This window comes from Cricetulus griseus, chromosome 5 (assembly GCF_003668045.3).
Source record: "Cricetulus griseus strain 17A/GY chromosome 5, alternate assembly CriGri-PICRH-1.0, whole genome shotgun sequence".
In the NCBI taxonomy this organism is placed as follows: domain Eukaryota; kingdom Metazoa; phylum Chordata; class Mammalia; order Rodentia; family Cricetidae; genus Cricetulus; species Cricetulus griseus.
The window spans coordinates 58,571,512-59,499,011 of record NC_048598.1 but is presented as its reverse complement, the minus strand read 5'-3'; the positions used below and the strand labels follow the sequence as shown (position 1 = coordinate 59,499,011).

General features: G+C 39.2%; 2 protein-coding genes, 1 long non-coding RNA gene and 1 pseudogene across 3 annotated transcripts; 1 reads left to right on the top strand and 3 right to left on the bottom strand.

The window, feature by feature from the left end:
• The first annotated feature begins 24,833 nt into the window (after nt 1–24,833).
• Thsd7b (thrombospondin type 1 domain containing 7B) lies at nt 24,834–731,373 on the top strand. The gene is made up of 27 exons (XM_027417733.2): nt 24,834–24,972; nt 188,147–188,957; nt 206,795–207,043; nt 225,341–225,510; nt 269,362–269,517; nt 278,572–278,769; nt 343,459–343,650; nt 345,289–345,523; nt 352,981–353,096; nt 383,485–383,614; nt 388,579–388,682; nt 482,389–482,583; nt 487,101–487,367; nt 529,600–529,778; nt 640,756–640,889; nt 653,716–653,866; nt 686,105–686,246; nt 687,827–687,942; nt 690,048–690,165; nt 707,360–707,505; nt 713,559–713,718; nt 714,856–715,029; nt 715,132–715,227; nt 717,469–717,551; nt 720,278–720,470; nt 724,387–724,474; nt 731,292–731,373. Exons 1-27 carry the CDS (start codon nt 24,834–24,836, stop codon nt 731,371–731,373), a joined length of 4,824 nt encoding a protein of 1,607 aa, XP_027273534.2.
• Nucleotides 673,191–677,857, bottom strand: LOC103160310. The gene is made up of 3 exons (XR_004770249.1): nt 677,664–677,857; nt 675,348–675,505; nt 673,191–673,408 (listed from the first exon to the last, which is right to left on the bottom strand). It is a non-coding gene; the product is annotated as an uncharacterized LOC103160310 (long non-coding RNA).
• A 71,393-nt stretch (nt 731,374–802,766) lies between the features above and the next one.
• On the bottom strand, nt 802,767–803,969 carry LOC100768023 (annotated as a pseudogene).
• A 96,897-nt stretch (nt 803,970–900,866) lies between these two features.
• On the bottom strand, nt 900,867–920,697 carry Cd55 (CD55 molecule (Cromer blood group)). The gene is made up of 9 exons (XM_035445833.1): nt 920,601–920,697; nt 919,823–920,008; nt 916,838–917,029; nt 914,475–914,574; nt 913,806–913,891; nt 908,918–909,106; nt 906,128–906,280; nt 904,997–905,077; nt 900,867–900,889 (listed from the first exon to the last, which is right to left on the bottom strand). The coding sequence occupies exons 1-9, from the start codon at nt 920,695–920,697 to the stop codon at nt 900,867–900,869; spliced, it is 1,107 nt and encodes a 368-aa protein (XP_035301724.1).
• Nucleotides 920,698–927,500: the final 6,803 nt, after the last annotated feature.

Sequence of the window (927,500 nt, the reverse complement as noted above, 5' to 3'; positions counted from 1 at the left end):
AATTGTTAGGTTAGGTAGAGATTGAATCAATGACTGGAAGAGTTATTAATTTGTTTGAGGGAGAGTTTCATACAGCCCATATAGTTTCATGAGCTCATATGACCTCAAGTTACCTATGTAGCCGGAGATAACTTTGAACTCCTGATCATTCTGATTCTACATCCCAAGTGTGGGGGTTACAGGTCTGTGGTACCACACTTGGTTTGTACGGTCCTGGGGATGTAACTCAGGGCATAATGTAGACAAAGCAAACTTTGTATAAAATGAGCCACACCCACAGCACTCAAGAAATGACTTTAAGACCCACCAGATCTGGATCGCCAAATTCACAGAAAATGACTTCAGCAAATCTCATTCAATGATCACAATTTCAAAATAATTTGAGGATGAAAGGGAGTGCATGCTTCTCATAATGATATTTATTTATTGTTGAACATGGGCTATGTCCATTTTTTGTCTGTCTGAACTAAACCCTGTCTTTTGTGCCTCCAGTTTAAACTAATTACTTGCTGTTCTGGCATGTGTGGAGAATAGCTGCTTTCCTCTCTTGTCTGTCTACTTCTCCTGTTGATTTCCTAGAGGTGATTATATTTATGAACTGGCTGCCTGCCTGCCTTTCTAATTCTGAAATATTTGTATTTCCTGCAGGAAATACATTTTCTCCTCCACCATTGCATCTGAACACTTCATTTTGAATGGGAGTAGTGTTTTGAGCAAATGACCCATAAACCAGTTGAACACAGCATTTGAAGAAAATAATTAACAATGCAAGTGATCAGAGATTTACTATTTAGATAGACTAATTAAAAAACAATTTAAAAGCAATGGTTATTAAATAACACTGCAAATGTGGACAGAACATTTTCAGGATGCTTTTGAACAATTCCTTTTGGAAATTTTGAATGTCTGGTTTGAAGAAAAAAAATACAACAATAATGGTCATTTCTAGAAGAATCCATAGGTCTATCCAGTTAGGTTATGTGGGAATTGTAGATGTACTGGTTTGAGGCTTAGGCCCAGTTTATCATAAGCTTTTGTGATGATTGTCTACTCATTCCACACAATGTAAGGCTAATGATCTTTCACTTTTGTCCATTTTAAGGTCATTTTTGACAGCCTTTGAAATGCTCAGGTAATAACATCCTTTGAGACAATTCACACTGTTTAGATAGTGACACTGGGCTTGAGAGCAACCTCTGCCAATACCATATTTTATTTATTACAGCCTGAAACAGTGAGGCCCTAGTGATCCTGAAGCTTCATAAGTACAATTCATTTGCACCATAGTTTTACTGTTTCTTTCAAAGATGTGTTGGCATGTACAATCCTGTCAAATTGATCTAGTATTTCTAGATCAGGCACTCTTTTCCTTCTCAGCTACTGAATAGATCTTACCACCCAGTATGAAACTGGGGAGGGGACAAACAGCTTAATCTGATACCCATGGTGTGCTCTGATTGAGTTATTTCCAGGTGGATGTGACAGATGTTCCTCCAGTCGCTCCAGGCTTCCACTGCTAATTGAACCATAATGGGACTGACTGCAGGGAAGGACAAATTATGAGTCAGGACGCAGTCTGAACCCTGGGTTCTTATGACTTTCTAACAGACATTGGTCAGGCAGACAATTCCTGATCATTTTCCTGTGTGACGAAAGGGATGTAAGATGGTGTTAGCCACAGTACATCAAGAAGCTAATGTCCTCAGAAATTAGCAATGTCTTACTGTTGACACTTGTTATCAATCAACTTGTTTCTTCAACTGTGATGTGTTAACAGGTTTTGAATAGAGAGTAGTAAGTCCCAGCCATGAATCATGTCTTCAGAGAAGTCACTAAATCTTGATGGACCACAATTTCATCATTGTCAAAAGAAACAGACATTGCCTTTCTTAACGTATTAGAAATGAGACTTGTGTGCCTGTAAATACTATGCATAGAATATGTGTTACATAATGCCTTTTTGAAGCATCACTTAAGATTCTATATTTGGAATTGTAGTTCAGCAGGAGAGTGCTTTGCCTGGTACTTGTGAGGACTTAGGTTTGATTCCTGGCACCACCAAAAACACAAAAACAGCAATAGAATATACATATAAGTGAGCAAATCTTATGCAAAGAATATCCAAACACAACCCCCTCCAACTGAAGCATGAATAGATGGCATGACCAGCAGGTCGAGGGGATGTAGCTGAATGATGGAGCCTTTGTCTATCATCAAGCACCATAACAAAGAAAAGCAGAATAAAGAAAGAGGAAGAAAGAAGGAAATAAAGAATCAAAGGAAGGATGGGATGAAGGAAGGAAAGAGAAAAATTACAAAGTTTCTAGCAGTAAGTTTAAGTAAGTGGCAATCACCAAATAAAATGAGAGATAATAACATTCTTGATAGCAAGTGTAGATATCAAGGAATGGCTGCCACTTCATTTTGGTGGAATTCATACTCTATACACATATTTGCAGCCACAGGTGTTTCTATGTTCATTTGAAACATTAGTGCAATCTCTGGGTGAAAAGAGCAACAAGATAGATGAATCATCCAAGAATTTGGTGTTAGAAGAGTTGGACACTAGGGTGGCCAGTCCAGTTGGACACTAGGGTGCAGTGGAGAAAAGCATGAATGATATATCTGGTGATTGTGGGATGATAGCTTGTGAAACCAACACAGTTGAATGAGGGAGAATGCAAAAGAAGAGACTGTGAGTAGATGGAACATAATCCATTTCTGCTTGTGTTATCTACGTAACCCAATCCAACCTAACAACTTTATCTACTGGCTCCCTTCAGCTCACGGAATTCTCCTGAACACTAACTCATGGATACAATTATCCATCTTCCTTCTGTAGTTGGATGTATAATGTTTTAGTTTGATTTCCATTTGTGTGATATAACACTCTTGCCCAAAGCAACTTGAGGGAGGAAAGGATTTATTTATTTCATCTTACATTTCCATGTCACAGACCACCCTTGAGGATACTCAAAGTGGAAAAAACTGCTTGCTCTTGCTTACTCTCTGGCTCTCCCCTGTCTTCCCTACCTGTCAGCTGTAGAGTCCAGGCCTGCCTGCCTAGGGAGTAGTTTCACCCACAGTGGAGTAGACTCTCCTACATCAATCATCAATCAAGACAATCCCTCACAGATGTAATGACAGACTAATACCTCAGTTGAATCCATCAGAAGATTCTATGCTATGTCACACTGACAGATGAAGCAAAATATAACATACAATATGCATTTCAGTCTTAATATACCAAACTGAAATCCATCTATCTCTGCTATTCTAAATCACTGCTTCATCTTGCAGGTGTGTTCAACCTTTGGGCTGCATGTAATTCAAATATCTATGAATGCCATCCAACTAAAAATCCTAATATTGCTTAGAAATTTGGTAATTTTCTTTTGATACCGCAATCCTGGACTTTTCAAGTCATGAAGAATGTAGGTGACATATTGCTGCAATGTCACAAAATCAGTCTGTCAGAGATTCCTGTCTGTTAGTAGTAATTCCATTCTTTAAATTACTCATCTCCAAAATGGAGTCACCCTTGAGTCTTATGTTTTACTCATATTTAATCCATCAACAAATCATCTGCCAATGCCTTCAGTATGTTTCTTTAATTTGGAAGATTATTTCTTCATTGTAGTTTCCACATTTCCTACCTATGCCATATTCTACAGAATGGCCAGAATAATCTTGCATGATGTCCTTTTACTGTTAAAAATATTCAGTGGCTCCTCCTCATAGTAGATTCTAAAACTACATGGTGTTTACCTTCCCTGTCACTCTCCTGGAATGTTTCCCCCTATATTTCCTTAGGACCTTGGGTCTTAGTCCTTTCACCTAGAATGCTTTTCATCTGATGGCCGCAGAGCTCACACTCTATCTTCTGACAGCCTGGATTAAGTTATGGTATGGGCATTATCCTAGTTTCCTTTTTGCTGATGTGATAAAACAATGTGGTCAATCACAACTTTGTGGGGAAAAAGGTTTAATTCAGCTTGTTTGCATGTTGTTCAGTATATCACTGAGGGAAATCAGGAAGGCACTCAAGCAGAAACTTGAAGCACAAACAATGGAGAAATGCTGCATGCCAGCCCAGCCTCTATTCAGCTTGCTTCCTTATACAGTTCAGGGGATATATATATATATATTCTACTACATGTGTGCCTTGTGCCTATGGAAGTTGGAAGAGGGCAGTGGATTTCTTGGAACTGGAGGTACTGATGGTTGAGCAGACATGTAGGTCCTGGGAACTGAACCCTGGTCCTCTGTAAGAACAGCAAGTATTTTTGACTTCTGAGTCATCTCTCTAGCCCCTGCTTTGATAATTTTAGATTCAGTGTGAGAAGGAGTTATGCATATACTGGATGGATTTTAGGGGGTAAGAATTATCAGAGCCTGTCTTCAAGGCTAGCTACCACCATCTGCTCTCTTGTCACCAATAACTCCCAGTTTCCCACAATACACACACACACACACACACACGTGTGTGTGTGTGTGTGTGTGTGTGTGTGTGTGTGTATGTCTTGGTATACACCTCTAATTTGGTTTATAATTTTGGCAGAATATTATTCCATAAATCAACTCAAGATATTATTGATATTCTAGTAAGTGTATAGTCTTCTACTTCCTATCAGGTCATTTTTCTTAACTTTGGACATTGAATATTTACCAACAAATAAATCTTTCTGTGCCAAGTATTGGCTGAAATATTAAAAAACAATACAATAATACAAAATCTTCATTCACTAACTTACAGCATAACATATGGAAGAGAGATGTGTAAGTAAAAATTATATCATGATCTTTAGGATCATAAATGTTTTGGGGAGTGAATAACTATTAAAATTAGATGGAAAAGACCCTGTAGGTGAGGCAAGCTTATACTGGTATTTGAATGTTGCAGAGATAGATGTTCATAAGGCAATCAAATAGACAGGAGCGTGTACCTAGAAAGGTAGTTTTAGCATCAAAAACCTGCATCTTCTTCCTTATTAATATGGGCTTTCTCTGTACCACATTTTCTTACTTGGAGAACCTGGCCCGGATTGGAGAACCTGGCCCGGATTCTACATTGTGGACTTATCCATCAATACAGTGGAGCAGATTTACCGAATCCATTGCTTATTTAGTAAAATCATAATCATATAATTATTGTTTTTTCCACATGACTTCCATAAACTTCTAAGACTCCAGTCTCAGGACATTAATTCATTCTGTCCATTTGATTGATATCATATATATTTTTTCTTTTGGTTGTGTCTTAGCTGAAACCTCCGCATCTCTCAGATAGTCTTGGTTAGCTTTAGCTCTTTACTTGACATGGCCTAGAGTAATTTGAGCAGAGAACATCAATTGAGGGATTGCCTAGATCATGCTTCTTGGCTTGTCTGTGGAGTATTGCCTTGATTGTTAATTGATGTGGAAGGGCCCAGCCCTTTGTGGATGGCACAAGCATGTGATCCTGAACTGGATAAAAACCTAGCTGGGAATATGAGCCAGCAAACAAAGTCCTACTGCCCAACTCCTTTGACCACAAAGTCAGCTCCTTGATCAGTGGTAATGCTGTGTGGAATAGCAAGTAAGACACCTTTCAAGTTCTTTCATTGAGTCTGTGCCTTTCCTTTCCTCATTGGTGGACTATGGCCTGCAGTTGTAAATCAAATAAAGCCTGTCTTCCCTAAATTGCTTTTTTTTGGTGTTTAACACAATAACAGAATGAAACTGGCACATAGAAATTTCCTTCTGGTTGTTATAGGAAAAAGACATTAGCACATGCACAGGATATTGTCTTGATGACATCGTTTACTTATTATATGTCCAATAATTGTCAGTGACTTAATGAGCATCATCAAAGTAGATGCCAAGCATGTTCCCTCCTGTTTGCATCCAAGCACAGCTCTCTGCTTGGCTTCTGTATTCTGGAAATTGTTAAATATTTTGTGATGCTAATGTTTGCTGTGGAACATGATGTTATATGGGAGAACAGGACCATGGGGTTTATATCTTGTGTTGCTCATGAATAATAAGACATGATTAATTCTGTATTAGCTTTTGGCAGTATCAGAAGGCCCAGACAATTGCAGCAGTGATTATCACTATGATAGGCTTTGTTATCTGCTCTTTGAATACAGTCAATTTCGGCAAAGGTCATTAGGAGGAAAGCTAGTACAATTGGCTTTGGTTGGTCTAGGGAACTAGAAAAAAGGGTCTCATGTTTAGTGGAACCATTGGAGTGAAAAAGCAAAGTGGAGAGGACTAGGTTTCTAACTCTGTTTGGCTTTAAGTCTTTCTTTATGGACCACAGTAGTAATTTCAAGGAAAGTAAATCAAACTGAAAGTACTTTCTAGAAAGAGACACAGCATTTACATTCATTTCAATTTTTATTATAAAAGATAGGAAAGTGTCCCATGATAAGCCTTGATTATTTACCAGAGACCATGAAACCCCAGGGTCTGCTTACTGGCTTTCTCCCGGCATTTCTATTAAAAGTTGACAATCCCTCCCTGTTTAGATGAGCTTTGTGGGACACGAGAGGGGAAGAAAAGCATGTTCCCCTCTTTGCTACTTGGGGACAAATGGCTACACAGGGAAACACACTATTTTTAAAGTCATCGTTAAGGTTTTTGTGCAGCAAGATTATTTTCCTTCCTGGGAAAAACATCGTTTCACTGACAGATCACCAGAATCTACAGTCAGGGAAATGGCCTCACTGTGATGGCTTCTTCGGGCAGGCAGATGCTTTCCTAAGAGCCCAGTAAGTACTCAAATTGTGCTGCATTTGATGTTAGGCACACGGTGTAGTCTCTACTTTTGTAATTAATTTATTCACTCATTCATTTTAATTTTTATGAATCAAATCTGCTTTTAGAGAGTTTTGCACATGTACACAATATAGGGGTCGCTATAACCCCCTGCCTCTTTACCACCTCTATAAACTCCCTCCCATGCAAATTTCTCTTCCATGTCCATGTTTGTTTTGTTTTGTGACCCACTGAGATGGACTCAGGGCTATTTGTGTGACTGTGGAAGCCTGATGGGCTCAGCAGAGGTATACAACTAAAGACAGTGATTTCCACTCTCCTAGAATCAAGTCGTAGCCACCCGTTCAGAGATAAAGGACTCTGTGAGCCTCCCGTGCCCTTCCTTAACTGATTGTTAATAAGGCTGGTTTTGTGAGGGTCCAGTGAGATAACTACGATTGTTTGTTAATAATTGCAAAGGTTGTATAGAGTCTAAAAATGGCAGTCAATAGCCCTTTGTTCTATCTTCAGACTCCTACATACTTCCTGAGCACTCTTCCATAATGTTTCCTGGGATCTACAGGGAGTGATATAAATGGCTTGCTTAAGGCTTAACCCATATCCATTGCTTATTCTCTGCTTCTTGGGATAGCATTTGCCACCACTGACTCTAAGAAGTGGAGTGGAGAATGAAGGCCTGGAGCTGCTCTTGTTGATGAGTATGAGCATAAGTATTTAGAAGGCAGCTTGTGGCTATGCTAGTTTAATTAGCCATCAGTAATAAGCTCCGCACATGGACCTACTGTTTCCTCAGACCTGGATTATTTGCCAGGCTCACAGTTCCCGGTGTGGGTCCTCCTCCTGCCTTCCTGTGGCATGGGCTTCAAATCCAGAGGGCATTTTGGATGCCCTCACAAGAGTGGAGCCCCTGTTGCACAGGTGGGCATATCTTGCCTTTCATTTTGATTTCTTTATACTCTTTTTATCCTGATTAATTTGAATAAGTAATCTCTGTGTGTCTATGTGCACAATTGTGTGTGCCAGTGCACATCTGTCTGTATGTTTGCATACAGAGATCAGGAAGCAACCTCAGGTGCTTCCACTTTTGCCTGTGGCAGGGAGTCTCACTGGCCTGGAAGTTATTAAACTTGGCTAGGCTGTCTGGCTAAGAAGCTTCCAGGATTTCACAATCCATCTGTCTCTGTCTTCCATTTCATCATCACTGGGGTGAGAAACAGGCACTACTGTGCCTGGCTTCTTTTCACTGGTTCTGGGGGTTTGAACTCAGGTCCCGATGCTTGTGCGGCATGAGTTTTTACCAATGGAGCTATTACCCTAGCTCCCTTATAAATTAGTTTAAAAATAGCAGCATTCCCAAATATGCATCCTATTCATTTCTATATGATCCCTCTGATAATTTTATGTGTAGATTTTCATAATGTCAAATCAAATACAGTGCAATATTGAGGGTTAATTTCAATGCATCCTATAGCAAATTGAAAATATCTTTTATTCTCTTTGTAACTGAACAGTATGGTTACCAGTACTTTATTGGCAAGATAATAATGAAGTTAATCATTTCCCTATAATAGACTTCTAGGTTACTGCCTCTATAATTAACATTACTATGTTTCTAATTAACATTTATAATTAACCCTGGTATGAACACTGGTGTGGACAGTTTTTTAATACTTAGAGTTATTTCTGGCATAATTGTTACCCCAGTGGCAAACACCCTTTCACTGAGGGCTGCCCAGATCACAGAGCTTCATACTTCAGCAGACACTTCACCCCCTGGGGGCATGCCTGGAGGAAGGTTACTGAGGTGGAGGCTAGAAACATTGATTACTGGGAAATGATTGGAAGAGAGTGGACATGTATAGTTTAGAAAAGGCAAATTTTGGAGTTTTGTCATGATAACTATGCTACCATTTAGCATTAACTTTAGAGGAAGAGCCAAAACCAAATGATTTAGACTACAAGAACAAGAATAGATATAGAGATGAGCATGATTAAGGCATTTAGGCTACCTAAAACAGGAAGTGGCTGCTGGGTGAGACCATGGGAGTGTTCTTTGTCACTGGAAACATCTAATGCCTGCAAAGGACATCAGAGAAACTTGGGATACAAAGCTCCCTTTCAATGTCCTTTCAATTTCTTGGTCCTTCCTTTGTCCATTTCTGAGCTTTCAGTGTCCTCTCCTATTTCTACCCTAAACACCCACACATTCATCTCTAGTTGTGCTGGGAGTTAGAAGATGCCAGAAGACTTGCTCTGAGGAAGAAACAGAGAAGGGTTGCAACACCACTGGCATGTATGGGAATTGCTGAGGAAATATTTGATCAGGAATGTGACATTACCACAAGCTGACCTCTCTTCAAAATGGTTCTCTTCTCACAAGACAACTCCTCCCCCCCCGTGAAGCTGTTCCACAGTGATTTAAAAAAATCACACGTATTTATGTGTGTCTGTTGTTGTGTGGACAGGCATCCATGATATACACATGGAGGCAGAGAACAACTTGTGGGGGTTGGCTATCTCTTACCACCATATGAGTTCCAGGGATGGATCCAGGTTGTCAATTTTGGTGAGAAACAACTTCACCCACTGAACTATCTTGTTGGACCCTACTGTATTTTTTTAATATAGTGTTAAAGGCTTGTTGGAACTTGTTACTCTGTTTCTCAGCACTGAAGTCTTTAGCTTTTCTGTACTCCAAAAGAAATTAGGCAACAAATAGATGTAGGATAGCGAATATATTTACAGTCTGGTCAAACATGAGGCCAGGTGAAATCTAATCTTTCCCTACCCTTTCTATAGCCTTCTTATGAGTTCTAGAAAACTCTGAGATGAAGGCCAGAAGATACATAAATTTAGTTGTGAGTCACTTTCATGGTTCCTTTACTAAAGCAGAGTCCTTTCCATTGTCTCGGTGTTTTCTTTATCCAGTGTGTGTGTGTGTGTGTGTGTGTGTGTGTGTGTGTCTGTGTGTGTTCATGCATGTAGTTGGGTAGGGGTGTAGTGTATGGGTTTGTGAACATGGGGGAAGCAGAAGAGGGTATCAGATCTCCTGGAATTAGATTTACAGATTGTTGTGAGCCATGTGATATAGGTGCTAGGAATGGAACTTGGGTCCCCTGGAAGAGCATCAAGTGCTCTTAAACACCCAGCCAGTTCCCTAGCACTAAGATATTGAATCTTTGAGAGTGAAGAGTCTCTGGGGTTTTATGGGATGGTGACTGTACAACCCCTCCCCAATCTGGGCCTGGCAGAGTTCTCTGTCATGTTTAGGACTGCAGCCTTTTGTGTCTTTTCTCTACTTTAGAGGTCAACTTCAAGTTGAACTCCTGCATGCTTGTTAAGCACACTAATTATGCAAATGAAAAAGGTGATAGCCTAATAGCAGTAGGGAGGGACCCAAGTGTTTGCCTTTTAAAAAAATCTCTCTTCTCCAGTGTGAACTTCAGCATGGATCTCACTCAGTTCCCCTCCCACCTGAGCGGAGCCAACTCAGAACCCCCACACTGTGACCAATGACAAGCAGCTGCAGGATCAAAGCGCAGCTGTGGCCACACAAAAAAGTGACATTTGGCCCACAGGGTGACATATTGTGTTGGTTTTTGTCTCATAAATATATAATTCCATGCAAGTGTAATTTGATCAGCTTGGATGATGAGCTCTATATCTGGTTTCCCTAAAGGATTCTCGACACCTGTGGACTTGGTGTGAATGCCACTTGTCTGGTGGTATAGCCAACATGGGAAAAGTGAGGTTTCTTTTCCAGTCATCTGTAGGAGGGCCTGGTCTGTTCTATTTTGTTGCCCAGAATTCATGACCTCACCTTGTATCTGTGCTAATGCATTTAGAGGGTGTCGTTTTTATTTTAATGCATTTGAGACATCACGAATATGTCTTTCCTCTCACTTGATGACTTTTTTGTTCTAACAGACATCTCTCTCCGACCTTCAGATTTCTGAGTGTTAGTTCTCACCCCACAACTGACAGAGGTCATGGCTGTGTTGATGTTAATGTCTAGTCCTCTGCTACAGTAAAAAAATTCAGGTCTGTGGGAAGTTATATTTTGAACTTTTATAGAGAGATGATTCTGTTAAAATGGTATTTGAAAGGGTCTGTAGGTCCCTTGAAGCTGTGGAATGCCACTCCTAACTGAAAAAGAAAAAGGGGGACTATCTGTAGAAATTACAAGGTATATGACATTCCAGATGACAAGCTCAGAGAACAAAACTCCTAGTTTTCTCCAAGAGCTTTCCTTAATCACGAATTATAGTTTATTTATCAAAGCATCAGTTTGTCACTTCCCTTTCCATATCAAAGCGGTGTGCTACCCCTCTGTGTATAAGGTCAGGTTTAGAAAACTGTCCTTGTTGTTTCCTACAGTTATGGGGCTCAAACCCAGTGCCTTCTGCTTGCCAGGTAAGCACTCGACCACTGAGTTATATACCAGCCAGTTAGTATTCTGAGACAAGGTCTTAGTGTGTGGCAGAGGCTGACCTTAAATCTGTAGTGGTCTTATTTCTGTAGCCTCCCTGGGACGGAGATTTCAGTGATGGGCCATGTTGCATGGCTAAAGGGTCCTTTTTGACTCCTTAGGTATCCTCCAAAAATGTGTCTATCGATGGTCACTTGGGATTTTAATTAGTGACAGCCTGGAAAATGTTTATTATACAAATTGTAGTGCTGTTGATGTAAATAGAGAATTTAGACATCTGGGAAAATAGCATTACACAATATTAGAGGGCTACAATTTAGAATTCATTTTCCATAAGTGTTTGAAACATTGTTTTTCTTAGACCAATTCTTTTTATATTTTTATTGTCAGTTTATATTTAAGAGATTTATTTATTTATTTATTTATTTATTTATTTATTATTTTTGCGATGTTGTTTCTCAAGACAGGGTTTCACTGTGTAGCTCTGGCTGTCCTAGAATTCACTCTATAGACCAGGTTGGCTTTGAACTCACAGAGACACACCTACCTCTGTCTTTTAGGTATTGGGATTAAAAGCATGCACAACCCCTCCCAGCTTGCAGTAAAAGATTTATTTTTATTATTTTTATTTGTGTTTATGTTTGTGTGTGGAAATGGCTGCAGAGTCCATGGAAGCCAGAAGAGGACAACAGATCCTTTGGAACTCCAGGGTTAGGTTGTTGTGAATTGTGTTGGGAACCAAACTAGGCCCTCTTGAAGAGCAGCATATTCTCTTAACTGCTATGCTATCATCTCTCCAGCCACTCTTCTATTATGCATATGTTATATATGTGTATATGCATATAGACATATTATATATATTTATATATGTATATTATAATACACATACATGTGTGTTTATATGTTATTGCATCATAATATCTTATTTTATAATATCACAACCCATTCTGTAGAATAGAATGTGATTGGTTCTACTGATTTCATTCTCTTCTTCACTTATTTAATATTTACCATGTAATCACTGAGTCTAGATGTTGGGTTCTAATCCAGGAATACAAAATGGAAAGCAAACATGTTGACTTTTACATTGAGTCATAAATTCTTCTTTGGACATTTCAGAGGTCACAGGAATATTGGTAGGGCTTTCAGAAATGTATGCTTACAAAAGGCTTATACCTCAAATAAGCCATCTATTCCATGTCAGTAGCAAGGTAACAGAAACACCCTCCTCTATCTGTGTCTAAGGGACCTTGTACTTTCAGTTGTAACATTGGTGGTAAGTGTTGGCTGCTTTGACTTCTCTGAAGGACTTGGGTCTATGTGCAGTTCAGAACTCTGTCTTGTGTGTTTTCCACGATCAGCATGTTAAGAAATGCATTTCCACCCTACAATTGTCCAATGAATCATCTTTTCTCCTACCCAGTTTCTGCCCTTATAATGGAGACTGACAGGTTTAGACATCCTTTTCAAAATGGAATAGTTTTAAGGACTATCATAAATAGTTTTAATGAACTGTGAGTAACAGTGAAATCATTTCACAGAAGAGATCCATCCTATTGCTGTTTAATTAAAATCTCTCTGCTGGTGGAAAGTTCTCTCTCTGGTGTTTTCTTTAATGCATTCACGATGCATCTGTCTAGGCTCCCTCACTAGAGATATCTTTCATTATAATCCACTTATCTAAGTTTGTAATTAAACTTCCCAATGTAAAATTTCTGATGGCAAATTGCCAGGTTATCCAGTGAACTTTTGTCTTTCTCTGAGAGAAAACACTCTTTAAAAATTTGGGTTTGGTAGCTTGGCCATTTTATCATTTTTAAAGCGTTTGTTTGCACTATTTGTGGAGATATAAATCAAGACAGACATTATGCAAACAGACACCTCAGAAAACCAAGAAAGGAAATAGCATAAATGCAGCTATTCTACTCCCTGGGTGTGTATCCATGGGAAGTAGAATGAGCATGCCAAAGATGCCTGCACTCCATTTTTATTGCCTTGCCTCCATAGCATCCACAATAGCCCAGATATGGAATCACCTGAGGTGAGTATCAATGGACATGTAGAAAAGGAAATGTGGTATATTTATACCATGCTAGGGCAATGATAGATGAAGTGTATTGCATGATAATTGCTTCCAGGCTGTTTGGCTTTGTTCAGAATAACATTAAGTCACAAAAAGGAATTAAATATTGTCATTTGCAAAAACATGGATGGCACTGAAAAGCATTATGTTATATTGAAATTATGAGAGAGAAATGTAACATGCTCTCACTCACACATATAGCCTAGTGCACTTGATTTCATAAAAGCAGACCAAGGAATGTGGTCTTTGGAAGGATAGAAAAACATGGGGAGGGTACACAGAGATGTGGGATAATGGTATCAAGGTATGGTTTTACAAAAGGAATAATTTATGGAGATAAACACACCAGTAGGGTGAATACAGTTCACAGTGATTTATTATTTCTGCTAGAACAACTAGACAGCAAGAGTTGGAAGCTTAGTAACATTAAGAAGTGATAAATGGTTAAGGAGATAAAAATGCAGATTACCCTGGTTTGATCACCGTGTTTTATATGCCCATATCAAACTGTTGTACTATACACACAGATATTTAATATTCAAAAATATCTGCTTATATGCATAGGCACATTTTAGTAATGAGGCGTGGTAAGAAAGAGTGGTTTCTATTTAGTATCAATGATTTCTGTCCATGCCTTTGAAATGGGAAGAGTGTAGTACTGATCAGATAAACATATGGGTGATCTTAAGGCAGGGAAATGACAAATAAAATGTATTCCACAGCAATTGCATTCAGGCTGGATATATTTGTTTAAGATATCTAAATGCCATGTTGGTAAGACTTCACAAGTGTAGCTTCTATAACCTTTCTAGGAGATACAATCTCACAAATACTCCCTATTCCAAGCCTTAGGTGCAGGGTTGTGTTGTATATGTATCAGTTTGGACAGGGTTTTATAGCTCTTTATTCTGACTGGTAAGTGTGGTATTCTGTAATAGCTGCTATTTGTTGCAAAGAGAAGTGTCCTTGATGAGGTGTGAGAACTACACTTGTCCATGGGTAAAAGGATAAATAATTAGAATTTAGGAATTATGCTGTTTTAGTAAAGTGGCACTCAAAGACCCATGGCATCACTAATCTCAATTAGTTAACTAGATTCCCAATATTAGGAAATGGTTTCCTAAATGAGAAAATAATGGGAAATGGTTTAGTCATGGTTTCCCTGTTTGAATGGGCTTTAAGTTCAACTAGACAGCTTTTGGTTACCACCAAGGCATGTGAGCCACTTTTGCACCCTTAGGGTTGTAATGCTATGTTGACTGTTGTTATAGTTTATATGAGTCATAACTTACTAGGACTATTGGTTGCTGTTCTCCCTTAGAAGCTTACATGGTACCTTCTGGTACAATGAAAGCTAGTCCTCATAGAGGCATCTTTCAGGTCAGCTCCATCTTTGGTTTTCTATATCCTACATCCTTACTGTATGGGACATGCCTTCTACCTTTGGGGTAAACCAAGGGCAATAGCAATACCTTATAATATTTTGAAAGTTGTTTGGACATGCCTGACCAACAACTTGAATAGAGATTTTTCATGCTTGGTATGGGGTTTTGTTAATATATGCTCTTGGGAGGATGGCATTGCCAGATAAGATGGGAAAATTTCTTTTAAACATAGGAGGGGTTCAAGGAAAGGAAACAAAGGGGGAAATGATATAGTTTTCTCAAAAACTATAATAAAAAATCTACATATCACATATATGTATGTATGCACGTATAAATGTGTACAAAGTCCAAGAACTAGAAAGGAGACCAATAGAGACTCAAAAAATGGTGTTGAGGGGGTGTGGCAAAAGGACATGTGTGACAGGAGAATGGAAAGGAGAATGGAAAGGCAAAGGATACAAGGGAAGGCAAGAACACTGTGGAGGAGAATTTGCTAAAGTGAACTTTGAAAATGCAGTATTGATACTTAACCCTTCACATGCTGATTTTAAAATAATAGAAAAATAAACTGTAATCTCCACACATGGTCATACTCTTAAACATGGTCAACTTTGAAGGTGCGTTTAAAAGAATACAATTTGTCTTCTTTGATGAGTATTTTTGCTACAATAAAAAAAATGAAAAAAGTTTACGACTTTTTCCCAGAGCGAGTGCCAGGATAGGCTCCAAAGCTACACAGAGAAACCCTGTCTCAAAAAAAAAAAGTTTATGTCTTTCTTTCAAATTTTCTTTTATTTGGGAGGCTTTCCTTCAGATTTCACTCTGTTGTTTTGGGAGGTGAAAAGGACACAATATGGGAAATGAGTCTACCAAATCTCTCGAGTCTAATGTGTATCTTGTTAATGGTTGACGTGGAGCCATAGTAAGTGAAAGCTTATAAAAGATAATGGGAGTGACTGCTGTAGAATTTCATAGGCTTATAAACATGTTATTATTTTGATGTCAACTGTGGACATGTTTTTCAATTGCTTCCTTTGCAACATTAGATGTATAATTAATCAGAAGAACACAAAGCTTTACTTACAGTTTAACCAGATAATTGTCTTGGCATTAAATATTTAGAATCTTATACTGTAGAAAATATTAATGAGTGATTAAATATTTTTTAATTTTAAAGGTCAACATCATTTAAAAAGAGGATGTTATCTCATTCACACAATCTAGTAATCCTGGATTTTTAATAAGGGTTTTCAGTGCAACTGAATGTAAGCTTGCATAAATCATGCTGCAACCTTTACACATGTGTGCATATTAAACTACATATATTCAAAGTGATTATTACATTCATCCATGCCTCTTTAAGCAAGATACATCACAAAATAGACATAATCATATATCTCTTTTATTTATTTCTTAACCTATATACAGAAATATTTATATTCATTTTCTTAATCTTTCTAAAATCTAAGGTTTTCAAATTAAATTTATTTTCATTTTTTAATTAACCTAAATTCCTGAAACAGAATATAATTTTCTATACATATACATACAGGTATACATGTACACACACACACACACACACACACACACACACACACACACACACACACACATATATATATATATATATATATATAATAACTCCTATTAAATTATTAAACTTCCTTGCAATATTCTCCCCTTGAGAAAAAAAAAAAAAGTAGGCAATGTACTACTTTTTCCATTGCTCTGATTTGGGGGCAGGTAGAATAAGATTATTTTTTAAAGAGAAAGCAATTTGTCAGCTCATGGGTACAGAGTTGTATAACTATGAAATTGGTTTTTCTAAGCATGGAAGGGAAAATTGAGACTTAAAGCCAAAGGCATTCCAAAAGTTTCCATACTTTATATTTGCGCATGAGAAACTAGATATGCTGATTCATTGACCGTAAATTTGAGACACAGGTAGCATGTCAGGGTGACTACTGGGCCTGGTCTTGTGGCATGTGACACAGGTACTGACATTCAAACACTGAGTCAGAACTGGTCTGTGGTTGCACAAGAGTGAAGGACTCTGCTTCTGTTAGTATGTAAGAGTTGGCTATCAGATGTCCATGTGGACATAGATAGTGTAGGTGTAAGGACCAGATCAGGGAAAAAGTTACGGGAATGGATATGGAGAAAGAAGAATCAAGGCATGGGCTATTTAAATCTGGGGGACAGCAAACACAGCTGGGAAAGGGAAAGAATCTGAGGACAGAGCCAGAACCATACAAATATGAATGTCAAAATGAGGAGGATGTGTGAATGGTGTGGGCCAGAGAGAGGATGCCAGAGAGAAGGAGCCAGAATGGAAGCTTGGCAACTTGTCTCATGGGAAGAAAGTGGGGGAGACTCTATGAAGTCCTGTGGAGAGGAATTTATGATTTTGCATGAGGCTGTTTCCATGAGGTTATAAATCTACAAGAATGCTTTTAAGGTAGTCTCAGAATAATGCAGGGTGTACACATAACTAAAAGGTTGCATCTTTAGTATATTCTTAACTAACTAACTTTTTGGCTATTTGAACCAGTTTATTCTCATAGGGGAAACTGAGTTAGCTTACAAGAATAATTCCTCCTTTCTTTGGTCATCAGCCTCAGACTGATCAATGAAAACAAACTTTTCCTATATTTTCCTTTTATGTATTTATCACCTTGAAGGAAGTACCCCTTTTATGACATGGAGAAGCACTTAAGAAAATCACCCAAAAAAGATGTAGGCAGACAAGGAAACCAGTGTGGAGGATAAATCAGCTTGATCTTCATAGAACCAGGGCCATTTGTGTTCATATTCAGCAGACCATTCAATATTGTCACTTGAACCACTTGCGAGGTATGTTTCAACCTGTAAAGTGGTAGAGATACAGTCACACCAATTGTTGTTTATAAATACGTCCTCCATCCCAAGGGATTCAGACACTGTAGGACTTAGGATTTACCATCAGCTTATGTTAGAAGAAGCACACAGAAAGAGGCATGCCAGAGCAGAAGCAGGTTTTTCTTACAAAACAGAAAATTTAGAAGTTGGTAGTCTCAAACAGTAGTTGTGACTGTATGAAAAAAGCAGAGTCCTGGGATTCTTCTGTGTTCACCTTCATGCTCAGAGTATGAGATCCGTCTTCCCAGTCTGAAGATAGCATCCACATTTTGTAAGAAAGAATGTAACAAAAATAATAAAAACCCAGAGACTGATAATTGGATTTGAAGCTTCAAGCTGAAGATCAGAAAAGCAAAGCAGCTGGCCACTAGCTCTTACCCCAGACTGAAAGGGCTGCCCTTTCCTCAGCATGGCTGGAGAATATATCTCCCTACCAAACCTCAGACTGCAATCCCGTCTCCACCAAGCCTCAGACTCCAATCCCAGATTGCTGCCTCTTCCTATTATACCTCCCAAAACCTGGAATTAAAGGTGTGTGATCCCAAGTGCTGAGATCACCTTTGTGTGAGCTGCTTCTCCTTAGGACCAGAACAATTTTGTGTAGCTCAGTGTGGTCTTGAACTAAGAGAGATCTATCTTGTTTGTCTCTTGAGTCCTGGAATTAAAGGTGTGTGCCACCACCACCTTGTTCTATGGCTAGCTAGTATGGCTGCAGGGATTAAAGGTGGGAATCACCATTGCCTGACCTCTTTGGCTTGTGGCTAGCTTTGCTTTCTAAACCCTCAGGCAAGCTTTGATAAATCATAAATAACATATCACCACAAATACAGCCAATTGTAAGGGCCTTTCCTTTCTTTCAAGGACCTGTATTTTTTTTTTTCTTGAACAATGGTGGTTTCCATACCTTTGACCCTGAAGTGTATAAATCATTTGCCAGAACTGTGTCATATGGCAGGGTTAGCACCAGTATATCTGGCAATATGATTTTCTTTTCTTTTTTAAAATAAGACATATTTTAAAATACATAGTTCTGGAAGAAATAGCAAATACAGGAATATCTTGATTTACTACTAAGTTGTAGTTTTGGTTAGAAATCCATTCCAATCCTTTTTTTTTGCTCTGCTATGTCCTTTGGCAAGAGTTTGTACAGAAAGAAGTAAGATATTAGTATAAATATTTTTCAGATTTTCTGTGCTTTATTCTATGATGCAAAACCATTTTAGTTACTAATGTGTTTATATTAATAAATGATATAATTATATGTATATATTTATATTTGAAATATATTCTTAATTGCAAATATCCACATACTACATGCTTACATTGATGTTAATAGAATTCTTTAGTGAGCTGCAGAAAGTTCCTTTCTGCAAAACTATTTATATGTATATTTATAATTTATTTGTTTACAAATATACACGTATTACATGCTTATATTTGATATCATTAGGATTTTCAGTAAGCTGCAGAAAATGGCCATCTGCAGTCTACACAGACAGTGTGCAGTGGAAGAGGCTAGTGGTTAAAAGCCGTGGGAATGTTAGCAAGTATTGTGTCATTCTAGAGCAGAGGCCACACTCTCATAAAACAGAGATGATAGCTGTTTTCTCCTTCAAAGGGTCGGCGTGAATCTTTCATTGGGCTCTAGGTACAGAGTGCTCTTAACTCTTCAAAGATATATATTTCCAAGATTGAGAGGCTAAAAACTCATCTTGATGCATTTGCTGCAGAGCAAGGCTGTGATTGATGTTCCTTCACATTCAGGAATTCAGGAAGCTGAGGCAGGTTGATTGCTGGGTGTGTGAGGCCAACATGAACTACCGGGTTAGTCAACCCGGGTCATAGTATGAAACCCTGTCTCAAAATGAACAAACCCACCAACCAATTAAACAAGCCAGTTGTTTCTTACCCAAAGCAGAAGGGAGGGCTCTTCTGAATGCTGACAAAGACAAGCAAGGAATATCACTGGCTACTCCACAGTGAACACTCACTGTCTACTAGAACCACATTGACACACTTTCTGTTTGCTATTTTATTTTAAAATGGAAGTAATTGCTTATCATGTTTTTTATGAGCATTAAGTAACACAATAGAGCTTTCCTTGTATGAGCCACTGAGAGGACCCATAAAGTTGAGAAGGGTTTTTGCTTAGAAGGGCATGAAGAATGGCTCGTGTTGCTGTTACCCCTCCATCATAACATAATTTTATCATAGCTAAGGCACTTTCCTCTATTTTTCTTATTCTTTCACTTTTATTTTTGGTGAATTCTTGTATGACTTCCTAGGGACAATACTCGTCTCTGTCCTTTCAATGAAGACCAGTGAGGTCTCTCACAAACAGCTCACTATCTCTGTGAACTTCACTTCTCCAGTAATTCCCCACACCTTGGTTTCCTCAGCTCTAAAATAAAGTGTTGATATACACACTGGAAATGTTCTCATGCACGTGTAAATTACACAAGACTGGACAGGCTGTTCTTCACTGGTGTTCTTAGGACACTGCCATGTGTGGAGAAATGCATTGTGGAACATGAAGTAGAGCACACAACATTGTGATAAGACCTCATCAGCCCACTTGTCAGCTATCTTTGCTGAGCCATCTTCTCCATCGTGAGTGTGAGTGTGAGCTGGTGCTCTTTGGAAATGCATAACCACAGGAAGCCTGGCTCCCACTCAGCCCTATTCCTTCAGGCTGAAGGTAAACTGGAACAATTTCTATGTTTTTTAAGTTTTGTGCCTTTTAAATATTCAGGGACTCTGATGATAAGAATGCAGTTAGGGGGAAATAAAATGCATAAGAGTGACACACTTTTTGTAGGATGAATGGCCTTTGTGTGATTAGAAAGTTGAGGGGAAAAGGAGAAACTGTTTCTTATTTAGTATTCAACATCTTTCACGCTCTCCTTGCAAATATATCCTGGGTGCTAAGAGATATAGTAAATAAGTTGATTTGGAAATGCAGCAACTATAATGTAAATTATTCATATCATCATGGGTGGTGTCTCCAGCACGGCATATTTTATCAGTTAAAGCACTTTTTCATTCGTATTATAAAAACAGAAGACTGGATTCTCTTGTTTTTCTCTATACACTCATTGTGTTCATAGTGAACTCACAAGTTGCAGGTGTAAGAATCACCCCCACTGTGACCCAAAGCATGATTTGATGAGTTTCAAGCATTTTAGAGAGAAAAAAGGAAACAAGTACATGTTCAGAGTCCATCCTGCATGGCCCACCTTAGTCACATATGAAATGATGCACCTTGACTCATGGTGGATCTCCAAAAAATCCAGGTTACTTTAAGCTTCTTTGGGAAAAATGAATTATTAGATATAGAGGAAAGGACTGAAAACACCCAAAACTTGTTGGTCTTTTGGGGAATGTGATTGTCGGATCTCCTTACAGAACTCTGCTGTACATTCTTAAATGTCTTCTTTGGATTTTATTGTTGTTATTTTACATCTATTCTATGTTCTCTACTGCTATGATGCCTTGTTTATTGGTGATAGCTAGGACATACATTGTTCATGGAGTATTGGGGTCTCAAAGCTATTCATCCTGGAGATGTTAGACTCGAGTTCAACACTAGGTAATTACAGAAGGAGGCATCAAGGTAGTGGTTCCCTTTAAAGAGTCAGAATTGGACTTCAGGCATGTGAGCAGTTCTCAGAGGAGATGAAGGCTCAGAGTAAGCTGTGTTGAGATAATATGTTTTTCAAGTAAGATTCAAAGATTGATGCTGAATTGGAAATAATGGAATATGGATCCATGGCTTATCATTGTGGCTCCTCACTGGAGCTCATAATCAGTTATGATCTCTGTCTGACCTATTTATAGCCATTTTAAAGAGAGAAAATATACTCTGCTTTAGTTCACATTTGAATGACTTGCATCCAGTTTTATATATGATGGATGCAGGAGAATGTATCATACTAACGAGAACAGGCAGAGCCACCAGTATTGTGACAGTTTTGTATCAAGAAAAGGCACGGCTTCAGTAAAAAAGTTGTCTTTCTAGCTAATTCTTTCGTTTAACTTTTCAATAATATCTTGCCCCAAATACAACCATCATTTTTATTAAATTCCATCTGACATGACACTGACTTAGACACTCTCATTGTATAATACTCAGCTCTTGCTTTTGCCTACGTATATTTTTCACCCTTGTAGGAGTCTTGGGAAGGTTTATTATTTTACAGGACAACATAGTTTATTCTACTTTTGCAGAAGAATAATTAGCACTGATGTCTTACTACAAATGTCCAGACAAGTCTTTTATCAAATCTACATTATACAATTAATCATCTATTTGTGTGCATGTGTTTGTAGAAAATACTATATTATTTTCTGATTGAAATAACAGCCTAGATTCTTTGGAAGTATCTATTGAGACAAAAGACCTAGGCAGATTTTAACATATCTTGATACATCTAGGCTTAGTGGTACATGTTTCTCAATCCCAGCTCTTGGGAAGTTGAGGCAGAAGACAGAGCTTGTGGCTGAATTCTGTTTCCTCTTATGCTCTAAGAGCCTTCCTAGCTCTCCAAGTTCCACCAACAGATTGGGAGGGATAACATGCCCTCAATGAGTGTGTGTGTGTGTGTGTGTGTGTGTGTGTGTGTGTGTGTGTGTGTGTGTGTGTGTTATTCACCAGAGAAGGTAGTTAAAATATGCTCATATATACATGTTCCCCAGGGCACTGACCACTGGAATTCTGGAAAAGAACATAACAGCCAGAACAATCTACCAATTTCAAAATGCTTCTACTTGAGAAGGGAATCTCTTTTTCTGATTCACAAAACATATCATATGAACTCTTAGTGTCCTTAGAACAAACTGCAATTTGGTGTCCATGATGCCCAATCTTTAGTAAAGGCACAGCCATGATGAATCATAGTTTTGACTCTTTGCATCAAGGATGTGTGCTCAACTCAGTTGCCAAGGACAGAAGTTTCAGAGCTGACTCTAGTAGTGCCTCCAAGAAGCCATGGAATCTATTAATAGGCTACTCTTGACAATAGAGAACAAGTGGAATGGTTTATTTCAGCAAAAGCCCTCTACTTTTGCTCCCCTCAATACTAGTACGTGATGTAGAAGTTGTCTTTTAAAATACTTTCTTCATCCCAGGATTGGGTCAGGCCACCAGAGAGCTGAGTACTCAAAGTTCACTGCTTGCCTATTTCTAGAACATGTTTTACTCAGTGCTTTGGCACACTGTACCCTTGGTATATTCTGTGAATGCCATGAGACTGCCTCAGATGCCACCTGGTGTTGTTGGTTCTAGTTGATGATGTGGTGTTCAGCATCACCTGTATTTATGAGGAGCACTTGGTAAATTCTACAAGTGGGTAAAAATAGAGCAATGGCTCCTTATAAGGAAAAAAGAGAGGTGTCCTGGTTTCATTAGCTGTGCTAAAACATACCCTAGAATGAACAACTTAGGGCAGAAAGGTTCATTTTAGCTCAAAGTCCAGGCTAGAGTCCATCACTGTGTAGAAGTCACATTAGGAACTTGAAGTGAATCATGTCCACAACCCGGAGCAGAAAGAAATGAATCCACGCATGCTTAATACTCACCTAACCATTTCTACTCTAGTCAAATAGAACTCAGGTACCCAAACTAAGGTTTTGTACCACCCATATTCAGAATGGGTCTTTTCACATCCACTAATCCAACAAGACAGTCCTCCATAGATATGTCAACAGACAAACCCAATGTGGAGAGTGCTGTATTGAGATGCTCTAGATACTTAGAACTGAATATCACAAGAGATGTCACATATTAATTTATATATGGGGACTTCAAGGTTATAGCAGCTATTTCTTTCTCATTGATTGGTAGGATGATTATAGTAAGAGTCACCACCATTCTTTAGTAACTTTACTGGGTATTAGGGGTAACAATGTTTACCTGTAAGACTTTTATGGTATTCAGGCCACTTCTGACCCTATCTGTCTGTCTGTCTGTCTATCTATCTACTCTTATCTGATACCCATCTCTATCATCTATTGATCTCTCTTTCACCTATGTATCTTCTATCTTCCTATCATATATCTGCCATCTATCATCTATATATCTTATCATATGCATATGTGTTTGTGTGTATATATATTTTCATAATCAAATATCAAAGTTATTCCCATTCTCTTCCACTCTTAGGTGTAATTTTTTCTGTATAGAAAAATTCTATCTGGAACTGGGGTTGTAGTGAATAGGTACATTAACATTTGTCTAGCATGCCTAAGACCCCGAGTTCTGTGTTTCTATCATTACAAAAAAATACCCAACAAACAGATAGAATTATACATTTATGTATGGTAGGCACATCAGATTTCATATATTCAAAAACATACTATTTGAATGTTTCCTTTCAAAGCTGTGCCTAAAGAGGTTTTGCTTTCTTAGTGACTGGTGCCAACTGTTCATTTGTCTGCATTTCATATTTTAGTGTCCTGCTTGAGGTTTCCCTCTTACCTGACATGTCTACCCCCCCCACCACCACTGCATGCTTTCTGCCTAGTCTATCTTCTAGTTGTCAATTCTCTCCTAATAGTTTTACTTATCTGTAGTTGCTGGAACCATTTCACACCAACTTCATAACACTGACCCCAAGCTTATCTAGCACAATTCACTAGTAATTGGTGATGCACACTAGTCTAAGTTATTTTAAAGTTCTTTACTGTTTTAAATTTCCCTCCTGACATTCAAGGCCCTTTACAGTTTGGTCCCTAACCTGTATTCCAAATCTCATCTCCACCAGTTCCTCCCCTCCCCTCCATGTCCTTCAAAGTAACTACCCACTTAATCACCAGTCCCTGAACACAAACATAACTAGCATTCAGTGCCATATTCTCTCCGATGTGTCCTTCTTGACTCCTTCAAGCTCTTATGTTTCCCGATGGCTCTTCTCAGATATTGTCTTGTGTATTTCCCTCTATTTCCTCTCAGAAATGGCCTCATCCTGAGTCATTCCACTCACCACTCTAAGAGATGTTTGTTCTTCATCCTCTTTGGGTCTTAGTAGTGCGTGCCAATTTCTCTCCTCGGTTGTGAGTCCCTCAAGGAATTATCTGAACAGAAGGAAGCAAATATATGAGAGAGGCTCCAAACTTGATTACTTTTAAGACCAAAACACAATGGAATGGGGCATCTGTTATGTGGTTGCATGAAAGTCACTTGCAGTCGGAGCATGTCATGATAGCCAAACAGTAGCACTCACCTGTCTTTATCTTGCTTTCAGGATTAGGCAAGTGAAGACGCTGAGAAATCTGAAGAATGTTCCCAAGGAGTGATCTGGCTGTCACTCACTGGGTTCTGAGGAGCATGAGGAAGCTCTTTCTAGTGTTTTCTCTCCTGCTGTCCCAAGCAGCTCATCTGGAAGGCAGAAAGGACAGTCAGTTCATCTGGAAAACAGGTGAGTCTGTCCTGGATCTTCATTTGTCCCACAGTCATGTGGGAGAATATTCCTTTCATATTTGTGGGGTAGTGGGCAATACCCAGAGAGCAAAAATAGTTTATATTAAGTTTATTAAAGATTTGTTTTTATATTTGTTATTTATTTGTGTGTATGTATCTGTCTGTCTCTCTGTCTGTCTCTCTCTCTGTCTCTGTCTCTCTGTCTCTCTGTCTCTCTGTCTCTCTGTCTCTCTCTCTGTCTCTCTCTCTCTCTCTCTCTCTCTCTCTCTCTCTCTCTCTCTGTGTGTGTGTGTGTGTGTGTGTGTGTGTGTGTGTGTGTGTGTGTGTATGACTGCAGAGGCTATAAGAAGGTACCATATTACCTGGAGCTTGAGTTAGAGGAGCTTGATTGTGAACTGGTCACATGGGTGCTAGGGACCAAACTTAGGTTCTCAGCAAAAGCAGCAAGCACTATTACCAGGTGAGCCATTTCCCCATTCCCTTAAATTAGATTTTCATTCCCGCTTAATTGCCACCCATGCCAGTGATACTTGTTATCCTTTAGAATTTTTGTGTTATTTTCAACTACAGTTATCTTTTCCTCAGTTATATCTACTTCTGTTTTGCCAACTTTTTCTCAACTGAGAAAGGAAATATGATATCTGAGTGGTGCTATCGCTTCAGCTGAAAGACTTTGAACCAGTTTTGTATATATCTTTCTTTCAAGGTTCAAACCCATTAGCTCTTTATTGTCAAATATCCTCCAGTACAGATTATTTATATGTTGGCTTGGGAGCAGGAAGAATTATCTAACACAGGCTGGAGAGATGACGCATCGGTTAAGAGTTCTTGAAGTTCTTGCAGAGGACCCAAGTTCAGTCCCCTTTCCCACTTCATGTTGCTTACAACCAACTGCATCTCAAGCTCCAGGGGATCCAACACTTCTTTTGACCTTCAGAGGCTCCCACATGCACACACACACACACACACACACACACACACACACACACACACACACACACACACAATTTTTAAAAATCTTAAAAATAATTATCTGAACAACTTTGCTTATGGGTGGTGACTACAGAGTCTCCTTACTGCATTTAGAGACCCTTAGCTATCTTGTGTACAGTTGCTTATTCATTTATGTGAAAGAATTGATTTCAACATTTCAAGCTTATATGTAACTTAAACTCTCTAACTATATCCTTAATTTGCCTGTGTAAAAGATTTGTTCATTTCCACTTCCAACTATAATAACTTAATAACTTAAATTATGAACCCCAAACATAGGGTTGTTACTCTCACATGGCTCTTTGTATCTCTAATGCTTTCTTCGTTATGGATTTTAATTTTCTTCAAGTTTCACAATAAGATCATTTACAACATTTATTACTGTTTCAAGAGTCCATTCTTGCAAGTGTACATAACTTATATACTTAATATCCTGGAAGGGGAATGTGGTGGTGGAGAAGATCTATGATCCTCACAGAGTTTTCATTTTGGTCTCATCATCTGTAAATTAAATAGACTGTGAACATATTGTCACCATGGAAATATATATAAAATGGATATTCATAATATTTAAATGACTTTGCAAAAATGAAAGTGAATTATGTTTCAAAGTATATTAAGTAAAAAATCCCAGTTCCATTAGAGATACAGTCTGGAGAAAACTTAATTGCATTAAAATATCTATAAATTAATTTAATTGTGGCCTCCAATACTACATTAGTGATCTGTGTTTTCCCCCCACATAGTAGTACTGCCAAGCTTTGGAGATAGTTTTTAATTCAATATTGCATTTCTGTAAAGGGGACTATATTGTTTAATCTTAGAAGTCAAGTGTTTTGTTGGGGAGGGGGAGTTAGTGTGTGGAGACCAAGATCAGCTTAATTTCTTATTGTCCTACAATTTACTAGTTGGGGTAGTATGACTACAATTACACTCCAGGAATCATCCTATCTCTGCCTCCCCAGTGTTGAGATTGCAAATGTGTGTCACTGTGCCTGGTCTTTGTGGCTTCTGGGGAATCTAACCTTGACCTTGACCTTGGCAAGCTCTTCCCAAAATGAGCCATCTCATCAATTCAAACTTTATCTGGCTACCTTACTGTCTGATGTTCTCTGAGAAATGCAATTAAAATGGAAAGTAGCAAATCTGCAGCATTAATGAGATGTGTTAGGAAAATGAGCTTATTTAGAAGAAAATTTATGTGTGTGTTTTCTAAAAGTAAGCAAATGAGTTTCTGGAGGGAAATCTTTCCAGAAGACACAAGGCATTGTTCAAAATAAACATCCAAGTGTATGTTTTCATTTTCTGTAGTGACTACTGCTCCTCTCTTTCTAAGCCCGTGGTTCTCAACCTTCATGATACTGTAACCCTTTAATACAGTTCCTTGTGTTGTGCTGATCCCCAACCATAAAATTATTTTCATTGCCACTTTGTAACTGTAAGCTTGCCACTGTTATGAACTGTAATGTAAATATCTGTATTTTCTGAAGGTCTTGGGTGACCCCTGTGAAAGGGTTGTTCAATCCCAAAAGATGTTGCTACCTATGATTTAGAACCACTATTCAAAACTAAAGTATTAGTACATGACCATCAACTTCAAAAGGAGAAAAATGTCAACAGTGAAAAACTAAAAGCAAAACTCTAGACCATGTGACCCACACACATCTCTTTTGTACCTTTAAAAAATTGTCCTTGCTTGTGTAAATATATATGGTTTCATACAACTGAATTTTTACATGTTTTTGAAGCTAGCATTCATCATTTCATGATTTCTTGATGAATAATATATATTAGGTTGCACATGTTAGTCTCATCTTTTAAAGGTTGTGTAATATTCTTTTGTGTTTTTGTTTAATTGCTTGGCATCTCAGTGGTTTCTATTTTTGCTATTATACACAATGCTGATGTGGATAAAGTATAATTTTAAAGGTAAGAATTAAGTTATTATGAGAAGTTATCACATACTGTGCAACAATTTGGAGTCATAATATTTAAAGTTGCCTTCAACACTTTTGTTTCTGATATGCCCATTTGCTTGGAGGCAGGTGCCAGTGAGTGCAGGCACACACATGTCGCAGGCAGGTACCTGCGTGTGTGTGCACACGTGTGTGCCTGCACACACACACACACACACACACACACACACACACACACACACACACACGTTTATTATACTTCATATGAAAAACTTTTGTTGTTGAAATTATTTACATTTTTTACATATGTTATCAGATCTATAAACACAGATGAATACAGGTCTGATGTAATCTGGAATTTGAACAAATTTTCTGGAGACACATGTAAATATATTTTACACTAGAAACCTGGCAATCTTCTTTCTGGTTTATATTGGATGCCATCCATTTAAAGTCCTCCTAATCTTCACTGTTTTCTCCCTAATCAAAAGGTTAAATATCAGTTTACTTCATCTAAAATAAAGGATTTTCTGGGTAAGTCTTGGCTTTGGAAACACATTGGACTGATGATAGAGAAGATCATTCTATGTTGCTAAGGATTGCTGTACTAAGGGAGCCTGGTAAGTTCAGTTTGTAGAGTCACCGATCTGCCAATACTTCCCAGCACCTGGCCTCACCATGAGGACATCCCATCTATATTGTCAGGCAGCCCATCACCCATGCCTGAGAAAGAAGGATCTGTCCATCAAGCAGGTCAGATAAGAATTGAACTTGCTTAATGTGTTAACTTTAAATGTGTAGCTATTTGTAAGTACCTGCTTTGTTAATGGGGATGGGACCGAAGTCTCTGAAGCCATAAGAAGTTCTTGCTTCATATGTTTTTGATAGTGGTTTTGAGAAGTGTGTTCATTTCATTAATATTTGCTGAGTCCTTTATTATGGGCAATGTTGCAAAGGTGCAAAATGCTTTTTAAAAATGAGAATAAGCCGAGCGTTGGTGGCACACGCCTTTAATCCCAGCACTCAGGAGGCAGAGGCAGGTGGATCTCTGTGAGTTCGAGGCCAGCCTGGTCTCCAGAGCCAGTGTCAGGACAGGCTCCAAAGCTACACAGAGAAACCGTGTCTCGAAAAAAAGAACAACAAAAAAAATGAGAATAAATCAGATCCTCTCTTCTCAGAAGGAACAGTTAGAAAATATGTGCTATAGTCAGAAATGGTAAGGAGTAAAGCATGACAGCAAGGTGGGGTCAATAGAGACTGGGAGCTTGAGTAGGTTGTTTCTGGACCACTTCATTGAGGAAGTGGCTCTATATAAAAGACTCAAGGCAAGTGAAGCAAACAGCTATGGGTATGAGAGAAAGTAGGTATAGATGGCAAGCATGGGGTACTGGGGCAGAAGCCCAAGGTGGTGCTCTTTAAGCACTAGGGAGGAGCTGGATAATATGATAGTCTTCACTTTTAAACTTAGTACTCAGGAGACAAGGACAGGTGGATCTCTATGAGTTCAAAGTCAGATTGATCTACAGAGTGAGCCTCTGGCCATCACAGGTGACACAGTAACATCCTGTCTTAAAGAAACAAAACAAAAACAGGTCCATGAGGAGACCAGCATGCTGGAGCAGAAAACACAGGGGTGGGGGAGTGACAGGAACCCAGAACAAGAAGGTAACAGGACCATGTTAGCCATGTCCTCATCTGTCACAGCTGTAACTCTGGATCAAACAGAAAGATGTTGGAGTTTATAGAAGCATGACATGAGCTGAAATTCTTTCCAGTAAGATTTGAATGAAATCATTGTGGGAAGACTTGAAAAAGGGCAAGTCAGAGAGACTGGTTAGGTGATGCTAATGACAAAGAGAGTACAGAAGCTTGGACCAAGGTCATAGAAGTGAAGCTGGTATGAAGAGATTGAATTAAAGATATATGTAAGAGCAGACTTAAGTATATAAGATGTATTGAGGGCAGAGGTATCCAGGGAAAGATATATTTAAGAACAGCTTGTTTTTTTTTTTTTAGGGACAGATTTGTCTAATAACCAAGTATGATCTCATCTATGCCTCGAGGCACTTCTGCTTCTTGCAGATGGAGAGTGTTACCTGCATCCATGGATACAGCAAAACATTCTAAAGTGATCAAGGTAGCACCCACCCCTGAACATAATATCAGCCCTTAAAACAATCTTTAGGACCTAGGCTGAAAAGCCTGACTTAAGGTAAAACCACTGGTGTGGTGTCTTAGTTTTCTGTTGCCATGGCAAAACAACCTGACTAAGGCAACTTATGAAAGAAAGCATTTAATTTGGGCTCATGGTTCCAGAGGGTTAGCGTCCATGACCATTATGGTGGGAGAGAAAGGCAGTAGGCAGGCAGGCTGGCAGACAGACAGGTAGGCAGGGTGCTGAAGTTGTAGCTGAGAGCTTGGGTTAATCCAGAAATGTAAAGCACGAGAAAGAGAGACAAATGGTAATGACTTTTGAAACCCCAAAACCCACCCTTAGTGACATATCTTCTCCAATGAACCCTCAACCCTATCTTTACCAAATAGTTCCACCAACTGGGGTCCAAGTATTCAAATTTATGAGCCTATGGGAGCTGTTTTTACAAAAACCACTACAGGTGGGAAGGAGAAGCACAATAGAGGTACTGACTTTGCCTTGATGAGTGAAGTGAATCAGTTGTGTGGGGGAGTTAATTCAATGAAACTTAACTACCTTAGTGCTTGCCACTGAGCATGAAGACTTGAGTCTGCAGGACCCACATGATGGAAAGAAGGAAATATCTAAATAACTTGCCTGTGTTAGTTGTCCTCTCTTCTCCATGTGAGTTGTGGCACCTCTCTCTCTTTCTCCACACACACACACACACACACACACACACACACACACACACACACACACACACACTAAGTAAAACTTTAAAAGGAAAATTAAGTCATTTCTTCTGTGCTGTAGAGGAAACAGAGTGTGCTGTGAGGTGCTTAGCATCCACCACATTTATGTTTTGACCTTGTATGAAACTCATACCCCGGTATCAACAACAATGTTGGATATACACAATTTGAACACAGGAGAGAGATGGTGGATATGCACCAGCAAAGAGGTTAAAATTAAATGTAGCTTTAGAAATGCAGATCTGCACCCAGAATTTGTGATCCCGAATATGTAGAGAATAACATTTTGATTACATCCTTCGGGAGCCAAATGACATTAAAAAATCATGGTGTTAAAATGCACGTAACATAAACTTTACCATTTTAACAGCTTTAAAGGTGTAAAATTCAGTGAGATTTAGCACACTTGCAGAAAGCCAGAGCCTTCACTGGATACCTTGTTCCAGAACATTTTCACTAGCCAATATCACATTTTACAAGTGAGCTTATAAAAAGACAGGAAAACAAATTTGGTTCTTGATAATAAAATTTGAATGAAAAAAAAAGTTCTGTAGCTATTTCCTCATGGTTATATTTAAAAATTGTTAGTTTTTGTCAACATGTAATAAGCTCTTTTAGTAATATAAAATAAATTACACTAGCATAGTAGGAAGAACCAATGTGTTCTTTCTACAGGGAGGCACCCCCAAACATGAGTATCTACAGGGGAGAGTTAACTCACTACTCTGATCCCCCATTATCAATCTTAAAATGAGACCATTAACATTTTGTGGGATGATTTTCAATAGTAAAGTGAAATACTGAAATATACATTAAAAACTGGGTACTCAGTATTAGCTACTGTTATATCTGTCTCTGTCTCTTTTACAATTTCTTCTAAACAAACAATGTATTTGTGTTTGTGAGGTGATGTTGCCTAGGAGGCTGTAAGTCACTTGACCTGAGTCTTAGGAACCCATCTGGGGTGTTCTGCATCCTTAACCACTGAGCCATCTATCCAGCCCCCATTTCTATCATTATTGTGTAATAGTCTCATCTACGTTTCTGTGTTTTGAAGTTTTATGTAATTTACATCTTTAATGATTGACAATTCCACGTATTTTATTAAGAAATAATTTTAGACTTTCAGAAAGTTCAATTCCAACAGCTCTTACATGATAAATGAGAGAATAATGACCTCCATTCCATGAGCAAGGTAAATAAAATAGGATTATTCATTTGGAATAAAAATACATTATGTCAATGACATTGCAAAAGAATAAAGGATCTTATCTATGTTCACTGTTACCATAGCTTAAATAGTATTTTCAGCACTACAATATTATAAGGAAAATTACATTATATATATATTGCACACATACATCCTAAACTTCAAGAGTCTTAGAGAAAACAAAATGTTCTTAGAAGAAAGATTTTGTTTTAATATCTGTTAGAAATCCATAAAATATTTCCTCTGGGAATTAGATTAAATTCAAATCATTTTAATTACTTCTGAGGACATTAGATCATTCAAGGGGCATTTATTTAATAGACCCTTGGTGGTGGTATTCTTATAATATCAGAAAGACTTAGCATATATAGTATGGGTTTTACTGCTAGAAGTTATAGCTATTTGTCCTTAAAGACCTCAAGCACTAATTTTATAATGTTCCTAAGAGGTAAGAGAAAAATCAATATTGTGTAACAAAACACATTATGCCACTATTTCTTTGTAAATAGAACTAAAGTGTAGACTTTATGGCAACAGGAGATTTTGCTGTTTCGGGGTAGCTCAGGTAACTGGAACACACATAACTAATTATTGCATAAGCCCTCTTGTACCTTAAGTGAAATGTGGAACACTCTCTCTCTCTCTCTCTCTCTCTCTCTCTCTCTCTCTCTGTGTGTGTGTGTGTGTGTGTGTGTGTGTGTGTGTGTGTGTGTGTGTGTGTGTGTGTGCCTGTATATTTTGCTGTCACTTCATTTCAGTATGTGTTTGATCATGTTCTGTGAAGGGGTTTAACTCTTATTTAAAAGGAGACAGAATGCACACCTTTAATCAGAGCACTGAGGAGGCAGAGGCAGGTGGATTTCTGTGAGTAGGCCAGCCTTGTCTACTGAGTGAGTTCCAGGACAGGTTCCAAAGATACACAGAGAAACCCTGTCTCAAAAAAGAAATGAAATAAAAGGAGACAGAATAGATATGCATGGCTTCCAGGCACTCACCACTTCACCTGAGCACCTCCCTATTTCCAAGTAACACACTCCTTATTAGCTTTTGGTTTGTGTGCACCTGATACCTGCCATGGATCTGTTCCGAGGCCAGTGGAGGAGGTCTCTCTCATCTCCTTCCTCATTTTTCCTTATTGTAACCCTTCTAAATATTTTTATTAAGCTAGTTCAGCCAATGACTATTTTCTATGCAGATTCCCTCTGTTGAGCCATACTGTACTGCTCTTCATTCTTTACTGTTTAGCTCTTTATGGATACATGAAAAGCTGCCTCCCATGTGTTTCCCTTTTGCCTCATTTTCTTGGAGCCTGCTGCTGCTTTCCTCCTAATGTTACACTCAGTACTAGAAGTTACTGGGTATTGAGGGGCAGATCTAAAGATTCCACAGCATTCTCTCTGCTTGAATGCCTTCCCAGAGCCTCCATCCTGATTCAGCTGAAGTCCAGCAAGGGTGTCAGGTGTGAGTGAATCCTCATCCGTGCTTCTCCAATCCCTGTCTAGAGCTTCTGTTTCTCCCTTGTTTTACTTTCCATGTCTGCTGACGTTATCCTCTAGTGTCACTCGCAGGGTGTGTTGACAGTCATTTTTCAAATCCTTTCATATTGGAAAGGGTTGCTTGCCATATACTGGAATGATAGCTTGTGTGTGGGTTGGGTTTTTTTTGTCAAGTTGACACAAGCCAGGATCATCTGGGTAGGCTCAGTTGAGAAAATGCCTCCATCAGATTGGCCTGCAGGTGAGTCTGGGGCATTTTGTGATTAATGGTTGATGTGAGAGGGCTCAGACAACTGTAGGCAATGCCATCTTTTGGCAGGAGATATCTATATCTATATCTATATCTATATCTATATCTATATATCTACTATCTATATATCTATATCTATCTATATATCTATCTCTATATCTATATATCTATATATATCTATATCTACTATCTATATATCTATATCTATCTATATATCTATCTCTATCTCTATCTATATCTATAAATATAGATATAGATATAGATATCTTGATTGAACCTAAGGCCTTGTCAATACCAGGCAAGGGTACTAAGTGAAGCTGCAATTCCAGCCCTCTTTTTCTTTTGACTTTGGAGACACAGTCTCACCAAGTTGCCTAGGGTGACTTGAAGCTCAGGCTGTAGCCCAGCCCAGGCCTAAAGTGCGGTCTTTCTTCCTCATCCTCCTGAGTATCTGAGATTACAAGCTTGTGCCTCTTGGCCTGATTCTTTTCAATATTGTAACATTCCAGATCTTGTAATTTAAGTTTATAACATATTGTACATATTCTGAAAGTGTTAAACTGCCTGTGTTTCATAAACATAACACCTTTCTGTTAACAGGGCTTTTATTCTCATTTGATTGTATGTGTTTTGTGTGTTCCCTACACCATTATCTCTTACCCGTGTCCGCATTCCCAATTTATTCATTTATTAATTTATTCACTGATGGCTTCTGGGGTGTGGAACCCTTAATTCTCCTTGTTGATTGTCTGCTTATTCAGTTTTTTCACAGTATCAATAATGAAGTCTTTAGACAATTAGCTGTTCTCTGTTTTGATCAGTTCTTGAAGTTTGTGGCCAGGACTTCTAAACTGATGAGCTGGCATTGTTACTGGAGATGGGTTCCTTACAAATCCAAATCCAGTTATTAATTAAAGCTCTTTACCCCGGGACTGTGTCATTGAAGGTGACATCTAAGGTATAACAATAGAGATGTTTCCAAATAAACTGTCTTGGAAACCACAGGTTCTCATTTATCCCTTGTATGAAGATCACATAGCTTGTGGTCCCTACTGACTGCAACTCTGCAGGTATGTTTACTCAGCCAAGTATGTTTTTATTTTGTCTTAAGAACTTCATCTTTCTCTGTTTATTCGAGACACATCAGGGGTTTCATATAAGTGACACAGAGATTATAATCATGTCCCAATTCTCTGTTGCTACATAAATTCACCCAAATATAGCAGCTTAAAGCAATAGTGTTAATTTTGTTCACACATTGAGGTTCTGTTTGGCTAGTGTTCCGATAAGTGTCCAGGACCTGGGTTATCTGGGAGGATTGCCTACCACCTAGCCTGTGAAAACTTGGGTAGCTGTGTTTAGGACAGCAGGGGATCTTTAGTATCTCTGTTTCCTGTGTGATTTCTTCATACAGAATCTTCTAGGAAGGGAGGATTATAACAACAACGCTGCAGGCCTCCAGGCAAATCTCCACAGGGAAATATAAGGAGGTGTATAGTTTGTTTCAGTTCAGCTTGGAAGTCAAGCTTTCTCACCTTTACTATGCCCCATCACTGACAAATGTTTCTAAGAAGACTGCACTCCATTTCTGGATAAAGATATCGAAATATTTTGAGGTGTGTGTGGGGGGGTGCACATGTTGGTTTTCACACACTTGAAGGCCAGAGGATAGCTCAGCTGACTTCCTTAGCCATTGTCCACCTTTTTTTTTTTTATTAATAGAAGGTCTCTTGCCCAGTAGGCTGAGGCTAGCTGGTCAGTGGGCTCTGGGGATCCTTCTGTCTCATGTCCTCAGCACTGAGATTGTAAGAACATGTTACCACAAATGATTGTTTTTGTTTGTCTGTCTGTTGTTTCCTACCATGGGTTTTGGGGATCAAACTCAGATCCTTGAGCACTGTAGTGCCTGAGATACCTTTCCAGCTCCTCAGACAAGCGTTTAATCCATCTTTATCCACCACTTGTGTTCACATTAGTTAGTGAAATGTGACATCGGCTGGTACTCCTCACCACAATGAGTGGCCCTTTATGGAGGCTACCACAGTTGATCACAGTGAGCAGGCTTTGTCAAAGGGCCACTTGATGCCTCCTGAAACAAACCATCCTTACACAGACCTCTTAGTAAAGGGCAGGAAGAGAGCCTCTCTGAAGGACCTCAGCTTTAGTGCCCTCTTCTCTTTCCAGTGGGTGTCTGATCCTTACCTTCTATTTTGTTTGCTTAGCTCAGAAATGTTCTCTTGAGGAGCTGAATTTTGCTATTTTCCTGCAATGATCGGACAAAGGACAGAAGGAAGGGTCAAGAGGTCAATTCATTCCATTTACAGACTTTTAATTAGTGTTCATTTTGAGACACAAGGGTAATTCTTCTATAGCACCTCTAATCCCCAAGCCTTCTTGGGTTCTGTAAATATAAATTCACATTTCATGGTCAGCATTCTTCTCTGTAGATACTTAGTCTCCAGCTTTTTTCTCCATGTCAAGAGGTGTAGAGCCCTGTCTCTGTTCTCCAACTCCCGGGTCCATTTTTCCTACGGTGTTGTCCCTCACTATACTTTACTGGCATTTAGTGGAGTAAGGGAAGGGCTTGGTACTATACATACCTCAAGCTCCTACCTTTGCCTCTGGTAATGAGAAGTTTTCTCATTAGATTGATAGTCTGGAATGCAAAACAGTTAAAATGGGTTAATCTTATGGTAACTGATTCAGTTACTCACTTTGAGCTTTTATTACAAAAATATGCCAGTAGTTAAATAAACTGGCCAATACTCCTTGCTCAAGTAAAACCAATCAGACAATAATACCTACAACAGAACTGGGGTTGGGGAGATAGTTTAGTCCTAGAACCTACTTGAGAACACAAGTGTGGTTACATATGTCTTCTTAGCACTGAGGAGGTAGAGACATGAGTGTCCCTGGGTCTTGCTGTCCTGCCAGACAAGCTTAATTGGTGAATTTCAGGCCAGTGAGAGGGCTTGTCTAAAAATACAAGGATATGTGGTGACTGAGGAACAACACCATAAGTTGATATCTGTTCTTCTATGTGCATGTGTGTGCATGCATGCACACACGTGTGCGCACGCGCCCACACACACACACACACACACACACACACACACACACACACACACCAGCATGCATTCATACACTTGTCCACATTCAAACACTGATAATCCATTAGTTTTTAAAAATTCAGTTACAGTGTTTATTGGCTTAAATGCTTAAATGTCTGTGTGTATGCCATATTGAGTTATTGGACTTATGACTAATATAAAAATGCTCCTTCCTGGTGGTCATATTATCGATGGAGTAATTCCTGCATGGAACCTGGAAATATCTCCCTTCTCTGTAGAAGACTTTTAGTATTTTAGTTTGAATTGTAATTTACAAATAGAGGCTCTTCTGTGAAATACAAGAGGCAAACTTTGAAACAAGTCAGACGTCAAAAATGTTGAGCCTGTGACATGATTAAAGACTATATGTACATCAGTATTGTGCATGCTTGAAGCAAGATGAATGCTTACCTTTCAATAGGACTTAGCAAGTGAAGCACTTGATTGGAGTTCAGATCCCCCAACCCCTTAAATGCTGAGTGGGCACGGTAGCTAACTTATGATTCCAGGACATCCTAGAACAAGCTAGCTAGGTATACTAGCCCTAGGGGCATGACCTGGGCTCAACTGAGACACCTTGCTCCAAATAATAAGATGGAGGGCAATTGAGGTATGTGAAACTCCCATACCCATACACGTGAATGTGTACCTCTCATACATATGCTCAACTGTACACATGTGCTCCCAGCCCACATACATGTGAACATACACACACACACACACACACACACACATACACACACACACACACACACACACACTCACACACACACACACACACACACACACACACACACACACACACATTCTCACATACACATAAAAGATAGATTGCCTTTTGCACTCATCCTGGTTATGAACGTCAGTATTATAAAGCATCACCTATATAGACAGGGGTCAAAAGTCTATCTGTGAATGGCTTCATCTGAATTCACATCATCCATGATGTTATTTGAACTTTTCAACAGGGTTCCTAAGACATTGTAGCCATAGATGACATCTAAACAGTGCACATTAGTGCTGTTGATTATACCTCAGTCCAAGAAAAATAAATGTAGAAATTTAATGCTACTTACAGTCACTACTGTATTTCAAAATATGTACTGTAAAAAACATATTTTTCTAGCAAAATATGACCATGAATTAACGAGCTCATTTTATTGTTTCTTTTTCCCCATCAGATTTGCTGTGGAAACTAAAATTTGAATTATGTAGGTAACCGGTGATATTCTTATCTCCATACACTAATCAGCTCCCCTAAAAACAATACAATGAAAATTGGTTTTGAAAATTAGAGCTATATAAAGGTGGACTTCATTTATGAATATATGTTGATATAAAAGTAATACCACACATATCGAGCAAAACATGGATTATTTTTGTTTGTGGATTTTTCCTCAGGGTTAATAACTTTTTAATTGAATGCAGCTGCTCAGAGCTTTCTTTTGCTAAGTGTTCACTATGTTAGGAGGGATTTTGAATGGAAAAAATTTAAAGATGCAGTTTTGAGGTTTAATTACTTAGCTGCATATGTACAGAATTCTATTTCGTTTCCAAAGGCTGACTTCTGTAAAATATAAAGGAGGTGATACTACACAGTAAAGTAGAAGAGGGCTCAGAATATGGGTATGGAAACCACACTGAGTGTTCTCTGCTCTTGCTATGTGAGGTCTTAGCTTCTGGCCTCTACTCATTAGCAAGCAGACATGAATGAAAACTCTGGTAAAGTAACTCACACTCCATAACGAACTGGATTTTCTGTGCTTGTAGTTAATATTGCATACTAATGTCATACTGAGTGCTTGAATAATGCTACTTTATCCCTTGCTAATGAGGGTTACCTCAAGAGAACATCTGTGTCCTCTAACTCTTGAGTGCAGAATATAATGTAGTTTTGATAAATAGGCTGCACCTGATAATGAGTATGGTTTCTTTACAAAGACAGATGTTATTTCCCTGTGCTTTATAGCTTGTGTTCTATAATAAGATTTTCAAAATGACCATCTTTTTGCATGTTTCTAGTGGCATTATTCATGTACTTGAACTATTTCAAATACTGGACTTCTCATACTTCCTCCTGGCATTTCTATTAATAGAGCTCTATTTGAATGGTTTCAAAATAAGAGGTGTAGGATGGTGGGATTCTACAGAATGCAATAACCAGGATGAATAATATGGTCACAGACTTTCGTAGGACTAACCTTATGTGACCCTTTGTGGGGTGACTGGGCTTGGGCTTGGGTGTCCCCCCAGGACTGATTTCCTCCATCTACGGTCTTGAAGTACCATACCTGGCACCAGTTTATCCTACACACAGTACAAAAATCATGATATTTATAAGGACCTTCTCTTTTAGCTGTCCTACATTGGACTCAGAGGAGCTTAAGCATGTTCCAGGCAGGACAAGGGCCCTGAGATGGCTAGTTTTTATAAGACACCTAACAGCACCATGGGGTCACCTGAGAAGAGAACCTCAGTGGAGGCACTATAGAGATTAAGATAGCCTGTGGATATGTCTATGAGGGGTTGTCTAGTTTGTTAATCCATAGGAAGACCTAGGCCCCTGGCAATGACAGCATCATCCTCTGTGCTGGAGGTCCTAAGCCATGTATGACAGGAGACAGACAGATGAAGCACAAGGACAGGCAGTCACTGTTGGTGCTTGCTTCTCTATGATCTTGACTTTGGATGTCAGGATGTGACTAGTATCTTGAGTTCCAGTCTCAACTTCTCCACAAAATAAAAATAATAAATAGATAGATAGATAGATAGATAGATAGATAGATAGATAGACAGATAGATAGATAAATCCATCCTTTTCCTACTTTTTGGGGGGGTCTGGTGTGTTTTTATCATCATCACAAAGCACAGAGCTGAAAAGACCCCAACTGGTTTTATAGTTAAAGAAACTGCACATGAAGACAGTTAGCAATAGAGTGAAAATGAGCCCAGTTAGTGATTGACAGAACTGAAATGAGTGAAATAAGGCCAGTTAGTGAATGAGCTGAAATCAATCCAAGAGTGATGGATTCAAGATAAACCCAGTTAGTGATGGAGCCGAAATAAGCCAAATTAGTTATGGAGCCAAAATGAGCCCAACTAGTAATAGGGCTGAAGTGAGCCCAGCTAGTGATGGAGCTGAAATAAGCTGAGATTTTCCCGCTTGGATTTTCATTATGAAAAGGCCTTGGGTTTGTGTCTTTTAAAATTTTGAACTTACAACTGCTCATGATATTGTTGCTCCTCATTTAAAAATCCTAATGAAAAAAATACTCTTTGCACTTCCTGAATTTCATTTTAATTGGTTGTTATTTTGGGTGACTGATGAACTGGATGAACAAATGTTTTAGGCCAAATGGAAGCTACTCTTTTATAGAAATTTATACTCATAATACTAATAACTATTATCTAAAAGACTGGCTTCTCTGAACATCTTTATGAAATATAATTTATATAATATATAATTGGCTCATTTAAATGTACCCTTTATAGTATGTTTACCAAGTTTCCAACTATTGCCATTGTTTTGATTTTGATCATTTTCATCAACCAAGTGCCAGTCTGCCTGGCCATTTACAACTTATCTCTTTTCCCACCCCTAACCCTGGACAACCACTAATGTGTATCCTCCTCTTAGAATTTCCCTTTCCAGATATTTCTTATAAATAGACTCTTACAATATGGTATTTTGTGACTAGGTACCTCTCTTCCCACAGTATATTTTGAGATTAGTCATATTAATATATGCTAGTATTTTATTTCTTATTTTGAGACAGGATCTAATGTAGTCCAGTGTTACCTTAAACTGTGTGTGTAATAGAGAGTAGGCTGGAACATGCTTGGGCTCGGTGCATCAGCATTGTATGTTTTATGTGGTGCTTGGGATTTAATCCAGGATTTTGCACATGCTAGAAAAGCAGTTTAGCAACTGAGACACACCCCTAATCCATCATTTCTCTTTATTGCTAAATACTCTTTGGTCTATGAATAAAGCACTTCTTTTAAATCTGTTGGTCAGTTAATGAACAACTAGACTGTTTCAACTTTTTGGGTACAATAGATATTTTATTATTAATGCCAGGTACAATACTTGGTGAACTCATCTTTTCATCTCCCTCTGGAGTAAGATTGTTGGGTTGAATGACAAATCTAGGCTTATGTTTTGTTGTTGTTTGTTTTTCTTTTTATTATTTTTTTTTTTTTTGGTTTTTCAAGACAGGGTTTCTTGTTTCTCTGTGCAGCTTTGGAGCCTATCCTGGCTCTTGCTCTGGAGACCAGGCTGGCCTCAAACTCACAGAAATCTGCCTGCCTCAGCCTCCCGAGTGCTGGGATTAAAGGCATGCGCCATCAACGCCCAGCCTAGGCTTATGTTTTTAAAAGCTACAAACTGATTTCAGCTGTGTCATTTGTGTTCCTTCCAGGATTGCATGAGATCCCCTGCTTTTGCAGTTTCTTCTCGGTGTTTGTTAGTGCCTTTTTCATTGCTGTCACTTCAGTGGGAGTGAAATATTATCTCATGACTTTGAGATTTGAATTTCACTAATGGATGATAGCACCACATTTGCAAGCATTTGTTAGAATTAATATGTTTTCTATGGTGATATGTCTCTGGAGATCATTGTGCAGTTATAAGTCAGGAAGCTTGTCTTATTAACTTTCAGTAGTTAGTATCTTCTGAATTTTAGTCCTTTGTTAGATATGATTATATTTACAGATACTTTGTACTATCATATGGATTGCTGGTTAAGCTTTTGATGTTATTTTTTGAAGTGTGAAGTTTTTGTTTATGGATAAAAGCCCAATTTACGTGTGTTCTTATGGAATGTACTTAAGCCACCATGTCCACTGCACCTAAGAAATCTTAGCCTTACTTATAATATCAATGAATTTTATCCTATATCTAAATTTCTTTTATACCCTTACTGCTTAGAGATCTTTGAGCTACTTTATATAAAGTTTAAATATAATATAAAGGGGCTCTGAAGTTTACTTTTTGTATATGAATACTCATTGACCCTGCATAATTTGTTATAATAAAACTATGCTGATCTCACTGAGTAGCTCTGACATCAGTTATGAAGAAAAGTGTGTGTGTATATGTGTGTGTGTGTAGAAAAATATCTATAAAACAGGAAAAAGAAATATTTTTTATTAGAAACAAGCTTCTTTTACATGTCAATCCCAGTTCCCTCTCCCTCATCTCCTCCCCTGCCCCCTACCCCCATCCCAACCCCTTTCTGCTCCCCAGGGAGAGTGAGGCCTTCCATGGGGATCTTCAAAAATCTGTCATATCATTTGGAGCAGGGCCTAGGCCCTGTGTGTCTTGGCTGAGAGAGTATTCTTCCATGTGGAAAGAGCTTCCAAAGTCCATTTTTTATTAGGGATCCACTACCAGAGTCCCCCAAAATTGCCCAGACCTCCAAACTGGCATCCTCACTCAGGGGGTCTGGACAGTCTTGTGCTGGTTTCCCAGCTATCAGTCTGGGATCCATGAGCTCCCCCTTGCTCAGGTCAGCTGTTTCTGTAAGTTTCTCCAGTCTGGTTCTGACCCCTTTGCTCATCACTGCTCACTCTCTGCAACTGGATTGTAGAGTTCAGTTTATTGTTTAGCTGTGGGTGTCTGCCTCTGCTTCCATCAGCTACTGAATGAAGGCTCTTCTAGTATGACATATAAGGTAGTCATCAATCTCATTATCAGAGAAGGGCATTTAAGGTAGCCTCTCAACCACTGCTTAGATTGTTAGTTGGGGTCAAACTCATAATCTCTGGACATTTCCCTAGTGCCAGAATTCTCTTTAAACCTATCCTGGTTCCCTCTATTGTGGTATCTCTTTTCTTGCTGTCCTCAATTCTTCCCCTGACTAAATCTTCCTGCTCTCTCATGTCCTCCTCTCTCCTTCTCTTCTCCCCCTGTCTTTCTCCTAGCTCCCTCTCCCTTCCCCCATGCTCCCAATTAACTCAGGAGATCTTGTTCCTTTCCCTTTCTCCAGGGGACCATGCATGTCTCTCTTAGGGCCCTCCTTGTTTTCTAGCTTCTCTGGCGGTGTGGATTGTAACCTGGTACTCCTTTGCTCTGTCTAAAATCTATATATGAGTGAGTACATGTCGTTTTTGTCTTAGGAAAAAGAAATCTTAACAGTGGTTTTAGGGGAATGAAAGAGAAGTTAAAGGAACACATATGATCTGACAGCAGAAGGTAGTTGTGTTTGGAGGAAGAAGTCAACCAACAAGAGGAGTATGGCAAGGTCGGGGAAAGGGTAATAAAAAATGTGGAAGAACTAGAACAAAGTGTGGTGTTGTCTATATGTAAGAATGCCATAATGAAAACCATTCCTTGGTCTGCTTTCCAAGTAATTAATAACATTAACCACAAAAAATTCAATTGATCTTAAGTAAGAAATCTTATCTTGACTGTCAGATCTGTCTGTCCTATGGATATCTATCTATCTGCCTGTCTATCTATCTAATCTATGTATCTATATATTCATGTATATATCTATCCTTCTATCCATCAGTCTGTCTATCCATTCATCTATCTATCTATCTATCTATCTATCTATCTATCTATCTATCTATCTCTATCATCCATCTACTATCATCATCTATCTCTTGCTATATTACATTGTCTTGATAATTGTCATTTTAAGTTAGAAAGTGATATTTTTACCAACCTTTTTTTCTTCAAAGATATTTTGCTCTTTTCAATTCCATTGATTTTGAAAATTTCTATAGACAAATCTATTGGAATTTTGATGCATATGTTGAAACTTTAGATCAATTTAGAAAGGATAAAATCCTTAATATTTGTGAACATAGAGGAGCTGCTTATGACCTTAATTTCTTCACCAATGCTCTATAACTTTAGGTGTTCAAGTTTTGTGCACTTCCAAAACTAATTTCTTTGTAAATGTTTTTCTTCAGATAGAATTGGCTCGCATGATTCCTTTCTCAGATTATTCACTATTACTATAAACAGAAACATTGAATTATGAAGTACATAGCCTGTGTTTTGTAGTGACTCACCATTCAGTTGTTATTCAATGATTAAGATTCTCTCCTATTCATAATTGATGATCTCTGGTGACATACACATGAGTTCCCAGCTGCTCAGGAGACAGACAAACATAGCTCTTGAACCTGATGTTTTGAGTTTAGCCTAGATAATGTAGGAAGATCTTGTCTTAAACAAAAATTTAATTACATTAAAATTTACATTTGAAATCTGAATGGACTTTTCCCAACTTTCTGAATGTTAAACAGAAGTGAGCTTATTTTCTGGGCTTGCTGCTTTGCAGAAGCTCACACTGTATTAAAGTCACCTGTAATATTGTAATAGAACGTGAACTTTTTCATGATCACAGATAAGGCATTATTCCAGCCAACAAATCAATATATCAAAAACCTCATGTTAAGCAAAGATTCACAGTTAAATGTAAAACAAACTACTTAAAATACCAGGACCTGCCCCTGTCTTTTTCTTTAGTCTATTATTACAAGTGTCTGAGTCAAATTAGGAAGACCTATACAACTTTCATTTCAATAAAACTTTATTTAAAGATCAACCTTATAGGCTATTTTTAGTGTTCTAACATTCTAACTCCTGGAGAGTTAAATTTCTTGTTTTTGTTTTGGAGCTCACTTGTATTCAGTAGTAGCAGATGCAACTATTAAACAATTCCTGCTTCTCATTCAGATGTACCATGCATGATAAATACTTGCTGCTCTCTTAAATGCTATTGGAAAACTAGTTTTACTATGCAACTTTTCTTCTGGTAAAACATGATCAATCTTATTAGGTAAGCCAACTGGACAGTGTATTTCAGGTACTACAAATAGATTCTGCGTCCTAGTTTAAAGTGAAGTCTAGTTTAAAGTGAATACTATCAAACTTTAAATGACCCAGGTAGTATTCAAAGATTACAAGTATGTACATGTAGGTTAGTTTACCCTGTTATAAGTGAGACTTAAACCAAGACTACTGGTAGGAATATTGGATGGTTGTAAATTACTAGGCATTTGTGTGTTTGAGTTTTTTCAGCATTTGTGTTGAATTCAGAGAATGAAATGACTCTTAAATGTCGATATTACAAGCTGATCTTTAGATGTAGTCAGTGGACAATTTAAATGCTGTAGAAAGTCTTCAGTCACTGGCATGTTGGTAATAACCCAAAGGACTTAGCAGGCAGCAATAGGAATATTGCTTCCTGATCATAGCATGTCCTGTATGGCCAGTCATGAAAAATCACTTTTCAAATTAGAACTTAATAAAAAACTTTCCCGCTTTGAACACTGAGCTCCACTCCCTGTGCGACTAGTGGTTTCATTTCTTTCTCAGCAGTTGGGTAATGATTATGGCTCCAGATGCAGCAAGGGTGATAAAGAGATTGATTAATTTCACTTGAAAGGGTGTATGTTCAAAGGGAATCCAATCGGAACTCGGTGAATGAGGATCCCATATTACTGAGGCTGAGCATCAGACCTGCTTGGTGTCTGATGGAGGCTAGGCATGCTGCTAATCTGCTTGGTCTGTACAGCATGGGACTTGCTCTTACTTCCTGTTTGCACGTGTGGATGGTCTTCTGAGTTCTTACTGCCTTCCTCTCTACAGCAAGTGACTAGAAAAAGCTGAAAAGAGGTCCTTTGGCTCCTTTCACCTCCCAGGGAAGCTTTCATTTTTGTATTGTTAATGATCAAAAGGATTAAGGTGTTTTTAAGCCATCATTTAAAACACAATACAGTGCAACAAAAGGAGAGAGAGAGAGAGAGAGAGAGAGAGAGAGAGAGAGAGAGAGAAGTGCAATGGGGAAGGTACACCTCAGTATGCATCAAAACCTCTCTGTGCAATGAAAAGCATTCTTCGATTTTATAACACTGTCATCTAAAACTACTAAGGATGTTTACACTCCATCTTCTCCAGCTTACATTTATTTTGCACTTTACATTCTTAAGTAACACTTGTTACTATAAACCTAGCATATATATATATATATATATATATATATATATTATATATTATATCATATCCTTTCATTTTAATGGCTACAGAATATATAGATATGTGGGGTTTTTTATTTGAATTAGAAACAAGATTGTTTTACATGTCAATCCCAGTTCCTTCTCCCTCCCCTCCACTCTACCACTCACCCCCAACTAAAACCCTACCTATCACATATCCTTTCTGCTGGTGGGTTTTTTTTTTTTTTTGACAAAATAAAATTGCCCCAGTGCTTCTTTCAATTTTCTTCTTGAGAATCTTGCCATGTACCCCTGACTTGCCTAAAATCTTCAATTCTTTTGTTCCCTTTCCCAAGTGTGGGGGATTATAAGTGTACACCATCTCATCTGGCTAAGACTCAGCTTTTAAGAGAAAACTTCCACCAAAATAATAGACTCAAAGTTTTATTAAAGAAAGACAAGAAGGAAAGACTGAGATCAGGGCACAAGGCTTGAATTTCTTGTTTTGCTTGTTAGTCCATGAATGAGTGGCTATGTGTTCCTGAATAAGCAAAATGTATGTACCTTTCATTGAGAAAGTGCATCCTCCACACAGATCTCTGCTATAAGGAAAAAAAAAAAAAACTGAGACCATCCTTTCAATGTGTTATATGAATGAAACCATCAGTACACCCTTTTACCTGGTCCCTATGTAAATCAGAAAAGCATTCACCTTCCTGAAGTTTTCCTAATTGCTTTAATAGAAGACAGAGTTTTTACCCTGCTTTTATTCTGGCTCTTAAGACCATATTAAGGCAGTACACACTACACTTTTCAGGTACTTGTTATCAACTCAGAGAGCTGTCCTCTGAGTTACAATGTAAGTAAGACTTAACTCAGTTCCCAAGTAGGAGGGCTGCATGTAATAATCCATGAATTGGATGAGAGCATAACCCATGAACGCTCACTTCAAAGGAGCATAAAGCAGAATAGTCCTCTAAGTTTTAGCGGCCTGAAACATTTGACATTAAGAATATTTTCTTCCCTGGGTGCTTCTAATTTTGCTAGAAGCTATAGAATATTATCCGAGGATGTCTTTGAGCTTCTTAATCATCAGGTTCTGAAGTACAGAATAAGGTCACTGAAGGCTGGTAATGAGATGATATCAAGGAAGGAAGTCAGGGGAATTTCATGGAGATCTTAACACTTCTCACTGTTGAGATTTCAGTTTTAAACAATATTGGGAGGTGACTTTGTTTTGATATTTTGAAGACATTTCCATTAGAGTAAACTTTCACAAGGAGAGATTCCTCTGGAGAGTCTTTTTTATAGCAGTTGAGAAAAGAAATCTATGTTCTCAACTGAATTTTTACAATCCTGTATACTTTTCAAACAGTATTTTTGAAAAGCATTTTGTATTCAGTACCAAAACCAGTGATGCATTGAAAGAAGCTATGACTGCCTCTTACTCATCTTTGTTAGACTCTGATTTCTTTGCCCTTGATTGATTTGAAACAGGTAAGCCAGCTTTCAGAGAATGATTTAATTACTACAGAACCCAAGGCTTAAAATCAGATTTGAGGATGCGTTGAAACTGCGTTCAGAATGAATTAGGGAGCAGATGTAGAGTGTCTGTCATTTAGACCCAATACTCTTGTGCTGGCCTAAGAGAAGGGCATCTCCTTGTAGGATCTCAACACTAAATGTCCAGGGACTGAACATAATGATGCCACTTAATCTGCAGCAACTTCACTCAAGTCACATAATGGAAATTCTGGGGCCATTAAAGAGCCCAGAGCTTAGAAAATGTAGCAGTGATGAAGGGAAGCTCCACAGAGACTATTGGGTGACAAGGGGCTATGGTTTCAGGCTAATTTAGCAGCCTGAACATTGATGTCAATACTAAGGTTGGAGATGAGCTGAAGCACAATTGATGTTTTATTAGTTTCAAAGGTTATTTTAATTATTGAGATCATTAGGAAAATTCTAGCCAATATTTTCATAGACTTTTTGAGCAAGAAGAGACCTTGAAGTTAGCAGACATAGCTTTTTACTTAATGAGGAAGGCTATGAAGACACTTGTTATGGGACAACCGTAGCAAAGATCAAGTTGGTCCAGGCAGCATAACTGACTGGTTGCATGTATATTGACATCCTGTAGTGTCAGCCTGGGAATATCTAAGGGAATGAGCCAGGGAGATCTTTGGTACAGAGTGAGATGCAGAGAAGTAGAGGCAGTGACCAAGGTCATTGGCTCAGCAGTGATTGGAAGTCCACTAAGAATCTCTTTCAGGCTTGGCTTAAAAGAGGTGAGGTGATACTCTGGGGCATCTGGGAAGGGTGCCCTCTTCTCTATGGTAACAGCAGATCTATTAAACGGTTTGCTGTCTGCAGCTGCATTAAGGACAAATCCACTGACAATTCATGGCTTATGAGGAAAGGGCTGTATCCAACAGAACTGGAGTGTGTTGGGCCTGGCTGAGGCTTGTTGCCCTGTGTCAGGAGCCACCTTGACCTGGTTGTGATGATTCAAGGGAGGAACAGATGGTACTAAGATAATGATGTCGCTCAGTAGTTAATGAGACACAGTGTAGTTGAGACACTTCAGAAACCTCCATGTCCAGATTTCCTTTAACTCACTCTGTAGCTGAAGATTATTTTGAATATCTATTCCTTCGTGTCCTGAGTGATAGATTACAGGGGATCTGTCCTGAGTGATGGATTGCAATTACAATAAATATAATTACCATTATATCTGGTTTGTGTATTGTTAAGGATCAAACCAGGGACTTAGGCCTGTCAGGCAAATGTCCTACTACTAAGCTATGTCCCCAGTTCTACATGTTCCCTCTGATGTGACTTCTTCCTCTGAGAACTTTCCTGTCACTTGGTCTAGGAATCTCACAGTAAACCAAATCTGGAAGAGGAAGTTACTCTTTCACTATACAGTGTGCTCTGACCTTCATATTTGCTTCCAACACTATCTTCTTTGGACCTTGTAAATGATGTGGCTGGCTAGGTATGGGTTGCCTCAGACAAAGCAGGAACTCATTCAGTGCAGGTAAAACCAGAATCCATAGAGTTTCCTAAGCTGCCCCACACTCATCTGACTTTGTGCAGGTATATCACACAATCCTTCCTTGCACCTTCCTTGCTACACTGGGAAATAGATATTCCTCAGGCTTTTTTTCCATAATGCCTTGTCAATTTCAAATCTGGACTTGTTGCTGAGGGACCCAGGAATGAACCACTACAGAAATAAAAGCTAATAACAATACATCCAACACATTATGAGAAACAGGCACTTGAGAAATAGTGTTTGAACAATGGAGTTACAGTGAGTGCTGTGCTAAGCTTTTCACATGAATTGTGATGTTTATCTTCTAAAAAGACAACATCAGTATCCTAAATTAATAATCAACTTTATCATAATTTTTCTCAATAACCATAGTATTATTTCTCTTCACTAAGGTTTAGTGGGATGCATCTAATACAATAGTGTCAAACAGGCTTAGCATGTCATTTGAGGCTGTAGACAAAACATAAGTAGCAAATGATTACAGATAGGTAGATCATTGCAGGATGAGAAGGATAAGCATTGTGGCTAATATGAAGTAGAGGAACCATGTGGTCTCATACAAAGTCAAAACCCCAGGGACAACAGATGACAAAAGACATTGGAACTACCATTAAAGCTTTTCATACTGGGAGCTAACACATGTGTTTGAGAACATTAAACACCCAGAGAAGATATGCAAAGGTAACAACACAGTTAAGCCATGTTATCCTGCTTGCCTGGTCAGCCCTCCAGTGTAGGCTGTTCTTCCATGGTGGACAGCCACAGTCTTAATAGCCCAGCCAGATGACCAGCTCATCCTGCTGTAGACCTTCTACCCTGCCTTTCTGTGATCCTTCCTGTGGTTCTCCCTGATGCTGTATAGGAACTTTAAAAATACCCTGGATTCTGTCTTTTATCTCATTTTTTAATTGGGGAGAATTTTCAAAGAGACATTCATTTGGGAAGCACAATGTACTCAGTTGTAGACTGACATCTTTTATGAGAGCTTCCTGACTTTAAAATACCTTGTCTTTCAAGACACATTTGTGAATACTTGTTAGAAAGAAAAACTGTATGTGGACTGCATATTATATGTAGGTGGCACATGGGTGAGCATCTATGTCTATGTCTATGTCTATATGTCTATGTCTATGTCTATGTCTATGTCTATGTCTATGTCTATGTCTATGTCTATGTCTATGTCTATGTCTATGTCTGTGTCTATGTAGGCACCTCACTTGATGGATGGCTGCCGAGACAGACTGAAATAGGGCAATAAGAATCATATACACTGCAACCATTGTTGCTAATTTGTTCTTTTGAGAGCTTTCTAGTTAAAAAAAATGAAGAAAAGAAAGGAGGATTGATTGAGAAGTATAGATAAGTCACATTAAAAAGCCAGAATGTTTGGTTTGGTTATTCTTAGTGTGTTTATTATGCCTACAGAAAAGCAAGAATATGACTACATCAAAATTATAATTCAGGGGCCAGTAAGAAGGCTCAACAGGTAAGGGATCTTGCTGCTAAGTCTGGCGATCCAAGTTTGATCCCTGAGGTCCACATGGTAGAAGCATGAGACCTGACTTTTATAAACTGACCTCTGACCTCATACATATGCTGTAGCATATGCATGGCCCTTTATATAAAAATATACATAAATAAATGCAATTGATTTTAAAAAGTAGTAACTGGAAATAATTATCTGTTTGACTCAAACATTCTAAGAGTTCATGCACACACACACACACACACACACACACACACACACACACACACACACACACTCCCCTGTTTTCTGTTTAGAAGATAAATGAAAGATGATGCTGCAGGTCCTAGGAAAAGGTGAGCCTTTGTTATTGGAAGCTGTTCTCTTGTGTAGGGAAACAGGATGGACTGAAGAGAAGCAATCTCCCTGTTTAGGGGGTTTTTCCTTTTCTACAAAATCTCCATGATAGTAATTTGAGGCATTATTTTTTTTTTCAAAATGAAGTTAAAATCTCATGAAAATTATTGTTAGACTTGAAAGAATAAATCCAGTCAAGCAACCAGTTGTTCACATACTTGCTAAGTAAACACAGTTTCTGCACATTTCAAAGTGACATTTTTGAAAGAAAATATCCCCACTTATAATTGTGAAATTCTCAGAATTTTAGTCTATATTCTTAAAAATGGAAGCAAAGATCTTTTCCCATTCTGTGGGCTGTCTTACTGACTGTGTCCTTTGCCTTAAAGAAGCTTCTCATTTTTAGGAGGTCCCATTTATTAATTGTAGATCTCAATGACTATGCTACTGGTGTTATATTCAGGAAGCAGTCTCTTGTACCAATACATTCAAGGGTATCTCTCACTTTCTCTTCTAGAAGATTCAGTTTGGTGGGATTTATGTTGAGATCTTTGATCCATTTGCAGTTAAGTTTTGTGGATGGTGACAGATATGGATCTTATCTGCAATCCTCTGCATGCCCGAATCCAGTTGTGCCAGCACCATTTGTTGAAGATGCTATCTTTTTTCCATTGTCTAGATTTAGCATCTTTGTCAAAAATCCGGTGTTCATAGGTGTGTGGGTTAATGTCAGGATAGAATAGAGGAGAGCAGGATACCATAACAGAGGGAGCCATTATAGGTCCGAGGAGAGAAGTGGCACTAGGGAGATTTCCAGAGATCTACAAGGATGACACCAACTGACAATCTAGGCAATGATGGAGAGGCTCCCTTAAACGCCCTTCCCTATAATGAGACTGATGACTACTTTATATGCCATCCTAGAGCCCTCATCAAGTGCTGATGGAAGCAGAGGCAGACACCCACAGCCATACACTGAACTGAACTCTGGAACCCAGTTACAGAGAGGGAGGAATGAAGATCAATGGGTTGGGACTAAGCTGGTGAATCCCACAGAAACAGCTGGCCTGAACAAGAGGGAGGACATGGACCCCAGACTTATGTCTGGGAGGCCATCACAGGACTGATCCAGAGCCCTGAAAGTGAATGTCAATGAGGAGGCCTGAGCACTCTATGGGGCCTCTGGTATTTTTCCCTGGTGTAAGAAGAGAGTTTGAGAGCCTATCCCATGTGAAGAGATGCTCTCTCTGCCTGGACACATGGGGGAGGGCCTAGCCCAGGCCCAGGATATATTATGGAATTTGGGGAGCCCCTGTGGAGAGCCCTACCCTCCATGGGCACAGAGGGAGGAGAAGGGAGGGGCCTCCTAGGTGATTGGGGGGAGGGGAGGGATAGGGAGAAGGAATTGACATGTGAAGCAAGCTTGTTCCTAATTTGAACTAAAAAAAAAAAAAAAAATTGGAAGCAAAGGACATGGTTCAGAGTGAAGAAGTCACCAATGTTTGCCTCCTGGATCAGGAAGAAAGGTAGAAAGCACATCTTTTTAAATTATAAGTGACAACTTCAGGTTTTTACTTCTAAAATTATGCACTTATACATAAGATATAACAAACCTGGGAATCAAGATACAAAGTATAGAAAAAAAAAAAAAACAACAACAACAAGCCAGAGATAGATATTGGGTTTAAAGCTGAAGATCAGAATGCAAAATAGCCAGCCATTAGAGAGTTCTCAACTCTACCAATGCTCAGACCTAGGGCAGGATCTACTGGTCCTTAGACTGCACTGCTCTCCACCAAATCTCAGACTACAGCCTGAGACTGCACTGAGCTCCTTATATTCTCTTTAGTGCTGGGATTAAAGGTGTAAACTCTGTTTCTCTTTTAGATTGATTCGCTCTCATGTATCCCAGGGTGGCCTTGAATTCACAGAGATCCATCTGCCTCTGTCTCCTGAGTCCTGGGATTAAGGGTTTGTGCCACCACAGCTCAGCTTCTATGGCTGTGGCTAGCTTTGTGTTTTGATCTCCAGGCAAGCTTTATTAGATCATAAACAATATATCACCACAACAAAGTATAAGACAAAAGGATAAATTGACAAAACTCAGAAAACAATTTAACCTGATTATTATCTCAGTAACTTTTTTACCTAGGTAATATTTACCCAGGTAAATATTAATTGAGTGAAATTAGCCATTTCAGCGGAGTACTCAAGCTTTACAGGTTTGACTTTAAGAGAAACTAAATTGCTAATCATGGCTAGTATTTACATGTTTAGTTGTTTACACTTCATGTGAAAAACTGGCCACTGCTTATCAGTGGCTTACAAAGATTTTAGGTTCTCACAATTTTACCTTTATTGTGTTGTGAGAGTTCAATTTATAGCCTTGTGTTTTTCCATCTCAAGGTGAGGAGTGAATGTCACTCAAACAAAGCAGTTGGACATCTCATTTGATGTGGTATTTTAGGAGACATTGATAATAGCACCAGTAGAGAAAATTTGACACTGGAGGCTGTAATAGATGGGGGGGGGAAAGACACATTTGTCTCTGGTTATTATGATTTCCTGAAATTTTAGTGCCTTAAAGGGGCTCAAAATTGAATGATTCACTTGAGTTTTTAAAATTTCAGAGACTTTACAGCTTTGGTTTGAAAAACACATCACATTTTTTAGTAGGTAAGTGTGTGTGTGTGTGTGTGTGTGTGTGTGTGTGTGTGTGTGTTGAGTATGACAGCTAAGATTTGCTCCCCAGAGCTTGCCTTCAATATTTGATCTGCCTAAGATATTGTGATATGGCAGCAATTTATAAATGATGATAAGACATATTTTATAATAATCCCTTCAAGATGTGCTAGAAAGAGATGGCATATTGGTAATAGTTAAGCTCATTGACTAGGTTTCTGATTGCATTTGATGCCTTACTTTATTGAATCTTACATACTACCTCAGGGGAAGTTGAGTCACATAATGAAATGAGTGACAGAGAAGGGATTTGAACCAGAGTATCCTTTGCATTATAGAAGCCAGAATAGCACAATGATAGTCATGTGCTCCTAAAGACTTAAAACAGTGGGTCCCTGATCTCCAGGTGTGAATGGATGTGAGCAGGATCTACCAAATACTCCACAGTCATAGGAGATGACCTTCCCTGGAGTGGTTCTGTCTTTACATCCTTCCATAATAAACATGGCTTAACAGACAAATTAGAGGAACATACTTTGTAAAGAATGGCATCATAACTTTGCCAATTAATTGTGTTGATGGGGCATCAATTAACTGTAAAGACCACATTGAAATTGAATTTTTCTAAAAGGAGAAGTAGGGCACGTTGAGGAATTTGTGCTGAGCTCTTATCTTCTGAATAAATACAAATAGCACATCATGTAACACACAGATCCAGGAAAGTAGCAGAGCAAATTAACTAAAAGGGAATGAAATGATGTGGAGTTCTAGGTTCCTGAAAGATGGGAAAATGCAAGGAACGGGCTTAGAGAAATGATGGATGTATCATGAGATCTGTAACAGAGAAAAGGCTAGAGATAGCAAGAGCAATACCCCGCTCTGTGCATCATTGAGTATGGCTGATACTGTACTGTGGTTTGTCCTTAGAAACACTTTTGTCTTTATACTCCTCTCTCCTCATAGTCTTCATTACTGATTTTGAGCTCAATAAATGTGTAAACAGATGAATGAATGCATGATGGAATACAAAATGAAATGACTGTGTGAAAATCCTATTTGAGCTTTGTTTTGTGTGAGAAACTCAGACCTTTCAAGGAAAGAAAGTTCATGGTATTGTGAATATGTCCTGGGCAATGTTCAGAATAATTAAATCCACATATCTAAGCAATGCTTCGGTACTTATGATACAGCTAATCTATTTGTGCCCTTGTCTGTGGTAGCTGTTAGTTGTTTCATTCTTCTCTTTGGAGTTGTGGCTTTGTACCATTTTTTTCTTCACTGTTTCCTTGAGGGCAAACATTCATTCTGAAATGCTGAGATGCTTTGCTAAGAGCTCCACAAATAGAAGGGTAAATGAAAAAGAATGAGTCATGTCATTCTATATGTCCTGATTACAGAGTCGCTCTTGGGGCCTACGAAGAGACATTCCCAATCTGGCTTCAGATGCTTTCCATAGATTGACCTGGGTTTCAGGACTCCTGGAGTTCTTCATGGAGACTGGAGGCAGGGTGTTCATCCTATTGAGTAAGAAAATAACACACATTGCAATTAGAACAAAGCTGAGCTCAAGCATAACTTAGTAAGAGGGGAGAGAATTCTAAAGAAAATCAAAATCAAGAAGATCCTTGTTTTTGTGTTTATCATTAGGAACAAGTTCTGACCAACGGGTGGCATTCTGGAGTATGGTACACTTTCAGGAATGGGAAGCCGTGTTATTCTGTGAGGTTTTATAATATCAATAGCAAAGAATCTAAAGTACATAACTTGTCCTTCAAGAATGACTTTTGGGCCAGCAGGATTTCTCACTGGTTAAAGGCAATTGCTACCAATCCTAAACAACTAAACTCAATTCCAGAATTCTACAAAAGATGGAAGGAAAGAATAATCCCATAAGACTGTCTTCTGATTCCCACATGTGCATTGCAGCATGCACACAACACACAAACATAAATAGATAAAAGTAATTTAAAAAGAATCTTATTTCCCAAATGTCCGATTTTCTACTGTGCACATGAGTTTTGTAGTTATTACTTTGTATCAACAATTATTCTAACTATTCAAAGTCTTCCTGTATAAAGAAGAGAATCAAAGTGCTTTGCATATTATTCTAGTTAGTTTTTTTCTCTTATTGTTATGAACTCAGGACCAAAAGCACCTTAGGGAAGAAAGGACATATATCAGCTTATAGGTGACAGTCTATCATTTATGGAAGCTTGGACAAGAGCTCAAGGTAGAAAATTAGAGAACTGAAGCAGAGACCCTGGAGGAACACTGCCTATTGGCTTGTTCCTCTGTCTTGCTCAAATAGCTTTCTTATACACCCCTGTCCCATCTTCTCAAGGATAACACACATACAGTGTACTGTGCCCTTCTACAGCAATTGGAAATCAATAAAATGCCACACACATACATGTGGGTCAATCTGATGGAGGCAATTCCTCAATTGGTATTCTATCTTCCCAGGTGTATGTTAAATTTTGGTGAAGTTAGGAAAAAACCTGAGAAGCATAAATATATCAACAGTTCATATCTACATATGATAATTTTATGTCTGAGGAAATTTTTCTTAAATTCTTCAAGCCAGTAGTTCTCAACCTTTCTAATGCTGAGACCCACTAATACTGTTCTCATGTTGTGGTGACCCTCAACTGTAGGAGAAACTGTGGCCAGCCTACCTAAGCTTCAGTCACCTTGCTGCCCCTCCCCCCACACCCTCTCTGCCAAGTCTAGTCTGCATGAGCATGATCAGCTTGGGCTTCCTCCCTGAGCCAAGCCACCAAGCCTGCCTCACAATCCAGAGACTGCTGACAGAAAGGCACCTTACTCAGAAACACGAACGAGGAAAGGATAAGAAAGCAGAGTCAGCTGCTTGAGTCAATAGGACCTTTGGAGGGGGTATAAAGATAGGTCTAACTTCCTTAATAAAGAGTCTGCAGCATGCTCTGCAACTCACTGACTTCCAGTGCCTGAGTAGTTGGTGCTGCGTCTTCTCACCCCCTCCCCCAAGGGGTGTCCCAGCAGGGTAATCCGCAACACCTCACCAATAAAATTATTTCATTATGACTTCATAACTGTAATTCTGTCATTGTCATGCATCCTAATGTAAATATCTATTATTCAGGGTATCTGATGTGTGACCCTCAGGTTGACTGACGCTTTTTTCAAATCATGTTTAAAGTACATGACTTACAGTTCTGATGAACAAATGCTACAGCGAGTGAATTGCCAAGCTTTATTTAGTAAATAGTACAGAATATAAGATCATTTCAAAAGGCTTTTTGGTCAGCAAAATCAACTGTGAAGTTGGCGTTGAGCCAACACACATATTGCTCGTTTCTCTATGGGAGGGAAAATTCATGTTTTGCTCTTGGAAATCTGTAATGTTTATCCCCACTGAGCACATTTGGAGTGATGATTATGTTGATATGACCCATATTCACATTGAAATTGCTCTCTAAATGCCATTCATTAATAACTCTTTGATCATCTTTGTGCTTCACAAAATTGATAAAATTGCTTTCACTGTTTCTTTCTAGTTTAAACCCTTTGGTGTTCCTCTGGAGATTTTATTGATAAACTCTCCCTTAAGCATACATCCAAATTAAATGTGAGAACCTGAAGCTAAAAGAAATTGCTTCAAGGCAATGATTCACTCAGATGAAAAATCGATAGCAGTTTCATTAAGGAAGGAAAGACAGCTCAGACATACTACAACCCAGCCTGCTTCCTACCAAAAGCAAAGAAACAATTGTTGATTCTGGCTTTTCTTTCAGACATGATGTCCATATCCTAGTAAACTGGCTGCTGTATGGCACGGGTGTGTGTGTACCTTTGAATCTGCTGGGCTCTTTGTATTTTGAAAGATTGATGCTTATTTAAAGCTGCATTTCCTTATAATAATGTACGCCATGCTGAGCTCATTACAAGTAAAATCATTATCACCACCAAATCTTGCTTGTAGATTTGAATTAGCTAAATTACAAATTTCCTTCTAAAATATTCTTCAATTCTTTATTCCATACATTGCTTAGTTGGTAGATGGTGTGATGGACAGGTGGATAAATGACAGCTGGAATGGCAGGTGGATTGATGGACAAGGATGGGAGGAAGGAAGGAAGAAGGTGCAAAACTAGAGGTGGGCATAGTGACAAGTATACTTCCCAAGTTGACTATGTGTGACTCAACTTTATCCATTCTTTTATTACCTTGAAAAAGATTATAATGATGGTTCCTAAATCATAACACTATGAGAGTTCAAATGAGTTGTGAAAAGTTATAAAACTCTTATCTATCATTTTAGATATTATATAGCCATAGAATTTTGAGCCATAGCATTTTAACATTACTGGAAAAAAGATGAAGATACAGGTAAGGTAAATCCAAAGAAAATTTCAAGATGTAGGGGCTGGAGATATGGATCAGCATTTAAGAGAGCTTGTTGTTGTGCGGAATCTGCCTCCATGGGTACCAACATACACCTGAGAATACATACGAAGGTATAGACACATGCATACTTATAAATAAAAGTAAAGTAATTTTTGATAAAAGGAAAAATTTCAAAATGTCATTTTGGGAAAGAACAATTCAAGGTAAAATATAATTGCATTATTTGCAAGAAGAAACTTAAATGAGGTTACTGTGTTATCTAAGATGAGATTTAGACTGTGTGGGTAATGAGATGCCTCAAACATAGCTTAGATTCATTTTAAGATAGTATTGCCAATGGACAGAATATGCATTAATCTTTTCCAAGACCTTTTGATATAGAAAAGACATTCATAGGAGAACCACACTATGCTCAAAAATAAGCGAAGGGAGTTAAAATAATCTTTTCCAAAGGAAGGTGAAATGGTTACTTTTTTCAGTGTGAAAATGACCAGAAGGCTTAGTCAAATAATGGTGTCAAGATTTTATCTACTGTTACACTCCAATAGATAAAATATGGTCAAGTACAAATATGGTCCAATAATGCCATCTCGCACGGTAGCAGTAGGTGATATAAGTATCAAAGAGTTTTTAGAAACTTTATTACAAAATCCTGTTTCAAGCTCTTAGGAGATTAGCTAGCCCATCCAGTTTCTTTTTTTAATTGTTCCTCTCCAGACCCATGAGATTTCACTTGGGTAATAGCCAGGCATGGCTGCTAACATTTGCTATTTTTTCTTAGCAAGCAAGAGCTCTTACAGATACATTGCAGAGTTGTCTTTGTAAGTCCTTTCTTCACACACACCACAGAGGGGTTACCACTGCCAGTGTTTTAATTTTACTGAATCACAGGGAGGTTAGCTATCGGCCAAGGGTTACTCAGGAAAGCAGTGGCACAGCTCACTCTCCAACCTATCCCTGCTCTTGAATCTGACTCAAAACAATGCTTTATGAGAAGTGCTTTATAATTTTGGATGGTTACAAAAATATTAAATATAGCTACAATTTTTCTTAACATTATCATTCATTTCCAGATATCTAGTATTATATTAAGTACATATAATTAGATTATGTTTTTAAGTGACTTCAAGACTACATAACCAACCACTTTTTTGAGACTGGGTCTCGTATATCTCAGTCTATTTAGCAGAGGATGGCACTGGCCTTCTGATTTTCCTACCTGGATATGTTAAGTGCTGGGATTTCAGACATGTGGTACCACCCCAGGTTTAAGAAGCACCAGAGATCAAACCTAGGGGTTTGTGATCATCCCCACTTTCCCCAATAGTTTCTTAATTGTTTTGGTATAAATTTTGCTACAGATTGACTTGATTTCCTGAAAATGGTTATTTCCAATTATATACAATTTTCCTATAAACACATAATTTCAGTGTTTCATAGTGGGAATAAATTCCACTGTGCATATGTAATACATGCTTTCAATATACTCCTTTGTTGATAGACACTCGGGTTGGTTCTCCAACTTAGTTTTACAGGGCACTATGAAAAACACAGATGTCTAAGTATTTCTGTGCTGTGTTGACTTAAAATCCCTCTGTAAGATACTAGGGTACCGTAGCTAGGTCATATGGATGTCTAGTGCTAGTTCTGTGAGGAGCAACCATACTGATTTCCATCATGGCTGAACTAGTTTACACACCTACCAATAGTCTAGAAGTTCTTTTGTCCATATACTTAATCTTTAGTCATGACATTTCATTCTTGTGAGTGTACCCTAAGTCTTCCATCTATAAACTGGACAATTAAAGTTACCCAACCTGTGGTAGAGTCAGCGTTGTTATGAGCTTTAAATATTGTTCGCACAAATACCCAGGGAGCTGACATGCAGTTAGACACTAGTTTTTCTTATTTTCATATGGGAGTTTATTTGTTTTGATAATCAGATTTTTTCACAGGGGCATATTTTTTTTAGCATGCTGTGATTTTTATAAACAGTATCATTTCCCAACATTTGTCAAACTTTATAGCGGAGATAACCCCTTTCTCAAATTTGCTTAAAGTCTTCCCTTTAGAGCAATAGCACTATCATTTCTTGCTTTGTCCTATCTCCCTAGCTCCTGTATCTAAGTGGAAGTATATTCACACTGCCTCAGTATTTGCTGCTATTATTTAGTGGACTGAAATAGCCTCTTTTGCTAAGTCTGTTGAGCAGGCACAGGCGGGGCTGATGGTAGCCTGGGTTCATCTGTAGACTCACACAACACTCTTGTCTAATTGAATCAGTGAGTCAGCTTACATGCATTCAGCTCAGCTGAGGGTTGAGGTTGGTGGGGGTTGGCTAGGCACTTTAACTGGGATAGAGCATCTGCTCAGCACGTAAGTAGCATGTGCCTCTAGCCTCTGGCCGGACTAATGGACTCTCTTCTCCATCTCAGCTATTGAACAGTGATTAGCCCACAGATTGGGACATATTTGGTTTCACTTCTGCCTGCTTCCACAGATGAGACCTACGTATGATCACATCCCATAAATATTTAAGGGGCAGTGCTTATGTAACCTGAGCCATAGGTAAAAGTTGGCTCACCATCTGTTCTGTCACCCTAGAGGACTCTATTTTCCAAAGGAAATAGTCTATCTTGTGAGCTGACATCATTCAAGGTATAAAAATTCAAATGCACTGTTAGCAATTTCACAAGTACAATATCTAAAAGCTTAACATTCTTTAACTGGAATATAATGGTTTAGGATTAAATGGAAGAAACATCTAGAAGACTACCTACAGTTCTGGAATACCATGAATAGTTATGATCTTAAGAAATTTGAATCTTTAAATAGAACTTTTTTTCATGGATTCAGAAACATTCAGGCTTTATATTTTTGATTTATCACTCATGAATTTATTTTGCTTGCATATCCATTTGTTTGTGGTTTAGGGAGGAAGCACATAAGACAGGCTGCAGAGATTGAATTATTACTAATTTATGAAGGGCATATGTTTGTGTGGGTAGAGGCCAAAGGTCGAACATGTGGGGTCTGTGTGTGTGTGTGTGTGTGTGTGTGTGTGTGTGTGTGTGTGTGTGTGTTTCTTCAGGTGCTGTTCACTTTTTTTTTATTCTTTGGCCTGGGACAGATAAAATAGGCTAGGCCACCTGGCCACTTTGAGGATCAGCCTGCTTCTGTCTCTCCAACAATTGGATTAAAAGTGTGTGGCAACATGGGTGGCTTTCAGAAAGGAAAGCAGATGTGTCAGGTACTGCTGCCTACCGTGCAAGGACCCTACCAAGTGAGCCACTCCCCTAGTTCTGCAGAGATGATTCTTATATACTCTCTTTGGCTTACATGTGAAGAACTTTGGGTACAGGGACAAACCTGACATCCTGCAAGCCAGAGAACAAGTCACAAGAACTCCTGGAAGGTGACGCTTTGGATTGTGTCACTTCCCTCCACACCACCCTATTTTAGGAAAGGAATCACACCTGATTGTCTCTCATTCTCACCTTCCCCACTCTGGTTTCAAGGAGTTGAAATGGAAAAGTACAGAGGGACTCAATCCATCTTCCCTTTCCTCTCACTGAATCACCTTGCCAAATATAGTTGCCTCCTTCTGTCTGTTCCTATCCTTGTCCAGATGAGATCTGTCCCCTGAGTCTGCCCTCTTCTTTTTGTCGGAACACGTGTAAATGGAGACATTAGGGCACACTGTGGCTGGTGACCTGGAGACTGACAGTTATAGGCCCAGTGCCCGAAGGGCTTCTAACTTGCTCTCCCTGCAGGAAAATCTGGCATTGGGACAAGCAGAGTATTGTTGCTTCTCTAAAAGCAGTTTTCAGTTAGAGCTGTAGAGACAAGAATGCTTCCTGAAGTGGGGAGAAACCTGGCAGCTTCCATGGTTTTCCAGAAGGGCAATGTTAAATGGATTTGCTTATCATAGTCTGTCTATCTACTTATCTATCTTTCTAACATCTAGCTATCATTTATTATCCAGCTGTGTAGCTTCATCATCTTTCTCAATTATCATCTATCTCTCTATGCAAATGTATCATCCATCTGTTCTCATGCATGTATCTGTGTATGGATACATGTATGGATGGATATTTCTGCTGTCTACCTATTTACTATCTTTTATATCCTCTTGATAGACCTCAAAGGACAGTAATATTTCAGTGTGCTAACTTTCTTTACTATACTGATTATATGACTCATGTGAATAAAACATATTCTGCTTCTCCTGAGTGACCTTGGGGCATGAAATCAGTGTGGCAGAGTTGGGAAAATTTGGCATTCTCTAATAGAGGCAGTTATGCCCAAAATATTCCTCAGTATGCACTCATAATGGTTTAGGAGTAGACCCAGTTATAGTTCCTTCAATTGGTGCCTCTGAAGCCCTAGAGCAAAAACACTTTCCAGTGATGAATCACTTAAAAATGCATGCAGTTTAAGACACTGATAGTAAATAATGGACAATTCAGTAGCTTTAGTCCTTTTTACTCTCTCCAAGCTCCAGACTATAGATGGCACACACATAAAACAACCACAAAGCAGCCAATGCCTGGAAAGTAATGCCAAGGAGTAGTTTTTTTCTTCTGCCAAAATGTATTCCTGATTATTTCTTGGTAATTGTAAGTAGCCTTGGACATGATACAACTTGGAAATTTTCCTTGTAATGGTATTTGCCTTGCCTTTGTGACCACACTTCTTACCTTAACAGTTTGTTATACAAGATAACAGATTTATGTAGATAAAAGTGTGATAGTGATTTTATAATGTTAGTTGATTTTCATAGGAATATTTTTATCTTCCATCATTTTATTCTAAATGTGTAACATCTTAACTAAAAGATTAGAGTCTATGATCCTGTCTGTTAGGTCCATCCTGGTGGATGTTCAGTGCAGCTATCCTTCTGGGGACCCACAAATAGCGCCACAGGCAGCATCCTTATTATACTTCAATTCCAGGTTACTTTTATATGTAGTTAAATATATCAAGTTTTAATTCTATTATCAACAGGATCATAGAAAATGTAATATGAGCTAAGCTGAGGAAGGTGAAAAGTAGTTTGTGTATAAGGTGGAAGGTTTAGGATTTGTTCCATTTGTTACTATCTGTTCAGTTGTCTTAAGGATTGGGTAGTAATTTTACCTCAGCATTTCCTTGATTTTTAAGACTTTTAAAAATTCCTACAATTTTCTTTAACTGTAGAATTAATTAGAAGGTCTGTGGAAGAAACTTTAGATGGTGGAATACAGAGGATTTTTTTTGACAGTCTTTTGCAAAACAGAGTCCTGTAGTTTGAAATTCGGTGAGGGGAACCATCAGCAAATCCTGCCTTGATTCTAGGTGGTGAGACTCCAGCATTTTCTCCTACTACTTTGCTGATAGGTTGTCACTCCATATGAGGCATCTGATTTCCTTAGAACCTCCCTGAGCTGTGATGATCTTGGAGAGAACAGAGAGGTGGCTTTGGTGCATTTAGCATTCATTTCTCTTTGACTTTTACTCTTTAATTTCAGATATGCTGTTTTTGTACATTAGCAAAGGAATAAAAACTTTTCACCATTCTCTGCAAAGCTTTCTTATTTCCGTTCACTTTCTGGCCTGTTGGTTCTTAGATACTCATTTGCCTTCCCTCCTGGTTAGCAGGAGCAACCATGTTCAAGGTGACTGTGTTCAGCACTAATTTTCACTTAATTCTCACTTGACCACTAGACCCACCTTGAAGACTCAGTGTAGATGGCTGGTACAACTACTACATTGAATTTGTTTCAATTGTATCTTGCCCTGTATGTTATGACCTCTTTTGTACAACTCGTATATTGTGATATCTTTCTACATCTCCCAAAAACATTCTATTGAGACCATGAACTGCATAGCCATTCCTTAGTTTATGATGAGGGGAAGAAGAGCTAGGGAGGGGCTTAACAAAGTCATGATATTTTAGAGGGATCATTCAGGTAGTTGATCATAGTATAGCACCATGAGTCAGTTGTCTCTTAGATCATCTAGAAACTGTCTCTGCAAACTTCAGTGTGTTTACTTATCTTCTTCAACTCCCAGAGAACCTGAGATATCAATATGAGACATATATTCTCCTTGTAGAATTTGATTCATGAACTCTTGTTTTAGATAACTTTGACAAAATTTTATAGTATTCTAAAAGAAAACATTACACATTGTAAGAAAATAAAACCATTTGTGGCAAATGTCTAACTGTAGCTAGCATTTTAAATTTAAAGATTGCAGCCACTTTAACATTCTCATTGTTACTCCAGAGATCAGAGATGCTCATCTGGAGGGGAATATTTTATTTATTTATATCATTGTTATAATAGGAACACACTGACGAAAGCACCTTGAGACAGGAATGGTTTATTCTGCCTCACAGGTGGAGGATCCAGCCCTCCATGGTAAGGAAAAGACTTGGTTGCAGGCTCTTGAAGCAGCTGGTCACATTGCATCTGCAGCCAGAGAACAGAGAGAGTTGAATTCTATGTTAACCTCCATTTCATTAAGTCATGGACCACAGTGTATGCAATAGTGCTGCACAATAAGTGGTCTTCCTACCTCAATTAATCTAATTCAGATTCTGTCTCACAGGTTTGCCCAGAGATTTTTTCTCCTAGGTAATACTAAACACCACAAGTTGACTGTCAGGAATTAATCATAAAGTGTTCAGGTTGGTAATGCTGCATATACTCACATTATTGTCCAATTCCATCTCCAGATCCTCTTAATTACACAAGAACAGCAGCCTATACCCACTAAACACCTTTCCTATCTCCCTCTTACCTTCGCCAGAATATTCCTGGTATTACAGCTTTAGATACAATATGTGAATATACCACAGAGCATTGTCTTGCAATCGACTTATTTCCTTAGCATAACGTTCTAGAGATCCATCTCAGTGTAGGATGTGACAAGATTTCCTCGTGTGTATGTGTTACATAATACTGTAAACATATATATATATATATATATATATATATATGTTATATACACATATAATCATATTTTCTGTATCCACTAATAAGTTGCAAACTTTCTTTCCTTCTATCTCTGATATATTTTTAATGATATTGTACTGAATACGGTTGTGGGATGCTTTAGAATTCTTTCAGTTACATAATCAGAAATAGGAACCATATGTTAATTTTGTGTATTCATGTATTTGTGTGTGTGTGTGTGTGTGTGTGTGTGTGTGTGTGTGTGTGTGTGTTCATGGTGTTGGGGTTAGAACCAGATAGTTGTGAACAAGAATACTAGTCAAGGACTTCACTAATGTACTATATCCCCAGGTCCTAATAATACTTCCAATGTTATTTCCTTCAGGAAACCCCACACTATTTTGCATAATGCTTACTGTATTCTACTTGACTCCATATATTACACATAGCATCTGATACAGAAGACTGTTGATCATATTTTCACTCTTCTGTAGTTAGTTTTCACAACTTTGAAAAAAATTGTTTTGCCAGGCACATGAGAGCTCATTTCCCAGTTCTCTGTTCTGTTACACGTGACTACAGAGCTTTCTGTACTGTATAGCCACACTGTGACTTCTCTTTTCTTTCTTTGCCCTTGTTTCATGAATTCCTTCTTCCATTCCTTGGTCTTTTGTCACCACCCACCTCTGCTAACTTTCTCTTTTTTTCTTCATAATTAACTTTAGTTACAGATAAAACCACCTGATAGGTGTACCCTTTCTGGATTGTCCCCTCCATGCACAAACACTTGTTTACAAAGAGGCATGTCTCAGTTGGACATCTAGACCTGCTGACATATTGGAGTATTAGCTGTTTTTGCTACATAGACAAGAAAACTTGAGCATCTCAGACAAGTTGGATTCTAGAAGCTAACAATACTTTTATCCTCTGCCTCTGCCCTACTGTACCATGTCTCTTTTGACATTTAAACAATGTTGTGGAATCCTTATTAAATAATTGGCTTCCAGGATGGAGTTCATGTTCAGTGCTCAACAGATAAGGTCATTGGTGTATTTGGAAAAGGGCTTGACTTTGTCAAGCTGTAGGACATTTAGTTGGTATTCCTAAGCAATGGGTATTTCCTTTTGAGAAAAGTTGCTGGGACCCAAGCCATCTCTTTTCCTCTGGAGAGCAAACCCCACTTTAGTTGAAACAAGCAGACTGTACATAGTAAGGATGGATGGACAGAAGACAGCTAGTGCTTAGAAGGGCTGAGTGATGTCAGGAATGAAGGCGGCCCATCTTCGTTTTTGATGTACTATTCCCCAGTTATTTCTATATCACCAAAATAAAGCCCTTGATTTTGTAGCAAGACATGCTGGGGATATCAACACTTAACCATGATTGTCCCTTTATCTCTGGAAGTTAGGGGGGAGCAAAGGAGAAAGAAGGACAATTAGCTTGTCCATAGGCAGCCTTGAGCTGATATTCTTACAAATTTTCTTATAGGCATACAATTTCCAATATTCTAAAAGCATCTTTGGTGGAACACAGCATGTCTGTGTTTCAATTAGCATCAGCCGTTTCTAATAGGCGGCCACATCCCTGGTCTGCCTCAAAAGAGAAGAATTTAACAGAGTACTTTCAAAGAGAAATTCTTGGTATGTAAAAAAGTGATCACTTCTTTGGGGTTCAATATTGATATAGGAAATAAGCATCTTTTCACATAAATTTAAATATCTAGGGTTAAGAATTGATCAATATACTTCTTATTTTGACTTAAAGAAGTATAACATTAAGAGTTATACACAGGAAGAGAAACAGATGTTTTCATAGAAAAAGTCATAAAAAAGTTTATTACAAATTTTGAAGAACCTAACTCAAATATATTTACACAATGGTTTGACAGAAGTGTCATAAAATATAATACATGCAAAATGAAAAATACATTGAAAATTCCAGATACTGTTTTCTCCTTTATTTCAATCACAAAATCATGAAATTGTTTTATGAATGTGAGTGAGCTAAAATAAAAAACTATCAGCAGAATATTAGTTACTAGAGAAACAGAAATGAAATCTTGGGGTGAGATTTATCATCTTCTTGCTTTAACTTGAACCCCTGCTGTACTGTAAACGTAATAACCATCAACATGAAAAATGTAACAGATTGATAATGCCATTGAGTTTTAATTAAACCACTGAAATGAAAAGGGCCCAGATGGATAACTGGGAAATGTAGTTATCCTTTATGAAATGAGCAGGAGTGCCCGTTTGTTCAGTTCCTTAGAAATTAATGTTCTGCCAAAATTAGTGCCCTGTCAGTAGACTTCCTGGAAATTAATCATTTCAGTTTACAAAACAGATGGCCACTTTACTTTATTCAGTTTAGTTTTAAAACACTTATCACTCAAAATCAGCTGTTGTTCCCATCCTGTCGTGGCCTGTTATGACTTCCCATGTCTGAGTCTTTCTACTTAAATGCATCAATAATAGTAAAGAAATGTCTTGTTTTCCTGAGAAGTCATTGTCCTGATGTATTTTCTTCAAAACATAAGGATCACTGTGCAATTCTTACTAAGTTTTAGGTTCTGCAAATTCACAAATGGAAATGAATGAAATTGCAACCAGACAGTCATTGCACTGGGAAGCTTTCAGCACTTGTCACATTGGCAACTATTGACACCGGGTCAGTTAGGATCTGAAGACATGACATGCACACTTATTAGTTTGATGGAAGTCTGTATTGGCTACTTAAGATTTGACAGTTAATGTTTTCAGACATCTGTAGGACATGTTGCTGATGTCTACACTGGCAGACTGCTGACCTGTTTTCCAACCACAGCTCCAGATCTGCCCATGGCACGGTGCATGATTTGGAGCTCTTGCAAACTAGTGCATAATTCCAGTTCTGAACCCTGTCATATGACTATACAAAGATGACCTTTACCCAGTAGCAAAACTGGACTTAAATTTTGAATTAGAAACATAACATTTTCATGACAGCTACAGAGAAATGAGACATGTGAGTTTAATCACAGAACATTTTTTCCTACTACTTAACTATTTAGGATGCTGAAGCAAGTGATCCTTGGTCTGCAAAGGGCATGAACACAGACTCTTTGCTGTTGAGTCTGAACTATGCCTGACACCGTGAGAAAGATATCTCTAAGATATGTCTGTGCATTGAAGCATTTGTAATCTAAATTGAGAGATGGCAGAACCAAGAAAGAATCATAAATTAGCATGCAACAGAGTCCACATGGATGCTGTAAGAATTCTAGTAAGGGAGAGATCAGTCAAAGTTGCATGTAAAAATAGAACAGAGTTGGGACATTTGACTCTGTGGAATTACTGGATTTTACGGAGAGGGCAGACTATTTGAGTTAATGAGATTAGCATAATCAGAGGCATGACAGAGAATGTGCCATGGTCAGGCAATTTCAAGTATCCTAGAAGAAACATTTATCTTAAGGAATAGTAGTAGATAAGGGTAGCCAGATAAGGGGGGGACCAGACACTGAAGGAAACACAAGGCTAAGTGGCAGTGGTTTGATGTCTTAATGGCAGGTTAGAAAAAAAAAACCCTGTTGATTCTTGAGACTATAAGTGATAGAAAAACATAGTGGTAAGAATATGAACCTGAAAGTGCTTCTCAGCTATTGTGACTGCAGTTATCTAAGCTGATAGATGTGCTAGAGGAATGAATGGTTATTTACATCTTTAAATGGATATAATGATATATTAATCCCTGATAATATGGAATCCAAGATGTTGGCAAGATTTTGGAAGACAGCCTAGCACCCAGTGGACAGTGTTTGAGGAAACCATTCAGTCACAGTGATTATTTGTCTCAGTGTTTGCCATTAAGATTGCCTCCTCAATTTTTTGCCTGATGGGTTAGAAAGGGTTCTCTCTTTATAAGATCATAACAAAGTGAGACCAGGGCTAAGGAGATGATGTTTTTGGCAAAGTGCCTGTTGAGTAATTATAAAAACTTGAGTTTGATCACCAAAACCTATATAGCATGGTGGGCTGTGTATGTAGTCCCAGTCCTAAGAGTAAGGGAGAGATAGGATCATATATGGAGTTCTTCGGCATGCTAGTCTAGCTAAATAGGGTAGGTTAGGATCAATGAAAGACAGTGTCTCAGAAAATAAGGTGGAGGGTTGACAAGATGGCTCACTGCTACCAAGAGAGACACCCTGAGCTAAATCCATGGGACCCACATGAAGAAAAGAGGTATTGTCCTCTGATCATGACACATGTGTCATAGCACATGTATATGTGCATAATAAAAATGTAAGATAATAATTAAGTGAGGAAGACATCAGCCTCCAACCTCTGGCTTCCAAATGTCTAAACAAACATTTGGGTGTGCCCCACACACCCATACCCACACTCACATGTACACATGCTATAAGCCTTCCCCACCACGCACAAGATCCGCTTGCCAACTATTAATAGAACTTCCCAGAACACAAGTCTAAGGGACAAAGCCAGAATTCAGAAAGAAGTTGTGATTATATCAAGGACTAGAGAATTGGAAGGGAAACATATGCATATGTGTGAATATGTATATTTATGCATGTAAACATTCTGCAAATATTGGTACTGCACTAGAATACAAGCCTAACTAGCCACATTTTGCAGACGAGGACATCAATGCTCAGAAAATTGAGCAGCATGGCTAAGGATAAATATATACTTATAAAGTGGATTAAGAGTTGAAACCTAAATTCAATTCCAAATCAGCACTATTTTCTGTCATAAGATTGCTTGTCCTCTCTGTGGCTGAGGGTCCTGTTTCAGCCTGGAGATTATGCTAATCATGGAGCTGCACTTTCTGTGTTCTCCCTCCTGCTGCAAAGGCACATTCTTGGAAACAGAACTAGTGTGGCATGTCTCTGTGCTCTAGGAAGATAGAGGACATTTGTTCCCCATATCCCTGTGATTTTTAGTAGTGTATGATATAGGAAAGTCCTCCTTCTAGGAACAATATTGTAAATGGCGTTTAGTTGAACACTGGCCAGGAAAAAAAATCTATATATTCCAGGAAGTGCCCCAGGCTAACAATGAAAATAGTAAACTATTATTGTCCAAGTGCTCCACACATCACACACACACACAAAGAGAGACAGACAGAGAGAGAGAGAGAGAGAGAGAGAGAGAGAGAGAGAGAGAGAAACAAGGAGGAGGAGGAGGAGGAAGAGAGGGAGGAGGAGGAGGTGGAGGAGGAAGAGGAGGAGGAAATAATTAATAATTGTAGATATTGGGATTGGGCCTCCTTTCCTCCTATTTGGGTTGCCTTGTCAGCCTCCATATGAGGACATTTTGCCTTGTTTTATTGTGTCTTATTTTGTTGTGTCTGGTTGCTATCTCTTGGAGGCCTGCTCTTTCCTGAAAGGGAAATGGAGGGGGAATGGATCTGGGCAGAGAGTAGGGGCCTGGGAGGAGTGGAGGAGTGGAAACTGCTCAGGATGATCTATATTATAGAAGAATCTATTTTCAATTAGAAAACAATAAAAATGTACTATATCCAATTTTTAAGTTTTCATTTAATTTTTAAGTATGTGTGTGTATGTATGTATGTATGTATGAATGTATGTATGTATGTATGTATGTACTTGTGTGTGTATGTCTGTTGCTTTTGGCCAGTTGTGAACATGCCCTTAGAAGCAACAAGAAGGCATTGGATACCTCTAGAGCCAGTGTTATAGATGGCTATGTGCTTCCTGATAGAGTTCTGGGAATTGAACCCTGGTCCTCTGTAAGAACTCTGCACACCACTAATCCTGAGCTACTCTCCAGCCCTGTGATCAATGTTCTATAAAAGCCCACTCTAGCTCATTCTTGTTCTGATTCTGTTCAGGTACACTTGTGGGTTACTTTTTTCTTCATATGTTCCCCGTCCTTTGCATGTGACTGCTCAACTTACACTTTTCAGACTTTAGGATGGTTTAAAAACATGTAATGAAAACCTAACTTGAGGCATTGAACTTTAATCTTTTCTAAGGTAAACCTGTCTGAAGTTAGATAATCCCTGTCAGACAGGAGAGAGTAAACCAACACTCTTCAGTACACTGTCATTAGGCAAAAAATCTTGGTAGATGGGGTATATTAAATGCATTTTCAAGTCATGACCTTTCTGACTTAAAACTGTTTTTATCAGGACATAAGCCTCTAAAATCAAAAGATACATACGAACATGTGTATCACTTTAGGCTTCTGGTGTAATTTAATTACCTGGATTTAAACCATATGGTCAGTTTATGTGGTTCACACACACACACACACACACACACACACACACACACACTTTTTTCATGTGACTCACTGTAGGTAAGCATTCGACAAAATTGTTGTTTATTTTCTTAAGCACATTTACTAAAAGTTATAAGAATTATAGGGACTAAAATGTGATAGTAGGGGCTGGGGAGATTGCTCAGTGGTTAAGAGGACTTGTAACTCTTCTAGAGGACCTGTGTATAGTTCCCAGCACTTACATCAACATCAGGTGGATGATAACTGCCCCAACTGTAGCTCTGGGGAGTCCTACCCCCTCTTCTGGCCTCCATAGGCACTATATGCATATGAACACACCCATACCTAGACATACATGCATACACATAATTTTAAAAAATAAATCTTTAAAAAGAGAGAAGGAGGTAACTGAGTATGTGAATAAATGCTAAAGCTAATTCTTGAGGTAGAATTATTTGAGTCAGGGAAAGAAGATACAGGAACAATGAAAATAAGCTGAAGATTTGCTGCAGGAGAAGAGAGATGAGATGGGAGGAAACAAGAAGCTTAACTGTTCTTGATCCCTCCACTATTGGTGGAGGGGGTCAGGAGAGACTTGGATGAGGAGACATTGCAGCCAGCAGCAATGTGCATGAAAGGATTTGTAATTGCTTGGGCAATGTCTTCATATTAGTCCTTACTTGTGGAGTAATTTCTCCATTCATGGACTCTGCCTCTAACTCCCTGTGTCTTTGCCAACCTATTCAGTTTTGTTCTTTAATGAGTTCTTAAGAGGAAATAGAGAAGTTCAGATCTCTTTTGATGGCTGCCTAGTGGCTATCACAGAAAATTCATGGTTGGTAGAAAGATTGCTGATACATTTCTTAAATATATTGCTGAAGGATTTCTGTTATTATAATAGCCTTTTGTGTAGTCAATTCCTTGTCCCCCTTTATTACCTCACATCACTTGTCTTTCATCATTATCATAGAAATCAAGGGTTTACTTAAGCTTCTGTATCCCGGTTGTGATTGTGTGGACCTAAATGGTAAGTCTAATAGAAAATCTGAAGCTGTTCCTCATTGCTTTCACTAACCTGGAACAACAGATGAGTAAGAGCTCAATGTGAAACCTGTTGTTTCCACCAGACTTGCCATAGTTCACTTGTGCTGTTAACTGAGCATTGTAAGTTAGAAGTGTATTAGTTTTTCCATTTAAAACATACATCAGTTCAGAATTCAGATGGTTTGTCAGGCAGCTTTTCTTTGCAAGCCCAGTTCACACAAAAGACATTAGTCTAATTAAATTAGGGGCTATTAAAGCTGCAAATTAGCATACTAACTTAGAAAAATCAATATCTTATTAGTTTCAAAATCTTCTATCTAACTCCTCTTGAATCCTGTTTCTGAACTTTATTTTTTTTGTGTGTGGTAAATGACATGAGAATTGATTTAAAGCTTTCCAAAATTTGGTAATCAATAATTGTTTTCTAGTCACAGAGAAATTCATTAACTTTTACACTTACTGCACCGACACGTATTCTTATTGAAGCCTCTTCTAATCACCACATTATTCTTGGCTGGAAACACATTAGCTATAAAAATTCATGAAATGAGAAACATAACATTATAAAGACTGTGTTTAGGTATAGTCGTTAATGGATTGTGCAGAGCAGTGGAACGCTCTCTTATTTCCAGTAAAAATAAATTTATGTCTTCCATTGTTTTACACTTAAACATGGATAGCTCTGTGCCTTTATCATTGCATAAACAAATTATTGCCAAATGAATTTGTAGACCCTCAGAATTTTTATATTTCTAGCAAAATGTAGGAAGCACATACCTCTGTGCATGAAGGTGCATAGTAATTGTACATGTTCCAGGGACGGTAGAGATTTGAAAAGAATAGATTATTTAGCAGCTTGTACTTGAGAAAATAACTGTAGTATAGGAAATGTAAACGAGGAAATAGTCATACATATGTCATTTTTTTTAAAAAAAAAATTTGGTTTTGCAGGTTTATTTTGACGAGTATTTCTGTGTGCCTGTGTGAGTGTTTGTCACATATGTGCAGGTGCCTGTGGAGACCAGAAGAGAGTATCGGGTTCCCTGGATCTGGAGTTACAAGTTATTGCAAGCTGCTCCATGTTGATGCTGACAATTGTATTTGGGTTTTATGCTAGAGTAACAAGTACTCTTAACTCGTGTGTAATCTTTCCAGCCCCCAAATTATTGTACAATTTTAATATATGCTTTCTTTGGGGGATGTATTTAAAGTCCTGAAAAATGTGAAGTTGTTTGTATTTTTTTTCCTAAAGTTACATCAGAAGATTAACTAATTGGTACATAAATTAGTACTGATTTGTGATTCATTATTTCTGGAACTTTCAAGAAACTTTTAAAGATAAGGTCACTATTAAGGATGTTTATATTCCTCTGAGATGCTATTATTCACCAGGACAATGATCCTGGGAAGGGACTTATGGATTAAAAGAAAATTAAAGGCTCTGTTCAAAAGAGCATGTAAAGACTATTAAGAAATGATGTAGATGCAACACTACCTTCTTTTAAATAATTTGACTGCAGTTAATATTTGTATTTATATATTGGTAGAACAGCATTATCTACCTTTTGAAATAATATTTACTTAATTAGTTGAGAAAAGATCTCTCTGTATGGCCAAGGCTGATCTGGAGATCACCAGGTGTGCAGGGTTGGCCCTGAGCTTCCCTTTATTGGCTCTGAAGTCTGTTAGACATGTTGTTGATCTTACATTGTTCCATGAAAGGAATAGGTCAAGGCAAATATTACTATTGGGGGGTAAATGCTCTCCGTGGAAGAGAATGGACACCAGAATATTCTATTTTTTTCTAATGATACATCTTGCTTGCTGCAGTACTTGCTGTGGAAGTGTGAGGACCTGAATTCTGATTTCCAGAACCCATATAATAATAGGCAGAACAGACATTCACTTGTAATCTCAGAGGTGTAGATCCCTGGGACTTCCATACCAGTTCTCCTAGCCCACAGGTGAGCTACAGGCTCAGTGAGAAACGATCTAAAAAATATAAGGTGGAGATTAATCAAGGAAGATAACTGAATGTCCACACCTGAGTTACACACACACACACACTACACACACACACTACACACACACACACACACACACACACACTCACACACACACTCACACACACTCACACACATACACACACACAGTGATAGTACATATGCATACATTATCACATGTACACTGTCATACAACACAAATGCATTGTGACATTACATACACACATTGTCACTTGTATACTGTTACACTACAAACAAATACACACATATTGTAACACTACATACACACACCTTGCCACACTATACACACAAATTCACACACATGCTACACACACACACACACACACACACACACACACACACAGAGAGAGAGAGAGAGAGAGAGAGAGAGAGATTTCCTTTCCTTAAAAAATCTAACATTTTAACTTCTCATTTCTTTCCAAATATAGTAATTTTATTTATTTTCTCTATGTTTGTTTTTCCATGTGTTTGGAATTTATTTAGGGAGTTGAAGCACACATTTTTTCAGTCAAACATAATGTTCTCTTTATTTCTTACAGGAAAGTTTTGACTGTGTCCTGCTTCACATTTTCTTTTTGCTTATCCCCGTGAAGGTTGCATTTGATGTCTCATTGTGTAGACAAGGATTTCAGAGAGAAAAATACAAGGAGGGTCTGATTGATGCTGCCCCCATTGTGTCTTTTCTGTAGTACAGAAATTCAAGAAATAAATCTGTTAGATGTTATGCAGCACCACAGAGGTTACTGCCAAAATAGAGTATTTGTTCACATGGAGACTCAGATCACTAGAGACTTCATGGAAAAAAAAAGAAAACAATATAACATATGCTATTAAAAATATCAAGATGAATGTGGGTGACTTGAAATTGTGGAAAGTCTCTGGCTTACTCCCTGTCCATTCCTGTGGTCCTTGGTGGTTACCAACATACCTCCTCACTCAAAACAAGACTGTATGGTCATCCCCCAAGTAGTGTCCTTCCTTTTAGCAGGTTTCTGTATAAATGAAATCTCCATTCCCTTCATGGCTACACAATTTGACTGATTTCCTGGACAGGGCTTTCTCAAATTGCTTTGATTCAGTTTCTTCATTCATACTCCAAGTCCCATTGAATACTTCATGTATTAGGATGCTAGTTGCTGCTACCACCACAGCTGTCTCCAAGTTGTTCTGTGATGTATTGATATATCCTTCCCAGGCAATTTTAAAATAGAAGATGTTAGAAGCACCTCCCTACCCCTCCAATAGATGGCAGCATATAATCACACCATGGTAATCACATTGCCTCTAACATGTAGATTAATTCATGTGTATCTGAAAAGTTCACCACTGTCTGTACCATCATTTTACATCCTTATTCTTTCCATGTTTTATGTGTCCTTGGGCCAGGAATGTGGGGTATGTCTTCTAACCAGAAGGAATTCCATGCATTTGTCCTGCCTATAAAGACTTCTTTTTCCATTGACCAATGATGGTAATTTTTCTCTTTTCTGGGCACTCATGCATATGCTTTCCTTTTCTCTGAATCCATATGGAGCACTCTCTCTCTCACACACACTTTGGGAGACTTTTATCTTCTCTTTGTTTATCAGTCATAGATGATGCCATTTAACTCTTCTACCACATATGCATATGGGTGTCTTCCATTGCATGGTGTCTCCAGGCATCAGAGTGCTGGTGTTTAGTAGCTTCCACTACTGTCTCCTCTTGAAGTGCTCAGTGGCAGCATACTGCTTTCATTCCTGTAGACGAAGGATAGAATATCTACCCTTCCTAGTCACTAACCTAGCCAGGAAGTTGAGTATAATACATTGTACCACTAAAGCTCATGTCTGACTATGTTCTCTTTGATGCTGTCTTAATGTCAGTGATAGTGTACAGCTGAGACTACTGCCCTTGTAAAAGGGAAGGTACTGAAGCTTTTCCACTTTCTGATCATTGTTAAGCTTTTATCTATTACCATATTTAAAAGTAAAAAGGGAGAAATAAAACACAACAAAATGTAATGGGCAGATGGAAATAATTAGCTAATTGAGGTTCTTGAAGAATCATGGAGATTATTTTTCTTCTCATGGCGCCCAATCTCTGAACTGGTAAATGGTCTTTACCCCTTTCTTTAAGTCCCATAAATATAGAGGCAAGGAAATCATGTTTCAGATGATTTTCAGATTTGTCAGAATCTTCCATAAACAGCTCTGTCTTTTTTTATACCAATGGAAGCCTGCCACATGCCAGTCAGGGGCTGAGTTGTCCTTTAAGTGACTCTGTTACGGGTATGATTCCCTGGAGAATGGAGAGCTTAAAACTAAGCATTTGTGACAATAGGGTGTTTTGTCCGGAGATTATCCAATTTGCAGATTATTTTGGTTTATCTGTCTCTTCCTTCTGTCTGCTTAGCCACTGGTCACTTCCCCTAGTAGAAGCTCTTTCATCTTTTGTAGGAGGGGACTTGCAACAGGGGAAAGCTTGAATCGATGTTTGATTCTAATATTCACATGTGAAGCAAGGATCCAAGTAAACTCTGAAAATCTCTCTGTCCCAAGAGAGACAGACAGAGACAGACAGACAGACAGACAGACAGACAGACAGACAGGAAAAGGGTGAGGGAGAGGGAGAGGGAGAGAGAGAGAGAGAGAGAGAGAGAGAGAGAGAGAGAGAGAGAGAGAGAGAGAGACTTGTGGTGTGTTGTGGGAGTTGAGATTATGGAGGGATGTACTGCACATATGGATGTCTGTATATGCTGTGGAGACCATGTTCATCATGTTCTAGCCATCTTGTTTTTGGTTTTGTTGTGTTATTTGGTTTTGGTTTTTTGATTTTTGAGACAGGATCTCATTTCTCAGAGCTGGCCAAGAAGACTAAATTGACTGGGAAACGAGGCCCCAGGTCAACCTGTTTCTAACTGCCTAACACTGGGATTGCCCGTGCCATCACACTCCTCTTTATTGTGGGTCCGACTATTGAGCTCAAGTCCTCATGTTTACTCCATGAAGTACTTCTCTAGCCTTAAATTCTTAGTTCCTATATCATCCCTGAGTCTGTAGATCACTTCTTTATATGATGTTGCATTTGTGTTTAAAACTTGGAGACCTGAAAACATAGTAGCACAATTTATATCTCTTGCAGGCCTTGCTCTACCTGCTGTGTTCCAGCTCCCAGAGCAGGTGTCTGGAAGTCACTGAAGGGGCTATCTGACAGGCACTTTACACTAATGTGTCCCCTTGGATTCTCACCTTACCCTTCTTGGAAATCCTGTCTTTATATTTGTGGTGAAATCCTCAGCTAAGTTTGCATGAATATCTCAGTTTTGTTTGTAGGCTAAGACTTTCCCTTAGTAGCTCTTGCTCCTTCTCCTGTCAGTAGTTTAAAAATGATATAATAGTAATAATAATAATAATAATAATAATAATAATAATAATAATAATAATACAGCATAGCTTGAAACAGACCATAACATATGAACACATGAGATCTGTCCTTTCCTGCCAAATTATTACAAGTTGACTTTATGTGTGTATTAACATATACAAAAGTGCAATTATGTGTGAGTGCTTATGCACGTTTATAGGAATGTCAGAGGATAACCCCAGCTGTCATTCTCTGGAATCATCTTCATTTTCTATTTCTCACACAGGGTCTCTCACTAATCTGCCAGGTAGGCTATGTTAATTAATTTGCAATGATCCCAAGGGATCTGCTTGTCTCCACTGCCCCAGTACATATGTGGTGTTTATGCTTGTGAGTTAAGAACTCTAGTAGCTGTAGAGCCTCCAGCCATTAGCTGACTTAAAAATATAAAGTGCACAAAACATGGCCCAGCTCACATACCTCCAGTGAATGCCCTATCCCCACTATCTGCAGAAAAGCTGGTAACTATGGAGATTATCCTTGCTGAAGATCACCAGTGGTCTACCATTGCTTCCTTTATCACAGTCAGGGCACAGTCATGCATTCTTGCCCATTTGGATGGTATCTGAATTATTTATGAGTAAAATTACTCACGGGACGTTTCTCCTTTTTCCATATCACCATTAGGAAAACATGGTTATGTTCCTAAAATGAAGTTGATGGAGAGGCTGAGATCCTCAGAAACAAATGACAGTGCTCTATTTTTCTTGGCCCCATCAATTATTTTCACATTTCCTCCAGGGGCAATGAAGAAGCCTGCTGGCCTGTGTTCATTGCTTCCAGTTGCCGATGAGCAGAACAAATCAATCATCCACTCTGTGGTAGATTATGTTGTATTTGGAGCTAGTGGTCAGAGAGGTAAAAGTCAAGCTGTTCTTGGTTAGGAGGATGACTCAGTCAGTAAAACATAAGGACCTGACTTAGATTCCCAATATCCATGTTTCAAAACAATGGACATGTTATGCACCTGGAGAGGCAGAGATAGGGGGATCCCCGAGGCTCACTGGCCAGCCAGCCTAACTGAATCATGAGTTCCAGATTCAACAAAGGATTTTGTATCAAAGAGTAAAGTGGAGATCAATGAAGACACCCAACATTGACCTCCAGTCTTCATGTGCACACATGCACATGTATTTGAACACATACATCAATAGGCTATGATTCTGGTAGAGATGCACGTATCCAGAGACTGGAGACTAAAACAATGTCAAAAGCTGAGTGAGGGGCTCCATCACTGAGTCACCACTTACTCAGTCAGGACCAAGAAGGGCTTGCAGTGTCATACTGAAGCATCACTTACCTGGAAAGAAGCTTACATTAGAGAGATGACCTTCAAAACAGGATCATATTTTGCAGCCAAGGCTGCTGTGGTTTGGCAAAACATCTTCTGAGGTTTAGACCCCAGCGTGTAACACTATTGGCAGGCTTTAAGAGACAAAGCACAGTGAGATGTCTAGAGTTAATGGGTGACCTCAGTGAGTATTGTATGTCCCCAGACTCTTCAACTTTCTTTTTCACTGTCTGACAGGCCCTGAGTGGTTTTGTTCTGTTACATGCTACAGCCACAGAATGTTTCACTTGATAAGACTAAAAGCACTGGTGCCAAGCAGTTCTGAGTTGGGATCCAAACCTGGGAGACAAACAAGCCTTTGCTCTTTGCTAGTTGATTTGTTTTAGTGACACACAAAAGCTACCCTGTATTATTATTATTATTATTATTATTATTATTATTATTATTATTTTGGCCACATAAACACCCCGAGACAGACAGACAGATACAGGGACAGACCGACAGACAGACACACATGCACACACATATTTTACTACTTATTTAGTTTTATTTTTTCAAGCTTTTATTTTTAATGGTGTGGGTGATTGGGGGTTTATGTACATGTGAGTGCAGTTGCCAAGAAAGACAGTCAGTCAGACCAGATGTCCCAGGTTCCCTGAATTACAGAAAGTTGTGAACTATCCAAATAGGTATTAGGACTTCAATGTAGGTCCTCTACAAGAGCAACAAGCACTCTTAACCACTGAGCCATTTCCCCAGTCCTGCATTTAACTATATTTGGTGATGATGTCCTGAATATTACTTAGCTAAAATTATTGGCATGATTCTAATTATAATGTAGTCAAATATAGTGAGTCATGTTTTTTAAATCAGGATATGCTCTTCCTGCTCAGTAGGGATGGGGGAAAAGCCAGATAATATCATCTTGTTCTGTAGTCAATAAATGAAAAATAAAATGTAGCATCTCTCTGAAAGGAGAGCAGAAAAAGTTCTTACTCAGCTATCTCTGAATTCTGTGCTGCATTTTTAGCCCATTTTGCTAGAGATGCAGAGTGGCTTTGTCCTAGGGAGGAGAGGTTGTTATGAGAGTTCTGATGGGGGTCTAAATTTTGATGACAAGGCAGTCAAGAACATTGTATTTGTTAGTTATTAATCAGCAAAAATAACCACCAAGAAAACCTAAAAAGCACAAAATGTGCCACCTCAAATACAATTAAATTAAGGGGCTTTTATAGATTTTTATATCCAGTATTTTTTAAATGATGGAGAACCCTAAAAAGAAAAGATAAGGTTTATGCTGAAGTCATTGAAGTTGTATCAACAGGACATATTTCACAGGATGGCAAGGTGGTGATAACATTGGGATTTGGGCCGCTTTTAGCCAGTGTATCTGTTTTAATGAGATTTTTCTGAACATGATTATGAGTTATGCTTTGTAGATCCTGTGCCCAAGTTCCCATCCAACGCAGGAGAGACAGGCTGGGCAGAGGACTGTCTTATAGCTGGAAGTGGCATTTCTTTGGTACAGGCATTTTTTTTTGTTTTGTTTTTTTGAGACAGGTTTCTCTGTGTAGCTTTGGAGCCTATCCTGGCACTCGCTCTGGAGACCAGGCTGGCCTCGAACTCACAGATATCCACCTGCCTCTGCCTTCCGAGTGCTGGGATTAAAGGTGTGCACCACCAATGCCCATCGGTACAGGTTATTGAAGCTTCTGTTGTAGAAATATCTGAGATGACCTTAGCACAAGTTTGTTCACTGACGGGTTGGTCACTGGAGTGTGTTTTTGTGTGTGTATATGTGTATTGTGTGTGTCTATCCAAGAAATTACAATAAATTACCTAACTGATACAAGTCAGTTGAATATGATTTCTTCTTGTTGAATTTTCACACAGTTCACATGATTTGCTAGCATCTTAGAACCTTTAAAAGTCAGTCTCAGGGAATCCAAAATTTCTCTTGTCTTGTTCAATTTGGTAACAGGACAAGTTGTTACTTTAATGGCTTGAACATACTCTCTAGCATCAATATGAAAATATTGAACCCATTTCACCTTTTACCTTGTATACTCTTTGAGGTGAAGATTCTCTAGAGATTGTCTTTAATAACATTGAGGATGTGGGTTAGGTTCCTCCTTCTGTGCAGAGAATTATTTATCTTCACTAATGGCAGCTTTCAGGTGCACAGAAGGGGGACAGAGAATCTGTAAGAGAGAATTTTATAAACCCCTTATAAACATGTCTTGTCCAAAAGATGACATTTATGTATAGATGCATGGATGTCAGTAATAGAGCTGACAGGGATCAGGACTGAATGGAGACACAATGAAGTTGCAAGGACTTAAGAACCATTTTGCTGACCTAAGCACCTCATTTGTTATAAATTCATCTCATCAGCCCTAAAACTCAAGTGAGCACAGAGCCTGAAAGATAACAAAATAAACATTTATTCACCTAATAATAACAATAATTCTGGATCCTTTTTTTCTGTGACACTGTCATGGACATTGTCATAGATACTTTCTTGCCTTTTTCTTAGACCCTGGCTCTCATTAATGTCATGCACATCCTTAGTTTGTAAATTGAAGAAATCTGAGGGACTTGTTTAATGAAAAAGAAAAAACTACCAGAAATATATACAGCCTTACCTACATTTCTGATTGGTGACAGGATTTTATTTCAGAGTCACATTCCAGAGAATGAGGGAATTAGGTGGCTTATTCAGTTAATCACCCAAATAATTTATATTGGATTATTTATTGATGGCAGGAGGTCCTGGAATATGGACAAGATCCCTGCAGTCATTGAGTTCACAATGGTGTAATCAGGTATTTTTAAAAAATCATTACACTGTTCATTATGTAATCTCCATTGTGAAATGTGCTCCAAAATTGGAAAACTGGATTTTGTAGAAGTTTAATGGAAGGGACAGCCATCCCTTTTGGCACTTAGAAAGACTCCCACCCTACACAGGTGGGGTTTAAGCAGAAATTTGAATGAAAGTAGCAAATTCTAGGCTGAAAAGGTCAAGTGTTTGCAGGCTTAACTTAAAGCATTTTCCTCAGCCCAGGACTTTTTAGTGGCTTTCCCCTGTGTTTAAAATATCACATATAAGCCTTTCATTTCTTTTTCCTTGTATTTTTTCTGGACTCCTGCATTCTACTGTAATTGAATGTATTTCTGAGTTCTCAAGCATTAGTCTACCAAATTAGAAATTCAGGGATTGAACAGTGGCCTCTGGTTGGCTATTGTAATGGTTTGTGTCCCACAACAACTTACCTGGTTTTACTTTGTGTAGACATATTGTAATCTGTTTTCTTGATTCCTGTTATCTCTCAAGTCCAGATATTTGGCTTAACATTTAAACATTTTTATACATGCATACAATCTACCTTCCCACAACATAAATCCTGTCCTCCTTCCAACTTCATGTCATTTTATAAAATAGCCAAGAAGATCTAAATATTACTACCCAAATCCACAAATTTATATGTGGACATCCACTAGGGCATAGACTGCTATCAGTGCTTATTCTCCCTCCCAAAGAAAAGTGAATCCCCTCAGTCCCTAGCAGACATCAGTTACCCTTAGCTCCTCAGACCCAACCCTCTCCATGCTGAAACATGTGGCCCTTTTGATCATGTGGAGACTTGGTTCAGATAATCACAACTTCTATAAGCTCATGAGTGGATTAACTGTTTTTGGTGAGTTGTTTAAATTCCTGACATTGACTTTTGAGAATTCTTTATATTAAAAATGTTTTTTTGCCCTTTTTAATTTAAATTAGAAACAGGCTTATTTTACATGTCAATCTCAGTTCCCTCGACCTCCCCTCCTCCCCTGCCCCCCACGAATCCCCTATCTAATCCCCTTTCTGCTTCCCAGGGAGGGTGAGGCCTTCCATGCAGGATCTTCCAAGTCTGTCACATCATTTGGGGCAGGGCCTAGGCCCTCCCCCATGTGTCTAAACTGTGAGAGTATCCCTCCATGGGAAATGGGCTCCCGAAGAGCATTCATATACTAGGAATAAATACTGATCCACTACCAGAGGCCTCATAGACTGCCCAGGCCTCCTAACTGACACCTATGTTCAGGGGGTCTGGGTCATTCCTATGCTAGATTCCCAGCTATCAGTCTGGGGTCCATGAGCTCCCTCTTATTCAGGTCAACTGTTTCTGTGGGTTTCACCAGCCTGGTCTTGACCCCCTTGCTATCACTCCTTCCTCTCTGCATCTGGATTCCAGGAGTTCAGCTCAGTGTTTAGCTGTGGGTGTCTGCATCTGCTTGCACCAGCTACTGTATGAAAGTCCTAGGATAGCATAAAAGGTAGTCATCAATCTCATTTTCTGAGAAGGGCATTTAAGGCAGCCTCTCCACTATTGCTTAGATTGTTAGTTGGGGTCATTCTTGTAGATCTCTGGACATTTACCTAGTGCCAGATTTCTCTTTAAACCTATAATGGCTCCCTCTGTTATGGTATCTCTTTTCTTACTCTCCTCTATTTTTCCCCCAACTCAATCTTCCTGCTCCCTCATGTGCTCCTCTCCCCTCCTCTTCTCCCCTTCTCTTTTTCCTAAATCTCTCTTCCCTCCTCCCATGATCCCAATTTGCTCGGGAGCTCTTGTCTCTTTCCCCTTATTTGGGGGACCATATATGTCCCACTTAAAGTCCTGCTTGTTTCCTAGCTTCTCTGACATGTGCATTGTAGGCTGGTAATCCTTTTCTCTATGTCTAAAATACATATATAAGTGAGTACATACCATGTTGGTCTTTTTGTGAATGGGTTACCTCACTCAGGATGGTTTCTTCTAGTTCCATCCATTTGCCTTCGAAATTTCAAGATTCCATTGTTTTTTTTTTCCCTACTGAGTAGTACTCCATTGTGTAAATGTATCACATTGTCTTTATCCATTCTTCAGTTGAGAGGCATCTAGGTTGCTTCCAGGTTCTGGCTATTAAAATTATGCTGCTATAAACATAGTTGAACAGATGTCCTTGTTGTATGAATGTGCTTCTTTTGGGTATATGCCTGAGAGTGGAATTGCTAGATCTTGTGGTAGACTGGTTCCTGTTTTCCTGAGGAACCACCACACTGATTTCCAAAGTAGCTGTATGAGTTTGCACTACCACCAGCAGTGGAGGGGTGTTCTCTTTTCTCTACATCCTCTCCAGCATAAACTATCATTGATGGTTTTTATTTTAGCCATTCTGGCAGGAGTAAAATGGTATCTCAGAGTTGTTTTAATTTGCATTTCCCTGATGGCTAAGGATGTTGGACACTTTCTTAAGTGTCTTTCAGCCATTTTAGATTCCTCTATTGAGAATTCTCTATTTAGTTCTGTACCCTACTTTTTAATTGGCTTATTTGGCGTTTTGGTGACTAGCTTCTTGAGTTCTTTGTATGTTTTGGAAATCAGCCTTTTGTCAGATGTGGGGTTAGTGAATATCCTTTTCCATCTTGGGGTAACGCTAACTAAACAAGTGAAAGACCTATATAGCAAGAACTTTGAGTGATTAAAGAAAGAAATTAAGGAAGATACCAGAAAATGGAAAGATCTCCCTTGTTCTTGGATAGGTAGGATCAACATAGTAAAAACGGCAATCTTTCCAAAAGCAATCTACAGACTCAATGCAATCCCAATCAAAATACCAGCACCATTCTTCACAGACCTTGAAAGAATAATCCTCAGCCTTATGTGGAAAAACAAAAGACCCAGGATAGCCAAAGCAACCCTGTACAATAAAGGATCTTCCAGAGTCATCACCATCCCTGACTTCAAGCTCTATTATAGAACTATAGTCCTGAAAACAGCTTGGTATTGGCATAAAAATAGACAGGTAGACCAAGGGAATTGAATTGAAGACCCTGATATTAAACCACACACCCACGAACACCTGATTTTTGACAAAGAAGCTAAAATTATACAATGGGAAAAAAGCATTTTCAACAAATGGTGCTGGTATAACTTGATGCTGGCATGTAGAAGACTGAAGATAGATACATGTCTATCACCATGCACAAAACTTAAGTCCAAATTGATCAGAGACCTAAACATAAATCCAGCTACACTGAACCTCTTAGCAGAGGAAACGGGAAGTATCCTTGAACGAATTGGTACAGGAGACTGCTTCCTGAACATAACACCAGTAGCACAGACACTGAGATCAACAATTAATAAATGGGAACTCCTGAAACTGAGGAGCTTCTGTAAGGCAAAGTACACAGTCAACAAGACAAAAAAGTTTTTTAATTGCAAATTGCTTACAGGATATCAAGTTTATTTCCTGCAATTTCATATATACTTAGTTTTTCTCAGAGGACACTAGAAATACTGTATGAGAGAAATGGAGAGAGAAGAGCAGAGAGAGTAGAAGAGACAGAGACAGACACAGACAGACACACCATGAGACATACAGAAAGAGCAAGAACTAGAGTGAGAGTAAGAACTAGAGTGAGAGGCAGAGGGAGAGAGGGATAGGGAAAGAGAGAAGGATAGGGAAAGAGAGAGGGAAAGGGAGAGAGGGAGAGACAGAGGGAGAGAGAAAGGGAGAGGGTGAGGGAGAGGGAGAGGGAGAGGGAGAGGGAGAGGGAGGCCTTCTGAGAACCACTGATTACCTCTGGAGTCACAACTTAGGGAATTCTGCCTTTGTTAGGAACCAAAGACCTAGCAATAAAATTGAGAAGTATTTAGGGTGAGTTTCATAAGGCTGGAATCCTTTGTACAGCATACTTATAAACAAAAATATAGGGAACTATTGTTTGCCCAGATCTTCAACTTGGCAAGTTTTGGTCCATAGCAACAAATTGCTGTAACTTAATTTAGAAAATCACCTAGTGAAATGAGCTTTGCTGCAGCATGGAGCTGAATTTGATATGATTGACATACCCCACTCTGTATAGATCTTTCCTACTTGTTAATGAGAGCATCCCATGCTGCTTATAAAAGAAATATGCAGAGAAAAAACATGCCAGCTCAGGAAGTTCAGTCACAGAATCAGCCCCAGGTTTCCTTTGGAGTGGCAAATTCCCCTTAAAAATATCCATTGGGTAATGTATATGAGGTTTTTAAAAAAATTATTATTTTGAAATTTTCAGAATTTAAATAGAACTTAGATTGATATGGAAACATCTTATAATGTATGTGAGGCATGTGTTAAGGAAAAATTATGGGAATTTCATCTAGATGAGGTAACAAAAATACACTACACACAAAATTATTAAGGATCTTAGTCTCCTGCAGCATAAATTCAATAAACCAGGCATGGAATAAGATTAAATTTACCTCAAATTCCTTAAATATGTAAGAAAACCATTTGCTTGAAATCCCGAACTAAACCTTTGATCTCAAAGGTACTTTGTAGAGCAGGCACGGCTGCTTTTCAACTTGGTGTCAGAAAAATAATTCTTTTATCTCTGAGTCAGAATAGGTCTTAACCCTTGTCGAAATGGCATATTTTACATACCTGAGAGAGACCATTTGTCTGTGAGCATTACAAGTTTCCCTATAGGTTTGGCTTCTGTTTATCTGGCAAGTCATTCCCCTGTGTTCAGGATACCTTTGTCATTGCTCAATCAAATTGCTGATAGAAACAATGCAAAGGAAGAAAGGTTGCGTTCAGTTATATCTATGTGAGCAGGATTCCATGGTGGCAAGAATGTGTGTTATGTAGCAGGAGTGCAGTGTGCAGTGTGCAGCAGAGAATCTTTACCTTCATGGAAGAAAAGGGGAAAAAAGGAGAGAGGAATGGAGAGAAACAGAGACACAGAGACACAGAGAAAGAGTGCAGTCCAGGGATAAGGTCTTAAATAGTTACATCTGTCCAATATGTCACTTATTTTACCCTTTATTTTTGAGATCATAACAAAATTACATCATTTCCCCCTTCTCTTTCTTCTTTACAAATTTCCCATATACCCCCTCCTTGCTCTCTTTGAAATTCACGAATATTTTGACTACCTTCCAATAATGTTGTGGTATTCTGCTTCCATTAAAGGATTGATCTGATTAAGTCATTGGTGGGTCAGAGCCTTACTGATGCAATTGTCTCTTGAAATGCCTTTGCATTCACATCCAGAGGTGTGCTTCACTAATTTCCTAGCTTTTCTTAATCCAGTCAAGCTGACAGTGATCAATGAAGATTAATCATCACAGGCCCCCTACCTGCACCAAAAGGACAGAATTAACTAGGTCTGACCAGTCCATGTCATTTTACTTATTCTATAACCTTAGGCTGGTGTTAGCAGAAATAAATCCATCAGTTCCAGGAGAACATCAGGCAGAAGCTCCTGGCTGTCATCCAGCAACCACAAGATGCTTGAGAGTGAGCCAGCAGCTGGAGAGCAGGGCTGAGCGACCAAGCAAGGTCCAGATCCTGATAGACCCACAGGAGCCCAGAATTCTGTTGTAGCTATGTCAGCCTTTGTAATTGGATGAGCAGACAGCCACTATTTTATTTGCCTTTGGCTAGTTCAGTAGTCATTATTTTTATTATTACTATTATTATCATTGTTACTATTGTTGGTATTATATTATTTTCTTTATATATCCATAAGTAATGACCTGACAATACAACTTTTTTCTAACTGAAGTTTTCCTTATGTTTGTTGTTATATTGACTAGAATCTTCTGTATGTTTTGATTTGCATGTGAATGAAGCACCTTTCTTGGGACTACAGTTTTACCCCCTTTAGTGAGTGCTTGCCTAGCATTCATGAAGCTCTGGGTTTCACCCCAAAACATATAAACTGACCATGGTTGTGTGTACTCAGGTGTAAAAGGCAAAGGATCAGAAGTTCAAGGCTAACCTTGTCTACACATCAAGTTCAAGTCCAGCCTGGGCTATATGACACCCTGTCTCAAAATGAAAGAAAGAAACAAGGAAGGGAGGGAGGGAGGAAGGAAGGAAGTACTCTCTTTAATGAGAGAAAAATGACATCATATACATGTTAACACTTCATGTGATATAATAGCACACCACTTCTTGGATAAAAGTGGACAAGATTTCAGCCAGTCATTTTCCACAGCTAGATGGGTTCTTAGCTAATGGAGGGATGTATTCAAATTCTGAGGTTTAAACTTGCAGCCTTAACATGACGTTTGCTACTAACAGTGTGGTAGAGTACATGGATCAGCATTTCCACAGCATCTTCAGATTAGCCACTAATGAATGTTTTCATTATTTGCTCACAAAACTGAAAGTGGTGTTTACTATTTTATATATCTCAATCAGGATGGGAAAAGTTCTCTAAATAACTAGAATAATTACTTGTATGTAGCAAAGTGATGTTTAACAGAGTTCCCTTTCATATAATGGCACTGGATTATGTGCTAAGATTCACCAAACCTATTTCCCATTTTAACAACCACTTTAATATACTCATCAAAACAAATTAATATTTCCATATTAATTAATTTATATTGTGTAAATCTATTCAAATATATAAGTAATGAATAAAAATGAGAAGAGATAAGAAAGATTTTGAAGTTCATTAAAATGCAAATATTGGAGTATCAACTTAAAAAAAAATCAAAAACTGCTCTGAAGACTTCTGTGAAATAAAGATTTATAGCTCTGTCCTTTGAGTAAACATCATTCTAAATGGCTAGAAGATGAGTAACTGTGGTTTATCGGCAGACAAGTAAAATAAGTTACTAGTGTTATTTGACTCTAAATAAATTATTAGAAAGACCGTTATTTTATTTATGTGTATGTATGCATCTTTAAACATGAGTGTGGATGCCTGCAGAGGTCAGAGGTGTCCATTCCCTGGAGTGGGAGCTACAAGCAGTTGTGAGCTGCCTGACATGAGTTCTGGGAACCCAACTGCTGCTCTTGACTGTTGAGTCATCTCTCAGAGACACAAATATGTTTTGAGATAGGGTCTTACTATGTAGCCTTGGATGGCCTGGAATTCTATACATAGATCAGGCTGGACTTGAACTTACAGATATCCACTGACCTCTGTCTCCCAAGTGCTGGGATTCAAGGCATGAGCCGTCATCATTTTTTAATGATATGACTGGTATATCAGGTAAATGTTGAAATCAGATTCATTGGTTCACATATAGGATAGTTTAATACAAACACAAAATCCCCTGCAATGGGAGATACCATTGTATAGGCAAACATTAATTCAGAGCTGACAGAGACACATAAGAATTGACATTGACATGGCCTGGGAAATCTTGACAAGAAGTACTGTTTTGGAGGTAAGAGGGAACAGGGTGGTAAGAACTATCACTGTTCAGAGGAAACTGATGGGGATTTTCTTTAGAGAAAAAAGGAATTCTTTAATGGCTTGAATGACATCTACATGGTAGAGTGACTGTCTTTGTCTGCTTCATGTTACTGTAACAAAATATCTGTACTTGGGTGGTTTATAAATAATAGAAGTTTATTTTGCTCATATTACTGGAGGCTCCTTTTGGAAGCATGTACCAATCTGGCGAGGACTTTCTGCTGCACGATAGCATAGTAGAAGACACCTGATAGCAAGGAAGAGTGAGGTTGGTATCCTGGGTCTTCTGTTTTCTTGACATAAAGCCATCAAAGCCCTCATGGGTACCATGCACTCATGAGGTCATCTAACCCTAATTACCTCCCAAAGGCTCCCTCCTCCAAATACCTTGAACATATAACTGTGGGGGGGTAACAATCCAATGCTGGAAACTTGGAGAGCTATTTAAAGCATGTGCAGTGTGGGCCTGGGGCCTGGGGTGCAGGGCTTACCATAACAAGCATGCTAATGACCAGAACACCCCAGAAGGAAAGATTTTCATTGTCGTTGTGGTTTTCCAGGCTTCCTAGGCCCCTCTTCACACTTAGGTGGGGAATAAATTCTTGGAGATACAGCATAGAGTATTCAGGCAGATAGGTTTGTTATGTATTGTAATAGTGCTAGAGCCCATGGGGAAGAAGGGGGAAGCATGTTTGACTTTTGGATGCTTCCCAGTCTTGGGTTCTGCTATGTTTTTCATCTGTATAATTGGTTTCAAGTGGTATTAGAGTTAGAAGCTCCAAGACGCTCCCGAGATCAGTGTCTTGAGCATATCTTAAAGCCATGAGCAGTGCTGGCATCACAAGGCTCCACTAGAGACTTCTCTATGATTTCTTGTGTTGGTGTCTGATAGTGTGGAGGCTGCCAAGTCTTCTCTGAGTTGTGGTGGCTTGAACATGTGGAGATGGAGAGAGGTGGAGTGCTGCTCTCTTCTAAGGCACTGGTGTCTAGCACCTGTTCTCTCCAATTACAGAATTTGTCGAAGTGAATTACTGAGACTATGCCTGGCAAACACGGCTCTGGCAGGCCTTGCTCTTCTCTCCCATTCCCTCTGCCTTGCTAAAAACATTAGACAATATTCCTAAAGCTAGCTACCAAGGTCTATTCACTTCCTCCTCCCGAGGCCAGCTGCCAAGGTCCATCTATCAAAGTACTGATGGTCAGCAATCAAAAGTCCCCTTTGGCTCACCCAATTAATGTACTCAATTGAAACTGAACACCTCATTCTGACACAGGGTTTCCCCTTAAACCTTAAAAACAAAAACAAAAACAAAAAACCCAATCTTTTCTCATTTTACATACCAATCCCAGTTTCCATTCCCTCCCCTCCCCCTGTTACACCCCAACTTTCCCCCACCCCACCACTTATACATTTATAAACCTCCATTTCCTATGTGCCATGGTGGTCTTCTCTCTCTATCCAGAGGCAATTCTTTGTCTCCCTGGGACAAAACCCCCTGACCCCTCTCCCTTGTTCCCTTCCTCTTCTCTCTCATATTCGATCTTCTGTCTCCATCTCTTATTCCCTGCCTTCTGTCCCTCTGGGGCAAATAAATCACATTTGTGCTGAGAACTTGGCATTGGGGATCTTGAGCCAATACTTTTCCCTTTAGAGACCCCTTTCCTACTCCTTCTTGCAGAACACTTTAGTTTCTAAATTGACCATATCACCTTTGTCCCTAAAGACAGGTTTTGTAGAAACTTACTACTTTTTACATTTCTTCAAAATTATCGGGTTGTCAAAACATTCATTTCATAAACTTTTCCAAATAATACATTTGGTTTGGTCGGGGAAATCATCTTGAATGTTCTTGTTGATTTTTCAGTGAGGCAGGCTGAACTTCCAGTTAATTAAAGCCATTATTCTTCTCTAGCCAAATGCTTTTTGTTCAAAAATCTAGGCAACTCGAGGTAGAGTTTGTAGCTAAGGAAATTGGGGAGAGTGTCCATGTTCCTGCCACTTAACCTCTACAATATGTTGTAGTCATAAGATTGTATCTAAGCTTATTTGGTTCAAATAACACTGTTGTGTGTCCCCAAACAGTTGAAAACTGGAAAGAATGTGAAAGTCTACAGAGACTTTCAAACATGGAAATCAGAGGTTAGGTTCAGGGGAAAAGCCAGGATCTGGAGGCAGACATGTGGACTTGGAGTAAGACTCCACACACCTGGATTAGAGCAGAGAGGTAGTAACTGAAGGGATTTTGCTGTTGATAGATGATCCAGATCTCAAGTACTCATCTCAGATGGACAGCAGCCTGGACAGCAATCTTGCCAAATGTCTCTTCTTCATACAGGCCTGTGCTGCTTCAGGGAATGGATATGTTCTGATAAGCATACTGGATGACTTTGCCTTGGTGTGAATATCATGAGGATGTGTGGAGAAGAGTATGTCACCTGGCAATATAAATTTATAGGACTAGTGTGGTATATCAGGTCCAACCTGGACTGAAACATCTTTATGTTAACAAACAGTGGAACCGTGAAATAACCTTTGGGGAGGACTCTGAAGATTCACCATTGGCTAGAGGCTAAGGAGGCCCTAAGGTAAATCATTAGTGAGTCTAATAGAGCATGAGAAGATGCTGTAGCTTGTATCATTTGTTTAAAGGACTAATGTTTTTTTTTTTGTGGTAGTATTGCTTGGAAACACTGTGTTACCTTTCTTCCTTACTCTACAGTCACTTGTCCTAATTAAGCCTGATTTCTCATCCTTGGGCACTTTCATGGGGCCACTGTGCCTCCTGTGCCTCTTCTTTCCCTGTTGGGCTCTTTAGGGGCTAGCTCAGGCTGCTTGGTTTGATCCGGTCCAGCAGGAGCAGCAGGGCCTTGCTTGTGTTTGCTTCTTAGGTGAATTCCTTAAAGCTGCCAGGCACTGGTCTTCAGCCATGACATAACATCTTTTTTTTTAGCCATACAGTGCTTTGAGCGCCCCGGTCTAGCTAAATGATATACATCCCAGAATACTTTCTTACTGGAGAGAAACACAACTTACCGGGGCAGGGGATGAATGCCCACTCCTGGGACAAGTTTAGTCTTTTTTTTTGCACTATTTTATCATTAATGTCTTCTATGGACTGTGATTCAGGCTGTGGGATTGAGAGGACCCAACTCTAAAGGCTGCACCCCAAAATGATTCAGTGCAAAGCATCTCCCAGGAGCAGCAAGGACACTGCCAGGGTCCCTGTCAAAGAGGGATGTGGCTGAAGAAATGCATGGGAAAGCTGATGGATCCTAACGTTTCCTGTCACTACTACTAAGGCTGAACAAAGGCCATGGAAATTTATGGTAATGTTGTCAGTTTTCCCTGGCTTGAAACATTCTTTGCTGTATAGAGGGGAAAGTTTATGAGCCTAAGAAGTTAACAAAAGTTCTCAAATCTAGGAAGAACTTGGAAGATACTTGAGAGACCATCCCTGGCAGCATAAAAGTGAGTAAACAAATGCTTTGGGTGGAATTGGAGCAGAAAAACCTGCAGAGAGATTGTCAAGCTGCCTGAAAAGCTGTGTAGAGAGCTCCAGGTTTGCAGCTTTTGCAAGTCTTCATCATATTTCAATGAGCTGTTGAGAGATGCAGCTGCTTTTGAGTCATCCCTGGTTTGGGGGAATAGCCCCTCTTCCATGCTCTTGTTGGAGAGCCCAATTAAAGCTCATTGGCTCACCAGACTAGTCACTGTGCAATCGTTATTTTCTTTTGTTGTGTGTTTTCTTTCTGAGGTGAATTGCATTGCTTTGCCCCAAGAAAAAGCTGTCATACAACACTTGCCACACAAACAGGGATGCTGCAGAACCAAGATGAGCTGTGGGAGTGTGACTGTGGGCAGAAAAGTATGCAACTGAGGGTGAACAGTCTAAGGCTGGTGCATCAGAGGAGGGGATTCTGTCTTTTTTATGGTGTAGGATAGTGTGCAGTTTTGCTATGCAGTGGCAGCATGGTTCTGGCCATGGGTAGTGAGACATGTAACTAAGGCTGGACATCTAAAGTTGAAGTATTCCCTAGGAGAAATTCCAAGATGGCAGTCTTGGCCTCTGCAGTATGGGGTGGTAATCCTGCTTGATGTGGGGATCCATTATGTGAATGTGATGATGTTCTGAGAGCCGGTAAAGGTTAAAAAACAATCTACAGTCTTTGAGAGTAATATACAGGGGTCAAGACTGTTGGTAACTAGAGGTGGATGTTACTCAGCCCCACTGTTGTGTGTAGTAAGAAATGCATGTGAGGCTTAGATGACAGTCCAGCAGGAATGTGTCTATGCAACAGAGGGATTGAAACAAGAAGGAGGGATATGGCTAGGATCCTTCATGTTAGCTTCTGACTTGGCAGGTAAGTTAGATAAAAGAAAGGATGATATAGAATTATTGAAATATATATATATATGGGCCTAAAACAAGAGTACAGGTTAGAACTGTGCTCCTCCACACAATCCTTCCTGGAATCTAAAAACTTGTAACCCATGGGAAAAATGAGAGTGGGGAGAAAGAATTCATGGTAAAATATAAGATAACACAAAAAACAAAAACTATCACATAAAAGTTGGACAAGAAAAATTAACAAAAGGAAAGGGGCCCAGGAGAAGGTGTAAGAATTAGAGACCTACTTGTTCACTCAAGAGTACCATGAAAATATGAAACTGAAAGTTATAATATAATCGCTGGTCTCTTATGTCTTAGAAGTCTCTTCTTTTCTAATACTCGTATTAGAAAGGGACTGGATCCAGGTAGGCAGGGAAGTGGGGAAGAACTGGGAGGAGTAGAGAGAAGGAATAAGGAGACATTTGTGATTCAACATGCAGATGGGGCCTCAGCCAGGGTCAGGTAGAGGAAACCATGATAGTTTGGGTATACACAACACACAACTGCTTGAATCAGGAAGACTTTTAAGCAAGCAATTAAAGAGCCTGTTAAGTGGTTCTGAAGACTGTGGAACGTGGGAGTTGATGGGATCAGTCAAACTACTGCTTAGGTAGAAAAACTGAGGACTATAACTTCCCATGTCTCCTTAAGGCAAAGACTGTATACACTGAGACAGTATGAGGGAAATATGGCTCTAATAGACTGGCTTATCATAGTTATTGCTGTCTGAGGACCTCATAAACTAAAACAATGGAGGAAATGGGTATTACTATGGGAACTGGGAATATGAGAAGCTGTGTTTATCCTGAGTTCATTGGTCCAGATAGAATTACATTCATGGGGCAGTTTTTTTAAGGAGTTGATGGGGATGGAGAGATGGATGGTTTGGTGGTCAAGATCTCTTTCAGAGGACCTGGGTTCAATTCCCAGCACCCACATGGTTATTCATAGCCATCTGTAACAATCTTCTTATCCCTCTTGTCACCAGACACATATGTCTTGCACAGACATGCACATAAAATAAATGAATCTTTTGCCCTGGTGGGTGGGAGGGACTTCGAGAGCCCATCCCACTTGAAGGGATTTGCTCTGTCTCTGAACACATGGGGAGGGGCCTAGGCCCAGCACAGGAAGATTTGGTGGACTTGGTGGAGCCCTGGTTGGGGGCCCTACCCTGCCTGGGGAGTGGCGGGTGGATGGGGTGGGGGTAGGTTGGAGGTGGGGGAGAAGGAATGGGGGTGGGGGGAGGGAGAGGGAGAGGGAGAGGGAAAGTACATGTGAAAATATTAATAATTTAATAAAAAAATGCAAAAAAAAATTAAAAGAAGTTGATCTAACAGGAACCTCAAGACTGGTATGGAACATTGTTTGAATCCTATGATGGGACCTTATTTTCTATGACATATATGTATATCCCACATCTGTTTATAAAATAGTCACCCACAGACTTAATATTAATTATAACTATTTAGTCTTCAACTCCATCAAAGACCCAGAAGGATATACTATTACCTGAGTAAACAGGAAATCCATTGTAAGGAACTTCCAAAACTCTAGAAATGACAGAGACCTCTGACTTCTTGGACAGTTAGCCAAAGTTCTTCTCTGGAGCCTATAGCCCTAGAGTCTAGTAGACTTCTCAGTGAAGCAGAAAATTTGATACTGTCCCACCTATATTGGCAGTTTGCCAGTCATTTTCCTTTGTGTCCTGTAGAATGTCTGGCAAACTCTTCCATGAAACAGGAACAGTGAAGGACTGTCTCATCTTGTTTTGGCAAATTTAGCAGTCATATTCCTGTGAGTCATAAATGTCCAGTTTATATAGCATACTGTTAAGGAGTCCAGGCAAGAGCAGTTTCTTGCCCAAACAGCTAACCTTGTCACATTGAAAGCAAGCTCCATAAGGGGCTCCTTTAATGCTCCTCATCCTCTTTAAGTAATTGGTGCTTCCAGGAGCAGACAAGTCTCACTGTGGAAAAAAGTTCAAGATTTTACAACATTTTAAATGCCATATTCTGTAGGTCTTTGAAGTGTTTGACAATTACCTATTCATCTGAAATATAACTCTGTATATCTAGAAAACCTAACTAACATGACTGTATGTTTGACTATTATAGATGACTATTAATATGTATTTTACATATATATTTCATTTTAAATGAGCTACATAAACATAATAACTTAAAAAAGAGTAAAAATACAATATAGTGTAAAAATTGATCTTAAATGTATATCAATATACAAAAATTATTTAAACAATTATATAAACATATATAGTGTAACAAAATTTATTTTAAATTTGTATCACTATAACAAAATCCAAGCCAATTCAAAGTATCTGAGATTAATAGTCATCTATTTATCCTATAATTCTATATTCCCCTAAATAAGACAAACATCCATAACATACCAAATAGCCAAAGACCGTACATACCTGCAACTCTTGAGAACATGGATGTTGTTTTCTCCAAACTGTTTCCTGCTGTCTGTGGATGAAGTATCATTAGGGTCTCTGATAAAATTTTGCGATAATGACCAAGTCCTAGGAGGACCAGTGGAAACCTTTGTTGATAGACATCACTTGTTAAGTTTCAGGAGGTCTCCCTTGATCAAAGCTGGTCCATCCTAGCCTGGAATGAACCCATATCTTCTTGTTTCCTGTGGAAACAAAAAAGCAAATGTGTCTTGTAAGTTCCATTTTATAAGTATATATTTTCGACTTCTGTTTTAAAGTTGAGGCATCTTTAAAATATTTAGGTTGGTATATTTTATCAGTCTCTCTTTCAATCTCACATCTCCCAGAAGTTGTCCTTTGCTTTTCGGCAGCCAAAAAATTCAAAATCAACACAATACTATACAGGATCCAGACTCCATGTGTATTTTCCATCTTTACAAGGCCTTTTCTTTTATAACACTTTTACTATCTCTTTAAAGACTTTGGTTTATTTTCTAAAACTATTTATTTCTTTTTATGACTGTCTGTACTTTTATCCTTCTCTCTCCTAAGCCTACATACATTTGTAAACATACTTTGACCTATTTGGAGGTTTCTTTTTGTCTGAATCTGCCTTTATTGTGTATGTGTAATATATTTTTTATCACCATTTTAAACTGTTGAGCAGGCATGGCTAGGAACAGAGTGGCCACTTTGACAATTGTCTTTGCCCCACTCAACTTTTCAACATGGTGGAGGTAACAACCAGCATCATGCTTTCCCTCCCACCATGCTTGATCAAGTAGCATGTAGCTGGCACACAAACTTTTTTGTCTGTATGAGTAAAAGCTAAATCCACCACACTGTGTGCTGAGCAGCTTGGAGATGCCTCTGTGTACCGTGGCAGGAATCTGCCATGCTGTCATCAAGCCAAAGACATGACTTGAAAGCTGTCTTTGTCTCTGTTTTGTGTATCTAGAACCCCCTTTTTTTAAGCTTTCTCAGACTCTATGGAAATTTGAGAGCCTCATGTTGATATGTCAAATGTAGCCAGAGGCTTTTATGTGTCCTACCTGGTCCCACAGCCACTTATAAGATAATCACTTGTTAACTAATATTAATTATAATTGTTTGGCCAATCACTAGACTAAGTACTAGCTAGTTCTCAAATTTAAATTAATCCATCTCTATTAATCATTGTATTACCACATGGCCGTTGTGTTATCTCATTTTCTACATGTCATGCTTCCTCGGTGGCTGCTGGCATCTTCACCTAACTGCCTTCTTTCTCTCTTTATATATTCTTGGATTTCCAACCTAGCTATATTCTGCCCTACCACAGGCCAAAACAGCTTTATCCATCAACCAGTAAAAGCAACATAGTCCCTGTATACAGAAAGACATTGCACATCACATATGAGAATCTGTGGTCAACTTAAATGATCTAGACTAGCATATGGATTGAGTTCACAAAGATACAGAAATATAGAAGAGAGAAAGAAAGAAAAAAACAGAGAACGGGTCTGTCCAGATAATCCTGGGGTGAATGTGGCAAGTCCTGTGTGGAGCTGAAGTCCATCAAGAGAAAGATGACAGAAAGCCAAATGTGGTGCTCCTGAGCTAAAATTCTGTATTCGGATTTGTTACTCTTACCACATTGTGACAAAGTACCTGAGAGGAGCAAGTTAGGGAAGAAAGTCTTTGAATTTTGGTTTGGAAGTCATGTTGGCGATGTGTGAGGCACTCGTCACACTGTATCCACAGTCAGGAAATACCACACATCAAGGATGAATGCTGGGACTAAACTTGGTTCTACATCTTGGCTTGCAGGCAACAGGCAGTAGTCCATCACTGGCTGTGGTTAGAGCATATATAAGACCTCAAAGCTCACTTCCACAGTGACACATTTCCTCCAGCAATACCTACCCAACAAAGCCACACCTCTAAGTAGTGCCACTCTCTTTGGGGGCCATTTTCTTTCAAACCACCACACAATGCAAGCCATAAAGATGGCTAGAAAAAAAAAAAACATGGGTAAAGATTCTAAAATTCTCCTTCTGAAAGTTAACTGAGCCCAACAACAATTGATTACAAACATCTAGCCTCTGGGATTGTAAAGCAGCAGATTTTTTTTTTGTTTTAAGTCATAAATTTTGTGGTAATTGGTAAATAGAAAAATACATACAACATGAATATGTATGTGTGTATATACAAACATTTATATCTGTTTCTTCACAGTCTTATATTGTCAAAATTGAAAATGCTACCCTCAGAAGCAACAGAGTTATGGTGAACTGAGTGCCTGTAATCTAGACCATTGTTCCTAAGTGGAAAAGAGGAAGGAAATGCCATTAGAATAGTGGTATATCTTGTCAGTGTCTATAACCAATGCAATGGAGAGGAAAAGACAATGTAAGAGTTGAACTGGACTTGCATAACTCTAGCAATTCACAAGGACATTTGAGAAAAAGTTGTCAGTAAAAGCGAGAGAAAGTACTACAGAAAATAATGTGTGTATTTTGCTGAGAAATACTTCATAAAGATAAGTGACCTATTAGTCTTTTTTTCATGGGAACAAAGCATTTGTAAGGTTTTTTATTTTTTTCTGCCCCATGCCAGGCATATATAAGATTGGAAAGAAGGCAGGCAAGGGCAATGATTCAAGTTTGATCATGAAATATGTATGTTTGAATATAGTTTTTGTTATGTTGCTTTTTGACAAAAGGATGAAAAGAGCAGTGTAAATGGAATAGAAATTGGAGATTGATTTCTGCACATTATATCACAGAAATGAATGTGGTAGGGTAAAGGGATTACAAAGTTAAAACTGCATAAGAGGGATAGAGGCAGGTCTGTCCACCATCTCTTCCCAGTTCCCACTGTGAATGGGTGGAAACTTTGTCAGACATGTTTTCCATTGCACAGCTGTCCCAGTGCTTCCTGCCTGGTTGGTCCTGTATGCCTCCTGACTTTCTCTGACCCCAGGCTTTCCCTCTTATCTTATAAATGGAAGTAATTAATAGGGAAGAGTTGTATAAGAACAAATGGGCTGTTTGGGTTGTGCATGTGGTTCAGACAGTAAGCTTTTGTTGCACAATCACAGGGACCTGAGTTCAAATCCCCACCACTATGTAAAAATTAAAAAAGCTAGACATGGTACTATATGCCTGTAACACCATCCCCTGGGAGATGGACACCTGAGGATCCCTGGAATCTGCCATCCAGGAGCTCCAGGTCCAGTGGAAAGCCATGTGCCAAAATATAATGTGGAGCTGAGTGGTGTGGCACACACCTTTAATTTCAGTTTAAGGCCAGCCTGGTCTACAGAGTGAGTTCCAGGACAGCCAAGGCTATACAGAGATAATGTATCTTGAAAAAGAATATATATATATATATAGTGTGTGTGTGTGTGTGTGTGTGTGTGTGTGTGTGTGTGTGTAAAATGTAGAGAAGTGACAGTGGGAGACACACCTGATGTTAACCCACTGGGCTTCACACACACACACACACACACACACACACACACACACACACACACACCTGGGGGGTCAGTTTGTGATGGGAAGGCTAATTACCTACTCTAAGAAAGTGAAACAGAATAAAGGCAACAGAAAAGAGTATGGCTCAAACCAATGCAGGGCTAGAAAGCAGCTGGGGCTGGAGGAGCTGAGAGGAAGCTGTGATGAAAGAGCCAACCAGTCTCCGGATGAAAGGGTTAGTGGCAAGAATTGCATCTTCTTGAAGGTCGTTGGAGAGGCAAATGATTCATTTGGTAATTAGATGACAAGCACAGGTGTGCTATTGCACTAAAAATCTGAGTGCTTTCCTTGTGCATCTCAGCTATTCATTTGTTTTGTTGTTGTGGGTTTGTTTGTTTTAAATTTGGGGGGAATTTAATATATGAGTACTTTACTTACATCATCTCCTTACTCCCTCTTATCCTTCCAACTCCTGCAGCGTCTCCTCCACTACTTTTCATATTCATGGCCTCTTAGTCTTGAAATATTATTGTTATATACATAAACACGAATACAACCCAAGTCCCTTTGGTGTTGCTTATACGCATATGAGTTTGGAGATTATCACTTGATTGGATAACCTTATCACTGGCCTCATGCCTGGAGAAGATTGATTCTTGCTCTCCCAGCAGCCCTTTATTGCTTATAGCTGTTCATCTGTAGGCAGAATCTTGAGCAATTTGCCCCATCTATGTTGGCATGCTAACTTGCTATTCATTTATATTGCAATTATGCATGTCATTGAAACATGGTTCTACCCACTAATTTTTACTTGGTTAATTAAGTCTTACTGTATTCTAGTACCTGGCTGTGTCCTTTTCGTTCACAAATTATCCAAGTAATGTTTTAGATATGTTAGTCTCTTTGTAAAGTGATGGATGGATGAGAGGAAAAAGAAACTACAAGGAAAGCCTGGAGAGTTAAAAAGCCATTGCCATCTACCTGGCAGCATAAACAGAAATCAAAGATATGCTGCAGGCTTTTATATTAAAAGCTTTTAGGAAATAATGTAAGACAATATCAGCAGCACCCCAGGGAACAAGGTGCTCTCAAAGAATTCTGAAATGCTAACCATAAATTGTTTCTGTTTGTCACTGAAATTAAGAACCACTGTTTGTTTTGTTTTTTTTAAGGCATCAGAAAGAAAATAAAAGTACAGAGGGAAGACTGCCTGTATTGTGTGTATTAAACAGAACACTATGGACATAGACTCAACACAAATAAGTAATACAAGGAAGAGAGAAAAGTAGACAGGGAGCTTGAAAGCAAGAATCTAAATAGTACGCTACACGTGTAAAGAGCCTCAGCATCTTCATTTATTAGAAAAATAGCTAAAATTACAAATGGCTCTTTAAGTGCATACACACACAACATTATTAAGGAAAATGCCCATAGTCTGGAGCAATGGCTCATCAGCTAAGAGTGTTTACTGTTCCTGAAAAAAAAAAGAAACAACAATAAAAACCTGACTATAACTCCAGCTCCAGAGAATCTGATGCCTTCTTCTAATCTTGGAAGCCACCTGTGCACACATGCCAACACACACACACACACACACAGAGAGAGAGAGAGAGAGAGAGAGAGAGAGAGAGAGAGAGAGAGAGAGAGAGAGAGAGAGAGAGAGAGAATTTTAAAAAGTACCTGACTGCACCCATAACATTGTACTCCAAATGAAGCAGATTGTCTTTAGCCTTTTCATTTAGAGTGTACACTGGATTTATCATTGTGAAGAAAACCTTGTCACTTACCATGGATTGAATATGTACATACCCAAGCAGTTCACTCCAAGATACCAATCTCATAGAATGTCACCCACATCAATATCATGGTATTTTCAAAATAAGCTAGGACAGCACTGTTTGTAATAGTAAAAAGTGTAAAGAGTGTAAAAAGTGTCATGTAAAAAGAGTCCACATGTCTAGTAATAATAGCATGGCTTAAACCAACTGGAATATTCATTTCATAGAAGGCTATGCAGAATAAAAACAGACAATATCACACTATACTGATTAATCTTAGCAACCCCACACAGATAGAAAGAAGCAATCTCAGAAGATCCATACATACTGCAATTTCATTTGCATATATCTACATAAAGTTTAAAACCAAGATATTTTCTTTAGGGAAGCATCCATCAGGGGCAACTGGAGAGAAAGGAAATGAAAACATTATTACAAACACCAGAGAAAATGCTTTCCTTTGGGTTGGGAGGAAAAGTATGATAAGGAAGGCACATGGGAAATTGAGGCAATATCCTGCCTCTAAGGGTGAAGGTCTCCTCTGCCATTCACTCCATAATTACTCTTCAAGGTTGTATTTGTATGCATTTTTCCTGAGTATATTTCAATATAAATAAAAAATACATAAATATTTTCTTCTTATTATTTATGTCCTGATTGCCATTTCTCCTCCTTCATCTCCTCCCATCCCTTCTGCACCCCACCAATCTACCAGTCTCTCTTCAGAAAAGGAGTAACCTTCCATAGATAATCAGTCAGCCATGGTATATTAAGTTGCAGTAAACACTAGGCCCCCTCCCCTCCTATTTAAGGCTGGACAGGGCAGCCCAGCATGAGGAAAGGGGTACCAAAAGCCAGCAAGAGTCAGAGACAGCCCCTGCTCCCATTTTAGGAGTCCCACAAGAAAACCTAGCTACACAACTATAACATACAGATGGCACATATTCAGTCCCATGCAGACTCCATGGGTTATGTGTTCAGTCTCTGTGAGCCCCTATGAGCCCAGGTTAGTTTATTCTGTGGGTTGTCTTGTGTTTTTCTTGACACCTCTGGCTCCTACAATCTTTTCTCCCCCTCTTCTGCAAAGTTCCTTAGGCACAAATCTATAAGTATAGCAGCACATTATTAGAAATAATTTCATTAGCTTTTCCCCCAACCATGTTTAATTCTATCCTATCTATCCTAGGCCTCTAAGCTATCCAGCCTGAGTCCTGGCCCTCTAGGCAGTGTCAGCGATGGGCTCTCTCTTCTGATATGGGTTTTCAGCTGAACCTGTCATTGGTTAGCCACTTCCACAATCTCTGCACCACCATTTCCCTAGTACATCTTGCAGGTAGGATAATTGGAAGTCGAAGAATATGTGGCTGGGTGGTGTTCCAGTCACTCTCCTGGAAGTCTTGCCTGGTTACAGGAGATGGCTGGTTCAGGTTCCATATTCCCCCATTCCTAGGAGTCTTAGCTAGGGTCACCCTCAAGATTCCTAGGAAATTCCATTTTACTGAGTTTCTAGATGTGCTTCCAATTCCAGTTGTCTCTCCAAGTATTCTCACTTTCCATTCTCCCTCCACCCAATTCCTCCTGTTCCTACCTCCCCAATCTCCCTCCACTTTCGATGTCTATTCTATTTCCCCTTCCCAGGGAGACTCGTGGTCTTGCACCTTGAGTTCTCCTCATTACTTAGCTTCTTTGTGTCTGTGGATTTTAGCAAGGTTATTCTTTCCTTATGGCTAATATCCACCCGTGAGTGAGTACATTACCATGTTTCTCCTTCTGGGTCTGGGTTACCTCTCTCAGGATTATTTTTTACTAGTTCCATCCATTTGCCTGCAGATTTCATGTCATTGTTTTTACAGATGAGCAATACTCTATTTTGTAAATGTACCACCTCTTCTTAACCATTCTTTGGTTGAGGCATATCTGGGCTGTTTCCAGTTTCTGGTTATTATGAATAAAGCTGCTATAAACTTAGTTGGGCAAGTGTCCTTATGGTAGGATTGAGTATCCTTTGGGTTTATGCCCAAGTATTGTTGGATCTTGATGTATATTGATTCCCAATTTTATGAGAAACTGCAATAATGATTTCCAAAGTGGATTTGCAAGTGTGAACTCACACCAGCAATGGAGAAGTGTTCCCCTTACTCCATATCCTCTCCAGCATGAGCTGTTACTTGTGTTTTTGGTATCAGTCATTCTGATAGGTGTCAGATGGAAGCTCAAAGTCATTGTGGTTTGCATTTCCCTGATGGTTAAGGATGTTGAAAATTTCTTCAAGAGCTTCTCAGTCATTTGAGATTCTCCTGTTGAGAATTCTCTGTGTAGATCTGTACCTCTTTTTAATTGGATTATTTGGGTTTTTGATGTCTTGTTTCTTGAGGTTTTTTTATAGTTTTGATATTAGTCCTCTGTCAGATGTGGGATTATTGAAAATCTTTTCCCATTCTGTAGGCTGCCAATTAATTCTGTTGGGAGTGTCCTTTGCTTATGGAAACTTTTCAATTTCATGAGGTCTCATTTATTAATTGCCATTCTTTGGGCCTGCACTACTAGTGTTTTGTTCAGGAAGTTGTCTCCTATATCAATGCATTCAAGGCTGTTCCACACTTTCCTTTCTATCAAGTTCAGTGTATCTGATTTTATGTTGGGGCCTTTGATCCATTTGTGCTTAAGTTTTGTGCAAGATGATATATATGGATCAATTTGTGCTCTTTTACATTCCAACATCCAGTAATACCATTTCCATTTGTTGAAATTGCTTTCTTTTTCTCAATTGTATGTTTCTGACTTCTTTGTTGAAAATAAGGGGTTCATAGGTGTGTGGATTTATGTCTGACTTCTTTATTTGATTCCATTCATCAACCAGTCTGTTTTTATGCCAATATCATGTAGTTTTTATTACTATAGCTCTGTAGTACAGCTTGAAATCAGGGATGGTGATACCTCCAGAAGTTCTCTCATTGTACAGGATTGTTTTAGCTACCCTGTTGTTTGTTTGTCCATATGAAGTTGACAATTGTTCTTTCTAGTCTGTAAAGAATTGTATTGTAATCTGGTTGGGGATTTTATTGAATGTGTAGATTGCTTTTGGTAAGATGGCCATGTTTACTATGTTAATCCTTCTAATCTATGAACATGGGAGATACTTCCGCTTTCAGATATTTTCTCCAAAGAAGTAGCTTCTTTCTTCAAGAACTTGAAGTTATGGTCATACAGGTATTTCACTTGCTTGGTTAGAGTTACCCTAAGGTATTTTATATTATTTATGGCTATTGTGAAGAGTGCTATTTCCCTGATTTCTTTCTCAGACCATTTGTTTGTATATATTTTTTTCATTAACCTTGTATCTAGCCACTTTGCTGAAGGTATTTACCAGCTATAGGAGATCCCTGGTAGATTTTTTTGAGGTAACTTTTATATGCTATTATATAAACTGCAAATAGAGATAGTTTGACTTCTTCCTTTCCAATTTGTATCTCCTTGATCTCTCTTAGTTGTCTTATTGCTGTAGCTAGAACTCCAAGTACTGTATTAAATAGCTATGAAGAGAGTGGATGGCCTTGTCTTGTTTGGGATTTTAGTGGCATCACTAAAATTTCTCTCCATTTAAGTTGATGTTGGCTATGGGCTTTGTATAAATTGCCTTTATTATATTTAGTTATGTCTTTTGTATCCCTGATGTCTTAGAGACTTTAATCATAAAGGGGTGTTGGCTTTTGTCAAAGGCTTTATTATCATCTAATGAAATGATTATGTGTTTTTTCTTTTCAATTTATTTATGTGGTGGATTACATTGACAGAATTTCATATGTTGAACTATCCCTGCATCTCTGTGATGAATCCTACTTTATCATAGTAGTTTGGTTTATAATTCCCTTTCTTTGTTGATTCTTTGTGTGGTTTTGGTGCAAGGGTGACTGAGCCTTATAAATAAATTTGGCAATGTTCTTTCTGTTTATATTTTGTGGAATAATTTGAGGAATATTGCTCTAGTCTATTCTTTGATAGTCTGGTAGAATTCTGCATTAAAACATTTTGGCTTTGGACTGTTTTTGACTAGGAGACTTTTAAGAACTTCTTCTATTTCCTTAGTAGTTGTAGGTCTATTTAAATTGTTTATATGATCTTGATTTAACTTTGATAAGTGGTATATATCAAGAAAATTGTCCATTTCTTTTAGATTGTCCAATTTTGTGGAGTACAGGCTTTTGATGTATGAACCACTTATTCTTAAGATTTCTTCAGTGCCTGTTGTTATGTCCTCTTTAAATTCCTGATTTTGTTAGTTTGAATATTCCCTCTGTGTCTTTTAGTAGTTTGGATAATGTTTTGTCTATCTTGTTGATTTTTCTCAAAGAACCAACTGTGCTTCATTGATTCTTTGTATTGTTCTCTTTATTTCTATTTTATTGATTTCAGCCTTCAGTTTGATTATTTCTGCTATCTACTCCTCTTTCTTTTCTGTTCTAGGGCTTTCATGTGTGCTGTTAAGTTGCTAGTATGAGATCTCTCAAATTTCTTTACGTAGGCACTTAATACTATGAACTTTCTTCTTAGAATAAATTACATTGTGTCCCACAAGTTTGGGTATGTTGTGTGTTCATTTTCATTGAATTCTAGGAAGTCTTTAATTTCTTTATTTCTGCCTTTACACAGTAGTCATCCAGTAGAATATTGTTCAGTTTCCATGATTTTGAAGACATTGTGCTGTTGTTGAAATGTAGCTTTTAATCCATGGTGATCTGATAGGATGCAGAGGGTCATTTCAATTTCTTGTATTTTTTTTGGGACTTGATTTGTGACAGAGTTTATGGTCAGTTTTGGAGACTGTGCCATGAGGTGCTGAGAAGAAAATATATTTTTGTGTGTTTTGGTGAAATGTTCTATAATTATCTGTTAGGTCTATTTGGTTCATAACATCTATTAGCTCCAGTATATCTCTGTTAATTTTTGTCTGAATAATCTGCCCTTTGGTGAGAGTATGCTATTGAAGTTCTCCACTATCAGTGTGTGAGGTTTGATGTGTGATTTAAGCTCAAATAGGTTTTCCATTAAAAATGTGGGTGAACTTGTATTTGTGGCATAGATGTTATGAACTGAAAATCATCTTGATTAATTTTTCCTTTAATGAGTATGAAGTGTCCTTCTCTCTCTTTTAATTAACTTTTGTTTGAAGTCTATTTTCCTGACATTAGAATGGCTATACAAGATTGTGTCTTCGGTCCATTTGCTTAAAAATTATTTGTCCAACATTTCACTCTGAGGACATGTCTATCTTTGATGTTGAGATGTATTTTTTGCATGCAGCAGAAGAATAGATCCTGCCTTTTCACAACCATTCTGATAGCCTGTGCCTTTTTTATTGGAGAAGTGTGTGTATGTGTTTTCTTTCTTAGTATTTTGCTGGTGTGAGATTCTTTCCTTTATTTTCCTGGATGTAGTTAAACTCCTTCAGTTGGAATTTTTCTTCTAGTACCTTCTGTAGGCTGAGTTTGTGGATAGATACGATTTAAATTTGATTTTATCATGGAATATCTTGTCTGGTTTTTAGGGTCTATATTGAGAGGTTAGGTATAATTCTGATAGGTTTTCATTTATGTGTTACTTGGTCTTTTTCCTTTGCAACTATTAATATTCTTTCTTTGATATCCGTGTTTAGTGTTTTGATTATTATGTGGTAGGGGACTTTCTTTTCTGGTCCAATCTATTTGGTGTCCGGTTAGCTTCTTGTATCTTTCTAGGCATTTCTTTCCTTAGGTTAGGAAAAATTTCTTCTATGATTTTGTTAAAAATATTTCCTGAATATCTGAACTAGAATTCTTGTCTTTCTTCTGTCCCTATCATTCTTAGGTTTGCTCTTTTCATGATGTCCCAGATTTCCTATCAGGGATTTTTTGTATTTAATATTTTCTTTGACCTATGTATCTATTTATTCCATCATATCTTCAATACTTGTGATTCTCTCTTCCATCTCTTATTATTATTTTGGTGATGCTTGCCTCTATAGTTCCTATTTATTTACCTAGATTTTCCATTTCCAAAATGCCATCAATTAGTTTGTTTTTTCTTTATTTCTTACATTTACATTTTCAGGTCTAAATGGTTTCATCCATTTCCTTCACCTGTGTATTTGTTTTGTTTTTTTTCTTGACTGTCTTTAAGGGATTTGTTTATTCTCTTTATGGACCTTTATTGTCCTTTTAAAGTCCGTTTTAATGTTTTTTCTTTGTTGTTGTTTATTTCTGATATTTTGTTGTTGTTGTTGTTATGGTGGTGTGTGTGTGTGTGTGTGTGTGTGTGTGTGTGTGAGTGTGAGTGTTTCATCTATGTTGGAATATTCAGGGCTTGTAGTAGGTTGGCTGAGCTCTGGTGGTGACATATTGCCCTGGCTATTTTTTGATTGAGTTCTTATTCTGGGGTTTAGGAGTCTAGGTTTGGGGTGAACATAAGTACAAATTTCTGAGTTTGTCTATTTTGGATGGTTATTGTTCCTTGATTTCTGTTTTTTCTCTGTTGTTCTTGCTGGGGTGGCTTTTGGTTGAGCAGTGAGTTTCCACCCAGGTTGGGGGCTAGGCTTGGTCTAGTCAAATGTCATCTGGTGTTCTGGATACCAGTGTGGCCTCTGGGAATCTGATTGCTGGTGTGGTGTGTGGTGCAGCAGGGGGCTTCCACTGGACTTGGAATTTGGGTGCTAGCATGGCCTCTGAGGATCTGGGTGCTGGTGCGGCCTCTGGGAGAGCAGGCAGGCTTCCAAAGTAGCTGTGGGCAGGATAGGGTGATGAAGGGAGGAGGAGACTGGGGATCTAGGTGCTGGCATTGTCTCTCACATAATTTTTTTCTAATTCACAAATAAGGCAGATGATTATGAGAGAAGCTTCAGAAACAGGGGCAGCTGAAATTGTCAGAAGTCAAATAAGATCCAGGGTCTTGACCATAGCAGAGAATGAGAGGCTGGAGTTGAGTGTCATTACAGAACAGATAAATTCACTAGATTTTAGTGAAGGCTTCGGTACAGTAGCAAGACTAAGTAGAAGAAATGGAGATGAGTTCAATATTTTCCTCAGGCATTTGGCACAACAAATAATCCATTACTATAGATGAACAGCAGAGGATGATAAACAGTGTAGCAGAGGATAAGCAGAAGGATGACTATGAAGATCCTGGTCCTAGTGAGCTGAACACCTGTGTATGAAATCCCTGGAGAGATACCCAAGGGAGTTGAACTACTCCTTCATCATGTAATTTCATGACAGTCACTTATTTCAAATTGTCAACAAAGAAATGCTCTCTCTATCTCTTTCACTAGCAAGGTAGCTTGACAAGCACAGTAGACAGCGAGACAGAAGCAGCAGTTTCTTCCCCAGAAGCTCACACTACAGGTGAAGATATGAGACAAATGGAAGGGAACATAGCTAAAATAAGCAAGAGTAGACAGGGACAGAGATGATAATTGATACAGAGTTTAGTAGGGAAGGAAGAGGGAAAGAGATGGTGGACAAAAAGATGATGCATAGAAAGACAATAGAGGACTGGTTAGATATGGAGGTGATAGATTGATAATTTGATGATTGATAGATGATAGATGGATGATAACAGATTAATGGATGGATAGATAGATGACAAATAGATATTGATAGATGATAGAAGGATAGATAATTAATGGGTGGGTAGGAATATGATAGGTAGATAGATAAGTTGATGATAAATAGATGATGAATAGTATACAGATAAGAGATGATACAGAGATGATAGATAAAAGATGGATGAATAGACATATGGGTGAATGATTGATATAGGCAGACAGATGGATAGGTAGATGGATGTCAAGTGAATGTATGGCTAGACAGATAAATAATCACAGAGATAAGATAACTTCCAAGTAATTTTTCTTCTGATCTGTTTGTGAGAACACATTTAAGACATAAACAAAGAAGAAACACGTGTCAGGGATACAGAAAGTCCTTCCTATGTAAAGATCAGTAGGTAGCACAGTCTACTCAGTGCAGGAGAAACAACAGAGATGAACAGTGCAGGGTGGAGCTGTTTTATTTTTCATCCTCTTAATGACAGAGAAGAATCCAAATATCAAAGAATGCAGTTCAGGGAGCAGGACAAGAAGTGATGAAGATCCAATCTATACTGGGGCATTACAAATGAGCACAAGTGAGCTAATTCAAGAAGTACTGCTCAGGAATAAATAATGTTAAATGAATTGGAAGAAAAGAAAAAGGTAAGCCTGCTATGATGTTACCCAGAGAGTGAGTGAGAAAGAAGGAAGCCAGGAGAGGACTTTTGGAGAGGAACATTAATTCAATTTTAAGTATCAAGAAGAAAAAGGCAGAAGCTGACTAGTCAAGCAAAAAGGTCCAACATGGCCATGGGAAATATTTACTGTGGAAGTGTGGCCAGTCAGCACAAGGGCTAGAAAACATACACAGAGACATGACAGCTGAATCTCAGGTAGTGGATATGTGTTCCAGAAAGTGTTGATCAATTGGGAAAGTGCTTCCTTAGCAAGCATGAGGACGTGAGTTCCAGCTCCAGAGACTATGTGAAGAGACAGGCAGGGTGGTGCATGTGTCTTCCCAGTTGTGAGGAGAGAGAGACAGGTAAATCCCTGGAAATCACTGCACAGCTGACATATTTTACTTGGTGAACTTCAGGCCAGTGAGAGACCCTGTCTCAAAAAAGCAAGGTGGATAATACCCAAGGAATGACACCAGATTATGTCTATAATCTGGTCACCCACATAAGCACACACACACACACACACACACACACACACACACACACACACACACACACACACTAGTATTCTAATCAATGCGCTGACAATATATGTTTGGCTCACAAACCCTACATTATGTAACGTAACAGGTACTTGGGCTTCAGACAAAAAGAATTGTAAAAGAAATCTTATAATTGGGAATAAAATTAAGTGTTAAAATGATAATGACGAAAAAATGAAATTTTGTGGAAGCAACACTCATTTCACTAGAAACTATACTTTGAATTTGGGTGCTTTACTGTTCTAACCAGATTGTCAATTAAATTCATATGTAAAATACAGGTATTTTCACATTTCTATATTTCAGAAATTCAATTTTCTTGGAGGCTTCCTGAGGCTAATACATTCCATCAAAACAACAAACTAAACCACCATAGCAGAAAATACTATAAACTATGGTTTGCCAGGATGAAGGGAAACCCTGGAGATCTAGGCAGGAGCTGTGTAAAACAGGAAGAAATAGGATAATTTCCAGGGTGTCTGTGACAGTAAGTTACACAGTTATAGTGCAGTGTGTTAAAGCACAGCTATTCTACCTCTGGCTGGAGAAAGAAGAGCCCAAGGTGGCAGCTGTTAACTAAATGCTTTGATAGAACTTTGCATGGGTCTGTGGATGCATGGTGCCTTGGGTTTCTCTGTGTGGTCACGACTTATGCCTGCAGTTCTGACACCAACTTTTACTTCCTGTTCAATTACTGAGCTACTCTAGAGACACTCACTGTACTCAGTGAAAATTGCCTTGAAAGGCTGCTGTTCACAATCCCCGTGGAGGAGGAAGTAATGACCAAAGGTTGAGAACAAACCACACAACGTTCAGGTTTATGACAAGAACAATAGCTATCATAGGAAAGGTAAACATAACAAGTATTTAGCAGTAAAAACAAACAAAAAAAAACTACAGAGATGGAAACTACTAATATTGAGTATCCACCTTAACAACCATACATACATCATACACATACATCACGCAAACACATCATTATGAACACATACCTTACATACACATTTCATACACACACAAATTATTCAGCCGTCACATGCACATCATATACATCACTCAGACATACAACACACACACACACACACAAACCAGGCATGCCACATACAAATTGCATGCATATTACATACACATCACACACACAACACCTACACCATATGTACATCATACATATCACCACATATACACTACACAAACACATACATCACATATATAAAATCTGGAAGTGGATGTAGAAATAAACTATGGGCTCTATCTTCTGGGTAAGGTACATCCAATTACAGCAGGAAGAACAACTTTGCATCTAAGTTAGACAGACATCTAAGGTTAAAATCCTACTTCCCCTCACCTAGCAGGTAGGTATATGGAAGTTCAGCCACAGTGCCAGCAGTGCTGGGCTCCTCATCTCTAACAATGTGGTCTTCTTCCTTCTTTTCTTTCCGCTCCATTCTTCAGCAGTTAGCATGATGGCTGCAGGAGTTCCAGCCATTACATGTAGTTATGGGAAAGTCCAGAAAACTAATTATTCTAATATCTTTCTCGTAATCTGAGAAAGCTTTCTTAGTTAAGACTCCTGACTGACTCTGGGAAGTTTAGATTTCACAACTAAACATAATACCCCATCATCATGAGGAGGAGACCAATGGGCTTAAGGATAGTGTTGGGTAGGCAATCAGCATTCTCTGTGGGATCTGCTGGAGAGAATGTTCAAGGGTAGTGAGAACTAAGATCTCATTTATATTGGATGCTAACACATGATGTTTAATGCTGTCAATTAAGACATGCAAGTATAAATACATTCTTTTGAAGTGAAGTAATTTTACCAGCAGAGTCAAAAATAAGGCAAAGCCATTGTTCTCAAATAGGCAAGAAGCAGGGCTTTTCATCATTCAAACCTCTGATTTATCAGTGACAGTAGGTGTTCTAAATAATGCCTGTGCATACATTTAATAAAAGATTATTGGAATAAAATAACAAACATTTAGCTTGGTGTCATCATTTTAAATAATAGCTGTCTATGTGTTATATACTTTGACATTTAATCAATCCTTTGCTGAAAGGTGTTTAGATGGCTGAGAATTTTTTCCCATTGCCTATCTTGATGGCTGCTACATATCTCAGTGAAGATATACAGGTACCTCACACACATTAAATTCGCTTGGGTTTAAGGCAAATTTACACCAGGGAGCCATAAGGATGAAAGTAGTGGTTCAATTGCTGCATCCCCTGTGGACTACCCGAGAGAGTGGGTACAATCTCTCTTCATTCTGTACCTCATTCCAAAAGGTGAGGTTTGGAGGGAAGTGCAGTTAGGCAGGTAAGGGTTTATCTGGCAAATTCTATCATTGACCCATGAGATAACCAAAATTTGAGACTCAATGACTCAGCAATTTTGTTTTACTAGATTCATCTTTCTTCTACTGTTTAAAATTAAATAGTAATTTAAATGTAATGTCTGTGACATAAATTGCACCCAGGGTAGGGATGGCACCATCTTTACATCTCCTCTCCAGTCTTGCCCATCCTGTCTTCTGTCTTTACCCCCATCCCTTGCTAATGGCAAGGAATCTTTGGAATCAGAGGGGGTTCTGGTCTTGCTTCTTCCTTCATTCCTTACATTAAGTCATAATAAATGTCTTCCATTCTTCTCTGGAAGATAAAGATGAATGGACCATTCAGGTCTTCTTGCTTCCTTATTTGACCTTGCTTACCTTTCAAACATATAATTTACAACTTGCTCATTTATACACCATCAAAACTTGTTTTCTTTTCCTATTGTCTAATGTCTCTGGGTTTCAATGTGGAAAACATTTCTGTTTTGACATTCTGCTTTGCCAAATAGGTTACATTGAAAGAGTAAATGCCTTTGTTTATCTTTTTTATGTACCTTTCCCCCTTTATAATGGTCTTTTATTTGGAAACAGATTTGTCATTACAGAAACAAGGAAATTCATCATTTTCAAAAATTATTTGTGGAAATGGATTGCTAAGTTTTTAACATATTCCCTCTATTATTGTGTGGGTAGGAAAGTGTTTTCAATTTACTTTTTTTGATCAAAACCACACTTGAAAAATACGTTGTATTCTGTGCCATCTGTAGCAAGCTGCTGTAATCACCCATCTGTTTCAAATTGCTGTTTTGTGAGTACATTCTTGCATTTGCTGTTTTGCATAATTAAGTTCATTAAAGTAACACCCTTGAGTTTTAATATTTAGGGTAATAAATTTGAACTCTGGCATTCTGGAGAGCACAGGTTAGGGGGTGGAATTCTGATGAATTTGGCTATTATATTCCTCAGTGGCCTGAATTAGTACAGGGTAGTCTGTAACCTAAATCAGACTGAGGAAATGCAGAGTTTAACCTCATATTTCCCAAGGATTTTATATTTTAATAACAGTTAGACTAACTAGAAATGATTAAGCAATGATGGTTTAGATTATGCGCTTTCTCTCCTCATGATTTAATGTGAGGATTTAATGAACGTTCATGTGACTTCTTGACATTTCTTTTCATCCTGCTGTTCACAGCATCTCACTCCTTGGGTAGTGTATTGGTCCATATAATATTTTAATATGGTTATTATTTTTAGATGCCTTATGTAATTTGTACAAAAATGTGGTGTTTTTGCTTGCGTGAGAAGTTGCATGTCTTGTGTTACGCATTGGGATGTGAGCAAAATTGGGACTAGAATTTTCTGTCATGGTATTGGAGTTCCTTTGATGTGCAGGTTTTATACTTGGCACAAAACTGTTTTTTGGCAGCCATGCCTGTGAATCTGGCAAGTGGAGCTGCATCTGAGGCTTCTAGTTTCCCTCACGGGAGCTGATGTAAGAGAACAGAAGTGGTAAGTGCTAGTCCACGTCCTTTGGTGTACCCTTAGTAGTTGTAATTTAATATTTGGTAATTTAAATAATCTAGATCAACTCTTTTTTCTGTTTTGCATCACTATTTTTCTGGTTTGTCTCTTCCTTTTTTTTTTCCTTCCCCTATAGTCATCTCTCCCTTCAAGTTTACATTGTGCCCTTTCTCAAGGGTGTTCTTAGGTGTGAGTCATCCTCATTTAACCTGTGTTGGTTAGTTCCTACAGTCAACTTGACACAACCTGGAATTACCTGGGAAGAAGTGGCCTCAATTTAAAAATTGCCTAGAACAGATTGCCCTGAAGCCATGTTTGTGAGAGATTATCTTGCTTGATGACTGCTTTTGGGGTTCATTGTGGGAAGCATCATCCCCTGGCTAAGAGTGTACCAGTAAGCAGCATCCCTGCATGGTTCATGCTTCCAGATTCCTCCCTGACTGCCCTTTATGATGGCCTGTTAGTAGAAGTCTAAGATGAAATAAACCCTTTCCTTCCCTTAGTGCCTTTGGTCAGAGAGATTAATCACAGCAACAGAATGAACCTAGAACAATCTGGGGATGAGTTATGAGGAAGGAGACTATAAAAGGAGAAATCTGCAAAACCAGGTAGTAAAGTAGATACTGGATAAGCAATTAATGTGTTACTGTTTGTGGCTTAGACTTCTCTCCCCAAGAATGCTTTGAGTTCTCTGTCAGTTTACTGGCCTTTTATCCATCTTGGTCTACCTTTGGCCTCCTGCAGCCAGAGGTTAATTTATGGTTATCATGGACAAGTATCATGGCTAAATTTCTGTAGTGGATATTAATGTGGCACACTCTTTTGACCTAAAGTATGGTGAGATGATGCACCATATAAACTCATAGTTCCAAGGGCTTGTTTTTCGAGACAGGGCTTCTCTGTGTAGCTTTGGAGCCTATGCTGGCACTTGCTCTGGAGACCAGGCTGGCCTCAAACTCACAGAGATCCGCCTGCCTCTGCCTCCTGAGTGCTGGGATTAAAGGCGTGTGCCACCAACGCCCAGCTGGGCTTTATATTTTATGAAAGTTACACTAACCAGAATAGGTGTGTGTGTTTCCACATGCCTATTATCCTAAGTACTCAGAAAAACTGAAGCAGGAAGATTGCAAGTTCAAGGCCAGCCTGGGCTATGTAGCGAAATTCTATCTCAAATACAAAACAACAAAACAAAAAGCAGTTTGGTGAACCACAGTTGAGTGCCTTCTGTTTGTTTACTGAACATGTTTCTTCTTTATGTCATCCTCTCTGGAAAACCATGTGTAACTCCCCATGGCTGACCGGAGTCCTGTTTACATGCTCAAATGTATCTTACTACTTACCATGCTATTTCTCAATTATCATTTACCTAGTGATTTCTTACTAACCTTTGAATGCTATAACTGAATGGCTTTTCTTTACTCATTTGTGGTCTAGTGTTTGCCACATTTTTGACTCTACTAGAAATTCAGAACTGCCACATAGGAGGCAGATGAATACTAATTTGGACATGATAATAGAATTTAACCTTTAAGAAAATCAGAACCTACTTAGGGAGAGTGGGTTTAGTGTATACTATGGAATGGGAAATTTCTGGGAGCCAAACCCTTGAATTAATAAAAGACTGTTGAGCACTATCAGTACATGCAAAATGCAAAGTATAAGCAAGTCTGTACCCTTAGGGAAGGCACTCTTAGATGGAAAAGTATAATTGGATATCCTAAAATAAGACCCAGATGAAAGAGAAACAACTGTACATACATCCACAAGGAAATATATGATGGAATTGTGAGGGAACCCACAAGTCCAGTGAGCTCTTCTCTTCCCACAGAAGAAACCTGCCTGTCTCCTCAGGATGTGATATGAGCAGGTATCTGGAAGCAAATAACAAGGCTTCTAAAAATAAAGGTAGCTGTAAAGTCCCTCCTCCCTGTCTTCAGGTTTTTGATTTTCAGAGTCAGGTTACTGAATGTTACTTAACATGAACCACAGGGAAGACAACCATGTATGCCATCAGAAGAGAGGGGTCTTTTATAAACCAATCATTTTATGTCTGTTTGTTTGTCCATTCATATTAGCAAAGATACAGGACTCCCAGAACAATGGGACAATTTTGGAATCAGAGTCAATGTTATTTCAATACACTAACAACATCCCTAGTGGGTGTCAGCAGGAACCGGTATGACCCAAGGCTTGCAAGGTTCTGGGAGTACTGGTGCCAGTCAGTGTTGACCATGAGTTATTGATCCACTCTAGATTCTGCATCTACTTTATGATATAACTGTCATGTTACCTTGCCTTGAGACGTGGCTATGGACACCTTGATTTTACAAATGGGAACACTTAGGCCAGTGTTTCCATGACCAGTTTAATGGACTCTATCTAAGCATGCCCCATGTGGCATTCAGATGGGTTGATCCCACTTGTCAGGTTTTTGCTACAGGGCAAAGAAAAGAGAACCCTCATTTTTTTTCATTCTTCAGAATGATTTAGCCAGGGAAGATAACTGTAATTCCTACAGAATGGAATATTAGGGTGCTTGGTGTTGGAAAGAGTGTCACAGTCATAATGGCTCCTTGTGATGAAGAGTCACCAAAGCTACTCATTTACCTAGTGCCTAGATGAATAGAATGATTTTAAGAAAAATAAACTGAAAATAAGGGGCAGTCTACTGAATCCATAGTTACTCAGAGAGGGGCAGGACTAACACTGACAAGAGGACAGGCATGGTGGCAAAGTCGGGTGAGGCTCTGTTAATGGTGCATGAGAAATTACATCCACAGGAGAGCAGAATGAGGCAGCCAAGGTCATTGGAAACATCAGGATAGAGGGCTAGAGATGTTGAGAAGCAAGCTGGGGATGCTGAGCAGCAGGCTGGGGATGCTGAGCAGCAGGCTGGGGATGCTAGCAGAAGACTAGGGATGCTGAGAAATAGGCTAGGTATGCTGAGAAGGCTAGAGATGCTGAGAAGCAGGCTAGGGATGCTGAGCAGTTCTGGGGTCCTGTGAAGTCCTTCCTTCTCACAGGCCTTTCCACTCTGCAACTTGTGTTTCTGACATCAGGCTTCAGACAGGTGCCTACATAGTCCGGTTTGGAATAGTCCCTCGGTGCTTTATACAAACTACTGCTTGTATCCATTTGCATTTTAGTAAATTATAGGATATGCACCAAAGATTTCACACCTCGTCACCTCTTTGAGAAAATAATGAAGAAGAAATACCTTGTCATGGTATGGAAACTACCTCTCCTGGGACTCTCTAACAATATTTAGGATAAGACTTTCTCACATCCTTAAACCAAAATGAGGAAAGAGAAAGCTACACTTTTAGATGGAATTCTGCCTTGCAACTGGAAGTCAGGAAAAGTCAGGCAATTAATCCTAAAGATCTCATACAAAAAGTAAAAATAAGATTCAGCGGCTGGAGATGTAGATCAGTTACCCAGCATGTGCGAAGCCCTGTGTTTCATTTCAGCACTACCTAAACCAGGAGTGGTGGTGCACTATCATAATCCCAGAACTTAGGAGGTAGAGGCAGGATCAGAAGTTCAAGGACATCTTCAGCTACAGAGCAAGCCACGCCTAACTTGAGATGGATAAGACCCTGTCTCTTCTCCAGAAAGCAAGATTTATAGACATACAATTTTCATTACATGAAATTTATGTATTTGGATGTAGAGTTGAATACTAGTGAATGTACCTAGCTGTATAATCACTTTTATAATCAAACCTTAGAAACTCTTCATTGTAATAAGGTCTCTTGAACCTTTTCAAATTAATTTCCTACCTCCAGCCTGGACATAAAAGTAGGATAGTTATGCTAATTACCAGCTTGGGATACTTCAGTGTAGGTTCTGTAGTTTTATTTTCACCAGCTGTGGATGAGAATGGCCTTAGGTTCATGGATAAACAAAACAAAATATGTATTATCTTCCAAAGCTTCATCTGAATGTTGTGAAACTTCGTGAAAAGTTATCTGGAAGCTAGGGTGATAGTTCAGTCAGTGAAGGGCTTGTTCTATTTCACTGAGACCTGAGTTCACTCTTCATAATTCACATATGAAAGCTGGTTGCAGTGGCATGTTTGAAATCCCATCACTGGGCAGGTAAAGATGCACATATCACTGTGGCTCACTGACTACTCAACCAACGGAATCAGCAAGCCCCAGGCCAGTCAGGCACACCTGTCTCAAAACTCGAGGTGTGAGGACAAACTGAGGAACAACACCTGAGGTTGATTTTTGGCCTCTACACACATGTGTACACAGCTTCAGGTGTATATAACACACACACACACACACACACACACACACACACACACACACACACACAAAGTAATGTCTCCAGAATGTGACATTGGAGATCTAACTTGGGAATGTTGGCCTCTGTTGAACTATGAGTAAACTGTGAGGAATTGCCAGGGACAAACATCCTTGGGATGAGCATAGCTGTACATCTGTGCTCAACCTCTGGAAATAATTCTATTCTCTGAAGAAACATGTGTCTCCCTTTGAGAAGGCTATTATGGGTCTCTACTTCAGTCCTGTTGGTATCCCTTTCCAACCAGCAACACCCCATTTTTTTTTTTTTTGTTTCTTGTTCAAAATCAACATCTGTGCTACTCTTGTTGAATCTGTGATCAAGTCCATCATTTATGATGTCTAGGAGGACAACACTACCTGGAGTGCCGTTCTTCTCTCTGCCATCCACCAAACAAGAACTGGTAATTTGAATACCATCTTATAGGTGAAAGGGGTAAGGGATGGCTAAGAAGGCTGATATGGAATGCTCCCCAAATGTTTAGAGCTAGAGATAAATGATAACCCTATATGGAGAGTAAGTTCAGATGTAGGTCTGTTAACACAGTGGGTCGAGAGCATAATGACTGGTGACAATAAACATAGATGAGTAAGCAGAGAAAGCCTCCATGAGATGGACATGTCCACAGAGACAAGCACTGCATAAGGAAGTCAGCAATGTGAGGATGTGTGACTTACAAGCCAATCATGTGATAGAAGTCATCATGGAAGCCATATAGCCAGGTTCACTGTCTTAGTTATTACTGTGAAAAAACACCATGACCAAAAGGCTAGTTGGGAAGGAAAGGGTTTATTTGGCTTAAACTTCAGCAGTGCTATTCACGACTGAAGGAAGTCAGGGCAGGCACTCAAGCAGGGCAGGATCCCAGAGGCAGGAGCTGATGCAGAGGCCATGGAGGGGTACTGCTTACTGCCTTTCTCCCCATGGTTTGCTCAGCCTACTTTCTTATTGAACCCAGGACCTGCAGCCCAGGCATGGCATCACTCACCATGGGCTGGGTCTTCCCCCATTGATCACTAATGAAAACAAATGCCCTACTTCTTGATTACACAGAGGCATTTCCTCAATTGAGACTCCTTCCTCTGATGACTCTTCCTTGTGTCAAGTTGACACACAAAACTGCCAGTATACTCACTATGCTTGAAAGACCAAGGTGAGGCCAGCATTTGCAGTTCTATAGCAAGAGAGCCATGTGAGCCCAGAAGAGGTTGAGCCCTGGGAAAGGATGCTTATGATTTATGGTATGGACTGTCTGCAACCCTGGAGGAGAAGAGTAGTGAGAAGGTAGTTAACTTCAGCTAACTCCAAGAGCTGGATATAAAGTATGGTTGTTCTGAGGGATCCTGGGTCTTCTAATTGAAGCTGATACTAGTCAGGGCCACTGTTGCACTGGGTGGTTTCTCAAGTATAAGTTCTTTTTTCTTTGGCTGGTTGAGTCAGGTTCTCATGTATTCTAGGCTCACCTCAACTCATCAGTTATCTGTGGAGGACTTTAAACTTCTGATCCTCCTGCCTGCATCTCCCAAGTGCTGGAGTTACAGGCGTACACCACCATGTCAGGTTCATGTGCTACTGGGAAACAAACCCAGTGCCTTGTGTATGCTAAGCAAGCTCTTTACCAACTGAGTTACATCACTGTCCCTGAGTGTGTGGGATCTTTACACGATGCTGCCTCTCTTCATTCTTTGTGCTTCTGCCCTATTAGCCACATGTCTGCTGCTGCTTTCCCTGTTCATTTAATAGTCCCCACTGTGTTGCATAACTTAAAACGATAGTGACTTTAAATCACTGAGGGGGAAATGTTCCCTTTGCTAATGTAGTGCAACTTCCTCGCTTTAGAACTGAGATGCTCAAGCCAGAATGAAACCAGTGACATTTCAGATATTTCTAATTTCTATGTCTAGTTAACATTGAAGCCAATGGCAGACCTCAGACCTCAGGTTTCCCATCAGATGTTCTTTCTCCCAATGTCCTGCCCAGGCTATAATCTCATAAGGTGTCTTTTCCCATCTTCTGTAGTGTGACAGACAGATATGCGGTCAGGTAGATGAGTCATTGGACCCAGAGGCTTCCGCTAATACAATGGGCTGGTGGAGTAGAGCATTGTCAGCCCAAAGTGATCAAAGATGCCTGAGCTAGGATGGCAGTTGGGAAATCGACAGGACTTTAAAAGGTCAAAGCGATGAAGACAGCAGATGGACAGAACTGCAGGAGGGACAAGCTAGGCAGGGAGCAGATGAACCTGGGACCATCTGAGGGTATTACAGGACAGCCGGCAGATGGGCTGTGCCGGAATGTGGGGTGAGAAACACTGTCATTGACACTAATTACCCGTGATGGAGGTGCTTTGCAAAACATGGGGGGAAATGGCCCGATTTCATACGACATTTACTGCAACACAGGACAAGTTCATAATGGCTTTCTACATTAAATATGCTAAACTGAGGAACCGGGGAAATGTCTGCAGGAATTTTCCCCTTTCTCTCATATTTTTTTTTTTCTGAGCTGGAGAACTTGGTGAAGACATAGCCAAGCACCTGGCCAGTGGCATTTATTTTAAACACTGAGCACTTTCAAAATTCAAAATTACCTTTTCATATATGGTATTCAAAAGTGAAAGACTGTCTTACCTAATGAGGAGGATTTGTAACACAAATAAGGAGGGGAAACTGAAGAATGAGATGGCTAAAGACATGGGTAGTGTCTATTGTCTATGCTTGTTCAGCTGAACGCCTAAACACAGGAAGATGAAGACGCACTCCAGGTTTAATGCAAAGGTCCTGAAAAAATTTAAAATCCAGTGAAAAACTGTGTTTTACATCTTCAGAAAGCACTTGGTGCATAATTTCACATTTTAACTAAATTTATTTTTTTTCTAGGTGCAATCTAGTGCTGGGCTTTGCTGATGCAAAATTGGGAAAGACCAGATCCTAAGTCATAACTAGTTCAGTTTTTAGGGAGCAAAGAGCGATTCTGATAGAAGTACTTTTGTGGAAGGAGGAAGATGTGATTTCCTTCTGAGGATGATAAGCATCTATGATAATCTTGAGAGTGAAAAGTAAAAGGCAGCCATGATCTAGATAGTGTCTGGGATAAATGGGAAGAGGAATTCATCCTTTGCTTCCTTTTGTGTTGTCAGAAGTGACTGATGGCATAGTTGAGAGTGCAGTGGGGAGAGGAGACACCCTTTTAGCTTTTGAACTTGTAGCATTTTTTTGCTGCAGAGGGGCAAAGTTCTAAGTGAAAGCAGAATGGTTCCTGGCACATTTGAATAGCTGAGGAGATGGGTTTGGTGGAGGTTTGGAAATGATAGCAGCTAGCAGGTGAATTCTTTTCCTCAATCAGTTAGAGAATTAAAAGATGGGAGCATAGCCCAGTACTGAGAGTAAGTTTATTGACAAGTGTTAAAGACATCTTAGGTACAGAAGCCCCCTCCAGAACTGGGGAAGACCACTGACTCTAAGGAGGTTTGTGCTTTTCCTGGGACTTAGGGAATCCAATCTGGTGATTCCCTGCCTTTTTACTCCATTGACCAAAAGGTGTCAATAGCAGAGGATGGGTCTCTTGTCTTTGTAATTGTTGATTGGCTATGAGTGGTCACCCCAACCTCTCTGCTCCCATGGCTTAACTGTTACAGAATAAGCCACCACATGAAAAGAGAAATTAACTACATTTTAGAGAATTATAAATTTACTTTTGGGGATGATGAAAAAGCCACAAAGAAATGGACACTTACTGCCTATTGCTGGGGACAAAAGCCACCCCAAATTCTGCTTCTCCTATCTTTGGGCCCCACAGCCTCAAATATAGAATATGTTAAGTAAGACATTTTTAAAGATTTATTTTATTTTTAATCAAGTGTCTGTAGGAAGAATAGTATTTATAAGTGAGTGCAGGTGCCTGCAGAGACCAGAGGGGTCCAGTCTCTAGGAAACTGTAGTGAGCTGCACAAGGTAGGTGCTGGCAACCAAACTCAAGTCTTCTACAAGAGCAGCAAGTGCTCTTAACTGTCCCTCTCTGGTCCCTGGTGGGAAGCTTTTTTATTTGCTCTTCATTTATAAGGCAATGAGACTGAGGGCTTCACTTAGCCTAACTGCCTGCATTCTGTCCTCATCTCCAGCCTTTTTTATCCCATTAATCTCTCTTCTGTTGCTGTTTTCCCTCAAGTTCTTTTATTTCCTCACTGTAGCCCCAAGGCCAAATTGAATTTGTCAAGTGTACTTTCTAACTCAGGGCCATCAGCTTCAAATGCCAAACAACAGTTTAGTTTTCAGTTTTCAGAAGCCTGTCTGGCTCTAAAACAGGATTTCTCATTTAGGTTCCTGTTTCTCCATTAGTCACTTTGCCACAATGAAGATTGCAGAGACCCCTTCAGCAGCCACATAAGCTACAAAGTCACAGTTGTAAAAACAAATTAAAATTTTATCCTCATTGTCTCTCTTACCCAACACACCAACACATTACTTTATTTCTAGACTAGGAAGAAATAATTTAGTTGATTGATATAGCAATAAAGATGCATTTCAGACCAACCATGATAAAAAAAAAAAGCTTGACTGAACCATCTTTGCTTCAAAACAATCTCTTCTCGAGTTACCAAGATTCACTTAAATGAGTAAAATATGGTATATAAAATTTACTCTCTTGGCAAACTTGAACTGATTAAAGGGCATGGCAGAGGTGAAGGATTTCTGTATATCTCCGACATCGTTCTTGCTTTGTGAAAAATCATAGAAACCAATTAAGTGGCTTCCTTACTGGTATTACTGTTGTGTGACTTGTAGGACAATGTGAAAAAATCTCACTCCAGTTAGGGTGCCAGCACTAGGTCCTTCCAAATTATTCAACCAAAGACCAATGGGGAGAACCAATGGGGTTTTTGTTGTAACTTAGAAGCCTATGTGTTAGGGTGTATCTATAGGAGCACGGGCAACTCAATGACCACTGCATCCCTGGAAAACCCACCCCAGCATGGGTGATGACTTATGGAGTGTGCTTTCTATGCTTGGCTGAGTCTCCTGTCTCCTGTCAAACCTTCCGTGATGTATAACTTTGGGGACAAATGGACCTTGAGAATGTTATGTGTTTCAAAGTCTTCCTGAGATTTATTTTTTCCTTTTTTAATTTAAATTAGAAACAAGCTTGTTTTACATGTTAATCCCAGTTCCCCCTCCCTCCTCTCTTCCCCTGCCCCCCCCAAATGCACTATCCCACCCCCTGTCTTCTCCCTATGGAGGGTGAAGCCTTTCATGGGGAGGGTCTTTTAAAGACTGTCATATCATTTGGCACAGGGCCTAGGCCCTCCTCCTCCATGTGTCTAGGCTGAGAGAGTATACCTCTATGTGGAATGGGCTCCCAAAGTCCATTCATATACTAGGTTATGTGTTTCAGAGTCTTCCTGAAATTTGTAAGTCATTACCTTCTGGAGTCTTAAATGCCTTTCTTTAGGATGACTCCATCCAAGGCTTCCTGAGCCCTGTTTCAGTATGGAAATGCTTAGTTTGGATATTGCTACACAGCACATAGTATTTTCATATCTATCTATCTATCTATCTATCTATCTATCTATCTGTCTGTCTGTCTGTCTATCTATCTATCTATCTATCTATCTATCTATCTATCTATCTATCTATCTATCATGAGTTATTCTTGAGGCAGAAATGAAGACCAGATTGAGTGCAGGGGTTATTTCTGAGTATAGAAATAACCTTTAGTGGGGTGGAAAAGTCATACAGGAAAGTGAACACACCAGATGAGGGTGAGCTGTTAAATTAGCTTCGGCAACAAAGCAAGTGTTTGGGTTTCCCGCAGAGCACAGGTTCTAAGAAACATGGCAGAATGGAGGTCAGACAATTGATAGCTATCTCTCAAGGGACTGGCTAAGAACTTCCCTGTCTCTGGTCATGTGGACTACTTAGTATTTATGGCCATCCCTGTGTAGGAGCAAATTCTGGAATCATCTCTTCATCCATTAGGAAGCTGATTTATGCAGTATGGGTGAGGGCTGCTGGCAATATGTATATCCAACTTCATCCGCAAGAAACAGAAACAGTAAGAACGAGTCAAATCCTAAACTATTCCTTATCTGTTTTTGTATTAAATATTTAGTTTTAGTGTCGGGGGGCTGTGAAGGGCATTGGATCCTCTGGTGCTGGAATGACAGAAGCTTGTGAGATGCTCAGTGTGGGTGCTGGGAATCAGACTCTGGTCTCTGCCAGAGCAGCAAGCCCTCTTACCCATAGAGTCATCCCACAGTCCCATTTTTCTCTCTTTTTTATCACTTATTAGATCCATCGTCCTTCCCCAAAACAGTCTAGTTAACAGACTTTATTTCATTTCTGCTCATCATCTTGTACTGTATGAAATACTTGGACAACCAGATGGTAGGCAAGGAAAGAACATAAGAGCTACCTGAAGATCTATTATCTAGAGAAGATCCTGGGTAATCAAGGGGTGTCAGTGAGAATATTTGAAAGTGGGAGATGTTTGGATATTTCAATTGGATGGGGGAACAGTCTCCATAAGATGCATCATGCATTTAACGGTGTCATTCACAAATATGTTTCCCTTGAATTTGATTCATTTCTGCAATATAAAATTTCATCCAAATCAGTGTGTCCCTTTCACACTGAGCCTGAATCTCCAATGAAACAATGAAGTGGACTTAAAAGAATAGCCCATAGTACTCAAAATGAAATGACCACAAAGGTGATGAATGGGAAGTGAGGTAGAAAGTGAGCTAGGTGTAATGTCAGACTAGTAAGTGGCACTTATTTTCATATTCCTGGCCATAAGGCCAGCAATGTAACAGCCAGTGCTTGAGGACTCAGTAAAAATGGATAGCTACAGTTCCATCTAAAAGAGACAAGTTGTCAAATGGGGATGTTAAGCCAGTGGTTATGGGCCAGTCTGACTTTAATACTAGATAAGGATTTTTATGTGACATTGAAAATGTTTTAAAAATGTAAATTAGTATACATTTAAAACACCATGCCTCAAATCTGTTTCAGACCACATAAAGCATGTTTGCTGAGTAGAGATAGCAAAGAAGTCAGATTTAGTTTGGGATATCTGGCAAGAAAAGTGGGCTTTGGTTTGATGATTGCATACAGTACTTGTCTAATTATTGTCACAGTACACCTGGCAAAAACAACTTAAGGGAGGCAGGGTTTTTTTTTTTGTCTCACAGCTGGAGGGCACAATCCATCTTGGTAGGGAAGGATGGCAACAGGAGAAAGAGGCAGCTGGTCATGTTCCATCTGAAGTCAAGATGTGGAGGATTATGGTGGCTAGTGTTCAGCTTGCTCTCTCCTCCTTATTCAGGTTAAGATCCCAGCCCATAGCACAGGGCCACCTATAGTTAGTGTGCAGCCCATAGGACTGTGCCATCCATAGTTAAAGTGCAGCCCATAGGACACCTAATGTTAGGGCACAGCCTACAGGACAGGGCTACCTATAGTTAGGGTGCAGCCCATAGGACTGTGCCATCCATAGTTAAAGTGCAGCCCATAGGACACCTAATGTTAGGGCACAGCCTACAGGACAGGGCTACCTATAGTAAGGGCGCAGCTTCCCACATCAGTTAGCCTAAGCTAGAAACTCCTGCAGACATGCCTAAAGATTTGTCTCTCAGGTGTTTCCAGATTGACAGTGTTTCACCATTATATCATTCCTCAAATGGGCATGTGTTCATGGCTTGGTCACAGCCTATGGCAGAAAATACAAGAGTGGAGAGTTCTTCTGATTGGTGCAGAATCCTCGTGAGGGGATATTGAAGCCACAGACTTCATCTTTCACTTGAAAAGAGAGAAAGTTGCTGCTACCAAAAGGAGAGCAGCTTTGGTTTTCTACAATCTCTCTAGTTTTATAAGGTACTAGAATGCACCAGCAGCCAGAGCATAAAACAATGGAACCAACTGGCCAGGAGTTAAAACCTCCATAACTCTAAGCCAAAAAAAAAAAAAATGTCTTTTAGGGTTTATTGCCTTTGGGATTTTGTTATAGGCACAAGAAGCTAATTCGTTCAGATATGTAGGAATACCAGATGAATATCATTGTCAGAGTTACAGTTATTATTTGTAAACATGTGTGTATGTCTGTGTCAGGGAGAAAAAGACAGAATTGCATCGTTTGATCATGACAAATATACACATAGAAACATTTACAGTTTTGAGTTTATACATTATAATATATAATGTATCAAGGCAAACAGTGAAGTAAATATATCTTTGAAACTGTGAGTGTAGAGAATGACACAGAAGAATATTTTCCACATGGTTCTGCCAATTTCACCATGTTCCTACTTCAAGGTCAGGTCAGCCATCACCACATCATCTACTCCTTGTTTTTATGAGAAAAAGCCATGGAAAGAGAGACTTTCTGGCTTGGTTGAGGGGGAAATACATTGTGGAACTGAGTTCTCATAAGACAAGAGGTTTATGCTGGTTATTTTAAGAGAGGGACAATCTTGGAGAAGTGTATAAGGACTTCGATTATAGCTACAGAATTTAAGGAAGATATGCTGAGAATTCCTGGGTGCCTGTGCTGTCTCATTTAATTCTGCTAAATCTATTTGCTTATTTGGTGTGTGTGTGTGTGTGTGTGTGTGTGTGTGTGTGTGTGTGTGTGTGTGTGTTGCATGCATGTGTGTGCACATGAATATGAGGGTGAGTGCACCTCTCTCTGTGTGTGGAGGTCAGAAGTTGATACTGTGTGTCTTTCTTTATCACTGTCCACTTTCTTTTAAAGAAAGATTTGTTTTAATTATGTGGAAGGATTGATAAAAGTGCAAATGCCTGTAGAGACCAGAGGCTCCTGATCCCCTGGAGATGCCTGGGGTGGGTACTCAGAAATGAACCCAGGCTCTCTATAAGAACAGTAGGTACTCTTAACCACAGATGCATTCCTCTAGTCTCTCATCTTATTTTGTAGAATTGGTATCTTTGTAAACAAACCTGACCAATTGGCCAGATTGACCAACTAGCAAGCCCCAGGGATTCTCCTGTCTCCGCCTGCCATCACAGAGATTCAACATGCATGCCACTAATATTTTTTATCTGTGTGATGGTTATCTGAACTCAGATCCTCATGCTTGCGTAGCAAGACTGAGCCATTTTCCAAGCCCCCATATTAGTTGTATTTATTATTTATTATTGCTGTGATATAATGTTTGACAGAAGCAACTCAAGGGAAGAGTTTCTTATTTTCAATTATAGTCTCAGTGGCTTTAATTCCACCATGATGGGTAAGTAAGTCATGGTCTCAGAAATGTCACAGTGCAGCTTGCTCTCACTGTGGTGGACAGAACACAGAGAACTGAACTGGAATCTGTGGCATAGCCTTTGAGACCAGTCCCTCACAGCCTCTGTCTGCCAGGTAGGTCTTATGTCTCAAAGGATCTACAGCCTCCTCAAACAAGCTAATAGCTGAGGACAAGCGTTCAAGTGCATTTCATATTGAAACCACAGCAAGTAGTGTTATGAAAACAATTTAGTAAACGTGAAAATATACTCATCTGCTTATGAAAGAGTAAGGAGGCTCATCTCAAAGGTGCAAAGCCATAGTATATAATTCTTGAGGTAGGTATGCAGCTCTGGGTGTAAGGCTTCAAGCAGATGACCAACTGTTCTACCAAAGCATGAAGAGCATCCTTAACTCACATCCATTTGTTCTTTTAGAGCGAAGTTTAGTAAGCATTGCTTGGTATGTGGGTCTTCACCTGGGGCATGTTCCTTTCCCAATGACTGAGCAAACCTGACTCTGTATTTTACCCCAAGCCAATCAGCCTCTGGAGTCACTCAGCAGTTTAGCTTAAGTGTTAAGCCTGACTGTTCATTAGACAACAACAGATGCTGGCATCTGGAGTATTGGTAGAGAGGATCAAAATGAATAAGCCCATAATTCCATAGCTAACAATGACTGTCTCAGGCTGTGGAGATGGATCAACAGGGCAGGAAGACCTCACTGCACAAGCATAAGGAGTAGTGTTTTAATTCTCAGAATCCACTTAGAACAAGATACGGTAGAGTGAGTCTGTAATCCAGAGATGGGAGGTGGAGGCAGTAAAGTCCCAAGAAATTTGTGGGACAGCTACCTTGAAGTACACAGTGGCAAACAACAAGTGACCCTGTCTCAAATAAAGTAGAACGTAAGTTAAGGTTGCCCTCTGACTTCCCCAGTCTACTAGTGTATCTCTCTCTCTCTCTCTCTCTCTCTCTCTCTCTCTCTCTCTCTCTCTCTCTCTCTCACACACACACACACACACACACACACACACACACACACACACACACACACAAATCTATTTAGTATTGCTCAGATAGATATATACCTGTATAGAGCTGAGCACTTGAAATTGGATAATCTGGGAACTTGTCTCTTGAGAAAACAATTCCCCTCTCTCAGCAAAATCTTGTACATTTTACATCCCCGAACATCAGCATATTAACACACAATGGGGTTGCTTTTAGTTGCACTATTTTTGGTATTAGTAGTCTGTGTGTAGACATGTTTACAGCAGTGCTTCTGAGGTTTTAATTTCTGTTTTCCTGGATCTGTCTGTGTGTGTGAGGCTCGCCAACTGAAGACTGCACTTCACAGTTCAATAGCTAATTGGGAAAGACATAAAAACCTATTTTAATTCACTAACAAGTGAGTCTGATTGCATTTCTACCATGCTATTTGGAAGCATACTGAGAACATAAATTGATGATTAAAATAAAATAATTTAATCATTAATCAGTCAGTATTCAGTGGATGCTTGTGGAGCATGTTACATGCCAAATCACATGTATATAAGGAATGCATGAAAGTGTAAATAAATCTTTAAGAACTGTATTTTCCTTTCATTAATTAAATACTGTATTCCTTCTGGCACTGGAATGAGTAAACACCATAGACTCAGGTGAATGGGGAAATTTTAACCTTTATTATATATATTTTATATGTAGTAAAAAATTATGCTTTCTTAAATATCTGTAATTGAACTATATATATTATTGACACTTTCCCCTTGGGAAACAGGTATAAAACTACAATCTTATTGGAGCCAGGATCTTCTGTCTCTGCCAATGGAGTTCCACCCATCATGGTTATTATAAAGTTAAGGAGTGAAGTAGGCCATGCTGACTCGTGTCAAGCTGAGACAATTTCCTAATGTATGAAACCCTTCCCCTCTTGTTTATTCTCTTTAGTCTTCTCCCTCTTTTTATTGTCTTCCTTCATTAGTCAAAATCCTATTTACCTTGTGTTTTATTGACACTTACTCCTCATCTGAAATCAGAATGTAAAGAAAGACAAGGTCCACATGGGTGTGTTTGACTGGGGAGAAAATGATAAATTGTCGTAGGGGAGATTTTGCTTTATTTTATATGCCTCATAGGTTAAGACTAATCAAATCAAATTTTTAAAATATTAATTAAATATGATAAGTTATTAAAATTACTACCCACTGTGTTCAGTTCCTGTCACTTTGGATAATGGAGAGGAAATGTGGGCTTATTTCCTGAGAAAGAGACTGGGTCCTGTGATTTCTGAGAGTGGACAGCAGAGGTTGGAGAAGGAAGGCACCTGCAAACCATGCACTGTTTTCCCTCTTTGGTCACCAAAGGGTCAGCATGCACTGTCACAGAGAATGCACTAGATAAGGACTCCTTGCCTGGTTTAGTTGGCACATTACAGGAGTGATTCAGAGGTTTTCGGACTTCAATCTAGGGTACAGAAGGAGGCTGAGCATGAAGTCTGGAATCCTCTGCACAGGCTGCAGTCAGTCCCCTTAAACCAGAGTCTAGCGGGAGGACATAGTTTGCATCCAGCTAATTCTTTGCTCTATAGAGACTAAAATAGGACTGAAAACAAAACCAAAAACATTCCTCGGCTACTTAGAAAATATATCCAATAAACATAAGCATTTTCCCCCCATTTACTTTAACCCATTAATCTGGCTCACATAGGCAAAAATAACAAGCTTAACCAGTGACAGGTTAACAAATAGAAGTAAAAGTTTCTTGGGATAAAAGTGAACCAACTGAAGATCCTGAACAAGGACTCCCACAAAGTCCAAGGACCTCATCTGATAGTCATATTACTACCTAAGCTTTTTGCTACTCTCAAGATGGAGTTTTGGGAAGAACCATTAAAGCTACTGAAAGCCTAAAATTTCCCCTTTCAGAGACTAAAATTAGATCCTAAAATACTCTTGTGCATAGAAAGGGACTGAATGTCAAAAATGAAAAGGGACAGAGACACTTTTATTAGCAAATTTAGTGGGTCCTCCTCCATGGATTTTCTTTGGTGTATAGATGCTTTTCTGCACATTTGAGTGCACACAGTTTAGGATTCAGTTTCAATCTGTCACTTATCAAAATGGACCAAGACAAGTTCTGCCCTTCTCTTTGCCTCAACTGTGTGAGAATGGACAGTGAGTGCTGGTTTCTTGCCTGAGAATTAGATTTTAACCACAACACTTCATGGCGGGTGATATGCATTGTTAGATTCACAAACACTGTTTGGAAGGCAAACACGTTTGCTAGCCTTTGAGAACATGGAAATGTGGCCTGGGTTTCATGTGGGCCTGAGCCCACTCAACAGGACTGCAGTGGAGGCTCCTTCCAGGTCTCAGGTTCATAACTTCTCCATCAGGAGCAGTAAGTTTGAGAAATTTAAAGGTATTTTTGGTGGGGCTTAGGAGAATCAATGGCAGTCATTTTAGCGTCACTTCCTAGTTAATGTTTATCAGATGATCTCTCTCCCTTTCCTCCTTTTCCTCCTCTCTCTCTCTCTCTCTCTCTCTCTCTCTCTCTCTCTGTCTCTCTCTCTGTCTCTCTCTCTCTCACACACACACATACACACACACAATTACATAGACAGACACACTATACACTCCTTATCTTTTATTAAAATCTTAAAATTGAGTAAAGGGACTGCTCATGATTTACCCCTTCCCTGCTTGTGGAAATGTCAGCTAAGAACTCTCCATACTTGTCTTCCCATTCACTCCTAGTTTCCATCTGTAGAGGCTCCAGAGTTGTGGACAGTTTAATGGCAATGTAGTGCTTTCCTGGAGAGATCAGAAGCCCCAGGAGACAGCAGCCACAGGAACTGGAGAGGGGCTGAGGAGATGGCTCATTTGGGAAAGGCACTAAAACCTAAGTCTGATGCTCCAAACCCATGCAAATAATGAGCATGGTGACCTATGCTTGTAATTCCAGCAATGCAGATGCAGACACAGTTGAATCCCAGTAGCTAGCCAGTGCAGTAGCCTTATTAGTGAGTTTCAAGCCACTGAGAGAACCCCATCTAAACCACCAGATAAACATGCCTGTAGAACAATAGTCAGAATTGTCCTCTATCCTACATATATACATGATTGCATATGTACATGTACACACATATACACACAGGAGAGAGAGAGACAAAGAGACAGAGACAGAGAAGGGAGGGAGGGCACAACTTTGACTTGCAGTCTTATGCTTCTCTTGACTCACAGTAACTGAAATGGGCTCTTTGTATACCATAGCTGATCCTAATAAACCTCAGTCTGAGGAATACCCGGTGAATCTTTAGAGATACTTTCACAAAATCATGCATTTCTCATTACAGTAAAAGATAGAATTGATGGATTTGTATGTGTTTTGTAAAGGCAAGCTAGGAGGTTTGGGCTAAAATGTATTTAGTGGGCTGGAGAGATGGCTCAGTGGTTAAGAACGTGTATTCAAACAGAAGACTAGAGTTCAGTTCCCAATAACCCATGTTAGGCAGCTTGCACCAGCCCATACTTCCAGCTCCAGTAACCACCTCTGAATACCCACACATGTGTGTCATACACACACACACACACACACACACACACACACCCAATAATACAAATAAATGTTATTTTTTAAAAATGGTTCAGGATAAAGATCTGGTGGGGATGCTTCTTCCCCGAAGTGCAGTGCTGATTTTATTTTGTCAATTTTTATTAACATCAAGATAAACCAGTCTGAACTCACTCTAGAAATACTGAAAAATTGTATCAGCAGGTGAGAGATAAGTTAATTCCCCAAGTCTGAAAGTCTGCTCCCAGGTCCTCTTAGCATATGACTTTGGCATCTGTTATGATGCCATGAATCTGCAACATTGTGAGAGAAGCACACAGCATTCAGGAAATATGAGCACACTGTTTAGATTAAAATATTTCATGTGCTACACCTCTCCCTTAACATCTGATGAAAGCCCAGCTGGAAAGTAATTCTAGTACAGTGGAAGTTGTATGCTGATTTGTATTTTTCAAGTTTTCCTGCAGGGCTCAGGCAAGGGAATCCATCCTGAGCTCATACACTCAATTTGGCACTTTTTGGAAATGGATGGAGAACATTTGGAGTACCAAACCTAATTGCCTGCAGTATTCCTAACTGCTCAGGTGAGTTCCCATTCCAGCAAAGGGATTTCTTTAGGCCAGTCTAGTGGAGGCAAATCCCACTTATTATCTTTTCCTGAATTGCAATTATGAATGTCAAACTGGAGACACCAGCCACCTGTTTTTCTGCAGAAGGGTTAACTTCTTGAATACGAAGGAACAACCTGGGAGCTCAGAAAGTACTGAACGATGAAAGAGAGACACGGAATTGCTTCTTTCCCAAGTGCAAAGCAGCAATGTCTGCTAAACCCTCTCTCCTTTTTTAAAGTCCAGAGCCTTTTTAACTTTTCAGCATTTAAGGAGACTTTTACTTAATTTTGTGACAAGATCTGGGGACTGTAGATTTTTCTCTCTCTTAGACTACCACTGAGTAGCTGTGTTGACATTATTGAACCTGCAGAGCCTTAGAAGAATCGCTTAAAACTTCATCTCATTAAGGGATCACAGGCAGTAATATGCATCGTAATTGTGGCTGCATGGCTATCTTTAGCATTTAAGAAGGAAGACAGATCCTGTGGGGCTTGGTTATTAACACTGCCATTACAGTCCTAGTGTACTCATGAAACTGTTTGGTAATGCACTCATAATTTATTTTTATTTTATATTTTGGAAGCATTGTTATGGGTTAATTGGTACTATATTTTGCAAGTTTGCATCACTAATACCAATAAAAATCTGTTTATATTGTTCTTTGGGGATTCTGATTGCATTAAGGAATGATTAGTCCTAATTAAGTTCTGCAGTCTGTACTAATTACAATCAAATAAGTCTTTACATAAAAATGTGGAATTACGCTGAAGTAAATGCATTTTTGATCATTAATTAGAGAACTACCAGGGATATTTTTGCAGATGTTATTTTATTTTCTTTTATATTTAGTTACTAGAAAGATACCTCACCAACAAGCCATAGCATTCTGTAACGGTACCTCCCACAGTCCCCTCTGAAGCCTTCTGGTTAATTATACAGTTGACTGATGGTTCTTTATTTTATTCCTCACGAGAGCTAAAGTGTCCTCAGCTGTTGCTCATCCGCCCTGCAGGTAGTAATATTATGTTTGCATTATAGAGTGGAAATGGGAGGTTGATGGCTTTAAGAGCATGTGTTCTATTCTATTGTCTCGTTTAGCGTTTATGCACTGCAGCCCTATTCATGATTTTACGTTTCCCTGATTTCTTTTTAATGCTGTGGATTCATTTGGATTTGTCTGTGCGACATGATATTCCTTCTATCATACACTACCTGGTGTCGTGGTGACTTGGGTAAAGTATCCTTCTGACCTCCACACCTGACTGTCTAGTACTTATGCTTCCTGAGAGTGCAGGAAGGCAAACCAGCAAGATAGGACCACAGGGTTCTAACCTCCTACATCTTGTTCCATTGTCTTAGGTACTTTGCTGGTTGTGGTGATGAAATATCTGATGAGAAACAACTTAAGAGAGGGGGAATTTCTTCGAGATTGCAGTGGAGGCAATAGTATCTATCATGGCACAGAAGTCATGGCAACAGGAGCAGGAGGCCACTAAGCATCCACAGTCAGGAAGCAGGGAGTGAACAGAACATGAAGCCAGGCCATAAAACCTCAGCTCCACCTCTAGGGGCCTGCTTCCTCAAAAAAGACTCCATCTCCTTAAGTTTCAACAACTTTCCCAAACTGCTCTGCAAGCCTGAGAACAAATACTTACAGGGTGCCTATAGGGTGCATTTTGCATTATCTTCTCATAGGAAGCCTTAAATGAGATAGTGCCTTTAAAACACAGTAGGGTGCCTGACTTATGGATGCTGTGAATACGTATTGGCTAAGACAATAATTCTTGTTGAGATTGCATTCCATTCTGTACTATTGGGGATCCAATTTTAGACCAATTGGTTGGATGTGAGTTCAGGAGGAAGAATGCATCTCATCAGGATTCTCCAACAAGTTCATTGCCTGCTCCACACTCAGGCTTCCTGGAGATATGAGAGTCCAAACACTTGCAGAGCAAATTTCTTGGCTAGTGCAAATGACCTGATGTAGTACTAATGGCTCTGCTTCAGAAAAAAAAAATGAAGGCTCAGATCTGAACACTGGTCTGTGCTTAACCTCAATGTACCCTTTCTCCACCACCTACTCATTCATTTCCTCACAGCTGGTTTTTCTATTCATCAATATAAGAATAGTTTTCTTTCATCATTTCTGCCCTTTGTTCTTCATTTTTTGTTCTTTCTTGCTAAGCCTTTGAGATGTGCTTAATGAATTAATCTTTTAATTAATTAATTAATTAATTACTCTTCAAACTTTGTCTTGGTTGTTTGATCCCTGCACATTTTCTTCTATTTTGCTGCCTTTAGAGAAGTTTCATCTCCAGGTTTCCATAGTGTCTCTGTTCTTGTTACTGTTATTTCTCTCTGATTAAGCAAAGATTCCAGCCACATGTGTCCATTGAGGACACTTGCTTTTGTTTTGGTACACAGCACACTTTGCACAAGATTTTTCTCTTTGACCTTTTGCTAATGTCACATTCCCCTCCCTTCTTTAGCATTCTCTTTCAGATTCTTTGATGTGCCTTTTACTTCCCCAGCAAGATACTGTAAGCATCTTTGGGATCCAGGGGGTAAATCCCAAGTTATGAGAACTGAGGTCCTGAATGTTTGCCTGAGCTGCCTAGAAACCCTAGTGATCCTGAGAGTAGAACCTTGGCAACTCCATGTCTCACATTTTCCCCTTTGTCCGGTTATAACTTAACATACAAGAGAATTTTTTCCCTTTTGCTACTTTCTGGGTTATATAAAAGCACCTTTATGTATCTGTTTTCCCTGCCCTCTTGGTTATTTTCAGGCTCTTAGAGACAGGGACTACACTACTGCTTTGTGGTAGTTCTGGTTTCTCGTCTATAACACCTAACATAGGTTGGATTTTCAACAAAAGTTCATTACCTTTATTAAATACCATTGTCCATATCACTATAGAATTTTTTAAAAATTATTTAATTGTCTTACATCCATACAATGTATTTGGAGCCAGTCCATCACCATGCACTTCTCTCTGATGCTCCCACAGCACCCCCCCATCTATTCCCAACCTCATGGTCTCTCTTTCTCTTTTAAAAATACGTGATACCAACTGATTCCATTTAGCGCTGCTTTGTATGTACACTTGTGTGGGAGCATCGGCTGGCACACAGGTAGCTTCTTGCTGTTGGAATCCCCAAAGAAAAATGACTATCCCTTTCCTAGTAGCCATCAGCTTTGAAAAGCTCCTCAGATGGGTGGAACTTCATTAACTCCTCCCTCATTTTGTTGGGATTGTCTCTGGCATGATTGAAGTGATATCTTGCTTTTACAAATAAAACCTGTCTGAAGATCAGAGAATGGAGCTTGTCACTAGCTAAGCCACGTACAGACAGATGGGAAGTGAGATGGCTGAGAGGAGAGAGGTTATAATCAGGATGAAACAGGTACTTACTCGCTTGACCACTGAAACTTAAAGGAGGTAATGGTGGCTTTGACTTGCTTCTTCTTCTCTCAAATTTCCCAGCATTTCCCTCTATATCTGATTCTGAGTTTTCATCATTTAGACCAATTAAGAACTCCTTTTCCACCAGATTTTCTGGAAGGTTCAGTTGTAGTGAGCTCAAGACACACATCTTGTTTTTGCTTTTTAAAATTTAAATTAGAAACAAGCTAGTTTTACATGTCAATCCCAGTTCCCTCTCCCTCCCCTCCTCCCCTGCCCCACACTGGACCTATCCCTCTCCCTTTCTGTTCCCCAGAGAGGGTGAGGCCTTCCATGAGGGATCTTTGAAGTCTGTCATCATTTGGGGCAGGGCCTAGGCCCTCCCCCATGTATCTAGCCTGAGAGAGTATCCTTCCATGGGGAATGGGCTCCCAAAGTCCATTTGTATACTAGAGATAAAAACTGATCCCTACTAGAGGCCCCATAGATTGCCCAGGCCTCCTAACTGACAACCACATTCAGGGGGTCTGGGTCAGTCCTATGCTGGTTTCCCAGCTATCAGCCTGAGGCCCATGAGCTTCCCCTTGTTCAGGTCAGATGTTTCTGTAGGTTTCTCCTGCATGGTCTTGACCCCTTGCTCATCACTCTTCCCTTTCTGAAACTGGATTCCAGAGTTCAGCTCAGTGTTTAGCTGTGGCTGTCTGCTTTTGCTTCCATCAGCTACTGGATGAAGGCTCTAGGATAGCATATAAGGTAGTCATCAATCTCATTATCAGGGAAAATCATTTAAGGTAGCCTCTCCACTATTGCTTAGATTGTTAGTTGGTGTCATCCTTATAGATCCCTATGGATTTCTGAGGTGCCAGATTTCTCTTTGAACCTACCATGGCTCACTCCATTATGGTATCTCTTTTCTTTCTCTCCTCTATTCCTGCCCCAACTCAATTTTCTTGCTTCCTTATGTCCTCCTTTCCCCTCCTCTTCTCCTCTTCTCTTTCTTCTAACTCGCTCTCCCCTACCCTCATGCTCCTAATTTGCTTAGGAGATCTTGTGCCTTTCCCCTTCTTTGGGAGACCATGCATGTCTCTCTTAGGGTCCTCCTTGTTTACTAGTATCTTGGGCAGTGTGGGTTGTAGGCTGTAATCCATATATGAGTGAATACATACCATTTTTGTCTTTTTGTGACTGGGTTATCTCACTCAGGATGGTTTCCTCTAGTCCCATCCATTTGCCTGCAAATTTCAATATTCCATTGTTTTTTTTTCCACTGAGTAGTACTCCATTGTGTAAATGTACCACATTTTCTCCATCCAGTCTTCAGTTGAGGGGAATCGAGGTTGCTTCCAGGTTCTGACTACTACAAATAATGCTGCTATGAACATAGTCAACAGATTTGTTGTATGAATGTGCATCTTTTGGGTATATGCCTAAGAATGGAATTGTTAGATCTTGTGGTAAACCGATTCCCATTTTCCTGAGAATCAGCCATACTGATTTCCAAAGTGGCTGTATGAGTTTGTACTCCCACCAGCAGTGGAGGAAGTGTTCTGTTTCCTGAATATGTATATGTGTGATTTTGTGTCATTGTTCCCATTTAATTTCCACAAGCTAATCTTTCTTTGTTAAGATACATGGGTGGGAGTCAATCTGCTCACATCATTAGTTTTTTTTTTTGGGGGGGGGTGGGGGACGGCTTCTGTTCTTCTGTCCAGATAAGCAGACTTCGAGGGAGCCATTCCTATTTTTGAGAGGAAAACACAGGGATACTCAGAGACCTAGACACTGAGAATATTTGTAAGATCTCCCAGTTTCCTTTCATTCCAAGTTCTTAGATTGCCAAAGTGCCATATTATCAATTTCCAACTCTGGAGAGTATCATGACAAGATGTGAGTCAGGAAAATACAAGTTTGATAGTGGCATTTTTATTTGTAGACAGGCAGGTAAAACCAGCAATACAAAGTCTGCTTGTTGTTGAAGTCATTGAGAGTAATTTATATGGTATTTGTAGAAATTAACCCCATTTGTACTAAGTCAAGCCTTTTATCCATTTGAACTTTTCAAATGTATGCTTGTCTGCCACACAGGAAGACCTCATTTCCTTTCATTGTTTCTGTGTTGATGAGGGAGCGTACACATTGCTTTTCAAGCATGCATAGCATATAAACTCAGAAGCATAGCATGCTGGCCATGGAGTAGTGCTCATGTAGAACACTCTTGAATGGAATTTGAAAGTGTCACAATCAAAAATAAAAAAGGCAACCCATAACAGCAAAAAGGCACAGTTTCTTGTTCTGAGGGAGCCATGATTACTCAAGTCCTGCTTTATGGAGAAGTTACAGAGAACTGTTGAGATGAGAGAGTGATATCAATGAAAATTTTGCTTAAATTACTGATGGCCAAAGCTCTTCGGTTTGGATAAGAAAGGAGAAGGCATAACTGCTGTGCAGATGTAAAATCACTAATGGAGATGGTCTCGGTGGATCTACAATCTCTGACTTCTGAAAAAGTCCCCTAAAGCACTTTCTCCTGGGTGGTAATTTCACACAAAAAGGCGATCAGCACCTGTTCCCTGGGTTCTGAACTACATTAAGCCTGCCTTCATATTAGTCAGCTCAGCAGTCATCACAGATGACTCTGAGGAGAGCAACATCTGTTACCATCTTACAGATAAAGGAACATTGGCCATTTAGCAGTGAAATAATATGTTTCTTGTCAACAATGGGTTCTCAAACCTGCCATTTTTCTGATTTCATTGTATTTAAAGCAATACAGGGTTGGGCAGGTAGCTCTGTGGGTTAGCATGAGTTTTTAAGGGGAGATCCCCAGCACTCATTGACATAGAAGCCAGATGTAGTGGCTGTATCTACAAGTCTGTAACCATAGCACTGCTGGTTGAGAGACAGGTGGACCCCAGGGGTGACTGGCCTGGCAACCTATGAAAAAAAGTGAACTCAGGTACAGACAGAGCCCTGTCTTAAAAAATAAGGTGGAAAAGTGGTTGAGGAAGACATCTTGAACTCATCCTCAGGCCTCCACAAATACTCATGTAGATAACCAGACATGTAACAAACCATTTAAACTTTCAAAATGAATCCATTTTAAGATATCAAAAGAGTTAATGTTTGGAAAGAACACTATAAAACACTGATATTCTTTCAAATTCTCTTGCAATTATTAGCTATGTGAACATTTTATTGGATCTAAGTATTTGACTAAATTAGTTTTTGTTTCCTTGTGACTATTGAATGCCATCACTATGCACTTTTCATTTTGCTAGGCTTCTGTAATGATTGGATTTATGAATTTGCCATTTTTTAAATTTTAACATATTTTTACCTTCCTTGGAGTATGTCTATATGAAACATCTGCAAGGGGTTAACACTGCTATATTCTTGTGTTTCTTCTGAGGTTGGATGATATTACACTAATGTATCATTGTGTTTGACGGTTTTAATTGTCAACTGGACACAGTCTAGAATCCTGTGGGAAAAGAGTATTGGTAAAGACAGTCTAGATCAGGTTGCCTATGAGGAACTATCTTCACTGTATTAAATGGAGTAGGAAAACCTAGGCACCATCGGTGGAAACATTCCCCAGACATGGAATCCTGAATTGTATAAGACTGAGAAAATATACTTGCATGGTTTAATTCATTGTTCTCTGCTCCTGACCATGGATATAATGTCTCCAGTTCTCTAAAGTTTCTGTATTTATAGACTGTGAGTTGAAACTCTGAGTTAAATAAATCCCTTTTTCACTTATGTTGACTTTATTGGAATATTTTATTACAGCAATAGGAAAGAAAACTAAGAAAAGTATAGTCTCATTGATGGGTACACATATAATTTTTAACAAACCTCTATAAAATAAATTTAAAAAAACAAATACAATCTTATTACATAAATGTTAAAAATCAGAAGTCCCCAGTGAAATGTATATACATATTATGTAGCAGAAAAGACCCACTTATGGCAGCCTTTACTGTAAGATATTATTTATATGAACCAAGAGAGCTAGAATATTGTCTGGGTTTTTATATGAAAATGTGCTTTCAGTGCTTAGGAAGCTTATTTTACCTGTAATTTTCCTCTTGAGCCAACAAATGTTTATGAACAAGTCAGATGAAAGAGTTGAAAGGTTCTGAAACTTGCCAAAGCATGTCAGTTGTCTACATTTGAATTCCCGAGAGAAAAGAAATTCAGGAAATGATACAGAAAATATCATCTGCCATCTTCTGTCCCCAGGGCAACTGCTCTGCTCTGCCATTGGTGAAACTGCCCATTCTCTCCTTTATTTGACTGGCACCTTGTGACTTTTCACATCAGTGGAGATATGAGATATTATAGTGCTGGTAGTTCAGATTGAGTGTGTTGGGATCACTGTATAAAGAAATCAAGATAGCTCTGTAGAAGTCATTGCACACCTCCATTGCTGGCTATTCTATGTCATAATTACTTTCAACACTTGCCAAGCTTCACGAATATAAAGTTAGCCAATTAATCTGGCATCTATTGTAGAGAAAAAATGAGCTAAAATCTAAGCTTTTCAATTATACAAGGAGGAAGAAAAGCTTCCCCACCCCTTGATTCCTTTGTATGTATTTCAATTAACAGTTTTGTTGTATTGTTAGCTGGTTTCACCTTCTTCTGGAGATTGCATTCCTCTCTGTGCCTTGGAATTATGTTAAAATAATAAGTCATTAACTAAATTACAGACTTCTGGGTGCTACAAGAGTGGGATGGGAACTAGTTTAACATTTTATATGCATTTATGTATATATGTAGGTGTGGGTGTGTATGTGTGAATGCACACACAGACACACATATACACATATAGTCTGTATAATTTAGTCATATACACAAAGTCTGTATGATTTAGTCTTTATGGTTAGTAATACATAAAATCATTTCTCATAGTCTAGAATAAATTGATTCTAGAGCCACCAAATATACTAAACTGCACAAATACTTAAGTCTTCACAATAAAATGGCCTAGAATTAGATGTGAGTGTCTTGCACTGTTACAAAATGCCATGGTAACATCCCGGACTAGAGCTAAGAGACATGTCTTTGTTGTGGCCCTTCCACAGCCAGTCTATGTTGATCTTTGTGGCTCCTGTAACCACTCTGAAGTCTGTGTAGATGCTTTGGGTCTGGTCAGCCACCTGTGGCCATGTTGGTATCCAAGAGCCATGCTGGTATCCAAGAGCCATGCTGCTTCTGGAGCCATACTGATCTGGGTGACCTGTACTGCCAGCTGGGGCCCTTGGCTGAACCACAGCCTAATGTCATGTCTGGGTCCATGGTCCTGCTGCAGCTAGGGTCTATGTTGATATCTATGGCCCATGTTACCACAGAAAGCCATAGCAACCATGCATGTTGAAATCTGAGGACTGTGCTGAGTTGGCCCAGTCCTTCACTGACCCTGGGATAGCTGGCTCTACCCCTTGGTCGACATTGCAGAGGAGAGCTGGTTCCTCCCTTTATGGGAGAGCACACCCCTACCCCATCTCCCACCAGCACTCAGAAAAGATGACCCCACCCCTCACCACATGTGTGAAAGAGCAGGTCCAGAGGGCATGAGCCTAGGAGAGCTGACTCTGCCCCTTGTCTAAGGGTCCACAGACTGATCAGCTCAGCTACTACCCAAGCCTCCATTCTGGGCCTTGGGTGACCCACCAATGTAGGATGTCCTTCTGTAGGCTGCAAATATATGTTGCTTTTATTGGTTGGTGAATAAATCTGCTTTGGTCTATGCCAGGGCAGAAAATAGCTATGTGGGAAATTCAAGCAGAGATATAGGAGAAGGACAGAGTCTGAGAGACACCAGCAACCACCCAAGGAGCAAGACGCCAGAGCACCACTGGGTCATGTGGTGATACATTAGTTAGTAGAAATTGATTAATTTAATGTAAGAGCTAGCCAATAAGAAGCCTGAGTCATTGGCCAAACAATTATAATTAACATTAAGCCTCTGAATGATTATTTTATAAGAAGCTACTGGACACAGAGAAACATCCAGCTACAACCACCCTAACATTTACACCATCTGTGACCCGCTGGAGTGGGTGAAGGGACTGGTACTGTCCAGCCATAGCTGCAGGATCTCTATGACTAAGGCAACAGCGTGATATCCAAGAGGAGTTTTGGTGAGGGTCCAGTGATGATGGTGTGCCAGAGGCAAGAGGCCTTGATGATGGTGTGCCAGAGGCAAGAGGACTTGAACTAGACTCATTTCAGTGAACATTTGCAAGTGGGGCTGATTGGACAAAAGGGTATACTCTGTGACACCCTACAGCTCCCAGTGCCACTAGGATGAATGAAGAGATGTTGGAGAGGCTAGAAAGACAGAGGAGCAAGGTGGTTTTTTTATTTTGTTTTTAAATATTTGGGGGGATACTGTAGGTGTTGGGGGCAAATATGGAGGAACTTGAAGGTGAGCAGAATTGAGGTGCATGATGTGAAGTTTCCAAAGGATTAATAATGAATTATGTTACTAACAAAAGAAAAAGAAACGGTATAGTATTTACCTGTGGCTTACACATTCTCTTTGTTGATCTTTAAAATATCTGCAGAGTACTTAAAATATCTAACACAGTGTAAATACTGTTTAATAGCTGTTATACTATGTTGTTTGAGAAATACTGACAAAAGTGTCTTTGTCTTCCTGACATGATAAAATGGACATTATACTCATGAACTCACAGGTATAGTTATAGGAAGTGTACATTGAATAGTTGGTTGCAGAAGAGACATTATCTTCAGTGGCATATCCACTGGCAAATTGCCCATGTTCTAGTAAATCAGCCCCCACCCATGCTCATGAATGCAACCCCAATCAAACTTGATGGCTTACCAGAAACCAAACAGGCAACAGGAAATGCCACAAAATGAAAAAGCAGGAGGATGATCTGTGGGAAAGGAGGGTTCCCTGCAAGTAGGAGGGGAAGTATGTGTGTAGGACTAGAATACCTTACATTGAGAAATTATCAAAAAGTAAATCAAGAAAAGTAGAAGCATCTGTACAAGTCCAGTACAGACACAGCAATCCCTTACTGCCTTCATATCTGTGCTGAATCTCCCAACAAGGAGTCCATGGATATAGGGCTCTGATTATTGAGAGGAAAAACCTGGGCTGTTGGCAAAGCAGAGTGAGAATTTGTTTTCATGCCTTTAAGTATGAGAAACATAATGGCTGCCTCCAAAACCATGCAACTGGAAGTCCTGGCTGCACTGCTCATTCGAGTAACACACCATCTTCAGGACCCCTGTGGGCACTGAAAGGCACTGGTATGTGTAGGAAGGAGATAAATGAACTCTCCTATGCTTTATTCTTCTGGTGTACTTACTAAGTCCTTCTTGTATTGCCCAGCCCTCGTCCACAATCAAAGCTGCAAGAGGAAACCAAGGTGACTGTCCTGGCCCCTTTGAAAGATAAACACATATACCTAGGTCATTAGATATATCAACCCAATTAATGCTAGCACATTTGGATTAATTACCTATTGTATGCCTTGTTTCACATTTGTTGAACATTTTATATTTGGCAAAGTGATTTCATATGAAAAATACCCTTGCACGAAAAGAGGCAAATTTATATTTTCTATTCTTCAATATTTTCTACAGCCATAGGGTTTAAAAATAGAGTACTCTAAGGACAGCCAAAGCTGAAAGCCTGTCTCAAGAATGGACAAACAATTTAACCATAACTACGTATAAATGTATGTGACTCATCTTGTCAATAATGTTGGGCTTTATGAACAAATTCAAATATTTAGGTTATATATGTGAATATATAAACTATTTGTGCATATGTACATAATGAAAATATAAATTTTTCCTAAATTAGTATTATTTAAAGTATTTCCTTCCTGGCTGATTACATGACAATCAGCTTGGACTTTGTGTTCTCTTAGTTTTCAACATTTAAATATCACATTTAAATCTATGAAGGTAATGACAGGTTTTCTATTTCATATAATCACAATGACTAATTGCATGGAGGCAGATGTTCTGGAGTCAGGATAGAGGGCTGTCTTAGTTCCAGGTAGTAAATGTTTATGTTGTGAGAGAGGACAGCAGTGAATGAGGCTACAGTTAAATCCAACATTTGTCATATTAAGGGAGACAAACTGTGGGCAGCTTAAACTATGCCAGAAGATATTTAGATGACTAAATTTTGCACTGATTACCATAGACATGTGTAAATCAGACCTAAAACATACTAGCAATTAAAGGTTTGCCCTGTGGATTTGAATAATATCAGCCAGGAATCAAGATGTATGGCTGTTTAATGGACAGGTGAAGGCAGGAGATCTGTGGAAAATAATAGAGGTGCCTGGTGTCATATATTTCTGTATCAGAGAAGAAACAAGTCATGAAAAAAGTGCAAGGTAATAGAAGACAGCTTATAAAATTTACATCAGTGAGAGATAAATGGAGTTTGTGATCTGTTCAGAACTCAGAGATTACATGAGGGTCATTAAGTGTTAACAAAGGTGCAATACATACCCAGGAACTGTGCAGGGATTGTTGTATCATTTTGGTTCTTAAGGGAGAGATTATGGCATGTATCAACAGTGACAGGTCTCTAGAGAGTATATTTATAACCAACAAAACCTCAACAAACTCTGCATGATGAATTAAGCTGTACATTTTTTATTCAACTATGGATCACCTAGATAGCACATTAATCCTGGGTTAATTGATGCAATACTATTTTTTAATATCCATGAAACAAATAGGCATCATAAACTGTGGAATACTGTGTGGGCCACTTTTCAGAGCATGAATAGTACTGACACAAGTTGGAATGGCTTTAGTGGCAACTAATTGAATAATTGAGCTGTCCATGTAATGTGTGTGTGTGTGTGTGTGTGTGTGTGTGTGTGTGTGTGTGTGTGTGTGTGTGTGCAGATGTGCATTTGTGGAAGCCAGTGTCTTCCTTAAGCACTCTGAACCTTATTTTTTAAGCCAAGGTCTCTCACTGATCCTGAACCCTACTGATTAAGCTAGACTGACTGGTCAGTGATGCCCAGCATTCACCTTTCTTGAATCTCCCAGAGCTGGTATTAAAAGCATGCATCACATAGCCCAGAGTTTTACATGGGTGCTATATCAATTCAGACACTTATTCTTGCAAGGGAAATGCTTTAACTTGCTGATCCATCTCCCAGGTGCTTCAGAGAAACATAAAGCCTTAATGGTTTCATATTTGTTCTATCCTATATTAGGAAAAAAATAAGGAAAAGAGTCTGTATGCAAGTTGGGCAGGATAAGGAAATCAAACTGTGACCAAAATTTTCCATTTGCAGGAGAGGCTTTGTCTGGAGTCCATAGGTTTTGAGGTACATCATTAAATGTTATGAAGATAGAGGAAGGATGGAAACTTTTGAAAAAAATATTTAATAAAAACAGAAGTAAACCAGCTTCTATAGAAAGTAAACTATAGGACATATCAGTCTTGGGCCACAAGACTATGTGGTGTCTTTAGATGCCATTCTTCAGAATGTCTTCTTTTGCTATTAGAAATCATGATCTAGTTGACAGCATGTACCTTAATGTAGATTTTTACTTACATTAGAAGTAAGTACTTCCTGTCTGGCTGCCAACCAATCAGTGTTTTATTCATCAACCAGTAAGAGAAACATATATACAGAAGGTTATTCCCCATCAATTTGTTCAAATAAAATTAAATTCCATTGTGCTATCAGTATTGATATATGACTAGCATGTGTATGTGTGTATGTGCATGTGTTTCAATTCAATTTGACAAAAAAGGAACATCCTTCCTTCCTTCCTTCCTTCCTTCCTTCCTTCCTTCCTTTTTATTTATTTGCTTCTTATATTCTCTCCTCTCACTGTCTGTCTCTGTGTCTCTCCCCATCTATATGTCTCTGACTCCATCTCCCTCCCTCCCTCCCTCCCTCCTGCCCTCCCTCCCTCCCTCCTCCTCCCCCCTTTCTCTCTCTCTCTCTCCCTCTCTCTCTCTCTCTCTGGGTATATATCTCCATCTCTGCCTCCACCTCCCTCTCCATTTCCCTATACCTTTCTCACTAATCACCACCCTCCACCCACACTCATCAGGACTTTGGCCTTGAACTTGTTATGTAACCTTGGAGGACCTTAACTTTGGATCCTTCTGCCTTCAACATCAGAATGTACTGGCATTAATGTACCACACCCATTCATGCTGGAGACCAAACCCACTTCCTTGTGATGCTAGCCAAGTACTCTCCCAAGTGAGCTATTTTCCCCAGCTCAGGGGACTTTCCTTGAGAACCTTTCTTAGAGAAATCCATATGTTTGCATGAATATCAAATTTATTCCACATTTTTGTTTGCTACAGATGTAATGGTGGGGATCACAAAATGGTGGTCAAAGGAGAGAACTAAGCTCTGCAAATTGTTCCTCTGTTCTCCTCGTGTGTGCCAAGGCATATTGGCCTGCACACATGCAAAATAAAAAGCATGAAAATAAACACAATAATATTTAAGAAATGTGGGGAGCATAATAAAATATACAGTTCATAAAAGGACAGTGCCTGTTCATACATTGTGCCTGTTATTAGCTACTGGAGACATAAGTGATTTTAAATGCTTTCTTTTCAGTCTTTCATTTTTGAACAAAATGCTTTGTTCTACACACATGTACGAACTACCTTGTAATTTCTTGAAATTACAGCTTGGTCTGTTTTGTAAAGGTTGATGTAAAAATACTCTTGACAGTTTCTAACCTAATATGCTACATGAACTCTTTTGTTCTTTCACAGACAGTAAGGCAAAGGATAATTTAAAAACTACAGGGAGAAAACTCACTAACTTTAGAGAGGATATGTGATGCTAATTTTCATATGTAGGATAAGCTAGTGTACTGGAGTTAGGGTCAGACACGGACCCTTATCTTGCCCTTACAAGCCATGCTTGGCCACTCATCCTCAAAAGTCTAATTAAAGTCACAGTTAGTAGTGTGTAATGAGAGAGACTTATTAAATGTGACTATATTGGCAAGAAGAAAGAGTTCTAAAAAACCGCCAAATATGATTTCAGGGTCCACCCATCAGGCATAAGATTTATGGACCAATAGAGAGGGTCCTGGCCAAGGTATGGTGCTGCCCATCACTAATGTCTCAGTTCCTTTCTCCTGCATGATGGTCTGACAAGTTTTTAGAACAATGTGCAATTTCTTTCAGGAAGACGAGATCCCCCTGTGTCTAGCTCCAGGCTTTAGTCCATCCCTTCTTCCGAGATTCCTTGGAAAATTCCAGTTTTTTAGAGTGCATTGTTGTTGAGAGCCAAAGATTCTACATGCCTGTGTAGAATCCCTTTGTTCCTGACCAAGATGCTTTCATCATGGTATAGGACCCATCATGAGACTTCATGTCTAATTGTCCATGGTCTCTCCTTGTGACCCTGGGTAAAGGTACGTTTTTCTTCTGATCTTTATTTATATGATGAACATTATTGTTTCTCAAACTTGATTCTAGTGATAATGTAGACTAGGAAATTCCCTTTAATCATTGTTGGATGCTTAGCATCCAAAAAGTCTGCTAGATGCCAGAAAGTCCTCCTTCCATACCAATAAGATACACTGCCATACAACAAACAAACAAACAAACAAATCATAAAAACCGGGCGTTGGTGGCGCACGCCTTTAATCCCAGCACTCGGGAGGCAGAGGCAGGTGGATCTCTGTGAGTTCAAGGCCAGCCTGGTCTACAAGAGCTAGTTCCAGGACAGCCTCCAAAGCCACAGAGAAACCCTGTCTCAAAAAACGCCCCCCCCCCAAAAAAAAAGATACCCCGCCATACATTCCAGCCCCATGCATGTCACAGAATTAACATCTGGTTTGTTTCTAAGAGATAAGTGCACCTGCTACTGAAAACTGGAACAGAGAACCTGGAGTTCATGCTGGATTTGCATAGGTTTGAGAAGAGCTGTTGAGTCGTTTTGGAGAGCAAGGGAGCCCTGTATTTCTGCAGCCTTCTTTACTGATTTTGACAAACATAGATGTCTTCTCTACTCATCTTTTTCTTCCATCTATCCCACTTGCCTGCTATTACAGGGCGTTACTATGCTGTGTGGGTAATCACTGGCCACCATCACTTCCATGCATAGACACATTCAGCTCATTTTTATTTGAGGAGTATGATAAGCCATTAAAATCAAATATGAGCTCATGCACAGAACCCACAAAACGACTATGAATGAAAATAAAACTGTACACACACAGTAGATATAGATGTGGTTCTGCTTCACTTTGTCTTTCAAAATAGGAAGGCTGTATATTAAGCTCAGACCTATATATGGCCAATGTATATGCATAAGAATTATGGGTCAATGTGATGGCTCAGCAGGTAAAAATTCATGCTAAGCAAAGCTAATGACTTGCATTCCACTGTGGAAGGAGAGAATCAATTCCTACAAGTTCTACAAGTTCTCCTTAAATTTTCGTGCGTGTACAGTGGCATGTGCATATTCTCTTTGTCTCTGTCTGCATCTCTTTCTCTTACACACACAGAGAGAGAGAGAGAGAGAGAGAGAGAGAGAGAGAGAGAGAGAGAGAGAGAGAGAGAGAGAGAGAGGAGGGAGGAGAAGAGGAGAGAGAGAGAGAGAGAGAGAGAGAGAGAGAGAGAGAGAGAGAGAGAGAGAGAAATGATCAACTTTAGTTGTCAGTCACCTGGGGAATCACCCAGGAAGAGAGTGACAGAGAAGAATTTGCTACACCGGATTTGCCTATGGACATTCTTGTAGGAGATTGTTTCAGTTACTTAACTGATGTGGGAAGACCCTTCTTACTGCAGGTGCCACTATTACCTTCCCAGGAGGCCCTGAACTATGTTGAGAGTGGTAAAGCTGAGTAGATTATACTCTTTCCTTTTTTTATATGATGTGATCAACTGTCCCTGCCTTGACTGGCCCACAAAGATGGCCTGTTACCTGGAATTAGTAATACAAACTAAAATAAGGCTCTTTCTCCCATAAGTTACTTTTACCAGCATATTTTATCAAAGCAAGAGAGACAAAACTAGAACGTACATAAATACACAAACATAATCTTTAAAGTCTCTTCTGCTCTCAGGCAGGTGACATAGAGCCACCCTGCTATCTTCTTGCCCCTTCACTGAAAAGCAGCAATGATATCTCCCTCCCCAGCCCTGTTCCGGGTCTCAACTTTCCTCTGTTCTGCTCTCAGCACTCCAGTTGGAGTCCTTTTCACCTTTACTGTCATTGTGTCCCCACTGCTTGCCTCTGTTTCTAGCCTGTGACTTGAATAAAGTATAGGCTTACCATATTTTCTACCACAGTGCCAGCCTGTTTGTTTCCATCAATAATCACACTGTTTTATTTTTTATTAGCATATACAACACATATGCTGTTGTTTGTTAATTTTATAAACATCTAAGGAATTCCTGCTTTTCAAAAGTCAGATGGGTAATTTTCTAGTCCAAGATGGTAGCAGGTCAGAGTATGGGCAAAATCCCTGCGTTCTCCTGGGATGGTCAGTCAATACAAATTAAAATCTTGATCTATCCCATTTCAAACAATTTTAGGTGGGTGGGTGTTATAAAAAATCATAGCAGGGTGTGGTATGAGAAAAAATAGGTAAGAAACAGCCTTTTGTGAAATAGCTTATGTAATTGTATCATTCTCATGAATAGCACTATCCTAAAGGTGTCAGATTTTACTAGTAGTTTGACTCGCCCTCCTAACATTGATGATGAACAACTAGTGTTCAAAGGACCTGCTCTGTCTGGGACCAGTGGTAAGAAGTGGTAGACCTTCCATAAGGAGATTATCTTACTACTGGAAAAACGTGCTTTTACTGCATTTCTCTAGGAGCTCTTCTTATTCATGGGTTTATGCTGAAGCTTGGCAAGCAGTCTCTGTAAATTTTTTATGATGTTATACAGCACCCACATAATAAACTTTAACTCTGGAATTTTCCATTGACCATTTTTGGCTATGGCTGATCATGAATTATGGGAGGTAAAACCATGGTGACAGGGAATATCCCTCCAATGGATCAGACCTTTAGTATAGCAAAGTTGAAACTGAGATGTGAAAGAGTGACCTTAAACTTTATGTACTACTTGCTTTTTAAACAGTAGTCATCCTCTCTCTTTTTAACCTCTTTGAGTTGAATTATTTATACATTTCCCTTTACCATTGCATGTGTGATAATAATTTAGTCTGTGTTCAGACAACATCTGCTCTCATTCCCTTTCCTGATGAAATCTGACTTCCCAATACATTTGTCTCCTACTTGCTTGTCTTGTGTGTGTGTGTGTGTGTGTGTGTGTGTTAGGGGGTGTACTTCCTGGATCATGGGCAACTTATTATAGACTACATCACTGGAAAAAGTGATATATCTTCCCCTAGGACCAAATACTGTCACTATCCATCAGAGACAGGGGAGTCCTCATGAACCCTTCTTCCTTCCATTATGAAATTTTGATTAGCTCAATTTTATGGGGGTCTTTTGAGAGTAACAAGTGCTCTAGTGAGTTCATTTGTTGCTCTAGTGAGAGCAACAGCTTTGTTGTGTCCAGAAGACATCATTTTGCAACATGCCTTTCTGTCTCTTATCTCTCTATTCTTTGCTTTCCCTCTTATGATGTTCCCTGAGCTTTAGAGGTAGTAGTATAGATGTCTCATTTAGAGCTGAGTACTTCCCTGGCCTTTATTCTTGGTACTTTGACTGGTAGCCTCTATATTACCTGCAGCTCAGTGTAATAGAATCTTCTCTGAGAGAGACCAAGACACTGAAGTTCTTTCTTCTGAACATACTGTTGTAGACATGATTGAGGTGATATGACATTTCAATACACGTAGAGATTGTATTCACATGCAAATGATGTTAAATGTATCTGTCTTCTTAAAGTTTATTATTTCTTTATGGTATAACATTCAAAACCCTTCTTTAATCTGTAGAAATGTATAGTTTATCATCATCTCTTGAGTGGTCCTGGTGCATATCAGTACATTAGAACATCTTGTGTATGTGTGTGTTTGTGTGTTGTGCATTGTGATGCATGTGTGCACATGTGTCTGAAGAACAGAGGTCAACCTTAGGTTTCTTCCCAGTAGCTCTCCACCTTGATTTTTAAGATAGGTCTCTTTACATTTTTTAAACCCATATCTTGCTGATTCACCTAGGATGACAAGCCGGTGAGCCTCCAGGGTCTTTCTGTGTCTGTCTCTACAGTGCTGGGATCACAGGCACATATCAACAATCCTGGCCTTATTACATAGGTCCTGGGGACTGAACTAAAGTCACTATTCTTGTGCAGTAAGAACTTGATAAACTGAGCCATCTCCCTAGCCCAGAACATCTTCCTCCTGTCTAACAGCAGAAGAACGCATCAGTTAGCATTTCTCCATCCCTTTCTTCTCTACTTTCCACAGCCTTTTGTACTCACTGAGCCTTTCCTTTACTATCAGGTGAAGCTGTGTGAAAACCTGTGAAGTTTTGTGGGAGGCAGGTCTTTGTCATGAGGATTAATCTGCATACTGAAGGATATTTATTATCTCTGACATGTATCCATTAAATTCCAATACCTCATCTCTAATAATAATAATAATAATAATAATAATAATAATAATAATAATGTCTCCAGACATTGGGACATTGTCAACTGTCTCAAGGAGGCAATATCAGCCCTAGTTGCAAACCAACACCTGGTAGCAACCTTCTGTCCTTGCAGCTGTCAAGCAATCTCTATTTCAAGTGCTCTGGTGTCCTTCTTGGATTTTCCCACTGACACCATAAGCTCTCTTCTTTCCTCTAGCTTTGAATCCCACCCATTCTTCATACTCAGCTGGAAGGATCACCTACTGTGCCTAGACTTCACTAACCACCAGAGTCCTCCTCCTATCTTCTAATCCTGGACTCTCCTGGGATTCTTTCCCACTGGGTAATTGCCATGCTTATTCACTAACTGAGGCCACTGGTAATTATTATGAAGTTTATACTGTTTGATCTGTACTAAGTCATAAATTATTTGCAAAGAGAGAGCATGCCTTAGTTACATTTCTATCTTAGTGCAGCACCTAAAAAATCATTAAGTAGTGGCATTTCATTGTGTTGCTGTGGCAAATACCATGACCAAAAGCAATTTAAGGGAGTAAAGGTTTTGTTTCTGCTTGCAAGTTACCGTCCATCATCAAGGGAACTCTGGGCAGAAATTCAAGCAGAAACTTGAAGCAGAAATCATGGAGGAATGCTGTTTTCTCTGCCTACTTGCTATCTGCCTCCATTTCTGGTTTGCTTTGGCTCATGTTCAAGTTCCTTGTACAGTGCAAGACTGCTCACCTAGGGAATGGTACTATCTACACTAGGTTTGGCCTTTCTATGTCAATTAAGAATCAAGACAATCACTCACAGAAATGCCCACAGACCATGTTAAAGACAATATTCAATTGAAACTCCTTTCTTTGAGGTGATTCTAAGCTGTGTCAAGTCTACAATATGAGTTAGGGCAATATAGCATAAACAATCTTATTGACAAGATTTTCAACAATGCTATCTACAGTCAAAAGTGTTAGATAAAACACTTTTCATCACAGTCAGTGGTTTTGGAAAAGTATATATTTTACCCTCTCATTCTGTAATTCAAGTGTACTGAAGACCATGACAATTCTACCACTGAAATCAAGTTTATACAGTTACCATTTCTGAAGGAAGATTTCAGTTCAACATGATCTAGAGTTTGGAGGAGAGATACTTTATTAGATGTCTGGTCTTCCACTTCAGCAAGGATTTTTGCGACTTAATCACCAGGAGTTTGTACAAGAGACAGCTGTATTACCACTGAAGACCTTGGGCTTGATTGTCTTTGGGTAACAGTCTTTTGAAGGAAATTTGTGGGGAAAAAAGACCCATGTAAGTTATGAAACATGCCTCTTTTTCCAGAGGCTGACAGCCGAGTTTTAGTTTTGAAGGGAAGGTTAGCAGATTAATAGGAAAGCCTGAAGAGTCGATTCTTTCTCTGTCCAAATGCAACTTGTTATTCTGAGTGTATCAGATCATTCAGCAAGTTCAGTACCTGTGTGGCATTCAGGTAATTATTAAATATTGGACAACCAAACCCAAGGTCCTTTTAATGACATTGGAGAGGTGTGTGTGAGCCACAGCTCCCTGCCATCACTGGGTGCAGGCAGCTCAGGTTCCCCACTGTGTCCACAGGGTTCATAATGGATGGCTGTCATGCTCTCATTAGCACATTTAGCAGGCTGCTTTGGGATTTCTCAAACAATGTGGTTCACATTCTCTCCAAAATCAACTGATTTAAATAACAAAGCTAATTATATGCTTTCCCAATGTAGCAGTGCTGTGTATGCTACCTAGGGTATGTACTTACCTGAGCTCACACAGGCCTCAAGGAATTTAGCATTCAATTCCAAAGCACTCAGACAGATTTACCTTAGCATCTCATAATTCTGCCTGAACACATCTTTATGACAGTCCTTGTAATTTCATGGGTTTTTATGTAGCCAATTTCCTTTGGTGGCTGCCTGTCAACCCATTCCCTTTTTAAAGACATATTCTCTATGCTCTGCCCTCTGCCCTGACTCAAGGAGAACTCTAGGAGCCAGGCAGGCACATGTGACCTGCCTCTTCAGGCCAGGAACTGGGACAACCACATGATCTAAAATGTGGGGTCAGAGACAGATAGAGAAAAGTCAACCTCTGCTAATCACAAATACAGCATAAGCTTTGGAGTGATAGAGAGCACTGTTTCATTGGATTCTTGCTGGGAAGACAGAGGACATGGAAGCAAACATCAAGTAGAAACAGAGAGTGATTGCTTTCCAGAACTGGTTTTCTGCTCTAATTCTTTCGGGAGACCTGGCTATGTGTCCTGCCATGAAGCATGAAGTTCCATGCTGGCATACACACACAAACACACAGCATTAACATGCTCTTTTTTTTTTTTTTTGTCTTATACTGGTTAGCTGTGCTTCTGTCATCAAAAACTTTGTGGAGGGGGAAGGCAAATTCCTTGTTTACTTAATGAGAAAACTGAAGTTCAAAGGCGCCTGCATTTCCTACAGAGGGCCTTGGATGGCACTCCACCTGGTCAGGGTTCCAGCTCCTGTTTGCATTCAGTGTCTGAAATTAGCCATGTGGTTTTGGTTTCCAAAGCACAGCTCAGTTCAGATGTTTGACATTGTTCTGGGACCTCGTGCTGATGCTGCCACTGCTGCTGCTGCTGCTGTGTGACTTCAGGGCTGGCTCATTGCTGAGGTCACAACTCCTCACGTGCTGCTGAGGACTGGACCTTCTCTGCAGTTTCCAAAACAGCTCAGAGCCATGACTGCTTATAGCCATCCCCACAGCTTAACGTTTTCAATTATTTTCAGCCCTGGAGTACTTTTATTCAGTCCATTAAAGTTTAAACACCTGTCTTCCTTAGATGTTTCACAGCTCAGAACTGGCCCTTCCCTTACACATTCCTGTGGTGTAAAGGTGGGTGGTGCCTGTTCTTTATTGTCATGGCAACCATTTATGAACTGTCCCATAAATCCATCCCAGGATCAGTCCTCCACCTCCCACAAACTCATCTCATAGCATTTCCATCTTTGCTGTCTGTATACCCATCCACATGGCCATTTTATAAGTCTCTGACACTATCTCATCCCTGGAGCTCTAGGAATGCAGTTTGCCCAGTCTGGAATGAAAACATACCATTCCTCCAGACTCTGCTTTGTTTACCCACTACCACTTCCTGCATAATGCAATTTCTGTTTATCCTGTTGAACTACAGACTCTCAGTATGCAGTGGTCCTGGTCTTGTCATTCCTCTATACACTAGCACAAATGGTGAGACAGAGCAAGTAAAATGAGTTAGAGGCTTGGGAAGAATGCTTAGTCTGTAAAGTACTTGCCACACAAACATGAGGGTGGAGTTCTGATTCCCAAAACCCACCTACAAAAGGAGGGAGTACGTCTGTAGTCTTAAAACCTGGGAAAAGGAGAGGAGATAAGAGGACCCCTGGAGCCCACTGAACAGCTAGTCTAGCCAATCAGTGACTTCTGATTCTACTGCAGAGAGCAATAGAGGAGACCCGATGTTACTTCCACACACACATACACATTGACATAAACACACACACACACACACACACACACACACACACACACACACACTGACATAATCACACACACACACACACACACACACACACACACACACATACCTTAGATAACTAAAGTACACATAATTTTTTATACTTAACACCAGATGTCCAAGATAAAATCTTGCTACAACTTAACATTGTTTTTGGGTATGAGTTACTTGTTGAGCTATTAGAATATTCAATTGGAGCCTCCATTTGCTGAAGTTGTACCTTAACACTGTGATCTTCTGGTTATCAAGCATGTGTCCACCGAGATTACTTATGAGGTAGCCATTGTCTCTGAAGCTTTCTGCTTCATCAGTCTTGAATGAAACTGAAGTATCAGTGAAGAAGGGAACTTTGAGGCCTCTAAGCTTGTCACTCTGCTCTTGACAGATACAAGACAGTCACATTTCCTCTTAAGTTTCCCTGGGACTCCATTCTGCCTTGATATCTGCCTGATGTCTGATTCTACCTGGCTGCAGGCAGTCTTTGGAGATCTCTTTTTTTGCAGAATGAAACCTCACTCCTGCTAAATAATTATCCCTATGTTGAAGAGTCCCTTCCAAACTGTGGGAACCCCTCATGCTCATGCTTTCTGATTCCCTATCATGTTCCCAAAATATCTGCTACTGTCAGGGAAGTCTGGGGATGGTGTTACATTTTGTTAATATCAAAACCCGTGTACAATGATTATAATATCAAAACCCATGTACAAGATTATATGAAGAATCCAGGGCCACATCACCAGTTATCAGGCTGCATCACCAGCTATTCCGCAGCTCCAGCAGGGGAATCAGCTCTCCACCTCTGCTCTGCAACCTCCTTCCAAAAAGGTGATGGGGAAACTCCAAGCTGTGGCTTGCTGTCAGCTGAACCACCATCCAAGAGAGCATGCAACCTCTTGCTTCTGGTTCTTATCGGGTCCACTAATTCCCAGAGAAGACCATGCGCATTGGGCCAAGCTGCCCCAATACAATTGGTTATCCAATGGTATTCCCATGAATATACCTTGATTTCTTTAAATACTGGAATGAGAACACACAGGTGTCAGGTAAAAGAGGACTGGAAAAGTGCAGCAGTGGGTGATAAAATTAGTCCACCCGACCTTACATATGAGTTTGTGTCTGCCCAGTTCACTCCCAGTCAGGGAGAGCTGTGTGTTAGACATGGTGCTGCGAGCTTCAGGGGGAAATTATATTCCACCTTCACAAGAACTCTCGAAAGTAGGTAGTCATTTCAGAGATGAGAAAATGAAGGGGTTGTCATATGGTAAGGTCGCATGTGAGGATACCCGCCCAGCTGGTGTGACCTCACACTCTGCATGACTGGCTTCTACTACTGTGCCCTTCTGATACTAATGAAGGCTTGATGTGTGAATAAGTTGGCAGATGAATCTCTTAAAAGCTTGCCTAATCCTCTAATATGCATTTCCTCTCCCCGGGACTTTTCAGAATGGTAGCCCAATTTTTATTGTTTAAACTAAGATGGTAACAATACATGCACATTTGAGGATAGGGGGAAATCAAAGGGGACTTTTGGCAAGTTGCTGCAACTTTGACCTCAGTTAGGAATAATGTAGCATATCTGCTTACCTGCTGAGAAAACGGACACACTCACCTCTGATTAAAACACTCATTCAACAGCACCAGCAGCTGTAAAGCTGCCCGAGGAAGCTCGGAGCTGGGGGAGAAGAGGCAGGCTGCAGGTACTTCCTCATTCTGTCTGTTGGTTGGGTCTCACAGGCATTTCTGAGGTTTATTTCATTAAGAAAATAATATGCTTGGGCAGGAGGCATTCTCTGGGAATATTAGATGGTATATGAAGTGTGTCTAGACATGGTAATGCACCTTAATGTATTATTGCAGCTTGAATTTGACCACAGTTCTGTAGGTGAACTTATTAAATAGGAAACCACTGGTGTTTCAATTTAGCCTCTGGATTAATCAAGTACACAATGTAAATACTTTGCCAAATCCTCCTAAATAATGAGATTAATGTGAAAGACAGTGAAAGCTTATGATTCTTCACCCCAGGTACTGGAGGTCAGACACTTTTCAAGCTGCAACTACTTTACATTTTTACAAATGTAATACAGTTAGTGTATTTATGTTAGAGAGTACCTAGGCTTGCTGTAATCAGCCACACTGACACTTCCACTCTATAATACAAGAATATTTATTCCAAGCCTGAATTTCCATGGCATATTGTTGCTGTACTAGGGTCAACTAATGGGAGAGAAATAGTGTGTGTGCGTGTGTGTAGTATGATCTCTCTCTGTGTCTTTTTCTCTTTCTCTGAGTGTATAGGCATATCCATGTATATATTCTGGTACCATGGGTGAAAGATCATGGATCCATAATTCAGAGTTACTATTCCTAACTAGAAAACAGGCAACAACAGCAAAAATGGGATTGGAATTTAAGATAGAATTGCAGTGGCAAGAAGGGCTCCTAGAAGAGTGAAAAGATTGGAAGCAAGACAAATACCCCATGACAAACTAACAAAGGGGCTGCTCACAGCAGCCAGGAGGAAAACAGCGGATTATGGTGCATGGAGTCAGACCTGCCACCATTGTGCCACGAGGCCTCTATAGGAGTATGGTCCATGGGAAGCAGGTGAGAGCTTGCACTTAGGAGTGATGACTTGGTTTTCATGTCATAGTGGGGCCATTTCATTTTCTCAGTGGCATAAGAACAATATTCGGGGCAAATATGGACGTATGAAACAGCTTGTCAAGGTGCCAATTCTCAGGCCTTTATGTGGGCTGTCATGCGAACAGGCTTTGTTAGTCTCTCAGGCCTCACCCTCCCTTCTCTATGCAGTAATAAGTGATGCCTCACCCCATAAAATACCTACATGGCTTTTAAAATTCGATGGTAAGCAGTCACACAAAGCCACTCTCTAACTTTTAAAGATCTTATCAGGAATCTCCAAATTCTGTCTTCTTCCGATTTGGGGTAGTTGTGTTCAGAGATAATGCTCTGTCTTAGCTAAAAGTATTACATTTGCAAATGTCCAGATAAGGCAAGAGCTGTTATTATCTGTGTGGCCTAAGGAACCATGCTTTGTGTCTTATTTCCAGTTTTAGTTCCATCAGTGGCAACACTTTCCTTTCATGGGTCAGAACTCTGAACTTTCTTGTCATCTTTAGATATAGAGGGCTGCTGCTGAAAGTGAGTCTTCAATTCTCATATATATATATATATATATATGTGTGTGTGTGTGTGTGTGTGTGTGTGTGTGTGTGTGTGTGTCTGTGTGTGCGCGCGCGTGTGTGTGTGTGTGTGTGTGTGTGTGTGTGTGTGTGTGTCTATGTCTTATTTTATAGTATTATTAAATTCTGAAAAAAACAAAGATTAAAATTTTAAGCTTGTTAAGTTTTCATGATATTGAAATCAATACCCATGTAACACTGTCCAAGAGTTATTATATTTTTCTGCAATTATTCAATCATAAGATCAGAAAGTATACCTACTTCTTATTGTCTTTCAACATAAGAATAAAATAAATGATGGCTGCAAAGCGATGTTTCACCTACTGGTAATGAGATTACAAAGACCACAGCTAATCAAAGGTAAAGAAGCCTCTAAGAGCGTAGATGCCCCAAGGACAAACTGAGAACATCTGTGAAAACATACGTATCTACCTAGGATCATCACAACCCTGCAAGAGCATAAAGATTCACAACACATGTCTCACCACTCTCTGAGGATGCCATCATCACACAAAATACAGCTTCAGGATAAAGCCAATAGACACTTGTCAGCTCAGGTTACAGATTTGTAGAGAATTTGACCTGCGACATTTAGGGCACCTGTGGAATGAGAAGGCCAACACAAAAGCATTACGTTAGGAATCTATACTTTAAGTAAAATATATGCTATTTTTGGAATCAGTCTCTTGAACATTGACCATTAGGCAAATAACCATTAGCAGTGGAAAAATAATAATAAAAAGCACATCATCCCTATGCACTGGAATCTGTTCCCAGTATTTTCCATCTATACAACTTTCCTTGGTTAATTTTTGGCAGTTTCCTCTCAGTGTTTATAAATTTGAATTCAGATTATCTCCTCCACAAATTTACTACACTTTTCCCTTCTTTACAATTTCTAGACATTATTGGAAACTTGGCTATCTAAAGATTCACAGAGTCCCAGTTATGACTCTCCTTGTACCTGACATCATTCAAGTAAGGTGCAGAATACTTTAATCACTCTCTTTAGGAGAATCCTCAAATACTGTCTATTCACAGTTGGAATGTACCAATTACTCTCTGTGTACCTTCCAGGGACACCAGATCCCTCTCTCTTAATATCCACCACATCATCTTCCTCCCATTTCAAATAATGCTCCCAGCTCCCTGACCCATTCTTTGTCACACTCTGCTAAGAGGTATGGTAGTTTTCTGTAATAACAGTTGATTTCTTTGGTTTTTCCCATCATTCATCTGAAAGCTCTTATTTGTGTCTCCAGCTTCAACACAATGCTTGGTACTCAATATGTACTTGACTAAATGAAAGAGAGACCCACATGGCCTGATCGCCTTCCACTTCAAAGTCCTTTTGAGGCTTCACGTTACCTGTAGAATAACTTCTAGTTCCTACTTGACAAAGGAAACCTCCTGCCCTGTTCTTGGCAGTGTGTCTAGAATGCTGCAGAAGAATTGCAAACACTCCATGGACTTTTATAATGTTGTGCCTTCGATCATGACATTTTCTCTGTCTAAACTACATCATCTCATCTCCCCATGTCCCCACATCCTGCCTTTAACTTGACCTACAAAATTTCCATATATCCTGCAAACCTTCAGTGATGTTATCTCTTTGAGAAGCCTTAAACACTTAGTATATTTCTTTACGTGACATTCCTATGTCATCATATTTTAAGAATCTTTTTACTTAATTTACTGGGTCCTCAAGAATATAGCTCATTTACTGACATCCATATAGACTCTCTTTAAATGTTGTTTGACTAATGATTATGTCCCAGATTAAGACTATTGTAGGGTCTAGAAATGATGTCATAAAAAATGTTTGGATGTTGACCCTGATAGCTCCAGATGGGTGACCTTCCTCTCACTGTGTAACAGTTGTGATTTAAAGTTTACTTGTCTTTAAACAGATGTGATAATTCCTGCCTGAGGTTTGTGAGGGTTAAAGTAGGGATCAGGGAGATATCAGGTGTAGCACTGGGAACAGATAGTTGAACAAGGAATGGCAACTGTTTTTTGTCATGACTGTGGAAATACAGGACATGAATGAAACAGTCAGCTGGGTTCAAATATCAAGACTGATTAAAAAGAGATGGTGCATGGGCACCAGGCAGGATGGGACAGCAGATGCAAGGGTTCATTCATGGGTAATACAAATGGTGTTCCAGCTTGAGTGGAGCAATCTCACAAAGCCCAGAGACAAAAGAAGACTGATGGTAGAAGGCCTTTGACACACTGAGGGACAGAGATTTCTTTCCAGACCAAAGTCATCCCTCCTTATTTTCCCTAAATCTGATCCCATTTCTGTCCATTTGAAGGACAGAATCTCACTCTGTCCTCTAGTGGCAGCTCATGTGTAGCAGCCTTGCACAAGTTACACTGTGCAAGGATGGGGTTGTCCTGTCCCTTGCTCAGATGCTAATCACAGCAGTTCCCCCAAACAGCAAGAACCTCTGGACCCTTCAGTTCTTTCTCCAGTGCTTCAGACCCCAGGAATCCCCATGTGCCTCCAGTGACCCCTCCACATGGCAGGCAGCCAGGCATGCTGAGGAGCCCTGAGCACTCCGTTCCTTTGTTTCTGGGATGTCTGCCTCATCTTGATTTCATTTGTCAAGTTGTCAAAGAGAGAACCTTTAGCACCAGTCGTCCTGTGCATGATTGCTGTCACCACTTATTATCATGCTACACGCTGCCACTTGTGCAGAAGGAGAAAACATGGTAACCCAAAATAATTCACCTTCGTTTTAGACATTTTTCTCTTTTTAAGAAGATAATTTTATGGAGAAATGTGTATCTTTACCAGAAGACAGTCGCATGTTAGCTGGCTGAGGAACAGTGGAAAGAGAACAATGCATTTCTATAAACAGTTTGTCACAACTGGTTAGTTCTTAATGCCCCAGAGGCATCATTACCTTTTTTGGAATTATAGCCTTATTAGAATAGAAATGTGTGTTTTTGCAGAAGTGTGCTTTTTGGAAGTAGTTTTGTGGAGCCATCTTCCTAATGACTCAAATTTAGCTATATTTTTAGCCATTTGGGTGAGGACTTATAGCTGTCTGTCCAATGATTTGCTCACTGGCCTCGGGTAAGCACTGATGCTTGGAATTTTGGTGGTATCACCAAGGAGTAAAGGTTTTTAATTTTTTATTGAAATTTAATTAGCGTAGGTTTAAAAAAATACTCGCAGTTTAGTCACATATTAGATAATCTCTTTTATCAGAGAAAGTTAGCTGTATGAATCTTTTTCTTAAAAATTTATATAAAAACTTCATCGTGTAGATTCAGATGCAGTTGTAGGAAATGACCCAACATGGACCAGTCAGATGACAAGGTAGATAAAGGCACACCCTCCCAGATGACAACCTAAGTTTGATCCATGGGATCTGCATGGTAGAAGGAAAGACCTGACGTCTGTGATTGTCCTTTGACTGTCATATATGTTTTCTGTGGCACATACATAACCGAAGACACTCACACATCTCTGTCACTGACCCTGGAGATTCCTGATTGGCTACAGTTACAGGGATCCACCTGTCTCTGCCCCTGCACCCCACCACTCCTAGCCCTGGTTTCTCAGATTTTTGTGTGGGTCAGATCAGAACCCGGGTGTTCTTTACCCACTGAATCATCTTTCCACTAGATGGATTGGGATGTGTCTGTCCATGTCTGCATGTGGTAATATTCTATTCAGTTCCTTTTTATTACTGAGTGAAATCCTATGCTGTGTTTGTACCACAATCTGTTAACTATTCATTTGCTGAAAACCTTCTGCTTTTTTTTTTCCAGGTTGTGGTTAATCTTACATGAGTGTTTGTGAGCTCTCTCTCTCTCTCTCTCTCTCTCTCTCTCTCTCTCTCTCTCTCTCTCTCTCTCTCTCTCTCTCTCTCTCCCTCTTCCTCTCCCCTCCCTCCTCTCCCTCCCCTCCCTATCCCCCCTCTCTCTGTGAACCAAGGTTCTATTTAATTGGCATAAACACCCAAGAGAAAAATTGCTGAATCCTGCAGTAGCTAGAAGTTAAGTTCTAACAGACACCATTTTCAGAGTGGCTACACACCATGTTTTCCTCAATGGTAATGCATGAATAAACTAGTTTTTCTGCTTCTCCAAAATTTAGTTTTATCTGTTTACTTTTATTCATTCTGATAGGTGAATAGTGTGTATCTACCTTTATGAGAGTAAATTCACAAAACCCACATAGAAATATAGCATTTGCACTAAATATTTTGTGTTTTAGATAAGATTTTTCTGTAAGGGTGGAGTTCACACTAGGATTTGAAAACAATACAAAAATAACTCAATTGTTTTTAACATGGATAAACCAGTGACGTTCTATTTCAGCTAGGTTATTACAATTGATTTTGCTGGTTTCCTTTTACTCTAATGGCTAGAAAATGACAAGCTTCACAGTCCCTATTTCCCTTGGGCAATGCTGCTCTACACTACAGTGGTCAAAGGGACAGGGTGGCCTGGATTGAGGGCTTTATTTGATTTAGTGTGGAAGTCAGCAAACATATCTTGCAAAAAGCCAGCTGGAAGCATCATTGACTTTGTGAACCACGAAGTTTCTGTTGCCATTACTCAATCCTATCTCTACAGCACAAACCAGCTGTGGGGAATGTGGTACTTAAGTGATTGCGAATGTCTGAAGTCTGAGAAAATCACTTACCAAAGCAGCCTTTGGGCCCAATGCCCACAGTTTGCCAGTTCCTGGTAGAAGAAATGTAAAGAAACATAGAAGGCTCTATCAGATTGGCATCATCAGATGTGCTCTTAATTAATAGAAATTGTGGACGAAGATAGACAAGCCATGTTAGTTATTTTTCTTGCTGCTGTGACAGACGATCAAACAAAAGCAAATAAAAGAGGAAGGATTTAGGGTGCAGTCCCTCATGGTGGGAAGTCATAGCAGCAGGAGTCTGGAGAGGCTGGTCACATGGCATCCACAGTCAGGAAGCCGATGGAGATGGATGCTGGTGCTCACCTTGCTTTCTTTTTCTTTTCTTTTTTTTTTTTTTTAAATTCAGTCTGGCACCATGTGATAGTGCTACAAGCTATTTACAATGGGTCTTCCCATATCAAATACCTAATCCACACACTCCTATAGTGAGAGATCCACCCAGCCTTACCTATGGCGCTGACCACACCCATTTGGGCGTGGTCACAGGTGCATAAGTGAGCGTGTGGTATTTGGTCTGGGGCCCCTACTCCAGCTTGCTCTCTCTTGGTGCTGGTTGGGTCTCCCAGAGCAGCCTGGGTGAGGATCCTTGGAGCTGGAACTTGAGGGATATCCATTTCTTATGTAAGTGACTTCTCTCTGAAATAAAATTAACCTATATTTAACCAAGTCTCGTGTATCTTCATCTGTACATCTATACACTCCCTCAAAGATCTGCCTGTGATTTGTCTCCACGGTGATACTGGATCCTGTCAAGTTGGCAATCAATATATAACTACACACGCTGAGAAGCTAAACAAGGGTGGGGCATTTCCAGAAATTAGCTACTACTGGAAGCAGCTACCATTTCTAGACATGAACAACAGAATAGTGAAGGATCCTTTAGCAGTCATTGGTGGGAACCATTGCAGTGCTGGGGCAGCTAATGAGGATCTGTGTTACAGAAAGCATGTAGGCCTTATAGGACCTGACATAGGATATAGACTATAGTTGCCAATGCCCTTAACAGGATGGGGACCTGTTGAGGAGGGAATATGGGGAGCATCATCCCTTGTGGTTCAGAGCAGGACTGAGAAACAAAAGACAGGATCTGAGAGCAATGTTTCTCTAGCCAACAGATTAAATCAGAACATACAGGGCTCTGAGGAGCTCTGAGGAGCTCGGTAGCCAAGGACAAAAGTATTTTTGTGTAGCCCATCTTGCTTTGTGTGCAGTCTTTTTCAATAGCTCTACTATTCCATCCTTCAGGGAAAATGGTGAATCATGAATGAGTCTGATCAAAGCCCCACAGAGCAGCGGCTTCAGATGTATTTATCAGTCCTGTCAGTAACTCATCAGGACGATGAAAGAGGCTGTGGCAGTGATAGAATCTTAGCTGGCAGCCTGCAGCTAGGGGAAGTGTGACATGTCGTCATCTGGGTACAAGCCCCCAATATAATATGAAGTTGGGAACTAAGACGACAGGGTTTCACTTCAAATCGAACTAATGTATAAGACATTTCTGTTCACTGTTAGTTCTCCCAGCATTGTTTTGTAAGAATCAAGGCAAAAAATCAACAACAAATATTCTCAGTATTTTTTTTAATTCATTTGTTTTTGAGGCAGGGTTTCATGAATCCCAGGATGGCTTTGAACTCATTTTTTAGCCAAAGGTGATCTTGAACTTCTGACACTTTTGCCTCTACCTTTCAGCTGGCACCACACTGGTGTTCAGTACTGGTTACTAAACTCAGGGCTTTGGGTTGGCTAGAGAAGCCCTCTCCTAACAGCTATGTCTTCAGTACTCAAGTTTATTTTAATTCATCCATAAATTCCCATAACAGAGAGGGATGTATCAGGAAAGGGGATATTTATTTCATAGTCTTGTCCTTTGAAGTGACAGCCATACATGGAAAATTTATTGGTTTATACTCATTGACTCCTGCCCAGAATCTTGTAGACTTCAACATCTCTGTTTGTATTAAGAAAAAGTCTCTTGCTTTTTCTTTATTATAAAGTCTTGCAGTTTCAGCCTGCCCTGTTGCTTCAGTCCAATGGTGATAAAGGACAGCATGGCCAGAAGCCAAAGAGAAAGAATAGAAGACATGAAGGTTCTACCCTTTCTCAGAACTCTATGTAGTATATGTGTCCAGTTCTGGATCAGAGACACAGCTGGTGCTTTGGCAGGGATTTTGAGTCTAGAAGAAGGCTAGGCAAAATGCAAGAGAAAAGAGTATTAAGGCTCAGGAAACCATAGTGAGCATAACATCATGAAGGAGTCTGCATGTCAAACAGGGGGCTTTGGATCCAGCTCATCTGGGATGATCTTGTACCTCAGCCCAGTCAGCTGTAACATGTTGTAGAAGCTGACAGAACAAAGATAACTGCTATCTTTTAGACCACCTTTGTTGAATGTGGTTTCTTGGCCTTCAGCAAGTGGAACTAGGCTTGTTTCTGTGGCACAGATCACAGGGTTCCCACATGATAACTTAATATGTGTGCCTTCCTCAGATCTTGTCTTTGAGGGAAAGGGCAGTTTTCAGGATACCCAAGAGGTGACTTCTCTCAAGGCTCTCTAATTACTTTCTACTGTGTTTGCAGAGTGTAAAATTGACATTCCATGTGACTTGATTCAAAAGTCCCCTCAGTGGGGTTCTGGATTGCCTCAGGAAACAATGGTGTTATTTTCAAGGTGTTCATCCCACCACATAAATGATACATTCCTGAAAAAAAACTTTTAAAATATAGATTTCAATAATTGGGTTATACCTTTAAGGCATATTAATACTAATAGACAAACTACAATATACTATCTATATGTTGTATATATATTATCTATGCCTATATAAACTAAAATATATTATCTGTTATACAATATGTTGAGTACTCCCTGGTTTATCATTTTAAAATTCTAATTTCTTTCTTATTCATTAGCGTTGTACACCAACTTCAAGAGTGAACCACACTAGACAACTCTTTCCAAAGGTTATTTTTTTTGTTATGTATTTTTAGTGATTACACCAGGCATAATTTAAAAATATCCTGTTTTCTTAAGCAGAAAATATAAGGCAGAATTTAACTTTTCCCATTGATTCAAGTTTCTTGTTTTGTGGACTAGCTAGTATTTGCTAAAGTTAAATTATGCAAATTAGATATTTCTTGATACTAAACACTCCAAATGTTAGTAGCTTAAAACAAACAATAAATTTTTATCATTGGGTCTATATGTCAACTATATGATTCTTTTGATACCTTATCTAGAAGACCTGGAAAGAACTCTGTGTCTCTATCTAACCAGATCAGTATCTTCTGGAAGCTGCTTGATCCCTAGTGGATGGAAGTATTCACTCATCTCTGATCTATGTGGCCATCCATACTCTAGCAGGCTCATCTATGTTACTTTCCAGATCACTAGAAGGCCTAGTATAGTGACAAGAAGATCCCAGGTTTCTTGAAACATTTTCCAGAACTAATAGTCACTCCACTGCATTATTAGCTAAAATAAGTTAACTCTCTAGCCTAAGTTCAAGGCTAGAGATGTGGACTTGACATGGTGATGGAATTACTGTGAAGCTCCATTTCAAAGGATGCAGACAGACAAAAGATGTTTAGGCATTGGAGCTCTTTTCTGCAAATGACCTATGACAGATGACAGAAAACAAATGACCCATGATCAAGGAAAAGAAGGTCAAGTGCTTTCTGATCCTGATGTTAATTGGTTTCAAAATGTTGTGAACTTTGGGCTTTTATTATATTTACCTTTTAAATGACACCTTTCTATTATCCAATTATTAAACTATCTGTATTTTTTTATAAAATGTCTACTTCTAGCAGTGATTTACTGACTTCCTTTTCTTTTCTAATTTTACATTGGCAAATTTTCTAAGGAACCAATTTACTAACACCTATTGTAGATGTTTCTAAAGTAATGATGACAAATTCGAGACATTAAGAATTCTTGTATTTTTAGATGCATTTTTTTTTGTTGCTTGGACTCTTGTTTCTGCTACTAGGAGATACCATAGGGTGGTGAGTTTCCAAACTAAGGTGAGATTCAACATGTTGACATGTCAAAATATTATTTTCTCCCCCATAGATGAAAGAGTCTTACATGCATTGCAGCCCAAGACAGTATGGACTGTGTTTTCACTACCCACCTCCTTCCCTCAATCTCCCCACCCCTCTCTCTGTCTGTCTTGCTGTCTCTCTGTGTCTCTGTCTCTGTCTCTGTCTCTGTCTCTGTCTCTCTCTCTCTCTCTCTCTCTCTCTCTCTCTCTCTCTCTCTCTCTCACACACACACACACACACACACACACACACAAACACACACACGCTGTTTTCCCCAAGCTCCAGAACCTAGTGTTTCTGTTATAGGAGGTTAGTTTGTTACTTTGGACTTTGTTACTCACAGATGAAGAGCAACTCATAGCTATAATGTTTTATTGTTATAATGCCATAAAAAGCTTTGGGAGACCTATAGCGTACATATTTTCCTTAAAATTAATTCATAAATCATGTCTAAAATGTATCAAATCCAAAAGCAATAGCTTTGACCTTAGAATTGCTGCAGCAGGAGGTTGGTGATGTATTGCCAGCTACCTCAGCAGTACTCTCAAGTACGTTAGAAGTGCAAACACTTAAAACAAATGACTAGGTGTTTAAAATGAGTAGATTAACTGATTCTGAGCTTTTCCAGTGCAATGCAAGTATTTTAAAAACATTATCATGAGTAGTCCAATTTTTAGTTACTTTTCATCAGTTCACATGAAATATTCACTCTTTCTATCCAAATGCTCCATAGAAACTATTTTAAAATTTCTTTTAGATATAGCCATTCTTTCTTGTGCTTTCTACTTAATTGCCACATACAAATGCCCCCAGAGCTGATGATAGCATATCACCACATATTATTATTCTCTTGCATCTTTATTGTATGTCACTAACATGACAGGTATACTATTTGCACCTTTTCCTTCCAAATACTCACTCCCCCCCCCCTTGGTTACACTATCACACTTATGAGAATCTGTCTGGAAAAATAGTCAATACATTTTCGCTGTGGCTGTTGCCAAAGAGCAGTGATTCATTTGTGTATACTTGAGGAAATATTATGACTTCTAAATGTGACTTCCAGAAACATAAAAAGACATACCTGTCACAAGTAGGCTTTTGCTTAAGATAGGTTTCAAATAACTCCCTTGCTGTGTGTGCCAGGAGAAGTACATTATTCTGACAGTATTAAACTGGCATGCTTTGTGGATTCTTTTCTCAGAGGGATTTAGATTGTTGGAGATCATTACTCTAGAAACAAAGATGGGGCATCTGCTTCTTGGATGCAGGGCACTTGAATATTTGCATGGCATAACGCTAGGGATCAAGTGGAGAGGAACTGTAATTCTTGGCTCCGGGTTTTTCTGTCAATCCTCATGGAGGCCAAGTTGAACCACCTTTATCTTCTTGTATCACTTCTTGTTGGGGAGATCAAGATGGTTTGGTATGAATGTGTTTAACTTCTCTCTTTTCAAAGTATGATCAATTCCTTCCATTGTCCCCTTGCTCCCTGGAAAGACCGTGTGCTTATAAGAAGCTGTTCTCCTTGATAAACCCACTCAGCAACTCTAAAATATTTGTGCATTGGTTGACAGGGCTACTTCATAATTCTTTATGTTAACATAATTTTTTTCTTAGCCAATTCTTTTCATACAGTATTCTAAACAATTTAAGGCAAAGTTGGCACCTTAAGATCTGTTTGTATTTGTGATATAAATCTGATATCTTTATTTTCAACATAGCAGTTGCTTAATGTTGAAATGAGCATATATATGTGGATGCTATAAATCATGCCATATATACTATTTAATGCCGAGATGAATATTTTCTATAGGTGAGTAGATTTTAATTCTAATGTCACTCATACACATATATATGCATATATAATGAAATAATAAATAGACATTATATTTTTATACATAAGCTAATGAAGTCTCATGTGGAAATAAAAAAACATGTTTATAGTGTGTGCATGCAATGCATTTGTGCACAAATACAAAATAGACACGTATCTGGCGTTTTGTGAAAGACATATTTTTATTTTAAAGAACAGATCATTATGAATCCAATTACATTTTCCATGTAAATGTATTCTACTTTTTTTTTCTTTCCACTTTTCAAACTCTACGTCTAAGAGGAAGTCTTAACCTGCTTCCTAGTGAGTCTTAACATGAGGCCATAATCATGCTTCAGACTCCTCTTCCTCCTCCTCTTCCTCCTCTTCCTCCTTCTCTTTGTCTTAAAGATGGTGTGTGTAGACTTGTCCCACTAAGGTACTTCTTCATTAATAAGTTGTATCTTGAGAATTTTTTCTCATGTGTTTGACAAGAGAGTATACCATACTCCAGATATTATTAGCTGACTATTTTGTAGAAAGCAGAGAAGAAAGTCATCCAGAGGACATTAAAAGAAATTAGGGAGGATGCTGGATAAATGGAAATAGTGGGGATGATATCAACTTATGAGAAGAGTAGTCTCAACATACTTATTCATGGGTTATGATTTTCATCTTATTAACTATGTAAGTCAGTTGGGTTACTATTATTATTTTAACATTTTCATAAAGGATAGACTTGATCTAACTCCTATGCGTTCACTTTACTTTGTATTATGGAGCCAAGATGGGTATGGAGTAACATTTAACAATTTAGAGGGCTGACTCTCCTTGAATATTCCCTTTCACGTGAACATTAGATGTGTTTTGAATTTCTAAGAGTAGACAGACTGAAATATTTGATATTTGGGCCATGAAAATTTTAAGTTTCTTATTCAAACCCTCTTATTTAGAATCACTGGAGAAGGGGTTGAAAGCCAAAGGGTCATGCCCAGACCTCTCAAATGGAAGAGAACCATTGTGTCTGTGTTGGACTAAAGGTCCTTAGCTCCCCTCAGGATAACTTTGATGCTGATGACCTTAGCTCATTCAGAAAAGAGCTGCTATTGTCCCAGTCACGAGCAAGTATGCTCAACGGGCCTATTTCCAAAGTCCTATGGTCTTTTAGACAAGATGGAACTATTGAGCTATATTTAATTTCTATTGAATTTGTTGAGGAGTGGACTAGGTTTAGCATGTGTTTCTGTGGGGAAGGTGAGCTTAATCCTTTTAAGTACATGAGTAGTCAGGGCACATTTAATGGAGGAGAAAGAATCCCACTGCCTGTAGCAAAGGCCCTGCTGGGAAAGGCAATGGAGACAGGACTACACTCCATAACTTCAGTGCGTGCTGTCACCCCTGCTCTTCTGAGAAGCTGCAACAAGGAACAAGCTGTTAACACTACTGCGAAGTTCACAAAAGCTAGTTTGCTTTCCTGTAGGATGTAAAGCTTGACATTCAGCTTTGTGCACAGGGTCACCCAGCTGGGAAGTGGAGGGGCTGCAGTTCAAATCTGGACTGTCTAATTCTGAAGGCTAGCAGCTATTTCTGGAGAAAGGAGGAAGGAAAGTAATTGGACCTTATTTAAAAATAACTAGTGTTAAAATATATGTAGCCAAATGCTTCTGAAAACTTGTTTATTTGAAAGCTAATAAAAAGGGGAGATGACCATGGAAATAGCTTGACAAACCTGTTAGCTAGAGTATGATTTCCAGCAATAGCATGGTGGAAGGAGAGAGCTGACACATGAAAGTTGTTCTTTGACTTCCACGTGTGAGCCCTGACACATGTGCCCACCTATACATGTGACCACATGAACATGCACATGTGCATGGACAGGATAGCAACATTAAAAATATTTTAAAGCATGAAAAAGATTGATGGTGATCATAATTGCAGCATTCTCACTTTGGCCAGGTAGAAGTTAATTTTAAGGTCAGTGGTTTTCTCTTCTATGAAGTACACATTTTCAGGGTGAGGAACACCAGCGGGGGCTCAACCTCTTGGCTCAATGCCCTGAGTCTCCAGAGATCCCATAGGTGATATGGATTTTAGGGATTGGGTAAGTCTCCCAACTCCCAGGCATTTTGGTCAGGAATAAATGACACAGTGTTCACCAGCAGTACAGAACAGGAGTGATTTTGCTCCTCCATGGATATTTGAAAATGTATGGAAACAATATCTCATTTTATTTTATAAGGTTGGTGAATAAAAATATTCATTATGCAAAGTGATGAAAAAGTGACTCTATGCTGTAGAATTACTACATCTAAATGCCCAGAGATTGTTGTAACTGTCAACAAAGGCTGGAGCTACCGCCAGTCAATACCTGGAGTCCAGCATACTGAAAAGCATGCTCTTGTGAATAGTTTATCACAACACAAAAGGATCTGGTCTCAAGAATCTGGTAATGGGACTGAGGAAATGGCTCTGTGTTGATGAGCATGTACTGCTTTGCTGGGGCTAAGATTTGGTTCCCAGTGCCCATTCAGGCAGCTCAAAACCTTCTGTCAATCTGGCTGCACAGGTTTCAATGCCCTCTTCTGGCCTCCATAGGAAACTGCATGCATGTGATGAACATAAGGCCATGCAGGCACACATACCTGTTCATACACTAAAAATATCTATCCTAAAAGAACAAGAATCTGGTAACAGAAAATGCCTGTCACACAGATTTGGCACTCATTCAGTGCTAATGTGTGCCAGGCACTGTGGAGAACTTCATTATGTCCAGTATAGTCCTAGGCCTAAAGAATGAGAAGGTAAAATGTTTCTTTTCAAAGTCAGGGATACTGAGTGGCAAAAATAAAGATGAGAAAAAGCCCAGCCTATAGAACTCTAAAAACAGCCTGTGATCCCCTTTTCCAGCTTATAGTCTTTGTTCTCCTCCACCACCACCACCCCTGCAACCCTTTGATTTAAATGTTTAGAAGGAAAAGGTCCTAAACATTGAAGTCCAATTTATGAGCCACAGTCACTAGAGCCTGCCCTCGGCATTATGCTCCTATCTTCTTGATGCCCAGCTGAGCAAGGCAGGCATTGACTTTCTGGTGCTACATAAAACTGTTTCTAGGCCTCAGTACTTCCCTGTTGCCTACTTGGACCAGGCTTTCTGTCCTCAGACAGAATGCTCACATATGTTTCCATCTATCTTATAGTGGGGCACAGGGTTTGGCTGCCCTAGAGCAAAGGTCCTTTCCCATTCCTTATCTTAACTTCCTGGACAAAGAAGCAGTTCGAAGAGGAAATGTGGGCCATGGCACCTCAGAGTTTCTCCTCTGTGAGAACTGTGAGGGCTGGGCAGTGTTTACAAATGTGTTCTAGTAGGAAAGCAGTCGTGAGCTGGGCATTAGTCACTCACCCAGACCAGTATAGCTCTTAGTTCATGCTTCTCTTTCCATCAGTCAACAGTCCGGGAGGCATGGTGGTTTATTTCAGGGATCCAGTAGACTGAGCACCTGCCATCAATGTGGTCAGCCAGAAAAAAAGTAGAAAAACCATTGCAGACTCCATCTATCTTGAGCAGAGCAAACGAAAACCTCAAGTAATCCTTACAGTAGATTAGGAAGTGTGAGCTTCAATTATGCCAAAGTGTATGGCCCTGATAATGTATTTCATCAGGATACGAATTATGAGGTGCTCAGGCTAATTCTCTGAAATCACAAGGGGAATTAGAAGTTCTCATTGCATATTACAGTAAGTTGGCACCCAGGGAGTAGTATGTTATAGTCAACATTAAATTTCCATATTGAAACCGTGAAGTAAGTATTGATTTTTGGAGTACTATCACAGAGTGCTGTTCACTCTTAAAATGACAATGGATATAAATTAATCTTTGACAGATGGTTTGGAAATATCTTTCTGTGGTTCATTATTTTTCACAGAGTGTATGTATAAAGAAATCTAATTTCTTTAATGTTGGGTATCAGAAGTCTCTTGTTTGTATTCAGAAGCCCACCATTTTAAATAAGGCAGTTAATCATCCAACTTATAGCAAGACATAGAGACAGAACAGTATTCCTTGATATATTTGGTGATGGGATGAGGGCAGGGAGGTGAATAAGGAAATTTGGGCTCACTGAGGTTGTGTATAAAATGGATGGCAACTGAGATGTCCTAAAGAAATATGCTGAGAGGTTAATAGTTTTAATTAGTAAGATATGAATATGTGCATAAAACCACGAATGTATACATTGATGTATTATATAATATGATTATTAATATTATACAGATCATAATATATGTATTTATATGTAATAGGATACAATTACAATAGAAAATGGGTGTGTATAAGTCATCCTTGAACATGAAACAACTGGTTTATATTCATGCAAGTTTTGATATAATATTATATAATGCTAATATGAGGGCTATATATGCCACAGTTGGTAGAATACCTGTCTAACATCCACAAAGCCTTAGCCTTCATCACCAGCCCTACATAAGCCAGGTGTGGTAATGTTCACTGTAATCCCAACATTTGAGAGATGGATCACAAGGGACAGGAGGAAAAGAGGTTCAAAGTCATCTTCTAGCTACATAACTAGTTAAATATACCTGGGATACATGACACACCCCCAGTGTGTTTATGTATATGTATGCATGTATGTGTGTATTCTTATAGTGATAGACCATATATGAAAGCCAATTACATTTGTCATATGTTCCTTCAGAAGGTTATATTCCTGTAGTGTTCCTGGCAAGATACACATAGTGGCTGGTATTGTGTTCTAATATTGCAATCAGTTATTATCTAGCTATAATTCACTGAAGTGGAGTCAATAAAGTACATCTTGTCATATCCTGAGGTAAAACCCTAATACAGTGTGTGCTGTGTCTGCAGTGGCACAGAGAATCTAAAACAGAAGATGAATGCCACATGCAGAACCATTTTATTGGTCACCAAGCCACCAATGGATCCGGTGATTACTCAGAATCAGTTTGTGCTGTTACACATTGGGCCCAGTCCCCTGGGCTCACACCTGTGTAAGATGCCCTTGTGTACCTTGTGTTCTGTAGCATCCTTCCTCAGTAGACATCGGAGGGCCTTGCGTTGTTTTTTATAATGGCTCCCATTGTCTGTGAGTTTGAATCCTTGGAAAGATCTGAAGCTGGAATTTTACTTCTATTTATGGGACATGGCCCCTAATAGTAAAATGATCAAAAAATGGTTTTATGTTACAAAATAGGGTTAGACATTTTTAGCATGACAAAGTGTCTCCTTGAATGACCGGAGAAAAATATGTAAACTAGGTTTTATTTGTTTATTCATGAACTTTTGCAAATAAAACTCAAATTTGGTAAGAATCCAAATGTGTATTAAAAGTCTTAAAGAGGGGCTGAGAAGGTAGCTGAAGGAAAAGGGATTTCAGCCAGCATGAAGAGCTGAGTTCCAATTCATAGAACCCACAAAAATGCTGGGCACTGTAACATATGCCTGAAAACCCACCACTGGGGTTTCCAGACAGGTTGGTCTCTGAAGGTTATTGGCCAACCAGCAAAGCTGAACTGATGAGCTCCAAGGTCAATGGTGGACTCTGCCTCAAAGTTAAGAGTACAGAGGAATCTGGAAGACACAGCAGACACTGACTTCTGCTTCTGTATGAACGTAAAAAAAAGTGCAGCCTCAAATGGACATGTATACATCCACACTAACCAGTTCATACACCACACAGCATGCAACACACACATGCACATGTGCACACACATAAACACACACACACACACACACACACACACACACACACACACACACACATGCTGCACACACAGAGGCAGACCATAAATAAAAAATAAAATTAAATCTTTAACAATAATACAATTTCAATCATGTTTCACCAGGATTTAGTCTGAAGTTTATCTAATAGCAGGCCTCCTCTCATACGATCCTTGGGGATATATTTTTTACACTGAACACGTTTGTGTGGCCTGAACTGGCTTTGGTAATTAACCTCAGGAAAGGCAAGGGACACAGATTCCTCCCCATCTCTGGAGATGATGCATTTCTGCATGTTCTTTGCAACCTTAAGTCTATCAGGTGATGGGTGCTACCCTCCAGCAAGTATTATTTTCATTATGTAAATGTAAAGCACCCTATCACACACATGACATTTATTCAATTCACTTTCTTTAGCCCTTGAATTCCCACAAAGCACACTAGGAAACTCCAATCATGCGGAGCCTAAAACGAATTGATACAGGCTGCAAGCCACTGCCATGTGCCCACCCATCTAGGAAAGGGTAATTAGGATGGATTTCCCCAGTGCTCTATTGAGCAGAACTCACATGTCCTCTGGGGCTGTCAACCCTTGGGCAGGAAGAGGATACATTTATTATTTTTTCTCAAATTCCCCTTCATTATTATATGTCATTGTGACTACTACATAGATATCCACTACAGTTTAAAAGCCAGATATACACAGCAATGGATTCCCTTTTGTTTTCCTTAACTTAGCTTAATTATGTATCTTGAACATATTCTACAGATATGAATCCTAATGTTTTATGGCATGTTTATCTTTCAGTTTGTAGGTCAGCCCCAAATCCTGAAAACTTGAGGGTAACACCACAATTAGATACTTCATGCCAGATTGTTAAACCTTCTCACCTAGGAAATGCCCAGAGACCTTTGATTGTTCTGCTTGGTGTCTCTGGTATGTCTCAGGTGATCATGGAAGAATGGCAGGGACAAGGCTTTCATTTAAAAATGTTTTTTGCATCACCTTCTCTCTATGAATCTTTGCATCCATAAGCAAAATGTACTTTGTCACAATGTTCCTTTGGTCCCCTAACCCACTGAAATGTAGGTATCTGACTCGAATTCTCCTTTTAGGAATAAATAACAAAACTGGAAATTCCCTGATAGGTGTGACTATAACATGCCTGATGAAACTTGCAGGGCTCTAGTAAGGACCCCATAGCCTGATGTGTTAGTTGCTCCTGAAGCTGGGATTTCCTTAGGCTTCTAGGGTTTCACCGTGATAGCTTCAATAATCTATAATTTTGATGCCCCACCCAATGATGGATTAGTATTGGGGATGTTCTGTGAATGGAACCACTGCATTTCTGCTAAGTACTTAAGTCCAATGAGTTCAGTGATAAACAATGAATTACATAATTATTAATAGACTCTCAATTCTAAAAGTGCTGTATGTTTTTATTGGAGAATGAAGTATGATCAGATGATAAGGAAAGTTTTCCCAGGAGGTGACTTAAAATGGTGAGTGCAAATGACCCCTGCTGAGTCTCCAGTGATGTATGCAAGGCAAAGGTAGTTGACCAGGTAGGGGAGAGAGGTTGACAAGATTATGAATTGATAGTAAGTGGACCCAAGTCATTAATAATAAGAGAACAGATGGGTCCTGATGAGATAGTTATCTGGATATCAGTTTAAGAATTTTGTTGCTTACATATACATAACTCATTGAACACAGAGAAGTTGAGCTGGTGCCTACCTAGGGCCTGCATTCCTATTGAGTAGTACTCATAGCACCCTTCTATCTACAGTGGTAGACACACTGGTGTAATGGTGTCACCAAAGGTGTGGGATTAACCAACCATTATCTGATTGGATTTAATCCCTACTCCATGAAATGGAACCCATGCCCAACACTACTTCGGTGGCCAAGGACCTGAAACTAGAAAAGTCATGGACCCATGTAAAAGTAAAACACTACCATTCTGCTAAAGGAACATAACAATAAAATGACACCTAGTGACATTATGTTATGCTCATAGATCATTGTCTTGGCCAGCCATTATCAGAGAAGCTTCCTTCTGCTGTGGACGAGAACAAATACAGAAACTCACAACTGAACAACATGCAGAGAGTAAGAGACCTTGGAACACTCAGTCCTAAATGGGATGTCTCCACATAATCCTTGCTCTCAGGGATCAGTGAACTCTGCAAAAGAGGATGAAGAAAGATTGTAAGAGCCAGTGAGTATGAAAGACACAAAAGAAACAAGGTCTTATAAAAACAACAAGACTGATGCACACGTGAACTCAGAGCATGTACAAAGCCCGCACAGGTCTAAGTCAGATATGGCTACAACACAGAGAGGAGAACTGGAAACAAGACCCCATTTCTAACCCAGAAGTTATCTCAAATTGGTAACACCTTGAAGAGGAAAATTTAATGTAGTCCAACGATGTTTCACACTTTAAGGGCAGGCTTCATGCTCAGCAGTAGAATACCAACATAAAACCAACTCAATGGTATTTTAGGAGAGTTTTTTTTGTTTTTGTTTTTTTTTTTTTTTTTTTTTTTTGTGTGTGTGTGTGTTACAACAGTTTCTCAGGGCTTCTTTTCCCCCCACAGGTTTTTGCTTATGTATTCTTTTTATATTTTGTATTTCTGATTTTGCATTTTTATAGGATTTCTGTGTATATAATGTATATGTTTCTATGTCTATATGTTTCTTGTGATTTTTCTGTGGCTCTTTTTTTCTGTTTGTTTTGTGCTCTTCTGCTTTTATTTTAGATGCCTATTAGTTTTCTAATGACAGAGAAAGGAAGGGTATGGATTTGGAGGGCTAGAGAGGTAGGGAGTGTTCAGGAGGAGCTAAGAAAGGGAAAGCTGTGATGAGAGTATACTATAGGAAAAATAAATATTTCAATTAAAAAAGAAATGTATTTTCTTTATTCTGAAAGATCAGGAAATTATTAATAGCTTTTAATATGCAAACGACATCTGAACAATAGTCCGTATCCAGAGTGTTAGATATTTGCATTATTCATGGATGTGTGGCTGCAGAGGGGAAGCGAATCAGTGTAGCAGTGAGGTGGACTGCAACAGTGGAGCCTGTGAGCCAAATAAGACACCAGTCCTTTTGTCTGTGAAAAAAAAAAAAAGTGACGACAATAACTATGCTAGTGATTGGTTGAAGAAGTGTCACCAGGTTCCAGGGACACGGAGGTAAAGCTTTGAAATGACAGATTGGATTCCAACTTTGTGAATATGTATGATTCTTTAGCATGTTCGTTAGACTTTATAGGGCAAATGTGTGTTTTTAGTCATTTCCATAGAAAAATGTAACACGGTTTTGTTTTCATAATCTTGATGTCTCTCAGATACTGTTTTCAAATACAGTAACTTGGAAATAATTTTTCTAAACAAAATGAGGAAGATCCCACATAGTCATAAATTGCTGTTCAAAATGGAAATAATTATCATTTTTTAAAATAAGATAGAACGAAAGTTCTGCTCAACAAACGTGTCTGGTTTTTTTGTTCTCTTGCAGCAGTACACAGCAGAAACATTCGCTGCTAAAGTCATGCATTCAGAAGCAGACAGACTCCATGTAAGCATGACAATGGCAGTTTCCATGAAACCACTAAGAAACTTATTAGCTTCAATATGCTCTTGGACACAAAGCAGAATCATTTCCTCAGGTGCTTCCTGGGAAATGAGATATTCATATGCAACCTCACTCTTTTTTGCCTTTGTAGAGCAGAGCTGCTTTTCCTTGAACCTCTAGCAGACAACCTGGAACAACACCTCCTCTACCCAGTCTAACCTTCCTTGCTTCTCCACTGCATAAATAGACTTCATTCTGTTTGCTTTAAGCAAGGGAGCATCTTAAGACTTCAACTCCCTATGTATGTATTCCAGCCTGCATTGCCCTTCCTGAGGTCTAGCCAATGCCTAGCCAGCCAGGAAACTAGGGGAGAAAATCCTGCAGGAGCCTTGTGCAAAGTCTAGATCCCTCTCTTTTGTGGCTCACATGCTGTTGTTTTTCTCCCTTAACTGATACAAACAGCTGAGTGAATAATTATCTCCTGCCTCACCAGGAAACCCCCAGGGCTTAGCTGAAGCATTTCCTGTAAGTAAAGTCAGAGTTGAGTGGAGCCATATTTATGGCATGAGAACACCCCATAAATATCTCTTGACAGGTATCAGAGCCCTGTGAGTTCTAAAGCCATCCCCTGTGCCAAGCCACTGCCCTGGAACAGAGGGGACAAAGAGCCCTAGGATGGAGAGGAGGGGCAGGGCTCTTGCATTCACAGCCCACCCACCTTTTTGAAATATATTTTGCCTAATGGGCTTTGCAAGGGTTCAATGGCTCAGAACATATCACTGCTAAAAATAGATGAACTGTAATTTTTTGCGTGAAAGTTTTAGAACAAGATAGAGTTGTTTACCCAGAGCATTCTTTCTTTTCAAATATGTTCTTGGCCTGGAAAAGCCAAAGCCCATCAAACATGTGTGATGCTGGGAAGATATTAAGTGTGCATAATACAGGAGTCTGTTACTACTATCGCTGTTCTTCTTCTAGGGACACATACTTTCTACCTGTTGCCTGAGGATTCCTTCTTGAGATAAACCCCTGAACTCTAACACATGTGCCCACGCAATACTTCAGCCTCTGTTTCATTGCATACTAAGGCAGGAGGATTGCCATTCCAGTAATGATGCATGAAGGGCCTTGGGAGCCTCTTTCTTTTCCATATGGGAGTCTAAACCAGTGAAAAACCTCAGCAGCTCATCACCTGGCCTGGATGAGCTCAGTGTGCTGCTCTCTAGTAGTTTACTCCTTTCCTCCTATGACTCCTCCCTGATATAGTGACTCATAGGACAATTATTCTTCTTCTGCAGCTGTAGAATTGTAGTAGTAGAACCCAGAGTGGTATGTTGTAAAGATCGTGACCACGTGTATGAACATGGAATCTTCAACTGTCTTTCTGCATGGTTATAGGACCTTGGATATGTCATTGGGTTGGTTTTGTGTTTTTTTTCCCTCCTGATAAGCCTGTGGGATGCATGATTGCTGTTCCATCCTTGGGTTCTGGGGAGTCAGAGGAGCAGGTTATAGTGATCTTAAAAGATGTGCCAGGATGCCACAAAGTATAGGCAATGCAAGTGTCTCTCTTTTAGAATTTAGAATTTTTAGAAACTACGACTCAAACTGGAAATACCAGTAAACAATTTTTGAAAGTTTTTTTCTGTCTGTGTGGCATTTGACTCTGTGCATAGCAATGGACAGATATATTTCTATCTGCTTTTGTTCTGCTGCTATTTCTAATGGATGCTGTATCCACTGGCGACTGATAACTTGTAATGAAAACGTGATAAATAACAGAGGTGCTTTGCTTTTAAGTCAGTGGCATCTGTTCACAGAGAAGAGGTGGGTTTACCATGTGCTATTAGTGTCAAACAAAACATTGTCATGGAGAAAGGGAGAAAGAGCTGAGGATGGCAGTGATGTCTGTGTGTATGTCCAGTGAAGTATAAACTGCCTATCCAGACTTTCATGGATTTATGAACTTCAGAAGACCTTATCACACCCATGAAAATGAAATTGGGTTTGCTAACTCCGAATTTTTGCTGCTAAGTTATTTCAGGGGGTGGTTATTGAAATATTTGACCATGCATATCATCCCTGACATGATTATGCTTTGAAAGATGATTTTAATGTGGATACAGGATTTTATTGGTTGTAAAATGAGCAAATGTGGTGTGTGTGTGTGTGTGTGTGCGCGTGTGCGTGTGCGTGTGCGTGTGCGTGTGCGTGTGCGTGTGTGTGTGTGTGTGTGTGTGTGTGTGTGTGTGTGTGTGTGTTGGGGATGCCTATGCCATGATAGGAATATGAAGGTCAGAGGCCAACTTTCAGGAATCCTTTATCTCCTTGAACTATGTATGTCCTGGAGGTAGAGGACAGAACTCAGCTTGTCATTTAGGGATAGTGGCAGGCTGATGTACCCATTTAGCCATCTTACCACCTTTGAGAGCATTGGGAGTATTGGGTGGTTTTGTGCATTCTCTGATTGACTGTCAGGATAGAGTTGGACACTTGGCACTTTGTGTCTCCACATGTAGTTGCCTTCATTACACTTTCTTAGCTATGCTTCCATTCCAGTGTGATTGAGTAATGATATCAGGTTAATACCACATATAAATAAATACATATAGGCACAAGAGCCTGTTCGTGAACAAATCACCATTGCATTTAGTGCCAGATTTTGTAAGATATTTTATGCCCTGTTAATTTTATATTTCCAGAATCTAATATACACCTGCCAAGTAATATGTACGGAATACTTGCTATAAGAGAGTCAATAGACTTTCCTCATTCTTAGGTCTTATAGACCATGAGAGGTTTCTTGGGTAAGTATCCCAAGCCACTGAAGACGGCTTTCTTTAGTTCTTCTATTATTGCCATCAAGGCTTTGTGAGGAGCAAGTTCTTATACACATCTTCAGCTACTTCTTGGCAATGAAGCACCTTACAAGTAAGTCAGTGTTGTTTTCTGTCAGATTTTATGATGTTGAGGTTTATGTCGGAGTGCTCGGTCAAGTAATTATCCACAAATAATCTGCTTAAGATGCTGAACTCTATATCATCATTCATGTCACTCCTCCAACCTGCTGCCCAAGTTAAAAATAAAACAATGTCAGGATAATAAAAGCTGTGGCTAGGAAAAAATGAATAATAAAACAAACATCTCTTCCGATCTCATGAATGGTATTAAATCAAGGCTGCTGCTTCACTCAGTGCCAAGTGTCATACAAAGCTGTCGAGACTGTGTTTATTTTTCTCTGACCTCGAGAGTCCTATTTTTTTTCTTGAGTATAGCATGGATTTCAGCAGATGCCACGCCTAAAATTAGACTTTCAACAATCTGTCTCAAACAGGGTCGTTTGGATTGGGTTATTCATTCATCTAAACTAATCCAGTTAAGAGTAACTTAATTAAGGGAATAAAAATCTGCCAGCCCTTTTCTGTCTGCAGGGGAATATTGTGTTACAGCCCTGACATATCTGCACAGGGAGCCAAAACATGGACAGAACATCCTGGGAATCACAGAATTCAAAAGTTAAAAATGATCTGAAAGTTCCTCCTCCTCTTCCATGTCCAAAGAACTTTCCTGAAACCAGGATTTCAATGTGTTTATTAAAAATGATTCTATTTAAAATATCTACCACTGCTGGGCAGTGGTGGCACATGCCTTTAATCCCAGCACTCGGGAAGCAGAGGCCAGCCTGCTCTACAGATTAAGTTCCAGTACAGCTTCCAAAAGTTACAGAGAAACCCTGTCTCGAAAAAAAAAATCAATAAATAAGTCAATCAATCAATCAATTCATCAGTAAAATACCCAACAGTTGACCCAAGTGCAGAGAATAAGCATAGTAGAGAGCTCAGCTAAAAATGGGCCATCTCTGTTACACACCATCAAGGCTCCAGTGAAGTTGCAAAAGTGGACAAAGACTGTAAGAGCCAGAGGTCAGGAAGGAGCAGAGTGAAGGAATGTGTGCTGCACATGACAGGCTTGCTGGACTCATGAACCCAGAGCAGCCATGGTTGCCTTTCCAAGGCAAGCCAGTCAACATTCTAGCATGGGGTCGGTGCCCAGGAGCCCCACCCATAGAGGAGGGGCTAATGACACCCTGGCATCTGATAGCTGCAGGGAGTGCAAGAGGTATTTATTTTTCTCTTTAGGGGATGGCCACATACTATGAGCATCGAGGGAGAACTAATTGGACTCAATGGGTGGGGAAGAGAATGCCATGAGCATGACTTAAAGAGTTGGCAGGATAAGAAGATCAAAATAAGTTCTTCGAAATTCTCAAAGAATAAAGATAGATAGATAGATAGATAGATAGATAGATAGATAGATAGAGAGAGATAGAGAGATAGATAGCTATTGATAGATTTTTACTGCCTAGCAATTAATTCAGGAGTACCTGTTCCTACCTCATAGAAAAGACAGTACATGACAGTCACACCTCCACCTTATTTAAGCTGGCCCAGGTACACACACACAAACCAACACCTCTAATCTTGTATCAGTAAAATAGTTTTCTCTAGAGTGATGTATGGCAAAGCAATTGTTTAGAGACATACTGTCTTAGTAACTAAACTCTGTGTGGCTTTTTGTCTGTTTTCCATTTAAAACATATGCAGTTACTGAACTGACATTAAAAACACAAACTGTTTCTTCGTATTATTTATTTAGACATATATATATAATCTGAATATAATTATGATTTTTGCATATGTTAATTTTCCTCTGCTCATTTCTTAGGCTTGTCTTTTGTGCATGAACTTGGAAAAAGCTTCTAACATATGTCAAACTTCAGGCACACGTCACATAAATGCATGTGCTTTGAGGGTTTTTCTCCCAAATGGCAAAAGCCCTCAGGTCTATGATTTTCATTCATGTTAGTAAAAGTTCATTGCCAACTAAAACTGAATAAATCTGGAGCACTTTTTTTCCTTCATGCTTGAGAAATGCAAATCGCCACAGGCCACTTGCCCAGAGTCCTCATCTCTCTTGTCTATAATTAGCTTTTCATTTATCCTAAGCATACAGGATTCACTTTGCATTGGCTCCTTGTTTGCTTGGTTTTTTTTGTCAGCTTGAGCATTTGCTTTAGTCTTTCTTCACAAACTGTCCAGTGTTTACAAACACATACCCTCCACAGCCTAGAGGGAAGATTCTGCATACACCCACTACTATTCTTACTGCCACTAGTCCTATCAACAGGAATATTGATGAGCAGACCCAAAGCTTTCACTGTGACATGAATTAGATCTGTGACTGTAGCAATTTCCATTTTTTAGTAGTTACATTTTGTCTTCCATTAATCTGGGAAAATGGTGCGATTGGTAACATTTTATGTAGATGAAGGATGTAAAAACTTGAATTAAAATGGCCTTGTATCAGGTGGATCTCTGTGAGTTCGAGGCCAGCCTGGTCTCCAGAGGGAGTGCCAGGATAGGCTCCAAAGCTACACAGAGAAACCCTTTCTCGAAAACCAAAAATAAAAAAGGGCCTTGTATAAGGTTTAAGATATTGATAGTTTAAACTAAAAATTATGAACTGCCTTACATTTGAGAGAAACTAAAGTATTTTTAATGAAAAAACAATATTGTAATGATAAGAAATATCTTAGACAAATGCTTTTTAAAAAGTACAATATCTGTTTGATAATAGATATTTGATGTTTTAACTGAATGAAATTTAATATTAACTTCTTCAAGATTGAGTTGCAACAAATTGAATTTTCTTCTCTCTCTTTAATTCATACCAAAATTCTTGAGTGGAGAATTATGTGTATATAATACCTAAGCAAATAGAGATACCTTGACAGTCATTATTTTAAAGCCACAGGTACTTTACAAAATGTTTCCTTTTATCATATCCAATTATTTTAATATCAGCTCTGATTGATTTTATACTTAAAGTTCACCACCATCATATGATTTTAAGCTGTCCTTTTACTGAGTGGATCTTTTTTAGAGACCAACAGATTATCCAACACAGTGGACAATGGATAGGATACTTAAAATGAAAAATAAAAAATCCCACAGCATCATTTACACTGTATAGCTTTGCATTTTCCATTCACATTGTACAGCTTTGCATTTTCCATTTGCATAGTATAGCTTTGTATGTTGCTTATGAACACAGACCTAAAGACATTTAATAAAGTCAGCTAGAACTGAGATTTTGCAAGTGTAATCACTTTATCATGGTCAGTCAATGTTGGGATAAAATGCTGGAAGTGATCAGGCAAACACAAAGGTATATTGCTGAGTAAAAGCTGATTTACTGTAGTACACTTCACCCTTTCATTTCATCAAAATGAACCCCTGCCATTGTGTTGATCTCTTTTATAAATGAAGGAAGTATTGTCACTATAGCTTAACAATACAGTGTTATCACGGACACTTGACCTATGTGGCCAGAGTAAGGATATGAGAAGGAACTGAACTGCCAAGAGTATTAGGATGCCAAACCCTGTTATAGTAGGCATCCTCAATGCAGACACATGTCCTCCTTCTCTGGGGCTACTGTTAATGTCACTCCCCCAGTTCCTAAACACGTAATTGATTGGCATGTAAAGTACACTTCATGATGTGATTAAGCTGCATTTGGGATGGCCCATGTGACTGTCTTCTTTCCCAGCTGGTGCTGATCATTCTGCTTCCTGGGATGCAGAGTCTCAGTGACCTCCAGAGTCTTGATAGTGGACATAATTTTTATAGCTAACTTTACTAAGTATTCTCAGGTTCAGGTTATATATGTAAGGAAAGTGAAAGGGGGTATTACTTTTTTCCCTTGATATAACATGATTATTTTCTGTCCTTGTGAAACATGTATGATCAAAGATAGAAGATGGCTCAGGGGGTGAAGTGTTTGTTTTGCGTGCATAAAGGCCTGAATTCAATCCCCACAACCATACCAAAAGGCTGGGCAAGGTGGCACATACTTATTGTCACATTCTGGAGAGGCAGAGACCCCTGTAAGCCACACAGGATAGGCTACTTGGTGAGCTCTAGGCTAGGGAGGAGAAACCTTATCTGAAAGAAAGGAAGAAAGAAAGAAAGAAAGAAAGAAAGGAAGGAAGGAAGGAAGGAAGGAAGGAAGGAAAGAAGAGAGAATATGGCTGATGCTCTGAGGGTGTCTCCTGGCTTTCATATAATGTCCCACCTTTCTGAGAGAGGCTTGCTGACTAACACTAGAGTAGAGCTCAGCAGACAAGATTAAAAAATAAATGATCCCAATGGACACCCCCCCTTTTTACACAGAAATTCATTAATTAATGGATCTGCTGTCACAAACTAATGTTGGAAGGTTGGCCTGGAGTTTGTCCCTATCAGAAATCAAAGCTAGCTAGATATTGTGGTTTGTGCAGCATTTCCAACTACTTGGGAAGCAGAGGCAGAAGATGGAGAATTGCTTAATCCACGCAGGTTAACTAGGCCACACAGAAAAAACAAGTGTCTTTAAAACTGAATAGTATTTCCTCTTTCTCCACATCCTCTCCAGCATAGATTCACTCATATATATATATATATATATATATATATATATATATATATATATATATATATGAGTTTTAGACATAGAACAAAGGATTACCAGTCTACTATCCACACTGCCAGAGGAGCTAGGAAACAAGGAGGACCCCAATAGAAGTTTACGTAGTCCCTCGAAGAAGGGGATAGGAACAAGAACCCCTGACCAAAGTGGGAGGGGGGAGAGGAAGGTGGTGGGAAGGGAAGAAAGGGAGAACAAGAAGACTGAGACAGGGGTGGGGGCGATAGAGAAGGGCAAAAAAGGAGATGCCTTGATAGAGGGAGACAGTACAGGTTTGGAGAGAGGTCTGGCACAGGGAAATGTTAGGGAATTCACAGGGATGACCCCAAATAAGAAGCCAGGCAATGGTGGAGAGGATGCCATTGATGCCCTTCCCCTATAATGAGATTGATGTGTACCTTGATTGCCATCCTTAGAGTCTTCATTCAGTAGATATTCGAAGCAGAATACCCACAGCTAAGCACTGAACCATATTACTGGAATCCAATTGTGGAGAGGGAGAAGGGATGAGCAAAGGAGCCAAGACGGTGCTGGAGAAACCTGCAGAAACTGTTGACCTGACCTACTGATAGAATGGAGACCCTAGTCATAAAGCAGGGGAAACAGCATTGGACCAAACCAAACCCCTAAATGTGGGTACAAGCTAGGAGGCCAAGACAATCTATGGAACCTCTAACAGTGGAGCCAGTGTTTATCCCTAGAGCACAAATGGACTTTGGGAACCCATTTCCTATGGAGGGATACTATTGCAGCCCAGATACAGCAAGGAGGGCCTAGGCTCTCCCCCAAATGATATGACAGACATTGAAGTTCCCCTGTGGAGTGCCTCACTATCCCTGGGGAGGAGTTGGGGGGTGGGTTTGGGGGGGTTGGTGTGGAACATGGAAGGCTAGTGGTGGCAAGGGAATGGGGGAATAGATATGTAAATATGAATAGTAATTAAAGAATTAAAAAACTGAATAGTATTTCATTTTAAATACTAAAAGTAAGGAAGGACTAAATGCAGTAAAGGCACAAATGAGTCATAAGATTACAAAGTTAATTCTATTTCAAATGCTGTCTTAGATATGTGTGTGTGTGGTAGATAAATGATATGGGATGTCCTTCCATATGCTGTGAATATGTGTTGCTTTTATTGGTTGATGAATAAAGCTGTTTCAACCAATGGCCAGACAGAATATAGCTAGCTGGGAAATCCAAAGATACAGAGAAAAGGATGGCAGAGTTGGGGAGATTCCATGTAGCCACCAAAGGAGTAACACATTGGAGCATTACTGGTAAGTCATAGCCTCATGGCAATACATAGATTAATATAAATAGGTTAATTTATAAGAGAGAATTAGCCAGTAATATATCTGAACCATTGGTCAAACAATTGTAATTGATATTAAACCTCAGAGTGTTATTTTATAAGCAGCTATGGGAACTGACTAGAGAGACAGAAATCTTCCAACTACAAATACGTATATTAAAAAGTAAATGCGTAAGCTCTTATACAAAGCTTCATAGCTTCCTAATGGGCTATTCTAACTGTATATAAGGTCATTGAGATATATAGACTTTTTGTCTGGTTAATTTCACTGTGTGTATTTGTGGGTTTTTTTATAGATATAAACTTTAATTTAAAAAACACACAGTGTCAAACAAACATACAAACAAAAAAACCCATCTCATTTCCAGGAACCGATTTTTCCATAGCCTTTTACTGCCTCTCTGCTGTTCTTGTGGCAGATATGTTTTTTTCGTGCAGTTTGCCACAGGAAAAACCAACCTAAACTGAGGACAATTATTTAGAAAATAAAAATATATTAGGATGGTTCAAGTTTTTTTTAATGTTTTTCTCTTTTGAGCTATGTAACTTGTATACTGAGGAAGTAGAAACATGAAAATTCCTGCGATATTAAAATCTTGGCCTTAGGGCTTTTCTTTTAAACATTATTTTTGTTCTTATTATTTTTATGAATAGGGGTGTTTTGTCTGTTTGTAAGTCTATGATCATGTGTTTGCCATGTCCCTGAGGCCAGAAGAAGAAGAAGGCTTTGAATTTCCTGGAACAAGAGTTACAGATGCTTGGGATCTGTTTTATGAGTGCTGGGAATTGAACCTGGGTCCTCTGGAAAAAGCACCCAGTACTTTTAACAGCTGAGTTATCTCTCCAGCCCCTATGATTTTTCAATGACATATTATCTACCTAGAATATATTAATACTAAGTTAGTAGAAGAAATTAGCATTGAGTTATATATACAGGTTTTGGACCATAACAGTCATAAAGGTTGGATAGTTGATAAGTGTTGTTTCCTTGGTATGGCACTGTACCATCGGTCCCCAGAACACGCCACAGGTCAGCACTTCCAGTATCTCCCACCCTACATGGCTCCGGAAATAAACATCACAATAGTCAAGTAATGTTTACTAGTTTGTATTTCTGATCAGAGACGGAAGTTGATATCCACATCTTAAACTGAGACACAGCCCACCAACTTCGACAATAAATATTACCTCCGTTTCACATCAAATTTGTGATTTTTGTAATGGATATGTTGTGAAATGTGTAAACATACTTCTTCCCCCTGAGTTGAAGAATGATGGAGAGCCTTGTTTTCCTATCTCAGGTCCCTGGGGAAGGTGTGCAGGCGACTGCGGACCAGGCGGAGCCCAGAGTCGAGCTGTGTGGTGTTTTCACATAGAAGGGTGGACCAGTCCCATGTCGAACTGTGATGAGAGCACCCGACCTCCAAGGGAAAGGAGCTGTTTCCGCGTGTGTGACTGGCACAGTGACCTGTTCCAGTGGGAGGTTTCCGATTGGCACCGCTGCCTGCTGGCTCCTGGAGCCCAAGGCGAGCCCAGGCCTCGGGCTTCAGAGTGTGTGACCGCTCAGCACGGTCTGCAGCACCGGACAGTGCGCTGTCTGCAGAAGATCAACCGAACTATGGTGGCCAATGAGATCTGCGAACACTTTGCCCCTCTGCCCCCCACAGAGCAAGCCTGCCTCATCCCTTGCCCCAGGGACTGTGTGGTATCCGAGTTCTCTCCATGGTCAACCTGCCGCGAAGGGTGTGGGAAGAGGCTGCAGCATAGAACTCGCGTGGCCATCGCTCCCCCTCTGTATGGAGGTCTGCAGTGCCCGAATCTGACTGAATCCAGAGCCTGTGAGGCTCCGGTTTCCTGTCCTCTTGGGAAAGAGGAATATTCCTTCAGCCTTAAGGTGGGACCATGGAGCAAATGTAGACTCCCTCACCTTAAGGAAGTCAACCTCAGTGGAAGAAATGTCCAGGATTTTAGCTCCGATTCAAATGAGCAAGTCACCCTAACACATCAGAGTTACAAAGCACACCACCACTCCCAGCCTGGAGGTGTAGAGATAGGTTTTCAAACCAGGCAGGTGTGGTGCACCAGAAGTGATGGAAGAAACGCCCTGTTAAGGTAGGATGCCCTCCCTGCTTGTCTTTTGTAGACCTGGTATATCTTAATGAGCATAGGTATAAGGTTTCTTTGTGATCTCTATCAAGACAAAATAGTAATCGAGTTTGTAATTTGGAATTTTAGACACTTTGGGGTCCACTTAAGAAATTTACTATTTCTACTAGGAATGCCAGATACTTCATAGTGTAAACAGCCAATGTTTTAAACACTTTTATTGTATTTCTCTGTGTCTGTCTGTCTCTCCCTCTATATGTCTCTGTCTCTTTGATTCTGTTTCTCTGTATCTCTCAGTCTGCCCTCCTCCTCTGTGTGCATGTGTATGCACACGTGCATATTTGTATGTGTGTGTGTGTGTGTGTGTGTGTGTGTGTGTGTGAGAGAGAGAGAGAGAGAGAGAGAGAGAGAGAGAGAGAGAGAGAGACGTTCATGCACATATGAAGAGGGCAGAGCACAATCCCCAGCAGGAATACTCGGTCTCTCCTTCCACCATGAGGCTCCTGGGGATCTAACTGAAGTTGTCAGGCCTGGCAGAAAGCACTTTTGTCCACTGAGCCATCTCTCCCATCCCACAATGCTTTAAATCCTTGTGTGATTGCTAACTCCATCACACAAAGGTTAATTATTTTATTTCTATATTTCATGCCAATATCAACTAATATAAACACAGGACTTAAGTGACTGTCATAATAGGACTAAATAATATTTATGCTAGGAATTCAGCTTTGCTCTCATATCCAGGATATGATCATGTCGTTGTCCTCTGCCTTTTACAGTGCTGCATCTGTGGGCTTCTGAGTTAGTTCCGTATCCATTTCTTTCTCACTTTTTTTTGTTGTTGTTTTTGTTTTTGTTTTTCAAGACCGGTTTCTCTGTGGCTTTGGAGGCTGTCCTGGAACTTGCTAGACCAGGCTGGCCTCAAACTCACAGAGATATGCCTCCCTCTGCCTCCCCAGTGCTGGGATTAAAGGGGTTTGCCACCAAGGCCTGGCTGTTTCTCTTTCTTTACTAGGTCTCAGAACACTAGAGAAAATCTTGAATATCTGAGTTGAATGTGTTTTTATATTAGTAACAGCATCAAAACTAAACCCAAGGTTTCTTTACTCTTTAGTATTGCTTAATCAGAAATGAAAATTTGCATGAGCAATAATTAAAATTACTTTCTGTATAGGGAATAAACTCTTAAAAGCAACAATTTAAGTATCAGAATTGTTTAGATGTGCTCTTTTCAATCAGTTCACAGAACCAGGCTGAAATGTGTTTAGTTTTTCTCCTTGCTACTTAAATGGAAATGTTAGTAAATTTTGACACCTCTCAAACACACACAATTAAGGTACCTTTCAGTAATATTTAAATCCCCAAATAGCACAGTGCAATTGTCAGACTGTAGTTATTATCATCAGTGGCTCTTTCTTGAGATCACAAAAGAAGGCCTGCCTGTTTCGTAATGTGATGATGGTGTTTTCTCCATGGTACTTGAGGATGAGTGCATGCCATCTTTGATTCTTCATTCTGATTCATGCCATAAACAAGTGGCAAGGACATTGGAGAGTAATTTTGGTCACTTTATTCCTGTCTCTGAAAAACCCAAATGATCAGGATGATTTAGTTGAACACATCCTATATGGAATTTTATATAAACATTATCTTTACTATTTCATATGTATTTCTTTAATAAACAATGTTGACAGAATTACAGTTTATTAATAATCTGTTTTTTATAAGATTCCTTTTTATTGAAAATATATGTTTTAATATAATATATTCTGAATATGGTTCCTCTCCCCCAAACCCTCCCAATTCTTCCTCGTCTCCTCTCCTAATGGGATTCATATCCTTTCTCTTTAGAAAACAAACAAGCATCTAAGAATAATAACAAAATAAGATAAAACAAAACAAACAAGTGAGTATAGGACAAAACAAACAGAAGGAAAAGAAAAAAGCACTAGAAATCCACATAGACACAGAGATAGACTTGTTTGCACACACAGGAATCCCATAAAAATACAAAATCAGAAACCATAAAATACATATGCAAAGAATTCTGTAGGTTGGGAGAGAGAGAGAGAGAGAGAGAGAGAGAGAGAGAGAGAGAGAGAGAGAGGGAGAGAGAGAGGGAGAGAGAGAGAGAGATGCTCTGACACACATTATGAAACAAGGAACCTCCAAAGATGCTGTTGAGTTCAGTTTGGGTTGGCCATCTACTCAGTGAGACTTCCTTTGAGAAAACTCATTTTTTAGAAGTGGTTATTAATTGGAGCTAGCTTCTAGGTTAAAGAAGGGAGGCATGTGTCCACATCTCCTCTTTCTAGGACCCCATCAGCTACCACCCATGCAGGACCTGTGCATGCTGCCACAGTCTTTGTGAGTTCATGTGTGTGTTGGTTGTGCTATGTTTAGTGGCCTTTGCTTCCTTGGTGTCCTCCATCCTATCTGGTGCTAGGATGCCTTTAGTTTACAAGAGGTGGCTTTAGCTTAGGGTAGAGTAACAATGCAGAGTTACTAGATGTCTCTTCTCATTTACAAACAGTTCTCTCCTGTTTAACAGTTTGCATGGGGGGGGAGGGTTACTCTTGCTCCAGCTGAGTAATACACTGAATATGTTTGTCTCCACAATCAATTCATATGTTGAAATCTAACCTGGAATGTAGTGAGGCTGGGGGACAGGGTCATTAAGGCAGCAAGGTAGAGCCCACAAATGGATCTATGGTTTTATTATACATTTTCCCTTGCTTCAAGCTTAGAGGTTTGTTCCTTTGTTCTCAGTATTTACCCTGTATGCTCCTCCATGAGTTTCCTGGAGCTATGATTTGCTATCTGTTCCTAATTTTGAGGTAACATTCATGAAAGTGTCCCCAGGAGTTGAGTCTTCCAGGAACTTTTGAACTGTCCACACTAAGCCTAGATCTACCTTTGTCAGGTTTTCCTGCCCTGTCATGTCTGCAGGGTTGGTTTCTGCTCCTGCTTTTCTCTCAATGAGCTGAGTTTGTTTTCCTCTGCTGCTGGCCTCTGCAATTTTGGGGTCAGTTAATTTTTTTTGGACATCAGTTCTCTGATGGATCTAAGGGTTGCGGTTTGTCAGTCTATGTAGCTTCTACGTCCAGGACCCTTGCGAGCCTGGACAGGCACCAGATGTCCCTGTGATCTATTTAACACTTCAGGCAGTATATTGAGCCAGAACAGCTCTCTCCACATTACGCTGTGAAATTATATCTCATGAACATTCATTGCATTTAGTCATCAAGGGTTATGAAATACCTCATACCCTGCCACAGAATGATCAAGCTGTTAGGAAATAGTGTTAGTGAGGGCATTTCTGTGTCTCTACCTTCTACTGCCAAGAAAGAAGTGTTGCTCTTGCCAGCCATTTTAGCTTAGAGTTGACAGAGCTGTCTCATTTCTAGATGACTGGGAACTATGCTGGCACTGTCTCACAGGAATGATGAAAAGGTTGAATTGTATCTCCCCCCAAAAAATTCTTTCTTTCCTTTTTCTCCCTCCCTCCCACCCTCCCTTCCTCCCTCTCTCCCTCCCTCCCTCCCTCTCACCCTTCCTCCCTCCCTCCCACCCTTTCTTCTTTCCCTCCCTTTCTTCTTTCCCTCCTTCCCTTTTAGTTTCATATAAGCATGCATTGATTATATCTAATGGGTTTCATAAAGTTATTTTCACACATGTGTATAATATATTTTGATCATATGCTCACTTCAATATTGTCATTGTTCCCCTCACATTTCTGCTGATTCCTGTTCTCTTTCTCTCTAAAATCCCCATTCGACTTTCATGTCCAGTTTTTGTTTGTTTGTTTTGGTGACTCAATGAGTTTAATTAGAGTTGCTTATAGGAACATGGCTGATGGGTTATTTACAGGCACATTGACCACTAACCCTTGACTACACCACTGAGGAAAATGTCTTCCTTTCACAGCAACCATTGACTGCCTATAGATTCTGAGGGAGGGTTGGGCCAGTGAGGACACCCCCTTTCCACAATGGAATATCAACAGGCCAATCTAGTGTAAGTCTTGTCCAGGTAATCACAGCTGGGAAGGAGGTTCAAGAATGACATGGCTATGTCACGCTATTGTACTTCCAGTGTTTTAGGGAAAACATCATTATCCTTGTGTATCTAGATGAAACTTTAAGTCTGACCTAATCTCTGTGTTTTGTCTGAAGGTAAAAACTCCTTTCTTTCTGTCATGGACCTACCTTCAGACCTGCTGCCCTTTGCTGATCTCTATCTGGGAGGCTACTGGGACAGTGGTGTTATATTTCATCTGTTTTAACTATGGCACCTGCTAGCTCTCGTTCCTATAGCATAGGGGAAACACTGTCTCCACTTCCGTAAAGCAGCTCCTGTAGGGCTTTTCTGAAAGTCACTTGCTTGAACTAGGAAACAGGTTTAATGATTGCTCTTTGCTGGCCATCTCATCGACCACCATGTCCTTCAATAAACACCCCCAGCGATTTTCCTTTCACATTTAATATTTGCAGTGGTGAGCAGGGCATGATTCTCTGTGCTGTCCTCTTCACCATCATTGATTTGCCTCTTGTATTAAATCTTTTTTAATGATCTATGTATTTTTGTTGCATGCGCATGTGTGTTTTACCTGCATGTGTGTAAGTACATCATGTGTATGCAGTCCTCACAGAGGCCAGAAGAGAATATTAGGTTTGTAGGACTGGAGTACAACAGATGATTGGAGCTGGGAGCTAAACTTGGGTCCTCTGCTCAGGCAGCAAAGGCTCCTAACCACTAGGCCATCACCACTCATGATCTTTTATTTTTAATAGTCTCATTGCACCTTCTAATTTTCTTCTTTCACTTTGATTAGGCTCTCTTCCGAGTTTCATTATTACCTTTAAAACTACCTGTTGGTCACGCATCTTATCAGTTCTCTCTCTTTATCGGTGGTTACTGGATTTTTATAGTACCTTTACTCATGAAATGTCTGTTCAGTTTTTGTCTTTGTTTTACCATTTAGTGCCAGAATAGAAGTACATCTATGTTAAGAAATAGTATTCTATTAGAGTGATGATCCATAGTTTTTGTTTTAGTGGAAAAAACTCAGATGAAATAATTTGACATCTATTCCGATCCAGAAGAACACTTGGTATGGGCATCCTTTTAAAACCCATGATCATTTGGATTGTGTTAAATATATTCTAATTCTCAGGTCACTTTAGTTGAATATATACAGCATGCCATCCCCAGAGAGGGACACCTGAAAGATGATACACTTAAAGACTATAGAAAAAACCATCACCTGAAAATCTCAGATATGATTATTTACTTCATTTTATTCTCCTATGTATGTCATTAAACTGGAATTAGAAATATATTTCCCCTTCCTGTTCCCACCAAGCATAAACAAATGTCAACTGCATTCACAAATTATTTTAACAATTTGTTCTTAGAAACTAACAGCTGTCATATGATTTCCCCTTGTCTTAGTGAGAATGGGAGTGGAGGATAGCTTTTATTCCCCACTACATATTTACTTTCATATTTTCACTACTCATCCACATTGCTGTTGTTTTATTTTTAATGTATTGAACATTAACATGGTTTTAGAGAATGCTTTACAGCTGCTATGTATGTTAAAGAACATTAAAGAACAGTTTCTGGGCTGGATTTTAGTTTGGAAGACAAGTGAGGTGTTGAAATCCTCCACTGTTATTGTTCAGGAATGGCGAGTTCTCATGCCCTTTAGTATTTGTTTTATGCAATTAGGAAGATACCAGTGAACTCACATCTACAGCTATTTTCTCTTCCTGACCAGTTGTTTCCTTTACTCTCTTTTTTGCCAGTGATTTATGTATGGTATTTTTTTCACTTTTTTTTTAAACAACACAGCTGGACATTGATATTTAAGGGTTTTTATCCCATACAATGATGATTCTTTACCCTCATCTCTCTCCTCCTAAACCCTCCCCATCTCCCTATATATCCAATTTCATAGTATTCATGGACCTTGATTTTTAATTTAGTAAGCTGCTCTGTACCTTTTAAATGATAAGTAGAAGCAATATGCATTTAAAGTTATCAGGGAGAACTTACTATTTCCTGTGGTTGGTTCTGATTTGTTTATTATTACATTTTTCCTTTGACCCTGTTTGAATGAGGGATTTGCTGGTTTACCACATTGGGCAATATGGATTATTCCTAACTCATCTTTAGTTTATTCATCTCATGAACTTTATTCTTTACTATATCTAATAGTTGGTATTGTCTTTCTTTTTCCTCTGTCTATAGCATTCCTTCATGTGTATTTTGAAGTGCTAGCTTGGATGTCCTGAAATGCTTTCATCTCACAATAGTCATTTCTTCATTAAATTTAAAAGATAACTTTAGTAGACATATAAATATTGGTTGACAGTTATTTACTTTTAGGACTTGAGATATATCATTCTTTGATTACTGAAGAGAGATCCATTATTATTCCAATATTTCTTTTTTTATGTACATTGACATTTTTCACTTATACCTTCTCATATTGTCATTTTTGCTTTGTAAATTTTGACAACCTGACTGTGATATTACATGGAGAGATTATTTTCTGTTCATATCTATTTGAGGTTCCATATGCTTCTTTTATTTGGATATCCATTTCTTTCTCAAAGGTTGGACAATTTTTTGCTGCCATTTCTTTGAAACTTTTTGTGCCTTTAGTCAATGCCTTGGCTCCTTCTCTTTCCCTGAGGAAGCTTTATAGTATCCTCTTGAAACATATTCCAGAGAGGTTAGAAGTTGTGGTAAGTCTCATTAATTTTTTGCATATAACTATTTTTTTATGTCACCTTGTCATCCATCATGAAATCTTGTTCTCAGACTTTGTGTTTTCTAGTCACAGTGTTTTTATTTTCATTTTACTGATTAATATTTAGTTCCATTATTTCTGTTAATGTATATTTTTCTAGCAAATAACCTCCTGGGTTTGTATTTTTGTTATTATTGTAAGTATTTCTTCTGAAGGATAACTTCCTAGAAATTCAGTGAAAAGAAAAATCTATACAAATCTTGTTAGATATTGTCAATTTTTTTCTTCACAGCAACATCACTGTCTCATGAATCTCAATTTAATTACTTGTGCCCAGTACTTTTGGCAACTTAGAATAACAACCACAGGTAGTAATTGATTAGAAGCTCTTCTAAGAGAGTGGCATTGTGATGTCACTGGGGGAGGGAGGGAGGGAGAGACAGACAGACAGACAGACAGACAGACAGACAGACAGACAGACCGAGATCATATTCTGTCTCCAGAACTGGAATGCAAGGATAATACAAAAATGAATTTCTTTGCTTGTCTGGTGTTTCTTCTTTCTTTCTTTCTTTTTTTCTTTCTTTTTTTTTTTTGAGGAGCTAGTGAGAAGGGGAGGATTTCAGTTAAGACACAATGATGGTCACCCCAAACTTAGATTAAATAAAGGCTTTTTCCTTCTGGTGTAACTTTAGAACTTTATAAAATTGAGTCCATAAAAACAAGAAAAGTTCTTATATGTTTTCACTAGGCAAAAACAGAAAGGTGATCTCAAAAGAAGATCTTTAATTTTGGATTTGACTGCTCTGTAATTTTTCTATTTTCTTATTTAAGAAAAAAAAATCACTTCCCTCTGGGAACTCAGTTTCCTTCTCCATAAAAGGAAAGTCGTGGCTAAGCTCTCAAATGATGGCTTTAGTTTCTCCTCAGTTACACACATCCTCAAATCTGTGCCTACATATCATTCTTAGTATTCTGTCTACGAAATTTGGAGAAGATAAAATCGCTTATATCCAGAGACTTGCACTCCATTTTAAATCTCTGCTGAATCATGTTTTCTAGTGACAGGAAATGATCATAATACTAAATACATCCCAGTTTACTGTAACATCACACCAAGGATATTCCTTCTGGAAGAATTTAATGCCTCAGTATATCCATGCACTTACACCTGTATCTACAGAGAAATCTCCATTCTGTAGGAACAAACAAACAGCATATAAAAGAGAATTTCATATCTCTATTTTGGCTTTACACTGTGATTTTATGTTTATTATCTATTGAAAAAGTTTAGAATTGTATGTATCAAAATAAGACATTAAGAGGAATTTAAATATTAGGGTTTAGTTTTAGAGCATTAGAGAGTAAATACTGCAGGTCCCATTATTTCTAAACCCTGACTTTACTGAGGTGGATCAGTTTTTAAAGTGAGAAACACATCAGGTTAATTTGGTGAGAAAGAAGGTTGTAGAGATTATTTGCAAAGTCTTTTAAAAAAGTCCTAAGTGTTTTCTTGGTAGATTAAAGTCACTTTGAATTTTGGAAATCATCTTCCAGACACTATTTAGCATGTTCTGCTCACTCGAATGTCTTTGTTTCCAAAATCCTACAGTGAGGATCCTACAATATGGTGGGTAGCAATGGCCATTTAGAGTGATGTTCTTAACTATCAGGAATTCACACATACCATGGTACATGAGGCTTTCTTTTAAGTTCTCAACCTCGCCATCTTTCCTGTTGTGTGTCCCTGTGTGCCTGACAGTTGGCAGGAACCAAAATCCCCAAAATCTAATAGAACATATCACATACATTTGCCCAGGTCTGTCTTCCTCTAATCCCACCTCGATTCTGGTTCAGTTCTCCACTCTCATTTTATTTCTTGGTATTATTTTCATGATGTATCTTTCAAATGTTCCTGCTGTTATAATCTGGTGGCTATAGAAGTGCCCATTACCCTGTCTTTATGTCACCATTTGAGAAATCTACTGCTCTGTGGGTAACAGTGTTTCTTGAATGAATGGTACAGCCATGCTTTGGAATGGCCCATTGCTTTATCTGGAGTATCCAAAAATGCTCTCTTAGTTGCAATTTCATTTCTGAAAAACAAAAAAGGCTTTTTAACTATAATGTTACTTTGGTGGTATTAAATTCTCTAAACTGATATTATGTAATTTAGAACAAAATGAAAATAGAAATAGAAATAAGTTCTCGGTTAGAGACTTTCCTCATACATTTTTAATTACTCTAATCCATACTTTTTACCACGTGTGAGGTAGATTTAACTCTCTAGGAATATATTGATTTATAGAGTAGATCATTTTGTGGCTGTTAAAAGTCCTTGAGTCATATAACTTTTCAGATATCCCATTAAATACAGTGAAATGGATAGAACATGTTCTTCTATATTGTGGACCTCCACTTAAATAATAGTAAATGGATAAAGATGTAAACTCTCAAGGTAAAAACAAAAATTTTCCTTCACTTGGAGGATACACAGAATGATTCAATTTATACACACACTACATTAAACCTATCTGTGTGGTGGTTACATTTTCACGTCTTCCATCCCCATGGGAAAGTCTTTTACTAAGATGTGACCAATGACCTGGGACCGAATCAGAGAAGCATATTTAGGCTAATGTCCTGAGACATAATGTCCTGAGACATAATATCACCCTGATACATCCCTGCTCACTCCTCTTCTGGTTTGAAGATGAACTTGGAAGCCTCTGATGCATTTAGGATGGTGAATATTTAAGACAGGGACAGTCTGAATGCTGAGGCTAGAAGGGCCTCCTCCTCATAACAGAACAACCTGCAGCAAACTTAAAGGAAAACAACAAAATAAATAAGGGAAACTGGGGTGAAGGGAGATATGTATGAATGCACTTTTTAACATTAATTAGATTGGAAGCCATATGCACAAGAGACTAAGGATAGTTTAAAATCTTAACATAAGGCCAGGAATTCTGTGTCCTTTTGGGGGGGTTCTCTCGGAAATCACATACTTTACCTTATCAAAGTTTCTGCATTTCTTGCATTCCTTGGCTTGTGGCACTGTATCATCATAAGCTTTGCTCCTCAAATCCCATTTGACCATGCCCTGCTGTCTCTTTTTATAGAGTGGGATTACCCCCTGCCCATTTGGAAGTCATCATGCTAATAGGACACTTTCATGAACTATATTGCAGAGCCCTTTGGCCATGTAAGCTTGCATGTTCATAGACTCCAAGAAGTAGGGTGTGGGGACCAAGAGAGCTTTTTTTTTTTATCCTGCCACAGTACACTGGCTATATGGGTCAGACCACAGATTGGGAAGTCTGTGTTTCAGTAACTTCTTGGTAATATGGAAAACACTAACACTGGGGCAGATGAGAAAGGGGAAATGTGAGCACTTCTAACCCGAATGTGTAAGTATTTGTTGAAACAAAAACACAGCTCTCATCTCAGAGAGAGGTCGTGGTTTATTATAGAGCCAAGTGTGAGAGAACACAGACATATGCATTCAGGTTATCCTAAGCACCATGTTCTCATTAGGAAGTGGTCACATGAGATTTTAGTTGCAGAACAAAGAACAGACATCTCTGTTACAGGTTTCAGATGCTATTTTGTGGCATTATTAACTTTAGGGTTGGTGGGAAATAGTAGTTTCCTAATAACACTTTGCACAGTTTTTGTTTGTTTGTTTGGTTGGTTGGTTGGTTGGTTTTTATTAGTTTTTGGTTTTATGTCCCAATCAAAGTTTCCAATCCTTCTTCCCACTCCCACCCCCATCCATTCCTCCTCTACTGTTTGTCTTCAGATAAAGGCAGGCCCCCCATGGATATGAACCAGCCAAGTTTCAGTGGTACTAGGCACCTCCTCTTCTAGTAAGGCTGGATGGGGCAATCCAGAAGGAGGAATGATTTTCAAAGGCAGACAACACAGTCAAAGACAGCCCCTGCTCTCACTGTTAAGAGTCGCACAGGAAGACCAAGTTACATAACTGTAATAAATATGTAGAGCTCATATAGACAATTTCAATAGATACATTGTACAGTTGATATCTATATCTATATCTATATCTATATCTATCTATCTATATATCTATATCTATATATATATGTATAGATATGTATAGAATATATGTATAGAATATATATATATTCACCAGGATGGGTTAGACATAGAGGTAGGACTCAGCTCTAGTCTGCAACATCCTAACTCCCATAATCCCTAAATTCAGTCACTTGGCCTCATAGAATCTTTAACACAGGTACAGTGTAACTTCTTTTCTCCTTTGCCTCTTCCCCCAAGCCCCTGGAGAGTTCAGCTCACATCTCTCCATCCCAATTCTACAAAGTCTGTTAAGTACAAACATACACAAATGTTTGATTCATCGTCTTGTGGAAACAGGCAGCAGATGGAAGGTGACCAAATGGCCCCAACAAGGAATGATTGCTAAACAAAGCCTACATATTAGAATGATATTCAGAAATAAAATTTAACTGGACTATTTCTGTGTTATCATCATGGATAGACTTAGAAATCACAACATTAAAGAGGAAATATTTCTAGAATAGCATATATGTATATATACATATAAGCAATATTTGAGCAAAACATAAAAATCGATGACACTGCTATATATTATTTATGAACACATAAATATTTAACTAAAGTATAAGACATTACCTGAAATAGTACAATTCAGTCTGAAAATGATTAGTTACAATTAAAGAACAAAAATGCAAGTAGACTTGCTGTGGATATAGGAATTTTACAGGTATTTGTGGGTTTGTGTTTATTTAAGGGAATCAGGATGAACTATTAGTCTTTACTGAGGAGGGAGAGGATCTTCTTATCTCCCATGTTTTAAATATTTAGTGCTGTTTTCAAGCAGTCCTACATGTGGGGCTAATGACCTGGGGCACCTCAGTAATGACTTTTATTTTAAAGTAGTCTCTGTTCATTTGTAAGCACAGACATGTCCTTACATTTCCAGGAGAGGTAAAAACTAGAGTAGTTTTTAGGTTTCAAAGACTCCCTTTACAGCTGAGTACTTGTGAGGTAATTTACAGATGACAGCATGATCCATAAATGTCAAGCAGGCATAATTATCACAGCATCTCCAGTTTGAAAGACAAATCCACAGCTTATGCCTGTTTCATTAAAAAGGCACACCGCCTTCCATGAACAGATCGATTCCCATTTTGGTGTGGGCAGTAGTGCTCATTGTGTGCTGTTGTTTATAGGTGATTCCACTCACATGAAAGGTCAACACAAATCTGGGGGAGGGGAGTGAGTAGATCACACTGTATTGTTCTTCTTCAGAGGGTGAAACTCGTAGAAAAGGTATTCCTCGAAACTGTGATGCAAAATTCAAGGTCTAGACATTTATGTTGCACCAGAAAAGGCATTCGGAGTTCCATAGTTACAAGGGGTTCACAAGACAAATTAGAAAGAGGGCAGATATGGTACTTTTACCTATTATTAGCTATTATTATTAATTTGAGCTTGGGATATAGGCTTGAAAAGACAATATCTAAACAAATCAACACATTCAAGGAAACATATGCCCTTTATTAAGATATAAAGAAAGCAAAAGATAAAGAGTCCTTTACAAAATGCTCCAGGCTATTCATGCAGGCTCACCATGCAATTCCATGTTCCTTGACTCAGTGAGGGCAGCTGGCCAGTGAGCTGCTGGGGTCCACCTGCCTCCGCTCCCCTGCAATGGGATTATAAGCATTTCTTGTTCCACTCATGCTTTATTGACTAAGACGCTTCCCCGGACCCAGAACTGTCTTTAGGAAGGGAGAGCAAAGTCCAGTTTGGAAAAGGAAAAACACTTTTGTTTTGATTTTGAGACAGGATTTCTCTGTAGCTTTGAGTCTGTCCTGAAACTTTCTCTGTAGACCAGGCTGGCCTCAAACTCACAGATATCTGCCTGGCTCTGCCTGCTAAGTGCTGGGATTAAAGCTGTGCACCACCAACACCTAGCTAAGGAAAACCATTTTCTAAACATACACACACACAAGTTGATAGAGTTGTAATGTGGGAAAACACCAATATGGAGCCAGGTAAAAATATGAAGGTATTTATTAGGGGAAAAACCTTACAGAGCGACCTAAACAGCCGATGTGGCAGTTGTCTGTACAGCAAGCCGAAAAGGAAACCAAAACAGAAACCGCCACCTGAAGGTCCCTCACTCTATGTCACCCTGACCACGCCCTCGCAGATGTGGTCAGGCACACCTGATCAGGCACACCTGGTTAGCCAGCCCCTAATCAGGCATGGCTACAGCATCCCCTACAATTCCCCTTTTAGTCTAAAAGAAGATTAAAACTTAACTGTGTAACGTTTCCAAAATTAACTATCATAAAGGTGAAATGTAAGAAGATACAACAATCTGATTGTGTCACATCCTAACTATCTATTTTAACTAAACCCTAAAGTCATCTGAAAGAGGTGTCCAAGCCTGAACACCTCCTTCCAATCCCAACCATAAACAATAGGAAGCTATCCCTAACTAGGTATATACACTATCCTAAGTGACAACAAAGAGGAAGGGGGCCTTGTGTCCTCCAAGTTACTTCCTGCTGAAATGGGACGAAAATAGTCTTGTGGGGTCCTGTAGGAAGAAAATGTTAGTGTAGTGAAAGTCTTGAATGGATTGTATCCAGTCCATGTTAGACGGGATTTGCTTAATTGAAGATCTCGCTTGAAATCCTCAACTTGATTGAAGTCAGTACCCGAAGCTTTGGCTAGAGTGTCAGTTGAAATGGAGCAAGTTGGATCCAGTGCAGTGGAGAAGGTGTGGCCCATTGTCTTTCTGGGGTGTCCAGGGATTGCTCTCAGGCAGGTCTTCATTGACTGTGTGGGACTTAAACATAAATGTTAGCAAAGAAATGTTTGCTTGTGTAAGTATGCATACTAGAAAAGGCAACCATGGGAGAATAACAGTTATGAGAGGGTGCACACCTTGAAAGAAAGAGCCAAGAAAAGACAAAGACAGTCCCCAAATTCTTCTCTTATTCTGTATTACATCAATTGGTTTCTTGATACAATACAGAAACTCTAAAGTTTGGTTAAAGAGCACGCTTAGATTTTAGAGGAGGAAAGCCAAATCCACCTCTAAATCCAGCATTAGTTTAATTGAATAGGGACTAGGAAATAAAGAGAAATAGAGTTCTCTGAGAGACAGCTGTAAAGTTTACCATATGGCACATTCCTTTTGTTTGATGGTTATAGCTACCTTCTCTTCTTCAGTGTCTACCCATGCAGTGTCCTTTGCCTTCTGGAGATGAGTTTCCCTGTGAAGATAAAAGCAAAACACTTCCCTTTCCTTTGGGAGGTTTCTATTTAGTTTATAAGATATACCTTAGTAGAATACCTGTCACTTGTCCATATCAAGAGTTTTGTCTTTTTCTACTCGAATTTTGATCAACTTTGGTGGTATCCAAAGTTTTTCTTCTCCTGTGGAAACAAATGCAAAACCCCTACCCCAACATAACACATGTCCTGCTTTCCATACAGAGGATAGTACATCTTTGAAGTATACCGGCTGATTCAATTCAGCAGTTTTTTCTGTCGTCCAGTGTCTTTCCATAGCCATTTGTCCTTTTTCATTGGCATTAAGAAAGTTTAGTGTTAATAAAGCATTATGCAACCTATGTTTGGGGCGTTTAGTCTTCCAAGCCTGTCTATTGAGCTTCTCCTTTAGTGTTCTAATAGATCTCTCAACTACTGCTTGTCCCGTAGGATTGTGTGGTATACCAGTAACATGCTTTATGTTATAATATTTGAAAAATTGTTCCAATTTTGTGGAGACATATGCTGGAGCATTGTCAGTTTTTATTTGTGCAGGCTACAGCATCCCCTTCGTAGTTGAATAGATTTCTGAATTGCTTTGCTTGCATTGTCATAGAAAATGCCACACACTGCGTTGATACACAAAACAAATTGATTTTCTCAAATTCTGGAAGTTGAGCATCCAAGACCATGGCAATGACAGAGTTTCTTTCTCTTCAAAGCCTCCCTCTTTAACTCACATGTACCCAGCCTTTGCCTGTGTCTTCCCAGGTGCTCTCTCTCTCTCTCTGTCTCTCTCTCTCTCTCTCTCTCTCTCTCTCTCTCTCTCTCTCTCTCTCTCTCTCTCGGTGTGTGTGTGTGTGTGTGTGTGTGTGTGTGTGTGTGTGTGTGTGTGTGATCTATTTAGAAAGATGCTGGCCATATTGGATTTGAACCCACTCTAAATGTCTTGTTTTAAATTGGTCACCTCTTTCAAAGACTCATATAAAGCTTCCTTCTGACATCCTGGTGCTTATCTTTCAGTATATAACAATTTCTGGTCTCAAATCCTAGGATGTTTTGTCAATCGATCAGCAGCGTCCCATTGTATCATATTGAAGAATGACAGCCCTTCCCAATCACTGCCTTTAACACAGCCTACTGAGAGTGACAGTGTGTTCTGTGTTAGGCGGATTGGAAGTTCTTCCTCATGCATTTCATCCCAGATCCAGAGCCCATGACATCAAATTAATGAATTATGATATGTGCTGTCCTTTTCATTTTATAAGAACTAACACATTCTAAATGGAGTTTAAGAAATGAAACAGTGGATCACAGCTTTATCTGATATTATCTAGGAATGTGACATTAACCCTCAGCGGCTTAACACAAACATATGAACATGTAAATCTCACTTTAAGCTGATCCCTAGTGTGAGCAGTCATGAACTTGTTTTCTTCTGCTTTGTTCAAGGTAGATCTCCTATTTACATATTACCCCAAGTTAAAAAAAAAAAACAAACTAGAAACATTATGCCTAGAGATGGGGGAATCACCACAAAAATCTCTGTACAGCTCAGTACTCAGCCAGGCTGTGTTGTTAACTTTGGGAGCTGGTATGCAAACACTGACATGCTTACATTTCTATGAAGATTATCCTTTGCCTCTCAAACTTTTTGGTGCTTTGGACTAACCAAGGTGAGTACTAATAACAAGGAATTGGCAAAAATAAAGGAATGCCAGTGAATATGTTGTATATTATGCTCCTGAGTCTGATTTTCCTCCACTAAGAATTATTTCGTCTCAATTAAATTAATGTTCCATTACCCATAACATGAAATCTTTCCAGACCTCTTTTGAAAAGATTTGTTTCAAACTATGTGTCTGAGTAGGAGTGTATCCATGTGAGTGCGGGTGGCTCTGGAGGCCAGAAGAGTGTGTCAGATCTCCTATAGCTGGAGATACAGACAGTTGTTAGTTAGATGCCTGTCTTAGTTAGAGATTTTATTGCTGTGAAGTAGCACCATGACCATGCAACTCTTACAAAGAAAACATTTAATTGGGGTGGTTCACTTACCGTTTCAGAAGTTCAGTCCATTATCATCATGATGGGGAGCATGGCAAAGTGCAGGCGGCCATGGTGCTAGCTATACCCTGACCAGAAGGCAGCAGGAAGTCGACCGACTCACTGGGCAGTAACCCGAGCATAGGGAGCCTCAAAACCCTCCCCTACAGTGACAAATTTCCTCCAAGGCCATACCCACTCAAAAAATGCCACACCTCTTAAGAGTGCCACTCCCTGTGAGATTATGGAGGCCAATTACATTCAAACTACCACAGTGCCTGGCACAGAGGCTGGGAACAAGCTTAGGTTCAGGCTCTAAAAGGGGCTGATGAGCTATCTCACTTTTCATGTCCACTTTTCAAGAATGCTCCACTTCCTGTCTCTCTACTTTCCTACTTGCCCTTTAACTTCAGCAAATCCGAATGGGGTTTAACTCTTGCCCAATGGTACCTAGAAAGATTTAGCAACCAGGCTTGTATGATAAGAGAGAGAGAGAGATTGATTTACAGCATTTGTCAATTTTTATAGTGTAAATGCACCCATTGCGGTCATTTCTAAAAAGTTATTTACACAAAGTCAAGTGTTTTGAAAATTTAGCATTTGGCTCCAACTTAATACCCGTTCACACCCCAGTGGAGTAGTATTATCTTAAGGTTTCAAGTGTACATTTTCCCTGAACGAGCAGTGTTCCTCCTGGGTCTGCAGAGCTCCCATCTGCCCTTCAAAAATCTAACCACTGGTGGCCTTCCCATCTGGCTTCTGTCTCCCTCTCTTCGGCTTCTCCTTAGTCACACAAGGCCTGTGGTGTTCACTTCATCATCGCAGCCTTTAGTGTATCTACCTCTCAAAGAAGACTCTCAGAATTATTTAATTTTACACAAATTTTACATGTGAAAAAATCTTGCTGCTAAGTGCCAAATAGTGTGTAGAAGCATAATCAATCCTCCATTTTAAAAAGTATGGCAGTAGTTCTAAGAATAGATAGCTTACTCAAAAGCTTTCATTTATCCTCAGTTGACAGTGGACAAATCATGTAGGTTCCATGAGCCCAAGTTCTCCTCTCTGCTAAGTGGATATAAAAAAATGCAACCCCATAACACTGCTTCCAGACAGCACAGTGCACATCCAGTCAGTGACTGATAATAGTTTACATTCATGATGGAGACATTTTTGGGCAAGGGATAAGGTAGGGTCTATCTTCTGTAAGCATCCCTCTAGAGTGTGGCAGCTTTGTTGCTATGTGTGAAGTAGAGTAAAATCTTTTTTAAGATGGGTCCTTACTTAGAATTCCTAGTCTCAAAATACCCTCATGCCTCGGCCTCCTGAATAGATAGATGGAGTCACAGGCATGTACCCACTATTTGCAATAAGTTTATATTCTTAGTATGTAATATATTTTATTGTTCTGTCTGGATACCTATTCCTTTAAAAAGGAATTTCTATTAAATTATCAAATTAGGGGGAGAAAGATGTCTCAGCAGGTTTAAATACTGCTGCCAATCCTGACCCACATGTTGGAAAGAGTGAATCAACTCCACAAAGTTGTCTTCTGACCTTCACATGTGTGCATTGGCATGGTACACACACACACACACACACACACACACACACACAAACATACACACACACACACACACACAGAGCTCAAACTAGATTTTAAAAATTTTTTATCATAGTAACAATTTCATAATGCTGGCGGAATCCATTTAATCTATGTTTTAATTATCTTTCCTATTATTTCTTTCAGCCTTTGCATGCAAGATTCCTTTCCACTGACTGTCCAGCCCTGTGTGATGCCAAAGGATTGTGAGACTTCAGAGTGGTCCCCCTGGAGCCCCTGCTCCAAGACCTGTCGTTCTGGGAGTCTATCACCTGGAGTCAGGAGCAGGAGCCGGAACGTCAAGCACATTGCTATTGGTGGTGGGCAGGAATGCCCAGAACTTCTTGAGAAAGAGACCTGCATTGCTGAAGCGGAACTTCTGCAGCCATGTCCCAGGTATTTCAGTTTTGAGTATTTTTAATAGCTATACTCTCCTTTGAAGTGTGTTAGGAAAGTTAACATCAATAAGCATGGCTACGAATTGATTCTACTGAATCTTTCTCAGTATAGGACTCCTTTAATTGGCAATGCAGTACAGTGGCTTAAGATCAGGGTCTTCTGTGAAGGAACTCACTGTTCAAGTTCTGTTTCTGAAGTATTGGCATTACATGATTTCCTAGAGTGCGGTAGTTTTCTCAATCTATGTTGATATTTACTTATTTTAGTGCTTCATACAAAGTAAATGACAAAAGTGTTAGCTACTTTTACCTGGTGTGACACTTGTAACTATTTGTCACCAGCCCATAGTCCTTCACAGCATGCTCATTGTGCAAATGAGGCCATCAGTAGTCAAAGAGATGAAATAGTTCCGTGATGATGCATTGCTAATGAGTTTGCAGCACCCAAGTTCTGATTCTCTTTTGCCCCCTGTACTTTGCCAGTCTGTTCCACAAGTTCTTTTTCCATATTCCTTGGGGAGCCAGAGGATATTGGAAAGTGGCTCACACTATCCTTTATAAGTTGGATTTTAACATCTTGATATTAATTTCTTTTTGGCCTGGCTATATTGCACTTGGTAAAGGCCTCTAGGATATCTTTCTTTAGAAGTGGGTTTGTGATGGACTCCAAGCTCATATGACAGAAGTCCTCTGAGGCTGGATATCTATTAGGAAGACTATAGGAATGGAAAGATGTTTTGAACTCCCTGTTAGATGATATTTTCTAGAGATTCTTGTAGCCTGGAAGACATGAGGATGAGATTCCTCTTCCCAGAAAAAATATTAAAGAAGCCAAAAATGGTTTCTTGTATGAATCCATTATTGGGTGACAAACCCAACTGTTGCTCTTGTTTTCTGAATCTGGCTGGCTATAAAACCTAGAGGAAAGCACCAGGTCCCCAGAGGTTAGTGTTACAGTGGCTGTGTGCTCTCTGGAGCTTCCTTAACTCTGAATCATTGTACATTATGAAATTCAAAGATATGTATCTGTTGTAATATTTCTAGTGTACTCCTTGCTTACCTTCTTCATCAGTCAACATACACGGCTATTTATTTATTAATTATTTTACTGAAATGACTCTTTTTTTTCTAAATGTATATATTTTTTCCAACTTTTTTTATTTGAATTAGAAACAGGATTGTTTTACATGACAACCCCATTTCCCTTCTCCTACCTGTCCTCCCCTACCCGCCCCCCCAACTAAAACCTTATCTGTCACATATCTTTTCTGCTCCCCCTGGATGGTGAGGCCTTCCATAGGGTGTCATCAGTGTCTTTGGTTTCCTTTGGGGTAGGGCCTAGGCCCACCCCCATGTGTCTTGGCTCAGGGAGTATTCCTCTATATGGACTGGGCTCCCAAAGTCCACACCTATGCTAGGGATAAATACTGGGCTTCTACAGGAGGTCCCACTGATTTCTGAGGTTTCCTCACAGAAACCCATATTCCTTGGGTCTGAATCAGTCCCATGCTGGTATTCTAGCTATCAGACTGGGGAGCAAGATTTCCCGGATGTTCAGGTCAGCTGTTTCTATGTGTTTCACCAGCATGGTCTGGACCTCTGTGCTCTTCACTGGTCCTTCTCTGCATCTGGGTTTCAGTTCAGACCAGTGATTAGTTATGGGTGTCTGCTTCTACTTCCACCAGCTGCTGGATGAAGGCATATAAGTCAGTCATCAATCTTATAATCAGGGAAGGGCATTTAAGGCAGCCTCTCCTCCATTGCTGAGATAGTTAGCTGGTGTCATCTTTGTAGATCTGCAGACATTTCCCTAGTGCCTGATTTCTCTGTAAACCAAAAATATCTCCCTCTATTATGATATCCCCATTCTTGTTATCGTGTATTCTTCCCCTGACTCATATTTTCTGTTTCCTCATGTCCTTGGCATCCCTCTTCCTCTCCCCTTCTCATTCTCCTAGCTCCCTCCCCCTTCTTCCTGTGCTCCCAATTTGCTCAGCAGATCTTGAACCTCTCCAGGGGACCATGTATGTCTCTCTTAGGGACCTCCATGTTTATTAGCTTCTTTGGCAGTGTGGATTGTAGGCTGCTAATCCTTACTCTATGTCTAAAATCTGTATATGAGTGAGTACATACCATGTTTGTCTTTTTGCGATTGGGTTACTTCACTCAGAATGGTTTCTTCTAGATCCATCCATTTTCCTGCAAATTTCAAGATTCCATTTTTTTTTCCACTGAGTAGTACTCCATTGTGTAAATGTACCACATTTTCTCTATCCATTCTTCGGTTGAGGGGCATCTAGGCTGCTTCCAGTTTCTGGCTATTACAAATAGTGCTGCTATGAACATTGTTGAACATATGTCCTTGTTGTATGAATGTGCTTCTTTTGGGAATATGCCTAAGAGTGGAATTGCTGGATCTTGTGGTAGATTGATTCCCATTTTTTTGAGGAGTCGCCATACTGATTTCCAAAGTGGCTGTACAAGTTGGCACTCCCACCAGCAGTGGAGAAGTGTTCCCCTTTCTCCACATCCTCTCCAACATGAACTGTCATTGGTGTTTTTTTATTTTGGCCATTCTGACAGGAGTAAGATGGTATCTCAGAGTTGTTTTGATTTGCATTTCCCTGATGGCTAAGGATGTTGGACACTTTCTTAAGTGTCTTTCAGCCATTTTAGATTCCTCTATTGAGAATTCTCTATTTAGTTCTGTACCCTACTTTTTAATTGGATTATTTGGCATTTTGGTGACTATCTTCTTGAGTTCTTTGTATATTTTGGAATTCAGCCTTTTGTCAGATGTGGGGTTAGCAGTCATAGAAAGAATAAAATTATTTTTCTGTGTATATGGAAATCATCCTCATGGATGTATTGTTCATATTGTTTTAATGGCATGCATGTAGGAATAGAATCTTGATTTATCATCATGTACTATTGTGGGCCAGTAATATAGTAGATGTGTAAATGAACTGAATATGAAGGCTACTTAGAAAAGGTTTATCATCTAGTGGGATGTCGAGACCGCCTCGACCAGCAAGGAATACCTAACGCTGAGACTCTTCCTTAAGCAGTTTACTCAGGAAACTTAAACAATCTTCTGACCCCTGGGAAAGCCCGCCCACAGCTTAAAAGCACTCTTGCCAGCCAACCCCAGAATGCCACGTGGCTAAGGCGGATAGGCTCGCATTTGCTGATGCAAGTTTGAATCTTAGACCAAGCCAAATAAGGAGTTGTTTATTCCAGAGAGCGCTCACCCTCGGGATGGTGGAAGGTGGAAACCAGCGCCATCTTTAAGGCGCGGCACATGGCACCTCTCCACAGTTCCCCCTTCTTTGTTAAAAAACAGAGTGGGTGAAGATAGAGGCCCGATCCCTGGTGTGCATACATGGGATAGTGTATTGGTGACACCCACAAACTCTATGCCTGCGGTGACCCAAACCCATCCCGTACCTATTTTCCCAGGGGAAGGATCTTGGGTACAACCTTCATGCAATCAGGCTTGTCTTCCAAGGGCAGCCTAGCCACATACAAGCAAACCCTCGTGCAGTGCTTAGCCTTGCACCCCACTTAAGAGAGCATTTTAGTTCTTAATAGTGGCCAACCAGGCCTGGGGGGACTGCCCTGCTTCTATGGCAGTAAAGACTTGAATAATCATAGCTGCATCTCGCTTTTGTGTAGCCCTAATCCTGCATATACACCACAGGCAGACCAGGGAGACCATAATCAAGAGGCCTGCTAACGCTCCCATGCCCGCCTACTCTTTCAAATGATCCACAGCAGAGTTCAACTAGGAAGTCAGGCCGCTCACAAGGGATAGGTCTATTTGGGTGGAATTCACATGCACGATAGCCATCCTGAGTTCTCACATGGTGTCTTCAAACTCGGATGACCAATTCTGTATTAGAAACTGAGATAATCTTTTAAACTTTGATTGGTGGTACCAGGCAAGCAAGGCGCAACTCTGAGCAAACTTCCCACCAGACCTGAGGGCAGTGTGAGGCTCCTTCGCCACGCCTCCACCATCTCCTTCCGTCATATTGTAAGGAGGTGACGAGGACTGGGTTTCAGCTGGGGTTTCCCTTTCATTTTCAAGCTCCAGGAACCTTTTGAACTCGGGCTTCTCCTGTTTTCCTTTTATCCTTTTTACTTTGGTTCTCTCTAGCTGCTCTATTAGTGCTTGGAGTTCCTCTTCATCCTCTGTGTCCCCCTCGGAACTGGAGGACTCTATCTCCTCCAGTTCCTTAAGACTCTGGCAGATTTTCTCACTGTTAGCTTTCTCGGATCGCTCCTCCTGAAGGGAGTCAAGAGCAGCCTGTCCCTGTTCAACTGCCTCACTGCATCTCTTGTCCTCCAGGAGCCCCTCAATAATCTCCAGATAGAATGGACACCTGGCTTCAGTGTCCCCTGTTCCCAAGCAAAATCTAGGTCCCTTCCCAATTTTTCCCATGAAGGGACTGTAAGCTGTCCAGTGTTTGCAAACCAGGGTGCTATTATGTCCACCTGCTCTAAAAATTTATCTAGGGTGCTTCGTTTTAGTTTTAAGCCCTTCGAGTGAAGCAACTCATTTTGGGCCACAAAAATTGGGTGTGAGATCGACGCGCCCATATTTAGCACAGCACAAAAGTTTTCCCCCCTTTTTCTCTTTATCTACGGAGAAAGGAAAACTTTATCACCGCTCTAGTAGTGGTCTGTGTTTTTTTTTTTTTTCCCTTTCTCTTTACCTACAGAGAAAGGAAAACTTTATCACCACTCTAGTCACAGTCTGTAGATTTTCTGCCCTCTTCATGGGCCCTTAATTTTATCCCTCTTACCTGGGACTTACCAGTGCACTGCCCTGGCTGCAGAAGGTTCTGATTCTCTTCAGAGGAGAAATTCCCCGTACGGGCCACCACTTGTCGCGACCACCTCGACCAGCAAGGAAGACGCAACACTGAGACTCTTCCTTAAGCAGTTTACTCAGGAAACTTAAACAATCTTCTGACCCCTGGGAAAGCCCGCTCACAGCTTAAAAGCACTCTTGCCAGCCAACCCCAGGATGCCACGTGGCTAAGGCGGATAGGCTCGCATTTGCTGATGCAAGTTTGAATCTTAGACCAAGCCAAATAAGGAGTTGTTTATTCCAGAGGGTGCTCACCCTCGAGATGGTGGAAGATGGAAACCGGCGCCATCTTTAAGGCGCGGCACATCGAACCTCTCCACAGTGGGACTCTCATATGCACTCAGGCTCTTCCTATGTCACTCTGAGAGTCATGACGTTTTTCCTGGTGACAGACACCCAGTTGAGATATGTATACCAGGACACGTTTAACACTGGGTGCTATTCTTTAGCAGCAAAATAAGTTGGGACTATGATATTTATGCACCCAAAGTGAACTCCTATAATGGTCTTCATCCTATTGGTATTTAATGTCTGGAAATAGCAGATTATTCTGATGACAAGCTGCACCTCTCATTCTGCTGTTTGAATACATGGATGAGTTTGGCATTTATTTAAAATCAAAATCGAACCCTTTCAAATGAGGAACCTGCTGGAGAAAGCTTCTTGGAGAAATCAAGAAGTACCAACCAGTGTTGCCTGCAGAGAATGATGTGTTAACTAGTGTTTCTGGTTATGGGGCAGGAAAAATGAATGAATTACAGACGAAAACTCAGCATCAGCCACCCTTCTTATTTATCTGGGTTCTGAGCTGTGGCTTCTACCACAGGAAAGATATACCACACAGAATAAAGGCTGTGGATCTGCTTTTGTTTCTCGTTTGACATTGGTGATTAAAATTCATTGTGAGCAATGGAAATGGAAACAAAAATCTATTAAGAAATACAAATGCCCATATCTCCATCCCTGAATTCATGAGTGTCCACATACATCACAATTTATTCACCCCATTTCTCCATAGCAGGAAAATGCATGGTTCTGTGAGTCTTCACATTGTTTTGCCTAAACCCCCACATTGTGATTTGGCTTTACTCTCTCTCTGTCTTTTCTATTGAAAACATGTTTGATCATTAAATAAACAAACAAACACAGAGTTCTTGTTCTGTGCCAAGCATGGAGGTTAAATGCTATGGGGAATTCAGAGAACACAATAGGCACATGACCCTCCTTTCATGAAGACAGACTTCAGTAAAAAAGGAAAAACAAACAATAAAATACATAAAATTTATTTTTGGTGCTTGAGTTGTTAAAAAATAAAATACTAATATCAGGTAAAGACAGAAACTTCTGGAATGCTGTGGTGGGCTTGGTCAGCACTGCTCACAGAATTAAATAGTGTTAGCAAAGAAATTTTATTTGAACAAGGGCTATTTGGGTTGGGCATATTATTTAAAGAATTAACCACTTGAGAAATTAGGGAACAAACACCCCAAGAAAACATGCGATGGAGAAGAGATTTACCTGCAAACTGGTATTTCCCCCCATGGTAGAGTTGAGGGTGCTGCACCACCAGCTGGGCTCTCCTGACTCACTGCAGCTGTGACCACACAGTCAGTCCTTAGCACCAGTGTGTGAAAGAAATGTAAAAGGGGCCAGTTTTAAGGCACGCCTGAGAATGAGGACATGTTGGAAATTACATGTCTAGTCAAGTTGTGTTTATAAGGACATTTTAGAATGGAGTAAGTGTTAGCGTTGTATACACTTAAACTCATCTCAGGGGTGTGGTTTTGACACAGACTCAAGATCAGCCCAAGAAACTCCCTTCTGCAACTTCACACAACCCCTAAGTAATTGTGTGCTCTTCTCCGCAGCTCCAGAGCAACACTCAACATTCTTACTGTGGGTGATAAGCATAGAAGAGAAATGGGTCTCCTTTTCATCTGGGACCCTGAGTTCTCTGGGATGTTCCTCTACCAGTGGGTATTGGTTTATGTTCTCAGACACTAAAAGATATGCAATAATGCAAAGCACCTAGGACCATGGCAGGTGTTAACAAGAGACCACTGGAACTATGCTGTGCTGAGCCAGCCCAGCCCTTGCTGGCCCTGGGATGGCTGGTCCTGCCCCTGGCTGAATATTGCAGCAGGAGAGCTGGACCTACCCCTCAGGGGAGAGCTCACCCCCCCCCACACACACACTAGAGAAAGATGGTCCCACCCCTCACCATAAGCTTGCACCTCACCTAGGAAGCACAAAAGAGCTGACCTTGTGGTTAGGGACACAAGTGAGCCAATCATGATGACATGAGAGCAGGAGAGCCAACCCTGTTTCTCCACATCTGCCATGTGGTGGCATGGGTGAGGCAAAAATGCCACCCCCACCACACATACCTGTTACCAACTGCAGCAGGTAAGAGAGCTGGCCCTGGGTTACAAGAGTGAGAGAGCTAGCACTGCTCTACATCAGCTACAGCACAAAGGAGGCAGGCCCTGCACCCTGCCTGAGCAGCATACTAAAGCTGACCCTGTTGTGGGGATCCCAGGTAAGCCAGCCCTGCGAGTTCACCCCACTGTCTCTAGTATGTTCCCTACAGCTATTGGGAGAGAGGGCCCTATACCTTGCCTGGGCAAGACAGTAGAACTGGCCCTGGCAATATGAGTGAGGGGGTCCTGGGTCTGAGGGCCTGAGAACTAGAGAACTGGCCCAGCTCCTAGCTGTAGAGCTCATCTTGGTAGTGGCAATGAGGGAAAGCTAGGGAGCTGACCAAACCCACTCCAGCATCTATGAAACATATAAACTGCTAGAGCATGTCAAGGGAACAAACCTACTAATCCAAAACAGCAGGATCTCCATGACATAGACCAACAACAGGGTATCCAAGAAGAGTTCCAGTAAGAGCCCATTATTGGTGGCATAGCAGAAACCAAAGACCTTGAACCAGAACAAAAACTCGTGATAATGAACACTTGCAAGTCAAGATGAACAGACTAAAGGGTAAACTCCGTGTTTCAATGAGCCGTACTGCAGCTTTCATGACAAGATTTTGTGTTTGGTTTTATTTTTGTTTTGTTTGGCTTTTGGTTTTTAATTTTGTTTTGGGTTGGGGAAGGGTGACAAGGACAGAGGGTAGATTCCAGGGGACAGGGAGATAAGTGGGATTGGAATGCATTATGTGAAAATCCACAAAGAATCAATAAAAGTAAGTACAACAAACAAACAAAAACGCCTAGGAGCTTGGCTGCTTCCTGTGTCCCAGTTAACATCCAAAGTATTAAATCCTCACGCCCTAGCTTCCAAGGGCTGTGCAGGATGAGGCAGCCTTGTTTCCTTCAGTCTTAAAGCAAAGGACAGGGGCCTGTCATACGCTAAGCTCCTCAGCTCAAAGAACTACAACACAACACACCCATATTCTGAAGCAGCTATGAAGAGAACCTCATTTTGGTGGAAGAACTTGTAATCTTTATCACACAAGAATGTTGATAAAGAGTCACTTGCAGACATATGTCATTAGAAATGACACTTCCTGCCAGCAACTTCTATCACCTGTGAGTGGGAGACAAGTTTTCATATGAAAATGGCTGTTCAACCTCTTACATAATCATTTAAAGTTTGAAATCGAAGAGCAGGCAGCAATATTAGATGGTGACAGTGACCAATGCAGAGTAAATCTCTTCAGAAAACTTCAAGGCAGAAGCTGCATGGCTAATGGTATCACATAGACTATGCAACATTACCACAGAGAAAGGCCAATTTATTAAATGTGGTTTCAATACTCAGGACTGGCACAGAATAGATGGGTTCTGTTAACCCTCCATTCCTTCCTCATTGCCAGCATGTATGAATTTATCCTTATTATGGGTAGGCTAGAAACCCTTGGCATAAAGTCTGTCTCTGCAAACTCGTGCTGAGAGACATTTCCAGGCTCCTCCATTCCTTTTTAATTTGCTTGTTACACAACCCCAGAGATCAACCCAAGTCTCCCTAACATTTCACTGTAGCACTGAGCTCAAGCTTAGATTTTCCAAATAAAACTCTTTTTTCTTTGAGTAAACTCTGTAGACTAGAATTTTGTTAGTGACTGTTGGAGCCTGCTAGAATGCTAGGAAAAATGTAGGCAAAAATCTGGTCTGGTTGGTTTTTATTTCCCCCTTTGCCTATTAAAAAATAAGGAAGTGTTTTGGGGACAATTTCCCTTCAAAATCTGTTTCAGTCTGTCATGAGGTTAATCGGTGGATAATTCTGAAATGAAGAAACAGAAAATACTGATTTATTCATCCTGTGAATCTTGCATACTGTTCTTCCAAACAGAATAGTATACACACATTGTCTATGAGTGTTTAGCCTGCCTTCCACCCTCTCTTCCTTCCTCCTTCCCTCCCTCCCCACTTCCAGGCAAGAGCAAGGCATCTAGAAAAGTGTTTGACTCATATTCAATACTTAGTAAACACTGGGTGAATGAATGTCTGCTCAAGTGCCAGAAAGATCGAGGACAATAATTTGCACATATACTTTATTGCACACATACAGTTATTGAATAATGTGTGCGAAGCAATGAAAGGCATTTTTGTCAAAAGCATCTGAAATTGGCTCAATCAAGATGATCAGGTAGAAACTTCCCCAGATGGGGATGGCTATAGAGAGCTTGCACAGTCTCAGGCGTTCTCTGCTGATAGCATATCTGATTTTCCAGATTCTGATGGCTGGCTGTAAGTGTTACCCCCAGAGAGGGCTGGGAGTGAGATCACAGTCTGGATTTGGTCACAGCCTGGCTTCACACACATCACCAATCACATCTTTTAAATATCTCCCCATTGAGTTCTCTCATTGCACCCAACACCCCACACATAATACAAGCTCAATAAAGAGTTGTCAGATTGATTAATGGATTCTTTAAGGAGGCATTGTTTCAGTTGTTTAAATTAAACAGATTTCTGTAGCAATTGAGAAGTAAAGGAGCCATATCCTGGAACCTGGAACACTATGGAGAATCTGTTTCAGAAACGAAACAAGTTTTCTAAGAATTTGAAATTATTTCCTCGGGACATTGGCACCTTTTATATTGGATCTATCTATTACTGGTAAATGTGGTTTCATGAGTCCTTCTGGATGGAAGATTTGTTCCCCAGTTAGTGTAAGGAAGTTAACGTACTGTTAAGTGCTGTGCATAGCAATAGAAGTCTATTAATAATACATATGTGCAGTTTGGCTAGCAAAGCCATCTGCTGTGGAGCAAAGAGTCTTGCACTTCAGAGTAGCTTTCCATAATCAATAGCCCACTCTATCCAATAAAAAATTACTGGAGCATAAAATGTATAAAGGCTTGACCAGTTCCCTTATGCTGATGGTCTGTTTGACCAAAAAAAAAAAAAAATACAAGTTAATTCTTTTCCAAGTGCATTTACAACTTTCAAAGGACAACAGACATTATCATAAATTAGTCACACTGCAGAGCACTGATTTTTAATACACACTCACATTTAATTTGAATACCTTTTGCTGGGGTTTCAGTTCAAGGAGTGTTTGCAAATCTATATGTGTTCAATCAAAACATGACTGTTAACTAATGCAATTATTCTATCAATCTGTCATCATTAAATCACTTAATATTCTCTCCCATGTTCTTGGCTTCACATCTCAGCTGTTAGAAGACAGAGAGGGGAAGCTCATATTTTAAGCAGCCCTGAGCCTTATGAAAGTGTCAAAGCTTAGATTCAGAAGGCAGGGGCTGCCATGGAACTGGTGTCTTATGGCTGTTAGAATCACTTTATGACACATTGGTAAGATAGAGATCTTCAAAGAATTGTCACTGAACACTTCTTTGTTTCTAATTTTGGCTTTGCTCATTTAGGAGTGCTGTATTCATTGCCTGAAGAATAAGAATTTTAAACTCCCCCTCCCTTTGTTTCTCAATGTAGGGGATGGTTTTAGTTATAGAATTCCTTATTGCCAAGCTGCTGAAATTATTTAATTCCAGGACTCCAAGTCACCCAGTCCTAACCTAGATTTTTGTCTCTTGAATTTTCTATGAGAAATGTATTCCTACATTTGAAAGACTGCTCTTTGAGTTACCATTAGTATCTTTTACAATGCTTAATACTTTGGTTATTCGAAATTGATACAATTCATCCTGCCTCTCTCCTACTCCACCTAGTACTCTTGCCCTTCCTCAGCTTCCCAGCTTCATGTTCTCCTTTTAATGTTAATTTTAGGATATATTTTATTTAATTATGTGTATGCATGTGGATGTGTGGGCACATGTGTGTGTGCACATTGTGCAGTTGCTCACAGAGGTCAGAAGAGGATGTTGAATCTCTTGCAGCTATAGTTACAGGTGATTCTAAGCTGCCTGACATGGGTGCTGGAGACTCAACTTGGATCTTCTGCAAAAGTAGCAAGTACTCTTAACCACTGAACTGGATCTCCAGCCCCATAATATTGGTGATTGTACTTTCATTGTCATTGTTATTACTATTAAACTGTTATTTAGACTGCATATAGCACCTGAAAATGATAGCATCTCAAATATTAATATTTATATCTAGTGCAGATATACTGATTTGACCACCAATGGGTAATAGGTTTCAGGAATGAGTTCATGGGTTCAGAAAAATAGATTCTAGAAGTAAACAAACAGGAAAGACCTGAATTGCTCTCTTAAAATGTATGATTGTGTCTCCCTGGTATCTGGAATTTTAACACCAATCTGGAGTTCTATCCTCTGAGTATTTAGTGCCAAGGAATTATCCTATTTATATATTGGGCAAGGAAGAAATGCAGCATCATTCTTTACTCTTCCTTTTCTTTTCCATCTTGCATTTAATCTTTTAGAAAGTTGTTTCCACCTTCAAAGTGCATCTAGAATGCAACTACACCTCTCCACACTTATCAGTACTTCTGCAGTTTAGCTACCCTGGACTTATAAAGATTTCTCTCTCATCTCTCCTTTCTCCACTTAACTACATTCTTCCTTCCCTTGTGGGTTAGTATTTTAACACTTAAATTACTTCCTCTTGTTGCTATTATCCTCTCCAAACTTCCCATAATTTCCCATTGCCTTTGGGAAATCATTGCCCCTACACTAGCCTGCAAGGCTCTCTGTGTAGCCTGCTTTGGGGTCTCTGTCCTTAGACACTAAGGCTTAGAGCATCTCTCCACTCACAGTGGCTTCTGTGTTTCTTAAAGGCTAAGCCTTCTCCCAGCTTGACTTTTGAACATGTTCACTGACCTGCTATAACACTGACACATACTTGGTCCTCTGCTCTCGGCCTCTTTTTCTTTAGGACTCAGGTATTCCTTGATGAGGCTCTCTTTCTGTCCATCTCTCTCTTCTGCTCGTCTGATGCCATGTTAGATACTGAAACTCTGAAGTCTGCCTATCCCACAGGAAGACAGATATCTTCCCTGAGTCTTGAAGTCTGTCACACTCCCTGTTGTCTGAAGTCACTCACAGCAAACACATAGTTGCATGTCAGAATGCCATTGCTCAGAAAAGGGTGGGTAAACATGCCATGAGCTAGAGACGAACTTCCTTTCTGAGCAGCCCTATCTCTGTTCCAGGTGGAGTCTGCTTGGCAGATATTTTCTGGCTTTAGTCTCTGGTACATGACGTTACATTGAGCGAGCTCTGCTTTAAGAGGCATTGGCCTCTAGTGTAAACTATATTTGGAGTCCTTACACTCCCCTCCTTGGAAGCGGGTGGAAGTTTTAGAGAGACTGGAGGTGTAGCCTCTCACTAACATCAGGGACCCCAGAGTTGTGACCACATGAGTAAATGGTGGATTTACCCAAAAAGAACTGACAAGGGAGCAATGTGGGGGATTTGATTTCAGGGCATTTTTGAAAAAAATCACTCACTCCCCTTTTAGAAACTCCTCTTTGGCAACTGATAGTGACGATTTGAATTTTCACAGAGAGTCTGTTGCTTGACTTTTACTTACTCCCCCTTGTGAATGGCTTTCATCTCTCTGAAATATTGAAATTTAACCTTGAGACTCTATAGTAGTCTAATTATAAAACGAATGGTTGGTCAATGTCTTGATGTTGAGAAGTGTTATTGGACAGACATCATTGACAGGCATCACAACAACCAATGGAAGATACATGTTTTTATTTTAGTCCAGGATCCAATTCCTCTATCCAGTACCAGTGCTTGCTGGTTCTTGCAATACCCAGGTGGGCAGAGCATCTGTTTTTCCTGAGCTTGGATTCAGTTTCACTAGCATGGGCTTTGTGGCTTTTCCATTCACTGTAACAACAGAGTCAAACAATATTCTCTTTGAATCCTACCTTACCACTTACCTGACATCATAATGGCCAAATAAATAAATGACATGTTTATTCTCATATTCTCTTGAGCCAGAGTATCAAGAAAAAGCAAATTGGTCCTATAGACATACCAGGGTAGAAGGCATGGAAATTCATTCATTTCTTTCCTTTGTTGTTCATCTGCTCCATTGGAGGCATTATGACAGCTACTTTCAGAGTATTTCTTCAGCAGAGGACATAGGACTCCAGTTTCTAAGACTCTGTATTCCCTTCCTAAGCAGGAGAGCAGAACGAGGGTGTGTAGAAAGTCGCTAGAGTTGGAGACAGGGTTTTGCAAAGCTTGGTGGTTGACACAGACTCACCCATTAAAGAAAATGTCGCAGGCAGGCTAGGGAGGCAGCATTTGCCAAGGTCTACCACCATAAGCACTTCTAAAGAAGAGAGAGAGCAACGTTTAGCTGAGTGTACTCCTTTGATTTCTTATTCTGTCAGATCCTAGAGACACTCTCTCTCAGGTTGGTGGAGTTCAGGGCGCTTGGTTTTTGTGGCTGCTGGGTGATTTGTGACTAAACATAGCTAGGCTTTTGGAAAACATAAAGTGAAAAGAGATGAGCAAAGACTATGAAATGACCCGTGTTAAAAAGGGAGCAGAAACCCTTTACTGGTCTGCTGTTTTCTTTGCCTCTTGCTGAGTTGATATTTTCTCAGGGATGGGGAACAATAGGGATAGTAATAAAAGTCCCATTTTTCTTTAGAGATTTTTGTCACTTGCCAGTGAACGGAAGTTGGGCCCCTCTGGTTAACGATCTACCAACGGAGATTTTGTTTCTTTATGTAAAACCGTAATCATTAAACTTTCCTTTTCATTATCCTTCACAATGATTTCCAAAATCTATCCATTACTAATTATTACAGGTTGTGAAAAATTAATTGAATAAGTGGTTTATACAAAGTAACCTATTCCCCTTTTGGCTTGCAATGATGCTAAACTGTTTTGCATGCTCTTTTCAACATTTTGTTTGCTGGTATAGGAATGTGGCATTAAAAATACCTAATCTAGGACTTTTTAGAATTTTAAAACTTATTCTTTGATAGCTTTAAATATATATACAACTTTTCTTGATCGTGTCCACCTCACACTTCCCTTCCAACCCTTTTAGGCTTCCCCAACAAAACTCCCTGCATCCCTGTGCTCTGTCTTTCTTTTTCTTAAATAAAACCAGCAAAGTACAAATAGTGCTGTCTGTATGCCCATGAATGGGCAATAGCACCCTACCAGTAGCTACAGCCCTGATGAAAGGGAACTCTCTCTTTCTCAGCAGCCATCAACTCCTCGTGACTCCTCAGCTTGGAGTGGAGCATTGAGAGTCACTTCCTGATCTACACTGGAATTTTAACTAGACTGATCTTTCACAACTTTAGTGTCAGTAACCACAGTAACTTGGCAACAGCCATGTCATGTCCAATGGAAGCAATCTTCCCCATCCTCTGGCTCTAGCATCCTTTCTGTGTTCTCTTCTTTAATTTTTCTTGAATATCAGGTTTAAAATAGTTAATACAGATATTCATCCATAGACTGGACATATCTATGGCTGAATATCTACATTAACTCACAACCTCTTATTCTTATTACTTTGAGTAGTCTCTGCATTAACCACTGGTCATTGTAAAATAAGCTTCTTTTTGCCAGAAGCACAAATCTACAGGTACAAACACAAATATTTATAAGGCAGTTGGATAACATAAACATTTAGTAAAACAACAATAGTAGGTTTCTCCTAGTGCTCATAACCACCTGAGCTGTGAATTGACTATATTTATAGTGTCAGACAAGAATTCCCTCCTGTGATAGGCTTCAAATCCAACCAGAGAGTGGTTGGATACTCCTACAGTAGTCACGCCACTATTGCCCTGGAGGGACCATCTTATCTGGCTGGACAATGTTGGAGCATACAGGGTGCAGTACTAGGTAAGACCAAATATATAACTATCAATGAAACCCCCATCTCTGTCTCTGTCTCTGTCTCTGTCTCTGTCTCTGTCTCTCTCTCACTCTCTCTCTCTCTCTCTCTCTCTCTCTCTCTCTCTCTCTCTCTGTGTGTGTGTGTGTGTGTGTGTGTGTGTGTGTGTGTGTGTGTGTGTGTGTTTGTGTGTGGGGGTGGGGTGGGGCAGCAATGAACAAATACACAGAGAATGATAAAAGGATATGGGGGAATGGGAATATAGCTCAGTGGGTAAAGTGTTTGCCTATCATGTGTGAAGCCCTAGGTTGAAAAACCAGCATTACATAAATAAGGGATAATAGTATATAGCTATAATTGGAATACTCTGGAAGTAGAGTTAGGAGGATCAGAAGCTCAAGGTTACTCTCAGCTATATAGCAAGTGGGATACATTTGCCTCTGTCTCAAGCAAAAAGAGGTTGTGTGTGTGTGTGTGTGTGTGTGTGTGTGTGTGTGTGTGTGTGTGTCAGAGAGAGACAGAGACAGAGACAGAGAGAGAGAGAGAGAGAGTATGTGTGGTATAGTGAAGAATATAAAGAGGATTAGCTTCCATTATATGACAAGTTCAGTGTTTGCTGTGAATGAGAAAATAGAATTAGAGATCAAGTTGATCAAGTTGAAGGACTAATAAGTAGCAAAGCTCCTATTCAGATCAGGTTGGTGGGATTCTTAAGAACCATGGTCTACCAGTCATAAAGCTGGGGAACCAGCATTGGACTGAACCAAGCCCTCTGAATGTGGGTGCCAGTTAGGAGGCCTGGGCAGCCTATGGGAACTCTCGCAGTGGAACCAGTATTTATCCATAGTTCACAAATTGACTTTGGGAGTCCATTTCCTCTGGAGAGATACTGTTTCAACCCAGATACACAGAGGAGAGCCTAGGCCCTCCCTGAAATGATGTTACAGACTTTTATGATCCCCCAGGGAAGGCCTCCCTACCCTTAGGGAGTGCATACGGGATGAGTTGGGGGGGTCAGTGGAGAGGCATGCGAGGATGGGAGGGAGAGGGAACAGGGTGATTGATATGTAAAACAAGATTGTTTGTAAATAAAAAATAAAAGAACTGTGGTCTACACCAAATGTATTGCCAATGGTCTACACCACAATATATACTGCACACAGTGTGTTTGCTGCAGTTACTGGCCTTGGGGTCAGCTGTTTATTAGAGAAAGAGACTTCTTCAACAGAGTCAAAGAAGAAGAGCCCTTGAAGGTAAAAAGTTGAGTAACCATCCAGTCCTACAGTCAGTCACCAAGCTCACTGTGCTTTGCCATGCAACAGAGCTACCTGTGTCCATCCCACAGCTCAGAGCCAAGTCCTCACTTATGCAACCCTAGGGAATGGGATGAGAAGTTGGGAATGAGTTATTCCTTTGGAGAAGTGCTGCCTCATGCTCTGAGGAGACCTGACCTGCTCTGAATCTTACTGTTGAAATTAGAAGAACGTTATTTATGTTTACCTGTAAGGAAGATTTGACCTTGGAACCCCAAATTCCTTGCTACCCCTGTGTGTAGTAATATATTTGCATATAATGTTTTGTGTGGTATGCATGTGGTCATGTAAGTTTGTTTGCATGTGAGTGTGCATGTGTGTGTGTGTGTGTGTGTGTGTGTGTGTGTGTGTGTGTGTGTGTGTGTGTGTGTGTGTGTATGATGTGGAAACCAGAGGTTAATAGCATGTATTTTCCTTAATTTCTTTCCACCTTGTTTTTTGAGACAAGGTCCTTCACTAATTCTGAAGCTCATGCATCCATCTAGACTGGCTGACCAGAAAACTCCAGGGGTCCTTATTCCTCCATATCCAGCCAGGGGGCATACCTGAGAGCTGGGCATCTGAACTCTGGACCTCACACCTGTACAGCTGAACTATCTCCCCTGGAGGCCCTTGTCCACAGATCTTTAAGGCTGGGGAAATCGTGTGGAAATGAAGTAATAAGGGTGAGGGAGAAAACTCGAGTTGCAACAAGGCTGGATGAATTGTCTGCCTCTTCATCTGTACAATGAGCTTCATACAGACTAATGATTCCAGGCCTCTAAGCTCTTTAGAATAATAACATTCCCTGTGCAGGGTTTGGTCATTATCAAGAGTTTTAGATATCCTCATACATATTGCTTGATTTTCAATTTCCCTCTTGTTTCAGAAAAAAAAAACATGGTCTTCATGACATGTAATAATTATTATATTTTACTTTTATCATAAGCAATCACATTCCTGTGCAATCTTTCCTCACATCTGAGAATGTTCTTAGGTTTTCTTTGTTATTCCAGAAGGTAATGAGTCTGTGTGTATGTATGAGGATGCTGTGGGTTATATTAATGATTTGGGCTTGAGGGATGCTGTAGTAACCCACAAAAGGAAACTATGTCTGAAGATGTTAACCCAGGAATGATTGTGATAGTTTTGTTTTCTGTGAATTGTATATAAGCTCTATTGTATTTTGCTATTTTAGTTTTATGTGTTTTAAAATGTTTCTTCACCAATTAATTATAAAACAGGAAGACAGATTTGTAAGTCAGCTTAAATAGCTGCATGCTGCTTGTGTTGAAAAGTATTCATTGACTAAACAAAGTGACATACACAGTGTTAACACATTTTAATAAACATGTAACACACATTTTAATGAATTCAGCTTAATTGCTTTATCCAGTGTCAAGGTGTTAAATGGGGAGAAAATTATTTCTACATCATGATTGAGATGTTAGAGACCAATTTGGCCTATTTGAAAAGAAAATGCCTGCAAGAGTATACATTCCTCTGCTAATTGAAAATACTCATATACTCATCCGGAAGTCTGTCTGGTAACTCCCTAGCACAATTTCAGCTGCCATATTGTGTTTCCAGATCCTTCCTCTAATTCTTCTCTTTCTCCCACTTCATGGTAAAACATGCCCACAGCTTGCCTTACACACATGTCATTTGCCTTACTTTCCTTCCTTTAGTCTAGTCACTCTGTGCTGTTTGCCGTCACAATGGACAGGTGTGCTTTTCTCTGGGAAATAACAGAGATTTAATAATCCAAAGCCAGGAGACTTTTTCATCCACAGTGAGAAAGAGATTTTTGTGCATGTTTGATGCTGTTGCTTGTTTTCTTCAGAGGTGAATACTTTCCTCATTGCTTCTTTTTCTTCTTCTTTTAAACAAATCAAATTGAACAGGTATTCCTGGAGAACCTCTGAATGGAAGGAATGCCAAGTCTCTCTTCTTCTGGAGCAGCAGGACCCACTTTGGCATGACACAGGACCAGTCTGTGGTGGTGGGATCCAGACCCGGGAGGTATACTGTGCCCAAAGTCTACCCGCAGCTGCCTCATCAAGGGCCAAGGAAGGTAGGCAGCTAGCTACTGGCAGAGGGGTTGCTGGCTGGAAGGAGAACCCACCCCAGTAACACTCATAGATTTTTTTTCCTAACTTGCAAATAGATATTTATTTATTCTTTGAAATTTTTATACATCTTATTTCTATCCCATCTATTCACTATTACCTACTATCAAATACCCCAAGTACCCTGCATTCCATCACTCTTCTAACTTCATGTCTTGCTTTTTGGATAATAACCCACTAAGTTCAACTAGTGCTTCTCATATGCACATGGGCAGGGGACCAACCACTGGGGCATGGGCAGCCTACCAGTGGCCAGTCAAAGAAGAGAGGTTTTTGCCTCACTCAGCTAATATCAACTGCTCAGATTTATTCAAATGTACTGATTGAATATACAAGAGTGGAGAACAATGCTAACATCCTAGAAGACTACACAGTTTCTATCAGATGCTTAGAAAATTGAGGCTGAATGAACCCTCTGCAGGTGTGATGGACTTGCTGTGTGGAACTTTGGGGGGCCTTTGGTTGGGAAGACAGGAGTCAAGCTTTCTTATTATGGAAACATGTAGCTTTTATTATGTAAAGCTTTTCCTGCTAGATACACCATTTTGACAAGTCCCAGAGTTCTAGAAGCATCTATAGATCTGGGCTTAAATGATCACCTTTTGGGATTTAGTGCTACTTAAAAAAAATAGTAATAGCTATTTTCTTCTGTAATTACAGTTATGAAAATTGACAACTTACATACTTGGTGTTTCAGGAGAAAACAAGACTGTAATAAGTCTTCTGAACTTGGAAAAGAAGGCATTTAGATTTGAAGCTCCAGATTATCCTCTCAACTGTTGAGGATTCTTCCTTTCCATCTCCCCCTTCTTTCCTTTCATTCATGACTGCAGCTCAGGGAGCTTCAGAGACAAAGACTTGACCATCTATGACCTATCTATTTTCTGCTTTGGCTTTGTATCTTCTATTGAAATTTTATCTTCCTGAAGTTTCTTCTATAAAGCACAATGATCTTCTTTTTAATAAATCTATTTCCAATGTTTCTTGTACCATATTTCCAGCTTTGTTAATGAAAAACTGCATAGTGAGAAGTATCCTAGACATTTTTTTTTTTTATTATTGTCAACTGGACACAACCTAGAGTCACTTGGCATGAACTTCAGTTGATCAATGGCCTTGATCAGGTTAGCCTCTGAGCACATCTGTGAGAGAGTGTTTTGATTGGTGATCAACACAGAAGTATTAGCACATTGTGGGGAGCACCATCCCTAGGCAGGTGGTCCTTGGCTAGTGAGCGGCATCCTCCATGGTTTTTCTTTCAGTTCCTGCTTGAGTTCGAATCCTGATTTCCTTCCCTTAGCAATATATATTGTGGCTAAGAATTGTGAGCCCGCTAAGCACTTTGCAAGTTGCTTTTAGTAGGAGTGCTTATATCACAGCCACAGAAAGCAAACTAGATTAGGCAGGGGGACTCAAATTAGGAAAAGCTTGTGGAGATGACTACACAATGAAAGAACAAGCAAAGAAGAGATGCTCATTACAGATTGAGTACCATTTGAATAAAGTATGGAAGAATGAAGATACTATTCTAGGACAGGGCACACTTCAGTGTAGCTGGACTTTCTTTTCAGCTTGGTCCACAGCTGATTAGCCCTAAGTAAGCATACAGAGATACATTAATTAAAAGTTGTTTGGTCAATAGCTCAGGATTCTTATTGGATAGCTCTCTCTTAATTAGTAACTAATTTCTATTAATCTAAGTATTTTCATGTGGTCTTATCTTACTGATAAAGGGTCCAGACCTGTCACTCCTTCTTCGGCTACATGGCGTCTCGGGCCGCCCCTCTCTGCTGCCTCTCCCCAGCATTCTCCTCCTCTAGTAGCCTGCCTCTACTGTCTGCCTGGATACTGGCCAATCAGCGTTTTATTCATCAACCAATAAGAGAAACATATATGCAGAAATACACCCCCATCACTTCAGAATTAATATTTGGGTTCCTGTGCAAACACTGAGCAATTCAGAAGCCCTCTGTTCTGAGGCAAGGGATGTCTGGGCTTACAAACACACTGATGTGTGACTCAACCATGTCTTCTTATGCAGAGCTGAATACAGCAAATGAAGCTCTTTTCTAATATAGCACAGCCATACAGACTATACCAGATAGACTCACTTACTCTCTAGCAATCATCAAAGGTTTTATTTTGCTCAGTAGTGCATGTGAACCAGCAGGAGCATTTGTCTGTTACTTTCCTTCCTTGTAATTCTTTCATATGTAACCTTTGACAAGTCCAGTGGTATTCAAATTTCTTCTAGACCCAAATTAAAAGCAAGAGAACATTTGAGTTTCTATTGTAAAGTACAGTGATAGCTTGTCAAATTAGGTCAATAGGATTTAACTATTTCCAACTTTGGTAATAGTAGTAATTAAACTGTAATTTGCTCTGGTAGTAATTAAACACACAAACTAATGACATTTCTTTTTAAATAAATTGATTAACTTATTTATTTATGTGCATGCACACGCATGCATGTCACATGCTTATGTGTAAATCAGAGGACAAGGCCTGGGAGTCAGTTCTGTCTATACTACTTTGGATTTGGGGATCAAATAAAAGTTGTGAGGCTTGGATAGGCAATATCTCTCCTACCCCATTAAATTTGTCTTTAATCTGGTAACATTTGTTTCAAAAACATTCTGTCATGTGCCAAGCTTTACTTTAGTCCTAGGTCCTGTCATTATAATGGTATCCCTCCAATAATTCCCTATCTTTTCATTAGGAAAGCAATGTGATAATTATGCTTTGGTATCTTCAGGTCTTGTGATCATTGCAAACACTGCACTTTCAAAACAATTCAAGGACCCCTGAAGGTAATCATCATGGAAGAGCCAGTGCTTGTCAGAGGTCCACTGTTATTGTAGGTGGAGAGAACATAGGACCTGAATATAGGGACTGATGCTTGTGTATTGAGGTGGCCTGAAAACTGTTGTGAGGAGAACTAAGGTAGTAATGGAATCTACAGGTGTTAGAAAAAGAGGATTTCTGCACGACTCTGGAGTTAATACTTTATTTTTGATAGTATGATTAGGCTTGAAAGCAGAGAATGAATCTCTATATTCTCATCTCTTTGTAAGAATATTAAAAAAATAAGAAAATTAAAATATGCTAAGGAAACTCTCATAAGTGGTCAAGTCCTACTTGCAAACTTATTTGGCTATCCAGAAATGTTTTGAAGTATAAATAATGTTAGTTACCAACAGATGGGTCTATTTATTAAGGTAGCATTGAAGAAGATAACTCCTCAGTCTTGTCAAGGACTGGTCTTGAAGTCAATAAGCTCAGCTCATTTGAGAGTGAGAATGAAATGTCAGAAGTATAGTACTAGGAACCATCCTTTAATGTCACCCTGAGAAGAAAAACCAAACCGGCAGTTTAAACAAAGTGGTAGCATTTTATCTTGTTTGTGCTAAGGAAGAAACAGACAACTGAATGAAACAGCCTTTGCTACCTCACAGCAGAACACTTAATAAAAATCCCGTTGGAGCCTAAAGAAACAAGTGCATGGCCTATGGTACTTCCACCTTGGAAATTTCCTCTTACTGGGATAATGATCACAAGGAAAGTCAACAGTAAGAATGAAAGTGTGATGTTGACAAGCTCACCTTCATACCCCTCAGTGAAGCAGCAGTGAAAGGAAGAAGTGAATTAAGGCAGGGGACATGCCTTATTAATAAGCAAAGGGATGAGACAGAGGAGGGAGACTAAGAGAAAGAGGATGTGGAGCATGAATAGGGAAGGATGGCATTATACATCAAGTTTCAGGAACCTGTTAGACCTCTTCTATTGGACTGTGTTCTCTCTCTGCTTGCATCTCAAATGCATAAACTGCAGAATTGTGTTTGGGAACTGAAAGTCAGTTTTCCATACATTATTGCTATGGAATCCAAAGTCCACATGTAGTCCAGGGTTAAGTTTGAGACCATCTCTTTAGTTACCTAACCATAATCTTGATATAAGCAACTGTAACAGTATAGGCAAATTTTCTAGAAATGACAGGAAATAAGAAAGCCAGTAAAATACATGCATACACACACACACACACACACACACACACACACACACACACACTCACACACACACACACACACACACACACATATATATGTATATATATGACTTAAATAATTACACACACATACACAATTATTTAAGTCCTACTTTATTATAGAGGCAATAATATACCATATGATTGATTGTTTTTACTGAATGGTTGGTAGATGGTAGTTACACAAACAGAACTAAATAAAGATATAAATAAGAATATAGCTTAAACATTCTCTCTAAAACTGTGAAGCATTTTCCATAGGCAAAATGATTATTAAATATTTATAGACAACTTGGTCACTAGAAGTCTAAATTAAGGTTTATTTTTATTGGCTGTTTTTGATCGCTTTTTAAAAATCTAAGTTCAGTGATTTTCTAAATCAAGTATAACAAACTTATGTTAGCGTGACATGGGCGTGCTTATTACATTAGTATGATTAGCAAAACTACCGGAGAGCTCCTATTTTATCATTAATTAAGTTATCAGGCACTTCTTGACATTATATATTTCTCAGTTTATTTAAGCTCAAGAAATACTTTACATGATTTAAGTGAGAGCAGGACAGGCTGGAAAAAAAGATGCAGGGTAGCTGAAGGAGATGCTTTACATTTGCTTATGAGAAAAGGAAATCACTTGTACTTAAGTACACATGTTTCCTGACACATGGATCCTTCTTAATATAAATTTGTAAAGGAAAAAATGCAGGTGTTCTTCCTGCGGATTCATGTATACATGTGTATATATGCATACATAGTTTTTTAAGTTAGCTCAGGGAAGTTGATAGTTCCATGCTATGTGTTACTGAAACAAAAGCTTGTAGCATCACAGAACAGGGAGATTGTCAAGGACCTAGAATGGATATGAGTATAGATTTTTCAATGACACCAAACTGCCCAAATAAAGTACTAACACCAATTCTCACATAGGCTCTATTCTCTAAAGGGTGCCAGCTATTAGACTTGATGGCTATGCTTAGAAAGAAAGAATGAGACAGATCAACAATCAGTCACTATGGGTGAGTGTAAATGTGCGTGTAAAAGGAAGAGGGGGTGAAGGGGCATCTTTTCCTTTCCCTCCACATTTATTATTGTTCTTTCCTTTTATAATCTTGATTTTTCTTAAGATGTCTTGTTTCTCCTTCTTACACCTTGCAGAATTCTTAAGAGCAAGTAAACTTTCTGTGATCATAGTACACATTCAGTTCATGTATTTACCAGGAAAATGTAGATAACAACACAGTAGATTTTTTTAAGCAAATGAATGCCAGTGCCTGCCTATGTTCTTAGGTTTAGTGGGAGACACTTCTTTTGACTTTGACACACCTTCCTATTCATTATGCTCATCCACACAACCTGCACTTCATTAATGAACAGTCAAATGTTCCTTTTCAGAGTCAGGAAAATAACATACCAAGCCTAATGCACTGACATTCTTTAGTTGAATATCTCACTTGACTTCATTTTGTCAGCTAGACTGGTTTTGTTGTGAGTGCCAAGCCGTGAGGTAATGAGGTTCCTTTTGGCAGCAGAATTTCTGTCACTAAGTCATTGCTTCCAAATTTATTTCTTGAGTCTTTTAAAACATGTGAATGCCCAGCAAGTGGGATGGTGTGAAAACATTTCTTTATTTTACCCACCTTCCTACAGGAAAGTCTTACTATTCTTTCCAAACTCTTCTTGGGCATTTTCCCATGCTCCAGTTTTAATTCCCCATCCTTCTCTCGGGAGGGAAGACTCACTTATTAGGTCGCCATGTGCTCAGGCAGAGTTAAGTGGTTCCTTGTGTCTTAGGAGATTTTCTTGGGTTCTCTTGAGAAAGAATTGATTCCAACATCAATCGAAAAGCTGGGAAAAGCAAATGTATTTGGATTTTTTTTCTAATTCCAAGACTTTCTATATCACCATGTAGAATATATGGCTATATCCCTCAATGGTATTTTTTTAGATTCTGCTTTTTCTTCTTTATTAACAAGAAAATTCGTTTGCCTGATATACAGTGCAGTGTTTTGATATGTGGAGAAACTGAGGAATGAGTGACTTAAAATATTAATGATCAGCATCGTCTACTTTGACGATAAGATTCCCATTGGCAGGCATGGTGACTATTAACTGTAGTCACCATATAGTTCAATAGAACTCTTGAGCTTATCTCTCTGAAGATGTGCTGTTCTTTACAATTTAATCATATTTATGACTCTGGACAAACTTTGCCCATGTTGCCCAAATGCTTTGTAGATTTGGAATGCAGACCTAGATAACATGTATTACAGTTTGAATAACCTATTTTAAATGTGGTATTTCCCACATTGTATTTTTTTAGTGTCTTCCTAGATCCTTATGGATTATCTCACTGTGCCCAGAGACCTACAATTATCTCTTTCTCCCAAGAACTCAAGATAGAAATGTAGTGTATGCCTTGATAGCTCACTGTCAATGGCCCCTTAGCTCATGTTCGATCTATTGGTAAATGTATTTATACCTGGAAATACAATTTGTCTCTTCTATTTATCATCCTCTTTCAACATTTCTCACACCAGTTCTTATATTGATGGCAATGAGAGTTTTTTAATGACATTCCTTATTTCTCTTATCCATTTCCAGGCAATGCACATGTCCCATGCATATCTCTGCAGATGGGATTCATCTGTCTAGATCCTCTGTCTTTCATAGGCTGATTAACCCATCAGACTCTGGAACATAGTCACAGACTCTAAAGAATCAGATATAGACACCTTGAAGTAGTTAAAACCCCACATGTCCAAACTTCCTGTATTGATACTGACAAATAAAAGGATACTTGGTATTTCTTTTAAATGTAAGTAGCAGAAGACTTCTCTTGGCTCAGCTGGTTATTTGGCACACTCTGCATGCCCAGAGGTCTAAGTGCTTAGTAATTAAGAGCCTAAGCTTGGGGTAGGGATTGCAAGGTTTGGGATGAGCTGTCCCATTTCTTAGGTGTATGATGATGGGGATGTCACGCAGCCTCTGTAAGACTCTAGCTCTTTCATCTGTAAAATTGAAATAACATTAGAGTTGTCAGGAAGATCCATTTTGAAAGAAGAGAAAAATCACATCACAGAACCCAATCCATGAAAGACTCCAAAACCACAAATTATTCATTTTTAAGTTAATCATTCATACATTTATTAAGACAGTTCTACAGGCTAAGTACCATGCCATGTATCTGGAATGGGGATAAATATATCAACCCACAATTTGAGAAAACCAAAGCCAACTGGAGGGAGAAACACAAAATCAGATTGCATGGGCATATTACCATGCATCTTATAGTTCAGGTATATAAAAAGCATATTCCAAATGCAAGCTTAAATTAGCATCCTAGAAGAGCAAAGGGCTTTGCCTTTAAATTTCCTTTTAAAATGAAAATGCTTCAGACTCCTCATCTGTAAAATTAGAGTTAGAATCGGGTCTAACAGGAAAGTTTCTTTCAATAATAAAGTTATATAACTTGCTCTGTCTGCAAAGAGATGCAATTGTAAGTATTTAGAAGCTAGTAGAGGCTGGCCCATTCATTGGACACATTATTGGCAGCCTTCCTGTTAGGATGAGTTGCATGTGAGTAGTCATTTCTTATCTCTAGCACAAGGCCTACTACCCTGAATTCTCACATGGTGGAGTGCATTCTGAAATTAATGCTAACAAAGTGGGTACTGTACTGTGAATTAGATAACAGTTCTCACATTCAAAGCTGACTGGACTTCAAGAAGCCTACAGACTGCAATATGAGAAGACTCACACAACAGTTTACATAAAAGAGGAAATGATGAGGAGTTTGGAGTTGGCATATAATTAATCAAAATGCGCAGTCATAAAATATCTCCAGGATTTCTTAGAACATAAATGAAAAACCTAGCAAAGAACAAAATTCTAAAGGAATTGGTCATTATAGGAAGTGCTGATTTTGAGTTTGGATTTGACTAAGTAGCACACCCATGTATCAAGCTCTGTATGAGCTTAAGTATCACCTGCCCTATGAACACTATGTTGACCTGTGACGTTTCCATAGATAATGCTATCAGACTCTTTGGCCTGAGACAGAGTGGTTAATTTACCTGTATCAGGGTACCTAATAAATTTCACCATTATGTCAGTTTATTGCACCCCAGTTATAGTAGTGAAGCATATTTAGGGCATGTAACACCTGTATACATAGTGACAGAAGAGGACAATTCCTGTAAAAACCGTGGTCTCTTATATGGTGGCTTACAGAAATAATGACCAAATTGGCCCAGAAGTTGACATTAGTTCTCTGTTCAATGCTACTTTGCTATACTTGGTATACTAACAGTTTCGAAAATAAAGTCTGGGACCACAAGCTATCAGTACCTCTGATCAAAACAAATGCTGAATTGTATATGATGTATCTATTTTGCTTTGTTTTGCTGCCGCATAATACATAAAACACACACACACATAGATGTTAATATTATTCTGTATGAAAATAAACTATTAATTGCTTATCATAAATAAAATGGTTGTTTTCAAATTATAACCAGGAAGGGCTGTCTCTATGATATAAAACAATACAGTTCCCATACCTCCCAAAATCTTAAAGTGCCTAAAAGAAACCTTGTGTATAGAGTATTTTAGCAGATATATTACTTTGTAGTGTTCACAGATGTGCAATTATTATAGTTGAACTATATAATTAAAATCATTTATTTGGAAAATTATAGTATTCTGCTTTAGGTATTACTACATTTCTCTGAATCAAATGAATATTATAAGGTGTTGACTACAGTTCGAAACTGTAGTCAACTGAGAACATTTTACGTCAGATAAATGTTTAACAGAGTTCTGATGCAGAACTCTTGAGATATTATGTAAAACAATTCCAAAATCGTTGGAAAGGCTCCAAAGCTACACAGAGAAACCCTGTCTCGAAAAACCAAAACCAAAAAAACCAAAAACCAAAAACAAACAAACAAACAAACAAAAAAACCCATATTGACCTATATGGCTAATGTACTGGAATCTACCTCAGACAAACTCAGGTTTGCAACGATGGGTGAATGGCTTCATACTGAGACCACAGCATCAAAACATAAGTGGGAAACGATGATTTAGTGAATTAGAAATTCTTATTTCATAATACTTAGGATAAATATGTTGAGTATTTTTTAATTTTATGGTATATTTTTAGAGTATGTGTACTAAACTATTAAGATACAAATATTTTAAAAGAAAAAAACTCTGGGATTTGACTCACTTCCAATTTTAAGAAAGTCAGATAATTGGATATTTAATCCCTAAAAAGTTTCTTATTATGAAATTGATTTATTATAATATTTATGCTGGGCGTTGGTGGCTCACACCTTTAATCCCAGCACTCGGGAGGCAGAGGCAGGTGGATCTCTGTGAGTTCGAGGCTTGGTCTCCAGAGTGAGTGTCGGGACAGGCTCCAAAGCTACACAGAGAAACCCTGTCTCAAAAAACATATATATATATATATATATATATGAATTTTTGACACATCAGAGACTGACCCAGGCTCCCATACATGTTTGGCATGTGCTCTACCACTGACCTGTGTTTTTAGCTTAGCTTTTTGTTCTTTTTATTTAATAGTGATGAACTTTCTGGTTTTTACCCTGAAAAACAGTTATCTAAAATATTGCTTCCTACATTATGTCTTCTGTCATGTCTCCTCTCTTCTGGCTTTTATTTTCTGTGTCACTTATGGATATTTAGTGTCAGCCGTGTTGAGGGGATCACTTTCTGATGCGTCAGCTGCACACCCCAAGTCAGCCCTGGTCATCTAAGGCGAGGTGTGCATCTTGGTAGCTTTGAGTGACACTTGCTCCCTGTTGTTCAAAGCACATCTGGACACTACAGATGCAGGTATAGAAAAATAGAGATAATAGTATTTGTTCCTTGATTCCAAGGACGTGAGTAGGAAGAAACACTGCATTGGGGTCAGGAAAGTGGAATTCTAACTTTGTTCTGTATTGTCCACAATGACTCTCACCTTGAACAGGTGAATTATTACCTGACTCCACCCTGCACTTTCAAAAGCCAAGGACAGAGAAATGTACTTTCAGTGCAACGAAGAAAATTTCTTGTATGCATCATACTCACCCTATTTTCTACCACAGTTTCTCTCATTGAAGGGGATAGATCAGGGAAGCTGTAGGGTTTTCCCAGATGTTACACATGACAGTCTCCTTCCTGCTAGGTAGGATGCACTGAAGGACTGATATGATTCTGTGAGTCTACTCTTAACTGCGTGTAGCTACAACTATCTCTACCATCTTTCAGATTGAGAGCATCAATCATTTATTGATTTAATAATAATTTCCATATATCCCCTCACATTAAGGCAAAGTACTAAATAAAATAAGATTTAATGGAATAGGATCTGGGGACAGAGGCAATTTAATCATCCGTTTATCAAGAATTACAAAGAAGCATTTTTTTTTAAGTAAATTAGTCCTCTGATTCTTCCTAAGTCTATTGCTTTCTGGGCTTCTTTTAATGGGTCTTCTAATTCTGTAAGCCTAGTCTGGGGCCTAGAAATGAGAAAGTTTCAGGTTATTCTCACTAGTAGAGCAAAGTGGAAAATACTGATGTAATTTAATCCTTGTGGGCTATGCAAACTGAGGATTGCAGAAGTTGAAGCCTGCCTGACTTGTTGGAGTTGAAGACCCACGCCTCAAGCCTTCACCTTTTAATGCCATATGTAGCTTCCCACTCTTCACCCTGGTGGGAAAACTGAATGCTCCTATAGCTTGTACCTTTTCTCCTAACTTAAAGCTATTTTCCCTCACACTAATTTACTAAGCAGTCTAATTTCTTCCCAGCTAAATCCGGCAACTATTCAAGTTCTTTGGGTTGGAAGGAAGCCCCAGGAATCACAGCGCTCCCAAGAGAACTTACTCCAGTGAAAATCCCTTCAGGTGGTGGGGGGTGGGCACAGTGCACAGATAGTGGCTTCAGCATCAAAGCTTTTAATGACTTCAATGACTTCGCTAACTCTAATTGCTTTTTAGCTAGGATTTCGGATTCCTATTTGCTAGTTGATTCTTATGTCTTATGTAAGCCACATGGCTTTTCCTCATGACCCTTAGGAAACTCCTGTGGTGATAATTCTGTCAAAGATCCTCGAAGATCTGTAACCTTTTATAGAGAGAAAGATAATTATGTTTTACTCAGTTTCCAACAAGTCTGAGACAGAATAAAAGCTTAAAAGATATGTTGACTAAATTCCACACATCAGTCTGCTCACTACCAGAGTTCTGAAGCTCAGCATGTTAACTCTGCCTGCTTTCTCTTTTATCCTTTGTGGAAGGGAGTTAGTTGTACAAGATGTTTCAGGCCCATTTGCAGGTCAATGCATTTGTTCTTCTTTTCATGTCAGATATAAGACTTCTCAAAGAAGCTTGACATTCATTTGTAATCCTATTTTGAACATCATATCCTACTTCTTAAACTCAGATTTCCACAACTTCATCAGACCCTGTGTGTCCTGATAAGCCTTCATTTCTTACATATTTTGAGTTGAAGGGTCCATACTTATAAGCTAGGTAGAGGTTCTCAGTTTTGATTTTCCACAAGAGTAGAGTTGAGAATTGGCAAGAGAAATGTAGGAGATTAGAAGTGATGTTTATTTTCTCTTTTGTTAATTTAGTGTTAGAAGACAAATACCAAAATATGTATGTTAATTTTGATGGTGAGATAAGGTACTGTCAAAGCTAGGAGAGCAGGAGATCCTTTAGAATTTAGACAAGAAGTTGCATTGGAATGGACTGCGCTGAAGAGTGAAGCAAAAGAAACTGACAAGGGTGGGGAATAGAATTGACACATGGGGTGTGTGTCCACAATTAATTGTACTCGTTGGGCAGTGAGGCTGTCTGAAGGAAACAATGTTCTGAAAGGAACGTTTGCCATAAGACAGTGTGTGTTTTATTTATCATTGTGCTTTACCGATGTGGGTGGTCCCCTCCCCCTGTTCAAAGGGGATTATCATTTTAAAGTCCATGATTACTATAATTATCACACCTTTCTGCTTCCACAGTCTCTTCCCTCACTCATTCCTTGCCTTCCTCTGGCTCTGGTTCTGCCCCCCACTCAAGCCATATATGTGTTTGTTTGGGGGGATGTTTCTTTTTTTTCCCTGATTTTTTTTCTAAATTTTGAATTTGTTTTGATTTTTTATTCTTTTTACATACCAACTACCACTGCCCCTCTCTCCTCTCCTCCTCCCCACCCCCCCATCACCCCTCAGAAAGGGTAAGGCCCCCTATGGGGAATCAACAAAGCCTGGCACATTCAATTGAGGCAGGACCAAGCCCCACCACCCCACCCCGGCCTCCGCTACCCCCACACTCTGCACCAAGGTTAAGCAAGGCATCCCACCGTGTGAAACCCATAGAATCAGTTGACCAGAACTTGTGGGAGCTCATGGACTCTAGACCAAGAACTGCCTGGGACCAAACCAGGCCCTCTGTGGTTTTGTAGCCTGGTCTGTATAGTAGGTAATTACCAATACAGAGTCAGGTAGAAATATAAGGGTATTTAATAGGGAAAAGCCTTACTTACAGAGCGAACCAGCCAGCCGGTGGTAGTCTGTACAGCAAGAAGCAAAGAGAAACCGAAACCGAAAACGCAGTCCCCCTACTCACTCTGACCACGCCCTCACAAGCCCTCAGGTACTCCTGTAGCCAGCCCCTAAGAAGGCGTGGCTACAGCTTCCCCTACAGGTCTGTTTGTGTGACCCCTGGTAGTGGAAACAGGATCTATCCCTAGTGCATGAGATGGCTTTTGTAAGCCCATTCCATATGGTGGGGATGTTTCTTTTTGAGCAGGTGGAGTAGACCATTCTCTTGGCAGTGTAGGGAAACCCCTGTGTTCATGTTACAGAATGCTGAGTGTCAACGTTTTCAATGTGTATACCCAGCATTAAGCCACTGTCAGCTCCAAACCAATTCCTTTACAGTTTGTGTGGGTGAAAGCCTGAAACTCAGATACAACTTGGCAGATTTGATCTAACTGATCTTGTTACCTCTACCAACCAGCTAAACAAGAAAGCGGAATCACGTGTCACCCATTTGAAAAGGGACGGGGGTGCAGATGTCTTGAAGACAAAGCAAATTCCTCTTGAAATCACTCCTGAATGTAGTTTTAGCTTCATGCTAGAAATAAGTACTTTACATAATAGCAATTAATAAGTAGCTTTTTTCTTATATTATGTGATGACAATGTATAACAACAATCTAATTTTCATGTAAAACCTTCAAACATTTAAAGACATTTGCACCATACTATATGTGTGACCTTGCCCTATCAAAGAAATCTATCCTATAACTTTTTCCTTCTGGCTAATATATTTATACTACTTAATAATAAAGGATACATGACAAATTCTGAGTATTTCTTAATGAAATATGATTTAATTTCTATGTAGTTACTATTTAAAAATCTATCATTGAATTTTGACCTGGATTGTTATCACCCTCAATTGATTTGTCTTCTATTTCTACTTCCTCAAATACCCCATTGTAGCTCAGCCTGGAAGAATAGAGTCCCTTTGTTTTAGGATATGCATTGGATGTTTTAATGAACTTTCTAGATTTAGAAGATTTAAAAGGAAGATATTGGAGTATGGGGCCTAAAGGTCACTATCTAATACTATATAACTCCCACCTGGCCATACAGGTAATGTGGCCTTACTGATATTTCCTCTGCATAAGTGAACTGGAGAGCCTTCAAAGTTCAAACTCTGCATCATTCCTCCCGTCCCCCCACCCCTGTGGTATATTCTGTTAAACTCAGGAGGCCCCAAGGCAAGGATGCTGCTCCAGGGATCAATTTTGAGCAGCATCATCCCATAGAAAGTTCGTGTCTGGGTCACACATAGGAACCACATATGTAATTTAAAGCTTGCTAGTAGCTACATTTAAAAAAAATAGGAAAAAATCAGGCAAGTGTACTGGCATGTGTCTTCAAACCAATTATTTAGGAGTTTGGAGCTAGAGGATTATGAGTTTGAGGCCAGTGTGGACTACATAGCAGATCCCAATAGTCTGTTACACAATAAGATCCTTCCAAAAAGAAAAATAAATACCTCATAAATTATTCAGGAAATGTAAACTCAGAAATTCCTATTGTCATTCTAATCCTCTGGTCCTTGGAAAACTTATTTGGTTATTTTAGTTATTGTTTTTATTACAGAGTTTTATTTTTTGAAACAAGATCTCATATATTCCAGGCTAGCCTCAAACTTATTGTGCAGCCAAGGATGACCTTGAACTTCGGATTCTCCTTCCTCTCCTTCACATATGTAGGGATTCCAGGTGTGTATCACCATGCCCAGTTTTATGTAATGCTTGGGGGTTTGCATTCCAGGGCCTCATGCCTGCTAAGTAAGCATTCCATCAACTGAGCTACATCTCCAGGCCAAAAATATTCTTCTTTTATAGGCGATTGAATTAATTTCATGTTTGTGGGGCTACATTTTACAGACCAAAAGTCTACCGTTAGGAAAGCAGTGATTGTATATTAACTCCAGTGTGTGTGTGTGTGTGTATGTGTGTGTGTGTGTTTCTAAGTGAATGAAGTTGTATTAGGGTCTCTGTACAGTTGGGGTGTCATTTCTGCCTCATCACACCTCTGTGGATGGTATTGCACACAGCAGTGTTCACGTAGTAAGTGTTTGATGGGTGCTTAAACACATCTATCATGCCCATAAAGTCCCTCTGACCCTTCTCATCCATCCATTCTGCCTCTGTTCCCAGCACACATATGAAGCAGACAACCATCTGTTTTCTGTCCCTTCAGCGTGGTTTATCATATTCTGATTTTATACAAATGGCATCACATTCTATGTGCTATTTTGTATTGTCTTTTACTCATTTGTCCAAGGTTGAGCAGTTGAATACCAGCAGTTGTTTATCCTTCAGCCACTTGATGGATGCCAGGGTTATACAGGGTTCTTTTCTTTCTCCAATTTTCAAACCATTATTTATAAAATATAAAACCACTATGGACATTCTATGATGTGGATTTTTGTGTATAAAAATGTTTTTCATTTCTCTTGGATGAATAGAAGAGAATTAAATTACTGAGTACTTGTGTGGATGTAGTTTATGAAATCTCCAAGGAGACTGGACCACTTTACACTCTAGCCAGCTCTATAGAAATATGTCATACTGGTTGTTGTATAAATCTACCAACAATTGGGTCTTTTTGGCCTTTCTGTTTTGTGCTCTTTTGGTGGATGTGTAGCGACACCTTCTAGAGGATTTTTCACATTTTCCTATGACGGATGATGTTAAAGACTTTTGAATATTCTTTGAATATATCCTTTTTAGTAACATTGAACCTCAACTCCATTGAGAAGAGGTTATGACTTTCTGCCCAGAATAATAATGCCCTTATCATGTCTCTTTAAACTTGATTTGGTTTATGAACTTCTTCAAAGATCACTTCTCTTCCCCCATCTCTATTTTCATGCTTCCATAGAGGTCACACAAATTTAGAAGTGTTGAATTCCATGAACTTGAATACAACTATGACACTCATGAGAAAATGCATGTATATGAAACCACTGTATTCTGAAGGGTATACAGTTGTGGTGTGGTTCTGCTGATCTTTGTAATATCAAATTCATTGGTGTTAAGCACAGAGCAACATAGTTGAGTATAAGGCTGTAGCTGAGCTTCCAAGCCCAGTGAGATTTGATGATGTTTGCTCTGTCCCATTTTCCTTCCTAGTAAGTTCATAGTTCCATTCAGTACAACATTGTGATTGTGCCATTTCCAATGCTATTCCTAAACATTTATTCCTGTGCTGTAATGAGCACAACTTTCATACTTTTTTCATTTTCCCATTCTGTCATTCAATATTATGCCCTCCATCTGTTCCATCTTGCAAATGCATATTGGTATTTTCCTCGAATTTCTTTTCACTTTCAGCTGGAACTCTGCTCTGCAGCAATCCGTTGAGTGCTAACTGCTGTGCTAATATACAGCCTCTATCTACCAAGTGGATAAGTTGATTGATGGCCAGCCGGGTATATACATGGAGTTATTTCCAAGGCAGGTTAACTAGAACACACTTAATCATTCTCATTCTCCCAGAAGAACATCTGAGAAACTCTTTTGATGATAAATTTCATGGCTGAAAAAACGAAGTAATGAGAGGATCTGCTGTTTTGGATCAAAAAGGGTACACTTATGAGGCAGTTTTGATTTTAGTATGGAGCCTGTGTGATGGAGATGTGATTCACTAAGCAGTGCTCATTGAGGACTGTGAGCTCAGATGCTGCGTTTGCAGCCAATGTGCATTCCCAATTAACACAGCTACATGGTGCCCAGATTAAACAAGTAGAAGACTCTCTTCTTGTCTATTGAATTCTTGTATGGAATCCTCAACTTTCCACACCAGCCCCTTCCAGCCATCAGACTGGGATCTTGGGAGGATGAAGAATTAGATAATCTTGCATACTGCCCTTTGATGGTGGTGGCGGTGACACCACTTCATAATCACTGTGAGATGCTCTGAGAAGCTGTGTAGAACAGAGGGTTTTCTCTGAGATCCCGCCACTAGCAATTTATTCCTTTTTGTTAAGAAAAATTGTCTTCAAAGGCAACTGTCTTTAGTAGAAAAGGAAATATATTATGGCAAATATCTCATGACATTGTCTGTCAAGGATAATTTCTGGAAACTTGATGAGACTACATTCTGTTTAATATTTTTCTAAATGTTTCTTAGAATTACAAAAGCAGTATATTATCCAATTTGATATAAAGAATTCATACTGCAAAATGTTAAAAGTTTAAAAATAATTTCTTTCGATTCTACCAAGTAATCTTAGGGATATTTATTGTAAAAGAATTGGCTTAAATACAAACTGATCTAATTTTAAGTGTAACACATACACACACAAAGAGAGAAAGAGGAACGTACTGCAGTTGATTCTTCATAACTGTGACTCCATACATGTGCATTCAGTTAACCATAGAACAAGGAGCAACAATGGCATCTTACTGACAATGTTTGTTTGTCATTCCCAGACAACCAGTAAAGTGTCATAAGTCATCTCAAGATGATTTAGGATGTAATGGAGCACTGCCTAGGATTTATATAAAACATACCACATTCTATACACAACTTGATCCTTCCTGGATTTTGATATATGATGGAGATTTCTGGAACCAATCTCCTGAGGATACTAAGGGATACCTGTATATTTCTCTACCACTTCCTTTGCCTTTTGATTTTTTTCTATGTTGATTTATAAGTCTATTCCTTATACCAGAGCAATAGCTTAATGCCAATGGTATAGATTGTGTCTGTTAATTTTATCATTGCCATTTAGAAGAGTATTTAAAATTAATTTTCTTGTTACAAATAATTTATCGAATATTTAACCTGCTCCAATCGGTTCAAATGTCAATATTTTACTGTTATTCCTTGGAGTGGAATTGTGTTGAAAGAAGTAACCAAACATACTTGTTTCTTAACTTTTTGCCTATGTTACAGTCTCAAAAAACATTGCTAGCTTGCTGAATCTTATTTATAATTTATATCAAGGACCATTAATGATAATTTTGGTATGCAACAGACATAGATTGAGACATAGGAATTTTTCAGACATTTGCAATTCAACATTAAAGCCATTGAACTCCTTTCCCTGTTGCTTACATTCTGAACACAGAAGAGAGAAAATAGAGAAAAAATAAACACTAAAGATGGTGGGGTTATGAAGAAAAATAATGCAGGCTCTGAGAAGAGATGGCAATAAAGAGATAGGAGTGGTGTGTGGCACTCTTAGTTAGAAGGTCAGAAATGCTTTTCTTCAAAGGTGACATTTGTGCAGAGAGCTCTGTTAAAAATATAGACAGTGCCCCTCTCTGGTAAGAGTATTCCAGGCAGAGGAGAAGCCAAGTGCAAAAGCTCTTGGCACCAGTGTGCTTGGGAGGCCACCAGAGCAACAGAGAGATTTTCACATAGAGAAGTGGGAAGCAGATAGAGGCAAGAGAGAGACTGAATGTTATCCTGTGGCCAGGGCAAGATAAGGGCTTGGGAGTTAGCAGATAAAATGAGATGTCAGATTTCTCTGAGTTTTACCCAGAGGTGAAACAAGGGCCTGGTAATGTGAGAATTAAACCTGATGGCAGGCAAGAAAGGGCCTTTAGAAAACATATTAATAATAAAGCCAATCAGACAAAATAGAGATCAATAGTTTAGAAGTAGCCAGGGGCTAGTGATGAGAGGATTTGGATATAGTTATGATTAGGCAACACAGAAGACCATTTGGTTGACAGTTCTGGGCTTGAATGTTGTGCTAATTATGTAAATCTATAGAGGAACAAAGCTTCCTAAAAATGCACACACACACACACACACACACACACACACACACACACACACACACCAATTCACAGCTAAACATGTGCACATGCATACACATATACACAGGCACATGTAAACAAAAGCATATGTACATACCACTCCAAATGTACACGCACATGCACTCAAGTGCATTTTCACATTCATGCAAACATAGGCACAAAAACACATACATGAACATGTCCATACATACACATGCATATGCATACATGCACATGAAATCATAGGCACACTCACCTGTGTATGCACACATACATACACATATGCAAACACAAAGGAACACATACACAGTCCCTACACACAGGAGAACACAAAGTGTGACAGTTCTTGGCATGATTATGGTTTTAATAAATTTTCACAGGAGCTAAAATTCCTGGAAACATATGCTTTGTTAAGAATGTCATTTGAGAAAAAAGAAAACCTGTATGATCATCTCATACATACTAAAAAAAGCCTTTGACAAAATCCAACAATCCTTTGTGATAAAAGTCTTGGAGAGATTAGAAGATAAGGGAATTACCTAAACATCATAAAGACAATTTACCATAAGCTTACAGCCAAAATCAAATTATATGGAGAGAAATTCAAAGTAATTCCACCAAAATCAAGGTCAAGATAAGGCTATCTACTCTCTCCTGATCTATTCAATACAGTACTTGAAGTTCTAGGTAGTGTAATGAGTCAACTTAAGGATATCAAGGGGATACAAATTGGAAAGGAAGAAGTCAAAATATTATTCACAAATGATATGAAACTATATATAAGTAATCCCAAAACCTCTATCAGGGAGCTCCTACAGCTGATTAACACCTTCAATGATATGGTTGGATACAAGATTAACTCAAACAAACAAACAAACAAAAAGAACAGTAACTCTCCTATATGCAAAAGACAAAGGGACTGAGAAAGAAATCAGGGAAACAACAACTTTCACAATAGCCACAAAAGTATAAGGTGTTTTGTGATAACCCTAACCAAGAAAATGAAAGATTTGTGTGACAAAGAAATTATTTAAATAAACAAAATAAATTGAAGGTATCAGAAGATGGAAATATCTGCCATGTTTATGGAATCAGTAAAATTAACATAGTAAAAATGGCAAGCTACCAAAAGCAATCTACAGATTCATTTCATCCCCATCAAAATTCCAATACAATTCTTTACAAACCTTGAAAAGACAATACACAAGTTTATGTGAAACAACAACAAATTAGGATAGCTAAAACAATACTGAACAATAAAAGAACTTCCAGAGGTATCATTATCCCTGATTTCAAACTGTACTACAGAGTAATAATAATAATAATAATAATAATAATAATAATAATAATAGCAAACATGGTATTGCCATAAAAACAAACATGTTGATCAATGGAATGGAATAAAAAACCCAGATATATATACAAACACTTACGGACTCCTGATTTTTGATAATGAAGCCAGAAATATACAAATTTAAAAACAAAACATCTTCAACAAAAGGTGATGGTCTAACTCTATGTCTGCATGTAGAAGAATGCAAATAGATCCATATCACCTTGCACAAAACTCATGTCAAAGTGGACCAAAACCTCAAAATAAAACCATATACATTGACCCTGATAGAAGAGGAAAGTAAGGAATATCCTTGAACCCATTGTCACAGGAGACAATTTCCCACAGATAACACAGACACTAAGATTGACAATTAATAATTGGGACCTACCAAAGAATCAATTTAAAACTATTTGAATTTTAAAAATAAATAACTGGGCCCTCATGACACTGAAAAACTTCTGTAAGGCAAATAACACCATCAATAGGACAAAATGTCAGCCTACACAATGGGAAAAGATTTTCAGTAACTCCATAGACCATAGATAAAGAACTCAAGAAACTAGACATCTACAAATCAAACAATCCAATTAAAAATTGGGGGTACAAATCTAAACAGAATTCAGAAACTCAATAGAGGAATCTCAAATGACTGAGAAACTCTTTATGAAATGTTCAACATCCTTAGCTATCAGGAAAATGCGAATTGAAACTACTTTGAGATTCCACCTTATGCCTACCTAATATCAATAACACAAATGACAGCTTATGCTGTCTATGTTGTGGATCAAGGGGAACACTCCTCAATTGCTGGTGGAAGTACAAACTTATACAACCACTATGGAAATCAATATGGCAGTTCCTCAGAAAATTAGGAATCTGTCTACCTCAAGACCCAGCTATACACTCTTGGGTGTATACCCAAAGGGCACTCCATCCTACCACAAGTACAACTGAACAACTATGTTCATAGTGGCTTTATTTGTAATAATTAGAAACTGGAAAAAACCTAGATGACCAATGACCAATGAATGGATAAAGCCACTGAGAAACCCTGTCTCGAAAAAACAAAACAAAAAAAAAAAGAAAAAGAAAAAGAAAAAGGAAAAAAAAGAAAATGTGCTGTATTTACACAATGGAGAATTACTCTGCTTTAAAAAAAATGACATCTTGATATTTGCAGTCAAACAAATGGAACTAGAAAAAAATCATCCTGAGCAAGGTAACCAAGACCCAGAAAAGACAAACATGATAATGCTCTTATAAGTGGATATTAGCTATTAAGTTAGATAAAGAGGAGAGGTCTGGGGGGGGGGGCACCAGGATCTCCCTGGGAAGGGTAAATAGAATAGATTTTTACGGTGGACTGGGGCCAGGTGAGGATGACACAGGAGAGATTATATAGGAAAGGGAATGATGGAGTTAGAGTATGAGGAGAGATCACTGGAATAGATGGGCACTTAGGGGATCATGGAAATTTCAAGGAACTAATGAGGGTGATCCTATTGGTGGTGACACACGCCTTTAGTCCTAGAACTAGGGAGGAAGAGGCAGGTGGATCTCTGTGAATTATAGACCAGCCTGGTCTACAAGAGCTAGTTCCAGGACAGGCTCCAAAGCTACAAGGGAAATCCTGTCTCAAAAAACAACAACAACAACAAAAAAAAGCAAAACAAATGAACTTCTAGTAATGGAGGATTTGGTGCTTGAACTGGTCATTTTCTGTAACCAGGCTAGGCTTCCAGTGGTGGGATTTGGACATTAACCCAGCCACAAAATCTGTGAGACCAAAACCCTTTTATGCCTGCAAGATGTGCTGGGCAATTGTGGCTCAGAGTTTGTGGGAGTGGCCAACTATTGACTGGTCTAATGAGGCCCAAGACAAGAGAGGGAACCCATGCCTGACACTGCCTGGATGGCCAGGATCTGGAAGTTTGATGGCTCAGAGACCTAGAGTAGACCCAAACACAACTGACAAAAAGAAAGAAATGAAGTAAAGGAATAGAAATAGAAATAAATAAAAAAGAATAAAAATAAATAAAAGTCAACGAAATGATTCCTGGTGATATTTTGTTATACTCCTAGATCAGATCCTAGCCCAGAGAGGCATCCTTCAGCAGCTTATGGGAGCAGATACAGAGACTCACAGCCTGGGGAACCTAGCAAAATATGGGAAGGAAGAATTGTGGGAGCCAGAGGGTGTCTAGGACACCATAATAACTAACACGATCCACAGAATCAACTAAGCAAGGTTCATAGGGGCTCACAGAAACTGAAGTGGCAATCACAGAGCCTGTTTAGATCTGCCCTAGTCCCTCTGCATATATGCTGTGGTTGTTTAGCTTGGGGATTTTGTTGTATTCATAACAGTGTGACTAGGGCTATCTCTGACTCTTTTGCCTACTTGTGGGTCCCTTTTCCTCCTTCTGGGTTGCCTTATCCAATCTTGATCTGAGGGGTCTATGCTTAGTCTTATTGCATCTTGTTATGCCATGTTCAATTATTATCGTTGGCAGGCCTGCAGTTTTCTGAAGGAAAGTAGAGAAGCACTGGACCGGTGGGATAGAGGAGGCAATGGGGGGCCTAGATGGGAGATGGGAAAGGAGGCGGCTGTTGCGGTGTATTGCATGAGAGAAGAATAAAAAGTGAGGAAAAAAGAATGCCATTGTAATTTTGGTGAGAATCATATTGAATCTGTAGATTGCTTTTGGTTATTTTTACAATATTTATTCTGCCACCCCATGAGCATGAGAGGCTTTTTCCATTTTCTAGTGTCTTTTCCAATTTCTTTCTTCGGTGCTTTATAGTTTTCATTAGAGAGGCCTTTTTCTTCCCTGCTTTGCTTTATTTCTAGATATTTTTGAGGCTATTGTGAATCAGATTGCTTCCTTGATTTCTTTCTCAGAATGTTCATTATTGGTATGTAGAAAGCTACTAATTTTTGCAAGTTGATTTTGTATTTTCATACTTTTCTGAAGGTGATTATTAGGCCTAAGAGTTTTCTGTTGGAATTTTTAGAGTCTGTAGGGTTCTTCATATCATCTGAAAGTCAATATGATTTGGCTTCTGTCATTCATATTTGTGTATGTTTTGTTTCATACTTTTGTTTATGTTTCCGGCTGAAAATTAAAGGATTGTATTTAATAAATGCAGAGAGAGTTGGACACTATTGTCTAATCCCCCACATTAGAGGAAATAAATGCCTTTAGCTTTTCCTGATTTCACTCTCTGAAGAATTGCAAACTGTATGTACTAGAGAGATACCTCATTAGTAAATCCTATACTGCTCTTGCAGAGGACCTGAGTTCTATTTCTGGCACCTGTGTCAGGCAGCTCACAACCACCTGTACCTCTAGCTCCAGGGGCTCCAACTCCTTCTTGATTCTGTGATCACCTGCATGCCCATATATACAAACACACATGTGCATGCTTGTGCACACACTGACACACACACACACACACACACACACACACACACACACACACCACACAAAGTGTTATAAAATAATTGCAAAATATGGCAACTTAAAAATAAATGTAAGGGGTGTGCCTTGGTTCATGTTGCAATGCTATAACGCAATACTTCAGAACTGTACTTCTCATAGTGGGTAATTCATGTAGAATTCTATAGCCTCATAGCTCTGGATGCTGAGGAGTCCAGTATCAGGCTAGAGGGGCTTATCACTACAACAAAATAGCAGAAAAACAAAGAAGAACCACATTGGCCTTCCCTAATATAAAGTGTGAGCTGCTGTGTCAGGCAGCTCACAACCTCCTGTATCTCTAGCTCCAGGGGCTCCAACTCCTTCTTGATTCTGTGATCACCTGCATGCCCATATATACAAACCCACATGTGCATGCCCATATATACAAACATCAATGACTGTGACATTCTCAGAACTCAAGTGTCTCTCAGGCCTACCACAATGAATTTCAGGTTGAGCATTGTAGTACAAACATTTGTATTATAGTGAGAAGACTGAATTTTATAAGAATACTGCAAATGTGTCTTACGTAAAGTCTTGAAAATTCCTACAGTTTCCAATTGATGCAGTTCAATTTTCTCAATCCTAGTCATGGGAAAACAGATATTTAACTTTATTCTTTAATATTTGTAATTCTGTATCATGTGCTTTGCTAATTGGAGTGGCTTAAGTAATAATAGTAGAATTAACAAATGTACATGGACACAACAGAGAGAGGCTCCTATATGAACAAACAAGCATGTATTGCAATTTTATCTCCTCCTCAATCTATTTGTGTAGCACATTACAGTAACAGATACCTGAGTCCTTTTTTTTAGAAATAAAAAACAGTGTATGCTGCCAAAAGATGTATAAGTAACTAAACAGCAGTGAAAGGACCTTGTATACATGGAAACTGAGAAACACAAAGAGCCCCCTGGACAGGGGTGATTGCTTAATGTGTGAAAATACTTACCATTCATGTGTAAGTATGAATCTCCAGAAAACATAGATTAACAAAACAAAGCAAACAAACAAACAAATAACTGGTCAAGTTTCAAGATAAAAAGACTAGAGAATGTAAGACTAGAGTAAATATACCTAAACAAAACCCCACAGCTAACATCAGCCTACATGTAGAAAATCTTGGAACAATGTATCTCATTGATGCCACAAATGAGATGGGAACAGCCACTATCCACTCTCCTTTTCAACATTGCGCTTAAAGTATTATCTGGAGTGATAAGGCAAGAGAAGCTAATGAAAAGGATACAAATAGGAAAAGAAGAATTCAAACTATCACTATTTGTAGATGACATGATAGTACACATTAGAGATCTCCAAAGTTCTACCAGAAAACTATAAACAATAAACAAATTCAGCAATGTGGCAGGATACAGAATGAAATTATACAAATCATTAGCTTTTCTATACACCCAAAAGAAATAGAGAGAAGGAGATCATAGGCACACCCCCATTCACAATAGCCTCAAAGAACCCTAAGAATCAACTTAACCAAGGATGTGAAGGATCTCTTCAATGAAACTTTTAAACCTCTGAAGAAATAGATGTAGAATGACACTAGAAATAGACAGACATGACATGTGCATGGATTGGCATAATCAATATTGTGAAAATGATCATTCTGTCAAAACATATTTACAGATTCAGTGGAATCCCAATCAAGATCTCCATCTCATTCTTCACAGAAATTAATGAAAAATATTGTCAGAAAATTCATAGAGAACCAAAAAAGACCCTGGGTAGCCATACCAGAAAAAATGTTGAAGAGAATTATTATTCCAGCACTCCAGACCCCAAGATATGTCAAAGGACCGAGGTAATAAAAAACAATATGATACAGGCACCAAAACCAACATGTAGACCAATGGAATTAAATCAAAGACCCAACCGTGAGTGCACATAACTTCAGTGAAATATTTGAAAAAGATATCAGAACCATACACTAGAGAAAAGAAAGCATCTCTAACAAATGGTGCTGGGAACTCTAGCTAACCACATACAGAAGAATGAAGCTAGAGCTGTATCCCATTGTGCTCAGAATCTTAATCAAATTGGACCAGATCCAGAAGGTGGAAACCTGAAACCCTGAACCAGCTCTAGGAAACCATGGGCAGTACCATACATGACAGAGATGTAAGAAAGGGCCTTCAAATAGGAATCCATTCACCCAAGAATTAAAGCCAACACTTGGCAAGTGGGACCTCATAAAACTAAAAACGCCTGCACAGCCAAAGAAATAATCAGCTGAGTAAAGAGGCAGCTCTTTGCAAGCTCTGCACATGGAGAGAATTGACATCTAGAATATTTATAGAACTCAAAAAATAAAATTTAATAAAACCCTACCCATTTTTAAAATGGGCTTGGAAACTTAACAGAGATTTCTCATGGAAAAAAAAAACATGGCTAAGAAACATCTCAAAAAATATTCATTGTCCCTAGCAATTAGGGAAGAGCAAATCAAAATAACTTTGAGATTTCATCTTGTCCCAGTCCAAATGGAAAACATCAAGAAAATCACCGACAGCAAATGCTGTTGAGGATGTGGGGAAAAAGGAATCCTCATTCACTCTTGATGGGATTGCGAACTAGTACTGTTATTCTGCAAATCAGAGTGGAGAATTCTCAAAAAGCAGGAAATAAATAGATCTTAAACCCAGCTATACAACTAACTACTTGACATAAGATCAAAACACTCCACATCCTACTTTAGACATACTTGGTCTGCCATGTTCCTGTTGCTCTCTATTCGAAATAGCTAGTAAATGGAAACAACCTAAATGGCCTTGAGCCAAGAAATGGATAATAAAATTGTGGTACATGCACTATGTAAAGAAGAATGAAATTGTGAACTTCCTAAGTAACTGGATGGAACTGGTAAAGATTGCGTTGAGGGAGACAACCTAGACCCAGAAAGACAAACATTGTATGTTCTCTCTCATGGAGCTCCTAACTCCAAATCTGCAGGTGTGAGCACAAATCCTGGAGTAACTTCATAAAGCAGGAAAGATGAACAAATAAAACAACCTTTGCCAGGGTTGTTGGAGAGCATTAGACAGGGAAATACCAGAGTACACTCGATCTGATCTAATTTGATAGAAGGAAGGGAGGTAAATACAGAAGGAGGAAGGAGGGTAAAAAGCAGGAAGGGCGTCTAAAAAGTCATGAGGAATCATAATATTCTGTTGCACAGAAAATAAAAGACCAAGAGACAGTTAATTGGGATTCAAACTTCAAGCTGAAGATCAGAAAAAGTAGAGGTAAGAGCTAATGCTGCTTACCTCTACCTCAGGCCAAAAGGCATTCTGGCTCCACCAAACCTCAGACTGTAACCTCTCTTCAGTGTGACTGAAGAATCCTGAGACTGTATGTATTCCCATCCTCAATGTGGCTGGAGAATGAGTTCATGATACTGACTACTGAGCACCCTGCTCCTATCTTTTATGCCCCTCTAGTGCTTGGATTAAAGGCGTGCGATCCCAGATGCCGAGATCACCTTTGTGTGAGATGTTTCTCTTTAGGACTAGATCAACCAATCTTGTGTAGATCTGGGTAGTCTTGGACTCACTGAGACCCCTCTACCTCTTAATTGTGAGTCCTATTAATGGTGTGTACCACCACCTCCTATCTTCTGCCTGCTGGGATTAAAGGTGTGTGCCTGGCTTCTATGGCTTGTGACTGATTTTGCTTTCTGAATCCTCAGCCAAGTTTTAATAAATCATAAATAATATATCACCACACTATTAACTACCAAAAATACCTATGATACACATAAATTGTTTATAAATATATGTATATATTTTAAGTGGAGTTTTCCTGTCTGAGTTCACAATGTTCCTCCCTATAAGAGCCAAGGTTATTAGCAAAACCCCCAAAACTAGTCATGACAAGCCTTCTTTCAAGTTGTTGGTCAGTGTTTTATAAATACTCCCAAAACATTATAGACTATTGCTATTGCCTTTGCTTGCTTCCAAGAGCTGGAAGGTAAAGTCCCATTGTTAAAGATACCATGCACAGCAAACACAGAACCCAAAGGACCCAGAGCTGGAACTGACCAGAAAATCCCCTCCCTGAGGATTAGTTTTCATGGTACCAGAAGGCACCATGCAAGCTTCCAAAGGAGAGAGGCAGCCAACAGTCAAACCCAGCTATGATGTCTATGAACTATAACTAATTAATACCGAGAATAATCTTCCCCAGGGAAGAGTTCACCAATCAGTTATCCAATACCAAATGGCCAGCCCTGAAAACATACATATAAACAATACTATACAGACTACTGATCAAGTTTTGTTTGTGTGTTAGGTAGGTGTGTGTGTGTGTGTGTGTGTGTGTGTACATGCACTTATCAACAAATAATAAAAAGAAGAAAGGCTATGAATTTTAAAGAAAGCAAGATGTGATAAGCCATATTTGGGAGGGTTTGGGAAGAGAAAAGGGAAAGAAAAATTATGTGATTACATCATAATCTCACAAATTAAGAGAAATAGCTTAAATTCAAAAATCTGGGCATGTAATGTGTCTTTAATCCTAGCATTCCTACATAGTGAAAGGAGCCGGAGTTTGTGAGCTGACTAGGCATAAACAGAGAAATCCAACAAAAAAAAACATGTGTCAAACAAGGTGAAAGTAAAGCCCGAGATGGGAGATTGTCACCCCGCCACACACATACACATTCATACATACAGGTACGCATGCACACATGCAAGTACAAATAATCTTCCAGGAATGAAAAGAGAGGTGGGATTGGAAACTAGCTTCATAACCCAAGTGTTTCCAGATGTTTCTGTCTCTCTCCCTGCTGCTGATGTCCCCATCTGTGACCGAGATCTATTTTATCTACAATTGCTGCTGTTCCTAGGAGTTTTTCACTGCCTCCTTGTTCTGTAATGTAATGGACCCTAGTTAGCATATACCAATCTTAATTCCTCCTGTCAGATTATAAACTCATCAAGATACAGTGTCATGCAGTCTCCTCTCTGGGACTTTGCAACAGTGCTTAGAAAAGAGCTGTTCAGGAAGAGGCCTGCTGTACCTTCCCCAGCAGCACCAAGGTGAGGGGATGGTATGCAGCTCAACACTAGCATAGACAGGGGGTGGTGTGGCTCAGCACCCAAATAGTCAAGGGGCAGGGGAGGTTCAGCACCCAGATAATAATGGACGGTGGTGGATCAATACTTTTTATTTCAGTTTCAATGCTTCTTGCATGTCATATGTGACAATGGTCTGTGGAAAAGAGATATTTTATCCCTCCAAAATATTTTATCTAATGAAGAATTGTTTCCTTTGAAAGGCCACTGTTTATTTCCATGAGATTGTCCTAATGGGGGCATTGCACACTATTTATAGTTTTCCACTTCAGCATTATTAGCAAATATTTTCAATTTTTCTAAGTTATTTTTACCACCTTAAAAATAACTCACAGGAACTTAAGACAATGGGCATGCCTTCAAACTTCAAATAAATGTTTCAATCTGACCTGACCCCATAGATTCGTTTTGATCCGTATGTCAGCAGGAATCACTGGAAGTATGAATGAGTCTTAGTTGATTTAGGAAAAAACCCTCCTTGGGTGCAAGTTTTCAAAAGGAATACGTTACTGTGTCTAACCTGTGTCCTGGCTTGGCAAGAAGAGGATGAGCAGGGTCTCATCTCCTGTTTGTTCCTTGGTGAGTTGAAACATTGCAGGCTGAAGCTGTATTAGCATACAGGGGACACTGTAGGTTGAAATTTTCAGTCATCTGCATAATCCTTCCTCTCTCCCTGTCTCTCTGTCCTTTTTTTTCCTCCTTAGTTCACTACCCTTTTTCACCCTCATTCCCCTCTCCCTCCTTCCTTTCCTTCATTTTCTGACAGATTTTCTTGTGTCTCACTCTGGCCTTGAACCCCTTTGTAGCTGAAGATGACCTACAAGCTCTGATCTCCTCTCCCAGCTCCCTGGTGCTGGGATTACAATGTGCATCATTGTGCCCACTTTACAGCATGCTGGTGATGGATCACTGGACCAACTGATAAATGAGCATCCTACCAGCTTCATACTCTCTCAAATGTGTATCATATCTTCTCTGCTAAGTGCTACTCTTTCTAACTCACTTTCTGGGTGAGAATTGAAAACATTTAATCAAAATGAATTATTAATTGTAAATGCTGACTGTGTGTTGGTCAGAATTAGGTTGGCCTGGGGTTTAGATGTTGGGCAGGATACAAAGAATATCTGTTCTTATGTTTGAGGTGGACAGTGACTCTAGCTCAATTTGTGTACTGTTTTTTGTTTGCTTGTTTGTTTGTTTGTTTGGTTGCAGTTTTGTTTTTGTTTTTTGAGACAGGGTTTTTCTGTGTAGCCTTGGCTGTCCTGGAACCCCCTATGTATACCAGGATGGTCTCGATTTTACAGAGATCTACATGCCTCTGACTCCAGAGTGCTGGGATTAAAGGCATGTGCACCATTACCTGGCATTGTGTGCTATTTTCTATCTTCAGGGTGCATATAAGTTTACATCCTGATAAACTGTTTATTTGAAGCTATCCATTTCTAAGTCTTATGTTTTTCTTGGTCATAGGCACATGGCTAGTTGAGAATCTTGTAATAATGAGCCTCTAGAAAAAAGGATACTAACAATACAGATTTGAGACTTAATACGGAAAATGAAATGCCTCTTGGAGGAAAATGTTACTATCTGGAAGATAAAATATGTTCAAAATGGACATGGATTGTATGTGGCACTGGGAAATGCCAGGGTTATACTTTGGTGTTAAATGTGTGTTTCATGAAAGGCAGAATGAACTCTGGATTTAATTTTAGGGTGATTCCACCATTCTTGATCCTGGATGAGTCAGAAGGCATCCCCAGGCATTGGTTTTTGTTTTGTTTGCAGAGATGAGATACTGTATAAGATATCATAGAGATCTCTTCCACTCTAGACCTCTGGAGGGAAAAGGAATAGACCTGTGCAGGGACAAGGTGTTCTAAGGAGGAAACAGCTTTATTTGATACTCTATTTATTTGTTTGTTTGCTTATTTATTTACTTTGGTGTGTGTATATTTGCATGCTTGTGCACATGTGAGTGCACACATGTAGAGACTGAGTATTGCCTCTGAAGTGTCTTCCATTTTTTTTCTTTTGAGCCAGAGTCTCTTAGTGGACTAGAACTTCATCATGAGGGCTAGGATAGCTGAACAGTGAACTCCAGGGATCCACTTGTGTCTGCCTCTTACCTCACTATCCCTGGTATTGTAAGCACATATTGCTACATCAGGATTATATGTAGGTTCAGAGGATTTAGGACCAATCTCAGTTCCTCCCTTGTCCAAGGCAGGCACTTTACAGACTGTGTTCTCTTGAAAGTCCTACCTGTTACTCTTTGGACATTAAGAGCCCTTAGGCCATGAAAAGGTCAGTCTACAAAAGCATTAAGAAGGAAGTATCAGTGTCTCAAAAAATACAGCAATTAATAACAAGTCTTTCAGTATGGTTTATTTCAGATATAAAATAAGATAGTAACTCTAGAAGGTGCCTCGTAAAATTGGTTGATGACAACATATGACAAGTGAAGGGAGATTCTTGTCTATTGGCTGGCAGGGCATGGTTCTAGCTGTGTTTTCAGGGGAAGGGAGACACATCAGAAAATAGGGTTGGCTGTGCTTTACATTCTCTTGGACTGATTGGGGATGAGTTGGCTCTGGCTCTCAGATGAGACACTTCATCTTTGACTGTGTTTAAGGAGTTTCTGGGAGCACCCTCACTTCTGCGACCTTCTCTGCTGTGTTATCTTGAGATGTCAGAGTCTGTCATCTGAAAGGCCATGACTACTCTGGTAATCGGGTTCTGCCCCTCACAAGATTAACCATGATAAACATGTATTTTTGTTCATTTGATCTATTGCTCAATCTTTATTGCAACTCCAGCTTAAAAGTACAAATGATAAAAAATGATTACAGCTGCATTTATTTTCATTTTGTAGGAAGTTGTATTTTGGAAAGTTCACTCCATCCACTCTTACAAAGATAAATAGTAATACTTTCAAATTTGATGTTAATTAGCCTTTCTGAACTTTTAACTATATTCATGCTGCTTTTAACATTAAATTTTCTAAGTGTATTTTAAATGAAATATTCCTCTATTTTTGATGTTTTCTCTATAAAATTGATATTTTAAGGATAACAGGCATATTTTAAGAAATGTAAGCAGTCATTTTTATGACCCATTTTTCTCTGAATATTTAGGTATATGTGAAAAATTAAAGTCTATACAACTTCCCAAGGAGGCTTTTATAACATTACTGATACATTAGCAAATATTTTTCAAATTCATGAAATTCTACTGTGTATCATTTACTATCCTTATTCCCAGATTTTGAGAAATCTCCAGATTTTGAGAAAAATGTCTTGACTATTGCTCTCTCTTCACTCTGGTGGAAGCATGAGCATTAAGGTTCTCACCCAAACCAAGCTCACACAGAAAACAGTGCAGATAATCGTTTCAGGCTGGGATAGGGAGACATGCAAGGAACCCAAGCACTACTGACCTTTCACAAGAAGACTACTTACAAGGTGGCCAAGAGGTAAAATTGAAGTCATACAGTTTGGGTTCTTGCCATTTCTCTGTCATATGCAAATTTTTGAACCATGGATGGACCTTTTACAGTTTCATTTTCTATTGGAAATTAGAGTTATTATTAACCAGAGCAGTTAACTCACAAACCGTGATTATTAATTCATGGTCTTCATATGGATTGCAATGGCATAGGAACTGTTCACATGTTTCATTCTGCGTGGTCTGTGAGGTGTTGAAATAAGTGACACAATAGTGAAATAAGATCTTTTGATTTTCTTCTTAAAACACAAATCTACATTACATAATCCAGCTATTCTAAGAATAGTTGTATTGTTAAAAGCCAAAAGGAAGGAGAAGATGATGAAGGATATGAAGCTTACAAAAGTTCCTTGGGGAGGAGATAATCAGAGGGAGAGGCACTGTGTAGGCAAAGTTGGTTATTCTATTGAGGTTTGTTGGTAAGAGGTCTACCTGGTTCACACAGGTAGCGGCAGCCACCCCATTTAATGGGTCTTTAATTGAAGTATTGCCAATTGGATTTTTTAAAATTATAGTCTATACATTATTCAGAGGGTTCACTTTTCAGCCTGCTAATCATACAAATTTTCAAGGTGTACAAATCTTTATTGTTCTCCCCGAAACCATGGTCCCAGTTCTGTCCCAGTGCTGGGTCTATTGGATTGCACTAGAAGAATTCTGGCCTTACCGTAGCTGACTATATACAGAGAAAAATGTGTAATAAAAGAGTTGGAAGAAGTTTTGTAATGCAGGGGTTTGTGTTTATAATGCTTAGACAAATCACAGATGGTTTTGGTTAAAAAAATGTATTTCTTTATTCAAAAGAACGAACTATTCTGCATTTTTAAATTGTTATGCACAGCCTCATTCCTGTCCCTTTCCGTGACTCTCAGAGCCCTCCTTTGAAGTTGAATTAACTTGTTCAGTCTAAAACGATTTGCAAATTTTAAGTAGCATGCGCTAACAAGGACATGGAGTAGAGCAAGGCCTTCCTTTTCCCTTCTGTTAAAAGCAGGAGAGTATGTGATTTATTTTAGAGATACATAGTTCTTTCTAGAGAGTCCAAAATAATCATTGCACATGTGAACTGGTCTCCCTTTGAAGGAGCTGTCAGCACCGCACTTTGCTGCTGGGTTCTCACAGGACTGTGGTATTTTAGAGCTACTTCTTGTTATTCTTAGGAAGCCACATTTTGAATCAGCACAAATGAAGGGCTGTCTTGCCTGAGCCTCCCACACTGGCTCCCAGACATCCTGTGAGGAGTCCTAAATTCCAGGGACCACTCTGCTTCCTGTTCTCAACAGAAACACCTGTTTCTCAGCACCACCTACTCCGGCTTCCTCATCTCAACAATGCTTTCGTATTCTCCTGAACACTCTTTCTTCTTTCCAATTCTTGCTTATTGGCTTTAGAGACATCCTATCACCATCTTTGCTCTTTCTCAGCTGATGAGGAGAAATATTTTGTAATATTTTGTACCTGCTGAAAGGTGAGCTTACCTACGTTCCCCCAGCTTTCAAGTATTTCACTGTTATTAAAGGGTGGTGTATGTACATCCTTAGGAAGGGTCTAACATTAACATGGAAAATTAAAACAATCACATAAACCATTTTCATTTACTGCCTATTGAGGCTTTTAAAACCCATCATAGGGACCTACCGGAGTCACCACAGCAATGACTACACAGCTCCTCCTTCTCCCTATGACAACACCTCCTGTATTTCACCTTTACCTGTGACCGTTTTTATTAATTAATGTGTTCTTTGATGACTTCATTCATGCATAGGCTACATTCTTATACTTTCAGCCTCTCTTATCTCAGTCCCACCCCTGTCAAGTCCCTCTTTACCTAAACATTCCTTTCTGGTGTTCTTGTCCTTTTGATTTTGAGCACACTGAGTTTAACTGGGGACATCTGTGTCACCATAGGCTTGGATGTCCTTTGGAGCTCTGTGAGCCCACTGGTGTGTATACAGCTGAGGACAATGATTCCTTCTTGCAAAAATCTTCAGCACAGAGGAGTAAGCTCCCTTGAGCCCACCCTCCATCCACAGCAGTTGTTGACTGGGCCAGCCTTATGGAGGCCCAGCGCAGCTGACCACAGCAGCTATGAGTTCAAGGTGGCAAAGGCTGCTGGTACTGTTTTTTCTTTTCTTTTCTTTTCTTTTCTTTTAGTTTAAATTAGAAACAAGTTTGTTTCACATGTCAATCCCAGTTCCCTCTCCCTCCCCACCTCCCCTACTCCCCACTGACCCCCTATTCCATTCCCTTTCTGCTCCCCAGGGAGGGTGTGGCCTTCCATGGGAGATCTTCGAAGTCTGTCATATTATTTGGAGCAGGGCCTAGGCCCTCCCCTGTGTGTCTAGGCTGACAGAGTATCCCTTATGTGGAGTGGGCTCCCAAATTCCATTAGTGTACTAGAGATAAATACTGATCCACTACTAGAGGCCCCATAGATTATCCAGACCTCCAAACTCACACCCATGCTGTTACTGTTTTTAAAGTTACTTTTTCTGTAGGTTTTATCTTAGTGAAATTGTCTTCTGAAATGACAGCAATGTTCATTTTTCCTCCTAATTATTAATATAATGGCAGATCTTTTTCCAACACAAAGTCACAGCAAATATAATGTTACAATACAGATTTGAAGAGCATGGGACCTGAGTTTCTCACATCACACCTGTGATGTTAGGGCAATTGTCACTCTCAGCCATGGCATCTCAGGTGGTCATGGTTATTGACCTTCCTCTCAAGAGCATTTGAGGATTAAATGAAGACTTGAGGACTGAAGAGATGGCTCGGTGGTTAAGAGCATTTATTGTTTTTGAAGAACATCCGAATTCAATTTCAGCACCCACATGGTAGCTATTGACCATCTGTATCTTCTGAATTCTGGGGTATGCATGTGATACACAGGCATGGGTGCAGGCAAAACACCCATACATATGAAATAAATATTTTTTACAAATTTGTTTGAATTTATTATAATTCTCAAGTCAAAATGGAAGGTAATATAAAAAATAGAATTAAAACATTTTGAAGGTTGACTTGGATTCAAGCATGTTGCTCTATGGTTGACACCAAGGACATCACTAGTGTGTGATTAGCAAGTAATAGTAGCATCAGTAACTTAAAAGGCCAATTAGGGAAGACTTACATTCAGCTCCTGTCATGGTTTCCATAGAAAATGAATTATATCTTCCACAGTGCTAAAGACCAGGAGGACTCTGAGACCAAAACCCCATTAGAAGCCATGCTTTCTGGACAGACGGTGTTTCTGCCTTCGAGCTCCCTGTAAATTCTGTTCTTTCCCATATCTTCCTACCCCTCCTACTTTCTGTCTTTGTCTGGTCATTTTCTCATCCCTCTAAATCTCCCCGGGGCTTTTTCTGTCTGCAGTAATGGTTTTAATTTTGTAAAGAGTAAAAAAGGTTAGGTTGTTTCTTTTCTAATTCTCCCTTCATTCTTCCTTTAGCTTTTAGCCAAATGTCCACAAAACAAACAGAAAGTCTCAAAATGAGCTCAGATGTGAGACCATAAAACAATAAACACAGAATCACAGAATGCCTCGCCCCATACTTCTTTAAGCACATAATTATGGCTGTTGATTGTTCTGTAAATCTGTTTAGACTCCATTTTTTATTCTGAGCATTGCTGTTCCATTTTCTGATCTACAGTGTGGCTATTCCTCAGCCATAGAAAATGTATCCATGGATGGGCATTTTTCTAATTTATTAAATTAAATGAATTAAATTTGGAAACTTTTTGACATGTGTCCAAATTTCACATAATTACTTCTAATTGCAGGAATTATTTTTTAGCTATCAAATCTGCTGTATATACACACATCTTCCTGCCAAATTGTATTGCATAGTACTTTGCCAAGAGAGTCACAATATGGCTAAAATTAAGCTTCATTAGGTGTAACCGGATGAGATGCAATTTAATTCTTAAAGCTGACTGTAAGTGCTGGAAGATAGATTTGCTTTTCTTCTGTCTAGCAAGTTAAAAGAATAATACATTATTTTGAAAATCCCAGTGGCAAAAGGTAACTGAAATAATTCATGCAGCTTCTCGAAGGAAAAGAACTTCATGCTTAAAACTATGCTATTATTTATCTTTACCCTTCATCCATTTGACTCCCTCAGTCTGTAGAAGAGGCCCTTTTATTTTAGCAGGAAGTGGATTGAGTTTCTGCCAAGTCAGTGTACTCCCTAAATGGATATGTCAGAGGCAATATTGTTTCTCAAAAATCATTTAGAAAGCAGCATTTTTACATAAGTAGGCTCTTTCATTAGTTTTGAATTAAATTTGAGCAATTGCTGTTTCTGTTATGGCTGCTTTTTTGGAGAGCCCAGGCAATGAGGGCTTCCCACGTCCTTGAGTCAAAATTTCCTTTGGGGTTTACTGTTGCATGTCTCAGGCTTGGAAGATTGGAATGGATGTAACGTGTCTGTCTAAGCTCTTTGTGGAGGTTGGCGATATTCACAAAATCAAATACTTTGCATAAAATCAACTAAAGATTGAGGGTTTAATTTGTATGAGGATCATGTGGAAAGAGGCAAAATAATGTAAGCTTCATGGTGTCCCAAGAAATGCCTTTGGTTTCCATTTCTAGTCTTGAAAATGCTGGAGAAAAAAAGATTGTAGTGACTAATTCCCCAGATGCTTCTCTTTGTCCTGAAGATAATGTGCACTTCATTATGCCCTGACAGAATTACATTGACTGCTTTGTGAATTTTGAAAGGATGTCTTGATTTTTTTCATCTAATAATAGGTATATTGAAAAAGAAATATCCATTAGCTGTGATGATAACATCTTCCCCTTAGGCAAATGACTCATTGTTTACAAACTGAAGGGGGCTACAGAGATATTAATTACAATTAGAAAAATAATATTGTCCAATTTCATTTTAATTTCTGTTAGAAGGGTTAAAAACATAAACAGAATAAATCTTGCAGAATGTCGAGATGGAAGGAGGATTTTCTCATAAATGTTTGCATCATACTGTTTTGTTAATTTAAATTAGTTTGGATTCTAGCTGAATTTAATTTTAAAGAATAAGCTGTAAATGTGTTCATCATTCTAGATATTATAATTACTAGTATAATTTTCAATGTGGTAGTTACAGGGCCAACCACAACAGGAAGAGATATATATATATATATATATATATATATATATATATATATCACTTTTTAAAAATTTGTGTCCTCATCTGAAATCAAAAAGGAAAACAATGAACTTTATTCCTTTCTAGAATTGAGGACAGTGCACATTTTATAGCATTTTATGACAGAGTGTATCACCCACCAGCATATATTTTGCCCCTTGTTAATTAGCATTCTGTTCATTCAGTTATTCATCATTTAAGGAAACTTTGCAATCATTAGTTGCAGACTTCAACATTTCTTGTAGGGCAGGTCAATTTAATCATATCTTACTGCAAATGAAAAATTCCAGGTTAGGTACCAGAATATTCAAAATATTAATTACCACCAAATATGAGCAATCACTTAAAATACAGTAATGTATTCCTCAGCATTGGGAATGACTCTCCTACATAGAGATTAGGCTATATCCTGGTTAAAAGTTATGGGTATCTTAATATTTGGGGATCCTTAGAGCTCTCTGAGAGAACTGAAGCTGTTGTCTACAGAGCCCAAGCAGCCTATGAGACCCACCTGAGGGCATCTTCAGTCCAGCAGGTGTCAGCCTATGAGACCTGCCTGATGGCATCTTCACCCTAGCAGGTGTCAGAGTCTGAGTGGTAGAAAGCTTCCAGGTGAACGTATTGAAGGCCAGTTGGAGGAAAAGGCAGAAATAAAGGTTTTTGCTGACTTGGGATTCACTGTGTTTGAGATGACAAAGTTAGTTAATAGTCATTTTAGAATAAAGAGTGCATTGACCAGGAAAACAGCAGTTCTTACTTCAAGCACTCTAGCTGGATTTTGACCCAAAATAAATGAAGGCTCAATAACGTGTGGTCTACACATCACCTAGCTCCAGAAAGGAATGTCTGCACCCTACTCACTTCCTAAAATACTATAATCAGAATATCCATACTCATGAGGAAGGACTAAAAGGAAATAGTCTTCTGGGACAGAGGAAAATTGGGATTCACTATCTTCTTCCCAGTGGGCATAGGTTAGAATTCTGAGGTCGTGATATAAAGAAAGGTTTGGGTCTGGTTTATAGGGTGAAATTGGACCTGGAGCATGCATGGGTTCCTTATATCTCTGGCTACTGTGATTCATACAGAGGCTATCCTGGTACAAAGGGCCACATCTGTCTTGACTGCTACCTTCATTTTTACAGAAAGAAAATAAAAGATAGATGGAAGTGAGTTTGCTTCCTAGCCTAAGGCTCAGGTCTTGCTGTCCTCTGGATTTGAGAATAAAATTGTACAAACTCCTGAGCCTTTGGAGTTTAGTTTTTCAGTCAAATTGATTAATTAAACTCAGTTAGCCCTAAAGCTGACATCCAGGAATAACAGTCAATAGGTGCAGAAGCATCCTGTGTTCACCCTTCTCCACTGTTCTGGAGCTGCTAAGGGCTTTGTCGTGTATTCATAATTTATCTCTGGAGCAAATGTGTCCTGGGTCATGACTTAGGGTCATGAAAGAACTAAGCTGACCCAGACACATCGATTCAGTGCCTAAGTGAAGCATCTTAGACATGTCACCATGGCTGGGAGAATTTATTGATATGGATTAAGATCCGCTGTCCATCAAAGCAGCAGGTGCTGAAGAAAAATGAGTGCTTTGACAAATGGCTTCACCCTATCCCCGAGTTTCTAATATGTCACTCTCGAGTCCCCAAGGAAATTATTCCCTGCTCTTTGCCAGGTAATAGTGGCTATCTCTACTTTCATATCTTACATTACTTGCATAGTCTAACAGTCTACTAATTGACAGCTAGTATTTATAGAAGAGGACTTCAGGGGATTTAACCTTTAACCACTTGCTTATCTTCAACTTCTCTTTAAAACGAAACAAACAAGTTTAAGTGTGGATGTGGTGTCTTGGCAGAGTCAGCTCCAGGGCGTATTTCCCAGCCTCTTTCTAACTGCACTTCAGCCTAAGAGCTTTTCACCCTAGACATTCTGGGAGCTTCACGTGGGATTTAGCAGGATTTCACCACGTGCCTAGTGGATACTTTGCTGGTGGACTGAGTAGTGTTGCCTATTGTGTCAAATGTCAGATGCAGAGATATGACAGCATACCACTGATTGCCTTCCTCCTGAGCTGCTTGGGGCCTTCTTGCCACTGGCACCTGATGCTTCATCTGGATGGTGTGGAAATGAGAAAGACATGGCAATAGAAAGAGTGCAAAACCACAGTCTTGACTTCTTGCTGGGGGTCCTGGATGCCTTACAGTTTGAATCCAACCCTAGTGGAATGTGGTTCTATGAGGTAAAGGTTTGGGGCCTATTTGGCTACTCATTGTCAGTCCTCCATAGAGAACATTGTGTTAACACAAGGTGTGATGTGTTCACTGTGTACTGACTATCAACCTTTCTGAGTCAATATACAGATGTACAGATAGAGATACAGATATACCAAACTCATTCATATACAGCCTGTTTCAAGAAGCAGATTTGTTCCTTACTGGCAGGTGACAAAGAACAAATAAATTCTGACTTGTCCTAGGTACAGAAAGCACACACCTGTGTACTCAGCTCTGCGTGCCTCACCAGAAAGTGTCCACTCAGGGTTTTATACACTGGGGCACATGGCATGGTTTTCAAGGATACCTTGTTGAGGCCACTGGTATACAGTCCAGCTTTTTGGGCCAGTTCTTCTCTTCTATCATGATGCTGAAATTCTAATCCATTCATGAACTCTTCTTCAGGACAATAGGCAAGCTGTGGGGGAGAGCATGGTCAGCCCAGGGCTACTCAAAAATCACCTTACCTAAAAAAATTCAAGTAAAAACATCACTCAATGAAGTGGTTCGCAGAATAAATTCAGAAGCTGGACTGCCTGGTTGCAGATCTTGTCTCCACCATTCCATGCTAGGCCTGTGGACAAGTGAGCTAAGATTGTTTTAGAGTGATTTTTATTATTTTTAATTATGTCTCTGTGTGCCTGTGTGGCATATGTACATGTGAGTACAATGCCCACAGTGGCCAGAAGAAGGTGCCAGATTGCTTGGAGCTACAGATATAGGGGATTATGCACCAGCCAACTGGGTTCTGGAATCAGAATTCTGCACTTTGGGCTCTTTCTCTGCAGCCTGTGAGCTAACATTTCTACAGTGTATTTTTTTTAATTTAAAACTAGAGGTATTAAGAACGCAAACCTCAAAGAGAAGCTATCCAGACTAAATTTGTCAGTAACTGTTTGATGTTATAACCCATGCTTGGCATGCATTATCAATGCTTAGTAAATGATTAGACTAATCAGCCGCCACACCCACTCACTTCTAATCTATTGCAGGAGTACCTTTCTCTGCTTGTGGGAATAAATGCCAACACACATAGGATAGGAGCCAGGCACACTTCCACATTAAGATATCCGGCTTTATTGTTTATTTATGGGATACTCAGATGCCTCTGCTACTATTGTCTGTTAATTTGTTGCCTGACTTAATCTTTTTTTTTTTTACTTTTCTATTTTAATTAGAAAGAAGATTATTTTACATGTTAATCCCAGATCCTTCTCCCTCCCCTCCTCCTCTGTTCCCCCTCCAACTAATACCCTACCTATCCCATATGCTTTCTGCTCCCAGGGAGGATGAGACCTTCCGTAGGGGGTCTTCAAAGTCTGTCATAGCCATTGGGGATAGGGCCTAGGCCAACCCTCTTGTGTCTAGGCTCAGGGAGTATCCCTCCATGTGGGATGGGCTCCCAGAGTCCATTCCTATGCTAGGGATAAATACTGATCCACTACAAGGGGCCCCATAGATTTCCAAGGTCTCCTCACTGACACTCACATTCACGGGGTCTGGATCAGTCCCATGCTGGTTTCACAGCTATCAGTCTGGGGACCAAGAGCTCTCACTTGTTCAGGTCAGCTGTTTCTGTGGGTTTCATCAGCCTGGTATGGACCCCTATGCTCATCCGTCCTCCTTCTCTGCAACTGGATTTCAGTTCAGTTTACGGTTTAGCTGTGGGTGTCTGCTTCTACTTCCACCAGCTGCTGGATGAAGGCTATACCATGGCATATGAATTAGTCATCAATCTCATTATCAGAAGAGGGCATTTAAGGTAGCCTTTCCTCTGTTGCTTAGATTGTTAGTTGGTGTCATCTTTGTAGATCTCCAGACATTTCCCTAGTGCCTGATTTCTCTTTAAGCCTATAATATCTCCCTCTATTTTGGTATCTCTTATCTTGTTCTCTTCTATTCTTTCCCCCAGCTCAACCTTCCTGCTCCCTCTTGTCCTCCTCACCCCTCTGTTTCTCCCCTTCTCATTCTCCTAGTTCCCCCTCCCCTCCCCCCATGCTCCCAATTTGCTCAGTAGATCTTGTCCCTTTCCCCTTTTCCAGGGGACCATGCATATCTCTCTTAGGCTCTTCCTTGTTTCCTAGCTTCTCTGGCAGTGTGGATTGCAGGCTGGTAATCCTTTACTCTATGTCTAAAATCCACATATGAGTGAGTACATACCATGTTTGTCTTTTTGTGACTGGGTTACCTTGGACTTAATCTTGTTGGTAGAGAATTCCTTGAACATAGACAGTACCTAAGAGTGGCTGGTTTAAATGGTTACTTGGTAGCTTAGAATGGTTGAGTCATTTACTCAGTGGATATGTATCTGTGTAGCTTGTCTTCTCTGAGTCCAGCTATCACAGAGATCCATCTCTAATTTGGTTCATATCCCGCTGACAACTGTAGTCTGATCTTCATTTATCACTTCCCCTCATCAGTATCCCTGGACAGATTCACTAACTCCCCCAGTATCTGCTCTTTCCTCCTTTCCCTGTTCCCACTCCATGACATACATATTTTCATGTTCACATTGGCAATCTAACTTTGCTCTTGACTTTCATTTTAAGTCAAATAAAACCAATTTGATAAACTTTAAAATCGTTCATTGCAAATAAAGCTTTGGTGTTGTTTTCACAATTCTTCCACTCACTCTCACAAGCAATTCAGCCCGTGGTTTTGCTCATCAAAACCCCCACCCCAACTCACAAGCCTGTGTCTTTTTCAGCAACAGTATTTATTTTCTCTTCTGTTGTTGTTGGGTTCTGATTCAAGGCTCCTCTGCTCAGAGTTGTGATGGATTTACAACCTTCACTACATCTGATTCTTCCATACCCAGAGAGCAAGGAAGTAAATGAGGTGCTGTGACTTACCACCCAATCCCCTCACGGCACCTCCCACCTTTGAGGCATTTTCAGTCTGTTCAACTGGATGGAAATGACATATAGGAAATATTTACAAAATAGTGCAAGCCAGTCAGTAGCTTCCTGAACTGAATCTACTGCCCACAAAATTGGGACTCTCTCAGAACCTTCTCAGTTCGAGGCAACTCTTCATAGGAAAAGTAAACAGTTTTATAGTTGGATGTTCTTTTTTATGTGTATTTTAAAAAATTAGTACATATTCATGGTACTGAAAAACACATTTTATTATGAGGCATGCATGCATGCTTCTCATATGCTAGGATTACATTTGCCTGCCCCCCATCTGTTAGACGATTTTTTCTCTTTCTAAATACCACCTCCTTGCTTTTATATCTTAATATTTTTAATGCGGCTCACATGGTTCACACTGGGTAGACTGATGACAACTTTGCTCCCCTGGTGGTATGCCCGGTACCTTCTACCACAATGAAAACTAGCCAGTAAGGATGAAGCTTGCAGGTTGATATCGACTTGATTTATCCATATCCCATGACAAAGTATGTGGTGTCTTCATGGATAGGTTTTCCTACCAAATTCTGGAGGGAAAATAAGCAATGGCAACAGTCTTTAATATTTGGATGGTTTACTGGGCCCTTTCTACTTGTGAATATGTATATATTTTCAGTTGTTTCTGCAGTAGTAGGTCCCCATATGGCATTTTCAAAGGACTTTAATATAAGTTTTCCTTTCCTATACTCCCTTCTCTACCCTACCCTGCCCAGCCCTCCCACCTCACCAACCCCTTCATGTTCCACTATTCCCTATTCACCTTTCTTAGGATCTGCATTCTAATCCCCTTTCCTTGAAACCCCATTTTCACCACTCTTCTGTTGATGGACACATGGGTCAGCTCTACAATTCATCCATAGTAAATACTGCTTCAGTAGACCTGGACACGTGTCTTTAGTATATGATTTTCAGGGACTCCTGTCTCCATTGTTAAATCTACACAAAGACCAGGAACATGTGGTTTCCTCTGTCTCTTGTGTTGTGGTGCTGAGAATCTGCAGGCAGAAGGCAGTGACCACCATTGAAGGACAGATAGTGACTGTACCCAGAGGGGACCCAGCTCAGACCCTGATCTACACACCTGGAAGCTCTTCCCCCTTGGAGCTCTGAACCTCTGGGTAACCCAGTTAGGAAACTGCTTTCTCAAGCCAGAACTGCAGTCAGGGTCCAATTTTTCTTCTTATTCGAAGAACCATTTTTCTTCTGTCTTTGCCAGCTCCAGCCCTCCGGGGAGTCCCAGCACTAGATTGGTTATGCTAAACACTGCGCCTTAGGGGGTTCCATTCTGATGTTTTTCACAGTGACCCAGTCATTTATATTGTTAAGATAGACTCTTCTTGAAACTTCACCAAGCCATTTAATTCTGTTTTAAATCATACCTCTGGATAATTTGTGTCCGTGATATTTCCACTGCTCTCTTGAATTCCCTGGGAGTGCTTTGCAATGCAAGAATCTCAAGTGCATGCCCTCTGTCTCTGTCTTTTTCTTTACTCACCCCAAAGGCTAATGATGTAGAACTAAACATTCATATTATAAAATGTTGGTCTTGATTGCCTATACTCCTTAGAATCATAAGCCTGATAAGAATGTGATTTTAGAAAAGTCCAAAGAATGTGACATAGGCATTTATGTTTTTGTCCTTCAGTTTCTAGACCTGTGGAAAGTACATTATGTTTGGGACCTGCCCCCTCAGCCTCCCAGCTCTGCAATGTGCCTTGCTCGATGGCCTGTATAGTATCTTCCTGGTCATCCTGGGGTCCGTGTGTTCATGACAACTGCCATGATCCTCAGGGGAAGAAAGGTGAGTGCGTACTTCATTCACTTCCAGTGTACACATCTACTCTGCAGCAGACTAAGCCAGCTTAAGACAGCATTTGTTTGTATTTAGATAACTGGCTCAGGCTTGGCAGCATTTGCTTATTAGGGAGGCAGCTAAGGACATTTCTGCAGAGCACAGAATCTGACCTTGATTGACTTTCTTATTAAACTCATAGCTAAATAAGTGACCGTTACTCAATTGGAAGTAATGTTGGTCCTACTGACACAGCCTAGTTGGTAGATGCTAGTCTGGCATGCACAAAGCCCTGGATCCAATTTGCTGTACCACATCAAGCCAGGCTATCTGGTATATTCTTTTAATTGGGGTAGTAAAGACAGGAGGATTAGAATGTCAAGGTCATTCTTGGCTACAAGTGAATTTGAGGTTAGCTTGGGCTACATGAGATGCTGTCTCAAATAAAAATAAAAAAATCTAGCTTGCTTTTTCATATAAGTGATGGTTACACTGGAGTACTTAGATACAATTCATGTAATCACACCAGAAACCAACTATTTTGTTATTGCTTTATTTTCAGATTTCTAGCATTTGGTTTATATTTTAATAAAGGACACTTATTATATAAATGTGTGTGTGTGTATACTGGTTAGTGTTTATTGTCCTCAGGCTTATAGTAACATCTTCATTTTTTTTTATTTAGCTAGGCTTTACAATCCTGCTTCCCCCATTTTTGTATTTAAAATGTCCATCCCTGCCCCCAAAAATCCAGAGGCATCTTGCCATCTTTCACTGACCTTTTAGTTTCCATGAGGGTCTTTCTCCTTGCCTGTTGTGCTAAAAAGAAATATTCTCTCTATTAATATGAAGAAAAATAAGCTCTGATGGCTTCCCAGGTAGTAGGTTGTGTTTGCTCAGCTATAATCTTACTTTCCATGCAGAGAAACAACACATGCCTAACTGTGGTGTGCAGTGATCCTTGTACCTCCTGTCTATGCAAGACAATGCCACATATCCACTAGACTCTCCCATGATTGTCATCTGTGGCTTGCTCCAGGCACACATATACCCATGTTCATGACACAGGCTTATGGGAATTAATTTTGCTCTGACTCTTACTATAAGGGAAGAAGAAAGACGGTATTGAATCTGGGACAGAAGGATGCTAACTTTGATTTTTTTCCCCATCAACTTATAGAAATAAGTGTCTCAACAGGTCCTGGCAGGCTGAGCTATTCCCCTGTATGAAACAATATTCTCACAAGTTCAAGTGTTCAGACACTGTTGTCACAGCTGGGTGTGCTGTTTCAGGATTCTGTAGAACCTTGAAGGTGAGAGGAATAGCTAGGACAGATGAGTAACTGGGGACACATATTTGAGGACTTAGATGTGCCACACTTTCCATTCTACTTCCTATGTCCTGGTCTTCCAAGATATGAACTAGGCAGATCTCCAGGTTCAGCTACCATGGATACAGAGCCTTTTCAGCCAGCACAATTTCCCTGATGCGCAACTGTTTTCCTCTGAAACTGCGAGCAGAGTAAACTCTTCCTCCCTTTGGCAAGTTGCTTCTGTCAGATATTGGCTCATAACAACTTAAAACAAAATAGTGCATCATGTAACCTCAATATCCTCTATGTGGCTTCAGTTTATGGACACAGAAAAGTTACATCTTGTACTCCATATCTAATTAGAACTCGTCATTTTCTTACAACTGTTCATGAGACTCCTTAGGGTGACTTGCATGCACTTGAAACCTAGAATCAGTCCTCCTGTATTTCATCTGTTTCTTGCCAGATTTTAAGGCTACTCCCCAGAAAAACAACCACATCAAGCTTTGCCAAAACTGCAGCTGCTCTGGTCAGGGACTCGCATGCAGATAAAATTTGGCTGCATGAAGCGCCATTCTCCTTTGCTTTCAAAGATGTAGAGTTCTCAACACACATTAATAGATGTAGGTGACATGACCCCAGTTCATGTTTGTTTCTGACCAAAACAGAGACTTATTAACTCATATGGAATGGCCTCCAGGATGACATTCAACAGTACAAACAATGTCAGGGGTTCCCAACTTCTCCTTTCAATCCTTCTACTTTTCAACTCTCCAAGTTGCTGTCTTCTCGTTCCATTATTCTCCACAGTGTGTTAAGTTTGAGAAGCCATCTCCATAGATCAAAGCTCAGGGAGGGATTTTATTTAAGATGATAAATGATGTAGTAGAGAAGGTCTTGTTCAGTAAGTAGTTCCAGGAAGAGCTCTAGGGAGGACCATCATGTCTGCTCATGTTGTATGCTCATTTCTGAACACTCTGATGGGGCTTAAGTGGTTAGGGTCTAAGCTTATGTTCCCAGAATGCAGAGTGGTTTGGCTGCTCTCAACTTTCACAGGCTGGAGAGGAAGATCAATAAGGGGAATGATGGACTCCTTCAGGATACTTTGATATGGCAAAAGTGATTCTGGGGCCACACTTTGCTGATGACTACTCAATAGATATTACATTTCTTGTTCTTGTCCATTGGCTTCTTTATGGCAATTTGGTGCATTTTCCCCAATTTCTGTGTTGAGTCAAAATTTTCATAAGACATTGTGAAGAGCTAGCATTTTAAATTTTATCCCAGTCTTCCTTCTCCACATAACTCAGACACAAGTCACTGGAGAAATCTACAACTCTTTCTCCTTTGTGGACTCTTTCAACATACCTTTGTGTAGAACTTTCTTCTCACTGGCCCTTATTCTGTTCTCCATGCAAATGTTCACACACAAGCACCAACACATTTACAGAAACATCCACAAAGACAACCACAATAGCTCAGCCAACACTGACCCCGTGTTCCTTTCTGCCCAGTACAATGTCTTTCCAAACACACTGATCCATTAGTCAATTTTTTTCATAAGCCCAAAGACACTTGGACCAAGGTACAAATCCAGCCCTGAGAAGAGAAGTCATCTTCCAGCTGTGCCCTGAAGTAGTCAGGTGAACCATGACCCCTGAGAATGAACCTTTGGGCTGCTATAGATCACCAGGCCTAGTGAAACTGTAGTATCAGCTGATGAAAAAGGGCCCTACAGTCATAGGCATGGGTAGACATGGAGGTAAACAGGTAACTGCTGAGTGTGCACTTTGCCCCATTCAACGGTTTCCTTCAGAGGCTTAATCTTGGGTTATAAAAGACTGGGTAGGGGCAGTGGGAGTTACAACCTGAGGGTGAAGTCCTGGAGCCTTTGGAGACAGGTTGGAGTTGCTGTTAGTACCTTTGTTTTTTATAGAGCTCAGACCAAACCAGGTGACTTGAGAGCTCTATTGGAAGATGGCTTCTCTTCCCAAGTGCTAAGTAACCACAGGCAGAGAAAATGAACCACTTTTGTAATTGTGATTCAGGGCTGGCAGTTTGCTATTTTAAAATAATTCCCTTAAGCAGAGAGAAATCAGTCCTCTAGGTCTTGCTGGAACCTGGCAGGACCACCTGCTTCTAATTTCTCTTGGGAAAAATATGGAATAGAGCTCCCCCTCTGGGGAAATGATTCTGTGCCTACAGGCAGACCAAGTGTGTGATGGTGATGGGAGCAATCATCTTGTTATTTCTACCAACTGGGGAGGATGAAGTCTGTGTTCTTCTCATTCTCTATTTCTGTCCCATGATCCGGTAAGGACTGGGCCAGAGTCCTGATTGGCACAAAGTAAATATGATTTAGAATTCCTCAGAGACTGGACACACAGCACGTATACTAAGTTTTGAAAAATCCCTGGGACAGAAGTAAGGTCTGCACATTCCTATCTGAATTCCCTACACAAGAAATTCAATCAACTCACTGGCAGAAATCCAAAATATAGAAAAATTGCTGGGTACTTTATAGCCTCATACAACATTAAATACACAGGTACATATTTATAGAGATAGTCTCTAACACAGTTACACACATGTGTATATATATTAGAGAAACAAAAGTAGAAGAAATAGGGAAAATGGAGCAAACAAGGAGGAAACAGATGTGGGAAGACGGAGACCTTTTCCCAACACACACACACACACACACACACACACACACACACACACACACACACACACACACACCCTTCTTATCACCAGGGTTCTTCTTATTTTATTCTGTTCTCTTTATTGACATCAAAAAATAGAAAGGAATGGGGGAAGTAGATGGTAGAAGATGTTTTATTAGCTAATAGAATAAATTGTTAGAGAAATTATCTTTCTATGGCTGTTGTTCTCCATCAGGCACCCCTCAATCAGGCGTCATCTAAGGCTCATGGCTGTCAGCTACTCAGAATGCATTAGAAAATCAGTCAACATTCACAGGCTCTGCACCTTCCATCACAGCAGTGACAGGCAGACAAGGGGAGCAGAGCTTGGCAGGTTGGTGCTTGTCAAGTGAGGTTGGGACACCTTCCAGAGGAATTTAAATAGGATCAGGTTGTATCGTTTATTGCTTTATCTGGGAGATACTGCCACAGTGTTATAATTAGAGAAATACAAAAGAGAACCGGCCTGAAGAAAATGCTCCTGGATAAGCCCCACACATAGATATGATGCGGTTTTAAAAATTCCTCTCCATACATAGATTTACCTGACAGCCTGGTTCCTTGCAGGCAAGTTCTAGGAAGGCAACCTGCTGAAGAGGAGTTTCATGGAGACCTCTATAGGTGGCATCCTAATAGCTACCAGCCTCCATAAATGACTTCAAGGATTCCTCCCCTCCTCCAATACAGTTCCCCAAACACAGTACAGAAGATTCTCTAAAGTCCCTACAGGAAAAGATATTTTAAAATTGAGACTCTAGGTCTATTCCTAAAGACATCTTTTCCGTTCCGAAAAATTAACATAGACAGCGAACTGAGGTCAGAAATCACTGACATACCTGAAATCTAATTTTACAGTGGAAATATTTCCCTTTTCCATTGTTGCTTGCTGGGTTGGCTCTAATGTTACATTCACACGAATTCTATAAAAATCATTTGGCTTTATTACAAATAATATTCATGTTGGCAGATATTTTTTCTTTTTCTATTTTTGTGTGTCTCTGGCAGTAAGCTGTACCTACTTTTCCTCCAACTTTAATTTTTTATTTCATTTTACATTCCAGCCACGGCTTTCCCACCCACCCCTCCTCCTGCCCCCCCTTGCCTCCTTCCAGTGCCCCCTCACCTCTCCCCAGGCCACCCCCAGTCCACTCCTCCTCATGGGTAAGAGCTCCCATGAGGAGTCAACATAATCTGGCACTATAGGTTGGGGCAGGGCCAGGCCCCTCTCTCATGCATTAAGACTGAGCACAGCTTCCCACCATGGGGAGTCGGCTCCAACAAGCTTTATCTACTTCTTATGCAAAGTCTTGAAAATTTTCGTGATTGCTTCACCCTATCAATGCTGCTTATTTCTGTGTAATAACAGGCTGGGAAATAATCATGGTTGATATCTAAAGAACCGGAATCAAAGACTCAGTCTAGGGGGTGCATGATTCAGTAAAGTGCTTATCAGATAAGCACAGTGACCTGAATTCAATTCCCAGATACCATGTAAAGTAAGTCAAGTACAGTATTGTGCCTTTGTAATCCCACTGCTGTGCTGCCAGAGACACACTGATTCCTTGACAGCCAGCTTTACCTTTGAGAGTCCTAGGCCAATGAGATATCCTGTTTCAAAAAAAAAAAAAAAAAAAAAAAAAGGTATTTCTGAAATCACAATCAAAGTTGTACTCCAATGTATGCACAAACATGTATATGCATGTACACACATGCATGCATGTGTGTGCACCTGCACAAACACACACCCCATTCAGTTCTCTTAGGTTCTTTGGCTCAGTATCCTTACCCACCATACAGGATTGCCAGAGACAAACAGCAAATGCAATGCTTAGCATGCAGTGAACTTCTGCTATCTGTGTGTAATCTGCTGGATATGTCTTCTAGCCTAGCTCCATGAGTTAGCACAGAAGCAGTGGTATCATCCACAGCTCTATGGAAGCTCACAAGGATGCTGTTATTTCATGACACATTAGAAATAAAGTCTTCAGACTTCAATATACCCATGAGCCTCCTTAAATTCCTCTCTGCCTTCACCTAAAAAATGTTGACTACTCTTTTGCCATCTACTCTTCTGACCTTTCTCTCCCTAACCCACTATTTAGTCTGTTCTGTTTGCCTGTAGTAGAATGATACACTAAACCATACACTTGGGGCTCAGAGCCCATGACAATAATACAACAATAACAAACCCTTGGAACAGTGGTTCTATCAAAGGGGCATGGTGAACCTCTGGCCATAAAATGAGGACTGTAACTGTCTCCTACACAGAGCCCCAAATCCTGCTCTATAGTCTAACTTCAGTTTAAGGACTGATCCATGATGACTTTGAGCTTTACCTTGGGACCAAAACACATTGCAGACAGGAGCTAAGTCTGTGAGGTCAGACCTATGATGAACTTCCTGCCCACCTACCCTACAGGTGACACGCAGAGAAATAATATATTGCAGTCTGGCCTTTGTTTACACATATCTAAAATGGGCAAGAACCTTACAGAAGTCTAGGGGATTTAAGTCCCCAGTAATATAAGTTAACTGTCTCTTGCTGTCACAGTTAATTGCTGTGCACACCCTTTCCCCTTTTTGAGTTATATGGCAGTGAGAGTTAGACATTTGCTTGTTGTTCTTCCTCTAATACAGGTCATTAATATTTGTATGATTTTTAATATTTACTGAATAATAATATTTGACTAACAGAATTCAATAATTGTGAAACATTGGCTGACCCAGCCATGGTGAACTTGGTTGTTGTATTTCTTTTGGAATTGAACACCTGGGAAAACCCTGTTGTTTACTGCAGGCATGGTTGCCAGTGTGTGAGTAAGCTAAGTAGAACAGGAAGCCAAGGTGCGTGTTTCATGCTGAGCTTGTGGTGTGATTTGATCCTACTTAGCGTCTGGACAAGGGCAGCACACACACAACAAAGAGCCTGAAAGAATTTATTGACTGAGGAGGTGCACTCTATAGATTTATGGCAAAATGGATACAACATGATTTATAGAGGGAAGCAAATTTGAGCCCTTCACTGGCTTTAAGCTCTAGGAACAGGACGCCCAAATCCTTCCATAGAGAGTGCTGAGTTTCTGTGCTGTTCTCCAGGCTGGTTGTCAAAGTGTAAATCATGCTATTTCTTGTTCAAAGATAAGAGCTGAGCAAGTACAAACAAATGTCAGGAAATAAGCAGGACACAGGTGTTATGTGTAAAAGTAGAGGTCATGCAAGTCATGTGGTGACAACATCTCAGAAGTCCTTAATTTATGCCTGGTGTAGTCAAGTGCCCTGTATGCCCCTGTGGCTCTCCTTGGGTTCCCAAAGCTGAGCTTTCCGTGGGTTGTATTTTGAGTATTTCATGATGTGGAGTTAGAACTGTAACAGAGCAGTAATCTCCATTGTTGTTATTATTTTAATTGACTGTGAACTTAGCAATTTATTATCATTGTAATAGTCACTATTGGCTAAATGATATCTAAATAATGTATTAGTTGTTTTCTGTCCTTCCATGATTAAATACCTCACAAAAATCAGGGAGAAGAAAGGTTTGATGTTACAGCTCACAAGATAAAATCTATAATGATGGGGAAGGAATGATGACAGAAGCCCAAGGTGACCAGTCACTCTGTGTCTGCAGTCATGAAGCAACAAGCAGGGAGAGAGCCCAAGCTATCAAATGTCAAGGCCCTCCTGCAGCTGACCCACTTCCCCCTGCAAAGTTTCACTTCCTAGAGGTTTTACTACCTCCCACACAACACTACCATTTCAGAACTAAGAGTTCAAACATATGAGTCTTGGGCAGTAGAGGAGATTAAATCAAAGAACTTTTGACTAGAGAGATGTAGCTCAGTTTTTAGAGCACTCACCTAGCACTGAGGAAGCCCTGGGATCGATCTCCATTAATATATAAACCATGCATGGAGGCCCAGCATTTGGAAAATAGAGATAGGAGGGTGAGAAGTTCAACATCGTCCTCACCTCCCAAATGAGTCTGAGCCTAGGCTGAAGATAGATGAGAACCAGTTTTGAAAAAGAAACTGAAAGATCATGATGGGTTGACAGAATTTGAATATAACAGTGGGAGAGATCTATGCCCATCAAAGTGATAATATCAAGAGGACCAAGGATTGTAAGTCATGCCATTAATAGATCTCAGCTGGTTCTCATCCACTCACTCATTCTTTTCTTAAAGCCTTGTTGTTGTTGTTACCTTAAATTAATTAAAACAAGCATGTTGTGTAGAAACAAAGTATAGCTTCTATTTCTGGCATGTAGACACAAGAGAAAGATATGAGAATGCCCATGTTTTCTCATGACAGCAGCCCAAGAAAGCTGAATAATAAAAAGTCTTTTAGAGCAAGTCCATCCCCTCCATTTTCTTATGGTCTTCATCACATTTTGTGGTGTTACAATTGATCTTTCCTCTGTATGTACCTACCTTTCTCCTGTTGAAGCAGAGTTTGTGATTTGGCAGCATTTTAAGTCCTGCCTACATACTTACCATGGGGTCTGACTGTGGGAATTTGAAAATCCATGGCCAGTTAGGGCAGAGAATGAGGTCCTAGAGACACTGTCTATGTAGAAATGCTGATATGGAAATCTCAGAGAAACTGTACAGGGAACTCTCAAAACAGAAGCTGTGAATAGTCAGGCACTAGGCACAGGCAAAGGTGTAAACGTGCCATTTAAGGTAAAGCAACAAGGATGTTCAAAGCAATAGCAAAATTGAAATCTGGATGTATCTGTGAGCAGGTACTGCTGTGGGTCATCACTGAAGTTCTTGGATAATGGACACCATTGGATGAACCATGTTCATTATTTCATCTGATTCCATCTGGCCTTGGAAGATACTTTTACACTCTTATTCTTTCCCACATTTTCTCTTACTCTTTCCATTTCATATCTCTCCATCCTATAAGTAAAACATAACAAGATAACACGTGCATCAGAGCTGCAAGTGTTCTCATGGAAGTTTCACCTGCTGCCCAGGAGCTGCTCTTTTGCCTTTGCTGGATCAGGGTGAAATACTGAAAATACTGTTTTCTTTCTCCTTCCAGGCTTTAGAATGAGACAGCGCCATGTTCTCATGGAATCAACAGGGCCCACGGGACACTGCCCTCATCTGGTAGAATCTGTGCCTTGCGAGGACCCAATGTGTTATAGATGGCTTGCTTCAGAAGGCATCTGTATCCCTGATCATGGGAAATGTGGCCTTGGACATCGAATCTTGAAGGCTGTCTGTCAAAATGAAAGAGGTGAGAGCTGGTGACACACTGTGGGGTTAACTTGTACCCAACAAGGGACAGTACTACTCTTCAAAGGTCATTTTCTGGAGGGCAAGAAGTTCTACCATTTCTATACTGGGCCAATTATGGTGAATTGGGTGACAAATTGCTGTAGAGTGAGCTGTGATCACTTCATGTGAGAACCACAGACTATCACTAAATGCACTGTTGGATTATGCTTTAACACACCACTCTGAACCCATAGAATTCTTTGGAGGTTTTGTTGTTGTTGTTTTGTTTTGTTTTAATTTATCAAGACAAATATCAAACAAAAGTGTCCCCCCATTTATGAATGCAGGACAAGTTTTATTTTCTTTTGTTAAGATCAGATTATGACATGCCTTTATTAAATGTTAACAAAATGCTACCTGTTAAAGATGCCGGGGTTAAAAAGAAAAGGAAAAAAAAGATTAAGTAAACTCTTTTCATTTATATAACATTAGACCAGAATCAGCTCTGGATATAATGCTAACATTTTCAACAAGCCATTTTAAAATATAAGCTGTCAGGATTTACACAATTATTAACAATGATGTCTGTCCTTGATCACCAAGCTTTTGGTACAGTGCTTGTTGGAAATGAAGTGTGGTTTAAAAATATGTAAGTCATATGGCAGTGAGAAAAGTGACATTTAAAAATCTTTATCCTGGAGATTAAAAAGAACTCCATCTCTCTGAGGGACGTGGAGCGTGTCTCCTAATCAGCTCTGTAATGCGAGGCCCTGTTCACAATGCTCTTCGTGTGTGGGATGAAATGTTTTGACTTATGGAGCAAAGTAATCCACAGAATGGGAGGAAATTACAAAGCAGATTCAGAATGGATATTAACATCTTCACAGGGCTGACATCTGGCAGATTGTTGCTTCCTTTATTTCTTCCTCCTTCTTCTCTCTGCTGCCCTTCTCCTTCACTTTCTCATGTTCTTTTTCTTTCTCTAAAATAACAAACATGAGTAGGCAAATGTACATTTTTGTATTAAATGATTTATTGTTTCCCTGCAGAAAGCAGATGGTTGTTTAATTAAATAGAGGCAACAGCAGATTGCAATAGCTGCAATAAATAGTTGGAACTAACAGTCACTGCTCCTAATACAACCACATAACGTTTATGTGGGGGCAAGGTGTGCTTTATTAGAGCAGGCAAATAATATTGCTTCCATGGTGTTTTTCTAGTATTACAATTTATAATAAGCAAAGTATAATTTGTTCTTCTTCCCTGATTCTTGGAACACTCATTCTGGACTCCGTGTAATTTCTGACTTATAACATGAAGCTCATACGTTTCCATGGGTGATAGAAATGACTTTTATTCTAACAAGATGACTCTGGGGTGGTCTCTCTGTGTAACTGGTCCCCAGAAAGACCAAACTAGAAGTTAGGCACTTTTATTCCTAATCATCAGCCACAAGGAAGTAGAGATGGGATGGGGGTAGGCTCCTTATTAATTATCCCCATGGGTAAAAGCTCTACAAAGATCCATGGACTATGGAGTTCATAGATCAGAACTTCCTTCCACATGGCTGTGTGGAGATGTGGGCAGAGTCAGGTGTGACCAGAGAGGGCCTGGATGCTCTGTACTCAACTGAATGGCTTCTTACCCTATGCATCTCCTCTATCTACATACATACCACTCTGAAAGTGCCTGGTCTTTCCTAATTTCATCTCTTTCATGTAGCTGTTTATCTCTATATTTTATAATATTCCTATAGTAAAGCTGTAAATATAAGTAAAAGGTTTCCTTAGGTTCTTTAAGCTACCTGGGAAAATTCTCTAAGAAAGGTTTGTGGTGAGGCTGACTTGCAGCATATGTGACAATCTCAGGATATTACTATCCAAGTGTGAGAGATTTGACTTGATGCCATGTCCATGAAAATACTTAATCAAAGTGGACTTGAATAGTAGGACACCCAGTTGGTGTGGAGGAATTGGTTGGTATAGAGAAAAATCCTACAGGTTCATCCAGGAAGCATTCTGTATTGAGTGTGGTGTCTGAAGTACAGTAGGGAAGGTTCATTTATGTGTCTTCCCTCCACCCTGCTTGGAATTCCAACCCCACTCACTACCTGCTGGATGGTCAAATTATTTAATGTATGGAGGAATATTTTCCTTTAGGTGTCCATATGAATCAGTAAAAACTACCTTCGATTGTTAAGGTTCTGAGAGTTAAAAAAAGGTATATGAATATGAATGTGATTAGTGATATTCCTGTCACCTCTCTTTTAAAAGCAAGCATATAATGCATATTTGCTAGTATGTTTGGTCTGCAGAAATGGGGCGCACAACAGTATTATATATAGTGCAGACAGTACTGGAGATTAGCACAAGTATTATCTATATCTTCTATCCTTCATCTGAGAAAATGGAAAACCCATTGGGTTGGGTCCTTTAGCAACTGGTCACAGTACTATGGTCCTCTTACTGCAGGTACTAGAGAGTTGCCATGACAACCTTTGTCCACAGCATTAGAGGTTTCTTCCATAGTGTTTTCCCTTTACCATGACACAGCAGTTTCAAAGCTTTGTGACTTATTCCTGTGAACAGATTTAAATTTAGCTTTTGACTGACAAGATCTGCTTCTATTGGGAGAGTTGGAATTCATTAATGCTCACATTAGCTCTGTGAAGTTTGTGGGTTTTTAAATACCTGGATGAACTTCACTTTTTATGAGGCAGCAACCACCATCATGGTGATGTGAACATGCAGACCTCCTGGTTATCGAAACAATCTCATGCCTGGTGAGAAATTGCAAATGCCGTCTGGTTGGACCTTCTGTGACTCAGAGGCTGTATTCTCCTGTGACTTGATGTGAAGGTTTGGCAGAGAAACTTCCTATCATACTTCCCACATGCTATCAAGGTCCTCACATAACCACAGCATAGACAAAGCTGCTGCCACTCAGTAAAATTGTTGAGAAAGGAACGCTTGAGATATACAGTTTCCTTGCTTGTGATAGTGGATAGTTGGCTTTTCATCACACTGAGTTTCTTAATTACTTTGAAGCCTTTTTGTTTCAGAATTTATTTCAAGCTACATGGAAGCAGCCAGAAGAAATTGTCTTAGCCTTGATCTGAGAAATTCCAAAACTCATATTAGATCCAATCAAACTTGAAACCTACTAGAATTTCCAAGGGCAGCTTGCTTTGTCTTCCTTCTGTTTGTCTATAAGTTCATGTCAGGATTCTAGATAGAAATATCCAGAAATGAATTCCACAATCTCATGAAATATCCATGTTCCATTCAGACTTAGAAGCTGACTGATTTTCCCCCTCATGTATATTTGTATGGTATACATGTGTGTTTGCATATATGTTCACATGTTTGTGTGTGTATGCATGTGCCAACCAAGGATTGATGTAGCAAGTTTCCCTCAATTGGTTTCCAACTTATTCACTAAGACTGAGTCTCCCAGGCGAAGAAGTCAGAACTTACTAATTCAGCCAGTGTGTCAGCCAGCTAGACAGGTATGCCCTCTCTCCACCTTCTAAACCCTGGTAGTATAGGCTGGCTATTATGATTTTCAGGCATTTTCTTGGGTTCTGGGGATCTAAACTACAGTCTTCACACTACAAAGCAAGGACTTTAATCCTGTAGCTACCTTCCCTGTACCCAAGAAAACTATATACTACACCACATACATGCACGTGCACACATGCACACAGATAGATAGATAGATGGATAGATAGAGAATTCTTTAGGATTACCTTTGTTTCTATTTTTATTGTACTTAATTTTAATTTTTTGAACCAAGGTCTTCTTTAATAGCCTAGACTGCCCTCAAATTTGTGATCTCCTGCCACAACTTCCAGTGTTAATATTACAGATCAGTGGGAGCCACTAGCCCAGCTCTCTCTCAGACTATTGTTGGTGTCCCAGGTGTTCCTCTTACCACAAAAAAGAAAAAAAAAATGAATGCATGAATGCACTTCCATTCTCAAAAGCTATGTTCATATCCTGACCTGGGAATCTGCACACTTACACAGTCTGTCGTACTGAAGCTGGGAAGTAACTATATGAAACAAAATTTGATATCCTTAAACCTGGTTGGTCAACTTAAGAATTGTAATCTGCTGGGACATGTTTGGGTGAAGTGCAGGCCACAGAAGCATGAGGGTCTGAACTTGATCCACCAGTACCTACATTAAATAAGCCTTGTGTGGCAATTTGTGCCTGAAATCCCAGCACTGGGGAGGTGGAAATTTAAAGGTCCCCTGGGGTTTGCTGGCAGCTATTCCAGCCAAATTGGTATAGTCTAGAGATCTTGATCCAGTTCATTTTCTCTGACAGTTAAATGATCAAAAGACAGGAAAAAAATATCAAACACAACAGACAGCAACGGGTTAAAAAAAACTTTGTTGTAAGTGAAAAAGCAGGAGAGTACATACAGACAGAACACCCCCAACACACACACACACACACACACACACACACACACACACACACACACACACACACACACACGCACATGCATGTGTTGGGATGGGGTAAAGATGACAGACACAATGCCTAGATGCCTAGAAAGAAACACTCTCCAAAGAGCCAAAAGGGAAAGGAAACTAAAATCCCCCTTTCTCTTGGAGGGACTAGTGAGTTAAGTGTTTTTAGTGGTATAAGACCTCTTCCCTAACTTTGAGTTAGTCAGTTGAAACAAACAACAAAAAAGTGTGTGTATTGTGTGTATTGCGGGTGGTGAGTTGATAGGCAAACAGCTTGAGGTAACTGTGAATATATTTTAACAACAGAATAGAGTCATGCAGAAGTGGGCCCTCAGTGACAGGAAAAAAATTAAAAGAAGCCCAACAGGCCTTTCAGTTCAGGATGCTGAAGAAGCCAGGAATTTCCCATCTTCATAATCTCTCCTTGTCCCCTTTTCTATCTGCCTGTCAGGGATTCATCCAGCTAGTTCCTCAAGAACAGCAAACTCCAAGTTCTTGGGAAAATGGTCAGAAAACAATAGAAGTAGAAACCCAGTGTAGAGTTTGGCTTCCACACACAAGAAACTGATCTGTGGACCACCTAGGATGGCAGTCAGTTAGTTATCTGTGGATTTCCCCAACAGTGGAATCTGATTTCCAGGGCTTCGAGTGGTGGAATGCTTTTGACTTTTTTTCTACGTAGCATCTTATCGTTACTGTGGGTCCACGAAGTGACAGTAGAGTGCAGGCATCTTGTTCTCCATTCATTGGTAAGAACATTTCTACATTTTGAATATTGTGAAAATGTCACCCTAGCCCTTAAGCCTCGGGGAGCATTACTTTTACTCATTGTGGCTTAAGCTCTGGTTTTCAAACTTAACAGTAAGTTCACTGTCACATTTCACTGGTGACTACTGAAGATTTATCAGTATGTCACATCTTCAGAACAGGCTGCAAAAACCTCCACACTGGCAGGGAAACATTTCTAGTGGATCCAACTGACCACTTGGATCTTCTTCCATGTCTCAAAGATGCAAAGTGGTCCATTGTTCTGCAGGTGAGCTAAATGTGGATCTGCCCATCAGATTCAGGGAAGCCAACACCTTCCCTGTCCATGCTTTATCAAACATGCCTTTTTGGCATCTTGCTCCTCCAGTGGACTTCCACAACCCCAAGTCCACTGGTGGAACAAGATGCCACTACATTCTTTCTTAAAAGAAGAAATACCTTTTTCCATATATCAACAAGCATGTTTAATAACAGATAATGGGACACACATTCTCTATCTTTAGGAAGTGAACCATTAGTCTGCTAAGGTGCACTATACCAGGAGGGGCAAAAGCTCACATACCGATAGGTGCATGGAGTTAGAGTTCTTCTGGGTTGCCACACAAGAACCCTTAGGTACAATGCCTCTTATTTTTATCTCTGCCCTAAACCTTCCCAACATTAAGCACGAGGAACAATTTCCTACCCCAAGGTGGCTCTGCATTCCATCCCAAAGATTTTTTTCTTTTTTCTTTATTTTATAACATTTCCTTTTACTCTGTGACCTAGACCAGCAGTTTGTTCTCCATTGACAGGTTCCTGAGTAAGAGATGACCAGGATGTGAGAAGATAAGAAAGTTTGGGATCAGGAGGTCTCACATACACTTATGGCTCATACAAGCAAGTTTATTTAAAAAATACAGAATCATATTATATATATATATATATATATATATATATATGAATCAGAAGAAATAGGACAGAAATCCGAAGACAGCTAATCAAGCAGTGTCTCACTGAGGAAATAGACTGTCTCAAAAGTGTCAAAGACAGCGGCCTTGGGACTCATAACTCCAGTCTCTTCAGGGCAAAAAGCCAAGTTCCCAGGAACCAAAACAACTCCTTCCAGGCCTTGGCCTCAGCCCCTCAGGTGGAACTTGTCAAGAGTGCTCCCACCTCCGGCAAGGACACATAACTAGGTTTCTTTGTTTTTTCTTCTGGCACTCTGAGAAAGCCTTGAATCGGCCTATCAACAAATTTTAAGTGATGAGTGAGGGAGGAGGGGTTGTTCATGAGTGCAGTGCTCTCAGTGCCCAGAAGATGGCGGTGGAACCTCTGAGCGCTAGTTAGGAGTAGTTATGAGCTGCCTAAGCACACACTCTTAATCACTGGGCCATCTCTCTAGCCACTCTTCCCCTCCCCAAGGGCATTCTTGTAGTCTTTCTTGCCTTTCACCAATAATCCAAGAAGCTATTCTTAATCTCACCTCAAGTCCATACACTTTAAGTACTGACACCAAGGATGCCGGGATCTTCACAGGGGTGCCTTTGTTTAGTGAAACCTGCCAGTATATTATTTATTTGAGTTGGATTAAGATGATTTAATATCCTTAAATCTATGCTTAGACTTGGAGTCTTTGTTTGTTTTATTGCTAGCTCAAGGAATGTTCCTTGGCTTGCCTGTGAGACTGATGTCAAACTCCAGAGACAGTGTTACTATTTGTGCTTCAGAGTTTAAGTAGGACCCTTGTTTGCAAAGTCTTTCACTTGCAAGCCCTTTGATTATGCTGTGTCTTGCGATTCTTGGGTGCAGCTTTAGCTCCCCCTCTGTTTACCTTTCATGTCTCTTAGAAGACTTCCTAAATTTCATTTCAGCACATGATATATTTTATTGGACATTAGGAAGAGAGGGTACTAATTCGTCAGACATTTCTTTGCTGCATAAGTAGATCCCTGTGGTGAAGACACATATTAAAGAGAAGTATTCAAATTAGAACCACTGCTGAGTTGTAAAAGATCTGAAACAAATTTCAAATATGAATTTTCTAAAACATTGGAGCGATGGTAGCTTGGTTTGAAATAACTCTGCCGTTTATTAGGATGTGTGTTTTAGAAAAGATGATGATAATTGGATTTTTTTTTAAAGGAAGACTCTTGTTCCTCTTCTAAACAGGAAAGCAAAGCACCTACCTTCACATGAGGAGGTAATTCTTAAATTATATTGCACCATTTCAGGAGATCAAAGAGAGGGTAGATGCAAACAGCTGTGTGTGTATTTTACATGAACAACGAGAGTCCAGACAAATGAGATTTTTGGATTAATAAGAATTAATGGATCCTAGCATAAACTGTAGTTTCCACCCCAAGTAGAACCTCTACCCTCACTAACCACTGACCATTCTTTTTTCTTTTTCTTTTTCTTTTTCTTTCTTTCTTTTTTTTTTTTTCTGTGTAGCTTTGGAGCCTAACCTGGTACTTGCTCTGGAGACCAGGCTGGCCTCGAACTCACAGAGATCTGCCTGCCTCTACCTCCCAAGTGCTGGGATTAAAGGCGTGAGCCACCAATGCCCAGCTGACCATTCTTGAACATGCAAAAATGAAACACTCACATGCATCTCGTTACCTAAGGATTTTTCTCTGGCCCCGGGAGCCTTTCCAGGACATTCACATTCCTAGAAAGGAACCTTTAGGAAATAATTGGAATGAGCTTGAGGTCTGGATATTACTGCCAACAAGATGAGATCTTGTGAAAACCATTTACTTACATGTACTTTAGCTTTCTTCCCTTTCCAGTTTCAGTTCCTCACTCTTACTCATTGCCCAAGAATCTTTGCTTGAGTTCTACACAGTGTATCTTAAAGATAACCATCTTGGAAAGATTTAGTGGATCCATGCTGAAGAAAGAGGATTTCTCTTAGTAACAGGCCTAGCTGTCCTGGAACTCGATCTGTAAACCAGGTTGTCCTAGAATTTACAGAAATCCCTGCCTCTGCCTCCAGGGTGCTGGGATCAAAGGTGTGCACCACCACACCTGTCTTGGTCCCTTTTTAAAAATAAAACTTAATTTACAAATACAGATTGTTAGAAGAAGAAGAGAGGGGAACATATATCCTTAGTGAATAGTTTGTCCACCAAAGGGTTGTGATTGACTAGTCTTTTGGTGGTAAGTAGAATAAGAGTGGTAAGGCCCCACAGGATGAGGAAGTTAGAAACATCCAGGAGACCAAGGTCATATAGAGTGAGCCCTGGTGGCCTCAATGATGAATAGAGTAATGCCATTGTCCTCAAAGAGCTTGATGTTTAATTGAAGACACATGGTGTTTCTATATATCTAGTCATGCATGTGTATGTGGAGGGGGGATGTATAGATACACCTACTCATACTGCAAATAGAGCATATGGCAATATAATGGTGAATAGTCATAGGAAGTACAGATGGTACTCCTGAGGTGTTTAGATGTGGTATCTATCCCCACTGGTCAGAGTGGGTGGGAAGTCTTCAGGGTTTAGTTGGTGGAGGTAAAGGGTTGCCTCTTCTTAACCTCCAGAAGACAGCCTGAAGCAAAATAAGGGAGAGAGTCCAGAAACTCTAAATTTACAAAAAAAGAGAGTTATCTGTGTTTTCTGTGTAAAGGGTCTATAGTCACAGATGGATAATGGAATGGATGGTTGACCTCACTAAACATGGTGGGTATAGTCTTCACTCTATCATCCCACTCATCAACTTGAAACAAATCTGACCAGGCTTTCATAAATGGCTATATTCAACAGCCACTCACTGTATGGGGTAATCAGTTCCGAGATGTTAAAGCATCATGTCACTCTATCTCTTTTCTTCTAGATCAATAGTTAATAAGTTAGTGTAAATCAAATCACCTTGAAGGCTTGTGCAGACACAAATTTTGGCTGCTACTATAGAATATATGACTCCATGAAGCCAAGGAATTTCAGTTTCTAATAAATTCTTCAGTAACGAAGACAGTGCTGATCCAGGGACCACCAACTGAGAAACACAGGTCTGAGCCAGATGGGGCTGGTGAGCTGCCTGGTCATGTCAGAGTTTAATAGCAGTGGGTCAGAACTGTGCAAGGCATGGCTTATGCAGAGAATCAACGGCAGTATTGATTGATTGTAATCTGTTGTCTCTTGCTACCTGCTGGGGAAGTTATTTGTGAAATCCATGAAATATGTTACTCTCTTTCTGAACCTGGCAGTGGGTAAATACTCCTGTACTTCTTTATTGTTACCTGGATGGATTACTAAAAGATCAAATGGGAGAGAGCCATGGTGTCCCCTGAAAAAACAGAAGACACATAATATGTGAGATGAGTTATTTCGGTATAGAGGACAGTTCTCATTTTCAGCAAGATATCTTTCTCTGACCACCAACCGGTAGCCATTTGGTAGCAGAGTCCTTACTGAGAGAAGTGTGGTGATGATAAATACTTTGTATTAAATTTTGAAATGAACCTGGCATTGCAGTTGAAAGTACCAATAAGATCAGACTGTGTATTCAGACTGCAGGAATCAGACTGCAAAGGAGATTAAATTTGAGAGTTCCTATAGCCAAGTTCCTCATTCCTTTCCATTTAGATGTTTTGCGGCAAAATTAAAGATGAAACACTAATACTGTTTGTCAATGAAGGAATCCGAAAGAGAAAATAGCGGCTCATTCTAATCACAGTTTCCCCGTCTGAGTTGGACAGGAAGGTGGGGAATAGTTATAAACTGGTGAATCAATTTAAATGCTAAAGAGAGAAGAGCTGCAATGCAGGTTTAAATACAGTCACTGTGTGCTGTCTCCCGATAAACAGGCATTGTGTTCTGAATTACTTCCTCCTTCCACCCTGTTACATCCTAGACATTGTGGGAAAGCATCCATCCTGTTCCTCTATTATTGATGCCCCTAAATAAATTATTGTGTGCCATCACCATGCTCCCCACATTCCGTAATCAGACTAAGTATACACTGTATTTTCCAGCTTTCACTGTTTAGAAATAGTGTAGACAGAATAAATTGCTTTATGTGTGTGGCTGCATCTCACAGGACTGTCTTCTTTTTCTGTCTCTACCAAAATTCTTAGTGGGTGGTTGACTGCCTATATCCATTCTATATGCTCCAAGAAGCAAAGTGAACCATAGATTGTACTAATACCTCAAAATGTAGTCCTATGGTAAAATCTTGAGAGATGCCTCCCCTTTCCGTTACTTTCAACTTCCCTCTGGATATGCCCTCAGTTTCTTATTCCATTAGAGTATTAGCAACAGAGCTTCCTTGTTGTGTTATCCACAGGGTTACTTTTTTTTCTCACTTAGAAATCTACTTAACGTGATATTTCACACCAGTCATCATTGTAGCTCTTGAAAGAGTCTCCAGTATCCCTTCTATATAGAAAGAATAGTAAAGAATATTAATTAAGATGCATATCCAATATGATGGATTCAGCCTCAGTAATGGGCATACAAAGAAATTAATCTCTTGGGAAAGTCCATCAACCCCACTGAAAATCAATTAGATAATTTTTAATTGTTCTTCTAAATAAGATCTTTTGGTTAATAAGATAAAAGAGAATATATACTAATCTCCCTTATGAGGACACATTGAGACACCCAATGGGTACTGCCAGGCTCTTAATATGCAGGTGCTGTGATATCTTCCTAAAGCATACGCCTGTGCTAAAGTTCGACTACTAACTTAAACACAGTAAGAGATTAGCAACCTCTGTAGGAATGGTGAGGGAGCCACAGGATACTAAATGAAAGTTGCATAAACACAGCACTTCCACTCTCTGACAACTGATCATTGAGAGGGTTATAGATGACTAAGAAGATGGTAGCATGTGTACCATGGATATGTTAGACAAAAAGAAGGCTCAGAACCCAGGCATGTTGGAGTGGAGTGGGAAGAAATTTCCTTACACTACTCACAGTGACATGCAATGGAAAACTTACTGTTTACTTCTGGAATTTTCAATTCAATAGTTTTTAAACCAGAGTTGATATAAAATAACTGGGAAATATGCAGGTACTTTAATTGATTGGTGGATCAAAATTAAGAATCCATAGTGTACAATCCTTTGCGTTCTGCCATTTAGTCCATACTCACTAGGGTATCTAATAGAACTGGAGAAAATAATCATCTATGGAAAGATGTCAGAGATATTTATCTCAAAGTAAAAACGAGAATTAAAGCTATACGTGGTTGAACATGAACTTAGGGATTTTATTTACCATAACATTAATTTTCTTACTCCATATATTTAGCTCAGAGCAAGCATCTAGGAACTCAGGCCTTTCTGACTGTACCCTCTGCTGTATTATATCTGCAGCAGACTGCCTGCATGCCATGGTCATGATTTTTCCTTGCCTGACACACTTTTCCTCCTTCATTTCCACCTTGATGCGTTCTCACTGGCTTAGAATCTCAGGTAAATAACACACTCATCACTCACTGCAGACTGTGTCACAGCCGATTATGGTAATCTAGCTGCATCTACAGGCAACTGGCTTAGCAGTCTGCAGGCTTTAATCTGGAGTTTGCAAGACATGAGGAGGAGGCTTTGACCAAGGAGGCCAGTTGCTTCAGCTGTGGCTGTAATCCAACTTATAACCATGGAGATGTAGCTTCATAATGAAGGTGTGATCAGCGGGGCAGAGACTGAAAGCAACTCTGGGTCCTAGAAGACATTGTTGACATCTCTAAACAACCATATAAGCACCAGCTGTTATACAGGACAATCTATTTCTCCTTGTTAAAACCAATGTCAATCAGAGTTTGCATCATCTGATCAGACAAGGTCTTAATTGATAGGCCTGTCTTCAATGTTCTCATAACACCTTATGATTTAGTTATTGACACTGCTACTACATTATATTGAAATCGCCTCTCACTTCCCTGATTCTCCTATTTGACTCTTAGAATCATCTCAAGGGTAGAAACCTTGACTCTTTCACTGCTTTCTTCTTGGGGTGGTGCCAAAGTGTCTGGTATATTAAGAAACTCAACAAATGTTTACTGAACTTAGGACAGTTATTTAAATTCAGTCACAAGATAGTCCAGTGTGGAATTACTATTCATATTCCAGTTTTGCAGCTCAGAAATATCAATACCCTAAAATCACATGACTACTACGATCTAACAGCACAACTCTTTGAGTTCCAGTCCAGAAAGTCTAATCATGTACTGATTTTACTTTATCAGTGACACAGAGTGCACTGATGTCCTGCAGACAGATGCAATGGCTCTCATTAATTAAAGTGGTTTGGGGTTTTGTTTTGTTAAGTCAGATGTGGCCTGAGAGTCACTCTCAATGCAGTACTAAGGACACTTATGCCAAGTCAGTGCAGTGAGGTCATGCAACTTATTTCTAACCATCCTCTAAGCTTTAACACCTCTCTTTTCCTCAGTGTGGGCTAAAAGCAAGGGCTAGATCAGTGGGCCCATTGCAAACAAGCAGCCCACACACATTTCCTTCCAGCACAGAGGGAATTCAAGTTTCAGATACACTACTTAGTTATCTGGTTTTCCCTGGCAACTGTAACTCTAATCTTGATCACATCCAGACAGCTAAGCAATTTCGAATTTCTTCAGCATGCTGGGTTGGGAGTAGAGAGAACAGCAGATTTGCTGAAAAAGGAGATATGAGCAAACGCAAAGCACAGATAGGAAACAGCTGTTAAAAATAGACAGTTTTTCAGTCCATCACAGTGGAAGTGTTCTTAGAGGGAGGTCATGATCAAATTGCTCATACCATCATATTATGAAATCCGAGGAAGTCTGTTGAAAGGAAAGCCAAGTTGTGTGTGTGCACCAAAGAACCCTTCCCCTTCGTATTGCATTAGCTTACCAAATTATGTTGTAGTAATGATTTCTTTAAAAGAAAGGGTGGCTTCCCTGAATTATTCCTCAAAGAAACTGGTAAAGGTTGAAGCATGTGGGGTCTTAACCTGAGAACACACATTCTGTGTGGGCAGTGCTGATGGGAGTGTGGAGCTCAGTGTGAGCTTGGTAGCATCTCCACAGAAGCTGGGTCTCAGCCTCAGTCTTACTCCAATGGGACTCTGTATTGTTTTGGAGGATAGCTCTGTGGGCTCTCTGATGCCATGTTATATAGTGCAGTTCCGTATTTTCTCAACTACCTTGCAATTGAGGGTGTTGGTATATCCCTTGACCTCCCAGATACATTTCCAGAGTGCCTCTGTCACTTGGAAAAATGAGGATACATGATTCTTCAGTCTTGTCCAAACTCCCAAGTTACAAGTTAAGTGCTAATGTTATTTAATACTTAATAATAGTGTTTAGTGATTTATAAAACTAAGATCAGAAAATTTGTAGTATATTACTAATGCATTGTAATTAAAAACTAAAATAAGACTATGCTGTAAGTGTTGCTGGAGTTTCTTTTACGTCTGATCCCACAGCCGATTAGCCCCAAATAAGCACACAGAGACATGTTAATTATTAAGCTGTTGGCCAATGGCTCAGGCTTCTTACTGGCTAGCTCTTTCTTAACTATTAACCCATTTCTATTAAACTATGTATTCCCATGAGGCTGTGGCTTACCTGTAATCCAGCATGTTACTCCTCTGGCAGCTACATGGCTTCTCTCCAGCATTCTCATCTCATCTCACCTATACTTCCTGCCTGGCTACTAACAATCAGTGTTTTATTCATCAACCAATAAGACAAACATATATACAGAAGGACATCCACCATCATGTAAACTAGAATCTTATATATCAGCCAAAGAGAAAATTCCCTTATCTAGGAGGGCTTGTCAGCATTTTGACTAATAAATAAGATTTGTTCTTCATAAGATATCTGAGGACATATGAAAGAACAGTCTAGGAGGAGAATAATAATTTTCTCTTTCAATGACTAGGAAGACATTTGGTTATTGTTTCTTTTCTCTTTTTTTCCTGCGCGCGCGCGCGCGCGCGCGCGTGTGTGTGTGTGTGTGTGTGTGTGTGTGTGTGTGTGTGTGTGTGTTTGTGGCAAGTTAGACCCTACGCTGTAAGAACTTGTCAAGAAGCCCAGACACAGAATTATGTCCAATGAATATTTATCATAAGCTTAGAGAAGAAAAACAATATTAGTCCAGCTATTCTAAAACCTTTCTTTGGAATAAGTCAGACTAGAGGACGTAATGTGATGTGCTCACAGTGTAAAATGGCAAGAACCTGATTAACTTTTTAAACAGAAATGTTTTCCTTTTTTTGAAAAAGATTTATTTATTTTTATTTAATGTGTATGAGTGTTTTGCCTGCATTATGCATGTGAACCACATGTGTATCTCTTTGGATCCCTGGGACTGAGTTATGGGTAGTTATAAGGCAACACACGGGTGCTGGGAATCAAACAAGGGTTCTCTGCAAGAGTAACAAGTGCTCTTAACCACTGAGCTATCTCTCCTGCTCCTTAACAGAATTGCTTGTTTTTTATTGAATGACTTTTCCTGGGGACATGTGAACAAATGTCTATTCACCAGATAGGAACCAACACAAAGACCAGCGAAGTGATTCCATCCATGTGAAACTGGTGTGTTACTGAGATGAGCTCTGATGCCTCAAAGCAGCTGTGTCACTGAAAAGCCCAGCCCAGCATAAATAGAAGCTGCATCTTCAGAGCCTCCTTCATGATCTGCAGGCAGCTCTGTCGGTCTTCTCTCTTCGGGAGCTGTTAACCTTCAGGGGAGCCTAGTGACTCTAGTTTGGAGAGCTTGCAGAAACTTATTCCCAACTCTCTGATAAGTCTTCTCCCAGAAGGCTATGCTTTCATTCAGAGAATACAGTACATAGCACTGTTCATATGAGTTACCTATACTGTGTGAGGTAACGGGACTTTTCCCTACTAAATTCAATGCATTTTTCTCAAAAGGTAAGAGGGGTACCGCTTGAAATTACATTTATCAGCCTTCTGTGTGAGATCCTTAGGAAAAACACTAGTTAATCCTAAACCAACCATACTTGTCTACCTCATGACCATCTGGCCAACATGGATGGATTGCATCCTCTTGATCAGGCTTTCTTATTGTACCCCTCCTTGATTCGTTTTATATTCCCCTTTAGTGCCTGACATTTATCTTGCCATTCAATGTCAGGTTGTATACTGTGTAACATGCTCTAGTATCACAATTTGGTTAAGTGTGGACTTCTCAGCCAGTTACAGATCTCCTTGAAACCTCATCTTTCTAGTGAGAGCTGGGGTGGGATAGGGTCCCCTATTATGATTTTGATATAGATATTGATTTAATATGTGCCAAGTTCCACAGCCAATTTATGGTACATAATACTTGCAACATATTTTTGCAAGTGTTGTTATGTACTTGATTACACAAAATATTTATTTTGTATAAATCATCTTGCTCAGACATAGTATAGAATGAAGTTGGTAAGAATAAGAGGCTCCAGAAAAATTGTTAGTTTCTCAAAGACCTCATTTCTAGACTTGTGGAAATAAAGATTCTGACTTTTATTTCTTTTTTTCTTTTCTTTGCTTTTTTATTTTAAAATTTTAAGCTTTTCAGATTTAAAGTTTTCAAAGAACAGTGTTTTATTATCTACATCACCTACTTCCTCGGTGTATGGTCATCTCACATGATAGAAGCTTAATATCAGCCAAAAATTCAGATTGGTATAGGACACTGTGTGCAGAGGGGTAAATAGAAATGATATAGAGGTTTTAAAAGAAGATCTAAAGTATTGTAACCACTCTGGAAACCTCCCTCATCAGTCTAAGTACAGTATCCAGTGACCTCCCACTTTGTCATTCAAAAGCATTGCTCCCCTGGTGACAGTAAAAGGGATAGAGGTTTCAACTAGAAGATGTAGACATAGTCTACACTTAGGCTTAGATAAAGTACCTGGAAATGGCATTTATGTTTTTTTAATTAATTAAAGACAAACTTATAGTAATAACGCTGTTTTCTATAAATCCTGTCAGATCCCTGTGGGGTTGGGGAGGGAACTCAGTGGCCCAAGCTTCTGATAATGATGTGACATAAGAAGATATGTGACTGGCCATAATTATGCCCATGGCTGAGCAGAGGATGTGGGTGTTGATGGATACAGGCCTTCACATGGAGCAGAAAAGACCATCTGTGGAAAATCAATGTCTTCCTTGTAAAAAAATGACTCATAGTATTTCTGATATTTCTACTTTGGGCTGATTTCATTCTCAGAGTTCAAATACATTTGTGCTATGCAGGAAGGGGTAAAATGACCATATTCTCTAAGAGTTTTGATGAAAAGTAATGGAGCCTTCCATTTACATACTAACATACGCTTTCCAAACACTTATCTTCATTTTCCTGATTTCATTACCTCACCATAGCCTTGCTGGTTGTTGGAAAGGATGGCTGTCACTTTGGAGGCTGCAGGTCTCAGGTCAGGCAGCAGACAGGGACAGGGTTTGGTAAAGGACCAGCCTCCATTTCCAAGGTGACTCCGTGTTATTGCATCTCATGGAGGTGGGGATCTATGTTCTCACGCTGAAGTAGCTCAGAGGTGGGTAGAAAAGACTGAGTGCTGTGTGGACACTTTCACAGGAACCACATCTCTTTCAGGAGGGAGAAGCTCTCTCAAGCTAATACCTTCCATAAGAAACAACCTCTTCTATGTTACTGTTTTTTTCTTGTCCTACCAAGTCCCACTGCTGTCTAGCCCCAAATGAACACACAGAGGCTATATTAGTTATGAAACTGTTGGCCAGTGGCTAGGACTTCTTATTGGCTAGCTCCATTTTAATTCTTAACTCATTTCTGTCAATCTATGTATTTCCACGAGGCTGTGGCTTACCTGGTAATGCCCTGGCATGCTGTTACTCCTCCAGCAACATCCTGATTCTGTGTGGCAGGCTCACTCTGCCTACCTTTCCCATAATTCTTCTTGCCTCCTAGACCTACCTATCTTCCTGACTCATTGGCAGAATAGTGTTTTATTCATTAACCAATGAAAGAAACATATATACAGGAGGACAACCCCATCACTTCTATGCTTACACATGCAAACTTTGGTAGGGGCCATTGATGCAGCTGCAGTCAATGAAACACAAACCACAAAACTCAACAGAAGCCATGTGGAGTTTATTGGGGAAAGGAAGCAAAGGGAGGGGTAGGTGCTGGAACAACCAGGAACAGAGATGGAAGTAGGGAACAGGTGGAAGGTGGCGCTCCCTTAAAAGGGAATGCTTGCACAAGTGTACAGAGTCTTTTAAGCAGCCATGTAACAAATGACATAGTCATGACATAGCTATTCTACACATGGCCCTTTGAGCTGTGTAAGTACCTGGCTGACTGCTGGAGTGCGTACCCTGCCAGTTGTCAGGGGTGGGATCAGCATAATGCCAGGATATCAACAGGGACAATGTCTTAATCACATTAGTGACTTACACCCAGTTTACAGCTAAAGAGACAGAAGACCAGTGTACCCAATTGGCTTGCCTGGGGCTGTCTGTATTTAGCTACTTTGGGAAGTGCTTATTCCTTAAGCTGATGACCCTGGGAAGAGAAGGAGATCCACAGTGTAGCAATGTGTTATGTGCTAGAAAGGAATAGATGGGACGGGGCTGATTGTGTTGTGTCTTATGTACACATGAAGCAGAGCTGATTTGTGTTTTGTGTTTGATGAGATGGGCCTGACTTGAGATTTTCTTGAAGTTCTGACTGGCTTTGGGGAGGATGTTTATTCTACTTTCTCCAAATATGGCTATCAGAACAAGTTTTTAATTCTCAGTTGCTTTATACATAGAGTCCCAAGGAGCAGCTTTTTGTTTTTTGCTTTATTTTGGCCTCTCATTCTCATTGACTCAAGTATGGCAAAAAGTAGAATCAGGGCCACATATTGTATGATAAAGAACAAAAGTAATGTTTCATCAGGTGGTTTGGCTATCTTTCCAACATGTGCACTGGAAATGGCAAGGCAAATGCCTATCAAAAATGAACATATATTGTATAGTAATATTGAGGGGTGTGTGTGTGTGTGTGTGTGTGTGTGTGTGTGTGTGTGTGTGTGTGTGTGTTGTAAATTGGTAGGAACTTTCTAGCCTCTGGGATGACTATGAAGGATTTTCTCCATTGCTTTTTCAAGCATCTCTATTCAAACAACCAGGTGGCTCACATGACTGAATTAAAGGTTATACACACAAGCAATCTTTAGGTTCTTTCATTCTTCAATGATATTTGAAGACATTCTATTGTCTGTGACCGTGCAGACCATTTCCAGACCTTTAATGTTAGGTAGCTATGGACTTCACAAGCTTTCTGGGAGAGCAGTTGCAGCCTGGGGGAAGGAAGCTGGGCTTTTCCAGGTCTAAGATGAACAGGTACACATGTAGAAACTAGACAGCAGTCAAGTGTTAGCAAGGAAAGATGGGCCCATTCACAAGGAACTTTCTGTGCTCTACACAATGACCCACCCAGACACATAGACATATAGACCACATAGATTATAGTTTATACAAATCTCAAGAGCAATCCTCCTTCTTAGAGTTTAGAGGCTGGAGGTATTTTGAATTCTAAATTAATTCCTTTGGCTGAATTTGCACCTTGAATTGGTGGTATGTGTCTTGAGAAACTATAGTAGAGCTCTACATGATGTGTTGTATACTTTAGGCAGATGTATTCTTGAGTATTTTGCTTATGAGAGGAAAGACATCAAAGATTTCTAGACATAATTTGGGGTGCTAGAAGAGAAGTTGAGTAATTTCCGGTCCTATTTCCACCCCTAACAAAGCATGAGAAGCCTGATCAGGGGAATCACAGCTTTTGTGAAAGGGTCATGTCATTGTTTAGGTAATTCTTCACATATTCCCTTGGTAGTTCTGTATATAGTTCAATGTTTTTAAATTTGATTATCAAATTTTAATTACATTTAATTTTCTTTGAATGTTTCTACTGTTTGCATACTCTCCTAGCAATGTATTCATTCCTGATTGGAGATTTGAATACTTAAAAAACATATTTTAATACTTTAAAAACATAATTTGCTTGTTATAGAAAATTCCTCAGAAAAATAATGCCAGGTAAACATACTAGAAGGATAGATCTTGTTCATTCTGTATTTGCATTTAGTGCAGGGCATCTGACACCTGGTAAGTATTCAGTATTTGTTTTAGGAGTGTCCTGGTTAGATTTTTGTCAATTTGACAAAATCCTGAGTTACCTGGGGAGAAGCAACCTTGAATGAAGAACTGCCTTTAACAGATTGGTTTGTGGCCATGTCTGTGACAGATTGTTGGTTACTGTACAAAGTCCCACCGCCCCCCATGGGCAGCAACATCTCTAGACAGGTAGGTCTGGGCAATGTACAAAAGCTAGGAGAACAACCCAGTGAACTGTCCACTCTGCCGGGTTCCTTCATGATCGCTGCTGGAGGTCCTGTACTGACTTCCCTTAGTGATAGACTATACTCTATGGGTGTAAACTGAAATAAATCCTTTCTGCTCTTAGGTCACTAGTGGTTATGGTATTTGTCACAAAAGAAGAAAGCAAACTAGATCAAATAATGAGAGGAATACTGGATATACCTCAAGGCAGGAAAGGAATCATACTATTTCTGAGCTGAATGACTCAGCATTGACTTAGACCCCATCATACTGAGATTCAAGAGCTTTGCTTTCCTAGAGAGAAGCAGCATCAAAGCCGAACTGAGTCAGTTCATTCATTGTCAAGTGCCTTCCTAGAAGCTTCTCAGCCAATCACTCTGCCCATCACAGTTTTGATGAACTGGATAGAGCACTGTGTGTAGATTTTCCACTAAGAAAACTGCTGCCCTCTGCACATAACTGAGTGTTTTCCAGATCAGATTCAATGGGATATTAGTTCTACTCCTTGGTAATGAATATTCTAGGAAGTAGATTCTCTGGTATAATGAATGGGAAAGGCTGAATACCTCTCCCTTACAGAGAAATCTATGGTATATATTAGCAGATAGAGGCATTCTAGAAGAAGCTTGTTTTAATTGTACATGTTTAGAAGTGTCCTCAAATAGAGCATTGCACACTGCGTATGTATGATGTACATGCTAACATTTCGTAGATGAGTGTTCCTCCAAATGACATTTTGAGGCTTATTGCTAACTACTGTACAGGTTTGGACAACTGCGAACAGCCTGTTTGCTATGCCATATAGGCCCTGAGGGAGACTAAAACATATACTGTGTCAGGTGCCATTCAGAGTCTGGATCATACCTGGTGCTTAGTTTGTTATGGTTGATAATATCAACTGACTTGTTGCTGGTTTAAAGTCTTTTGTGTCAAATGGCTTGTAGAACTGAAGCTAGTTACTTGACTTTGGACAGCACCAGATAAAGAATCAGCAAGGTAATGTCTGCTCCCAGCTGTCTCTGAGGAGGACTGAGAGTGTGAGATTCCCATAGTGACAAGCAGGTCTGCCAGACCTTCCTCCAGCCAGGGAGTTTGCTCTTTCCAACCCCATTGACTTGATAACACCAGGCAAATGTATTCTCAGGTGTCTGTGGCCTGAGTTGTCTCATTGCACAGCCCTTCTGGGCATTTAATGTGTTAGAATGACAGCAGATCAGTCTGAATGCTGTGCAAAAATCCTCAGGAGCTGATTAAAGCACATATGCATACTTTAATTCAAAGAGGAAATACTTTGCCATTCACAGAGGCAACTTAACACATTTCTGACAACTGCCATGTTCTTGGAGCTTTTAGGGGAATGTGCTTTTTCCCTCATGTGGAGAGTCGATGGGGCACGCCCTTGTCAGCTGTCGCCTCTGCTCAGAGAGAAGGCTGCTCACTGACAGCCTGGCGGCTGTTCACTGGCAGCAGACTGTTGTGTGTCTCCACAGGCCAGACCATTTATTGGGGAACTAAGCCAGTGCAATTTCACAGCTACCCTGCTACAAGTTGCTACAATTTCATAGCCACTCTGCTCCTGACCAGTATCCCTCAAGCCCAGCTGCCTTCTATAGCATGCTTTGACTCTTCTCAAAGATCCTGGAACTCAGGTGGGGCTTTTCTCATAAAGACCTCCTGTGGTGTCCTTTAGGTCTGCTGAGGTGCTAATGGTAACCCCTGCAGGTGGCATTGTCTTCCTGGGAAGGCAAGCTGTGTAAAGTCACAAATATTTTCTGCATGCCAGGACAGCTACACCTTTCAGCTACCCCACTTAACCTAAAGTACTTTACATGACTCCAACTATATAGGTATGCCAAATAAGTATACAAATTGCATTTACTGATAATAAATCATAAAGAAATACATATCTGAATAATTCTGTGGTATACATGTAGATTAAAAAAATGTACAAACTAATGAGATGGATAGGAATAGTTCCATAAATAATTAAATCTTGGTTGAAGTCTTTAGACTGTAGGATGTAGAGCATCTTCAACATTTTTCAAACTTTATTGATATTTTAATTCTATAATTATTAATACTAAGACTGCCATGTTTCATAAATGCATAGAACACATGGTAAAATTATGTTTAGGGCCATTTTAACTATTGCAGAAATATTGGAAATTCTTTATTAATACCAGGACAAAGTTCGTTTAACATTTTTATAAAATTCAACAACTCATACCAATTTAAAAAAAAAAGCAAAAACCTAGTACATTGCAATCCAAAGATATACTGACTTGATACTTACATGCTAGGGGATGATGGTAGAAGATTTGAAGTCAGTTTTTTCCTTATTTAGACCATTACAAAATAAGAAAGTTGTCTATGTGTGTCTGTGTGCATATAAACAAACCCCACTGTGACTCATAGTGTGTTGTTGTTTTGCAAAGGCTTTGGTAAGGAATGAACCACAGAGCTCAACAAACCCATTTGAAAATTTATTAGGAAACAGGCAGGGGGTAGAGAAGGCCTGTGTCAGTCTACTGGGAGAGGAAGTGAAGGGGAGAATGGGCAGGTAGAGCTTGCTTAAGGGTGAAAGCTTGTGTATGCCTACAGAGCCTTATACAGCCATGCAAGGCATAACATAGCCACACAGTGTATGATGTAGATAAGCAACACACACCGGGCGTAGGTGGCACATGCCTTTAATCCCAGCACTCGGGAGGCAGAGGCAGGCGGATCTCTGTGAGTTCCAGGATAGGCTCCAAAACTTCACAGAGAAACCCTGTCTCGAAAAACCAGAAAAAAAAAAAATATCAACACACAACATAGACATGCAACACATGACATAGTGATGTATTGGGCTGTCTACAAATTTGCCTGAATGCTGGTGGGCACATCCTGCCAGTTGACAGGGAGCAGGGTCAACCTAATGCCAGGATGTTAACATAGCATCTATTAGTTTCAAACCTGAGGCAGGTGTTCAGGTAGCTTTCTTTGGCCCCATGTGCCATGTCAGCACACACAGTGTGAAGAGATGTGTTATGTGTTCAGAATCATGGCTGCAGTGAAGCCTCACCACACAACCTGGCCAGGCATGTCTATAAACTTAAGCATCCCAATCACACATAGTTCATTTCAAATTAATTTTTGGCTGTTGATTGTTCATTAGCTTTTTACAATTGCCGAGTTTTGCATGATACCTGCATTCAGCTAGGTGTCATATATAGAGTGTTGGCTGCAGTGTGAGACTCCACACACTATCCTATTGCCCCACTGCTGACCCTTCCCTTGGCTCTCTCACTCAGCCCATCTTATGAGTTTTCTCTTTTGGGAAGCTATCTATGACCTTTCCATTTAGCTGGCACCCTAGAAGCTTCTCTGTCACAGCCTACATGTAGTCAGGCTGCTCCCCAAATCTGCTGATAAACAGTGTATTGTATAATTGTGAATGCCTTTTTTTCTGAACTTTTTGCTTATTTTTATATATTTCCCACATTGTTATTTGATAACTTCACTATACATCATAGGATAACTACATTCATGGTCTATTTAAGAAATCACCTGTTCCTAGATATGCGAGATTGTTTCAGTTATTTTGTCTATTACAAATAATGCAAAGATGAATATTCTAGTGACTGAATCCTAAGACTTTGGATGAATTTCAAGAGAGATTGCTGTTGTTCCCTTGTGTGCTTTGTGGGCTTGTAAACTGCACAGTGACACCGAGTTTGGGCATAGGGCCATATAGAGAAAGCAAATGGTGACAACAGAGAAATCTCTAAAGAGTGGCATCATCTCAGTTTAATCATAGGTATAGGACAGATATAAAATTCCATATATATGTATATAATTTATTGAATAATACATATGTTGTGAGCTACAGTGAGGTGTGTTAATTAGACTCTGAGAATATTATATACAGGACTGAGCATGCTACACAGACAAGTGCTATAAACAATGAGGGATTCACAGGTAAATTGTAAAATAATGTGGAGACTGATCAGTTGTGAATATTTTTAGCAGAGTGGTTGGGATCAGGACACTCTCTGGATGAAATGCAACTCAAAATGCAGGTGTATTTTGTTTATTGGAGAAGAGATAAAATATCTGGAGAAAATTCTAATCATAAAGAATTGTGAATGCCAAGCTTGGAAGCCAGAAAACAGCCAGCATCTTCCAGAATGCTTCCAGAGAAGTCAGTTGTTCAAATTTTCATGAGTTACAAATCTTATTTACACACTACGTTTATATTTATATTCTTGCTTTAGCAAAATGCTCTGAGTATATGCTTAAAAGTTAATAAATCTTCTCAAATTCAATAAGTACATAAAAAGAAGCCTATTTTACCTTATAGGGAACAACAGGACTTATCTGCTATCTTCATTGTTGGGAAGTCTAGAAAAAGACTAAATGGCAGAAAATAGCAACTGAATGTTTATAAACTAAGATGCGTGATTTCACATGGAATTTCTATTTCTGGTCTTGATGTGTTTTTCAACAGCCTAGATGTGTGTGTGTGTGTGTGTGTGTGTGTGTGTGTGTGTGTGTGTGTGTGTTTACATGTGTGTTTATGTGTGCATGTATGCATATGCATATACAAGCCTATCTTCAAAGTATATTCTGGGCCTAGGAATATTGAAATACTTCAGTATAGGTTGGTAAGTACTGTGATTTAGTTAGTATTTTGAAATCACATTCCTATATATTTGAATATGAGACAGAAGAAGGAGGGAGAGAAGAAAGTAGGGGGAAGAGAGATTAAGAATTCAGAACCCTTTATATATTATCACAAGCTTGTGTGCGTATGTTAACTCATGTTAAATTTATCATTATTTTAATTACCTATTTTGTGTGTGTGCATGTCTGAATGTGTCCATGTGGAAGCAAGAAGTCAATATTGGCTACCAATCCTCAGAAGCCATTTGCCTTATTTTTGAGACAAAGTCTCTCATTGGGACCCAAGGCTCACCTATTCATCTAGGCTGCTTGGCCAAGGAGCCCATGGATTCAGCTGTCTTGGCCTCCCCAGCACTAGGATAACAAGGTGTGTGTGTGTGTGTGTGTGTGTGTGTGTGTGTGTGTGTGTGTGTGTGTGTGTACGCGCGCGTGTGGGCATGCACACAAGCGCGCCATGACACTGAAAACAGAAGCAGGGCAACAACAACAAAAACAAACAAGCTGACTGCAAAGAGGCAACATCAGATTTTTGAGGATCAGAATGGTGACAAGTGCTATTGTAGGTGCTGTCATACCTTGCTGACACTCAGTGACAAGCATTTCACCTGGCTTTCTGTAAATAGAATACATTTCTAGGAAATGGAGGCTGAGTCATTCAAAGACTGACGATTACATATTTTAAAGCCAGAAGCCACTAAGATAAAAGATGCATTTGGTACTAATGACCTATATACATCTTGGAGCACTGGTCTGTTCTTAGATCTACATGGGAGTGCTGAAATGAATGTATCATCCAGAATTTCCCCTCTTAGTGGTTTCCACTTCTGAACCCTGTAGCTATTTGTCATTGGACAAGAATCTTCAGTGAGCCTTAAATTTTCTCACCTGGAAGTTGGGCTAAGAATTACACCTCACAGGGTACTTGTGAAGAGTAAATGATATAAGAGCCAAAGTAACACAGTTGAACTTAGTAGTTCAACCAAAACAGAAGCAACGGCAAAATAGGAGAGTAAACAACAAATCTCCATAAAACCCATAGCCTCTCAGCATAACTGGATGATAGCAAAGACCCAGCTACTAACTGTATTAAGTAGAAAAATGTAGAGAAAGCCCGATATGCTCTCTCTGGCATGCTCTGTTTTGGAATGGCTGGAGTATTGAAAAGGGTTGTAGTATAGGAAAGAGAACTGAGGCCTAGAAGCATCCCTAACATTGGACAAAAGCCACCACAAGGAAGCAAAGCATCACTGTGTGTATGAATTGGAAAACATGTTACAAGAATTATCTCCATTTTCAAATGCTCCTTCCAGGAAAGAGAATGGTGCCTTCATATCAGATTGGTGTAGGTGGAAGACAATGCTGCTTGGAGCAAAGCAATCATGTTAATATTTTTATTTGCATTATAATACATTTATTATAAATATTTTATTTGCTTTGACTTCTGTGATGTTGATTCTTCCTCTCAGAAAAGAAGATCACTTCATAAGAGCACAAGGCAACCCTTGCATCACTCAAGATTATTTCAATGTTATCCTGATATGAGTTTTTGTACATTTATCAAACGTAATTCTAAATATTTTATTCTTTTGTTGGTGTCATGAATGGTGTTTTTTCTCTTTGTACCCCTAATTAATTTTATACATGTAAATAAACTTTATTAGTTTCTTATGCTAATATTAAAGCCTGCCACTCCATTGAGTTCTGTTACAGTGAGTTCATTCTTCCTCTGACTTCATTGTACAATGATGTCATCTGCATAAAAGTATTACATTTTTATTCAATCAAGAAATGATTGACTAAAGACAGTAGGAATATCAGGAAAGCTGAGTTTTCCCACATTTAGGAGAACATTCCTCCAGTGTTTCCCATTAAGAACATTCCTGGCTTTGGAATCGATGTCAGTGAACTTTAGTAGCTCTGTTGCTGAGCCATCTCTTCAGCCCCCAATTTATTAGATGTTCTTATTGGCATTTTGTTCTGTAAAGGTTATGGAATACAGTGATGTCTGGTCTTTGAAGATTTGAAAACAATGTATCTTCTAGCATGTGGTATGGGTCCAGATCAGTCTTTCAGTGTCTTCTGGGAAATTTGATATGCTTAAGTTTTCTACTTCCAGTGCAAAAGTGGCGAACAGTGTTTTCCTAGGAAAGTATCTATTTAAACTTCAGTTTTAAATTTTTTATTTAGAACTTTGCCAAATAATTCCTGGTAGTTGTGTTAGAATTCTCTCTGATTAGAGAACCACCTCTTCCTGAGTTTTGTTTGTTTGCATACTGTAGACAGAGTTCATTAAAGGTTGACAGCTAGGGTATCTCAGTGATACAGTCTTTGATATAGAAATGTGAAAGGCTCTAGATTTAGTGCCCAGCATCACAAGAGAAAATAAAGCTGACAGAAAGGACTTTGAATGTTTGGGGCCTATGAGAAGGATGGCTCAGGGGTAAAGGCACTTGTTATGCAAGCCTGAGCTCCATCCATCTCCTGATTGTGGAAGAAAAGGACTACCTCCCCAAACTGTCCTCTGATCTCAACATGCACGTAATGGCAAGCCTGCACCACAAACACACACACCCGCACCCACACACAAAATCACATACAAAGAATAAATTAAAAAATTAAAAATGTTGAAGTCAGTGGTGAAGTTAAAATTCACAATAAAATTTAGAAAAAGCAAGAGCTCATAACTCATACAAACTATGTATAGCTCACATTTAAAGGTTTAAGGTTTCATCTTTACTTACACTGAGATGCATGCAAACTGCACAGATACAATTCCAAAGAAATGCAGTTGCACTTTCAGTGATGAACCAGGTGCAAAGGAAGCATTGTACATGTTGCCAGTGGAGTCTGGCATCATCCCCAAACTTTTGCGTTTTGATGTCGCATCCCCACTTACAGCTATTTACTCAGAAAATATACCTTCAACAGCATAAAAAAAAGCTGTGTGCTAAGTCACTGTGTCATTGTTATGTGATTGCAAAATATTGAAGCCAAATGCTTGTACGTAGGAAAACGCATGATATGAGATGGGTTCAATAACAGTATACAAGGACACAGTGGAATGCCTTTGAGGGAGAAAGAGAACGCAGAAAACACCATGGAGCCAAGAGAGACTTTTTCAGGGAAAGACAGAAGGTTCTGCATGTTAACACAGTATGCCCAATTTAGGCAAAAAAAAAAAAAAAAAAAAAAAAAGAGGAACCAAGAAAGGGAAGCAAAGATTATAAGACTTGGCATTTTCAGTATCCAGACAGCAACTGAGGGAAAAGATAAATGGAATTGGGATGGGGTTCATAAAGACATCTTTTCATACATCTTGTAAATGTATGCAGTTATAGAATAAATGTAAAGAAAATCTAAAATCAGTATGGACTGTGTGGCTATAAAATTGTATTTAAAATGAATGACTATGAACAGAGAATTCTCTGTGGGTAACTAACACAAGTAACTTCCCAATTGTATTCAAATTATATGCCATTAAGCCTTGTCACAGGCCATGTAAACCAAAGCCTAGGGGGTGAAAGTACTTGCCTTCCTGTCCCTATGAATGAGTTACACCAAGTACCTTTCCAGACATTGCTGCTCATAGACGATGTTGAGCACATCTTAGTGATGTGTTTGAGAGCAATGCTCTGACTTTTATTTTCACTTTTTCCTCCCATGTAAATTGCATTGAAAGGGAATATGCTCTGCCTATCCCTTTACAACTTCAATATGCACTATAAAGTGTATATATGTTGTGAATGCTTAAGATATTTATGTACATTTAGAATGAGTTCCTTCTCAAATCCTCTTCTGGTCCACCTATTCTCACCAGTTCAAAGAATTAACAATACTGAGGGTATCATCTCAGTGTTTTAAACTTTTTTATGTGCACATGTCAATATAGGCTGACACTTGTCATATACTATATTGAAATGCAGACATTTCTGTCAACTGCTTTAGTTATCTCCCAAAATCTGTTGTACTCAGCTGAGGTGATAATCTCTCTTAAACATGGAGACATCTCAGTCAGTGATAAATATCTCTCAAATAACTGCTGATCCTTCATGTGCACACTGATTTGACATAAGCAGAGATGTTTTCTTTTCCTGTATCACATCTTAAAAATCATTCTGTGTTATATTTTACTAAGGACAGTAAGCAAAAATGAGAATCAAAGTTACAGGTTTGAACTTTGCTTAGAAATAGGTTTTTTTTTAAATATATATTCATGTATTAATTAAAGATGGTGTAAAAATAGGCCATTTGTTTTGAAAAAAATGTGAAAATGGTGTACAATAGCCACTCATTGGCCAATTGTCTAGAATTAAAGTGAAAACAATGCTGGTAGCCAGACACTTCTAGAGAAGTAGCTTTGACTGGGTAAGAGGTAGCCTAGAGGCTGATGCTGGAAATCTTCATGTAACCAACTTCCTTTTTAACTCATCAAGGATCCTTGAGGGTTTTTTTTTTTTTTTTCAATTTCAATGTTTTTTTTTTTTTCTATTGCTTAGATCCTTGACTCTATCCCAGTGTACTATCACTTCAACATTCAGTCATATGTAAGATACGTAGCACATGTATACACACACATGTGCATATGTTGACACAAAAGTTTAGGTAGCTCAGATGCATAATGTATAAAAAATATAGTACTCTACATAATTTCACAAACAAGATATTATGTATGTATGTGCGTCATGTGTGTATATGTGTGTATACATATTTATTTATATGTAAGTATGTATGTGTATACACATATATGTATATGTGTGCTTATACTATATATATGTCTGTGCATATATGTGCTTGTGCATATATATGTATGTGTGTGTGTGTGTGTGTGTGTGTGCGCGTGCGCGTGCTGTGTATATGTGTGTGTTGTAAGTGTGTGCCTGTATTTCTATGTGTGGTGTCTGTATGTAGTTTTTCTTTAGAAGCCAAAAAATTATTTGAGAAGACACATGTTCCTTTTTTTCCCTCTATATTACTGCTCCCAATTTGTCTACGATACAGTTACTTGGAAAGTTCTACTCCATCTCATTTAGCCCATTCACCATTTCATTATATACTTTCAAGACTATGTAACCCACTCATCATTACATTATATACATCCAAGACTGTTTAACCCACTCATTATTGTACTATATGCATCAAAGCATGTTTAATCCAATCAACATTATGCTATATATTTAAGACAGTTTAACCCATTCATCATTACACTATATATACCCAAGACTGTCTAACCCATTCATCATTACACTATATATACCCAAGACTGTCTAACCTAGTCAAGATTGCATTATATACATTCAATACTGTTTAACTCACTTGTCATTGATATATATGTATCAATATATATTTAACCTGGACATCTAAGACTAACCTGAATGTTTAAGCAGTTTGATACCAATATTCACATTTAAGAAATTATTTCTTAGTTTGTCAGAAACTCAACTTTAAAAATGGCATTGGCAAGTTCATTTTTTACGAGCTCCCTACAATCTTCCTCATGCTCCAGTTCACTTACACACACCATCCAAGGGAATACTTTTATTTCTAACCCCATTATGTGATTTTACCTGGTTATGACCTTTATGCAGATATTGAGTATCTTATATTATTCTGCATGTTATGTGTCTGTCACTCATTTCTATTGAATATTAGTATTATATTGAATGATTTATAGAGAGAGGAGAGGAAGGGAGGTAATTATATTTATTCTAAATAACATTTCATTCATCTCAGTTTTTCACAATTATGAATTCACTTATTCTATTTGATGATCATTTAAAACTTTGTTGCATTTGATCCTCAGTAAAACATGACAGAATTATTTTCTTTTCAAGGTAATTACTCATAGTTTCTCACAGAGAGAGAGAGAGAGAGAGAGAAGAGAGAGAGAGAGAGAGAGAGAGAGAGAGAGAGAGAGAGAGAGAGAGAGAGATTGGGGAGGAAGGGAAGGTATAATTGTGCACTGCAGTTCAGTGTTGTATGGGCTGATCACATAGCTTTGCTGCTGATTCCAGTGAAAATGGTGTGGGCCTTCTCTTATGAATAGTGCTTTCTGTTCTTTTGGACACCTGCTTAGAAAGGAGATTGCTAATTATATGGGAATTCTGTTTAGTTGTTTGTTTGTTTTTCAAGACTAGGCTTCTCTGTGTACTTTTGGAACTCACTCTTTAGACCAGTAGACCAGGTTGGTCTCAGACTCCCAGAAATCCTCCTCCCTCTGCCTCTCAAGGGCTAGGATTAAAGGTATGTGCCACCACCACCCAAAGTTGTTTAGCTTTTTAAAGGAAATTCCATATATTTTCCCACCAGATCTGTACTGATACTATTCCTACTAATAATACAGGTGAGCATGATAACATCAAACTTCCAGCTACATACAAGGGAAGGCAGTATCCATCAATTAAAAATACTAATAACACAGACAGGACAGAAATAAATGAAACCAGATCTCAGTGCAGACATGATAATCCACACAGTGAGTGGTGAGGGTGTACATGAGCAGCTGTACCAGTCACAACCATGGTGTGCCTGAGGCAGCTTCTCCTGTCAGCCTTAGTGCTCTCCCACCATCATTTGATGCTTGGGTGAGTGTAGAGACATTTGTCATTTGTAGTGTAATTGTCAGCTCCCTGATGGCTGATCTTACCCAGCACATGTACATTTCCGGTGTGTGGTTCCTGTTCAAGCCTTTACCCCTTTCTGGTGGCTTTTCCCCCCATTTCCCAATAGTTTCTGAGAGTTCTTGCTTCTCTCTGCATTCTGCGTGGAGGTCCTTTGTCTCAAAATCTTTCTCCCTCATCAGTGCATTGAGCCCTTTTAATTTCACAGCATAGTCCTTTGAAGAAGATCAGGTCTTCACTTCCAAGTGAGAAACACATGGCCATTTTCCTTCAAAGATTCCACTTTTAGATGAGTTCACATGTGATGTTATTTTTATTATCTTCTTAGTAGTTTTATGATTGGATAAACAACATGATTCTCCAAAGTCTATACTCCAAAGTCCCCAACTTGAGTGTTATTTGCTTGAAAAATATTTATTGAGCCATGGTTAAGGAAGTAAGATGAGGAGACTCGAGTGTAATCATTATTTTTTTAAACTAGCTCTACATGTCATCACAAGTAATAAGAGACAAGGAGGGAAGGCAGACACACACACAGAGGAGAAGGGAAGGGCAAAGGGAGTGGGAAGAGCAACAGAGAGGATAGGAGGAGAAGAAGAAACAGAAAAGGATGTGAGCAGAAGCCACACAGAAAAGAGTGGTACCTTCCTGTGCATGGGTAGGAATGGCTGTACTGTTAACACATTCACCTCACACTCTCTACTCCAGAGCCATGAGAGAACTCATGTCCATTGTCTTAAACATCAGGTGGATGAGGACTGTTACAGCAGGCCTAGGGAACACTTGCTGGCTTGATACTGTTGCCTAAGAATCTGGCACCATGAGTTTGGTCATCTTCACATTGAGAATCAGCATGAGGACAGAGGCTGCACATCATAGTCAAGACCCTATGGCTATCCTCTTTGCTCTCTAGAGATAGCCCTGGCAGTCACCTGGTTCTTTTTCTTTCTGCCTCTTCTCTCTGCTCCTCTCTACCCATGAGAAGTAACCATGGAAGACTCTCCCAGATGCCTCTGGTTATTCTGTCTCTTACCTACAGCAATTACCTTCCCAAATACGAAAAAAAATGGGAAACTATCCTATGATTCCAGCTCTTTGGGACTTGGGCCTCTAGCTTCCTGTTTGGCCATGCAGTTCTCTTGTGCCTTCAGATAGGTGGGTAGGTAGAGATAGATGATAGAAGTCTTATAGCAGAAATGACAGAGGGACCGGCAGACAAATGCATGGATATATTGATGACACAGAGAAATATAGACACATTATGTATGGATGGACAGATAAACATTGTTTTCTTATTTTGTGTGTGGTTTTCAGTGGCATTTGAATATTTTAAGCTATTCCATCATAATCAAAACTCTAATGTCAACTATTTAAGAATCTTCCATGTTTCCTCATTATTTCACCCTCTTCTCTTAATATATAATTAATGACTTATCCTAATACCTAGGTAAAATGTCGTCTGGCCTATGGCACAAAGCAGTGAATACCAGAACCCATCTTCCTTCTCCTATTTCAAATAAAACTGCATTTTGATATATTCTTTCCTGAAGAGGAGAAAAATCATTGTGTTTGATTTTCTGTTACTAACATTGGAATGTGAGAATAAGATGGATAATTCATGACTTAATTAATTGGATTTCTATGATACTTAACAGTGGAAAGCATAGTAAATAAATCTAAACTGGCCATGGTGAAATGTATCCACCCCAGCTATTTGGAAAGTTAACTCCACTCCTCCTCCAAGAGTATTGCTGAGCTCAGGAGTTCAAGAACAGCCACAGTAACATGGAAATCCCCATCTCAAAACAAAATTGCAAACAAAGGCCTTAATTTTACTTATTTATTTTTGGCACATGAGACTATACCTCATTTATGTTTACATTTAGGATCACATCTTCATTTTGTATGGTGGAGAGGTAGGAACAACCACTTCATTTATTTTTAAGAATGTGTGTGTGTGTGTGCATTTCAGTCACAGGACAACTCCTGGGAGCTAGAAGGTTTTGTTCTCTCTTGCCACCTTGTGTGACACAGGGGTCAAACTCAGGTCATCAGCCCATGCCCAAGAGCCATAAGAACAACTGTTTAAAAATGCACAATGTTGTTAATAATTAAAATAAAACTTAAGTGTTCATTATTTTGTTAATAGTTTAAAATGTAAGTGGTTAGTATCTCTGAGGATTGCTTTTTACACTTGAGAGCAAACAGATAAGAATGGCATTGGTCTCTCTCTCACTCTCTCTCTCTCTCTCTCTCTCTCTCTCTCTCTCTCTGTGTGTGTGTGTGTGTGTGTGTGTGTGTGTGTGTGTGTATGTGTGTAAAGTGTGACTTGTTGCCGGGTGTTGGTAGTGCACGCCTTTAATCCCAGCACTCGGGAGGCAGAAGCAGGTGGATCTCTGTGAGTTCCAGGCCATCCTGCAGCCTGGTCTCCAGAGCGAGTGCCAGGATATGCTCCAAAGCTACACAGAGAAACCCTGTCTCGGAAAAAAAAAAAAAAAGTGTGACTTGTTAAATTTAGAAAACGAGACGTTGTGCATTGGATTTCTCACTTTGAAAGTCTGTTGATTAAACTAAGAATCCTGAGCCGGAGTTTAGAAAAGTGGCTCATCACATACTCACCTTTGTATAAACTCTGCTGCCCAGGGAAGCGGCAAACATCCTGCTGTTACATAACCAGCTCCCCAGAGGCCACTTTCTCCCTGGTCAGACAAGAGTACAGACAACTGGGCAAGAATGATGAGCATATGAAAGAAAGGTAAACACTGGCGATCCCAAGGGAAAAGGAAATGTTTGGAGCCACAAGGGAATTTCCATCGAGTGTTTCTCAGATTGCTGCTGCCAGGGTAATTGGTTGAGATATACTGCTCATCTCAGGGGCTTCTGGCTGCATGACAGGCTATTGCATTGTACATAAGGTGGGCAACATGAAAAGAAATTTCCAGTCTGTTAGTTGACAGTGACACGTATTGAAAAAAATAAACAAGACATAAATGGTCTAGGTCTAAGAAGATATGAGCATATCAGATTCTTGTTTTTTATTTTGACTGGTGGATGCTCATTGTCCATATCTTTGTACTACAGTTCTGGTCACACATATCATGGAATTTGACCGAATTTGCCCTCTTGTTTTTTAACCTTTATATGTCCACCTTTATTTTTGTACTAATTTTCCCAATTCTTCCTTCTGCTTTTGTGTTGACTATGCTCATAAAACTGTGTGTATTGTAGCACCCTCCAAGTGATGGTACAGCATGAGGCTCATAGCAGACAAGGCAGGTCAGTGTTGAACTTCCTGTGTCCAGAACCACAAGCTGAATAAATCCCTTTCCTTTCTAGACCAGTCTCAGATATTTCATTATAGCAACTGAAAATATCCTAAGACAATTTGTAATTTGTTTGCTCTAAAAGCTCTGCAGTTTAAATTCAGGGATGATAGCACATTTTCTGAAAAATGGGAAGGATTCTGCTATTTTGATCATGGAACAAATATAACTTCGTTTCTGATTTGATTGGCTTCTAAGAATCTCAAGACTCACAGCCAAGAGTTTGCCTCAATTGATGACTTTCTCTACCTCTTGAATCAAGGATACAAATGGCTTTAGCAACTGAGATAGTGGCATGTGGGACACAGACTTGAAAAAATGCTTGTAAGGGCTGAAGCTATAGGTCACAGGCAGTGCAAAATGCCTACACTAGATCCCAAATTTAAAATAAAAGGAAAATTAAAGAAGCGGGTAGAAGGAGAGATGGAGAGATGGCAAAGAAAAGATGGAAGGGATGGAGGGAGAAAAGGAGGGAGGGAACTGGAAATAAAGGAAAAGAAATAAAAAACTGTGTGTATTCATATGTATCTACATAAAACCATGTATGTATCTATAAATAATTCTAAGACCCACTAGTGAGAAGAACCTGCAACATCCCTTCTTCTTCATGTGATTTATTCCCCTTAACGTGATAGTATCTGTTTACATCCACTTATCAGCAAAGGCATAATTTCTTTCTTCATTATAGCTGAATGAAACTTCACTCTGTACATAGAGCATACCTTTTCTATCCAATCATCTTGTGATGGGCACTTAGCTGATTCTGCAAGTTCACAGTTGTGAATAGTGTTGCAGTAACATGGATATGCAGGTATCTTTGTTGTATCTGAAAGCCCATTAAGTATATGCCTAGATGTGACTCAGCGAGGTCACTTAATGAAAGGACAAAAGTGGTAAACTTGGAAGAACTTCCTTCTTCCTTACTTGTCATCATTTGTGAACACAGGGTCAAGAGGAGAATGGTGGGATTTTACTTTCCTTTTCTTGCAGTCTTCATATTTCCATATTTTTCTGAGCTTCACTGTAAGCCATTAACTTTTGTTAGGGATATTTTGAATGCTAATTTGTCTGCTGTTCAGTTATCTAAGTGTGACTACATCTGATTAGAGATGAAGACGTTTTTAAGAAATTCTGGTTAGCACTCTACAGTTTATTTTTAATGAAATTGTTTAGGAAATGAGATGTTTTCACTTGGAAATACATACATTGATGCAGTTACATAAACAGGAACCAACACATAGCCTTATGCTGGCCTGCGGGAAGTATACCAGGAGATTAGGAGTCAAATATGTATCTTCAGAAACTTTACTTATCAGTGTGGGTTTTGATATGAATAATTTTCACAGGTCATGATTAGTTTAGTAAATTTTCCAGTTGCTGTGATAAAATACCATGACCAATAGAAGGAAGAATTTATTTAATTAATTTAATTAACAAAATTGCAGTTCCAGAGGGAGAGTTCATAATGGCAGAGAGGTCATGGCAGCAGGAAGCCAGAACAGGAAGTAGAAAGTTCACATCTTTGACCATAAACATAAAGCAAAAAGCAATTTCCAAGTGGAAGCAACAAGGACACAGACTCCCAAAACCAATGCTCCAGTGACACACTACTTTCAGCAAAGCTGCACTTTCCCATAACTTGTCTAAACAGCACTATCAACTGGGGCCAATTGTTCAAATGCATGAGCCTAAGGAGGGCATTTCATAAACCACCACAATGACATAGTTAATATATAATTTAGTGTATTTACTCAATGTAAAGCAAAACACTAAACTATTTTGGCATTTTTGTAACAATGAAATAATTTGCCAAGAAAATGGGATAACAGAGCATGTAGAGGACACGAGAAAAGCCTTCCTCATCGAGGGGCTGTGTCTGAATAGCATACCCAAGGACTGTGTGAGCAGCTAGATGGAGGAGCCAACAGTGACCTTGATCTACCATATGTATTCATGTTTAGAAAAGTTCAGGTCAGATTCTCCCCCATTCCCCAAATCCCAAATGGAAGAACTACAGCCAGATCCTTGGACACCACTTTCTAATGTCAGATTTCTTGCTGGTGTAATGTCAATGGAGTTGAAATAGAGCTGGACTCTTTGGAGAAGGCTGCTGTAGGCAACAAAGCTAGTGTTAGGCATTTAAAAGTCCATCATGTAGACAGAATCTATGTGGGACTCTGCAAATCCCAAGGTTCTGCCAGAAATGGGTAGGATTCAAAAGAAAGCCTTTCAACGGAATTAATTATGATCTAAGTCTATAAACAAAGATGACTTTTTGTGGTTGTAGCCAGAAAACTAATGAAATGAATGCTTACATCTTTTTATATAATTATATCTTTTTTTCTTTAGCTTTGATACAGCAGAGGTCTTTGTATCACTCAGTAAGTAGACACAAGACTTTATTGTAGATGACTTTTAAAGTCACTCCACCTTGCGTGTTATCTTCCTGCAGAATTTTCCCTTTCTGAAAGTCTACAGGCAATTAGGAATAGTTCCTTATTAAAAGGTCCCAGGGAGCTCTGCTTTTGAATTTAAATATTTTCACTTTCAGTATCATGTGCATTTTCAATCCCAGGGAAGTGATTCTACCCTCACCGTACATTCATTTCACAGCACTTTGCATTAACACAGGCCCTCCCTGCTCTCCTAATACATTATTTATTTGTGTGTGCAGAATAAGAACAATGCCAGCGGATAACTGTTGTCAGCACATTTCTCCATATTAATACCTTCTCCTAACATTGCTTAACATTACTAGAGTCAATAGACAATCCGATTTTGTCTTTTCCATGCTGAGAAAGTAGTTTACATTTCTAGCTAAGATTCTAACTTCATGTTTTCTTTTATAAATCTCCATTTCTTTCACAATCGTTTCCCGGTGAAGTCTGTGGAGGGAGGATGATGAAGGCAGGCACTTTATTTTTAGCAGGTGACTTTTAAGTAGCTACTGATTCACCCTGTAACTGAGACACGGAGTTCTTCTTGGCATCAGCCTGAACTCATGCGGTGCTGATGGTCAGTGCTCTGTGGTGATAAGACATTAAATGACTCGCCTAAGGGCATGTGCCCAGCATCTAGTACAAACTAAATAGGGAAATGGTCTTGACTTTCAACAATATAATAATAAGGCCAAAACAATAAGCAAACCTGTTCAAATTAAGTTCAAAATAAGACTCATGTCTAACAGGTAACCTTATTCTTTGGTTCATATTAGAATGAACTGTGTACCTTTGGAACACATGTTCACATTCAGGCAAAACACTCATATACATTAAATAAAATAAGTCAAAAATATTTAAAGACATATGAGGCTATGAATCTAAAGGAACATAGGGAGAGTTATATGGTGTGCTTGAAGGACAGAAATGGAAGGGGAAAATGTTGTAATTACATCATAAACCCAAAAATAAAAACAATTCAGGAAATGTAATAGATCTTATTAATCAAATCCATCTCAAAATGCAGTGATTTGGTTGGACTCAGTCCCAGCATCTGAATAACTGTTAAGATCCCAGTTGTTTCTAATATTCTAAGAACTTACACACAGAATGTTAGAAGCAGCAGGGTCATGGGTGAGCAAAGTATGAGCGTGAAAATTTTGAGTTACAGAAGAGAAGAGATGTGTTTTCTGGGCAAGGGCAAGGGTCTATTTTGTTTCACTTTATTAGATAGTCGCTGTTCATAGAGATATTGTTTGCTCAGACCGAGTCCTTGAAGTTAAATGAATGCAAACAGCATAACAGATGCATTTGCATGGTTGAGGTAGTGAATACAAATTATTGCATAGAAAGAAATGAAAGCAATTAGGCAGGGAAGGATTTCATCTCATTAAAGCAGGAATGCATGCTCCTTCTGGGTTTCCCAATCAGACATGTGAATTGATCGGGAGAGAGTTGGCAGGGGTTATCTGATTTTCATGGGAAGTTTGGAGGGGAAAGGCTGCTGATATTAAAAGGGCGAAATAGTTAAATAAATAATATAGGAGTGTGTCTGAAGGAATAAAAAAAAAAAAACCCTTACTAGATGTGAAAAGGAAGGAAGAGAAAGTGAATCGCTACAGTTCAGTGGCACGTGTCCATTTTGGATGGTTTTAGCCTCTAAGCCAGGTGGAGCTTATTGTAAGACTCTTGTTATAAATGAGTCTCAGTAAATTTACATTATTTGCTCAAGGCCAGAAGATTAGAAACAAGTGACATTATTGCTCAAGACTACATCCTTCTGGTCCAAAGTTTGCTCGTTTTATAGCATCCCTTCTCTACCAAGCCCCACTGCCTGTGTGGGACACACTTTACAAAGGAGTGTCAGTTAATCAAGACCATTGAGTGAATGCATCTGAGGCAAACAGGTGGAGACAAATGATCGTTCCTTGCTTTGCTGTTAATCTTTTACCCACCACAACATAAGGTAAATAGTTTTCAAGAATAAAAGGCTATCAATAACTCTAGCAGCATTAACACAGGGGAAGTGAGAATGAACTGAGCTTCAGCACTGACATCGCCCTAACCTTAGTAAAGTTGCTAAGTAGAGTGGGTTAAATTATTTGTGGTCGAGTTGTGAGGGGTCACTTAAGAATCTGAAGGACAGACAGCTGGTGGGTACTTCTTTCCTGGAGTTCAGTGAGTTCCTACATCCTCCACTCTGTTCCTTTTCCTCCTCTGGGAAGTACCTCCTGGCCTTGATACACAGTCCAGGCCACTTGCTTACTTGTGCTATTATTATTTCTGTAAAATCCCTGGGTTAACATTCAGACATAACACACTTTGCTTACACAGAACACTCTCCTTATTCTGATCCTTTTTAAGGCAGAAACCTGCTTTAGTTCTTCTTGAATCTGTATGAGTTGCTGGCATATGACACCTTTCTTCATTATTTTAAGTGTACTAACATTGAATGAATGGCTGAATGAATAGATGTTTTCTCCTTCCCTGCTGAATATCATTCAGTGATCTGTGGTGAAAAAGCAAGTTGCAGTTACCCTGTTTACCTAAAGGTTATGTGATTTCTATTGTGTATGCAGGTTGCATTGAGGAATCTGGCAATATTTGCAAACTCACTTCTTTGATTCAAACTTAAAAACCTGAACTAAGCATTGCTGGCTTCTGCAAATGATACAGATTCCATATATGACAAAACAGCTCTTTAATGGATCTACCATTCCAATTCCCTGGAAGGTAAAAGCTAGCAAGTCATCAAGTATTACGAAAATTAAAAAAAAAATAATAATACAGTTATACTAACTTGGCTTACATTATGGACTGAGTTGTATCACCTTAAAATTCCTATGTTAAAGCCCTAGCCTGTAAACATCTTACAACTCATAACCATGTTTAGAAATAGGAACTTAAAGAATGATCTGATTTCAAATTAGGCTGTTCAGGTGAACCCTCATGAAGGCTGATTGGTATCCTTATAAAGAAGAAGATGGGCATGGAGGCACAGTGGATGCTTGTGTCCCAAAACCCAGTGAAGTCTGGTGAGGGAATAGTGAGGAGGTGACCATCTCTAAGACAAAGAAGGAGTCCTTGAAGCCAACCCTGCCAACACTGACCCTTTGACCTTGAACTTCCAGCACGCAGAACTGTCATGACCCAAATTTCTGTTCTATCCATACAGTCTTCAGCATTTAGTTAAGGCAAACCACGTGGACTAGCACACCCCAATATGCCCTTTATCACTTCTCAATGATGTTGTATCATCAGGGTCCTTTATAATCTTTCAAGATTGAGAGTTTTGGTATTTAGAAGACTGTTAACATTACATGATCAATAAATATAAATATACAATGGTGGAGCTTATAGACACACAATATTAAAGTTTCTGCCACTTGGGCTAGTGAGCATGTTAGCCTGAAGATCTTAGTTCCATCCCGGAGCCTACATATGAGTAGAAGGAGCAAATCAAATCTACAAAGTTTTCTTCTAACCACTATACACATCCTGTAGCCTTGCATCCCCCCACACACAATCATACACACAGAAAAATTAATTTTACCAAATAAAGTTGGAAAATGCATAATTAAATCTGTGACAGCTGTTGTTATATATATGTATTAACGCATATCAGATATGCATATAATGCATATCATGCACACATATAATACATATCATATATGAATGTTTTATTTTACTTTTTTAATCAAAAGATTGGATATTAATGATTTTCTTTTAAAGCAGCAACAGAGGAGGCCATCTTGGGAATAGAAGCTCCCAAGACTGCCAGGCCCCAGTCCCAGTACAGGGTCCTCCTCCATCAGCACCCATCCCCAGAAACTCAGTCCCTTTCTGGAGACTTAACTATCTACACCTCATTGGGGTCTCCTTGGTGTATGTTTTATATATGTATATAATGCATATTATGTATGCATGTGATTATATATATATATATATATAATATATATATATATATATATATTATATCTATTGGGTCTGATGTAGAGCATTTACTTGGTCATGTAGGAGTCTTAATTTTTTTCTTATCAAATTGAAACACTCAAAGCATTCAAGGATAATTCTCTTTATAAAACATCTATAAGTTATTGTCAAATCTTTATAAACTTCGAGTGGGAGCATTTTATAAGAAATTACTAGGCTGCCTTGGTTTGATGTACAGTAATACATTTAAACTGCATTTAAGCAGAGATGAGAGAAGTAGAAAAGGCTCCAGCTATAAACATTAATTTCCTCAGAAAGTGTTTAACATTCCTCTTGTGCAATGTCTACATTCACTTTTGCATTATGTCCTTTAATGAGACGATGTTCTAGTTAAAGATTTTGCTGAGTTATTCGGAAGATGGTGTTTAGCATCCTAGGTGTATTAGGCTTTGGGATGTTGTGAATCTTATCTTTTTTAAAAAGAAATTCTGAAAAGTTACTAGGAGAATTCTGTGTTGGTTAGATTTTTGTTTATTTGTTTATTTGTTTTCTTTTGTCAACTCTGTATAAGCTAGAGTGATTTGAGAGGAGGGAACCTCAGTAGAGAAAATACCCCCATAAGATTATCTTGTATGCAAGCCTGTGAGACATTTTTCTTGATAGATAACTGATGTGGAAGGGCCCAGCCCACTATGAACAATACCAACCTTGGGAATGTGATCCAGGAATGTATAAGAAAGCAGACTAAGAAAGTCAGTAATCAGCTTTCCTCTGTGGTTATGCTCAGTTCTTGATCCTGAGTTCTTGATTGAGTTCATGACGTAGCTTCCTATCCTAGTGGTCTATGAATTATTAGACAGAAAAACACTTTGCATCACAAATTGCAAAATTTTGGTCATGGTGCTTATCACAGCAATAGAAAGGAAACAAATACAAATTTGCTTGGATAACAATGAGCACTTAATTGTAATCTAGTGTGTCTTCCAAAATTCAATCCTGCTGATCGCAGGAATATTAACTATTCCTCTGTGAGTAGGTAACATATTCCTGTAGAGAAAATACCTTTATTGACTACTTCATCATGTTAATTAATTTAGAGCTTGTTTAGAGAGCTTGCCTAGTATGCATGAGATCTTAAGTTCAATCTATAGTACTATAAAATAAATAAGTAAATAAACATAAATAGCACATGTAAATAGGTATACATATGCATGTACGTATATCCCCTGCTCTGGGAACATGGAAAGCTTCTTAAAGTGTACACTCATTGATCCTCTATTATTTTAAAATACTTCTTTGACAATCAACATTTCAGAGGTATCAGAGTGACAAGAAACCACTGCTTTACTTAAGGAACTGATGTCTGCCTGAGAAACAAAGTTATCTGCTGGCTATAAGATATAATTTGCAGTTCAGTTGTTTGTCACAGAGTATGGCATTGTGTAATAGACTGTTTAAAACTGTGAGCCCAGTTTTGGCTGTGACTTTACCTTAAATGTACTCATATGCACATACACACAGATACACATATACAGACACATGCACATGTGGACACACATAATCAAGAATATGTCATGTTGTGTTCTTTTCATCTCAAAATAAAACTATCAATCCTTCTACTGTGGTGACCACAGTTGTGTCCATTCTATATGAGGTCTACACCCATTCTGAGGCTAGTTCTTAATAGCCAGTGAGGTCCATATCTATGGAAAGGATAGTTGGTGCCATTGGGTCAATATTGTGTTAAATTGTTTGGGAAGCAAGTAAGTGATCCACAAATTTATCTTTTGTTATTTTTCATTGTAATTATTATTTAATTCAAAATGTATTTCATGGTACTTACTTGAGCCTATTATTAGATTATATAAATATCAAATAATGAAAATCAGCCTTGTATTTATTGACTTCATACTCTGTGCCATGTGAGTGAAAGAGAACCATTATCCACCAACTTAGCACTATATAAGTCAATCATGCCCACAAATGTCATTGAAATTTGTAATACTGTACCATATTAGAAGAAACTTACTCTTGTAGAGACTATGGGAACATTTGCCCTATTTGTTTTATGAGGCCAAAGTTACCCTGATACTCAAACCATGGAAATACCCAACAAAGAAAGAGAATTACAGACCAATTTCCATTAAGAACATGGATGCAAAAATGCTCAATAAAATAATTGGAAACTGAATCTAAGAACACATCAAAAAGATCATCCACCATGTCAAGTAAGCTTCATCCCAGAGATTCAGGGATGGTTCAATATGAAAATCGGTAAATGTAATCCACTATATGAACAAACTGAAAAAAAAGACACATTTTCATCTCATCAGATGCAGGTGCAGAACAGGCCTTTAACAAAATCCAGTAGCATTTCATGACAAAAGTACTGGAGAGTTTAGGGATACAAGGGATATACCTAAACACAATAAAGGCAGTTTACAGCAAGCCTATAGCCAACATGAACTTAAATGGAAAGAGTTAAAGAAGAAATCAGAAGATGAAAGATCTCCCCTGTTCATGGATTGGTATGATCAATATATTAAAAATTCTAGTTCTGCTTCTTCCTTGGGACCATTGGTGTATTGGTCTATGAGGGTGGAGGTAGCAGAATCAGGGGACAGAGTCTGGACAGCTGTGGCTACCATGGATATAATCCTCCAGAAGATGACTGGTGAATCAACTCAGCCTTTTTCCAGAGTATAGGAAATATATAGAATTGGGAAGCCTGGGGACAAACCCTAATTTGCATTAAGTGTCATGCTCCTATCACAACACTTCACATGGGGCAGCAGGGTCCTATGGCAAAGTTCCTAGTGCAAGTCTTAGTTACCATATGTAACTAAGCAGGAAACTCTGCCAAAGGTCAAGTTAGAGTCATCTAGGCTGAGAGACAGCTTTCAGATAAGGTCAGTCCTCTGGCCCAGAGACGTTCTCCAGATAAGGACAGGTAGAGAGCAGGAAGTCTCACTGGGGAGGGAGTGTCCCATGTTGCTGAGCTTAGATGAAGTTTCCAGGCTCTGGTAGACTGCAATTTCTAAGCAGCAAGGCCTCTCAACAAAAAATGGCCAATCTACCAAAAGCAATCTACAGATTCCATTTAAATACCCATTAAAATTCCAACACAGTTCTTCACATATCTTGAAAGGACAATCTTCAGCTTCATATGATACTGTGATTTTAATGAAAATGGCCCTCACAGGCTCATAGATTTGCATGATTGGTCACAAAGGAGTGGAACTTTTGAAAGGATTAGGAGGTGTGGCCTTGGTGGAGGAAGTGTGTTCCTGGTGTCTCTCTCTCTTTCCACTGTTTGTGGATCTGGATGTAGAACTCTCAGCTTCTCCTCCAGCGTGCTGCCTGCATGCCACCATGTTCCCTTGTAATGAGTATTATCCAAATCTCTAAAACTGTAAGCAAGTCCCAATTAAATGCTTTCTTTTATAAGTGTTGCAATGGTCATGGTATCTCTTCATAGCAATATAATACTGACTAAGACATATGGAAACACAAAACCCAGGATAGCTAAAAAGATCATGAATAGTAAAAGAATTACTGAAACTGTTTCAAGTTGTACTACAGGGCTTCAGTAATAAAGCCAGAATGGTATGGGCACAAAAGCAAACACATCAATTGATGGAATTGAAGTTAAGAGCCAGACATAAATCTACATACCTATAGATACCTGACTTTTGATAAAGAAACTAGAAGCACACACTAGAAAAAGGACAGCATCCTCAACAAATGATGATACTCAAAATGGATGGCTGCATGTAGAAAACTCCAAATAGATCCATACTTATCACCCACACAAAACTCAACTCCACATATATCAGAGACTCAATATAAAACCAGATATACTGAACCTGATAGAATATAAAATGGGGAAAAATCTTTAACTCAGAAAAATACTTTCTAAACAGAATATTGTTTATATGGGCACTAAGATCCATAATTAATAAATGGAACCTCATAAAACTGGAAGTGGACACATGACTTCATCCCTAACCCAGAAGAAACAATCTCCAGTTTATAACCACTGGCAAATGAAAATTTAGTTCTCCAAGAAGAGTGTCACTGGGAAAACAAATTACTCTTAAATGTAGGCCACATGCTGAGCAGTAGTAGATATGCAACAGAAAATAAAGTCAACAACATCTTTGGAAGTTCTTGTCTCATAATGTGTCAGGGCTCTTTTCTTAATTTTATCTTATTATTTTTAATTCAATTTACTTCATACTGTTTCTTCTCTCTTTTTATCCTATAGGTCTTTTGTGTATGTATTATGGCTTCCACTTTAGTGGTTTTTTTTTTTTTTTTGATTTCTGGGTGTATAAATGAGTGGATCTCTTTTACCACTGCCTTCTATCATGCTCCTTTCCTTCTGTGTGTTTCTTCCAATTCAGATGTATTAGTTTCTTTTATCTTATTATATATTTTATTATTATCTGATAGAAGCCTCTTTTCTAATGACAGAAAAGAGGGTAGATCTGGATTGGAGGGGAGGAGCAGATGATGTGGGAGGAGTAGAGGACAGGTAGTTGTAACCAGGATATATTATATGAGAAAAAATATATTTTCAGTAATTATCTTATTGCCATTCAAGCACCTAAAAATAAAGTGGGCAACAGATACAACCACAATGTAGAGGGCTTTCTTAGTATGCATGAGGGCACTAGGTTCATGAGGGCCTGACATTAAAAAAATAAACTAGTAAGCAAATAGTCACAAATAAATTAGTATTCATTTTATTAACCATCTAGGAATTTTACATATTTACATTTTATCTATAATAGTTATTTTTGTATATACTAACATATGTTTCTTGTCAGTTTTCACCTTCTGTTTGTTTCTGACAGATACCATGGTTATTTTTGTAGTTGATGATGGTGACAGTGATGAATTTATTTTGTGATGAGTAAGCAAATACAATTGTCATAAGTTTTATTTCAGAGCCAACTTCAATAGTAATAAGTTCTCTGGTCAAATTCATGAGAAGAGTTCATAAGAAATACTTTACCAACACTAGCAAAATTTGAGGATGCTTAAAAATTATTCAAAACCTAATTTGACTTCTTAAGATTTTCATCAGACTTAGTAATTGAAAATGTGTTCAAGAAAAATGATATGTAAAATAATTTTCAAGCAAACTAAAATATGGTGTAGATTTGAGAGCAAGTGGCTTTCCAAATAGAGTACTGAATGCTGATAAGGCAATTGGTACTGGAAGGCAGACCTCATCTCCAACCTGGCATTTTCTTCAGTTTACAAAGAATATCATTTTTATCCTGTTCATAAACTCTGTTGCTTTGGGCACCTCTTAGTCACTCATGAATATGAAGCATTTTGAGCTGAGTAGTGAGCAAGTTTAATATGTAAGAAGGTTCTCAGAGTCTTAGGATAGCTTCAGGGACTACAGAGACAGGGTAGAGTCCAGCTGGGGAAGAACAGTAGATATGAAGTTATGTAAGTTCAGTGGTCCAAATGAGAAGCCAAATCCTTCCCTGGATGCCCAAACTTCAATTAAAGTTCAAGGAATGGAATGAGGTTCAGATCAGTCTTAATTCTGGACTCACAGCATCTGATAAAAAGAAATTATCTTAAACTTTATAATCTAACATCTGTCCGGACAACATGGTAGAGATGTAAAGTCAGATGTATTCTATTTTTGAAATTCTGGATTTGAAGGAATCTAGGAAGTCATCTAAAATGTACCAAAGAAATATGAATCTACTTGGATCATTCAAATAGCATTCTTGGGCCTCTATGTTTTAAGTTAATATATTTTGAGTTCATATCCAGTGATAGATAATTGATAGGTAGGTAGATAGATAGATAGATGATAGATTGATACGGATATAAAATACTTAACATATCTTCAATATTCCTGTGTTATATATCACAACGTCTTTTCTCAACTTGAATGTTTTACTATTAGTAAATAATTCTAGATAAGGTATATTTTAGTGTGTGTATTACATACTGTGGATATTTAGTGTACATGGTTATACATAGTAATTCTATTTATGATAGTGTCTACTATGTACTGAATTATAAAATAGCATATATTGTAACACATATACCATAATTTATACCATAATTTACATTTGTTTATACTACTTTTTGTATTTTTAAGACAGGGTTTCTCTGTATTCTTTTGGAGGCTGTCCTGGAACTCACTCTGTAGAACAGGCTGGCCTCGAACTCACAGAGATCTGCCTGCCTCTGCCTCCCAAGTGCTGGGATTAAAGGCATGTGCCACCAACACCAAGCCTTGCTTATACTATTAAATTATACTATGAAACATATAAGTTATATAACAGTAACAAATTTTAAATTAACAATTATATAATATGAAATGTAATGTGGCATATTTACTATAGTGAAATATTATACACAAATACAAATATCTCCAGGCCACCAAATATAATTTTATGCAACATATAATTATTTACTAGTGAAGCAGAGTGTTTCTCTGTTCTTAGTGTTCTCAGAGCTGGCTCATACAGAAGCACATCAAGGAACACATTTGAAAATTTGATCTTGGCCCTTAAAATTTCAGCCAATATTCATTGACATCAAAGGAGATCATGGCAACTAGTGATGACCCAGTGAAAATGGTCCTGAAGCCAAGTCCTGGATGACCCAGCTGGCAAACTCTTCAGCCACACCCAATGACTCCTTTAGTCTCCCAAAAATGTCACACCATATTCTGTACACTTAAGACTTTTAGAATATACTTTTTTTGTAATTTATTGAAACTTCTAATATTCTAAAACAATGAATGCAAATTCCATTTATGGTATTAGTTTTGGCATTGTCATTATTTAATAGTCTCATAGAACTAAACACAGCTGTGTGGGAAAATAAAATAAGATTGTATCTTAAACTCTTAAAACTGCATACACACACACACAGACACACACACACACACACACACACACACACACACACACACACACACACACACACTTCATCTTCTTTTCAAATGGAAAGGAAAAAATTCAAAAGCACAGAAGTAAATTTAGAACAAAATTAAATCAGAGTTATTGGCTATATTAATTTGCTCAAACTCACTCAGCACCTGAGTTAAATAATTAATTACTTGACACATACTATCCTAAGCCAAAGAGCACTAAGTTCTTTTTATTTTCCAGTTATTTCAGTGCATATGGATATATATGTTAGATATTTATAAAGTTGAGGATTATGAGTCTAACTAATATCACTGTGAATTAATGTATGGATGGTGTGTGTGTGTGTGTGTGTGTGTGTGTGTGTGTGTGTGTGTGTGTGTTAGTTTTCTTTTTAGTAAATAAAAATCTAACATTGTTACTTTGCCTGTTTACAAACCATCACTGGGATTTCCCTTCTATATAATCTCTGGTTCAAGTTCAGAGATTTTGTTTGCTGATGTCAGATTTTATGAACCAAATGTATCTGGAGGTATTGGATGAGATAACTAACACATGCGCGCGCGCACGCGCGCGCGCACACACACACACACACACACACACACACACACACAATTACCCTATAACAAGGAGATAATGCCCCTTCCAAACATCATAGGCTCTCAAATAGAAATCTTAGTGTCAAGAATAGGTTACCTCTTTTCAAATTATTGGTCAGTGGGGTCCTGTAGGCCTTTCAACCAATACAGGGTATTGCCATTGCTATCTATTAGCCTCCAGAACTTCCTGAAAAGATCCCTATTGCTGAAAACACTATGTACTTAAGACATAAGAAATGGAGAGATTAAGTTGATATCTTTATGGAGACTTTATCCCTGCTAGCCAGCTTTCATAGTGCAGAAAGATTCTATGCATACTGCTAGAGGAGAAAATAATCAACCATCTGACCTGACTGTGAACTCTGAAAGCCACAATTATGATAGGTCTGACAAGATGTACACAATGGTGTAGCAGTGGCATGCATGTTATGGAAGTAACCAAGCACTTTATTATTGGATTTCAAGGCTGCTCTACAAGGCAAAATTTATGCCTGACATGATTAACTAGGTCCAAAACCTGTTGCTGAATAGGTCATAGGACCTGAGGGAATTTGCTAGTAACATTCTGCTAAACAGATACCCTAACAATAAACTACCCCATACATTATATGTCTTTATACTTGCCTATAGATAATGTGCCTCTCATTCCTTATCAGAAAAGCTTCTTTTTGCACTAGATGGTGATTAAGACAGAGAACCAAAACTGGTTAATGTACAGAGAAACTGTGTAGTTTTCAGGTTTGAATGAGATATCTCATCACCTCCTACCACAAGGTTCAGGGATTATCTTGAAAGAGAGAGCAATTATGATTATAAGAGCAGCAAAGAGTGAATGTCTGCAGAGAAACAGTATTTGAGAGACATGATACCACTACTGCATACCCAAACATACGACATATAGAAGCTGTGACTGCATGCAGAAGTCTTGTGCCAGATCAGCCCAGCCTAAATCCCAGCACAGGTTTGGGAGGGGCCCTCAAAGTCCTATCCTAGCTCCAGGACCTATTGTCAGTTGATGATGGCTGGAGAAGGGATAACCATTTGCTTCAGGGATGTGGCAACTGGGCTAGTCCCATGCCAATGCATGTACATTCAACACTCAGTGGAATCAGTGGGCTTAAAAAAACATGAAGTTGGAAGTTAAAGTGGTGAGGAGTTAAAGAAATAAGAGGGGCTGGGCTTTGGTGGCACACGCCTTTAATGCCAGCACTCAGGAATCAGAGACAGGTGGATCTCTGTGAGTTTGAGGCCAGCCTCGTCTCCAGAGTGAGTGCCAGGATAGGCTCCAAAGCTACACAGAGAAACCCTGTCTCGAAAAACAAAAACAAAAAAAGAGAGAAAAGAAAAGAAGAAAAAAATTGGAGGAAAGGGAATGGTGTGTGGATTTGATCAAAACACATTATATGCATTATGAAATTTTCAATAATAAATAATTATAAAAAGAGTATAAATTGACCTAAGTGTCTTTAGGATAGCATGCAACAAATACATGAATCAAAAATCATAACTTGGATAGAAAGTAAAGAGATATGGACATTTTTACATATATTGTCTTACACACTTCAATAAAACCCAAGGTAAAACAGGACCAATCAATTCTGAAAGTTAGCTAAGCAAGCTTCCAGAGGAAGTAGTGACTCTTGAGAAATATTTGCCCTGTAGACTTTTATCCCAAGCAAGAAGATAGCGTTGGACACTCAAACTCCATTGCTAAAGCCATCAAATTGACATATCACATGGCTCCTTCCAAAACCTTGTACAGATACTTTTGAAATATACATCATCTGCTCTATCATTCATCTTCTACAATAGTCTTATTACAGACTTCCTTGAATTTACAGTGTACTTATGCATTCTATAAATTCGACAGGGAGGAACACGCTTGCAGATTTTCAATGACTTCACCAGTGGAAGGGGACCTATTAATTAAGATGTAAAAGTGGCAAGTCATTCTTTTAAAACATTTATCTTTAACAAACTTATCTAGAAGTAACCTTTATTTGTGGCAAAGATTTTCTGGATGTTATAAAGTTTGCAAGGACAGGAGGGAGGCCAATGTCAAGACATTAGCCACATTTATTCTATGCTTTAATTTCTTAGTCTTTGCGAACTAACTTTTGAGAAACTAGAAATGCTTTTTTTTCAGATTTTAAATATTTCTTTTATAAGATAGTGAAGGCAATTTATCTGAATACAGGCCTAGGAAATTATGCATCCTTTAAATAGGTTTTTAGATTACACTATGAGATAGACCTAGAAGTGCATAAAGACAGTGGAATTCTATTTGCAGTGTCAATGTTTCAATATTTTATGAAATTAGCAAAGCTTTATTGTATTTTCTGCCTGAGTACTCAATTGAATAAAAGCCATAATAAATAAGAATTCATAGGCAGGATTTTGTGAGGGGGGAAAGTAAATTAGAAAGAGTAATATAATCACACTCATATATATTTTATGAACTCCATGCATTCTGTATTTGAAAGTTTGTCAAGATAGGCTGGGGTTTTAAAATATAGATTAACATTGAAAGTTTTAATATTTTTCTCTGTTTACATACTTATTTTTTCACACATATAGTTATAAAAAATTCTGCCGAAAGCAGTTGGCAAGAAATTTTCTTTCATTATAATAGCTGAATAGTGTAGAGAATTGGAGAGTATTTTTTAAGTTAGAGAAACAATATTGCTTTTTCTAACTTTGGGGCTTTTTTATTTTAAGACCCTTTTTCCATTTCCATTTATACATATCAGTTTGGAAGAATGAACCAAAATTATTTTTGACAGACTTGAGATTTTAGGAAAAGCAATAATGAGAAAAACGCAACAGATTTCCCTTTACACTTTGGTAAAATTTCATAGATACAAAATTATGGGAACTTCACTCATCGCCTGGCAGTAAACTGTGCATAATTACTTCTGACTTGGACACAGTGTCCCAGGATGCCCAGATGTCCCAGGATGGGCCTGGCATGTCGGCAAGAGCTCTGAGTTAGCTTAGCTTTGGCTGCATTCCCTGAAAGGGCTGCTGACTAAGCTTTAATAGTTTGTGAAGTTTTACAGGAAAAAAAATGTGGTTTTCTAATTTTGGTGGAGCTTTACAGACTAGCATAGGAAAGTCACACCAGGCCAGACTGCCAATATCAGGGTTCCAATTTCCATGGGTATTTATCTGTGCATTCTCTCTCTACTCCATTGCTCCATTGCTCACCCATGGGAAGTCCCCTACTAATAGCTTTCCAGGGGTAAACATAGTGGGAATTGAACATTTATGAAAATTTTACTGTTTTCTGTCTTGGCATTTTTAATCATTTTTTATTATTTAAAAGAGCCCTCACTGAAAATATGTCCTTTCGACATGGCCCTTCTGTCATCCAGTGGTTTTTTTTTTTCTTTTTTTCAGCATTAGCCCTGAGGAAATGTGTGTTGATGGAATATTACCACACACAAAATTAGAATCCTGGGCCAGGAAGCCAGGCAGCAAATCCAGCACGTGGTCAAATAAAATGGTGCTTCAGCAAGCTTTGCACAAGTGCCTACTGCTATGCCCATCATTTTCTAGCCTCATTCCTTCTCCTTTATGTAAGGATTCTCATAGTCCTGATGGCACATACAATAAACTTAATGCCAAATCTGAAGGCTGTAGGGAATGTTAGTAGACATAGTACCAGTATCACCATCATTATCATCACAAATGCATATGGAATACTTACTAATTAGTACTTTACTCTCTCTTCATTTAATCATATAACTCCGTGTGACATAGTAATCATTCACTAATTCAAATGCTGAAGCCAGCATTTAGAAAAAGGACGTAACTTGTCCAGAAACACAGAATTAGGAAGGGCGATCTAGACTTCAAACCCAGACTTACCTACCTTAAAACTTGCTAATATACTGATGTTTGTGAATTTACACACCTACCATTTTCCTTTTTGGACTAGTGTGCTGCATGTTCAAAGAGATGTCTCAGATGCTAAATCATCTTTTTAGCTTGATCATAGTGACTCTGATCTAGTTAGCTTTCATTAAATACTTACTATGGGTCTGGCCCTGTTCTAGGCAGCAGCTATTCAGAAGTTTAAATGATGCACTTTTTCTTCGGTCAAAGTGAGTGTTATAGAAATTTTATATGCTATACAGCTTTTATATTTGGCCCAGATGTTTGTTCCATTTCAGAAAGTAAATGCCTATGCACAAATAACGAGATCAATACTAGTCCAATCAATCTAGAACAGTGGTTCTCAACCTTCCCAATGCTAAAAAACTTTAATACAGTTCCTCATGTTGTGGCAACCCCCAACCAAAAAATTATTTAATTGCTACTTCATAACTGTAATTTTGCTACTCTTGTGAATCATAATGCAAATATCTGATACACAGGACATCCAAATGGGTTGCAACCCACATGTTGAGAAGTGCTGATTTGGAAGAATTAGAAAATTATTGATTTAAACCAGTGGGTAAGTTAGAATGAGATAAATGATCAGAGATGACTAATATTACTAAGTTGTCTCTAATGAAACTGGGACTTACACGGAATAACTGTCAGCATAATTATTAATGTTGTAATTAAGAACCTGACATCTTCAATAATACAGACACCCAATAAAACAATATTTACCTCCTGAAATAAGAACAGATTTCTTTTTGGTCTTAGTACAGAAGAAAAAGTATAGAAGTTTCATGTGTCCATGTTCTTCATCTACAATGCTATCTGAATTAAATGTTACTATTATAAAATGAAGAATAAAGTCAGAATGATGGGATAAGGTGGTAGTAGTTTTGCAACATTTACTCCTTTTATTTTGAAATATCTCATCATGTATTTTATATATATTTTAAACTTAATATCTTTTTGGAATTGTTTGACATTGGCGAGGATGTTAATTGTATCAAACTGGATGACTGTGGTGATTAATTTTTAGAAGACAAACAAAGGAGTTATTGCAATTTAGAACTTTTTCAATAGGAAATGGCTTCATGGTAAGTTTTAATATGATACTTCAAAACCTGTACTTACAACTTTACAGGAGAAACCCTCCGCCTTCTGCCCTGTGAAATTGTTTTTAGGGTGAGAACATGTTTACTTGTGCAGACACCCAATTGTTACTATTTAGAATTGTGTATTCAATGTATATTCTTTTGCTGTTCAACTTCCCAATTATCATTTGCTTAGTTTCTATTTAATGTTGTTATTTTTACATCTGTTTTATTTCATTGACAACTGAACTAAAGCTTTTTTTTCACACTGTTTAAACGAGATCTTACAAATAGTGAAACAGACTGAGTATTAGTATATGGATGTACCCTCCAGCCTATAATGCTATGATCTATATCTGATGGAATTTTACAAAGCAAACTGGAAAAAGCAGTATACTCTCATTATTTTAGGGTCTTCACTAGTTCCCAGAACATTGATAAGAGAATTATTATCCTGCTTATCTTTAAGTTACAAACTGGCGAGCTTACAGTAACCCGAAAAGAAAATCCTCGACTGAGTTGGATCAGATTGTCCCATGAAGCTGTCTGTGGGAGATTATCTTGATTGTTAATTGATTCAGATGAGCCCAGCTCACTGTGGGTGACACCATTCCCTGGGCAGGTTGTTTGGGGCTGTGTAAGTAAGCTAGCTAACTGTGAGACTGCAAGGAAGCAAAAAAGGAACTTTTCTCTATGGATTCTGCCATGCTTCCTTGGCTGTTCATTGACACCCACTTTGTAACTGACATCGAAAGTCTGGTGTTTAGAAGATAACCACTTTATACAGATGGTAGACTATATTAAAAGAACACTACACAATGTCATTATAAACAGAAAGCTGTTTTCATTTTATGCTCTTGCTGCCAGAATTTTTATGATGCTGGGCTCTTAGTTGTTATTATGAGCAGGTTTTGGTCATGGAAAAATGGGTTTTAGCAACACAGGTGAAGGCCAGTGTTCGTTGCACACCTGAACAATCTGGAGAACACTTTCTAGACAAGCTTATTAAATTCTAGCTCCTAATACGAATATGTAAAATATTTTTGAAACAAAAACAAGTTTAACAGTGTTCTGGGAAGATGACTGTCATAAAAGTTCTTGCCATGCAAACATGAGGATCCTAGTTCAGTTCCCCAGAGCCTACATATAACTCTGAGCATGGTGGCACATACTCATGAGCTTATCACTGGGGATATGGTAACAGAAAGTTATATAGAGGCTTTGTACCTCATAGACATTCTAAATCAGAAAACTTCAGATTTAGTGAAAGACCCTGCCTCAAAAATATTTTAGAGTGATCAAAGGCTGACACCCAATGTCACCATCTGGCCTCTACACTCACATAGACACATATGTGCTCATACATTTGCACACGTGAACACATATAAATATGATACACATAACATATATACAATCTCTGTCTACACACATATATGTACACATATGTACATATATACATATGTGTGTATATATTCTCTTACTGTTTTGAAAATGTGTTTTTCTAAAAATAGCCTCATACATTCCAGAGATAACCCAAGTTGAAGAAAATATTGTTAAAATAGACTTTCCAAGGTACAACCTTTTATTTTTACAGAAGATAGTGTGAAGAAAATGGAAAGAATAACCATAGACTGATACATTTGAAAATCACATTTAATATAGGATATCTCTCTAGAATGTATGAAGAACTTTCATAACTCAACAGTAAAAACAAGCAAGCTACTTAGCACTCTAGTCAGATTGCAAAGTTCTGTCACCAGACAAGATGCTCTGGTGGAAGAGGAATTCATGAAAAGATGTCTAAGATAATAAGCCATTAAAAACATGCAGGTTACAATTACAACATAGTGTGATATTACTGTGTACCAACAAAAAAGCACCAGGTTATCCAGTAAGTGCTGCTGTAGGCAAAGAACAACTAGGCTTCCCACCCATCTCCTCACGGCAAGGCAAAATGGTACAAGGCTTTGGAACAGTTGGCCACTCCCTTATAAATCAACACTGAGCATTTCCCTCCCTTAATTGTTTACTCAAGGGAAACGAAAATTTATATTCATGCAAAAACCTGTTCAGCAGCTTTATTCATAATCTTAGAAACCCAAATGTAACCCAAATGTCTTTCACCAGGGAAGTGGGTAAACAAAATATGCTACATCCACACAAAGCAGCTAGCATCATTCAGCAGCCAAAGGGATGAATTATTGATAGGGGTGGAGAGCAGATGAACCCATGTACACTTGGCTAAGCACAAGAAGTAGGACCTCAGGGATGCAGGCTGCATAATTTTATTTGCATGACATTCTTGGGGCACAAGAAAAACTAAAGGGACAGAAAACAGATCAATTATTGCCAAGGGGTAGGAATGGGAAAGGACTCTAGTTCTTTTTGTTGTTTTTGTTGTTGTTTTGTTTTGTTTTGTTGTGTGTGTGTGTGTGTGTGTGTGTGTGTCTGTGTGTCTGTGTGTCACAGAGAGAGAGAGAGAGAGAGAGAGAGAGAGAGAGAGAGAGAGAGAGAGAGAGAGAGAAAGAGAGAGACAGAGACAGAGACAGAGACAGAGACAGAGACAGACAGACAGAGACAGAAAGACAGACAGATATTCAAACAGAAAAAGAGAAAGTATACATGTGTGTGTTGACAGAATTGTTTATATCATGGTCTATGCCAGATGATAGACTTTCTAAGACATGTAAGATATAAACAATAAAAAAGTTCGTTTTTGTTGGTAATCTAAAAAGTTATGTATGAAGATAAATAGAAGGGTAAAAGCAAATTTACAATTACTTTTAAGGATAATCTTCATGAGATTCATACCCTTGATTTGATTTTTCCATTTTTTAAAATTATTCACAGGAAAGCAATCAATGGTGTGTGTGGTCAGGAACACTCTCAGCCTTTGGTGTTATTTAGAGAAATTGAAAACCTCTTAATTGTGCAATTAAATTGTGATACATTCCCCATGTATGGGCACTTAATTATGTTCCTGAAGGTTAATTACAGAGAGATGGTTATTCATCACTGACATGCTATCAGTTTACTCTATTGACTTGTCTGGTCTAACTTAAAAGTATTGATTTTTCAGTATTAAAAAAAAATTCCAGGCAACCGGAGTACTTTCTAAAGGTAAAGTACTCTTAGGGAAGCGAGTCAAATCCTTTCCACACAGCTTACCAACTAGATATTATTCATATTTTCAAAATGATTGCAATTCTCCTGGAAGTTTTCCAGCTAGGATAAAATTGGGATGAATATCTTTGGCCCAGATCATTTTTCTCTTTGGAATGCCCATTTTTCTCATTTTTCACCCATAATAAAAAGTCACATTATATATAAATCATACTTTGCAATTTTCCAAGTATTATATTGTATTAGCTCTTTGATCTATCACTGACCCCAGTAACATAACTGGGCTGACACTGAGGCCTGAAGAAATTTAAGTTCTCAAGGTCACATTTTGGTGGGTGTCAAAGACAATCTGACCAGATGTCATTCCTCCTTATTAAATAACATGTGTTTGCAATCCCAGAACTTGAGAGGCAGAAACAGGAGGCCAGTTTGAGTTCCATTAGACACTACCTCAAAAACTGAACACACACACATACAAATGAAATACGTTCATTTTAATTTATATTGCGCTATTTATTTTTAATTAAATTTAATTAAAATATAATTACACCACTTCTCTTACTGTTCCTACTCAAAGTTCATTAAATTTCTCAGTTTAAAAATAAAATAGAACTCGAGAAACCCTGCCTCGAAAAACCTAAATAAATAAATAAAACTCTTGAGAAATATGGCTTCCACCTTCAACATGTATCGTGAGACCATATTTTGAGATATTCTATGTGATTTTCTGTACCCTTGGACAATATAATCCCCATATTAAGCCATCCATTGCATCTAGAAAAGGTAGGATATGTTTTGTTAAATTGAGACAGAACATTACTATATCACCCACAGTAGCCCAGAGCTCCTTTTGTAGTCCACACTGGCCTTGGAATCAAAATCCTTTGCCTTAGCTGTTTGTGTACTAGAGTTACAGGTGTGCTACAATGCCTAGATGAAATTTAAGAGTTTTTATGTTTTAACTATGAGCAGGTTTCTAGTCCATGAACACAAAATAGAATTCTGGCCATTATCTCAGATATAAAAATACAGACAAAAAAAAACCTTTAATATATGTAGGGTATGGAAATCATTCAAATATCAAGAAAGATGGCTGTAGCTCTCAGGATGTTAGCTTATTCCATTAACTCCATTGTCTAGTTTCCTGGATCATGAGAGAATAACCTTGGGAAGATAGGGAGAAAGCAGAAAATCCTTCCTGCCATTCTGTGTGTGGAATACATGGTAAGGAAATGAGAGTGTGGAGGTTTAGGACTGACTAATGCAAAAGCAAGAGCCCAGTTTTCAGGCATAAAACAGGTTTGTGTTGGCAGCTGCTCCCCACCCACACCCTTGTGAAGTAAGGCCCAAACCCCCACATGCTGAATGGTTAGGAAACAGGAGCTTGCTTAGGATTGGGTGTAGCTGTGTAAGAAGTCTGTGGACCAGAAATCAGAGACTGTGACAAGAACCTAAAAGAGCAGCCAAGGCTGCAGGTGTGCTTCCAACCCAAACAAAGAAGATAGGTTTGATAAAAAAAAAGATTAAAAAAAAGCTCATTTAGAGGCCCTATGAAATTCTCCAGAAAGTTCAACATTGGCACACACACACACACACACACACACACACACACACACACACACACACACACACACACACACACACACATTTTTTTGAGACTAGAAGAGAAAAGATCAAAATAGGAATATTTTGTAATGTGCATTAACTCCAAAAAGATTTGGTTTGGCACATGGCTGTAAATGACATTGAATGGACAACTGCTCTCTTTAGTCTTACCTGATCTTTTGGAACAACTGTAGTTTTCTCCTTGATCCTAGACTCTGTCCCCAGACTTTGGCAGCTCTTCTCATCTCAAGGCAAACTTGATAAAGCATCTATGTGGCAGTGGACTGACTCCCACTAGACTTAGCCTGTGAAGCCCGAAGACAGGTACAGACAGTGTCATGAGAGAAAATAGAAGATATGGATATCAAATCTGAGAGTGTGAGAGACAGTGGAGTATCCTGACTCGGGTGTAAACTCCAGAGCTTGGTTTCTCAGATTCTAATCCCAGCTCTCTTATTGAACTTGCATCTGCTCTTGTATAGTTACTTAATGTATCCAAAAGTCGAGCTTATCACCTGCAAAGTGAACATAGCAGAGGTACCATCTCGTAGAACTATGTGAACCCTGACAATCTATTGTTATTCATTTTAAGTTATGTCTACATGCATTGCGTGAGTTGGTGATAGATGGGTGTGTGTGGGTATGTGGACATGAGTGCAGTGTCAAAAGACACTCCACTGGAGCTGGAGTTGCAGGTGGTTATTAGTCACCTGGTTTGGATGCTGGGAACCAAAAATCTTAACCAAGATCATCTCTCCTGCTCTCCTCCTGTGAATCTTAAATACATGTGTTATGCAGTTCACTGGGAGCAGCCACCTTCTAAGCACCACATTTGTGTTTTCTTTTATTAAGGCCTCGGGGGTAGCTGATTACACTGTAGTTCTGGGTGTTTTGTATGTGATCGAAGTGTTGGCTGCTGTCTTGATCGTATTGTAGGCATAGGACAGGGAACTGCTCAGGTAGAAGGGCTTCTGAAGGGCATCTTGCCTGCTACAGTGTTAAGTTTTAGCCACCCCTGGCCTTCATAAACACATTCAACTAGAAAATATCTTTTCTTCATCTATTATGCTTTCTTACCTGAAATGCTATTATTTTAGCATTTCTTTTGGGGTAGCTCCTGGATTCACTTTACACTTAGCTCTCTCTCTTTATCCTTCTGCTATAGGTGATAAAAGTTTCATTGCTTCTCATTTTGCAAACATGCTTATATCCTTATATATTTTCCCATAATTTTTGCATTTTCTTTTACATCATATATTGTACTGTTTTGTTGACCCTCTGTATTTTCGAAGTGCGTCTGCTTTACCCTTCTACCTCTCAATTTTGCTTTCTTTTTACTGGCTTAGCTTTTCTACTTTTGAAATCATTGTCCTGCCCATCCCACATTACTTGGACCAGGTAATCAAGGAGTCTCCTTTGTTGGGCCAAGTCTCTCTTGTACTCATTTAACTAGTGGCCTGACAATAAACTCTCCAGACTCCCTTCCTCATGGCTTGTTCTCAGCTGAAAGAACATAAAGAAAAAGACGCTCACAGGATGTGAACTAGTGTCTTACAGATCTGATTACATGCTTAGATTAGACACAGATTAGAGCAAAATTTTAAAAATCAAGCTTTTAAACTTCTCTATGCTTTGGGTATAGCAATGGTGCTAACTTAACATAGGATGCCAATGTGGCTAGTCAATAAAACACTACTGGTAATAAGTATGGCTAGCTTAACCCACTATAAACTTCCCACACAGGTGTTGATAGTGTTGTCATTATTACTATTATCTATAACATAACACCATAAAGTTCTTTGTTTCTCTTCCTGTGTATGTAAAGTAGGTACACACGTATGTGTTAAGTTCTGAAATAGGCAAACAGACTCAGCAGTCATATTGCTGGCAACAATAGTATGCCAAAAATAAGATCTGCTTCTTCCCTGAACTTTGGCTCCATATTTTATTGCAGTGAAATATAAGCATTTCCTTATCTGGTTAGGATTGTGGTGTAGAAGTGGCCAGAGCTAACTTCCTTTTTGGGAGGTAACATTTAGATTTAAAATACGGAATTAAACACAGATGTATTCCACTTAATTTGTTCTGGAAAGTCTGCTGATAGCATGCTCTACTGTTGGCAAGCATTTAATCAGCATTTATTGGCATTCTTTTCTGGGATTTAAGTAGGTCATAAAAATTTTATGACATGTAGAGTATTTTTGATAATGGCTTCAATATTTTCTATACATGGTACAGTAGTACACAAGTGGAAACATCAATAAAATAGCTAGCAAGCATCATTTCTGGGAGAGAGTAAAGTATCTCAAAATTGACAAGATAACCAAATGCCTCCTTGTGTTTCAAATCATACTGCATATTTTATGTGGATATTTCATGTTGTTTTTTCTTTTATTGCTCTGAACGCTTGTAATCTAGGTTGTGAAACTAATAATTTTATGCTGTGTTGTTTACTTATTATTATAAAAAGGGAGTAATAGAATCATGACACAAGAATTTGAATAGAACATATGTATGTAGAGAAAAAGCCAATCTCTGGTAACTATTCTAGTGTTCAGTTTAGTACAATTTCTTAGGAAGTATGTATACTGGAACTAGAAAAATAAAAATTATTAACTAATAGCTAATGCTGAATCCGGGTGCAGTTGTGGATATCTGTAACCCAAGCTACTTAGGAAACTGTGGCAGGAGGATCCAAAGTTAGAATCCAGCCTGGGCAACTTAGTGACAATCTGTACCCAAAATGATTCCAGGGATTTTTGTAAAGTCTGGGAGTAATTTTGTATTCTCATTGGAAGATGAATTCAATTTTGTTCCAATGTACCTCTGTTTTATTATGACATTAAATTATCAAAGCTTAAGGATACTCACCATTAATGGTTAGCATCACTTCTATAAGTTGCTGTGTTTTCCACACATACCTGGGATCAGGTGATCACAATGATCCATCCAAGAGACAATAAGCAAGAAAGCTTACTTGCATATGGCTTAATATACGTATTAGGAACATGGGCACATGGACCTAGGTAGGGGTGAGGTTGTCAAGCCCAGGTGCTGCAATGGGATTTTGAAAGGTTTATTATTTCATTGTATCAACAAAATGGGTTATATGATTATAAATCTCTGTCATCCATGTTCGCCTATAGAGATTCTGATTTGTACCTAGTATAAAGGTAAAGCTTGTGTATTCTGTGGTTACAATGTAAAAGTTTAGATTTATTGAATGAAAAGACCCTTAGTCTATTGGTGTGTGCATTGTGTGCATGCCTGTGTGTGCATATGTGTGCATGTGTGTGCATGTGTATACTGACCATTTTGCAAATAACATCTTGTAAGGGTCCTCCTTCTAGAGAGCCTGCCATGTGCTCTGCTACTTTTTAGGTTTGTTGTCTAAATAATCCATCTTCCTTGGACTCTCCTCAGAAAGTGATGTTCTCATTTCATTATTATGAGATAACAGAAAGTAAAAGAAGCTAAGTGGTCTTCTTGAGAGGGCAATTGTTGCTGGTAGCTACCGTTCTCATTCCAATACACACCTGGCTGGGACACGTAGTTGTGAGAATTCCCTGTGTAACTTTTCTTTGGTGAGATTTCTTACAAGAAAAGACACGAGATTTGCAGGGACTGCTTCTGACTATCAGTTTGGTTTCCTTACAGCCACTCTGATCTGTTGTTCATAGACCTGGATTAGCCTGGAAGGACAATCTACCAGAACATTGCTGGGCATATTGTCATTGCACTGCACCAGTAACAGCTTTATCAGTTCATGAGGCAGCTTTGTTTTAGTAAGAGTTTGAGAAGTGAATTCTGAGAGGCATGAATGTGTGGTGCCTAGAAAGGAGAAAAAGTTTAGGCCATGAAAAGGTGGAATGGCTGGGAGCTTTAAGAAGGTAGGTAACACACGTTTTCATTATCCATTAGAACACAATGGCAAATAATTGTCCCCATGTGAGGGTTCTCATCTCAGGGATGATCATCCTTGCCTGCCTTCCACATGACATCATTTTGTCATTTTCCTGACTCTGTGACTTTAGGGGTGCTCCCCTTTCCTGAGGCATTCTTCCCTCAGTGTCAGCCATCTTGGCCTACCTCTGCTTCCTGTTAAAGGCATATAATGACACCAACTAATGCCAATAGATACTCTGTCATGCATGAATCTTGATGGTGTTTTCTGTCTGTGTCATTTATTTGCTACTTAGGTTTGGCTCTATTTATTTTGCATGTCTGTAGCTCACCTGGATCATGAGCATGAGCTCTGTGGGGGTTCATTACACTGAGCCTGTGTTTTTAATTTCATTTCTGTCACTGCACACAGTTTCCACCCCTTGAATAATAGCCAATTTCATGATTTTTAATATAAGGCTTTCTTAAAGCATAGTAAAAAAAAAGATGCTATTTATTTTAGGGAGACATTTCTGAAAGGGAGGATGTGTGGCCATTAATGTGCTATTGTGGTAGAGCACTGTATCCCATTTGTTTCCTGGGAAATTTCTGATGTTCACTCACATTGTCAATATCATGTGACTGCAGTCAGTTCTAACAGCCCCGCCCCCCATGTTTAACCCAGTACTTCCCAATGCACTGTCCACCTCTCCCACTTTTCATAAGATTTCTGTAACTCCTATTCCTGGAAATGTTCTTTGCAAACCATTACTTTAGAATGCTTTGTGTTAAAATTATGGTAATCATAGTCACAAGAGCAGGGATTACATTTTGATTAGATGTAAGTTGGGTTCTCCTCTTTCCCCCACCTGCTGGCTTCCAAGTGTGGGAATGAGGTGGCCCTAGATGACTTCATGTGTGAGTGTGGAGGGGGTGGGTGCACTGTGTGGACTCAACCTGAAAATAGATTGAGACTGAAAGGGGAATGATTGGAACCAAGCTTTCAGCTTGATTATCTGCTGGAATCTCTATTACTTCTCATAATATGCTTGAAAAATTTTATTTGTACCTCAAGGGCAATGAGCTTGGCCTCATTTGCACATATGAATGCAGATATTCACCACACATGGTCTCCTCCTTGAGGCAGGCTTCCTGTCGGCTTATTTTATTTACTTCCTCAGAAAAGAATATCCATCTCCAGGGAATTAGACATAGCATAGATAATGGGATAATGGAAGCTTGGGAATTAGGGTTTAGCAGTGATTCCCAATTGTCCCAGGGGTAGTAACCATGAGCCACTTTTCCACTCTGCCCTCCCCAACTCCTTATCTGTGAACTAAGAGAGCATTCTGACCCCCATGAGCTTCTCCTAAGGGTACTAAAACAAATACATGATATATGCAAAATACACAGCCTGCATCAAGGAGGTATTTGATAAATACTCATGTCCTTGGCATTATTTCCCTGTGTCAGACTTTTATCACAACAGGAAAATTCCAAACTGTAAAGTCACTCAGACAAAACTGTCTCCTATAGTCGTCATCACACATTTTATGTTGTTATTTCAAATAATAAATGGTGCATTTATTCTTTGTGTCCTCTGTTTATGAGGAGATTTGAATGGATGGAGGAGAGAAGAGGAGAATTATTATATCTAAGGAATTTGTCATAATGATAAATAGACGACCCAAAAGTATTTTTTTATCAACCATTGTTATCTTTTGAGATATGAAAAGTAGCTTAGAAATGATCCCATTATTTCTGACCATCAGCTCACCTTTAAGCACTGTCCTACTTTGTTTTAAAACTTACAAAAATTATATTAGGACATGATATCAAAGGATTGTAAATGTTATTTATAGAGGGACATTTAAGACCCTGTGTCAACAGCAAAAATGGTAATCTTTGATATTTGGTATGTTTTGTACTTTGGTTTTAAGTATAGTAATTATTTATTTAAAAGTTTATTGGATTTTTATCAAATGTGTTAGGAAGGGCCTGTACCTGGCTTTCAACTTTTGTTAACATAGTCTGTAATTTCAGCCACAGACCTTTCCACTATAATTAGATTATTTATTTGATATGATAAATCTTTACTCCATCCACCTGAGCCCTGCTGCCACAGGGGTGCTTTCTGCCTGGCCGCCTGAGTTCTGCCTGCCACCACGTTAAGGTCCCAAGTAACACAGAGAGTTTCATATTAAATACAAATGCTACTTGGCCAATGACTAGGATTTCTTATCTGCTAGCTCAGTCTTAATTATCAACCATAATCATAAGACTTATCTTATGGAGGATGCCTTCTGCTGGCATCCTCTTCCTGGGATCACATGGTAGCTCAGAACAGAGAGCAGGAGGAAGAAGAGAGAGCAAGAGAGATTTCCTGCTTATATTCTGAGTCTGCCTGCTATGTCACATCCTGCTTGGATCTCTACTACATTTCCCAGAATCCTCCAGGACTCCTAGTCCCACCTATAATGCTTCTTCATTGGCCAACAGTACTTTATTCAACAACCAATAAGATAAATATACACAGAAGGACATTCCCCATCATTTATTCATTGACATAAATAAGAAAAACCATATGATAATCTTGCTAGATATTAGGAATTTAGGGGCAAAGGCACTGAAAAGAAAGCTGGATTGATGAAATCCTCCCTTATGTGGTGGATTACAATGGTTGGCATCAATGGTGATGTTCAGAATACCCTGGTCTGCACTCTGAAGGTGAGTGAATGCTTGCTCCACATATCTGTCATTAACAAGTCAGTCATACTTAGCACCAGTCATCCATGGCTAAATTTTTTCCACAAGAGGCCAACTTTGTCCCTATGAAGGATGACAAATGAGAATTTGGCATATTATCTACCTTTTAAAAATATCATATTACTTCTTGGCAGGTTTTCCTTGACATAAACATTATGGATAACTGAAGACACCTCCATATTTATACTTCATGGGTTGGACACCTGCTGAAGGTTTCAAAGACAAAGTAGAATAGGGAAAGCAAAGGACCAATGAATTCCTTGGAGTGGCCTTGTTTTCATCACTAAGCAACTGTCTCTAACTCTTTGGTTACAGGAGAAGAAGTATCAGGGAGTCTCTGCCCAGTGCCGCCTCCTCCTGAACGGATGGCTTGCGATATTCCCTGCCGAATGGACTGTGTGGTGAGTGAGTGGACGGTGTGGTCATCTTGCTCCCAGTCCTGTTCAAATAAAAACGCAGACGGCAAACAAAGCAGGTCAAGGTCTCTCCTGGCTTTGGCTGGAGAAGGTGAGTGACAGATTCAGTACCTCGACTGGAAGTTTTGTTATTGAATAAATGTCAGCCACATTCTTTTCATGCGTGTAAACAAATTTAGATACCTCTTTTCTTTAAATGTGTATTAACCATTTCATTTCCACACATGCTTTCTTCTCTGTGAGACCTCTATTTTATCTAAGCTGGGCTCAACTTTCCACAAAAATTGCTTTAGTCTAAACTCTCAAATGTCCCAGTTTAATGAATTAGATGCTCTTTTTATTCCACTGCTTAGAGAAGGCAGCAAAGGATGGTCACATATCCAGGCTCGGTTGTCTTAGACAACTGGGAACAAAACTGGATCTATTTGGCATAAAGAGTTCCAAAACAGGAATTAGGAGAACTGGCTTTCTCACCAAGAACTGCCAATAACATCTGTAAGGTACTTATCTGTGTCCTGGTTTCCTTTTCTAGAATACCTAGTGCCAGGGGCCAGGGAGGGAACATGAAAGCCATGAAAATAGCTTTGAAGAAGGCAAAAGGTGCTGTGGGAATGTGAACAGTAACTTCAGAGAAAATTAAAGGAACAGTTGTTCCCATCATTCCCAGCAATGGACTCTTTCCCCAGATACACATGCCATTCCTTTCATGTGCTCCCTCTGCCTTCTCAGTCTTTGGCTCCATTAGAGCACTGGGACAGTGGGCTCCAGCTGTGAGTAACATCTTAAACAGGACTTCAACACTGTAATCATGAGCAATAGGGTCAGGGTCACAGTAAAGAGAATTTTGTTACCTTAAAGTACAAATGCTTTTATATATCCTGGCTTTGATATTTCTGTAATGAAGGGGCAAAGATTCGTATTAGAATAAAAATAACAAAATGGAGGCTATGCGTCTGAGCCATTCGTCCCACTGAATAAAACATTGTGTTATGGATGAGTAAGTAAAGATCAATACTTCAGAGACATGCCGCTTTTTATGCTGGAATAAAAATGTGACAGAATAGATAGTAATGAAGTTTGGTTATCTGATTCAGCCGAGGGTTTAAAGGTGAACATCTGCCTGGTCTCCCTGGCAGGGCGTAGTGGGTTGTTGGACTATTGCAGATGATCTTTCTCTTGCCAGATTTTAATACATTTTAATAGATTTCTCAAATTGAAGTTAAATGCTTCATAGAGGGTGAGTATTTTAAAAATGGCACTCAGAGAAATATAATATCTTTCTTAAGAAAGGGAATTAGGTACAGTTGTGTTTGACGTAATATTACTCTAAGGTCATAGCCTATTCCATGTCATTGATTCATCTATGTATACCAGGCATTTGGCACAGTGTCACTCCAAGGTCATGGGCTGCTCTATCTCATTGGCTAGCTACTGCAAACAAAATAATATCCACAGAAAAGTGGATTTCTTTGGAGTTCATTTCAGAGATATGTGCTCCATAGGTGGTTAGTATACCAAATTAATTTTGTATTCTGATGAACATGGACTTGCTTGCCTGAAAACTGGGAGACAAGAATGTATCACAATCCTTCAGTTATGGCACAGGCCATAGATTCCTGATCTTGTGGTGAAGTATCTAGTAGTTTAGGTCTCTTGGTCACAGAAAGAACAAAAGCAAGAATGACATCATCATCATTAAGGTTTTCTTTTTCATTTAAAATTTTCACAGGTGGAAAGCCCTGCCCTAGTAGTCAGGAACTCCAAGAGTACCGCCTATGCAATGATCATTCCTGTACACAGCTCTACTGGGAAACATCCGCTTGGGGTCCCTGCTCTGAAAATACTCTTGTGACTGCCTTCAATGTGACCATTGGCTGGAATGGAGAAGCAACATGTGGGGTGGGCATTCAGACACGGAGAGTCTTCTGTATCAAGAGTCATGTGGGACAAGTAATGACCAAAAGGTACCTCCAGCCTTCTGCTGAAAGTGCATATGATCATTTTATAATTGGATTTTTTAATAAAAGGTTATTATCAAACAAATGATAGACCTAGGTTCGTGCTAGAGTAACAAGAATCTTTGTTGTTCTTTAAAAAATCTTTATTATTTATTTTATTTTATCCATGTGTACACATGTGTCCATGCGCACAAGTACAGGCATCTGCATGGGCTGGAAGAAGGAATCAGCTCTTCTGGAGCAGGGATTATGGTGGTTGTGGGCCATCCTACTTGAGTTCGGGGAAGCAAGCCCTGGTTCTCTTGAAGAGCAGCACATGCTCTTAAGCATTGAGTCATCTCTCCTTACCCTATTCTTATTACTCAACCATGTAAGATTAATGCATATACTTCAAAGTTAAGTGTATACAATAATATGCACCAGAGGTGCATTTATAATGTATTTATTAGTCAATGAAGAACCAGATGATCTCCACAAACATGAAGCAAATTTGAGTGGTCAAACACATTTTCTAGGGCTGACCTCTGTGTCTTTGGCCTTCTCAATTCTTACAGAGATCAGGTCAGCCTGGGGCCTGGGTCTGTATTTTGAAGGGTAATGTTTTACTATTGTTAAGACTCCCAGGTCTCTTCTATCATAAAAAATGTTGTCTGCCTAATCTATGCTCCTAAGTAAAATATAGTTGTGTGTTTACTGTATGCTCTATAAGGAAGATACACATTTTGCAAAGGTAAGAGGGATATATTGACATGGGAACTGGGACACGGATTCTAAAAACCATTTCAAGGCATGATAAGAAAAAAGAAATTGACTCGAGAACTCAAGTGGGAGAGTTTCATCTCTGCCTTTATCTCTTGCTCAGATTCTGGTGGCAAAGAGAGAATGTGAGGTACTATGCTATGTTTAGAGATGGAGTAGTTGACGTATCCTTATTCCCTTGTTGCTGTGTTCAAAGACCCAATGCTGACCACAGGAATGCTGAGTCACCAAAGTGTGCTGGTAGATGTTTTGGCATATTGACATCAGCTTGTCAATTCAGCGTTCCCCAGGCAAATAGGAATTTTCAGTCTAGTAAAAAGAAACTCATGTCTCAATTTTCTAAGTGCATGAACTCAGAGGTGCTGCAGTCAGGTGGTAAAATGGAGACAGAATGAAGCTAATGCTCAGAGAGATGCAGGAACATTTGCAGTGCAAAGGTAGGCAGTATTTTGCACAGCCCTCCTCACTTTCTGGTAATATAGGCAAATTTATTTGCCCATCTGACTGAGTACACTGTATGGTTATTGTGATAACTCAGACACTTGAGTAGCTAGCTTCACTCTCGTCACTAGGGTGAAGGGCTGTGCCATTCCACACTGCTACAGAAGATGCATTGACTACATATGAGGGAAACCACAGAAGCTAAAGTTAAGGGAACAAAACTACATAGAAGAGTACTGGCAGCACAGATGTGCTCTGTTACTGGCACCCACAAAACACTGGAATAAACATAAAAAAGAAACAGTTTAAGAATAGGGTAACTCCAAGGAGGCATGCAATAAAACTTTACTTGTTATTGTGAAGAGGAATTATAATAGGCTCCAAGTCTGATCACTCTTCCATGAGTTTTCAGCTCTGAACTACAGGAAAAGTCCACTTGCTGTTTTTTTTTCCTATTTTTTGGCAAAAGGACAATAAAAATTAGATTTACATTTATCATTTAAGTTATTACCACATACTGAAAAAAGTATTACACAGACAAGAAAAGTTGAGCTGTAGGTTAAACAGCCTTCATTGCAATCTCTTCATTACATTGAATAATAGCTTATTATAAAGATGTCGGAACACACCACATGGTTCAAATGTTAACTGTCATAATTAGAATTTCTGTCAACTAGACACAACATAAAGTCACTTGAGAAGGGATTCTTGATTCAGGGATTTCCCAGATCAGCCTGACCTGTGGGCATATCTATAGGGGTTTGTCCTGTTTCTTAATTGTTATAGGGGGTCCAGCCTTCTGTGGGCAGCACCATTTTCTGGGCTGTATAAGAAAGCTAGCTAAACATCAGCCTAAGAGTGGCCCATCAAAGATTGTTCCTTCATGGTTTCTTCTTCAAATTCCTCCTTGGATTTCTGCCTTGGCATCTCTGTGATGGACATGGAAGTGAGAACCTGATAAATCATTTGCTCTGCTAAGTTGTTTTTTGGCAGATTGTTTCATCACAGCAACAGAGATGAAGCATTAGCATACAGATGTTTTGTGGTTAAAATCATTCATAGTCCTAAAAGTTTATAGCTTAAAGATTAATTTATAAAGTAGTATGTATTTTTTGAAAATTTTGTATATGACACTATAAAATATTAGTTCAATGAATAATCTCCATTTTTTCTATAGTTTTTTTTTTGGCCAAAAGTCACTTTGATGGATATTTCACATAACACAGATACAGAGAGTTGGAGGATTGTTAATGCTAATTACTTTATGCAGTGTTAATGAAGCTGTAAAACTAACAAGTGGTTTTCATTCTTATTGTATGTCTCTAAACCACCCTGCTAAACACAAGTAGCCTACATTGAGTTTAGTAAATTTACTTAATTAAAATTCTTGAGGTCAATCACACTAAATGAAATCAGAAGATGATGCCCCAGTGGAATGCCCTGTGAGATTACCAGCAATCAAAAGTATGCTTTGCTGTGCTCTTTCCAAAAATACACATACTTACTTTCTTTTTAGTGTGATAGCCCATGTCAACACAGAAAGATCCCCCTGTCACTCATGAACTCCTTGGGGTGGGATGGGGGTTATTCACAGAAAGAAAGAATAATGTTTACTGGGAAAATTCTGGGGTAGAGAATGAATGCACTAAAGTGATGGTTTTCTAAAAAGTTTCTCCTCTCACATTGCTGAGTCTGAGTTTGGTTTGCATGCAATTGTATAGGTAAGAATGTTACCATTGTATGAGTAATAAAACTGATCATATCAGAAAATGAGAACCAGCCAGTGTACTGCCAAACCAGAATTCAGAGCTCACAAGGGTATTTCTGGGGTTTTGTTTCATTATTCAATGCTTTCCAGTTGTAATGTTAAAAAAATAACAACAAAGATTAAAAGCACACAGCCCAAGCCTACCAAAGTTCCCGATAAACATTTTTTGCATTTATTGTGAAAATACCTGGCATTTGTGTGAGATACAGTAAAAAATAGCTATGTTTAAACATCTAGTATATAAAACATTGGCAGATAGGCCCCATTCAGCTGAGTGAGATAAATACAACCGCTGCTGGGTCGGATGAGTGATTAGGAAGATATGCACAGAGCATGCACTGTGATGAGAGAGACATCATCAGAACTGGCAGGGCTTCGTAGCTCCAACCGATGTTCTTCATGTCAGTATAGAGCCACAACCTACACGATCAGAGAAAAAGACAACGTGTGCAGAACTTCCCACAACACATCTAAGGGACTGGATGTATAAAATGAACTTCATGTACCTAATAGCAAAAGCACTGCCATTCAGGGCACCATGTATACACACAGGTAGGAAGTGTAAGTCATCCCCAAAGGCAGGCAAAAAGCCATGCTTTTTCTACTAACTGAACAGTGAATTCATGTCTTCCTGTTTTTTAAGGCTGTGCTTTCAACTCGGAAATGGCTAGAGAAAATAGTAAATGACTCACTGACAGTTACTACTTACATTGAGCTATTACCTAGCATTTGAAATTGGTAAGACAGAACTCTGTCACCAAGACAATCAGAGCTAGTAGTGTGCAACTGTAGTTTGATGTGTAGAACACACATTATAAGTTACAACATAAACATTATCTGCTCTTGATGTGGTCAGTCACTGATATAATGCAAAAAATCAACCTTGGAGTTTTCCCAGGCAGAAGACACCAGAAGTGTGTGTAGACAATGATGATATTTTGAGACTCTGATAGGAAATTTATGGAAATTAAGAATGTGATCAAGTGTGAAGTCCTACACAAATGTTCATAAATAGGAGGAAGTTCAGCCCTGGAGGAAAGGTAAAACTTTCCATAAGAAGAAAACAACCAAAACACAATTTCATAGGTAAGAGAACAGTTGACTCTTTTTGGATCAGACAGCACATGCCCTTTCAGGGCAGCTCTTGGCTTCTTGTTTCCATAAAGCACTGTATCTAGCTCTAGCTTTCTAAGGGTGGAGATGGCAGTGTTGCTCCTGTTCCTCAAGGGCAGAGCATAGGGAGTGTGTCCACCTTGCAGAGGGCCAGAATTACTCCCTGTAAACTGCACTTTGAGTGATACATTCAGAGTCAAAAGGATGGATGCTACCATTTCCCCAGGAGACAGTAACACTGATCCCTGCTTGAGTGGATGCAGTATAGGCACCCTGTATGGAAAACTTGAAGGCCAGCACCACGGATACTATTCTTTGGTTGCCTTAAGGAATCTTCCCTCAGTGTGTCTGAGCCCTACTTCCCTGTTTCACAGAAGAGCAGGTATTACTGGAGACACTTCTGCTATGTTTACACAGTACTCTGGTGCCAGCTCTGGGACCCAAGAGGCAGCAGAGGGGTGAGGATAAATGGTAGTTCACTTTATTTTTATTAGACCTCAGAGTGTGAATAAAAGTCCTGGGAATGATTTCAGTGTTTTTTACTGTCTGACTAAGGGAGGACATAAATTTTCCCTAGTGGAGTGGGTTATTTCAATGATACTACATCCTTATAAAGAGCCTCTTCCTCCTACTGCTTTGCTCATTGAACAAATCCATTTCATAATGGTTTGTTTGAATTAATAATGATTAATAATGATGCACTAATAAGAATCCATTTATTATTCATTACTCACTTATTATTTTCTGTGTGCATGTACATTTTTCACTGTAATTTATTTTTGTCAGAGTATTATATACCACACAGTGTTGAACAATGTGCTAGGATGGATGGTGGAATGCAGTCAATCCCCAACCATTCCCTATTCTACACCCCATTCCCCACAAACACTACCTCCTTTAGAACTGGTGTTTCGTGTCTTTCTCTTGGCTGGGTAAGAATGCACCTAGCTCATCAATAGAAATATGAGGGGCAAGTGGTGTGTGCCCAGCTTTTCTCTCCTCCTTCTGTGCCACTGACTATATCTTACCAGCTTGTCTGCCTGTGCTGCGCCTTCATGTCCAAATAGACAAACACTTGTATCCACTCTCAGTCCTCTTCTCTTTCTGACGTTTCCTTCTTAATTTTAAATAAAATGTTTTTTGTTTGTACATCATTCATATGATGTTTTTGTTTGCAATTTAAAACTCACCTGTCGATTAGTGTCCATTAAAGCAATGATCCTTAGAGTCTCTCACCAGGACTTTCATGACACCCTTCCTGATGGGGCACTCTGCCAGTAACTTGCATTTAGGCTTTTGATTAATATTTTTGAAACCTTTGTCTTATCCAGTTTGAGCTGCTATAATAAAAATTGCCATAGAGCATTAAACAAAAGAAACATCCTAAAGACATCTCTAAGTACTATCACTGTGAAGGTCAGGGTCTCGGCATGTAAGTTGAGGGGGCTCAAACCTGCCATCCAAGGTGCATTAGTCATTTGTCACATCACTAGGACAAAATACTTCACACAAATTAAGAACAGAAGGATTATGTGGAGTGATAGCTCCAAGGAAAGATGTCCACTGTGGCAGGAAAGGCATGGGGCCAGAGCTAGAGGCCACTGCTCGTGTCATAACCGTGGTCATAAAGCAGAGGGTTTAAAAGCTTCTGCTCAAACTCACTTTCTCCTTTTCATTAAGTCTGAGTCCCCAGCCCATGAAAGGGAGTTACCCATGGTTTGGGTAGGTCTTCAGATTAATCTACTGTAGAAACTCTCTGAGGGTCATGACTAAAGATCTGTGTCCATGGAGATAGTAGATCTTCTCAAGTTGACAGTCGAGACTAGCCATCACACATAGCAGCATCCTTTTTTCCTGGTTTATTTGGACTCTCTGAACCCCTGCTTTATTGCATAAGGGCCTCAGACCCCTGCTTCCCCTCTTCCATTTTGATGCCCAACCGTATCACACTGCACCTGTGTCTTTTTGTAGACAAACCAACATTGTAGAGCACTCCATCCCTAAACAGACAGCTCTTCCATTCTTTGCACTGCTTCTAATTTTTTTTTAATTATAAAAATGATTTTCCTGTTTATATATCTATCAGTTGACGTCCAATGTGAGTCTACTCACATTCTTCCTTCTTTGGAGACACCTCTTCCCCCCCTTCCTCTATTTCTAGCAAGATTAGCACCAAACATGAGACTTTAAATTTGTAATATCATAGTATTTGTATGTTGGTTATTTTGTCACACCTGGAGAATTTTCTGAATTACCATCCCATGATCTGGCCTATTAGCTCCCTGCTAATCTTAACTTTTTTGTTTCTCCTTTTCTCTTACTGAAAGTCTGTTCATTGTTAGACTTGCTATGTGGTATTTTCTCTACCACAATAGTTTTTCAAGTGCTCAATCCCCCTGTAGTTTGGAGTTTACTATTTATTATCAAAGATCTTCAGTTGAACATTCTTCTGAAGCAATGTCAGAAATAAGTGCACAAACGAAGTCAAAGCACTTGACCACACATGGCTCTGACACTATGACCACTCCTTCAATCTAGATGACATGTCTGGACTTTATGGGAACCCTATGGATTGAAATCCCCACATATGCATAATGAAGTGCCTCTCTGTCTCTCTTCTTATTTTATTTCTGTTGTAGAAGGCAAACATGCCTTTCAACTCTCAATGTTCAGAAGCAAAAGGACAAGTAAGAAAGAAAAACTTTTTTCTTGTTTACCAGAACTTCCTTGCTTCCAAGTGGCTGATTATATAATTCCATTCCCAGTTGTACATATTAACTTAATTATCAATGGAATAACAGTTCTTGTTTTTCTGTGCTTAATGATAGATAACATACTTTTATCTGTAGTTTGCAGTATCTTGTGTTCCTTGTCTCATTAGCCTATATGGTCCATGGAAAACAACAACTGTTTAAGTATTCCAAAGTGTTTAATCAGAGATATACAACATTTTAATTGACCTTTAATGACTTTTCCTTCTTGTGTAACCATACCTTGCTCTACAATTCTTCATCTTCTGTAGCATATCAGGAATTTGATATATTACCTGAAAAACTGTTGTTGATTTTTTATTCTGAAAAAATATCAAATATTATTTGAACTGACCCCGAGGATGTGACAGTTGACATTTTCATAATTTTAAGAATGGCATCTTTTTTTCCTTGTTGTAGTAAACAGTACTTTGGTGTCTGAATCAAGTGAGCTGAAGTTGGCTTGAGTTTGCCTCTGGCCATGACCTCCTCAGCAAGGGGCATCATTCCCTGAGTCTTTTTTCCATCATCTATAAATGGAAAAGGCTTTTTTTTTTTCTGGAAATCCTCCAGTTCTAAGTCAATTCACATCTACTATCTGAAAGATTGACATAGTCTCTTTTCCTTGACAGATGTCCAGAGTCCACACGGCCAGAAACTGTAAGACCTTGCTTCCTCCCATGCAAGAAAGACTGCCTTGTGACTGCTTTCAGCGAGTGGACACCCTGCCCACATCTGTGTCAGCCAGGTAAGTAGTGGATGCTCTCAGCCTGCTTTCTTTTCTAACCACTTGATCCATTTCTCACTACTGAATATGTGGGAGATTCTGAATATGAACATCTTTATCTGCCTGTGTGTTAAGTAGACAATCAAGTGAATAAAGACATATACACAAAATCCCACATATGCAGTATTTTAGACTTGTAAAAGAAAATATATTCAGATATTATATGTCATGATTTGACTGGTATACAGTCTAAGAATACATGTGTCCTACTGACCTATATCTGGACAACCTCTTCAGGTGGTCACAACTTATTGACTGTTGTTATCAATGTCTTGCTTTGAACATCATTCCTATGGGATTCCTTCTGAAGCATCATAACCACCCCAGAGCTGCTGTGTGCACTGGACTTAGTTACATACTAAGGCTTAATATAGGGCTTAATCACTGTATTTAAACCAGTAATGAGCATAACTGCATGGAAAAACAAGAGCAACTGTGTCAATAAGCCTTGAACAAGTACAGCCATTGGAAATACAAGATTTGTATTTCTTTATAATTTTTTTCAGGTGGTTTTTTATGTGCCTGGGTCTTACCCAGGACACTGAAAAGCCAAGTCTCAGCTGAGCATAGTAGACTCAGTTCCCCACACTTAGCTCAGTTTCCAGATGAGCTAATTCATAGTTGTGAAGTTCTATCTTAGGCTGAGGTTCGGAGTGAACAGCTTGCTCTTTGTTTACAGTAGTTTCACACCCTTAGTCCTGGCCTCTGATATTCTACCCCTGCTGCAGTAAGAAAAGGAAAACAAGAGCAGTAAAAAGCACTAGCCATGGTACCCAAAGATGATTATCTCCTCACATTCATGACTGTGGTGGTGGTACTTTACACGCAGGGTGTGACTTACTGTACTGCTGCACCAACTCGATGGAAAAAGGAAGGGTCCAGTTGTACATAGACAACTTTTCAGACACTGAGCACATTCCCCCTAGAAAGTCACAGCCATGTCTGTCTGGGTTTCCTCATTCTTTGACTCATCTACAGTGTCACTTCATCAGGTAGGGCCAGCATTGCCACAGATCCGATGGGTTAAGGAATCATGTAAGCTCTTGGATACCTCTTCATGTATTGCTGGCTTCTACCGCCAATGTCTTATGCTACAAAGAGGGCACCTGCATATGCAGTTTTATATCTGTGCCATTCACCTTCTGAACATTACCACTAAGTTCATATACCAGTTCTGCTTAAGGGGAGAATCAGGAACAAGTATATTAAATTAAAAAAGAGGGTCATATATCTGGTTTTTCGGGGGCAGAGAAATGCTAATCTCTTCCAGGAACTCTCCACCATTTGCTTTTGGAATGAAGATCCAAAATAGATGAATCAGATAAATGGGGTTTGGTACTACTAGGAAAAACTGTGGAATGGAAAAACGGCCTCTACTCTGATCCATGTTAAAGATAGTGTTGAAGGAGCTGACCTGAAGTTTTAATAGTAATATCGAATAAATACTGGGAAAATGCAGGTGAATGGTGGGAGAATGCCCTATTTCTTTTAGCATCTGACACATCAGGGATTAGCACAATACCTTTGTTCAGTGGTAACAAAGTGGGAAAATGGAGGTTAAAAAGAATACTACTTTGGAAGCCTAAATTTGGTGTGGGGTCATCTAAGTTCTCTGTCACTTAGGAAGCCAGATTAATTTAGTTGACCCAGGGCACCTGGTGAGCAAGGATTACTTCAGCCACTGCCTGACTGTATAGTCTACACACAGGAAAACTTGCTTTGCTTTTTAAGAACTATTTTCTTACCTTCCACTGAGGATTCGAGAATCAAGCTTGTACTATAACTGCTCTTGGAGTAGCTTTAAATTTCACTCCAATTTCCAGAGATTCAATTAGTTGTTTGATGATAGGCATTGCAATGATAATAGTTTCTAAGCCTCTGTGTTGTCTTTTTTTACATCCCACTTTTCAAACCTAGATAAGTCTTTTCACGTTTTTGCAGTCAGAGACCTGAAAGGGTAAAGATTCCATTTTCAATTTCTTCCATCTTCCTGCTTATTTCTTGTGTTTAGTCCCATGCCTGGAATATGACGTTAAATAAGCTTGGGTTAATCAGAGGATTCAAGCAGATGGGAGTTTTGCAAAGAAATGGTCATTTTAAGACTGTCCTCAAATGCTGTTGTCTCTGAATCACCTGGAAGTGCAGTGAAATACAGCTTGCTGTCTTTATGCACAGTAATCACAGTAGCTGTGGGATAGGTGCCAGATATTTGCAATTGTATGAGGCTGAAAGGGCAATCACTCATCCTGTGTCCCAACAGCAGCTCTGCAAGTTTTTGAACACCCCCTGCTCTGTTCTCACTCAGTGTGTGCTTTGGCCCCTCCCCCATGACTTCTTTCAGCTCAAAAATCTAAGGACTGTGAGTATTTAATGCAGGAGACTGCATTATGGATGGGTTGTATTTACAGTTTGGCATCACAGACTTAGTACTAGTCTCTTCTGTCTCAGTTTCTTCACATGTAAAATGAGTTTGTTCAGTAATGACACACATCATAAGAAAAATAAACTGAGACCACTGCTTCCCACATAGTAGACATTAGACAGGTGATCAAGACTTTTGGCACCTATGCTGTGGGAGACTGACACTGTAAAGAGATGCTAAAGTGTGGATTTTCCGTCCTTGTGACTTCCTTCAAGGAATTCTTTGAGGAGTGGGCCTTCAGAATAACACATTTAAACCAGACACCAAAAGCATATCCCCAAGGAGCTTGTGAGATGAAGTTTCTAGTTCAATAGACCTGGGCCCTGTCTGTTTCTTTCAAAGCCCAAGTTGTTTCCTATACTTTGGGTGTGGAACTCTCCATACAGTGAAATTTATTAGCAATTTCTTAGTAAGAAAATATTAGCTTCGATGTTAAAACTGAGTTGATAGATTTGGGTCAGACCATCAGGCAAAAACATAAATGGAAATATACCCTGGTTATGAAAAAAGTATCTTGTCGTGACTGAGAACTCAGGAGGAGGGCAGAGTGAAGTAACTTGTAACTTCAACTCATCAGGATAGATACTCTATGGCTGCAGGTTGTGTCATCAAAATTGAGGGACAGTGATGTGTTGCACACATTCTTATATTCTTTGAAGTTGTCTTTGTGATGGAATCACTGGGGAATCTGGAAAAAAAAAAAAGAAGTCAGTTCCTGGATTCTATTGTCAGACATTCTGACTTAATACATCTGTGGTATGATTGGGAAATCACTAGATTATGTGAATCTCCAGCCTAATCCATCCTAAACCCCCAGAAAAGCCAAGGTGGTTCAGAGGCCTAGTACATTAGCGGTGATTTGTATCTTAGCAATGAGTGAGCTGTGTCAGGTTTTATTTTGTCCTGGTTGGGATTATGAGCTAAATCCCTTAGACTAAAAGGTATTTTCAAGCCATGAACAATCTCTGGCTAGTAGCCAAGCAGATTTCTTTTCTCATTCTTCCTTATCTAAGTCTGCCCTGAAAGCATTAATAGTCATCCACATCGTTTCCACGCAAATCAAAGTTCTATCAGGGCTCAGCCCTGCTGTGGCCTCTCTAATTTTTAAGTCCCTGTCATAAATTAATCGGATGCTTAAGGAAGCTTTTCTTGGCACTTCCCTCGATATTTTCTCCATGCCTTCCTCAGCCTATAAAGCAAATGCCTGCCCGAAAGGACCTGGGGTTTGTTCAGTAATGACGAGTGCAATATGCTTCTTGTAGCCCCCCCCTCCCCCGGGAATTTCCTCAGTGCACTCTTGACTGAGGATCATCCTGGACCACCACAGCTCAATCTCTAACAGTTAAAAGAGCATTTACAACACTGAAACTCCCCATGGGTAATTCTTCCAGGTGGTGGGGATAAGAAACACTCATTTAAAGCTTAATATTTGGCAATCTATCTTCACATACATTTCAGTCTACTAGAAAAGGACATTGCTAATTTTTTTATTAGAAACAATTATCTTAGTCAATGCTGCCATCACTATCATACTTCATGGAAATCCTTCTGCTTCAGCTCTGGAATGCTGGATTTATAGATATGAGTCACTATACCTGGCATGGTTTTTCGAGGATATTGTTCCTATAAGATTTCTGTTAGGCTGCCTTGCACGGGAATTATTTTTTATTTTCGACATTTAATTCAGACTCACACATGTATAACTTAATAAAATGTTAAATATCATATATTAATAATTAATACAAAATACCCCATGACTGCACAGAACAATGATCACACCATGGGGCATTCCTGCTTTGACTATACACTCCAATCTCATCTCCTCTCCTGAATTCACTAATTGAAGTATTTCCCAGATGTATAGACGACTTTATGGAAAGAAAGGATATGGAGGAGGTAAAGTCATTAGTCTGAAGAATGAAATGGAGCATACACAAAGCATATCTTCTATAACTTCCAGGAAACCTTGGGGTTGATAATTAATTATTTGCCAGTCTCCTAATTAAAGGCCAAGGGAACACCTCCTGCCTTCATCTCCAGGAGCAAGCTGCATGGCAGAGCCATGGTAACAGGAAGGCCTGCAGCAGGCAGGCTGTGCTGGGAGTCAGCGGGAAACTTCATCTGATGGTACCCGGTTCCTCCTGTGTCAGCCCTGGGAGTTAAGTCTTGAGTTTCCAGATTTAAAAAAAAAAAAGGTGATTTAAAACAAATAAACAAAAAGCCACTTAGGTCAAGTGTCTTAACACTTAAGATTATGAATTTTTTTCCTGGTTGTTGTTTTGTTCTTAAATCAAGTTAATTTCCCTATTCCATTGCTCTAATTCCCTTATTATTCCCTCCCAATTTCATGTGCTCTCTCTCTCTCTCTCTCTCTCTCTATATATATATATATATATATATATATATATATATATATATATATATATTAACCCACTGAGTCCACTTAATGCTACCTTTAAGTGAATAGGTATTGGGCCTATCTGAGCACCGAGATTGGATTTTGATGAATGCCTCCCCACACTGTGATTGGGCTTATGTCTGGTTTGATCTTGTCCAGCTATTGTCACAACTGCTATGAGTACATATGTGCAGCTTCTCTTTAGTATCCATAACATGCTACCTCCTTGTAGTGATTCATCACCTTTGACTCTTATTCTCTTTGTACTTCCTCTTCAGGGAGATGAGTCATTCAATGTGCAACACTCCATAGTTTCTTATTTTGCATGCATTGCCCAGTTGTGGATTTTCAGTATTATTCTCCATTTGCTTCTAAAAGAAGCATTTCTGATGAGGTTTGAGATGTACTAATATATAGATATAACAATAAGTCATTAAGCATTGATTTAATTATGTTTATTTGCAGAATAATAGTAGGGTTTCTCCCATGACCTATAACCAGGTTGTTGGTCCAGATAACATTACAAGGTATGTGGTCTGTCTTGTGGAAAAGGACCTAAATCCAATCAGAAAGTGGTTGGTTATCCCCATTATACTCCTATCACTATTGTACCAGTGGGCATTTCCTAACATGTGGGTTGTTACTGTAGCTTGCAGGGTTCACAACTGGGTAGGATTGATGGTTGTTTTCTTCTTTGCTACCAAGCATTGTGCCTTCCAGTACTATGCAAGTTAGCTAGTAGGTATGAAGCTTCTATACTTGTACAGGGTTGATTCTTTATGTTTTATGACTGAGTGAGTAGGTGATGTATTCAGCAATAGGAGCTTAATATCAAGTTCTGGAGGGCAACAAAGAACAGTGTTAATAGCCACTTTATCTTCATACCAACTCTATCCCATTGGCCTTCTCTTGAAATGTCCCCTCCTGGCCTCCTACCAGTTTCCTGACCACCATAGTTCCTCTGATTAATACAAAGTTTCAAAGCTACAATCATATATTCTTGTGTTACAGTTTCTACTTTTAAACATTGAATTGACATTAGAAGCTACTTGAAACATATTTATTGCATTTTAATTTCTTCCTTAAGATAAATTAGTGCTTATTTCTTAAAAGTGTTATAAAGATGCTGAGACATATAGAACTATGCCTACATATGTATTATAGCCCTTATCATTACTACTAGATGGTGATGATGATGACAATACAACTTCCTGAAAGTCAGGGAATTTTGTTTCTAGGATACTCTGCGGTATTAAATCTTCTCCATGCCGAGGTTACAGCATTTGTTTCCATGCCTCTGTTTTCCATGGATTGACCAATGAACACCAGAGAAAAAGAATGTTCAAATCTCCAGTGGCTGGGACATGATGGATATTATGATTTGGATAGTAATTGTCCCTCCCCCAAATACTCATGTTGTGGAAGATTGCTCCCCCTTAGATATGGCTGGATATGGCTATTTTGGGAGGTTGTGGAAGCTGTAGGAGCAGGCTTCACTGGAGGAAGTATCTCTTGAAAAACTTCATTCCTCTCAACCTCTTCTGCTATTGTGCTAAGCCCCATCATGGCCTAAAACAACAAAGTTCAGACCATAGGCAGAAATGTCTGAATCCTGTGATTGAAAATAAACGCTTTCTTCTTCCAAGTTGTGTCAGGTGTTTGTCACAGTGATGAAAAGCCTAACAGAGTGGTCTCTCAGTAATTTAGAGGTGAATGTATTAATGAATTCCAGGTCTTTCCCCCAAATCATCCCTCGTTCGTTCTTAGGATTTTTCTTCCACGGATTATTTGGAGGATCCAGGAAAGTTAGAACTGGTCATCATTTCTGCCTATGGTCTGAACTTTGTTGTTTTAGGCCATGATGGGGCTTAGCACAATAGCAGAAGAGGTTGAGAGGAATGAAGTTTTTCAAGAGATACTTCCTCCAGTAAAGCCTGCTCCTACAGCTTCCACAACCTCCCAATATAGCCTTATCCAGCCATATCTAAGGGGGAGCAATCTTCCACAACATGAGTATTTGGGGGAGGGACAATTACTATCCAAATCATAATATCCATTATGTCCCAGCCACTGGAGATTTGAACATTCTTTTTCTCTGGTGTTCATTGGTCAATCCATGGAAAACAGAGGCATGGAAACAAATGCTGTCCACGGTTAAAATGTTCCAGACTGGACTTCAACATTCCTCCAACTCAATGCATATGGGCACAAGCTCCTCTTTGCTTTTCCATTTCGGGCCCATCTTCTCCCTTCCTCTTCCCTCCTCTCTATAGGTTCATGCAAATCTTTGTCCTTTTGAGAAGTGGATAATAAAATGCTAATTTATTTCCAAATAATGATGGCTCTGATGTACTTGGGTGATCAAGATCTTGAGCCCTGAACACTGGCCTCAAGATAAAGTTGAAGGCAACCCTTTCCTTTCTCAACAGAGAAACAAAAGCTGCAGCTGAGTTAGCATGGTTGTTAATTCTGGATAATGTTTTCTCTTCCAGAGTGGTTTTCTCTAAGAAACCAATTGAGATGTGTAGTTCAAATATGTCTCTCAACTCAGCCCTGATATACAGAGACCCCTTGTCTCTTCAGTGCCCCTGGGTGTGAGCTTCTCTCTTTAGTATGTAATTTAAAACCTACAGATCACTGTGTGGTCCCAGTGCTCAATAAATATTCCTGATAGTTTAGTAGGAAGAATGACAAACATTTGGGCTTCTGGAGATTCCAGTTATCAATCACCCTTCTACAAAACCATGGAGTTCTGTGTGGAAATTCACAAAGTCATCCTCTCCAAATACATACTGGGTACCTGTTAGTGAATGAAATTGTCTTGATTAAAATTTGCTTAAACTATTTTCTTGCCATGAGCTTTTTCTAAAGTTATGACAACTCTGACTATCTCTGTTGAAATTCTGACTATCTCTGTTGAAATTTAACACATCAAATTTGATACACAGGTGTGTGTGTGTGTGTGTGTGTGTGTGTGTGTGTGTGTGTGTGTGTGTGTGTGTGTGTGTGTGTGTGTGTGTTTGTGTGTTTGTGTCTTTATGTATGAATGTATATGAACATTCTTTCAGATTCCCCTGATCCATTTCATCTGAACAAGTAGGAACATAGCTTAGAATAAGAACTGATCATGGCTTGGAACTCTCAATCCTGAAGAGTCACTGTCCACTCAGGAAGCACTTCACAAGAAAGTCACTGTTCCTAGTCTAGATTCCATTCCCGTTGTCTCTTTTCTCACTTTTCCTCCTGAAATAGATACTCATATATAATTATGGACATTGGGAGTCCAGAATCATCAGCCAGATTCTTCTTTCCCTTCCCTAAAATTCCCAGGAGGTAAATATAAGTTTTCTTCACAGGAGCGGGACCCAGACTCAGAAAGATGAAGAAACTGCACCATGCTCGGAGTGTTCTAGGCCATGTAGAACAGGCATGTTTGACTCCAAAGTCCATTTTCATCCCATAGCTCACCTTGTTTGACTATTCCTAAGTGAAGAATTTAAGTTCTGGTACATGAAAAGTGGATGTCGTACCTTATAGATTACACATGGCCGTGTGTGTGTGTGTGTGTGTGTGTGTGTGTGTGTGTGTGTGTGTGTGTGTGTGTGCCACTTCTCCGAACCCATCCATCTTGTGTTTCTGAGACAAGGTCTCTCTCACCTGGAGCTCTCTAAGCAGGTTAAACTGGCTGGCCAGAGAGCTCCTGTGATTCTCTGGCCTCCACCTCCCCGACACTGTGCTTACAAGTATATACCACCACACCTGGCTTCTTCTTCTTCTTTTTTTTTTTTAACAAATATTCTACAGATCAGGTTTAGTTCCCATGGGAGCCCTACACATTGCATTTATACTCGATTCTGTAGGTGTCAGGGTGCTCAGTCACAAAGGAAAATCTTTTGTCACTCTATCTGAAGGAACATTCTCCTCAGAGGAGTCCTGTGGACACAGAGTGCCCAGAGGGGTAAATACCAACTCAGGAGCCCCAGCGATTTGCCCAGTGCCCTCAGTTTAGGATGGAAAACTAGATATACTTAACTCTTAACGACTATGGGTCTTTACTTCATCTCTCTGTTTATCAGATTTACAAAAGCTATAATTTATTGATATGAAAGAGCTTATGTAATTCTTTTGATTTTCTTTAAAACTGTATTTTTCATAGATTCATGGGGTACAATGTGACATCTTGATAAATGTCTATATGGTAAAATGTTTCAATACAGTAGCTAACATATCAATCACCTTACCTGACTATGATTAATAATATGTATTTCAAAATGCTATGAAAGCAGTTTTAAATGGTTTCATTAACCTATTTAATTCTTTTCTCATCCTTATGTGGGAGCACTATTATTATTTCAGCTTCGGTGTGAGTAAACAAAAGCTGCAATGTAAAGCCGCAACTGGCAAAGCTAAGATGTGGTAAAAGCATTTGGAACCCTAAGATCCTGAGTGCTTATACAGCTGCTAACATCTGGGTTATGGACATTGAGCCTGGAGGCTTCAGGGCTGTAGATTACACATGGAGTGCTGAGGTAAACAGACCCCAGTCTCTGAATGATGGAGAGCACAGTTCCCTTAGGGACAACCACAGAAGCCTTGAGTGGGGAAGGGTGCTGTTCATAAGTCAAGAGTAAAGTAACAGAAAACACCAAGAAAACCTGCTCCCTCTCTGCTTCAAATGGCTCTCTTACCACCATCACTCCTTGCCCAAATCATAGCAGGCTGTGACCTCTTCTCCACAGAGCTGGCCCTGAACCTTCTGCTAGAATTAGCCATCTTCTTTCTCCTAACTCCCATTAGTCACCTCTCTGAATGACTGCCTGGCTTGGAACTCCCTAGAAAGGTGCTTTGTTACCCTCTGAAAAATATGAACTCTGTGTTCTAAAGCCTTGCTCCTTCCTATTCCCACTACCCAGAATATGTAATCAAAATGGAATAGACTAGAATTTGGCAACCCAAATGCCAGCTATAATAAAACTGCCAAAGTAATCCTACAAACTACAAGAGAAAGAGGCCTACATCCATAAGCAAATTTTTTGTGTTGTGGAATATTATTTTAAGATGTGTTACACTCTTTTATGCTGTGGAATATTTGTTTAATGATACAAATATATGTTGCATTTGTTTAACTCTGAAGCTGTGTCACTTTGCCTGCCTAAAATACCTGATTGGTCAAATAATAAAGAGCTGTATAACCAATAGCTAGGCAGGAGGGAGATATGGGTTAGGCTGGCATTCAGAGGCAATAAATAAGAGGAGGGAGGAGCAAAAAAGAGAAGGAGAGAATGTCAGCCACACAGTCACACAGTCAGCCAAGGAGGAAGAAAGAAAGAAAGAAAGAAAGAAAGAAAGAAAGAAAGAAAGAAAGAAAGAAAGGTATATAGAATAGAGAAATATAAAAGCACAGTGGCAAAAGATAAACAGGATAATTTAAGAAAAGCTGGCTAGAAATAATACAAGCTAAGGCTGGGCAGTCATAAATAAGAATAAGTCTCCATGTATTATTTGGGGCCTAGGTGCCAGGCCTCCAGAGAATAAAAAAACACTACACTTATAACAATTTGCAAGAAAATTTTGTATGATGCTAGCCTCAAAATGATACAGACTTAGACAACTGGACTCATTGTTTTCCTAGTAACACAGCTAAAAAGGAAACACTTTCCATGTTGTCTATGTATTATTTACTCATTCATTATTTCTAGTGTCCAGTTTTTTATTATTAGTTGTAATGAAAGTATAGAGCTATCCCATGTAAGCAAAATTTAGTTAACTACTTATTCTTCCAGGTCATTTCCCAATTAATCTCCCCCCCCCTTTTTTTTTTTTTGAATCTCACCTTTTAAGAGAAGTCGATGCCTGAGGTTCTCAGTAAGAAGATACATGTGGCTGTTCTCAATAATATGGCTAAGGAAATCCAATGCAAAATTTAGCAGGGGGCTTCTTGTTTTATAAAATCTAACTCTCAAAGAATAAGAAGAAAAGCTATAGTCAACAGCATTCCTTGTAGTCATGACCAACACGAAGGCAAAACTGAAAATAATAGAATCCGGCTGGTCCTTTAAAGGAGTTTTTATAGAATCCCAGCTAAGAATAACACTGGCTGTTTAATATCCTAGGAAAGTTTGATTATGACATTAGAATTGCACCCTCAATATCTGACTTTTTAAGCAAACGTCCCCAGTGATTCTGGGATACACTGAAGTTTAGAAATCACTGTGTTGGAGAAATACTTAATTTAATCAACACATTTTTTTTTGAGACAGGGTTTCTCTGTATATTCCTAACTGTCCTGGAACTCACTCTGTGGACCAGGCTGGCCTTGAACTCACAGAGAAGCTCCTGCCTCTGCTTCCTGAATGAGGGCTGGGATTAAAGGTGTACATGGCCAACACCCTGAAGGGACGGAATGAACACACAGTATACTTCTTACAATCAAGTCTATTCAGCTTGTAAGGACCAAATACCTTGAAGCTTCATTAGAAACAAAAACAAAACAGGATGGGTGGGGAGAAGCTGATTTGAAGTTATAGCAGGACACCTTACAGTTTTAAAAGTTAGAAAACAAAATAAATCCGGGTTGTTTAGAACCAGAAATACTAGCAGAAACTGAGTTTTACCTCAGGGTCATTGTGTTAGCTCTAGTCTTCACCTCTCTACATCCTTATAATCTGGAATGAATATCCAGTCTCTCCTCTATGAAGCCCAGCTCAGCATTCAACCTCAGCAGAGACACCCTGGGGTAGTCTATTCAAGTTGCCAAGAGAAGGAAAACGGTCATCCAGTTTCTGCAGCCATGCAAGACCTCGGTTCTCAGCAGCATCTAGGAGTAGCACTTCCAATAAAGTTCCCCTTTGAAGAGAAAGGGAACAGTGGTTCCTGGAGGCAAGAGGTACTGATGCTGGGTCATGCCCTCAGATGAGCTTTGGGTGGTATAGGGTGCAGGCTCAGTTCTCCAAGCTGCTCAAGCTTAGCTTTGGAAGGAACCCCTTCTCCCAATTATCCACCTGTCCTGTATGATAACCTACAGGCAGAAGGTAGTGGACCTTGAGTACAAAAGCCAGCTATTTTTCATTACACAGCCTCAAGCAAGGGAAGAGAGCTGCTGTAAATTAGATAGAAATACAGAGATGGTTAATGAAACCCCAGAGAGTATTGAGACCACAGAATTCTTCATGTAGAATAGAAACTGAGAAGAGAAAAAGCACTCGACATGAACATAGCCTGGGCCATATATATGTACTTCGAACAAATCAAACATACATTCTGTGTGTATTTGAATTCCTACCCAAATGCCTCAGCTATGATTCCTATCCATTCCTGTCATAAGCAGTGTTGTTTTACAAACACAAACCAGCATGCCAAGCAAAGCCAATGCAAACAAAATCAATAAATGTGGATTTGATGGATGGAATTTCAGCTCAACCTAGAGCCCACATCCCACCTTCTTACTTTGTAGTCAAACATTGCCTTAAAGCCATATTAATTGTCTTTACTGAACAGCCACGCTACATTACCATATATAAATCCTGCAGTATACACGGATATTCAGAAGGGTTTATTATTAACATAGGTTTCAGAAATGTGACTTTTTCAGGTGAATTTTCTTTTTCCTTTCAAAATGCTTTTACTGTGGGTTGGTTTCATTTTCATACCTGCATAATTCTCTGTGCATGATACAATGTGATCCTTATTTATATAGAGAAATAGTTGCTTTTCAGAAACCAAGAAACCCATGTTAATTAGGATTAAATTTTTAGGCTTTCAATGTACTTCCAATGAACAAATAGAATAAATTAGTTTTGAGCTCGCTGGAATACTACATTTATTAAATATTTTGCAATTGAAAAGAATAAATTAATTATTTTCTACTTCCTTGGCTTTAGTCCCATTTTAATATGATTCTAAATTAGAGTGTAGCTTCCAGAGAGTTTGACTCACTGAGTCAGCTAATACAGCAGGGAGTTTATAAGCTGTTTTCACTGGCATTACTCTAAGAAAGCCCCAACTTAGAAGTAGAGTTAATGTTGTGACCTTGATACATCAATTTCAAAATTTCAGATTTTGCAAGACAATCAAGATAATAAATCAGTGGAATTAAATTCATACTAAAATGTAGGTAAATGGCTTATATCTTAAGACCAACAACTTGAAAATGTTCCCTAATAAAAAAAAATAGTCAGCACTAAATATTCCTGCCAATATCTTCATGTTGCTTCAAACAGAAGTTGCTACATAAAGAGAAGTTTGTTGGGATATCCAAATGACAGGTTTGCAGTGATAAGAAATAAGTATCTCCAAAGTAAGCCAGGAGTGATAGGATAATTGTCATTTAACCTTTATAAGTTAAATTTAATTTGCTAATATCTAAACTCTGTTATGACTTTACTTTGAGACATGATGAATAATAAGCCTATCAATGACAGCTACACACATGGCTACAAGTTCTGCCGGGAATGTGTTTAATGCTAACTTCCAGTGAACTCTAGTCGTCTCATGTGATACCTACTGGTGAGCTGTACTGGCATTTGACTGTATTCATTCTGGCACATAACTGTATCCTGTCTGGAACACTCATCTGATTTGTTCATATATAGTAGAAAGCACTTAAACTTCTTAAACTTTAGCAGATTTTTGAGAGCCTCCTGGTGTAGCTACTGCTTAACTGTTTAGTTAACTCTGTCAGTCACTGGGCTTATTTCTAACATGGATGTGACACACGTGGTATTTGTGAGACCGAATACCTAGAAGAAGTTTCTTATTCCATATAAAGAGGCTAGGTAGGCAGTGGCTGTTTGGAATAATTCCCTCCATGTCCTCTATAATCAGTTTCTTCTTCCTAAGTGTACAATTCATGAATATTCAAGCTCAAGCTTAAGAATTATGAGGTTTTAAAATAAGATACTTAGAAGTTTGCATGCACCTGTGTGTCTTCAATAGAGAAAAATAGCTTTTTAATAGAAAAAACAAGACAATTTAGTAATTACATATTGAATTACATATTCGCAGATATTAGGCCTACATGGTCATGATTCATTTTGGACTGTGAAGAGTCCTGCCTTTTCTAAGCTCCTCTTTCTTTCCATTTCAAATCCCAAATAATTGAGAATTAGTCAAGTCATAGAACATAAAGCAGCTGACTCAATTTTACACCTACAGTCATAGTACACACTGGTCAGCCCGAGTCTTTCCTGGAATGAGCACTTCTATGAGCAGGTCAGACAATGTGCATCTTCTAAGAAGCCGGATCACCCAGAAAAGGGCGAGCAAGAAAACAGCCCTGAGGCTGGACTCATGATGTTAATGGCACAGACTCTCTGAAGGAGAGGAAAAATGTAGTCGTTGGCAAGGTTAAGCTTGTGCTTTTCCCTTTGTGTGGAAGAGATCACTTTTAGGAGTCCCCTATGCCCTGCCACTTGTGAACTCACACAGGGGGTTCTTGCAAGCCATTTCACTCCCAGCCCTTACCCTCATCCTTTCTGACCACTTCCTTTTATCTATTTCAGACTTGTGCATGTCACTCTTTCTCTCAGTCATGTGCAAAGGAGTCTTGACACCCACACTTTGCTCCATTCTTATGTCATCACCTCCAAGAGACCCTGAGCCTCTGACTTTTGCATCTCCTCTCTTCTTTCACTTTTTCTTGATCACTAGATGAGTCTTCACTTATGGGAACTGTTTTATTTTACAGTTGTATGTAACTGTTTTTAATCAATAGAAGATGTGCTGCCAATCTTGAATTCTGGTCTTTGCCTGGTCTAGTGGACATGTGGCTCCATAACCTTCCACATTGCAGGAAGGAGCACTGAACCTGAACTCCCTGCTGCTGTGTGCCCTGAAGGGGAAATAATCAATGATCTGCAGTGTGCTGGGCTGCTGAACTTTGGTGTCAGCACTGAATGTCTTTGACAGCATTTGCAGCCTGGGAAGGGGTTGCCAGCATGCAAAATTGTGGAGCATCTCTGCTATCTTCCTTATAGAACTTGCCATCATCCGGAGCTCTGAATTGTGGTGTTCTTGAGACCAGTATTCTGAAGAGTGGCTGCCAAAGTCAGTGTCTGAATCTTTATCGAATGAAAAGACCACATTAATGTATCACTAATTCAGGAAATCCTTATGTAGAATTTATGATAATTTACGGTAATTGCTATTTACATTAAGGTGAATACTATGAAGACCCCTAAATCGATAGATTTCTCAATTGAAGATTAGAGAATATAAATCCATGTTGCTTTGTACCTAGGAGAAGCATTTGCATATGCATAGCTATGTAACTAAAGAGGGTATAATAGAGAAATTGACCTTTGGTATATCAAGCCACTGGGCAGGCACTAGTTTCAGAGACATCAGGTGGTAGGTCATGTGTGTCATGTGCAGCAGGTCTTGCTAAAGGGTATTGTAGTTGAAGCAATGCTGGACAGCTTAGGAGCCCAAAAACACAACACATATGAAGGACTGATATGAGACATGGTCAGAGATTCATTAGACAGCTGGAGAAAAAGATTTATGTCAGTCTGAGGACTCTCAACATTATCTTGAATTCTTATGGAGCAGTTTAAATTTTAAGCATAGGTGTGGTAAAATCACACCTGGTACTTATCAAAAACCAGCATAGAAAATAATGAGGTGAGACAATATTGGAAGCTAGCGGGTAAATTAGACAGCCACTCAATTATGAGAACAAGAAATGAGGAGTATTTGTTTTCTTGAACAGAACATGTGACTCCCAGCACAGCAAACAAATAAGCATACTCAGTATCATTTAATGGCGTGTCCTTGTGACTTGATGAGCATAACTCAGCATTATTTAATAGTGTCCTCATGACTTGATCAGCATAACTCAGCATCATTTAATAGTGTGTCCTCATGACCTGGAGCACATTGGGAGTGCTGAATCTGTCATCCATCCCGCAGGTCCACATGACTAGGTGATCATGGAAATACTTGTCTGCTTGAAGAATTTTAGTGCTGAGAGAGGAAAGAGTGAGAAAGTATGAGAAGTCTGAGGAAGCAACCTTTTCTACCTTCCATGAGTGTCTGCTTCCAACAAGAAAGATAGTTGTGCATGCCCATGTAATTTCCCATCTGCACTTGTTTAGAACTATGAATTGTTTACAAGGCCCCATGCAAATGAAAGTGTAAAATCCATTGCTCAAAAATTATTGAGATTACAGTCTGAACAGTTCACATGCCTAGGATGCTGTGCACAGTCCTTACTGGTTATCGCTACTTCTTTGAACCATCAAGAACAGGTTTTGAGTTTTCATTCCTACAAACAGATGCAGTATCCAATGACTAATGTAATAATACATGTATTGTTATTGACCTGGGAACAAACAAGGACTGGAAAATTGTTCACTGTGACTTGACAAATGTTCACTTTGCTGACTGGCAGCAAGACAGAGCCTTTCACAGCACACAGGATGACCCAGGCTTCCTGGCTCCAAATCCTCCGTAGCACTTTCCTGGACCTTGCCCATATATAAAACCTGTAATTTCTTACCAAAAAATTGAATTGACAAGACCAGCTCTTTTCAATTTGCTCTGGGTAGAACCAACACAAAGAACCCGGTAAATGTCTACCATGGGGATTAACTTGCCTTCTGCTTTAAAGTTATATTCTCTATACTGACTATCATGATTAGCTTTATGTATCTGCTGGCCATTATTCTGAGTCACATAGAGAAAGGAACCTCAAATAAGGAAGCCAGATCTGACTGGCCTGTGGCTCTGTCTGTAAGATATTTTTTTAATTGATAATTGATGCAGGAGGACCTTGCCAACTATGGGCAGTATTATCTCCATGCAGGGATCCTGGGACTGTATGAGAAATCTAGTTAAGCATGTCAGAGAAACTAGTCAGGAAGCAGTATTCATCCATAGGTATTGCTTAAAGATCCTGCTGTGGGTTCCTGACTTGGGTTCCTTCCATGATGGACTGTAACCTGTAAGCCAAGCCAACTAAAAATCCCTTTCTTCCTCAGGTTAGTTTGGTCAGGTGATTTATCACAGAACAAACAAAACCCCCCAAAACCTAGGACACTAAACTTCCTTAATTACATAACATCATACTGCTGTTTTAGGGTAAAACAATGGGACTTCCATTCCCTCTCCCTCTTCCTTTTCCCTCACAATGACACCACCATTCATAAACATCCTGCTGTGTCTAAAATTTGACTCAGGGCCTTTTCACTTACTGTTTTCTTTTCCTATTAAGTTCCATAATTATGATCCTCACCTCATTCAAGTTCTTCACATATTCGTTTCCTCCTACTGAAGCTTAAAATTATAGCCTTCCCCCAGTGCAAATACACAAACACACACACCCTCTCTCTCCTTCTCCTTCCTTTCCTCTTTCCCTACAACTCTCCCATTTAGTTGCCAAGTGATATACTCCATTTTCATCTTGTTTGCTTTAAAATGATCTCTTTTTGCTCATTCCCCACCAGAATGCAGTATTCTTTGAAGACAGGAATATTTTTGCTGTCATTCTATTGTGTCAGTTTCTAGACTGGTTTCTTGAAGGATTTTAGTATTTTTCTAGAACAGTTCAGAGTACTTATACAGTTTTCATCTTCTAAACATAACACTATGAATTGCAACTCCAAAGTACATTTATGAAGGTGTCTGCTGGAAGGATCTAAAAGGGTCTCCTCCAGTCATTTTCTTCCTAGAGTCAAAGCTAAGATGGAAGGAAGCCCTCATTCTTTCTCTCTTTTGGATAGGTGTTTTCTTTCTAGACCACAAATAAAGTGTCTTCAGTCTTGTTGTGTGTTGTGTTTGTGACAAGGACAGTGTCTGACCAAAGCCTACTCTGTGCTCTGGCCACAGGCTCTATCTCCTATTTCATAACTGAGTGCATTTGTTTAGGCCAAGGCTCTCAACACTCCCACAAAGACGTTTTCCTGTGGGCTGGTGCGCTGAAATGTTTTCTCAATTTCTTGCTTCTATAAACAGTCATTTATAAAGCATTATAAAAAATTCAAAGATAATCCCAAGGGAAACAAAAATGAGAGTATATCCAAAGGAGCATATCAACCAATGATAACATGGGAAGAAGCTAGTCCTTTATTAGTATTTAAGAGGACTGATATTATGATGTATACTGTGTCACCATCGGACTGTCAGTAGTGTCACTGTGGCTGTGTTTTTGAAGAGATCCTTTTTATCAATGTATCTTGAAGCATTTGTATGGGAGTCTTATAATGCCTGATCTTTTAAAACTAATTTTGGAATAATGAGTGTTAAGGATGATACAAACTTACCCATGAACTGCTAATTACTGGTGCTGGTGGTGATCACTGGGTTCTTTTGATAAGCTCTATAATCTATAAAATAAAAATTATATGGATTTTAAATTAGAAGCATATGGCTCCTGAGTTGTAGCTTCTCTGTGTCAAGAGTTTTTCAAAGACACCCATTATTAGAAACTAATGTCTTCATTTTCCCATCAAAGAAAATGTATGTTGTGGGTGGCTGTGTGTCCATTCGTAGTTTTCATTCATTCTCTTCTTTTTTAAAACATCAATTTGTTAGATTGACTGCTGGATTTTAAGAGTTACAAGAAGACCACAAGAGTCTCATTGTTCAGTAGAAGGGTCAAGAATGGAAATGGAGTTTTAAGGATACCTGGAGCATGAGAAGGGGGCTTTTTGTTGAGGTGGATGGGGAACTCTTTTGAAGGAGGTGATTCTCTGCCCTGTTCTAGGGAAACTAAGGAATTCATTAAATGGGGAGACAGGAAATAAATACAACACACGTGGGCCTGTCCACCAGCTTGCCATCTTGTTTGCTCACTGGAAGTGACTTCTTCATCCCACATCATGCTCGGTGTCTTCTCCGAAATGCTGAACACAAACAAGCAGTGTTTTTGGTTGGGAGGATTTCTTTTGACTTGGGAAGATTTGCAGAATCATCGTGACAGATCTTGAGTTGGGCACTGAGCAAACAGGGTATTCCTTTTTTTAGCTATGTACATTGTACATGCACAGCTTGAAAGAGAGAGGGGCTTGGTCCGGCCCCAATTTATTGTGTCAAACTCTGTTGACTCCTCATGAGAGCCCTTACCCATGAGGAGGGGTTGACTCTGAGTGGGCTTAGGGTTAGGGAGGAGGGAGAAATGTGGTTGAAATATAAAATGAAATTTAAAAAGAATAAATAAACTATATAAAAAGTAACTTATTTGAAATGGTATCCGAAGAGATGTATACATGAGTCAGGGTGCAAGGTGTTTATTCCCACACTTGGGACTTCATCTGGGTATTCACAAATTTTCAGATTTTGAAACATATCAAATTTTCGTATGACAGAAATTCAACCTGTGCCTAATTATGCTTCAGAGCCTCATTAATGAGGTATTCCTTCCCTTTGGGGCACTGAAAGATAATTCCCGAAAGTTCACCAACCTTGGATTACAAACTCTAATTCTAAGAACTTATATTAGGATATCAAGTCTGAGCGAAAAACAAAACATCAAAAACAAACAAGCAAGTAAACAAACAAACAAACAAAATCCCAGGAATATCAAATGTCAATACATCTTGTAGTGGGTTCAATAATAACAAAAAATTCAAGAACCAATAAAAACACACCATATGCACAAATGTGTCAAGAGACTTTGTTTACCTTTCGATAAAAATTTGTGGTGGAAAATGAAAGGGCCAATGCTTTGGTTTCAGAGTCATTTCCTTTAACCTGCCCTACTACTATCCCCCAAACAGAAACTGTGCTCCTAGGACTGATGTTTAAGTGCTATCCCTGGGACCTTGCATTCAGTAGACCAGTTTGTATCCAAATGCACATCCTGGGAGGGGCATTGAGAAAGATTTATGGAGCTGAACCACAGTGGCTGATGGTAGCTTTTGAATGCCACCAAGTTTCATCACAGCAAATGGTCAAGCAACCCATGTCACCCTCCTGTGAGGAAAACAGATGAATACAAACGGTCGGGTGACACAGAGCTTCCACTACCCATGGCCTCTTTGAGTAACATTTCCCTTCTTCTGTGACCCAGGAGCATCACTTGGATGCCATCTGTCCTCCAGCCTTTAATACAGTCTCATGTGTAAATACCATCCCTTCCTGCCCCCTGGAATATAAAGCATTAATAGAACAGGGCATCATGAATTATTGTAGAGAGTTTTCCTAATATGTATTCCAGTATTCCTGGCTGATAGTGACAGCATCTTAGGCTGCTGTTGCAGAGGGCATCTGTGCCCCCAGAACCTGTTTGTATGCACACAGCATGGTGTTCTGGTCTCAATGCTGATGGAGTACAGCACATTAGAAAGCCTGAAGCAGCCATGCACTCATTACCTCATCATCTAAAATGAAAAGAGGTCAAGATGGGGCCAGGGGATGGATAAATCCCCATCATATCAGCACACATCAGCAAGAAGAAAAGACAAGTGAACCTCATCAATATAAATGGTATTGTTAACCCCCTTGTTTATAGTACACATGTCTAATTATACCCATTACAATGTACTTGGCTGGAGGGCAGGTTGCAGTTTTAGATGTGTTAAAAGCGGTGATGATTTACTCAATGCCTTTTCCCCCTGTGGCTTGGTTAAGCCTACTGCATGTTCGTTTTCCTGTTTTATATGTTGAGTGAATATAGGACTTTGCTGTAATTGTGCAAAATCAACTGTTCTCTCACACCGAAAACTTTTCTTGTTGTTAATACAACAATTTTTGGGCCCCACACAAACAGACATTCTGATTTACCTATGTGGGTTGAAGGGAATGGAGATCTGGGAACGTAACTCTTGAGTGTCTGAGATGCAGCCAGGCTTGATGACTACATGATTTAGACCTTGAGATCAGGCATGGATGACTTGGGGAATGATAGAGACAGATCAAGCTCAAAGACTGTCCCTGCTGGATAAGATACACCCCTTAAACTAGATGTCTGAGTAGAGCAGTGCTGTCTTTGTAGGACTCCTAACTGTGGAAGTGGGAGTATTTCTGACCTTTTCACCTACACTGGGACCCTTTCTCCTCCTACTGGACTTGCCCAGCCTTGATATGAAGGTTTGTGCCTAGTCTTATTGTAACTTGACTTGCCGGGAAATATCCCTGGGAGGCCTGTTTTTTTTCTGAAGGGAAACAGTGGAGGAGTGGAACTGAAGGAGAGGGGAGGTGGGGGTGGGGGTGGGGACTATGATCAGGATGTATTGTATGAGAGAGGGATGATTTAAGAATAAAACAGAGAAGCAGTGTTCAGATATAATAGGAAGTAGAAGAAATGAAAAAAACCTCTGGAAATTTAAAATTATTGTCAGGCTTTAACAAGTCTATGGCACTTACCAAAGAGAGAAAATGTTTATCTGTCTTGACTCTTTTTTTTTACAGATTTCATTCAAGTTTTACTTGATATATTTGACATTTTATTATACTAACAATTTGTGTTTTTTTTTTAAATGTATGTATCCAGTCAGGTACATTTTAAATTAATGTTGCCTTTCTTTTCTTTTCCTTAATTCCCCTCCTCCTCTTCTCTCCCCTCCCTTCCTTTCTTTTTTCTTTACCACCCTTATTTCTATACCATACATGATAATTTAAAAATAGCCCTTAACTGCTTTTCATTTCTGTATCAATTATAGAAATTCACTCATTGATGAATATTCATAGTATAACTCTTTTTTTATTTTATTAGTTCAAATTAGGAACAAGCTTGCTTCACATATCAATCCCTTCTCCCTCTCCCTTTCTTCCCCCCTCAACATCCCACCTGCCCCTAGGCATCACCCCTCCACTCCCCAGGCAGGGTAAGGCCCTCAAAAGGGGCTCCCCAGACTCATATGCTGCATAGTTTATGCAAATATAAACATGATTTGCTCCCTCTGAAGTGTATGTGAAAGGCTTACACAGAAGGCATTTTAAGTTCACCTGTTGGTTTTTTTCACTCTTGCAAGATGCTTTAAATCCCATTTAATCAGGCATTCCTAAGTGCTGCCCTGTGAATTGGCCAGGCAGTATTACCCACACAGGACAAGTAGGAACATTGAAGCTCTGAGGTGTTAAGTGCATTGCCCAAGGTCATATAGCAATTCAGTAATGAGCTGGGATTAGACACCACAGCCCAGAGGTCTTGTCTGTTGCCAGTTCCATTGAATTTGAATTTCTGCTGCCAAGTGAATGATGATTATGAAAATTTAAGAATATAGAATACATATTTTTTTCCAGGCAGTGTTCCAAAGTGAAAGAAATAGATGGATATGCTGGAGTCTGTTTTCCATATTCCTAGAAAGTTTGGCAGAAGGGCTTGGCAATCTTGCTTAATTTCACCTGTGTCTCGATGGGTTCTTTGGCTTCCTGAAGATCTTCAAGGCTGTGTGTGCTTGATAAAGCTGCTCTGTAGATCTTCAAGGTTGCACGTGCTTGATGTAGCTGCTCTGTATACATGGCACCAAGATGAATAGAGAGGCTCTATATGAAAAACTTTGTACATTCACTTCTTCCATTACAGCACTTTTTTTTTTTTACCTCTTATGCTTCCATTTTTCTTTGAACAAAGAGTGAGAATGTAAGTCTGGTAGTCTTTGGAAAATACACTTCAAGATGATCACTTCTGTACTTATATGAAAGTCCTCATAGGGACCTTCTGCATTATTACCTGGCCATTGAGTTTCACTTCTGCTATACAAGGAGATTTCATAATGCATGTATATACATTGCAGTTTCTCACACAGAAGCCAGCTGAGCAACCCACAGACAGCAGATGCCTGTTAAATATTTATCAACAATGACAACATTGCAAGAGTCCTGATACTCTGTCACTCAAGTGGGATATGGGCTGCTACTACGTCTCTGTTTTTGTTCATTTTCTATTAAGGAAGTTAACTCTTACTCTATCCAAAAACTGTGAAGAAATGAGAGAGACATTTTCTAGTGTATAATTAATCAGTAGAGAGAATGTAAACTTCGAATGTGATAGAATGAGGAGACTTGGGCTGCCTTAACTCAGACTACAGTTTTTGTCTGCAGCCCTGGTTTGGAGTGTGAGCCCCTTTCCTTCTTCATTCTTGTGTTGATGGGCTGTAGATTCTCTTTCATGAGTAGCATTTATTTGTGACATTTCTATCATAAGCACACATCTGAAGTTTAATCGGGCTGTTCTTCTGAGGAGGGAATACACTTCCCTTTCCTTTAATTTTTAATTTAATGATTTGTGAAAAAAAATTCTAGGGGCATCAAATAGTACTCACTAGATGGGTGAGCTGCTATCTCAAATAAAATTTAGTGACAAAAAAGTCTAGTGACCAGACAACTTTTGGAACAACTGTATAGCCTGTCTTTTCCATACTCTTAAAAATTGAAATCCTGGGCTTCAGAAAAAACAAACTCTCACATCTTTCTTATATTCAAATAGGTAGCACTGGTGATGGTGTTGATCTGAGTTGTTGAAATATTTATGCAAACTGAGCCACTTGTAAAAGTGAACCCATAAACTATCATGATTTAAGCCATGATAGCAACATTAATTAGAGCTTCTCAATATAAACATGGTGTCTGATTATCCCTTCTCTTCCTTTTTATTGATGGGGAAGGCATCACTCAGCAGGAACATGAGGTCAGATATGTTACTCATGGTCTCTCCTGCAAGCACACAAGATGGAATAAAAGAATAGCTTGTAACTTCTCTTTACTTTTTAGAAAATTAGAGATGGGTCAATTATTGGAATGTTTTATTCACTTTTTTTTTCTTCTTACCTTCTTTCATGAACCAAAATTACACTAGAAAAAGTCCCCATCCTGGGAAGTGTGCATATAATTTATATGCAGTATCTCATCAAAAAAGAACAAGAAACATTTTTTGTCCAGTTGTACATCCAGATAAGTTGAGGTTAAAGGAAAGTCCTGAATTCTAGCAGTTCCTGGAGTTGCAGAGGTGTAGCTGGCCCTAGGAAGAAGTTAATGCATCACTGCTGATATAATATAAATCCTTAAATGTCACTTTAAGCATGTTTCTGCTTCCAGATGGTTGGAGAAAATTTTCCAGCATATTTCTTTCTCAGAATGGTAGATGTCTCTGTGAAACTGAGTAGGCTGAGAAGGAGAGGCTCAAGGTGATATACTTAGAGGAGCATCAGTGTCATGAACCATGTTGTCTCCATAGGGTCTATCCACAGTGGGGACATTTAAGAGACAAGAGAGAGCTTTGGTGTCATTTGGAAAATCAGAACACTGAAGATGGTGTTGCAATAATATCCTGTTTTGCTAATATCCAACCATCCCTTTTTGTTTTGTTTTGTTTATTTTTTTCATTTTTTATTTAAATTAGAAACAGGATTGTTTTACATGTCAATCCCAGTTCCCTCTCCCTCGCCTTCTCCCCTGCCCACCACTAACACCCTATCTATCCCATACCCTTTCTGCTCCCCAGGGAGAGTGAGGCCTTCCATGAGGGATATTCAGAGTCTGTCATATCTTTTGGGATAGGGCTTAGGCCCTCCCCCATGCATCTAGACTGAGAGAGTATCCCTCTATGTAGAATGGGCTCCCAAAGTCCATTCCTACACTAGGTATAAGTACTGATCTGCTACAAGAGGCCCCATAGATTTCTGAGGCCTCCTCACTGATACCCACATTCATGGAGTCCAGGACAGTCCTATGCTGGTTTCCCAGCTATCAGTCTAGGGGCCATGAGCTCCCCCTTATTCAGTTCAGCTGTTTCTGTGGGTTTCAGCAGCCTGATCTTGACTCCTTTATTCACCACTCCTCCCTCTCTGCAACTGGGTTTACAGTTCAGTTCAGTGTTTAGCTGCTGGTGTCTGCTTCTACTTCTATCAGCTGCTGGATGAAGGGTCTAGGATGGCATATAAGTTAGTCATCAATCTCATTATTGGGTGGGGGAATTTAAGGTAGCCTCTCCACTGTTGCTTAGATTGTTAGTTGGTGTCATTCTTGTAGATCTCTGGACATTTCCCTAGTGCCTGATTTCTCTTTAAACCTATAATGGGTCCCTCTACTATGGTATATCTTATCTTGATCTCCTCTATTTTTTCCCAGACTCAGCCTTCCTGCTCCCTCATGTCCTCCTCACCCCTCCTCTTCACCCCTTTTCATTCTCCTAGCTCCCTCTCCACTCCCACCACGCTTCCAATTTGCTCAGGAGATCTTGTTCCTTTCCCCTTCTCCAGGGGACCATGTATGTCTCTCTTAGAGTCTTCCTTGTTTCCTAGCTTCTCTGGCAGTGTGGATTGTAGGCTGGTAATCCTTTGCTCTATGTCTAAAATCCATATATGAGTGAGTACATACCATGTTTATCTTTTTGTGACTGGGTTACCTCACTCAGAATGTTTTCTTCTAGCTCCATCCATTTGCCTGCAAATTTCAAGATTCCATTGTTTTTTCCCACTGAGTAATACTCCATTGTGTAAATGTACCACATTTTCTCTCTCCATTCTTCAGTTGAGGGGCATCTGGGTTGCTTCTAGGCTTCTGACTATTACAAATAATGCTGCTATGAACATAATTGAACAGATGTCCTTGTTGTATGAATGTGCTTCTTTTGAGTATATGCCTAAGAGTGGAATTGCTGGATCTTGTGATAGAATGATTTCCATTTTCCTGAGGAATTGCCATACTGATTTCCAATGTGGCTTTACAAGTTGGCACTGCCACCAGCAGTGGAGGAGTGGTCTCTGGGAGCTTGTGCCATGTGGGTTCATCTCCAACACTGGATCTCATATCTTCACCCCCACTCTGTCATGCATGTTCACCATCTGTACTGGCAAGTTCAATCAGTTACAAACTTAGTATCTATGCTTTACTCCAAAACTCTAACTGAATATCATCCAGCATCAGGTCTCAACACTCATGGCATTTAATTCAATGAGATATATGCCAAATCCCACAGGTCATTTTTACATACTTATTTCATCAGCTGTTGCTGCTGTGCTGGGAAATGGTGGTATAGGCACCTACCATGAAACTATAAATATCTATATTAGTGTTTGAGGCCCACTTTCGTATTTCTATGTTAAATATAATTCTTGATCTTCAAATTATTATCTTTTTAAATGTTACTTCTTTCCACTATAATTAATAACTTAAGCTTAATTATCCTTCATGACTTAGTGATGACAGATTATGCATAAATCAAAAGTGGATTCAGGTGAATTGTTTGTTAGCCATAATCATTCTAAAGCAATTGTTTACATTTGCAAATGAGTATTTTCACTTATTGTTATTTTTCATAGGCCTAATGAGGTGGGAAGCATCACTCACTACTGACATTTAAGTCTTCTGCAGATAAGTGGGCAGATGAAGAATGGCTTGAAAGGAAACTGGAATCCATGAGCTGTGCTTAGAAATCTTTCCTCTGGAATGTTTTCTTTTAATGGAAATTCATAGACTTCAATGTCTGTGAAAGATCGCCTAATTATATTAAAGGTGTTTTGAGAAAATGTTTCTCTCTTCTGCTATCCATTTTATCTGGAAGATGAGAACCATTATCATGATGATAATATTAATACTCAGGAGTCATAATAATAAAATAAGGTAGTATAAGCAAAATCCTCAGAGTGGATCTGACATTAAGCTGATGGGCAGTTCTTGTAAGTCATTTGGTTTTGTATATATAAATGTTCCAAATATCTCTATCTTCAAGTCACCATATCTACTTCCATACCTGCTTCCCATAAATCATCTTTTTTTTTGTGTAGTCAATGGAGAAGGAAGACTGTCTAGTGTAATTCCGTGAAAGTATCCTCAGTTTGGCTTACCTTGTCTTGTCTGGCTTCATAGCATGGATGAAAACTGCTAAAACATTCTCTTTTCTGGTTTCTCTTGAATTTCTGCAAACTCATCACCCTGAAACTGACCTGCACATAGAGGTGGTGTGATAATATCTTTTATAGCATCATTCTAGCTGTGCACACTGCTCTGCCTGCCCTTGTCTTTGTAACAAAACTGCTGTTCATGACAGATTCAGGGAAACCCCTTCAGAACTGACTATTCCATATGACCATCCAAGGAGAAAGACATATACACAGAATTTAATGGATGTCCTACACATTCTGGTATTGTTTCCATATCGAAAACTCCTGACTAATTCTACACCCCTCTTCAAAGTCATGTGCATTTCCTTTTATTTACATAAAGTGACCTTTATTTTCCTCTATATAAAAATTTTACCTGTATGTTAATTGATTATTTTTTACCATAGAATCCATCTTGTCCAGCCTCCACCTGAATAACCACTAGACATGGCTATCAGTGTAACTCTGATAGCACAATTGAATAATTTGATCTGGAGTCACACAATAGTGTGTGTGTGTGTGTGTGTGTGTGTGTGTGTGTGTGTGTGTGTGTGTGTATTATGTATGCCTGATATGGGAGTAGAAATGAGATTCACTTAGTTCTGCCATCATAGGTCTAGTCTTCATTGGGTGTTTCTCTCCCTTTCTCTTCTCTGTTTCCCCCCTCTTTTCCTTCCTCCCTCCTCCCACCCTGTGAATCATTAAGGTTGTTTGGAGGGTCAGGAGTATGAGAAACTTACTAGTGACTATACCATGGAAGGAAATGTCTCTCTTCTACCTGAAGCCATCAACTGCCTATAGATCCCCAGGGAAGGGACGGGCCTTCCTCAACAATTATTAACTGCCTTCTTAATATTATATAACAATACCACTCATTTCTTCTCATTATCCTTGGTATTTATTTAAAGTCTCCTGAGACAATATGTGAATATCATACATGCAAACCCACACTCATGAGTAAATTCTGGCTAAATAATAATTTTCAGAATAAGCACAATGCAGCTGGAATTGATTGGGAGTGGGTGGAGAGACTTTCTTCTAAAGACATAATTATTTACAAAGCTGTCTACACCCAAGTGAAGATACTGTGATCTTGAAGCAGTGTTTCTGTGACAGTTTTCTTTATATGTTGCTATTTCTACACCCTGCACATGCTGCCTAGAGGGGATGATCATATCATTTGCTCTGTTTGATGTAGAAACATCTCCTCTTGGAACATTGGAAACAAGTCTTGCAGATGTGCAATTGAAGAAAATTTAATGAAGGGGCATTTTCCATGGAATAGACCATGTTATCATGAACTAATAAGGGATGGTAGTTTAGAGCCAGGCCAGTGACCTTTGCAAGACAAAACATTGATAGTGGAGGGTGCAGTTAATGGAACCAAAAGGCAACAGCCAGAAACAAGTGCCAGTAAGGATCTATAAGAATGGTGGCTTACAGTAGAAGGGGGAGGGGCAACAGGGTGACTCAGAAGGAGGTGTCCAGTGGAGTAATCCTTATGATCTCTTTTCTCTTGCCCCCTTTTTTTCTTTACCCCACCTGTGACCATCTTTCACTAGACAAACTTCAAATGAGCAGTGTACAAAGAGGCTAATGGCATCCTAGTATGGTTAGCTCCCTCCCGATGTATACAGCAGGCTAGACAGAGACAACATGGGGTCTGGAAAGCACATGCCAATCCAATACATCTCCACTCTGGCTCAAGCTCAGGACATGTGCAAGTGCTATGCTCTCCTTTGCTTCTGAAGATCTCACAAAAGATAGGGTTCAAAAATAATCAATTATTTTCAAGAATACAAGGAAAGGATTGTTTGTCCTTAGACAGGAGACCAAAACCCATTTGTAGAAAACAGATATAACTTAGCAGAGAGTGTGGGAGCAAGAAACTGAGCATACACCATGTGGAGTCATGACCTAACTTTTATAAAGTGGTGGCAATTGGGAGGAAAACCCACTGAATTAGGAGGACTTTAAAGCAGTGGAGACTGGGCAAATAAAAGACAAGTATGAGGAATAAGACTAAATAAACAACCGAGCCTTAAAAATATCTAAGCAATTATAAAAATTTAAAAATTAGTAAAAGATAAATTCCCATTAATTATAGCAGAAGGCCATCATGTAACTTTAAAGGTCATTCGTTAAGAAGTAATGACAAAAGCATAGGATTTGGAAGGAGCCAAATTAAATATGGAAACAGAACAGTTGAAAATGTTCCTTCTAAAGAGGGAAGCAGAGGTAGGGAAGTTGTGGGTCAGTTGCTCTCCTCTGTAAGTCTGTATTGATGATATTTTTAAAAATCCATGTGTAGACGTAATTGCCACAAATGCTCCTTTTCTCCTTTTGTTTTGCTCCATTTAATTTACTGGCTTTTTAGAAATTAACTTACTAACATTGTTAGGTCCATTACCTGCCCCATATCCACCAATTAATTCCTTTGTACTCTGCACATCCCCCTTCTCCATTCTTTGTACCTCTCCTATGCTTGCCCCCTCTCTCAACTCCCATAAACACATACTTTCTCCTTGAACACACAGTGGCTTCCTCCATAAATTCCTCTCACTTTTCCATCTCAGCCTTTTTTCAAAACTTTTTCCCTGACCCAAAATGGTTTCGTCTTTTGCACTTTAATTTTGCTATGTAGCCTTCCTGGCTTAGAATAAAATAAAATCTGTGCTTTCCGTGAGCTACCTTTGGATTCCTAAGTCAAAAACAAAATGTAGGTGTCTTTACAACCAGGATTGTATCTGTCCCCTTCTCTTTCTGTTTCATTGTAAATCCTGTACCGCTAGAATTTTAGTTGCAAATATATTGCTGCTAATATATTCTGCATGTAATAACTGGAATCATTTCTCAATGCTGCAACATAATTGGCAATTGTGGCTGATGCAGAAAGCATCTGATGATAGTGCACTGACATGTCCACGTCTTTCTGTTGAGGTGACTACTAGTACTTCTCAGCAAAACATTGAAATAAGCAACATTCTGCTCCTTATCAGTTGCACTGTCTTTCCCAACGATATTGATTATGGAGACTAAGTATCAATGAATAATTCGGACACTATTAATTTTAATAGAAGAGTTTCTACCCCATAAAGCTGACTATAAGGGGAAACTTCAAATTGAAGGAGGAGATACACAATGAAACCCCAGGCCCTTCAGCTGCTCTCTGAACTGAAGAAGGGAATATGAGTCCCAGACCATGATATGGTGTTTGCATGCCATTTGAAGTGTAGGGTATCATTAACTTAAATTCATTTGCAGCTGGAAATATGGGCTCAACAGCTAAGAGCACTTGCTGCTCTTGCAAAGGACCAGAGTTTGATTATCAGTACACACATGGCAGCTCACAGCTGTATGTAGCTCTAGATCCAGGGGTTGGATGCCCTTTTCTGCCCTTCCCTGACTTCAGATACTCACTTGCTTCATAGACATACATTCAGGAAAACACATGCAAATAAAAATAACATAGACATTCTTTTTAAAACTGTTTAACTTAAAATGTATCCAGACAGTAGAAAGAGGTGCTTGCAATCAGAATACCCAGATTAGAAATAACATTTGAATTTACAGTGCCTCCGTGTAGTTTCTCTCCCACAGGAGGAAAATGCAGCACCAGCTCCCAGCATCTGTTGCTCTTGTCTTAGTTTTGCCTTTACAAATACACTTAGCCTAACTATTTTTCATTTTTCTTCCAGTTACAACCTGGATTTGATCTGTGTCAATGTAACTAACAGGGACTAAAATTTTCTTTCTCATTTCCTTCAGGAAATACCACAATAAAACAGTCTCGATACAGGATTATCATCCAGGAAGCAGCCAATGGAGGTCAAGAGTGCCCAGATACCTTATTTGAAGAAAGAGACTGTGAAGATATCTCATTGTGTCCTACATACAGGTAATTAGTTACATTTGAATTGTCATTAGACCTGAGCATAATTGTACAATATTTCCTTTCATGTATGGTTGTTTAGTGATTTTTTAAGTGTAACATTTTATACCTTCAAATATTCACTAATTTTCTTCTCTTTACGAGAATGTATTCAGAAGGAATAAAGAACATGAATACCTAATTAACAAGAGACTAAAACTGGAGCATGATTGGCTATAAGTGAACTACTGGAATACTGCCTCTTCTGCAATCAGCTTTCTAGATAATGATCCAAAAAGAGACAGGATGAGCTTTTTATCTGGAACACACATACATACACACACACACAGAAGCAAATATTACACATACATGCACATAGATACAAACACATACCCTTACACATACACACACACCTACACACACCCTACACACACACACACACACCTATACATACATACCCTACACACACATATTACACACACACACACACTATATATATATATATATATATATATATATATATTACACAAACACATACAAACACATACAGACAGATACACACAATCATGCACAAACACATATAAGCACACACACATATAAACACAAACATGCATCCATAGGAACATACACAAACGAAGACATTTAGAAACACACATACATACACACAAACACATGTAAACACTTATACATACACATATGCATATATGAAGACTTATATACACATATGCACACAAACATACACATAAGCATATACACATAGAAACACATAACCACAGGTAGACATTCACACACACACACACACACACACACACACACACACACACACACACACATTCACAGGCAGAAAAAGACACACATACAAAATCACACACATAGACGTATACACATGTATAGAGAAACACACAAAACCATATATACACACATGTACACCCAAACATAGCCAACACACAGAAACACCCACAAACACCTTATAAACACATATACATATCCATACAACACACACATATATATGCACACAACTACTTATACACATAGACAGATAAACACAGAAACACATAGATGCACATTTCCACATATACATACACATATACACATATAAATACACAATAGACAAAACACAAATATATACTACCATACCATGAGGTACCATATTAATCCTATTGTTCTCATCTTTGAACTTTCAGCAAGCTATTAAAAAAATAAGCTGGGTATGGTAGCATGTTCCCATAATCTGGCTCTTAGGAGGCTGACACAGACGGTCATAAATTTGAGATCATCATTAATATTCATATATATTAATTCTTTTCTCAAACAATAAACCAGATGCATATTTATTAATCAACTAGATGATATGGTTTTAATGTCATTTTTATTTGTTCTTGGTAAATTTCATCCACATAAACAATGTATCTTTGATACCTGTTCCCAAACACCCTCCTTTTAATAAGAGAAAAAGGATAACTCTTAAAGGTTTTATGCTCCATTTATCTTCCCTTTTAGAAATTGGTAACTACTGTTTATGAAAACATATCCAAGTTTCTCTTTCAAGTCTTAACTTTCCAGTCTTTTAGAATTCTAAAGTTTCAAATTCAACGATAGCATTGCTTTTAAATAATCTTAGATTAAATGTAGTCACTGATTTATGATAATAGCTCATGGTTTAAAAATCATATAGTTTTATCAAGTCATTGAAAATGTATTTTACAAAATTATCTAATGTTTTATCCTGGTAATTTTAGAAACTGAGTCTTATAGCTGTGAGTCTAATTTATTCAGGAATAATGCAATTTCATTGCTTTTCAGAGAGAGCGCATTTTAGGTACAGAGTGAGAGTGCCATTGAGAAGTCCAATCCCACTGCTCTGCCATGCTTCACTCCATCAATCCAATTTGATGGACAGTTTGCAGAGGATGTAGATAAACAGTGGGATGAGTTCCAGGCTGCTCTTTGTTCCCATAACCATGGGGCCATCATGGAATTACTGTCAGTAATCACCCTCTTGTGCTGAGGGTAAATATTGAAACTTCTATGTCCAGAAAATCATCCCTGGGGAAAGTAGCCAAGTGAAGAACTTAGCCAAATCAAATATTATTGGACATTTTAATAAGCCCAGTTCCATTATAATCAGCAGAGATCTCAGACACCATTGATGAACCATTCCATTTTCCAGAGTCCTTGCTATTTGGTAGCACATCAATGTAACCCATGCTTGAATTGTTTTGTATGTTTGTTTTGTTTTTGTATCTCCTGCCATTTTCCAAAAAATCAGTTCTGCTATATCCAGATCCCATTTCCTGATGTGCACTTCAAACTGTGTCCAAGTTAACATAACTCTTTGACTCTTGTAAAAGGTCTTATAATCCTGATCCCTGTAGTTGTAGTGAGATTTTGTTTCCCCTACACTGGTATTCTAGATGAAGTTATCCAAACAAACAAAAAACAAGTTTAGTTTTTTTTTTTTTTTTTTTTTTTTTTTTGGTTTTTCGAGACAGGGTTTCTCTGTGTAGCTTTGGAGGCTGTCCTGGCACTCTCTCTGGAGATCAGGCTGGCCTCAAACACACAGAGAGCTGCCTGCCTCTGCCTCCCGAGTGCTGGGATTAAAGGCGTATGCCACCAATGCCGGACAAATTGTTGTTATTTTTTTATTTTTTATTGCTATCTTCTGGTTCATTCTTTTAACTGCAATAAAGCCACATGCCCACATTCCCCAAATCAGAGCAGAGCTGAAATGCCCACCTGTAGTTTCCTGCATCACCCAGTACATTAAATTAGACAATAAAGATTGAAACAACATGAAGACATAATCTTCATACAGAATTGGCAGTGAAACGTTACCAAGAGCCAATGAGCAAGTAACCAGAATGGTCCAACCTCAGGCTGTCACTTACTCTGACTGAATTCTAGTTTATCACCTCAAACCTCTGAAAATGCCTTCCATCCCTTTCCATCTAAACAGCAAGCTAAAAACTACAGTGAATACCCTGGTTTCATGTTGGTTGGAGAAGCTCTAGCAAACTTAGCTTAAGGAATCCACATGAATCAAATGTGACCATGAGCCCATCACCACCTTAGCTATTCTGGATGTGACTATGTTAAAGGAATCTCTATATAAACAAAGTGAATGTATTACTGTAGAAGTTAATTGCTGAGTTATTGATCACAGCATGCTTTCTATTTATCTGTTTCCTTTTTTCCAAACCAAACTCCTTTTCCATTCTCATAAAAGAAGCCACTCGGGGGTGAACAGTGATATTTCATCTTTCCTGGTCATACTTTTTTAGGAGCTTATAAGGTGAGGGCTAGTGGATAAAGCAGCTCTTGTCTTAGCAGAGTTCTTGGCTCATATGGAATGGACCATAAAAGCACACCAACAGAAAGAACAAAACCATAGTTAGGCTTTGGGCTTGAGTTTTTTTGAATACTGCACAGAAACCATTTTAAGAAGAGAAGCCATCCTCTGTCAAAAATAGACACTTTTATTAACTTGAAGAAGGCAAGAAGAGAAAAGCCAGGTGACTTCTTCAGGGACCAGTTACCCAGAGAAAAGCAAGTTCTGATATCTTATCAGATAACATCCATTCCTCTTCCCTAAGATGAACTTTTGGATAACGTTGGTCCCTAGAGTCACCTTTTACATTTTGTCCCATACTGATGGAAACGGTAGAGTGACGTCTGAATTCTAGAAGCATCATATTTAAAAACAAAACAGAAGGACAAGAGACTAGATGAAAGTTTATACCCAAAGATTTCAGATTTCAAACTTGGAATCTTCTATGTCCTGGTAGAGCACAAGGATTGCTCCTTTTTCTTCTTTACATTTAATATTTAAAATGGGAGTAAGTAAACAGGGTTGTCTTTATATTTTAAGCTTCTCCTTGATGGTTTTTTGTATGAACTAAGATTCACATATGAAATGTTCATGAAACTGGGTGGAGCACAAAGTCCACAGTCAGCTCTTACCATCCTCAACACTTGCTAGGGTTAGCTTTTATTTCATTTCTTTATTGTAACATACTATGCATGAATGTATGTATGTATGTATGTGTGTGTATGTATATGAATAGAATATATAGGTATATGTAAATATATATATTTTTTTTGAGACAGAGTTTCTGTATATTGCTTTGGAGCCTTTCCTGGAACTCGTTCTGTAAACCAGGCTGGCCTCAAACTCACAGAGACCCGCCTGCCTCTGCCTCTGCCTCCGGAGTACTGGGATTAAAGACATGTACCACAAACACCCTGTTTAAGGCTGACTATTTAGGATTTGACACCCTGATATGAGAATCAAAACTCATTAACTTTCAACATCCATTACCTGCCTGTAATTTTTCATATAGGATTGGGACCCTGTGAGATGTCTTATATTTATATTGGCGTGCCAAGTTGTGTTGTCATTTTGAAGGTCTTATTGAGGCTGACAGTTTTTTGAGGTTTCATGGTTGCAGCTTCCCTTCCATATATAGAAGTCATTGTCTCAATGACGATGTCCTGATCCTCTGGCTCTTAGAATCCTTGGTCTCCTCTTCTATGATGTTTCCTGAGCCTTAAGTGTAGAGGATGCATTGTAAATATATCTGTTGGGGTTGGTAACTCCATGGTTCACCCCATGGTATGCTGTGTTTTATTTTGTATTATATTTTGAAGCATTGTAGAGTTCTCCAATAGTCTCAATTTGCTGCAAAAAGACATTCCTTTAATGTAGGGTGAGAGCTACATTTACTCAAGGCATAAAGATAAGATTTTAATATGCAGTTAGAAATTATACTAGTTTAGGGAAATAGGAATAGCAGGTTCTTGTTTGGGGTCCATGGACTCTACAGCCACAGATAATTGGCAAGGTTTGCAGTACTGGGCATGGTTTGTTTCAAATTCAGGCTAACTGAACCCTGGTCTTTCTATTTCTGCATCTCCAAGTCAAGTATTGCAAGCTTTTCCTCTGCATATTTGTTTTGGTAAACATTCTGTTGTGTTCTTCTTTGTGGTCACAGGTGGAAATTGCAGAAATGGAGCCCTTGTATCTTGGTTCCAGAGTCTGTCAGGCAGGGGAGAACAGGCACCAGCGAGGCATGTGGGAAGGGATTGCAGACAAGAGGTAAGAGTTTTAAATTGCTTCCTGTTTGTGTATGGTTTAAAGCCATGTTACTCCATACTTGGTTGCTTATTCTTATATTTGGGCAAGTTGTGATATTTCTGGATTAAGCTATTGATATTTATCACTAAATGTACTCTTGGCATTAGTAAGTGTTGTTAGTTAAATGGCATTATTTAACCATAACATTTCAATGCACCTCCTTACTAAAGCAAAACAATAAATAAATATGTCTCAATCATAACTGACCTCCATATCCATATTATGAATGTATGTTGGATATCGGCCAAGATGTTGAGATGATGCCAAAATCAAATCTGAAAGTACACATTGCACTTTGTTTACATTTCATGTTTATGTGATGATTAAATATATGAATGGAAACATAACTGGGTGAATTGACTAATCTTAATGATCCTGGCTTAAGCACAAGTGTGTGTGTGTGTGTGTGTGTGTGTGTGTGTGTGTGTGTGTGTGTGTGTGTGTGTGTGTGTGTGTACTATGTGTTTAACATGCAAAGGAACTCTACAAAGTATAGTAAGAGGCTTCTGTGTCTGAAGTATAGGTGTTTGATTATGATCCGCTGGGAAAAGCATCAGATCTCTGAAAAGCAGCCAGTGACTCAGACTGCTTCCTTTTCTGCCTCATTCCTAATACAGTTGCTAACTATATGAGGCTTGATACGAAGGACTTTATTCTGAAAATGCAATAACTTGGTCACTCCTGTTCTTCCTGCTTTTGTTGAAGCTTGTTGGTTTATTATCTAGTCACAAAACAAGAGAGATTGTGGCATTAGAAAACAATCAAAGGATAAAGGAGATGAGGGGCTGGACTGAAATCCAGAAGTCTTGTGGAACATCTGAGCAGGGAGTTAGAGCACTGAGTTGTCTTCCTTCATCTTCTTTAGCAGCCAAGTTGGGCAACATCAACACAAACACTCCCTTCGTCCTCTGCACAAACACACCTAGACAGGATTGGTTTTCTTTTTCTGACCTACAGAAAATGACATTTAGCATTTAATATTGCACATTGGATGTTCTTGACTGCCCAGAAGACAACCTTAAAAACCCTTTTAAATATTAGTATTACAAAATTATTAAAAAATAATGGGTCACTGGGTTTTGGAAAAGGCCTCCAGTACGAAAGAAAGCAGACTAGAAAGCAATGAATAGGAAAGAATAAAACAGAAAATCAATACAGGAAGTTGAACACTGAAGTTCTAAGAGTTAAAGAAAAATAAAACAAATATATGAAAAATTATCAAATAGGTAACCCAAGAAAATTGCCATTCTGGGAAACTGTACATTTTTTTTTTGTTGAACAAGGTCAACAAGATTGAAAAAGACCCATCATTGTGAAATTCAAAGACATAAGAGAATAATATGGTCTCCAGTCTTCCAAAGTAAGTTACAAGCCTGTCTTCCAAACACAGGGGCTCTCAGCATCAGCTTTGGAAAGCAAAAGGGAACAAATCAATCCCCAAGGGCTGATGAACAGGGTCTTAGTCTATATCATGATACCACCCAAGGATCAGAGTAAGATGAAATTATCTGTGGAAAACAAAATCCCCTAACATTTACCTAAATGCATTCCATCTCCAGAGGCATCTAGAAGATGTTTTTCACAAAATATGAGTGAACTAGGAAAATTAGGAATTCCTAGGAGAGAAGTCATTCTCTCTGATAGAGAGAAGGGGTGGGGGAAATTCAAGTCCAAACTAATCCTCACACCAGGCAATATGCAGGGAAACATTAGCCTACTAGTTCTACTACCCCCAGTGCTAATAATTTCACTATGAAGATTCTATTTCACCATGGCCAGGAGTCATATCTGTGAGAATTCTCTGTGGTTTCCAGTGACACAGAACTTCCTTGAAAAGGGGTTTGTGTAGAAAGCCTCCACCACTGGATCCTCTGTAGCTCAGGGGAGATGAGCTCAGACCATACAGTAAAACCTCATGAGTCATGCTTCCCTATTGCCATTCAACATTGTTGAAGAATGCAAGCAACCTTGGTGAGACATCCTACTTGGTAGGTTTGTTTCTATACAATTCGCTGGCAAACTCTGGGACTAGCTTTGCAGTCCTTACTTCTAGTGTGATTTTTGAGAGTGTCTAGAGCAGCAGTTCTCAACCTGTGGGGAACAACCCCTCTGGGGTTCAAATGACCCTTGCACAAGAAATCGAATTTCAGATGTCCTACCTATCAGATATTTACATTACAATTCATAACAGTAGCAAAATCACAGTTATGAAATAGCATCACAATTTAAGGTTGAGAGTCATCACCACATGAAGAATTAACCAGGTAATTGTGCTTAATTTAAATAAAAAAAGAATATGGGCTCATCTTTTGAGAAAAATGGTAATATAGAAGAACAAAATATGTATTCTCTTATTTAAAAAATAACTATCTGTAAAGTGGCAAACATTTTAGTAATGCAATGAGAAAAAGTAAGGATTCTGGAATTCCTAAAAGTGTGAAATTATATGTGCAGTAATTTTAATTTTGTTACCCATAGTGACTCCTTTAAAACTGGCTCAAAAGACACCCAGATGGTTTCCTTTTGGACAGTATCTCATTCATCAGGTGTTAAATGCCCCCCTGTTATCAGAAAGACAACACTGCAGCACTGTAATGGAGATGAAGTAAGAGACAGAGGATGGTGTCCTTGTGTCTCAGCTGTTCTTGGTATCTTTTTCAGTTTACTTTCACTGAACAATGTTTATTTGAAATGAAGAAGGCAGGTCTCTAATCATCATCATATCTTTTTGCTCTTCCTTAATTAGTTTTCATCACAATGACAAGCATAGACATCTCACACAGTAGTTTAAGGGAATCTGTATGCTTCGCCTTTAAAGAATCTTCTAAAAGTTAAAGGGTTTTTCTCCATTTAAAAATTTATGAAATTCTGGGTTAGCTTTACTTTTGAAGAAATAGGTAGGAATAGTTGAAGGAAATGTGTGCTCTAAAATTGTAATTATATAGCAGTATCAATGTTTGATCTCCAAGGATGGAAATATATGTGCTGCATGTGTACATCTGTATGTCTATTATTTTGGAAAGTTATGCCTGACGTCATAGTTTTTCAAAATCTAATTTATTTCTAGAGTCTTTAATTTGTGATTGAATCTGTAAAATTTGATTTATCAAAATTACCAAGCTTATGCAAATCATATGCTGTAAAGTATATATCCATAAAGCTCCCAAATCAATCAATAAATTATGTAAACTGCATTCAGAACCAACTACTCATGTTATAAATCTAAGTACTTTAATTCTCTGAGAATAATTATTGTCTCGAGTGCCATTGTTGTTATAGAAAGAAGGGGAGATACAAAGATCACCACCCACCATTAGCTTATTAACCACCCTGATCTAGAAAACACAAAAATGTAGCACAAATGCATAGTCTGAAACATTATAGCTTGTCAACCAGATGTCAAAGCTAAACTGCCAGTCTTAAGTGTTAGGTTTCTAGCACTGTGACAAGATACCTCGGAAAAAATCAACTTAGAGGAAAGAAGTATCTTGGCTACATTTTTCAGGATTCCAGTCCATGGTCAGGTGACCCATTGCTTTTGGAAGTGAGGTGAGGCTGAGTGTCTTAGCAGGGCTACATGGCTGAGAAGCTTGCTCACTTCATGACAATGAAAAGTAAACGGGAGACACCCAGGAAAGAGTCAGGCTCGAGCATCTCCTTCTAGAGTACAACCTCAGTGATCTGTCTTCCTCTCACTACTCTTGGTCAAAAAGGTGTCAATTCTCTACCCCCAACTCTCCACCCCCCCACCTTCCAACCCCTAGTCCCACCTCCACCGCCAGTGTCAATGGCTGGAACACTTAAGATCCAGAGTATAGCTATCAGCCACTGGTGCTTCCCTCTCCATGGCAGGTGTGTTTCTTCTGGGGAGACAAGGAACAGACTTCTAAATCTTTGCATTCTTATCTTCCGAATGGAAGTATACTTATATGACACAGGTTGACTCTGTCATGTTCACCTTCATAGACCACAATCACAAGGCTATTTCTGCAGGTTCACTGGGAGAAAACACATGTCTTGGTGTTGATTATAATAATCAAGAGCTGCGGTCAGAGATATATTTATTCTTTGCCTTTGTTGTTTCATTTGGTTTGTGCTCATTGTTGGAGGAAGGAATGTATTTTCTAGAAAGAAAAGTAGAGTGTACTTCCAGACTTAAACAGAAATGAGCTACATTATCTCTGGCTGTGGGCATGGTCAATCAGGAATGGAGAATCACTAAGAGCAATATAACCTTTATAAGGGGTAGAAACATTAGAAATATCTGTGGATTTATGGGAGGGAGCAGTGATCTTGCACAGCTTTTAGTCCTGGAAACCTGATTGTGGTAATGAGATAGTGAAGAAAGGACAGACACACAAACAGTACAGAAAACCTGGACTTTCTACTGTGACAGAGAGCCATCTGCAGCAGCCCTCAAACTCAGAGCATTTGTTTCTGCATCTGAATAGAGGAGATTGGTTTGTTGTAGACAGCCAAAGGAGGAGAGGAGTTAGCTAATCTATGTGGGGGTCTCTGTAGGGAAGCAGATTCAGATTATTAATATACAGGAGGATGCTGTAGTCTTTAATTTCTGCACACAATGAAGCTGTGCCATTCCCATGTGTCTGAGGCATTGTGGTCCTTGCCATGGTCATGGCCAGTCCACAACACATTCACTTGGGGCTTCATTTGCTCCTTACACATTAACTCATGTCTTCATAGAAGGGAGGGCATGGCTCCACTTACCAGATCAATAAACTATGGTATCTGATGTAAGTAATGAGAAAATAATTACCTAGCACCCTAGTGTCAGTATCTTTGGTGAAGTTGATTAAAATATCTGTGTTAATCCCATGGGAAAAAGTGGTTGGGCTTCACTATTTGTTTTATTAAAGAATATTCATAAACCAGACACTGCCATAAAGTCACCCCAGAGGATGAGGCAGAAGGAGCACGAGTTCAAAGCCAGCCTTCTCTACATAGTAAAAAACCTATCTAATGGAAACAAAGTACCAACAAGATAAAGACAACAGGGACAGAATGTACTATTAGAGCACATAATTCTCTTTATCAATTCAATCCATTCCTTAGTTCCAAGTATCAAAAGATTAATCACAAGTACATAAAAGAGTATGAGTCATTTTAAAATGTATTTATTGTTATTTCATGTGCTTGAGTGTTTTGCCTGTATGAGTATGTCTTTGCACTGTCTGTGTATCTGGTATCAGGGAGGCCAGAGAGGGAGTTGAATCTCCTAGAACTGGAGTGGCAGACCACCATAGGGCACCACATGGGTTCTGGGAACCAAATGGGGTCCTCTATAAGAACAGCAAGTGCTCTTAGCCATGGATTCATCTCTCCAGCCCTAAAGAATCATTCCTTGGAAAGATCTCTCTCTTAAATATACTTGCTGAACATGTGAAAATAAGAGTGACCAGGTTAGGCTGTGGAAATTAAATTGACAGTGTAGGACCACTCTCAAAATTAAACCATTCTGTGAGCAGAACAACAGGATGGACTTGCTAACACCAGAGGCATTGGCTTTGAGAGCAGTGCGCTCAGTTCACAGCAGAGATTGCATTTTAATAGAAGTGAGCCACAGCTCTTGCAGGCATTTTTCATTTCCTTTATGTGTTTCAGGGTAGGATTATCTCTGTGGCTTTTGTGGTAGCTGCAGGTAAAATATGCATATTTTAAAACTCAGTGATAAATTAAATATAAATATTAAAGGAGATGGGCAACCAGAGGCAAAATGCTTTAGTTACACGGTGTTAACTAACTGTTGCTTCAGTATCATCTCCTTTCACTAGCCTCTCTGATTTTAATATAATAAGCTATGATTCCAAGGACACGGTAACCCTTCCCCCAAGTCCACCTCATTCATATCCTCAGAAGATATTTTACTAATGAAATGGATGCTGCTGTAGAGGATAAGTAAAAGAAGCTTCAATTCCTGAATGCAGTCATTTACAAAACTCTGAGTGAGAAGTTTCTCTCCCAGCCATATTATTCTCAGTTACAGAACTATGTTCCCTTCAGGAACGCTGATATAAATTTCAAAGTCCACAGGAAACTGTGTACATGTAATAGGATTACATGTCCTTTGTGCAGAGCCAAATCCCATCTCTTTAAGTAGAAGTGCATCCCCTGACTTCCCTTAGCACTGGTGTAACTAAGGTGGAGGCATTTGTTTCTGTTCATCCAGAGTTCCCTCTCGGGACTGTAGCAGAAGGAGATAGATTTGTGCACAGTTGTGTGCATTTCCAAATGAAAAGCAAACCCCAACACTCTTTCCAGATAGAAGCAAGCTCACACCTGTGCCAGTGGCTGTAAAATCTACCCTGGTGCATCAAGCCTAAGATCTACTGAGGCTCTGAATTTAAACAGATGTGCAAGCCTCAGAACAGTGTCTTTTAAGACCAACTATGCTATGGCAGGTTAAACAAAGACTAAATAACCCCATTTTAATCCAGGTGTGTGGAAAGTGAGAATTAAAGGACTACTGGAGTCATTAAAGTCAACGAGTATTTCATATCATCTGATTTCTGGAAGGATCTGGAAAATAAGAACTGAAAGTAGGAAGGATAGGAGCTCATGGAGGCTTTGAATTTATGCCAGGAAGGAATTTGGAAGCTCGCAATAGAATAGTAATGCTGAGGATGGATTAGAAGGAGCACACATAAAAGGCATTTAAGAAGAAGAAATCAATGCCATCCAGTAGCTAATCTTACACACCAAGAAAAGCATCACAGTGAGTTGAAAGCACTCAGTATAGACTAATGAGGACTGGACAATACAGACAAAAAATGGCATAAATTATTGATTAGAAAATAAGCACATGATGAATATACACAGAGAGAGGCTTCATTTGGATATTGTTTTAGTCAGGGTTCTCTGGAGGAGCAGAACCAAGAGGCCAAGGGAGCCTAAGGTGAGATAATCTTCCTGATAACACACCCTTTATGTCTGGGCTACTATGAGTACAGGCTGCCCACAACTGGGAAGGGTCTTCCCTTTAATCAAGGCAATCAGCAAATGGGAAGGATGAGACTTCCTACTCAGGTGATTCCAAATGTGGCAAGTTAACATTCAAACCAACCTAACAGATATGAAAAGCCTCCCATTCTACACATGCATGTTTGGAACTGTACTCTAAAGTTGTAGATTATACCATGTGCTTTAGCAGTTCAAGAGAAAAAGTTGTAGAGGGCAAGTATTGAAAGACTAGGGTCAAAAGAATAGTCCATTTCCTCAAATATAAAGCAGTATGTCTCAAAGACTAGTTCTGCCTCTCAGTACTTCTCAGAGGCATCATGTTGATGCTTTTACACATAGGTATAGTTTCTCTGGAAGCGTTGATCTCCTTTCCCTTGCAAACCTGGGATGATAGTAATACTTCCACTGGAGGGAGGGGCTGTGAATATTACTACGGTGGTTCTTAGAAGTAAACTGTTGGATATACACTGAGCTGAAATCGGGAATTTAGTTGAAGAGAGGGAGGAATGAAGAACGAAGGGGTCTGTACCAGGTTGGAGAAACCCTGAACATGGTTTGTTGGCCTGAACAAGGGAGAGCACATCGACCCCAGATGCTGTCGGGAGGCCAGTACAAGACTGATCCAGAACCCTGAATATGGATGTCAATAAGGAGGCCTCTGCACTCCAGGGAGCCTCTGGTGGTGGATTAGTATTTTTCCCTGGTGCAAGAAGGGACTTTGAGAGCCCATCCCATGTGAAGGGTTACACTCTGGCCCTGGACACATGGGGAAGGGCCCAGGACCAGCACAGGAAGATTTGGTGGACTTTGCAGAGCCCCTGTTGAGGGCCCTACCCTGCCTGGGGAGTGGTGGGTGGATGGGGTGGGGGGTAGGTTGGGGTGGGGGAGGAGGGATGGGGGTGAGGGGACAGAGAGGGAGAAGGGACTTACATGTGAAACAAACTTGTTCCCTAACTAGAACTAATAAATAAATAAAAAAAGAAGTAAACTGTTGGGGTTCAGGTGAGATCTGTGGGGAATGGTGGAAGGTTGTGGGGCCAAAGCATCTTCCTGTGGGAAAGGCCTGACGAAGAATTAGCATGTGAAAAGTTATTCAGTTTGCTTCAGTGAAGAGACTGTTGCTGTTTTACAACAGTATTTTCCATACTGTCTTGTCTACAGTCTGGTGTTTTTCATGAGATAGCACCATAGTTATTTGACTATTGTAAAATTCATGGAGGTAAAAATTTTAAAAAGCTGTGAGTGTGGCATTATCAAACATTTTTATAAAACTGAAAATACATTATATTTGTTAACTGAATAGATATAACCAAATAGAGCAAGCTTGGTCTCAATATAATAATTGAAGGTCAAACAAATTCAGGTTTGGAAACAAGGACCTGGAGGACGTGGATATCGAGTGGGTGATATTGCAAACATTTGTCAGAGAAGATCAAGAAAGAAGCTATAGCTCAGAGTTCAAAGATGAGAGATGTCTATCCTGAGAAAAACAAAACAAAACAAAAAACCAACATCAAAAACAACCAGTGGGAGAAATATATGAAGCTGTTAGGAGGGGGGAATAATTGAATGAGCATATGAGTATGTTTGGAGATGGCAAAGGGGATGTAACTGAATGAGTAGGTGAGTTCATGAGTTAGAAAGAAGTCCTTTTACCCCTTTTGCTCCCTGATGGGGAAACAGAGTGATGTGAAGGGACAATGAGGAAATCAGCAGAGGTTTTATGGAATGTCCCTGTGCCCATACAGACCCCTCCCCAATAGTTTCCTGAGACCTGACCGGCATCTAGCAATAGCTTCAGCTCACAGGGCTTCCCTTCTCTGGCTGCTTGTCTTCTCCTATAGTCAGACCCCAGGCCTCAGAGTCTGGTTCCTACACTCTGACTTGCATGCCATCTTCATGACCTCTAATTTGGCATTTGTCATTCTGACTATGATATCGTACCATATGACCCAAAGTGTCCCAGGATAATCCCAAATCTGTATTAGGACAGAAATCTTTCTCTCTAACTCCAGAATTTTTCAAATCTTCACCTAAACATCATCCACTCACAAACATACTGTTATATAAAAATTCATTGATTCTAAGACGAATATATTTCCTAATTCCAGACACCAGCTTTCTTCTTAGCTCCTCCATCTCATGAGCTACAACCGCCCACTGACAGAATGACAGCATTGGAATCCTGGAGGCCTCCGTGCTGTCTTCTTTTTCTTAGACCACTTGTCTCTCCCTGTGTCTAAGTATGTGTTTTAGTGATCCATCTAACTGTGAAACTATAGTCATAGGCAGAGGTAGCTCATCTGATTGCCTCCTTTGCCAGCTGAAGTTTTCTATGGCTGTTCTTTTTCATTCATTCCATGGTTGTGAGGCTGCACCATCTTCCCATGCCAGGTGTTATTTTACTTCTGCTGCTATCTCCCGGAGAACCTCATGCTAGCCAGTGACTAGGTGCTGCCCAAATTCCAGAGTCATCCATCTCTAGGCTGTTTCAGCCTTCCTTTTATCTTCCTCCACTTGTTGGCCACTCATACTCTCTCCTAACCCAATCTCAGGTATTGCCTTTCCCCAACCAAGTCTAGTCTCCCTTACACAGCTCAGCTTCTCAGTGTGAGCTGCCTACTTTTTGTTCTTGCTGTGTTACAATTGTATCATACCTTAGATGTGCCCATATACTCTTGAAATGTAAGGAAAGTGCCTTATTCACCTTGATATCTCCGCACTAAATATCCCTACCTTACATGTGTAATTTATATGAAAAATGTTTTGTTTACCTGTGTGCCAATATAAGAAGTATGGGGTGATAGTAAAAAAATATGAAAATAAAAAATATGTGGAATACTGTTACCAATCAGGTACTTCAGGCTTTTTGGCTTTTTGGGTATAGATGAGAAATAGCTTTTCAGGTATTAGCAGAATTGGGCCCTTGAGTGCCAAAGCCTTATGCACTGATTATTATAATTCTGGATTTTAGAACCTGGACACTATGGCTCTAGGTTCTTATGTTGGAAGCTCATTACTCTAGACATGGATTGGCATTGGCCTGGCATTCGACCACTTTGGTAGCAAGCAGCTGTAGTTGCAGTTCAGCTTTCTCAAGGCATCCAGTGTATGTTCAAAGCAGTTAGGAAGTCATAAGGGCAATCTGATTAACTGACAATGAAGGGCTTATTATATATAAGCCTTTCAACTATAAAGGAAGTATCCATTAAATGGCCCATGACTGCTTTCAATGCAATAAAGGCTTAATGGAAGATCAACACAGAATTCACAACTGTGATAGCATCGAACAGTAATTACTCATATTTAACAATGTTCAACTGTACCTCAGGGATGGGAGTATTCCCCTGATCTTTTTCAATATGTGTATTATTTCATTTTACAAGAACATCAGAATTATGACATTTTAAAATTATTAAGAAACAGTTTTATGTACTTAATTCAGGTAGTGGAAAAAGAACTGTGCTTATGAGAAATGAATCTGCAAGCAGGAAAAGACTCTCAAAGCCAAGCACAGGCATTTTACAAATTGCTTTAAAAAATAAAACAAATACAAAATTGAAAGTAAAATAACACTGATTTGAGTTTCCAGTGCTGAGACCATGATTTAAACACTCATCAGGTGCTACTTTACAGATGTGTTTGAGGATGGGGACTGTGTCGCCGTCTGTAAGTGTGTGAGCCAAAAGTTCTGCTCTGTTTCTCTAGAGCTGTTTCATTCAGCCATGCATGAATTCACTACCAAGGGACTTTTGCAGAATCCTGGATGCGCATTCTATGGCCATAGCTAGAGAGTGGAGGGTGACCCTCTTATGGCTCTGATGTTATCCATGCTGAGGTAAAAAGTTCCCTCCTGTGTGGTCAGAGGTAAACTCTAGCTTCAACCTCTCCTGTTCAAACACATCTACTTTGAAAATGTCCTTTCATTTTCAGTACAACTTAAAAGCTGCCCACACAAATAATGGTTCCTATCCTGTGCACTCATGGTTAATAACAAGCTAATTGCTTAACTGTGTGTATGGCTGCAAATTAATTCCTAATGCATTTCTGTTTGGAGTAGTGCAAAACACATTTTTAAAGAATAATTTGTTTCAACATGTGGATCTGAGATGCTTCACAATTCACAATTGCATGGTCCATGGAAATATGAATGTTTCAAAACTCTAAACTCATAATTAAATTCTGAAACACTTGCACAGAGTGAAATGTTGAGTAATGTGCTATCTTATCAGCAACTACCCTGGGAGTTTGGGTTTGGAGTGACATATATGATGTAATTATACTTCATATAAAGAGCTATTTAATGCATGCTTATATTTTAAGGCCTGCTCAGTTTAATTTGTATTGGTGTTATTGTAACAATCCAATTTGTGGTGAGCACAGTTGGCATTTAATAAGTAGATTTTCTACTTTACATTACCGAAAAATAATTGTGTCTCCATGGTTGCTGTTGTCTGCTAATATTATTTCTTAATTTCAGGTTGTTAATTATCTAATTCTAACTATGTTTGTTGGACACAAAGACCCTCTGAACTTTTGTTTATGGGACACATTTTATAGTTATCATTATGTAATAAATAAATTATTATTAACTTTAACTTTAAAAGAGGTTAATTCAGAGTGGCAAAGTAAATTTTTCATTCTCTTGTCTGTTGTAAGTGAATAAAGACTACGTGATGGAAATGATCTACTTGCCTGGAAAACATCCATTTCTTTTTTCTTGGTAATTCCTTATAATGATGTCCTTTGTGTTTCCCATGGGTCAATAATTTTCTAAACAATGAAGAGAATTTCAGTATAAATGTTGCCTATAAATGTAAGTCTTTAGTCCCATTTCTAACAGCTATTTTCCACCAGTTTCTTCATCTTTACTCAATTACCCTTAAAGACTCTTTTTTCTTGTTTTCATTTATTTAATTTCATTTAGCCTGGCTTTATAACTACTATGATTCACTCTACCACCCAAATTAATGGAGGTCATTTTATGAAAAGAAGGTGTCTCAAGTGTAAGAGACTAAACTGTGTGTTACTGAGACAATTGATGCTGACTTATTACATATCACAAATGTTCTATAAAGTCTCCTCTTTTCTCCCAATTCTGGAATTCAGAACAATGTGATTTCCTGGGATTATAGACTCACAGTTTTCAGAGAGGATATTTAAATCCTCTTGCACAATTTAAATTTAGTGGTGGTTGATCAACAACAGGGTGAAAGTTGAGTGTTATATGGCAGTTTCTAAGAACAAACGCTCTGCACACAGGAGACGCAAGTTGCAGATCTTTTGAAGACCCTCTATGTCTCCCTTTTCTTCATCACTGGAAGCCACAATCCCAACACCTGAGCCTACATCTGGCATGGGTAGATTGTCTTCTGGTGTACATTCCAGTGGCTGCTGGATATTGTGACTCCTTCCCCCATGGCCAGTCCATCACAATTTCAAGATGAGATCCCTATCTTTGGCATATCTGAGTCAAATATTTGACTCATGTTTATTACTTTGCCTGCCTATTTTATTTCCAATAAAGTGGTTCATTATTATCATTATTATTATTATTATTATTATTATTATTATTATTATTATTATCATCTTGGTTATTTTTTACTATTTAAAATTTTTTTTGATAGTCTCACCATATAGCTCAGATTGATCTGGGAACTGGATATTTAGCAAAGCTGGTTTCAAAATCACTGTCTTCCTAACTCATCTTCCCAAAAGCTAGGCCAGAATTACCATACCTACCTTATGTGTGTTATCATTAATACTTGGCTTATATATTAATATTTAGGCTTGTCATCATTTCTGAAGACTTTTCTATGTTAAGGTTGTGAGGGACCTCGGCAAATACCAAATGGGAAACCTCCCTACCCCGATAACCCTTCTCTAAGGTCCCAGTCAGGTTAAAAGTTCTCAAATACTTATAAAAAGGTAAACCAATCATCACAAATTGATCATATAAAGACGGCAATTTCTAATCTTAAATCAACAAAGAGCCATCATGCCCATTGCATCGTTATGAAGTAGGCATTGCCCAGCATTGCTCCTCTTACAGTCCTGGACTGGACCCAAAGTGCTTATCTTCTCCATCATAGGCAACATACTGTAACTCCACTAAACTAAATTGGTGTACTCTTTATTCAAACACAAGTACCTCTAAGATGAACTACAAGAGCTATTGATTGTACTGTATGCTAGTGTTCGTGTTCTTAGAGAGCCAGAAATCTCAGAGGCAGTTAGAGAATAATGCTTTATTGCAGCTGCCAAACCCTGCTGAAATATAGAAAGATTTGAGACTATTTTCTTTAAAGAATGGAACCTCATTGTACATGTAAGGAATGTATAAATGTGTAGACTTAGCTGACTATTAAATATTATACACAATTTTAAGTTTGAATCATTGCTCCTGCATCATGCCCTTTCTCTATTCAGGATAGGAAATTGATTTGGCATAAGTGAATGATAGATAGGAGTTGTAAACTTTCTCTGTGTATTGATTTGTTGTATTTTTCATAAATTGTCTCTAAACTATAAAACACATTGTTGTATACAGTCTTTTGCAAAGCTCTTTCAATAGGGTAATAAAATATTGAACAATATTCCTGATAGGAGAATTGCCATGTGTCACTGTTATATGCTTGATGAAAATATTTCATCTACTTTGTGAAATGAGTAAGAGCAGATAAAGGTTGATTACGGCTCCACGGAACTGTATCATGGATAGAATTGTTCTGCTGCAATTCATGTACTAAGGGAAATCAAATAGGAATTTCATTATACTTAGCATTTAAAATCCTAATGCTTTTTAAATTGCTTCTTATTCCTATGTGTCTATGCCCTTACAAGTTTCTAAACCTAAAAAGTAAAATAAAAAAGAAATAAGTTAATTTATTTTCACAAAATACCCACATTTCTTGCAGCAATATCTTTTAATCATCTGTAATTAAGAACTTAACCCTAACAAGCTCACCTGTAATTTATAGAAGTCCATGAAAACTCAGAATCTGACTACCTTCCTTCATTGCTTTCCTCCTCTGCCCTTCTTTCTTCTCACCTCCCTCTCTCCTTTCCTCATTCTCTCCTCCTTCCTCTAATGATAATTCAATTGTGTATTTGTTTCACCTATTAGTTAAGCTGCACACTTTAACCAAAGATTACAGGATATGCTTGTGTATCCATAGTGTCTATGTAGGGATCGTGCATTAGGGTCTCTCCAAATAGAAAATGAAACTTTCAAAATGAGTTACCAAATATATATAGAAAGAGAGGGAGTAATTTCCCCACATGTACAATCACACTGCCTGAAACTCTCTAAACTGTGGGATTCTTAAGACTCCACAAGAGGATAATATTGCTAGAGTAGAACATGTACTGGAAAGGGATACAATGAAATCAACTGACAGAAGGCATCTGGGCTTCTGCTCATCAATAGGTGAAGAGCTGATTTGGAATGTGGGAAGAGTGAGAAGTGGCTGAGCAAGTGTATGTGAAAGAAATTTGAAGAGCTCTTGTGGCAACTCAAGAGAACAGAGCATAAGCCAGACCAACAAGGACAGGCAGCAGGGTCTGGTGGAAAAAAAATGCCAAACTCTGGAAAATTCTGGGGCTGGGAAATGTCACAATGAAGACTGGGTGCCTGTGTGAGGTGCGGCATTCTCTGCAATTTTCTCCTCTCTGGTACAGGAATAGAATATTTTCACAACTGGAACCTGTAACCTCTCCTGTAATTTGTATTGTGACATTGAATCCTCTCTCATCCTGCCTCTTTAAAAACACTGTCTGGTGGAGCACTGCTGCACAGCTGGCCTGTTAATGTTTATGATGGGCATTAACCCAACTGCCCTCATCTACTCTGTGAACAGCTGCTCTGGCTTTCCCTTCTCTGGCTCCCGGGCAACTGGCTCTGACCTCAGTGGCTTTCTGTATTTGCTTCTGGCTCTTTCTGGCATTATTGTATGATATCCCTTTGCTGATATGTTCATTCACTTTAAAGATCTTTAATGAACACCTACTATACAATAGGCCCCTGTTGTAGATGCTGGACTCTAGTAATATGGTAAACATCCTTTATCTTCTATAATAAACGTGGTGTGAAAGAAAGTAGTTTAACAACAAATGAAAGGCTAATACCTCATGTCAGTGGTGGTGAATGCTGTGGAGAAAACTGAATAGGAATACAAAAGGAAGGAAGGAGTGGGGTTAAAGGAATACTTAAATTTAGTTACATTAATTGGAAGACTTTCGGGGAATGTGACCTTCAGGCAGGTACTTGAAGGAGGAGAGGAGTTGGGAATTCTTATGCCTGAGAGATGTGAATCTCCCAGATAGGAAAGAGCCTATAGCATTCAGTGGCTATCAAAGGACAGTGAACTTGAGCAAGAAAAGTCAGCAGGAGAAAACCGGAGAGGAGGCCAGAAAGGTGGAAAGGCAGTAGCCAGTTTTACAGAGCCTTGTGATGGTGTTAGGTGCTCATTGTAAGTGCAATGTGTCCTAACAGCAGGTTTTATTCAGGATACAGATGGGTTGACTTCTCATGGTCATTGAGCACATGAGAGACTATAAGTAAAAGGACAAGCAAAGATACAAATTAGGAGGGTCACTAGAACCCCCTAATTACGACCATGGTCTAACACGCTCACAGATACACACACAATAGAGGGAAGAAATAAGTAGAATTTGGATGTGTTTGAAGAGTAGGAATAATGAGATTTGTACATGGTTTAAGAGAAAGATTAGCCTGGGATGAGTAGAGATCTAGTTTGGAGGGACATCAGCCCAGGTTTGGTATTAGATGACATGAGATCCAGCCAGAAAGATTACATTCAGCTAGGGGGAAAACCATGGCTAAGTCAGAGACATTATTGGAGATGTAAGAAAGAACCAGCAAAGATAAAGACATGTGGCCAGTGGCTCAGTAGAAATTAAGAGCATGTGAGAGTTCAGACAACAAGACATGCCCAGGAAAGTGGGAGACAGCTAACTGTGCTGAACATTGACTGAGAATTGTGTGTGTGTGTGTGTGTGTGTGTGTGTGTGTGTGTGTGTGTGTGTGTGTGTGTTTTAATTCATTTTGCATACCAGCATCCTTCCCCCTCCCTCCCTTCCTCCAGCCCTGCCCACTTCCCCCTAACCCACCCCATCCACTCCTCAGAAAGGGTAAAGCCTCCCATGGGGAGTCAACAAAGCCTGGCACTTTCAGGTGAGGTAGGACCAAGCCCCTCCTCCCCCATCAAGGCTGAGCATGGCATCCTACCATAAGGAATGGGCTTCAAAAAGCCAGCTCACACACTAAGGATAGAACTGGTCCTACTGCCAGGGGTCCCACAAACAGACAAGGCTACAAAACTGTCACCAACATGCAGAGGCCCTGGCTCAGTCAGTCCCATGCAGGCTCCCCAGCTGTCAGTCTAGAGTCTATGAGCTCCCACAAGTTCAGGTCAGCTGCTCTGTGGGTTTCCCTGTCACGCTATTAACTCCCCTTGCACATATAATCTCTCCTTCCTCTGACTGGACTCACATAGCTCAGCTTGGTGCTTGGATGTGGGTCACTGCATCTGCTTCCATCAGATACTAGATAAAGGTTCTATGATGACAGTTAGGATAATCACCAATCTGATTAGAGGGCAAGGCCAGTTTAGGCACCCTCTCCACTATTGCTAGGGGTCTTAGATGGGGTCATCCTTGTGGATTCCTGGGAATTTCCCTAGCATCAGATTTTTTCATAGCCCCTCAATGGCTCCCTATATGGAGACATATATTTCCTTCTTCTCCCACCCCATTACTCTCTCAACTCAACCATCCCGTTCCTGTTCCTTCATGTTCTCATCCACCATCCCCTCCTCTTTGCCATGTCCCTGCCCCCAGTTCACCCAGGAGATCTCATCTATTTTTCCTTCCCAGGGTGATGCATGCATCCCTCTTAGGGGCCTCCTTGTTACTAGATTCTCTGGAGATGTGGATTGTAGCCTATTATCCTTTGCTTTACATCTGGTATCCATTTATAACTGCATGCAAAATGTGTTTGTCTTTCTGGGTCTGAGTTACCTCACTCAGGTTTTATTTTTTTAATAGTTCCATCTATTTGCCTGCAATTTCATGATGTCACTTTTGTGTGTGTGTGTGTGTGTGTGTGTGTGTGTGTGTGTGTGTTTCAGCTGAGCGATACTCCATTGTGTAAATGTACCACATTATCTTTATCCATTCTTCAGCTGAGGGGCATCTAGGTTGTTTCCAGGTTCTGGCTATTACAAATAATGCTGCTATGAACATAGCTGAGCAAAGGTCCTTGTGGTATGATTGTGAATCCTTTGGGTATTGTTGGGTCTTCTGGTAGATTGATTTCCAATTTTCTGAAAAACTGCCATACTGATTCCCAAAATGGCTGTACAAATTTACACTGCCATCAGCAATGGAGGAGTGTTCCCTTTATTCCACTTCCTGTCTAGCATAAGCGGTCATCAGAGTTTTCTATCTTAGCCATTCTGTGAGGTATAAGATGGTATCTCAAGAGTCATTTTGATTTTCATCTTCCTGATGACTAAGGATGTCGAATAATTCCTTAACTGTCTTTTGGTCATTTGAGTTTCTTCTGTTGAGAATTCTGTGTTTAGATCTGAACCCCCCTTTTTAATTGGACTATTTGGTATTTGATGTCTAGTTTCTTGAGTTCTTTAAATATTTTGTAGATCAGCCCTCTGTCAGAGGTGGAGTTGAAGATCTTTTCCTGTTCTGTAGGCTGTTGTTTTGTCTTTTTTACCATGTCCTTTGCTTTCCATATGAAGTTGAGTATTGTTCTTTTGAGGTCTGTGAAGACTTGTGTTGGTATTGCATTGAATCTGTAGTTTGATTTTGGTAAGATTTCCATTTTTATTATGTTGATCCCACTTATTCAACAGCATAGGAGATTTTCTATTTTCTGATATCTTCTTCAATTTCTTTCTTCATAGTCTCAATTCTGAACATTTATGCCCCAAATACAAAGGTATCCACATATTTAAAAGAAACATTACTGAAACATAAATCACATATTAAATCACACATGCCAATAGTAGTAGATTTCAACACACTACTCACCAATGGACAAGTTTGCAAGACAAACCTAACAGAGAAATAGGGGAACTAACATGTTATGACTCAAATGGACTTAACAGACACCTATAGAACATTTCACCCAAACACAAAAGAGTATATCTTCTTCTCACCATCTCATGGAACCTTCTCTAAAATTAACCACATACTTGATCACAAAGCAAATCTCAACAGATACAAGAAAAACGGAAAAAAAAACCCTGTATCTTTTCAGATCACCATGGATTAAAGTTAGAATTCAGCAACAACACTAGTTACAGAAATCATACAAACTCATGGAAACTGAATAATGCTCAACAGAACCACTTCTGGGTCAAGAAAAAAATAAAGGAAGAAATTAAAGACTTTCTAGAATTCAATGAAAATGAATGTACAACAAACCCAAACTTATGGAACACTTAGCAGCGCTAAGAGGAAAATCCATAGCATTGAATACACAAACAAAGAATTTGAAGAAATGTCATGCTACTGAAAGCTCTAGAACAAAAAGAAGCAAACTCACCCAGGATGAGTAGATGGCGGGAGATAATCAAAGTGAGGGCTGAAATCAATAAAATAGAAACAAAGAGAACAATAAAAAAACAACGAAACAAAGAGTAAGTTCTTAGAGAAAATCAACAAGATAAACAAACCCCTGCCCAAAGTAACCAAAAGGCAGAGAGAGAATATCCAGATTAACAAAATCAGGAATTAAAAGTGGGACATAACAGTCACTGAGGAAATTCAGAGAATCATCAGGTTATACTTCAAAAACCTGTACTACACAAAATTGGAAAATTTAAAGGAAATGAACAATTTTCTGCTTAGGTACCATATACCAAAATTAAATGGAGACCATAAGAACAATTTAAATAGACCTATAACCCCTAAGGAAATAGAAGGAATCATTAGAAGTCTCCCAATCCCAAAAAGCCCAGGACCAGATGGCTTCAGCACAGAATTCTATGAGAATTTTAAAGAAGAGCTAATACTGACACTCCTCAAATTGTTCCAAATAATAGAATCAGAAGGAACATTGCCAAACTCCTTTTATGAGGCTACAGTCGCTCTGATACCCACACAAAGATATAACAGACCAATTACAGACCAATCTCCTTCATGAATATTGATGCAAAGTACTCAGTAAAACATTGACAAACTGAATCCAAGAATGTATCAAAAAAATCATCCACCATGATCAAGTAAACTCATCCCAGGGATACAGGGATGGTTCAACATACGAAAATCTGTCAGTGTAATCCACCATATAAACAAGCTTACAGAAAAAAAATCTCCACATGACCATCTCATTAGATGCTGAAAAAGTCTTCAGCAAACTCCAACACCCTTTATGATAAAAGGTCTTGGAAGGATTAGGGAAACAAGGAACATACCTAAACATAATAAAGACACTTTACAGCAAACAGACAGCCAACATCAAATTAAAAGGAGAGAGTTGCTGATATGCAGTGACCATTCGAAGGGTCAGTATTGATGTTGACAAGAACATTCAAGTGAAGATGGAAGTTATAAGAAAACAACTTGGGAGAGAAGTGGGTGAAATCAGGAAAGACTTCCTGGCAATCCACAATTGACGGGAAGACAACTGAGGCGCTGTGAGGAGTAGCGTGCTGTCGAGGGAGTGTTTTGTTTCTGCACCTGGAAAAATAATAGCCAAAGGGAATAATTCCATGAGGAAAAGCTTGTGCTGGAAAGGAATGAACCAGTGTTCTAAAATGCACACACGCAAAAACTGGCTATTATTTCTTAAAACATTCTGGGGTTTTAAAAAGTGAGTTTAGGACCATTAAAAATAGATACAAAGCAGAAAATAATGCAGTCACTCATCCTTTTCATCCTTCCAAACAAGGTTTCCATGTATCAATTGAATTCAAAGTAACAAGATGAATAACCTCTCTGAGAAGATACTTACAATGTACAAGTATACACACACACACACACACACACACACACACACACACACACACACACGCTCAGAGACAGTTCAAATGAGATACACACTGTACTACAACCATTGAGATTTTATTTAGTAGCAATAACGTAATTATATCTTCATAATATACTATGATACTTTGAATTTACAACTAGTATGAATTATAAGTTTCTAAAACCTTAATATATGTTGGTAAAAGATTTGAAAAAGTAACAAATTCTATGACATTGTGAAGAAAACACATCCATTCTTAATTTGATCATAACAAATCCCCATTGATATTTTTGTCATAAAATGTTAGCTTTTGTAATCATTAATTTAACAACAAAACAGAATAAAAATATACATGAGAGAATCTTTGGAACCTAAGTGCTGTTTGTTATATAAATATTATATCCTCATATTTTTAAATTCAATGTTGAGAATACTTAGAAGCTGTATTTGTTATTTGCATATTTAATAGTATACTTCTTAGTAGTTATAGTTTATCCTCATTAGCAATACCTAGCCAGTTGTCTTCTAAAATTCAGAATGTATTTTACATCTTAACACCAACATAAATCCTCGTGATTTTTTTCTTTTGAGTATTTAAGGAATACTCATTGTGCACTCTATGGTAGCCATGACTTCGGTCAGCAGGCATGCAATAGTTTTCAATCTAAGTAAATTCCTTACTTACTAAGCTTGCATTACTTTGAAAAAGAAGACTAAATTTTCTCTTTTTGTTTTAAATTTTATTTCAAAAAATGTATTAAACCTATATTGCCTCATACATATATGACTAAGTTTTAGAAAAAGAAAGGAATTAGTTTGACCTTATAAAAATTTTTGAATTGTAAGTCAAATTTGCAGGGTGATAGAGGAATATTGAAATTCAGAGAGTCATTTCTCCTATACCAAACATTGGTAATACTGAATTGGATGAATTTCTAAAATATTTCCTATTCTAAATTTATAAGACTTAATATTTTGTTTTTAGTATCATTTTGCTCCCTTTGATTTGCTTGTTAAAAGTTAAGCTAGTATTAATCAGCTCATAATGTTTGTGCTGGGAAGTCCCATGGTCTCTTGGCGAGCTTTTGCAGTCTGGGGTATTTATTAGAAAGACTAAAATTTAACCATGGCTAATAGATAGATAGCCTGTATCATTCTTATGTAAATTTTCAAAATTGAATCCATTAAGGATCAATCTGTTTTGGAACACTGTTTAATTTTAGAAGCATCTTTCTTCTTCCTTTTTTAAAATTTGAATTAGAAAGATTATTTTACATGTCAATCCCAGTTCCCTCTCCCTCCCCTCCTTTCTGCCCCCACCCCCAACTAACACCTTACCTATCTCATTCCCTTTCTGCTCCCCAGGGAGTGGTCTTCAGTGTCTGCTATATCCTTTGGGATAGGGCCTCGGCCCATCCTCATGTGTCTAGGCTCAGGGAGTATCCCTCCATGTGGGATGGGCTCCCAAAGTCCATTCCTATGCTAGGGATAGAAGACTAAATTTTCAGATACAGTCCTCGATTGACAAATAACAACAAGGCAAAGCTTGTTTGATGGCAAAATATTTTAAGTGAAAACTGATAAATCATATAGTTAATATTGTTAATAGTATCCATTAAATTAACACCACCCTAGACGTAATACTTGCAGAAGGTTTTCTCTGTTAATGTTATTTCTTACACATTAATGTTCTTTTTCTTTAGAACCATGACAAAGAAAACTGCAGGTCATCTCAGACAAGCTGGCAAAGTGCAGAACCATCCCATGTACTGAATATGCTTGTAGATGAACTGTTTTATGCCTTTTATCCCCTCACCATGGTTTTACATATCTGTCAATGTATGTTAACATCATGATCATTTTCAGTATCATTTATATTACTTATTATCATAGCAAAATATTCTTAAAATGCACACTATATTTAGTGGGCAATTTTTTAAGACTTACATGGACATGGCAGAAAAAGAATGCATTTTATTGTTTCTATACTGCTTTTTTGGCTGTGATACTTTAAACTGATATTTATGTTTTTATGCCTGCTCACTCTGTCTTTACATTTTCTGTTACTTATTTCTTCTATCTTTTTCCTTTTGAAAACATTTTTCCAGATTGAAAATAGACAGTTTTCAGCCATATCTATTTTAACTTAAGCATGTTTATAGAATTTGCAATTACCATCTTAAAACAGTAATGCTTCTTATTTCTTTTCCAAATAAAATAAAATATTAGTACATATTTTAAAGTAATATTTTAATGATGTAGGTCTGTACATGTAGTCTAGAGGTAGAATTCTTGCTTCCTGACAGGCAGGGGGCTCTTTTCAATTCCCTGCACCAAACACACACACACACACACACACACACACACACACACACACACACACACACACACACACACACAGAAAGAGAGAGGGGGAGGGAAGGGGAGTGAGGAAGTGAGGGAGAGGGGTGAGGAAGGAGGGAGAGAGGGAGGGAGGAAAATAGAATCATAAAAATTCTTTTCTATGACTGAGTTCTCTGTCCACCTTGACCTTTTTTTTCTATCACGATGTCATCTTTGACATCTTAGAACATCCTGGTTCACTTGTGCTCACCTTTGAACTAGTTTGTAACCTGGCACTTGCAGAAGTGACTATCTCTTTAGACTCCGATGTTCCAATATTAGTCAAGATTCCCTCCAAAGAGCTTCTACCACCTGAAAGGAAGTAGGAATTCTCCTGGGAGGCAGGGCACCCGTTTCCTAGATTTCAGGCTCTGTGACTGCAAGTTCATCTTTGAGTGGATATAAGGAACCATGGCAGGAAGAATTATGGTTTCCTGCCTCAGCCTTCCTAGTAGATGGGGTTACAGGAAACAGTCCCCAAGGCTCGACGGTAATTTCTTTGTGGACTTGAACATTATCAAAAATATTTTTCAGCACATTATTTAAAAAAAAACTGCCATTCAAGGCTTCTTGTCTTCATACTATTTGCCTTTTTGTTCCCATGAGTCTTGTTACTTATTTTGGAAGTATGTTCCCAGCTTAGCATTTCTCTTCTAGACTTGTAGGCATATTATATGCTGTTGAAACATGATAGTACTCAGGACCTGATGTACACATGGTAAAATGTTTCTGGAAACCTATCTATCAGTTTTTACCTTGTGGGCTCTATATTTGATGTTGTTCTACACAAGTCCCATTTGAGACTATGAACATATGTAACTGTACTTTATTCCTCTGAATACATTTTGTGAAAAGACAGAACTTATAAAATGTTTCCCCCAAATACTCATCCCTACAGTTCCATGATTTTTTGAAGATTTATTTGTATCCTATACATATCTGTGAGTGACTACATGTGCATGCACACACGCACAAACGCACATGCGAGCACACACACACACACACACACACACACACACACACACACACACACACACACACCACATGTGCCTGGTGTCCATGGAGGCCAAAATGTGACATCAGATCCCCTGGCATTAGGATTACAACTTGTGAACTATCTGCTATGGATACTGTATACAGAATGCGGGTCCTCTACAAGAGCAGCAACTGCTCTTAACTGCTGAGCCATCAGACTCCAAGATTTTAAAAGACGTTTGCCTTGTGACACTTGGAGAGTATCTTGCCAGGTCTTGGTATTTTTTGATCCATGTTTTCATAAATCAATAATTTTACAAAATATTTCAACTTCTAATGAGACAATCTTTTACCATTTCAGACTTTCTATAATTACATATATTTATATTTCCATGTAGTTTTTAATTCACTTTTATTTTAATTCATGTGTTGGTATCATGTTTGATATACAGTCCTTTATTATCATTTCATATGTTTTTTGTCAAACACATTACTTCAGCAGGATCAATCAAGTGAAACTACATTGATAAAGATAATTATCACAGACCTGTTAGAGGTTATAGTTTTAAGATAGCCTGCGTGTGTGAAAAAGAACTGACCATGGTGAGTCCTTAGAAATAAGAAACTGAAAGCCATAAGGAAAGTTAAATTATTGATCTAACAACAACCCAGTCTTTATTTTTATAACAAAAATAATGCTTAACGTTTTAGCCAGAAAGAAATCATTAAGAATTCACCTAGCAGGTTCCCTTGATGGACTTATTCCCCACATCCATTTTTAATAAACTGTTTCCCCAAGAAGTGAAATTATTCTGATCTGTGCAAGTTAATTGTTTAGCTGAAAACTAGCTGCTGGCAAAAGCAGCGGTCATGTGTATGATGTTATGTCAGGTGTATGGTGTGATGTCTGTCAGGTGTATGGTGTGATGTCTGTCAGGTGTATGGTGTGATGTCTGTCAGGTGTATGGTGTGATGTCAGGTGTATGGTGTGATGTCTGTCAGGTGTATGGTGTGATGTCTGTCAGGTGTATGGTGTGTTGTCAGGTGTGTGATATGATTCCAGGAGTATGGTGTGATGTCATGAGTATGGTGTGATGTCAGGTGTATGGTGTGATGTCAGGTGTTTGATATGATTCCTGGAGTGTGGTGTGTGTCAAATGTATGATATGATGTCATGAGTATGGTGTGATGTCAGGTGTTTGATGAGACAAAGTGCTTGGACAGAGAAGGAAGCCTGATGGACTGCTATGATAATAATGCCCCTATTGAAAATGTCTGCCTATTATACTTTCCCAAGACTAATCTGAGCTATTGAATATATTTATATACTAAAACAAAGTATATTTTCATGAGAATGAGGTGATCACATGGTAGTTATTGATGATGACCCAAATTCTCATGAACTCTATGAAGATATGCAGTGACTATATGTCCTCAAGTTGCCTTACCCAAGGAGATGCTTTACAAAATATAGTAACCATACTCCTTTTTTTCACATTTTGTTTTTATTTATTTTATTTATTTTTTCTCCATTTATTATAAAATTATATACAAGATTGTTTTACATGTCAATCCCAGTTCCCTCTCCCTCCACTCCTCCTCTGCCCCCTACTAATACCCTACATATCCCATACCACTTCTGCTCCCCAGGGAGGGTGAAGCCTTCCATGGGGGTTCTTCAGAGTCTGTTGTATCCTTTGGGATAGGGCCTAGGCCCTCACCCTTGTGTCTAGGCTGAGGGAGTATCCCTCTATGTGAAATGGGCTCCCAAAGTCCATTCCTATGCTAGGGATAAGAACTGCTCTACTACAAGAGGCTCCAAAGATTTCTGAGGCTTCATCAGTGACACCCACATTCATGAGGTCTGGATCAGTTCCATGCTGGTTTCCCAGTGATCAGTCTGGGGACCAAGAGTCCCCACTTGTTCAGTTCATCTGTTTCTGTGAGTTTCACTAGCCTGGTCTTGACCCCTTTATTCATCACTCCTCCCTCTCTGCAACTGGATTCCAGTTCAGTTCAGTGTTTAGCTGTGGGTGTCTGCTTCTACTTCCATCAGCTGCTGGATGAAGGCTCTAGGATGGCATATAAGTTAGTTCTCAATCTCATTATCAGGGAAGGGAATTTAGGTAGCCTCTCCATTGTTGCTTAGATTGTTAGTTGATGTTATCCTTATAGATCTCTGGACATTTCCTAGTGCCTGATTTCTCTTTACACCTATAATGGCTCCCTCTATTATGGTATCTCTTATTTTTCTCTAGTCTATTCTTCACCCTACAAAACCTTCCTGCTGCCTTATGTCCTCCTCATCCCTCCTCTTCTCCCCTTCTCATTCTCCTAGCTCCCTCTCCACTCCCCCCATGCTCCCAATTTGCTTAGGAGATATTAGAGGAAAATGTGACATTAAGGCAAAATGAAAGAAACATAAGGATTCTGGAACAACCTTATTGTTTATCAGAAAAATTAACCACAAATCTCTGGAGGATATAGCCTTTTGAGAATTAACAATATCCAGTCTCTTTGACGCTGTCTTCTGTGTACCCATGTCCAGACTAGACAATGGGAATTACCTCATATGGGCACAAAATATTTTTATCTTCTGTGTGGTAGGCTAATGACAGGAAGAGAGGCCTCAATTCCTTACATAATAGAAACTCCGAGGTATGCTCTTTTCTCCAGGCATGACTGGTATCTGTGGCTCCATGATGATTTCCTGGATTTACCCTACTGCTGGCTTCAAACTCAGGTCTTCTTCATGCATGAGGAAATGATTCATGGACTGGGCTTTACAAAGCACAGGTTCACGAGAACTATTTTTTAAAATGGCTATAAAGGTCTAGGACTGTAGCCAGAGTTTCTTTCCAGCCTGGTCCTGCAGCAGTTTAGCCCCCAAATAAGCACACAGAAACTATATTATTAACCTATTTGGCTGCAAGCTTAGGCTTGTTACTGCCTCTCTCTCTTAATTATTAACCCATTTCTATTTATCTATGTATTGCCCCGAGGCTCTGGCTGACCTGTAATCCAGCATGTTACTTCTTCAGCAGCATGGAGTCTCTTGGTAGCCTTTCTCTCCTCTCCCCTGCATTCTCCTCACCCGGTGGCCCCACCTATATGTCCTGCCTGGCTACTGGCCAATCATTGTTTTATTCATCCACCAACAATGGAGACATATATATAGAAGGACATCCCCAATCACAGGACTTAATATTTAATGCTTTGCTTTTGGGGTCTTGTCTTTGACCTTGCCATTGGCCAGGCTTACCTCCATCACTCATGCCAGGATCTGTAATTGTACGTCCAGGATTCTTCCAATTACATAAAAAACTAACCATGAAAATAACCTCTCCTCTGGAAGAAAAAGTAGGCCACTGGTAGAGAAAACAAGGGTAGTCTACCCTGGGCTACAGTGTCATCAGAAAGTCAATATCCAGAACTATTCAGATGTCTCTACTCCTTCCTAGTAGAGGTAGCAAAATATTTAGTATCTATTACACTGGGTTGAGGTTTGTTTCTAATCGTAATAGGTGTGCACCACTAAATCTACCTTCTAATCCCTCAATTCTCTAGTTTTCTCCATTCTCAAACAGGAAACACTTCTCAAAGGTGTCTGTGGAGATGAAATTTTATCACCATGATAAGGAACAGTATGTGAATTTGAAAATAACAGTCACAGAGTAGAATTTTATATTGGAAATGGCTTATTACTATCTTGCTTTGTAGCCTAAAATACTTCCCCAGTCTCAAACTTCTACAAGATCATTCTGTATAGTTTCTGTAAGTCCCTTAGGAATAGTCATCATCAAATTGAGACTTTTGGAGACAAAGGACAAAAAGTTCTGGGGGCAAGACTCAGTGGGCAAAATGTTTGCTGCATATCAGGAGGACCTGAATTCAGATCTTCAGTACAGACATAAAAGGCAATATGTGGCTATATACTCTTGTAATAACAGAGCTGGAGAAACAGAGACACCAATGTCTGAGACCCACTGGTTAGCCAGTGTAGTCTAACTAGAGAGCTTTAAATTTAGTGAGAGACCCTATCTCAAAAATTAAGGTAGTGAGATGGCTAATGGGGTAAAGGAGGTTTCACCAAGCCTGATGATCAGAGACCCAGCCTTAGAGCCTACATGGTAAATGTAGAGAACCATCACTGGACGTGTTCTCTAAGCTCCACACATGTTCAACTAAAATGGAGGCTGTACAGAATGGTGTGCACATGCTATCACTGAGCTTTAGCCATGTTTTTTGGTCAATAAAATAACATTAGGGAGGGCTTTGCTTTGTTTTATTATCATGCATGAAATCTTATTAATTTTGCGTTGATTATCACTGATATAGACCATTAGGAAATGCGTGAAGTATGAGGACCAATGTCAAGGCTATAATTGTACAAGAAATGAAGGCTATGCTTATCCTATATCAGTGAAAGCAGAAGCCACAGAGTGAATTCACCAACCACTTGACAAGTGTTTTAGAAGATGAGGGAATTGAGGTACATTTGAATTACAGCATAGTTACCTCTGGGTTTGGGCTGGCTTCTCCTTTATATTGAATACATGTCATTTCTTCCTTGATAAAGTCCCTCATCCTCTATGCTTAGGTCACAAGGCAGCTCCTCTCTAAAGCCTTTCCCAACTCAACAACAGACCATATGTAGTGAGTACCTATATTCTTTCCCAGAGCAATGCAGCCAATGCATCTCTAGTCACATGGGGCCTTTATGTCTGTGAGCTCCTTGTGTTTTGTAGACTACTCAGATTCTCTAGTGTCTCATCTTTAGAAGAGTAACAATGACAGCAATGTACCATGTTACCAAGTAACTGTGAGATGAATGTGGTTAGTTATGGATGACTTTAACCTTCATAAAGAAGTCAGCTCATATTTAGTACTTACAGTATTTTTTTTCTTCATTACCTTCTTCATGAGTTTTTGGGAAAATAATTTTTCCACTTTAACACTGAGCATACCCTATAAAGTTGATTTTACATCTCATATATGGGGTACAAAAGACAAGCATCCTTCTCCTCTTTGTATATCTTGGACCTAAGTAGCAAATAATCTATCTGTTGAGGCAAATAAATCTAAAATATGCTTTGAATTAAATGAACTAGTAGTTGCTGCTCCAGACTTTGAACTCTGATTGTAAGAATCACATATACACATTTTAAACTCTTAGAGAGATGTCTGTGTGGGCAAATTAATCTTCATGTCTCTGGCTACCTGCCCCAGAAGGGATGAAAATGATATCACAGTATTAAACAAAATTAATGAATCTGTGGATATCTGGTCACCTTATCTAGAAGGAATGAGAATGTTCTATCATGAGGTCACCTGTACCAGAAGGAAGACATTGATCTATCATGATTTTGAATACGATTAACTTCTTCATGTGGAGCTAAACATGTAACTCTGGGTTTTTTTAGTCTGGCACATGAACAGCACAGGGAACCAGCCTCAGGTACCATAGGAATGAGGCCACATCACCATATCAATGTATAAGAAAGATGTGTTAGTTACTTTTCTGTTGCTATGATAAAATACTGTGACTACAAAGTAACTTAGAAGAAAGGGGAGGGGTTTAATTTAGCTTCCAGATCCAGAGGGGAAATAGTCCATCATAATAGGGAAGGAATAGCTGAAGTGAGTCTAGCTTGTCAATCAGGAAGCAGAGAAATCTCGTTTCCTCAGGATGCAGGAAGCAGAAAGAGAGCAGGAAGTGAGGCCAGGCTATAAAACCTCAAAACCCAGCCCCGATGACCTACTTCCTCCAGCAAGGTCCCGCCTCCTAAAGATTACATGGTCTTTCAAAATGGGAGCACAGCCAACAGGGGAATATATGAATGCACGGGGAACACTTCTCATTCAAGCCAGTACACTGAATTTGTCTGACGTGAAATGTCTGGAGAAAAAAGCAACTGGAAAATCAGGCCCTCAAGGCCCTGGCATGAACGTTGAGATAGTACACTATACCTCCCTTTCAACAGCCACCCAAGAAATACAAACACACCAACCATATTGTGTTGTTTTTAGTCCATGCTGAATTTCATGGAGTATAAATTCTTGTCCAATCTAAGCACATCTGTTCATAGTAATTAACTTCTGTGCCTTGTGCTCAGAAAAGCAGCATCAGCTATACAGTGAGACGCACTGGCTTTATTTCTGTTTGTCATAATGATTCATTGAGGCATTATGGGGAAGCAGATGCTTTTTATGCACTCCAAGACTTTGCATCGCAGCAGCCCATGTGCCGCCATTACTCCTCATATGTTGAATTAAGCAGGGTTTTAAGGTTGTAGAGCGTTAAGGTTGTCAAGTGTTAATACCACTGTGGGAACATAATTTTGAAACCTTAAAAAGTCTTTTGCTCATTCCTAAACTGAACTCCCCTTTCTTCCCTGGTGGAAGGTCATAATTTAAGCTCTAATCTTGAACTTGAGTGGGAGCTTTTATAAAGTTACAAATCACTGGGCTGGAAGTTCCTGTGAAATTTTAATTCAAGTTCACCATCTACCACCTTCTCTGTCAAAGACTGGTAATAGCAATTCCCCAGTAGGCATGCAGTGATGATTTAAAGGAAATTATATCAGGAGAGTACATAGCAAGGAGCTGCGCATGTAGCAATTGCCATTGCTGGAGACGGTCACTGTTAGCTGTCTGTCCTGATTTCTATCTATTGCTGTGTTTAGTCCTTAAATTCTATGAGGTATATACTAAGGTTGTACCCATTTTATGTATGATGAGATTGAATGTCAGAAAAATTAACGTTAGCAAAGTTATTCCTGAGGAAAGTAGGGAGCCAATATTCAAGCCCACTCAGCTTGAGTCTACTGCTGGTTTCCTCAAGTCCTTCATGGGTGTTAGCTAAAACTCTTCCTATAGCTGGAACAAAGTATATTTTAACCCTGAGGTGGCACATGAGTTCATTTCCAGGTTTGGCAAACCTCTGAGTATCACAGAACCTTGCCTTCTTGCCTTACAAGAACAGAAGCCTAGGTTGATTGACATGGGAAGAATTGGAGGAAAGGGTATTTCCTACCTGTGCTATGAACTCATATGGGATACTGCCTGACTGTTCCCTAGCTTTTGTGATATGAATTTAACCCACACACCCATGCCCATACATGTGAGATTGTTTCAATTTGTCTGCACATTTCCAATCATAAAAAAAAGCTCACTGGCCCCTGTGGGTCAGCACACAAGTGAGATATGTCATGTCACAGAAACTCAAGGATGGCAAAGTCGGTGGCAACATGATGGATCACATTCAGTTGGAAACTTTGAATGAGAGCAACTGTGAGTGAGAAGAAACCATCAGGATTAAAAACATCTACCAAGGAGAAGAGTAAGAAACCAGTGCAGGTGATATGCCCAGAATATACACTAGCACAAATAGGAAGTTGAGGCAGGAAGTGACTTGATAGGCAATATAAATGAAACCATGGAGCAGCAGCTGGACATTGTAGCTACCATCAACCCTCCTCATTCACCCACAGCTTGCTGTTGAAAGGCTCTTGCGTGTCTTTATGAAACCCGCTCCATTGTTGCCTGAGAAGGAAATCTGGTATCACTACCTGACTCTCTGTTCTATACTCAGATACCATAAACAATTTCCTTTCATTTTCAAAAACTGAATTAAAACCCCTACTCTTCACTTCCTGTAATAGGAAATCATGTGTCGATAATGAGAGAATTTGGGCTCCCCCGAGCTCTGAGCCTGACTCTTCTTTGACACTCATTAGCTATTGAGGGAGTGGGGAATGTTTTGATTAAGGAGTTAGGACTAGGAGAGTGTTTAGTCTCTTACTTACGTGAATGAGTTTGACTGGAAACCTGATGACAAATTTGTCTCTGAGATAAACTGGCAGCAAACTGCAGTGAATTGGTAATTTTGAAAGATATTAATTCCATAAATTTCACAGGCGAATATTCATCATTTTATATGAGAAAATTTAGGAAGATGAATTAGGTTCTATTTGACAAGAACAAATGCTGTGGCTCGAGCAAAGCAAAATGCCATGTTATTGTCAGAGTAATACCTTTCATTTATTTCCATGTTTTCCCTAAGTCATAATCATTTTGAAAGTGAATTTTAAATAAGAAAATACATCATTCTCTGAGGTCCCTAGTAGGGAGCAGCTATGGAGCAGTCTTTGTTGCTTCAGGCTTAGAAAACCTATTTTTGTAGTGTCAAAATGTGTGTGTTGTGTGTGTGTGTGTGTGTGTGTGTGTGTGTGTGTGTGTGTGTGTGTGTGTCTATGTGTGTGTTCCTGTGTGTGGAGGGGGTGCATGTGGAGGCCAGAGATAAGCATCAAGTGGCTTCCTCAATTGCTTTACACTTATTTTTTGAAGCAAGATCTCTCCCTGCCCATCAGCTTGTTGGGCTAGCTGGCCAACAAGTCCCAGGGATTCTCCTGTCTTTGCCTCCCCAGCCCTGAGACACAGGGACAGACTACAATGCCCAGAATTTTTATCTGGGTGCTAGTGATTTGAGCTCAGTCTCCATGCTTTTGTGACAAGAACTTTACCCACTGAATCGTCTCCCCAGCACCATATTATCAAAGCTCTCAAGGCAAATACATTTCAGGGCATGTGACTAGTAGAACAGGAATATTCATTTTCAGTTGTTACACCATTTTATAATTTTTCACTATTTTTCAGTGTCCTAAATACCCTGAAGCAAAGATCAACTTCTTTGTTACATATGGCCCATTCTTAGTGTTTGGGGCACACAGTAAGGACTCAAAAAGGTTTTCTTCGGTCAGTAGATACCAAAAGTAAAATAATAACATGTTGTCTCTCTCTTAATGAGTTATGTGGCATGTCTGACTTTACAGTGCTTAGTTTCCTAACGAGAAAAATGCAGTCAGTCAATAATTAATTATATTCATTATGTTTATTTCCTACGATGAGAAATTTCCATCTATTACTGAATCCATTCATTTCTCCCTTTGAAGTGTACAAGGCATCTTGTGAGATGTAAAGATAGCCTCTGTGGACTTTACTTTTGTAACGAGTGTGATTAACTGAATATTAATGATATTACAGATAAACTCATTGATAGCTCTGCACCTGTCTTCTGCTCAGTTAGATAGAAAAGTTGTTTTTCTTTTGGTATCAATAGATAATAGAAGGGATGTATAAGTCTATAGGAAAATGTAAATAATTTTATATTATAAGATATAAAATTGTTTAGGCATCATTTGTTTTAAAAGAGCAAGTATTTCTGCTAAGAAAAGAACAAAATGACAAATTAAAAAGAGTGCAGAATAAAATCAAAACTCTGTGTTGATAACCCTTTTCTCAGGAACCTTCTCCCAGGAGGAGGCAAACCTTGGCCCTTGAGTCAACTTGATCAATGCACATCTCTTCCTGTGCACAGAGGTCAGCGAACTCCATTTCATACTTAACTGCGTGCAGCTCCTTGCTCAGTTTCTATGATGTGCTGTGACGGACAGCCTCAGATTCGTTGGTTTTATTTAAAAAGTCTGACCTGTGGATTTGAAGTAGGTGTTGGCTTTAAGCGCTGTGTCTCTTTGGGATTGTGGTGCTATGAAGAGAAGTCCCAGGACAGATGTCTCCGGGTTAATAAGAAATCAACTCTCTGAATTTCAACACTTTTACCATGTTGTCTGAGGAAAAAATCTAAAACAATAACATAAGCTAGTTACAGAGAGAAGCTGCTCCTCTGGGCCTGTTAGAAGGATTGGGAACAGAGGGAGAATAAGCAGTTGATCGTTTCCTTTAGCTGGTTTTGCAGCAGTGTTCTTTAAAATGTGTAGTTGTTTTTCTTCCCCTTGAGAAAAACTAAGACAACAGTAAAGCAGGTTGAAAATGTATGTGTATAGAATAATAGCAGAAGCAGCCTGGTGTTGTGTGTGTGAACACACAGGGGGTCAGACCTGCACCACTTCAGGCTTTATTTGGACTTAATCATGGCAAAATTATCTATTCATCAACAGCTTCATGTTCTATAAAATGATAGCAATAACAACCTTGGAGAGTCGTTTGAGAGATAATGCGCACATGTGTGTTTAGTACCACCTGACAAACCACAGTCTAGCTGTGTTTAATACAGGCAAAATGGCAACAACTCCTCCTTCTCAAATTTCACAAGGTGGGATGAAATTAGACAAGTTTTTTTGCAAGGATGCTGTGAGGAATTTTTACTGCTTGTGTGCTCTACTGTCTGGAAGTCAAGATGTACCGCTGCTTCACTGTTCTCTGACTGACATGACTGTCTTGTGCGTCTTCATTCACTGGCATCCCCTTGGCTATACAGTTGCAAAGTTCACATCCACATGTTTCTGGAATATTCAAATGAGAAGAGGCATAGACATCACCACCTCTGCTCTCAAGACTGAAGGAGTCCATGTCCTAGAAATTCTCTGAAGTCTTCCCCTGTGTATCATTGACTGAGATGATAATTGCACTCCACGACCATTTTTATGAGTGTCGTGTCATAAACTGTTGCTTTGTTGCCAGTTCTTGCTCCCATGGATATTCTAAGAGGCTTTATCTTTAGGCCCACCAAGCCTGCAAAGGACCTGATACAATAGAAGCAAACAGATGTAGAAACCAAAAGAAAAATCTCCATTCCTCACAGAAAAGGAAGAGTGAATAAAATCCACATAAAATGAACGGTGTTATAACAGTGTGTGAACATCTTTGTGTAGCTTGCAATGGTTCACCAATGTACATCCTGGCCACTCTGTCTCCTAAGAACAGGAACCCGAATGACTAATGAAAGGATCAGTAGCTCTAATTTTAATTAATTAATTGGCTGGTATTTTAAATTTTGAGTCAAAGCCTCAGTAGCTCAGATTAGCTTTAACTTCAATATGTAGACGAAGATACACGCGAACATCCTAGCCTTCTGCCTCTTCTTCTCAGGTACTGGGATTACAAGCATTTGTCACCACACCCCGTGCTTCCTCTATGCTAGGCAGGCAAGCAGTCTGCCAGCTGATCTAGATGCCCACTTCTATTTTTACTTTAAATTGGGAAACTTACCCATACACATCCCACCCTGCTGATTCCTCCACACTGTCCTTCTTGGTAAGAAAAGCCATCAGTTAGTTCAAGGCATTGATTTCAGACCTATCAAATGCAGGGCCATTTGCAGACATCAAAATAAATAGGACACTGGAATGAATGCTCTCTGGAAACCTAAAACACAGTTGACAAAATTGGATGTACACAGGTGAAAATGACTTGAGTTCTTCCAAATTGAAAGGATACCAGCACCAATCAATAAGAATGTCAGAAAAAGAATGTTCCTCCCTCCTTGACAAATGCCAGTCAAAAATGAAAGCTTCAAAAGAAGTTTGTCAACCTGTTAACTTGTATGTCTGTATGTGTTTCCTTGCTTTGTAAACGCAGACTTTGTGAGCTCAGAAAATGAAAAGCTGTTCCGCACACACAGCAGGCATGCTTAGGCACGCTTTGTGATTAATGTTGAAAAGTGAAAATAATAGACATGTAAAGGGGCTCTGTGGGTCGAGGCTAGAACACTTAGGTTGATGGCTCTTTCCTGGAAACACATTCATCCCCACATGTCACGGCTTTGTTTCTATTTGACTAATTTTTCCTTCCTTTGGTGCCGAGTGGCTATTTGTCATCTTTGCATGTAAGCTGAACTTTTTTTTTTTGCAGAATTTGCATATTCTCCCCCTACCTCCCCTGGTTAAAGAGCAGGGATGTTCTAGAGAGGGATGGGACAGTTAGGCTGACTGTCTGACAAGTTCAGGACATTTAGTGACATCTGCTGATGTCACTTCCTCATTTGTCTGTCCCAAGAGCACCTACCCTACCAAATTCCAAGGCTTCAAGGATTTGATTTCTTAGCTCTGGCATGCCACTGAGTATTAGAAGGAACTCATTAGCCATTAACATGAGTTTTATTTGTATTACAATATCAAACATTGAACATCATTTTATTATGTGTAGTTAGGCCAGCCTCTGACCTGTGACTTTCCAATGATACCCTCTTTTCCTTTTATTCTTTCTTTCTTTAACTTTTTTCTTTCCACTTCTTTTCTTGAATATTTCTCTATTCCCTCTATTCCTTCATATTTTTTTCCTTTCTCCCAGTAATGGTTAATGTTGTGTGTCAGCTTGTCAGGAACCAGAATCATCTAGTAGACAAACCTCTAGACATGACTGTAAGGGACTTTCTAGATTAGGTTAATCGAGTTGAGAAGACCCACTCTAACTCTGCAAGCACCATTTCACAAGATTGTGTGTTAGAATACTGAGGATATAACCAGCTGAACACCAACATTCATCTCTGTCTGCCTGCCTACCCCTCTCTCTCCTCCTCTTCCTCTTTCTCTGTGTCTATGTGTGTGTCTCTGTCTCTCTTGCCTTCCTTACTGCAGATGCAATGGCCATCTGTTTCAAGCTGCCCTTCTCACGACTCCAGAGATCATAGATTGTACCCCCAAACTGTGAGCCAAAATAACCCTTTCTTTAATTAAGTCATTTTGGTCAGATATTTTTGTCACAGCCACAAGAACAGCAGCTAATACACTTCTACTTATCTCCACCACTAAATGCTTCAAGTTTGTTTATAAATTACTCAGTGAACCAAAGGGAGAAAAGTCATAGTGCATAACAACTGAAATGTGTCACACTGTGTGCTTTAAAACAGTGAGTCTAGAAACAGCTGCAGAACTGCAAGAGAATGACTTTAATTGTGATTTCTGATCACATACATACTTGCATTTCTTTTCAGCACAATAGCTAAACAGTATTGATTATTTTGTAAAAAAGATATCAAAATCTGCAGGTGTGGTCTTTGCAAGTTCTAGATAATTCTTTGAGGGGCATCTGTAAGTGGTATGCTGACATTTCCAAAAGCAGATTATTCAAGTTGATTATAAGAGAGCTTTGTATTCATGGAAGATTCCTCTGGACACACACACACATGCGCACACATACACACACACACACACACACAGAGAGAGAGAGAGAGAGAGAGAGAGAGAGAGAGAGAGAGAGAGAGAGAGCATCATGCATCCAAAGTAGAGCCCCACCTCTGTTTACACATAAGTTTTCTTCCTTTTCCACAAGTCAATGGCATTTTTACCTCTCCACAGCTTCTGAGAAGGGGAACATGAGCTCACAAGGGTTATATCTTACTCTCAGAAAAGTATGTCTGGCCAAATCTATTAAAGTCAGAATGTTACTTTTAAAAATTAAACTTGAAAAACACAATTCTTTTCATTGAATTATTTTTACCCCCACTGAGATCCACAATTAATAAATGGGACCTCCTGAAACTGAGAAGCTTCTGTAAGACAAGGACACAGTCAACAAGACAAAACCACAGTCCACAGATTGGGAAAAGATATTCACCAACTCCACATCCGACAGATGGCCGATCTCTAAAATTTACAAAGAAACCAAGAGGCTAGTCTCCAAAACACCAAATAGTCCAATTAAAAAGTGGGATACAGAACTAAAGAGACAATTCTCGATAGACAATCTAAAATGGCTGAAAGAAACATAAAAAATGGTTCAACATCCTTAACCATCAGAGAAATGCAAGTCAAAACAACTTTGAGATACCATCTTGCACCTGTCAGAATGGCTAAAATCAAAAACACCAATGGCAGTTTATGCTGGGGAGGTTGTGGAGAAAGGGGAACACTCCTCCACTGCTGGTGGGAGTGCCGACTTGTACAGCCACTTTGGAAATCAGTATGGCGATTCCTCAGGAAAATGAGAATTAGTCTACCACAAGATCCAGAAATTCCACTCTTAGGCATATACCCAAAAGAAGCACACTCCTACAACATGGACATCTGTTCAACTATGTTCAGAGCAGCATTATTTGTAATAGCCAGAACTTGAAAACAACCTATATGGCCCTCAACTGAAGAATGGATAGAAAAAATGTGGTACATTTACACAATGGAGTACTACTCAGTGGGAAAAAAGGCAATGGAATCTTGAAATTCACAGGCAAATGGATGGAACTAGAAGAAACCATTCTGAACGAGGTAACCCAGACACAAAAAGACAGGCATTGTATGTACTCACTCAGATGTGGATTTTAGACATAGAGTAAAGGATTACTAGCCTTCAGTCCACACTGTCAGAGAAGTTAGGAAACAAGGAAGACTCTAAGAGAGACGTACATGGTCCCCTGGAGAAGGGGAAAGGAACAAGATCTCCTGAGAAAATTGGGAGTATGGGGGACTGGGGAGGGAACTAGGAGAATGAGAAGGGGAGAAGAGGAGGGGTGAAGAAGACATGATGGGACAGGGAGGTTGAGTTGGACAAAGAACATAAGAGAGCAAGGTAAGAGATAATATAATAGAGGGAGACATTATAGGTTTAAAGAGAAATCAGGTACTAGGGAAATGTCTGGTGATCTACAAAGATGACACCAACTAGCAATCTAAGCAACAGAGGAGAGGCTACCTTAAATGCCCTCTCCTGATAATGAGATTGATGACTAATTCATATGCCATCACATAGCCTTCAACCAGCAGCTGGTGGAAGTATAAGCAGACACCCACAGCTAAACCTTGAACTGAACTGAAATCCAGATGCAGAGAAGGAGGACAGATGAGCAAAATAGTCCAGACCCCCTGAATGTGGGTGTCAGTGAGGAGACCTTGGAAATCTATGGGGCCTCTTGTAGTGGATCAGTACTTATCGCTATCATAGGAATGGACTTTAGGATCCTATCCCATATGGAGGGATACTCCCTGAGCCTAGACACAGGGTGTTGGCCTAGGCCCTATCCCAAAGTATATGACAGACTTTGAAGAACCCCCATGGAAGGCCTCACCCTTCCTGGTGAGCAGAAAGGGTATGGGATGGATAGGGCATTAGTTGGGGGGGGCAGGGGAGGAGGGGAGGTAGAGGGACCTTGGATTGACATGTAAAATAATTTTCTTTCTAATAAAAAAGAATAAAGAGTTTCTCTACTGAAAACTATACAGCAACACAAATTGTGAACATTTTTAATTCATTTTACTAGCAACAGGAATTTAGCTATATGGGGGCATGCACCTGTAACATCCATACTGGAAGATGGAGACAGGGTGCTTGCAGCCAGACAATCTAGCTAACATGACCAGCTCCAGGTTCAGTGAGAGACCCTGCCTCAAAAAGTAATGTGGAGCGTGATAATGATAAGACTCAAAGTCAACTTCTGGTTTTCTGACCTTCATACATGCTCACACACATGAGCCTGTACATACATGTACACACACATACACCATACACAACATACATACACACACACACACACACACACACACACACACACACACACACACACAATGCACATACCACATGTGAAAAGTGAACCTGTGAACAATTCAATGGCCAGTTTTATCAATAGCAGAAATTTGCTCATTCCCTCGATTAAATAGTACTTACACAGAGTTACTGAAAAGTATTTCTGAATTATAATTAAAAGCATTTAAATGTAATTAAGGCAAAATTAATTAAGTGTTCCCTTACTTCTATTTTATGATAAGAAACCAATGGAAACCTAATCTGTCTCACACTGAGGTCAAACATGAACTGAGGAAGCACGGTGGTGAGAAATGTTCAGATAGAGGTTGTATTTCTTCCTTTGTGAATGAACACCGCAGGTCCGTGTATCTGTTGAGGCCTGTCGGTTTTTACTGTTCTGCACTGTACATGTCCTTTAACATCTGGTTGACATGGCAAGTTTTAGTGAACTATAGATTGAGATATGTGGCTGAGAGGTATCCAATTGCACATTTTTAATAACTAAGGAAACCACAGCATCAATTCACCACAGGCTGTTCAAAGGAAACAGAAGGGGAAGTCTGCTAGAGATAACAGCTGTAAACTGAAGAGGGAGATCCGTGTGTGCTGGAGTTTCAGAAGTCATCCTGAATGAATAACCTCCCTTCATCTCCAGCTTCCGACAAATCTACCTTCTGAGTAGTCCTGAATCATTTCCACCTCCTCTACCTTCCACCGTGCAGGCAGCTAAGGTCAGCATTTCAGCTTCTATTCTGCACTCCAAATAATTTAAGTATACGAATCAAATGATACCACTTGCTTGCTGAAAAACCCCTGTGATGTTCCTTTAATCTTGGGACAAAGGCACAATCCTTGGCATGGAATGCAAAGCTCCTCTGCTTCTCTCTGTTCCTTTCCAAGCTAGTGAAGCCTTGAACTTCAGTACATGCTTGAAACACACTGGTCTCTTTTTATTCTCAAGTGTATGCACTATTCTTTTCAGCCTGCTCCTTTGCAGATTTATCCTTCATCCTTCAGTGCTCCCTTCAGCAAGAACTGGTTCCAGTTCTAAACTATTCAGGCTTCCCATACCACATGCCCTGCCTTGATGGTACTTGCCACGACTTTCACTTATGAATTTGTGTGATCAGAGCCTATGCTCCACTCAGTGATGTGATTAAACCAAATGATGAACTCTTGATAATTCCATGTAAACGTATGTCTGTAGCTCCTACTGTTGATTTCTCAGGACTGAGTCTAATGCTTAGGAACTCTGACTCATGACTGTGTGAATTAGTAACTCTTCAATATGGAAGGCAAATAAAGGATTATATCAGTTACTTGCTGCTGTGATAAAAAATGCCATGACCAAAAGTGACTTACACAAGGAAAGGTTTATTTGGACTTTTAGTTCCAGAGAGAGAAGTCCAGAATGATGAGTAAAGGCAGCAGGCAGCTGTGGCCAGAAGCTGAGAGATGACGTCTCTACCCAAAGGTAGGAAAAAGAGGGAGAAATTCAGGACTGAATCAAATTCCTTATGTCCAAAAGTCTATACCAGGGGTGTAATTCCTACAGCAAGCCTCTCCTTCTGAAGGTTTCATAACTTCATCCAGCAGAGCTGCCAGCTGGAGACCAACTATGCAAATGTGTGAGCCTGTGTAGGGTGGTTCTCACCCAAACTACTGCAGAGAATATACAGGAAAACTTTCTATCAGGCCAACAAGCTTAGCTGTGTAACCTTGGTTAAATATACTATCTTTCACAGACTCAGTTTCTAACAGTTAGTAATGCTCATATGCATATTGATTATATTTATTATGAGTATTCAATTAGATAATGTGTTAACATAATGAATACCATAAGATTATGCCACCATTATTTTATTAGTTCTGTGTTAATATTGAATTAATCAACATTTTAATTTCCCCTGAGGGCAATTTATGAAGGACTAGTCAAATGCAGCAAATAGACTTGCAGAGGTCTTCTTTTATTACTGATTATGTCAGTTGCTTTTTTTTAAAATTTCTCATTTCTATGATTAAATACTGGACAGAAACAACATAAGAGAGGAAGGGCTTGTTTTGGTGAACCCTTAAGAATACTCACAGAATAAATGGGAATTTCTCCATTTGTAGTTAGAGATAGATGACTGTCAGTGTCCATCTGAATTTCCCCTAGTTTCCCCTTCCATTCAACATCATCCCCTACCATGGGATGATGCCACCGTATTAAGGGTGTGTCTTAGTCCTAGATGAAAATTCCCACAAAGATACACAAAACAAGGTGACAAACCCTATAGACTTGAAACTGAAAATTAACTACCATCTGAGTACCTTTGAGAGAGCCAGAAGATGTCATGAACTTAATCCTCTACTCTCCTGTGGAAGACCTCCAGAGTATCTTTTTTTAGAACTTGACCACTCACAAAATGCTATTTATGATGTACCTGCAATACATAGCTTGTATTGAAAAACAAAATTCACAACCATTAGAAAAGATGAAATGTTAGATTTCTCTGAGAGCAGTTCCCTGAAGTTAATTTTTAAAAATTAATAAAATATTTTTATTTTGCAGTTATAGTTTTTTGAAGTTCTGGAAAATTCAGGGATTATGAAGAAATCTTTAACTCATGGGACTTTCTGGATTGTTCACCCATCTGATTAAATCTTCTATTTTCTTATTTCTAAATGCCTTCAACATATAACTGACTTCTGAATCTAAACTGCCAATGAGACATGATAATAACAGACACCTGGATTGTACCAGAAGCTAGGAAGATACAGAAGATATTCATAGTCATGTGTCACTTAAATGAGGATCTGGTCTAAGAATCGTGCTATTGGGTGATTTTTACCATTGTGCAAATATTACAGTGTATCCCCATATAACTGGATGGTATAGGTCAGGCACATTACCTTAACTGATTTTCTTTGATGCAAGGAGATGCAGTAACCATGAGCTGCACCTGTGTTCACACCTGTGATACTGTTGTAATGAAACATGTTTGATAAGGATAACAGATACACTGGAAGATAATGGTGGAAGATCCCTATGCTATTTACATAATTCAGAAACACTATTATCTATTAAATATTGTGTAAAATATGCATTGTATGTGCTATATAATATTTGGATGGCTGTCAGAAAAATATCAGTATGTTCATACTTGCCAGAGCACAAACAGGTAAGAAAACATGGTGCTATTGTAGCCTTGGTAACACTGGGAAATGGGAAGCTTGAGACCCCCATATAGGATCAGTGATGTATGTCCAGTTTGTCACTGAGTGGAGCTTCTTAGTACGAGCCTGTATCATGAATGCAAAAGAGAATATTGCCTAATTAAGAAAATAGATTCTCATTCTATTAAAAAGAGAGACCGCATGCCAACGGATAGTTAGGCACCACTGATAAATAAAGAAGACCCTGTGGACTCTTCATCTGGCATTTTGTACAACAGGCACCTTCTTCAGATAGCTCCAATGGTTAGTTCATGCTTCTCAATGCTTTGCAGAGATTCTTCACACCTGCTATCTCTATCTTGATACCCCATCACACTTCGTAGAACCCTTCTCTTCTCTCATCACTCTTGTCTTCTCATTTATAATTTCTGATTCAACAGCAGTCATAGGAAGAAAAGTTGGCCATGATCAGGAATAGAGGGGTAAAGTGAAGGGGACTTAAATGGAGAAACCTTTCTTTGATAAGAATGGTATTATTCTATATGTAAACCCATTCTTTACTGAGATCCAAGGTCAAGGGTTTACAAGCATTTCTTGGCAAGAGCCAAAATATTAGATACTTTGGATTCTGTTGATTAATGAGTTTTTGCTAACCTGCTCAGCTTGGGCATATATCTACAAAATGGGTGCAGCTGTGGTCCACTAATGTTTAAAAACAGGCTGAAGTCCCTTCCTTAAAGGGTTGGTGAAACAATCCAGGGGATATTAGCTGCTGATGCATCAATTTCTCCCTATTTTATTCTAACCTTTCTTTTATTTCTCCCTCTTGGAAGGAGGTTTTTCTCATCCACATTGAATTTTCCTGTCAAAGTTAATAGCCCATGCTTTCTACCTCTAAATAAATGAGCACCAGTTGGTGAGGATATTGGATTGGGGAGAGAAATAATGTTTGGCATGCTTTACAGTAGCTAGGGGATGGAACCAGATTAAGGGCAGAGGGGAGGAAGGTGATTTTGAGTTGTGGCTGTTGCTCTTCAGTGCAGCTTATATAAATAGATCAGATTCAGGCTTCCAAGATAACAACAGTCTAAGAAAGACCAAATGTTGATTTGAAGTGATTTTGCCTACAAAGAGAATGGGGATTAGGATTCTAGGGGTAGCACACTCGGGGAAAATTTTTTGGTGTTTTACATGAACAATATTTACACTGTCATGATGAACATGCCCATTTGTCTTCTCTTATCTATTTAGTTTTCAATAATTCCCTTCCTGCCTTCCTCCATTTTTTGTCTTTTGATGTCATTCTAATGCAACTGAGACATTGCACTCAAGAACAATTTATTGATATTATGCAGTAGTCTTTATTTTTAAAGAAAGTAGATGCTTATTTGTTTATAAAGTGTATATGATTACAAATTAATTGGAAGTTGAGGGTTTTTTGCTTGACACTGCTAAAGAAGAGCACTCAGCATGGAAAGCCCAGGAGTGCAGGAACACACAGAAGCATCCAGAAGTGAATGGGAGGGGAAGGCCATGGAAAGCATTCAAGATGATTCCATAATATGGGAGCTTTGTGCAATTTAAGATTTACATTGATATAAAGAAAACTACCCGCTAAAGCTACCGTGTGAAGTATGTGTGTAAGAAAAGCCTGCAGGTGATCTGCTCTCCAGCCCTAATCCTGTTATCCTCTGAGATGTGGAAACTTGATGGAGTTGTCTATATGATACATTTATATGTCACTTCTACCCAAGGGACTTCTGTTTTCCCCTCTTCCACTCCTGAACCAATCTATTAGGAATCACGGTGTAGAATTTTCTACAATCAGTATGGTCTAAGAGCCAAACACTCTAGCTGTGAACCCAGAGCTTCTTACCAGAGGGGATGATGTCAGAGAATCCCTACTTCTTCCCTCCTTGATGCCACCGCCAGAATGAATGCTTGTTGAACCCAGTTCAGCACAGGTGCAGAGTGCTCTGAAGTTTAATAACTGCAGTTCTTGGGAACTCAGGGAATGAACTAAATAAGATGAGCTTGGGGGTGACTACAAAACAGCCCCCTCATTATATGATTGTATCCTGATTTTCCCAATTCTTGTATTATCCAAAATGTTAACTATCACTTTTTAGAAGGGATCAGTCAAATTACTTTAAAATGTGATATACTAGCATAAAAGATCTGAATCAAAATAAATGGTAATACTGAAACATGAAATGCTAAAAATATGTGTTATATTTATGTATACATTTTACCCTATACCATGTCCCATCTTTTAAAATGTTTCAATGAATGTGTGTGAGAGAATCAGTGGTAGACATGGTGATTTATATAAAATCATTTAAAAGGCAATTTATTAATGTATTAAACATAAGAATATGAACATATATAATTTTAAAGTATGGTTAATATAAATGTATATATTTTTCTAAATATATTGGTGATGAGCCAAGTTTAAAAAAATAACTGCAGCTCTTTGCTCCTTGTGCTGACAGCATGAAGAGCTCTGATATCATCCTGATTAAATATGGGATGGCAGTTTCCTTATACAGCTGTGCTATGGGAGAACCGACCACATTACGGCAATTGTCAGTCTCAATTTACAGATCAGCATTTTTCTTAGTTTTGAAAATTTTTGTGGAAGCATTGTGTGCATAAAATTCTCCTTAAAAATCTCTAAATAAAATCATACATGTGTCTTTCATGAAAAAAAAAGAATTTAGGTGAAACCTTATCTTCCTTCATAGTGATGTTTGAATCATGAATCAAATTTGTATTTACTGCTATTTAAATATTTTATCATCTACAAAAGGAAGAAAAATAATTACACATTGATTTCTTATGGGGTAGCCTCCCTTGTTGCTCACACGTTGGGTGATGATAATTATCTAAATCAGAAAACTACCATTGATGATACGCCATCAAATCTTAAAGCATCACTTAGATTTCATCAGTTGCTGCCCCACTCATTGTGTTTAGCCTCAGTGCTCTGGTTTAAGCGTCAGCCAAGATCCCACACTGACTTCCATTGTACACCCTTATTTCCCCACACGCTGGACTTGCTCTTTATTCCTTTCTCCATGTGGAGGATGGTGCTTCACTAAAGCAGACTTCTGTTTAGGATGTGTCACTGGAGGGTGCCTTATGCAAGCAGGTTTATTCTGATGCCTCAATCTCCACCCCTTACTCAATCCCATAGCTCCTCTGCAGTATGTTGGTCACAGAACCCTTTACAGACTGAGGGAGTTACGACAGAAAAGACATGAAGGTTCATGGCCCTGTCAACTTTTCTTCACTGTAACAAATAACCTGAGATAATTAACGTTCGAGGTAGACACATTTGACTCTGTTTTCAGTGTTCTCCCCTTGCTGCAGGTAGGCCTGTGGTGAGTCAGCACATTAGGACAGAGTGTGTTACAGGAGCAGAACTGCTCACTCACAGTCAGGACCCCAAAATGATGAAAAGAAAGGGGCCAGGTCCCACCGTCTCTTTCAGGGGCACACCCCAAATAATTTGAAAACCTTCTGGTAAGTCCACATCTTAAATGTTGCACTACTTCCCATTAACACCATGATGGTGACCAAAGCCTCAACTCTTGGAGACTCTGTATGTCTAAAATAGAGCAATTGTCCTTTAAAATTTTGATTAAGTTCCTGTGGGCACTAACTCTGGTCTTTTCCATGGGTTGTTAGTTACTTGTGTGCATGCACTGGGTAGCCTATGACATGACCTCCCTCTTCAGGAAATTTTGATCTACTTTTCTGTAATACAAAGATGCACCAGCTTTAACTCTCCTTTAGAACTTGATAAGAAACAGAAAATACGTGGTTTCCGAATAAATACCTTTGAAAACTAATTAGAATCTGACCTCAGATGCTTTGCTTCTGAGAACCTTGTCAGCAGTGGGGAGTCCTGCAGCATTAAGAATGCAGTCCTTCTCCTCCTCACAGACCAGCACAACAGCTCATCTGGAGTCACTGGAACAGGTGTGTTTGCCATGATGCAAAAATAACTACAGGAAATAGGTTGGGTGGTGTGCGGGAAGAGATGATAAAACAGAAGAGGTCATCTCTCCAGATATAGTGGAACTATGAAAAATGAATCTCCAGGGGTGGATTGGGGCTGGCATTAGTTATATGAATGCCTGAATTGAATCATTTCTAAATGCATGGCATTTGTGGACTAAGTTGTGGAGAAATTGTTAAGGCAGCCATTGGTAATAAATAATTCTCTCACTGAGAATAAGGAATTCTATGGACTAAATGATTACCCACATGTGCTCTAAAAGAGATCAACCCTCAGGGAAAGCAACTCAGATTTGCAGTCTGTGGGTTGGGTGAGGTCTGGAGCATATAGCAAAGGGACAAAACGGGGGGGGGGGTTGTTTCGCTTTCCCTTCCATTCAATCATGTCCCTCTGTCATCAGCCTCCTCTCCTTTAGCTCTTTACTGTTACCTAACCCAACAATATCAAGGAGATGGGGTGCGGACTGTGCACAAATGCACAGGTTTGTGTCCCAAGCAGTTTCTCTCCTGTAGTGAGATATCCACCCTCTACACCCGTTTGGGCGTGGTCACAGGTATAGTCATGATGGAGGGTAGGGCTAGGTCTGGGGTCCCTAGCCCAGCTCGCTCTCTCTGTTACTTCCGGTTGGGTTACAGAGAGCAGCCTGGGTGGATCCTTGGAGAGGGAACCCACCGTGGTCATCTGTTTCATGTGTCAGTCCATTCTCCACGAATAAACTTCACTTAACTGTACTGAGTCTAGTGAATCCTGATTCCCACGTGACACTCTCCTTACTAGCCAGATGGTGATTTGTCACATTTCCTGGTTTGCTGTGTTCTAGTGTCTGGTCTACTGTATAAGTATATCATATAGACGGTATCATTGTGATTTATGGTCAATAAATGTTGAAATTACTTTTCTTTTTATAGATATTTTATCTTGAACTGAGGTTTTACTTCCCCTCCTTTCCTTTAATCACATATACACAAATCTAAAATAGTCTCCATATTGTATAACTTCAAGAAAGTGAACTTCAGACCTGATTTTAAAATTCCAAGTTCCTTATGAAATATACCATAAAAGTCCTAGCCAAAGGAAGTAGAAGTTGTGGGGAGTTTTCACAGGAGAACTTTTTGGTTTTGGTTTTTCCTGAGAGGGTTTCTCTGTGTAGCTCTCACTGTCCTGGAACTCACTCTGTAGACCAGACTAGCCTCAAACTCACAGATCCACCTTCCTCTGCCTTACTAGTGCTGGGATTAAAGACATCTGTCACCACAGCCCAGCCCATGGAAGAACTTTTAAGTCACTGCAGTGTCAGCCTGAGCTAATCTTAGAAAGAGGGGATTGCTGGTGTTGAGGCAGGATTTATGGCTGTGGAAGACTGCTTCTGCTCCAGACCTTCAAAGCACCCTAGCCCAGGCACTAACTGCCACCCCGTCCTGGGACATGAAGATTTTATTCTCTTTACTATGAACTCCATGCAAAGAGCATTGTTACCCAAGGTGGAAATCTTGGAACTATGGCTTAATTTTTTTCATTTCTTTTGCAATAGTTGTTGTTGGCAATGGTAGGTGGTAGTGGTGGTGGTGGTGGTGGTGGTGGGTGGGTGGTGCTGTTGGTTTGTGGGGTGGGTGGGTGGTGGTGGTAGGTGACAGTGGTGGTGATGATGTTTTCAGTGTTGGCATTGATGTTTAGAGCCTTCTGGAATGCTAGGTGTGTGTTCTACCATGGCCCTGAAGCCCCAGTTATTTATTTGTCATGTCTGACATCAAGCTCAACATGCAGCTTCCACTTATTTGTCAAGAAATGATGTAAAATGGAACTATTGTCAACTTCAGTCTTTTGTAATATATCCTGTTTTTGTGAACCAGAAATTACTAACATGAAGTATCAGATAAATGTATCAGATATGCTTTTTGGAGTATTTAAAGAGGTTGGTTCAGGGGGCTGGAGGATGGCTCAGAGTTTGAGAGTGCTGGCTGCTTTTCCAGGAGACCTAGGTTAGATTTCCAGAAGCACCCACAGGGCTACTCACAGCCTCTGTAACTCCAGTTCCAGGGAATAGAACATCTTCTCTGGCCTCTGTAGGCATCTATTTATCATCTATCTATCTATCTATCTATCTATCTATCTATCTATCTATCTATCTATCTAGCCAGCTACCTACTTACCTACCTATCATCTATTATCTATCTATTATCTATGTATGTATATATTCATTGACATACATGCAGGCAAAATACCCACAAACATAAAATAAATATTTTTAAAAAGCAAATTTGTTCAATATAATACCCATTTTGTCACTCCAGTGCTGAAACAATAGCCAATAAAGACAGTGAACTAGACATGGTAGTCCACATATTCAGCTAATATTGGAGAATGTGGCTAATATGTGTGGACAAAAGCCAGGCAGTGGTGGCACATGACTTTAACCCCAGCACTGGGGAGGCAGAGGCAGATAGATCTCCGTGAATCTGAGGCCAGCTTGTTCTACGGGGCTAGTTCTAGGATATCTAAGGCTGTGGCACAGAGAAACCCTGTCTAGAAAAAATGAAGAAAGAAATAAAAGAAAGAAATCTTTGGACAAGTGAGCTCCCTTATTTAAAAAGCAAGTGGATTTATCACCTAATCATGGAAACATTAGACTGTGTAGGTTTCTTTATGTTTAATTTTTCTGCCTGGGGACCAGGGTATTGGGGAGAACTCATGATTTCTGCCCATTCGTGAGAGAAGGGAGATAATGCATTATCTATCCCATATATTTCCAAATACTTCAGTTAATATTCTTCTCTCCCTGGGAGAAAAAAAAAAGATCTGGGCTCTTAACAGTTTGTAAGGCTCCTTCACATGGAAAAAAATAATCGGGAATTGAGAAGGGTCATTTTCCTATATCAGAATCAACTACTACAGAATCAAGAATACATTGTGTCTGCAAGGGTGGTTGCGAGAAGTATGATGATTGTCTATAGGGTGGGTATTAACAGCAGAAGTCTATAAGTTCATCCCGTGTGTCCTCTCTGCTACAGCCTGGGTCAAGCAGTGGTGCCAGGGATATTTCTTACGAGGCATAGCCTGGCAACTGATAGGTTATATGCAGGACACAAACTGTGATACCCCACTTAGACACTGGCCTTCAGATCTCCTATTCTGCTACCCAGTACTCTCTGGGCTTGAATATAAGTCACAGAAGTTGCTATTTTTCTACATAAGTTCCATCTTTTGGTACATATTGATAGATGATGTGGTCTAATGGCGCATCTTAATAATAAACATATACAAACAATTATTAGCAATACAACTTCTGGATCAAAGTCAGTATCACAAAAACAAGAAATAAAATGGGCATGTATTAATGTATAATGCTTTCTAGATGTAGAATTCTCTTAAAGGGCTGAAAGAAGAAAATATATTTAAGAAAATAGAATGAGATAGATATGAGTCAGTTATGTTAAAAGTCTATTCAATCAAACTGAAAGACAGAGGAAGTAGGAAGAAAAGAAAGAAGAAGAGGGAGAAAGGAGAAAAGGGAAGAGAGACAGGACAAGAGAGATGAGGGGAAGGGAGAAGGAAAAGAATGACTGTGAACACCCCCAAAAAATACTGAATAAAGATAAAAATAGCTGAGCATGAAACCCATAGACTCTAACCCAGGTGACAGGAGAAGGAAGGGGGTGACAATCATTCCATGGGCTAGACAATATATGAGATGAGGAACCAGAGATGCAAAGTAAAACAAAACAAAGAGCATAGACAAAAAAATATCTAGGCATGAAATAGGTGTGTGAGCTACAGTAAGTGCCTGCCCTCTGCTACCTGAAGCATAGGGTTGCTTGTCAAGATAGGAGACTGTGAGTAGGGGGAGGAGCTTGTTTTAATTTAACTTAGAAGCCAGGGTCTTGTAGGCTACCTCTTAGCTTTCTGGATTTCTACATGTTCTCTTTGCCCTCATTTTGAGGGACTTTTATTGTGCTTTTAAGGAAAATGCATACCTTAAAACATTGCATCTTAATAATTTACAAGTGCATGCAGTAGTGCAAACTACCTGCACTTTGTGGTGGTGTGGTAACTTTATAGCTCATTTTTATCTGTCAGCGGTGACTCTTTACCAGTCACCTGTCCTTCTCCATTGAGACCCAGGAGCCCCCTTTCAATTTTCTAAGATGTAGTTACTTCGGACACCTAAGTGGAATTGTCTAGTATTTGAATTTTTTGGTTTATAATAGACATTTCATTTAGCATGATATCCCAAGGGGTCAAGAGTGTTGAAATGCATGACTGGGTTTCCTTCTTTCTTTTTTAAGGCAAAATTGTATTCTATTACAAATATTAACCGTGTTTTATTGATTTGTTCAGTTGCCTCCCCTATTGGATTTTCCCGGCTAATTTTGCACTGAATTTATATGTACAAATATCTCTTTGAGATGCTATCTTCAATTAATTGCTTTGCATATATACCTCAAAGGGAACATGGCAGTATATCTTGGGGTTTTTGTTTTGCTTTGAACTTTCATTCCTATTTCCATAGCTACTGAGCCATCTGCATATTCACCAGTACATAGAGATTCTTCTTTCACTCTTCCTTCCCTTCCCTTCCTTCCTTCTTTCTTTCTTTCTTTTTCTTTTTGCATAAAAGAAGGTATCTGCCCTCTGCTTGAAGCAGGAAGAAACAGAGAGAGAGTTACACACCCCTAGCTTTGACAACACAGAATTGCAGGGGAGGCAAGTAAGACCAAAAAGAAAAGGAAAGACGGAGATCAAAGTAGAGAAGCTCCTTCCTCATTTAGGGAGCATGTGGAGAGCCAATGTGTCTGTCTGTTAAATGTTATCATAGTAGGAAGTCAGCAACACTCCATTAACTAACAAATCAACAGCAGAAGACACGTAGAATGTATGGTAACAGACAGTGGGAGACAGTGGAGAGCTACAGTTACACCACAGAGCCTGAGAAGAGGGGCTGGCTGGTTTGCAGTATATGACTTTTAACATACAGAAATAACAAGATGGGGAGAGTTAATTAATACAGGGAAAGAGAGTGGGCTGCTTCTCCTTGTCTTGGCCACTATCTACTTCTGTGATTCGGCAGGATAGGCTTCTTCGGTAAAAATACTTGTAAGATTTTGGCCACCAAAATTCCTTGATAATTCCCTGCCATATCCAGGAAGTTAGACTCATTGAATGTGTCAACATTTACTTACATGACAAATGGTTTTCAATCTTGCATTTGTATTGGAATGGTCATGCTTAGTTGTTGAACTTCAAGGTGTTGTCAGAATTGGAGACAATGTTGAGCTAATCACAGGTAGAGATCATAGAACTCAATTGAGCCACATGTAAACTTAATTTGAGCTTTTTAAAAAAAAACACATGGTGTTACTAGAGTGGTTCTAGATCAGAGATTCAAAGTAGCTGCACTCAGTTGGACAAATTATCTTTTGTTTGTGTTAATTTGGAAAATTATACACAGAAGTTCTTAGACTAACTTAAGGCTCTCACGTAAAAAAAAAAAAAAAATAGGAAAGAAGTAAATGCAATTCCAGGGATCTCCAAGTGGTGTGAACACTAGAAAGAAGCCATGATTAAAATGTTGCCAAGAGACTTTTCAGGTTCACAAAAGCCAATCACGATTTGACAGGTAAAAAGCAATTATTTGCCACCAAGCACCAAGTGAAGGAATCCATGGCTGCAAGGCTAGTTGTTCAGATTCATGTATTTTTGTGTTTTCTCTGTTATTCTTTCATAGTTTTCTGAATGCTGTTAATCATATGTCCTCACTATGCAGTGTTCAATCCATTTTGTTAGCCCTTTATCATTTTAAACAGTTACGGATTATATCTCCATGGAGTATGCTAGAAATGTCCTGACGTTGCACCAGCCCATACTTTATGAGATAAACAAATGAGTAATTCAAGCTTTGTAGCAGGTATGCATGTCACATAAGGGCTCAGTCATAATTTTCAAATTGTCTGCCAGAGCACATTAAATCAAAGTGTCTATTGGAAGCAGTCGTAGTATTTCATGAACTGCATGGAGTAGTTTTGTATCCTATCTCTCTAAACTGTTTCTCTCCTCTCCAGTTACACCCTGGAGGCTGGGGTAGGGGGCAGAGAGATACAACTTAACAGTGGAGTCAAGGTCAAACCTGAAGTATAATTGCTACCTTTTATATTTCTATTATCTACAAAAATATTGATGTATACATATAAATAGCATGCCTCTTAATGGCAGAATATTTCACTTTACTGCTCTAGAGTTAGCACTGGGAGGCAGAGGCAGGCAGATTTTGTGAGTTCAAGGTCAGCCTGTTCTACATAGTGAGTTCCAGGACAGCAAAGGTTACACAAAGTAACCCTGCCTCAAAAAAAAAAAAAAGTGACTTTGAAACTTTGAAAACAAACAGTAACATTCTAAAATGAGTCTGAAATACATGTTTGCTGTTCTGTGTTTGAGCATATGTACTGTAATATTTGAGCATGTGCACTTGTAATATTCCACAAATAGAGATAAAGTTAAGGACAGTTAGTGATCCTCTGCACCCCCACCCCTGTAGCAGAGCCCTTTATCTGGTCTCTGATCAAGTTGGAAAAGGGCTTCAGAACTCTCAGTCAACTCTACTGCTCTGGGAAATCAGGTATAAGCAATCACACACATTCTCAGATCAAGCTAACTGATGCTCCCTACGGAGGTATTATTTTCTGATTTTTTTTCTTAACAGCAATTTTGCACATTTGTCACTTCTTTATGAGAAAAACGATCATGAAAAGGAATATTATTAATTTCTGATGCTGATTGCATTCCATCTCAGCTGATTAACACCAACTAGGAAACAGTCCCCAGCGCTGTTTGCAAGAATCATGTATGGCATGCCCAAAGTTCATAAAAATCCTCAGCAATTTGTTAAATAATGTGCCAGGTGATAGCTATAGATTTGTGATGTTTTATATAGTCCTATCTTTAATTCATGAGCCTTTCAATTACCTTCAGAACTTACGCCAGGAGGGCAAAGCTGTCTGTCCTACTTAGAGCTATTGCAAACTCCATCCCTACCTAGTTTCAAAGGAGGCTGTTTCCATTGCCTGCTGTGATAAACATTCTTAGCGAGACCATATTTCTTTGACTCTTGGATACCTAAGCCATTACTTTACATAATTATTTTGAATTTCAGTTCTTTCTCTCATTTCTAAAAATAAGTTCACATGATAAAATATTCTCTAACTGACCAACCAATGACAACCACCACATGCTAAATTCATACCATCAAAAAAAGCCACCAGTGATGATGAAGAAGAAAGGCTTTTGAAGTGTCTGTCATGTCCACTAAGTACCAGATACATCATAAAGTGTATAAATTGTTCATTATAATTTGTGAAACTGAGTTTCTCGTGCTTCTTGTATGAAATACACTCAAGCTGGAGACAGTGATGGGGTTGCTACGTGACTCTAAATAGTGCCTCTTAATGACTAGCTGGTTGTTACAAGGTAGTTTTTATTTTAAAAAATAAATATGATTTAATAATCTATACTATATGAAGGATCAAGCATTAGGATGAAGGGCATGTTATATATGATCTGTCAGACCTTTAGACTTAATGGTAAACTATATATTATACAAATTTACATAAAAGTATCAGTTGTTGTTCTTATAAGTATTAAAGATGAAAACTAAAATTACAGTGAGTGACTTTAATTGACTAGGGAATCTTCAAAGGTTTCCCTGTGGACATTCAGTTCAAAATAAGAGTGAATAAGAGGAATTTTCGTAAGAAAGATGTAGCTAACAAATGGAATACTGTGTGAAATTCTGTAGGTGAAAATCTTCCAGGCATTGAAATAATTCAAATAGATCCATTGTGGGTAAATACAATGCAACAGTGGAGAAGATCAGAAAGTGGAATTGGGAGCTATATTGACAGTGGTAAGGATAAGGGGTCCATGGGGGAGTTTATAAGTCACACTCTTTGTTCTCTATAATGAAAGCAGTAGGAGGTTGAAAAAGTTAAAAGTTGAAGAATGGGTCAGTCAGGTTGAGAGAGAGAATAATGCAGAAATTAGGTTGTCTGCTGGGGTGGGAAGGAAGACTGAGTTGAGAGGGAAAAGATAAGAGGCTACTTTGGAATTTAGAGGAGATGTGATGTAGAGGTTATGAAGATGCCAGTGGAGCTAGATAATAAAGAATGTGCTGACGGGATGTTCAAAGAATGGATTGTCAAAAATAAATTGGATATAGATGTAAAAAGGAGAGATGTATTTGGATCAGCTGCAGATTTCTGGCTTGAAGAAATACAGCACTGACGATGACAAGTAAAGGGCTAAGAAGTGGAGCACAGCTGGAAGCAGAGACTATCCATTGATGTTTAGACTCAACCAGGTCGAAGATCCTCAGAAGGAGCTTGATAGGAATGTTTAATAGACAAAAGCAGTGATACGGGAATGTGTGGGCTGCAGATTCAAACCTGGGAACCACTGGTATCAAAACTGAGGATCACCTGAAATTACATAGCAACATTGAGTAAACTAGCGAGGAAACTAGGCACCTATTAATTGACCTCATTATGGAGTCTATTTCTGGCACCCTTTGACTGATGAGTTGGATGCTTTTGGTTGGATGTGATCCACCAGCATGAAAAATACAAAAGATCCCTAAAGCTTTAAAGCCATCCCCAAGTAACCTCAGCATTTAAAGTCCTAGTTCAGAACACTATGGGTTTTAATGGTCATTTTGTACCATGTAAATAAATAATTAAGATGTATTTCACCACTATCGATGAGGTCTCATATTTTCTAGACATAGACAGAGCAAGTTATCACATCAGTGGACATTTCTACTCAGGGCATTTCTACCTAAATAGAAACAGCTCTGATGGAGTGAGGCAGCAGATGAGGAAGACTGGGTAGAATGTAAGCAATAACTAACTCATAGATGATGACTAGTATGGGGCTAGATGTAGTTTGTGACATGAAGATTCTATAAATACAGAGGTCCTGCTAAGGAGGGAGAGCACTTTGTATGAATCGTATGAATTGGTAAGATGTAGTTACAACTGAAGAAGGAGAGAGACAAGAGCAAGAGGAGGAGAGGAAGAGAACATGTGTAAGTCAATCTGTCTTCTTTTTCTGGAATGGGCCAGTCTTAAAGCAATATGACCCATTTGTTTGTCTATGGCCCATCCATGTCTGTCTGGACCATGTATGATCCTTCTATGTTGCAAACTCATTCTGTTTGTGATGACAGCACTCTGACCCTTACAACAGCTAGTACCTATCTCACTTCTGCAGCATCACTATTTTATTCATAGTTGGGCCGATTGGATTTATTTTTCTTTAATCTTCTATTTAAATCCTTTAAAATAATTTTAAAATAACAATTTCTGGCGTCAAATTTAGTTTTATGGATGTCAAAGAAATTAATTCTATACATTCCTCCACGAAATAATTGCAGAGTATATCTACAAGATAAGAAATTGCCTCAGCTAAGAGTTTTAAATGTAACTTTTGATTGCTATTCTGCAGTTTTCTTGATGGTTACATATTATGCTATGAAATTAGTAATGAATAGCTTTGTATTGATAAAATTAAAAGACCAGGAAGAATGACTTTTGTTTATACAAATTCCCTTTAACCAGGGACTGGAGAAGTGGCTTAGTTAGTAAAATATTGGCTGGGCCAGCATGAGGAACTGAGTTCAGATCCCCAGCATCCATGTCAAAGTCAAAATCCAGGCACAGTAGCACACATCCCTAATTCCAGCTCTGGGGAGGCACAGATAGGCAGATCCCTGGAGCTTTCTCACCAGATGGACTTGCTGGATTGGTGAGGTCCAGGTTCAGTGAAAGAACCTGACATCAAATAAAATAGAGTGGAGTGTAGTAGAGGAAGGCATTTGGGATCTACCTCTGTCTTACACTGACACACAGAGAATGACCATGAACATATGACCATGAACATATAAACACACAAACTACACACACACACACACACACACACACACACACACACTGGATAGCTCTGCTTATTGTACACACACACACACACACACACACACACACACTGGATAGCTCTGCTTATTGTACACACACACACACACACACACACACACACACACACCATATGCACACACATATATGTGTACACAGTGGATGACTATGGTTATATATACACACATATACCACACATCCATGTCACAGACTACCCCAGCTGAGTATGGGAATCCCTGGGATGAGGGTCCTCAAAGAATAGATGGGTAAGTGTTTAGAGGTGACAAACAGAAACAAACACAGAGGCAGTTTGAATCTGAGTGTATTTTGCAGTTCTCAAACACGGTTTTTATAGAGATATTTTCTCAGGTGATGTTTTTGTTAAATTAACCCAAACATGTGACATTATTGTTACTTGGCACAGTGACACAGAAATCCAAAACTTGGAATCACCCAAGGTTAATCAAAACACAGTATTGTCCTGGATTAATCAAATATAGGACTGTCCTAGAATAACATAATATCATCCAAGGCTAACCACGTATTTCTTGAATCAAATCAATATATTTTTATGGTCAGTTATTATTTAACATCTATTACCTAATTCTTGCGAGTTATTGAAGTATTGAGCTATTTTAACTCTTTCTTTTTAAAAGCTTTTGTCACCAGACACTTAAGCCCACTTTCAATGACACATGTACAGCCATATGAAATTTTATTTTGGGGAAAGTTTTTACTATTTGTACTTATGTGAATGACGTGAATGATTTGGAAAGTGCTGATGTTTCCTGAGATGATGACCCCATCTCAGGGGATGGTTTCTTATCTATTTCTTTTGTTTAAAATGTCAGCAGAGGCTTTTAGGAACATTTCATTAATATGGGGGGAAAAAAACGGAATAGAAGAACAAACAGAAATTGCCACTAGGATCACAACCCAATATTTTTTTCCGGTTGAGAGTTCCACAACTGTTTCCAGGAGATATCCTTCTTTCGAAGTTATCGTCTCAGTCTGTGGAACTTGCCACACAGAATCTACTAGATTTGGTGTGGCACAGCCATGCACATATATACATACAGTAGATGTCTATGCACATATACACATGCATATACTGTACACACACTCACGCACACATGTGCACAGTGAGTGTCCCTGAACATTTACACACACACACACACACACACACACACACACACACACACACACACTGTCCAATTTTAGCTGAGGTTTGTATTTCAGGACCCTTTGGATATCCAAGCAGACATTTGAATTCCATATCTTGATCACACCATAAGAAGGGAGTATTTTGAGTAAACAATTTTTCTGCCAAAAACTAACCAAAAGACTTTAAAGAGACATCAAGAATGTGGGAAATAATTGTTACACAACAATAGTAAGAGCCAAGCAAGCAACCACTGCAGTCTCAGAAATAATTGACAAAGAAAAAAAAAAGAAAAAAAAAAGAAACTTAGTGAGCATCCATTCTGAGGATCCTTAATAGGTCTGTTTGGAGTGACTCATATTTTGATGCTTTGTGAAAGGAGAACTTATGAATGAACTGCAGACCTCAAATATTTATGATTTTTTAAAAAGAGCCACAAACTTTAAGAACTCTTAAAAGATTCATACTTCTGTGTTTTATCTTTTCTGAACGTACACCAATGAAAATGAACTGGTTGCTACGAAGTCTAACATTGAAATGTGGATGGCCACCTAAGTATCACAATGCCCAAAGTGCAGAATTGCTCATGTAAGCTGCATTGCAAAATAAATAATGCCTTAGGATTAATATTTATTTTACTACAAAGTAACTTACACAGTCATAAGTAGGATATATGAATTAGTATAATTTCTTTGTAGGTATATATGAATATATGAATAGCCATATATTCTCACAATACATGATAAAAAACATTTAAATATGAGTTTATTGGTGGCACATGCCTTTAATCCCAGCACTCGGGAGGCAGAGGCAGGTTGATCTCTGTGAGTTCGAGGCCAGCCTGGTCTCCAGAGTGAGTGCCAGGATAGGCTCCAAAGCTACACAGAGAAACCCTGTCTCAAAAAAAAAAACAAAAACAAAAAACAAAAAACAAAAAACAAGAGTTTATCATGGAGAAATGTCAAATTTTTGTTCAGGTCTGCAAAAGGACCAGAGTGTGGTTGAGATTAAATCACAATGGTAGGCAAAATCCAATTTGTGAGTGCTTTTAAAATCAGCATGGAAGTTCCACACAGGGAAGATGGAGTTACAACAGCCATTTTCTAATTGATCGATTCCAAAGAAGACAGCAGACAGTAGACACTATGACTAGTGGTTTGGAGGCAGGCTATGGAGCCAGGATTCCTGGCTTGGAGTCCCACCTTTGCTAAATAGCTATTTGGATATAGAAAGTTAATTAACCTTTCCTTGCCCCTGTTTCCATCTCTATAAAGTGGGAAGATAATAGAACCCAGCTCTAGAGTGCACAGAAGGGTACCTGGCACACAACAAGCAATTTGAAAAATTTAGCCAACACTGTGCCAGAATCCCCATCCCTCCTTACATCCACTTTTCTGTCTTCTCCTTCTCCAGTGCATGCTCCCTCTCAACCCTTTCTTTCCCTTGTCTTTCTAATGTGAAATCTTGCTGTGTCTGTAGCCCAGGCTGACCACAAATTCAAAATCCTTCTGCTTCTCTGCTTGTCTCCTGAGATTATAGGCATCTGGCACCGTGGCTAGCAATGTTACACATTTTGCCTTCTTTCCTTATGATAGTCTCACCTGAGAATCATAGCTATGTAGTGTGACACATACATAGAGTCAGGAAGATACTTCTAGTGTAAATACGATCCACTTTAGCTGAGTCTTCTCCCTAATTTAAGGGATTACAGTTCAAGACATAGTTCTACAACTATGAGTTTGAATTTTGGTCAAGAGAGTACCATAGTGGACATATTACTTTGGATTTTCTATAGGAAGAGAACTGATGAAATGATTGTATATAAAGTATTAAATTATAAATTACATAATAAAATAATATACATATATAAAATGGACTTACTAGATTGTCTTACAAAATAAGTCTGAGTAGTCTAACAATGGCTATCTTCACATGGAGAGTCTGAGAACTTGATAGATGTCCTAACCTAGTGCTGAAGGCCTAAATTCCTGGAGACCCACTGGTCTTCTGTTCATGTTGGAAGCCTGAAGATGCTGTGTTTAGATACCAGCAAAGGAATGCAGCAGAGATGTCAGCAACAAGGTGGATAGACTCACCATGGAGATGGAAAGGTGGTGAGGCACAAAGCAAGATTTTCTCTTGGATGTCCTTTTATGTGGCTGCCACTGGAAAATGCCACCCACATTCAGGTGGATCTCCCCACTTGGAACAACCTGATCAAGAAAACTCCTTGCATGTTTGCATAGACACATTTTAATTGATTCCAGATCAAGTCAAGTTGGCAAGTATAGTGGGTTACTGGATTTGTGTATCTTCATATCCACTTCTGTTTCTCATGGGAAGGGTGTGTTCTAGGCTGGTGCCTTGATTCCCCAACTCTAGACCTGAACCTTATATCCTCTTGTTTTCTTCGAAATTGGGCTGGAGAGATGACTCGGTGGTTAAGAGCACCGACTGCTCTTCCAGAGGTCCTGAGTTCAATTCCCAGCAACTACAAGGTGGTTCACAACTATCCTTTATGAGATCTGGTGCCCTCTTCTGGTGTGCAGATATACTTGGAAGGAGAATTGTATACATAATAAATAAATAAAATCTTAAAAAAAAGAAATTGCCCATAACAATTAGATGTCTTTTCCCCTATTGAATCTTCAAATGACAAGCTTTCTTTAGATCCTGAGCAACAGGCTGCACTATCAGACTCCTACATTAGAATGTCTTTGAGCACCCAAAGCCATCTGGGTTGGTTGCTACAGTGCTAGGTCATAGGTCATATGGAATCTCAAATGGAAAGCTATCTGTGTTAATTGCTACAGTGCTACATCATACAGAAGCTTAGATCCTGTGTCTATGCCCTTGGGTTAGTCTTCTCCAGCACTGATTCTGTGCTTGTCCATGAGAATGGTTTTGCTCAACAGGGCATCCACGAACAGATTTTATAAGTATTTTCTCTTTGGAACTGGTCCTGTTGAGAAGCAGCTACAACCATCTGAGGAAGCTACATATTAACTTTTTGAATGTACCTATATGCTTGTAAATAGTCCAGCCACACTACTCTGACAACTCAGTTCCATATCCAGTAGCATGCATGTCTACAGGCGAGCCAGACAAACCCAGAACTCCCCCCAAACCCATGCTTGCTTCAAGCCTTCATTTTAAGGTTACTTGTATGCAGTTATATATACATAATGCACTGTCTGAAATCTATCATTTCAACCTGAATTAATTCCAAACATCCCTCTGCCAAGGAAAGAGAAAAACACACATATGCATATTTGCATTCTTCAATAACACACATTGCTGTTTTGTCTTGGAAGTATATTATGTATTCCTAGGAAATGCATATTTTCATGTTGTATTGGCAAGAATTCATTAAAAGTATCGCATGTGTGTGATTAGCATCATCACAGATTTTATAAATGTCTAAGAAAATATTTTGCTAAGTATTGTTAAAAATCAGTCTTAAGGCAAATATATATATATATGAACAAGAAAAAATGAATTGATATTTACAACTAAATACCTCTCAATATACATATGCTTCAAAATGATCAACTTGGTGGCCATGGTTTTAAGTCTCACTCTCTTTGCTAGCTCTTGGATTTGGTGAAAACAATGGGCCTTTTTGAACTTCAGTCTCTTCATTTACAGATTGGAAACCATATTAGTTCACTTATAGGGTTCTTGTGGTTAACATTCATAAGACATGTGCCAAATCCCAAGCCCTTAATGTCTTGGTAGCTGCAGATTGTGTTCAGTGTTCTTTTTGCCATCTTGCTAGTACTGTGACCCTCTGTCTGGAGACACTTCAAATAAAGCTACTGGAATGAACTGATATTTGGGAAGGAAAATTAGAGAAAATGAATAACTTAATTTGCCTTTCTCTTTTGAGGAATGTTACATGAGCAGCAGTTAGTTCTCTTTTCCTTTAAACTTCCCTCCCCACTTGTCAAGACACAACCAAAAGGACTGCACAATGAGCAGAATGATATGTGAGATTATGGTCACATTGTCTGGTTACTATAATCCTGGAAAGAGCAGCAGCAGCTCTCTCTGCAGGTCACACTGTCACACAGCCAGTATTGTAGGATATAGGAAGGACTCTCTTGCCACCTGGACTCAGCTCCCTTTAGCAGACTGCTCATTTCTGCCACTTGCTTCTATTTCCATGCAAGCATGTCTCCACTTATTCTCTCGAGTCTTTGCCTGGTGCTTTCCCTTTCTTGTGGTGATTCTCCATCTTCTTTCCCCTTTTGCTGAAGTGAGCATCTGTGGCCTCAGGCCACAATCCCTAGAGCTACTGCTTTCAAACACCTGTAAACAAGAGAAGCCTCTTTTGCAGGAGAGACCCTTCAGTTCTGTTTCTTCTCCCTCAAAGATTCCCACTCAAATTTCCTCAGATGTATTCTCTGAAAACATACTTTTTTTTTAATTGCTAGTCAAGGTTCTAATGAGAAACTTGTTTCTCTTTCTCTTGTTTTATAAATTGATTCAAAACAGAGCTGACCTTTCACTCTCCGGTAATAGCAGCTGCAAAAGCACTTCTAGTTATGAGTAAGGGCTGATTTAATTTGAAGACAGTAGATGATTTAGACACAACTTATTATAGCCACTCAAGAGTACAAGAAAAGTGTTTATTTAAACCTGGATGTGAGTATGCCAGACTTGTTTGGCAATGTGTCTTAAACAATATGAAGGCCCTTGATGAATTATGAGAGACTGCATCTCACGACCCTCAGGTCTTCATTGTGGACACAGGCTCTCCATTCAGCAACTGTGTTGCAGCCCAGATGTCTTACTTCTTACGTTTGGTGTTAGTTGTCACCACATGGAGTCTACAGAGAAGCCAGCTGGAAAGTGCTTAGAGTCAGCTGCCATAGTTATACTTTGGATGCCCTTCAGAGACAAACACAGCATCTCACATTTACAAAAAACTTGGTGGGTGGCTGCCTCACTGAAGCCTAACTAACTTTAGTATTCTCATCCTCCCACCAGCATGACTGACTTTCATACACCGCTCTCCTGCTTGGTCAGGGATATATGGGTTTGCAGGCAGACTGCCTGGCAGCTGTTTTCAAAAGTTTTACACTTTGGAACTTTTTATGTCTTGAAACACATATTTCTCTTCCATAAACAAATCCACATATTCCTATTACCTGTAAGACCTTTAATATGGTTCCTGAGGCCCTTTATGACATTATACATGCTTACCTTTACAGTATTCCTCTACATGAACCTTGGATTTCAGTCCAAAGGGGGTTAATTGGCCATATATTCCTTCTCTTTAATTTGTCCTTCTTCCTAGTGGCGTACGAAATCACATCCATCATTCTTATACTCTGAAGGAGACCTTGCAGGAGTGCCTCGGCCAGCTCTGCTTGAATGGGAGGTGGGCTGAAGGAGGAGAGTGGGGGGAGGGCTTTAATATGTTGTGTTTGGCATAATGTTCTGGGAGGATTTATAGCCAGGACGTTGAAAACTTGACTTATTTAAAATGGCTTAAAGGTAAGCTGAGGCCGAGCAAAGTCTCAGTGAAGATATCAGAGTAGAGGCAGTGGGTAAAACAAAGAAATCCTGGTGATGGCACCTAGAGCCCCTTACTAGAGGGGACAGGTGCTTCAGCTTTGACGCTCAGTGAAGGTGAGTGACAGAATGGGCATGGAAGGATGCTATAGACAGGATCCTGGCTAGTCATGTAGATTTCCCTCTAACCTGTAGTTTAAAGATGGTAACATAAAGTGATCATAACCTTAGCACCAGTTAGAACATTCAGTCTCCTCTCTTTTTGTACCTGGGGTTAAGGGACATATCTAATTAAACATTGCCTATGGAAATTCCTATGAACAAGCCTGCATGCTGTATTCCATTCACCCTCTGTGGTGCCTTTGCTAAGCAGAGATCCCATGGCTTATAAACAGTATAGATTCCTTGATCCATTACCTTTTCCAGATCTTCAGTGGCTATTTTAGGAATGCACTCAGTAGCCCAGTTTTTTTTCCTGTTTTCATTTACTAACTTTGTGTTAATAGTATCATTTAAGAAGAAGAAAGAAACTAGAAGAAAATTCAGCATAAATAAAGGGATGGGAAAGAAAAACTTAGAAGAATTTCCTTTTTAATAATCTAATATTTTCTAGGGTCTTGTATAATTAGATTTGAATATAAACATGTTAGTATTTGCATTAGCTACTTTTCTTGTTGCTCTGACCAAACACCTGACAAAAGGCAGCTTAAGAAGCAAGCCTTAGTTTGGCTCACAGTTTGAATGGTTCAGTAGGGAAGAAAGAGAAACAAGAGTGTGAAGGGCACTTGTCATGTTGCATCTACACTCAGAAAGTAGAGAGAGGAGAGTAAGCCAGGCTGAGCTATGACACTTCAAGACACACCTCTAGTGACCTACTTCTTCCAGCAAGACTCTACCTCCTAAAGTTTCCAGAACCTGACCAAACAGTTCCACCCACTATAGATTACATGTGCAGATGTATGAGGCTGTCATGCACATTTAACATGCAAACCATAGCAGATTTATTTACTCTATTAGAAGATGAAAACATAGCATTTCCATAACCACCATCTCTTTTTCTGCTTTTCCACAACTGGTAACTTCTACTACTGCATTTTCTTCCCCCAAACCCTTTAACTTTACCAGAAGCTAAGTTAAGAGAAAAAGTTCAAGGAATACATACAGTCTAAAGGCTTTGCTCTGTTTGTGTGTTGGCTTTGCTTCTTTGTCTACTAGAGACCTATTTTGTACCTATTCCACCTGGGCATATATAATATATATATATATATATATATATATATATATATATATATATATATATGTAGTCAAATAGCGTCCACTTTTCTTCTGTCTTGGCCTCTTGGGACCTGTGCTTTAGATACCTGTACTCATGCCCAGGCTTCAGGTGCATTTGCTCCTGGTCACTGCTACCTATGCTTCAGGATATATCCCCATTCAGGCATTCATATTTCAGACACCCATGCCCACCTCCTCTGTGTTCCCTGGTACCCCAAACACGTGGTACCCAAATTCCTAGTACTCATCCTCCTGATACCCATACTCCTCATAGACATCTTCAGATCTTTTGATGCTTTTAGTGTTGGTGTAAGCAAATGAACAGATCCATATCCTCACAGAGTCTCAAGAGACTATAATTATAGGCCCATTTCTTTTCTGATTTTTTTCTTTTGCCTCAGCTTGAGTACATCGCCTTTCATTGAGGAAATTTGTTCCCTATAAGAGAAGGGAGTTTGCAGGAATCAGTTGTGGGAATTGAGTGACTTATATGACTGTCTTATTAGGGTGAGAGTAAGGCAGTTGATTGGCTAAGTAAAGTTATGGTTGTCACTTTCCTCCACAATACATTTTTAATTCCCTGTGCAAAGAAAAAAAAACAAAGTTCATCTAGAATCTAATTTAAAAGTCACCAGGTTTTGACCCACAGAGAAAGTCACCTCTAAGTTCGCTTTCAGCTCTTTAAGTTTTATAGTCAGTTTTCTCTTATGCATGGACTGTGACTTAAGCAACAATCACTTGTTTTCTCATAATTCTGGAGGCTAGAAACCTGAGGCCAGGGTGGCTGCATGCTGTGAGAAGAACACTCTCTGGGTTGCAGGTCCATAGCTTCCTACTGTGTTCTCACACAGTTGGGATCAGGAAATGGAGGGGTGGAGTGGGGTGGGGATATGAGGGAATATCATTCTCTTTAAGGCTATGATGGCAACACCTCACCACCAAGACTTAATAAAACCTTAACTATTTCCAAAGGTCCCGTATTTCAAATATCATCACTCGAGGGATTGGAGTTAAAACCATGGATTGGGAAGACACAAACATTCAGGCCCTAACACAGCCCATTCAGTCTTCCCAAAAATGTCAACAGTGCATTTTATACTTAAGGATTTTAAAGAGCTCCAGGCCATTTTTCTTGTAAATATTGTTGAAAACAATAAAACAAAGACCTTCGCACACCTGAGAAAGCAGCATAGGAGTGTCAGCCCCCTGGGTTTTGGTATTATGGAAACTGAAAATTACCAGCTTGCAGAATGAAGGAGGAATGGACTTCAATTGTATAAGATAAAAACTATAAACTATGTCCACATTTAAAAGTGTTATAGAGTTTAATTCAGCATCCAACTTACATTTGACTTTTGTCTTTTTATTTTTATTAACAAACAGTGAAATATCCATCAGGGTTTTACATACTTGAATTTAAGAAGTAATTCAAATATTTTGATCCATCCTAGCCCAATAACAACTTTATCATCAAAACCAATAACATTAACTAAATTAATTCTGTTGTTTTCACTGCATCTTTTTGTAAAGATCATGTATGAACCCATTAATTTTATAGAAAGTCATATTTTCACTGTCCTATTCAAGTGTAGGTTGATTCTAGACACATTTCACAATTCCAATGTGTAGCATCATAACTGATAATCATAGAACCAAGATAATTTCACTGCTAAAATCAGGGATTTCCAAGTTTGGAAAACCACTTCTAACGAAAGGAGTTTCATCTTGAGTCCTGAGGTAGAGGGTTGAATGTTGAGTGCAGCTCCATGGTGATTCTTTAATTCCTAGTTATGAATAATGCAGGTACAAATGATGATAATGCCTTCATTAGGCCAATTATATTTGGCATCCTGACCAGGGGAAGATTGCTATGATATAATTTTTTGAATCTTCAATCATATTTATGCAAGGCTGCCTAAGAACTCTGCTGGGAATTCCATGGACTTGGGTCTTCTTTTCATATCAGCTGCTATGTGTTATCAAGGTTCAATATTCCCAGTAAACAGGCTGCTAGGACATTGGTAGGCTAATATTTCCTTAAGTATTCTAAAGCAAATACTATTTTTTATCATCGTGATACCTGTTGGTTTGACATGAACTTGGTACTTCTCTTCCCCATTGCTGTTTGTTTTGTTTTTGTTTTCAATAACCTCAGGCAATTCTATGCATTTGCATTCTAGTTTCCCACAAGGTTACTCAGTTTTGGAAGGAAGCAAACACCTCCTAGTTGCTAATGAGTTTATCTTGGCTGAAACTAAAATGAGATTCTTTTGGCCTGAGTGAGTGTGTGGCTGTCAGCTGTCTTTCATACTGCCTTCTGTCATTGCTTGCCTTCCTGACATCAACTTGGAAGGCCAGACATACCCATAATTCCAGAATCCGTGTCTCAGGATTTGAATTTGTATTGGACTGCATCTTGTGCCGAATGAGAAATGAATGTTGCTTTCCTAGAAGCAGACAAAGAGGAATGTGGGGATGCCATCTGAAGTGATGTGTCTTCTATATCAACAGTCTTTGGATGTTGCCTGTCATGAACAAAGCAGAGTCACTCTAAGTAAGGAAAGTGACCCCAGAGCTGCTAAGTCACCTGCAGCTTTTGTCACCCACACAGCCCAGCCTCAGAAATGTTGTTTGGCAGGCCTTCGGTTTCTAGCTAGCTCATCCTTCATTATGGGCAAGTTAACCGTGCATTCCATCTTCATCATTTAGACCTCTGTCATCAAAAGCCCTGTTCTAATTTTTGAAGTATTAAAAATAAACTACTTCCACCACCTGACCACCTTTTTCTCAGTTGTCCATTTACATAGTCAAAAAGCCAAGGACTGGGTTTTCTTCTCTACATTTTTGCCATGTAATGCTTAATAGAGCACTTGGCATGTATTCAGACATATTGAACTGAATGGATAAATTGCCCTGTAATAGGTATAAAAGTGAAAGAGATAAATATGTCTCTTCCTGTGTCATTTTGGTTGAAAAAGATCAGAAATAAAGAGGTACATATTTGGAGAGATGAAACACAAACACATCTGTCTATAAAGAAATATGTGGCATCTTTTATATTTAAAATGGTAATTTATAATCTTGCTTGAGAATAGTTCAAAGAAACTACATTTACTGTTTTATCCAGTCCATCATTCTTTTTAGCTCTACACATAATTTAATCAAATGTATGTATGACCACAACCTGAAGACTCACATTCTGTAATAAGAATTTAAAAAATTAAGTTGCTCTATCACTTTTACCTTTGGCCCTCATTTGTGTCAACTGCTTTCAATTCTGTTACCTAATTGTCTTAGTTACCATGTAGTTGCTATACCAAATACCCAATAGAAAGAACTTACAAGGAGGAAGAATTGTCTTGGCTCACCGTTTTGGAACTTTCATGTTTACCAACTCCCTTACTATAAAGTCTGTATTGAGGCAGAGTGTCACAGAAGGGTGTGATAGAAGGAAGTTGTTCACATGACAACAGCCAGGAAGCAGAGCACAAAGGACAAAATGCACCCTGTAAATGACACCTTCCTGACCCACCTCATGCAAGCAGGTCCCACTTCTGACAGCCCCTTTACCTGTGAGTTCATTACTGGATAGGCCACCAGGCTCCAGTCACCTTTCAATAGCATTAACTGGACACCAGACCTTTACAGAGGGCATTTCCTACTCAGGCTGTAACCATCATTATCATATTTTTGAGACTTTTTCTAAATGTCTGTTTTTATGGCTTCTTCTACTTGCAGACTGAAGTTTAGTACCTCTCCATTATGAATGATCAGGGTTTAATTCTCTTGTCTTTCCTTGTACTCACTTTCAATGTACATTTCTTTTTAGAAACAATCTTATTTTACATATCAATCCCAGTTCCCTCTCCCTCTCATCCTCCCATACCCCCCACTAACCCTCTCATTTCACACCCCCATCCACTCCCCAGGGAGGGTGAAGCCTTCTATGGAGATCATCAAAATCTGTCACATCATTTGGGGCAGGCCTAGGCTCTCCTCCATGTATCTAGGCTGAGAGAGTATCTCTCCATGAGGAATAGGCTCCCAAAGTCCATTCATGCACTACGGATAAATACTGGTTCCAGTGTACATCTTCCCAATAAGTATAGCATAGGTCAGCTATACTTATGAAACATAAGTATAGCATAAATATTTCCATAGGTCAGTATACTCAGTGTTTAATTAGTATGATAATGTAAAATGTTGGAGATATTGCCATGTATGAGCAAATGATAACATTTCCATGAGTTTTTTTAAATTATGGAAAATTTTCTGCATGTTTTTAAACTTTGTTTTATCTTTCCACCACTTAAAAACATGCACACACATGCTTTTGGTTGAGTCCATGGTTTCCCAAGATGATCATATCCATCAGGTTCTTATTTTTGAGCCACTGCCATGGACTACCTGAACTTCCAATCTGGATTTGGAGTCTCATATTTGTTTTTGTTACCTTGGCATCTCCCATCCACATTTTCAGCTCAATCTGCCTTTTTTATTCCATTCCCTGCTGCTGCTTGTGTTCCTCTCTTCCGCTAATGACCATTGTCCTTCAGTCTTTTTTATTTTCTTTATTTTGCTTTTAAAACATAGAGTAAACTTTCCATGAGAGAGATGTCTGTGTAGCTCTTCTCTGCATTCTCTGTTCACATTTGAATGACAGCTGGGTGAGGTGGAAATTCTGAGTTGGACACAATTTTTTTTTTAACTTTGTAGGTAGTTTCCTTTTAGATTTCATTTGAAGAAACAATTCAGCCACAGTGAGATCTTAAAAACATTTTTATGTAAGGCATTAAGATATGCCTTTATGGGAGATATTTGTACTGATGTTGTTGTGCTCAAATGCTGAGCCCCCAAATCACCAAGAGACACATTCTGATGCAAAAGTTTAGAGTCTTTTATTGTTAACAAGTTAACTGCCTTAACTTGGACCCCTCTTCTGTTCATCATGTCGGATGGAGTGAGAAGGACTCAAAGAAACTGTGAGGTGGGGAATTTATTGGGGTGTGTAAGGGGAGCTTCTAGGGGTATGCAGCAGTCTCAGGAGTGGTACACTTCCAGGCTTGGGTAACCTGTCCTGTGTTGATTGATCAACTGGTTGTTATGGCCTATAGGCCCTCACAGGGTGGTTGTTATGCTCTGCACATCACTTTTACACCACTTTTACTGTAAAGCACATCCAGAGCCAGCCAGCTAACTTCTGATTGGTTCCTTGCCACATGGAGGGGACCTGACCTCCTAGTCAGGCTCAGTCTTTTCTGAAGCCTGCTGTGGGTGAAGGTCTATCCCTTTCAATGTGACATCTAATCCAAAAATCCATGTTCTTGGACTGGTGAGATGTCTCAAGGAGTAAAGGTGGTGGCCACCAAATGAAACACCATGGCAAAGATACATACACACCACCACCACCACCATTAGCAACAATAGAAATTCACATTCTTGAAAATTCTCAAATTAATTTATTGTGTATGTGCATGATCTATGTGCATTGTGTGAGGGGTGGTACATGGGCCTATGCAAGGATGTTAGGTGCCCTCCTCTATCACTTCCCAATTTATTCCCTGGAAACTGGGTCTCTCACTGAAACTGGAGCTGGACTGGCAGCCAGCAAATCCTGGTGATCGTCCTGTGTCAACTTCCACAGTGTTGGAGTGGCACATGCACTCAGCCACAGTCAGTTGTTGCAGAATAAATCAGGTTCTTAAGCCTACACAGAAAATACTTTACATGATAACCATCTACTCAACTTGCATAATTATTTCTTAATATACTACATTTTTACTTACGTGGTGTGTGTGTTTTCATGGTCAGTGTTTTTGTTTTCTTTTTACAATATTTTTATTTGTTCTAGTCTGCTTTGATCTCTTCTCATGTCTAGTAACTCTTTTGGTTTTTGTTTATGCTTTTTTTTCTCTTTAGGAGTGATATAAAGATTAGATTTAATGAGTTTGCCTTCCTTGCTAGCTTAAGAATATGGCAGTCTGTCTAGCTCAACAAGATCAAGTCCTTCTTTGTACTATTTGGATTATCCAAAGAATTAGATTCGTGCCTGAAGAGGGGACCCTGATTGTCAGGGTTCTTGAGAATTGGGCTTCTTGAAGGGTGTCAGAATTCATGTGATTTTGGTCAAGTTCTGTCAGTTATGACTTTACCACCTCTAGTCCACACAGCCTGACTTCAATCATACAATGGACAAGGAAGATCAATATGCTGATGTCCATCTTACTGATAGCATGGTTAGTGTGGGGTGGGGGATTGGGAGGGGTAGGGGTGGAAGGTAACTGCCAGGAGGTATTCTGAAATTTTATCTCATCCCAGCCCCTGCTGTGTTCCATGAGGTCTGCTTCCAGAGAGCCAGTCATGTGGCTCAGTTTGCTGTCATATATTTTCTATTTGCATCTTAATTTGTTATTTTCTTTCATCTCTTCAATTGTTTCCCTTTTATTCACTATTAAATGGTTTCCAAAATAATGCCACCATTCTGTTCTTTCTTTTTGATGTGATAAGGACTCGTGAACTTTTATTGATGTTATAGAGAAGAAGAAATACACTCAAGGTTTGACTTGGCTGTTTGTACCTGGAAGGCTAACCAACTTAAATTTGTCTTAATCTAAGAATATATTTTCTAAACCAAGATTTTAGAATATATGTTTCTGTAGTATGTTACTGTGCTCTGTGTTTTTAACAAAATGTCCCATTCAAAACAAAAATAAAATAGTTGTGCACAAATTTATCTCTTTCATACAATCTAGTTGTAACCATGTGGGAAGTCCTCACACCGTGGACTACAGCCTTCCACATAATCTGTGCCAGTTTGTTACTGTGATGCTTCCCACAGTATCAGAGCCGGAAGGGAGTCCATGTGTCCTGATCCAACTTCTTCATTTTGCATATGTCAGTGGTTCTCAATCTGTGGATTCTGAATATCAGATATTTACATTACAATTCAGAACAAATAGCAAAATAACAGTTATAAAGTAGCAACCAAATAATCTTATGGTTGGGGGTCACCACAACATGAGAAACTGTTTTGAAGGGTTGCATCATTAGGAAGATTGAGGACCCCAGATCTAAGTGTATCCCCACCTCCCTGGGCCTAGCACAGTGGACCATGATGTTGTTACAGATAGAACCCAAGCTGAGCTTACTGCATGGCAGCTGTCCTGCTCAGGGATGAAACTATTACTTAAGGCAAGTTCCGGCTAAGTGTAAATCCATGTGTTATTTCAGATTTGGTTACAAATCAGTTAACAATAGCAATTTAAATCATGAAGGTAGATTTAAGTAGCAAGATGTATGAATTATATATACTTGCATTAGGGTTAGCTATATTTGGTGCTCAATGATAGAAATGGGTCAGTTTCCTACTTTAAGTTCTTACAGTTGGCAAGATATTTGAGAACACGTTTTATTGATAACTCGCTTTAGCAGGTAGAAGTTTCGTACAAGAAATCAGAAGTAATTTATTTTTTATTTTGAAATGCCTATCGCTTTAAGCAAATTCAATTACACATAGCAGAACATCGGTTGCTTACAATGAAAAACAAGTCCGAGGTTAAATACCATTATCCTGGATGGAAAGCCTGTCACAAGCAGGATTCCCTTTGCATTAAAATAGATTCATTGTCCCATTGTTTCTTGTTTTTTCTTGGGAGTACATCTACATATTACAGAAAGTGTGTTGTTCTTCACTGAAACCATTGTGTGAGACACTAAGTTGAATTACCAGTGCAGATACACACTATATAAGAACTACAGCTCGATCCTCCAAATCTACCATTACTCAGACTTGTGCTATAGGATTTTATTAAGCTTGAGATTCTAAAGCAAAATTGAAGTGTAATGAATGTGTTTTTCATAAAGATTGTAGCAAATGCACTGTTTCTAGAGGGACCAAAGAGGATATGAAGATGAATAAACCCACTCCCAGCGGCATCTTGTCAGGGTCTAGGCAGGGGAAAAAAAGCAAAATGAAAACAAATACTTTCTTGACATGGTGTTGGCTTTGTACTAATAGACAATCTATTTTAATGATGGGGATAATGATTCAATGTAAAGCATGAGTACTTACAGGAGCCACAAGAGGAATGTCTGTGGAAAAAGGCACATTGTCACCCTCTAGCAGGATAACCTGCTAATGCTCAGAGGGTAACTATGGTTGACAGCAATTAATTGAATAGTTAAAGATAACCATCAATACAAAGAAATGTTTTCAATACAAAGGAATGACAAATGTCTTGGGCAGTCTATGTGCCAATTACTCGGACCTGATCTTTACACGTTGTAGACCTGTACTAAAGTGTGTTTTAAGTGTACATCTCAGTGAAAAACAGAAAAATATTAATACAGGAAAGTGCAGTTCCTTGGAAGACTTTGTGAGTAGCCAGAACCCCCAACATGTAGCATCTTCTGATGTGTGGTGAAAATATAGGTGGATATTGCAGTAATATATTGTTCTCTGTAATTAATATTTCAGGCCTTTGGTTTTGTTTTTCAATACAGAACGCCAAATTATTCCCCAATTCGTTTTTCACATCTCATTTGGTACCTAGTCACTGCTACTAGAATAATTATATGATCCAAAGTTTAGCTTTCTGATAAATGATAGAGCATGTGTTCTGCAGAGAGTTTATATTATGGCACATACAGTTACAGACAAGCTTTATAAGAGCCTTACCTTTCACTCTCTAAGTACATTTTCAACAATCTCTCATTATTTGCTGCAATGCTTTGCTACCACTCTTCCCTAGGACATTTTTATGAACGATAGCAGATGACAAAGCATATAGTCTGTCAACCCCAAAGCAACTATTAAAACCTATCCAGCCCCAGCCCACTTTTTTTATTTTCCCCTGACTTGGAAGTTACTTGCACAACAGCTGTTTGCAGAGATACAGGTGAAAACTTACGTAAATACTGCCACATTCCTTCAAAAGTGGGATAAATCACCTTCCACATGCAGTGTCTGAATTAGCATATTTATTCTCTCATACCTGTCAAATATGCATTTCCCTCCTTGTACATGTACATAAAATAGGGATTTGAGGAGCATAAAGCTACTAGCTCTCCAAACTGTAAGAGGAAACAATCTATAGAATGAAGACTGCCAAGTTTTTTTCATATATACAAAAGAAATGTCAAAAAGCGTTCATATAATTTCCACTGAGGATTCCATTCCCAGTAAGGCACAGAATTTACATGTGAGATGTATTTCTGAAGAAATCTGATGTCTTTTTAATTGTGGTGATAGAAATGACTTGGAAGCCCTAGAAAGCACCTCGTCATTAGTTTACTTTCCTAATAAGGCTATGATTTAGAAATAAGCTAAGAAAGAATAACTCACATTTATGAGAAAAGTTAGATTTTTACACCATGGTAAGACATTTAAACAGCAGATAAATACCCTGTGCTTGGGTACTACGAATATATTCACATGTAATTGACTCATAACTGTTTGTGTGTTTGCTGATTTTTCCCTACCTCTGCAAATGAGGAAGTCTATTTAGATTATGATTCTTATGGAAATGTCTTAGGACAGAAACTCTGTTTACATGGGATAGTCAGCTAACTGTTTCCTACCAGAGTTCTGGCTATATTAATAACACACCAGAATCTGATAAATGTGTTTCTTATAACTAAAATGCAGACAAAAGTTTAAAAATGAAATCTTATAAGACATAATGGTGTAAACAAACTATGTTATCCAGGTGTCATGGTACATGTGTTTTCCCAGCATTAGAAGGCAGACCCAGAATGAATGTTAGCTTGAGAAAAGACTAAGCTAAAGTAGATTTTGCTCCAAGCAATTCATACTCCAAACCAAACAGAAACAAAACAACAAGATATAGGACAAAACAGAGCTCCAAAATCCCACCAAATAAAAAAGAACAAGCCCTAAAATAGTAAGAAAATATCAATTCTTTATGGTACATTCTTTTCTAAAGTTTTTAAATCATGTATGTACATGAACAGCTCTGCGTGGGTATGTGCACTTGTTAATGCAAGGTATCCAAGGAGTCCAGAAGATGATGTAGGATTCTACAGAAATTGAGATCCAGGGAATTGTGGACCACTCAAGAAGGGTGCTGGAACTTCTGCATGAATAATACATGCTCTTAAATGCTGAGCAATCTCCAGCCCGGTTGTTTATGAATTTTATATAAATAATTTTTTACCATAACATTTGGGCATATAATTTCTTTACTACTTTCTAAATTCATGTGGTCCACAGGATCCCTAAAAATATAACACGTAATTGAAGTGATTTTATGGAACAGTGTCTGGACTGTTCTTCTGAAGTGACATTTGTTTATTTAAGATTCAGAGTTTTTAATAGCATCCTTGTTAAAATGAAATTTATTTTTACAATATAGTATTTGGTAGAGATTTAGCATAGTCACAGAGCAGTGCCACCACTACTAGTATTTAATCCTGAAATACTTTCCTTTCCTTTTCCCTTTAAAGAAACACCAAACTCATTAGCAGTCATTTCCCACTGAAGTACTTTTAATGGGAGAAAGTCAACTGAGATAAATGGAGTTTCCCTGAGGTGCCATAAAACTGGAGAGAGAGTTGCAGACATATTCAAAAATAAAAATTAATGAGATTGGTTGCAATGATCTCCCCTTCCTCCTGTCCTAGTCACTGATGTGTCTTAACTTAGAATGATTGCTGGCAGACCTTTTACTGCGTGTGAATTACGTGCATTCTTAATGATCTTCCAAACTCAGGCTTTAATGCTCACTCCTCTACTGGAAGGATTCACAGAGGTGGCCTAAATGGAAGGCATGGCTAAGGAACATCTTTTAAAGTTGACTTTTCACAGCACATCCTTATTGATGATTACAAAGTGGAGTCAGAGATAGGTTAATAACCGGTAGTTTATTAGGGGAAAATACTCACGCCAGGGAAACAGTGACCAGGTTTGCACCTGAGCAGGACAGACCCAGAAATGCTTCCCAGTCAGCTCAGCCAAGTGAGTGAAAGCCAAGTGTGCCCCTCCCTCCTTCTTAAACCCTTGTTACATAACTGTGACCACACCCAAGTGGGCGAGGTCAGTGACATCTAAAATCAGGAAGATTCCCAGAGCAAGCTGGCTAGCCAGTCTAGCAGAAAGGACAACTGTGGGTTCAGGAGGAGAGCCTGCCTCAACATATAAAGTAGAGAGTCATTGAGGAAGACCCCTGGCATTAACCCAGGCTTCTGCACACATTTGCACTCACACATGTGGACATACACACAGGTGTACCACATATACACCAAAAGATACTTGTCCTGCATTCTTGCTAGTAAACTACAGTTTAAACTTATGTGTTTATTTTTGGTGGTTTCTTTGTAGCTAATGGAGATTGGTGTGGTTCAAAGTCACTGATTGTAAACACCATTTTCAAGCAACTGTTTAAAAAACATTTTACAACCTTAATTTTTTTTCTATAGATTTTCTTTTTCTTTGGTGTGTGAATGTTTGGCCCGCCTGCATACCTGTGTATCAGAACTGACCCCAAGTTCTCTGGAAGAGCAACAAGTGCTCTTAACCACTGAGCCACCTCTTTAGCCCTTCAGGTTACATTTTATCCTGATTCTTTCTCCTTTCCTTGGACTTGGGATTCTTCAGTTGTTCATTTCCATGATAGCTCTCTCCTCAGCTAGAAGTTGATCATCTGTGTTGATCAGTAAGTTACCTTGGATCCTCTGTGAACCCCCCATTCCCCCCACATTCCCAAAGCCCAGAGTTGGTCCCTGTGTCCTTTCTCCCACTGTGACTGGATAACTTAACCAAACTTCCAACATCCCCTTCTGGAATTGTCCACATCAGACACTTAGAGTTTCATCTTCTCTTCCTCTGGGAACCACACATTTCTGTGCTTCTTTAAATCACATTTATGAATTGTTTGTCATTTTATTTTACTCTTTCTCTTGGAGTGTTTATTTTCATCAGTAGTTTGTACTGAGGGTTCAAATAGCTTGAAGCCAAGAACCCTGACTGTGCACATTTCTTTAGTTAGCAGGAAACATAGAGGGCTCCAGGGCTCAACAAATGCCTGGGAATAAACCAAAAGGGCATTTTTTTAAAAAATGCATATTTTCTGATCTTGTATTAGAACCTAAATAAAATATTTCTAGGTTACCTAGGGACTAAGTGTGTATTAGGAGCTTAACAGGCATTCTTTATTTATTTGAAAAAGGCTTCTTTTCTTAGAGGGCAACAATAATTGGGGAATATATTTCCAACATGCAAAATGAGTTGTATCTTTCCATAAGCAAGCTTATAATTGGGCTCCTGCAGCCACACAGCTCCACATATGGTACTTAGGAGTCAATTAAAACACCCTAACAAGCAATTACAGGTTTATTGTTTAATTCAATTTCCACAACTCATGCTGCTCCCACTCAAAAGTTGCATATATGTCAGTCAGCATGCAATCACAAGCCTATGCTTTCCTCAAACACTGGTTTTGCAGAATGAAGCCTCCAGATACTGTGCTCCCCGCTGTGCTCTGCACAGAGAGCGATTAACTACAAGGGGGAAACAAAGGCAAACAGGATATACCAGGAACTGGCTTGAACTTCCACATTGATTGATGTGGAAAAGCAGCAAGTAAAAATGTCTTTGTAGCTGCTGATGGTTGTCACAGAAAAGAGATTGCTGGACATCTTGTGAATGAACTAAATTGGAGAGGTTCAGTTACCCCCACTCACAGGATTTCTATCAAAGTAGATTGGTTGGGCATTGTTGTGAATGGCAAGTTGGCTTGGGAAAGTGTCTTAGTGAGTTCTCTGTTGTAAAAATACACCATGACCAAACGCAAGTTTGGGAGGAGAGGGTTTATTTGGCTTACACTTCCACATTCTTCTTCATCATTGAAGGAAGTCAAGACAAGAACTCAAATGGAGAAGGATCCTGGAGGCAGGAGCTGATGCAGAGGCCATGAAGGATGCTTCTTAGTGGCTTGCTTCCCTTGACTTGCTCAGCCTGCTTTCTTATAGAACCCAGGACCAGCAGCCCAGGGATGGCACCACCCACCATGAGTTGGGCCCTCCCCCGTTGATCACTAATTGAGAAAATGCCTTACAGCTGAATCTCATGGAGGCATTTCCTCAACTGAGGCTCCTTTCTCTCTGATGACTCTAGCTTGTGTCAAATTGACACATAAATCCAGGCAGTACAGAAGGCCAGAGTGTCATCTGCGCTGTAGAAATGGTGCTAGGTGGACACTCTCCCTGCTTCTTCCTTCTTGCAACAGCACTGGCTAATCGAGAAAAGGTCAAGTTTCTAGACACTTCAACAGAGGTTCTCAACCCGTGATTTGTGCCTCTTTTGGGGTCACAAAGCAGATAGTTACATTATGATTCATATTAGTAGCAAAATTACAGTTATGAACTAGTGAAGAAAATAATGTTATGATTTTGGGTCACCACAAAATGAGGAACTGTGTTAAAGGGTCAGAGCACTAGGAGGGTTGAGGAGAATCTTTAGCCTTCATTGTTGCCTAAGTATTCAGGCAGGGATGAGCAAGGAAGGCCTTTGGCCAAATAATGTTTTCAGTCATATTGATGTGCCTCCTCACCCTGGTGAGAGGATGGATCTTGAGCATGAGAGAGAGCAGTCCAAGGTGGCTATCATTACTGGAAGCTTATAGTTAATGGTATGTCTCCAGTGAAAAGTTAAACAAACACTTTTCTGAAGACAGAGTTTCTGTCCCACATGATCCTGCAGCCATTAGGTCCCAAATAAACACACAGAGGCTTATATTAATTATAAACTGCTTGGCCGATGGTTCAGGCTTCGTATTGCCTAGCTCTCTCTTAATAATTAACCCATTTCTATTAAACTATGTATTGCCACAAGGTTGTGGCTTACTGTAATGCTCCAGCATGTTACTCCTTCAGTGCCTAAATGGCGTCTCTTGGGAGGCTCCTTTCTGCCTTTCTCTTCCCAGCATTCTCCTAGTCTGGTAGCCCTGCCTATACATCCTGCCTGGCTACTGGCCAATCAGCATTTATCCATCAATCAACAAGAGAAACATATACTCACAGCATACAGAATGATATCTCCCCGTCACTTCTCCTTGAAAAGACAGCCTTATTGCCAAGGATGAAGGGCTTTTAATTCCTCCCAGCTACTCTCACTACATTCTCAATATGAAAACTCTTCTAAAGAGATTGCTTCTCATTAAAAACCTACAACTGAGCCATGAGAGTTGGATGAGGGAAAGTGGATTTGCATTTTCCATAATTCAAATAATTGCTTTTGTCATTGGAATGTACTTCAGTTTGATGCAGATGTACATGCTTAATTATGTTTCATCTATACTAAGAAGTCAGTTTGTTTCCCTAAAGGAGATCCCAGCTGCATATATTGAAATAGCTCTAGAAGTAGGCTAGGTAGAAGAAAGCAATCTGAATTACTATTAAAAACAAGTATTGTAAGAGCAGGAAATATGGAAAGTTAGCATGCAATCACAAACCTATGCTTTGCCACGTTAAACTAGATGCCAAGTCTATTTTTTTTTTCAGCTATTGGAAGTATATGATGTTGGCTTCATTCTCATTGTTATGGATAAAGTGATATCTGGTATGGCAGGCTGAATATTGGTCCTCATGATACCTAATTCATAATCGTGAGACTATGTTAACAAAATATCCATGACAAAAGATGTTTTGTAAACCTGGATGTGTTAAAACTATGAATCTGAGATCCTATGGGTTTCTCCAGACAACTTTCTTCCACAGTAGTTCTTAGGAGAGGGCTGTGGCATGTTGTGAGATACTTGCACATGGTGTGAAAATGTATTACTGTGATTGGTGTAATAAAAAGCTGAATGACCAATAGCTAGGCAGGAGGTATAGGAGGGACTTTTGGGGACAGAGAGGACTCTGGGAAAAAGAAAGGTGGCAATTCCAGGAGACACAAAGTAAGCAGGATATATAGGAGGAGAAGTAACAGCAACAAATCACATGGCAGAATGTACATTAATATAAATGGCATAATTTAAGTCATAGGAACTAGTTAGAAACAAGCCTAAGCTATAGGCCGAGCTTTCATAATTAATAAGAAGTCTCCTGCTATTATTTTGGAGCTGGAGGGATAGAAAAAGACTAGCTACAATGACATTTTAATGGGGTGCCAGAGGCAGATGGAAAGAGAAGTAAAGACCTTTTTGGAATTGAAGTCAGAAGAAGGGACTGTGAGCTCTGCAACATGAGCAAGACAACTTCATGAACTCTAGCAGAGTTTGCTAGATGGACCCACCCTGCTGCCATTTTGGATTTCAAGGTGGATTTCAGAGCTTTAATTGTGATAACTCTAACAAAATGAATTTCTCTTCACCCACTCACTTGATGGGCTATGTATTACATCAGTAATAATCAATTAACACACCCTGGACAAAACTAGGATTAAGAGAATCACTGTAACTTCCCTTTTACTAAAGGATCAGGGACTTTAGCTGCCCAGTCATTATGGTAAACTATTTGTTAAGGTGGGAGAATAGAACTGATTTCTTATATATTTTTAAAATTTAATTTTAGCCTTTAGCTCTTTGAGTTTAAAATCTTTGTGTCACAAATTATTTCCTCAAGGTAAGGACAATTTAGCATTGCAACTCCATACATAGTATTTCAAGTGTAATGCCGACATTGTTGATGAGGGTCTACTGAAAGCATCAGCAAGAATGGAAAGCCAGCTCATCTGACACATTTTTCTCCATGCAGGAACCATGTGATCTAGCCCTCTGAACACATCTTATTTACTATTCATACATAGTTCCTTTCTGGACTCTTCTGACTACTCAATGCCCGAGGCTCTGCGGCTGTGCTTTTGGATTACCTGGATGTTGTGGATTTTTATTTTCATGTTTCTTACATCTGTGCAATTGGACCACATATACAGAAAATTCATCATGAAAGTTTGCTTGCTAAACTATTGCTACCCACTGGCTCAGCTCCTGGATGTGTGTGCAGTGAGTTCCAAACCTCATCCTAGGTCATCCTCTTTTGCAGTGCAGCAATGCTCATAGACTCAGTCCTGGACACCATGACCTCTTTTAAGAAATTCATCCTAGCCTTATCTTTCAGTGATTAGGGTTGAACCCTGATCAGAAGCAACTTTACAAAAGTAATTTGGATGTCCTTGGTGAGGGTGATGAGTCTTGGACAGCTCTTAAGGATCATGCTCCATCCTTATTTTGTCTCCTGGCATAACATTATCATTTCTTGTCAAAAGGCCACTAACCCTTGTCCTCATCACAGCATAATTGAAGAGAGGAGAAACGTATCACAGCATGCCTAGATATCAAAGTTTAGAGGTGAAAGGGGCAGAAAGACCAGCCACTTAATAATAGCCAAAAAAAAAAATCTGCTGATTTCACTTATCAGTTCATCCTTCATTTTAAAGACTCCCAAAAACTCAGAGAATTCACATCACTTCTTTCTTGTTTCTGTTCTTGAATTCACACAAGTTTTATGTTCTATGACCTCTTCTAGTAATTAATAGCACCAGTTTCCTTTCTAATTTCCCTATGCATTATATACTTGGGTGGACACTAGAAAAGACAGAGGCAGACATCAAGGTTTAAGGAGAACTTTCATGCCCCCCTTCCACAGTCAGTCAGATACAGACTTTTTGTTTATTTCATTTTAATTATTTATTTTATTTACTCTTTATTTCTATCAAAGACACCCCATTATTCCTGCAACACTCAGAGCTATCTGTCCAGGGCTTAAGGTAGCTGAATTTAAAGCAATGACTAATAATGAGATCCTTCTGAACCTGTTTGCAATACTTTTACCTAGGAGTGTGACCATCTCCATTGAAGCTAGCAATCTTACAAGTATAATAAGTGAAATGTAATGAAGGATGGAATTACTCCTCCCCTTAGAGATTCAGTCCAGTTGGAAATGCATGGCAGGAAAGGTTGGAAGAGAACCCATTTCCTTACCCCAGTGGAAATCATTTCCTACTAGTACAGTAAGTGCTTGGGAAGTTTGAAAGCACCAAAAGAGAAAAATTTCCCCTCAATTGTGGCCTTCAAGTAATTTGTCATGATCTGAAAAATCCAGGTCTTAGAATTCAACTAAGCTGAAGTCCAAGTGTCTCTCTCAGTGATAAACCCTCAGCCATGACTTATTTTTCTTGTTTATCCTATAATCTCAATATATTATATTTTATCACTCAACATACTTATGCCTGCAACCCTGGGTTATCACTATTATGGAAAGGACTCTTCCATGTAGTGGTCATTTCCATGACCTGGTGTAACAGATCAGGTGTATCTGTCATTATGCATATGTGTATATATACATATCGGGATACTTCTGTGCATACATGATGCCTTTGTTCGCATTCTGACACACACCTCTGCCCTGTGTGTGTGTGTGTGTGTGTGTGTGTGTGTGTGTGTGTTCAGCTCACTGTATGAGCAACTGAATGGATTAAGTTCAACAATCCTGTAGAGCAGAAATTGGAGTGTGATCAAGATTTATAAGCAAGGTGTAGTGTCTCAACCACCCTGCACAGGGAGACAGTGACTTTTAACAAGTTTTCTTCTGGTCTCAGACATTACTATTCTTGGTATATTAAGTTCACTTCTCTTTCCTTCAGTAATAAAAACCAAATTGTTATCATGATTGGAGAACCTTTAAATTATGACTTAAAGTCTTAATAAAATTTAAATCCTCCTTAATTTAACCTTAGCAGAGAAGTAGCTTTTATAGTGGACATGACTACCTCATATATGTAAGATGACTGACATTTTTATGTACAGTCTCCACTTTGTAGGTCTTCACTTCACTCCCTTCTTCAGTGTTCTTGAATATCTTGAATCTTAGCATTCCCAGGAAGAATACCCATCAAGCATTGGATTTGAGTTTCTACCTTTGGATTGTGATCTTTTACTATAGCAAACAAGCCCCATTCCTGTAGACACTAAATAGAACACACAGCTTAACACTTAACGGTCATTATCCTCCAGAATCCCTACTGCCTTTAGATGAGGTTATTGAGCTCTATGTTGTATTCAAAGACTCCAGTCACACGAAGGGTTCAAGTAGGTAAGCCCTTCTTGAGCCAAGAAGTGGAGAGAGTGAATTCTTCCCTGCCTCTTAATTCTGTTGAAATATTTATTTGGTTGATAATATAGTATTCTAATCCTGAGCTCATCTAATTAATGTAATATGTACTTGGCTTTTGTTAAGGAATTCATCACAGTCAATTTATCAGTAGATGTTTAAACCATTTACAATTACCATCCCCTTTTCTTGAATAAGTTGAGTCTGAAGCGCAATATATAAACTGGGTGGGGCCATTGCAAACAGTGCATGATCACCCTTAGTTCTGTTTGACACCCAAGTCTGTAGTTTCATAAGTAGACTCTTGCTTCTGATTTGCTCTTCATAACAAACTGTCTGATTTAAGAAGACTAAATACTACATACCTTATGTAGTCACAGAGCCATATCATAGCTTATATGCAATCAATATAGTTTAAGAATATCTTTTGATTGTGGGTTGTACAATGGAAAGGTTGTGGAATTAGCTAGTGCCTCTAGCTTCTGTGTCCCTCCACTCATTCTAATGTCCTCTCTGCATTTCCCATAACTTTGTTTCCTGTGATTATTCTCAAGGGCTGTAACCTGCTTACTCAGTATTTTTCAACACTTCCTATCCTACAGGGTAATTCAATGGACATTCAATAAACTCTTATCAATAAAATTATTTATATTAGAACATTCCCATAAAGAAAATTGGCACTTGTTTATGTTTTCATTTACAATGATCTTTTCACACTTGACATTAAAAAATTGAGAAAAAATTGAAAACATAATTCCTAGTCAAACCTAATGAATGCATGGTCTGTGGTTTTTCCAGTTGCTACTCCTCACATTGGATTTTCTTAACAAAACTATGGACATCAGGGGATGCTTTCACTGCACACATTGTGTGACCTCTGCAGACCTTGGTTATCTATATTGGATTAGGGTGCCTTATATAAGAGTGACATCCATAGATCTGATGGCATGAGGTTATGCCATATCTAGTCTATTGGTTGATTAATAATGACTGTCTATAACTATAACATGTAATCATGGCAATTGAAACAATGTGTTCAACTGCTTTATCCTTCAGGTAGTGAGGATGGCCAGGTGACAAATAAGGTATGGGGAATAGTGTGTGTGTGTGGGGGGGGGTTGTTTCATACACATTTGCTTGCTTATATTTTAAGAAGACATTTAAAGTATACTAATCATTGATACAATGTATTGAGCCTGTAGTATATGTAATTCATTTAGAATTTTCACACTCTTTTTTCATGGAAAGTCTTATACATATTTTATAGGTCATAATACTAAAGTAAGAACAGTGAAATAACAGACATAAGTCCTCTGTGTTTGTAGCTGATACCTGTAATTTGCCATTTGACAACACTGAGAATTTAACCAGATACTATACATTATATTTCTTACCTTCTTAATTTTTTTAGTATTACATATATGAATATGATGTATTTTCATTTTACCCACCTACTCCTCCCCTTCCCGAACTTCCCCCTGTGTCCCTTAATATCACCCTTTTAAATTTATCCCCTCTTCTTTGATAATTACATATGTATATACACATCATATACCCATATATGTGTATGTGTATTCTGTGTGTGTGTGTGTGTGTGTGTGTGTGTGTGTGTGTGTGTGTGTGTGCACAGGCTCTCTGTCTCTGTCTCTGTCTCTGTCTGTCTCTGTCTCTCTGTCTCTGTCTCTCTCTCTCTCTCTCTCTCTCTCTCTCTCTCTCACACACACACACACACACACACACACACACACATCCTGATGAGTTCAGTTAGTTTTTGTCATTGCATATCTACTTGGGTGTGGAGCTGACTTCTTGGGCATAAGCTTATCAGGGGTCTTGTCCTTGAAGAAAACTGACTCTCCCTCCCTCAGTAGCTCCATTACTAGAGGTGGGACTTTGTGTGCCTTTGCCCATGTTGCTAGAACGTTGACTGGTGTAGTGTTGTGCAGGTAACAATTTTCTCAGGAGGTTGGGAATGTAGCACCCATATCAAGTCCAGAGGCACTATTTTGCAGCAGTCTTCCTGGTCCTCTGTCTCCTAGAATCTTTCCAGCCTTGGGTGTAGGAGTTATGTTATAGACATCCCCTCTAGCAATGGGCAGTCTATGTCTTATTCTCTGCATTTTGGCCACTTAAGGTTCTCTGCAATAGATTCATTCTGTTGTAAAAGGAAAGCTGTGGGGATTAGGGGTGAAAGCTACACTTACCTGTGAGTGTAAAGACACAATTTCAAAGGAAGTCAGATACTTTATCAGTTTAACATTAGTTCTTTTCTGGTATCTATGACCTCTTCTGCCATGCCATGTATAGGCTCTTGTTTTTCTTTCTTCTTTATTCCTAACTTTACTATTTTGTAATAGCTTAGTATATACTTCAAAAATCCAACCTAACAATTTAGTTGGTTTATAAAATATCAAAGTATCACTAAGTTTTTATTAGTCATAGCTTGCCAATTCTAAACTTATTCATAAGAAAGGTTACAAAAGGAATAAAGCATTTTCTAGTCATTGACAAAATTCTCATTGGTATACATCAGGGATTATATTTTGGGTGCTGGTGCTATTATTACTATTTAAATTTCTTGTCCTGTAATTCAGTTTATTATCTTGAAAAAAAATTAACTTGGCAGGACACAGTTCTCTAAATTGACTCAAATTGGTTATCTAAATGTGAAATTCAAATAACATTTGTTTGTGTTCTACATTAGATAATGTATTTTGCTATATTTGTCATTAATGACTGTAATATTCCCAACAAAGAAGATGCAGGTGATGTTGGCTTGATGTGCAATAGATTTTTTTAACCAGGATGTGGATAAAAAATAATTGAAATGAATGAATAGCTCCACCTGCTATAGAGCAGATGTACAAATGGAAAGTATTGTTTAATTCCATTGTCATATGGGCTAGTTTCTTGGCTTTAAAGCATTAAATAGATTTGGCTTACACCAGCCCTGAAAAGGATTTGCAGTATTCTCGTAAACTTTCTCTCTCTTGTGCCCTGAATAAAGAAAGAAATTTAGAATACAATAAGAATAGGAAACTGAAAGGGGCTTGCATTTATACTCACCCAGCATTACAGATGTTTATAGTGTTCTTATTTGCTTTGATCCTGTATTTAGGGATCATTGTATTTTGTTGCCTGGCATCTATTAATGATTTGTAATAAAAATTCCCCAACTATGATTTTTTTACAGCATGGCAAAATGCATTTTAAAATACATTACAATAAACCATAAAATTAAAGAGTAATGGGTAAAATTCTAGACATAAATCAAATAACAAAATAAACCAAGGCGGTATAAACAGCTTAACAAACAACCCTCTCAGAAGCAAGAAGATTGAAGCAATAATGAGGAAAAGAAATGTTTCCCTGCAAAAAAAAAAAAAGTAGAAGCCCAGATGGACTCATTGTGTTCCCACCAGATTTTCAAAGAAGGACTAACACCTGTGCACCTCAAACTAATCCATAATTAGAAACAAAGAAAGCAATCCAGCTATTTTCATGAAGCCAGCATTGCCCCAATTCCAAGATCAGAGAACATAACAAAAAAGAAAATTATAGAACATTTACCATGATGACGACAGATACAAAAGGTCTAAATGAAATACTGGCAAACTGAATTCAAGAACACATCAAAGTACCATTCATTATGACCAAGTTAATTTCTTCCCAAGAGTGCAAGACAGTTTCGACACATGCAAATCAATAACTGTTTTCCAGCATATAAGTACACTTAAGGACAGAAATCGCCCAATCATCACAACATATGGAAGAAAAAGACTTCTGAAAAAAATGCAGCACCCATTCACAACAAGTGCCCTGAAGAGATGAAAAATAAAAAGAACATATTACAACACGGTAAAGGCTGTATTTGAGAAATCTAAAGCCAACTCCATGGTAAATGGGGAGAAACTGAAAGCGTTTCCACCAAAATCAGAACAGAAGGGTGTCTACTCCTCTACCTTTTTATATAGTTAGTTCTTAAATTATTAGCTAAAAGGGAAACACAAGGGATGTGAATAGGAAAGGAAAAAGTTAAAATATTTTTAATGATGTGATCCTATATAGAAGAGACCCTGAAGACTCTGCCTGAAAATACTAAGGCTGATAAACATTTGGAGGAAATTGACAAGTTACAAAGAAAACAGTAAAAACCAGTTGCCCACCTATATGCCGATGACAAACACACCTAGGACAAGAACAGGAAAACAACTTCAGTCACCATGGCCTCAGGAAAATCCAATAAAATACCTAAAAATGAACTTAACTTAGGGAGATTAAAGGCCTTTATAGTGAAAAATTTAAAGCCCTGAAGGAAGATACCATCTTCAACAGATTGTGTGAGAAAGACCAGGTATTCACACATGGAAGAAAGAAATTAGATCTCTGTCTCACACCTGTGCACAAACCAACTCCCACTGGATCAAAGGCCTTAACCGAAGATCTAAACTTCTGTAGCTGTTAAAAGAAAAAGTCAAGAAATCATTTCAGGATACAGGATTAGGCACAAGCTTCTTGAGAGTGACTCTATTTACTTGTGAAGTAATGCCCATTCCTGACCACTTGAGTCTGATGAAGTTGAAAAGCCCCTGCCCAGAAAAGGAAAGATTGAAGCAAAAGCCTACAGGATGGGAGAAAGCTATTTTCTGGATATCTGAAAGACAATTAATACCTAGATTATACAATGAATTTTAAAACTAAATACTAGGAATCACACTAAAGGGGTTGGGGCAATGAATCGGTGCTTAAGTGCATTTGTTGCCATGGCTGAAGACCCAGGTTCAGTTCCCAGAACACACATAGTGGTTCAAAACCATGCATAACTCCGTTTGCAGATGATCTGATGCTCTCTTGTGAACTCTGTGAGAGGCAGTCACATGACACCCACATACAAACATGCAGACAAAAACACTCGAAGTTGAATAAATAGGCAAAAGAAATAAAGTGATAGTTCTTAAAAGATAGAGTACAACAGTCAATAGACATATGAAAAAATTACAACATCACTACCCATCAAAGAAATGAGATTATGTCTCATCCCAGTCAGTACAGCTATCATAAGAAATCAGAACATTTATCTGTCTAGTTTGACCAGCCCCATTTGTTGAAGATGCTGTCTTTTCTCCAGTGTGTAATTTTGGCTTCTCTGTCAAAAATAAGGAGACCGTGGCTATGAAGAATTACATTTTAATCCTATTCCACTTGCCAATGTGTCTGGTTTATGACAATACCCTGCTGTTTTGTGACTATAGCTCTATAATATAACTTAAAATCTGGCATGATGACACTTCTAGGAGTTTTTTAATTATTCAGGATTTCTAAAAAATCTATCCCATTTGTGTGTGTGTGTGTGTGTGTGTGTGTGTTGTGTGTGTGTTGAAGATTAATTTTTCAATTTCTGTGAATAATTATGTAGAAATTTTGGTGGAAACTGCATTGAATCTGTAGGTTGATTTTTGTTGGCCATTTTCACAATATTAGTCTTACTGATCCACAGGCATGGGAGGCTTTTCTTTCAGTTGTATTCTGCAATTTCTTTTTCACCTCCTTAAGGTTTTCATTTCTTTGGATTGATTGGTTAGAGTTATATCAACATTTTTTAGTCTATTATGAAAGGCTGTTGCCTTATTTTTTAATTGTTTGTCATTTGTATATAGGAAGGCCACTGATATTTTATGTGGTTTTTGTATCCTGTCACTTTTCTGACGGTGTTTATTTGGTATAGTACTTTGCTGGTGGGGTCTTTAAGGTCTTTCATGTATAAAAATCATATCATCTACAAATAAGGATATTTTGACTTCTTCCTTTCCTGTTTGAACTCTATCTCCCTCTCCCTCAGTTTTCTTTCTCTAGCTAAGCCTTCAAGAACTATACTGAATAGTTATGGAGAGATGGACATCCTTGTCTTGTTCCTGATTTTAGTGGAAATGCTTTGAGTTTCCCATCTCTGAATCTCTGGGATGAAGTCAACTTGATCATGGTGGATAATCCTTTTGATGTGTTCTTGAATTAGGCTGGCAAGTGTTTTATTGAGAAATTTTCATCTGTGTTTATAAGGAAATCTGGTCTGTAATTCTCTTTCTTTGCTGTATCTTTATGTAGTTTAGGTGAAAGGGTAATTGTGGCCTAAGAAAAAAGAATTAGGTGATGTTCCTTCTGTTTTTGCAGAATAATTTTAGGTATATTAGTGTTCTTTCTTTGAAGGTCTGGAAGAATCTTGCACTGAATCCATATGGCCCTAAGAGTTTCTGGTTGGAATATTTTTATTTACTACTTCTATTTCACTTGGGGTTATAGGTCTGTTTAAATCATTTATTTCCTCTTGATTTAACTTTGGTACATCATATATACCAATAATTTTTGTTTTAGTTTTTCCAATTTGGTAGAATATAGATTTCAAAATATGTCCTTAAGATACTCTGAATTTCTCTGGTGTCTGTTACACTGTTTCCTTTTTCATTTTTAATTTATTCCATGTCTTTGGTTTAACTTGGATTACTTGAAAGCTTTGCAACTTTTGTTTATTTTCTCAAAGAAGCAACAATTTGTTTCATAATTGTTTTTATGGTTTTTTTTGTTTGTTTCTATTTTGTTGATTTAAGGCCCAGATTTGATTGTTCCTTACCATCTCCTCTTTTGAGGTATTACTTCTTATTTGTTTGCTAGAGATACCATGTATGTCATTTAGTTAAAATATGGAATTTCTTCAGATTTTTATGTAAGCTCATAACTACCTCCTCTACTATGTCCCTTAGATTTGAAATGTTGTGTTTTCACTCTTACTCAATTCCAAAACAATTTACATTTCCTTTATGATACCTGTCTTGCCTCAATTTTCATTCAGTATTGAGTTGTTCAGCTTCCACAAGTTTGTACATTTTCTGCCATTTTAACTTTTGTAGATATTCAATTTTTTACATCCATGGTGATCAAATAGAGTACAGGGTGTTGTTTAATTTTTTCCTAACTGTTGAGACTTGCTTTTTGAACTTGTAAGAGACCAGGGAAGACCAAAGAAGAGGATATTTTCCAAGGAAGGGAAATAGAACATAGTGCTACAAAAAGATACAAGGCAAACAAGGATAGGAGTATTGAGTGGGAAGAGAGATGGGTAAGCAGGATAAAGGAGAGAATTTGGAGAGATACAGCTAGCACTAAAGGCATTTTGAAAAACTATTTGGAGATCTATAACCATTGAATCTCCCTAATACATATTTTAGATATTATTAATATATATGTGAAAGAAACTTAAAGGAATTCACCATATAAGGGGAGACAATGCCGAGTCAAGACATCTTATGCTACCAAGTAAAACCTCCAATGTAAGGAATGGGTTACATCTTGCTAAGTCATTGGCCAAAAGGGTCTCATAGAAACCCCCACCCAAACATCATGAGCTATTTTCAAGGCTTTTGGTTATCTCTGTAAACTGGTTGTAAGGTCATATTGACAACAGAGCTTACTTGGGTCATTCAGCATGAAGAAATTGAGCTGTTGCCAACTAGAAGCTTCACCCTACTGATAAATGCCCGTGGTTATAGAAGGTACTCTGCATATCACTGGAAGAGAAAAGTAGGCATCAGTATTACACAGCTATAAACCCCATGAGCTAAAACAGTGACCAGCATCCAAGATATATTAGTGCAATAGTGGTACACATATTATTGGAGTAACCAAACATTTTCTGATTGGATTTGAGGTCCATTGTATGAGATGGGCCCCATATATGATACTTTAAAAGTGCCCAGGAACCTAAGACTAAACACATCATAGACCTAAGGGGAAAACTCAATACCATTAGCCTGCTAAAAGAACCAATTAAAATGGCTCCTGATGACATATTGTTATACCCATAGAGCAGTCAGCATTGCCAAGACCACGTCAAAGAAGTGTTTTCTTGCAGTAGATGGCAATTAGCAAAGAGATCCACAACTACACAATGTTCAGAGAATGAAAGACTTTGGAGAAATCAGGCCTAAATTATATATATATATATATATATATATATATATATATATATATATATATATTCTCTACCATGAAGGCTCAGAAATGCAGAAAAGGAGTCAGAAATATTGTAAAAGCCAACAGTAGTGATATACATATGTATACAAAGAGATTGTGACAGCATGTACAAGGTTTAAACCCAACAAAATCCCAGCACTAAGAATGGGAATTAGACACAAAATTCCACCCTTAACAAGAAGCTATTTGCAATTGATACAAATGCAATAAGAATATCAGTTTTCTTCAGTGGCATGTCCATGGCTATATAAACCACATTCTAGGACTGGTCCCATGCTTAGGAGTAGATGGTCAACACAAAAGTGACACCATGCTCTTGTTTTTGTTGTGTTTTTTTTTTATTTTTTTGGACTTTTTGATTAATTTGGGTGGGGTATTTTTGCATTATTGATATTAATTTATTGCCTTCTTTTGTTTGTTGTTTTGATTTTTATCTTTTGATTTTTTTCCTGTTTTTCTTTGAGGGGTGAGGTAGGGGAGAGAAGAAACAAGGAGTGGGTAGGGAGGTAGTGGGGAATCTAAGAGAAACTGGAGAGAAGATATGATCAAACTATGTAGTATGAAATGTTTTTTAAATAAAAGTTTTAAAAAGAAAAATATGAACAAACATTGGCAAGAATATGGGGAAAGGCTCTTTCTGTTATTTCTCACTGTCTCACTTTCTCTTCTGTCTCTGTCTCTGTCTCTGTCTCTGTCTCTTCTCTATCCCCTCTCTCTCTCTTCCTTTCCCTTACTTGCTTCTCTTTCCTCAATAAACTTCCTACATTAGTTCTGAAAAAAAAAGAATATGGGGAAAAAGTAAATACTCAGACACTGGTAATAATGATATAAACTAGCTATTCCCCTATGGAAATCAGTATGAAGGAGCCTCTGAAAACTCATGTAAAACTCATATAGTATTTGATTTTTAGTTTTCAGAGGTTCCTTCATGGCAACACTATTCACAATAGCTAAATTATAGAAATAGCCTAAGTGTCCACCAACACATATATCTACAATGCACCCCCTATAAATTATGGCTAACAAAAAATAAAATAAGAACAGAAAGATTTTAAAAGCCAGAGGACCAGGACACCCACTGCTAGATACTCTCTTCAACTCATGATAAGAAAGCTCCACTCTTGAAATGTCAGCAATATGACTTCCTAAAGAAAGCCAAATGATACCAGTTGACCAGTTAACATGACCATTTAAAGGGGGGGTTCAAAAGTTTCCACTCCTGAACCAAGAGCTACCGACAATTAACTGCTACTGAGAGAGGGAAAATCATTTTTTCCAGAAGTAAGATTTCCAAGTGGTTACCCAAAACACATGTACACAGGAGAAACACTAAATGGACTCAGTAGAGAGTGTGTATGTGTGTCTGTCTGTCTGTGTGTTATGTAACAATATTAAAGAGGAAAATGTCATGAGAGGGATAGGGAGAGATGTGCAATGAGTTGGAAAATAATGGGAGGGAGAGATGAAAATGATTTAAATATGATACTCATATGAAATTCTTTAAAAACAAAAATTTAAATGAAAGGAAGGTGTGGTATAGATGTACAAAGGAATTTTATTTTGTCATAAAGAATCAAATTATTCAATATACAGGAAAAACTGATCCAACTTCAGTTTATTATTTTAACCAAATTAAATCAAATTAAAAAAGACAAATACTATGTTTTTTCTATGATTGATGGGTCCTATATACCACACAATATATAATATCATGTACATAAACATGTATGGCATAAAATAGAAGAGTAATTATCTAAGCGAATGAGAACACTAACAAGGGTGATAAGAAGAGACAGGAGAAAGGAAGAAAGGGGGAAGAAAGGGAGGGAGGCATAGCAATATATGTATTTATGAAGATTGATAAGAAATATAATATACAAAATCAAAAGACAACAGAATTTTACAAGGCTGGAAGTTGGGGTCAGAGGGAAAGGAATTTTACACTACAGATGGGAATGTAGATAAATTCAGTCCTTATTTAAAAAACCATGTGGATGTTCCTACGTCACAACATTGTCCTCTAGGCTAGCAGTGCTCAACCTGACACAGGGGTTTATATGAGATATCCTGCATAGCAGATTTTATATTATGATTCATAATAGAGCAAAATAACAATTATGAAGCATGAAAATTTTTTTATGGCTTGGGGTCACCTCAACATGAGGAATTGTATTAACAGGTTGCAGCATTAGGAAGGTTGAGAACCACTGCTCTAAGCAATACTTTTAGGTGTGTAAAGGAAATGAAATCATCACCATATAAAGGTTTCAAAAATCAAATCAACTAACTGGGATGGCTACAGGTTCCCCTACAACTAACCAAATGGATACCATGTCCAATAGCCAAATGTGGGTAGTGGTGAAGGATGGGTTAAAATCATATGGAGGATTGTAGGGGAAGCTGTAGCCACCGAGTTAAAATAGATAGTTAGGATGTGACATAAGCAGATTGTTATATCTTCTTATATTTTACCTTTATGATTGTTAATTTTGGATACTTTACACTGTTAAGTTTTAATCCTCTTTTAGACTAAAAGGGGAATTATAGGGGAAGTGTAGCCACACTTACTTAGGGGCTGGCTACAGGTGTGCCTAACCACGCTAGTGAGGGCGTGGTCAGGGTGACATAGAGCGATACTGCATTTTCTCTTTCGGTTTCACTTTGGTTCTCCCTTCCACGCCGGCTGGCTAGGTTGCTCTGTAAGTAAGGCTTTTCCCTATTAAATACCCTTATATTTCCACTTGGCTACGTATTGGTAATTTCCCACTATAGAGGACTTAGAGAAAAAAATTGTCCCCAGATATGTTGCTAGAGATGCTGACAGTAGGATACCTACTAGCATGGAACCATGGAAACCACTTGTTCAAAAGCAGTCTGTTTGGAGACATTTTAGGTTGTAACAGTCTGGAGTTGTGTGTGTTATAGCAGGTAATGAGGAGAGAGGCCATGGAGGGCACTATACAGCTTACCATGCATAGCCCTCACTCAAGCACTTTACAAATATATTTTCTAGTCTAAATTTCCAGTAGTGCTGAGATTGACAAATGTTCATCTAAAGAGAGTAGCCAACTGTCATATACATCTTTCAGAGTCCATAATTAATCAAGTGAATCAAACTGTCAAATATTTTTAATCAAGTATTTTAGACATAAGTCTAAAGCATCAAATAAAATTCAAAGGAAATTTCAGAATTATTTTACCTCATAGTTGCTAGTAATGATATAGCTAGACACATTCCTAAAGAAAAAGGTTGTAGAAGAAATTTTGATAATTTACTTACAACTGATAGGATGTTTGTAGTGGGAATCATATTGTTAGATTATGAGTATTCTGGGGAAATGGTTTAAAAACTTAACTGATGAGTAAATATTAATAAAGAGAAAAAGCTTATTTAGAGTTAGCAGAAATTCCTCTTTAACTACTGACTGATGTAAATAGAACTACTTCCATACCATAATGGTCATCTCACTATCCAACCATAAGAAACCCAGCTTTGCAAATGTCCACCTGACTTTCTAACAATGGGGTTGTTCTTTTCTGCCTGTGCCTCAGTCTGTTTTATCAATGCGCTTTCCTACTTTTGTCTCATCTCTAGGGATCAAATGCTCCTAAGAACGAAGTATAATAAATTACTGGAAGTTATTTTGGTTCCTGTCAATTCAAGGTTTGGATTAATAATAAAACCAATTAAATCCTCAACTACCTCCAATGGCAACAATAAAAATTTAATTTCCAGGGAGCAGTAAGGTTAGCTATGCTGAACACCATATGCAATTATGTATTTTCAAACACTAGGGACTTCTACTACTTTGTCAAAGAAAAAAACACCTCACTGATTTGATCCAAGTGACAACAAAAGAACGTGTGTTCTTTCCTAGCTGTCTCGTGCATCTCTGATGATAACCAGTCTGCAGAAATGACAGAATGCCTCAAGCAGATGAATGGTATGCCTCCCCTGGTGCAAGAATGTACCATTCCCTGTCGAGAAGACTGCACTTTCACCCCTTGGTCTAAGTTTACACCCTGCTCCAAGAACTGTGAAGCAACCCAGATCAGGAGGCGGCAGCTTACAGGTAGGGTGTGCCTGCCATTACAGCTTCAGCCAAGACACACTGCTCCAAATACCTTATGTAGAACTTAAGTTCCAACAGAAATAAATGTGATCCTGTATCTCCTTCCTTCCCACTCCAGTCCATATCCTTAAGACTTGCAGCAATGTCTGATATCTAACAGAAAAAATACGAGGCAAATATTTGTGAGATGAATGGAAAATAGGACCAGTGAAGTCAATAAAGTTTTCTATATAGTTTTATAATCTTTATACTCATAAGGTAAATTTTATGCAACAAATTACTTTGCATATCCCATGAAAAGTTCCTGGTGTATTATCTTAGCAAAAGTTTGGCAAGCTTAAAAACAGTTGCTGCTTTTTCTTTTTTTCAGAAAGAAGGTGAAATAACTGACATTATTGTCTTTTGCCAATACCTGATAAGCAATTTGACCCTTTCAGACTTTAATGGTATAAGGTAAAAGTCAAATTACATATGCGGATTCTTTTGTGTCTTACTACATTCTGTCAGAATGTAATAAGATACTGTGTATCTCTGCAAAGGTTAATAGAAATGGAAGCAGATCCTAGTTTAGTTGGCTCACTAGTGCATTTTTTTGCTGACAATATAAAAATAACTGCTGCAAAATTTCCTGTTTGTGTAGATAAGGCCATGTGATTTCTCTTAAGTGTATGTATATTTGTGTTTGTAGGAAACAAAACTCAGGAATGTAGAGCCAAAAGAAAAATGCCAGAATAATTATTGAGATAATACAATTGGCACCAACATTGAAGGACTGAGCACAGAGGATCATTGGTTTACGGAGGCAGCTTAAAGGCTCTTGGTTTCAAAAGCCACTGTTCAAGGGCACTGTTTATCTGATCACATTAATAATTCAACTCTCTAAGACTGGTTCACTTGATAAACTAGGGCTTTTGCTGAATTTCTGCATACATGCTGGACCTCAAAATCTACATGCCAAGTGAAGGTAAAATACATAATCACAAAAGAAGTTGCAAGTGAAGGATGCAGTACTTACTGCATTATACAAAACAATGGTCTGCATGTAATTATATGTAACACTGCTTACATATAATGGTTCAGATAAAAACATCTGATAGAAAAGCAATCCAATAAATAGAGTAAACATGACAGACCAAATCTGAACTTACAGACTACTCCCTGGCTACTTTGCTGTCCTGTACACACACAGTGTGTCAGAAGTCATTACCCTAGAAACACTTCACATTTCCAAGGAGAAAGAGAATTCCTATGGTAAGAAAGGTTGTAGTTAGTAGCCAGAGTGATCCCTTGTCTTGGGGGTTTGCTGGTGATACTTAGCACCTATAAAGTAAGACTGACTGTTTTATGGCCAGCACTGTTTATGTGATATACTGTTAATAGTTGAATGAATTTGAATTTTAAGATGCGTTTTTATAGAAGTACATATTGAAGACTGTTTTAAGTTATCCTATGATTCAAAGTTAGCGATTACTTATACTAAAGTGATGCCCAGGATTTATTGTAATGTTTTATTAGCTGCTACTATTTTAGCTAGCTAATTGATTTTTGCACTCTGTCTGTCTAGGTGACAACCCAATTAATCAGTCTTATAAAATGCATTAGTCATGAAAAAACAAAGAACCGTTTAGAACAATATTGATGAACATAAAGCCAAAGACACATTAACAAACTGGTTTATTTTCCCCTCTTTCAAGTCTTATTACTGTGATATTAATTATTGTGTTTTGACTTTGTCCTGTGATACTTGGCAGCAATTTTAATGACTATTCTCTAATATGAATAGCAATAGAAACCTTATGACTTAGACCATATGACACAGATACATACCCTGTAGGCCCCAACACAAGGCACTCCAGTGAACATTGACCATCTAGAATATCACCTTTTTTGTTGCAGCTTTTACTAAGTGTTTTTAATTTACCATCTAGGTCTTCCTTGTTCATTTCTAAGCTAATCTTTACAGATTATAGACTAAGTGGTAAGTAAAGCAATGATTTATTCAATGATGGATATATTCAATTCATTATCCAGGTATGGGAATATACACGTTACTATATCACTCATACTTTGACATTAGGGGAAAGTTCCTTGCCTTTGTGCTGGGGATTGATTTGTTTAGTCTAGTTTGGTCTTAGTCTAAAGGTCAGTGCTGATTTTGATTAGAATGTAATCAAATGATGCACTGGTACTAATGTGTTTCTTATTGGGAGAGACCTTTCTGTGTTAACTCACTTCAGTCCTTCTTCAAAGAGGGCAGCCAGGTAGTTAAGAGGGGAATCACAATCATAGATAGCATCTGTTTGTGCAGGATGTTTGTTTTGCTGGTAACTTCTGATTGCTTTATACATGGACATTTTTTTCCTGGTCTTCCTTCTTGTCATCCCTTTTTCCTTCTGTTTTCCTCCATTGTAGGGAGAGAATTAAGCTGGAGTCTTAGAAGTGTGAGCAAACAGAGGGGTGCCTGTTAGAAAGAAAAAAAGATGGCTTAAGGGCTGCTGGATCATTATTCTAAATGTTGTCATTAGTCCTATGTAGGGATTGTCCCCAAATAATTCAGGTGTAATAATGTAATCTTCCCCTGGCATTGTTGGCAAACACAGGGGAGACTGTAGTGCAAAGGGTGAGACTGGTTTTACCACAGCAATTTCAAAAGCTATTTTAGGTACAGGTTTCTAGCCTGTGGCCCAGAGACTGGAGGGATAAATTTTGGTTGTAATTAATAATGTGGAGTTTAAGAATTATAAATAGTAATTTAAGTTCTATTAAATGAACCTAGAGATGAGAAGCTAGGAGGGTCCTGCTTGGAAGCTCATCAGCTACGTGGAATACCCAGAGAGAAAGTTCACTAGACAAGTAAAGCAGTGATGATGATCTGTGGCTGGAAGGTAAAGGGGTAAAGGACAAAAGAGCATATGATGAGGGAATTCAGGAAGAAAACCTCAAAGATAAGGTTACAACCAACACTGTGGGTGCTCATTGACAATCAAATTTGGAAGATAAATAATGGATTGCTTCCTGATGCATGTTTGTTTTATCATTTTGGTAAAAGTGATGCCAAGGCCCAGGGTAGGCTTGGAATCCAAGACTAAGTAGGCTGAAAACAAAGAATATGCCGAGATGGAGATGGAGTTCAGTAGCATTTCATGTGAGGAGTACAGCTCTAGCCAGGGCTGATAGAAAGAAGTGAGACTGTACGGTGATGAATGTCATGGTCAGAAAGCTCTCCCGGCAGTGGTGAGATCTTTGCTTTTCAGCCTGAGCTAAGTGTCCCTAATTGCAGCACCCTGAAAGGCCAATAGATGGTTCACATCATGGGAGAGCAATCCTAGGCCAAGGGGTGGTTCACACCAGGCAAGAGCAATTCAGATTCCAAAGGAATCCTTCCAAATTATTTGTAAGCATAAGTAACATGCTCATAAGTCAATCATCCACCAGGCAACATTTTTAGAATTGTGTATGAGTGAAACCATGTGACAGTGAGAAAACTGCCCGCACATCAGCTTAAATCAATTATTTATAAGATAGCTATAAAGCCCACAAATAGACCAGTAAAGCTGCCTATGGCTTGTACAACCAGCTATGACTCTAGCTAATGACTCACTAATGAGGGAAGCGGAGAAATGATTGTATTACATTCAGGAAAGTTTCTGCACTATAAAGGAAACATGTTGCCAGAGTAGTTGCATCAAGTCTCAGGCCAAGCTGGAATCAGGAAACACAATTATCAAGTAGTCACAAGTCTGGAAATGTTTCTCCATTGTCATTACTCAAAGGTGGGAACACAGCTAAAAGTCCAGCCAAAGTTAGGAGGTAAGGTGAAGTCACACCAGGATTCTCAAGTGCAAAGAATTTCTCAAGGAAGTCTCTGATTTTTCTCAAACCGTGAAATGTGTTCTGATTATTTATTTCAATGTATTGCTAATTTTAACAGTTATAAGTTGTCTGATTTCAGGAAACAATGTTAAGTTTCACTTTGTCTATACCATCTGAAGGAACCACCGCCTCCATTTTGAGTTTGTTATGTGGAGAATATAATTTTGCTCTTTGAAGAAATTAATTTTTAATTATTGGCAGGAAAAGGAAGGGACTTATTACTTATGCTTTCATAGGTTTCCCTGGAAATCATTAGTTTAAAGAAGACAAGGCTAACCAAAGTGTTGCTATTAATTAAGTAGAGTGACAACACCTGTATACTCCCATCTTGTCTAAGTCAGGTTTGCTGGGTTAGTATTGGGGTGGGAGAAAAATCTATAAAATAAATTAGCAAGAAATTTATAATTATTGAACTGGCATAGCAAGTGCAATGCTTTGTGCTATATTTAAAACAAAATCATTTTTTATTTTCACATTAATTTGAATTTAATGTGGAATTTATTTCCATGGCAAAAAAAAGTTAAAAAAAAGATCGAAACTTAAGTTTTAATGTTCAAGTGGTTGTTGTGCGTACAAAATTGCGAGTGGTTTTCAACAGAACATCAGATAACAAAATTAACACCACTGTTGTCTTGTTGCACCAGGGAAAAGCAGGAAGAGAGAGAAATGCCAGGATGCTGCCCTGTACCCGCTGGTGGAAATGGAGCCCTGTCCTTGTGATGCATTCATGTCCCATCCTTACGGAAACTGGTCAGCTTGCATTCTACCGGAAAGCAAAAGGGATCCTCAGCGAGGAGGATTGTGGGTGCAAGGAGCTGGCAAGGAGTGCGGAAAAGGCGTGCGCTTTAGAGCAATAGCATGCTCTGATAAAAATGGAAGACCCGTGGACCCCTCGTTCTGCAACAGCTCTGGTAAGCAGACGGATGAGGAGCAGCAGATGAGAAGTTTCACAGAGCCCAGGAGGTTTGCCCAAGGTCTGGGAATTATCGTAGATTCATTCTTCAGTAACGACTTTCATTCTCATTTGTCAGTAGCACACTGCCACCATGGAATCAAACCATGATATAATGCACACAAACCTCTCTCCACTCTTAACTCAACTAAACCATTTGTAGATGCTTGACACCCTTGACTCCCTCCACACCCCCAAACCCTGTCTTTCCTTAATTAACCGGGGCTTATTGGTCACTGGCTTCCTGTTAGCCAGCAAGGTTGTTCCTCTTCACCAAGAAAGCTCAAGCCCCAGAGAAGTGAATGCAGACTTTATATTCTTTTTTTACTAGAGCTTTCACCATATACATGGAGTGGGGCGGCGGGCGGGGGGGAATCACTTTTTGAATTTCTGCTGAGATAGCTAATAAAATATCAATGGGAATAAACTGACTTTCAGAGTTTCCAGTGTAAATATAAATATACACAAGTGACAAAAATAACAGAAATCAATGAGGCCATCTGGGTGAGCTTTGTTAGACATTATTTGGAAAGAAGATTGAATTTTGGAGCCTTGGAATGTCTGAGCCATGAGTGAACAGAAGGCTAAATTCAGCTGCAGTGTATATGGTGGGCAAGGCTGGGGTTGGTGGTCATGATGGAGTCTATGCCTTTCTGGCTTTAGTTTTCCCCCTCTGTTACCTTTTATTTACAAAAGCAAACAAGACATAGTTTCCAAAGAGGAGTGGAGAAAGTGGAAATTTGTGTTTGATTGATTGTGTAAGCAGATGGATAGAACTTAGCCTTAGCCATTGATATCTTGGTTTTAGAAAGGTTTTTCATTAATACCAGAAATGACAAATTAAATTTGGATCGAATGTGAGAGTAAACAAAATGGCAGGGTTTTTTTTCTCTCTCTCTCTTTTTATTATTATTAATTCAAGTTAGGGAACAGGCTTGTTTCACATGTAATTCCCCTCTCCCTCTCCTTCTCCCTCTCCCTCTCCCTCCCCATTCCTTCTCCCCCACCTCCAACCTACCCCCCACCCCATCCACCCACCACTCCCCAGGCAGGGTAGGGCCCCCAACCGGGGCTCCACCAAGTCCACCAAATCTTCCTGTACTGGGCCTGGGTCCCTCCCCGTGTGTTCAGAGACAGAGTGCATCCCTTCAAGTGGGATGGGCTCTCGAAGTCCCCCACATATACCAGGGCAAAAAGCCAGTCCACCTCCGGAGGCTCCCAGGAGTGCAGGGGCCTCCCCGATGGCATCCATGATCAGGGGGCTGGATTAGTCCCGTACTGGCCTCCCAAAGAGCGTCTGGGGTCGATATGCTTTCCCTTTTTCAGGCCAACTGTTTATGTGGGTTTCTCCAACCTGGTACAGACCCCTTCGTTCTTCATTCCTCCCTCTCTTCAACTAGGTTCCAGAATTCAGCCTAGTGTATTTCTGTGTATGTCTGTCTCTGCTTCCATCAGCCACTGGATGAGGACTCTAGGATAGCATAGAGAGTAGTCATCACTCTCATTCTAGGGGAGGGGCTGCTAGGCCATCCTCTCCTCCACTGTCCGGACTGTCAGATCGTGTCATCCTTATAGGACTCTGGAGATCTTTCTAGTTCCAGATCTCTTCTCGGACCTATAGTGGCTCCCTCTGATATGGTATCTCTCATCCTGCTCTCTCTCCTCTATTCTTCCCCCAACTCAATATATCTGCTCCTCCATTTCTTCTCCTCTCCTCTTCTTCTTGTACTCTTACTGTGGCAGCACCCACTCCCCTACCCTCATGCTCTCAATTAGCTCGGGAGTTTATGCCACTTCCCATTCCTGGGGTCCATTTATCCCTTAGAGTCATTCATGATTTCTAGTTTCTTTGGGGAAGAGGATTATAGGCTGGTAAACCTTTGCTCTATGTCTAAAAATCATATATGAGTGAGTACATACCATGTTTGTCTTTTTGTGATTGAGTTACCTCACTCAGGATGGTTTCTTCTAGTTCCATCCATTTACCTGCGAATTTCAAGATTCCATTGCATTTTTCTGCTGAGTAGTACTCCATTGTATAAATGTGCCACATTTTCTCTTTCCATTCTTCAGTTGAGGAGCATCTAGGTTGCTTCCAGGTTCTGGCTATTACAAACAATGCTGCTATGAACATGGTTGAACATATGTCCTTGTTGTATGGACATGCAGTATTTGGGTATATACCCAAGAGAGGAATGGCTGGATCTTGAGGTAGATTGATTCCCATTTTTCTGAGCAACCGCAAAATGGCAGGGTTTTTTTGTTTTTTGTTTTTTGTTTTTTGTTTTTTGTTTTATAGACAAAGTTCTAGTTCATCTTTAGGTAAGACACACCCATACCATTGTTTAAATCAACTCAAAATCAGTGATACTTTGAGTTACTGCCACTGTCACCACCACCTTGCTCCTTGGTTAATCTGCAGACCTGTATGAAGTGATCTGACTTTTAGAAATATTAAACACCAGAAATGAACACATTTATTTTAAGGAAGTCAGAGTTGGCAGCATTCAGCTTTTATGGGCATACTTGTTTTATATACTCATTATATAAAAGCATATGTATTGAATGTTTGCTATATACCCCCTCTTCTCCTTTCTAAATGCTAAGTAGGTTGAACTCTGCTAGGCTCCAGAGATTTAGGATCACCTGGCTATAGAACTAATCTTCTCCTATAATTTGTGTTTACTAGTGCAAGGTTATAGAGGGACCAGGGAAGAATTTTTACAGTAAGAGATTGACATTTAAAGATGCACAAAGACATTTAAGTCCTGATTAGCTCTGAGGATGCTGACTAGAAAATACTTGGCTAGACCTCAGGGGAGTCCCCACTGGAGTGCTATGAATCTGGGATGAGACCGATGAGAGAGGGCTGGAAAGTAACAGTACATAACAAGACCATTTCTCTCAGTAAGATCTCAAGCAGGAGGTGTGTTCTGGAAAATAAAAGTACAAAAGAAACACTTGTAGTTTGAATGCCCAGTGAGGGAGGAGTTATACAAAGAGAGGTTGAAGTCAGGAGAGTCTTGTGAAATCAGGCCAGGAACTCAGATCTCATTCAACTGCTGAAATAAGCTGGGGAGGGGGAGGGGAGGGGGAGAGGGAAGGCAACTGATGCCATTCATGTTTCAAAAGGACTGCTTCTAGCTACTGTCTGCAGAAAGACTTAAAAGGGGAAATGGCATCCCTGCAATCTATGTCCATTAGCCAAGCTAAGGCATGCTGGGAGGATAGAAGAGGATGATGGCAATAAAAATACCTAAAGAACTATCTTTAAAGTGAAGACCATAGAGCAAGTTGAAAAGATTCTTTGCCCACAAAGACATTCATCTTCTTCAGATGTTGTTATGTTAGTTAGCTCTTCTGTCATGATGACAAGATACCGGAGAAAACAACTCTAAAAGCAGGAGAGCTTCCGTGAAGTTCATGGTCTCAGAGTTTTCAGTGCAGGGGCAGCCATCATCATTGCTCCTGGACATGTTGTAAGGAAGCAACATAACTCTAGGGTGTGGTAGAGGAAAGCAGCTCACCTCTCAGTTTCCAGGAAACAGAGACGGGGGGGAGGAAAAAGGCATAGCTTTCAAAGGTGTGGCCCTAACACCATTTTTCCAAGTCAAAACCTTAATATGTGCTCACCAACAGATTAGCCCACTGAGGGGGCTAGTGCCCTCATGATCCATTTACCTCTCAGGGACACCCCCCTCCTCACATGCACCTTTCTGCAGAACAGTTTACAATCTCACTGTAACATTTCACCCCTGCACTAATGTCTCTCTCATCTTGGCACTGTGATAAACTATGTGAATGTGGCTAAAGCAATTTTGCAGTAGAAGAATTTACCTTGGCTCTTGACTTGAGGGTAAAGTCCATCCGAACAGGGAGGCATGGTGACAGGAGCTGCTCATGAATGGTGTGGCAGGAATCCGAGTCTGCCTTCACACATCTTAGGGGATTGCCAATGCCCAGCTGGCTTTCTCATTTCCCCTGTGTTCATTCAGTCTAGGAATTCAGTCTAGGAGTTGATGCCATATACAATCAAAGTAGGACTTCCCCACACAGTTATTCCTTGGACATACTCAAGGTGACCCTTAGGTTTATTAACCCCGTCAAATTGACAGTCAAAATTAGCCATCCCAATACACCCCCCCCAACTCATATTGCTGTCATCATACAAAATGTACTCAGTCCATCTCCAAGAATCCTTACATTCTTCTCACTTCAAGCATTGCACAAAAATTCCAAGTTCAAAGTTCCTTGTGAGACTCCAAGTAAACTCTTAATTGTGAGCCCTGCAAATGAAATGGAGTACATATTTCTAGCATACAAAATCAGACACAGTACACACTCCTATCATAAAAAGAGGGGATAGAAAAAAAGGAATTAGTAGACCAAAGCAAAACCAACACCTAGCAGAACAAATATCCCAAACCTGTCTGTCATCTTGAGCTCACAGTGGGGTAGTATGGGCTCCAAAGGATTTGAGAAGCACTGCCTGGTGACCATGCTGGTTGTCATTCCCATGTCCTCTCTCTGAGGCTGGTCCTGCTTGCTTTTAATAGCTTTGCCTGCAGACACTTTCTTTCCAAGGTCTTCATTGCCACCTCAGTTTCTCTCTCAGCTCCATCCATTATTCTTTTAGGATCATCCTACAAAAATTTCAACTCTTTGGCATATGCTCTAGCTTCCTAAAGTGTAGTTGATATAAAAGAAGGCATTCCCAGGGCCCTGCCACCTGGCTGGTATCGATGTGATTGTAACACCTTTCTCGAGATAAGAAGGTGGATTTTGGTACTTCCCTGGGGAGAATCTCAAATGAAACCCATGTGTAACTTCCTTCAACCTAATTGTAATAGAAAGGTATATGTTTATGTGGAGTAAGAAGATAAACAACTTGCAAACAGGTGGTTTTCAATTAATTAATCAATAGAGGCTTCTTGGTTTTCTTCAGTGCAAAACAAATAGAAATCCTATGAAAAGTAACTCATTACGCACGATGCTTTAAGAAGTAAATTAAGGACTGAGGATACGCTCCTTGGGTAAGGATCCTTGTTTTGCAAGCCTGGGGACCTAGTTTGAAACTCCAGCATCCAGAACCCAAATAAAGCTAAAGGCTGGGAATGGCATTGCTACCTGTGCCTAATAACCTCGGCATTTGGGGGTGGAGATAAAAAGGGTCCAAGAGTGCTCTGGACACCCAGCCTCAACAAATCAGCAAGTTTCAGCTTCAGTACAAAACTTGTTCCCAGGGAAAGAACATAGAGACCTCCAGTGTAGGCTCATGCACCCATACATGCATATGCATCTCCACACCACACCACACCCTCTCACATGCATACACACACCAAAATAAAATACAATAAAATTTAAAAAGATGGAGTGGGGACCAGTCAAGATGTGCAATGTCCACTTCCATTAGGCATTGTCCTGGAGGGTCTAACTCAGGCAATGTGGCAAACTGAAAAAGAAATGAAATCATGTTTTAAAGTGCTTCAATTTAAAAGGAAGATGCAAAACCATCACTCTTGCAAATAGCATGTGCCTTCGAAGATCAACCCCTCAAGGAACCCTCTTTTCTCTAACCCTCTATAGTTAATAAATGAATCCAGCAAGTTTTCAGGGTGTAAGATCATATTTCAGAAGCAGCTAAAATTATTCTAACAAGGAATAATCAGAAAATGAAAGTAAAAGGAAGTTTTTTGTTAATAGCATCAGAGTCTGGGTCCATGCTTGGCCGTGGGCCATGTCTGGGTTTGATGTCATACTGCAGCCTGGGTCTGTGTTAATGTCTGTGGCCCATGTTACCACCATAGGCCATGTAGATGTATGTGGTCTGCTCTGCAACATGAGGCCATGGTGATATCTATGGTCTGTGCTACCTCTGAGGGCCTTCCCTGGGTCCTTGCTTCCACTGCAACCAAACCATTGAGTACAGGCCACTGAGAATTTGAGCATCGTCATATACATACATATACATACATATCACAAATTAGACTTATTTTTTGGGGGGTGGGGAGGTGACAAGGGTCAGGGGTTGGCAATGGAAGGACTGTAGAACTGGCTGTGGTCAGGGTACATGATAGGAAATTCCCAAAGAATCAATAAAAATATTATGTTGAATAAAATAATAACATTAGGAAAATCCAATGTGTATAATAAATTTTAACAAGGAAATGCAGAAATATGCATTCTTAATGCAATAAAGCACTGTCTACATAAATCAGGCACCTAAATAAATGGAAAGTCACCATGGTAATGGATGTGAATTTTTTTTAATTATTAGTTCAAATTAGGAAGAAGCTTGTTTCACATGTCAATCCCTTCTCCCATTCCCTCCCCTCCCCGTCCCCTCTCACCCCCAGCCTACCCCCCAACCCCATCCACCCTCCACTCCCCAGGCAGGGTAGGGCCCTCCACAGGGCCTCCCCAAAGTCCACCACATCATCCTGGGCCAGCCTAGACCCTCCCCCATGTGTCCAGGCCAAGAGTGCATCCCTTCAAGTGGGATGGGCTCTCAAAGTCCCTTCTTACACCAGGGAAAAATACTGATCCACTACCAGGGTTTCCCTAGAGTGCAGAGGCCTCCTAATTGACATCCATGTTCAGGGGTCTGGATCAGTCCTGTACTGGCCTCCCAGACAGCAGTCTGGGGTCCATGTACTCCCCCTTGTTCAGGAGCTGTTTCTGTGGGTTTCACCAGCCTGGTACAGACCCCTTTGATCTTCATTCCTCCCTCTCTGCAATTAAGTTCCAGACTTCAGTTTAGTGTACATCTGTGGATGTCTGCCTCTGCTTCCATCAGCCACTGGATGAGGTCTCTAGGATGGCATAAAAAGTAGTCATCAGTCTCATTATAGGGGAAGGGCATTTAGGTTGTCCTCTCCACCACTGCCTAGATTGTCAGTTTGTTTCATCTTTGTAGGTCTCTGGAAATCTCCCTAGGGCCAGATCTCTCCTCAGACCTATAATGGATCCCTCTAATATGGTGTCTCTCATCCTGCTCTCCTCTATTCTTCCCCCAACTCAGTATTTCTGCTCCTCCATTTCCTCCTCTCCACTCCTCTTCTCCTCCTCTCATTCTGGTAGCTCCCTCTCCCCTACCCTCATGCTCCAAATTAGATGAGGAGTTCCTTCCCCTTCCCATTCCTGGGGTCCATGCATTTTTCCCTTAGAGTCCTTCTTGTTTCCTAGTTTCTTTGGTGAAGAGAATTGTAGGCTGGTAATCCTTTGCTCTATATCTAAAATTCAGATATGAGTGAGTACATACCATGTTTGTCTTTTTGTGACTGGGTTACCTCACTCAGGATGGTTTCTTCTAGTTCCATCCATTTACCTGCAAATTTCAAATTTCCATTGCTTTTTTCTGCTGAGTAGTAGTCCATTGTATAATTGTACCACATTTTCTCTATCCATTCTTCAATTGAGGGGCATCTAGGTTGCTTCCAGGTTCTGGCTATTACAAACAATGCTGCTTTGAACATGGTTGAACATATGTCTGTTTAGATCAAAGTCTCTTTATTCAAGAAGACACCAAGGCAAAACACAGGCCAGAGCTAGGTTATAGAACCCAGCAAGCGCGGCCAGAACAAAAAGGGGCCTGGGTCCCCATGTGCAGCCCCTTAAGAAGCTCCCTTACTTCACCCCGGCTTTCCTTCACCACGCCCTTATGGGGGAGTCCCGGGTCCACCTGGTAACTGTCCCAGGACTATTGGGCGGGGCTAGGGTGTCTCCCTACAATTCCCCTTTTAGTCTAAAAGAGGATTAAAACTTAAATATCCAAAACTAACAATCATAAGGGTGAAATACAAGAAGATACAATAATCTGCTATGGTACATCCTATGTCTATTCTAGCTAGGTCTTAAAGTCATGTGGAAAAAGTGTCTAACTTGAACACCTTCTTCCAATCCCAACTCTAAACAATAAGGTTATTCTTAACTAGACTTACACTACCCTAACACACAATAATGGGGAATGGGGGCATAGCATCTTCTAGGTTACTTCCTGCTGAAATGGGACGATGATAGTCATGTGGGGGCCCCGTGGAAAAAAAATGCCAGTACAGGGAAAGTCTCTAATGAGTTATGTCTAGTCCATGTTAGAAGATTTGTTTGATTGAAGATCTATGTTGAAATCCTCAACTTGATTGAAGTCATTACTCGAGGTTCTGGTTGGAGTGTCAATCGAAACAGAGTGAGTTGAATCCAGTGCAGTTGGGGAGGTGTAGTCCAATTCTTTTTCCGGAGCATGCAGGGATTGCTGTCAGGCTGGTTCTTGTTGGCTGTATGGGACTCAAACATAAGTGTCATCAGAGAAATGTTCGCTTGTTCATGTATGTGTACCGGGAAAGGCAAACCTTGACGAACAATGATTATGAGAGGGTGTGAAAGAAAAAGCCAAGAAAAGACAAAGATAGTCCTCTTATTCTTCATTTATTCTGTATTACAGCAATTGGCTTCTTGATATAACACAGAAACTTTTAAATGTTGTTAAATAACATGCTTGGATTTTAGAGTAGGAAAGCCAAATCCAACTCTAAATCCAGCCTCGATTTAGTTGAATAGGGACTAGGAAATGAATAGACATAGAGTTATTCGAGAGACAGCTGTAAATTTTACCGTATGGCACGTTCCTTTTGTTCGATGGTTATAGCTACGTTCTTTCCTTAAGTATCCATACATGTAGTGTCCTTTGACTTCTAGAGGAGGGTTCCTCAGAAAATACCTGTCAGTCATCCTTGTCGAGGTGGTTGTCTTCCTCAACTCGAATCTTGATCAATTTTGATGGTATCCAAAGATTTTCTTCTCCTGTGGAGACAAATGCAAAACCCCTACCCCAACGTAACACATGTCCAGGCTTCCATACCGAGGTCAGCACATCTTTGAAATACACTGGTTTTTTCAGTTCAGCAGTTTTTTCCGTAGTCCAGTGTCTTTCCGCAGCTGTCTGTCCACTGTCATTGGCATTAAGAAAGTTTAACGTTAATAAAGCATTATGTAATCTATGTTTGGGGGGTTTTGACTTACCAGCTTATCTATGGAGCATCTCCTTAAGTGTTCTGTTAGACCTTTTAACGACTGTTTGTCCTGTAGGGTTGTGTGGTATACCTGTGACATGCTTAATGTTATAATATTTGAAGAACTGTTCCATTTTTGTGGAGACATATGCTGGAGCATTGTCAGTTTTTATCTGCGCCGGTATGCCCATAACTGCCATCATCTCCAGTAGGTGTGTAATAACGGAATCAGCTTTTTCAGAGTTGAGAGCAGTAACCCATTGGAACCCTGAGAATGTGTCAATGGTATGATGCACATATTTCAAATTTCCAAATCCTGTAAAGTGAAAGACATCCATTTGCCATATCTCATTCCTCCGAAGGCCTTTATGATTACATCCTGCTGGCAGTGGAGTTTGGTTATAAAAGGAACAAGTAGGACAGTTTCTCACTATCTCATTGGCTTGTTGCCAAGTGATGAAGAAGCCCTTCTTTAAACCCTTGCTATTTACATGATGCTTTTTATGAAATTTTGTGGCTTCTAGCACAGTACCAATCAATAAACGATCGATCTCATCATTGCCTTGTGCCAGTGGGCCTGGCAGGCCCGTATGGGATCTGATATGTGTAATGTACAGTGGGTTATTTCTGTTTCTGATTGTTTCCTGTAACTGCAAGAACAACGAGGTTAGTTCAGTATTATCAGGGACGAATTCTGCAGTCTCTATGTGCAAGACGACTCTCTCTGCATATTGGGAATCAGTAACTATATTAAGAGGTTCCATATAATCCATAAGCACCATAAGAATTGCATATAATTCTGCTTTCTGTACAGATGTATATGGACTTTGAACTACTTTACTTACCTCACCTGCTTTATAACCAGCCTTACCTGTTTTGTTAGCATCGGTGTAGAAGGTAAGAACTCCAGAAATGGGAGTTTGTCTTACTATGTGTGGAAGAATCCAAACTGTCTTTTTTATGAAATTAATTCTGTCGGTTTTGGGATAGTTGTTACTAATTGTTCCCAAAAAGTCGGTGAGAGCTATTTGCCAATATTCATTATCCTTCCATAAGGAGGAAATTTCATCATTAGTTAAGGGTACTATAAACTCTGCTGGGTCTTTCCCAGTCAACTGACGAAGTCTTAATTTGCCCTTTAAAATCAAATCAGAAATCTTTTCTATATACGTCTTTAACTTTTTGTTCTGCTTATGTGGCAGGAATATCCATTCCAATATAGTGTCTTCCCTCTGCATCAGAATCCCAGAAGGGTATTCTCTGGATGGCAAGATGACCAGAATGCAGTCTAGATCAAGGTTTATCCGATCTACATGCGCATCCAATATTCTGTTTTCTACCCATTGTAGCTCTTTTTCTGCCTCAGCAGATGATATTCTTGGACTGTTTAAGTCCTTATCACCTTTTAGTGTCATTTTTAAATGCTTTAAGTCATGTCCTTCCACACCAATAATCATCTGTAATTGAGAGATTTCTCCCAGTAGCTTCTGAAGACTTAAGAGTTTGATAACAGTCCCTTCTAATTTGTACCTTTTGAGGTCTGATTCTTTGTAAGTCTATCTTATATCCTAAATAGTTAATAGAATCTCCTCTTTGTATCTTCCCCGGGGCAATTTGTAAACCCCATCTAGGCAGAACCTCCTTCACCATTTTAAACATACGCTACAAAGTTTCCTCACTAGAATCTGCTAAAAGAATATCATCCATATAATGATAAACAAGAGATTGTGGAAATTTTTTACGAATTATTTCCAAAGGTTGTTGTACAAATTGTTGACACAAGGTAGGGCTATTTAGCATCCCCTGAGGTAAAACCTTCCATTGGTATCTCCGAACTAGGCTGGTCACAAATACAGGAGAATTCTAAGGGCTGGTAGATTGCTCTATGTGACCAGCCTCTAGCTGTTCCTGTACTAACCTTTTTAGAGCCTCAAGCTTTTCAGAGGTCAAAGGCCATTGCCCTATCCAGACTGGTTCATCTGTAAGCCATTTTAATGGCAGGGCCTTTGGTTCCTCTGAAGGCCTGTCATTTGTATTTAGTGTCTGTACAGCCTGAATAGTTGGTAACCATTTTCCATGGCATCTTACCCGATCTTTTCTACTATCCAGCGATTGTCTAGAATTCATATCTGACATTGGAGGGATGTTAATTTGAGTATTCCATTGCTGTAATAAGTCATGATCCCATAAATTTATAGCAATATCTGCTACGTAAGGTTTCAGTATTCCTTTTTGTCCTTCCGGTCCAATACAAACCATCGAGTTAACACTCCGTCGAACTATAGATAGAGTTCCATTTCCTAAAAAGTGTACATTGGCCTCTTTAAGTGGCCATTTTTTAGGCCAACATTTCTGAGTGATAATAGTCACATCAGCTCCAGTGTCCATTAAGCCAGAAATAACTTTATTGTTAATTTTAATTTTTAACTGAGACCTTTTATCATTAATAGAAGCTTGCCAAAATATGCGTTTGTCATTTTCACCAGTCACATGTGATTCTTCATCACTATTTAAACTACCCTCTAGAGCAGTATCATTTTCTACCATAGGCAAGGAATTATCTATTCGTCCTGCAAGAGATTGTCTTCCACTGTTACTGGGAATGGCTTGGACATCAAAGTGTTTGTAGCCTCGTATAAAGAGTTTGGCAATGTCCCTTCTGCTTCTATTGTGTGGAAGAACTTGTGAAGTACTGATATTAGGTCTTGTTTGAATTTCTGGTAGAATTCTGCAGTGAATCCATTTGGCCCTAGGCTTTTTTTTTGTTGGAAGGCTTTTGATGACTGCTTCTATTTCATTAGGAGTTATAGGTCGATTTAAACTGCTTACCTGTTCTTGGTATAATTTTGGTAAGTGATATTTATCCAGGAAACTGTCCATTTCCTTTATATTTTCGAATTTTGTGGAGTACAGGTTTTCAAAGTATGACCTGATGATTCTCTGGATTTCTTCAGTGTCCGTTGTAGGGAGTAACCCTAGCCCCGCCCAATAGTCCTGGGGCAGGTACCAGGTGGACCTGGGGACTCGCCCATAAGGGCGGGGTGAAGGAAAGCCGGCATGACGTAAAGGGGGCTTCTTAAAGGACTGCACGTGGGGACCGGGCTCTCTCTCTTTGTTCTGGCCGCGCTGGCTGGGTTCTTAACCTAGCTCTGGCCTGTGTTTCACCCGGCTGTGCTTGGAAATAAAGAGACCTTAATCCAATAGTCCGTTGTTATATCCCCCTTTTCGTTTCTGATTTTGTTAATTAGCATGCTGTCTCTCTGCCTTTTTTGGTTAGTTTGGATAGAGGTTTGTCTATCTTGTTGTTCTTCTCAAAGAACCAACTCTTTGTTTCATTAATTCTTTGTAATGACTTCCTAGTTTCTACTTTATGATTTCAGCCCTCAGTTTGATTATTTCCTGGCATCTACTCCTCCATGGTGAGTTTCCTTCTTTTTACTCTAAAGCTTTTAGTTTTTCTGTTAATTCTCTCATGTGACATTTTCCAGTTTCTTCATGTGAGCACTTAGTGAACTTTCCTCTTAGCACTGCTTTCAGAGAGTCCCATAATTGTGGGCATGTAGAGTCTACATTCTCATTAAATTCTAGGAAGTCTTTAATTTCTTTTTTTATTTCATCCTCAACCCAGGAATGGTGTAATTGGGTGTTATTCAATTTCCACGAGTTTGTAGGTTTTCTGCAATTTGTATTACTGTTGAATTGTAGCTTTAAAGCATGGTGATCTGATAAGATACAGGGGGTTATTTCAATTCTTTTGTAACTATGGAGGTTTGCTTTGTTGCCAAATATGTGGTCAATTTTAGAGAAGGTTCCATGTGGCACTGAGAAGAAGGTATATTCTTTTGTGTTTGGATGGAATGTTCTATAGATATCTGTTAAACCCAGTTTCGATATAACTTCTGTTAGATACTTTGTTTCCTTGTTAATTTTCTCTCTGGTAGTCCTGTCTGGTGGTGAAAGCAGGGTGTTAAAATCTCCTACTATAAGTGTGTGTGGTTTTATGTGTGGTTTGAGCTTTAGTAATGTTTCTTTTACAAATGTGGGTGCCTTCGTATTTGGGGCATAGATGTTCAGGATTGAGACTTCATCTTGATAGACTTTTCCTATGATGAGTATGAAATGCCCTTCTTCATCTCTTTTGATTGATTTTAGTGAATTCTAATTTGTTAGATATTCGGATTGCTACATCCGCTTGTTTCTTGGGCCAATTTGATTGGAAAATCTTTTCCCAACCCTTTACTCTGAGGTAACACCTGTCTTTGAATTGAGGTGTGTTTCTTCTAAACAGCAGAAGGATGGATTCTGTCTTTGTATCCATTCTGTTAGCCTGTGTCTTTTAATGGGCAAGTTAAGACCTTGGCATTGAGGAATATTAATGTCCATTGGTTGTTGGTTCTTGTTTGTTTTGGATTTATTGTTGGTGGTGTTATTGTGTGTGTATCCTGTTTCTTTTCGTGTTTGGTAAAATTGGATTATCTATTGCCTGTTATGATAAACCTTTCTGCCAAAAGCCGCCTGAGCCCCACTGCCACGTGTGAGCTTTACACAGCCGCCTGCCCGAGTTAGGCCCAAATGAATACACAGAGAGACTTGTATTAGTTACAATGCTGCTTGGCCAATGACTAGGATTCTCATCTGTTAGCTCAGTCTCAATTATCATACATCTATATATTTTATAAGACTTATCTTATCGGACGCCTTATTGGCGTCCCTCCTAGCTGGTGAATCACATCGTGCTGCTGGAGCAGGAGCCGAGGGGAAAAGAGAGCAACACTTCCTTTTTCTTCTTCTTAAATATGAGTCTCCTTGCTATGTTACTTCCTGTCTGGAACACCACTTCTCTACTACATTTCCCAGAATCCTCTTTGACTCCTAGTCAAGCCTAACCTGTTGTCTCATTGGCCAAGCAAGTACTTTATTTATAAACATACACAGAAGTATTTCCCCCATCAATTGCCTATGTTTTTGTGAGTGTATTTATCTTCATTGGGTTGGAGTTTTCCTTCCAGAACTTTCTGTAGTGCTGGATTTGTGGATATATATTGTTTAAGTCTGGTTTTGTCATAAAATATCTTGTTTTCTCCATTTATAGTGATTGAAAGTTTTGCTGGGTACAATAGTCTGGGTTGGCATCCATGCTCCCTTAGTGTTTGTAGGATATCTATCCAGGACCTTCTGGATTTCAATGTTTCCATTGAAAATTCAGGTGTGATTCTGATAGGTCTGCCTTTATATGTTACTTGGTCTTTTTCCTTTGCTGCTCTTAATATTTTCTCTTTATTCTGTAGGTTTGGTGTTTTGATTATTATGTGTCGAGGGGACTTCTTTTTGTGGTCCAGTCTGTTTGGTGTTCTGTAAGCTTCTTGTACTTTCATAGGCATATCCTTCTATCGGTTGGGGAAGTTTTCTATGATTTTGTTGAATATGTTTTCTGTTCCTTTGAGCTGTATTTCTTCACCTTCTTCTATACCTATTATTCTTAGGTTCAGCCTTTTCACCATGCCCCATATTTCTCGGATATTTTGTGTTAGGGATTTGTTGGACTTGGGATTTTCTTTGGTCAATGTCTGTATATCCTCTAGCGAGTCTTCAAAAACTGAGATTATCTCTTCCATCTCTTGAATTCTATTGGTTATACTCACATCTTTAGTTCCTGATCATTTATCCAGCCTTTCTATTTTCAGCATCCCCTTGTTTTGTGTTTTCTTTATTGTGTATATTTCAGATTTCATGCCTTGAACTGTTTAAGTGCTTCCTTCACTTGTTTGATTATTTTTTTTCTTAGCTTTCTTTAGATTCTTTAAGAGATTTGTTTACTTCTTGAATTTTTTTGGTTTGTCTTTTCCTCCATTTCATGTAATTTTTTTTTGCTTGTTTTTTTCTTCTATTTCTTTAAGGGATTTTCTTGTTTCATCTTTACAGGTCTCTATCATCTTCCTAATATAATTTTTGATGTCCATCTCTTCTTCATCCTCTGTGTTGGGCTTTTCAGATCTTGTTGGTGTAGAGTCCCTAGATTCTGGTGGTGTCATATTGGTTTTTCTGTTGTTGAGTGTGTTCTTACTCTGTCTTCTTCCCATCCCTTTTTCCAATGCGTGCAGATGGGGTCTCTCCCTCTCTCAGCACTCATCATCTGGCTGCAGCCATATGGCAGAGGGCGGTGGGTAGACAAGGGTGGGGTGTGTCTGGACTCGGTGGGCCTTCCAGATCTGGGCAGGTCCACTCTTGCCCGGGTGGGCTCAGCCAGAATTGAGCAGGTGTTGATGCATGAGGTTGGGGGGCCAGAGCAGTGCCCATACTCACCTGAGGCTCGGGTGCCCACCACAGGACAGAGGGCAGAGTCGAATGTGAATCTTAAAATGGTTAAAATTCAAGTATTTGCCAGTTTACCTACAGATTCAGTGTAAGCCTACCCAAAGTTTAATTTGCTATTTTGAATAAATTTTGAAATGACCCTAAAATAGTATATAATTATAGTAAACCAAGAACAGTTGGGCAATCTGGAAAGAGAAGAGTATAGTTCCCAATTTCAAAATTTCTCACAAAGGAACATTTGTTAATACAGGGTGGTGTTGTCATCATGGGAACATATCAGAATGAAGTAGAGCTGGGAATGAAGCAAATGCTGTCATTATGAGCAATTGATGTCTAGCAAGTAATCCAGGTCAATTCCACATGGAAGGAGTACTCTGTTCCAAGAGTGATACTGGAAAAAGTAGACATACAAAGGGATCAAGCTTGAAACCAACTTCATCCCAAAGCAAAACTGGATGCAAAGTGGATGTAGGGCTAAATGACCAAAACTTTAGAACTATTAGGAGATAATAATCTTCTGGATTGATATCAGGCAGCATCTTCTTGGATGTTACACCAAAAATGATAGCAACAAAGGAAAATAGAAGGTTGATTTTACGAAAAGGAAATGCTTTTGTGTTGTAACAAATCATCAAGAATTCGTGCAATCAATGTTATCTTGATGTCAAGTTGAAAATGACTCTATAATAAATAACACACACACACACACACACACACACACACACACACACACACACACACCTCCAAACCTCTGAAGAACATAGACTCAATAGTCTTCAATATGATACTAGCAGAATCATTTAGTTACATGACTGTGTGGCACTTCATGAAATGCATGATGATTTGACATGTAAATGTGATAGGTCACATTGAAGATCAAAGGCAAAAAGCATAGGGCTATCTCAGTAAATGGATAAACAGTCCTTAGAAACCTTCAGCATCTTGTTTGATTAAAAATTCCACATAGACATGAGCATTGCAAGCACTTAGATGTGAGCCCATAGCTAGTACTTGACTCAGTGGTGAGAAGTCTAAATATTTTGTCTAATTTTGGGGATAAGGCAAGGTTACATTTTCCTGCTAGGTGTTTTTGGGACAATTAGGGAAGAAAGGGAAATAAAAGGCATCTAAATAAGAAGAGAAGGGGGAATAAAATTGGCTCAGTTATTCAGAGAATGTAATTTTGTGGAGGAGCTAATGAAGATTCCAACAAACATCTTTTAGAACTAATACAGGAATTGCTTAATTTGCAGGCTACAGAAGTAAGTTATATGTCTGTACAGTGAAACTAACTCCCCAATAAAGAAATTAATAAACTGGAATAGTAAGGTACAAGTGAGCTGATCATGGAAATGAAGAGGGAGAGTTCTTTGAGGAAGGAGAAGCAAGCAAATGCTGAAAAAATGTAGTGAGAGTAAAGGAGACTAACAGGATACAAGTGTGCTGCTAGGAGAACTGGGAAAATGAGGGCCTCATTAGGGAAGGGGGAGGGAGGCAAATAAAGAAGGAGGCAGGTGGATAAAATAAGGATGTCTGAAAAAGCAACAAGAAATCATACTATTAACTTTACTCTTACTAAAAAAAATCACAAAACACTTAATTATATATATAGTTTTAATGAACTTTCTCATCTGGGCTGATAATTCTCTTCAATGAGTCAAAGACCACTTAAGGAAAACCCCAACACCAAACATAAGAAGCCTTCTTTTGAGTTGTTGACCAGGGTTGTCCAAGAGACTCTCAAAATATGTAGCCTTTTGCTGTTACCCTTGGTTGCCCTTAGGTGGAAGGTAAGCCCTATTACTGAAGTTACCATGTATATTAGAAACAGAGCTCAGAGACCCCTAATCTGGAACTGACCTGTATGCTCCCACCCTCAGGACTACCTTTCTGTATACCAAAAGGACCATGTAAACTTTTAAAGGAGGGAGGCCTACAACAGTCCTACCAAGCTATGACCTTTCATGAGGAACATACCTCAACATAATAAAAGCAATATACAGCAAGCCAACAGCCAACATCAAATTAAATGGAGAGAAACTCAATCCAATTCCTCTAAAATCAGGAACAAGACAAGGCTGTCCACTCTCTCCATACCTCTTCAATATTGTCCTTGAAGTTCTAGCTAGAGAAATAAGACAAGAAAAGGAGATCAAGAGAATACAAATCAGAAAGAAGTCAAACTCTCACTATTTGCAGATGATATGATAGTCTACATTAGTGACCTGAAAAATTCTACCAGGGATAAACACCTTCAGCAAAGTGGCAGGATACAAGATTAACTCAAAGAAATCTGTAGCCCTACTATATACCAATGACACATTGGTGGAGAAAGAAATCAGAGAAACATCACCCTTTACAATTGCCACAAGCAACACAAAATACCTTGGGATAACACTAACCAAAAATGTGAAAAACCTGTACCATAAGAATTTTGAGTCTCTAAAGAAAGAAATTAAAGAAGATACCAGAAAATGGAAAGATCTCCCGTACTCTTGGACAAGTAGGATCAACATAGTAAAAATGGCAATCTTGCCAAAAGTAATCTACAGATTCAACGAAATCTCCATCAAAATCCCAACACAATTCTTCACAGACCTTGAAAGAACAATTCTCAATTTTATATGGAGAAACAAAAGAATCAGGATAGCCAAAACAACTCTGTACGATAAAGGATCTTCTGGAGGCATCACCATCCCTGACTTCAAGCTCTATTACAGAGCTATAGTCCTTAAAACAGCTTGGTATTGGCACAAAAATAGACAGGTAGATCAATGGAATAGAGTTGAAAACCCTGAAATTAACCCACACACCTACGAACACCTGATTTTTGATAAACAATCCAAATTTATATGATGGAACAAAGAGAACATCTTCAACAAATGATGCTGGCATAACTGGTTACAGACATGTAGAAGAAAGCAGTTAGAACCAAGCCTATCGCCTTGCACAAAACTTAAGTCAAAATGGATCAAAGACCTCAACATAAATCCAGCTACGCTGAACATATTAGAAGACAAAGTGGGAAATACCCTTGAATTAATCAGTACAGGAGACTAGCACAGACACTGAGGTCAACAATTAATAAATGGGACCTCCTGAAACTGAGAAGCTTCTGTAAGGCAAAGGAGACAGTCAGCAAGAAGCTAGTCTACAGAACACCAAACAATCCAATTAAAAAGTGGGGTACAGAACTAAATAGACACTTCTCAATAGAGGAATCTAAAATGGCTGAAAGGCACATAAGAAGTGTTCAACATCCTTAGCCATCAGGGAAATGCAAATCAAAATAACTCTGAGATACCATCTTACTCTTGTCAGAATGGCCAAAATCAAAAACACCAATGACAGTTCATGCTGGAGAGGATGAGGAGAAAAGGGAACACTCTTCCACTGTTGGTGGGAGTGCCAACTTGTACAGTTACTTTGGAAAACAGTATGGCGATTCCTCAGGAAAATGGGAATCAGAAACAGCCTAGATGCCTCTCAACCGAAAAATGGATAGAGAAAATGTGGTACATTTACACAATGGAGCACTACTCAATGGAAAAAACAATGGAATCTTGAAATTTGAAGGAAAAATGGATGGAACTAGAAGAAACCATTCTGATAGAGGTAACTCAATCACAAAAAGACAAACATGGTATGTACTCACTCATATGTGGATTTTAGACATAGAGTAAAGGATTACCAGCCTACAATCCACACTGCCAAAGAAGCTAATAAACAAGGAGGACCCTAAGAGAGACATACATGGTCCCCTGGAGAAGGGGAAAGGGTCAAGATCTGCTGAGCAAATTGGGAGCATGGGAAGAGTGGGGAGGGAGCTAGGAGAATGAGAAGAGGAGAAGAGGAGGGAGGTAGAGGACATGAAGGAGCAGAAAGGTTGAGTCAGGTGAAGATTAGATGATAACAAGAATGGGATATCATAATAGAGGGAGACATTTTTGGTTTACAGAGAAATCAGGCACTAGGGAAATGTCTGGAGACCTAGAAAGATGACACCAGCTACCAATCTAAGCAACAGAGGAGAGGCTGCCTTAAATGTCCTCCCCTGATAATGAGATTGATGACTAACTTATATGCCATCCTATAGCCTTCATTCAACAGCTGGTGGAAGTAGAAGCAGACACCCACAACTAAGCACTGAACTGAACTGAAACCCAAATTCAGAGAAGGACGAGTGACGAGCACAGGGGTCCAGACCAGGCTGGTAAAACCCACAGAAACAGCTGACCTGAACATCAGGGAAATCTTGCTCCCCAGAGTGATAGCTGGAATACCAGCATGGGACTGATCCAGACCCCAGGAACATGGATTTCTGTGAGGAAACCTCAGAAATCTACAGGACCTCCTGTAGTTCAGTACTGATCCCTAGTATAGGTGTGGATTTTGGGAGCCCATTCCATATAGAGGAATACTCCCTGAGCCAACAGACACGGGGGTGGGCCTAGGGCCCAAAGGATACAATAGACTCTGATGACACCCTATGGGAGGCCTCACCATCCAGGGGGGAGCAGAAAGGATATGTGATAGATAGGGTTTTAGTTGGGGTGGTGGTGGTAGGGGCGGACAGGTGGGAGAAGGAAACTGGCATTGTCTTGTAAATCAATCCTGTTTCTAATTCAAATAAAAAAGTATTTCTAAAGTTTGAAGCTACATGATGGTCCTTACACTTATCCATGTCTTATTTTCAGGCTAAATATTCAATTTTATTCATGTGCCAGTCAAGCCCCTTTTTTGCTAGTGTGCTTGGCTTTGTCTCAATGAGTTTCCAGTTGGCAGCAATTGCTTAAATGACAGTAAAGAGAACATGGTGTCCCAATGTCATTTCCAGCACACATTCTCCTTACCATATGCTCCATCCATCCATCCTCTCTCTGCCCCCCACGCATCGTATGTCCCTTCTTTGACTCAAAGCCTTTGCATGTGTTTTTCCATTGCATTTGAAGATTTTTTGCAAGTTGACCCCTTCTGATCTTCTGAGCATTGACCTAAGTGATTATCATAAGGAAGACTCCTTCCCAGCTTCACACCAAGATAAATGTGCCTTCAGTGGGCTGTGTTAGATCTCAACTTTCTGTATTGTTTCTACTATTGGTCCTCTTGAAATCTTTGCTCATTTAATATGTGATATAGAACATATTTATTGAATGGTCTACTATGTGCTAAAAACTATGCTACATGTTTGAAACATAGTGTTAGATGAAAGAATAATAATAATGAAATCTCTGAGCTCTAAGTAGTTGAGAGATATCAAGAAGATACACATAGAGAATACACCTTAAACTGCTATGAGAAAAGGGTCACCATTATATGGAGGAGAGCTACTAGGGATGGGTCAGTAACACTGAAGGGTGTGCCAATAGGTATGGGGCACATTTTTGTTACATGGTAATAAATATGGCTAAATAGGAATGCAGTATTTTCAGTGCTCTACTCTATTTTCACGAGGGGATTTTTTTTTGGGGGGGGACTCATTCTAGGCCTTATCTCAGTACTACTTTTTGATATGCTTTGTTTTGTAAATCTTTTCAAATACTTCTTGGTAAATGACATCTTTATTAAAGTAGATAAAATGGACAACTAAGTTAATATAGTGGTTATTGACAATTTCATTTTGCAATCAAAAAACCCTGAAGTCTGTGCTTTAGAAATTGCTGTAACACTTTGTATCCCTCATTCTGAGTATATATGTTGAGCAGCCCTTTGGGGATCATAACACAAAACTGCTTTTACCTTCATTCCCTCTCAGAGTGTTCGTTGTACTTCATTATTCCTGCTTGTTAAGAGCTCTAAATCTTTGACTCTGACATCCAACATATTAGCTATAACTCTAGGCTTTATATCATTCCAGAATTTGATAAGCATGCCATCTGTGTCTGTATCCAAGTTGTTAATCAAAATGTTGAACAATGGAATGTAGTATTTTCTATCAGCATTCAGGTACAGAAAGACATCCTCCAAAATGGCATTGATCCATTAATCTCGATGACTGGGGAAATACACAATTCCATCCAGTGTCTCATATTTGTTTATGAGAGGACCAAGAGAATTCTTGTCAGATCCCTTTCTTTTCTGTCTTCTTTCTTTTCTACAAGTTGAAAAAACATATAAAGTAGGAAATTAGATGAGGTACTCTGAATCTACCAAAAGGCCTCATTTTGATGCCTCATGCCATCTTCTTTGTTGCAGCACTCAAGTGTCACTTTTGGGTGTGCCAATCAATGGGTCATGCCACAATCTGACACTGTGAGAGTTCCTCCCTTAAAACTTCTGCAAAGCATCATCCCCCTAGGGAACCCAGCTTTTCTAAATAAACCAACGTAATGGCTGCAAACCTAGGCTGAGTTATCCAGCATTCCAGGAGAGTGGGTATGGTGCTGGTTCATAGTTCTATTCAGACAGCAGTGCTGCAGGGTAACTAAAGAACATTTCCTACATTGTGTAGAACAGTCTTTCTTTGCTGAGTTGGGGTTCACATTTTGTGGTTGCTGTGATGGACCTTACAGCATGGCATTTTAGGTTCCTTGAACAACTTTGTTGGATGTCTGTGAAGGATTTGAGAATTGAGATGAACAGATATTGAGCACTTAACGCTTAATGGAGGTTTGTGGAGAAAACAATGTCAAGAGAAACACAGACAATGGAGACCCTGGTTTTGAAGTTTTAGAGGGAAGCAGAGGCTACCATGGCCATTTGTGTGATAACTTAGATTAAGAATTTGTAGTGATTGCCAGATGGGGCTGAAAAATCAGCTGAGATGAGCATGAGATCTGCATCACTGAGGTGACATCTTTGGATATCCATAGGTTCAGTACACAGAAGCTTTATTTGAAGGAGCCAATGTTCTCTTCCTCTCATGCTATTAGCTAAACTCAGTGAGGTTTAAGGAGCACCTATCTGGTACTAGTTTTGAAGGAATGAGAGATGAAAGATTGAGTAAGTGATGTAAATTGGCTGAGGCCTGGTACCATGTGGCAGGGTCAGTTTCTGAAGAATGGAAAGGCCGGGATACTGAAGATGCCAGGACCATGACATGTCTGCAAATGGACAGCAGCTTGCATCAGGAGAACCAGCCTGAGCCTTTGAGACAAGCTGGAGGTACTGCACATGGCAGAGCTGGAAAATAGGGATGCCCAAACTCTTCAGAGTCCAGAAGATCCTGAGTCCAAGGTGTCAGACATTGAGATCTACTGTTGAACTTTGGTTTTGCTAAGGGGTGGGTTTGATTTTTTGTTTTGTTTTGTTTTGTTTTGTTTGTTTGTATGTTTTGTTTTGGTTTTGCTCTAGGAATTACTTTCTGCAAACTATGGAACTGTTTTTATTCTGCAGGGGCTCGCAGTTAAGGTCTTTGAGATTTTAAAGAAACACTGAACTTCTAAAGTGTAGGAATTTTTAAAAGATGATGGGAATTTTACAGGTTGCAACATGTTTCAAGTCATAATAATAGCATGAGATCTTGGGAATAAAGGAAGACACCATTATGTTTTAATAATATGTTAGTGTGTTGAGTTGACATGAGGAGTGTGCTAGTTAGTTCTGATTGTCAATTTGACACAACCTAGAGTCATCAGAGAAGGGGGAATCCCATCAAGGAATTTCCCATATCAGATTGGCCCATACCACGTCTGTGATACTCTGTCTTGATTGATGTGTGAGAGCCTAGCTCACTGTGAGTGGCACCATTCCTAGGTACAGGGGCCTGAGCATTACTAGAAGGCTAGCTGAGTGAACTAGAGAGAAAGCCAGTAAGTAGCATTGATTGCTGTATGGTTTCTGCTTCAATTCCTACTCTGACTTCCCTCAATGATGCTCTGTGACCTAGAAGTGTAAGCCAAATACACCCTGTCTTCTCTCAAGCTACTTTTCGATATAATGCTTTATCACAACAATAAAAATAGAATACATGGTGTGGGTGAGTTTGTTTCTCAATCTCTGATCTATTTTCTTGTGATGATTTCTAGTCTTGATTTGTGTCATGCTCTCAGTTTGATACTATAGCCCCTTCTTCCTGTTAAGTATGGCTTTATGTCCTATGGTTCATGTCAGCTACAAACATCTTCCTTCTTCACAGTTGCTCTTAATCATTTGCCCAGGGGCCCATTACCTTTCAGAGGCTGCATAATGCAATGGTCATCTCTAGTACTGTCTGCACTGGAAACACTTTGCCTTTTCTTTCTTTCCCAAAAAATCTTCTTCTAACAGGCTCTTACAATCTTTCTGTCCCATAGGCCACAATGATTCTTGAGACTTGGGAGAAAACAGTGTGATATAAATGTCCCAAATAGGGCTCTTTTTCTTTGCACCTGAGCCAGTTGCAAGTCTCTGCATTAACTACCATTGACTTCATAAAGAAGCTATGTACCAACAATTGAGAAACATGCTAATCTAGTAATATAATAACAGTAATTCAATAGGAGATGATTTAATGCTATGCCAATTTAGAGGAATAATAAGCTCTATTCATAATAGCCAGGGAATGAAAATAACCTAGATATCTATCAACTGATTAGTAGATAACAAAAACATAGGACATTTACACAGTGAAATATTATTGAACTGTTAAGAAGAACAAAATTTGAAATTTGCAGGTAAGTGGCTAGATCTGGAAATCATTGTTCTGTGTAAGGTAACCCAGATTCAGGTAAACAAATGTCACATGTTTTCTTTCCTTTGTGGATGTTAGTTCAGATATGTGTGTTTCATTTGGAATACCAATAGAGGTCAGAAAACTAAGGGGCCCTGAGGAGAATATTTTCAAGGGATGGGTGTGAGAACATGAAGATATAAAGGGTAAAGAGAAATAAAGGAATGGGAAGGGCTAAATTGGGGTATAGCATAGCAGGGAAGGGTAGAGGAGAGAATACAAAGTGGAGAAGGATAGCTAAACACTCTTTGAAAAAGCCATATGGAAATCTACTACTATAGAAGCTTCCTAAAATACATACATGCACACATATAAAGATAGTTCAAATGAAGTTATCCTATAATGAAGTGACAAGGCCCCTTACTAGACATGGCAGGCTAATAAATAAGAAGTCCAGTATCAGTAATGGTTATCCCCTTTGGAATTGTTGACCAGTGAGAAAGCATAGACCCTCAAACATTACAGACTTTTGCCAATTCTCTTGCTGCCCTCCAGAACTTGATAGTATGACCCTATCACTGAAGACACCATATACCCAAGTCCTAGGAAAATCAAGTTGATACTGAACTGGAAATTTCATCCCTACTGGCTAGCTTTCATAGAGCTGAAAGGTGCTGTGTCTTCTACTGAAGGAGAAAAGTGATCATCAGTTTTACCTAACTGTCAACCCTGTGGGCTATAGTAACTACTGCCGTGGCAAGACAAGCCCACTGGTCAATAGTGTCAGGAACATCGTGGGAGTAACCAACCATTTTCTGACTTGATTGAAGGCCCACACCACAAGATGAAATCTATTCCTGGCATGATTATCAGGGCCAAGAACCTATGGCCAGACAGGTCATAGACTCTAAAACTAATTAATTATCATTCTGCTACAAGGATATAATATTAAACAAAGTCCTAATGACTTACTATTTTCAGATAGCTGATGTAATATAAGACAATGGAGTGAATGAATGGACAGTCAGAAGTCCTCCCTCTGTATCTTTGAATACTGGTACACACACACACACACACACACACACACACACACAGTCTATTTGGGTGCTCAAGTCTCTTGTATGAGATGGTACAGCCTTAATCTTAACCTATGTGCCTTAAACTATGGACATATTCTCCATGTATGCCTCAAATCATCTCTAAATTATTTATAAAAGGTAATACAATGTAAATCATATTATAATGCTGAGGAATAACTAATGATAAGAAAAGTGTTTGGCATATACTCAATATAGATGCATTTTTTTCCACCAGATATTTTCAGTAAGTAATGGTTTGGATCCCCTGATAAAAATGAGTTGACATCTAGTTTTCCCAGAACCATTTGTTGAAGATGATTTCTTTAGTGTATATTTGGCATCTTTTTCAAATATTAAGTAGATGAAGTTACTTTAACTCATGTTTTGGTCTTTGATTTTGTTCTATTGCTCTAAATGTCTGTTTTTATCACTGTCATTGTTTTTGTTACCATGTCTCTGTAATATATCTTAAGTTCTGGAATAGTAATCCATCAGCATTGTTATTTTTGCTCAAAATAGTTTTGGCTATCAGGGGTCATTTGTGACTACATATGAACTTTGGATAGCTGTTTTTCTGTCAAGAATGAGACAAAGATTTTAATTAGGATTGCTTTGACTCTATAAATGAAGAGTTTTAGAGCTCAGCCTCATTTAGTATATTTACAAAACAACTCCCATACCACAGTGTTCAGGGAACACTGTGGAAGAGGAGGAGGGGACACTGTAAGAGCCAAAGGATTAGAATATTTGCTATGAGATTGTATCTTTCATCGATGTTATAAGTTTACACTTATAAGGTCTTACCAACACAACTACCTACACATTAGCTGGAAAAACACAACAATAGACATACTAATATGGACATTGGGAATGCCCATGAATTCTCAACCATATACAAAGAACTTCAGGTATGTAAGGTATGCTGAGAATGGGAGAAATTGTCTCACCCAGAAAAGAAAACACCAATATGCTAGCCAATACCAAAGGATCAGTCTGCAAACATTTATGTATAAGTACATTATATAGATTGGGCAGGTTGTTTTTTATGAATTAAGAAATATATGTATATACAATATATGTATAATAATAATTAATGAAAAGGGGGGACTATGACTTCAATGTCCACTGTAGATCTTTGAAGAAAATTATAATATTAAATAATAATAATAATAATAATAATAATAATAATAATAATCTTAAAGGTCATTACAGCAGTCTTCTGTGTCCTCTCATTTTTGTGTTTCAGGGTGAAAGAATGTGAGTTGTCTCTTCCTTGTCCCAATATTCTTCATACTCTGCCTCATCAAACTAATGTGGTGGAGGCTGCTTTAATTTCAAGTGGCAAACACACAGCAGTAGCTTCTGGTGAAGGAGAACCCAAGTCATTGCATGCTCTCATCCAATCTGTGTCTTCTTAAGGTTTCAATTTGCCTTCACAGCTTTTCCATTCACTCTGAATATCTGATCCCATTAGTTGTCCTCATACTTAAATAGCATTTCAGTTAACTCTGCATCCGTTTATATAGTGTCTAAATATTTCTGGGATATACACATAAATACATATACATAAATATTACTTTGTGACTTAACTTCTGCTTATAATACATGCCATTTTTAGTTTTGTTGATAATGATAGCTAACATTCATTAAGTGTTTAGAACATTCTGGCTATTCGCAAAGTACTCTCTTTATTTTCCAAGTTATTCTGGTGTAAGCTGTACTAGAGAGGTACCATCATCATTCCCATGTTTCATATTAGAAAGTCAAGGAAGAGAGCAGATGAGTACCTGGAGCAAGAGTACCCATAAAGCGTGTTTGCTCACAATGTTTGACTGCAGAACACATGACAGGTCCATCATTTGTGCTTTCTCCTCCTGTTGGTGCTAACTGTACTTACTGTTTTTCATCTTCTGAACATATTTACACTCTGCATTTCTTTCCCAGGCTTCAGTTGATTCTTGGCCACTCAGTTGGGGCTGTGATGAGTGGTTCCATAATTGTCTTTTGTAGTGCAATATGATCATAAGATATCATATACAAATTATGAATATAACTCACAAAGAAGCGCTAAAACAACACAGTAACAAATAAAAACAGATATATACCCAACTGGAAATCACTGCTAGCTGTGTGATGGCAGAAAAATTTTCTTCTGCTGCTGCTCTTGGCTTTCTGTCTCCACCTCACACAGTTAGGTTGTCACAAGAAGCCCACAGAGATTGGTGTTCATGGGTGAAATGAAAGCCAGAGTTGCAACATTTACCTCTAAAGCCTATATTTACATCAGCGCCAGTCAGTTTCCTGCCACAGTGACAAAGTGCCTGACATAACTAAAAACATAAAGTTTTTATTTTAGTTTATGTTGTCAGAGGCTTCAGTCTGCAGTGACACATTCCCTCTGGTGAGGGCTTGAGTGGATGCAGAATATCATACCAATGGATGGGTAGTGAAGCAAAGCTTTTCACTTCATGGTAGCCAAGAAGCAGAGAGAGAGAGAGAGAGAGAGAGAGAGAGAGAGAGAGAGAGAGAGAGAGAGAGAGAGACAGAGAGAGAGACAGAGAGAGACAGAGAGAGAGAGACAGAGACAGAGAGAGAGAGAGAGAGACAGAGAAAGAGAGAGAGACTAGGGGCAAGATGTACTCATCAGAGGCAACTGCTGTACCTCCAACTTCCCTTATGTCGACATCACTTCTTAATAGCCCGTTCAGTTAGGAAATAGCTCACCAGTGCTCTAATGCATTGATAAAGTCAGTGGCATTATGAGCCAATTGCCCATTCATGCCATCACAGGCTGTGGCCAAGCCCTCAATAAGGGATCTACAGGGGTAATTTCATGTGCAAATGATAAAAACTCATACCCTAAAATGTTGTAGGTGGCAATACCTCAATTTTATTGAATAATTAAACTCAAGTTGTTGGGGGGTTTTGTTTGTTTGCTTTTTGGTTTATTTTTTTCTTTGATCTGAGAATAATCATTATTAGGGACATTGGAAGGTTGAGTGTGAAGTACATTTTAATTTCAGATGGAAACAATTCAGAACCTCTTGGATTACAGCTGTAATTCAATGTACAGAGCTGTGGGGCCAGCTTCCTGCACTAACTTGATAATTTTTTTAAAGAGTAGAGTGAAAACTGTTACTGGTCATATGACCCTTGGCAAGTATGATCTACTTAGAAAGCCAGACCAAGAAAGAATCTTTGCTGTCCCTCATGTCTCTGTGCTCATCTCTAAAGGGAGGATGACAAATGAAACCCCTGTACAGATAAGACGAGCACAGAGAGCAGGATCCAAGTAAAGCCCACATTCTTCCTCATGGTTTTGAATTCCAGCTCTGCTTGGCAAAGTTGTTGCCACATGCCGGTTAGTGAGGAGTTATGGAAGTTCAAGTACTCTCAAAGAAATGGACCCTCAAAGCAATGGGCAGTCTTAGAAGCAAGAGATGGTGTCCCTCTGAGGTTTTCAAAGACCTTGAACTTTAATAGTAGAGGACATGGGAAGAAAAAAACAACATTAGTCAGAATGGGAGGCAATAACAAGTTCAGTGTGGTTTTACTGAAGGCCTTGTGAACACATCTCAACCCAAAATGGTCTTTATGCCATGGTCAACCTTTACTACTGCTGCTTTGGTCTGCATGGGAGTGTAGATTAGCTCTGTGCTGTAGAGCTTACCTATATACTAAATCTCAATCATCAGATCATCTATTTGTTTGACCAATAAATAGAAATTCGTAGTGGCAATCTTCCCTTCTTCATGATTCCTACAGAACTTTTGGCCTCAAGAAACTGTTGGTCCTTTGCCTAATGGCACCTCCTGGGTGAATTTCCCTGTTTTCTCTCTTCCATCTCATACATTGAAGATGATGATACATCTCTTTGCCTGAAAAATAATAATAGCAACAGTGGTTAGTCTTTTGTTCCAGACACTGTGAAGTAAATGGAATAATTGTCTCCAGTTTCTTGATGAGAAAATTAAAACATGGAGGAATTAAGTGACAGTCACAATGTAATGCCACCAGCACCTAACATCCAGGCTGATTTGGGGTTTAGGACTTTGTAGTTTTTCAGTCATTTGTTATTTACCATAGCACTGTGCCTCTCTGTTAGAGATAGTCAAGAACACCACAAGGAAACCCACAGAATCAACTAATCTAGGCACAAAGGGGTTCACAGAAACTGAACCAACAACCAAGGAGCCTGCATGGGACTGAGCTAGACACTCTACATTTATGTTACAGTTGTGTAGCTTGGTCCTCTTGTGGGACTCCTTATAGTGGGAACAGGGGATGTCTCAGACATTTACTGACTTTGGGATCTCATACTGGATCACCTTGTCTAGCCTTAATACATGGGAGGTGCTTAGTCTTACAGCAACTTGATATGCCATGTTTTATTAATCTCCATGGGTGGCCTAAATAGAAACAGAGGAAGAGTAGATTCAGGTGGGCACCCAGGAGGAGTGGGAGAAAGGAGGGGAGGAGAGGAAACTGCATGAGAAATGTTAAAAACATTAAAAAGAAAGAAAGGAAAACCAAGCATCCTTATTGGTGCCTTAAGGTAGGGTTGGCATTTGCCCTTCATCACAGTCTATGTCTATTCTTATTCCCACTCTATAATGAGAAGCTGCAAGTGTTTATAAAGGTCAAGGCAGGGAATGTGTACAACTTTGTAAGCCATACTGTCTCTGTCACAACCGTCACCTCTGCCATTAGAGTATTAGAGCCAACAAAGGCAAGTGCTTGGACAAATTCTGGTGGCTCCATCTCACAAAAACTGTACATTCAAGCACAGGGGCTAGATTTTACCTATAGGTCACACTTTACCAAACCAATGAAGATAAGAAAACCAAAGCTTAGAAGATAAGGACAGTTTGTGTAAAAGTAGGTGTGTCCTGGGTCAAGTAGAGGCTAAAGTCTGGGTCCCCAGGTGTATGTTCCTCAGCACTGTCTTATGAATACGTCACTTAAAAGACATGTTTTAGTTCTAATCTTCAATATATGTGCATATGATGTTGTTTATAACTGCAGCCTTTGCAAATGTCCTGAGTCAATGAATGAGTCGTTCTGGTTTAGATTAACTGCTGTCCTTATTGCAGAAGGGAAGGAGGGAAAGGGGTTTGAGACATTAAGACAAGGCTATACAACTGTGGCACACATGCTAAAGGTTGGTCCTATGCAGGCTCCCTAGCTTTCAGTCCTGAGTCTGTGAGCTCCCAGAAGCCCAGGTCAGTTGTCTCTGTGGGGTCACCTGTCATCACCTTGACCCCACCCCATTCCTACAATGCCTCTTCCCTCTCTTCAAGAAGACTGCTGGAGGTTGGCCCAGTGCTTGGCTATACTCTACATCTGCTTCCTTCAATTATTGGATGAAGGTTCTCTGAAGACAATTAGAGTAGTCACAGATCTGATTACAGGAGATGGCTAGTTCAGGCACCCTCTCCATGTGACAATTGTGTACTTAGTCTTTTTGTGGGGCTCCTACCAGTAGGATCAGGATCTGTCCTTGGCCCTTGAGCTGGCTTTTGAGAACCTATTCCCCATGGTGGATTGCCTCACCCATGCAGCCTTCAGCCTTGATGCAGGGGGAGGAGTTTGGTCCTCTCTCAAGTTGATGTGCCAAGCTTTGTTGATCCCCATGGGAAGCTTGCCCCAGGGTCGGGTGGAGGCTAGAGGGAAAGCAAGGTTGGGGGGAGGAGAGGTGTGAGGGGAAACTGGTCAGGATGTAAAATAAATGAAAAAAATAAGTTAAAATGTAATATTAAAAAAATAGAATTTAACATTTAAAAAAGGACACCCATGAGAAGTATGTGAAGGTAAACACAGATGGCCTTGGAGGTCTGATGGCCACAGTGAGGAACCTACAGGAGCCACAGGAAACCTGAAAAGACAAGGGAGGGCTCTCTCCAATAAACTTCAGAGGGAGCACAGTGCTACAAGCACACAGCTTGCCAGCAGGTTTCTGGAATGTGGGAGAATCAAACCACTAGGCTTTGTGGACTAGCTGGATGGGAATAGGTTTTGCTGCTTTTGTGTGACTGGGCTCATTTGCTGTTGTTTCTTGTTTTATTTCTTCAGAAAATGGTTGCTGGCTGCTCTTAGTCCGTCTCTGAGTTTAAAGCACTTTCCTTGTTTCATTCTGAGGTTCTCTGTCACCCCCTTGCACTCACATTAGTGTAACTGTTACCATCCAGGCACACCTTGGCCCCACCCCTTGGTGACCTGGCAGCAGGCAAAGCAAGTACCCTGGCTCTAAGCAGGCACAGGAGGGACCAGCTCTGCCTACTCCTGCTCTCTTTCTTTCTCTGAAGAGGCAGACAGGTCTCTCTGTCTAGTTGTCTCTCTGTGTCTGTGTCTGTGTCTGTGTCTGTGTCTGTGTCTGTCTCTCTGTCTCTCTGTCTCTCTCTCTCCACCCTCCCTCCCTCCCTCTCTCCCTCTCATCTGTCCCCTCTCTCCCTTTCTTTTTCCCTACTTCCTTCCCTTCCCCCAATAAAGTTTCCTTCCTACCTGGGTTCTGCCTGCACAGCTTGCTTGTCTTTCACCCAGCATAGGATCCACCAAGGTCCCCCTCACCCCAAATATTGTAACAGTGACCGGGAGATTGATAGCTATTTATCTACATTTTTCTCAGAGAATAAGTTAAATAAATTTTAGGTAAATAAATTTAAACATCAGAGCTTTTTTTTTTTTTTTACTCCTGTAAGAGATGCATCATTAAATATCACTGAATAAAAGCATAGGATATCTGTCAAGCAAAGACAAGAGAAGCCTAACTGTAAATCTGTAGATAGTGTATAATCCATTAGGAAACAAATTTATTGGTAAGTGAAACAAATTCACTGTTACCAGCAAATATAAATCAAGAACAGAAACTGTACTTAATTGTGCACCTTGGCAAGAGTTCAAAGGTTTTTACAGTAACTTGCAAGGAGTTAATGCACTGCAAATTCATTCCAGTACATTGATTTCTGCGGCACCTCACTGAAAGACACAATTCCTCAACAAAGCAAGCTTCTAGAGGTGAATTTGCTTCGGCATGTAATCCACAACGCAGTATTTATAATAACTTCTTTCATTGTTTGTGAACACAAATATTTATCAGGATGACCTAATGGTGTAGGAAAAAAATTACTTTTTGGGTGGAATTTCATCTTGGAGGTCTACTTCTGGATGCTTTTCTAGGTTGTGAAACTGTGGGTTTTGGATGACTATGTTCTGTATATCCATGCTGTCCTTGGGATCTGAGACACATCCTGTTGCCAGCCCTAGGAATTCCATTTAGTGTGCAGGGCCTGAAGCAGTGGAAGTCAATTCAAATTATACTTATACTCGTGGGATCCTTTGTCAAATCATTTTCAGATAAATCTACTTTCAGAATTTATTTTTAGTTCTATGTTTGAGACAGCAAGTTCTTATTCAGTTTCTCAAGCTGGTCTTAAAATCTGTCTGTAGCCCAGGCAGGCCATGGGCTCATAATCCTCCTGCCTCAACCAACTGAGCAGCTACAATTAAAAGCGTGTGATTTCAAGCCCAACATAAAATTTTGACTTTTGAAAAAATAAAAAACACAGATAATCTTCACAGCCAATAAATATACTTAGATCCAACAAGGCATAACCTAATTCCTCCTAGGACTATCAGATTAGATGGGTGTCCAGCTGATCTCCTGAGTTCCTTCCTGTGATCTTGGTGATCAGCTGGATGGGGAGAGCTCTGTGTCTTCCACTTTGCCCACTCACATAAAGCCCCGTTTTATCTGGATTTTCATGTGGCTAATAACCAAGTTTTTGATTTGTTTTATTTGGAAAAAATGTCATCATTTGCCCAAGTCCTGCTGTTCAACTCTAGCTGATGTTGGCTACACTAGACAAAATATCCACATGTCCTCAGTTACTCATATTTCCAAGGGAATCAGAAATCTTTATTTTCATGTGCAATCATTGAGTTGTAAATTCAGGAGCTCAAATAAATATATGAATATGTAAAGAACCAAGCAAATAAGCAAGTAGGAGGCCAATAAATGAGTTCATGTTGTTGGTCAAATATAGCAACTAGACTCAGGTCACAGTGTATCTAAGAGCCAAGGAAACAAAGACTGAAAGAACAACGGTTTCCTTCTTCTGTGCTCAGGTATGTCTGAGTCACTGGCATGAGGACAACACACCACCTGTTCATAGGCCATGTGTGTTTATATCACAGTTGCCTCAGAGCTGGGAGTCAAGTGCTCGATAAGACCATAACCATGGCTATCGTAGTGAATAATAGCTATGTGTGCATGTCATAGATAGGTAAGGAATATTATGAGTGATATTTTTTTATTATTCACACACTTTAATATACCTGGTATATATGTGATACATAGGTATATGTGTGCATGTTTAAGTTATAGGTATGCACTTATATATGCATGTTTTTATATGTGTATGTGTTCATATGTGTGTATGTATACATGTATATACATATCCAAACTAATGTGAACATTTTTTCTAAGCCTTGTACCATGTCTTCCCAGAGTAGCCTCTCATTGATCTAGACAAAATTATCCATGTGGTCAAGCTGAAATTTTCCTTCTAAATACTGCTGTGTTGACTAGTGGGCATGCACCTTCCTTATTTAATGTGTGTTCTCTCCAGTGCCATCCATTCATCAAAATTCTGCTATGCTGTACAGCCTATTTATTTTAAGGGAAACTATGGTGTGTTCAGAGTTTTTCTTTATTGATATTAATATGGCAGCTGACCAGGCATCAACTGGATGAAAAGAAAGAAATTTGAAAACTGGAGTTCACTAAAGAGAATGTTATAGCAGTCCTCCTGGGACATAATGAATGCTTGACCTTGTCTGGTGGCAGATCTGGAAAGAGTGAGATAGGATCAAGCTACAACTGATTTACTGACCCAAGGCAGCATCCCTCATGTGTCAATGTTATCCCAGATTTAATTTACATGGAAATGATCTGCAATGAGAAATAGCATCCAAATTTGAAAATTATTATCCTATAATCTCTGTGCTAAAATATCTTTTCAGAATTATATTCACCATCCATCATTACTACCAAAAACATGATAAAGAAAGAATACTTTTACTTTACCGAATAAATTTAAGTAGTGGTAAAATATTACTATGTCATTTATAGTGTAGGGTAATCTTTTTCCACAATATTCTACCTATTATATTTTTGACCTTACAGTATTATAGGGAGTTACAAAGGGGGAGTATTGTTATATTTTTATCTTAACACAAGGTAGCTCAAATATTAAGGTTTAATATTTTATCTCAGATCACATAAGGTTAGACCTGATTTATTATCCATATTGCTAGTCCTCTTTTAAAATAATAAATTATGAATGCTCCTGAAACATATATATAGACTCAACTTTTTGCAAAGTCACTTTCTCTGTCGCTAGAGCTGCTGTTCAGACAGTGCTAATGGCTGAAGCAGCATAATCTTAATTTCTGAGGATGTAACCTCAATTCCCAAAATATTCCAGGTGTTTGTCCCATGTACTCTTTCCCAATGAATGCCACCCTTCTGTGCCAAGGCTGATTCATCATATCCGAATAAGGTATATTCAATGAACAAAAGAAACAAGTTCCTAATCTCAGTGGCCAATGGCCAATAGTCAGAGGTCACTTGCTGTCCTTGTCTATCTGAGTGGTCTTGAACCTCTTCTCCAATCACCTTTGCTCCTAGCCTCCTGGCTGAATAAGCAGATGCTGTCTGGTGCATTACTGGCCCCTGTGGTAATGGGAAATCAATGATGAGTTGTGCTTGTTTCACTTTTGCTCATTTTTAACTTGTTGGAACAGATAATATTAAGGTCAAAACTATCTTCAGGAGCAAGAAGGAGAATCTTAGCTTGTATCCTGTATTTGGATCTGGGATGGGTTGAGAAAGAGACTGACAGATACCAGAAATGCTCAGAGGTCAGCTTTTAGAAATTACAAAGAAGTGTGAAGTACAGAGCACAGAATGTACTTTAACATGCAACTCTGTCAAGGCAGTGAGGTGTGATGAGACGGTGAGAGGACTTCACACAGGCTGCAGACACAGTTCCAAGAATCACTTGGGAATATTGCCTTGTCAACAAACTGTGTCGTTCCATGCTGCTGAGGCCCAGTTTATTATGTGGTTAGCCGATCAGTCACTTTAATTTTAACAGCACTTATTTGCAGTAATGAGAGAAACTGTGGGTATATGTACAGTCCTAACTGTTCTGATTATTCTGAATCTAGTGTTCCATTTTCTCCCTAATATCCTCAATATCTTCTAAGAAAAAAACATGTCTCTTTTCTCTGCCTGGAGGAAATTGGCACAGGGAGTTACTGTTGAAACTCTGTCTATATGAACAACTGGCGGTACTGTCTTGATTAAATTGCCTGGATGATTCAATTTAAAAGATCAGTTCCTTATGGTGTTATATTAAATTGACACCCAAGACATTTAGTTATAGCACATTAACCAGACCCAGAAATTAAGTCAAAGCACTGTATCTACCATACGAAGTATTTTTCACATGAAAAGTAGGAAATTAAAGCTGGCATCCATTCATGTCGCCTCCAATCATCATAGAATTTGCATCACATATCTAAGTTTCTGAAAATATAACCAATTTTTCTTCATTTCTATGAACGGTTGCTTCTGATCATAATTAACCTCAATAGTAGCATAATTTCACACCTTACCACTATAGTACTAAAGGGAACATTCAGGGACTGTAGGACCTTTATGTATGTCTTTTCACTTTTAAAAGTCGTTTGTCTTTATTTTTTTATTGTTTGTGAATTTCATTCATAGTGTATTTTATTGAATCCATCTCCTAGTCTTGCCCCTCCCATTCTTTCCAGAACCTCACTGCCACATTCCCTCTTTATTTCATGTCCTCTTTCTAATCCACAGAGTCCTATTGGTGTCACCAGCCCATGCATGAATGTAGGGCTATTCAGTGGTACATGGACAACCTACACCAAGCCACATCCATGAAGAAAAATGATGCTCCCTCCCTTAGCGGCTGTCAATTGCCAAGAACAACTTATCTAAGGGAAGGGTCTCGTATTACTTCCCCCATCTGTGTTAGCATGCTGACAGGCTTGATCTTGTATAAGTCTTGTGTGGCCAACCATGATTTCACATGCACAACAGCCATGCCATATTCACATAATACTGGTTCACAGCTGTCCTCCACCACCTCTTGCTCTTCCTGACAGTTAGTTGGAAATTTCAGTCGAATCTGGGCCTTTGGTTCTTTCCTACTTCTGATGGGTCTTCAAGTCTTTACAAGAAGGCTCTCGGTCTGCGAGTAATTAATCAACAGCTAAAGTACTTTCACAAACTCAATTATATTTTTAATTAAAGAAAATGGTTCTCATGTAAATGATTTTTGGTAGATATGAAGTATTAAGGATGCTTTGCAATATTTAGTCATATGGAATCTAGTAGAACACTGGTCAGCATATTGTTTGAACTTTGTGGATGTTCTAAATGCCAATATTTCAGTTGTCATAGTAGGTTCAGAATGCAATTAGTTACTTTAGTATTTGAATTACATATTATCATTTTCATTTTTAATAATATGTGCTAATATCACAAAAGGATGAGATTTGTTATGAAATTTCATATTCATATAATTTACTCTGTTATCATCCACCCTCCCTACCATTGTCTTCCCAGGGAGGCCTTTCCTTTCTGTTTTCACATTGTTCATTTATATGTATACACTGAGGCTTTTATTTTCTCTAGAGTCAGATTTATTTTGTTTTATGTTATGATTTCCAGCTCATCCATTTACCTGGGAGTGACATGATTTCTTTCTTCTTGGGTAAATGATACTCCATGTGTGTACAACATGCTTTGTCCATTTGTTTATTGAGGAACACTCAGGCTGATTCCATATCTTGGTCCTTAGAAATAGTGCTGTAATAAACACAGCTGTGCAGGTATTTCTGTGCTGGTTTTTATTCCTTTGGGTATACACCTAGGAGTAGTATAAGTAGATCTTATATTAGTTCTGTTTGTAGTTTAATTTGAAGAATTGCCATTCCACTGTGATTTCCATGTTTCCTGGACTTCTTACATTCCCACAATAGTACAAATGTGTTCTTCACTAGCATTTTTTTTTTGTTGATTTTGACTGGGCTGATGTGGAATCTCTAGATAATAGATTTGTATTTCCATAATGTCAAAGATTCTAAAGATGGTTTTCAGTAATTGTAGGTCATGTGTAATTAGTCCAAGAACTCTCTTTTTCAGTCTTGTGCCTAATAATTGATTATATTATTCATCCTTTGGTGTTGAATTTTGAAATTTCTGCATGCCACTTTATATAAATCTTCTGTTAAATAAATAGCTGTTAAAAAGCCATCCCATTTTTTAAGTCTGTGTCTTCATCCTATGTATCCTTTGCTATGCAGAAAGTTTTAAAATTTGGCACAAACTTGCTAATTATTGTTATTGTCTCCTAAGTTGGCAGGGTTATATCCAGAAAATATTTGCCTGTCCTAGTATCTCTGAGGTTTACATAATTGAGTAAAAATGCTTTCCTGTTAAATGACAGTATTTTCAAATTATATTTTAAAAATCTAAATTTTCCAACAGAGGGGATTATCAAACATTTGGCAATTTCAATTCTGCCCTCTCTAGCATTATAGGGACCTGAGCATGATGAAACTGTCTGAGATCAGGCAGCTCCTATTCATAGCAGCATTCCACAGCAAAAGCAGAAGTTGTGTAAATCATACTACAGCCCTGCTGGGTTTGAGCGGTACTTCTATGTCTTATGTACCTGCTACTCTAAAATGTTTAGACAGTGGAAATATTGCTCTAAATTACTTTTAATTGTCTTTTTAAATGAATATTAAAAACATACCCATAATAATTTTTCCAACTCTGATGAAAATATTCCTTAAAGAATCCAATGTGGTTTTTGCATGGTGCATTTTTACTAAATAAATAAAATAACAAACTAGACGTATTAAAATGTAAAATTAAAACAGCAAATCTACAAAATGGAAATGGGAGGATGATATGATTTTAGCTCATGGTTGTTCCAGATCTTTCCACTCCCTATTTTGATCATCTGAGCACAGAGACAGTGAATACAAAACATGAACTGCAGAATATGATGTTTGTTGCTAATGTTTTACAGAGTAAGAAAACACAAGTGAATTGATCTGGGTTATTTTCTTAGCCTTCATGTCATCAATATTTTCCTCTTTCACATCCTCCAAAACAAGATCTTAATAGGAAAAAAAATGTGTTAGGGAAGGAAACAAAACACACAAGGCAGAAATCTGGGAAGTGGTGTGTTAAAGAGACCATCATATTTAGAACTGTTTATCCTAATGCAAGTTAGTGAGGAGGCTTGGGGATTAGAGACAAAGGTCAAGCCAGTCTATTCTGTGTCTCTAGTATATCATTGAACAAATATCTCCAATTCCATCACACGTAGAGATGGTAATAAGGGACCCTAATCAATCCACCCTTGTTCATAATAAGTCATTTAGCTCACTGCTATGTGTGCCGTGTATATTGTTTAAAACTGATTGCATAGTGCACAGATAATTCTGCACTGATTACTTCACATCTAATTTTGTATTTGTGTAGATTAGAGAAATAGGGCTAGCTACAAGTTTTCCCTGGGTCAGTCAGTGGTCCAAGTAATTTGTTCCTTATATGACTTCTAGTAGAAAATACAGTTTTGGTAAATTTTATTTCACAGAAATTAAGTTTAGACATATGAATGTTGCCAGTGCAGTAATATCTAGAAGGAAACAGCTATTCTGTCATGTATGCTATGAAAATTACTTTCAAAAACATTTTTATGGTTTTAACCATTACCTAATAGAATTCTCATATAGCAGGTTAGCATTGTGATAGTTATATTTCACCATACTTGGTTGCCAAAAATCTGTATGCATTAAGTGTGAGAGTAAAACTTATGTTTTCAATTTGAGCCAGGTATAAGAATATGCAGTTATTAATTGTTTTCACTACGGACTTCCCTTTGGCATATACTCTAGCATGGGCGTTTTCCTGAAAAATAAATGCCACTGTTGCTTAGCCTTGCTGAATTTCAAAATTATTTTGTGTTCATTGAATTTATAACTTTGACTTTCATGAGGATCCTCTGGGTTTTCCTTTTATCATGGGAAGAGTACAAAAGCTACGGCCAGAGGCTAGCTGATTAAACTCCTTCCATGTGCAGCCCAGATGAAGATAATTTAAAGTCTCACTCAATTATAAGGATGTCTAGTTGAAAATGTGCTTTAAAATAGGGCATACATAGACACTCAGATATTTAAGGTTTATGTGAAATAGTCTGGAAATTCATATTTGAAGTCTACATGTCATAAGGATAAATGCTAATTTTCTATCCTATTCTTTTAGTTTGGTGGCCAATGAAGTTACTCTGTGACTTGTTTTTTTCTGTAAATTATATAATGTATGTGGGGCATCTCTTTAATAAGTGGGGTGACTTTGGCTATGTTGCTAATATCTGGTTGTTTATAAAAACTCATTAGAAATGACTACAGAATTAAGACTTTTAAACAGCAAAATTATTTTTTAGCATTCTTAATGGGAGTTTTTTTTTTAATTCCAATTCCAGAGGAATTTTTGTGTCATCAGGAAATGTGGTATGTTCATTTATTGACAAGTGTTGCCTAGATAACTTCAATCCATTCTAATAATGTTGTAAGGAAAATATAATCATATGAATAAGATGAGAGAGAAAGAATAACAGTGACAGAAGGACAAAGACAGAAAGATGGAAGGAGAAGGAAAGAGGGAGGTGGGGGAAAGAGAGAGGAAAAGAAAGAGAATAATGAAAAAGAAAGTGAGGGGGAGGAGAGGAGAGGAGAGGAAGAAAGATACAAGAGATCTGAAGAGTTCAAAGACCTGGAGAAATCAGGTTCAGATGGAGTTTGAAGAATGTGCTTTCTATAACAAAGCAAGCACCTTTCCATTTGAATATGAAGAAAGCAGTAAACAGTCTGGATTGGGTATAGATGGTATCATAGGAAATTGAAGGCATTTTGCTCCAGTCTTTCTGTTGTTTCCAGCATGGGAGGAGTAATTATTTAAGTGAAAAGAAAATGGAGAAGGTTTGAAAAGTCTGTTGTGAAAGAGAAGGAAACTCAGAAGAATTCCCAGACCGTTGGAATACCAGACTAAGACAGATTATGTGATGAAGTGCCCTCAGTATACATCCAGCACTTTCCTTGCTCTGATGGTAGTCCTGTTTTAAGCACAGAGAATGAAGACTGCAGGGCTGACCAAAGTCTGAAAGCTTCTCCTCTGGCATGGCAGAAGGTTTCTGGGAAAAGATGTTTGGTCATAATGGAGGAGAGAAGCTGAAATCAGAACTAAGGATGCTAGCCTGTAAAGAAAGACTTACTTTGCATCAGAAAAGGTGTGTCTGGAGGACCTTGTAAAGGTAGAATTCAAGTGACTGGAGGTGGAAGGAGAGGAGAAATAGCAACCTTGAGGTGGTTCCCAGACTGCCACTGAGTTAGAATCACCCTGGGGTTTTTAAAAGCTGCAGCTTCCTTAGCTCCATCCTTTGTGATTAAGGCTGAGCTGGTACATGGTGCACCTTGGTCAAACAGAGCTATTTCATAGAGGTCACCACAGACCTTTGCTTTGAACATCTCATAAGAAAGCTCATTTTGTTTTGCTTTTGTAACATAAATTCACCCTTTTCTTAAAGGAGCATTGGAAAACCACCAGGTTTTAAAAAGATGAGCAACATCAATATTTCATATTTTGAAAAGTACCCTTTTCTCAGGGTTATTGACAAATACAGAAAAAAAAAAAAAAGGAGAGAACAATTAGGAGAAAGACACAAGTCAAACAGTATTAGGCCATCCCAGGAGCCCAGTGTGAATCAGGTCTGGCAAAGGAGATGTGGTTCAGCAGAAATGTTTGTGATTTTTGACCCAGGACTGATGATGGCTATTGGTATAGTTCCGAATGATTGAAAGATATGAAATTTTCAGCTAGGGTCATCCCTTGGGTGTTGACCACCATGTACCAAATGCTACAGAGACTGTAACTCAAAGCAGCCTTTCTTATGCCACTGTTTCCTCGGGTTAGGAGTCTGGACCCTGCTTCCCTGCTCTCTGCTTAAAGGTGTCATGGGTGGTCTGGAGTTGAGCTTTCATCCCAGGCTCAGTCAGGGAAAGCTCTTCCTCTGAGCTCCTCTAGGATTTCAGCAGAGTTCATCTTCATGTGGACTTTTAATTCCATTTGCATAAAGGCACCAGTCCTCTCTTCAGAGTTTGGAGCTGAGGAGTCAGGCACAACCAGGGTCATCTCCATTCATAACTCATATCAGTCTACTGAACTGACACATGAATTATGTCTGCAAGTGACCTCCACTGTGGCCATTGAAGTCATGAGAATGAGGTCCTGTGACAGGCAGGGGGCAGTGAATTCCTAAGAATGTAGAACCAGGTGCTGGGGTCTGGTGACATTGTGCTGAATGCAGAACTCACAGCACTCAGAAAACCTCAAGGAAGAGATGAGCAAATTCTATGACAGACATGTGGAAATTGGGAAAGCCAGGCAGGGGCCTGAGTAGCTCAGTAGCTGGGAAGAATTCATTTGAAGTAGGAACTGCCAGAGACAGGAGCAAGAATGACCAAACAAAGCTGGTACTTCTGAGGCGCTCTTCAGCCCACTTCACCCATGGCTCTTCAGTTCTGCATGCCCTCACAATAGGCAGCAGGTTATCATTTTTTCTACTTTCAGTGGTACAGTGGTCTTTCTCATTTCTCTCCTACCTTCAAGTTACAATACTTAGAAGAGAGAATCAATGTCTTCATTAGTGAAAGCTTGCAAGTAACAAGTAGATGAAAGGTTCACTGGCATATGCTACCTATTCCAGATGGAGAATTCTAAGAATTTGAGGCTAGAGAACACAAGGCTCACTGAGGGAAAATGATTACATTGTTTGCACTGAACTGCTTCCATCCTGCTTCTGCTCTTTCTTCCATTCAGAATGAAGTAAACAGAATGGCAAAACTGGATCCAGGTGTAACCACATTTATCTGTCTCTTCCAACTTTGCTCTCCTTACAAATGGAAATGTGTTGAAGACAGCATAGCAACAGTAATGAGAAATCCAGTCTGTAAGGATGGAAGTAGAGAATGTGACTTCTGCATCTGATACTTTCCTGTATTCACCGAAAGATTTTTTTCTTACAGGTTATGTTCAAGAAGAATGTGTCATCCCCTGCCCATTTGATTGCAAGCTAAGTGACTGGTCCAGCTGGGGTTCTTGCAGTTCGTCTTGTGGGATTGGAGTAAGAATTCGATCTAAATGGCTAAAAGAAAAACCTTATAGTGGAGGTCGACCATGTCCCAAACTGGATCTCAAGAATCAGGTAAAGTGAATCAACAAGCATACAAAAAGTTCAGTCTACCAGAGTTATTATTTCTGGTTGAAAATGAACTCATTCTCTTACAGAGAACCTGACAATGTTGAAAGAGTAACAAGGGCAGACACTAAGATAGCAGAGTAAGAAATAGAAGCTTTGCCTGATCTCACGTAATGAGGAAACCAACTTGGTACCCTTAGCAATAATTATATTTACAAAATTATGTCTAATTGATTTTTAAATAGAAGTATAATTTGATATTGTTTAATGTGTACATACTTACATTGTTTAAACATAAGTAATAAAATAGACCATCAATTAATTTAAGATAACATATTCATAATCTAATCTTTAACAATCCAGAAGTGATGTTCTAGTTTTCTTTTGCCCAAGTCTTTATCCTAATTTTCATTGCTGTCAATCTTGCCAATTCTTCTACAGCTCTCCAAATCCATTTTGACTATTTTTCTACACATTTTCCCAGAAGTCATGCCTAATTTTTACAAGTGACATCCTGATGGATACCTTTCCATATAGCTGTCTAATAAAACTGTCACACTAAGCAGCCAGAGTTGACTAGAGCATATTTCAGCCACTTTCATCCAGTGTCTAAACTTAAAGAATTACAATGAAGAACAGCTGCATACCAATTAGTAGATTAGGACTGATGATTTTAAAATCAATTTAATAGATGACACTTGAGATGAAGCCAGTTAAAAGGTCTTTATCAAAAGGGCAGTAAAATGTATCTCACATGGTGATGTATATCATTTTATTGGGAACCTTTTAACAGAATAGCTCCACTGGCTTCTATTGCTAATTCTGTTGTTAATCTCTCTCCTCCTAACACCATTTTGATTTCGATAACATATACATTGTTAATGGGAGAGAGATAACATCTGTCAGTTCCTTACATGTTTAATTAGGATGTATGGGGGAGTGTTCAGATTTGAGCATCATACATTATTTCAAGAATAATATCATATCGTGAGTTATTTCCCCAAAGTCTTATAAAAGACAGATTACTTACTAAAAAGTTACCAATCAACCAAGAAGTACTTAAGTTGTAAAATTAGGCAGAGTTAATATGAGTGTCTTTTTTTCTTAATTGCAAAATAATGGCCATCACACCTTCTCTTAAGATGTAAGCCTTATATGGAAAACAAAGCAAAGGATTGTGAAAATAGCATTAAGACAGTGATGAGCCCTCATAGTTGTACATGATCAGTGTAGAGAAGAGTGAAATAATGAAAATGGAACAACGGCAGCAGAAATAAACCTTATAAACAAAGAAATAGAGGAGGTATACAGTCAGGAAGGAGACTTTCAGTTGAATACTCTCCACGAAGACACTTTGACCATCTCTGGGGAATTTTTCAGGTATTTAAAATAGAAAAAAAAATCTGCTAAGCACTCATATTTATGAGCATCTATATTTATCATCACATCTTCTTCAAAACAGTCAATGAAAGCTGAGCCTTTAGAAATCATTGATTTTAGTATTCTTGGTTTATAAATGAGGAAGCTATATAGCAGTGGCAGGTCTCTCTAGAGCGCAGATGTCAAGCATCCCTCTCAGTGCAGAGGGCAAATGCACAGAAACACATCTATTAAATGTGAGAGAAGGAAGGAATTGATGGCAGAAGTCTGTCTGTCCTCACCTGGAGGAAATGTGCGTACTTACCTAAGACACAGCACTCATAACTTTGAAAGGCAGCATTAGCTAAAACTTAAATTCAAGTCCAAGAATAAATTAGATGAATTTGGTAAGTGAAAATTAAGCAAAGGAGGCCTCCTTAAGGGATGTTTCTAAGTTCTGAATTCAAAAAGGTAGTGTGGTTGTAGCCAAAGTCATTTGGTGTTGTGATGATCAGAAATGAATCCTAGACTTTGATGAGCAGAAATAGAATTTATCATGGAATTTATTCTTATACATAGAAATTTCAGACACCTGGCACACATGTGCAAGCGAAAAAGTAACCCCAATGCATACTTCCTATATTCTTAAACTTTATTTTTATTGCAAATTGATAAATGATAACTGTATATATTAATGGGATGAAATGATGTTATGTCTTGTGACTAAAATATAAGTGATTAAATCAGTATAACAGACATCACTCATTTCAACCATTTTGTGATGAGAACATTTGTAATTTTCTCAGCAACTTTGAGATGCTTTTATTAACAGCATTAACCATGCTGTGGCAGATTTCAGTTAAAGAAAACTCCTCAGGTAGTCTGTGACCACTTCCTTCCCCGCACCTTCTCTCCATTAACCTTTACTCTGCTCCCTATTGAGTCTGATTGCTTTACAATCCAAACCTAAGTGAGAACATGAACTGTTTGTCTTTTTGTTCTGCATATTTTAAAATTTTGATTTTGAGACAATAAGGTCTTCCTCTGCAGCCCATAATGCCCTGGAACTCTCTGTGTAGCTCGGATTGGCCTTGAGCTTGCTTCAATTCCCCTGCCTCATCCTTCCAAGTCTTGGGATTACAGGTGTGAGCAAGCATGCACAGCCAGTGTTTGTTCTGTGCCCCGTTGCTTCCACTCAACACTGCTCTCAAGATCTATCCACAATTTCACCGTTGGCTGCATTTCTGTCTTTTCAAATCCAGACAGCATCCATTTTGCATATGTACCACATGTTCTTTCCTTTCTCATCGCTGCCATTCACTGTGGCTGATTGTGTAACTCAGCAATCATGGACAGTGCTGCAATGTACATGGAAATGCAGACATACTAATTTTAGCTTGTCGTGGTAAATACTAGACATAGGATTGTAGAATCATGCTTTATTTTTTTTTCAGTTTTATGAGAAACCTTCAAATATGTTTTTATGACAGTTGCTCTATTTTACAGTCCCACAAAAAATGCACAAGAATTCTATTTCACCTACGCACTTTGTACCTTAACATATGGTTACTGGTTAGAGTAAGTCATAAATTCTTTCACTCATTCATAAGTCTGTGAATGACTAGGGAAACTTAATTCCATCTCTAAAGCAAGACCACCTGATCCGTGTCAATTCATGTGTGGGAAGTTATCTGTGTTGACATCATTATATATTTGCCCTTGCCTGTAATGGAGTCTTCTACATGCATGTGCATGCATATGTGTGTGTGTGTGTGTGTGTGTATGTGTGCATGTGTGTGTGTGTGCACATGTGTGTTTGATTGTATGTCTTGTGCTGCATATAGAGCTTGTTTGGAGGAATTCATACTTTCACAGTTCATCTAACAGAAATGTAGGCTGTCAGAGATTCTCATTGTTTAGAAAATAGTGCCAACTTTACTGTTTATGTCAGAAGTAACCAAATTACAGTAGAAGAGAGGCACAGTTCTTTAGTGCCTTGTCATGAAGAAAAATGCATTGTGTGTCACATTGAATCCAGTACACTGTTCATAAGAACACTGAACTACTTGGGTATGTTACTGGGTAAAATGTTAGTGCACTGACATAATCATTCTCCCTCTTCGATTCTCTTTTGGGCATTGAGTGTGTTTGAGGGCAAGAGCGCTCTGGGTTTCTTGAAAAATCTCCCATCCTCTGGTGTATAGTCCTGTGGGTCATCAACTTACAGTCATAAGAGGCCTAAATGAAACGTGGCCTTCTCTATGGATGAGAGGGTGCCTCCATCGAAGTCAGAAAACACATTAGAATGGTCTCTTGTGTACAAATTATCATTTGTGTTCTCAAAAGCACAAGTCCTTCTAGAAGAAAGAAATAATCTCCAAATTGGTTCCCAAAGGGTCTTTCAAAATTGCCCTGAAAAACTTTGACATTTAGATTCCCATTGAGGACTAGCCCAGTGATATAAATGGAAAGGTTGGCATTATGTACACATACCCGTAAACTGCTCTGACTCCTTCAGTGAAATCAATATTTATAATCTCTCATAAAAGCCTCCCTTTCAAACCAAAACCTATCAACCCGTTAGCTCTTCCTCTGAATGTGCCCCAGTGACAGCCATCCTTGAGTAGCTTCTGCTAAGTGTGTTTGTGATGCTAAATAGCTAACTATGCAGCTGTCCCTGAGCTCTTATCTTGGCATAAATGCCTTCTACACAGTTTATTGGATTATCAGGTCAGTTGGCTGATGCCCTTGGCTCTGTTGTGCATAATAAAATAGACAATATATTTTAATTTTTACAGTCTAAATGTGTGCACTTGCACTGTATATTTTGCTATTTTTTTCTTTTGAAATGATGCCATTAGCAGATTAAATATAAGGGCCATAAAGCCTCACTGGACTTAAATTTCCTTTTAAAAGTTCTTTAGATGATTGAAGTCAGAGGCACTTTAGAAAAACCATGGTTTTGTTTATATGTCAAAGGCATTGTATTCTCACTTTGAATACAATTCTTGTAAGATTCATTACCTATACATTTTCAAGATATACTCTCCCTGAACACCTTTTGGAGGACTTTAATGCCCCCAACTAACTTAGAGGATATGAATTAAATATGTGTGTTCTTTAGAAACGATTGCTATTTTAAAGGTGTGTCTCCACCCCAGGGAAGGTGACCTAAATTTGCAAATGAGAACAATGCATTTTATTTTTCAAACCAGGGCAATCACATTTTCAAGCACACTTTCTTTCTAATGGTATGTAAATGTATTTTACCATGAACACATCTTCTTTATGAGGCTTGAGGCTGAGCAAAGGGTTCTGTGTAAACTGGCCTGGGCTCAATCTGTGGGGCTTCTACTAGTCTTGTGTTTACAAGCCCACTTCTGAAAGCTGTCATCCTCTTCGTATTTTTTTTTTGACCCAGAAAAATATGGCTGCAATTAAGATTTAATCAATTTGGATATCCTCATGCAGTTCCTGACATAAACCAAATCATTCCTGGCTGCTTAACTTGGACTCAGTGCTTTGGCAAGAACCCCAGACTGAAGCAGAGGAAGAAGCTTTTTCCCTCAGAGTTCAGGGGAGGGTAACCCTAACTGACCCCTGATCACACATCCAATAGTCTCTTCCTGTGGGGGAGAGTAACTGGTGGTTGTACCTTTCCTAAGAACTTGGATTCAGTGAAGCCTGTCATGTGGTGCAGAATGAAGAGCTTCAGACAGGTTTCATCTTAGTGTTTGGAAGGACGCAGCAGGCCTGGAAACTCCTAGCACACTTCCTTTCTCTCACATACAGTAGCTATCCCAAACTCCAGGCCCCCTTTCACTCCACCTGTACACGTTGTAAAACAGCCTCTGTGATGGGTTGCTTTAACTTTGTAACCTCTATACCTATCTGCCTAAACAACTGTGTACTTTGAGGCGTTGCTCTAATTGAGATCACAGGAAAGGCTGTTTTTCCTCTGTTGCCATTTCCAAGTAACACTGTTGTTTTTCTTCTCAAGTGATCCCCTCCCCCAACACTTGTGCCCACAATACCCTACTCTTCATTATCCAGAAGCCATTCCCTTCTGGCTTGTGAGCATCTTTGAACCTTCATCATTACTAAGAATCTCTAGAACCACTTATGAGAAAGCAGCGTGTTTATATCTGTTGTCCACTGGTCCTGTGTTTTATGATTATTATTACTGATGCTTTTATTTTAATATGATTTATTGCTATTCTGTGTGTCGTGAGCTTGCAGGTTAAGATATCTTTATTCAAATAATACCGGCCAAGCACAAGCCAGAGCATGCCCAGAGGCAGCAAGCTAGGAGGCCAGAGAGAACTTCCATGTGTCTCCTGCACCTTTGAACCCCCCACGCATCATCCTGAACATCCCCTGGCCACGCCCTGACAGGTGTGGTTAAGCACACCTGTAGCCAGCCCTTGAGAGGTGTGGTTACGATGTCTCTCTACAATTCCCCCTTTAGTCTAAAAGAGGATTAAAACTTAATAGTGTAAAACATCCAAAATTAACAATCATAAAGGTGGAATACAAGAAGATTCAATAATCTGCCATTGTACATCCTAACTATGTCTATTCCAGCTAAGCCCTAACGTCATCTGAAAGGGTGTCCAACCTGAACACCTCCTTCCAATCCCAACCCTAAACAATAGGAAAGTTATTCCTAACTAGGCTTACACCACCCTAATAGACAATAATGGGGAACGGGGGCATAGCATCTTCCAAGTTACTTCCTGCTGAAATGGGACGATGGTAGCCTTGTGGGGTCCTGTGGGAAGAAAATGCTAGTATAGTGAAAGTCTCTAATGGGTTATATCCAGTCCATGTTAGATAGGATTTGCTTGATTGAAGATCTAGGTTGAAATCCTCAACTTGATTGAAGTCAGCCCTTAGGAGGCGTGGTTACAGTGTCTCCCTACAATTCTGTATGCACTTGAATTCACTTATAGGTGTTACTCACAGTGTTAACTATGTGCTTCGAGAAATGTCCATATAGCACAATTACTAAATGGTGCTTTTATGATCTGTAAACTTAGGAAGTGGGGACATTTTATGTGGTTTGGCTTTATAACTCCTTCACTGTTTTCTCAAGCCTCGTATTACCCCTAACCCCGTAACTCTTAACTCCACTCAGGTGAGGGGTGGTCAAAATTCCAGGACAAGCCCACAAATGAAAGACCTCTGGAGGCTCAGGCTCCCAGGATCTCAGTCCAGGACCACAACGACCCCTATCACCTTGCCGAGGCAAAAGCTTGATGCAAACAACATGAGGCTTTATTGTAGTTGTTTAACGAGCTAACCCCATGTTAGCTCGGGCCTTTCATCCAACCACCATGGTGGATGGCTAGGAAAGACGGCAAGAAGCCACTGCATAGAGATCTTATAGGGCAGTGTAAGGGGAGTGTCTAGGGGTACACACAAGCTCAGGATTGGTGTGCCTCTAGGCTTGGAGGGCCTACCATGTGTTGATTCGTCAACTGTGGTTATGGCCCATAGGCCCTCCCAGGGTGATTGCTATGCTCTGGGTCAGAGCATTGCACACAAACTGGTAGGGCTATGGTGCCTTCTTAACTTAAAAAGAAAGGCTGTGCTTAAGACATGTTTGAAAGTAGATTTGAAAAGGCATACAGATTCTCTAATTCTTCGATTGATATTTTCAGATTTGTTTTTCCCAGAATGTAAATTTCTAGTCCTGTATAGGTCCTTGCAGAACAGCCTTTGTAGAGAGATGACTTGGTTTTGAGTCAAGGTAAGTCATTTCTCTGAGAAGCCTGTTCTCTGTCTTCTGAAACCTGGAGTCGATTATTTCATAACTGTTATTGATCCTGAGCACAAAGAGAACACTAAGGTTGAGGAATTGCCATAGCAACTGTGTCTCGGGACCCTGCCCTCAACGCTGTGAGGGGACATTGCAGAGAATCCAGGAATGGGAATTTGATGAAAATGTTTCCATGTGCTGATTGTTCTGGTCAGGAAGTTTGTGCTGCCATCATAGAGATATCCGCTCACCAAAGCTGGAAATGATGCTAAATTAAGCCCCCAAAAGAGCAGCTTGGTCACTGACTTAGCTTTTCCTGCCTAACTTAAACAAGGAATCACTGGCTTCCTTAGTTCCACATTCAGAGCAAACCATCAAATTCTTTCCATCTAATCAAAGAGATTAATTTGTAAAGAATGTGAACATCCCTTGCCCAATGTTAGCCACTGGGCATTTAAAATGTTAAGACATGGTCAGATTTGGGTTCATGTTGAAACTTTCTGAGTCTAAGTTTCATAATTTCTCAAGTAGGTATCTGATAAAAAATAAATACTCATTTTATGTTTTATTGCTTGATGCATAATCAATGTATTTATTTTTGTGTATGTGTGTGTATGTACACACACGTATGCACACATGCACACATGCACACATGCAATAGCATACATGTAGAGGACAAAGGACAACTCAAGCACTATCCATGGGTAGAAATAACCCATCCATCAACACATCAAAATGTTACCATAGCCCTTCACAACTGCCTCTCTCTGGCAAAGATGGCTGTTTTTCAGTCTGGTGATGCTGTCATCTTACAATCTAAAAACAACTTCTGTGAATGGAACTGAATGTTGTCTCCTCTGTCTTCCTTTCTCTAACATTATGTTTGTGAGAGCCATTCATGCCATGTGATAGGGCAATCTCTGTTTCTTTACATCTCTTTTTCTTACTTAAGCATATATACTTAATTACATTATACAGTATTCATTATTGTGCTAGACATAGCATATTTTATAGTTTTTTTGTTAAGAGACAATCAGCTTGTTTGTAGTTTGGAATTGTTGCAGATAATACTGCCATGGCCATTCCTGTATGGGTCTTTCAGTGCACACATATCTACTGAAGAACAGACTTCCTAGCTGTAGAATATCATGCTGTCAACTTTGGGGATAGTTCACATTTCAGCTTCTAAGCTATCCTAGGCACAGAGAGTACCTGATTCTATATATTGCCTTGAAACAGATCAGTTTCTGCCATAGAGGTGTGGATAGAGATGTAACTGTCCTGTGGGTGCAGCAACTGCCCATCTCCTTATCCCTCCCAGGCCAGCAAGGCAGTGACTACTACAGACCACTTTTTCCCTCCACAGACAGAGGAACTGCATGAGCATCACCTCCATGCGCCCTCCGTCCTTCCTCCTTCCAAACAGCTGTCCCCTTCCCTCTTTCTCTAATCTCCTTCTCTGTCCTGCACTCTGTTATGGACAAAGCTGCTTCATGAACTTTCTGCACCACAAATCTGACATTTAAATGTATCTCAGGAGCTTTTATTACCTTTATATGAAGTTCGGAGTGTGTGATGTTTTTTCCCAGATTTCTTGTGACTCACCTCAACTCTGTTTACCAGCATGGAGTGGCATGCTCCGATAGCAAGGCTGTCAATCTGGGGGAGTTTCTGGATGGTAGACTGCTGTCTTCTGTTTCCCTGTCAGCCCGCAGCTAGGCTTTCTCAGAAAGTGTGAGAGTCACAGTCTCAGGCTGATCAGATAAATCAGCCGATGATTCTCATACAGACTCTTCTTCACAGGAATTCTTTTTTCTGTTGACTTTGCCACAACCAGACATTTGTTTAATGACATTAGGTGTTTGGGTCTATTCTATTGCCTTTTCTCTAGGAAAGACCCATCAAATTTATTACATTTGCATTAAAATTCTGCTCCACTGTCATTTAAATATAGATTGTTTAAGACAGAATAGAGTTGTTGTCTTATTATCACAAGAGAAATTTCCTTTGCTCAGTTGACAAGGAAGAGACATGGTGTTTATTATTAATGCTGAAAACAGGTACAAAGCTCATTATAATGTATACATCCAAAGGATTTCTCCAAGCAGCACACGTTATCCCATCTTCCCCTCAGAAATGGAACAATCTTGTCATTTTTAAAATGAAGGGAAATTAATTTGAGCAGCAACATTAGAAAAGTGTGGATTGACCTAGCTCACTGATACATTGTATACAAACTAGAGACCTGCAGGGGCAAGGTGGCATGAGCCTGTCTGGAAACCATGATACAAGAGTAAAGTTGCTGTCATTTTTCTCTGATTTTGGTGGAAGAATATAAACAAATCTTCTGGACTTATGCTTTACTTGTCTTTTGTGTGTGTGTGTGTGTGTGTGTGTGTGGTGTGTGTATGTGTGTGTGTGTGTGTGTGTGTGTGTGTGTGTGTGGTGTGTGTGAGTGTGTGTGTGTGTGTGTGTGTGTTGTGTGTGTGTGTGTGTGTGTGTGTGTGTGTGTGTGTATTATATATACTGTTATATTTAGAAATGTTATTGAAATTCAACATATTCCTGTTCCCTCTTTGTCCATCTACTTCATGCAACTTCAACCCACCCATCTCTTTTCTCTCTTTCTGTGAATGTTTTTCTTGCTTTTTCTTTTCCTTCCATGTTATTTCATCATCATCATTGCCACCACCACCACCATCCTCACCAATAGTTAAAGCTGGCAACCAGGTTCTTTGAGGTCCAAGTCTCCCAGAAACAATGCCAGAAACAACATTCCAGGGAAAGAATTTTACTTCTCAAATGCTTAGAGAACACTATTAAGGAAATGAACATAAGTATGGCAAGAGGGAAAGAAGCCAATAAGAGTTATGTTGTTGAGGCAGTTACCACCAATCCTGCAGGAACCTTGTGGAGGCCAAACTACATGTGTCTCAGATTCACCACACCTAATGTACCTGAGAGCTTTCAAATGCTATGATTACCTGTTTGAGGGAAAATCAAGTCAATACATTCCAGACTGAATGTAAGTAATCTTCCTCTGGCCAGGACAAATCCCTTAAGCATAGGAATGTAGTTGCTGACTGTTGGAATGTTGACCAGAGCATAGTGAAAAATTGCTGGTCAGATTATCACTATGTGGCAAGAACAGAAACACTAAAATGATTCAGCCCATTTCTTAGTTGGGAATAAAGATTTGTCTGTGCTACATCAAAGCACAAGTGTTCCTCTTTTCCACCAAGAAGAATATGCTTCACTGTGGCCAACTTGGAGTAGGGTAGTGTCATAGGAATTGGCTGCTTAATCACACGTGGCCATTCTAATGCTGAGTCTTTGTCCTTGGTGAATACTGGATCTGCAGAAGGGAAAGGAATAAATCTGAATACAGAGAACAAATTCTATCCAGTTCTTGGGCAGAAAGGGTATTCAAAATATTCAGAACTGTCTGCCATATACCCTCCCTTTCATTCATGGGCTTTAGCACACAATGAATCTTTCTCTTCCTTTGCTACCAAGTATGGCTTTGCTCACTTAAAAGTAGTTGTAAGTGTGAGGTGGGATTTGAGCCACTCAGTATTCTGCCTGAGTGAAAAAGAAATTATCTGGATAAAGCTAAGTCTCCAGGAGGACTGGCTTTTGGAACAATAAACAGCTCAGTTGGTCAAGAAGCCTCAAAATACCAATTGCTGACCTCTCCATCGTGGTTTCACATGAGATCTTATTGAGTGTGCATCCCAACCCCCCCCAAACCAATTAAATCAGAATTTCTGGGGATAGGATCCAACCTCCAACCGTCAATATTTGTTTACTCTCCAGTGAATCTAATGCACATCCAGGGCTAAGAATCACTGTCTAAGGCAAACCTATCGTCTTGTAAATGAGGTATCCAGAGCTGACAAAAACAGCTTGACATCTAATTACCAACTAGAATAGGGGTCCTGACTTCCAGCCTGTTGCCCTTCCCTTCTTGAACATTCCTTCCATCCAAATGAACCCAGACATTCATTGGACGCCAAATAAAACACCACACTCACAGTCTCTCATAGGCAAACAAGCAAGGAGCACCCTGACTTCATCCTGTGGTACTTCAGTCTGACTTAGATTCTGCTTGAGCCACCAACATTGAGTGGCATGGACCACAAGCAAAGATAATTTGGGGAAGTGTTTCACTGAACTGAATAGGGTTTCTTCATATTTGTCTGATCCTCAGATAGGGAGGGGATATACCGGGCTAGTTATATACTATTCTTTATGTAGAAAGGTACATATGTCATATCTAATTACCTCATACTGTTGGTTACAAATTAGAGATGAAAAATTAAGTAATTTTTATTGAAAGACTAGTTTTAGAGAAAATAGCTAAGACATAATGGTCAGCACATTTTCTTTTGTATCTTTAACAAATATTGCCTGTGCACGCTCGTGCTATGTAATGAGGGATGTTAGCAACAGACAGGTGGAAGTGTTGTGTAGGTGAGTAAAGTGACGGAGGTGAGTCATTCATGCATTCAGTCAGCTCCAACACATACTGGAGAAAACCATCTTCCAAAGAGAAAATGCTAGCTGTGGCTACAGTTTGGAAGGTTCCTGTCTACGGTTGCTAGTGTCTGTTGTTTTCTGATTGTGTTATGCAAACAAGTGGTAGAGCAAAACCACACATATCATAGGTGGGAAATAGAAAAAGAGAAAGAGGAAGTGATGGGATGGCATGCCACAAACTCCTTAAAGGGCACCGCCCTAACTCCTTTTGCCCTGTTTTCCAAGGGCCCATCTCTTTAAGGTTATGACACACTTCCTAGAAGTGCCAAGATAGGGATCACATCAATTTTGGAGAAGTTTAAGAAAACAAGCTCTAGTAATGTAAATGAGAACTTTTGGTAGTACTACCTTTCTGATGGAAGCTAGGAAGTTTTAAGAGGAGAATTCCAAAAATTACAAGGTTTGGAAGGAAACCTACAGTTCATTGTGTCATTATTGACACATTATTTCATCCAGTGACTAGCCACAGGTGGCACATTGAGAAACAACCCAGAAAGCCACCATACACTCTTCATTTTCCTCTATTTTCGAAGCCCAATCTATGAGTATAACTTATTTTTTTATTTTTTTTACTAGTTCAAATTAGGAACAAGCTTGTTTCACATAGCAATCCCTTCTCCATCTCCCTACTCTCACCCCCACCCCTCCTCTCTCACCGGAGACCTAACCCCCACTCCACCCTCCACTCCCCAGGCAGGGTAAGGCCCTCAACAGGGGCTCCCCAAAGTCCACCACATCATCCTGGGCCGGGCCTAAGTCCTTCCCCATGTGTCCAGGCCAAGAGTTCATCCCTTCACATGGGATGAGCTCTCAAAATCCCATCTTACACCAGGGAAGAATACTAATCCACTATCAGGGTTCCCCTAGAGTGCAGAGGCCTCCTCATTGACATCCATGTTCAGGGGTCTGGATCAGTCCTGTACAGGCCTCCCAGATAACAGTCTGGGGTCGATGTGTTCCCCCTTGTTAGGCCAGTTGTTTCTGTGGGTTTCACCAGCATGGTACCAACCCCTTCCCTCTTCATTCCTGCCTTTTGCAATTAAGTTCCAGAGTTCAGTTCAGTGTATATCTGTGGATGGCTGCCTCTGCTTCCATCAGCCACTGGATGAGGGCTCTAGGATGGCATAAAAAGTAGCCATCAATCTCATTTTAGGGGAAGGGCGTTTAGGTTATCTTCTCCACCATTGCCTGTATTGTGAGTTCGTGTCATCCCCAGAACACACTCAACAACAGAAAAACCAATATGATACCACCAGAATCTTGGGACTCCACACCAGCAAGATCTGAAAAGCCCAATACAGAGGATGAAGAAGAGATGGACCCCAAAAATTATCTTAGGAAGATGATAGAGTCCTTTAAAGAGGAAACAAGAAAATCCCTTAAAGAAATAGAAGAAAAAAACAAGCAAAAAATTACATGAGATGGAGGAAAAGACAAACCAAAAAATTCAAGAAGTAAACAAATATCTTAAAGAATCTAAAGAAAGCCAAGAAAAAACAACCAAACAAGTGAAGGAAGCACTCGAAACAGTTCAAGGCATAAAAGCTGAAATAGAAACAATAAAGAAAACACAGAATGAGGCAATGCTGGAAATAGAAAGGCTGAGTATAACTTATTAAATTAACAATTAGGACATACTAAGATGGGAAATTAAGTAACTTTTTATTAAAATACCAATGTTTAGAAAAATAGCTGAAAGTTTCCTCAGACAGCACATTTCCTTGCCCAGGGCTCTTCCATGACACTTTTTTGGAGTGGTGAGGAAAAGGTTCTGATGTCATTTTGCAAGGTATTTAGTGTAAATAGCCTGCCAATGCCTCACTTGTGTGAAAAACACCTGACACCCAAATCAGATGAACCACATAAGCAATACAATCAGGCACCACATTTCCTATCCTGTTTTCCTGCCCTGAGTGAAAAAGCAATCCCAGTGAAAATTGTTCACTTAAGTACGTTTCTATTCTTAGCTCTCCATACACAATTGTTTTACAAATTTAAAAAACTCCTGGGGTAGGGCATTGAAACCATGGGACTAAGTGTGGATGGAAGGTTAGAAAGTGCAGACAAGACATTGGGGCACTTAAAGCTTGATTTAGTATGTGCACTCTCAGTGGGTATTTGAAACATTACATTTTCCTTGTGTCTTTCCACACTCACCCTCCAATCCTGAAGCTGCTGAAAGCTGGTGACTTGATATTTATCACCGCATTGATCTGCTAAGGGTTGAGCACTCACAAACACATCAGTGAGTTTTAGTCTGCTTTTGAATCCTTTGTCAAACTTTAGTGTCTGCAGCTTTGTGTGTTTGTCTCTGGGTCTTCTCTTATGCTCCATTGATCTATATGTTAACTTTTGTGTCAAAACCATATTGCATTTGCCACTATGGTTCTGAAGTACAATTTGAGCTCAGGTAATGTGATGCCTTCTGGCTGTGTTCTTTCTGCTTATAATTGCTCTCCCCAGTTCTATAAAGAATGCTGCTGGAATTCTGATGGAGATTACACTAAATCTGTGGGTTGCTTTTGGCCATACACCATTTTCACAATGATAAATCTTCTAATCCGGGAGCACAGAAAACACAGTATCAAGGGAGCAAACAAGGCTCTTTCTCATATGTTGATCTTAGACTCCAGCTCTTAATGTACATATCCAATTAAGAATAAATATGTATAAAGTCCAGTAGAATAGAAAGGGACCAGTAAAACTGGAGGTCTCAGGGTTGGGGCAGACAACATAGAGAGGTGGAAATACAGGTGGGGAGGGGGAGACAGTTGCATCAAGGGGAACACAGAGATTAAAAGGGGGTGAGATAAACAATGAGAATATGAAAAATCTCATGAAGACCTGTTCCTTTAAAAACTAATTACAATAATAACTATAAAAATAAATCTCATCCTAATGATAGAATGAATGAGGAGAAAAAATGTTTAGAAACAGATTGTTTTGGAAGGCTGAGCCCTTTGACACAGTGAAATGTTTGTTTTTTGCTGTGAGTGAATTACCTGCTCTTGGAAAATAAAGTTCACCTGTGTATTTAGAGGCTTTATGTCCACGTTCCATTTCAGCCTTATGTCTACTGCCCTTGAGGCTTCTTATGGTGGTTGCATTGGTCTAGGCATAGCAGCCAGACCTAGGAGCTACAAAGGCAAAATCAAGCCCTGGGTAGAGAGGATGACAGAATGTTTCGTCTACTAGGATGTATTTGTGTGGCTGGTGTGGATTATTTTGACCTTTTTGGTGAAAAAACTACAGGACATTTTTTTTTGTCCCACTGACTTAGCAACTGTGCACTTTCCACTTTTTAACTGCTTCTCTGATAGCTGGCTGAAGCATTGTAAGAGCAGGCTAAAAAGACTAACAGGTCTGATAAAGTTCAAGGAGCGAAGCCAAGCAAACTGGAGCACCTGGTGAGTTTACACTTACTTAGATCTTTCTAAATTCTTAGCTTAAGAAAAACAAAGCTCCATTGATTATAGGCATTGTAGTCTAAGGGCCCCATGTCTAGAAAACAAAGTAAGAAAGATAAACAAGTAAAATGTTGAGCAGATCCTGTGGGAAGTGGTCGAGGTAGCTATTTACCTCCAAATAGAGACAGTAGAACTGAGGCTAGATAGAAAGAACTTGGTGAATGAAATATGAGCATCTTGAACTCAATAGATGAGTCTCTTCGAATGAATTATTGTTTGTCATTTGGAACTGCACATTATTTGGAAATACTGAAATCTGTTCTGGCTTATTACTTAATTAAAAGCAAGATCTGAGCATTTTCAATCTCTATGTAATTTATATCATTTCTAAGTCACAAATTCCCCATAAGTCAGTTCGATAATTGTCAAAAAGGTATTGCTATGCCTAAGTACAGTCACAGCATCCTTTCTTCTCTCCAGCAGATGTTGCAAAAGAAGCTGTCACAGCTGGGGAAATTGATATGCAAAAGTATAAAAGTTGGCATTCAAAGATTAATTTCCTGTGTGTAATGAATGCCCTTGGTTCCTGGAAACTTCACTTTTCCTTTATTGAGTCTTATGGCTTCACTATCTGGGTGCACTCTCTGGGTGGCAATGGGCAGAGGGTAATTCTCTCCTCCTTTTATTTTAAGATGAACCAAAGTGGACCCATTGTTGTTCTAATGAGTTTGCAAGAGTTGCTCTGATGCTGAGATATGGCTGTATCTTTTGAATGACGATTGTGAAGAAACAAGAAGCACTTTTAACAACCTGGAAAACTTATCACCATTAAAGTGAACAGAGCACTAAAATATATATACCAGATGTTTCAAATGACTAGATTTGGAAGAAAACATTCAATTAATTTACATTTTAGTACTAAGAACAAATTTTAATTTATTCTGATTAACTACTTTATAGCCCATCCAGAAGAGCATTTGAAGGAGTTATGAAAGGCCATAAAAGGAGTTATAGCCAAGAAATGTCCTTTAATTGGCACAAGAGCAAGAGTTTTTTTTTTTTTTTTAATGCCTAATGCCCACATCTCTCAAAAGAGTTCATGTTTCACTTGCCTAGAACCTATGATTGAATTACAAATCAGGAATCGATATAAGAAGCAGATTAACTCAGTTAATTACAGGTTGTGCCAAGGTTTAATCCTCTACAGACCAGGTAAATTGTTCTAATGTATGCCACATACTTCCCACTTAATGGCAGTCACGTGGATGAGGAAAACATGAACAGATTTCTTGAGAAGGATTGTTGTAAAGGGTACTGCCTTCAAGTTAAAACTGATGGTTCCAGGTCAAAACTTTCCTATGGTTGTGACATGTTTGCAATTCTGAGTGGTGCTGAGAAGAAGCCTTCAGTAGCTCTATCATAATATCAGGCATGTTGTAATCTGTAGCTGGTATAACCAACATTGCTCTTAGTGTCACAATGCTGCTGATGTGCTTGGAGAAGGCCTTGGTAGACTGGTGCATTACAGATTTTCTACAAAACCAGATGTTAGAAACTAGTGTACATAATTAGGCTGGCTACAGAGTCGATTTTCTAGGCTGTTCAGTGTTTGCTGTTTTGATATTAATTTTTAAGTTTGTTATCAGGTTTTTTAGATTAGGAATTATTGCAATAAAATTTGAATTCCTAATTCCTTTAAATGTCAGAATGTCTGTTAAATGTGAATTGAATCTGAGAATGCCTGTTCTCTTTAAACAGACCATAGCAATGCAGAGGCCGTCTTGCTTCACTCTCACCACTCACAAGTCCCCTAAGGTTTGTTTGGGTTTTGTCTAAGTCTCCCCTGAAAGCAACCCTCTGGTGTGCATGCACACATGAGGGAGTGTGTGTGTGTGTGTGTGTGTGTGTGTGTGTGTGTGAGAGAGAGAGAGAGAGAGAGAGAGAGAGAGAGAGAGACAGAGACAGAGACAGAGACAGACAGAGAAAGAGACAGAGAGACAGAGAGAGGGGTAGTATTTTGGAAGCCTGACTCTTCTCTAACCTGCTGTGGTTTGTTTTATTCATTTATACCACATGCCCAGAATCTGTAGGTGTTCAGGTTCCAAGTGCTTGGTTTAGTCATTGTCCTCTTGGCCATATTGAAATGCTATGCTTAATGGCTCTTAATAGCTGTCCATACAAAGTAATTGCCTGTCTTCATGTCAGTGTGAGGTATCTCTTAGGCTAAGCTCAACAGCCAGGCTGTTTTTATTATATGTGACATGGGAAGATAATTCAAATAGAAAGTGACATCGTATGTTGCTTTTATAATTAAATTATAAACCAAGCTAAAAGTAGACATAAAAAATGATTTTCTTTCTGCTTTGACAGACATATCTTTGTCACAAGCTCCAGAGCTAAATTCAGATATGGGACTGACAAAATTCTGGGGCAGAATGTGGTGCCCTGTGAGCCAGTCTTCAGTCTGAGAGTCACACTCCACTTTTCAGCCACTACACTGTGGCAGACACTGTAGACTACTTATACAAGCTTTGTCCACAGCAAACGTCAGACATGCTCACTCCTCAGCCCTAGCTGGACTCCTATGAGTGGGAGCAGTTCCTGCCCCAGCTAGGCAGATCTAGGGGACAGGCTCACACAAGCTAGAAGAGTATCCCAGACCCATTTGTGAGATACTTTTTGGGTTCAGGGTTCCAAGAAGTAAACTCTGGGAGTCAGGAAGCAGCGTTCCCCTGATGCTGCAGGTTCTCCCTATTGAGGAGAGGTGCAGAAGAAGAGGTCCACAGTGGGTCCCTGTCCACAGAAGAGCTAACTGGAAGGGGGCACCATCAGTGGCTTGTGCTACTGTTTTCTCTGGCATCATTCAAATGAAACAATTGATTTTGAAATTTAAGTTTCTGTTAAATACTGTAACATGAAAGATAGGAAAGCAATGTGGAGGGGTTCATGGAAGTGGAGAGGGCTTGGTTCTTAATGAAGGCTTTGTTATTTACTGACTTAGGTCACACACCTAGCATCCGCAGGCGCTTGAGTTCAAAGCTGTGGGTTGATCAGCCTCCTTCCACTTGCCTTTCCTTGTAATGCTGTGTTTATGGCACTTAGTGTCTGTTCATGCATGTTAATTGCTCATCTTTATTCCAGAGTGTGAAACGTGTAGAACACTTATTAAATTATTCCAGTTCAAATAGGATAAAAATTAGAAAATTTTCAGCTAAGAGCCATTTAGGAAAGGACACTTCCAGCACTGGTTCTCTGGACTGAGGAGAGGGATGAGCAGTTAAGAGGACTTGTCTCTCCTGCGGAGGGCTGAAGTTCAATTCCCAGTATCCTTTGTTGGCAGTTTATAACTGTCTGGAACTTCAGCTCCAGGGAGCCAGAGACTCTCTCGTGTCATCCATTGCCATCCCCACACACCTTGGTGCATGCATGCATGTATGCATGTATGCGTGCGCGCATACACACACACACACACACACACACACACACACACACACACACACACACACACACACACTAAAATCTCAAATATTCTAGTTTCAGGATCCTCTAAACTTCAATCCAAAATCCATCCCAAAGAACTTGTGTTCATATGGCCTGCATTTCTCTGTGTTTGCCATAGCCAAAATTTAAATACATTGTTAGTTCACCTTAAGTAATTAAAATTGCCATAGTATATGATATACTATATCAATACAGTTTCTACCCAGAAAAAAGCTATATTCACAAACATGATGTAGTTTTTGTTGTGTGACATGTTTTAACATTTTAGCACATTTCTATAACTAGGAAGGTAGCTAAATTTTTCTATATACTTGTAAACTCAGTATTTTAGAATAGGTTGGTTTAATGAAGTATTTGAAGAAACTTTCACATATATATGTATATATATTTCCATATATATAAATTTCCATATATATACATATATATGTACACACACAAAAATCACTTTTTCTAAATTTCTAAGGGCAGAAAATTAGAGAAATGTTTCATAGCCATTTAAGATACCATTACAAAGTCAGGACTTCGCAAATGATAGCTTCCCACAATGGTCAATGGCAAATGTTAAATCTAAAGTCACTTTTCATTCTTCAGAATCTTAAAATATGCTAGACTATCAGGAACTTTAGGTAAATCTGTAAACCATGAATTACTTTTAATATCTTGATTTAGTCTTTTAGAAAATATTTGACAATTGATACGTGTTAAAGGTTAATGTATCTAACATATAATTAAACAGTCAGGTTCTGTAATACCATCAGTGAACTTAGGAAAACCTATGCTCTGGGAGGAAAGTATTCCAAAAGTCTGATTTTTCCCTTGAATGTTGTCGTTGTAAATGAGCACCAGTACCTGTTTTCCTTCATTCATTATCTGGGAAATCATCTGCAAAATATGCAAAAGAGAACCCTAGGGTGTCTGCAAACAGCCTCCAATGGAAGTGCTGCTCCAGAATCAGGGAAGCACAATTCCTCCCCAAGCCCATCACACAGTGCTTTTTCTTAGGAGAGTCATGGAGCTTCAGTCTGGTCTACAATTGCCCTGTGCACATTTCAAAGTCAGCTGTATAGATATCATAAAGATACGAAATTGAGTTTTCAGTGGCAATGTCTATATTGGCTACCTATGCAGCTTGCTGCCTGTGTTTGGTTAATTTTAGGTACCTAAAGTTTGTCCTTAAGGGCTTTGTAAAAAAATAATTAACATGCATTTATTTTATATAAACAGCCCTTCCTTCTCTTATATTATGGTACTAATGCTATGGGTTTATAGACAAACAAAAAAGAAAACAGTATGTTGGACCCCCCACAAAACACATTTAAAAAATAAGTGCCTTCAAACAGAAGAAGGAGTACAGAAGTTTCTTCAAAGGTGGGTGCTGGGAGAAAAGAGGAAGAACCACTGCATTTGACTCCCAGGTGTCCTGCCCAAACACAGGGGACCCATTATTATCCCTTATTGGGCATTATTGGTGGGTAATAGTGGCTGGGGGAGGGAGAATCATTCTTTGTTGAGTGTGTGGCCACTGGTAGGCTTCCCATGCTCCAGACATACACACACAAATTGGACTCAGTGAGTTAAGAGAACCAACAAAAGGGATATGAATAAAGTTAGGAGGATTGGGTCATTTTAGAGGTGGAAATTTGGGGGGTGGGTGAGAGGATGTTTCACTGTGTACATGTATACAGTTCTTTTTTTTTTTAGTTCTAGTTAGGGAACAAGCTTGTTTCACATGTAAGTTCCTTCTCCCTCTCCCTCCCCTCACCCCCATCCTCCCCCACCCCCAGCCTACCCCCCACCCCATCCACCCACCACTCCCCAGGCAGGGTAGGGCCCTCAATGGGGGCTCTGCAAAGTCCACCAAATCTTCCTGTGCTGGTCCTGGGCCCTTCCCCATGTGTCCAGGGCCAGAGTGTAACCCTTCACGTGGGATGGGCTCTCAAAGTCCCTTCTTGCACCAGGGAAAATACTAATCCACCACCAGAGGCTCCCTGAGTGCAGAGGCCTCCTTATTGACATCCATGTTCAGGGGTCTGGATCAGTGTTGTATACAGTTCTTAAGACTAAAGAAATACTAACATGAAAATAGAATTTTCACATCTATATTCATAAGAAATATTTGTCTATAATTTCTTTGGGGGGTATGAGACAGGATCCATCCTTCTGCAGCATACAGGAAACACACATGAACTTGAAATACAGACATTACCTCAAAATAAAGAGTCAGAAAAATAATTTCCCATCAAAAAATATGCAAAGTAAGCCAGTGTAGCTAACCTAATATCTATCAAAATAGGCTTCACACTAATTAAAAGAGATGAAGGACATTTCATATTCAAAGAAAAAAATCCATCAAAATGATGTCTCAATTCTTAACATTTATGCACCAAATACAAGGACACCCACAATAGCAAAAGAAACATTACTAAAGATTCAATCACATTTTTTTTTCTTTTTTAAAAAAATTTATTTATTAATTCTAGTTAGGGAACAAGCTTGTTTCAAGTCCCTTCTCCCTCTCCCTCCCCTCACCCCCAACCCTTCTCCCCCACCCCCAGCCCACCCCCACCCCATCCACCCACCACTCCCCAGGCAGGGTATTGTCTATAATTTTATGGGTTTTTAGAATGAGGGTAATGCTGACCTCATAAAAAGAGTTGGGAATGTGCCTCTAAATTCTGTTTTATGGAATAGTTTGAGAAGTATTGGCTTAAGTTCTTTAAAGGTTTGGCAAATTCAGCTGGTCCTGGGCTTTTTGTTAGTTGAAATATTTTTAATTACTGCTAGCATTCTAGGGTGTATTAGTCTACTTAAATTATTGAATTCATCTTTATTAAACTTTGGAAGGCCATACGTATCTAGAAATTCAGCCATTTCTTTTTTGTTTTTCCAGTTTGGTGGAACATAAATTTTTAGGTTAAAACACCATGAATCTCTAAATGTCATCAATGTTTGTTATAATCGCCCCTATTTCATCTCAAATTCTACTCATTTGGATCATCTCTATATTTCCCTTTTCTTAAGTTGGCTAAAGGTACAACAATCTTGTTGATTTTTTTCAAAGAACCAATTGTGTGTGTGTGTGTGTGTTTTCTACTTCATTCACTTCTGCCAGTAGTTTGTTTCTTCACATTTACTCCTTTCGTTATTTATTCTTGGTTTTCTAAAGGGTTCAAGTTGTGAAATTGGGGAGAACTTATTTTGATCTACATTATATTGTGCCACTTTGTAATTTAATCGAAGACATTTATCAAGGTATCCATGTAGTTCTCATCAAGTTCTGCAATTCAATTTTAAAAATGAGCTGTATGTATTAGATTATTTTATTAAATTTACATGTAGAGTGTTCTGCAGTTTGAGCAATTACGTTGAAGTTCTGTCTTTATTGAGAAAAGATGAGAATTTTCACTTTTGATTAAGCCAAATTGCATGTTTCAAGAACCTCCCAATTAATTATAATTCAAATAGAGATTTCTCATTAGAGTTCCGAAGAGGCTAAATTTAAGTACATTAAAAATTAACCAGTTTAAAAGTTTAACCATGGGAAGGGCCAAAGAAAGTCTATGGATGGTTAAAAAAAAACTTTATAAAAACTTCTAAAATCAAGCCAGAATTTTAAAGTAATTACTTTGGTTACATGCTGAGTTTTGAAGATCTGTGACTTTGCCAAAATTTATACTGGATCTTAATTCCAGCACATCAGCACATCTTAAAGAAGTGGGTGCTTCAGGAAATGGGTGGGCTATGGGAGTAGAATACTCATGAATAGGGTTAGGACCTCATAAAGGGACCATTCAGTCCCTTCTGTCACATTATCCCTTGAAGCAGGTTTGAAGATATCACCTAGAAAAGAGCTCTCTTCAACAGATCCAATCACTCTTATAATTAAGCAGTTACTGTTTTATAAGTCACCAGTCTTGAGTATGTTTTTATAGAAGACAAACAGACATATGCATGCAATGTCTAGCTACCTGTCAAGCAATGAGTTTTATCCCCTGCTCTGGCTTTCAAAACTCACAGGAAAATGTCACCTTTCAGGGTTTTACTTTTGCATCTGTGACAGTCTTAAGGTTCTGTCCTGGCATTAGATAAGGTTATTAGCTACACATTTTCCAGACTGAATTATCATAATAACTCTTCTCTAAATTTACTCATTAAAACCTGTCATCTGATTTTTAAATAAAAAATAACTTTAAAATTCAGGATTACCAACGTTCTTCAACAAAGGAACAGAGAGGAATATTTTTATGTATTGCCCACACACGCATTGTCATGAGTATGCAGTGAACTAATGGTTATGTTACAATAAAACTTTATTTACAAAACAGAAGGTAGTCTAGATGTAGTCTGAATGCTACATTTTGCTTTACTCCCCACCTCTGATACATGAAATTTCAGACATCACATGAGTAAAAAAGCAGATCCTTCTAGACCTTTCTTGCATTCAATTATCTGAGATACAATGACTGTAAACCCTAATGGCCTGGTTCCTCTGGATTCCTGGAAACAAATTCTGTGAGAGCTTAGCCATTAGTTCATTCAGCCATTTGTTGGCTGCTAATGGCATTAGTTATCACCTGAGTCATGGTTAGGGTTGCCCCAAGATATTTTACATTGTTTGTGGCTATTGTGAAACATTTTCTTTCCCTGAATTATTTCTCAATCCATTAGTCACTTGTATATAGGAGGAATACTGATTTAACTTTTTAGTTAATCGTGTATCCAGCCAAATCTCCTGGAGGTGTTAATCAGCTGTAGAAGTTGCTTAGAAGAGTTTTTGGGGTTGTCTATGTATGCTATCATATAAACTGTAAATAACAATACTTTGATTTCTTCCTTTCTAATTTGTATACCCTTTATCTCCTTCAGTTGTTTTATTGTTCTAACTAAACTTCAAGTGTGCTATTGAATAGATAGAGAGTGGACACACTTGTCATTTTCCTGATTTTAGTGGAATTACTTTGAGTTTCTCTCAGTTTAATTTGAAGTTGCTGTACGCTTCCTGTAAATTTAGGACAACTCTTCTTCTATAGTTTGTGCATTAACTCAGAATGTGGCATTATTAAGCACAAAGGGAATTGCTTGTGTTTACATATTCACATTACAAAATCATCATGTCTCCTGTATAATTTATTGTTTTTTTTCATCTTTTTTTATTTGAATTAGAAACAAGATTTGTTTTACATGTCAATCCCAGTTCTCACTCCCTTCCCTCCTCCCTTACCACCCCCAGCTAAAACCCTACCTATCACATATCCTTTCTTCTATTCTTCCCCTGACTCAACCTTTCTGCTCCCTCATGTCCTCCGCACCCCTCCTCTTCTCTCCTTCTCATTCTCCTAGCTCCCTCCGCCCTCCTACTGTGCTCCCAATTTGCTCAGGAGATCTTGTCCCTTTCCCCTTCTCCAGGGGACCATGTATATCTCTCTTAGGGTCCTCCTTGTTTACCAGCCTCTCCGGCAGTCTGGGCTGCAGGCTGGCAATCCTTTACTCTATGTCTAAAATCCACATCTGAGTGAGTATATACCATGTTTGTCTTTTTGTGATTGGGTTACTTCGCTCAGAATGGTTTCTTTTACTTCCATTCATTTTCCTGCAAATTTCAAGATTCCATTGTTTTTTTCTGCTGAGTAGTACTCCATTGTGTAAATGTACCATATATTCTCTATCCATTCTTTAGTTGAGGGGCATCTAGATTGCTTCCAGGTTCTGGCTATTACAAATGAACATCGTTGAACACATGTCCTTGTTTTATGAATGTGCTTCTTTTGGGTATATGCCTAAGAATGGAATTGCTGGATCTTGTGGTAGACTGATTCCCATTTTCCTGAGGAATCGCCATACTGATTTCCAAAGTGGCTGTACAAGTTGGCACTCCCAGCAGCAGTGGAGGAGTGTTCCCCTTTCTTTATATCCTCTCCAGCATAAACTGTCATTGGTGTTTTTGATTTTAGCCATTCTGACAGGAGTAAAATGGTATCTCAGAGTTGTTTTCATTTGCATTTGCCTGATGCCTAAGGATGTTATGTGTCTTTCAGCCATTTTAGATTCCTCTATTGAGAATTGCCTATATAGTTCTGTACCCCACTTTTTAATTGGATTGTTTGGTGTTTTGGAGACTAGATTCTTGACTTCTTTGTATATTTTGAATATTAGCCCTCTGTCAGATGTGGGGTTGGTGAATATCTTTTCCCAGTCTGTGGGCTGCTGTTTTGTCTTTCTGACTGTGTCCTTAGCCTTACAGAAGCTTCCCAGTTTCAGGAGGTCTCATTTATCAATTGTTGATCTCAGTGTCTGTGCTACTGGTATAATGTTCAGAAGTTATTGTTTTTAATATACTAATACAAACTGTGGACTAACAAGGGGAGGGATAGACTGCCATCTTTTATTCTTTAAACACATTTGCTCATAGAATATCTATTAAGTAATCATACATGGGCATGGGGATTCCTGAACACATTTTTTAATATGACTGGACCTCTATAAACACCCCAACAGCACTGAGGGGTAACTATGACTTTTCCTAGCACCACTTGGACTTTACCAAGAATATTACTCTTCTGTTTTCAATTTATAATTTTTAGACAAAATTTTCTGTCCTGTTCATATTCCAACTTTGCAGTTTGGTCCAGAGCAGAGAGAAAAACAAACAGTCACAAAAAAGAAGTAAAAGGTGGCAGCTTGCATTCTGTGGCTATAGATGATTGAATTCACATGCCTACACATCACCACCTTGCATGCTGCTGACTTTTTAGCAAGCATATTGATGGTGGGGAAAGGATGGGATGTCACTGGCAAGGAGAGTGTGTTTATCCTACTAGGCAGCTCCTTACCTGGTGGCTACCAGCCATCAAAGATAGTTATTTCAGTGTTCGGGTGACTCTACTTGACATAATATTCTTAAAACTGCAAGATAATTAATGGTGTATTTACAGACATTATCTGTTTTATATTTTTAAAAGATGACAAAGTGATCTTCAGAGAAGCTTATGTAGTGGACAAAAGTTGCACAGCTCAGAAGTCATGAACACCAGACAAATTCAAATCACAAGAGAGCTTCTATGCAGATTCTTAGCTATCTCTTGCTCCTTAATGATCCAATGAATGCAGGAATAGAAGCCCCCATCAATCATTGAGGATGCTGGGCAAGGTGCCAGAAGCCTTTAGAAGTGAATATGTTCTGAACATCTCTCTCACGGCATGTCCACAACATCTGTTGCACTGAATTCTAGCTACTATCTATTTATTCATTCATTCTGTAGAGGGCTTTGCAGGAATGCCACAGCTGGGACAACTAATTCTAGTCAATGATGTTAGGGGAGATTTCATAGAAGTAACAAATGAGCTGAGCTTGCAGGACTATAATAAATAGAAAATGGCCAAGAAGATTCCAATACAGGAGACAGAATGAAGACCAAAAGGCCTGGGTGCAGGCAGGGAACAAAGTGTTGTCAAGAACAGCAGCTGTGGCCTCAGGAATAATTTCACAGAATTTACAGAATACACTGATGGATTAGAACTTGGGGCAGGGAATGCTAAGGTAGACTCATTTCTCAATCTTGGGTGGCTGCTAGGATAAAGCCATCAGTGGGCAGAGACTGCCTTGAGGCTTGGACAGGATGATGTGGGTAGTGGTGAGCATGCTTAGTCTGAGATTCCTTAAGGCATTTGGCTTCAGATTCCCAATCAATATTTGAGTATTTAGATTAGAAACACAACAAAATGCTCAATACTGGACAGAGTGAGGTGAAAAGAAAAAGTATAACATTTTAACTGACAGAGCCTTAAAACACAATAATAAATTACATTTTATACATTATGTATGTTGTGAAATAAATGCTATTAACTAGTTAAGCTATTCTGACTTGTGCATAGCTACTTGTATATGTAAATTTACTATATATATCCATCATATTCATTATGTATTACAGATTGTATGTGTATTATTTATATAGAAGAATATATGGATCATCTACAATAAAAGGCACAATGACTTTCAAGCCATTAATATAGAAGGAAATCTTTTTTGTATGAATGAAATGACTTTGTTAAAGATTTCATGAAAGAAAAGAAAAACAAAAAATATTTAAATTAAGTTATGTAATTTGGGTGTCCCATGCTGTCTCTAAGCCTATTTCTCTATCTGCACAGAGAAAAGAATAATAGTAATTACTGGAGACATTTGTTAAAAGAATATGAGATAATGGTTATTAAGTGATTAGCAAAGTGAAGGCCAGTAGGACCAGCCTGAAAATGCTGGCTACTGTTGGGTTTATAGAAGGAAATCTTTAACACTTGATTTCCATGAATTTTATCCATTACTTTTAAAATAAAGAACTTTCAATGGATGATTTTGACATTAGAGGAAGAAGTGCTAGTGACTCAGAAAATGTCAATTCAGCATTCCCATCTTTCTTTATTTTGTATTTTATTTATTTATTTATTTATTTATTTATTTATTTATTTATTTAATGACTTTCTTTTTTTTTAATTAGTTCAAATTAGGAACAAGCTTGTTTCACATGTCAATCCCTTCTTCTTCTCCCTCCCCTCCCCGTACCCTTCCTTCCCCACCACAGACCTACCCCCCATCCCATCTACCCTCCACTCCCCAGGCAGGGTAGGGCCCTCAACAGGGGCTCCCCAAAGTCCACCACATTATCCTGGGCCAGGCCTAGGCCCTCCCCCATGTGTCCAGGCCAAGAGTGCATCCCTTCACGTGGGATGGGCTCTCAAAGTCCCTTCTTACACAAGGGAAAAATACTAATCCACTACCAGGGTTCCCCTAGAGTGCAGAGGCCTCCTCATTGACATCCATGTTCAGGGGTCTGGATCAGTCCTATGCTAGCCTCCCAGAAAGCAGACTGGGATTGATGTGCTCCCCCTTGTTCGGGCCAGCTGTTTCTGTGGGTTTCACCAGCCTGGTACAGACCCCTTTGATCTTCATTCCTCCCTCTCTGCAATTAAGTTCCAGAGTTCAGATCAGTATATATCTGTGGATGTCTGCCTCTGCTTCTATCAGCCACTGGATGAGGGCTCTAGGATGGCATAAAAAGTAGTCATCAGTCTCATTATAGGGGAAAGGCATTTAGGTTGTCCTCTCCACCACTGACTAGATTGTCAGTGCATGTCATCCTTTTAGGTCTCTGGAAATCTCCCTAGGGCCAGATCTCTCCTCGGACCTATAATGGCTCCCTCTAATATGGTATCTCTCATCCTGCTCTCATCTGTTGTTCCCCCAACTCAGTATTTCTGCTCCTCCATTTCCTCCTCTCCTCTCGTCTCCTCTTCTCCTCTTCTCATTCTGGCAGCTCCCTCTCCCCTACCCTCATGCTCCCAATTATCTCAGAAGTTCCTACCCCTTCCCATTCCTGGGGTCCATGAATTTTTCCCTTAGAGTCCTTCTTGTATCCTAGTTTCTTTGATGAAGAGGATTGTAGGCTGGTAATCTTTTGCTCTATGTCTAAAATTCATATATGAGTGAGTGCATACCATGTTTGTCCTTTTTTTTTTTTACCTCACTCAGGATGGTTTTTTCTAGTTCCATTCATTTGCCTGTGAATTTCAAGATTCCTTTGCTTTTTTCTGCTGAGTAGTACTCCATTGTGTAAATGAACCACATTTTCTCTATCCATTCTTCAGTTGAGGGGCATCTAGGTTGCTTCCAGGTTCTGGCTATTACAAACAATGCTGCTATGAACATGGTTGAACATATGTCCTTGTTGTATGAACATGCATTATTTGGGTATATACCCAAGAGAGGAATTGCTGGATCTTGAGGTAGACTGATTCCCATTTTTCTGAGCAACCGCCATACTGATTTCCAAAGTGGTCTTACAAGTTCGCACTCCCACCAGCAATGGAGGAGTGTTCCTTTTTCTCCACATCCTCTCCAGCATAGATTGTCATTGGTGTTTTTGAGTTTAGCCATTCTGACAGGTTTGAGGTGGTATCTCAGAGTTGTTCTGAGTTGCATTTCTATGATGGCCAAGGATTTTGAGCACTTTCTTAAGTGTCTTTCAGCCATTTCAGATTCCTCTGTTGAGAATTCTCTATTTAGTGCTGCACCCCACTTTTCAATTTCATTGTTTGGTGTTTTGGTGGCTAGCTTCTTGAGTTCATTATATATTTTGGAAATCAGCCCTCTGACAGATGTGGAGTTGGTGAAGATCTTTTCCTATTCTGTGTGCTGTCATTTTGTCTTACTGACTGTGTCCTTTTCCTTACAGAAGCTTCTCAGTTTCAGGAGGTCCCATTTGTTAATTGCAGATCTCAGAGTCTGTTCTACTGGTGTAATGTTCAGGAAGTGGTCTTATATTAAATTTTTTATTTGAATTAGAAACAAGATTGTTTTATATGTCATTTCCAGTTCCCTCTCCATCCCCTTCTCCCCTGCCCCCCCCCCAAACACTCTACTTATCCCATACCCTTTCTGCTCCCGAGGGAGGATGAGGCCTTCCATAGGGGGTCTTCCGAGTCTGTCATAGCCTTTGGGATAGGGGCTAGGCCCACCCCTGTGTGTCTAGTCTCAGGGAGTATCCCTCTATGTGGGATTGGCTCCCAGAGTCCATTCGTATGCTAGGGAAAAGAACTGATCTACTACAAGGGACCCCATAAATTTCTGAGATCTCCTCACTGACACCCATGTTCGTGGGGTCTGGATCAGTCCCATGCTAGTTTCCCAGCTATCATTCTGGGGATCAAGAGCTCTCCCTTGTTCAGGTCAGCTGTTTCTATGGGTTTCACCAGCCTGGTCTGGACCCCTTTGCTCATCATTTGTTCTTCTCTGCAACTGGATTCCAGTTCAGTTCAGTGTTTAGCTGTGGCTGTCTGCTTCTACTTCTACCAGCTGCTGGATGAAGGCTAAAGGATGGGATACAAGTTAGTCTTCAATCTCATTATCAGGGGAGGGCATTTAAGGTAGCCTCTCCTCTGTTGCTTAGATCGTTAGTTGGTGTCATCTTTGTAGATCTCCAGACATTTCCCTAGTGCCTGATTTCTCTTTAAACCTACAATGGCTCCCTCTATTATAGTATCTCTTATCTTACTCTCTCCTATTCTTCCACCAACTCAACCTTCCTGCTCCCTCATGTCCTCCTCACCCCTCCTCTTCTCCCCTTCTCATCTACATTTTTCATTGTGTCTGTTCTTCCACACATACACATGTATAAAAACTTAGTATGTTACCTAGGATCAGCAGTCTTCTAAATGAAGCTAAAGCATGCTCTGACCATTTCTTAGAGAAGGTGGTGATGCTCACGTATTGAATTAGTTTGCATCTCTATTGCTGTGAGAAACACCATGACAAGAAGAAATTAGAGAGGAGGAGTTATTTAATCTTACAGATTATATATAGTTCATTGTCTAGAGAAGCCAGGGAAGTTACTAAAGGAAGGAACTGAAGCAGAGGACACCAAGGAGCACTGCTTACTTCCTTGCTACCCATGGCTTGTTCCAGTTCCTTTCTTATAGAACCCATAGCCACCTGCTCATGAGTGCCACTCTCCAGTGGCCTGAGTCCTTCACATCAGTCATTCATTAGTCAAAAAAATGCTTCCACAGTCATGCTTGCAGACCAAACTGATGGAGGCAATTATTCATTTAAGGTTTCCTCTTCCCACATGACTATTGTGTCAACTTGATGCAAACTAGCCAGTCATACATGTGTCTTTCCCTAAGTATCAAAAACCACACGAATTAAATCTGAAATGGCCAAGAATTATAAAGAGAAAGGATTTTCTTCCCATCATGTAGTTCTTGTGCATCAAAGGAAGAACTTCAAGTATTTACTTATCTTGGTAAAATATTGGAATCCCTAATCTCATAACAAAGAGAATGTTTAAATTTTTCTTAAGTTAAGAATATTAAGTTTGGCCGGGTGTTGGTGGTGCACGCCTTTAATCACAGCACTGGGGAGGCAGAGGCAGGAGGATCTCTGTGAGTTGGAGGCCAGCCTAGTCTCCAGAGAGAGTGCCTGGATAGGCTCCAAAGCTACACAGAGAAACCCTGTCTCGAAAAACCAAAAAAAAAAAAAAAAGAATATTAAGTTTTCTTTGGTGTTTATAAACTAGTGACCATAAGTGGTTTGTCTTTAAGCTTTATTTTTAGGATTTATTTTAACTAAATTTAAATCAAATGCATTGTTGCAAATACCGTACAGTACTTTTTAAAACACTAATGAGGTCTGTATATCTGATGCAGGTTAGTCATGAGATGGTGGTTAAAAACAAGAAGTTGTGATCAAAACCCAGCATTATTCCCAAGTTTCATTCATAATCACATGCACAACCAAGTTCTTAATATATTCTTGGCAAGAGGTGAAATGGGTTTTTTTTTTTTTTTAATTTTTACTTTTCCAGTCTAGATCACTGACCACCCATAAAAGCATCCATAGTTCAGGGGAAAACCACTCCTTCTATTATTGTCTTTTCCTCAGCTACATGTCTCAAGGATTTCACAGTCTATAGACCAACCTTCTTTTCAGTCTTATGTGGTAACACGTATGGGAAACATTTGAACAATTCAAGAACAATGGTAATTCACTAGAAAAATCCAGCTGAGAAATCAATGATCATTTGAGTTTAGCTGAGAAGCAGTGCAAATACATTAAACAAACAATACAATCACAGTTAGCTACCAGGGTAGGAGACATTATCATTTTATAAAATAAATACATAAAAAATGTGTATATTCCAGTCATGGTATTTGACCACCAGGAATCATTCACCATTCAAAGGATATTCATGTGCCAATTAAGGGCAACAATTTTATGTCATGAAAGTCAAAAGAATGATTTTCTGGTACCTTCTTTTCAATAGGTGATATAGAAGCATATATTTGAATTCTTTTATACTGACATTTTATTTTTAAAATAAACATAATCAGTGAATTGTCTGCCTATTTTCGAAAAGTATACGAAATAGTGGGTTTCACCCAGGATCTCCTGCATGCTTATATTAAGTTTCTTCACTCTTTCCTCTCCTCCTTATGGTTCCTTCAAACTGGCTCCCTCCCTGAATAAGCTCCTTTATTCTTCCATGCATATATTTTTTAAAAATTTATTTTTATTGATGTTAGAAAGTAAGTCCAGTTAAAGTTATATGATTTTCTTTATTTGTGTAGTGCCTAACCTTGGCTTTCAAAAGACCTGGGTGGAAAGAGGGATGTTAGTCTGTAACACAAAAATAAATGACCCAGAGAGAGGTATTGGGGTCCAAGATTCAAGCTGAACATCAGAGAAGCAAAGCAGCCAAGCCATTTCTTACCTCTACCAAAGGCTGAAAGAGTGGATCCTGTCTCCATGAGCTCTCACCAAGCCTCAAACTGCTGTCTCTGCTCAGAGTGGCTGGAAAATCAGTGCTTCCCTATCTTCAATGTGACTGGAGAATGAATCTCAGAATGCAACCCAAGATATTGGGCTCCTGTCTTTTACATACCTCTCTAGGGCCAGGATTAAGTTCATGAGCTCTGTTAATCTTTTAGACTGATTTACTCTTATGTTTGCCTTGAACCCACAGAGCTCCATCCTGAATCCTGGGATTAAAGGTGTGTACCACCACTATCTATCTTCTATAGCTAACTAGTATGGTTACTTTGCTATTTTGATCTCCACTGGCTTTAATAAATCATAAACAATATATCACCACAATAATTGAGGGATTTCCTTCATCAGATTAGCCTATGGGCATGTCTGTAGGAGACCATACAGTCCCTGGACAGTTGGATGTATATTGTATAAGAAATCTGGATTAGCATCAGTCTGTGCAACAAACCAGTAAGCAGTGTGCCTCCATTGGTTACTACTTCAAATTCCTGCCTTAGCATCTCACAGTGATGAGCTGTACACTTAGATAAAGTATTTCCTTCCCAAAGTGTTTTGGGCTGTGATGTTTATCACAGCAACAGAGGACAAACCAGGAAGACTTTATTTTTATTATGATATATTATTTAAATTTTATTGATAAAAGTTCTTATTTACTGATACATTAAAACATAGAAATGATGCATATTGATGTGGTACCAACCATATGATGGTTTGATGAATACATGCATGATGTATTGTTAATTCGATTAAGTGTATCTACCCCCCCAAAAAAAAAGCTGTCTTTTCTTTGTTATGGAAATACTCAAAATCTTCTATTTTGTTTTCTAAATTTATGTTTACCTACAACTGAATACAGAACATGTGCATGCCTTGAAAATATCACACCATGCTTTTTACCTTTTATGTATCAGTTAAAATAAAAGTTGTAGGTAAATTATGTATCTTTCCAAACACGCCTTCTTTGGTTAAAGCATGTACAGTTCTCTCTCCAGCCCTTTAAAATACACAACACACACAGCTATCCTGATCATCCCTGTGTGCTTCACACGCTAGCACTCCTTGCTCCTACCTAACCCTGTGAAGTAGAAACGTTCCCAGACCCTGGAGATCACTCTGCTCTCACCTTCCATGATATCAGTAGTTTTACACTTCATATGAGTGAGATCCTGCTGTACTGCTTCTCTGTGTCCAGTACTCTTCATTTACAAAATCATCTCCAGTCTTATCCATTTGATCACAGAAGACAGGCTTTTGTTCTTTATAGCTGAATAGTGTGTGTATCCTATTTTCCTTTACAGCTTGACAACTCATGCATATCTGGGCTGTTTCCATCTCTTAGCTCCTGGGGACAGTGCTACAGTGAACACAGGATGTCTCTTTGGCATACTGATTTAATCTCCTTATGATTAATGCTTAATAGAGGTTTGCTGGATCACATGGTGGTTCTATTTCCCACTTTCTGAGGAACATCCATGTTGTAGCAATGAATGTTGTAGCTACAGAATGGCTACATGATTTTCATTCCCATGAGCAATGTACAGGTGTTTCCTTTTCTCAAGATGATAGCCAGCATTTGTTACCTTGTATATTTTTGATATTCACTATTTTGAGCCAATGAGGTAAATGGTTTTGTTTCGCATCTATATGTTGAATCACTATGTCGAACATCTTTTCATGGACCTGTTGGCCGTTTTAAGTTTTCTTTTGGGAAACGTCTTTATTTATTGCCAATTCCTAAACTAGAGTTTCACTGACACCGGGTTTTGGTTTATTTTTTCCCATTCTTTATATATTACAAACACTAACCCTTTGCTAGGTGTATGATTTGCTAGTAGTTTCTCTCATTCTTAGGCTTCATTTTATAAAATGATTATTATTTCTTTGCTATATGTAAATTTTTAGTTTATTGTAGTCAGGGTTTTTTTTTTTTCCCTCTGCTTCCTGTGGTTTGGGAGTCTCTCTTGAAATACTTATACCCTTTTCAATATCCTGCAGCATTTCTCCATATCTTCATAGCCACAATTCTTTTTTTTAAAATTTATTTATTAGTTCTAGTTAGGGAACAAGCTTGTTTCAAGTCCCTTCTCCCTCTCCCTCCCCCCACCCCCATCCCCCTCCCCCACCCCCAGACCACCCCCCACCCCATCCACCCACCACTCCCCAGGCAGGGTAGGGCCCTCAACGGGGACTCTGCAAAGTCCACCAAATCCTCCTGTGCTGGTCCTGGGGCCCTCTCCATGTGTCCAGGGCCAGAGCGCAACCCTTCACCTGGGATGGGCTCTCAAAGTCCCCTCTTGCACCAGGGAAAAACACCAATCCACCACCAGAGGCTCCCTGGAGTACAGAGGCCTCCCTATTGACATCCATGTTCAAGCATAGCCCCAATTCTTATATGTGAGTCTATGTGTGAATGAGTTGATTTGGTAGGAATCTAGTTTCATTCTTATGAATGTAAATATCCAGGTTTCCCTCCATCATCTATCAAAAAAATCTCCTTTCTTCTGTCCATTTTCTTAACACCTTTGTTAAAATTTGATTGGCTGCAAATACTTGACCGCATTGTGTTTTGTGATCTTTGTGTCTGTCTTCATACCAGCACCCTACTGTTTGATGCTTATTTCTCTGGAATATGTTGTGGTATCAACAGTGACTAGTAGTGATGGGCCTCCCACTCTGCTTTTGTTTTTTCTTGTTTCCATGAACATTTAAAAATGTTTGTCCTAGAAACCACAGGAACAATTGGCCTGAACAAGGGAGAACACATCGACCCCAGATGCTGTCAGGGAGGCCAGTACAAGACTGATCCAGACCTCTGAACATGGATGTCAATAAGGAGGCCTCTGCACTCCAGGGAGCCTCTGGTGGTGGATTACTATTTTTCCCTGGTGCAAGAAGGGACTTTGAGAGCCCATCCCACGTGAAGGGTTACACTCTGGCCCTGGACACATGGGGAAGGGCCCAGGACCAGCACAGGAAGATTTGGTGGACTTTGCAGAGCCCCCATTGAGGGCCCTACCCTGCCTGGGGAGTGGTGGGTGGATGGGGTGGGGGGTAGGCTGGGGGTGGGGGAGGAGGGATAGGGGTGAGGGGAGGGAGAGGGAGAAGGGACTTATATGTGAAACAAGCTTGTTCCCTAACTAGAACTAATAAATAAATAAAAGATAAATAAATAAATAAATAAATAAATAAATAAATAAATAATGTTTGTCCTAGTTCTGTGAGGAATGGCCTTGTTATTGTATTAAGGGTTGTTTCAAATCTGTGTTCTACATAAGTAGTATGAACAGTTTACCAGTACCAGTGTTTCTCACCCATGAACATGGGTGCCTTTAAATTTTCTTCAGTTTCTTTCATCAGTGCTTTGTGGTTTTCATCAGAAATCTTTCACCTCTTTGGCTAAACTTATTCCTAGATATTTTACTGTAAGCTTGTAAATGAGTTTGCTTTCTGTATTTCTTTTAATATAATTTTCTACTGTGGTGTAAAAATGCTGCTGGTTTTGTTGCGTCTATATCTTCCAAGTGTGTTGAGTTCTAATTAACAGTTCTAATAATCTTGAGGGTTTTCTACTCTTTGATATCATGCTACCATCACAATTTCACTTTTCAGTTCAGATGCCCTTCAATCATAAGTTGAATCCAATTGTTCAAAGTTGGTAACCTTTTCCACCTCAAGATCTTAAGCCAGAAACTTTCAGCTTTTCACGATTTGTTGCAATGTTGATAACTTATTATAAGTAACCTTTATTATTTCCATACAAAATTTGTTCATTGATTCCATAGTAAATGGATACTGAGTTTTATCAAATGCTTTTTCTGCAACTATTTAGACCAATAGTTTTCAATCTGTGAGTAGTCTCAACTCCTTTGGGAATCATATATCAGGTATTTATATTACAATTCATAACTAGCAAAATTACAGTTATGAAGATAATGAAATTAATTTTAAGCTGGGGGTTAGCTGTATTAAAAGGTCACAGCACTGGGAAGGTTGAGAGCCACTGATTCCGACAATCCTGAAGTTTCTGCCCTTCACTCTGCTGATGTCTGTATCATGTCTATTTATTTACATACATGGAGCTTTTCTTGCATCTCAGTGACCAAACCCATTTGATCTCAGTAAGTAATGTTTTTAGTGTACTGTGGGATTCAGTTTGTAAGCATCTTGGTGAGGACTTTTGTGAATATGTTTATTAAGGATATTGGCCTGTAATTTTTTCCCTTTGTTAACTAATTAGAATAATGCTGTCCTTGTGAAATGTTTGGAAAAGCTTCTCCAGATTTTTGGAAATAATTAATATTATTCTTTTCAATTTTATTCTTGACATTATTGTATTTTCCCCTTACCTTTACTCCTTCCAAACACTGTCAAATACCCCTACCTGCACTCCTTCAAATTCATTATTTTTTCCCACTAGTTGTCAATGCGGCATATATATCTATATATATTCCTAAATACTTTTCTAAGTATTTGGGAGAACATAGGAATGTAATCATTGGGTTTTTGGCTTTTCTTAGATTTGGGCTTTCTTCTATTATTAATTATGCAATTGTATTTCTTGTTATTGGGCTGCTCAGGTGTTCTGTCTTCTCATAATTCATCTTGCTAAGGTAGTATGCACAAGAATTTTTCAATTTCTTCTATGTCTCAAATGAGTTAGCAATATTTATTCATAATAATCTATAATAATCCTTTCTCTTTCTGTGGTGTCAGTTGTAATTTCTTCCCTGGCTTGATCAAAGCTTTTGTCAATTTTGTTTGTTTTTCTGAAGAAACAACTCTATTTTACTAGACTCTGTATTTTTACTATATTTATATTTGCTGCTTCCTATTATCTCCTTTCTTCTCTTAATTTTGTTTTCCCTTGCATTTATAGTTTCTGAGATGCAGTGCTAAATTGTTTATTTGAAGTCTCCTTACATTTTATACATACAGTTATTTTTATCTTTTACTTACATCTTAAGTGAATTTTTAGGACAATTTTATGTCACATCAAAACTGAGCAGAAGGATAAAAACCCTCCACATCCCATACTGTCACACTTGGTAGCCTGCTGTGTGAATAGCATCTCTTACACTGGAGCTACAATGAGTCTCTGAGTGTGTATGCATCATTCCAGACAAACCCATAATTTACTTTAAGCTTAATTTCTTTTTTATTTCCCCTGTTTTTCTTTTTCTTAACACACATCTTTTTATTTTTATTATTTAAAACAACTTTTAAATTTAGATATATTTTGATCATATTCTTCCCTGATACAAGTTCTTCCAGATCTTCTCCTCTTCCCATCCATCCAATTTTAAGTTTTGTCTCAAAACACAAACCAAAAACCCAATGCAACAACAAAATTTCCCAAAGCTAGACAGTTAAATACAATAAAACTCCAAAAGGAAAAACAAGAACAAAAAGCACATCAAACTGAAACTGAATAAAAGCACACATAATAAACTATGGAGTTCACTGTTTGTTGGTCAACTACTCCTGAACATGAGATCTGCCCTGTTTGATATACCTAGTATCATTCCTTTGGCAAAACCTGATTTTCCCTCTCCAAGAAGGTATAAATGAGAGTTCTGTTGTTAAGCGTTACCCTAATGGCTAGGTTTACATTCATTCATTCACTCATGTTTCTAAAACATAACAAATTAAAATATAGTAAGGTAAAATAAAAACTATACCTTTGAAGTTGGACAAGACAGACCAACATAATGAAAAGAATTTATTTTGCCCAACAGAGGATGCTAACAGAAATATTCAGTGAAAGTAATAAATATGTTAATTCTCTCTACTAAGAGATTTTCCTGCTGGAAACCCCAAGGGACAGTAAACATAGTCTAGAAGTCAACAAGTTTTTCTCCAGAATTATGTATTGGCACAGCCCTGTCTGATGGGAAAATAGTCATAAGGCCAGCACTACTGTTTTACAAAATCCAGCAAAGCTGAGCCACATGATGGCTGCCATGCCACCTTTGGTTTCCATCTCCGCCTGTTGCATACTGGGGAGACTTTTATTATTCATACAATATAGGGATATTGTATTGATGGAAAATTTCTTGTGAATCATTTATGCCTTCTCCCAGGAGTAGTGTTTCTAAGCTTCCCTAGGAAGGCCCTGAAAATATTACCTGTCCTGCTTTTAGGGAGTTATCATTATCTACTTAAAGGTCTTCCTTACACCTTGGAGGTTGTGACACACATAAAGAAGTCAGAGGTCTCTTTATGAGGCTATGAGACATTGTTGAAACATCTGTCCCTGTACTTATGCAGGAACAAGATATTTGAAACAAAGTAAACTCAAAAAAAGTCAACAATATTTGGTGGGCTAGAGGAGTTGGCCACATATCAGATTGCAAGCCTCTTCCCACTATACACTCAGGCAATTGCACTCAGACATATACAGCAACAAAATTAGATCAGCTGAAGTTACCTCTGTCCTACACAGAGACTTATACTTATGGGCAAAGACTGATGTAGAAAGATGATAAAAACTATTCTATAAATTATAAAATTTGAACATTATATAATGCCAGAATTTTAATAATAACTACAGCACCTTTGGTCTGAGGATTTTTCTTGGGCATTCTGACCATTAAGAGTTACATCCTAGGGCCTGCATCTCTGCAGGGGATGTGTTTCCTCTCTGTCCATCTCTCCTAAAATGAACATAACAAGTGTCCCATGTCTGATTCCTCCCATCACCACTCTTGCATCCATCTGTCATGAGACCCTGCCCTGATCTGGAGCTGGACTTTGGCAATGTATGCATATATTTATGACTATCTCTTAATTACAGATGAAATTCTTATACCTAGGATCATTCAAGTAAACACTAAACATCCCAATACAAGTTTTCAAAATTTTATTGACCTTTGTATTTATGATTACTGCAAGGTTTACTTCAAAATCTTAAATCCCAAATACACCTACTAGTGCAGGTTTTCAGATTTATTCTTATAGCCCTGTCTTGGGTTTCATTTGCTGTGATAAAACACCATGACTAAGGCAACTTATAGAATGAGTTTATTTGGGCTTATGGTTCCAGAGGGCTAAGATATCATCATGGCAGAGAAGTATTGTAGAAGGTAGCAGGCAGGCATGGCAGCTGAAACTGCAAGCTAAGAACTTACATCTTCAGTTATGAGCAAGAAACAGAGAGAATGAACTGGGAATGGTGTGTGTGGCATTTAAAACCTCAGAGCTTGATCCCTCTGACAGACTTGCTCCAACAAGGCTACAATCCCTTAAACCTACCTGAACACTAACAACAACTGAAGACAAAGCGTTAAATCCACCCAAATATGAAGGATATTTCATTCAAGTTATCAAGCCCTATACATTCAGCTTTGATATGCATGGATCCAAGCAGTTACAGAGACTTGTGTTCCAGAAGATAGGTTCTTTGTAAATTTTAGTACCTTATATACACAATACATGCTTTTTCAACAAAACAAGAAGTTTTATAGTTAAATGGCCCCACCCCTATCCAGCTGCATAAATATGGACAAAAAGCAGTAATTTCCATCCTTCATCCAATTTAAGAAGAGGCAAAAGTCAAGAATGAGACAAAGAAAACATGTTCATCTTTTTGTGAATTAATTGTAAAAAAAACTATCACTAATGACAGGCATGACTACCTTTTAGAGAAATCTTTTCTTGTTTCAAGTTTTTCCAGTTGATCTGGGCTCATAACAGGATCCAGGGGAGTTCTTTTCGAGTATATAACCACTACTTTGCTATTGTGTGATGTAGATTTAGATAATGGCTGCTATTGCAATTGGCTATCTGTTGCTGTGAGGAAACACTTCCCAAAAGCAACTTACATGAGGAAGGGTTTTACTTGGCTCATAGGTTGCAGTCCATCACCAGATAATGCCAAGGTAGAAACGGAAGCAGACACCATGGAGCAAAGATGCTTATTGGCTTGCTTCCTCTAGCTTGCTCACCTACCTTTCAGTCCAGTAATGGTACTGACCAATGTTCTAGACCTTTCTACATCAATTAAAAATTAAGAAAATGCCTCATAATTGTGCACATGGACCAATCCAATTGAGGTCCCTCCTTCACAGTGGCTCAAGTTGACAGTTTAAACTAATTACCATATATCAACCCTTGTCAACTTTGACATACAAAAACATCACTGTTAAACCATAACTTATCCTTTCTTGTTTGTCCCCAAGATCTCATATTAATATCACAGTATAAAATGCAATTCAATATTAGCAGTCTAAAATTTTTTGACACTTTAAATGTCCACATTTTCTTTAAAAATCCAAAGCCTCTTAAATATGGACTCCAGTAAAGTCCAAATTAAACCACATATTTTCTTCTTCCACAATGGAAGTACTATAGCAGAGTTACAATCAAAGCAAAGCAAAACCCAAGTCTAACTGTATATAAAGCTCAGTGTCTGGCATCAGGAACTCACTCATGATCTTCTGGGATACAAAGGGTTGAGCAACCCTGTCTCTCCAGCTCTGGTCATTTTCAGCAGAAGAGATCCGAGAAAAGCATCTGCAGCTTGTCTCAAAGGCTCAGACCAGACCAGCCTTTCCATTTCTGCCCCTGTCCTTTTTGGACACTCTAAGTTCCTGAGATCTTCAATATCCTGAGGATTCCTTGGCAACTGAGGCTTCACCTTCACCAACAACTTTTCATATTCTCCCTTCAGGAAGACTCTGTCCCTGAAACACAGGGCTAAGAGTTGCCTGCTCTCCATGACACCTTCATCACTTTTAAAACCAGCATCGTGTGAAACAATCTTATACATTGCCAAGTTCGGCCTCCAACTTGAAATGCCATCTTGGCCTTCTTTGGACCACAGCTTCCATGTGCTGACTGAGAAAATGCTTCTCAGAAGATTTTTGCTGAATGATACTGACCTCTCATTAATCAGCTTATTTGTCAGTTCCAGCTAACAAGCTTCCATTGCCCCGATAAACAAGGTTCCACTTTGGCTGTTCTGGTCCCTTGCTAATTACAGCTAGTTCTTTAGCCCCTGATGATCAGAAACCACAGACTACTTTTTTATTTAAAAAATTTTATTTTTCATTTTACATACCAACCCCCCAGTTACCCCTCCTACCTCTTCCTTGCCTTCCCCCTCCCCATTCCCCAAGCCACTCCTAATAGGGAGTAAGGCCATCCCTAAGGAGTCAACAAAGTCTGACATGCCAAGTGGAGGCAAGATCACACACACACACACACACACACACACACACACACACACACACATACACACACACACACACACACACACACGTATCAAGGCTGAGCAAGTTATCCCACCATAAGGATTGGGCTCCAGAAAGCAGGTTCATGCACCTGGGATAGCTCCTGGTGCCAATGCCACCACCCCCAACCATAGATCAAGTCTTATAACAGGAACCACAGACTCTTAATTCAAAGTATCCAGAGTTTTTGCTTCCATAGGGAACTTCACAAATAAGGCCTTCATGGTTTGAATTTCTCTTAGCAATCTTATCTTCTGAGCTCCCACAAGACCCCATTAAACTCTGTGCTCTCAACAGCTTTGTCAGTCCAAAATTCCAGACACTTCCACAATCCTCTCTCAAAATAAGGTGATTGGGTCCAACACAGCAAGACCCTACCCTAATGTCAATTTATTCCAAGGTGATTCAAGGTTTGTGTCGGTTGATAGCTAACGCTCACTGTGGCGGTGGTCAAGGGCTCACTGTGGACAGGATGCAACATTGGGCACAAGGTCAAGCTAAGGTCAAGATTATGACACGCTGGGTGAAATTATATTCTGATTTATTTAGGAAGATTTTTTTCATTCCCAACTTTACTGTTAGCTGAAGGAAAGAAGGAAATGAATTAAGTTGTTCCCAGAAGATTAATGTACAAGTTTCCATTGTCCTACGTGCCTTGATTATTACTCGACTTTATTAAGCAATCAGTGATGAGTTTGAGATTTGCAAAACCTGTTCCCTTTTTAAGGCACATCACTTCTAATCTAGTCTTGGTTCGAGCCAACCCTTGCATCTCAATAAGGAAGACAGAGCAATTTCTTGATTAGCTCCATTTCTAACTCTATCCATCACATTTAACCCCAAGGTTTCTTCAGCTCCTTTAGGATCTGCACATCTAGTGGCAGTTACAAAGCTAAGGAAAAGGGACTTCATTTATACCTATTGCTTATTTCAGAACAAATTCCAACCTCCGTTAATGAGAGCCAGCTAACAGCAAGATTATAAAGTTTAAGTTAGCAAAAAAAAAAAAAAAAAAAAAAAAAAAAAAAAAAAAAAACACCCTTTCTTTTCCATCTTAGATTTGTTTTCCAGAGTTCAGTATTCCGACCTGCTGGGACTCTCTTACCATGACTATTCTAATTAGTCCTGTTATCAACAACTCATTTCTAGGGGAGAAACCTCTGAATCAACACATCATACTATGGTATATGTAGTTTTTAGGCACTGCATGTTTGCCTGCTTGGGATAATGTGCCTCTAAAAGAAATAGTTCAAATGTCAAGTTAGTAATAAGGGAAGTAGGAGTGCTTAATGGAAAGAGCTGGAGCCCCATGTCATCATACTGATCCCATTCATTTCTCAGTTTCCTTCTCTGCATAAGTAACAGAGGTTACATTTCAGGGCTCTTACCAGGACTCAATTAGATGAGCTATCTCACATACATCATACAGGATATGTCATTAGAAGTTCTTTTTATTTTATAGTGCTTATTTACTGTTTGTTTGTTTGTTTTTTGAGACAGGATTTCTTTGTGTAGCCCTGACTGTCCTGGAACTCACTCTGTAGACCAGGCTGGCCCTGAACTCACAGAGATTCACTTGCCTCTGCCTCCTGAGTGCTGAAAAATTCTTAAATGCCATAATAAATTTGCACTTAAGACAGGGTACAGTCTCGTGTACTTTGGCAGTAAGCTAAAGACATTTGAGACAGCAATTCTGTGGTTCTTCTCATATTTCATTCGTACTTAATGCATGAATCTTCGTTGTTATTCTCCAAAGAGATTTATAGGAAGTTAGGTACTAAATTTCCTGAAGCTTCTCCTTTTCCTTTACGGTTTTAACAATTGCTTTCTCTGTCTGCTTGTAGAACGAATCTTATTATTTTGGCTGCAAAAAGGCAAGTTAAATGTCAGCAAAGATTAACTTTATTATATGTAATCAGAGAAGATTCCAAGGCTAATAAAACAAGACATGGCTCTGCCTGCTTTCTAAGCTCCTCCCTGCCTCCTAGCACCAGTTCACACACCTGAACAGTAAGACGAGTGAGGGCACTCGGAATTCACAGCTTCCACCACAAATAAAACCCATTTTCATCTCCAAATAAAAGAATGGCTGGTGGTGAAAGCCAGCTACAATATGGACTAATATGAGCAACCAAGAAACAGTGACTTCATAGAAATGGATGTTATGTATTTAGCATTTTATTCCTTCATTTTGATCAGATGCTTTTCTTTAAAAAAAAAAATTGATTGCAACACCAAGAAACAGATAGCTACTTCCCAATGGGTATCTTACCTTCCACACATTTGAAAATGATTCTATTAATATACCCCAGCTTAAACCTATGAATTTCATAACACCTTGCCTATTTATATGGAATCATTCAGTTGGCAATAACAGTTGCCAACTGTTTTGAATATAAAATATAACCAGTAAATAAACAATAGTGTACCACTTACTCAGGGAAACCAATATTCCTGTCTTTTGATTACACCAAGTTGTATGAAGAGTCTTTGTTATTAAATTTTAAGCTGTGGTTAACACAAAATTACTAATTTAATCTTTGCTCTTGGAAATAGCTTAAAATTTATTAGTTTACCTCACAGCCTTATTAAATAGAATATAGTATGCTGAATCGAACAATTGGCATACTCCCTGAAGACTGGGAACCTTTTGAATTTCCTTAATGTTACCATTTTTGCACCTGATGATACCATAGATGAAGACCAACAAGCTATAGGAGAGCTCAGACAGCAACTGCTACATATTCCTCAGAATATAATTTTACTTTTATTGCCAGTTTCTCTTTAAATACATTTATATCTGTGAATCAATTACAAGAGTAACAAAAGGTGTGTAATATTTGCTTGAAATACTATATCTGACTCAAAATGAACAAGGGCTATCACAATCATCTTCTGGGTTGACAGTCCATTAAGGATCTAGGCTAGCAAATGTAAACAACATGCTAAGCTAATTTTCCTTGGAAAAGTATTCATTAAACACCAGCTCACCGCCCCTACCTAAAACTCCCTTACCTTCCTGAATATTAGTTTCTTGCACTAACTTTCAACTTCTGAAGCTATGTTTTATATTAGTAGTCACCTTATATGTCTCAATTTGTGAAGCTATTTATTTTATTGACAAAACAAGTTTGTGACTGCCAATTATGACGCCAAGATTGTGTGCACTGTTCTTACCATTGTAACTTTCATGACCCGATGCTGATGCCCTTCCCCTGTCATTGAGAATTCCATCCAACCTGCTTTCTTTCTCACAAACAATGCAATCTGTTTCATTTTCATTCTGCTCCATTCCCCCATTCTCTGCATTTGTGCATTAATATTCCATGTGAGTTGCCTTCTCCAAGAGTGTTGACCTCATCATCTCTATCCCCAAACACAGAATGTGTTATTTTACATTCTGAAAAATTCTGGGACATCTTCTATCACCCATTGCTCACTATAATGTCATTCTTTGCTTAATTGTCTGGTACTGTGTGGTGGAATCCCTGGCACTGTGCTACAGACCATATGCTCATGATGACATTCTTACCCATTGGATCTGTATTTTCTATTTAGCAGTATCTAGAATAAAGGTGTAAGAAATTCAGGGACTACACCGTTCTGAGTCATATGAGTCTCTCAAGGAATCAGGATGGTTTAATATTTGCTACCATTAGGTAATGAAGCAATGGCCCCTAGCCTTTTCTTAGCAGAAAGAACCACTCTGTACTTTGCTGGTATTGGCAAGCAAGATTTTACCTCCCTCAGTCACAGTAGATTTTATGCACCCACAGCAACTCTAGAATCCAGAAAGGTTTAGACCAGTTTTATCTGTTTGATTCTTCTCAGCACTAGACAACCATCTCTAAGTGAGAATCTTCTGTCACAGTAAGAGCTGTTTTGGGAGACACTGTAGAATGACTCATTAGTAATTTAGAAGATTCAAACCTCATCTCTTTTGAACCACTCAGCAATTGGTGAAGCTGTCTCTGCATGCCCCAACTGTCTATCCTTGTGAACTGTGAAGGGTTATGTAATTGAAAGGAACTATACCTATTCTCCATAAAAGTAGTTCTGTTCCAGTGTACCCATCATACCAGTACTGGAAGAAAATGTACACTTCTCAACATTTAAATGCTGATATCTGCCAAAGCTAACAAAAAAATTATATTTCTCCCCATAGTGATCCTTATGTATCTTAGGTACTTTTCTTTTATGTATTAAAAAATAATATGTGCCTACTGAATTACATTTCAATTCAGATGGACTTTTCTGACTTTACAGTTTTATTCTTACTTTAAAATATTATATACTACAAATCAAAACCACAAAATATAAGAACAACTTAGAATGGATGGGTTATATTGTAAGCCATTTTTTTTTAATTCTACAAGTGTGGATGTAGAAAAGAAAGACAATTTTTTAAAGGTATCAAAGACTGAAATGTAGCTCCAAAGCCCTCTCATTTTTTCAGGTTATGGGAAGGTTCCAGACCTGGACGTTCCTAAAATCCCCTGTAGCCAGGAGAGAAACAGATAGGTAGTGGAACTGGTTTCCTCATGATGAAATTAATGCATTGTCCAGCTTAGCTAGTCTTGCATTTTCCTTGCTTTAAAGATAAATGTAAACATGCTGGTCAGGGCTCCTTGCCACAATTCTGCCACACAATAGGCTGACTTCTCCACTTCTGATATTATTGAATTCTCTCTGGTGTGTGTGTGTGTGTGTGTGTGTGTGTGTGTGTGTGTGTGTGTGTGTGTGTGTGTGTGTTTCCTTTTCACATTTCCAACTATACAGCTAGCTTTTCTTATGTGGAGAATTTATTTTTGAGATTAAAATTTGATTCCAAGATTTCTCCCTTCCCTTTATTCCCCTCAAACTTTCCCATAAACCCCTCATGACTCTTCTTAAAATTTGTGCTCTCATTTTTTACTGTGATTATATGCATATATGTAATATATATATATATATATATATATATATATATATATCCTACTAAATTCATATAATGCTACCTGCATATGTATTTTCAGGGCTAATCACTTGGCACTGAACAATGAATTGGTGTGCTCTTCCCTAGGAAAGACCACCTCTCCCGCTCCCAGCTTTCCTCAGTTGCCTATAATTATTTTTATAGATTTCTCTCCATGGCAAGCTCCCTCAAGTTATCAGCCATTATTATTACTGATAGATGCACATTTTCTTTCCTTAAACCACACTATTTAGCAAACACAGGTCATGTTTGATCATGGCTGACAGCACAAATTTCTGATTTATTTATTCATAAGACAAACTCATGTAATTAGAAGGATACTCAAGTGATCATTACGTTGAAAACACTCAGTGAATAAGGACAGTTACAAAATGGATTTTAATTTCCTTTCATAGAGTTTGAGTTCTCATTACCTTTTTATTTTCATAAAGATGATCATTTATTCAGTAAAATGTTTTGTGTCTACAGCATGCCTGGCCCCAGAAATATGTAAATTCATCCAGAGGTTTCTGTTGAGGAGTTACAGATGTCTATTCCATTAGTACAGCTGGGGTCATCAGAAATGGCAAGCAGAATATCAAATGGTTGTTTGTACAGGCATTCTATTTTCCAAGGAGAAATAGTCATTCTTCAAAGAATAGTCATAATTTTCAAATGATTACAATACCAAACTAGGTAAATAAATGCTACAAATACAAGCTAACAAGCACTCAAACTGTAATGCAGCTAAAGACATGCAGAAAAAAAAAAGTTTATTGCCTTTTTTTCAGCACTCCCAGGAGTGAAACTCTGCATACACACACTCCACAGCACACACACACCATCCTCATTCCCTTCGAAACAAACAGTAGCTCTTGCATTAGGCTCCTGGTTGGAAAAGAAAATGAAAATATGCTAGAATCTGCTAGTTAACAATTACGGTAAAGTAACTTTTGAATATTTTCCTCCAAGTTCTAGCAAAAGTTCTTCTTTAGTTTTTTAAATTGAAAACAATTTTCTATACAATTTATTTTGATTCTGCAACCCAAATTTATGTTTTTTTCTATTTCTTTTTCAACAAAAAAACCCAGTAAACAAAAATAAAAACAAGCAAAAAAGAAGTACAAAACCCCACATAAACACAAAAACAAAAATCAAAATAAACAAGCAAAAGAGCAATAGGACAAATAAGCAATGAAAAACCCTGCCTAAATGAAACAAAATAAAATATCATTGAGTTTGTTTGGCACTGGACAAATACTCTTGGGTATGGGTCCTGACCTGAAGTGAGGTTGATACAGCCAGTGTGACTCCACCAAAGAAAACTATTTTTTTTTTTTTTTGCCAGCAGGTGTCAGTTGTAAATAGCTTCTTGATTTGGAGAGAGATACCCATGTCCACATCTCCCTCTCAGTTCTGGGACACTGTCTAGCTTGAACCAGTACAGGTCTTGTCTGTATTACCACAATCACTGTGAGTTAATATGTGTATCAGCCCTATTATGTCTGAAAGATACCATTTCCTTGAGGTCATCCATTACTGCTGACTCTTAAAATATTTCTACCTCCTTTTACATATGTATGATGAAAAAATCCCATTTAAGTATGAGTGCTTATCTGGGCATTGGTGGCTCACGTCTTTAATTGCAGAAGGCAGATCTCTGTGAGTTCGAGACCAGCCTGGTCTATAAAGCAAGTTACAGGACAGCCTCCAAAACTACAGAGAAACCTTGTCTCAAAAAAATCAAAAAAAAAAAAATGAATGAATGTTTCAGAGTCTCTAACACTCTGCACATTGCCCAGTTATCCCCGTGTTAATTGCCAGAAGAAACGTCTTTAATGAAAGTGTGTGTGTGTGTGTGTGTGTGTGTGTGTGTAAAGATATATGTAAAATATATATGTACATATATATGTAAAATCAGCATGTCATCTGAAGTCATTTTATGCTATGCTTCTTTAACAGAACAATGCTATTAGGTTTTATCCTTAGCCCATGATCTATTCATGTAGTCTCAGGTTCTTGGACACATTAACAGGGTCTTGTATGTGTTATAATCTCATGGAGTGGGTTTTAAATCCAATTTAAAAGTGATTGGTGGAAATTAAGGACCATTGAGTGCTTATTCTTGTTTGTTTTTGATTTGTTGTTGGTAGTGGTATTGTATGTGGCTTTACCCTGCTTTTTCTTTTGGGTTTTCGTAAAGTGGGATTATCTATTGCCTATGTTTTTGTGAGTGTAATTAAGTTCCTTAGGTTGGAGTTTTCCTTCCAGTACTTTCTGTAGGGCTGGATTAGTGGTTACATATTGTTTAAGTCTGGTTTTGTCATGGACTATCTTGTTTTGTAAATTTATAGTGACTGAAAACTTTGTTGGGTATAGTAGCCTGGGCTGGCATCTGTGTTCTCTTAGAGTTGGTAGAATATCTATCTAGGCCCTTCTGGCTTTCAGAGTTTCCATGGGGAAGTCTGGTGTAATTCTGATAGGTTTGCCTTTATATGTTACTTGGCATTTTTCCTTTGCTGCTCTTAATATTCCTTCTTTATTCTGTATTTTGGTGTTTTAATTATTATGTGACAAGGGGACTTTCTTTTGTGGTCCACTCTATTTGGTGTTCTGTAGGCTTCTTGTACTTTCATTGGCATGTCTTTCTTTAGGTTGGGAAAGTTTTCTTCTATGATTTTGTTGAGTATATTTTCTGCACCTTTGAGTTGGGTTTCTTTACCTTCTTCTATTCCTATTATCCTTAGGTTTGGTCTTTTCACGGTGTCCTATATTTCCTGGATATTTTGTGTTAAGGATTTGTTGGACTTAAGATTTTCTTTGCTTGATGAATTTATTTCCTCTAGTTTATCTTTAGCATCTGAGATTCTATCTTCCATCTTTTGTATTCTGTTGGTTATGCTTTCATCTGTGGTTCCTGATTGTTTATTCAGCATTCCCTCAGTTTGTGTTTTCTTTATTGTCTCTATTTCAGTTTTCAGGTCCTGAACTGTTTCCTTCAGTTGTTTAATTGTATTTCCTTGGCTTTCCTTGATTTCTTGCATCTTTTGGTTTGTCTTTTCTTCCATTTCTCTGAAAGATTTTCTGATTTCCTCTCTTAGGGTCTCTATCATCTGCATGAAGTTGTTTTTAAGGTTGCTCTCTTCTGCTTCATCTGTGTTGGGATGGTCAGGTCTTGCTGGTGTAGAGTCCCTAGACTCTGATGGTGTCATATTGGTTTTCCTGTTGTTGGGTATGTTCTTATATTGTCATCTTCCCACCTCTTCTTCTAGTGGGTACAAGTGGTGTCTCTTCCTTCCCTGGTGTGTATGGGTCCAAGGTTCTCTTCTGGTGGGTGCAATTTGCTCTGATACTCTGATGGGTCTCAAGGTGGGTGCAGGCGCATCTGAGGCATTCGCTCTCCAGGTGGGCAAGAGCAGGAATGCCACAGAGATATCAGCAAACTCTGGTTTGCTTGGTCCTCAGGGGCCGAGTCAACCTACCTGTAGACCCCAGGGCAGGAGTTTCCAGAGTGGGCAGGCAGAAGTTGAGCCCAAGTCAGGGGCCAAACTAGCTCACCTCTGCACTCTGCAGTCTGCACTCTGCACTGTGTGGGCACAGAATAGCCCAGCGATCTCAGAAGAGTCTGGGTAGTTTGGTCTTCAGGGGCCGAGTCGACCTGCCTGCAGACCCCAGGGCAGGAGTTCCCAGATTGGGCAGGCGGAAGTTGGGCCCAAATCACGGGCCAAAGCAGCTCACCTCTGCACTCTGTACTCTACACTCTGCACTGCTTGGGGTCGGGGATAGCCCAGTAGCATAAAGAATGACTCCCAGTAACCTGAATACTAGTCAGTAGTGGTGAAGCTTCTAGTTAGGCATCAGCATGGCTTCGACATGTTTGATGACGTAAGTGTTGTCGTCAGCAATAGGGCCTGACACCATGTTGTGGAGAGTTATCAAATGCCTTGGCAATAGGCTGTGGTGTTTGGGGGTTTCCATGAAGTCCTTTTTTGTCCATGACTCAATAAGATGCAACCCTTTCTCACACTGGAGGTTTTAACTTGGTGGCATCAGATGTCTAGTTGAGGTAATGTCTCTCCTATTATTTGATGACTCCATTTAGATTCCTTTCATATATGTATATACTTTAGGAAGCTTCTAAATATTTCCATGCGATTTTAGAAATGGCTTTTTTTATTAGTTGTCCCTCCCCATATTTCCTCATTTACCCATCTCTCCCATTCTAATTCCTGTTTTATTGTCCTATTCTATGTCCCCCCTTTGATTCTCCATAAAAGTACCTTCTATTTACCCTTTCTTGGGAGATCTTCTACTCCCCTCTTGTCCCTTATTATGTACCTAACCTCTATGGGTATAGAGATTAGAGAATATTTATTAAAAACATAAAATATATCACCTCATCCACATATAATAGAAAACATACAATATCTGTCTTTCTAAGCCTGGGTTATTTAATCAACATTTTTTCTAGCTCCACCCATTCACCAGCAAATTTTATAATTTTATCTTTTTAGCAGCTGAATAATATTTTAGTGTATGAAATTACCACATTTCCTTATCCATTCACCCACTGATGAACATCAAAGCTGTTTCCAGTTTCTGCATATTATAAACAGAATAGCAACAAATATCCCTGAATATCTAGCTCTTGAGATAGATCTATTCCAAGCTTCCTAAGGAACCACCACAATGATTTCCTTAGAGGCTGAACAAGTTAATACTTCCACAAGCAATGAATGAGTGTTCCCCTTACTCTACACCCTAGCCAGAATGAGCTGTCATTTTTTATTGGACTTGGCCATTGTAACTGGAGGAAAATGAAATATCAAAGTAGTTTTAATTTGCTTTTTCTGGATGACTAAAGATATTAAACATTTATTTAATTATTTCTCAGCCATTTGTGTTTCACCTTTTGAGAACTCTCTACTTAGTTCTGTAATCTACCTTTAATTAGGTTGTTTCTTTAATGTGCAGCTTTTGTTTTGTTCATTTGTTTGTTTGTTTTTTATTTAGTTCTTTATATATTTTAGAAAATACCTGTCTAACAGGTGGATAATTGGGAAAGATATTTTTTCCATTCTGTAGGCTGCTGTCACTTTGCTGTCATGTCTTTTGGGAAGTATTTCAGCTTCCCAAAGTCTCATTCATTAACTGTTGGTCTTAGTGCCTGTGCTACCAGTCTGCTGTTCAGAAAATCCTTTCCTGCAGCAATGAGTTCAAACCTATTTCCCACATTCTGGTCTATCAGATTCAGTGTATTTTTGTCTGAGGTTGAGGTTTTGATTCATTTTGAGTTGAGATTTATGCTAGAATTTGTATATATTCATTATGACCCAGTTTGACCTGCACTATTTGTTGAAGGTGCTGTCTTTTCTCCAATGTCCAGTTTTAGTTTCTTTGTCAAAAACCAGGGGTCCATAGTTCTTGTTCTTCAGTTCACATGTATTGATCAGTGTGTCTGTTTTATGTTAATGCTATGATGTTTATACTGCTACAGTTCTATGATATAACTTACAATCTGGGAAGGTGATACTTCTAGAAGTTCTTTTATTATTCAAGATTATGTTAGATATCCTCAGTTTTTTGTGTTTCCATATAAAATTAAAGATTTTGTTTATAATATGTGTGAAAAATTGTGTTTGAATTTTCATGAGGATTGCATTCAATGTGTAGATTACTTTTAATAAGATGGCCATTTTCACTATATTAACCCTACCATTCCATGAGCATGAGAGATCTTCCCAACTCATAGTGTTTTCTTCAGTTTACATACATTGGACCATCCTTAACCCTTAGGATGAAATCAACTTGATGATGGTAGATAATCTTTATGTGTTTTTGGATTAAGTTTGCAAGTATTGTACTTAGAGTTTTGTATCTGTGTTCATAAATGTTATTATATTAGTCTATAATTTTCTTTTCTTGCAGTTGTTTATGTGGTTTTGCTATGAGGGTAAGAATGGCTTTGTAAAAAGCATTAGGAGTTGTTCTTTCAGTTTCTATTTTATTAAATAATATGAGAAGTTTTGTTGTTAATTGTTCATTGCAGTTCTGATAGAATTCTGTGCTGAATCCAAATGACCTTGGGCTTTTTGTTTGGTTTGGTTTGGATGGGTTGGGTTTTGGTTTTGTTTAGGAGACTTTGAATAACAGTTTCTATTTCTGCAATGGTTATGAGACAGTTTAAATTGTTTATTTGATCTTGATTTGGCTTTCATGGATCTATACACAAATAAATTCATTGTTTTAGGATTTCCAGTTTTGTGAAGTATGTATTTTTAAACTATATCATTTTGATTCTCTAAACTTCCTCAGTGTCTGTTATAATGTCCCCATTTTTCATCCTTGATTTTATTAATTTGGATCTTCTCTCTCCATCTTTCAGTTAATTTGGCTTAGGGTTTGTCAATTTTGTTGACTTTTATCAAAGAAATAAACCTCCACTTCATTGATTCTTTGGGTTTTTGTTTGTTTGTTTCTGCTTCGTTGATTTCTTGCTGTCTACTCCTTTTGGGCATTATATCTTATTGATTTAGAGCTTTCAGATATGTCACTAATTTACTAATATAAGATTTCTCCAATTTTTTTATGTAGGCCCTTAGTGCTATGAAATCTGCCCATTAGAACTGCCTTCATAGTCTCTCCTATATCTGTGTATGCTGGGTTTATTTTCATTCAGTTTTTAAAAGTTTTAAATTTCCTTCTTTGTTTTTGTCATGACCTGTTTTTCATTCAGGAATTGAGTTATTCAGTTTCCATGAACTTGTAAACTCTACTGATTCTGTTGTTGATACCCAGCCTTAACCCATGGAGGGTGCAGAGAATTATTTCCATCTTCTATTCTTTTTGTTTCCAGAGACAGGATTTCTCTGTATAGCTTTGGAGCCTGTCCTAGAACTCACTCTGTAGACCAGGCTGGCCTTGAACCCACAGAAATCCACTGTCTCTGCCTCTAGTATTAAAGGCATGCACCACCACCATCCAACTATTTCTATTTTCTATTACCTTGGGGAGTTGCTATGTTTCCTAGTTGCCATCAACTTGGGAGAAAGTTCCATGAGCTACTAAGAAGAAACTTTATTTTTGTGTGGAATGTTCTGAGGATGTCTGATAAGTCTACTTGATTTATGGCAGTATTTAACTCTAGTGCATCTAGGTATAGTTTTTGTCTAGATGACAAGTCTATTGGTTACATTAGCATACTAAAAAATCCATTATTATTGTGTGGGGTTCAATATGTGGTTTTAGCTATAGCAATGTTTCTTGTAGGAGCTTGGGTGCCCTTGTGCTTGGTGCATAAGTGGTGAGAATTTCAGTGTTTTCTTGATAGATTTTTTCCTTTAATGACTATATAGTGTCCTTCTCTATCTCTTCTAATTAGTTTTTGCTTGAAGTCAAATTTTTCAGATATTAAAATGGCCAGACCAGCTTGTTTCATGGGTCCACTTGCTTAAAATACCTTTTTTTCATCTCTGAGGTGATACATCTTCTTGATGCTGGAGTTTGTTTCTTAGATACAACAGAAAGATGTATCCTGTTTCCTAATCTAATCTGTTAGTCTGTGTCTTTTTATTGAGGAATTGAGATAATTAATATTGGAAGTTATTAATGAGAAGTTTATTGATCCTGTCATTTTGTTGTTATGATATGAATCTTTTCTCTTTTGAATTATTATTCTCGGATTATTTATTTCTTATATCTTCTTCTTATATCTTCTTGTATCTTATATCTTCTTTAAAAAGAGTTATTTCTTATAACATTTTTTGTGTGTGACTAAACTCTTAAGACTGAATCTTTATTCTAGTTCCTACTGTAGAATTGGATTAGTAGATAAAATTTGTTTGAAATTGTTTTTATCATGTAATGTTTTCCTTTGTCTATTGTGATTTATAGTTTTTCTGAGTATAACAGCCTAGTCTCACATCTATGGTCTCTCAGAGTTTGTAGAAATCCATCCAGGCCCTTCTGATTTTCAGAGACTACATTGAAGAGTTCAGTGTTACTCTAACAGGCCTACCTCTGTATGTAACTTGCTCTTTTTCTCTCACAACTTTTAATATGCTTTGTTGTGTACATTTAGTGTTTTCATTATTTTGTGTTATGGGGAATTTATTTTCTAGACCTGTCTGTTGGTGTTTAGCATGCTTGATGCACCTTCTATAGGTTGGGAAAATTTTCTTCTATGATTTTGTTGAAAATATCCTCTGTGCTTTTGACCTGGATTTCTTCTCTTTCTATTCTTATTATTTGTAGATTTGGTCTTTTCATAGTGTCCCAGATTTTGTGAGTGTTTTGTGCCTAGATTTCTTTGTAATTTAACATTTTATTTTACTGAGTTATCAGTTTCTTCTACCTTGTTCTGAAGACCTGAAATTCTCTCTTCCATATCTTATAATCTGTTGATAAGGCTTGCCCCTAAAGTTTTTGTTTGGCAGCCTGTCTTTATTTTCTATTTTCTTTCTATTTAAGGTTGAAACTTTTATGTCTTAAAATACTTTGTTATTTCATTCAACTGTCCATGCTTTCACTTACTTCATAAAGGGCTCTTTAAAATCTCTTTCAAGATCCTTGAACATATTCATAATTTCTATTTTTTGAAGTCCCTGATTTGTGCATTTCTCAGGTACTATTACAATAGGATTGTTGGCTTCTGAAAGATGAATATTGTCTTTTTTCTGCTTTTATGTTGAGATGCAGTTATCTGGAGTTATGATGTCTGAGGTTATTTCTTGCTGCAGTTATCTCCCTAAGAGCAACATAGTTCAGCTTGGCCTACTAAAGGCTTCCAAACAGGATTACCTTTATGAAATTAATCACTTCTAAACAACAGGGAGATTTCATAGTTCTTGGTTTTAAAGTCACCTGGGTGTGACTCCAAATGAATAAATTAATACTGGCGTTTGGAGAGTTATTTTATTTCAAAGCTGAAAACCTTCAAAGGCTATGTCTGGAGATTCCACTCAATGGTTAAGAGTGTGTACTGCTCTTGCACAGGTACCGAGTTCAGTTGCCAGCACCCACATGGAGAAGTTCACAATTTCCTAAAACCTACCCCAGGGTATCAGACACAGTCTCACAACAGACTTCCTGATCCTCTGACTCTTACAACCTTTCCACCCCCATTTTTGTTGCTCCTTGATACTTGAGTGCAGGAGTTGTGTTGTAGATATATGAATTGTGGATGCAGTCTCCAGGATAAGTTGATCTCTGTATTATAAGAAATTGGTGCGGCGTTGGTGGCACACGCCTTTAATCCCAGCACTCAGGAAGCAGAGGCAAGCGGATCTCTGTGAGTTCGAGACCAGCCTGGTCTACAAGAGCTAGTTCCAGGACAGCCTCCAAAGCCACAGAGAAACCCTGTCTCAAAAAAAAAAAAAACCAGAAATTGTATGGATCAAAGACCTCAACATAAACCCAGCCACACTGAACTTATTAGAAGAGAAAGTAGGAAATACCCTTAAATTAATTGGTATGGGAGACTGCTTCCAGAACATAACACCAGTAGCATAGACACTGATCCACAATTAATAAATGGGATCTCCTGAAACTGAGAAGCTTCTGTAAGGCAAAGGTCACAGTCAACAAGTAAAACCCACAGCCCACGGATTGGGAAAAGATATTTACCAAACCCACATCTGACAGAGGGCTGATCTCCAAAATTTTCAAATAATTCAAGAAGCTAGTCTCCAAAACACCAAACAATCCAATTAAAAAGTGGGGTACAGAACTAAATAGACAATTGTCAATAGAGGAATCTAAAATGGCTGAGAGACACATAAAGTGTTCAACATCCTTAGCCATCAGGGAAATGCAAATCAAAACAACTCTGAGATACAATCTTACACCTGTCAGAATGGCTGAAATCAAAAACACCAATGACATTTCATGCTGGAGAGGTTGTGGAGAAAGGGGAACACTCCTCCACTGCTGGTGTGAGTGCCAACTTGTACAGCTACTTTGGAAAACAGTATGGCGATTCCTCAGGAAAATGGGAATCAAAAGCAGCCTAGAAGCCCCTCAACCAAAGAATGGATAGAGAAAATGTAGTACATTTACTCAATGGAGTACTACTACTCAGAAAAAAAAATGAAATCTTGAAATTTGCAGGAAAATAGATGGAACTAGAAGAAACCATTCTGATCAAGGTAACCCAATCCCAGAAAGACAAACATGATATGTACTCACTCATATGCAGATTTCAGACATAAAGTAAAGGATTACCAGCCTACAATCCACACTGCCAGAGAAGCTAGTAAACAAGGAGGACCCTAAGAGAGACATACATGGTCCCCTGGAGAAGGGGAAAGTGTCAAGATCTGCTGAGCAAATTGGGAGCACAGGAAGAGGGGGGAGGGAGCTAGGAGAATGAGAAGGGGAGAAGAGGAGGGATGCAGAGGACATGAGGGAGCAGAAGGTTTGAATCAGGTGAAGAATAGATGATAACAAGAATGGAGATATCATAATTGAGGGAGATATTTTTTGTTTACAGAGAAATCAGGCACTAGGGAAATGTCTGGAGATTTACAAGGATCACACCAGCTAACAATCTAAGTAACAGAGGAGAGACTGCCTTAAATGCCCTCCCCAGATAATGAGATAGATGACTGACTTATATGCTACCTGATAGCCCTCATCCAGCAGCTAGTGGAAGTAGAAGCAGACACCCACAACTAATCACCTAACTGAACTGGAACCCAGATGCAGAGAAGGACAAGGGAAGAGCAAAGGGGCTCAGACCAGGCTGGTGAAACCCACAGAAACAGCTGACCTGAACATCGGGGAACTCATGCTCCCCAGACTGATAGCTGGAATACCAGCATGGGACTGATCCAGACCCCCGGAACATGGGGTTTCAGTGAGGAAACCTCGGAAATCTACGGGACCTCCTGTAGTAGTTCAGTACTTATGCCTAGCATAGGTGTGGACTTTGGGAGCCCATTCCTTATAGAGGAATACTCCCTGAGCCAAGACACACAGGGGTGGGCCTAGGCCCTATCCCAAAGGATACAATAGACTCTAATGACACCCTATGGAAGGCCTCACCATCTAGAGGGAGTAGAAAGGATATGTGATAGGTAGGGTTTTAGTTGGGGAGGTGGTAGGGGAGGACAGGAGGGAGAAGGGAACTGGGATTGTCATGTAAAATAATCCTGTTTCTAATTCAAATAAAATAATCTGAGAAAAAAAAAACAAGATCCAGCATATACCCAAAAGAAGCACATTCCTACAACAAGAACATCTGTTCAGCTATGTTCATGACAGCATTATTTGTAATAGCCAGAACCTGGAAGCAACCTACATGTCCCTCAACTGAAGAAGGGTTAGAAAAATATGGTACATTTACACAATGGAGTACTACTCAGCAGAAAAAAAAAAACAATGGAATCTTGAAATTTGCAGGCAAATGGGTGGAACTAGAAGAAACCATTCTGAGGGCGGTAACCCAGTAACAAAAGACAGGCATTGTATGTACTCACCCATATGTAGATTTTAGACAAAGAGTAAAGGATTGCCAGGTTGCAGCCCAGGGTGCCAGAGAGACTGGTAAACAACGAGGACCCTGAGAGACATCCATGGTCCCCTGGAGAAGGGGAAAGGGACAAGATCTCCTGAGAAAATTGGGAGTATGGGGGGAAGGGGAGGGAACGAGGAGAATGAGAAGGAGAGAAGAGGAGGGGTGAGGAAGACATGATGGGACAGGGAGGTTGAGTTGGGCGAAGAACAGAAGAGAGCAAGATAAGAGATAATATAATAGAGGGAGACATTATAAGTTTAAAGAGAAATCAGGCACTATGGAAATGTCTGAAGAGCTACAAAGATGACACCAACTAACAATCCAAGCAACAGAGGAGAGGCTACCTTAAATGTCCTCTCCTGATAATTAGATTGATGACTAATTCATATGCCATCAAATAACCTTCATCCAGCAGCTGGTGGAAGTAGAAGCAGACACCCACAGCTAAACCTTGAACTGAACTGAAATCCAGATGCAGAGAAGGAAGACTGATGAGCAAAGGGATCAATACCAGGGTGGTGAAACCCACAAAAACAGCTGACCTGAAAAAGGGAAAACTCTTGGTCCCCAGACTGATAGCTGGAAAACCAGCATGGGACTGATCCAGATCCCCTGAATGTGGGTGTCAGTGAGGAGGCTTGGAAATCTATGGGACCTCTTGTAGTGGATCAGTACTTATCCCTAGCATAGGAATGGACATTAGGAGCCAATCCCACATGGAGGGATCCTCCCTGAGCCTAGACACAAGGGGGTTGGCCTAGGCCCTATCCCAAAGAATATGACAGACTTTGAAGAAACCTCTTTGTAAGGCCTCACCCTTCCTGGGGAGCAGACAGGGTATGGGATGGGTAGGGTGTTAGTTGGGGGGTCAGGGGAAGAGGGGAGGGAGAGGGACTTGGGATTGACATGTAAAATAACTTTCTTTCTAAGAAATAAAAAGGTATTGTATTTTTCCATAATGGTTTCCATTTGATGAAAAGAGAAATTTCTTTTCAATCTCGTTTGTGCTTGCTAACTCGAAGTCATCACATGTGGGTATATAACATGGTGGAACCACAGAAACCATCAAAGTAAAAAGAGACCATCAGGAAAAGCTAAAGAGCAGAAGAGCAGGATACAGTGATATGAAGAGGGAAAGAAGAAATATGGAGAATGGGCTTTAATTGGGAAGTGAGGAGGGAAAGAGAGAAAAGGAGGGATGGGGAAGAAATCAAACTAAGGGTGTTGATAAAGCCTTGAGGAATCATATTATCTTACACTTACCTAAATTATATACAATACATATAAGTGTGTATATGTATGTATATTGTATATACCTATTGTTTTTGCCTTTGGTCACCTTAAATGTTGAAAGTAAGTCCTGTAGACATTGTACACTTTGGACACAGGAATCAGAAGGTGTGAGATGTATCTAACCTGAAAGCCTCCTTCCTCCCATCTAGCTTTCATTGTACTAGAGGTGCTGTGCAAGCTGCCAGGGGAGTGGACAAATCAATGGTCTTGTTGATCTTTGACACCTATGAACCACAGCAGTGACCTGCATGAAAAGATAGCCCTAAAGGTATACTAGTGTTACTCATATCTGCTAGGAACCAACAACTATCAAATTAGACTGAAGGACCACTCAACTGGAGGGAAATCATGCCTGGTACTAGAAACATAGCCAACTACCTGGGCCTAGTGGAATCATGGATTTTAAAAGAAAAACCAGTAATGAAACTTTACTAGACCAGCATAATTCTCAACAGCATTTGAAACCCTATCCTTATACCCTCAAAGTTATTATTTCTTACCAAGATAAAGCTAAAAATAACCTGTTGAGAATTTCATCTCAGTGGCAGTTAACACTTTTTTCACAATGCAGGACGCTGAGTGTAGATAAGGGTGAACTCTGCCCCACACTCCACTGTCACTGCAATTTGAATTATCTAAGGCACAAGGAATTATTCAAACATGAAATGACAGTATGACAGCTAATTGCTGCTATGATTTCCAGTGGCATGTTAAAGATTTTCAGATAAAAATAAAACTAGATCTTTAGATTATTGTGTGTTCTACTCTACTTCGTTTAAAATGTATTTATCTAGTCCTTACCCACTGGCTTTATATTGTGGTATACATGAGAAATAAAGATGGCTTAAGAATTCTTAGTTCAGTATCCCACAGATCTTTAAAAGGAAATACAAAGTAATTTTATGAACTGGGAATATATTGCCAGGGTACAGATATTTGAACTATTTAAAACCACATATCCCTAAAACATTAGCTTCCCCTCTTAGGTTTCACTCTCTTAAACTTCAGTGAAACTATCCAATGAGTTGACCTCATTTATTGTCTTGAGATAATCTGGAAGAAGGGAATGGACATGTATCTCAGTTGGCAGAGCACTTGCCTAGCATGCATGAAGCTCTGGGTTTGATCACTAACACGGGATAGTTGTATGTGCCTGTGATCTCACCCCTGAGAGATGGAGGTAAGACTTTTGAAGCCTCAAAGTCTGCCCCAGTAATGTATTTTCTGCAACAAAGCTACCCATCCTAATCTTTCTCAACTAATCAACTGGGGATCAAGTGTTCAAAACATATATGCCTATCGGGGCCATTCTCATTCAAACTACCACAGTCACAAATCATAAAATAAGACACTTAGTTTGGCTTGTTGTAAGGGAGAAGAAAGGTGATTATTGCATAGCCTCTAGCAATAAGTCTTCTGCCAAACCACCCAAGTCCCGCCAGCCACCATGTTAAGGTCCCAAGTAACATACAGAGACTTATATTAGGTACAAATGCTGCTTGGCCAATGACTAGGATTTTTCATCTGCTAGCTCAGTCTTAATTATCATAAGTCTATATATTTTATAAGACTTATCTTATGTAGGACACACCCGGTAAGTGGGGACGGCTGTATGGATTCCTTTTTTTGTGTTATAGCCACTTCAGCAGCACACCAATATGCTCTGCATCAAAAGGTAGTTTTGATAAGTTGTATTTTTGAGGAGGTCAGCATCTATGAACCCCCAATATTTTATTGTGTTTCATTGTGAAAATGAGCCCATCCTTCCATTCACTTTGCTTTTTCCTCTCTTCTGAGTGTTTTAGAGGAAACCACCATGGAAGTAGTAAGTTCGTGTTCCACGGTCATGTGTACATGACCCTCTGTGATGGTATTGTAGGGGTCCTTCGGGTGATTTGAATTTCTTAAACACTTTTTTTCTCTGAGATTCTAATTACATAAATTTCTCTACCCTTTCCTCCCACAAACCATCCCATTTACCCCATCTCCTTGCTCTCTTTCAAATTTATGGTTTTTCTTTCTTTAAATTTTATTACATAAATGCTTAATACATAAATACAACTTGCTCTGTCTGTATAATGTTATGTGTAAGTGTATTTTCAGAGCTGTCCATTTGGTATTGGATAACTAATCAGTGTGTTTTTCCCAGCAAAGACTGTTTCTACCATTCTCAGCATTCCTTAGTTGCCTGATGTTCTTTGTCTAGGGTTGAGGCCTCTTGAGCTTCCCCCTTCCATGTCTGTTGGTGTTGTTCATCTTCAGGTCATGTTTGGTGAAACTTCATGGGTTTCTAGGAGACACAATGTCACTCCCAAACTGCATGTAATTCAAGACTTCTTTAAGAAAACACCCATGACTTTCTCTGTAAATTGTTTGGCTTAGCAAGGAGCTTCACATCTCTGACACAGTCGAGACCAGAGTGAAGTCAAATGCAATGGTTTGTTGTGGAGACACAGTCAGAGCTCTGAGAAAGCCTCTTGTCTATTAGAGAGATTGCACACAACCAGAAGTCCTTCGGCAGCTGTAGCCTGCCTAATGAATTGTGAAATTTAAACAGGAAAAGTCTAAGTGGTCACTGATGATCAAGGCATAGCTAATCATGTTGATTCGACAACTCTCAGTGCTTTTCCTAAACCTAAATATATGAAACTCATAAGCCAACAAATGATGCATTGTGAAATATGTCAGTATACTAGGAAAATAGAGCAGATGAAACCAATGGTGAGGAAGTCAGTTTTGTGCACTAAGAATACGACCCTTGGATTTATTCTCCAACATTAATGTTCTCTTGTCTTGATAATTTTGAATTTAAGCATAATCTTGGTAACCTGTGTACCACCCCAGATTATTAGCTCACTATGCAACATAAACTCATTTTTGTATTTATACTCATACACATGTGTGTTTGTATATTAGATGTCTATATACATATATGTAGAAAGGGGAGCCAGGAAACAGGTGAAGGAAAGAAAGATAAGAAATAGTTTTCATGTTTGGACAGAGTACAGAGATTTCATTAATTAAATCTTGGGTACAAAAGAATATAAGCTAGCTTTTTTCTAAACTTGGCCCCTGGTGCTAAGACAAAACTATAGAGTCGAGAGGACTTTCTTGTGCATTGAGTGAACTGTAGTGAAGGCAGTCGACTCAAAGAAGTTTACATTTTCATTACAATCACTGTATCAATTGTCATGAATTAGTATTTTTGTCACTGAGGCAGTCAGTAACTTCATTGATGCAGGGTTGAATATAGCTTGTCCTCAAGTTACCCCTCCTATGATGACCCCTTGTGTTCCATCTCAGCCCTGTGCAAAATCACTGACTCTGTGAATGCTGGCTATAATGTTTCCTTTTAGAGCACTGCAGAAAGCCATACAGAGATCATATGTTCATATAGGGACATAATGTACTTGTAATAAAACTCTTCCCTTATACTTTTTATAAAGTGATGAACCTTTTTTTGCATCATCGTAACAGCAAGACATCACTCCGAAGATCCAGTAGGGAAGAACAAACTTTAAAGCAATATCTTTCATTGTGTCATTGCTATTTGCAGAGTATCATGCATCCAAGGAGGCCATGTAGGATGATCCAATAAGCATTGCTACAACCCTGGGACTTCTTGCTTGTCTTGAAAAGTCAATGTTAGGGAGATCTAATTACATAATAAAATGTAGTCCTACCTAAGCACTGCTGAATGAGTTGTAACAACTACATGCATTAGTGTAACCACCACTGTAGGCAAACTCAAAGAAGTTTACATTTTCATTACAATCACTGTATCAATTGTCATGAATTAGTATTTTTGTCACTGAGGCAGTCAGTAACTTCATTGATGCAGGGTTGAATATAGCTTGTCCAGCATTTGCCACAGTCCCCCCAACAAGCTTTCCTTATGTGCTTGTGAGCCATCAACTGCCTTGCTTTCACCGGCAGGGCTTGGCTAAAACTCAGGGCTGCTCTGTTTCTAGCCCATCTCACACTCTGTACAAAGAAGCATAGCATGTGTGGAGAGCAGAGACAAATGGAACAGTTTGGAGAACTGGATGTTTCTATACATGAGGTGCTATCACAATGTAATTTTATAGTTATGCATTTCTCATGAGAAAAATGTTTGTTTGCAATGCTGTGAACTAAATGGTACAGAGCTCAGTATGTTACAGGCATGCTCTGAAGGCCCGGGTTACCTCATTTCTGTGATTCTGTACATGCCTCTTCAGGTTGCCTTTGCTTTAAATACCATCTCTAGACAACCTCAGCCCTGTGTCTTCTTCTGGCTCCCATGGGTCATGGTTTTTGATGTTGGCTTCCAGGATGAGGAAACAAGCTTGTAACAGTCTCTATACCATAGAAATTTGTAAAAACTAGAGGTATCCACATATAACACAGGATACATTTGGCCGAGTCTGTCCCTCTGCGTGTGTTTGGCTGCTGCTGCTGTTTTTTGAGACAGTTCTGTTGTTTTACACCTGACTATTCCCCCTCACCAGTTAGTGAGCTGCCCAGAGGGCTGAGAGGTTGGATTGTCTCCCTCCCATCTAATACATGGAGTTAAAGTACTATTGGCATGTCCAAAATGCAACAGTATTTCCCTCTCTTCTAGACTCATCGATAAAATCAAATAAAGTAAAACCCATCTTCAAACCAGGAGACATCACTGACTTTACCTAAAATGACCATCGCAATCCACAGGATTCCTCTTGTATGCTATTAGTACCATAGAAATAAGGATTTTAAAAGCAGACCCGGAAGCACTGTATTATGAGGAAATGTTCATAGAGTGGTACTGGAAAGCCCTGGATTCTGACCTCTGGTCAAGGCACAAGGGAAGGAAGGTTGGTTCCCACATCTCAGAAGTGAGTTGTAAGGGAAATTCGGCAAGTCCATGAACCAAGTCTGTGTCTTGGGGGTCCAAGAATGAGTCTGCCTTTGTGTCTCTGGTGCAGTGAGTCACAGGTCAAGAACAGCCATGGGAAAAAATGCTGTTCACACCATGGCAAAAGCACAAATGCAGTAAAGTTATCAGAGTTCAGGAGCCTGGGGCACTGAGAGATTTATCCCATTGACCACAAAAGTACTTTCCAAATGTAATAATGAAAATCACATAGGAGTTTTCATGAAAAGGCAAATCTTGTCTGCATAGAGCTGGGGAGGCTGTAGAGGGACCTGAGATTCCACTGCCCAAACAAGCTCCCAGGAACCATTAACAACAGCTGCATGGGGACAGTAGGTTGATATACAGTGGTGGAAACATGTGGAGTATGTGAGTCCACATATGCGCAGGGGATGTTTCTATGCTCCCGTGCTGTCAAGGAAGCCTTGATCCACAAAACTTCTGTACCTGCCCAACTCCTGAAGCGAAATTCACAGCATAGAGTATCACTTTGTGAATAGATAGTGTTTTAAGATGCATTGCCATCATGGGAACTGTAGGTATAGTGTCATCATCAGATCAGCTGAGTACCATTGAAGCAACAGTTTGCATATTCAAAATACAGAGGAGGAGAGTCATGCCATACACTGGAGTTCATACTGGACAATACCTGGGTTGCCAGGAAGCAGAATGATAGGAAAGAAATGCTGTACGAACTTGTACTATGGCTTTCCAGGAAAGAATAGGAGAGGCAGAGTAAGTGAGCTTCAATGTAACTACTGTAAATTGTTGGCACAGGGGTTCTGTCATTGACTAGGGCTTGGCCATGGAGTTGCTTCCAGCCTCTGGCTCCCTTGCCATCACCCCCTCTTTCACAAAGATGTACAAGTTTTGTGATGACCTAATGATGTAAGCCATGTTTCTTGTAAATGGACTTTAAGTACTTGCTGTCTAGGAATATTCTGGAAGCTGCTATGAGAAGGCCCGTCTCCTGGCATCTTAGTAAAAATATAAGAATCTGAATAGAATTCAGCACATTAAGCTTGTAGAATGCTCAGAACAGCCCAGGCATAATGATGAGCTTGAATAGAAAGCCGACAACCCTTTCAGAGTCCTCAGTTCTCTCACCACAGGAAATTTTCCCTGACATTGGAGGGAAGTAATTTGGAAATTCTTGAAGTGAGGTTTGACGGAAAAGCCCAGCCGGCATAATTCAGAGAATATGCTGTGCTACCATTAACATTCTCCTAGGTCAGGGGCTCCTCTAAGGGGCCTCCCAAGACATCAGGGCCAGCCCTTTGCCCCAGAGATCAAATGGGAAAGTAACTGTAAAAAGCAGACAGGAATTGAATTTTCAGCATGATCAAAAGCAAGGACGGGGAGGTCGAGTGTATCATAACCCTCCCATTCAGCAAACTGACACAAGCGTTTAAATAGGATTAAATAGAGGGAAAAAACAAAAACAGGGGTTGAGGGGAGCTGAACAGCTCCCAGAACCTCATGGGTACTGATGGAGTCACCTCCATTTGGAGAAGAGGAAGTTTAGGCTGCTTGGGTGACCGCGAGGGGGGGGGGGGCGCATGTCAAAATTCTAGCTGGAGGATTCCCTTTTGTAAAACAGATTTCCTGCTTGGGGAGGCCCATTTCATGATAGGGTGGGCTACCTGCAAGGCTCAACTGTTCTTGTAAGGTGCAGGGCAATGGCTGGAGACCTCTAGGTGTCTCTCCTGAAGATGTTTACCAGGACATTGTAAATATCTTTGCAAATTTTGAAGTTACCTTTATTGTCCTGCAGTCTTCATCCTTGGAGGGGCTGGTTGCCTGCTTAAATGAGTACCCGAGAAATGATTGACATGTCTAAGTGCAGAGTTGATGAGAAATCTGACCCAAAGTTTAAGAAAAGGGGAGAGCTAAGAGGTGAGCACAGTGACTTCCAAGCTGTTTTCTGTCCTTGGCTACTACTGTCCAGCTCAGCCCTATAGGCAGGTGCCTAATCTCTATGAATCTTCTTTTCCTCCCTGTGGCTCCAGTGAGGATCCAGATCAGGCAATGAAGGGCTGTAAATCCTTCCGTAATGTTATGTATGTCTTTCAAACAGATTGGTTCCAAACCTTGATTCTTTCTTACTATATTTAAGTCCTTCCTCCTTATTCCCCTCTCTACCTGATTTCTCCCCTTCCTTTTTGTCTTGGTTGTGTTGAGCAAACTAGATATTTTGGAAAGATGATTTTAGCCAAAATAATTAACAAATTTTAAGTGGATCTGGGTTTTTCATTTATAGAGTGCAATGATTACAAGTGAGTGTTAAAGAACCAGGATCCTTGGAATCAAATCTGTCTCCCACCAGTATGGAAACAACTAGTCTGTGTCTATTTCCTTGTTGTGAAAAGCTTGAAAGGATAGCAGGAGTAAAAAGATAGCCATGTCTACTTCACAGGCTTGTTGTATTAATAAGATAAATACTTGCATCTTAAATACTGACTGCATATAGTAGTTGCTACATTTGTTAAATGAGGCATTCTAACATGTTATCTGAAAAACAACAAATTGAGCCAAGTACAGATTTCAATTGTTTGAAAGAAACCGTTTAAAAGCAGATTAGTCAGGGAGAATGTATACACATAAGTTTTTTCTCCATTTGTCCCTGAGCTCTAGAGAAGTGGGCCCCAGAACTCAGGAGAGAGTGCATTTGGAATACCTTTTCTGACAGAGAATGCCTGCTGCCTAGAACCATCAAGACTGTATAATAATGTTAGAAGAAGCCTTATCCCCAGACAGGCTGCAGTGCAGGTGCTTTCCAGGGTCCTGCTCTGGAAACCTCTTCTGCCCCATGTTCAGATAAGCAGAATGACACAACAATGAATTCCATGACACACCAGAGAGTCCCAGAACACACCAGTGAATCCCCCACTCACCAAAGTAGGGCCAGCTGGACACCATAAGCACTTCCAGAATCCTAGACAATCAGTTGGCTCTGAGCCACACTTCAGAGACGAAGCAGCACCTCTTTTCAGAATCCTGAGAAATGAGGCTGCCATAAGAACACAGGCACACTGATTTCAGAGACCCAAATTGCTTCTAGAGAATGGTGTCTAGGTTGTTTCATGTTTAATGGATTCACATATAATAATTGATACATTTGAATTTAGATATGGAATTCATTTGATTTCTATCATTATACACATCTTAGGATAGTGTTGGTATGTTTGTGGGGAGTATGCCATGCATGTGTGTATTGTATATATTTGTAGTTTATACATATGTGTCTGCAAGTGCATATACCTGTGTATGCATGTGCAGAAACCCAAAATGACATAGATATTACTTTCCACTTTATTCCCTGAGACAGATTCTCTCACTGAACCTGGAGCTTGGCTGGCAGCCAGTAGGTCCCATGATCTCCTGTCTCTGTTTCTCACTGGGATTATAGGCACATGGCCAGGTTTTATGTGGGATTTGAACTATGTCCTCGTGCTTGGGCAGCAAGTATACTTACTGACAGAACCATGCCCCCACCCTCTACATATTTAAATAATCATCTCACCCACTCTAACTTTTATCCATGTTCTTATGCTTTATTGACATGATTAGATATTTAATTTGCATCATTAATTTATGTTAATCTAATATAACCCACACAAACTTCTGATAACATTCAGTAACACTTCATATTCTGCTTTCTTTTTTGTAATGTTCTTTGGTGCTATATAAATATGATTTAAGCCCCAAAATGTAGGCACAGTGTTTCCTTACAGAATCCTAAGCCTTAAAAAAAATGAAGAGAAATAAATATATGTGGTTGTTTAATACATCTATCTCATACTTTCTGTTTCCAGTGCTGTTTATTTCTCCTATGTAAAGAAGGTTATCATTTTTGTTATTTTCCTTCCATTTAAAGGACATCTTAGCAGCTTATATGGTGAAACTTTCCTGGCAATGCATTGTTTTTGGTTTTCTTTACTTGAAAAAGTCTTATTTCTCTTTCAGTTTTGATGGATGGTCTTGCTAGATATAAAATTCTTAGTGTTTATTTTTTTCTCCTGTCTATAGTTTGAATGACATCCCTGTGTCTCCTGGAGCACATTGTTCCTGAAGAGAATTCTGCTACTTAACACACACTTTCTATTTGTTATGGTTTGTCGCTTTTAGTGTTTTTAGAATTTTTTCTTTATTGTGGTTGGCAGGGTTAGTCTATCAAGTGCCTAGAGACAGGCTCTATGACACTTAATGAAATTACATTTAAATCACCTGGAGGTTAGTGCAGCTTGCTTCTGGGTGAGTACATCAAGGCTTTTACAGAGACAGACCACGGGAACTCTAAGCTCATCCTTGATATATGATATCATGTGATATAAGATACTATAACATGATAGTATACTGGGAGGAGGAGTCAGGTGAAGAAAGACTAGCCGGGCCCCAGCCTGTAGCCCCTCTCCTCTTTGTTGTTTCCATCACTTACAAAGAGCCTGCCTTCTTGATGGGGAATGTTCTTCTGTATATGTTTGTCTTATTGGTTGATTAATAAAGTACTGTTGACCAATAAGAAAGCAAGATAGGTGGGACTAGGAGTCAAGGAGGATTCTGGGAAATGTAATAAAAAGAAGTCTTGTGATACAGGCAGGAAGTGACATAGCAGGCAGACTCATATATAAGCAGGGACAAAATAGGAAGTCCCTCTCTTGTCTTCTTGCTCTCTCTCTTCCTCTTGCTCTCTGCTCTGGAGCTGACATGTGATCCTGGCAAGAGAAGATGCCTGTCACGTGTGTCCGTTCAGATAAGTCTTATAAAATATATAGATTGTGGTTATGGTTGATAATTAAGACTGAGCTAGCAAGTAATCGATTGGCCAGCAGCACTGTAAACTAATAAAAGACTCTGTGTGTTATTCTGAGCACCCACATGGTGGCGGGGCTCAGGCAGATGGAGTAAAGATTTATCGTTACACCTTCTCTTCCACTGCCATGATGTTTTCCCACATGCATGAGGCCAGGCAACTCTGGACTGAAAGACCTGAGACCATGAGCCAGAATAAATATTCCCTCCATTAGATTGTTTCTGTCAGATCTTAGTCACAGACTGGGGAAAAGCACCTGTTGCCTTCTCCTGTTGTCTTTGCAGTATGGTGATGTTAAGATACTTAGTTGCATAAACAAATACTTTTCACCACCTTGGGCTTCTGTCTGTCGCTTAGTAAACTATATTTTTCCTCTTTCTCTTTTCCCTCTTAACAGGACTATAATATAAAGACTATGGGAATATTTGACACTGTATTAAAGATTTCTATCCCTTAAACACATGTCTAATTCTTTGGATTGGACACAAGTCCTCAAATAGATTTGTTCACTTGTTTCCGTTCAAAAATATTTGAACATACTTTCTTCTGATTTCTTGAATATATTTTCTTTAAATCTGAGAATATAGAGAACTACCTTGTTTTTTTATGTACACTATTCCTACTTACTTGCATAGTAGTAATTAATTTTATGAGAACCTAGACAATATATTGCAGTTATTTTTCTGCCCACTTCTTTGTTTCCTCCTAAGAATTGTAACTTTTGTGAGTTTTATTTTATTTTAATAGTCAATTAAATACCCATGGGCTTAAACTGTGATGCTTGGAGGCTATGCTGTGTGCAATCTCCAACAAGTCTTTTCAGTATTAGATTGTCTGTTTCCCTTGTTGTTTTATGGTCGGCCAGTGACATTTGCAGAGGTTACATCTGCACTTCACAATCGGGTCACCCTTCCAGCCTCTGCCCCCTGAGCTCTGTATTGATTGACAAGTGGCCTCAGGGTCCCAGCAGATTCTTCCTTCTGCCCTGGCTTTCTGTTCTTCCCTGGATCACCCCTGTGCCCTCTGCAGAAGAATTTAAGAAAACCAGGGGTGACTAGAAAGCTAATTTATTTCAACCTTTCTATGATTCCTTCAGTTTCAAGTTTCCCACTAACTTCCCATTGTTTGGTCACCTTCTCTATGCTAAATCTGCAAATACCGAGTGTAAGCCTAAGGAACTGTCTGCCTGTGCTATGGGGATGGTTCAGATCACTGTTCATACTTAGAGAGTGAGTAGTGTTTCAGGAATAAACCAGCCTCGTGTTGTTACCTACCTTGGTCTTTTTTTCTTAATTTCAGAGGATATTTACTCTGTTGGAGTATATCATTGTTTATAATAATGGTTTTATTTTGGCATTCTTTCATTAAAAACTTTTATTGATTAAAAAGTTTAAAACGGCACATAATGTGTTTTGATAAAATCCACCTCCATTCCCTCGCCTCCAGTTCCTACACTGTGCCCACGACCACTTTCCCTCCTAACTTCCTTCATGAGTACTCTTAGCTCTGCCTGTACATGCATGGGTGTGGGGCCATCAACAACAGATTGTATTTAGGGGTCACATCTCAGAAGAAAACTGATTTGACTTCCCCTAACAAACTATCAACCTGCCAATAGCTTGGTATGATCCCTGCCCAGTCTGTAAGTCACATTTTCAGTATCCTAAGTTGATTATTTTAGGTAATTTTAACAAATTTTAAACTTGTTTTTAGTTTCATCACAGGCCTTTCTGATCATATTATTAAGAAATAAATTCTTTAATACTATTTGAAATGCTTTTGTAAGTCCTAAGACTAGTATGTTTTTCATATATTTGGTTTAATGGTTACTAAGAGCTTTTAGAGATTTATTTTACAATTTTTTTGTCTATGAGTTGTTTACCTACATGTATATATGTGCACCACACAAGGATCAGTGCCTTCAGAAGTCAGAAGAGGGAATCAGATCCCCTGGAACTGGAGTTGGGAATGGTTGTGAGCCATCGTATAGGTGCTGGGAACCAAACTCAGATCCTCTACAAGAGCAGCCAGTGCTCTTGACCTCTGAGCCATCTCTTCAACCCCCTACTGGAGAAGCATATTGGCTTGAAAAGCATATAATAATAGATCTATATTTTAAATTAACTCATGAAAGTGTCATGCTAAACACTTTACATGGAGTAAAAACAAGGCAGCATTATCATTGTGCTCATTCTCCTAAAGAATAAACTAAACAGAAACAAGACATACCCAGGATCTATTGATTACCTAATGACAAAGCCAGTATCCAGGCTCATGCAGCAGGAGTCAGCCATGATCTTACACATTCTCCAACTTGACACTATGGAAAACATAGGCCAAAGGTAGTGTGAACAGCCTCAAGGATTATCATGTATCTTCTGAGGCTGGCTGAATTATGAGAAAGAAAATGTCCAAACAACACTACTGCAAAGCTCTGAAGGTTGTGCAGACCCCTGACACTTCCCACTCTTCTCCTGAAGCTATATCTCATTAAAAAACCTCCAATTTTAAGCCATCGGAGCTTTCTTGTCATATTTTTTACACTACTGTTTACATCTCTAATTAATCCCTCATATTTATAAGTGAACCAGAATATTAATAAGCAGTAGATTATGTTGAGAGTCAACATTCCTGATATGAGTTGAGGGAACACATTTTACTCCAACACATCTGAAAATTCATCATAAAGTACAAAATTTGAAATTGACAGCCTTGCTATAAGGTTGATATTTTAATTGGAGGATTAGAGAATGTAGGCTTGTATACTGAATAAAAACACAGGCATGACCAATGGAATATAAAAGCAAAGATAAGATCCTCTAATGATTGATGGTAGGAGAAGTGAGAGCTGAATACTGTGGACTAACATGCCTGCATGATCCCAGTCTATCCATGATGTATAAAATATGCGGTCACATATTAAATGTAACAAAAATCATCTAGTATAAAACTCTCCAAAATAACCTAATTAATAAAATATGTGAGTATTTTGTTGAGGATTGTTTGCTCTACAGGCAGGCAGAGGTGAGGCAAGCATGGTGGGAACTGCTTTGGAATCTTAAATTTGATCAGAGATCTCCAAGGCAACCAGTAGGAGATGAGCCAGTGTTCAAGCTGGGGGTCTCCAGGAACTGGTGAGAGCTGGTGTATAGAGAGCTGGGAGAGTATATATATATTGGTGTCACACACATCAATGCATCACATCAGTTGAATGTGATTTTAATATCTCTATGTAGTAGCACAGCTAATTTCTGTCTGTCCCTTACCACATTTCTCTGCTCCTCACCCTTTCTGTGATGACATATGCTTTTTTAGTATTGATAGTATTTTTCCATGAGACATCAGCTGAAATTTGATGAATCCCTCAGACCTGACCTTGCAGTTTCTGTGCCTGTGACAACCTATGTGATTCATACTGCAATGAATAGCACATTAATCAAAGGCCATGAGCAACGGTCAGGTGATGTCTCCTTCACTGGGAAACCTAGAGGGTAACACTGGTTTCTTATATCCTCATGAATTGTATTCATTTGTCACGTGCACTTTCAAGATTGGAATATATTACATTAATGTTTTCCTAATGCACATAGTTCTTAACATCAGGTAGGAAGGGTACATGAGTCTCATGAAACTATGGTTCTGATTCCATCCCTTCTGCTTGTTCATCAGAATGCTTTGGTCAGGTTAATTAACTATTTTAGGAATTATTTTCCTCCTCTGTAGGACAAAAATAAAAAACTTGCCTGCTGAAGGGTCATTGTGAGGATTAAGCATATTTATGAGTCATTGTCTATTCAGGAAATCAACACCAAAAGGTATTTTTTCAGAAAGGCTTATCAAGGTGATGAGAAAGCTGGAAAAGAAGGGAAAGAGAATATCACCAGATACCAGGAAGATGGTACCACCTCGGGGCTACCGCCTTAGAAGCAGTTTCTTTGATGGAAGAGTTCTAATCAGTATCACCGGTATTTTGGCAGCTGGGATAAGTGAGAGCTATTGTCTCTTCCCTGGATGGAATTCTAATGTGTTTAATGATCAAAGCACAGGCTCTCACTATCGATGCCATGACAGGAAAGCTTGCCAAAGAGAATGACTAGCTTCTTGATGATTTCCATCCTTGCATGAGGCTTATAATTGGTAGAACATGGTCAGAAATCTGCTAACAGGGGAGCCTGCACATGGTAGCTTATATATCTCAGCTCTAGCACTTGGAGACTTTAAAGGGACAGAGAGGATGAGCACTGGTCTGAAACTCGATAATAGGTTAGTTTCCAACACACTGAGAGGACACAAAGAAAAAGTATCTGCCAAAAGGTGGTCATTAGTACCCTGGTTTTATACTTTTAGAATATCTTATACTTTTTTCAAATCTGTAGAAGTGCCAAATGAATGCTTAAAACATAAGAATAAAACTTGACTTATTCATAAAATCCCTAAAAAGAAACATTGCTTCAGAAAATGAGGGAATCTCTGCAGCAGTGTATAAAATATCTGGATACCTATTCTCTCTTTTTCCTGGCATTAGAAGATAACTGATGTAAATGAAGATACAGTCTGAGGTGTGTCCTGCATTGTGACCTGAACCCAGTGGCATAGATTCCAAAAGTCAGACAATTTCCATTTCCTGATTTTGCCCAGTGCCATTTTTGCCTGAAAGCACTCCCTATTATTTAGAAATTAACTGTGTGGAAAAAATAGAGACTGTGATGGTCAGAATGAGAATGTCCCCCACTGATTCATATATTTGAATGCGTGGTCCTCACTTGGTGGAACTGTTTCAGAAGGATTAGGAAATGTGGCCTTGTTGGAATGGATGTGTCACTGGGTGGGCTTTGAGATTTCAAATGCCCTTGTCATTCTCAGTTAGTTAGTTCTCTGTCTCTCTCTGTCTCAGTCTCTCTCTGTCTCTCTCTCTTTCTCTCTCCCTCCCTTCTCCCTCTCTTCTTCCCACCCTCTGCTCCCTATGTCCCTCCCTCCCTCTCTTTCTGCCTCCTGCTTGTGAGTCAGCATCCAAATTGAATCTCAGCTACTGCTTCAATACCATGTCTGCCTCCTTGAAATGATAGTCATGAACTCTAACCCTTTGCAACCATAAACCCCAAATTAAACACACAACAATCTTACTGATTGTGTGGGTCATAGTAATAATATGTATTTGTAGAGTGTGGGCTGCTCTTTTCCATTGGAGAAAATTTAATGTATGGGTTAGTTAATTCTCCTGCAGTTTTGTCCAGCTTTACCATTGTTTCATCAAAATGATGTTTATCACAGCAATAGAATCCCTAAGATATACAGCCACCATTTCTATTCATTCATGTGGTAGGACTTGTCTCTAATTTGTCATAGTGTTTTTAGAAAAGGGGTAGGGTTGCTATTGAGGCAAATAAAAATTGACCATTGTCCATGGGATAACATAGTTTTTTTTTTTTTTTTACAAGAAAAAGCAAACAAAAAATATGTTTGCATAGCTCTTGCTTTATGGGAGCACCTGGGCTAGGTAAGGATTGTAACCACACCAGTCAACCATGACTGTCATCAATGATTTTGTACTGTGTGGGAAGAAAGGTTTTGCAATCACAACAGTATGGACAAAATATAGAACCCAGTCTTAAGAGAAAAGGAAGCCAAGGGAAACACATTCTTGCTCTTTGCTTTGTGTCCTTAGTTTGGATTTCTTTCCTCTTCCATTAACCGTGTTTTCAGTGTAAAGCTGTAGTGAAAACTGAATACAGTTGTTAGTGTCTCAACCCTGTTTGCTTTCTGTGATTACAATATGGCTGAAAGAGAAGAAGGTTCCACTTTACAAGACCATTCTGCTCAGTCAGGGGCAGGAGTGGGTGTGCTGGCTTTTGCCCAACTTTGGAGACTTATCTGGCAATCTGGCTTTTCACAGAGTAGACATGCTTGATAGTAGTGGGTCACAGGACTGAGCTTCAGAGGGCCCGCCTTTCCAGTCATGAGATGTCCATACAACCTGACAGGCTTTTCAGCACATAGACCCACTCTTTGTATGCAACAGTTTTGTCTTGCTGCACCCAGCTCTTCCTGAAAAATTTCACCAGTCCTATACTTTATAACCTAAAAAGTCTCCTAAATGGAGATGATGTTTTGTTTTCCTTTGGACTCAAACTGAGGACTACGCTGGATGTCTTGTCAGTTTCTGAGGTTTGAAGCAACTCCGATAAACTCCTGTTGCTGTGATAACCATAGCACCCACAGGTGTTACAGCACCAGGCTCAGATGTTTATCAATGTATAGTTCTGAGAGTCCTGCAAGACCACCTGTACTCTCTGAGATAATACACGCAGCATCTGGGCACAAAAGAGATAAGCCTCATTCCTGTATCTCTGTTCCTTTTTAACATTAGCAAGTCAGTGTCTGATTACAACCCAAAAATTCCAAGGAATTTAGACTGCCTGTTTAAACATCTTTCTTCTCAATATTTAATCTATTCCTGTCACAAAGGAGGTCTTGATGAATGCTTGTTGAATAAACCAATGATAGAAAAGGGAAACAATTAATTGGGAGTTCTGTTTTCAATTTTTATTTCTGCCATTTTTCATTTGTCCTTTTCTTCCTTTTTTCTTTTCTTTCTTTTTTATTTGAGTGAGGAAGAATATATGAATTAAGGCCACTATGGAATTCCATTGCAGCTGGACACCCCTTGCACCTCTTCCTCAGAACTTCATACTTTGAATTATTTCATTGACACTGATAAATCCAGCTTCATGGAAACAAAGGTTTGTAACAGACCCACTGCTACTATGTTAAAAACAAAGCAAATTTTGATGAGCAGTCTCTAGGCACACAAGAGCACTGAGGAATTAGATTGATCACTTCTTCATTTAGGACACAGTCGATGACCATCATTTGTGCTGTGTGGTTATGCTCAAACTAGTTACCTGTCTGAAGGCAAAGATTACACTTCATTCACTCTTAAATAACCCTGCTGCATAGGAGAATCCTATCCCCATACTACTAAACAGACATATGTTTTGAATAAATGTGCTTGAGAATTACTGTTGGCTCCCATACTATAACCCACACATTCTGCACAGTGACACACATTTCTTAGAATAATGCAATGTATAAACCCTGTTTCAGATTCACCAAGGCTACATGGATTGTACATATTCATCATCCTTACTGTAAGTTGCAGTTATTTTCTCAATAGCTTTTCCTACCACTATTTAAGAAGTGTTACTTTGCCACACCAATTTAGATGCCAATACAATCTTTAGCCATTTGTCATTTGGCTAAGGTGTGTCTCTATCAGATCATCACCTCTTCCAGGCCAGAAGTCCTAGTTTCATCTCACACTTGGGATCTCACACTGTGTCTTAAGTCATAATTTTTATAGGTAAGAAGAAGCTAAAAATGATTGAACCTAATGCCAGGGTTTCCTGAGATATATCTAGCTATTTCTATGTATCCATATGAAAGGAGAAGGGTGATGGAGTAACTGGTATGACAGGCTCTCCCACTTTTCAACTTTGTTGGTAAATTTTCCCCCTCACACTTCATTTCAAGGAGTGATTTGAGATTTGAACAGTAGTGTGTGGCCGCCACAGTCAGCTGCCCACTCATGTCATGCCTGTTTAACAGCCATTATCCTTTACACTTCCCACACTACTCATTATCTATATCCCTTTCATGGTCATTGAATCCAAGAATGTTCAGGTAGACCTGTATCCAGCTTAACCACAATGATCAAAATAATTTATAGAGACAAACATAGCTAGGCTATGTTGTATTGCTCTAGACAGCCTAAGACCCTGCTCTTCCTCATTTTGATCTATAAGAAACAAATTTTAAAAAACTTAAAGATCTCAATGATGGGGTGGGAGAGATTGGTCAGAGCATACTTGCTATTCTTCCAGAGGAATCAAGTTGTATTCCCAGTACCAACTTGGCACCTTATAAACCATGTGTAACTAATTTCTGGTGATCTGCTACCCTCTTCTGACTCTGCAGACACCAGGCACACAAAGGGTACACAGAAATATATGCAGGAAAATTTCATTTGAATAAAATAAAAATTAAAGAGAACTACAGCTATGGGGGAAATTCAGGCACCATCATTTAAAATAATTCTTATATCACTCTAGATATGAAGCTATTGATTAAAATCACTGCTGTGGTATATTCTGAACAGTATTCTCAACACATGACTCATAGTTTAAAAGGTACATGGAAGAAATTTCATTGTATGTGAAGTTATTCTTTAATGATTTTCTCCATTAAAGTACTGTGCTAATTAATTCTGGGGTTCAGCCAACTCTGTTTATGGTCCATCAGTGAAAGTACCTCTGTATTTTCTACACTGAACCTTGAGCTTTGGCAGTCACGGAACTCCTGATGCTGGGAGTTTTGTATCCTATCAAAATGTCAAAAGATTTGGCACTAAAATTTCATTTTAAAGGAGTGCCTTGAGGTACTAATGGAATATTCAGGAAGCCCTTGGAATGTCCCCAGCTGGCTCGTGGAGCTTCTGCTGTTCCCAAGTTGTGAAGAAGCTGTTTGTATGCGTTATAGCCTCACCTTGGCACTATGGGCCACTGGAAAGCACTGCTTGGCTAGCCAAGCATGAGGCCCCCATTTGTTAGAGCTCATTACTCATGTTTCTTTCTTACATGTTCACCTCTATTTGGAATGCAAGCTGCTTTGAAGTACAAGCTGCCTGGTCACTTCCCCACACAGTTTGCTATGAAGCAGATGCAGTTCTCATCATGATGGCTGCATCTTTACTTATGTCCATCAAATTATTATTATAGATGTAAGTGTCCCATCTTATACATTGCCCAAGAAGTGATCCCAATATATAAGTTGTCTTTAATATGTCTTTGAAGTGTTGACTATGTAGCAAAAAGAATATACACACATACATACTTGCCTATGTATATTTATATAGTTTACATATGTATAGTATGTATGATATCACATTATAAGCATATATACACACATATGTATATATGTTCATAAGGTCAGGAAAATAATGTGTAGTGGAACTGAAGTGAACCTTCCAGACTGAAGTCATTCTTACATGAGGCTACCCTTCTCATTAAGAGTGATATTCCATGAATGTGCAAGGGCCTATCTCATCTGTCTAGGGACTTTCTGATTGATGGATAGTAGCCAGATGCTCACTGTTTGAGGGACTATCACAGTCTAGAACCTGAAGCCATTGGGTGGTAGATGGCATCTTCTTATGCAATTTCTTTTTCATATGTGTCCTCTGCCACCTCCATGACAAGGAGTGACATGGTTTATGGTGTTTGTGTTAGGTATCTTTTTTTTCTCTGTAGGTTGCTTTGCATGTGAACGATTTTTCCCCAGGCCTGGCACCAGCCTTGACATTAAGTATAAAATAAATATCAAATGTTTGGTTAGAAAACCAAAGGGGCAAAAAATGATGAAATCACCCATGACTAATGTGTTCTCATGAGCCATGTACTTACAGGGCAAGACATTAGAGCATGGCTTGCTCATTCCAGAGAAAACAGAAGGTACTGCATGCATACTTTCCAGCACTTGCCCTGACACCAAACATTCTAGTGTACTCTCACTCTTAGCATTCTAGTGGAGAGCCATTGCTATGGAGAGTAGCTGATGTGGGAGCTGTCAGCTCCTGGGTACTTACAAAAGTCTTTGCACTTTGAGAGACAGCTCATTAGCATGTCTTTGAGGCATGTATTTGATTAGGTAAGCCCCTTCCCAAGAATTAGTTATTTATTTTTCTGTATCAGTTCCTAGCTATGTATAATTCTTCTCTCTTCCCTTGGAATTCCTAACTAGTGCTCAGGGATACATTTTAGAATGTGCTGTCATTATGCAGTTTAAGTAGTGTTTTGCATCTGTAATTTGTTGCGTTGATAGATGTGGGCCACATTTTGCAAACATAATGGTGCAATTTAATTTGTATAAATATCATTAATAGCAATATTTTATAATGTGCCATGCCTAGAAATGGAAATAATATAGGCACAGTGTAATAGCTAATAGGAAGAAAGCTAGAGAGCAAAGAGCTACTGATGAAATCATATACTTACAAGTATTTTGTGAGTCAGAGGGGGCTAGATAAGTAAGTGCCTATGTATCCAAATTACTCTCACTTCCCTAGTTCCAAATATAGTCATACATCCCCAGTGAGTCAAATAAAAGCTGGCTTCCCCAAGTCTTTGCCAAAGCTGGTATACCAGCTGACCTCTCCCTATCTACTCTACAGGACCTCTTCTTTTGACCTCTTATTTTACATAAGATGACACTTCACCTGGAGACATTTCATCCAGACAGCCCCTCCTCCCCTGACAATCATTCAGCCAGTTTCTCTGGTTTCTCCATCTTCTGGGTTTCCTAAAATTTCTGCTCTACCACTTTTCAGACTCACGAATTTAAATAGAATACCTGGCTACAGAGCATATTCTATTCCTCACTAACTCATTGAGGGGCAGTACACAAAGCCCACTTTCTGCAAAGGATAACATTCAATTACAGCAGTATCAATTATCATATTTCAACTCATAAGTGTTTGGAGAAACTAATGGGAGCCAAGAAAGTGAACCTGTGACTGTGACTTCATTGAGCTTTCAGTTAATAACAGAGGAAATGGGGAATTTTTAATAACATAATTAATTTATTTTATTATGATAATGAGATTAAAAACAGCTACATTCAAGTGGACATAAAATAAAATATCACTAACCAGTAACATTTGAAAGCATTTTGTAAATGACATTTGAAAGCTAATCTGCTTTGTAGTAAGCCACCAAAGGGATGGGTCAGTAAACTGCCACTCTCCTTGGAGAAATGAATGATCTTGAGAGAAAAGAAAGAAATGAATAGCTAGAAGGAAATATCGATTAAAGGATTAAAGGAACCCATGTGTTTGGGCTGAAGAAAGATTGTGGCTATATGTACAAACAAATTAGTTTAAAGCTCAAAAATGGGCTTGAATTTGATTGAATACTGGGTTATTTTGAAAACAAAAGACAGAATTCCATCAGTTGTTTACAGCATAACTTTATTTGAATGGATTAGGTCCATGTCTGAAAACCATACTTGTAGGAATTGGTGTTTTTGCTTGTATCTGTTTAGAAACCATCAAAAATAAAATTTCTTGCTAAAATAATTTCATTTTTGTGGTGGCATGCCTTAAAGAAATGAAGAATTTTAAGAAAACATCATCCAATTATTCAGTGACCTTAATTGATTTTGTCACAGTCATAAAAAGCCAAGGTGACTTATTCTACTCTATTTAACTGAGCATTGTGGGTGTTTGTCAGTGTAGCTCCCTCCATGTGGAAATATCCCTTTTTAATCCCATCAACAAAACCTTACTCGTCTACTGCAGGTAGTCCAGTGCATTTGAGTGACATTGATTATGGACGGGGTGCAGGGCAAACATTACACTGCCACATGGCAATCAGAGCATTGAGGTGACTGGATATAGGTCCTCACCTGAGATGGACCCTGAACCAATTAGAATAGCAGTAAGCAGGGCTTGCTTGGGGAAAGGCAAGCTCCCTGAACTTTGGGTCCTAAACTTTGAAGGATAAAGCCATCTTACCTGTGCCAGTGAAATGGAGTAATTTTATGGTTCCATGAACGATTGACTTCTAAAGTCTGTCATGGAATTTTCAACCATGAGAATCAATAAGTAGTGATTTTGCTTAAACAAACCTCTTAGACTTTGGTTTCTGTCATGGGCCCGATCAGTCTTGACACACATTAGTTAGATAACCTGAACTTTTAACTTAAGTAAAATCAAATTCCAGTTTTGTTGGAAACAAATTGCTGTATATTGCATTTCCTTTCTGGCTTGCTTGCCCTGCCCCTCCTTAAGAGTTATATCACAGCCATTTGCAAAGTAGCCTGGTGAAGGAGGAAAGGTCAGAGAGACCCCAAATTTATCCTCACTCTTTTTGTTTATTTGTTTTTTGTTTGTTTTTGGTTTCTTTTTCTATTTTTTATTTAAATTAGAAACAAGCTTGTTTTACATGTCAATCCCAGGTCCCTCTCCCTCCCTTCCTCCCCTGCCCCGCACTAAACCCCTGTCCCATCCCCTTTCTGCTCCCCAGGGAGGGTGAAGCCTTCCACAGGGGATCTTAAAGTATGTCATATCTGTTTTTTTTTTTCCCTTTTATTTTGGTTTTTCAAAACATGGTTTCTCTGTGTAGATTTGGAGCCTATCCTGGCACTTGCTCTGTAGACCAGGCTGGCCTCGAACTCACAGAGATCCCCCTGCTTCTCCCAAGTGCTGCCATTAAAGGGGTGTGCCACCAATGCCTGTCCAATCCTCACTCTCTTATGTATGCACTGTGTAATGTTGAATGCCATTTCACATCTGCAAGTGATTCCTTCCTTGCTTGTTAAATAGAAAGAATGATGAACTACCTAAGAGGTTTTTATGAGACATATATGATGTGATATGTTATGTAATGAGAGAAGAATTTATTTCCAGAACACATATTCCAGTGCCTTTTCTTGCAGACTTGCAATGCTGTGTTGTGTAAAGTCAGTAGCAAATATGTAGACTTACAAACCGGCCATCATCTTCATTGAGAGTGATACTCCTAATAGCGATATCTCCATCCCAAAGTGGGTAAGCAGTCTCCAGCAAATCTGCCCCCACACAGCCTATGCAAAAATCCTGCTGAGCTTCCCACTGCATACTGATACGCTTTCTTACTAATTTATTGGAGGAACACTCATATTGGGATCTCCAGAGACGTTCACAGTACAAATCTCCAGCCTCCTGCATGAGAGGCTTCTGAAAGGAATGCTGGTATCCAAACATGCTAGTGTGAAGGGGAGGATCCTGCTGAGTGACACAGAAAACAAAGCATTAACAATCCATCACTTTCCAGACTCACCCTGCCATTATACACACTAGCCACATCAAATGTTCTTTGCATTCCTTGAGCACACATACCTCACAAGTCTCTTAGATGTTGCATTTGTGTATACTCGATTGTTTTCCTTTGAAACATCTTCATTCAACAAACTCCATATCTCATGAGCCATATCAGCAAAACTAAATCTTTCATAATTCCCCACTGTTCACAAAAGAGCACTTCTCCTTTCTAGTATCCTTTCAGTTGTAGGAATGACTTGACAGGACTGTCTCCCTCCTATCCTCCTCCACTAGACTATCTGCAAGCATGTATCCTCACCCTTACTTAATGAATAAACTACAGACTAATAACTGTGACAGGCACTGGGGACACAACAGACAGCATTCATGACATTTTCAGTGGTGCCAGGGAATCAGCTCCTTCACCTAAAATCTGTTAAAAGCAGGAGTCCTGTACATGCTGGGGTACTAATGTTGGTCCCGGATAAAGTTGTTTAGGGAGACCTCATAAAACAGTGAATTAAGAGGAGTGGAGCATTGATGAGGACAATAAATAAGCATCAGCCAGTGTGGAATGCCCAGGAATCTTACAGAATCTCCCTAAGAAATACAAAGGAGAAAGATATCTACAATGTACCTGTGTGTTGAAAGACCAACAGAAACCAGAAAATTCAATCAAGTTGAAAGTTAAAGCTTTTCAAGAGCAATATGATTTTTTTAAAGCCGGAAGATATAAATTGGTTTAAATTGTACAGTTTTTCTTGCTATGGTTGAGGTGAAACAGGAGACCACAGGCAAGTGACTTAGCAGCATGCCTGTCCAACTACATGGTGGCATGAAAATCCCTCCTACATACTTGGAACTGGAGAGATGAGAGGATGATGATCCAGTCAGCATCAAAAGAGGGAAGAAGCACCCTTTGAGCAGTATTGGAAACATTAAGTGGAAAATGATTTTTAGGATTTGCTTCTTGATCCCTTTAAATATTGGCTGCTAATTGAGAACTAATTCCCATCAGTAACATAACATGTTCTGTTTTACCTTTGAGAGAGTTGAGGTCAATGCTGTGCCTGTGTGAAGAAAACACTTTATTTCCTGCTAAGGCCCTAGTGGTCTTTCCTCTGTGGAAACGTGTCTGCCTCTCCAAAGCTTTGCAGTAGCTAATCATTGACTGAGTATCAGGCTGAGAAGCCCAAGGACACAAGAGATGTGACTTATGCCTGCACTGGAACTTCTGAGTGCCAACTCCTAGAGCATATTCTATAGATAGCACAAAAATTGTTAATAGAATCTTACCTCCCAAAAATGTCCATGTTGAAATAAGGATGAAGGTCATTGATTTTACTTAGTTAAAACTGAAATCTTTATTTTTTGTAAGTCATATGGGGAAGGAGTGAGGGAAGGAAGGAAGGAAGAGAGAGAAAGAGAGAGAGAGAGAGAGAGAGAGAGAGAGAGAGAGACCTCATAAATAAAGTTGGCCATAGGTATATTGATGATGATGCTGGAACAATACATAGGGATTGTACATTCTCTGCACATGCCCAGTTGAGTTATGACACCAGCCTTCCAAAGTTTGCCATGCTTGCACATTCTGTGAATTTGCAACCATTTCTTTTAAATCAAGATGCTGAAATCTGATCTATCTGTTCAGTAATCATTGAGGCTTGCTGGGACATTGTTGGACATGGCTGTATGACCTGCCAGGACACTGAGTTTCTCAGTACTGTAGTCAATGACTTCAGTGTCACTGAAGCATAACTTACATGGGGCTAAGATGTAGTGTGATGATACTTTCTGGATATAAGCCACCACCACATTGATCACATTGATAAGAGAGAGCTCCAAGACAGCCTGGACACTTACCTTACTTAAATAATGACACTGTTTTGTCACTATACTACTTTTTATTTACTAAGATGGAAAGTTCACCCATCAGAGATGGACATTTATGAGCAAAATTGGGAGATCCAAAGAGCAGCATTAAAGAGGGTTCCTTAGTCCATGGTGTGTTTCTATGATAAAATGCCACAGACTGTGTAGTTTATTTTAAAAATGTATTGTTTAATCTTTGTGAGGCTTCAAAGCCCACTATGTAGCAAGCTTAGTCATCTAATGAGAGCTGTATCCTCCAAAGTAGGAAATGCTATGTTCAAAGGGCAGAGGGTAGATGAGCAAAAGACTAAATACTATAGCAGATGTGTTTTAAGAAAGTACTTATTCTCCCTCACAAGTTAGGAGACCTCATAGCCTCATCATCTAGAGGTCCCATTTCCCAGGACCACCACATAGGCAACACCTAGTTTTTAAAGGGGACACCTTCAGTTCTAGTGATTTATATAGAGCCAAGATACTTCTCAAAGAAGTGTGCCAGGAGGCCTGGAAATAGCAAATAGAATTAGGATAAGACAAACTAAAACATATGGGAAAAGAGGCAGAGCCTATTACCATAATAATGATAAGTGACTGAATTTGGTCCCACAAGGAATGTGGCAAGGGCTGAATTACTGAAATTATTACACAAGGTACTGTAGGCATCATTGATCCTTGGATTTTGATATGTGATTTCACATAGTAAACAGAACTTTCATCAGCTTCTAAGTATCAGAATAGGCAATATTTGACATAGATTGCCTATCAACACAAGCCTATTGTGGTCACGATTAATGTCTTTATGAAAATTACAAACTCACTGCTTGTATGGCCAGATTATGAGACAAAACGACAGTAAGCAAGATCATTCTGTGAGGTTATGCATTGCAGCCGCTAGCAGTAATGTCCTACCCGGTAGGTACATGCTTTGCTTTCCTATAAAATACAGTACTTGGATGTATATTGTTCTCTGTGATTGCGCTCAAGAGACTGCAAAGGCAGTCTGGCAGTCTCATCCATACACAAAAACTTACTATGGTCAGTTACAGCATTAAGGCTTAATACTGAACTAACAACAATATCCTGATGAAGATGCTTCACTTGTCCCCATGTTGAACAGAGAGTAATTTTGAGGTAAATAGTGATAGTTCAGAAGCAGTGCCCAAGCACAGAATGATCAGTTAGAAATCCTAGTTGTTCAGTGCTTGAACAAGTTCAGCAAGCAGCACTCTCAATGAAGGTTTTATGAAAGCTTATATTTATATCTTCTTTTAGGCCCTAGACTTTTTAAGCAATAAAATTACATGGAAATTCATGTGATTATACCTATAATTATCTAATAACTGGCACAATTAACTAACGGTTCCCTTGGGAGGATTCAACTGACCAGTTACACCTGAATGAGGTATTTTTAGGCATAATTATGACCACACATAATTTTTCACACCTGTAGTTAATTGTAGCACCTGGAGGTGAAGTTCAAACAAAGGCACTGATGCAACCGTTTTCTTCTGCTAATATCTATGTGTGTTGTGCCACAGCCTCATGTCTTATGCTAATTCATCGGTGTTTTAAGTTGTTTGTAATTGTTTAGTGTTATCCTGAGGACACAGGAAGAGGCAATGAATGTTTGACAAGTGAATAGATAACACTGGTGGTTTTCTTAGAACAGTCTTGAGTCTGCATCTTCAAATGTCAGTTGAGCCGTGAATACATGTATCCTACTATTTCTGCACATCAACTGTCAATAATGAATGCTTTTATAAGTACATGAAGCTATGACCACTTCAGGCCTGTAGTAATTTTTAAAACACCACCAAGAGAAGTCACCCGTACAACAGGACTCACATAGGAGGTTTATTGGAAGAGGAGAGAGAAGGGAAAGTAAAAGGGGCAGGAGCGGGGAGGGGGTGTCAGAAACTGGTCCCTGTGGACAAGAGTGGTTGAAGAGAGGGATAGAGAGCAAGAGGGAGAAAGAGAGGGAGAGAAAGAAAAAATGATTGGAGGTAGGCAGGACCCTTTTAAAAGGGAAGTAAATGTAGTGAATATGTACAGGTGGTGCTCTTAGTGGCTGCAGCTGAAGGCGTATCCTGTCAGAACCCCAAGCACAGGCCAGTACAGATGCCTGAATACTAAGAGGGCCCTAAAAGAAAAATTCTCCCATCTTGTATAGCACTTACTGTTGAAGAAACTGAAGATAATCTAGTTATAAAAAAGGAAAACCTTTTAGATCAAAGGAGAAAATGATTCTAGATTATTTCATTTCTATGACCTTTATAATTTACTTTACAATTCCTATGAAACACATTTAATTTAGGTTTAATTTCATGGAATCACAGCCCTTAGGGAAATCTTAACATCTTCAAGATAAGACATCCTCATTAGAGAGTGTAAGAAATTAAATGATTCACTATAAACTATTAAGCTGCTTGGTTAGGGATAAAGACAAAACATGTTTGTGTCCTTCAGAGTTCATTTCAAGTACAGAATACAATTGGCTTTCTTATTTTTTTCTGATTTTCTTTCTTGTTTTATCTGTCTTTAAATTTTACAATCTCAATTGCTCTTTTACTAATTAATATTTCAACTTTTATAAGTGAGTAGATAATGAATATAGAGATAAATATATATATATATATATATATATGAATTGTGGATGCATACATAACCAGAAATCTGTGCCTATATCTTTTTATATGCATATATGATAGACAGTATAATGTATTCATACATAAATATGGAATGATTCAGATAGGTATATTGAAATAATGTTTTCCTACTAATGTATCTATGATGTTTTTAAAAAGACAGTGTCTATTTCTTTTATCTTCAATCATAAAACTGTCTTTAAGTGCAGTTGATTCACTAGTGCTAAATTAATTTCTTTGGATAGAACCTCTTCTGATTTATTCTTCCAGTATTAAAAAAGGCAAAGAATGTTCTACTTCAAGTAACTCTTGTACACAGTTGATTGGAAAGGCAAACTAGTCCAATATCTGTGAAAATCAATATGGAAGATTCATTAAAAACTGGAACTAGATATAGCATATGACCCAGCTGCACCATCTTTGGGCATTTCCCTAAGGACTACAAACCAACAAATGGCAGAGATCCTTGCACGCCCCCCATGTTTACTGAAGCACTAATCACAACAGCTAAATTATGGAACCAACCTAGGCACCATCAATGGAAGAATGGACAAGGCAAGTGTGATATAATGAGGAAATTTTTATCCTCCACAAAGAAGAACCAAATTATGCCATGTGGATGAAACTGGATGCAGCTAGAGGTCACAATCTTAAATTAAGATGGTCTGAGAGAGAGAAATATTATTTGTTTTCTTTCATTTGTGGTTCCTAGATTTTCTGTGATCATATAATATCATGCATATATTTTGTGACCATATGTAAATGAAAATACAAATAAGAGGGTAGGGAAGCAATATGTTCCATATGCAGCATAGGCCTGTAGGAGTTTCTTTGAAAGAATGTTCCAGTCCTCCATAGAATGATTCCCTAATCTTCTCCTGTAAAAATGCAAAGTAAGCAAGGTCTGTTCCCCAAGCACTCGTTAAGTCGGCTCTCCTCTACAGTTCCATGAAAGACATCTTCATCTCCATGTTGTTGACTAGGTCTAAATTTACCTAAACCTAGTAACTGTTGATCTTAATAATAAAAATAGGGGTAAATGCTGAAAGATCAGTGAAGCAGGACAGCCCAGCCACTAGTTCTTACCTCTACCAAATCCTCAGACTGAATGGGAGCCAAATCCTGTCTCTAGGAATACTCAGACTGGATGCTCTGAGCTCCTGTCTCCTCCTGCCTTAAATTTCTCTCCACCCAGCCATATTTCTCCTGTCTCCACCTCCCAAGTGCTGGTTTTAAAGGCTTGTGACTCCCAAGTACTGGGATTAAAGGCATGAGCCACCACTCCCTGGCTCTGTTTCTCTTTGAGACTGGATCCATTTAGGGTAGCCCAGGGTAGCTTTGAGCTCACAGAGATTCACCTGCCTCTGCCTCCCAAGTGCTGGGATTAAAGCCATGTGTCACCACTGCCTGACTAACTAGTGGCTTAGCTCTGCACTCTGATCTTCAGGCAAGCTTTATTTGTTTAAAAAAAAAAAAAGCACAAACAAAATATCACCACAAATAACTTCATTCTCATCCTTCATCTCAAAGCCACATGTGTAACCTCACATCCTTCCTGATACACAGCATGGGATAGCAAAGCAATCGGGATATTTATTGTCCTTGCTCTCACTTCCTTGCTTGCCTATTTCTTTGATATCTTCTGCTTTTACAGAGGACTTGGTTAGTGACCTGGCCCACTGTCTGTTCCAAATCAATGAACGGCAAGTGTTTTATAATAGCTCTTTTGTAAAGAAAGAAGTAATCTCTCTCTTTGCAAATTGTTGTAACTGTTTTCACAGGGTCCTAGCCTAGGGTGCGGAAACTGTGCTGTCAGTCTACCTAGGGTGAGGTTTCTGTAAGCTGCATATGATTAGAGCACTCTGAGAATGAGCCATTTGCTCTTGACAGCATTGTTTGTTTGCCTGCTTGATAGATTGCCTCTCTTATTACATGAAACACAGTAAAGACTGAATGAACAATTTAGCAGTGACATCCTTAAATGTTTTCTCTCTCCAATATTACTTTTCTTTATCTAAAATCTAAAAGTAAATGCAATAACTGTGCCTATTTGTGTATACACACACACACACAAACACACACACACACACACACACACAAATGCCCACATACATATGCCACTTGGGGAAACATACTTTTATGCACTGACTGTGGTTTTCCACCATGTTTGAATCCCTGATTATTTTCCTAATCCTTCCATCTCATTCCTGCCTGTGATCTGGGCTTATTCCTTCATTGCTTGTGCCTGTGCCATCAAAAACAAATAGCCACCTCTTTCTGTGTCTCCTTTCCTATTTATGGAGGGTTGAAGAGAATTAATGAGAATCAGAGTTCTAAGAGTGGGGCAGCTATTTTCAGTGTTGCTAGTGGCTGCCAAGTCTTGTATAGCGATCACTTTCCTGTCACCATGAACATAGGGGAGAGAGAACATTTTATGACCAACAAGAAGCTGCCTTCAGAACACCACAACTGAGCTTCCTGGACAATTCATCTTCTTCCTCATCTGATTCCAAGGAGGCCTCAGAATGCAGGCACTCCAGGATTTGGAGCAGTTACATTGTTAGCTTTCTTTGGTTTTGCCTGTAAAATGAATGCACTTCATGTATGCATACATCCATGCACTAAATACAAAATAAATACTTAAAATATGAGGTTTTATCAACCTTATATTAAATTTAGAGAAACACATACCTAAGTTTATCTGAGCAGTAAACATACTATTCCCATCTCTGAAGTTCTAAATTAAGAATCATACCAGAGAGCTTCAATATAAAAATGCATAACACACCATTCCAGGTGATCTCATGGCAAAAATAGCTATGACCATTATTTATGTCTCATTTAATCATAAAACTATAAACTTTTACAAGAATGAATAGGTATTCTCAATTTATATATTTCCACAGGAATGTAATCTGATTTGGCCTGCTTAATTACATATTCATTCCATTTTTTTCTGTTGTTTTTATAAGGACTTATTTTCACGTATTCTTTAGCTTTTTATTTAACTTTATGATAGCGCTTTCAGACTTGTGGTGCAGATACATAGTGGTTCTAGTCATTGTTATTCACACACTAGGCTGAAATTTCTTTATCTGTGGCCCTACAGAGGAAATGTGTGTTCTTCTGACCCAAAAGAACAGGATGTGTTCATATGTCCTCATGAGGAATCTCAATTACCATTTGCTATTAAATTATATTAGCTATAAATGATATTTCCCTCCATATAATGAACAAATCTGGTTTCATGAAAATAGATTGCAAGCCTCTATCTCTATTTCTCTGTGTAATGACCCATGCAAGATAATACAGCATCAATGTGTCTTCTCACATATCTTCTTATTCTGTAGTTATTAATTCTCATAGTCCTTAGTTAAGATATAGTAGGTTCTTAGTATACAAAGAGGTAATTATTTACTAAATAAACAATTATCTAATATATCATAGGCATCATTTCCTCAAGGCAGTTGATGTTCTAATGAAGTTTATAATCTAATGAAGGAAATCATTTACCAAGAAATACACATGCAGGGATGTTTGTGTATGTGTACATGTGTGTTGATATATCTGCAGATAATGAAGGGCAGTATGAATAAAATTAATTTGGGTCAGGAAAGAATGTTTATGAAATATTTCCTTAAGACAAAGTAAGAACAGGCCATGAAGAAATGTGATGTGGTGGCCTGAGGACAGAGGGAAGGAACTCACAGGCAGGGGCATGTTACCATGGTTCTGGAGCACTCAGAAGAATCATGTAGCCCGAGGTGCTGGAGGATGGAGCAGAGAGTAGTTGCCGGTCTCAGAAATGGGCTTCCTAAATGTTGCCACTCACATCCCTTGCTTTACCAATCTTTGCATGAGCCTGTATATATGAGTATATGAGTAGCATAGAATCTGAAGATTAACTGATAATAAAACATGAAGATACTCACGTTGAAAGAATTCTTTGTTGTATACACTACCAGTTGCAAATGTACATACCAGGGACATGGTTGTGCTTTCTCGTATATGAAGAATGAAGTCTCAGCTGAGTATTTGATACTGCAGGATGCAGGGTATCTTCCACTTTTTTCATGATAGATTGATATTTTCATTTTATAATCATGAGTGCTGAGAATTGAATTTCACATAACTACACAGTACATAGGGGCAAAGGTATATTTAAAGCCAACTCTGAGATAGTTAGAAATTCTATTCTAAGCCCAAGCCAAAATTCATTTAGTGATTTCTAATTAAATGAAAGTCAGCAACACAAATAGCAATTTTTGAAATAAATATTCTAGTAGAATACAACTGAAATTTGTCCTGATGTATTCCTTGGTAAAGAATGATGGTAAAAAAAAAAGTATTACAAATACTCATTTCCATAAGTAAATTATCATGTTTCTATAAGAGCAGAAAACTTTGCATGCTGTGTAGGAGCACCACAATTCAAAACAAACAATAGTCTCAAATCTGAGCTGAGACAGTGTTTGTTAATGCTGCATGGAGTGATACCATACACAAGGCTGAGCACACATGTTCTGTGTTCTGAAGGGAAGTCATATGTTGCAACATGGGAGAGCCACCAGAAATACCTCAGAGTCAACATACTTTTCACTTCAAATTAATATTAGTCACTGTAAAATTTTTCATTTTTAATATTTTCTTCTTTATTTTATTTATTTATTTATTTAAATTAGAAACAAGCTTGTTTTTAAATGTTGAGCCTAGTTCCCTCTCCCTTCTCTCCTCCCCTGAACATAGATGTCAGTTTGAAGGTCTGGTTAATCTATGGGGGCTCTGGTAGTGGATCAGTATTTATTCATAGTACACGAATGGACTTTAGGAGCCTACTCTACGTAGAGGGATGCTCTCTCAGCCTAGACACACGGGGAAGGGTCTAGGCCCTGCTCCAAATGATATGACAGACTCTGAAGATCCTCATTGTATATTAAGAAACTTTTACAGTTGCCTCACTTCTTGCAGTTTTCATATTCAATCACAGGACCCCCGTGTAGGATCATAACCCAAGATTTAAGAATCTGGGCTCTAAGATAATGAAGCCAATAGAATAAAAATGGAATTGTTTGATTGGCTTGAATAGTCCCACGTTAACCATCTGCAGGCTAGAGAGCCAGAGGCACAAGTCACCACTTGGTCCAAGAAGCTGCAAGACTGAGGACAAGATGGGCTCATAATGTAGCACCAACATGAGACTGAAAGCCTAGAGGCTGCCTAGAGAGTTGCTGGTATGAATCCATGTTGAAAACTGAGGAAGCAGAGTCAGTGTCCCTGATGATGGCACAAATTGAGCTACTGACTCTGATTCAAAACTGACTCAGGCTCAGTCTATGAGACAGAATTTGTGTACACAAATCCAAACCTCATATATATATATATATATATATATATATATATATATATATATATATATTCATTCCCTTGGGAGCCATGGAAGCACAGATTCAAGAAAATTTATTGCAAGAAATAGTGAAATATGAAATTATCTTTCAAGAGAGAATAATATTTAAATATATGGAGATGGAGTTGCCCCAGTGAGAAATTTAAACAATTTTGACACATCAATTTTAACAGGGAAGCAGTATTTTACAGAGAAAATAGACAGAAGTAGTTTAAAGAAACCTAAGGAGAAAGATAAAGGCTGTGTGGAGAGCTAAAAACAGCAGGAGAATCAAAGAATTCCACTCTGCAGCAATAGAGGATTCACTGTGCTCGGGAAATTTACATTTTAACTAGGAACTAAATAAATGTGATAGTGAGGCATTTATAAGAGACAGAATGGAAAAACAATACATATAATTTCAAAGACAACTGAGTTTCTCATGGTATACCCAAATTCTCATGTGTAGTATGGTTTTTGGCGACTTGGAAAGATTCCTGTGTCCTGATAAATGCCAAAAGAAAGTTTTGATTATTTTATTTGTCACTCTGTAAAAACTGAACATATCAAGGAAATCAATCACTATTTTTCAATGATATGACCCTTCACCCACTTAGTATCAATAATGAATAAGGTAATGATGAGTTTGAGCAATGACTCAATGAATTGGGGTCAAATCATTCTGGCTACTGAACAGGTCCATTCCTAGTGTTCTACTCACTCTAGAGTTCTGGACAGACAAGAAAGCACTGGAGACCCACACAAAGGCAGGAGCGAACCTAACCCTGGTTGCAAGTCTCCACAGACAACTGTCTAGATTTCAATACATGGGCAGACATTGGCAAGATTTGGTAGCAATGGTCAGTCAGAATAGTCCTCTGCACAGATGTGGCACTGATGTTCAGTAAAGCAATTGTGTGAACCCTCTTCATCTACCATTGATTGCTGGGAACTGAGTTATATATGTGTACACAGATTATGGAGGAGACATTTCTGTCAAGGATTTTTCTGGGCACCTTACCATTAAGCATTTTTAATGGTTGATACTTTTATATAAAGGCCAAATATATGTTTCTGATTAGTTGATATAATTTATAACACTAAGATTAATTATTTTGGTGATATTTCTGTAATAGTGAGAGCAAATGTAACCACCTGCTAAGTTTGTTTGCAGTGATTTCTGTTTGCAACCTACCATTACTTATAAATTGAAATGATAATGGGTAGACTCAAAAGTAATTAGAATCTTCAAGATGCCAGATACATGAGCATTTAGTTGACCTACCCAGCTTTGCTCCCTGAGATATACTGTTCTGTTAATTAAGATTTTAATATTTTCTATAGGAGAGCAAACATTCAATTAAAATAGAAATGGATTTCAGATTTGGGTTATAATTTTTCAGTTATATTAAAATACTTACAATTTATTTCCTTGGGAGTATATTCCTAAATTCATTCATCTCTCTACAAATTTTCAAATATGGGCTAATACCAAATATGAGTTGAGTATTAAGACTATGGTGCTAGAAATAGGAATACCTCAGACAGGCCATCAGAGAACAGTTTTAGAGATGACAGTAATAAGTATCACTCACGTAAACTCACAATGTAAGCTTTGATAAGAGTAGGAAAGGCTAGTTAGAGTAATTATGGCAGAATCTGTTCTAAGTCAGTCTTGTCAGTATGACATGCAAATGTGCAAAAATAACAATTCCTATGCCACTTTGCTCATTGATTGACTGTGACAACAGCACTTCTTAAGGAGTCCAAATTCAGCTGCAGGGTTTTGATTCAGTTTCTGCACCCCTGAACTTAGGAATCACCTTGAGAAAGTTGCTCAGATCTGTGTGCTCTCCGTCAGCAATTCACATGTTTGGTTTCCATCTAGATGGGTGTTTTACTTACAGACTGAGAGAGAAGAATTCAAATGACAAATCAAGTGCAGCCATCAATCTTCAATGACCAGGAGAAAGGACATTTCGCTTTTTTTTTTTTTCAATTCTGTGTTGTAATAGCAGCTCGACTAATACATCTATAATTTTCTTTCCCTTTTGTTCGTCATGCACTGCTAACACGGATCCTACAAAGGCTCAGGTTGGTGCTGCCATCTGTTCTCATCTTTACTGTTGTCATTTAGTGAAAGAAGCTTTGATGGTTTTCCTTCACAAGTCAGCATTTTTTTTCTCTTTGTAAATCCTGATCAAAACATCATTCACACATGGAAGGGGGAAAAAAACATCCCGTAGAGGACTTGTTTTTTTTGTTGTTGTTGTTTGTTTTTTTTTTTTTTAATGTTGCTATCAAATGAGTTCCTTTATTGCAGCAGGGTGGCTGTTTCAGACAGCCCCCAAATGACTTGAATCTGTTGTGGTTGGCTTGTTTGTGTGAGGGAGAAAACAGTGTTCTAAGGTTTCACAACCAGCACAATGTACGAGTCTCCACAGCTTTTTGCTATGGAATCTGCTCTGTACTTTCAAAGTGTCCTGGGTGGAATTCTAGATGCACAGACAGGATAGCTCCAAACGGTATTTAAGAATTCTGCACATAGATTCACACTGCTTCTAGGACCACCAAATCCCCAGCTACGGAACTCATAAAATTCATGGTCTCTCTATCTGTCTTGTCTCTCTCTCTTGCTCTCTCATTCATACCATTTTTTACAACCATTAATCTACTTTCAACATTCCATCAATATCTCATATAAACCTCAAGTTCTTTACTTTTATAGTTTAAATAAATCCACATGCTATTTCAGTCCATCCTGATTCTTGTTTGAAATATTGTTGCTCATATAATGAATAAAAACATCAGTAATGCTTTTAGAGACTAGAAGCACTGTAGACTGGAATGATGTTTATGATGCCTTAGGGGCTGGGAGCTAAGTGCAGCTAAAGTGAGTTTATCAATCACAGGAGAATTCACATTCCCCTCACATTCAGAGTTGTACAAGGATTAAACAGAGAAAATAAAATGGGTTGGTAGTTTTGATCCCATGTACTGGGAAGGTGTGAAATACTCGATTCTAGACCTACAAGTCTTCTGCTGACTGGTGGCCACATGCAGAGTTTCAGATCCAAGAATTTTGTGGTATGCCCAAGCTTCAACTAAAGTGATCAATTTGACCTTTTGGAATTACATGGTCTATATATATAAAAAAATTGCAATTCTTGAGCTTGATCCCCATTTCATGCTCTGAGCGTGTAGAACGAACTTAAGCAAAAGATGATTTTGATAAAACTGAAAGTATAGTTCATGTTCACATGCTTAACTCCCAAGATTGTTGTAAAGGTTGATCAAGATAATTACTTCTAATCCCATTGAAGTTTTTTTCTCTGTTTGTAAATAATGCCCTTGGGATGGAGAGCTGTGTATGATGCTGCATGATACATAGGACTTCATGACTCAAAAAGTTTCACCATGATGACTTAAAGTCATTTCTTAGGTTGAAAACCATGAGTGGACATTCTCCTAATTCAGGTCAAATTTCCTTCTGAATAATTAATCTTCAACCCCAGAATATCTTGTTTTTACTTTATTTTTCACTTTAAGAGGTCACATTTGGAAATAACTCCCAAACTGAGGAACACCATATAAAAAATTTAAAAACAGAATTAAAAAATTTAAAACTAGTGTTTTAATATAGTTTATAGTATCCAATGTAAAATGGACAGTGATATAAGGAGAATGTGCTCTACATGTGAGACTTTGTAAGCAACATAGACATAATTATTCAGCTCTTCCACAGACAGCAAATGTGTGAATACGCAGAGCAGCTACTCACTAAAAGTAGATTGGAAAAAAAAATAAACAATGTCAACAAAATTGTGGAAAAGGATCTCAAAATCCTCCCTTTCACAAAAGCGACAAGAACGTGGTATGAAGCAAAGCAACAAAAGGGCTAGATTTACTTCCGAATCGTGTGCTTTGTGAGGAGCTATTCCTGAGGATATGTAATGAACTCCTACAATAAAACAAACAGTCTCAATAACAAAAGGGCATGAATTTAATTGTACATGTCTCCAAAACCTTCCTTGGAGGAAATGTACAAATTGCCAGAAAGCACATGATATACAAATGAAAACAAAAATGAGTACGAGTTCATCCTCGTTTAGATGCCTGTATTAAAACAGTCGGATGACCATAAGCACTGGTAAGGATGTGGAGCCACTGGGATCCTGATGCATTGCTGGTGGGCTGGAAAGTATTTCAGGCACCTGTGTACTCTTTTGCAGTTTCTTCAAAAAGTGAACATCATCTCTGTGCAATTTAGGCATTCCACTCCCAGGTTTGATGCCACATACTCACAAGAAAACCACCATTCAAGTGTTCCTAGATGCCTGGCTATAAGAAACCAAGGATAGAGATGAGCTGTTTATGCCCAGTAGGTGGAGAAAGAATGAACAAAATGTAGTTTACCCATATAATTGAGTACTATTCAATTATATAGACTATATTCACATTACAAGGATGATAAACATTGAAAAGATATTATATGAAACAGTAACATACAAAAGACCACAAATTTATTTGATCCATTTATATGAAATGTACAAAACCAGGCAACTCCATAGGGCAGATATTATCTAGTGGTTTGCTGATAAGGGAAGAGGAGAAAGGGTAGACATCAGAGAGTGTCTGCTGAGTTCATGTTTGACTAATTAAAAAAATAAAACAAAGGTCCAACTCAATTGAAAAAAAATACAGTCTCCAGAGCTGGAAAGATTGCTCAGTGGTTAAGAGCACTCATTGATCTAATAGAGGACCTGGGTTTGGATCCCAACATTCAAGTGGCAGTTTAAAGCCATCTATAACTCCAGATCTAGGGGTCTGATGTCCTCTTTTGGACTCCAAGCATGAGCATGGAGCATATTCATACATCCAGACAAAACATTCATACATAGAAAATAAAAGAAATTTTACAAAAGAAAATTTACAACCTGTAACTGTGGTTATCAGATATTTATCTTCAATCATGAGTCACTCTGTGAGGTCCATAACTCCTTTCTTTGTATATCCTCATCAATATTGTTTGCCTTAGACAGAAAATGCCATCCCATAGTAGTAAATGTTATGATTTTAATAAGTATTTTAGCATAGAAGTATTTTTCTTTTTAGGGAGAAAAGTTCCACACTCAAGAGAAATGCCAAGAGTTGACATGACAGTGGGACTGTAAATCTTTCTTGTCTCTTTATGAGAAACAGTGAAGCTATTTTTGGGTGACTTGGGTGGTTTGCTGGCTCAGCTGTTATTCTTTGGGCAGCCCTTGTTCTCAGCAGTTTATCAGAGCTTGGAGGGTATGAAAGCATAAAACTTTAAGGCATGCATTTAATTTTTTTCCGTTGCTTCTCCTAGGCTTTAAGTGTGCAGTGTTAGCAAGTATTTAAAGTTTATTAGATTGGACTACTTGGGAGTTCAGGTGCATTTTTTTTTTTTTGATGGCTAACATGAGGCTGATTTGCAGCTTCAGAATTACCTCGCCTTCATGTCAAAATAACACTCAAAATAAATGTTACTTAATACAGTGAATTCTTTATGTTTCTCAGGTACATGTGCCATTGCTACCTGTCTCTTAAAATGCTAACTGTTAATGCCAGGTTATGGGGAGAAAACTCAGCCCATTGGAACCCCTAAGTGGGTGGCCTAAAAATCAATGGCAGAGCCTGAAAAAAAAAAAGGCCTTTTCTCACAGCTTCCTTCAGACTGATTTGCTCACCAGGCACCACACTTCATCTTTCACACGATGTAAAAGCTCACTTCACCCTTTGCTGAGATGAAGCCACCCCCAGAAAGGATTGTGTTATCAGTTGAATAGGAACCAAATAAGGAATTCTACAGTGAAGGACAGGAATCCAATATGAACAAATGGCCTGATGTTTCCCGTCCCCTAAACTGCCCTGAAGATGTCATTTTATCAATTAGAAGCTGTGTGTTTCCTGCTAAGGAAGAATATATATATATTTTTATTATTAGTTCAAATTAGGGACAAGCTTGCTTCACATGTCAATCCCTCTCCTTCTCCCTCCCAGACACCCCTACCCCAAATGTTTGCCAGCTCATGTCTGAACCACAAACTCTATGCTTCCTAGAACTTGCCCCATATCCATTAACATGAAACTTTCCTAAGTTCAGCTCACACAGACACTGTGTGCAACATAGGTGTTCTGTTAAGACATAGGTGCTAACTTCTAAGAACAAGTTGTCACTGTGAGCCACCTACCCCATGCCAACAGGGTCTGCCTTTAGTTGTTCGTGGTAAATCTTAAATAGTCCTAGCTGGAACGGAACAGAAGTAAAATTAAACGGAAGCTTGCAAAATCATTGATCTATTTTCTCAATTAACCTAGGATATCCCTGGTTGAGATAGGAGAGTAGAGTAATGTTTTTTCAGTTACTATCAGCAATGCTCAGATAAATCAGAGGTGGATGGATGTGTTTTATTTAGATCCACCTAAAGGTGAGAAATATTAAAGGCTGTGGGTTCACTTGGATTTCAGCTTTCCAAAAGCATCCTGATGTGGGATTGCATTACTAAAGCAATTAGACATGAGATTGGCCCAAATTTGGCAATTCTTACACAATTAGTGAAAGTGGCTGAAGTTTTAGCTTATGGGGACAGCAGCATCAGAGTGTGTGGCCTCAGTGCACTCTCCTTGAAGTATTACTGTGTTGCTTTCATTTGCTGTATATGTCAGTGTGTCCCTCTAGAGCACAGATCATAAACATGCTGTACACAATTCTGTCTGCTGTCTTCCTGTCTCTCCTAGTGGGCCTAAGTTTGTGCTTTTGTTTCTAAAATGTGACTTATAGCATCTTCAGTTTTCAGTCATAATCTGCTGGTGAATTTTACAAGTGGATTTTACATTTTATCGTATTACTGAAGCCAGGCTTACAAAAGCCACCCTCTTTACATAAACAGGTAACTCAAGCATTCTGAACTACCCTTTAAAGCCCATGATTTGCTCCTTATACTAATAGTTGTGCTTACTGGGAGTCGAATCTACAGATCATCAGCTACTTTTTTTACTAGGATGAAGTCTAAGTCAGGTTGGTTCTAGACAACCATTCTCTCCCAGCAATATACTTTCACTTTTATTCTGTGATGAGGCACCGGGCTGTCTCTGTCTCTATCTGTCTCCATTACTGGCTGCCTCAGAGGAAGAGCATTTGAATCAAAATGCTCTTTATTGCAAAAAGCTGTGCCTTTCAATTAGTCCTTAATATGTGTGTAGGACTGATAAAATTAGAGTGGAAATCAAAGCCAAGATCCCAATTTATCACTCTGTGAGTGAATGGTAGGGATTCCATTACTCAATCAATCCTGCTGCTCTTTCTACGGAGGTCAGGCTGGGTGGTCCCTGGTTATAAACTTCCATTTTTGGCTATACCTTCATCCTAGACAGGTCAAGTTCATTCTGAAAGGACAGACAGTACAGATCAGCTTTTTTTTTTTTTTTCTCCAGCCATTCTGTGCCATGCCTAGTCTTAACCTCTAACCTATTAGGGGTCTGTACACTCAGAGAACATCTCATCCCACTTTTCTTTGGGAGTGTGTGTGTGTGTGTGTGTGTGTGTGTGTGTGTGTGTGTGTGAGAGAGAGAGAGAGAGAGAGAGAGAGAGAGAGAGAGAGAGAGAGGGAGAGAGAGAGAGAGAGGAGAGAGAGAGAGAGAGTTTTCAGGACTAAGCATGGTTATATATGTGTGAGTGTGTGTTCTTGAGTGTGTGAGTGTGTGTCTGTGTGTGTGTGTACACAGGCACATGTAGGTATTCATAGCAGGTGTCTCCTATGCAAATGTCTTTTTAGGGGTGTATATAACTATTTTAAATCTTTAGATCATAGTAATTGGTCCACCTTCTGGGATAGCACCGTAATCCCCCCTTTTCTGCATCCTACTATGAGCACAACAGCTTCATTTTGAACATTGGCCAAGTTCGAAACAGTGCAGAGATTGGAATATTTTTGTTTTTACTTCTTTAAAACATAGTCTTTTTAAGCAGAATAAAGAACATGTTCATGGTTTCTTCTTATTTACCTTCTCATTTCCTGCAGATGAGTAGTGCTCAAGAACTCTGGTGCATTTCACAGGAGGGAAGGTTTGTTTGCTGAGGTGATTAACAGACTGCAAAGTTGGGCTGAAGCCCCAAGGGAAAGGCAAGGGTGGTGTGAAAAGGCAGTTCCTGCCAATTATGGGCTTCCCTTTTGGACTAGCTCCTGGAATTGAAGTCAGACTGAGTTTTGGTCTTGTTACTGGGGACTGTAGTCGGTTCAGAGCAACTCTTCAGAAAGCTGGATTGCTTTCAGGTCACACTGGTGTGGGATTTATCCCAGGTAAGCCAACATAAAAGGGAATAAGGAGTAAGTATGTTTGGGGCACTTTCGTTGGCCAGTGCCCCTGAGTTTCTGCTGCTCTTCTCACGAGGGATGGGTATTCTCTAGAATCAGGAGCACTTGGAAGCACACACCTATCCTTCCCTCACACTGTGGGTTATAAAACAAAAACAACCAATGTACCCCTCCATTCTAGAATACATTAAACTTAAATGATTCCGAAGAGTCACACCGCTGTTTTGATTGTCTCTTTTATTTTTACTCCTGCATCTCGAGGTAACTTCTTCCTCCTTGTGTGTTAGAGGCTTCCTGTGACCACTGAAGACTCTGAGGCTCACATGCTCACTATCCTTTGACCTAGACCTCAAGCTGAGATCCCACCAGCTCCCTCTATCCTTTCCCACTCACTACCATTTCCTCCATGTTCAACACGATCTTTCCCACCTTTATTTGGAATAAATCCTGCTATGACTATCAGAAGTCTTATCAAATTCTACTTTATTGTTTTCCCATTTTCTTCCCCTGTTACCTTGAGTCCCCAGACTTCAACCTTTATGAGTCATGCCCTCCATTCATTGGAATTACATTTAAATTTCTGTTTGTTTGCTTGATTAACAACCCACTTGTCCACATCAGTTCAATTTAGGCTAAAGCTAAGGAGGGCTATTAATCCTTATGCATTTGAATTTGTTAATCTAGCCATACATTTACACAATTTCCTGCCTAGGGAGTGAGTACCTTGGGTTATATTGCTTCCTCATTCGAACACTTTTAATGGTTGTATTGTGTTGTTTTCCTGTGTGTTCTCCTCAGGCTTCTTGCACACATCGAGAGAGTAGATGGGTAAATGTATCCTAGAAAACAGGAAAAGGATGAAGCTCTGAGCCACTGGAAATTGAAGTTGTGAAGCCCCCTCTCCCTGTGAAAGCCCGCTGAGAAAATTTTCCCTTCACAGCTTTCATTTCCCAGAGAATAAAAAGCCATAAGCTTGAAGTCAGGCACGTTCTCCCTTTCTTGATAAAAACTAAATGTCACCAAACTTTTTTTTTTTAATTAACTCACCATTTGAGCATTGTTCCCAAGAAAATAGACCTGTTAGCCAATGATTTTAGCCCCACCTTACTCCTTTGAATTATGGGGGAAATTCAGAACCTATATTATCTGCAAAGGCATTCTCCTTTTTAAAAAAAATTATTATATCTCTCTTTTTAGATTTGTTCCTTAAATTATATGTATGAGTATGTGTCTGTGTGTAGATGGGAGTGCAGGAACCCACAGGAGGTCTTGGAGGTGGAGCTACAGGCAGCTGTGAGCTGGGAATGACTCTAATCCTCTGAAGGAGCAGTATGGGCTCTTAAACACTGAGCCCTCTCTCCAGTTCCCAGTCTCTCATCTGTTACCACAAAGAAAACGGATTTCTTGGTGAATTTTTTTTCTTGCTGTGTTATTCTAGGAAACAGGCTTACTATCTATCTATGTCTGTCTTCCTGTATCTGTTTCTATCTACCATTTTATCACATATCTATCACCTCTTTGATCTATCAATCATCTATCATCTATCTTCCCATCCACCATCTTTAATTTCTATCTACAATCTCTTTTGGCATCTATTATCGTCTATCTAGCATCTATCCATAGACTTACCCATCTACCCATAATCTGTCTGTTCTTATACTAAATTGCCAATAGTATGTCAAGTGCTTTAAATTTCTCTGAAGCAAACATTCTCTTTTCAAATTTTAAACAATTTTATTGTAATAGGAGAACTAAAGATGAAACATACTCTTCTGAATACATTCACATGTAGGACAGATTTGTCATCTATGGGCATGGTGCCATATGGAAGATCTCTATAACTTACCTTGTGCAGTGGAAATTTTACATCCTTTGATTAACAGTGTTCTCTCTCTCTGCAGCCCCATCCCCTGGCTCACATCATTCTGTTCTTTGCTTTGTGACCATTTGATTGTTTGAGACACCTGGTACAAATGAAATCATTCTGTGATTGATTTGGTTCATGTCTTTAGGTTTGTGATCTCTTTCCTATTCCTCTTTTGAAATACTAAGAATTTGCCTCATCCAGTGTTTTCTGGAAATATCAATCATTGCTGCCATGGCATTGCTTCTTTTCATTTCAGTTTGACAGATAACTATAATCTGTTCTATGAAAATCAGAATGGCCACTGAGGCTGAAATCCAAGCATTCTGTGAACAGTCTCCACGGCTCTCATGATTTCATACCACACAAAAGATGTCAGTAAGAAGCATCTCACAAGGTACTCTGGAAATCATTCAGACCCTAGAGAGAGACCCCTCCTCATGATATATTCGTTGTGATTATCTGTCAAGGATTGTGGGGCAAAGTTAGGCTTTTTAATTCAACTTTCCCAGCCTAGGCTGGTGTGATTTCTCTGCTCTGTAAGCTACACCAGACATGGTGAGTGTGCATGCATGCATGTTACTGTTGTCCTTGTAGAATATCACACAGTTTATAAGACTGAACTGAAGAAAAAAACTAATAATTTATGCTTCTGACTGACTGATCTTTATGGTGCAGTTCACTCTAAGCCTCTGATTTATTTTCACGTTCACTGAGATAGCACACAGGAATAATCCATAAATCACCTATAAGTGAAGACATAATATTACAGGTAGAGTATTCTCACCTGGAATACTGGGGTCAGGATGTAGGAATTTATTTCGAGTTTGGAATGCTATATTCAAACAATAAGATGCCTTGAGGATGGGAACCAAGTCCACACATGAAAATCATTTGTCTTCATACACATAAGCTGAAGCTAATTTTATGTAGTATTTTTAGAGTAACTATGTTTAATTGTAACCTATCTTATGAAGTAAGTCCTGAAATGTTCAACCTGTGATATCATGTATGGCTCAAAAAACTTGCATGTTTTGGAATATTTCATATTCTGGATATCATATTAGGGATACTCATGGTACACAGAGTTTTAGTTAAATTATCTGTAGTTATTTGTAATTGGGAATAATCTAAACTATGTCAGCACAGGTAGCTCTGGGCCTTTTGATGAGAGCTTGCACACCCTTTTTATTAGCATGTTCTGGAGTGGCGGCATGACACTATGTGACATCCCTGAAGAAGGAAGGGTGCATGAAAGACATGGATACATATTCATGTACAGTTTAGGATACTGTAGTCTCATTTCTGTCATGAAGTGGAGGGAAGTGGATCTGTGGTAATCATTCATTTTGTAGCCGGGTTTTCATTTCTGTAATAAATACCTGGGATGGGGAGGTACTTTTAGCCACCACTTTTTTTGTTTGTTTTTCAACATAATATTTTTATTGATTATATGGGAATTTCACAGAATGTACCCCAATCACATTCTTACCAACACCTCTCCCACTTTGTGACCCCCCCAAAAGAAGAGGAAAATAAAAAAAATACCAAGTCCAATTTGTGTTGTTCTTATACTCACTGGAGCATGGTCAAACTACCAGTGTCCAGTCCCTTAAAGATAACTGAGCCTTCATCACCCCCACCCCTTCCAGAAGCCATCAACTATGAAGAGCTACACTTAAGGAGCCCTATCATAATTTTTAAGAGTTCTCCTCAATGGCTTTCTGCTTATACTGTTTCCTTTCTTTTTCTTTTTCTTTTTATTTATTTATTTATTTATTTATTTATTTATTTATTTATTTATTTGAGGAGTCTGCAGTTGTTAACAATGCAAAAGTAGCTTCCTTCCGTTTACAGTCAGCGGCAACACAGATCATGGACTTCCATATGCCTTCTTAGCCACCACTTTTTTATAACTGGAAGCTTAAATAGAATATCCTGTTGCAAGGCCCCCTGGTGTGACTCACCCCATGAATAGAATATATCTTTCCGTGCTTGTATGTTCTCCCCCTGATCCTAAAGAAGCTACCACAGCTTCAGTAATGACAGTTGCTGACTAAATTAGACCTAGTCTAATCACTTCCTGGAAGCCACACTCAAAAAGCAATAGTCACACCGAATCTATATTCTCAATCTCATGAACATAGCACTTTGGGTCCTGAAGCCCTGCATGCCCTCAAAGTAAGCAGAGGACAACTACATTCAAATCGAAGCAATTCACAATTTCCCTTCAGTGAAGGTGTTGTCCTTGATATTGAGTACTGGGTGTTAAAAAGATGAATAACATGGCCAGGTTTGGTGGCACAAGTCTTTAGTCTCACAGCTCCAGATGCAGAGTCAAACAGTGCTCTGTGAGTTCTAGGCTAGCCAGCTGGCCAGTCAAGGCTACATAATAAAACCCAATTTCAAAAAAAGAAAAAGTCATTAACTCAGACCAAAAAGAAGACTGCAAACAAATGGGAAAGAAAAGAGAGAGGAATGGGAAATGGCACTTAGAGCTTCTCAGAAGAAAAAGAATCCTCCACCATTCCAAAAAAAAAAAAAAAAAAAAAGCTATCCTGCACAAGATGCCTTTTACCAAAACATAAGTACTAAGTAGTATTGCAAATATAGGTTATATAGCGTTCCTGATAGTTAATTTCTTATTTATGTAAAGGGGTGGCAGTTCCTTGTCTCTTTGAGTTTGACAAAGTTGTGTGATCCTTCCATAACAGTTAAAAGCAACTAAAGCTTAAAGAAGGAAATGACCAAGCTGGAGTGTAAATGTGGCTATCAGAGAGTTCCACTCCAGAGATGTCTGTTTCCTGTATACATTGTCTACTCATCTTGTTGCATGAGGACATTCTGCTCTCAGCCTAACTTTGGAAAATTCCTGATGAGAGATGAGCTAATTCAAATGCAATGCGGCTCTCAAGTTAAATTAAAATTTCATTAATCACAACAGTGTCATATCTTTTGACAAGAGATTATACGAACGGTGCTCAGATTACATTGTATGTCGAAAACTGCAGGTATGTTTGGTGTGTGGATTCCTTCTCAGACTCTTAAAGCCTTAAAGTGGGAAATTACCAATACGGAGTCAGGTAGAAATACAAGGGTATTTAATAGGGAAAAGCCTTACTTACAGAGAGACCTAGCCAGCCAGCCCAGCAGCAGTCTGTACAGCAAGCCGAAAAGTGAAACCAGAAATGAATCCCAGCGATCTGAACCTCTCACTCTACGTCACCCTGACCACGCCCTCGCAAGCGTGGTCAGGCACACCTTTATCCAGCCCCTAAGCAGGCATGGCTACAGGTTCCCCTACAAAGCCTAGTTGGAAACCCTAGGGAGACGGTGACTACAGCCACCAATAATTTTTTTTTTTGTAAATAAACGTCTTATTGTTCAATGTGTTCATCAATAGATTTTGTAAATAGTGGTGCTCATTTAGCATTGTGCGGATCATTTTTAAAATCAAATTGAAAATATATAATACATACATAAAGCCAGTGGTGACTCTTAAATACCCTGGTGTGATGGCATTCTGAGAATGCCTTTGGCACAGCCATGCAGATGAAGTTAGCATGTAAAAATGCCTGGGAAGTGGAGGGATGCCCACTGTAGGGTCGGTACTTGAGCTAAGCTGACAATGGCCAACACTTCTGAACCCTTGTCACTTGATCTAGAAAGACTCTCCAGAGAAAACCATCTCCAAATTTCCCTGACAGGAGCCCAGCATATAAGCAGAGGCAGGATGATTCGCTTGCAGACACCAGTTTGAAAACATTTATGGATTTTTCTCTTCAATCTACCTTTTAATTAATTAATTAAAATAACTCCAACCACCCTAAAGACATATGTCTGCTCTTGCTTCAGTTTCAGAAGATGATGTTTTAAGAAATATTCTGGATTTTTGAAATTGTGAAAGGGGTCCCCATACACACAGATTAAGAATACATTCCATTTGCAGTTTTTCTATATGAAGAAACAGCATTATCTGATAGACAACATCACTTATTTCATGTTTTTCCTTTTGTAGGAATTTTATACTATAAATATCCCTCAGTATCCTCAGGGGCTGGTCCCAGGACTGTCTGCAGAAACTAAAATCTATACATTCAAGCACATTATGCTAATAGCTTAGTATTAGCGTATTGGCTGTGCGTTTTCTCCTGTATACTTTAAGTCAATTCTAGATTACTTACTGTACCAAATAAAATATAAAGTTGTTTCATTATTTAGAAAGTAATGATAATGGGGAAAAAATCTCACAGTTGCAGTATTTTGTTTTTGAGTACTTGTGGTGTGTGATTGGTTGACTTTGAAGCCTGGGAATATAGAGAGCTGACTACCAGCATCATCCATACCACTGAAGAAGCAGGCAGGAATCTTAAGCTTTGAAGATGAAATGTCCAGGACAGGCTCATAGTTTGAACACCCTCATTGGTGGCACTGTCCTGGGAGGCTCTGTAGAGCAGTGGTTCTCAACCTTCCTGATGCTATGACCCTTTAACATACTCTTCATGTTGTAGTGACCCCCGACCTTACAATTATTTTTGTTGCTACTTTGTAACTGTAGTTTTGCTACTGTTATGAACCTATGATTTCTGATGGTTTGGGGCAACCCCTGTAAAAGGATCAGTCAACCCCAAAGGGGTCGTGACCCACAGGTTGAGAACCACTGTTTAGTGCTTTTCAGTGGATAGAGCCTTGCAGAAGGAAGTGACTGACGGGACAGTGGGCCTTGAGTTTTGCAGCAATTCCGTGATTCTGCCCCGTGCTCTGCACGCTGCTCTGATGGATGACCAGATACTGCCAGCCCCATCTTGTTCTGCCACAGCCTCAAGCAGCGTCTTCCCTGCCATGGTTGACTGTAACTCCAAACTATGAGACAAAATAATATGTTCCCCCTTATTTTCCTCACCACCAGGTATTTGATTACAGAAAAAAAGAATGTCATTAATACAATCATCTCTTGGTGACTGGTGATTGGCTGCAACAAGTTTAGTAGACAGTGCATATGGGAAACAGACATCTCCAGAGTGGAACTCTCAGATAGCCACATTTACACTCCAGCTTGGGCATTTGCCTTTTCAAGCTTTAGTTGTTTTTAACTATAGGTAAGGATCACACCATCCTGGTCGAACTCAAATGATTCTGATGATGACGACTTCAGGCAGAGTATCTTACACACAGGATTGTTGTGCCATCTTTGCTGATTGTGATGGCACAATTGAATAGAATGTGGGCACAGTTGCCTGTGGCCAGGTGTTCACTGCCACACATACTACATTGTGTGCAATCACATACAAGCCAGACTAATGAAACTAGAAAGAAACCCTCTTGAAGCAGTGAGATACTTTAAAGTCAGGATGGAAAAGAGTGAAAGTAATTGACTAAATAATAAAAGGATCATATTTGGTAAGCTGAGAGTAGGAATCTGCATAGAGAAAAAGTGGGAGGCATGGAGAAGACAGAGAGACAACATGAACAGAGAAATCTAGAAGGAAAGTTCTTAGAATTAGTGGCCAATGATTTGGGGCTTCATCAGAGGTCATTTAATACTTCTTAGGTAAAGTGTTCACAGCACTTAGGATAGAAGGAAGCCCATCATGCTAAAACTCTCAGTACTCCTGGAGGCCATCTCATTGCAGTAGGACAGAGCCTGGCTCTAACTTGGCAAGGTCTTTCGACCCAAAGGGTCCTCAGAAAAGATTTTTATATTGTGCTAAGTATCCGTGTTGAGGCTGGAGGCCTGGGGGCTGAAGGATTCTACTGAGGTCCTCACCAACAGCTTTGATGCAAGGTTTATTGCAACAACATATCAGAGGCTGTAAATGCATCTTCTCCCTCCTCCCTCCCTTCCTCTGGCCATCCCTCCTTCTCTCTGCCTTTCTCCATCCCTTCCTTCCTTCCTCATTTATTAATAGTTTTTACCATGTGGTTATTTTATTTGTTGTTATTAGGTCCTAAACTCTAAAACTGTGATATACAATAGAAACAACACCCATGCCCCACAGAGGCCCTGCTTCCAAGCTTGTGCCAAGGAAGTCCATCTAGCTAGAAAGGGGTCCCTGAAAGCGCTGCTTAATTAAACTGATCCATTGCAGCAAGTGCAGGTTTATTTCATGAATATTAAAAGACTGACTCAGTGAATGAGTTTATGATATGAATCTAGAGCTGGCAAAAATTATAAAAACCCAGGTCCCCAGCGAAGACGTAATGAATAGGACTCATTTCTAGGAGAATAAACTGGTGCCTCTCTCAAAGGATTTAGAGTTTTCAGCAGTGTAGTTAGCATCCATGGCCCTATTAAAAGCTCTTATTTTCTCCTAATTTGTGCCATTTAGAACTGATTTTCATTTAACTTTCCCACGGCTCATTTCTCTCCTGCAGAACATTTTCATATGATTCCCTGATAAAGTCCACGTGGAAACACATTTCATTATAAAGCTATAATAATAAAATCAGCACCGGCCAAACAGCAATACACACTAGTCAGAGAGAAAAGATGGCAGCGAGAAATCAGACTCCAAATAGTTAATCTTTCTTTTTAAAATTCCTGTTGCATTCTTGCCTAATGTGGGTGTTTTTCAACCACCTCCCCCAGGAAAGGCAGGCCCTAGCCTGATGAGCAAGGGCTTTATGAGACAGAGCTCATTGCTCTCCTTCATGCCAGATCTTCAGGAAATGGCAGCTACCTCCTTTGAGTTGCATTTTATTGTCCTTTGTAAAATATTCCTGGTGCCATAGAGTGGGTTGCACTGGGAGAGTTAAATGAAAGGCATCTTGCAAACTGGGTACCTTCAAAAATATGTTAGAGTTTAACCAAGATCTTCCAAAACATAGCCTTTTTCTGCCTCCTGTCAAAGACTGACAAGTGTCTCTGTCTCTCTGTCTCTCTGTCTCTCTCTGTCTCTCTGTCTCTCTGTCTCTCTGTCTCTGTCTCTCTCTCTCTCCTCTCCAGCAAACACATATGTGAAGAGTATAAATTGTGGGTGTTTTTCTATATTCTCTCAGTATTATTTAAGGTCCAAATTATACAGATTGTTAATAGTTAAAAAAAAAATACTAAGATGCTGAGCAAAAAAGAGATAATCAGACAGGGTAGAGCTAAGCCTTCCATGAATATTTCCCCCTCAGCCTTGCATACCATGGCCCTAATCATCATCCTGGACTGGAGTATGTGGGCCTTAACAGCACAGGCTATGGAGATAGAGGTGTTGGATTTATTTGGGCTTTGAGGGAAGACAGGCATTAATCATCGAGAATGAACAGGATTGATATAGAGCCCATGGTTGGGAATATAGCTCACCAGTACAGTACCTGCTCAGCCTAGACAAAGCTGTGGATTTAATTTTCAGCACTAAAATTAAACAAAAATGGAATATAGATATGGAGAAAGGAAAACACCAAGTAACCTCATGAGACTGGAGAATGTCTTTGAAAAGGAACTGAGAAGATGGCTCTTCATCTTCCTCCACAGACCTTCTCTGCTTTGCAGTAGTCTGTCATTGTGGTTAGCTTCTCAGACCACCGGAGACAAAGGAATAAAAGACAGCAAACTGATGCATTCCAAGGCAGGTACATGCATCTGAGCAGTTTTTCATTTCCCGTCTGATCTTAGGACTTACATGGGAGGGAGCGTGGTATAGAAGTGTAAGCTCTTCTTGTATTGATAGCTTAAGAAAACTGGGTATGTTACCCAAAGGATTTCCCACTCATTTTCTATTCAGTTTAGCTTTTAAATTTAATTTTGATCTATTTCTTAGATGCTTGAAGGGATTCCTTGTGTCTTCTTGTGTTCCATATTAAAGTGTTTATGAAAATACATATTACTATGCATTAAAGGATATGGACAGATAACACAGAAATTCAGAGAAAGCCACATTCTCCTGGTGTGCCTGGGAAAGGTAAATCCTTGGTTGTTAGCTTAGTACCTGTCTGGCAGAATCTTACATTTTTTGTTTTGGAGATTCTCCTCTTCCCTCTACTGTCCTATGAGAGTAGGAGCAGACTTTCTCGGCTGTAAATAGCTGCCTCCTTATTCTACTGTCAGAAGGCTTTCGACCCTGCCACTCCATTCATGTCAGCTATTACTTAGTCCCTCCCTCTCCCCACACCCACTTCCCCTTCTGTCTTCCTTTCTCCTTTGATTTTGCCCATACATAGTCTTCACCCCGTGTTCTCCTTTTCCTTGTGAGCTCTGTGTGCCAGGGCTAAATAGAATTCCAAGGTTAAAAATAATCCCTGACATTGTGATTCCTAAGAACTAGTGTCTCCAATCACTTTCTCACATGTGATTTCAGCAAGCATGTTGGCAGTGCTCCAATCTTTGATTGTCTCATTACACTGTGCTTTTCCTTGCATTTAGTAGGAACCTACAGGCTGTGTTTCTATTGGATGGCTCTTCCCAGTCTTCTTCTACAATGGAATTAGAAAGGAGGTCATGGGAAAATACTAATATTTGGCACTTGTTTGAAAGGAAAAGCTTAATTACATCTTTAGTAGTAGACTGCACCCCTCTTTTTCATTCTGCCTGTTCCGGAGTCATCTCTGTGAGCCAAAAGGTTCTATTTTCACTATGCCTCTTACAATACAAGAAGCCAGCATCTGTGATGAGAAACAATGAATGTTCAATGCAGCAACAAAGAGACCTCAGTTGCCTGTGGTATACTGCAATACATTCAGGAAAGGCTTAACAGTGCATAGGGAAGAGCAGCAGAGTTCAATGTCTTCACTACTTTATTTTTTAATCTTAAAATTATAAATATCCTTGATAATCATATCAAATGAGTAACACGTTGGCAGTATCTATCTTGTATTGTGTGTGTGTGTGTGTGTGTGTGTGTGTGTGTGTGTGTGTGTAAACATACTCATTTTAGCTACACACTGAAACCATTCTACAAATAGCTACATTCCTATAAGCCACAATGCTCAGGAGGCTGAATGGCTGCCTGTTAGCATTAATCATTTGGAGGCAAAAAAATTTTTTTTCAATGTAAATAATACCACTTTTCTTATGCATTCTAAAACCTCCCTCAAATTCAACAGTAAATTTGCTTTACATGTGTTTGTTTCAATTGACTTGGTAAAGCATATCTGGGAATATGATATATCATCTAATTGAGAGCTGGCATCTAAGCGATATGAGCAAGCTCTTTGAGGAAATGGAATGATAATGGAATGTCTGCTCCCAGCATGGGAATGGCTGTCTTTTGTTCTTGTTTGAGAAGGCATACCATCAGACTTCAGTTGATTTTCTTGTGTGCTTCTTCAGGCAACTTACTAAATTCAGAGAGGGCACATACGTCTTCTTTTAGGGGGATGTGATTTGGCTAATAGACCTCAGTGTCATTTCTCAGGTTATGTTCTGCAGGCATTACTAAAGGATTTTCTATGACCTGGATAGTTGCACATAATGTTTTTTCTTTTTCTTTCTTTCCTGCTTTTGACAGGTTCATGAAGCAGTCCCATGTTACAGTGAGTGCAATCAATATTCCTGGGTTGTAGAACACTGGTCTCCATGCCAAATCAACAATGAGCTAAGATCTCCACGCTGTGGAAGAGGAACACAATCTAGAAGAATCAGGTGTGTGACATTGAGGAGATAGAGCATTTGCGATCTTCCTAAAAACATGGGTGTTGCTATCAAGAAACCTGATGATATCCATTCCGTGTCCTCTGACTCTGCTCAGCTTGAGAATACATGGAAACAAGTATGTCCCTCCTACCCTGTGAGCAGTGAGAAGGCCTCTGCAGTCCACCATTCATGGTCTTTACTCTTTCCCAATTATATTGGGGACATTCCATTGTAAGGACCAGATCAGTGTCCTTCCATTAACTCCCAGCCACCACTGCTAACATACCAAGAGGTTATCACTGATTTGCCATTTCTCATTTCAGCATTGATAGCTTTTAATCTATTTTGAGATTTTTTTGCATCACACTGAAAAACTTAACTTAAACCATCCAAATACCAAATACCAATACCCAAATACCAAAATTCAATGAGATCTATATATAATATTTATACATAATCTTAACATAAAAAGCACACCTATAAAATAATTGTAAATTCTGGGTCTCTCTGGGGAAGCTTGTCAAAGGATTTTGTCATACACATTAAGCACTGAAAACAAAAACATCCTATGCCTGAGTTTGCCAGGTTGGTATATATAGAAATAACTTATAACCGAAGAACAACTGCTTTCACAACAAGGTATAATACAAATAAAATTTTACCATTTGGACAAATAAAAGTTGAAGTATTAGTACACAGTTAGCAGTATGTAAAATAAGAAGAAAGATTAGTGTCATCATTACCCACCTGAATAGCACAGGGCATTAATTTTTCTTTTTTTAATTTTTTAAAGTTTATTTTACCAAAATCCTGTTGAAAGCATGGAGGAAAAACATTTTTTGCTTTAAAATATTTTTCCATTTTTTATTTGAATTAGAAACAATATTGTTTTACATGTCACTCCCAGTTCCCATTCCCTCCCCTCCTCCCCTACTACCCCCTCCCCAACTAAAACCCTACCTATCACATATCCTTTCTGCTCCCCAGGGAGGGTGAGGTCTTCCATAGGGTGTCATCAGAGTCTATTATATCCTTTTGGATAGGGCCTAGGCCCACCCCCGTGTGCCTTGGCTCAGAGAGTATCCCTCTATGTGGAGTGGGCTCCCAAATTCCAAACCTATACTAGGGATAAATACTGAACTACTACAGGAGGTCCTGTAGATTTCCGATGTCTCCTCATTGAAACCCACATTCCTGGGGTCTGGATCAGTCCCATTCTGGTATCCCAGCTATAATTCTGGGGACCAAGAGTTCCCCGATGTTCAGGTCAGCTGTTTCTGTGGGTTTCACCAGCCTGATCTAGACCCCTTTGCTCTTCACTTATCCTTCTCTGCATCTGGATTCCAGTTCAGTTCAGTGATTAGTTGTGGGTGTCTGCTTCTACTACCACCAGCTGCTGGATGAGGGCTATCAGGTTGCATATAAGTCAGTCATCAATCTCATTATCAGGGGAAGGCATTTAAGGTAGCCTCTCCTATGTTGCTTAGATTGTTAGTTGGTGTCATCTTTGTAGTTCTTCAGACCTTTCCCTAGTGCCTGATTTCTCTGTAAACCTAAAATGCCTCCCTCTATTATGGTATCTCCTTTCTTGTCTTATTCTATTCTTCCCCCAACTCAACCTTTCTGCTCCCTCATGTCCTCCTCACCCCTCCTCTTCTCCCCTTCTCATTCTCCTAGCTCCCTCCCCGCTCCTCCCTTGCTCCCAATTTGCTCAGGAGATCTTGTTCCTTTCCCTTTCTCCAGGGGACCATGTATGTCTCTCTTAGGGTCCTCCTTGTTTACTAGCATCTCTGGCAGTGTGGATTGTAGGCTTGTAATCCTTTGCTCTATGTCTAAAATCCACTTATGAGTGAGTGCATACCACATTTGTCTTTTTGTGATCGGGTTACATCTCTCAGAATGGTTTCGTCTAGCTCCATCCACTTTCCTGATTCCATTTCTTTCTGCTGAGTAGTACTCCATTGTGTAAATGTACCACATTTTCTCTATCCATTCTTCAGTTGAGGGGCATCTAGGTTGCTTCCAGGTTCTGGCTATTACAAATAGTGCTGCTATGAACATCATTGAACAGATGTCTTTGTTGTTTGAATGTGCTTCTTTTGGGTAAATGCCTAAGAGTGGGATTGCTGGATCTTGTAGTAGACTGATTTAGTTCTGATCCCCACTTTTTAATAGGATTGTTTGGTGTTTTGGAGACTCGATTCTTGAGTTCTTTGTATATTTTGGAGATCAGCCCTCTGTCAGATTTGGGGTTGGTGAATGAATATCTTTTCCCAGTCTGTGGGCTGCAGTTTTGTCTTACTGACTATGTCCTTAGCCTTACAGAAGCTTCTCAGTTTCAGGAGGTCCCATTTATCAATTGTTGATCTCACTGTCTGTGCTACTGGTGTAATGTTCAGGAAGCAGTCTCCTGTTCCAATTAATTCAAGGGTATTTTTCACTTTCTCTTCTAATAGGTTCAGTGTGGCTGGATTGATGTTGAGGTCTTTGATCCATTTGGACTTAAGTTATGTGCATGGTGATAGACATGGATCTATCTGAAGTCTTCTACATTCCAGTATCCAGTTATGCCAGCAGCATTTGTTGAGATGCTTTCTTTATTCCATGGTATAAATTCAGATTCTTTGTAAAAAATCAAGTGTTCATAGGTGGTGATGCCTCCAGATGTTCCTTTATTGTTGAGAGTTGTTTTGGCTATCCTGGGTCTTTTGTTTTTCCATATAAAGTTGAGAATTGTTCTTTCAAAGTCTGTGAAGAATTGTGTTGGGATTTTGATGGGGATCGCATTGAATCTGTAGATTGCTTTTGGCAAGATTACCATTTTTACTATGTTGATCCTACCTATCCAAGAACATGGGAGAGCCTTCCATTTTCCAGTATATTTTTTAATTTCTTTCTTTAGAGACTCAAAATTCTTATGGTACAGGACTTTCACTTTTTTGGTTAGTGTTACCCCAAGGTATTTTATGTTGTTTGTGGCAATTGTAAAGGGTGATGTTTCTCTGATTTCTTTCTCCACAAATATATCATCTGTATACAGTAGGGCTACAGACCTTTTTGAGTTAATCTTGTATCCTGCCACTTTGCTGAAGGTGTTTATCAGCTGTAGGAGTTCCCTGGTAGAGGTTTTAAGGTCACTCATGCAGACTATCATATCATCGGCAAATAGTGAAAGTTTGGCTTATTCCTTTCCAATTTGTATCCCCTTGATCTCCATTTGTTGTCTTATATCTAGCTAGAACTTCAAGGACAATATTGAGGAGGTATGGAGAGAGTGGACAGCCTTGTTTGTCCCCGATTTTAGAGGAATTGCTTTGAGTTTCTCTCCATTTAATTTGATGTTGGCTGTCGGCTTGCTGTATATTGCTTTTATTATGTTGAGGTGTGTTCCTGTTATCCCTGATCTCTCCAAGACCTTTATCATGAAGGGGTGTTGGATTTTGTCAAAGGCTTTTTCAGCATCTAGTGAGATGATCATGTGGTTTTTTTTTCCTCAGTCTGTTTATATGGTGGATTACATTGATGGAATTTTCATAGGTTGAACCACCACCCTTGCATCCCTGGGATGAAGCCTACTTGTTCATGGTGGATGATTTCTCTGATATGTTCTTGGATTCGATTTGCCAGTATTTTATTGAGTATTTTTGTGTCAATGTTCATGAGGGATATTGGTCTGTAGGTATCTTTCTTAGTTGTGTCTTTGTGTGGCTTGGGTATCAAGGTTATTGAAGCTTCATAAAAAGAATTTGGCAATGACCCTTCTGCTTCTATTTTGTGGAATACTTTGAGGAGAATTGGTGATAGCTATACCTTCAATTTCTGATAGAATTCTGCACTGAAGCCATCTTGTCCTGGGCTTTCTCTCTCTCTCTCTCTCTCTCTCTCTCTCTCTCTCTCTTTTGGTTGGGAAACTTCTGATGACTTCTTCAATTTCATTAGGGGTTATAAGTCAATTTAAGTTGCTTATCTGTTCTTGATTCAATTTTGGTAAGTGAACTCTGTCCAGAAAATTATCCATTTCCTTTGGATTTTCGAATTTTGTGGAATACATGTTTTCGAAGTATGACCTGATAATTCTCTGGATTTCCTCTGTGTCTGTTGCTATGTCCCCCTTTTCATTCCTGATTTTATTAATTTGCATGTTCAGTCTCTTCCATTTGGTAAGTTTGGATAAAGGTTTGTCTATCTTGTTGATTTTCTCAAAGAACCAACTCTTTGTTTCATTGATTCTTTGTATTGTTCTCCTAGTTTCCACTTTATTGATTTCAGCCCTCAATTTGTTTATTTCTTGGCATCTACTCCTCTGAGGTGTATTGGCTTCTTTGTGTTCTAGAGCTTTCAGTTGTGCTGTTAATTCTCTAGTGTGATTCTCCTGTTTCTTCATGTGGGCACTTAGCACTATGAACTTTTCTCTTAGCACTGCTTTCAAAGTGTCCCATAAGTTTGGGTATGTGGTGTCCGCATTCTCATTGAATTCTAGGAAATTAATTTATTTTTTTTATTTCTTACTTGACCCAAGAATTGTGCAATTGGGTGTTACTTAATTTCCATGAGTTTGTAGGTTTTCTGCCATTTGTGTTGTTGTTGAATTCTAACTTTAAAGCATGGTGGTCTGGTAAGATACAGGGGGTTATTTTAAATTTTTTATACCTGTTGAGGTTTGCTATGTTGCCAAGTATGTGGTCGATTTTAGAGAAGGTTCCATGTGGCACTGAGAAGAAGGTATATTGTTTTGTGTTTGGGTGGAATGTTCTATAGATGGCTGTTAAGCCCAATTGGGCCATAACTACTCTCAGTTCCTTTGTTTCTTTGTTAAGTTTCTGTCTGTTGTTCTTGTCCAGTGGTGAGAGTGGGGTGTTGAAGTCTCCCACTACAAGTGTGTGCAGTTTTTTGTGTGATTTGAGTTTTAGTAATGTGTCTTTGACGTATGTGGATGCCTTTGTATCTGGGGAATAAATGTTCATAATTGAGACTTCATTCTGATGGATTTCTGCTGTGATGAGTAGGAAGTGACCTCCTTCATCTCCTTTGATTGATTTTAGTTTAAAGTCCAATTTGCTGGAAAATAAGATTGCTACCCCCTTTTGGGGGGCCCATTTGATTGGAAAATCTTTTCCCAAACTTTAATTCTTAAGCACACCTGTAGCCAGCCCTTAGGAGGCATGGTTACAGTGTCTCCCTACAAGGTACCGTCTGTCTTTAAAGTTGAGGTGTGTTTCTTGTATGCAGCAGAAGGATGGATTCTGTCTTCTTATCCATTCTGCTAACCTGTGTCTTTTTGTGGGTGAGTTAAGATCATTAATATTGAGGGATATTAATGACCATTGATTATTCATTCTTGTTTGTTTTGGATTTGGTAGTGGTGATGAAATTATGTGTGGGGTTCTATCCCTTTTTTCTTTTGGGTGTTGGTAAACTGGGATTGTCTATTGCCTGTATTTTTCTGGTTGTAGTTAACTTCCTTGGTTTGCAGTTTTCCTTTCAGAACTTTCTGTAGGGCTGGATTGGTGGATATGTATTGTTTGAATCTGGTTTTGTCATGGAATATCTTGTTTTCTCCATCTATATTGATTGAAAGCATTGCTGGGTATAGTAGTCTGGGCTGGCATCCATGGTCTCTTTTTGTAGTTAGAATATCTATCCATGACCTTTTTGCTTTCAGAGTTTCCATGGAAAAGTCAGGTGTAATTCTGATAGGTTTGCCTTTATATGTTACTTGGCATTTTTCCTTTGCTGCTCTTAATATTTTCTCTTTATTCTGTATGTTTGGTGTTTTGATTATTATGTGTCAAGAAGACCTTTTTATGGTTCAGTCTACTTGGTGTTCTGTAGGCTTCTTGTACTTTCATTGGCATGTCTTTCTTTAGGTTGGGAAAGTTTTCTTCTATGATTTTGTTGAATATGCTTTCTGCTCCTTTGAGTTGGATTTCTTCACCTTCTTCTATACCTATTATTCTTAGGTTTGATCTTTTCACAGTATCCCATAGTTCCTGGATATTTTGTGTTAGGGACTTGTTGTACTTAAGATTTTCTTTGGTTGATGAGTCTATTTCTCCTAGTGTATCCTCAACTCCTGAGATTCTCTCTTCCATCTCTTGTATTCTGTTGGTTATGCTTGTCTGTAGTTCCTGATCATTCATCCAGCTTTTCTATTTCCAGCATTCCCTCAGATTGTGCTTTCTTTATTGTCTCTATTTCAGTTTTTAGGTCTTGAAGTGTTTCCTAGAAAGATTTGTTGATATCTTGTATTTTTGGTTTGTTTTTTCTTTCATTTCTTTAATGGATTTTTCTCATATCCTTTTTGAGACCCCCTATCATTTTCATGAAGATGTTTTTAAGGTCATTCTCATCTGCTTCATCTTCATTGTGATGTTCTGGTCTTGCTGGTGTATGGATCCTACTCTCTGGTGGTGTCATATTGCGTTTTCCGTTGTTGGATGTGCTTTGATATTGTCTTCTTCCCATCCTTTCTTCCAGTGGATGTAGCAAGAGTATCTTCCTCTCCTGGTGGTATGGGTCCAAGGTCCCCTCCTGGTAGATGCAAACAGTCCCAATACTCTGATGTCTGTCCTCTTCTCCTGGATGTACGTGGGACTATTACCAGGGCCTTGGCAGCCTGTGTGTGTGCCTGCCAGCCAAGTTCGGATCCCATGAGCAGGCCTCTGGCATCAGTTGCCTTAATTTTTCATATTAGAAAACCCTACTACAAAAGAATAGGCAACACTGAAATCAGATAGTTGTCTGTTGAGGTAACCATTAGCTAGAAAATATTGCCAAGGAATATGCTACTTTCTTGTGTTAACTTTGACCTTGAGGAAGCTTCATCATTCAGTAATTCACCCCATAATGGCCACTTCAGCAGTTCCAAGATCTCAGAAGGGTATGACAAAGCAACAGCAGATAGCAGAAGTATAAAAATGTTCCTCAGTAGTCCAGGCAAAAGCTGAGAACTCACTTCCCATTCCTTATGTCCATTGCTGCTTTGCTTCACAGTCTCTTTGGCTCAGGTTCTAACAGACTTTGGGCCATTTCTTTGTCAAAAACCTCTGCCTTGTATCATACTCTCACATGATTGTGAAAAGTGACTGGCCAAGCAGGTTTATAACATAAGCTGAGGCATCATCCTGCACTTCCTTCCTGTTTAGTCCTCTTTGCAATTTTAAAAGGAAGTCTCAAGAAAGGTAGAAAGCTTTAAAAGAACCAGTTGTTGCTGACAGAACCGTTTCACACTAATGGAGGAAAACACAGGTACCTAAGCTCCTTGAAGTCTTACCTCTCAGCTCATATATATGCAGCCTGATATATTAAAAATAAATACAAAAAGAATGCAACTAATAGAAGTTGCTATGTGGCATACTAATTCTACCCCTCCACAAATCCATCTGCCAAAGTGCTGACCCCTGCAGTGGAGATAAATGAGATCAGGTAGTTAGAGAGAGAAAAAAAAAAAAAAAAAACAGGCAGTGAATCTGCCCTGAATGGTGTCTGCATAAGAATGGGAGATTGGGAGGCTAAGCATGGTAATGTATTTGGGAGACAAACTCAGAAGGAACAGAATTTCATGGCCAACCTGGGCTACATAAGATCCTCTCTATAATGCAAAATAAGACATGGAGGGGGAGATAAGGACACAGATGCATTCAGAGGAAAGACCATAGACACGGGGAAGGAAATCAACTTGCCAACAGGTTACTCTCAGATGTCAAGATTTTAGAATGAGGAGAAAATACATCTGTATGGCCTATGCTACCTCCTCATGATGTTTTTCTGTTGCTATAGTTGTCCTAGCTGACCAGCACATGCTCACTGTTAATGTCGTGTGCAAACATGTGAACCAAATCTTCCAGACACCATATACTGCAAACTATTATTGACCTTAATATGACCTTGTAACAAGAAATGAAACATATTATCTCTTCCCTTTCTTACGACCTCAGTGCTAGACTACTGCTTCACTGTTGGTTCACAACTGTGGTTAACTCTCAGTTCAAGCCATATTTATGATCTTTTGCTTTCTATGTCCCAAACATGGTTCTAGGCATAGGAAATAAAATAGTTAACAAGGAATAATTGATTCCTCAAGTAAAACTAAAACTGACAAAAAAAATTAATTCAAAATGGCTTTTCAAAATGCCAAGAATAAAACTATGGTGTGTTTGAAGTTGTGGGAGTCCTGTTTTAGAGAGGTTGGTCAACAAAGTGAAATTTGTGCAGAAACCTGAATAAAATGAGAGACCTGTCTGGATGTGAAAGAGACTCCTCTGGGAAAGCAGCATGTGGCAGATGCTTCCTGTCTTGATGAGAGAATAACCATACGTCCCACATGGCTAGTGATGGCACGAAAACCATGTTGTGTACTTTAGGGAAGGCAAAGGTGGGACATTATTCTAACTGCAGTAAGAAGCCAAGAAACTATGAAAGGTTTGGTTTGGGACAGAGGGGAGGTCCCATTTATACTTGTCCAAAATAACCTGCCTAGGGATGGTACAGAGAAGGTTCTGAATGATACAAAAATTTGGAAGCAAAGGTGTAGGTTTGAGGCCATTGCAGGGTTCCAGGTGAGAGAGGCTGTCAGTTGAATTTGGTTTAATAAATTAAAGATGATGAGAATGTCAATTTTAGAATAAATTTCAAAGCTACAGAACATGGTATATGGTGATTAAATGGTCATAGAATTGGAAAGAAGGAAATATAAATATTGATAACTGGTCTGATGAATAGGAAAGATGATGGTACCATTTGCTGAGTTGGGAAATGTGAGAATAGGGCTTAACAAGGAAAACAAGTTAGCTTTCAAACACGTGGAATCTGAGATATGATATTATCTTTCCAACTGATCTATTATAGGCTGGTATTGAGAGGAAAGATTTAGGTTATCAACTTCACTGTCATTAGCTTATAGCATTTTGAACCCTAGGTAGCTCTAACACTCTAGCATTTATAAGTTAGAAAGACTCAAAGAGAATAAAGAGAATGTTTCTAAATCTGAGACCAAGAAAATCCAGAGAAACAAGAAAACAAAGGGAATAAAGGCGAGCAAGAGAGGGTTTTTTTGTTTTGTTTTGTTTTGTTTTGTTTTGTTTTGTTTTGTTTAAGAAAGATGCAGTAATCAGTTGTCTCAAATGCCACCAAGTTCTCTGAGCTAAGCACTGACCACTGAACTTGGCTGTGTGGAGTCTGAATGATTCCTGTAAGAGGGCTATCTGCAATGGCAATGGAAGCATGACTAAAGTGGTTCAATGTGTAAAAGTGGAGGGGATAAAAGTCAGAAAGTGTTGACAGCAAACACTGAAAATGCCTAAAAGCAGTTTTGCAGCATTTGGGTGGAGTGAGTGATTGCTGAAGGGGAGATGGGCAAGAAAATGGATGACATGGGATAGATAATGGATTGCTGCATTGCATCTAGGAACACCTTCAATTTCAGTCTTCTTAAGTCTTCACTTGTGGAATGCTCAGGATCCCTAGAAATGCATCTCCTTCAATTGTGAATGAAATAGATAATTCTAATAGCCAGTATTCTGGGAGCACAGTGAAAGGATTGTAGTGTGGCAGAGAGAAGGGCAGCCCCCAAAGATGTCTGCATTCTAATTCCTAGAATCTGATGTGTGTGTGTGTGTGTGTGTGTGTGTGTGTGTGTGTGTGTGTGTGTGTGTGTGTGTGTGTGTGTGTGTTTAAAGAGAGTTGTCAGGCACAATTACAAGACCTTGCAGTGGGACAATAGTTCTAAGCTGTCTGGGTGGACACTCCAAAATGATAGAGGGAGTGAGAAAGAAAAAGACATACCAACAAATGGTGATATAAAGAAATGTGAGGATTCTGATTTGTAGGTGGAAGAAAGTACCACCAAAGAAAGACAGTGGCTTCTAAAGCCTGAAAACTCAAAGAAACATTTCTAGAGTTGCACCTTTGTCAATCTCTGCATCTGAACGCAGGCCCTTGGAAACATATGTTGTGTGTCTATGTTCCTCAGTTGTAAGATAATAAATTTTTGCTGACTAAGCTACTAAACTAATGATGGTGTTGTTTTCAGGAGGGAGACATCTGCTGAAATTCCTGCTGGACTATAAGGTCCTACAGTGTACTTGGACTTCCTAATTCAATGGCATTTGAGACCTTCTCTAGATATTAAACATTCAGTTGCTTGCATGGAGAAGAGACAGACAATCACCAGATTGTATGCATTATAGGAAGGCATCTTGGGGTCTAAGATACCTATTAGAAACATTTTCAAAATCCCTCTAGCATTTTACCCCATTTTCACCCCAATACCCCATCTCAAATACTTGGTACTACATATTCTAGAATTTTCTGTGGGAGGTTTCTATAATATAAATATAGTTATTTTCTTTTTTGTTTCTTAAAGGCTCACTATGAGCCACCTAATTTGTGGCAAATATCTTGTATCTGGTACCCAGTAGTTGGAAGATAGGCCTTTCTGCACCCCATTACTATGAATACAGTTTTGTTCATTAAGATCTGCAAGAGTCAAGATAAGAGAAGAGGAAGCTATGACTACAACAGAATATGACTCTTCTTATCATCATCATTAATTACACATTGGTTACAAATACATTTACTACTGCTCTTGTGATATATTGTAAATGAGCAGAAATTGATGCCTATGTCCACTGGATATCATTAGCCAGAAGACTTAACTTCTCTTTCTTGGTGAAACAAAAGAACACAAGCTCAGTGCATGCCATCAGGAAAGAATGCACTTTCTGTCTTTCTCATTTTGTCCTGTGAAAGAAATGAAGTCATCTATGGACCTTCCTTCTCCTATTGACTCCTAACTCAGAAGAAATGGAAACCTAGAGAGGACTTTGTGCCAGGCCTCCCTCTGATGGAGACATTACTCTTCCTTTCTACTCATGCTCTGTTACTCTCCTGTATACAATGGTTAGATTTATTTTACTTCACTCATATAGCTTGTTTCATTTTCCACCCCATCTCCTAAAGTTGTGGGTTTTTTCTATTTTAATGTATTAAAAGAAACTCTTTTGATGAAAGAGTATAATTACGGGTGGGGCGCCACAGTGCTTCAGCACATCATTCTTAAAATGCAGTGAGTACCCTGCAATTTAAAGACAATATTAGACTACCAAATGCCTTGTGTCCAATCTATCTATCCCAGGCTAGTCTCAAACAGCCACACAGTCACAATCCTCATGCCTGAGACTCCTACATCTTGGGATATTGAGTGTGTGCCACCATCTGGATACCATTGCCATTTTTATGTTCACTTCTACTGTTAACACTAAAACAAAACACAAATATAGTGACTATGTTTAATTTTCTTCTGGTTTTGTACCTCAATAACCAGGTCCTGAAACAATAGTAAGCCCTCAGAATTCTTTATTAAATAAGGCCAGGTCACACTAATCTTCAGCACTTGAGAGGTAACACTGGGAGCATTAGAAGTTCAAAGGCCACCCTGGGGTATGTAAGAACTTGACTCAAAAAAATTAACTAAATCAATAAATATTGACAAAAAAATAATTTCTAGCATCTAACAAAAAGGCCTGGCTGATCTTTAGTATTAAAAATACATCAGTATTAAAAATAACTTAATATTAGTATTAAAAATAAATTTCTGAGATACAAATATCGATAAATGGCCACACCATGGAAATATGGCAGGGTAAGTTTTCATAACACTGGTACACTCATACAACCAACCCCAAAGTCAAAAACAAAGTATTTCTAAGATTACCTATGCCCCTGTTAGTCAGTAACCATTCTTCTAAGGGAAACCACTAGTCTGTCTCCACAAATTATTACTCCTTCACATTAAACATCTATGTGAAAGAATCATCATATAATGTAGAGATTTTGTGTGCAACTACTTTTAATAGCGTATCTGTGCCACCCATGGCATTTTGTGTACCAAAAGTCAATGCATTCTAACCCTTTATTGGAGTCAATGCAATTTATAGCAGTGGCTACAGCTGCTATATAATGTTGATCAGTTGAACTACTTCTGGCTTGGATGAATACTGCCACTGTAAGCATCTCTAATTTGTGGTTTGTTTGATGTGAGTTTTATGCATTTCTATTTAAATGCCAGGCTGTGTGGAGTAGAAACTCTCAACCAGTTTTTACATACTTTCCCAACCAGCAGAGTGATATGATTTATTCATCATTGACACTTCTGCCAAACCTTGATATTGTTCATGTATTTTACTTAAACCATTTTGGGTCCAACACTGTGATTTAGACATGATTGAAATCTCATCATGTGTACCCAGAACATGATGACAGATATCATTGTATCTGTTTTATCTCAAAATTGAAGTTGATGCTCTGTTGGCCATGCAGGTGTAATGTATATCCCTGGGCTTGTGTGGGCCATAACAATGTTTTCAGGTTACCCTTTGATTGTGATGTCCACATCCTACATAGACATGTAAAACTCGGATGCCTTTTTAAATGACTGATTAGTTTTGCATTGTTTTCCTGTCCCTTAAAATATGTAGAGTAAATATGAAGATTGTTTGGGAACTTTGAGAAGGGAATTCAAGAGACACAGAAAGTATGAGTGTTCTGGCTGAAACAAAGTCATCTATTCAGTATTTGAAGAAGGGAACTTTCAAGATCTGTAAAAATTGAAGGAATATGCACTCAATGCTGGACACATGTATACTCTGTGTCTCTGGAGAAATGGCACTGAACAGCACAGCCACTACCTGTGACAATTCTAAATTCTTTTACTTGCTGTATCAAGAGTTCTCTATTGAGTTATCATTCAATAAAAGACTGGATGAAGAAGATCAAGTTGTTTTCCTCTATCTGATAGTCATTTAAATCTGCCTTTATCTCCACCACTATCTAACAGGTGTGTGAGTACTGCTGACAGTGAAGGAGGGACAGTGGACAGGAACCTATGCAACCAGGATGATGCTCCCCCAGAAACCCAAGCCTGTTCTCTTCTGTGTCCCAGTGAGTGTGTCATGTCTGAGTGGGGAACATGGAGCAAATGCCCACAGGTAATTTCCTTTTTGATGCCTGAATCTTCCACTGTTTCCCTTCTTTGCTGTTCTCTACAAATTTATAACATGAGTTTTAAGGCTTTCCTCTAGTGATATGGGAAAAGACTATTTCCCAAGAACCCACCCATAACTGGAAGAAAAAGAGAAACAAACAAAAAATTACAAATGAGAATGAGCAATTTAAAATACCGTTGCCTCTTCCAAAGCATTTATGTTGAGAATGTGAACAAGGAAAATAGCCTGTAATGATCATGCTGTGAGTTGACTATGCACCATTTTTAAGGGGTCTTCTCTAGCACCAAATGACTCTCATTATAATGTCTTGGTTCTGTTCCATTTTCATCCTGGAAGTATCAATTTCCTCCTCCAAGAGTTCCAGCCTGCTGTGGATGCTGCTTCTTTCTGTTCATGACTCTGTATTTGCCTTTTGCTATTTTCCTAAAAAACGAGATGTTCTTTTTCCTATGTCACTGCTTCTTCCAGAGATGAAATAAATTAGGTGAACCATTTGCTTTATTTTTCCTTTTTTAGAAAAAGGAAAACATAACAGCAATGTGGAAAACATTAAATGGCATAATTAAATGGTATTTCCATATGGTAAATCTTGATGTTTTTAAGATTATATTTCTGCTTGGAGATAGCAAAAGAAAAACCAGAATGACTTCCAAATATTGCAAAGAAAGAACTTGGATGCATCAAATTAAATTCTCCTGTTCATGAAGTGTGGAACAATTAGGGAAATCTTGCTGTTGCAATGGAAAGTATCTTTGAAATGAGTTAGTAACTCACATTTGCATTTATTAATTATTGAATCTTTATTATTTATTGCAACTCAGTGAGTTCTGATATGTATTATTTTTATCTGCAGAGTGATTCTGAAGGTAATGCAATACTAAAATGACCCACCAATAATGCACTTCATTGTAGTGCTATTCTTTATTAGTTCATCATCATCATCTACTGAGAGTTTACATTTTGGGTCACATATTTTGGGCCAGGCCCAGGGTAGGACTGTTACCTCTAGTCCCATCACTGCCTACTTAAGTACTACTTACTGTAGGTGACTGTTAGGCTGGGAGTTGGAATAAAGTTCTCCATTTAACAAGTGCTAGCTGATAGGAAACTTATTGTGTCTGAGGAAGCCAGAGGTTTGGGGCTTATATTATTAACTCACTTAATTTTGGAAGAACTGAGTTCTACTTAAGCTGAACACTGTTCTTTCTTTAAAATGTGGTGTTTATTTTAATAACAAAGTGTTTTAACTGTCTGCATAACTTTTCCATAACAGGATGCAAACTTCCCACATTAAGATGGACATTAGCACAGTCTTTATTAATTAATCTACATATGGAAGAATGAGAAGCCTTGGGAAGTTTAAGTAAATGTAGAGGCTATCACTTTCCTGGCTTGTTCTAATTTATGCACAGAAGGTGCCAGAAAGTTCTAGAAGTTTTGCTGTGGAAATCTTGCTCTCAGGTCAAAGCCTTTGGTGACTGGGCTGAATTCTTTGTCGCAGGAACAGTTCTGAAATTGTTCCGGTATAGCAATTCACCTTTGATTCCTTGGGAAAGCTATTGTCTTTAAGGTTTCCCAATTGTAATAGTTCTGTTTTTTTGGAGTTTACAAAGTGGGGATCGCTAAAATACTTTAGCCTCCATTCATGCATCTTCAAGATGATATAGACAATTGCTCGCTTGTCAGTGTGAAATGAGAAGGCTGTTCCTTCACAAGCTTATGTAGTGTCACATAATGATAGTAATGATAGCCTTGACAGCAGCAGTAATAACTTTGAGCAGTCTCATGTGACCATCTCTGTGATGATTGTGAGTAACACTCTTTCAGAACAACAGTGCTAAGATGTCAGATCCTTGTTGGTGCCCTGACCACTGCCACCATGTCTTTTCCCAACCACCATGCTAATTTCACTGTAAACAGAGGCTTTGAATGAAAATGATAACCAGAACTCACAGCTGAGTACATCCCCTTTATCTAAGTATATTGTGCAGTTATGTCAAGTTGTGAGCTCTTTGCATAATGCCCCAGCATCCTTGGAGCTAATCAGTGCTGACGGCGGAGATGAGCATTGCAAAGACAGAGAGCTGGATCATTGTGCCTAAAGTTTAATTAGCATTTTAATGCACATTTCCTGAGGAAGAGGAAGCCATGATTTCATAATTATCCTCTGTACCATGTGTTGATTTAACAGGTCTGTTCACTGTTATCTTACCAATTTTTCTTTTAATAGTCAGCAGTGCAACATACATTAGTGGAGCAAATTCCTTATTCTTATTTATTTTTCCTTTCCACCAGTGTATAAGTGAAGTTTATATGTCCTCAAGAATGATAGTGGCATGGCGATTAAGCTTCTGGATTACAGGATCCTTGTCAGGACATGAGGACAATGGCATCTATTGTTCCAGGATGTAAAGGAAAGAGATGGCATCTATAAACTGATGGTGTTTGCAGCATAGTGTTGACTGAAGAAGAGAAGTGGAGCAGAAACCTATATTTATATTGATTGCAACATGGGTGGGAAACTGTAGACCTGTCATAGGATATGTTAAGCTCTATAGGAAATATCTCTTCCTATTTAATCTGACAAAAAATAGAAGACATTCTTTTCCTGAAATGTAACTTTGGTTTTATTTAATCAGCAACCCTCAAATAAGGCACTGGATAGTTAATCACTGGGCTACTGACCACCTTGCTCATTGCAAAGCAGTTAGAAGAACAAAGCAATGTGTTAGAAACAGTAGTGGGGGCATTGGAGACGTGTTGGGATGAAGAACTGGAGGCTAACAAGGAGGTGAAGAAAATTAAATCAGTCCAAGGCAGAAACTGAAGGATATGGGGATACATGAATTTTACTATTTTATTTGCTTGGGAGATTTTTGGTTCCCATGACATGCATATATCATTTTTTCTTTGTTACAATAACTCCTCCCGCCAGCCTGGTCCCAGTGCCCAGTCAACCCCAAATAACACACAGAGACTCTATTCATTACAATGCTGTTAGCCAATGTCTAGGGCTTCTTATTGGCTAGCTCTGTCTTAAGTATTAACCCATAACTACTAATACATGCATTTCTAAAAGGTCTTATCTTAATGAGAACACCAGACTCATGTGTCCTCTCCTCCCAGGATCACATGGCGACCTTCTACTACATTTCCCAGAATCCTCCTCCTCTCCTAGTAGAGCTTTCCCAACCAATAGTGTTGACTCTTGAAAAGTATTTTGGTATCATTATTTTACCTGTTTCCTTTTTAAAAAACATTTTTTTCTTGAAATTGAATATAATTACAATATTTTCTCCTTTCTCTTTTCATCTTCCAATACTTTACATGCTCTCTCTCCCTTTCCCTCCCTCCCTCCCTCTCTCTCTGCTCCCTCTTAAAATTACAGCCTCTATTTCTTTAATTGTTGAGATATATATACATATATTAACAATTTAATTGATATATATCCTTCTCAGTCCTTGTAATATTCCTTGAATTATATGATTCCAGGGCTAGCCACTTATACTGGATTATATTGGATAACCAGTTTGTAGTGCTCTTCCTTGGGGAAGACAGATTTTCCTTAGTTAGCTGTAGTCCTCTGTCTAAGGTTGAGACCCCATCAGATTGTCCCCTTCCATGTTAGCATGTCTGCCGGTGTCATCCTTGTTCAGGTTTTATTTAGGCAGCCATGCCAATGAGACTTCATGGGTGTAGCTCCTCTGACATTTATAGGACACTAAGTCTCACAGCAAAAGTCCTTGTTCCTCTGGCTCTTGGAAATCTTTCTACCCATTCTTCCATTACTATTCCAAGCCTTGGGTACAAGAGTTGTATTGTAGGTTTATCACTTGGGGCCAGGCACCACACAATCACTTGTTCACTGCATTTTGATCAGTTGTGGTTTTCAATAATGGTCCCTATCTGTTGCATTGTGACATTTATTTGGTGGGGGAGGTATTTTATGTGTGTAAAGCTAAATATATGAATATTTAAGTTTGTATAGTCAAACAAATGCACATGTTTGTACTTAGCCTTTATTTACTGCACATTTCCTCTTTTAGCTAATTCAGTTTTCTTTGTTTCCCCTGATATCCTTTATCCCTCCTGAATGTTCTTAGAATCCTATAGTTTTCAAACTGGTTTATAAATTTCTGGATTCATCGTATATATTTTAATATAATTTTTTATTCAAGTGTAGATGTATATACTTATACTACCAGTCTCTGCTAACGTTTTATTCATAAGGTGATGATACATATTTTCTATTTATGGCTGCTCTTGGAGATTGGCCAAAGAATCACTTAAGAAATAAATATTGACAGAAGAAAGCAAAGGTCTTGGTGATGATTATCAACCTGAATCACTTTGTGCAGAACCAAGCCCCAAAACTTCCTTGATAACTGTGTCTTAGACTTAGAAAACCCAAGTGAACATTAACTGATTCCCCTATAGCTGGGCTGATGAAGGCAGATATCCAGGTGTCCCCTCCCCTCAGCCAGATGGAGCCAGATGCTCATTGAAGACTAGTTCAGATGACGATTCATAAACACTTACATTGGTGTATTGTCACCAGGACTGACGAATGCCACAGTGGGAAGTTTCGAAAAGAATGAACTGTCCTTAGGTGTAATGGAATCTGAATTTTATCACTGCCTTAATACTGTGCATAGTGGACCTCTTTTCTACCCTGCCCCTCTCTCTCTGCATGAGTATGTCATCCTTCTGTGAAAGCCAGTACAGAACATCACCATTGTTCCTTCAGGCAGACTCTGCTTAGAAGACACAGAGAAATGGATGCCTATGTCCTGAGAACTGATCCATTTCTTTTATATTGAAAGTGCTCTGGCATGGCTTGGGGAAAGTCTGTGAGCCATGAGGTTTCATTACAAATGAATGGCACTTAGTACCAATTCTGCAAGCTGTGTTTTGCTTCTGGATGCAATTTGCCTCAATGTCTAGTGCTCCAACCACTTTCTCAGCCTCTCCTGACCATCTTTAACAAGAGGTGTTGGTATCTGGAGTACATGTATAATGACCAAGATCCTCGGGCTGTTCAGAGGAGAGTGATGGTGATTTCTCATCATCAACTGTGAATTCTGGGTTCTGCTAAACAATAATTGGCACTCAGCCAAAGACGACTGTTCCATCACTCTGGGGTTTGTGGAGGTGTGTTTTATCCAGTGCAGTGAGGTCTAATATAACCAGGCTGGTTTCCAATCCATGTGGGAAGCGTGCTCTCACTTAAAGGGAAACCTTACTACTCATGAATTAGGGCAGAAAAACAAGAACCCAATTAAAAAAAAAACATTGTATAGCAACTCCTTTTTTAAATTTAATATGACTGCTATGATTTTCTCTCATACAGTCTCATCTCTTTGATTCTTAATATCATTAACTTTGGGGTACAGACAAGCAGTGTCTATTCTCAAATTTCTCCTCTCTTCCCCTCTTTCCTCTATCACTATCACTCTATTTGCTGATCTCTCTCTCTCTCTCTCTCTCTCTCTCTCTCTCTCTCTCTCTCATGCATGGAGTTTAGATTTTTCTTGAATGAGTACTCAGCATGAACCACTATGAGTATCTGTGTAAGTGTATATAAACTAATGCTTTCTGACACTATTTCACAAGGTTTTTATAGCAGGGCCTTTAGAAGACAGTTCCTTCACTGAGAGCTCATTGCATTTTAAAATAGAACATTTTAAATAGAACAGAAAATAAGGTTTTCTGAAACTTATTTTAGCATCTTCATTACATAATCTAAATGGAGCACTTTGTGGTGTATTTAAGTGAGTTGATTTAATTTCTCCTTTTGGACATTGATGTTCTAAACTAGGCACATTGCTCTAGTATAACCTTCACTTCTGCATGCTTGAGACAGTGAGTGAAGAATATGATGCTAGGGGGCTGTGAACCCAGAGGCTTTGACTGGGGAAGGCGGTGACTTCCTCAGTTGCCCTCAAGTTGATCAGTCTAGACAGGACTGAATCTCCCTTTGAGCTTATTACGAAGTGTTATTTCTGGTGCGTGTTTAGAATTCCCCAGAAAAAGCTTTCTGTGTATGTGTGCAGACATCAGCTTTCCTTTTGCCTCACTGGATTTTTATCCGTGTTTCTCCTACTTATGTAGTCTTGTCAGTGGTTTGTTTTAGTGTTCTAATCTTCATTGATTCTAATTTTTAAATTAGAATCTTGTATTAAGTTCTTATATTCATCCCATCCTCCTTGGGCTTTGATGTACACATTTTCTAATTAGAACACAGCACTTTAAATGTCTTTACTGTGTTGTGTAGTGATGAGGACTTCAGGAGTTTCAATTTACCTGTGACAGCCACTGAACATGGCAGCCCCAGCTAAATGAGTCAAGCCTGATTCTGACCTGTCATCTGACACTTGGTGCTCAAACTGCCACTACTGTCACAAAGCCCTCTAAGTCACAAATGTTCTTCTTTCCTGAACAGCTTTACAAAGTAGAGATCAGTTTTCAAATTTCAAAACATTTAATTGCTAAGCATTAATTTTGTAATCTTTATTTGTGTATATACATATATACTACATGTACAAATATAATATATACACAATATTGATATTTCCATAGGTGAGTGCTGCTTGATTCAAATTTATTAAGTCTTTACAGTTTCTGGCCAAGTATTGTTTTTGTGAGAGTACAGGTATATTGAAAACTTTCAGCTCCATTTATTATATTTTTCAATATCCTTGAGTCATTATCTGCCATTAGCCCATTGAAAAGTTATAGATGCCAGCTGTCTGCCATCACAGGTACGTTTCCATCACATTATTCTTGCTGTTATCATAGTCCCCCCCCCTATATTTTGGCACCATGCTATTTAACACAATGAAGTTCACAAATGCTGGCCTCTGCAAGGTTCAGCTGGTAGTTTTTAAATTCGAACTTTCCCTTGGACTCATCTGATAAATAGTGTCATTTCTTTCCTTGCGTGTTTTTCTGTATCTTCACATAGTTTTCTTCTTGTTTTTTCTCTGCTTTTCTTTTAAGGAAAATGTATTGGGTTCTTGACTAGTTCAATAACAGTGATGATTAAATTCATTTTCATAAAAATATAGAATATGTATTCTACACACATATTTCTCTGCATACAAATGTGGCAGACTTTGAATTATGAACAAAATCATGAATTATAAATTAACGCCATACTGTACATTGTTTACCTTCGCCCTAAAACTTCCATTCTTTAAGAACGTAAACTGTAATTAGAGGCATAGAAGGCTATGTTTTCACCAACTGTTTTACATAATAAATCTTATTTACAGATCTGTTTAGAAAATATTCATCTGTTTCTTTTAAACTATTTTTGTGCATAGAGGTGAGATACTCATTATCATGTACATTGTACTTTTGCAAACCCACTCTAAGCAAGCTGGAATGATGCCTTGAATATATGTTAACTTGGCTGTGACAAATTCCAAGTTCAAACACTTTAGTGTGTTTGAAGACCACGACTTTAACTTTGAAATTGCATCTCCTACTGTGGGGTGCATCTTTATCCAGATTCATTTTTCTGTTATTCAATATGCTAAGGTTTTTGATTTTACATACGTATTTTAGTTTCTGCTCCTAAGAGCCTTTAAGCTTTTGAAAATGTTTTTACTTTTATATTTATCTTATTAACTACCAAACATATAAAATATAAGTCGATTTCTGCTCACCACAAAATTTTTGATGTAACTTTTCAGTTTACATACACAATTTCTTATCTATACTTAGATATTAGTCTTACTTCTACTATACCCATGAAATTTGCTTGCTTTGAACTCCCTGTAACTTCATGTACTCTTTTATGCTGATTTCATTAGTTAACGTTGTGCCTTTCAGTTTACATTAAAGGAATCACACAATTCTTTTATGCTCTGTTTCTTTGGCTTAACATAGTGTTTATGAGATTTATGGGTGTTGTTGGAAGATCAATTGATTGCCTTTTGTGTGCTTGAGTGAAGAACATAGCACCATTCTTTCAAGTATTCCTTGTTAAAGGACATCTGTGTCATATTTAGCTTAGGGATATGGACACAGTAGTAGTTACTGTGAGTATACTGTAAGAGTCAAAAGCTGTACAGCCATTACTCATTGGCCATATCTAGAAAGTGGGATATCCTTGCTAACTGATAGGTATGCATTTGTTATTAGAAATCTTCAAAATATCTTATTTTTAAAAGTGATTATTGCCAGGTGGTGCATGCCTTTAATTTCAGCACTCAGGAGGCAGAAGGAGGGGATCTCTGTGAGTTCAAGGCCAGTCTGGTCTACAGAGTGAGTTCCAGGACATCCAGGGATGTTACACAGAGAAACCCTGTCTCAAAAACAAAACAAAAAAACAAAAAACAAACAGTGATTAATGAGTAATTTGTGTGTGTGTGTGTATGTGTGTGTGTGTGTGTGTGAGCGCAGTGTGTGTGGTCAGTGTGTGTAGTGATTGTACTTAGAAGACAAGGTCTTCTAAGAGCAGACCTGAGCTAACAATCCATTGCAAATTATTTATAAAGAAAATGTTCACACAATGCCCAGAAGAAACAAGGACAAATTAAATGAGGACAAAATGAAAAGAAATCAAAATTTCAGATAAAGCCCTAGACTGACCTTGGCCCTGACAGAATCTCACGGGCATCATTATACCAGGGAGTTCTGTCTCCTACTGTATCACTTGACTGTTTATGGATGTTCCTGGGTGGCTGGCAAACGTTTAGGTATTTTTGATTCTACTTAGGGCTTTGGAAAGATGGGATGAGTTCCTTTGGCAATCTCTGAACAGACTTGGGCACATGTCAGCAGCAGTAAGTCAGGCAGAGAGGCAAAAAGATGCCCAGTGCCGTGAAAACATCCAAAGACTCTGGCAAGGCTCCAAGCATATCTCCTATAGGCTCATTACTCCCATTCTCAAACAGCCATTTTCTCTAGCACCATTTGACAGGATCTTCAAATTACATTGTTGCCTTCAGGGACCATCAACTGAATACTTAGAAAGGGTCTATTCCTAATGCATCAATTGATTACTCAACTGTACACATACTAATATGACACTGCCTTAATTACTGGAGATTTAGAGTGTCTCAAAAGCCAATAATCGGAAACACCATTCTTTTAATTCTTTGAGTATATGTATCATAACTATTATATGTCAATATTTCAGAGAATTTTAGAATTCAAGTGGTAATTTCTTACAAATTTATCGAGTTTTAATGGATAGTACACAGAGTCTATATATCAATTTTGACAGGGCTGCTGTCGTATAAATAGTTACACGAGCTCTGAGCATGGCATGGAGCCCTATTGCCAAGGTCTTTGATTCCTTTTAGCACTGCTTTGTAGCTTTCACTACAGAGGTCGTGTATCTCTTAATTTATTACTGTGTTTGCTTGTTTTGATATTGCTGCAGGTGAAATTGTATTGCTATTTTCTTTTTCTCATTGTTGCCTCATATTGTACAGGCATTCAATTAATTTTAAAATACTAACCTTTCATATCACTCTTGTGCTAGATTTACTAATGCAAACAGTATTCTTTCTATGGGAACACTTTTCCGGTCTTTGAGATGGACCTATTCCCTTGTGATACTTCATAATGCTAACATGTGCATAACCTCAAAAGTCAAACCCTCTCTTTGCCATACTTCTTATTTACATATTGATTTCAGCATGCCTGTCTGTAGTTACAAAACACAAGGAAATGATTCAGACTCATTGTATTTCCCTCTTTCAAATTCTTTCCATTCTCTCTGTATCTTCCCATAGGCAGTAATGTCAGGATGTCTCAGGCCAATGTCCATCACAGTTTTAGCCTATGAACAACAAGACAACAATACCAGGCACTAAGAAATAATTATTTTCCCAAAAGTGGTGGAAATGGGGAGACACACACATGAATGATTCCTTGTTTCCTGAAATTTAGTTGTCTTGTTTATACAATTCTCAGTCAATTTCTGTTTAGGGTCAAATGCCTCAACTATCAGTCTCAACATGTCCAATTCCACATTTACTGTCTTGAGCCTTGACTTTCAGAAATTCAGTTATCATTTTTTAACAGCAAGTAAACTAGTTTTAGTTGTTTGAGTTGTTTGGGGAACTTTTTAGGGAACTTGCACATTGTTTTGTACTTTTGAGATATTTGTTAAATACTTTTCTTGTCATTAAAGAACTGGTATCTTAGTGAAGAAAAAAATAAATATGACGGACCAGAGAGGTGGCTCAACAGGTTACTGAGTTGTTAAGAAGACAATAAAATATTCTAAGTTGGAAAGACCAAAGGACACCTGACAAAAGCCATTACCTTGCAAGCATGAAGGACTCACAGAAAATCACCACAGGCAAAGGGCAGGACACCTGATGGAGTGTCCCAGAGGCAGACTGGAATTGGCTCATCTGTGGATGGTGCAATTCTTAACCTTGAATGGTAGCTTAAGGAATTATTTCCATTTTGTCAGTATAAAGAAGTTGCACGTCATTTGAAATCATCAATGAGCTTTGTAAAAGTTTCTATTAAAAGTTTTTAGTTATGCCTCATTTAGGTTGCTCCTGAACTGAAAAATGTTATAATCATGGTTAAGCAATATCAAGCAATAATATCTGTGACTCAACTTAAGTTTGTCATACATTGAAGTAAAATTGCTTCAATCAAATTAACCAATGCACAAATTGAATTGATACAAGAGTGGTGCTAAGAGTTCTTAATATGAATATGAAAAAACTTTCTTTTTCTTCATTTTTTTCCTTTTTGATAGGATTTCCTGTAGTCCAGGCTAGCTTAGAATTTAGTATGTAGACCAGGCTGTCCTCATGGTCAGGCAATTCTATTTCAACTTCTTGAATGCTATAATTACAAGCAGTTAGCCACCATGCCTGGCTTATTTTTCTTTCATCTCTGCCCCTACTCCCAGTTCTCTGTACTATCCTTCTCATGTCTTCTACTTCAGCATTCTGAGTGCTGGGGCTCTAATGACTGTGGATTTATCAGCACAATTTCCCTTCTGTTATTGTACACTTCAAATTATGTTCAAAGGCTTCCCATGAGATAATGAAGCAAAATAAGTACATTTATCAGTCATGGGATGAAAATGCTTTGCAGTAAATAGTAGGACACTAGGACAGTAGCCATTACTCATTGGTCCCATACATATTTCAGAAGCTGCTTTGAAATATTTGACTTAAAGATAACATTTTGATACTAGTAGAAGGTTCCTTACCCATGGGAAATAGTATACTGGTACATTGTTATAATGTACAAAAAATGATTGTTGCCATTGTAACTGAACTGAATATGGAAAAATAGACTGTATAATACAACCCATGTTATAATGAAATTAAGAATCATTTGGGGGCAGGGACTGGAGAGATGGTTTAGTGGTTAAGAACACTGTATTCTCTTCCAGAGGACCTGGGCTCAATTCCCAGCACCTACATGGCAGCTCACACCTGATTGTAGCTTTAGTTCCAGGGTTCAGACACACACACACACACACACACACACACACACACACACACACACACACACACACACACAAAACACCAATAAACATAAAATAAAAATAAATCATTAAAAGAATCTTAGGGTCCCTCCAAAGCCATGCATACCTGAGTTAGGATTTCTTGGCTCCTATATCCATCAGGCCTGATAACAGGCACTGGCTCACTGAGCCAGATGTCAGAATCTCCAACCCATTGAGCAGAAGAACTAACACTTTTCTTTGGAAGATTGTCTGCTGTGCATTTAGCACTGCATGGAGACTCACCATGACATGAGGTGACATGATGGAGAACGAGCTTGGAGTTCCCTCAAGACTTTTTAATGCATAAAAGGAAAAACTGAACCAATGTCCAAGAGACAGAGACCAACAATCAGCATTCCCAGGACAAAGGACAACTAGTTTTTTTTGTTGTTGTTGTTTTAAAAAAAAAAAGCTGATTTTGCATGTGATTCCTTTTGGGGAAGCACAGTTGTCCAAATTCGTAGAAAGGAAATAGTCTCTACACAGCATAGCCTGGGGGAAGATTGCAAAGGACTCACAGTTTTGTTGTTTCTAATTTAAGCTAGTCAAATCTACACTGTTTGCTTTTAAAATATGAACCACTAGAATCGAAGCCTGGTGTGGCAGCATATGGCTATGATGCCAGCTCAAGCAAGAGGAACACAGTTCAAAGTCATATCTATAGCAAGGTTATTTAGTATTTCTTACTCAAAGGCTTCCTGAGATTTGTAAACCATAAGCATAAAATCTACTGGTGCTTCAGCTTGGAAGTCTCTCCCCAGCCACTTCCCTCCCTCATTCCCTTGCCCTCTTTTCCCTGAATGTGTCAGTTCTTTCTCCCACAAGGTGGAAGGATTTCATTTGACTCACATTGCTGAGGGGATTCAATCCTCCATGTCAGGGGAGTCATAGCAGCAGGGGCTGATCACACTGGCTAGTCAGGGGTCTGTGTAGACAGGATATGGGGTTTTGGAAACCTGAGACCTGTGATCCACTTCCTCTAGAGAGCTTCCATCTTCTAGCATCCCACAGCCTTCACAAACACTCCCACCGGCTGCAGACCAAGCATTCCGCATACAAGCCTGTATGAGACCAGCCTGCTCTCTGCAGTCCTCTCTGAAACTGTCTTCTGTCTTTCCTAGCACCCTATACTTACTGGTGAGCACTGATGAATAGTTTTATAACGATGCACAAAAAGCCAGAACATGAGGTTTTTTTGTTTTTTTTGTTTTTTTTTTTCTTATTCCGGGTGCCAGCAGAATTCACATTTGTTCAATGGTACAACTGTGCCAGCTTTTTCAGAATCTCCAACTCGTTAGGAGAACCTCAAAAGTTTGAATCAGGTCATGCAGCTACAGCTGAAAATCTACAGAATAGGAGCTGGAATAAAACATGGATTCCTCTTCATGTTCCTGTAAAATCCCAGGAAGGAAAGTGGGTTCTCTTCCACACAGTCCCTTTATCATTTGGGGTGTGGTCTGCAGCCATACACCCCAGACCGTTTCTTCAACCCATAGGATAAAGTGCTTGCAGGATGGTGTGTGAACATTTACTTTGGCTGGTACAGTATGTGGGGATGGACTCATTTATTAGACAGTTACAACTGTTCCAAACCCACAAGAGACATTTTAGTTTAAGGGCGGCACATTTCCCTGTAAATGGCTTGTTGTGAATAATGCAAATGTGCAGCCCTGAGAATAAATTAAATACATTTCCAGACACCGTGAATGTTCTAGAACAGGCCTCTGTAAATCACTTGAATAGCATTTATAGATTACTCTGCTCTGTCTGGGCTGAGCTTGTAAATATCTGTCTAACTCATAACCGTGTGATTTGCAACCCTCCAAAGGAAACCTTACAGATTGCTCTCCTGCTCCTTCCCTCTCGTCCTCTCTCTCTTTGTAGAATATTGACAAGTATCTCACTGAAAGAAAATTTTTGAATGTTTCTATTAAGCGGTACTTGCTTCATAAAGGATACGGAGTACTCTCAGTGCACATGGCTGCCTCACCAGCCAAGCCTTTTTCTTCCTTTTCTGTACCAAGCTGTCTTTGGAGCACCCAGGAATTGCCACCAGGCTTTGGTAACACAGAAAGCAACAATCTCCTAACACTCTTAACTCCCAGCTCCCAGATTGGTCCTTTGGCTCTTCTGGCTCTTTCTGTGCCTTCCTTTCATCCCCACACATACACTATCCCCCACACCACCACCACCACCCCATACACACACACACCACTTATTTTATCAGAAATTGATATGGGCATATTTTGCTCTCCAATTACTATCCATTTCACTAAGTGTAAGAACACATCAGAGGCAAAATAGGCCCTAGAAGAATCTAGTGATGAGTTTTAGTATGTCTTTTAAATCTGAAGCCATGTCTCCTACTCTGCCCATTGTGAGTTTGGTGTGTGTGTGTGTGCGCGTGTGTGTGCGTGTGTGTGTGTGTGTGTGTGTGTGTGTGTGTGTGTGTGTGTGTGTGTGTGTGTGTGTGTGTGTGTTATTTTATTTAATCCTCAACTGAAAGCACGTTTAGTTCTTTTCTTCATTGGTAAGGAAAGCGAATGACGCAGAAGAAACATAACAAATCAAAGACGATACTGTTAGCTACAGATCCAATATTTGAAACTGGGCCCAACTCAAAAGCACACATCTGAGTTCTTTTCACATCCACCTGTTCACAACAGTAGTAAGCTATTATAACCTGATGCACTCACCGCTTCTTTGCAACTGAGTGCTCTGAAGTTTACACCTGTTAGCTGGGTTTTGGTTTCCAACTCTGCAGTGGGCTTCTCCCTCCTCAGCACACTGTTTGGTTATTCAGAGCTTCTAGCTTTAGAGAATGTTCTAAGCTCCTTGAGGGAAACCAGTTCCAGTCCTCTTTGATGCTGTCTCTAGGCTATATGGACAGGAAGAGATTGATGCTTGTGATGAAGGAGTTCCGGGCACTTCCCACAGGCTGAGATCCTGCTGCGGCCATCACCATCCCTCAGCACATAGTGGATGCGTGCCCAGGTCTCCTCATCTCTATTGTGGGCCTCGCTGATTTCTATTCATTTGTGGTGGCACTTCATCGACTCGCTCTGACTTCCAGGGAAAGATGAAGACTTGATCCTCAGTGGTTCCTAGTCCTCATTCGAGTGGCACTTTCCTGAGCCACAACCTTAAGCTTTATCAGCACCAACCTGTGCCCTCACAAGGGCAGTCTGAGCAGCTTCACTTCCTAGCTATAGACTGCCTTGTGTTGTTTAACATATTCCCACACTTAGCTCACTCCATCTTCACACCCTTGGCGATAGTACAGGGAATATGTATAAGTGAAGTAGCTGAGGCCTGAGGGCAAGAGAGGACCAGAGACAGAGCACTTAGAAGGAGGAGTACCTGGCTTCCATCCCTAGCACCAGAGAGAAGGAAACACACCCAGATGCAAAGAAAGAACTATTTCTAGAGAAAGTGACTTTGTTGTTTGCTTGCTTTTTAGGATGCAGCTGTCTGTGAATGATGACTTTGAAACCACAGTATGCTAAACCTTTAACTTGGAGTCTGTAACTTTCATACAAACTTTGAATACACAAACATCTACATCATTGAACACTGTACTTGGGAGAGTTGATTCACCCAGTTAGTTAACAGTGCAGCCTGAAAACTCAGTGTCTATTATTGCAATAATGAAATGATGACAGTTAACCAGGTACTTGAAATAGTGCTGAATGTGGTACTTGACATCCAAGAAGGCAATAGGACAGGATGTCTTGATTCTGACCTGTGTTCTACTTATTTCACTAAGTGAACTTGACAGGTGGCTGACACTCCATAGAGCTCAGTTTACTGATTTATAAAATGGAATAAAGTGACTGCTTTTAAAATGTCAGCTATGGTTTCTATTTGAGATTATATGAGCATTATGTAGCATTTTTAGCCATTATTGGTAGCATACATCTATAATCTCAATGCTTGGGAAACTGAGGCTGGATAACATGTTTGAAGGTAGCCTGGATTACATACTAAGTCTAGCCTAGACCTAGCTACACAGGACATCTCAGCCTTTGGAAAAAAAGAAGACAACAAAAATCTCCATCAAGTATTTCAAACAAAACTAGGAAATCAAATTCACTTATGGTATAAATATTGTTAACTGCTCATAGCTTTCTGTAAACACACACCCAATTTTGCTTAAGCAAGTTTTTTCTTTTAAAATAGTGAATAAAATGTCTTAAAAACTTATTTCTTTCTGCAAACACACACTCAATTTTGCTTAAGCAAGGTTTTTCTTTTAAAATAGTGAATATACAAATGTCTTAAAGACTTATTTCTTTAGCTTTCAGTTCCTATATATGTGTGTTTTTCCTGCAAACATGTCTGTGCACTACATGCAGTGCCCAAAGAGACAAGATGAGGGTATCAGAACCTCTGGAACCGGAATTATAGATTGTGAGCCACTATATAGATGTACGAACTGAACCTGGGTCCTCTGCAAGAACAAGTGCTCTTAACATTTGGGACATCTCTCCAGCCCCCCAAATGCACCAATTTAAAATTTATAAATGACAATTTCTTCCCAAGCTCTGTAACATCTGTCCTTACTGACAATGATATTTCATAATTATGGTGGCTATTATTAAAACACCAGTGTCAAACTGCAGTGTGTTAATAGTTTTGAACTTGAGTGTATGATCTATAATCCACTTTCCTCACAGTTTCCATTTTCATTCCAAATGTCTGCTTCATGCCCAAGAAGAAAAGGCCACGCTTTCGCTTTGAATTTTAACCATGTTTTGAGAGCACATGAAGGTTATCCTCCATCCCCTGTATCCTACATGTCCGTCTTGCATCATTTCAATCTCCAGAGTTGGTTAATACTGGAAAGAATGTGGAGACACCCCCAGCTGACAGTGAGCCTGCACATAAAATAGCAGGACTGATAGTAGGCACCTTGCTCTTTCATTGTTTTTGTGTAGATTTCGTCACCAAATCTTAGCATCCTTTTCAGCTTGTTACCCTGAAAAATAAATGTGAAAAATTTTAAGTTAATTATATTTTCTTAAAGAATGATATATTTGGCCATATTAAATTTATCACATACTAGTATTCCTTAGTTCTCTCTATTTGTCTTTAAAGTACTTTTGTTTATATCTTTGTTTCTTTGTTCTTTGAGACAAATTGTCATAATGTGGCCCAGGCAACTCAATCCATGCCCCAGGAGCTGGTGGCAATTCTCCTGCCTGGGCCTTTCATGTGCTCTGCTTGGAAGAACCACATCTGGATGATTTTTTATTTAAATTAGTGGGAAAGTGATAAGAATGATTCTGAAAATGCTTACACAAGCCTTGTGGTTGTTTTTATCTTAATATTAGCTTATAAGAATAGGTTCTGTAGGGAACATCTTTTTATTTCCAAGATGGTTTTCCCTTTTCCCTTCCAAGAATCCACAAGGGAAACCATCTTTGGAAATGGAAAAAAATGATCAATTAAGATCCTTTTCCATTTCCCAGCGTTAATTTCTGTATTGAAAGGCATGTGTTAAATTCTTAGCTGAGTAAACAATCATATGAAGTGTTTGAGCTCCACAGATAAGCAACATGCACTTCACTCCCTCTTCTTCCATTCCTGTGTGGACATGCGGGCATGACACCATAAGTTCAATAAGTCAGACAGCTCCTAAGTCAGTGTCAGGATAGATACATGCAAAGCACTTCAGGTGGCATCTGGTTCACATGTGCCGAGAGTAAGCTGAGGGTGCCACATATTCAACTCTTCACTAACATGTATCACACAGAGGCACATAGTCTACACCTCAGGAAAACTGTGCTCCAGTGAGCAACCCATTTCCACAGAGTAGATGTTAAAGAGGAAAAGAGAGGCAGGCTGATAGAGCACATGTTGATTGACAGCTATCCTAATTGCTGTGAGGATCGGTGACTATCAATCATCGGGAAGAGAACCTAAGAGATGAATGAGTTGGACAAGGTAAAGTAGAGGAGTAAAGAGGAAGAAAATAAAGGAAGAAAGGACCCAGCAGGAATAAGAGCCTGGAGCAGTGTAGTGTACAGAAAGAATCCACCAGATCTGAGTGCCTGCCAGACCTTGTGCGGAGCTGAATAAACTTTCGTGAGAAGATCGGGTCATCTGCAGGGCAAGACCTGAAGTTTTCTCATGCAAGTAAGACCCAGTCTGAATTTATTCTCTGGCCCTTTTGGTGTATAGCAAGGTGTGGGAAGCAAAGGGGCACAGATACTAAAATAAGATCTTATAGTGAGGCTCCCACTTTGTTTTTGTTTTTTTTTCTGGAGTCTAGAGAGAAACCCAGAAGTCTTACATCTGCAGAGGTTTCTGATTCCAGACAGCACTCTGGAGCCCTCACAGGCAGAAGACTTGAGGTGCTGTATTGTTTATTCTGACAGACTTTCTCTTTGTGCTTAGAAGGTAGAGACAGAGTAAAGGAATAGAGCTGTCACATGGAAGGAGGAGGAGAAAGTGGAAGAAAAGGAAGACAGGGGGCATGACTGGGATTGAGAGGAAGGATTTTGTCAATCTCAATTGAAACAGCAATTGCTACCTGAGAATCTTCCAGGTAGAAAATAGATAATGACTGGTCTGTGCTCAACCCTCATCCATCATTTCCTTTCAAACACGGGGCTTTGTGTCATGGACACTTGTTTCTTGTTTTCCATTGGAAAAGGAATATTTTGTATACAAATTGACAAAATAACAACACAAATATTTACATTTACTACACATCTCCTCTTTCTATATACTCCTCCCATATGTATATACACACATATATAATATTTTCATTTTTCTCAATCATTTGAGTATATGTTGCAGCCAGAATCTCTCTTTCCCTTCAATGCTTATACACAGGAAGCATTCCTAAATGAAGGAATATTCTCTAAGATACCCAGAGATGGTTAAGAAACGCTAGCCATGTGAAAGTGATGCTCTACCTGCAGCTGATTGTGGGCTAGGCTCCCATGTCCCCAGTCCCTTCCATCATCACTGCACAGCATTTGTGATCTTCTGAGGATAAGAGCCATACTGTGAGCATTTACTGTCCATCATTTAATGATGACCTCTCTTCAATCTCTTCACTCTTCCTTTTGCTTTCAACCAGAAGACTGACATTTTTGAAGAATTCAGGCCAATATTTTGGCTCATAGCTAAGTTGGTTTTCTTTCTTTATCCCTCAGCACCAACTGTAATATAGGCAGCTGATAGCCTAAAATTCTGCGATTGGATATGCCATCCATCACTCCTGTGTTCCAGAGCTTCTGATTGGATTCAACTATGTGCTGTCCCCACTTCTCAGTATCATAAAATACCAGCCAGAAAGACGATGTGGGGATGTCCCCCGCTATTATAAAATCCTCACTCAAACACCTTAGCTAAGCAAAACTCAACTGATATTTATGCATTTTCCTAACTTCCACTAAGCAGCAGGCCAGGGGAGTCTTATAAGGAACATTACATCATCTTGATTAGACCATAGCTCCTGCCCTGCTCTTGTCAGTTCTATTATGCTGAGACATGTATCTGGCATGCCTCTTTCCAATTAACTCTCTAAATCTGACAGGCCAGGTCTCTAGAAGGGAGCGTCTTTTATGAACTGTGGCTCCACTAAGGCAGCTGCAAGCCTTCTTCACTCTGCTAGTCCTTGCTTCTCTCTCCTGCTCCATCCTGATTTTGCTTGATCTTGGGTGGCTGTATGAGATGTTTTCTCATCACCATTTTCTCTCCTCACCCCCCTTTATTACCACTGTCCAGACTAAATGATCCCAGGTGTTCTCATTTACTTACTGTTGCTATGATAAGACATTTACCAAAGCCAACTCATGGAGGAAAGAGTTTATTTCATTTATACAACTCCAGGTGACAATGCATCACTAATGGCGATCAGGCAGGAACTTGAGGCAGGAGCCAGAAGATAGGAATTGATGTGGGGAAACTGGCTCTCCCTTTCCAAGCTCCTCAGCTAGGTGGTGGGACTTTATGCATGGACAGGTCTTGTGCACGCTGTCACAGTCACTGTGACAATTGCCCTGTAGTGTCTGGAAAACAGTTTCCTTTAAGTTATCTATCACCATTGGCTCTTACAACCTTCCAGTGCCCCTCTTCTGAGAAGAACTCTGAGCCTTGGAGAAAGGGGATAATATGTGTCCCATTTCAGGCTGAGCACCTTCTTTGCGTGCTGACCAGCCTAAGGTCTCTATGTTAATTGCTATCTACTGTAAGAAGCTTCTTGAAGATTGCTGAAAGATACACTGATAACAACAAGTCTTTTGGAATTGTTGGAATCATATATCCCCTGAATAGAATTATAGTATTAGGGTCTTTTCTAGAGCCTAAAACCTATCTGGCTATAGTTTCTTGGCCCTATTAACAATGCTAGTTACAGGCTCTGTCTCATGGAGCAGTCCTTAGATCTTGGCTTAGATAGTTAGGGTTTCTATCTCTGTGATCAAACACTATGACCAAAAACAAGTTGGGAGGGGAATGGTTTATTTGGCTTACACTTCTGCATCATAGTCTGTTGGAATATGTTCCAAAAATGGAGGCATATGAGGGGACTTCGCATTGCTTATGAGAAAACTCCAAGAAAACAAGAGTCTTATGGGTTCAATTTTTCAAAATGACGAAATTGTCCTTGGAATGTGCTTTCATAACCCTCCCAGATGCAGTGGATACAAGTTTATTTTGGATTACTCATTACTAGTAGCTATTGTTATTTGTTTCTATGCCTCTATAGAAAGCCATGTTCTTGCCATGTCCTGCTTGCCTACCATGTGAAGCTTGCTCACCACCTGTGGCTTATCCTTGTGATTGGCCTTTTATCCCTCACAGTATAATTGTCCAATGCTCTGAACAGAGTTGTCTGTTGCATGAGACTTCAGTGTTCCTCATTTGTAGGTTCCACTCTCCCATGTTCACACTACCAATTAGAGCAGTAAACAGTAGTCCATTACAGAAAGAAATCAAGACAAGAACTCAAGCAGAGCTGGAATCTGGAGTCATGAGCTGATGCATCGGCCTTGGGAAAGGAAGTGGGTGATGCTTGCTGGCTTTCTTATAAAGGCTTGCTCAGTGTGCTTCTTATACAGGATCACCAGCCCAAGGATGGCAGCACCACCGCAATGGGCTGAACTCTCTTCCATCAATCAATCAATCATTAAGTAAATGCCCTACAGTCAGGACTTGTGGAGGTATTTTGTCAGTTGAGGTTCCCTCCATTCAGATAACTGTAGTTTGTATCAATTTGACATAAAACTGGACAATATAGATCTAATCAGAAAATGGTTAATCCCATACCACCCATAACCATCTTGTGCCAGTGGGCATAGCTTGTCCAGTCCTATCCTTATTATAGTTGATTGGGTTCGTAGCTGGGTGAGATTTATTAGAACTTTTCACATCTCCTAGCATGCACAGCATCTTCTAGGATTATGAAAGCTAGCTAGTAGGGATGAAGCTTCCCATAAGAACTAAGTTAGTTTATTTTCATGTCCTATGTATGACTCATGTATGTGGTGTCTTCAGTAACAGGGTCTTACCACCAAGTTATGAAGAACAACCAAGAGCACTGACAATAGTCTATGGTGTTTATGGATTTAAAGAAACTCATTGTTCAACTCAATATGAGGTAGCTAGTTCCTGGAAATGGGGTTTTTTTGCTAGCATGTAGTGTTTAGGTAGGATACTGACCTCCTATTATAGAATAACAACACTTAAACTCTTTTATCTATGTATATATTTAGGAATCTCCACAGTAGTTAAGCTTCCATGTTCATACCATCCAGAACACACCAGATCTTGTCTGAACTTTCAAATTTTAACTCCGCTTCATAGTCTGTGAAATAAGAATACAATTACTCCTAGATTTACCATGGAGTAATATAAATTGAAAATATCATAAACCACAAATCTTTTAGGAACTTGAGGTGTAACTCAGTAAATGAGTTGTAAATGACTTGTATAGAATGTATGAGGCACCTGAGTTCACTGCCTGCTGCCTGCTTCTAGAAAAGGGGTGGAAGATTACCTAAGAAACACCGTATCTGAGTAAGCGCCTTCATTGTGGAACACTGGTATTCTCCATGTGATTGTGGAACTAGCTGGAACTGCAGTTCATAGCCCCAGCTGTATCCCATCTGAAAAAAAAAAAAAAAAAAGATCCAAACTCAAAACACTAAGAACAGTTTCTACTGAATTCACATCACTTTTGCACTATCAGAAAGTCTAAAAGTCATAAAGGCAAGCCATGCTACACCAGGGACCTCCTGTACCATGAACAGAGTCATTTTCCTAACACAGCAAGATTTAAGGAGACATCCCTTCCCATCTTCCCTCTGGTTAAGCCTGTTTGCAGTGGTGTAGGCACCACTTACATACATTTCTTATGGGAAGGATATGCCTAAGAAACACTGGGGATTGCATTTACAGTTTTGATCCCATGTAATTGAAAATAAATGTGTTTCCTAGGTACAAGCTTAATCCAATAGTTGTTTTATTGTGAAATTAATCCTGGTATTTAAAGTAGAAAACAGTTCTTATTCTGCAGGGAAATACTGTGGAGAGAAAATGGTTCTTGCAAAAAAAATAAACAGGCAAACAAAACAGATCAATGTAAGGAAGTAGTTTTGAAGCAATGGTCATAAGCTTTAAGGGGGCTCTTTTGATAAAGATGCTTAATTAGATCACTGACTTGTAAACACTTTGACCGTAGCCTACTTAATGAGTAAATTTTTGTTTCATGACTGAGTATCAATATCAGAAATAAAAGTTCTATGAAATAATTATTTTTCTTAAGTACATGACACATTTTCTATACCATACCCTGTCATTTTTTTAATTGCCAATTTCAACACATTAAGTTGAGAACCAAGAAGGCATAATTAAGTGTGGACTTACAAGGCTAATAAGGTTAGAATCTTGGCTCTGTCTCTTACCATCATGGTGAAATATGGATGAAATTTCTTAATCTCTCTAGGCCACCAGTAAAATGGGACTCACCACATATGTACATTATGAGTCATTATGTGGATGGAATTAAAGAACCTATAACAGTGATTGGTACATAGAAATGATATAAAAATGTTCACTACTAGCCAGTCGATGGTGGCGCATGCCTTTAATCCCAGCACTCGGCAGGCAGAGGCAGGCGGATCTTTGAGAGTTCAAGACCAGCCTGGTCTACAAGAGCTTGTTCCAGGACAGCCTTCAAAGCCACAGAAAAACCCTGTCTTGAAAAACTAAAAAAAAAAAAAAAAAAAAATGTTCACTACCAATATTGTTTTAACAATCCAGTTGTGTAATGTCTTGAATTTTGAAAAGTACTTCCTTGCATTGATACAAATGTTACTACCTGCCCTTTGATTGATGTTAATTGTCAGTTTGACATGATCTAAATTACCTAAGAGAAGAATCTCAAGGCAGACCTATGAGGGATTATCTAGGTTAGGGTAGCCTCCTGGCATGCCTATGGTGATTATCTTGATTAGGTTATTGTGGTGGCCATCTTGATTATGGTGGGAAGACCCACCCATTGCAGGTGGTACCATTCCCTGAGTTGGGATCCTGGAGTATACAAAAAGGAGAAGTAAGCTAAGCACAAACACATTCACCATACCCTTCTTCCTCTTTTGGGTGTGATATAATCAGCCACTTCAATTCCTGTAGCCTTGACTCCCCTGCCATGATTGACTGTACTCTTGAACTGTGAGCTGAAATGCATTCTTGAACTGTGTTTATCAAAGGCATTTTCTCACAGAAACAGAAAAGAAAAACTAAAAATACCTACTATCTTACCTTTCAATACACAAAGCATCAGTAAAATAACTTTAAATTCTTCAAAAGCAAATTTAATAAGTATGTTTCTTTTGAACAGAAGATGAAATAGCCCTTTGTTTAAAAAAGTCTCCCTAATACATTCATTTAAAATGAAATTCTATGTCTTTTAGGAAATCAAGTAATGATCTTTTAAAAACACAGAATATGAAAAAATATCTTGTGTGTAGTAGTATTTTATTCATTGTTGTAGTGCTTTCTATTTAATTTACTTTTAAATGTTATTTGATAGAGACCTTAACATGAGTTTTCATGTAGTCCAAGTGTTTATAGACAATAAATTAACAAGTTTACAATTTACAGATGATTTAGTGCTGCTTTGTGTCTTTTACTTCTGTAACACCAAATATGTTCCATATGTTCCATGAAAAGCTAAAATGCTTAAAGTTTGAGTTGTAGATATTCCTGTGTACAGTGTAGCAATGACAGATAATTTGTAAAAAAAAAAAAAATCAAACATACCTTAAACTAAAGAAGTTCCCTAAGGAATATAAAACAGTCCTGGACTTGCATTTTCAGGCTTGAAAAACACACAGTTGGTTCCATGGAGTCATTCAGAGTCTTGGGCAAGATTATGAATCCTTGACTTCAATCTTGGTTTCCAAGGCCATTCTGAGGCCACTATTGAACCTCCCTGAAGAAAAGGAAGAGCATGAAAGATGACCTGGAGATGTGTAGAATACTGGGCATATGGCTATCACATATGCCCTTCTTACCTGCTAGTATCAAAACTCAGTCATTTCCTGGTCACATGGTTCCACAAAGAAGGCTGGGATATGTAGTCCAGTCCATGTCCTGGCAAGGAAGTGCAGTATGGATTTCAGTGTGTAATAGGAAGCAAGGCACTTTCAAAAGGACTGCTCATGGGAATCCATCAAATCTCATAATGGAAGCAATCTTATTATTCTAAGAATAATAAGAGATACTACTTTTTAAAATTGCAAATGATAACATAAATACAAAAGCCACATATAACAAATGTATAGTTACATCCTCCAAACAACAACGAAGGAGAAAGAACCTCCCCAAGGCCCTAGAAGAACCTCCCAGCTCCCTCCTGTAACCGGAACCTCCCCATCTCCACAAAAGAAAACCAATTCCTAGTTTCTAGGTAATCTTTTCTTTTCATATCTGGATTCAGAGTCCAAAAAACAGTACACATTTTGTTTTATGTTACAAATAGTTGTATTTGGGCATGGGTGCTTCTGGGTTCTTTAGCATTCTATCAAGGAATTGAAAGAAGCACACATGAATTCAAAAACTAGCAAGAAAAGTTTATTCAAAAGCTAGGTGAGCATAATTTACAATCAAGACAACAAGCTACATGACTGAAGACACTCAAAGACATTTATTCCCAATTATTGTTGCTAAGGGGTATAGTGAGGATGACTCTTTGACTGACATATTAAGTTATATATTTTTCTCTAATGCACATGCCCCTTGTCACAATGTATCTGATTTTAATCATATCCACATCAAATTATGTATAATCTTAAAAGGACAAATAAAGGATTATTTCTAAAGTTCACTTAGAGGACATAGCTTGCCTTATGGCCCATACACCTAAAATCTTTCTGTTCCAGATCATTCCCTCCTACCTTTATACCCATACACAACCTGATTTCAACTAAATACAATCAATCTAAGATTAGTGGTCATTAAGATATTAAGAGAAGACAAAACTCACTCCATTGTTCAGAGTGGGGTGTGCATGCAATTTGATGTAAGTGGGGGCTCTAGTTTACTAACAGATCGCTGATTGCTGGGTAGACTGTTTGCAGAATGTGTGTGTATAGCCCCAAATCAAGTGGAGTTCTGGGTTTCTAAACTAGCTCCTATGCCTGCTACCTCAGCCAGTCTTCTGTTTTTGGATACATCTTTAAATCTCTTTTAGTGTATCTTCCCCTTCTATTCTTTTTCTGATATTTCCCTCTTCTTGGTAATTTATTGGTCACAAAAATAAACCCCCTGACCTGTAAACTATTTCCAGTCTATCTTTTAGGAGTCATATCTCATGGTCAAGTTGAGCATGTTCCTCTGTCCTTGAGAGTTGTAACTTGGGAGTTGCAAAGCCTCTATCAGTCTTCAGTGAGCCTCCTTTACAGAAGCTATATTCCATCAAGAAATGTACAGTCAGATTCCTGATTCTTTGTGGTTCACCTGGCATTGGTGTATCACCCTTTTAACCAGAAATATAAACTGACAACATTCCAATTCCATCATCAATCCTCATTTATTTTGGAACCACCTACAAAAAACTTATACTCCAACCACTATTTTCTTACCTGCTGGTCCGTTTTGTACAGATAATTCAGAAAAATGCTTTTCTTGGCAGGTTTACCACACATGTCTCTTTTATGTCATTAAGGGATCAGACTTAAATAAATTTTATATTTTATAACCATGCCATTTGTCATCAAACCTAAACTTTGATTCTGGTGGTATTTTCAAACTTATTCTGTAAACATTTAAATATGTGTGACCTAGCAGGGTGTTCAGGCTCTTTCTGTTAGATTTTTAATTAGCTACCTCTCAAACAAAATAATGACAGACTTGTTTTGTTGGCAATAACCTTCAGCACTGTAGTAAGAGAGCTAGGGATCTGGAGACACTCCCATCAATGTGTCATTGTTCCTAAGCCGCTCCAGGAGGCAGGACTTTGAAATGCAGTTTATTATTTCTTTTACTTTTAAGATGAAATATAAAGATGCCTCCTGGTGGCATTTCTCGCTTACAAGTTGAACTACAGAGGTTCACTGGTGCTCTTTATAATATCTGTATCTCACTTTTTCCATGCGATAAATCAAGTTACTGGGAACAATGCATATGTCACGATTACTATCTTTATTCTACATTTGGAGAGAAAAGTCTCATGATAATAATACCTCCATGAACATCAACATAGATACTGAAATTTTTCATCACTTTTTGTACATGCTTTTTTTTGCATTGGTGTTGGATGTGTATCGTCAGAGCATGCAGCCTTTGAGGATGTTTTACATATGAGGTTGGTCATTTCATAGTTGCACACTAATGTGTTCTAGACACTTGGACACACTAAATTCAGTCTCCAATAAATCCTGGAGAATGTACTCATGGCAGCAATCTTGCTTGAGTACTTGGGTGTTCCTAACAGTTCATCTTCAGTCTTTGTAATTGAAAGTCAGCCTTGCTGTGTGTAATATATCCTTAGATCCTTTTGAATGGGAATCTTTATTATATTTCTACGCTTTTCTACCATAAAGTTTCCATGTCACAATGTGGGAATGTGATTTTGTTTCCTCTATAAGCCATCTGGCACCCTCTCCTAGATATTCAAAGTTATTTCTCACTCCTGTTCAAAGCTAAATAATTATATGAGAATATGTTTCAGTATTGACAACTCTGCTGTGCTCTTTTCAATGGGCAGTTTCAAATCTTTCTTGTTTTTACTGTTACGTTTCCTTAAAGATTTTTACCATTAGGCTCTGCTTCTGCTTTGTTCCTTATGAAGTCTTATTATATGTGTGGTGTCTGTTTTGCCTCGTTTCTCCATTCACCAGCTTTACTCAAAGTCTCCCAGTGTCTTTTCAGTACTTTATTTCAGCTTTCTTATTTTTTCATGTCTACAAAGACGTGATTTGTTACCCTTCTTAATCTTGTGTTTCTTTTTCATTCCTGAAAATGACTTTTCCTTTTATTTTGAATTGTTTGCTGAAGTCGGTTACTCAATTCTGAGTTCCTATAATTCTTATTCATATTTACATCTTTTTTTGTTGTTCCTGTTATTTCCCAGCTAGCTTGGTTCCTTTTGAAAGTACATTTCCAGTCTGTTTCCCACTTGTCTTTCTGTCCACTATCTTACCATCTTATGGGATGTTATTCTGCTCATTTTTCTCATATGGAATTTTTATTCCATCCCTTTCTTTGTTTCTTGCTCTGTAAATTTACCTGCATGAACTTTTAGAAGGAACTTCCAAAACTAAATATGCTACCCTGGACTTCCTGGTTCCCTTCCCTTACAGCTGCTACAGACCCATGTTCCCTTCCCTTCTCAGCTGCTCCTCCTGGTCTTCTGAGTTTGAAGATCTAATGACCTGTTTGTCTTCAGTGGTGTGGTAGAGAAAGGCTATACAGCATTCTGGAAGGGAGCTTTGACCTATCAAAATGAAGAGCTAATGAATCAGAAGGCAGGGAGGCAGGGACTCTTGGGGCCTTGGGGAATGGGAGGGAAGGGGACACACACCTTGTTCCTATCTCTCTGTGCAGATCCTCTGTGTCTCAGTTTAGTTGTCTCCTGTGGCCATTGCTCTAGCCGGACATCCCTTTTTTCTCTTCAGCTTTCTCCTGCCTAGTTCTTATATATCACAGGTGCTCCGCAAAATTCTCATCACTGCTCTTCACTGGCTCCCTATTTCGGGCTTGTGGACATGATTCAATATTCTTTGTTGGTTTTGACTTCGCTGCCGTGTTGTATTTGATGTGCAAAACCCTTTTTATGTAAATGACTAGCTCTTTGGAATCTCATGGAAGGCATAAAAAGAAGTACATTAGGCGGAGATTTTTCTTAACCTTTCATCAACTTTTGAGAGGCGGGTTTTAATTTCCTTTTTGAAATTCTTACTAAGCGTCACAGTATTCTCTTGAGCACTCTATACTGCATTTGTCCAAATAAGAAAGATGAAGTTTGAGAGCATGCATCCACCGACCTTGTGAGAACTGGACAACCGAGGGAGCAGCCTTTTGTCTGTTGTCAGATAAACTCTGCAATCCAAGGACTGCACTGGCTCTGTGTATCTTATGGGAGCTGGCAGGCCAGGCTTTGAAGTCATGCTCATCTCCAAGCAAGAAATCTGCAGAGCTACTTAAATTCACAAATAGTTGGCCCTATCCCAGGTTTTGCTAAACTGCTATCTTTAATAGTTCAGTGAGACCAAATAATACCTTCTATTTGGATTTATTTTAAATGTTTTAAATTGTCTGTTAACTGTTATACGGGTTTACTGACCTCATCTATTGAGATACTTCATTAAGTTAGTGATGGCTTCCATCAACACTATCTGAGAAATGTAAGAGTGAGAATATTCTTGTTGGACATGAGAAACCCTGTATTAGGCAAAATAACTGCTCTCCAAGGTTTATTGTTTGTTTACTAATGGCAGTTTATAAAATCCTTCCCGATTGCGCAAGCTAACCAACCTTCCTATAAAACAAACACTTATTATTTGCATCTTCCACACCAGATATTAAGACATGGGCTCTCCAGATAGTCCATGGGAAGAATACACATACACTTCAACACATACTCAGTGGCAGCAGGAATACCCTCTAGCTGATGGGTCTGAGGAAGCCAGCAGAGGTTGGTAGGATGTCTATTTTACTTTCAGATGAGGACAAGAACTCAGGTCAGGTAGAAAGGTTTGTGGCTGAGGTAAACAAATGGTATGATGATGCAATGTGGCAAGGAAGGCTGGAACTTTAGGTACATTTTGTTTTACAAAATAGTAAGTCAGGCAGCCTCTTCAAGTTGAAGGGGTCATGGTCTAGAGGGGAAATGGTTCTTAGTAGTTACAGGCTATGCAGAGAATAGCCTTCAGCTGTGTAGTCTTAGTCTTTGAAAGAAAATTAGTCCCAAATTGACTCTGAGTTAGCTGTCTGCCCATCATTTTTGCACATTTACAAAATGGATCTCATATCTTCATAAAAATTATACAAATACTCTCTGGAAGAGATTTTTGTTTGGGGAGTTTTGAGCCAATGAAGAAAGCATGAAGACCAAGAGCAGTTATGCTCAACCTATGGGTCCCAATCCCTTTGGGGACTGAATGACCCTTTCACAGGGATCAGCTAAAACCATCTGCATATGGGACATTTACATTTACGATTCATAACAGTAGCAAACTTACAGTTATGAAGCAGCAATGAGCATAATGTTATGGTTGTGGGTCACAACATGAGAAACTGTTTTAAGGAGTGACAGCGTTAGGAAGGGTGAGACCCACTGCTCTAGAGGCTCCCCTTCACTCGGCACCATACCAGTAGCCAATTCAGCATTCTTGGAAAGTCTTATAAGAGCTACTAAAGAAAAAGAAGTGATTAAAAATGTAGCCCCAACTAAGACTCTAAGCAGTCCTGGAGAAGATGCCATTGATGCCCTTCCCCTATAATGAGACTGATGTTTACCTTGGTTACCATTCCTAGAGCCTTCATCCAGTAGCTGTTCGAAGCAGAAACAGGCACCCATAGCTAAGCACTGAACCATACTCCTAGAATCCAGTTGTGGAGAGAAAGGAGGATAAGCAAAGGTGCCAAGATGGTGCTGCAGAAACCTGAGTAAACAGTTGACCTGACCTAGTGAGAGCATGGAGAACCTAGTTATAAAGCTGAGGAAACAGCATTGGACCGAACCAAGCCCTCTGAATGTGGGTGCCAGCTAGGAGACCAAGACAGTCTATGGGACCTCTAACAGTGGAGCCAGTCTTTATCCCTAGAGCACAAATGGACTTTGAGAGCTAATTCCCTATGGAGGGATACTATTGCAGCCCAGATACAGCAAGATGGGCCTAGGCCCTCCCCCAAATGATACAACAGACTTTGAAGGTCCTTGGTGTAGGGCCTCACTACCCCTGGGGAGGAGTTGGGGGATGGGTTGGGGGGTTGGTGGGGAACTTGGGAGGATGGGAGGGTGAGGGAATGGGGGGATAGATATGTAAATACGAGTAGTAATTAAAGAATTTAAATAAAAAATTGTAGCCACTGAGTTTTGACAAATAGCTAATGGGAAGAGATAAGAGGCACAGAAATCTCTCACTTATCAATATCAATAATTTGTATTGTTTGTATGGATTCTAATCACCCATGAGATCCTCTTCAACTGTTCTATGCGTAAGGAATTGACAAGAGAGTTAGTTGTAATTTTTTTTACCTCAATATATTTAGAAGGTCTGAACAGGAAGTTAAACCAAAGAGGACAATTTAAAGCCACATTAAACAAGCATACACACTGTGAGATTTGATGGATGAAATCCTAAAATCTTATCAAATCACATCCTATCACTATTTACCTGGCTCCTGTATGTTTAGGTGAAAGAAAGTGTACCATGTGTGATTGTTCAAATTTACCTCATGCATGTTTGAGATTTCAAGATGTTTCAGACTTTGCATTATCAGAGACACCAACTACTAAAGTCTGTGTAATATTCCAAAGTCTGAAATATGTTCAAATCAAAATAGTATTGACCACAAGTATTATAGCTGCATTTGATTTCTGTGCCTGTTTTATCTTCTCTTCTCTTTTATTTGATGGCTTACACTAAGCAGATACCTAGGTCCTTACAGTCACCTATTTCAAACACTGATAGATTATTTTATAGGAAACAAATACAGAGTCCTAATCTGGAACATCTACCAGGATTCTATCATTTTTCTTTATTGACAAATCAGTTAAACTTTTATTCCTCCTCATAAGTGTGTGTGTGCATTCAAATTAAATGGTAAAATAGAAGTAAATTATTGGTATGTAGCATGGAATTTGTGTGCATATAATTAATTAATTGTTTGTTCCCTCTTCATCATCTAGATACAATGGAATACAATTAAATGTAAATTTTTTAAAGTATTAGCAAATAGTTTGAGTGTGAAATCACACGAACAGCAAAGGTGTTTCTATTACCTAAACATTAGAAGAAAATGTGTGGAAAAAACAAAAAGAAGAAGAAAATGTGTGGATATCCCCCACAGTTCAGTGTAATCCAACACTGTCACTTTGAATCAGCCAAGAATCAATATACAGGCTGTATCCTTACTATGATACCTGAAAGGCTAAAGGAAGAAGAAAAAATAAAATGACAAAATGCTGATTTTTGTGATCACAATTAAAAAACTTTATTCTTCCAGTCTATAAACTTTCTTAGATTTTTCAGTGTCTGGAATTGCATTTTGTGAACATATCCAGATATTTATTAGAAAAATGCTTCACATGGTTTATTTCAGGGTTTCACTGGGTTATAAGATAAACAGAAAGTGTTGTTCACCATGCCCTAGTGATTTTTTTAAAGAAGAAACAGGGCAATAAAGAATAGCAGTATAAGGACAGGTATACATATGTGTTTAGAACTAAATCCACAGATAAATCCATGAACATAAATGAATTTAGCATCATTAGAGACAGTGAACTTTATTTCAAACATAAGAGAATTTAGCATCATTAGAGGTCATCTTGTGTGGGGAGTAAACCTGGAATAGTTTTCTGAGGAAGATGAATAATAAGGTCTGAAGGACACATTTGAAAGAAGGTTGTTCCTCAGCAGGGGCTGGAAGCTCTTCTGTGGGTAAACCAGTTGTATGAGATGTGGCAAGCAGATTTATCTGGCTCTTGTACTACGACATGGGCCAGTATTACAAATGACATGTGGTACCCAGGTGAAGGTGGTTTTTCAGTAAATCTTTGGGATTTGAATATATACATTTATTTTGAGAGAAATGGACAAACTTACAGTGATTCACCCCTTTTCACCAGAGAGCTCCCAAATAAAATGAAGGTTCTAGCTCATAAATTATAAAATTTTATAATTGTATTCTTATATGTAGTTGTTTTCCCTGGGATTTTTAAAAATAATTTTCTCATTTCAATATTCTGTGTGATTATTTCTGTTGAACTAGTGTGACTGAGGTCACTTTTTATTTCATTTCAAGATGAAAATATATTGGTTGTCAGATGAATGAAAACAGAAGACAATGCACTGTGCATCACAGAATCGTTTTCTCTTCTAACCATGGCTGTAACATTTTCAGGTATAGCGACAGCCTCATCGCTTCAACTACAGTCTCGTCCCTATACCTGTCCTATGCCCGTATGTGCACATATAACTGCGTAATTTATCACTTTCTGTGTGTCCTTGTCTGCCTTCTCTTGACTCTCATAGTCATGTGACCCCCATGCAACGCAGAGGAGATCTCGACATCTGCTGAGGCCCTCGCTGAACTCAAGAACGTGTGGGGAAGACTCACAGGTGCGGCCCTGTCTTCTCAATGAAAACTGCTTCCAGTTCCAGTACAACCTCACAGGTAGAGTCAAAATCCACTGTGAGTCCCATGATCATTGACTAACCCTTGTGTGTGCACCCGTCCTGGCACTGGGGAGGGAGAGGACAGTGTGGGACATGAAAAATTGAGGACTTAGTTCCAGTTGCCCTTCAGGAAAACAAACATCCATTCATGGCATGTGGATGGATGGTCAGGACCACACATAATTTCTGAAGAGCAGCTTGGCTTAAAAAGATACTGCAGTAGACTTTGATTTTTCTCATGCCTTTCATAATTTCAGTAACTCAAGTCTATGATACATTTACCCCTATCACAATAAAAAAAAAAAATGATGAGACCTGACCAGTCATGGATGTTAAAGAGGCAACAAAAATCACATTTGATTAATTATTCAGCCACTATAGTTGTCTGAACACACAGGACAGTGCTCAAAACAAAAAGAGTTGCTATTACACTTAACGGCTTCCTACCATTGCCCCCAGCAGGGGATATGCAAAAGGCCTCCAAATGTAGGACTGTGTTAGGTCTAAACATTGAAGTAAATATTTAGTAACACACCACCATATGACTGCAGAGACAAAACAGCATCCTTTGCCAAAACTTGCCTGCTCCATGCACACTGAAACAGCTTAGATTCCTCATGGTGAAAACCTTGTAAATTCTATGCAGGTGTCTGGTTCTTTCACGGGTGAATGACAACATGGTAGATTCACCATTTTTCTTCCAAACTTTCGTTTGTATAGTAATTTTTCAGAAATACAACCGAATTTTGTTATATTGAAAAAGCTCATTTTCTAAGGATGAACTTTCTTTAACCATACATAAGTTTGTTACTAAGCTCTTAAATATAGAAAAAAATTTGAAGAGATTTTTATTAACATGGTCAAGGATCTTTCACCCCCCCCAAACATTTATAAGTTTTCTTTCCTTGTATTAAGTCAATTTAATTATGGGGGAGGGGCAGAAGGGGCCAGAGTCAATTTGCATGGCCATGGTCCAGTATTTTAAATACCACTAGCCTACACTATAAAACTTACTTGCCCAGGGATGGTGCCATTGAGCAGACTGGCAGGATGTCTCCAGACAAGCTCCCCAGAGTCTCTTATAATAATCCCATTTCTGAGCTCCTCAACTTCTTGATCCAATCATCATCAAAAGGTCCCACTCCCTCATTCTACACCTTGGAAAGTTAAGATTTTGGGATGTGGGGCACAAACATAGAACTGTTGCCATGGTTTGGTTGTTTTCTCTCTTAATTATCCACAGCAGAAGAATAAAGAAATTCCAAACTTCATTGTTCTGGCTAGTGTCTCGTTTATCCTCCCAAATGGTTGGAATAACCTTTTGGGTTTTCATTTTGTCTTACCTCTAGAAAACCAAATTCTAGGAAATTGACTCAGTACATTTAATTTGTTTTGGTTTACTTGAGTGTTTGTCCTCTGACTCAATGATTGTACAAGGCTTTCCAAAGCTACTTAGGAAGATTGTAGCATTGTTTATGGGCTCCCCTTCCACCATGCAGATTATCATCAGAGCTTGAGTGTGCTTGGCTCACAAGTCAAGACCTTTGAAACTCAATCTTTATGCTCCTGTGCCTGTAGAGTGGAGTACATGCCAGCTGAGTGAAAACGCTTCCTGTGGCCAGGGTGTGAGGACTCGCCTGCTGAGCTGTGTGCGCAGTGATGGCAAGCCAGTTGGCATGGACCATTGTGAGCAGGTAACTTGTGTGTGATGGGATCTCTTAGACTTAGTCCTCAACCTTCACAACACCTAATAGACATTACGGACACTGGCTGCAGAGGTTTTGTGCAGCAATATATGTCACTGGTTTTGGACCTACTCAAAATAGTGGAGACAGGTCATTTTGCACTGAAGAAATGGGACCAGTAAAAAATGGAGTCGTTACTTCTAAGAACTTGTTAAAATACACTTGCTTTCCAACAAACCATTGGTATTAGTGCCTTTACTACTGTAGGGTGAGTCCTTATGTTGACAGGTGATTCATTTGCTTGTATGATAAACATGTCCTCATCACCAAAGATGGGTGCCGACTCTGGATGTAGAATACACTGACACTTTTATCAACAATTAATTTCCAGATAAGCAGTACATCTGTCTTCTTCTCAATCTATGCACAAGCCCCCCATGTCAATTTTCAAATTAGGAGGTTCTGAAGTTTTCTGATTTTATGGAATTTGCAGAAAAGCTACAACAGGACCCATTCCAAAGAAGCTGGCATTCCCTTCCCAGATGTAAATTCAGCTCTATAGGGACTGCTCAACAGAAATGAGAATGTTGTCATACTGAAGGCATCACAGAAACCATCTGCAGCATTGAAAATAGGATGCCAGTAATCATAGGTGGCTACAGAGATGTCTGTAACATGTTGACAGGTTAACAAAGGTCTGTCTCAGTTGTTGTGGCATGGGGGAAGAAAATTAAAACAAAGACTTCCTCACTACTCCTGTACCAACCCTCATTATTGTCACAATATGCTCCCTAACCAGTCGTGTGGATGTCATCCAGGATGCTGACCACGAACCACTCCACCCAAGAACAGATGCCCCAATCTGTAGTTTTCTGAAAAGGGCTCACATCCTGTAGAAGACTATTGGACAACTGTCATTGCTTTATTTAAATACTTAATTTCATTTAGTCTGCCTCTTATACACTGACTGCCTCAGGAAATGAGTCACCTATCTCCAACTGTTCCAAATAATCACTGGGTACACTCAGACCTGTCCGCACAAAGTTAACATTCTTTCCCAATGCATAAATGAGAGATACTGTAAGGGAGCTTTAAATGACAGGAGCACATTGGTGGACTGTTGCAGTTCAGATGAGTTTGGTCCTCTGTTGTTTATGAACCTTGTTACCTATTAATTGTGAGCTGCCTATGGCTGTAAGAAACACTTTCTTTTGATGTAAAGAGAGATGTAAATTGTTCTTTAATAAAAATAAGTTTCTTTGTTTTCTAAATTCTACATACCAAACATATATTTAATGACTATTCATTTAAAGAAGTCCTAGATTATTAATCTAATTATCACCTGAATAATCACAGATCCCTTTATGGTGGTTTCTTCATAACCCACTTAAAGAGTCATCACGCTGTGATAACTAATTTTAGCTTTGGGTAGCTGTACTGATAATATTTAACATGTGTTGGATGCCAAAGCTGTCCTAATTAAACATATGATCAGTGTGTGAATCACACAACACCTACTTCAGTATTCACTCTCTGAGTCTTGGAGGACTTATTCCTTCCCTGAGATATCTTCTACCTTGGTCACAATAAAATGCACACATTTTGTCTACACACAGATTTCAGAGAAGAAAGTAAGCTGTCTTGTCCATTTGCTCTCCAGATTAGAACTGTAATTGCCTTGTCCACTTGCTCATTCAGGGCTTCAGATGATTGATTTTGTCTTTGGTCCTATTCTGTGTACCACTAGATTTATTACTAATTTTGATCTCTTTGTGTACTCTCAGCCCATCCCAGGTTATCTGAATGGAATGATGACATTCCTGCTTCATTGCTGACTGAGCAACATGGCAGATCCCTGTGCCATGTGACCTCATACTTTCCAAGCACCTCAGTGTCAGGTCTCTGCCAGAGTTCAGAGCTTATAATAATTTTGACTGACCAAATGTCACCCATGAAATAACAACAGTCATTTCTGTGCCTGCCGATTTATAAAACAATATCTCCCACCACAATGTGCCAAGGTTATTTATTACAGAATAAAGGGTGATTTCCCCCAGAAAAGAATAGTGAGTGATCTGGTTTAGTATTGAAGGTTTATCTCATTGCATTTGCAGCGTAATCTGGAAAAACCCCAGAGGATGAGTATCCCCTGTTTGGTGGAATGTGTCGCCAACTGTCAGCTCTCAGGATGGTCAGCATGGACAGAGTGTTCACAGACCTGTGGCCAAGGAGGTATGCAGTTTCCTGTGTTTGTTTCCACTGCTAAAAGCGGCTTGGTGACTGGCAAAAATCCATAGTAAACAACTGAAGCTGACCCAGGCTGGTCCAGAGAACAGACCTCTAAATTGTAACCATGGCAGATCACAAAAGAGCTGGCTAACCTATGGTCAGTATCCTGTCAGAAGATTCTAAATGCTACCAATTGAAATCATGTGGCCATGGTGGGTTTTAGACTATGTATTATGTCAGTATAGGCGAACACAATGACTAGAGACTTGTTTCTACCTGTGTACAGAAAAGGCTTGTTTTTCTTCAAGGGGGGCTAATTGACCCCATAGGTTGAGAGAAACCATAGAATGTTAACACAATTTCCCTGGAAGGTAACATCCTTATGGTGTTCTTATGAGCCACATTGGAAGTGGTGTACCTCTCTTCCTTATGTGTCCTATAAGAGGAAATTTAGTCTATATTCCTAAGCCAAGGCGAGAAGGTTAGGGCAGGAAATATAGTTTCTGATGGCTGACTGCTTCTCGGTGTTTCCCACAATGATGTAGGGGAGTGTGAGTCCTGATGAGTGGATAGTTACCAACAGCACTTTGAGGTCTCAAGACTTTGGAGTATAAGTCTACACAGTGGCAAGGGATGTGGATGCCAGAGAATTCTAGGAAGGAAGACAAATAGAGAAAGATGGCAGTTGCCAGTAGGCTAGAGCAAGAGTCTTAACGTCTACTTGGGTGAAAGGGTCCTTCCTGAAAGAAAAGCATGCAATGGGCAGAGGGTAAACTAGAGTGTTGAAGGGTACAGTGTATCAGCAAAAGAATGTCAGAAACTTGGAAGAGAAACCTAGGAAGGAATGTTGGCATTATGGTTAGTCACCAAGCAGAGAAGGAGAAGGAAGGAACTTTAAGTTGGAGGAATCATGGGATCAAGTAGAAGAAGAGATTAAGATCCTTCCTTATTGCTCACCGGCAATACTCAGAAGCCATTTTCTAGGACATGTGAAGCTGAATTACAGTATGAGCTCCCTTCTAATCTGTACAAATGGGGATAGTGGGTTATTCACCTTAGTCTTAGTCCTGGATCCATGGAGAGCTAGGCAGAAGTCAGCCTGCAACAGGAGCTGAGAACTGAGCTGTGAGATCCCAGAGAGGGCAGAGATGAAAATGGCAGCCAGGGTGTGAACTGGGAAAATGTAGCTAAGGACAGTGACTGTTTTACAAAGAGCGTCACTCATAATGGAAGTGTGGGATTCCCAGATTCTGATAATAATATTAGTAATAATAATAATAATATACTACCTTCTGAACAAACAAAAGTCCCAGGAAACAAAATGCTATATTTTAGGGCCAGGATATAATGATTGTTCTACACAATTCCTAAAACATGCCTTAGAGGCAGCTTCCGTGAGGGACCACTTCTAAGTCAGATGGATATAGGTTCAAATTGTGGCTATTCAGGTATTTAATTTTGTTAAGGTCAGCAGTTTTGCTCTATTATCATATATTGATATAATAAGAACATCTCTCTGTGTGTCTCTGTCGCTCTCTCTCTCTCTCTCTCTCTCTCTCTCTCTCTCTCTCTCTCTGTGTGTGTGTGTGTGTGTGTGTGTGTGTGTGTGTGTGTTCTTCTGAAGTTTGCTACCACATACCAAAGGCACTGGGTCAGACTGAAACCTCTAACACCTTGAAGCAAAATGACCTCTTCTCTTAACTGATCAAGTTCAGGTATTTTTTCTGGGATGCTGAACCACACAGGGCTTTGTTCATGGCTTGACATTAGGGTTAGGAACTCACACACTGTCCTAGTTACGGTTTCTATTGCTGCAATGAAACACCATGACCAAAGCAACTTGTGGAGGAAAGAGTTTCTTTAGCTTATACTTCCACATCACTGTCCACCATCAAAGGAAGTCAGGACAGGAACTCAAAAAGGGCAGGGACCTCAAGACAGGAGCTGATGCAGAGGCCATGGAAGGGTTCTGCTTATTGGCTTGTTTTTCATAGCTTGCTCAGACTACTTTCTTATAGAACCCAGGACCACCATCCCAGGAAAGGCTCCACTCACAATGGGACCTACCTCCAACAATTAATAATTAAAAATGCCTTACAGGCTTACCTGAAACCTGATCTCATGGAGACATTTTTTTAATTGAGGTTCCCTCCTCTCAGATGACTCTAGCTTGTGTCAAGTTGTCACAAAACTATGCAGCACTCAGTATATATAGCAGCTGCATTATTAGAGTGTCTGCTTCATTCATTTCTACCTCCGTCAGCATACTGGAGATCTGTATGCTGTATACAGCATCCTTCAGTAATACTGGAGATTCTAAGGCACCTAGGATTTTTTTTTTAATTCTACAGTGTGTCCAGTTATCTTTACTACCCCTTTATAACTCATCCTTTTACGTTTACTCAATATTCTAACAAACTTTTTAAAATCATGTAGATATTGTGTCTCTGTGCATGAGTGTAAGTTCCACAGAGGCCAGAAGAGGATGTTGGGTATGCTGTAGCTGAAGTCACAGATTGTTGTGAACCTTGGGTGCTGGAGACAATCTCAGGTTCTCTCCAAGAGAAGTATGCTCCTTAACCCCTGAGCCATCTCTCCAGCCCCAACTCAACTCAACATTCTTCAGTCATAAACTAAGTGATAGTTTTGAAGTAAAAAAAATGTCATAAAGTGTTTTCCTATTGACTTCTAGTGGCACACACATTCATTTTTCTATTAAACAAATATAAGTGTGCTTGTTATAGGTTGTGTTTTTGATGCCACAGTGGGAACACAGTGACAATTTCCCTGATTTCATGCAGCTCACAGTCAAGTTGGAGGACAAGTCCTAGCAAATAAACAGGCAGGGAACAGTTCATGCTGATGAAAACTCACACAGATAAGTGTTGTTCACATCTGTAACACCTAACACCACAGTCATCTCTCTTCGGCCCAAAGGTGATGTGCCTCACCCATATGCATGGCAGTCTCACCAAGGGTCATATTGGGATGGTCTGCTCCTGAGATGTAGATGGTAGCACACAAAAGTAGTTAAAGATGGCCTTTCTTGTGACAATGGCCCTTAAGGGAGACTTCTCTTGTTGCCTCCCCTGCCCTGCCCCCTCCCTCTGCTTCAGCACATGCTGCCCTCAGTGCCATCAAGATCAGACTGTGCTTTGTACCCTCTTGTCATGGTCCTTCACACAGAGCATTGCACCATCTCCCCCACTTCTGCTTCCTGATAGTCACGTCCATCTTTCCCCAGAGGCCACTATTACCCTTGTTTTGATTCTTCATGAGCTGATCTCCTCTGTCCCAATGCAACATACTAAATGCATTGTCATTTGTCCTTATCCTGTTGATTCCTGACTATAATATGTAAAACTCAAAGGGGAGAAGAGTTTGCAGCCTGAATCATGAGACTACAGGTAGCCAGTCCCTACCACTGGCTATTTTCCTTTTTCTCTCCCTAAGTAATGAAGTTCTTTGTTCTCCACACCCAAGAATATGTCTAACAGGTGGAGATAGAAAACATAGTTCTTGTTATTTTTCCTGAAAAGCCTAATTGTGCCACTGTAACAAGTAATGAGAAATAACAGCTCATCATGTCATTCCAACACTTCACCTTTACACATAGAACCCCAGAGCAAACGCTTAGTGTTAAAAATGTCACTTTACATTTTCACACAGTTCTGCTAATACAGAGGACTAATCACACAGCAATTGTCTGTTAGAAACCCACAGACAAAAGATCCCAAACCAGAACTCTACTGATGGAGAAGTCTAGGTAGTTATAGCTTTGGCCTGAATGCAACTTTCCAAAAATCCATAGAATAATAAAGACAAAGGATCCAAGTTTTCAGAAGATAAGCTATTTTCTGAACTGAAGCCATCCACATATATATGGAATAAGCTCAAGCTAATTTTTTATAAGTGGGATAATTTCTTAGGGGCATCATTTCTTTATCTGTAAACATCTTTATGTTCTAAACTGCTAGATGTAAAAATACAACTTAAAAACTTTCTACAATCCTAACATCTGGAAAATTTACCAGTAATCAAAATGCAGATGTGTTCAGTCATTCCTCTGGTCATGGGAAAAAGTTTTGCAGAGCTGATGCTTAACTATCTCACAATGTCCTCTCTGACTGTCAAGGTGAAAAATAAATTGCATCATGTATATTACTCAGTAGATGCATTCTTAGTATACAGCACTCTGCCAGGAGCTCAGGATAAACTGCACGGGACAGATAAGATCACAGGGCAAAGTACAGTGGAAAGATGAGTGATAAGACCAACACAAGAATTAGGAATATTAAGTGACACAGCAAAAATAAAATTGATGGAACATTACAAGAATCTGTCAGGAGAGAACGAAGAGGGTGAAATTGAAGAGTTGGTATTATGCCAAAGTTGAATGGACAGAGTGTGCCACAGCCTTTAAAACTACTGACACCATCACAAAGATGTTCAACACTGAATCTCATACCTGTTGATGGTATTTTTCTTGTCCCGCCTGGTCCCGCCACCACTTCAGCCCCAAATAAGCACAAAGACACTATATTATTAAACTACTGGTCAATGGCTAGGGCTTCTTATTGGCTAGCTCTGTCTTAATTATTAACCCATTTCTATTAATCTAAGTATGTCCACATGGTCTTATCTTACCAGAGAATGCCTGGCATATCCTATCTCCCTGTTCTCACATGGTGTCTTTCTCCGTCTCCCTCTGCCTATCTTTCCCAGAATCTCCTCATCTCCTAGTCCCTCTTATCTTCCTGCTTCTACTGGCTATTGGCCAAACAGTGTTTTATTCATCAACCAATAAGAGAAACATGTACAGAAGGACATTCCCCATCAACAATCTTTGTGTTTAAGGCTAGAGTTACAACCTAGAGACAGGAATATAAAAATGCTTATTATTCCATTTATATATACTTGAACCTGGCCTCAACTGGATAGATAAATAATGAGTAAATAGCTCAGTCCATGGGGAAATTTGTCTATGTGTCCATTGACTTTCTATGTACCTTCCTTTATACTATGTGGAAGGAATGGAGTTACAGTTACACCCCACCAGCCGTGCTCTTCCCCACCATTGCAGCCTTCCTGCTCCAACCTTGTGACATCATTCCTCCTTGTTTCCAAACTACGAAAATTCTGTATTTAAGTCATGCCTCAGCCTGGAAACAATAAACCAGCAGCACCCATCAAATGTTGGCCTGCACAGCACAAACTTATTCCTGAAGCTGAAAAGGTTACATGCTATCACTGGGAAACATCTGCAGACATGCTTGTCTCTGCTAAGCAGTGTGCCAGCGTCTGCCTTCTGTATGAGCCACTCTTTTGTCCGGCTGATTGTGGCCAGGGGACAGAGAGGCAAGATGAGATAAAGTGTGCATAGTAACATTAAAGAGGGTGAGAGAGTTACCTGGGAGTCAGCCTCCAGCACCCACAGCTCTGGGCTGACTGCTATAGCAAACGTACAAGTTCACACAATTACCTCTGTTTATGAATTCACCAAGTTGTTGGCCCACTGAGCCATGCTTCACCATCAAACTCAGAGAATGTCATTGATCTGAGGGAAATTTTGAAATGGGTTCTGACTCCATCCTCCAAGCTTGTGAACCATCTCTTTCGCGCACACCTGGAGCTTGTCATATAGTTCTTAATTGTGTTAAGGATTTCAAGGTCAGAACAGTTTGAATCCAATTTCTTTCTGGTTAGATAGAAGCTGATTCTCAGCTTCACTGAGGGATCTTTTGAGATAGCTTCCCAAGATCAAAGCTAGTAATAGAAGAGCTTAATATTTGGATTAGTCATGTTCTTTGTCTATTGAGTTTTCATCGGCTCAGTGGAATGTAGAACTCCCTATATTTAGCATATCATGAATTATTCATAATTATCACTTAACCAGTAAGACTCTAAAAATGTTATTAATTCCACACTATGACTCTTTTGCTATTTTAAATGTTTTTCACTCAGTGTACATGAGTTGATATTATTTTTCTATATTATACAATCCAGCCTGATTCTTGAATTTCCCAGATGGCATGTAATTTTTCCATCTATTTTAGACCATAATGGAAAAAAGTAATTTTTACGAGCTCCAAAGCATGAGAAATTTTCTTATTATTTTTCTTTTCTTTTTTATGTTTCAAGATGTCAAGGCAAATCAGTAACCTTTACTTTGTTATCTGCATAAAATTTGACTGGTGTGGAATTCTTGACTGGGCACAAGACTAATAGTTATGACAATTCAAGCTCATTTACTCTATGGAATAATTGGTTCTTATGACAGGAGGTCAGAAAGCTACAAAATACAATGAAAAAGACTGGGCACAAAAGCCCAGGACCTTGGCCTCAGAGCTTTTCCAGTGGCAAACTTTAGAGTTTTGAAAAGCTGACTTGTCTTTTCAAGGACTCAGTCTATTTTATTCTATAAATTGAGGAAATATCAGAGTGATGTTTTGTTGTTGTTTTTTAATATCCATTAGTCATGAACACGATTATCAATGCCAGGCATGTCTTAGTGATATTTTATAATGGTTAGATGATGTGTGCTCCTAATTTGCAGCTGGGTATGGGCAATAGGCAGCAATATCACCAGCACAGAGACACAGGGCATCAGTTGTAGAGGCTGCATTTGAACCTGGGTGCAGATGGCTCCAAGAACTTTTGTTCTGTTAGTAGCCCTTTGTCTGTGATAATATGTAAGTTACCTCCTATGCACATGATCCTGGTTTGATGCTGCACCACTTTATAAAAATTCTTGTAATCTGCACATACCTTCCAGAATAAGCAGAGGAAATCAGTCTAAACTTGAAACATGGGCACATTGGTGCTTTAAGAAATAGGAAGAGGGATGAGTAGAATCAGAACACATTATATGAAATTCTCAAGGAATTAATCATTTTTTGAAAAAAGAAATCTCTCAGAATGTAGTCACCTGGATATTATATAATGTCTCATCTATCTACTAGGATAATAGAGGTTTATATTATAGACAGGAAGTGAATGGCTCTGATGCTTTTTTCAGAAAAGAATGGACAGAGTAGCTCTAAGGTTGCTAAAATCCTTCTCTGTGTCCTTTCACCTTGGATGCTGTGGGGTATCCTTATTTCAGAACCAACATTGTTTGCATGCATTACAGAGCCATGCCATTTTTCACTGGTGTTTAACAGAATTGCTGTGATGAGTGAGGACCGAATGGTAGGTAAGCAATTAAGTCACATGTACACAGTCTTCCACAGAAAGCCTAGAGCTCTTAGAACCATGTAGAACTTAAATGTACTTGATCACTTTCCTTTCAAAGACCTCTTCTGATGCCATGGTCTGTCTTGACCTCTGCATGGTCTTGTTACTTTCTGTAGTAACCAGCCTCTCTTTTAGACAGATAGCCCTGGCTGAGACCAAAGTCATCTGAACTCCAGCAGACTCGGCAGTCGTTATCCTGCCTGAGTTGGATGTTCTCTGGGATGAAAGATGTCTGGGACCTTGAAGTAATTTTCAGATGACCCAAGGAATCCCTCTGGAGAACAAGTCTGAGTGAAGACTCATTCCCACATCTCTCATCTCTAACAAAGCCCAGAGCAGGGCCAAGAACAGGAGTGAAATCACTGCTCAGCACTAACTTCCTCCACCTTGTCAGACATCAGACCCGATCCCTAATTCATCTTCAGCAATGTCTACATTTGAAATTAATGCAAAAACTGCAGGTGGTGTTTGTTAAAAGTACAGCTTCAATCATATTGCAGTACATGTCCATCTGCTTGAAGCGAAGTGTTTCATATGCAATGAAACTGCACTGTTCTTGATGACTTATTAGGATGCATTCATAAAATACATACTTTTCATGGGAGAAAAAGCCATGGATATGTCACTATCAATTACTTTTTGCTAAAAGAAAGTATGGAGTGTATGAATTCAGGTGACAAATTCATAGGAATTCAGAGGACAAGGATAAATGCAGTATCAAACTTTCTCAAAAGACCTATCAACTGAATTCTAGCACCCAACACCACAAGAAGGGCCAGATGAGATTTACTAGACTTGATGGATGCTTTACTAGATTTACTAGTATGATTTATTTACTAGTATGATTTATTTACTAGTATTTATTTACTAGTATGATTTATTTACTAGTATGATTTACTAGATTTACTAGTATGATTTACTAGAATGATTTACTAGACTTCATGAATGCTTTTGAACTAAAGCAACCGTCTGTTCAGTACAGTGATTCTGCAAAAATTATGGAATATCTCTAAGCTTCAATTAATCATGTTTTGAATAGAAATGCCCCCCCTTTCCCCTTCTCCTCCAGCGGTGGGATGTGAGCCACCAGCAAGGAGGAATGCCAATAAGGCATCCGATGATAAGTCTTATAAAATATATGGGTTTATAATAATTAAGACTGAGCTAACAGATGAGAATCCTAGTCATTGGCCAAGCAGCTTTGAACATAATACAAGTCTCTCTGTGTATTAATTTGGGCCCTAACTCGGCTGGTGAAAAGGGCACATGTGGCGTTGGGGCTCGGTAGCATTTGGCAGAAAGATTAATCGTAACAATTAGAAATAGGTGCATCCCCAGACTGAAGTCCTGTTGAAGAGATTTGTTTGGTAGTTTGATGGAATGTAGACTGGAGAGTTACCATAAGTGGAATGGAATCAGAACAAGGAGGACAAAAGAGCAAGCAAGAACAGGCACTTAATCCCTGCATCACCCAAATGACCCATTCCTTCCCTCGGTAGTAAGGAGTGCTTTCCCAGTGAGGCACTTCCTAAGAAAATGCCTTAACTGAAGAGAAACATGATTAGAGTTAACAATGTGAATAATGACTGTCCGTCCAGCTGCTTCTTTCTCATTTACCTCATCATCTTCCAGGGTTTACAACTGAGCAATAGTAAATAAGCAAGTGCCAAAAAATGAGAATAAATCTATAGAGGAAGAAGTAGAAAGTGGAAATCCTTTATTCAATAATCTACTTTTTGGTGCCCATCAAAAAATACCGGAGTTAGCCTGAATTTCATGACACAGCCCCCTATTCTGAGTGATAATAGACCAGCTCCTTGGAGATCTCAGTTTCTGGATGACTATTCCATACCAATAATTACAATAGATGTTTAGAGGATTCAGCTAATAATAAAAAGAAATAATGCCTTACTGCAAAATGAGACAAAAGTAGAAATATGCATAAGCATGTCAGAAGACCCAGGTCACTTCATGTTCTGTTGCGGCTGTAGTAGTGCATCTCCATGGTTGCACACTCAGCACACAAGCATCCATCAGCTTATCCATGTGAGTTGCTCATGCTTCTTCTAATGAACTGTTGGAGGTTATATATATATATATATATATATATAATATATATATATATATATATATATATATATATATATTATTCCCTGTGTTATTTTCTTAAATCCTATCCAAACTGTCTATAGTTATCCAAACGGTTAACTTGGCAACTCTGTGTTGGGCCTCAAAAGAATTCTTATTCGAAGCATGCTGCAGGAAAGGGCACAGTGGCCACTGAGATCTGGTTGCACAGTCAGAGTGATCAATTGCTGGGTTTTTTAGACAGTTTTTTAAGAAAGAAATCTTTATATTCATTTCATTTGTGTGTGAAGAATCTTAACAGGTATTTAGTCAACTTTGAGGTCTTTAGGATTTGCTTGAAATGCCTCACAAGCACCTTGTCAGTGTGGCCTTGTTATGCATTTTGTGGACTGCTTAGTTCAAAGGGAATGTGAGCGGGTCCAATATATACTTAAATCCATATGCAAGTACCAGGATTGATCTGTCTCTGTTTTCAGAACTAGTATGCCTTATTTATCTCTGGAGGTCTTGCCTTGTAATCTTTTTTTTTTCCTTCCTAGTAAATAACTATTGCTAATTTGATAATAAGTACAGTACAACTGTTGACTATAATGATGTCTTGGTGTTCCCAGAGGAAGGAAAGGAAACAGCTCAGAGAGATAAACTGCTAGCTAATAGCATACATCGTGATTTATGTCATTCTTAAACTGGTAACTTATTTTGCCGGAAGAACTGAACACAGAAAAATCAACCCCTCCCCTTCGTCTCATAGATGCCAGTCACAAGACATACTGTCCACACTCATCAGCAAACCCAGGTTCCCCAGGATGACTGGAGTCCTTTCTTGTGCTTATATTGAGAAACATATATGTCCAAGCAAGAAAAGGCAAGAGCATGCCCAAGGAAATGCCTCCTTCTCACATTGGAAGTCTGAGATACATATGGCAGCACTCTTTCCTGTCATTCCACCCCCTCAAAAAAACAAAAGAAACACAGGCCACAATATATGGAATGTTGCAGGTTATGAATTTCATAGCTGCGTACACTCCATAAGCAACAAGATACAGGAGGCATCAGGAAGCATGATTCATGAATTTATCACAGGCCTATTTTAAGGCTAGTTCTTAGAACAAAAATAAAACAGTATTCCTGAAAACATACATACAAGTAACATTGCACAGACTATGCAAACTGTATTTACAAATATATGTTTATCTATATACACAGATGTATGCAACGATTGAAGAAAAAAAGAACATTTGAACTTGGAAGAGAACTAGGAAGGGTATATGGAAAGTTTTGAAGAGAGGAAAGAGAAGGGAGAAATGTAATTACAGTATAATCTTAGAAGTCCACAATGTAAACACTTGAAAAAGTGTTTACGCCCCCATAAGATGTTCATATATGGCGTGAGATACATCTAGCTCTTTCTTATCATCTGAATGCTCCACACGCACCTCTTCACTAGGACTCTATATGCTACATAACATAGGATGCTCAGGAGCTTATAAAGCCATCCACCTTCCCACAGGCTTCTTCTGTCAGCACGCCATTCTACCATCAGTCAGGGAATGTGTTAGTTAATCACACTTGCAGGTGGAATGAGGACCCACAGCTAAGGAATTATAAAAAGGGATGGTCTTCATACTGAAGAGTCAAAGGAGGCCAAAGCATGGAAAGCAACGGAAAGATCAAAGACTGTCTGATTGTGCTACAAGTACCAGTCATGGAAAATGGATTTTCTTAGTGTAATCAGGAACTTATGTAAGAAACCTGCATGACTGATTTATTCTTTATCCTGATGGTGAGCACACACTCATAATTATTATCTGTATGGTACTCAACATTGGATAAACTCAGTTACAGACTTCTAAGTTCCAGAAAAAGAATCCCATTTAAACATTTTTAGTACTTATTAAAAATAATTTCATTTCCATTTAAAAGAGACTCACTTCTAAATGACATTTTCCCCAACCTGAATTATCCTCAGATAATAAGGCCCTTCTGTATTCTTCGTTTTATTTTACAGGACAGGAAATTTGTGTTCAGAGGACTCAAATTACTTTCATTCGGTCACATCATTTTCTAGCTGTTAATTTGAAAGAACTGTTTCCAACTATGGATGACTGGTGCCAAGTCCAAGTTTCCTCCACTGTTGTTCTTCAGCTAAAATCTTCTTCCTCCATCCTCATTGTGATTTTCAATTCCTGTAGTTTGACCATATCTTTCACCTTTTCCTTCTTCCAGCAAAATTCATAATTATAAACCAGGCTGTCCAAACTTCTGTTGCTGTGGCCTCTAATTGAATAAGCATTGCTAAGAGATACTGGCTAGGCTGAGGGTTCTGTCCAGTAAGAAATGATCCTGAGAATCCTGGATCACTGTTCTGGGAAGATCAAGCCCACATTATGGTACCATCTGCATTTATCCTGCTCCTTTATTAGTCTGAAAGTTCAGACTTGGCAAGTCTTTAATTATCAGAATACATTGGCTAATTGATATAACCAAAATATCCTTGACTTAAAAAGAAAATAAGGCATAGTGGAACCTGTAGACACTCCAAGTCCATTCACACTTTCATGTCTTCTATGGAAGTATTTATGTTGAACCTTAAACAACCCTGAATAACAAGGAGCTTTAAATAAAGGTTTATTGTATGCTTCTTGCTAGTGACAGACACATTTGAAGATCTTATCTTTGCATCTGGATAGCAAAAGATAGGATAAGCCCTATGGCTTTGCTCCCAATGACTGCCCTGAAGGTTTCATTGTTTAAACAATAACATCATGACTGTAATACTTTTACTAATTCTTTGACAACTTTATATAATGTGTCTTGTCACTCACCCCTTCATCCCCATAATGCCTCCCAACCTAACCCATCCTCACCCCCTCCCAACTTCATATCCTCTTTATTTTACTTTAAAACTCACAAGTACAATTTGAGCTACATGGTGGATGGTGGGGGCTATCACTGGAATATGGTTCCATAGCAGGGAACAGAACACACCCTTAAAGAAAAATAACTCACCCTCCCCTAGAAGCCATCCATAGCTCCTTACTTTGGGGGTTTTCAGGAGCCCCTTCCCCTCCCTGATAGATGTTGATTGGGTTGATCCTGTGCAAGCCACCTCTGCTGCTCTGAGTTCATGAACACAGAGGTCCTATCATGTCCAGAAGACACTATTTTGCTCTAATGTGTCAGGTGACATGGGCAATACAGCAGGTGATAGCTAGTGTTCAACAGGCTAACCTACCAGGTGAGTGATTCTCTCATGGAGACCCCCACCTGGAAAGGCCGTGGAGTTACTGGCCTTTCCAACTGTGGAAACCAGTTGCTCCTTTCTATAATTTCTTTCATGAGACACTTCTTTTCTTCCCTAAGAACTTTATTTCTTCACTAAGAATAAATAGCTTTGGGTGTTTTCTCACTGCCTATATGTTTATCTCATGAAAATATCCCATCTCCTGGGCACGTATATCTGTGGACGATCTAGAAGATGACTTTCCATTTAGCTATATAATTTTGACATATAGAATATATCCTGGGACATGCTTCATAACTGGATCTATTTGTTCCACAAGGATGTAGACTCAAAAGAGCCTACCTTGCTCTTTTGCTCAGATTAATTGCACACAATTAGCTCACATTCACCTCAGAGCAAGTTCAAACTAGACTAAAGGATTTTTGTACATAGAGCATAAATTTAAGACCTTATAGCTATGTACAAGGTCAGAACTGTGGATATCCAACCAAGGTTACTAAGAAAAGCATACCAATTCTTCACTTACCAGTCTACTAACAATGGATCTGTGTCTCAAAGTTGTCATTGGGCACTGTGCCCTCAGCAATGTCTGGTCGAGGTTTTGCTCCTATGGCCTTGGACCTTAGAGTTGCCATGGTATGCAGCTCAACTCTAATTGCTTGCTTTAGGAATGTGTTTTTGTACAGGTGTATAGTGGCTGAGTGGTATAAGGTGTTGGATTAAGGAATGTGCTCTTGACCAATGAGAAATAACTCTTGTAATTTGCTTATCACTTCAAGGCTCCTGAAAGAGGTCATATTGTGGAATATAAGAGAAAGAAGTTAGAAGAAGAAGCATGGAGAAATTACAAGTAGGACAGGATTGTTAGAGTAGAAACAGAACAATAAAGAGCACATGAAATAAAGAGCATGACCCTCAGATTGTGTGTGAAGTTACTACAGAAATCTTACTTCTCCTGCTCCCTTTGGAGCCCTGGGTAGGAGCTGAGAGCTGGTCTCATTATCCCTTACCCTAGTGCTCTTCAACCTGGGGCTGTTATGATCTTCTTAACCCTTTCCCTTACTATCCATGAACCTTACAGAAGAGTGTGACATAGATGTCTCATTTGTGGCTGAACAGTCCACCGATGTTTATTCAATGCATTTTGATCATTTGTGAGTTTCAGCATTAACCACTATCCATTTGACATCTTCATCAATGAGGTATGAGAGATACAGTGATCCAATGGGTAGAGAGATAAGAATTTACTATGTCCACTTAACAGAATAATCTGGGCCTGAGAGCTCCCCAACTATGGGTTCTTGGCAAGAATTACAGATGATGTGTATGTTTCCTCCTGTGGAGTGGGCTGGAAATCCAATCAGAAAGTGGTTTTGAACCCCTGTAACATTCATGCCATTATTACATCCTAGAGAATGTCTTGCCACACAGGTCATTATTGTAGTTTGAAGTATTTGCAGTTAAGTAAGACTGTTGATGACTTTTCTTTATACTCCCCCTGAAAAACTACATAGCAGCACCTCCAAGTACAACAAAAACTAACCAACAAGGAGGAAGCATCCTTATCAGTACCATTTTGATTTCTCCATGTCCATGTCTCCATGTCTCAACATGTATACTATCTCAGCAATAGAATCTTTCCATCAAGTTCTAGTAGAAAACTAAGAAAAGTCAGTATTATATAGAAGTTCTCTAAGACATTCTTAACCAATAACTCAAGGGAAGGAATCCCATATCTGGCATTGATCTTATTATTTGGTAACCTCGGGTTCTGGGAGGAGACTGTGTAAGTTAACTCCAACTAACGACTTTTATATGAATATAAATACAGTGTGTGTGTGTGTGTGTGTGTGTGTGTGTGTGTGTGTGTGTGTGTGTGTGTGTGTTATAGAGAAAGAGAATCTGATGAAGTAGGGAGTTTCCATATGGCTTTTTCAAGCATCCTTCATGTTAGTTATTCCCCTAACTCCTGCTCTACCCTACTACTCCATCTCTTTTCCCATCTAAAGCTCCCTCCCTATTATTCATCCTTTTCCATTCATATCATCTGTAACATCATATTTTTCTCCTCCACTTTCATCTACAACAGAAAATATCTGTCACTTTCATGGAAATAAATAAAATGATTCTAAAATACTGGCCATCAACACACCATCAAGTTAAGAAAAACTCAACGTTATTAGGTCATAAAAAGGTCTTTTATCATTACATTGTAAATATAATTACAAAACCAAAAAATAACATAGCTATGATATATTAGGTAATATGTACTTTGGCCAATAGAATAGACAGAAAATTTAAACTTGAGGAGTTGTTGATGGAAAACTCATAGAAAATCTTGAGTCAAATATGTCCATAGGCTATAAATGGCATTTTGTGAATGATGCCTGAACTATAATTTGATTTTATGGTTCTGGAAAATGTCCAAATGCATTTGCAGGAGCTCTGTGCTGATGATACACTATGATTCAGCAATCCCATGTTATAACAAACACAGTTTCCATTGTTAAAGTCCCTTCAATGTCTCCCAGGACTGTCCTCTGTAGTTAGCTCACCTAACATCTTGCTATTTAACCAACAGCATGTTTGAAGCATCCTAGTTTTGACTCACATTCTCTACATGACTAGTGTTTAACTTTACATTACCGGCCTAAGTGCTTTGAGATTTATTTTTCTTACCTGTAACATGAACAAATAGAGTTTTCTCTGAGATTGCTCTATTATATGAGTCAGTACATACAAGTTGTTTAGAATAGTGTCAAACACATGGTACCACTCCAATAAGTGCTTTGGTATTATTATATTATCATACATTTTAGATAACATAATGTAATGTAGATATCTTATAAAATATGAAATAAACACATAACCAGTTAGGGGATTTTCAGTGACAATGTCTTTTTGTGCGAACCCAAGGTCTCATACATGCTAGGAAGTTACTCCATTACTGACCTATACCTCCAGCTCCCGCAATTAGTGCTATTTTCAATTAGTACTTAATGCATAGAGAATACAATGTTAGCAACAGTATTACCCTCCAAAGAATTTAGATTCTCAGGAACTTCCTGGTTTACTTCAAGTTTCCTCAAAGAGAGATTTTCTTGATCACTAAAGTCGGTGATAACATTCTGAATGACAGCAAGAGATCTGACCTTATGGAAGTATGATGCCCTTAGGCTTTCATGTGGATGCTATGAAAGCATCATTCTATTTCCCTTTACATCGAGGATCATTCATATCTACTATAAGACCCCAGAATTTTCTCTAGATCTTCTATTCCTGACCACTGTTCTAGCAGGTGGCCACTATCAGGTCCTCAGATTAGCTTCATATCCTGCAGTTGGAGACTTCTCTCACCTCCCTGTGTACAGCACTCTCTTCATACCACAGTTTCTTAGAGCTCTTCTATTTCAAGGTCAGCTTTTCAAGAAAATTGTCTGTGATTCCTTCTAGCATGGAGTGTGGGGTGTGGGTATGCTTCCATGCATACTCCCATTAAACTCTTTCTTTAACATGCATCAAATACACTAACATGGTTCACTTTGGAACCAAGAAATTATATTATATTCATAAATAAGTTATGTAACACTAACTAAACTAAATGTGTCCCATACTCACCAGTAAGAAAAACCAGAAATGAAGGTGCCATGAAAAGAGAAGGGGATTCAACTGAGTAGTTTGGGTCCATTGAGCTTATGATGGAAGTGCTTCTGTGGTGTGAGGAGACACTACTGTTTACCCTGTCATGTATTAATCCGCCCTTTCATTTATCTGTGGCATGGAGTACCTCTTTTTAAGTATATGATTTTTAAGCATCATTGGTTCCTCCACATAAGCCTACTTGCAATTTTTTCCTTGTGCTCAGTGAAGGAAGAAATGGACCCACAATCTCTAGGAAAATTGGTCTTATTGAATTAACTGGGGAAAACTGTAAGAAGCTCAGGGTATGACCATCCTGTAAAATGTTTTGGAGTAACGGCTTGTGTGGCTTTTGTACTTCATTATTTCATACCCTAAATGGACAAAAATATGCAACTTTCTTTATTTGTGTTTAATATGTGTACCCCCTGTTGGAAGCAGGAGATATATGTCTGACAATTTTACCACTATAGCTAATGCTTATCAAAAAGCCTTGACCACAATAAAGCTTAATGAATAATATTTGTTAAAGGAAATTGTCATTATAGCATTTACAAAATCATCCAGTTTGACAGAGATACAAAGTTCATACCTGAAGACTGATGTAAGAGATAGGGATAAATTCAGATATTTTTATTTGTTTTCAAGACAAGGTTTCTCAGTTTAGCTTTGAAGCCTGTCCTGGGACTTGCTCTATAGACTAAGCTGGCCTCGAACTCACAGAGATCTGCCTGCTTCTGCCTCCCGACTGTAGGATTAAAGTCATGCTCCACTACCGCCTGGCAATTTCAGGTCTTTTGAAACATCAATATTGAGATAGTTTATGTCTCTTTCAGAATCTAAATTGAAATGGCAGAAAGCCGAGAGTGGGTGGGGCAGGACAGAGTTCAGTGTCATAGAATGAAGACCTACACATACAAGGCAACAATTCTTCCCTCCATTTCTGGGCCAGACTTTAACAAATAACTGACACCGCCCTTATTATTTTAGGTCGAATGAGCCGGACTCGATTTATCATTATGCCAACCCAAGGAGAAGGACGGCAATGCCCCACAGAGCTCACCCAGCAGAAACCCTGCCCAGTGATGCCCTGCTATAGCTGGGTCCTTGGCAACTGGTCTGCATGTAAATTGGAGGTAGGTCATGCAATGACAATTAGAGAATGCTTCTCAGTATGTACAAAACACTTGTCTCATCAAATACAGTGACTGAATACATTATACAGCACCAGGTTCTGGGCACATGTTATTTTTAACAAAATGGAGAACATGGGAAAATGCAAGCAAGTGTTTGTTTCACACAGAGTTGCACTGTTAAGAGAGTAAACAGCCGTTCATTAGTTACTGGTTATAACAAGCTGGGTCACGGAACTGCCGATCTCTTTGGCATCCTCAAGAATTCTATGCTTTTTGTTTCCTTTTCTCAGTGGGAATATCAAAGAATTGTTTAATTAAGCAAAACCCTGACTCTAGAAATGCACAGCTTGCTTTGGATTGTGTTTCTTAAAAGTTAACTTTGGCTTTGACAATGCCTTGCTTATAGGCAGAAGATGAAAAGTGGATGAAAGAAATATTCTAACATTATTACATGAGCCAAGGCTACTACCCTTTCCTTAATAATTACTTTTTTATTGGCCTGAAATACAAATGCCCAGTGACATTATTGTATGTCACAGACCCTGAGCTTGTGCTTGATCAGCAAAGATCTTCTACTGCTTGTTCTGAATTAAGAAAAGGTGCATTGATTTTCTTTATTTCTGTCTTTTAGTAGTTTATCCTTCAGTCCATATTCAGAAGCATATTTAATTAGACAGCAATGACTTTGATCACACATTAAGAAGTCTTCGGGGTATTCTTATAAAGATGTTTAGTGCCCCTGTCAGGATGACTGTGTTGAGCAATTTTGTAATACTGCAGAAATTAAATACCCGTGTATTTTTATAGGTCTCAGAGGAACAAAATTATGTGGCACATTTTTGCAGTATTCCTTTTGGTTGTTGTTTTGTGGAGATAAGGCAGTCATGCTGATTGATGAATTCAGAAATAACCTAACAGCTCTAAGTACCCGAACCTTGTCTACTGTCTAAAGATCTCTCTGAAGTCTTTGACAATGTGAGGTGCTACTGAAATGACTGAAATCAAGAAAAACGAACAAAATAGTTCCCCTTATAATTATGACAAGTTTGAAAGAATAAATAAGGAGCCTAAAGAGCCATTACATTTTGGGCAAGGAAGAGGATAGCTAACAAACACAGAGGTGAAGGGTGAGGAGGGAGAGACTGAGAGAGAAAGAGGATGGTTACACTCCAATTCTTACCCAGCATTCAGTCCTCCTCTGCCTGTTCACCTTCCCTTTGCCTTCTCAGTTGTCAGTAGCCTTTTTGTCTTTGACAGACAAGTCCAGCAACTTGTCTGCTGGATCACATTGGGCAAAAGCCCAATGGAATCTGTTGCTGTCATATTGAGCATCTGCCGGAACCATAGGGACAAAGATGGGCAGTGACCATGGCCTATGGTGGCACTAGGTGGGTGGAGGGTGGTGGCTTCCCTGATGAGGCACTATTTTAGAGGCCTCAGGAACCCAGGGGGACAAAAATTGTCTTTTACTCAGGAAACAACAAAACTGCTTCAAATTCATGTCCTCAGGAAGAGACTTGTTCTACTCGAATCTCTCAAAAATAGTCTGTAGTTCGCATTTGTGCTTGGGTACTTACCTACACAAGGGCAGTCAATGATCCTGCCCATGAATTTGAAGTGGATTTGAAGCTGGTTAAAGACACAGAAACCATAAACTCTTAGCTGCCATATTTCTCCACCTGGTGGATAAAGTCAGCCACTTGCTCAAAAGAAAAGACATAAATAAAGCAGAAGAACAAAAGAACGGGAACTGTGACAATACCTGGGCTAACTTTCCTGAGTTCCAAATGCATCTGATTTTCTTGAAGCCTGCTAATTCTTTGTGAAATAAGTACCCAGGATCTTTTCTTTTTTCTTAAATATATAGCTAAGTTTTGTGCATTGCTGGTCAAAATACCTGCAGGCCTTTCACACAAAGGAATACCAGCTCTCCCCAATGCTTCTCTGCTATTCCTGTCTGCTCAGGTTCTAACCCACCAGATGCCTGCTGATGATGGTGGCAACAGCATGTCAGTGGCTGCTTGACTTCAGCAAGTGTCAGGCAATAATGATGGAGGCTTGAAAATGGCACTGAGAGTTTGATAAGTCTGCCTCTAATTTTCATAAAAAGACATTAACAAAAAAAAAGATGGGTTCACCTTTAGAAACCCTGCTAGCCATACCCAAGTTCCTTAGCCACTCATGTCTATTCATGAAGAATTGAGATTCTGGAATCTAACATCTTAAATGTAACCCACAGTTATGGAAAGTTTTAGCAGTGCACTTCTTCCCCAGTTATCTAAACACTCTAAGCTTCATTTTCTTACCTAGCTTATGAGAGTAGCAATAGATTGACTCCTCGATGCCCTCCCTATCACTTTCAACTCCTTCATAAGTGCCAGTTCTTCATAGAAAATGCTATTGTATTTGCAAATAACCTACATTCTTCATTTGCCTCTATACCTTAGTATTTCTTCATTAATTATAGTGCTAATTATTTGGATGTAAGTGCTATGCAAACATTTGTCCTATTACCTGCCGTAAGGACTAATGACAAGGAGGAAAAGCTATGCATGTTTCCTCTGAAAATATGTTTTTTACAAAAATTTTAGTCTTCAATTTGTCAGATCTGAAATTGGAGAACATTGATTCTTGCACAGTACCTCACATACACTAAGAGCTCAATGAATTGTATTTGCTACCAAACAGGTGGCCGAAACTATGGTTATGTTTATTAGTGTCATCTGTCTGTTCACATATGGTAGAGGGGAAAATTCAGTGTAAATGAAACCCCACTAAAAATCAAGGCAGTGAGGGTAGATGAGAGACTGCTCTCTGCTTGCCACCTTGCTCTAAGAAGGTGGGTCTGCCTTCAGACTGTAGTGCATACATTCTGTATAAGGGCGTGCTTGATTCATGAATGGAGTTGTCAGTTTGATGCTGATTTCTCTTCATGTGGGCACTGTCCTCAAAAGTACAGCAGATTAAGGATGAATGTGGGCTGATCCCAGGATACACAGTAGGAGCCTATCACTGTTTGTCTTGGTTTTTAAGATGATCCCCCAGTGCAGGCTCATTTTCTGCTCTGCTACACAAGCTGCCTGATGGGATGTCAAAAGAAACTCATCGATTCATCCCATCGGTTGAAGGTATCTGGACTTTCAAAGTTCACATCTGCTACAGCATCTTTACGCTTGTCTCCAAATACACAAAGTCCTCATACTCATCAGCAAAAATGCACGGAGGAAAGTCAGCAAATCCATCATCCAGATACTAAGTTATGAAGGAGCACTCCCTACCAGAAAGAAATTTCAGTTCATTCTTGTTATTTTCCATTTTAGGCAGTGAATTTTTATTAGAACATTTGTTTTGAATGCTATCCTGTGGGTTGATTTTAAACTTCTCTCCCAAGATGCATTTAGGCCTAAAATTATGGTACTTTTCATAAATAAATAATAGTCATAGAGTGATCCAGCCTCTGCTGTGGTGTGCTTGGGTTCTTCATAACTCTTATGTTGAAGACTGGCCAGTAATATAAGAGAAGAATGGCACCAATAGGAGGGGGTTGGAAGGTTGTACCCTCGTGATGAAAGGCCCTAGGCACCTGCCCTTTTGCCCCTGAGGACAAGCAGAAGTCCTGTGTATAAGGAGCCACCTTCTGGCACTGTCGTGTTGAACATCTCAGAATCCCTTGAGGAGTGCATATCCATCACTTATAAATTACTCAGCATAAGGTATTTTATGATAGTAGCATGAATAACCTGACTCTCCTAAATCAACCAACTGTAATTATTTCTATTAAGGTTTTTTTCCTAAGAAAGTGTGTGGTGTTTCCAGTTTGTGTACTGCCTCAAATTCTTCATGCTTTAAACTTCTACAATTTGGATTTACCCAAACCAGACATTTCATTTTTGTTAGCTGAACTCTTCATTTTTTTTGTTTTCTTTGTGCATGACAGATACATTCCAAGGTCTCCAGAGGATTCATGAAATCAGATAATATTGAACCTAATATTTATCATAATTTTCTTATACAACAATACCTGTGATAAGTTTATTTCTAAGTTGGACACACTGAAATAATGCTAACCTAAAATGAATTAGAGCAAGTACTACAATATACACTCAAAAGATACCCGCATCATTTCCTTGTGCTTTAGATCTGTTGTTAAATAAATAAAGTTCACTTGAACTCAGGCACTGTTATATCACAATATTTGATTTGATGACCAGGATGGCTGCCATGTGACTGACAGATGGGCACCATGAAGGGTCTGAACCTGTTCATAAACAGGTGATTTACATTCTGCGTGGCATAGGATGGGATGGAAACATTCCCTCATGCTCTTGAGAATGGCATGCGGTTAAACACCTAAGTTGTTTTTTTTTCTGGAATTTCCTATTTGATAATTTTTATATCACAGTTAACTATGGCTCACTGAAACCTCACTACTGAATATCCTCAGTCTTGCCTTGTCTTGTGTAGAGAGCCCCCAAGCTGGTTGTCTGTGCCATCTTGCTTCTCTAACAGCAACCTGTGAGCTCCCACATGCCCAGAAGCCTGTGCCTTCATACTTGGCTAGTGCCAGCTGGCTTATGAGTGGCTAGAACACCTTCTCCACGCTCAGGATCACTATCTTGACTACTTTAATGTTTGTCTCTTTTTGCACTCCTGATTCTTCCCAAGAGCTGCAGCATCTCTGAGATCCAGACAGTTTAGTATCTATCCTCTGTAGACAGGATAGAAAGAGAAGAAACCTGTGTTTCTAGTGTAGAGAGTTGTCAGACTGTCATGAAGAGACAGTCTCAATCTCTCTGTGTGTCTATGTCTCACTGACTCTGTCTGTCTCTCTGTGTCTCTGTCTCTCCCTCCCCCTCCCTCCTCCTCTCTCTTCCCACAGAGAGGCACAGAGTAGCCACAATAGCAAAAGGAAATAGAAAACTAGCTCTCTACCAACTTTTGTACTTAGTTGACACAAACTCAACTTGGTTATATGGGAAAACAGATAACAGAATGAATGCTGATTAGTGAGAATAGAATTGAAATAGTTTCTGGCATTATAAATGCCTTTCCCACCCTGTCCTTTGTCCTTAGTGGGTAGTACTGAGACATGGAATGGAACATCTAGAAGACATTGTGAGCAACCAAGACATATTTGCAGTTGTTTGTGGCACTGAGTCCAGTGTGTAACGCCCCACCCTGGCTTTGCCTCCCTTCCTCTTTTGCTTCAGTTCTGTCTGATCCTCCCCATTGACATCCTGGCTCAGCACCTCCTCAACATCAAAGCTTTGCCTCCAGCTCTGCTTCCTAGGTATATGAGAGGAAATGTAGCTGTCAGCTGAAGTCATGCAAATTTCCAAAGGACTTCTTTTGGAAATACAGCAAACACCTAATGAAAGTCCTGGTGAAGATACCCATCTCATGAGGAGCTACCAAAACCTTAGAGTAGGAAAATTTCCATCAGAAGATGATTGAGCTCAATACCCCCCCCCAAACCTTTTAATTCTACATTCCTGTGTCTCTGAGGCACTGTATGAATTTCCCTGGCTGTCCAGCTTCCTGAGCGACACTAGCATCAAACATCCACAGTGTTACTCAGTACCATAGCCAAACTGGGAAAATCACTTCAAACAGCAACAGAGAAAAATCAGAGTTTTATTTGAATCCTAACCTGATCCATGTGAGAAAGGACCAAATTCTGCAAAGGAAAAAATTAGGACAATAAAAGAAAAATTCATGCCCCGGGGCTGTGCATGTTCTCTGGGAGGTGATTGTAGAACAGACTATGTTCTCACATACATGGAGACAAATTATGCAGTTTTTCTCATTTTGTCAATTCTGCCCAAGTCCCAGAATAAATGATCTGATTCTGGGGGCATAAATTCTGAAGGATGTGCCTGCATTTCTATGTGACTTTCCCTGTCAACCCCAGAAGTTCGGCTATGCTTTATTGTCAACCATTGAGAGGGCATTCCAAAGAGAAGGAAGCTACTCTGTGTTGTTGAGGTTTCCTTGGGGACCAAAGCTCTGAGATTCTATCTGGCTAATTCTGAGGGCATCCTTTCTTCTCTCAGGGTGGAGATTGTGGGGAAGGAGTGCAGGTGCGCAGCTTTTCCTGTGTAGTCCACAATGGCTCAATATCCCACACAGCTGTCCATGTTGGGGATGCCCTGTGTGGAGAAGTACCTTTCCAAGAAGGAATCCTGAAGCAGCTGTGCTCCGTGCCCTGCCCAGGTGTGTAGTTCTCCTAATAAACAGTGCCCCGCATGTGATCTTGTTGATTTTTTATTTACACCATTTTTCCCTCAAAAAGCTCTATCATATCAATATTGAATTATTTATTTGATTTAATGCATTTGAATTGTGGGTTTGGCAACATTTTGAAAGATACAAAGTAAGAAAAAGAGTACTGGCTTTGGAAACAAAAACTAAGGTAGAATCTCATCTCCTTTCACTGGCCTCTAGATAATAGGTGGGTCGAGCAATGTTTCCATATTGCCCAACATTCAGAATGCTGACCGCATGTTGGAACTGATGATGCTGAGAGACAGCCTAGCAAGAGTGAGGCAAGAAGCTTGTCAGCTCACTGTTAACAACCAGGTTCTGTGTAGATGTAACAGTTATCATTGGAAACAGAAAATGATTATTTTATTTTAATACTAATAATGCAATTAGCTTGCATTGAATAATTTTAAGTTTTGCAATATTTCCTTACAATACAGTATGTGTATACAAATGGTCATTTACATTTTACATATGCACATATATTTAAATGTGCATCATTCATATGTGAATGTTTGTATTGAAGTTATGTGCCATAAGTATACTCCATATGTTTACATTTACAAATAAATATGACTATGAATAGTATACTTGAGCAAATATTCTTTAGGTAAAACTATCTCATTTCAATGGCCTACTTGTTATTTTTCCATGGTTTCTATGCACGTACATTTTGCTGATCTTTGGAAACCGAGTCATTATAATCTCCCTTTTAATTCTTTCTATTTTTCTTCTATTGAAAATATATTTTTTCAGACACTACATTCTGATTGTGGTTTTTCCCTCCACTAGTCCCACCTAGGTTTTTCCCCACCTACCTTCTAGCAGCCACATTTTACTCTAGTCATGGCTACTATGACTTGAAACAGAGTTATAGCAATCTAATTTTTGCACTCTTTTGCTAACCTAGATTAAGCCATACATTATTTCACCAATAATAGTACTTTCAGACTGAAAGTCTGTCAATACTTGGACCTGCCCGTGTCCCTGTACATGCACCCCATGTCCCTTGTGTGTCCATCCCTGTCTCTGATATCTAGCACCTGTTTTCACCATGTTTCTCCTTCCCTGCACTATGTGACTATCCAGGAGACTGCCATATAACCCCATGGTCAGAATGGAGCAAGTGTGAGTTAACCTGCATCGATGGGAGAAGCTTGGAGACCACGGGCCGCCAATCCAGGTCAAGGACATTCATAGTTCAGTCTTTTGAGAATCAAGACAGCTGCCCCCAACAGGTTCTAGAAACACGACCTTGTGCAGGTACCGAGGTCATTTTTCAGCGCTTTCCATTTGGACGCATTGATGTTTATTGTGTTGGTAAGAGAGATGTAATAGAATTACAGTTTTCATATCCACTTGCAGGTGGCAAATGTTATCACTACACATGGAAAGCGAGTCTTTGGAACAATAACGAACGGACTGTGTGGTGCCAGCGTTCAGATGGCCTTAATGTCACAGGTATTCCTTTCTAAGATTCACACGGAGCCTTCAGAAAGGTCTCACAGTGTGCTTCTGTTGAGGAACTCGCTTACCAATTAAAGCAAGGTTGAAGAGCAGGTGCTTCAGACGTTCTTCCTGGGAGGTTTTCATTAGACCTCACTCCCATTTTTGAAATCAACAATTCTATGTGAAGATTCAGAAAGTATATAGAAGCCAAACAGATCAGTTGAAACACAATAAAATAGACCTAGATTCATGATCTCAGATAAACCTGAAAAAGATGTAGATTGTTTAAAACATCGGTCCCTAAAGTGTTGAAGCATGTACCACCTCAGTGGACACAGAGAGGACTCCACTCGGCATCAGTTCCAGACCCTCAGGCTCCACCCTACTCTCCTCTGCAGTTCAAATTAGCACAGTTGATAAACATACAATTTTCTAATTGAAATGTTTTGGCATTAATGATGCAAAGAAAAAAATCTAGATGCTATGGATGCTCATGTTTACCCTCTGCAGGCTCATTTTGAATGTTTTCCTGGTTAGGGCAATTACTTTATGCCTAAAAATAGTCTGAAGGAAAGATTCCTTATTCTTAAAAGAAGGTACAATTTGATTGTACAAATGGTTTTCTCAATAATTTTAAAGATTTTTTGATGTCTTCTTGTCAAAGCAAATTAAATCGACATTGATTTTACTTTAGTACTGCAACTGACAAACAGCTTATGCAAGACTGGGAGGAAGTGCACAACAGCAGGAGAATCACAGCCCCTCCTTTATCCTGTTTACATGGCTTTACATTATTGGTATTAATCCATAGCTTAATCCATACAGTAATTTATTTTGAGCTACTTTTTCCATTTTTGTAAGCTGATAAAACTAAATACTCTATAAACATGCCTAGCCAGGAACCAAAAAAGGCCTCCTACTCCACAGTGGCCAGAAGCTTACACACTGGTGAGCACTGTGTTGGCACAGTGGACCTTCTCGATGCATGGTGTGAGACCATCAGACAAGTGAGCTGGGGCCATTGGCATCACCTGATAAATACAACTAGAGCCTGACTTTGTTCTTAAAGCTTAAAAGCCATATCCTGTCATCAGTGTGACTTGGAGTAGTCCACTCTGGAGACCCCCAGTTTGAAGACTGAATGTCCTGTCCCCAGACAGGATGGTGAAATAGACAGGTGCTGTGTGGTCATCGCCACTGACACCCACACAACTATTCAATTCCAGGCAATACCTCTGGACTGCTGTGGGCTTTGTGTTTTCCTTTGGTTTTAGCTTTGGTGTCTGTTACTTGTCTTATTTTTCTTTTTGAACAAAGTGACAATGTAGCAGCTTCATTCCCAGGAAATTTCTAAGTCTGACTCTTCCTCTATAGCCTTGAGCCTGAAGTCTTTTTGCTAGCTGCCGCATCATAAAGTGTAATTGGTTGACAATTATGGCACTGCAAAGACCAGAGCCTATAAATTCGACTGACCTCATATGAACACAGTTTAAACACTGCCCTTAAGTGCATCCAACTTCTCAATCTAGTTATCTCAAAACTTATTTCATGTCTATTCTCACTTTGAACCAGTGCAGTACATCGGTGGGTTTTAGAAACACCTCACTACTTCCTTTGACTCCCATATTTAAGCAGCCCTGCGTAAGTGATTACATCTCTGCAAGTGCTGTGTTGAGCATCAGATTGTCCATCCTAGACTTTATGAATTTGCCTCTACACACAGTTAAAGGGGAGGTCCGTATGTGACCGTGTATGTTTGTTAGGCCTGGTTCATATAAAATCCTTGACACAGTGCTTACCAATGTGACGAATGGATCAACAGTGACATTCTTTTACTTGGTTTTCTGAATCAGACTAGTTTGGGCCTCACTGGGCCACCCAGGAACTGGAGAAATATATACATGGAATGAGTCTCTAAGCAGCTGTGTTTGCTGCTGTTGAACCTAATAGAGATTTCATCAATTCTTGTGCTGATCTGGGTGCCCACAGGCTTTGCCCTCAATTATAGACACATAATAGACTCTTGATGCCAATGAACATAGAAAAAGTCTGTAAACGTCTCATTTTAAACACATTCTGGAGTGATTAATAAGCTAGAGTTGTAGCATATGACTGACATATACATTTAAGCCATGGTAAAATAATAATGATGTTAACAATGATAACTATGTCCCCAGTATGAGAGGGGAATAGCAAACTTTTAAATATGATTATCATAGACAAATCTGCAAATAAGTGATATTTCCTTTGTAGGTGGCTGCTCCCCTCAGGCACGCCCTGCTGCTATTCGGCAGTGCATTCCAGCTTGCAGAAAACCCTTCTCCTACTGCACACAGGTGAGTCACATGCTGGGCTCCCCTACAAGCATTATAACTCCAGTGATATTATATATATATATATATATATATATATATATATATATATATATATGTGTGTGTGTGTGTGTGTGTGTGTGTGTGTGTGTGTGTGTGTGTGTATTATGTATGTATGTATGTATGTATGTATGTATGTATGTATGTATATGTGCAGTGAGGTGTGCAAGTCGGCCATAACCAGACCGCAATTTTACGTGCTTACACCGCCATCTAGAGGCACATAGAGGGAGAACAACAATTGCCAAGACTGCAGTTTACCAAACTAATTTATGCTCCATCTACCAAAAACTGTTTTTAATTCACATATGTATACTATTTTTAACCTTCCTGAGCTGTTTTGAAATATATACATGCTGCTCATATTTGATAATATTTTTGTAAATTTTGTTACACTGCAATGTTTATAAGAGTAAAATTTTAGTCCGCTAAAAATAAGTTAAACAAAAAACCATAGCTGAAAAAAGTGCGTGCATGTGTGTGTGTGTGTGTGTGTGTGTGTGTGTGTGTGTGTGTGTGTGTGTGTGCGCGTGCGTGCGTGCGTGTGTGTGTGTGTGTGTGTGTGCATGCATGTGTGTGTGTGTGTGTGTGTGTGTGTGTGTGTGTGGTGAGCATGCACATGCATGCATATACATTTGTGTTTGGGGGTTTCTTTGTATGTTTGTTTGGTTTTTATAAGCAGGATTTTAGTTTTCTTCCCATTCCTTCCACATACTTCTGCTTGAGAACTGATGTCAAATATTCACTAAATTGTAATTAGGGGCTCTTACTAGTTGTAAGCATATATAATATTTTAAAGCTGTGTTGCATATCTTAAGGAGGCAGGTTTCTTCTTGCAGTGTGTGTAGCCTGAAAAGCAATGCAATGAAAGTAATTTAGGCAGTCAATCATATTTTATGACTCTTCTACTTCAAGATGGGTTAATTCTTTACCACAGAAAATACATGGGTAGTGTTGTAATTTAAAAGGTGGCTCCAGAGAGAAAGATGCCATGTGACAGGGTTCATGTGGAGGGGTTTTTTAATTAGAGGAAAGGGAATTGGGAAAGGAGGGAGAAGAGGGGGGAGACTGGCCTCTTCGGACAGGAGGAGCAGCAGAAGAGAAGAGAGAGGCAGAGAAATAGAAGGGGAGAGACAGGCAGAGAAGCAGAGAGAGAGAAAGAGAGAAAGATGGGATGTAGGCAGGGCCCTTTTAAAAGGGAACATAGTGATTATGCACAGGTGGTGCTCTTAGTGGCTGCAGCTGAGGGTGAATCCTGTCAGAACCCCAAGGACAGGTCAGTATACTGAATGTATGCCTGAATACTAACAGGTAGGATTGCAGAAAATAGAATCAAAACAAGAAGAAATAAATTCATTTGGGCTGACAATGTTTGCAAAGTATAAGTTGCCTTCACCAAACCTCATGTTAATAAAACATAAATAACTCTTCCTTAAACCCTTGTCACATAAAGCTCACTGGATACAGCTCTTCTCTCAGACTAACAATAGAGATTCATCTTTTAAAGACATCTTCAATAATACCACCATGTGATAATGTCCACCAACTGATAATGCATGGCATTATTATAGCTTTGTTATGCACTGAACTGTGGGCAGTTAGTTACTGCACTTACATTTCTGGCTGCCAGCTGTCCTTTTGTAGTGCATCAAGGTGCTTCATTCAGTTTTGCTCCTTAAAGTCAAATTTAGTCAACAACTGATGATCCCACTAAGACTAGCTGTTTGATGAAGATTTGCCTAAGTGCTTATAAGAACAGAGATCTGTTCAGAAAATGCCAGAAGGTGAATTGTACATAAGGAGCCATAATGACAGAGTTGTAGAGACTGATAATCACACCCTCTTTCTTTTCTCTGATTTTCTGGTGTCTGTCTGTTAGACTAAGAGAAATTATTTTCTGATTCACTTCCCAAGACAGATAGGGGCCCTTTTCTGTCATTGTTCATCGTAGTCAGCTTGTCAAATACACTCATTACATATGAAAGTGACCAGAAACTGCAGAAGCAAATATAAAGGACACATTGTCATAATGTCAAGTAGGGATGTGTTATAGTGTGACACTCGAGTTACTACAGTGAAGGGTAATTGAAAGAGAGAGGAGGCATCTTATCCTTAAATGTGATTTCAGTAAAGAAACTTTCCTCGCCATGGTCCTCCCTCTTAGGAGCAGAAAGCCAGTCACTAACTGGCTTTAAGCACTAACCACACAAGGTGATAAAGATGTCTAGCATCTGGGATAATGACAGCACTCAGCATCACCTGATTTAGATAAAATAAGTGCACAAACCTGTGGCTTTCTTTTGCAGTTAAAAAGAAAAAGGGAAACTCTGGACAGGCATCTGAAACCAGTGAGGGGTGGTTGGAGATGAAAAGTTGATGAAACGCTATAAACATTCTATGAGAAGAAACAACTTATCAATACACTCTATTCTCAAGGAACTATGATGTCCCATTTGGAAAGTGTTCAAATTATAAGCAATTTAGAAAAACATGGCAAGTGGTTAGTGCTGACATTGGGATCCAGAAAGATGAATTACATATTTGATCTCTATCCCATTGGCAAATCAGGTGCTGAAACCCTCAAATTTCCAGGGCATATCAAATATTAAGTGGTTTTACTGGTGTTTGCATTCTCCTTTATTCATTTGCACAAGTCCTGTGTAACCACAAATGTATTTTCTATGCTTTAGGGTGGAGTCTGTGGCTGTGAGAAGGGATACACAGAGATAATGAGATCAAGTGGTTTCCTTGATTACTGCATGAAGGTGCCTGGCTCAGAAGACAAAAAAGCTGATGTGAAAAACCTTCCTGGGAAAAACAGACCTGTGAATTCCAAAATACATGACATTTTTAAAGGGTGGTCTCTTCAACCTCTTGACCCAGGTGTGTTTCCTATTCAAATAAGGGATGCACATTTTTTTTCAGTGAGCTCATACTGTGACCATCTCTTCCTGTGGAAAGAATGGAGGAAAGGAGGGAAGAGAGAGAAGGAGGGAGGAAGGAAAGAAGGAGGGAAAGAAGAGAGGAAGGGAAGAAGGAAGGAAGGAAGGAAGGAAGGAAGGAAGGAAGGAAGGAAGGAAGGAAGGAAGGATGAGGTTTAGCTCAAAGTTTCTCAGATTTGAGAGTTTTATCTTGTGTCCTCCCATGCAAACATAAACTGTTCTTGTGGATGCTTATTAGCCTGTCAATCATAGTCTAAGAGGTAATGAGTTAAGGAACAAAGTAGTATCTCAGGAAAATGTCTTTTAATTGCAAATTGTTGCTGTTTCTATAACTGGATTTATGCATTTAAATGAAATTAAAGTGGAATTGGAATCGAATCGCAGAAACATACAGGAAATACCCACAGACCTGTTGTGAGTTTGGAGACACTGGGGAGATAGTAAGGAGACCAGTTTCCAAGACAGGCAGACCTTTCAGGCCCCATGGCTTAAACCACCTACTTTCAACAAGTGTGACTTCGTAATGCCTGTGTCTCAGTCCCCAAGCATCCAGCCTCTAGGGCACAGAGTTTAGTGTTTATTATGGACAGGAAAGAAAACGTGCTGAAAGACATCCAAGTGCCTGCTGTTTGTCATCTCACTAAATACTTGCTACCTAAGTGGATGCTATCAGCTTTGGTGGAGAAATTAAGAAAACGGAAATTAGCAAAACCAGGTAATCTCACCAGGGTCACACCAAAGAGTGACAGGGTGAGTTACAAGATGCAGGTAACTAAGACTGTCGTGTGCCACTTCGTGACGTGAACGTTTGTTCACTATGCTTTTCACACTAACCTCTTTCCCAAAGAGAAACACTTCAAACTACCAGGTAATGGGAAAGGGAAAGACAGACAAACCTTGGATAGATGGACCCTAGAAACCTCCTTCTGGACTGGGGTCCTGGTTATTTAAAGTTCCCTGGTGGCATGTTTAAACGAAGAAGAAGAAAAAAAGCAGGGCCCAGGTGTGCAAAGCATGCTCAACCCAGTTGGGGAGGCAGGTTCATGCCCTGACTTCTCAGAATAATCCTCTCACTTCATTCAACCTTTGATCCCCTTATATGCCAAAGATATTTAATAAACATCTCACTTTTAAGAGCATGGGCGGGCATATTTCAGTGGAGGGAAATGATATGCCATGTAGACTTTTCATTCATGACACATGCAACTTCGGGAAGATAACTAGAATAAGGTCACAGTGGGGGTAAACAAGCATATGTATTTTACTAATATTTTTTTAAAAAAATGAATGTGCAGATACACATGTATGCATGTTCCAAACACACGCAACAAAATGTATATGAATGCACACATGTGAGGGTATATAGATAGAAAATATGTGTGCATATATGAATATATGTGTGAATCGGTGTATGTAGACATATCAGCATTTTTGCATGTGTTTTCGTGTGCTGTGCCTGCATGTATATGTTCATGTTTTCATGTGGGGCACATGTGCTTGTGTGAATGCACAAGTATTTGTGTGTACATATACATATGGAGGCCCAAGATTGTCATCGGGTGTTTTCCGCCACCGCTCTCCACCTTGTGGACTGAGGCAGTGGCTAGCAGCTGAACCTGGAGTTTGCCATGTCAGCTGGTCTCTCCACACAGCTCACTCTGAGACTCTTCATCTCTGACTCTCACACACTGGGATTACAGTCAGGTCACCGTGCCTGTCTGACGTTTACATGAGTGCAGTCCTGGGGTCAGAACTCCATTTCGCACATTTGTATGGTAAGTGCTGTAACCATAGAACAATCTCTCCAAAATGACTTTTTAGTCTGCTCAGTGTATAGCAACTTTTAGTTTCTAAAATTATTATAATATTGCACATTATAATACATACAATATGTTATATGTAATATATTATTATAATATTGTATTCTATATGGTTTATATTATATATTAGGTGACAGCATAATCTGAAACACACCCTCAGGGGACACTGAAGCTGTCATAATATATTTAGCAGGCCCACATTTTTTTTTTTTTTGGTTTTTCCAGACAATGTTTCTCTGTGTAGTTTTGGAACCTATCCTGGCACTCGCTCTAGAGACTAGGCTGGCCTTGAACTCACAGAGATCCACCTGTCTTTGCCTCCTGAGTGCTGGGATTAAAGGTGTGTGCCACCAATGCCGGGCCAGGCCCACATTTTGATCTGAAATTTCTCTCTAAAGACTCCATCCTGCACATATTACATGCAAGAATGCAAGTGATTCCCAGGACATGACTGCTTATTTTAACAAATGAGTTACTTGACTAATAAATTTCATTTAGCTGTGGTAAGTATGAAATCTAAAATGATGTTTTCTTATATACAAATGCTCATAATTTACAGTATTATATAATATAAATTTATATAATATATTTCTTAACATATAAATATAGTTTATACATATATATATATATGTATAAACTTCCATAGAATATATATAATCTCCCATAGAATCCAGCCAGTACTACTCATGTACACATAGTTGTGGGGCCAGCCACTATAGTGTGGTCAACCTACCAGGGTCTATATCCTTAAAATACTGACTTTCTCTTCCCCAACAGCCCTTAACTATAAATAGCACATCAGTTGGGGTGGGGCTCTATGCCCCTCCCAGTCCTCAATGGCATGTTGATTGGCTTGCTCTTGTTCAGCTTTTGTACAGGCCACCACAGCTGCTATGCATTCATAGAGTCCTATCCAGACGACAGTGTTTCTCCAAAGTCCTTCCTGATTACATCTTCTGGTCTTTCTGTCCCCTCTTCCATCATGCGCCCTGGACTTCGGGCTTTGGGGGAGGATGTGTTATACAGGAACCCCATTTAATTATTTTCCTTCACCTAATTTCATTCAGAAGAGAGCTTTTGAAATGTGTTTCCTAGTTCTCCTTGCATTCATGTTAAAAGAATGATCTGAGAAGGTTGTCTTTTTAATTGTAGTTTTTGTTGTTATTCTTTAATGTTAGGAGAATGGTGGTATTTTTACATGGCATGTGCAAAAATATGAGCATCTTCAAACAAGTTCAAATATCCTCCAGTGGATTTGCTGAATTAAGGATTGTCAATACCTCATGTTGGGGGTGGGAACTTGGGTTTATATTTTTAGTTTCCGATCTATTGTTACCTTATTTTCTTCTTTGCTGTCATTATTCTTTTATATTTAACAGCAGTCACCAATGTGTAGCTTACAATATGGACATTTGTGAATTTAGGTGAAAAAGAAATTATTTGGCTAAAATTATATTTACTGCAATGCAGTTACACCCTTATAGGCTTTGTTTGTTTATTTTTTGAGACAAAGGTATCCTCAGATTTGGGGTGATCTCTTGAGTATCTGACTGACAACCTAATGTTCTTAAGGGCTAATTTACTAAAAATTACTATAAATTTACTAAAAATTAGAGTGATATAAACTGTTCATATCTAGAAAGTTCATAGCAGCTGGTATTGTATAATTTATATGTTGCTTTAAAATTTATTAGTATAAATTATATCATTTGGCCTTCCCCCTTCCAAATCCTCACTTATACCCCACCTTGTTCTTTGTAGCCTATATTTTCTATTGATTGTTGTTACAATTATATCTATCCCATATTCTTGGTATGCTCAGGAGAGGAAACTGTGGACACTTGATTCCATGGGAGCAGTTCACAGATCATGACAAAACAGGACTAACTTCTCCTAGCTTAGGCACTTATTTCAGATGTAGAATTAATCATCAGCTCTGAGTTGTAACCATTATGTTATTCTTTATATATGTTTTCTCTCCTAAATGTTGTAGAGTTCTGTGTACTAAGGTTGTTTCGTTGTTTCTGTCTTAAACAGATGGCCGAGTAAAAATTTGGGTTTATGGCGTTTCAGGTGGCAGTTTTCTTATGATGATTTTCCTAGTATTTACTTCCTATCTTGTTTGGTAAGTACCAAGGAATGGAAATTATATAATTACTGTTTGTGTGTGTGGCATGTTAAAAGTAAACAATATTTTTAAAACATTGATAAAAATGGTAGAAATCTCAGGACCATAAAAAGAGATTAACAGTTGAAATATGGCACCTTGAATAGTGTTGTTACCACTTGATATCACAACCATGTCTTGGCATTTTTGCACTTAGCATTTAGTTTGGACCGTGGGTTTATGATCATGAGTATGAGGCATCTCCTAGATCATAATGCTGAACTCCACCCCAAGGACCTGCAGTTACTTTCTTTTGGGTGTGGCAAGGATTTCTGCACATACACAAATTCCCCAGGTAATTCTAATCTGTTGTCAATCTGAGAACACTGCTTTAGATAATTCTAGTTATTACATTATTCTTATTATTAGCTCTTTATTGGGCCCCTTTTAGAGTAAATTAACCAGTGGTTCCCCTTGTTAGTACATTTCAAATAACAAAAATAATATTAACTATCCACATCTAATTAGCTGTCAGTTCCAGGGACTCTGCTTTCTAAGTGACTAGTGCTACTACCTACTATCTGGAAATTCTAATTAGTTTATTGTACAGAATATATTTTAGTTGATGAGCAGTTCTTGATACTACATACACATAAATAAATTTGAATACTTTAAAGTATGTGAGGAATATTATATTAGCTCCCAAAGCAACATTTTCAAGGATTTTTTATGAGATCAAAGTGTTATTTGGCTTTTTTCTCCCAACTAAGATATTTATATTCCTCATCAGTCTCATAGGATATTTGAGAATTTTTACTCAAGTTTTAATCCTGACTCAAATCTGTATATTTATCTTCAAATTCTGTTTCCAAGGCTACATAGACTTTTAAATCTTTGCTTTTGGTCAGTTAAAATTGGCGAAGAAAATCGGATGACTTTTATCCCTCTTGCCACCTGTAGTGATCAAAATTGAATTCCTAGAAATGAGATTTCTATCCAGCTAGTATTTCCAGAGTGATGTAGTAGAAAAAGTGCTGTCTCCAGCAGTCATCCACTCTGTAATCAAATGACTGGACCAGCTTAAGTGTTTCAGTTGATAAGTTAGGTGAGTATTGTGGGCATCTAGTCAATAATGAACAAATGTGAGCCTGGATGCTTCCTAGGAGTTTCAGAGTCACCTGCCAACAGAAAGGGTTAGAATGGGGGATGTTCTAAAAGTCACAGTAGAGGACATGAAGGTTTATAGGACCATGTTCTTCAAGTTGCAGACAATAAAGTCCCAGATCATCCATCTGCCTGATGGCAATCTAAAAACAAGTGAAGTCCTCAATAATCTAGATTCTGTTGTTCCCTCTCAATTCTGATACCTGAGATTTAAAAACTAGCATGTAGTTTTTTAATATTTCTACATGTAGAAATGTGCATGAAGATCCATGATATTTCCTTGGATACTTTTCTCCCTTCCCCACAGCTTACACATTTTTAAGCTGTAGTTCACTCTTCCAGCAACATGTATTTAGTAAGACTGCATGTAACTCCAAGTTCTGAGATTCTGGATTCTGGTAGTAAGATTTTTCACCAATAACCAATAACTAGGGGTGCAAAACAGGATTGCTGAGAAGATCTGATTACAAAATACTAGTAGAATTTACAGTGACCAACTTACATTGCATAAAAGACCACGTTTGGATTTAGACATTTCTCCTTCATTCTGTGGTCACATTAGTCTTCCTAAAATCCATCTCTAATGATCACCACCTCTCTTCTTTACACCATGAGTCATGTCTCATTTTACTGATGAAGTCAAGGACATGTTCCATTGTCTAACTGAATACCTAAAGTCTTTCATGACCAAACCCAAACAACTCTCAATTTCATCTTCTGCTATTCCCTGGACCCTTGACAGACTAACTTGTGCTGCATGGACTCAAATCATTTATCTTTATTCTCTCACAGAGGAAAGTGTCTTTCAAAATGGCCAACTTAAGTGATTTTTCTATTTATATGCAATAAAAAATTCACTCAAGTATTTAATATGCTTAATCACTTACCCAATCCCAAAGCCTATGTCATATATTAATATTTACTTTGAGGTATTGAGTTCTCTCATTCCATGGTAGTAACGGTTTTAGGCAGCATTCACATGCACTTTCACGCCTTCCACTGGGCAATCCTGTCAGCCCCTCCATTGGCAATCAGGTTTATTCTTTCCTCTTTACCATATTCATTTCCACGCACATGGTTGAGACACAGCATGTCTGTGACTCTGTGTTGCTGTTTCAGACATTTTACCCCAACAGCCCTCTCTGCCTATTCACTTTTCTCCAGCCACTGTGTTTGTCCTGTGTGTTTATTCACAACCTCCTCCAAATAAAACCTGTCCGGATAACAAAGGCATTTCTCACGGTCTAATCCTCATGTCCCCTTCAACAACAAAGGAAGTTTTCACAACCAGTTCTTGGCATTCCACCCAGGTTTCCAGTAAAACTCAAATTCCAACCTATTTCCTTCTCAAAGGGCCTGGAATAGCTTGTCTGTGTCTCCTCCCCTGTGGCTTTTACTTCATGCTGACAGAATAGGGATTTGCCTAAATATCTGTCAACTTTCTACTGAGCGACAAAGACTTTAGAGAGAAGACCATGTTGACTATGTTTTATGGATTCTTTCACACCACAAATTGGATCATTGTTTATTGAAACCTGGATAAGTGAATGAATAAATAATTTGATTAATAAAAAATGGGTTGTTTTTTAAGATTTTAGTATTTGTGGATAAGTAAAAGTCAAATGCTTGTACATTAGGCACAGAAATAAATACTGCACAGAAACTGTTTTCTTTAATCCTCATGATTGTCTCATGGTATGACTGGTATCACTCTGGTTTTAAAGAGTAGATAACTGAAATACCATTTTTGTGCTAACTGGCTTGTAGAATCAACTCTGTAGTTGGCTAACCCCAAAGTGCAGGTTTCTTCTCCAAGTTCCCTTCCTTGAGTAATCCTGCAGGGTTTTCACATGCAATGTGATGTCCTCAGTTTCCACCTCAGAGCTCCTACATTTCTACCTGTAAAGTGAGCCACAGGCCTGGAGAGACAAGGAGCTGCTTACAGATAGTCAAATACCTGTTTTCACAGCAGCTCATTCTACTAAATGGCTTGTAGGAGCTTTCAAAGATGACAGTTTGGAGATGTTCTGTTTTCCACCAAAATAAAAGGTTTGTGGTGGAAGAATTCCTACAATGTGCCAGGGTTTAGATGTATACTTTAAATGAAAGCAATTTATGATAAATTTGAAAGGACTTCTGAGAAAAGCAGAAAAACAATCTCTCTAAGCATTTCCTTTCCACAAGGACCTTCTGAGCATCCATTAGTGTTGGGGATTTTAAAAGGGCCCCCTGCTGGGGTTTCCCTGGGAATAAACATCGAATAATGATTTATTGAAGCTGCCCACTAGGTAAGCTTGTGGTGAACCTGGAAGACACTCTAGATAACTATGTCCATTCTGGCAACACACTTGGTAATCGACTCACCATCCATGCTTCAGAGTGCTGCCCTGGCTTCCAGAGGCTTGTTTCTCACAGATAGCTGTCCAAACAAAAATGTTCCCTGCTTCCATCAAACTGTGTAACATCAGCTAGCTTAGGGGTGTTCCTTGTGGGTTGCATTCCAAGGTACTTAGAAGTGTCAGCAGCCAGCCTGTCTGCTTTCCTGGATGAATGCAGTCTTTCCCTTTGCTAAAACTCAGATGTCCTCGAAAGAGGCCACTTTAAAATGTGTCTTCTGTGATCTGTCACAGCCAGGACAGCGGCATGGTCTTATGCTGTGTGACTCCGCCAGCAGTGGTGGCTGTTCAGAGCACTCTGTAAGGCTCAACAGGAGGATGACATACATTCCAGGGGTAGATGCTGGCGGGGCCACTGGCAGTGGCAGTTATGACCTGTGTGCAGACCTTTGTGGTCCCTGATTTTGCTTAAGGAAGAAGTGTGATTATGTTCTCCTAACATCAGAGTTTAAGGAGGAAAAAAATAAGAAACATTTATCTTAAAGAAGACATGTTCCAATGGAGCAGAAGAAAAAGGAGCCCGGAACTCCAAAGATAGGCCTGTTAGCTGATGGTTTTTCACAAGAAGGCCATGCACACCTTCCCTTTTAGGGGGCTTTTTAACTGGCCTAGAAGTTTTGTTTGCCACAGCTGCACAGGGACCTGTATTCTAGAGTTTCTAGCATCAGGGAAGGGTTTTATTTGTTTTAAATACTGCAAAGGTTCTTAGATCTTACCCATTCATGGTTGAGATCTTTGGGCTCATAGTGTTCATGGATCACACACTGTCAAATGGGTCACAGTGGATGACTTCCTAACCCGAGTGACTCCAGGCCATGCTCACCAAGGTCTCCAGTTCTCCATTGTACCAGTGGTGGAAACTGTGCTCATAAATCTACATATGGAAGCAGACATGAAAACATCTGTGCACATTTTGAGCAGTTTTTTCCAGGCCTCACTCACATAGCCTAGCCAAGTTTACATGTCTCCCAGGCAATGATTTTATCCTCTCAAACAAATCTAGCCATTGCTGTTCCTTGTCTCTGCTCCCCGGGTCCCCAGCTGTCATCTTTTTTCACCTAGGAGCGTATAGCACATGCAAAACAAGGGCAGACTGCCAAAAGCTGTGGAATCTACAGCTCTCAACCCTCTATTTGTTCCCTGTTCTTACCCACATGGTGGGGTCATGGGGACATCTTTACCATTGCTTCAGAAGAAATTCTGTGCTCACCAAGGTAGATACACAAGGTGTCACTTCCAGGAGCTCCCAACCTGTCCCCTGATTTTTTTAACCACCTTTAAATGCGTGGGTCAGCATGCCAAGGACCCTGCCTCGAGCCAGGCTTATTATCCATGCTAGAAGCTCCAACCCAGCTACAAATAAAGCCTCTGGGATATACATATGATTCAAATGGATAAAGTCAAATTGGATGCTAGTCAAGTAATTTACACAATACCCCTCTGAGAACTGGAAAGGACCTGGAAGGCGGGGGGGGGGGGGGGGGGGGAGTTTGGGCTCTCTGCAGAGGATTCTAAATCAAGTTGCTGCTTCCCATAGGCTTCTCTGCCTGGGAGCTATTTGCTGTAGGCAGCCTGTGGCCACCACTCAGCCTGTGCCCACCACTCAGTGAGAGCTGCCTGCATGACAGGTGCTGCGTGAAGAACCCTGGGAAGATGTTTGGTTCCATTCAGTAAAATTTTAGAAATCATTTTTACCTCTTTAGCTTGTATGGCTTACTTCAGACATCAATCAGAAAAATTAATTTTGCTCTTTAAATTAGAATTTGGGCATTTTAAATTAGGAAATCCTTCCTACAACTGGTTCTGTCCAACTTTTCATATTCTAGTGAATTCAGATAACAGGAAATTCACCTCTCTAGCCAGGGGGTAAAAGAAGCTAACACAGGAGCTACTGCTGGTAGGACTCCATTTGTATGAGATATCCAGGATCGAGAGATGCGTGGAGGCAGAAGGTTGATTAGCAGTTGCCAGGGAACACAGGAGAAGAATCAGGGAACCCTGCTCAGTGATGAAGATGCTCCCATGGCAGATGGTTATGACAGCAGATGACATAGTCATAAATGCTACCACTGCATTTTATAAACTAAAATGTTTCGTTTTAATTTAAATTCAGTCTGAATATAAAATTCAACTCATTTTTCCAGGCAGAAGAGAATATCAGTTCTAACACATACCTCCCTCTCAGGTTTCTGGGACTCATTGAAGGAATAAATATAAAATGCTTAGCACAGACTTGGCACTCAGTCGGCATGGAATAAAAATAAATAATAGATGCTGCTATATACTACATGCCATAGCAATCTGAGAGCAAGAGAGAGAGAGAAAGAGAGAGAGAGAGAGAGAGAGAGAGAGAGAGAGAGAGAGAGAGGAAGAGAATGTATGTTCCCTGATAAGTGCAGAGCAGAAGACAGCTACCCTCTGAACACATGGCAGAGCCAGGCTCTGAGGAGGCAGGGGAGGGGTATGCTGGGGCGGGGGTCTATGTGAAGAAGAAGAGTCCGTGACAAAATTTCAGTTATAAATAAGAAACAAGAATGGAAATACATAGTGGATATCCATGTGAATTTGGCATGTCAGGTTCTTTGTGAGGAGGAAAAGCAGCCTCCCTCTACATGACAAAAGTTGTCATTCACAAGCATACTCACTTTGTTCTGCTAGATTACAGTGGGTTGGTAGCCAAATAAATATCAGTTTTCAGGCCAGTGCAGAAATATGTTTGCTTAAAAACAAGGCCAGAGTAAGACACAGGGGTCTGGCTGTTCGAGCTGCTTAAAATGTTAAACATCTGGGATGTGGAGGTCATGGTAGCTTAGGAATTAGTGAGCAGCAGATGTCTACCTTCCTGTGTGTAAACAGGAACAAATACAGAAAATGGCTCTTCTTCTAAGCCACTTAATCCACTAAACCATTTTTAATATTTTGAAGATAGTGGCTAAATTGAGGAATCCAGGCATACACAAAAATTTGCAGTTTCTAATCATGCTGACTACACATACCCATGTACTATGGGCCCAGTGAAGCTGGGGTCAGTCAGCTTAGAATGGGGAAGTATGAGCTATGATGTTCTCACAAAAATAAAATTTCCCACAGTGCATTTCACCAACTATCTCTCCATTGATAAGAGTCGCATGACTTATTCAAAAGAGAAAATCCACACTTACTAATAAATGAGTCAGTCGTAATTTTCCCACTTGAGCTCACAGTCTTCAAATTGTCTTTGGCAGCTGAAGAAAAGCTCTGTAACCTTTATCTGAAGGCCTCTTTTCCCTTTGCAGCAAGAAGCCAAAACCACATCAAAGCACACCTCGCCATCAGAAGCCACTGACCTTGGCCTACGATGGAGACTTGGACATGTAACTTGAAAAAGGAATCCAAATGTAGACATCAACTGCTGCCTTAAATGCTTTCTCTTTTGTAGCTCTCAGACTTCTCAGTTATTTGAGGAATCTCATGATGTGATACCTTGGGCAGAATACAAATACTGCAAAAGTACTAGTGCCCCAAATTCATTTGGACATGGAGTCAAGGATTACTGGGTCTGCCATTTTGTTTTCAAGTTGTTTGTGGGTGTGAGTGTTTTACTTTTTTGGTTTTCCCAAGAGGCCTGAAAACCCTTCTCTTCCTGTTTGAAAATGAGAGGAAGAAAACATGAAGGATTTCCCACAGACTTGAGTAAACTTGATCTTCAGCCGCATATTGACAATCCACGGGAAAGTCCAATCAAGGCATTTACTGTAAATGGCGAGTCTGACACTGTATTGTTACGCACTATATTAGTGCAGAGTCCTTATTCCCATACTTCAACATGAGTTTTCTAGAGTTTACATTGGTTCAAAAACTTTCCAATTGGATTGCCTATTTTCATGAACACAGAGAGAATGGGTTACCATTTCTGAAGTTATCTGAGTTTTTACCTTTAAATATTGTATTTTATTTTGTAGCCATGGGGATGATGGCACTTTGTGGACTGCATCTATTGAGACAGAAGAGTGTGCATTAACAGCTGGACTAGAGTAAAATGGGTGATTTCTGGATGAAATGTGTACTGAGTGTGACCAATGAAGTAGGTGATTGTACTGGAGAATGAGGTAGACTATTTGATAACTAAAACTGTATTTTAACAAAAACGTAGCTATGTAGATATAGCATTAACCACACACAGTTGTAATTCAGTTTAATGTTGACCAAAATATGCTTTTGTAATTTCAATTTTCTTATCTGAATATTTATAAATTATTTTGAATTTAATTATCTGACCTCATTTAATATACATTGAACACCAATCCTGTTTGTAGCGAGTCTTGTTTTTATAAGGTTTCAATAATTCCTAAAACAACAACACATTAAAAAGCTGAGACCATTTTATGAGCTAATTGTTTGTAAACCTGGATGTTGGAAGTAAGAAGGTGCCATTGTGTGCTATGGATTTGTCTTTATAACAAATAAAGTGCTCAAGAGACTATAATGCTGGCTGGCCTATGTTTATTCACTTCCAAAGGCCTGTGCTTTGACAAGAACAACATAATTGTCATTTCCCTGTGTCACCATTTTAAGAGTTGGCAGATAAAAATCACTGATAGAGAAAAAGAAACCTCAGTTTCTCAATATTATTAACTGGGACAAACTATAGTCATCAGTCACAAAGATGGAGCAGCATGGAAGGAAGATTTATACTCCAGATGATGTCAGACCTACTACTGTAATGTTGGAAAGTTTTTGATATGTAAATGACCCAAAAGAACTAAGCAAATGGTAAAGACGGAATGGGTGCCATGGAGCAAAACAGGGTGTCTCCATTTACATGGTGACATCTATTAACTGTTTAACAGATAAGTAAGCCTTTGATAATTGCTCTTAACCAACACTGCCATGTTTTTTTACAGGAAATAGGGGGGGAAAGAGATTATCTTACTTCCAACACTCTCAGAGCTGGCCTTTTATTGTTTAATTTGCCTGAAATATCAACCATGCTTGAAGCAGTTGAAGAGAGCCTCACTTGGAGACTAGCCCTGATATGGCCCTTTAGTACCCATGTATCTATCAACAGGAATATAAATTGTAACCAAAAATGGGAGATAAAACATCACTTTCTTTTTAACATGCACATTAATAATAAGTATAAAATCTTGGTATTCAGTAAACATCACAATAAATACTGTCTGTGATTAGCACTTTATAGGTTTGGGCCCCTCAGGTCATTACATATTTTCATTCATTACAGATTCAACTTTTATAATATATATTGAATTTGCATTAAAATATAAGATTTTCAACATTTCTGGCTTGAGTAAAATTGTTTCTCCAATAATACAAAATTACACAAGATAGTTTTATTTTAGTTTACTCACATTTCCCACATAGCATTGTCAATATAGATTCTATTCATTTATTAAAACAATACATATTTATTGAATATCTGCCAAAAAATAGGCACAGTGCTCAGAGGTACATTACTGAATCAATAAAATATAGTCTTTTCTGACTTTCATAGTACTTTAAAATTATGCCACATAGCTCAGGAATTCATAGGCAGGAATTCCACCCTGCTGTAGTATTGCCGGCATTGCCAGGAAAAAGAAATCCTGTGAGCTGACACCAGTTTCCAAAGTGTATTCACCAGGTATGTGAATACTTTGCCTTGATGAAACACACTATTTGTAGAACAAAACAATTTTAATCTATGTAGCTCTTCTAAATATAAAAGTATGTATCTGAAGGTAAGACATGAGATGCCAGTAACTAGCTATCGGCCTTATGTCATCTAATGTCACAATTTGACTCACTACTATTATTTTGCTAAAGGAACAAAGTAATAATATGACTCCTGATGCCATATTGCTATACTCATAGACCAGTGCATCACTGAACCCTCATAGGATAAGCTTCTCCTTGTAGTAGACAGTAATTAACACAGAGACCCACAACTGAAGAGTGTGCAGAGAGTGAGAGACTTTGAAGCACTCAGCTCTAAATGGGATGTCTTCATCAAACCCCTCCACTTAACATTCAGGGGTGAATGGGAAAAGAGGAGGCAGAAAGATTGTGAGAGCCAGAGGAGGTTGATGACTCCAAGGAAATAGTGCCTTCCAGACATGCCAGGACTGAAGCACAAATAAACTCACAGAGACTGTGGCAGTACACACAAGGCCTGCACAGGTTCAAACCAGACATAGTACCAGCATGAAGGGGAAGTGGACACAAACTTCTCTATTCAAGAAGCTATTTGCAATTGATACCTGCTAGAAAAGGAACTCAGATTTCACCAATAGTGTCACTAGATACATCAACAATCACTTGAGCAGGCCACAGCCCCAAAAGTAGTTGTCAAACACAAAGCAGACTCCATTGTGGGTTTTGTTGACTTGTGTTGTGCTTGCAGGCATGCATGCATTCATGAGTGTGTGTGTGTGTGTGTGTGTGTGTGTGTGTGTGTGTGTGTGTGTGTGTACACGTGTCTGCACTTTTTGTTTACTGTGACCTTTGAGTATTTTTTTTTTGGTTGGTTTGGTATTTTAGTGGGAAATAGGGGGAGTGAAAGACTGTGACATAAGGAGAGGATCTGGGTGGAGTTCAAGAAGAGAAACCATGATGATCAAGATATATTGTACTTACAAAAATACATTACAACGATAAAGTCACCTTTCATAGTGAAGCACAGAAGAAACACAATTGTGTATCCCTGGAAGTAATTCAGCACATGTCCCATTTAAGTAGCTAGTAGAAATACTGCACTTGACAAGAAAAAGATCTTTGTTTACTTTTGGATTAACTTTTTAACTTAGAAATTTAACATAGGTATATGGATGTCTAGCCTCCTTGGAAAATTCAGGTCTTAGTTACAACTGTCATAGTAACAAAATGTTGTTACTAACCAAATACTAGCTGGCTTTTCAGAAATGCCATTCACTCTCATCCATCCAACAACTATTTATGGACTATCTACTGTATGCTAGACACTTTTATTTTCTGAGCATACCTTGGAGACTTAGACAAGAGACCTGATGGCTACTCCCATAAAATTTAGGGGAGATAAACAAAAGCATAAAGGAAACATGCTTACACAATAATAATGTCAAAATCAAGACCATACTGGTCAATGGGATCAAGAGAAATTTGAGGAGGGAACAACAGTTGGGATGTAGTTCTCAGGAAAGCCATGTAAGGTGATAATTTGCTTGATGACATATAACATGAAAACTACATGAAAAGGGAAATCCATAACCTAGAGGGAACATTGCATATGGACACAGACGTGAGACCAGCTAACACCAAGGCCAAAAATAGGATCAAGCTTAGTGCTGATTACAGACTCAATGAAGCCCACTAAGGTTGGAAGTGTGGACCCAGGAAGGTGGCATGAGGTGTATTTCAATGATATTCTCAAGTCCTTTTTCCCAGAGAGGCACCAAAAAAAAAAAAAAAACAATTTAATACTTTAATCTGCAATTCAGCAGCCCATACATATGGTGCAGAGGCCAAATTTTTGTATATATTTTGTAAAATTTTGCATAGGTTCAGAAGCTTATTTTTGTAATAAAGTTGAATTAAAGCACAGCCAAGCTGGATTTACTTAAAGATTGTCTGTAGTTTCCTTTGTACCAGGGACAGTGTGATTCCTTGTATCTGAGATTTGATGCCCCACAAAGATGAAATGACATCTGAACTACATAGAAAAACAATTACCACTCCTTCCTTGTTGACACATACAATTGACAACTTATGGCTCGCACTGTCTCTCTCTCTGCCTCTCTGTCTCTGTCTCTGTCTCTCTCTCTCTCTCTCTCTCTCTCTCTCTCTCTCTCTCTCTCTCTCTCTCTCTGTGTGTGTGTGTGTGTGTGTGTGTGTATGTGTGTGTGCACGCACGCGCCCACGTGTATGTATGTATGTGTCTATCTGTCTGTCTCTCCCTCTAAGCCTAAACCTGTTACATATTCTACATATTTAGATTATAACTTATTTTTTACTTCGTCTTCACATTGAAGTATTGGCCCCATGAGAAAAAATTTAATTTTTTTCTAAGTATCTGAAAGTTGTCATATTATTGGTGCTCAAGGAATAATGGATTGAAGGATAGAAATAAATAGTATTCAGTTCACAGTCATAGCAGGGAATTTATACTGTATCTTAATGTAACAGGCAGCTACAGTAGATTTTCAGTGAAATGAATCACCAAGGTCAGACCACCCCTAACCTTCCAACTTCAATGCAAGGATGTTAGTGTAACCCAACCACAATAGACCTTGGCTGACTGACTAACATGTTGGAACACACAGTGTTCTGATAATGCCTAACACAGATGTTGAAATACTGGTTTCTCTCCAATCAGAGGAAGGCCAAACCAGGTATGCCCTCTTCTATTGACACCACTGGGTTATGGGTTATCCTTTCCTGTTTATCTCATAAGATTAACATATGCTACAATGAACAACAGTCAAAATCTATTGATATGTGTTTTCCACAAAAGGAGAAGGTGTGGGCCATTCTTAAGATTATTAGGTTCATTAGAACAAGTGACCGTGACAGTGATATAAATGTACTCATAACTACAAACCTGAAGAGTTGAATACAGAAGACCAAGAAAAGACTCAAAGGGCACAAGACATTGAGCTACACATTGAAGAATGAACTCTCTTTTGTTGGAAGTAAAGAGAGGGGTAGTTTATAACTTTCTAGATATTGCCAAAGATTCAGGGTCATTTTAACAATCCTTCAGGGAAGATGTGGCTAAAGATAAATAACATACTGTTGGGCTGATTCAAGATTCATATTTCACATTGTCATGAATCAAGTCCTTCACCAAGCAGAATGAGTTAGATCTCTGCATCTCGTGAAACCCAGGTTTCTTAGACCTCTATTGCTAGGTTTGTTCAAGGGACTTTATTTTCAATGTCTACCAAAGTGTGGCCTCATAAATATCATTCTAAGAGTGGCAATTAACAGTGGGGTAGATTCATCTGCTACTCAACTTTCTAATTAAAACTATTCTCAACTGTTGTGTTAAAGACTGGGGAACCAAAAAACTAAATTTAGCCACAAGCCCAGTTATCATACATGTGCCCATGTGATAGACAAATCAAATAAATTTCTTAAGAGTGTCACTTGGCCTTCCTTTATTGTTTAATAGAGAAAACTCAACAGACTTAGAGGCTCATCAGTAATTCTTTTACTACACTTGACAGCCCCATGCCAATTCTAAACTACTTTGAGATTTAGCCACGTCAAAAAAAAAAAAAAACTTAGTAATTCATGGCTTAAGAATATAGTAGCCTTTTAAAAACACTTAAAACACCAATAAATTAAGAGAAAATTACTACTTTGTTTAACTTTTAAACTACTATTTTTTTCAAATTTCTAGACACCTAAGTGACTGTGGGATTCCAGACATGAGAATGAGAGTGGCCACTGCCACCTCTTTTCCTGCTCTTTATTGATTTTCATCACAGCGATCAATGATAACCAGTTTCATAAAGATGTGACATCATCTAAAGAAATGTGCTGTAATCCTATGTTGAAATATGAACTACCTCAAGCTAATAGTTTACAGCAATCTGACAGATGCTCCGTTTTGCTGTATTATCCTCATAAATTTAAAAACTGTGGGTGTAATCCCAAGAGACTTTTGATACATAGCAAATCAGAGCTATATTTCTGTGTGGCTGCAAGTCCATTATGGTGTCAGATACCCATGTCGATTTTCTAGGAGATTGTTTTTCATCTGAGAGATGAGTAACTGCTTAAGCCTCATTTTTGCACAAGAAAAATACAACTTCAATTTATTTCTCAAATCTCCAAATATCTCTCTATCAAACCTATCGATTTGCTACGTATTTAAAACACAAAAGGGGCAGTAAAAGGATGTTTGTGTACGTAACCTCTCATTCCCCATAATTGAATTACATGTAGACATTTTTATTGAGATTTACCTGAAAGTGGAAGGGCATGGTTTATTTCTCCCCATGTTTTTTGCTACCACACCCTTTGTAGCAACTCACTTAACAAGTTTGTAACATCACCACATTAGTTTATGTCCTAGTTTTCGTTCTACTTATGTGATAAAACACTGAGAAAAACCAACTTGAAGAGTAAAGTGATTATTTGGCTTCTGGCTTATACTTCATCATCAGAGGCAGGAACCTGAAGGCAGGAACTGAAGAAGAGATCACAGAAGAATGCTGCTTACTGGCTTCCTACTCCTGCCTTGTGCGCAGCTTCCTTTTCTTTTACAATCAAGAACCACCTGCTCCAAAACTACCCACAGCCAAGTGGTCCATCCCACATTAACCATTAGTCAGGAAAATGCCTTCAAAGACATAGCTGCAGACCAGTCTGATGGAGGCAGTTCCTCAAGTGAAGTCCCTTCTTCCCAGATGACTCTAGCTTGTGTTAAGTTGGAGGGTGAAAAGAAAAAAAATATCATTGCCTATGACAGAAAGGTAACATTACAACATTAATTTAGAGCAACAGATAGCAGAGCATGATGAATGGCATATTAATAAATAAATAGGGCCTAAATAATGAAGGAAAGTTAAATTATTGAAGTCAGATGGACCCAAAGTCATTAGCATAAAAATAATTTAAGAATGGTTTAGGGTTAGCTCCATAGTAGAGTACTTATCTAGCATGCATGCAGGCCTTGAGTTTTACATCCAGCATTATTTTTTAAAGTGGGGGGCTGGGGGATGGCTGCGTGATGAAGAGCACTTGCTGCTATTACAGAGCACCCTAGTTCAGTTCCCAGTACCCACTCCAGATTCAAAGCATCCAGTACCCTTCTCTAGCCTCATGGGACGCCTGCACTCATGCAGTGTACACTCACACAGATGCACATGCGCACACATGAACAAAAGTGAGTCTAAAAATGTAAGGCAAGGTAAGGTTAAAAAGGAAAAAAAAGATAATTTGTGACTGCAAGATTTCAAAAATTGCACGTTTATATAAATGTGTATTGTGTGGGTATGCAAACAAATTGGCACACATGTATTTGGTGTGTTTCTTTTAAAATTGATTTTTAGGTTAGTACTGAGGTAGTGGGTTTCGTTATGGCATCTTTCTATACACTTGTCATTACAACTTGTCATAATCTGTTCCCTTGCTCCATTTCCTTCCCTTATACCCGGGAACCCCCAGAATGTTTCCTTTTTCCCTCTGGTCTTCCTTATACTTTCTTATTACTTCAGTTCTGGTTATCACTCCATTCCCTCACATCTCCTTAAGATCTTTCCCCTCTTCTCATCATCACTTTTCCAGTTTCATGACCTCCAGACACACATACACACACGCGCGCACACACGCACACGCACAAACACAATACACAGATACAAAATCGTAAATTTAGGTTATGCATATGAAAGTAAACATGCAGTATTTGCCTTTTTGAATATAGCTTATTTTGCTTAACATAATGATTTCCAGTTTCATTCAATTCCCTGCATTTGCCATGTTTTCTCTTTTCTTTTTCCTGTTGTTCTTTATTTTTGAGATTATAATTCAGTTACAACTATATATTTGTTTGTATATATTATATATATATATGTATATATATATATATATATATATATATATATATATATATATATATATATATCCCTAACTATAACCTCTAGAGTCCATATAATGTTATTTCTATGCATGTTTTCAGGGATAATCATTTGGTTCTGGACAACCAATTGATGTGTTACTCCCTGGAAAGTAGCATCTCTCTCATTCCCAGCTTTCCCATCTTGACTGTAGTTCTTTGTGTAGGGTTGGGGCCTCATGGACTTTTCCCCATCTATGTTGGCATGTCTGTTGGTGTCATCCTTGTTCAGCTCACCTTTGGAAAGTCATGTTGCTGAAACTTTATGGGTATAGCTTCTTATGTTACTAGGATACATGATCTCATTGCAAACTCCCTGATCCTCTGGCTCTTGTAATCTTTCCACCCTCTATTCCTCAATGTTCACTGAGCATTAGGTACCAAAGTGTTTTGTAGATAAATCCCTTGGAGACTGGGCTCTGTGACTACATTTTGAATGATTATGGTTTTCTGTCATGGTCTCTGTGTCAAGCAGAAGTTTTCTTGATGACAAAGAGAAGTTAATTTTTCTTTACAGATACATTGTAAATATGCACCATATTATCTCCATCCTTATCTTTTGATGGATGGCTGGGCTGTTCCATTCTGGATATTGTTACTGGTACAACAGTAAACGTGAACATGCAAGTATCTCTGTAATGTGTTGGCTTTATAGAGTTTTATAGATGCATCTATAGAGTTTCATAGATGCATGCCTCAGTGGTTTACTCAGTGTTGTAGGTGCACTTTAGGATTTTTTTAGGAACCACCACACTGGTTTCAATAGTGTCTGACACCATTGGCATGCCTGTCACTAGTGTATATTGATTCCCTTTTTTCAAAGCATCTTCACCAGCATTTGTTCTGGCTGGGCTGACTCAAACTATCAAAGGCAATTTATTTGTATTTTCTCTAATTGTTAAGGATGACAAACACTTTCACGTTTTTACTGACCATTTGTATTTCCCTTTTGAGAACTGTCTGTTCAATTCATTGGCTCATTTGCTGATTGAATATGTTGTGGGGTTTGATGTTGCCTTTGCAATTTTTTATATACGCAAGATATTAACAACTGCTTGGTGTACTGCTGGCACCCTCCCCCATTCTTCAGGCTGCCTCTTGACTAATGACTGTGTCTTTCTCTGTGCAAAACTGTCTTAGTTTCATGTAATCCCATTTGTCAACCCTCAGGATTATTTCCTGTGCTATTGGAGTCCATTCAGAAAGTCCCTGTCAATGTCTTTATTCAGAAGTATTTTATGCATGTCTTCCTCTAGAAGTCTCATAATTCCAGGCCTTACATTAAGTCATTAGTCCCTTTTGATGGAGTCTCATGTAGGGTAAGAGACATGGTCTAGTTTCATGCTTCTGTGTGTGGAAATCCAGTTTTCCCAGCACCATTTGTTAAAGAGACAGTCTCTTCTCCAGTGGATATTTCTTACAGATTTGTCAAAACAAAGTGGCTGTAACTATGTACATCTATTTCAGAGTCTTCATTCCATTGATCTACATGTCTCCTTCTGTGCTAGTAACATGTTTTCTTTTGCCTTTTCTACTGTGCTTCATAATATAATTTGACATTGGGTATTGTGATATCTCCACTGATGAGGGTTGCTTTAAGAATTCAGGGCTTTTTTGTGCTTCCATATGAGTTTAAGGAATATTTTATTTTTCTGATTCTATGAAGAATGCTGTTGGGACTTTCATGGAGATGACATTGAAGTCTGTAACTTGCTTTCAATAATGTAGCCATTTTCACAACATTCATTCAGGTCATTCATTCTAGTATGACCTGAAGAAGTTTCCATCTTTTAATGTCTTCTTTAATCTCTTTCTTTAGAATCTTGAGGTTGCTTTGCAGAGGTACCACACCTCTTTGTTGAGGTTTAGCCCTAGGTATCGTTTAAGCTATTGTGAATGGGATTTTCCCCTCTGATTTCTTTTTTGATTCATTCATTACTAATGTACAGAAAACTTGCTGATTTTGTACATTGATTTTATGCTGTGTTACATTTCTGAGAATTTTCTGGTGGTGTCTTTAGAGTCAAGTATAGGATTTTGTCATCTGTAATTGAATAAGAAGAGAGAGTGAGCAGATTGCCTCATTCTAGACTTTAGAGATAACACGCTGGGGTTTTCCCCATTTACTATGATTTTGGCTACAGGATTATCAGAGAAAGCCTTTATCATGCTGAAGTATGCCCCTTCTATTCCTAGTTTCTTTGGTGCTTTTCTCATAAAAGGCTGTTGAACCTTGTTGAAGGCTTTTCTGCATCAATTGAGATGATCATGTGACTTCTATCCATAAGGTTATTCATGTAATCACTCAGATTTGTTGATTTTGGTGTAAAGAACCAAACTCACATCCCTGGAATGTATCTAATTTGATCATGATTAAAATACATATTTTTAAAAATGTATTTTTTAAAAATGATTTTTAAAATACATATTTGTATCAGCTCTTTAAAATTTCCACATAATGTATTCTGATCAGTTCATCCTCTAGTCATTTTCCTACATCCTATAGACTCACTGAACCCTCTAACCCTCAACTTCAAGTCTTTTTTTAATGACCCATCAAGTCTACTTGTACCTTGACTTTTTTCTAATGACCCATCAAATCCACCTGTACCACTATTGGGAGTGGGAATATCCCCCTGGAGCATGGTCAATCTACCAGGGCCTACACACTGAAAGAAGACTCACTCTATGTTCATCAGGAAAAGTGATCTACAATATCCCTGGTTCATTGCATTTTCATCAGAGTTTAGTATCAGGGTGATGCTAGCTTTGGAGGATGAGTTTAGTAGGGTTTCTTGTCATTCTGTGTTATAAAAACATATTATGTTAAGCAAAATAAGACTCAAGAAGACAAAAATTATGTGTATTATCTGAGATGCAGACCCTACATTTAATTTTTTATGTGTGTGTGTGCGCGCGTGCGCGCGCGTGCGCCTGTGTGTGTGTGTGTGTGTGTGTGTGTGTGTGTGTGTGTGTGACTGTGTGTGTGTATGTGTGACTGTGTGTGTGTGAGTGAGAGGGGGGAATATGGAAAGAAAACTGAAACAGGAAGAAGAGATCTTAAGAGAGAGATTTAAAAGGTCAAACAGTGAGAGCAATGAAATACACATTCTGTGAATGCAAAGAGTGTATATTTAGAGAGATATAGGGGACCAGAACAAAGGGGACAGTGTGGGTAGGCAAGGACAGTTGGAAGAGTATGACTAAGAAGAAAGTACAGTTGACTTTGAGATGCTCAGCAGAAAAAGGCACCTGTGCCAAGCATGCTGCACTGAGCTTGATCCTCAGCACCTACAAGATGGAGAAAAAGAAACAACTCAGAACAGTTGTCCACTGACCTTCACACGCTCTACAGAACATAGGAACATACACACACACACACACATACACACACACACACACACACACACACACACACACACTAAATAAATAAATAAATAAACATTAAAAAGAAAATAAAAACAGGATTAAGAATAAGAGGATGACAAGTGAGCCTTAAAATACCATAATGAGCTTGGAAATAGTGGCACACACCTTTAATCCCAGCACTTGGGAGGCATAGGCTGGCAGATATCTGTGAGTTCAAGGCCAGCCTGGTCTATAGAGTGAGTTCCAGAACAGCCAGGGAGGTTATACAGAGAAAATGTGCCTCAAAGCAAACAAACAAACAAAAATGAAGCTTACTGCTTCATATACTAACTATAAAAATAAACAGAAAGGGGGATAACAAGATGGTTCAGTGGGTAATCGGGCTTTCCACCAAGCCTAAGTTTGTGAGTTCAGTCCCCAAGATCCATGTGGGAAGGAGAGAACTGATTCCCACAAGTTGTCCTCTGACTTTCAAATGCACACCCCCCCTAAACACACACACACACACACACACACACACACACACACACACAAATAATAAATAATAAATAAAATGAATAATCTGTCTTGTTTTGTTATTTAAACAAGGAATAAGAAAGTTTTTGTAATGAAGCTAGAGAAGCAAATAGATATATTCTTGAAGAATAAAATTCAGCTCCTGTAAACTTGTGTTTTACTCATAAAGACATGTCTTGCTTATGCTTTTTCCCCAGTATATTATGACTTTATCTAGAACCTTTTAAGTTTATCAACCTTTCATCTGCACTGTGTCTTTCAAACCTGACAATAACCTTTGTCGTCTCACCCTAAGATTCAGAGAAAATAAAAATGTTTTCAACACTGAATTATGATTTCTTACCTGCTTAGATTTTCCTTAAAATGATCTTTATTCCATCAATATATGGAAAACCCAAATGTACATAAAACTTAAAATTTGGCATGTTGACCTCTTTGACATTGATTAATCTGACAAGACATCTTATATATTATTACCAACTTATTTAAGCCACCTTTAAAGACAATGAGTAAACTTAAAAAATTAAACTTTTAGTACCCTTAATTGTATAGAACCTGGAAAACATAGATCTGTATTTGTGACTTTTGAGGTTAAAAAAAAAAAAAACTGTCTCTAAATCTCTTAGGCTGGACTTGGCAGTTCATGACAAATGGTAAGTGCATGTGTCTCTGGGAAAAATTTTAAATAAGACTCTCTTGCAAGTAGTCAGTAGAAATCCTAGGCCACTGTGTGGAGTGCAGATGCACAGAGAGATTTATTTGAATTCAATTCAAATATGGAATTGATTTTCATTCCAAGCAGTTCTCTGAAAGGTACATTGTGGCTTTATTCAGTTAAACCTGTTGTAGCCCTTGATCCTCTGGGATGCTAATGGACCTCCCCCAGCCTCAGTATATTGACTGAGCTTCTTTGGTAAAATGACTCTCAATCCCTTTCAGAAAACTAAGATTTACATAATGCAATATATGTTATGTATGTTAAAGCACACTGATTCCTGGAGGCAGGAGGGCAAATAATGTGCTGCCCTGGCTAACCCAAGGAAGACATTCATTCATATAAATTTCAGGACTGGTACAGAAGGCTAGTATGTTGACAGATGTTCTGAAGAATCTCTCCTGATAGTACAAATAATAGAAAATCATAGCCTCCAAACAAATGTGGATGCCTTCCTGTAACAGGCATGTAGCTTTCATCAAATCCTATGCCATGCTGATGGTCCCTGAAATATCATTGCCTCACTTGGCTGTGCTACAGTCCTGCTCAGCCACAGATCATGGATTTGCATCACCGTTAAGGTTAGCTTCACCAGAAAACCAAAACTATCTTCAGACACCATCATAGTTTGGCCATTGACAAAGCCTGGGCTTGTAGACAGATCTATGTACAAAAGTCAGCCTACCCCAGGTGGTTCTATGATGTCATGCTGTCCCAATATACCCAGCTGCCAATGAGTTCTATGCATACACCATCACAATGCTCTGCACTTTAGGGAGTCACTTTGGAACATGTTCATATTTCCAGTTGTCTGTATTCTGATAATAGATCAAATTACCAACATTTTCCTCCCAGTTTCTTATTCAACTTGTCTGCGGTGTTGGTATCTGACACTCAGATATGCATCAAGCATTCAGGGTTAGAAATGCCAACCTATATCCTCACCGTCCGTATGGCCAGCAGGAACTTGCTCTTTATGAATTCCAAAAGCCATCATGAGCCAGACCATTCAAGTCTTTCTTCAAAGAATAAGATTGTGAAAAGCTCGTGTAAGAAACAAAGTAAACACGGAGATGCAGAGAAGTTTCAGAGTCATCAATGTTTTATCTAAAGATAGTGGATATTTTGAGCATTTAGGCATTACTTTCAAGGTGAGATGGAGTGACTGGCTATTTCTATTTAATCCACACTATCTGATTTTTTGGACTTTCACAGAGATAATCTAGAACTTGAGTATCGGTGGACTAGGCCACTCAAACTGTCATTGTTACTACTCAGGTCACTTTTGTTACTCAGGTCCCACGGTTCCTCCTTTCTTGAATTAATCCATTATTTTTCTTAAGAACACCTTAAAGTCATTTTCATAGAAAAGTTTATGAAGCAGGAATAAGGAACAAGAAGTCAATGAGTCACTCTCAAGTTGTTTTTGATTCAGGTTGAAGTAAATTAGTCTTTTTATCATTGTCCTAAGCTGGCTGAGCATCTTACAATTGGTTGTTTTCAACTCCCTATTTCTTGGAAAACTTCTCTTTGCTGCATTCAGTTTGATTTGGTGGCATCTAGTATGAGTGACTTCATAATGCCTTGATTTTCTGGAGCTTAGTTCAGGAACTCAGTAAAAAACAACTTTCCATACATTTTATTTATTGTCTTTCACATTGTGTCAGGTAGATCTGTACACGCGGGCTATTGTAGAAATAAAATATGGGAGTCAAGGTTAACATAAAAACATTTTGATTTCTACCTTGCTGTCCTTTTGTGGTTCACCTGATCACAGGTTGTTATTGTGTGGTAAGTATATGCAAAGCATCCTATAGGAAGCCCTTTGGGAAAGATGAGAAGACTCTGCCCACTGTGCAACATCAGCATCAATTTGTAGCCTATGTGTGAGGCAGTTTGAGAGCCAGTAACCCATCTCCAAGAAGTGTTTGACATGAACGCACCTCTGACTTCAACACTACAGAACTCAAACTGGAACCACACCTAAACATGTTCCCAAACCCATTTGTTGTTTTTAGCCACTAAAGTCTATTTTGTTATGCAGCAATGAATCAACAAATATACATGGCACAAAGTCTTTGCAAACAGAGAAATTTTAATATATTGTAGTGAAATATTAAAATGTCCACTTTGAGTCAGGAACAAAACGAATCCTTATGTCACCAGGAGTTTTCAGTATCATAAATAATATCATAAATGAGTGTCACCAGTCTAAGAAAATGGTGTGAAAAGTTACAAATTGGTGCAATAGTTTGCATGAGTTTTCCCCCATGGTCTGTGTATTAAAAGCTTGGTTCCCAGTCCATGGTGCTGTTTGGAGGTAATAGGATTTGGGAGGAAAGGGGTAATAGGATCTTTAAGAGACAAGACCAAGTTGAATGCCTTCTGCTCATATACCTGGGAGGGTGTATTATAAACTTGGCCTCTGCTCTATCTCTTTGCTTCCCAGATTCTTCCATTTGTATCTCAGTATTATGCCTTGCCTCACCACAAGACCAAAGGCAAAAGGGCAAAGAGAGACAGGCAAATCATGAGGCAAAATAAATACATCCTCATGAATATATCAAGGGATTTTGCTTCATGTGTTATGTGTGTTCATGCTTGCAGGTGCAATGCACATGTATGTGGATAGAGTGGAGGTCACAGAACCTCAGGTGTCATTCTGCAGACACCATCCACGTTCTTTCTAAAGCAAGATCTCTCATTGGTCTAATGTTTGCCAAGTAGGCTAGCCTGACCTGCAGTAAGCCCCTGTTTCTGCTTCCCCAGCACTGCTCTTACAAGTACACACACCACATCTGTATATTATTAGAATGGTTAATTCTGATTTTCAACTTGATTAGATTAAGAGATGGCCAGGTGATTAATGAAGCACGCCTCCAAGTGTATCTCTTCTGTGCTTTCTAGAGGCGATTATATCATGAGAGTTCTAATGTGATGAGTGGATCTGCGCTTTGATTAATTCATAATATAATTTCACTATTAGGAGCTTTCAGAAAGCAAGAAGTGGCATCCAAATGGTCAGAAATGAGACTTGACATGGGCCCTTCACACTTTTTTTTCCTGGCCTCTTCTGCTGTACCCTCTGCTTCCTGCACAACATGCAGGGTTCCCTTGCTTTCTGCTCCCAACACCATTAATTTTCACTTCGCTGTGAAAGTTCTGAAGCCATAATGACCAACATAATAGATAATTCAAAAGAATTAACAGATAACTTGCTTTTCACTGGTGTCTTCTATGAAAAACAGAGAGCGGTGCTTCTGGTTTGGAGGGGAGAAATGAGGACCAGCATCACTCCAGAATGATGGAGCAGCCATCAGAACTCTACATCTGATGTTTCAATAGCACAAAAGGAAAGGGTGGCTTCTGAGGCTGTGTTTCCTTTGGGCACCTGCAGGCTTCACTTTTATGTGTCTCCACGTTTTCTGTGCTCCAGAAAATGATGTACAGATTCCCTCAGTAAGATCATTCATTACTTTGTATTAGTTTGATCCAGTCAGTAAGCTTGAAGTAAGAGCAGAACTCATGTGACTCTTCCGGAACATTGAAGTGTACTAGGTATTGATCTCATGCTGACTATGCGATTGTTCATGTAAATAAACATCAATTAGGGTGAATATTTATTATCTGTGATCTTTTCTATTATGGACTGTAACTCCATAAATTAAGATGAAAGATATTTAAAATAAACAGTGTTTATGTGATAGTTAGCAATTAGACAGGATCTGGAGCTCCCTGAGAGAGAGGGCTCTGGAGACAGCTGTGAAATGTTTATCTAGGTTAGATAACATAGATGCTTAGATAAATAGGTTAGATAATCTAATCCACATGGCTACCCTGTGGTTGATCATCTTGATTAGGTTAATGGACGTAGTGGTAATGCCTCACCATTGTGGGTAACATTGGTTCATAGTTCTGGAATCCCAGACTATATAAATGGAGAAGTGAGTTCAGCATGCATACACTGCTCTCTGATTTCTTTCTGATTGATTAGAATGCACTATGACCAGCCAGCCTTCTGTTCCTGCCACCATGCCTTCCCTACTTACCACTGTGTCTTCCCCACCGTGACAGACTGTGCCCCTCTGGAAATGTAAGTTAAAATAAATACCTCCTTCTCTGAGTTGCTATTGACAGGTTACTGTATCACAGAAACAGAAAAGAAACTAAGACAAGTCCTGATCCATTGAACTTTCGTGATGAAATCTAAAGCGGAGTAATGCCCATCTCAATCAATTATTTAACATTGTTAGAAAATGAAAAAAAAAAAAAACCTCTTTTTGTTCCAGTATGGAAAGAAAAACTAAAGAAAGGGAAAATGCATGTAGTTTAGGAAAGAAATAGCAAAACAGTCACCATCATTATGTTTATAGAAAAGTCACAAAAATGTTTAAAATAGAATCAAAACAATTTACTGAAGTGCCTACACACAAATTCAATATATAAATATATTTCTAGATAATGATATCTCTAATTGTAAGCAAGTTTTTCTTAGAATATCGTTTACCTTAGCGTCAAGATCCATCATAAGCTCCCGTGAGCAAGATATCAACACAGAAAACCTTAAACACTAAGAGAAATTACAGTCCTCTAAGTGAATGAGGTTTTCTATATTATGATCATCAGAACAGAAACAACACCAATTATCTCCAAACTGATCTATAAATTAAAGGAAATCCTACAACGTGCTTATAAATTGCTAAACTTGTTCTAAAACATATGTGAGAAGGTGATGGCTAAGAATGCTAAGTCCACAAAAGAAAAACAAAATTGGAGGAATTTTATTACCAGATATCAAAACTTTGTATAGAGCTATACTAATTAAGGCCATGTGGTGACACTGTAAGATAGACTAATAAATTATCGAAGTAGATAGAATCTGAAGGATTCTATTCATAGAAAGTCACTTGATTAATCTCAAAGATGACTATAACACAGCATGGAAAGAAGAGTCCTTTAGTCATTGATGCTGAGTCAAGCAGATATTCATATCGAAAAAGATTTAGGCTTGGCCCATTCCTCACTCCATATGCAAAAATCAATTCCAGAATGACTGTAAATCTAAATGTGATTAAATAAAGCACTAAAACTTCTGGAAGATAATGTGTTAGACTTCCTTTATAAGCTTGAAGCTGGCGAAGATTTACTTTGTTAGACATAAAAACAAAGTATAAAATAAATGAAAGATTGATTAATGAACTACATTAAAATTTAAAATATCTATTAGTTAAAATGTCATTATAGGAAATGGAAAAATAAGTAGCAGAGGAATTTACATACACATATAATATGTTTTACATATGTGCATATGTATGTATAACAGCTAGAATATATGAAGAACTGTTATAATTAAAGGATAAATAAGACAAAATAAAAATGAACAACCTGAATAGATAGTTTTTTTTTTATTAGTTTTGAGATAGGGCCTTACACTGAAGGCCTGGCTGGCCTGGAACTCACTATCCAAACCAGACAGGACTTAAAACACACAGAGCTCCCCCTGCCTCTGTCTCCTGAGTACTGGCTGAACAAATTACTTTAAAGAGAATGCACAAATGTCCAATGCAAGAAGAAAGTTGCTAATTTACTTTAAAATACTGAGACTGAAGCAGAGTGGCTTAGCACCATGTTAAATAGTTATAATAAAATGCACATTTAAAATTTAGAGACTATATAAAGTGTTGATCAAAGAATGACACAGTGAGAATCTTCATATAACATTAGGGATGTAAGTCAGTGCAGAAACTTCAAGTAAATCTCAGAGGATTTGCTCATTAATGGGAATAAAAGCATTCCCTATGATCCATTCATAACATTTTTTGTTTATTATTGGTCATGAACACAATAACACAACACTGTACAAGGAGGGTTAATTCAAAAAATCTATGTTAAAAAAAGAAACCGTATACTTTATGATCCCATATAAAGTTGATCATGAAGATAATCTTCCAATGGGAGGAAGGATTGTAGGAGCCAGAGGGATTGAGGACACCATGAGAACACAGCCCACAGAATCAACTAAGGAGGGCTCATAGAAGCTCAAAGAGACTGAAGCCACAATCACTGAGCCTGTGTAGGTCTGTGCTAGGTTGTCTACATGTGTGTTATAGTTGTGTACCTTGGTGTTCTTGTGGGACTCCTAATAATGGGAGCAAGGGCTGTCTCTGACTTTTTCACCTCCTCTTGGGACTCTCTTTCTCCTACTAATTGCCTCATGCAGACTTGATGAGGGTTTGTGTCTAGGGTTATTATAACTTGTTATGCCATGCTCAGTTAATATCCCTGGGAGTCCTACTCTTTTCTGAAAGAAACAGAGGAGTGGATCTGGAAAAGAGGAGAAGTGAGGGTACTAGGAAAAGTGAAGGGAAGGACAACTGTGGTCAGGATGTAATGTATGAGATAAGAATAAATTTTAAAAATGATTTTTAAAATGAAAATGATGATATTCCACATCTGATGCTATGTGGCATCCACTATATATATATATATATATATATATATATATATATATATATATTCATGAAAGATATTTCTTTGTATAAAGCAAATACCTGCTGTTCGGGCATTTTCAGAAATCTCCTTTTTAGTAAATCATATAATGAGAATTAAATCACTGGAACATAAAGACATTTGTGCAATGATGCCACTTGCAGCCTTTCTCATGATCAGAGAAATAGAAATACATGTCTCTTAGTAAGAAAATGTTAAGTAATAATATGTAAACATTATGGAATATTACACAAGTACTAATATAAAGTAGTTATACCATTTAACTTGAAAAATTGATTATATAGCAAGGCAAGATGTTGAAATTGAGGAAACTATACAGAATGCTATCATTTTCTATAAAAATCACTAAATATGTGTTTGAATATATATAGATAACAGTTCTATGTGTGTTTAATATGCTATTACTATTAAATCATCTTCAATAACTCATCTCTTCTTAGGTAGGAGGTGAGAATTGAAACACATAGCAGAACAATCAGCCAAATTTATTGCATATACAAATATATAAAATAGAAATAAAATATTAAAGGCATTTAAAGAAAGAGCAAATCACCAATTTGTTTTTGCTGCAAAGACCCACATTTTTAAAATTCAATTTATTTATTTATTTATTTATTTATTTATTTTATAGCCCAACTACAATTTCTCCTTCCTCCTCCCCTCCCCTCTGCTACTCCTCTTCTGTTTCTGTTCAGAAAGGGGAAGGCCTCTCATGGGTGTCAACAAAGCATGACATATCAAACTGAGTTAGGACTAAACTCTTCCCCTTGTATTAAGGCTGGACAAGGCAACCCAGTGTAAGAAAAATTTCCCAAAAGCCAGCCAAAGCATTAGAGACAGGCCCTATTCCCATGGCTAGGAGTCCCACAAGTAGACCAAGCTACACAACTGTCACAAATATGTTGAGGGCCTAGGTCAGTCCCATGCAGGTCCACTAGCTGTTGGTTCAGATTCTGTGAGCTCCTATTGCCCAAGTTAGTTGTTTCTGTGGGTTCCCTTATGATGATCTTGACAACCCCTTCACCACCACCCCTACCCACTCCTCTACCCCCACTCATGCAATCCTTCCTCCCTCTCTTCAACAGGATTCCCTGAGCTTGCCCCAGTGCTTGACTGAGGGTCTCTGCATCTGTTTCCCTTAGTTACTGAGTGAATGCTCTCTGATGACAATTGAGATAGTCTCTCTGATAGTCACCAGTTCAGGTTACCTATGCACTATTGCTAGGATTCTTAGCTGGGGTCATCCTTGTAGATTCATGGGAGTTTCCCTTGCACCAGGGCAAAACACCAAAACTTAATACAAAGAAAAACTACAGGATAATCGAGCTCTGAAAATCGATGTAAAACATTTGAAAATATTGATATATAGCCACATTTCCATACCCTAACAGTCCCCCAACCACATTTGGAAACCTCATGACCTACAGAACTTTAGAACCCTATGAGCGCTCCACAAGGAGCTGACCTGAACTGAAAACACCATGGAGCAAATTCACTTATGCTAAGACATCGGGGGCAAGAGGAAGGGCATCCTGGGCCCTGTTAACACAAGAGTGGGTTTGGCCACATCAGAGTATCACACATTGAAATCCACAAGCACTATATTTAACAAGCCATTACACCTGGAGGAAGACAGTAGCTGTGCTGGTGGGAATTATTCTGAAACTCCTAAGGGAACTGTGACCCTTGAGGATACCAGGGCAGAAATTTGAGCCAATAGGTAACTTGTCTGAACTCTGCTAAAATATTGCACACAATCCTGTCTGACCTTAAACCACAGACTCCAGCTGGAACTTGCCCCAAGGTTCATAAGACAACCTACAGAGAGAAGGGAAGCAACCCCATCTAAGCAAACAGGAGACACTATCTGATGCTATAATACCTATTGTTTCATATTTCTGCTTTTAAATCTTTATCTGTATTTACTAGGTTAATAAATTATCTGCAATTGAAAACTAATCAAGTAAAAAAAACAGCATAAGTACTAACTGTAAGAGTCTGTGGGTCTTATATACTTTCAAAGAATGAATTCAGCCTAAATTGGGTCTTACTGGAGGAAAAAAAAACAGCTAGAGGATATTGTGACCTCATAATCCCAAATTCCCAGATTTGCAAAGGCTAATGTGTGGTCTCTTGGTGCCAAGTCCATATTCTTAGAGATAATCCCTTAAACACTAAGTATCCATGGGTATGATCTTTGCTCTCAGAATAGTAGATATTAGACACAGAGTTCAGATTTTATTATCTAGTAAAGGAGATTTTTCTGTCTAATCACTTATAGCCCTATGTTTTCATAAAACAACTACTTTTACTTCAAAATGCCAGAAAGGATTTTGTTTTAGGACTACTTTAATTACTTTCAATAAAATATGTTCGCTGTTATAGAAAGTTTCCCTGCCCTTTTCTTATTTTGCTCATGATCAGCTGACACCAAATCCTTGCACTAAGTGCACTTCCAATTCTTTTGGGGTCTGTCAGCACAAAGCTGTATTTATCAAGGGACCTCTCTCTTTTCTAGTAATGGTCAACTTTTTGAGGAAAAGTGAGTGTTTGTCTTCTTAATCTTCGTTTTATCACACACACAGATCACTCACTGGGTGAAACTTAGTGTAAATATAGCCAATGCTGAGTAACACACTGCTGAAGGCTAGCTGGCACAAGTGAACCAGAGAAATTCACTTATTGTTATAATTTAATCCTTTACAGGATGAATTAAAAATAGGTGAGAGTAAAATCTTAGTATTGAAAGGTTCAGGCATTATGCTGGCCTGCCCCTGTTACCTGGTGGAATCCACTCAGGCAATACCCTGGTCAGCCCAAGGTTCCATGGGAAAGAAGTCTGCACGAAGGTGCAGAGGACCCCTTTAAAAGATAAGCCCCTGCCCCTTTACTCTCTCTCTCTCTCTCTCTCTCTCTCTCTCTCTCTCTCTCTCTCCCTGTTTCTCTCTGTGTGTGTCTGTCTGTCTCTGTGTGCTCTCCCGTCTCTGTTTCCCCGCTCTCTCTCTCTATGGCGACCGGCCATGGCGGTCAGCCATTACCCTGTTCCTCCTCTTAGTCTCCCCATTCTACCGGCCCTTATAATAAACTTATAGTCAACATGTCTGTCTCAGCAATTTCTCTTTTCTTCTTTTTAAACAAAACAGTAACATTTTGGCACCCAACGTGGGGCCTTGGGACTCCTCGGGAACCCCTCCCTCATCTTACAATCTTCCCCTCAAGTGACAGGACCTAAGAAAAAATTTTTTTCTAAACTCAACCTTGTCTTCTGCTCTGTCAACATCTTGCCAGGTCTAAGAGGTGCCAGGGAGTTCCATACAGCCTGGACTGCAATGAAACAACCAGCTTCCCCAGGACGTGGCAGCACCTCAACCTTCTCGGGTCCCCCAAAGATGGTCAACGCCCCCCACGTCAGCAGGAAGCAGTCTTAAGAATTCGACGCCCTTATTCCTTAACCTGCCATGTCTAAACACCCCACCTTTTTTTAATAATAAGTAGAGGTGGGAATGAAAGGTTCAGGCATTATGCTGGCCTGCCCCTGTTACCTGGTGGAATCCACTCAGGCAATACCCTGGTCAGCCCAAGGTTCCATGGGAAAGAAGTCTGCACGAAGGTGCAGAGGACCCCTTTAAAAGATAAGCCCCTGCCCCTTTACTCTCTCTCTCTCTCTCTCTCTCTCTCTCTCTCTCTCTCTCTCTCTCTCCCCTGTTTCTCTCTCTCTCTGTCTGTCTGTCTCTGTGTGCTCCCGTCTCTGTTTCCCTGCTCTCTCTCTCTATGGCGACCAGCCATGGCGGTCAGTCATTACCCTGTTCCTCCTCTTAGTCTCCCCATTCTGCCTTATAATAAACTTATAGTCTTAAGTCTGTCTCAAAATTTCTCTTTTCTTCTTTTTAAACAAAACAATATCAAGTATACTACAATATCTTTCTTTCATTTGTCTGTCTGATTGTTTGTCTGTAAGTCTATTGAGAAAGGGTCTTCTCTACATCTCTGTCTGTTCTGGAACTCACTATGTAGACCAGGCTGGCCTCAGATTGGCTACAATCTTCCCACCTTGGCTTCCTGAGTGCTGGGTTTATAGGTGTCTGCCATTTTCCTGAGACTTCGTTTACCTATAATGCAGAGATATTTACTCTAGGTACCACCACATAACCTGCTGATACGGACTTTTAAAAGCTCATTTCACCAGTTACCTTTGGTTTAAGACACTGCTGGGTGCCTGGAGGTATTTTGACAGCTATTCCTAATTAGTCAGTTTTCATTTTTAAAGGCATATTTTTTCTAATTTTAACAGCTCCAGGGTTGACAATAGCAAGTGCCTTAGAAATAAATTATAGGCTAAAAGCCTTGTTGGCCCATTTGCATTTAAGAGCCATTTGCTGGAATTATTAGGCTGGGTTACAGTAGATAGCAGAGGCATGGGCTGCTTAAGACTCTCATGGCCACTTTGACTTGGAAATGATTACTAAAGTAAGTGAGAGATTTTTCTCTAACAACAACATGAGCTGGAGATTTGCCTTATAGCTTTGCTGATCTGTCATCAAAAATACAGCTCCTATGTAACATCCCTGATGAGGACATACAACACAGGGAGACAGCCACACACTTTTGTCTTCATTTAGGAGAACTGCTAACTAGCAAGGCATCTGAGCTCCATATGAGCTGTTTCTATTCTCAATGTCCTTGGCTTGACAAAGAAAGTGTCTCATGATCTCTAAATCTTCACATGGGGCTGCTTGGACCAGCAACAATTTAGAGACAACCTGTTCTTTCCTGAGCAAGAGACGGTATTACTTTTCTCCAAATTCCATGCATACTTTTCCTTTACCCCATTCAATCACTTTACATTCTTCCATACACCAGTTGTCTCCAGTAACAGCCTCTACACTGGCTGTGTCTGCAACAGTTCTGAAGATTTCACAGCATCTATCAAATCCATCTTTCTTGACTGTTCAGTTACTGACAACATACATATGGAATCATCATGTCAAGTCAATTTGTTCTGGATTATTTGCTAAGTGAAATTAACCACCTGATAACATTACAAGATAATTTTTATCTCATTTGTTTTAGTTCTTTGAGAATTTCACACAATGTACTTTGAACATATTCAGTCTTTACCTCCACCTTTAACTCCAAACACATCTTCCTTCCTTACCCACCCAACTTTGTGTCCTCTCAAAAAAATCAAGCATGGTTAGTACTTCTTATACACTTTACACTGTTAGTACTTCTTATACACTTTCTTCCAGTAGTGTGCATAGGATCTGGAGGATAACCAAGAACACTGGCAATAGCCTATAATGGTGGTGGGGGTGGTGGGGGTGGGGACAGTCTATGGGTCCTCAACTAAAAAAAAATGCAATCCATTTCTGGCAATGAGGTTTTTATTTGTTGACTCATGTTGTCTAGAAATAATATTGTTACACCATTATAAGATAACTCCAATTAAACTCTATCCTTCTAACTATGTATGTATGTATATATGTATGTATGTATCTATCTATCTATCTATCTATCATCTGTTTATCCATCCTTCTATCTATAATTTATCTATCTTCTGTTTTCCTTCTATCACCTGTCCATCTATCCTACTATCTGTCTGGCATCTGTCCATCCATCCATCCATCCATCCATCCATCCATCCTTTTATCACCTGTCTACTCATCTAACCTATCTATCTATCATCTGTCTATCTTTCCATCTATTCTATCTGTCTATCTATCATCTGTCTATCTATACCTCTATCCATCTATCCATCTATCTATCTATCTATCTATCTATCTGGAAGTTTCTACAACAGCAGGCTTCCACAATTTTCACAAATGTCTTCCGTATTAGTTATCTCTCCCCATTTTCTTTCCTCTATCCTGCCCTCCCAGGATAAAGGATAAAAACGTGATTTGCAAGTACCCAGTTCTATGTGCTCTCCTCCTTTCTTGCTTTAGCAAGCACTTATGCTATCATTTTCTTCCTTCATTTGGTGTGTTATTCACAGCCATTGATAGTGTTCCCAAGGTTTTCCTGGTGTGTGTGAATCCTAAAGTTTTACTAACAGTCTTCATTAGTTGACTTTCCAGTGGCAGACTCCTTAAACTTACCACAGATTTTAATTTGTTTTGTTAGGAAACAACATCCCTCCCCCTGTACAAGGGAGGTTAGATGATTTGGCTATATAAAAGCTCTCTGATTTTACTTATAATACTATTTACTTAATCTTTGCTTTCCTAGTGAAATTACGAAGTCTGTATTAATGGACACTTTATCCTCGCTGCTTTAAGATCTGTGCCCAATAGCTACAATGATGGGACCAGTGATGCCAGTCTGTGCTGTGGAAATGACATCCAAACTATAATAACAGCAGTTAATTTTCCAGGCTAGCCCTGTAAGATAGTAACAGCTGTGTTAGATTTTTATACAGCCTACACTGTGACTTGGAACCCAAATGGTAGCAATTTACACTTTGCACACAACTACCCTTGAAACCAAGGATTTACCATTCTGTCTGTGAGACCAGAAGGACAGCAGGGCTTACACTAGTCTTGCTTATTGGTAGAAAAGTTCATTTCTAAGGAGTGTCATGATATTTGTAGAGGTGGATATCAGAGCTTTGATATGTTCAGGGGTCTACGAGAGGGTAATTTCTAGCTTTTGGGAGAGCTGAGCAAAGATGACTTTGATGCAATTACATTACAAATTGAAAACTGTAACAATGGAAAGTGATACTGCTCACACTTTCAGAAACTACAAGTCAAAGCTTAAGATATGCACAACCATGGCTTTCCCAAGGTCCTGCTCCTAGGCTTGCAGCTGGCCATCCTCACAAGACCTTCACTCAGTAAGTTTATGCTGAGTAGCTCCCTTTTCTTGTGAGGATAGTAGATTTATTTAGCTAGATCTCGATCTCTATGGCTTCATTTAATTTTAATTCAAAAAAAGACATGTCTCCAAATGCAGACTCTGTGGGGTTCAGAGATTCAATTTAATTAATTGTGGTAGAACGTGTTAGAGTTCAAAATTTCTACTAAATTCTGGGTACTGTGGTTGCATTGGTATCTGCTCTTTTAAAGGACTGGTCTTTGACCAATGAGTTGCCTCAGTTAGGTAAAGGCAACTGCTGCCAGGCCTAACGACACGAGTTCAGTCACCTAGAACCACATGATGAAAAGAGAGAAGCAAAAAGACCAAAAATTCACCTCTGACCTCCACGAGTACACTGTGACACAGACACTCAGTCACATATACATGAACACATACACAGAAGATAATAAAGAAAAAGTCAAATTTTTAAAGATTGGTATTTAGTGTTGCTGCATTTTGATCTTAAATGTACATGTATATGTATATATTCATATTAACGATAATTGCATAAATATTAATATGAATATTCAAATTTAACAAGTACAAGACATAATTCTGATGTATATCTCAAAGAAGACTGTATCTTGCTATTGAGATTACATAATCACTTCAGTCTCAATAGATCCACTTATTTTATGAAAAGCATTAAAGGAAAATGACATTAGTCATGAAACAGCCTAGAGACCCACACATGCAGGCAGCTAAACTACTCTCTACATCATCCATTTCATAGAAGGAATAAAAAGAAAATTTCAATATCCACTATAATGCACTCCTTACTGTCTCTGCATACAAAAAAATAGACTATAATTACATACTGATATGATCCCCTAGGGTGAGTTTTAATGCTTATTATATGAAAAAATACTAAAAAGAAACCCTTATTATTTTCCAAAGACTTAGTTAAAATTGGTTTTAGATACTAACCAGATGTTCCCTTTTCCTTCTTACTCATTTCATCTTAATGTGTGATGAATCCTCAGCCTATTCCTAAGTCAAGGGAGTTGCTAGGTATACCATATTGTGGAACCAACGAGAGGTAAAAAAGCTCAACCTGAGTGAACAAATTTGCTGCATGACAGAGCTCTTGTCTTTCTCAACAGAAGCTGTTCAAATGCCCTGTTTAATTCAACCAGAGAGGAAGTCTATGAACTGTTTGAATTGGAATGAAAAACCATAATGACAACGTTTATAACATCTGTCACGTTAGATTTGCTTGGTCTGTATATCTCTCTCTGGAATAATAGTGATTTATACAAATTGCTTCTCACTGCAATTTATATCTGTGTAAAGATGCCACCAGATATATGGAGGATTTTATTTGCTTCGAACTGAATGTCTGTTTAATTGTATTTGCCACTAAATGAAAATACTACCCTCCGGCATATCTGTTCAGATATAATGGTTAATTTATTTTTTCAGTTTTATAACTTCATCCTCTTCCACTTGTTAGGCACTTGAATGCATAACTTTTCCTTTTTGCATGTATGCATATGTGTATACGTGGTACCTTCATCTTATAGGCCCAGTAATAATTTTTATTGTCCCGGGGATGTGGTTGCCTAGGTAGCTATATTTCTCTTGTGGAAGACAAAAACCCTTTTGGCTAGTATTACTACAGCAATTATTCCATTGCAGAAGGCAGGATTTAATTTTGTTGGGTGGAGGACATTTGATGACTGGGGACATTTTGTCATGACAAATGCAGAATGGTGCTTCTCCAGTGTATAGAGGACAGACATGCTTTAAACATATTACGGCTCTCAGGACAGTTTCTCACAATACACTCCCCTGTCACCATGTCAGTAGTGCAGATGTTGATCAAATTTGTGTGACAGGAATATGTCCTTAGTGAAATGGCATTGCACTATTGGAACATGTTCATCTAAACCCAGACATGTCCACTCTGAGGAAACAAATATTTGTAATCTAGAGGTCAACTGGTCTACTGTGTACTATACAAATGAGTATCCCAGGAAATCCCATCATTTTTCTTTCTTCTTTTGGGCTTGTTGAATTCTTCCTGACTACATCTATGCTTCCCCCTATAGGAAAAGCTCAGTGAACTTACTTTTCCTCAGAGAATTTTCATGAAAAAAGCATGGAAGAAAGCTCTGTATAGCTACACTCATAGACCAAAGCATCTCTCAACCCTCATCAGAGAAGCGTGTCTTTGTCATAGATGTGATTAACACAAAGACCCTCAACTGGCCAATACACAAAAAAGAGAATAAGAGACCACAGATACAGACTGTGGAGTGCTCAGCCCTAAATGTGATGTACATATCACGCTGCTCTCCACAAAGCCCAGGAATCTTCATGGAAGGAGAGACAAGAAGATAATAAGAGCCAGAGATGGTACATTAGAAAAAGGGTGTTTTCTGAATACACAGTTCATAATTGTACTTATGTACTCACATCAGTTGTAACAGCGTGCACAAGACCTGCTCAAGCCAGATAAAGTTCCTGCAGCAGGTGGGGCATGGTGGGGAATGAAATCCACCCATTAATTGAGGACCTACTGTTATTTGATAATGGTTAGGAAGGGCAGAGTCCATTTTCTGTAATGATGTGACCCCTGGAAGGTGAGCCACAAGTGAAAAGAGGCATCACTCCCAAGACTAGATGATCAACACAAACTAGATTTGATGGAGGGGAGAGGGGACTCAAAGTTGGTTAGGGAGGGGATGGTGAGGACGGTGGTTATATGAGAAGTTGGGGAAGATGGGTGAATATATTCAAAATATCCCATTTGAAATACTCAAAATAATCAAAAATACTGTTTAAAAAATATAAATGAAAGAATTCCAGAGCTTGGCCCCAGTGGCAACTTTTGACTCATGTTGCCCATGATGAAACACCCTGCCCCAGTATCTCCTCCCTGGAGTATCCTATCCCACCCTGTTTTCTCAGTGACTGTTTGTTCTCCTTCTTTCTTCATGGCCCAAGCTAGGACCCAGCACCTCTTTCTGCTGGGCTTGTCCCTTTGAGTATGCCATCCACGTTCTAGCCTCATTAGTACTTCCTAGGTGACAACTGAAACTAGAATTTTATCTCTAGTCTCTTTTTTGTACTATAAATCTATTTTCCTGGGTCCAATCGGCTTTGTTCAACTTTGTTGCTTTGCTTACAGGCACTTAGCTTAATCTCCTCCTTTGAGTTTATTGCCTCCATGAAATCAACACTAAATCAGACAGATCGTGTGTCACATTATTTTCATCCAAAAGTTTTCTCAGTAATATGTGTTTTCTCTGCATTGGGCTCTTAAATAACCACAAGAATCTTTCAGTAAGATTTCCTCTAGTTACTAAAATGCTCAGTGAAAACTTTTTGAGTTCTGATCCTAAGCCATCTTTCTGCTTCAATATTGTGCACAGCCCAGGATCTTTCACACTGTAGATGAAGTAATCCAATTTCTGCTTATGAACATTTCATGTATCCCATACAGCATGTGATATTTGAGGTTACACCCCGCTCTCTTGGTTATTTATCACAGCATGTCCAGCCAGAACCTTGTGAAGTAACCCCAGGCTCTTCCACCTGTACCATTACCACCCTCTCCTCAAGTAATCTGTGCTCCTTGACCTCCAATGTGATCATCATCCCTGTGCTCCTCCAAATCCACCACCGCTTTCCTCTCCTGAAGTACTCCCATACTATTCTATCTCACCCTTCATATTCCAATCCTGAAGCAACACACTGTTCCTCTCCCTCCAGCACCCTCTACTCCTGAAGCACATGCATGCTCTTCACCCCTGACATCATCTACTCCTGAAGCTCCCCTATGATCTTCATCTACAATATCATGATTACTTCCACAGACTCCCAAGATCCTTCACTTCTGCCATCCTCATCATGAATCACTCCTTAGCTCTTTTACCATCACCATCATCTTGCTTTCCTGAGATAACCCCTTGCCCTTTCATGGCTACCACAATAATGCCCTCCTATACCACACTCATGCTGCCCCACCTCCAACAGCATCCTCCTTTCTAGAAGCCCACTCCCATTACATTATCTAGGAATCACTATTTTCTATTGATTGCCCAGTTGATTTTGGTTATTTTTCTTTATATTTTTCATTGCTAAATGAACTGCATGCTTTGTGGAATGGAATGAATCATGTCTTACATGGTTTTTGTTTTCTTTTTTTTCAAAAACAATAAACATAAGCTACTGTAAGCCATTCTCTCTTTGGTAGCTATCATTTTTAAATGGTTATTTACCCAATACTACATCTTTAGCTGTTAGAGGATGCTGGTTTAACATACAAAGTTGAATTCATCTTCCATCGCCAACTTGCTCACTTGCAATACCTTACTTTTCTCAAGGTAGGAGGTTTTTTTTCTTATTTGACAAACTTACCAAAAAGAAAAATGAAAACAAAAGAGACTTCAGCCGTATTTGATCATATTTTAATGCTTCCCTTTCTTTCTCTTTTTTTGGGGGATACCAGATTTTCATTGTACAATTTTAATGTGTATTTCATGTTGACCTCTTTATCAAACTGTCTACTTTTTGAATCTTTCGTGTATTGAGAGAAATAACCATGCTTTGGGTGTTATTCCTGTGCTGTGTACAACCTAGATACTAAGTGAGTAATACTCAGCCACAAATGGGAGACCTATATCACAACCTCCCCACCCCTGTGCTACAGGACCATCAAGGAAGAGGGGGCAGGAAAACTATAGAACCAGAGGTCAAGGAGGCTGCAAGGAAATCAGTGTACACTGGACATGATAGGACTACTACACTCATGAGCTCACAATAGCTGTATTTGCCTGTACAAGACCTGGAAAAGATCAAGCCAGTCAACATTCCAGCATGGTGGGGGCTGAGAACATGAACCTCCACCAATTGCTGAGGATATACTGGCAGTTAATAGCTTCTGCAGAAGGGAGAGTCAGTTTCTTTCAGGGTGTGGGCATTAGAAGTTAAGTCACACTGCAATAGATGGTACCACATCCATGAGCATATGAGCATCACAAACTAACTGATAGGATATGAAAACATAAATTAAGACAGGAAGTTGAGAGGGCATGGGAGCTTGGAATGGATCTGAAAAGTGTTGGGAGGACCAGTGGAGGTAAATATGTATACATGTATAGGATTATCAAAAAATTAATAAAAATATACTTTAAAAATCAGTAATTCACAAATATAAATTATTTGTAGCTACAGAATTACAAAGTTCTGATCTAGATGTAAGCATAGGCAGCCTGCCATTAGAGATGAGGCTCCTAAACCCTTAGCTAGGAGTTTGAGTAAGGAGGTTCTGCTCAAATGGGATCATACAGCCAGACTCTGATAAAAGGAAAAAAGAAAAGGGAAAGAAAACCCCACAGAATTAAAATAAATAAATACATAAACCAAACCCACTTAACTTGAACCAATTACATCCATCTTCTACTACTACCAAATTGAAAGTGTGTTTCCCATCCATTTTCTGTGGAAGAAAACTTGTATTTTTTGGATTTGAGATTATCCAATTATCCCAATGGCTCTGACATGATTCTCTTCAGTCTCAGTAAGTCTCTCCCCAATGAACAGACACTATTCTGCCTATCCACTGTCCCTACAACTTCCTCAACCTTTCAGCTATCTAAGACCATCCTTTGACTCAGAAGCAGTGCTATGCCCATGGCGGTCACGCCGGTGTAGCAGAAGATGCCACTAAGGTGGGTTAAGGCCGCTGGGTTGGGGTCTGCGCTCCCTGGAGATGAGCCCCAGGCGGTTCCCTGGCAATCAGCTGTGATCATGATGCCCGGATGAGCCAACTCGAAGCCGCTGTCTTTGGTGCCACTGCAGCCTCTTCTTCCTTGTCTTTTCGTTCTGTGTATTTCTTGTGTCTTGCCAGCAAACTACACTGATGTTAAAGGAACATCTGAGGACATGCTAAACTCTGTCCCACCGTTTATTAAAGCCTTTGCTGAAGTGGCCAGTTTAGGGAATAGATGGGTGAATCATGAGGAAAAAGACAACTTTAGAAAGACTTGCCTTTCTTAAAAAGAATAGCTAGATCTAGAAAGCCCTGGTGTGTATTGGATAAAGAAGAAAGAAAAGAAGTATTAGAAAACATGAAGCCAGTATTAAAATACTGGGTGACTTTATGGAAAGGATTTGATAGATTTCATGATGTAGAAGAACTTTATGAGGCTTATTTTACAGGAGACTTAGACTCTGAGACCTAAAGATATCTAGGGCCACAAAATCAGGAAATGGGTAGAGACGTGGTTGATGGTATGAGACAGATTTTGGAGAACTCTTAGATCATGTCCTTGGGCAATGACCACAATCTGAAGCTGAGAATAGATCATCTATAAACAATTATGCTGTTCTTTTTCTTTCTGTTGTATGATCTGGTGATGTAGCCCCCTTGCCAAGTTCCCTGATCCCCCTTGCCAAGTTCCCTGATTGTAATAGTATATAAGTACTGCTTGAGATGAAGTAAAGTTGCAGCAGCATATTCAACTACATTGAGTGTGTCTGTCTGTCATTTCCTCGCCGATTCCTAATTTCTCCTTGAGCCTTCTCCCGTGTTCTCCCTCGGTCGGTGGTCTCCACAAGAGGCGGTCCATGGCAAGCAGGAAAATAATAGTCCACATGTCAGACATAGCCTATGAAGTCCTGACTTCATGGTGTTTTAAGATAAGACACCTGAAATCAGCAAGTTTCCCAACAACAGTCAGAGTCCTAGTTCCTAGGACAATAGAAAAATCGTACAGTTCTGTGTCTGCATATTACATCTCTACCATTGTCAGGAGTTCATCCATTTCCATTCTTCTTAGACAAAACATACCCCTGCACTCCCAACTACATGTCCACTACTGATGCCAAAGTTACACTCACCATCTCACCTCCATTTTGTTTTTTGTTTTGCTTTTGTATATTTCCTTTAAAAATGGAGCTAAAAGAAATTAAAGTAGTTTTTATTATACCATCACTAAGAAAACCTGGAAAATAAAATGGCTTTGTATGAGGAAACAAAAATGCAGTAAAATATTATTTTATGTTTAAGCAATTATTTCTTGTCAAAGAAATAAAAAATGAACAAATGAGAGTTAGTATATAAGGGAATAAATATAGCTGATGACCACAGTCAAGAAGCCAGTTTCAGCATGCTTTTCCATTAAATACTCACTGGGTTTCAGAAGGATGGTGCTATCTCCATTTGAGAGGCAAGACCACTGAGACTCAGGGAGGATCAATAAGTTGCCTCAGAAAACTTGAAGATAAGAGTGTTTAGCAGTATGGCCTAGTCCATGCTAAGTGACTGAGGCAAAATTCTAAGTACTTCCCAAACAGCATTACACTTATTTGATCACAAGTAGATTTGTTATATAATTAATTGTCACAGAATCATCATGTTCTGTTCATACTGGCTAAAGAGAAACACTCTATTAGCTCCATATGAACACACTTTCTTTCATCTGCTGTTGCAAAATAAATAATAGGCAGGCACTATTTCTAATGATTTTTACAAAAGCATATGGGAAACCATGGTCACCAAAGACCACAAAACAGAGTTTGTTGAAAGAAAACACCCTGAAGTGATGTGGAATGTCCTTCTGTATGCTGCAAATATGTGTTGCTTTTATCAGTTGGTGAATAAAACTGTTTTGACCAATGGCCAGGAAAAATATAGCTAGGTGGGAAATCCAAACAAAGATATGGAGAAGCAAGATGTGAGGTTAGCAAGCCATGGGCTTTGTAGTAAACTATAGAATAGTAGAAATGTGTTAATTTTATTGTGAGAGCTAATCAGTAATATGCCTGAGCCATTGACCAAATAATTATAATTAATATTAAGCCTTAAAGTGTTATTTTATAAATGGCTGTGGGAACTGGTGGGCAGGACAGAATACATCCAGCTATACTGGAGAGAAGAGCTAGCTGCAGGCAAAGCATTCTGGACATTATCAGAATAAAGGTGGGTCTTTATCTTTCTCCTTGATGCTCATAGCACTGTTGACCACACAGAGTAAACCTTTGCTGATGGGGCTGTCCTTCTGTATATGTTTATCTTATTGGTTGATGAATAAAAAATACTTTTGGCCAATAGGGCAGCAAGATAGATGTGACTAGTCGATGAAGACGATTCTGGGAAACAAAGGCAGAGTCAGTCACCATGTAGGCTGCCAGAGGAATAACACCATGCTGGGTATTACCTAGTGAGCCACAGACTCGTGGTAATATATAGATTGATAGAAATGGGTCAATAATTAAGAAGGAGCTAATCAATAAGAGGCACAAGCCAACGGCCAACAGTATTATAACTAATCTAGCATTTGTGTTCTTCTCTGGGGCAAGGCAACTGCGGAACCAGAAGGGAAATTCTGTGACACTTTGCCCCAAGGAGTTCATACACTACATTTCTCCAACATTCATTGTGAGGTTCAACCTGGAGCCTGGCAACCATCCTTCATAGGCAATTGTAACCGGCTTAGTATTAAGAACTTTAATATGCCCAAGAGCATTTATTAGCTATTCAATAGCTTTAATGCCAATTAAGGGATACCATGAGGCATTCAATTGGAGGACTTCTGGTTTCACTGCTAGTTGTGCAGTGAATGAGACATGAGAACTTGGGAAACTGATTCAGCACTAGGGATGACAAAATGATTGGGGTGTCTCCTGAAGAACGCCTAACAGTGAAGGTATGTAGCTACCAAGAAAGGTCCTGTATGAAGATCCCATTGTTTAAAATCACACACAGTGTCATTCACTGCACCATGTGCCACAATTATCTTTCCCTTCACAGGCCTGCATGAGCACCGTGGTTACTCTACAAGTTATTCAAGGTTGGATCTTTAGATTTATAGGGAAATAATGCTGCATGCTAATCCTTACCTGAGTAAGTACACAGAGTGAGAGAGCAAAGTGCAAAGAGAAGAGTGTACAGGAACTAAAATGGGATGTTGGTTTGCTTCCATTACTGATTTGTTTATACACACACACACACACACACACACACACACACACACACACACACACACACCATATTGTTGTTTTTTCTAATAATTACTTACACTAGCTACCTGTTTATGAAGGAATGCTGCCTAACATGGACACAAGAGTACTTTTTAATTGCTGTGGCATATATTGCTAATTGTTATCCAATATCTGGTCTTTATTTCTCCCATACGATATAAAGTTAGTTTTTATACAGAATGATGATATTACTTTTCTAGGACTTTCTCATATTGTCCTTTTAATAGGGCATGGGCAATGTGTATGTATGACTACCAGTGTGATTCACACAGAAGAGCTGTGTAGCAGTTAATAGCAAAATCTTCCAGGAGAGTTCCACAGTGTCTCAGCTCTGGATTCATGTATTTATTGTATATGTGGAAAATATGATAGCTTGAACTCTAGTCTTAAAAACAGTAATACCTGAGTACAGACATGTTGGATAAACACTGGGACTTAATGCAGCTGGACAATTCATCAGCTCATCAAAAGAGCATGGGATGTTTAAAATGTAAAACATGAGTATCCTTACAAGTTTTAAAAACAAGGAATTCTCCTTAAAAATGATTTCCTTTTCCAGAGATTTGCAAACATCCATGCCACTGATGCAAGTAGTAGTATATTCATATATTTTATTCATGTGGCTCTTATTCATAAGATAGTTCACCCATTTATATTTGCATAAGTCAATTTTTCAACGTCCCTCATCTCAAGTCTATCAAACATAAAGACAATGAAGCTCCTAACAAACATTTAATTGCATTTTGCAGCAAATTTTAAAAGGAAGACTTGGTGGACTTTGCTGAGCTCCCGTTGAGGGCCCTACCCTGCCTGGGGAGTAGTGGGTGGATGGGGTTGGGGGGGGTGGGCTGGGGGTGGGGGAGAAAGTTTGGGGGTGAGGGGAGGGAGAGGGAGAAGGGACTTGAAATAAGCTTGTTCCCTAACTAGAACTAATAAAATAAAATAAAATTTACAAAAAAAAAGTTTAACCTAATTGTGGTTAATACTGTTAATAAAATTTGTAGTCTCTTAAAAATAGATCTACAATATAGCATGATTTAAAAATAGACAAATTATCACTTATTAGACACTTAGAACTTTTCACAGTGCATAATTGAAATGTTATGCCCATTTTTTAGTAACTCCTGTTTCTCTTCTTGTAGCCCCTGGCAATTCTCATTCCTCTTTGATCTTTTGAGTCTGGCTAATTTAAGTATGCCACATTATCAGAATCATGCAGAGTCTATCTTCTTATGACTGACATTTCATTTAGCAAAATGTTCTCAAGTTGTAACTATGTTGTTGGATATTTCCGATTTCTTTTTTCTTTTTAAAGGCCTTATAAAACTCCCTTGTATGTCTACACTACAGTTTCTTTACCCATCTAATTACTTGAAAACAATTATTCTCATACCCTGGCAGTTGTTATTAGCACCGGGGGGTTCAAAATCTTCTAGTAATCACTAACCTCTACTTCCATATGATTGTCAAGTTTTACATTTAAGTGAGAACACATGGTACCTGTTCTTAAGCCTGATATATTTTACTCAATGTAATGCTCTTCCAGCTCATCCACATGCATACAATGGACATTATGGAGAGTAACAGTCCACTTGGTATATGCACCCTGTTTCTCTGTTCATCCTTCTGTAAATGTGACACGGAATTGTGTCTTTGGTGATTGGGAAGAATGTCACGATGAACACAGGATACAGATATTGCTTTGATGAACTGGCTTCCTTTCCTTTTGCTTATATACTTAGTGGTGAGACATAGGTCTTTCTAATTCCAGAGTGTTAAGAGCTTCCACACTGTTTTCATAAAGGCTATGCTAATTCACACCCTCATGAACAATGTATAAAAGTTCCTCTCTCTCTTTCCAGACAGACATTCTCATTGGCATTTTTCTTTGTCATTTTAATAAAAACCACTCTTAAACAAAGTGAGGTCTAGCTTCATGACTTGAGGTTCACATTCCCTAATTAGTAGTAACATTGGGGCTTTCCATGTACTTGTTGGCCACAGACTTGTATATCTCCAAATAAGAAATGTCTGTTCAGATTTTTATTGTTATACCTTTAGAATGAGATTCTTCTGTATTCTGAATATTAATCCCTTTTTCATGAACACCCTGCAAATATTTTTCTCCCATTCTGCAGTTTATTTCTTTACTCTGTTGAGTTTTCTGCAGTGTAAAAGCCTTTGAGTTTAATGTAGCCTGATTTATCATTTTCGCCTCTGTTGTCTGTATTTTGGGGATTACACATAAAAATCTTTATCCAGACTCATAGCTTCAATAATTTAAGTCTTTTTATTTATATTCTTGACTGGTCAGAATCCTCAGGAAACTCTTCTTAAATTACATGTGCAATGCATAATCCCAGCAAACCCCTCTGAAGAACCTGTGGGAGAGCGGGTCTGTGGGAGACAGAAGTGGCCTCTGAAGATGTCCACTCCTACCCCTTGGAATCTGGGAATGTGTTAGCTTGCATGTGATTGGGAGCTGTGACTAAAGTGACACCTTCCCTCATTGTCCTTCTCAGACCAATTCATTCACAAAGACCCTAAGGAACAGAAGGAAAGGAAGATGTGCCCTCAGAAGCAAGGTGCAGAGTAGCACTATGCTGCCAGTCTTGTGATGTTTAAAAAAGCATTGGGATGGTATTCTTTCTGCCCTTCACTGAAATTAGAATTGGGGGGAAGCAACAAAGGACTATGGTAAAAAGAAAGGGATAAACAAAGAAAACTGCATCACCTCTTCTCTCCCTGAAGTAGGAATGGGTGGGTGGTGATGCAAAGTAGTGGTCCCTAAGGAGTACCCCAAGGCAGCCCTAGCTCCAGGCTTAGCTCCAGCCCTTGTTTTAGCTCCACCCATCTCTCTGTTTCCCCTCTAAGTCAGGATCTCACTATGGAAAGTCATGATTCTCCTACCTTAGCTTTGGAAATGCTGAAATTACAGTGGTAGACCACCATGCCCAGCTGGGGAACGTCTCTCTTAAAGTGGGTAGGTGCAAGAGGTTCAGGCCCTTTCACTCACAGGTCTCTTCTCCCTTCCTCTCTCGTATGAGCACGAACACTGGTACAAGAAGAGATCTCTTGAGATTGGGAAAGGAAACTAAAGAAAGTAGGAGAGCCTAGATGCAGATCACCTTCAAATAGCAGGCATGGACCTGCAAATGCTGCATATAGACCTCCCATTGTGTGTGCAAACTAGAAATACAAACTTGGGTAAGTTACAGACAGCCAAGGAGAAAATTCAATTCCCAAGTTCCAAGGCTGTAGAGAAATAAGTAAATAAGGGAGCAGAAGGATGTGTAAAGTGGAGCACAAGGCATTTCCCACAACTGTCTTCGTGACTGCTTGCAGCATCTCCAGTTGAGTTTCAAGTTCTTTTCCCCTTATTTCTTTAATCGTGAGAGAAGCAGTAGCCATCCATTTGGTTTCTCTCCTTTAACGAAGATGTTCTTTCCTCAGACAACTAGCCCTTAGCATCTCACCCAGGAGCAATTCAGAGACTGGCTTCTACTTTTAGTCTCTTCCCGGACTTCCAATTCCTTTTCCTTAGCATGTCATTATCTCCTTCCCCTCATCTCTCTCCCCTTTGCCTTTATCTGACAACTTACTTTTTGTCTGCCTGCATTCTCTTTTACTTAATCATTGATTTCATTTCATGATGTTTATAGAGAACAACTGTAAAGAGTCAGTTATTTGTCCTCATACACATACATGCAAATGCACACATGCTCATGCATTGCACACATATGTGCACACATAGGTATATGCACAGACATGCACATACACACATGCACACATACATACACACACACACACACACACAGAGCTGCTTGTGTTCTTCCTAATGCAATTGTAGAAATGTGAGGAACCATTTTAATAGTAACCCAACATGATAACTGATAACTAGTTTGCTTTCAGAGCATGTACAATTAGTCCTGGACAGTGTTCTCTAGAGAGAATATTCCTAACAAAGTGGTAAGATCACATATTGTTAACTTAAAAAATAAAGGGAGGAAGAAAAGCCCTCTGGATCCCGATAACTTTCCTCTTTATTCTGTGTCAGATTTAAGGCACCTTCCTCCACCTCTGCATCAGACAAGCTCTGAAGCTGTGGCAGTGCTGGTTCCCTTTAAAATTATCTCTAATTCTCCAACAAGCTTTGATATCACAACTTTGCCTGAACCTTCTTCCTCCAGGTCTGTCCCAATTAGAAAAGGAACTAAATAAAACTGTCACTGTGATTCACCGTCTTCACGATGATTTGTGTAGTAAATGGATCATGCTGCTAAGCAGAGTCCTCAGGTAACCCTGGTGGGGAAGGAAAGAGTGCCTCCACATTATTCTCCTATTCACTCATAACTTCAAAATCTTCTACAGCGTTCTGAGGGCATTTCATGGCTTATTACCTCAGGGTCATTTTCCTACAGTAAATGGGGTTTCCTTGACATAAAAATGCCACCTAGTGGCTAAGTGAACATAAAAAATCTGCTTCTACTCAAAGAAATGAAACTTAGTTCCCACAGCCTGTATTCTGAAAGGAAAATGAGGAAGACAGAAACTGAATAGATAATCAAACTGCAGATGGAAGGTTCTTTCTTCATTGATTGAATAGAAGACTGATGCCTTTTAACACAGGAACAGCTAGCACTATGCTCTGACTCACAAGCCAAGTTCCGACAGGTTTCTGGAAATAGCTGAACATTATGAAATAATAACGTCATGCCACCTACCACTCTAGAAGCATGTCCCCCAAAACACCCAGAGTATATTTGAAGGAACTGTGTTGCTTCTGTTAGATTCAGAAAGAAACAGAAGAAAACCAGCTATTGTCTGTGTGGCAGTCCAACTCCTGAGTGAACTTCTCCACACAGGTGATTCCATCCCCAGGAGTTTCTGTCAACTTCCTGTTTGTCTCTGGAGACCAAGCCCTTCATTTTAAAGAGGCACTATATCATGTTCTCAGTCTTAGAAGAAAGCAGACACTTGTAAAGGCACAGCCACATGTGGAGTATGGGAGTTGTGAGATACTCCACAGAACATTTGGGGATCATGCTGACTGTGGCAAGCATCCAGGCAGTGGTATAACCTCCTTACATCTGTCATTCACATGGTGCTTTGCAACAAGGTTAATCGCCTCATTTTGGGTTTGAGTACACAGAAGCAGGGAGAAGTCAGAAGTCATGCTTTGAGTGGCAGGGTTATAATTTGGATCTATGGCATAAGACATCAAAAGTTGCCGCTTAGTGACAAGGCTTGAAGGAAAACCACACAGTACTCTTAACTTGGACTCACAAAATGGGTTTCCATTCCTCCTCTTCAGTCACTTAAACACCACCCGGGCTACAGCATGACTGAGTGCACCTCTCAGTGAAAGGCCACATGCATTTCCAAATAGGTTGAGGAACTTGAGGTTTCCAACTGGAAGGTTTAGCACTATGTACCTTGTGTACCTTCTAAGGCCCAGTGGGATAATTAGGACTTGTCACTTAAAGACAGGGTGCATTAGAACTCTCCACACTGGTCACATTTGCACTACCTTATCACAGACCACAGGACCTAAGTATAAATAGCCCTGTCCCTGGAGCCTCTGCTTTTTCTGCAGAGCTCAAAGCAGTAGGGATCATCCAAGCTCCATCCATGTGGTGGTGAGGAGGTGGATCATTGTCATTTATCTTATGCCTCTAGCTGCGTTCCTGCTGCCCACAGAAGCCTGTGAGATGCTTCATTCTTCCCACCCAAATTGTACTTCAGAACATTTTTTCTGCCACCATCTTTTATTTCTTGGCTCTCTGAGAACTTGGGTTACTAAGCAAAAGTAAAACACGTCCAAACACAGCAGTCTGGCTCGCACTGTGAGTGGGCACAGTAACTGCAAAGAGATACATATGAAAGAGTAAGTTGTAATTTTTGTTCTAGTTATTATTGTTATCATTGTTGTCATTACTAATGACACAGTCTTATCCACAGGCTTCCCCTTGAGTCCAGAAAGTGTTGTGACAATCTATCCAATTAGACCACTGGGATTTAGAACTAGATTTTCACCACAAAGGATGCCACTTGGTTTATTACTGTCAGGTGCCAAGGAAACTCCAACTCCACAAACTCCAAATGGCAATCCAAATATTCAGAAATGAGTTCAACCTGAACTATAGGAGGATTTATGGTGCTTGAATAAAAGTCAGTATTCCTCAGGAACTTGTGAGGCTGGTTCCCTCTACCAAAAGAAGTCATTTCCCATACCTCTGGCAGCAGGGATATACCAGTGGCACCTATCAGCATATCAAAGCATATTCTGGCCTCTATCTAGGCTCCCTCAGTATCAGAAGTACCTGTTACAAATTTGAAAGTCCATCCTAGCCCTTCTCATCTCTTCCCGACCCTAAACTGCCTCCAGTTATCCCTCTCCCACCTACTCTTTCTCCTTATAACCCTGATAGTCTCACTATGCTTTCTCTATGAAATGCTTCTGCTTCTTTCACTGTTTTCTCTATTCTCTATCACCTGATATTCTCTCCTTTCCTCCAGATAGGCCTGGCCATGTCCAGACTGCTGGTCATGTTCAGTCTTTTTTCTCTCTCTGATCTGGATTCTTCCAGTTGGCTCTGTCTGTTCTCATCTCATATCTATAATAGCACCTTCCCCATGAAGCTGTCATGTCATCAGTTTGCACAGTTACTTCCAGGGTACTTGCATTAACTAAAGAGGCTGCTAAAGTGTGTCAAATAATAGTAACTGGGGGACCTACTATATTATAAAAATTCTGAAAAATTAAAGTAGGTCCATTAATTGACTGGATAGCCAGTAAATCCATTTCAAATTCTATACCAGGAAAATGTCCCAGATTTTAGCACAAATAAGAGGCCATGGGTTTCCTTAAGGTCTATGTTGCTATTATTCCCTTAAAACCTTTCCTTTTCTTTTGCCTGTTTCTTTCCTGAAGAGAAGGAGAAAGAAGGTATGGAGTTGGAAAGCTAGGGAGAACCTGAGAGGATATGGGAAGAGAAAATCATCATCAGATTACATTGTATGAAAAATTTTACTTTTTAAAAAAGGGGAAATAAAAGGGGGGCTATGGCTTCCTGTCAGCCTGACAGGACTTGAACAGACAAGGGAAGGACACCAAGAATCTCCTTTATTGTGTGTCTTTCCTGTGACAAGTGCTGCCTTCATAGAAGAGGTGCCCTGTTAGGATGTGGTCTTTGATTTGAAATAGTTTCCTGTATCTGCACATCTCTTTGCAACTTAAATTGGCTGCTAGCACTGAAGCAGCAAAGGAGTGCAGTTAGTGAGTGATTAATGACAGCCCAACTCAGTCCCCAGAGCATCTCTAAGCTGAGTCAAGAGAATTCACACCCAAAGTGATCAGCATTGGCTCTGAGAAGGTAGAACCTTCAACATCTGCTCAATCTAATGGATGCCCTAGGGCTTCACAAAAATGATAGCTCCATGCAATTTTAAAAACTAAGTAATTTTAGAAGATTTTCTGGGGCTAGATATGCATCCAGGTTCATTATAAACAGCCCTGTGACTGGAAGGCTGGGATGGCACAGAGAGAATGTTTGTTCTGTGCCTGTGGATTTGCAAATTCTTAAGAACCCAGAAGCCTTGAAATATACTTCCAGGAAATTTGGCATGATGCATTTATCCTTGGGCAATGGAATAGCACATCTTGAGGAAAGCTTGTTAGATTTAGGTTCTGAACACAAGCCTGTAAGAGTATGTCATGTTAAGACACTTGTCTCTGGAGGTTCTTAAAAATATCAGTAATAGGGAGTGTGAAGATTTTTGTCCTATGTAAAATATGAAGTGTCATATTTCTTGAATAGGCTTATAATATAGAATAAGAAGAAAGTAAAGATTCCTGCTGATGGTGCTGAGGGAAATTCCCAGCCAGTGCAGGAAGAATTCAGCTGGCCATGTGTCTGCATTAAGGGCCCCAATCTATTATATTGTCTACAGTTGATTTTAAATATCTTATAACTGTACGTTAATCTACAACAGATACACTCAGTAAACACTTAAGATTCCTTTGCTAGGTGTACAAGGAATAGACTTCAGCTGTCTTTATCTCTAATCAATATCAGAGATCCAAATGTAAAGATGCAAAGATAAACAGTCTCTTCATCAATGAAGTGAAGTGTGTGTTAGAACTTTTGTACTCAGAGCTAACTACTGAGTGCAAGTAGGGCAAGACAGTACAGAGGTTCCTTGTATTCATGCTGAGGCCATATTACATTTGACCAGAATTTGATCTCCTCAATAGAAAATTGCCCAACTCTATTGTAGGAACCTGAGGTCAAGATGACCAGGTAATTTATCTTGACTTCTGTTAAACTGACTGCTTGTACGAACCTCCACCTAACTGCTTGTCTTAGCTTCTGTTAAATTGCTTGCTTGTGTAAAACCTCCCCTGGAGCTACCAAGTAAGATAACAAAATTGTGTTTCTTGCCTTTACCAGCCCCTTTCTCTAAACAGTCAGGGCTGCATATGAGTCCTGAATGAGTTTGTCCAGGCTGGCTGGAATAAAGACTTTCAATTGGCTATAGACTTTCTGAGTGGTCTTCTCTGGTATGCTCACTGTAACAACTGTTTCCGGGAATATGTTCCACTCCAAACCTTTGTGAGAATACATAGTAAGAATTAGCAAGCCCAGTGGGCTTAATACCACAGAAACACTGGTTTAGACTAAGGTTCTGAAATTAGACTTGTATTTTATAACTGTATTAATTAGGGTTATCAAAAGAAACAGAACCAACTATATATGTGTGGAAGAGTCCATGTAGGTGTGAGTGCATATATGTGTATCTATGCACACATATGTGTGTTGTAGTGTGAAAGAGAAATACATGAGATTATAGGCCAACAAAATTTGTCAAATTTCTGTAATTGAATCTGTAGTTAATGAGCTTGATACTCAGGAAGAAGAGATGTCTCTAGTCTATTTCCAAGGCAAAAAAGTCTCAGATCCAAAAAGAGTCAGTAGATAAATTGTCTCTTATTTAAGGGACTGCTATGGTTTTCTTCTGCTCAAGAATTTAACTGAATAAAAAAACCTCACTACATTAAAAAAATAATCTGCTGAATTTGCTGTAATGATTTAAATATTAAATACATCAATGAGCCCTCACAGAAACATACAGAATAATATTTGACCAAATACCTCAGTTTGTGGCCTAATCAGATTGGCAAGTTGAGTATCACAGCCACCTGTTCCTGAATTTGGACACATTCTCTAACTATGGTGTGTAATAAATCAGCCTCTAGGATAGTGCCACGTCTCTCTGTAGATGTGCTATTGGAGCAAGAATAGATAGAAGCCTTATTTTGAAGACATGGCTGGTAATAAATGTTGATGTGTGTGGAAAAATGTAACTGACATTTTGGCTGTGAGTATGTATGGAGAATGTCAATTGCCTTCATCTACTTCTTAGCAATTGGAAGCTGCACAAAGTCAACCCACAGCACTCCACAGTTGAGAACATTCAGAAAGCAGTGTAGTTCCTCTGAAGCTGTTGAACAATAAATAGATTTCCCACAGATGAAGTTCTAAAAAGCCCCTTCCGTCTCAAAGAGGACCTCAAGAGAGGCTGCAGAGACAGCATGCAGAGCCTCAGACATTAATGAGGGAGCAGAGCTTGCAGCAGCTCAGAGCTAGTCTGACAAGATGAAGACCAAAAAGTTAGCACCCATTAGAAACCATGGGAACTGAAGCCAGGCTTCTGTAGAGAACAGTTGCAGAAGGCCTTCCAGAACACCGAAGGGGTCTGAGAAGCCTTCCAATCCTGGGGGCAGGTGGAGCAGATATAGGACTTCCCAACAAAGAAACTAGAGAGGCTCAGCTTTAGCTCCTTGTCACACTACAGAGCATTAATGTCACACTTATGGGAACTGTCAATGCATATCAAAACCATCGGATTGCTTGAGAGTTCATTATATGTGAAAATTAACTGTTATGTACTTCCTATTGTCTTTTCTTCATCCTGTCAAATGCTGTGCAGTTGAAGAGACCTTTATATTCTGCTGCAAGATGAATGGACAAAAGCTTGGAAAATGACAGTTAAGATTCTGGTGTTTAGCGTGCATGGAACAGGTAAGCAGTGCTGTGTGCTAATGAAGGAACAATAGAATACAAAGAGAAGACAGGTTTCATGAGGCTCAGTTCTAACCACCAGTCAAAATTAAGAGCAAGCTCTCAACAAATAGAGTCAATGAATAGTCCAAAGGGATGGATATTTCATTTAACACTATATTTTTTAATTTTTAGAATATAAATATTTTGTTTGTTTGGGGGGTTTGTGTGTGTATTTATGCATGCATGTAGGTAGGTATATATTTGTAGTTAACATTGAATGCAGACAGTTTGTGGCTGAGAAATCTCCAGCAAGGCTGGAAAGAAAAAAAAAGAAAGAAAGAAGTAAAGAAAAAAAGTGATGGAATTACTTTCATGTTCCCCTCTTAACTGGCTTTGCAGTACAAGAAATATGTGCTCTAAGACTTAAAAGCAAGTGTTTCTGGAAGATGGGAGACAAAACAAACAGGAATTTTCACTGTAGTGAATCACCACATCAGTAACTAAAGTTGAACCTAAATGGAAACTAGTAGATCATTTCCTTGTGTAATTGATATCTCTTGTTCCATCTACAGCCAGCCTTCTGTTCATTTCTTCCTATCTTATCTCCTCAGAGCAGCTGGGAAATATTTGAACTCCTACTATTTCCTTCTGAGATATTTTCCCCTATGAGTCTGCTTATTGTGCTGATATGAGCTGATGAGTTAATCTAAACCATTGGCATTAAAGGAAAAATGTGTTCTGGGGTGATCCCAACAGTATGCCAATGCAACAACAGACCAGTGATCACAGCCTGCTCTCTGCTCCTTCCCCTCTTCCAGCAGATTCCCAGGGTGGGTTACAATGAGCCTGGCTGTTACATGAACAAATCACAGCAGCTTTGACTGTAGGTGTCTTCTTTGTCAGGAATCACTGTTATTGAATTCAGGTGTTTTGGGTGGAATTCACTCCACATTCTCATAGGTGATGTACATATCTCTGTGTTGTATTGAGAAGGCAAACACCATGGGTTCTTTGCATCATTAGTAAGTTATGTATTTGTAGTTTTATTTTCTCAGCAAATTAAGCCTTTGAATTAGTAGTATCAGTAAGAAGAAAAGGTACCTGGCATTTTGACATTTTTAGTGGAGGAAATTTGGCTAACAAATACAGGGAAATAAAATCTTTGTGAGAAAAACTCTATTTGGGTTTTCTCTGTTGCCCAAAATTTAAGGCTCTGGATGGAGGCTCTCTGCCCATGTTAGGGACTCATTCACCAATAATTGATGCCAAATTAGAACACAAAAGGACATCTATAGACAAAACTGTATCTGTTGCCTTCTTGGCAATCATTCAGATCACTGAAATTCTCAAAAGGAGAATTGGACTATAAAATACTCATTTGAAAATGTCATTTTAATGGGTTCAAAGCCACTTTTCACCTTTATATTGGACCTAGTATCTAGCTTGTATCAATTTTTTCCTTCTTTCCAAATATATTTTAGATTGTGTTTTCATTTTCTTAGATAATATTTCTATTTAATAATAACAGTAAGAATAAAATAATAAGATGCTCTAATATAATTCCTTGCTTAGTCTTTACAACTTTTGCCTTGAAATATTCAGCAATTTAAGACTCAAATTTAGAATATCCATGTACAAAGAAATTGTGTACCTGTATGCATCTTTTTCGGGCAGCATATCAAATTTGGGTTGTACTTTTATCTAACCTGACAGTGTACAGCAGTTGGATAGTGTCCTGTAGACCATAATTATATTAATATGGATATAATAAACCGGTCATTTATTTTCTATTTGATTCATTTATTTTGTGCTAAGCTGTTACTTCTCTTCTTTCTGCTCTCAGAGTAACAAATATATTTTTAAAATTCCTGTACCTGGCCTTTTTTTCTTTTTGTTCTACCACCTGGCCTTGTTTTCCTTAGTAGTTACTCTATTGTTTTAGTAGTATACTCTAGTATACTATGAACCTTGCAGTATTTGTAAAATTCTTAGCATTGATACTACTCCATATAACTGGTAGAAATATTGCAACCGTATACTAGTAGAACTTGAAACTCTGTCCTTTGCATTACTTTCATGTTTTCATATCCATATTCATGTATACAGTATGGACAAACTGTGAGATTTTGCTTTAAAAGATTATTTTTAAAAGATTACATTCATATAAGCATTTTCAGTCTCTGAGGCTATCCTCAGAGATTTCCTCCCACAGTCCCTACCTCCCACAAGCTCTATAACCTTCCAAACAACACCAACAACAGGAGACCAAGTTTCCAAACACCGGAGCCTATAAGGGACATTTCTCATTCAAAGCGACACAGAAGTCATGTTTGTCAAATAAAAGCATGGTTACCCTTGTGATTTTGTTTATTTAAAGTAGAAACAAGCTTCATTTACATTTCAATCTCATTTCCCCCACCATCCCCTCCTCCCCTGCCCCCAACCAACCCCCTGTCCCATCCCATTTCTGCTCCTTAGGGCGGATGAGGCCTTCCATGGGGATCTTTAAAAATCTGCCGTATCATTTGGAGCAGGGCCTCGACTCCCCCTTGTTCTAGGCTGAGAGAGTACTAGGGATAAATACTGATCCACTACCAGAGGCCCCATAGATTAACCAGTCCTCCAAACTGACATCCTCATTCAGGGGGTCTGGAACAGTCCCATGCTGGTTTCCAAGCTATCAGTCTGGGATCCATGAGCAACCCCTTTTTCAGGTCAACTGTTTCTGTGGGTTTCACCAGCCTGGTCTTGACCCCTTTGCTCATCACTCCACCCTCTCTGCAACTTGGTTTCAGCTCAATGTTTAGGTGTGGGTATCTGCTTCTGCTTCCATCAGCTACTAGATGAAGGCTTTAGGATGGCATATAGAGTAATCATCAGTCTCATTTATCAGAGAAGGGCATTTAAGGTAGCCTCTCAGCTATTGCTTAGATTGTTAGTTGGTGTCAACCTTGGACATTTTCCTAGTGCCAGATTTCTCTTTAAACCTATAATGGCTCCCTCTATTATATCTCTTTTCTTGCTCTCCTCTATTCTTCCCCTGACTTGAACTTCCTACTCACGCTTGTCCTCCTCTCCCCTTCTCTTCTCCCATTCTCTTTCTTCTAACTCCCTCTCCCCTCCCCCCATGCTTCCAATTTGCTCAGGAGCTCTTGTCCCTTTCCCATTCTCTGGGGGAACATGTATGTCTCTCTTAGGGTCTTTGTTTCCTAGCTTCTCTGGTGGCGTGAATTTCAGCTGCTATTCCTTTGCTCTAGGTCTAAAATCTGTATATGAGTGAGTACATACCAGTTTTGTCTTTTTGTGACTGCATTACCTGGCTCAGAATGGTTTCTTCTAGTTCCATCCATTTGCCTGAGAACTTCAAGATTCCACTGATTTTTTTTCTGCTGAGTAGTACTCCATTGTGTAAATGTACCACATTTTCTCCATCCATTCTTCAGTTGAGGGGCATCTAAGTTGATTCCAGGTTCTGGCTATTACAAATAATGCTTCTATGAACATAGTTGAACCGATGTCCTTGTTGTATGAATGTGCATCTTTTGGGGTATATGCCTAAGAGGGGAATTGCTGGATCTTGTGGTAGACTGATTTCCATTTTCCTGAGAAACTGCCATACTGATTTCCAAAGTGCCTGTACAAGTTTGCACTCCCACCAGCAGTGGAACAGTGTTTCACTTTCTCCACATCCTCTCCAGCATAAACTGTCATTGTTTTTTTGTTTTGTTTTGTTTTGTTTTTAGCCATTCTGACAGGAGTAAGATGGTATCTCAGAGTTGTTTTGATTTGAATTTCCCTGATGGCTAAGGATGTTGAGCACTTTCTTAGGCGTCTTTCAGCCATTTTAGATGCCTCTATTGAGAATTCTCTATTTAGTTCTGTACCCCACTTTTTAATTGGATTATTTGGTGTTTTGGTGACTAGCTTCTTGAGTTCTTTGTATATTTTGGAAATCAGCCCTCTGTCAGATGAGTGGTTGGTGAAGATTTTTTCCCATTCAGTGGGCTGCAGTTTTGTCTTGCTGACTGTGCCCTTTGCCTTACAAAAGTTAAAGTATAAAGATTACAGTATTGGCCTAAGAGTATCTTCTTTACTATACAAAATATGATCTGGTAATAAAAAAAAATAAACTATTTCTTTTCGTTTTCCAGTAAAACAAATGGCATGGATTGATAGTAAAATAAGTTTGGATACAGCCTAAAATTACCTGTTCCCTATTCAGAAAGTTTTATTATAATTTAGTGATTCTTTACCAACAAAATATTTACCCCTATGACATCAATCATATACAGCAATTCTAGTATCAACATCAAAGTGAAAATAGTGGGGTTTTTGGCAAAGATGGCACATAGCCATTCTAAAGAACATAGATTTAAGTTGGTTTTTTTTTCATTTACTCATACATTTCCATTTCCAGTGATATTCACTGGTCTTGGAAATCCAAGTTTTATCATCACACTCTTTTTTTCTTCCAAGTGAGGCACTTTCTTCAGCATTTCTTGCAATGAATGACATTTGAAATAAATCATCTTTATTCTTGACCTAAAAATGTCTTTGTTTTTCATTTTTGGAGATAACTTTTGTAGATATAGGATTTTCCAGCCATTTGGAGGTATCCCTCCATTTTCTTCTGGTCTTAATTGCTTCCAGCGGGAACTTGGCCATCATACAGTATCACCCTTTATAATTTGTATAATGTTTTATACTGGTTGCCTCACTTTTCTGTTACTGTGATTGGGCTTGTGTTTCTAGAGGTCTAGAGTCCATGATGGTAGCACAAAGACACAGCAACATGAACAGCTGAGAGCTCACATTTCCAAGCATAAATAGGAGGCAGATAGAACTAACTCAAATGGTGCAAATCTTCAGAAACTTCAAGCCCACCCCAGTGACATACTTCCATCAATATAATACCTCCTAATCCTCCCCCAGAGAGCCACCATCTGAGGACCAAGTATGCAAGTTCATGAGACTTTGGGGAAAATCTCATTCAAACCACCATGCAAGATTGATGATTTTGTTTTTTTTCCAACTCTTAGGTGTCACCAAACTGCCCATAATGTGCCTTCCTGAGTTTTGTTTAGTGAGGATCATCTTGATGCGGTTTCTTTATTGACCCTTAACATCTTTTAGACTTGCTTGCACTTGGATGTGGCCACCAGACTTACCTCTCTGGTGAAAAAGATAGTAACTTGCTGTCAGATTCTTGTTGAAACTGAACACAGGTCAGTGCTGACTTTGTGATGCTACAGTCTAATATTCCTCTTGTAGTTTGTATCAATTTAGCTTCAAGGGTTATGGAAATGCAAAAACTCCATCAAGCTTCACTTGTCAAAAGGAAATGATAAATTTTGGAACTCTACCCTAGGTGGTGTGCGTATATAAAATCTGACAAAATCTGACAGATGTCCTTTTGAGAGAATCTCTATCCTTTCCTCCACTCCCTGAATCGGGGCTGCTAGCTGATTTGTGCCCTCAGATCACTGCATGTACCTAGCTCACTGATGGCATGGCTAAGATGAAATACTGGATCAATGCTTAGCTTTGAATCTCTTCATCTGCTTCCATCAGTTACAGGATGGAAGGTTCTATGATAACAATTAAGGTAGTCCTCAATCTGATTACAGGGGAAGGTCAGTTCAGGTACCCTCTCCACTATTGCTTAGATTCTTAGCTAGGGTCATCCTTGTGAATTCCTGAGAATTTCCCTAGTGCCAAGTTTCTCAATAGCCCCATAATGGGTCCCTCTATCAAGGTATCTCTTTCCTTGCTCTCCCTCTCTGTCCTTCCCCCAACTCCATCTTCCTGATCTCTCATGTGCTCCTTCCCCCTCCTTTTTTCCCTCTCTACTCCCCATCACCTCCCTCCACCATGCTCCCAATTTACTCAGGAGATCTTGTCTATTTCCTCCTCCTGGAGGGATCCATGTATGTCTCTTTTGGGGTCCTCCTTGATTCCTGGCTTCTCTGGGGATGTGTATTGTTTATCCTTTGCTCTATGTCTAATATCCACTTATGAGTGGTACGTGCTGTGTTTGTCTTTCTGTGTCTGGGTTGCCTCACTCAGGATGGTTTCTTCTAGTTCCATCCATTTGGCTGCAAATTTCAAGATGTAATTGTTTTTCACAGCTGAATAGTACTCCATTGTGTAAATGTATCAAATTTTCTTTATCCATTCTTCAGTTGAGGGGCACTGGGCTGAACTCCTGGAGTCCAGTTGTTAATGAGCAAAGGGGTCAAGACCATGATGGGGAAACCCACAGAAACAGCTGACCTGAGCATGTGGAACCAATATTTATCGCTAGCGCATGAACTGGCTTTTTGGAGCCCATTCCCTATGGGCTCCTTTCTCAGCCTAGATACAGCTGGGAGGGCGTTGGTCCTGCCTCAAGTGATGTGACAGACTTTGTTGATTCTGCATGAAAGGCTTCATCCTCTCAAAGGGATGGGGTAGGGTGGGGTGGGGAGAAGATGGGGAGAGCAGGAGGAGAGGAGGGAGAAGAAACTGGGATTGGTATGGAAAATAAGATTGTTAAAAAAATAAAATAAAGGGCTGGAAGGATAGCTCAGCCTTTAAAGGCTAGGCTCACAGCCAAAAAATAAAATAAAATAAAAAAACAGGCTGAGCAAGCCATATGGAGCAAGCCAGTAAATAGCACCCCTTTATGATCTCTGCATCAGCTCCTGCCTCTGGGTGCCTTCACTGCTTGACTTTCTATTTTAACTTTCTTCAGTAATGGACTATTGATATGGAAATGTAAGCCAAATAAACCTTTTCCTCCTTAAAAAAATGTGAAATACTGACTTATATTTTCCACTGCTTTTTGAATCTTTTCAGTCTCAGCACACACTATGTATAGTCAAAATGGCTCTGGGTGCTCTTTTCAGTGAGTAGTTACTCCTGCTGGTGAGCTCTCTCATATTATTTCAGAGGTCTTGAGTTCTTACCTAGCTGCTTGGCCGTGCAGAGGTACACTACCAACTAAATAATCATGGCAAGTGCTGCTTGGATACGCAAGCTATGGAAACATCCCCACTAATGGATGTACCATGGTAATACATGTCTATGTTCACAGTAGGTGTCTGACCACATTGTGGCCCTTGAAACTAACATTTGTCATGTAGTTGGACTTCCAAACTTTGTGATAGATTCTTTTTATTCCAATTGACAATGTGTTAACTATGAGGAACTTGGTAGCTCTCCAAGTTCCTGTCCATCTGCAGGCTACTACCTGGTATTATTACCTATGCATTACAGCACACCCCTGAAAATTCAACCCTGTTTCTCACCTGACTCTCCTGATTCATACAACCTAATAAAAGAGTTTTGACTCTGCATGCAACTCTCCTCCCAAAATGAAACATCCTCTTGTGGCTTTCTCTTGAATTATTCTCAAGACCAATGTCAGGAGATCAAATTAAATGGACTTCTTTTGAAAACTCAGAATTCTCTCTTGATCATTATTTAACATAAAAGCTCTATCCTTCCTCAGTGGCAAAGCTGGGCTATCTGGACTAGTCTGCCTTTGAGGGACTAAAGGGGACCCAACACCTAAGTTTTCAACACTAATCCAGCTGCTAAGAGACTCTTGTTAGATCAATATTGTGTTGGACCACACAATAATGATTTCTTGGCTGACCGATCCTGACTCCACCCACCAGAGATCTGCTCAGCACAAATTAGAAAACATAAAGAGTTCCCATAAATTTTATAAAGATCCTTGCTTCTTTCATACTTGAACTTTCTGAAGTAAAAAGTCTAGGTTTAAGAAGAAGATTAGGGAAATAGGCAGCATTACAGAAACAAACATGCTTCACATCTAGGTTTTATTGGTGCAGAACTACTTACTGTCACTGGATGTTGGAACAACTGGACACAAGAAGAGATACAGGGGGAAGAATTCATCTGCTCAGCTCTTTTTACTTTGCTTGGAAAGCACTTTTTAGATAGGAGAAGCCCCTTTTTTGTTCCCCTAAGATGACATAAGCTCTTAAACATACCTGACTGCTTGGTCTACTGTTCTTTAACATAACCTCTTAATCACAAATTTGGTCCTTATTCCCCTCAAACTCACTACAAAATCTATTTGAAAATGGATATCTCCTCTCCTCTGTCCCATGTGGGAGATCTGTCCACACATCATATCTCTTCTCGTCTCTGTCTCATCCTCCATTCTAGCTGCTAGTGTTCTCTATTCTAGTTTCTTCCCCAAGAGAGAATAATTCTACCAACAGGTGACATAGATATATGGGGAATTTTGGGGCTACTTTCCTTAGACAAATCATCAAATCAAGAACTGGACCTAGTTAAATGTCTAGTGGCCAGTCAGAACTCATGAGAGAAGCTCCTTCTACTTACATCCCCCATTCCCCATCCCCCACCCACCCCCCATACTCCACCCCACCCTAACCCACCCCACCCCCGTCAACAGTTTAAAACAATACTCTATTTCTTTGAGTGACTTCTACTGATGAGTTAGCCAGGAGCTAAATGACTTCTTCTTGAGGACATGGATCTGACCCAAAAAGACTTTCAAGCATTTAAGATAACACAGGTGGATTGTGTAGACCATGTGTAATCATGAAAATGTCTCCAAAATTTGACAACTAAGCTTCCCTGGGGAGGTTCCTGAAAAAGCAAATGACATTATTGATGTTTTCTCTGTGGGCAGTTATCCCCACAGTTGGAGGAATATAAGTAGAAACTTGACCCCAACTTAGTCTAAGTGATGGATACTACCAATTCAATTCTGGACCCCATTCAGATCATCTGCAGACAGTGATGCAGGGATTGGCATAGATGAAGGAAATGCCTCAGATATTCTCCTTCTAAGACAATGAAGTCTATAATTACAGGTACATCTTGTACCTGGATTAGGGATTTGGACAAAGAAAAGTATCAGGGCAGAAGTTTAAGAAGAAAATTACTGGCTGGGCATTGGTGGCACAATCCTTAAATCCCAGAACTCAGGAGGCAGAGGCAGGTGGATCTCTATGAATTCAAGGCCAGCCTGGTCTACAGAGTGAGTGCTAGGATAGGTTCCAAAGCTACACAGAGAAACCCTGTCTCAAAAGAAGGAGAAGGAGGAGGAGGGGGCAGGAAGTAGAGGGGGGAGAAGGAGGAGGGAGAGGAGGAGGAAAAGGAGGAGGAGGAGAAGAGGAGGAGGAGGAGGAGGAGAATTAGAGAATTACCTGGGTGTCTAAGTGAGACCATAATGGTTTATGGAATTAATTTATCTCTGCACTGAGAAACATGGCCAATTCTACAGACTGGTCTGCTCTTGCTCCTTGTAGTCCTTGTGATGGCAGTCTTAATTAAGTGATACATGAAATAAATTCATGTTGTTTCCCCTCCCCCAGTGCCATTCAGATTAATGAGTGTGGCTAACAGAGTGCCATAGCAATTGAAAAATATAATGGAAGCCAAGGGGAAATAGTACCCTGGGTCAGATGTTGTTGGAAAGCCCTTCAGGGAGCCTCATGTCTTTGGAGTAGTGTGGCTCTTCATTCTGTCATTTTAAAGGTGTTTGGATAGAGATCAGTCTTTGAAGATGGGGCTAGCACTCCCATCCAAGGCAAAGAAATCATTCTTCCCGTCAGATATAATGAAGATGTTTTTCCATGTGTGGCAATGACTAAGTATGTTTATTTCCTACCACAGACAACAGCGTATGTTAGGACTTTTTGTCCCTTGTCATATAACCACATGGAATTTGAGGCCTGGAGGCACAGTATAAAACTGCCTATACCCTAACTGCCACTGATATCACTAGTCTAACTTTTCACAGCATTGATAAAACTGTTATCAAACTAACTTGTTAACTTATAGTAAAGTCCTGGAGCCTCCAGAGTTCTTGACAATGGACTAAGGTATGGCACTACACATGCATAGCTACTTCAGCTTCTGCTCCGTTGAGAGACTTCAATATTGGAATCACTTGGGAACTGTTTTCCATCCATCATAACACCCACATAAAATGAGTGAATATTATAGTATGCCCAGACAGGAGATGGATTGATAAGAGTTTCAAAAAAAAAAAACACTCAGTGAAGTAGCTTACTTGCCATGGTGCCCGGAATAGCAACTTCCCAATAGCATCAACTCTCACAAATAATTTTTTTTTGCTTAGCATTCCATCCAGCAGATGCCAGCAGTGATCCCACTGAACTGTCACAGCTAAGTTGCTCTTTTTAACTTTAATTCTTCTCCGGGTACTTATTATTTAGACTTCTGGGGGTCTCAAAACTGGGTTTAGATAATCATCTGTGTGTTTTATAGCTTCATAGCCCATGTCAGAAAACATATTCTGATAGCACAACAAAAATCTGTTCATATATACAGATGTTCATATATACAGATGCACCAGGCTTATATGAGGAAATTCTCATTTATCAAGGACCAATATGCTATAGAATGAGAGGAAACTTAAATCTCTCACAATCAGAGTAAATATTAAGTTGAGATGAATGTCCTTAGCAAAATTAGTATTTATTTAATTTATCTGATTCCTCTTTTGTGTGCAAGCAGGTTGAGGATGAAGACTCCATTACATTTATTTTACTTAAGGAATATTCTTTGATTTTTCTTATGGGAGGATTATATGTGTAGTATATTGACTTAATCTTGCCCATAACTTGTTTTGAGTAATGACATATAAACTACAGGGATGTGTACTACTGAGTTGGAGCATTTGGAAACATTATGTCCTGCCATTGTTCACTTTTCCTCTTCCTTGACATATCCCCTGTGTGGGTATCATTTCTTCATCTTATGTATAGACTGAGAAAAAAAGATAACATATATTCCTTGATGGAGATGTAATACAATCTGTAATGGCTAATCTTGACTGTTGATCTAACTATATCTAGAATCAAAGCATGAGATGCTGGGCACTCCTGTGAGGGATTTTCTTAATCAGATTATTTGAAGCAGGGAGACCCATTCTAAATTTGAACCATGCCTTCTGATGGCAATACAGGTAAAAGGGACATGGAAGAGGAAAGCTTTGCTCTTCGCCTGTTTGCCCTCATCTTGCTCGCAAGTCCCTCCATACTGTTGTTTCCATTATTAAATCCAGCTACCTCAGGATTCCAGAAACTACAGGACTCCCGTTCCAAACTGAGACTGCTAAGACATCATGGTCTGAACAACTACTGCCTTCTCAGCCTTTATGTCATGAGACAAAAATGTTGGACTACCCGGACCACATCCCATTATACAATCTAATTACGCTCTTCAATGTGCATATTCTGTACCCTTAGAGAACACTTCCTAATACACAAGCTAAAACTAAGCTCTGGAAAACACTGACATTTAGGGGCTGTTTAATACTAAAGTAGGGTTTAGCTTGAGTTACTTGAAGTAGGAGTGCAAAAAACGCTCTTGCTATAGAAGGTTTAGGTTATGTGTAAGGGTACTCTAAATATAAAACAACATTACTGTTTTAAATTTGAAGAAATGGGTGTGGAAGACCATTAATTTTTCTTGTTTTTTTTAAGATTGTTCATTCCATACCTTGATGCCTCATAACAAAGACCATGAAATTAAGTACCACACATTAAGTAAATCTCATTCAATATCATTGTGTTCACCCACTCATACCATTCTCTCTCTTCATCCCTTCCTTCTATCCTATGGGAAGAAAAAAACCTTAAGTGACCATGGGGCAGATTGGGGGGGACTTGGTAGGGGAACAGCAGGATACAGGTGATATGAAGTGGAAAATGAAATAACTAAGAAGCCTCCAGATGGAAAGGAGGGAGGGAAGTCAACACAGATGGAGAAGGATGGACAAGGAGCAAATAGCCCCAAGGGTGTTTGATACAGCCTCAAGAAATGGTATCATTTAATATTTATCTAAAATTATGCATAATATATAAATGCAAGAGAATGCAAATGATGTATAAATATGGATTATACACAGTCATTATATATATACAATATACATTAATATATAATAGACCATATATATCAAAATATATATATATAATTATACATATATTAAAGAAAGTAACCACTTGGGATGACATCACTCCTCATCAGAACTATAGACTAACAAAGCCCCAGCACACAGCATGAGAAAACTCCTTTCAAATGGTCACTCAAGGTAGTTCAAGTGACTCCCAAAGCAGTATATATCATCAGTGTAGCACTTAGTTGCCTCTCGGAGGTTGAAGGTAAGCCCCTATTGCTGAAGATAGCACGAACGTAGGAAAGAGGACTCGGGTGATTTGTGCTGGATCTGACCTGAAATCTTCTTTCCTGTGGTCTAGCTGACATGTTTCCAAAACATATCACACAAGCTGCCAAGTGGGGGAAACAATTAAACAGTCCCACTAAGCTTCAAGAGCTATGAACCACAACAGACACAAACATGGCAAGACACAAAGTGCAAAGAGGTAATAAGTGTCACTCACATTCCAAAGCAACCAAGAGCTATCTAATTGGTTTTAAGACCCACTCAACAGGAGGAAAATCATGCCTGGTACTGAAAACTGAGCGTGCTTCTTGGGGATAATAAAGTCATGGATGTTAGAAAAGAATCTACTACTGTGGCTTTGCTAGACAAGAATAATTCCTTACTAGATTCTAAATCTTATCCTTATATCTCAGATAAGTGTGTAGCTAGCACCATCATCAAAGGTGCTTCTCTTTACAGCAAATGAAGACCATCACAGCTGAACACAATGCCCAACCCTAATAGACACAACTACATCACACCTACTGCATTGTTGGCTCAGGAAACATTGCTGCGGAGGGGGCAAAAAAAATTGGAAGGGCCAGAAAACCAGGAAGTCTGTTGTAAAAAAGTCTTAGAAAGAAGACCAGAGCAACGGCAACGTCCATGGGCATGTTAATTTGGAAGGAGGAAAATTTTCACATGGTCCCACCCTAGACAAAGAACTACAGGCAACCAATTGACTGCTGGGAGGAGAATCTGCCTCTCCCAGAGATGAGCTCCCTTATTGGCTGTTCAGTGCAGAGTGGTCAGGTCATCCCTGAAACCACATGCACAATGATACACACAACGAAAACGAGTTCAGCAGTTTGTATTTACAGATATTCCTGCTTACACACACACACACACACACACACACACACACACACACACACACACACACACACACCAAAAATAAAAAAAGGAGGATATCAATTAGTGAGGATATATAGGAGAGGTTTGAGGGAAGGTAGCTGGGAGGGGCTGGAGGGAGAAGAGGGAGGGGGAAAGTGTTGTAATTCCATTTAAATTAAAAACAGTCCTTAAATTTCAACCATTAACAAAACAACTTCTATGTGTCTATTTCTGCCTTAATGCTTTTGTAATCAAAACATTTCATAACAAATCATATGGCATGCATCATTTCTGTATTATACATGACTTAGATAAGATTCAAAGGCATTAAGAAAGTTGAAAATTTTACAGAGCTGGTAAATGAGTAATGGATTTCATCAGTTCAGTCCCTAACCCCCAATCCTTTTACTCTCCTATCGGTCTAGATGGTAGCACGAAGAAGACATATATGAATTATCACATATAATTTTCCCATGAAGCTAGAAACATTAAAAACTTTGGGAACAGCTAATTTCTCATTAATGTTTTTTGATATTTATCTGTGTGTTGGTATGTTGTTAGGTAATTATCAGTTATGTGAATTTCAAAGTATTTGGAAACTAATTAAGATCAAAATTTTTCTTTTGACAATTCCCGGTAATTAAGACAAAATTAGTGAATCATCTCATTTAATTTTTTTAAACTTAATTTCACATGTCCTTTTCAACAATTGTTTGAGAGGCTAAAACTGGTAGATTTCATGTAAGTTTTTAATTGGTTACTGAGTTAATGTATAATGTAATATTATTCGGCTATTAAAAATGGAGCTATTAAATGTGCAGGCAAATCTATAGAACTAGAAAAAAATCATCCTGAGTGAGGAGATATGGGCCCAAAAGACAAATGTTGCATGTTTTCTTCTCTTTATCACCCAATATTTGTGCTACATTCTGAATAACCACAGAGGTGATATACCCAATAAGGGATTAGTGGCGAAGAGCAAATCTCCAAAGAAGGGAAAATTAAATATTATTTTAGGGAGACAGGAGAAGTCTTAAGTGGGAGGATTAAATGGAGAGGGGAACAGAAGACTGGTAAGAGAAGAAATATGGAGAGTGCCACCAAACTAAAAGCCATTTGTGAAGTCATATGAAAATCAACTATAGTAGAAGCTTCTTAAAATGTACACATACATGAAAGAAATATAAATGGAGTCACCAAATAATGTGGAAGAAATGCCCCAGCTAGACAACTTATGCCATCAAGTGAAAGTTCCAGTACCAGGAATGGGTCACATCTAGTTAAGTCATTGGCCAGGTTAATAAAAGAAGTCAGTCGCAGAAAAATACATGCATATGAACTCTTTATTTAAGAAATTCCAAGATAGTTCAGCATAGGAAGTGAATTAATGAAATACAGCATAACAGGAAAAGGCATAGAGACAATGCATCATTCCAACTGAGTCAGAAAAGAAATGATGAAATCCAGTCCCTCCTGTGATGAAAACACTAACCAAAGTCAGATTGGAGGGAAGCTTCTGCGAAAGGCCATCTATGAAAAAATTTATAGATAACATTGTGATAAATGTGGACAAAAGCTGGTTTTCTTCTCAAAAACCAGAAACTAGACAAGGATGTTTATACTCCCCACCTTCTCAACATTGCACTATAGATCAAGCAGTGCAAATTATGCTATAAAAGGAAACAAATGGCATTAAGTTTAGAAACAAGGGAGCAAAACCACATTGCTTGCTATTGCTATAACTGTATATATGAAATGCCTTAGTAGATTTATTAAGAGCCTGTTGGGTTAAAAACAAAAGACAATGAACTCAGCATGATGGAAAGATACAAGACCAATATAAAACAAAGCAACTGCATTCTGCACACTTCCACTGTACAAGCTGAACTACAAAACAGAAAACAATTCCATCTATTATAACATCAAAAGAGTAAACATTTAGAAATAAACATAGTCTACACAAGTACAAAATGCATACTTAAAAAATACAGGACACTATCAAAAGAAGGAAAGCACCCATATTCATGGATTGGGAGACTTGATTAGCATGTCAGCATTTGCCAGTCAATCTCAAGATTCAAGTGATTCCTGTGAGAACTCCACATGAGGTTTTTCGGTTTTATTTTTGTTTTATAGTTAAGAAGCTGATTCTAATATTCAATGGCATTTTAATGAGAATGACACAAGGAATCTTTAAAAAGGACAAAATAGAAAGGTCATTCTTTTGACTTTAAAATTTCCTTAAAAAAATTGTTACAATAATTAAGACAGTGTGGCACTGCCATGACAAACATATAGAGCAATTATATCAAATTAAAGATCCAGAAATAAACTCTGGTTCTGTGGTGAAATAATATTCATCAAGTATGTCAAGACCAAGAACAACAAGTGGCAGCCACATATACAATAGTGACTGTTAGAAAAGTCAAACTCCAGGAGGATGGTGCTAACCCCCTACCATCTGGTCTAGATTACTTTATCTACTACTACACCACTCATTGGATTACCCAACTACTATAACATTACTGGACATGCCAATGATCTGTAGACGCCCCCTTGTCTCTTCAGAGACCAGCCTTGTCTCTGAAGATAACAACTCAAAACCAGGAGTACATTAGAAACCAACATATTCATTGAGCAGTCTTCTTGCTTTCATTTTCTCTAGTCTCTCTATAGGATGTAACTATTTGTTTTAAGGATTACTACTAGCAACCCAACATATATGCTTCTGAAAGTTTCATGTTTATTTCTATATTACATGCATGAACATATGTGTGCTGGTATTATTTTACATATAACTTTTTCACAATATATTGCATTTATGAAATGATATGCCTTGACTGATGGCAGCTTTATGCCATATTTTAAGGACCAAATGACATTCTAAGTCTTTTATGCATTTTCTATGATACTTAGACCCCCCCTTCATGTACCATTACCATACACTTTGCTGAATGGTGAGACTGGGGCGCAGAATTCAGTAAATTTGACCACATTTGTATAGACTGAAGAAGAAGAAGAGCTGATGTGTAGACACAGGCATCACTCATACCCTTATTTTCCCTCTGTAGGTCTATCCCTAGAAACACATAGCAACGTGTTTCTTATTTGTTTTTATGACTCCAGAAGTAAAGATGCTAAGAATTAGTCTTGTTTATTGTTACTAGTTCAAATGGAATAATATGAACATATAATTAAAATGTGTTTTATAGTATAGACTATTATAGGGATCTAACTAGATGCAGGTTTCCAATAAACTACCCAGAATGTCACTTACTGAATTTATTCATCTGTTCATTTATCTGTCTGTCCATGTGTCTTGTATCTGGCAAAGTGACTCTCCTAGTTTCCTGAGTGAAGAAATGAATGAATAACTCTTTTATTAACCATCACCTCTCTGCAAGTTAGTTTCTGTCAACTTGACACAAGCTAGAGTCACCTGGATAAAAAGAAGCTTAAATGAGGAATTGCCTCTATCAAATTGGACTGTAGGCAAGTCTATAAGACATTATTTTTGTTGCTAATTTATGTGGGAGGGTCTAGCTCACTGTGAGCCATGCCATTTCTGGGCAGGTAAACCTGGATTATATAAGAAAGCAGGTTAAGCAATCTAAGAGGAGCAAGCCACTAAGTAGCACTCCTCTACAGTCTTTGCTTCAGTTCCTGTCCCAAGTCCCTGCTTTGGCTTCCCTCAGTGTTTGGAAGTAGAAACTGAATTAAGTCTTTGCTCACCAAGATGGCTTTTGTCAGTGTTTTATCATGGCAACAGAGAAACACACAGGTACAACCTCATTGTGGGTAAGTCAAGCTGTTCACAAAACCATGACCTGATGAATAACTTTCAAGTGTCGAGAAATAAAAAAGCACATAGGCTTCTCCTGTGGAATTTGACACAATTCCTTGAACTTGTAAAATGTTTGGCCATATATTCCAAATCCTGAACTTTCTTGGACTGAAAGTTGCCATTCCCTGACTCCTGCAAGTAAACCTTCTCAGAGTAGTTCTTGATTTCTCTGATTCTTGAGCTTCATAAAAAGTTTCCTCCTTCATTAGATTTCAGCTGCTCTTTGAAAAGACACTCTTGCTTTGTGGCTGTGCTTCCCTTTATACCCTGTCTGCTTCTCTAGGTTTGAAAGGCAGAAAGAAGCGCTAGGCCACTGCAGCCCTAACTGGCTGGAGTACACCTCCCTGGTTGTTCCAGCACATAACTGACAGGGCTGGGAATGATTAAAGCAGGGGAGATTCTGTGAAGAACTGAGCACGGATTTCTCAATGTGTGAACTACTTGTCAAAATTTTATAGTAATTAGGAGCTGAGTGAAGAAAAAAGAACGTGGCTGCTCAGAAGTTGGTAGAATTTCAATATTGCAATATTCTTTTTGAGACTTATAAATGGCCTGAATTCATTAGGAAGTCACACAAACCCCATATTCTATGGAGAGAAGAAAAAAAGTTATGCCAGCATCCTAGTTTGAGGTGTCCTTCAAATGTGCACCAGGATTTGGAGACAGTACATGGGAAATGACTATACTTCAGTATCCTCCAACTTATCCTTGTCCCAGGAAAGCAGAGCCATCTCTTCATTCATTTGTGCTTTTACTGCATCCATCCTGCAGACACTGTGTGCTGGTGGGCATCAGAGGCAAACTGGATCAGACCCTTCCTTCTGTTGGCCGAGTAAGACTCAGATTCCTCTGTCATTTAGTTAAACACAAGGTTTTAAGCTTCGTGATCATCCATAATTTAAGTGTTATATCCTTCTGAATTACTATTTCTCTATTTGAGAACATTGAGATTGTTTTCATTTTTTCATGAAATTTTTTCTACAAAATCTTTATCATTAATTACTCATTTTATCAAAAGAATAATTTGGATGCTTACAATCCTTACCACTGAGTTTGATCTAATTTAATCCCTGCCCGGAGAAGCCCTAAGTTTTCTATGTCATTTGGGACAAACTAAGTTATTATAAATCCAAACTATAGAATATGTGATTTATAAATCACTTTTTACATATTAGGAATTTAAAGTAATGTGGCTATTTTTCTTCCCTTTTTAAAATCAGGGACCATTAAGTAATACGCTGGCAAAATGTGACTGAATGATGGCAGATGCTCTCACCGATTCTGAGCTTCCCAAGGAAGTGAGCAACTTGACACACAGGAACACTTTGGAATTTCCAGATTATGGTGACAGAATACAAAACATCATCACACTGGGATTAGGTTTCAACACAAAAATCTTGGGGAAGCACATACATTTAAACCTTAACAAGTATACATAATAATTAGTATACAGAGTAGTTTTATTGCCCTGAGGAAGTCCTCCACTTCCCCAGACTCCTGCTTTGTGGCCACTAGCAACTACTAACCTTTGTCTTTCTGCATTGTCTGGTCTTTACCAGAATGTCTGGAATCTCACTGTCCAGGACAAAGCTTTTTCAAATTAGTGCTCCACTTAGCAATGTGGTTTGAGAGTGCATTTCTTTGTTAGCTGATGGATATTCACTGTCTAGATATAGCACTTGTTTTACTTGCCTATTAATCTACTGAAGAACATCTTGAGTGGCTCCAAGTTTGAAGCTGTTATGAAATTAACTGCTATAAATAACTGCATGCAGATATTAACATAAATGTAAACATCCAGTCCCTTTGAATGGCAAGAGTATGTTTAGTTTTCAAAGAGCCTGGCAAACTGTCTTTCAAAATCCATCCTCATTTGCTTTCCACCAATGCTGAGATGAGTTCCTGTTGCTATACATCTGCACCAGCACTTAGTAGGGATGTTGTGGATTTGGCCCACGCCGATAGGTTTGAGGACAGACCTTGTTGTTTTAGTTTCCAGTGTTATGATAATATATGATACTGAACATTTTTCAAATGTCTTTTGTACAATTTAATCATTTAAATGGTACAATAAGATTTTTTGTAACTTTATGAAATCAATTGAGTAATATTTACTTTCAAAGTGATTTGGAGCAAAGATATCAAGATTTAACAGTGGTAGAAAATGGGAATTATTCTATTTTTATTTTTCTTCCTTTTAAAACGTTTCACAGAAATGTAAGAAAAGTGGTCTAGAAGTTTATTTAGACTCCTCAGTCTAGAGACAATAAGAAGATATTGCCAGCTGAACAGTATCCTCCAGTTTGTTCTTTCTACTCCTTGTTTCTCAGCTTCCATCTGGCCCTGAGTATGTCTTGCCAGAGACCACAAGGAAAGCCCTTTGACCTGGCATGCCATGCAGCTTGTCCCCAACAAGAGAGGTGGGGATGGTAGCTTTGCTAAGCCCAGGCTAACTCTGTTTCCTTGTTGAAAGCCAAACAAAACTGCATTAGGAAAGCTGTTCATCCTGTTTTGTAGTCTTTAATACTTCCCTTTTCTCTTGTAACACCAACTTTTTTCTTTCGTAATATTTCCAAAGTAGAGGGAATGTATGAAGGAAGTAATAGAAGCTAAGTGCTTCCTTACCAAGAAAGACCCTCATTTCAAACCCATGAGAGACTGTCGGGGCCATAGAGAGGGGTATGGGTTCTGAGGAGCTCCCGGGTTCTCAACTTTAGGTCTTTGTGATAAGCTGGGAGGAGACAGGGAGGAAGGAGGAGAGAGAAGGGAGAGGCTTGGCAATCTGCTATAAAAATCCACCCCCATTGGCAGTTGGTTAATGTGTGCTGCAGATAAAAGCAGTTTAGTCAGAGACTAGAGGCTCTTGACTCTGCCCTTCCCCTGGAAGGAGGGGGCAGGTGTCTCCTTCCTGACATTTCACTGTTTAACCCTACTGTGAGCCCTTTGTGAATGACTCTCATTAAACCCTTTAGGCTGTGCTTCTGTGTGCAGTGCTGTTCACTGGCATTCAACCTGCTTCCTCTCTGATAACTCTTATTGTCTTATATGCTAAGCTGAAAAAGCCACCTTAACAAGAGAGAAAAAAAGCATCCAGTGATTAAAGGCCCAGACCTGGGACATTATCCAGAGCTCAGCGGTGCTTGCTGCACGAGAGAGAGCTAAAACCTAAATTAAATGCCTCATCAAAGGCCTGCTAATCCCCAGGCTTCACAAAATCATATAACATCTACCTTCCTTGATGAGCTTTGGGGGTGTCAGAAGGGAGCCTGGGACTCATGGCTAAGCAGTAATGTTACACATTCAGTTTGGAGGCCAAGAAGTACCCGAATCATCCACTTTCCAAAGAAATGCCCTCCACCAGGAAGGTCTAAATCTACCAGAAGAGCTGGCCTTCCCACTTCCTTCTTAACATAGCCAAGGCAGAAATAGTGCTAATTCTTATTTGAATAACCAAATAAATGCTAAAGTTTTGTCAAATAATTGCCTATGTAATCAAACTACTTAAATAAATATTTAATAACAGAATTTCACAGGAAAAATAGCAATGTGAAATGTGACTGTGATGTTAGAACTATATACAGGCTACAGGATGCACAAGCCACCATTTCTGAGTGACGTTTGCTCTTTAAGCTTTTTGAGCCTCAGTTCTCTGTCAAACGGTCATGTCTAGCTTGGAGACGTTTTTTTGTAAGAATGAAAGATAATGATGCATTGTCGACTTGGCACACAGGCCAACACAGAGTGAGCCCAAAATAAATGAGTCAAATATTGTCGAAGAATTATTTTCGGGAGCACACCAATAATTAGCCAATGATGAAAACCTGGAACCAATTTTAATCAAGCACGAAAGGTATATTTAAGAACACACAAAACTCAGGAATAATTTTCAAGGTATGTATTCTAGATCTATGGCAATTGCTCTCCTTTGTATGTGAAATAGGACTAGTTTCACAACACAGGGCACTAGAGAAACCATCCATCACAAAGACAAGTGTGGGGGCATTTCTATAACATTCTGGAGGAAAGCTGACAGTCACGGTGTACAGAGAAGCCAACAGAGGAAAGAATAGAGAAATGGTGATGCTAGACCATTTTGTGGCCATTGCATTGTAATCCCTTGTCAATCACAATCAATACTTCCGCTATTTAGAAATTTTGTGCAGCATGCCATTTCCTCTCTGTTATATCCTGTTTTCCCATGGCTTCCATAAATTTAGAAGCACTGTAGAGAATTCTAGGCATCACTGCCGGACTCAGAGGTATCTGCTCTCAACATGGGTGTTCTCTCTTTGGCGCACTGGGCAATGTCTCCCCATTAGGGATGAGGCAGCCCTGCTGGAGGCACATCAAGACTTGCACATATGGGACAGAAGCTCAGTGCATCTCATTACTCCCTAATTGCCATTTGAGTCCAAAGTCTTCCCGAGAGTGGCTCTGCTTCACTCACAGAACTTCACGGTAGGCTGTGCCTCTGGAACCCACAATTAGAATTAAAAATTTAGTACGGAGCCGCATTAGAGCAAGACTGCTCACAAAGGCACACATTGTTCCCACTTAGCACAGCAGCTGTCTGTCCCCTGCAGACAACGGGTTTTGAGGAAGCACATTCATTATTTATTTCCTTTTAAAAAGAATGTATGATTTTTCTTCTCCTCAAAGGAGATATATTCAAAACTTCAAACTCCGAATTGTATAGGACAGGACTGAGAAAAGCACACACAGAATTTTGCTTGTTGATTTCTAGCTTGGAAAACAAGCACGCTGAACAACTCTATTTTTCTCAGTGGTTCTGTGGAAGCGCTGATGATGTATAGCACTCTAGTCATACAGCCAAGTCGGTGTAGGTAGATCCAGTCTCAGTCAGTTGTAATGCTCTCTGAGAACAAATAAGTTTTAAATTATTTAAAACTTAGCAAATGCCTATGTGTGCTACTCTCTGCCAGGCACTGCAGATGCACAGGCCCACTGGGTATGTCCACCTTCTCAGAAGCACACTGCCACCACCAACAACAACCTTGTTAAGGGCAACGTGGACAGTGTTAGCAATTGCTAGGGTCTTGCCACAAACTTGGTACCACGCTCCCTCACATCCTCACGGAGAAACTTCTGGGCAACAGGATGATGAAGGGAACTCTCACTGTCTTTAAAAAGTATTAAAGTTCAGGGAGATGATGTAAAAACGTCAAGTGTTTTAAATGTCCGTTTTAACACCTACAGCTATAATTGAGTCAGAAGGTTAAAGAATTTCCTGAATGAAACAGATATTAAATTAAAAGGGAAATGAATGACTGACCACACAGAAGCACATGGGGGCTGGGCTGTGAGGGCTGGAATAAGAGAGAACCAAGGCTTGTTTGCATCCTATATGAGATGGAATGGTGAGGTAGGCCTGGAAGCGAGTGGCTTCGGGACTGTCATCTTTCTTTTTTTCCCTCTCCCTCCCCTCCTCCCCTGCCCCCCTCTGACTCCCGATCCCAAGCCCTTTCTGCTCCCCAGGGAGGATGAGGCCTTCCAGGGGGGACCTACAAAGTCTGTCATATCATTTGGAGCAGGGCCTAGACCCTCCTCTGTGTATCTAGGTTGAAAGAGTATCCCACCACATAGAGGGATACTCTCGTACACTATGGATAAATACTAATCCACTACCGGAAGCCCCATAGATTGCCCAGACCTCCAAACTGACACCCTCATTCAGGGGGTCTGGAACAGTGCTATGCTGGTTTCTCAGCCATCAGTCTGGGGTCCTTGGGCTCCCCTTGTTCGGGCAGCTGTTTCTGTGGGTTTCTCCAGCCTGGTCTTGACCCCTTTGCTCATCACTCCACCCTCTCTGCAACTGGAGTTTTAGGAGTTCAGCTCAGTGTTTAGCTGTGGGTATCTTCTGCTTCCATCAGCTACTGGATGAAGGCTCTAGGATGGCATATAAGGTAATCATCAATCTCATTATCAGTGAAGGGCATTTAAGGTAGCCTCTCAGCTATTGCTTAGATTGTTAGTTGGGATCAAACTTGTAGATCTCTGGACTTTTCCTTAGTGCCAGAATTCTCTTTAAACCTATAATGGCTCCCTCTATTATGGTATCTCTTTTCTTGCTCTCCTCTATTCATCCCCTGACTCTCTCTCTCATGTCCTCTTCTCCCCTTCTCTTTCTCCTAACTCCCTCTCCAAGACAACTAGACATCCCAGAGAATGCCTTACTATTCTTTTATCCATGGCACTCTGGTTCACTGAGTGTGAAGGTCGCCTCTTGATAAGACAGAATGCTATTTTTCCAATTGTAGCTCCCACAGAATAGATTGAACCACAGTGGAATCACTCAGACTAAATAACAGCTAGCTTAACTAAAACTTTAAGGAAGTAGATATCCCCCAAGTGTATCCATTTAAAAAAAATCAGTCTACCAATCAGTGTAGTAAATAAATTTTAGCATGTACAGAAAAGACCAGAAGTGATCTCTGTTAGCTAGTCAACTTTTCCCTATTGTTCTGTTACCTTGCCCTCAACTTAGAAAACCTACTCTTTGTCCATGGCCCCATGGTCCTTCTCAGTCTATCCTGCTGCTTCATTCATGAATAGGCAATGCCATTTATATCTAAGTTTGGGATAATTTTGACAATAGCTACATACAGAGACCTGATCTGACTCTGTAGTTAAATGTTGCTGCCTCTGATGACTGTTCTGTAACCTTCGATGAAAGCTTACAGAGCTGTTATCTTATTTGGGAGGAGTAACAGCTCTGGCCCTTGAAGAGTTGTTTTAGAGGTCAAAACTCACATCAGCATAGGTTTGGGAGTGTAGTCAGGGGGGGACAAGTATAATCTACTTTAAGCTTCACACAGAAAAGTTCCCTGCCTGTGCAATTCTCATTAAAAGAAAAACATTAGCTCATAATAAATACCTTTTAATGAGGAAAATAGAAATGATACTAGGCCAAAAGTATCTCCATGCCTCTAAGTAAATGAGTCTTCTTTTCCTGCATGCCTCTAAAGTTCAAGGAAGGCTAAACAGTGCAATAAATGGCCTCCAATGAAATGATTTAAAATAAGAGCTTACTTTACCAACAGCCAGCATGTAGTAAAACTTGAGTTCAATTTCAAGGACAATGGTCCTTCCTTTGCCCACACTGCCAGCCGTTACTTTGTATGTACATAAAGGGGTATACATGTGTACAGCTTTTAACTGAGAAATGAAAAGTGTACTTCCCTATATAATTTCCTGTGCCTGCCATTTGGAGTTGGGATTCCAATATCAATACCATGTAGGAAACATCAATTATGAAGGGAAACAGAGGTTGCATCCTCCATCAGGAGGCTTCTTTAATTACCACCTTGTCCTATCCATAGCTCATTGGTTTCCTGACCATATGGGTTTGTAGACTCAACAACTGGTGGTGGTGTTTCTCATTTGCCAATGAGGCAAGATTGGGGATTAGTTATGATTGTATTTCTCTCTACTTATGTCACTTAATGGTGTTGAATCATTCTGGAAACACTGGTAGGCTAAAGAAAAATAACCATCAACTAAATCAAATTCTTGACATTATTAAGGAGTCTCACTACTACGTCTGAGATGACCAATCACTTAGTTTGGTTTCCCTAGACAAGAGTGCCCATAAGTGACAAGCTAATCTAACCTGATAATCAGGTAAGAAGGTAAGACATTGCTTTTCCTCATAATTCCTTGTGTTTTGTTTTCAGGTAGAAGTTTGTAAGCACAGTGTGAACGTTAATAGTTAAAACAGAAGGTACATTTATCATAATACTCTGATGATCTTTGTAAGGTGATAAAAACATCATGAGTTAATTGCATCAGGAAGTGAACTAGAGCCAGCTACGTTATTTAAAATCACCACACAGTGTTAGGGAGATATCTCAATGGGTAAAAGAACTTGCTATACAAGCTTAACAACCTGAGTTCAAGCTCCTAGAACCTCATAAAAAGCCAGATGTGGGTAGCACACATCTATAATTCCCAACTCAATGAAGGCAGAGACAGAACCAACCAGAAGTTATTGGATCAGCTAGTCTGGGGTTCACAGTAAAGAAACAGCAAAAACAAGAGAGACCCAGCCTCAAAAACCAGATGGAAGGCAATAACTGATTACTTAAATTTCCTCTGACTGCCACACACATGCCTGCACACACACACACACACACACACACACACACACACACACACACACACCCTGAGTGTTCAATGCAAACACCAAAGTGATAACACTGTCTAAATTTGGGGGGGGGGGAAGCTCATGTACTTAATGCCAAGGAAACTTTGTTTTGTTTGAAGTCCTCTGTGCTATGTTCTCAGTTTTATTATCTTTTTCACAGAAAAGCAATTTATTCCATTATAAGCACTTACACAGTTAGTCATGGAGAGTAACAGGCCTGATCACCATCAAGGTTAACCAAACTGGAGATGGAATCAAACTATAGTGGTCAAAGACTAACTCCTAAAAAAGCAACTCTTATCAAGGATTAATTTAATTTAATTTTAAAAACAAATACAAACTAGCAATACACTCTTTCTCAACTTGACCATTAACCAGTGGTATGACTGACAGTTAAAAACATACGTCTTGGTGGTCCCAAGTTCAAAAAACAAAACAGAAACAAAAAACCACACACAGTAAAACCATTTCACAGAAAGGAAAAGAATAATATGCAAACAGCTCAAGAAATACACTAATGAGCAAAACTATAAGGAGAAGGAAGAACATGTAGTCTTAACTAAAGAAACCAAGAGTCTGGTTTACATAGGCAAATGTGCATCCTGGAAAGCCAGGTGAGAGGACCTTAAACTCTATGACTCGAATCTCCCCTAATTCCCGAATAAAAATGACATCTTGCAATATTTATATTCATGGCTCAGACACCTACTTCACTTGGCTCTAATTCCTTATCCATTCTGACCTCCTACTTGAGAATCCGAAAAATTTGGGGATATAGCTTAAGAAGAAAAACAATCAACACATAATATGCCCCATTTCTGAGGCTACTTTAGACCTGCGTTTGTAACTAGAAAATTCCTGAAGAAAATTTAAATATAAGTCTGTGGCTTTGTTGAATTAAGTCCTCCAGTTAAGATTTAGAAAACACCCATGACTTGGGCTATTGTATTGTTGGTGGCACCTATTATAGCCGAATAGCTGAACAAAGTCTGTGTTTCCAACCAGTGTTAAATCCACCTCAGGGTTCAGAAGAAAACAAGGGGAGTCTAAATCACAAATGCAGACAGGTCTACGATCCTTGTCCTTCTGGATCCACACCTCCTTCAGGGTCTTCGTCATTATAAATGTTCTCTGCCAGCGGCCATACTTGCATGATATTGTCTTATGATACAGAACAAATCACCCAAAGTTCATTGGGATTCCAGCAGAAATCAGATATCTTGGCAGTGTGACCACCATGAGTAAACAACAACTCTGGTGAGCCATCTTCTGCATTTTCTGGGGGCTGTTCTTCTCCAGTTTTACTTAAATCCCAAGCATTAAATCTACGATCAGTACCACTAGAAGCCAAAATAGTCTCATTGTAAGGTGACCACTGAACTTGGAATATTTCATCCTTATGTGACTCAAAGGAATGCAACTTGAGTTTCAGGTTTCTCAGATCCCACAAGGCAACAATCTTGTCAGCTGATCCTGTGGCAAGAATGAACACACTATAAGGATTGAAAGACAAGCAGTTCACTCCAGCAGCATGAGCATCGACCAAGTGGCTTGGCTTGGAAGTATTATCTGAACGAGTATCCCAAATCATAAGTTTCTGATCATCAGCAGCTGATCCAAACAGATGCCAGGAAATGTCCTCTACTACTGCTGTATTCCCTGTGAAGATGGTCTTTATACCCACCACTTTTCCTTCTTTTGGAACTGCACTGATGTCCCACAAGCAGATGTATGGTCATCTGAAGCACTAAGTAAGTGCCCACTGCGATTTGGATTCCAAGAAAGACTTCTGATGTCCACGGAGACGTAAATCGGGATAGCGCTCTCCAGATGGGTCTGGTTTAGAAGGATGTTTTGTGTAGTTAAAAACAAGCACATCACTGGATGGAGTCTGTTGCAACAATGCAAGGGTTCTGGGGCATGTATCAAGCCCTGTTGACTTCTTCTTTGTGGTTGATCTTATTTCTATTTCAATTTTCCCACTGACAGAGCCAAAACCTCCAAATTCTCCCTTTTCACTGTCATAGTGTGATGCATCAAACTGAGCATCATTGTTAGGTAGCTGGACATTGGCTATCATCAGGTGGTTTTGTTCATCTTATATGTGTGTTCCCAGGACAAGCCAGTAAATGCTGAAATCTTTTCCTTCAGGCCTGGTTACATCTGGAAGCCACTGGGCAGTTAAACTGGGCCACTCTAGGGCATGGGTCATCACCAAATCATAAAGAAAAGGGTTATTCTTCTTCCATATTTTGTACTCCTCATTGATCACATGTTCTTCCACTGAGTCATCAAAGGCGGCTTCCTTGTCAGTCACGGTGGCAGGCGAGCCGGAAGGGTTTGGGGGATCCCGGGGTCATGCATTGCAGGAGGGGCAGAGAGGCTACAGGCTGTTCTCAGTTTTAAAGTGTCTGTTCTTCCACTGAATCTGCAATCTTCTTTTCACTGGAAACTGTCTGGCTCCACTAAATCCCATTTTTTAAGTTCTTTTAAATTTCTTTTGGGAGTGGACAGTCAAATTCTGTTACTTCCTATGTCTGTTGTTTGGACGGCTTTCCCTCTGTCACAGAATGCTCTTCTTTACAGTCAGATAATCCTAAAGGATTCATGCAAAAGAGAGAAAGAGAGAGAGGGAGGGGGGTATGTTTTGGAGAATGCTGGCTATTTACATTCTTGGATGAGTGTTTGCTAATGATAATGGGTGGTGCTGACTTGGAAGTTATATGTATTGGTCATATCTAGCACTATTGAATATAAATCAAGGACTGTTTTTTTAGTTGCAAATCTACACGTAAGACCTTCAACATCAAAGTCTTAAAACAAGAGGGAATAGGAGTATAATAGGGACTATATGATGGGATAGCCAGGACTTCAGACCTGTTAAGATATGACATATGTGTATCTTTGGGTCTTTTTATGAAATTACTGTGCTGTAGCATTCTTACTGAGAAAATGCAAGCAATAGGACCTCTGTAATAGATAAGTGCTATCTTTAACAATTTAGTTTCCAGGTTTTGCCAATAAATGTAGTCAGCAAAGAGTTAAATTTGTGTTTCAAATCAACAGGGTCTTAAATGTCTAATGGGGCATGTTTATATTTTAGGTGTTATATAATATCTGGGACATACTTACAGTAAAAATATATATATATTCCTTGTTAAGAAATCCAAACTTAGCCGGGCAGTGGTGGTGCACGCCTTTAATCCCAGCACTCGGGAGGCAGTGGCAAGTGGATCTCTGTGAGTTCGAGACCAGCCTGGTCTACAAGAGCTAGTTCCAGGACAGCCTCTAAAGCCACAAAGAAACCCTTTCTGGAAAAAAGAAATCCAAACTTAAACAGATATCACAAATATTATCCATCAACGATACACATATTCTATCTTGCCTTCTCAGGTAATTTGAATTGTCCAACGGAAACCAACCCCTCCCTACTCTAAGCCTGTGTGGTTAAATGAAGTTTCTTCTGACTGTGTGCTGGGAGAGCAACAGAATACAGATTTGACTTAGTGGGCAGCACTTTCTTCTTGCTGCTGTTTCTTGTTCAAAGATGGATATGTGACTATGGTAGTCAGTTTAGCTTTAATCCTTAGTCTATGGATCGACTCTGACTTGTGGATTCACTCTCCACTTTTGACTGGTGAGATTCATGTGGAAGCTGAGAGTTGCTGACAAGCATGTTGAACATGAATAGAGCTACAAGAGAAGGGAGAAAGTGGTATGCCAGGTCTCAGGAGTGGAGGGAAGACTGTATACCAGTGACATTACCTGAGTCCATGGCTTGCTTATGGCCAGCTCACTTGGGTTTGCCAGCCACATGAGCTTGTTTTAGAAACCAAGTTCTTGATTAAGTCATTTTGAGTTGGGCTTTGTCACAACCAGAAAAATCTCTGAAAAATATAGATCGTGATTAAGTTTTCTATTAAGTGAAAACTCTGTGAGAGATCAACCCAAGCTCTGTCGCATTCAAGATGTTTAGGAAGTAACATTTTAACTTGCCCTAGCCTTTTCTAATCTCTTTAGCATCCCACAATCCTTATGTCATCAATAGTCTATGGGTAACAAATGGGTAGAAACCACAAGCCTTACCCCAATTGAAGAATGTTTGACAGTTAGCTGCTTCTAGAAGAAATAATGTCAGTTTTCTTTAGTGGTCTGGTCCCTAGTCCACTCCAGTGTATGACACCCTCACCCATGAGCATATGGACATCATAAATTAGACTTTGTGAGTTAATTTTTTAAAAGGGACACAAAGTTGGCAGAAGGTGGAGAGGTATAGGTGGATCTTGAAGAAGTTAAAGAAAGAGTTGAGGGGCAAATATGATTAAAATTCATTGTGTGAAATACTCAAAGAATTAATAAAATATTATATATTTTAACTTGATAGGCATATTTAAATTTATCTCCAAATAAGAAGAAAGTTAGGAAACAAAACAACACAACAAGTAAATCTCTTAATAACTGTGGGCTGGTTAAATTTCAACCGAAAATGTCACTGATTTTTTTTAACTTCCTGTGGACACATGTAGCAGGTTTTCCCTATTATGTAAAAAGCAAACGTGGACTTGCTGGTAAATAAGACACTAATGTCCAGATATGAGAGGCTTTAATTGCCATGATTAATAGTTAGATCAGACTATGTTCTCTCCTAAAAATTTGTAGGAAAGATAATTACTTGCAAGCTTGCACTGACTTTGTAAGCAGTGGAGGAGCCAGCTGTTCTATAATTTTCATATTGAGAATTTGTGTTGAAGTATGAGTATAATGTAGTATATTTTGTGTTTCCACTGAGAAATTTTGTAGGAATATATTCAACAATGAGAGTCCAGCAGTCTGGTGTTAGGATGAAAAGCTTCACTGCTGTCCACCTCCTATAGTCATCACAATTCTGTTGTTTACAGCACCATTTTAGCTTTTTTAATTGTGATGACCATTTCTCTTTAGAATTTGCAACCCTATAACAAAAGGTATGATTTACACTGCAGTTAGATGAAGTTGAAATAATTAATAGCTTCAGGGTTATTAGCTGTCACTTTAGTTTCTATGTTTATATTTTTATTTTTGTAAAATGGGCTGATGTGAAAATTAGAGTTGCATGGTGCTCAATATTTAGCAAACTACATGAAACAAGATTCATGAAACATGAGCTACAGGAATAGGTGGACCATGGCCATGTTGGCTTTTTATAGGGTGGTCTGGTCTCTACAGAGATGATTGTCAGATCTTCAAAGCAACTTTTCCGTACTCTTCCATCACCTGAAGTCAGAACATGCTGCAACCCACAGCTCCTTGTTGAACCAGAATATCATTCAAACAAGTTTATGAAACTATCCATAATCCCCAAATTAATTCCTATTATCTCATCCTATCCCAGTCTCCTCCACTTCATCATTACTGAATTCACCTTCTGGCATCTAATATCTTCTAATCTGTGCATTTGTCTGTGGTTTTCATCTATTCTTTTTCTTTGCATACACTTTATAAGCACACATATATCTAGTTTGATTACTAAAAAAAAAAAAAAACTGATTCATGGTAAGAAAAAAGGCTGAGTCAGAGTGGATGACACTATGGTACTTAGTTCAAGATAGAGTGGAATATCATTTGCGGACAAAGAACATAGAGCCCGTTTTGTCACTGTGGTCTGAATCTGTAAATAAGTTGCTAGGATAGGAAAGTGCAGGGAGTGCTTGCTCTGAAGGCCATGCAAACCAGTGTCAGGGCTGAGAGCAAATGCCTCTTAAATTTTGTGCCCTAGAGCTCCACTCTGTTCACCCTGGTCCTAGCCCTGAATTGCAAATCAAATTACACTGGCTATAAACCCATGTATGATGTAAAACATACAGTTTAAATTATACTGAATTGTCTTGAAGTCCACACCAACACTGGCACACACATAAACACCACTCTTCGTTTAGATGATGCATAATAGTGTTAGGAAATGGACAAGTGTTATTGCTAGGTCTACAAAATATGAATAATAATGGGAATATCAAAACTGCACATCAACAAAATAAGACAAGACAAGTGTGTATGCCATCAGTGATTTGAAGAGTGTGTGTGATCAACACCATAAATGAATCTGAAGTTTTACTCAAGAGAATTAAGTATGCTGAGTAGTTTCCAAATTTTTTAAAAGGAGTAATAGCTGTGATCAACATAAGCAAGATAGAAAAGTAAAGACAAAGCAATAAGCAAACAAAAACCCACTTCACTGCCTTGGTTCTCAAAGGTGTATCCCTTGAAAACACAGATGATATTTATTTTCCAGTGTTATGGATGCCTTTTTTTTACTTATTTGTAAATCCATTAGGTGTGGTGATATTTTGTTTGTGATCTAACAAATAAAGCTTGCCTGAAGATCAGAGCTCAGAGCTCAGAGCTAGCCACATTACTTAGCCACAGATGTCAAGCAGTAGTGGTACATATCTTTAATCCAACACTCAGGAGGCAGAGGCAGGCAGATCTCCGTGAGTTCCAGGCCACACAAGATTAATTCAGTCTAAAAGAGAAACAGAGCAGGCAGTGATGGCTTACACATTTAATCCCAGTACTTGGGAATGACACACCTTTAATCTCAGCAGTAGGGAGGTGGAGACAGGAGTTAGATGGCTGGGTAGAGAGAGGTATGTAACTTGGTAGGAGACTGGAGCTTCCTCCAACAAGTCCACACCCCATAGTCCTTCTCAAGTATCGTCTATCCCTGATAATTAAGCATTCAAATACATGAGTCTATGAGAGCCATTCTTATTAAAACACCATGGGAGTGATCTTCAAGATGAAATAAGCATAAATTATTTGAATTTTCTTAAGTTGTCATGTAACATATCAGTTTTTTCTGGGATATTCAAAACATAAAGTGTAGCATTTCATCTCATACGTGAATTGATTTTTATAAATTGTCACATTGCTGACACCTAATTATAAATCTATTTGGAAAGGGGGTAAAATGAGAGAGAGAATTTGAAGGAAGCACAGCAAACAACAGAAAGGGGGAAAGAAAAAAAAGTAATCAGTTGCCCTTTAAATTTCTAAACCTAAAAGTGATTGGTGGGACAACAGCCTTCCCTTAAGATTTCCTTCAGGGAACTCTTTCCTCTCTTTTCCTGAAGATTAAGGCTCTGCTGTTTGGTTATTGACCAAAGAAGAATTTACAGTGACATAAATTTCATAGACCACACAAATATCCCTAATATTGTTCCTTTCAAGTGGCCTCTACTCTACTCTCATTGTGCCCTGCCCCTGTAAAACACTTTGAGACTAACCTCTGCTGTGAGATTTAAGAAATCAGGAGTTTGTATTCTCTGGGTCCATACCTATGTGTACGTCCTGGTAGCCTTCAAATCCTTCCTATGGGTGAGACTAGGAGTGGAGCCAGGCAAGCCGAGCACAGTTAAAAATGAGACTTCTTTTGCTTTGTGCTTTTTTTCTGCCCTGTCTCTTTCTTCTCATGCTGTGTATTTGTTCTTTTTCTTTGAAAGACAGTTCATATGCTGCCAGGAAAGTGGTGAGTGACCTACAGCTGCAAGGGATGGGTAGGTTTTGTAGTTCTAAGTAATAGCTAGAGCTGCTGCCCCTGTCCTAACTGCTGGAGGAGACAGAAAGACAGCTTCACAGTCCAGGTGGTTTGTCGTCAGTAGTGTCAACTTTCCTTGATGATTATTAGAAAGACCCAAAAAGCAGAGACAATGGTTTGGAAAACCAAAGCCATCTGCTCAGACCAGATTAACTGAGAAAACTCCCCTTTGCCAGTGTTGAACACAAGACAAAATAAGATGTCTGTTTCTTTCAATCTATGGAGTGCCTCTAGAACTTTAGGGGATACAATAAGATTTATCTGTCTCATTTCACAGTAGGTCTTGGAGATAAGCTGGCATAACAGAAAAAGTGTCATTTTATGGTATATGCAGTTCAAAAGGAGTTATATATAAACTTGTTTTTCTTTTTCTTGATTCTCAGTTGTTTCATCTTTAGATATTAGATAGTACCTCTGTTTTGGTTCCACCATTCCACAAATCTTTGTTACTCTTTGTTCAGTGCTTGATTAAACCCAAAAATGACAATGCTCAGCTGTGACCACAGTAAGCTAGTGTCAGGTTGAAGGTGTGACAGCCCATAGGAACTCACAGCAAGCACTGTAAGGTGGGACAGATCATGGGTGTCAATGGTGACATTGAAAAAGTATAACAAAAGTTTCCTGCAGTGGCTGACCTTGGCTTCAACCTTAATGGCTGGTGTTACACAGATGGATAAAAGGATCAAGGTATTCAGCTGGTAATTAAGTTAGCACAGGTTCAAGACAGTAGCCCAGATTTGAGTGTTACAGTAAAGTCAGGAGGAGCTCCATGTATCTTCATGTTCAGAGGGTAGAAATTTATTTATTTCCATCTCACATGTCATATTCCCTGTCAGGCACCTGTAACAGAGCACCAGACTTCCTGTCCTGTGCTTGACAGAGGCCTGCCTCCCGATTCACATGATAGCCATCTTTTCCATGTGTCTTCCATTGTGCAGGGCATTCTCTAGGGTCTCGGGTGAGGGAACCCATCAGATTCACAAAAGCCTTGCCCTTGTACCATAGCAACATCTATCTCAAAGGCATCACCTCTTACCTCTTAATAGCCCTCACTTCGTGCCTAGGATTTCAACATAGTGGAGTTGGAGAGGGACACAAACCAGCATTACAGCACCCATTTCCAATGTGTGAACAACTCAGGAAAGAAGCAAGCTCGGGACCCAGAAAAATAATGAAGTTATATGGACACACTGTGTGCTCTTCACACCTTGGGACAATGTGCTTTGATAGACACCTTCTATCTAAATTCTTCAAAACTATCATCAGCAAAGTATGCACTATTGAAACTCAGGAGTTTAGTCTCTTCTCTTTCATAGATCAGCAACGCTTTAGACACAAAGCCAGAAAATTCTAAATAGCAGGCCCTCTTCTATTCAGACCTCCCAGGATGACAGTCCCACTCACACCTTCGTTTTCCACCTGTGCTCATACCATCTTGTCTTCAACATATCTGCCTGTTGAGGTACCTTAGGTTGTGTCCTTGGCTCTCTGTCCTTTATAGCCCTAATGGAGTTCAGAACATCTGTTGCTATTCCTCCTTAGCAATGCTAATATCAATGGTGTGGCCCAGCTATGAATACATGCCTGTCCTCCCAGGCATAGATTCACATAGAGATTCATAGATTCATAGAGAATGTCTGGCAATCATTTTAGTAATTCATCCTCAGGGAGTAATACAGACAGGTGTCTGCTTTTCCCACCTATTTTATAGACTATCAAAATTATTCTCTCTAGCTAGTTGGGAAATTTTAAATCACTTGATGATATTTGGGGTTAAAAATGTGGTACTTTACAACAGAAACATATGGAAGGAAAGTATCATATCCTATATTGGATATCAAAGAGACCACAGTATGACGTCAGCCCACATCCCAGTCTGTAAAATTGGAACTCCAGGCCTTCAATACACCAAGACTAAAGGATGTGAAAACTTCCTGAGTTCAGCCTCATTTAACTCTGAGAAAACACCTCCTGATGGATGTGGCCTGTCTGTTTCATCTTCCATCTGGTGTTCATTAATTACTGAGAACATTAATGATGACTCAAAAGCCATTTTGCAAAAACAATAAAGTAGAAGATGCTCCACAGAATATTTAATGCTCTAGACAGTCATTTAATTTCACCAATTTTGAACAGGTGGATCTATTATGCTTTTTGCTATTCGTCTCATATGACTGATTTTCACTCTTACAACTTTCACAACTTCATGCTAAGTGACTAAAAAGGTGCTTAATTAAATGTGTGCTTGATAATTAGAGTTTTCACAATCAAGTGCAGATGGAGAAAATGTAATTGAATGAAGCAACAGAACGATCCAGTGAGCTGTCAAAGCGGTTTGGACTTGTGTGAGCTAGATACAAAGAGATATTGGTAGAATTCTAATAATGGGAGATATTTTATTCCTTCTAAAATGTTAGTTGAATCCTATAGACTCATACCTGACTCTGAGAGAGATGGACAAACATGCATTCCTAATACTGAAGCCATATTAGTTTGGTGATGATAATATGTCCTATTATATCTGGGACAATCTCAATTAACAGCTTATAGCAGATATGGTTAGTTTCCACCCATCGTTCTTAGTGTTTATATTTAAGTTCATAAAGAATCCTAGGACAAGCATTTGTGGCTCTCTCTAATGTTTTGTGTAGGCGTAGAGGAAAATCAGATATCTATCTAGCCTTCAGAAAATGGGAGAAGGAAACAAAGACAAATGGTCAGGTTTTTTTTTTGTTGTTGTTGTTGTTTTTCTCCTTGGGAGATAACTCTGAGCATGTCCTCCATTAATATTCATAGTTCTCAACAGGACCAGGTCCAATTTGCCCACAATATGACTAGCTTGATATGTGTCTGAGGTTGGCTTTTTTCCTTCTCTGTCTTACTTAGTTCCTCATTCTCCCCTGATGCCTCCTGAGATACCCACTAAGTAAAGTGTTAAAATTCTCACCTCCACGTCTGCCTCTGACAGAAGGCATCTTCCTCTTGGGAGTCTCTATTTCAAGTGCTATTGTTCGATTCTGAAAGTATCCTGTTTGCTTGCACCGTTGAATAGCTAGTGCTTTTCCTGGCTTTAGTTTTCAATGAGTACCAGGTAACAGAACACCTCTTAAGTTTATGATATGGTGACTGAGACAGGGTTAACCCCACTCAGCAGAAGATCTAGTCAGGGGCAAGTGGGAGGGGTCTAATGCTGAGTCTTAATCAAATTACTGCCAACTTTTTGTCTCAACACGGAAGAAAGCCTTATGATTTTTAAAATGAACTTTCTCATGTGAAATGATCAAGCAGTCATCTAAGCCAGACTTCGTCATGATGAAGAAAAAAATTGCAATATTCAAAAGCAGAAAGTCAACATATAGAAGAATTCGACATCCTTATCAAGTATAAAATTCCTAAAGTTTTCATACCATTTGGCTGTTACCTCACTATATTTTACTTCACTGAGATAAAATGTCTGTGAGCAATTCAGCTAGAAGTTGGTGATGTCTCAGCATGAACACTTTGTTATCTCCATGTAGATATGGAACATCTGTAGGTATAGTCATCCTTGATCTCCCCCACAATTCCAGAAAGTTCTTTCATTAATCTATATACCTTGGCTTGTGGGAATGGGCTCACATCCAAAGTCTGGCTAGTTGTTATATTCATTTTCAATGAACAATAGCAATTGGTCCAAGTGAGAGATACTACATTTTATTTTGTTGATTTTTTGTTAGTTTGTTTGTTTTTGTTTTTGGAGACAGGATTTCTCTATGTAGCTTTGTAGACCTCACTGTCCTCGAACTCAAAGAGATCTGCCTGCCTCTGCCTCCCAAGTGCTGGTATTAAAGGCATGCCTTACTACTGCCTGGCCATATTTTTGTTGACTTTTAGTTACTGTTTTTTAAGGGCAAATATACAGAGCACAGGAAAATGAAGCTATTTTTCAAGTGGTCATTTGATAGAGAATTGTAGTGGCATTCTGCTTTGCCAGTGAACTTGCAGTGGTGGCCAAACCCTATGGGCGTGGCTTCAGGTGTGCATATGTGTCCCCTTATCAACTAGAGGAGGGGCTGGCTTGAGATGTTGGGTTGCAGTGAGGAGCATTGGAAGGGCAGAGACTGCATCTTCGGGAGCAGGAAGACCTCAGCGGTTATTAATTGTGTAAGTGCTTCCCTAACAAATACCTATTTATCATTTATCTTGGGTCTGTGGACTCATTCAAACCCTGCTTCCACAGAACTATGAGTTTGGAGCTAATGAAGTCCCAACGACCATGAAGAGGAAATATATTTTCAATGTGAGTATCAAAGCCAAAACCAGAAATGGGATATGAAACCTAGGGTAGCCTGTGATAAAATATTTTGGATTCTTTAGTGCTTTCCCAGGCTGGGTATCTTTGTAGATCCCTAAGCTAATAAATGTTTTCAATTGTGTGTGTTTAAGCTGCTATGGTTTGTACTGTTCTTCTGTGAAACATTTGACCTGTTACAGAGATAAATAAATCCAGTCAAAGTATAAAATGGACCTACTCACCCCTGAGAGCATAGAGCTTTGAAACGGGGATTTAGAAAAATGAATTTAACTAAGAGATGAAGATTGCAGAGTCACTACAGCAAATCTCCCATATGAAAGAAGGGAGGCTGAAGGGCAAATGGAGAGCAAGGGAATGCATTGAGGAAAGTGAAGCCTGTAGGAAGAACGTATCAATATCAAGGATTTGAGAGTATATTATAGGTCAGTCCACAGATGAATGCACACGGCTTAGTTAACTCACAGGCTGTTTCATCCAATGTGTTTCAAGATATATGAGCCAAAAAAAAATGCCTATAACCCCTTGAAAAGAAGAGTGATTCCCAGATTATTTAACAAAGACAGAGTGTAAAAACCTATAGGATGCTTGTGTCATGACTCTCAAGATCTCTCATAAATATGATTTAAGGAATGAAGAAATTAAAGATTCCTAGCAAATCCCCAGATTTTATACTCATGGAAGCATTCAAAACTATCTTTGTTGCTAGAAGTAGCCCCTTTAAAATAAAACCAATGGCTTAAAAATATATTGGATAAAGGGTAGAAAATGAAATCCTTTTATAGGAAACTATCTTCTACTATATAACATAGTGGAAGAATTTTTTTAAGATGGACTGGTTTAACCTACTAAATTTGAATGTTGTTTGCCATAATAACAAGTTCACAGATGGTTAAGCCAGAAACTGATGGAGTGGGGATGCCCATCTTTGCAATGCTTGAGATTTCTGGTCTAATCTGACAGGTACTTTTGTCTACTAATGAGGCCATCTCCTGAAGTCACAATGATGTGTGCATGTCCACAGCTGCTATTCCAATGAGAGAGAGGCCAACAAAGCAGGGAGACTGGGAGGTTTAGAGAGCAAAGAAGAATTTCAGAAAGAGATTGACTACCCCAGACCAGAGAAGGTCTGCCTCTCAGGAGAGATAGTTCAGCTAAGACCACAGGGACCAAGAAGATGAGCCAACTAAAAAAGTCTATGCTGAACTTTGGGTACCACAGGAACAATGTGTGAAGAAGTTAGATGATGAAACAGTGACCCTGGTGGAGACCCAGTAAGTCCATTGTGGTTTGTGAACAATCATGGCCTGAGGGCAGACCAGAACAGCTGCAGTTTCTGGAGTTGCCGTGGGAAACAGCACAAGTATCTGCTGAAAAAAAGTCATCAAATTGGATGTCCTGGATCAGATCAGCGTTTCCTGGGGGAAATCAAATTCCAACGCCAAGATCATTTCATGCAGCAACCCATTAGTTGATCATCATTGTCAAGGTTTTAAAATTGAAGTTTTGTGTTTGAAATTCCGTTGGTGTAAGTTGCCATTTACCCTCTTATCTACCTTCGTATTTAGCAATTTTGTATTAAGTTCCTATTATACTGCAGAAGCTGTGGCCATACTTAGCTCTTGGTTAGAAACTAAAGCAGAACATGGAGATCTTCTCTGTGAACCTTAAGGAGAAAGTGGAGGATCAGATAACTGTGATAAGACACAGATGGAAAGGAGGCTTATTAACTTACTGGTGCAATAAAGAAGACAACTTGCTTGAAGAGTCAGTGGTTAGCGCCTAACTGACTTCAAGAAGGTAGTGGCAGAGGTTCCCCTGAGGATGCATAAGGTAAAGAGTAGGTAAAGAAGATGCTAGGCCGAGAAACTGTGTGTGAAGGTCTACATAGTAGAATGATCTTGAGTGTTTGAGGAAGTGACTGGTTACTGGGCATAACAGGGAAGGGAGCATTGTTCAAGGAGAGGTGATGGTGCATGAGATCACAAAGGGACTCCGTGGGTCTAGATGTTGTCTGAACAAGACTAAGATGTCAAGAGCAAGAGATGAAATAGCATGGCACACTGTATTATCTTTATGCTCCAGGCTTATGAAAGTTACTCTACTTGTTGCACAGAGAATAGATTTGCAGGGTTAGGACTGTCATATCCAGGACCACAGAACACTTGTTTTACCATAGTTGTAGAAGCTAGAAGTCTGGAATTGGGATACTGTGGGGCCTGTCTTACTAGCTGTCAGTCAGCCATCTTCTCACTGTAGCCTCATATGACCTTTTCCATGGGCAGAAAGAGTTAGTAAAAAGAGAAGGAAGGAATGTGAGGTGGGGGTGGGTGGGTGAATCTTTTTATTTTTAGGACAGATCTCACAAGATCAGAGCACCTTTCAGTGACCTTATTTACCTTCAGTTATCTCTTTCAAAGCCCTCTGTCCAAATCAGGTCATATAGGAGTCAAGGCCTTGACATAGAATCTCAGTTGCTGTGGGCTGAATGGTGTTCTCAGCAACTTTACATGTGAAGAACAGAAATGGAAACACACACATATACTAAGACCATGGTTGTTCCTGAAACACATCATGCTCATGTATTAGAGAGAAGAAATGGTTTGAGCAATAAATACTAGAATCTTCTGTGTTTAGGACATAGAAGGTAAAAACTGATGAGCTGGAGAAACCCTTGGGAACAGAAGATTTAAAAGTCGGAATGGAAAGTATTGTGTTGGCTGTTAAATCTGTTAATGGGTAAAATTAGGAAGGAAAATGAAGATACAGAATGATATAACCACAGAAAATTTAAAATATATAATAAGAATATAGGACTCCAAAGAGCTAGCTAATGAGAAGTGACACTTAAGAATCACTGCTATAAGATGTGTCACTGACAAGGCAAGAGCAGAACAGTGTCATAAGACAAAGTATAGAGTGAGTGGTGCTGAATCTACATAGCAGTACCAGCTAGAGAAAAGTCATGTAAAAATAAATTATGGCATAAAGACAGGTGAGAAAATGTTTCCAGAGATCGGGAGAGGATTAAAGAATGATACTGTGAGTTCCGAGACCACCTTCCAGGTCCCTTATCTTGAACTCAGCATAGATTTGATATTATGCTATGTATGACTGGAAAATAAATTGGTATTGTGCCAGGGTAAAGGCAGATGGGTAAAGTTTAGATACATACTGCTGTAAATTTCCAAGGCCTTCTCCCAGAAAGTCACATTAGCATTTCCTATGTGTAAAGTTTGTTATGAACTCAAGTGTAGAGTTTACCTACACTTATCTGTCACACAGGAACACAGTTCTTGTAATGTATACAAATTACAACATTCCCAAAGAAAATATGATGTCAACAAAAACCACACCATGTACATGGGTTGCTTAAGAATTATTTGACTTTCTGCACTTATTATTAACTAATTTCATTGAAGCATATTTGAGACACAAAAATCTGTACATATTGAATGTTCACAAAATGATAAATCTTATCCACAAACCCTCATGTTAAAGTAAAAGATAAATCATGCCACAGAAATTTTTCTTTTAAGTTTTTGTTGTTTATTTCTGCGATAACTACACTTAGCACAAGATCTAAACTCTTAACAAAGGTTCAAGGGCAAGTTATGGTTGAGCTATGACTTGTCTCATCAGGTTTTATATAATTGAACCCAATGTGGTGATGGCAAGAGATAGGCACAGCTTTGAAGAGGTAATGTCTAGTGGGATGCCATTACTGCCCCTTCCCTGGCTGTTTTGTCTTCAATGTGGACTCTCCCTCACACAAACCCTAGTCTCCACCATGAGGCAGCATAGCCTGAGAATCCTTGCCAGAGCTAACACTATGCTATTTGTATTTCCAACCTCCAAACTTCCTCATAGCTCCCTCCAACTTAGGTAATACATATACCAGATTCTTTCTAGATTTCTGTCTCCCTTTTTATAAGTAAACAGCCCCGGATACATTGTTTTAGCAACAACAAACAGAACACTACAGTACACAACACGATATGGTTGTGTTTGAACACTTTGCTGGCTGGGACATACCTCTTGAGCTGAGCCATCTTTCCTGATTGTCAAAGTGGAAATTGAACAACAGATCCTCAGCCCCTGCCGGCCTAGAGTAACCACCATTCCATTTATTTTCTATTTCTCTGAGTTTGCATATTTTAAATACCTCATGCAAATGGAATCATTGGTGTCCATAGTTGTCTTCTTTAACTTAGCATAATGTCCTCAGGTTCCTTCATGTTTAATATGACAGAATTTCTTCTTCAGAGTAAATGATATGACCTTGTTTACAGACATCACTTTTACTTTGTCATCCTTTAACGGATACTCCAGTAATCACCATAAAATGGCCATTGTGATTGGTGCTATGGCAAGCTAGTTGTGATGTATTTCAATGATCAGATCTGAGGATGATGGGAATGTAATCCTGTGGTGGTTTGAAAGAAAATGGCCCCCAAAGGGAGTGGCACAATTAGGAGATAAGTGGTCTTGTTGGAGGAAGTATGTCACTATGAGGATGGGCTTTGAGGTCTCTTTTCTTAAGCTTCACTCAGTGTGACAACCAGGTGACTTCGTGTTGCCTACAAGATGTAGTACTCTTCCCTCCATCACATGTCTTCTTGTACACCGCCATGCTCCCCATCATGATGATAATGGACTGAACCATTGAAACTGTAAACCAGCCACCTCAATTAAATGTTTTCTTTATAGGAGTTGATGTGGTCATGGTGTCTCTTCACAGCAATAAAAATCTAAGACAGAAGTTGGTACCAAGTACTGGGGAATAGCTGTGATAGTCCTGACCACGATTTTGTTTGGAGTAATACAGACTTTGGTACTTTGGCTTAGAAAAGCAGTGGGATGCTTTAATCACTGCTTAATGGGCCATACAAGGAGCAAGTCAGAAAATGGTGCTGATAATGATTTGAAATGTCAGGAGCTGGCTCAAGAGGTTTCAGAAAAGAATTTTAGTATGTTGCCTTGAAACACACTTGTGATATTTTGGTGAAGAAAGTGGCTGCTTTTTGCGCTTATCTGAAGAGTTTGCCTGAGGCTAAAGTGAAATGGTTTGGGATTAATTTCATTGGCAGAAGAAATCTCAGAACAGCCTAGTATAGATTCTGTCATGTGGATATTAGTGGTAACTCTAATGAAGATTTATAATAAAAAGTAGCAAGCTGAGCATGGTAAATTAAAAGTATATTTTGAAGAGAAAAAGGCACCAGGAAGCTGAATGGGGCTAAATTCTTTGTTCCTGGAGATAAACAGATTAAGAAATGGAATTAAGGGAGTGGTGACCTCAGGACAAGATCCTAGCCTGCTAAATTTCCAATTTATGGAAAGGAATTAAAGAAAAATTTAGAGCTGGGAGTGGTGGTGCATGCCTTTAATCACAGTAATGGGAAGGCAGAGGCTGGCAGGTCTCTAAATTAGAGGTCAGCCTGATCTAAAGATCAAGTTCAAGGACAGCCAAGGTTAGGCAGTAAAGGAAAACAGAAAGCTAGTGAAGATGTAATTGAACAAGGGAGCCATGTTCCAGACCCAGTAAGCAACAGAACTTGACAGCTTTGGCCATGTGGTTATGGCTTTAGAGTTAAGGATAGAAGAAGTGAATTATAGAAGTTGCCTCTGTGCCTAAGGACAGCTACTGAGGCCAGGCATATGTCAGGGGTATCCTTGAATGAAGGCCTAGTAGAGAGGTCATGTGTGAAGCTGTGAAGTTGCAGCCTGGATTGCTTTGGAGAACCCAACATGTTAGAGATTCCAGAGTCATTGGAGAGCTGCTGAGGAGAGCTGCTAACAGGGAGTGCAACCAGCCCAAGCGAAAGAAGTGTGTTGCAGTCAACAAAGCTGAACAGAATTGGAGATGTGGAGAGTTTTGACATAAGACATGGAGATGCAGTACTTGGTGTTTGCCCAGCTGGTTTTCAGTCTTGCTTTGGCCCAGCATTTCCTCATTATGTTCCTTTCCCTGTGTTTTGGAACGGTAATGTAAATCCTGTGCCATTCTATGTTGGAAGTATGTGATCTGCTTTTGATTTTGATTTTTACAGGGGGATTACAGTTAAGAGATTGCAATTCATCTCAGAAGAGACTTTAGACTTTAAAACATTGTTGAGACTATGATAGACATGGGGTCTTTGGAAGTTGGACTGAATACATATTTTTGCATTGTGATATGGTTATAAGCATTTGGGGCCACTGAGTAGAATGTGGTGGTTTGAAAGAAAATGGCCCCAAAAGGGAGTGGCACTATCAGGAGATGTGGCCTTGGTGGAGGAAATGTGTCACTATGGGGGGGCAGGCTTTGAGGTCTCTTTTCTCAAGCTTCACTCAGTGTGACAGCCAGTTGACTTCCTGTTACCTACAAGATGTAGCACTCTCAGATCCAGCACCATGTCCGCCTGCACATTGCCATGCTCCCCACATTGATGATAATGTACTGAACCTCTGAAACTGTAAGAGAGCCACCCTATTTAAATGCTTTCTTTATAAGAGTTGCTGTGGTCATGGTGTCTCTTCACAGCAATAAAAATCTAAGACAAACTCAAACTTAAGTTTGCAGCTCTGTGCTGAGCTCAAAAGTAGTCCTTACTAAGGATAGCAGTCCAATCTACATGGGTTAAGTTCTTTCTGACTCCCTGAATCATCTGACAGAGAAGTTTCTGGGATAAAACAGCTTAAAAACTAAAAAGGCAGTGAAGAAAATCAATAATCTCAATGAGCACTTTTTCAAGAAGACGATCAAAAAGAGAATTGGTATCAGAAATAAAATCATAGATGTGATTATCCCACCCACATGGTACTTAAGACTTGGAAATGATTTGTAAGAGGAATGTGGAAGAGATTAGAGGTGAAGGCAGAGACTTGATGCTCTAAGCAGAGCCTGATGGGGAGTTCTGCTAAGAGTTTGGAAGGGCAGAACACAGAGAGAAATACAAACAGTGAAGATAACAGTGGGAGAAGAAACTGAGATTAAACCCATCCACATTATATTCTGGTAAAGACTATGGCTTCATTCAGCTTGTGTCCTGAGAACTTAAGCAAGTGTGACTTTAAATGTAATGGGGTAATTTATCCAGAATAGCAAATTCTACTGCAGGACATCATTTAGGCTGCAGCATGGTTACTTCTCACTGCTCTTATCCAGATCCACAGGGAGATAGCACAACAATTAGAGCACAAAACTATGAAAAATATTCAGCTTAGAAAGGAGAGGAAGACTCCACCTTAAAAACAAAGAAAAGTTTGTTTTTATGAAACAAGTAACTGTGATTGTTAGATCAGCACCATTAAGAAACCTTATGATCTAGAGTGGGAGAATAGGCAATATGAGTACAAAACCCTTGCTAAAGCCTCTAGATAATAATACAAATACATTTGAAAAGAAAGACAATGGACTAAGAACTCTGCTGAAACAGTGTGATGCTCCAAAATGGCCACTTAGGGAAAGGTTCCTGATATTAGCCTCAAAGACACACACAGCCACCATAGTTATGGACCAAGGACATTAGACCATTATCTCTAGCTGACAGGAGAACCTTTAAGCATCATCTATGTGGTACTCATTTTACAGGCATGAAAGATGCAAGAGTGAGGTGATCACAGAGGTTGGCACCTAGGTTCCAGGAATTTTCTATGGCTAGGCGACATGTGGCAAGTTAGTTTTCCCACAAGGGGTTATTGATAGGCCAGTACAAGAAGCTGGAAAAGTAACCCATAAGTTGCAATGGAGACAACAGTATGATGAAGCTGCCAGGACTGTAAGATGTCTATCAAAGAAAGTAGGCATGGAGTAGAGCTGTTCCAAAAGAGAAATGTGTGTTACAGCTACAGAGCTGGAGGGACAGAGCTGTCAAATCTGTTAGATGCCAGATGATTCCATTACAAGCCCCAGATGCCAGATTTGGAGCTGCAGGCTTTGGTGTGTTTCCTCTGTTGAATTTCACCCTTGGTTTGATCCATTCTTTCTTTACTAGCCTGTCTTTTGGGATGGGGATGCTTATTCTGTGTCAATATATATTAGAGGTGTGTTACTTGTTTCATAATCTTATAAGGGATTGCATTTACAAGGTTTCTTTAAATTTCAGAAGAGTCTTTGGAGTTTGGTCCTTTGAACAGTGTTGGGACTGTTAAATATGATTGAATGTTGAGGGACTAACTAAATTTATTTCATCTTATGAAATGAAAATGAGATTTTAGGTCCTAAAAGTGCAGCATTGTGGTTTAAAATAATAAGTTTGAACACCAAGTTAACAAGATACAGAGTTGTGACAGTTCCTTTTCTTTGCAACTTGACTGGATTTAGACTCATCATGGACACACTTCTGTGGCTGTGAGGGTATTTCCAGAAGGCTTAACTGAGGGAAGGAAGATGTACTCTGAATGTATCAGCATCCCATGGGCTGGGCTCTTGGAATGAATAAAATGGAGAAAGTGAACTGGGTACCAGCATCCTGACTGTCCGTGCAATGTTACCAGCTGCCTCGAACTCCTGCCTCCTTATCTCCCCTACCGTGATGAACTATACCCTCCAACTGTAAGCCCAGTAAGTCCTTCTCTCCTTAAGCCACTTTTGACAAGAATGTTACCACAGAAAAGAGAAAAGTGAGGTACACTATGTGAGCACAAAAATGTAGCAGCCTAAGGTAAAAGTCTGACACAGGTTAATATTTTTGTTTGTTTTTAAATGGAATTCTACAACCTACTAGAATGCTAGAATGCAGAAGTTGCTGAAAGAAAAGAGGTTAAAGGTACCCCAAACCACATGAAGATAATCAACTGACAAGCATTCTGAGATGCCAGAAGACCACAGAGAAGATGGGACTCAGGCTACTGGGGAGCACCCATCCTTCTCACCAGCAATGCATGTAAGAGCACAGAGATTTGAGGTTTTCATAGCAAACTGGTATAGTAATTGTATTCTGGAAGTAATATTTGTTTCACAAAATAAATAGTGGATTAGGTTTTTCAGCTGTCTAGGTTTTCATCTAGAATTGTGAAATTTGAATGATTGAAGGAAATGAGAACCAAGTGGCAAACAGCCCATCTGACAGTTTAAGGTTGAAGACAAATTTACAACTGCAACAAATGCCTTGTTGGGTGTTTTCTTTAGAAGGAATTGAGATGTGACCAGCTGGTGCTGGGCACAGACAGAAGCACTGTATTTCAGTATGGGAAACCACGTGGACACTGATGTGGCAGGGAACATGGCTACGTCTTTTCCCAGATGATGGGCAGAGTGCTTCAATTCCATTCAACCATTCACTTGCTGAAAGTCAGGTACACATTCTAGATGCTAAAGATAGGAGAATGCTGAAAAGTATTCTACATACCAAAGTAACTTAACATCCCATTGGTCATGGGATAGAGATACAAAATTAAACTAATAAAAATCATCTGCTTTATCATCTGCTCTTCTATAGGAAACTCAACACCATATTTTCGGAGATAGTAGGATTTGTCTTGTAGTTCCTTTTGATTATATGCAAAATATCCCAGTTTTATGCTATTTGAAATTTATTTTTTAACTTATCTCCACTACAATGATTCTCACTAATTAGTTACTTCCTTGCCCTGTAGTCGGTCATTCATGCATTATGTTTTAGATAACTATAGATAGTACACATTATAGAACTAAGGTCAGGACTTGCTATTTCCTCTATTTTAACAAAGCAAGGCTTTAATGAGGTATCTGGCTGGTATGCTGCATGGCACAGAATTTAGGAGACACATCTAGCCCTCATTTGAAAGTGAAAATCCAGACTGCTAACAATGCCACAATACTTTGGCAGTCTGGACTGGTGAGAGAACAAAAAGTCATTTCTATCTTCAACTTTACAGAGATGTTATTCTTGACTAGGAAGGCACATTCTTTCCGTTTTGAATTCACGGAAAGACTTGAATGTAAAAATAAACCCAAAGAACTGCAGCATTTCATTTGTATTTCTGACTCTTTGATTTCAGCACCTCTAAAATGGAGATTCTACAATAAGATGTGTAAAAGTTCATGTGAGAAAAATAATACACACGGTAGCACACTTTGCTCACCCATTTTCCTAACATTCTGTGAAGTAGGCGACCATAAATCTGTCACACTTAATTTAGTGCAGATGTTCCTAAATATTTTAATGAAACAGCTGTGTGTAGTACTTCACCACACCAAGAACTCCAGTAACATCTGTGGAAGGGGTAACTGAACGGCCACATCTACCTCCTAGCCTACAGAGACTCCCTGAGTAGCAATGAATATACGGATGATGATTAAAGAGCAATGTAAAAACAACAATGAGATTCTGAAGATGTAGCATGAGAAGCATGAGCAGAAGTTTCCATGGTGATTACTTCAAAAGCAGCATTCCCAGAACTGTCTTGCCATGGTTAAAGGGTTTGAAACTCTGTCCCAAACCTCCCCCGTTCCCTCAAAATAAAACCTCTGGACTGGGTGCACATAGCATTTAACATATCACATCATGTTTGATGTATCCATGACTTACCCCAGACTCTAATAAGTCCAGAAAGCTTCTCCCATCCCTCCAAAGTGTTTTGACCACCAATTTCCAGACCCCTCATCAAGAACAACTCAAACACCACTGTTTGTAAGCTTCTCACAGCCAGAATGGCTAGATTCAGAAACGTCTTTTAGTATTCTTAAAATACCATCACTTACCTCTGTCCTAGACATCATCATGTTTTGAAATTGATGGTCTCAATCTCCTTGGAGACAGACCTTACTTAGGGTCTCTCTCTATAGATGGACCTCTTCACCTTCCCATAGTGCACCTGGGCTCTAAAACTTACCTAATGGTTGAAAGGGAACAATGGCAATAGTAGAGTTAAAATGACATGAATTAGTCAGTTGTTTCAGGGAAATAAAAAAAATTATATAAAAACCACAATGTTCAGAAAGCAGTGTGGCTTTTTCCAGAGCCTGTGAAGAGATAAATTGATTGTAACAAAATAAGACAACTGGTCTCCTGTTATGTGCCTATGTATTATGTGCCTAGCCTTTCTGAACATCCCCCTTATCTAATCTTCAAATCACAAATAGCTTGCTCAGTGTGTAGTGAAATCATAGCTTCCTTGCAAGCACTTTGTACTCAAAATTGTCTGATTCAGTTATATGTTTACTTTAGTAATTACTGAGAATTTTGAGGGGCTACCTCATTTTTAATATTACAGAAATTCAAACACATATTTAACATCAGATTCCTATAAACAAAAGAAATGATTTGATGAACCAGGCTGAGCCCTTTCATAAATGACTTGTAGTTTTTTCATTGAATACTAGAAATTTTTAATTTTATGCTATTCCGGAGCTTTGTTCTGAGATAAAATTAAGTTATGTGTCTTTATCTTTTGGGAGCTTGTTTCTAACATTTGTGAATTTGGCTTGGAATGTCTGGGGCTACTTCCCACTTTGTATTATACTTTTTGAAAACTTCATTTGATATATGTGTGGATGGATAGATAGATAGATAGATAGATAGATAGATAGATAGATAGATAGATAGATAGATAGATAGATAGATAGAGATAGAGATATCTTAAGGTAATTTCTTTCTGGCTGGTGAACAGGGTGACTCTTCTGGCACATGTAAACTATGAAGAGGTTTCTTCCTGCTCAGTGCTCACAGTTCTTTCTCAGTTTGGGGCAAGTTTGTTCAATGACCAGCATCTAGGAAAAGGCCTGGAGAAATCCCAAGGATGATTAGAGCTTTCTCTCTACTGAGGACTTTTTAAAAATTTATTTATTTATTTATTTATTTATTTATTTATTTATTATATATACAGTGTTCTGCCTGCATATATGCCTGCAGGCCAGAAGAGGGCACCAGATCTCATTACAGGTGGTTGTGAGCTACCATGTGGTTGCTGGGTATTGAACTCAGGACCTCTCAAAGAGCAGTCAGTGCTCTTAACCTCCGAGCCATTCTCCAGCCCTACTGAGGACGTTTTATCCAGTGTTGTATCTCATGCATTCTGGTGCTTTTGTTTCTCTGAACTTGGTCTCCTCAACTCAAGAAACAACCAAGCTCCTTTGAGGTTCCTCCTCTGGAGCAGGTATTAATTGTGTGTATCAACTTGTCCAGTCTATGCATAGTTTGTAATCTTTTCTTGGAAATGTCTATAAAGGGATTTCTATAGCAGACCAGCATTGGAACCAATACAGTGAACAAAGAATGACTTTACCAACAAAGTTAGGTATAACCAAATTAGTAGAGGGCAAAACATAACAAGAAATGTAGAAGGAGTCTTTGTTGACTCTTTTGAACTGGGCTATCTCTGTTTTCCTTTTCTTGGACATCTGAGCTCCAGGTTCCTGGACCTTTGCACTGCACAACTCACAACAACAGCTTTTCTGGTTTCCAGATGTTCAGATGCAAATGAGAGTTTGGTTATTAACTACTACAGTTCTCAGGCCTTCCAACTCAGAGATTACCCTACTGGCTCTTGAGTCCCTTTCTCTGGGATTTGGACACAAACTTAACTTACCATCAGTTTTTCTCTTTCTGCAGCTTACAAATGGAAGATGTAAATATTTTTGACTTTTATAAATACATAAACCAATCCACATAATAGACCAAATCATTAAAATTTCATATATGTAAATTCCTTCTCTGTGATTATCATCTATATAGTATCTACGCATGTATTTACCTATCTACCTAAATATTTATCATCTATACCCATCCATCCATTATGTCTGTTTCTCTAAAGAACTCTAATGCACCCTCCCTACAACCTTGTCTGACAATTGTGCAATGATAGGCTATTATTCTTAAGGGTCTTAACTTGTTTCTTTATTTTCTGTCAGAGATAATAACTAAAGATGGCTGATTAGTGTGTTTTATTTTTACATTATTTTAGATAAGGGACAAATTTATTTCTCATTACTCTTGTTTAAAAGCTAAAGTCTGTGACATTTGGTCACTTAATGTCCATTCACATTTGGTCAATTGTCATTGAGTTCTCAGCCACAATTGGGATATCTATATCACTACTTTTCCAAAGCTCGGTTACCGTTGAGGGGAAAAAAGGAAGAAAGATTCTATGTGCCACAGATTGGGGAAAAGTAGAGTGAGATATTGTCTTCTGGACATGACCAGCCAGGCACATCCATGGATTCACAGCAGCTGGGGTGGTCTGCACAAGACCTGCACAAGATAAAGCCAGTCAACATGATAGCATGGAGGGGAAGGGGGTTTATTAGTCCCCACCCCTAACTGAGAAGCTAAGGACAGTTGATGATTTCTGAAGGAGAAAGTCAATTTTCTTTAAGGGTGTGGTCCCAAATAGATCAATAATGCCACAGTTTGGGAAAAATGGAACCTGAAATCACAAAATGATAGAATGTTAAGAAGTGACTAACTGAGCATACAGCAGCTCTAACTACATAACAAGACCTGTACAAGATCAAGCCAGCCAAAATGCCAGCATGGATGGAGGAGGTGCTCACAAAGCTCCACCCCTAGCAGAGAAACTATTGACAGCTGAGGGTTCCTGGGGAAAGGGAGGGTCACTTTTCTTCCGAGATGCAGCAAGAGGCATCTGTCTGCTTCCACACCACAGGAACGGTTAATATTTCTTATGAGTCCTAATACATAACTTGACCCCTTAGAGATCAGTAGTACTGCTTTTTTGAAGGTTTTTTTTTAATCAATGCCCCTTATTTCTGACAAATTATCCCCCAAACAGTGGAGGACCTGTACATTTGGGAAAAGAGAGAAGCTGCTTAGGAAGAACAGGGATAAGACAGTGTTAAACAAAAGGAGGCTCCAGTGTTCAGACCAAGAGTTTCTTCCTGGCCTACAGCTTTAATACTTGCTTTGAGTACTGTCTTTGTTAAGGTTTATATTGCAGTGAGGGGACACCATATCCACAGAAACTCTTAGGAAAGAAAGCATCTACTTGGGGCTTACTTACAATTTCAGAGGCTTAGTCCATTGTCATCATGGAAGGTGGCATGCAGGCAGACATGGGGGCTGAAGAAGGAGCTAAGAGTTCTACATCCTGATTAGGTAGCAGGAAGAGAGAAAAACACTAGGCCTGACACACTTCCTTCAAGGTCACACCTACTCCAACAAGGCAACACCTGCTAAAGCCTTACATAAGCCTTACATAAGCCTTCAAATATATGAGCCTACATGGATGATTCTTACTCAAATCACCAGAGGTATGGTACCCAGTTTGTTAGTTTTAATTGTATATAACTAGAGACAGGCTGGTACCAAGGTAAAAGTTGTAAACAGAACACACCAATCTTCCAGTCCCATACAAATATCCTCATAGGTATCTATGATCTTGGTTAGTGACTGATCTTTTGTGATTAGCAATGCTGGTGAAGTTTGACTGAAAAGTTCAGCATTTTTCCTGTGACAGATTCTACCTCAGCAGAAATAAATAAGGACAGTTTTATAAAGGGTTTGAAAGTCTCTGAAGAGAAGCTGGCCAGGATTTGAAAAACTTCTAACCAGCTTGGAGTCTCAGAGGCCTACAGTGTTGATCATTTATTTTGCTTAAATCTTAGCTACCACAACCTTCCTACCTGCCATCTCCTAAATATTCCACATTTTTCCAGTTTGGCCATTTTACCAAAGAGGCATCCACCAAGATTTCCAATGGTGGAGCCCATGAAAACCTGGCAGTATAGCTTGGGTCATTCCCTCACTATGGTTTGAATAGAAATGGCTATCATCCACCACAGTGGTTAATGGTCAGGCTTCAATCAATTAAGACTGAGCTACATCGAGATACATGAAATCAAGAGTTCAGATCTCTAGTGTTCAAGATTTGATTAACTGTTTTACTCTGTGAATTCAACAGAAGTCCTCAAGACTAGGACGGAAGAATCCAGGGAAGATGAAGAAGGGAGAGAAAACCACTAACTAATTAAGCAAGTTTGGGTGGACTACTTAAGCAAGCATGGGATTAAGGCAGACAGAACTAGATTCTAGAGGCTATGTAATTATTACCAGATTAACTGAACCCAAATCAAGAGAAATCTGATAGGCCAGGGAGGTGTGTTGATTTTTAAGGTTCACTTTACTCATTTTGTTTCATGTGGTGTCAACTTTTCAGCCAAACTGTGCAGATCTTGTCTGCTGAACCTGGGATCTGAGAACCTAAAAGAATGGGATGGACTACACAGTCTTGTGCTATAGACAATCTTACTTCTGTTTCAGTGTACTTTATAAATGAATAAAACAAACAAACTATGATCCAAGGAAGGTTGTTTGAATTCAGAAAACATGAAATAAATGTCAGTAAACCCATACTAAATATTAGAAGAGTGGCCCTTTCCCAGAACTTTCTCAGGACAAACCAATTTAAACACAATTTTCTGGCATGTACTATAGATTACATCTGGGGAAACACAAAAACAAGGCAGAAGGCCAAATCCAGATTTAGAGTACAGTGGCCAGATTGGGTTCTATAGCTATGTTCTGACTTCCAACAAGAGTAAAAAATGTCTTATAAATTGAATGTAAATGTTTGTCACAGGAGGCTCGAAGTCACATCCAAGAACAATCCAGGGAACTAAATGCACCTGAGGTAAAAGGCCCTCTGCCTTTTTTTCCTGGAGCCTCTCCTACAGTTCCTCAAGTCATTATTCACCATGGGTCATTCTTTTGACCGTGTTCTGACAATGTGGGGAGGATCTGTGTTCAGAGCCAATAAGAGCTGAATGAAGAGCTGTAGCAGTAAATCTTTCCACCAACCCGCCCATGTCCTGCCGCCACGTGGGCTCTCAAAATAATACACAGAGACTTATATTAGTTACAGTGCTTCTGGCCAATGACTAGGATTTCTTATCTGCTGTCTCTGTCTTAAGTATCAACCATAATTATTAATCTATATATTTTATAAAGACTTATCTGATCGAGGACACTGGCGGCATATGTCCTCTCTTGTCCGGCTCACATGGTGACTTCCAGAGAAGAAAGGAGGAGGAAGCAATTTCCTGCTTGTTCTTGCTTATATTCTGAGTCTGCCTGCTATGTCACTTCCTGCTTGGATCACAAGACTTCTCTTTACTACATTTCCCAGAATCCTCCTTGACTCCTAGTCCCACCTAACTTGCTACCCTATTGGCCAACAGTACTTTATCCACCAATAAGACAAACATATACACAGAAGCACCTCCCCCATCAAAGAGCCACAGGCCCACCTGGCACCCTACAGCCCCAGAGCAGACACCACTACCATGAACAGGTATGTGGTGAAGAAATGGGAGAGAAGGGGAAGTAGAATGGTTCATGAACTAAGGAAAGAAGCAGAACTGAAGATAGGACAGTAGTGAGGAACAGGATGATATAGGTGGCCCACACTGTCACCTGGTGCCATGTGATGTTCTGGCCTATGCTGCTGCTGAGGGCCATGTCTGGGTCCATGTCCCTACTGCATTTAGGCTCTGTGTTGATGTCAGTGACCCGTGTTGCCACTGAAGGCCATCAGATGCCCATGGTCTAGGCCACCACCTGAGGCCATACTGATCTGAGTGACCTGTATTGCCACCCAGGACATCTGGACCTGAGCTGAGGCAGGGGGCCACGTCTGGATATGTGATCCTACCACAGTTAGGTTCTGTGTTAATGCCATCTAACCCTTGCTGGTTGCCTTGGTGAGAGATCCACCCCCACCCCTAGAACTTGCCCTAGTGGCGTGGGGATGAGAAAGATAGCCCTGACCCTTGATGGCCTTGAAGGAACTGTATCCCCCCTCTGGCCAATCCCTCATCATGCATGTGGGAGAGCTGGCCCATATGTCATGGGTGCAGGGGAGCTGGCTCTGACGCTGGCCTGAAAGGAGTAGTCCTGGTGGAGGCCCAGACTTGCCAACTCAGCTGCCACCCAAGCCCATATCCAGGACTTAGAAATGGCATACCCCAACATTCACTCCATCTATAACCTGTTGGAGCACGTGAAGGGACCAGTCCTGTAGAACCACAGTCACGAGATCCCCATGACTCAAGGCAACAGCAGAGTAACTGAGAGGAGTCTTCATGCAGGTCCAGTATTGACAGTGTACCAGAAGCCAGAGGCCTTTAACCAAACCAACAACTCATCGCAGTGAACATTTGCAGGTAAAGCAGCTCCCAAGGCCCCTACAAGTGCATGATGGAGAGGTGGGAAAGATGAAGGTCAAAGTGTCTTTTTTGTTTGGAGTGTTTTAATTATTTTTATTTTTTTTGAATTTTATTTGTTGGGGGGGTGCTGTAGGATGGAGGATGTACATGAAAGGACTGGAAATGAGTGGGATTGGGTGGCATGATGTGAAACTGACAAAGAACAATAAAAATTATGTTAATGAATATAAATAAATGACACACACACACACACTAAAGAGAGGAATGACTTGCATTATGCACTGACACTATCTTATTACATATTACAGCAGGGCCTGGCCCAGGTCAAAGGTGTAGAAACAGCTCCTGGTAACTCTCCTGTGTCAATGAAGAAAGCATGGTCTGTGTCTCACAGGGGAGAAGAGATCTTTCATTCTGGAGCCAAACATGAGTAACCATTGCCTGGAACACAGATTTAGGTTATTCCAAATCCCATGCTCCAATATAGAAGCAATTTCATAAAGTTTTAAAGAACAAAGGAAGCCATAAAGCAAGACAGTTGGAATACATTGATGGTTACATCAGAGATGTGACTACAGCAAAGCAGAGATGGCACCTCAACTACAGACCTGATGCTACCTGGTGGCAGTCTCACCTTTGGGGCAGAAAATGAACTTAGCTGGCTAAGTTAATAGTTTGTAAAAGATTTTTAGCTGTTAGTCACAGGATATTAGGGCTGACAAAGAGGTGGGCAAGGAAGGGCTATTTAGGGGACTAAAGATGGCCTAAGATAAATTGGCCTTAGGCTCTGGATCTGCAGCATTTCAACTTCTCTTTATCACTGAAATTACAATCAGTCAATCAGCCTTGGCAGACACAGCTTCTGTCCATGAATTCTCATTCACATGTGTAAGGGAACTAGCTAGGCAAGCAGACAACCCCAGGAGAATGGAGCTTGAACACTTGCTGGGCAAGTTACAAAAACTTTATGAATCTTAGTCTCTTTATCTGTACAGTGAGGCTGGGATTGGTTCTCATATCATGTTCTCTCATCTCTGGAATAAAAACACATTAAAATATTTTTATAACGTGGAGCAGGTTCAATATCACCTAAATTAAAAAATATTATAGGTGATTAAATATAGCAATGTATGTAAAGAGTTTTGAAGTGATAAAGCACTAAGTGAAGCCGAGGTATCATTATTTTAATTATGCAATTATACAGGAGCAGAATTACTTGGTGATTGGTTCTATTACCTCCTGTGCTGACACTCAAATTTGAATTCCTAGGGCCAGTCCCAAGAGGCTGCTCCCCCAGAGAACTCAGAAACCTCTATTTTGCATTTCTAAAAGGAACTCACCACCTGCCCTTCAAACATGAGCCATGCCTTCCTTCTCCCCCTCCTTCCCCCATCTCTTCCTTTCCACTCAGGCATTTTGGACATAGAAATCTTCTGATTTTGTGAGGGGGTGGTCTCCCTGTAAATGCAGAGCAGGTGATAAAATAAACTAAGGAGACCAACTCTGGAATGGGGGGAGGGTCATACCATGAAAGCTTGGAGTTGGGAAGAAAAGAAACAATTTGAAATCTCGAAGGAATGAAGAAGCAAATATTCTGGTACCTTGGCTCAGGTCTCAGGGTCACCTACTATGAGCCATGTGGTGACAGACATCACTATGCCGGTTGTCTGTGAAATAGAAGTGGCACTGATCGCATGACAGAACATAGCCGCCTGTCTTAGAAAAGTGTTGCTTATCTTTACTGGTCTGATGCTGTCTTTATACTCACACGGTTGTGGATGAAGTAGCTGAACTTGGATCCTATCAGCTCATTGTGACGGGTGTTTGCCCCTAGAGTAGAGAAGCATTACATGAGAAGAAAATCTCCTTTCCCGGGCTGTCAATATCAAGGAAGATGGTGGGTTGGGTCCTGCCACCCAAAGGGGACAGAAAATACAGATTTGGCTTCTCTCTTGATTCTCCTTTCTGTGTTCATAGTGGTCATCTTCCTGGGGTGTGGTCAGTCACCTGTGAATTTGGATGCTCACTACCCATGTCACCCAGATGCTAGGTAAGCCAAATGCTGGGGCTCCTGGGCAGTATCTGCCACTCATCATGTGCCTGCTCCCACTTCCTCACCACAATTAAGGGCGGAATGGATGTTTAGACACAAGGAGAAGGTCTAACCTCAGCAAAATAGGTATTGACAGGAGAAATCATACATTACTGCAATTCCCAGTTGGGAATTTGCAGGGAGCGCCCATGATAACCAAAAGTGATCTGACTAATTAAGTATTTTCCAATTAAAACAAATACTCATTTTTGTTTCTAATGTTCTATGAACAAGTTTATGTAAGTGACCAAAATTATATGTTCCAAGTTCTAAGCAGCAACAATTCATACCAACTATTCCTTTATAATTGCATAATGAAGTGTTTTGTTTCTTTTCCCAAATGTCCCCAGCTTTTGACACTGTGGCTATGGAACTTGTGTTCCTCTCATTTACTCCCTTTTCTCCACATGACAAATACAATCAGATTCCAAATCCCAGGGAATGTCTCTAATTCTGACCCTTCTGTTTTAGCCACTCTTCTCCGGCTGTGAAGAGACACCATGATCGAAGCAACTCTTAGACAAGAAAGTATTTCTTTGGGGGCTTGATTACAGTTTCAGAGGCCAGCCCATTATCATCAAGGCAAGAAATATGGTAGCACACCAGCAGACATGGTGCTGGAGAAGTAGCAGAGAGTTCTACATCCGGCTCCATAGGAAGAGGGAGAAAGTAACATTGGCTCTGGCTTGGGCTTTTGAAACCTAAAAGGCCACCCCCAGTGACATATTTCCTCCAACACGACCACATGTCCTAAACCTTCTAATAGTGTCAAAGAGCTCCATTCCCGTGTGACTAAGCATTCAAATATATGAGCCTGTGGGGCCATTCTTATTCAAACCACCACATCTTTTGGGTCCTTACATAATTGCATGTCAGGAATAAACATAGCAAAGCCACAGTTATCAACTAACTGTAACATGGCAGACTTGTCCATATTTTGTCTCTAGCTCCTACAGTCACCAACAAAGGGGGGGCATCATCGTGGTCATTGTGTAGAAAGAAGAGATGTGTGTTCCTGTGTCACATCCTTGAGAAAATGAGAACAGACATCATGAGCCAGCACTTATGATCATAACATCAGTCTCTAAGAATACAGTTCTCCTCATCTCTCCAAAGTGATCTCCTCAGCCAGGTGCTGATAGTTAACAGCAAATTGTTATGCTATTCCTTAACTACTTTGTAGACATACTTCATACTTTTTCTCATCCACCTCAACTAGAGCATATGAATCTGGAAACTTGGAATGAGATCTTAGATTTCCACGGTGTCTTCTATAAACCTGATTCCAGACAGTGTTCATTAAGACAGGGTATGAAAAAAACTTGCTCATTTAGAAAACAATAGACCTCACTTCCAGCTCATAGGAACTGAAAACTAAGATACCACGGGCTTCTCTCTTAGCATTTCAAAACTGGGATAAAAGGGAGATGTTAAATAATGCATATTAGAAACATTTGCATTGACAATGTCAAGAAATACCATCTAAAATATAATTCACAGGGAAAAACAATTCACATACGTCTAGATTCTGACAGAACAGCATAGCTGATTAGACTGAGAGATATTCATAGCCTGTGGAATACAGCCTAAAATCATACAGTGATTTTTAAATTACTTTCTGACCTTCAACATGAAAACTCCATATTTTTTTCAAAATTAATATTAAATACAATTACAGTGGGAATTAATAAATATACTCCATATAAGAAAAGATGAGGTAAGATACAATTTTCCTTCCATCTCTCCTGTTAAGTGGGATTTGCATGCTTTGGTTTTCATTGTGTTCTCATTTCTCCCTTCCTTACTACCTCCTTCACCCATCACTTGTGTATTAAATTAGATGGAATGTATATATACTTAATTTTGCATACAATCTTAATTTCTTGGTGACTATTCCCAGAGAGCACACTGGAAAACATCCTTTTGATATTTGGACATTGGTCAGCCATTCAATCACAGAATCCTATCTCTATTTTTAACTTAATATTTTAAATCTCTTTTGTTGAATAAATATATATATATATATGAATATAAGTTATACAAAATAGCTTTCCTATTAATATATGAATTATATACAAAAAGGAAAGTCATTATGGGACTTTCAGACATATTCACTGCCCAGTACCTCCCCCGCCCCTCACTGATCACTTTCTCTTCTCAAATTGTCCTCTTCTATTTCAACTTTCATCTCTCTTTTAAAAACAGAAACAATGGAGATTCTTCTGTGAAAGAAAACAGGATGTTTGTCCTCTTGAACCTGATAATGTCACTTAGTGGAAGATCTCCAGTTACATTTGTTCCTCCTGCAGATGACATCATCTTATTCTTCTTTGTGGCAAGATAATAATTGTCCATGTATATGTATCATAGTTTGCTCACCCATTCATCTGTCAATGAACAGCAAGGCTGTTTCCTAGTCTAGGGTAACATGAATAGTATTATGCTGGATGTCTACATGCTGGCATTGTTTCCTTTTAATGCATACCCAAGAAAGGAAGAGCTGGAGCACATGCAAGTTCTGATTGGAATTGTTTGACAAACTCCGGTGTATACTAACTGACATAGTCCTGCACTAACTTACATTCATAGCCATGGTGTATAAGAGTTCAGCCTTACCACATTCTGGCTGTTTTTCCTTGCTTCATGATAACCATTCTGACTGGGTAAAGTGAATTTCAGTGTAGTCTTGATTTACATTTCACTGGAGTCTAAATACACCAAACAATTTTTCATGTATTCATTGGTCATTTGTACTGTTCAGTTCATGCCGCCCCCCCCAAAAAAAAATCAACAAAGAAATTACAGACTTACAGCAGTCAAATAAATATAATGGACATCTACACAGAATTTGCAGCAGCCCATGGAACTTTCTATAAAGTATATCATATTTTAGACCATAAAGCAAGTCTTGGTTAATACCAAAATCGAAGTGATTTATCTTTGATCAAATTGCAATGGAATACAAGTAGAAGCCAATAGAAACTAGACAAATGCATGGAGACTGAACAATACAGTTTTTAAAAGTGGGTGAGCAATTGAAACATCAATAGAGAAATTTTACACATCCTGGAATCAAATGAGAATGAAAACACAACTTTCCAGGGACTTTGGGATACAGCACGAGCAGTTCTAAGAGGGCAGTTCATAGCCATAACTGCATACATTTAAAAAGAAAAGGCAAAGACATACCATGTTAAATACTCTAGATGTCATATTTCTTTTTCAAGAAAAATTCACACCATTTATGCCATCTGCATAAGTTACATTCCTATTGTTATGATGACCAAAAGCCACATAAAGAAGAAAGGGTTTATTTTGGCTTATGTTTCCAGAGGCACAGTGTCCACTGTGTAATGTGTGGGTTGGTGGCAGGAGCAGGAAGCTTACAGATCACATTTTCATCGAACCACAAGAAGCAGAGATGGGGAACAGGAAGTGGGGTGAAGTTGTAAACCATTAAAATTTGCACTCAGTGACGTACTTCCTCCAGCAAGGCTCCTCTTCAAGATTCCATAACCTCCTAAACAGGGCCACCAACTTCCATCCAAGTGCTCACATCCCTCAGCCTAGGGTCACCTATGAGCCTATGTTCGCTCACCAAGCCATAATACTATATTTATTGTGAAGGAAACATGGGATACAGGGGCCAAATAACAACAGTAATTGTTAGCCTTTATCAAGTGCTTCTTACTTTCGGATGGTTATCCATAATGAAAGGCTTATGCATTCTGACTGGCTCAGTCCTCACACATTGCTAGAAATAGCACTTAACCAGCACACAATTGCTGCCCACATTTCACAGGTAAGATCAGTGAATTCCATAGATGAGTAAGGGCAAGCAGGCTTGACACAGTCCTTGCTAACAGGGCAGCCTTTAAAACTAGGCCATTCAGCTCCAGAAACTACCAACCACTCAAAATCAAATATCTACTCAGAGACTTTTAACTTAAATCTTTTATAGTCCAATGCTTATTTTCTTAATTGTAGGGTTTTAATCCTCTTTCCAATGACCTTACAAAAGGCTATAAAGCCTCAGCTGGGACTCCTTCAGAGATACATGGTGGAGACAGCTTCTGGAGAAAATTTTGTCCTAGCTTTGGACAACAGTATCAGAAAAATTCTTTGTACAGAGCTAAATTTTCTCTTGGTTTTCTGTGTAAAGGGAATAGAATGATTGGAAAGATCAGGAGATGAGAGGCTAAGCAAAGATGTGAGGCTGGGTGCTCAGAGCTGAGGTCACACCAGCTCAGTAGCTGCTGTGAGACAGACCCCTGCCGAAGGTCCAGCTGCTGGGACATACATTCTTCTGTAGATTGGACGTCTAAAGGCCAAAGACCTCTGGGGGGTCTGTACATGAAGGTCAACAGAGAGGTGCTGTTGAGAAATAAACCCTTGAAGAAACCGGTCCTAGGGAGCAGTCTTATGTCATTGAGGGTGTGTCTCCAAGGGAATGTGGGATCCTGGGTTCTTTATCATCCTCTTTTTGGGGGGTGGGTGATTTCATTCCGGTATGTGTTCCCACCAGCACAGGTTGCCTTACCACATGCCCAAAGCAACAGGATCAATTGATTATGAGCTATCATAAACTTTTTCTCTTTGTAATTTGATTATTTCAGTCATTTTGTTATAGTGATGGCAAATTGATGTCATGGTCCCCGTACTTCACCTGGATGCCAGGTACCTCACCCTATTCTGAACACTGCTGAGTGTTCATGAACAGCAACATTCCAGTGAAAGGACAGCTTTCCTTTGTGACTCTGATGCTTAGTGCATTACCTGCCTTTTCAGAGTCCTACATTCACCATTGCTATCTTCGTCAAGCAACTGACAATCTCTCAAGAAATGTCTTGCTGGTTGGTGCCTGAAAAATGGACTCAAAATTGTCAAATTTCATCAAGGTGCAGGAGTCTCATCCAGGGATCTACAGTCTGCCAGTCTTGCCTTTTTCTTCTTAGAGGCTATGTTGTGAGCTTCAGCTTTGAGAAACAGTGGAAATCATAGCACTCAGATTGCTGTAGCCAGAGAGGATGTTTAATAGCGTTACACAGGAAATAAAAAGGTAATTGTGTTTCTATTTAATAGAGAATCAATGTTTAGCTATGACCTGATTGGAAAGTCTATCCTTGCATGTCAAAGAGGGGGAGGGGTCATGCCTCTTGAAAGCCTCCCCAGTGCCTCAGCACTGAGAAAAACAAGAGTCAATTGATGGAACATGGAGTAAACACAGAAGATCCAGGCAGGAGGTGGGCATGAGAAAGAACCCCCAGCTTGCCCTGCTGGTTAGTACCTACAGTAAGCAGGCTGGCAATTTACAGCCCTCATCAGAGCATAAGCCTTTGCTTGGGAATGCCTGGTATTTTATCACATAAAAAGTAAGCTTTGATGGCCATGGCTAGAAAGTAAAAATATTCTGCAACATCAAGGTACCAGAGAGCAGTCTCTCCAGCCAGCACATAAGAATTCCTAGGGGGAAACTATCCACAGAGGAAATGAACAGGTTGTGTTCCAAGGATAAGTAAGGAACTCTGAGCTAACAAAAATAAATTAATTCCCACATCATTCCTAGAGGGTCAGGGATTTCTCTAGATATCAGAAAAGAAAGAGCAAAATCTAACAGACTATGCCACTTAAAGCATTACTATATATTATTTTTTATTTACTGTATGTTTATTTACTATATGTTATTTCCTATTGTTTTCATATTGTTCTAGTAAATTATCATAACTTCCACCTTGAAACATTCACCTTTTTCTCATGAAGTACTCTGATATTCAAGACTAGTAAGTGGACTACAGAGATAGCTCAGTGGTTACAAGGATGCATGGCTCTTGTAGGGGATCAGAGTTCCATTCTTAGCACCCATGTGGGGCAGCTCACAGTTACTTGCAACTCCAGCTCCAGGGGGACCCGATGTCTTTAGTGTCCACATGTCATCTGGGCATACCCACACACAGACACATAATTTAAAACAACAGGATAAATCTTTTTTTTTTTAAACCAACAATAAATCTTCTTGAATCGTGTCATAGAAGTTTCTGTCTGAGCCAACCCAAACTGATATTTCAGATTCACATGGCCAACTCTAGGACTTAAAATGAGTAGCTCAGGTCAGCAGCCCCTTCTGAATGTTCAGCAGTCCTCTCACCATAAGAATTCCACAGATGTTCCCATCACACAGGATTGTGTGCAAGCAGGGCTCGGCATGGGTAAACGTTTGCTTCAGTTCCTCAGACAGCTGCTGCTTTTGTGTGTGCTCCGTCCTAGGGTCCTATTCCATGTCTCATTCTACCACACCTCAAGATCTCTAGAGAGACACAGTCACGTGGTCACTAGTCAGAACAAGGATAATTACAAGAAGGTCATGTCAAGATGGAGACAGAGACCTGCAGGAATGCAGCCGTGCAGCCAAAGAACAAGGAACAGAGCTACCAGAAGCTGGAAGTGAAAGGGAAGAATTGTCCCCCAGCTTTCAGATGATGCGGGTATCGATGAGCGTGTTTAACACATGGTCCCCACAGGTCTTCAGTGAATACTTCCTTAAGCTACTATGTTTTGGGGCAATTATCGAAATGCTAGCAAAGAAATTGAAAATACAACATGAAAGTTCCCACTGTGTCTCGAAATTCCATCATTCGCAAATGCACTCCTTCGCCTCAAATGCACAAGGAGTTCAAATAAAATATGGCAAAGTCCTCTAGAAAGGGGGCTGTATCAGTAGTAGTTTTAGAACTCTCTGTGAAGGTAGAGTATTGAGCAAACAGCCATCCATCAAAAGAGGACATAAGAACGGGACCCCAGCTTGGAAGTGAGCACAAGGGAGAAAGACAGTAGTTGGTTTTAGTGTTAACTTACCACAAATTAGGATCACCTGAGTAGGTGGTCTCACTTAGAGCACTGACTGCCCTGCTTGCCTTGAGTTATATTGGTAGCAGCCAGAAAACAGAATATTTCAGAAGGAAATATAAGGAAAATAAACTCTCTCCTCCTCGTGTTGCTTCTGGTCATGCCATATAGCACATCAAGAGAACCCTAAGTTACTTGGAAAGGACTTGACCATGGAATTTTAGCACTACACCATAACCTCCCCTCCTGCATTTTAGGGTGGAAATGTCTGCATTTTAGAAAACAGATATGGGCTCCCCATCTCTGGGAGGCTTTAAGATTTTGAGCTATAGTTTCCAGAAATGTAATGTTGGGATGATTAAGCCTGCAGCAAAGAGATCTATGAAAATTCAGAAAGGAATGGACCAAAGTCAAACAGGATGCTACTAAGTTGTAACTAGCCTTGTTCTGACAAGTGACCATGTCTTCTAGAATCTACAGTCACCATTTACAGACTGCCTGTGTATGAGGGTCCACCTAGATAATTCAAAGTAACCTTAACTCAGGATCCTGGCTTAATTATGGCTGCAAGAATCTATTTGTCAAAATGAGGTCATGTGTGTACTTTCCGGGTAGCTGCATCTTCTACAGTCACTATTTCACCCTAAAATAATGAATTCTGCTATTTGGATAACACTCTTTTGTGTACCCATAAATTGAATGCCAGCTTGCTGCAAGCAGAAGAGGGAGGTTGTAAGCCTGGATGTGCCCATTGTGATCTCCAGCCTATGTCAATCCTGTTGGCCTAGGATTTCAGATCTCTGTGAAAGCTAAGCATCATTCTCATGGGAAAGGAACTTTGATTGCAATGGAGAAGTGAGGAAGAGAACGGCAGACAGCAGGAGGGGAGGCTATGGCAGTTCTTGGGAAGGTCCTAGCAAAACCAAAGAAAGCACAGAAAAAAAAAAAAAAAAAAAAAAAAAAAAAAAAAAAAAAAAAAAAAAAAGTCACCTACCCTTAAGACCCTTGATTTTATCACAAGCATTTCTCGAGATGAAACTTCAGATTCAAAACAAATTCTATTTCTTTTCCCCCAGGCAAAGAGAGGGAGAAAAAGAAGCAATCGCCTGCACATTCCATCCCATGTTTTAAAATTACATATCTTCATAGCACCACTACATGCAAGGCATTAATATTCATATGCATTATATATGTGGGAACCAAAGCTTTACGGATGTGAGGCATCTTGCCAGAATCCTACAGCTAGTACAAAGAATTGATGCACAGATGCTCAGCCTTCCTAGGACTCGCCTGACCTGATCTGAGTCTGAATCGGCCCTGCTTCCCCACACTGGCTGCCCTAACAGGACTGATTTCTTTCCCCTGCCTTGGAAGCAGCTGTGAAGCATTTTTCAGCAGCTGCAGAACCAGAAGCTGGGGAAAGATGTTTCTCTCTGCCTACACTATACTGCCACCTAGTGGTCAATAACTGAGGGCTAGGGATAGCGTTTCTCCTTTTGTTATGTTTTAATAGTGGTAACTTATGGGTGTGTAACTTTTGCTTTTTCAGCGGTGATTCTGTTTATATCTCTACTAATGTCCCATACTGTCTCCGTAAGCCCATATCCTATATATATATATCCCACCTGGTTATCCTCTGCTTGAACACCTTCAACAGTAGGAGAATAATTTCCAATGTCAGGCAGATAAAAATCATGAAATCTCCCCAAATTACCTCCTTATGAAGATGTCTCTGTTTTAATATGAAGAAAATTTCAGAGGCCAGCTTATATAAAATTTCAGAGGCCAATAGACCTGCTTTGAAATATTTTTTCATCCCTGAGAATACAATTCATAGCTCATCAAAGTTATTGTACATACTCAGGGGACATGAGTGGAGGCAGCTGCTGGTGGGTGACCTTGTCCAGTGGCTGACTCAATTCATATTCCCTGGGCACCATCAGTATCTAGTCAGTTCTCTCCTGGGCCCTGGTGTCAACATGGAACGAGAAGGGCAAGACTACCACCCCATCATAAACACGTATCCTAAATCCAGGCTCATCTTGCTGCTGTATCAATTACTGCCAACGAAGTGGATTGAAACAACACACTCTTATGATCCTACTGTTCTAGGATGCAGATGTCATTCTAAATGGGTCTCAACCAACTGGAGAAACCAGGGAAGTAAAAGGGGCCATAGGGTGAGGGTGGGGAGGGCTAGAAGGACCACTAGAGACTGGGATGGTAAGTAGGACACAGGTGTTATAAAGTGGGAAATGGTAAAAGCAAAATAGGGTGAATGAAGAGAGGGAAATGCAGAGATAAAGAAAGAATAGAGGAAGGAATAAATAATACTAAGGATGTTGAATTATTTTGTGTTTATTTACACATATGTGTGTACATATATAAATAATTTAAATAATGTTATACCATTACTCAAGAATCAAAGACAAAAAAAAGTACCAGACATGGAGCTTTTGTTGATAATAGGAATCACAAAATAAGAGACACTATTTCTGGTGGCCTTATTTACATTCTAGGATGTTGGTAAGACCTTATTGCTGAAGAAATCACATACTTCAGACACTCACCCTGGAAAAATAGAAATGGAGCTGACCAGGAAGCCTCCTCCCTGAGGATAAGCTCTCATAGCATCTGAAGGTTCTCTGTAAGCGCAATTAACAGTCCTACCCAACTGTAAATCACAACGACCAGCACAATAAGATATTCTAATGAATGTGTTAGTGGCAATTATATCTTGGGAGTAACTATTAGATGGCTAATAGTACCTAAGTTCTACTCAATAAGAGAGAATTCATGCCTGGTGTTACAAACCCAGACACCTACCTGTGGCGTCTACAGTCATGGACCCTTGAAGAGAACCAACTATTTCCACTTTCTTAGATCAGTGTATTTTTCTAACTGCAGCCTAAATATGTATCCTTATATCCACAGATAAGGATAGCTCTCATCATTCATTGAGAAGCTCGTTTCTATAACAGATGGAGACCATCACAAAAATCCACAACTGGCCAAAACATGGAGAACAACTGGCTGTGCAGTGCCCATTCCCAATTGATACATCTACAACACAACCCTCACTCCTAAAGGTCAGGGAACAGCACAGAAAGGAGGGTGGAAAGAGTATAAGAGCCAGAGGACAAGGGCATCTTCAATGAGATCCGTTCAGTCCTCTTCCATTTCCATTCAGAAAAAGGTGGGCCTCCCACCATCCAGGGGGAGCAGAAAGGATATGTTGGATATCCAGGGGGAGCAGAAAGGGCAGTTGGGGAGGACGCGTGGGAGAAGGGAACTGGGATTGTCATGTAAAACAATCCTGTTTCTAATTCAAATTTTTAAAAGTTGGAAAAAAAAGAAAATATAGCATATCATGTCGCCACAGTAAGACTAAGCACCTCTTCTTGTATTAAGGCTGGGAAAGGTGACCCAGTGGGACGAAAGGGTTCTAAAAGCCAGTAAAGGAGTCAGAGATAGCCCCTGTTGCCACTGTTAGGAGTCTCACAAGAAGACCAAGCTGCACAACTGTCACATATATGCAAAAGGCCCAGATCAGGCCCATGTAGTCTTCCTGATTGTCAGTTCAATTTCTGTACACACATGAGCAACCCTAAAGGAACTCAGCAGGCTGGATACACATTATGTGTAAGTGTGTGTGTGTGTGTGTGTGTGTGTGTGTGTGTGTGTGTGTGTGTGTGTGTGTGATAATAATTAAGAAAAGGTCATGAATTTGAGAGGGAGTGGGGGAAAACACAAGAGGAGTTGGAAGGGGGAGGGGGATTAGAAAGGATATAAATATATGAAATTATTAAATTAGTAAAGTAAATGCAATAAATAAATACTGTTGAGACTTTCGTCATCTTCAAATGAATGAATAAATGAGTAGATAGAAGATAGATAGATAGATAGATAGATAGATAGATAGATAGATAGATAGATAGATAGATAGATAGAACAGACATCAAAGTTCCCTCTGCTGGTCATAGGCATACCCTGCCCTGTTGAATTTTACAGATTCTGGAGGTACCAGCCTTCATTGTCTCGATGTCTTTCATCTACAAAACCAGCCACATGAGCTCAGCTCTGCCACTGCTCTCTTATCGGTTCACTCTTTGCCTCACTGTGAAGGACCCTTATGATTACATTCAGCCCACTTAGAAGATCCAGGAAAATATGAACATTCTTATTTTCAGGGTATTTGATGATCAATCTTAATTCTATTTTCTGTCTTAGTTACCCATTGCCAAGCAGAGGATAATATAACCCTGAGATCAAAGGGTTAAGGCCCGGGCATCTCTGTCTGGAAGGATGATGGGTGGGGCACTGTTCTACCTCAACACTCAAAAGAAGGGAAACATGGCCTAGACTAGGGTCAGCCTCAGAAGTAGGCTTTCCTTACCAGCTCCCTCCCTTCATTGCATGCTGTGGAGAGGTTCATAAGTCTAAGGACACAGTCTACCTTCACTGTATACAAACCACATTTAATAGTGGAGAGAAGTGCAGAGTCAGAGAGTTTTAAGTGTGAACTCTCAGTTTATTCCCGACATGAGACTTCATAATTTAGCATTCTCAAGCCCAGTTTCTTCATCTTTAAAGATAATTCTGGGAGCTATTCTAAAGCTTTATGCATTTGTAACGCCTACTATACTTTGAGCGGATATTTTATTTGAGGAATTTACATGACTTTCATAGGTATAAGGCATGAATTCCTTGAGTTCAAAATGTAAAATAATAATAATAATAATAATAATAATAATAATAAATTGGAGAGATGTCTCATCAGTTAAAAGCATGTGCTTCTCTTGTCGAAGACCCAAGGTTGGTTCCCAACACCCATGTCAGGTGACTCACAACTGCCTGTAACTCTAGCTCCAGGGGATATAATGCCTCTGAGCTCCAAGGACACCTGTACTGGTGCACGCTCAAGTGTACATGTGCACACACTCACACACACATACACACACACACACACACACACACACACACACACACACACACACAATTAAAAATAAAAATAAATCTAAAAACAGTGGGGAAAAAACACTGTTTTACATGTTAAAAATACACGAAAGACACCTAACCTCATGGTTTTAATTTAGGCCTGTGTTTAATTTAGTCTTCCAACAGGATGGCCATGAGGAAAATTCCCACTGGGACCTCCCTTCATTTGCACCAAGTCTCGCACTTGGTGGCAGCATTAAGAAAGGTCACTGGGTTGGACATGGCCTCCTCTTTGCTCCTCTCTGTGAACCTCAGGAGATAAAGAACTGGATGGGGGTTGAAAACTCTAGCATCTGCTCTCAGCCCTCAACCGACTTGAGTTTAGCGTTGGTGATGTGTCAGGAGCTCAAGCAGGAGGAAGCTCAGGGCAGATTGACAAGCCATCCGGGTTTACATGGTCAAGGCTGGGGCTGGAGAAGTCCCTTGCGTAACACGGCAGAGTGTTCAGATGACAGCGGTATCTGGGAAAGAACACCTGTGGCAGTGATGAATGTACCCAGTACCTTGCCAAGAGAGTCATAGAGCTTGGTATTGGAGAAATCTTCAACCCTTGGCTCAGCATAAAGGTCAACGTCAACCACTGGTTCAGTGTGGAGACACTGTCAGTCTTTGAGTCCAGTGACTGAGACACATTCCAGCAAAGCCTAGCTAGGGAGTCCTGCCAGAGCGACACTGGGAAGGATGTACCCACATGCCACCAGCTTGTTCCTCCCTTTCCCTCTCACTGAGAACATTTTTAAAAGTTGTCTCTACTTAACTTTTAGAAGAAAGTGTTATCTCATCTCAGATATTGATAGGCATGCTGCACTGGTTAGTAATGTTAATTTAAAACCTAATCAAGCACAAACCTCCTCAGGGATATGTACACACTATTTATGCAAACTGTTCAGCACACCATGAGTGGGGAAAATGAGTAGCTAATAAAACTGAGACCTAAAGAATTCAGTGAGTTGCCAGGTCTACACAGGGCATGAAGAACAAATGGTATTGATATTCCTTTTCAGCTGTTGCCTCTTTGATTCCATTCTTATGAGCACCACAGACAAATCTTGACAAAGAAATCTAAAATAGACGTATTTGTGTGTGTGCGTGCGTGCGTGCGTGTGTGTGTGTGTGTGTGTGTGTGTGTGTGTGTGTGTGTGTGTTACACATGTAGAAGTCAGAAGACAACTGTAGGGTGTCAGACCTCTCCTGTCATTTTGTGGGAATCTGGGAACGGAACTCAGCTTGTGAGTCCTGTGTGCCAGTCCCTCTGTCCAGTGAGCCACTTTGTTGGTTCAACTTTTACATTTTTTGTAATTTAACCACTTTCCCTCCCCCGGAAATACCAGGTATCCCTCATACTGGTACTTCTAAGAGGCTGACAGCAGTCACACTTGACAGTAGTCCTGCAGCATCCCTATCTCCAGGGACATCATTCAAGTAATAACGGTTATTAAGTAAAATAATAAATCCAAGTAGGAGCAAATGGAAGCTGTACTTGTTAATAGCAAACATTTATGAAGCCAAGGAGGAACACCCACGCAACAGTGGCTAGTACTGATAGCGTACTACTTGTGAAAGACGTATTGATTCCTTCCGTAAAGCCACTGGACTGAAACTTAAAATTGTCTGTGCACCATACAATTCTTTTTCCCACAGTTGCCAAAAAGGGATCAATGAGATGTTGTTTCAAGCCTCGGCAAGTAAATCCAGTAAGTTAAAAAGATTGTTTCATGTGAATTAATCTTTAAGCAGGCCAAAAGAGAACACGTGTGCTGGCTAGTTTTTAATGTCAATTTGACACAGGCTAGAGTCATTTGGAAAGAGAGAACATCTATTGAGGAAATGCCCCCTACCTGATTGGCCTGGAGGCAAGCCTATAGGGGCATTTTTTAGTTGATGTGGGAGGGTCCAGCTCACTGAGGGTAGAGCCATTCTGGGGTAGATGGTCCCCAAGTGTATAAACAGCAAGCTGAGCAAGGCATAGAAAGCAAGCCAGTAAGCAGTGTTCCTCCATGCGATCTACTTCAGTTTCTCCCTCCAAATACTGCCTTGAGTCCCTGTCCTGATTGCCCTGGATGATGAACTACAAACTGTAAGATGAAATAAACCTTTTCTTCCCCGTGAATCTTTACTCATTGTGTTTTGCTTTGTGTTTCTTTTATTGAAAATAATTTTTTCTCACATCATATATTCTGTTTATGGTTTCCCCTCCCTCTGCTCCTCCCAGTTCCTCCCTACCTCCCTTTCTGTCTCTCATTAGAAACAAGTAGGCTTTTAAGGGATAATAATAAAATGTAACATACTATAACAAGATAAAACAAAAACTAACACATCAGAGTTGAACAAAACAATCAGAAGGAAAAGAGCTCAAGAGAAGGGACAAGAGTCAGAGACCCACTAGTTCATACACTCAGGAATCCCACAGAAACATTGTATTAGTGTTCTCTAGAATAACAGAACTTACAGATGGTTTTCAGTAGATGCCAAAATCCTGAAGAAGTGGGCCCTGACGCCAGTGAGAGAATGAACTTGCTAGCAACGTTACAGCAAACAGGGAAAGAGCAAGAGCTTCCTTCTTCCATGTCCTTATATAGGCTTCTAGCAGGTGTGGCCCAGATTAGAGGTGGATCTTCCCACATCAAAGATCCAGACTTCCCAACAATCAAAGCTAGAAGTGGATCTTCCCACTTCAAATTAAGCAAAATTCCCTCACATGTGTCCCTGGAGATAGGGATGCCCCCTCAGTTTTGGATTCTAGTTAATTCCAGGCGTAGTCTAGTTGACAACCAAGAATAGTCATCACAAACACTAAACTGGAAGACATAAGATATATGTAGAGGTCCTGGCACAGACACATGCATGCTGCCTCCATCTCTGGGAATTCGTAGTTCATAGAGGTTTTAATCACAGCGATAGAAACCCTAAGACAGCACATATTTATGGAGGACCATATTGTGTTTAGAGGCATGCAAATATCATGTAATAAACACATCTCTCTCCTCAAACGTTCACCCTTTCTTTATTGTGAAGTTCTCGAGCTCCTTCCTCTCTGCTTTGGACATACATTGCACACTGTTGCTCCCAGAGTCACTTTGCTTGCCAAAAGCACTGAAGAACTTCTCTTTTCTCTGGCTGTGACTTGGTGCCCATTGACTAACCTCTCTCGGTACTCTAACGGTTGCTTTGGATTCTTAACGTTTTCCTCATCACTGGCTTAATTGCAGGTGGCAATTGTCCTGTTACAACTGCACTTATCTCTTTTATAATGAGGAGACGATAATGAGAAAAATGCATTAATGCATAACAAGGCTCAGAATGTATCATAAAGTATTAGCTGATAATTTCCCTTTCCTGGTAATAGAGTTAGAGATGGTTTCCCATCTATTTAAGAAATAGGCTGCATTAGTCTCAAGGCCCTATGTCTCAATATTCCATAATTTACATAGATCCAAGTTGTAAGCTAAGATGCTGGTTGCCTGCTGAAGCTATTACTTTTTTGGATTACTGAAAATAATAGGTAACAAATAAGAATAATTAAATGCCTGTTTTAAAAGGTCAGTAGTATAAGGAAATGGTTAATTATACTGACAGTACAATAAAAAAAGTTGAACAGAGTGTTGTGGGTTTTTTAATTTTTTTCAGTAACAAAACTCAGTAAAAGCTAGCCAAGCTGGGAGATTTACTAATTTATAGTAATTAAGTAGTTAATTAGAAGTCTATAATTATCTTTGCCACTTCATTAAGAACTCTGTGCAGATTTCCTAATGTAACTTGTTAGAAACCTTACTTATCTTGGTTATTAGAGTTTTATGAAGAAACAGTCTTCGGTGTGTTAAAATTACTGTCTCATTAAAACTTTGCTTCTCCATCCACAGAAGAACACATCAATTCCTAAGAGTGTAATAGTTCTGGGTTTGCTGGTGAAGTGTGACTTGGGGGTCAGAGGATAGATCCTACTCTTAATCAGTAAGGCAGAGGAGGATGGCTGGTGATGATCAGCTGTGGTCTAGCTGCTGATGCTGGCATCTGTTCTCACCGTTTTGAGCATTGCTTTTTATTGATCAGCATATCCACCATGATAGTGTGCTTGTTTGTCTGTTAGTTTTGTTAGTTTCATACAGTCTGGAGTCATCTGAGGAGAATAAGCCTCAACTGAGAAAATGCCTCCATCTAATTGGTATCTAAGCAAGGCTTTGGAGCAGTTTCTTGACTGATAATGGATGTGGAAGGGTCCAGGCCATCATGAGTGGTGCCACCTCTGAGATGGAGGTCCTGGAGTGTATAAAAAACAATCAGGAGGAACAAGTCTGTGAGCAGCGCTTCTCCATGGCCTCTGCTTCAGTTCCTGCCTCTGGATTCCTGCTTTGAGTTCCCACCTTGGCTTCCTTCAGTGATGGACTGTGATGTAGAAAGCTAAATAAACTCTTTCCACCCCAAGTCATTTTTGGTCATGGTGTTTATCACAACAATAGAAAGCAAACTAATACAACTAAGTTTTGTAACTTTGAATTCTGTGAGAAGATAAAAAACAGCAAGTCATCTCTACACTGTCAATGACATGGGGGCTCTAAGTTATATCTCACTCAAACAGCATAGATGAACATGAATCTCTAGAAAAGAAATCAAAATACAAACGGGTAGTACATTTGAAGGTGCCTGTAGTCTGATTGTGTTTTCAGTAAGTAACCCAGGTGATTATCATCAATAGTGTCCACTAACCTCACAAGGCTGTGGGCAATTAAAAAGGATCCCAGCTTCATCCGGTGATGTATGGAGAATGAACTTACAAAGGGTGCTTTCAGTCCCTTAACTCAGCTCTGGAGTATAGCATGCACCATGTTAAGCATTTCCTCCATTTCTCAAAAGGATTATGGCCTGTATTTTGTTGTGGAGGCTTTGCCACTGAGTGAATGCACTGTGATTTTTTTAGCCAAACTATTATAGTTGAACATTTATGTCCTGTCAATTTTCTTTGCAATTGAAAACAACCATCAATATTTGTATGTATAGCAATGTTCCTCCATTAGAGAATTAGTTTTCATCTTAGTTTTTCCAAGTGCATTGGAGACATCCAATCGTGCAAATTTTATGCAAGACCCTTTATAAAGAGTACTACATAACACCCAATAATAATAATAATAATAATAATAATAATAATAATAATAATAGAATGAACTACCAGAGCAGTTTCTCTCAGATCTGTGTTGGCCACTTACATGTCTTCTGCTGATAATTATTTCTTTTGGTCCTTGGCCTGTTTTTTAAAATTCAACATATTTGCTCTCTTGCTATGGAGCTATTGAGTTCTTCAGACACTTTTAATATTAGCTGATGCATAATTTGGGAATATTCCTTTGTCCTATGAGTTGCTCATCTTTCTGCTGTTTCCTTTGCTAAACAGAAACTGCCCAGTTTAATTGTTACCTCATTTGTCTATTTTTCTTTTCTTTTCTAAACTATCAGGATCCAATCTAAACAGTCACTGTCCAGATCAACATCATGCGGGTTTTCTTTTTACCTTTTCAGTTTTTACATTTAAGACTGTAATCCATCTTGAATTTATTGTATTAGTGAAATCATCTGAAAAGAGGACCTTCTTTTAAATTTAAAAGTTAAAAGAAAAATTATTATTGTGTTCACAAGTGCATGATAAACAAAGGAGGTGTGCATGTCACAGTGTATGTGGGTGTCACAGGGCAACTTTGTGGAGTCTGTTGTCTCCTGCCACCTTTACGTGTGTTCCAGGGAACAATCTCAGGTCACCTTGATCTACCAAGTCATCTCAACAGCCCAGGGCCTGCTCTTAATCTTCTACTGTGTGTATTTATTTTCCCCAAACTGTATTGACAGGATCATTCAGTTCCCATGGTTTGTTCTTAATGCCTTTGTTGACAATCAACTATTCACAAATATGTGTTTACTTCTGGGCTTTTTATCCTATCCCATAGGTCAACATGACTTTATTCTAGGACTGTGTTGTCTTGCTAACTACAGTTTATAGTACATATCTTTAAATATCACATAATAGGATGTCACCAGTGTTACTCTTTTCATTCAAGATCTTTGGCTTTTTCAAATCTATTATTCTTCTATATGAATTTTATAATTTTTTCAGTTTTTAAAAAATGGCATTCCAATTGTATCAGGAATTTCACTAAATCTACAGATGCTTGTGTATAGGAGCATTTTAGCATATTAATTCTAATCTATAAACATTAATTTATTTTCACTTATTTATGTCAGCATCTTCAATTTCTTTCAGAAATTTTTATAGTTTTCAATTATAATTTTTTACCTACTGATTAAATTCAGTCCAAAGTACTTTTTGTAGCTATTGTAAATGTGGTTGTTTTATTGATTTCCTTTTCCAATATTTCATTGTTAAATTGTAAAAACACCACTGATTGCTGTATTGATTTTTGTACCCTGCAACCTTACTGAATTTGCTTACCAGTACTAATATGTTTTTGATGAAGTCTTTAGGGTTTTCTATATATGAGATCATTAATCATTTAGATAATGCAAGGTGGGACTACAATGAGACAGCAACTCACTCCTGCTAAAATGACTATTTTTAAAGGTGTTAACAAGTATGGTGAACAAATAGATCTGTTTTACAGTGTTGTGGGAAGAATAATACATTCATTATGAAAACTGTATAGAAGTTCCTTAAAATATAAACATTTAGGGGCTAGTAAATGCTCAGCAGTTTAGAGCACTGGCTGCTTTTCCATAAGACACAGGTTCAATTTCCAGCACCCACATGGCAGTCCATACGCAACTATGATTCCAGTTACAGAAGATCCGACGCCTTCTGGCTTATGCATGCACTAGGCACTCAAGTGATGCATAGACAGACATGCAGGCAAACACCCATATGCATAAAGTATGTAATTTTAAAATAAACAACTAAAAATAGAATTGTTCTACGTTCCAGCAGCCCCACTTCTGGATGGCTGTCAGAGGCAATGGAGTTAATACAGCAAAGAGATTACCACTCTCATACTCCCTGGAGAATTGTCATTGTAGCGAAAGCACAGAACAACTGTGTCCATCAATGAAGGACTGCATGGAAAAGATATGCAGTGCTCATACAAATATTGCCAATGTACCCCAACATGGGTGGACTAGGACATTATACTTAATGGGAGAAGAAGGAGCAACTGCACTATCTCAGTTGCACCTAGAATCTTAAAACAGACTTAAACAATGAGGCAATAGGGTTGGTGTGTTGTCCAACTGGTATAGTGTTTGCCTACCATGTATGAGACCTAGATTCTATCCACTGCATCACACAAACCAGGTATGGTGCATGCCTAGGATCCCAGCACTAGGAAGTGGAGGCAAGAGAATCAGAAGTTCAGGGCAGCCTGAGTTACATGAGAACCTGCCTCAAAAAAAATAAATAAATAACTAAAGGAATAAATAAGAAGCAGAAAAATGATGGTGACCGGAGGCAAGAGACAAGAGTAGGCCGTAATATAGAGATTTGATCAAGGTAAAATGGTACTGATCTAAATGAATGGTACAATATTTCAGTTATATTGGAAGAGCAAGATTTTGCTACCTTTATTTATTTTTTATGTGTATGATATTTGCTTCCATGTGTGCATGTGCACCAAGTAGATTCCTGTTGGATCCCCTGGAACTGGGGTTGCAGATGGTTACAAGCCACCATGTGGGTGCTGAGAATGGAACCCCAGTCCTCTGCAAGAGTAGCAAGTGCTCTTAAGGACTGAGCCATCTCTGCAGCTACTGAAAAAACAACTTGACTCTATTTAAAAACAAAGTATCATATGGTTCAAAATGATTAAGAGAATAATTTTAAACATCTTCTTTACCAAAACTAACAAGTATCAGAGGAGGTGAATATGCTAATTAACTCAATTTCATCATCCCTGGTTATCTCTGTACATCAAAACATCACCTTATACCCCATAAATATATGTTATTGAAGTGTGCCAATTACAATTTTTTAAAATAGTAATAGAGGTAACAAAATCTTAGAAGCCTTTGATATATCTTAAGATACCTAATGTATCATGTTGCAAAGAGAGAAACACTAGAAAGAAGCAGAGGTGTCATCTTACATGTATGCATTATTTAATTTGGAATACTGAATTAAATGTAATATCTTGAGCATTTCAGGAAATAAAAATAGCAGTAGGTAATATGGGGTACTTTCTGTGTGTCAGTCACTACGTGAAGAGTCCTACATTCTTTATGTTACTCATTTTTCTACTATATTGTGGTGGTTCGAATGTAATTGGCCCCCAAAGATCATAGGGAGTGACACTATTAGGAGATGTGGCTTTGTTGGAGGAAGTGTGTCACTACAGGGGCAGGCTTTGAAGTCTCCTTTGCTCAAACTATCCTCAATTGTGGAAGACAGTTCACTTCATGTTGCCTTTGGATCAAGATGTAGAATTCTCAGTTCCTTCTCCAGCTCCATGTATACTGACGTCTTCCACCATGATGACAATGGACTAAATCTCTGAAATGGTGAGCCACCACAATTAAATGTTTTCCTTTATATGAGTTGCCATGGTCATGGTATCTTTTCACAGCAATAGAATCCTTAAGACAAAAGTTGTTTCCAGAGACTGGGGTATTGCAATAATAGACCTGACCATGCTTTTGTTTGAAGGAATATGGACCTTGTGGCTGTGAATTAAAAAGGCAGCTGAATGCTTTTAAGTGCTGCTTAATGATCCATACTATGAGGGGCATGGAAGACAGTGGTGCTGAGGGTGATTTGATGAACTGTGGGGGCCTGGCTCAAGAGGTTTCAGAGGTGAAGAGTGTTAGTATATGGCCTAGAGATCAGTCTTGTGATATTCTGGTGAAGAATGTGGCTGCTTTTTGCCCTTGCCCAAAAAGTCTCCCTGAGGCTATCCTGAAGAGTTTTGGATTGATTGCATTGGCTAAGTAAATCTCAAAACAGCCTAGTATGGACTCTGTTTTGTGTCTACTAGTGTTAACAATAATTGAAGATTTATACTGAAAAGGAGCAAGCCAAGCATAGAAAAATACAAAATGTACAATTTGAAGAGAAAAGGAGCACCAGGAAGTAGAATGGAGCTAAATCCTGTGTTCAGGATTTAAACAGATTAAAAAATGGAATAAAAGGTGTGATGACCTCAGAGCAAGATACTACCTAGCTAAGTTTCCAATTTGTGAAAAGGAATTAAAGAACATCTTAGAGCCAGATGTGACTGTGCATACCTTAAATCCCAGCACTCCAGAGGCAGAGGCTGGTGGAGCTCTAAATTTGAGGCCAGTCCTTGTCTACACATCCAGTTTCAGGACAGCCAAGCTTAGGCTGTGAAGGACAGAAAGCTGGTGAAAATATGAGGGGGCCATGTTCCAGCCCCAGTAAGCAGCAGAACTTGGCAACTTCAGCCACGTGGTTCTGGCTTCAAGGGTAGAACGGGCTATGGAATCTTACTCTGAAACTAAGGACAGCTGTTGAAGCCAGTCATGTGTCAGGGGTGTCCCTGAATGGAGGCCTAGGAAAACCATGTGTGAAGCTGTGAAGGTGAAGCCTGGGTTGCCTCGGAGACCTTGAGATGTTGGAGATGTCATAGGCGTGAATACCTTCGAGGAGAACTGCTTACAGGGAGTGGAAACAGTTCAAGAGAGAAAAGTGTGTGTTGCAGTCAACAAAGCTGAACAGAATTGGAGATGTAGAGAGCATTTTGACATCAGACATGGAGATGCAGTATTTGGAGTTTGCCCAGCGGGTTTTCATTCTTGTTTTGGTTCAGAATTTCCTCTCTATGCACCCTTCCCTATCTTTTGGAATAGGATTGTATATCCTGTGCCATTATATGTTTGAAGTATGTGATCTGCTTTTTTTATTTCTATTTTACACGGGATAACAGTTAAGAGATTGCAATGAATCTCAGAAGAGATTTTGAACTTTGAACTTTTAAACATTGTTGAGACTGTGATAGACTATGGGAACTTTTAAAATTGGACTAATGCATTTTGCATTGTGTTATTATCACAAGCTTATGGGACTTGGGAGTGAAATGTGGTGGTTTGAATGTAATTGGCCCCCATAAATTCATTAGGACACATGGCCTTATTAGAGTGGGTATGGCCTTGCTGGAGGAAGTGTGTCACTGTGGGGACAGGCTCTGAGGTCTCCTTTGCTCAAGTTATGCTCAGTGTAGAAGACAGTTCACTTCCTGTTGCCTGTGGATCAAGATGTAGAACTCTCAGCTCCTTCTCCAGCACCATGTCTGCCTGCATGCTACCATGTCCTGCCATGATGATAATGGACTAAGCCTCTGTGTCTCTTCACAGAAATAGAAAGTGTGTGTGTGTGTGTGTGTGTGTGTGTGTGTGTGTGTGTGTGTGTGTGAAACTCTCACCCTAAGAAGTATGTATGTATGTTAAGAAAACCTACCCTTGTAGCCTTGTAGAAAAGGAAATGATAGTAAATTGTTCAATGTGTACAGTACATTACAGAGTCAGGATTTGAACCTGGTTCCCAATTCTGTACCCCATTTTCAGATTTAGACACACCCATGGCAATTATGATTAATTTATTAAAATGACTTTATCAATCCAAGGTAAGAAGGAAAGCTACTATACAAACTACTAAACTAAATAGAGAGACATATAGGGTCCTATATGTACTTGGAGAGGGGCTACAAGGAAGTCGAGGCCAGCCTTAACACAAACAGTAAAAACCAGATGCCTATTTTGCTCCATTAGGAAATAAGCTGTGCTTTAACAACAAAGTAGTATTAGCTTGCTTTAAATCCACATTTGTGACTTAGTTTTATCCATTGGGTCCAGAGCTTTCCAACATTAGATTACCGGGTCTCAAGGGTGAGATATTTGCAGGGGTGAGTTAAGAGCCATCGTTGATCTGTCTGCTTTCCTCCCAAGATAGACATACAGAGCAGTTTCCAGCCACAGCATGAGCTGAACCACTGCAGCATCTGTGCTGGAGTGGAGACACTCAAAGGCTTTCAACTAGCAGATATACCTCTTCCTTGGATTTCTGACATCTAGCAGACCCCCTCCATGTAAACTAGAGTTTCGTTAACTTCCAAATGCCTGTTATTACATGAGAGCATCAAAGTGAGAATGCACAGGCTCAAAAGAAAAATTGGCAGTAGGAATACAAAAATCATACAAAGAATGGATGGAGAGAAAGTAATGGCTAAAGGAACAGAAGAAAGTGACGTAACAGGGAATAACCTGGACTACTACTATGACAGAGCTTAGAGGCACTGAATTTACAGAACATTATAGACAATAGGAGCCATGATTCCTATTGTCATATTTGTTAGTTGTGTTTGTTCAAAAGAAATGCACTTTAGATGAATGTGTGAATCCTGGAGCACTACACATGAAAATTACAATATTAAATCCACTATCTTTCTAGAAAACAGCTTTGACTGACTGACTATAGCTGTGACACAGCCATGGAGGAGATGGGTGAGATTTAAGGCATTTTCTTTATTTCAGAAATGCATGCCTGGCAAGGTTCACAGACCTGCCATTAAGGTTTGCAGTTACCTTATTTGAAAGAAACTTAGTTCTACAAATCCCGTCCCCAGAAGCCCTGGAACGGAGTCCAGAAGAGCTCTCTCCCTCTCTCTCTCTCTCTCTCTCTCTCTCTCTCTCTCTCTCTCTCTCTCTCTCTCTCTCTCTCATATGGGTACATAATGAGGTTGAAGGGTCATCATCACAGAGTATCACTGACCACTTGAAGTCACTATGGGCAACTAATCTACAAAGAAATCCATTCATACCATCAAGACCTTGTATGTATGACACAAAAGTCTAGATATAGACTTAGGAGATGAGAGTTAGTGTTCACTGTAAGTGTTCACTGTTGGACTTTTAACAAGCCAATTAGTATTCTGAGTCTTGGTTTGTACCTACAACATGGGAAGGATAACATAAGCAACATAAATTATTTGAAGAATAAATACAGATTTTAAAGCTCTCACTGTGATGGTTATAAAACTCAATTTAAGGATATATTGATGACATGTTTTGCATAAACAAAATAAAATTTACACATAAATCATAATTCTGTATTTCATCATTATCAAAGGGCCAGCCATTACTTATATATTTTTATACACTCCAAACAGGTCAAGATTTATTGAGAAAAATTGATGTGTACTCTAAGCTATCCTTTACCTATTAGAATAACAGTTATTAATTTTAAGCATGTAACTCTCAAAGAAGCCAACAGCTTCAGAGATCTGACAGGCTACCCCTACTCTCCTCCCACACTCCTACCAAGGTCTGAGGCATCTTCCACACTACTGGCACGTGAACTACCCTCACCTCCTACTCAGCACTTTGGTGACTCTTAGCATATAAGCCTAAGTCACATTGCCCTGTAGCTAGGTTACTTATTAACTAAGTGTGCTGCCTCGTGGCATGAGACACCCCTTCCCCACCTTTAAGCATATAACTCCTATTTCATCAGGCAGAACCGAGGTATCTTTTGCTTCAGAACCCCCTAGACATCTTCCCCTCTCTCTCCTGAAGCAGAACTCATGCCAGTGATGCTCCACTGAAAGTACTGCATCTCCATCCCTTAAACTTAACAGACATATTGTGCATGCTAAGCGAGAGCTCTACCACATAATGCCATGTCATGTCCCTGGCATCGTTGTTATTATTCATTATTATTTCAGTAATCTATTTCAAAGCTCTTTCTCAAAGAAAGTACGATTAAAAATTAATGAAAAGTTCGTTTACAGTAAGGGACATAGCTGAGCTAGCAGAAGACTTGGCTAGAATGCATGAAGTTCTGTATTCAAACTGCAACACTGCATGAAGCTGGGCGTGGTGACGCACACCTGTAATCTCATCACTTAAATTGTAGAAGCAGAAGGATCAGAAAGAAGTTTAAGGCTATCACTAGGTGCATAAGAAGTTTGAGGTCAGCCTGGGCTAGATGATACCCTGCCACAGGAAAAAAAAATAGAAGAGGAGGAAGGGGAGGATGAGAGGTTATTTATTGCAGTGCATGTCAACATAAGAAACAGCTCTTGCACATGGACCCCAGACTGCTGTCTGGGAGGCCAGCATGGGACTGATCCAGACCCCTGAACGTGGATGTCAATGAAGAGGCCTCGGCACTCTATGGGGCCCCTGGTAGTGGATCAGTATTTTTCTCGGGTGTAAGAAGGGACTTTTGAGAGCCCATCCCAAGATCACATTGGGGAAGGCCTAGGCCTGGCCCAAGATCATGTAGTGGACTTTGGGGAGCCCCCATGGAGGGCTCTACCCTCCCTGGGGAGCAGAGGGGGGATGGCTGGTGGGAGGCTAGGGGGGGAGGGAGAAGGGATTGACATGTGAAGCAAGCTTGTTCCTAATTTGAACTAATAAAAAAAAAAGAAGAAGAAAAAGAAACAGCTCTTGGAGATAGTCTACTCTGTAGCTCAATATTAGTGGCCCAAGAACATGGACTTAGGTTACCCCAAATTCCATGTTCTCATATATTAACAGTTTCGTGAAGTTTCTATGGGGATTTTATAGTAACAGAACCAAAAAAAAAGCCATAAATCAAGACCTTTTCCAAGTACATTGGTAGAAATAGCAGGTTAGGTGAGTTACAGAAACATGGGGGAAATCTGCTGGAGAACTCAGCTGCTATCTGTCACATTCTTAGCCTTTTGATGAGTGAAAGCTAGTGTCTGTTTGGGCACTCACAGAGTTGGTCTTAAGTCAAATCAGATATTGCTTGGTTACTCCTACAAAGTTTGCCAACATTGCACTAGCATATCTTGCAGGCAGGACACCATTGTAGATCAGAGGTTTGTGGCTGGGTCAATGTTTACATTTCCCTTTTAGCAGCCTGTAGAGTAACTTCCAGTACCAAGAACACTAACCTGTAGGGTGAAGGTACTAGGAAGGCACAGCTCCACTTCTCTGCATTCAATGAGTTGTGTAGCTGTTGTATTCAGCAATGGGGCTTTGATGTCAGTTTGTGAAGGGGAACCTATAGCCTTGGCAACAGCCTGGGTTGTTTAGGGGTTGATGGGACCCATTTGGCCAACAGATCAATAATACATAACCCATTCCCTATACTGAAAGCTTCATTTGGTGACAAGAGATATCCAGCTGGAGCTTTGTCTCCCCCATTAGCCATTTCATTTAGATCATCTTCATATATATATATATATATATATATATATATATATATATATATATATATATATATATATTCTCTACTGTATTAGGTTTCTATACTACCACTCAAATGGCCCTTTAGTTTTAGCTGTCTCTCTGCTATTCCCTCCCTCATCTCCTCTTCCCTCCCAATACCTTCTTGATCATCCCATTCCAGTGTCACTCCCACCCATCCATCCATAATTATCCTATTTCCCCTTCCTAGGGAGATCTATCTGTTCTCCTAATCCCTTACTCTATACCTAACCTCTGTGGTTCTACAGATTGTAGCTTGCTTATCATTGGTGTAACAGCTAATATCCACATATAAGCAAATACATACCATATCTGTCTTTCTGGGTCTGAATCACCTCACTTACTGGGTTTCCCATTCTGTATACTGCCACTTTGTCTAAAGGATAGTGTTATTTTCCATGCAGAGGCTTTTCAGTTTCATCCATAAACGTGTGAACTTCATTTCATTTTTGTAACTGCTGATTAATAGAGCATTATGTAAATGTACTACACTGTTTATCCATTCACCTATTGATGGATATCTAGGTTGCTTCTAAATTGTAGCTATTATCAATAGCAACAGTGAACATGGCTGAGCAAGTGTTTCTATGGTAGATAAAGCGTCCTTTATGTATATGCCCAAAGTGGCATAGCTGGATCTTGAGGTAGATCAATTCCCATCTTCCTGAAGAACTATCACACTAATTTCCACAGTTGCTGTACAAGTTTGTACTCCCACCAGCAAGGGATGAGTGTTCCCTTTACTCCGCCTCCCTGACAGCATAAACTGTCCTTTGTTTTGTTAGTCCTGGCCATGCTGATTCATGCAAAATAAAATCCCAAAATAGGTTAGGTTTGCATTTCTCTGATGATTGAAAATGTTGAACATTTCTCTAAGTGCTTATCGGCCATTTGAATTTCTTCTCTTGGGAATTCTCTGCTTAGATCTCTAACCCATTTTTAATTGGGTTATTTGTTTTCTTGGATGTCCAGGTTTTGAGTTCTTTATATATTTGGTATATTAGTCCTCTAGTGAATGGAGAGTTGGAGAAAATAGCATTCTCTACGCTGCTGCTCTATCTGAATGATGGTGCCCTTTGCTGTGTGGAAACATCTCAGTTTCATGAAGTCCCATTTAATAATTGCTGATCTCCATGCCTATGCTAATGGTGTTCTGCTCAGAAAGTTGTCTCCTGTGCCCATGAGTTCAAGGCTATTCCCCACTTTCTCTTCTATTATGTTCAGTGTGTCTTGTTTTATGTTGAGGACTTTGATCCACTTAGAGTTGAGTTTTGTGTAAGGTCATTATTTTGAATAATTATTCATTATTTTGAATCTATTTGGATTCTTCTCCATGCAGCTTGCCCAGCACCATTTGGTAAAGATGCTCTTCATCCCTATGTGTGTTTCCAGAGATGTGTGGATTTATATCTGGGTCTTCAGCTATATTCCATTGACCAACATGCCTGTTTGTGTGCCAATATCATACTGTTTTTTATTACTATAACTCTGTAGTATAACTTGAGGACAGGGATGGTGATACCGGCAGTAGTTTTTTAATTATTATTATTATTCAAGGTTGTTTTACCTATCCTGGGATTTTTGTGTTTCCATATGAAGCTAAAAATTATCCTTTCAATTTTGGTGGAAAAAATGGAATTTTGATGGAGATTGCATTGACTTTGCAGATTGCTTTTGGTTGGGTGGCCATTTTTACTACATTAATTCTACTGATTCATGAGTATAGGAGACCTTTCCATCTTCTGATATCTTCTTCAATTTCTTTCTTCTATATCTTGAAGTTTTTATAATCCAAGTCTTTCACTTGCTTGGTTAGAGTTACCCCAAGATACATATACTTTTAAAGGCTATGGCAAAGGGTGTTGTTTCCCTGATTTCTTTCTCAGTCCATTTGTGATTTGCATATAGGAAGGCTACTGATTTTTGTGTGTGCTAATTCTGTATCCTGAAACTTTGTTGAAAGTGCTTATCAGCTATAGGAGTTTCCTTGTGGAATTTTTAAAGGTCACTTATGTATACTATCATATCATCTACCTATAAAGATACATTGACTTCTTTTCCAATTTGTAGCCCCTTGATCTCCTTAAGTTGCCTTATTGCTCTCAAAAAGACTTCAAGTACTATATTAAATAGGTATGGAGAGAGTGGACAGCCTTGTCTTGTTCCTGATTTTAGTGGAAAATTTTTGAGTTTATCTCTATTTAGGTTGATATTGGCTGTGTGCTTGATGTAAAGTGTCTTTATTATGTTGAGGTATGTCTCTTGTATCTCTAATTTCTTCAGTGATTTGAAAGGTGTTGGGTTTCATCAAAGGCCTTTTCTGCATCTAATATCATGATCACATCACTGCTCCAAGTGATGTGACAGACTTTGAAGATTCCCCCATGGAAGACCTCACTCCTGGGGAGCAGAAAGGGGGTGGGATAGGGGGCCGGTGGGGAGCAGGGGAGAGAGAGGGAACTGGGATTGACATGTAAAACAAGTTGCTTCTAATTTAATTTTTTTAAAAAGGTGATCATGTGGCCTTTGTCTTTCAGTTTTTTTATATGGTGGATTACATTTATTGTTATGTATATTGAATTTCCCATATCTCTGGGAAGAGGCCTACTTGATCATGGTGGGTGATCTTTGTAATGTGTTCTCAAGTTCAGTTAATAAGTATTTTATTGAGACTTTTTGCATCTATGTTCATAAGAGAAATTAGTCTGGAATTCTCTTTCTTTGTTGAATCTTTATGTGTTTTAGGTATCAGAGTAGCTGTGGCTTCATAAGATGGACTGGTCAATGCTCTTTCTGTTTCTATTTTGTGGAATAAGTTGAGAAGTGTTGGTATTAACTCTTCTTAGAAACTCTGATAGAATTTTGCACTAAAGCCATGTAGCCTTGCTGATACTTTAGTTGGTAGTCTTTTAACTACTGCTCTTATTTCACAGGGAGTTATAGGTCTGTTTAAGTTACTTATCTGATCTTAACTTTGGTAGATTGTATATATCAAGAAAATTATCCGTTTCTTTTTATTTTCCAATTTAGAAACTTGGAGTAAAGCATGTCCTTATGATTCTCTGGGTTTTCTCAGTGTCTGTTATTGTGTCCCTCTTTTCATCTCTAATTTTGTTAATTTGGATATTCTCTCTCTGCCTTTTAGTTAGTTGGATAAAGGTTTGTCAATTTTATTGACTTTCTCAAAGAACCAGTATGTTGTTACTTGATTCTTTGGTTTTTCTTTTGTTTTTTTGTTTCTACTTTATTGGTTTCAGCCCTGAGCTTGGTTATTTCTTATTGTCTATTCCTTTTAGGTGTGATTTATTCTTTTTGTTCTAGAGCTTTCAGGTGAGTTGTTAAGTTGCTTGTATGACATCTATCCAATTATTGATGTAGATACTTAGTGCTATGAAGTTGCCTCTTAAACCTGCCTTCATTGTGTCCCATAAGTTTGGGTATGTGGTGTTTCAATTCTCATTTATTTCTAAAGAGTTTATAATTTCTTTCTTAATTTCTGTCTGGGCCCATTTTTCATTAGATAGAGAGCTGTTCAGTTTCCATGAGTTTGTAAGCTTTCTATTGTCGTTGTTGAAGTCCAGCTTTAAACCATGGTGTTCAGATAAAATGAAAAGTGTTATTTTAATTTTCTTGTATATATTGAAGGCTAACTGTAGATCACTCTCCCTCCTCTCATCCAAATCCAATCCCCCCCCACTCTCATCCCCAGTTCTGTAACAGACCACCCACTGTGACCTCACCTCACTCTCTGTCCCAATCCCCGGGGGACTAAGCAGATCCTGGTGGAACACCCTGTTTTCCTCTTTCCTGTGGACCCCCTCAACACCCTCCTTTCTAATCCATCTCCATTCTAATTGTCAGCTCTCAATTCCTAGAAATAGATTCTACCTGGAACCTCCAGTGGCCACACCTGGCAGGATCTCAGAAGCATTCCTGACCAGGTAACCCAGCCACCACACCTGACTAAGAACCAGAGGGGACAACAGAGAATTAAGAGATCAAAACTAAAACCAAAGTTTGATGAGTTTGTACAGAAGAAATACAATGATGCCAGACTCAGAATGAAAGTGCTTTGCATGGGGCAGTGGTGAAATAGCACTAACTTCACAGCCCTCACCAGAGTCATAGACCTGTAATGTGCAAAGCTGCCTGTGACATGCAATGATATCTCTAGCGTACAATGTCACCTGTAATATGTAATGCCACCTATAGCATGCAATGCCACCTATAACATTCAGTGATGCCTATAACATACAATATCACCTGCAACATGCAATGTCACCTGTAACATGCAATGATATCTCTAATGTACAATGTCACCTATAACACATAATGCCATCTATCACATGCAATGCCACCCATAGCATTCAATGGTACCTGTAACAAACAATATCACCTGTAGCATGTAATGCCACCTGTAATGTACAATGCATCTGTATCATACAATGCCACTTGTAACATGCAATACTTATATCATTCAATGCTACCTGTAAAGTACATTGACCCCTGTAACATGCATTGTCACTTGTAAAATGCAGTGCCACCCACAGAATGCAATACCACTTCCTGATTACTTTCAGTTTTCAATTACTTCAAAATAAAAGACCCTGTGGAATGGATATGTAGTCAACTGGGGGTATGAGGGGGGGGGGGGAATCAGTCACTGCCACCCTTATTCTTACAGAAGAAAACCAGCCCTCCAACCAATTGGCACCCTGTCCATCAGCATGGATGAGACAACTTCATCACAATGTTGTCATTTTTTATTGATAATTTTAAAAAGCTTGTCATCTGGCATCCAAACATCACCCAAAGTTACCTTCCTCCTATTTTCTGAGGCCTGTGTATTAGAAAAGAAACCCAGTGAGTTCTGATGCTGACCTCACAGAACTGCGGTCATGCTGCATGCTGGGCTTTAGGTTATGGCACTCAAAATAAGGAACTTGTTTGCACCTTTTATTTGTTTTGAAATAATTGAAAATAATGACTACTTAAATAAATCTTTTTTACAAGAAAGCTGTCATTCAATTTAAAATTTAAAAAGAGCATTGCAGTTTGAGCAGGCATTAAAGTCCATCCCAGTAGCTACGGCAAATGGAATCTGGAAGCAAGGTTGTAATTTCAATGAGATCTCAGACAAGAGTAATCTATCCCAGGGTCTGTTTCATGTACATACAGTGTATTATTCTTAAGGCTCCAGACCCAATGTCATAAAATAAAGTTTAACACAGAGGGCAAAATATATTTTATATTAAGTCTATATTCTCCTATGAATAAATCATTTTGTTATACCACATCAATATAAATTGCTGCTTCTGTTTCCAGGCACTCCAATGCACAGGTGTAAGGATTACCTGCCTCCCTTGGCAGAGCGCTGTCAGGGGTCCAATTATTCAGCAATTCATTTGATTCTATATAATCAAATTTCTCATTATGATAGTTTGCTTTTGCCTTTACTAACAAAAGTTTCCCATGTTCCTCCAAACTAGCATTTCAGTTTATATCTTAATATATGAAAGTAGCTGGCCTTCTACTTTCATGGGTTTTGAGGAAGAAATGAGCATGTACATTTATCAATAAAGAGTGAGTGACAAGCCGGGCATGAACTCATACCTGAAATCACAGCGAATGGAAATGGCCTTGAGTTGCAACCAGCTGTAGTTATCTAGGTCGCCTTGTGGGGCAGGGTGGGGGATAAGTATGAAAGACAAAAGACTGAAGCTAGTTACTGAAACAGGGCAGGCAGAACCAAATAGGGTTGGATTCTAACTGGTTTTCTTGCCCTCTAGCTGGGCGACTGAGCAGCTGGTTCCCTCTGGTGGAGAATCAGCAAAATTAAGAATTTGAAGGCCTCTGCCTTGTGCTGGACACTGAGACCTCAGTGAGCTGGCTTTGCTGGTGGTGATTGACGGTGGTGAGGGTGCAGGGGATAGGCAGCTCCACACCTCCGTGTTCATCAACTGCAAACAGGCTGTTCTGGATGTGATGATGGTGTAGAGAAAGTTTTGTAACACAGATCATAAAACTCAATTGGAGTGTGAGGTTCATGAGCGTTAATCATGGAGACAAAGATTTGGTGAGAGTAACGTTCATTTGGGCATTAAATCTCTAGCTATATTTTAATTAAAGCAGGGACAGGAATCATTTTGAAAAATGCTTTTGCTAAAACTTTACCTGCAAAGTTTTTAAAAGTTTTGCATTTGTCAAAGTTACTGGCCATATGTTGTTTTTTTGTTGTTGTTGTTGTTGTTTGTTTTTTTCCTCCCCCAGAGTAATTACGGAATTCTGGACAGAGAATGAAATGTAGCAATCTTAAGGATGGAGAAGGGCTGAAAAGCGCTCTAAGCCCTACTGGACATAATCATTTTTGTACATGTACTTATGCTATGGACAGAAGCTAAAATAAACTAATTATCCGACATTAGCTACCCACAGGCATATTTTTACAATTTGCATCAGTGCTTGCCAGACAAATCTGTAACAGTAAGTGAGTAAATTTTAAGAAATTCTACAGCTGGTGCCATGGTTCACTGGGGCTATGCAAAATTCTATGACCTGATTTTGATCCCCAGAACTCACTCCTAAAAGCTGCCCTCTGACCTCCACACATGGTCTGTAGCATGCTCATGTGTATGCCCCTGTGCTCACATACACATGACACACAAACATATAATCATAACAAAATAAAAAAATTCTAATTTTATTGAAACATAGCAATCAAACTGGTCACAAATTTCAGGTGGAAAATTGAAAAGGAGAGTGCTGTGCAGTTGAGTGCCAGTGTAAATCATGAGACACCATCTATTCAGATTGCCCTCTCTCCTGCCTTCCCTGGAGGAGGTGGGTCTCACAAACTCTGGAGGAGTACAAAGGTGGAAGTGGTGAGTAGCAAGTGTGGGTTGCCTTATTCTTCTAATTCGACTCTGTCTCTTGGAGAGAGGCTATGAACTCTTAAATTTTTTATTATTTTTAATTGCTCATATTTACATATGCTTGCCCCCATTTCCTCACTCTGCCCTCCTCCCATGTTCCCCACCCAACCCAATCCTGACGTCTCCTCCCCAGGGATAGTGAGGCCCTCTACCAAGGACCTTCAAAGTCTGTCATATTGTTTGGGAAAGGGTCTAAACCCTCCTTGCTGTGTCTGGGCTGCAATAGTATCCATCCATAGGGAATGGGCTCCCAAAGTCCATTTGTGCTCTAGGGATAAAGACTGGCTCTGCTGTTAGAGAAGCCATAGACTGTCTTGGGCTCCTAGCTGATACCCACATTCAGAGGATTTGGTTTGGTCCAACGCTGTTTTGCCAGCTTTATGACTAGGGTCTCCATTCTATCAGAAGGTCAGGGCCACTGTTTCTGCAGGTCTCTCTCTCTATCCCCATCTTGGCACCTTTGCTCAATCCTCCTCCCTCTCCACAACTGAATTCCAGTAGTATGGTTCAGTGCTTAGCTATGGGTATCTGTTTCTGCTTCAAACAGCAACTGGATGAATACTCGCCTTCCTCTCCCTGTCCCTGAGCTCCAATTTGGTCAGGGGTTCTTGTCCCCATCCCCTTCTTCGAGGGACTATACAATCTTCTTTTAAGGTCCTCCTTGTTTCCTAGCTTCTCTGGCAGTGTGGAATGTAGGCTAGTGATCTTTTGCTCTATGTCTAAAAATCAAAAATGCGTGAGTACATACCATGTTTATCTTTTTGTGATTGGGTTACCTCACTGAGGATGGTTTCTTCTAGTTCAATCCATTTGCCTGCAAATTTCAAGATTCCATTGTTTTTTCCACTGAGTAGTAATTCATTGTGTAAATATACCACATTTTCTCTATCCATTCTTCAGTTTAGGGGCATCTAGGTTGTTTCCAGGTTCTGGCTATTACAAATAATGCTGCTATGAACATGGTTGAACATGTCCTTATTGTATGAGTGTGCATTCCTTGGGTATATGCCCAAGAGAGGGATTGCTGGATCTTGAGGTAGACTGATTCCCATATTCCTGAGAAATGGTTTCCAAACTGGCTGTACAACTATGCACTCCCTTCAGTAATGGAGGAGAGTTCCTCTTTCTCCACATCCTCTCCAGTATAGATTGTCATTGGTGTTACTGATTTTAGCCATTCTGACAGGAGTAAGGTGGTATCTCAGAGTAGTTTTGAGTTGCATTTCCCTGATGGCTAAGGATGTTGAGCACTTTCTCAAGTGTCTTTCAGCCATTTTGGATTCCTCTGTCGAGAATTCTCTATTTAGTTCCACACTCCATCTTTTAATTGCATTGTTTCATGTTTTGGTGGCTAGCTTCTTCAGTTCATTGTATATTTTGGTCATCAGCCCTCTGTCAGATGTGGGGTTGGTGAATATCTTTGTCCATTCAGTGGGCTGGCATTTTGTCTTGTTGACTGTGTTCTTTGCTTTACAGAAGCTTCTCAGTTTAAGGAGATCCCATTTATTAATTGTCGATCTCAATGTTTGAGCTACTGGTGTTATGTTCAGAAAACAGTCTCCTGTACGAATTTGTTCAAGGGTGCCACCTACCTTCTCTTCTAGGAGGTTCAGTGTGGCTGAATTTATGTTGAGGTCTTTGATCCATTTGGACTTAGGTTTAGTGCATGGCGATAGATATGGATCAATCTGCAATGTTCTACATGTCCGAATCCAGTTATGCCAGCACCAATTGTTGAAGATGCTTTCTTTATTCCATCATATAAATTTAGCTTCTTTGTCAAAAATCAGGTGTTCATAGTGTGTGGGTTAATATCAGGGTTTTCAATTCAATTCCATTGGTCAACCTATCTAATTTTGTGCCAATACCAAGCTATTTTCAGGACTATGGCTCTACAACAGAGCTTGAAATCAGGGATGGTGATGCCTCCAGAAGTTTCTCTATTGTACAGGGTTGTTTTGGCTATCCTGGGTTATTTGTTATTCCATATGAAGTTGAGTACTGTTCTTTCAAGGTCTGTGAAGAATTGTGTTGGGATTTTGATGGGAATTGCATTGAATCTGTAGATTGCTTTTGGCAAGATTGCCATTTTTACTATGTTGATCCAACTATCCAAGAGCATGGGAGATCTTTCCATTTTCTGGTATATTCTTTAATTTCTTTCTTTAAAGACGCCAATGTTCTTACTATACAGGTCTTTCTCATTTTTAGTTAGTGTTACCCCGAGATATTTTATTTTGTTAGTTGCTATTGTAAAGAGTGACTTTTCTCTGATTTCTTTCTCAGCACATTTATCTTCTGTATATAGTAGGGCTACTGATATTTTGAGTTAATCTTGTATCCTGCCACTTTGCTGAAGGTGTTTATCAGCTGTAGGAGTTCCCTGGTAGAGTTTTTCGGGTCACTTATGTAAACTATCATGTTGTCTGCAAATAGTGAATGTTTGACTTCTTCCTTTCCAATTTGTATCCCCTTGATCTCCTTTTGTTGTCTTTTTGCTCTAGCTAGGACTTCAAGTACAATATTGAAGAGATATGGAGACAGTGGACAGCCTTGTTTTGTTCCTTATTTTAAAGGAATCACCTTGAGTTTCTCTCCATTTAGTTTGATGTTGGCTGTTGGTTTGGTGTATATTGTGTTTATCATGTTTAGGTATGTTCCTTTATTCCTGATCTCTCCATGATCTTTATCATGAAGGGATGTTGGATTTTGTCAATGGCTTTTTCAGCATCTAATGAGATGGTCATGTGATTTTTCTTTTTCAGTTTGTTTATATGGTCGATTACATTGATGGATTTTCATATGTTGAACCATCCCTGCATTCCTGGGATAAAGCCAACTTGATCATGATGGATGATTTCTCTGATGTGTTTTTGGATTCAATTTGCCAGTATTTTGTTGAATATTTTTCGTCGATGTTCATGAGGGATATTGGTCTGTAATTCTCTTTTTCCATTTTGTCTTTGTGTGGCTTGGGTACCAACGTAATTGTAGCCTCATAAAAAGAGCTTGGCAATGTCTCTTCTGTTGCTATTGTGTGGAACAATTTGAGGAGTACTGGTATTATTAGCTCTCCTTTAAATTTCTGGTAGAATTCTGCAGTGAATCCATCTGGCCCTGGGCTTTTTTTGGTTGGTAGATTTTTGATGATTGCTTCTATTTCATTAGGGGCTATAGGTCTGTTTAAATTCCTTATCTGTTCTTGATTTAATTTTGGTAAGTGATATCTATCCAGAAAATTCTCCATTTCCTGTAGATTTTCAAATTTTGTAGAATACAAGTTTTCAAAGTAAAACCTGATGATTCTCTGGATTTCTTCAGCGTCCGTTGTTATGTCCCCCTTTTCATTTCTGATTTTGTTAGTTAGCATGCTCTCTCTCTGCCTTTTGGTTAGTTTGGATAAAGGTTTGTCTGTCTTGTTGACTTTCTCAAAGAACCAACTCTTTGTTTCATTGAATCTTTGTAGTGTTTTCCTAGTTTCTACTTTACTGATTTCAGCCCTCAGTTTGATTATTTCCTGGTGTCTACTCCTCCAGGGAGCATTTGTTTCCTTGTTCTAGAGCTTTCAGTTGCACTATTAATTCTCTAGTGTGACTATTCTCCAGTTTCTTCATGTGGGCACTTAGTGCTATGAACTTTCCTCTTAGCACTGCTTTCAAAGTGTCCCATAGGTTTGGGTATACTGTGTCTTCATTCTTATTGAATTCTAGGAAGTCTTTAATTCTTTTTTATTTCTTCCTTGACCCAGGAACCGTTCAATTGTGCATCATTTAATTTCCATGAGTTTGTAGAGTTTCTGCAATTTGTGTAGTTGTTGAATTCTAACTTTAAAGCATAGTGATCTGATAAGATACAGGGGGTTATTCCAATTTTTTGTATCTGTGTAGGTTTGCTACATTGCCAAGTATGTGGTCAATTTTAGAGAAGGTGTTCCATGTGGTACTGAGAAGAAGGTACATTCTTTTGTGTTCAGATGGAATGTTCTATAGATATCTGTTAGACCCAATTGGGTAATAACATCTGTTAGTTCTTTTGTTTCTTTGTTAAGTTTCTGTCTGGTGGTCCTATCTAGTGGTGAGAGCGGGGTGTTGAAGTCTCCTACTATAAGTGTGTGAGGTTTTATGTGTGATTTGAGCTTTAGTAATGTTTCTTTTACAAATGTGGGTGCCTTTGTATTTGAAGCATAGATGTTCATGACTGAGACTTCATCTTGAAGGACTTTTCCTGTGATAAGTATGAAATGCCCTTCTTCATCTCTTTTGATTGACTTTAATTTGAAGTCTAATTTGTTAGATATTAGGATTACTACAACAGCTTGTTTATTGGGTCCATTTGATTGGAAAATCTTTTCCCAAGCCTTTCTTCTGAGGTACTGTCTGTCTTTGAAGTTGAGATGTGTTTCTTGTATGCAGCAGAAGGATAGATTCTGTCTTCATACCCATTCTGTTAACCTGTGTCTTTTAATAGGCAAGTTAAGACCATTGACATTGAGGGATATTAATGACCATTGATTGTTGATTCTTGTTTCTTTTGGATTTGTTGGTGGTGGTGTTATTATGTGTGGATTTTCCCAATTTTTTTTTTGATGTTTGGTAAAGCGGGATTATCTATTGCCTATCTTTTTTGGAGTATGGTTATCTTCATTACATTGGAGATCTCCTTCCATTAATTTCTGTAGGGCTGGATTTGTGGATACGTATTGCTTAAATCTGCTTTTGTCATGGAATATCTTGTTTTCTCCATCTATAGTGATTGAAAGCTTTGCTGATACAGTAGTCTGGACTGACATCCATGTTCCCTTATCATTTGTAAAACATCTGTCCATGATCATCTGGCTTTCAAAGTTATCTCTGTCTAGATAGGCACTTTCTAGGTAGACGCTAGGTTAGGTGTGTGAATCCAGTGGTATCTAGGTTCAGTGTGTGAACCCGGTGATATCACAGACATATAAACACAGATGAAGAACAAGGGTGCCCAATCTTCACCCACCACCAGCCAGGCAGCAAGACAGAGCAGGTTCAGCTGTGCTGCAGCCTTTAGTGAGGCTGACCCGGGTGTGCTCAGCAAAGTGGTAGGCACTGCACCCTATCTACACATCACAGGTGAAGAACAGTTGTACAATGGGTTATGCCTAACTCCCTCACAGGCACGGTGCTCCCAGGGAGAGACACTATAGCAGAGTTCTTGATAGACACAACTGAGGAGCTGGGAGGAGACAGGGAACAAGAGATGGTGCCAAGAGTGTTGGGATCCTGTTTCAGTATGACAAAGTCCAACTTGCACCCAAAAAGTGATGGGGAATGTACTGTGTATGTTCATCTTATTGATTATTGAATAAAATACTGTTTGGCCAATGAGACAGCAAGTTAGACAGGACTAGGAGTCAAAGAGGATTCTGGGAAATGTAGTAGAGAAGTGGTGATCCGGGCAGGAAATGACATAGCAAGGAGACTCATATTTAAGCAAGGAGAAACAGGAAATGCCCCTTTTCCCCTCCGCTCTTCCTCCAGCGGCGCAATGTGATCCATTGGCAAGGAGGGACGCCAATAGGGAGACCACCCACATGGTAGGGCTCAGGCGGCTTTGGCAGAAAGATTTATTGTAGCAAAAAAGAATGCCAAGAGAGCAGAATAAGTAAGGGCTGGCTATCACAAACCTGCATGCTTCTGAAATCCCAAGACCAAACGCTTCATATCTGGCTGATAAATATGGATACCAATTAACTGGGGAGTCCCTAGGATTTCTACTACAAACCAGACATCCCAGCCCATCACATTCACATGAATTAGTATTATCTTTAATGATGTTCAGGGAGGCTTGTGGGAATATATGTCTACACAACAAAGTGACTAAATGCAAACGTCTGTCCTACCTTGAAGCGTGCCGGTGGCACCTGCCCATTCAGGGAGTGTATTCCACAGAATTTGGACTCTGCCTGCTTCTTGCTTCAAACTGCCTTCCTAGCTACCAAAAGTAGACCTTTTTGTTTGTTTGTTTGTTTGTTTTCTTTTGTTCTGTTTTTGTTTTAGGGTTTTTGTTGTTGTTGTTTTGGGGATTTTTTTGTTTTGGTTTTTTTTGGGGGTTGGGTTTTTTTTTGTTTTGTTTTGTTTTTCAAGACAGGGTTTCTCTGTGTAGCTTTGGAGCCTATCCTGGCACTCGCTCTGGAGACCAGGCTAGCTTCGAACTCACAGAGATCCACCTGCCTCTGCCTCCCAAGTGCTGGGATTAAAGGCGTGTGCCACCAATGCCCGGCTAAAACTAGAACTTAATAAGATTTTTTTTTTGAGACAGTGTTTCTCCGTGTTGCTTTGGAGTCTATCCCAGATCTCACACTGTAGACCGGGTTGGCCTTGAACTCACAGAGATCTGCCTGCCTCTGCTTCCTGAGTGCTGGGATTAAAGGCAAGAACCACTACCGCCCAGCCTCTTGATATGATGTTTATGGTGCACACAGGACTATGTAAAGGGAAACAAATTCATCCTGGAGAGTTCCTGAAGACACACTACTTTCCAGCAGTTTGTGTTTCATAGAATCGCATCTTACCAGGAAAATGGCATAAACCTCTGGAGGCAGCCTGAATTCTACACCTCTGTCCTTGGATGACTCATAGGACCAGAGCTGGAACTAGCCTCTGAGGATATTCACTGCAAGGCTGTGGTGCACCAGGGCCTTTCCCAGCCCAGGAAAGTGCAACCCAAGGACTGAGGCACCAGAAGCTCAACGGTTGCAGAAAATGCACCCGAGACAGTAATGCTGAGAATTAAAAGATGGGGACACACTTTGGTAGTTGAAGTGAAGGCGACCTTTATTAGGGAATATTATGGTAAAGTGAGGAAAAGAAGGAACATGCATAAGATTTACAGATTTGGTGCAGAAACCCAGCAAGTAGAACCCCACATGAGGCTGGGAAGAGCTGTCTCTGGGAGCCTGAGAGTTGCTGGCTGTTCATGAGAACTGTGCTTTCCAGGGACCAAAGTCTGATGTCATTTCTCTGAGTTTGGATAATCCTCCAGGCATATCTTAGGCCCCACCAATTGGAGCATCCCAACTTGTGTGATGTTGCCCTAGCGCAGCCTGGGGGATGCTTGCACACTGCTCACACGCTGCACACCCAGTAGGGAACTGATTGAAGCTCCTCTTGCCCATTTTGAAGTCTTGATTTGTTGGCTGACTGTGGCTGTCTGCTGGCTATCTGCACTGACTGCATCGTTTCTCAATGACCTTTTAGGTGTGACTGGTCCCCGACCTTTGCTGGTGTCTTGTTAGCTGTTAATCACATTGTGTTCTCTTTGCTTTTTGTTTATGCACCCAGATCGTAGCTTTTACCATGAATATTTTTCTTTATCACTACATACACTCAGCTCCCGCTTCTAGAGGCCCCAGTTGGAAGCCATTCAGAACTGAAATCCTCTACTTCATTGTTTCACGTCTTTAAGGAGGGACTCACAAATCATGGTAAGGCCAAAAACATCATTTAGATGTACTCCACAATCCCCATTATTAAGCTTTTCATGGCCGTAATATATAATTCATTCAAGACAATAGTTGACAAACATTCCAATAATAAGACTACCTTACATAATATATGTTGTAATAAAGCAGAAATCATAAAATAATAATAAAGATAAGAATGCAGGCTAAATTATGATATACACATGCATCTGCATTGGAAATGTGAATATAAACCACAGGTGTGGGATGCTCGGCCTCTGGAGGAGGTCCACATGGCCCAGTTTGAGCTGCTTGGAGAGATTCCAGCCCCTTTAAGGCCTTTTCCTTTTCACTGTTTGCAAACTACAATTTGTTCCTCCTTTGAAGGGGAAAGATTGTAAAAGAACGAAAACGCGAAAAAGCACAAGAACATTGTTGTTGTTGTTGTTGTTGTTGTTGTTACTATTATTTATAGAAAGGGTTCATTCAGATGAAATAATTGATGCCCCCATGCCAGAGGAAAAAAATCTGCACGATCCCATAGCACCATCTATTGACCATTAGGTGGAATGATAATTTCCTGATCCCTCTGTGGCAGATTTAGCCGTAAACAACCATCCTGGTAATGTAAGGGTGAGACCTTTATTGCAGGTGGGAACTGCATCATGGGTGAATGAGCACCCACTGAAGTTTCCAGGCCACTGTGTCCAACGAGAAATAATTGTAGTAGAAACACAAATGGCAGTTTATTAAGAAAGGGGGTGGGCTAATGAGCTCGACATTTACATAGCACCCTCACTTGTCTTGTGTTTGCAGATCGCAGGCTTTCCCGGAGAGCATGTTCCACCTGTTGCATGTAGTCTGCCAGCTGGCTTCTTTCATATGGTCATCTTGATGCCTCTTCCTCCTCCCCACATCTCTATCTCCCTGCCACACCCTCCATCCCAGCTGTGGTCCCAGGAAGATTTTGAGGAGCAGAAACTTCTTCCGTGCTCATAGAGGTACAACCCCACCTTAGAAGTTTCCCGCAAATTCACTCTACTTCAGATAGACTGACTGTGGTAGGAGATGACTAGAATGCCTTCCCCACTAGGAGTTTAGTTTGTAAACATTATATACCCTGAAAGACACAATTTTTACCAGATTTGATACAAGGTTAAGCAAGAGTAACATGATTATGCCAGCCAATGACTCTGAAGCCATTGTTCTATCTTGCTCTCAAGTTTTTGCCTGAGGATTGCAAAAAAAAAAAAAAATGACTGTTATACATTATTATGTTATTATAGTATTATATTAATCATTATATTAATAATATAGACAAACAACTAAAGAGGAACCCAATGGTGGAAGAAATGAAAAACAAAACAATATGAGGTTGTAATCCCTGAGCACCAACAGTGTCAGAAGAAAAATGAGGGAAACAAAACCACGAGCAAGAAAACACTACAAATAGACCGAGCAGGTCTCTCTGATTCCTTGCATTGTAGCTGATGGTTGTGAGCCTCCTGCCTGGCTCAGCAACAACCTGCACTCAAGCCCGAACAATGTATTGCTCCTTTTACAAGCCAAGCCCACTTTTTCACTTTGTACTGTTGCCTATCATTTTCCTTGGGGCTATACTTTCCAAGGGAGTTTAAGATGAAGCAAGTGGCCAAAATTACCAGTTGGTAAGGTCAATGGAGGCTGTTTAGGGGATCTTCTTGGGGACTTAGGAGGAGCCCCAGGGCTCCTTTACCACTTGTGCTATCTGGTAGGATGGGTCAGGGTGTGGCTGGCCACATGCTTCCCCCAGTATCACTGAGGACATTGTTTTCCGAGTTGACACTCCTCCTCTGTATTGTTGGGAGCCAGGCAGATCCAAGGATTCCTCAGAGGCCCTGATGAAAAGACAAAGAGAACATTAGTTCCCTGTCCTTGTCTGGGGGCAAACTTGGCAAGGTCCAGCCTGGGGCTGGGGCCAGGACCTCAAAGTTTAGGTTTAAACCCTGGGAGAGAACTTCAGTTCCTTAGGTTTCCCCCCAAGAGACTGTAGTCATCAGTCTCGGGGCTGCTGTGTGTCAGCCTGTGATGAACTTGAATTATCCTGTGTTCCCTTTGTGCAACATTGCTTAATTAGCTTCCTGCTGACTTTGTCCCATTGTGTGACAGCTTCCTGCTGACTCTGTCCCATTTTCCCTGGCACTATATATATATATATATATATATATATATTATATATATATATATATATATATATTGCTGTACTTCCTAATAAGCTTGCTCAGCATAAGACATGGCTTGTGCAAGACCTCCTGATCCCAAACTTTCTCATCTTCTTTATCTTCTGATCCCTGGTCCTTCCTCTCAGGATCCTGTCACTGAAGAAGCAACTGCAAGTCCAGGTCACCCTATAGCAAGTATGTAGGTTAGAGTCTAACATCTGTTGTCTTCCATTGTGACAGGGCATGACAATGCAGAGGTTGCCCCATCTTGTGTTCTTGCTGAGGCCATTCCAGGTTTAACTAGAATTTGATCTCCTTTGCTGAAGAATTCCATGGAAATCTACTCAACTCTATCTAGAAATCAAAGGTCAGATGTCCCAGCTAACTTATCTTCGCCTTTGCCAAAACTGTCCGTTTGTGCAGAACCTCCTCCAGCTAACCACTTATCTTAGATTCTGTTAAAACTGCTTGCTTCAAACTGCTCACTCAGCAAAGCTCCCCCTTCCCCCTTGCAGCTGCTGAACAAGATGAGATGAGGTTCTCTGCCCTTAAAAACCCTATGTTTGCTGGGCAGTCATAGCACACGCCTTTAATCCCAGCACTTGGGAGGTAGAGACAGGCAGATCTCTGTGAGTTTGAGGCCAGCCTGATAAACAACAAGTTCCAGGACAGGCTCTAAAGCTACAGAGAAACCGTGTCACAGAAAAAAAAAAAAAAACTGTTCTGGACCGTGAGGGCCACCTAGATCCCTGAACATTTATGCATTTATGTGTGGCTCCAATCCAACCAGCTGGAATAAAGTCTTTCAACTGACTATACACTGTGTCTGAGGGGTGATCCCTGGTGAGCTCCTGATACAACCTTGGTCTCTCTGATCAAGAAGACAGGTGATCCACCAGAGCTCCATCCCTGCAGTCTTTGCCATTGACTTTCTTTTAAGAAGTACAGAGCCCAAGGCAGTCAGTTGAGCAACCGAACAGGAACGGCTTTGAGGATCCTCCGAATCCCTGGTTCAGATTCCCTTTCTTCCCTGGTAACTCTACCAGGCTCTTGTGCAGTGTTCCATGTGAAAAGGGGTACATGATATCTCAAATGCACAAGCCACACTCTACCAGGCTCTTACATAGTGTTCCATGTGGATGGGGGTCAGTGATACTGCACATGCATGAGCCAGTGTTTCTCAAAGCCCCCAAGATCTAAAACCCTTTTCCAACCTTGATAAAGCCAATGCTGTAGGGAAGTGAGTGCTTCATTCTTCTTGAAAAATCTGCTTAACTCTTAGAATGGATAATGTTAATGTCAGTTAATGACTTACATTCTGTGTTTCTGATGTGGTTTATCAGGGGAGTCTATAACACCTAGGAGTGTGAACAGAAGTTCTGAGAAAAGCTAGTCCTATGTGATGGTCAGTCTCAATAGTCAATTGAGTGTGTGTGTGTGTGTGTGTGTGTGTGTGTGTGTGTGTGTGTGTGTGTGTGAGTGTGCTGTATGCACACAGGTGTGCTTCCTATGTGGAGATATGTGAAGGCCAGAGGTTGACATCAGCATGTCTTCCTTACTTCTTTATCTTAGTTTTGAGTTCACTGGTTCAGCTAGCCATAGGAATCTGTCCATCTCCATTCTCCACCACTGAGCTTATAGGTGCAAGTGCCCAGTGCCCAGCTGTTAAGCTGTTTGCAGAATCTGAGGGCTTTTCTAGACCAAAGGTCCAAATTCTTCCACATTGTTCTCACAAACAAAAGGCCCATGGACCCCGAGGTCAGGCTTATCATAACAGCAGTTCTATTTCTCAGAACCAATTTTCAATATTAGTTACTATTCTTGTGTCTGTGACCAAGTACCAGGCAAGAGGTAGCTTAAGGGAGGGGCTTACTTCGGTTTACAACTCACAGGGCTGCAGTCCAGCAGGGAGGAGGATGCATCATGGCAGGACATTGGGCTAATGCTCAGCTTGGGATCTACTTTTTATGTGGTTGCACACCCCAGGCCATGGAGCCAGGCCACGCTCACATTTAGGATGGGTCTTGTCACCTCAATTAACCTAATCTAGAAAATCCTTCAGAGGTGTGTCTAGAGATTTGTTTCCATGGTGATTCTAAATTTCATCAGGTCAGGAAAAATGGCTCTGTGGGTAAAGAGTTTGCTGTGCAAGCACAAGTGTTTCTCAGGAAACCCAGGTTCCCTTAATAACATACTCAAAAGCTTGGCAAGAATTTTATTAGAACTTGAGATGAAAACAATAGCATAAGCAAATTGAAAACTCTGGCAGCTGGTGTGGGGGGGGGAGAGATGGAGAAAAAGCCAAGTTTCTTGGAACAGAAATGGGATAGAAGTAGAGAGCCTATATGAAGTGGACTCGGTGAACTCCTGGAATCCAGCTGCAGAGAGGGAGGAGTGATGAGCAAAGGGGTCAAGACCAGGCTGGAGAAACCCACAGAAACAGCTGACCAGAACAAGGGCGAGCTTATGAACTCCAGACTGATACCTGGGAAACCAGCATAGGACTGTTCCAGACCCCCTGAACATGAGTGTTAGTGAGGAGGCCTTAGCAATCTATGTTGTGTCTGGCAGTGGATCAGTATTTATCCCTAGTGTATGAATAGACTTTGGAAATCCATTCCACATAGAGGGATACTCTCTCACATGGGAGAGAGCCTAGGCCCTGCTCCAAAAGATAAGACAGACTTTGAAGATCCCCCCCATGGAAGGCCTCACCTTCCCTGAGGAGCAGAAAGGGGATGGGAAAGGGGGTTGGTGGGAGGCAGGGGAGAGAGAATTGGGATTGACATGTAAAAAAAGGTTGTTTCTAATTAAATTTTTTTAAAAAGTGGACTCAGGAAATGGCTCGGTGGTTAAGGGCACTGACTGTTCCAATGCCCTCTTCTTGATCCCACTGGTACAACACATAGGTGGTACACAGACATTCATGCAGACAAAACATCCATACATGTAAAATAAAAATAAATCTTAAAACAGAAAGAAAGCAAAAACACTAAGAATGGAATTGAGCTATGGACTGAGGGAAGAGCCCAGACAGATACGTGTACATGTATGTACACAGGCCCTCATATGTAAATATGTTCATATATGAATACATAGGCCCACAATCATGCAAGTGTGTACACATATGCATAGGCAAATAACTACACATAGGCAGGAGTGTGCAAATGCATGAATACAGGCACCCACATAAAAGCATGTTAACAGAGGTGCATACACAAATAAATGAACACTTTTGCTTATGTAAGGTATAAGGACAGACACACAAATGTACACATGTACATGTGTACATATTTGTACCCATAGGGACACAGACACACATGCATGTACACACATCTACATAGAAACACAAAAGTGTACATTTATACACTAATGTTCACATTGGTTTACATATTTGCACACCTTTATATGAGCACAATGTAATCAGAGTTTTCCTTGGGCTGCCAGTTCATAAATAACAACACAGAAACTTATTATTAATTAGGAAAGCTCAGCCTTTGGCTTAGGCTTGTCTCACTAGCTCTATAACTTAAATTACCCACTTACATTAATCTACATTCTGCCACGTGGCATTACCTCTTTTCCATCTTGCACCTCCTGTGTCCCCCATGTCTGGCCGGTGACTCTTCTTTTCTTCTTCCCAGAGTCCTCTCTGTCCCCAGAAGTCCTGCCTCACCTCTTCCTGCCTAGCTATTGGCCATTCAGCTCTTTATTACACCAATCACAGCAACACATCTTCACACAGTGTGAAGAATTATTCCAAAACAGTATGAAACAGTACACAGAGTACACAAATATGTTCACATGCCCCCACTGAATTTGCATACGCACACACTAGTACACAGCATACAAAGGCACATGATGGGGAAGATACTTCTGTGTATGTTTATCTTATTGATTGTTGAATAAAATACTGCTTGGCCAATGACTAGGATTCTCGTCTGTTACTCAGTCTCAATTATCAAAAAATATATATTTTAAAAGACTTATGTTATAGAGGATGCCTTTCGCTGGTGCCCTCTCTTGCTGGTGGCTCACATCCCGCTGCTGGAGGAGGCGAAGGGGAAAGAGGGACACTTCCTGTTTCTCCTTTCTTAAATTTGAGTCTCCTTGCTATGTCACTTCCTGCCTGGAACACCACTTCTCTACTACATTTCCCAGAATCCTTTTTTACTCCTAGTCCTGCCTAACTTGCTGCCATTGGCCAAACAGTATTTTATTCAACAATCAGTAAGATAAACATACACAGAAGTACATTTCCCATCAGGCACAAATATGTACACTCATTTAATGGGCATGTTGTGTATACACAGGCACATAGGCATGAGGAAGCACTCAACCATCATGTTCTCGGTACCTTGTAATAGCCTTGAATCTCTGCATTCACCCTCTTTCACTGCAGCGTCTTCTCTGGGTAAGGCTGAGACTATCATGTGTCCACGGTACCAGAAGGTAGTGTGATGCTGTGTCAGTGTAGGAGAACAACAGCAGTGAATCCCCCACCAGGCTTGTGACTTCCACAGACAAGAGCTTTTCACCAGGTTACCGTACAAAGTATCAATTTCTTCTGTGGAGTGGCCTCAACTCCAATCATGGAGCAACTGGTGATTTCCATAGGGTTGTGTCACTATTGGACAAATGGGTACATCCTGCCTGGCAGATTGGTGTTGTAGATTGCAGGGTTCACAGCAGAATGACCCCATTAATGCATCTCACAGCATCTTTCATGGCGTCTTCCACACTGTGAAAGCTACCCAGCATGGAGGAGGCTTGAAGCATAGTTCCAGACTCAATTCTCTACACCTTGCAACCCAAGTGTGTGATTTCTTCAGAGATAGGATCTTATCAGCTAGTTTTGGTGTGCAACCAAGGAGAGCAGCCAGAGTTTATATTTTGGGGAGTGTCTCTGGGGCCTGTGTGACCAACCACTCACAAGGCAGTGTCTCACGTCTGGACTTGGGGGGTTTAGTAACCTTTGGCTTCCAGGAGCACAATTATCCCATCATGATGATTATCTCCCTTTTAAATCTTTTATTTAACATATTTTAATTGGCTTCTAAAACAATGTCTGTGTCTTTCATACATCTTTAGCTTTGAGTGGTCCTCCCCAACCCAAATTACACACATATCCCTTTCCCCCATACCCATCTCAGCTTACACTGTCCACCTCCCAAGTTCCCCCTTCTCTGCTTGCATCTCACCGATGTTATGGCATCATCTCACTCCCTCATGGTACCCCCAGCTCCAACAGCCTTTGTGCAGCTTCTGCACTCCAGGTTAAACATACAAATCTAAGATTTGAGCTAGGATTCACATATGAGAGAGAATACGGGATCCGGAGAATTTCTCTTCCTCTGCCTGGGCTAGCCTGCTCAGTATAAATTTCTAGGTCACCCATTTATCTGCGGATTTTGTTCATTTTTCTTCACAGATGAATATAATTCTATTGTGTTGATATATCATATTTTCTTTATCTGTTTACCAGTTGAAGGACAATGTGGCTAATGTCATTTCCTATTATTAGTGTTAGTGTGAACAGAAGAGCAACAAACATGGTTGAAGGAATATCTCTGAAGGTGGATGTAAAGTCTCCTGGACACCCAAGAGTGGTGTAGCTGAGTCACATGGTAGCTCTACTTCCAGCTTTCTGGGGGACCCCACACTGCTCTCCAGAGAGGCTGGGTCTGCCTACACTCTCATCAACAATAAATAAGGTATGCTCCTTCCCAGGACCTCACTACCATTTGTTGTAATTTGACTTTTGGTGGCAGCCATTCTGACTACAGAGACAGGAAACCTCAAGACCATTTTAATTTGCATTTCCCTGATGGCCAATGACACTGGAAACTTTTAAAGTATTTTCTAGATGTTTTGATTTTCTTTCTGACACTCTATTTAGTGATATAGCCTATTTTTATTTTTATTTTTTTATTTGAATTAGAAACAAGATTGTTTTACATGTCAATCCAGTTCCCTCCCCCTCCCCTCCTCTCCTACCACTCCTTCCCCAGCTAAAACCCTACCTATCACATATCCTTTCTGCTCCCCAGGGAGGGTGAGGCCTTCCATAGGGGGTCATCAGAGTCTGTCATATCCTTTGGGATAGGGCCTAGGCCCACCCCCATGTGCCTTGGCTCAGGGAGTATTCCTCTATTGGAGTGGGCTCCCAAAGTCCACACCTATGCTAGGGATAAGTACTGAACTACTACAGAAGGTCCTGTAGATTTCCAAGGTCACCTCACTGAAACCCATGTTCCTGGGGTCTGGATCAGTCCTGTGCTGGTATTCCAGCTACCAGTCTGGGGACCAAGAGCTCCCCATTGTTCAGATCATCTGTTTCTGTGGGTTTCACCAGCCTTGTCTGGCCCCCTTTGCTCATCACTCGTCGTCCTTCTCTGCAACTGGATTCCAGTTCAGTTCAGTGATTAGCTGTGGGTGTCTGCTTCTACTTCCACTAGCTGCTGGATGAGAGCTATCGGGTGGCATATAAGTCAGTCATCAATCTCATTATCAGGGGAGGGCATTTGAGGTAGCCTCTCCTCTGTTGCTTAGATTGTTAGCAGTGGCATGTTTATAGATCTTCAGACATTTCCCTAGTTCCTGATTTCTCTGTAAACCTAAAATGTCTCCGTCTATTATGGTATCTCCTTTCTTGTTTTCTCCTATTGTTCCCCCAACTCAACCTTTCTGCTCCCTCATGTCCTCCTCACCCCTCCGCTTCCCCCCTTCTTATTCTCCTAGCTCCCTCCCCGCTCCTCCCTTGCTCCCAATTTGCTCAGGAGAATTTCTCCCTTTCCCCTTCTCCAGGAGACCATGTATGTCGCTCTTAGGGTCCTCCTTGTTTACTAGCTTCTCTGGCAGTGTGGATTGTAGGCTGGTAATCCTTTACTCTATGTCTAAAATCCACATATGAGTGAGTACATACCATGTGTGTTTTTTTGTGATTAGGTTACCTCGTTCAGAATGATTTCTTCTAGATCCATACATTTTCCTGCAAATTTCACAATTCCATTGTTTTTTTCTGCTGAGAAGTACTCCATTGTGTAAATGTACCACATTTTCTCTATCCATTCTTCAGTTGAGGAACATCTAGGTTGCTTCCAGTTTCTGGCTATTACAAATAATGCTGCTATGAATGTGGTTGAACATATGTCCTTGTTATATGAATGTGCTTCTATTGGGTATATGCCTAGGAGTGGAATTGCTGGATCATGTAGTAGACTGATTCCCATTTTCTTGAGGAGTCGCCGTACAGATTTCCAAAGTGGCTGTACAAGTTGGCACTCCCACCAGCAGTGGAGGAGTGTTCCCCTTTCTCCACATCCTCTCCAGCATAAACTGTCATTGGTGTTTTTTATTTTAGCCATTCTGACAGGAGTAAGGTGGTATCTCAGAGTTGTTTTGATTTGCATTTCCCTGATGGCTAAGGATGTTGAACTCTTTCTTATGTGTCTTTCAGCCATTTTAGATTCCTCTATTGAAAATTGTCTTTTATTTCTGTACCCCAATTTTTAATTGGATTGTTTGGTGTTTTGGAGACTAGCTTCTTGAGTTCTTTGTATATCTTGGAGATCAGCCCTCTGTCAGATATGGGGTTGGTGAATATCTTTTCCCAGTCTGTGGGCTGTGGTTTTGTCGTGCTGACTCTGTTCATTGCCTTACAGAAGCTTCTCAGTTTCAGGAGGTCCCATTTATTAATTGTTGATCTCAGTGTCTGTGCTACTGGTGTTATGTTCAGGAAGCAGTCTCCTGTACCGATTAATTCAAGGTATTTCCCACTTTATCTTCTAGTAGGTTCAGTGTGGCTGGGTTTATGTTGAGGTCGTTGATCCATTTTGACTTAAGTTTTGCGCAGGGCGAAAGGCTTGGGCCTATCTATAGTCTTCTACATGTTTGCATCCAGTTATGCCAGCACCATTTGTTGAAGATGTTCTCTTTGTTCCAGCGTATATATTTGGATTGTTTGTCAAAAATCAGGTGTTCGTAGGTGTGTGGGTTAATATCAGGGTTTCCAACTCTATTCCATTGGTCTACCTGTCTATTTTTGTGCCAATACCAAGCTGTTTTCAGGACTACAGCTCTGTAATAGAGCTTAAAGTTAGGGATGGTGATGCCTCCAGAAGTTCCTCTACTGTACAGGGTTGTTTTGGCTATCCTGGGTCTATTGTTTCTCCATATAAAGTTGAGAATTGTTCTTTCAAGGTCAGTGAAGAATTGTGTTGGGATTTTGATGGGGGTTGCATTGAATTGTCAGATTGCTTTTGGCAAGATTGCCATTTTTACTATGTTGATCCTGCCTATCCAAGAGCATGGGAGATATTTCCATTTTCTGGTATCTTCTTTAATTTCTTTCTTTAGAGACTCAAAATTCTTACGGTACAGGTCTTTCACTTTTTTGGTTAGTGTTACTCCAAGGTATTTTATGTTGTTTGTGGCAATTGTAAAGAGTGATGCTTCTCTGATTTCTTTCTCCACCAATGTGTCATTGGTATATAGTAGGGCTATAGATATTTTTTAGTTAATCTTGTATCCTGCCACTTTGCTGAAGGTGTTTATCAGCTGTAGGAGTTCCTGGTTGAGTTTTTCGGGTCACTTATGTAGACTATCATATCATCTGCAAATAGTGAGAGTTTGACTTCTTCCTTTCCGATTTGTATCCCCTTGATCTCCTTTCGTTGCCTTATTGCTCTAGCTAGAACTTCGAGGACAATATTGAAGAGGTATGGAGAGAGTGGACAGCCTTGTCTTGTTCCTGATTTTAGAGGAATTGCATTGAGTTTCTCACCATTTAATTTGATGTTGGCTGTTGGCTTGCTGTATATTGCTTTTATTATGTTGAGGTATGTTCCCGTTATCCCTGATTTCTCCAGGACCTTTATCATGAAGGGGTGCTGGATTTTGTCAAAGGCTTTGTCGGCATCTAGTGAGATGATCATGTGATTTTTTTTCCTCAGTCTGTTTATATGGTGGATTACATTGATGGATTTTCATGTGTTGAACCATTCTTGCATCCGTGGGATGAAGCCTACTTGATCGGGATGGATGATTTCTCTGATGTGTTCTTGGATTCAATTTGCCAATATTTTATTGAGAATTTTTGCATGAATGTTCATGAGGGATATTGTGTCTTTCTTAGTTGTGTCTTTGTGTGGCTTGGGTATCAAGGTTATTGAAGCCTCATAAAAAGAGTTTGGTAATGACCCTTCTGCTTCTGTTCTGTGGAATACTTTGAGGAGAATTGGTATTAGCTGTACTTTGAATTTCCGTTAGAATTCTGCACTGAAGCCATCTGGCCCTGGGCTTTTTTTGGTTGGGAGACTTCTAATGACTGCTTCAATTTCATTAGAGGTTATAGGTCTATTTAAGTTGCTTATCTGTTCTTGATTTACGTTTGGAAAGTGAAATTTGTCCAGAAAATTGTCCATTTCCTTTAGATTTTCAGATTTTGAGGAATATAGGTTTTCAAAGTATGACCTGATGATTCTCTGAATTTCCTCTGTGTCTGTTGTTATGTTCCCCTTTTCATTCCTGATTTTATTAATTTGCGTGTTTACTCTTTGTTGTTTGGTGAGTTTGGATAATGGTTTGTCTATCTTGATTTTCTTGAAGAACCAACTTTTTGTTATATTGATTCTTTGTATTGTTCTCCTAGTTTCATTTTATTGATTTCAGCCCTCAATTTGATTATTTCCTGGCGTCTGCTCCTCTGGGGTGTATTGGCTTCTTTGTTTTCTAAAGCTTTCAGTTGTACTGTTAATTCTCTAGTGTGATTATTTTCCTGTTTCTTCATGTGGGCATTTAGCGCTATGAACTTTCCTCTTAGCACTGCTTTCAAAGTATCCCATAGGTTTGGATATGTTATGTCCGCATTCTCATTGAATTCTAGGAGATCTTTAATTTCTTTTTTTATATCTTCCTGGACCCATGAATTGTGCAATTGGGTGTTACTTAATTTCCATGAGTTTGTAGGTTTTCTGTAGTTCGTGTTGTTTTGAATTCTAATTTTAAAGCATGGTGGTCTGATAAGACCAGGGGTTATTTCAATTTTTTGTACTTGAGGTTTGCTATGTTGCCAAGTATGTGGTCGATTTTAGAGAAGGTTCCATGTGGCACTGAGAAGAGGGTAAATTGTTTTGTATTTGGGTGGAATGTTCTATAGATATCTGTTAAGTCCAATTGTGCCATAACTTCTATTAGATCTTTTGTTTCTTTGTTAAGTTTCTGTCTGGCGTTCCTGTCCAGTGGTGAGAGTGGGGTGTTCAAATCTCCCACTATAATTGTGTGTGGTTTTATGTGTGATTTGAGTTTTAGTAATGTTTCTTTTACAAACGTGGATGCCTTTGTATTTGGGGCGTAAATGTTCAGAATTGAGAATTCATCCTGATGGATTTCTCCTGTGATGAGTAGAAAATTATCTTCTTCATCTCTTTTGACTGATTTTAGTTTAAAGTCTAATTTATTGGATATTAGGATTGCTACTCCCGCTTGTTTCTTGGGTCCATGTGATAGGTACCGTCTGTCTTTGAGGTTGAGGTGAGTTTCTTGTCTGCAGCAGAAGGGAGGTTTCTGTCTTCTTATCCACTCTGCTAATCTGTGTCTTTTTATAGGGGAGTTAAGACCATTAATGTTGATGGATATTAATGACCATTGATTATTGTTCATTCTTGTTTGTTTTTGATTTGGTGATGGTGGCGAGATTATGTGTGGGATTCTGTCCCTTTTTCCTTTTGGCTGTTGGTAAATTGGGATTATCTATTGCCTATGTTTTTCTGGTTGTAGTTAACTTCCCTAGCTTGCAGTTTTCCTTCCAGTACTTTCTGTAGGGCTAGATTGGTGGATATGTATTGTTTGAATCTGGTTTTGTCATGGAATATCTTGTTTTCTCCATCTATAATGATTGAAAGCTTTGTTGGGTATGGTAGTCTGGGCTGGCATCCAGGGTCTCTTAGTGTAGGTAGAATATCTATGCAGGACCTTCTGGCTTTCAGAGTTTCCAAGGAAAAGTCAGGTGTGATTCTGATAGGTTTGCCTTTATAGGTTACTTGACCTTTTTCCTTTGCTGCTCTTAATATTTTCTCTTTGTTGTATATGCTTGGCGTTTTGATTATTATGTAGCAAGGTGACCTTTTTTTGGTTCAGTCTATTTGGTGTTCTGTATGCTTCTTGTATTTTCAGTGGTATGTCTTTCTTTAGGTTGGGAAAGTTTTCTTCTATGATTTTGTTGAGTATATTTTCTGCACCTTTGAGTTGGATTTCTTCACCTTCTTCTATACCTATTATTCTTAGGTTTGGTCTTTTCACGGTATCCCATATTTCCTGGATATTTTGTGATAGGGATTTGTTAGACTTAAGATTTTCTTTTTTTTTTTTTTTTTGATGAATCTATTTCTGCTAGTGTGTCTTCAACTCCTGAGATTCTCTCTTACATCTCTTGTATTCTGTTGGTTATACTTACATCTGTAGTTCCTGATTGTTTACCCAGCTTTTCTATTTCCAGCATTCCCTCAGATTGTACTTTCTTTTTGTCTCTATTTAAGTTTTTAGGTCTTGAACTGTTTCCTTGAGAGATTTGTTGATATCTTGTATTTTTTGGTTGTTTTTTTCTTCCATTTCTTTAAGGGATTTTCTCATGTCCTCTTTGAGGTCCTCTATCATTTTCATGAAGATGCTGTTAATGTCATTCTCTTCTGGTTCATCTGCATCGTGATGTTCAGGTCTTACTGGTATATGGTTCCTAGTCTCCGGTGGTGTCATATTAGGTTTTCTGTTGTTGGATGTGCTTTTATCTTGTCTTCTTCTCATCTTTTCTTTTGGTTGGTGTAGCAAGAGTTTCTTGTTTTCCTGGTGGGTGTGGGACCAAGGTTCTCTTCTGGTAGATGCAAACAGATCCAATACTCTGATGTAGGTCCTCTTCTCGTGGACGGAAGTGTCACTGTTCCCCTGGTGTCAGCAGTGTTTGGGCATGCCAGGTCCCAGGCTGGCAGTTGGAGGCAGAACTGTCATCGGGCCTCGGTGTGTCGGATCCACCGGCGAACTCCTCCGGCACACAGGTAGCTTGAGACTCAAAATTCTTATGATACAGGTCTTTCACTTTTTTGATTATTGTTACCCCAAGGTATTTTATGTTGTTTGTGGCAATTGTAAAGGGTGATATTTCTCTGATTTCTTTCTCCACGAATGTATCGTCTGTATATAGTAGGATATAGCCTATTTTTCAATTGGGTTCTTTGTTTTTCTGATGCTTTGGGTTTTTGTTTTTGTTTTTGTTGTTTGAGTTCCTGTGCATTCTATCCATTAATGCTGTCAGCAGCATAGCTGGACAATGGTTTTCTCCCATTCTGTAGGCTGTCTTTCCCATGGATTGTTTCCTGGCTGCACAGGAGCTTTTTTATTTCATGAGGTACTATGTGCCAGTTTTTGTTCTGACATCCTGTGCTACCGGAGTCCTTTAAAAAAAAAATAGGCCCTTACATATCCTAGGTGTTCAAGTTCACACTCCAGTTTCTGCTCTAGCAATTCAGAGTATTAGATCTTGTGTTAAGGTCCTTTATCCATTTAGAGTTGAGTGTTTAACCGGTGACCAAACGGGATCTAGTTCCTTTCTTCCAGATTCTCTTATTCTTCAAGGATTTTATACATGAAAAGAATGTATTCTTATCATCCCCACCCCTCACTACCCCCTGGCTTCTCCAGCCACCTGCCTTTCAAGTTCATGTTCTCTTCTTATGTTTTTAAAATATATAATCCACTCACTCTAGTCAGTGTTTCCCACAAGAGTGCAGTGCAGACCACCAGAGCACAGGCAACCTATCAGTGATCAAATCAAGAAGAAAACAACTGATTGTCCCTCCCCAGGAACTGCTTACAGACTCCCAAGTAGGAATGGGGCCCTATGAGTCTTTACCCATCCAACCTGGAATTGTGACAGGTTTGGCCTAGTGCAGGCAACCATAGCTATGGAGAATTCACAGGCCACCATGCCGATCATGTCCAGGAGACAGTTTTACGGCAGTCCTCCTTGTGTGATCCCGACTTCTGTGATGCTCCCTGATCTCTCGGGGGAAGGAACATATTGTAGATGTCCCCTGTGGGGATGAGCACTGCACAGTCACTTATTCGTTGCTCTCTGACCTGCTGTGGTTCTCTGTAACAATCTCTGTTCACTGCAAGAAGTTTCTCTGGTGAGGGTTGAGAGCTACACTATTCTGTGGGTATGGATAGGTACTTAGAAAGCAGTTAGATACGTATCAATTTAGCAAAATTGTAGAACTAGATTCTTCACTATGGTCTGTGACATTTGGGGCAGCAGGCTTTTGACAGGGTTCATAGTACAAGGTATGAGCTACCTCCTTCTATTGCGCAGGCTTTAAATCTAATCAGACAGATGTCAACCCCCAAGACATCTGTGCCATTATTTCATGACTCACTGGGTAAGTTATGACTGCTGGGAAAACTGAAGAGTTCTTAATACAAATGGAGGCAGCTGTCTCATTGGGGATGTAAGGGTATCAATCTGTCGTTGGGCATAGCATCACTATGGAGGACTCAGCTTTATCATTTGATTTGCTTTGCTAAAATTTTTTAAGGTTTTTTTATCTTATATTTGTGAGGGTTATTGATCTGTAGCTTGTGTGCTCTCCTCTCTCTCTCTCTCTCTCTCTCTCTCTCTCTCTCTCTCTCTCTCTCTCTCTTCTCTCTCCGCGTGCGTGCGTGCGTGCGTGCGTGCGTGCGTGCGTGCGTGTGTGTCTGTCTGTCAGTTTGGATGTAGACTCTGAGTTTGCAAGAACTGGTGTCACTTCTATAAACATCAGAATTTAAAAGCCAAGCTTTGGGGGTATTTTTTTTTTCTGAACAGGTTTTTAAATAAAATTTTAATTCTTGCTAAACACAGTAGCTTATACCTATTGTCCTAGATCTTGGGTGGTAGAATCAGGATTACTGAGAGTTCCAGGCCAGCCTTGGCTACAAACCCAGGGATTGTATTGATTACTGGACAAGGATTAATAATTTGTGTCTTTTTACGAATTTGTGCATTAAATACAATTAAAGTTGCTAACCATATTATATTTACTGCTAAGCTTTATTTTAGAGTGCTATCCTCTACTACATCACTGATACTGATTATTTTGTCTTTATTATGTGTCTGAGTTTTAGTTTGCCACCCTCCCCCCAAAATCTAGCTCTTGGGTTCAGGATTTCTTCATTCCTGATTCCTTCCTCCCCTCAACCTACTTTCATAAAAAAGAAAGGAAGAAAGAAAAAAAGAAAAATGTTCTCATGTACCCAGACTATGTAACTGATGTCCTCAAGCTTCTAATCCTCCTGCCTCCACCTCTAGTGTATGCACACCACTGCACCCAATTCATATGGCCCTGGGGATTAAAGCAAAGGCTTCATGAATGCCAGACAAGCACTCTCCCTGTTGAGAGAGACTGGACTGGAGACTGTGAAGAGATTCTGACAATGGAATGTGGGCATTTTGCTCCTATCATACACAAGACCAACTATGTACTGGTGCAAGTGCCCCAGGGCCTGTGGTCTAGAAATTAGCCCTTGACATTTCCCCCATACATGTGTGCCAAATGCTTTGTTTGCCAATTCAGTACCTCACTAAAGGGGAACCTGAGGTATCTCGAGTTCCTGTGTTTCTGCTATCTGATGCTCTTTACTGATTTGTTTTCTGCTTCCCCATTTGAGGGGTACAAAAATCATTATAGTAATAAACTTGTTCAACTGGTTCATCGGCTTTTGCAGCCCTCCTGTCCCCAGCTTTTGACTCTTTCCTTCCTTTCATCATCTATTTCTTTTCCATCCCTGTTCCTCCCTCTCAGGACCCTGTCCACAACGCTGATATGGCTGATCTTGGTTACTACCATCTGGGCCACATCCCAGCCCCTTTCCTTTTTAATAATTAACTTATTTTATCTCTTCTACTCAATTAGTATGAACCTATCATGATGGAAAAATGCAGGTGCGCTATTTTGTAGACTGTCCCCAAGTTACTTTTTTCTGAACCTTCCTCATAACTTGCATCTGTTATTTGTGTATTTTTTCCACTTAGGAATTTTTGACAATACCATAGAAAAGATGACAAGTTCTTATTTGCCATATTCAAAAGAACTATTATATGTCCCACTGCTAGAGGCACAATGATACCTGGCTAAAACAGTAAATAACAAGTTTTTATATTCAAAACTTCTTTTAAGTGTCATGTGTGAGAGCTAAGTGTGCTGTGGGATAGAAAATTAAAACTACACACTGATGTCTCATCAGATTTCCCCTGCTAACTCGAGCATCCATGGGTGATTCTTGCCAACATCATTATTGCTGTGCTTCTGCCCAGGCTCATTTTTCTAAGTCTGTATCTCCTCCATGTATTAGCTAGAATTCTGCTGAAAGGAGAGTTCACCTCTTTATTTGTTCATTTATATAGCACAGACTGAAACTATTCTGTAATTCCGTAAGTTGTAATCTATTACCAGTGTATTGGCTTGAAGTATCTTGAGTTTGATTGGTAGAGGCTTGTCCATGCTGTCTTTTGAACATGTCACTATCATTTTTTTTAAGTACTTATTTTCTGAAACCCTTCATTCCTGATACTTGAGAAGATCTCTCATGCTCATTTATTTTTCCTGCTTCCACTTTGACATCAGCAGTTTCTCCAAGGAATCCTAATTTCATTCACTGAAGAAAGACATTTAGAAATCTTGAGGCCTTCAATTTCCCTAGCATTTCAAGGCAGTGTGTGTGTGTGTGTGTGTGTGTGTGTGTGTGTGTGTGTGTGTGTGTGTGTGATAATTATTAACTTCATATGCCACCTTGTACTAACAAAAGGGCTCCCCAGGTAGCTAGTAAAACATTGTTTCTGGGTAAGTCTTGGAATGTTTCTAGACCATGTAAATGTTTGGATCAGCAGTATAAATGAAGATCAACCTCACAATGTGGGCAGCCATCATCTAATCCACTATGCACCCACTCACACAGGGTGGACAGATGGGGAAAGAGTGGGTTCCTTCTCTCTTCTTACACTGGGATATCACTCTTCTTTCCTTGGAAGTCAGAGCTTCTGTCTGATTTTTAAATGGGTCCGAGAAGTTTTGGCTATAATTATAATATCAACCACTACCACAGCAGCAGCAAGTCCTTGAGGGGGAAAAATCAGGTAATACAGTTAATAGAAATATGAGCAACACAGTTTGTTCACAATGGTGATACATAGTAGTTCTAAGGCAAGTTAAAGAAGAAAATAGTAAGAGAATGGATGGCATTGTTTATGGTGTCCTTGTGCCTAAGTTCAACAAGACCATGTTGTTTTCCGGACATCTTTAAGGAAACAGCAGTGAAATATTTTAAGAGTCACAGTGCTCAAATAAGATTGTTAATATTGTTAACATGTTTCAGAAGAGTATGAAGCATTTCAACACAATCATACTTGATTTTAGATGTTTTGTTCATGGGTAGTCAAATATTATGGCTGAAGCCAAACCTAGTACTGAATGCAAGTAATCTTAGCATTCAAGGGGCTGTAGCAGGGTGATCATGACTTTGACAGTGAGATTATTGTCAAAGTTCAGTATTTCTCACTATCTGAAACGTTTGTGATTGGAAACCAACCCCTATTAATGTTCAATTTGATCAGCTGGAACTGAAAAATCCAGAGTGGGAGATCTCTACTCCAAAAGTGAACACTTTAGTCTGATTCTGAGCCCATCATGCTGTGCCAGCATCCTCAGTTCAGCCGATGACTTTATTTATCTGTCCCCTCTCACTCAGAATCAGACCAGAAGTCCCTCCCTCCCCTCCACCCATCCATTTCAAAAATACAGCCTAAGTATTCTACCCTGCACAGATGTGTGGTATTCCTGAAGTCTATATTCTTACACTCTGCAAGTACAGAATCTTCCCTGTTAAACTACAAATGACTTGAGGACAGACATTACATTGTGACTATACTGATAACCTGAGCACTAGCATAAGGCAGTGTGTGCGTGGAGGCACTCTGAGAAGTCTGTGCATAACCAAATCACTGTTATTTCTGCTATTCCCAGAAACATCAGACAAACTTAATGCATGCAGGTATAAGTGGACATGAGCATATGCTCATCACTTCCAGGAGAGCTTAGAGAATGCCTACCACTAGGAACTAATTCTGATGATGGTAGCTTGTTAGAAGCATATATCTTTTGCTCCAATTACATGTTAAAGTCTTTGTATGTGGAATTCACTTGAAAGTATTTCAACACCAAGAGCAAGAAAATAGATGAAGCAATGGATTTATAATCGTCGTTAGCCTCACTTCATGTATATTATATAACAGTTTACAATTAAAATACAACTGAAATAATAAGATTATATTCAAAGCCTATACATTAATGTAGTTAATCTTTAGATGAATCAATAGCAGAAATTAGAAAATGACTATTAGAAAATGGCATGCCTGAGAAACTACAACTTTAAAGGAACTGAAAATAATTCACATGAGGATAATCAAAAGACAACATCTTTACCACTTAAGGAGATGAAAATGAATCATCTAGAAATAAAAAATTCACATTTAAGAAAAGAAATTTCAAATATTACATGAGACAGAATCTTGATCATTCATTTATTTCTATTTAGAGGAAATGCTTTTTATTACATATCTTCTTGATATACATTTAAAACCAAGATGTTCACTGACATAAATAAATATAAATAGATTTATCTTAATATCACAAAAGAATAAGATTTACAATTTGGCTATGAACAAATCACTGCAGAAGTACAGTCTGATCTTTCAGGCAGAGGTTATGTTAGCTCTGGACACTACTAATGACCATTGAGGACACTTTCCTATGGCTTTTTCACTGTAGAAAACAAAGCAAGAAAGGAGTTCCCTGAGAACAAAACTGCAGCTTATCCTTCATAAAAGCTGTGAACTATTCCTGACTCAGATCTGCTTGAAGGGAGATTCCTCTTTAACCACCTCCTCTTCTTTTGTTATCAGCCTAGTCAAAGGCTCAATGTTCTATCTATCTATCTCTCTATCATCTAGCTAGCTAGTTGTCATCTATCATCTATCTCTCCAACTCTATCTTATCTATCTATCTATCTATCTATCTATCTATCTATCTATCTATCTATCTATCTATCTATGATGTTTGTTTGTTGAGACAGGTGGGCCTGAAACTCACTAAGTAAACAAGAATGACCTTGAATTTCTGATCCTCTGTCCTTTACCTCCCAAGTACTGGGATTACAGATTTGTGCTGAGGCAATTAGGCATGTTAGGCAAGCTCTCTACCAAGTGAGCCTCATTCCCTGTCCCACCTCTGGTTTGTTAGAATGCCCTTCCTTTTTAACTCATTTTCATGGAAAGCACAAATGAAAACACTTTCAGGTCAAGGGTTAAATTAGGATGGTCCATCTCTGTGGCAATATTACTTAGAAGGAAGGGGATTTAGTTTGGGGTCTTTGTTCTACTTTTGCAATCTAATTAGTATTTCTAGCTTCCTGATTTGTTAGCTAGAAAAACATGCTAGATCTAGCACAAGAAATAATGATTTCCCTTTCTCTAAACTCCCATTCTAAGCATGGAAAAAAAAAATCTCTACATTTTCCCACACTTTCAGAAAAGTGACCATTCCAGTGTTCTGAATTTTCTAGTTTTCCAATATTTTTGAGAGACTTGTGTGCATTGAGAATACCATTCCATACAATCTCCTTTCTTCTTGTTTTGTTAAGGTTCCTAGGACAGCCTAAAGACAATGATAGCATGCCAAACAAAGACACTATTCAATTTATTGCATCCATTCCTCCTGGGAAGTCTAATAAACTAGTATTCTCTGTGGTTGTCTACATTTTCTTCTTTACTCTTCTTTGGCTAAGTCAACTAGCCAATAAGTAATAGCATCGAATGCAAAACTGTCAAAGTTATTAAATATGTACAGCCTGAAATTTAAAGAAAAAAATTACAATCAAAATGCTTTTATTTACTGATGATAAACATTAATTCTGGGGGTGCTATGTTATAAAACACTAAAAGAACTGGCTAATTAAGAACTCAAACAAATGTAACATTACTAGGACCAAGATCATAGAGAACCTTCAGTTTACTTCAATATATTTCAGTAATTATGGAAACAAAGTCCAACAGCTTTTAGTTCTTTAGTAGCCCAACTAGAAACAATGAAATTACTTTGAAAATAAGAGTCAGTGAAAGTCCCCTGAACACTACATGAGAAGTAGAGGAAAATTTCAAGAGATTAAGACACCTGAGAGCATTCACAAACACATTTACATTAAGCTAGTCTCAAATAAAGACATAAAAAATGCTTTTACAGCCAGGTGTTGGTGGCCCTCACCTTTAATCCCTTTAATCAGGAGGCAGAGGCAGGCAGAGCTCTGGTAAATTCGACGCCAGCCTGGTCTACAAAGCTACACAGAGAAACCCTGTCTCAAAACATTTAAAAAAAAAAAAAGAATGCTTTTACAGTCTGTAAATGTAGTCATGAAAATGTATCTTTACATGAATGTTTCTAGAACACTGGAAAGTCTAAGCAAATAGAAAAGCACATACAAGATAAGACAATCGTTTTATGGTGGAAACTGTCGTAACAAACCATTTTTACTAAGCCCCAGGTGTCATCATTCCCTCTCCAAAATATTTGTGGCATTATAGCATCCTAATAATTGTAATAAATGAGTACAAATTGATGCAGGGTAGTAGGTGGGAGTGCAATGTAGAGGAGGGGCTTAAACCCACATGGAAACCTACTATTGTAGCGGCTTCCATATATAAATGTACATTATGAGTTTAAATTTATTACCCTATTAACTATTTATAGGGTAAGTAATTTACCCTATAAATACTGGGGCATAGCAGACTATCAAACAAAAAGCCCAGTGCCAGGTATGGGTTCAATCTGTTGGCCAGTTGGGTCCTATAGACTCCCCAAAACAATACAGGCTATTGTCTTTGCTCTTGGTTACTTTCCAGAACTTGATGGTGAGAACCTGCTACTGAAAACACCATATATCTGAGTAATTAAAACACTGAGGAATCAAGCTGGTGCTGACCTGAATACTTTGTCCCTATGGCCTACCTTCCATAGTACTGAAGGTGCTATGTATGCTATTAGGTGGAGAAGTCATCAATAATCTTACCTGATTATGAACCCTGTGAACTGCAATGAGGACTAGCCTGGCAAGACATGCCCACTGGTATAACACTGGCAAGAGTGCTGTGGGGACAACCAACGACTTGTTGGATTTAAGGCCTATTCCCCAAAATAGAACTCATGCTTGGTATTGTTAACTAGTCCAAGTACCCACGGTTGCGTAAATCCTAAGCCCTAGTCGAAAACCAACTTCTTCTATTCTGCTAATTGAGCATAGTACTAAACAGCCCCTAATACTCATCTTTATACCCGCAGATCAGACTCTCTCAGCCCCTCTTTGGAGAAGCTTCTTTTTGCACTAGATGGTGATCAATACTGACTCACAACTGGTCAACACGCAGATAATGAGAGATAAATGATTTATCTTTATCATAGCCCTTCCTCTAAGGCCACGAGTCATCTTAAAGATGATGTAGTAAGGGGGGTGGGGAGGTTGGGGGATGGAGGATTTTTGTGAAATTGTGTCTCCTAATTATGACAGGGATGTAACACACAGGGACTCACAGTAACCACTGCCAAGACTTGCACAAAATCATGCCAGCAAAAATTTAGTTTAGACTGGGGGAGGGTCTTGCTGAGGAACTACTGGCAACTGATGGATGCTGTGAGGGGGAGAGCCACTTTTCTTTGTATGCTGCCCATGCTTTAGTGGACAGCCCTATACCCACACACAGACTAGCAGCACTGAGTGAACTCAGTGGGTTTAAAAAAAAAAAAAAAAAAAAAAAAGAATCCATGAAATTTGAAGGGAAAGTAGTAGTGTGAGCATGACAGGAGCTGGAAGAGAGGAGAGGCACTGATCAAAACAAATTCATGAGCTAAAGAGCCGGCTTAGTGAAGAGCACTGCCTGCTTTTCCAGATGACTGGGGTTCAATTCCCAGCACACAGCACCTCACAGCTTTCTGTAACTCCAGTTCCAGGGCATCTGATGCCCTCCTCTGGTCCATAAAAGCATTGCATGTGGATGGTGAACATATATATATATACATATACACACATATGCAAGCAAGACATTCACACACATAAAATAACGATAAATGAACCTTACAAAACACATTCATGTATGCAATTCTCAATAAAATTTTTAAAAATAACTGCTGATGTGTATCACAGTAATGAGAGAATTGATATGTTAGCCATTCGTTCAAACAAAGAACACAACTCTGGCAATAATAGGAACTTAAGATGTCATTAGCCAAGTCTGCAGAAACTGTAAGCCAACTAACTGTCTTGATAGACATTTTGTAAGATGCAAAAATATCCATATCTTTCATAGTTAATCAGAATTTCAAAGGTATCATGTCACACTTCAGTGGGTTAATGTGCTCACATAAGTATTATCAGCCCTGCACAGTAAAGAAGGAATCACTAACTGGATGATATGACTTAAATTTCAATCAAGTAACAAAACTAAGAATTTGCTTCTTCTGCCATCCCTAAACACAAACTTACTACATAAACCCAACACTTCTAGGGAACTAGATAAATCGGATAGACCCAAGATGGCTGGATAAAGCTACTAATTACCTCATGTTCATTAACTGTATCCCTTGTCATTTTTAACAGATGTTCAAAGCACTGACTCAAAGTCAGTGTTACCCTCCATAGCTTATACTTCTGAAATAGAGCAGTGGATTCATGGGTTACTGTCTGCTTTGCTTTGGCTCCTCGGGTACTTTTATTGTTGTTTTGTTTTGTTTTGTTGTGATAGGCCCTTGGTATGTGTAGCCTAGTTTGGTCTCAAACCATGACCCCATTGCCTCAGTCACCCAAGTGCTGGCATTAAAATTACCAGTGTATGCCACCATGCCAGGCCATATATATGGGTTATTATTTAAGTATGTGTGTAAAAGGCATCATTTTTAGGGGGTTACACGAATTTCTCTCTGTTTCAGAAACTAAGCAAATAGCTTTAGTGGAAAATACGAGAATATAATTCAGAACAACACTTCATAAACATTCCAGCACTCTCAGCCTATTGATAACATCACAGCAAGTTGACTGTGAAAGTGTGCACAGAAACTGGCAAAAACTAAGAGGGAATGCCCGGATACTCATCACATGTCCACACAGCCCCCAGCACCAACTCTGGTAAGCTGCTACCACTCTACAGATGGATAATTTATAATTAGATTACTCAACAATAAAAAACAAACAGCTGGGAGACATGGGGCAGACAGTGGAGTGATTAGTTTCAGAGTACTTTAGCCAAAGTATCTGCACCCACTGAGCTCTGAATGACATTCTCAAACACTCTGTGAAAGCTATGTCTTAATGCATTTGCTATTGTAGAATCTAGACTATTTAATTGGTATTAACAAATTCATGTGAAAACTTGCTCAGCTCACCCCACCATGTCCTAAGACCTAATGATCAGGTGTTTTTAACAAAGGTTTAAATAATATTCATATACTTTATATACATTATTTTGGAAGAATAGAAAAATACTGCTTCTTTAAAAGCTGCCATCTCTTGGTACCTCCTCGGGAATGTGGGAAACTGGTTCCAGGAAGCCCTGATGATTCTAAAATTAGAATTATAATCTGCAAACCTTTAAGAAAAGTATGCACAAAGGCTAGAGATGAATCCCCAGCAAAGGTAGTTCACAACCATCTGTAAATCTCATCCCCAGAAACTTGATGCTCTCTTCTGGTGTCTGTGGGCACTGAATGCATGAAGTGTACAGACATACATGCAGACAAAACATGCATACACATAAAAGAAAAAAGAAAGCATGTGTGCTTGAACACTATTGCTAGTTTAATGAGAAAGAAAGGAGCTATAGAGAGTAAAAAAAAAAAAGAGTCTAAGTTAATCATTAAAATGGGCAATTTAGTAACAGCATTAAAAGAGTAGTTGCTCTAATTAATTAATTAACTAAAATAGGCAGGAATTAAGTCAGTTTAGAAGAAACTCAAGTGTACACAACTATTTGATTTCTGAGTGGCTAAACCTCCAAAATAAAATAGGATCAATTTAAATCACCCCACTTGTCCACAGGATACGAGAGCCAACCATGACATTTATATTTAATATGTACATTCAAAGCACAACAGACATTTCAAATAAAACTGGCTTTTCCTCTGCTGCTGTTTAACTTTTGGATGTTTTTTATTTTTTGTTTTTTGTTTTTTAATTATCTTTTCATGCGATAATCTATTTGAGCCTCACTCAAACCCCATCAGGTAGATTTGGTTCTTTACTATCTTAAAGATACAAAGGTCAAACCGCCCCAAGCCACAGCCTATAAGCAGAACACTTGAGATTCAAGCAGGCAGGCAGAATTCAGAACTGGTCTGGCTGGCTATATACTATGTGGAAAACTGCTTAATCACAGGTAATTTAAAGATGAAATGAGACAGCTTCCCCTGGATTTCTTTGCTTCTGTATAATACACAGATATTACCATAAATTAAACCCAGTGGAGGAAGAAAGGGGGGAAGGGCAATCACTCACACATCATGAAGAGGAACTTTGCCCTTACAGTCATTTTTGTTTGAAATGTCATTACTATCCTTAAATATACTTGGGGATGGGAGAGAGAGTCTGTCACTTTAGGGTAGTAATTACAGAGGGAAGGAAAAAGAACTAGGAATAAATTATTAAAATCATCAAAATTTCTGCTCACGCTGATCTTTCATCATGCCAAAAAATGACTAGCACTGGGATATGAACTACTATATCAGCAGCAAATCTTGAGAGGGGAAATCTGGTAACACAGAAGCACCAGCAACTGCGTTCACTGCAGCTTCACCATGATAACACAGAACACTGAGAAGGCGAGTTCAAGAAATAAATAGGAGAAATGAATTGCATTTTGCCTGTGGTTTCCCTCTGCCAGAGACTCAGCAATAAATACTGCATGTCACTAGCTTGTCTTCTTGGAAGGAAAAACAAGGAAAATATTTGAGCCACCTCACGGCCTCAGGAGTAAGGCCTGATGTCACTGGGGAAATGTGCAGCATCTCAGCATTACCTTGTTCCAGTTTAAGGGCTTGCTTATCAGTCAGGTGACTAAAAGACAGATATTACACAATTGTGCTTGTGTGTACAACTTAAGAACCACTTATTCCCACAACAGGACTGTTAGCTCAGAAAGACAATTTAATCGGAATCACTCAAAGGTTTTGAGTTTCCCTTCCTCTCATAAACTCTCATCTATCTCATCACTTCAAAGTCTAATTTAGAATTTGAAGGAAAAAATGAGGATAGAAAATACATACAAGAACCTGAATATCAGGTGACAGAAATAAAAGGCTATTTCTAGAGCATGAGTCAAGACGGGTATTTAGCTCTGAGAAAACCAGAGCAAAGCATATGAATATAAAACACAAAATCTACACATGCTCCCAAGTACACTAATAAAAGTGTAACTCTCAAGTTACAAACAAAACTTCTAGATACAAACGCAAGGGTTTATGATCTCCAATACACTTGGTAGTCTATAGAAAACAAACTCAAAGGTGAATAACTACCAATTTATGACTTACACAATTAGGATAAAGAAAAGTATATAATTATGTGTGAAATTATAATAATAATTCAAATGTTCCTAATCACAAAATTGAAGAGATCCAAGGAAAATTATATAACTTTAGAAAATACGTTCTTTGTTACAAGGAATATCTTGGGAGGATTCCAAGATCCCAAGAACATTGCATTTCAGCAATGTTCAAAGCTGCAGATTATTATCTTATTTCATCATCTTCAATAAATAAGCACAGTGCTGGGCAAACAGGGGGGACCTGGTAAACAGTTATCCAATTTCACTGAATGAAACATTTTTTGTAGTTGAGAAAATTAAGACCCCTAAAATAACCAACACTGTTGTCATTTTTATTATTGTTGTGCACTACCACAACGACAAAAACCTTACTTTAAGCCCAAGTTCCGGCCACAATTTTAATTGTGAACCTGATATTCAGGTTCACAGCATTTTAAATTAAAATATTAGATATGCTGAGAGATGGCTCAGCAATTGCGAGCCATCTTGTAGAGGACCTAAGTTCAGTCCCCAGCAGCCACTTCTGCATTCGTGTGCACAAACCCACACAATAATAATATGCATGCATATTATTTAATATTTAAAATATGTATAATTATTCAAAAACTGTATATCAGGTGAGGTGCTGATTAACATATAAACTGTCACCTCCAGGGCTACAAGTCAAGTCTGACACATTTCTGCCAACCAATGTTCCTTAAATGGTGCTTGTCACACCCTCTGTGGGCTTGCCCCATCGTTGCAAAACCTCTCATTTGTGTATCTCCTAACATGAAATGTGATCCATCATGAAAAACTGAGACTGCAGATTTGATTCTTGCTCATACTCATACGTAACAAAAAAATGAACAAAAAGCCTGGAGACGATGTGTGAACTTACGCTAAGAAGGAACAGGTGGCTAGAAAAAGAATGTGATAGAAAAAAGCTAAAATTTTAGAATTCTAAATGCAGGAACCTTAGACTACTGCCTGATGACTTTTTAACCCTGAATAACAGGCAGATAGCTGCCCTTAATCTATAATGGACCTGAGATATGTGCCTTCAGAAGACAATGACAGTCATCAGACCAGCATCTTTCATTCAGATATTGACAGGAGATTCAAGACTCCTGCAGGCACACTCAGGTTTGAGCTAAACTGTAGAGCATTCCATATTCAGGATAATGACAATAAGTACACATGTGTGTCTCAGTGACTCTATTCTCTAACTTTAATACTAGTTCAGTAGATCTATCAATCTTGATTTATCAACACACAATTTTAGCACTGGGAACTGAAAAGAAAGCAACATTTGTAGAGAAGCCATGTCCTTTGTCTAAGCTGAGTTGTGCAGTCTCTTGTCCCTTCAGTAAGATGAGAGTCTACCCTTTAAAGTGCCTCGTCACTGGCCTCTACTTCCTTCCTATTTTGCTTTGAAACTCTAGATCAGTTACAAGTCCTGTAAACTATATTTGCCAATGGAGAGTCTCTTTTCTTTGTGGGTGTGGCCACTAGTAAGTGACCCATTCTCCAGTAGATGGGCCTACATGCATCTGCATATTGAACTCAGAGACTTAGTAAATAAAGAAAAAAAAAAAAGAGAGAGCATCAAGTTGGGAAGGATAATATGCTAGGGGAGCTGGCAAGGGGACTGGATGGGGAAACTGGGAGTAAATATAAATCAAAATCCACTGCAAAAACATTTCTCCCAGCTTAAAAGAAGACAGAGTATATATGCTACATTCCAGTATTGTTGAAAAGTTAAAAAAAAAAAAATACAGTGGCACTTGCCACACAGCAAACATACAAACACATACTACCTGAATAAAAAATGGTGCGTATTTATCTTCCATGTAGCCAGAGGGAGTGATAAAATTTGCACAAATCTAAGACAAAGAATGGTGGCTCCAAACTGTGACTTCCTGATGTATTCATCTCTTATCTCAGTCACTAAAGGGTTGTTCACACCCATTGTCACTTATAAGCTTACACGGAATCTGCCTCCCAGAGGACCTAACTTCATTGTTGGGTTGAATATTTACTAAATAAAAAGGCCAGATTGAAACCAAAGTTTGACTGATTCCTAAGCACAAGTTCTTCTTTTCTTTTTCTTCTAGATGATATTGGCTTTAAAAACAATAAAACTATGTTGACCTCATATTACCAATAGGGAACTATACCAGGAAGGAAAAAAAGATGACTTTTATATATGTAAAAAGTCACATAGAAAGAGAATAAACCGATTTACAGTGTGTGGGTGAATTAATGCTTCATGTGGGTGGTAAATCAGGAAAAAAATGCTTGAACACTCTTAGCAGAGGAAGATAAACTCAGATGGGGGTGGGGACTGACCCTAACACAGAGCCAGAGTCAGAACCTTCAAAATTCACACCAGTGGCATTTACAAGGCAAATTAAGAAGATCTGATAATTTCTATATTCACTTAGAACAATTAAGTGGGAAAATGGAAAATTTCTAGTATATTACCATATAATCAACAAAAGTACTTTCCCAGGGGCTGACTAAGAACCAAGTGTAATGATATAGATGCATAAAAATTTCACGGGGACACTCACTTCCATGTTCACTGACTAAAAAATTGAATTAAAAACACTCCCAGGCCTGGCGGTGGTGGTGCATGCCTTTAATCCCAGCACTTGGGAGGCAGAGGCAGGTGGATCTCTGTGAGTTCGAGACCAGTCTGGTCTACAAGAGCTAAGCCACAGAGAAACCCTGTCTCGAAAAACCAAAATAAATAAATAAATAAATAAATAAATAAATAAATGAACTACTCCCAGTTGTCTGTAAAGAAAAAGAATGAACAGATAAACATTTTCTCTGCAATGTGGGTCTCATCTTTAAATGAAATAATAGCCTGAGTCACGGAATAAATTTAAGGAATAACATTTGTGCCTTATGTCTGACTGCAGGAATGAGTTGTCAGAACACAGGTAAATTACAACATATGCTAAAAAGATGTTTCCTGGAAAAGCACACATACTTAAAGAATTTCAAATGTAAACAAGAAAAGAGGGGTGGAATTCATCAATAGAGCTTGTGTCTGATATACAGAAGGCCTGAATTGCAGTATTAAAAATTAAATTTAAAAAATACTAGATAGTATTTCAAATCTCCACTGAATATCACTAAGTAACAGAAACTCAGGTGTTAAACTCATTACTTCTATAAATCATTAAATCAGAAGATTTTTCGTTAGCTTAGAATATATTTATTTCTATTTAAAATATAAAATGAACAGAAGTAATTCCACTTGCTGAGATATTTCTAGATAAATAGCTTAAACATAAACTAAGTGTGACAAATACTAGCAAAAGTAACAACAGAAACTAAATCTCCGTTTTCAGGCTCCTGTCCCTTAGCTGATGCATTCATGTATGAAATGGGGACATCACTGGTAAGTACATTCTTTTAAAATAAACAACTTTTCATAAAAGGGTGTTTTCAATTGTACATTAATTCAGTACACTACTTTGCTATTTTGCTATTTAACAATTGCTCTTACCATTCTTTAGGGGTTTGTTCTTATTAATAAATAACAGTAAACAATACTGTACACAAGAAAAAGCCTGAGGAAATGTTAGAGAAATTGCAATGCAGATGTTTTTACCCTCATCAACTATATAAGCATTAAGAGTATATATTTGGTGTTTTGTTTTTGAGGATTTTTGCTAGTTTGGTTTTGGTTTTTGGAGACAGGGTTTCTCTGTGTAGCCCTGGCTATCCTGGAACTCACCCTGTAGATCAGGCTGGCCTGGAACTGAGAGATCCGCCTGCCTCTGCTTCCCAAGCACTGGAATTAAGGGTGTGCACCACTGTCACCACAACCACCCAGAAAGAGACTATATTTTAAGAGAACTTTGCTTAGCTACTAATAGACATGAAGGAAAGATATAATCGAGAGTGGGACTCTGTCACATTTGGGCTATAACAGAGATCTAAAACTGGTCAAAGAGTTGGTTAGCTATAAAACTCTTCATATAGAAATTGTATTAACATCTGTTTTGGTGCTTCTTCTGTCTCTAAGACAACATACTGACACAGCGGGCACTCAATACTACCCTACTGATTGGCCAAATGACCTGAAGTTGTCCTAAGACTACCTTAGAACAAGAGCACTGCTGGGAATAAGAAGGAGCATACCGGATGCCCAATGGTGTCCACAAAACATGCTGATAAAATAAATTTACCCATCTTCCCCTAGGTGCCCAGAAACACATTTTTATAGTTTTCCTGAGACAGTTAAAAGATAAAATTCTCTTCCAGAAATACCGATTATGGTTCCCACAGTGATGGCAATTTCTTTTAACTCCCTTCGAGTCAAACTTACCATATATAAGATGGCCACCATCTATAAAAATAAAAGGAGAGAGGAACAAAATTATAAAACTAAACATTTTACTTTTCATTCATTTGCTAACAACTTAAATATATGTATATATTAACCAGCTATTCATACTTTCATAAGTTAAAAAACTAATTTATTATATATATATATATATATATATATATATATATATATATATACAGTTACCAGTGTCGATATAAGCCATGACAATTCTAGAACACTAAAGCAAATATTTACATGTATTGTTATCTGACTTGATGACACAAAACAAGTTTGAAAAGCTTGAATAGTCAATAAATGATGACAAAATCTATGATCGAAAACTACCAAACCAAGTATGGAGGCACAGGCCTGTAATCCCAGCATTTGGGAAGCAGAAGCAGTCAGTATTAAGAGTTCAAGATCATCCTGGTCTACATAATGATAGTATATCAAAAACAAGAATAAAAAGCTATAACAGAACCTATCAGAAACTGAAGTCCCTTTCCACAGATTCTAACAAAACTCAAAATTACCATATCAACATATGTGCTATATTGTACAGTGAAGTCAAAGACTATAGAACATTGTAACCACAATTAGCTGGAGACTGTTGGACCCTGCAGTCTTAAATTTCTATCATAAAACATCAGACCTGCACACAGGAACAAAATCAACTAACCTGAGGTAGACCTTTCTTTCTCTTTAGATGTTCTTTTTGGATAATGTGTGCTTGTCTTGGTAGCAGGTACATGCTGTGTTGCTGTAATATGAGCAGAAGTGAATCTTTGTGTAACAATCTGGAGAGCCTTGGTATGAAATGTGGGCCTTTGTGTTGCTGGTAGACTCTGTGTAAATGAAGATTTTGCTGTGGCAAATCTCTGGGTTGTTTGAGCAGTCTGTACAGTAGAAGAGTTAACTGTGATAGGAGTCTGAGTTGTTAGTGGACCTTTTGCAGATACAGTATTTGGTATGTGAGATATTGATGTTTTTGTGGTTGAACTTTTTGTTGTAATGGATTTCTGTGGAGTTGGTGAGACATTTGCAGCTGAGACAGCTGCTGTATGAGTTTTCTGAGGTGTTGGTGGGATTTCTGTAGCTGGGACATTTGCTGTACTGGTTTTCTGAGGTGTCGGTGAGTCTTCTGTAGCTAGGACATTTACTGAATTGGGTTTTTGTAGGGTTGAAGAGATTTCTGTGGCTAGAACATTTGCTATATTGTTTTTCTGAGGTGTTGGTGGGTCTTCTGTAGCTAGGACATTCATTGTATTGAGTTTTTGTGGGGTTGAAGAGATTTCTGTAGCTAGAACATTTGCTATATTGGGTTTCTGAGGTGTCAATGGGTCTTCTGTGGCTAGAACATTTGCTTTGTTGGGTTTCTGAGGTGTCGATGGGTCTTCAGTAGTTAGAACATTTGCTGTGCTGGTTTTCTGAGGTATCGGTGGGTCTTCTGCAGCTAGGACATTTACTGTATTGGTTTTTTGTGGGGTTGAAACAATTTCTGTAGCTATTACATTTTCTGTATTAGGTTTCTGAGGTGTTGGTGGGTCTTCTGTGACTAGAAAGTTTGCTGTGTTGGGTTTCTGAGGCATTGGTGGGGCTACTGTAGATGGCATATTTGCTTTGGTAGGTTTTTGAGGTTTTGGTGTGGCTCCTGTGCTTAGGACATTAACTGTGGTAGGTTTCTGAGACATTGGTGGGATTCTGGTGCCTAGAACATTAACTGTGGTAGGTTTTTGAGGTTTGAGTGGGACTCTTGTACCTGGAACATTAACTGTGGTGGGTTTCTGAGACATTGGTGGGACTCTTGTACCTGGAACATTAACTGTGGTGGGTTTCTGAGACACTGGTAGGACTTCTGTCTGTGGAACCTTAATGGTGGTAGGTTTCTGGGACGTTGATGGAACACTTGTACTTGGAACATTAACTGTTGTTGTTTTTGGAGATGTTGGGATCTTGGATTTCTCTATAAAGAAAACAATGTTAAGTTAAAAAGTAGCTAAATCTTGCTAACCAAGAAAAACTTTCCTAGCCATGACTTGCTCAATGACTATTCTCTTTCTCTACCACAAACCCCTAGACAGGATTCTTAGGAAACTAGTTTTTATTATGTCCCTCACAATGCTGCCTCATTTTTATCAGTGCACATTAACTGTACATAGCAAAGAATTTCATAGAAATGCTTCCTAACAAATACGAAATGTGCTTTGACAACACTCACCAGCCTCTCTCCCTCCCATTAATCCTATGTAGTCCCTAGACAGTCTCACTTTTTATGGACAACTGAAAACCACTATATTAGATAAAATAAGACCATCTCTGAAAGAGAAATATTGCATGTTTTCTCTCATTAGTGGATCCTAGATTTTATAAAACTACATAAAGATTATATAGTAAGAGATAAAAGTAGAAGCTACTTTTTGCATGATATTATCAAGCAATAATTATCAAGCATTAATTATATCAATATATGTATAAGAGACTTACACCAATACAATACTGCAGTTTTTAAGCTTTTTTTGTGTTTAAAAAAAAAAACACAAAGTTGGAGTAACATCTCATTATGTGACACATCTCTCAATTTTCTCCTTAAAATTATCTTCGTCTACTCACACCAAGGCAAAGAATGTTTTTATATAAAAACAATGACCGCAATAAGTCTGTCCATTGTCTTCAGAATGTGTTAGTGCATTTGTAGACTAATTCCTTGCTGGTTGTCTTTGGGGTGCTTTTACAAATCCCCTTTCAGGCAGCACTAAGTAGGGCTGAACTTCAACAAACTCACTCTTTGACCCAAAATTTGTTGTCCTCACTCAAAACAATGAGGATACAAACATGGTGGGCTGATTGGATCACTATGCTTCATATAGTCTCTCTGAAATATCAGAGTATCCCCCTACAGCTGTATAAATAAGTGTCAATTTTAAATATAAAACAAATGAGAATCCCAGTGCAGCTTGCATGCCATCACTGTGGAGAATGGCTTAGGTAAGTAACTGTACACACAGCTTGAACCTGAAGCAACAGGTTATATCTGCCATGATGTCCTACCCTGCCCACCAGACAAAAGGTTCTAAGTATTCCGATGGTGTATGTATTTTTCCCTACTTTTATTAAAAAAAAAAAAAAAAAAAAAAACCACCTATGTCACAGACTGCTTATAAGAGACAATTCAAAATTCCTGCCCAGGCAGTCAAAGAATGGTAGTGTGGCTGGATTAAGTGATGCTGCTACAGAGGCTATTCATTGTAAGGCCCTCATACATCCATATAAATTATTCTTTGTTTCACTAAATTCTTATTTTAAATCCAAGAATTTATATACTCCCACTGAGTTTAAATTTCCTGATTATCCTTTGGTTATTGATGCCTAATTTAATTCCACTGTGGTCAGAAAGACTGCTGTGAATAATGGCACCATGGCTGAAGGCCAGCAGATGGTCAATTCTGGTAAATATCACTTGAAAAGGACTGACCATCTGCCATGATGGGGTTCAAGTTCCTATATGCAAACCTGTTTAACCTTAACCACTGTTGCTCACTCTCCTCTGTTCTTAGTGATTCTCCCCACCCCTTCTTTGCTTTGAGCTATAGGAATAGGTATGTGGAATTCTCCAACTTTGACTATAGATTGGTCTGTTTTTTCTTTCTGTCCATTCAATTTTTTTGGTGCTAATATTAATTTACTAAACAAGAGACCAGAAGCTGGTGGTCATCCAAAGCAAATACCCTTTACGGTAACATGTCAAAGGGTTCGGCATTGATTATTCAACAAAGTCATATCCCTTCTTGGCACAGTGCCTTGGGTACATTGAAAAGAATTCAGTTTTCTATACACAAAGTTCTGAGAGAGTACCAGCCAGTATCTGCACTCAAATTCTGGTTCGGCATCATTCCAGACAGTGTGACCAAAACATCAAAGCACAAATCTAAGACAAGAGCCAAAGTCAGTAACATGTCTGGGTGCTGGGGCTTTCTGGCTCTGACTTTCTGCAGCTATCCTATTGCTCTGCCAGAACCTTCCATGCATTCTTGGTTTTCCTACGCTTGGTGGGAGAGTCACCTTGGTTCCTGGTCTCAGCTGTTGCGGGCACCGCAACACCATGGTGAGTGACTGACCCTCTGCTGTAGGTGGTTACAAGAGACAGTAAGACAGTGAAAGTGTCAAGGCCATCTGAGCAGCCTGCTGCCCAGGGCAGCTGATAAAAATTAATGAGTTACAAGTCTGTCTCAGAGAGTACATGGTGTTGAATTCTGATATGCATTTTGAGGAAAGGCACATTGCTATCTTTTTTGATTTTTTTTTTTTTTTTGAGACAGGGTTTCTTTATGTAGACCTAGCTACCCTGGCACTCGCTCTGTAGACCAGGCTGGCCTCAGACTCAGAGATCCACCTGCCTTTGCTTCCCAAGTGCTGGGATTAAAGGTGAGCGATACCTCTGGCCAGCTTACATTGCTATCTTTTACCAGGAAATCTTTTCATTTAATTGGTATGTTAATTTGATTTTACTTTTCTTAAAAACCATCCAAACAGTAAGTGCACATAAATACACACTAAATGAGGACGAGAACGTGTGTGCATAAAGAGGAATACGACAGATTACCTATGCACCGAGGTGGCGGGTCACTCCATTCTCCTTGGTCATTGTTCACAGTACAATAAATGGAACTCTTTCCAACCAGGACGAAACCTCTGGCGCATACATAGGTGACAGCATGTCTATACGCATAAGTGTCACTTTCCTCTCGAATAGTTCCATTGCCAATTTTTGGTGGATCTGGACAAAAAATTTCTTAAAACAAATCAAAATATCATTTAATAAATAAAGAAAACTGATACTGTATTTTTATAAGTAAAACTAAAAAAAAGCCAAATAAAAATTTTAAAACAATTAAAATCAACCATTTTTTTCTGAGCTTGGCTTTACTACAGAAGCCTTCCCTACAAATGCCTGCTACAGTTGTTCTCAGCCTGTGGGTGGTGGCACAAGGTCTACATTCTCACCTCTAGGGTATGGGGTTCTAGGGGAGACTGACTCACTGATGCCTTAGACAGGACAGAAATTACTATCTGCTGCATTTTTAAAAGAAATAAAGTGCAAGCCCTGCTGTAATAGTTAGACTGCAAAAAGAGATCCCTTTCTGATAGTTATCCTAATAGCAAGATCAATGGTTTTCATGTTCTTTAGCACCACTAAGTTAATCAAGAAAACAATATAACTCCATGTGCCCATCAAATTAAACTGTCTTAAATATACATAAGCAGGCACAGAATACTAGCAAATTCGTGATGCACTTCAAACTAAGCAAACACCACCCATTGGACTAGTCCAAACATGCTCTGAACAACTGACGCATAAGTACTGTTCTATGACAAGCAAAAAAAGCTGATTGAAGAACACTTCCCGGGTCTTGAAAGAGACAGACAATGAATGTGAAAACTACCACAGAAGTACGCATATGAAAAGACAGGAGGAAGACATTAACCAGCACAGGAAGTCCTCCCAAAGCACTAAGGGAAGTGACTCTTAATGGAGAGGTATCAAAAATCATGAGGGAGGGGTTGGTGATAGCTCAGTCAGAGGTACTTTCTGTCTAAGCATTTCCCAAAACATACATAAAAAGTGGGCTTAGCGGAGTACACCTGGGGAGGCTGGGGAGGTAGAGACAGGCAGTTCCCTGGGGCTGACTGATGGCTAAATTACTCAAATCAAGCAACCCCAGGTCAGTTAGACACTGTCTCAAAAAATCCAAGATTAACAACTCCTGATGAATCCAATGAGTAACACCTGGGGTTGTCCTCTTACCATACAGGCCTGTGTGCACATGTGAATATCACATATGTGCATATGTAACTATATATGTACAAATATACCCGGCAGGGGGTGGAGGGAAGATCAAGAGATAGGTAGGCCTGGTAGTTCGTGACTGTAGTCCCAGAACCTAAGCGTCTGGGACAAGATGGCTGTTGAGACCATGTGTGAGACATGTGTGAGACCAGCTGGTGCTACAGTTTAGATCCTGACTCAGCAAAACCCAAAACTCTTAAACAAGTAAACTCATGATAAAGAATATAGCAACACGAGGGCAATTTGCATGTGTAGGGCAGTAAATAAGAAGGTAAAACCGAAAGGCAGAAAAGCAGGGAGACAGTTAGCTTTGAACACTACTAGGAGCTTAGATCTGTAAGTGTTCAGGCATGCTGGTAAGCTTGAAGAAGGAAAAGACACGGCGCATCTGGGTTTCTGAAGTATCACCCTGGGCAGAATGAAACAGTAATGAGGTACAAGGAGAAATCATCCTGTATCATTCTAGAATTTCATCCACTGGAGTCCCCACACAGACCCCATGTTTTAAGGATGTGCACTGCCCTACTGTGGGTTTCTTGTACTAACTGAAGTGATAGGTATTAGGCATAGTGGATCTGTTCAATGACAGCCTCTCCTACCACCCCTCCCTCCATTATAGGACATACTCAAACATCAAGAATTCCCTGTGCCAGTTCTTTCTGCTAGCCCATATCTGTTGGTAGTATACTCACTTCTAATCCAAAGGACAATGAAGTCGGCATTAAGTGTCACGGCAGACATGGCTCGAATACCAGTGACTTGCTGAATTCTTATGTGTGCCAAAGAATCCTCACAGTAGTGTAGGAAAAGGGGAGTAGTTTGGGGCCAAGGACTATTTTTTATATTCAAACCTTGGCCTTAAAAATGTTAGGGGTAAGAGTACAGATGGAGAAAAATAAACTATATCACAAGTAAGACAGAAGGGAGTAAGACACAGGTCTAAAAAGTATGTGGAAGTAGTAAAGAAAAAAAAAAAACTTAGAAAAGCTAATACAAAGAGAGGGGTCTGGGAAGACAGTCATAGAAGACAAGAATTGATTAAAGGTAAGCAGATGTCAGGGGTCTGGGAACACAGTCATAGCTGAGAAGCATTGATCAAAGGTAAGCAGGTACCATCAGTCAACTGAAAGTAATTAAAAATAAATATAACTAAATAAAGTAACAACAGTGAGATAGAAAAAATCAAATTCTCCTGAGTGAGGCTTCATTGAGCACCAAGACCACTCCCCCATCCCCGTACCCACCACCCACCTCCGCCGTGTGGGTGTGTAACTAAAGATGATCCTTGAATGTGCCCATCACTCCTCAGCCATTTTCCTCTGTGATCAGCGCTACACTGGAGACCAGGGCACCCTCACTCATCTGTGTTACCAAGGATGCACACTTGAGGAGAAGCAAGCAGCTCACAGGCTACCAATTCACCTCCCATCAACTGTGAAGAGCTACACTTCAAAGGGTCAGTCTTCTTTCAGGGGCTGGCCACTTGGAGTTTGACCATGCTCCAGCAAGTATATGGACAACACAAACTTGGTGTTGTTTTTTTGTTTGTTTGTTTGCTTTTTCAGGGAGGAGGGACACTGCTACAAGGGTGGAAGGGTGAACGTTGGAGGAATGAGCATTGAGTGTGTTTGGGGAGCACTGTATGAAATTCCCAAATAATTAGTAAAAATATTATGTTGGGGAAAAGAAAAGAAGAATTCACTTTCTACTTTTTGTTTTGGTGATGTCAAAACAATAGAAAAAGTAAGTTGATATGAAAATCAAAAATAGATTCTCACTTGGGATTTGCAGGGATGGGCAATAACACTGGATTTCTCAGGTACCAGGGACTTCCCTGGGGAATGTGGCTATCAGCAGCTGCTGATGGAGCAGTGGCTTCAAGCCAAGAAAACAAGGGTGTTCACCAGAAAGTGCAAAAAGAAAACAGACTGTTGCTTAGGGCAGCACAATCATGAAGTGGGCATTCTGCAAACATTTCTGTACTAGGATACATTCCTGATGGGCGCTGCTGTGGCCCTAAAGGCAGCATCTACTGGCAGAAATAAATACTGGCTTCAGACAGGGAAACCGCCCACACAGGCGTTAGGCCAGGGTGCCTGGGACAACAAGCTATGAAGTCCAGCTCCTTTTCAGTCACAGTGTCATTACAAGATCTTTTACTAGGAGTGGAAACAGAATGGTGGTAATGAGTAGAAGTGATTTTTTAAAAAAAGTTTAAATAGGCCTAAGAAGAAAACAGGAATGGTGGGTTTAGCAGCCATGATGGTGTAATGGGAGGGGGCTCCTTGATAGCAGGCCTCTTGTTAGTTGCTTCACCTCAACTGATTGCACCCATTGACTACCAGAATGTCAGCCCACAAAAGAATGACTTCAACTTTCCTCCTCCTAGCAGCTGCTGATAGCACACACACACACACACACACAGAGAGAGAGAGAGACAGACAGAGACAGAGACAGAGACACACACAGATACACAGACACACACAGAGAGAGAGAGACACACACAGAGAGAGAGAGAGAGAGAGAGAGAGAGAGAGACAGAGAGACACACACACACACACAGAGACAGAGAGAGAGAGAGACAGAGACACACACAGATACACAGACACACACACAGACACACACACAGAGAGAGAGAGAGAGAGAGACACAGAGAGAGAGAGAGACATACACACACACAGAGAGAGAGACAGAGAGACAGAGAGACAGAGAGAGACACACAGAGAGACACACACACACACACACACACACACACACACACACACACACACACACACGGACTTAGCATTCATTTTGACATTAGGGTTTCTAGAAGCCATTTGAGGAAGTTGTAAGTTGCAAAAGAAGGAAAGATGAAAGGAATAAAGTCTACATTTAAAAACATTTGGCCTTAGTGAGACACAGTAGCCTAAGCATGCATGAGAACTCGAAATCTATGCCCAGCCCTCAAACAAATAAATAAACTGCATGCATTTTATTTCTCTCTATTTTAAAGGGAACCATGTCTCTAAAGGACCTAAATATGACTGGATACATTCATTTATGATATTATTTCTATGTTGTATTTTCTCTTTGAGAAGTTGAGATTCTCAAGAGTAGGAATGGTTTATCACACGACCCTATTCCTCAAATGATAAAAACATAAAAACTTTAAAACCTTCTAGGTAATTATCTTAGCTGATAGCATACTCTAAAAAGAGGCAGGTAGGCAACACTAGGTCTTACAGAAAGAACATGTTTGCAGTAAAAGACCTATATTAAAAGCCTTCCCTGACATATAGTTTAGGAAAGGGAACCAACTATGGAGACTCTGAGGGATATTTCCTTCCCTAAAACTGGGAGATTTCCTGCTTCTCTGATTATTAGAAAGAATGGTTAGACAGCAAACGACCAAATATAATGTAAATCAAAGTCAGTTCTTAATTCTTAATTAAAATATCCTATAGTTAAGGATACTATCACTAAGAGCCAGCTTTAAGAGTCCTCGCATAGCTGATAAATTAAGAAGTCTGTCATTAGTAGAGACACTCAAAAGTTGGGGTACAAATATAGACTGTGGATAGTACTTAAATGAGAAATAATTGATTTCATTGATCCTTTGACCCCCACAATATGAGGACTTACTTTTTTTAAGGAAACATACCTGTGCATGTTGGTATTGGGTCGCTCCAGTCAACAGTACTTCCCGTAAGATAACAGTAGGCAGAGGATGAACCAATTAGCCTGTACCTAAAGGAGAAGGGAAGGCTGATATATTCAGATACTTAAGTCTGGTCTTTCTCATTCTCCAGACATCATTTTAAAAGACTGAGGAGTACACCAGAAGATGGAAGCAAAATGACAGTTGATAACCATATCTATTGAAATTTAAAAGAAAACCATTTATTTCACAGTAATGATACTGAACCGGCAAGACTTCCATACATGTAAAATGTTTCAATGGCTCACGGTGTAGAAAATACATAAAGCGTTGTAAAATTATGTTTGATGAAATCTTTAGTCTGAGTTCTAATAGAACAAGCTTCATGGATAACAGGGTGCATTTATATGTAAAGGGTTGTGGGCATAGCATTAATGTAAACTCTTCACCCAACTGAATCTCTCTGCTTAATAAAGGTGGTGGCAAAACGCTATTTATCTTTCTGTTCTAAAGTTTGAAATGCATTTTGTTTCATTTAGTTTTGTTCCATTTAGTTTAGAACTTTTTTGCTACCAACCAGAGACCACACAGGTCACAAATCTATCAGTGTCCACTGAACTCCTAATCTGCTTTGTCACTATAAATATAGAATTTTAGTGTCATGAAACTTACCCTGTGTCACATGAGAAAAATATTTCTGAGCCAAATAATATGCCAGTTGTTACGTTGATATAACCATTTATTATTTCTCCAGGATTAGGACATGATTTTTCTTTAAAAAAGAAAATAGTAAGAATATCAATTTTTTTCATTCAATTACCAGACACAAACAAAAAAATAAATAAAACACAACCCTAACTGTACTGAATATGTTAATGGGTTAAGATGGTAATGGCAATCATACATACATACACACACACACACACACACACACACACACACACACACACACTGTTGAAAGTGAATGGGAGGAAAGAGGTCTTAAGGGAAAAGGAAATGAGGAAAAATAATGGGCTACATATAACATGACAGCAGAAGGGAAGATGACCTGGGACCAGCAGGAAGGTGGGATTTTCATACATCATGTCATTTTACTTTGGTCTTATTCACTCCCCCTCTCTGCTGACCAAAGTAAAATGACATGATGTATGAAAATCCCACAATGAAACACATCCATTTTATTTTAACTTAAGAAATACAATTTAAATGGTAGAGGCTGGTAACATGCTTTTCATGTAAGGGCCAGGACCTGACTTTGATATCCAGGACACACATAAAAAGCTGGCCATGGTATCAAGCACTTATTATCCCAGAGCTAGGCCCTGGGGTTCACTGGCCAGACAATCTAAGCCTCCTTGAGAAGCCCCAGGCCAATGAGAGATCCTGTCTAAATATAAGGTGAACAGTGCCTGAAGAATGACACCAACAGTTGTCCTTTGGTATACAAGTATATGCATACACAGACTCTATGCACACACACACACACACACACACACACACACACACACACACACACCCTGTATACACACACACACACACACACACACACACACACACACACACACACTGAGGGAGAGGTAGGGAGAGGGAGAGGGAGAGAGAGAGAGAGAGAGAGAGAGAGAGAGGTTAAGGGGAAATAAAGTGCTTGCTTATTGTAGGTGTGAGAACGAGTTTGGGTCACCAGAACCCATGTAAACAGATGCCCACAGAGGCACACACCTATATTCCCAGTGGTGGCAATATGGAAGCTGACGGGGAGAAAGGGAGAGGACAGTTAGTATGGTCTATGAGGTGAAGTTCCAGGCCAAAACACCTAAGGACTGACACCTAGGGCTGTTCTCTGACCACCCACCCCCCACATACACACACACATACACCATGTACATGTATACTCATACCTTCTCATTAGCGCCTACATGCATGCATGAAAAACATACACACACAAATAATAGACATTCATTATGAAATGTGTACCTTGAATTTACATGATCTTTTACTTATTAATTATATCTCAGGAAAGCAGGGAAAAATTAAATATGAGACACATACACACAAATTCATTCCCTAAACCATTGATATTTCTAACCCTTGCATTTCTTTTTTAAATTTTACATTCATGTTTTGTTGCTTCAAAAAAGCATCATACGCCAGGCGTTGGTGGCGCTCACCTATAATCCCAGCACTTGGGAGGCAGAGGCAGGAGGATCTCTGTAAGTTCAAGACCAGCCTAGTCTATAAGAGCTAGTTCCAGGACAGCCTCCAAAGCCACAGAGAAACCCTATCTTGGAGGAAAAAAAAACAATAACAACATACTTAGAGTGTGTCATCATTTTAGGTAACTTTAAATTAAGTAAACATAAAATCTGTGAGTAAATATTCCTATTACGTAAACATTTGTCTAATTAAAAAATAGCACTGCGGCCGGGCATTGGTAGCGCATGCCTTTAATCCCAGCACTTGGGAGGCATAGGCAGGTGGATCTCTGTGAGTTCGAGAGCAGCCTGGTCTACAACAGCTAGTTCTAGGACAGCCTCCAAAGCCACAGAGAAACCCTGTCTCAAAAAACCAATAAATAAATAAATAAATAAATAAATAAATAAATAAATAAAAATAGCACTGGGCCAGGCAGTGGTGGTGCACATCTTTAATCCCAGCACTTGAGAGGCAGAGGCAAGTGGATCTCTGAGTTCAAGGCCAGCCTGGTCTACAGAGTCAGTTCCAGGATTGCCAAGGTTTCACAGAGAAATCCTGTCTCAAAAAAACAAAAACAAAAAAAACTACTCACAATCATTTAAAAATATCATTCTTTATATATATATCACATATGATATACATATGTATCTGTGTATTTCCAGCACATATATGTATATATGTATATGTGTGTATACATATACGTGTGCATATATATACATATATATATATATATATATATATATATATACACATATACACACACATACATATTTCCAGCATGAATGGAAGAGATATTTCCACAAATACAGATGATTGAGATTACATATTCAAATTATACTCACTTCTACAAATTTCAGCAACTTTGGACCATTGTAAATTCTCAAGGCAAGTTGATTTGCCTGATAGTGAAGAATATCTTTGAAATCCTGGCCGACACTCATATTCCACAGTGCTACCAATCGGGAAATAATTCAAGTTGACATATGCTTTTTTGAGGGATGCAAAAGATACCCTTGTTGGAGCACCACAGCTTTCTAAAAGAATTATCAAAGTGACAGAAAACACAGATTATAAAATAAGTTGACATCTTGTAATATCTGGTAGTTAAATCACTCCCTTTTCATTCAACTATTTTATTTATTTTTTTGGTAGGGACCCTTACATCTTTATATATTCATTTTTAAATAAATATCACCTTGGTATTTGTAGTATATCTAGTGTATTCACATGCACATCTTCATTTTTCAGTTATTAGGTATCTGTTAAGTTTCCACATATAAATGTTGATAATAATAGGAATAATAATAGCTTGTGTTTGTTAAATACTTCCAAATATTTTACACACACTTACTCATTCAATCTTCAACAGGCCCTGGTAACAAGGGTCAGATGAACCAGCTGTGTACATAAAGTCTGCACCAAGTGTAAATAGCTGGAACAATGAACTCTAGCTGGGCAAGGAATAGAGTAAGAAATGGTGGCTCAGAACCTGGAAGCAGCCTAGATGCCCCTCAACTGAAGAATGGATAGAGAAAATGTGGTACATTTACACAATGGAGTACTACTCAACAGAAAAAACAATGGAATCTTGAAATTTGCAGGAAAATGGATGGAACTCAAAGAAACCATTCTGAGCGAGGTAACCCAATCACAAAAAGACAAACATGATATGTACTCACTCATATGTGGACCTGCTTTATGATACATAGTAGTGACCGTGCTTTATCAGAGCTGTTTTTAATGATGTTGCTCAGAATGGTTTCCTTCCAGATGATGATTGAGAAGCTAATTTAAAAAAAAAAAAAAATGGTGCCAGGTACCACAAGAGTAACAGAACTGTGCTGTTTTCTGGGATTTTGTTTTTTACTTTTTTGTTGTTGTTGTTGTTGTTTTAAATGGAGTGTGCTGGATGTCTCTACAATTTTGTTCAAATGACTGCAGAACCTGGAAAAGCTGTTGCTGCTATTGATGTATAACATATTGCTATTATTGGTATATATATATACATATATATATATACATATATATATATATATATATGGAGAAAATCAAAAAAAAAAAAAAAGATTTGCTGTGGGGGGCTGGAGAGATGGCTCAGTGGTTAAGAGTACTGATTGTTCTTCCAAAGGACCTGGGTTCAAACATTCCCAGCACCCATATGGCATCTCACAGCTGTCTGTAACTCTAGTTCTAGAGGATCTGATACCTTTACCCCAATGCACATAAAATAAAGGTTAAGTAATGTTTAAAATAAATAAATAAATAAATAAATAAATAAATAAATAAATAAATAAAAAGAAATGGTGGCTCAGTAGTCCAGAGTTCCAAGTTTGAAGCTTGGCTCTTTGGCATAAGAGGTACTGGTCTTGTACATATTATTTACCTTCTGGTAAAAGATTTCTTCAACTCTGAAACTGAGAAGAGTCCCCACTTACATAATTCATGAGGTTGCTTGAAGGATTAGATGAAGCAATAACTTCGGGAGAGTTACAAACTCTAAAACGTGTGGTGAAGGCTGAAGGGTTTCTTGACTTCAATGAGAGTTGAATATACAAATGTAAAAAGCCCGTTTCACTTGTGGTTTCAAAAGTTAGTTTTGAAGGATTCTGGATTTACTGTAGCTTCCCCAAAATCAGGTCATTCAAAGGCAGCAATCAAATGTCACTTTTATCTTTACTTTTCTATAGTCAGTCACCCACCATAATGATATTTTGATCCATGATGGGCCACATATACAAATATGGTTCCTTCAGGTATGTAATGGAGCGGAGCTACTCCTGTTGCCTAGCAACACTGAAGCCATCCTAATGTAATTTCTTACTAACATGTTTGTACTGGTGCTGGGGATAGCAACCACAGTCCATGAAAATCATGAGGATATAGCACATATAATCACATAGAGCAGAAAATGTTTAGTAATAAGTGTGTAGGTTGCTAGTTCATGTATTTATCATACTATACTTTTATTTTCATTGTTATTTTAGAGTGTAAAAAGATGAAGGGGGTAGGGGGGGAGACAGGTATCATAGGTTACGATTCCAGATACTTGAGAGGCTGAAACAGGGGGATTTTTTGAGTCCATGAGTTGAAACCAGCCTGAGCAACATACAAGCAAACAAAAAGTAAATTAATGCTATTTTATTATTTTTAAAGAAAATTGGCATAGCCTCAGTGTACAGAATATGGAAAGCCTATGTAGCGGACAGCAATGCCTTAAGCCCTGAAGGCCACTCCTCTCTTTTCCTGACTAATGAGCTATAACTGCCAACAATATTTAGTAGAGTAACATGCTATACAGGTTTATAGTAAAAGAACCAGCAATAGGCTACACTACAGAACCAAGGTGAGCAGACCCACCATCTAGTTCTGAATCCCTGCATTGTGTTCAGATATGCCAGAATCACCTAAAAACTGTGTCTTAAAACTAACATAAGGCTATTGTACAACAGATTTTTTTTTTGAAGTAAGATTTTAAAATGTCTCCCAAGAGTTGCATTCGTTAAAGTTGAGGAAGGCAGATCACCCGGGTGTGTGTCTCAAGGTACTTGCCAAAAATATTCACATATAATTTACTCCCTAAACAGAACCTATCGTTTATTTTCTCCTTTAGCCTGTACAATAGAAAGAAGAACTCTTAATGAAGAAGCAGGACCTGCTATAGGAAGTACCGCCTTCAATTAGTTGGAGTGTGAACTGCCAACACTTATACTCTGGGGTTTAATAATGCTAGAAAACTATCAATTACCGGTCACTCCAAAGAGGTGTAAAAATAACCTCAACAAGATACACAGTCCAATAACATTTCTCAAAAGAAATGAAGAACTTACTATTACAGAATGTTTCGAGGGTAGTCCATTGACCATCATTAAGACAGACCACTGTGTTATCCTTGTCTGGAATTTTTTTAAAGCCTTGATTACATGAATATAACACAAAGCTGTTCTCGGAAAAATTGGTGTTTCCATCCCACTCTGGCGTGGCATTGGGTATTTCTGGAGGTGGGCCGCAGTTACCTAGGAAGATAAGAGCAGAGTAAAGCAGACACCTCCCCTAAGCGGGAGGTCACATTTTTCCCCAGACCTGGATTAAGGGAAACAACAATGGTTTTTTACTTCCTCCCAATGCTCAACCTTCCCAACAAGAACTTGCAACGCCTGTGCTCTCATCGACACAATACAAAATTAAGAGGAGAGTAAATGTTCCCTCCCCGTTAAGAAGAAGTTCAGAATGTACTCAATATCCACACGGATACCGCGGCTAGGCGAGAGTTAAGACACCCAAAAGAGTGGCGCCAGACGCTGCTTGCAACTGGACTCTCACCGGCGCAGGTGGTCAGCCATCTGACCTCCACCTTAAGAATAAAAGAACCAGGAGCAGGCTTGGAGATTCGCTCAGCCCTCCCTTTTGGTTTTTCCACGGTCTCCGGTGGCGGGAACCAGTCACAGCCCAGAGAGCTCAGAAATCCACATGCATCCCTCCCGCCGGCCGACTTGCACCTGCCCGCCGTGGCCCGCGGTTACAGGGAACAATGCCCGGTGAGCATGCGCGTGCCTGGCCGGCCGCGGCCCACTCATCCCAGCTAGTGCCCAGCGCCGAGTCACTCACCCCGCACGGTCGGGGACAGCAGCAGCAGCAGCAACAGCGACAGCAGCAGCAGTGGAGGTGGTGGTGGCCGACTCTCTGGCGCGCACGCGCAGCCCATGGCCCCAGGTAGAAGAGTGGCCGGCTGTGGCCGGAGCTCTTTCGCTCCCGCGGTTAATTGAGCGGCTACAGCCAGCCTGGGTGGGGCGGTCCCTCGTCACTCAGGGTGGGGCGGCCCGCGTGCACAGGGCGTTCCCTCCGCGGCGTGGGCGGGCCGGCCGGGGACATGAGCGTCATCCTAGGGACCCAACCCCAGGGTGGACCTGCTGTGAGTTGCGTCTGAAGGGCAACTATATGCCTTCCAAAGAAGTGCGCTTCGCTCCCTTGGACTGGGTGTGTTTGCACTCAGCTATAGCAAAAGCCACCCAAACTCTCAAACTCCCAAACTCCCCATCTGCTGAGTGCTGGCAAAGCGAGGGCTAGGCGCGGTGGAATTCCTGGACCCGTGGGAGCTGAGAAACAGGGCACACCCAGGACCTTTGTAGCTCTAGCTGGAAGATGCCTGGTGGAGGGTGGGAACCCGTGGACAAGTATGTTGTCTTCTAGGTCTCTCCATGGTGTCAAAACGGAAAGTAGGAGCTGATCCAAGAAAACGAGCATAGGCTAAAAGGGAGCTGGAAAACATCCTGCCAGAGTCCTCTCAAACAACACAGGGAGCTTAGCTGATCATTTTTTCAGACCTTGTCTGGATGAGGAGTCTCTTAGTCCTGGTTCTGGTTATACACCAAGGAGCACCCCCTTGAATTCTACTTTAGGATTTATTCCTGCTATAAAATGAAATTCAGAAATAAGTAGTAGACCCTAAAACAAAGATTTCTTCTGTGCTGTGAAGATAAGCCAATAATACACAAAGCGATCCACACGTTGGAATCACCTGAGAGCATTAAAAAAAAAAAAAAAAAAAAAAAAAATCCAGAGGCTGAAGCCATGCCCAGGACAAGCTGAACATCTCTGAGGACAGCTCTAGGAATTAGGGTTATTATTTAAGGTGTGTCACTGTGCAACCTGGTTTGTGAGGCCCCAGATCCATGTGATACCATCAGAGCAGCCATGTACCTCAGGGTATCTCTGATGAGAAGGGGGGGGGGGGTTGTGGATCCTCATCTAAGTTGTTTCCTTCTAGTTGTATGTCTGGGTCTGGTTAGCAGAGTCCTAGCCTGAATTGCCTATTCCCATAGCTGCTTTACCTGGCTGGCGAAACCCCTCACCTGAAATTCTGTCTTTGATGGTGGACCACTGTAGGAGTGTTTATTACACCCTACACTGGTAATCTTTCCTAAAGTTTTATCGAGGTTCCTTATATGTTAGTGTGAGTTTTTGAAGAGGGATCTTGTTTTCAGTAAGTGTTTCCTCTGATTCGTGCTTGCTTACTTAGCCAAACGCCCACTGCAGAGATTATAGGAAAAGGTCTCCTTTAGGCATTCATTGGAATCTAACAGTATTTAAGCATTCTGGAGTTTTCATCATACTCTAGTGACTCATGCCTGTAAATTTGAAAGGCTGAGCAAGTGGTGTGGGGCTCAAGGCTAGCCTGAGGCTTCAAAGTTCCAAGTTAACATGGCCTGTATAATAGGACCATTTCTCAAAAACAAACAAAAACGTCCTAGAGTTTAAACGTCTCATAAAGGTAGAGTATTTTAAAACCATCAAGTGTTTTTCACATATTTGATGTTAAAAGCTTTACTATTACTTCCTTATGAGGAAGTGAGTAAGGGCTCAGGACTGAGATGTGGTCTCAGCTGGTCCTTCACTTATTGCCTGAGGGCTTTCTGTGACTTCATTTTGACACTTTTTTCTGCCATGCCATAGGTAGTTTGAGTCAAAACCAGATAGGGAGCTGTGAGAAATATTTGAAAGAGTTCTCTAAATGTGTATCCAGATAGGGAGCTCTGAGAAATCCTTGAAAGAGTCTTTTAAATGTGTGTTAAATGAACACCACAGCTTTTATATCTAGACAGAACAATGGGCTCAGCAAAGCGTCAAAAACTATTACCCAGCTTAGCGACTTTTTCTCTGGAAATAAGTTCTTTCCAAAGGAACCAGGAAAGAAATAATGGGTGGACCCTTAAGTAATGCTTGTCACCACCCAAATAATTAAAACACTCTGGAGGGGAAGAATTAGAAATATCGAATGATTCACTTACTTAATTTAAAAAGAAAAGACATGCATTAAAATGTATGCACTTCTAAGAAAAGAACAAAACCTTCAAATTTATAGCTTAGTGAGAGTCTCTTATTTTCAATGCTGGCCCAGATTTGCTGTATTCCAGTTGCTTTATGCATATACCATTTTACCAGCACAGCTTCAGAAAGTGGAAAAGCTATCAGTATTTCACAGATGAGGGAACAAAATAGTTATTTCTACCAAAATCTGTGCAGCTAGGAAATGACCAGATTAGAATTCAAATCTAACTTGATTCTAAAACTTAGACTTTTGTGTGTGTGTGTGTGTGTGTGTGTGTGTGTGTGTGTTCATGCACATTTGTGTTTGTGTATTCATGTGTCTTTGTGGGGGTGGGCGACAGGCTCAGGTATCATCCTCAGGAACACATGTCTACCTCCTTTGAAACAGGGTCTCTCACTAGAACCTGGGGCTTATTGACTGGGGCAGGCGGGCTGGCCAGTGAGCCCCGGGGACACACGTGTCTCTGCCTCCCTGGTGCTGGAATTACAGACGTGCACTAGTGCACCTGGCATTTCTACATGGGTCCTGGAGATTGAACTCAGGTGCAGCAAGCGTTGAACTTGTGCGGCAAGCGTTCTACCAACTAAGCTATCTCCCCAGCCCATTCTCTGTAATGAACAATCATTAAAGATTTCTTCAGCATTAGAGCACAGTGAGTTAGGTATTCAAAGAGAAGCTTTGAGACCTAGGGCCTTCTGGTGTGAACACTAATTCCTTGTTTTTATTCTGCACTCTGAAAGGTAGCCATGTGTCTTCCAGCATCTCATTCCACATAGATTTCAAAAGGTCTGGGAACAATTTATAATCCCTATAGAGATCTCCAATTCCCAGATGACACATTTGTGTAGGTCAGGAAACATGAAGATACACAAAACTAAGTATGATTTTGAACGAATGAGAAAGTATAGCTCTTGCCTGGATAGAAAAGACTAGCTAGTCTTAAACATTTGTCAAATGTTTAAAACTTAGGAAACATTAACATTTCCTTTCAAGAATCCCAAATCTGTTCATGTGATAAATGCTCTGAGTGCAACAGCAAAATAAGTGCTCTGGAGTTCAGGAAGGGAAGTGGAGAGAGAGCAGACTGAAGACCCACCGATTCTACCAAACAGGACTAGCCAGTGTGAGTGAATGGGCAAAGATGTGGAAAGAAGGAAGGACAGTGTGAGCAAGGGGGCAACAAAGGGTCAGGTGCTTCCTAGGATTGAGAGACAGGCTAGAAAGAGATTTGAGGAGCCTTGTGTAGCATGATGCTGGTGAGTGATGGCAGCCTATGGAGTTTTTACAGGGAAGCACTGGCTAATTTGGAAGTTGTGCATAGATTCTGGAAATGGACTGACTCCAAAGGCACAATAGTTTGGAGGTTAACACTAGAAATACCTTAATTTCAGGTTTGTTTGTTTTTTAATAACGACTATATTATTAAGGGAATAGACCTGTTATTCTTAACAAAAGAAAGCCTCACATAATATTAGGTTTCCCTTCTTGCTCAGACCAAAGGCATTTCGAAGGAGGAGTCGTCCACAGAATTTGACAACTGAACAGAAGCTAACCAATCTTAAAGTTTGACTCTGAAATCTGAGCATGAGTTACATAAAAGAATAGCTTTAAAAGGACCCTTATCCCAAAACCAGGAGGCAATTGAGGGAAAAAATAAAGTTTGGCTTTCTGCTATTTAAATATAAAATGTGTTAGCAGCGTGTCTAAGTGGAAATAGGCAGCATGAGATTGAAATGTAGGAGATTGTGCTGGAGCCAAGAGAGAGACCCATCTTAAGAGGGTAACCAAGGAGAGAGCAAACTGAAACTCAGAGGGAGGCATTGAAGCTATGGCTTAGAATCAACAGTACTGGGAAGAGGTGTCAAAATAGAAGCAATTTCCTGAAAGACAAGGCTACCAAACCTCAGCCAGATACTGTCATTCTTCTTGTTAGGTGAGGGAAGCCACTGGAATTCGGGAAGTTGAGAAAGTTACACCACATGAAGAGCTTAGAGTCGGAAGGTCTCAGGTTGTTCCATCTCCGGAGTCTCTCTTCCAGGAAGTCTCCCAGCTCATAAGGTCACAAGGAGTACTTTGCTCCTCTCTGCCATTTAGCTGCAAGTGTCTGTCAGTTCCTCCCTCCAAAGAAGTTTCTATATGCATTCCCAGCCCCCACAATATTCCCCATGACTCTCAAAACAGACAACAAAACTTTGTTTTGGGCTGAGTTTCCTTTTCCTTTTCTTTTTTATTTATTTTATTTATTTATTTTTTTGTCACACAGTTGCAAATCTAGGCTGCTCTGCACTGCAAATTAAGTGAGGCATTTTTGTAAAAATTTATAAAAACAGGTGTTTACTGAACATTTCATACATATTCTGACCATGGATTCCCCTTCTGCAACTCCTCCCCATCCTCCCCACCCACCCAACTCCACACCCTTTCCCTCTTTAGATAACAAACAGGCAAACAAACAAAATAACAAGAGAAGAAAAAGAAAAACACAAGAAACAGAAACAGAACCCACCCACCCCCAAAAAACCCACAAAGTTGGATACCATAATATACAAGAAGAGACTGGTGAGACAAAAAGAGAGAGAGAGAGAGATAAAGTCCAAACCAAAGCAATATGAGACCAAGAAAAGTCTACAAAATTATCATTTTGTGTTGGAAATCTACTGCTGGGCATGGGGCCTACCTTTAAGTGTGATTAATATACCCAGTAAGAACTTTGGTGAAAGCTATTTTTTCCTTGGCAAGCAGATGCCAATTGCTGATAGCATCTAGCACACCCTATTTCTTATACAGGAGTTTTTTTTTTTTAATTTTTTGTAATTTTTAAATTTTCATACAACATAGTCATATGCTTTCCCTTCCCCCAACTCCTATTCTAATTTTCTGTTTATCCTTTTTTAACACTCTATTTTCCCTTCGTTGGAAAACCCCTTCTTCCTTCCTGGTGCCTCATTAGCACCAGGATATTCTAACCCTAACCCCTGTGGATATTCTGAATGAAGCACATGTCACTAAAGCTAGTATCCACATTTAAGAGAAAAGCAGTGTTTGTCTTTCTGGGTCTGGATTACCTCATTTAGGGGCTTGTTTGTCTCTAGCTCCATCCATTTTCATGCAAATTTCTTAACTTTGTTTTACTTAACAGCTGAATAATGTCATTGCATAAATAATATGCCATTTCACTAGCCATTCATCATCTAATAGACATCTAGGCTGTTTCAATTAGGAGTTTTATTTACCAGGAATTCGCTAATTAAGGTTTCAGTGTGCTACAGCAGTCAGGGCTTATTTGTTTATTTCTCACTAAGTTCAGCACTAATTTGTTAGCCTAGCCAGTAAGATGTACCATGTCCACTTGGCAGAACCGCTTCAGCCTGCTTCTGGTGTGTGTGAGAAAATATTCTTCAGTCAAGTGGGAATGTAATGTTGACCTCACAGGAGTAAATGTTTCTTAGACAGGGCCTAGTTTTATGACACTCCAGTGAATTGTTGCCAAAGCAGAGAAAGGGCAAGAAAATTTGAGCCTGGGGGAGGGGGGTGTGAGTGTGTGTGTGTGTGTATGTGTGTGTCAGAGAAAGGGGATGGGGTGACTGTGTGTGTGTATGTGTGTGTGTAAGAGAGAGAGAGTAGGGATGAGTGTGAGAGTGTATTGTGTGAAAGAGAGAGTATGGGTAACTGTGTGTGAGAGAGAGAGAATGGATGAGTGTGTGTATAAAAGAGACAGTAGGGGTAACTTTGTGTGTCTGTGTGTGAGAGAGAGAGAGGGGGAGAGAGAGAGTAGGGATGAGTGTGTGTATGTGTATGGGTGGGAGAGAGAGAGTAGGGGTGAGTGTGTGAGAGAGAGATAGTATGTGTGTGTGCCAGTGGGCGCACGCGCACACGCGCGCACGCACACACACACACACACACACACACACACACACACACACACGATAAAGGCAATGCAGCACAGGACAGAGTGGGCAGTTCTGAGACTCAGATATACATACAGGCTCTAACACTGACACTGCTGCTCCTTTACCTTCTGTGTGGCCAACTCTGGAAAACAAGCTCGGGGTTTGAAGCACCATGATCATAATACCAATCTTCTAATGTTGTGAAGAATAAAAAAGTAGGATGCATCAGACACCTGGTACTTTGCTGAACTTACAGTAAACACTCAGTAAATCATTGGCAGTAATTAATGGCAATGTCTGAGTGGGACCAACCCATAGTCACATGGTCTGTCAAGACATGGACAAGAATAAACCTGTTAAAAATGGCAGATTTTCAGTATGGCGGTTCCTGGGGAAATTGGGAATCAATCTACTAAGATCCAGCAATTGCACTCTTAGGTATATACCCAAAAGATGCACATTCATACAACAAAGACATCTATCTGTTCAACCATGTCCATAGTAGCATTATTTGTAAAGTAGTCAGAACCTGGAAGCAACCTAGATGCCTCTCAACTGAAGAATGGATGGAGAAAATGTGGTACATTTACACAATGGAATACTTACTACTCAGGGGGCGGGGGCACAATGGAAACTTGAAATTTGCAGGCAAATAGATGGCATTAGAAGAAACCATTCTGAGTGAAGTAACCCGGTCATAAAAAGACAAACATGGTATGTACTCACTCATATATGGATTTTAGACATGGAGCAGGGGATGGCCAGCCTACAATCCACACCGCCAGAGAG

What these genes read in the sequence shown, in the direction of transcription:
- Cd55 (XM_035445833.1), bottom strand. Translation starts at nt 920,697, where the DNA reads ATGGGCTGCGCGTGCGCGCCAGAGAGTCGGCCACCACCACCTCCACTG. An exon ending in CCTCGAAACATTCTGTAATA is followed by an intron (nt 917,030 to 919,822) that starts GTAAGTTCTTCA and finishes TAATTCTTTTAG; the next exon opens with AAAGCTGTGGTGCTCCAACA. An exon ending in CCCGCCACCTCGGTGCATAG is followed by an intron (nt 906,281 to 908,917) that starts GTAATCTGTCGT and finishes TTTTCTTTATAG; the next exon opens with AGAAATCCAAGATCCCAACA.
- Thsd7b (XM_027417733.2), top strand. Translation starts at nt 24,834, where the DNA reads ATGTTCCCAAGGAGTGATCTGGCTGTCACTCACTGGGTTCTGAGGAGC. An exon ending in ACACAATCTAGAAGAATCAG is followed by an intron (nt 640,890 to 653,715) that starts GTGTGTGACATT and finishes ACTATCTAACAG; the next exon opens with GTGTGTGAGTACTGCTGACA. An exon ending in GGTCTGCATGTAAATTGGAG is followed by an intron (nt 707,506 to 713,558) that starts GTAGGTCATGCA and finishes TTCTTCTCTCAG; the next exon opens with GGTGGAGATTGTGGGGAAGG.